At 38.0% G+C, this 1,153,433-nt stretch overlaps 2 protein-coding genes across 16 annotated transcripts; one reads left to right on the plus strand and one right to left on the minus strand.

Annotated features, from left to right (window-relative positions):
- Nucleotides 1-885: 885 nt before the first annotated feature.
- Nucleotides 886-154,991, plus strand: MAPK10 (mitogen-activated protein kinase 10). Of its 4 annotated transcripts, none has more exons than XM_023553280.2 (12): nucleotides 886-1,045; nucleotides 26,317-26,486; nucleotides 68,191-68,320; nucleotides 71,594-71,652; nucleotides 72,601-72,739; nucleotides 73,436-73,601; nucleotides 76,029-76,100; nucleotides 110,050-110,232; nucleotides 113,097-113,221; nucleotides 140,207-140,270; nucleotides 141,990-142,067; nucleotides 154,077-154,991. In XM_023553280.2, the coding sequence occupies exons 1-12, from the start codon at nucleotides 980-982 to the stop codon at nucleotides 154,217-154,219; spliced, it is 1,395 nt and encodes a 464-aa protein (XP_023409048.1). In that variant the 5' UTR covers nucleotides 886-979; the 3' UTR covers nucleotides 154,220-154,991. The 4 variants fall into 4 exon arrangements, with proteins under 4 accessions (XP_023409048.1, XP_010592378.1, XP_010592380.1 ...); XM_010594076.3 differs by lacking the exon at nucleotides 76,029-76,100 and adding an exon at nucleotides 94,972-95,043; XM_010594078.3 differs by having other exon boundaries at nucleotides 887-1,045; nucleotides 154,072-154,188.
- Nucleotides 154,992-172,386: 17,395 nt separating this feature from the next.
- ARHGAP24 (Rho GTPase activating protein 24) lies at nucleotides 172,387-747,024 on the minus strand. Of its 12 annotated transcripts, none has more exons than XM_064285611.1 (11): nucleotides 746,628-746,920; nucleotides 664,714-664,855; nucleotides 633,466-633,665; nucleotides 485,779-485,866; nucleotides 252,973-253,095; nucleotides 231,765-231,972; nucleotides 199,174-199,306; nucleotides 196,188-196,261; nucleotides 193,256-193,377; nucleotides 180,304-181,381; nucleotides 172,387-174,115 (listed from the first exon to the last, which is right to left on the minus strand). In XM_064285611.1, the coding sequence occupies exons 3-11, from the start codon at nucleotides 633,643-633,645 to the stop codon at nucleotides 173,872-173,874; spliced, it is 2,250 nt and encodes a 749-aa protein (XP_064141681.1). In that variant the 5' UTR covers nucleotides 633,646-633,665; nucleotides 664,714-664,855; nucleotides 746,628-746,920; the 3' UTR covers nucleotides 172,387-173,871. The 12 variants fall into 12 exon arrangements, with proteins under 12 accessions (XP_064141681.1, XP_064141678.1, XP_064141680.1 ...); XM_064285608.1 differs by having other exon boundaries at nucleotides 664,667-664,855; XM_064285610.1 differs by lacking the exon at nucleotides 664,714-664,855 and adding an exon at nucleotides 718,458-718,498.
- Nucleotides 747,025-1,153,433: the final 406,409 nt, after the last annotated feature.

Raw genomic sequence — 1,153,433 nt, forward strand, 5'->3', positions numbered from 1 at the left:
TGTTCTGAGAGTGGTTTTCAGTCAATATTTATTTAGTCAATCATATTGCCAGAAACAAAAGTCTTCTGTCAATAGTGGTTTTAAAATTGTGTAATCTCCCCAGATTGTGTCTTGCACATAATAACATTCAACATTGTGTGTTTAATTGAACTGAATAAGGTTTCAGTGCGGTTTCTCTGATGCTGCTTCATTTTTCCTGAATAACCCAGCATCTAATTTGTCATTACCAGTAAATGACTTGTATCCATTCTAAAAGTTTTAGAATTATAAAATAATTCAAACCTATTGAAATCTTTGTATTTACTACCAAAATGAAACAGATTTAATAAAATGCACAATTTTCCTTAGCTTATGATTTTTTTTATGATTATATGCACTTAAAAACAATGTGTATTTTTTTGTGTGTTTTAAAATTTTACATTAGTAATATTGTAATCTTTATATCCTTTGAAACTTGCTTTTTTATTCACTCAACATTATGTTTGAAAAATCTCTCTCTACTGATCCAGAAGTTCTAGTTCAATTGTTTCAGGTACTTTGTAGAATTCCACTGTACACTGTACTTTACTTATCTGGTCTCTTTGTTCTACAATAAATACCTATATATATATATATATATATATATATATATATCTTCTTTAGCATATGTTTGAGATTTTTATTTCAATTAGATGGCTAGAACTGAAAATGCTGCATAATAGGATGTGCTTACCTTTAGCTTCTTAGCCATATCTGATTTCTTTTATCTCATCTTTACGATGGTGATTTTGATCATAAGAGATATTTTTTACCCTATTTTATTTGTTTAATATTTATAATTTGTGAAAAATACCTAGTACTGGCCTGGATATATGCTGACTATAATTTTTGAATGACACCTTGTATATGATTCAAATTACATTAAAATTTACTCTGCTAAATAGTGAATAATCAGATGATTTGGACAACTTATGTCCCCTTTTTCTTCCTGTAGGTATTTATGAGCCTCCATTTCTTGTACTACTGCAGTGAACCTACCTTGGATGTGAAAATTGCCTTTTGTCAGGTGTGTGTTCCTTACAGGTAAAACAAGGTACAGTATATTCCCTTGTATTTCCATTTTGCTATTTCATCTTGCATATATTCCACACCGAAGCTAGTATTTTGTAATATTAAAAGTAGCGTAGGAAGTAGAAGTGGATACTTAATTTTTTTTTTCTTATTCAGTTCCTTTAAGTTAGAATAGGAATAAAGAAAATTCTCATTGAAGGATCACTGAGCTGTGCTGCAAGCAGAGAATGACATGCATCCATTGAAATGAGTTTCAAAAAATAACTCTTCAACTTCTGTATTTTAACATGGCCTTTTATGATTATAGAAGTAACATGATCTTATTACAGAAAAGTATGAAGGGAAACAAAAAATTTCTGTGTTTACTCACTTTGAGCATAGTTAGATTCACTATGGGAAAGAAAAATGTATTAGCTGCTGTAAATAAGATTAGTGATCTGCTTCATCCCCCTGACCTCTAACTGTTGGGTGCCTGAGGCCTCAGGTCTTTAGATCACTTCTCTTCTCTAACAAGAACCCTGGATCCAGACAGCCTTGGTTAGAAATTCCAGCTCTACCACAGATTAGCCGTTTACTTGTGACTTTGGGAACATTACTTAACCTTTCTATTTTTCATTTTCCTTATTTGCAACAAGGAGGGAAAATAGTACCTACTTCCTAGGGTTGTTATGAGGATTAAATAAGCTAATACTTGCAAAACACTGAGAACATAGTAAGCACTATGTGTTTGTTAAATAAATCCATTTACTTTCAGTTTCCTAGTGCTCCCATTGAGTCCAAATGTTTTAAAGATAATATCTTGAAGACTCCTACATTTATATCTCCAGCCCAAACCTTTCCCTGAAACTGGACTCATATACCCAACTGCCTCTTCTACATCCCTGCTTAGATGTCTATTAGGTGTATAAAACCATGTATTTCAAACCCAGTGCTTGAGTTTTCCTCATTTTCTGCCCCAATTCAGTAAATACTAACTCCATGCTTTCAATTCCTTAGAATAAAATTCTTGGAGTCATCTTTTAGACAAATATATCTAGAATCTTCTACTTCTCACTATCCTCTCCATTATTACCCTGGTGCAAGTGAACTTTTTTTTTTTTGGCTTGGATTATTGCGATTGCTTTCATCTTTGCCTACCGCTAAATGTCAGCAAGAGTGATTTTTGTAAAATGTAAGTCAGATCTTATTACTTCTTGACTAAAAATATACAAAAAAAGGAAAAACAAAAAACCCAACAACGACAAAGCAGAAAAATCTTTCAATGGCTTCCTATCTCACTAAGGTAAAAACCAAAATCTTTATAATGACCTGTCCACACAGTTACCTAGCCTCCTATAGACCTCTCCCTTGGAATACTCTTCCTTTGTTATCCACTTGGCTCACTCTTTCACTATCTCCAGGGCTTTGATGAAATGTCACTTTTAGGGGAATATTTCCTGGTATTTTAAATTGCATCATATGCATGCGAAATCTGGACAATGAATAAAGAAGACGGAAGAAGAATTGACACCTTTGAATTGTGGCGTTGGTGAAGAATAGTGAGTATACCGTGGACTTGCCAAAAGAACGAACAAACCTGTCTTGGAAGAAGCACAACCAGAATGCTCCTCAGAAGCAAGGATGATGAGACTGCGTCTTATATACTTTGGACATGTTGTCAGGAGGGATCAGTCCATGGAGAAGGACATCATGCTTGGTAAAGTACAGGGTCAGCAGAAAAGAGGAAGACCCTCAGTGAGGTGGATTGACACAGTTTCTGCAACAGTGGGCTCAAGCATAACAATGATTGTAAGGAAGGCACAGGACCTGGCAGTGTTTCGTTGTTTTGTGCATAGGGTCGCTATGAATCGGAACCGACTCTACGGCACCTAACAACATTTCCTGAATATTCTGTTTACAATTGTCCCTTTCTACTCGACATTGCCTATCCTTCTTCCTCACTTTTTTTTTCTCAATAACACGTCCAATCATCTGACTTAATACATATTTTACTAGTATGTTGCTTCTCTTTCTTAGATAGAATGCGTCTCGCACTTGGATAGGAATTTTTTCAGTAGTGTGCTGGCATCAGCTCACATAAACTCACAAGAGTCAATTTTGCATATCTCTTCTCAGCTGCAGGTTCAATGAGGTCAGGATGGTGATTTGAAATCTTTCTTGACAGAAGTATTTACATTACGGAAACAAACATCAGCTGCAGGTTAGGTCCTTTCTTCTCCCCCTCAACCCTGCCAGTTGTTGAACATTTACCAGCACACCACTAGATTTTTGTCTGTTTTGCTCACTGCTGTACCCCAGGACTGATAATAGTATCTGTCACAGTGAAGGCTCTCACCAGGTATTTCGCTACCAAATGAGTGAGTAATATATGTTTAGTTTATGTGATCAGTTGCACCTATTATCCTGCTCTGGTGGGAAGTGAAATGCAGGCCTGCATTTCTGGGTTGAATATCTGGGTCTTACAAACTGTATGACTGAGAGCAATTTCCTTAGCCTCCATGATTCTAGCCATTTACTATGGACATTAACACAAGACAAACAGATCAAAAACTAAATTCATATTTTATATGTTTCAAGACTATATCTGGACTTCAAAATTATTTAAAAAAAAATCATAGAACTTCAGCGTTTTTTTTTTTTTGAGCCAAAAAAGGCTTTATGGTGGTTGAAGTTTTTTTTTTTTTTAAATCAGCTTTCAACATTTGTGTACAGATGCAAACTATTTCTAGTGAGAGCGCTTTTAAAGCAAAGGAATAAAGAGAAGTGAGGCATGAACTTTTGTAACAAGTGTGGATTTTCTTGCTTACTCTGAGCTTTTGGTATCTAGAAAATACGCATGCATATTCTATAACTTTTTCAAAAAATCTGAAAATACCATAGTAAGCAAAATATTTCCAGTTGAGAGTTAGAGCTTTTTATTTACTTTCTATGTAGAATTTTTATTTGATAGTAACATTTATTTATTTTTCTTGGAGCTCTGTGTCTCCTTTACTACTCTAGCAATTTAAGGAAACAGTGTATTTATTTTTAGAGGCAGAATTATCTAGTAGTGGTTTACTGTCAGACTCTATTCCTTGGGACTTTATAATTTCAGGGGCATCTCATGGACCCTCAATATGCTGGTGTTTAACCTGAACACCAGCAGGGTTAGACTGCTCCCAACTTCTGGCCCCACAGACAATACTCAAAGGCTTTAAATAACTTGTCAGTGATTAATTAGTGATTAGGTTTGTCTAGAATCCAGATCTCTTAAGTCTTAGTCTGTGGCTGCTTTTCATTATGTCATATTCCGAACTTTTTCACAGTTGTCAGTAAGAAATCGCATAAAGTGTAGAAAGTAAAATTGCTTGGGTAGTATGTGCCAGCATAAAATATTTACATTATCTACAATAGTTTTTAACCTTAATTCTTAATTGAATTACTTGAAGAACATTGGATTCACTGACTTTTTTTTTTTTTTTTTAGCTTTTCTTATTGATTTTGCTACTTAAAACGAAACAAAAATGATGAAGTACCTTTTGAAATAGAATACAGGCAAGAGGTTTCTTATTATACCCTGGGGACAAATTTTTTCTTTGTGATATTAGATAATAAAAGAATAAGCTTTAGTTCACACTGGTATGAATCCTTTACAAAAAATAGACCTACAGGGAATTGAAAGTGCTTTTTAAGAACTCTTGATCCTCCTGAGAAATAGGTATTTTTAGCCTTCTTTTATCAGTTGAATAAAGTACAGAGCTGTTAAATTTCACTCTACGAATTAAAAAAAAAAAAAGAAATTCTTGAAAATTGTTCCTTTTGCAACTCTGCTGTGCTGAAGAGATGAGTCAGAGTTTTAACCAGGGGAAATACAAGCCAAGATAGTGTGTGTAGGAAACCCAGGTCCACCTACTGGTGCCTACAGCGATGATCACCTTCTGATGGGTGATTATGTCTAGTTGCACAGGTGTGTGTTTTCCCTACTCCACGGTGACTGCCTCGAGGGCAGGAATGGAACCATCCTTATCCTTGAATCTCCAGCCTAGAAATCTATTTCAGCAAATTGCCAATATTACTTTGTGAATTAAAAAAAAAAAAAAAAAAGCTTAGCAGAAAATGCCACTTCCTGAGTAGCAATTTGTTTGCTTACCTTTCTAAATCAAGTCAATTTCTCAATATCCTAACATCTAGTAAGTGTATATTGATAGATTCAGTTATGCTTCAGTTATTTCATAATCACAAATCATTGTTAGCCTAACATTCACAGAACAGTTATTAACTAACTATCCTCTCTAAAAGTTTACTGATGATTGAGTTGGTTATGAATAACTTTAAATGATTTCCTGAGTTTGAAAACGCTGGACAGAGGGTTCAAATTGATTAGTCAACAATTATAAGTTTGTGTAGCACTAGAACTAAAAGGGACTGGACTAAGACTGGGCTTCTTTTTGGCTATAGCATAGAAATTCTTTATGCCTCCTTACATTTTCTAAGCCAAGGAGATATCTAGTCATTGACTCATTGCTTATTGATTGATTTCATCATTCACTTTTTCAACACATTTTTACTGAGTACCTATAATATATACTTGCAAGTTGTAGAAATCAGTGATATAGGATGAACGATATGGTTACCACCATCAAAGAACATACTACATAAAAAAAAAAAATTTTTTTTTTTTTTGTAGGGGAGAAAGATAAGGACAAAAATAAAACAAGATGTAGAGTATTATGATAAAGATACGCCCTAGGAGCTATGGGGTCACAGAGGAAGGGGGCCCTAATTTTTCTTGGGGGGGGGCATAGGGAAGAGAAAGTGACTTTTAAGTCAAGTTCTTCAAAAGCGTGTGGCAGGGAACACATGGAACATAGTATTCCCAGGAAGAGACCTGAGCAAGGGCAAAGGTAAGGACGAACAAGAAGACAGAATGCTTTTGTGAACTGTTAATACTTCCATGAGATCAGAACACAGGGTGCACGTATACAAACCTAAGAAGATGAGGCTGGTGTTATTGTGTGCTCTGCAAATGAGTTTAGGACATATCCCAAAAGATTTGTGGAGCTTTTTAAGAATGTTAAGTAGGGAGGTGATGTAATAGGATTTATATTTCACAAGAGCCATTCCAGTGGCATTTGGGAAAGCAGTTAAAAGGAAGGGTAACATGCAGTCCAGGCAAGAATTAATAAGGATATGAACTCAGATAGGAGAATGGAAAGTAGAGATTTAAGTGGTATTTAAGAGTGTAGACTCAATAGGAACTGGAGTCGGCTTAATTGGGGAGAGTAGAGAAGGGCTAGGAAACCCTGGTGGTACAGTGGTTAAGACCTATGGCTGCTAACCAAAAGGTTGGCAGTTTGAATCTACTAGGTGCTCCTTGGAAACCTTACGGGAAGTTCTACTCTGTCCTATAGGGTCGCTAAGAGTTGGAATTGACTTGACGGCAACAGGTTTGATTTGGTTTGACTAGAGAAGGGCTAGGGTTACTGTCAGGCTTCCAGTTTTATCACTGGCTGGATGGTGCTGTCAGTTCAAGGCTGTGGCAAGCATTCATGCACTTCATTCAACAAAAAAATTTCTTGAGCACCAACTCTATGCAAGACGCTATCATAGGACTTGTGGACACAGTGGTGATCAATACAAACAAAGCCTCAGGGAACTTATATTCTAGCGAGCAATAAGGAATATGGGTCTGGAGCTCTGATGAGAGGTCAGGGCTAGGATATATACATTTGAGAAACATCAAATTTGACTCAAGTGTGTTTCTGAAAGAAAAATTATGGATAGGAATAAGTGAATTTATGGAGGGAATGTCAAAGTTTAACTAATGGACTCAGCAACAACAGACTTGCAAAGAGATGTAAAAGTTAGGCTAAGGAGTTAGATTCCTGGCAGTTAAGGGGAGATAGAGATCTAAGAAGGAAGAGCACCAACAGTGTCAATGAAGCTAAGAGTTCAATGATAATGTCTGACATTTATTGAGAGGTTGCTACATGCATTATATGTAAATATTTTGACTTAGAAATTAGGCCAACTTTGTGTTTTCATTTTATTTCCTAAAACAACCCTATGAGGTAGGTGTTATTATTATTCCTATTTTACAGATGAATAAAACCGAGGCACTGAAATAAATAACTTGCCCAAGGACACTCAGTCAGCAAGTGCTTTTGTAGATAAGGACATAAAAAAAAAAAAATAAGGACATAGGCTTGAAGATGTTAATGACTTTTTCTAGACCACAGAGGTGGGAAGTGGCAGAATGAAGGCAGGATCTAGTTGTGTTTGATTCTGGAGTCGGAAGTCTCAACCATTCTTACCGTATGGTCATTCCCTAATTCCACCAGGAACTTCTTGGTATGGTCTATTGGTATGCAGTGTTTTGTCTGAATTGAGTAGCAACTAAATTTAACTGAGATTCAACCTTCTCTGATGAAATGCAAAGAAGCCTGAGATTTTATTGGTCACCAGGAGGGGAAAAAACAAGCTTTACATAAATTCCAAAAAATGATGTGGTATCTTAGTTCCAAAATGTTACTGGGAATTTGACAAAAATAGAAGTCTTGTGGAGTTTATTGACAAAAAAAATATTCCTTTTTAATTCTTCCTATTTTTTCGGCATAGCGCTTTGTGAATAAGACATGATAGTGAAGACTGAGCATGTTGAGTTTTTTGCAGTTAAAGCAATGTTTTTCTTAATAGATATAAAGTATTACTAGATGACTTGAGTAGTTTATTCAATTCTATTTTATTACTCTAAGGGCTGGATAATAAGTCACTATGTATGTATATATAATAATTACCTAGCTCCATAAGATGGCTCTTCTAAATAAATGCAAACTTAACTCTTTAGCAAATGACTGATCACTTCTGATCTATTATTTTTCTTTTTTGGTACTTTTTTCTCCTCTTTTAATGTTGAAAAATTCCAGAGTCATTTGCATGTATTTTATGGGCTGGATTTGCTCTTAGGAGCCTTTTATAAACCTGTAAACTAACAAACAAGGGATCTCATAAAGAGAGGTGTTCTGGAATGTCTGTGCAATTGGCTTCCCCTTAAGTGATGTGCCCGGATTACCAGTACCTATGGCATTTAAAAAATATCACTAAACTAGATTCCAGAACTACATGGGCTTTAAAAAATATCTCTTCCTTGTAAGGCATTTTGAATTTAAAGTAACTTGATTTGTTCAATTGATTTCATTTGATGGATCTATGAGGTTTCTGTTTCAAACCCGAACATATCCAATTAAAATTCATACTCTCCATTGGCTATCCATCCTACATGGACTACAGCCTTTTACATCAGCACTGGGGAATAGAACATCAAAGGAAAAGGTGTTTGGGTAAGGCAGAGCAAAAGAAAAACCTGTATAATCTAACATGGAAACTAGAAAACCTTTTTGGTGGTCTGTGAATGGTATGGTTCATATATTTTGTTTTTGGAGGGGTTGTCTGGTACTTCAAAAAACTCAATTTAACCTTCTGACTTGATATAGTTATGAAATAAAGAGGTCAGTAGGTTGACCCTGGATACATTTGAAGGCATTGGTGTTTCATAAATGAATGGCTGTGGTTTTGAGATATATACCTATAAACCCTTACTTTACTATTTTAAGTTTTCATTTAATGGCAAATGAGAACCGTATACATTAACTTCTCCTTTTAGTGGGTTTCCTTTCCCATGTATTATTTAAGGAAGTTTGACTCTGACTTCCTTCTACATCTGCTTTGACACGTAGCATTTACTCTTGCATTCATTTTCTCTCTCTCTCTTTTTTTTTTTTTTATTGTACTGTAGATGAAGGTTTACAGAACAAACTAGTTTCTCATCAAACAGCACACACATTGTTCCATGACATTGGTTAACAACCCCACGACATGTCAACACTCTCCATTCTTAACTCTGGGTTGCCTATTACCAGCTTTCCTGTTCTCTCCTGCCTTCCATTCCCTGCCCCAAGGCTGGTGCGCCCCTTTAGTCTTGGTTTGTTCCATGGGCCTGTTGAATCTTTGGCTGAAGTGTGAACCTCAGGAGTGGCCTCATTACTGAGCTGAAAGGGTATCCAGGGTCCATCCTCTCAGGATTTCTCCAGTCTCTGTCAGGCCAGCAAGTCTGGTCTTTCGTTTTGAGTTAGAATTCTGTTTTACATTTTTCTCCAGCTCTCTCCAGGACCCTCTATTGTGATCCCTGTCAGAGCAGTCAGTGGTGGTAGCCAGGCACCATCTAGTTGTATTGGACTCAGTCTGGTGGAGACCATGGTAGATGTGGTCCATTAGTCCTTTGGACTAATCTTTCCTTTGTATCTTTAGTTTTCTTCATTTTTCCTTGCTCCCAAAGGGATGAGAGCAGTGGAGTATCCTAGATGGCCACTCACAGGCTTTTAAGACCCCAGATACTACTCACCAAAGTAGAATGTAGAACATATTCTTTATAAACTATGTTATACCAATTGAGCTAGATATTTCCTGAGATCATGGTCCCCACAGCCCTGAGCCCAGCAATTCGGTCCTTCAGGGAGTTTGGATGTGTCTATGGAGCCACCATGACCTTGCCTTGTACAGGTTGTGCTGGCTTCTCCAGTATTGTGTACTGTCTTACCCTTGACCAGTTTCCACTTACCTATTGTCTGTTAAGTGTTTTCCCATCCCCACCCCTCCCCCCTCGTAACCATCAGAGATTGTTTCTTTTTGTATGTAAACCTTTTCATGAGTATTTACAGTAGTGGTCTCATATAATATTTGTATTTTTGTAATTGATTCATTTCACTCAGCATAATGCTCTCCAGATTCATCCATGGTATGAGATGCTTCACAGATTCATCGTTTTTCTTTATTGTTGCTTAATACTTCATTGTGTGTATGTACCACAGTTTGTTTATCCATTCATCTGTTGAAGGGCATCTAGGTTGTTTCCATCTTTCTGCTATCCTGAACAATGCTGCAGTGAACATGGGTGTGCATATGTCTATTCGTGTGATGACTCTTATTTCTCTAGGATATGTCCCTAGGAGTGGGATTGCTGGATCATATGGTATTTCTATTTCTAGCTTTCTAAGGAAGCCCCATATCATTTTCAGAAATGGCTGTATCATTTTGCATTCCCACCAGCAGTGCGTAAGAGTTCCGACCTTCCCGCAGCCTCTCCAGCGTTTATTTTCTGTTTTATTGATCGTGCCAGTAATGCCAGGTGAGATGGTATCTCATTGTGGTTTTGATTTGCATTTCTCTGAGGGTGTATTCATTTTCTAAAATCACAATATTTATGCTTTCGTTTGCATAGACTGCCTAGGGTAAATTATTAAATAAAGGCAGGATCAAAATTATTGAAAAAAACATGACGCATTTTGAACTATGAAATAAATCACTGAAATTTCTGCGCTATCATGAGAGTAACCATACTACCTATTTTGTGGATGAGTGATTCACGTTGCTTGACGATAGTTTTTTTTTTTTTTTTTCCGGGTATTCACATGTGAAGAAGGCTATAGCAAATTCCAAAAGAGAAAGTATTGTGTTAGAATTCCGTTTTGTACCCTGGGAATTTTTTTTTTCCTCAAGATTTAATAAGTAGCTTGGTTTTTTTCTAAAAGATTTAAGAAGTGGGTAAATGCTGGGCTGCTAACCAAAATAAAACGTCAGCTGTTGGAACCTACCAGCTTCTCTGTGGGAAAAGGGTGTGGCAGTCTGCTTCCGTAAAGATTTCAGCCTTGGAAACCCTTTGGGGCAGTTCTTCTCTATCCTCTAGGGTCCCTTATCAGTCGCTATGAGTCAGAATTGACTCAATGGCAACGGTTTTTTTTCTTTTTAAATAGGGTCCTTATTGGCATCAACTCAACGGCAATGGGATTCATTTTATGGAGTCAGTTATGCTACTTAAGATTAACTGACAGAAAATATGAAGGTCCTAAGGTTCAGTTCTGTAATGATAAGCTTTTCTGTATGGTACACTGTCAGTATGTGCTTCGTTTGCTTGAAGCAGAAAATGGTCAGATTTTGACATCTTGTTGTATGGGCTTCACCTGAATGTAAGCATAGTTTAATATTATTAGTTTAACTATGGTTGAGGTCTTAAACTGATTAAATAAAGTTATTGCTTACATCTTTCAAAAATAATTGTTCTGTAAAATATCCCAGAATTAGCTGCGATATTCAGGGCTCGGTTGATTTGCAATCATGCTTTGTAGGAGAAGCGCGAACTGGTGGATTTCACTGGCATATATTATGTTCTTAAGAAATCAATTAATTCTTTGAATACACTGTTTAAATTGTACTACAGTGGTTAAGAGTTTGGCTGCTAACCAAAAGGTCGGCAGTTTGAATCTACCAGCTTACTTGTTGGAAACCCTGTGCAGCAGTTCTACTGTGTCCTATAGGGTTACTATGAGTTGGTGTTGACTTGATGGCAATGGGCAGATTCTTCTGACAGATGACTTTGGGAATATATATTAAGTGATAATTTTATTTTCTGCACAGGTATTGATTTTTTTTTCTGGGCCTGGGCACAGGTATTGTCTTCAGTTGGGGTTTTTGACAGCATAGGTTGCATTTTCAGTAGGTTAAAAAGGATAATGTTCACTTTGGTTCTGAGTTCTAAAATCAGTTCCAGCCTGGAGTGTGTCTTCAGGTCTTCTTCTTTAAACGTGAATTTTTATTTGGTTATACACCTATATTTTTACCCATTCCAAAGAAGATCAAAGGCAACTACTAAAGTGCACAGTAAAGAAAGAAAACAAAAATCCTGGAGAATGTGAAACTACTAAACTTAGGTAATCTTTTATAATTATGCAGATGAAAAAAATGATAATGATATAAATTATATAGGGTTTAGAAACAACGGTCTCTATTTTGTGAATGAAAACAGAGCTTTAGTGCTCCAGGTTCTTAAATATAGCATTTGATAAACTCTAATTTTCCCTTTTAAAAATACTAGAGATATTTTAGAGATAAATTTCTAAATAGAGTTTTTAATATTTTCATTAGTCCTATGGAATTTTTTTTATGGAATATAAACATCAGTAAAATCCAGATTGCTCATTTTAAGCATTTTAATTCCTGAATGTCTTTTTCCTCTCCTTAGGATGAAACACTGCCCTTTACTCCTACCCTAAGAAAGTATGTGTGTTTTTATTATTATTTAATAACAAATATTATTTATTATTTCCTATTTTATACTACTTTTTTCTTTAGTTAGACAAATCGGGAATCTGTAGATCAAAAGGTGTAGAATTCAGTGTAATTGGTTTAGTAGGTTAGATCACTGTACAAATAAAGCCAACATTCCAGTCTTGGTCCTTCAAGGGACAATTTAAATTTATCCTCCATGAGGGTAGAAACTTTGTACCTCAGTGGCTAGAACAGTGTGTGGCACACTGCAACACCACAATAAATACTTCTTCAATGAAAAGCATACTACAGTAGTAGATGGACCCCAAATCTCAGCGACTTATCAAAGCAAAAGTTTAATTCCTGTTCATACAAACTCTGGTGCGGGTTACCAAGGGCTATTTGCCACCTGGAAACTGAAGAATTTAGGCTCCTTCCAGTTTCTTTGATGCCAGCTAAGACCCCAGAGTGTGGGAAGACATGGATGGTGGAGGCATATCAGAATTTTGACTGCCACTACATTTAGGTGACACCTGCTCCTTTTGCTTACAGTGTATGGGCCAGAGTTAGTCACATGGCCCCATCATAACTGCAAGGGAGGCTGGGAAATGTTGAGAGGCACATGGACATTTACTGAGCACTGCCTCTCTCACCAAATGAAAACCGAAAATGTATTTTATTACATGACCATTCTGAACCCTGCTGATTACATGTTGGTGTTTATAGCTGTATCACAGTGCCTTGTAACAGCCAACTTTTTAAAAAATTCATTAAATGAGTTATTTAACTTCTCAATAATAATGATAATAATTACAGCAATAATGATATTTAACTCTGGTTGAGAGTTTCTATAAACTCGTACCATGCTAATGGCCTTACGTATATTATCTCATTTAAGCTTCCCAATAATCAAATGAAGTAGATTATTATATTCATTCCACAAATAAGGAAACCGAGGAGGCTAGGACTGTGAATAACTTGCCCAAGGCTCACAGTCAGGATTTTAGTCCAGCCAGTTAGATGAAAAGCTGTTTTTCTCCTTCACTAAAGTAAGTTCTCAGTCTAAGTTTATTTTCAATTACAAGATGAGAATACTAATTCTTATGTGAGATGATGTCCTGAAACACCTAGCACAGTGCCTGGTACTAGTACCAGCTTAGTGCCTAGCAGGAGCTCTAGAGGTTGGTACTAGTTTTCCTTTTTTGTAAATGAAGGACGTGCAGGCATAAAGTCATGACTGGTCTACCATTGATTGTTGTTATATGTTTTTCCACATAATTGGAAATAATGATTAAATGTAATATAAGTCTTAGAGTTTTTGCTTGATTTTTGATTTGATTTGTTATAAACCATTAATTCCATAGGTGACCATCTCTGGGCCTACCAGTATAAAAGTGACGTAGATTCCAGGCTTGGAATTGTCCTGAAAAAGTAACACTTTAAGAAGCCTAGTAGGGAAGTTATGTTCTTGATAGAACAAAATCTAATCCTAAATGTTATTAAATGCTGTCTCAGATCTCCCCCTTTAAAAATCGTATGTAAATAATTTGGTTCAGATTTAAAACGGATTGTACACGTCTTTCTGCTCTAACAAACAACACAGCAGGTTTTTTTTGTGCTGTCTTTGTATAGCAATCTTGTTGTAACATCATGAAGCTACTCAATTTGGTTGTCATAATGATGGTAACAAATAGTATCATTTGTGCCAAAAGCAGAATTACTACTTTTAGCAGAAACTTCTCAGTGTCCAAGCTGACAATACTAAAAGAATATCCAACAGACCTACCAGCTAATTTTCTGGGAGTGTGTTTTATAGCTAATTAATCTTCACTATCTTATTGAAATGTGATGTACAGATCAATTTCATATCCATAGCACCTTCAATAATGCCTGGTATGCATGTAGTAAGTGCTCAATAAATATTTGTTTAACAAATGAGTGGAATTAGGCCCTTTAAATTTTATACAGTTTGAAAATCCAACTTTTCTTCATCAGTAGAAGGTTGTCGACTTCAACCTTAAATTCTTTTATGTTGAATTAAGTGCACACTCTGTTGTTGTTAGGTGCCGTTGAGTCGGCTCTGACTCAGTGACCCTATGTATCACAGAATGAAACACTGTCTGGTCCTGCGCCATGCTCACAGTCATTATTGCAACCACTGTGTCAATCCATCTCATTTGAGGGTCTTCCTCTTTTTCGCTGACCCTCTCCTTTACCAAGCATGGTGTCCTTCTCCAGGGGCTGATTCAACCTAATAACATGTTCAAAGTATGTAAGACGTAGCTTTGCCATCCTTGCTTTTAAGGAACATTCTGGTTGTACTTCTTCCAAGACAGGTTTGTTCATTCTCTTGGTCATAGTATTATTCAATATTCTTCGCCAACACCACAATTCAAAGGCGTCAATTCTTCTTCTGTCTTCCTTATTCATTGTCCAGCTTTGCATACATGTGAGATGACTGAAAATACCATGGCTTGAGTCAGGCGCACTTTAGTCTTCAAGGTTACATCTTTGCTTTTTAACGCTTTAAAAGGTCTTTTTTTTTTTTTTTTTTGCGGCAGATTTGCTCAATGCAATGCGTTTTTTGATTTCTTGACAGCTGTTTCCATGGGTGTTGATTGCGGATCCAAGCAAAATGAAATCCTTAACAACTACAATCTTTTCTCTGTTTATCATGATGTTGCTTATTGGTCCAGTTGTGAGGAGTTTTGTTTTCTTTATGTTGAAGTGTAATCCATACTGAAGGCTGTGGTCTTTGATCTTCATCAGTAAGTGCTTCAGGTCCTTTTCATTTTCAGCAAGCGAGGTTGTGTGATCTGGATAAACAGGTTGTTAATGAGTCTTCTTCCGATCCTGGTGCCCCACTCTTCTTCATATAGTCCAGCTTCTCGTATTATTTGCTCAGCATACAGATTGAATAGGTATGGTGAAAGGATCCAACTCTGACGCACATCTTTCCTGATTTTAAACCACGTAGTTTCCCCTTGTTCTGTCTGAATAACTGCCTCTTAATCTATGTACAGGTGCCTCAAGAAAACAAGTGTTCTGGAATTCCCATTCTTCGCAATGTTATAAATAATTTGGTATGATCTGCACAGTCGAGTGCCTTAGCATAGTCAATAAAACACAGGTAAACATCTTTCCGGTGTTCTCTGCTTTCAGCCAGGATCCATCTGACATCAACAATGATATCCGTAATTCCACGTCTTTTTCTGAATCTGGCCTGAATTTCTGGCAGTTCTCTCTTTGTTGACATACTGCTGTGGCCACTTTTGAATGATCTTGCTTGCGTGTGATAATGATATTGTTCAATAACTTCTGCATTCGGTTGGATCACCTTTCTTTGGAATAGGCATAAATATGGATCTCTTCCAGTCAGTTGGCCAGGTAGCTGTCTTCTAAATCTCCTGGCATAGACGAGTGAGCTCTTCCAGTGCTGCATCCATTTGTTGAAACATCTCAGTTGATATTCCATCAGTTCCAGAGCCTTATTTTCGTCAGTGCCTTCAGTGCAGCTTGGACTTCTTTCTTCAGTACCATCAGTTCCTGATCATATGCTACCTCTTGAAATGGTTGGATGTCAAGCAGTGTCAATCTTTTCTTTTTGGTATAATTTGTATTCTTTCCATCTTCTTTTGATGCTTCCTGCATCATTTAGTATTTTCCTGATGGAACCCTTCACTATTGCAACTTGAGGCTTGAATTTTTTCTTCAGTTCTTTCAGCTTGAGAAATGCTGAGCATGTACATCCCTTTTGGTTTTCTATCTCCAGCTCTTTGCACATGTCATTATAATACTTTAGTTTGTCTTCTCGAGCTGCCCTTTCAAATCTTCTGTTCAGTTTTTTTTCTGTTCAGTACTTCATCATTTCTTCCTTTTGCTTTAACTGCTTCATGTTTACGAGCAAGTTTCAGAGTCTTTTCTGACATCCATTTTGGTCTTTTTTTTTCTTTCTTGTCTTTTTAATGACCTCTAGCTTTTTTCATGGATGATGTCCTTCCACAACTTGTCTGGCGTTCGGTCATCAGTGTTCAACATGTGAGCTCTATTCTTGAGATGGTCTCTAAATTCAGGTAGGATACACTCAAGGTCATACTTTGGCTCTCTTTTACTTGTTCTAATTTTCTTCAGTTTCAACTTGAACTTGAGTATGAGCAATTGATGGTCTGTTCCACAGTCAGCCCATAACATTGTTCAGATGATATGGAGATTTTTCTGTGTATTCCATCTGGCTAGGTCCATGTGTATACTCATTGTTTATGTTGGTGAAAGAAGGTATTTGTAATGAAGAAGTTGTTGGTCTTGCAAAATTCAGTCATGCGATCTCCAGCATGATTCTATCACCAAGGCCATATTTTCCAACTACCGATCCGTGTGTTTTGGGGGGGATCCTTCTTTGTTTCCAACTTTCTCATTCCAATCGCTAGTAATTATTAGTGCGTCCTGATTGTATATTTGATCAATTTCAGACTGTGGAAGCTGGTAAAAATCTTCAGTTTCTTCATCTGTAGCCTTAGTGGCTGGTGCGTAAACTTGAATAATGGTCATATTAACTCGTCTTCCTTGTAGGTGTATGAATATTATCCTATCACTGACAGCATTGAACTTCAGGATAGATTTTGAAATGTTCTTTTTGATGATGAATGCAATGCCATTCCTCTTCAAGTTGTCATTCCCAGCATAGTAGACCATATGATTGTCCAATTCAAAATGGACAATACCAGTCCATTTCAGCTCACTAATGTCTAGGATATCGATGTTTATACATTCCATTTTATTTTTGATTATTTCCAATTTTCCTAGATTCATATTTCGTACATTCCACATTCCGATTATTAATGGATGTTTGTAGCTGTTTCTTCTCATTTTGAGTCATGCCACATCAGCAAATGATGGTCCTGAAAGCTTGACTCCATCCGGGTCATTAAGGTCAACTCTACTTCGAGGAGGCAGCTCTTCCCCAGTAGTATTTTGAATGCCTTCCAACCTGGCACTATATCAGACAATGTTCTGCTACTATTCATAAGGTTTTCACTGGCTAGTTCTTTTCAGAAGTAGGCTGCTGGGTCCTTCTTCCTAGTTTGTCTTAGTCCGGAAGCTCAGCTGAAACCTGTCTGCCATGGGTGGCCCTGTTGGTATCTGAATACCGGTGGCATAGCTTCCAGCATCACAGCAACAAGCAAGCCCCCACAGTACAACAAATTGACAGATACGTGGGTGAGTGCACACTCTAGGCTGAGAATATTGACGAAAGAAAGAGATTGCACATGCTATTCATTCACTTCTCTCGTTTTTTCTAAGTTTTATTCCTGTAACTCATCACAGGAAAACTACATAAATACTCTAAATGATTTTAGCTAAACTGATAAATGGTCCAGTAAAAAAAGAAAAAAAAAAAGAGCACATGTTTTAGAGTTGAAGAAACTTGAAATCATATTAATTGGTGTCCCCGGTTAATAGTTCTAAGATTTGAGCCAATTAATTTACAACTCTGTGTGCCACTTTCCTCATTTGGAAGGGGCTGTTGTGAGTACTCAATGTAAGTGTTTAACAGAGTACACTTACAGTAGGTAAGCAACAAGTACTGGTTTATCCTTCTTTCTCCCCTTGCTTTATTGAGAGCGGATGTCATGTGTCACATAAAACATACGTCTAAGCCTTTGATTAAAAAAATATTAAACATACTGCCTATCATTTGGTTCCCTGTTATGTAGAGAACTATTTAATATACTCCTTCTGAAGTTACGACCTAGAGAAAACGTATCTTTTGTTGTTGTCATTGTTTTTTCCTTTGGCTTTCCAGAAGTGTGAGATTACATTTTGTGCTCAAGACGTAGATTTTCTTTATTTAAGTCTTCTGGTAAAACTGTCATCTCCCAACTTGCTTTATTTGACATTTGTTCTTAAAACTGGATTTAACTGTTTTATTGGTTCTATATTTTTTCCAGTAAACTGCACAAATCCCTTTTTGGAATCATAAAACCAATCATACAGGATATAAATAATAAATGGATGAAAGAATAAAATGACTTGCTCAAGATTTCCCAACTATTTAGTGTAGATCTGATCCAAGCTCAGTACTGTTTTCAGCCATGTAATTCAAAAGACACCAAGAAAGCCTAACCTCAGAAAATTCTTGAACCTAAATGTTTCTTGTTCAGGAACTGACTAGCAGTAGCACAAGACAGTTACCCACAAATGAAAATGCATAGGGAATGCCTCTGGAATATAGGTTATTATATTTGAAAAAAAGAAATCAAAGCTTTGGACACCCACGGGATAAGATCAGTAATGTGGAGGCATTTTTCATTCTGAAAATGCCATAGCAGAGCAGCTCGACTGATGATGACCATGGGACTCATTTCACTGGGGACTTTCTTATAGGTCTGCACGAGATGAAGTCTTTTCATAGACAAGATTATATTCAGATTTCTTCTGTGCTTACCAACCTGCCAGTGGCAACAAAGTCTTCTTTTAACTTGGCTTTTTAATTTGTTTGGCAGGTATGAGCGGGAAGAGAATGAGTTTGCTTTGAATTTTCTACAAAAAAAAAAAAATCCTTTTATATCCATATAGAAACAATTTTTGAGTCATTTAAATACAAGCTGAATATCCAGTGGTATAATGTATTTTTTAAAAATATAATTTGTATCAATAGAATAGACTAGTTTTAAACCTATAGTTATTGTGAACCAGAAGTTAATTACTGGGGTGATTTATAATTTCTTTTTGGTTCGAAATACAATGTTTCTCGCTTATTAATTTCTTCTCCAGAAAGAGACTTTCCATTTTGATGAGCTTTTGTGTATACCTGTGAGATATATATGTCATTTCTAAAAGTTTTAGTATAAATTTAATATAAATAGATGATGAAATGCTTGTTTTCCTGGGTTAATTGAGAAAGCGTTAGTTAGGCACTGTATCGCATCTATGAGATGGGAAACCACACCCCTGGGTAGATAGCATTGAGCGTGCTAAATAAGTGCTGATTACAAGGAGAGTCCTTTTGTGACTGGCCTGACCTGCATTGCTCCAAGTTTTCCCTCCCCAATTAGCTTTCTTTGAATGGTGATATCTCTTAAACATCTACCATTCCTTAAACAAGTTTTCCCAAAGTGTGAAACATTTTGGGCTGTAGTGGCATTGAAATGAAAACCACCGTGGGGCCCAGAAACCTGTGTTTTAGCTCCCCAGGTAGTTCTGATCCATGTTAGAACTTGAAAATCTCTGCCTTAAAGTATCTACCAGCCATGCCTTCCTAAGTTGAATTTTCATTTCTTCCCTTCTTGGGTTCAGATCAGTAGCTATCTTGTCCTGTGACCTGAACATAAACCAAAAAAACAAAAACCCATTGCTGTCGAGTCAATTCCAACTCATAGTGACCTCATAGGACAGAGGAGAACTGCCCTACAGAGTTTCCAAAGAATGGCTGGTGGATCCAAACTGTCACCCTTTTGGTTAGCAGCCGAGTACTTAACTATTGTGCCACAAGGGCTGACCTTTTGATTAGCAGCCAAGGTCTTAACCGTTATGCCACCTGAGCTCCAAACCTGAACACAGGAAATCCTAAAGTATACTCTTACTAAGGCATTTTTAGCATTGATGATTTTTTTTTTTTCCGTAATGTACTTAATGGCATGTTTTTATAAGCACATCTTATAGAGAAAAGTTTGTGTTTGAACTTTATAGTCATGACAAGGAAGAATGCATGGAAGTGTAAACATAAAATATATTCCCTATTAAATATGTTCTGAGCTTTTCAAAACTGAATTTGGATTTGTAAGCTTGAGGAACAGATGAGATCTGGGGGAAGCTCTTTAACACAGCTTGTTTGGCATCAAATTTTTGGCTATGACATCAATCCAAGAAAATTTCCAATCTCTGTGCCTACTTGTGTTACTTTCCTGGGGTGGCCATAACAAAATACCACAAAGTGGGTGGCTTAAAAGAACAGAAATATATTGTCTCACAGTTCTGGAAGCTAGAAGTCCATATCAGGTGATGATTCTTTCTGAGGGCTCTCAGAGAGAAACTGTTCTATACCCTCTTCTAACATCTGGTAATTCCCAGCCATCCTTGGTGTTTCTTAGCTTGTGGCTACATCTGCCTCCGTCATCACATGATCATTCTTCTTCTGTCTTTATCTTTGTCTGTTCTCCTCTTTTGTTAGGAAACTCTTTGATGGGATTAGGACGCTGTTGGCCAGTGGTAAAGAGCTCAGCTGCTAACCGAAAGGTTGGCAGTTCGAATCCACTATCTGCCCCTTGGAAACCCTATGTGGCCGTTCTACTCTGCCCTACAGGGTCACTAAGAGTCAGAATCGACTCCACTCTATTTGAAAAGATCCTATTTCCAGACAAGGTTATGTGCACAGATACCAGGGATTAATACTTCAACATATCATTTTGGGGGACACGACTCACTATTTAACACTGTTTAAATACTAATTAAAATAGCTTTTTACCAATTATGTCAGATATTTTAAGAATGAGTGTATTTTATTCCCTAACTTCAAAATTCTATCTAAAGGTTAATTCAAAACTGGGTATGATATTGAAAGAATATTGTGTGTATCTGTGTATGAAATCACAAACTTGATATGAGGTTTTTCAATCTTATGGTGAGAAATTATGAGCCCTGGAATGGAGATAAAAGATTATTGAGTAAATTTTCTTTTAGACAATGTGTTAAAGCTTTAGGAATTTCATTAGATTAGTTTTTGTTTGTCTCTTTTTGACTGGGAAGTCTCTTGTTTCTAAAATGTTGCTGCCGATATAATGCTCTGTGATAGTTTTAACCATTGTACAAAATTATCAAGTTCATGGTGGTTAAGAGCTTGGCTGCTAACCAGAAGGTCAGCAGTTCCAATCCACCACCTGCTCCTTGAAACCCTATGTGACAGTTCTTCTCTGTCTTATGGGGTCACTATGAGTTGGAATCGACTCGACGGCAATCGATTTGGTTTTTGGTTCATTGAAAAGTCCTGTTCTAGCTACACACTGGTAAAAATTACAGGGTACTTCTTAGGAATGTGAACAACCACTGGAATGAAATGATTTACTCCATTATAGCACTTGGCCAACTCTTGACCTGTTTGAATTCAGTCTTTGGCAATTCTTAAGTCTGGGGTAATGAAGTTCTCCAAAATACTTGGATCAGAGGTATGGGGTAATCTTTGCTCTAACTGGGACTCTGTTTTTCATGAGCAATGGAATTTGGCAGTTCATAGAGTCACAAAATGTGTTCCCTGGTGCAGGTGCAGAAATATTATTTTTGCTGCATGGTGAGTGTTTTACTTTCTGAATATCTCAGGCAGAGCTGTATGATCCGTTTCACAGTCCCCAGGAGATACCTCCACTCCAGTGCATGGTTCTCGACATGCATCGGAATCACCCAGAGGCCTTATTAAAAAGCATTGCTGGGCCCTGCCCCCAGAGTTCCTGATCAATAGGTGTGGGGGGCGGGGCTCCAGTATTTGCATTCTAACAAGTTTCTAACAGATTTCCAGGAGATGATATTGATGCTCCAAGGACCATGCTTTGAAAATGATTTCTCTAATACAGTCTTTCAAAGTCAGATACGCAGAGCCTCTCATCAGAATCACCTGCATTGCCTAGTAAAGTGTATACCCTTAGGATCTATGTTGGGGCCTGAGTCAGCATCTCTGGGGCCTTGTGCTCCCCAGGTGGTTCAGATGCACACTCTCATCTGAGTACCAATGAGAAGAGAGATCAAATATCCCCTCAAACATTATCAACTTTACGCCCATATTTGGCCCCTTGTAGCTGCTGTATACATAGATTAAAACAAAATCAAAAGCCAATGTGATGGTTAAGATCATATGTCAACTAGGCTGGGCCATGATTCTTTATGTGTTTTGGCAATCAATATAATGTGATCACTTCCCATTAAGATTTGATATGTGATCTCCCCCATGATGGGATATGCTGTGAGTAGTCAGTCAGTTGAAAGGGAGTTTCCTTGGGCGTGTGGACATTCTGGCAAGGCTCAGGGGCTTTTGCTTGCACTGGGTCCTGCAACTGGCTCCTGTTCATCTAACCTCTGCTTCTTGGGACTTGGGCTAGCAGCTTACCTTTGGTCTTGCCTACCGATCTCAGGATTCATTGATCTTCGAAGCCTGTAAGCAAGAACCTGCTCTCATCCCCTGTGGCTAAGTGAATCAGGAGAAGCCTCTATCCTTACCCATGGATTTGGGACATTCCAGCTTCTACAATCATGAGAGCCATTTCCTTGATATAAAGCTCTCTCCATATATTTATATGCTTTACTGATTTTGCTTCTCTAGAGAACCCAGCCTAAGACATCCAGTTTCCATTGAGTTGATTCCAACTCATGATGACCCCAACTCATAGCACCCTGACTCATGGCGGCCTTATGTGTGTCAGATAAAACTAACTCAATAGGTTTTTTAGTGACTGACTTTTCCAGAAGAAAATCATTTGGCCTTTCTCCCAAGGAGCCTCTGGGTGGACTTGAACCTCCAACCTTCAGTTAGCAGCCAAATGCACTAACCATTTGCATCACCTAGGAACTCCTTTATACATACTAGTTGAATGAATTAATGATGATGAATGAATGCAAGCAGTTAGTTGCTACCGTTTGTTCCCAAAATCATTTCTTTCTTCTACTATAGATGATAACATCTGTATTTTAACTACTTGCTACTTGACTGCCTCCATTCCAGATTTGTTTTTTTCTTGTTTTGTCTTCAGTGCCAAAACCAATATCTGGTGCTTAGTAGGCATAGTATCAGAGTTTGTTGGATTAAATGTTTGTAAATATTGAATGAATAGTATTTCTTAGGGTAAGCCTGAAAGAGAAGTGTTATGAATTGTTAAAACCCCTGATTTCTTTGTGTATATCTTGAAATGGTGGAAAAGGAGGACCAGCATGGTGGATTCAGATTTCATATGAAGATTGAGACCATAGCTAGTAAAGCCACAGCCAGGTCTGAAGGAGTAGAGCAGTGCCAAGGTACATGGGAACATAGAGATTTTATCATATGACTAGTACATGCATGCAGTGGAGTCCTGATAAGCTACACTTCAAAAGTGAAGAGAATAAATGGGGGAAGGAAAGTGAATTATCTAGGTTTAATGAGGTTAGTGTATGCTAAGGATTTTTTGATGGTCAGAAACCAGAATATTAAAGGACATAAGGAAGGGGCAGAGCATGAAAAAGGACAAGTCAGATACTTCCTATATCCCAAATTAACCTTTGCAGCTGAAGTAATTTGTTATTCTAGCTCCAGTAACGTTTTAACCTTTCCTGGCCAGGAAAAAAAGCAGGACTTTTTTTTACTGGGGCTGGTCTACCATATGCCAGAAAAGTACAAAGTAGAAATGGCCTGCGGTGTGTGGCCTGCATCAAATATAAGCTGCTGATGCTGTGGTTTAAATCAAGAATTGTTTACATACAAATGGTCTTGTTTGTGCTGTTGCCCATACCCATTGTCTGAATTCTAAACCCTGTTGTAGCCTCCTTGAATAGGCTTGATTCTTAGTAGTCTTGTTTAATTTCCTGTTCCATGCTTCACAGAGTGCCTCCTTGAATTTGGGCCTTTTGCTACTGTCCTCAGAACTGACCTGAATTTTAAGTCTCCTGTCTAAACAACCTAGATAACTAATCTATAAAAAGAAAACAAACCAAAACCAAAACCAGTTGCTGTTGAGTTGAATCTGACTCATGGTGACCCCATGTGTGTCAAAGTAGAACTGTGCTCTATAGGGTTTTCAATGGCTGATTTGTTGGAATTAGATTGCCAGGACTTTCTTCTGAGGTGTCTCCGGGTGGACTTGAACCTCCAACCTTTCAGTTAGAGTGCACTATTTGTACCACCAAGGGATTCCTCCTAATTATAGGTCCCTTTTTATTCTTGAGGGAAACCCTGGTGGTGTAGTGGTTAAGTGCTATGGCTCCTAACCAAAAGGTCGGCAGTTCAAATCCACCAGGCACTCCTTGGAAACACTACGGGGCAGTTCTACTCTGCCCTATATGGTCGCTATGAGTCGGAATCGACTCGTCGGCAACTGGTTTGATTTTCTGGTTTTGTTCTTGAGGTCTGTGTGCTTTTTACTGAACTGGTGTCATACCTGAACATATCTCGGGCTGATGTGTGGTATGTGCGTTCTATTCTCAGGTCTATCTAAGTTGTCTGGCATCTCAAGATTCTTTTCACTGGATCCATGGGCTTTGCCACCCATGTCCCTATGTTCCCCACTGAATTGTCCTCATTTACATTACCGATAAAGCCTGAGTCTCTTTCCAAGGACATACTAGAGCAAGTTAGATTGTACTTCTATTTCTATTTCAAATTTTTATTTAGAATAGAAATGTCAAAAATTTCCAAGGAAAATAGTGTTATGACTGTCCCAGAGGTTCAGAATCAGAGTCTAGGTATGTTTAAATCTTCTTTCAGATTATATGGCAATTAGATTTCTAGAAAAGTCACTGTATGTTAAAATTGTGCAAAAATACTTTGGTTTAGATTCAGGGCTGAGAACATTGTGGATAGGTTTTTCACTAATTAAAGGTTGGTAGGATATTCCAAAGTGGTGAGGTATGTGGAAAATTATTAATTGGGTGGGAATGTCCCACTCACTGCAAGACAATCAGCATTCTTTGACAAGCCAACTAAATATAAGCCATATCCTCTATCATTGTGGCATTCCAAAACACGCGTGCAAATCTCCCAAATGCCCCTGAGGGTTAATGACCTCTCTGATGATCACCATTAGTTTTGATTGTTCAATTTTTCAATTGCTGGGATTGGAGTGGGGCCCCCAGAGCATATGAGTGCTCAAAATCTGAACAATATCATCAAGAAAAGGGATTGATTATTGGGTAGGCAGCAGTTAAGTGCTCAGCTGCTAACTGGAAGGTCGGCAGTTTGAACCCACCTGCAGCTCTGTGGGAGAGAGACATGGCAGTCTGCTTCCATAAAGATTTGAAGCCTTGGAAACTCTATGGAAAGGACAAAATCTTCAACTGCTAAATATGATTAATAGATAAATTTCTCTTACAGATAAACAAAAGATGCAACAATTGAGATACTTAAAATTTATGATTTCAGAGAATAAAGAGGTGGCATTTTAGAATAATGTTTATTTTAACTAAGACATTTCAATATTTAAAGCATATTAATGAGAACAAATGAAATCAACTCTGTTCAATTCAAAATTAACTAATTAAACTAATTAAAACTAGGGTCCTGGACAGAGCTGGAGAAAAATGTAGAACAAAATTCAAACTCACAAAAAAGACCAGATTTATTGGTCTGATAGAGACAGGAGAAACCCCTGAAGTATGGCTCCCAGACACCCTTTTGACTGAGTATTGAAGTCACTCCTGAGGTTCACCCTTCAGCCAAAGATTAGACAGGCCTATAGGTTACTGGGTTATAAAACCAACAGTAATGCCCGTAGTTCAACCATGCATGTCAGACTAAATGAGCATATCAGCCCAGGGGCAAGGACAAGAAGGCGGGAGGGGACAGGAAAGCTGGACAAATGGAAATGGGAAATCCAAGGTCGAGAAGGGGAGAGCACTGACACCTTGCAGGGTTGGCAACCAATGTCACAAAACAATATGTGTATTAATTATTTCATGAGAAACTAATTTGCTTTGTAGACTTTCACCTAAAGCACAATTTAAAAAAATGTTGCCCCCCCCCAATTTTTTTAAACTGCACTTTATTTTGTTCCTCAGTTTTTTTCTGAGAAGGAGTTGTAGATATACTCCTTTACTCTTCCTTGTGTGGGTAATTGAATGGATAATCAGGGCTCACCTGCCTCTTACCTGAATCCTGAAGTATCTATCATAGTCTCTGAGACCAGTATATGTTCAATAAATGTTTCCTCCATAAATGAGTGGTTTTAATGAAACACTTCAGCAAAGATTATGTAACTCTAATCTAAGGTTGTTCTAATAGAAAACGTTTCAATATTTAAAAAAAAAAAAAAATCCTTTGCATTTTTGTTCTAAGCTCTTTTCATCTGAATCATCTTACATGAACAAATATATATTTTTCCTATGTGAAATATGGGTTTATGTAATGATGATAGTTGAATAAATGTTAAAAATCATTACAAGAACAGGTTTCTCTCATCTCATTAACATTCTGGTTGTTCACTTGTTTCATGTTTTTGTTGTTCTTCCTTTTGACAGGGATTTGATAAACAAGTGGATGTGTCATATATTGCCAAACATTACAACATGAGCAAAAGCAAAGTTGACAACCAGTTCTACAGTGTGGAAGTGGGAGACTCAACCTTCACAGTTCTCAAGCGCTACCAGAATCTAAAGCCTATTGGCTCTGGGGCTCAGGGAATAGTTTGGTAAGTGACATGGACTTTACCTTTTATTTTTAAATGGAACATGTGGTGTGTCTTTTGCTTGCTGCGTGTACTAGCCATACACACCCACACAAACAAATAAATAAATTGCATAAGTTGAGAGGGAAGAAATGCACTCTACTGAAGAAACAAAATTAGGGGCATTATCTGTTATGCATTATCCTCTCGCTAGCAATATGTACAACTTGGCTTGTCACAGGTTTTCTAGTCACACAAAAATTCCATTACACAACCACAAAGAAGCCCAGAGAACTAGAAGCTTTCTAGCTGTTGCTAATGCATTAGAAATTTTTATTTGTGTGTTTTCACAGCAAGAAACAAAAGACTAGGTATTAAGATAACCAACAAATAAAACCCTTTACACCCAAAAGAGGTGTAAACAGTATCTCAAATGTTCCTATACCTTTTAAAGGTTAGTGTTAAAATTCAGTTACCTATTTAGAAAAAAGTGGTATTTTAAAAGGAAGTTTGAGAATTATTTTTAAAATGAGAAGATTCTGGGCTCCTTGGTATCTGCTGTTTGATGACATTTTCCAGTGGCTAATTAAAATGATGACAAATCAAGATCTGATTTAGCTGTTATAAAACTTTTACAGAAGTAATGATGTCAGATTCACTGATAAGCATTTCTTTTAGACAGCTTTAACTTGTAATGCCGCATGCAATGAGATGTATTTAAGATGAGCTCGTTAGTAAAACTTGTATAAAATGGTATAATTAGTACAAGAATTTTTTTGAAGGCTCATACCCGTAACTAAAAATTAAGAGCATGCATCTTAATACATGCACATGCTCATTTATATTTACCTGGTATTTATTACTCAATGCTATTTATAAAAATATATTTGTTTGTTACATAAATGAGTGCTATGTTAATAATTATGTACGGTTTAATACATTTTAAAGCACATGTTTAAGGTATGAAATGAATATGCAATTAACATTATTTTAAAAAATATTGTATTCCAACACTCCGTTTTTTGTTAATTTAAAATATTAGTAATTTTTTTTTTTTTTCATGAGAGTGATGTGATAGCGTTCAGTTCTTTTTGAAGCCTCGGTTTTATACTTCATAAAACAAGACTGGAAAATCTGGTTTACTTCATGTTCCAACTGGTTTTAAGTTCACGTTAACAGCTTAGTGGATGGAAATGGCACGAGTGCAGTGCTGATGCCCTTACTACCTCATGTAATTCTAGCTCTTTCTTAAACGTCATCTACCAAACATAGCAATGCTTATGTTGAAATTCAGCTAGTAAACTCCCATCATCCTTAATGCCAATCTGTAGTTGTTTTTTTTTTTTTTTTGCACTTAAGATGGAGTATTTTAATATTTTCAACAAATGGGACCAAATTGGTCATTTCTAAGATATTTAAATAGGTAAACAGGTAAAGAAATTTTTATTTTCAAGGCTTTTTCTTTTAACAGATAATACACGAGTATTCGTTTCTGTAACAAAGTCATATATCTATAGACTATTTCTGTTATCCAACTTTAGATATTCTCTTCACGGATCTGCTGGGCAGTATAAAAATGACATCCGCTTTTAACCAGAGAAAATAACAGAAAAGAAGAGGGTAATTTATCTTTAACTTGACAACTCTCTTAAGTCCTTTGCTACGAGACAATCAGTGAACCTCTTTGTGGCACAGGTAGTTTCCTGATACTGTAGGCAGAATAATGGCCGTCCCAAAGATACCTGGGCCCTAGTACCTAGAACTCATCAATATCTTGCCTTACATGGCAAAAGGGAATTTGCAGGTATGACTAAGATTAAGGACCTTAGCATGGTGGGATTACCCTGGATTATCCAAATGGGCCCAAACTAATCCCGTCAGTTCCTAAAAGTGAAAGAAGAAGACAAATGAGTAGCTCAGAAAAATGCAACAGAAGACCAGGGAGAAACAAAGGGGATTCACCCAGGATCCACAAGGAATGAGGTAGCGTCTATAAACATAGCCAGCAAGAATACAGAGATCTCAGTCCCACAGCCGCACGGAACTCAATTCTGTGAATAACCTGAGTGAGCTAGGGAGCCAATTCTTCTTCGCTCTCCAGAAAGGGATACAACCTGCTGACATCTTGATTTTAAAACCTCTGAGACCCATGTTGGAACTGAAGGATAGTAAATTTGTGTTGCTTAAGCTGCTAAGTCCATGGTGATTTGTTATAATAGCAATAGAATACTAATACACAGGGTCAAGTTTCTATTACTAAGATGATTGCTGTAAATCTCCTAAAAGCGGGCACACTGGACTGTACTGTTTTCAAATGAAGGCATTCGGGGGTGTCTGTTAAGCCTGCCCTAACTGTGAAATTCCTGTTTTTCTTTCAGGTCACATCTCCTATTTTAGGTGATAAGTGACCAACTGCTAAGGGGATAAAGTGCATACGTAGGGGATCAGTATCAATTTGTATATTAAAATTAGGTAAAGTTTACTTTATTTCCTTCTTATATTAAAATAGATATTTATATTTTCCGTCTGCACTCTACTGGATGGCTTTTGTACCGCCTGGGGAGCTGAGACCCCCCCATTTAGGAGATCACCGAATTCATGAAGCGCTTTTAAAATGAAAAAATAATAATACACCACATGTTCTTACGCAGGAGGTATGGGGGGTGATGGATAAAGCAGAGCGATTCTTGGCCACCTTTCTTGGATGAAGAATTGTAGAATATTAACATAAGAAAGTTGCCCTAAGATTCCCTCTTCAGACGCTCAAATATTCATTGGGATGATTTCATTTTTCTTCAAATAAATCTGCCACAGAAAACGAGGACTGCCAGTGAAAGTAAGTTGATAGACCCTTAATGACTCAAAAATAGATCTAAGCAGTGTTCCGCTCAGGAAGTTAACCAATTGTCCCAAAAGACTTGAAAAACCACTGCTGAGAATCTTATAGGGAGTTTTATAGGACACTTTGGATCTCTGCTTCTCCTTATATAGGATAGGGCCCATCCTTGGTCATAGGCACAGTAACTGAAGTAGATTTCAATAGATAAAATATCTTAGAGTAAAAACTTTAGTTTTAGAACAAGTTTATCAGAAAATTCGACAGTGAAAGAATATCTGAATTCCAAAATGCTAGCCTTGGAGTGTCCTGGGATGATTATTAGTCTGTATGTCTACTCTGGTGGCATAGTGGTTAAGAGCTATGGCTGCTAACCAAAATTAAGGTCGGCAGTTCGAATCCAACAGGTGCTCCTTGGAAACCCGGTGGGGCAGTTCTATTCTGTTCTATAGGGTCACTATCAGTGGGAATCGATGATAACAGGTTTATATGTCAACAGCTGAAGAAATAAAACCACATCCAGGCTATCAAAGAACAAGGTGAAAAAGCAGAAACGGGATGGCATATTCCTATTCCTCGTCTTCCGTTTTGCCACTCTACCAGGTGCACAGACATCTTCAACTTCAGCACACCCCTTCCTGAAAACAAATACGGCTGTCCCTTCCTGTTCTATTCCTCAACCTAGGCATTGAGATATCTTTGTTTTCTTATCCTAACTTGGTCTGCAAACACTGTTTCTCTTACAGATCTATTCTTATGTTAATTTGCCCCCTCTACATTTTTTTTCTGCCCTAATTTAATTTCCTTTCTATTGCCTTTGTCAATGGTGGGCTCTTCCACCTGTCTCACACCAAACACACATCTGTTTCCAGACATACTCTGAAATCCACAGACCTTTCTCCTGTTTGTGGAGACTGTCAGATTCATATAACATCTTGAAAGTTTCACATAATCCTGAGTACAGTGACTGGGAGAAATTGGGAAACTAGAAGTGTTTGGAGTCCCTGGAGGAACAGACAATCTGAAACATAATGGATTTATTTTATTTTATAGGGAATAGGAAAAAAGTATGGAGGAATTAATTCCAAAGGAAATGTTAGTGATCAATTAATTTTTTTATGTGTCACTATAAAACTGTGTGTGTATGTGGCAAGAGGAATCCTGCTTTTCAAGTATAAATGTTGTCATATTGACACTATGCCACAGAATCTCCCAAATTGTTTGAAATATAAATTCATTGCTTTTATTGGGTTCTTAAACTTTCTTTCCCTTCTGTTGACTGCTTTCTTGCTTACTTATTACGAGGTGAAAAAACAAGCAACACTAAAATATCTTCAAAAAAAATTAACCACTACTATGGTATTTTTTTTTTTTTTTACTTCACCATGGATTATTAGACAAAAGCATCATTACTGAGAATTACTAAATAAAAGCTAATATGAAATCTTTTGGAATAAATGAAAATTTTATTTTTTCCTCTGAGAAAAAAAAAAGGTTACCTCTTGAAACAGAAACAAACAAGAATTCGTCTGCATCCATGTGTGAGCTCAGAAGTCTTCTGTGGCTTCCTAAGTGGGAAGTTGTAATCTATAAGGCGAGTTTTTCACCATAATGGTCAGGAGCCAGCTGGGCAAATCACTTCAGAATGTTTTCCAGTCATCGGAAGAGGGTCTCATGAGTGTTTGCTCTACTAATATCTCCTGATCAAGAAAGGGCAGAGGGAGAGAAGTCAAAGGAGGCAGTTCACTGTCTCCTCTCACTTCAATCCTGCTGTTTCCTTGTCAATCCAAGCCACATTTTCTATTTTCTCGTTTCTTTCTCCGTAGATCATTCAAACTGACAGCAAAAGTGGTGACAAAAGTCAACAACTAAGTTTAGCAGAGAAGACTTTCCAAGGTTGGTCTGCTCTTTAACCCAAAAGAGCTGATGGGAGAGTTTTAAATGACAGGAAACAAAACCATATTCTTTTTTTAGTATTGTTTTCTTTTTCATTTAGGCGTAATCAGTTTGTGAGAGATGCCAATCTAATTTTGCAAGATGATGTTTTTCAGGGTATTTATATCAAACCATACGCTTAATATTGATAAAAGTGTAGTGTTAGGGTAACTTATTGGAAAAAAGTCTGTACATAGAAAATTAAATATTTAGAAATAAGGCAATATAATTTACGCGAACTAAGCTTTTCTAAAGGAGCCCTAGTGATGCAATTGTGAAGCACTCAGCTTCTAACTGAGACGTTGGCAGTTTGAACCCACCAGCGGCTCAGTGAGAGAAAAGACCTGACAATTTCCTCCTGTAAAGATTTCAGCCTAGGAAACCCTGTAGGGCTGTTCTACTCTGTCCTATAGGGTCACTATGAGTTGGAATTAATTCCAGTGCACACAACATAACTTCTGAATAGGATTTAAGATGACTGTCTTAGTCATCTAAGGCTGCTATGACAGAAATACCACAAGTCGGTGGTTTTAACAAACAGAAGTTTATTCTCTCACAGTTTAGGAGGCTAGAAGACCGAATTCAGGGTGCCAGCTCTAGGGGAAGTCTTTCTCTCTCTGTCAGTTCTGGGGAAAGGTCCTTGTCATTAATCTTCCCATAGACTAGGAGCTTCTCAGCACAAGGACCCTGGGTCCAAAGGATGCACTCTGCTCCCAGCACTGCTTTTTTGGTGGTATGAAGCTCCCTGTCTCTCTGCTCTTTTATATCTCAGAAGAGATTGACTCAAGATACAACCTAATCTTATAAGTTGAGTCTTGCCTGATTAACATAACTGCCTCTAATCCTGCCTCATTAACATCATAGAAGTAGGATTTACAACATGTGGGAAAATCACATCAGATGACAAAACGGTGGACAATCACACAATACTGGGAATCATGGCCTAGCCAAGTTGACACACATTTTGGGGGGACACAATTCAATCCATAACAATGACAAAAGCAAACAACAACAATGAAAAAAACATGATTTAGCATATACCTAACATGTAAGGAATTTGGGGGAGTAATGTTTAACATATCCCTTGGAGTAGAGTCTCTAAGGATATTGATAATGTTATAAGGCAGAATGGTCAAAACTGCTCTCCAAGAAGTCTGAGTCATTGACCAAAGCACTCACCCATACCTTAGCTACTAGGGATGTAGAAGACAAAAGTTTGTGTGTGTGTGTATGGGTTGTTTTGTTTTTGTGTTTGATTTTAAATTGTAGTAGGTAGAATTACTGTGGGTAGGCCACAGCTCTCGTCAAAAGCCTAATGAAACAAACTAATAAAACCAAAACCAGACAATTTCTGCGTTTGTCCGAATGCTCAAAAATATTACTGATAATAATGTCAAATCAAGTCACATTAGTAGAGCAATCACTGTCAGTGAAATCATCTTCAAATAATAGCTTCTATGTATTTTGAAAAAAAATGGTTTATTGAAAGTCCACCCCTTTTAATGTGCCTACTTTTATTCAAAAAAATGACACTATTGACTCACTGATGCTTTTAGCAGCTTTTTTCATCTTAATGATGAATTTAAGCTACTCCGTCAACACTCTGATATACTAACCCTTGAACTAATAGCACACATTTACAAAATGGCTGGCAAAGATTAGGGCAAAACTGTAAATACATACCAGGACAAAAGAGATCAAAACTTGGCCATTTAGGGTACATTATATAAAAAAAAAAAAAAAATCAAATAAACACTTCTTGCTGGTTAAAATCAGGAGTGAAGTTGATTAAGTAAATTCTCAGAACTTTGTAAAAAATTCTTACATTTAAATATAGAATCAATGACAGGTGCCTTTAGTCACTAAAGTTATAAATACAGTTGTACCCAACAAAAAATTGAGTTTCCGTTTGTGTATTATCAATGACGGTTTTTAATATTTTGTGTCTCAGAACCTAGGTTTACTTATCTGTAAAATGGGGATAATACCAACATCTCACAGGGCTCAAGAGAGTACAAAACAAGTGCCGTCCATAAAAGTGCCTTGTAAGTTTAATGCTGAGATGACTTTTAGTAGATACAGGGATGTCATTGTTCGTTGCCGTCAAGTTGATTCTGACTCATGATGGCCCCATTGTGCAAAGTAGAACTGCTCCATAGGATTTTCAAAGCTATGAACTTTCAGAAGCAGATCGACCAGCCTGTCTTCTGAGGCGCCTCTGAGTGGCTGTGGGTGGGTTCATACCACCAACCTCTTGGCTAGTAGTCAAGCACTTAACCTTTTGTGTCACTCAGGGACTCTGTTCAAGGATGTGTTATTGTGTGCCCTCAATTTGATCCTGACTCATAGCAACCTAACCCTATAGGACAGAGTAGAACTCTTCATAGAATTTCTTAGGCTGTAACCTTTACAGGGCAAATCATTTGGTCTTTAATCCGGAGGAGGAGCTGGTGGGTTCGAATCTCCGACCTTTCAGTTAGCAGCCAGGGATCCCCAAGGAAGGTAGGCTTATGTTATTCTTTTCTACCAATGGAAATTGCCAAAGGTCAGCATATGTAGCTCAGGAAGATACCTGCTTTTAAGTAATTGGTTCATTATCAAATACCAAGTGCTGTCGAGTCGATTCCAACTCATAGCAACCCTATAGGACAGAGTAGAACTGCCCCATAGAGTTTCCAAGGAGCACCTGGCAGATTCGAACTCCCGAACCTTTGGTTAGCAGCCATAGCACTTAACCACTACGCCACCAGGGTTTCCCATTATCAAATAGTACATATTATTTCTGAAGTAAATAATTGAAGCATGGGGTTTAAAAAATTACTTATGTTTTATAAATGAATCTGGCAGAGAAGCATCTGAACCTTGTCATTACTACCTTTCACCAGCACTTCCCACCTGTTATTTTTTGGTCCGACCTCCTGCTGAGAATTTGCATTTCCACCCCAAATTTACTAAATCAGAGTCTACATTTGTGTTAAAATGTAGATTTTGATTCAGTAAATCTGGGGTGGAAATGCAAATTCTCAATAGGGGGGTCAAACAGAAAATAACAAGTTCAAAGCCCTGCTTCCAACCTGGGCTTCGGTTACCAAAGTTATTTACAATCTTTATATATGCTTTAAATGTTAGGTTGTGAATTTGCGACATGGCTACATAGACCCAGCTAACCTTCTCGGAGCACAGAATTTGGATGGAGTATTTTATGGTTATAAGGATGATGGTATGAAGAGAGGTAAAAACATCCAGAACATTTTCCAAAGCATCAGAATATCTGTATAACACACAAAAAGGCTTATCGATAAAAAAAAAAATAGGTCTGAATAATTCTCTTTTGCTTTTGGAAGCATCACTCATGCTCTGCAGGGTATTTCTCTCCTTAGAGTTTCCAATGAGCCGTACTCTATTGACACATTTCCATTTAGCCCCTGAACAGTGGAAATGATTGCCGTCTGATCCACACCTGGAACATCAGCACATTCTGCATCCCCATTATTTTTCATCATTTTTACAATTTAGACTTCTAATTGTAACCTTTTTGAGATAAGGAGCGTTGAGCTTCAAATATCTCCTTTTATATTGGTAAGAGGTTTGAGGTGGCAATGGCCCAGTGGAATAGAACAGAATAAAACACTGTATTCTCCTTCCATATTTTGTTACTTTTCTTTGCCCTTTGCATAGCATAGGCCCTGGATATTTATTTTAATTTATTTCTTGTTTGATAAATAAGTCTTGTAAATATCATTTTTTTCTTCATAGAGAAAATGTGCTTTGAAAAATCATGGGTAGAAATTTGATGGCAGTATATGCTTCTGGAGGGCGGGGGGGAGATAAATATATATATATATATGAAAATATATGAAACCCAAACCCATTGCTGTGGGGTCAGTTGTGACTAATAGCAAACCTATAGCAACCCTATAGGACAGAGTAGAACTGTCCCATAGAGTTTCCAAGGAACAGGTAGTAGATTTGAACTGCTGATCTTTTGTTTAGTAACTGAACACTTAGCCACTGTAACCACTGTACCACCAGGGCTCCATATATATGTGTGTATATATATATATACACACTGGGTTATATATATATATAATATATATATACCTGTTGCTGTCGAGTCGATTCTGACTCAGTGACAGTATAGGACGGAGTAGAAATGCCCCATACGGTTTCCAAGGAGTGGCTGGTGGATTCGAACTGCGGACCTTTTGGTTAGCAGCCGTAGCTCTTAACCACTACACCACCAGTGTTTATATATATATATATACACAAAAAACCAAAACCAGTGCCGTCGAGTTGATTCCGACTCATAGCGACCCTATAGAACAGAGTAGAACTGCCCCATAGAGTTTCCAAGGAGCGCCTGACGGATTTGAACTGCCGACCCTTTGGTTAGCAACCGTAGCACTTAACCACTATGCCACCAGGGTTTCCCTATATATATATGTATATACAAATATATCCATATTTCTTTGTTAACCATAAAGCATATATATATTTATATGTGTGAATGTATAATTGTCAGTGTGATAACTGACGCTGAAAAGGTTGGTAGTACATAACCTTAAAAATTATATTTGATTTTGAAATTATTGTGGACATTTATTCTGAATTATGCCATTCTTCAGTTAATTTGTAATTAATTTGCATCCTTTTAGTAAAAGCTAACAGCAAGAGGTTGTAACCCAGAAGCATTTTTCCTGGCAGAGGGGAAAAATATGCATTTAAATTTTCTTATAGGTAATTATTCACTTAGAGAAGATTGAGTCTCATCTGTAAACCATTTATTGATATAAATGCTAATGTCCTTCCCAGGAGAAATAATTAGCAAATTTATTATTTATTTTTCCATTTTGACTTTAGCTGCAAAGATTAAATGGTTATGTCAAAAAAAATTGTTTTTTTTTTTCAGTTTTTCAGTGTTGTTTTTCAGATGCCCTAGAAAGGGCATCAACAGATATTTAAATTGTCAAAGTCAGTTTATGGTCCATGTACTACTTTGTCAGATGCGTAAATTCTGACTAGTTATTAAGATTAAGGTGCATCTGAGTATATAAAAAAAAAAAACCTAACCCAAATATAATTACCTAACAACTTAATCCTGCACTACCAAATGGTATCTTGGAAAAGCCAAAATTGCTCAGAAACAGGAGGCAGTTTCTTCAGTTAAATGAAATCATGCAAAATAACAGATGGCAATTGTTCTTCAGATTCCAGGAAGCATTCTCATTGACTCCTCTAAAAGACCTGTCCATTCCATGTAGATTTAAATAAAAAATTTAATTAGGGGGCTTAAAAAAAGAAAGAGAGGAAATATGTTTTATAAATATTGTAACTTAAAAAACCAAGACTTAGAGGTGTATTTTGTAAAGCTCAGAGGGAAGGCAGTTGGTCTGTCTCCTACAGACTGAAGTTTCTGGCCCATTACAGCGCCACATTCTGTTTACAGAGCCTGAGCTGTTTTACTAATCACACATTTGAATGTGGCAGCTGAGGACACAGGCAGACATTCTTTGATTTGGAAGATTGAGTGACAGCTCTATCATTCTCTTGTTCTGCTCTTTACTCCCTGATTTATACTCTCTCCTGCAATGGGATTTAAATTTATTTAAAATATTTGACCTTGTCAAGTGAGCTTCACTTTACATATCCAAAGTTATAAAGTCAACATTGAATCGTTGCATTTTAAGCTTCCTTGTAGGAGGGGTGAGTCTAACTCACTATCAGAGAGGGATCCCGTCCGCTTCATTTTACCTGCGTTTCTTTTATATAAAGAAATGTATCTTAGAGGTCTCTGGCTATGTGCTTGTTCACTGTTCTTTATTTTTTATTAGTTAAAATGTTTCCCACAAAAGATTTTAATATGTCTATTAATAAAATCATAATTTTACTTCCAATCCAGGGAAATACAACCCTAAATAAGTATATTTTTAAATTTTCTTTGGGCTTACCAAAGACTGCAGAACATCGTTGTGGAGCATGTGCTGTGCATGAGGTACATGGATGACGGAGCTTGTGGGGCTGAGCCCCAGCCTGCCCTCCATCACTAGTTGAGTTGCGTTTACCCAGAGAAGCTGCCTTTCCCTAACCCACAAACCATACTGCAGGGGCTGGTGGCTGGCATTGATTGATTGAACTTTAGATTTAGGGTGATCAATGAGAGAAACTGAACTAGCAAAAATATAAGTTGGAGAATAACTCGTGTAGAGAAGAGCTAGTAAATTTAGGATGCTAAATCATTCACCAGCATGGATGTTAAAAAAACCAAACCCATTGCCATTAATTTCGATTCCAACTCATAGCGACCCTATAGACAGAGTAGAACTGCCCCATAGAGTTTTCAGGGAGTGCCTGGCGGATTCAAACTGCTGACCTTTCGGTTAGCAACCGTAGTCCTTAACCGCTATGCCACCAGGGTTTCACCTAAGAAAATGAAAAGAATCAGAGAGCAGAGGAAAATTAGAAAACAAATTGTTGGTTTGTTAGCGTTGTTCCTCCTCTTCAGCAAGCCTTCTCCCACTCCTTTCCTCTCCCTGCTGGACATCAGTCTTTCGAGACCTCGCTGTTCTCTGAGTCAGTCCCTCTCCAGCTGGCTTCACTTTTTTTTCATATTTAGCCTGGAACCATGAGGGATGATTTCAAAGAAACTCTTAGATGCTCTCTATTTTCTCACCGCCTTGTCTTCTGCAGCTCTTTGTTTTCCAAACCCACGCTTTCTCTGCTTCTACTGGAAGGCTGAGCCCAGCTGGAGAAATCATGTAATCACACTGATTTCCTCCATTACAGATTTAGGATCTTCATTCTCAGCTGGGCCCTTGTTCCTGCTTAGCAACTCTTTTAGTTGTGTCTCTTGTTAGCTCGCTATTCTATTTCTCATGGTGCTCTTACAATTCTTTTATAAGTTTTGTGCAAGCTCTCAATTCTACTGCACCCTCCCATTCCCTGCAGAAAGCCTTACCTCCCACTTTCCGGAGAAAACAGATGGCCTCCGGCATGTTCGCTCTGAATTTCCTCTCCCACCTCCTAATTCTTTGTCATCTACAGTCTTCTCTGCCCAAACGATTCCTCCATAAGGAGTCCCCCTCCAAGACTGGCCACCCACTTGTGTTCTTGATTCCATACTCTTCTCCTGGGGCCTATCCACTTTTCTCCCCTGTCTATAAAGGACACCCCCTCCACCATCTTCTCATATTAAAAAAACGTAGTTTAGAATATGCTTGCCCTTCAAACTACCTCTCTGTCTCCTCTGTTTTCAAACTTCTTGGTAGTCTGAATTTAATGCCTCTGTCATGCATTGAATTGTGTCCCCCAAAAACATGTGTCGACTTGGCTGGGCCATGATTCCCAGTATTGTGTATGTGTCCTCCATTTTGTGATCTGATATAATTTTCCAATGTGTTGTGAATACTAATCTCCGCCTGTGGTTGATGAGACGAGATTAGGTTATGTTAAAGAGGATTAGGGTGGGATGCAACACTTTTACCCAGGTTAAAGCCCTGATCTGATGTAAGGGGGGTTTCCTCAGGATGTGGCCTTCAGCACCTTTTATCTTACAAGAGATAAAAGGAGAGAGATGGGACCTCATACCACCAAGAAATAAGAGCCTGGAGCAGAGTGTGTCTTTTGAGAAGCTCCTAGCCCAAGGGAAGATTAATGACAAGGACATTCCCCTAGAGCCAACAAAAAGAGAAAGCCTTTCTCTGGAGCTGGTGCCCTGAATTCAGACTTCTAGCCTCCTAAACTGTGAGATAATAAATTTCCATTGTCAAAGCCATCCACTGGTAGTATTTCTGTTATAGCAGCACTAGATAATTAAGACAGCCTCCATGTACTATTCAAATCTCATTTCACAAACAATTCTACTTCTATTACCATTGCCCCCAGGGGTAGATTATTTAAAAGGCAAGGTAAGCACGGTGCTTACCAGGTCATCTGTAGTGATCTTAAAAAAAAAAAAGTGATCTTAGATGTGGTAAAACGCATGTGAAATTGTTCACTAGAAGTTTGTAAGTAAATGTAAGCACAAGTAAGCCTGTGCTTACCTTGCTTACTGGGTCATCGGCCTCTGTCAGGGTCTGTAAATTTGTAAAGAAGTTTTGATTTTGTAGGAGGGTGCTATGGGGCTGGGAGAGAGACAGATGCCAACTATACCTAGAAGAAGAATCTTTGATGTGGTAAAAAACATGAAATTGTTTACTACGGATGATCTGGTAAGCACCATGCCCATTGGATAATCTGCAGCTGATTGCCCCCATGATGGAACAGGATGTTATGGAGAAGGCTACACTGACCTCCGAATTGCTTAATCCACCAAATTCTTTTTCAGCCTTCATTTTTTGACTTCTCTGCCATGCCTGGAAATGTTAACTATCTGATTCTTCTTGAATGTCTGTCTTCCCTTGAACTTCAAACTGGGAATTTTCAAACTCTGCAGCTTGTTTGGAATTGGATGGAGAGGTGGTATAGCTCAGTGGTTAAGAGTGCAGACTCTAGAGCCAGAGTGCTAGTGCTGGGATCCTGGCTCACTCTTACCTGTGTATGACCCCAGTTACTTGATCCAAAAAGGTGGCTAATAGAAATACTTATCTACACAGTTGTTAAAGAAACCCAGGAGGCGCAGTGGTTAAGTGCCTGGCTGCTAACTGAAAGGTCAGTGGTTGGAACCCACCAGCTGCTCTGTGGGAGAAAGAATGTGGCAGTCTGCTTTCACAAAGATTTATAGCCTTGGAAACCCTATGGGACAGTTCCACTGTGTCCTATAGGGTTGCTATGGGTCAGGATCAACTTGATGGCAATGAATTTTTTATACAGTTGTTAATTAAAGCAGACTAAATAAGTTAGTATAAACTGGGTTGGGCTGGCTTTCATAAATAGCCAATACTTACTAGTTTTTGTTATCGTTTACCAGCCTGGATAAGAGGTTGGCTAGATAGGATACTGTCTCTAATAGCTTGAAATGCAAAATACTAGAAAAAGAATCCAATCCAAAACCCCTGAAGGCAAGATTTGAATTAGGAGCCAGAGCAAAAGGAGTCAGAAAGACAGGTGCTAATTCTAACTCCAAATTTAGAGTGGAATCTTAAATGAGAGAGGAGGTATCTTAGGCTAAGTTCTCTAGAGAAGCAAAACCAGTAAAGAATATAAAGATATATACACAGAGGTTTATATCAAGGAAATGGCTCATGTGGTTGTAGAGGCTAGAACATCCCAAGTCCGTGGGCAGGCTGGGGGCTTCTTCTGATTCACGTAGCCACAGGGGCTGGCGAACCCAAGATCAGCAGGTTAGACAGCAGGGTTCTTGCTCACAGTCTGTGAAGACCAACGTATCCGAAGATCAACAGGCAAGATGGCAGGTAAGCTGCTAGCTTAGGTCCCGAGAACTGAAGGTGAGACCAACAGGAGCCAGCTGCAGGATCCCGAGGCAGCAAAAGCCCACGAGCCTTGCCGGGTAGTCCACCTATATTAGATATAGATCACATCCCCAAGAAAACTTGCTTTCAACTGACTGGCTACTCACAGCAGATCTCATCACGGAGGTGATCACATTATATCAAATCTCTTAATGGATGTGATCACATCATTATACAACTGCCAAACTACATCATAACTGCCAAACCACTGAGGATCATGGCCCAGCCAAGCAGACACGTTACCTTAATGATCACTAAAGGCAAATATCAAGAACTGGGCCAGAACTGGATCAGAGTGAGAGAAGTTTGGGAAAAATGAAACGAATGTGGGACAAGTATCATGAATATTTTCAGTTGGTCAGTGATGAGCGGTGGTGAGGATACATGGGGTTGAAGCCAGCTGTGTCCTGGTTCTCTCCTACCTCTATGACCACATGTTCTGTCTTTTTTATTGGTGACCTTTCTTCACCCTTCTAATATTTGTGTTTTTAAAATGTTTTTCCTCTTTTGGTCTTTCATTCTCTTTCACAGTTCAATGCCAACTCACTGATGTCTCCCCCATCTATTTCACTCTGACTACACTTTACTTCTAAGCTCTTAGTTCATGTTTAATTATGTACTAATATCTCCTTCAAGTTATCCCATAGATATTTCAAATTCAACACGCTCAATATGATTTTATGCTTTTTCGTTTTTTACTCAAACTTGCTCTCCGCTAAGTATTTCTGATTTGGGGATTATATTCCCTCAGTTGTCTAAACTGGAAACTGTGTGTCATAGAGGTCTCCTCCCCTTTTCAGGATCTGAAATAATTCCTTCTTTCATTCCCACTTACCTCGTGCAGGTCTTCATCATAGCTCATCTGTGTTATTATCATGGGTGCTTAATTAATCGATAGCTTTCTTTCCCTAACCCATCCTCCATACTGTTTATAGAATAAAATTACTTACAGGATAAAATTCAAGTATCTTAGAGTGGCATATTAATCATTCTTCCCAAATGTGCTGGCCACTTTTATGTTTCTGTGTATTTATATGAATCTGTTTTCCTCCACCTGGAATCTAAACCACCAGTATTATTTCCATTTCCTTCATTTTGTTAAACTTAGTCATCGTCCTCTAAGTTCAGCGATGCACCTCACACTCACAGCACTGATAAATATATTCCACGATTGACTTTAGTTGTATCAGTGGCATCATACCTGGTTTTTTGAACCTTACGACACTAATGGTATGCATTCTGTGTGGATGCCATAAATATTAATTTTTTGTGACTATGTTATCCATCTGACATTTGATAAAAACTCCACTGCCATCAAGTCGGTTCCAACTCATAGTGACCCTGTAGGACAGAGTAGAACTGCCCCGTGGAGTTCCCAAGGAGTGGCTGGTAGATTTGAACTGCCAACTTTTTTGGTTAGCAGCCATAGCACACCGTAGCTCTTAACCACTGAGCCACCAGGGCAGATGGGAACAATTTTTTAGTAAATACATATTAAGGCCTTGAATTACACTTTTTAAATTATTCTTTTAAGCAGAGCAACAGTACCGTCAAGTTGATCCCAACTCATGGCAACCCTATGTGTGTCAGAGTAGAACTGTGCTCCTTAGGGTTTTCAATGGCAGATTTTTTTGAAATACATTGCCAGGCCTTTCTTCTGAGGCACTTCTTGGTGGACTCAAACCTCTATCCTTTAGGTTAGCACCAAACACATTAACCATTTCCACCACCCAGGGGCTCTAATTATTCTTTTAGAACTTGTCATTTACCTGTGCTATTTAATGTTATCAGATCAAGTTAAAATTGATGTAGCATTTAATAAATGACTTGAAAAATCAGTTGCGGTGTTACTAGTTCATCCTCTAAATTAGCCAAAGGCATAATTATTAGAGAAAGTTAAAATTATTCTAATTATTGCATTAACATTTGCATACAATAGTATGTCATTGAGTTCACTCAAGTCTCTAAGCACATTTTATTATTTCCTGTATTACTTTGGAAATTAGAGGATCATAGTATTTATTTAATACATAGTATATGCATTTTTTTTTTTATGTGGAGCCCTGGTGGCACAGTGGTTAAGAGCTCAGCTGCTAACTAAAAGGTTGGCAGTTTGAATCCACCTTCCACTCCTTCGAAACTCTATGAGGCAGTTCTACTCTGTCCTGTAGGGTTGCTATGAGTCCTACTTGATGGCAATAGGTTTAGTTTTTGGTTTTATATGCATATGAAAATATACATATTATAGTATTGATAGATTTAATAGCAAACAATTCAACATTTAAGATCTTTCCAATATGTGCCAGGCACTTTGGAAGTCTTGAGAATACAAGGATAAATAAGTCAGGATCCTTGCCCCAAGGAGATCACCATATAGCAGCAGACACACACTTAAATAGCATAAGAATATGGAAAGCAAGAGACGTAAGTATAACATGTCATATTAGAGGAGAGCTCTTGTGTGTTTAATGTTGCAACCTCAAGAATAAAGGAAGGCCTATATTTTTTAAAGATAGGAAAGTGGATATTGGATGTGGGGTGTGGAGAGAAGGATTAAGAGAGAGAGAGAGACTGAGAAATAGAGAGTAAGAGCGGAGGATAGAGACAGAGAGACTGAAACAGATGCAGAAAGAGGAAGCAAGAGAGAAACTGGTAGATATGTAAGGAGGAAGAAGAAGAACAGCATACTTTATAGTAGTGACACTGGCTTATACTCTTTATTTTGTTGAACTCTGTGAATCACATTATTGGGGACAGAAAGAGAAGCAGGCATTGGGCTTTTTAACTGGCTCTGTATGTTTTCACAGTAAGACTTATTTTGTTTGCATTTCTCTGATTTTCTGTTTTATAATAACCATTCAAGATATTTGAGGACATATTATACACTTGAAAATATGTAAAACTAGAAGATTTTAGAATAGAACTCAAAAATCATCTACCTATCTGCTGTATCTCACAGATAAGAAAATTGGAGCCAGATGGAGAAATGCTTTCTTCCAGTTGTCATATAAGCTATTTATACTAGAACTTTTGACTTTCAGTTCACTGCTGTTTTTAATATAGCATCAGTCCTGTCAATACTAAACTTTTATGGGCTTGGTAACTTGTAGAATTGAGGGTTATAGTTAGATCAACTACCTCTAAATCAAGTGCACATTCTTCTTAGTTGTTCTCAAAATGGTCTCTTGAACAACAGCATCACCTGGCAACTTATTTGAAATGCAAATTTTTAGACCTCACTCCAGCCCCAGAAACTGTTTCAACAAGCCTTCCAGGTGATTCCCTCAAGTTCAAGATCCACTCTAGGATAGCACACAAAATATAATAAGGCCTTATCATATGTGGTATACAACCAAAAAGCCAAACCCATTGCCGTTGAGTAGATTCTGACTCATAGCAACCCTACAGGACAGAGTAGAACTTCTCTCTAGGGCTTCCAAGGAGTGACTGGTGGATTCGAACGGCTGACTTTTTTGGTTAGCAGCTGAACTCTTAACGACTGGGCCACCAGGGCTCCTATTGATGCCAAACTTAGTGCAGACACCTCATCAGCATAGCGCACTACAGCCCAGAACTCCTGGATTCAAGCGACCCTCCAGCCTCAGCCTCCCAAGTCGCTGGGACTACAGGTGGGCCGGCATGCCCAGCATGTGGACTAGCCACCCATAACAAAAAGCTACCCATTGTTGGGTATTTACCATGTGCCACTCTCTGTGCTAAATACTATATGTATGGAGTCCCACTAATTGTCACAACTGTCTGGCAAATAGATATTATCATCAGTATTTTGTAAGTGAGGAAACTGAGGTGCAGGGAAGTTAAGTGCCTCCCCTCCACAAAGATCACACAATTAGACATTGAAAGGGATGAGCTTTGAACTCATATAGTTTTATTCCAATGCCCGAGTACTTTGCTGATGCTTCAAAGGGTGACTTAATTCAGTGTCTTAAAACAAAGAAGTAAAGCGGATAATCTAGTTGGATTATCTGGATCATAAAAAGATGAAATTTGTATTATTTTTGTGGTGGTTTGCTTGTGATACCTCCAGAATTTTGTTTCCTATGGAGCAACTAAAAACAATACAAATAGCTTCCTTTTGTCCTTCCTGTATGTCAGATATTAAAATTGATTTAGCATGAGGTGGAAACACACTGAGGAGTAAGGAGACCTGGATAAGTAGATTGACTGCAAAAACCGATGAGGTCTGTGATGAACACATCTTAGAATGACCCCTTAGGAATCAAGCCCTCGTGTAATCCAGTCCCCTTGGGCGTGGACGGGATCTGTGACTTGCTTCTTATTGCAAATAAAATATGGTGAAGGTTGTGGGATAATCACTCCCTTGGTTAGGTTATATAACATATATATATATGTAAAGTATACACATATTTAATTTTACGTAACATAAGGCTCTGTTTTAGCGGACTGAGTGAGAGAGTATACCAAAAAAAAAAAAACCAAACCCACTGCTGTTGAGTCGATTGCGACTCATAGCACAGCTGGCTTTAAAGAAGTAAGCTGCCATTTTGCTTGAGGGCTGCGAGCCTAGGACCTGAGAGTGGCCTCTGGAAGCTGATAATAGCCTTTGGCTGACAGCCAGGAAGAACACAGGGATCTCAGTGTTACAACCATAAAGAAGTGAACTCTGCCAACAACCACATGAGCTTGGGAGAGGACCTTGAGCTCCAGAAAGTTCCTTCATCCTCCTTACATCTTGACTGCATCCTTCTGAGCTCTGAGCAAATGATTCGGCGAATCCAGACCTGAATTCCTGACCCACAAACACTCTGAGATAATAAATGCGTGTTATTTTAAGCCATGAAGTTTGTGGTAATTTAGTCCACCATTGTGCTTTGGAAACAGATAATTTGTATTCTACTCTTCACAGATGAAGAGGAATTTTGCCCTGGGATAGAATATGGTCTTGGAGTTGATTTAAAATGTTCAGGATGATATGATGGATGAATGTGTTTTACATGTGGCAAGGACATGAACTTTGGGCGGCTAAGGGTGGAATGTTATGGATTAAATCATGTCCCCCAAAACTATGTGTCAACTTGGCTAGGCCATGATTCCCAGTATCATGTGATTGTGCTCCATTTTGTGATCTGATAATCTTATGTGTTGTAAATCCTAACCTCTATGATATTAATGAGGTGGGATTAGGGGCAGTTATGCTAATGAGGTAGTACACATCTACAGGATTATGTTGTACTATGAATCAATCTCTTTTGAGATATAAAAGAGAGAAGTAAGCAGTGCTGAGAGGGATCTCGTTACTACCATGTCAGAAGAGCCAGGGGCAGAGTATGTCTTTTGGACCCGGGGTCCCTGCACTGAGAAGCTCCTACACTGGGGGAAGATTGATGACTACGACCTTCCGCCAGAGTTGACAGAGAAAGAAAGCCCCCTCCTGGAGCTGGCACCTTGAATTTGAACTTCTAGCCTCCTAAACTGTGAGAAAATAAATTTGTTTGTTAAAGCCATCTACGTATGGTATTTCTGTTATAGCAGTAGTAGATAACTAAGACACGTGGATTATTTGTGTAAAAATACTATATATGCTGAAGACAGAGAATTTTTTTTTTCTTGCTAGACAAATATAAGAACTTCAAGGCACAATTTTGCCAATTTATATCAGCTCAGGGGATTTGTCTTGGGTCACTGCAACAGAAGTATGATCTGTATCTCTTCATATCTTTAATGGTCAAGTAAGTCATATTTACCATGGACTTGTCATTTTTATTAGATATCAGTATCATTTTTTTGTAAACTCCCATTTTTGTAAGATGGTTTCATGATTCCTTCAAATAAATCCTTGTGATTAACCCTGTTGAGATTGACTTGTATATTTCGGTGTGACTGAATTCTTTAGAACATGGAACAAGATCTTGTAGAACTTGGGTCACAAATAAGTTGTGTGATTTTGGACAAGGTAATTGTTCTCTTTATATTTCAATTTCCTGTTGTCTAAATAAAATAAGGGTATTGGTTCAATAATTAAAGGTATTCCTGTCTAAAATCTGAGAGTTGTGATCTGTAGGCCATTTGCTATTTACAGAAATGCACATACACTTTTTATTCCTTCTTGAAAATTGCTGCCTGAAAGCCCAGTGCTTTTAGCACTTTGAAAAGTATTTGTTGTGTATCTCGTAGGAAGCAGCGCTTGAGAGCCAGGGAAGTAGTTACCAAGTCTCTGGCAGTTAACAGTTGTGTGTGTGTATGTGTATGTGTGTGTGTGTATGTAATGGCAATGAGATGGAGGGAAGAGGATGGAGACTCCAATGCAATTTTTTACGGTTTGTTAATTAACTGATACCACTAAAATTTGTCTTAGACTTTTTGAATCTAAAGACTGAAATTTATCTGACAAAGGACCTTTACCACTCAGAGGCTTGAATATATGATTCTGTGGCTAGATAAATTAGCGGCCTATGAATTCATAATTTAGGTATCATACTTTCATTTTCCTTGGAAATCCACACAGGAAGGGAATGATTAATGGAACTAGAGCTAAGAGTATTTAGTTTGGAGAGAGATTGACTGTGGGTGGAGATGGAAGATGTCTTAAAATATTTGGAGGCACTTGGGTCAATAAATGAGTAAAGTCACTCAGTGTGTCTCCAGAGAACATACACTGGATTGATGGGAGTTAGATTTTTGCTAAATTTAAGAACTTTGTCAGAGTCAGAGCTATTCATCAAGGGGCCGGTGTTCTTCATGAAGGTATAAGCAGTTGTTTACTTATTGTTTTCATGTAAAATCTGGTTGGATGAACATTGATTACGGATGTGTTTTACACAACTTTTTCGCTTGGTAGGATGTTGTATTAAGTTAACTCTTATGTTCTCTTCTCATTCTAAGATTATTTAGTTTTGTATTACTCAGAGACATTACTTGTAAGATGTCAACACGTTTAATAGAGAATCTACTGCTACCAGGTGTCTAAGGTGGTCTTATGTTTACATATGAAATGAGATATCTCCTCCACTTATTTACCACATTGTTAGTGAGGACTGAATCTTGGATGGAGCCACAAGCAAAACGTCCAGCTCTGTACCCTAACTCTGAACCCAAAATTATGGCTAGGTATGCTGGATTCATATGTATTGAGGCCCACAAGAAGAATTCTTTAGAGTTCAAACTCGTCTCTAAACATAAATCTGTAGGTGCATTTTCTGAGAAAGGACAAATAGTTTTGTTGAATCTGTTGGCTGCACCTTATACAGTCTTTTAGCTGTGGTCCCTGAATAGTGCGAATGGTTTGTGCTCGACTACTAATCTAAAAGTTGGCAATTCGTACCTACTCGGCAGCAATGCGAAAGAAGGGCCTGGTGATCTGCTTCCTTAAAGATTATAGCCAAGAAATCCATATGAAGCAGTTCTACTTTGTAACACATTTGGGTCAACATAAGTCAGAATTGACGTGACAGCAGCAGGTTTGGTTTTTGTTTTTGTTTTAATGTGAAAATTTATGTTATGGACACGGCACCCCTAGGTTTTTCTTGGCCTTAAGTTTATATAATTTGGGGGGGACTTCTTTAAGAAAAATTAAAAACTTTAAAGAAAGAATGAAAGTGAATTATTTATTAAGAATGAGAAAACAAATTACAGCAAATCACAGATTGAAATAAAACTAACAAATAGCACAGAATCATGCAAGCAAAAAAAATAGTATTTTTATTAATTAACTGCCTGATGTTAATATCCCTTTTACAATATTTTTGGCTGAATACTCTATGAATATATCATAATTTGACAATTACTTTGTGATATCACTATTTATAGAGAGAATAGAAAGAAAATTTAGTCTCTCCCCTATCATGGTTGATTGAAATTTGTCTTTTATTGTTAGTTTAGAAAACATATTTTTCAGCTTCACATTTTATTGGTGATAATGTTATATGCATGTTTAAAATTGTTGTCAAAAGGGCTGTAATATTTGTAAGAAGAGCCTTGGTGGCGCAGTGGTTAAGCACTTGGCTGCTAATCGAAGGGTCAGCAGCTCGAACCCAGCAGCTGCTCCATGGGAGGAAGATGTGCAGTCTGCTTCCATAAGGATTACAGCCTTGGAAGCCCTATGGGGCACTTTTACCCCGGCCTATAGAGTCACTATGAGTCAAAATCGACTAGACAGCAACGGGTTTGGTTTCTTTTCTTTACAGAGTCACTATAAGTCGGCATTGACTTGATGGCAACAGGTTTAATATTTGGAAGAGTTGTCCACAGACTACCTTCTGACCTCATACCTTTCAAAACTTGTTTCCCTTCCACTATTTACACACTTCCAGTGGCAGGTAAAATTAATGTTTTGATATAACATCTGGTCCCACCTGGTATCACAAGAGCTGGTATGAAGTGGGTGGGCCCAGTGGGTAGGAATATTCATAGAAACCATTCCTACAACAGGACAGGTCATAATAATATAAATACAGACGTGACTGTGAAACATTTAATACCTTGTCAAACCAAAATAAATGTATCGCTAATTTAATTTCCCCTTTGCCAGATCCCAAAAAAGTCTGCAGCCACTCCAATACCTGATACGAGGGGATGTTGAAGAAAGAAAAACTGGAGTGTAAAGAAACAGTTGTCTTAACCCTACAAAATTTAAATGTAAACAGTGTATGACTTACTGTTTTATGTCTCATTTATAAGTTAAAGGAGTTTGATACAAGATTGAGAGATTAAATATTAGAGGCAAATTTATTTTGAACTTCAGACAAAATTATCAGTTTGAATTACATTGTCTTGAAAATTCATTTTTGATGAATATCATAGCTAATCTGCAGTTTTTATAAGTCTTACTAACTGTGACTCTTCAGTAAAATAAATATATTTGCTTATACGCATTCCAGTCCCTGGAGGACATCATGCTTGGTAAGGTAGAGGGTCAGCAAAAAAAGAGGAAGACCCTCAATGAGGTGGACTGACACAGTGGCTGGAACAATGAGCTCAAACAAAGCAATGATTGTGAGGATGGTGCAGGACCAGGCCGTGGTTTGTTCTGGTGTACTTAGGGTCACTATGAGTTGAAACTGACTCGATGGCACCTAACAACATTAAAAAATGTATTTTATTCGGTTTTTCTTTTCAACAATCAGTTAAAGGCAATATAAAATCACTAGAAGGATGGTTACTAAACTTTTCAATATTTAAACTCAGTGTGCACTGGTAATAAAATCACAGAAGAATTATAGCAAAGTTTTATCTATGTATGAAGGACTGCATGGGTTGGTTAACTCAGTACTTGAGAATTTTAAAAAACTAGGATAGAATCTCATCTAGTGACTAGAGGCCAACAGAAGTGAGGTGACTCTTGGCATTATGTTCTTTGTTTGTGTTCCTTTGAGCTCATATTTAATAATCCCTCTCTGATCTAGTATATTTCAATTTATTAATTTACTCCTATCAGCAATTGTTGGTTGTTTTTTCAAGTTAGTATTTAAAGTCCTATTTCATAATTTAAACGCAGTATTTTGATAGTGTCAGTGTTCATATAAAATACTATTTGTATTGTCTCATAAATAGCATGATTTAAAAATATTTAGTGTCATATAGAACACTTTTTAACATTAATACTTTATATTACTTACTGATGTATGAACAAGATTTATGCTGAAATAATTGACTAATTGCATTTTGGGCACAACATACTGCCAGTAATTTTATCATAAGCATGTGAGATCTCTTTGTCTCTCTTTTCCTTATTTGTTACCTTGAAACTGCCTTAAAAATATAGTTTGTGACAGAAACTATGGGAGAATTATAGTTTTTGTTATAAAAATACAGCAACTAGGACAGATACTAAGATAAATCCCTAACTAATTAGATCTTTCCTTAACTGTGCTTTTTGAGACTGATATATTAGTCCTGGCATGCAGTTCGGGTTTTATTAAATCCTCAGATTCGAGTCCACATCCCACAGTGATAATTCTTTAGGTTTATTATTTTCTATACTTCTTCTTGACTCCTTTCTGTATGCCTGTTAGCTAGATAATAAAAACAATAAACATATCCACTACATTTTTTTATGTTTTTCAGCTATCAAAACGAAGCTAAATTGACTATCTCAATAGTTTGAAATCTTCATTTCTAGAAGGAGCAGTGCATTTGATTTGATATTAGGTCCCTATTTTCAATAATTATTTAACCCCACAAGGACCTATAATCTACTGATTTTCCTTCATTTCTCTATTCCTGGCCACCTTCATGTCCTCATTTTTCTGCTTAAACAGCTTGGATTTTATGCCTCATATTAAATCTATTCCCCAGATGAACTTTTGACTGTCTTTCTCTCTCTTCCTTCCTTGGCAAAACTTCAATGCTGGTTAAATCCAACTTCTCAGCACTAGAATAGTTAAATGTAGCTGGAGAAAAACATTTCATCATGTTGACCAGTCTCTTCTAAATTCAAGACCAAGTTCGAGCAAGTCTTTATCACTTCCTAGTGCCTCTAGTTCAATCACTTTCCTACTGTCCTAGGTGACAATTGTTATAATTTCACCTCTCCCCTCAAAATGTCATCACCTCCTGTTACGGATTAAATTGTGTCCCCCAGGAAAATATGTTGACGTCTTAGCCCCTGTACCTGTCATTGTGACCTTGTTTGAGACAAACTTTTGGAAAGGTTCATTCCTTGCAGATGTTATTAGTTAAGTTAATGAGGTCTTACAAGAGCAGGATGGGTTCTCATCTCTTTTGAGTGAGGTCTTATAAAAGGGAGAACAGACACAGAAACAGAGTAACACAAAGGTAAGACATGTGAAGATGCATCTAAAAGTCAAGGAACACCAAGAAACTCTCCCCAAAACAAAAACCCGTTGCCGTTGAGTCGACTCTGATTCATAGCAACCCTATGGGACAGAGTAGAAGGGCTACCAAAAGCTGAAAAGACAAAGAAGGACCTTCCTCTATAGCAAACAGAGACAGCATGGTCCTGCCGTTGTCTTGAATTCACACTTTTAGCTTCCAGAACTCTGAGGTAATAAATTACTGCTCTTTATGGTATTTTGTTATGGAAGCCCTTGAAAACTAGGTCACCTTCTCTGCCACCTCTTTCAGCTGATGATGATGCTTCCTATTTGAACGCTGTTATGGATTGAACTGTGTCCCCCCAAAATATGTGTTGTAAATCCTAACACCTATACATGTGGATATAATCCCATACGGGAATAGGGTTTTCTTTGTTATGGTAATGAGGTCATATTAGTGTAGGGTACCTTAAACCAATCAGTTCTGAGATATAAAAAGAGCAGGTTAGGTACAGAAGCAAGCACAGGTGGGAGAAGGAAGATGCCGTGCCACGTAAAGGTCGCCAAGGACCAAGGAACAGAAGCTGAAAAGAGACAAGGACCTTTTCCCAGAGTTGTCAGAGAGAGAAAGTCTTTCCCTAGAGCCAGCACCCTGAATTTGGACTTCTAGTGTTTTAAACTGTGAGAAAATATATTTCTATTAGTTAAAGCCACTCATTTGTGGCATTTCTGCTGTAGCAGCACTAAGAAACAAAGAAAAACACAAAGCCAAAAGCCATCAGAATGAGCTTCCACAAGCTTCCTCCAACACATCTACCTGCTTATTAGAATCTGAGCCCATTTAATCTACCTTCCCTCCAGATACGATGCATAGTGTTTTATCCTATAAAAAAATTTTTTTAAGCCAAGTAGATTCCATTTCATTTCTTCGAGAACACGTCTCCAGATAATTATTCTATCATTTTGCCCTTTATTTTCCATATTTCCTCAAAACTAGCCTTTTATATCAGTCTAAAAAAAAAAAAAAAAAAATTTTTTTTTTTTTTTATAAACACCTAGTATTTTCTTCCTCTTGATCATAAAACTTCTCTTGACCTCTCAAGATTTCCACCTTCTGCCTTATTGATGCTCTCTTTTACAAAGTGTTCCAAAGGGTTATCTATACTTGTTTGTTGTTAGGTTGTCCAGTCTGTTCCAATTCATAGCAACCCTATGTACAACAGAATGAAACACTGTCTGTCCTGCACCATTCTCATGATCATTGCTGTGCTTGAGCCCATCATTGCAGCCACTATGTTGATCCATCGCATTGAGAGTCTTTCTTTCTTTTGCTGACTATCTACTTTACCAAGCATGATGCCCTTCCTTCTCCAGGGACCTTAATTTGGATATTCATACGTAGATACTCTGCTTCCATTATATTGCCCAATATGTTATAGTTTTTCGAGTAAAGCTTAACTTGCACAATAAATATTTGCAGAATTTTACTTGATTCTATAGTATATGACATCATTTAGTAACATTTAAAATTAACTTTCTTCTATAAAGTCTAAGAGTAGGAATTGACTCAAAGGCAGTGGGTTTTTTGTTTTTTATGTAAAGTCTATGATTTTATCCAAGTAAAAATATCCAATAAATTAAAAAAGAGACTTGGTAAAAAATCAGTAAACCTCTCTTGAATGAGTAAAGAGATAACTACACAACCATTTTAAATTAACTTGACCTTTGAAAGTGAATATTACTTCAAATTAAAAAAAAGAAAAGCTAAATCAGAATTCTATTTCCCTACAGTACTTTGTCAAAAAACAAAGGTATTATTTTTATGATCCCAGCAGACGTAGAATTTAAGTGTTCAAATGATTTCACTTATGTAGTAGTTATGGTATCTCTGAATGAGTCAATTAGTCCAAATAAATATACATGCAACACACACACCATGCTTTCATCTTTGCCGGTGGCACAGAGTAAACATTTGTGAAAGGAGAATTTTTATTGTTGTTGAAGTGGGTCTTATACATTCTGGCCTTTCTTTAAACTCAGGATGCATCACAAAAGAGTATACAAATAAACCCCTTTTTCTATTTTGGTGCTTATTAATGTTACTGCTTCATGTTACTAAACTGAGCACAAACAAAACCGCAAAAGTAGAATGGAGTGAGGAAGGCTGTTAAGATCAGCCAGTCGGAAAATCCATTTGGGGTCAGTAAACCGGTTTTTAATGCCACCATCTGACAGGAAGAAGGTGGAGCGTGGAAGATGCAGGCGTGCATTTAGGAGGAAAATCAATACTCATATTTGATTGGTGTGGTACTGCTTAGAGTGTTGTGCACAGAAATCCCAAGGGGTAGCCTCAAAGCACCAGTTTTCTATATGTTTAAAATACTCAGGGAAATAGGTTACATGAGAAGAATACTATATAGACCAAACCTTGGATGAGCTTAATCATCTTCATGTTTATTAAAAAATAAAAATAAAAGTGATGACTAACAACCACAGAATTTAGTAGCCTTTTATCTGGTTTTACCATGTTTCTCAAAGGCTTTGGTTTTGTCAAAAACAATTTTGTGATATTTCTACACTTTCAGTTTTTAGTATTTCTGGAAGCTCAATTTTTGTTTCTTTTTCAAACACAAGGAGTAAAGATTTAATGGAAGAGAATTTTATCCCCAGATTGCTCATACACTAATTGTTTTGTGAGCAAGTTATTTTTCCATTTTGTACCTTAGTTTCCTTACCTCCACTTGCTCACCAAATTTCTATAAAAGTGCAGCAAGTTGATACTAGTATCTGTACAGAAAATAAATGCAAATTTTAGTTATTGTCATCAAGTGTCTTTTCTATTATCAGTTCTCTCAATTATCTAAAAAACTGCATAACTCTTTGTTGACAAAATGTATCAGTGGGTGAAAGAGTGAATTAAATGCAAAATTAGAATTAGAAAGACATATAGAAATTTTCTTGTTTATAATTTGCAGCATTTAATCTGATGAAAATAATGCCGCCATTTCAGTGAAATGGCTTGCAAGTATTTATAGTTTTTGCTTTAATAATAGAAAAGATAGAAATGTGGAAAATTCTACTTAAAGCTAAAAAACCTGAAGGAAAATTATGAGATTTTATAGTGTCATAGTCATATGATATCAGTTACATTTTAGTTTTTTAAATACATGATTTACTCTCATATACTTATAATAAAAATATTTGTCTTTTTATTTTGAAATGATTTCAAACTTATGGAAAAGTTTTAAGAATAGTAAAAAGAACTATAAAAAATTATATATGGTTTTAGTGGCGATCAAATGAGTTAATATATGTTAAGTCTTAAGAACTTTAGAAGCAAATGAGTTGGGAGAAAAAGAGCTAGAACTAATAAATATTGGATATTATTATCATTAAGGCTTGGTTTTTATCATTTGCACAATATGAGTAATAAAAGTGATTATTTTATAGGGCTGGTGGATATGTAGAACTTAGAAACCCAAGATTTTTCCTGCTTAAATTAATGGTAAAGAGCTTAACTGCTAACCCAAAGGTCGGCAGTTCAAATCTACCAGCTGCTCCTTGGAAACCCTATGGGGCAGTTCTACTCTGTCCTATAGGGTCACTACCAGTCGAAATTGACTCAACGGCAATGGATTTGGTTTTGGTATGCTAAACAAAAAAACAAAGCTTCTTACTGGGAAATATCCAATTCCAGCTTGTACAATCACCTGGTTAACACTACCATAAAATAAAAATTGTGTAAATATAGCTCTTTTTTTGAGCTAGAGTAAAAAATTATATCAAGGTTTCACATCATGTATCACTGTGAGGATGAACTTAGTTGCTTTTTGCTAGAATGAATCTACTAAATTATTTGATGTTTGGAAAACATTTACTGGTAGAAAAAAGTTCAGCCACATCATTGTGTAGAAAATGCTAATAAAATTTTGGTAAAAAGAAAACAAGCTTGTTAATCTCACATTTCTCAAACTAGAGCCTTTGTGTCTCAGAGCAGGGGCTGGGCAGGGAGGTGCAGTCGCTGTACAGGCCTGCCCAACCCAGTGCCGTTGTGTCGACAGGAGTACTTAAATCATACCATAAACATGGTAGGTCTTTTTGGAACCCAAATTCCACGTGAAGACTTGGGCATTGATAGGGACTTTTATATTAAAACAAGCATGCATATATTAGTGGTTAAAATACAGTTTTAGATAGATTTTAAAGATGATGCGTAAGACTCCACAAATATTCCAGGGCTATTGGAGTCATGCGCATGGAAATCTGAGAGCTACAAACTCACTTGTCTATGCCGCTAGGGCTCTCGGGTAAAAAGGTGGGCGAGATTGACATGGCCCTTGCCCTCATGGGACTTAACATTAAGCAGAGGGCACTTTTTTTTTAAAAAAATGTTAAACTAGTTTAATCCTTACAATAACTTCATGAGGTGAGTTCTGTTAGTTATTTTATTAATGTTATGTTATTCAACATATTTTCTTGTTAAGCGTTATGAACAAAACAACCAGGATTCTCAGACACAAAGAACATAACAATGATATTCTAATTTAGATGTAATGGTCAGGAAGACTGAGAATGGTGAAGCAAGAATTAATGCTGGGAGAATAAGGAGCAGTTTCTCGGGTACCTTGACATATGGTGAGGGCAATGGCAAGGGAGTGAAGTGAATCAATGTGAAAACTACTTTGGAGGTAAAAGCAACAGGCCTTGTTCATGAATTGGATATGTGGAGGAGAGAAAAACCAAGATAACTTCTCCACTTGAACAAATGGATAATGAGGGAAAACTTGGAGGGGGGCGATTTCAGGTTAAGAAAGAAATAAAAGACTTGTACAATTTGGGATATATTAATTTTGAGATATTTCTGAGACATCCAATTAGACATGTTCAGTAGGCACTTGTTATATGCGAGTCTGGAGCTCTGAGGAAGTGATCTTAGTGAAAAAGCACCTTGAATAACAGCATGCAGTTAATGTGCTGCTTAGATTATTTAAACTTTTGTCCTTTGGCCTCTATGTTGCCCTTTTTCTAACGTATTTAAAGCCCTGGAAATAAACATTTAGTAATAGCAAATATAATTTCGTGTAATAAACATACAGGGAATACAGAGTTAAATCCTCTGTGGTTTCAGCCATTAAGGAGAACAATAACTTTGAGGACAGAAAAATGCAATTAAAGGCAGTATATAAACTACTGTAAAACTTCAGCAGAGATAGACTTCAATTTCATAAATATCAGCCCAAACAGTGGCTGACTAGGGGGAAGTAAATAAAGAAAAAAACAAAAGCAAATAGTAGACAAAGAAGGACAGAGCAGTAAAAAAAAAAAAAAAAAAAAAAAACAGGAAATAATTCAGGAGCACAAATAGTAACTAATATGCATTTTTCAGAGTCTGGAAGCAATGGGGTCATTTGTAATTAGCAGTGCAGCATCTGTTGTCAGACTAGTGGAGGGCAATCATAAAGCCAGAAACACAAGCTGGGGCAGACCTGGAAGACAAGGAAGTAGGCCCATGGCCTAGGGCAATGAAGTTTATTCCTATGATAGTTATATGTCCCTTGTGCAGGAACCATTTGTGATACCGTGGGCCACTTAATGGATCTCATCAATTTTGCAGGTCTCAAGAAATAGTACCAACCTGTGAGCAAAAGAAACACCTCACTATGGTTAATTTCAGACTTAGTACATTCTTAAACAAGGCTGATTTCAGAGCTGCTTTTTCAGTGTAGGGTAACTTGCACAAACAAGGTGATGCACTTAATAAACTCTTCTGCTCCTTAGCTAACTCTGAATCATCCAGGTGCTGATGCTTACCTGAGCTGCCGTGCATTTTTATAAGGAGACTTTATTCAAACAAAACTATTAAATATATATAAATTTTATTTTCAATTTTATTGTCAGGAAATGGCCAATGATGGAGATGTAGCTGTAACCCCAAAAGAGCAGATCCTTGGTGCTGCCCCCTCTGTCTTGTGGAACAAATGTGCAGTGAAGCCCCCACAACAAGAAACTCAGGGAACATGAGAAGCAGGGGTCCATATCATGTATCTTTAAATTAGGAAAATTTTGGCAATGAAAGGCATACTAAAGTATATCGTTGGTTATAAAAATAGTGCTACTAAAATTTGTTTTAACTAAAATTATTCTTAAAAAATAAAAACATAGAAATACAATTTAAAAACTTATTTATATTGATCACCTGAATATTAAAAATAACATTAGAATAATTATATAATAATTATACTTTTACTATAATTATTGTAATTCTTCCTAGCCCTGTATATCTGTAATACAATTTCACTGATTTTTTTTCTGAAGAAGTTATTTTGCCTATATAATTTTTAACCTTATAAAACTTATGGAAATCTTCAAAGTTGCATTGTATGGTTAATACATTTGAAAATATCGATACTTTAAATGTAAATCATAATAATTTTCACTGAAAAATACTGTAAAGGGGCTAAGGTGCCTGGTAACACAGAATAAATACTGCTAATTGAAAATATTCTCAATTCTAAGTTATTTTTGTATTGTGATGTATCAATATTTTAGTTCAAGTTTTTTCACAGAAAATATCCTTTTTTCTTCATTTAAGGTTTCTTTAATCCAGTGAACAGTCTTATAAGACAGAACTTGTCAAATAGATTGCCTCTATTTTTGGTCTTTTGAATCAAATGCCAAATTTACATGCTGAAAAAGTATAGGCTTTTATAATCAAATTCAATCCTGTACAGAATGTAACTATCCTAAAATTAAAAACGGCATTAAATCCTGTACAGAATATTAATATATCCTAAAATTAGGAACTCTATGAGAAGATTATCCCCACAAATTAATATATTCTAAAGCATATTTATGGACTTTCAAATTAAATTTTGTCCTCTTTTGTTGTTGTTACGTGCCATCGAGTTGATTCCGAGTCACAGCAACCCTATAGAGCAGAGTAGAACTGACCCATAGGGTTTCCGTGGAGTGGCTGGTGGATTTAGCAGCTGTAGCTCTTAACCACTGCACCACCGGGGCTCTATCCTCTCTTTGAGCACCCATTATTTGATCACTTCCTTCCTTCTTTTTGTAGAGGTACATATTAGTGTTTTTTTGTTTGCAAGCTTGGTTATAATAATTGCTGTTCTGTACAAGTTTCAAGAGCTGCAGGGGGTGCTCAATTTATTGAATATCATGAACATTAAATTCTTCCAACTGATTTTGAAAAAAAAGTGCATCCAAAACTTAGAAGGCTCATTTACAAAAGTAGTTCTTCAATCAGAATGATGAGAAGCAGCCAACAAAAAAAGTGTCTATTTTTTCAATTCGACATCAGCTTTGTCACGAATATTTTGTAGCTCAGTTATTTTAACAATGTATGTATAAAATATTTGTAAATCTTGATACCCTACAGCTCGTATTTTATTTGTGTAATCTCGCAATGTGTTTGGACCCGATTGTGAATTATATTTGTACCCCAATAAATTAAAAATGCATTTCTGCTTCATAGATTTCTGAATTTACTAAGAACATTGATTTTAGTATGATGATGATGTTGTTGTTGTTAGGTGCCATTGAGTCGATTTTTGACTCATAGTGACCCCATGAGACAGAGTATAACTGCCCCATAGGGTTTTCTAGGCTGTATTCTTTAAGGGAGCAGATTGCCAGATCTTTCTCCCATGAAGCCACTGAGTAGGTTCAAGCCACCATCTTATCAGGAAAAACGGTAGTCATTTCTTTTCAATGTAGACCTTCAAAATAAAATTACAGTGGGTTTCTCACTATTGTCAGATGTTTCACCTTTGATAGACTAAACCACCAAAAGCTTTACTTTCAGTCACTGTATTGGATTAAAACCAAACTATTATTAAAATGTATTGATTTCGTATTTGAAACATTTGATAACAATAATGTAAAGAAAGCACAATTTAAATGCTTCCAAAGTTCTTTTTTTGCTAATGGAGCCGACACATTAATAGCTGTTGCTTAACTTTTTGTACACATCCAAAAAAGCCTGGGAGTTGAAAATGAGCAAAATTAATTTAGGAGTCATTTGATCTAAATGAAAAGTCGTGATTCAGGGGACGACCTGTAAATGTATCTTTAGCAACTGTATGTGTTAAGTCAGTGCCTTTGGGTACGGACTTCTTAAAATCACTAACTTTGAAATAGACGCTGATGTTTCTTTAGGAGAATTATTTTCTGATTTTCATTTGATTATGACCAAGAAAACTTATGAGTCAGTATCGACTAGACAGCTGTGGGTTTTTTTAAGAAAACTTAAGAAATAATATTTTAATTAAATATATAGTTTCAATTGTATTAATTTGTTTCTATTGAAAGGATTTTATTGCAGTTTTATAAAAAGCTTTACTAAATACTAAAAAAGTAAACAGTTGTAGATTTATATCTTACAATAAATGATAAAATTAGTGTACTAAGAATGTTCTGACTATTCTGTATATACGTTAAAGCAGGACTGACCAGGCTCTGTGCCCCTCACATATTGCACATGAGCCCAAACTGTAATTTTTCAGGTTTCCCACTCACCCTATCAAATGGCAGCCTGGCAGCTTTGTGGAATTTGCAGATTAAAATGTGGGCTAGGATATACACGGATGATCCACTCAATGGGCAGTAAGGGCAGCAGGTTGGGCATGAGACAATTTGTCATAAAGATAAAAGAAAAGAAAGAGAGGCAGCTCTTGCATATATTGTGCTTCCCCATTTCACTGAGGTGAAGGAATTTCTCTGTGGGAGACTTACCTATTGCTTCTCCAATGCCTTCATCCTGATTTCCATAAGTAGGGTTGCCTTGTGCCCAGGGCAACCACCTTCTTTCCACTCATTTATTATTTGTGGTGATGGGAAGCTTAGTTTGTTTTAAAAAGAAAAGAAACAAACCTGTTGCCTTCAAGTCTGTTCCGACTCATAGTGACCCTATAGAACAGAGTAGAACTGCCCCATAGGATTTCCAAGAAGCACCTGGTAGATTTGAATTGCTGACCTTTTGGTTATCAGCCGTAGCACTTAACCACGACACCACCAGGGTTTCCTAGTTTGTTTAAGTGGTCCTATATTCTTACATCCATAGAAACAACAGTCAAGAAATCAAACAACATATTGCATTGGGCAAATCTGCTGTGAAAGACTTCTTTAAAGTGTAAAAAGCAAAGATGTCATTTTGAGGACTAAAGTCTGTCTGACCCAAGCCATGGTATTTTCAACCACCTGATAAGCATGTGAAAGCAGGACAATGAATAAGAAAGACCAAGGAAGAACTGATGCATTTGAATTATGGTGTTGGCAAAGAATATTGAATATACCATAAACTGCCAGAAGAACGAACAAGTCTGACTTGGAAGAAATATAGCCAGAGTGCTCCTTGGAAGCGAGGGTGGTGAGACTTCATTTCATGTACTGCGGACATGTTATCAGGAGGGACAAGTCTCTGGAGAAGGACATTGTGCTTGTTAAAGTAGAGGGTCAGCAACAAAGAGGAAGACCCTCAACGAGTTGGACTGACTCAGTGGCTACAACGATGGGCTCAAGCATAACAACAATTATGATGATGGTAGAGGACCAGGCAGTGTTTTGTTCTGTTGTACACAGGGTGGCTATGAGCTGAAACTGACTCAACAGCACCTAACAATGACAACATATTCTTCAGCAAGGTGTCTTCTCTCTGTGTTGTCTCCCCTGTCACTAGTTTGCTGAAGGTCTGTGAAGTGCTAGTTCATGTTACAGTGTTTGAAAGACCTGCTGCTTTTGAGGCTGTCTTTGAGGACTAGTTTTCTTACTTCTGCTTGCTTCTCTTGCCTCAATTCTCATGCTCATCAATTGAACGTGGTTTCTGTTGGAATCTGTATAACTAGGCTTTGTCATCTTGGTTAGTTGGTTGCATAGATGAGATGACTTTTCTTGATGTTGAGCTCCGAGGCCAGCCACCTCCAATTGGATCCCCACTCTCTGCTTAGGGAAAGATCTAGCTTAGTGCTGTACTTGACCATGAGTTATGGTTTACCAAAGGTTGTTTTATTCAGAAAGTAGACTTTGAGATGGTGATTAATGGAGGAAATTTATTAGGGAGTGTTCTTAGGGTCAACATTTGTGGCAGGGAAGAGAAGGAAGCAAGATTTAAGCACAAGTTCAGCTGCAGTGCAACCTCAATGGAAGCCTCAGCGAACACTATTAGGGGTTTTGAAGATGGGATGAACCTTATGTGCTGTCCTCAGTTGAGGCGAGGTGACCAGGCTTTAGTACTCCATGATGATCAGTCATTGAACAGGGTGTAACCTTCAGATTGGTAGCTCTTTTCAGATGAGGTCATCCCAAAAGTGGAATAAAATCTGGGGGCTGTCTGCTTACAGTACTCCCTGCAGCTGGAGTAATAAGCCCTTTAGTCTTGAAGGAGGATCTTAGCAGTGAATCTTAGCACCTACAGCACTATCCTCTGATGTACTAATGGAGTTCTATTGTTGGATTTTCACTCCTAACATGATGAGGACCAATTTTAATACAATCAGAAGGTAAGAGTGTTTAGGGCCCGAAAGTCTAATGCAGACATGAAATCTGAATATGTCAATTCCCAGGCTTTCTATTATGTGATAAAATTAATGTCTTTATTACTTAACACTTTTACTTTTAATCAGAATTGTGTTACTTGTAATCAAAAGCATGCCTAACAAATATCATCAATTAAATACAGCCAAGCCATTTAATGACAAAAATAATTGATAAAAATCAATTGTCAACTTGAAATGGGATGATCAGGAAAGGCCTCTTTGAGCTGAAACCTGACTCACTATATGGGGCTAGTTGTGTGAGGGTGGGGGAAGAATGTTCCGGCAGAAGGAGGAACAAATGCAAAAGTCTTGAGGGAGAAATGAATTCGACAGGCTCAAGGACATGGCTCTGAAAGGTGAAGTCAGAGTCTCAATAGCATCTGTAGGGACTACAAAGTTTGGTTGTGAGAGTGAAATATTTGAGGGCCCTGGGTGGAGACTTTTTGACAGCTTTTCAACTGAAGTCCAAATTTTTGTAAAAAGTCAAAGTAAGAATGTGGGAATAGAGCAATGAAGGGTGCAGAGTATATCCCAGAACAGAATTTGGGTTGTCAAATTATGCCTTAAGATGCTTCAATGATCAATTTTTTGTTCTTTACTGTTTTTTTTTTTTTAATGTTCTTCTTATGATTTTGCCTAATAATTATATTAGTATGTCAATGACATCTCAAATGCTCTTGGGGAAGGGGAAAAGAAAAACGATCAAATAAATGGTTATGGCTTAGGAAGCTTGAAAGCAGTCATCTAAGATACAAATATTGGTCTCTACATGTCTGAAGCAAAAGAGAAAGAAGGAAACCAAAAACCCAAAGAAAAAACTAGCCTGTAGAACTAATAACTTACACAAACCATGGCATCATCTATCGTAAGACCAGAAGAACTAGATGGTGCCTGACTACCACCTCCAACCCCTCTAACCAGGGACATAATAGGTGGTCCCGGATAGAATGGGAGAAAAATGTAGAATGAAACTCAAATTCCTAAAAAAAAAACCAGACTGACTGGGCCAGTAGAGACTAGGGGAACCCCTTAGGCTTATTGCCCTGAGATGCCCTTTGCCCTTCAAACTTTAAACTGAAACCACTCCTGGAGGTCACCTTTCAGCTAAACAGATTGGCTCATAAAATAAACAACATCACTGTTGTTTTTAAATACTATGCTTTTATATATATATATTTTTTAAATCATCTATATGAGACTGAATGATCAACATTTAACCTATAGCAAAGATGAGAAGGCAAGGGATGGGGGTAGGGAAGATAGATTAATGGAGATGGAACAACCAGAACAGAAATAACAAGCATGCTGACACAATGTGAAAAATGTAACCAATGTCACTGAACAATATGTATTGAAATTATTAAATGGAAACCTAATTTGCTTTCTAAACTTTCGCTTAAAACAATAAAATACTATTGAAAAAATGATTGTGGTTTAAAAAGAATATTTGTGCAAAAGGTTGTCTGCAATTGCCAGAAGGAAAAAAGAAAGTACACTGAGAGTAAGACTCATCTGCTAGAATGTGTGTGTGTGAGAGAGTGTGTGCATTTATATAAATACATATAAAGGAGATAAGTATAGCCTTATCATAAAACCGGATTAAATGATGACTGGAGCATAACAACAGAAGGACATATCTTTATTTTGGGGATAGACCTGCTAGAAGTATAGGTAGGTTAGTATCGTAGGTACAGAAGTCATATACTTGCAGAAAATCTTCATAAAGATTTATCTGCTTTTTTACCTGCATGAAGATAAAGAAAAGAGTTGAAAGAAAAAAAAAACAAGATTTCACGGACCAAGACTCTTAAAAAAAAAAAAGATGACTCAGGAGTAATGGGAAACTTTCAGACATTAATTTGTGACTATGCAGCAACAATGATGCCAATTTGCAGATGTATTTGCTAAACTGCTGCCAGTAATCACCGAGAAATTACAGAAAATGGGAAAGATTTTAGTGTCAGCCAGGGTTCATTGCGGGAGACAGAAACATTTTAAGCAGGCAGAGATTTAATTGGGTTCTTGCAAAATCATTGGAAGGCCTGGCAAAGTGGACCATAGTCTGGGCCTCACGGAATGGACTTCCAGATGCTATAGAGCTGAATCGTCAGGGGACTCCCACCACTCAGGCTGACCTGGAACCTTTGAGATTCTGGAACCCGTGATCCCAGCTGAGATTCCGGAAGCATAGGCCTGGCACTGCGTACTTGTTACTGCTGTCCTCATTACTTCGTCCTACTGTAGCTTCAGCAACTCCTCTTACCCAGGAGGCTGGGGAAAGACACACAAGCTCTGCTTCAGAAGACAACCTCACATCTCCAGAAGATCTTGCTTGCTTGCCAACCAAGACACGTCAGAAGATGACCACCTAACTTTTGCCTCACAAATATCTCCCAAGTGCGTCTCAATGGCAGGACCTTATTGGGATTCAGAGTGCTAGCTGCAAAAGCACCTGGGAAATACAGGTTTAACTTTCCAGTTTCTATAGTACAGGAAGGCCCAGTACAAGGTGGACAAATGGAAGTTCAGTGATCTAATCCACTGTATTCCACACAACTGCAGACAGGCAAAAGTTCTCGTATCTTTAAAGGGAAGGAAGAGGTTACATAAGGACACCTGCCGAACTTGACGTTGATTAGAAAAGATGACCTGTGATCCATTAGGAAGGAAGCAGTGGTGATTGGAAATAGGGGATTCATTAAAAACAAATTATACTAGATATCTTTTTAAAGTGGTACATCAGAGTTATGGTGATAATATATCTGGATTTTAACATGGCTTTTACCCCAGTATTTTATATATCAGGGGACAAGCTTGAGAAATGTGATCAAGATTGAGTGGATTTGTAATTAGCTGAAAGAGTAAAAACTTCTGATTAGTTGATACATGTCAGATGTAGCCCATACTGTGGGAATGTATGATTTATCCTGCCCTGCATGACAAATTACTTAGCCAAGGACATTGATTTTAGGAAATAGCAATTAAACCACCCCCCAAAACCAAACCAGTTTCCACGAAGTCGATTTTGACTTGTGGTAACTCTACGTGTTACAGAGTAGAACTGTGCTCCATAAGGTTTTCAAGGCTAAAGGTTGGTGATTCGAACCAACTCAAATGTGCTGTGGAAGATAGGCCTGATGATCTGCTTCCAGACAGATTACTGCTAAAAAACCCTCTAGAACCGTCCTTACTCTGTAACACATGGGCTCACCATGAGTCAGAATTGACTTATGGCAACGGTTTTGGCTTTTGGGACATTTCAGGAGCATTCCTCTGAGGTACCTCTAGGTGGGTTCGAACTATCAACCTTTTTGGTTAGTAGTCAAACACTTATCATTTGCACCAACCAGGGACTTCATCATTTATTGAGTGCTCCATCTAGATGAGATGCTGTAGATGCATCACCAACTCATTTACTCCTTAGAACAATCCTGTCAGGTTGTCATTTTTATCGTCACCGTTTTAAATATGAGGATACTGATACCAGGAAGTGTAAGTGATTGCCCATAAGCACACATTTAGTCAGCAGCAAAGCTGAGATTCACACCTAAAATTGCTTTAAGGAAGACGTGCCCAAGGGAGGGAAAATGTCACAAAGTTTCTGGGAGAAACTGTCCAGCAGTTCGCCTGCAAAGAAACCCCAGAGGGTGACATTTTCTTAGTCCATAAAAGATGGGAGGCTGGCCCACTATCTTACGGGAAATGGCCAGTATCTCCGTATCTCTGAGTTCCATTGACAAGTCTCACTTAAGGCTGATAAGGTTGACATACATCGCCAGATGCCGATTCATTACATTATGAGAAATGTCACAGTAAAACTGAGCAAATGTGGCCAATATTCTTGCATTCAACGTTCTGAAGCAGGGCTTGATTAGTAGAATGTTGACAGCTGAGGATAGAATCAGCCCAAGGAGACTCTCTGATCAGATGCTATCCGGCTGCAGTCTCTGGAATCACAATAGGGGTTTATCAATCTGCCTGGCCAACTGGATCCCTGGATTTAGCTGGGAGGGCACTGCTCTTATTTGGTCAGGCAGTGCCAACATTTGCCTTGCCAACTCCTTTTTATACCTCCATGCCTGACTGCCAATCTTTCTTTAGATATTATGGTGATTTCAGTCAAGTTTTATTTTGGCTCAAGATTCAGTCTTTCTCTGTAAGGTGACTATTCTGATCTGTTTTGTACAATTGCTTAACTTCAGAGAGCAGGTTTAATTCCTGTATTTACAGTTTCACTGCTGACTTTGTGCACAACCTATATAAGATGCGAGTCATTTGACTCCTTGCTTTACCTTTACTGTCACTGATTCATTAAAAAGAACAAAAATGAGCAAGAAACCAAACAAGAACTGAAGTACCAGTAGCTGAAATACAGTTTAATAGCAGCATGAGGTTAAAACAAGACAGGATTTTAGATTAACATAGTCTCAGTGTGAGTCAATAATGTATGATTTAGTAACCAAAGAAACCAGGGCAGACTCAGCTGCTTTAATTGTATCTTGAATGAATGAGTGGGTGAATGAATGAAGGAGTTGACAGCCCCACTCTAATCACTGACACTCCATGCCTAGAATAATAGTAATTATTTAGTTCAGGGTTCACATTTTCAGATGATATTGACAGACTGGAGTGCATTCTGAGGTAAGTGGCCAGATGGTGATGAGACTTGTAACAGCAATCTGATGAATGGTTGAAGGACACTGGTGATGTTTAGTTTGAGAAGGAAAATCTTAGGCAGAAAATAATAAAAGATGACTTATTGAATATTTACTCTAGGCCAGGCATTGTGCTCCATCTTTTAATGGATTTCAAACATTATGGGTCTATCATAATGAAAAGTGAATACTTTATTCTGAGTAGCCCTGGAAGGCAGGGCTGGCACCAGTGAGTGGAAACTACAGAGAGACAACTACGCTTATTATAATGTTAATATTTCTGACTCTCAGAGTTGTCCAATAATAGAAGAAGCCACCTTGATGTTAGTGAGTTGGATGTTATTGGAGGTGCTGAAGCAAATGCTGATCACATTTTTGATGGAGATATTCTGGAGGGAAATAAGTATTAAATGGAAGCATAGACTAGATGAAGTCTAAGATTGTCCAACTTATGTTGTGAGTCTATCAATATCTTACAGCACAGTAGCTCCCTTCCTTGCCTTCGGTTGCGTGAGCCCTAAATAGCCAAAAGTCAACTTTCAATTCAAAGGATCAATTGTAGAGTGCTCTGGTTGCTGCATTCCCTCCTGGCAATGAAGACAAAAACTAGAGAACTCAAAGTTGCAGTGATGGGAAACAAATATTTTTGTGAGTGTGTCATTAGGTATGATAGTGAGAAGAGCCCCTCTTGCTTCCTCATTTGGTTCCCAGACCCATGTATTATTAACATGGCAGAAAGAGTACCATATATTGGTTGCTTTTTCAAAACATGATAAATTTTCCTGCTCATATAGTTTTAAAGCTTCAAATGTTAGTAGCATTTGTCATTGTTTTTATATTTAAATTCTTTACGTTTCTGAAAGCATTTGTTACTTTGAGCTTTGGTATTGCTACTGAGTATATTTTGATCATCAACCAGTCTATACTTTCATGTCAGTTAAGGTCATAAAAAACTGGTTTCTGTGAAAGGGGAAAGAATAAATACTCACTTAAAATAATGAAAGAATGACTTAGTTCTATAGGTAGAGAAAACCTAGATATCGTACATTTATAGATGAAAAATTCAAAATCAGAGAATAAATGACTTGCTCTAAGTGTCTTGGCTAGTGGAAGAGCTGAGCCTCTTTCTTTGATGTGACTATGTGTGGTATTCTTGGCAAGATACTCTTTTTCCTCTTTCTTATCAAGTAGAATATTTTTATGGTACCAGTACCAGTTACTGTTGGGTCAGGTCTGACTCATGGCCACCCATAGGTGTCAGAATGGAATTGTGCTGCAAAAGGTTTTCAATTACTGGCTTTTTGGTAGTAGATCACCAGGCCTTTCTTCTGACCTGCCTCTGGGTGGACTCCAACCTGTAACCTTTGTGTTAGCAGCCTAGCATGTTAACCATTTGCATCACCCAAGGCACATTTTCATACTAATCACATTGATATGTTTATTTACAGCCTGATTGGCATGTAACCTGAGTAAGTGATACTGGAGTAGAATTCCAAAATAGTATTTTCTTTACTGATACCTTCGTTTAGGAAGGCAGGGGTTCTAAGGGTTTCATTATTGTTAATTCTGTATTGCTCTTGGATATTTGCAGTGCTGCGTACGATGCTGTCCTTGACAGAAATGTGGCCATTAAGAAGCTCAGCAGACCTTTTCAGAACCAAACACATGCCAAGAGAGCTTACCGGGAGCTGGTCCTCATGAAATGTGTAAACCATAAAAATGTGAGTTTTGCTGTTATTTTTAAACCACTGGCAGTGGGAGGTTGTGAGACTGGAGGAAGAAAACAAGTGAACCAACTTCAGTAGGAAAGGCTTCCTTAACTTTGCAATTTCTCCCTTTTAGGATTGTTTATCCTGCCCATATGCTATATTTGATTTCATTGTCCTCATGGTAGTTTTCTGCTTAAAAATTATCTAAAAACCATATGGTGTGGAAGGGATGAATTTGATAGCTATTTCCCTGTTATGTAATTAGCCATATTTGGTGATTTTGTTCCAAATTAATCAGAGAGCTTCCTGCTTTTCAAAACAACAAAACATATGTTATATTTCCTTATAATTTTAATTTTTAACTGTTAAAGATTTTTATTTATCATGTTTTTTGTTTTAGCTATAGTCTGGCACCATATTGCTGGGCTTCAGTACCTTGTTTTTTGTAGGGCTGGGCAAATATACGGGTATGTATTTGCAAATCACTGCTGAATAGGGTCCTCAAGAACGTATTCTCATTGGAACTCAAGGGAGTCCACTAATATAGGACTGTCTTCACTTAAGACTATAAGATTCTTCAACTACAGGCAAAGGCCTCTGAATGCTTTCTACGCTCCAGTTTTTCTTAGTAAAGATAAAAGGACGATATCTCGTTACTTTAAGTTGCTATCATTAACTCCCTACAAAATATGAAAATTACACGGAACACCTGAAGTATCAATGCACTTTTATAACCATGGGATCTTATCGTTAGGCTAACCATTCTTAGTGGAACTAAGAAGAAGCAAATATCGCAAATGTAGGTGTGTTTAGTTGGAAGATATTCAAAATACAAATATGAGAACTTGGACCTAATGACAGTGTTTCCCTTTTCCTCTATTTGAAATGGTGTAATTATTGGAATGGTAACATTTCTAACTCTCAAAGTTGTCCAATATGAGAATAAGCTGCCTTGATGTTACTGAGCTCCATGTTATTGGAGATGCTCTACCAAAAAACCCAAACCCATTGCCATTGAGTTGATTCTGCCTCATAACGACCCTACAGTGACCCTATAGGACAAAGTGGAACTGCCCTATAGAGTTTCCAAGGAGCACCTGGTGGATTCAAACTGCTGACCTTTTGGTTAGCAGCCGTAGCACCTAACCAACCACTGCACCACCAGGAGATGCTCCAGTGACTTTTTTATTTAGTCATTTGGCAAACATTTGTTGAGTGCCTACAATGTGCCAGACGTAGATATAGATGTTCATATGCTGTAGATGCTGAGGATACAGTAATGAACAAGACAGAGATAAACCCTGCCCATGTGGAGCTTATATTCTGCTGGTGAGAAAAAGGTAACCCACAAAATACCCAAGTGAATTATAGAAATGTCGGATGGGATAAGTTCTATTAAGAAAAACAAAGCAAAGAAGAAGAATAATGCTAGCCAGGGCAATGTGGGATGAGGTTACAATTTTAAATATTTTGAACAGGGAAGGCACCAGTAAGAAGGCAACATTTTATAAAATATGTCCCCAGCTCTAACATACTGAAAGAACACGCTGTTTTAATACAATGACTTCTCAGGCATCATCATTTCTATCATATCTGTCTTCTTTTACAGAAATCCTGTGTTCTTTCCATGGCCAAATTAGAGGTGGGGATATACTTTATTAACCACATGTCCAATGCAATGTATTTTTATGGTAGCAAAGAGGATGAAAAGTATCGTGGACATTGGATTATGGATAGATACAAGAAATGAGGTGACTTATGGAAAAGAGTAACCGTTTGTACTTTTATATGTTTATTATTCCACGAATTGTCCTTCCCCCAAGTCCCATAGTGTAATACATTGTGGAAAAATTTCCACTTAATAGGATGATTTGAGGGAATCATGCCTCATTCTTGTCTGAAATGCGGGAGGCGCAAATTTGTGATACTTAAAAAGAGTTAAAAAATTGAAATGATAATTTGTAAGTAGCATCCCACCTGCTACCCCCGCTTTATGGATGTATATACATACGTACGTACATATGCAAGTGTAAGGAAGTGAATTTCTCAGACTTGTAACAGAGAGAAAGTTCACTTACAATCAAATGTAACTGCTATTGACAAAACTCATATAGATTATGATTCAAAAATCATTTATCGGTGTCAGATACTGTGCTAAGTAATGGGAAAAATTACATCTGCATTTTGAAAAGAACTAATAGAAAGACATCATAAAATGAAAGTAACTTGCTTCATTGTTAAGGAAAGAGTAGGATCATGATTAATTTTGTCTGTCATGTTGAACTCCATTAATAATCTCAAAGAAAAAAGAAATTACACAGATGATGTAGAGGAAAAAATTAGTGGAGACTAGCAGAGTATGGAGCAAAGGTGAACAGACACGATTTTCCAAAATGTAATAGGTAATTTAGATTCAAATATGATATTATTTGTTTTTGTCTTCTAAGCAATGAGTTCAAAGGGGTTATTATTAATATCCTAAACAAAAACATTCAAATTGTAAAAATAATTTCTATATTAGAAATAAATGTGAGAGCAAAATAAAACAGTGAATAACCCTGATGATAGCTACCATAGGAAAGAAGAAAATCCATTTAGGAAATGAATACTCAATTCTAAGAAGTGATAACTATAGTGCGATTGAGGGACCATGACAAATATTGGTTTACGTCTGTACATCTTAAGATGCTGGGATAAAAAAACTGAGTCAGATTCCTGCCCTACAGTTCTTCACCTAAAAAAGGAAATATCTGTGATGCACACCATTGGAGCATTAGTTCCATTAACATGTGAAGGTGCAATAGAATTGAAAGAAACCAAAGTAACAACAGAAAAAAATATTGAATTAGAATGTCGTCTTGTTCATTTGAAGGAAAAACAGCCATGGTAAATCCTTGTTGAGTTTTTTGCTGCTGCCTCATTTCTCTCACTTGTTTTTTCTACTTTTTATTTAATTTCTTTACAACCCTGTAATCTACTGAGGAGAATCACACCCTAAAAAATAATGATAATTTCTCTGATTATTCCTTCTTCCTAAGAATTTGAACTTTTAGCTACATCATCCTGAGGACAGATCATATGTCCTTTTGGAATACATTTACCTGTGGTCTGTGAGACAGAGTTTTAGAAATTTGTTTTCCAATATTTGTTTTCTGTTTCCACCAGCGCATTAATATGTGAGTTTGAGTAGAAATAATACTTGTTTGAAATATTTTTTAACTAATTCCTTCTCTCTTTTTCTTTCTTTCTTTCTTTCCTTTCTCCCTTCTACTCTGTCTCTTTCAGATTATTAGTTTATTAAATGTTTTCACACCCCAGAAGACACTGGAGGAGTTCCAAGATGTGTAAGTTATGAAACTCAAGAAGGAAGGGAGAGCGTAGCACTCGGTAACTCAAGGGAAATTTTCCAAAGGCATACAGGAGTAGCCCCTGTAGAGGTAAAAGGGAGATAAGAGCTGAGTATTAGTGCCTAGGTAGTGATACAGAGATGAGTGATAAGTTGAGAAGGTTCTATTTGCGGTAGTACTTCCTGTAGGAACACTTCTGTCTCTTTCTGACATTATGGTTTTCTGGGTTTTGTTGTTCCCTGTTCTCAGTTCAATCAGGGAAGATATAACTTATTATTGTTATTTTGATTCCATGAGCTTTCTAGAGTCACTCACTTTGAGAAATATTAATAAAATGGACATGATAAAAATCATCTTCTATTTTGTAATGGCTTTGAATTTGTGCAGAAAGAATCTATCTAGAAGTATAAGGAAGGAGCTACTCTTATTAATTTTTTTTAACTTATTTGTAATCATAATACTTGGAAAGAGTTAAGGAAATACAAGGACAAATGAGAGCAAGATGTAGGTGGAAAACACACAGACGTTAACCAGACACTAATAAGTGCTGCTTCTACTTAGCAGCCTTGTGGAGTGTTAGTTACTATTAACTAATACTCAGGCACTAGCTGGAGATTTTGCAAATCCTTGATTCGGTCAAAGGTAGAGCTGGGAAGTTCAGAAGGCTTACAGATTTGGTGGTACAAAATGTTGGTGCTCGACTACTAATCTAAAAGCTTGGAGGTTTGAATGCACCCAGCAGTGCTGTGGAAGAAAGGCCTAGTGATCTGCTCCTGCAAAGACTACAGGCAAGAAAACCCTATGGAGCAGTTCTACTGTGGAACACATGGGGTCACCACGAGTCGGAATCGACTCGATGGTGTTTTTTGGTTTTTGGTTTTTTAACTTGATTGAAGCACTTTGCAGGTTTTGTGATCTGGAACTAACACTGGATTTGCTCTTTAGTTACTTAGTAATGGAACTGATGGATGCCAACTTGTGCCAGGTGATTCAGATGGAATTAGACCACGAGCGAATGTCTTACCTGCTATACCAAATGCTGTGTGGCATCAAGCACCTTCACTCTGCTGGAATTATTCACAGGGTAAGAACACCTACCCCAGAATTAGGTTTTGATGCTTTTAGAGAGAAGAAAAGGCAACTGTAGGTTATTTTCATGTAGGAGAGCTTGGTTAAGTAGATGTACTTCCTCATTTCTTTGACAATAACATTAGTGCAGAGTTCACTATTGTGTAGTGGAAAATTCTAGCTGCACTGGAGTTCATTTTGTTTAATGTTATTTTTCAGCTCATTGAGAGTCAGCTTCTGAAAAATCTCATGCTTGCCAGTCCCTTGATAGACAGAGGTTGTAAATGCAGCTGAAATAAGACAGTTCATTCTGGCAGCGTAAAGACAGATCTGCTCTTCTGTCAGGCCTAGAAATGAAATACAAGCTGAAAGGGCTTGTGTTTCCATTAGGAGAAACCTAAAGGACAACAATAAATGTTTTTCTTTTCCTAAAATTTCTTATCAAGATGAACTTAAATTGTGAAAATGATAGAGCTCTCTTCTGGGTTTAAAAAAGTTCCTGAGGATATTAAAAAAAAAAAAAACATTCGAAACACTAATTGTAAACTTCTTCGGGGCAGTAATCATTTGCTTTATACAGTGCTTTGCAGGCAAGGAGCACACCATCAGTGCGATCATAGGACTGGTCATCTTGCCAGATTGACTCCGTAGGTACAAATTGTGTGTTCAATTTGACACTGGATTTAATTTCTTCTGTTGTTCCTATCATCAGGATTTAAAACCAAGTAACATTGTAGTCAAGTCTGATTGCACGTTGAAAATCCTCGACTTTGGACTAGCCAGGACAGCAGGCACAAGCTTCATGATGACTCCTTATGTGGTGACGCGCTATTACAGAGCCCCCGAGGTCATTCTGGGAATGGGCTACAAGGAGAACGGTAGGGATGCTTCTGAGTAGCAGAATCAAAACACATGAAGGAAATGAGTACATGTTTTAGACAGGCAGGAGTGATGTTCTCTTTCATGTATATTTATGAGATTTTTTAAAATAGAGCTGCCAGCTTTCATATTCAGAATTTTTTTTTTTTTTTTTTTTTTAATACTACTAGGAAGAGTCACGCATTAAAAATATGAAGGGTGTTTTGAAAAGCACGCTTTGCTGGAAGTGCTCTAAAATGTTATAGCTAAAAAGAACTGTAAATGGAGTCTGATTAAGCAATCAAGTGGAGACAGATTAGGCCACATGCTATACAGATATTGAGAAAAATTTCTATCTGGGCTGCAGCACAACTCAGTGAGTGTGAAAACAGGAAGAAATCTGTCTATTTCATTGAACCATTTAGTTCTCATGTCACCTCTTAGATAGATGGTGCTAGTCCTAGGGAAAGACAATCAAATAAAAAGAACCAGAAATCCTTGAGGTAAAAATCTTCATAAACTCTAAATGAAGAGTGAATTTGGAATAATCCAAATTATTCAAATTGGATTAAGAGTTTGTTTAATACTTGAAACTGCCCTGTAGGTAATATTTAGGTTAGCAATTGCCTGGTAAGCCTTTATACATTCCAAAAATCAGGTGAAAGGAAACATTAAGTTTTACACTATTGCTTTTGTAAAGAAAATCTCGTATTCAGTTTAAAAGTAAATATAGGGAGAATCTTCAGAATGATTCCAATGTAATTTTTTTGATTAAAATAAAAAGCTTATAAAATACTTATTATAAAGTATTGCAATATATTATTTTGACCAGGAAATATCTTACGAGTAATGCAGTATATTAAAAAAAAAAATCCGATATATTTAGATATTATTTGAATAAAGATAGCATATATGTACTTAATGTACCTTTCATACTTATTTCTATATTCTATTTGATTTCATTCTTAGTAGTCCATTTTGTATAAATTCTATAAAAACACTTATCATTGTATAATGCACAGCTCAGGGCACTTTCATGAAAATTACCAGGCCACTGAAATTTAAAAAAATTTTGTGTATCCTTTCAGATTATAAGACAGCTACTAGTTGTGTGCATTTTACAGAGGAAGGGAGAGCATCAGCTCGTAAGTAGGTCAGGTTCACTTTGGTGGGGCTCAGACTTTTGGTATTCTTTGACTCAGAAGAGGCTTATCTAGCCCTCTTCCCAAGGCAGTGACCACATGTAACTTATTTGGAAAAGAAGATAGTTGTATACATTTTTTTTACCAGTTATTTAAAAAATAATCCAGGAGGTAGCAGTTGACAAAAAGTCAAGAATCAAGGATGTCCAGAGGACTGAATTTACCCCACAAATGGCGTGCTTCTCCACCCTTTTCCCTCCCTGTTTTAGCATGCACTAGAAAGAGTTGCAAGTCAGAGTTGTAAGTCAATGCCTTAGTTTTTGTCTCCCCTAGGGCAGAGAAAACATGCCTAGCACTTTTGTGCTGCCCTCCCACCACCAGGAGGAAGGTTATCATGCAGAAAACCCGCTTGCTTCCACATCAGGCTTGCCCCGCAGTCCCGTGCACCTAACCCTGCCTTCCTTTCCCAAGGAGCATTTCAATTTAATGTTTTTAACCCCAAAGCTCTTTTTGTCCTTAATAAAAAATAGGCTATAGAAATTGGTCATAGTGTGTGAAACATGCCTAGTTAACAACTACGATAATTGGGAAATTAATATTTGTATATAACACTTTTAAAAAAATGCTTCTAATACTTTTTTCTCACTTTACTTCCAGATAACTGCTTTATACATGTACTAATTCATCATATATCTTTCTTCTTGAAATATCTCAAATAGAAACTAAAACCGATGATCATTTACAAGTATAAATTCAGAAGGAAAAACTAAGTCTGGTATACCAGGAATGCCTATTCTTCTGTCTGCAAATCATGGTTCCAACTCTTCCCTAGTATCTTGGCCTTGGTTGAATGTTCTGTATTTTGGACAAAAATAGGTGGTCTCTTGTTGCCCTTTGTCACCTCACTGAATAGAATAGAAAATGGAAACAGTCACCTCTACATCCAGCAAATGATATAAAAAATCCATAGGTGGCTTTTAGCCATCAACTGGCATCAGAACACTTTTGGCTTAGCTGCTGTTTTTCCATGTCGCCAATGTTTCACCATTTTTTGGAAATAAAGGGGTGATCAAAGACACTAGTAAAGTAATTTATTATTACTATTAATTTGAATTCTCACAGTAGACACTGTTTATATAATATCGTAGTGCTAGTCTTAATTCACCGGTTGGCCAACTTTTGGTGGGAGGCAAAAATTATATCTTCTAATCAAACTGTTCTTTTTCCTCCTCCTTTAGAGGTAAATTATCTTAGTTAACTTTACTTTCCTCCCTTTTCTTCACTTCCCTCTCTCTCCTGTTCTAGTGGATATATGGTCTGTGGGATGCATTATGGGAGAAATGGTTCGCCACAAAATCCTCTTTCCAGGAAGGGATTGTATCCTTGTACCTTTTGCTGCAGCTTTACCTGTTTTGTTCTTTCTCCTTTTAAACATGTAATATTTTTACCAGGACAGTAAAGATAGAAGCAAAAAGTTGGGTAAGTGGTGTAACTGTGATTAAAAAAAAAAGTGTCGATTCTTAAAATCTGACCAGTACTGAACAATACTTACCACAATGACTTGCTTTAACTATATTTTCAACGGGCCTTTTTCTTCTTATATTCTTGCCTGTTACTCAAAATAGCAATTTTTTTTTTTCTGTAAAAAGAGGCCATCAGACTCCAAATGATTAAAATATATTTATGACAAGCAAAAGAACTCACTACCAAGTACTTTCTACCTTTTTTCTAAAAAGAATTTTATGCTTCTCCATTTAAGGACATTTCTCTCTTTGCTGACATCTTAAGCTCTGTCTACAGCTTCATTGATTTGAATTACTGTTGACACTATATCTGTTCCTAAATAGGGCAATGTGTAGCATATCCCCCTAAAAGAATGAACTTCCACATGTAAAAATCATAATTATTATTCAAATTGACAGAGGTCAGGTGAGTTTAAAATAAGTTTCCCTTTCTGGACTTAAAGATGTGACACACATGCTTGCTTTTCCAACCAAATTTAGAATTTTAAAAAGTGGTATTGATTTCCATTCTACCACTGAGTCCTGCGTTAGAAATTTCTTAGAGAGCTATGTATGATTTGGAGTTATTAAATGAGCTAGTATATTTCTTAAATGAACAAAAATTCACTGTCTAACAGACACATATTTGTGTTGTAACATATAAATAATACAGTTTACATATTAATAGGAGAATTTACCCTGCTAACAAATGCTAGTGCAAATGTAACAACTGGTAATTTTATCAATGATAATGCAAGATTGGGTTCAGTATATTTACTGTGTTTGAATCTTTTGGAAATTGGCAATAAACATGTGGTCTATAACTCTATTCTATTTGTTAATAAAAAGGCTCTAGTAAGGAACCCTTTCATTATGAAAGGATTATGATCGTTATTTAAGTAGAAGAAACTGTCAGTAATACCAGAAAAAAAAAAATCTGACTCAATAAGAAGTTGATACCACAATGAGTGTGCATTTATGTAGGTAGGCATTTATTCATTCTGCTAGCTATCAATAAAATATTATTTAAATTCCAATAGTAAAGTAAGAATAAAGACATTTTCTAGAACTGTACTATCCAATATGGTAGCCACCAGCTACATGTAGGTATTCAGCACTTGAAATTACGGCTGATCTGAATTGAGTTGTGCTGTATGTATAAAATGCATACCAGATTTTGAAGACATGAAAAAAGAATGTAAAATATCTCATTGATGTTTTCTATATTGATTATGCATTGAAATAATAATATTTTGAATATATTGGTTTAAATAATATTTTTAAAATTAATTTCACCTTTTTCTTTTTATTCTTTTTAATGTGAGTACTAGAAAGCTTAAAATTAGATATGGTTTGTATTTATAGCTGTCGTTTTTCTACTGGATGGTGCTGGTCTAGAACATGAGCAAGCCACATGGCTGCCTTTTATTTTTAACCAACCTTAAAGTCCTAAATCTCCGTTTGTTCCATGGTCCTTTGCTACCTATATTGTGAAGTATCATTTTTACCATCAAGTTTTATATGACTCCTTAGGAAAATTCACTATATTTTAAATTACTTATTTATAGTTTATAAATAAGGATAGTTTGGGGATTGATTGTGTTCTTAATGTAGTTGATTTGAACAATATTACAATTCGTATTTAAATATATCAGTTTCATTCAAGAACAGGAATTTCTTTCTTTGTGCTTTGACCTTTTTGACCTTTAGCGTATAATACATTTCAGTTAAAAAAAGAGCCATTTTAACCCAAATTCTCAATCAATACTCAAAGAGAGTTGCTTAGCCACATCTCTAGAACGTACTTGTTTGTAGAAGATAAGAAGTCACAGGATATCTCCTTTCCATATCACGTTGTTGTTATGGGCTACTTGATTTCCATGTGGCATTGTTATTCACTGAGATCTAATTAGCTCTTCAGACATTTATCAGGGTTGCTCATTTGCTATTTTAACAATATTAAATTTAGAAGTCAATAAAATTAGGAAAAATCAAAACATTTTTTAACCTAATATAAACTTCAGAAAAACAAACAACTATAATAGTACTGAATTGGTAATTCTATTTTCTTCCCAAAATTCTTTTAGAAGCCCTTTAAAAAGAAAATCTAGTTTATATTTTAAAAGAATATTTAGAACACAGTAAATCATGAAAAAACCAATATATAAAATCTATATTCTTGATAAGTCTGATCCTAAGAATTGAATAAACTGTAAATCACAAAATGTAGATTGTGATAAGGGTTTGCATTCAGTATTCCTTTATCTCATGTGATAATTGTATAGAATATCAATCTTTGATAGTCTAGTGCCTACGTGAGCAAGAGCCTACATACAGACCTAAACTAAACAAGGAAAAGGTGTTTACAGTCAAAAACTTACTACTTAAATTTAATTTTACTTAAATATAGATAAATAATTTTCAATTGACATGAGTTAAAACAAATGCCATTACTTTAAAAATGTTTCCGTATGAATTGAGGTTCTAAATTTATTTTACTGATAATTAACATTATAATTTGATGTCTTAAACCATGACCACATTTCAAAAATAATCTAAACCTTAGAGGTTCCTATTAGCAATGATCTATGTGTGCTTTGTTAATTCTGAGTGGACTTGTTTCATTAATCTTTAAATGAAATTATGTCCATTTTTTGAGTAAGCCTTCCTCCCAGTGATCTAGAGACCAAAGCCTTGAGCTGACTTCACTAAACCGTGATGATCAGACACATGGATGGAGGTTATACCAATATTTTAGCATCTTGATATGAATCCAGGATTCACTGGAAGCAATATCACAGTTTATTATATGATCATTGATACCTTGAGATTTAAAAAAAAAACATAAGTTCTCTTGACTTTGACTTATAATTGTTGAAAATGATCTCTACTGAGCTTCTCTGAGGCTGAAAAATGATGAGATAATACCATTATTCCTCTCTCTGTCTCTACAAACTTTATAATATTCCCTTCCCTAATATGAACCTTAAGCAAAAATAGTAAAATGCCTTGACGAATCAGGAGATCTTATGAAATTGTCACTGATGACTGAAAGTTTCAACTCCTTTCCCAGATTAAAACTGTCTTTGAATTTGGAGAAACATTGTGTGGACTTCTGGACTATTGATATGACCCAGATGATATTATAGGGTATTTTTTTATTACTGTATTAAACTATTGGCTAAGCAAGCAAAAAACTAAATAAAACACACATTTGCTTTTCCATTCATTACCTTGCTAGTTATTTTAATATCCAAAGAACATTTTTAAAACATTTATTTTTATTGAGTAAAGAGTTTGTTAATTACACAAATATGCACTATTATACTCAATTCTCACTATACCTTCATGACTAAAACATATTTCATAGCATATATGATGACATTAGCACTCCTTAGGAAACTCTATGGGGCAGTTCTACTCTGTCCTGTGGGGTCGCTATGAGTCAGAATCTACTCGACGGCACTGGGTTGGGTTTTTTATGATGACATTACAGGTTATGTAGTATTACTAAAAATGCTTAGACCAATGGAAATTTCAAGTTGGAGAGCAATAAATATGCTAGGTCCATTATTTTCTTTACATAGTCCAAAGACCATATAAAAGGTATCAATAACTTTACCTTTCACACTGATTTTGTTTATTTTAATAATAATTTACAGTAAAGCTCTTCTACAATGCTTTTTCTGAAAAGTTTTTTTTTTTTTTTTTTTAAAGAGCTATAGAGTCACTCCTTCATGTACCCCAGACCCCAACAAGGGCATACCATGGTCTTTATTCCTATAATTCCTGTAATACCAGTATAGTCTTCATGAACTCTTTGATTATACCTGCTTCTTTTAGACACATTCTTTCCACCTTGTTTTTTCATTCTAACTCACATGTCAACATCTTCTTCAAATAAGCCCTGTGATATTCTTCTTATCGAGAATTTTCTGGACATGGGTGATGTTAAAGACATGCACACCTCGCTCACTAGAAAATTCTAGACCTCAAGTATATTATGTCTAGATAAAGCTGACAGTTAGACTGCTAAAACACACCACTTGCCTTTCTCTCCATTGGCCATCAGACATTTTAGTTAGAATGAAAGGCATTTATATGTAACCATGCAAAATTAATAAGGAGCAGGTAAATAATTAGACAAAAACATGTTTGAAGACATAAAGAAAGCATCCTCAAGTCAACTGAGTTTCAAACATTTTATAGGTGTGAGTATTAAAATTAGGAATAATGAAAGTTAAATGAACAAAAATTAGAGGTTGCAGATTGTTATTAGATCTGTTTGGTACAGAGTTATTTCTGAATCCTTCTTACCTTTTTGAAATAACAGGACTCACTTCCTAGGAACTTTTGCAATTAATACATTACTATAGTCTTTTTTATAGTCTAAGACTATAGGGAGTCCTGGTGTCACAGTAGTTAAAGCACTTGGCTGCTAACCGAAAGTTGGGAAGTTCAAACTCAACAGCTGCTCAGTGGGAGGAAGATATGGCAGTCTGCTTCTGTAAAGATTTACAGCCTTGGAAACCATATGAGGCAGTTCTACTCTGTCTTACAGGGTCGCTAGGAGTCAGAACCCACTCGACAACAATAGGGTAGTCTGAGACTGTTCCTTGATATTTAAGGCAATACAGAGTTATCTCATAAAATATATAATTTAGAGGTTTAAATAAAATTGGGATGTGAAAGTTCAGTAGCCATTCTTTCAAATCCATAAGCAAATAGCAAGAAATCATGAATATACTTTTAAAAATAAGATTATTATTTCTTTAGATTTGTTTAAAAGAATATATTTTCACTACTAGCTTGCTTACTCCTCTTATTATTTTGAGAAAATTTGAGTGAAACAGAAATCACTAGAGATTCTGAAGTGATCTGAAAAGATGTAAGGTGAATAGAGTTACTAGAGTAAAAATCCCTCTCCCAAGAAGTTTAGAGTATGCCAAAGTACACCAGAGGGCAGGGTAAGGCATAAAGATCATAAAAGAAGCTCAGACAGGGATACAGCAAAGAGTCAGAAAGTTAAAGAGGCTACAGAGTGGAGGACAGCTGAGGTGAAACAAAGGCAGGGAATGGAGGAGCTGGAACTTGACACCTTGAAATCTTGGAGAGGAAGCTACTGAACATCCCATTTACAAAGCACCCACTAGGACTTCTGGAGTATCCAGTAGTTCTTTGTCTCCTGGAAAATTATATAGGAAAGTTTAAAAGCTTATCATTTTTCTTATCACTCTATAATTCTATAGACAGAGTACTGACATTCTTTATAAGTGAAATAAAATATTGAGGGGGAAGAAACAACCACAAATAATAAAACAAATTCCTTAGTCTTTTCTTTGATATTCTTTTCAAACTGCCCTTTGGTGCATTTGGCTCTTATGACTGAGTTTATGAATAGTAATATTACAAGACTTTCCCTTCAGTAATCAAATGAATCTTGAGCTCATATTAGAATAGGAATCAAACAATGCGTACTGGTGTTTTCCACTTTCTAGTGATGTGACTTCATGCTTAAACTTCAATTTACTTTATAAAATACCTCCTTTTCCTCTCTCACAGGATTCTTATGATAATAAATCATTAAATACTTACAAAACATTATATGTATAAACATACACACACCTATAAGTATCTTAATGGGTGTTATGGATTGTATTGTGCCCCCCAAAAATATGTGTTGTAAATCTTAACCTCTATGCCTGTAGTTATAATCCCATTCTGGGAATAAGTTGTCCTTGTTATGGTAATGAGGCAGGATTAGTGTAGGGTATATCTTGAGTCATTCTCTTGAGATAAAAAAGAGATTAAACAAGCAAGCCAGAGAAGCAAAGATGGGGTAAGATAGATGCCAAGACACATGGAGATCTCCAAGAAACCAGGAAGCAGAAGCTGAAGAGACAAGGACCTTCCTCCAGAACCAAAAGAGAGAAAAAAAACTTTCCCCTAGAGCCAGTGCTTCTACCTGGAATTTGGACTTCTAGCTTCCTAAACTGTGAGAAAATTAATTTCTCTGTGTTAAAGCCACCCATTTGTGGTATTTCTGTTATAGTAGCACTGGATAACTAAGACAGAATTTGGTACCAACAAATGGGGGTGCTGCTCTAACAAATACCTAAAATGTGGAAATGGTTTTGGGATTAGATAATGAGTAGCAACTGGAAGAGTTTTAAGGTGATTCATAGTAAAAGGGTTGGAATAGACTCGACAGCAGTTTTTTTTTTTTTTTTTTTTAATAGTAAAAGCCTTGTGTTGAAGAAACTATTGGTAGAATTATGGATGTCAAAAGTGATTCTGATGAGGGGCTCAGAAAGAAGTAAGAAGAGCTATAGAGAAAGTCTCTATCATTTTAGAGAGTACATATGGCACCAGCAATAGAATGTTGCTAGAAATGTGGATGTTAAGTGTTAAGCCTTCTGAAGAGGCTTTAAAAGGAAATGATAGACATGTGATTGGACGATGGAAGAAGGGCAATGCTTTTTATGCAGTGGCAAAGAACTTGTTTCAATTATGTTCAACTGTTTTGTGGAAGGTAGAACCAGTAAGTGATGAACTTGGATATTAAGCTGATGATAATTCTAAGCAAGATCTTAAAGGGGCCACATGGTTTCTTCTTTTTGCATATAGTAAAATGTGAGAGTAAAGAAATGGACTTAAAAATGAACTGTGCAAAATGAAAATAGAACTTAGAGATTTGGAAAATTCTGTTGTACAAACTAAGAGCACGTGTCCTAGAATGTTCACCAAGGATGTGGCTACACCATCTTTTGTTAGAGAGATTAAGCCTATGACTGCTGGATCTAACCAACTACCTTAGCATAAAACCCATCAGCTTAGATGCAAGGGGACAGAGAAAGAAAAAGGAAAGAACGCTGTCTGCCTCTTGGAATTCTAGAGGCAGGAAACAGTCCAAAGGAGCTACATTTGTTGTCCTCCAAGAAAAGAAAGGGGCCATCCCTGGAGATCAGCAGAACTGTTGAAAAGACTCACTTTCAAAGGGTGGGGTCGTGGTATTCTTGATCTCAAAGGGTGGGACCACAGCCTCCTAGGTTTCAAAGAGTCAGATCTTTGGTAACTCACTTCTGGAGTGTGGGGTTGTTGTTAAGATTTCACACGTTCACAGGTGAAGAAGAATTTTGCTCCAGGATGGAATACACCTAAAGTCTTACCCATATTTGATTTAGATGATTCAGAAGATATTTGATTTGGAGTTAATTTAAGACTTTTGAGATGATGTGATGGGATGAATGTGGCAAGGACACAAATTTTAGGAGACCACAGGGTGGAATGTTATGGATTGAGTTGTGTACCCCCAAAATATGTGTTGTAAATCCTAACCTCTGTGCCTGTGGTTATAATCCCATTTAGGAATGCATTGTCCTTGTTATGTTAATGAGGCAGGATTAGTGTAGGGTGTATCTTGAGTCAATCTCTTTTGAGATATAAAAGAGATTAAACAAGCAAACCAGAGAAGCAGAAGATGGGGTAAGACAGATGCCAAGACACATGGAAATCTCCAGAGAACCGGGAAGCAGATGCTTAAAAGACAAGGATCTTTTTCTAGAGTCAACAGAGAAAGAAAACCTTACCCTAGAGCCGACACTCTGAATTCAGGCTTCTAGCTTCCTAAACTGTAAGGAAATACATTTCTGTTTGTTAAAACCATTCACTTGTAGTATATTTGTTATAACAACACTAGATAGCTAAGACAATGGGTAAGGAATTCCAATTTGTGTGTTATAAACCTAATTAGTCTTGGGAAACTCCAGATCAAATGATCTTCAGATTGAATGAACTGAGTATAAAAAAATGGAAATACCTAAAAGACAATCTGGAATAAGAAATTATTCTCTCAAATGAGAAATTAGAATTATCTGAATTAGAAAACAGGAAAGGGGAAGTAAGATAAATAATTTGACACTTAATAAAATACTTCTACAAGTTGATGAACAGAATGAGGACAAGGTTAGTTACATCTGCAGTGAGCTTGTGTTTACTTTGGTGATTATATGATTATATTAATTTGGAGCCAAAATTTACTATTTGTTGATCGGAACACAAAAAGTTCTTTTAAAAGATAATTTTGCAACATCAAGACTCTTCTTTATTAGTTAGTTATATATACTGCAGAATTGTATAGATTTTGAAAAATGAAAATTTCAAATGTTTTGATGCAATAAAAATTATTTAAGCTTTTTTGTGTTAAAATATTTTGTAAATTCATTAGTTTATAATTTTATTTATAATTTAATATAAAGCTAAGAGTTTCCCTTTATTGTAATTTGAATTGACTTTTTTTCTGTTCTGTTAAGTGCTACGGCTGCCAACCAAAGGGTCAGCAGTTTGAATCCACCAGGCACTCCTTGGAAACTCTATGGGGCAGTTCTACTCTGTCCTATAGGGTCGCTATGAGTTGGAATCGACTCTACGGCACTGGGTTTTTTTTTTGGTTCTGGGTAAAAAAAGAAAAGAAAAATGTAAATAGCAAGTCTCTTTTAAAGAAATGTAAAAAATTAATATTTTCATGTAAATGTTATAAAGAAAGAAAACGAGTTGAATATGTAGACTCAAAAAGAAAATTTCTCCCTGTTTTATGGCATTAGAATATATAGGTTTGTGTGCCATGAATTGGTGTTTGTTTTTCTTCCTTAGCTTTACAGTGCAAAAATGTACATTCTCAGTTTACACATCTGTTAATCTTTTATAATTTCTGTATTTGCACTAGAGTTTAAAACAATGTGTTTTTGGTAAGTTGCCATTCAGTCAGTTCTGACTCATGATGACCCTCTGTATGCAGAGTAAAAATTCTTCATAGGTTTTTCCAGGCTGTGGCCTTTCAAAAACAGATCACCAGGCTTGTCTTCCAAGGTCACTGTGGATGGATTCAAACCGCCAACCTTTTGGCTGGTAGTCAAGCACTTAACCCCTTGAACCACTCAAGGACTGTATAAAATTATAAAGTTTTGAAAACATAATATAAAAATTTTAAAGAAATTATGTTCTGATTTAAAAAAAACTATCAAACCTTCTCACTGTTGTACATTGAGGTATTCATCAAAAGAAATTTATTGAAGCACATTGTCTGAATCTTTTGCTGAATGAAAACATTATCAGGTAAGTTAAGGAGAAAAGCAGTTTGGTCCCAGGATCAAGTTTACAAGAGCCATATAATCTGTACGTGAAATATTTGCCAGGTTAGTAGATAGAAACTCACATAGTCCAAACATTATTTAATCATAGATCATTTTCCAAGCCATTAGATAGAGTGTGGAAGTAGCAACATATTATTTATTTAGATTTGAATTGACAGTGCCTACATATATTATTTTTATCTCTTGGCTAGAAGTAGAAAAAGATAATTTAGTATAATCTAAAGACCAACAAATGATGTGACACTTGAGATTTTCAGAGGTTTTTGCTTAGAAAATTAATAACCATATTTTACTAACATCAAAACTTATGTAACATCCCGTCTAAGGCAAATGCCTTAATTTCTGAGCATTATAATTGCAAATGAATCTGCTCTCCTCCTACGTAGATACTGATAATGGGAGGGAGAATACGAAGAATCAGAATCATAAAAGCAGTCAGAATTCTACCTGGGCAGCATTAGTGTGCAGAACAATTAAGAGAACGAATATTTTATCAGAATTTCTCAGAAAGCATGAAATCTCGTTTCCAGCAGTAATTGAATTTGCCAATATCTTCTAATCTCTATGCAGAAATAGCACTCACTAGAATATCTTGAAAATTCCATAAAACAATCTTATCTCACCTTGACAACTAATACATATATTAGTTGAAGGAAGGCTTAAGCCATTCACATTCCTGCCTGCCCCAACAAAATTTAGTATGAAATTCCTTTCTTACCTATTTCCTGTTTTGCATGGGATGATTGATTCATGAGATTTAGTACAATGGCTTTATCTTGAGAAATAATCCTGGCTTAAGTATATAAAATTAAATATGAATTTGTCTGTATATTCCACTTTTGTAAGTCATAATAATAGACCTTACCATTTTGAGACACAGGCTTAGTACTTAGGCAGCAAAAGCAATGGATAGTCTCTAAAAACACCCCAATAGTCTAGGGATAGTAAATAATATATAAAATTAAATGGGAATTGAGAAGGTTTCCAGGGTATTATCACACAGAAAAATATATTAAAGAAAATGAAATTCAAGACATACATCACAGGTTTGAACCTAGAGTTTATATCTCTGCATTATTTTTATGCAAAGCCTTTGTGATCTACTATATTTTTAGTTCTCTCATGAAGACAAATTTTCAAAAAATGTTCCCCTTTTACTTTGGAATATCCATAAAAGAATTAACCAGTTAGTCAAACCAACAACTGTCTAGGACCAATGGAGACTAAAGCCAAGTGGGACTAGGGTTCCATTTAGATCATCTATTGTTGTTATTGCTATTATTGTTTAAAGGCATATATGACAGAGGTTGAAAAATCAAGAAATTTTAGTCTGAAAAATAAAAACTTCCCAGTTTTAGTGGAGGATTAGTTAGAGATTAGAGATTACATTCATACATTTTAAGATTATTATTTCAGTGAGGAAACAGGGTAATTCCTATTTAAATGATGGAGAGAAGTTCCATAGAGTCAATTATGATTCAGTGTATGAAATGCCTTTCTAAATAGTTTCAACAGTGGAATTGATTACCCAGTGAGTGACGAGTTTCCCTTATTGGAAAAGGTAATTATTATACACCCTTTCCTCACTTGTGGACATGGTTAGGTTCCAAAGATCAGGTCATTATGTGAAACTGGTGTTATGTGAAAATGGATGGTCACATCACATCAGAAAATGGAGAATGACTACATCATTACATAACTGCCAAATTACAGCCTACATAACTGATTAAAGACATCATTACAAAACTGCTAAACCACTGAGAATCATGGCCCAGCCAAGTAGACACATAATCTTAACCATCATAGCCAGCATTATTCTTGCCTCACAACTTGGTACTCATTACTGCTAGATGTATGTTGTTAATGGACAAAATAATTGGATAGTAGATATTTCACTACTGTTGTAAATGCGAAATGTCAGATAACGAGATGGTCAGTAAGTGAGGAGCAGGTGTATTGTCAAAGAGTAAACTGAAGTCTCTGTTAAAATTAAAGCAAAAAGTTTTACTGAAAGAATAAAGCTATCTGGATCGGGCAGCACTTCATGAGAATTCACAAAAGTGCTCTGGTGAAAGGAATTTTTCATAGAGTTTAAGTACAGAAAATTCAGGAACATAAGGGAAAAATTCTGATTAGTTGACATTTACAAAATCATGCTTTAACAGACACCAATGATGAACTCCCTTCAGCATTATTTTGTTAATCATAAAGTTTAATTCAATTAACATCTTGGTAATCTGTGGGTATTTCTGGGGCCATCCTAAGTATCCTTCCTGGGGGCATGCTGTGAGAGGAAGAGAAGGGAGGGAGTGTGCAGATTTCCTGAGGTATTCTGGCTAGCTGATTTTTGAGAGTCAGCTCAGAATGAGCAGTAAACAACAAAATAGAGTCTGGCCAACATCTTTGGCAGAAGCCTCTCCTCACGCCAAGCACCTAGATTTTGGGGGCTCCGTCACAATCCCCACTTCTGATCAAGAATTTCTATAGAAATTGACTGATTACTATTATATGAGTGTCTTCTTTTGCATGAACTTATTTTCCATGCATCTGTTAAATAGCTGCCTGTTTAAAATAAGCTTTTGAGATCTCAGGCACTCTCCATGAAAGGTAGCCAGGCATCATCTGTGCCATCTGTGCCATGCCATAGCTTGGACCTCTGCTTCTGTGATCTTTTAAGAAGGGTGTGTAATACCAGGGCAAAATTAATAGGAATACTTGACAGAGAAGGGCATTGGCCAAAGTAAAAAGCCAAAATATTTTCTAAGGAATCTCTGTTTCTTCAAAATATATGATCTTTTGGATAGCAAGTAGCGTTACATTGTGAGTACAAGAATTTGAAAAACATTTCCTAAAACATTTGACTAATCCTCAGAAATCTTGGCTAATTGATTTTTTATTATACCATTAGTTCTTTCTACTAGCCTGGAAGATTGCAAATGGCAAGGGCAATGAAGTCGTTGATAAATAGGAAAAAATCTTATAAATTTCTTTAATTACTTGCATACTAAAATGGGTCCCCCCTGTCATTGCAAGGAATTGTTGGTGCTCCCCACCTGGGGGTTATATTTTCAAGAAGTTTCTTAGCTACAAAGTTTGCAGTGGTATGACAGCTGGGAAAAGCTTCTACCCAATGTGAAAATCTGCAAACTATCACTAATACATATTTGTAAATTTGAAGGTGGGAGCTGAATAAAATATAATTGCCATTCAAGTATATGTCCTGAAGATAATGGGTATTTTCCAGGTGATACTTAGAAGTTTTGCCTGGGTTATAGCAGGAAACACTAGAACAATAAGAGGCAACATGCTTGGCTGCTTCAAAAAATTGTTCCCATCAATACTTCTTCAAAATTTTAATCATTTTATCTAGTCCTGGATGGGGTTCTTCATGGGGAGTTTCCAACATAGGGGTATGAAATGATTTAGGTAAGGCAAGTTTCTGATGAGCCCTTAACCAAAATTTGTTTATGGGATCCTGAGAACAATCTGCTTTTTTTTTCCATTTTTTAATTGCCTCAGTTTTAGCTGATAGTTGGTTTTTCACTGATTTTTCTAAAGTTAATTCATTAAGGTTATGATTGTTTATGAACAAGTCAAGGCAATCTTTTTCTGTTTTCATTAGGACTAAAATAATTTGAAAGGTGACTTGTTTAGCCGCTTCATCAGCAAGGTTATTTCTTCTGATCTCTGTAGTCTGAGGGACTCCTTTAGGTCAATAAGCCTGTATATTTATTTCAGCAATCTGACAGGGCAGTAATAAGGTATCTGTAAGGTCTGCTATTAAATCTCCATTTTTTTATGGCAGTTCCAGAAGAGATTAGAAATCCTCTCTGTTACCATAACATGCTAAAATCATGAGTCACTCTGAAGTCATATTTGTTGTTTTTAGGTGCCATTGAGTCAGTTTTGACTCATAGTGACCCTATGTACAACAGAACAAAACACTGCCCTGTCCTACACCATCCTCACCATTATTGTTATGTTTGAGCCCCTTGCTGCAGCCACAGTGTCAATCCATCTCATTGAGGGTCTTCCTCTCTTGCTGAGCCTATACTTTACTAAGCATGATGTCCTTCTTCACGGACTGGTCCCTCCTGATAAGATGTCCAAAGTACATGAGACAAAGTCTCGCCACACTCTCTTCTAAGGAGCATTCTGGCTGTACTTCCATGACAGATTTGTTCATTCTTTTTACAGTCCATGGTATATTTAGAATCTGTGTAAACATTCGTGGACTTTCCTTTAGAAAGTTTGTGGGCTCCAGTAAGAGGAATTAATTCAGTTTCTTGGGCTGAAGTAGCTTTGGGAAAGGCTTGACTTCCAAAAACCTCAGTAGAGGTTGTGATAGCACATCCAGCTTCATAGTGAGAGCTAGTAGGACCAGGCTTCAAATAGGAACCATCAACAAATAGAACTAAATCAGGATTAGCCAAAGGAGTTTTTCTTAAATCTTTTCAGGGTGTTAAAAGCTATTCAGTTATATGTAAACAATCATGTGTTGAGTAATCCGTATTGCCGATTTCTGGAAGGAGAGTGGCAGGATTTAAACAAGCTATAGAATGTAGTCTAATATTAGGTGCATCCAGGAGGAGCACTTCATAGGAAGTGAGCCTATTGGTGGAAAGATGTTGAGTCAAAGAAGAGTTAAGTATCACAGATATGGCATGGGGACAATAAACATTTAGAAAATTTCCAAAAAGCACTATATCTGCAGTGCTTTCAACTAATTTGGTAGATGTGGTGGCCCAAAAGGTTTCAAGATTTGATGAAACGAGGTCAGAGAAAAATGGATTAGGGGGGTTCACATTGTCTTTGTGCATGACTAATGTTTGCAAACAGCAAGCACTTTCTTCCCTTTGAATAAGTTCTGATTCAGATCCCTCATTAAGGGTTTTTGGGGAATTTCGCAAGCTCAATAATATATCTCCTTTTTCTGAAAATTGTAAATGACAAGCCAACTTAGATAAAAGGTCCTGGTCCAACAAATTAACAGGAGTGTAAGGGCTAAGCAGAAATGGAAGTAAATCTTCAATGGGGCCAAGGGAAATAGGAACAGGTTTTGAATGAATTAAAATCTGTTCCTGATTTGTAACCCCCACAACTTTTGAAGTTTTAGTATTTAGGGGCAGGAGTTTTTTAAACAAGTGGTATTTATGGCTGAAAGTATAACGCCAGTGTCAGTTAGAAATTTCCATATTTCTGCACTAAGATACATGATAGTTTCTCCTTGTAGGTTAAGTGCCACCATAGGAAAAGCCCCTGTTTTGTCCCCAGAGCCACTTCATTTCATATCTAGTTGAAGGGTCTATGGCTTAAACTGTTTCTTTTGATTTTTCTTTAACTTGCAGCAATCCTTCTTCCAGTGCCTGGGTTTCTTGCAATAATTGTAAGTTCTGGGTTTAGTACCCCCAAAGGGCTTGGATTTATCTTGCTGGTTAGAAGATTGCAATTGTTGTAAGGCTATTAACTTATTTGCCTTGGTGGTTTGTTTACTCTCCATGGTCTGAGAAATTTCATGAGCTAAATTGACCGGCTTTGCAATGGGGGCTGCTTTCCAATATAGTCTATGCCTTTTTTCTAGGACTGAATTTCAGGTTTGAAGACAGTTATGATCACTGCATTGAAAGTTTCTGTAGCCTTATGGGATGAGGGATCAAGCCTGTAATGTTTAGCAAATCTTTGAAATAATCTGGTTTGGTAATCATACACACTCTCACTTTTGTGTTGTTAGGTGGCTGTTCTATTTAGGTTTAGAACTAAAGTATGTTTGGGATTTTTCCATTAAACCTTTTCTGACCATAACTGGACATCTCCCTATACAGTTGTTATGTTGATTAGTTGATACAAATTAGGAAGCCCAGGCTGGTAAGCCTTAACAAGGATTTAAAATTCCTCAGCAAACTTGTAAAGATCCTCCCACAGTTTTGGGAAATCTTTAGCAATTTTTTGTAATTCTGAGTGTGTCCAAGGGGTAAAACTAATGTGCCAATGATGCTAAATATCTGTACTGGGAAGAATTTTAAAAGGCATTTAGGGAATAGGCTTTATGCTCTTTAGAGAAAAATAGAAGTTCAGGCAAAGTGTTTTCACAACAATTTTTAGTAGTATCAGAAGAGTAAGAAAGCAGTGGAGGATACAAAAGAAAGGCAGCCAGCAAAGGAGCAGATGGTCCTATAACAGGTTGAGTAGATGGAACAGAAGTCTAACATTGCAATTCCCTATTTTTTTTTTTTTAGTTAATTTAAAAACATCATGTAGGGAAGTGATTATACTCTCACCATGTCTTCTAGAAGCTTTAAAATACCAATTAAAATATGTGTTCCATTGCTTCTGCTTACTTCAGGAGCCTTTCTTTTCTAATTTACTGCACAGAAAGTTCAATTGAGGTAATTCAAAAGAATTCCAAAATGACCGCATACTCTCCAGACTGTCCTTAATAAAATTATGCCAAACAGCTAGGTACATGCAAGTAGAAGAGCCATAGTGCTTGTCCATATATTGGCTAGTAGGCCCAGAAGGGAATTCCACATTGCCACCAGGTATGGCATTTTCCATTTCCAAAGAAGTTCCAAAATTTAGGACTCCCAGATTCAACAAAATCTTAAGGAGGCTGAGATTCCACAAACACAAACTCAAAAACTTCTAGGACAGTAAGTTGCCTGAAACCTCACACTACTGCCACTAGCGGAGGCAAAATTTGGTGAAAATCCTTGCAAGACCAGAATGAAAGCAGACAAGACAAAACCAAACCAGAAACCTTCAGAAACTCTTGAGGAGCTCAATACAAGAAGGCAGAGCTCAAAATTTGAGAGGGCTTACCTTAGCAACCCCTGAGAGTCTGCAGAGATGGATGAGCTCATGTTGGCATTGGAACTCTGGGGCCTCATATCTCAGGGTTGTTGATAAGCCATCTTCAAATCCCACAATTCTGACACCAAAAAATGAGCAAACTGGAGTCTCTGTCAAAATTAAAGCAAACAGTTTTATTGAAGGAATAAAGCTATCTGGATTGTGTAGCACTTCAGGAGAATTTACAAAAGTACTCCAGTGAAAGGAATTTTTCATAGGGTTTCAAGTACAGAAAATTCAGGAATTAAAAAGAAAAATTCTGATTGGTTGACATTTACAAAATTGTGCTTTAACAGACACCAGACAGTTATGAGATCCCTTAAGCATTGTTAATCATAAAGTTTAAGTCAGTTAATATCTTGTTAATCTATGGATATTTTGGGGGCCAGCCTGAGTATGTATCTTTCCTGAGAGCATGTTGTGAGAGGAAGGGAGTGGAGGGTAGTCTGCAGGTTTCGTGAGGTATTCTGGCTAGCAGACTTTTGAGAGTCAGCTCAGTATTAACAGTGAACAACAAAATGGAGTCCACCCTGCATCTTTGGCAGAAGCCTCTCCTTATGCCAAACACCTAGATTTTTGGGGCTCCGTCACAATATACGGAAACCCTGGTGGCATAATGGTTAAGTGCTATGGGTGCTAATGACAAGGTCAGCAGTTTGAATCCACCAGGTGCTCTTTGGAAACCCTATGGGGCAGTTCTACTCTATGAGTCAGAATCGACTCAATGGCTACAGGTTTGGTTTGGGATTTTTCACAATATACATATAAAATATAACAATAATATTATATATTTATAATTAGTAACCATATATATATTTAACCCCAATGTAAATTCCAATATACAATATAAATATATATATTTTATACATAATAAAGAGGACTTCCTGTGTACCAGGCAGTGTGAAAGGATCTTTAACAAGCATAACCCTTTTGATTCTTTTCAAAAATTCCACATGATAAATATTAATCATCTACATTTTAGAGGATAAAATTATAGTTGAGAGAGGTTAACTTGGTCCCGGCTACACAGCTAGTAAGCAGTGGTGTTGGTTCTCCAGCAGAAAATGATATGTATCTGCCAAGGATATTGTTGAAGATGTGTTTAGACTAAATAAGAAATGGAAATAGACGTTTTGTAAGTCCCAGTTGAGTTGTGACAGAAACAGCCTTTTTCCAAATGTTTGAGGGGAAACAGTCAATAGAACACACTGCTTATTGAGTTTTTAGCTATTTATTTTGTGTATTAATTTTGCCTATCTCTTCCACAATATCTACAAAAAATAGACACAGTAAATAGCAACTTGGACTGGTCACTTCAGATGATATGATAAGAATACTTGCAACTTATAAAACAAATAAGTTTTTAGAAATTCTTTTGCTTTTTTCCTTTAATCAAAGATTTTTACACCACCCTCTTGTGAGACTAATAGTATCTCAAATTATCAATGCATTAATAATAAAAGGATGCACAACTCTTTGCTCTATCTTTCCCATTTTTGCATGTCACTTGCTTTCCGAAAATGAAAGCAAAACAAGTTTGCTTCTCTGGATATGCTTATCACTTTCATAGCTGTAACCATTTCTTTGCAGTGATCACTCTGTTTAGGTATTGAATCAAACAATGGGGACTTTGGGTTTAACCCAAATGTGAAATTTTCACATTGGAAAGAACCTCATGAGGAGTTCTTTAAGGTCACTGCCAAATTACAAGATGTAATTTGAAAAGTAAGTGGAGCAAAATTATATTGTGCTGCTATCTTAATGCCTATCCCTATTTACTCCCCCTCAACATTCCTTATTCTTCTAGGTTTTTTCCCCCTAAGAATGACTTATGTCTCTTTCTGACTTTTCAGGAAGAACAAGTGGGAACCTAAGTACAGTAAAGTGAGAGCTTCCATTTGTTTGCTTTGCCTTTCCTCATTTTGCCCTTCCCTGTCTACCCTCTGCCCTAGCTTCCTGAATTTAAGTTCTGGATGATAACTGGCAATAGCAGAGAGATCATTGTAATTTCACCTTGAGTTTCAGGTTTCCTTTGATTCACAGTTTTAGAAGAAGTGTCAACTATTTACCCATGTTGTATGTGGAAGTGGATATTTCTTACCATTAAGAAGTGATAAGCAACCATGTTTAAAAGAATAAGACAAGGCTTCCTGTTTGGAATCATGATCCTTTGATGGGAGTCAACGAAACTGAGCCAGTATGTTCCAAAACATTCATTCTTGAACTGGCATTTCTCTTCTGGAAACTTATTCATAGTTATAAATAAGAGTAAATGTGTTTTATAAAGGAAACCCTTTCTTTTGAGGTTGCTGGCAGCTCAGCTTTTCTTTTTCAAATACAGTATACAAAAGAATAAAAAAGAAACTGATTTGCATGTTTCCCATGTTAACACAATCTAGGATAATTTACAATACAAATTAGTATGATTCAAGTAGGTGAATGCAAATTAGACATTTTAAATAAAAAACTAATCATCGCATTATAATTGCAAAGTAATATTATCATACATTAGGTAGCACTGGGTAGCATTGTTAGTTCAGTTACGAAGCAGAAAGGGCCCTGACATTCTTGTGTCCTCAACATTTCACAGTTGTAAAACAGTAATGATCATGAGACTGGCATCTCTTTTAGTCAGTCAATGAAAGGTCAGGTCATTGCTCTTTGGCATAGGCAGCTGAGTGTTTTCATTTATTTATTGTTCTATTCCTGTGTTCTTGTTTATCTTCATTTCATTTTTGTTTTCAGTTGACATGTGGTCAGTAGGGTGCATCATGGGAGAAATGATAAAAGGTGCAGTGCTGTTTCCTGGCACTGATCGTATCCTTCTTAGCAGCCATTGGCCTCTATGGGTGTCATTTTCAATCAATCCCCTTTGGTCTCAAGTGCAATAATGTGGATGGTATAAATTCACTGTTCTTAGAGAGTTTCTGTGAGATTCCAATGCCAAATATTTATAGGCTGGCATCATAGTAGAGTAGCCTCATTGCTTAGAAGGACCTTAGGTGGATAATACATTACCAAATATGAAAGATTCATATTGAAAGTTCTGCCTTAATTCAGTCCAACCAAACTAATAACAGTGGTATGCTCTTCTTTATATATTTTTGTTGTAGATGATTTAAACTTAAGATATATTCATAGCTATATTATAAATGGAAACCCTACGGCTGCTAACCAAAGGGTTGGCAGTTCAAATCCACCAGGTGCTCCTCGGAAACTCTATGGGGCAGTTCTACTCTGTCCTATAGGGTCACAATGAGTCGGAATCGACTCGATGGCACTGGGTTTGGTTTTTGGTTCGGTATATTATAAATGACAAACTATCTTGGTTTTAAACTAAATATTTATGTTTTCATAATATAAGAAATATCCACTTAGCATGAAAATATTTTTATCAGTTAGATTTATATCTATCCACGAATAGAATTCATTTATTGTAACACATTCTGAGATCGTGCATAAAAATTTCATTTTAAAATTGATCAACCTCTTCTAAAATTATTTTTCTCATTCATTCAATTTATAGGAGCAATATTTCCAATTTCTGTTCTCATTTTTATCCATATTATTAGCAGGTACAATAATTAAAATCTCATTAATTATTAATGATTATATGAAATATCAGAATAAATGCATTTATATTGCTTGGCTAAGTAAAGTGGTCTTAGCCAGCAAACAGCCAGTAAAGATTCTATACTCTCTGAAATATTGAATAAATATGGGTAATGTATGCTTCGTATATGGCGGTGTAATGGATCCTACCATAGGTTTAAAAAATATTCTCTTGAATTAGTTAAATGTCCCCTACATTCAGTCACTTATGAAAATGTTATTTCCTCACCATACTTAAGACAAAACCTTGGCTGAAATGATCTTAATTCAAAAATAAAATTGAGCAAGTTATACTAGGGTTTTAATATATAATTAAATCTAATGGCTAATATAGTGTATCCTAACCATATTATAAACCCTGGTGGTTTAGTGGTTAAGTGCTACGGCTGCTAACCAAAGGGTCGGCAGTTCGAATCTGCCAGGAGCTCCTTGGAAACTCTCTGGAGCAGTTCTACTCTGTCCTATAGGATCACTATGAGTCGGAATTGACTCGACGGCACTGGGTTTGGTTTTGGTTTTTGGTAACCATATTATGATTTAGTCATTATGCTTTACCTATCTTTAGCCATTATCTAATACCTATCTTATAGTTTTTATCGAGTGTCTACAGTTTTTTATAGTGCAGTGTGCCAACTTGAGGAATAATAGATTTAAGATATATACATACACAGTTATACATATATATTGTTTTAAATATATAGTTCTCTCATATAGTTTCATATACATACATATGAATGCGTATCTATATGTGTGTAGATGTACACTCGTGTGTCAGAAAATGACTAAACTAGACATGCAATTATTGAAGTACAGAAATTGAATGCTTTATTCAGTTAAAAATAAAGCTGAACTTTTTAATTCTTTTTTTATTGTAGACTTTTTCTTGGCTTATATAAGGCACACTATTTACAATGCTTTTGTCTGCATTGTTGTATTGCCTTCTATGTGTTTTATTCCGTTTTCATGTTAATGCTGTTTGAAAGTATACTATGTTGGCTTGTAAAAAAACAAATTCCTTTAATATATTTTTTGGCCTTTGGGCATAAATGTCAAATAAGGTCCTTAAGATTTAGCTAATTTTAGACTGTGTTGAAAATAGTGTAAATCTGTTAATTTTGTACTTTTTGGTTCTCCAGAATTTCGTATAATTGATGACTAATAATTGCCACCTGTAAACTAAAATGTTTGTTTTTATTACATTTCTTGCATTCTTTCTTAAAGAAAATCAAAATAGATATCCACACTAGGTTATTAAATACAGTTTAATGCTTCTTAGAACCCATTTCTTGGAAGAAATTGTTTGGGTTTTATTTATTAACTTGTACATCAGAGTTTTTTTTTTTTTATATAAATAATACTGCTAATTTTGCAGTGTCAAGTTAGATACCCTTTCAGATAACTCAGCTTAATATTTTGATACTGAGTTCTTTCTGAAACTCCCTTATGGTAGATAACATTTGTGAATTTTTCAGACGTTAAGCAGGAATTATTTTCTAAAGTGTGTCTGGGCCAACTGTTATCTTCCTATGCATCCAGTGAGTGTAGGCTTTGGCCTTTTGCTGATTTCAAACATGTTGGTTAAAGTTTTAAATCAGTCTTTTTTACACAGACAGATGATGGACATTGAATATCATAAAGTTAATCTCTTAAAATGCAAGACAAATTACTCATTTAAGAAAAAAATCTCTGCTATTAGAAATAACTTGAGTTCATAAAATTTTATCTGTATCTGTCTTTCAAGTAGTCTTTAAAATGGAGCTGGAGATATCTAATATGTACAACATACATCTATACAATACAGGGAATCTTATATTGCCTTTAATAACCATATCTTCATTTACATGAAGGCACTCTCAAAATGAGTGATTTATAACATCCCTTGCAGTATGAGCTGTGCTTATCTTCTAACTATATAAATTAGAATTCATCAGCAAAACTTAAACTATTGATTCATCTTTTATGCCTGAGAAAATTCAACACATTATTTGTAGCATTGAGAAATTTACATAGTCAAAAAAGTTTTTAAACTTTTGCATGTTTAAATGCAACTCTACTAGTATAAATGTTTCTAAGTAGATATTAATTGAATATCATTGAAATCAAATATGTTTTTAATTTGCTATTTAAAAAGTCAGAATTTAACCATTGAGGTAGTATTCTTTTGGGTGCTTTCCCAATGGATTTTTATCATAGCTTCCATATTTACTTCAAAAATTAGAACATATTTTATACTGTACAAGTGAATTAATATTAATTATATAGCTTTGAAGAAGAATAAAATGAACACACATGTATTACTGCTCAGCTTAAAAAATAAAAACATTTCCGGTTACTTTGTACCTTTTTCTGTGCTCTCCCCAAATCACACCCTCTCTTCTCCCCACAGAGGTACTTACAGTTAAACATTTTTTTTTATTGTTTACTTTCTTTATATTTTTACCACATGCATATTTGCCCCTAAGCAATATATGGTTTAGTTTTATATGTTTTACATATCATGCTATTGTTATTCCTTTTTGACTTGCTTTTTTAAAAAAGTGAACATTCTTCTTCTGGGTTTGTCCACATTGACGCACTGGAAATAGTTCATTCTTTTTCACTGCTATCAATCGGGTCATCCAGTCTGTGCATGTTCTACAACTAGTCCTTTATCTGTAAGGAGACTTTGAGATATATTCGAGTTTTTTTTTTTTTACTGTTATAAATAAGAATGTTATGAATTTGTCTTCTGAAGCACATGTGCAAGGTTTTCTTTGTGACAAATGCCTCGGGTCATAGGTGTGCACATTTTTAATTTAACTACATAACATCAAATTGTTTTCCAAAGTGTTGCTGTCTGCTCAACATCCTATGAACTCTTGGTGTTGTCAGATTTAAATATGTATATATATATATGTTTATCAATTTCTTGGATATAAAATACAGTCCCATCAGGGCTTTAAGTTACATATCCTTGACTACAATGTAGGCTAAGAATCTTTTCCTATGTTGTTGGCCATTAGTATTTTCTCTTTGGTGAAATGCCCGCTATTGTTTTTTTAAACATTTTTTTCTTTCCTATTACATTAATTGTTTTTCATATTGATTAGTAGGGATTCATTATATAATCTGGTACCTGGTACATGATCTTTGTCAGTTCTATGGTTTGCAAATATCTTCTCTCTGTCTCTGGATTATTTTCCATTTTATTTTATTGTGATTTTGGAATTTGTCTTTTTTTTATGATTCATATATTCTTATCTCATATTTACAAAATCCTTTGATGACTCTATATTCTGCTGTATTTGTACTCTAGTGTTCTAAAGTTAAATCTTTTAGTCTACTCAGGATTGATTTTTGGGTATGGTCTGAGAAATATATCCAATTTCACAGTTTTCCTGGTCCATTTACTGATTAGCTTATTCTTTCTTTACTAATCTGTAGTACAGTCACATAAATTTCCACATATTGAGAAGTGAGTTTAGATCCTGGACCCCCTATTCTGTCCCACTGATTTAATTGTTTATCTTTGAACAGCCACTACCCTGCCATAATGAATACAGATATATACTATGTGCTTATATCAGGAAGGGTAAATACCTCTCCTTTTTGTCTTCTTCAGAAGGGTCTTAGTTATGCATGTTCCACTGTTAGTCCAAAAAATTTTAGAATCGGTTAGTTAACTTCCAAAAAAAATTTCTATTGATATTGTTATTAGAATCGCATTGCATCTACAGTTCAATTTGTGGAAATTTGACGTTTTAATTAAGACAATGATTTATGCTTTCATCCTGAACATAAGATGATCTTAGCACATGTTAATTTAGATCACTGTTGTCCAAACTTAAATATGTTATTGATGCCAGTATTTTGTCTGTTTTTTTTAACCTCATTAACTACACATAATTATAGTTTTTTTATTGCATACAGGTAGAGTATGTTTAGATTCACCCCGTGATTATGATTTATTTATTTATTTATTGCTTACCTCTACTTCTACTTCTTGCAATTTGCCTCTGTGTTTTGAGATTACTTTCTTTTCCTCAGAAGTACATCCTCCAGAGGTCCCTTTAAGGGGTGGTTTTTGGTGATAAAACTCTTTTTTTTTTTTTAAATTTGTGGACCTCTTACTTGAAAGATAGTTTAATTGGATACTGAATTTTAGGTTGAAAGTTAATTTCTTCCAACATTTTAGAGGTAATATTCCACTGGCTTTTGTTTCCATTATTGTTGTCAGGTGGTGTCAGGTCGATGCTGACTCATAATGACCCTATGTACAACAGAATGAAACACTGCTGGATTCTGCACCATTCTCACAATCATTGCTATGTTTGAGCCCATTGTTACAGCCACTGTGTCAGTCCATCTCATTGAGGGTCTTCTTTTTTGCTGACCTTCTACTTTATCAAGCATGATGTCCTTCTCCAGGAACTGATCCCTGCTGATAACATGACCAAAGTATGTAAGAAGTCTCACCACCCTTGCTTCTGAGGAGCATTCTGACTGTACTTCTTCCAAGACAGATTAGTTTGTTCTTCTGGCAGTCCATGGTATGTTCAACATTCTTAACCAATACCATAATTCAAAGGCATCAATTCTTTTTTGGTCTTTCTTATTCATTGTCCAGCTTTTGCATGCATGTGAGGCAATTGAAAATACCATGGTGTAGATCAGATGCACCTTAGCTCTCAAAGTGACATCTTTGATTTTTATACTTGAAAGAAGTCTTCTGGAGTAGATTTGCCCAGTGCAATACGTTATTTGATTTCTTGACTGCTGTGTCTGTGGGCGTTGATTGTGGATTCAAATAAAATGAAATCCTTGACAACTTTAGTATTTTCTCCATTTATCATGATGTTGCTTATTAGTCCACTTGTGAGGATTTTTGTTTTCTTTATGTAAAGATGTAATCCATACTGAAGGCTGTCGTCTTTAATCTTCACCAGTAAATGCTTCAAGTCCTCTAAACTTTCAGCAAGCAAGGATATGTCATTGGCATATCGCAGGTTGTTAATGATTCTTCCTCCAGCCCTGATGCTGTGTTCTTCTTCATATAGTCAGGCTTCTCAGAATACAGATTGAATAAGTGTGGTGAAACAGTACAACCTTAGTGCACACCTTTCCTGATTTTAAACCACACAGTATCCCCTTATTCTAGTCTAACAGCTGCCTCTTGGTCTATGCACAGGTTCCTTATGAGCACAATGAAGTGTTCTGGAATTCCCATTCTTCAAAATGTTATCCGTAATTTGTTATGAACCACATAGTCGAATGCCTTTGTGTAGTCAATAAAACACAGGTAAACATCTTTCTAATATTCTCTGCTTTTGGCCAAGAATATCTGACATCAGCAATGATATCCCTCATTCCATGTCCTCTTCTGAATCTGGCTTGAATTTCTGGCAGTTCCCTGTTGATGTACTGCTGCAGCAATTTTTGAATTATCTTCAGCATAATTTTACCTGCATGTGATGTTAATGATATTGTTTGATAATTTTCGCATTCCATTGGATCACTTTTCTTTGGAATAGACAGCTACATGAATTTCTTCCCGTCAGTTGGCCAGGTAGCTGTCTTCCAAATTTCTTGGCGTAGATAAGTGAGCGCTTCCAGTGTTGCACCCATTTGTTGAACCATCTCAGTTGGTATTCCAACAATTGCTGAAGTCTTGCTTTTCCCCAACACCCTCAGTGCAGCTTGGACTTCTTCCTTCAGTACCATTGGTTCTTGATCATATGGTACCTCCAGAAGTGGTTGAACATCGACCAATTATTTTTGGTACAGTGACTCTGTATATTCCTTCCATTTTCTTTGATGCTTCTTGCACCATTTAGTATTTTGTTCATAGGTTCCTTCAATATTGCATCTTGAAGCTGGATTTTTTTCCCAGTTCTTTCATCTTGGGAAATGCTGAGCATGTTCTTCCCTTTTAGTTTTCTAACTCCAGGTCTTTGCACATTTCATTGTAATACTTTATTTTGTCTTGAGCCACCCTTTGAAATCTTCTATTTAATTCTTTCGCTTCATCATTTTGTCTGTTCGCTTTATCTATTCTACATTCATGGGCAAGTTTCAGAGTCTCTTCTGACATCCATTTTGGTCTTTTTTTTTTTTTTTCTCTTTTCTGTCTTTTAAAGTCCTCTTTCTTCATATATGATGTCCTTGATGTCATTCCTCGACTGGTCTGGTCTTTGGTTATTAGTGTTCAATACATCAAATCTATTCTTGACATGGCTTCTAAATTCAGGTAGGATACACTCAAGGTCATACTTTGGCTTTGGTGGATTGTTTTAATTTTCTTCTGCTTCAGTTTGACCTTGCATAGGAGCAATTAATGGCCTGTTTCTCAGCTGGCCCCTGGCCTTGTTCTGACTGATGATATTGAGCTTTTATCATCTTTTTTCACAGACATAGTCAATTTGATGCCTGTGTATTTCATCTGGTGAGGTCCACCTGTATAGTCATCATCATTTATGATTTTCCTATATTGCTGGTGGATGACTAGCTATCAATGTAATAGCCAACTTTGGAGATTATTTGCCTCCCCCCCCCCCTTTTTTTTATCCTGGCTATATTTAAGATTTTTTTTTTCTTTATTCTTTGACTATCTGATTTTTTTTTTTTTTTTTGGATATGTGACTTGGCATGGATTTCTTTTTATGCGGCCACCTTGGGATTCACTGTGTTTCCTGGATTCCATCCTAGCATCAATTCTTGAAATTTCTCAGCTTTGAATTCTCTGAAACTTTTTATTCTTTACATTCTCTCCCAGTAAAACTCTGATTGCACATAAATTAGACATTCATTTATTCAAAAATATTTATTGAGCACCTACTATATGCTGGGTACTTCCCCCACCCCACCCCAAGGATGCATCAATAAACAAAACTGACAAAAACCCTTACTGTCATGAAATGTACATTTTACCAAGAGGAGATAAGCAATAAAAAGTATTAATGACACAATATATTAGAAGCTGATAAGACCTACAGGATAAGGGAGATCAATAAAATGGAGGGATCAAAAAAAGATGGAGACAGGAATTACCTACTTTTCCTTCTTAAATTTAAACATCAAAAGTTTCTTTAACTATGCTTCATAGGTATGTTTCCCTGACCTTATATAAGCTTGATTGTGCTTTCTTAGCCTCCCTTTACCATAGCGTTATACCCAGAAATGGATGCAGTTATAGTATCATAGGACAGAGTACAGTGTCTGTACCAGTAAAAAGCAAAAACAAAAACAAAAAAACAGATGCCATTGAGTCAATTCTGACTCATGGTGACTCCGTGTGTGTTAAAGTAGAACTGTGCTCTGTAGGAGTTCAATGGCTGATTTTTCAGAAGTAGATTGCCAGGCCTTTCTTCCAAGATGTCTCTGGGAAGACTCAAAACTAAAACATTTCTGTTAGCATCCGAGTGACTTAAGCAGTTACACCACCTAGGGACACTACAATTTCCCCCTTAGGTGGAATTCTATATTTCAGTTAATTAGGATTTTTGTATAAGCCCCTCTGCTTAAAATAACTTTATTTACCAATTTTAAAAGGTCCTTGATATTTTTCAGCTATGAAATACAGATGTCAAATTATTTCCAAGGCCTCTTCCCAGTTTCAAAATGCTATAGCATGCAGACAGAATCATATCCAGCACTTATGAGGCCAGAATACTATACAATTTGAAGTTCTTTTTTTTTTTTTAAAAAAAAAAAAAAGAAGAAATATTAAAAATACAAAATTAGGTATAGAATCTAGTAAGGGACCTGTGAAAATGAAAGGCCCCAAAGATTAACACTCAATAGATTAATGAAAATTCTACCACTGCAATACATATTAATATATATTATATTTGCTTATGTGTGAAATATCTTTCCATTCTTTATTTGTAAGTAAATATAGATTACAATAATAAATAGACTTATAAGAAGAAACAAGTGTACTAAGATCCATATACATCGTGCTTCAAATACCAGCCTTTGGATATTACATCTCCAGTAATAGCCCACTAGCAATCTGCTGCCAGTGAACAAATATCCTTTTACTCAAATTGTCAGCTTTGAGTTTTTGATGTGTTTTGGCTTACAATATTTCCTCCTCCTCTGCTCATTTGCAATAAAAAAATAACTGTACATTGTCACATATTTATATTTCATGTTACCAGAATTTGAGGGATATTTTTGAGAAGAACTTTTTAAAATGAAAAGAAAAACCATAGAAAAATATTTTTAAAGGAATAAGCTATAACTGTGTGAAGCTTTGAATCCAGAATACTGTCATGTGTATATGTAATCCTATCCTGATCTTTAAAATTATCTTCAGAAGTAAGATTTTTTTAAGAGTAATTTTAATCATGTAAAATATAGAGTAATTACTGAAATAAGTGGTCAAATATTTTGAACTTTATGCTGGAAAGCTTTTGTCTGTTCCATGAGCAGTAACCCACAGATGATACCATTGTATGATTTTAATTCTTCCTGGATGATGTTGGGCAGAATTCCTCTCTCAATGGGAGCCTACACATGCCACTTACTATAATTTCTCCACGGTTTTTTCAGGAAAGTTGCATGGGGAAGGGTATAAAGGTTAGAGTTTTTATTTTCCAGAAATATTCCCAGATGAATGATCCATAAATTTTTCACAACAGAAAAGAATGGAGTAATCCTTTGGTGAACTTAAATGTGTTTTAATTTGTATCACGAACTAGAATATATCAGTACTTTATTCTTAAATCCAGACTTAGTGACTCCCAAGAGACTGTTGGTATACTTTACATCAGTATTTCTTATAATATAGCCCAGGGACCATCCGGATTAATGTTACCATTAGTGTTTTCTAATATCAAGCTGGTCTTAATCCAGATTTTTGGACCAGATTTATGGAGATAAGGAGGGAGAGAAGAAACTTTTTAAGTGTTGACTAGGTTATGAATATTCAAGCTTGAGAATCATAGTTCCATATGATGTCTAACTCAGTTTGCAATTATATAACATGCATTCCTTCACTTCCTTTTGTATACCCATGGTCAAACAAAAAAACCCAGTACCCAGTGCCGTTGAGTCGATTCCGACTCATAGCGACCCGTGATAGACATGGTAGACATCAGTAAATAAGCACATCATTCTTTCCTTTAGGGCTATGATATAGAGACATTGTTATTAGGCAATATTATCTCTAGGAAGATAGCTAAGAATTTGGAAGCAAATATTGATGTTCTTTAGTTTACAAATAGTTGTCGGAAATCTTTGCCAAAAGCTTGCATATAAGACCTAGAGAAGAATAGAAGGTAAGTGAGAAACTGTGAAGGTTATATGACAGAACATAAAAAAAAGATATAGCAAAACAAAGGGCAGAGCAGAATGAGGTCATTAAATAATTCATTATGATCCCACTTAGCAGCTTCTGAAGGTTTAAGTTACATTCATAACTATGATGCAAAAATATGCCAAAAAGGATAAGGTATTTTTCATACATTATTTCAAGGCAGTGTGTGATATACTTTAGAATGTTCCCCAGCCAAAGCGGTTAAGAGGAATGCTTAAAAAAGTAAGTTCTTAGTTAATTGGTCAAATTAACTGGAATGATTTTCAATATAAGGAGTCCTAGTGGTGCAAACAGTTTAGCACTAGATAGCTAACTGGAAGGTTGGTGGTTCCAATGCACTCGGCAACTCAGTGAGAGAAAAAAAGACCTGGTAATTTGCTTTTGTGAAGATTACGGCCAAGAAAATCCTATTGGTCAGTTCTACTCTGTGAAATTGGGTTGCTGTCTTAGTTACCTAGTGCTGCTATGAAAGAAATACCACAAGTGGATGGCTTTAGCAACAGATATTTATTTTCTCACAATTTAGTAGGCCAATTTTTGAATTCAGGGCATCAGCACTCGGGGAAGGCTTGCTTTCTCCGTTCGCTCTAGGGGAAGGTCCTTGTCTCTTCAGCTTGTTTCCTGGTTTCTTGGAGATCTCCATGTGGCTTGGCATCAGTCTTCCCCCATCTCTGCTTCTCTTGCTTGCTTGTTTAATCTTTTATGTTTCAAAAAACATTGATTTGAGACACATTCTATACTAATCCTGTATCATTAACATAATAAAATCAACCCATTCCCAAATGGGGTTATAACCACAAGCACAGAGGTTAGGATTTACAACATATATTTTGGGGGGACACAATTCAATCCATAACAGTTGCTATGAGTCAAAATGGATTCCACAGCACCTAACAACAACAACCATTTTCAATCTTAGGATTCCAGTTGCTTGTATTTATTATCCATATTTACTTTGTTTTATTCTCCTATTACAATACTACTTATCGAAGACCTTTGTGCTTGTCAATCATATTGGCACATTATCTCCTAGGGTCATCACACTTATAAAATTGAACTTTTTGCTATATGATTGTTTTTTACGTAGTGAATTTAGAATTAGATGGGGATATTAAGTTTCAAGTAATTCCTATGAAATATCATTGTTTGATTTTTACTAAATACCTTTGGTAATTCATAGGAAGGGTAATAATTTATGAAAGAATATATCAAAAATATAAAAATAAATGCATTTATTGCCTTTTTGGTAACTGCAAAGGGCTAGTACTAGTACAAATTCAGATCCTTACTCCACAAAGTATAAAAATGATGACTTATGGGTGTTCTGTAGCAAGTAAATCTTTAGAAAAATAATTTTGGCCATTCTTAGAAATTGTTTACCATGTTAACATCTAAACTATAGTCATAAAAATCTGCTTAATATTTTAGTATTTTTTAAGCTTAATCATTGTGTAAATCTGATTTTTTTTTCATTTTTCTTTATAAAAATATGTCATCTTATTTTCTCTTCAGAAAATTAAAAAATTGTTTTATGTAAATATGTTGGCCTGATAAACTAGGAAAGCAGTTTGGAGGCATTTATTAAAGACATAACCTGTTACAAAATATAACCATCACTTTTATGGGCAGATCAAAGCATTTTCTACCACATCAATTCTAAATTTGCTCTTTCCTTACTGAAACACTTGGAACAAACACAGGACTTGATGCCAGGAGCTCTGACTTTCAGTCTTGGCTTATATTTGGTTACCCCTGGTGATAAAGAAAAATCATGTTGTAACTGAGGATAGTTAGGCATAGTTGTTCATGCGATGATCCTGTGAACATCTGGAAAGCAAACACTAGTTAAATACAGCTATTTATATTTATTGAAAGAACACTTGAAATGGATTGGTTTAAAGAAAGGCACAAACTTTTAAAGGCAGCTGTACTACACATCTATAGTATGAAAATTCACCTATTACATTGATAATCACAGTCTTGCCTCCCTTCTATTTGTAAACCATTACATCAAGTACCACAATAGTGTTTCACCTACAAGGGAATCTCAAGGAGGAAAGTGACTCAAATTATAACACGTATAAAGAAACGTTTTGCATGTTCTTGTTTAACAAATTTCAGAATATTTGACTCTTCTTAAATGTTACTGTAAAAATATCATGGCGTTGTTTAAGGGATGTTACTTTAAAAGCAACTAATTCATTACTGAATCACTTTTTAACCTAAATGTAACTAGAGTTAGTAATGTGTCAGATTTTTGTTGTTGTTGTTTGCCAACTTTTTTTTAAAGACTTCTTTACAGAAAACCTGATAGCTTCTTTGTCCCTACTTTCAATTTCACACCAAGTATCTTTAGAAGTCTGAGGAAATTTGACCAATGATTAAATGATGGCTTCTTAGGGAATGATAAACTAACTGTATTAGAATGCAAGCCACTTTTCTTAACTTACGATGGTGAACGTTTGCATTTTATTTACTACGCTAATGTTTTATATTTAAATGCAGGTGTGCATCATCACTTAATGCCCACCATAACCCAGTTGAAAAAAACCCATTGCCATGGAGTCAATTTCGACTCATAGCTACCCTATAGGACAGAGTAGAACCTCCTATAGGGTTTCCAAGGAGCAGTTGGTGGATTCAAACTGCTGACCTTTTGGTTAGCTGCTGAGCTTTTAACCATTGTGCCACTAGGGCTCAGATACCATACAGTTAGAATACATTCATGATAGTTCTGTGAAATAGGACGTTATGTGATTTGGAGGTTGTGTGAACACTGTATTATATATAGTATATATTCAACACACATATAGGAAAGTAACCCCAATGCGAGCTGTTCTGGCTCTCTATTAGTGCCAAGAGCTTCAGGATTTGCAAACTGGCACCTGCAGTTGGCTGCCTCTGGGAACCTGGCAGAATCCGAAGCCCCCAGGGACGGAGCAGAGGAACCACAGCCCAGCGTCTCCTGGAAGGCACCAACCAGCAGGGTAGCTGGGCAGGGCACGCACCAGCGGCAGCCTCGGCCTCGGGAAGGAGCCAGAGGCAGTCAGCCAGTGGGAGCCAAAGCAACCTCACGGCACACAGGATGCTGGCCCCGCCTCCTGGTGCCCTTCCAAACGAGCTCCTCCTCCCTGCCCCAAGGTATTTGCGGTGGGACATTTCCTCAGTAGGTGTTATGCAGCGCGTACCTATATGCCTAAATAGTTTATAGCTTCCATGTAAGCATAGCACTAACATGGGCTTTTGTCTAACTTTCAAGTCTACTCTAATTTTTAGTTTTTTCTAATGATTCTGACTTACTACAATATTCTCATGCACAAAGCGACTTACATGAAATTTTGTTGAAATATGTTCCCTTTAAATTATTGTTCTGTAAGACTAATCTTCAGTTTTACTCACCCTCACTTCACTTTCTGCCATTGCATCATCCTGCATCTTTTTCACCCCAATAACTGAGAGAATCTATACTGATTTAAGTTGCATTCAGCCAGAGTAAAGAATAGCAGAGGATTAGACAATTAACTGGATTTTATTTTGTTTCATCTCCTTTCTACTTCCTTTTGTGTTTTATTTCATTTTTTCTGTTGAATATAGTTTATTTTGGTTTTTGTCAGGACTGTCCATCTTTTTCAATCCCTCTTGAACAGCTAGAAGTAAATACAAACATCAATTAAGTAATATTATGGTAAAGTCTCTGAACTGTCAGAAATTACATTAATAAATGAATTAATTGACTTTAAAACTAAAGGTTATGGTTGTAGAAGGAAAAAAAAATTGAAAAAGGAGTATTGCTCATGGTACTAGATTTAAGAAGAATTTCCAAGCCCTCACCTTTCCTTGACATGTGGCAAGGAAATCTGCTTTAAATTAACTTCTTCCAGTTGGTTCTTCAGAGATTTCATGAGTAGTGTTTATCGTTCTCAAGGCTCAGATTTAGCAAAGGTTAATAATAAAAAGGAGAATCTCAATCAATTGACATGGCTGTTAAAAGAGCTAACTCTAATTTTTGAGGGTATTAATTTTCATAGAAACGTACTATTTTTTCTGCAGACTTTCCCATGCTTGATATACTTTCTGAAACATATGTACTTGCACGGAAATCTGTTCTTTTACATTGAATATCCTCATGTTCACCATCTCGCATTGAGAACAGTAATTAGAGATACAAGACACTACTGTCAGAAGTAAGAACAATAGATACGAAACTATGGCTGCTTTGTTTTACAAATATAAAAGTTTAAAGTCTTTGGTGAAGAGCTAATGTGTTGTTTATTGTCAAAAATTATATTGATCTCACGGCTGTCATCTTATCCAAGCACCGTTTACTGGTGGTGTGAATAAACATGTGAGCTGAAAAAAAAAATTATATTGATCTCATGTGTAAACATATGAGTTAGAAGACTTATTAACAGATGATGAATTTTCCTATTTGGTAAAGAAAGGGAAAAAAGGTATTTAAAGGTAACTTAGGAAAAATGTAAATGAATCATATTTAAATATTTGTGTACTTTTCATCTTTAAAAGATAAATGATTGAGGTAACTTAATGATAAAAACATGATTATGTGTCTATCATTATTATATTTTTTCTCTTCTAAATCACATAGGAATTTATCTCAATATATGAAATGTTTCTTGTGTTATTTGAATACCTCTTCATCTTTACAATCCAAAGACTATTCCATGATATCCTATTTGGTTAAATAATACTAGTTTCCCAAACTGCACATTTCCCAAAAGTGAATTTAAGTCCCAAGAGGATTCATTGGCTAACCATTCTGTTTATTTGTCCATTGTTGCATATTAAAATGCCAGTTGTGTTGATGATTCTGAAAAGGATTTAGCCTCCTGGCTAGCAAAAGGCAAGAGCTAGTGGCCTGCACTTCTTTTTTTCCTTAACTATTTAATTCTCAGATATTGACCAGTGGAATAAGGTAATTGAGCAACTAGGAACGCCATGCCCAGAATTCATGAAGAAATTGCAACCCACAGTGAGAAACTATGTTGAAAATCGGCCCAAGTATGCAGGACTCACCTTCCCCAAGCTCTTTCCAGATTCCCTCTTCCCAGCGGACTCTGAGCACAATAAACTCAAAGGTATGCCCGCCAGAGACAACTTGAAACCAATGTGAATGATAGGCTAAACAAGCAAATAATATAGAGCTACCTCTAGTTAAACTAAAAAAACCGAACTCGTTGTCATCGGGTCGATTTCAACTCATAGCGACCCTGTAGGACAGAGTAAAACTGTCCCACAGGGTTTCCAAGGTGCTCTAATTAAGACAAGGTATTTCTTAATAGTCTTCCTTAAAAGGGGAGTGGTCACTGACTTTAGAATTTTGTCTGGGTTAACTATTTCATGGGGTTTGATTTTGCAATGCATGGTGTCACCATGAGTTGGAATTGACTCAACAGCAACTGGTTTGCATTTTTTTGGTATTTAGAATCTTAAAATTATTTTGAAGTGTAATTCTAAAAGACCAATGTGTTACAGAAACCCTGGTGGCGTAGTGGTTAAATGCCATGGCTGCTAACCGAAAGGTCAGCAGTTCGAATCCGCCAGGCGCTCCTTGGAAACTCTATGGGACAGTTCTACTCTGCCCTACAGGGTCGCTACTATGAGTCGGAATTGACTTGATGGCAGTGGGAGTGGGTTTAATGTGTTATACATTGACTATTGTTTCAACAATTTTTATTACCTGAAAAATATTTTCCTCACAAGTTTTAAATTGTAAAATATAGGAGGCTCAGATGTCTGCATTTTATTTGTATTTTATCAAGTGCTTAACTGCCGTCTTTTCAGTTTAGAGTGCTAAATGAAATTTCATCCACACATTTTATATTCAATATAAATACTTCCATTAACAAGGAAGCAAGGAATTCTTTCTATTACTATATCTATAGTAACAATTTGTTAAAATGTAACAAGAAAATACTTCTAGAATATATGAAAAATAGATTGCTACATTTCAAGTGTAGTATGGTCCAAATTACATAAAAATGCATAAACAAGACTAGAAGAAAACAAGCCAACAATAAGAGTGGTTGCTTCTAGATAGTGGGGATGGTTGGTTTTTCCTAATTTTATAGTTTATATAATTTCCAAATTTTCTACAATTAATCTGTTTTGCCTTAATAATCTGAAAAATTGATAAAATGAAAATTAGTACACATCCATGGATTCAAATCCATTGACTTTTTTTCATGACTTAGGAAACTGATTTAGGTTTTGTTCTTTTAAATTTGAAATCTTGCCATTTATCTGATGCAAATTGAGTATTTTCATCATTTAACAATATTGTTTTAAGATATTTCTTATTTCACAGTTTGAACTATATTTTATACAAAATTGTATTTTTAGAGGTTAAATTCAATGAGTGTCTTTAATCATTGTTTTGAAATAAACTCACTCATTGATTATCATTATATGATTTTATAACCATTACTGCCAACAACAGTAAAATTATGATAGCAATGTACACATTCTAGAGTTTCTTTTAGTAGTGGCTGAGGTAGCATTGAACTTGTTTCAGGCACTAGCTAACTTATTTCATCAAATCTACAATTTCATTGATTGAAATATGTATAATGATTACAGAGGTGTTAAAATGAAATTCAGTGGTTGAGTATTATTCCTGTCAATCCACTCTTCACATTTTATTTTTCTTATGCATATAAAGAATTTGGACTGCATGATCTATATGGTCAATTTGAATACTCAAACTTTGTTAATTCCATTGTGTGAATGAAATTATAGAAACACAGAAGTTGATTAATTTCTAAACACCCATCCAGGCATTTGTCGAGCATTATGTATTTGCATTCCCTGTGCTCTTTGTCCTGTGTTTATCCTGTGTTCGTACAGGTTACCCAAGCAGATTACATTGCATTTCCAAACTTCCTAGTTTGATAAATTTTATGTACTCACAGCATTTCAACCCTTAAAAAAAAAAAAAAACCCTAAATGAAGCCTTAGGCTTAAAGATACAAACACACACATAAACACCTAAAATAAGTTTTCTTTTCCAGCACATCAGGAATTTCATCTTTCAGAGTAAAGTAGTGTGAAGAAAACCAAAGACTCAAGGGAGCAGTTAGTCTACGTGAATCACAGCCTACAGGACCTCGAGACCAGAAAACTAGATGGTGCTTAGCCACCACTACCGACTGCTTTCCCTGGAATCACAACAGAGGGTCCCAGACAGAGCAGGAGAAAAATGTAGAACAAAAAATGAAGTTCTCAAAAGACTGGACTTACTGTCTGACAGCGACTGGAGGAACCTCTGAGGCTACGGCCCTAAGCCACCCTTCTGACCCGGAACTAAAGCTATTCCCAGTGACCACCTGCCAGCCAAACAATAGACCAAAAAACCAAAAACCAAACCCAGTGCCGTTGAGTTGATTTCTACTCATAGAGACCCTGTAGGACAGAGTAGAACTGCCCCATAGAGTTTCCAAGGAGCACCTGGCAGATTTGAACAGCCGATCCTTTGGTTAACAACCGTAGCACTTAACCACTACGCCACCAGGGTTTCCCAAACAATAGACAAGCCCATAAAATAAAAACACCTGAGAGGAATGTGCTCCTTAGAACAATCAATTATATGAAATCAAAAGAGCAATATTTGCCCAAAGACAAGGATGAGAAGGCAGGAAGGGGTAGAAAATCAGGACGAAAGGAAACGGGGAACCCAGGGAGGAAATGGGGAGAGTGCTGACACATTGTGGGAATGAAACCAAGGCCATGAAACGTGAAACACTTTATGGACAAACTAGCAAATGACGTTTAATTCGCTCTGTAAAGTTTCAACTAATGCAAAAAAAAAAAAAAAGAATTTCACCTTATATTTAGAAGGAAGGTGCTCTTTAATTCTTTGTTCCCTTCATTTTTTTCTCCTTCCAACAAAATTCCTTGCCCAAATCAAAATCTTACTAATGCTTTTTCTCATTCACTGTTTCAGCCAGCCAAGCCAGGGACTTGTTGTCAAAGATGCTAGTGATTGATCCAGCAAAAAGGATATCAGTGGATGACGCCTTACAGCACCCGTACATCAATGTCTGGTACGACCCTGCTGAAGTGGAGGCGGTAAGGCATAGGCCTATTTACTTTCCTTCTGCAAATAAATCACTGGGTGCTAAGTGGTGAAAACGGAAAGAGAACTAGTACCCAAAAGACCAAAGTTACTTCCTGGCCCTCTAAAAGTCATTTTCTTCTCTCTGCATTTTAAGTGCATTTCTTTTTCTGCCTTTCTATGAGAAGGGGTGATTTAGTCCAACAGTCTTAGATGTTTATGAAACATTTTCATTTGTTTTTGTTAAATTATTAACACGAGTGTCACTTTCTGTGTGTTTAACCATCAGCCTCTCCTGATGAAGACTTAATGGCAGAGACATAATAGAGGATAACTTGCTTTACCTCTCTTTCTATGTCAAGAAAGCTGCTGTCCATATCTGTAGATCTTTTAGGAGGTCATGGGGGACTTTGTGAAGGCTTGCATGAAGCAGAGGAGAAAAAAGTGGATATTCTAATAAGGGCATTGTGTGAGGTTGATTCTAAATTGACTACCACAATAAGGTGTATCTCTGTGTTTTAAATTCAGATATAATTTAAGCATCCTTCCACAGGCATAACTGGTTTTTCTTTCCCACTATTTTTCAACCATGTACTATCTTCTCTCCAATCGCTTTCTTATATCTTTTTCTCTCTCCTTTTCTCTGTATAGAGCTAGGGATGAGCAGGGCAAACTAGTGGTGGTGTTGTCCATGTGTGTTCTGTAGGTTTTCTGATGGGAATTTTCTTTTGGTGCCTCTTTTATACATTAGTGTTAGCAATGCTACCTTCTCCCATTAACATTGAAATCTCTGCAAATTAGTAGAATGGCTGTGCTCAGTTATTTCATTTTCTTTTACATAATACCTTAGAAAATTGTTGGAATGTGTTCTTAACTAATAGTTGAGATAATCTTTTTGTTTTCTTGCTTGTTTGCTCTTCTTGTACTCATCTCTGTCCCCAGTATATTCACGCTCGAGGATGCTTTGTTGCAGCTTCCTTTCCTCTGCTAAATTATGTTTGCTGCCCACGTCAGAGATGCTAGATTGAAGTTTGTACAATTTATTATTCCTTAATACTACTCTAGAGAAGTTAGAGTAAAAAATGGTAGTGAGGACTTGGTCAAGTTGAACTTTATAGGCGTAATATTCAACAAGCTACTTTTCATAATGCAATCCAATCCTTAAGCATTTGAAAATATCAGAGAAAACACTTAAGTGATAAGTGAGTCTCCCAAGTGTTGTAACTGAGATATAATTGTCCTTGTTAAAAATGATGTGAGGGCAGTGTCTGACCTCCTCTAACTTCACAAGGGGGAAGGAGAACCAAGATCAATAGCCTAAGGCTGATTCTTAGGAGGTGCAGGTCAGATGTGCCTCCTCTTTCCACTATCTCTGAAGGCAATTGTCCCTCCTATGGCACTCTCCACTGGGTTCCATAATTCATTGCTGTGGCCACATAGAACTCACAGACCATACTCAAAAATACTGAGTTTATTAGGGAAGTAAAAGTTACAATTCAGGCTCGGTAATACTCAGGATACAGTTCTTCCATCAGAACAGCCTCTTACCAGCTGTGCTCACAGGGACACCCCTCCTTGGCCTTCAGTCTCTGTCCAAAGGCACTCAGCTTTCCCTCTCCACGGGCTGAGAAGCCCATCACGCCGTCTCCTGCTGCCAGGTCTCTGCTGCTGGGTCTCTCCTGCTTGGTGTCTCCTTCCTTGGTGGTAGTGGGCTTTTCTCTTTCCTGCACATTTCAAGCCCAGAGGATGGCAAAACTGACCAATTCTTTTAGTGGGCCATAATTACCCTATCACACAGTCCAGGCAAATCGCCTGAGTGGGAGTTATAAGACTATGGCTAGAAAGGCCATACACAAAAATATTTAATCTCACCACAGTCCCTGATGACTTTTTTCTTAAGATCTGCTCTCTTAAGCAGTTTTATAATGATGCTGAAATTTTGATTTCCTTGGGTCATATTAATTTTAGTCACTTGATTTGATTATTATAAAAATAAAATCCCTAAAATTAAACTTTAATTTTAATGTTCCTAAAACTAATATATGTCCATACAACTGAAACATAGAATCTTTTCCAGCTTCTGTCTCTTGGGAAGTATTCTCGAATATGTTTGTGGTAAATTAACTTAGAGTAAAACATAGCACTAAAATAAGTAAGAGAAAGTATGATGCATATGCATATGAAAATTAAGTATAAGCATTTTTTGGCCTGATGAAATCCAAGAAAATATTTTAGGTTATGTTGATAAAAAAAATTTAGCTAAACAAATTATTTGAAATTGTTGCTTCTCATTTCTTTTGATAGTTTAAATCATGTTGCATATTTATTTTTCCTTACATCTAATTTAATGTGTGTAATCTGTTTTTAATGGATTGCGGCCTAGAGTTTAATTGGAGTCATAAAGTCTGCGTTTGTAATTCACTTGTAATTATGTTGCCTATAAAAGAGACTGTTGCTTAGAATCTGTAACAACATATTAATGAATAGTGTAATGAGTTTTTAAAATTTATCGTAACTTTGTATGAAAAATATCTTTGAAAGATAAAATCATACAATTTAGGGTAATAAAATGGCTAGAGCATCTTTCTCAGCCATTTCAATACTGTCATGCTGGGGCATGGATAACGAGAAGACAGGACATGTGACTTTTAGGGAGAGGAAGAGTCTGATGATGGAGCCTCAAGGTCTAGGAAAAGGAATCAGTTAATACACAGAAGAATAAGAGAGTATTTGTCATCTAGACTGGGATCATTGATTGTACACGGGTGAAAATGTTTGAAGCCTAGAAATGTTGTAGTGAACAGGTTGGAACCCTGGTCCTTGGGCAAGAACAGTTTATTACTGTGTAGCTGTATTACAGAGCTTACAGCTAGGAACAGGCAGATCCTGAATATGCTGGAAGAAGCAATCAGCTATGCTTCCTGGAATATCTTTTAGAATTAATGTCTTTGCTATCATATGTGAATATGTAAAGTTTAATGACCTTCAAAGTAAAGTGGCCTGTCTTTATGGACACATGGCAAAGTTAAAATGGAGTGATATGTCTTCTGCCAGGGCTGACAAGATTTTCTTGCCAGATAAGCTCCTGCATGTCTCTAAAAACTAAATAAATGTATCATATAATCAGATGGGTAGGAGGGAGGGATGTGGGGACAGAGGAAGACAGTGAGAGAGAGAGGTACTCAACCACCAAGCCAAAGACATCAAAAGTGAAAGGAAACATCAGAAGGAAGTCATTAAAAAACTTATGGGGTCAGTGAAGATATTTCCTTATATACTCAATTCTTGACAAAAAAAGAACTATCAGGACCTGACATGAGAACCATCCTCTGAGGAGGGACTGATGCTGGGGGTCAGGTTTCATGGCCAGCAGTTATGAGTCAGACACACCACTGTGTGGAAGGGTCCATCTCAGAGAGGCCTAGATACAGTGTACGAGTAGATCCTCAGTGGTTTAAAACACTACTTTGGTATCTGGGTGGAGGGGCGGGCTGGGCCAGTCAGGCAGCTGGCATCTGAAAAGTCCGTTCTTCAGTGGCCAAACTCCAGGTACTTGAGAACACAAAGGACAGGTGACTGGCAACCCAGGGCTTACCATCTAGCAGCTAAGACAAAGTTAACGGAGAGAATGTAAGAACAGAGGCTTGGAATATGGAGCTACAGCTGTTATTTGGACTGAAAAACTTACTAACGTCGAGACCCTTCCGACTCATAGTGACTCTATAGGATGGAGAAGAACTGCCCCATAGGGTTTCTAAGGAGCGGCTGGTGGATTTGAAATGCTGACCTTTTGCTGAACATTTAACCACTGCGCCACCAGGGCTCTACAGAGAGATTGGGTATGTTTTGCCCTTATTTTTTGCGTCCTTTATTAGACTAAGTTGTGACAAATCCAACCAGTTTGGGTGGACGGTGTTCAAACAATTTAATAATCATTGTCCGCTTTTTGTAGATAAAGTACTGGATAAAATATTGATTGGTTCAAATATTTTATAATCTCTTTATTGAACTAGTAAGTCTGAGGAATGTTGTGTAATTGTAAATGAAAACAGCCCTGTACAGTCTGTGTCTTTCCTATTGGGAAGAAAGGGGACTGAAGTCTTTGTAGTTGACATTTCCCTTTGGTGTATAATATCAAAAAGTTAGGCCATGTCCTCAACACAGTTTCTGAATAACTAACTAATCTGAAATTCAAAAGCTACTGTTTTTGTTTCCTGATTTCCTTCACAGGATACAGACCCATGCTTACAACAATCAACAGGCATTATTTTTGTTTGCCTTTAGTGTACCTGCAAAGGAAGCCAGTTTGTATAAGAAGTTTATTATATAAAATTTAACTGCAACTCTTAGGCTGCAGAAAAGACCTATAAAATATTTGAAGAAGCATAATATGGAACATTTGAATTATTCAAGAGGCTTTTTTTTTGATAGAAATTTGGACTTTTTTGTTAAGGAGAGGAACTCTATTTCATCAAAACGATAATAAAACTAGTTTCTCTTAATATTTCATGGGTATAAAAAGTCTCCGTTGCTTTCACTGAAAGAAAAAAGGCCGCCTGATTTTTATTTCGGAGTATGACCTTGAATTTTACTAGTTGTTTCATTGCTGGTTTGCTTCTTAATGCTATATAGATGTACCCACTCAGCAAATAAAACAATTCCTCCTTTATTTTTCTTTAGATCCACTAAAAAAACTAGGTCATACTTATTACCTTGGATTTCAATTTGGAAAACAGGTTTTTATTTCATACTTGCAACTAGACATATCAATATATTTGGTAAAGCACATTAATTTTCTGAAGAAAGTTCTGTTTGGAGGTTTTATAATGGGAATTATTCTCAAACAGATTTCTTGGAACCTTTCCAGCATTATTGGAATATTAAACAAAAATTATATCTAGGTTCTCTTAGATGTTTTCTCAAGTAGGACAAAACTATCCCATTTCACTGTGACAAAAAGAACAATCAACAAATGTACCCAAAATATTTAACATGGTAATGATTTCATGTTATAACATTTGCTATGTGTTTTGATCAATTTCAGACTGCAGCAGCTGATAAAAATCTTCTCTTTCTTCATCTTTGGCCCTAGTAGTTGGTGCGTAAATTTGAATAATAGTTGTATTAACTGGTCTTCCTTGTAGGCATATGGATATTATCCTATCACTGACAGCATTGTACTTCAGGCTAGATCTTGAAATGTTCTTTTTGATGATGAATGCAACGGCATTCCTCTTCAAGTTGTCATTCCCAGCATAGTAGACTATATGATTGTCCGATTCAAAATGGCCAATACCAGTCCATTTCAGTTCACTAATGCCTAGCATATGATGTTTGTGCGTTCCATTTCATTTTTGACGATTTCCAATTTTCCTAGATTCATACTTTGTACATTCCGGGTTCCAATTACTAATGGATGTTTGCAGCTGTTTCGTCTCATTTTGAGTTGTGCCACATCAGCAAATGATGGTCCTGAAAGCTTTACTCCATCCACGTCATCAAGGTCGACTCTATTTTGAGGAGGCAGCTCTTCCCCAGTCATCTTTTGAGTGCCTTCCAACCTGGGGGGCTCATCTTCCAGCACTATATCAGACAATGTTCAGCTGCTTTTCATAAGGTTTTCACTGGTAATACTTTTCAGAAGTAGACTGCCGGGTCCTTCTTCCTAGTCTGTCTTACTCTGGAAGCTCAGCTGAAACCTGTCCTCCATGGGTGACCCAGCTGGCATCTGACTACCGGTGGCATAGTTTCCAGCATCCCAGCAACATGCAAGCCCCCACAGTACTACAAACTGACAGACACATCAGGGCTTGCGTGATAACATCATGATAAATGGAGAAAAGATTGAAGTTGTCAAGGATTTCATTTTACTTGGATCCACAATCAACAGCCATGGAAGCAGCAGTCAAGAAATCAAAAGATGCATTGCACTGGGTAAATCTGCTGCAAAGGACCTCTTTAAAGTGTTGAAGAGCAAAGATGTCACCTTGAAGACTAAGGTGCGCCTGACCCAACCAAGCAAGCCAAGGTATTTTCAATCACATCATATGAATGTGAAAGCTGGACAGTGAATAAGGAAGACCAAAGAAGAATTGATGCCTTTGAGTTGTGGTGTTGGTGAAGAATATTGAATATACCGTGGACTGCCAAAAGAATGAACAAATTTGTCTTAGAAGTACAGCCAGAATGCTCCTTAGAGGCAAGGATGGCGAGGCTGTGTCTTACATACTTTGGACATGTTGTCAGGAGGGACCAGTCCCTGGAGAAGGACATCATGCCTGGCAGAGTACAGGGTCAGTGGACAAGAGGAAGACCCTCAGTGAGGTGGACTGACACAGTGGCTGCAGCAATGAGCTCAAGCATAACAACAATTGTAAGGATGGCTCAGGACCAGGCAGTGTTTCGTTCTGTTGTGCATAGGGTTGCTATGAGTCAGAAACAACTCGACGGCACCTAACAACAACAACAGCAATGTGTTTTTAAATTGATTCTGACTCATAGTGACCCTGTAGGAAAGAGTAGAGCTGCTCCATATGGTTTCCAAGGAGCAGCTGGTGGATTCAAACTGCTGACCTTTTGGTTAGCAGCCGAACTCTTAACCATCACTCCATGATAAGTCTATTTCCTAAGTTCCCAGCACTAGCTTAATCTGTAATATGTGCACAGATCACAAGTGACCTTTGTTTTCAGGAGTTGGAAAGACAAAAATATTGCTGAGTGATGTTCTAATATGAAACATCATTTATTCTCTTCTTTCCACTCTAAAATTGCCATCATTTAAATTCTGTTGTTCAGACTAAGTGTTCCTATGAATTTTTTTAAATATGATTTTTTCTACTCACAGAGTTAAGAAACTGGCTGAATCCCTTTCTCAGCTGTTCTCTCCATCTGTCTTGACACAAGGACTACCTCTTTGAGTCTTATGACTTCTTATTATTGCAGCATGCATCATGCTGTGAAAGAACTGGTGTGACACTTTGGCAGGCCTAATCTGAGAAATAGCTTAGTGCCATCTATCTGTCACAGAAGACCCTTGTAGTGTGGAGCTGAACTCTAAGTAGGCTTGCTTAAGTAAGAAACATAAGCTACAATGAATATGAATTTGATGCTCTTTTTTTTTATTATGTGCTTAATTATAGGAAGAGCAATTCATATTTTGTGGTTCTCATTTGCTTGGCGAAATTTAAATCAATGTCTTCCATTTCTAATATCTGCCGTTTGTAGAATTCTAAATTTCCATCTGTTCATGCTGCTATATTCTTTCAGGAACAAAATGTGAGCAGTTTACTAACTGCCTACTAAAGAAAATAGAAGTTCATTACATTTCAAATGCCCACTGCTTCAGCTGTTAAAGTGAAGATGTCTTTTGAATCACATTTGGATTGTTTTTAATGCCTTGTGTTATGTTGGTAGGAGCTTGTCAAAATGTTTGTTGTAGATAGATTTAGCCACCTGCTTTAGGAACCCCTATCCCTACATGACTTATAACAAGAATATGTACTTTACCCAAACAATAATTAATCTGTTCCTAATTTTAGCAAATTGTTCAACTGAAAAAAAAAAAAACTTTCCTCTTGATTTCAAATCACTGGGATGTTCAGATTCTACTGAAAATTTAAGGTTCTCAAGTGTCAGAAACTGGAGTAATCGAATAGTTCAGTCTCAGGAGATACCAGACTTGGTGACCAGTAAAGTCCTTGCTCTGGTTTTTCTTTTCATCTTTTACCCAGAGCCCTCTAGGCAGTGTACATTGCTAATCACTTGATTAACAACAACAACAAAAAAGAGTTCTTAAAAAGCAGGGAGAGGGGGAGGACAGAAATTATTTCTATAGAATGTTCCATATCTAATGTTCTCTGAAAGGTGAAGCTAAGGCTTAGACATCCTACTGAGTCCTCCCAAGTGTATTATTTGAAGGCTGTTAAATCACTTGAATAGACCACTAAAGGAGAATTTAAAAAAATGTGGGGGTGGAAACAGAGATTGTTTCTCTAGAGCGCCCCACATCTGATACGCTCTGAAAGGCATGTCCGGACAGGTTCTTCCAAATATATGACTTTTTTCTTCTCTCCTAGTTGACCTCCTACATGTTATGGGACCCGCTTACTTAATTCAAGATAGTAGGCATTTGTGCATGTGTATTTTATTTTCTTAACATGTTTCATCCTGGAAAGAAAGAGGTTATTCAATTGTGGCATCTGCTTTGATGCTTAGAAATAATGTAACTCATAAACTGTGGAACAAAAACCAAGTAATGCTTTCCCCTAGGAGAGCTGCTCCTAAGAGATAAGCAAAGAAGTTAGTTTTGGGATTTGTAAGGTGCTTTATCAATGAAAATTTACCAAATGTTATACTAAGAGGAAGAATAAAAGAGTGAAAAATAATAGGAGTAAGTTAGAAGAGAGAATCTCTGTCCGACAGCTTTGCCTTGAGATAAATAGAGGTCATAAAATTGGCTAATCTCCAGAAAATATAATTATTTTGGTAATTTGCATTTTTGTCTTCTTTGCCTACCTGCAAGGTTGCTAAAATAATCAAACTAGACTTGAAATTTTTGTCATGAAAGAATCTCCTCTTCACTGTTGTTAGTTGCCATCAGGCCATTCCTGACTCATGATGACCACACATGTGCAGAGTAGAACTACTCCATAGGACTTTCAAGGCTGTGACCTTTCAGAAACAGATGGCTAGACCTGTCTTCTTAGGCACCTCTGGGTAGGTTCAAACCACCAATATTTCAGCTAGTAGTTGAGCACTTCATCTTTTGCACCACCCAGAGACTGCCCTCTTCACTAGTGTATGGAAGTAAAGGGGATCTCCAGTGCACTCTGACCCATCTGTCTATCATTGTGAGTGTTTCCAAACAGAATCTTGATTAATAAGGAAAGTGATACTGCTCTGCAGAAGTGAGGGTTTTTCTTTTTCCTGTAAGACTCACATGCTAATTATTGTATTTAAAATCTGTAATCGAAAGGCCACATCAGTTCTGTTGCCAGTAGTTATGCTTGTTTGGTGGGTAGCCCTGCTTAAGGTCCTAAATCTGCAGTAGTTTGATGCTTATAACATTTTTCTTTGTTCTTTCTGCACCAAAATCAATGAAGTTTAATTACATGATGAATTTTCAATATTATATATCCTCCTTTTTTTTTAATCTAGAAGCATACACATTTTAGAAGCATACACATAAATAATTCAATGTAAAAAATGCTTATTGCATGCCTATGCATGTTGAGGAGTTCCTCGGTGATGCAAAGGTTAATAAGCTTGGCTGCTAACCAAAAGGCTAGAAGTTCAAGTCCACCCAGAAGCACCTTGGAAGAAAGGCCTGGTGATCTATGTACAAAACATCAGCCATGGAAAATCCCATGTAGTACAGTCATACTCTGACACACAAGGTGCCCCCATGAGTCAGAATCTACTCAACAGGGCAACTGGTATATGTGTATGCATTCTGAGCACCGTACCAGAGCTAGAGACCTAAACATAAGGGAAATATTTCCCTGCCTTAAAACAAACAAATAAACAAACAAAAATAAAACCAAACCCATTGCCACTGAGTCAATTCCAACTCATAGTGACCCTATAGGACAGGCTAGAACTGTCCCATAGGATTTCTAAGGCTGTGCTCTTTACAGAAGCTGACTGCCACATCTTTCCCCCACGAAGCAGCTGGTGGGTTCAAACCTTCAACTTTCCTGTTAGCAGCCAAGCACTTAACCACGGTACCACTAGAGCTCCTTTTCTCTGCCTTAGGAGCTCACAGTCTAGCACTGAGCTTTCTTGTCCTGAGATTCAATTACCCCAGAGGTTCTTGGATGGGCTTCTGAGAACTTGTGAAAAACACACAGAAGTAATATGTGAACAATTACGTATGCACGTTTTCCTGGGAATATAGTCCCTAAATTTTATCAGGTGTTTGGAGGTCTTCTACCTCCAAAATTAATTCTTAAAATTTTAAGAAGCACTAGTTTTTTAATGTTTTGGGTAAAGGTGTTGCAAAAATACTGGTAATTTACTGTTAGTGTTGACTATTAGCTATGGACATAACCAAGAGTTATAATGGACTTCTCAGAAAATTTCAGCTTATTTGCATGGGGTAATTTTTTATTTGCAGGGAAAAGACTCCCTTATCTACTTTTTTTTAGGAAAAAGGTATAGGGGAGTGACTACATAAGTTAAAGTACTATGATCTTAATTTTTATTATTGTGATTTTTTCAATTTATTTAAAAAGATAATTTCCTACGGTTCCAGGCATTTCTTCAAGAAATGGGAGTTAATACCAGTGTCTACTCCAAGTAGCTTGCTCTTTTCTTGTGATGTGAGGTTTTCAAGGGCTTAGTTGGCAGATTGGTTTAGAGCTCTCTGGTCACCTTGTTCTCTAATAAATAACACAGGTTTCGTGAAGACAGGTCCAGCTTTCCTCATACTTTGCTTCATTTTTTTTTTTTTCTCCTGATTAAGGACTTACTCCGCTTGCAAAATCTGTGTTTCTCTGCTGTGTTTGTCTCCAAACATCTTTGTTTGTACCTCTGTTTTCTAAGAAGAGGGTCATATTGCGTGTTGTTTAGAGGAAAAGAAGTATGTGGGGGTGGAGGGGTGGGGAGCAACAGCAAAAAGACCTGATTTCTTCACCATGCAGGGAAGGCATCACAGGATTAAATTAATCAAGCATCTTGTTTCAGAAGTCATGCTTAGAGTTGATTGTGGTCTCAGGGTTAGGAGGTAACTTGAGAAGTTTCACATTCCAGGAGGGAAAAATAATTAGAAAGCAAAACCCTAATGATACTGAGAATGAATGTGTATTTTACACTGTCATGTGAAAACGTCATTAAACGCCATGGGATGCTTATGTTGATTTTTTTTTTTTTAGCCCCAAATGAAAACTGTAGATGAAGTCAACATATCATCAGAACTGTTGTTGTCGTTAATTGCCATCAAGTCCATTCCAATTTAGGTGACTGCACGTGTGCAGAGTAGAGCTGCGCCATGGGGTTTTCAAGGTTACGACCTTTTGGAAGCAGATCACCAGGCCTGTCTTCCAAGGAGCCTCTGGGTGGGTTTGAACTGCCAAACTTCTGGCTAGTAGTTGAGTGCTTAACCATTTGTACCATCAGGGGTTCCCATCAGAACTATACTAAGACCAAAAGTCTAGAGGCTGGAAGTTTGAGGAGCTGTGAACTCAACTTTTGTCTAATAGTTGAACGCTTAACTGTTTTTATCACCCAGGGTCCTGAGTGGTATATTACACATAAGTAACTTTAAAATAAAAAGAAAAAATAAGTAGGTGAAATTAATTTAAATACAATTATCATTTCAATATGCTATCAATATAAAAATTAATTAATGAACAGATCTCCAAGCCCATCTTCTGAGGCACCTCTGGGAAGGTTCAAACTGCCAACCTTCTAGCTAGTAGTTGAGTGCTTAACTGTTTGCACTATCAGGGACTTCCAACAGAATTGTACTAAGACCAAAAGTTTATAGACTATAAGTCTGAGGAGCTGTGAAATCAGAAAAAAAGTGTAAGCAGGATATATTCTTAAGTTCTAAATCATGGTAACCTTCAGATTCAAGGGAAAAGTTGAACCTGAACATTTTCTTCCAAAGTGTAGAACCATTGCTGAGGGCCTAGGGCATCTGTTATACGTGAGGAGAAAGTAGAATGGATTCATCCAACAGGGAGACAGAATATTAAAAAGGTTATACTCCCTTTTTATAAGTCTATTAAAAGTTTATGGTCTTTCACAGAGTATGCACTATAATAAAATTATTATGTCCCTTTCTAATGTCAAGACGGCTGTAAGAATGATAAAAACTGCTTCCATAACTTGCTACAGGTTTAATATGAGACTCACAGGGTCATTTTTGAAATATTAGCCCACAATATCCTGTGAAAGAGAATGAGATTTATTGTTTATAAAAAATAATTTTAATTGATAATCAAAAGAAACTCCCCTACAGCTTCTAACTCCAGAGAGAGCCTGATTTCCATCTTTATATGTTTTTTGGAAACTGAAATATTGTCACGTTCCTCTGAAGAAATGCATTTTTTCTGATAACTTCTTGTCTAAGATGTGTGTTATTGTGGACCGAGTTCAACAGAAAGCACTTCTGGTGACTTTGTCACATGACATATGTGCTGTTTTTCTAGTACAGCTGCCTGTCTCCACTTTTTTGCTGACGCAGTCTTGCTCACTTTCCCTGCTCCACTGCGTTACATTTCATGATGCCTGTGTAATCACAAATAGAAGTTTATTCTGTGCCAGGATTCTTACACACAGAGAGAAGTTCTTAAATAATGAGTAACTTCTTTTTTTTTTCCCCATGAATAGGAGGTACAAGCAAAGCAAAAACAAAAACCTTGGCTTGCATTGAGTCGATTTAACACATTGGGACGTAGAATCTAGCTTTACCAAACCAAGAGATTCTCAGGAATGGAAAGGACCAAAAGAGTCACCGAGTGTGGAGACCAAGATTGTGACATGGGGAGACAGCAGAGCACGGTGGAAACAACTCAGGGTTAACAAAGAGGAGATCTGGACCCAAAGCCTCATGCTACCTTGTACGGGTCTACTTCATTCATTCCCTAATTTTTTACTGAACTTCAATTATACAGCAGCCACTGAGGATTCATTAATTACAATAATAAAAAAGTCTAGTTCCTGCCAGTTAGTAGCTTATAGTGTGGTAGCATCGATAGATAAGTAAACAAGAAATTACAGCCACTCCGGTAAATTCTATGATAAGGGAACCATGGTGCTACAGAAGCACAAAGGAGTGATATATCCCCCAGCCCTTAGTGGACAAGGGAAGCTTTCAGGAGGAGCAGTCTCCACTGGGATCAAAAGGATGGGCAGGAATGAGACAAATGAAAAGGAGGAGAAAGAGTAGGGTCTTCTGGACAAAGGAAACAACTTGTTCAAAGGCCAGGAAAGAAGAGACAGCTGAACACACCTGAGGAACTGAGACCAAGGAAGGGAGTGGGGAGAATGCAGATGAAGAAGTAAACAAGCACCAGCCAGGTTAGGAAGCACCTTTGAGCCATTCCAAGGAGGTACCTTTGTTGAAGGCAATGGTTTTGAATTAGGGAGTGACAATGAAATTTGCCGTTTAGGCACACCATTCTTTCTGATTGGCAGGGTGATGACTAGCAGCGGAAGGACCAGTTAGAAAACTGTTAAAATAGTTGAGGCGAGAGATGGTGATAAAATGGACTTCAGTTTTGGCAGTGGGATGAAGAAAGTTTGACAGATACAGAGATGTTTCCATGATATAGTAGAACTAATTTTCTTTATCCACAAAAGTGTCCTATGAACAGTGTTTTAAGAGGTAAAATAAAATATGTAAAAATGCTCAATAAACTTTGAAAACATTAGATATTGTTATTAAAGAGGGTATTTTTTATCTGATGGATATAAATGAAATCATTTATCTCTGACAGTTTTAATCTATATGACATAAGAAATGAAAATATTCTTTATTTCTATCAGATTAACAAAAAACCTGTTAAAATTGTTTTCTTTCTTTAGTTAGCACTTACAATATTTCACTACTGAATGAAAAGCCATATTCTAAGAAAATCCTGCGTATGAAACATATGTGTTAAATGGAGAAGCAGGGACAACGGTAATGCCTTCTGTTAGTACATAGTTCTCTATGTTTGTGAACACAAAACGTGTCTGTCTCAACCGTTTTTTCCTCCTCAGCATACCTGAGGAAAACACACCAGTCCTAACCATGGCTCTTTACGGCAGTAATTCTTGATGTGGGGCGTGGACATGTCAGATTCTTGTGGGCAAATTATTAGTTGGAAACAATCTCTCGCCCTCAGGTGATTCTTTTCCTAACCCCCACCCCTGAGCACCGCCCCCCCCCCCACACCTTAGAAATCTTTGCTGTAGGAGCAACTTGAGGATAAGGGTTTTGTCTCATTCATTTTGCATTGCTATGCAACTAGGTGTTCCTAGCACACAGTTGTATACTGGTCCCAAAACAGTAGGTTTTCAGAAGTATTAGTTGAATTTTTTTTTTTTATGGATCACTTTCGTATCTATTATTTTACTTAAACTTCGCAGCACATCCAACTTCCAATTTTCCATTTCCCCAGCTGAAAGAACCCCTTCCACCACCTTTGGGTATCATTGTTCCCATTTTACAGAATTTTAAATGACTTTTATCCAATCCTGCAGCTAAAAACCCAGGCTCTAAGCCAGTGCTCATTTCATTATATCATAACACCACTTAAAAACTCCGTTTTTCTTTGTAAAGGAGTTCTTTTAATAATTGATTTACCTAGGAAATTACAATAATAATATTTGCCACTGTTTTTCTGATCAGCGTCTCCTCTGTAAAAGCAGCATACAAATGCTTTCTTACACGATGTGCCAAAGTTCTGAATCTACGGCACATGTAGGAGGGCCGGTTATTACTACATCAGCAGAACTCTTTATACTTGGTTGGAAGATTTCATTAATCCGAATCTTTATGTCATATTCTGATTTTTTCAGAGAGAATGTGCTAGAAGGAAAGAAAAATAAATTTTGTAATAAAAAAATGAATAGATACGTTTAACTAGAGTATTTTTGGAATTGAAAACAATATTAAATTTTCAGTTAAAATACAATATTACTTTTTATAAAGGCAGTAATGGGAATCCCTTTTCCTCAATGAAGTTTTTAATCCTGTAAATACATTTCTGTAGCTATATTTTCATCTGTGCCCATATTTCTGTATTCACTGTGGAGTCGCACCATTGTGTGCATGTTAAGGGGAGATGTGGTTTTTTTCTAGGATGATTAATGTCTCTAGGATGAATCATTATTGATACATGCTGCCGATGGAGGAGTGCTGAAGAGCCTTCTTCCCCTGCTCATCTTGCTTCTGTTTTGTGATGACAGCCCAAAGGTGCAAATGGCACGTTTTTGACGTGCATTACTTTTTCACCTGAAACTTTCTTCTAGTTCCTCTACAGCTCATTTTTGTCCTGTAATGTATCATGGAGGCTAATGTGCATTTTTGCCTGTGGAAGGCCTTGCAACGAGAGCTGCTACTTCTCTGAATTTTAAGTTAGCTTTTCTTTTAGAGCCTTCGGCATGCCGTTATTATGTCACACACTATGCTGAAATACTCCTTTTTTTTTTCCTATCTCCCTCAACTCCACTGCTTTAAAAGTTCCTTGGGAGCAAGAAATCAGCTTTACTTACTCCATGCAGAGAACAGTGAGGGGAGTAGCTAATACATTATTTTGCTCAATAAATGTTATTTGAATTGAGCTCGACTCAGTAATGTGGGTTAGAGAAAGCACCCTGGAGGAACTAATATCTAAAAAGAAGCATGAAGACTAAGTGGGAGTTATCCAAGTGAAGGAAGACATAGAGAAAGAAGAGTGAAGGCAGGAAATACGGGAGGTGCAGAAATCTCTGAGCTAAAAGAGGGTTGGGAAAACTGTAAGTCTTTTGGGGTGAGTCAATGGAGAAGGGTGAGAAATGATTTTGGGGTGGTAAGCAGGGATGAGGTAACAAGGAGTTTCTAAACATGGTTACAGAAGCATGAATTCCATCCATAGGATGAAGGACTAGCAAACGGGGGTAAGATATTATCAGATTTGAACTTTCAAAGTCCACTGTTTCTGCAGTGTGGGACTGGGGGACAGGTTGAAAGATGCAGGGCTGGGGAATCAATCTGTAGTAAAGTAGATTAGAAGTGATAGTGGCCTGAGCTAGGATATGAGATTAGAATGGGTGGGTAATTCAAGGAGTGTTTAGAGGCTAACAGTCACCCCCTGCCCAATTCCGACTCATAGTAACCCAATAGGACAGAGTAGAACTGCCTCATAAGGTTTCCAATGAGCAGCTGGTGGATTCAAACTGCCAACCTTTGGGTTGGTAGCCGAGTGCTTAACCAGTGCACCATCAGGGCTTCAACAATCCACATGAATTGTAAATAATTGGAGTGGAGGGTTTAAGGAAGATAGGATTCAAGGCTGACTAGCATACAGCTGTTGGTTAATAAGTATGTGTTAAATGAATGAATGAAAAAAGATTTATGACTTGGACACAGGGTGAGTAGTGGTGTAGTTACTGAGCATTTTTGTTAAAGAACCATAGAAAAATTTGATTTCCAAGGAACAGTAAAAATCATTTCCATTTTCGAGACATGATTAAGTTTTTTGATGGTAGAATGCTAATAAACTTGTGGCCTAACATCTGAGAAAACTACAGAATAGAAGGAAAAATAGGGAAAACTGAATTTAACTTCCTTATCGAACCACTGGAGCATTATTTAATTAAGCTTTCTAATTACACTCAGTTCACATTATAATTAAAATTTGCATTACTAACTTCCAAAGTCTCCTCTGGTCACTTAGTGCTATGATGTCTGCAAACACCATTAGCGCTTTCCATGTATAACACATTACAATACATTGCTTTGCACGTTGCAAGTTCTCAAGGGAGGTTTATTGAATTAACTGGCTTGATATTTGTTATGTGTTTGGAATTAATTTCCTCTTGTATAAAGCAATATATGAAACTCTTTCCAGGTAATTAAGACTCACATATGTGTACTCTCTATAAGTTTCTTACAGAATCTGTTTTTTAAATCAAAATCTTAACATTTGGGAGTTGGAAATTAAGGCACAACTAATCCAGCTTTGGAAACCCTGGTGGCGTAGTGGTTAAGTGCTACGGCTGCTAACGAAAGGGTCGGCAGTTTGACTCTGCCAGGCGCTCCTTGGAAACTCTATGGGGCAGTTCTACTCTGTCCTACAGGGTCGCTATGAGTCGGAATCGACTCGACGGCACTGGGTTTGGTTTTTTGGGTTTTTTAATCCAGCTTCCTCATTTTACAGCTGACGATTTGAAGGTAAATGAAACTAAGCGATTTACCCAAGGTTACTCAGCCTAACTGTGTCAGAGTGAAGAGTTCTCTGAGTCCAAGTGCTCTTTCCATTGTTCCTTTCAGGAAGTCTATGACTCATTCTGGGGGTCCGAGAGCCTCCTCTCTCACATTAGTCTACAGACGATACGTGATTATGAGATCCAAATGCCATGGCCACTTTGATTACAATTCACAAATCTCTCCATCCTATTTTTTGAAATTATGGTACATGATGTTTTTGTTTAGAAATCATTTTATTCTGTCAGGGAATAGATATGATTGAAGACTGAGAGATAATCAACTTCTCAAGGATACATATTTAGGCAAATGTCAAAAAAACTTGGTTTGATTATCGAAGAAGCAGAGTTCATGATCTTGGCTGCGCATTAGAATCACTTGGGGAGCTTTTTAATATCCTGACACTGAGGCCACATCTCAGGACAATTAATCAGAATCTCCAGGTGGGTTCCAGGCAACAGTATTTTTAAAACTCCCAGGTGATTCTAATGTACAGCCATAATTGAGAGCCCCCGGGTTAGGGCAATTGGATGAAAATGATGAAGTCATACACGCATGCACTTAAGTACCCTTTATTTATTGGGTCTTTTTTTCCAACCACAAGGTGGCAGCATCTCAATACATTGCACATCCTGGCTTCTATGCAAAAAATATGCAAGGACGTGGAAATTTCTATCTATGACATTAATTAATAGCATTTTTAGGATCCCTCTAGCTAGACATAACATTGGATTTTTTTTATTTCTGTTTTCTGTTGCTTTGTTTGCCTAAGAAAAAATTAAATATATTTATTTCAACAGATTAAATAAAAAAAAAAATTAGAAGGAACTAGATTATAATTGAGGGAGAAAAACACAAAGAACAGGGATTTTTTTTCAGCTAGATTTGGGTTTAACAATTGACTCTGCTTCTTACTGGTAGGGTGTTTAATCTTTTTGTGCTTCAGCTGTATACCTGTGAGAGGGGAGTTGTTACAATGGCTAAATGAGATACTGTATGGAAATCCATTTTGTATGAGTAGAACTAGGACGGTGATGAGAAGGAAGATGACAATGCTGAGGTAGAGTCAGTTACACAAAGCCCAGGAAATCTACGGTACAATAATCTCTTGTTTATGGCCTTTCTTTTCTGAATGTGGGTCTCTTCCTTCCCTTCATGCTTCCTGTTTTTCAGTTTCTACTGGTAATGACTACCTTATGCAAATAAACATGCTCTAGCCTCTTTCATTTTAAAGAATAAACATACCCAACATTTTTACTACACTTACTACTTTTATAGCCAAGTTTCTGTAAAAAAACAGCAGTCTTTGTTTTCTCCTATCTCCACCTCTAGTTCACTCTTTAAGCCCTGAAACTCCTTTCTTTAAGATCCTCGGTGGCCTCCTAGATGCCTGAACCAGAGAAACTTAGCATTTCACCCATCTTTGATATTTGAATGTGTGGACAACACCATCCACCTTGACAGCTTTTCCACCTCGATTTCTGTGATGGCACCGCTCCTATTCTCCTGCAGTCTGCAATGCTGCACCGGAGTTGTTTTCTCTTTTTTCAGAATTTTGTATCCCAAGAGCTGTCTCCTTATAACCCTCATTTCATTTCTCCTTGTGCATCTTATCTTTGACCATGGCCGTAATTTTAAATACCATAAGTAACTCTTGCATCTACACATTGTCCTATATAGCTTCCTGATTTCCAAATCTATACATCTAACATATTGAACATCACCAGACTTTAAATTGGCACCTCGAAATTATCGCGTCGAATAGTGAACTGGGCATATCCCCTATACGTGCGAAACCTGCTTCTCCTCCTCCCACCTTCCATCTTTCAATTCATGGCACTTCCTTTCACCCAGATGACTGTACCCAAATCCCTAGAAATCATTCTATATTCTTCCTCAGCCCTCTTTAAATCCAATTCGTCAAAGCTTGTCAAATCTTCCCACCCCCTCCAAACAAAACTTCTCAGAACGGTTATCCAATTTCATGGTCTTTGTCTCTTACCTCACACTTGCTTTCTAACAGAACCCCATCTGACTTCGGCACTGAAACACCTCTTGTTAAGGTCCCTGCCTCTGTCGCGCCCCTGTGCTAGAGTCCGCCTTCCTGCCCTCCCTTACAGAAAGCCCCTGAGTGTACGGTTCCCAATGCCTTCTTGCCCGAGAATCACCTTCGCAAGCTCTGCTTCTAGGAATTCAACAGAAGACAATTTAGGAAAGGAGAATTAATCAGATTAGTTTCCAGAGACGGATTTTACTATCCCCTTTTTCCCCATTATGAAGTAATTTTGACTCGTCAAACTTTTAAAAGGCATTTATTCCACCTGCAGTATTAGAGTCTTTCTTTTCTATTCAAGAGCACAGATATAGTTCCAAAGCTTGCCTGAACATTTTTTTAAAAAATCAACTGATAGTGTATTACAAGTTGCTCTTTGTGTGCTTTTAGAAAACAATGAAATTTTTGGTAGTTGGAAACGGCATTACCGCATTTGCTGCGCAGTAAGGTCACATTATAGAGAAACTCTAGACAATAACTGTATTTGGTCAGTTCTTTTGGTAATTGTTCATGTTGATATTATAATGTTATTAATTTGGCAGTTTGTTAAGGTGATTCGTTAAACAAATAATGGACAATAAAAAAAAAAAAAAAAAAAACTGTTCCTGGTCCTACAGGAATATAACATTTTAGTGTTTTAGAGTAAAAGAAAATACTAAACTGTGCCATGAGCCAAACAATAAAAGTACATATCACTTAGTGCTACTACATGAATAATTCATTTTAAAAGAATCAGCACAAAGCTGGTTCCTATGAGGCAGAGGTCAAAGATGTCCCAGATGTCTGACTTTTCCAAGCTGCTGTACCACTCCATCATCTCCAACATCAGCTACTTCCTCTTGCCTCAGTACTCTCCCTCCTGTCTCTGGGTTCCCTAATTCACTGAAATGTCTCACAGAACTCACGAACCATGTAAAGGAAGTGGCTCATGTGGTTCTGGAGCCTGGCGAGTCCCAAATTCATGGTCAGGCATAGACTTCTTCCTGGCCCTCAGCCTCTGCCCAAAGCCACTCAGCTTTCTTGCTCCGTGGGCTGGGAAGCCCACTGCGCCATCTCCTGTGGGTCTCTGCTGGTAGTCTCTGCTGCAGGTCTCTCCTTTGCTGGTGGTAGGTTCTCTGCTCTGCTCTGGAATTGACTTTCTTTTAAGGCAAAACTGACCAATCCCTTCAGTGGGCCACAATTATTTGCAAAGCCCCCCCCATCAGTGGGAGACACAAGACCATGGCTAGAAAGGTCAAACCAAAAGTAATCAGTCACACTGCAGCTCATAACCAAATAAGTAAATAAACAGGTGCCATTGAGTTGATTCCAACTCATGGCATCTCCGTATGTATCAAAGTAGAACTGAGCTTCACAGGGTTTTCAAGGGCTGATTTTTTTGGAAGTAGATCACCTGACCTTTCTTCTGAGGCCTGTCTGTGTGAACTGTGCAACCTTTCAGTTAGCAGCTAAGCACATCTGCCATTTGCAGCACCCAGTGCTACATAAGAATTATTATATCTAATGTTTTATTTTCTAACTAAGAGGTTAAAATTTTGAGAAGTTTTATTTATCCAAATTTTTAAATCCATTTGGAAAACCTATACAATATCTACAGACTCAAGGAAATGTGAAATCAAATTTTGCGTATTTTGTTAAACGAATTATCTGGTCTAATTTTGCAGTAAAATTTACCCTTCTAGGATAAGCCTCACGACAAACCATGCATCTTTGGGCAATTATCACGTTGCGAAGGTTAATAAGAAAACACAAAGCACATTTCAATTGGGTCTAATACCATTTACTTTGATTTAGCTGCTGAATTAATAGAGAATCCACGCACTGAAAGACAATGCTATTTAAACCTTTCACTGACATCTTCAAGAAGGTGCCATAAAACAGAAAAATGGAACAAAACCATATTGTGTGCTTAATGGGAACAAGAGAAGCGGAAGACAAACACCAACTTGATGATAATCAGATGGTACAGAACATGACTGATATGGAAAAAATGTTAATTCAGGGCTCAAAGATGGATAAAAGGAATAACTGTACAACTCAGATTTCTCCTAACTCTTTCTCGTCCCTTTTGAGATACACATGTACAAAACAGAGGCCCTGATATTGTCCGAGATATTTTGACAAAAAACATGCAAGAAAATAAGTGTGTATTGCCCATCTGTATGTTAGTTGCCGGAGCTAGCTACGTGTATGGACTGATAGAAAATTGGAACAGAAATCAGTGTGGCAGGCTCAAATTTGTCATGAATGAAACCCTTTGGTATGTGTTGAATTTCCAATTTAACATTTCTTCAACCCATAAGAATTCCTTCTTTTCATCTTTTCCTATAAGAGACTATACATTTTATTCCTAACTCTGCCACTGATTAAGTCTATGGATTGTGGACAAATCACTTATGTTCTCTGAGTTTCTGTATTCTCATTTATAAATTGAAGAAGGGTGGGTCTAGATAATCCCTAAACGCTCTTCCATCACTAGCATTCTATGATGATGTTGAAATAAGGGTTATCTTGCAGATTGAGAAAAGAAACAATTTATAAATGTGTTCAACAAAGAAGCATTATTTAAATATTTGATATAAAAATGAAGTCACAAGAAAGACACTACCTTGGGTTAATCAGTTAGGGATTTGAACACATACAGGTTAAAGACATCTCTTCAGTAAGAAATCATGCCCCTGTAACAAGAAATCCACAGAATGCCAGTAGAATCCACGTTCCTCAGTTCCAAATTATTTTGTACAATTGTACTCTCCGAAGTTTTTTTTTTTATTATTTTTTATTTTTTTTATGTACTGTCCTATAGGGTCGCTATGAGTCGGAATCGACTCGATGGCACTGGGTACTGGGTATGTACTGTCTGTCAAAGGCAGTATTTTATAGCTGAGTTCTACGTTCCTAAAAATAGTGAAACTGGAGGGAAAGGCTGACATGATACTGTAGGCAGAGAACAGAAGGGAACAGCTACAATTATTGAGACCCCAGTGGTACAAAATGTTTCAGTTCAGTTGTTTTCACCTTCCTCCAATTACCAAATACCTTAAATCTCTGATATGCCATGTCCCAACATTGCTATGTAGGGTGTCCACAAGTTTATCCTCCAAACCACAACACTTACAAGAGTGAAGGAGGTGAGAGCTACTAATAACTACAAGGACAACAAGCAAAAACTGGGAATGTTTTAGACAAACTGGGACATATAGGCACCCTATTGGCTTGCATTTGTATTTCTTGTTTCACAGCTACATTCATTTTAAAGATTACTTTTTACCTCTTAGTTAGGATTTAAATATAACACAGTTTACTCTGGATTACTTTTTAAATTGGATTTTTATCCAATCTCCATCATTAATTAGTTGTGTGACTTCAAGATACACGTGTGTGTGTGTGTGTGTGTGTGTGTGTGTATTGTGGACCCAAAATCAATGCCCGTGGAAGCAGCAGTCAAGAAATCAAATGACGTATTGCATTGGGCAAACCTGTTCCAAAAGACCTCTTTACAGTGTTAAAAAGCAAAGATGTCACTTTGAGGATTAAGGTGCGCCTGACCCCAGTCACGGTATTTTTAATCGACTCATATGCATGCAAAAGCTGAACAATGAATAAGGAAGACCGAAAAAGAATTGATGCCTTTGAATTATGGTGTTGGCAAAGAATATTGAGAATACCATGGACTGCCAGAAGAACAAACAAATTTGTCTTGGAAGAAGTATAGCCAAAATGCTTCTTAGGAGCGAGAATAGTGAGACTTCGTCTCATGTTCTTTGGACATGTTATCAGGAGGGACCAGTCCCTGGAGAAGAACATCATGCTTGGTAAAGTAGAGGGTCAGTGAAAAAGAGGAAGACCTTCAATGAAATGGATTGACACAGTAGTTGCAACAATGGACTCAAACAGCAATAATTGTGAGGATGGCACAGGACTGAGCAGTGTTTCAGTCTGTTGTACATAGGGTCACTGTGAGTCAGAGCCTACTGGACGGCATCTAACAACGTTAAGAATATATATATAAATTTATTTGAATGTTAGTTTTCTGACTGAAGATTATTAGGATACACATAAAGAGCCTAACATATGGTGACTTTTCAGGAAAAAAAAGTGATTCCCCTTAATTAGGTAGAGAATAGTGTTCTTCATAAATCAAGTCCTCAAATATAGATGGGAGAACAGGTCTGACAGCATTATAACTATATTTTTGATATCATACAACCTGTTCTGCAGTTCCTTTTTTCTTAATCATGTACAGTATCCACCTTGATGTTGAAGATTTTTCATCTTTTTGTAGGGTTCGAAGACATGCTTTGTATCATACCTTTCTGGTCCCTTCAAAGGCAAACTATTGATTTACTTACAAAAAACTATCAATTACTTCCTGTTTTTGAAACCCTCTGTTCACTGGACTTCCCTACACTGCAATATCCTCATTTTCCATGGATTTCTCGAAATGTTCCTTTTTTTCTTCTCTTCTTTTTAGTGGATTCATCTTTCTCTGACCAACATTTTAACCTTGGTGTCTGACAGGGGTCCACCTTGGTCTTTTACTCTTTCTGCCTACATACTCTCCCTGGGTGACTTTATCTGCTGTCAGGATTTCAACAAACACCTTTTGCTGATATTCTCAAATCTACACATCTCTAGCCAACAGTATTCCTCTGAAGCTGAGATCATATATTCCATACTCAAATAGATATTTCTGCTCACATAGCACTTAGACCCATTTCTCTGCCAATCTCATTCTCCTTTCCATTCTCTATTTCTTTTGAAGGCTTAGCAGCTTACCTTAAATCTCTAATATGCTATGTCACAATGTTGCTATGTAAGGCAACCACAGATTTACCCTCCATACCATCTGCCTAGTTACCCAGCATAGAAATCTGGGAGTCATTCCTTGCTCCTATCTCATATATCCACTCAAAAACCAAAATACAACAATTTTATTTGTTAATTATTCTTGAATCTATATCTTTTATCCACCTCTACCTCCTCTCCCTCAGGTCAAACCTTTTAATATTTTTCCTGGATTTTGCAATAGCCCTCCAATTCTTCTCTCTGCTTTCAGCCATACTTTCCTTCAACGCAGCCATAGATTTGGCTATACCATCCTCTGACATTCTCCACTGGTCTCTCCTTCCCTTCAAGAAGAACGATTTGTATCATGATACTGAAGGTCATTCTCAGTCTAGCCTTTGGCTGCTCAATTTGCTTCTTTAGGTACAGTTCCTAGCATACATGCTGTGTTTTATCATCATAGGACTGCTTCTAGTTCCCTTTGCATGTGGGCATGTACAGAGAAACATACACAGCCATACACATGCACACACGCCACCACCACAACCACCATCACTACTGTCTCCACTGCCACCACCACCAGTGCCACCACTATTGTGTTTAGTGGGGTATGGCTTTGCTCACAATGTGCCCTTGGTCTGGAGCCCCCTTTTCACCTTTCCCTTTGTCTTAACTACATCCCAGCCATCCTTTGATCACTGAACTAGTGTGACTTCTCCAGGAAGCCAAAGCCAGGCTTTGTCAGGTTTCTTCACTGTGCTGCCATATGCCATGTATGTATTTCTATTATTTATCATATTGTATACTAGTCATATGTTTTGTAACAGTATTATCCTGCCAAATTGTGAGCTTCTTGAGGTCCACGGTCACCTTATTCAGTCTCGAAATCTCAGTTTTAATAAGACTGGCACATTTTGGTTGTCCAAAACCTTTATTAAATAAATGAGTTTAATAAATAAATTTTAATATTTATTCACAGAGACAATATATTTATCCATGTATTGATCACATTTTACTTGAAACAATTTCTATGTAGGTATAAATATACACATCAATATGTCTAATTCATAATAAGTTATTGTCTATACAATCCATATGAATCCACAATTCAATTTCTCCAAGAAGCGCAATCAGGAAAGCATAGTCCAGATCTTCAAAAATAATAGAAAGAGAATTCTCAGCCTCTTGAAGAATATTCAGAGGTGTTCAAGTCACAAACCTCAATATCTCTCTATATGGTATCCTTAATTTCCTCTCATTCTTAATTTTCTCACATCCCACATTATTCTACTCTGCTAAACTCCCCTAAAATACTCTCTCAACAAACATTTCTGGGTAATTCTCTTTATCCCTGCTCCTCATTTCTTTTTTATTTAGATGGTTACCTGGCAAGAGAGAATTTTCCCTCCTTAGGAAGGTGAGAAAAGAGAGAAAGTAAGCAATAAAACATCAGATTCTCTTTAGCAGGTGGAGGCAGAGAACATTGTGGACCATCGCTGCCCAAGCGTGTGTGTGTGTGTGTGTGTGTGTGAATATGATGTTGCTATCTTTGGCCTATTGGTCATTGGAATCTTTGGAATACTGGTCAGTTATTGTTCTATAGTGTCAGGTAGAGGACACCTTTAAGTGAATGTTCCCTTCTACTATAGGTGGCAAATGCTCTTCAAAAAGTAAAATAAACATACTGTCCATTTTCAGAGCCCTTTCAACCATAACTAAAATGAAAATATGTTTAAAGCAGTCCTTTTGGTTTATTAAAAGGAAAAAGTTTGGATTCAGCATTTTGCTTTCTCCCTTTGTAGTTTGTTTGCGGTCAGAGTCTGTGTACTCCGTGTTTTATACATCAGCAGCAGCTGTATTTCAAAGCTCCAAGGGAAACCTCCCTCAAAATAGCCTTGCTGCGAAGAGAAAATGGCATTTATAAACTTGGCAGAAACTGTACTCCTGAACCATGTTCAATTTAGAAACTTGAATGGAAAAATCTACTGCCTCTAGAAGCCCGCTATGCAGGATCCTGAGCTGGGTCTATTGTTAGCAGAAGAAAGAGATGCCAACAACACACAGTGCTCTGGGGGTGTGGGGGGACGCTGAGAGCTTGATCACATTGTCTCCTGCAGGGGTCCTGGACAAGGCCCAATTAGATGGGGACCTAACCACAGCATTACACATGCTCAGACAGAGGCAAAGCAGGAAACCTGCCGCTTGGCAAAGTGTCTTTACATAACCTGAGTTTGGACTTGCATTAGCTTACTTAGACAGTTTCATAAATTTTCAGAAAATACCTTTGTTTTATTGATTCAGTCGGTGAATAATAATGCTTCTATAATTTGGGTGTCCTTCATAGTTTGGGGTGGAAAGTCATGCCTTAGTCGGGTCCTAGGTGCAGTGCCTGATCATCCCAATGCCTTCACCTTTATATGATCAGCGTTCCTGTGTTCCCATGGGTCACAGGGTAGGACAGCAGTTCAGGTTTGCTCAGTTCTCTTTCCATGTCACTTGGCCTGAGTTGGATTACCCTAGGCCATAACAATAGATTTCTTCAGAAGAAGAGGTGAAAGTGTCCGTTTGAGATCCTCCTTCCTATAAGGCGCCTAGGTTTGTGTAAATATGTCCTTTTCCATCTCTGAATTCTGCATACCAACAGGGATGTTGGCTCAATAAATCAGACCAAGGGCCTTGTTACATTATTTCTCCCAGAGAAAGGCTAACCACGGGGCCACTCAAGGGCTTCCAGGTGACCCTCCTCTACATGTACAGACAACTGGCAGCTTCTGCTTCCTGAGAGGGGGAGGATTTAAATATATAGCTCACAGCTATATATAAAGATGTTTATAATGCATCAAGAAAAATAAAAGGTTGATTTGATCTAAGTATTACTTTGGATTGAGAATTAGTACTATGGCCTATTCAGAGGTATTAAAGACTCGTGTAAAATTGGAACAAAATCTTATCAGTCTGAGAGAATTCAAGTACTGTTCTATTACAGGGGAAGTGAATGGCGTAAGTAGCAGCTCTGGGTCCTTCTAATCAAGGATCTTGTTTGCTTTTTAAAGATCAGCTGTTTAAGTTGATTAGGTGTGGATTCTGAATCAGAAGATGTCTGAAAGTGAGCCCTCAGGATTTGGGTTCTGTTGCCTTATTTCATCAGCAGCAGATATTGAAATATAAATAGCTCTTTACTAAGTTGTGGGGAAATTTTAATTTCTTTATAATTTATGTAGTATTCTTATACAATGTTCATTGTTTGGTTTTATTTTGCAGCCTCCGCCTCAGATATATGACAAACAGTTGGATGAAAGAGAACACACCATTGAAGAATGGAAAGGTAACTTTACTGCTTAAGTTATACTTTTTGCTCTATTAAAATGAAGAAAGAATCCTCAAGGTTTTTTCTTTAAGCCAATATACTAACAGATGATTTTCTAATTGCTATCATCTTTTTTTTTTTTTAAATGTCAGAGCTTCTAAAACTTCATCTATCTTTTCATATTAATAGCAATATTGCATTTGATCAGGAGTGAAAGGAAATAATCATCAAACCTTTTAAAATTGTACTGCTTGTCAAAATATTTGTCATAGGCAAGGGCAAGCTTCAAGATAATTGAAAATTTCATAGTTAAACTTTCCATGTTTGTACATAAAATTATCATATAAAATGGATAAAATTAAAATTGTATCTGAGATGGTTTTAGACATTAGAAAATAAAAGATGCTTAATACATGCACTCATTTATTGGCTTTATAGAACTTGAGCATCTAAATAGAAAACATGTACCTAAGTGGCTTATTTTCTCTTTAAAGTAAGCAAAGAATGAATAAATACATTAATTCATTTGTTTTTTCAATGAAAGTTTTCCAAACACATATCTTATGTTCAGGACTACAATGAAGGTGAAAAAAGCAGACAGACAAGTCAAACTTATGAAGAAATGTAAAATGCTGTAACAACTATAAAAATAAGAGAAACAAATATGGATCATAATAAATTATCAGGCCAAAATGAGAAGGAGCATAAATGTGGGATCCAAGGGAAAGGAACTTTAGAGCTACCTTGAAGGAATTAATAAATGTAAATTAGTAGAAGAAAAAAAATTAAATTTGCGGGGGAGGGGGCATAAGAGGAAAACAAAGGATAGCAATAACCAAAAAGTGTTATAAAGAAAATAAAGCAATTCCATGGGCCAAGGGGTCATGTTGGAGAATTTGAAAAAAAATGAGCCCTAATAAGTAGTAGTTCAACTAAAAGATACTGAATGATAGACAGAAAAATCTTGATTTTATCTAAATAGGGCCAGGAGAGCACTCTTAGGGATTTATGAGTAGGTAAGTGATATGATATACTATCGCTTGCTTGACGAAGATGTGGACTAATGTGTGAGGAAATGGAGAAAGAATTACCTGCAAAGGATAATTATGTAAATCATGAGCAATTGCAAAGTGAGAATGTAGAGCTGAATGATTATTTATCTAAAGGAGGTAAAGGAAAAAGAACTAAAAACACTCGAGTTCAAATCTAGCCATGAGAAAGCCAAAAAGACATGTCAATTTCAGAACAAATAAAATACATTTTTTAGTATGTTGGGGTTTGAGCAAATTTAGATGTACAAATCCAAGACCGGAAAGAGTCTGGAAAGAAGACGAAGTAAGAGGTGGAAAACTGTGAGGTTTGGTAACAGTTTGACGTCATGGGAATATATGCATCTCTTAAGAGTATGAAAGAAAAATGCATCTTCAAAACCTGAGCCGTTAAAAGTCCTTAAGAGACAAAGTAAGACTGCATCAGAACTCCCCAAATAATTCAGAGCACAATTACACTGTGTTGTCTTCATTCTTTCATGCATATTTACTTAACTGCTTTATTGATCACCTACTTTGGGCCAGGCTCCACGCTAATTGCAAAGAAATGAAGAAGAGAAAAGGACTAACACTTGGTTTTTAATTTACTCAACACTATCAAAATGTTATTTTTATCATTAACTAACAAATTTCCTTGTGGAGTAAGGACAAACGTGCTTTTTATAACACTGATGCCTCTATTTTACAGAACTAATCTACAAGGAAGTAATGAATTCAGAAGAAAAGACGAAAAATGGTGTAGTAAAAGGACAGCCTTCTCCTTCAGGTACTCACTCTCAGTGAATGAACAATAAACCAGTACTTGTGTATTTTTCTTGGCCTTTGAGAAGAAAGCCAATAACATTGCTTACAGAGCACAGGCACAAATATCGCGTGACTGTTTCCCAATAATGATTTTTGTTTTATTCCCTTTGATCTTTAGTGTGGCATGCATTCTGATTATGAAGATTTTGACTGTCTTAGTTATCTAGCACAGCTACAACAGAAATACTGAAAGTGGACGGCTTTAATAAACATACATTTATTTTCTCACAGTTTAGAAGGTTAGAAATCCAGATTCAGGGTGCTGGCTGTAGGGGAAGGCTTTCTTTCTCTGGCAGCTCTGTGGGAAGGTCCTTTATCCTTGGTTCCTTGGTGATCTTCATGTGGTGTGGCATCTATCTTGTCTCATCTCTGCTTGTTTCTCAATGCCTAATCTGCTGTTTTTGTATCTCAAAAGAGATTGTGTCAGGACAGAGTAGAACTGCCCCATAGAGTTTCCAAGGAGCAGATTTATAATGCATACTTTCAATCCATAATAATGACCTAGCATAAAAATTCTTTCAGAAGTTATTTTAAGATAGTAATGAATCCTAAAGAAACATTAAAATGGGCTGGTTAAAGGGTAACCTTTCCTTGTCAAAAAATGAGAGCCATATGCCCTCGTGCCCACTAAATAAGTGTTACTCATAGCGACCCTATAGGACAGATTAGAACTGTCCTATAGGGTTTCCAAGGAGGAGCTGGTGGGTTCAAACTGCCTACCTTTTGACTAGAAGCTGAGAGGTTAGGAATTCGTCCAGTTAAAACTTCTGCTTGTTTTCTTTCCCCGTATTTTGCTTATTTTCTCTCTCATTCTCATCTCTACAGTAGCTAATCGGTGATAATACAATATCCACAAATTTCTCTTTTCAATACTTTTATACTTGTACGAAAATCTTCTTGTTCCTATAATTCATTTTGTACAAACCCTACCTCTAAGGGAAGTCATAATGGGCCTGGGAATGGTACGAGGAAGATCAATTAATCATTAAGCAGATGGGGTGCATCACCTGCCATATGAAGCAAGGTTTAATTATTCTGGAAAGGAACAAAGTTCGTATCTTATCTGAATTCTTTAATCATTAAAATCATAAAAGTCAATGAGTACATAGAGAAGTTTCTTTTAACTTAGTGAGGGAAACTTCAGAATGATGGAGGCCAGTCAGTGAAGATATGACTAATGGGATTTAAAGAGTCCGCAAAAAAAAAAAGAAAAGAAAACAGAAATAAGATAATTAAATTAGATACAAAGCTTGTAAATGTCCTGCTGGTCAACCAAACCTACCTATGTGGTTGTCTTTTCTACCTAGTAGAAAACAAAAAAAAAAACCTAACTTTTAATCCATTTTCTCCAATTTTAAAAGGTTGAAAAACATCTGGGGCCTAATCAGTTAAGTCAAGCAAAGTCATGTTCCACAAAAAAGTCAAATCATCCTCAGATGGGCTTTTTAGAAAATGCTCAACCATATCATTAAAAAGGTTGCACAGCACTTTTTTTGTTTGTTTTTGCTTTTTGGCTCTAATCACAGGTTTTTATAATCTTCCTGAGTAGTATATAAGGTTATTGAAATTTCCAATCCATGCGTGCTGTGACTAGGTTGGCCAAAGTCTTGACTAAGTAAATCCTTTTAAGATGCAAGAAATAAATTTAAGGTGAATTAAGCTAAAGACTAATTCACATAGCAGTTCATTGTTTTTGGATGGGCCAGAAAAAGGAATCCACCCCACTAAATTGTTCAATGATGGATATAACCTAGTTTTAGAGAAACTTTGATTTTGGGCCAGGAGGTATGAGATTTCTGCCAATTCGGATTCAATTTGTTTAAAATAAAACACACTGGCTCAATTTAGATTCCCCATTCCAGAAGTAGGTTTCCCATTTGTGTTAAGGGCAGATCTCTTTTCTCAACCCCCTAGCCTGAAAACCCAGATTGATCTTTTAGTCCACAATTATGTTATTTGCTCTTTGGCTGTCTTCCATCAATTCTTCCTCTTCCTTTTCATTACCACCACTATGATTGGGGTTTTCCTGAACTGATCTCCCTGACTTCAGTCTCTACCTAAATTCAGCTTTCAAAATCATAGGTCTGGTCAAGAATTTGATTCATCAGAGCTGCCCAGTAGCTTTGTATCCCTTATCAATTTAAGCAAAGTAGGCTCTTTCTGACAGTGATCGCTATCCATAATATGCCCCGAGTTGTTGTTGTTTTTTATCCTCACCTCCTTTTATATCACATCCCTTCTAAGGTGCTGTATTACTTTTTTTCTTTTCTTGACCGGTCCACTCGTTTTGGAATGCTGCCTATTCTAAAGTAGTCTTCTATCAAATATCACCTCATCCCAAGAGACTTATCATGTCTTCCAAGTAGAATAGGATCTCTTCTTCCTAAGGGTCCTACTAGTTTCTGCATTTTAAATAGTGGGCCTCCTGTCTTATTAACTGTCACTGATTGTAAGTTCATTGACAGGAAGGACTATATGTATTTATTTTTTGTAAACCTTATAGTGCTTAAGCACTGTGTGCTCTACCTTGCACATAATAATAGCTAGATGAATATTTATTGATTTGATTATTGCTAATCAGGCATGTTTCTTGGTGACACTGCCAAAGACAGAATTGAAGAAGAAGAACATGGCTTTAATACAGTATGCAATTCAGTATGTTCTTATGCCACTAAATTCTTACTTACCCTATTAATCTCTGTGGAGGTAAATGAACAATTCATCGGGTATATGAATTATTGCTATTGATGTTTACTCATGCTTAAGATAAAAGTTGGATACCTTAAGATGGCTATTTGATTCATCTATCTGGGGAAATGTATACTTATGATTTTTTTTTTTTGCAGACCTATTTAATGTGTCAAAGATTAATTTTAAAATATGTCACTTAGCCTTGGCTTGTATGTGTGAAGGCTAAATTGTTTTTTAACCTTTCTAACCCTGTGCATCCTAACCTTTAGTTGTTTGGTTTAACTAAGTTTATAGTTAAAATGTCTGTGGATTCAATATTTCAGCACATGATTTTAGAAGAAAATATTCATAGTTTAATTTTAAGAAATTATAAAAAGAATTGGTCAATGTTCAACCAATCAGGAGGTAGCCTATGATCAAGAACCAATGGTACCAAAGGAAAAAGTCCAAGCTGCACTGAAGGGAATGACAAAAAACAAGACTCCAGGAAATGGCAGAATACCAATTGAGATGTTTCAACAAAGGGATGCAGTGCAGGAGGTGCTCACTCATCTATGCGAAGAATTTGGAAGATAGCTTACTGACCAACCAACTGAAAGAGATATATATTTGTGCCCTTTCTAAAGAAAAGTGATCAAACAGAATACGGAAATTATCAAACAAGACCATTAATATCACCCACAAGTAAAATTTTGCTGAAGATCGTTCAAAAGCAGTTGCAGCAGTACATTGTTAGGGAACTTCCAGAAGTTCAGGCCGGATTCAGAAGATGACATGGAACCAGGGATATCATTGCTGGTGTCAGATGGATCCTGACTGAAAGCAGAGAATACCAGAAAGATGTTTACCTGTGTTTTATTGACTATGCACAGACATTCGACTGTCTGGATTATAACAAATTATGGATAACGTGAGCAATGGGAATTCTAGAACACTTCATTGTGCTCATGAGGAACCTGTGCGTAGACTACGAGGCAGTTGTTCAAACAGAACAAAGGAATACTGGGTGGTTTAAAGTTAGGAAAGGTTGTACCTTTCACCATACTTATTCAATCTGTATGCTGAGCAAATAATTTGAGAAGTCATACTATATGAAGAAAAACGTGGTGACACAATGGGAGGAAGACTTATTAACAACTTGTGACACAAAGATGACATAATTTTGCTTGCAGAAAGTAAAGAGGACTTGAAGCACTTACTGATGAAGATCAAAGACTACAACTTTCAGTATGGATTGCACCTCAACATAAAGAAAACAAAAATCCTCACAGCTGGACTAATAAACATGACAAAAGGAGAAAAGATTGGAGTTGTCAAGGACTTCGTTTTACTTGGATCTACAATCTACACCCATGGAAGTAGCAGTCAAGAAATCAAACAATGCATTGCACTGACCAAATCTGCTGCAAAAGACCTCTTTAAAGTCTTAAAATGGATTGACATGCTGTCTGCAACAATGGGCTTAAATGATTGTGAGGATGGCGCAGGACCGGGCAGTGTTTCATTCTGTTGTGCATAGGATCACTATGAGTCAGGACAGACTCAATGGCACCTGTCATCATATATTACCTGACATATTTATGTACAATATGTTTGTATGTAACATCTGTATGTATAGTATGACCAAAGTGCAGAGACTATAAGACAGCCGTGTGCTGGAGCCAATTCTACTTGCTCACAAGATCAATCGTGTCCATCTTTTCTTGAGTGCAGATTCACTGACCTCATGTCAATGGCTTCAAATCATCTGTGGAGGGAGTATTTACAACAGAGAAAGTGACGGACCCTACAAATCAGGGCATTTTTCCCCTGGAGAGCCAATTGTTAAATTTTTGCTAGCACATCACTTTATGTGTGTGTATGTATATGCGGTCAGCTATGCTGGAAAGTGAAAGCAATTTTAAGAAAACTTCTGAAAAGCAGCTTTTGGCATTCTTCATTACAGTCATCTTTTCTCATTAGTGTTTGCTTGTATTTTGTTTTGTAAACATCAAGAAAGAAGGAACATAATATTACAACATAGACTGTCTTAATATTTAATTCTGGCAACACTGGGAACCCAGCAGCAAGGGAGTAAGTTAATGCAGTTTCTCAGTGACAATGATTCTAATAACAAAACTCATGTTTCAGTGATTGTTTAAAAATGTAAATAGGAAGCTAAATGTGCATTTGCAGGATAATATATAGGTTTAAAATTTATTGATGGAATTGTATATCAATAAGAAATAAATCTCAACTTTTGATACACTTCTAAATCGATGATTGTACTCCCCTTTGCTATCTGATTTCACTTGCATAGTGATTTATTTTCAAGGCTAGCATAGCTGCCTGCTTTCTGAATTAATTTGCAAAGACTTCTAAGGGAATAGCAGTCTATGAATAGAAATTAATTTTCTTCTAAAAGCATTTGTTACAGAATGTTTGAGCTAGAATAAATATAGGAGGTCATCTAAATCCAGAAACTCTCATTCTGTTCACCACCCTCATTCCACCTCAGAAATAAGACTCCCGTAAGTAACAATGAGTTAGTAAGATACGGATGCTTAACATCAGGATGGGCAGAGGGTTTTCAAAATTTCTAAATTGAAGATAAAGCTCTCCAAGTGTTTTAAATATATATCCACCCATCCTCATTCCCCACTATGGGGACGTGTCCTTCTCAGAGTCACTGATTTAATCCAATAATTTCATTAAACACAAAGAAACAGAACACTGAAGCCCAAACAAGATATGACTGAAGATCATGTTGATAGAGAAGGGAGTATACCTCATGATGTTTTTTCATTCTAGTGTTTCTTTCAGTGCTTTGGGTGTACACACACACACCCCTGTATACATATATCTGTAAGTAAAATAAGTTCCTTCAAAAAAACAGAACAACAACAAACTAGAACAACAGCCTCCACCCCCTATACCTGGAACAAGGAATATCCTTTTTGGTTAGATTACTTCAAGCTGAGAAATTCTCATTTGCGTATAAGTTACTTTCCATGAAACCTATTTCTTTTCAGGTAAAGGCGAAAGTAGCTAGTATTTCTCATTTGCAGCCCTATTAGCATTTTCAGTAACTCTCAGTGTCATTTTAACTGACCAAAATTTGCAATGCTATATTGATGGCAAAACATTTTTTAAAAGAAATATGTGCATCTACTGGTTTCTTTGAAGGAATATAGAAGGAAGGAATATTTACCACACTGCCATGATACCCTGGGCAAGTGCACATTACAGTTGGATTCCATTCAGTCCAATTTTGTTTAATAGATTTTTGCAAATTCTTGACAGTAAATTAACAACTAAAAGCCAAGCCTCATGCCTTGTCCCTTCTATTTGTGTTTGGTTTTATGGTTTACAAAGTTTTACTGCCTACATGAAAATAGACTAGAAAGACGAACCAGTAAAAACAGAAGAGGCTGCAGGCTGGGAAGCATTTATCATAGTGCAATAGAGGGACTCCTACAGAATCAAAGATTTTTCATGTAACAGCGATGGGCTGCTAAATGTTTAACAGCTGTCTCTTCAAACAGAAAACACACACACACACACACACACAACTGATAAGTACTGTTTGCTAATTTCTGTGGTATAAATATTCTCAATTGCCCCTTGATCTATTCTTCAGCAAAGAATTTGGATATACTGTGGACTGCCAAAAGAATGAACAAGTCTGTCTTGGTAGAAATACAGTCAGTGCTCCTTAAAAATGAGGATGGTGAGACTTTGTCTCACGTACTTTGGGCATGTTATCAGGAGGGACCAGTCCCTGGAGAAGAACATCACGCTTAGTAAAGTAGAAGGCCAGCAATAAACAGGAAGACCCTCAATGATATGGATTGACAGAGTGGCTGCAACAATGGGCTCAAGCATAGAAACAATTGTGAGAATGGCACAGGACCGGGCAGTGTTTCATTCTGTGATGCCTAAGGTTGCTATGAATTGCACCAACTCGATGGCACCCAAAAACAACCCAACAACAGATATTCTCACTGTGACCAATTTCAAGCTGTGAATGTCACATCACTGAATACAGAGTTGGAAAAAGATGCTGATAATTGGTTCTCACAAGCCGTTACAAACCAGTTTCAGCATACCATGAGATGGTGCACCTCATTCTTCCACCATAGCACTATTTAGAGAGAAACCCTTCACATCCAACGCACACATGTAATAGGAATTTTACAGAGGAATCACTGGGAGAGAGGGCTGCTCCTAAATTCCAATATTGAATGAATTTATTCTGTAAAAAAATCAGGAACAATAGTGTGTGAAACCCTAGAAAGACAGTCGATAAATACTTTCTATGGGACCTGAACTTTAAGCAATCATAAGTTGTATTTGATATTGATAAAATAGAGGCAGGGCTATTTCAACGTAGAGGACAGGGATTACAGAAGGCCAGATGCTGAACAAACAGAGAAGAAAGAAAACTACAACAATATAGTTTCCCTTTGCCAAAAATAGTTCAGCTGTTTCACCAGTTTCATGGTAGGGAGAAATGTGCTTTCTCTCACAGAACCTACCTACAAGAGTAAACATAAAGGATAATAAATATTTGTTGAATATTTGTTATTCTGTGCTCAACAGTAGATTTTATGGAAGACAGGAGAAATAAGTATAATGAAATGTAAAAAGACATAAGGGAAACATAAACATGAGGCAGACAACAAGACTGTATATAATAAGGGACTTATTTGTAAGACACATCACTTAAAATATTCAAGGAAAGTGCAGAAAGTATGCTGATTATTAAAATAAATGCAGTAGGAGTGCTGTATATTTTATAAGCAGAACCTGCAGCATAGGTCCTTCTGTTTATAAAGAGTTCATTAAAAGCAACTCTGGCTTTCGCATGCTGTAATTCACTATTATATACCGACGTAAATTTGTGTGTTGCTAAGGGAAATTTCCTCAGTGTTCTTTGTGCGCCTTCTCCAGCAGCCATTGTTGTGGGTTTGTGTTTCTTTGTAAACACCAAATTGTGTTCCCGTCATCATCTCAGCTAAGCCTTATCTCAGCTAAGGGCACCTTTGTTCGAATCCTTACCTGACACTGGACTGTGGCAATAAGAGCATCTTTATTTACGTAATCAACCCAAGCCCTGAAAGGAGAAAAGGCCTATCTCCAGAGAAGACCAGGGCCAGTATGTACGGATACTTTAAAATTGTGTCTGTGTGTGTGCATTATGCCAAAATTTTATTTCTAAAGCGTCAAACTGGTTATTTTGGCATAATTTCAAAATAGCAGGATAGCAAAAATATTTTTTTCCACTGGCATTTTGACGAATTCTAATACTCACAAGATGTATGTATCATGAGTTGATCTATGTAGTTTCCCATCCACTGACAGTGAGACTTCCTAGTCAATAAATCAGTTGAATTTCTATATACAGGCAACAAAAAACCCAAAAATAAAATTAATAAAACAATTCTATTTACAAAAGTAATCAAAAAAAATAAAATACTTAGGAATAAATTTAACAAAAATGTGTAAACCTTATACTCTGAAAACTACAAAATATTGTTGAAAGACATTAAAGAAGGCCTAAATGAAGGGAAAGACATTCCATTGTCCAGGGACTGGAGGACTTACTGTCAAGATGACAATACTGCCCAAATAAATCTACAGATTAAACACAATCCCCATAAAAATCTCAGATGCCTGTTTCTGAAGAAATCGACAAGCTGATTCTGACATTTACATGGAAAATAAAGACACAGAATAGTCAAAATAATCTTGAAAAAGAAAAAAATGGAGGACTCATACTCCCTGACTTGAAAAATTACTAGAAAACAACAGTATTTAAGACTTGTGGCACTTGCATCAAGATGCACCTCTAGATCAGTGGAATAGAATTGAGAGTCCGGGAATAAATCCTCAAATATACAGTTAATTGATTTTTGACAAGGGTATCCAGACAATTCTATGGAGAAAGGAGAGTCTTTTTAACAAGTGGTGTGGGGACAGCCAAATTCCTATTTGCAAAAGAATGAAGTTGTACCTCTACCTCATACCACGTACAAAAATTAACTTGAAATTGATCATCAACCTAAATGTAAGAGCTAAAATGATAAAAACTCTTAGAATAAAACATAGGAGTAACTCTTCATGATCTTGAGTTAGGAATTGGTTATTATTCTAGATGACACTAAAATCACAAGTGACAAAGACAAATTAGATAAATCTGACTTCATCAAAATTAAAAAGTCTGTGTTTCAAAGACCACCACCAAGAAAGTGAAAAGACAACTTATAAGAAAATATTTGCAAACCATGTGTATGATAAGAAACTTGTATCCAGAATGTAGAAAGAACTCTTACAACTCAACAATAAAGAGAAAAATAACCCAAATAAAACATGGACAAAATATCTGAATAAACATTTCTCCAGACAGCTATACCAATTTCTGCAAATCCTAAGCAACATATGTAATCACCTGGTTTTTTGTTTGTTTGTTTATAGCCATCCTAATGGATGTGTACTGGTATCTCATTGTGGTCTTGACTTACATTTCCCTGCTGACTAGTGATCGAGCATCTTTTTATGTGCTCAGATATATACAAAGATGCTCAATCATTTGTCAATGATTTGAAAGCCATCCATAGTACAGGAATATATCATCCAAGAGACAAATGGACAGTAAGAGAAAAGCAATCTCACTTTGTCAGGCCCACAATTGATTGACTTTTTATTAGAGTCCTGTGTCCAGTTTTAATCTCCTTGGTTTAATAAGAATGTAGAAAAATTGAAGAGGGTTCTGAGAAGTCCATCGTAGTGATGCTAAATCATTAGACACCAAAATTTATGAGAGAACATGGAGGTTATTAATATAATTTAATCCAAAATTAGGGATAAAAAAAGTGGGGCATGTGGCTATGTAAAAGAATCAAGGGTTGCTGTCTAGTGTATGAAATCTTATCACAAGAAGAATTTAACTAGCTCTTTTACCATAGCAATAAGGGATATAATTAAGTAAAAAAGAAAAACCCAGTACCGTCAAGTCGATTCCAACTCATAGTGACCCTATAGGACAGAGTAGAACTGCCCCACAGAGTTTCCAAGGAGCACCTGGCAGATTCAAACTGCCAACCCTTTGGTTAGCAGCCGTAGCACTTAACCACTACGCCACCAGGGTTTCCATAATTAAGTAAAGTTGGAATAAATTGATCTTACATTAGACATTGTTCTCATAATGCAAGTAATTATTTATAGGAAGATGTTAACAAGAAAGCTTTAAAACCTAGAGCCTTTTAAGGGTGAGGGGGTATTGATAATTTTAATCATTTAAAGAACATGAAAAATGCCTAAGTTTTTCTGGATATGAAAATATCAGTATAGAAAGGAATACAATGATCACAACTATGGAAACTTCGTAGCAAAAAGAGTGGAAAGAAATATACCAAAAGCTTAACAGTTCTTAACTGTGACATTTAGTACATATTGCTATCTCTCTCTCCCTGTGTTTTTTCACATTCCCCATAACTTATATAAATACTTGTATAATAAATAAAAATGTAAAATGCACATAGGGTACATGTACTCTCTCCTAGTTTAAGTGCTTGGGTTGTCGCCAGATGCTGTGACATTTTCGTCACATTGCTTCCACAGGTGAGAAATGTCTGCCCCCGAGCCAAAAAGATTTGAATTAACCTTCATTAGATTTTTTTTTTCTGATTTATTAAGTCTATGTGATAACACCATTGTAACTTACCTTGGATTTCTTATTTTTCACCAAATATATCCTGTGTGCTACATCTTCCCAAGTAAGAGATGATTTTAGTGAGAATTCCTCATTTCTTATTTCAGTAGGTGATTATGTTACAGATTACTTTAAATAGTGCAATATTTCACAAAGTATGCCTTCTACCACACAGACTGCTTACATATAAAGATAAAAAGTAAATTGACTGTCTTCAGAGTGCTATGGTTTAATTATATTTTACAATGTGTTTGGCTCTTTCTTGTCCTCAAAGATACTATAACTCATCGAGCATTGGCTGAGTGACTAGCCTGAGCAAGTTTCTTCTAAGAGTTTCAAAATCTTTATATTCCTGCATAACAGATAAATAAAAGGATTTTTTTGTATGTTTGTTTCAAATTAGTCTAAGTTAATAATTCAAAGTTTTTAGTAATGGATGCCCAAGTAAGCAAGTTGGCTGGAAACTAAACACACATCAAAACATGAGCTCTGGCTTCTCCTAGTCCTATCTTGGTCTATGATAACTTTCTTCACAAGTCCTATTTGACTTTTCAATATGGGTTTTAAGTTTCATATCATATTAATGATTATGTAATAATATTTACTTAACACACCTTCCTTTCTACAGAGAAGTAAAAAAAAAAAAAAAAACCCTTACCATCAAGTCAATTTCGACTCATAGCAACCCTGTAGGACAGAGCAGAACTGCCCTATGGGGTTTCCAAGGAGCAGCTGGTGGATTTGAACTGCCAATCTTTTGGTTAGCAGCCAAACTTAACCACTGTGCCACCAGGGAGTACTCCCCAAGTAATTGAGTTTTCTATGTTTTCCTAGCCCATATTTCTGAAATAGGACCCTTGCATGTGTTTGTTTTAAAAGTTCCTCGCATCAGTCTGATAATCCAGGGACAGAAACTGTTACATAAAGGGGCTTTGCTCATCTGCCTTTTCCATAACCAGTTGTCATCAAGTCGACTCCAAATCGTGGTGACCCCATGTGTGTCACAGTAGAACTGTGCTCCAAAGGACTTTCAATGGCTGATTTTTTTAGAAGTAGATTGCTAGGCTCTTCTTCCAAGGTACCTCTGGGTGAACTTGAACCTCCAACCTTTCAGTTAGCAGCTAAGTATGTTAACCATTTGCACCACTCAGAGACTCCAAATACCTAGTTGCCTTTTCCACGAATCAGTGGCTTTCAACTTTTGTCTATATACTCTGTGGAGAGCTTTTAAAAAACACAAGCACCTTGGCTACCCCTCAAAGGGCAATTATGTCACAATATTGGAGATGGGGGAACTATTGTTGACATTTCTGAAAAGCATTACAGGTGATTTCTTATGTAGAGCCAGATTTGATAACCGTTGCCTAAACTGTGAATCACTTGTGACCAGAGAGTCTGCCCTGTTAGGTTTTTACTTACATCTCTAATGTAGTGGCCAGTTCGTATTAGTTTTCCTTTGCACGTTTGTCTTATGAATGACGAATTAGATGTTTCTTTTTTGTGTTTGTCCATTGCTGCATCTTGAGTGACATTTAGTTTGGTGTAGTTCCAGATTTAGTCATGTTGGTCTTCATTTTCTTAGCACAGGTGCAGCAGTGAACAGCAGTGAGAGTCTCCCTCCATCCTCATCCGTCAACGACATCTCCTCCATGTCCACCGACCAGACCCTGGCGTCTGACACTGACAGCAGCCTGGAAGCCTCGGCAGGACCCCTGGGTTGTTGCAGGTGACTAGCCGCCTGCCTGCGAAACCCAGCGTTCTTCAGGAGATGATGCGATGGAACACACACACACACACATGCACGCACACACGCAGACACACATGCACACACACAAATGTAGACATGCAATGACAAGAAAATGGCAATGGAGAGAATCAAAGCCTAAAATCAAAACAAATCTTTTAGCCTGCTTCTTCTCCAGAGTTCTGTATTGCAGCTAAGCTCAAATGTATATTTAACTTCTAGTTGCTCTTGCTTTGGTCTTTCTCCAACGATGCTTACTACAGAAAGCAAATCAAACACAATTAGAGAAACCTTTTTCATAAAGTGTAAATTTAATGGCTGCAAAACCAGTAACCTGTAACCGCCCTCTCAAATGGCATGACAAGGGTGCAATGGCCCCATCCAGCATGTGTGTGTCTCTGTCTTGCATCTACCTGCTCCTTTTGGCCTCGTCAGATGGACGTAGATACAGATCCGCACGTGTCTGTATTCATACAGCACTGCTTCCTTAGAGATGCTGCTGTCAGTGTCCTCAGGGCTGTACCGAGACACCATGCACTGGGGTACCACGTGGTCCGTTTCATGTTGATCTATTACTCTGACATAGACCCATCTGTAATATTGCCAGTATATAAGCTGTTTAGTTTGTTAATTGATTAAGCTGTATGTCTTACAAGAAAACATGTAAAGGGGGAAACGATGGGGGGATGTGAGCTCTCTCGGACCCTTGAAGATGTAGCTTCCAAATTTGAACTGATTAAATGGCACCTGTATACCAATTTGTAGAAAGAACATATGTGATGATTATGGAGAGTGGGCGGAGGGAGGGGAGGATCATAGCTTTCAGGTACGAAATGGTTTGACCTGTAGAAGGAAGGTGTGACTAAAAGCTGAGGGTCTTTTCTCTGACAGCGAACAGGTAGAAGAAACTAGAGAGTAGTGTTGCAGTGTGGACTAAGAACTAAAGGAGATTATTGCCCAGATATTAGATGACACTGACATCCATATTTTAGAGTAGACATCATTTGTCACTTCCAAATTACATGTCACAATAGGAGGCTACTGGAAAAGGTGGCAGGTGGTGAAGCAGGGTTCTCATGTATATATTTGGTCATAAGAATCCCTCCCTGGGACAGAGTGAAATTGCCTCCATGTGATTTCCTTAACAGAAATGAGCCTAGCTAGACTACCTTCAGGTGGTGGGTTTTGTTTTCATGAGTGTGTTGCATCCCAGGGTCTACCCTACCAAGATTTTATTCTGAGAAGAAATATTATTTTCCTCTTCTGGAATAAAAATGAATAAACTGATTAAAATAAACTCCCCAAGAAGCACAGGGTGATCCTTAGGTTCACATTGGTGAACATCTCCACAGACATTATTATCCCTCAGTGGTTTCCCTGACTCCTTAATATGGCTGATGTTTCATATTTACTCATTTACTTTCATAACTTTGACCAATCAAGGGCTGATAATCTGAGTTGTGTAATAGCAGTAAATGTGACAGCAATAATTCTGCCAGTAAGTTACTGCTACTAAATAGCTTTAGCAATATGAGTTTGTCTTAAAAGCCATGAAGCATTACTGTCCATGTTTAGCAAAATCATCTGAATTTATGTAAAAATAAATGAAAGTGCTTTCCCGAGCACTTACAGAGGTACTGTGAAACATCTCGGTTATATACAAGGAAATACCAGGGTGCCTTCACAGCAATAATAGGCACTAGCTACAGGCTTCCCTTCTTATTCACTTTCGTGAAGTATTCATCACAGTTACTTGCACTTTGACCATTTTGGTGCTCACTAACGTGGTGATATTTCGCTTGAAGAAGAGAAATGCATGAAATGGATGGTTAATGAGTGTGATATGACTGACAAGTGGAATCCCGTCAAAAACAGAGCAAACAAGAATGCTCTGAAAACTGCCTTAAATACCATAGGGAAGCTTTCTCTCTTTTCAAGCAATAGAGTCCATTGGGAACCTCAACCACCCCTTCCATCACCATATGAGGATACTGCCACTTATGGGATTGATCCATTAAAAGGGGTGATTGGCTTAAAGTGGAGAGGCAAACGTTAGATTATGCAGCTTGACCCCTGTAATAAAAGTGGCCCAGTTTCTTTATCTTGCTACCAACTCTTTTTGGTTAATATTCTAGAAAACCTGATTTTAAAAATGCCTCATTATTCACAGGCACTGTCTCGTTTTTCTTTCTGCTGTACCTCCTTTTTTTTTTTTTTTTTTAACTTTGGTGCATCCCTTATTCTTTGCTTTAACTCCTTTTTCTGTACTCTTAATATATCAGTGACCTCTCCACTTCCCTCTCGTGGGATTAAATGCAGACAGCAGGCAGCTGTTACGAAGAGAGTCACAAGGGGAATTTCATCAGCCTCAAGATGACATCAAAAGATAAAAGAAATCTCCAGCCAGCATCTGAGACGTGCTTGGCAGTTCGACTATCTCTGATGTCTGCAGAAGTGGTGACTTTCTTTCACTTAGATTAAACCAGGCAAGAACTAGACACCCCTCCCCTGTGATTGCTTCCTTCCCGAAGCTCTACCTGTCTTATCTGTCCTGTTGTGTGGCTCTGGATAGCTGGTTACCTTTAGCTAGATTTCTCTTACGGACAAGAAAAAAATGGAACAAATCACTCAGGTTGAAATGTCATATAGAAATAGAGCGAAGGGTTTGGCCTCTTGATTGCTTGTAGGACTAATTTTATTTGGTTATCAAAGCAAGACAGATGACGGGACAACAAAAAAAGAGGACCACCACTTCCAAAGTCCTTCATGTTCACTTTGTTGTAATATCTGCAGGAGATGATTATCTTATTATAGAATTCACAGAATATATTATGTTCTGCACTGAGTCTCCTTTTCATAAGAAAACGATGATTTCCTACATAGTCACCTGTTACTTCCAAAGGACTCTTTTATCTTTGAGGCAGGAAATGTCAAGTCACCTGGACAATATTCCTGGAAAAAGTGAAGGTCATGTCTGTGGTTGGGGTTCATTTTGGAATGTAAACTTGGCACCTAAGGAACCTAAGCTTTCATCAGTTCTTATAGGGGTATTGGTTTAGCAGCAACTTCTAATGAAATGTTTTATAGTATTTTGTAGGAGAGATGACTGTGTGTCCATGTGCAGAAAGAATTCAGTTGTTGTGAGGATTTGGCAAAACCACCGCCACTTCAGCTGTGTCTTTGCTGTTTATATCTGTTTTGTGGGGCAGTGTATTCATTTTTAAGAAGGGATACATTGGCCTTTCTTAAAGGGAGATATTGGTCCATACCAGGTACCATAAAAGTTTACCAAATGTTTGAATATTTTTGACCAAGTTCGTAATGAGAAGAAAGGGGTCTTGGAAACTACCTTTTCTTGTAGTTTAAATTTTCTGCTTATGAAATAAAAACATAATAATCTTGCATCTTCAAGAATCTGATGACTGAGCTTTGTAGACATGTACCCCACAGTTGAACCAGGGCCTGGTCAATTCCCACCAGTTGGAGTAAGCTATTTTACTGAGAGCCAAGGGGCTGGACAGCTTTTCTCTGTTACCATTATCGGGAAAATGTTATCTAAGGATACTGATAGCATCTGACTGGTAAGTCAGAAAATAGGCTTTGACAAGTAGAACAAATAGAGTAGACTGAAATACATAAATCCTTTTGTGACCTTTCAGGAGGAAATTAAAAAAAAAAAAAAAAACCCCAAAACAAGAAGCAAAACAGACTTTAAAAATTTTAAATATCCATTGCAAAATCCAAATTATTCAAAATCTATTCCTATTTAATTCTCTTAACATATGACAATTTAAATCTTAAAAGCATTAAACTCTGTGAAAAATGGTAACTGGATTTGCTGAAAAATATGTATTCTATGGCTCAGAGAGAGGAGGAGAATTATCCCCAGGAAAATTTATCCCAGACACACTGGGCCTGAAAAGGAAACCCACTTCCCACTCACAGTCCCCTACCCACATTTTAACTGTGGGAGTCCAACATTTTCCACACATATCATTAAACCAAGCAGGGAAACTCCTTTCTGTAAAAACAAACAAACAAAAGTTACAATGTAAATAGTTATATTCATTATTTTTCTGGTGATCAAAATATAAAATTTCATTATTTCTTTTGGAGCTTGTGAAAATGGTTCATCTTGACTCATTTACTTGGTCAGTCAAGCTGAAGTGGAAGCCTTCTGTTTCTATATGGACTCCTACCTATCTAACTTTTGATTATGTGGGACGAATGGCCAGTATAGTCTAATGGTAACAAAACCTCCCAACCCTTTACTAGCATTTAAACTGTTCACCTTGCCATGTTCGTCTTGTAATGAGACCTAACTTGCCCCTGCCTGTATTTTCTGCATGATTGGATTCCAAAGACTCTTACCAACGATAAAAATTGTTATGTGTTGGTATTTATAAAATGGGTTCAAAGCACACAGACATGCACACATACATTCACACGTCACCTAGGTCAATCCTAGGAGGCAAGAGCATGTATGTTCAGTTTCTTTACAAGGTCTTAGTGGTGAAAACTAGTTAAAGCCAGTCAGCCAGATGGATGAAATGCAATCTCAGTAACGTTTAATAAGGATTTGGAACCTTTGAATAATTTCTGTTTTTTCTCACTCTCTTTTTCATTTTCATTTTCTTCTCCTTTATTTTCAAAATGTTGGTGGAACAAGAGGGCAAATGCGGCAAACTTTGGCTTCTTTTGACTGTGTAGGTCAATTCTGAGTCAATATATTGTGATTTCTGTTATGAGTTATTAAACACCAGAGGAAATCTGCTTCTCTTAACATAAAACAAATCCAAACCCAGACGTTGTGGGAGTTTGCCTGTTGACGATGGTTATTGTGTTGCTCGTTGTCTTGGGTTTCATGCGCTGGCAGTAGCTCTGAAGCATCTCACATGATGTCATTTTAATGCTTGGTGAAAAAAACAAAAAACCTGAAGTGTGGTCTGATTATACCGGGGAATAAACAAGAAATGAAGAGTGACCTGTTTTCTCAGCATGGGTAAATACTGCGCAATATGAACGTGACCATGTAGAATGCCGTGTTTTCATTTGAGACTGGCTTCTTAAAAATGACCTTCATTTCTGTCCGAGGGTACTAGAGATATGTCTGTAATTTTGGTAAGTTTCCCTTAAGGTATAAAATCAATAAAGAAAAATAAATAAATAAACAGACAATTCCTGGGCAGATTAGGAGAGTAGAACAGGGTTAAATTTCTTAGGTTACATATCAGAATGTTTAATCATTTTCATTATTATCAAAGAGAGAAGGTAAATGTGCCTTGTTTGTTTGTTTGTTTTTCAGTCCACATGGTAGCCAACCTCAGTATCTAAACTCTTAGTGAATAAAAAACATGATTTTGTAAATTGATGAGAAAGTCACTGAACCTATGTTAGTTTAGCTGTCAGTGACTGAACAAATGATAAGGAGTGATCCTTGGACCTCTGTAAATAAAATGTTTTCCAAATCAAAAGAACCAGCTATTAGAAATTGTAGAGGATCAACATACCTATTCTTTTGAGTTAACAATTTACTTTTAATTGTTTTCAGGGAAATTAAAAACCAAAGCCTTTCCTTATCTCTGGCACAGCTCTGATTCTAATTGAAAACACAGATCTTTACTCTCTCAAAAAAAAAATAAGTTTAAAAATGCTCAAGCATAGGTACCTGAAAATACCCACAATACTGTGAAGGGAAAGCCATTGAGAAGATGATTCCTCATGGAGGGAAGGGGGCAGAAGATATTGGTGCATACCAGGTATCATAAAATTTTACTACATGTTTGGGTACATTTGACCAATCTCACAGTAAGGTGATGAAGGGGGTCTTAGAAACTCCCTTTCATTCAGCTACTTATGGAACAACCAACCTAAAAGGATGATTCTAATTGCTCAATAACTGCAGCAGGTTTTCCCAAGGAAGAGGATTTAGACATTACCAGTTAATCAGAATTGTGTTTAGTATTTGCTGTACACCTTTCCTCTAATGCTTTTGAACGCATACTTGGAAGACACATGTGAGCAATTCCCAGAAATTTCTACCATCTCGGATCACTTCATGTCTGGGATGACTGTATGCAGCAAGCTCCAGACTGATTTCTGCCTGCTTATCATTTAGGTCAGTGTGTTCTGCTTAAGTAAATTAAAATATGCTGTAGACATTTACAATACATTTCTCACACACATGAAATGGTATGATACATACATAAACCAGAGTCAAATGCTCCTTCTAAATTAAACTCAAACATAAAACAATCCTAAAATGTAATTTAGAGGACCAAAGATTCACTCCATGGTGTTGATGACTTTACTTCCTCATCATGAACTCCTCATCTTGTTGGAATCTGTCTGTTTTATCCGTGAGCTCAAATTGTTTGCAACCCAAAACTAGGTGCAAAGTGCTGTTCATCATTAAAAAAAAAAAAAACCCACCCATCATAAAACTCCTCGATTCTCTGTCTAGAATAGTGTGTCATTCATAATTTGCCTTCCATGACGATTTTTTAAATTCACATTGATGAAAATATCTGTGCAAAATTGATTTTTATAACCCAAGTACTCCGACTAGAGGAACTATTGGTATTAAAGTGTTTCTTGATATAAGGAAGACATTTGCAAAGCAACTGCTTCCTAATGTTAATATTTTACAAACACGGATTTGGTGCAAATGAAGCTCTAAGAAGAATGCTCCGAATTTCTATTTGAATTTCTGAGCTACATTCCTAAGTAGTTCTTGCACTCAAAAGCATTTATTGAACACCGGTGTGTGCTGGAAGGAGACAAATACGGCATGGTCTTCATTCTCGAAATTTACAGTAAATAAATATTTTAGGTAAAAAAGTGGTTAAAGCAAAATATCTTTATCTCATTTATTTCCTTTCTTTTAAAATAATACTTATAAGATTACATAAATCAGTGCATTTAGTATTCCCTTAATGCAATTAAATAAGAAATCTACCTTTTTCCATGTTTTCACTTTTTCTAATCGTATGTAGGTACACTTATTGGATCAGTATAACAGGTGTTTGGATATTTTCCATTACGTTATGGGAGAGAAAACAATTTGTACAATTTACATGCTTAAAAAAGTACAGATGTTTCTTTTCTGCACGACATAGAATGATCTTTGTTACATGTTTCATCCGAGAGCTATTGGGTCTGGATTCTAGAGGCTCATATCTCTGGTATCACAATCCCAAATCGGCAAAGGATACAGATACTAGAGCCTCCTTTTAGTAACACTCATATAAAGCCAGTCTCTGAAATGTGGACAGTGTGTAAGTGATGGTTGGAGCCCTGAAATAAATTAAGATAGAATTTAGTCATTTATTTTATATTAAAAGATCCAACCCAGAACATCCTGGAACATCTGAACCAGAAACTTGCAGTTGGGTTCCGAACATGCACTCATTGGTTCATACTACAAATATTTATTGAGCACTTCAATGTGCCAAAGCACTGTTTAAGGTACACAGAGCTGTGATGAATTCAAGCCACCTTCCTGCTTCCATGTCATTTACATTCTAATGGGGTAGAAAGATGCTGGAAAGTACTAAGAAGACAAAGAAAAAGACAAAAGGATAAGGAGTAATAAGAGTTGCTATTTTAGACAAATTGGTCAGGACAAGCCTCTCATAAAAGGTGACTTTTGACCAAAAATCTGAATAAAGTGAGGAAGTGAGTCGTAGGAGTAGCTGGGGAAGAACATCTATGGGAAAAGCAGGTACAAAGGCCCTGACATAAGGGCTTTCTCAGTATGTATAAGGAACAGCAGGGTACACAGTGAAGGAAGTATAATGGGCAAGAAAATATGTGATGGGAAATGAAGTTGGAGAGGTAGGCAGGACTAGGTCACCGCAAGGTTCTGAGATGTAAAAGTTTACTATAGGTTGAAAGAGAAAGACGTCATGGGGCTTGTACTAGGGTGAAGGAAGTGGAGGTCCTAAAGGGGATTGGATTCAGAATATAATTAAGAATATATTATAAAGGCAGAGATGACAGGATTTGCTGGTGAATTGATACGTGACATGAAAGAGAGTTCAGGGATGATTCCTGGGCTTATGACTGAAATGACAGTGCAGTTGAAAAATGTGAAAAAATGGATGAAGACAAGATTTGAGAAAAGAAATAATGCTTGTTTTTGGAAATGTCCATTTGAGGTGTTAATTAAATATTCAAATGGAGAAGCAGAAGCATCTACTTGGCTGGCATTAAGAGAAGCTGGGCTGAAACATTTGAAAGTAATCAGTTTATAATTGGTATTTAAAGCCATAAGACTGAGTAAGATCATCAAGGGACTGAGTGTAGGTAAAGCAGAAAAGAGGTCAAAGACTGGGACCCTTCTTGCTCCAAAATTTAGAAGTCAAAAGCCAGGAGGGGAATCCAAGGAATGTCCACTGAGGTAAGGGGAAAATCAGGAGAGTGTGCTGTTGTAGAAGCCAAGTGAAGAATACGCTTCAAAAATGATTGAAATGGGCAACGGGGGTGGTGCTTCTGAGAACCTAAGATGTAAGCTGAAGACTGACAATTGGATTTGACTATGTGAAGGTCATTGCTGACCTCGATAAGAGAAGTTTCTTTTCACTATTGGGCAAAAAACCATGACTCGAGAGTTTAAGAGAACATTGGAATGAGGAAGTAGAAACAGGGTACAGATAATTCAGGAATTAAAAAATAATTGGAGAAGAATGGTGTGGAAGTTGTAGATATAAGTAGTATTCAGAGAAGATTTTTAAAGAGCTCTTACAAAGAATAAAAAGATGTTTACCTGTGTTTTATTGACTACGCAAAGGCATTCGACTGTATGGATCATAACAAACTATGGATAGCATTGAGGAGAATGGGAATCCCAGAACACTTAATCGTACTCATGGGAACCTGTATAGACCAAGATGCAGTCGTTCAAACAGAACAAGGGGATACTGCGTGGTTTAAACTCAGGAAGGATTTGCAGCAAAATTGTATCCTTTCACCATACGTATTCAATCTGTATGCTAAGCAAAAAGTCCAAGAAGCTGGGCTTTATGAAGAACAATTCAGCAGCGGGATTGGAGGAAGATTCATTAACAACCTGTGATATGCAGATGACACAAACCTGCTTGCTGAAAGTGAAGAAGACTTGAAGCACTTACTAATGAAGATCAGAGACCACAGCCTTCAGTATGGATTGCAACTCAACATAAAGAAAACAAAAATCCTCACAACTGGACCAATAAGCAAAATTATGAAAAATGGAGAAAAGACTGAAGTTGTCAAGGATTTCATTTTACTTGGATCCACAATCAATGCTCATGGAAGCGGCAGTCAAGAAATCAAATGACTTATTGCACTGGGCAAATCTGCTGCAAAAGACCTCTTCAAGAAATCACCTTGAGGACTAACGTGTGCCTTACCTAAGCCATGATATTTTCAACCGCCTCATATGTATGGGAAAGCAAGACAATGTATAAGGATGACTGAAGAAGCATTGATGCCTTTGAACTACGGTGTTGGCAAAGAATATTGCTTATACCGTGGACTGCCAGGAGAACAAACAAATCTGCCTAGGAAATGTGAAGCCAGAATTGTCCTTAGAAGTGAAGATAGCTAGACTTCATCTCACATACTTTAGACATTTTATCAGGAGGGAGTAGTCCCTGAAGAAGGATATCATGCTGGGTAAAGTAGAGGGTTAGTGAAAAAGAGGAAAACCCTTATGAGATGGGTTGACATGGTGGCTGCCACAGTGCGCTTAAGCACAGATTGTGAGGATGCAACAGGACTGGGCAGTGTTTCCTTTCGTCGATGTATGATTGTTATGAGTCAGAACCAACTGGATGGCACCTAACAACAACATTGCAATATGAATCTATGTTGATGAGACTAATCCTATAGAAAGAGAACGAAAATTGTTATATAAAACAGAAAGTAGTACTTGCAGAAGAAACATGCTTGAAAAGGTTAAAGGGATGAGCTCCAGTACTTGAGCAGAAGAGTTGGCCAGGCTGGAGCAGTCAGACCAGTCACTGTAGCAAGAGGTAAGGCAGTGCGTATGGGTCACATACAGGTAGTTTGGTAGATATGATTATAGGACATAAGGATATGCTCTTCTGATCTTTTTTTCTCAGTAAAAACAGAAGTAAAGTTATCAGCTGAGAATCAAGTGGGAGTTTTGAGACAACTGTGAAATTGTCATTGGAAAGTGTAAATCTAATTACTAGGCAGTGATGAAATCCATGTGAGGTCATGAATATAAAGTAAGAAAAGACAACATGATTGCCTTTGGTTCTCCAGCTATGTTCAGTTTCTTGGGTGCAGGCTAGGAGTATGCATAGATTGGATTTATTCAGAGTTGTGTCCCCTCCCCCAAATGAGTACAGTGTGCGGAGATGGGGAAAGAGAGGATCAAAGGATTTAAGAAGGGAGACAAGAATAATTTTAATGAGGAGCCACAGAATCTAAGCTGAGCAGGGAGGAAAGTGATGATGTGGAAGATATTGTGTGTTTATTTGTTTATTGGTTGATAGATTTATTTTAAGGAACTGGCTTACATAATTGTGAGTCTGAAATCTGTAGAGGAGGTTGGAAACTTGGCAAGAGTTGATGCCGCCTTCTTGACTACAAAATTGTTCTGGGAAACCTCAGTTTTTTGCTCTTAAGTCCTTCCAACTGATTGGATGAGGCCCACCCACATTACTGAGGGTAATTTCCTTTACTTAAAGTTAAATCATTGCAGACGTTAACCACATGTACAAAATACCTTCACAGCAACACCAAGATTAGTGTTTGATTAAATAACTAGCCTAGCCAAGCTGACACATAAACTTAATCATGACAGAGATGATAGGCAGTGAAAGCTTAGTAAAGTCAATGGCTTAAAGATATTTTGTGTGTGCGTGTGAGAGCATAGAGGGTATCCAGGAATTGTTGGAGTGATGGTACTAAGAGGAATGAGCTAGAAACAGAAGTAATGATCAGAAAGTGAGATGCTTTGCAATGGAAACTTTGGTGATGATGTAGTTAATGGTAATGACATTGTATATAACCATAGGAGTAGACAGCTGATTTGGGGCAGGAGGAGTGCAAGATTAGCAGAAGTGACAAAGTCAAGGAGCTGAATAACCACATTGGTAGATGGAGTACGAGTAGTGTTGGAGGAAAAATGGTTAGGTGCTAAAATAGTCAATGAATGATAAGGATGTGCCTCCTAGGAGGTTTTTAGGAAGGAAGGGGAACCAAAGTCTAGAAGTAGTAGCAATGTGCGAAGCAATACCTCTTCTTCAGGCCAACGACATGCAGTTTGTGGGAAAGAAAACAACCATGCTTGAGAGAGCTGAAGCGGAAGTGATATCTTCAGGAGATAACTATATTTCAGAAAAAGGGGTTTGGGGGAGGATGGTTGGTGGTGGCTGTAAAATCTAGATGGTATAATAGAAAAGTTTGTGGGTTGAAGAGGGGTCAGATCTTAAAGCAAATGGGGGTGCACACTGAGCAATATGTAGGAGTTTGGACCATTCTGGCGTTAGATAATTAAGAATGATTGTAACAATAGACTCAAACATATCAGCTGTGAAGAAGATGGTCCAGGACAGAGTAACATTTCATTCTGGTAATATCTAAGATCACCATGAGTCAGAGCCGACATGACAGCAACTAATAACAACAATCAGGATGAAGGTGTGATGGCCTAACCAACCCTGGAGATCTCTTTTATGTGGTACATAATCAATTCTAATGGATCAGAAAAAAAAAAAAAGGAGGCAGGAAATATGTGTGTTGCGGGGAGAGAGTTGAGAGAGTTGGGTGGAAATGGTATTCTCAGAAGAGCAGGTAGTCCACTGTGGACCTCTGGGAGGTGAGAGTTTTATTCACAGCAGGTGGTGCTGTTTTGTTATTCAAACAATTCAGTGTTTGTTACATGTACTCTCTACTTAAAAAAAAAGAAAGTAAAATTCTCCATAAGGTCTGGTCTCTCCTGGGCTTGACCCTCGAAGTCCCATGCCAGTAACAGCTATACAAAATTCATAAATAAAGAATAAGTACCTTTACATCAAAGGAACCCTGGTGGTGCCAGTTAAGCACTCAGCTGCTAACTGAAGGGTTGGCGGTTCTAGCTCAGTGGCTCTGCGGGAGAAAGACGTGGTGAACTGCTCTGTAAAGATTACCGCCAAGAAAATTCTATGGGCAGTTCTACTTGGCCATATGGGGTCACTATGTGGTAAAAATTGAGTCAATGGCCCCTAACAAGAACACTCTTTCACCTTGGACCCGAGCGACAAATGATACATTAAAAAACACGCTTTTCATCAGCTAAACTTTATACTCAAAGATCTGTAAGAGGTTCAGTAAGCGTTGGCTGCCTGGGGAACTGGTAGTGTTCCAAGTTGCTTTGCAGAAAAAGGCCTTTAAGCTGAGCATTTCTAACTTACAACTCATTCCCTGCTTGTGCAATTAGGAAGACTAAAAAGAGAATAATGAAAAGAGACCGTTGGGAGCCATAGTTCCTGCCCTCCTTTCCAGTGGTGTGTGAGTTCAAACAAGGCAAAATGTTTCCAGTTCTGACTGCTTTCTTTGAATAAAGGAGATGCCACCAGGTTCCTAAGTGCATTTTTGGGGCACACGGTGTGTCTATAAGGTCTAATGCACCTTGATGGCATGGACTTGATAGGTCATTTTATTTTGTTGAAAAAATGACCCATTTAAAGGGGGCTCCATAAAATATGTCTGTACCAAAGTCACCTTTGGATGGGCTATTTCATGGCTGGGGAGGCCACTGTTCAAAACTGCTACTCAGTCTGACTTTCTACTCATCCTTCAGGACTCACATCAAAGTCTTGGGTCTGCGATGCCTTTCCCAGCTTCACCTTTGTGATCCTGTAATCCCTTTCATAGTACGTCACGTTGCTGCTGTGGTTAGGTGCCATGGAGTCGGTTCCGGATCATAGCAACCGTCTGTACAACAGAGCAAAACACCGGCTGGTCCTGTGCCATCCTTGCAACTGTTGCTATGTTTGAGTCCATTGTTGTAGCCACTGTGTCAGTCCATCTCACTGAGGGTCTTCCTCTTTATTGCTGACCCTCTGCATCATACAGTATCCCCCCTTACCTGTGAGAGATAAGTTCCAAGACCCTCAGTAGATGCTTAGAAATCTATGCTAGTATCAAATCCTGTATATACTATATTTTTTCCTTTACATACATACTTTGGATAAAGTTTAATTTATAAATTAGGCACAGAAAGAGATTAACAACAACAATAGTAAAATATAAAAATTATAACAATATGCTGTAACAAAAGTTATGTGAATATGGTCTCCCTCTCTCTCCTTATTAAACAGAGAACTCTCACTTTTTCACTTAAAGAAAGCACTTTACACCTTGTCTTTGGCATATCTGAATTTCCAGCATCACTACTCTTGTGCTTTGGGGCCATTATTAAGTAAACTAAGGATTACTTGAACACGAACACTTCAGTACCATGACGGTTGATCCGATAACTGAGATGACTACTAGGTAACTAACTGCAGGTCGTGTATGCAGCGTGGATACACTGGACAAAGGGATGATTCACGTCCCGAGTGACACAGAGCAGGACAGCAAGAGATTTCATCATGCTACTTATTTGATATTTTTGACCAGGGTTGACTGTAGGTAACTAAAACCATGAAAAGTGAATCCAAGGATAAGGGGAGACTACTGCGTTTTAGGAAACCCTGGTGGTGTGGTGGTTAAGGGCTATGGGTGCTGACCAAAAAGGTTGGCAGCTCCAATCCACCAGGTGCTCCTTGGAAACTCTTTGGGGCAGCTCTATTCTGTCCTGTAAGGCTGCTATGAGTGGGAATGCACTCGATGGGTACGGTTACTGTATTTTATGGTAATTAAAAAAAAAAATTGAGGGAGCCCTGGTGGCACAGTGGTTAAGTGATAGGGGCTGCTAACCAAAAGGTCAGAAGTTCAAATCCATTAGCAGCTACTTGGAAACCCTATGGGGCAGTTCTACTCTGTCCTGTAGGGTCGCTATGGGTCAGAATCCACTCAGCCACAGATTTTTTTTTGCGGGGGAGGTTGTTATTGTAGACACATCTATCTTCACTAGATCTCAAAGGGAACCTGGCCTAGTGCTGGCCTGGCATGTGGAGGCTTCAGAAAATATTCACTAATGGTGATGCTGAAGGAGTGCTGGTGAAACAGTTCAGCACTCTGCTGCTAACCAAAAAGTTGACAGTTCAAACCCATCCGGTGGCTGTAAGGAAGAAAGAACTGATGATCTGCTCCCAGAAAGATTATAGCCTAGAAAACTCTATAGGGCTGTTCGACTCTGTCATTTGGGGTCACCATGGGTCGAAATTGACTTGTCAGCACCTAACAACATCATCAATAATTATGCTGATGTAAGTATAGACAGCTTCACTGGCCCATGCCCTTAGACACTTTTATTATATTTTACCCAGTACTTTTGGTACCTGACATCCTCTTTAGGGTGCACATGGACAGAGTGGATGAAGGACAGGTACAGCTAGTTGCTTAGATGTTATTCTCAGATCATGGAGGTAATTGTATCATCTCAGACTACAAAGGGTGCTTTGGGCTGCCCTTCCTTGCCATCAATCTCTGGCACATTATATGGGCACAGATAACACTGGAACATTTGGAACAGGGACATAATTGTACTTTGTGCTGGTTAACATGCTACTGTTTCACTTCTGGTCACACTCCTGAGGCCCAAACCCAGTAATGTTCTCTAGAAGCTGGAACACCTTTTCAACAGAAGAGTTTCAGGGTTGACCAAACCAAAGCCAAACCAGTTGCTGTCAATTCTGATTCATAGCAACCTGGTGCATCTCAGAGTAGAAATGTGCTCCACAGGGTTTTCAATAGATGATTTTTCTAAAGTAGATCATTAACTGCACTCAGCTGCTGAGTGCACTCAGTTTGCGCTCAACTGCACCACCTTGGGACTCCTTGAGGGCTGTCAGGTATCATTTATTGACCACAGACTATGTCCTAGGCACTGTGTTAGGTGCTTCAGGTATCTTATTTATTCCTCACAAAAACCGTATGAGGGAGACACTATTATTAACCACACTACAGAAAAACAAATTAAGACTTGCAGACATTAAGTAGCACGTGTTAAAGTCAGCCAGCTGTAAAGTAGCAGAGCTGGGATTTGAATCTAGATTTCTAATTCCAAAAGCTCATGCCTATTCTTTTCTGTGATGCCACCTTAAAATTTTTAGGGTGCAGCTCTGCAATGTAGAGAGCACTGAGGTTTTGTGGTATAATGTTAATACTCTCCTGAATTTTCGAGGTGAGATAATTATATCAGTAATATAAACTATCCTACCTTGGAATGATCTAATTTTGCTTTTAAAGGAGGTTCCAGTTTGTGAGTAAATAAGAATGGCTTTATCTAAACTCCATTTGGGGTTTGTAGTCATTTCACAGTATATTACATATTAAATCCACGTTTCAGTTGGCCCAAAGTCATACACAATTCTATTTTAAATGTTCTCTAGAAGATAGCCAGCCATGTAGTTTGACCAGCGAAGCCAGAATGGTAGGCCCAACAATTAGAAGCAAATCCTTTCTTCCGAGCTTAGAATTTAGGAAGCACGTTTAATTACCTAGATAAGTTTAAAGAAGTGTTACGGGTTGGATTGTGTCTCCCCAAAATACATGTCAACTTGGTTAGGCCATGATTCCCAGTGTTGTGTGGTTGTCCTCCATTTTGTGATTTTCCTATCTGTTATAAATCATAATCTCTGCCTGTGGTTAAAGAAGATTAGGGTGGGATGTAACACCCTTGCTCAGGTCATATCCCTGATCCAATGTAAAGAGAGTTTCTCTCCGTGTGGCCTGCACTGCCTTTTATCTTACAAGATATAAAAGGAAAGGGAACTAAGCAGAGAGTTGGGGACTTCATACTGCCAAGAAAGCAGTGCCGGGAGCAGAGTGCATCCTTTGAACCTGGGGTCCCTGTGCCTGAGAAGTTCCTTGACCAGGGAAAGATTGATTACAAGGACCTTCCTCCAGAGCCAACAGAGAAAGAAAGCTTTTTGCTGGGGCTGATGCCCTGAATTTGGACTTGCAGCCTACTAGCCTGTGAGAGAATAAACCTCTCTTTGTTAAAGCCATCCACTTGTGGCATTTCTGTTATAGCAGCACTAAATGACTAAGACAAGAAGCATATATGGGACATAGAAAATGAACCTTAGATACTACCTTCTTTGTATTCTTACTAATTTCCAATTTAGTCTTATATACATTTTCAGTTGATGTTTTCTAGGTTTTTAACCAAACTAACAGAAGAACTAATCGAAGGCCAGATGCACACACTGGTCATGGAATCTATTGATTGGAAGTCAACATGACTGAGATTGACACTTAAAATTGATAACAGCATCTCTCATGTATCAATGGCTAACAGGAAGGTATTATATATATATATATATTTCTCATTCAACAACTTTATTGATAACGCTCTGGGCCAGCCAGAGGGTTGTATAGGGGTGAAGGCAGAGGGATTTAAGATAAATGAGATATGGTTCTGGTCCCTTAAGTATCACTATTTATCAATGGAGCTAAGTGCCAGGCACTGGGATACTGTGACATTACTTATTACCTTTAAGCACTACAATGCCCCTACCTTGTAGCAGTTATTATCTCCACTTTAAAAACAAGCAGACCAAAGCTCAGAGGAGTTAAGTGACTTGTAGTTGCCATGCATCTTGTGTAAGGCGTGTTGAGACTCATAACTAAGACTGTCTGGCTCTCAGTTGCATGTGATTTCCATTGCAACACGTGACCTTCCCAAAATGCTGCTTATTTGGTGAAGAAAATAGTCAGATGTGGGGAAGGCTAAAAATGATACACAAAAATTGGAAACCCAAAAGGTAACTAACTCTCCTTGGAGATTCTAGGAAGCTTCAAAAGGGAACTGATATTTGACATGGGTCTTGAAGGATGACTGGAGTTTGCCAGATAGAAGAAGAAAGGCAGACAAAACAGACATGGCAATAGCAGATGGAAGGTTCCAGAGGCAGCAAATGGCATGGTATGTGGCATAGGGGAAGTGGTAGATAAGAATGAAACTGGAAATCAGAGCCTTTTCCATGGCTTGAAGGGTTTTATTCTGTGGGCGACAGTCATCAACTGTTATTAGTAAGGTCAGGATATGGTCAGATAGGTGATGCAGAAAGGGTAGCCTGCAAAAGATGAAGGTTGAGAAGAGATACTAGAATAAAAGTGGCTGGGGAGGATGCTTTCTTAAAAAGGTAAGGAGAAATTGATCAAAGACATGTTGAGTGGAATAAACAGAACTTGGTGACTGAATTTAATAATGAAGAAGAGAGTAGAGAAATTAGAAATGAACATCTCTGAAATCCTTCCTTTACAGTAGGTGTGTGCTCAGCCCCAACATAAGCTATCTCAGAGAAACCACTTTACAAGTCTCTGAGAGTGGTATTTTTATTATTCCTATCGTACAGATGAGAAAAAGTTATTCTTGGAAGGTTCAGTAACAGCTAATAAATTGTAGAAATGTGAACCCAGGCAGACTGCACAGCCTTTGGTTTTACTATCGCATCATACAGCCTCTTAGCTCAGTCTGAGGTTTCATTAACTAAGAGATGGATAAAGGTAAAAAGGCATAGCAACAGTGTGGGAGTGGGGGTGGGGGCCAAGTATTGAAATCAGTGTTGCACATTTTGATTTGAATTCCCTATAGGATATCCAGGAGCCCTGTGGTGCAGTGGTTAAGTGCTCCACTGCTACCCAAAATGGTGGTTCAAACTCACCAGCTGCTCCATGGAAGAAAGATGTAGCAGTTTGATTCCCTAAAGATTACAGCCTTGGAAGCCCTACGGGGCAGTTCTGCTCTGTCCTATAGGGTCGCTATGAGTCGGAATTGAATCAATGGCAATGAATTTGGTTTTGGTTTTTATAGGACATCCAGGTAGAGGTATCTGATTAAGAAATTGGAAAGAGAGAGAAAATGGAACTAAAGATAAAGAAGTCATTGCTAAATAGATAATGGTTGATACTGAGGGACCGCATGAGCTTGCTTAGTAGGAGGATATAAACAAAAAATAGTGTCAAGCATGAATGCTACGAACACCAATATCCCCCTTGAAAATAAATAACGCATACAAACATACAACCTTCAAACCACATAAATCCCATAAACTCAAGTAGTCTTTATTTCTGATGATGCCTTTTGTGACTTTCTGTTCGCATGTGGGAAAGATTTAAATGACTGACTTTCAATATCATTGTTTTACCGAAGTGTGAAGAATTGTCCTCCCAAAACTCTAGCTCCAGCAAGCCTCGGACTTTTCTACAAAATTATCATCACGGAAATGCACAAGTCCTGTCAAAATCGGACCTTTAAGCAATCAAGTTTTAAAGTACTGAGAATGAATATGTTTTCAACGAGGAAGGACATTATTGTCAAAATTAGAAGCAAAGTTATATTTTGTTTCTTCCAAACGCATGCCCTTTTCCATCCAGGTTTTCTTTCCCCCAACATTCCCCTCTTGCTGCAAACTGCCTTTGCCAGCTGTAGGTGCAAAGAGGAATCCCAGACGACAACGAAACAGCTTGAGGGAGAGAAAAATGTCACTTTACTGGCACACATTCTAGCAGTTTAACTGAGAGAGGCACAGTAATACCATCTCACTGCCAGCTTTCCAAAGTGCAATCGGTGGTGGGGAGAGGCGAGAGTGGGGGCAGGTGCTCACGTGGGCACACTGCAGCACACAGTGTTTCCCAACTTCCAAACAGCAGGAAGAATGCCTGTGATCACCATCCAGCCGTTACAGAGATTCAGTCCAGGAGGACAGAGTAGTTCAAGGCATGACTGGTTAAATGCTTTTTTTTTTTTTTTTAGCTTTTTTTTTCTTTAATTCCCTTTAAGGTGTAGCCTGCATAGGAAATATGCATCTCCTGGCAAGCAGATAAGGGGAGGGCATTTACACAGTCCCCAATTTCCTGTATCAAATCATCTCACAAGGAAAAACTGAGCAGTGCCAAGGGAAGAATTTAAAGAGCAGCTCAAAGGTCCCTGGTGATTTTACCATATTTTATAAAACTATTTACATTTCTTTTTTTGGTCACAGGCAAGGTCTATTGGCACAAACAGCACAGCCACAAAGTATTCTTTCGATTTTAATAGCTCATATTATATATATATTCATATATATTTATATTTCTGCTTATCTTCATTTCCTCAGCAAAAGGGGAAATAAAAATATCGATCTATAAAATAAGCGGATGATAACACAATGCCAAAAATAGCTTATGTTAAGTGCAAGGGGTGAAGCTTGAAAGCAAGCTAAATTGCAACAACTTATTGATTTAACAGTTTAAATACAAGACTTGCAATAAAATAATTCTGGAGATATGCTTCTCATTTTTAGTTTACTTTTTAAAAACTACTCTATATACACATATCCAGTTGTAACACTTGACAGTAGCATTATGGGGCACAATATAACTTTGGTACACATTGCAAATGTGGATGGTTAATGTTTGTAAATAATATTCTTTCACCACTTAAAGCATTGTACAGTCAGGTGACCAGCCACCTGTTCCCATATACTATTCCACCAGAATTCCCAGAGTCCTTCCCACAGCCATTGGAGAGAGCGGGAGAAACCAGGTTCACTGGATCCATATTGTGTTTCCTCTCTCACTTCTCCTGGGTTCCACTGTCAGCTCTCCAAACGTGGAAAAAAACTGCTCCATTTCTTTCTGTAGCATGTCATTTCTTTTCTCTGCATCTTCTTTTGCTCGCTCAGCATTTCGCATCTTGATCTCTATCATTGTGAACTTTTTCCTTTCTTGATCCAGTTCATCGTGTAGGCTCATCATTTCTGTTTCCAAAGTCAAGTTTCGCTGTTCTAAGCTGCAAAGGGTGGAGGGGGGTGGTAAAAAGAGATAAAGCAATTTTACTCGCTTGAAGTAGGAAAGAGATACAAATATTTTCTAAACCTCATCTCTACGATGCTAGGGAAATTTGAATGAGCCCCTTCAAATCAGTCAAGCAAGGCCCAATTATTTAAAAAGTGCTACTTTTGTATTTTTAAAATATTTCCTTAGATGATTTACTACAATTTTAGCAATAAAGACCCTATATGTCTCTTGGAATCTTGGTAGTGCTTAATTGTCATTTAATATTGAAAAAATGAAAGCACAGAGAAGCCAGAGACCCATGTCATGGGGCACACAAGCGGCAGAAGCAGGACATAGGCCAACCCTGAAGGCTTCCTGCAGAACACTGAATGTAAATTTGACTTCACTAAATGAAAAGAGAAAAGTCTGAAAAAGTTGGAAGAAAAAGGAGGGCAGTGATATTTGCTTTCTATCAAGGAAAAATACTGATAGCAAAAACGGCAATGATAGATTAAATTCACTGCTAAGACTAGACTTTTCCGGAGTTCCAGCTTATAAAAGTGGTACCAAAATAGACCCTTACACTGACAAGAGAGGTGTTAAATAAGCAATCAACCTGATATTTCGTAATAATGGAGCCCATCCAAGTAGACGGCTATCCTTAATTCTAACACCTTTCAGGTTGTTAATATATCTTAAGAAATATGTATTTTAGATCTCTATAAATCAATAGTTGTATTCTTTTGAAAAATTATATAACTTTAGGTAACTTTCCTAAAAACAGAGACTGTGCTTTCTCCAGAATTAAGATCCAAAGCACATGTAACTTTTTTATAAAAGGGTACTTGCTTATTAGAAAGATAAATCTTGGCAAAAGCCTAATTTTCATCTTTCCTAGTCTGAGCCAAAGTCCCTTTGGACATCTTTGAGTTTAACATACCCAAACACCCAGTGCCGTCGAGTCGATTCCGAAGTTTAACGTATCACTGAAACTTGAAAGACTGATACTTGTGTAGCTCTCAGAAATCTGACTATTTTAATAACAATTTTAAGATAAAAATCTCAATTATTTTTCTATTTTGAAAACAATGAGCTTATGTGTTGATATTTCATCAAGATAATAAGAACACTTAAATATGAATCTACTTTCCCTTTGTAAGCAGCTAGGGTTTTTAAAAATAATACTTCTTACACAATCTAAAAAGCTATTTAAACACGATTGCATTTTTACGTAAGAGCCTGGTTGTGCTGGTTGTCACCCAGAATAATTCTACAAGCTATTTTATAACAAAAAAAAAAAAAAAAAAATCTGGAGAAAATCGTAGCTTAAATACAAAGACAAGGTTTACAAAACAATATATTGATATATTTATATGCATCAGGTATTTGCATGAAGCTTCCAGGAATCTAATGGGCTGAGTTGAAACCCCTCTTAACGCAAACACACAGAAAGGCTGGAAAAACAGAAAAATATTTTTAAATGCATAGCCAAGGTTAAAAGAAAAAAAAAAAAAAATCCAGGTATCAGAACTGAGAAAGAAGTGCAAATTTAGAACAGTAAGTGAAAGCACGCAAAGGATATTGGTCCTAATACAGGCCCTAGAGGCTGGGGGCTAGGTTTTATTTTTCACAAGAGATGAGGCCTCCAATATGGCGAGATATGAGATGAAAGTGATTCAGGAGAGCTTAGAACATCAATTGTCTTTACGAAAGAGGAACTAGAAAAACTCTACTCATTGCCCTCTCCCAGTGGTAGAAATGAAACAACAGAAGAGAGAATTAGTAAACTGGAAAATAGGTCTGTGAAAAATGACCCAGAATGTCATGTAGAAAGACAAATATAGAAATTTTCAAAACATATACATGTATAACAGAGGTGAACAGACATGAAGGGTAGAATGAGAAGATCCTAGAAGGGAAAAAAGAATTAGGAAAACTGGAGAAAAGGAATAGGCAAAAAGATGGTGGATCCAGAATTGAAAAATATGTAAGTCCTCAGATAAAATAATGAAACAAAGTTTGAAAGTTAAAGATAGAAAAAGATATATCTTTCAAAAGAAAGACTAGATTTTCAGGCAAAAAGCACTATTACAATTAAAGATGCCTAATGCTACGGCTGCTAACCAAGAGGTCAGCAGTTCAAATCCACCAGGCGCTCCTTGGAAACTCTATGGGGCAGTTCTATTCTATCCTGTAGGGTCTCTATGAGTCAGAATCGACTTGATGGCAGTGGGCTTTAATGCTTAATGATAAAAAGATCACTTTATCAGGAAAATATAAAAATTCTAAACTTTTATTCACTTTGTAGTATAACCTCAAATTATTCAATAAGAAATCTCACAGGATTACCAAAAAAAAAAAAAAAAAATGATAAGTCCCCATGAATATTAGGAGATTTTAAGATACCCTTCTGAAAAATAGTAGTATATCTATCTGATACAACTTAGGAGAAATGTATAAATTTGAGAAGCTTGGTAAATAGACAATCTATTGGTTATATATAGAATCCTAACCCAATAATAACAGAATAGCTTTTACCAGACCAAAGAACTGACATCATGCAATCTAATCTCTATGACCACAATATAATACAAGGAAGTTATCAACCAATTTGGGGGAAGAAAGAACAACATACCTATATGCTTACAAGCTAATTTGTGTGTATGTGTGTGTTGCTATAAGTTGGAATCGATTCAATGGCAATGGGTTGGGAGTGTGTGTGTGTGTGTATATAGATGTGTGTATGTATATATACGTGTGTGTATACATATACCTATATATTTGTTGTTGCTAGTAGCCATCAAGTCGCTTCTGACTCAGGATGACCCCATGTGTGCAGAGTAGACCTGTTCCATAGGGTTTTCAAAACAGATCACCAGGCTTGTCTTCTGAAGTGCCTTTGGGTGAGAATGAAGTGCCAACCTCTAGGCTAGTAGTCAAACACTCTTTACACCACCCAGGGGCTCCATACACAGTTAAATCTGTGAGAACCTGAACTGAGTGGGAGTGCCTTGCTTTTTTGGATCTTACAAGTTTCTGCTTTTGACAGGGTGCAGTCTTATCACTTTTCTATCACTGATTTTAATGGAAAATGTTTGAGTTTTCCTTCTGTCACAGGTTATTGCCTTACACAGGTGCCAAATTTTGCAGGTTTTACTGCATATATCAATCAATGATTAAACAAAGAAAGTAAATTATATTTACTCTATTTTTTTTTTATCATCTAAACACTTCTGCATTTCAGTTAAAAAGATATTTAAAGAGAGCCACATAACTTTAAACAAGAATAACTAAAAATTAACTGGAACAGTTGACATCTTATATTTCTATGGCTTGTGCATATAGCACCCTCCTCCACACCTGTCCTAATTATTGCAGACCTCCCCCTACACCTTGATTTTATGAGTAAGAATATACATTGAGATGGACCATTGGCACTCTGTTGGAAAGCTCTGTTATTTTATCAAAGTTTTTGGAATGTACTATAGATCTCAGAATACACATGTATCACTGACATTCTCAGAAATAAATGTGCATATCGGCAGTGATTCGGAATGTTTTCCCTTCCTAATACAAATTTAAAGTGTTATCCCTTGTCTTGAAAGATAAGCTTTCCAGTGCTAAGTGCTAATTTATCATCACGCATTGGCAGAAATTCAGAATTCCAGTGGCAATTGGTTCCAAAAACTACATTCAAAGAGCAGAATAACCCTGTAAGATGATGACATTTTTCTTCCATTTAAGCCTCCTGTCATTCAGCATTATACAGAAAAATCCAAATCAAGTTTCTGTTGAGCAAACCTACAAAAATACTTCACAAGGAAGTAATTTTTTAATTTAATACAGGTAGTCCCCAACTTATGACATATTCAAGTTATGACAAACTGCAGTTTTAACTGCCTGTATTTTTTTTGTATATCTTATTGTTAGTAATATGTCTGTATGTATTAAAATAAATCTGTACATGTATATGTAATGTCTCCAGCCCCCAAAGAGAAATAAAGATTGAATTTATAAAGATACAGATAATAAAAGACAATAATAATGAAAACTACATTAAAAAAATGAGCTTTTTGACTTACATCAAAACCTACTTACTACAGAGTCATTGGAATGGAACTCTGCTGTACGTCAGGGACTACCTGTATATAAATAGTACTTGTCTTTACATTTATTTTACCATGGCTTTTACAAATGTGCATGATTTGTCCCAATAATTGATAAATGGATGGGAAACATATTAAGATAAATTAAAGGAAAAAAATGAGTCCTGGTGGCACAGTGGTTAAGAGCTAGACTGCTAACTGAAAGGCCAGCAGTCCAAATCCACCAAACACTCCTTGGAAACCCTATGGGGCAGTTCTGCTTTGTCCTATAGGGTTGCTATGAGTCAGAATTGCTCGATAGCAACAACAACAAAAAAGGCTATATAAAAAAATAAGCCATTTGGAGTTTAGGGTTATGGAAGAAGATAAAGCAGGACAAAGACTAATATGCACAAACTACTGAGGATCCTAGAACACCCATGCAGAAAGAGGTCCACCAAATCACACAGCCTGAAACAGACCAATATAGGGGCTCCTTGCCAAATCAGCCTTGGACTGTCAGTTCTCCTGACTTAGTAATTCAGTATTTTTCTCTTTACACTTCACTGAACAGAGAACACAGGAACACTCAGTTGTATAGCTTCTGTGATCGTGATGAAGATGTTGGGTGTGGTGATTCTCAGGTGTCTAGAAGAGTTTACACTTAGTGTGTCTAGGCTCCATTGTCTGCATTCTCACCTCTGAGGGTAACAAAGCATTTGACACCCAGGAGAACTGTGAATACAGGACACTCAGCCAATGCCCCTTATCTTGCCTGGGTTGTTTCCCTGAGAAAGTTGCTAAGCAAACTTCTGCCTTGGACATCCTATGGGAAATTGTAATCGCAATAAATTCGGTTTTACCACAACAGCTCCCTCAGAAATCATATTCCTTGCTCTCTGTTATGGACTGAATTGTGCCCCCCCTAAAAATATGTTGAAGTCCTAATCTCTGTACCTGTGAATGTGACCTTGGTTGAAAATATGTTGTTGCTGTTATCAGTTAAGTTAATGAGATCATACTGGAGTACTGTGGGTCCTAAACAGACATGAAAGTAGAGATACACAGGGGGAAGGTACCCTGTGAAGATAACCTCTACAAGCCAAGGAATATGAAGAGACATCTCAGGCTGCCAGAAGCTAGTCCCTGTGAATATACTTCATGTCATCCTTGTTCTCAAAAACCTTCACGGATTCTCATCTCACAGTAAAAAAAAAAAAAAAAACAGTAAAAGCCAGACTTAAAATCACCCCTGTGTCTCCTGGCCCCTGTTAGCTCTCTGAGCTCATCTCCGACTGCTCTCCTGCTTACTCACTGAGCTCATCTCTGACTGCTGTCCTGCTTACTCACACCCATCTCGGGGCATCTGCACTTGCCCTTCCCCTAGGTATCTGTATGGCTTCCGTTTTGTTTTGTTTTTTTTTTTTTTTAACCTCCTGTCATTCTGTCTAAACTTACATATCACCAAAACTTCTTAGTCTCTTCCTGCTTAATTCTTCTACTTAACATATGGTCTATTATACTAGTTAACTGTCTCACCCAGTAGAATCTAAGCATGTTCCCTGAGGGCAGGGTTTCTGTCTGCTGTATTTATGTTAAATCCTTAGAGGCAGAATTGAGCACTGCAGATAGCAAGTACTCTCTCAGCATCCAATGGTTGAAAAATGAAAAATAAAGGTACATTTACTTCTATACCACCTTTTTATTTTTACCCTAATTTCATCCTCTTATCAGTGAAAATTAACAAGCTTCTCATTCTCTGTTCATCTCCTCACAGCCCCTCCCCTTTCAGTCTGCTAATACAAATTCACCTACTGAATAATAACAAAACATAACATCATTGAGTACCTTCTCTGTGCCAGAGACAAGGCTCACTGAATTCTTAAAAGCTTTTAAGATAAATATCACTAGTATCTGAATTTTTACATGAGGAAACCAAGGCTCACAGAGATTAAACCTTCCTAAAACTCCACAGCTCACAAAGGGTGAAACTGGGACATGAACTTAGGTCTCTCTGACTTTACAGCCAGCATAATCAATCTTCTTTGGGATCCTGTCCACCAGGAGAAATTTATAGCAGCCTCTCTGGCAGTTATAAGCTCCGGATTTTCCTCACCTCTTGATCCTGGACTCATACTCTATCTTCTGTTTGGTCATTTCCTGTTTCAGGCTTGAAACTAAACTGTGCAGTGCACTGTGGTTGCTGGTGTTGTTACCAACAAATGTCTCACTGTTGTCACTGCTGCTGGTGGCACGACTACTTCGACCTCCCACACTTCTCCGGTCACTTTTGTTTTCATAGTCTCCAGTGTGGGAAAGGTCGTCCTGTGGGGCACCATCTAAAACAGGGTCCTCAAAATTCCCACTGTAAAAGTCTTGTTCTGGGCAGGTAGTGGTGGAAGAGCGACAGGAATTGGAGTTCTCAGGGAGGGAGATTTCACAAGAAGAAGTAGACCAAGTGGCACTATCAACACTCTGTTTGTCATCAAGGTTCATCATGGAGAACTGTTGATGGACGTTGTCATAGGTAGAGAGCCTGTTGTGCTGGCCTGACTCTCCTGCTTGCTCTTTCTGCTTGTTATCCCTCAGGGTCACGTAGCCGTTGGGCAGCCAGCTCATGCTGCGACCATTCGTGGGGTTTCCAAGAGTGTCGGTGTTCAAAATGCCCATGCGCACTGTTCCATTCTGCACACTGTGGGTGCCCATCTTGGTACCAGGCCCCTTCAGTGAAGAGGTCCTTCTGGCCTGTAAAGTCCCATTGGGGGTGGTTTGGCTTTTCTCTAGACCTTCTGCACTACTGCTGCTGAAGGACCCATTTGTGACTATCCCACTGCCCTTATTAAAGGCTGGGTTCTTTTTGACCATTAGAGGGGGGCTCCTAGAGACATCCAGCTTGTGGATGCTGTTCCGTGGGCTGTTTGTTTTGCTGCCTGATAGAGTTGTGGGAGATCCATTGTCAACGCCACTTTTCTGGGGAGACTCTGACTTGTCCCACGAGCATTGCCTACCAGGGCTGTCCTTGGAATTATTATTCTCCTTGTTCTGTAACTGACCCATGGTTGCTTTCTTCTGAATTTCATTGTTGTTGTTGCTCACTCCATCTTGGGGCTTGCTTTGTAATTCTGCATCTTTGGGGAAGAGGCGATCGTGTTTGCTAATCATCATTGACATCAACTGCTGTACCACCACAGTGCCTAGAGGAACATGGGAAACAAAGTATTATGAGCAAGAAAATGTTGATTTATTTTCTATTTTGAATGTGATTCTTAAAGAATCACATTTAGGTGAGCATGAAGCATAACTTTTAGCAATACTGAACTATATTCTTAATGATAAAAACAGAAATAGAAGCTAAAATTTCTTGAGTTTTTAATATGTGCCATGAACTATGACAAATACTTTTGCTAGTTTATTTGGATTTTAAAACAACTCTATGGATAGCATTTGTTATTATTATCATATTTTAAAGGTTAAGTAACTTGACCAAAGATAAAAAGCTATTAAGGAGCAGATTCAGAAATTTGGAGAGATCTCAGCCATTATTTCTTCAAATATTCTAGTTCCAAAGACCAGGCTCTTAATCTTAATCACCATTATACAACATTTCTTGCAATTTTGGTATTTAATTATGAAACAATAGTCTTACAGGTCGTCACTGTGTCTTCTGCATCTGGCAACTGCCCAAACCATCTAGATCCTTTAATGGCATCTCTAAACAGAACCCTGGCCAAAATTTAGTGGATATATGGTCTGTCTTTCTAATCTAGCAAGGCAATTAAGTTCCATACAGCTTTTGCTCATCATTCAAAAACTTCAGGGCATTTTATGTCCTATCATCTAGAATTGTTAAGAAACTTCAAAAATCCTCTTCTCCAAGAAAGCAGTGATATACTGACAAAAATTTTCAGAATCAATTTTTGAGAGCTCTGAAAATTCACCAAGGCGTATAGCAAACCAGAAAGCACTTATTCAAGAAAACCAGCTGACGCTCAGGAAGAACAGCCAGTTCTGTGGCATTTTAACTTGCCTTTTTCTCATCCTCCTCTCCCCATCTTTGCAGAAGCTTTGAAAACCCACTGCTCATATCACAGTGGAAACCAACAGTCTAGCAGCCATTGAAGTGGAAAGATCAGAATTGAAACTCCTTCAAAGCCTGACTCCCAGATAATTGTCATTATTTTACTTATTTAGTGGTTCTCTGGAAGACCCCACTCACAAGGCTTGTATTATTTGATCTGACTAGTAGCTTCACCTGTGTGAACGGCATTTTTCCCAGAGGCATTTGTCAAAAACAATCAGCGCCATTTTTGTTTAACTTCACATTTGCCTGAAGCATTGGGTAACTGCTGGAGCAAACAACAGACTATCCGGAAAGCTCAAAAGGAAAATCTGGGGAACAAGATGTGCACAAAAACCAAAAAAAAAAAAAAAAAAAAAAAACCCACTGCTGTCGAGATGAACTCACAGCGACCCTATAGGACAGAGTAGAACTGCCCCATAGCGTTTCCAAGGAGTGCCTGGCGGATTTGAACTGCCGACCTCTTGGTTAGCAGCCATAGCACTTAACCACTACACCACCAGGGATGTGCACAAGGGCCTTTAAAAAGCTCCAGTATATTTCTGGGAATCTAGAAGATCACATGCATGCTTAGGGCTGTTTGCATGTCTTGGGCTGTGTGCATGCTCAGGAATGACCAAGAAGCCCCTAAGCTCTCACCTCTGGTTAACCTTGAGGATCTGCAAAAGCAGAAACTGAAATCTAAGGCAGAGTTGTAAACTTTCTGGCTTAGTGTGACTTGCCCCAAAATGTACACAGAACTCCCTGACAAGGACTGGGAGACTTACTGATTCCAGGTATTTAAGGAAATTTCTGACCAATGATTAGCTGACCACTAAGCTAATCAAGTTTATATTGTTTGTTATGGACACCCACTACAAAAAACATAGACTTTACAGAATTAGCTTAAAAAGTCACTGAACAAACAAACAGCAAAAACAACAAGCCTTAGGGAGGAGGAGAATCTAATTTCCAGATTTCCTACATTGTTATATTATTTCAATGCCAGTTTTTCAATACAAAGTATAAGACATGCAAAGCAAAATGGAAGAATAGTCTATACACAAGGAAAAAACAATAAATACAAACTGACTCTGAAGACGTCCAGATGTTGGATTCACTAGACAAAAATTTTAAATCAACTACTACAAATGTGTTAAAATAACTGAAGGAAACCATGCCTGAAGAACCGAAGGAAGGTCTCAGAACAATTTCTCACCAATATTGATATTGATGAGACAGGATTTACAAAATAAATTGAATAGAAATTCTGAAATTGAAAAGTAACATGACTAAAATGAAAAACTCACTAGAGGGGATCAATAGCAGATTTCATCAGACAAAATAAAGAATCAGCATACTTGAATATAGATCAATTGAGATTATCCATTCTGAGAATTAGAAAAAAAGAGAATGAAGGAAAATGAACAGATCCTCAGAGATCTGTGGGACAGCATCAAGCACAACAACATACACATAATGGTAATCCCAGAAAGAGAGAAGAAAGAGAAAGGGGCAGAAAGAATATTTGAAGAAATGATGACTGAAAACTCCCCAAATTTGATGAAAAACATTAATCTACACATCCAAGAAGCTCAACAAACTCCAAGTGGGGTTAATACAAAGAGATCTATAAAGACACCTTATAGTCAAACTGTCATAAGACAAAGACAGTGTCTTTTTTTAAGAAAATATATTTTTCTTGTTGTTCTTATTAAGAATATACACAGCAGAACATACACAAATCTAACAGTTTCTACATGTACAGTTCAGTGACACTGATTACATTCTTCAAGTAGTGCACCCATTCTCACCCTCGTCTCTGAATTGTTCCTCCCCTATTAACATAAACTCACTGTCCCCTAAGTTTTGTATACAGTCTTTCAAGTTACTGTTGTCATTTTGATCCCTTATAGACAGTTCTTAAAAGAGAACAAGGCTCAAGGCACACATTTTTTATTAATTAATCTAAACTATTGTTTGGCTTAAAGTACAATAATTATCTCAGGGCAATAGTCTGGGGTGCATCCAACTTCAGTGGCTGCAGAAAATCTTGATTCCATGAGAATTTGAAATTTTGTTCTTCATTTTCCTCCTTTTGATCAGGATTCTTATACAGAATCTTTGATCATGTTCAGTAATGGTAGCCAGCACCATTCAGTTCTTCTGGTCTTATGTCAAAGGAGGCAGTTGTTTATGGTGGCAATTAGCCACACATTCAATTTCCTCCTCCTATTCCTGACTCTCCTTTGTCTACTGCTCCAGGTGATTATAGACCAATTGTACCTTCGATGAATGCTTGAAAGATTTTAAGAGCCCAGGCACTACATAATGAAGTAGGGGGTAGGACAGAAGCACTAAACATGGTAGGAGGACAATTAACTGGGATGTCCCATGAAACCATGACTGTAAACTTCCAAACCAAGAGACTACATCCCATGAGGTATTTGTTCGTACATGTGCAATGGAGTCTCAATAAGATTAACTGCTGATTTCTCATCAGAAACCATGAAAGCCAGAAGGCAATGGGATAACATATTCAAAATGCTAAAAGAAAAAGGCTGTCATGTAAGAAATCTATATTCAGCAAAACTTTCCTTCAAAAATGAAGAAATTAAGATATTCTCAGATAAGCAAATCATGAGAGAACTTGTCACTAGAAATACAAAAGCTTCAGTTCACTTTAAACTAGTTCTTCAAAAGAGAAAAGTCTCTTGTACAAATGAAAATATGAGGATTAGCGGTTCCCATCTAATCCTCATATTTTTACTCTTTATTGTAAAGTATGAATTAGAAACCAATGTCTTACTCAGTTATAGAAAATAATATAACTCAGAAAACAGTAGATAGAAAAATTGATCTATTATGAACAGTTATTCATAAAAACTAAGGGATTTACCAGGTTTTATGGCATATTACCTGAAAGCTTAAAATATATTTATACATATTCCTAATTGGTTTAGGCTTTTATCCCCTAAATTGGCCACTACCAGCAACCAAGCTTCTAGAAGTTGGGAGGTCCCCAATTGCCTAAGAAACTTCTTCAGCATTAATTTTTTTCGTGTACCCACAGTAAAACCGTATTGGCTAATGCAAAGATCAAGCTTGTTTTGGCTTAAACTATACCAATTTGGTGTGTTAATTTTGTTTATATCATTCTAATAAGAAGCTCCTAAGGGTGATCTCTGATAAATATACATAGGAAAGCAAATTGTATTTTAGTTAGTCAATGTGGTTTCTATATAAATTACTTAAAACATGAGGTTTGGTGAAGAAAATGACGACAAGGGCTTTGATAATGCAGACTTGACTGAAACCGCTGCTAATTATTTGATTAATCAGGGAGTAGAAGCCTCACCTGGGTGAAGGCCACTCTTCAGCTAAAAGCAACACTTGAGCAAGGTTGTTCAAACTCAAATTTTAAATAGAAAAAAGTATGTTATAATCATCTAAATCCTGCACACGTTTGCTGTGATGATTCAAAATTTTTAATATATTTAGATTGTGTGCTGCAGTGTGCCGGGTCTGGTTCTAGATCAAGGTTGCTCAAACTTGAATGTTCACACGAATTACCTGGGGATCCTGTTACAAGGCAGATTCTGATTTACTACATCTGGGGAAGGGCCTGAGATTTTGCATTTGTTACCAGGTGACACCAGCAACTAGAGAACACCAGCACTGGCATCACCTAGAAGCTTTTTAGAACTACAGAATTTCAGGGTCTACTGCAAACCTACCAAATCAGAATTTTCACTTTAACAAGAACCTCATGTGATTCCTGTGCATGCTAAGAATTTGATAAACACTGTGACAGATATAAACGGTTTCACTTAATCTTCTAAGTTAACTTTCTTAAAGATGCCAACATTTTGTTTTATCAACATTTTCAGATGGGAAAAATCAAGGTTTGGAGAGGTTAAGCTGCTTTCTCAAGGCCACACAGATGACAAATGACTAAAGTGAATTTGGACACTTAGTCTTCTTACTCTAAATCATACACTTGTCCTAGATTTCAGCAGCTGGAATTTAAAACAGTAGTAGTAATAACTTGCAGGGACAGATTACACAATAAGCAAGGTATGCACGGGCTTGTGTTGTGCAGTACAGATCAGTAAGTAAGCACAATTAAGCCTGTGTGTACCTTGCTTGGAAACCCTGGCGGTGTAGTAGTTAAATGCTATAGCTGCTAACTAAAGGGTCAGCTGTTCGAATCCACTAGGTGCTCCTTGGAAACTCTATGGGGCAGTTCCACTCTGTCCTACAGGGTCGCTATGAGTAGGAATTGACTCGACAGCACTGGGTTTGGTTTTTTTTTTAATTTTGTACCTTGCTTACTGTAAGCCAGTGCATAGCATGCTTACTGGTTAATCTGCCCCTGGATAAGCAAACTTAATGTTGTTGTAAATAGAAAACTAAAAAAAAAAAAAAAAAACTATTTATTGAGTCACCATGAATTACTGAAGAATTATGGGAGAAACAACACTGATTGAAATTAATGGTATTCTGTATCCATTTTTCATCTTTTAGTAACTCCTGAATCTGTCATCCTATTTTAAATGCAGGTAGCAGTGACCCTGATGAAAAGATTTTAGAGCAGTTAACGTAAGATGGCTGTCAACACTGTCACAATTATGTGCTGTATTTGAAGGCATTGTGTCATTAATTCTATTTTATAATTTGCCCATATGACAGACACACTTTCAATGGTTAGCACCCTTCATTATATATGACTCTGACTAGTACTTTGCGAAAGGAGAGTTTTTCCCCATCATATTAGTATTAATTTCTGAGCCATGACTGCTACACATCCTAGTTATAAACTGTTTGGAAGATTTAATTATTTGAAGAGGGACATCCTCAAGGTCTCTGTGATGTGTCTGTGAACAGCCCTGCCAAAATATGTCTACCACAATTATAGAGTGAGTATCAGTGCCCTAGAGGTTTAGAAATTCCTTTCTTGTATCCTGGGAGGCTTTGCTTTGTTCTAGTCTCCAGGATAATAAATGGCAATAGTCTCATAATTAAAGGAATTAAAAAAAATTATTATTGCTATTCAGGACAGACTAGTTTGGTAGAAATAATAATACGTGTGCCGCTAGAATGCACTATCTTTTTTTTTCCTTTTTACTCCCTCCTATCATTCCCTTCCTTAGAATGCTAACGAGAAATATTAAGCCCAAGTAATGAGGTCAGAGCGGTTAGAGTCTCCAGTTCATTCTGAAGGGTCTGAGTAGATTCTGGAGTTACACTGTGCTACACATTCAGCAATTCCCCACTGGCCCATATAATTTTATACAGGTTGAATTTAAATATCATATGATAAGCACTTTTCTTTATAATCATTGGCTAAGAATTCAAATTTTCTTTAAAGATACCCAGGCATTAAAAAAAAATACGTGCAGCAGTCTATGCAATGGTTTTTATTTTTTCCAGGGAATAACTTTGTACATAGGTAATTTTGCATGTCAGCAGATATCTCTAGGATATCAAATGAGTTTTGACAAATGTGTAAACACCAACAAATCATGATATAGAAAAGTTCCATTGTGCCCCTTTGTAGTCAGTTCATTACCCCCCAACTCTTGCTCCTGGAAACCACTAATCTTCTTTTCTGTCACTGTAGTTTTGCCTTTTCTAGAATTTCATATAAATGTAGTCATACAGTGTGTATTGTCTTTTGTGTCTGGGTATTTTTCACTTAGCATAATACTACTGAGCTTTACCCAGGTTGCTGCATACATCAGGAGTTCATTCTTTTTAACGCTGAGTTGTATTCTATTCTATGGAAGCACCACAATTTATCTATTCACCAATTACAGGGTTCCTATGAGTTGGAATCAACTCGATGGCAAAGGGTTTGGTTTTTGGTTTATATAGATGCACAGATATAGAAAGACAGACAGTCAGACAGATAGAGATCTACAAATTTTTCAGCACCAATTGTTGAAATTACTCTCCTTTTCTCACTGAATTAGCTTGGCATGCTTATCAAAAATCAAATGACCACATACGTGTGGGTCTATTTCTGGATTCTGTTCCATTCCATCGATCTATATGTCTATCTTTAAACCAGTACCACACTACCTTGACTATTTGTAACTTTATAGTAAGTCTTGAAATCAGGTAATATACACTGGTCAACTTTTTTTTCCTTTTAAATTGTTTTGGCGATTCTAGATCATTTTTTATTTCCATATGAAGTTTAGGATCAGATTGTAAATTTCTACAAATAAAAAATCTATTGACCTATAATTTCTTAAAATTTATGGGTCAATTTTGGCAGAATTAATATCCTATTGATATTGAGTATTCCAATCCACAAACATGATATATTTCCCCATTTATGTAGATCTTAATTTTTTCATAGAAATATTTAATAATTTTCAGGGTATAGGTCTTACACATTTTGTCAAATTTATTCCTAAATATTTTATATTTTTTGAATGTTTTCTGCAAGGATATTTTTTATTTCATTTCTAATTATTCAGTGTTAGTTTACAGAAATACAATGGATTTTCAAAAATCAACTTTGTATCATGTGGCCTTGATAAATTCACTTATTAGTTCTAGTAGTTGTGTGTAGTAGGTTCCTTGGAATTTTCTAAATAGATAATCATGTCTTAAATAAAGAGTGTTTTACATCTTCCTTTCCAATCTGCATGTCTTTTATTTCTTCTTCTTGATTAAATACCTAGGACTTCCAGTAAAGTGTTGAATAGAAGTTGTGAGAGTATCAATCTTACCTTATATCCAATATCAGTGAGAGTATCAATCTTACCTTATGTCCAATATTAGGGGGAAAGAATTCAGTTTTTCAGTATTATGTATGATGTTATAACTTAATTATTCATAGATGACCTTGTTAAGTTGAGGAAGTTACTTTTTATTTCCAGTTTTTTTTTTTTATTTCTAAGTATTTTTATCATGAATGGTGTTACATTTGTAAAATGTTCTTTCTACATTCATTTAGCTTGTATATAAGTTAATATAGTCTATTAATATAGTGAAATACATTGATTTTTAAACGGTAAACCTAACTTGCCTTCCTGGAATAAACTCTACTGGTCTTGTTTTATTATCATATATACATATATATATGTATACACATATTTATTTCAGTTTGCTAAAAGTTTATAAATGGTTTCTATGTCTATATTAATTTAATGAGGGATAGCTGAATTTCTCTTTTCTTATAATGTCTTTATCTGGTTTTGATATCAAGATAATGCTCACTTCATAAAATTAGTTCCCTCTACCTCTGTTTTCTGAGAGTCTGTGGAGAATTGATATTACTTCTCAAAGTCCCTAGGTGGTGGAAATGGTTTGTGCTTGACTGCTAACCTAAAGGTTGGTGGTTCAAACCTACCCAGTGGTATTGCAGAAGAAAAAGTCTAGAGATGCTTCCATTAAGATTATAACCAAGAAAACCCTAGGGAGCAGTTCTATTCTGTAATACGCAGGGTTGCCATGAGTCAAAATGGATCAAAGGCAACTAACAACAACTGTTTTGTACATTTTACCAGTAAATCTGGCCCTGGTGCCTTATTTCATTGAAATGGTCTTAAGTATGAATTCAGTTGCCTTACTAGATTCAGGTTATATATTTCTTCCTGAGTGAGCTGCTTGGTATTTTGTGTTTTCCAAAGAATTTGGACATTTCATCTACACTGTTCAATTTCTTGGCAAACAGCTGTTTAAAATATTCCCTTAATATTAACATTTGTAAGATCTATGGTGGGTTAATTCTGTCAAACCTGATATATATATATATATATATATATATATATTTTTTTTTCCCCTGAGTAGTATGGCTAGAGGTTTACCAAATTTATTGAACTTTTCAAAAAACTATCTCTTGGTTTCATTGGTTTTCTATATTGTTTTTGTCCTCTGTTATCTTAGTTTCTGCTCTTATCTTTATTTCCTTACTTCTGCTCTTATCTTTATTTCCTTACTTCTGCTTAGAAGGATTAAAATAGCTCTTGTTTTCCTAGTCTCCTCAAGTGAAAACTTAGATAATTGTCTTTAGATCTCTCTTTTTTTCTTACATAAGCATATAATGCTATGAATTTCCCTCTAAGCACTGCTTTAGCTACATCACACACATTTTGGTATATATTTTCCTTTTTATTTTCTAAACCTATGTCTTTATATTTTAAAAAGGTATATAGTCAGCACATAGTTGGGTGTCGCATTTTTATCTAATTTGATTACCTCTGTATTTTAACTGGAATGTATAAGCTATTCTCATTTAGTATAATTACTGATATGGCTGGGTTTAATTCTATCACCTTGCTATTTCTTTTCTATTTGACCCATCTGACTTTTTTTCTTCTTTATATGTGTTCTTTTAGATCTACTGTTATTTAATATTTTATCTTAACTTCATTGTTGGCTTATTACCTAATATCTCATTTAATTTTTTTAGTGGTTGCTGTAGGTGTTTTGTGTAGGGTTTACAATATACCTCTTTAACTTACCGCAGTCTGCCTTTAAATAACATTATACTACTTCATGTATAGCATAACAACCTTATAGCAGTGTACTTCCACTTCTCACATTTGTCATTTGTTATCATACATTTTATTTCTCCATATACTATCACCCCCATACTATATTGTTATTCATTCACTTTATACAATCAGTAATATTTTATAAAGATTTAAAAATCAGACAAAATGATTTAATATTTATATACATATTACTGTTTATTAACTTGTGTACATACAAATTTTATCTGGTATGTTTTTTCTCCTGCCTAAAGAACTCTCTATAACATTTCACGCAGTGCAGGACTGTCAGCGATGAAATATCTCAGCTTCTTCTCATCTGAAAATGTCTTTAACTCCTATTAATTTTTCAAAGATATTTAAACATATTCACTGGATATAGAAATCAAGAGGGACAGCTGTTGCTCTTGTTTTTTACCCCAGTACCTAAAAGATTTTGCAACCATGGCCTTCTTTTTTTTTTTCCTTCTCCATTGTATTTTACTTTGTATAGTTTCTGATGAGAATTCTGCTGTCATTCTTATCTTTGTTTTCCTGGCTGTTTTTAAGCTTTTCTCTTTACTATTGGTTTTCAGCATTTTCATTAGGATGTTATTTTTCTTTATATTTATCCTGCTTGGTACTTTTTGAGCTTCTAGGATTTCTCATCTATAATTTTCATCAAATTTAGAATTTTTTTCCAGTGCACGTGCTTCATGTTGGATAAGTTCTCTTGCTATTTTTTATATGACTTCTATATCTAATCTGACGTTAATCTTATCAGTGTAATATTCATTTTAGACATTATAATTTTTATCTCTGGAATTTCTATTTACACTTTTAAAAATATATCTCCTTGAACAATAGATGTAGAATTTTCATGATAACATGTTTAATATCCTTGTTTGCTTTCAGACATGACATATATATCATGTGCCTTTTTGTATTAACTAATTTTTATCCTGGTTATGGATCATATTTTTTTTCTGCTTCTTCATATGCCTGGTAGTTTTTAACTGTATGGAAGATATTGTGAACCTTACACAGTTGGGTAAATCCAATTCCTGTTACTCCATCATTGTATGCCAGGTCATTACAGGATAACAACAATAACAATGAATGTTATTTAACCAATTGGGATCATTCAACTTCGGATTGACCCTATGCTCACTTAGTAATCCTAACGATTTAGTTTCCCATGTACACCTTCCACACAAAGATTCCTTGGTCCTCATAAGTGAATGTCAACTAACCAAAAGTAATATTTTTTGTGTCAAAATTTAAAATGATCATTTTATTTGTAATAGGAGCAAAACATTAAAGTTTAAATGAGAATGAAAATCTTAAAATCTTTAAGAAGGCAACAGTATTGGGGAGTAAAATCAACATAACTAAGGTGATTTTATTCTAGACTAAATAAACTGAGTGAAACTAAAAATGGTCACTCCTTCTCCTTCCCCTTCCTCTGTTAAATTATTAAATGCTTACTTAGGCCAAACAGCAGAAAATAATGGTGCTACTAATGGCCACAAGTAAGAAAAGTACCCAAGCAGTTAGGCTTGATGAAAATAAACAAAAGTAGCAGTTTGTTGCAGAGATAGACTCTCCCACATGGTTTCCCAAAGTTTCAGTTTGATGTGGGAGATTGGATTATTAGCAGGACTGTGGAGAGCGACACACACTCAAAGTGGTGTGATCAGCCACCATCTTTGAGCAGGGGCACTCTGTTTGTTTCCTACCAAAAAAACAAAAACAAAAACAAAAAACCAAACCCAGTTGTCATGGAGTTGATTTCCACTCATAGTGACTCTGTAGAACAGAGCAGAACTTACCCACAGGGTTTCCAAGGAGCAGCTGGTGGATTCTAACCACCAAACTTTTGATTAGCAGCCTAGCTCTTAACCATGCCACCATCAAGACTCTGTTTGTTTCCTACTCAGGTCAAAATTCCATGGGCAATAGATTTAGTTGTTATGCAATGCATACACTGCCCTTGTTTATGCTGCAATTACTGAAAAGTTCTGAACTGATTTAAAGCCTTGGTTCGTTAAGGAAAACAATTTTAGGACATTTTGTGCATTGGAAAACAAGAATTCCTTCAGGTTTCAAATCATATATAAATAGGCAGTAGTATCTTATAAAAGGCCGTATTTCTGTACCTCTCCAAAAAAGTCAAGTAAAACCAAAATTAATAAAAATATATCAAATGAAAATAATAATTTTTGAATTTTCTGATAATTGCACTGTTCTCACAATATGAAGTAGATTATCCCAGTTCTTGTGCAATACATTACAAATGATTTATGGAAGTTCCATTTATTCTTGTAAGACTACTGAGAAATCATTTAGTAAATTAAAAAAAACAAAAGCCCGACTCCCAAAGAGAAGATTTTGAATACAAAGAAGTTGAGTCAGTAACTGGAGTTGGTGGCTCATAAAGATTCATCTATTTCCCTAGTTTGCTCAGAGGAGGAGCAGATGATTCTTCTTTTGCAGAGGATGTGAGATAATCATTTACTTACCCTCCATGATGGTCAAAGGGTCTTCCACTTTGGGGCGTAGGATATTAGGACCAAAGACAGTTGCTAAGTTCTGTACACTCATTTTGTTAACTCCTGAATAGGACTGTACTTCATCCAAGAACCTGTTGGGTATAAGAATATGAATGGAACACAATGGGATCAAATTTGTCATTGAAAGAAAATGCGTCATTGGGAAACGTATGAACTGGAGCTATATTCAAGAATGATTATAGACACAAAATTATTTAGAAATTCAAACATCCCTCAGACAAATGCGGCAAGAAAATACTGCAAATTATTAAGGACCAAACTTGAGAGATCATATCAAATAGCACCTCTGGCCTGGCTGGCTTGGTTTCTGGCAATCACAGGACAAATGTGCTTGAAAAAAGCTAATATGGACTTGAGAGTCAAGAATATGGATTTACTTCCAAAGCCTCAATGAAGTTTTATGTTTATAAACATATTCAATTTAAGAATTGTGAAGACCATCTGGAACAATTCCTTATTTTACAGAGGAAGAGTCAATGTTTTTTTGTGGAGTAATTTGTGAATTTCCCATTTATAATCTATTAAAAGAAGAGAGTAAAAAGTTTAAGTTAAAATCTCAGTTCTACTGACAGAAAAAAATGTAAACACACATTGTTTTAATTTATTAGGTGCTCAAGAATAAGAGGCATGGAATAGTCCTTACCAGTAGGTATTGTTTTTGCAATCTTTCAGCCTTTTTCATTGCCCAACCCCTGTTTATTTATATAAGAGCCTCTATTATCATTTCATGGCTTAGTAATTACACTGATGCAGTAAAGAGGAATGATGAAAAATAAAGTAACACATTTATATAGCACCATTATCTGCTAGTCACATGCTAATTTATTTAGTTATCAAAATATCCTATGAGGAAGATATGTCCCTTTTACAGATGAGGGATACCAGGCACCAAACCAAAACCCACTGCTGTCAAGTCAATTCCGACTCATAGCAACCTTACAGGACACAGTAGAGCTGCCCCACAGGGTTTTCAAGGCCACAAATCTTTATGGAAGCAGACTGCCATATCTTTCTCCCTTGGTGCAGGTGGTGGGTTCAAACTACCGACCTTTGAATTAGCAGCAGAATGCTTTAACCACTGTGACATCAGGCACCAGAGTGGTTAAATATCTTCCCCAAGGACACAGATAGTAAGTGGCAGAGGTGAGATCTGAACGCTTGTAGTCTAGAGTCTTTGCTCTTAACTACACCATACCATCGCTGAGTCAGAATTGACTCGATGGCACTGGGTTTTGGGTGGGTATACTATACTATGGCTTGAAGAAAATTACCTATTTCCACACGGTAGCTGTGGTGGTGTAGTGTTTAACAGCGTGGCTGCTAACTAAAAGGTCGGTAGTTCAGTTCCACCAGCTGCTCCTTGGAAACCCTACGGGAAGTTCTACTTTGTCTTATGGGGTCAGTCTGAGACAGAAAGGACTTGATGGCACCTAACAATAACAAATTTCTACGTGCTCCACCTATATATAGTCTAAAATATACAACTGAAAGTAAAAAGTCAAGTTATCATGTTTTACTTGAGAGGTTTGCGATTAAAAGTCTGCTTAAAAGTCTCAAGAGAGGTTAAGTTTTTCTAAATTATTTCTTCCTTTTTCAAACCTAACATCCTATTTGCTTCCTAAACATAATTATCACCATAAAATGTTATGTTAGGTGGCTTTGGAGTCTCAGTTACATTTGACAATGAAGTTCATATTGCCTGGCGTTAGTTTGAAGCTTCACAGTTTCTACAGCTGAACATATACCTAATCATTACCCAAAAAATAAGTATAAATGATGCAGTGTACTGAATTAAAAATTTCAATTTTATTTTAAGATGGACTGGGAAGCTGTCATTTAAAGACACCCTGCTGTAAATTGTAGCACCACATCAATCATCAAACTCTTTATAAATAATATTATACATTTCAATTTTACATATTGGGTTTCTTAAACAGGAGCAAAGACTTGGCACATTCTAGGCCTTAAGTTTATCATGGTAACAGAGAGAAGGTTTTACCAGGTACAATTATTGTTCTAACATAATTGAATTACAAATGTCATTTCAGTGAGCCCTGTGGTAGAAGAGAAATGGAAAGAAAATATGATTCATTAAATACTTTTATAGATTAATCCTTTTAAAATATTTAATTTTTAAAACAACTCTGTGAGATATGTATTTTTTAATCACCATTTTACTTATTACAACCCTTAGACTCAGAAAGGGTAAGAAAATTGCAGAAATACACATTAGTAGTCAGAAGCAGAAGCGGGATTTCCATGCAGGTCTTTCTCATGTCAAGGTACATGCTTCTCCTAAATGATGCTGCTCTCTATGTGTTACAAACAACACTGATGAAAGACCAAACCAGCATATATTTAGTATGTGGAGGCAAGTATAACTTCATAAACACCAAATCACAAAATCATGCAATTTTAGTGCTCACAGAAACTTTTGAAATTACCTTGTCATACCTCTTAATTTTACAGAGGCCAACACAGGAGTTGAGAGCAGTTGAGTAATTTCATTCAACAGCATACGGTAAATGAATGCCAGGCTAAATAATAAATGAAAAACCCACTGCTGTCGAGTCGATTCCAGCTCATATTGACCCTATAGGACAGAGTAGAACTGCCCCATAGGGTTTCCAAGGAGTGGCTGATGGATTTGAACTGTTGACCTTATGGTTAACAGATGAGCTCTTACCCATTGTGCCAACAGGGCTTCAAACAGTAAATTAGTAAGTAATAATTACTAAATAGTAAATTAGTGTCATGCATGGATATATTCCAATAAAACTTTATTTATTAAAACAGCCAGTAGGTATCAATAAGGGTATCAAGACAACTCAGCAAGAGAAAAGAATAGTTTGATTAGTTTTGTCTTTAGGATGGTTCTTACCTGCAAATATACTTGAGGAGGTTGTAATTGACCATTGGCAAGCTCTTCACCTGCTTTGCTAATTCCTTAACGCCCTGAGTACAAAGAAGAAGAGAATAAATGTTATCTTTCTAAATGGTGGCCCTGGATTAAAGCAAGTGAGTAACAGACATAAAGTTCTTGTTATTGATTTCATACATCATCAGTGCAGGACCCTGTCCTGAAAGTTAGCAACCATCAGGGAGGACATTTTAGAAGTATTTTCAAAGATGTACAAGCATGCCAAATATTTCCATAAGTACTATCTGTGGAGAAATAGATTTATGCGAAGCACTTTTAAAAGTTTTAACATTTGTTCTCAGTTGCCTAAGAAGAGAAAATAGTCTTATTTATAATAAGGTTATTTGAAAAGAAATTAGCTTTGATGTAGCGAGGGGCTTTCCCACTTTTAAAAGGCCCAGAATCAGTCAGAATCAACTCATCAGCAATGGGTTAAGGCAGACAGACAACTAGTAAGTCTCTCAGGGCTGGTGATGCCTGGGATGCATAAATCTGGGCAGGATAGGGGGTGGTGGTGGGATGCTTTATCTGCCCGCCATGTCACAAAGGTATTAATTTCTTTGATTCTTCTCATTGCAGAACTTCCTCTAGAATATAAATGGATAATCTAGTCTTATCTGTTCTTCTCCCTCTAAAGGGCCAAGTAGAAAATATTTTAAGCTTCAGGGGACATACAGTCTGTCTCATCTGCTCAACATTTCTGCTATAGTGCAAAAGTAGTCAAAGGCAACATAAAACAAATGGCATGGATATGTACTAACAAAACTTTATTTATCAAAGCAACAGCAGTTTTTGACAAGAGTGCCAAGACAATTGAAAAGGGGAAAAACAGTCTCACCAACAAATGATGTTGGGGCAAATGGACACCCATATGAAATCAATGAGGCTGGGCTCTTTTCTTATACCTTACACAAAAATTAACTCAGAGTGGATCATTGACCTAAATATAATAACTAAAGTTATAAAACTCTTAGAAGAAAATACAGGAGTAAGTTTCTGTGACTGTGGGATAGGCAATGCCATCTTAGGTATGAGACAAAAAAAGTGAGCAACATAAACAATTAAAAAATTGGATTTCATTAACATTCAAAATTTTTTTTGCTTCAAAGGATGCCATCAAGAAAATAAAAAGATGACTCACAGAATGAGAGAAAAATTTTGTAAATCATATATCCGATAAGGGTCTTATATCTAGAATATATAAAGAACTTTTACAATTTAATAATTAGATAAATAACCCAATTAAAAAATGAGTAAATGACAAGAGCAGATTTTTTTTCAAAGAAGATACACAAATACCCAATAAGACAAAAAAGATGTTCAAAATCATTAACCATCAGGAAAATTCAAATCAAACCATAATAAGATACCACATCATATACGTTAGAATGACTATGATAAAAAGAAAGATAATAATAGGTATTGGTAAGGATTTGGACAAATTGGAACCCTCATACATTGCTAATTGGAATACCGAATGGTGTAGCTGATTTGGAAAACAGGAAAACAGTCTGTCAGTTCCTCAGAACATATAGTTGCCATATGACACAGCAATTCTACCTCCACATAAAAACTTATACATAATTACATAGGACAAATACTATATGTTCTTATTTGTATGAAATAAGCAAATACTGTATATAAAACACAAAGGTTATTAGTGGTTATCAGGGGTGGAAGGGAGGTGGAAAGGGGAAGTTTTTGCTTAGGAGGCACTGAGTTTACATTAATGGTGGTGGAATAATTTGGAAAAGGGTAGTAGTTTTATACAAAGAATATAATAAATGTCACTGAAATATATCTGTAGAAATTGTTGAATTAGCAAATGTTTATATGTATATTTTCACCACAATAAGAAAGAAAGAGAGAGAAAAAATGACACAAAGAATGAAAGAAGAAACGAAGAAAAGCAGAAGTCCCTGGTGGCAGGTGTGGGGACTTGTACAGGAATGTTCACAGCAGCATCATTCTTAATAGTCTGATGAAAGGAAAAACAATGAACTATTATTTGACCCCCCAAAATAAAGTTCTAATACACCCTAAAACCTGGATAAACCTTGAAAATATTATGCCAAGTGAAAAAAGCCAGTCATAAAAGACCATACGAAACGGCCAGAACCGGCAAATCTATAGAAACAGAAAGGAGATTAGTGACTGTCAGGAGCTGGGACCTGAGAGGAATGGTGAGTGACTGCTAATGGGATGGGGTTTCTTTCTGGAGTGATGAAAATGTTCCAAAATTAAATTATGGTGATGACTGTATAACTCTGACAATATTTAAAAACACTGAATTTTGCATTTTAAATGGGTGGATCGTACAGTAGGTAAACTGTATATCAATAAACAAAACCAAACCCATTGCCATCCAGTTGATTCCAACTCACAGCGATCCTATAGGACAGAGTATAACTGCCCCATAGGGTTTCCAAGGAGTGGTTGTTGGATTCAAACTGCTGACCTTTTGGTTAGCAGCTGAGCTCTTAACCACTGTACCAGCAGGGCTCCATATATCAACCACTGTTTAAAAAATAAAAACAGACAAAAGATAGGATTTTGTCCATGGACCATGGTTTGCCAACCCCTGCTGTAGGGCTAAAGTGATTTTAGGAAGGCATACAATGAAAACGGGAATATGAAGCAAGGTACCCATTTTTTCATGGAATGTTACGTATGATGTAGCACATAATGAACCATTTAGGATAGCAGAGAGTAAAGATGGTTGATTTCATTTATTCAGCCTGCATTCTTCCTTTTTCTTTTTGATGAGAGAGGGAATTAAAAACGGGACCTTCGCTGGGTGCATAAAGTATAAATGTGTGATGTCAATACACAGAATAGTGGAAAACTATCCAAGGATAGGGAAATGGGTAATTTACAAATTTAAGACTAAGAGTACTCACAAAAGCCCAAGGCAAATATTCATTTGGAAATGAGTGCATAGACTTACTGCTTCTTCGTCTTTGCTGAGCAGTTTGGCACAAGACAAAAAATCTTCATACTTCGCATAAGGAATAACGGGTTCTGGAAGTTCCCGGAGATACAGTTTAAGAAGTGATGCCACTGTGTGTACATCTGTGTTGCTGTGGAGACAGAAGTATGAAGATATTCACTGTAGTAACATTAATACCATTTCATTTTTTTTTTTCATCAAATATATACCCAAGTGTCAAAATCCAAGTTGGCAACTGAATCAGTCAATCTGTGTTTCAGGGAGTACACACTTACATAATTCCTATTAGATGCCACCACGGGTGGGGAGGACAGGGAGTTGGGAGGGCACTTATAATCCTTAGTGTGGTTTGAAAATATCCGAAAGTTCAAGCATTTTTCTTTTGTGTGCATTTAATGTTAAGCAAAGGTATTAACTTTGGGGAAAATTGAGAAGATAACAGACTTTTAATAAAATATAAACTAATTTACAAAAAGAAGGGACCGGTCCCTGGAGAAGGACATCATGCCTTATAAAGTAGAGGGTCAGTGAAAAAGAAGAAGGTGCTCAAGGAGATGAATTGACACAGTGGCTGCAACAATGGGCTCAAACATAGCAATGATTGTGAGGATGGTGCAGTACGGGGCAGTATTTCATTTTGTTGTACATAGGGTTGTCGCGAGTCGGAAGTGATTCCACGGCACCTAACAATAACAATTCACACACACACAAAAAAAACCTATATAATATCTGTGAGTGTATACGTGTGAATTCAGTGTCAAAGTTAATTCTGCGTCCTAACTTCATGTCTCAAAATGACAAACTCTTATTCCTGAGAAGTGTTGATGATTTGGTTATAGATACATGAAGCTTAAAATGGCGTGCCATAGCTTTTTAAGCAGAACTCATTTTGAAGATGATTGATACACAGCACAATTATTTACCTGATATTCTAAAAGAGTTGGAAATCTTCAGAGTTTACTAGAAAGAGAAGGGGAATACCACAAAAATAAACAATGAAAGCTTAATATGTCCTTTGTGTAACTCGTATAATTTATATCTATCCTCTGCTGAATACCGGAGTGGCAGAATAATTTACTTAAATATTTATATCTTGTTGTCTGAATCTCCCCTCCCTTATTAATCCATGAAGATGGATGATAGTAAAGATGGAGAAGGCCTTCATCCTCCCTCCCCATGAAAGGGAGCAGGAGAATAAGAGGCAGAGATTGGTGGGGCAGGGAACTGAAAGGTCCACTGATTCATGTGAATCAGGAAGACTGGCAGTAAAAAAGGTCAGGGGATTCTGTAACTAGTGAGAAGCTATACCCACTCCCAGCCTGGGCTGCAGAAGGTGACAAGTCCCCAGTGAGGTACACCTGGAGAAGTTGGAATACAGGTACTGGAATTTCAAGCCTCTGCAAATACTCTCTGTCTCCTGAGGGGGGCATGGGGGCAGAGTCAACTTCACAAAACTACATGGGCTGGGACAATGGGGCTGCGACAAAGTTCTCCACTTGGGATTCACAGACTGATTTCATTGCATATTTTCTGCACACCTATGCTGTATTGTGAATTATATAAAACACAGTGGCTAGGGTCCCAAGAGGTTACAAAGGGGGGCATTATTCTAGCCTGCTCATAATTTATAACCTAGTGTTGTTAGTTGTTAGGTGCCCTTGAGTCGGTTCCGACTCATAGTGACCCTATGTAAAACAGAACAAAACACTGCCCAGTCCTGTGCCATCCTGACAATCATTGCTATGCTTGAGCCCATTGTTGAAGCCATTGTGTCAATCCATCGTGTTGAGGGTCTTCCTCTTTTCCACCGACCCTGTACTTTACAAAGCATGATGTCCGTCTCCAGGGACTGATTCCTCCTGCTAACATGTCCAAAGTATTTGAGACATAGTCTCGCCATCCTTGCTTGTAAGGAACATTCTGGATGCACTTCTTCCAAGACAGATTTGTTTGTTCTTTTGCCAGTCCATGGTATATTCAATATTCTTCACCAACACCATAATTTAAAGGCATCAATTCTTCTTTGGTCTTCCTTATTTATTGTCCAGCTTTCACATGCATATGAGACGACTGCAAACATCATGGCCTGGGTCAGGCACATCTTAGTCTTCAAGGTGACATCTTTGCTTTTTGACATTTTAAAAAGGTCTTTTGCAGCAGATTTGCCAAATGCAATGAGTCTTTTGATTTCTTGACTGCCACTTCCACGGGTGTTATTTGTGGATCCAAGTAAAATGAAATCCTTGACAACTTCAATCTTTTCCCGGTTTATCATGATGTTATTAATTGGTCCATGTGTGAGGATTTTTGTTTATTTACGTTTAGGTATAATCCATACTGAAGGCTGTAGTCTTTGATCTTCGTCAATAAATGCTTCAAGTCTTCTTCACTTTTAGCGAGCAAGGTTGTGTTATCTGCATATCACAGGTTGTTAACGAGTCTTCTTTCGATCCTGATGCTGTGTTCTTCTTCATATAGTCCAGCTTCTCGGATTATATGCTCAGCAATCAGATTGAATAAATATGGTGAAAGGATGCAAGCTGGACACACATCTTTCCTGCCTTTAAACCATGAAGTATCCCCTTGTTCTGTCTGAATGACTACCTCTTGATCTATATACAGGTTCCTCATGAGAACAATCAGATGTTCTGGAATTTTCATTCTTCGAAATGTTATCCATGATTTGTTATGATCTGCACAGTCGAATGCCTTCGCATAGTCAATAAAACACACGTAAACATCTTTCTGGTATTCTCTGCTTTCAAGCCAGGATCCATCTGACGTCAGCAATGACATACCTGGCTCCATGTCCTCTTCTGAATCCAGCTTGAATTTCTGGCCATTCCCTATGGGTATACTGCTCTAGCTGCTTCTGAGTGATCTTCAGCAAAATTTTACCTGCACATGATATTAATGATATTGTTCGATAGTTTCTGCATTTGGTTGGATAGCCTTTCTTTGGAATAGGTATAAATATGGATCTCTCCAGTAGGTTGGCCAGGTAGCCGTCTTCCAAATTTCTTGGCATAGATGAGTAAGCACTTCCAGCACTGCATCTGTTTGTTGAAACATCTCAGTTGGTATTCCACCAATTCCTTGTTTTTTGCCAATGTCTTCCATGCAGCTTGGACCTTCTCCTTCAGTTCCATTGATTCCTGATCATATGCTACCTCCTGAAATGGTTGAATGTTGACCAATTCTTTTTGATGCTTCCTGTGTCCTTTAATATATTCCCCATAGAATCCTTCACTATTGCAACCGGTGGCTTGAGTTTTTTCTTTAGTTATTTCAGCTTGAGAAATGCCAAGTGTGTTCTTCCCTTTTGGTTTTCTGACTCCAGGTCTTTGCACATTTTGTTATAATACTTTCCTTTGTCTCCTAGAGCCACCATTTGACATCTTCTGTTCAGCATTTTTACTTCATCATTTCTTCTGTTTTCTTTAGCTACTCGACATTCAAGAGCAAGTTTCAGAGTCTCTTCTGACATCCATTTTGGTCTTTTCTTTCTTTCCTGTTTTTTTAAGGACTTCTTGCTTTCTTCATGTATCATATCTTTGCTGTCATTCTATAATTCATGTACTGTTCAGTCATTAGTGTTCAATGCATCAAATCCATTCTTGAGATGGTCTCTAAATTCAGATGATATACTCATGGTTATACTTTGGCTATTTTGGACTTGTTCTAATTTTCTTCAGCTTCAACTTGAACTTGCATATGAACAATTGATGATCTGGTCCACAGTCAGCCACTGGCCTTGTTCTGACTGATGATATTGAGCTTTTCCATCATCTCTTTCCACAGGTGTAGTCAATTTGATTCCTATGTATTCCATCTGGTGAGGTCCACGTGTATGGTTGCTGTTTATGCTGTTGAAAAAAGGTATTTGCAGTGAAGAAATCATTGGTCTTGCAAAATTCTCTCATGCACTCTTCGGCATCATTTCCAACACCAAGGCCATGATTTCCAGCTACCAACTCTTCTTCTTAGTTTCTAACTTTTGTATTCCAAATCACCAGTGATTGTCAATGCATTCTGATTGCATGTTTGATCAATTTCAGACTGCGGGAGTTGATAAAAGTCTTCAGTTTCTTCATCTTTGGCCTTAGTGGTTGGTGTGTAAGTTTGAATAACAGTCGTATCAACTGGTCTTCCTTGTAGGTGTATAGATATTATCCTATCACTGACAGCATTGTACTTCAGAAGAGATCTTGAAATATTCTTTTTGACAATGAACTCAATACCATTCCTCTTCAAGTTGTCATTCCCAGCATAGCAGACCATATGATTGTCCAATTCACGATGGCTAGTACCAGACCATTTCAGCTCACTAATGCCTAGGATATTGATCTTTATGCATTCCATCTTATTTTTGATGATTTCCAATTTTCCTAGATTCATAAATTGTACATTCCATGTTCCGATTAGTAATGGATGTTTGCAGTGGTTTCTTCCCATTTTGAGTCGTTCCACATCAGGAAATGAAGGTCTCAAAAGCTTAACTCCATCCATGTCATTAACGACTGTACTTTGAAGAGGCAGCTTTTCCCTACTCCTGTTTTGAGTGCCTTCTGACCTGAGGGGCTCATCTTCCAGCACTATATCAGACAATGTTCTGCTGCTATTCATTATATGTTTTCACTGGCTAATTCTTTTCAGCAGTAGACCGCCAGGGCCTTCTTCCTAGTCTGTCTTAGTCTGGAAACTCAGCTGAAACCTGTCCACCATGAGCGACCCTGCTGGTATTTGAATACTTGTGGAATACCTTCCAGCATCACAGTAACAAGCAAGCCCCACAGATGCGTTAGGGATAATCTAGTGGGGCAGCAGGTGTTAAGCAGATAATAATGCAAGTATGTAATTATAAAGTTTGGTTAGCGGTAATAAGAAAAAATATTGGGTGTTATAACAAGAGAGGACTAATCTAGGAGTTACGGGAGCTTCTCTAAAGAAATGATGCTTGTGCCATAATCTGAAGGGTGTGTAAGCATTAACTAAGTGAGAGCAGAGAGACAGTAGAATATATTCCGGATTAAAACAAGGGATATTAACAGAGCCCAAGAGAGGAGGGAGCTTTGACAAAAGGCTAAGAAGGCTAGAGCCCAGAGTGGGATACGGTGATGTTTGTAGACTAGGTAGGCAGCATCCTCACAGACCATAAGACTTTGCCCACTTTAGAATTAGACAGGGGTAAGCGCTGAGTTTTCCACTTTGACATCGAGAGTCAGCTAGAACAGGCATATTGCCAAACATTTTGCCAACAATTTGATAGGGCCTATTTTAACTAATTAATTTTACTTTTTTATGCTTAAGTAAATGTACTTTCTCCCCTTAAAATTCCAAATTGACAGACAACATAGAAGAGGTAATTTTGAGGACTACTGAATAGAATAAAAATTATGTCTATAGAACACCTTAGAAACTGAGGTTAAGCTCATTACTTCCTAAAAACATGTTCCAAAAAATTGTTTTAAAGATAGACCTAAGATAGTTATAATGGTAAGAAAAGGATTATACTTTTTTTCAGTTTTCTTTGGCAAAATATCCTATTCATGCAAAACAAAACCCTTCTGTGTTTGACATTGGAGAATAATTTTCCATTTCTCTTGCTATGTAGTAAAGCACCTGATCTTTGAAGCAGTTAGTTTGTAGTAGTCAGCGGTCACAAAACAACAGCCGGGGGAGAGATACACAGTACAAGCAAATATTCCAATAGCCCATTTTCATCTTTTGATTTCACCATAATCCAATCCACCATCATGCCTAAATTGGGTTGGCTGTCTTCAGAGTCAATCAAAAGATGGTTAAAATTTTAGGCAGATACAGAGGATATAAAAATTAAGTATAAGTGTATTTTTAAATATATGGAATAAAATTATGCATAATTTGGATAAATGTATAGACTAATTTATAAAATAAAACAATAAATGAGACAATAATGATAAGAAACACATACTTTAAAAGAATGTCTTAGTATTTAAAAGATGATCTATTCGTTACATTGACACTCCTCATGCACATTGTTTTTAAGGTAACTGGCTTACTGCTTCCTGTGCTGTTTTGCATCTATTGAAAGGGAGCGCTCAGTGAGCTACAGAACTGTGAACGCTTGGACACTAGATGGTGCGATTGCAAAGTCAGACTCCAAACGGTGCTAAAATTGTGAGGATCAAGGCTGCAGAATCCTTCTTCCTCTACCAGCACTTTTTGTAGCAACAAATCTGCAGTAATGTACCAAGGATAGAAATAGTTGAGGTATGAATCAAGGCAAGAGAGGGAAGGGGGATGATCATTTTATTCCTTTTCTGAAGTGATATGTTACAAAAGTTTTTGAACACATACATATATAGAAATGATGAAGAAAAAAGACTTATTTTTTCAGTTAACAAAGCTTATTAAATTTTTGCTTAAAGATTGAAACTTAAAAAAAGGATGACTTCTGGGCTTTATTAAGCTAAGGTTACTTTGTAGAAATAAAGACTTCTGCATTTTCCTAGTATTCTCATTTTGACTATGTCCTTTCCCACCGAATGGAAGAAACTAATCATTTCTGGACAAACTCCTGCACGTTTTGCCAGTTCTAGCTCACCTCAAGGGGCTTACAGTCAATCTGCCCCGACCGCCAGTATGCTGCCGCAATGGGAAGTCTGCCGTTTCTCTGAAAAATGTATTTGGATATCCACTGTACAAAATACTAATCCTCTGCACCTGACTCTCCAGCCTGACATCTTTTACTGAAGATCCACTTCTTGTTCTAATTAGTATTTGCCTTAAATATGTACAGCTAGGTAAGTAAAAGCCAATATTATGTGTTAATTGTCCAACATACCTGGAGAAACAGGCCATCTTTGCCTCAGAAAATTATATCTGTCTTCACCAAAGCGAAGTAAGTGGCTGCATTATGGCAAAAGATGATGTATACTGGAGAACAAAAATCCCTAATCTGGCTAAGCTCTCAGCTGCTAACTGAAGGTTGGGGGTTTGAGTCCACCCAAAGGCATCTCAGAAAAAAAGTCTTGGTGATCTACTTCTGAAAAATCCGCCACTGAAAACCTGATGGAGTACAGTTCTATTCGGACACACATGGGTTTGCCCCGAGTCAGAAACAACTCAGTGCCAACTGGTTTCTCACTTATATTCTAGCTAACAACAACAACAACACACACCTACAAACACACACTCTGTTTTGGCCTCACAACAGTCCAATGAGGAAGTTCAATTATTAACCCCTCTTTGGTATTTTGGAAACCCTGGTGGCATAGTGGTTAAATGCTACAGCTGCTAACCAAAGGGTCAGCAGTTTAAATCCACCAGGCGCTCCTTGGAAACTCTATGGGACAGTTCTACTCTGTCGTATACAGTCGCTATGAATCGGAATCGACTCGATGGCAACTGGTTTGGTTAAGTTTTTTTATGGTACTTTGGAGCCCCGGTGACACAGTGGTAAAAACCTCGGCTGCTAACCAAAAGGTTGGCAGTTCAAATCCAAAAGCCGCTGCTCGGAAACCCTATGGGGCAAGTCTACTCTGTCCTATAGGGTTCCTATGAGACGAAATTGACTCGACGGCGATGGGTTTTTGTTTGTTTGTTTCTTTTAATGGTACTTTAATAGGAAACTGTAGAGATAAAAATTCCTTTTAGCTAATCGTCTTATTTAAAAAAAAAAAAAAATTTTTTTTTTTTTAATCATCTGGATAATAGTAGCTTGGAATAACGCTCTTTTGGTAGAAGTTTATAACTATTTGCAAATAATGTAAAGTCATTATACAGACCTCAAGTCCTTTTCACGCACCTGGAGGTAGAGCCCATTTTCAGAAATTAAGATAAATAATCCTGTACATTATATCCAGTGACAGAAGGAGACAGAGGCAAGCCCAGGGATGCTGAGTGAAAGAGCTATCAGGCCAGGACATGCTCTGTAACATATGTCCTTTAGCGGAGGAACATATGGGTACGATTTTCAGCTTATATTGAACTTGGATTTTACTTCTTAATCCTGTTCCCTTGTATGTAGTGTATTTTTCAAAAAAATCTAATTTAAAGAGAGGATTTCATGAGAATTTCTATAATTCACCTATTTTTGTATTCTCGTGTATCTTCCTTTGGTTATTCTGGGAACGCTCTATCATTCACTTTGCAAATAGTTCCTGAACATCTATGTTGTATACTGCCCCATGCCACATGCAAGGTGAACTAGAAATGAACAGCCTAGACTCTTTCTGTCCTTCTTGGGCTTATATCTCTAACCAATCATCAGAAACACTTTTCCAAACCATACCTCACTTTTCTACTTCATAACATTTTATACATACATCTGCATGTGTCATGGATTGAATTATGTCCCCCAGAAAATGTGTGTATCAACTTGCTTAGGCCATGATTCCCAGTATTCTCTGGTTGTCCTCCATTTTGTGATTGTAACTTTATGTTAAAAGGATTAGGGTGGGTCACATCCCTGATCCAATGTTTCCCTTGGTTGTGGCCTGTACCGCCTTTTATCTCTTAAGAGATAAAAGGAAAGAGAAGCGAGCAGAGAGTTGGGGACCTCATACCACCACCAAGAAAGCAGCACCAGGAGCAGAGCAGATCCTTTGGACGCAGGGTCCCTGCACCCGAGAAGCTCCTTGACCAGGGGAAGATTGAGGACAAGGACCTTCCTCCAGAGCCGTCAGAGAGAGAAAACCTTCCCCTGGAGCCGAGGCCCTGGACTGGGACTTGTAACCTACTAGACTGTGAGAAAATAAATTTCCCTTTGTTAGAGCCATCCACTTGTGGTATTTCTGTTATGGCAGCACTAGATGACTGACACAGAATTTGGTACCGAGAGAGTGGGTTGCTGCTCTAACAGATACCTAAAATGTGGAAGCGGCTTTGAAACTGTGAATGGATAGAGTTGCTACAGGAGCAGAGGACCAGCGCAGCAGAGACCCTGCAGCGGCAGAGAAGCAGCAACAGCAGAGAGCTAGCAGCAGCAAAACCAGGTGACCAGCGGGAAACGGCGCTGGAGCTGACCCACAGAGCAAGAGAGCTGAGTGCCTGTGCCTGTGCGCAGGAGGCTTCGTGGCGGAGTGAGGTGCCTCTGGGCACTTATTGGTGGAGCTAGGCTTACCGACCCACGGAGCCAGAGAGCTGAGTGCCTGTGTGCAGGAGGCTTCCTGGTGGAGTGGAGCTACTGAGCTTTGGAATGCTTGCCCCAGCAGGGCAGATGCTGGTGTGAGGCTGGAGGAGCCCAGAGGCCAAGAAACAAGGAAACAGAAGCTGAAGAGACAAGGAACACAAGAAGCTAAACTGCCTCAATCTCAAAAGGTGTGGCCATGACCTCAGGGGTTTCAGAGGGTGGTGGAGCCAGGGCCTCTGGTGTTTCTAAGGGTGGAGTTGCCATGGAGATAGACTACGAGAATTGTGGCCTAAAGCCGAGGGAGCAGAGCTGCTGTCCCAGTGGGCCTGGAAGGCGGAGCTGAAGCCAAAGGGCCTCCACTCAGAATCTGGAGAGTGGGGCCAATACCTGGAGGCTGGAGGGCAGGGTTATTGTGTAAATTGTCTCAGGGAACAGAGGATTATTTTCAAATCTTTGAGAGCTAATGTAATGTGTTCTGCTCACTTGCTTGGTGCCTGTTATGCCTTGTTTCCCTTCAGTTTCTCCCATTTGTAATGGAAATGTCTGTTCTGTCATTGTACCCTTGGAAGCAGATAACTTGTACTCTAGATTTCACATATGAAGAGGAATTTTTATATTTTGGACTTGGAGTTAAGACTTCTGCTATGATATGATGGGATGAATATGTTTTGCACGTTGCAAGAATGTAATTTCTGGAGGGCCAAAGGGTTGAATATCCTGGATTGAATTATGTCCTCCCCTCCCCCCGCCCAAATGTGTGTATTAACTCGGTTAAGCCATGATTCCCAGTATTCTCTGGTGGTCCTCCATTTTGTGATTGTAATTTTATGTTAAAAGGGGATTGTAACACCACTTTTAACCAGGTTGCATCCCCGATCCAATGTAAGGGGAGTTTCCCTGGGTTGTGGCCTGCACCATCTTTTACCTCTTAAGAGATAAATGGAAAGAGAAGCAAGCAGAGAGTTGGGGGCATCATACCACCAGGAAAGCAGCACCAGGAGCAGAGCACATCCTTTGGACATGGGGCCCCTGCACCTGAGAAGCTCCTTGACCAGGGAAAGATTGAGGACAAGGACCTTCCTCCAGAGCCGACAGAAAGAGAAAGCCTTCCCCTGCAGTTGACGCCCTGAATTTGGACTTGTAACCTACTAGAATGAGAAAATAAATTTCTCTTTGTTAAAGCCATCCACTTGTGGTATTTCTGTTATGGCAGCACTAGATGACTAAGACATGCATGTATGTGTAGATAGATAGACAGAGAGACACAGGCAGACTAGATAGATTAGATAGATAGGTAGGTAGGTAGGTAGATTGATAAGATTGATAGACTGATAGATAGATTGATAGATGATAGATAGACAGACAGATTACCAGATAACTGACAGATGTGTATTATAAGAATGTTCTTTTATACTTTCTGGAAATTACCTACCCTATTTATATTCTATGTACAATATAGACATTTTACTAATCAGATCAGGGATAAAGGAGTCTGACAACAGTCCCTCTTTGGTCCTTGCCTAACCCACCCTTTCCTCCCCTGATAAATAATACCTACCAAAAACCCATTGCCCAGAGTTGATTCTGACTCATAGTGACCCTGTAGGGTGAATTAGAGCTGCCCATAGTGTTTCCAAGGCTGTAATCTTTATGGAAGCAGCCTGCTACATTTTTCTCTCAAAGAATGGCTGATGGGTTCAAACCTCCTACCTTTCGATTAGCAGCAGAGGGCTTAACCACTGTACCATCAGGGGTTGTTATGAGTCAGAATCAACTCGAAGGGAAGGGTTTAAACATACCCACATACACTGGTAAATCCAAATACCACAATAATTACAAATATAATACTACCTGGACAAAATCTTGACACCTGTAAATCTCAAAATTAGAAATGGGAATTCTTTTTTCACTCTGGATACAATGCACAGAGCACAATATAATCTCTTGCTTTTGCTGAACAGAATGGCTTTCCAAAGCAGCCACATGTGAAGTTATTCATGATGTTGTTATTAAACGTGACTGACTTGGAATTTAAAAAAAATATATAACGTCATAATGTCATATCCATCAAGTTTCTGAGAGAAGATATATATGAGACTAAAACTTTCAGTAGCACCACCAAGATAATGACTGTTACCAAACTGTCTTTGCATTGCACTGTATTGGGCAAATCTGCTGCAAAGGACCTCTTTAAAGTTTTGAAAGCAAAGATGTCACCTTGAAGGCTAAGGTGCGCCTGACCCAAGCCATGGTATTTTCAATCGCATCATATGCATGTGAAAGCTGGACAATGAATAAGGAAGACCAAAGAAGAACTGATGCCCTTGAATTGTGGTGTTGGTGAAGAACACTGAATATATCATGGACTGCCAAAAGAAGGAACAAATCTGCCTTGGAAGAAGTACAACCAGAATGCTCCTTAGAAGCAAGGATGACAAGACTGTATCTTACATACTTTGGACATGTTGTCGGGAGGGATCAGTCCCTGGAGAAGGACATCATGCTTGGTAAAGTAGAGGGTCAGTGGAAAAGAGCAAGACCCTCAAGGAGGTGGACTGACACAGTGGCGGCAACAATGGGCTCAAGTATAACAATGATTGTGAGCATGGCACAGGACAGGACATTGTTTCATTCTGTGGTACATAACCCAAAACAAAAACCCAGTGCCGTCGAGTTGATTCCGACTCATGGCGACCCTATAAGGCAGAGTAGAACTGCCGCATACAGTTTCCAAGGAGCGCCTGCAGGATTTGAACTGCCAACCCTTTGGTTAGCAGCTGTAGTACTTAACCAGTACATAGCGTTGCTATTATTCAGAACCGACTCGATGGCACCTAACAACAACCAAACTGCCTTGCTTAAGCAATATACTATCTGCCCACTGAGTTCACCAAGAAATAGAAAAGCAAATCCAAAGGCTAGTAGGCAGCTTCAAACTAAATTAAAAGTCTACTAGAAAAGTCTAGCTCAGGTCAAACTTTTTTTTTTTTTTTTACGTATCTGACAAAACTGGTACACTTCTTGGCAGAGAAACTTGAATCTGATTAAACTGCCATGACTTCTTGTACAGTTATGTCATTATCATCACTGAATTTTATACAACATTAAGAGACAGCTTCACCTACAGGCAAGTCCTGGACTACACTAAATTAGTGCTGGTCTCAATACAATTTCCTGGTTTAAAAGTACTGATGACAGAGAACTGCATTATGTCCAAAAAACCTGCATTTGGTGAGCTTCCCTGCAGAATTGTTAGAGCACTGAACAATGAAACATTAGCAGAAAAACCTGAAACATGCTTTCTGATAATACAGACTTTTGAAAATATCATCAGATAGACCAATGTGATATAGAAGAGACTGATTCTCAAACTTAGCAGCACATTGTTATCACCTGAAAAGTTTTAAAAAAATATTGATGATTGAGTTTTATATATTCTGATTTAAGTCTTCCGGCCTGCAGCCTGGGCATAAAAAGTTCGTGAAGCGATTCTTTATGTGCAGCCAAGGTGGAGAAACACTGATATAGAGCATGCATTTTGCGTAGAAAAGTTCCAAGGCAATGAGACAGCTCCAATGTGTAGTGGTCACAAATTTAATCTGGCCATTTATAGCATCCGTAGGCAACTATTCGTTACGTGATTTTCTCTCCAATGTTCTCTGATGGAGTAGATGGTAGGAGGGCTGTGAGCAGAAAGATGCTGCTCATGTTTTAACTGTCGCATTGATATTTTCTTTCCAACTTCTAGAATTGCTTATGTATATAGAGGTATATGTGAATAGAATCCTCCCTTACAATGCTAGATAATCATGTAAAAAGAATATCTGACAGTGTGATATACAATCACTCCAACATATCACATGCACATACAAGCACTCACAACACACACATACAACACACACCTGTATGTGTGTAAGATACTGAACAAATAAAATGCCTTGTTGTGTAGCTGTAAGGAAGAGATGACTAAGCACCAGAATTTGGTGCTTCCAACCAACGGATGCTTCAAATAGAAAGTAGCTACATCCTCACATTAAAAAAGTTCATAGATACTTGTCTGATACTTTTAACTTATCTTCCCTTGGAGAGTCTCTCACTGCATTGTTTCTTTTCCTTCTGCCTCCTTGCCTTCTTCTGCCCTCTCTGGCCATCTTTCCTTAGCAGTATACTCTCAAGCTCCTCTTCCTCTACTGGCTTCGAAATGTTGTTGTTTTCCTGGACTCGACGTTTGCTCCCTGGATAAATCTATGAGTTCAACTATTACTTTTCTGCAATGGCTACAAAGTATAAGTTTCTACACAGATTTTTCCACTGAATCGTTCCATGTCCCAGAGACACTGTCTTAGTTATCTAGGGCTATTACAGAAATATTACAAATGAATGGCTTTAATGAACAGGAAATTATTTTCTCACTTAGAAGGCTGGTGGTACGAATTTAGGGTGCTGGCTCTAGGGGAAGGCTCTCTCTCTCTGTTGGCTCTAGGGGAAGGTTCTTGTCTCTTTCAGCTTCTATTGCTTGGTTTTTTGGTGATGCTCCTGTCGCATCTATCTTCTCTGTCCTTGATTGTTTTTGTGCCTAATCTGATACTTTTATATCTCAAGTGTTATTGATTTAAGATTTTTTTTTTTTAACACGGATACAGCCCCATTAACATAACAAAAATGTTCCCAGGTGGAATTCCCAGATGGGATTACATCAACATGTATAGGGATTAGGATTTACAGCACATATATTTTGGGGACACAATTCAATCCATAACAGACTCTTTGAACTCCATATGAAGAAAGATGAACTATAAAAATCTTCCTTTCCAATAAATTGTTCTTCCTTTAGCATTTTCTCACCATGGATAGCTTCACTATTCACATAAACAAGCAAGCAACCTAGAAGTCAATCTAAATTTCTCTTTTGCTGAGACCCTAATTCTATTAGTGATTAGTGATACTCAAATGGGCTCCACATTGGAATCACCTGGAAAGTTTAAAAAATACTAATGACTGGTTCCTCTCTATTCTAATGTAATATCTTATATACCTATTTCCTCTTCAACAGTCTCATTAACATTGTTCAAATTCACGTTCATATCACTTACTTACATTAATACAATGGCATATTAGCTAGTGTTCCAGCTACAAGCCTGTCTTCCCACACATAATCCCCTGGATACACCCATATAGTGTTATATTCAGCAACAAATGAATATAAATAACAAATAAAATACCCTGTTGTATAACTTTTTAATACTACTTTTGACTATAAAGGCAAATGTTTAAACATACATAAATACATCCCACAGAAACATACACACCTATTTTACAGGCCAGCCATTAGAGTTTCCGTCATTTAGTTAGTTTGGGTTAGCATGTTTGAGAGCATCAATTCACTTCAGAAATAGGTATATTCTAATTTGTCCCATTAAACTAAAATTTTAGACTGAAGAACAAAAATAAATTCTGGCTTTATTCATTATAGTACCAGGGTGCTTTCGTGGGAGAGGAAAGGCCAACAGGTTTAAAGCATTTGTAAGACTTGGGGCAGAACATTCAGAAAAATTTCCTTTTTAAAGTTTCCTGAATTAAAGTAGTATTAATTCAGTATAGCTCCATTTTAAATAGGCTAACTTGTACATACATATATACTTAATTCCACACACACATACACAACAAACACACACCCTGAAACAAAACAACTAATGAAAACCTTCATTACTGTCAGTTACAGAATTAATCCACATGGCTATAAAAATGAGCCAATATGTTCCTACAAGTCTAGTGATTTTGGACCCAAGGTTCAATATCATACCCAAATTTATCTCAGAAGTGACATTAAAATGCACTTGATACATTCTTGTATTATAAATTACATTAATATTTTTCAAACTCTTAGGAGCCAAGTTAAAAAAAAAAAACAAAAAACAACCTCAATTTCTCCCACAAAGATTAAATCTGAAATCAATGAAGCTACAAGTTATTTTCCTATTGAACTAAGATCCTATTCATATCAACAGAATGTATAAATATTTGGAAAAAATGATGATAAAACAAAAAACCAAACTCATTGCTGTCGAGTTGATTCTGACTCATAACAACTGATAAACAAATAATAATTATCTGTTTCCCAACCACAAAGACTATTTTGCAAGTCTCATGTACACACATATATACATACGAATATCTGTCTATCCACTATCCATCTATCAATATATCTATCTAGATATATTTATAGAGTTATCTTTAACAAATCCAGCCAGTTTTACGGAAACAGGAAAATCAATCAAGGCTCTCCTAAAACCATGTCCTAGACTGTACATGTTGGACTTTATTTTTTTTCTCAGTACCAGAAGAACCTCATGTCATTTATTTTTAAGTGTTTAAGGAGAAAGCTGAAGCCTTTGAAGTCCCACATAGCATCTACAGTTGGCAACAGGCCAAGTTGCTAGTTTGCTCACGATTTTTGATAAACATAAGCATCCTGAGTCTAAGTTGGGAATCGGGATGGAGTAATATCCACACATTAACTCCTTTTTTGGCTGTTTTGTACGGAACACAACTTCCTAAATTCACAAATTTTAAAAAAATAGGCTGAGAAATGGGTGGTTATTAAAATGATTGGTAAGAATGACCTATATGCAGATGGATATAAAGAAAGTACTTGCAATAAGAGATATAACAATAAAACTAATTTATGGGAATTTTTAAATTACCCTTAAATTGTGCCTTATGAATCAATGAATTCCATTACAGTTTAAGAGAGATGGACTGAGACACTTCTTGCTCACCTCACATTTCCCCCAGGAGGAGCACAGAAATAAAGACATAATACACAATCTCTAAGTACACTATAATTAGGCAGTTATATTATTAACTATGTAAATGGTGAGCTGTCATTTCTTGCTTCATTGGGGTATGTTGTTTTTCCCAACATTTGACTCCATATTCATAGCCACTGAGATATTATCCTTTCATAGAGAGTGTACACATTTCTACCAGCTCTCATATGTCTTCATCATTAGTAAATATACACACCTACGACTACATCACATATCCCTTTCCTGCTTTGATTGCACTTAAGACTTGAAGTGCTACGGACTGTAACTTCAGAGTCATATAGTCTTCGAAATCTTGACAAATAGTTAAAGAACTTGACTTAACGAATATAGACAAGTTGTGATTGTATTTGTATTTATTTTATATTGTCTGCCTACATGTTTTTCCCTTTACTAAGCTCTAAGGCTGGAGTTTCAGGACAAACGAAGGAAAAAAATCATCACGATACTTTCAACTATTGGTCTTTTTGGGAGAGATTTTAAGATTATGCACCAAGGATTTCCTAGAAAAACATCATTGATGCTCTGATGCTAAGGGGTTAAAATTATGCTTGAAAAATCAGTAGCAGCATTTAAAATTCATATACACCCTTTAATGATTCTGTGTTAAAGTAAAAAGGAGACTAAATAGCAAAGTTTCCTTAATGTATCTATACATACATATTTTCTTATAAAGTATCCACCACAATGGCCCTATTACACATAATGGACTTCCTCTGTAATCATCATGTTTGGGGAATTATGATAATCTCACTCTGAAATGAACAATGAAGGATACAAGCATTCTTCTCCAGAAAATTCATTTTCTTCCAGTTAAGTCAGTAAGGTAGAAAACAAAAGCATTGTGCTGTATAAAGAAAATGAGTAAATAGTGGCCTAGCTTTAAATCGTAAACTCTCTAAGTCATACTGTTAGAAGATACGTAAAGGATTTTCTGGTATATCCAGGTGAGTCAACAAGTCACCATCAAAACCATTCAATACCATGAAGAACTTTTCTCTGAATACTTCAACAGTCTTAAATTATAACATGAAAGCATTCTCAATGTATGAGATAGATGATGTTATCCTAGTTTACTGATGTGCATGTAAAATCTGAGGGAGAGAAGAAAAAGCTTTAAAAGGAGTCCAGTTATATATTATTGTGGCTTTAACATTAGAGGGGGTTTGTTAGAAGGGATACTTTGTTATCACATATACAGTTATTTATTACATTAGTGCTGTTTTCTATTTGGACTATTTTTAAGTGAGGTCAGTGTAGAGGGAAGAAAGTGATGAAAATTACACGGAGAAGAATTAAGGTTTTTTGTTTTGCTTTTGGTTTTGTTGTTGTTTTGCTATAATTAAATATCAGATTCACTCTGGGAATATTGTTGTTGTTGTTAGGTGCCGTTGAGTCGGTTCCGACTCATAGCAGCCCTATGCACAACAGAACAAAACACTGCCCGGCCCTGAGCTATCCTTACAATCGTTGTTATGCTTGAGCTCAGTGTTGCAGCCACTGTGTCAGCCTACCTCATTGAGGGTCTTCCTCTTTTCCGCTAACCCCGTACTCTGCCAAGCAAGATGTCCTTCTCCAGGGACTGATCCCTTCTGACAACATGTCCAAAGTATGTAAGACACAGTCTTTCCATCCTTGCTTCTAAGGAGCATTCTGGTTATACTTCTTCCAAGACAGATTTGTTCGTTCTTTAGGCAGTCCATGGTATATTCAATATTCTTCGTCAATACCACAATTCAAAGAAGTCATCAAAGGCATCAATTCTTCTTCGGTCTTCCTTATTCATTGTCCAGCTTTCACATGCATACGATGCGATTGAAAATACCATGGCTTGGGTCAGGCGCACCTTAGTCTTCAAGGTGACATCTTTGCTTTTCAAAACTTTAAAGAGGTCCTTTGCAGCTGATTTACCCAATACAATGCGTCTTTTGATTTCTTGACTGCTGCTTCCAAGGCTGTTGACTGTGGATCCAAGTGAAATGAAATCCTTGACAACTTCAATCTTCTCTCCGTTTATCATGATGTTGCTCATTGGTCCAGTTGTAAGGATTTTTGTTTTCTTTATGTTGAGGTGCAATCTCTGCTGAAGGCTGTGGTCTTTGATCTTCATTAGTAAGTGCTTCAAGTCCTCTTCACTTTCAGCAAGCAAGGTTGTGTCATCCGCATAACGCAGGTTGTTAATGAGTCTTCCTCCAACCCTGAAGTCCCGTTCTTCTTCATATAGTCCAGTTTCTTGTATTATTTTCTCAGCATACAGATTGGATAGGTATGATGAAAGAATACAACCCTGACACACACCTTTCCTGACTTTAAACCAATCAGTATCCCCTTGTTCTGTCTGAACAACTGCCTCTTGATCTTTGTAAAGATTCCTCATGAGCACAATTAAGTGTTCTGGAATTCCCATCCTTCGCAATGTTATCCATAATTTGTTATGATCCACACAGTCGAATGCCTTTGCATAGTCAATATAACGCATTCATATTTATGAAAGCATTTCTGAAATATAAAATGAATAAAGGCGCTGCTCCTAATTTAGAACTTTAATGGCTTTTATGAAATTATAAGCCCATTCATACGATTATGACTATAATACACTGATGTAGGCATTTTGTCTTTAGTTGACAAAAAACGATATTCTAACAAAAGTTTTCAGTGGTTGTTTTAAAACATGATAATTTCCAAATTTCCTAAATAAACATGTAAGTTTTTTATTTATTGAGATATCAGAAATATAGCGATTTATTCATTCATTTGATAATGGAATTCAAATATACTCTTTACAGTCATTCATTCAGTCAAGATTTATTGAGTGCCTACATTGTGTCAGGTACTGTTTTAGTTACTAGGGATGCCAAAGTGATCAACATCAATAAAATTCTCAACACTCATTGACCTCAGATTCTAGTTACAAGTATGGTTTTTAATTTTACTAATACAGATTTTTAACCAACACTGATACTGTGTGTTTCTATCTATTAATCATCTATCTACCTATCTATCATCTCTCATTCTCTACCTATCTATCAATCATTGTTAGCTGCCTTTGAATTGTCCCCTGGCTCATGGTAACCCCATGTGCAAGGAAATGAAACTGCCCAGTCCTGTGCCATCCACATGATTGGTTGTGGATCAGAACCATTATGATTCATAAGGTTTTCAGAAGTAGATCACTTGGCCTTTCTTTCTGGTCCATCTTAGTCTGGAGATTAGGCTGAAACCTGCTCAGCCTCACTGAAGATGAAAACCTCCACAGACCAATGGGTGGTGGCTACACATGAAGTTCATTGGCTGGGAATCAAACCTGAATCTCCTGCACTGAAAGCAAGAATTGTACCACTGAACCACGACTGCCCCATATATATCATAGATGCTTATCTTAACCCTAAAACAGATATGCCCAGTATGTAATTATTGACTCAAGGAATTTTCAACCATTTCCTTATAACAATTATCAAGATATTAAAAATATCAACATTTTAAAACAGTCTGTCTGCTAAAGAAGATGTATGAATGCCTAATAACCATAAAATGCTGTATATCATCAGTCATTTACCACTGCCTTCAAGTCGATTCCATTTCATGGCAACCCCACATACTTCAGAGTAGAACTGAGCTCTATAGCGTTTTTAAAGGCTGTAACCTTATTATCATGGATTGAATTGTGTCCCCCCAAAATATCTGTCAACTTGGCTAGGTCATGATTCCCACTATTGTATGATTGTCTACCATTTTGTTATCTGATGTGATTGTTCCCTATGTGTTATAAATCCTATCATTATGATGTTAATGAGATGGATTAGCAGCAGTTTTATTGATGAGATCTACAAGATTAGATAGTGTCTTAAGCCAAACTCTTCGGAGATACAAAAGAGAAGTGAGCAGAGAAACAGGGGCACCTCATAACGCCAAGAAAGCAGAGCCAGGAGCAGAGCGTGTTCTGATTCCTGTATGGAGAAGCTCCTAGACCAAAGGAAGACTGATGACAAGGACCCTCCTCCAGAGCCGACAGAGAAAGCCTTCCCTTGGAGCCGATGCCCTGAATCCAGGCTACTAGCCTGCTAGACTGTGAGAGAATAAACTGCTCTTTGTTAGAGCCATCCCCTTGTGGTGTTTCTGTTACAGCAGCACTAGATGACCAAGACATTTATGGACGTACACCACCAGGCCTTTCTTCCTTGGCACCACTGGGTGGATTTGATTGACCAACCTTTTGGTTAACAGCCAGGCTCAAACCATTTGTGCTACTCAGGGACCTTCATTAGTCATTAGAGACATGAAAATTAAAACAAAAAAAAGTACACCTTTTCATAATCACTAGAATAGCTAGAATAAAAATGATAATAACAAGTGTTGACAAGGATGTAGAAAAGTTGGAACCTTCATATACTGTTGGTGTAGCCACTTTGAAAAACAATTTGACAGTTCCTCAAATGTTAAACACAGAATTACCATATGAGCCAGCAATTCCACTCCTAGTATACACACAAGAGAAATGAAAACCTATGTCTAAACAATAACTTGTACACAAATGTTCACACAGCAGCATTATTGGCTACAGCCAAAAAGCAGAAACAACCTAAATGTCCATCAACTGGGGAGTGGATGAACAAAATGTGGTACACCCGTATAATGGAATTTCATTCTGTGGCGCAGCAGCTATGTTCAGCTTCCTACCCAAAGATCAGCAGTTTGAACCCACCAGCCACTCCTTGGAAACCCTATGGTGCAATTCTACTCTGTTCTGTAGGGTCACTATGAATTGGAATCGACTTGATGGCAACAGGTTTGGTTTGGGTTTAATAAAAAGAAACAAACTATGAATTCATGCTATTACATGGGTGAACCTCAAAAAGCATTATGCTAAGTGAAAGGAGCTGGTGCAAAACACCACATCTTGAATAATTCCATTGATATGAAATGTTCAGAAAAGGCAAATCTAGAGAGACAGAAAGTAGATTAGTCATTGCCTGGGGTGGAGGTGGGGGCCATAAGTGGGATGAGAGATCTCACTGGGGTGATGAAAATGTTCTAAAGCTGATTTATGGTGATGACTGCATGACTTTGTAAGTTTATTAAAAATCACTGAATTCAACCCTTAAAATGGGTGAATTAGATAATAGGTAAATTATGACTCAATAAATTTATTTTAACCAAGAAATGGCTTTAAGGAATATGACTTCACCAAGACCATTAAAATAACTATAATCTGAGTTACCAGAGTTACCAGACACACAAAAATAAACATAATCAGAACCTTGTATGTATCTTACTTCTTTGTGTAGGAATTGTCATTTGAAGATTTCAAGACAGAAATGAAGGTTTCCTAGATTAAAATCACTGAAGAATTTATGGTTAAGCATCAGCCTCTATATCACACAGGTTCAAGTATATTATTTTTTATTTTCATGTAAAATGTCCATCAGCATAAAAATAATAGTAATAATACAAAAACAATGCATAAATGCCATGTATCAAGTTCTTACCATATGCCAGGACCTGTAAAAAAAAGTGTTTAACTCACATTCTTTCATTTACTTCTGGTGTTTTTGTTCTGTTTGTTTTGTTTCTTAAGGGAATGAATACAATGACATCATGAGAAGTTACATAGCTAGTCCCAGGTGGTTAACATAAGTAATAAATGGTGGGTCTGGATTTCATCCCAGATCTGTCTGTCACCAAAGCCTGAACTCTCTTACACTGCATCCTTGAGAGTAAGCACAAAAACACTTACTTGATACATGTGTCAAATACCGGGAATCTTCTTGGTTAATTAGCTATTTTTATTCGCAACCCTATTGGATGGAAGTGGAAGTAAGTCCAAATTCTTCGAAGATAAATAAAAAGGAAAGGGAAGCTCACATGCCTGGTTCCAGCAACACAGGCTTTTAGATATTCAAAAAGACAGTAAAACACAATGAAACATGACAGGTTTCTAACCACCAACCTCTCCCACATAAAATATTTAGTAAAACCTATTCACGTGAATATTTTCCACATATATTTTCCTTTAAAGCCCATTAATTTTTCAGACCTTGTTATATTCACAAGGAGGTTTCATGGAATCTTTGCAAGTTACCTCCTTAGTTACCGTTGGGTTAACGGTATACCAGCCACTGTTTACGCCTCTGGACCTCAGAGGTAAGGCATTATTCCAGTTCTAATGCATTCAGCATCAAGGTGGGTTTCTTCTGAAATGTGTGAAGCTCACCAGACCTATGTAGGAGCCTCATTATTGTGAAGGTTGAGCATCCTATTAGGTAAGGCTTCCTCGATGTGTTGGTTTGGTAAACTTTTGCATTTTTTTCCCTTTATTCCTGTGAGATAAGGCTTGTATGCATAATTTTGGCTTTCCCGTTAGGGAGCCCTAATAGGTTTGTTTTGTTTGTTTCTGGGTTATATTTAGAAAACCAGAGGGTCCCCATGTAGCCTAATGGGAAATCAAATGACACATTGCATGGGTAAATCTGCTGCAAAAGACCTCTTTAAAGTGTCGAAAAGCAAAGATACCACCTTGAAGACTAAGGCCCACATGACCCAAGCCATGGTGTTTTCAATTCTCATACTTATGTGAAAGTTGGACAATGAATAAGGAAGACCAAAGAAGAATCGATGCCTTTGAGTTATTATGTTTGCAAAGAATGTTGAATATACCATGGACCGCCAAGAGAACGAACAAATTTGTGTTGTCAGAAGTACCACCAGAATAGAAGCAAGGATGGTGAGATCACGTCTCACATACTTTGGACCTGTTATCAGGAGGGATCAGTTCACGAAGAAGGACATCACGCTTGGTAAAGTATAAGGTCAGTGAAAAAGAGGAAGACCCTCAATGAGATGGATTGACACAGTGGCTGCAACAATGGGCTCAAACATAGCAATGATTGTGAGGATGGCGCAGGATCGAGCAGTGTTTCCTTCAGTTTTACATAATGTCACTATGAGTCGGAAACAAGTTGACGCCACCTAACAACAACAACAACAACAACAACATATTGCTACCCAGAATATTAAATTAAAATATATGTCTGGCTTTTCTGTTTTCTAAATCTCAGGCTTTTTTTTGTTTGTTTGTTTTAATCTCTGTAGACGTTCAGTTTGTTTAGTGAGCCTAATTCAGTCTCCAAAACAAATTAAAAAATACATGAAAGGGGGAAGAGGCGAAGGAAGGACGAGGGCTGAATGAGCTCAGTATGTGGGTGGGCAGCTGGAGTACCTCGGACAGCAGCTGTTTCCGAGATTCTTGGACAGAATGTGTGAAATTGCTGGCTTCATAAAGCCGTCTGTCCTTGCTCTTGAGCGCTATGTTGTAAGTGCATAGTTATCCCGTTGCCCAGCAGTTAATGTTATGATAGTGACACCCACATGGCCATTCCTGACCCTACTTTCCCAGCTCTGCCAAAATGTATCTCCTTTAACAGCTGATGCCATCTGGGGAGCTTTGGAAACAACATAACTTTCAGCTTCTAATTTGATTTTACACATTCTATATTTCAGTTTATTTCCCTCAGAAGGGGGAAAGTTTAACACACGATGTTATATTTTTAATTTTTTTCACTCCTAAATAGAAACAATGAAGAAAAGAATGGCTAAAAACCATGATATCTATTTTTCCTTTTTCTTTTTTTTACCATTCACATGAATGATAAAATACAAATTCTTTCAGGGCAATGAAAATACCCTTCGTCACAAAATTCACCACTGATCAAGGAGTCTGTAGGAACATGTCAACCAAATGTAAGAACAGTAAGTCATGCATACATAAGATTCTTAAACTTGACCTCAGAAATGAAGAAATGGCATTTTGTTGTAATTAAGGAAGACCAGAAAGCGTACGGCTTAATAAAGGCAGGTGCATGGACTTGCAACGTCTCTAAATTCAAATAGTGTTGTTCCAAATTTCTTTTCTCAAACAAGCTTTCTTCCCCCTCTACAGGATTTTTACAGGACAAAAATATTTCTCGCATTCAAACCCCAAATGGATTCATAAGCTTCAAAAGCACAGGGAGATTTATGAACACAGATGCTCTTCAGCATGGGACCAACATGTACAAAACATTGGAATCAACAACAGAGGAAGAAATGAATAAACCAATGAACTAGGATGATGAAACAGTCTAAAGTCCTTAAAACCATGTTCGTAAAAATTACTCAGTGACATGGGAAAATCTTCATGATATAATGTTCAGGAGAAAAGGCAGGATGTAAAAATACATGATTCCAATAGATAGATAGATTAGATAGATAGATGATAGATAGATAAATAATGTCAATGTGTCTAAGCCACTACATACCTACTTGTCTACATTCTATATACAGCAAGAGCTCTCTGGGTTGTTTAATTTTAAAATATTTTCTTTAAATTCTTTGAAATTCTAAATTGTATACAACATGTTATAATTTGAAATATAATTTTAATAACTTCTAAACTAAATTTCAATAACACCTTGAGATGTTATAATTTTTTTTTATCACAAGAAGTTCACTTCAGAAATCAAATTTCAGGGCTAGAGACTGGAAGTACAATGTCAGTGACTAGAGATTATCTATGTAGAATTCCTGTGAGAACTTCTTTCCAGACTTTAATAAATATAAAGATGAAAGCTAAATCCTGTTGGCTCTTTAGTGAGATATAGAATTATTAAAATAAACAAGGAAAATATTCATTCTTGCTCTAAGATGCATTGCAATGAAAATGTTCTGTACTTTACATCCTAGTATCTACTCAAAGCATTATTCACAATCTGTATTTTTTAACACACACATATATGTGTACACACACACACATATAAAAAAAACAAAAACCAAACCCGTCGCCACCAAGTCGATTCTGATTCACAGCAACCTTACAGGACAGACTAGAACTGCCCTGTAGTATTGAAATCACTTTGCTAGTGAACCTTGGTGAGACTAACTTGAACTAATAAATGCTACTGGGCAGCTTGCCTTTATGTCCCAAAGACTGAAGCCTGACCTAGGGCTTGTGTGTATGAAATATCAAACTCTGTCAATTAAATAAAAAGACGGATGATGACAGAAAACTCTATTTGGATAAGTTTCTGAATATGACCTTACTCTTTTGGGGTGTTACAGATTATTTCTTTCTCCTACCAGTGTAGCTCACAATTACATTTTACCACAAATATGTTGATATTGGGTGCTGTAAAGTCAACCCAATGTGACAGAGTAGAACTGCCCCACAGGGTTTTCTGGGCTGTAATCTTTACAGGAACAGATCACCAGCTCTTGCCTCCCCCAAAGCCACTAGATGGGTTCAAACCGCCAACCTTTCATTTAGCAGTTTAGCACTTAATCACTGAGCCACCATGGCTCCTTACAAGTATGTAACTATCTTCTTTTTACTTCACTGTCCACGGATTTTAGAATTCCTTGTTTTTTAATCAGCAGAATCCAGGAATTTGCATATCTGCCTCCCTCAGATTGAGAGACTCCATCTTGACAATTAGTTTGTCAAAAGTAGGACAGACAGGAAAATCATGCTAGCAGAGTGACTTTTTTTTTTCTGACATGTAAATAAAATGATTTACTTATCTACTAAAAACATTTCAATCAATTTCCATTTCATTTAAAGTAAAAAAATAAATTCTTTATCATAATCTACTGGGCCATACATGATCAACCAAACTCTTTATTATAATCTGCTAGGCCATGAATGGTTAACCATTTCCACCTCATCTCGGTAGACTCCATCACCCACTGCATTCCTGCCACAATGGCTGTCTTTCTGTTCTTCAAACAAGTCAAGTTTATGCCCATCTCAAGGTCTTTCTAAAACTTGCCATATCTTCCACCTGGAAGGTGGTTCTACCATATCTTGTGTATGTCATGCTGCTTCTTGCCATTCAAGTCTAAACTCAAATGTTATGTGCTCAGGAAGCAGATGGATATTTCCATCACTTCACTCACTCACTCATGCCATCCTTACCACTCTCTGAAATTATTTACATATTCACTGTTTCATTGTCTATCTGCTCACCACTCTCAATGTAAATTCCAGAAGAGAAAGGACTTTGTCTTTTTCACCTAGACAGTAGACACGGTAAACACTCCAAAATGACCCGTTGAATGAATAAGTGAGGTAGATTGTCTCCAATGGTGACTTTCAATAATGTCCCCCATCCCTGTACATGTATGCTGCTCCTTCCATCAAGAAGTGGAACTGACTATCTATACCTTTAAATGTGGGCTAGCCCTGTGATTTGCTTTTGACCAATAATATTCAGTGGAAGTGACATTATACCAGTTCTGAGCTTAGGCCTTAAGATGCCTCTTAGCTTCCACTTTTGCTGTCTTTGAGTCCTGGACCATCCGTAAAGAATTAGAATAATCTGCTAAAGGGAGAAGCCCTGGAGGATATGAAACTGCAAAGAAATAGAGAGAGGCTTAGCCAGCCGACAGCAATTTTAGCCGTCCCAGCTGAGGCACAGACTTATGAATGAAGCTATTTTAGATCCTGCAGGTGTACTATATTGCTACCACCTACGCGTATGGAACAGAGACAGAGCATCTTTGCCAAGCACTGCCAAAATGCAGAATCATAATTGGCGGTTGTTGTTTTAGATCGAAAAATTCTTGGAGCATTCTGTTATGAAGAAATGAAACAGATATGGGTACCAGAAACTGCATGTCACTGTAACAAAAATCTAACATATATGATGTTGCTTTGGAACCACGCAGAGGTTAGATAGTTAGTGAGGAGACTATTAGTAACAGTTGGAAAAGTAGTGAGCAAATTGTGATTAGAGGCTGGATAAAGATAAATGCTTACTATGCAGTCATGAAAAAATTAATGAAACCATCAACTGCAGTAACTTGGAATACAGAAAACATTCCTGATAAGCTTGCAGGCCTGGATAAAGAGGTTTCCAACCTGAGTGCTGAAAGTACTAATTGTTTTTTTTTATTAGTATATGGTAAGGTATTACAGGAGCCCTGGTGGCACAGTGGTTAAGAGCTCGGCTGCTAACCAATAGTTTCGCAATTTGAGTCCACCAGCCACTCAATGGAAGTTCTACGGGGCAAGTTTACTCTGTCCTATAGGGTTGCTATCAGTTGGAATTAATATAATGACAATTTTTTTTTTTTTTTTTTTTTGGTGCAGGGGGGTAAAGGCATTATGAGAGAGATGAGCTAAAGAGGGAACTGTTCACTTTTCAAGAATTTAGAGAAATTATAGTGGGCCTGGGTCAGTGTCTCCAGGTTGTAAAAGATTCTCAAAGTTAGAAATAGCCACAGAGTAAAGATAAAATCTAGCGTGCTGCCAGTAAAACATGTCCTAAAAGTAAAGACCAAATCATGGGTATGACTGTAAGACCCCCTGATAAGACCTCTAAAAGACTTAAGGTAGTAAGTCATATATCCTTTCAGTGATATGAAAGGACATAGAAGAATCTGAAGATGGTTACACAACACCCTGACTCACAGAAGGGGTATGGAAGGACCTGTCATAAAGAGATATATGAGTGTGACTCTGTCTCATCAGTTGGACTATAATTTGACACCCACAAGGTTTTTAAAGAAATTATACCATCTTGGAATATAAGGGGTAGTGAGTTCATACATAAAGAGGCTTTCAACCCCCGAATTTTTATGGGTAGGAAGTTGGCTGAGAAACCACTCGACCAGAAATTTGGGTCATTTCTTATAGAGAAGGAAAGAAGTCTCGTTGGTCAGCATCAAAAGTCCAGAGATCTAAACAAAGAATGGATAAGAGCTAAGAGTAGAGAATGACGCCCTAATCTAAGAACACTTCCTGTCCCCTGAGTAGGAGGCTGTGACAATACATATCCAGAAGATTTTCAGAGCTGCTATGGAGGAGAAACTGCTCTCAGTCTTTACAGATTAACTGGCAGCAGACCTGCTATAAATAACTAGAAAACTGGTCTAAATATATGATACACCAGTTTTGAGATATTGGACGGAAAAGAGCACAAAACTATGATCCTTGAACACATGAAAACAAATAAGGTGAGTCCTATTATTATTCCAGCTTTTCACCTGAAATTATTTACCAGGCTGGGATCAGAGACAGAAGCCCTAATTAGACCACAGCAGTCTCACTAGCTCAAGAAGTAGAAGTTGCAATTTGGGGAGGTTGATATACCTGGAATTTGTGGTGTAGGCTACTGGGATGGAGGGAGTTTTGCAAATAAAGATTTCTAGAAATTCACACATAGGTTCCCTCGAGTTTTTGGCTAAATACTAAACACCAAGATGAGCATGCAGAGGATGAACATCCATGGCTAAATTAAGAACAACTACCCGGGAAAGAACAACTACCAGGAAGTTCTAAGCTGAACAGCTGCAGAAGCTCACATAAGAATAAAAGACATCTGAGTTCTGACCAATCAGTATGGAGAGACCTTGTTGAATACCCAAGGCATTCAGTAAAGACGCCAGAAAAGCTTGCCTTAAAAATAAAATTTAGCCATCCCTGGGTTTTAAAGGAGAGGACATTCTACAGATAATCTAACAAAACTTGTAAGTGGAATTGGAGACAATTAAACTGACATACAACTAAATTAACTGCCTGCCTATAGAAAAATAAAGCTCTTCAAAGAAAGACAAAAAAAATCCAAACAATCAAGAATGTGACAGTTAAAATGGAAAATATTCAATCAAAAATTACTAAGTGCACAAAAAGGCAGGCAAATGCAATCCATAAAAAAAAAAAATCAGTTAGAGATTTTTAAATTAGATTTAAAAAAAAATTCAGCTACATATGGTGTACAAGAAACTCACTTTAAATATATACAGCCACTCCTCAGTTATAGACAGACACGGTTAGGTTCCAAAGACTAGGTTGTTATGCAAAAATCAGCACTATGTGAAAATGGAGGATAAGAACATTAGATCACAAGATGGAGGATGATTACATTGTTACATAACTGCCAAATTACATCATTACATAACTGACAAATTATACTGTTACACAACTGCCAAACCACTGAGAATCATGGCTTAGGCAAGCTAACATATAACCATGACCATCCCAGCCAGCAGTTTTCTTGCCTCACACCTCAACATCTGTTACTGCCAGATGTACATTGTAAATGCACAAAATAGTCAGATAGTAGATATTTTACTATTGTTGTAAATGAGAAATGCTGGATAACAAGATAGTCAATAAAGTGAGGAGTAGGAATAGGTTAAAAATAAAAGGATAAAAACAATATACCATGGAAGTACTAGTCGTAAGAAAGCTCAAGTAGCTATCGGAAAATACAGAAGTCAGGACAACAAAAATTGTCAGGTGTTAAGTAACCAAAGACATTTCAAAATGATAACAGGACAATTCATCAAGAAAATACAGCAATCCTAAATGGGAATGAACATACAAACATTGCTTCAAAATATATAGTGCAAAATTAATAGAACCTAAAGGAAAAACAGCAAATCTAGAGTTTTATTTGGGGATTTCAATACCACTCTCTCAGTGTTTGATAACAGTAGAGGGGAAAACAGTAAGGATATAGAGAACTTGAGGAACTATCAGCCCACTTGATCTAATTAACATTTATAGAACACTACATTGAACAAATTATGGATAATATTTCAAAGAATGGAAATTCCAGAACACTTAATTGTGCTTATGTGGAACCTGTACATAGACCAAAAGGCAGTCTTTAGAACAGAACAAGGGGGTACTGAGTGGTTTAAAATCAGAAAAGGTGTGCTTCAGGGTTGTATCCTTTCACCATTCTTATTCAACCTGTATGTTGAGTAAATAATCCTAGAAGCTGGACTATATGAAGAAGACTGGGGCATCAGGATTGGAGGAAGACTCGATAACAACATGCGATATGCAGATGACACAATCTTGCTTGCTGAAAGAAAAGAAGACTTGAAACACTTACCGATGAAGTTCAAAGACTACAGCCTTCAGTATGGATTACACCTCAACATAAAGAAAACAAAAATCTTCACAACTGGACAAATAAGAAATATCACGATAAATGGGGAAAAGATTGAAGTTGTCAAGGATTTCATTTTACTTGGATCTATAATCAATGTCCATGGGAGCAGCAGTCCAGAAATCCAATAACGTATTGCATTGTGCAAATCTGTAGAAAAAAACTTTTTTCAAGTGTTAAAAAACAGAGATGTCACTTTGAGGACTAAGGTGGGCCTGATCCAAGTTGTGGTATTTTCAATTGCCTCATATGCATGTGGAAGCTGGACAATGAATAAGGAAAACTGAAGAATTGATACATTTGAATTATGGTGTTGACAAAGTATATTGAATATATGATGTACTGACAGGAGAACGAACAAATTATTTTGGAAGAAGTAAAGCCAGAATGCTCCTTAGAAGTGAGGATGGTGAGACTTTGTCTCAGGTACTTTGGACATGTTATCAGGTGGCACGAGTCCCTGGAGAAGGACATCATGCGGTAAAGTAGAGGGTCAGCAAAAAAGAGGAAGGCCCTCAATGAGATGGATTAACACAGTGGCTGCAAGAATGGGCTCAAACGTAGCAATGATATTGAGGATGGTGCAGGACTGGGCAGTATTTCGTTCTATTGCACCTGGGGTGGCTATGAGTCAGAACTGACTCAACGGCACCAAACAAAAACAACAAAACGTTGAACAATGGAATAATATACATTTTTTTCAAGTGCACATGGAACACTCATCAAAATAAGGCATAAAGCAAGAATCATACAATTTATAAAGACTGAAGTAATACAGAGTCTTCTGATGCCAATGGGATTAAACCAAAAATCAGTAATAAAAATAAATCTGGAAAATTTTCAAATGTTTGTAAATTAAACAAAACACTTTTAAATAGCCTACAGTTTCAAAAACCACAAGGGAATTAGAAAATATGTTTTATTTAAAGATAATAAACACAACATATCAAAGTATGAGACATCTAGATAAAGAAGTGCAGAGGGAATTTTATTGTTTTAAATACTAATATTAGAAAAGGATAAGTAGTTTTAAAATTAATGATTTAAGCTTCTGCCTAACAAAGTTGAAAAGTGAAAAGAATATTAAAGCCAGAGTAAGTACCGTAATTTTATGCAAATAATGCACGCCTTCTACGTTTGTTTGCCAACTATGCCCTTACCATGCAAGGTATTTTTGTCAGCGCTGCTATGCCAGTTCTTTTTTATATGTTGCTCAGTGATACCGCGTTTTCAAGTGTCTTCTCATCTATTTGTTCTATAGATCTGTGTCTACCCATGTGCTAATTATATACTGCCAAAGAAAAAAGAGGAACCCTGGTGGGGCAGTGGTTAAGAGCTCAGGCTGCTAACCAAAAGGCCGGCAGTTGGAATCCACCAGCTGCTCCTTGGAAACCCTATGGTGCAGTTCCACTCTGCCCTACAGGGTTATTATGAGTCAGAATTGACTCAACGGCACACAACAACAACAACAAAGAGTAAAAATACTTAGTAGGCAATTTCCAAATATTGAGACTCTCAAAATATTCTTATCCACAAAGTTCATTACTGAGAATCTCTCTTAAGGAAATAATCTAAAAGTAAAACACATTTATGTGAATATATATCCACTATAACTTTGTTTACCATACTGAAAGAAGTCACAATATAAATGTACAATGATGTTGCAATGGTTATGAATATTACATTTTTGCAGTGAAATACTAGTTATATGCTAAAAATGATGTTTACTGAGGTTGCTAATGATAAGGACTGGTCTTAGTAAAATGTTAAATTAAAATATACTGGAATAAAATAGACCATTTTAACTAAAAATATAGAAAAATCTCTGCTATACAATATTAATAGCATTAAGATAAAAGATTATTTTTCAACTAAATTAAAACATGCCATGAAAAGGAGGTACTTCACAATATATTAACACTGATTAACTCTTCACTAAAATAATTAAGGATGCTTTTTATTTTCTTCTCTGCAATTCCATAATTTTCTGAATTTCACTCTGCTATATTTTTCTCCTTGTTTCCTTGTAAATATATTCTAGATTAAGATGGAGCTATATATTTGAAAGGAAACCCTGGTGGGGCAGTGGTTAAGAGCTACGGGTGCTAACCAAAAGGTTAGCAGTTCAAATCTACCAGGTGCTCCTTGGAAACCATATACGGCAGTTCTACTCTGTCCTATAGAGTTGCTATGAGTCAGAATTGACTCAATAGCAATGGTTTTTTTTGTTTGTTTGTTTTTATATATCTGAAAAATATAATGATTTTTGTTTTTTATTACTTCTATTGATTTTATTTTTTTACAGTTATTTTAATTACAATGCTAATGTCTCAGTATTCACTTATCAACACTTTTATATTGACATATATCTTTTAGCTGAAAGAATTCAAAAAGAATATAGCACAAGAACAGACTCCTACTTTAAAAGTCCATTTTCTGTGTTGCAAAAGTATAATATGGCTTTTATTTGGATCCAAAAAAAAAAAAAAGAAACAGATGATGATGTTTTAAGACAAAAAGAGTTTGGAAGAGAAAGGCATCTAAAGTGCCAAATTTTTTACTTTATAATGTAATAAAAACAATCTATCCTTGTCTGGCCAAATAATCCAGATTCTAAACAGATATACCATCAGTTAAGATTATGCCATCTCGGCTCAATGCATCTGTTTGAATTTCTCCAAGAAGGATGGTTGATAAAATTTTGAGATCTACCTGTCAAATGACGGCTTTTCTCCACAGTCAAAGGCATCCTGGAGCTCCTTAACGAGGTTAGCCTGGCCTGGCAGCCGAAAGAGACCTTCTTCTTTCAGCCCTCTTTGCCGGATAAAGTCCACACACTGCTCCACCAACATGGGAGCCAGGCGGTTCCCATATCTCTTCTCGTAACGGACAGTGTCTTCCAGTTTCTGTCCAAAAATACCTGGAAAATATAAAGGATGCCAGTGAGTTTAAGTAACCCACCTCTACTCACTTTGTTGCTTTCTTTTTAAAGTCAATATTAAAAAAAGAAAAATGCTAGGGAGGTATTTACCAATTTGGTATCTCACATTATTACAGATTCATTATATTTAATTCTTCAAATTAAAAGCGTATACCTTACCCTGTCCCTTTCCCTTGCAGTCTATGTTTAGCCCAAAACCTAAATAAAAATACTAACTTTGAGGTATCCATTTTGAAATAAGAATCACTGCAACAAATGCAATTTTAATTTGGGGTTTTTATTCCCCCCACCCCATTTCTGGGAAACAAAGTACATTCAGAAGTTTAAAAGCAGAAATATTCTGAAGGCAAGAGTCAAATTCTACTTCTGTTAGTTTTATTTTTATATTCCATTTTCATTTAGTTGTAGTACTGCTCATTTCTCCTTTCACCTTTTCTTGTTTTTAATCAAGTAACGATATCGGACTATAATTAAGGTGAGAAAGCCAGGAAAACAAACTCTGAATTTTCTTCAATATAAAATGCTTAGACAGTGTTTGCTCTTTAAAAGCCTATACTATTAATCTACTTGCAAGGAAAAACTTTAAATTACGAAGCAACACATACTGAAAATGGCTGGGGCGTAGTGGTCTGCCCTGGCAGGGAGGTGTATTTTATCACCTACATTGTCTAGAATTTCTGTCATATGGTGATTGTAAAAAGTAGGCTAACCTTTAGTCAGTTTTCTTAATGATCTTAAAGTATCTACAAGCAGTGTACTCCTTAGGGCATGCGCCTAGGACTGAGCACCCCCACTGTCCCGCCCTTGGTACCCCACTGATTACAAGACCAGTTTACAATTATCTTTGAGTCGACTTGGACTCATAGCAACCCCACGTGTGTCAGAGTAGAACTGTACTCCACAGGATTTTCAATGGCTGAATTTTCGGAAATAGATCTATCGCCTTACTTCCGAGGTGCCTCTGAATAAACCTGCCTCCAACCTTTCCATAGCAACTCAGAACACTAAGCATTTGCATCATGTAGGGACTCCAACTACAAAACAATGCCTCTAAATGCAGCAAGGCAAAACTAGCTAACCTATAAAAAAAAAAAAAAAACCTATAAGAAAAGGAAAAATAAAAGCCAGAGTAAATGTGCCCCAATGGCCCCAGGTGAGGTGAACGTTGCAAAAACCGTTTGAATAGTCCAGTGAGTTTCACAAAGGGGAAGAAATTCAAATGTTGCAAGTTGAAATTACAAAGAGTCCAGAATGTTTGGGGAATTATTTGCAAACCATTGGGTAAGGATTTCACAGTCACAACAGATGCTTGATCTCCCTATCTGTAAAATTATTTATTTATGGATTCAGCAATTCAAAACTATCACATTCCACATTGAGCACAAGCAACAAACACTTGCTACCAGGGAGAATATTCTTAGCCCAGGTAAATAACAACATGAAAACTATTCTAAATCTGGGATCAAGTCTATCCCTAATTCACGTTTTCCTTTTAGGAAAGAGGCTATTGACGTGCCTAATATTGACATTCAAGTACATATAAAGAGGAATTAGAGAGTGACATTTTCCAAAGGCAACAACGATTAAAGCAGATTACAGGCCTATTTGTCTTAGCTTGTAAACTTTGGCACAAGCAGTCCTTTGATAACGGTGCGTTACACTTTGTTCAGTAACTTAAACAGATATTTACAACCCCATTTTCTCTTGGCATCTCTGATTTAGAGGCTGGAAAATGAAATAGTTCTCCCACTTCCTTTACAGTCAGGGATGGCCCTGTAGCATTGTACTGGCCAAGGAGTCTTCTGGAGCCTCTAGGAAGGTTTATTTTTCTTGATGAAAGGGAAAACACAGCTGGAATTGCCAATCACTGCTTTTTCCTGTATTGAACTTGTAGTTCCGCACCAGGGACAGGCTAAAAGATTCACAGAGGTGCTAGGGCTGAAATCATTGAACCACTGACCCAATACTGGCAGCAACTTCCCTCAATTTTTTTTTTTTTTAATGTGAGAAACGTAAGTTTTTATTTGGTTAAGCCACTGTTCACTAGGTTTTCTGTTACTTGCAGCCATACATAATTCTAACCCATTCGATGGTGATAATGATACTGAAGATATCCTAGCATTTTAACAACAGGGCTTGAAAACTAGTTACGCATAGAGAATATTAACTCTTTTTCTGTGGAGTTCTTTAAAAACAAATGTGATACTCATCTGTCTGGAATGTTCCAATTCAACTTCCACGTACACTATAAATGAGAACCAAACTTCCAACATTTGGTTTTATGTAATAATAAGAAACAGCCAAGCATTCTTTTCCTAAACCTCTCAGAATTTCTTTTTCGCTGACAACTCAGGGAAGTGATATAGGAATGGGTAGGTTTTTTTTTAGGTAAGTACTCTGGTGTCCCCCTTTTTTTTTTTTCGCTCTTGTACATCCAGGCTTACATTTATGATAAGAATTTACTTAGGAGGTGTAAAAGGAAACAAAAAGTCAAAATTTTAACATCCTCCCATTTCTTGAGTAGCTATTATGTACTAAACCCTTTCCATATATTTTCTCATCAAAAAAAAAAAAAATTTTTTTTTTTTTTATATATAACTAATATTGCTAGCTATTTTTTATTGTTAACTATTGTGGTAGCTATTGTTCTCCCTATCTTATATATGAGAAAATCAAGGCGCAGAAAAGTTAAACAAACTGTCAAAGGTTACACAGCACCAAGACCACATCCAGGTTGATTAGGCTTTAAAACCTACGCTCATTCCTGCACACAAGCTTTATTCCTCTATATTTAATCACAGTTATCAGGAGTCCTCATTTTCTTATAATTTAAAATTTAGCAATTTTAAAAATAAAGTAAAATAGCATATGTTTTCTGGGCTTTAAAGAATGATAATAGCTAACTTGTACTTATGTGCGTGAGGCATGGATACAAGCAATTTTCAGGCATTTATCTCACTTAAGACTCATAGCACCATATGAGGTAGGCATCACCATCATTCGCATTTTACCAACGACGGGAATGAAACACAGAAAAGCTAAGTTACTTGCATAAGGTCACGTAGCTAATAAATAGTGGAGTGAGGACTTGTTCAAGACTGTTTGATGTCAGAGCCATTCTGTATCCATCACAGACTACTGTGTAGCACGCGTTAGAGTTGAAAATTGAGCTAGAGGTTGAAAGCTGCCACTTACTAGCTTTCTGACCTCAATTCCTGTCACCACACTAGGAGGCGCAATTTATGCTGAGAAAATGTAAATTTGTGGAAAGGAAAAGGAAGAAATTCTGGAGCTTCAGTAAGCATGTAGCCCAAGGAAATGACTTCCTTTATATAAAGAAGAATGCCTTTTTTAGCAATGGTAACAGATAAGAATGTTAAAGCACCTAGACAATATTCACATATCTTTAGAAATTTCTCTGGGCATAAATGATAGCTTTCTGCTTTAGCACTGATCTTGCAAAGAATCAGTGAAAGAGTACACTGGATGTATACTTCCCATACCCATCAAGTCAATTCTGACCATAGTGATGTTGGTGGTGCAGTGGTTACACACTCAGCTGCTATTCAGAAGGTCAGCGGTTGGATTCTACCAGCTACTCCAAGGGAAAAAGATGTGGCAGTCTACTTTCATAAAGATTACAGCTTTGGAAACCCTATGAGGCAGTTCTACTCCATCCTGTAGGTTCACTGTGAGTTGGAATCGCCTCAACAGTAATGGGTATGCTTCCCACTCTATAGCATTGGAAATAGGGTGTTGGGATAATGTTTCTGACTTACAGTAGTAGGTGTGAGTTAACCTCCTGCACCATAATGTTCTTTGTGAGGAACGTTACTGAAGGGTGAAACAAATTATAGGAATAAAAAAGCTGCTTTATTTAGAATTCTCCTTTAGAATTCTCCCCAAGGGAGCAGTGAAACTTCAATTTTGAAATGTAACAAGAAAGCATAAAGGTCACGTGCTATCCCCTGATAGCTGCATGAGGAAAGGGCAAGTTGATTAGTAGATCATTAACAAGAATACTCCTTGTGGTGTGGCTCATACGAACACTCCCAGCCATGTCCATTTATTTTCCTAGTGAGGTTTCATTCTCCCTGACAAAATCGTTCCCAGGATTTCTGGGTGATGATGGTATGTCATGCTTGCTTCCCTTGAAGTACACTGATGGTGCCGTAATGCATCATCCAGGACAAGCCTTTTCATTGGACTGAGACAGTAAATCACACAGGCGAATTTATTATACCTGTGGGAGGCTGTTTCAACTGGACAAAGAGAGAAATCTAAAATCCTTCAGGGTTTGTGGGGTACCTCCTTTAAATGTGATATACACACACAAGAGTTTACAGCAGCCTGTAAAGTTAGTATCGTGGCCAGATAAATATGGGCAAATTCCATCTATCCTAAAACAGGAATAAACAAGCAAATACAAAGCCAAAACTTCTTTGACCCTCAGGACCCTGTGACTACTTATCTAATCCTTTTGCTCCTTGATTCCCAGTTAAGTGTAACTCTGCCTACATTTTATCTCTTTTCATCCTAAGGCACTTTGGCCCCTGACCCCATCACTCCATTAAAAGGGCTTTTTCTATACTAACCAACAACTTCATAATTGCCAAATCATTGATGGCCAAATTTATTATTCTATTATAGTACTTTATGCCTCACCTCTTTAAAACTATCAATCTCACTCTTACTGACACTTCCCACATGCTATGTGATTCTGGCCTCTCAAGATCTTTTTCTCAGTCTCTTTCTTGACCATGCTACCCAAATCCTTCTCATAATTTTGGATAGTCCTCTAGGTTCTATCCTCAACTTTACTTTCACCTTCCTTGATACAATTACACTGATGGATCCCATCTAATCTCACTGTATATCAATTACTTCCAGATTTGTATCTCAATCTGGACTATTCTTATGATCCCTAGCATTGGATTTCTAAGTATCTGTTAGACATTTTGGTGACATCATGTGTATCAGAGTAGAACTGCACTCCACAGGGTTTTTAATGGCTGATTCTTCATAAGTAGATTGCCTGGCTTTTCTTCCAAGGTGCCTCCGGATGGACTTGAACCACCAACCTTTCAGTTAGCAGCTGAATGCGTTAATTGTTCATACAACCCAAAGACCAAGGACACCATGTTTATTTATTTATTTTATTAGACCTCTTAACATGGCGACTGGTTTTATTTCATTTTATTTTTATTATACCTCTTAACGGGGACGTCACAAAGCTTTTTCAAAGTCAATTTCTAAAACTAGGTCACTTTTTCTTCAAAAAACTGTTCTACTTCCTGTAATCTTGACTTTTCAGTTATCCGCCCAAATCATTTAAGCACCAACTGAGAGTCAACATAAAATCTTCTTTCCATCACTCCCCTTCTTTAATCACCATTTCAGCCATCTCCAAACTCATTGCCATTGTATTAGGTTGCTGTTGTTGTTAGGTGCCATCGAGTCTGTTCTGACTCTTAGTGACTCTACGTACAACAGAACAAAACACTGTCTGTCTGGTTCTGCACAGTCTTCACAACCATTATTATGGTTGAACCCACTGCTGCAGCCACTGTGTCAATCTATCTCCCTGAAGATCTTCCTCTTTTATGCTGACCCTCTACTGGACCAAGCTTGATGTCCTTCTCCAGGGACTGATTATTCCTGGTAACATGGCCAAAGCATGTGAGATGCAGTCTCACCATCCTTGCTTCTAAGGAGCATTCTGGCTGTACTTCTTCCATGACAGATTTGTTTGTTCTTTTGGCAGTCCATGGTATATTCAATATTCTTTGCCAACACCATAATTCAAAGGTGTCAATTCTTCTTCGGTCTTCCTTATTTATTGTCCAGCTTCCACATGCGTATGAGGTAACTGAAAACACCATGGGTTGGTGAACCTTAGTCCTCAAGGCGACATCTTTGCTTTTTAACACTTTGAAGAGGTCTTTTGCAGTAGATTTGCCCAATGCAATGCTTCGTTTGATTTCTTAACTGCTGCTTTCATGGGTGTTAATTGTGGATCTAAGTAAAATGAAATCTTTGACAACTTCAATCTTTTCTTTGTTTATTATGATGTTCTTATTGGTCCAGTCATGAGGATTTGTTTTCTTCATGTTGAGGTGTAATCCATACTGAAGTCTGTGGTCTTTGATCTTCATCAGTAAGGGCTTCAAGTCCTCTTCACTTTCAGCAAGCAAGGTTGTGTCCATGATGTAGGTTGTTAATGAGTCTTCCTCCAATCCTGATGCCCCGTTCTTCTTCAAATACTCCAGATTCTTGGATTATTTGCTTAGCATACAGTTTGGATAAGTATGGTGAAAGGATACAACCCTGATACAAATCTTTTCTGACTTTAAACCACACAGTATTCCCTTGATCTGTTTGAATGGTTGCCTCTTGGTCTATATACAGGTTCCTCATGAGTGCAATTAAGTATTCTGAAATTCACATTCTTCCAAATGTTATCCATAATTTGTTCTGATTCACACAGCAGAATGCCTTTGCATAGTCAATAAAACACACGTAAACATCTTTCTGGAATTCTCTGCGTTCAGCCAGGATCCATCTGACATTAGCAATGATATCCCTCATTCCAGGTCCTCCTTTGAATCCGGCGTGAATTTCTGGCAGTTCCCTGTCCATGTACTGCTGCAGCCACTTTTGAATGATCTTCAGCAAAATTTTACTTGCATGTGATATTAATGATATCATTCAATAATTTCTGCATTTGTTTGGATCACCTTTCTTAGGAATAGGCATAAATATGGATCTCTTTCAGTTGGTTAGGTAGGTAGCTGTCTTCCAAATTTCTTGGCATGGACAAGCGAGCTCTTCCAGCATTGCATACCTTTGTTGAAACATCTCAGTTAGTGTTCCGTCAATTCCTGGAGCCTTGTTTCTCGATAATGCCTTCAGTGCAGTTTGGACTCCTTTCTTCAGTACCATCGGCTCATGATCATAGGCTACTTCCTAAAATGGCTGAACATTGAACAATTCTTTTTACAGTGACTTGTGTATTCCTTCCATGTTCTTTTTCCTGTGTCCTTTAATATTTAATATTTTCTCTGTAGAATCCTTCACTATTACAACTGGAGGCTTGAATTTTTTCTTCAGTTCTTTCAGCTTGAGAAATGCCAAGCATGTTCTTCCCTTTTGGTTTTCTGATTTCAGGTCTTTGCACATGTCATTATATTAGTTTGTCCCCTCTGGCTGCCCTTTGAGATCTTCTGTTCAACTCTTTTACTTCGTCATTTCTTCCATTAGCTTTAACTACTTGAAGTTCAAGAGCAAGTTTCAGGGTCTCTTTTGTCATCTACTCTGGTCTTTTCTTTCTTTCTTGTCTTTTTAATGACCTCTTGCCTTCTTCATGTATGATGTCCCTGATGTCATTCCACAACTGGTCTTCGGTTAGTGTTCAATGAGTCAAATCTATTCTTCAGATGATCTCTAAATCCAGATGGAATACACTGAAGGTCATACTTTGGCTCTCGTGGACTTGTTCTAATTTTCTTCAGCTTTATCTTGAATGTGCACATAAGCAATTGGTGGTCTGTTTTGCAGTTGATCCCTGGCCTTGTTATGACTGATAACATTGAGCCTTCCTATCATCTCTTTCCACAGATGTAGTCAATTTGATTCCAGTGTATCTTGTCCGGTGAGGTCCATATATACAGTCACCGTTTATGTTGTTGAGAACACGCGTTCGTAGTGAAGAAGTTGCTGGTTTTGCAAAATTCTATCATGTGATCTCTGGGATCATTTCCATTACCATATTTTCCAACTACTTATCCTCCTTCACCCCCAACTTTTGCATTCCAGTCACCAGTATTTATCAATCCATCTTGATTGCACATTTGATCAATTTCAGACTGCAGAAGTTGGTAAAAATCTTCAATTTCTTCATTTTTGGCCTTAGTGGTTGGTGCATACATTTGAAAAATAGTATTAACTGGTCTTCTTTGTAGGTATATGGATATTATTCTATCACTGACAGTGTTGTACTTCAGGATAGATCATGAAATGTTCTTTTTGACAATGAACTCAATGCCATTCCTCTTCAAGGTGTCACTCCCGACATAGTAGACCACATGATTGTCCAATTCAAAATGACCTGCATGAGTCCATTTCAGCTCACTAATGCCTAGGATATCCATCTTTATGTAGTCCATTTTATTTTTGATGACTTTCAAATTTCCTAGATTCATACTTTGTATATTCCACATTCTGATTATTAGTGGATGTTTATAGCTGTTTCTTCTAAATTTGAGTAATGCCATATCAGCAAATGAAGGTCCTGAAAGCTTGACTGCATCCATGTCATTAAGGTCAACTCTACTTTGAAGAGGCAGCTCTTCCCCAGTCGTCTTTTGAGCGCCTTCCAACCTGAGGGGGTCATCTTCTGGCACTGTATCAGACAATGTTCCACTTCTATTCATAAAGTTTTTACTGGCTAATTCTTTTCAGAAGCAGATGGTGAGGTCCTTCTTCTTAGTCTGTGTTAGTCTGGAAGCTCAGCTGAAACCTGTCCGCCATGGGTGACCCTGTTGGTATTTGAATACCAGTGGCATAGCTTCCAGCATCATGGCAACATGCAAATCCCCACAGTATGACAAACTGGCAGATACATGGGGGTTATATTAGGTTATATTAACTTTACATTAGGTTAGATTCTCAATACTTCTTCCACGGATATTTTTAAGGGCAGAGTGCCAATCCACACAAGTGCTACTTTAGTGATCTTCATAATATTTAATGTCTATTTAGTACAAATTAAATACATTCAATATTTAAATCAGACCATGCTGCTCATCTGATTCACATCTTCTAAGAGTACCCACTTGCCAAACTCTTTTTCATGACTGCAATCCTCCACAATCTGATCTCTGCCTATTCATTCACCATTCAATCAATAAATGTTTAGGCAGTGCCCATTATGTGCGACAGCACTGGCCCCTTCCTTACAAACACAAAAGCTTTCTAAATATACTTTTTTGTATTTATAACTATTTGTTATTTCCTAAATTAGCATTCTTTATCATGTCTTCATGCCTCCTTCTGAAAGATCCTACCTTCATGAGTCAGCCTGGGAAACCTTATCCTAAAAGATACAACTCACATCTCTTACGTTACGTCTTTACTGACATCCTGGCCCCTACCCTACCCTACTCAGAGCTTGATAAGTTCTTATTTGAATCCTTAACACAATGCTTTATAAGTATTTATTTAGATCCCTATCTTTACTGGACTATTGCCCTACTAGTCAAAGAAAGAATTGCGCTTTTACAATTAATATAATAAAAAAATCTATATACAACTATATATTTAAATATATATTTATATTATGTATAAGATATGTACAATCATATACATATATATGTATCAGAATCAACTCTCTGGCAACGGGTTTGGTTTTGGTTTTATATGTAGATAGATTGTTAGATATATATAGATATATAAAGGAGCCCTGTTTGACACAATAGTTAAACTCTGGGCTGCTAACTGAAAAGTCAATAGTTGGGACCCATCACAGGATCCATAGGAGAAAACACCTGGCAATCTGCTCCTATAAAGGTTGCAGCCTAAGAAATCCTGTGGGGCAGTTCTACTCTGTCATATAGGATTGTTATGTGAGTCAAAATCGACTCGACGGCACATAACACATGTATATATGTGTGTGTGTGTATGTGTATACACACATATACTATATAGATACATAAGCTTCAGAGAGGTTTGGGTAAATTTTCTGAGGTATCACAGACATAGAGGAGAACCGGGATTGGTCCCAAGTCTGAAGGACTCCAAGGCTCATACTCTATTCTACTATATCTAAAACTTTACTTACATTCTTGGAACCTACTACCAAAATGGGTAAGCAATGAGTGCTCCACAAACATGTGTGGAAAAAATGTATTTCTAAAAACCAAATAAGGACACAGGATCAAGATGTTAGGAGACTGTTTGAGGACACACATCTAGAAAGTACAAAGCTAGGATACATCAACACAGAACCATATGATTTTAAAAGTCTTGCTTTTTCCACTGTCCTGTTAATTCAGTTGAGAAATATTTTTCATAGGTATGCTGACCACTCTCTCAGGGAGAAAATGCCTTTTCTTCCAAGGACGAAACATGGTTTTGTGTAGTTCAGGTTGATTAACACCTTTCCAGATGAGCTCACAGTCACTCTTGTTCATGTGCTCCTAGCACTTCATACATAATTTTGTTTAGTTCTTATTACTGAGTAAGTTAATATTTTTCTTCTTGCCCAAAGAGTCTGTGAGCTTGTAGATTCAAAGCAACCTGTTTTGTTTCCCTTCTCATCCCCAGCACCACTTGGTAGATGCAGCCAACATTGATATGTGAATTAATGATCTGTTCATTTATAGCACAGCTTAAAACTGTATGGATTTAAATAGCAGTATTCTGTTGGATAAATTTTCCTGAAATGTAATTTTAGCTTGCACAGTATGGAATAGAACTTAAATATATTGTTATGGAATAATACTTAAATGTTGGTCTTAGCCACCAACATTATGAAAGCATTTTACTTTGATTCATTATTGCCTTTGGACTAGCAGAAAAAGTAACACGGTACGTCATCAGTTTGCAATTAACCTAAATCTTTCATTAAATAGACCTGTGGCCATTCTTCACTTTGTGAAGAAATAAACATTTTTTTAACCACAAATGTATATTACTACTACCATGAATTGCCGTAGAGTTGATTTCAACTCATAGTGGCCCATGTGTTTCAGAGTAGAGCTGCTCCATGGCGTTTTCAATGGCTGTGACTTCTCAGAAATAGATTTCCAGGCCTTTCTTCCAAGGCACCTCTGGGTGGATTCAAACCACCAACCTCTCAGTTAGTAGCTGACTCCTTAACCATTTGCACCAATGGGGACTCCACAAATGTGTACGAAGCACTTCAAAATGGCTGTGAGGATAAGGTGGCCAAGAGGCAGCATATATGAATGTAAGAGCCATAAAGACAATAATAGATAAACAGAGAAGGCTTGATGAAGACATGACAGCCGATAATGCCTTGAAGAAAGCATAAAACTTGAATAGATAATGGAGGAGAGAGAATAGACCTTACTTATTGGCAGGGGCAATTAAATGAACAAAGCAAAGAGGTCATGTAAGAGATGTGCTTAGAAAGAAATAGTGCAACAGTCTGGGGACTCAGGGGTTTACATTCTGTGGAATAGGTTAGAAGGCCCTGATGATAACACAAAAAGTTAGAACTCCCTCCGGTGGGCAACGAGACTCACCATTTGTTGGGCTGTGGAAAGATGCTCAATGGCACTGTTTTAGAAATACAGATGGGGCAATGGTTTACAAGGTGACTTGTGTGTTGTAGGAATTTGTGAAGAATATTGGGAGTAGAAATAGTTGAGTCTGGGTGCTGTCTCAAAGAATCGCTAAGAAGGTTAACAGAAGTTGCATGCAAGAAACAATAAAGGCACAGAAGACTAAGGTGGCTGAAATAGAAATAAAAATGAAAGTATGTAAAGAAGAAAGAATCAATGGTTCACAACCATTAAGGGGTTATAGTGTAGGAAAGGCCACAGTGGAAACAGTGATGACTTATCTCCAAGAAGGAGTCCTAGTGGCACAGTGGTTAACAGCTCGGCTGCTAAGCAAAATGTTGGTGGTTCGAGCCCACCAGCCACTCTCTACCCTGTCCTGTAAGGTTGCTATGAGTCAGGATTGACTCGACAGCAATAGTTTTTTTTTTTTTTTAATTTCCCAGAAAGTCTAAACTCAGGAAAGAATGAGTTAAAGTCAAGTTTAAACTTTTACTTCAAATGTATGCCCTGTCATCACAACAATTTTAAACCATCTAGCCTGTGATGACTACAAATGAACAGTGCTGATCAGGGCCCAAAGTGTTATGCACTGCCAAGTTACCAAAGTTGCCAAGTGGTGATCCCTATATTGCTCAGTATTATAGAGGTAAAAAAGTTATAGTTTTAAATTTTGGAGAAAAAAATAATCAACAGAGTAAAAGTACATTGTAATCTTTATTTCACCAAAAAATAAATCCCAAATCTACAATCCTCAGCTTCCTGCTTAGTGGATGTTTCTTGGTTCTCAGTTTTTAAAAACCACTGGGAAAACATTTTCAGTGGCCTTGATTAGAAGCGAAACAAAGGGAGAGAGATGAAAAGGGCAGTAAAGGCCAGAAGAGGTCTGGAAGAGAAAGGAGCTCTGAGAGGTTAGTTTCAGCTTTCACAGCATGCAAGCTCTAATATCAGCAGGCCCTGGAAACTTTTACTCCACGCGGCACTTCATTCTGATGGCATTTTTAAAGCGCCGAGTCCTCTCTTCTGTTGGCCCACCATTGACAACAGTGAAAAATATGTTTGAAATATGGGTCAGCACAAGCAGACACGTCAACATTTTTTTACTTCTGGCTGCTTTTCCTTACTTTCCGCATTCTCTTTCTTGCTTTCATTGAAATGACTTAAGCTGATGCTCTCCAACAGGCTTGGGAGAAAAACTCAGAGACACAAATCCACTTCTTGAAATACTTGAGGACCCAAGAGCTTAACTAAAGCACAAGAGCACACACTCGTCTTAAGGTGGCATGGTTTCTGAGCCCAGCATTGAAAGAGACGTTCTTTCTTTTCAGCACCACACCTTAAATAAAGATGTAAACACCCTCCGCTCCATGCAGCAGCTGACATGAATGCTTAGTGCAGCACAGAAACGGCCCAGCCACAGCAGCGGCGGTGGTGGCCCCAGCAGCTGCACATGTCTCCTGGAGCTGGACTGCATAACTGTGGCCACGCAGCCTCTGAACAGGGAGAGGCTGGTGCGTGGTTCCAGAGAAGAGGAAAGGTAACTTAGAACAGCTGCTGCTTCCTGCACCTCTTCTCCTGTATGCATGCTTCTGACAGAAACCAGAACACGGGTTCGTCAATTAAAAACTCTGTTAATCCTTTACTCAAATGCAGAACATTCCCCAAATTACTAAGGCTTTGCAGAGGAAAGGACAACACTTCAAAAATAGCCTACAGGAGATGATAGATGGAAGCTCTTCCCAACCCCTGTGGTTGCCATTTGCCAGCCCATGGAAATTTTCTTAGCAGGCACTGCCTTCCCCTACTTTTAAGGAGGAAGGGAAAAGGGGATGATCAACAGCAGTGTCAGCCGGAATTCTTGCAGCTAGCTACACTCCACTACCATACTCCACAATTGGAGGAGGGAAGGTAACAACTGCCTTGTTCTGTGCTACAAAGATACATTAATTATTCCCCAAACAGCTCACGTTACAAATCAACAGCAAAACCCTCCAAATAACCCTCCAAAGCAGACCCTCTCTACATGTTTGGGGAGAGCCAACTTGGTCGCTTAGGAATGGGAACTAGAAAGTGAGGGAAATGTCCTTTAAGCAATCTGTCCTGAGCCTTCTCTAATTTTGACCATTGTCAATTTCTCTATCAATGGTGTAGTTTTACAGTAACAGTAAAATCACTATACATGCATAAAATATGTGACACGTATCTCTCATTTTTTTATCTTTATGGGTAATATACGCAAATAAATTAACACCTGAATTCCTTGCTAAAAATATATAATGATCAATATATAGCCAGATCTTAACTGCTAAAGGGAAAGACTCAGAAAGAAAAAGGTTTTGTTAAAAAGAAAAAAGTTCCCACTTATTATTTGCTTATTTGATTTTTCTTATTTTTTCTTCTCATTTCCTTGTTGGTTACTAAGTAAAAAAAGAAAATAGCATTAATTAATAAGTAGTAGATAGAAGGAAAAAACTAGATGTTACTCAAATCAGCTGCTGATTAAATTAAAATTATAATGATCTAGTTCCTATTTAGAAAGACATTCCATTGAACTATTTCATTTTAAAGCAAAGGGAAATTTTAAAATATTTTGATACATAAACATTTTCTAAAGACATTTCATTTTACCTGTTATACCCTTTAACTCCCTCACAATAAAACAATTCAGAAATGTCTTGCTTTCCTTTACAGAACCTAAAGTATGTTTCCCATCCTCTATCTCTGATGGCTAACATCTTCGGCTTTTCCCAATGCCTCCTTATGATATATTTAGAAAGTCAAGGTGACTCCTATTTCTAAAATTTCTAGCCAATGTTAATCAATACGGCTGGAAGCCTCCTAAACGGATTCACCACAGATAACCTGATTATCACAATTTTCTCAGCAGGGAAGAAGAGGCAAGCGAGCACAGGCAGCCAGAACCCAAACCGATGTAATTAATGTCAGCACAGAACAGTCATTTGCAAGGGACCCACTTCAAGGGGTTACAACATGGCTGCTTGATTTGGGTCCAAAGTCCCCTTGGCCCCTCCTCTCAGGATGGGCAGCCAGACTTGTTTAGTTCCCCACCAGTCAAGGTGATCCCTATAGGACCTCCGTTCCTTAAGCCCCTCCTACTGAGTCCATTCACCGACAGTAATAAACAGATCAATATGGGGGGCGGGAGGACGTAGAAAAAACGGTAGAGACAAGCAAGGGCACATACAAATCGCTCTCGTACAGTTCTGAGCTCATGGTTTGCAAATCCTCTTTTTATCTGAGCATAAAATGGCCTTAAAACATAAGAGATATATGTGTATTATTTAAAACAGATATTAGCATATTATCTACCTACCTTTTCGAAAACTAAAACACCTTTTGATTCTTCGGTATGTAGTTTTGGGGATGAAAGGACTTGACGCCAAGGCACCTGAGGGGCGTCCCCCAGTATTTCGATCTTCAGGCATCATACAGACCCAAAGTTCTGAACCAGTTTCAGGCTTCCTTTACAACCTGGCTCCGTGCAATACCCTACAGCCACTCCTTCTCATGTTTGTTTATTTGTTAGGTTTGAAGTGCTGATTCCTAGAACTCAAAGGTTTGATCGTCCAGGTCCTGCGTTAGGGAAAGATCATCACCTCTCATTTACTCCTTTTTGGCAATAACTTCTTTTCTCTTGCCTAATCCAGGGAATTTCTAAGGTAGTTTTTAAGTTTCTGCAGATCTCGAAAAGTCACAGCAAAAAGGCTTGCAGCAAGCAAACTACACCTCCCATTCAAACAGCAGGATTTATTATTAAGAACTGTCTTCTCAGCTGGAACTGGGGGGACTGAGATTCCTCTGGAAAGGTCAACAAACAGCTGTGTACAAGGGGAAAGAGGAACAATGACAAAAAAGGCCCCTGAGGAATACTTCAGGACTGTCCTTGCTGGCTCCTTTCATCTGAGCAAAAAGGGAGGAAAATAATGGCACCTTCTTCAGAAAGCATTTCAGGGCACGATAAAGTCTTTTCAAAGGACTCTCCTGTTCCTTTTATAGCACCCCTCAACCTTTGATGCTCTCTGCGGGCTTCTCCCTTTTCCCTTCTGTCTTCAAACTCCCGGGGATCCCGAGGGAACAACCAGGTCAGAACAGCCGAGTGCCCACTCCAGGAGACTCCTTGGATCGGCCAGAGAGGCTGCTCTGCAGGGAGCGTCTCCTCCCCCTCCTCCTGCTCCCTCCGCTCCCCTTTTCTCAATGAGAGCCCGGCGGGAGCTGGCAGGGCTGCTGCCGCCCCGTCCCCGCGGCTGTGACTGCGGGTGCCTTCAGTGCCCGCCAGTCACATGCAGCAGGTGCAGTCACCACAATACAAGGGTAGGAGGGAGAATGCCACGGCTGCTGTGTAGACTCGGTTCTTTAGACTTTGCGTTGACTTCCCAGCCGTTGTCTGCTGTGCAGCACTTTTACAGCGACTGGCTCAGCTCCGCCACGAATCAACAGTCCTAAACCATGCCCAAGGGGGTAAAATTTTTATCCCCCTTCCTGCTTTTATTCTCTTCCTATGTAGGGTCGCTAAGAGTCGGAATCGACTCGAGGGCACGGGTTTGGTTTTAGTTTTTTATACAAGATTTGAGAAGCTCTGATTGCGCAGTGGTTAAAGACCCGGACTGCTAACCAAAAGATTGAGGGTTCGAACCCACGACCTGCTCTGGGAGAGAAAGATGTATGAGGAGAGAGACGTTGCCCTGGCAGTCCCATTCCATAAATATTACAGCCTTGAAAACACTATAGCCCTCAGCAACCAATTTGGTTTTGATACAAGATTTATTTTTTTCAGATCCTTTGCTATTGAATTTATTTGTGTGTGTTAATTCAAATGTGCATACTATTAAAACACACACGTGTGTATACAGTATTTGTATATATGCATATGTACACATGGGTGTGTCTGTAAAATAGAAAAATAATTTACATCTAGTTTTTTTTTAAGAGTGCAAGTATAATTACAATCAGTGTGTGTGTGTGTGTGTGTGTGTATCCCAATCTCATTGCTGTCCAGTTAATCCCAACTCTTAGGGACCCTATAGGACAAAGCAGAACTGCTCAATAGGGTTTCCAAGGAGCAGCTGGTGGATTCAAAGTTTTTGGTTAGCAGCCGAGCTCTTAACCTTATGTACGTATATATTTCTCTGGTCATGGTTTAAAAACCAACCCTGTTTTCAATATGCTACCATTCTCTTGAATACTGATTTTCCACCCCAGCCCCCACATCCTCCCAGCTCTTTCAACCCCACTTAATGAACAATTTACTCATTTGGTTAATCATTTATCCACCTGGCTGTTCGATGAACAGATTTTGAATGCTAGTGCTTTAGCCCAAATGACCCCCAAGGCCTCTGCGTTCCTGCCTAGCCATTCAGCAGGAGCTATAAAATTGTGAGGAGTATTAAAAAGGTGCTCCCAGTAGAAGTATCATTACTCTAACTAGTAGGTCCAGATAGTTAATATTTTGTCATTGAAAGGATCATTATTAGTTATTTCTGCCTTCTGGTTCAAACATTGCTTTTTACCTTCTGTGTCAAAGCATACTGCTAGGAAAATAAAGAACCATAAAATTTATCTCAGTTCCACCAAAATAGAGGCAGTATTGGACTCAGGGGAACTATTAAACTAAAAAACCAAACCTGCTGCTGTCGAGTTGATTTCAACTCACAGCAACCCTGGAGCCCAGAGGAGAATTTGCCCATAGGGTTTCCAAAGAGCCGCTAGTAGATTCCAACTGCCGACCTTTTGGTTAGCAGCTGACCTCTTAACCACTGTGCCACCAGGGCTCCAGATGAACTGAGAAATTCACTGACCTGAGCACTGGTATGGAGAGAACACATGTAATCACAAGATTTGGGGACTAGGAAGAACCTCAGTTAAAACAGTTTTGTCCAATTTTCTTATTTCATAAATGAAGAAACCGAAGGCAAAGGACGTGAAAAACCACTTATTTGAGATCACACATCTGATCTGTGTCAGAGGCAAGAAGCAGGTACTTCTTCCACAAGACCCCAGTGTTTCTTAATCAACTCCTTTGCCCACAAGCCAATTATTCATCATAAGGATTATTCACATATGATATTTCATTCTAAGTTAATGGGTCTCTAACCCAACTCTTCATCAGAAGGAGGAAATACATAGGAAGAACCCAATTTTGATATTGGCTAAAATTGGGCTAAGCACTCAGACTTAATGAAAAATTAATGGATTCTCACACACCCCAGATCCCCAGATCCTGGGCTAGTGTTGAATATATATATATATATGAAAAACTTTTCCAAAGCTAAATAATTTGATATCGCAACTTTTGGATTTGACTTTCAAGTCAGCTCTAGTACATTGAAGGGCTAGGTAAGCTTCGCAGGTGTCTCTTATATTTTAACAAAATGGTCATTATTATAATGGCAAAGAGGAAATACTTTGCATGTATATGCAACTTAAAGGAAATATTAAATTTCTCATTAAAAATAAAAGTTTAAAAACACCAGTTGCAAAACTACCCAGCAGACAATGACGTGTTCTGCATAGCAGTTTCTACAGCAGACACGCTTAAGATGTATCCAAAGGCTGTGTACTGTAATTGATAAATCAAGGTAATATGTCACCTTCTCTTCCAGATGTCTTTCTAGATGCCATCTAATAAATGGCCATAATAATTTTTAAGCAGTGGGAAGGAGGCTGGAAACCAAGAGGTCTTTATATTGGATTACAGCATCTTGGGTTCCATAACTAAGAGAAGAAGATGAAATGTGTTCTCTTACAAAATGACAGCACTGGCAATTCAGGTACTTCTGAAGGACTTGAAAAATTATAACAATTCATCATACTTTTGAAAGCTTTTGCTTTTCATATACTGCAGAATATAAGGCATGTGCTTGCAATTGTGTTTTTTTTCACTCCCATAGTAGAAGTTACAGATTACACTACTACGCTACTGTGATAGTTAATTTTATGTGTCAACTTGGCTAGGCTCTGTTGCCCAGTTGTTTGGTAAATGCTTCCATGAAGGTATTTAGATATGATTACCATGTATTATCGTTGATGTTAAGCAGATTATCCTCCATAATGTGAGTAGGCCCCATCCAATCAGTTGAAGGCCTTAAGAGCAAAAACTGAGGTTTCTAAAGGGGAGAAGGATTCTTTCACAAGGCTGTAAAATAGATATCCTGCGCAGTTTCCAGCCTGCCTGCCCTATGGATTTCCCACTTGCCAGCCCTCACAACTGAGTGAGCCAAATCCTTAAAGTAAATCTCTCTTTCTACTTATTTATCCTGTTGATTTTGTTTCTCTGGGGACCCCTGACTAATACGGCTATAAAGCAGGAGGAAGCTCAGAAAGCCAGAAGACATGGGTTTTCTTCCTAGTTTTGTTATTTAGAATGTGCCTGCTGGAAAATTTTTCATTCTCCCTGCGTCTTAATGATCTAATCCATAAAACGTGGCGATGAACCAGAACTGTGGTTGTAAAACCTTCTTAATCAGTGGAAAAGTTATTTCAAATGAAACGTTAAGTGAAATCCTAATACATAAGATAAATAACGGGCATTTAAGTTATAAAATTTATTCTTTAAACGTCAAGTTTATAACATTGACTTACAAATTCAATTAATAAGAATAGACAGCTATATTGATACAAACATTTGAAATCTGAGATTGTGAATGCTTGTTGCGGTGTCAGGAACTATCAGTGTCAGCATTCAGTTTGGTTCTGTATTCTGTATTAACTTTGGAAAATCCTGATGCAAAGACACATCACAAAGGAGTTCATAAAAAAAATTAAGTGTTTTAAAAGCTCAGAGTCTCTGGGTGACACAAATGGTTAAGTTCTCAGCTACTAACTGCAAGGTTGGCAGTTTGAATCTACCCAGCGGCACCTCGGAAGAAAGGCCTGGTGATCTGCTTAAGAGAAATCAACGTCGAAAACTCTCTGGGATATGGTTCTGCTCTGACACACACGGGGTCACCATGAGTTGAGTCGACTCCGTGGCAACTCGTTTGTTTGTTTTTAAAAGCTTACCTAGCAATTTCATAATACTCTTCAATTAAGCAAAGACAGAAGATTTATTCTTTTGAGCATTGTTTTTACTGTGACTGTACAAAGCTAAAATATACTGTTTTAAAAGTAAATTTGAATCAAGCATTTGCACAATCCCTGACGTATATTCCACAAGCTAAAGTGTGAAAGCCAATAAACTACTAGAGTACCCCTTCCAGGTTCAGAAATGTAAAGATTCATACACAGCTTTTTCTCAGGCCCACTGTGATCATTTCTGAGATTCTTGGGCCGGTACAACCTTTCGTGGTCGCTGATTTAGAGGAATTAATTGGATCTCATTCTTTTTTCTTGAGAAAAGGACAGGTGAAATAGAAGGAAAGGAAGAAAACCATGCACAATGGAAATACCCCTCAACAAAGATGCCTCCTTCAGCAGACATTAAGGAGTCAGGAGTCCCAGGAATCTGATGACAGAGGGGGGAAAAAGGGTCTTTAGAAGCGACAGGAACTTTGAAAAATCACTTCCTTAAGGCCTCCACAAGTTTTTGTTTCCGAAGGGGCCAGCATGCACCTGGTTTTCACGAGCCTCCTCCTTCCCTGACAGAAAATATTGCTAAAAAAAAGACAATTTGCAGACATGTGTCATCAATGTGGTAAAACATCAACACGTCTTCAAGGAATCTTTACTACTTTAACTTAACCATTCACCATTTTTAATGAGCTTTCAAAGTTATTCTAAAATGTGGTGCTGAAATGGTCAACTGGCCTAAAAAGCATTCGTTATGGTAAAAGAATAAAATAAAATTCACTCTCTGAATTCAGGGTACTGACAATAAATTCATGGGAGAGTAAAATAAATATAGAGATGGTAACTGGTTTACTAAATATGAATTTGGTATTAATACAATTTATTTGTAAGTATATCAACATAAATGAGTTAGGCCTTATATACTTGGAAATAACATGTTAGTTACAGATAAACATTTCAGGGTCCTTACTTTTCTGATTCCAATTACTGAATTTTTGTTTTAAATATTTGTATGATTGTATCATACTTTATATTCCTTGATAGACCAAGATCACATCTTTTACCTTTTCTTTCTCCTTTTATTCTCATAGCACCTTTTAGCTTATCTTTTATATGGTGCATTCTCAATACTGTATACAATTAACATCCTTTTACGATTAGTATCAAATCCAGAAACACTTGTGTAATCCAAAGATTTCTTTTTCTCTCTAATAATCATCAGTTTCTGACTGAAAGCTTTATCATTCCTTTGATACCATTGAGATCTGCGAGTTGGGATCCTTTCCAAACCTAGAAGCTGACACTTTTTTGCCCCATACCTAGATGTTCTTAGCTAGTCTGCATTTATAGTATCCTCCCATAACTGTGCATTGTTAGTGGAAATGCCAAAATCTAAAACTAAAATCAATCAATCAATGACCATCCATTTTTATAATTCAATATATTCATGGAAGCAGACTGGTTAGTAATAATATTTGATCTAACTTAAACCTCTAGGAGTCACGTATCTAAAAATAATGTTGAATTGTTTACTATTTATTACAACACCTGTCCATTTGAAAATAGGAGCTGATAGTAACATTGGCTGTGGGCAAGGAAAGAACAGGTTTGGCTACCTTTCAGTTTTTCCAGGATTTTAAAATATACTCACCTCCCCCAAAAGGTCCCCATATAACTCGGCGGATGGACTTCACCCAGTCTTCCATATCATTCTGGGTGCTCGCCATGAGGAGGTAGCTTTCATGATTTGCTGTCATCCGATCTCGATCGCCTCCTGTGAAAGACAGTGACACGTGAGGGTGCATTCAGCCAGAGGCTCTGATCATCAGCCTCCCAGGGACTCCCCAGGAGTGTGCCTAATGCAGAGACACTACCAGCATGGGGTTCCACCCCATGAATTGGAAATGTTTACCATGGTTTCAGAATGGGGAAAAAAATCTGCTTTAAAACAAAAGACTCATGTTTCCAGGAGATAGCTAGAACAAATGTTATTCCCCAAACAAAGCCTGGCTTTTTGTCCTAGCAACAACCCATAGCCCTGCATTAACTCATAATCCAATCTATTTACACCAAGCTGCTGAATTGGGAAAAAAGTGCAAAAGCAAAATGAAAGATGGAGAAGTTGCAAAAGTGGTCCATGAAGCTTGGATTTTAATTTAAAATAAGTGCTAAACAATCTGTGCACACACAGTGAGGCACCAGGACATCATGGGTGACCATGAACCAAACCTGTTGCCGTCGAGTTGATTCCGACTCATAGTGACCCTATGGGACAGAACAGAACTGCCCCATAGCGTTTCCAGGGAGTGGCTGGTGGATTCAAACCGCTGACATTTTGGTTAGCAGCTACGCTCTTAACAACTGTGTCACCAGGGCTCCACGTACAAAACTGAGCCCTCCTCTATCGCCTGTCCTGGAAGTGAAACCTCTTTCCTTCCCTCAGATCACTCCTTCAGGAGGGCAAACAGAGAGCAAGGAGGGAAGAAGAAGACACATGTCTGGCCATCCAAGACAGCCAAATCCACAACCCCAGATGGCCCTCACATCTGAAGGTGATCTTTAGGAAGCTTCCGTGGGGCCTTCATGCAAATGGTTGATGGTTTCTATTACTCCTCTCCCCAAAACAAAACAATCCATTACCTTTAAAACTTTTTATAATCTCTAATATCAACTTTGAAATGCTAGACTTTTCAAGCAGGTGATTATTTTTTCTTAGGATTTCTCATAGAACATTTAAATTTCCTTAATGACTTCTTTTTCATGTATAAAACATGGATAATCATTTATGACCTTGAAACAGACATTGAGTCATCATTTTCCTTATATCTTATTGTTTTCTTAAAAGAGTATTTGTGAAGACAAGTCCCAGTGATTGCAGTTTTGAAAATAGAGTGTCGTTCACAGGAAAATTAAGAAAATGGACCAGTAAGTATATAACTGAAATCTGATAATATGTTTATATTATACTGTCTTCTAAGGAGGAAACCCTGGTTGCATAGTGGTTAAGTGCTATGGCTGCTAACCAGAAGCTCAGCAGTTTGAATCCACCAGGTGCTCCTTGGAAACTCTATGGGGCAGTTCTACTCTGTCTTATGGGGTCACTGTGAATTGGAATGGACTCGATGGAAATGTTTTTTTTTTTTGTCTTCTAAGGTGCTCAAATGACCTATCAACATTTAATTTTCACTAAGTGTTATAAACTTGCAGGCTTGGGTTGAAATAATCCTTCTACAAGTGTTTTGTTTGGTTAATATATTGTTGTTTATTTGTTTTTCCGTGAATCTGAAAACCTTTTGAGGAGCTTCCAGGCTCTAAGAACAGACCCTACCACTCCCCATTCTCTCACACCCAACCTAATTCACACACAGTATTGAAAGCTTTAGGCAACTGAGTTGGTGACTTCTGAATTAGATTCAAATATCCTAGGTTGAGAAGTGCAACTATCCTAGCATTGACGTAACTATAGAACAGACAGACTACTGAAATAGCTTTAAATCAACCAGTTCAGCTTCTTGAAACTAAGTTTTAAATTTCAATACAACTGACTGAGGAGGGGAAGAGGAGGAGCCAAGAGAGGACATCAAATAGGTTTCCTAAAACCCAGTGTCTAGGAGTCCATTCCGATGAACAGCGATCCTACAGGACAGAGTAGAGCTGCCCCCTAGGGTTCCCAACGCTGTAATTTTTACAGAAGCAGACTGCCACGTCTTTCTCCCGCTGGAGGTGCAGGTCAGTTCAAATTGCCGACCTTTCTGTTAGCAGTCGAGCGCTTTAACTACTGTGCCACCAGGGCTCCATATAGGTCTCCTAATGTGTAGAAGCCTCTTTTACAAACAGGTCTAGCCTGCTCACATCATCACAGAGAACATCTCACTACTAAGGAAACAGTGATTTTTTTTACGCCTCTAGGTCTGTCCTAAGTCAGCCTTTTAGCAATTTGTATCTGAAAAAGCATAGGTTCAGGAGTCAGAGAAAATTTAGCTGGAATTGCAATTTTATCTTGTATTTGCTATTTGACTTCTGGAAAATTACATTTGCTATTTGACTCCCGGAAAATTACATTTGCTATTTGACTCCTGGAAAATTACACAGCTCTGGAACCTCTGTGTCCTTAAGCATACTTCAGAAATCATAACACCTACATGGTAGGTGTATTGTGAGTTAAATGAAATAATGTATGTAAAAATACAGACACTGCGATAGGTTAAAATAGAAACTGTGCAAAAATTAATGACCTCTCATTAAATTGACTCCCACCCCTCCCAATGCAAAAAGGAGATATGAAATTAAATAGACTTCATAAATGTTATATATCTATTAAATGCTTGGGAATTAGTTAACTACAAAAAAAACTTTTTTTAAATACATATACAGGAGTTTTAAAATGTTATCCTGCATTGACACATGTATACATAATAACATATATTAAAATTATGTACTGCACATGTATGTCAATATATACAAACTGATATGCATATGCATGGTTATATGACATACGCAGAGGTAACTAAATGACAAAAGAAAAATATATTAATTTGTCATGGCACAGTACACAAAAATTTATTCTGAGTCACGTACTGGGCCAAAAAAAAAAAAAAGTACCTTTTTGAAATCAGAATAGTTTAATTATTGGCTTTGCCTGAAGGACGTTTAGCTATTCAGATAGCAATATTCTGCTGTGTCACTCCCAGCCCAGCCAGAGACAGCCTTAGTAATGGGAGTGAATGACAGCTGCCAGAGAGTGGGGGGAAAGAGAATGGTGAGCGCATCTAGCCACCATCTTCTGACTTTTCATTTGATTCTTCATCTCTGCCAACAGTGCCATGTGTCTGACCCCAAATCTCATTTTCCGCCAATCACAGATATGAAATTCCATCTGTGGATTACACCCATGGATATAGGCCTTGATTCCTCAGTTTATTTATTAGTACGAAAAGGGAAAACAATGTGGAAAAGCTTCTGTGAGTCCTGATAGAAAGAAGTGCATTGCTAAGAATGTGATTAAAACACCTGGAGACGTTTATAAAACATGAACTAGATGCTCTGTATTGAAAATCTGATTGTTGACTGGACAGGTCATCCATTCTCATGCGTAAGCACCTGGTACTGTGCCTTGAAATCCAAGGAGCTCAGAAATAACTTTGTTAAATGGGCAACTCAATAAATGGAAAAGCTCGGAACACTGGCTTTCGGTCTGTTTCCTTCAGATCAAGTTTCACTCTCTTTGTTAACCCTTTATGGTACTTTTTGTTCTCATTTAACCATTTGTGAGGTTAAAATTATTTCAAAAGGTAAAATTTTAAAAAGCAGCCTTAACTTCCAATTATCACAGAAATTAGAGTATAGTATGTAGTCACCTTCAAAATATTTATTCAAGCACACACATTCCTAAATTCTGCTCAAACATAAATGCTTATGAAGTTTTTTTTTTAATGCTGCTTTTTTTTTTTTTTTTTGATGATGTTGGCTTTCCACACACTTTTAAGGACACTTTGTATCAGTAAATTATGTATAGTTTTTAGATGTTAACCATGTTGTATGTTGGTAGCAATGCTTTGTGCTAGTGTTAACTTTTCAAGTATTTATGACTTTAAGTAAACTAAAATCTTTTTTTTTTTAAGTAGGTCATGTAATTCAGTTATTAAAAAACCCGTTGCAGTCGCGTCAATTCAGACTCATAGCGACCCTATAGGACAGAGTAGAACCACACCTGGTGGATTTGAACTGCCAACCTTTCGGTTAGCAGTCATAGCTCTTAACCATTACGCCACCAGGGTTTCCAATTCAGTTATATTCATTTATATATGATTGAAAGTATGTGTACAATTTTTTGGAATCTTCTTTATTTTTGCATTTGATATGCATTTTTCTTCCCCCCCAAAAGTAGATTCTCTGAAAAAATTAGTTGACATGATTAACTTTTGCAAAAATCAAAAGTCAGATTAAGAAAAGTCTAGTGAGTTTAATACAAGAAAGTTCTGAATCTAAAATTAAAAAGTGGGTTAAAGAGATATATATTAAAGAAATGCACAGTTAATTCAGTAAAGAAATATAAATATCCAGTAACCATATGAAAAGTTCAACTCCTCTAGTAACTGCAAAACAATAATTTGAAAAATGGCATTTTTGATGAACAACTTTGCAAAGGCTTTTTAAAACCTTAAGAGAGATGTTGGAAATGTTACTTTTAGGAGTAGAGGTAATATACTTTATGATGGAACATTATGCAGCTACTACAATATCACTGTGAAGACTATAATATGCATTTTTATTACACAAAAGCATATACAGATTCTATATACAATATCTCAATTTTCACCTAGATGCAAAGCCAGATAAATAAGATGCTAGACAGAAATACACAATAATTTTAACAGTAGGTATCTTTGCATGGTAGGATTGGGATTTTTTTTGTTGTTCTCCTTTTGTACTCTTTTGTATTAGATGTTCAAGCGTGTGTTATTTCTACAAGTATTATACTGAAGGCTCTGCCAGAAACATCAGAAAATAATAATAAAAAAGATTAATGAGAAAAATCAGACTGTAATTTTATAACCAGAAAAAAAAAATTATTGAAAAGTGATAAAAACTATACAGTCACGAAAGCACTAAACAATAAAAAGCCAAAGGTAATTATCGCTAAACTCAACTCCCTCAGTACTGCTTTAAATTGTTCACTTTGAATTCTCCTTAATTTATCTATAAAACTTTCTCCAGATGCAGATCCACGGCAGGTATCGGAATGGAAGCTCTGTGGCAGGAAACCAGCGCTGCTCCGAGCGCAGAGTAGCCACGTAATGAGGGCTTTCCCGGGGAGGGGGGAATATGGATTGCTACTATTATGTGCATTATCTTTCCAAAAACATATATCTAAAGAAATGTGTTACTCGATCTGTTGTGTGAAAAGTTCCAAAAATAGTCACCCCAGTAAACTTCTGTTATTTTTACCTTGGGGAAAAATAATTGCATGTAAATGGTTGATAAAATGACCAATTACAAAAGTAAAAGAACTCCTCAGAAGTGATGTATTTGTGTCTGTCATTTTGAGCAAACACAATTTAAAGCTACATAGTAAATTATTAGACTGTATTTAAATTGTAATACAAGTCACCCAAGGGGAACTGAGGTCACACATACTTGATTAGTCTCCAAGCAGAGCTGAAATCTGGTAGGTGACCTGAGGACATTGCAGTGAGCACTTCCAACGCTGTTAATGATTTCAAGGGTGAAATGTTTCCTCATTCCCAAACCCAAATCAGGCCAAACTACACCTATTGTACTATCCACTTTATTACAGCTTTACAGAATCATATTTTAATGTTCTAAATAGGTTTCTTAGTTTCCATTTATACAACTGCAAGCTCGTATTTTCCTTATGCATTACTTTCCTCAAAACTTAGTTAGACCTTTGTTGGTAATGAGACTCTAACGATAAATTGTAAGATTTAAAGCAAATTCTGAAACCTATCCATGGAAAATCACTGAGGTGGAAAAACATTTCTTCCCTTTTATGGAGAATGGCACTTGGAAAACAACCAGCACTATGTGAAATACCGGCAACAAATTATAAGCTTGTATGGATACCATCACTCCTTAATGAACAGCACTGGGAAAAAAAAAAAAAAAAGCACAAAATTCACCAAAAGGGCAAGAGAGCAATTGGTAGCACATTCGAAGTCATATTTAATTTCTTTTTCATATTCAGTTCTGTGCATGGTGGAGATTTAAGAATTTTGGTCTGCTTTGTTAATCAGTTTTTTCAAATATTTCTTCCCCAAAGATTAATTTCTGAAGTATTGAAAAAGCAAAATTTTAATACATGAGTTAGTTAACAGCAAAAGTTGCATTATTTTACACTGAAATTTTTGACTATTTTAAAATCTCTAAACCAGAAAATGAGACTTAATTAAGGGCCCAGTGGCTGTAACTACTCTGTTTATAGAAGGTACCACACAACAATAACATTACTAAATGTTGCCCAGCATTCTAATAAAATAATGCTACATTTTAACTTCATGCGTCTTTTATAATAGTGTTTTACATATTTCCTATATCCCCAATCCCCCCAGTTAGATTATAATCTCTTTTTAAGAAGGAATCTGGGTATAAACACAGCTAGTTTATGCCCAATCACAAAGTAACCATAAGTTAACACTCATAAACCAATTATGGCTTGATTGGTACCTACTTATTATGATAGGTTTCTAAGAATGAAATTTAGAAATTATTTGTTGGGAGTCTACTTCGCTACAGATACATGAATCATTGGCCTAAAATTTTTACACCATACAAGTTAAGTCTGATTTATCTTTTCTCAAACTTTGCCATAAAACTGTATAAAAATGTGAACATTAGATCAAAAGCAAGGCCCGGATCAAATGTCAAATACAAAAATGTGCTTAAAAGAGGTATTGCAATGTCGTTAAGACTGGGGACAGTGAAACTTGATTCCCTGGGTTCTAATTAGTCATTTAGAAGAAAAAAAATATTTTACTACCTGTGAATTCCCTCATCTTTAACAAGGATAATAATAACACCTTCTGAGTAGTGTTAGTGTGAGTTACCTGGTGGCGAAAATGGGTTTAGCTCACCTATTAACCTAAAGGTTAGTGATCTGAACTCACCCAGCCACATTGTGGAAGAAAACCCTGGTGATCTGCTTCCATAAAGATTATAGCCGATAAAACGTTACCGAGCAGTTTTACTCAGTAACCATGGAGTTGCTATAAATTGGAACCGAATTCAACAATAATGGTTTTTTTTTTTTTTTTTTTTTTTAACAGATAATACCATCAAGTACTTCAAATAGTGTTTGGGACTTAACATGCATTGCTGTTGTTATTGTTTCTACATATAATAATTTGGATCCTCATTTTTTTTCCTATAAATTAAATACTTAGGAATTGAATCCTTGAAAATGCGAGAAGGTATATTACTTTCGAAAATACTATTCTGAATATATTTGTAAAGAAAAGTCCTTTTATATAGAAAGCAACTTAGTTTATTTTTCAAGTAAATCTAGCTTTTCATACATTGGTCATGCTTTTAAAAAGTACAGTTGCAATATATTTACTTTTAAATAAAACTAATGAAACTTTTAAAATGTCAAATTAGCTAATTTTTAAAATCGAATGATTTTCATATTCCTTAGATTCACTATTCCAAAAAGCATACTTGTGCTTAGCATGATAATTATAAGAATACATTTTATTGTGCTTTAGATTTTGTCTTCCAGATTACACTGGGCAGACATTAGGATTTCAATTTAAGTCCAACAATATACTTTGACTTTTGCTTAAGTCAGAGGCTCAGAATCTAGTCACTTCCTTCTCAGCATCTAATTAAATGCTGCTGATTGAATTTTCTGAGAAATAAAGGTAGAACATATCCTTGGCAATGTCAACGTATTTAAAATTTATGTCCTCCTCTAATTTAGCTTAGTTTAGGTTAGGAGAACAATGAATTAAAAATATCACCTGATTAACATAGGAGGAAGGCAAATGGAATAGATCACATTTACACTCCGATCAGTGTTCCTTCAGTAGTGATGGTCAGGGTGAAAATTATGGACGCGAGCCACAAGGAAAACCCAGTCTTACGTAATAACGTACAACTTGTAGTACATGGAATACTGTTCACAGGCAAAGAAACAAGGCAAGAAGTTTGCTGTCTCACATGAATCTAAAATTCAGACAATTTTTTTTTTTTTCCTCTCAGGATGTCTTTTAAAGACATATATGATGACTTTAATATTCCGGACAGTTAGTGAAGGGTATGGGAACTCCTAATGGCCTAATGGAGCCCTGGTGGCACAGTGGTTAAGCATTCAGCTGCTAACCAAAAGGTTGGCAGTTCAAATCCACCCGACACTCTTTGAAAACACTATGGGGCAGCTCTACTCTGTCCCATAGGGTCGCTATGAGTCGGAATCGACTTGATGGCAACAAGTTTGATTTTTTGAATGACCTAATGGAACCCTGGTGGTATACTGGTTAAAAGCTCATCTGTTAACCAAAAGGTCGGCAGTTCTAATTCACCAGGCAATCCTTGGAAACCGTAGGGGACAGTTACACTCTGCCTTAAAGGATTGCTATGAGTCAGAAGCGACTCGACAGCACCTGGCTTTGTTTGGCTTTCAGGTAATGGCCTAGTGGAGCCCTGGTGGCACAATGGTTAAGAGCTCAGCTATTAATCAAAAGGTCAGCAGTTTGAATCCACCAGTGGCTCACTGGAGACCCTATGGGGCAGTTCTACTCTGTCCTATAGAGTTGCTATGAGTTGGGATTAACACGACGGCAATGGTTTTTTTTTTTTGTAATGGCCTAATGGGCTTGATAGCACCAACCACTAACAGCAACAGTTAAGAAATTTAAGATTTTTCCCAACTTCTTCAGTCTGAAATTGATTAAATACGCAACCAAGATGCATTGATAATTACTGGTGATTGGAATGCAAAGGTTGAGAAAAAAGAAGAAGGATCTGTAGTTGGAAAATATGGTCTTAGTGATAGAAACGATACTAGAGATCGCATGATAGAATTTTGCAAGTCCATTGACTTATTCACTGGAAATAATCTTTTTTCAACAACATAAATGACGACTATACACATGGACCTCACAGGATGGAATACACAGGAATGAAATTGATTACATCTGTGGTAAGAAACAATGGAGAAGCTCAATATCATCAGTCAGGACATGGCTAGAGGCTGACTGTGGAACAGACCATCAATTAGTTATACGCAAGTTCAAGTTGAAGCTGAAGAATATTAGAACTAGTCCACAGAGCCAAATTACGACCTTGAGTATGCCCACCTGAATTTAGAAACCATCCCAAAAATAGATTTAAGTCATTGAACACTAATGACGGAAGACTAGATGAGCTGTGGAATGACATCAAGGACATCATACACGAAGAAAGCAAGAGCTCATTAAAAAGACAGGCAAGAAAGAAAACACCAAAATGGATGTCAAAAGAGACTCTGAAACTTTCTCTTGAACATCCAGTAGCTAAAACGAAAGAAAGAAATGACGAAGTTAAAGGTTGGACAGAAGATTTCAAATGGAAGTTTGAGAAGACAAAGTAAAATGTTATACTGATACGTGCAAAGACCTAGAGTTAGAAAACCAAAAGGGAAGAACATACTTCACATGTCTAAAGCTGAAAAAAACGGAAGAAAAATTCAAGACTCGAGTTGCAATAGGATTCTTGGGCAAAAAATTGAACACCACAGGAAGCATCGAAAGAAGATGGAAGGAATGCACAGAGTCACTGTACCAATAAGAATTTATCAATGTTCAACCATTTCAGGAGGTAGCATATGATCCAGAACTGAGGATGCTGAAGGAAGAAGTTCAAGCTGCACTGAAGGCACTGGGGAAAAATAAGACTTCAGGAATGGGCAGAATACCAATTGAGATACTTAAACAAATGGATGCAACACTGGAAACACTCACTGTTCCATGCCAAGAAATTTGGAAGAGAGCTACCTACTCAACTGACTGGAAGAGATCCATATTTGTGCCCATTCCAAAGAAAGGTGATCCAACAGAATGTGGAAATTATTGAATAATGTCATTAATATCACACACAAGTAAAATTTTGCTGAAGGTTATTCAAAAGTGGTTGCAGAAGTACATCGACAGGGAACTGCCAGAAATTCAAGCCAGATTCAGAAGACATGGAACAAGGGATATCATTGTTGATGAAAGCGGAGAATACCAGAAAGATGTTTACCTGTGTTTATTGATTATGTAAAGGCATTCAATTGTGTGGATTATAAAAAATTATGGATAACATTGTGAAGAATGGGAATTCCACAACACCTAATTAATTGTGCTCATGGGGAACCTGTACATAGACCAAGAGGCAGTTGTTCAAACAGAACAAAGGGGCAATGCATGGTTTAAAATCAGAAAGGTTGTGTGACAGGGTTGTATCCTTTCACCGTATTTATTCAATCTGTATCCTAAGCAAATAATCTGAGAAGCTGGACTATATGAAGAAGAACATGGCATCAGGATTGGAGGAAGACTCATTAACAAACTGTGATATGCAGATGATACAACCTTGCTTGCTGAACATGAAGAGGACTTGAAGCACTGATGATGAAGATCAAAGACTATAACCTTCAGCATGGATTACACCTCAACATAAAGAAAATAAAAATCCTCTCAGTTGGACCAATAAACAACATCATAATAAACAGAGAAAAGATTGAAGTTGTCAAGGATTTCATTTTCCTTGGATCCACAATCAACACCCATGGAAGCAGCAGTCAAGAAATCAAATGACATATTGCATTGACAAATTTGCTGCAAAAGACCTCTTTAAATTGTTAAAAAGCAAAAATGTCACTTGAGGATTAAGATGAGCCTGGCTTAAGACATGCTATTTTCAAATGCCTCATGTATGTTCAAAAGCTGGACAATGAAAAAGGAAGACCAAAGAAGAATTGATGCATTTGAATTATGGCGTTGGCAAAGAGTACTGAATGTACCATGGACTGCCAGACAAACGAACAATCTTGGAAGAAGATTATACAAGAAAAAGTACAACCAGAATGCTCCTTAGAAGAGAGGATGGCAAGACTTCATGTCACATACTTTGGACATGTTATCAGTGGGGACCAGGTCCTGGAGAAGGACATTAGGCTTAGTAAAGTAAAGGGTTGGTGCAAAAGAGGAAGATGCTCAATGAGATGGATTGACACAGTGGCTGGAACAATGGTCTCAAGTATGGCAATGATAGTGAGGATGGCACAGGACTGGACAGTGTTTTATTCTGTTTTATGTAGGGTCAGTATGAGTTGGAACTGATTGGACAGCACCTAACAACAACAAATGGGCTTGAAAGCAAAAACAGGAATCCCTGAAGAACTTAACAAATGGACAAATGACCTCTTATGTAGTAGACAAATGTGTCAGAGTTATATCGATCTTTTTACTCCCCGTAAACATGCTGATAAACCTTCTAGTGTAGTGTTTCTCAAAGAGCGATGGGACTCCAGTGTACATGTCTAGGAGGACAGGATGCAGCATCAGCACCACCCTGGAGTTTGTTAGAAATACAAATTTTTAGGCCTCAACCCAGATCAGCTACGTCAGAAACTCTAGGGGTGGGGCCATTAATCGTGTTTGAAGAAGCCTGCTAGGAGATTCTTATGTATGGTGAAGTCTGTCCACTTGATGGCAACTAACAACCATCATTCTTATATAGAATACTAGAGCAGCCGGAGGCTATAAATTTTAAATTCATGTATTTTAACCACACTCATCCTATTAGCTTGTATCCACATCTTATACTTTTACTGGCAGCCATTCAGCCAGGAAGTACTAAGCTCTAAAGCTATGGATCATATAACTTATCTAATTGCTTATTTGCATTGTAAATGACTAACACTCTGCAAATGGTTTTGCAAGGACATGTCATTCAAATTGGGATTATGGACTCCAGCATATTGGTGGGCCTCATGCATTAAAGATACCATACTTTTATTAAAGCAAACACTAGGACTTGACTTTTAGCATTTGAATACAGGTCCATTGAATATGAATATTTTTCCTTAATGCCTGGAAGTTTGATGAGTTAAACAGAACACAGAATTTGGGGAGGCACACTGCTTTTGAAGATGTAGATCAGAATGTTGAAATCTATTTTTAAAATTCCCTTTTACCCCATTCTTTTTATTGCGTTTGATTACTAGAAATCTGCAATACTAATGATAATAAAATCACGCTATTGCAGGGTGATTTTCGGTTTACAAATTACTTTTACAATCCCTGATTTGGTTTTTACAATAACCCTGTGACATAAAATAGAACATTTATTTCTTTATTCAACATATATATTTAGTACCTGTTAGGTGCCAGTCACTAATCTAGTTTGTAAGGATAGGGCAGTAAATAAAACAAAATCTGTATTTCAGAGGCAAGGCTTGGACTTAAGGTGTATATTTGAGTTATCAGTTTGATGGTAAACGTTCCAGAAAATACTATAGTCAGGTTGTAGAAAAAATTCAAGAGCTGAGCTTGGGTAATACTCCAACATTTGGTGATCAGGATAAAGGAAGAGGAATCAACAAAAGTAAATTGAGAAGGTAGGTGGGAAGAGAAACAAGAGACAGTTGTGTCTCAGAGGCTGAGTAAAGAAAGTGATCGGCTGAGTATAATGCTGTTGACAGCCAAATAATGTGAGAACTAAATTCAGACCACTGGATTAGGAAAAATGGAGGTCGCTGGATCAGGCAGCATGGAAGTTATTGGATTAGGAGCATGGGCTTTACTGTTGGCCTTGAAAGAGCTTTTCCATTAACCAGCCAGCATAAAGAAAATACTGAATGGAGTGAGTTCATAAATTTATGAAGAAGAGAAAATAGATATGCAATATAAATTCTTCTAGACATCATAGTGTATGTATATGGGAGCAAAGCAATAGAGTAGTAGTGGGTGGATGGTGAAGTTGTTACAAAAGAGGGGTTTACGATGAGATCCCAGGGCAGTGGGAGTTTAGTGTTAGAATTTTTGCCTTCCATGCCAGAACCTGGGTTAGAGTCCCAGCCAATGCACCTCATGAGCAGCCACCACCGTCTGTCAGTGGTGACTTGTATGTGCTATGATGCTGAACAGGTCTCAGCAGCCTTCCAGCCTAACATGGACTAGGAAGAAATGCCTGGGGATCTACATCAAAACCTGCCAGCGAAATCCCTATGAATTACAACTGTCCGATCCACAACCCACCACAGGATGGTACAAGACCGGACAGCATCATAGGCAAGACTTCTTAATTCAGGTCTTATGTACCTTAAAAAATATTTAAAGCTGAATTTCCTTTCAAATTTTCAGTATTTCTGATAGGTCAGCTCATCAATTTTCCACACTATTATTGTGACATTTATAAATTTAGGGTTTGAACTGCCAACCTTATGGTTAGCTGCCAAGCGCTTTAACCACTGTGCCACCAGGGCTCCTGGGATTTCTGCATAAGATAGGGAAAATGATTAAGAAGCAACTGTAGAATCACTTCAAAGCAAATACAAATTAATTTCTGAATGTCTAAGAGAAAAGTATTTTAAATCTAAATGTATGTTAAAAGTTGGTGAGTATTCATTACATGTTTAGGAAGTTTTTGTTAGCTAAGTCTGCCTTGGTAGGTGATAGAAGTGCTTAGGGGAGCTAAGAATATTATTATGGTTTAAAATAACACAGGGATTTTAGTATATGAGTCATGTTTAACTATTTAAGAAAATCTAATTTGTCAAATTCATAAATTAACAGAGCTTTATCCAAAAACAAAAGTTATATTTTAATTATAACTTCCTAGACTTTAAGGACAATAAAAAATTATGATTGAAATTGAAGGCTCAGAAAACTTTAGCATTATATATCTTTAATCAATGGAATAGTAATTTAAATATAAGTAGTATTGAGGAGTGTTTGCCTAAAACAAAGCCCCACTCAGATAATTAAAAAAAAAAAAAAATCATCAATTTTTACAAATTGGTTTTTCTGTTCAAGGTCAAGAAGGGAGAGTGTTGATATGTCGTGGGGTTGGTAACCAAAGTCACAAAACAATATGTATACTAACTGTTTAATGAGAAGCTAGTTTGCTCTGTAAACCTTCATCTAATGTACAATAAAAAAATTAATTTTATAATTTTAGATAAGACTAAGTAAGCAAATGAATTTTAAGCAAATGAATGAAAATCTGAAATTTTTCCTTAAAACTCTGACTCCCAATAACTATTTGCAGGCAACAGAAACAAACGAACAGGGCTGTATCTTAAAAAGCCATTCATAACAAATGAGAAACCATTTAAAGGATTCATAATGCTGAAAAAGCTTAAAGTGTTTCAGGAACTCATTCCCACCTCTCAAATAGCTTGAAACAGCTTTGAAAACCTTAAAAAATGGTGACTGTACTTAGCGAATTGACATAGAAAAATCCATTCAGGACAACAAGGTGTTCAAAATCCTCACAATCGCTCACTTATCAACAAATATACTAAAAGAAAGTCACCAAGCTTCTACATGATCTTTAGAGAACTGAATCCAAGTGAGAACTTCTTAAAATTGTAGAGGAAAAATAGGGAAGGAAAGCTCCTAGAAAAAAGATGGCAGGCCTTTTACATTGTACTCGTTTTTTTTTTTAATATTTATTATCTTTCATGTCAAGTACGAATATCTACTTCTTTGAATTCCTAAAGCTCCCCAGTTTTCTAGGCACTCGTATTAAATGAAAATTTGATCCTGCCCACTGATAGACTGATGCTGTGCACCTCATAATTTTAAATTGGAGAGTAATCAGCTAGAATCTGCTGGGTCAATTCAGTCCCATATATGGTCATTAATTAACATTTAACAAACAGCCACAGTAGCATGCAATAGTGTTAGAAGTCAGGAAACCAGTCACCATTTGGGGGCATCTTGTCTGATTCATGTATAACTATCAGCCTAAATCCAGTTAACTCTGAATACTGATTGGCAAATCCATGAGCATATTATTAAACTAAAGACCAGTTTCCTAAATAGCATCCAAAGTAGTATTTTTTTTTTAGATATTATATTAGAACACCACCAAAGAAGTAACAGACATATGCTACCTTTCCTGATCTTATCTACAGGAAAGAGAGAGAAAGGTACAAAATAAATACACACACACACATGAAGATAGAAAGGCAACAGGCTTTTATATAAAGCCAATTATTTGTTGAAAGGGAACGGCTTGTAATTGAAAGCAAGATTAAATCAAGCTTGCTGAGTTTCTCTTCAGTACAATCCATAAACACCTCAGAGTTAGCAAACTTAATACTTTAGATAACAGAAAAACCTGACCCTATTCAGAAGGCTTGAAGGAAGCAAGACTGCCTGAAACCTTTAACTTCAACACCAGAGCTAGAAGGAGAATTATATTGCATGGCTGTAACAGTTGTTGAAAGATACTTGTTGAATAAATGAATACAGAAGTGAATAATTACATGGTTCCATTCATTAAAAGTCTTTACTTATTGCTCTTTAATATTCACATTAAAAAAAAAAAAGAAGAAAAAACCTTTGCCGTGGAGTCGATTCCAACTCATAGCGACCCTATAGGACAGAGTAGAACTGCCCCATAGGGTTTCCAAAGAGCAGCTGGTGGATTTGAACTATCGACCTTTTGGTTAGGAGCCATAGCTTGCGGTAGCTCTAAACCACTGTGCCACCAGGGCTCCAATATCCATACAAGCTAAACCCCAAATATACTGAAACCCGTATAGGAAAGACCTCTCGATGGTTTACAACATGAAAAAGCTAAAAGTGAGCAAAAACAGGGGATGATTTAATACCCTAATTAGTTGCTAGCAGAGAACAACCATAAATTAATAGTGGAGTTGTTTAACAAATATTACAAATGATCCACCACCCAAGAGCTTAGTTATCATATGTCTCCAAGTTGGAAAGTTATTTTGTTGATGTTTTTGTTTTGATCAATTTGTTTCTTTGTCTGTTTTTTAAATCTATAGTTTTTCATCCTAATAACAAGTTATTACTTGAGAATTTGGAAGCAACAGTCTCTGAGCCTACAGAGTGCTCTTAATAACCAGATGTAATATTCTCTGCTTTACATATTTACATATATTCTCTCATTTAATCTTGTAACTGATGAGACAGGAATCACTCTATCCATTTTAAAGATTGTAAGACTTTCATTTTTATAATCCCCAACATTTCATTCCCCAATATCACAAAGCTAATAAATGGCAGAGCTGAGATTTGAATAGGTTCCTGTTTGACCCCAAAGCCCAGTTTTCTCCCATTATTTTTGGTTCCTTCAGAGTCATGCTATGCTTTTTCACAACTCACTTTGTTGATACAGTTCTCGCCACACAGCTTTCTCTTATTTCTTCCTTCACATGATCTTTAAATATCTTACCTAAGTAAGTTGAGAGTTGCCGTTGAGTCTATTCCAACTCATAGAGACCCCATGTGTGCGGAGTAGGATTGCTCCATAGGGTTTTCCAGATTGTGACCTTTTGGAAGCAGATTGCTAGGCCTGTCTTTCGAAGCACCTTTGAGTGCATTTGAACCACCTACCTGCCAGCTAGTACTTGAGCACTTAACCATTTGCACCACCCAGGATCACTGTTCTGTGTCCCATTCCCAGATAGTTAAATTAATGTATACAATATAAAATATTAATCATTAATATGCTTCTGACTTAGTTGTTGTTTGTGATATTAATTAAATTAACAGTAATTGTTGTTGTGATATTAATTGCTAATATAATACTTTGACTTTTATAGCAAGCACCTTCTGAAGTCTCAATGCTGGAAACCATAAGCAGTCTTAGATAGTGGCCAAGAGCTCCAAATCAGTCTTTGAATTCTAGCTCTGCTGTTTACTAGCTGTGTGGCTTAAGGCATATTGCTTAGCCTATGTGAGCCTCAATTTGGATGACAGTGCCTAGGCTATCTCAAGAATTAAGTAAAACAAGCATTTAAAGTTCTTGGTACAGTGCATGGCCCATCAAAAACGGTTATTAATAAATCATCATCATCATTACTATTAACTATTTAAAACAGTGCCCTTATTGGTACAAATTTTCTGATATCAGGATAGATTTATATTTGCTCAGGGATCTCTATCTATTTGATAGTGAATACTTTAAGAGGGAATATGTCAGATATCTTCCATGTGCCCCTCCAAAATATACCTCTGCACTTCTCCACCCATCTCTCCTCCCATAGATGACGTCAGTTGGTTCCCATCCTTCTAGCTTCCTGTTTGGTTTGGCCAGCCGGGATCCATGGCAGGAGAGAGGAAGGCTCCCTAGCTAAGGGGCTGCATTGGGTTTGCTGTGTAACTTGACCAAAAATTACTACTCCTCTCCAAAAACTTCTTTACATGACACTTTCTTCATAGTTCTAGTAATAGCCATTGTCCTTTAGACCTAACACTGAGACCAATTCCTTCACTATTATGAGACCCAGTTTACTGCACTATTCCTCCTGATTGCCCTACACTCCACCCTCACCTTTGTAAGTAACCCTTTTGTGTAGAAACCGTCCTTAACTTATCCTAACTTGAGCAGTGTCATCTGTTTCCAGCTGGGACTCTGACTGATAGTTTAGTTTGTGTAAGTGATACATTTGGCATCCTTTAAATCACAACACTCTCCTCATTCCTAAAAGTCCACATACATCGCAACTTCAGGGCAAAGGACGAACAAAACAAACACAGTTAGTTTGGTACTACACCTACTTAAACTCATATACTATCAGGACTGCCAAGGTATTGTGATAAATACAGAAAGGACGTATAATATTGTCTATCTACAAGGACTTTTTGATCTTATTAAGGAGACAATGCATGAAATCAGGGAAATAATACAGAAAGCATGAACTAAAAATAAATTTCGGTGCAAACATTTATGATACAGACAGTGAGAAGTATCACTTACTATGCATGTAAGAAATAAATTTTGACTTATGTTATCAGGGAGGATATTTGGAAGCAAAGTGACTTGAAATGAGTTTTGATGAATATTCCAAAGCCGAGGTGGCAGTGTAGATGTGGAGAGGAATATTTGTTTATGTGTTGGCTCAGTGTGAAGACCTGCTTGAAGACCTGGCTCAGGTGTATCTTCTGTGTCTCCAGTTGAATTGGTTCCCGTCTGCTCTGGACTCCCTCCAGGCTATGTTCAAGCTCTGAGAGCTTTCCCTCAAGAGCGTGCTTTCTTGTCCTATTTCCTGGTGCTTCCCTTAGCTCTTGCTGTACATTACCATCTTTTTTCCAGGCTCACTGTTTGCAAATAGCTGATCCATTATTAGTGCATGCCTGAGATACAGTAGAAAAAAGTCATCACTTTTTGGATAAGTTCATCGTGAGCTATGTATAAAAATGGCAGGTGTTAAATTACTTCAGAGTCATGGATAATAGATAATTAAGGCACAATTCTTGTCTATTAGCAGTGTGCCTTTTAGTGGGGCAGGGAGCGGTACACAAGCATATGAATCTCCAATTGCTAATCCCAATAAGAACAGAGGGTTTTGTGTAAATGTAACTACTCTACATGCAAGCACATTTACAAACACACATATGCTAAGTCGCAGATACATACACATGTGCACATACATATTCACGTTTCCCAATAGTCACAGGTCTAACAGGAATTAATATGCAGATGAGCTCATAGAAAAGAGAAAGAAAAAATATATAATGTTGAGGTCATTCAGGAAATCAATTTCAAAAAGAGAAAAAAGTACATGATCCTTGAGAAGTATCAGAATAATGTGTCTTTTAATCAGAATCTGGGTATGTCCACTTAGCTTTCATAAAGTGATCCAGGTGAGAAAAATATATTATAAATTTGAATACATATAAAACATTTAAGTAAAATAAAATAGATTTGCTTGGCTCTCCATTTTTAAGGTGGCAGCTACAGGGATACCAAATGATAAGTTGGCTAAAGAAGGGCTTTTCTTTTTTTGAACCTAGAAACATATTAACATTACCAAAAACCAAACCAAACCCATTACGTTGATTCTGACTCATAGCAACCCTACAGGACAGGGTAGAATTGCCCCATAGGGTTTCCAAAGAGCACCTGGTAGATTTGAACTGCTGACCTTTTGCTTAGCAGCCATAGTTCTTAACCACTACACCACCAGGTTTTAGGAACGTATTAACAACTACAAAAGGGAAAGCAGCGATTTGAGAATCCAACACAGAAGCTCAGAATTCACTCATGGCTGAGTCCTTATTTCATAGCTAGATGTCTGAGTAAGCAAGATTTCACGCAAATCAGATTCAATTTTCTATTCATTGTGCTTCTGTAACGCAAATGAAAAGAATCAGTCAGTTCCTTGCATATTCGGTCTCCATTTTCACCAATATTTGCCCTCCTGCCAGAATTTTAACCTTCTCCCTTTTAAAAAACAGAAATAATAAAAATGTCTATCTGATTCATAAAGAATAAATTCATAAAGAATAAATTCATAAAGAATAAATTAGCAGGTGAGGAGAATTTGCCTCAGATATGGGCTCCTGTTTAAATACAGAAGATTAAAATTCTTATATAGCCTACCTTGGGTTTTTTATCCTTACTTTCATTTTTTTTTGGCTATGCATCAATCTAGTTACTGAGTCCCAGTGCCCAATATAATGCACTAGAAAATCTCAAAAGCTAATATGTCATGATGAAACTTAGAGATCTATTATTTTCTTACATAAAATGTGGAATCAGTATGGTCACTTTCGTTTCACTATAATTTCCCTTAGATTTTTGGGATTTCCGGCTTACGTTGATTTGTAGGTTTAAGATTAGGGTGGACAAAATTGAAGGTGCACCAAATACTCAGTAGTCAAGGGAAATGATGCTTCAATAAAATATCTTAAAGAAAAAATTAACAGAAAAAATCCATAATAAAGTATCACACTAAAAACAGACAGGTTAGCTATTACTGATTTTTCCTTTTATTGTAGGCTCCAATCTGGCTCACTGCAGGACTGTTACTGACTCTGACTCCATTCATTTGAATATTATCAACCCCAACGAGTAACTTCTTTTTTCTAAATCCTCCTTTCTGCCAAGTGAGTGTACTTCTCACCTTCCAGATGATACGGTTGCCATCATTTATTTGACTATAAGAAACAACACAGAGTGATAGAAACTGCTTCTTTATATGAATGATGGATATTATTATCATTCTAGAAAACATCCATAATGTGCACTTGCTATGCTAGTATTGCTTGCCACAGTTCTGAAATATTTGTGACAGGTTTTCCCTACTTTTATTTTTTTTTTGGGTGGGGGGCGGGGTGGAGAAGAGTGAAAAAGATAAAAAGATGCCTGCATATTCCCTCTGTACAAGGCTCCTGCATATAGTACAATTGGCCTCCAGCATCAGGTTAAATACAGCTTAGCAGTGACCTTAGTGCCAAGAAGAAATGAGCTGATGGCCTTACTTCAGCTCCTTCTTGGCAGATGTCCAGTGTACTAATTGGTACCCAGTTGACAGCCCCATCAAACCAACCAAGGTGAGTCAAATGTGAAAAGCAAGGTGTGTATACAAATTCAGATCGTCTATGTAATTGAGACCAGGTATGTGAAAATTTTTGTTCTGCTTCCCAAATACGGTGGGGAGGAGGGGGCATAGGCTGTTTCTGATACACATGAGTCATGATGAGTCAACTCAGTAGCAGCTGGTATTGGTCCTCGTACTGTTGTTGTTGGTGTTAGCTGCCGTTGAGTCTGCCCCAAATCCATGGTGACCCCATACACAACTGAACAAAACACTGCCTGGTCATTTATAATTGGCTTTTCTACCAGTCTGTTTTTTAATTCCAGTCGTGTGGAAAATGATCGCTCACCAAAAAAATTCATTGACTTGCAAACTTTGATTTAGCAGCTATTTCATAATACTATAAAAAGAATACTTTCAGTAGTATAGCTTCACAGAGTCAGGGAACTGCCACCTAAACCACCGAAACAAACAATTTATTTTTAATATTTTTACTTGCTTCCCGATTATTTCATACAATAAGAAAATAAACTCTACAGAAGTAGTGTAACTAATGTTTAGATGCCATGTTAGGCCATAGACATATTCCATTCATAGGACTAAACAAAAGAAAATCATTCTCAGTAGTTTGAAATTTAGATAGTCTCAAAGGCATCATATTAAAAAGCAGTACTGATATAAATAACAATTTGAATCTTGCCACATTTCATTTAGTAGCATTTCTTAAGGGACATTCTGGAGAAAATTGATTTCATGGTCTAGTAACAGATGTCATATGATAAAAAGTGATCCACCTATTTATTTATCTGAGAAGCTACAGATAATAAACAAGTCTGAGCAATGACAGGTTAAACCAAGTTAAACAGATGTTCTTCCTGCAATACTTCTCAGAACCTTTAATACTGAACTCTGTGCTATAAAATTCCAAGAAAGAATAATATGTAGAGGATCACTAACATACTTGATTAAGAAACTTTTTTGTAGATCATCTCAAGTGACTTGTGTTCTACGGAATATACTTTGGGAAACATTACATGTTACACACTCACTGTATCATCTTATGTCTAGGGTGCACATAAAAATCAACTGGGGAGAGCTGAACCAGTTGGGGTACCTGCATCCAATTCAGACTAAGTCCATCAGAATTTCTGAGGGAGCAGCCTACAAATGCATATTTTTAGAAAAGATCGTGGGGTAATTTTGATGTACAGCCTTGTTTTTTGTACTTTAAATTCTTTAAACCATAAGCAGTTTTAAGTCTTGAAGGTGCACATTGCAGCTTCAAGCCTCACATCACTAAGAGTGGAAAATGTCAAGTGTATCTTTATGGTTAATTCAGGATGATATTTATACCTATTAAACCAAGTCATCCAGTGTCATTTCATTCTGGAAAGAACAGTCCAATATATCACTGCTAAGGAGCCCTGGCGGTGCAGTGGGTAAGAGCTCTGCCGCTACCCAAAAGGTCAGCAGTTCGAATCCACTAGCCATTCCTTGGAAACCCTATGGAGCAGTTCTACTTTTGTCCCAAAGGGTCACTCTGAGTTGGAATTGACTCGAAGGCAATGAGTTTGGTTTGGTTTACACAACATAAGAGTCCTGGGGTAAACCATAGGTTTTTAATAAAGACAAAAAATAAAAGTTCAGTTTAAATTGCAGTGGTCTAGCTGCAGTACAATCAAACCTAATATAAAGCAGCACTCTTAGCATTGCTACAGAGTCCAAATATCAGAAGCCTTTTAAGTTTTGGTTGCTTTTCGCCGAAGATCAAAGTGTACAATTAATTAGAAAAATTCCTTGACCTTGCTTCCTTCTCTAACATGGCTTACAGAAGTATTTAAAGTTTCTTATTTAATAGAATGGTAACAATGTTTTTGATGTTTTCAATAAACCAGAAGGAGAAATATTTTCCTAGCCCCAGTTATATCTTTAGTTGATTATTCTTAGAGAATACACTAAAATAGTCTGTTAGACAAACATATTAAAAATTAAAAAAAAAAAAACAAAAACAAATTAGGATATGGGGCAGAACATTTAAACTCTTCACCCAATCCCAGATCAGTTTCAAGAAGAAAGTTTTAAGTTTTCATCATATTGCAAAAATTCTGGTCATATCTGACTGGCTTTGCTCAAACTCTGTCTTAGAGTAGACTCATAGGGTCTTTAAAAACAGATTTGTGATCCAGCCCAAGGGAACATATTACAAATAAGGACAACCTGTGATTACCAGACCATAATGATCAGGCCATGGAGGTTTTATTTTCTTCTCTCAGCAAGCCTTAAAAACAGTGGCCTGTTAAAAGCTGGGAGGTTATTTGAGACAGGGAACTACATTGTTGCAACAATTTCCATTGGAATGTAAAAGTGTGAAGGCACTTGGTCCACTGAATGTGACCACTTAGACACAAAACTTCCTGGGAAAGAAAATACCAAAATCTCTAAATGGAAAAGGCCAGGAGGTTATAGTTGCTAATCCTTCACATTCTCTGAGCTTTCAGAGATTTTAAACATCTTCAGGGGTCTCTAACACAATGGAAATTTTATATACTAAAATAAGCCCTGAGGAATAGGGTTCAGTCACTATAACCCAAACGCTATTTACAATTTAGTAAATGGATTGCAAACAGAACGACCAATCTCTTCTGGTTAGTAAAGCTACAATAAACATTTACTTTCTGTTTGGCAAATACATTACTCCTTGGCTGCAAGCTGAACATTCTTAGAGGAGGAGCAGTACAATAAAGCCATTAAAGTGGCAGAAGTTATTTGGCTTAATTACTTTCCCATATACGATCTCAAGTTCCTTGCTGAGTAAGTAAAATGCACCATCCAAGAATGCAAACTACAGGCTAACGAATGTTATTGACTACTCAAGTTTTCAATATGTTACGTTTAGGATTCTAAAACCCTGTACAAATCTGGTCACCTATTAAATGTTCTACGAGGCTACTACATGTTAGTAATTGGAATGTGAGGAAGGAGATTTCTTCAGTTTTCAAGACTCTTATCAGTTATTTTGTGTTCCTTTGCTTCCAGAACGGATCTTGATTAGAAACAAATTGCCATAACTTTCTTATTATTTCTCCTGCTTCAATACGAAGGAGCAATGCAAATTAAGATGGAAGTGAATCTCTATGATATGAATAATAACCTGTGATTGGTCTGCAATTCAGGCTGGGAAAACATTTATTTTTTCTAATATATTTCTGGTACTAAGAACAGATTAGAAAGTACGACCTTCCTAGAAGAAGTGAAGCAGGAGAGTTTAGGCCTTGAAAAGATTGATTTACCCAAGTGAAAATAAGATGACTGCATTTAGCAAGGTAAGGTACTGTGCATTTAAAAATGGAGGCCATGGTTGCAACTGAGGGGGTATTTTATGAGTATCAACAAAATAGTAACAAACAAAAAAGTAAAGTAATATCTATTGTATATCCACTATATGCCAAGCACTGTTGTCATTTTCACACATCTTATTTAATTCTTACAACGATTCTACAAAATAGGTTTTATAATCTCTATAAAAAAATTTTTTTTTTTTTTTTATTATACAGAGGGGATAATGGCTTTAGGAATATTAAGTAATTCATTGACACCCAAGAGTCACTTGTCACTGGGTCAGTCCTGATATTGTGCTCCATTTTCTCCATGATTGAGGGTAAGATTCTTTTTTATGCCTGCATTGTTTCGTAATAAGTAGTGAGCTTTATAAAGAGGAGCATATAATCATTGAGTTTATTTGTGACAGTGGTAATATCTAATAACACTTCTCAAGGAAGGTAACTTAATTTTGTTCAAATCCAATTTTATTTTGGTTTCTTCAACTCAACCCCAATGAATACCACGAAATCTACCTTCACAACTCTTGCCCATGGGTAACCCTTCCTTCCTCCCTACCAATGACAAAAGTATAACTTGCTGCCACCTAAGATACTTCCATCCATCACTATTCTCTCCTTAGCCAATTATTTGGGGGCTTGGATTTTTTCTTGTTTCTAAAAATGTCAATATGCAATCTGGGAAAAAAGAGGGTCCAGATGAATTAATTTTGAGAAATGTATCATATTATACTCAAGGACCCCTAGAGAGACACACAATGTACCTCAGCATATTAGGAACTCTGAAAAGTTATTCAGTCAAGAAACTTGCATAACTGGGTGTACAGTAGCATTGAACTTATTTGAAAATCTGGGAACATTTACTCCCCTTTAACATTGTTGGACATTAGAATTCAGTTTCACAAATGATAATATTATGTAGCATACAAAATATGAAGGGTTCCCATCTGTAGACACAAAACAGTCTTATGAACTGAGTAAGACTAAAGCATAAACTCATTTGAATGTTGCTACCAAAACAATCCCTAAATGACTTGGTGTGAAGAGCTGTGTTTACATAATTCACCCATCACGTTTCTCTATCAGCAAAACATGCTCTTGTGTGGAGAAGTTAGGGTCATATAGGAATAATCTTTGCTTCTCTTGGGGTCGTGATCTCTGCAGGAAAATTCACTGTACTTCACACAGTGGGTCAGCAACATCTTTACCCTGAGTACCTCCCAAGCAGATAAGCAACCCCTGTGGCCTACGTGCTTACACATGGAAACTGAAAATGTCACTGTGGACAAAGTTTGGCCAAGTATGGTGAGAGGAAAAAAAAAAAAAAAAAAAGAATGAGAGAGAAAGAAAAGAAACAAAAACATAAATAAAAAAAGGATGGAAGAAAAAGATAGATGCAAGATAGATGGGGCCTTGAGAATGGTTGTATGCCATCCGGGACAGAGTAATTATGAGGTATTTATTGTTTATGGATGAGGACAATGCTATTTACCTCAGCAGGTATACTTTTATGACCCAGGAGTTTTGTAGTATTGAAATAATAAAAACAAATAATTTAAAAGAGAATTTCTTTACCAGCTTTTATCTCATCAGTACATTGGGTAATGAATGTTCTCCATTTTTCTCTATAAAACAGATTTATTGCTGCGTTTTTTTACTATAGTCGTAAATGTTGGAAGCCCTGGCAGCGTAGTGGTTAAGAGCTACGGCTGCTAACCAAAAGGTCAGCAGTTTGAATCCACCAGGTGCTCCTTGGAAACCCTGTGGTGCAGTTCTACTCTCTCCTATAGGGTACTATGAGTCAGAATCGACTCGACGGCAATGGGTATTTTGTTTGCCGTAAGTGTAAAATGTTGGATAGGGTAATAGTCGATAAGTGAGGTAGATGTGTGTATATATACCTGCTAATCAATCAGTCAGTCAGTCAGTCAGTCTGTCTGTCTATCTATCTATGTATACTGTTTATACATATAATAGGTTATATATAATGTTATATATATATACTGTTAATCTAGCTATATATTATACATATACTGTGCATATATATATATACACGCACATATAACCAAAAAAACCCAAACCCATTGCCAATGAGTCAATCCCAACTCATAGCAACCCTACAGAACAGAGCAGAACTGCCCCACAGGGTTTCCAAGGAGCAGCTGGTGGATTCGAACTGCCAAGCTCTTAACCACTACACCACCAGGACAGTTAGACATTTCCAAATACCTGTTATAGACTACTACATTTAATTTTTCATTCAATAATTTGTGAGATTACTCCAATTTTGCTGCACCATGGGTTGACAGTATAAGCATTTTAGTATATGCATCCTTTTCATTCCTTCTGGCTTCCTTGGTATGTTAGCCATTTTAATGCTGTAGAATTTAGTAGATAGTTTCTACTATTATTTCTGTGATAGTAATTGTTATGTAAATATCTTTATCTGAGGTTCATAGAGACTACTACAATAGTCCATTATTTCTTTATATCACCTGGATGAATGTGGACTACTTTTAAATAGTATTATATATTACTATCATTTTTATACACTATTACGGAGATACTGAAGCTCCAGGATGTTCTAGGATTTTGAAAAGCATTAGAAAGAAGATGGAGTTTTAATTTACCATTTGATTTTACATTTAATTTTAGCTGGGAGTTGACCAGATGATATCTGAAAGTATATTTTGTCCCAGGAGCTTATTATTTTGCTATACAATATCAGCCTTACTTCTTAATCACTGGATACTATCTTAATACCCCTTTATCTTTTTTTAAAAAAAGAATTACTTCTCTCTTGGAGATCTTGTTTCTACATAATGGAAATATTGGCATAAAAATGTAAAGAAAAAAAAATTGACCTCTGGAAGTGTGTGGATGAGGCCCAGAAAGAAACTAAAAGGCACCACTGAACATTGTTTGCAGTACAGCCAAAGTCATTTAATGATTAACTGACCTTGTCCCAAATGCCAGGGAGGTAAAATTCTACTTTGATTCCCAATATGTTCTTTCTATTTGCATTCTATAAAGACATTTCAAGCTGTCTATCTAGTACAGAACATTTTATTCTTGCCAAAGATTTTTTTCTTCACAAAATAAGGATTTCCCATAACTCAGCAAATCTTTTTAACCAAAGCTTTGACCTTAAACACATTTACTGATAAGCTTGTGCTTTAATAATTCCCAGAGAAGTTATCTGATTAATAATAATAAAAAATGCAGGATTCAACATGGTTGTATCTTTAGTCATTAAAAAATTTACACACATATTAAATCCCTACAACTCCTTAATGGCTAGAAAACTCTTTATTTCTAGATATTTGCATTTTCTTAAGAGAAGTGGTGAACTTACAAGATTCCAGCTATGTCAGCAGCTCAGTTTTCCCGGTTCAGTGCTATTGAAAGTGTGTCTGTCTTTTTTACACCCTGATATTCTTCTTCTTAAATGATTTACCAAATGCATTTTTTTAATATTAAAAGAAATGTAACCTAGACTAAGTCTTGTTAGAATAGACATACTCAAGCTCCAGCTTGAGGCAGTCATCTTGTTTTTTAATCAATTAAGAATGTGTGACCATGTGAATACAAACACATGTCTTAAAGGGAGTCAGTGTGTGTACCTGTGCTAAGGCATGGAGCTGCTAGTGATCTGTGCAAAGGGCAGATAGTCCTGTTTCCAGGAGTCATATACCACTGGGAAGCTGGTGAAACTCCCTTGAGCCTACCTTATCCATGTGTGAGATGAAGATGGTTCTTTTTCCTATTGGCTGCTCTTTAAAGAAGAGTATAATCATGATAAACAACAACAGTAATAGTAATTATAATGAATAAAATAATAATAGTTAATGAGAAAGGCACAGAAAAGAGATGGTAGCAATTTAATGGTTTTAGACCCAATTTTATTTAGACTCTTTTCTGAAAATGAAATTGGACAACTAACAAAAGTGAAATCAAGTCAGAAGATTAACTGCTATACAGAAAACATGTATAACTGCTCTACCCTCAACCCCGACTTGGCCTACAATGGACACATATACACAGATACACACACAATTTCACCTTCTCCCCCTAAGCACTGTTTTCGCGCTCCATCACGTCTCTTCATGCATCTCAATTTGACTGTTTATAAAATTGAGAAAAATAAAGAAGGAAAATAGGAAATACTTCCAAAGAAGTAAAAAGTGATAGGAAATTGTGATCAAGAATGAGAAAGATAAGCAGTGAAGAACAAATATAAGAATGGGGGTGAGAGGAAGAAATAAAGAATAGGAGAGGCAGTAAGATAAGAGGCACAGGCATAGAGAAGCAGAAAACTGCTGGCTTCAGTGTTGATAGGGATTAATAGCCCTTGGTGTTTTCTGTGAAATTTTTGTCTCAGTTTCCTTGGATATTTGAATACTGGCAAGTTATGATACAACTGACTTGCATCAAAAAGTCAGTTAATTATTCTTTTTAAATTGGGAGTAATGGTAATAAACAATACCTTAACATGGGCCTATAGACAAATGACTGAACCAGCTGATCTATTAGGGTCACCTTTACCACTAAGATGAATAATCTCTTTGGTTAAAGGAAGGCTAGTGCATACATATTTTTCAAAAAAGCAGGTAAACAAATAAACAACAACGTCAACAAAACATATTTGTATGCTGTGTATGGAGATGATTTTTCCTCACATTTGTCTTTTGAGTTAATATTTACTTGAAATGGGCAGTGCTTCCATCTGAAAACCAATCAGTGCTCATACTAGGATTCAGACTGAGAGTATAGCAGGGCTTAGGTTGAACTGATATGTAAAACTATATAGCCTTAAAAAAAAAAAAAAATCCCTTGTGGGAAAGGGGTTGAGAGAGTCGTCTGTTCAGTGGGAGTGGGTAATTGCTGAAGAAGAGAGAAGGAAGGGTCATGTGGTGAACGGCAGAATGCCTTCTTATTCATGTAATCTTCCAGCATGGTGTACATACAATACGTAAGGTGAAGGGGATGTAATAAAGAGAGAATAAAGCCTAAAAGAGATGTTTTACCAAACTCAGTGGAAGATTTTGAGAGTTCAAAGAAGCCAACTTTATAGCCGGCACTCACGCAGTGTAAAGTATTCGCTCCACTATTGGAGCATGAAGGGCCATAAAAAGAACATAATGTCTTGAGCAGCACTCAGACCAATCTATATTAGAATAGAGAATGGAGAGAGGACTCTCCACCATGGAATTGACATAATTGATCACTACAAACAGTGAGATCTATAAACAACCTCCAGAAGAGGGGAGTGACCTATAAATCTTCCAGACAGGTTTTGGGAACTGGCATTAAATTTCCATATTATCAGGAAAGCAGCCTAAGACAATATCAAATTCAGGATTCCAAAGAGGAGAGAAAGACAAAAAAGCAGTGCTAAGAAATAAGACGTGAATGGTCTAGCACTAAGCTTTTCGAAGCTGGTATATTGATCATTAGTCTTCCATAGGCCAGCAAAATTCCCATTAACTTACTTTTCTTCCTGGTACCATTTCTGTCTTTTCTGTCTAGAAGCTTCTCTGATTTTTTTTTTTAAAAAAAGGGACACATAGAAGTCAGGCCAGATATACATCAAACAAACAAACAAAAAACCCCAAACAAACCAAACCCAGTGCTGTCAAGTCGATTCCGACTCATAGCAACCCTATAGGACAGAGCAGAACCGCCCCCCCCAGAGTTTCCAAGGAGCACCTGGCGGATCTGAACTGCCAGCCCTTTGGTTAGCAGTTGTAGCATTTAACCACTATGCCACCAGGGTTTCCAGATACACATCAAGATACTAGAAATTAGAAATACGATTTTTGCTGTTAAATATTGATGTAGAACATCCCACGTCAATAGTTACATAAAAACAGAGCTCTTCTTCTCCAAAAGAACTTTATTTAGGAAAACAAACCCAAAAGATGGAAAACCCAGCTGTTCAGTGCATGGGATAAATTCCATGGTCCTATACGTGTGTGTCTTTCATGAGTGCCCTGCTGGCTGGAGCCCAGGACAGAATCTGGCTAAATGCGTTTAACATGAGCGTAGATAAATTTCCACAGGCTAAAGAGCAGTTCTGGCTCTAAACTCTCCCGCTTCAAATACTCCTTTACCCAATTCCCCACAGAGAGCTATAGAAGCTCTGGCAATAAATAAGTAAATTATACCCTATCATTTTGATTCTTTTACCAAGTCTCCATTTTGTCTGAAAGGAACATTTTAATGAAAAATTAAATACTTCATTATTTAGTTAAATAAATAATAGGTTTGGGTCACCAGTTGTCATTCAGTTTTTAAGTGATTTAACTTTTGCTAGAGTTGACATAAGAAGGTAACCAGAAAGTCCAATGTCAGATTGTCTCATTTGGATCAGCCTGTTGTGTCTTCAAAGACCAACAAATGAATGTTAGTTATATAAAAAGAGAATGGACTATGTACCGTTTTCCTTGATCTCCCCTTACTTCTCTGGCTTTTTTTTTTTTCTCCCTCATTCTTTTCTTTGGTACATCTTCCTCTACCTTCCCCATGAATATTGCCTTTCTTCTAGTCTGAGCTTCTTTCTTAGGTATCTCATTTTCTCCTGTAGCTTGGCTATTGACCCTAGGGTGATGGTTCCTAATTTAATATCGCTGTCTCTCATCTCTGTCATAATAAAAACCAGTTACCACTGAAATGATTCTGATTCATGGAAATCCCATGTGTGTCACAGTAGAGCTGTGCTCCATAAGGTTGTCAATAGCTGAATTTTTCAAAAGTAGATCACCCGGGCTTTCTTCCACTTGGTGGATTCAGATCCTCAAGCTGCTGTTTAGCAGCCCAGTGGTTAACTGCTTGCACCACCCAGGGACTCCCTTCTCACCATCAAGATTTACTATATTAACTTTGAACACAGAAGATCCCCAAATAAAGATCAACACTTTTACCCCTAAACCCGCATTTCCTTTTGCCTTTCTTATCTTGCTTGAAAGTACCTCTAGTCCCATTGTAGAGATCATTCCCATTGTAGAAATCTTTAATCTTCTCCCTCAGATCCCACCCCTAGTCACTTAGCCTTGTCAATACTACCTCCAAAATCTCTCTTCCTGTTTGCACTTCTCTCCAAATCTGGGTTCTCATTATCTCTCGCCCAGATTACTACAACTGCTTCCTCATGGTGCTTCTCATCACTAATAGTCTCGATCAAATATCACCATGATATTAATCCAATGATATCCTTAGGATATATATTTGTTGTCGTTAGGTGCCATTGAGTTGGTTCCGACTCATAGCGACCCTATATACAACAGAACAAAACACTGCCTGATCCTGTGCCATCCTCATAATTATGCTTGAGCCCATTTTTGCAGCCACTGTGTCAGTACATCTCATTGAGGGTCTTCCTCTTTTTGGCTGGTCCTCTAGTTTACCAAGCAGGATGTCCTTCTCCAAGGATTGATCCCTCCTGATAACGTCCAAAGTATGTGAGATGTAGTCTCGCCATACATTTGTTAGATGAATACTAATGAGTGCCTACTCTGTTTCAGGGGTTCAGAAGTGAATAAAATAGTCCTTGCCCTAATGGATTTTATGTGCCATTTTCATAGATTTAATTTTATAATTCCTCTGCTTAAAAACCTTTGATAGCGCTCCATCACCAGAGAATAAGATCCCCAGTTATAGAGTCACACGAAGCCCTAAACAAGCTAGCTCCTAACACATTTCCAGTCCTATTGTTAGTCCCACCTGTACTCTTTTCACCAGCTTTTCTACACCTGTAATTCCAGCTGCCATTGCCTGAGCATGCTTATACTTGCACGTTCCCTCACTCCTGTAACTCTTTATTAACTTGTAAAATTTTTATGTCTTTAAGGCCTAATTTGAAAATTTCACTTTCCACGAAGTTTTCCTTACTATCGTGTTGTTGTTAGCTGCTGGCGAGTCAGCTCCTGACTCGTGGTGACCCCATGCACAACGAATGAAACATTACCTAGTCCTCCGCCATCCCCATAATCGATTCCATAGGGTTTTCACTGGCTGATTTTGAGAATTAGATTGCCAGGCCTTTTTTCCTAGTCCACCTTAGTCTAGAAGCTCTGTTGAAACACGTTCAGCATCATAGGAACATGATAGCTTCCACTGACAGAGGGCTGATGGCTGTACACGAGGTGCATTGGCTGGGAATTGAACTCTCGTTTCCCAAGTGGAAGAAGAGAATTCTACCACCGAACCACTGATGCCCCTCCCCCACCCCTAACTATCCTAGCCAGAGTAATTGATTCTTCCTCTAGGAATATGCTTGGGCATGTCTCTTTATCACCCATATTCACAGTACATTATAATTATTTGGTTGTATATATGTCTCCTCTAGCAAGCTGTCAGCTCCTTAATTGTAGGGAAAATGACATAGTCGTATCCTTAGTCTCTAGCTAATTCTGTCATAATAGGAACTCAGTAAGAGTGTGTTGAATGACCAACAAAAAGGAAGAAGAGGAAAAAGGAAGAGTCAGGAACATGGAAACTATTCAGTAATGAAAATATCAGTAATAAAATAATTACCCTTATTCTACACTCAAGAAAACCACGTGGTGCAATGGTTAAGAGTTCAGCTGCTAATCAAAAGATTTGCAGTGCAAAAAATGCAACAGGATCCATCTCTCACTCCATACACAAAAACTAAATCAAGATGAAATAAAGACCTAAATATAAAACCTAAAATTATTAAGATCATGGAAGAAAAAATAGAGGCAAACCTAAGGGCCCTAATTTATGGTATAAATAGACTATCAAACATAACTAATAAAGCACAAACAGCAGGAGATAAACTAGACAACTGGGATCTCCTAAAAATTAAACACGCTCATCAAAAGACTTCTTCAAAAGAGTGAAAAGAGAATCTACAGACAGGGAAAAAAATTTTGGCAACAACATGTCTGACAAGGGACTAATCTCTAAAATTTATAGAAAAATACAAGACCTCAACAACAAAAAGGCAACCAAATTAAAAAATGGACAAAGGACATGAACAGACAATTCACCAAACAAGACATCAAGATGTCTAACAAATACATGAAGAAATACTTGTGATCTTTAGTCATTAGTGAGAAGCAAATCAAAACTACAATGAGATACCACCTCACCCCAACAAAAAAAGGCAATGATAAAAAAGAAACGGAAAACAACAAATGCTGACAAGGCTGTGATGAGACTGGAACTCTCATACACTGCTGGTGGGAATGTCAAATGGTACAACCACTGTGGAAAATGGTATGGCACATCCTTAAAAAACTAAAAATAGAAATACCATATGACCCAGCAATCCCACTCCTAGGTATATATCCTACAGAGATAAAAGCCGTGACAAGAATAGGCATATGCACACCCATGTTCATTGCAGCATTATTCACTATAGCAAAAAGATGGAAAGAACCTAACTGCCTATCAACAGATTAATGAATTAACAAACTATAGTATATATACACAATGGAATACTATGCAAAATTAAAGAACAATGATGAATCCATGAAATATCTCACAACATGGATGAATCTGGACAGCATTATGCTGAGTGAAATAAGTCAATCACAAAAGGACAAATATTGTGTGAGACCACTATTATAAAACATCAAGAAAAGATTTACACACAGAAACATTCTTTGATGGTTACCAGGGATGGGACGGGGGGTGGAAAAATCACTAGCTTGATAGTAGACATGTGTTAACTTTAGTGAAGACAAAGACAATATACAATATGGGGGAAGTCAGCACAACATGACCAAGGCAAGGGAAGACAACCAAGAGGTACACAAAGGTAAATGACCACAACGGTAAATAATATCGGATATACATCATGCAACAACGGTAAAAACAATAATTTATGAGTGGATACGTAGGTAGGTGTGTAAGCTGAAGAGATGGGGAATGGCATATGGGAGTACACCAAAGTGCAAATACAGGTTTGGCAGTGGATATTTCTACATATATATTTGTATGTGTTGCAAATATATTCATGTATATAGTAGAGCACACAGGGAGCATAGTCAGGAAAACTTCTTAGCCACAACCAAATACCTCACGGGATTGGGCTTGAGGTCTAGGGACAACAGTCTCTGGGAATATCTAGGTCAACCGGCATCCCATAATCTATAAAGACAAGGTTCTACATCTTATTTTGGTGAGTAGAGACTGGGGTCTTAAAAGCTTGCAAGCGGCCATCTAAGATAAAACTACTGGTCTCTGCCAGTCCGGAGCAAAGAAGAGTGAAGAAAACCAAAGAGTCGAGGAAACAATTAGTCCAAAGAACTAGTGGATCACAAAAACCACAGCTTCCTCTAGTCCAAGACCAGAAGAACTAAATGGTGTCTGGCTACCACTACAGACCACTCTGATTGGGATCACAATAGAGAGTCTTGGACAGAGTGGGAAAAAAGTGTACAATAAAATTCAAATTCAGAAAAAATAAAAAAAAGACTAGACTTAGTGGTCTGATAGAGACTAGTGGAACCCTGAGACTATGGCCCTTAGACACCTGTCAAACTTGGAACCGAACCCACTTCCAGAGATCACCTTTCAGCCAAACAATTGGCAGGCCTATAGAGCAAGCAATAACACCAGTGAGGAATGTGCTCCTCAGAACATTCAAATAAATGAGACTAAAAGGGTAGCATTTCCTCAAAAACAAAGTTCAGAAGGCAGGAAGAGGCAGGAAAGCTGGGCATATGGCAACAGGGAACCCAGGGTGGATGGAAGTGGGGAGAATGCTGACACGTTGGGGGAATTGCAACAAGTTTACGGAAAAATCTGTGTATAAATTTTTGAATGGGAAACTAATTTGCTCTGTAAACTTTCAACTAAACCACAATAAAATATTTTAAAAAAAGAAAAGAAAAACAATACACACAAAAAAATGTGCAAACAATTTGAATGGGCACTCCATCAAAGTATACATGTTGATAGAAAATGAACACATGGAAACCACATGGATGAAACTAAAATATAATTATGCTATAGGAAAGAAACCAGACAAAAAAGGGTGCCTCCTTTATGATCCCATTTATATCAACTCTTAAAAAAAAAAAAAGGTTTGCAATTCAAACCCATCCAGATACTCCACTAGAGAAAGGCCTGGCAATCTGCTTCCAAAAAGATCACTGACAAGAAAACTCTATGGGGTCGCTTTACTCTGTCACCTGGAGTCATTATGAGTCAGAATCCACTTAAGGGTACCCAACAACAGATTCCACACTCACTCAATGCACAGGGTTAGGGGCCATTGTTAACTGACAGCTAAAAGGAAAGACACTGATCACCCTCAGCAGACTTTTCATCCATCCAGTGATTCATTTGCTTAGGTTGGCTTTTCATAACAAATAAAGGTTTCGCTTTCTTACAACCCTGACAGCAGGATCAGGAAGGAACTACATATACATTATTCAAAAGAAAATCAAAGTTGTAGCCCCTTTTTCAGCTCATGGATTTAGGAAATAAAAAAGAAGAATGAAGAGGCAATAAAAAAAAAAAAGGAGCAAAATGGCAATAAAAGTCTTGGCAGGTCAATTCATGAGTCTGCCAGGACTCAGATGATTTATGTAGGTATATGGCATTTTGGGAAGATGAAAAAATATTGTGCTGAGGCTGCTCTTGTCACTATATGCTGCGAATGACAGAACTACCAGGAAAAAAAAAAGCATGGCGTTATTTATAGATGAGGCCATTTCAACTGCTGTGTAAACTTCAGGAGAATTAATGTGCAGTACTTTAACCAATCAGATACTTTTAGTTTTCTCTTGGCATTCCATCCATTTTGCTTTGTAAACACCAGTAGACAAGCAGCTAAGTAACCACTGAAAGAAGATGTGTGGTTATCAAGTCTCTCTGACATTTCAACTGCAGATCCGCCTTGTACACCATTACATGCAGGTAAGCCTTGCCGACTACTGAAGGAAAAGTGTTTTTGTTTTTTAATGTCCTGAGATCTTATATTAAAAAAGAAATAATGACGCCAGCTTTTTATTGAAGTGTCTTCCTAAGCACATCACTTCATCCAGAAATACTATAGTTCTACTTTTGCTAACTAGGAAGGCACGAGTCAGTCGACTTGAGGGCAACTAACAACAACAAGTGAAGTTATAGTTTATCTTCATTCAACATCAGTGGGTGACACAGTCAATAAATACGCCGATTCTGCCTTTGTCTCCATCCTGCAAGTGACCACTAATGTAAACACTGTCTCAGTAGAAATGGGAAGATAAGCTCCTTTTACAGTATTACTCTATGTCCAGACAGAACTTAGATTTTGTTTAATTAAAAGTTCTGGCATTTTTCTGGATGAATGGTACAGGATATCCATCCTCTTGAAACAATTACCTAATAAGACATCTAAAAGACTGAATTTTCACTGTTTTTGATTGGTGTAACAATTGCTGCTCAAACCAATTAACAATCAAAATACATCTGGGTGATGGAGGAGGTTCACGAAGCTGTAAACATCGCTCTTGTAAATAGGAAAAACAGAGCTTTGTTAAATCAAGAGCCACTGAAACTGGCCCCCAAAATCCAAATGAGGGTCTCAGAAGTAAAAGGTCACAAAAAAGTAAGATTTATTTTATTACATTTAGAGAGAATAAATTAAAAAAAAAAAAACTCTCTATATATCCTATATATCAATGCTAAAGGTAAGAATGGGATGCATAATTTTTTAATAGATATATGCAAATGTAAAACACAGCTTATCTTATGAGGTAAAAAAATAAGGGGAAAGAAGGCAGAGAATAAAGAGAATGACAGTAGATTTACTTGAAGAAAGTTTGTGAGGGGGTGCTTCCTCTGCACCCCAATAAAATTACATTCTAAGAGAATGCAAAGACACCATCTCTATAAATCAAGAGATTTATCTACATACTCAGATTTATCTACATATAATATGTGATCCAAGGAAAATGATGATTCATATATGACCCCAAATATTCCCTAGTTGCAAAAAGTCAGCTTTGATATTTGCCAGTGACCTAAATGTTAAAGATACAGTTCATTCTCTACCTTTTTTTGGTAAAATGTAACCAATTTTGAAAAAAAAAAAAGGTAAACAGTTCCATAACATTTTTTTAAAGAAAGGTATCTTATATATAACCTCATTTTTGAAAGGACAGGCCATTTTCATATGCCTTCTTTAATATTTCAGATCAAAATTCATCTAAGCAGCACCCCTGGGGACTTGAAGTAGTGTATGGCACAGGGACATCTTTATGTTGTGGCAGTTTACTGTCTTTCTCCAGAAGGCTATTGAATTAACGCTGCACTTTTACAACTATAAGCATACAGGTATAGGTTATATTACTATATCCTGGTATTTGTGGAGATAGTCCCCAATGTATAATTTATTGAGATATGTATTGTACTGCTTTCTCAGTTGCTCACTCTTTTCCCAACAGTTTTAAGGCTGAATTTACATTTGATGCCATTAAAATTCAACATACCTGCCCTTTAATCATTCTTAACAGATAACTTATAAATTTAATTACTGAACCCTGTTTTAGGCAGAGTTTTTGTGATTTTGGATTAAACAGTCTGGACAGTGCTCTAATCAGGAAAGAATTCCTTAACTAAATATTAAAGGCTTCTTTTTAAAATTATGATGTGTTTTTTCATTATATTAATAAAAAATAAATTATCCAAATCTTATCACCACAGCAAATACATGGGTTTTCACTAAGTTGGCTTCTCTTCCACTCGTTTATATGTACATAGACAATACAAAAGGTATCTTGAATATTGGTGGCAGGATTTGTTCCTGTTACTTCAAAAATTGCAGTTTGCCTTACCATGTGTCATTATTTAGGCAAATCTTATTAAAAACAAGGATACCAAAGCCACTCATTTAAAAAATTATCTGATCTGTGGTGGGATCAGGGCGAGAGAAAAGGCTAGCAACGTGTGTATGTTGAACCTGTTCAGTCTCTGTAATGAAGAAAAGTACACCCTCTGCTATATACCATAAATACACGGTAGAGTTGAGTCACTCCTACTTTAAACGTTTTCTTACACCAAACCACACATGAACTATTGTCTTCATATCTGGGTGAGTGCAGGGGTAGTTTACATTGTTTTATTTGCAAATGGATTTGGTCTAGCCTCAATATTTTGGCTGCTTTATGATATGATTTTAATTAATAATGTATTCACTTATTTGGAAGTGAAGATGCAGTTAGATTAATGCTTTTGAAGCTCCAGAAATATGTATCAATTCTTAAAGTACCATAGGAAAAAAGAAAAAACAAACAAACAAACATTGAATGACTGTTTTCCGTTCCCTCCCTCTCAATCATTTTGGGAAACAAACTCAAGACTCTATTTTAACAGGGATTCCAGAGGAGACACACATTCTTGGGCTATGATGATAAGACTTAGAACTTTCGGGACTATCTTTGGTGCACTGATGACTCACTTATGAGGCTCTCACCTTTACATGCCATGAGAATGTTAACCTGGAGTCAGGATTACAACTGAAAACAGAAAGGATACTCTACCCATGGGGCAGTTCACGGATATTCATGAAATCAGGAAGCAACCCAAGCTATAACTTCTATTTTACATAATCAAAATGTTCTATGATTATCCTGTGAAGTTTACCTGATTATAAGTAGTAAATTATATCGTCAGATAATGGACATTGACAAATATTAAACTTTTGCTCAAAACATGGTTTGCTAAAGATATCCTGGACCCTTAAATAGTGAGTTACCTCTGAGTTCAGTCACTGCTAAATTAAAGACAAATCTGAACATTACATTCTAAATGTGTTTTTAAACAGTGTGAGATGACTCAGAACTCTCTACAGCACCAGGGGGGTTGCAATGATGTTGTGACTGTGATAAATATTTACCTTTAATTTATTGGGTAACTGTGACCATAAAATTGATGATGACATTACGTTTCAAATTTCTCTAAAGTATAAGATTCTTATTCTAGGCAGTACACTAGTTATTCAGAACTTTGTTCTCTTAGCAATAAAAGACAAACAATAAAATATCAAACAACAAAATTTACATCCTCTAATTCTAGCTTCAAATAATTAAAAAGGCTAGATGTTAAGAGAAATGACCACTCTACTAGCCATAGCAATGTACTCTTTTAGTTTTCTGTAAGTTTCACATATGAAAAAGAAAGGATTATCAAATATCTGGAAGCATATGGAAGATCCAAGAAGAATTAGTGTTTCCTTAATTTACTAGAGATAGCTCAAAGGTATATAAGTAGGTATAAAGATTCAAAGTATTGCTTGTTTATAAACTAAGCCATATAGTACATGCTCAAACAATACTTTTGTTGTATTTCAAATTCTTAAAAAGAATGATCTTCAAAATTCTAAATATGCATTATTGTGTTCTCTGAGAAACCTAATAAAATCCCTAAACAGGTGATAATTATTTACAGATTTCTATAGAAAATGCACTGAGTTAGAATTTGTAAAAATATCATTCCATTTTGAACAGCAGAATTAAAAAGTAGTACAAATAAAAATGTATATCTAAAAATCTGTAGACACCAAGTTTCCAGAAGAAAATATAAGCCTAAATTAGGCTGTCTATGTGCATTACAAAACTAAAAGGCCAGGAGAGTTATATACAGCCCTAACTTAAAACACTGCAATCAAGACCACATACACAAACATTAAAGTCTACAAAAAGGAAACATGATGAATCTTGTATGTGCCACAAAGACTAAATCCCAAAATTTCTTCCTAAAATGTGTTAGCTGATAATGAATAAATCTGGACACCAGAAAAAAAAAAAGCATATTTGCCTTAAATGAGAAAAGTATTCTGAAGCCAAACTTCTTCTCCAAACAAGTTGACTTCAGACCACACTTGGCGTTTCTTTGTATTTCTTGAAAAACATAAAGAAAATACACAACTAAAAGATTTCCAAACCTATTTTCACCAAATGTAACTTTATAGAACATGGAAAATTCTAGAGGTAATATTTATACTCATAATTTATTCATGGAGGCAGGTGATAGTAAATTGAAATGACGAGACTTTAAAATCACAATTTAGTTTGTGCAGCAATTTTCCTCTACACTCAAAACCCCTAACTCTGGCCCCTAGATTTATCAGTTTCCAAATATCTCTAGAATAAGAAAAGAAAGTCAATGATTTTACCTTCCATGTTTTCTAGATGAAAGTCAAACATTCCACAGCTTGGCAGTCTGGAATGAGATCTTCCTTCATTAGATGTGTGTTTGTGGAGAATGGGAAAAGGGGACATGTGGAGGTTAGTTTATAGACCTTCAGAGGAAAGCTAACTCAGGCTGGAGGTTTGCTGCCTTCACACTCATCTCTCCTTTTATCAGCTGAGGGTGAGAGACCAGTGACCACACATAATACTTCTCTAACTCCCCGTTAACAAATGTTTAGAAAGCTAGTCTTGACAGAAACTGATTACAGGGATAAAAATCACACCCCCTAGTCCCCTCACAACAAAGGGCTCAACAATGAGGAGATTAAAAGACAGGCTTTGAAGTGGTTTACTGTCCCAGTGGTCTTTAAAGTCAGAGTAGGCGAGAAGTTTTTTCCTTCATTAACTTTTCAGCATCTTCTTGTTTGCGAGGACTGGAATCTCCTAAGATCAGATAGTGCCTAAAAGGGATTTGTTTGAGAAAGTTTGACCAAAACTTCTTTGGAAAATAGGTTACATAAAATAAACTTGAATTGCCAATTCCACAAATAATGATTAGGGAAGTTGAGAATGTTAGTAACGCATTGAGTACTAAGCTTCATGTTATTAGCAATTATGATTTAACTTACATATTCTGATATAAACTGTAAAGAAATTAAGGCATAAGGTATCTTTCACTAAACATGCATGGAAGAAATATAGGTCAACATGCAATAAAACTAGATCAGACTTAGAATTTTAATAACCCTATAAACTCAGAATGCAGGAAAAGACAAAGGTTACATGGTTTCTCAATTTGTGTTATATTTTCTTGACTTCTCTTTCTGTGTTTGAAATTTTCACTATATGACCATATCATTTCTCCAGAAACTCTCATTTCCCTTGGCTTGAAGACCCTGTACTAACTTGGCTTCTTCATTTTTCCCACTTTAGTTTCTCAAGGCCTTGCTATTGGCCCTATTTGTGTGTAATCATGTACTATTTTTCCTCCCCTAATGTATAATGTGGAGCCCTGCTGGTGCAGTAGTTAAGAGGAATGGCTGCTAACCAAAAGGTGATCAGTTTGAATCCACCAGTCACTCCTTGGAAACCTTATGAGGCAGTTCTACTCTGTTCTATAGGGTCACTATGAGTCGGAATCCACTCGACGGCAATTTTTTCTTTTTTTTAATGTATAACATAGGAGCCCTGTTGGTACAATGGTTAACAGTTCAGCTGCTAACAAAAAGGTTGGCAGTTTGAATCCACCAGCTGCTCCTTGGAAACCCTGTGGGGCAGTTCTACCCTAACCTATGAGGTTTGACTTGCCGGCCATGGGTTTGGTTTGGTTCTTGGTGATGTAACATCCCAAGGAGCTCTGGTGGCGCAGTGATTAAGCATTCAGCTGCTAATCCAAAGGTCATGGTTAGAACCCACTCAGTGGCTGTGTGGGAGAAAAGACCTGGCAATCTGCTCCCATAAAGAATACATCCTGGGAAACCCTAGAAACCAATGGCTGGGGTTTGTATAATCATGGTGACTGTTCTACTCTGTCCTATGGGGTCATTATGATCAGAATCGACTCGAGGGCACACAACAGCAATGTAACATCCCAGCACATGTACCCTAGCACCTGCAAAACTGGATAACTCTCTGGCCCTTGAATAAACACTGAGCTTTGTTCCTGGCTCAGGGATGGATTAACCAGTAAGCAATGTATGCACCAGCTTATTGTAAACAAAAGTACACAGGGGCTTAATTGTGTTGATGTGGTGAAAAACAGGTGAAATTATGCACTACAGATTAGTAAATCCATTGCAGTTAAGTCGATGACAAGCGCTAAACTATTGTGCCACCAGGGCTCCACAAATCAGTAAGTAAACACAATTAAGCCCGTGCATACCTTGCTTATTGGGTAATCCATCCGTGTCTGCCAGTTCTACTAGCTGGAGCAGTCTGTCACAGTACTTTTTCAGCCTCCATTGCATATCACAATCACCAAGAATGAAGAAGAACCGTGCCGTATTTTACAAGCAACTCAGGGGATCCAGGTGTTTCTAATGTTCAGCCAGGGTTGAAAAACACAATAAATGATCAAAATTCTCAACATCTCTTTCAACATTTTTATTAAAAACCCTTTAAGTGAGATGCCGAGATCACACGATTGAATTTTGCAAGACCAAAAACTTCTTCATTGCAAATACTTCTTTTCACCAACATAACTGGTGACTATACACATGGACCTCGCCAGACAGAATACGTAGGAATCAAATTGACTATATCTGTGAAAAGAGACAATGGAAAAACTCAATATCATCAGTCAGAACAAGGTCAGGAGCCAACTACTGATCAGACCATAAATTACTTGCATGAAAGTTCAAGTTGAAAAGGAAGAAGATTAGAACAAGTCCACAAGAGCCAAAGTACAGCCTCGAGTATATCCCACCTGAATTTAGAGACCACCTCAAGAAAAGATTTGATGTGTTGAACACTAATGAGAGAAGACAAGAACAGTTATAGAACGACAACAAGGACATCATATATGAAGAAACCAAGAGGTTATTAAAAAAAGAGGAAAGAAAAGGCCTGAGTGGATGTCAGAAGGGAATCTGAAACTTGCTCTTGAACTTCCAGTAGCTAAAGCAAAAGGAAAAAATGATGAAGTAAAAGAGCTGAACAGAAGATTTCAAAGGGCAGCTCGAGAAGACAAAGTAAATTATTATGATGACGTGTGCAAAGATCTGGAGATAGAGGACCAAAAGAGAAGAACACGCTCAGCATTTCTCAAGTTGAAAGAACTGAAGAAAAAATTCAAGCCTTGAGTGGCAGCACTGAAGAATTCTACTGGGAAAATATTAAACGATGCAGTAAGCATCAAAAGGAGATGGAAGGAATATACAGAGTCACTATACCAAAAAGAATTGGTCGATGTCCAACTAGTTCAGGAGGTAACATATAATCAGGAACCAATGGTACTTAAGGAAGAAGTCCAAGCTGCTCTGAAAGCATTGGAGAAAAATAAAGCTCCGGGAATTGACAGAATGCCAACTGAGATGTTTCAACAAACAAATGCAGCACTGGAACTGCTCACTTGTCTATGCCAAGAAATTTGGAAGACAGCTGCCTGGAAACCGACTGAAAGAGATAGACATAGAATATTTATGCCTATTCCCAAGAAAGGTGATACAACTGAATGCAGAAATTATGGCACAATATCATTAATATCATGTGCAAGCAAAATTTTGCTGAAGATCATTCAAAAGCGGCTGCAGCAGTATATCGACAGGGAACTGCCAGAAATTCAAGCCAGATTTAGAAGACGACGTGAAACCAGGGATATCATTACTGATATCAGATCGATCCTGGCTGAAAGCAGAGAACACCAGAAAGATGTTTACCTGTGTTCTATTGACTATGCCAAGGCATTCGACTGTGTGGATCATAGCAAATTATGAATAACATCGTGGAGAATGGGAATTCTGGAACACTTGATTGTGCTTGTGAGAAATCTGTACATGGATCAAGAGGCAGTCATTTGAACAGAACAAGGTGATACTGCATGGTTTAAAGTTAGGAAAGTTGTGCCTGAGGTGTATATTCTTTTACCATACCTATTCAGTCTGTATGCTGAACAAATAATCTGAGAAGCTGGACTATATGAAGAAGAATGGGCCGTCAGGATTGGAAGAAGACTATTAGCAACCTGCATTATGCAGATGACACAACCTTGCTTGCTGAAAATGAAGAGGACTTGAAGCACTTACTAATGAAGATCAAAGACCACAACTTTCAGAATGGATTACACTCAACATAAAGAAAACAAAAATTCTCACAACTGGACCAATAAGCAACATCATGATAAATGCAGGAAAGACTGAGGTTGTCAAGGATTTAATTTTACTTGGATCCACAATGAACATCCATGGAAGCAGCAGTCAAGAAATCAAAAGACGCATTGCATTGGGAAAATCCGCTTCAAAAGACCTCTTCAAAGTGTTGAAAAGCAAAGATGTCACCTTGAATAGTAAGGTGTGCCTGACCCAAGCCATGATGTTTCCAATCAGCTCATAAGCATGTGAAAGCTGGACAATGAATAAGGAAGACCAAAGAAGAAATGATGCCTTTGAATTGTGTTGTTGGTAAGGAATATGGAATATACCATGAACTGCCTAAAGAATGAACAAATCTATCTTGGAAGAAGTACAAACAGAATGCTCCTTAGCAGCAAGGATGGTGTGACTAAGTTTACATACTTTGGACATGTTATTAGGAAGGATCAGTCTCTGGAGAAGGACATCATGCTTGGTATAGTAGAGAGTCAGTGAAAAAGAGGGAGACCCTCAATGACATGGATTGGCACAGTGGCTACAACAATGGGCTCAAACAGAACAACAATTGTGAGGATGGCACAAGACTGGGCGGTGCTTCGTTCTGTTGCGCATAGGGTTGCTATGAGTCTCGAGAGCACCTAACAATAATTAACAACTAGTGAGACGTGCTGCTTCCATTTTTAAAGCTCCTCTTCTTGTATATTTCTAGTGATCTTTACCAAATTCTTTGTATGCAGACTTCTAGCCCTCTTGAAAGAAGATAAGTGTCAGTCCTACTCACTCCTGTCAACCTTGCCTCTAAATCCCAGAACGATCCCTGTTGATCTGCTTGTCCCACAGCATCCAAACGTAGGATGCCAAAACCCATTGTGGTCTAATCAATTCCAACTCATAGCGACCCTATAGGACAGAGTAGAAACTGTAGAGTTACCAAGGAGAAGCTGGTGGATTTGAACTGCTGACGTTTTGGTTAGCAGCTGTAGCTCTTAACCACTGCACCACCATGGCTCTACATATTAGAAACACCCTATCATCTCTTGGAAACCTTTGTTAACTGCTGCTTGTATTTCTTGACCAAGTGGACACTGTACATTGGTGCTGTACCCACCAAGCCGGTGGTCAGCTGGGCCTGCCTCCTGGTGCTCTGATGTGTATGTGGGCCTCTAATGGCAGTAAGTATCCTAGGTCCCAAATCTGTGCTACCAGATGAAACTGCCAAGAATTAAACTTGAGTCCCAGGTGTAGCAAATAACTATTTTACTCATCTTTGCTATAACTGTTTGTACAGTACCTGTACACAGTAAGTGGTCAAACGACTTTTTTTGAATATTTTATTAAAGTACAAAATGACAAGGATTTCACATTACTTGGATCCACAATCAACGCCCATGGAAGCAGCCATCATGAAATCAAAAGACGCATTGCATTGGCCAAATCTGCTGCAAAATCCCTCCTTAAAGTATTAAAAAGCAAAGATGTCACCATGAGGATTAAGGTGCGCCTGACCTAAGCCATAGTATTTTTTTTTTTTAATTAATTTTTATTAAGCTTCAAGTGAACATTTACCATTCCAATCAGTCTGTCACACGTAGGTTTACATACATCTTACTCCCTTCTCCCACTTGCTCTCCCCCTATTGAGTCAGCCCTTACAGTCTCTCGTTTCGTGCCAATTTTGCCATCTTCCCTCTCTCTGTATCTTCCCATCCCCCCCTCCAGTCAAGAGTTGCCAACACACTCTCCCGTGTCCACCTGATTTAATTAGCTCACTCTTCATCAGCATCTCTCTCCCCCCCACTGACCAGTCCTTTTCATGCCTGATGATTTGTCTTCAGGGATGGTTCCTGTCCTGTGCCATCAGAAGTTCTGGGGAGCATTGTCTCTGGTATTCCTCTAGTTGCAGTCATACCGTTAGGTATGGTCTTTTCATGAGAATTTGGGGTCTGTATCCCATTGGTCTCCTGCTCCCTCAGGAGTTGTCTGTTGTGCTCCCTGACAGGGCAGACATCGATTGTGGCCGGGTACCAACTAGTTCTTCTGGTCTCAGGATAATGTAGGTCTCTGGTTCATGTGGCCCTTTCTGTCTCTTGGGTTCTTAGTTGTCGTGTGACCTTGGTGTTCTTCCTTTGCCTTTGCTCCAGGTGGGTTGAGACCAATTGATGTATCTTAGATGGCCGCTTGTTGGCATTTAGGACCCCAGGCGCCACAATTCAAAGTGGCATGCAGAATGTTTTCATAATAGAATTATTTTGCCCATTGACTTAGAAGTCCCCGCAAACCAAGTTCCCCAGACCCCAGCCCCTGCTCCGCTGACCTTTGAAGCTTTCATTTTATCCCGGAAACCTCTTTGCTTTTAGTCCAGTCCAATTAGGCTGACCTTCCTTGTATTGAGTGTTGTCTTTCCCTTCACCCAAAGCAGTTCTTATCTACAGATTGATCAATAAAAAGCCCTCTCCTTCCCTCCCTCCCTCCCCTCTTTGTAACCACAAAAGTATGTGTTCTTCTCCGGTTTTTCTATTTCTCAAGATCTTATAATAGTGGTCTTATACAATATTTGTCCTTTTGCAACTGACTCATTTCGCTCAGCATAATGCCTTCCAGATTCCTCCATGTTATGAAATGTTTCAGAGATTCGTCACTGTTCTTTATCGATGCGTAGTATTCCATTGTGTGAATATACCACAATTTATTTACCGATTCATCCGTTGACGGACATCTTGGTTGCTTCCAGCTTTTTGCTATTGTAAACAGAGCTGCAATAAACATGGGTGTGCATATATCTGTTTGTGTGAAGGCTCTTGTATCTCTAGGGTATATTCCGAGGAGTGGGATTTCTGGGTTGTATGGTAGTTCTATTTCTAACTGTTTAAGATAACGCCAGATGGATTTCCAAAGTGGTTGTACCATTTTACAATCCCACCAGCAGTGTATGAGAGTTCCAATCTCTCCGCAGCCTCTCCAACATTTATTATTTTGTGTTTTTTGGATTAATGCCAGTCTAGTTGGTGTGAGATGGAATCTCATCGTAGTTTTAATTTGCATTTCTCTAATGGCTAATGATTGGGAGCATTTTCTCATGTATCTGTTGGCTGCCTGAATATCTTCTTTAGTGAAATGTGTGTTCATATCCTTTCCCCACTTCTTGATTGGGTTGTTTGTCTTTTTGTGGTTGAGTTTTGACAGAATCATGTAGATTTTAGAGATCAGGCGCTGGTCTGAGATGTCATAGCTGAATATTCTTTCCCAATCTGTAGGTGGTCTTTTTAGTCTTTTGGTGAAGTCTTTAGATGAGCATAGGTGTTTGATTTTTAGGAGCTCCCAGTTATCGGGTTTCTCTTCATCATTTTTGGTAATGTTTTGTATTCTGTTTATGCCCTGTATTAGGGCTCCTAGGGTTGATCCTATTTTTTCTTCCATGATCTTTATCGTTTTAGTCTTTATGTTTAGGTCTTTGATCCACTTGGAGTTAGTTTTTGTGCATGGTGTGAGGTATGGGTCCTGTTTCATTCTTTTGCAAATGGATATCCAGTTAAGCCAGCACCATTTGTTAAAAAGACTATCATTTCCCCAATTGACTGACACTGGTCCTTTGTCAAATATCAGCTGCTCATACGTGGATGGATTTATATCTGGGTTCTCAATTCTGTTCCATTGGTCTATGTGCCCGTTGTTGTACCAGTTCCAGGCTGTTTTGACTACTGTGGCTGTATAATAGGTTCTGAAATCAGGTAGAGTGAGGCCTCCCACTTTCTTCTTCTTTTTCAGTAATGCTTTGCTTATCCGGGGGTTCTTTCCCTTCCATATGAAATTAGTGATTTGTTTCTCTATCCCCTTAAAATATGACGTTGGTATTTGGATTGGAAGTGTGTTATATGTATAGATGGCTTTTGGTAGAATAGACATTTTTACTATGTTAAGTCTTCCTATCCATGAGCGGGGTATGTTTTTCCACTTAAGTATGTCCTTTTGAATTTCTTGTAGCAGAGTTTTATAGTTTTCTTTGTATAGGTCTTTTACATCCTTGGTAAGATTTATTCCTAAGTATTTTATCTTCTTGGGGGCTACTGTGAATGGTATTGATTTGGTTATTTCCTCTTCGGTCTTCTTTTTGTTGATGTAGAGGAATCCAAGTGATTTTTGTATGTTTATTTTATAACCTGAGACTCTTCCAAACTCTTCTATTAGTTTCAGTAGTTTTCTGGAGGATTCCTTAGGGTTTTCCATGTATACGATCATGTCATCTGCAAATAGTGATAGCTTTACTTCCTCCTTACCAATCTGTATACCCTTTATTTCTTTGTCTAGCCTAATTGCCCTGGCTAGGACTTCAAGTACGATGTTGAATAAGAGTGGTGATAAAGGGCATCCTTGTGTGGTTCCCGTTCTCAAGGGAAATGCTTTCAGGTTCTCTCCATTTAGAGTGATATTGGCTGTTGGCTTTGCATAGATGCCCTTTATTATGTTGAGGAATTTTCCTTCAATTCCTATTTTGGTAAGAATTTTTATCATAAATGGGTGTTGAACTTTGTCAAATGCCTTTTCTGCATCTATTGATAAGATCATGTGGTTTTTATCTTTTGTTTTATTTATGTGACGGATTACATTAATGGTTTTTCTGATATTAAACGAGCCTTGCATACCTGGTATAAATCCCACTTGATCAGGGTGAATTATTTTTTTGATGTGTTGTTGGATTCTATTGGTTAGAATTTTGTTGAGGATTTTTGCATCTATGTTCATGAGGGATATAGGTCTAAAATTTTCTTTTTCTGTAATGTCTTTACCTGGTTTTGGTATCAGGGAGATGGTAGCTTCATAGAATGAGTTGGGTAGTATTCCGTCTTTTTCTATGCTTTGAAATAGCTTCAATAGTAATGGTGTTAAGTCTCCTCTGAAGGTTTGGTAGAACTCTGCAGCGAAGCCGTCTGGGCCAGGACTTTTTTTTGTTGGAAGTTTTTTGATTACCGTTTCAATCTCTTTTTTTGTTATGGGTCTATTTAGTTGTTCTACTTCTGAATGTGTTAGTTTAGGTAGGTAGTATTGTTCCAAGAATTTATCCATTTCTTCTAGGTTTTCAAATTTGTTAGAGTACAATTTTACGTAGTAATCTGAAATGATTCTTTTAATTTCATTTGGTTCTGTTGTGATGTGGTCCTTCTCGTTTCTTATTCGGGTTATTTGTTTCCTTTCCTGCTTTTCTTTAGTCAGTCTAGCCAATGGTTTATCAATTTTGTTAATTTTTTCAAAGAACCAGCTTTTGGCTTTGTTAATTCTTTCAATTGTTTTTCTGTTCTCTAATTCATTTAGTTCAGCTCTAATTTTTATTATTTGTTTTCTTCTGGTGCCTGATGGGTTCTTTTGTTGCTCACTTTCTATTTGTTCAAGTTGTCGGGACAGTTCTCTGATTTTGGCTCTTTCTTCTTTCTGTATGTGTGCGTTTATCAATATAAATTGGCCTCTGAGCACTGCTTTTGCTGTGTCCCAGAGGTTTTGATAGGAAGTATTTTCATTCTCGTTGCTTTCTATGAATTTCCTTATTCCCTCCTTGATGTCTTCTATAACCCAGTCTTTTTTCAGGAGGGTATTGTTCATTTTCCAAGTATTTGATTTCTTTTCCCTAGTTTTTCTGTTATTGATTTCTAGCTTCATTGCCTTGTGGTCTGAGAAGATGCTTTGTAATATTTCGATGTTTTGGATTCTGCAAAGATTTGTTTTATGACCTAATATGTGGTCTATTTTAGAGAATGTTCCATGTGCACTAGAAAAAAAAGTATATTTTGCAGCAGTTGGGTGGAGAGTTCTGTACAAGTCAATGAGGTCAAGTTGGTTGATTGTTGTAAGTAGGTCTTCCGTGTCTCTATTGAGCTTCTTACTGGATGTCCTGTCCTTCTCCGAAAGTGGTGTGTTGAAGTCTCCTACTATAAATGTGGAGGTGTCTATCTCACTTTTCAATTCTGTTAAAATTTGATTTATGTATCTTGCAGCCCTGTCATTGGGTGCATAAATATTTAATATGGTTATGTCTTCCTGATCAATTGTCCCTTTTATCATTATATAGTGTCCTTCTTTATCCTTTGTGGCGGATTTAAGTCTAAAGTCTATTTTGTCAGAAATTAATATTGCTACTCCTCTTCTTTTTTGCTTATTGTTTGCTTGATATATTTTTTTCCATCCTTTGAGTTTTAGTTTGTTTGTGTCTCTAAGTCTAAGGTGTGTCTCTTGTAGGCAGCATATAGATGGATCGTGTTTCTTTATCCAGTCTGTGACTCTCTGTCTCTTTATTGGTGCATTTAGTCCATTTACATTCAGCGTAATTATAGATAAATAAGTTTTTAGTGCTGTCATTTTGATGCCTTTTCATGTGTGTTGTTGGCCATTTCATTTTTCCACATGCTTTTTTGTGCTGAGACGTTTTTCTTAGTAGCTTGTGAGATCCTCATTTTCATAATGTTTAACTTTGTGTTTGTTGAGTCGTTACGTTTTTCTTGGCTTTTTTCTTGAGTTATGGAATTGATATTGCTTTTTGTGGTTACCTTATTATTCACCCCTATTTTTCTAAGTAAAAACCTGACTTGTATCCTTCTATATCGCCTTGTATCTCTCTCCATCTGGCAGTTCGATGCCTCCTATATTTAGTCCCTCTTTTTGATTATTGTGATCGTTTATCTATTGATTTCCATGATTTCCTGTTATGTGTATTATTTTGCTTATTTATTTATTTTTTAGAATTAGTCTTAATTTGTTTGTTTTTGTGCTTTCCCTATTTGACTTGCGTTGATATCAGGACGTTCTGTTTTGTGACCTTGTATTGTGCTGGTACCTGATATTATTGGTCATCAGGCCAAACAATCTCCTTTAGCATTTCTTGCAGTCTTGGTTTAGTTTTTGCAAATTCTCTAAACTTGTGTTTATCTGTAAATATCTTAATTTCTCCTTCATATTTCAGAGAGAGTTTTGCTGGATATATGATCCTTGGTTGGCAGTTTTTCTCGTTCAGTGCTCTGTATACGTCGTCCCATTCCCTTCTTGCCTGCATGGTTTCTGCTGAGTAGTCTGAACTTATTCTTATTGATTCTCCCTTGAAGGAAACCTTTCTTTTCTCCCTGGCTGCTTTTAAAATTTTCTGTTTGTCTTTGGTTTTGGCGAGTTTGATGATAATATGTCTTGGTGTTTTTCTTTTTCGATCAATCTTAAATGGGGTTCGATGAGCATCTTGGATAGATATCCTTTCGTCTTTCATGATGTCAGGGAAGTTTTGTGTCAGGAGTTCTTCAACTATTTTCTCTGCGTTTTCTGTCCCCCCTCCCTGTTCTGGGACTCCAATCACTCGCAAGTTATCCTTCTTGATAGAGTCCCACATGATTCTTAGGGTTTCTTCATTTTTTTTAATTCTTTTATCTGATTTTTTTTCAGCTATGTTGGTGTTGATTCCCTGGTCCTCCAGAAGTCCCAGTCTACATTCTAATTGCTCGAGTCTGCTCCTCTGACTTTCTATTGCGTTGTCAAATTCTGTAATTTTATTGTTAATCTTTTGGATTTCTACATGCTGTCTCTCTATGGATTCTTGCAACTTATTAATTTTTCCACTATGTTCTTGAATAATCTTTTTGAGTTCTTCAACAGTTTTATCAGTGTGTTCCTTGGCTTTTTCTGCATTTATCCTAATTTCATTTGTGATATCTTTAAGCATTCTGTAAATTAGTTTTTTATATTCTGTATCTGATAATTCCAGGATTGTATCTTCATTTGGGAAAGATTTTGATTCTTTTGTTTGGGGGGTTGGAGAAGCTGTCATGGTCTGTTTCTTTATGTGGTTTGATATGGACTGCTGTCTCCGAGCCATCACTGGGAAACTAGATTTTCCAGGTAATCAGCTAAAAAAAATGCAGTCAGATCCCTTTCTGAATTCTCCCTCTGGCTCAGGGTATTCGGATGTTAATGGAGCCGCCTGGGGAGGGTGGGGGAGGGATCAGAGAGCTAGGAGTGTAGCACCACAGAATATAGAGCTGATCACTGCGTTCACGCTCCGCCCCCGTCTGCCAAAATCCGGGCGGGATGGCTCCCTGGTTGGGACGCTACTCTCCCCGCTCCGAGACCAGTCACTTCCTCCCGGGGACGTCTCCCTGCGGTGCGCGGCACTGCTCGTGGAACTGGGTGGGCGTCTCCTGTACGAACGGGTGGGCCCGCCCCCAGGGTCTATTCAGGAGAATATAATTGGACCCCGGGCTCACGTCCCACCCGCTTTCGCCAAAATCCCAGCGGGACGGCTCCCCGGCTGGAACGCTGCTCTCCCTGCTCCAAGACCAGTAACTTCCTCCCGGGGACTTCTCCCTCCGGTGTGCCGCTCCACACGCGCGAACTTGGTGGGCGTCCCCCCGCACAAACTTGTGGGCCCCGCCCCGGGGTCGCTTTAGGGAAATATAGCTGACCCCCCCCGGCTCGCGCCCCGCCCGCTTCCCGCCAAACTCCCCGCGGGACGGCTCCCCGGCTGGGACGCTGCTCTCCCCACTCCAAGATCAGTCACTGCTTCCCGGGTGCTTCTCCCTCCGGCTGCGCCGCTACGCCGCCCGCGCCAACCAGCTAGACTCTCTCCCGGGATGGGTTCGGGGGGGTAGGGCTGGGCCCCTTGTCTGTGCCGTCTGCCCCCCTGGGCTCTGCCCCAGATCAGGCTCTGAAGGTCACCTGCCTGGTACGCTGGCTCCTAGTTCTGAAAACGGTCGCTGTCTGCCCGTATTTGTTCATTTTCCGTCTCTAAGTCTGTGCTTGTTGTTCAGAGTTCATAGATTGTTATGTATGTGATCGATTCACTTGTTTTTCTGAGTCTTTGTTGCAAGAGGGATCCGCGGTAGCGTCCACCTAGTCCGCCATCTTGTCCCCGCCTCCCTAAGCCATAGTATTTTTAATTGTCTCATATGCATGTGAAGGAGTCTTGATGCATTGGAATTAAATTATGGTGTTGGTGAAGAATACTGAATATACCACAGACTGCTAGAAGAACAAATCTGTCTTGGAAGAAGTACACAGCCAGAATGCTCCTTCCAAGGGATACTTGTCTCACATACTTTGGACATGTTATCAGGAGGGAGCAATCCCTGCAGAAGAACACCATGCTTGGTAAAGTAGAGAGTTGGTGAAAAAGAAGACCGCTGATGAGATAGATTGACACAGTGGCTGCAAGAATGGGCTCAAACATAGCAACAATTTTGAGGATGGCGCAGGACTGGTCAGTGTTTTTTTCTATTGTATATAGGGTCGCTACAAGTTGAACTCAACCCTACGGCACCTAACAACAACAATAAAATACACAAGCTCTAAAAATTGTTTTTAAATTAACCTCCTAATTTAAGGTTTCTTTCCTCCCCCTTCCTGGTTCTTAGACTTTTAATCATTTCACTCAAATCTTTCAATATTTTTAAGTCAAATAGAATACAGAAGAACCACAAAAACTTATTGTGTTCAAGCTCCACATTTTACAGATCAGAAATTAAGGAACAAGAGGGTTAATGAACTGTCCAAAGACCTGCAAGTAGTTGGCAGCAGAGTTGGAAGTTGAATCTCTTAACTCCTCATGGTGTCATCTTACTTTTCAAGAGGGTCTAACAATGAAGATAGAGTCATAGAGTGGGGAAAGGAGGAAAACTATCTATTAGGCATCTACTAGAGACTAAACATTTTATATACATTATGCCTTCTAATTCTCACAATAACTCTATAATACTGATATATTTTCCCATTTTAAAGATGAGGAAGGTGAGATTCAACAAACTTAAGTGTTTTCTTAAATTTGTATGCCAAAACACATGATAGAGATAGGTTTGACACTCAAATCTATGTAGTTCCAGAGCCAACCCTAATCCATTGCTAAATTTAACTGAGATTTATCAAATAAAATCCCTGAAGTGTGGTCTTCTGACGTTTAAAGCCTCCATCAAACTTCCAATTCCAAGATAAGAAAGGTTTCTTAGGGTATTTTCCTGGCTAAGGGATCAATATTTATCCATGTTTATTACTCTCTATGAATAGCATTGGGAACCCTGGAGGTGCAGTGGTTAAAATATTCGGCTGCTAACCAAAAGGTTGGCAGTTGGAACCCACCAGCCACTCTGCTGCAGAAAGATGTGGCAGTCTGGTCCCATAAAGATTATAGCCTTGGAAACTCTATGGGGACAGTTCTACTCTGTCCCAAAGGGTTGCTGTGAGTCAGAATTGACTTGATGGCAATAGCATCTCATTTATTTTGTTTCTAGCACTGTCAGGATTTATTTAAGTAGTTATTTAAGAATGTTTGTATGTGTGTATAAATGAATGTATATATGTATGTATTTTTTGTTTCCCTCAACTAGTAACTTAAAATTGACAAGTACACAGACTAAGTTTGTCTTGCCCATGACCATAATCCCAGAAATCATAGTAGATGCTTAGTATATATTTAGTGAACAAATCAATTTATTAATTGCCACAATGATATAATACAGTGCTTCTGAAAATATATGCCCTATATCTTTATCTATATCTTTATCAGGCAAGTTTGGCCTATGATTACATTTTTGGTAATGCCTTCTTCAATACTTATATAATTGTCTACATTGTCTGCATTTCATTATCTTCCTAAAATGCCTGTCCTTCACTTTAAGACATTGTTTTTTGACTTCTTCTGTAGTCCCCACTTCGACCTAATTCAAATCATACCGTTTCTTATGCACAATACCTCATGATGCCTTCAAGACCCAAAGGAATCTTCTGGGAGAATTTAGGCTTAATTTTAGAAAGTGTAGACTGGGAATCAACATTTTAAGTTTTCATCACTTTTTTTTGTATTTTTAGAAAATCAGCAAAGTAGATTACCACACACAATTTTGAGTTGTTAGAAGATTCAGTATTTTGATGAGCTTGAAGTGTTTATATTAAAAAAACAAAACAAAGCTGTGTAATTGCTTCACTTTGATCTAAATCTAAACTAAACTTCCAGAAATCAGCCTTCCTGAATTATGTATAAGGGGAAAAATTGGGTACTAACTATAACAGAATTTACTCTAGCGCTTTATTTATGTCTTAATGTTCTTTCTCAAAATAAAATTTCAACTCCCTCATTCAGCAGCCATCTTCTGTAATATTTCAATAGGCATTGAAAAGTTTGATATGGTATTTGACTGAATTGCTCAGCAGAGAAGGAATGCCATGTCAATTTTTCATTCCACGTTATTACACAGTTCCTTCAATGCTTTCAAAAAGGTGACACCTTATATCATAAAGCTTGGTCAAAGGAAAAAAAAAAAAAACAACTCAAAGTTGTGGAGAAAATTGCCATGAGAGATGTTACATGGGAGATAGAAGCAAAAATCTTGACATAACTGGAGAAGCTTCAAGAATAGTAAGATTTCTATGATAAAAAATAGTTTAGACTTTTAAAATGAAATAAATGGATTGTGGAAGACCCAGAAATGACAAGGTTTGCGTAGTTTATTCCAAGATAAGTGATAAAAACATAAATATAGAGTTTTTAAAGTGTATAAGCTTAGTACCACTTCAAGATTAGTAGAAAATATTATCTGAGTCTTGCTAGACTTTCAGCTATTAATGAACAATAATTACTAGTGTTTGTTAACAGAAGTCTCAATGCAGTATATTCCATTTAATGTTAAAAGATGATGGGACTGATAGCAATTGATATTAACTGTAACTTAAAAAAAATGGCTAACCAGCTATATCTTTTATATTGTACACAAATGTGGGCTGTACAATTGCCTGGCTACTATATTTTTAAAAATAATTGGACTCATGTTGCTGTTGTTAGGTGCTGTCGAGTCAATTTCGACTCATAGTGACCCCATGTAACTCATTCCCATTGTTATCAAGTTGATTCTGACTCATAGGGACCCTACAGGACAGGGTAGAACTGCCCCACAGGGTTTCCAAAAAGCAGCTGGTGGATTCAAACTGTTGACCTTTTGGTTAACAGGTGAGCTCTTAACCATTGTGCCATCAGGGCTTTATATAGCCCTCCTGAAATCTTAACTAAGGAGTACTCACCCTGCTCTACTGCACACTGTATACCACTATGAGCTAAAAAAGATGTAATTTGGTCCTTTAAAAAATCATACAATGTCGAAACCACATATATATGTCTACATACATGCATGAATGCAAATTAGAAGGAATACAATTTAGCAGTTTTTAAAAATATTTGCAATCATTTGAAATAACAGGAGATATTCTAGATATTATGAAGATTTTTTTTCTTTCATTATTAAAGTATTCCATGTTCCATGTAAATTAGCTGCTAAAATATTCTAATGATTTAGGTATAGGTTAGATTGGATTAGATTAAGTTAAAACTCCTAGTATGCACTAAACTGATATTTAATAAACTAATTATCAATTTCTGAAATTATATTTATTTTGTTTTCACGATCATCCACCCAAACTTTTCTTTTACTAGTAAATGCAAATGCATGGAAGTCTGTATTGACTGGATAAGTTTAATAAGTTTTCTTCAACAGTTTATAAAACACCTAATATAGGTCTTTATCAGAACACAAAACTTTTTGAATTGTTTGCCCCTATTTAATTTCATTATATTTTATATATATTGAAAAGTACCATTATGTTCTTAAATTTTTGTTTCAATTTGATGTTTCAAAAATGGATATCTAAACCCATTACCCTGAGTACTCATCTGTGTTTTGTTTTTTTTTTAAATACTACCATGTTACTTAATGGAGCCCTGGTGGCACACTGGTTAAGAGATACACTGCTAACCAAAAGGTCAGAAGTTCAAATCCACCAGCCGCTCCTTGCAAACCCTATGAGGCAGGTCTACTGTGTCCTACAGGGTCACTGTGAGTCTGAATAGACTCAAAGGCACTGGGTTTTGCACTTAATAACAAATATACAATGGCAATGAAAGCTGATACTATTTCTAAAACAAACAAAAAACAATCAATGAAAATAAGTATCGCAGGTGGACAGAGTATAAATACTAAAAACAATTTTTAAAGAGCTATCCCATTTTGAAATACAGTTATGAGAAAACAAAAGAGATAGACAGATATAGAGAGCTAGAAGAGAGAAATTGTACCACAACTAAAGATTTACCTAAAAATTAAATCGAATTATGATACAGTAATTGACAAAGTAGGTCAGCTTCAAAAATGGTCAGCCTCAGTTTGTTATCTTTCTATAGATAAAAGGAAAGATCCAATGAACAATGGTAGACTAAGACCAACTGGGAACACACAGCTATTTTCTGAAGTAACACAAGAAGAACTACTAACTGCGCTTATTATGAAGTAGTAAAACAAGGACACCAACTGGGAGTCTCTCATGATGATCAAGGACCACTGTGGTTATGTGTGCTCCATTATAGGGTGGTCTCTAGATTGGGATGTGACATGGTAGAGATTAAGCCAGATAATCCACTGGGTACTGGAAGAAGATATTAATAACTTATATTTTATATTATTTTATAGAAGGAAATAAATAGATCCAATATTAGTAATGTTTGAAATGAGATCGATATGGGTACCTTCACCCAGTACATATGTCAAATGGTCAGGTTTTGGTCACTGAGGATGGAGAATCCTGAGGGGAGAGGTGGAGTTTCACAGGCAAAGAAATTAAGAGTAGAACTCTTACTCTTGTGCTTCAGCTTTTAGCTTACTGAATATTTTGCAGTCTGTGGGCACCTGGTTCAGTGAATTAATGGATTATAGCATTCAGTTTTAACAAACTGTTGTTGTTGGTTGCCTTTGAGTCAGTTTCAACTCAGGGGGCCTTATGTATAACAGAACAAAACAGTGCAGTTCTGTGTCATCTTCGTGATCGTTACTAAAACAAAACAAAACAAAAATTGCCATTGGGTCAATTCCAACTCATTACTAGCCATTACAAAATAGACAAAATATTCCTGTTAAGTCACCAAGGGGAAACCCTGGTGGTGTAATGGTTAACTGCTACAGCTGCTAACCAAAAAGGTCAGCAGTTTGAATCCACCAGGCACTGCTCGGAAACTGTGGAGCAGTTTTACTCTGTCCTCTAGGGTCACTATGAGTCAGAATTGACTCGATGGCAACGGATGATGGGTAAGTCACCAAGGATTAAAGACAATGATGATAATTCAAGCACTAGCCAATTCCATCAGGTAAATTACAAGATAAACCATCTAATCAGGTAGGACAGTAAGTACAGCAAAACCTGTGGAAAGATGGCAAGATTATTTGAAACATATGTATACCCACTATTTTTGTGGACAGATTTTGCCTTGAGTGTATGTTGGTTGTAGACATGTATATTTTGCCTTCGTGAAATAATTTATCTCTTATGATGATTGCCAAAACAGTCATTTTCACGAAGTGTTAAAGATTTTGAAAAATAATGCTACCTATTAAACATATCTCTTTAATTAAAATTACTAAACATTTTTATATTACTCATATATAGAATTATGATATTTATAATATAGTCTCTTCTGCTACATGTTTCTTTGACATGACAACTACCTCACACAACATTGTTAAATAAGGGAAAGCTATGATGAGGCCTCATACATGACTTCTCCCCAGAATTTTAACGTTTTGAAGCAGCCAGGGACAAGCTTTCTCACAATCACAGATGAAGACTCAGCAATATTTGAAAATCTTAAGAGCAAAACTGACCATCTACAGAAATACCTTCCTCCAGTAGGGGCTTGCTTAGGAATTATAAAAACTGTTCCCTTTTTCAATAGGTTAAGTTGCAGAAACCACAAAGACATGCCCTTTACTTAAAAACAATGGATTAATGAAGATGACTACACCTGGCACAAGATTTAAAATTTTGGTGAAAACGGTCACTATTAGAAGCAAGTACACTTCAGCACCTACATCTCCAAGGAAGAAGTGGGGGCCCCAGGGTGAAGGTTGCCAAGGACTGACGGACTATAATGTTAGGTGCCAATGTCCACAGAGATTGAACTATGCTAATAATATCTGTGTTAAAATTGTTATTGTTCTTATTAATGCTCTATTTTCAAATAGCTCCAGGTTTTGAATGTCCTCTTCCTAATTCTACAGGAAAATATTAGCCTATTAAACAATTTTGCAAAATACAGTTTTTCAGGAACACAATACGTAGCATTATAGAAGAAATTTATAATTTAATCAAATAATTGTAAAAATTAATTTATCTTTATGTTTTATAATGAACAAAATATATTAATGAAAAATATGATGTAAGCAAATACATTTATATTGGATTGCTTTTTTTTTAACTGAAGGGAGCACAATCAAGAATGTTTCGAGACCACAGTTCAATTGACATTACTAAACCAATGCAACTTCAGCATAGTGGATTGAAGTGAGGCACTCTCAGCGGGTCAGGTAACATAAACACAAGATGGATATACTGAAATAGAAATGCATGAAATGATGTCTCATGAAATGGGATACTTGGAAATAATAGCAAGACAGACCCCAGTCATGCAGCAGACAAGAATGGGGCTGCTCATTCTGAACATTCTGAACACCTTGTGGCAACATTTATCACATTACACTCTCGTTAGTTTTTATCTGCTTTCCACTTCACTATGAGTTCCTGGGATGGGCACTGTCTTAGTCATCTAGTGCTGCTATAACAGAAATACCACAAGTGGATGACTTTAACAAAGAGAAATTTATTCTCTCACAGTCTAGTAGGCTACAAGTCCAAATTTAGGGTGTCAACTCAGAGGAAGGCTTTCTCTCTGTAGGCTCTGGAGGAAAGTCCTTGTCATCAATCTTTCCCCGGTCGAGGAGCTTCTTAGCACAGGAACCCTGGTCCAAAGGATGAGCTCTTCTCCTGGCTCTTGTTTTTTAGTGGTATGAGGCCCTCATGTCTCTCTGCTCGCTTCTCTCTTTTATATCTCAAAAGAGATTGGCTTAAGACACAATCTATTCTTGAAGATTGAGTCCTGCCTCATTAACATCATTGCCACTAATCCCATCCAATTAACATCATAGAGATAGGATTTACAACACATAGGAAAATCACATCAGATGAAAAAATGATGGACAATCACACAATATTGGGAATCATGGCCTAGCCAAATTGATATACATATTTTTGGGGGACACAATTCAATCCATGATAGGCACTAAATCTTATTAAGCTTGGTCAATCTTCAGCATTTGGCCAAAGCCCTGGCCCATAATAGATGATCCCAAGTGTTCACTAAGTGAATAAAGTGATTTATGAATAAAGGTGTGTGCTCACGTGGGAAGGAAATAAGGCAAGAAGCAACAAAAGAAAGAAGAGGGTCACGATTTATCAAGTGGCCATAATGTATCATAAGTAGAGCTCAGGTACTTTATTACTCTATTATTAAAACTATCTTATGATGTACATATTTCCATTTACAGAGGTGGGGAATGAAGCTCGGTAGTTAAATTTATCCAAAAGAAACACAGTAATAAGTAACTGGGGTAGAATTTCAAATCTTTTCTTAGTTAGGAGTCCACATTCTTGGCTGTCTCTGCTTGCAGGAGTAGGATCTTTGTTGAGAGTAGCATCGATGATAAACAGTGTTTTCATATATATTGCTACTAGGCACGTAATTACTGAAAGTCCAGAGCATCAGCAATGCTATAACTAACTGTGACTCCCCAAACAGGGAAGAGAAACTGGCTATTAATAATTTACTCCTCTCTTTATAGCTCAATTCCAATGGATTCATTTTAGTTTGTTTAAGACATGTTTTAAGACAGAGAGTGTTTTCTATATTAATGTGTTGATTAATTCCATCTCCCTAATGCTAACCAAAGGGTCAGCAGTTCACATCTGCCAGGTGCTCCTTGGAAACTCTGTGGGGCAGTTCTACTCTGTCCTATAGGGTCACTATGAGTCAGAATCGACTCGACGGCACTGGGTTTGGTTTTTTTTGGTAATGTAAAATGTAAGACCTTTGAAATTATATTTTATGAAATATAAAATTATATTTTATGAAACATAAAAAGTTTTTTTGGTCAAGGTCACTAGTCCATAATCAAAGCATAATCTATTAGATAAAAACAAACACTCATTCAGCCTGTTCGAAGTACGTGAGTAAATAATTCGTGACTTATTCACAGTTTTCCCATGGATACATTTGTAATTTATACCAAATATGTGGTGCATAACAGACCTTGCTTAAATGTCTAGTTTTAAGAGCATATAAACTTTTAAAGTATTGGCTATTGTCATTTTTTTTTTAATGAAAAGAATTTTCTTTTACCCTACTTTTAGTATATAATGCCATGCCATCAGTTAGGAGTCTCTGAGGGAGGAAAGGCCATGGATAACAGAATGAATATATCACTTTGCTAGTGAAAGGAAGGGCCGATATGTCATCATTATGGCTTTGTCCTCAGGCAGAGGAGGATTTATTAGGAAGCAAATGAAGCTTAAGCTTCGGGACCTTCAATTGCTTGAGCCTCTTCCAAGGTCCTCAAAAGGCTGTATCAATGTGCTTATATGGCCACATACACGTATTTTTGTAAAGTTCACAAAATTTATATATTTTAGCCACACTCTGTGAAGTCCACTCTTGCCATTCCAACTTATCAGCCACCACACTTCCTCTTGGGCCAAGCACCACTGGAGTAGCTGCTGGCATTTTTGGTATCTAGCTAAGAAGCTAGATACCAAAAATAAAAAAATAAATTTTTTTTTTTTTTTTTTTAGCTAAGAAGATGATCTATTGGGGAGACATTTAGTTTAGGTTTAGTGGACTGACCATATGCCTGTGGTGTGATGAAAGGCTGAGTTACCTTTTTATTTCTACTGTAGAAAATAATATGCCAAAATAGTTGTAAAATAGATAACCAAAACGTATGCACTCAAATAACATAGGAAAGAAGATATATAGGGCAGTTAATAGATAAAAATCCTGTCATATTCTGGATTTTGTGATGTTCATGTGTGTTTGTCAATGTTCACAACTGTAATTTGCTATGAATTCTTTTTCATACTAAAGCAGTACTCAATTTTTTATTCATAATGTTGAATTTTTTTCTCTTAAATACTAAACCAAAACCAAACCCATTGCCCCTGAGTCCATTCTAACTCATAGCGACCCTATAGGACACAGCAGAACTGCCCCTTAGGGTTTCCAAGCAGCACCTACCTGGTGGATTCAAACTGCCGACCTTTTAGTTAGCAGCCATAGCTTTGAACCACTACACCACCAGTTTCCTCTCTCAAATAAGGCCTCTAAAATATGTAAGCTTTAGGCCCCTTAAAACTGTAAACCCAACTGTCCCTAGAGAATAATCTGCAACACTTGTAGAAGCTAAAGACCATAAATAGATTTATACAAATTCTTTAGGATGGATGAGGAAATCAATACCCTTCACTTCAACCAAAAATTATTTAAGAGATTTCCACTCAAAGGAAAGACTAAGTCTAATCTCATATCTACTTGATAATTCCTCCTCTTATTTCAACATTACGCTGGTCAGCAAACAGAAATACAATTGTACCATTTAGTGGATATTATTGAGTACGAGGAAACTTGAAGTAAACCAATGAAATAGTAAATAATAAAACAGAGTACACCACCACCTTTAAAACAAAGGAGGTCTTGTTCCTTCTCACCTCCGCCCTGCCTCCCCTTACTGATATGTCTGAAAAGTATTTCCTCTGTACACACCTAATATCAAATGCTCATTAAATAATTAAATGTTATTACATAATACAAGTGAGTTTTAAATGTACTCAGCATGTGAACATCTGCCCTGAGATATAAAACACCTACAATCTCCAAGTACTTTTATGTTTACATCACCCTTAAATAGGTGAGCTAATGGGAAAAGAGCACCCATGAATTAGTGGAATTTAATTTTGAAAAGGCTAACCTCTAAATGCTGAAGCAATATAGAAAATGAGCTGCCATACACAGCCAGACACACAAATCAGAGCTTTCACAGATAAGTGATGAAAGGTCAGCAAAGCACACGGAGCTCACATTTCTTCCTGGAAAGCCAAATCAACAACTGAGGTCAATCACCTTTATATCCACAGCTAATGGATAAGTTCTACCACTTAACTTCCACATTTGAAAGAGAAAACATACATATATAAAAGCATTAACAATGTAGGGAGGCATTGGTTTCATATTTCAAGACACAATCAATAGGCAACATTTAAGGTTAGGGAAAAACAAAACATATATACAGTAGTATACGATAATATAAGTAGTTTGGGCATTTTAACTGCTCTCCTACAATACTGACACTACTTTTAATGATAATGATAATACAAAAAAAAAAAAAAAAACCCGTTGCCATCGAGTTGATTCTGACTCATAGTGACCGTATAGGACAGAGTAGAACTGTCCCATGGAGTTTCCAAGGAGTGCCTGGTAGATTCAAACTGCCGACCTTTTGGTTAGCAGCTGTAGCTCTTAACCACTGTGCCACCAGGGTTTCCAATAAGGATAATAAAAAAAAAAAAAAAAATTTTTTTTTAATAGCTAGTATTTATTCAGTGCTTTCTACATGCAAGACACTTTTATAAGAGCTTTACATGCATTATTAACTCAATTAATCTCCATTTTACAGAAGATGGAATTAAGGCATAGAAATGTTAAGACACTGGTCAAATGAACATAGCCACACATAGGCAGTAACAGAGCAGGGATTCAAATCTAGGCAGTGTGGATCCACAGCCCAAGCTACAGATTAACATTTATGCCATACATATATATATAAAAAAATTACATATATACATATACATATATACATATACATATATACATATATATACATACACACACGTTTGAGCTGGCCTCTAGGCCTGCCTTGCAGAATTCTAATTTCGAACATTGTACTCTGAAGTCTTAATAAAACTTCCCTGCTTCTCTGATATATTCCTTGACTTCAGAGTCAAGTTCCCACAAAGCCCTTATAATCTGCTCCTTAACAAGATGCTTGTTAATTTATAAAAGAAAAGCGAAATGATTGTGAAAATTCATGGGAAAATAAAAGGTTTTCCTTGTGTAAAAAAAGTGCTCCCTTATATGCTCTTTGGGTGTCAAGGTAGTGAGCTGACAGTTTTTCAGCCTGATTTTTTTTTTTTTCCCCAGAAAAAGGTTGTTGTAATTGAGAGAGAATTAGATGATCCTAGAAGACACCAGTCCAATGCAGCTAGACTCACGCATTGTTGCCTTGTGACAATCTCTGGGAGGTAGGGCAAATGCAAGTCCTGAAATACCAGAGTTCCCTGCAGAACATTATAGAAACAGCACAGCAGCAGCACATCCTTGGAGTGACAGGCACCGAGGGCAGGATGCAACAACAATCATTCTCATTCTAGGCCAGAGACTGGAAAAATAGGGCCTCTTTGCTGCCATATGGCAGGATTCTGCCAATCAGTCATGAGTGACACACGGGGGAAGACAAGGTGGCTCTGGGAAAGCTTTAGCTTTCCAAATGAAAAGGGGAAAGATGTAGCTACTGCTCCTTTTTTCCCCCTTTTCCTTGATTTGATGCTGTAGCAGCACCTTTGTGTTCATGAGGGCTACAATCATGCGGGAAAGATTAGGAGACTCTCAGAGCAGTCATAAGCCATTGAACCACCGTTAATAATCTCCTACCCCTGGGCTTCATATTCTGCTGCTAGTCATAAGGTTTTCACCAGCGAATTTTTCAGAAGTAGACTGCCAGGACTTTTTTCCTAGTCTGTTTTAGTCTGGAAGCTCTGCTGAAACCTGTCCACCAAGGGTGACACTGCTCGTATTTGAAATAACTGTGGCAGAGTTTCCAGCATCGCAGCAACACCCAAGCCACCACAATATGACAAACTGACAGACACATGGAAAAATATTGAAGTTGTTAAGGATTTCATTTTACTTGGAGCCACAATCAATGCCCATGGAAGCAGCAGTCAACAATTCAAACAACACACTGCATTGGGCAAATCTGCTGCAAAAGACCTCTTGAAAGTGTTGAAAAGCAAAGATGTCACCTAAGGACTAAGGTGCACCTCGCCCAAGCCATGGTGTTTTCAACCACCGCATATGCATGTGAAAGCTGGACAATGAATAAGGAAGGCTGAAGAAGAATTGGCGTCTTTGAATTATGGTGTTGGCGAAGAATGTTGCATATACCATGGACTTCCAAAAGAAGGAACAAATCTGTCTTCGGAGGATTACAACCAGAATGCTCCTTAGAAGTAAGGATGGAGAGACTTGGACATGTTATCAGAATGGAACAGTACCTGGAGAGGGACATCATGTTTGGTAAAGTGGAGGATCAGAGAAAAAGAAGAAGACCCTCAACAAGATGGATTGGCACAGTGGGTGTAATAATGGGCTCAACTATAACAACTGTGAAGATGGCGCAGGACTGAGCAGCGTTTCACTCTGTTGTATATGGGGTCACTATGAGTCGGAACTGACTGGAAAGCACCTAACAACAACACCACCTTTGGGCTTCATGTTACATCAGAAATGGGCAACAACCCCAACCTGTGGCCATTGAGTTGATTTTGACTCATAGGGACCCTACAGGTCAGAGCAGAACTGTACCATAGAGTTTCCAAGCCTAAGCTTTAAGAAAGCAGACTGCCACATCTTTCTCCCAGGGAGAAGCTGATGTGTTTGGACCACCTATCTTTCAGTTAGCAGCCTACCGCTTAATCACTGTGCCACCAGGGCTCCTCATCAGAAAAGGAAACCCCTATTATTTTTGGCAATGGGGTCAAATGTTTGCTTACTTGCTGATAAGAGTTTGAGGGGAAGGTAAGGTTGGTAGGCACCACGTAATAAAGGACCATCCATAGGCAGGTAGTAGTTAGTACTAAATAAGCGCAGTTAGCATCATACTTATATTTGGAAAAAGTACACTGGCAGCAATTTGAAAGATGACTAGAAGTGAGGAACCTGCAGTCTCTTTTTGAGTAATCAGATAATGGTTTATGTTTTTAAAATTTAGAATAGTTCCAGTTTTACAGAAAAATTGCAAAGATAGTACAGACTTCCTGTATACTCTACATCCGATTTTCTTTATTATTAACATCTTATATTAGTATGGTACATTTGTCAGAATTAATGAACCAATATTGATATATTTATTATTAATTAAAGTCTATAGTTTATTCATAATTCCTCAAAAAAAAAAAAAAAAACCCGTTGTCATTGAGTCAATTCTGACTTGTTGTGACCCTGTAGAACAGAGTAGAACTGCCCCATCGAATTTCCAAGGAGCACCTAGTGGATTCAAACTGCCTTTTTGGTTAGTAGCTGTAACACTTAACCACTGTACTGCCAGGGTTTCCTCATATTTCCTTAGTGTTTACCTAATCTTCTTATTCTAGGATCCCATCCAGGACCTTTCCTATCTTTGATGAGTTTGACAGTTTTGAGGCATACTGATCACGTATTTTGTAGAATGTCCCACAATTAGGATTTGTCTAATGTTTGTGTCATGATTAATTTGGGATTATGGGTATTTGGGAGGAAAACCACAGAGGTAAAATGCCAGTCTCATAATATTATATCAAAGGTATATACTATCAACCTGAACTATCACTGCTGATGTTCATCTTAATTACCTGATTAAGGTATGTTTGTCCGATTTCTCCCCTCTAAAGTCATTCTTTTTTCCCCTTTACATTAGTGTACGCTTTGGAAGGAATTCACTATTCATAGCCCACACTGAAGGAATAGGAAGCTGTGTTCCACCTCCTTGAGGGAAAATTATTTACGTAAGTTATTTGGAATTCTTCTGCACAGAACACTTAATCTATTCTCTCCCAGTTATTTATATTAGTATGAACCCATAGATATTTATCCTGTACTTTGGATAAATAATCCAATAATACTTTATCTATTCTGTTGCTGGAATTGTTCCAGCTGTGTCTATTGGACGCTCCTTCAGTTGGCTGATTCTTCCCTTTGACATATCCCCATTTTTGTGGTTTTATTTTTTGTTTCTTTTTAATAGAATTTCCTTACTTTCTGGCACTATAAAATTCCCAGGCTCATCTTGTGTATTTCCTGCCCTAGTCCTAGAATCAGTCATTTCTCCAAGGACCCCTGTTTCCATTTATTGAAAAATGGTATTAGAAACCAAAATTTGGACAGGTGCATGGTTGATTTCTTAAAATATTTTCTTTAGAATTTGTTATTATCTTTCTTAAAATATTTCATAAAAATAATGTCAGTGCTATTTTAGTTTTGCACAGCTCACATCCTTTGCTATAAATTATCTGTCTTTCCTTACCCCTTAATATCCCAGTTTTACAATCTCCCCAGATGTTCATTGCATTCTTTTTCCCCATTGTCAGAATACCCTGCAGTTTAGGTTTTTGAAATACAAGGCTTGCAAGATTAAAACAAAATTACAACATAAAAAATTAAAAAAAATTCATCCTACACATCTGAGTTTTAATAATATTTTCATTCCCATTCCAGGCTGTGCATTTTCATGACCTCCAGGGTAGAATTATCGTGCCCACTTTCATATATATGTATATATATATACTATATATGTGTGTGTGTATATATACATATATACACACACACACACACATATTCCAAAGGAATTAAATGTAGGACCTAAGATCATCCCGATTACTACTGCTTGATAAAAATACCACTGAGGATTGAACTTTCAGTGTAAAAATAGGATTCTAAAAAAGAAGGGGAACTGAATTTCCAGCCATTGTTATGTTTTTCTTTTCTGTTTTCTCTCAAAAAAGCACTGAGTAATTTTTTGAGTAAGCTAAATGATCTGTGATATTTCGAGTAAAAGGGGATGTCCCAGAAAAATAAAAAGAAAGTTGTATGTTTATTATTGCTAGCTCCCAGACCAACTAGAGTTCCATCAACATTCCCCACTCCCGGCTGACTGGAAAGTCAAATATTTTAGACATTAACTATTTGGCTGATGAGAATAGGTCTGATGTTCTGGGGTGTTAACTCAGTAGAAACCATAACGATGAGGCCAAAATTATACTGACACGTGTTAAAGATGCAGCACGCAGCATATAAATTGCAATGACTTTTAAAAGAAAATAGATGTCTTCAATCAGCATTAAAGTTAAGAAAAAATGAAAATTACTGCTATATGCCAGGTGCTTTACATAAACAAATTATTTCATTTAATCCTCTCTTTTAATCCTCCCGAATCAACTGTTTTAGGTTCCTTTTTTAAAAATAAGGAAAGGTTAAGTGATTTATCCCAACATGCAGTTGAGTCCAGATTTAAAGACATTTTTGTGACTCAAAAATTCATAAAGACTACAGATCTGCTCATATGCTGTGTGTACCAGGATTCCAACAGGAAACAGTAAATGCAAATTAAGATAATCCATGGAGAATTTAAGAAAAAGACTATGCACAAAAGTTTGATTAGGCAGTAAGGAAACCACAAGGACTCTACTCCTGGCTCATCACAGTGGGTTGTACTATCTCCCAGGATGCAGCCAGCCAGAGGGGATCCACCCATCCTCTTCCCCTACAGTAAGCGAACTAGGGGAATAGGCATTCTACCCTATTTTCTTCCTTCTAAACAATGCTCAGAGCCATGGTGGTACAGTGGTTAAGAGCTCAGCTGCTAACCAAAAGGTCCGCGGTTCAGATCCACTAGCTACTCCTTGGAAACCCTTTGGGGCAGATCGACTCTGTCTTACAAGGTTGCTGAGTCAGAATTGACTTGACGGCAACGGGTTTGATTTTGGTTTTATCCAATGCTTAATGAGATTCTCCACGAGTCAACCACAACTAAAAGTCATAGGATAAGTGAGGTATGGGTGTGGTTCTCACGTTCAGCCTACTACAGCAGACAGCAGATGGAAGCGATGGACAAAGTGCCAGGAGAGGCCAACAGACTAGCTCAGCAAATGCTGAACTGTCTCTATTAGTCTGAGTGTTGAAACGAGAGGATTCACATTTATTTAAATTGGTTAACCATTTACTGTCTTGAAATAAGCAGCAAAGACATTTGCACTAAATTTTTCTAAATGAGTAATAATCAAAGGTGTATCTGACACATAGGCAATAAATAAATAAAATAAAATAAAGACAGAGAAAAAAAAGTTAAAAGCTCAAGCAGTGCCTTTACCAGTTGGCAGGGTAAGCCAAGGTAATGCCCTATACCTTTAAGATTTTTTTTTTTTAACGTCAGGAGTCTCTGGGGCGGGGTGGGGTGGGGGGGTGTTGAGAACTGTTTCTGTTCGGTGAAGCACTTTTGTATAGTGAGAAATTATTCCAGATGTCTGAAGAATTTTCCCCCAGTTCTTGTTCTGTCACTGCGTGGTTGAATGTGTGATTTGGCAGGTCCTTTTTCTGTCTCTACTACAAGACCTTACACTTAATGATACATACATCTTTATTTATAAAATTAATACTGCAATTGATCAATGTAGAATGAATCAGTAAATGGCCAGCGCAAGGATAAAGTGTTGTTGTGAAGATCAGAAAGACTATGAATGGGAATGCAAGATAATTTATAAATACAGACCAGGCTTAATGGGCTGACTGAGTCTAAGAGGACCCCTTAGGTTATAGTCCCCGAACCTTCTGTTAGCCCAAGAGTGGAACCATTCCCAAAGCCAACTCTTCAGACAGGGATTGGACTGGACTATAAGACAGAAAATGATACTGGTGAGGAGTGAGTTTCTTGGCTCAAGTAGACACATGAGACTATGTGGGAAGCTCCTGTCTGGAGGTGAGACGAGAAGGCAGAGGGGCACAGGAGCTGGCTGAATGGACACGGGGAATACAGGGTGGAGAGGAGAAGTGTGCTGTCTCATTAGGAGAAGAGCAGCTAGGAGTACAAAGCAAAGTGTATATAAGTTTTTCTGTGAGAGACTGAGTTGATTTGTAAGCTTTCACTTAAAGCACAATTAAAAAAAGATACTTTATAAATACAACATATTATTATGCTCAGAAAACATTAAGTATACTTTGCAAAATGATGTTTCCAGCTTTTTCTACTCCCATTTATCTTCTCATTTTAACTGATTTTTGCTGTTTTCATTGTTTTCCAATGTAAACTTTCTAAAATTTTTTAGGAATACATAGAATATATATCATAGATAAAGCTAATAAGGGAAGATTTAAGCTAACTTTAAAATTCAATAATCATATTTTGAATGTATTAGACGCCTTCTACAAAGGAATCCAAGTGCGAGTTTTTTTGAATACAAATAATCCTTAATTGAAATAAATAATTCCTCCTATTTTGTATACATCTAGATTTTAATATTCCAGGCTTACTTCTAAATAAATCACACCATCTATTCTGAAAAACAAAAATAAAATATAATATGTTCCCAAATTATAGTTTGTAATTTATTAAAAGTGAACAAATGATTTCACCTCATCTGCTAACTCTTGAAATCTTAGGACTAATTTGGCCACAATAACCATTAATTCATAAAATCAAGAATTACCTAAGGAAGATTGCTATTCATAAAATGAAGCAGAAAAATATTGCAAAGAGATAAACATGCATTCTTCTGAAACACATCCCAACAAGAAAGCCAACCAGAAAAATGTTCTCCAAGGGGAACCAGCAAAAGCCATCAAGCCATTTCTACATCTAAGTCAAAGGAAATCTGGAGGTGTCTCCTAATGAGTGTTGGCTGGTAATTAGGTCAGTTTCCTCCCAGAGCCGTGACACCACGTGAAGGAGGAGACAGATGGGACATATGGAATGTATTCTCCCAGACTGACAGAGTTTATTCATTTCAAATACATGTACATCCTTAATATGTTATTATAAATGATTTAGTTTGAAGACATTTTAGTGAAAAACCTCAGCCAGAGATCATCTATTCCTCTAACAAATAAAAAAGGCAAATCTTTAAAACAAAGAAGACGACAGCATAAATTCTCATCCCTAACCTGACTGCATTTTTGTGCACTCCTGACTGCTCCCATGCATCGCAGACCAGCTTGGCTCATGGCGACAGCTCTGAGGGACTCTACTTTCCTTCTCATCCTTTCATTTATATCCCGTACCCTCGTCCCCACGAGCTTATATTTTCTGTCTGTTCATCAAAAAAATTAATTTTTCTTCACTGTCAGATAATTGCCTATTCATCAGAAGTTTGGTCTTAAGGTCTTTGCATAGATGCCTTTGCCAAGCCAAAAGAAAACAAATATTAGAATATCATGAATCCAGGCTAAATCTCTATCAAATTTTACACAGTTAATTCAATCCTCTTACATTTCAGAACTGTTTTCCTTGGCAGGGCTATACTAAAACTCTTATTCAAAGTTCCTGACTGCCATTCAAAGCTTTATACAAAGAGTACTAAGCTGCTTCCTGACCACTGTGCACTCCCCAGTCCACAGCATACACTCCATTTGACAACTCAAGGCTCTTATTTCATTAACATTTATAATAAAAAAAATTATTGGAGACCGAGTTATGTAGGGTACTTTTTTTAGGCTAGGGAAGCAAAATGTTATATGACAAATTCTACAACGCTGACAAGTGATAGCACTAAGGAGTGGATGATCTGTGCCAAAAAACTAGGGTTCATTCATTTAGTTGATATTCACTGAGAATCCATTGTTGCCAGGCACAAAGCCAGTGCTGGGAATACAAAGATAAACAAGAGACCTAACCCCTGACTTCACTGAGCTTAGGTTCCAGTGTTGGTGACAAATGACCGAAAAAAGGCTATGATGTAAAGAAAATAAATAAATGAACCAAATGACTAGGGATTATCATAAATATTATGAAGAAAATAAACAGAACTCTGTTAGAAAATAATGGGTTGTTGTTGTTAGGTGCTATCTAGTTGATTCCAACTCATAGTGACCCCATGTGACAGAGTAGAACGGCCCCATGGTGTTTTCTAGGCAGTAATCTTTATGGGAGCAGATCGCTAGGTCTTTCTCTTGAGGAGTCTCTGGGTGGGTATAAACTGCCAACCAAAACCTAGAGCTGAATCATTGTGCCACTAGGGTCCCTTTATGGGCTGATCCAAAAAACAAACAAAAACCAAACCTGTTCCCATCAAGTCAATTCCGACTCATAACCATTATTTATGGTGGTTAATAAAGGTCTTTCTGGGTATAAGCCTGAAGAAGAAGCGACTCAGCCAGGAAAACTAGGCATGTAGGGAGGAGAGGTAGCTAGAACATAATATGTCACAGGGAGAGTGGCCCACGATGTGGTTAGAGATGGACCTGATCATGCTGTGTCTACAGGGCATGGTAAGAAACACAGACAGCGCTGACAGGGCAGGGACTGGATTTGCTTTATGTTTGTTTGTTTAATGGCTGCTTGGTAGAGAAAATACTTCAGTGGGAAAGAGATATTTTAAGAGATTACTGCAGTACTCTAGGTAATGAAGGCTTGTACAGCAATGATAGCAATATACATAAAGAAAAATAAAAAGATGAGAGATATATTTTGAGAATAGTACTGATAGGACTTGTGAATGAATGGATTGCATGTGAGGACTGAGGAAAATGGGACTCCTTTAAATATTGGATGGTGATGTCACTTACGGAGCTAGGAAAGGATGCAAAATGAACTGATAAAGGCAGAGGAGTCATAAAAATAGTTGCATTATGGACAGGTTAACTTTGAGATGCATATTGAACATCCGTTCAATATACAATAGACTTAGTATACCTATGTCTGTATATCAAAGGGTAGGACTGGGGAAGGAATTCAGAAGAGGAGGTTAGCACTGATCGAAGAGCTGAAACTCCTATGTATTCAAGGACTTAGGTAATTAGAGAAGGGGGAAGGCATCCAAGGTACTTAGAATTATGGGTTGACCTAACTGTGGAACAATAAATGATACGTTTGGCTGCAGTAGAGGTTTCTTGTAGGGGTGTACTGAAAGCAAGAATGTTGGAGAAATAAGTGGGGTTATGATTGAGAGAACCTTTAAATTCAAGCTTAAGATTTTTTTAAGTTTAATCTTAGGGAGCCATCAAGGGTAACTGGACAAAGGTCATAGGCTTACAAAGAGATATGGGGTAGAAGGTGTTGTGTGAAAGAAGTGTTTTATGAAAACAACTGTGACTACACGCGTATGAAATTTGGAGGTGAGGAAAACCTTAAGTTGACGTGTGGATCTATGGCACGTCATTTCAATAACTGGGGTGCAAAGAATGCATGAAGGCTTGAACTAAGACATTGTGTACAGTAGTAGAAAGGAAGAGAATAATAAAGTAACAGAATAAAAGGAAAAATCAAAAAGGTCTGGTGCCTGAGATGACAAGGAGGGGAATAGGAGGTCATAATTAGTAAATACCTTTCATGCTTCTGTTCTTCCTTAACTGTCCAGTATATGTTGGCAATGTGCCTAAGTAGTGCACACTACACACGCCTTGTTTTATGCTTTGTTTCCCCTGGAATGGCAGGCGCTAATCTACAAAGCAGCGATGGTAGACATCAGGGCAAAACTGGTGATTGCTGAGCCAGGGGAGATCCAGAATAGAAATAAGGAATGCTGAAGGATAAGATTAGTATCTGCTTTGAACAAGGAAACCTGCACAATAAACTGTGTTAATATCTGCTTGACCAAGGAAACAAGCATAATAAAATATGTTACACAGCCCACATAGCATATCATTTAATATTTTACTGTCCTACTTCATATTAGGGCTTCTACTATTCATATTAGGGCTTCTACTATAGGGTCGCTATGAGTCGGAATTGACTCGAGGGCACTGGGTTTTATTATACGGGAAGGAAATGGTCAGTAAAATCTAGATATTGTAAACTTACACAAAATAAACAAGGAACAGGGAAAATATAGACACCAGTGAGAGCTAACTAAACAACCAGGCAGATAAATAGTGGGTTATATGCCGTAAATTTGGCATTCTTGGCTTTGTTATGTTGTTAAAACAGTACCTGGCCTTAGGTAATTCTTTCCCTTTTTGTGTCCTGGTTTTGCAATCTATAAAAGAAAGTCATCTAATCTAGTGAAGTGGGAGAGAGGTGCGTGTGTGTGTACAGAATAATAATATATATTCTTATAAGGGACTGAGAAATACAGAGGGATAGATATTAAATACTGATAAAACAGGTCTGAGCAAAACAACGCTATGCTTAATGCATTCCTTGCAGAATATTTTTATTTAAAATATCAATAAGGAAAGATTTGATAATAATAACGAGCAGCTTGCTCACAAAATGGGATGAGTAGGAAGAGTGACTCTCTGGATTCATTTTAATAACAAATGAAAAGCTAAGAGAGATGCCCACCTTCATTCTCCTGGTGACTGACCAATTATTTTGCATTGCACCTAGAGTACAATATTAAATCCTCCCCTAATCATTCATCACTGTGTGCCTGTCCTGTCCTCAGGAACTTCAGTTATTTTTCATGCCTACTTTCCTTTAGTAACTGGTGCTTTATTCAAAGCGAAGGCATCTATTCTAAGCTAGCCTTGGGTTTCACAGAGACACATGCAAGCTATAAAAGCCTCTGGTCTTTCCAGACTATTATGCTAGTGAGTCTGCTACCATCATGGATCCTACAATAAATGGCTAAAGAGTTGTCCCTGGCTAAGAGGGTTGACAGGTTTAGTGTTAAACTGTAATGAAGAGACGTCACAAAAATATCATGTGTACTTAGTATCTGGTCTGTGGAGGGACCATCTCGGTAATTCGCAGTTCCTTCCTGACATCGGCTGTGTTTTTTCTAGATCATCTATCAATGCACCCGCATAGAGCACTATATTTCAACAAGTCACCCTGCTTCCCCCACCACTTCACACACTTGCTTTTTATATTCTCCCAAAATAGCACCGTGTCCTGTAATTTGTCTTCTATGCCTCATTCATTCCAAACCCAAGCTTCTTGGCTCTGTTTCTGCCACATTAAAATATTTCCCATGGCAAGCTCATGTTTAAAAAGAAAATCAATTGTTCTGATTCAGTTGAAATGAGCTTCTGGGTATTTTTATAATTTATTTTTTTTCCACAGGTCAATACCTTTATGATACTGGCATTAAATATTAAAGGCTGCTTAGGGCACTATCCTTATCAAAAAGCTTTGTCCTGTTAATATCAGGCATTATCTCCTGAAAGAATGCTTGAATTATTAACAACTGCAAGCTCTAAAACTTGTGTTTGCCAGTTTCAAGTGATGGCGAAGAACAAACACTGCAGCAGAGACTAAAAGATAACTAGGGGAATTCAAAAGGAAGTGCTGTCCTTTGTTTCTATCTCTTCCTGTCTGCTGCAAAGACTGCCTCATTAGTAGGCTTAGGCCCTTAAATAACACTGGAAATTAGAGCTCTGGACCACAGAAAGCCATGAGAATCTGTCAGTAAAACTATCCCATGTGCTATACATATGAACCCATATTTTGGAAAGTTGTCGAGTATGTAGTGAGGACCTTGAAATTTCACTTGCTATTTTTTTTTTTTATAGAGATGCTCAGAGCTCAGCTGCTAATCAAAAAAGTCTGCAGTTCGAATCCACCAGCCATTCCTTGGAAGCCCCATGGGGCAGTTCTACTCTGTCCTACAGAGTCACTAGGCTTGGAATGATGGCAAGGGGTACAGAGATGCTCAGACCTGAAACTCACATTACAACCTGAAGAGAAAAAAAAAGTGTTTGGAACTATATTTCTTTGCTATAAGAGGGAATAGAATATTTCAGTTGTTGGGTTGCAAAGTTCATTGTGTATTTAAACAATCAATGCTTATTAATAAAACACACTGGCCTTCACCAAGGATTTTTATTTTTATCTGAAAAGATTATTTATCACTGTATCACCATTTCTCTCTTTGATCCATAAATGAACACTCTTTAAGTAACTCTCCTTAGGATTCTGATGTCAAAACTCTATAAAATAACTCTTAAGAGATGGCCAAAGGAATGGCCGTCCCTTAGCAGATTATGGTAGAACTGATTCTGCAGCGCATGAAGATTAAGCTGTTTTCAATTAGGGCATAAAAGCACAAGCACATCTAGTGTACGTGTGTGTGTGTGTGTGTGTAGAGATGAGGTGGGTATCAGACCTCCACTCCTTGCTTTTTTTTCTCCCAATAGTAGCAGGTCAAGGCCATCAAGGCCTATACCAATATGTGAAAGAGGGGAAGGATTTTGCCTAAGACTTAAAAACAGGTGATATAGCAGGAAGATGGGGATTGTAGGTACTGCTTGTCTGTACCTGAGGCGTAAGTCTTTTTTTTTTCCCCCCTTCAAGTACCATACTACTTAGACTGGTGTGAAAGATTCTTCAATATCTCGCATCTGCACACCTCCCTAGATTCTTTTATTTTTATTTCTGCCTCCTTCACTTCCACATCTATGACATCACTTCTTAGAATTACCCAGCCTACAGAGGCACAGACAAGTCTGTCCCTGGGGCCCAATCAATTTGGATTAAATTGTGTCCTCCAAGAAGGTATGCTGAAGTCCTAACCACTGGTAACTGTGAATGTGACCTTGTTTGGAAAAAGCGTCTCTGAAGATGTTATCAGTTAACATGAGGTCATATCAGAGCAGGGTGGGTCCTGATCCCATTAGAGTAGTGTTTTATAAAAGAGGACACCGAGACACAGATAGGCAAGAACATTTGTGGAACAATGGAGGCAGATACAGCTGCAAGTCTAGAAACTCTAACAAATGCTGGGAGCCACTAGAAGCTAGGAGAGAAGCATGGAGCAGTTTCTCTTCCAGAGCCCTCAGTAGGAATCAACATAGTCGCTGACCTGATTTGGACATCTAGGCTCCAGAGTTTCTGGAAAATAAACTTCTGTTCTTTAAAGCCACTCACTTTGTGGTATTTTGTTATGGCAGCCCTAGGAAATTAACACAGGGAGCTACAACATACCAGATATGTTTTATTTTAATATTTGCATGAAATACTGTTTTAATTTGTTGAACTCCCTCTGCATAAAGACACAGCTTATTTGCACAAAGTATTTATTTGTTTTCAGGAAAATACTATGTCTGTGAAGGGAAAGAAGAAGTAAATACATCACGTTACCACTGGGCACAATTTACTAGTATCCCATTATTAAAAATGTGAGAATCACAAAAATAAATGACGAAAACATTACTACGTATAATAAAATGGCTTCATTGAGTAGTCAAGAAATACCAGTCAAATAAAGTACCATATCATGAATTGTTCATCTAATGTGAGCTCAGAGGCCCTGAGAAACAACTGGAGCCCTGGTGGCACACTGGCTAAGTGCTCAGCTGCTAACCAAAAGGGCAGCAGTTTGAAACCACCAGCTGCTCCTTGGAAACCCTTTGTGGCAGTTCCACACTATTCTATAGGAATGCTATCAGACAGAATTGACTCAAGGGCAATGGGTTTGGGGTTTTTTGGTTTTAGAGAACCAATTAAGGTATTCCAATTGCCCTATTTGCTGTTGCTTCACAAATGTTAGAGTTCTCTCCTCACCCCTCTCTAAAGCTTAGTGCAGTGCTTCATATATGGTGAGCTTTAATGAATGTTGTTGTTGTTAGGTGCCATCGAGTCAGTTCCGACTCATAGTGATCCTATGCACAACAGAACGAAACACTGCCCGGTCCTGCACCATCCTTATCATCGTTGTTATGCTTGAGCTCATTGTTGCAGGCCACTGTGTCAATTCACCTCGTTGAGGGTCTTCCTCTTTTCCACTGACCCTGTACTTTACCAAGCATGATGTCCTTCTCCAGTGTCTGGTCCCTCCTAATAACATGTCCAAAGTATGTAAGACACAGTCTCGCCATCCTTGCTTCTAAGAAGCATTCTGGTTGTACTTCCTCCAAGACAGATTTGTTCGTTCTTTTGGCAGTCCATGGTATATTCAATATTCTTCACCAACACCACAATTCAAAGGCGTCAATTCTTCGGTCTTCCTTATTCACACTGTCCAGCTTTCACATGTATATGATGTGATAGAAAATGCCATGGCTTGGGTCAGGTGCACCTTAGTCTTCAGGGTGACATCTTTGCTCTTCAACACTTTAAAGAGGTCCTTTGCAGCGGATTTACCCAATGCGATGTGTCATTTGATTTCTTGACTGCTGATCCATGGCTGTTGATTGTGGATCCAAGCAAAATGAAATCCTTGACAACTTCAGTCTTTTCTCTGTTTATCATGATGTTGCTCATTGCTCCAGTTATGAGGACTTTTGTTTTCTTTATGTTGAGGTGCAATCCATACTGAAGGCTATGGTCTTTGATCTTCATTACTAAGTGCTATGAGTCCTTTGCACTTTTAGCAAGCAAGGTTGTGTCATCTGCATAGCACAGGTTGTTAATGAGTCTTCCTCCAATCTTGATGCCCCATTCTTCTTCATATAGTCCAGCTTCTCGGATTATTTGCTCAGCATACAGATTGAATAGGTATGGTAAAAGAATACAACCCTGACGCATATCTTCTCTGACTTTAAACCAATCAGTATCCCCTTGTTCTCTCCAAACAACTGCCAATTGATTTATGTAAAGGTTCCTCATGAGCACAATTAAGTGCTCTGGAATTTCCTGAATAGTCCTCGAATATTAAATCAATGAATGACTAATTGAAGAAAGACGTGTATCTGTTCTATTTATTCTGCACTTCCCACAACTCTTGTGGTAAAGAAGAATTAATTTTGTTCTTTAAAGTTCTTTAAGTAATATTTGTTCCATTTAAAGTTCTTGAGCAAATGAACTCCAAATTGGCAAATATTAGCAAAAGGAAAATTATTAGAAAATATCATGGACTCAACCAATGGGAGGCTAAGTGCACCAGGCTTCAGAGCTTTACCAAAAAAAAAAAACCAAACCCACTGCCATTGAGTCAAATTCTGACTCATAGAGACCCTACAGGACAGAGTAGAACTGCCCCACCGGGTTTCCAAGGAGCACCTGGCAGATTTGAACTGCTGACCCTTTGGTTAGCAGTTGTAGCACTTAACCACTACGCCACCAGGGTTTCCTTCAGAGCTTAGAGGGCCAGAAATATAAACAAAGTAATTTAAAAAGCAAGAATTCAGAACCACAGTGACCATTCTATGACTCGATCATCATATCTGGACTCCTGCTTCTATTAACTCCTCTGCTGCCATTGTTGCATTGTGTAGCTTCCCACCATTTCTCCCTGGGTATTTTACAATCTGGAGAAAGCAGCAAACTGGTCAAAATATATCCATGTGCATATCCTTTTGCATTTACTTTTGGATACATGACAAGGTTTTTTTTTCCTTGTAGTTTGCAAAATACAAAATGAATATTTATGAAAGCACCTTTGCTCACAGTCTTGAAACAATTAGAAAGTTTGTTCCTACTAATCGTTCTACTCATCTCTTCATTTCAGTAAATTTTCATCTCTCTAATACATGGACACATTGATGAATTAGACTTCATGAAAAGTAAACTTTTTTTTAAGAAGACATGGGTTAAGTCAACAAAAAGGCAAACCACAACTGAAAAAAAAAATTCACAATACGTCATGTATCTACCTAACCAAGTACTGCTACCCAGAATATATAAAGAGCTCTCATGACACAATGATAAGAAGATAACATTTCCTTAAAATAAAAGGGAAAAATATTTCAATAGACACTTCGTAAAAGAAGATACATAAATGGCCAATATGCACATAAACAGATACCAAATATCAAATATAAATATACAATCCCATAAATCCATCCTTTTCTTGCTCCTTTTCTTTATCCTGAGAGTCCCGTAGCCGCCTAGTTTAGTGACTGTGTTTCTCATATCAGGACAGGACAGTCAGTGAGCTCAGAATGCATTTTGCATTTACTTTTATATAACAAAAAGTATGCACGACAATTTTTTTTCTTGTAGTTTGCAAAATATAAATAAATATTTATGAAATCACCTTTACTCTCCTTTCCTCACAGTCTTGTAACATCTAGGAAGTTTTTCTTGATAGTAACTTTTGCTCATTAGCTTGGATATGCATTTATGGAATTTCCTTTTTGCTCAGAATATAAAACAAACAAATCATTTGCAAAACAATTGGTCTATTTCTCATAAAGTTAAGCATACACTTAACAAATTACCCAGTCATTCCTCTCCTAGTATTTACTCAAGAGAAATGTAAACATATCTCCACAAAAAGAGTTATATGTGAATATTCATAGGAGTTTTACTCATAACAGCCATAAACTTAATCAGTGGCATTAAAACTTGGTTTTATATGAACAGGGCAGTATATCACATTAAGAAGCCAACTCTAAAACCAGGCTGAGGCAACCAGGAACTTCTCAGTATCCTACTTTTCTAAACACAATGAAAATATCATGGGGCCTCAGGTTCTTCCTGTATAAACTATTTTACTATCTGCAAAATTAAGCCTAGACATATTGGTGCTGCATTTAATCACTCTTATTCTCCATTTTTTCCTATATACTGCAGCTCTGATTGATTCTAACATTTCAGATTTAGGCCTTAAGTAGTTAAAGGGAGACAACCCTGGATTTAGACTCTGAAGAACTCAGTTTCTCTTTTGGTTCTGGGCCCCATACTTTCTGACGTACACATATAAACTCACAAATACTGTCTGCTCATCTTGAGCTTTGTAAAATGTGGCAATACCAACCAACAAGTGTTGTTGTGAATATTGAATGAGATAAAAACCTGTTGTTGTCGAGTCAATTCTGATTCACATCAACCCAATAGGACAAAGTAGAACTGTCTCATAGGGTTTACAAGGAGCGGCTGATGGACTTGAACTGCTGACCTTTTGGTTAGCAGCTGAATGCTTAAGCACTGTGCACAGAAAATCATTTTACAAAATAGAAAGCACCCCACCAATGTTAGTTATTAACTGCAGTATTCAGGAGTGATGGAGGCAGGCTTGACCACAGGTCACACAAAGTAAATGACACATGGTTCACCCAGTACTGCTTCCATATGAAAAGAACAAAGTTCACCTAAAAGTAATCCAAAGCCAAGACCTTGAAAAGCATAAAAGTCCTGTAAATAATTCCTTGTCTTGAGGACATCTTAAGGACCAGAAAGTTGCCAAGTTGTTTTTTTGTTTTTTATTAGCTCTTGGAAATGCTGCCTGTAAGATGCAGGAACTAATGACAAGCATGGTTGAGTATTTATTTCCTATATTATGAAGTCATCCCTAAGAATATCATTTCAAGTGGCAGTACTCCAGGGATCAAGAGCATGCAAGATGTCTGAGCTCACTCACTGGCTCAGAATGAACAACAGTTCCACTTTAGACCTGTCCTAATGTAAGAAACACAGTCACTAAACTTGGAGGCTATGGGATTCTCAGACTAAAGAAAAGGAAAAAGGAGATGAATGAAAGAAGCAAGAAAAGAATGGGTTTACCGAATTTTAGAACTTTCCAGAAGGAGTCTTAGAGATTTAAGATAACATTTTAAATACCTCCAACTTATAAATAAGATGGGAAAGGAAGAGAATAGGGAAAATGGATGAAAAAATAATTTTCACAAAGCAAGGCTGACCGATTAGCTACTCTTAGAATTGTACTCCATATCATTATATTTCTGTTAAATTTTCCCGACTTTTTAGTACTATACCAGTGCCATTATCTAAAAAGGTCCTTGAGCCTAAACATTGCCTATGTTTAAGTCTTCAATCCATGGGAAATTAATTTTCTAATTTTTCAATTCTGTAGGTTCAAAATGCTATTTTTCACGTAGAGTTAAATGCTGACTATTATATATTCCCTCTGAGATTTCTATTCATATAAATATGGATTCTGTAGAAGTCATCATTTCATACAAGTGTCTTCTTTTCAATACGGATAATTTAAAATATGGATGTAAATATAATTTGGCTATTTTATATCTCACATAAGTAAATTTACAAATGCAAACACTTTTTTTTTTTTTTGGTCACTCCATATGTCAGATGATACAGAAATTGACAACAGCAGATTTGTCCCACTTTTTTAGAGAGAGAGTCGAGTCCCTGGATAGTGTAAACAGTTAACACACCCCCCGTCAATCAAAATGCTGGAGAATTGACTCCTAATTCATTTGGTGAGTTGTGCCTGGGGTCTTAAAAGCTTGTGAGCAGCCACCCAAGATACAACAATTGGTCTCTATCCACTAAAACAGAAGAAGGAGACCAAGGATTTGGAGAAGAAAATCGATCGCCGGTTTAATTTTTTTCGTAAACCATCACCACGAGACCAGAAGAACTGGATGGTACCTGGCCTCCGTCATTGAACGTTTTGATCAAGGACTCAATCAGTGGATCCTGATCAAAGAAGGAGAAGCATGGAACAGAACTTCAAACTTATATGGAAACCAGACTTACCAGATCCAAGAAGAGGGAACCCTGAAATCTAACGCCCAGAAATAATCTTTAAACCTTGTACTAAAACTATCCCATGAAGCCATTGTCAAACTAAACAACAGTTTAGCCCAATTAATAAAGAACGCTTGCCTTGAGCACAATGCTCTTATAAAGCATTATCTGTATGAGTGTAAACTGACAACAGTTAATTTAAAACACAGATGCGAACTTTAAGGGGCAGAGATCCTAAATTAATGGTGATGAAAAAATATGGATAGAGATAGAATGGTGACATATTGTGAAGCAGGTAACCAATGTTTTTGAACTGTTCATGCAGAAGTTGTGAATGGATGCATGTTTGGTTGTGTATATTGCCACCAAAAATAAATAAAATATTATTAAAAAAAAAAAAAAAAGTTTGAAAGTTTGAGTCTACTCAGAGGTGCCCCAAACAAAGGCCTGATGATATACCTCTGAAAAATCAGTTGTTGAAAACCCTGTGGAGCAGAGTTCTACTCTGACACATCTGGGGTCACCAGGATTCAGAACTGACTCCATGACAGCTAGTTTCCCAAGATTTTTTTTAGAGATATACGGGTAAGTCAAAAAGTCTGGTTATAAAATCATAGAAACCTTTATTAAACAAAATTATCAAAATGTGAAGCTACTGTTTCTTGACATATCCTCCATCTAGGTCGATAACACTTCTGAAGGTGGTGTTTCCATCTCTCTAACCCTTTCCTGAAGAATTCTGTGCTCTTCGATTTACACCACGTCAAAATGGCAGCTTTGGCCTCCTCGAGGGACTCAAATCGTGTTCCTTTTAAATGGCCTTTGAGTTTGGGAACAAAAAGAAGCCTGAAGGGGCAAGATCAGAGCTGTAGGGTGAATGGGGTAAAGTTTCCCAAGGAAATTCTCATAGGGCAACCCTTGCTACCCTTGAAGAATGAACAGGTGCATTGTCATGACGGAAAAAAATTTCTCCATGCAAGTTTCCTGGCCTTTTCTCACCAACGCTGTTTTAAATTTTCTTGAAACTTCTTCATAATAAGCCCCCATGACTGTCCTGTGTTCTTCGAGAAAATCTGTCAAGATTACCCCTTTGAAGCCCCAAAAAACAGTTGCCATAATCTTCCCTCTCTTGGCTTATCTTTGAGGTCTTCCCAGTCTTCCTTCAAATGCTCGATCCATTTAAAAACTGTTGTTTTACATGGGGCAGCATCTTTATCAACTTGTCGCAATGCTTCAGTGATTTGGGAAGATGTCCACTTGAGTTCTGCTAAAAATTGGATATTAGCCCTGACCTCAAAATAACTTTTTTCCATGGTATAAAAAGTATCTTTTTTTTTTCTAAGGTACCCTAACGAGACAAGTTTCTAGACAAGTATATTACTGAGAGACCTTATATACAGCCATCACCAATCACAAGGACATATTTAAACTCATTTTGTTTGGAATAAGCCCTTGCATGTCTGAACTGGAACCCCAGTAGCAATACTTTTGGACTTACCCTCATAGTCACAGATCAGGCTACCAGCTCTAGCAATTACTAGCTGTGTAAACTTGCATAACAACACACATCTAGCTCACTTAATTTGAGTTTTCTTCATCTGAAAAATGAACATAATTCTTCAGCAGCATTTGGACATATTGAATGGCTAAATAGGCAACTTGCAGGACAGGTGATTACCTGGGTCCCTGGCACTGTTACCCTCCAAATACCCCCAGATTCTACTTCTAATCTCTAACACTGTAGGCAAACAGATGATCTAATATTTAGCCACTGAGCATTATATGTATGCTTTAATCTTTGACCGCACCCACCCTCAACTCTTCACTCTGTCCCTGCCAAACTGGTCTCCTTGTAGTTCTTCAAAGGGGTCAGGTATACTCTCACACCTCAACCTTTACATTTGCTGTTTTCTCAAGTTCTTCACACAGCTGGCTTCCTCAGGCCTCGTTCAAAATTCTTCTCCTCAGAGAGATCTATCTAGACCACTGTAAGTAATATACAGTAAAACCTGCAAAAGCCAGAACCTTTGTAAGATGGAAACCTGTCAAAGAAAGAAAATACAAATATTTTCCGCTAATAGAGAGTGACAGAAAAGTGGTAAGCCTGTACCCTGTCAAAGACAGAAAACCTAGGAGACCCAGAAAAACAAGGCAGTCCCGTTGAGTTCCGGCTCCCACAGGTTTCACTCTTTTACATTTCCACTTTTTTACATTTCCCTTGCCCTGCTGTATCTTTATTTATAGCCCTTATTGCCTGGAATATTTTACATTTATTTTATGAAGTATTACTTATACATGTAATTATGTATCTTCCGTATCTAGAATGAAAGGTTGTTGAGACCAAGGCCTTTGTCACAGTTTAATTCACTATTATATTCCCAGCACTCAGAACAGCACTTGTCACATAATACAAATCAACAAATATTTGTTAAACGAATAAAAAATGAATCAAGCTATTTTTCTTGGGGTTAAAAAGTCAGGTGATACTTTAACCATTATTTATTGCAAGATCATCAAGTGAAGACTAAAATCTAGGTATTCAGTTATTATGATGTTATAAAAGTTGACTGCTTTGAATTTTTATATGTATTCCAGAAAATGTTACAAATTTGAAATCCAGAGCTGCTAATATAGTCCTTAAGGTCAGTACACTTAAAATTCTCCCTTTTTTCCTAGAACCAGCTGGCATCCAAGGTCTCTATATAAGAGCAGATAAACGTAGGTTGCTTCGCCTGAATTACACCGAAGACTTTGCCAGAGTTGAACGATAGGCTGGTGGTAAAACCATTCTAAGTCTTGCTCTGATATCTCATTCTGGAATATAAATGACTAGTTCTAACGGTGGTTCCATCATTAAGGGCAACATACTATTTATTTTTCAGAAATGAAACTTTACCAACTATATTTCCTTATTGCCTTTCCTAATTAAAAGGCCATAAATCAATTTCTCAGGTAACCATGACATGGTAATGAAAACAGTATTGGAATCCTGACAAATTACCTTTAACTAAGATAACAGTGTAGAGTGAAAGTTTGTTAATAACCACATCGTGGTATCTGAGAATGACCCCATTACCATTACATGGGAGTAATTGATCATTTTAGTTATTCCAGTAGGAAATGTAATGTATTGACTTCAGAAAACTGTCCCTTAAACCTAATAATCGATAGGAAGTTATTTGTGTTGCACTGTCTGACTTTCTTCGTAGCAGTAGCAATAGGTTAGATATTAAAGTAGTATCTCCAAACAAAAAGCTGCATTAACCACAAATCTTGTTGTATGATTATGAAAGGCTGGGCTTCACCATCCTTTACCCACAATGTATTTGTGGGGAGGCAGCCATTTTCTTTTTTTACCTTCTAGCAATGTCATAAGTGGCAACTCCATCAAAATGAAATGATGAATAGAAAGATAAAAAGTTCCTATGTTTTTACTTAAAAATCATAACCCCCAATAAATCATTACGTTTTAATAGCTAAGTAAGTTTTCTTTAGCTTTTCTCATGACTTTAAAATTTTTACTATTTAAAAGAAAATGAGTCTTAGCTTAACTCTCCAAAGACCCACCAATCGAAATTATTTTTATTTATTTTTCTTCACTCTATTAACATTGATGGGTGCTTCCAATAAATGAGTTCACATTTGTTATTTACCTAATTTAGAAGGTTGTGTTGATTTCTTCTCCCTGAGTGAAATAGATTTCGACTAGAAGCACAGCTATGCCTTAAGTGTGTGTAAGTAAAACTTGTACTAAAAAGGACACCCAAAAACCCGCTGCCGTCAAGTTGATTAGAACTCATAGTGACCCTATACAGCAGAGTAGAACTGCCCTGTAGGGCTTCCAAGGAGAGGCTGGTGGATTCGAACTGCCGACTTTCTGATCAGCATCTGCTCTTTTAACCACTGCACTACCAGAGCTCCGCTGAAAACAAGAGGGACTATAAAAGACCAAGAAAAATCCTCGGGAAGCAAATACACACATTGTATTTAAATCACAAACTATGTACACAGATACACACTACTGATGACTTTATGGTTTGACAGTAAAACAATTAAGCATGGGACTCAGCCACTTACTAGGTGACTCTGAGCAAGCTACTTAACCTCTATTGGCTTCAGTTTCCTAATTCTTAAAATGAGAACAACGACTACCTCTAGGATTGTTGTGTATATGATACTTTAAGTAAAGACACAACACAAAGTTGGTATTTATAATTGAATTTTTGTGTGCATAATAGGATTTTTTTATATAGGTTGGATTGAATCATAGTTATGATGTAACATTACTGTGAGTGATAAAGATCTCTGAGACAGTTAAAATAGTGTTTCCTTTATTGCCCAGAAACTGTGTAATAATGTTGCCTTGCAACAGGAAGAAAAAATAATACTGTCTATACTAACACGTACTGAAAGTTGGTAGTGATAAATCTTATGAAGTACAAGACAATGCAAGTAAAACTGATACCAGACTAGTATTTCCCAACATTTCTTAGTCAATGATACGTCTGTCAAACTGTTGTCATGCAAAGGGACCTTTCAAGGGATAAAATGGCCAAGGTTCCATTAACACCACCCTAATAGCCAAGCTCCCATCACCCATATATATACATCTGGAACTGCCCCATATCCTCGAAGTTTCATCATGCTGTTGTTGTTAGGTGCCCTCCAGTTGGCTCCCACTCACAGCAACCCTATGTAAAACAGAACAAAACACTGCCTGGTCCTGTGCCATCCTCACAATTGTTGTTATACTTCAGCCTATTGTTCCAGCCACTGTGTCAATTCATCTCATTGAGGGTCTTCCTCTTTTTCAAGGACGCTCTGCTTTACCAAGCATGATGTTCTTCTCCAGGGACTGGTCCCTCCTGATAACATGTCCAAAGTATGTGATACAAAGTCTTGGCTTCCTTGCTTGTAACGAATGTTCTGGTTGTACTTCTTCGAAGACAGGTTTGTTCTTCTGGGAGTCCATAGTATATTCATTATTCTTCGCCAACACCATAATTCAAAGGAATAAATTCTTCTTCAGTCTTCCTTATTCACTGTCCAGGTTTTGTATGCATATGAGGCAACTGAAAACTTCATGGCTTGGGTCAGGTGCACCTTAAAGTGACATCTTTGCTATTCAACACTAAACAGGTTTTATGCAGCAGATTTGCCCAATGCAATGCATCATTTGATTTCTCGACTGCTGGTTCTGTGGGCATTCCTTGTGGATCCAAGTAAAATGAAATTCTTGAAAACTTCAATCCTTTCTCTGTTTATCATGATGTTGCTTACTGGTCCGGTTGTGAGGATTTTTGTTTTGTGTTGAGGTGTAATCCATACTGAAGACTGTACTCTTTGATCATCATCAGTAAGTGCTTCAAGTCCTCTTTGCTTTCAGCAAGTAAGGTTCTGTCATCCGCATAATGCAGGTTGTTAACACTCTTCCTCCAATCCTGATGCCACGTTCTTCTTTACATAGTCCAGCTTCTCAGATTATTTGCTCAGCGTAAAGATTGAATAATATGATGAAAGGATACAACCCTGACACACACCTTTCCTGATTTTAAACCATGCAGTATCTCCTCATTCTGTTCGAATAACTGCCTGTTTGTTTGTCTACAGGTTCCTCAGGAGCAAAACTAAGTGTTCTGGAATTCCTATTCTTTGTAATGTTATCCATAATTTGTTATGATCCAAACAGTTGAATGTCTTTGCATAGTTAATAAAACACAAGTAAACATCTTTCTGGAATTTGCTGCTTTCAGCCAAGGTCAATTTGACTTTAGCAATGATATCCCTTGATCCAGGTCCTGTTCTGAATTGGACTTGAATTTCTGACAGTTCCCCGTCGATGTACTGCTGCAACCACTTTTGAATGATCTTCAGCAAAATTTTACTCATGTGTGATATCAATGATACTGTTAGGTAATTTGCATATTCTGTGGATCACCTTTCTTGGGAGTGGGTACAAATAAGATATCTTCCAGTTGTTTGGCCAGGTAGCTGTCTTCCAAATTTCTTGACATAGACGAGTGGTCACTTCAAACACTGGAACCATTTGTTGAAACATTTCAACTGGTGTTCTGTAAATTCGTGAAGCCTTGTTTTTCACCAATGCCTTCGGTGCAGCTTGGACTTCTTCCTTTAGTACCACTGGTTCTTGATCATATGCTACTTTCTGAAAATGATTGAACGTCGACCAAGTCTTTTGATACAGTGACTCTGTGTTACTTCCATTTTCCTTTGATTGTTTCTTGCGTTGTTTAATATTTTCCCTGTAGAATCCTTCAATATTGCAACTTGAGGCTTGAATTTTCTCTTTGGTTCTTTCAACTTGAAAAATGCCGAGCATCTTCTTCCCTTTTGGTTTTCTAACTCTAAGTCTTTGCGCGTTTTATTATAATACTTTCCTTTGTCTTCTCAAGCCACCCTTTGAACCATTCTGTTCAGCTGTTTTACTGTTTCATTTCTTCCTTCTGTCTGTCAGTTTGTTGTACTGCAGTGGTTTATGTGTTGCTGTGATGCTGGAAGCTATGCCACTGGTATTTCAAATACTAGCAGGGTCACTCGTGGTAGACAGGTTTCAGCTGAGCTTTCAGACTAAGACAGACTAGGAAGACAAACCTGAAAATATTAGCCAGTAAAAACCTTATGAATAGCAGCAGAACACTGTCTGATATAGTGCTGGAAGATGAGCCCCTTAGGTTGGAAGGTACTCAAAAGACAATTGGGGAAGAGTTGTCTCCTCAAAGTGAGCCAACCTTGATGATGCGGATGGAGTTGGGCTTTCAGGACTTTTATTTGCTGATGTGGCATGACTCAAAATGAGAAGAATCAGCTGCAAACATCCATTAACAATTGGAACATGGAATGTAGGAAGTATGAATCTAGGGAAATGAGAAGTCATCAGAAATGAAATGGAATGCATAAATGTTGATATCCTAGGCACTAGTGAGCTGAAATGGACCGATATTGGCCATTTTGGATCAGACGATCCTATAGTATACTATTCTGTGAATGACAAACCGGAGAGGGATGGTGTTGCATTCATTGTCAAAAAGAACATTTTAAGATCTATCTTGAAGTACAGCGCTGTCAGTGGCAGGAGAATATCCATACGCCTACAAGGAAGAACAGTTAATATGACTATTATTCAAATGTATGCACCAACCACTAATGCAAAAGACGAGAAAACTGAAGACTTTACCAACCTCTGCAAACTGAAATTGATTAAACATACAATCAAGATGCATTGATAATTACTAGTGCTTGGAAGGCAAAAGCTGGAGACAAAGAAGAAGGAAGAGTAGTTGGAAAATATAGACTTGGTGATAGAAAAGATGCCAGAGATACCATGATAGAATTTTGCAAGACCAACAACTTCTTCATTGCAAATACCTTTTTTCACCAACATAAATGGCAACTATACATGTGAACCTCGCCAGATGGAATACACAGGAATCAAATTGACTACATCTGTGGAAAGACACAAGGGAAAAGCTCAATATCATCAGTCAGAACAAGGCCAGGGGCTGACTGTGAAACAGACCATCAATTGCTCATATGCAAATTCAAGTTGAAGCTGAAGAAAATTAGAACAAGTCCACAAGGGCCAAAGTATGACTTTGAGTATATTACACCTGAATTTAGAGATCATAAAGAATAGATATAACTCATTAAACAGTAATGACCGAAGACCAGACGAGTTGTGGAATGACATCAAGGGCATCATATGTGAAGAAAGCAAGAGGTCATTAAACAGATTGGAAAGAAAGAAAAGACCAAAATGAATGTCAGAATCATCATAGTTACCATCATTTCTATACATTACAATTGGGCCAAAAATTGAGATGAAAAAACTCAGAATTCTAAGGCACAGCAACAATCTCATTGCACTGAAAAAATTTCCTAGACCTTGCCCACGAAATAAATAAATGATCTAAAACAGAGGGTACAGCTGTCATTTCGATTTCTACGGGGCATATTAAAACTACTATTTAGTATAGGTATAAAAAATCCTTTTACCTACTTATTTAGATAAATACAGGCCTTAACCACTTTTTTTAATATAATTTTTATTGTGCTTTAAGTGAAAGTTTACAAATCAAGTCAGTCTCTCACACAAAAACCCATATACACCTTGCTACACACTCCCAATTACTCTCCCCCTGATGAGACAGCCTGCTCTCTCCCTCTACTGTCTCTTTTCGTGTCCATTTCGCCAGCTTTTAATCTCTTCCACCCTCTCATCTTCCCTCCAGGCAGGAGATGCCAACATAGTCTCAAGCGTCCACCTGATCCAAGAAGCCCACTCCTCACCAGCATCCCTCTCCAACCCATCGTCCAGTCCAATCCATGTCTGAAGAGTTGACTTCGGGAATGGTTCCTGTCCTGGGCCAACAGAAGGTCTGGGGGCCGTGACCACCGGGGTCCTTCTAGTCTCAGTCAGACCATTAAGTCTGGTCTTAAGAGAATTTGGGGTCTGCATCCCACTGCTCTCCTGCTCCCTCAGGGGTTCTCTGTTGTATTAACCACTTTTTTAGTTACTAAAAAATTATGTTTATGATGTAAAGTTTAAGCTTACGTGTGTGGAGGTGGGGGAGAGAGTATGTGCACTTGCATGGAAAATTATTATTAATGAATGCCAAGGATGTGAAATGTGGGAGCTGTGGTGGGTCAGTGGTAGAATTCTCACCTCCCATGCAGAGACCCAGGTTCAATTCCTGGCCAGTGGGATGGGTGAGTAGAAGACTTAAAAACTGCAAACGGATTATCAAATTTTTCTATCATGAGCCTCCTTTATCTCTCCTGTTATTGGTACCTTGTATTTGGATATTAGTTCTGCCACTGACTAGATGCTTAACCTTTTCTTATCTGTAAATCACAGATAGTAACAGAACATAACTCTTAGGTTGTAGTGATGATTAAATGAGTTAAACACATATAAAACATTTGCAATAGTGTTTCATACACAATAAACACTCAGTAAGTGTTTTAGTTGTTATATTACTATTCTTGCTGTCCTTGATTATCATTTCCTTCCCCAAGCAAGAAAAAGGCTAATGTTAGAGTTTATATTTTGAAACAGTTTGGTATTCTAGCCAATCCCAAATACAAACCACATAGACTGCATATCAAATGATGGAAACCCTGAGACTCATGGAAGCGCTTCGTTCGATATCTTTAAATCCTGGCAACCATTTAGCAAAGAAAAAATATCCCTCTTACTTATATACCACCATATTAATAAAAAAAGTCCTGTAAATGGCTACATTTATAATATATCTTAATATACAGAAGCTAAGGATAAATAACCTGTTGATTCATTATCCTTTTCAAGATAAGCAAGTTATATTAAGTAAAATCTCTATTTAAAGTTAATGAATACACAGTAACAGTTAATTTTCTTGAGTTTGAAATGAGATTAATAAAATAGTCAAACTGCACCAATATGTATAACAGAGTTTAATCCACCTCTTTCTTAGATGAAGAAACTAAGTTATAGAAAGGCCAGGGGGCTTCTTAAACCTCAGAGAAGATTATCAAAAGATGTTGAACTAGAATGCACCTCTCCTGATTCATGTCCAGTTTTTAATTCTGTTCATCTATTTTTATGTCATTAGACATACAGAGACAAAAAAGAACTATCTGACAAATAATCTGACATTTTATTAGCAGTATTAACTTAAATAGAAGACATTTCTGTGCCATCAATAAAATCTTTTAAAAACTTAAAGGCAGCTATAAAAATTCTAACGTTAACTTGCATATTATACTCAATAATGACATATTTACCACGTTCCAATTCTTATGGATACTTACGGGGAAAAAAAAAATCTAGTATAATGCTAACCCAATGCACCTTATTTTATCATGCATTTAAAAGTCCTTACTTAGTTTCACCCTATTCTTCCCTCTCATAATTTTTCTCTTATTATTACCTAATAAGGAAGAAATGTGAAAAGTATAAAAGAAAACAAAAAATGGAAATGAAAGACACATGACACAAGACATTCTGAGTAAATTATTGTTGGAAAAAATCTAGATGCCACTTTATAAACAAGCATTTTTTAATTATAAAATTGTAATTATTTTAATGTAAATTTGATATTAATATAAAATTTTTGATTTTTACTACTAACGCCAACTGGTCAGTGGTGAGTAATACATTTAGCATTTAAAGAACAGTCAATGGTATTGGCCTGACTGAACTTGCAGTCAGAATCCCACTTACTAACTGGGTTCTTGACTGGGTTATTTGACCTCTCTAAGCCTCAGTTTCCTGCTGTGGCTCGGGCTTTTGACACTATCCTGCCATCAAGTTGGAAGGATCAAATGAGGCAACTTACACAACATACTTGGCACAGAGCTCAACAAACATGAGCTGCCTTCCCTTTGCCCAAATGCCAGCTGGCTGGCAGATCACGTTAAACAAAAAAAGGAAGCTATGTTCTCCTTTTTCCAGACAGCTGGTAATCCAGACATCATAGGCCTTCTACAAACAATGCTGACTTATTTTTGCCACAGTTGATGTGTATATAATGTGCCCTGCTAGTTCTCCCAATGGGTTGAATTCATGATGATGGAAGAATTGACTTGTTTTTTCTCTATTGCTTCTCATTTTATGAGACCAGATTGAGGTGAAGTAGAAGTTTTGTAATGGTTTGTACATTTCATGGACCTGGAAGATTTCATGTACTGTCTTTAATAACTATAACAACAATGTTTCACATCGTTTAGCTCTCACCACAGACCTACGATGCATATGATAATTATTATCTTTCCCTATGTCACCTGAGTAGAAAGCAGCAGAGTCAGGATTTAAATCCAGGTCTCCGATTCCTGAGTCTGTGCTCAAAACCCATAAAAATAAAAGACAGCTCTATTAGTACTACTATCCTATCCTATAGGGTCGCTATGAGTCGGAATAGACTTGACAGCACTGGGTGTTGGGCTATTAGTACATGCAGTGAACACAGGCCTTATACTTCATCTATTCTTCACTACACTCAACTGAGAGGTCAGGGTAGGGGATAGAACATTATCACTGAATACCTGAATTATATTATTGTTGTTGTTGTTAAGTCCCATTAAGTCAGTTCTGACTCATAATGACCCTATGTACAGCAGAATGAAACACTGCTGGCTATGCGCCATCCTCACAATCATTGTTATGCTTGAGCCCACTGTTGCAGCCACTGTGTCAATCCATCTCATTGAGGGTCTTCCTCTTTTTCACTGACCCTTTACTTTACCAAGCATGATGTCCTTCTCCAGTGACTGATCCTTCCTGATAACACGTCCAAAGTATGTGAGATGCAGTCTCACCATCCTTGCTTCTAAGGAGCATTCTGGTTGTACTTCCTCCAAGACAGATTTGTTCATTCTTTTTTGCAGTCCGTGGTATATACAATATTCTTTGCCAACATCACAATTCAAAGATGTCAATTCTTCTTCGGTCTTCCTTATTCATTTATTTCAAAATACATCAAATTTGTATTGAGAGATAGATAGACACGGATTTTGATAAGTATGTATTTTAATTTAATTTATAACAATGTTTAAAAGCATGCCTAGTACTTCAGCATTTAAAATGATAGCTTCTGAATATTTAAAATTATTTATCTTTCATATTAACTAAATGTCAGTTGTCTTAAAAGCACCATGACATTAATTAGATTTAAAAGTTTTGCAATACTTTTTATCTCAAGAATATGAAGCAATGAGAAAGAAAAAGATGTAAGCTAGAAACAATGAATTCATCAGAGAAAAGATGAGAATAGCAAAATTCCTTACTCTTTTTTATATGAGAAAATCTTTTCAGTAAAATTTTTAAAGTAGAAAAGAAAACTTCTCTTAACACATTTCATACTATTTTCAATTATTATCCCACATTTCTTGAGATTTCAATGCAAATTAATTTTTCTCTCCTAACCGTGCTCAATATAACCATAATGCAGATGTATAAGGAGAGCCAGAAAAGTATAAATGTAGGTGATGAAAACAAAGAAATGTGCCATGTTATATGGCTCAATTCTACTCAGTTTAATGAGTCCTCTAACCTTTTGAAGAAACCTGCCAAAAATTCGCTGTCTATCCTGAAACTGTATTACAGGCACTCATCCTAACTCATTCCAAGATAAGGCTTCAAGAGTTGTAAGGGACTATACAGTGTATTTTTTCCATCTTTGGCCAGTAGCTATGAACTTGGGGGAGAACACTCAATCAATTGATAGACATTCAAATCAATCGATAGACAACATCACTATTCTTACTTCTATCCTTTTTTAAAAATTTATTTTATTTTTTGGTGAAAAATGTATACACAAAACATATACCCATTCCACAATTTCTACATGTACAGATCAATGCCATCAGTTACATTCTTCACATTATGTCACCATTCTCATTATCTCAACCCATATTGATTCACCACCATTAACTCTTACTCTGTACACCCCTTAAAGTTCTCTTCTGTGCTTTAGAGTTACTGTTGTCAATTCGATTGCATATAGATAATTCATTAAAAGAGACAAATTTCCAATGTCCTTACTTCTATAATCATAGTTTCTTGAGGGTGTTTTTCATCATGAGATATTGTAAACTCTTAATAGGTGCAGTCTACTGAACTTGCAGAAATACACAGGCTGTACTGAATAAAAATACTGAACAATTATTCTGGATCTCATTTAAAAAATAATAATAGGGAAGTCTAAGATGTAACTGAAGTAAATAAAACAAATACAAGACAATGTACTTCATGGTTTCTCTACTAGGTATTGAAGTAGTCTTTATATCTCTTAAGTGACTGAATGCAAAATGAAAAAACTAAAATCAAACAGAGGCACCTAAAACAATCAGTAGTTTCATGTTTGTTAAGTTGATACATGCTGCCTAATTGAATAATTAATACATCTCTCCATCGGCTTGTACGCTTCATTTTTGGATTTTGTAACATGGATAATCTCCTTTTGATCAGTTGACAGGATGGCTTTAAGACAATTTAAGAGCCCATTACCAATAAGCTATGTCACATATGAAAGAAAATAAATATTTGATTTTTGATTGATAGAAGGTGCATTTCAACAACTTTGTTTCATTATAGGTAGGGTCTTTATCTCTAAAAAAAATTAAATTTCATGGACTTCCCTTTAATATACAAAGCCATTAGAACCAACCCTGCTAAATGTCCAAAGCCTTGGATTGACAGCAGTTTTGAGTGAGAAACAAGTAATATGAAAAAAATAATATGGAATGAGACTTGATGCCCTTGAAAGTGGGTGGGGAAGCTGGGGCATCCTGCTGCTGTTGAGTCGATTCTGACTCATGGCAACTCCAAGTATACAAAGTAGAACTGCTCCATAGGATTTTCAAGGCTGTGACCTTCTGACAGCAGATCAGCAGGTCTGTCTTCCTCGGTGCCTCTGAGTGGATTTGAACCACAAAGCATTCCACTAGTAGTTGAGCACCTAACCGGTTGTGCCACCTAAGAGTCAACTGCAATGGTGTACACTTTGGGACACATGGTTTGTCAGCCCTTGCATGGCTGCTGGGCCCAGTAGCCACTCTGATGCTTAACTTTACTTCATTGTTTTTATTTACACGAGCCAGCTACTAAAGGCAGAATAGAATATGCAGTTCAGGGACAATAATTCCTATATTCCCTGGGAAATTATGAACTTGGCTGTAGTTTTTTTTTTTTCACTTAAAGTATTATTTTATCAAAGTTCACTTGAGTATATTCTATCAAGAGTTTATTTGTTTCATTGATTGATTTAATTTTTGTTTTGTTCTATTTTCCGCAACCAAATACAGGCCACCAAATTTCTTAAAAAAAGCATCTTATAGCTTCTAAGTTAACTCTAGTTAAAAGCATTTATGTTGCATCTACTTGGTCAATGGAGTGAAAGGATGCTTTATTTTGTTCTCAAAGATGTTGGAATTATGGCTCGGCAAACCCGGGTATAATGCTATATCTGCAGTGATAAAGAAGTTCTATGTGAACACAAAACACTGTTATCAGGGATTCAAGTTTGGATAAATAGTAATTAATAAAAGATAAGAATATGGGACACTAAAAAGCCCCCCATCCCCAGATATACAAATCCTAATCAACACACACACTTTCCTCTTTGAAAAACGAACTTTGAAACAAGGAGTATTTAAAATGATATTCACAAATTACTCTTCTCAATATTTAAGCTACTTTGTTCAATTATTTATATTGAGGCTATCCTGTCTCATGATTTCCAGAAGAAGGGAAGTAGCTACCATTTTCAATCACTGCAATTATTGTTTTCCTCCTTCCCACTAGAAGAGAATAGGCACTGAACATTTATTAGATGGCATCTAGGTAATTAGTTGCTCATTTAAGTTCCAAGGGTGATGCTCCAGTGGTGACAACTCCGTTATGAATTTTATTAGAACTGGATATAGACCAGAACAACAACTACAACCAATAAAGTTGAGGAGTTCAGTTTATCTGGAAGCAGAAGCCAAAAGGGGGAGAGCAGAAAGTATCCAAGATGGGTCTTCTAAGTGAAGAAGGCAGAGAGTAGGTGCTTGTCAAAGCTAGATAGAGTGGGTATGGAGTTGGTGGAGGGACAGGAGGGAAAGCATTTCATTTGGTTTGTATTTGAAAGGAAATGTATCTAAAATCTATAACTTGCAGAAAGACATAGTTCCAGGAAAAAAAAAAAAAAAGTGGGGGCACACATCTGCAGTAAAAATTATCTGTGTAATAAAAGAAATTTTTAAAACATATTTTGAGGTAGCTATTTTGGCCTTTTGAAAGTTACATGTCTTTTTTAAGAGGCAATATACCACAGTGGTTAGGTACAGAGGCTTTGGAATCAGACTTGAATTCTACCCTGCCACTAGTTAGCATGGAGCCCTGATGGCACAGTGGTTAAGAGCTCAGCTGCTAACTAAAAAAGTCTGCAGTTCAAATCCACCAGCTGCTCCCTGGGAACCCTATGGGGCAGTTTTACTCTGCTCTATAGGGTCACTAAGTTGGAATTGACTGGAGGGCAATGGGTTTGTATTTTTTTGGTTTACTAGTTAGCGTTGTCACTTGTTTAGTCTCTTTTTGCTTCAATTTCCTCATCTGTAAAATTTCCTCATCTTTAACTTATAGCATTGTTGTGAAAATGAATGTAGAATATAAAGCACTTAGGAGAATGGCTGGCACATAGTACCATGTTACATTGTCTAAACATTCAAATCTGATAAAGAATGTTAGGAGAAAGAATAATCAAGACAATTAACTGGTGCTGCTCGTACATTTTCAAAGTATGCTTTTACTACTTGAGATATAGATAAAACTAACAGATCAGAAATCACACTGCTTATCTAGGAATCTAAACCAAGCATAAAGCTTGAGAGAAGATGGTACAAATATCATTGAGAGCTCTCTAATTTTCAGTTACAAAAGTTCATTCTCATACAGGGAAATTTATCCACAATATTATTTACAGCATGGCAGTTTTAATGGAATTGCAAAATGGTTTATGTTTATAATTGCTGGTATCCTAGATTTAAGGGGGGCAACTACCTAACACTTCAGCTTCCCACTCCCTTAAGTTACTCCTGGAAGCTGCTTTGTTCCCCTGTTACTATGAACATTTGCTCAAGCTGACTCCAGGACAAAGTTTAATTACGCCTGTTTTATTTTAAATGTTTTCTGTTTCCACTTGTCATTACGAAACACAGACTCTACAACCATGACCACTGGCTGAATTAACATTTGTAGGAAAGTACAAAGACCATGGGACAAGACAGGCAGAAGTAAGAGAAGCAAGAGTTCTCCACGTTTTCCATTACTTAGAAAATGATGCCTCTTCCCCATTAGAGGGGAGATTTTTTTTTCTTTGTGACCATTACTTCAGACGTAAAAGGTATGAGTCAGCTAGCTGGGTCAACTTAAATTGTAGGCTGGGTCAGCTGAAAAGAAGCGATTTGCACAAGCAAAATAAATGTAGGAAAAAGAATTAGAGATGTCTCCAGATACGATGATCTTCTGAGCTCACTCCAAAGGAATAATCTACAGTGAAGTGAATAAATGAATGATCATTGAAACTTGACTCATGAAACTACCTTCAGAGATCAATATTATCTTTATAAATATATAAAGATAATATTGATCTTTGAACATAGTTTAATTGCCCATATTTTTTATGTGTACATATTAATGTGTTCCCTGCACATAAATACTGTTCTTTTTTCTTCCTTTTGTTGGAATTTGAGAATGGGATTTTTCCTCTATATGCTAGAATAGATCTGCTCAAATTTTTATGTACAAATGAAACACCTGAAGATTTTGGTAAGAATTCAGATTCTGACTCCATAGGTCTAGGGTGGGGTTTGCAATTCGGCAGTCCTAACCAGCTCTGGGAAACCCTAGTGACATAGCAGTTAAGTGGTACAGCTGCTAACCAAAAGGTCAGCAGTTCAAATCTACCAGGAGCTCCACAGAAACTCTATGGGGCAGCTCTACTCTGTCCTATAGGGTCTTTATGAGTCAGAATCAACTCGACAGCAATGGGTTTTTTTGTTTGATTGTCTTTTTAACCAGCTCTGTTGCTGTCCATAAGGTTTTCAACTGAGCTGTGCCATGAAGATAGTAGAGGATGGCAATGTTTGGTTCTTTTATACATAAGATCATCATGAGTGGGAGCCAACCCGACAGCAACTAAAAACAATAACAACCACCACCTCTGGGATGAAGCTACTGCTGCTGATCCATTGACCAAACTTTGAATAGAAAGGAGGCAAAGCAGGCAGTCCTGTACTCTAAATTATCCTAGGTTCTCTTACTATTATCATTTCTCCACAGCTAATATGCCAAGGACTTCCCTGACGCCTGTTCTTTCTCCTCCTCTCTGATACACACGAAAATTTTAGGTGAACTATTAAACATAGTACAGTGTAAGGAAATGTAAAGGTAAGGTAACGTAAAAATGTAGATCACATTCCGTAGGTTTGTTGTTACTGTTAGGTGCCACTGAGTCAGTTCCAATGCACAGTGACTGTATGTACAACAGAAGGAAACACTGCCTGGTCCTGGGCCATCTTCGCTATCATTGCTATGTGTAATCCCATTGTTGAAGCTACTGTGTCAATCTATCTTGTTAAAGGTCTTCCACTTTTTCACTGGCCCTCTACTTTACCAAGCATGATGTCTTTTTCCAGGGTCTGGTCCCTCCTGATAACATGTCAAAGTACGTGAGACAAAGTCTCACCATCCTCACTTCTAAAGAACAATCTGGGTGTACTTCATCCAAGACAGATTTGTTCATTCTTCCAGCAGTCCACGGTAGACTCAATACTCTCTGCCAACACCATAATTCAAAGGCGTCAATTCTTCTTTGGTCTTCCTTATTCATTGTCTAGCTTTCACATGCATATGAGGCGATTGAAAATACCATAGCTTGGGTCAGGCACACCTTATTCCTCAGTGTGACATCTTTGTTTTTTAACACTTGAAGAGGTCTTTTGTAGCAAATTTTCACAATGCAATATGTCATCTCATTTCTTGACTGCAGCTTCCATGGGCATTGATTGTGGATCCAAGTAAAATGTAATCCTTGAAAACTTCAATCTTTTCTCTTTATCATGATGTTGCTTATTGGTCCAGTTGTGAGGATTTTTGATTTCCTTATGTTGACGTGTAATTCATACTGAAGGCTGTAGTCTTTGATCTTTATCAGTAGGCACTTCAAGTCTTCTTGGCTTTCAGAATGCAAGGTTTTGTCATCTGCATATTATAGGTTGTTAATGAGTCTTCCTCCAATCCTCATGTTTGCCTGAGACTAAATATTGGCTTGATCCTACTGGCATTGCAGGTGTTGATTAACAAATAGGTTAAATCAACTGTTCACGGTGTTTGTTCTTAGTTCCCCTTAGAAACCAGGAAACTTGACTCCTGACACTCTCAAGAAACATCCTGAGAATTTTGTGCATCTTGTAATTCTCAAATACCTGCAAAGTATGTAATTTCCTTCAGAAAATGAAGCATAAATAAAAACTTGGGAGTGTTCCCTTAATAACTCTATAAACATTGGCCTAAAGTAATTTATCAAGGCATTGAAAAAAACACATCGCTATTGTTGTTTTGGAAACCCTGGTGGCATAGTGGTTAAGTGCTACACCTGCTAACCAAGAGGTCAGCAGTTCAAATCCGCCAGGCGCTCCTTAGAAACTCTATGGGGCAGTTCTACTCTGTTCTATCGGGTTGCTATGAGTCGGAATCGGCTCGATGGCAGTGGGTTTGGTTTTTGGTTTTATTGTTGTTTTATAGCACATTTGGTGAACTCATTTTGTCATAAATTGCTGATACTGCGAAATTAGAATTCTACAACGTCTTACTTATCTAGAGCTGCTATAACAGAAATACCCCAAGTGGGTGGCTTTAACAAACAGAAATTTATTCTCTCACAGTCTAGGAGGCTAGAAGTCTGAGTTCTAGGGGAAGGCTTTCTCTCTCTTCTGGCGGAAGGTCCTTGTCTCCATTCAACATCTTTGGACTTGACATTCCTTGAGATCTCCACCTGTCTTTTCATCAATCTTCCCCTGGGTCTAGGAGTTTCTCAGCACAGGGACCCCAGGTCCAAATTATGTGCTCCAGTCCCAGCTCTTCTTTCCTGATGGTATGAAGTCCTTTAATCTCTGCTCACTTGTTTAATCTCTTTTATATCTCAAAAGAAATTGACTCAAGATAAAACCTAATCCTGTTGGTTGCGTCCTGCCTCTTTAACATAACTGCCACTAATCATGCCTCATTAACATCTTAGAGGTTAGGATTTACAACACCCAGAATAGTTATATCAGATCATAAAATGGAGAATAATTACATAATACTGAGGATCAGGACCTACCCAAGTTGACACCTATTTTGGGAGGATACAATTCCAGTCGTAACACATAATGTATCCAAAATTGTTCTTGTCTAAAAATCACCATTAAATTCAAACTCTTCACATTCTTTTCATTTCATTAGCAGTCCTAAATATTGCCTTTCTTTTCAGAACCATCTTTCTCCAATGAAACAAATACAGTTAGAGAAAAACAAATCTGCATTAGGCTTATATGTGAGGTGATAGAACAGACTCAGGTAAACTAATCTCAGTACCAAGTGATGAGTCCCTATGCATCAGTGTTACACCAAACATGATTCAAACACATTCCTAAAAAAAAAAAAAAAGACAATTGACTTTCAAGATACCATAGACATTTCCTTTCACTTGGTCAGAGTAAAAAAAACCTTAATGAGATCCATCAAAGTCAAGGATATGAAGTTTTAATTCTGATACTTGGCCATTTTATTTCCGAATGGTTCATCCTATTTTTCATACTTCCAGTGGTTCCCAACTGAGGTTGTGTTATGCCCTGGGGGAGTATTTGGAGTTTGGAAAATTATAGAGGTGTTTGGGATTTAACAATAAATAGAGGGAGTTACCAGTATTGAATGGAGAAGGCCTGGGAAAATAAACAAGAAAAGGATGATGAAGATTTGTTCCTCACTGTCATGGATTAAATTATATCCCCCAAAAATATGTGTATCAATTTGGCTAGACCATTATTCCCAGTACTGTGTGACTGTCCACCATTTTGTCACCTGATGTGATTTTCCTATGTGTTGTAAATCCTATCTCTGTGATGTTAAAGAGATGAGATTAGTGGCAATATACTAATAAAGCAAGACTCAATCTACAAGATTAGATTGTGTTTTAAGCCAATCTCTTTTGAGATATAAAGGAGAGAAGCAAGTAGAGAGACACAGGGACCTCATACCACCAAGAAAGGAGTGCCAGGAGTAAAGTGCATCCTTTGGACCTGGAGTTCCTGTGCACAGAAGCTCCTAGTCCAGAAGACTGATGAGAAGGACCTTCCTCCAGAGCCAAGAGAAAGAGAAAGCCTTTTCCTGGAGCTGATGCCCTAAATTTGGACTTCTAGCCTACTGGACTGTGAGAGAATAAACTTCTGTTTGTTGAAGCCATCCAATTGTAGTATTTCTGTTACAACATCACTAGATGACAAAGACACCAAATGCCAAAAGCTCCTCTTTGTGGAGGCATTTATTCCATCTTGACATTTCTTTAAGATTATGACCTTTCCAGTCTGGGCTCTGGAGTCATCCTTTGTCTTCTGCCAAGGAGTCATGGTGATTTCACATGTCTTTTTTCTCTATGATTCAACAGATGGGTCACTCCTTTGAATATTCAAAGAACAGTGGTTTCTCATTATGTCCAATTTGTGATCATAATAGAGAAAACAATGGGTAATCAACAGACCTGCTCTTCTAGTTTGTTCTTTTTTGACAGAGGGATGGGGAGAAAGAGGTGGTGAGTATTCTAAATAACTGTGACCAACACATAAGATATGTTGGAGGTGATTTTTAGTATTCTTTCAGGCATTCGTCCTTTTCCCCCTGCCATTACTGTTTACTGTCTCATTCTTTTCTTTATCCATTCATTAAGCAAACATAAACAAGCACCCACTAGCTATTGTTTTAAGCCCCATGGAAGGAGATCACATACAACGATAACCAGATTTCCATTGTCTGACAGTTAGATTTACTGCCTCTGATCTCTTGTTTAGACTCAACAGTGGGTTTGTTTTTGTGGTTGTTGCTGCACATTTGGTGGACTCATGTTGTCATAAATGAGTTTGTATCTCTTAATTTCTCTTGCCCCCAACGTGGCCTCTTATACCCTTCCCAAATTTATACTTCTGCCTGATCTAAAAAAAGACTCATTACTCCACAAAATCATGGTAACCCTAATTGCTAAAATATCAATATTTACAATCCATATCCAATTCAACCGCTTGGCTTATTGATTACTTCTTCTACAAGAGACAAATCCATCTATATCCATATGTACATCTACATCTATATCTACCTATTATCATTTCTCCTTACAAAAAGTGATTTATGCTATTATTAATGATGAGAAAACTGAAGCTTAAAAACTTTAAATAAGTCCCCCAAGATCACACATCCTGTACCTGGATTTCCATACAGGTCCAGCTGACCCCATTGCCTGTGTTCTTAATATAAATAATTCCCAATAGTTAAAGTCATCTTCCTATGATTTCTGGTGAACTTTAAATGCTCTACTTTAAAATTTTTAGGACAGACACATTTAGCTTTCTTTCTCAGTGCTTTGACTAAATTCATCACAACTGTTTTAGAAAACTGGTCATACCCTCTAAGTTTCTATTAAAAATAAACCAAAAAATACTTTAAAACATTTTTGAGTTCTTTAGCTTATACAAACCCAGAAAGCAGATATTCCAAATATAACTAGGTAGTTCTCTGTGATTTTTTGATGCCCACAGGCTTTTGAAGTTCTGTGGATTTGCCTTAATCTGTTGCTAGGAACATTGCACATTGCTCCAAACAGCCTGCCAGTCTGAGAAAGCTAGTGTGAATGACATAAGTGTTTCTTTTATCCAGGTCAGAGGATGGTGTCAGACAGTATGGGAGGTTATGGGAGGGGAGGAATGCTAGGGTAAAGAAATTAGCTAAAGGAATAGGAAGTGAAAAGAAGGAAGGCTCCACAGACCCTAAAGCAATAGCTTTCCAACTGTAGCACCCCTGCTCCCCACCAAGCAACACCTCTCGATGGCTTTTGGCATCAGTTCAGTCCAGTCTGACAACAACTCAGAAGAACCAGTGCACAGCTGACTGTGTCTCATCCCATTGTCACAGCAACTGAAATCACAGTCAGAGAACTGCAGATGCCAAGGACAGTGGTGAAAACTGGAGGCCTCGATCAAGTGTCAGATGTAGCAATCAGGAAAATTAAAATTAAAAAAGAATTAATCTACAATATTTTCCTAACTCTTGTCTGGCTCCAGCATGAAACATAAACATCGGCTTCACAATTTAAACAAATAGTGATTTACATTTTTACCTTCTTTGCTTTCTCTCATCTTAGGTGCTTAGGAGCCCGAGATACTTAGGAAGTGCTGGGGAAGATGGTACAGAGAAAGAATGGGGCCAGAACTGCTTGCTTTTAGTGCTTCCCTCTGTGATGGTATCTGCCATGATTGCCACCAAGCCTAGACAGTTCTCAAGCAGCAAGATGCCATTTCTACCCCCTGCTCCTTAGTGACGTGGTGGTATAGCATCCACCCCATGCAAGTTAGCACGCCAATGTCTTCTAGCATGCTTATAGTTTCATATTTTGCAACAACGTCTTTGACTCATCTGGAATTTATTTTGGTGTGAGAGATAAGCCTTTATTTTTTCCCAGATGGTTATCTACTTGTACCAATACCTCTCGTTGAATCATTCTTGTTGAATCATGCATCCTTCTCCCACTGTTGTGAAGGTCCAGATTTATCACACACCGATTTCCTATAGGACATTCTAACAACTATAATGAAGAACTAAATAGAAAGAGGGAAATAAAATCCTGTCATAGAATGTACATACTTTATCCCATCTTAAAGGTTAAAAAAATGAAAGGGAGGCATAATAAAAAAAAAACAAAAAAACATATTTCTGTGGTCTCCTTCCTTGAATATGGGCTATTTTTCAGCAGGTGTTAATACATTTTAATTTAGTACATTAATTATTCTATTCAACTATTTAAAAGTCCTTTGATCCCTATGTACATGGCCACTGACTCTAGACGTATGGACATTTTGAAAGACAGTTTTGCTAGTTCAGCAGAATGCTGAATTGCTATTCAATCCATGCATGTCCCTTGCCACATTTTATGTTTGCTAATAAGGGCAAGGCTGGTCATGGATACTTTTAAGTGACAGGAGATTCAGCTTCTGCTTGAGCAGAATAATCGACATATTTCATTTCTCTTTTCTGAATTTCGTTAATACGAAAGTCAGGGTAGAAATCTCAATGTAAAAGATTCTTAGGAAACCTGGAGAGAATTCTGCTGATAACTTTGGGCAACTTGTTTATTCATTCATTTAGCAACTATTTCTTGAATAACTGCTGTGTACTAGTACATGGTTCCATTCAAAGGTGAATGGTTAACCTGCAAAATGACAATTCTTTTAAAAATTCCAACCTGACTAAGGGTTTTACCAGAACTCTGACATGGAATGATTTATTAATGTTGTTGTTAGGTGCCATCAAGTTAGTTCTAACTTAGCCATACTATGTACAACAAAATGAAACAGTGCCTGGTCCTGAGCCATCCTCACAATTGTTACCGTTTGAGCCCATTTTTGCAGCCGCTGCACCAATCCACATTGTTGAGGGTCTTCCTCTTTTTCGCTGACTCTGGGAGGCCTGGTGGTGCAGCAGTTAAGAGCTTGGCTGCTAGCCAAAAGGTCAGCAGTTTGAATCCACCAACCGCTCCTTGGAAACCCTATGGGGCAGGTCTACTCTGTCCTACAGGATCACTGTGAGTCAGAATCGACTCAACGGCAGCGAGTTTGGTTTGGGGTTCTGCTTTACCAAGCATGATGTCCTTATCTGGTGCGTCCTGATAACTTGTCCAAATTATGTGAGAGGAAGTCTTATCATCTCCTCTTCTAAGGAGCCTTCCGGCTGTATTTCTTTCAAGGCAGACTTGTTAGTTCTGCTGGCAGTCCATGGTACATTCGATATTCTTCACCAGCACCATAATTCAAATGCAGCAATTCTTCTCTGGTCTTCGTTATTCATTGTTCAGCTTTCACATGCACATGAGGCAATTAAAAATACCATGGCTTCAGTCAGGCGCACCTTAGCCCCAAAAGCAACATCTTTGCTTTTTAACGCTTTAAAGAGGTCTTTTGCAGCAAATTTGCCCATTGCAATATGTTGTTTGATTCTTGATTGCTGCTTCCATGGGCATTGAATGTGGATAAAACAAACAAACAAAAAACCCTTTCTGAAGTTTGCTGAGAAATACCTGAATGGGTATTTGCCATCAAGAGAATGGTCCACTTTGGACTAACCAGGTAAGCACCACACTTGACAGAACGATACTAAGTAGAGTCTATTCCTGTTTGCATGGGTTAGTCCTTACAGAAACATAGAAAGAAAAGAAAACACTTCTTTAGAGCTACAAAATAATCCCTGGTAACACATTGGCATGTCCTGATAGGAGTTATCAGTCAAGTGAAACTCTATTCAAAGAGAATAAGAGTTACAAGAGGGACAGCTTCCAGTTTGTTTTGTATTTTCTTATCAAAATATTCAAGGCATGCTGATCTTAAAGTAGTCTATCAGCAGAAAGCATATAAAAGTCCCTGCTTACTGACTTAAAAATGCTGGAGTAGTATTCTTGGAAATTCCTTTAATACCCAATAAACGTGGAATGGGAAACTTTCCAATAATTTCACAGTGATAGTTCCTTGCCTATTAAAAATATTTGGAAGTTGTAACTGTATTATTTTGGAGACATTACTTGAATTACGTATTGATGAGACTTGTTTGGTTATTAAATTGCAACGGATTTAATTTAACTAGTTATTAGTATTTTTTTAAATGTAGAGTTTAGCTTATTATGGGTAGTGGGAGGTGGACATGATGGGGGACTTAGGAAGATGCTGGGATCAGGTTTGAAGTTTGCCCTAGTAGAAATAATTTTAGTGTTTAAAACACAGGAATTAGTTTATTTGTTTGACGGGTGCCTCCTGGTGGGATAAAAGGCAGTCATCATCTGGGCCCATCTTCTGGTAACCAGACTCTACCTACACTATTTCCTTAGAAGAGACACTGGATTCAAGCTAAATGAGGCAGACATCTTGAGCAGACACACAGAAAATGTTTACAGTTCCTGTCTTCAGTGGGGAATCGCCTGCTGCCAAATGCTCCTACTCCAGCTGCCAAGTTCTAGCAGTCCAGTAGTCCACTAACAAGTCCAGTGACTGCCAGGACTTTGTAGGCTCAGAGGGACATCTACTCAAGGTATAGTCAAATCACACACCCTGCCTTCCATGTTTCTTCTCCTCAAACAACCCAGGTCTATTTTATGGAATGCTGAAGTGAGAGTTCAAAGTTGTGTGCGCGCTCATTCCTTTATCTGAATTTACACTACTGTGGGAAGAGTTAGTAGGCAGGTAAGAACTTAATGGCTAAGGTAAACAAACAAACAAACAAAAAGCCCATTGTCTTCAAGTCGATTCCAACTCATAGTGACCCTATAGGACACAGCAGAGCTGCCCCATAGAGTTTCCAAGGAGCACCTGGTAGATTTGAACTGTCAATCTTTGGTTAGCAGCCATAACACTTAACCGCTATACCACCAGGGTTTAAGGTAAAGAGACCTAAAAACTACTGATATTGCTTTAAGCCAAACCCACACACTAAAAATCCTATTTAATCTCAGTTTACCAAAATTCTTTGTGAAAGTGTAACTATATCAATATGTGTAAACAATTGTTGACGTGGGTTTCCACATCTAGCTAGAAACTACAAGGATAAGACATGAATAACGGAAATGCTAAGCACACTAGATGGTGTCATTTATTCCATTTTTCCCACTAACCACCCCATTTTCCTGCTCAGGCAGGGGGCAGAGATCTCTTGATATCAGTGAAGGTAGATCTTCCCCCCGTCCCGGTAGATAAATCATATTGCTTTCTTGCCCATGGTGGAGAAGGCTGAGTGTAGGTCAAAGGAAAGAAGGTTCAGTAAATTAAGGGCTTAATAGTAAGTTTAAAGTCTAGAATAAAAGAATAGAGTTGAAGAAAGAAAGAGAACATGAATGGGTTAAGGTATTTAAGTTTTTAGAAAATTAAAGATACTTATCAAATATATAACTAAAGACTAATCTTTTCCCTTAACTAGAAGAGTTTAAGTGCATGGAGGGAAATGTGTTTGAACAGACTGGCATGTACTTTGAGGTCAGCGCCTATAATCTCTAAACCTTTTAAACCTCTTTGCATGTTGCAGTAAGCTAGTTATCTAAAGAATAAACACAGATACTATTCATGGCTTCCCTTGGCTGTTTACACTGACTAAGTTTCATTAAGTAGGTGATGAAGTTTCTATTCTTTCTATACAGAATTTGTCCACGGGTATACATAGACACCACATTTGAACATATTGGACTGCAATCATCATAGCGATACATATAGTCTTATGTTTTCAAAGACAATGATATTAGAGGCCCTCCATCACGTCTTTTTCAGTTCTGGTGATAAAGTCACATTAAATTCTTTGGAAAAAGTGGTCAAACTTTAGGTTATGGCAGCAGAAAAGCCAATGGAGGACAAGCTCCACGATGGAAAGGCCAATTTTCCATCTATTGTACATTTCAAGTTTTACATCTGTCAGATGAAACTATTGCCGTTAGTTCTTAACTCCTGTGGAAAGCATGGCAATGGTCAAGTTAGGTGTTTCTGTTGACCATTCCACAGTGTTCAGATACAGAGCCTGAAAGCCAGAAACTGTGGCGAAAAGGTACGAGGAACTTAACAGTCCGTATGTGTTAGAATACTTGACATTCTAGTTTAGAGCCTTAGCATCTTCTTCTGAAATGACAAAATGCAAAAGTAAGAAAAATGATTCTGATACTGTATGCTATTTGTTAATGTTTTGAGTCATGTTAATATTCATTGAATTTTAATATAACTAATTTTATTTTATTAGTTTTCATAGTCTATCCAAATGGAGAACAATTTTAAATAAAATTTTTAATATACACTTACATTTTTATTTCAATTTTACTAGTCTCAGTAATAGAATTCGACTAAATTAAGGCAGAGCTGTACATTCCACAGGTTGGCAAGAAGATTTTTAAGAATTTTCTCTTGGCTTCATTTCTACTGACTTTAAATTTCCTTAACTGTGCTACTGTTCTTTCAATACACATTAAAAAAAAAAAAAAATTGGAACACTTAAAGTGCTTTTCAGTATTCCACTACAATTACTTCTCATTTTAATATATGATCTTTTTCCTCATTTCAAATTTGGCAGTGTTTAAACTTATTCATATCCTATTTACGCAATACCAAATTCCAATACTTTCCCCTTTCTTAGAATATGTTTTTCATGAATACAAAGCACTTGTATATATATTTATATAAAACAATATGATGTTATGTCCTCTGTATATTTTATAGTTTCAGTTAAGCAGCTAGCATACAATACTGGCCCAGGATTAAGGTCAGTCTGTTTATCCAAGAACATGTTTTTGATTCCTATTGTACTCTTAGTGAGTACACACCTTTACAAGTGCACACAGTAGTTGTATTGTCCTCGTGTACACAGAATGTGAAGTTATAAAGTTTAAATACACGAATAAAAAAGCTTTATAAGTCGGTTGAGTCATTTTTAAGCAAATAAAATGAAAGCAAACAATTATTTGGTATTCTTTTGGTTCTCGGAGTTTCTTAAATCACACACACACGCATGAATTTTTTAAAAAAATGACTGAGTAGAAGTTTTCGTTTTGTCAAGCAAAAGCAGAGAAAGAACTCCCAGGTTACTTTTATCTCCAGATCAGAGCCCAAGGCACTCTCTCCAAAGTTTCAACCACTAAAACATGGGAGAAGCAGAGAATATACCACAGCAAGGACTCATAAAATCCTAATCCAAATTTATATCTAAAACAGTTTTCATGTGCCTTCAATTCAACACTGGAATTCTGTATACAGAATAGCTATATCATTTGGCAGCAGCAATTAATGAGAATCCAAGAAAACCACAGTATAATTATCACATTTCAGCAGGGGAGAAGAGCACCGTGTCCAATCTGTTGCCACAGTTTTGACACTGTGACGGGCTGAACAGATTCTGACAGAAAACAAGGGTATAAATAAAAGCACACACAGTCTAGGACCTGAATTTGTAGTGATATAAAAAATCCCAAATCATCAAACACAACCAACAGCCATACCTGGCAATTTGTCTCCAAATTAACGAGAAAGCACCAGCCCTCACCTTGCACAAACACACACTTCAGTGGTCAGTGACAACTGCAGGCTGCACTGCGGGCTGGTCGGCAGAGCAGCTGCTCTGTCCTGAGCCGCTTAAAGCACATTCAAGCCTGATTCGGGTCCTACTCTGTTCGCGGCAGTTTCTCCCATGACTCCATTGCCCAGGAATGGAAACCACCGGCTCTCTCCCCAGCGCTAGTGGGCTTCCAGCTACTGAGCTCAGGTAAAAACGCTGAGACCTGCAAGGTCACCACAAGGTGAGCACAGGCAAAAAAGAGTGCAGTGGGAAGAGGAGGGCTGTCAAGGAAAGACCCTAAATTCCACGGACCTTGCTTTTCAAGAGATTCTGGACTACATAAATCAGAGCTGGGACAATAGGAGGTCAGGGAAGCCGTAAATCTAAGAATCCCAAAATGGCACCGAGCCAATCTGCTTACCCAGGGGCACTCACTAAGCAACTCTGTCTCCCTCTCCCTCTCTCTGTGTGTGTGTGTGTGTGTGTGTGTGTGTGAGTCTCTCTCTCTCTCTCCCTCTCTCTCTCATACACACAGACACAGTCTTCAGTGTAACTATTCTAATTGCCCAGACAGACTTCTCAAGCCAAAAAGTTTTTACTCACCCTTTCCTGGTAACAAGCCTTAAAGAAGAGTCTTAGAAAATTAACGTATTTGCCAAAACTAAAATCATTTCTTTAAGAGCAAAGTAGTTTCTGGGCCACAAACTAATTCATATTAATTAAGTCTTGCTTTATGTGCACATACTGGAAATATGTAAACCCCTATATGAAAAAAAAAAAAAGGAAAGATGTATTTATTTCAGAGCTGGCTGGGAGAAGCAGTTAAAATTTCAGGTAAAAATTCCTGCCATTTTTATCAAGATTCATCTTGACTTATGTACATTTTAATTTTGGGAGGTTTTCAAGAAGGTATTTCTCGTATAAAATGTAGTCACCCTGAATGCATATATTATAAACACATATAAACATGTTTCCCTGTAGAGTTTCTATAGGTTTTTAATTCTCATATTTTGATTTTCTTATCAGAAGTGGAGAAGGAACAATATTTATGTTCGCAAATGCATTGTGTAGTTTTTCTTAAAGGTAAATTAATGTTTACTAAATTTAGATGGAAACCCTGGTGGTGTAGTGGTTCAGTGCTATGCCTGCTAACCAGAAGGTTGGCAGTTCAAATCCACCAGGTGCTCCTTGGAAACTCTATGGGGCAGTTCTACTCTGTCCTATCTGGTTGCTGTGAGTTGGAATCGACTCGACGGCAATGGTTTTTTTTTTTAAGTTTAGATTAATTTCATTAACAGGAAACTGTTCTCATCCTTGAGCTACTTCCCTTTTTCCCCATTCCCAACCATCAGTGTTCACCAGCTCTTTAACTTGAGCAAATTATCTAACCTTCTATGTCTCAGTTTCCTAATCTATAAAACGGGTATTTCTTACTAGCATCTACTTTGTCTACCGCTTGGGTTGGTGTGAGAGAGAAACAGGACAATGTTTTTGAGAAAGTGCTTTGTAAATTGTAGAGTGCTGGAAAAAATATTCTTACTGCATTTTTCTTCCTTCTAATTGCCCTGGTTAGTACTGGGGCTAGTGAGTTACTTTCTGTGTTCTCAAGGACTCCTTGGGCTTCACAGGATTGTATTTGCTTTAAATGGGCTATAAATAGGGTTTAAAATTTTATTGAGCTGCTATCCTCCATGCGGGGGACCTTGAAGACAGTGACCACATGGTCAGAGCCAGTTAATTGTGAGCAACATGAGTGCTGGCTGGTCTTTGAGGCAGAACCAAGCCAGCCGAAATGCTGATAGAAACGCTCACGTGCCTGGCGGGCTTCACAGTTCACATGGTGTCCTGGTGTCTCATGTGTTCAAGAGGGTATCAGTGGGGATCAATGAAGGGGAAAGGTTAGAGATGGAATGCCAAGTTCACTGCTGAGTTAATCCAGTAACAAATGAACCTGGGCATCATGCTAATGTGCCTACAATTACGTATGCATTATTTAAAGGTTAGGCTGTGGGAGGGTGATGTGGAAGAGACAGGCGGAGAACTGGAAAGAAATTAACAGTGCCAAAACCTGTCTTATGAGACACACAGGGCTAGGAATTTTATGAAAATTATCTCAGTTACGTAATCCTCATAATAATTCTATGAGGTAGCTGTTAATATTCCCATTTCACAGATGAGAATAATTAAACTGTGTGCAGTTATGAGAGGAGCCTGGTGGCACAGTGGTTATGAGTAAGGGCTGGAGTTAGAATTCCAGTCAAGGTCTGCATTGGCTGGAGTCCCATGTGCTGAGTGCACTAGTTAACTTATAACTTTGCTCAGAAAGAGAAAGGGATTGACGTCTGGTTTTCATACAGTGGGGGAAGGGAAATCAAGAATGCAAATTATCAAGAAAACCTGAGGATATTTTACTAGGCAAGTTCAGTTTTATAAAGAATGCAGAGATTTTTAGAAATACACACACACACATATAAAATTTAACCAATGAAGTTGAAGTTGTTGGAAGCTGTGGAAGAAGATTAATTTTTGTTAATACACACCAATCATTCTTCTTTTCGTTTGGTCCTGCTTGTCTTTAAATTGAAATGAATTCAAAGGTCTTTCTCTATAATAGAATATTACTCTGCTCTTCAAAATACAACCTGATACAATATTTGATTTAAAATTTCTTAAATTACCAAACCCTAGGAATGCCTACAAGAAAGCAAAGCACTCTCTTGAACTTAAATGCAGCAGAAAAGATTTTTTTCAACTTCAGTTTGGAGTGTAGTAGAAGAGTCACCATTTTCAGACCTCTGGGTCGGTAATAAAATGCCAGGCTCTTTCTATCAATTTTACTGGAATGTTAGAGGGAGAGTCTGGACCACAGCCCCACACAGCAATGTTCCTGCTCTCCCCTTTGTCATTCCCAGCTGCAGAAGAGACCTTTAAATTGTTTCCACAAACCAGCAGCTCAAATCATACCAAATCTTCAACGCAAGGTAAGCTGCTCCTGCCTCCAAACCCTGTCTTCCACTTTTTTGCAATCTTTTTTGGAGAACACCACTGGCTGATTATACCTTCCCCTTGCTTTGAAAACTTCCATCTGCCCAGGACACGATCCAAAATCCCTTCACAAAACCAGCCTTCTCATCATCCCAAAATCTAGCCTTAGAAAGAAAATTATAGATTTGAAAGTCTTGCAAACAGAATCAGTTCGTTTAAGATATTTTTATTAGAGAGAAATAAAACTGGGCCACTGACTAAATTAAATACATCAGAATAAACAGTGGAGGAAAATAGTATGCACAGGTGCTTTTTAGCTCAAAGTTTTTCAAGTTGAATTCTGAATGGAAAAAAAAAAAAACAGAATGCTATCAGTATCTTAAACAACAAATCAAAAAACCAAAAAACCCATTGCCAGCAAGTCAACTCCAACCCATAGCAACCCTACAGGGCAGAGCAGAACTGTCCCATAGGGTTTCCAAGGAGTGGGTGGTGGATTGAAACTGCTGACCTTTTCGTTAGCAGCCAAACGGTTAACAACTACACCACCGGGGCTCCCAAACAACAAACAAATTTCTTAAAAGAACATGGGAGCCTTTAGCTGTCTGATGTTCATTTCATGGCTATTTTGGCTCAGACGACTCGTTCTGAAGATCACTACAACTCACCTATTCTAATGACATCATATATAATAAGTTAAAAAAAAAAAAGTTAATCTACTATGAAGAAGCCCAGGTACTGGTAGCAGTCTGCAACTGGCTGATAACCCAAAAGTTGGCAGCTGAAACCCACACAGTGGCTCTGTGAAAGAAAAGTCTGGTGATCTGCTTCCCTGAAGATTATAGCCAAGAAACCCAGAACTGAAACCATTCCTGAAGCCCACTCTTCAGACAAAGATTAGACAGAACTATAACACAAAAAATAACACACGTGAGGAGCGTGCTTCTTAGTTCAGTCAGATATGTGATCAAAGGGGCAGCTCCTGTCCAAAAGCAGGATGAGAAGGCAGGAAGGGACAGGAGCGGGTTGAACGGACACAGGGAACCCAGGGTCGAAAGGGGGAGTGTGCTGTCACATTGTAAGGATTGCAGCCAATGTCACAAAACAATACCTATATAAATTTTTGAATGAAAAGTTAGCTTGAGCTATAAACTTTCATCTAAAGCACACACACACACACACACACACACACACACAATTATAGCCAAGAAAACCCTATGGAATAGCTCTACTCTGCATATATGGGGCTGACTATAGGGCAGCTAACAACAGCAGCAACAGTCTATCATGAAGCCTAGAGTGACCTATAACGTAACGTGGCAAAGGAAATAGCTATCGCTCACTCACAAACCAATTTTGTTTCTGAATGAGGAAAGAAGGAAGAAACAACCACAGTCAGAATTATGAAAAAAATTTTTTTTTTCGGAAACTATTGAGTGATCTTTTAGCAAGATGAAATGGACTAGCAAAGCCTTCAATTATCTCTCAACTCAGAAGTAATCAAATTGGAAACAGACTTTTTGGCATTCTCTTCAAATTATTATACTGCCCCACTGAGGTATTTTGTTTTTCAAACACAATGGCTGGAGCTTTCCTGGGTGTGATAACCACAGCAAAAAATAAGAGCACATTGCCTCCTTTCTCTGTTTTTCTCAGCGTCCTCATTTCTTTTCTCGAATTTTGATATATTGATTTCAGCATCATATATTGACAATAAACTCGCATTGAAATTTAAAAGTATGAAGAAGAATGCATAGGTCAACATTTGTAATCAGTTAAGAAAGTAAGTTCCTTTGGTTTTCCATTTGGCTTTTGCTAGCTTTCAAAACACCTTCTTGATGTTACCTAGTGGTAGTGTTTAAATTTACACTAGCCTGAAATTCTTAGTCTTTCCACTGACTTTACGGTAGCCTGAAATTCTTACAGTCTTTCCACTATAATTACACTAGCATGAAATTCTTACAATCTTCCCACTCAGGGTGGAACTGGGTTCATAGGTGAGCAGGATGAAGTTGTTTCTAGTCCATAAGCTGAGAAAGTCTTTTTGTAATACATTTCTATCTCCCCTCCCTTTTTTTGCCTCCTTTTCTCAGGCCTAGAAACAACTCCTAATGATAATACCTATTAGCCGTGGAGAACAAATACTGCTGAAACATTGAATGTAAGTTAGCCGAATTTTAATGTAATCGAAAATGTGTAAACTTTTAGCATTTCAACCATTTTACATGGATTTTTACTGACATGGATATGACATTTCTTAACCTATTATAGGAAATGGACTGTATAGCTAAAACCAGAAAATTGAACACTTCCTGAGAAGTCATAATTTTTTGTGTTTTTAGACATAATTTTGTTTTTCTACTGGACGGTAACTTTTTCTAGGTGCAAAAAGATGTATTTATCAGTACCTTTTCTATCCCCAGGATGTAAAGAGCCACTGCCCAGCTTTACTCAAATTTTGTGAGTATGAAATTTTCCTAAATGCATTCAAGTGGTTTTAGAAAAAGAAATACTTATGAGTATGAAGAAAGAAAAAAATCTCATGGTTTTCTCTTTACGAACACAGGGAAAAGAATTCCTGGCCATTTAAAGCTATTCTTTAAGTTATACATTAGGAATTGCTAAACATACTTGAAATAAACCCTTGCAAAAATACAGACCTGCTGTATAATTGTCACCATCTCAAGGCGTGACAAGACATTACAGCCAGATGGGTCACAGGAAAGGCTCTCAGTTGCTTGGCAGCCTGAACAAGGTGATTATGGCCTCAGCGACTATTCTACCAGGGCAGGGCGTTAAGGGCTCCTTCAGGAAGCCTGTGCCACACAGGGACCACGGATGCTGCTGTTTTCCAACAAGTGGATCCCTGAAGATAAAACCTTCCAAAATAGCAGCATCAATGTCCCCCCAGTTGTGGTACATCCACATGCCATGGTACTATTAGGACTGAGTTTAGAGGGATGTGCTAGGATTTTTAAGATATTTTATGATGGTGAATAAAGCATACTAAAAAATAGTGTGTGCAATGTGATCTGAATTTTGTAATGAATATTTACTAGTACAAAAAATCTGGGAAATATGCATTATAATTTTAATAGTTTTTATTGTTAGTGAAATTATAAGAAATTTTATTTTCTTAATCTTCTTTACGTTTTCTAAATGTTCTGCAATGATCATTACTACAACGTAATTAAAAAAAAAAAAAGTAACTCCAGTTCATGATGTTAGAGATCATTTTGAAAAGATTTCTTGACAAAACTCATTCACCATGCTTATAATCTTGCAAATAGAAAAACGTGTGCTCAGACATGTTATTGCTATTAGTATGATCATGTGCAATGTGCTTTAAAAGTATCTATGGGTGCACATTAAACAATTCTAGTTGCTTCTAGTTGCACATTGCACATGATCATACTAATAGCAATAACATGTCTGAGCACACGTTTTGGCTTCACTGATTTTTAGAGTACCTAAAAGAGAGACGGGAAATGCTGTGTGTGCTTGTGTGTGCATGTGTATAAACCCAAATACAGAGAGAATGGAGATGATACAAACCTAAGTAGCATGATAGACATTCATAAATACATCATCACAGGCTTGGATTAACTGTTCATTTCTAAAACGGGAATGATGAACTGACAGTATACTCATGACTGTCTTTTAAAAAAATTATCTTGTTTTAGCACATATTTCAGAGACACCGCTACTGGAAGGGCAACATGAATTTGTCTGGGGGTGACCCGGGCAGGCAGGGAAGAGATCACATTGCTGGTGCTACCTGGACTTATTCGCACTTTTGCTTATGTTCCATGTGTCCTTCTAACATAGCCAGGTGCTGGGTGGTAGAGGACTTGGGATTATAAGAAAATAAACAAACTTATCAGTCTATTAATTACACGGCAGTCTTGAGTCCTCAATCTGCATACTCCTTTGGATAGACATGGTGAGCCCAAAAGGTTTGCGTTCAGGCAGAATATTTGGACTCAGCTTAAAATTCATTCCATTTGGTTTACTTTTTTTTTTTTTTGAAAAACGAATAAGCAAACATTTGAGGGTCTAGAAATATAACAGGTCCAAATTCACATAAATTGAGTATTTTTCATTTCAATAGTGACCCTATAGGACAGAGTAGAACTGCCCCATAGAGTTTCCAAGGAGCACCTGGTGGATTCCAACTGCTGACCTTTTGGTTAGCAGCCATAGCACTTAATCACTACACTACCAGGATTTCCAGTTAAGTCATTGCTTTTCTTTTTAAATTGAAATAAATTTTTCTAACATGTTTCTATAGAGAAAAAGCTTTGTTAGCTGAACAGAGATATATTTCAAAGGGTACGGGTTTTGCTCCTTAACAGGTAGTTAACACAAATGAAATTAGGACTTTACTATGTTCTTCAGAAATTATGGAGCTGAGGGCTCGGTAATATAAAGATAAGATACTTTCAAAACAATAATGTCCAATAAACTCTTTTAAGGAAAAGAATAAATACATATGTTCTATTTTCTTTTTGACTGTAACTAAACCAATCTCTGCCCTGACATTGTTCCTGCTCTACAACTGGGCTAGTGTTAGAGCTCCAGAGTTAGTTCTAGAAGCTGATAAAGTTGGAGTATGCTGAAATTTGATTTTTATGGAATGAGCCATTCATTCTACTACATTTCATCTTGACTAAGAAAAAAAAAAATGAAAAATTCATAATTTATGCAATCACATAAAAACAATGGTAAAAATCTGCTTTATACATTAGATTCTATCATGACAAAAGACAAAACTATGTCTCAGTTTATTCTATTCAAGGGAAATAGTCATATCATGTTGTCTGGTCAAATTTTAGGAATTTACTTTTAGGATAGGTTTCTTTTTAATTTAAACATTTTAATATTAAAGGAAATTGTACTTATAGTCCCCTCATCTGAATAGTATATACATACATACTCAAGAATATAGTATATGTATATTAGTGACTTCCTCCATGGCGCAAACAGTTAGGTGCTCAACTATTAACCAAAAGGCTGGCGGCTCGAAGCCACACAGAGGCGCCTCGGAAGAAAGGCCTGAAAATCTGCTTGTGAAAGGTCACAGCCTTGGGGTTGTCATGAATTGGAATCAACTCGGTGGCAACTGGCTTGGTTTTTATTTTTTAAATATGTATATTACAATCTTTATCCATATGTAGAGTTTTATATGGTTATAGTTATAGTTCATATATGTTTTGCTTCACTATTTCACTTTGTAATGTTTTCTAAGAATTATTTTTGTAGCCACAATCTTCAAATAAGATATTGTAAAAACTTTGTAAACTATAAAATATATAAATAAAATCATCGTTATACTTGTAATTTTCAATGTTTAGTGAGATAGCTTATTTATTGTTGTTGCTAGTTGCTATCGAGTAGGGTCTGACTCATGCAGACCTTTTGTGTAACAGAATAAAATGTTACCCAGTCCTGTACCATCTTCATGAGTGTTGCTATATCTGTGTCCATTGTTTTGGCCACTGTTTCACTCCATCTCACTGAGGGCCGCCCTCGCATTTGCCTACCCTCTATTTTACCAACCGTGATGCCATTTGCTGTTGACTGTTTTTTCCTAATGTTGTGTTCAGAGTAAGAGAGCCAAAGTCTCACCATCCTCTTTCTAAGGAACATTCTAGTTGTATTTCTTCTAAATGATTTGTTTGTTCTTCTAGCAGTCCACAGTATATTCACTATTCTTTGCCAAGACCACGATCAAATGCATAAATTGTTCTTCTGTTTTCCTTTTTTGTTGTCCAGCTTTCTCATGCATATAAAGCAATTTTAAAGACCATAGCTTGGGCCAGGTGCATCTTAATCATCAAAGTGACATCTTAGCTTTTTAGGACCTTAAAGATCTTTTTCGGCAGATTTGCCCAGTGCGGTAATTCATTTAATTTTGTGACTGTTGCTACCATGGATGTTGATTGCTGATCCACACAGAATAAAATAAAATCCTTGACAAACTCCAATTTCTTCTTTATTTATCCTGATGTTGTTTATTGGCTCAGTTGTGAGGATTCTTGCTTTCTTCACATTCAGGTATAATCCATATTGAAGGCTGTAGTGTTTGACCTTCCTCCATAAGTGCTTCAAGTTGTCATCATTTTTAGCCAGCAAGGCTGTGTTATTTGCAAATCACAGGTTGTTAATGAGTCTTCTTCCAGTCCTGCTGCCAGGCTCTTCATGTAGTCCAACTAGTTTATTTATATAGTTCTCTATTTGTGGCACAAACTTGGAATGTGTCTAGTTTTTCTAGTAAAATTATGCTACTAAGAACATTTTTGTGTTTGTGTAGATTTATTTATTATTATTTTTAAATTCTTCTCTTAGAACAAATTACCAAATGAAAGGATTACTGGATCAAAGAGTCTATTCTTACTGGGAGCATTGTTTTCAGGTGGAAAAAACTGGCCTGTATTATTTTTGTACCCACCTCCCCCCAAAAGAAGGAGCTGTTCTGTTTCTGTTCCTTTTTTTTCTTTTTTTTTTGTTAGTTTGTGGTAAATACATACATAACAAAACATTTGCCATTTCAGCTATTTTGACATGTATGGTTTAAATAATAAACCCATTGCTCTTGAGTCGATTCCAACTCATAGCGACCCTATAGGACAGAGTAGAACTGTCCCATAGGGTTTCCAAGAAGCAGCTGGTAGATTTGAACTCCTGACCTTTTGGTTAGCAGTCGAGCTCTTAACCACTATTTAGTGACATAAGTTATGTTTATCATGTGGTTCAACCAGTATCCTTATCCATTCTCAAATTTTTCCATCATTCTTAACAGAAGCTCATTGTTCCCTAAGCTTTGAACGCTCCTTTCCCCTCCTTCCTTTTTTGCCCCTGGTAACCACCAATTAACTTGGTCTCTATACACTCGCCTATTTCTAGTTATGTCATATAAGTGGGATCATACAATATTTGTCCTTTTGTGACTGACTTCACTCAGCATAATGCTTTCACAGTTCATGTTGTAGCATGTATCAGGACTTCATTTCTCTTTATGGCTGATAAATATTCTATTGTATTTATGTTCTACCTTTTGTTTATCCAACCATCTGTTAATGGACATTTAGGCTGTTTCCGCCTTTTGGCTATTGTTAATAGTGCTGCAACGAACAATGGTGTATAAGTACCTAATTGCATTCATGCTTTCAATTATTTGGAGTATATACCTAGGAGTGGAATTACTGGATCATATGATAATTTTATGTTTAACTTTTTGAGGAATTGACAAACTATTGCTGTACCTTTTAAAATCCCACAAGTAATGCATAAGCGTTCCAGCTGCTCCACATCTTGACCAACACCTGTTGTTTTCTGTTTTTATTTATATTTATTTTATTATAGCCATCCTACTGGGTGTGAAGAACCTTGGTGGCACAGTGGTTAAAGAGCTGGGCTGCTAACCAAAAGGTCAGCAGTTCGAATTCACAAGCTGCTCCTTGGAAAGCCTATGGGGTAGTTCTACTCTGTTGTATAGAGTCACTATCAGTTGGAATCGAAGTGATATCTCATTGTGGTTTTGATTTACATCTCCCTAATTCAGCGGCAGTGGGTGGGTGGGTAATGACTAATGGAGTTGAGCATCTTTTCATGTACTTGCTAACCCAGTACCCAGTGTCATCGAGTCGATTCCGCTTGCTAGCCACTTGTATATCTTCTTTGTTGAAATATCTCTTCAAGCCCTTTGTCCATTTTTGATTGGGTTGTTTGTCTTTTTCTTGTGGCCTACATTAATTTTAAAGTGTCTCTCTTTGGGATAGAAGTTGAGTAAATAAGCATATTTACATATCTGAAGAAACAAATATCTTGCTATTATTTGTTATGTTTTGTTGGATACTTTAATTTGCATACTAATATTCTGCGTGCTTTTGTTGTAAGTAGTTTATCTGTGCAAATGTCATATCCATGCTTATTTTTATTTTTAAACTAAAATTTATTCCAATAAAAATTTAGATACAATTTGATGCTGATATTCTCATAAATGCGTGTTTCATTTATACATTATGATAAATTCTAAATGACAACTTGCTCATTCTAGTTATTTAGGAAACTTATGTCACTGTTCTGAAATAACTCATCATAATTTTTACTTGAAAAAAAAAATTCCATGCATGGAATCTTTGAGGATTTCAAAATATATCTTGCAATAAAAAAAAAAAAATCATTAAAAGTTAATGACAGAGAACAGACATTATTCCTATTTTCCATTTCATCAATCACTTACGCACTATAAGAGATATGTTTAAAATTATTCACATTTCACATTTTATAGCATTAACAATGACCTTAAAGTAAATATTTTGATATTTATTGCTCAATATTTTTTTTTTTTATGTTCACAAAGTTTTCACATTATTTTAACTGAGGAACACAGAATACATTATAATGGTGAAAACAAGTTCTTAGTCATATGTAAATGTGCTTTCTTAAAACTGAAGTTACTTCAATATCTCAACAGAGAAATTTCAAGGAATTATATTAAAAAAATAAGGCAGCGTTTGAGTTCTACCAATCTATAATAAAACATAATGTGAAAATAAGAATGCTAGTTAGTATACATTAATGGGAGGGACCAGTCTCCGGAGAAGGGCATCACGCTTGGTAAAGGAGACAGTCGGCAAAACCAGTTTGTTGTGAAGAGAGCTATTGTGACATCTTGAGAGAGAGGGGGAGGCAAGGAATGAACATGTGGGAAAAGGCAATAGTGGAGGCAATAAACTTCTCTACCCACAACAGGGATCAATAAATGTTGTTAACTGGCCTTAGAGGAGAAAACAAGCAGAAGAAAAAAGCTTTCACTGAGGAGGAAGGGGACACAGTTTTGGGAAGAAAGCTAAACATTGAGTCTTATTCTTTCTAACGAAAAAGAAGAATTACCTAAAACTAGTTTTCACCAAACCAAAGTTATGAAGGTTATGGCCAGCAATATCAGAAGCCAGGGGATACACCCAAAGGCACCAATTGAGGTCTCCTAATTGAGGCCCTTTTGCTGACAAAAGCAACTACCTGCTGCTGTGGTCTTGAATGTTTCTTTCCCGATTTACATAGAAATGGACAAGAGAAAGAAAAGAACCTAAGTGCCATCAGAGTTTTATGCTTTGCCTTGTCCAACACCTTTCTGAGGAAAAAGAAACTGAAGATGGAGCAACGGCTTAGTGGGTGTAGCTATTTTCATTTTACAGAGAAGAAAAACGAGGCTTGGAGAGGTCACTATCAGTCCCTCACAAATATCAGTATCATTCAGTAGGTGGCCAGTAAGGCAACGTTCTTTTAGGTCAAGTCCAAAGAAGATAGGGACTTGGATTTTAGAAGTTAAGACTGCGGAAACAGCAGGTACAGAACATGGTAACTTAAAAAATTTCATCAAAACAAAGCAAGAACCAACCACTGCAGATCCTGATCCGGACCCCAGGATTTGGGGCACAGAGCCCCAATTTGGTATTTACTCCCTCGGCAATATAAACCATTAACATGCTCTGGTGCTAATCAAAATGTTGGAAGTTCGAGTCCACCCAGAGGCACCGCAGAAGAAAATCCTGGCAACCTACTTCCAAAAAACCAGCCATAGAAAACTGTCATGAATTGAATTGTGTCCCCCAAAAATATGCATCAACTTGGTTAGGCCCTGATTCCCAGTATTGTATGGTTGTCCTCCATTTTGTGATTGTAATTTACCTATGTGTTATAAATCCTAATCTCTGCCTGTGGTTAATGAGGCAAGATTAGATTATGTCAACAAGGATTAGGATGAGGTTGTAACACCCTTACTAAGGTCACATCCCTGATTCAGTGTAAAGGGAGTTTCCTTTGGATGTGGCCTGCACCACCTTTTATCTTACAATAGATAAAAGGAAAGGAAAGTAAGCAGAGGGTTGGGGACCTCACACTACCAAGAAAGCAGCACCAGGAGCAGAGTGCATCCTTTGGACCCAGGGTTCCTGCGCAGAGAAGCTCCTCGACCAGGGGAAGATTGATGACAAGGACCTTCCTCCAGAGCTGACAGAGAAAGCCTTCCCCTGGAGCTAATGCCCTGGATTTGGACATCTAGCCTATTGGACTATGAGAGAATAAACTTCTGTTTGTTAAAGCCATCCACTTGTAGTATCTCTGTTACTGCAGCACTAGATGACTAAGACAAAACCCCTACAGAGCACAGTTCTACTCTGACACATGAAGTCACCATGAATCAGAGTAGACTCAACAGCACCAGTTTTTTTTTTTTTACCTTAATATAAGTCTTTACATTAAAAGAATGACCTTCACTGTAATGTTTATACTTGGTTTTAATAATACAATTAAATGTGAAACTCTTAATCCTAATAAAATTAATTATGCAAGCAAACGACTCCTTTTTCACCCGCTATTATTTATCAACAAACAATGCAATATGTTCTTACGCCTACATTTTATGATGTCCTCTCCTATTTCGAACCTGACACTCATTTAAGAATATGATGGATACTTTTCAAGCAAGTCTTGGTTTATTAAAGTTTTTAGTCACTTGTTCACTTTGAAGAATTAGATTGCAGCAGCTAGATACAAAAAAGGCTGTAGGAATTTTACAAATGAAGACACTGACACCCTGAGGCCACAAGTCACTTGCTCAAAGTCACAGAGATATTGAGCAGCTGAGTCAGGTCCAGAAAAGACAGGGGCACTTTCCATCTGGTTGTTATTTCTATTTTACTACAAAGTTTGTCTCCTGGTTCCTACTCAGGTAGTTAGGTTCCCTCCCAGTCCCCCACCATTGTGACATTTCCTTTGTTCTAGTCAGTCAATACAACCAGAATGCTCCTTAGAAGCAAGGATGGCAAGACTGCGTCTTACATACTTTGGATGTGTTGTCAGGAGGGATCAGTCCCTGGGGAAGGACATCATGCTTGGCAGAGTAAGGGATCAGAGGAAAAGAGGAAGACCCTCAGCAAGGCGGATTGACACAGTGGCTGCAGCAGTGAGCTCGAGCATAACAATGACTGTGAGTATGGCGCAGGAGCAGGCAGTGTTTCGTACTGTTGTACATAGCGTAACTATGAGTCAGAACCAACTCGACAGCACCTAAAAACAACAATCCTATAATCATATTGTGAAAAACTTATTGAAATGATTTCCTTAAAAGCTGACAAACTCTTCCTTGGAGCTCTGAAATATTTATTATTAGAAAATATATTTATTATAAAGTTAAAAAAAACCCAAAAAACCAACCCAGTGCCGTCGAGTCGATTCCGACTCATAGCGACCCTACAGGACAGAGCAGAACTGCCCCAAGGAGCGCCTGGCGGATTTGAACTGCCGACCCTTTGGTTAGCAGCCATAGCACTTAACCACTACGTTATAAAATACTAAATTATGTCACTAGGTTCTATTTCTTTGTACATCTACATTCTTTATAGAAAAGTGCTTTCCGCATACTTGAAAATGATGGTAAAATCAGTTTTGCATATAATACAGGGATCAAGCTTTCTCTGGATCTTTCTGATGATTGAACTAATCCACACAGTAATAAAACACATTAAGATTTTCTTCACTCTTTAAGTAGTTGCTCTTACTTGGGGTACAATTTTCATTATTAAAATTTCTAACTGCTCAATTATCGATGGGATAAAGTGATAAATATTTAAGTGATGGTTTTAATCAGAAAAATAAAATTTTGAGTAGAATCTGCCTGGAAATTTTGTCGTAAAGATCAAGTAGCATTACAGTAAGAAGCAGTGGAGAGGGTAGGTAAGGGGTGCCGCCTTGTATACAAAGGCTTCCCTGGACTGGGCACCTCCTGCCCTTGACTGAAACTGTCTCCCTTTATTTTCGCCAGCTGTCAGATCCCAAGTTCTGGCATAAGCTCACCCCCAGAGTGAACAGTAGTGGGGAAACATTTGCCAAAGGGGAAAGAAGCTTTTAAAATTAATACATTATAAAAAAATTGTATTAAAAATATCTTACAGTATTTGTAATTCAGCATCTGGGGACAAAGCCTTTGATCCACACTAGTTATGTTTCTTGCAGCTGTTTCCAAAGCTGCCATTTTTAATAGCCACTGCCCTTTTCAAGGAACACAAAAAAATCCTAGAATCTCAGCATTAAGATGCCATTGACTGTCTGCTTCAATCTCTATCTTTTTATTAAATGAAAAACATTGATTAAATGATATTTTTCCTTTTAAGTACAGTAGACCCTTAACACTGGAAGGGAAATGTTCCAAAACCTTCATGGCTCCTTAAAATCATGAATACAGAAATGTTTGTGCAGGTTCTATACGTCATGAACCTTTAGGTTCACTCGTGAAGAGTGGAAATCATCAAGTTAATGCTGAGGGTGCACTGATCAATGAATATGTCATGATATCTGCTTTGTATTAATAGTTTTAATAACATTTAATTGTTTATGGCAATACCTCAAATTTCTAGTGAACATTTGTTATAATAATTTTATAGCTCTATAAATAAAGGAAAAATGACACTGTAGAAACATTTTTTGTTTGATTGAGATGAAAGAATAGAGCACTGGTGTTTTGCCAGCTTGCAGTAAAACAATTTAATATTTTTATTAAAACTATTTATTACATTTGGAAAGTAGAGCACCATTGATAGATAAGGTAATATAATTTTGAGGACAGAAGATTTCCTCTATAAAGGGAATATTAAATTGCGTATTGGAAATAGGAGGAAGTCCAGGAAATGAAGAAACTGAGGAATAAAATAGTTAAGTGACTTGCTCAAGATCACTCAGTTAACATAAGCGGAGAAGTAGTTTAAGTCTTAAGGCTCCTGATGACTGATCTAGGCTGCGTTATGAAGCATATTGATGTGTATGCTTGCCTGTACTTTGCCTTCATTATGATTGAGAACAAAATGGATAGCATTCTATGAGTGTTATGCCCTTGCAGAGCTGTAGGGTTATTCAGGATATTATCCCTGTTATTTCACGTGTGAAGAAATTGAATCACATAAAGATTAAGGGCGTTTTTCAAAGTCATAGAGCTATTTTGACCTGGAAATTAAAGATAAAGTAGATATTGTCTAACAAAGTTTGTAATTCACTGATATGAAAGAAAGGGAAAAATGTTCAAAAATGCTTCAGTAATCATGTCTACCATTTATCGAGCAGTGGTTATGTTCTGCAGACTACATACGTTTTTATCCTTCCAACAGCCTTGACTCTTATTTAAAAATCATCATTATACAGATGAGGAAATCGAGTCTCAAAATTTTAAGTGGATTTCCCAAAATTACATGCTGAGCAGGCGATAAATAAGGATTTGTGCCTAGGTGTGTCTGACTCCAAAGACCATGTACTTTCAAATATACCTTTGAGGGGCCCCAGTTTATATTTAAGCAGTGGCAGAAGGGATATGAAGAATATAGAGAAATAGCAAGAAGAGAAATCTCTTAAATAGGCCCACACATTCCCTGCTCTATGCAGCCTATCCTTGACATCTATTACACCCCAGCCCACCCCACCACTGTGGTTCCTCTGCCACCGGCCATCCTCTAGTATTGAAAGCCAAGTCTCTGCCTTTCCACTAAGCTTTCATGTTTTCCAAGGTTGCCTCACCAGAAGGCTCTGTGAGCCAGAATCTCTACAACAATAAAGGATGTTAGAAGAAGCATGGAGGTCCTGCACCAGCCTCACAATCATTGCTACGTTTCAGCCCTTTGTTGCAGCCACTGTGTCAATCCATCTCGTTGCCAGTCTTCCTGTTTTTTACTCACCCTTTACTTTACCAAGCATGATGTCTTTCTCTAGGTCCTGGTCCCTCCTGATAACATGCCCAAAGTATATGACAGAAAATCTTGCCACCCTTGCTTCTAAGGAGCATTTTGGCTGTATTTCTAAGACAGATGTGTTCATTCTTCTGGAAGTCCATGGTATATTCAATATTCTTCACCAACACTGTAACTCAAAGGGATCAATTCTTCTTTGGTCTCCCTTATTCATTGTCCAGCTTTCCCATGCAAATGAGGTGATTGAAAATACCAAGGCTTGGGTCAGGTGCACCTTAGTCCTCAAAGTGACATCTTTGCTCTTTAACACTTAAAAGGGGTCTTATGGAACAGATTTACCCAATGCAATAAGTCTTTTGATTCCTTGACTGCTGCTTCCGTGGGTGTTGATTGTGGATCCAAGTAAAATGAAATCCTTGACAACTTCATTCTTTTCTGTTGATTATCAAGTTTCTTATTGGTCCAGTTGTGAGGATTATTGTTTATTTTATGTTGAGATGTATTCCATACTAAAAGCTGTGATCTTTGATCTTCATCAGTAAGTGGTTCAAGTCTTCTTAACTTTCACCAAGCAAGGTTGTGTCACCTTCATATCAGAGGTTTTTAATAAGTCTTCTTCCAATCCTGATGCTGCATTCTTCTTCATATAGTCCACCTTCTAGGATTATTTGCTCAGCATACAGATTGAGTAAGTATGGTGAAGGATATCCCCTGATGCACATCTTTCCATTTTATACCATGCAGTATCCTCTTGTTCTACTCCAATGACTGCGCCTGTTGGTCTATGTACAGGGTCCTCATGAACACAATTAAGTGTTCTGGAATTCCCATTCTTTGTAATGTTATCCATAAGTTGTTAAAATCCACAGAGTCCAATGCCTTTGCATAGTCAATAAAACACAGGTAAACATCTTCCTGGTCTCTGCTTTCAGCCAAGATCCGTCTGGCATCAGCAATGATACCCCTCCTTCTAAGTCTTCTTCTGAATCCATCCTGAATTTCTGGCAGTTCCCTGTTGATATACTGCTGCAACCATTTTGTAATTATCTTCAGCAAAATTTTACTTGCATGTGATACTAAGGATATTGTTTGATAATTTCTGAATTCTGTTGTATCACCTTTCTTTGGAATGGATACAAATATGGATCTCTTCCAGTCAGTTGGTCAGGTAGCTGTCTTCCAAATTTCTTGGCATAGACAAGTGAGCGCCTCCAATGTTGCATCCATTTGTTGAAACATCTCAGTTGGTATTCTGTTAGTTCCTGGAGCTTCATTTTTTGCCAATGCCTTCAGTGCAGTCATCAGTTCTTGATCATATGAACATCGACCAGTTCTTTTTGGTACTGTAACTCTGTGTAGTCCTTCCATCTTCTTTTGTTGCTTCCTGCATCATTCAGTTTTTTGCCCATAGAATCCTTCACTATTGCAACCTAAGGCTTGAATTTTTTCTTTAGTTCTTTCAGCTGGAGAAATGCCAAGTGTGTTCTTCCCTTTTGATTTCTAACTCCAGGTCTTTTTCATATTTCATTACAATTCTTTACTTTTTCTTCTCGAGCCACCCTTTGAAATCTTCTGTTCATCTCTTTTACTTCATCATTTCTTCCTTTTGCTTTTACTACTCGACGTTCAAGAGCAACTTTTAGTCTCTTCTGACACCCAATTTGGTCTTTCTTTCTTTCTTGTCTTTTTAATGACCTCTTACTTTCAGAAATCTCGGTGGTGTAGTGGTTAAGAGCTACATCTGCTAACCCAAAGGTCAGCAGTTCAAATCTACCAGTTGTTCCTTGGAAACTCTATGGGGCAGTTCTACTGTGTCCCATAGGGTAGTTATGAGTCAGAATCAATTTGACCGCAACAGGTTTGGTTTGTTTTTGTTTACTTTCTTCATATATGATGTCCTTAGTGTCATCCCACAACTCCGCTGGTCTTTGGTCATTAGTGATCAATGCCTCATATCTATTCTTGAGATGGCCTCTAAATTCAGGTGGGATATACTCAAGGTTGTACTTTGGCTCTCATGGGCTTGTTTTAATTTTGTTCAGCTTCAACTTGAACACGTATGTGAGCAATTGAGGGTCTGTTCCATAGTCAGCCCCTGGCCTTATTCTGACTGATAATATTGAGTTTCTCCACCAACTCTTTCCACAGATGTAGTCAGTTTGATTCCTGCATATTCTATTCAGTGAGGTCTACATGTATACTCACAGTTTATGTTGTTGAAAAAAGATATTTCCAATGAATAATCAATCGGTCTTGGAAAATTCTATCATGTGGTCTCTAGCATCCTTTCTATCACCAAGGCTACATTTTCCAGCTAGTGATACTTTTCTTTGTTTCCAACTTTTGCACTCTAATCAGCAGTGATTATCAATGCATCTTGATTCATGTTTGATCAATTTCAGACTGCAGAAGTTGGTAAAAATCTTCAGTTTCTTCATCTTTGGTATTAGTGATTGATATGTAAATTTATAGTAATAGTTGTATTAACTGGTCTTCCTTGTAGGAGTATGGATATTATCCTATCACAGCACTGTACTTCAGGATAGATCCTGAAATGTTCTTTTTGACAATAAATGTGATGCCATTCCTCTTCAATTTGTCATTTCCAGCATAGTACACCATATGACTGATTCAAAATGGCCAATACCAGTCTATTTCAGCTCACTAATGCTTGGGATATCTGTCTTTACGTGTCCAGTTTCACTTCTGACGACTTTCAATTTTTCTAGATTCATACTTCGGACATTCCATGTTCTGATTATTAATGGGTATTTGTAGCTGTTTCTTTTCATTTTGAGTCATGCCACATTAGCAAATGAAGGTCGAATGCTTTACTCTATCCACATCATTAAGGTCAACTCTACTTTGAGGAGGCAACTCTTTCCGAGTCATATTTTGAGTGCCTTCCAACCAGAGGGGCTCATCTTCCAGCACTATATCAGACAATGTTCCACTGCTATTCATAAGATTTTTACTGACCATTTTTTTTAGAAGTAGATAGCCAGGTCCTTTTTCCTAGTTTGTCTTAGTCTGGAAGCTCCACTAAAACCTGTCCACCATGTGTGACCCTGCTGGTATTTGAAATACTGGTGGCATAGGTTCCAGCATCACAACAACCCATAAGCCTCCACGGTAAAATAAGTGACAGACAAGTGGTGGTTACATGTATGAATATGTTCAATTGTAGTATAACATTTTGGAGGTGACTAAGATTCGAATACTAGATTCCAACTCACGGAGGCCCCATGCATATCAGCGTAGAAGTGTGCTCCATAGGGTTTTAAGTGGCTGATTATTTTGGAAGTAGATTGCCAGGCCTTTCTTGGAGGGTAGACTTGACCCTCCAACCTTTCAGTAGAATCCAATTTTGAAAACCGTTTGCACCACCCAGAGACTCCTAAGCCCTGAGTGGAATGCGGCAATTTTCTGTCTTACCCAGAATACTTATTGATTGATCACATGAATAATTCATTTACTGGCTCTGCCATTAACACCCTGATATATGAATTTCTATATAACCAGGTGGATAGGTCTGTTTCTTAAAGTGTTATCTATATGCTTATCTCTATTTAAATGGAAGTACTCTGCTGGCTTTTTAATTTTAATCCCTTTAGGTATCTACAATATTTTTAGACAAATAATGCCCACCACTTGTTTGCAGACTGAACCCTCCCCCACCATAGGCCCTGCTATGCCAGTTTTTTTTTTACATGTTGCTGCTAAGAAAAATTAGCATAGCATGCTTTAGAGGATGGCTCTGAGGTGTGGTGGGCCAGGCAGGCAAACAAATGGAGAAGGCGTGCATTATTTTAATAAAAATATCATAATATAGATACCTCAAAAATTGATGATGTTGACAATGGTGCCTAGAGATATATCAATAACTGTTTATAATGATAACTAAAGAAACCTCCTTTGATTTTGTTTGTATTTGTATTCATAGGCCAACCTTCTGTCTCCACTGAGGCAGGCTGATAATCTCCTTTTGCTTACCAAAAACTTTTACAGGATATGATAGTAATTTTCTACCTAAGACTTACAACAGCTACTCATTTTACATCTGACCAACGGCAAGGGGGGTTATGTGAATAATTTTGCAAGGACTTTCTCTACAACTTCCACAAAGGCACAGTTTCCAATTCCTATGTAACAAAGAGCTTGTTTTCTGCCCTTAGATTATTGTTCTAAAGCACCTATCTTCATTTCCTTAGTCACTGCCCCTTTTGGGTCTTTTTATTTCATAATTAAACCAGCTCATTACCACCATATGGACATTTGGATTGCAAAAGAAGAATACATTCGAAATCTCAAAACTGGACTGAGAGAAGGTGCTATTTCTGGGTAAACTTTCTCTAATTCTAGATTCATAGGTCCCATTCTCTTGATGATTTTTTCTGATCTTCTTTTTTAGGAATATTATAAACAGAGGCAGATGGCAGACAGAGTACAGGTGATACCTCAGAATGTTGAAAATCTGGCCATGGGACTACCTTTTCCAGGGTCAGGGCTAAGGAATCCTGGCAATTGACAGTATAGCTCTTTTTTACCTGATGAAATTCAAATAAAATATTTCTGTCTGAAGCAACTGAAGGAGCTTAAGGGAGAATGAGATGTAAATGACTGAAGGACTCCTGTGAAACCAAAAAAGGTATTGTAGGGCGGTTAGCACTTGAAGAAAACTTACAAAGCAGAGCTCCTCAGACTTAAAAGTTAATACCTGCTTTGGACATGTTATCAGGAGGGACCAGTTCCTGGAGAAGGATATCATGCTTGGTAAATTATACCAAAAAAACTAAACCTGTTATCGAGTTGATTCCAACTCATAGAGGCCCTGTATGACAGTAGAACTGCCCCATAGGTTTTCCAAAGAATGGCTCATGGATTCAATTTGCTGACCTTTTGGTTAGCAGCTGTAGCTCTGCGCCACCAGGGCTCCTAGCCATTTATGTGCCCTAGGATTTACCATTGAGAATCCTGCTTTATGTTGATGCCTGTTACATAGCCTTCTCATAGTATCACAGTGAAATAAAAGGAATATTTTTGCAATTGGAGACAAAATATAACAAGGATAGTGGAACATCTGGTCTCTTTCACGCTAAGAAAAAACAAACAACTATATAAAAACTGTCAGAACAAGTAAATAAAAATATGTTTTAGGATGAGTTAATAAGGAAGACCTCTCCCATTTCCAGGAAAGAGTAGTCAACATAGTGTTCCCTTGGAGGGTAAATGTGTTCAGGGGTGGGGGTGGGGTGGGGGGTAGAGATTAAAAAAAGAAGTGCTTAGAGGGATAGAGACTAAAGTTGTTGACCTCAGGGTAAAAAAATACTCTCCAAGACTGGGAAGTCAGGAAGGCTTTGGCAGATCTCTGAAATTGTGGGGTTTAAGGTTCCCAAGGGAGATAATAGGACCTGGAATAGAATGGTAGTCTGGTAAATTTCTGGGGCCACTCTTAGGCCCCTGGGCTCCAACGCTGGAGAAAGACCCCAATTTGGCACAGAAGCAGCAGAGCTATCCATCATCAGGACATCATGTGGTGTGGTCTCTGATCACTTCAGCCTGGTGTGGGTTAAAGAACTGAGAGTCCTCCCCTTGAAGTTTTAACACAACCCCCGTTTTGATGGGATAGTAGGGGTAAGAGGGACGAAATAATGAGAGGCAATGATTCCTAACATTGAATTTTTCTTTTTCGACATTCTGGTGACTTAGGTTTCAGGATTTGATTTAAGATAATTAGAAAAACAATGGGACTATTTTTCACTGGAGAATAGTGGGATAAAAATGATCCTGTTACAAATACTCATAAAATTCCACAAAATATGAAAAGCTTTCCAACTTGAAGGCATTCATATTAATTGGAAATATCTTTCTGATATGGAATGCCTTTGATTAGGTTAAAAAGGTAAAATATAGTTATTTTTAGAAGAGTATAATGTAGGTTTCTGTTAAGCTGGTTAAGTTAAATCACATATATTTTTCCCTATCATTTTAAAAATATAAGCTTTAAGATTAGGATTGGGAAAAAGTCATATGTAGCAAAAGCTACATATATTGTGACAGTCACAATCTTTGTCTTTATCTTCTAATTCCTGAATTATATTATTACTCCCATTTTACAGATGGAAAAAGAGAACGAGAGATTACTCAACTGAATTTATGAAATGAATAATAACTTAATGACAGAGCTGTTGAAAAACCTTTATTTCTTAACTTTCATTTTTGAACTTGTCTCATCAGATCTAAAAGGATTATGTAGCAACATTCACTTCCAGAATTCCCCATCCAGCCTCCCACTTTCAAAAAAAAAAAAAAAAAAAGTCACTGACATAAAGAATGAGTGTTACACATGTCTCTTGGGCATGTAAAGACTTATTCCTGAAGTTTTATTTCACAGGTCTTAGAAGAAAAACGTATAGTTTTAGAACATATGATACATGGTTGTCAAACACTATTGCCAAATGCTCAAACAATGGGCTCAAACCTAGCAATGATTGTGAGGGGCGCAGGAGTGGTGTTTTGTTCTGTTGTACGTAGGAACCAACTCAACAGCACCTAACTAAGTATTGCCAAGTGCAAAATACATTCAACAATAACCTGCTCTACAAATTAAAGTGCAGTGAGCTTTAACTCTATTGGCAGAAAGCATTGCTTCCTTGCTAAAAAGCATGAGATAGATTACCCTAAATGTGCCTTCCTCTAGAATCTACTTCAGGCCCACCTTAGATGATATATCAGTCTAGGCCAAGACTGGTGACTTGGAACTGATTGAATTTATCACTTCTTGCATTCAGAAGTGAAAAACTATTCAATTGGGCACTATTGTTGCTGTTAGCTGCCTTTGAGTCAGTCTCAACTCATTGCAGGATAGGCCTGTTGTGATCATTGGCTGACATTCGGAAGTAGATTGCCAGGCCTTTCTTCCCAGTCTGTCTTAATGTGGAAGCTTCGCTGCAACCTGTTCAGCATCACCGCATCACACAAGCCTCCACTGACAGAAAGATGGTGAAGTTTAGTTTTCTAAATCCAAAGTTTATGGTTATGGAGGGATTTTTAAAAACTCTGTTCACATAAAGGAGTTAAATGGAGTAGGCTGCAGGGATGAAACGAATGCAATGCAGCATGTTGTTGTGAGGTGCCGTGGAGTTGGCTCCAACTCATAGTGACCTTGTGTATAACAAAAGGAAACGTTTCCTGGTCCTATGACATCATCACAACTATTGGTCTATTTGAGCCCCTTGTTAAAGCTACTGTGATAGTCCACCTTATTGAGGGTCTCCCTCTTTTTTGCTGACCCTCTACTTTCTCAACCGTAATGTCTTTGTCCAGGGATTGGTCCCTCCTGATGACACATCCAAAATAAGTAAGAACGAGGTCTCACCATCTTCACTTGTAGGGAGCATTCTGGCTGAATGAACTTATTCCAAGACTAATTTGTTCACTCTTCTGGCAGCCCATGGTATATTCTCTTGCCAACATAAAAATTCATATGTCTCAAATCTTCCTCAGTCTTTCTTTTTCATTACTCGGCTTTGGCACGTATATGAGGAGATTGAAAATACCCTGGCTTGGGTCAGCCACAATTTAGTCATCAAAGAGACATCTTCGATTTTCAGCACTTTAAAGAGGTCTTTTGCAGCAGGTTTGCCCAATGCAATATGACTGCTGCACGTACAAGAAAGAAGTAAGGATGTGTCTGGGAGCCCAGAACTTAGCCTGAGTGTCCTTCAGAGAGTTTGGGACGCCCTGAATTTGTATCCAAAATTATGTGATTATGTGCACATGTAAATCTTTTTAGGGAGACTATATTGAACTTTCTTTATATTACCAAACCGTTAGAAACAATTGTCAAGGGTTTGCACTTTGCTAGGTTCTGGCTGACCTCTTCCTTTTGAGCTCAGAGTTGATGAGCATGACTCTGTGGAGTGAGCAAAGTTAATGAGCACTAATGCGGTGTTAACAAAAGGCCAAATGAAAAATCCAGCGCTCAGGAATTTACATTTTAATGCTGTGGCACACCTGAGCAAAGTATTTCCAATATAGAGCCTTTGTTACAAATAAAGAACCCTGCGACAGCAGAGGAATTGTTTGTGATCAAGACAAATTTTAATATAATTCCTTCTCAACACAGCTGAGGAGAGAAGTTTACGTCTTTCTATTCCAGATGGTGCCATTTTATCAGAGTTTTATTCTGTGGTGTGCTCAGTTAATTAGAGGCCTTTTCTTGTTTGTTAATGGCAGATTTGTGCAGCAAAAATGACTCGGGAACAGATGCCGGTAAATTTGTCAAAGGGGCTGGATCATCATCTTGACTGTGTTGCTCTCCAAAGGACTATTCCATTTTTACCCACACTGAACTCTTACAAGGCTGAAATATCACCTTTGCCTTTACTGCCTTTACATGGGAGGCAAGGGGGAGGGGCGAATGGGAGGGAGAAGGAAACACAGCAAGGTCCTCGGTTAAAGTCATCTATTTTGAAGGGAATGATCAGTAATGAAGCACTTCAGCAGCCAGTTTCAAATGCGAAAATATCAAGATGATATATTTTTATGACACTCCCCCTATAAATCTCACCACAGGCTCCCTAATCAACCTGCATTCATGTTTGCTATAAACTTGCAGCTCAAACAAACTTTTATCTCACACCTTTGTTCTTGTTTTGTCTGCATATATCTGCAACTATAGATGGCTGCCTATTGATTAAAGAGATTAAAAGAAAAAGTGGTGAGAAGCCATTGATTCAAGTGAAAACCAACCAAAGAAATGGTCAGTTCCTTGTCACACATACAAAGCTCCTTGGAACTTTGAACTAAAAATTGCAAACGGGGAGTTTTGTGTGCCTTTGAATATTATTTATTCTTTAGCAATTTCAGAATGTTGTATAGTTAATACCTACAGAAAAAAAAAAATCCAAAGAATAGGTTAAAATAGATAACTTTCATAAAAACAAACAAACAAAATGTTTTGAAAAATACAAAGCCCCGTACAAATGCAATATTTAAAAAAAAAAAATCAAAGTCTTTCAGAAATATAGCAACTTGTGGTAAGAGGTATATAATTTAAAAAAATCTTGGGGCTAGTCATTTGATGGATATATCTGAGCTACCTACCCTAAATGTGTTTCCTTTCAATAAGGCACATTCACTTACGTACTGTTTGTTACTATGACCTAGACCTCTTAAAGAGAAAGCAGATTATCTCCTTTGAGTTAAATAATAATGTGCTCTTTCAGTATGACATACAAATCTTGTTTTATGTAAAATTCATATGTAAATTTTGCATAGCATATAATAAACCAGTATATATTTGTTACAACTATTGCAACTATTGATTGAAATAGAGGAGGCTATATCAGATCCATTGTAAAAGCGAGGGAGAGATGCAGCTGAGAGACGCCAAATGGTTCGCCAAGATTCCTGGGGTCAAAAAACAACTAGACCTCAAGTTGCTCCCACACCAGTCTTTCTGGTTATAAATCTCATCATAATAAACTCTACAAAACTTTAATATGGCTTTTTTTTTAAAGTTTTTTAATAGTATGTAAATTCTCATTCCATAAAATTTTATTTGAAGCATTTGTCAGTTTATAAAAATAGTTGCTTTCTGGGACTGAAAATGGAGTGTTTTATATTTATTATAAATCAAAATGTGTCAGAACCATTAGGAGCATCTCACTCTAATAAAGTACGGGAAGAGCCATGATACACTATATTCAAAGGCCATTTTACACGAACCTCCGCAGCAGGGTGCACAGTAAATCACCCAGTAAAGAGATGTGAACTCCCTCTTAAATAACCAAGCTGGACAAATGGCAGAAAGAACACTGTCACTATAAATTATAGAAACAGAGGACTCTCTTAATATTTAAAAATGTTTTGGGACAAGTTAGCTCTCAAGCCTATGAAACATAACCATATGCAGAAACAAAGTGTTTAAAAGAAAAGGAAGAGCAAAATGAGCATCCTAAAAAAGATATGCAATTTTTTCTCAAGGTACAGGCATGAAAGTCCAATCCTGCCCTCCCTCCTCTTCGTCCTAATAGTGGGAGGAGACCCTGGCAGGGATCTATCTTGGACAGTAAACAAATTTAAGCTTTATTTTTGCTATGAAGTGCATTTCTGCTCGGCTACATGGGATCTCCGTGAATGGGAATCAACTTGATGGCAACTGATTTTTTGGTTTATTTTGTTTTTTTTAGTTAAAGGATATGTTACTGGCTGTAAGCCCACCTCTCTATACTGCTAGTATTTTGTAGTATTTAGAAAAATAATACATTTAAAGCTCAACTAGTAGAAAAGGTGACTGTGACAATCTCTATACTCACATATAGGCCTTAGTCAAGCACAGACAGCAGGTGCGCATTCATTATCTTGGTATTACGATGTTTAAATGAATATAAAGTACAAAGCACAATACTAAGAACTATAGGTTGAGCTCCTACTTTGTGTCAGACATTTTACACACCTTAATATATCATTTTTTTTTTTAATCTTTACTCAAATATTTCTTACAAAAATTACTTTTTTTCAAATGTGGGAACAGAAATTCAGGTGTGTTAAGTCACTACCTTAAGTTTTTCTAAAGAGTGATAATTCCAAAGTGGGTCAATCTAACCCAGAAGACCTCAGATCTTATTCATTTCAATGTTCCATGAATTGGAATTGACTTGATGGGCAGCTAACAACAAAATTCTGGCTAATGTATTGCCAACTTGAGGAATACCTCGTTGAGATAGTTAGCCCATTTTCCAAGGGCGGATACTTACAGTCCTTTTGTCAAGTGGGTATCTGCTGCCTACTCAAGCACATGGTATGATCTACAGGGAACAATTATATAATTTCCAAACCAATTCTACACTACAAAGAAATGTAACAGTTCCACTGATATGATTTGATTACTCTTATTTTACTTAAAAAATCTCACAACATACCACCTTTTCAATTACTTGATGGAATACACTGTAAATATATTTCAATTTCTACTTGGCAAGAAAATCTCCATAGTAGGGCAACTCATCTGTCATACGGAAGATAAGCCTCATGTCACAACTACATGGACAATCTTATATTATACAAAATTAATTAGAGCTTGACTTAATGATTTTCCTCAGGCTTTCAATTAATGTAAATTAGACCACGCTTAAAATATAGTCATTAAAATACATTTTGTTTAATATTTCCTAATCACATACACACACACAATTGTGGGGCACAGACTCTAGAAAGCAGAATGTATATGGGCTTAGCAAACTTATCATCTTCTCTGCCTGCTCTGTGGAAATGGACACACAAAACAAACAGAAAACAAAGAAAAACATTTCTGTCAAGTCAATTCCCACTCATGGTGACCCCCTATATCATAGAGCAGAACTGCTCCATAGTGTTTTCTTGGCTGTAAGCTTTACAAGAAAGGAGTCCTTGGGTGTCACAAACAGTTAAGGCTCCATTACTAGCCAAAAGGTTGGCGGTTTGAACCCACCTCAGAAGACAGATCTGACAATCTGCTTCTCAAAGGCACAGCCTTGAAAACCCTATGGAGCAGTTCTACTCTGCACACATGGGCTCACCATGAGTCAGAATCAACTCGATGGCGACTAACATCAACAAAAACAACTAACAACACAATCTTTATAGAAGTAGATCGTCAGGCCTTTCTTCTGTGTGGCACTGTTGGCTGAGTTCCAACAAGGGTTTCAAACTGGTTTGTTCTGGTTGAAACCCCTGCTGAGAAATTGCATTTCTAACCAGTTCCTAGGTGATGCTAATACTGCTGGTTAGGAAACAATTCTAAGAACCACTAGTTGAGCATGGTCTCAAAATTCATCATATGTAAGAATCACCTGGGGAACCTGTTAAACTGTAGATTCAGTATATCTGGGGTGGAAATGCAAATTCTCAGCAGGGGTTTAAGCCAGAGCCAACTGGTCTGAAGTCCGGGTTCCAACCGTCAACTTTGAAGTTAGTTGTTGAGCACAAACCATTTTTAGGGACCTACTTAAAAAAAAAAAAAAAAATCCACTGCTGTCGACTCTCTGACTCGTAGCATACATAGCTCCCTCAGTGCCTAGCTCCTGCAGCATTCGCAGGTCCTTCAGCATCAAGCATCTGTGGTACACAGAGGCCAGCGGTACTCACGGGCCAGCAGGTTCCCCATTCTGCCCCCTCAGGCTGTTTTGTAGCAGAGTGCCTCCAGTGAGACAGTTCCTCATGGAGAGTTTTCCTGGCACCCGAGAGGGTACAACTCAGGTAAATTTCAGAAGCAGGATTTCCAGCAAGGTCTGCTGGTGCAGCACCACAATGCCTTCTCTGTCATCTGCTGAGCCAAGGCTCTGGCCTTTCCAATAAGGTCTGGATCTCAGCCTGGGGTGTGAAGTCTTCCTTGGGTGCTCAATCTCACCCCAGGAGTAGTGGCTGTTCCTTAGATCTGTTTTTCCTATATTCTTTAGAGATTTTTTTTTTACTTCTTACTAGCCAATTCCTTGTTTCTCTAATCCTGTTAAAGTTAATAATTATATTAAACTTTCTCTGTTAAAATTAATGTGTGGTTTCTCTGATTGGACCCAGACTAATACCATGCCTGAAGGCTGAGCTATTCTTGGATTTCTCAGTTTTTAAGATCTAATAAATTCTATTTTTTTGTGATGTTGGCTATAGTTGGGTTTTTATAGCTGGAGCTGAAAAAGTTCTGATGCAAATAAAATCCACGAAAATAAATTGTTTTTGTTGTTAGGTGCCGTCAAATCAGTTTTCAACTCACAGAGACCCCATGCGACAGAGTAGCACTGGCCCAAAGGGTTTTCTAGGTTGTAATCTTTAGAGGAGCAAATTGTCAGGTCTTTCTCCTGTGAAGCTGCTGGGTGGGTTCGAACTGCCAACCTTTCAGCCAAGTGCTTAACTGTTGTACCACCAGGGCTCCCCTTTAAAAAGTAATAGGAGGGTAAATAGTCTTGAAGCTGTATAAATATAGATTCAATTCTAATTCTAATAAGCTTTTTTTTTTTTTCTTTAGCTATGCAGGAATAATAGTACAGTGATAACCTGGAATTTGCTCTACACTATTAAAAAAAAAATTAGGAAAAGTAAACTGTGAGTAAATTTCATCTCTTTGATTCAGTACTTTATTATGAGTCACAAGTTTTATGCAGCATACCTCACCATATCCAGTGGACAATCCTTCTCCCAGGGAATTGACACTTAATCACTCTTTGATGGTGAATCAATGCAATTAAGTAAACATTAAGCAGTTAATGCACTTATATTGATCCAGAAAGTATCCAGGAAAAACATGTGTGAAGGGGTGATGGCAAGTCTACTGTAATATGTAGATACAGTAAATTGAGTGCCCTTAAGCAGGGAAATACCACAAGTTATTTTTTAAATTTTGTTTAGTGTTTTTATTATTATTTTTATAATTAATTTTGTGTTCTTCGTTGATTTTTTCCCACCATTCTATGTAAGCTGCGTAGTCAAATTAAAAATGCAAAAATAACAAAATCTGGACAGTCCCTGAAACTGAGAAAATAAATACAAATAAATAGCCTTATTTCAGATTCTGTCTGTTCAAAACAAGAAAGGCCACAGTAATCTTGATATGACTAATCAATAACTGTTGCTCAAGGAGCCTAAGAGGTGCAAGCAGTTTGCTATCAGCTGCTAACGTCAAGGTTGGTGGTTGCAACCCACTCAGCAGCTCCGCAGGAGGAAGACCCGCTGATCTGCTTCCATAACGATTATAGTAAAAAAAAAACAACAAAAAAAAACCTATGGAGCAGTTTAACTCCGTAACACATGGGGTCACCATGGGTTAGGAATGACCTGAAAGCTACAAACAACAACTATCAATAATTGTTGCTTGCCTATACAGTTTTAATGAACTAAAATGACAAGTTGAAATATTCTAGATAGAATCTGCTACTGAGGTCAAATCAATAAATATTTCAAAACTTGAAACAGTGACTAAAACTTCAACAAGAAGAGTGTCAAACTTCTACTGATAAGTTTAGAGTTTCTGCTGTCCACAAAGTGTGAGTGTAAGGAGTCACTAGACTTTAAGGATCTCAGCCCAAACCCTGTGTTTCTATGATTGCTATAAAAAGGACAAAGACGGGGTCTTAAATGCTAGCAAGTGGCCATCTAAGATGCATCAATTGGTCTCAACCCACCTGGAGCAACGCAGAATGAAGAACACCAAGGACACAAGGTAATTACGAGCCGAAGAGACAGAAAGGGCCACATAAACCAGAAATTACATCAGCCTGAGACCAGAAGAGCTAGATGGTGCATTGACAGGGAACACAACACAGAACCCCTGAGAAAGCAGAAGAGCAGTGGGATGCAGACCCCAAATTCTCATAAGACCAGACTTAATGGTCTAAGACTAGAAGGACCCCAGTGGTCATAGCCCCCAGACCTTCTGTTGGCCCAGGACAGGAACCATTCCCAAAGCCAACTCTTCAGACATGGATTGGACTGGACAATGGGCTGGAGAGGGATGCTGGTGAAGAGTGAGCTTCTTGGATCAGGTGGACACTTGAGGCTATGTTGGCAACTCCTGCCTGGAGGGGAGATGAGAGGGTAGAGGGGGTTAGAAGCTGGTGAAATGGACACGGAAAGAGAGAGTGGAGGGAGGGAGTGGGGTGTCTCATTAGGGTGAGAGCAATTGGAAGTATGTAGCAAGTGTATGTAAGTTTTTGTGTGAGAGACTGACGTGATTTGTAAACTTTCACTTAAAGCACGATAAAAATTTAAGAAAAAAAAAAAAGGACAAAGACCATTATGTGGCTAAGAGTAAAAACACTCCTTTCCTCATTCTGTCTTCTCCTTAAACAAACAAACAAAATGAGAAGCATCAAAGAGATTTTAAATTATTTGATTGGGAAGTCTTGCCAGTTAAGTGTGGAGTGGCAGGAGAGGGTTGAATGTGACAGATTGGACAGCTGTCCTGGTTCATGTACCATTTTTAAAGAAGTGACTTGATTGGGTTCTGCCATTTACATCTCTAAATTTTATGATATTTAAAAACAATTCACATATTCACATGTTAAGAATTTTTTTTTATTTTTTCAAAGAAGGGTTTTTTTTTTAACTTAAGTTTTAGATGTTTGAATCTTGACCTTTGTTGGTCAGAAACAAAGGAACTGAATGCAATTTTCTTTTCCATTCAGCTGAGAATACATCTACAAACTTAGTCTCATATCACTATACTTAGAAGAAAATATTTTTTAAAATTTCTGTTTCTGTTATTGCTTGCTTGTCTTTTTTTCATTGAAATCCACAACAACAAATGAAGGTTAGATGAGGGAAAATAAAATACGGAGTTCCAGTAGAAGAACCAGAGCTTGATAGGAGCCCAGAACTGTTGGAAAAGGATACAGTGATTATTTACTGTTCTCATGCTTTCTGCTATAAACTTTACACTATTTCCCTAGATATTAAAACAGCCTTGTAATGATTGTATTATTGCTCTTCCATGGGTGGGGGGTGGGGGGGGCGGAATCTAAGGGCCAGAGTAGTCCAAAGTTAGGATTCTAGTTCAAATCCAATTTGCTGGAATCTAAAGCTCATGTTCTTTCTAATAAACCATATTGCATTTTAATGGGAAGAGAATTAGGAAGGGGATAGGAAATAGAGTCAAGACAGAGGGAATGAGGACGGTCATTATTATCATATTTTCTTGCTTCTGTGGTATCACTGATAGCTTTGTATGAACCAAAGAATTTCTATATCAATGTACATATCAATTCTGAGATAGATGCCAATTTCAAGTATGTTAATATGTGAAAAAGTAATGTAGAATGGAGGAAATATGGTAGTGAGAGGTGACATCCTTCTCTTTTCCTGTTGGGACTTCCTTACAACTAGCTATTATCTGCTCTTGGGTGCTGTCAAGTTGATTCTGACTTAGAGCAACCCCATGTGACAGAATAGAACTTTCTCATATTTTCTTGGCTGTAAACTTTGAGGGAGCAGATTTTTCTCTCAAGGAGCTGCAGAGTAGATTTGAACCACCAACTTTTTGGTTAGCAGCCTGGCCCGTAACCATTGTGCCATCATGGCTCCTTAGAGTCTACTGTTGTTGTTATTGTTGTTAGGTGTCATCCAGTTGGTTCTGACTCATAGCATTCCTATGTACAACAGAATGAAACACTGCCCAGTCTTGTGCCATCCTCATGATCGTTGTTATGCTAGAGCCTACTGTGTCAATCCATTTCATTGAGGGTCTTCCTCTTTTTCACTGACTCTCTACTTAACCTAGCACAATGTCCTTCTCCAGGGACTGATCCATCTTGATAACATGTCCAAGGTATATGAGACCAAGTCTTGCCATCCTTGCTCCTAAACAACATTCTGGCTGCGCTTCTTCCAAGACAGATTTGTTCATTCTTTTGGCAGTCCATGATATATTCAATATGATTCACCAACATCATAATTCAAAGGGATCAATTCTTCTTCAGTCTTCCTTATTCAATGTCCAGCTTTCACATGCTTATGAAGCAACTGAAAACACCATGGCCTGGGTCAGGCACACCTTACTCCTTCAAATTACATCTTTGCTTTTTAATACTTTAAAGAGGTCTTTTGCAGCAGATTTGCCCAATGCAATATGTTGTTTGATTTCTTGACTGCTCCTTCCATGGGTGTTGATTGTGGATCCAAGAAAAATGAAATCCTCAACAACTTCAATCTTTTCCCTGTTTATCATGATGTTGCTTATTGATGCAGTTGTGAGGATTTTTGCTTTCTTTGTGTTGAGGTGCTGAGTCTACTACTCTTGAAAATGATCTTTGGCTAATTAAGCATTGTTTATTTCCCCCAATCTTTATACCTTTCAGACTGCTCTCTGAGTGGGATAAACTGAGAAGTGCATCAGGCTGGATGTTTACTTGATCTATTGTAGAGCAATGTTGGAAACCATGGTGGCCTAATGGGTAAGTGCTACGGCTGCTAACCAGAGGGTCGGCAGTTCGAATCTGCCAGGTGTTCCTTGGAAACTCTATGGGGCAGTTCTACTCTGTCCAATAGGGTCGCTATGAGTCTTGACGGCACTGGGTCTGGGTTTTTTTTTTTTTTGTTAGAGCAACGTTTAACACTAAACAACTGATGAGAAGAAACAGAGAACCAGGCATGCTTATAGGCTCAGTGTTACTCGTGTAAAAGATCACACTTGGAATTTTCTAAGAACAAAATAATGTTTAAATAAAAGGATCTGCAATAATATTTTGAAGATGAAAGATTGTTTTAAAAGCATCATATAGTACAAATATATTTGGAGTTTATTCTTTCTCTCTTTGGACTTTATTGATTATGCCACTCCTTCATAACTAAAGTTACAAAAAAGATACTGAAAATATCAGTAAATAATCTTCAATGGATATGATATCTCTTTTTTACTCCACCACTTTATTATTTCAAGGGAATTCAAATATCAGTCTACTGATGGATGTAAATTGTTTTTACAAACGATCTAGATAGTATATTTAGAAGTATCAAACAATTCTAACAACAGTAGGAATGGTAATAGAAAATATACATTACAGGTGAAAACAAAGGAGAAAATATATTTTTTCTCAAACATACAGAATGTATGGTTTTTTCAATATAATATATTTTAGTTTTTTTTTTATTTATCTGTTGGATGTGACTTTTTGCCTGAGAATGAAAGATACTGTCTTCTAAAGAAAATGGCAAGAGTATATGCTAACTCTTCTTAAGCATTACTTCATATTATTAAATAAATTGCTATCTATTCTAAGGTGAAGCCTCAATACATTCTCTTTAAGATGTTTGTATCCCTATCATTTTGTTATTTCCTTTACTTATGTTATACATTCTTACAATGAATCGTTAAGTTCTCAAAAAGAAACCATTGTTTCTTTTATAAATGCCTTGGGCAACACCTAGTGCACCATGGATAAAAAAAAAAAAAAATTTTTTTTTTTTTTTTATAGTGGACTAATATTGAAGAAAATACACTTGGGAACTATTTATTTTTTCTTTTCAATGTATATATACACAAATCATTATATTTTTGTGATCTGAAATACCCTGATCTCATTCCATCACGTTTTATCTAAGATAAAAAAAGAGTATTACAAACTGAGAGTCGCCATTTAAAAAAGAATTAAATTTAGACAATTAAAAAAATTGTTTAAAAATGGAATGTGATGGAAAAGAGTTTGGCAGTTGCCATAAATAGATCTAAAAGAGGAAGGCCTATCCTATCCTTTAAATATTCTGTCGGAAATGTGGTTTCAATTTCAACTAACCCCACTTTCATTCTTCTGGACTATGTTTTGGGAGCTTAATAACCTCCCAACCCAAATATTGTATAATCATGGGCAAAAATCAAAGCATACATCTCTAAGAAACAGTCCCTTTCAGATCTGGGGATATAAGACATATTCAACTGTTTCTTTCAGGATTCCTTATCACAGAAGTGTATTCTAAATGAGCGATCAGAAGTGTATCTGGTAGTTTCCTGAAATATACATCTTAGGGGGTATTTCTGACTTGACTATGTGCAATAAACTTACTATGTAGCCAAATATATACTGTACTACTTCATGTACAAACAAGTAGGAACAGTGGATGGTGTATGCTGCAACGTTTATGACCTCCTGCTAACACAAAATTTCATTCTTTAAAAATTTATTGGTGTTGTGTAACTGAAAGCTAACTTTGCTTCCTTTTTTATCTGTCAACTCTGTTTATTGTGCTGTCTCTGATTTACGGGACTGGGAAAAATCTTCCTCTTTTTCAACAAGAATTTCTTCAACACTGAAAAACAGTGGGTTCCCTGCATGCAGGGACATTTCTGAGCCTAATTAAAAAATGACAGTGGGCTTAAACAAGTCCAAATATTAGTTGATGGATGCAGTTTGTTGATGTACATCACTGGTGCATGACAGTGAGATCCAACGGAGCTGCGAATTGTACCGTAATCTATCACCTTGATGATCTTGGATTCTAAAACAGAAAATACACCACATCTTTGTGATCAGACACTTCCTAAGAAAACAAAGGCAAACTGGAATAGCGTGGGAGAAGAGAGCTGTAGTGGAAGTGTTTCCTGAGTAAATAGCATTCTGGGTCATTACCCATAAATTGTGGGTAATGATCAAAATAGCACCTCTCAAACTAGCACTGAGGTGTGTGCTCCATAGAAGGCTGGGCCAGAGCATATGGTTTACCTCTCAATTATTTCTAGATACATTCAAAGGGGAAACCATAATATTTATTTATTTATTTATTTTTTAAAAAAGAGCCTTCTCTGTACAGAAGATGGAACCCATGGGTTTGTTGTTGTTAGCTGCTGTTGAGTTGGCTCTGGACTCATGATGATCCCTTGCACAAAATTTTGCCAGGCCTTTCATTTTCCACATGATTGGCTGGGCTGCAGGTTAGACAATTGTGATTCACAGGACTTCCATTGGCTGATTTTCAGAAGTAGATCGCCAGGCTTTTCTTCCTAGTCTGTCTTAGTCTAGAAGCTCCCCTGAAACCTGTTCAGTATCATAGCAACACATAAGCCTACACTGACAGTCAAATGGTAGTCACATGTACATCAGCTACAATGACCGGGGTTCAAAATTGAGAAGGTGAAAATTCTACCACTGAACCACCATCGCCCCCAACCAAAGGGGTACTAGTATCAGTAAGCAAAGGCTAAGCCCTGGTGGCACTGTGGCAAAAAGTTTGGCTGTTAACCAGGAAAGGTCTGCAGCTTGAATCCACCCGTTGCTCCTTGAAAATACTATGGGGCAGTTCTACTCTGTCCTACAGGGTTGCTATGAGTTGGCATCTACTCCATGGCAATGGGTTTTGTTTTGGTTTTTGGTAAGTCCCTGAAAGCTTTTCCTTCATAACTATGTCAAACATCGAAAAAAAAAATAAAGTAAATGTATATTATATTTTTACCTCGTATCCCCTCTTCTTGATTGCTACAAATACGTCTTCGATTCTTGGCTTTTTCAGTACAAAGATTTAGAGTCTGCCTGCTCCATTCTTGGTTTTGGTTTTATAGAATCTGGGTAATGGGTAGAGAGAGCTGAGAAAATCAAGGAGAGAAATAGGAAGAGGGATTTAAAAAGAAGAGAAAAAGAAAAAGTAAAGGCCATAGACTGAAACAGGAAGAGGGATTTAAACAGAAGAACAAGGGAAACAGGAAGCCATAGACTGAATTTCAGAAAAAAAAATTTTTTTTGAATGTTTAGATAGGTTTTTGTAACGGCTACAAAAAATGGAAGAACTTAAGAAATATTGCAATGAATCAAGAATTGGAACATACTCTAACACACTTCAAGAGGCTTCATTGGATATTTAAAAAATATTTACAGTTACAGGCCATGTTTCTTTAAAGCAGTCTATGCTATGAGTGGACCATGTGGTGTGATCTCAGCTTTTGTGGAGGAAACATGTGGTAACCATTTTCCTTCCTTGTCTCTGATTTTAGGATGTTCCCTCAGCGCCAGCATGTTCTGAATTCTCCTAATCCTGATAATCATGTTATCTGAAATACAGTTTTAAAAACTCAAAATTTTACATTTTATTGGGGCACAGAATTAAGTTTATCCATATTTAAATTTTAAGTATAAAATTGATACAAGCTCATTCTAAAAAAAATTAGTAGTGTAAAGAGAAAAATAGAATCTCCATTTTGTCCAGTCCTATTCTCATTTTCAAATGACACTATCATTGACAGTTTTATTGTATATTTCTGGTTCCTACTATACACATGGAAACCCTGTGGCATAGTGGTTAAGAGCTACGGCTGCTAATGAAAAGGTCGGAGTTCAAATCCAGCAGGTGCTCCCTGGAAACTCTATGGGGCAGTTCTTCTCTGTCCTATTAGGGTCACTATGAGCTGGAATCAACTGGATGGCAACAGGTTTGGTTTTTTTTTTTTTGGTTACTACACACATGCATGAATATATATTTTTCAATGTAATTTTTAGCTCCTTAAAACTCTAATGTAAACTCACAACTGAACTAATAAGTGCAATTCTTTCCATCCAATTTGGCTCTAAAGCTCCTTACAAGGATATACAACTATGTATTATTGACAACCTCCATCTTTGCTTGGGAAATCTCCATTTGCTATCAAAACACTTGAAACTATTTCTGCCTCCAGGTATCTATTTGCAGTAGTCAGGACAGGCTAAGTTATGCTGCAGTAACAAACAGTCCCATAACAAAGATCACTTCTAACTTACATTACTTGCCCAATATCAGTCACCAGAGCCCTCAGCTCGTCATAGCCACTCAAGGACCCCAATACGTGTTTCCACAAATCCAGAACAGTGGGAATGGAACATGATGGCCTGGAAAGTGGCACCTAAAACTTCTACCTGGAAATGAGACATCACTTCTGTTTATTTTTCATTGGCCAAAGAAAATTACGGTCATGAGTAACATCAAAGGAGGCAAGAAGTGTAATTCTGTTATATGCCTAGAGCACTGGAAATATTTGGTGAACACAACTGATGACTAAGTATTATACATAATTTATATTCTGGAGTCACTCTTCAAATCCTATTCACTTTATTGGTAGAGAACAATATTTCATGATATTGAGGGTAAGTAAGTTACCTTCTATCTTTACCCTCAAATATACCTTCCTGCTCGACCTAAATGTGTTACAGCAGCAGAATTTTTAACACTGAAGAAACTGATAACGCCATTATAGAAAAAACAAAAAAACATTAAGAGGTAAGCACAGATTCCCAAAATCTTGACAGTTCTAATCTTTTGTGCTTTTTCAGGCCATTTCTTTAGACATTATGCCACAGAGTTCCTTCCTTTCTACAATTCCTTTGTTGGGTTAAAAAGTGTAAGCACACAGCAGACTTTTGACCACCACTGGACTATCAATATATTTCATAAGCCTGCTCTTTGCTTCTTACAGATCTTCGAACAAATATTTGCCGATTAGTGGTTAAATGCCTAATTTATATTTTTAGACCAGGTTTTCATTTTTCCAGTCTAGTTCATAAAGAGCAAAATCATACATGTAGCAGTCACACTAAACCTTGGCCGACAACAAAAGGCTATGACTACAGTGCATGGAAGAGTGCTTAGTCAATATTCCCCAGACTAACATATTTCTCAGCAGAGAGAAGGCTGTAGCCATGGAAAATCTGGGGAACTGGAGCTCTTTAAAATGCCATTTATACTACATCAAACTTGAGCCTACTCAGGCAATGTAAATCTTTCCCATATGTGATGACTGCTTGCTGTCTAGCTTCCAATTCTAAAAGAGACACTAAATATCCTAAATTCTCCTTTTCAAATTCTACCAACAGTCTGCAGCTGTGTTTATGATTGCAGTTGAAAAGAACAGTTCTCTAATAAGCTAGAAGAAGAGATATTTCATTCTAGGAAAAGCAAAAACATATAATCTTATATTTCAAATATAAATTAAAACCATTTTCATATCCCATTGGTCTAAATTTCAATAAAAATAAATCGCTCTCCAAATATTTGATACAATAAAGTTAAAGACAGCCAAAACACAATCGATCTTGAATTCTGAATTGTATTCTAAAACTCTCAATGTTTTGGCTCAGGATACAGGTACAGAGACCATTTTCATTACTGAAAATCAAGATACACGATGTGTTAAGGAATGATTTTTGCTGTTACATGGGGGGCAAAAGGTAGTGTAAGAAATGCATAATGCAAATGAATTGTTAAATCTCCCAAGACATTTAGATGATTTGAAGCAGTGTTTTTCAAAGTGTGGTCCATGGATCACCTGCATCAGAACCACCTGGAGTATCTGGTAAAATGTATGTTTTGAGACCCCATACCAGACTAACTGAATCAGACTGGCTAGGCATGGAGCCCAGACTGTGCATTTTAAGATCTCCAAGTAATTTTTGCACCTGACAAATGAAATCTAAGACCGACATATTCACTAAGAGAAGACATGAAGAAAGAATGTTTAAAATCGGGATGTGGAAAAACAGGCCAGAAACCCAGATAATGAGTAATGCATTCTTACTTAGATCAATAAAAAAGGAGATGAAAGAATCAGACAGTCTTGGAAAAAACAATACCATACTGATGGTTAATAGGGCTTCTCAAGGGTATCATGGTGTATCCTTAACATCGCACCTCAGAGAAAGTACAATCATAGTTTCCAGCAACAATTTCTATAGGGAGTGCACAAAAATGTCAGGCGCTGACTTCAACACTCCCTCAAGGTTTTCTGGGAGCCTACCGTGATTTTTTTACCATGAATATCAGAAGTCCAGAATAGGCATGTTGTTGCTGTGTGCCATGGAGTCAATTTCAACTCATAGCAACCCTATATGACAGTGTGGAATGGCCCCATAGAGCTTCCTGGGCTATAATCTTTACGGGAACAGATTGCCAGGTCTTTTCTCTCACAGAGCAGCGGGTGTGTTCTTGGAAAGTTCAAATTTAGACTGTAATCTCTGCTTTTTTGAGTAAACTATAAACCCTTGGAAAGCCAGCAAGGCCTTTTCCTTTCTGTTCTTGATCTCTATGGAGCCTGCCATTTAGTTGAGCTTTAAGAACTTGGATAAGAATCATTGATTTCTAGTGTGGGCTTACTTTATAAGGTACTTTTAGGCAAGCAACACTCCTTCTGAGCAATTCACCAAAATTTCATTTATTTTATGTCATTTAATTTTTTAAGATAACACACGTAAGGAGGAAAAAGATAACAGATGATTATAGTCTACAGAGATCAGAATTTAGATGAACTAGAAACTAAAATCTGAAGTGCTATTAAGCTCTCCAGAGTGGAGAACCTCCTATAAGATCACTGTTCTCATTCTTACCTCTTACCTCTATACTCAGAACTTAAGCAGGATAAACCTGAAACCTTTTCTTTCCAGTCTTGTAATTTGTCCAATTTCAAAGAAAAACAAGTACAAGACAGTAAGTCCCTTTTTGGCATACCAGAATTTGCTATAGTAAAATTGGCAACTAAAAGTAATTGGTTTATGGGTAAAGTCTGTACAATCTGATCAAGGCAAACAAAGACACTGAGAAGTACACAAGAATAAGGAACAATTTCAGTAACATGCAATTTTGCAAAAACAGTATTAACCAAAAATATGTGTGGGTACATAGTCAGATATGTAGGCATATATGTGTATATCCATTGCCGTCGAGTCGATTCCAACTTATAGCCACCCTATAGGTCAGAGTAGAACTGCCCCATAGAGTTTCCATGGAGTGTCTGGTAGGTTTGAACCACCGACCTTTTTGCTAGCAGCTGTAGCACTTAACCACTACACCACCAGGGTTTCCATATATGTGTATAGGAAGGCACATATGAGTATATGGGTGTACATGTATAGGTGTCTCTCTAGGCATATTACATACAGGTTTGTGTGTGCTGCATATATAAATATATAATAAAGCACATGAAGGGAACAGTTACAGATACTTTCCAGACATAATCAAATACTTCGTGGGATTGGTTTACTGGGTATGAAGGCTTAGGGCCATTGTCATAAGGAACAACTCCATCAATTGACATATCATAGTTTATAAAGATAATGTTCTACATCCTAGTTTGGTGAGTAGTGTCTGGTGTCTTAAAAGCTTGCGAGTGGCCATCTAAGATACAAGTATTGGTCTTTACTTGTCTGGAATAAAAGAGAATGAAGGAAACCAAAGACACAAAGAAGAAACTAATCCACAAGACTATAGCCCACATGAACCACAGTCTCATCAAGCCTGAGACCAGAAGAACAGTGCCTAATCATTCTGAGCAGGGACATAATAGAAAGTCCCATGCAGAAAGAGAGAAAAATGTAGAACAAAACTCAAATTCTAAAAAAGGCCAGACTTACTGGACTAACAGAGAATAGAGGAACCCCTGAGACTACTGCCCTAAGATACCTTTTGAACTTGGAACTGAAGCCACTCCTGATGGTCCCCTCTCATCCAAATAATAGATTGGCTTATGAAATAAACAATACCACCCGTGAGTACTGTACTCCCTTAATTAATCGACTGTATGAGACCACTGAACATTTACCTTAAAACAAAGATGAGACAGTAAGGAGAGGCAGGGAAGCTAGACTAATGGAAAAAGAACAAAAAGAATGGAAATAATGAGAATGCTGACACATTTTGGAAAATGTAACCAGTGTCATGGAACAATCTGAGTAAAAATTGTTAAATGGGAACCTAATGTGCTCTGTAAACTTTCAACCTAAAGCACAATAAAATACACTCACTCCTTACTTACAAACATGGTTAAGTTCCAAAGACCTGGTCGTTATGCAAAAATTGGTATTATAGGAAAATGGAGAATGCCCACATCAGATCAAAAAACGGATGATAACTACGTCATTACATAACTGCCAAATTACATTATTACATAACTGCCAAACCACTGAGAATCATGACCCAGTCAAGCAGTCAAGTTGACACACAACCTTAACCATCACAACCAGTGTTACTCTTACCTCACACCTTGGTGTTCATTACTGCCAGATGTACATCATTCATTGTTAATGTGCAAAATAGAGAGTAGATTTTCCATTACTAACATAAATGCAAAATGTCAGACAACAAGACAGTTGATAAGTGAGGAGTAATTAGTTTAAAAAGTAATTAGTTTAAGTTTTAAAAATGATTTAGGTAGAAGGAATAGATGTTGGTCTAAAAAATCAGATGTACAAGATGCCTCTCCCTTATTTCTCTCATACTTCCAGGTGGCCAAAACTTAATCTTGGTTAACGAGGGACTTCATTATCTTAGGATTCATCTGATTTTAGGAGACATGCAGGACTCTACGTTCTTGGTGCATGAAAGTTGGAATCTGGTCTGGGGACATGCTTCTCTGCACACATGGGTATCTCTGTGATGCTGATTTCCTCATCCCTGTCTCTTTGTAGACTTCATTCCACAGATCCTGTGGCTGGCTAGGTTCTCTTTGTCCTGACTCCTGGATTTCTCACGGTGTCTCACCACTCCTTCCATTCCCCTCTTGGGTGCACTTAGGGCACGGGATAACCTGGAAGACTGTTTTGGACATGCCTAGCTAAATCCTATGGGGCAATTCTACTATGTCCTATAGGGTCACTGTGCGTTGGAATTGACTGAATGGCAATGGGTACTGAGATATACATTTCTAATGAACTGGCACTGTGCAGAGCACTTAAAGAATGTGAATTCTGTAGGTTCCACACACTCTGCACAGGAAGTGATGCACAGTTTCCTCTGCTTTGAATCAGGGTTTTCAGTTCTGTTCCTGTAAACCTAGCTCAGGGAGTGGGATAGTGGAGAGGAGGCTGTGGAGCCCTTAGTCAGGATCTCACCCCTCCTCCAAGCATCTAATGACTCTGTTTCTCTCTTATTCTTCCATTTGATGCCACTGTCACAGTATTCTTTGTCTACTCTTAGGAATGGAATACACAAATATTATTGCTATTATTATAATTTAAACTTTGGGTCCTGAGACCTTATAAAGTTATCCTTTTGAAACTCAAAAGCTGTTGCAAACAAAAAATATTCAAAGCAACTTTTTTTAATTATTCATTTTCTCAGGCAGTATTTGAGCAAAAGGAATAGCATTTGAGCAAAGGGGAAAGCAAGGGAATAAACCAACAGTAACATCTTAAAATGTTTCTTCAATGTCAGCATGAGTCTATGCCTCCATCATGTGAAGGGACTTCTGAAACTCCAACAAAAGATGAAGAATCTAAGATAAACAAAGCTTTAAAAAGCACCTGAATGTTCATTTATTATGACACCTAGTAAATGTAAGTAAATGCGAAATCATGTGTAGAGCAAAAATCTGGAATGTTTTACCAAAAGGGAGAGAGAAACAATTCATGTCCTCCTGCCTATATCTTTTTACTTTCTAATTTACTAATCTGATGTTCAAAATGACAGGCTGGCCAATCCTTTAACATACTTGTGTGTAATAATGGAGCTCATGAAAGCCACGGCTATTATAAGAGCATAGGGACAAGCAGAAAGATGATCATAAGCAACTTGGTCATTCAAATTGCCAGCAGTGTGTAGCCATGTACCAACCACCTCACACAGGACATATGCCCCTTTGGAACAGCAAGACCAGAATAATATTGAGCCCCCAAATCTGTGATTCATGTGCAGGCACTGCACTAGGCACAACCAATACAAAGAAGTAATTCATAATAATTATTCATAATAATAATTCATAAAAATAATTCAAACAGCTACTGTCTAGCTGAGCCAGGAAATTAGACCAACAAGTAGTAAGTGGAAACACAATGTGACAAGAGCCATAGCAGAGCACTATGGGAGCTGAAGCATAGGTGATGGAGTCAGAAAGAGTATCTCAGAAGAGGTAACAATTTCCAGAAAGAAAAGACAGAGGAATATTACTCAAGGTTGAAAGATTACCAGCCTGGGCAACTCACACAAGGGAGCTGATAGAGAAATGCTGAAGCCAAGTGGTATATGAGAAAGTGGGAAGAGATGGTGACAAATCTGAGTGAAGAGAATTAAACAGCCACTCTTTTTCTTTTTATTGTGGTAAACATATACATAAGAAGATATTTGCCATCTCAACACTCTTCACACGTACATTGCTATCAAGTTAGTCATCCCAAAATATTTTCCTTGATCTCTTTGTGGGTATGTGTGTATATAAGAAGAAATACAGCATTTCATATTATAAAACTTCCAGAAAACATTAATAATTTTTGAAATGTATGAGTACATCTGTGATACAGAGATTTAGTTCAGAGAACACTATGGAGCTTTGTGAACTACACTTTGGGGGTGATTCATAAATATTCTATGCCACTAATTCCCATTCAAGGAGCTCAGGAAGCTCAAAGTCCACTCTCCCACCAAACAGCAGTCCTTTGAATGAAAAAGAGGGTGGATCTCTAAGACATACACTGGATTCCAAAGATTCCCACTAACTCTGAAAGATGGAAAAATTAAGAGAAGACTCAAGTTTTTTGTTTGTTTTATTTTCTATCATGAGAGCAATTAATGTCCCAAGACACTGCCAGTATAACTGCAAAGTTATCAGCACCTGTTTAGGTCTAGTCGATTCTTACTTATGTCAACCCATATGTCGCAAAGTAGAACTTCTCTATAGGGTTTTCTTGGCTGTAATCTTTACAGAAGTAGATCGCCTGGCCTTTCTTCCATGGTGGCACTGAGTGTGTTTGAACCACTAACCTTTAGGTTAGTAGTCAAGTGCAAACCATTTGTGCCACCCAAGCACCTTGCTGTACAGGTAGATGTTCTAATAGAAAGGAATTCTGTTCTTGACTTGCTGTATTGTCTTTGATAAGGCTCTTAACCTAGTTCATACTATATTGGTCATTTTAAATATGCATGGGTTTAACTAAAAGATCTTTAAGATCCTATCCAACTTCCCCATTGTACAGTTTATGCAACTTCCGCTTATAAGTAATTAAAGAGTTGGTTGAGCAACTGAAATGTGCCATAGAATCTTATGACGCTAAGGAAGAGCCTATGTTCTCTGGCCGAAAGAACTGTAGCAGTCACTTGGGAAAAGCAACAGCCGAGACACTAACAATGGCCCTCAGAAAGTCCATATTGGGTACAAGGGCAAACGGACAATTTATCTTCCCCAAATGACAGGGGTGTGCCACTTTGGATTAATTAAATTAACCTATGACTTCAAGATAAAATTATAATGAAATAATATTCCTGGCATACATCTGAAGACCTTAGCCATTACTTTGGAAGAGCCCTTTCACTTACAGTCATTTGAGTAGGTATACTTAAAAAAAAAAAGACAACATTTGCTCTAAGCAGCTAGCACACACTGCCACTGAGTCAATTCTAACTCATAGCCACCTTGTAGGACAGAGTAGAACTGCCCCATAGCTGTAACTCTTTATAGAAGCAGACTGCCACGTCTTTCTCCTGTGAAAACAGCTAGCAGGGGCACTGTATCATGGTGGAAGTACAGTGGATTTAAATCCACATAGACCTGGGTTTTAAATTCCAAATCTACCAATTATCAATATGTAATATTGGATGTGCCCATGTAATCTCCTTTATGCCTGATTTTGCTCAAATTTAATTTTAGAATAATAACAGTTACTTTGCAATGTCATTTTATATTAAAGGAGAAAGTTCATAAAATATGTAAACTACTTATCAAGAAAAAACAGAAATTTCTAATATCAGGAATGGAAGATGTACGGTTATTACAAACCCTACAGACACTAATATGATAGTAAGGAAATAGTCCTGTTAACAGCTTTATGCCACTAAAAACACTACATTAGGCAAATCAGATAAAACAGAAAATTCCTCAAAAGGCAAAATTTAACAAAATTGACCTGAAAAGATAGTGAAAATATGAACAACTTTCTATCTTCTAAAGGAATTGAATTTGTAATTAAAAACCTTCCCCCAAAGAACACTTCAGGCCCAGATGACTTTACTAGTAAGTTTTATCAACCATATAAGAAAGGAATAACTATCCTACACAAACTCTGTCAGAAAATAAGGAAGAGAGAACATCTCCAACTCATTTTATGAGGCCAATCTAACCCTGAAATAAAAACCAGGGTTAAATTGACCTAAAAATATGAGTTATTGTAAGAAAGCTACAAACTGATATTCCATATGAGCACAAATATAAAAATTCTTAAAAATATATTAGCAAACCAAATCTCGCAATACTTGAAAGAGTAATTTGCTCACTGAAAAGATTTCTCAGAGTCTAGGTGAACCCTGGCGTTTATCCCAGGAATGCAAGCCTAATTTAAAATTTGAAATATCTATCAGTGTAATTTACAGCATTACAGATTAAAGCAGAAAAAAGGTCCATGTTAATAGTTGTAAAAAAATAATAATAATAATTTGACAATAGTTGACACACATTTATAAAACAACATTTCAACAAACTAAGAATAGATGAAAACCTACTAAATCTGATAAAGGGCAACTACAAAAAGCCATCAGCAAACATAAAACTTAATGCTAATATTTTTAATAAGTCACTCATAAGGTTAAGAAGAAGGCAAGAATATCCATTATTTCCACTGGTATTCAACACTATATTGTACAATAAGCCAAGAAAAATAAATAGAAGATATGTATTTGGAAAACAACTAGCAAACATGTCTGTATTTGAAGATGACATTATTATGTACATAGAAAATTCTACAATAACAAGTGCTATAATAAGTGGATTTAGCAAGGTCACACAATGCAAATTCAATGATCAAAAACCAATTTTATTTCACCGTAATAGCAATAAACAGAAAATTTAAAAGTAATACCCCTCAGTAACACCCAAAAAACAATCCTTAAGGATATAATTAATGAAGACTGTATAAGACCACTATACTGCAATTTACAAAAGATTGCTGAGATACATTAAAGAAAATCTCAAAGAAAGGAAAGATACATTCATGATTTGGAAAAATGTTGTTAAGACCATAATTGTGTACAAACTGATCTAAAGATTCAACACGTTATCAAGCACAATTTCAGAAGGGATACTGTAAAAATACATATTCTTCTTCTAAGATTTATTTTGAAAGGCAAAAGACCTAGACTAGCCAAAAAAATCTTGGAAAAGAACTAATTTGGATGACTTCCACTACTAATTTCAACACTTACTATAAAGCTGTAGTAATCAAGACAGGGTGTATTAATGAAAATATAAACAGATTAATAGAAAACAAGAGGGAATACAGAAAAACCTCACATATATGATCAAATGTTTTTTGTCAGTGGCACCTAAGTAATTCAATGGGGAAAAAAAAACCTTTTTAACAAATGGTGCTGAACCAACAAATGGTATTCATCTGTTAAAAAAGAAAACAAAAAAACTGGATGCCTACTTTATAACATGAAAAATTAATTTGAAATTGATATTAGACCAAATTTAAAAGCTAAAACTATAAAGCTTCCAGAAGAATTTCTTAGAGTGTACAAAAAGTACAAAGCATTAAAAAAATTATATATTGGGTATCATCAAAATTTTTCAATTTTACTCCTCAAAGTACAGTTAGTTAACATGAGTGAAAAAGTTATACACTGGGAGAAAACTCCTACAACACAACAAAAACAAATCTAATAGAAAAAAATGGGCAAAAGACTTACCTAGAAACTTCCAAAGGAAGACAGTATGAATGCCAATAACCATGAGAAAATGCTTATTAGTTATTAGAAATATACAAACTAAAACCACAGTATGTTGTCATTATATACCCACTAAAATGACTAAAACACAAAGATTGACAGATCACAGATAACAGACTTACAGCTTCTGGTGGGAGTGAGTTAACCATAAAGGATGACGGCGAAGTTTCAGCAGTGATAGAAGTGTTCTATGTGTTAGAAGGGATACAGGTTACATGTTTGTACTCATTTGTCAAAATTGGTCCAGCTATGCACTTAAAGTCTATATGTTTTATTAAATGCAAATTATAGCTGATTTAAAAAAAAAAAAGGTTAAAGTTCTTGACACAAAATAGCCATCCTTCTTGGTCAGGAGACTTGCTTTTTCCCAAAGCTATATATAAATTTTTATATATAACTAGCCTGGTAGGATTGAGAGGCATCAAATTTGAAGTCATAAAGACACAGTTACTTAACATTTAATCTTTAATTTCTTTGTTTGCAAAATAGAGATAAAAATATCTTCCTACATAGGGTGATGAAAAATATATTAGTAAAAAGATGAAAGTGAACAGTAAAATGCCTAGTAGACGTTCAACAAAGATGACTTCCTAACACAAAGTGATAGAGCTGGAGTTCTCTGTTTTTAATTGAGACACAATTCCTCATTCTAATTTTCTTGACTGTGTACAAATATATACATTTGGAATCTATCCATCTATCATCTACCTATCATCCTTATATCATCTATCTCTCTAATGCTGCCCTTTCACTCTCCAGCAATGTGAAGAATGGGTTGGAGTGAGAAAGGATTGGAGAGAAGACCAGTGAGGACACAGTGGGCTAATGAGAGATGATTAGAACCTGAGCAAAGTGGTGGCCATGGGAATGAAGTGAAAAGAATGCTGGAATAGAACTTTCACAGAGTATGGGCTAAAAGAGGTCTTGCTAACCAGATATCTAATTGGGCTTTAAATTGAACCCATGGGACAGGATGAAATCCTTCAAGGAAGAAAGTATAAAGGGAGCAAATAGAATGAACACAGATACTCAGAGGAGGCTGGAAGAAGACCGGAGCCTTCTTCCAGAAAACAGAAAGAAGGCTCAGGATCCAGGACAGTAAATAGTGTAAAAGGTAGAAAGGGCAGAAGGAATAAAAGTCTGTTGGATTTAACCGTCGATTCAGTCATCACTAGCGACCTCTGAGAGGTAACTTCCATATTGTCAGAGTAAAAGAAAAAACTGCAAGGGTTCTGAGGTCAGAGGGAGATGAGGACACAGACACAGAAAACAGAAATTTTTCTTGGCACCAGGAAGAGGGACGGGACTGCATCTTTGGGTAGTACAATACGGTAGAGAAAGCTGGGTTTTTGCTGCTTTTAGTGTAGCAGCACAGTGCAGGCTAGAATGTTGGTTGTACACCGAAGAAGAAGCAAAGGTGCAAGTAAAAGAACATAATTTACGGAGCAAGTCCTGGTTCCATCTTCTTAAATATTTTGTTTAAACGTTTCATAAACACCAGTGGCCCAGGAAATGCTTTAGCAAATACTCATTAACAAAATGACAGCTATTTTAAAATGTTCCCAGGGCTATTATATGTTCATCATCACTTGTGTAATAAAGACTCTGGCATGGGATCTTGGGATTTTGCTGTAGTATGAGAATTCCTCCTTTCCCTGGGGATTTTCAGAGAATAGGGTACATGGTTAACCTCTTACTCAGGCAGAAGGAAATTATGCTTCCACTTCCTCCCCCGAATAAATTTATTACCCAGTCATTACTTCTTCCTGACAAAGATAGAATTTAGACTCGAAGCTTAGAAGCCTGGTTTTTAGATGAGTAATATTTCTGAACTTAGTTCCTCTATGCTGTATAAAGATGAATTTTGATTTGCTAATTTCTAAGGTATCACAGCCCTAAAATAATCAAATGATTAAAAAAAAGTATGTGAAAGGATACTTTTTTTTTTTTTTTATGGCAGAACACATTCATATAACATAGGTCCCTAACAATAGGGGTCACAGTCTATTGTGTTCATCACAGTCTATTGTGTGTGGCGTAACCATAGAACGGTACATTAGGCCACTGTGAATTGTTTTTCCCAAGTGTTCTGAAAGAACTTGGAAAAACATTCCCAATAAAATGTTAAATGAAAAAAAAAAAGTAGAAACCAAAATTGCAGTATTAAGTCAATTTTATAAAAATAAAATGAAACTAAGTATTTGTATCACATGTATATATACACAGATGGAAAAAAGAAATGAATCCACTAGGGAGTGGAAGCTGGTAAAAGTAAATTTATTTTCCCTTCATATTGTCACTGTCTTTATATTTGATATAATTGCTAACTCCCTTGTGGGTATTTAGGTCATTTTACCCCTGAGGTTTGAAAAAGGCTGTCTATTGTCTTTGTTTCTGTTTTATTCCACTCTCCTTAAAACGTCACAAATGCAGACATGCAAAACATACTTATGCCCTCTTACCCTACTGGACAAGCACTGTGCCGCAGAGATGAACTAAAGAAATTCTTTGTATTAAATATATTCAAACGCAAGCAGGTTGGAGTGAGAAGTTAAAGCAAAATGCAACGTGCTCCTTTAAAAAAAAAAAAAACTCATTGCCGTTGAGTCAATTCCAACTCATAGCAACCCTATAGGACAGAGTGGAACAGCCCCACAAAGTTTCCAAGAAGCGCTTGGTGGAATCGGACTTACGACCTTTTGGTCAGCAGCTGTAGCACTTAACCACTCCACTATCAGGATTTCCAAGTGTTCCTTAAGATTATTATTATTTTTTTGGTAGTTTGGAAAGATGTCAGTATTTATTTAGAGCTCTATAACTGATATAACAATCTGAAAAACTACATTAAAATATTAGGATCATCAAAATTACATTTGGCTTGTACAACTGCCTCAGATCCAGCCACGTTCAGACTTTTTTTTTTCAATCTCCTGTTTTCTCAATACTATCCTAAGTGTTATAAATTCTCCAATACCTATAGCAAAATACACAAAACATAAAAAGGGCATAGGAAAAAGGATGACGCCATTATGTTCTCCAAATCTACTTTTTGGAAACCCTGGTGGCATAGTGGTTAAGAGCTACCCCTGCTAACCAAAAGGTCGGCAGTTCAGATCCACCAGAGCTCCTTGGAAACCCTATGGGGCAGTTCTGCTCTGTCCTATAGGGTTGCTGTGAGTCTGCATCGATTCAGTGGCAACGGGTAAATCTACTTTTTGAATTATTATTGACTATATATATATATATATTTTTTTTATAGTTACCTGGGAAACCCTGGTGGCTTAGTGGTTAAGAGCTACAGCTGCTAACCAAAAGGTTCGGCAGGTCCAATCCAGGAGGCGCTCCTTGGACACCTTATGGGGCAGTTCTACTCTGTCCTATAGGGTCGCTATGAGTCCGAATCGACTGGAGGGCAATGGGCTTGGGTTTTTGTGTTGTTGTTGCTGTTTGTTTGTTTTTTGGTTTTTATATATACCTGGGAAACCCTGGTGCAGTAGTGGTTAAGAGTTCGGCTGCTAACCAAAAAGGCTGGCAGCTCGAATCCACCAGCCGCTCCTTGGAAATTCTATGGAGCAGTTCTACTCTGTTCCGTAGTGTCGCTATGAGTTAGAATTGACTCCACCACAACGGATTTTACCTGAAGGAGTCCTGGTGGCTCAGTGGTTAAAAGTGCTCGGCTGCTAACCCAAAGGTCGGTGGTTGGAACTCAGCACCAGCTGGACTGGAAAAAGATGGGACAATCTGCTTCTGGGCAGTTCTTTTCTATCCTACAGGGTCGCTATGAATCAGAATCCACTCAACCACAGTGGATTTAGTTTTGGGTACAGATACGTGAAGGAGCCCTGGTGGCGCAGTGGTTAAGTGCTCAGCTGGTTACTGAAAGGTCAACAGTTTGAACCCACCAGCAGCTCCAGGAGAGAAAGATGTAGCAGTCTGTTACAGCCTTGGAAACCCTCTGAGGCAGGTTTACTCTGCTCTACGGGGTTTCTCCGAGTCAGAACCACTTGACAACAATGGGTTATAGATATGCTGTTTTTCTCCATGGTACTTAACAGTGCCAAATAACTTCTTGCTAATAATAATTTCATAAATTATTAAATAAGTTTTCATGTTTTAGCACATTGGTCTTTGATTATATCACATCTTAGATTTTCCAGAAACATCAGTATAATACCTTAGACAAAAGCCAATAAATAAAGGCACACTTGTCACTTTGACCACCTTTTCTGAGAGTCTGATTGAAGAGAAACTAAACTTGGATTTTTAGGAAAAGAAAGCATTACCTCTGCCACTGTTCAACAGCCTCAGAAATATCAATATCTACTTTACCCTGTCCATGACCATGGCATTAAGTTTGTCAGACAGTTTCTTGGAAGCCATAAATCTAGCTCACGGAACTCTGTGTCATGACAGGCTGGGTTCTGAGGCTTCTGGAGAATTCACATATGGTTGTGTTAAAAAGGAACCTTATAAGGCATCAACAGTGAACATGAGTACACATTAATTTATTTCACTGGCTTCTTCTCTTTTCAGTTTTGAAAAGCACCTTTCTAAACTGAAGTTTTACCTGAGAGGGTATTTATAATGACGTTGACTTTTCAGGCATTTTGTTTTAAGTTTAGGGCTTGTGGTGGTATAGATTTCACTATAAAATATATATCCCTTCATAAAATATCATGTTACATTTCCTAATTAGGTACCGAAACCCGTTGCTATGGAGTCAATTCTGACTCATAGTGACCCTTCAGGACAGAGTAGAACTGCTCCACAGGATTTCCAAGGAGTGCCTGGTGGGTTCAAACTGCTGACCTTTTGTTAGCAGCCAAACTAGTTAGGTAAGAACATGAAAATTAAATTTTGATAAAAAATTACTCAGTCAAGTGAAAAATAGCTATATTGAACTGACTTAAACTGGTAGAGTTTCAATTTAAAAAAATTAGGTTTCAATTGGAGCAAAATTTTATTTTAAAACAAGTAATACTATTTAATTTCAGAGGACTAGGGAGCGAAAATAAACAAGATCTCTAACTCTCAGACAAAGCTTCCAAACATATGAGGATCTCTAATTCACTGTTGCAGATAAAAGGAGGTCCCTAATTTATTGTTTCAAAGAGAAATTATTTGTCATATATAACTACAAGATGCTCTAACATTAAGGAAAAGTGTCTACAGTAACTATGAAAAACTAACTTAAAAAATAACAAACAAACCCTCTAATACAAAAGGCCTCATAACACAATTCTAAGTTAAGCTTGCTGAGTCAGGTAATTATAAATGGATTAAAATTAAAATTGGAATTTAGCCCTATTCAGTTTATAGCTTCATGCCTTATATACCCAGTTTTCATTTTGTGTGTGTGAGCGTAGAATAGGATTAATTAAAGTGGCCTCCATCATTATCAATACCCTTGAGAGAGCTGCAATTCATTTTGTTTCAAAATACCCACACACACACAAAAAAACCACAACATAAAAATATTGGAAGATAAGGAAACATATTGTGCTTTTAAGTTCAATATACATGGTATATAAAATTGCTTTGTAATATTTTCAGCTTAAAAGAACTTGCGAGTAAGTGAGAATACAGTTAAGGAAATCAAGAAATCATTGAGAAAATTAGTCTTGTCTTAATTCATTTTTTTTTCCTAAAGCATCATCTCCATACAGAAGAACTGCATAAACCGAAAGATGATTTTTTTTTTCCTTTTTTCTAATTGTTTCCTAAAAATCATTATATGGTATTTTCTAGCTATGGATGGATATGAACAGCATGTGTTTGAATGGGACGAAAAAAAAACTTAGTACTTGATTAATATTAGATCTGCCCCTTGGGATTTGGTTAGTCACTGATTCCTTAACACATACCTCCAGTAACTGTATAAAGAAAGGAGAACAAACAGCATTTTCTGTATCAAACAGAATAACACATTACTTACTCCAAAGTCACTTCCATGGTAACCTCTACCACAGAACACAACTAAAACTTGGACACAAGCCAAAAATCTCCTGAATGCCCAAAATAGATGTCACCATGCCTATTCACTTTGGCATATGCAGTTTCTCATAAGAGAATCTCTGGGCCCTCGGGTAAAACTATGGACACTTATTCCATGCATCATTTTATAATTTTTTTTTTTCTGGTTTTCTTGCTCACAGAAGAGAAGAGAGAACAATTACAAAGGACTGGTTTGTGATGGAGATGATGCTTTAAAAAAAAATGAATTAAGACTAATTTTCTCAAGGATTTTTTGATTTCCTTAACTGTGTTCTCACTTACTTGCACGTTCTTTTAAGCTGAAAATATTACAAAGCAATTTTATATACCATGTACATTGAATTTAAAAGCACAATATGTTTCCTTATCTTCCAATATTTTTATGTTGTACATTTCAAAACAAAATGAATTGCAGCTTTCTCAAGGTATTGATAATGATTGAGGCCACTTTAATTAATCCTATTCTACGCTCACACGCACAAAGGGAGTCGTTAGAGGAATTCATACTGTACCCACTAAACAAAGGACTCACACCTTGGTAGAGAAGGTAGACACAGGAGAAAAAAAAAAGCGTCCAATAAAAATAATGTAAGAATTAAAATAGCATGGTGATTAATTTATCTTTGGACATAGAGGTAATAGACTTACACACCAAAGAATCCACCCCAAAGGTATCACTGCAGTGTAGAGTAATTCTAATAATGTCTGTCTGTGATGAGGATGCTGAATACTTCAGAAAACACTAAGTTGAGTTTAGTCCCCTCCAAAGAGGCATCAAACATACAGTGGATTTCAGAAAGATAAATATCCATAAATGGCTAGATTCTTTCTAATACTTTTTTTAATGCAATGAATTTTTTTTTAATTGTACTTTAGATGAAAGTTTATAGAACAAACTAGTTTCTCATCAAACAGTACACACATTGTTGTATGACATTGGTTAACAACCCCACGACATGTCAACACTCTCCCTTCTCAACCCTGGGTTCCCTATTCTTTCTAATACTTCTGGAGTTTTTGGTGGTAAATTCGTAAGCTTCACTTTTTGGAAAATGTACATGTACAGAACCTCTTAATTGTTTTCGTTATTTGTTTATTGACAAGGTACAGAAATTCTTTTAGCCAGCCAGGCCCCTGGGGAAAGTTAGTGGTACCTTGGATTTCAGGGGTACACAGGGTCCTTTCTGTCTCCTCAACTACACCTTGGCCTACTGCCCTTGCTCTGCTTCAAAAGCTCCATCACAGCTCAGTGACCTGAACCCCTATTGCAAATGTCACTCTTCATAGGAATTCTGTTCTCTAAAAGAAAATGAGGTTAAACTAAGGTAAACTGCTTTAAAAAACAAAAAGCAGCCTTTCTAGAATTTTTATTGAATTGGCAAATGTTGTGTTAGCTACATTTTTAGAACAATAAAACAAGATTAAAAAAAAAAAACTGGGTGAAGGGAAAGAAGAGTTCAAATCACAATTAAATATAGAAGCAAACTAGAGGTAAAATGCCAATTCAAAAAAAAAAAAAAGTGTTTTCCAGGTTAGAAACACCAGACTGTGATAAGGTTTAAAGTGCCTGGACTTGCCCTGTCCTGGTCCTCTTATCTGATTGGCTCTATATTGGTTCTATACTTCAAGTTAGCGATGCATTAACCAATGCCCCTCCCCCTCAGTCCAGAACATTCTGTACATTCTTTATGTTAAAGCATACCCCGCTTTCCCCAATCCAAACAATAAAACATAAAAACCACACATCACAGATGCAACAAAGGAACAAAGCTAAACCAAGCTTTACAATAAGGTAACAATAATCATTTGTTTCCTGAACACAAGACAAAAGAAAACAAAATCCTAGCAGCTTCAAACATCAACAACCCCAAATAAATGAAGCTAAATATTTTAAAGACTATGTTTACTCTCAGAATAGAGGCGAGATGGGGGGAAAAAGGTCAAATGACCACAGAATGCTTGTCCCCGACACAAATGAAACCTGAAGATTTCAATGAGTAAAGAACAGTACCTTCTACGTAACTGGTCTTGCCTACTCACAGCTGTTTCCAGTGCCGACTCTTGTTTAACTGTCTACTGCCTTCAGTTTAAAGTTAATTCTGTTGGCAAAAAAAGTACAGAGCTTGTCTGGAAAACGCTGTTTGGACATAAACCATTCCTTTCAAAGCGGTGGTAGCTATATTTAAGTTTTCATGTAGAGGAGGATATAAACCTTTCCTGAAGCTAATTTTCTTCCTCCTCCTTCCCCTCAGACTTAGTCAGTATCCTCCTATCCCATATATTGAAGAAAGAGACAGAGAGGAGAGGGGAAAAAACTACAAGGAAATATACCTTAAATAATGTAGTATTTGAGCATTTGGAAAAAAGAAAGAAAGAAATTAAGAGAAAGAAAGAAATGAGAGCCATAGAAGGTTTGTCAGGACCTTAATTATAATTTAGCCTAACAGCCTCATTTTATAGATTAAAAAAAAAGTGATGGCTAGGGAAAATAAGTAGTTTCCCTGGTGGCGCAGTGGTTAAGAGCTCCAGAAGTAACCAAAGGTCAGCAGTTTGAATCCACCAGCTGCTCCTTGGAAACCCTATGGGGCAGCTCTACCCTGTCCTATAGGGTTGCTACGAGTCTGGACTGACTCAAAGGCAATGGGTTTGGTTTTGGTTTTTAGTATATCTCAAGGGAAGTGGTTTACTTTATTCCTCTGTATCCTTTTTTACCCTTTGCCACTGAGTTGATTCTGACTTAAAGCGACCCTATAGGACAGAGCAGATCTGCCCCATAAGGTTTCCAAGGTTGTAATCTTTACGGAAGCTGACTGCCACCTTGTTCTCCCACAGAGCAGCTGGTGGGTTAGAACTGCCTGCCTTTAGGCTGGAAGCTAAGCTCTTAACCACTGCTCCACCAGGCTCCTGTATCCTGGTATAATACCCAAATAAATTGTCAGGGCATAGATGGAGCAGTAACCAATTAGGATGTGAGAACCACATTTTCTCAGAGAAAACATTTCCCTTAACTTAAAAAATCCTTAATATTGAAAGTTTTTCGGTAATGCCCAATTACTCTGTTAAGGAAATGACCTTTTGGTTTGTTGATTTTCCAGAATAATGTTATGTTTCAGAAGTTGTCATTTTTCTGGACCTGCATTAGTCCTTACAGGGGACTACTTCAGTAAGGGATGGTGCTGTGACAGGTGCTGGGGTGAGGCTTTAATACTTCTCTGCACTCTCAGTGACACCGCTGCGTGGTTCCTGCTACCACAAATCTCCACTTCCAATTTGTCAAGATGATTTTTACCACACAGACAAATTTATTCTTGATAATTATTCATTCCTTATTTTGTTAAATAAACAAAAGAAGCAGCATGATGTTATTTGGTACCTTTCATATAACATTTTCTACTTATGTTTGAAGAAACTGTTCTTCTCCAACTGAAAGAGTGATGCCCTCATTATAACAGGGTTTTTTTTTTTTTTCAATTTCCTTTCTAAAAAGTATCCATTAACTAATTTATTCATTCATTTAACAAATATTTATCAGACACTTATAGAACCTACCTCATCATTTCCTTGTGGAATACAGTAACTGGCAAGCAAGAGTTTCTTAGGAAAATACATAGTATTTAAAATAAAAATGAAGGGTTTATGTGGCAACTAAGATCAACTTTCCATAACTACCCTTCTGTTAATCATCTCACTTCAAATAGGTAATCAAAGCTTATTTATATACTATTTACTGAGTTGCCCAACCTCAACAATATCCTTCCTAGGGTCAGATAAGCCAAAATTTGAAGTGGCCAAGACTGATATCACTCTAATAATTACTTACTCTGTTCACTATTAATCTTTCTATTTGATCTGGCTCCTTAAAAAATTAAAGTCAAATGTACCTTACACCACACAATTCAAAAATACAATGGACAAATGCGCAGATAATTTAATACTTATTTCCAAACTCTTATCCCTTCTTTAACTCAGAAACTCACTCTTTGGTTTTGATTTTTGTCATGTACTTTACAGGTCGAATTGTATCTACCCATGCCCTGGATTTTGGCAGAAAACAATATAACTACAACTACATAATTTAAAAGTTTTTATAGTTACATAAAAAAAAGACCGTTTTTAAAATAATGATCAGATTTTTTGGAATACATTTGCCAAAATATTGAGTAAGTAATGGGTACTGTATAAATTCTTCAACCCTGAGAAATAAACAACAGATTCAAAAGACAAACATGTTGAGAAAGAAATCTTAGAAAATCATACTTTTGGTTTTGTTTGTTCGTTTTTTAAACAATCTGCAGGATCCTATTCTCTTTCAATTCTCAATTAGTTACAACTTCTTGAGTACTAAGGAGCCCTGGTGGTGCAGTGGTTAAGCACTTGGCTGCTAACCAAAAGGTCAGAATTTTAAACCCACCAGCTGCTCTATGGGAGAGATGTGGCAGTCTGCTTCTGTAAGGGTTACATCCTTGGAAACCCTATGGGGCAGTTATGCTTTGCCCTAGTGTCATTATGAGTCAAAATCGACTCACCAGCAACAGGTTTGTTTTTTGTTTAATCGAATTGTATGTCATAGATTGAATTGTGTCCCCCAAAAATATAAGTCAACTTGGCTAGGCCATGATTCCCAGTGTTGTGTGGCTGTCCTCCATTTTGTGATATGATGTAATTGTCCTATGTGTTTTAAATCCTAATCTCTACCTGTGGATAAAGAAGCAAGTTAGGTTATGTAAAAGAGGACTGGGTGAAATGCAACACCCTTACTCAGGTCACAGCCTTGATCTCATGTAAGAGGAGTTTCCCTGTGGTGTGGCTTGTAACACCTTTTATCTTACAAGAGATAAAAGGAGAGAAAAGCAAGCAGAGAGTGAGGGACATCTACCACCAAGAAAGAAGAACCAAGAGTCGAGCCCATTCTTTGGACCCAGGGTCTCTGCATTGAGAACCTCCTAGACCTAGCAGAAGATTGATAACAAGGACCTTCCCCCAGAGCTGACAGAGAGAAAAACTTCCCCTAGAGCTGGCACCCTGAATTTGGACTTCCAGCTTCCTAAACTGTGATAGAACACACTTCTGTTTGTTAAAGCCATCCACTTGTGGTATTTCTGTTACAGAAGCACTAGACAACTAAGGCAGTCCCCAAAGACATTATCATTTAAATTTATAGAAAACCCTAATATGTCAAATATCACAAGAGTCTGACACATAGATACATATTATTAAATATTGTGTATTTTCATTTTACTTCTTAAACTTTACTTTTGATGTTGAACATTTTCCCTCTAGCCTGTCAAAGGATCAAGAGGAAATATGAGCAAAATCTTAAAAGAGAAGTGGGCTGTGAGATAAACAGAGATTTAGATGGAATGAGTCAGGGTGATTCAGAGTGGTTGAGAGGACTTCAGGAAGGAAGGTATAAAGAGAAGTCAGGTTCAAGCAGATTCTTTGGAGCAGGAGTGGGCTGATCCACAGATAAAAGATTATAGGTATTGAATTCAAGGACCAAAGTCTCTCAAAATAGGTTAAGCAAAGAGGAAACTAGCAATTTTTGTGACCAGTGCTATCAACAGGAAATGGGCCCTCAAACCTACTTTGTAATTCATGGCATGGTTCTTTCTAGCCATTAGAAAGGGAACATGTGTTGCCAATATGTGAGTTCAACGCAATCTAAAATAGCACAACAATTCACAATCTTTTTTTTAAAATGCTCTATCTTTATATTTAGGTCCCTTGGACATACTCCAGGTTGCCCCATTCTTGGCATTCTCTGGGTTTCAGAATCCTAGAGTAGTTTAGAGGGGAATAGTGTGTTTTAAAGGCTGGAATTGTGGAATTGAATCTCACTGATGGTAGAAGTACTTACAACAGAGGTGAACTCCAGGGCAGGCTATATTAACACAGGCAAGGCAGTCAGAATTCTCTACCTCTTGATCTCCTCCTCTCAGTTTTCAAGTTTATAGTAACACTAGAAGAAGGCTTTTACTGAGGAATCCAGGAGGGCTCTTTGGAGACATCAGTGAAGGGCAGTGACTGCATGAATAATTACTGAATTATAAAATTCTATGTTTGGGAAAAGAGTTCATGCATGGAAGTTTTTAACAGTTCCAGAGAACTGATGCATGTAAAAATCTCAAGTGTCAACTCTTATAAGTTAATTCAAGCTTTTGTTTATTTTGTTACCCATTGCCTCTCATAGTCTATTCTCCACACAGCAACCAGAGAAACCATTCGCCTCCTTCATACCCTCCAATGATTTCCTATCATTCCCATCACACCCCTCCTTCATCCCTCCAGTAGTTTCCCATCATTCCCCTGATTCATATACTCCAGTAGTTTCCCATCATTCCCCTGATTCATATACTCCAGTAGTTTCCCATCATTCCTCAGTCTCCTGCTTCGCATGGTTTCCCACAATTTCTCTGCTTCCTTCCTACAGTGGCTTCCCATCATTCCCATTTCATCCTTAGAGTGGTTTTTCACTGCCCTCAGTATAATATCCAAATGACTAACCATGACCGTCTGATTTAGCGCCTGTTTATCTTTTCTAATGCATTTCCTAACCTGCTGTTCCATCTGTCTGGAATGTTCCTCTCTCATATCTTCATGTGATAACCTCCTTCTCATTATTCAACACTTATTTCAAATGTTGTTATAGTTAGCTGCTGTCTCTTTGGCCCCCAACTTACGGCAACCCCATGTACAATGGAACCAAATGCTGCCCAGTCCTGTGCCATCCCCATGATCTGTTGAGGATCAGACCATTGTGATACACAGGGTTTTCACTGGCTGATTTTTGGAAGTAGATCGCCAGGCCTTTCTTCCTAGTCTCTTAGTCTGGATGCTGCACTGAAACCGGTTCACCATCATAGCAACACACAAGCCCCCACCGACAGACTGGTGATGGCTGCACATGAGATGCACTGGCTGGAATCAAACCCTAGTCTCCACCTGAAAGATAAGAATTTTACCACTGAACCACCACTGCCCCTGTAATTTCAAAAGTCACCTCCTCAGAAAAAAATTCCTGACCACTCTAGCTTACCATCCCTCACCACTCTATAGCCAATTTCCCTATTTTAATTTTTCTTCATAGCACTTACAACTATGAGAAATTATCTTTTGTTCTTATGTATTTATTCACTTATCTAATTAGTTGAAATATGTTTACTATCTGTTGTTGTCTACAGTAAGTTTCATAAGGTTGGAATTTTTTTAGGCCTTGTTTACCACGTTTCCCAGTGTTCAGAACAGTGTCTAGTATACAACAGGCATTTGACAAATATTTGTTTAATAAATTAATTATATTTTCTGTCTGGGTTTCTGCTCTTCACTTACCAACATCTAACATATGTCCATAAACATGAAGGTAAAACCTAATCTACTTTCGTAATAGACTTGACACTACAAATCTCCCAGTGGCTCAGCAGCCAGGAAACACAGGTAATAAGAGCCCCAGCTGGGCTGTAGACAGTAGTGTCTATACAAGGTGCCTCTAAGCTCGTGAATTTTGTTAACACACAGGCCAGATAATACTCTCGCCTTGCCAGAATATCCTCTATGGACACGTGCCCCTAACTAGAAATGTGATTACATTTGCTAGAAGGTTTTATGAGCTTCCAGACATCACCTTCGTTTCCTGAACGCTACAGTAGTTTCCTTTGTTGAAACAGCAGATGCCCACTAGCTAATTCTATCATTTACAGGTGGTTTCAAGAAACTGCCCTCAGCTGCCAATTCTTCAAGAGCAGAGGCTAAAGCCTTGCACTTGCAACATATGTTTTCTAAGTGAAAAGGGGGGAAGCCAAATAATTTTACAGAGGTGCACTCACAGATAATTTAATCTCCCATCTCAGCTCGGCTCCACATGGATTCAGAGCTCTCCAACAAGCTGTAGATTAGATTTTCTCCCATGGCGTGAGTCCTACTGCTTCCTAATTATCTGATCTAGTGAGTCAGCCTTCTCCAGGTCTTGGGGCTCAGGCACATTGTGGAACTCACTTTGGGTCCAGCCACATCAGAAAGGTGGCTGTGTTTTGAGAAGACAAAGAGAGGGTAATTCTTTGTTAGGAAGAAAATGACTTTTCCCATATGCCACAAGGCACCTTCTCCCAGTACACCAGCTTGAAGAAAGCTCTTGCCTAAGCATTGGAGCCCTGAGTAGCGAATAAAACTATTTAAAAAAAAAAAAAAAAAAAGAAAGGAGAAGTAGCGCCCTTTTCTTATGGTATTAGATGACTATGTATTAATCTAAGTAAATAAATGGCATTTGGCTAGTCAATAAATCAAGGCCTCAAATATTCATTGACTGCCTTCTATGGATAAGGTCTTGTGCTAATTTATATTATCACTCCTTGTTATCTCATGGGATGCTAATATTTATTTATCCAGCATATAAATTTCTCCAGAAAAACAAAGTAAACCTCCCTTTCTTCATTTCCCCTCTCCCTCCTTTTCTTCCTTTCTTTAACACATGTTTTCTGAGCCCACATAATGTGTCACGAAGGAAATCCTGTCCTCAGGAAGCCTGCCTTTTACAGGTAGGAGAAGTTTAAAGACTGTTGGGGCGATCAGCACTGGGCTATAGGAGAGATAATCAAAGGAACAAGGAATCTAGCCGGGAAGTAACCACAGGTTTTCTGAAGGAGATGACATCAAGATGCGGTTTGAATGTAGAATGAGAGAGAGAGGATTAACATTAAAGGCAGGAGACAGAGCACCTTTGGGTCACTTTAAGCAGTTATATAAAACTGGAATGTAGAATAGATAAAATATATAGGAGGTGATATAGGAGTTTGGTTTTATCCTTAAGGCAATGGTAGCCATTGAAGAATTTTAAACGGGAAATATTTTTAGAACGACAAGTAGAGAAAGAATTCAGGGGCAGGTGGTCTAAAAAGATCACTTAAGAGGTGGTTTCTACGTCCAAATAAAATACTGTGATGGTGTCATGGACTGAATTATGTCCCCCCAAAAATGCATGTATCAATTTAACTGGGCCATGATACCCGGTATTGTGTTATTTTCCTGTATGTTGTAAATCCTGCCTCTGTGATATTAATGAGGGAGGATGGGTGGCAGTTGTGTTACTGAGGCAGGACTGAATCTACAAGATTGGATTGTGTTTTGAGGCAATCTCTTGAGATACAAAAGAAAGAAGCGAGCAGAGAGACAGGGGGACCTCATGCTACCAAGAAAGCAGTGCTGGGAACAGAGTGCATCCTTTGGACCTGGGGTCCTTGTGCAGAGAAGCTCCTAGTCCGGGGAAAGATTGATGAGAAGGCTAACAGAGAGAGAAAACCTTTCCCTGGAGCTGACACCCTGAATTTGGACTTTTAGCCTTCTTTACTGTGAGAAAATCAACTTTTCTTTGTTAAAACCATCCACTTGTGGTATTTCTGTTACAGCAGCACTAGATAACCAAGATAGATGGTTTGAAATTAGACAGTAGGGACAGAAAGAAGATGGCCTCAAGAGATATATAAGAATTTCTGTAAGTAAAAAATAAAATGGGAAAGGCAATCTTTCCTCCAAAATCTCTATAAAAATCATTACAGAAGAACATATCCAATATTACAATTGAATGAAACTAGTATTTACTAGGCCCTTGTTATGTAACAGGCATTTTATTTAAGTTTTCTCCATTTAACAAATGAAACTAAGACACACAACTTGGAAGATCAATAGCAAAACTCTTGGCTATCTGACTGCAAAACCCATGTTCTTTCCATTAAATTGTCTTTTTGAAGGGAGCACACATTTTGGACACTTTCTAAATCTTAGATTATATACTTAGATTTTAAGAGATTGTAGTATAATTTGGCAGCAATTTAAATGATTCCTTGTGCAGAACTGTTTAGGTTTCCTAGGTATCAGCATGCTAGATTTGAGGTCCAACACACAAACAATTGTATTTGCATAGTTTTTAGGGAACTACAGGCTTAGCTACCTTGCAAAGCACAAATCCTTCAACAAGTCCTTCTTGATAATTATTTTAAGCCTAGAAGACATATTCACAATCTGTACTAGGACAAGCAGGAGACATTGGACCGAAAGCACACTTGGCAGATACCCTAATTCAGTCAAGTCAAATATTGAGTTTTGAGTCGCATAAAGTGGGAAGGATAAATCAGGTACAATGAATCTAGACAGGCAAGAAGTGAAACTCAGATAAGACACTGAAAACAGAAACACTGAAAACACAGCTCAAATGAGAGACACTGCTGAGATCTGCCTTGAAATTAAAGTAGGGAAAATCCTTCTTTAGCATATTTTATATTCACTAAATTTTTTTTTTTATGGGTAGGATACGAGTCAGAACAAACTCAATGGCACCTAACCTTACACACATTAACATGGGTAGGATAACCATACACTTTGTTTTGCAGATCCTGACTCTTTGAGAGTAAAAGGGGATGCCATTGTTAATTAAAATGAGACAGCAAATATAAACCAGGATTTTCATAGGCAGACATGAACATCTACCACACTACTTACAACGTGGACATTATATTCACCTTCAGATGATAATATCAAAAATGAGTATACAGGTCTTAAAGTAGGTACCTCCTAAAGTGAGGTAAAACAAGAAAAGCCAGGAATTCTTATATATAATTTGGCGGGGGGTGGGGGGGTGGGAACTAACGTGCTTAATATATATACAGTGGCCAGATCAACTGGACTGTTCAGGGATATTTTATTATTTTCATTCCATAATTTATTATATACCCAATAAAATGAAAATTGGATGAAGTTTCTTCATTATAAGAAAATCACATGTAATAGGATGCAATGCCTAGGTTCCCATAGTATCTTGGTATGAAATAAAAAGATATCGGTAATAGATGGGATGGGTTCCCCCATGCTATTTTGATTATTTAAAAATGAACACGGGGTTTATTTCTTCAGTGTACTATCAGTGAGTCAATATAAATAAACACCAAACTGAATCCCAGCTCACCCTCCTACCCCATTCCTGAATCCTTTCCAGAGTTGAGGGCATCCTTCTTATATGGCATGTTTCCTCATTAGGCTAGAGAAAAGGGAGGGTAGCACAGCATGGGAAACAAACATCCCCTGGTACAGACAGAAGATATCAGTCAAAATTAAGTATGTTTCTAACCTTGGTTCTGTCAGCAACTAGTTGTGTGACCTTGGTCAAAATACTTCACTTCACTGGGGCTTAGTTTTCTCCTAACATGAAGGGCTTTGGTAAGATTACACTGGAGGTTATTTCAGATGTGAAATTCTACTATTGTCTGAAATCATTATCTCTCATATGTTTTAAATTTATCCTCGAGGATTGGGAGGATATCTGTTGTATCATAAAAAAATTAAAACAACTGTAATGTTAACAATAATAATGATGTTTAAGATTGCCAAGAATATAAACATATGTAATAGGGAAACATTTCATTATTTTAGTATATAATATGGGTCCTATTAGAGTTTTGTTGTGGGATTGTGGGAAAAGTATATATAAAATCTCAAGGCACATTGTGCTTAATAAGTTTTAAATATTCTGCTTATCTGGGCCCCTGCAACACACTAAGGATCAGCCATTCTGAGTTTATATAGAAGAAAAAAGATTTCTCCCAGAAGTGCAAACATTGCTTTCCTACATTATCATTTTTTTACAATGAAAGAGTGAGTCTCCATTTACAAGATAGGATGTTAGAAATGAACAGAGGAGGCACTCCCCTGATCTGTAATTTTTGACAATTCTTAGACAAGTTCAGTTCAGAAAATAATGAAAACAAATTGCTCATTGGTCCTGTGCTACTGGACCGCAAGCTTCAGTGCAAACAAATATAAAGAAGCTGGACTTCTCTTCAAACTATTTTTATTCTTTTCAATATATAGATAACATATTTTCTTGTAAAAAAAAAAATCCAACAATAAAGAAGTATATAATATAAAATTTAAAGTTCCTGCCCCCTCAATGCTTATCAATACTATTTTCAAGGATTAACCACTATCAACAGATTGCTATGTATCCATCCAGGTAGATTATCTATCTGTCTGTCTATCATCTACTATCTATCTGTCTGTCTGTCTATCTATCATCTACTATCTATCTATCTAATCTATCTACCTACCTACCTATCATCTATCTACCTATCTTCTATATATCTATCATCTATCCATCTATCATTTATCTATATCCACATATATGTATATTTGCATAAAAACATACGTATGCATATCCACAAAACTGTTTTGAAAAAGGAAACATTACCTTCTTTTATCCCATCATAAACTCTAGTGTCTTCTCCATTCTAGACCCTTGGATTTATCTCTACAATTTATCAGATAAATTAAAAATAATAATAAATGCAATGATCTCTTACTGGCCATCAAGATTTTAGCAAAAAGGAGTATCTAATAAGCATATACTGATTTGAATGAATGGATGGATCACACCAAAGACACTAATCTTATCAAAGTGAGAGAAACTGACAGAAAACCATTTTTTATCAAGTCTTCAAGAATTGCTTATTTGAATGTGTTCTAAATAATGGGTTTTGTGTAAGGATACGCCCATTTCAAACTTGAATTTGGTATTTTCATCATCACTATGTATTATGCAATAAAAAATCTGATTTGAATAGGTCACTCTCCATCATAAATTGGGTTCTGAAGTGTCTCTACCATTTTAATTAACAATTTGTTGTGTCCATTAATCCTGGCACCTTTGCTGAATTTACTATGTCTGAGATTACGAGATGCTAATGTATATTTCCCACAGTATCTCCAGAAATAAAGCACTACCATAGGCCTGTCTTTAGCCAGCACTTACTGAACTTGTGAGATCATTGCTGGTAGTTTTAGGCTATCCTGAAAATAATTTTATTTCATTTTTCCTAGGTATATTAGTCAGTATATATATTTTTTTATGTTGTCATCCTTGAATTACATTTGATAGTTCCTTGGTCTTGCAATGAACTTAAATTCTGATTTTTTATTTATATAATTTCATGAAACATTCATCATCAATGTCAGAAATGTCTTACTGTGAGAGAATTTGTATCTCAGTGATGGAAAGGGTGTCATTGGAATTTGTTGGTAGAATGTTAGAGTACTTTTATTCTTTAAATTCATTTTGTTATTGACAAGTAAATGGTATTTAAAGTTATAAAAATGGGTGAGGTAGCCAAAAGGGCAAGTGTAATTAAAAAAGATAAAGAAAAATTGAAACTCATGGCACTACAGTGCAATATTAGTAAACGTCTACGTGTGGGGTGTGTGTATGTATGTATTTGTGGGTGTGTGGGTACATGTATAATTTGTAAACATTTAAATAAAACATAAATTAAGGTGTACTGATCAATGAAAAAGTCTGGAGACTCCTGTTTTTACAGTGATGGACATGTTAACAAAAAAAAATTGCACAGTGGTAGAAGGCTTATGTAGGGTAATGCTATTCAGCTCTATGCACCCCTTCCCTAATGGAATCAGCTTTGCTCTTCCCTGAAGCATGCTGGGGATGAATTCGGGATGGCACGACTGGGCCAGCGGCCAAGGCCGAGGAATGTCTTAGCAACAAGAAGGAAAACATCTGGGTCTGGATGTGAAGTCCCTGGGAACACTGACTGCCCAAGGACGTGGGAGAAAAACAATAAGCCTTGGTCCCAGCTGGAATGGTATATAAACTTGGGTGCCTTGCTAGGTGGTTGCGGAAAATACTCCAGCCGGCCACCACTGGAAAGCAGCTGCTTGACCGTGTCAGTAAGTCTCCCTGAATAAACTCATGAATCTGGAAAGGGCTACGTGTCAGTTCTTCAGATTATCTGCCGGGATGCACAGTGAGGGTCTTCCCTTGCCGGGGCTGTCCCCCTACAGCCTATAACAGAGGTATGAGTTATTATTATGTCTTTTGTAACTTTTTCTTTTGGCATAATTTCAAGTTCACAACGAAGTTGCAAGAACAGTACAAATAAGTCCTGTATGTCCTTTATACAGATGCACCAATTATATACATTTTGTCCCATTTGCTTTATGATTTCTCCATCTCTTGATCTATGTGTATACATATTACTGATTTTTGGTACCACGTTAGAGTAAGTCGGAGACATTTTACACTTTTACTTCTACACAGTGTGCACTTCATGAGAGGAAGGATATTTTCTTATACAACCTCAGCACAACGATCAAAATCAAGAAATTTAACATCGATATATTATTATCTAATTCATAATCCATATTCAAATTTTGTCAATTTCCCCACCAATGTCTTTTAGGGCTATTATTTCCCTAAGTCCATGATCCAATCCACTCATAAATTCAATTTATTTGTTAATTTTCTTTAGTTTCCTTTAGCCTGCAACATTTCTGCAACCTTTTTTTGTCTTTCTTGGTCTTGACATTTTTTTAAGAGTGCAGGACAGTTATTTTAATAGATTGTCTCTCAGTTTGAATTTGTCTGATTTTTCATCACGATTAGATTCAGGGTATGCATTTTTTCTTTATTTTTTTTAGAAAAACCTGAGAAGTTATACTGTGTCCTTTTCATTGTATCATGTCAAGAAGTACTTGGTATTGGATTGCCCCTGATATTGCCCCAGTATTGGTGGTGTTAACTTTGATGCATTCCCTTATCAAACCTTCATTCAGGAATTTGGTAGTAGTTGGTGATTTTGTAACTCCATCATTCATTCTATATTTATTAGCTGGCACTCTATTATAGACAAGATCTTTCCCTCCAGCCCTATTTATTAGTTTGTTTACATTATGAAGTCACAGATTTTTATTTTATCCAATTGGTCGTAAACAATTATTTTATTATGTACTTTGATACTCAAATATCTCAGATTTGCTCAGTGGGAGCCCCTTTGAGTACCTCCTTATTTCTGGTGCAATAAGATGTTTCAGGCTTGTATTATACTTTCCCTGCCCCACACTGGAATCAGTCTTCTTGTCAAAGACCCTGATTTATTTTAATGGAGAATGGTAGTTAGAAACCATGAGCTGAACACACATGTCATTACTTCTAGGTCATCTTACCAGACAGAGCTCATCAAATGGAAAATTTAGAAAGTGAAAAAAAATATATATATATATACACACACAGTATATCTTATGTTTTAATTATATGTTTTAGTTTTTAACTATATGTTTCAATTTTAAAAAATATGATTGGATTCTCAGGTACAAAAGATGGAAAGATTAGCACTTAACACCTCCTTCTATTCCTCCCTCCCATCTTCTCCGAAATATTTGTTATGTATACATATTAACAAAATAATAAGAATCACGTTATATCTGCTTTCTGTTCTACAACCCTACTTTTCCCAGTTGTGAATCTCAGTTGTATGGTTAAATGGTTTCAATGTTCATTGAGAGAATTTTATCACAAATTCACATTCTTTAATTTTGATTCATTTTTGGTTTCATGAAGTTCATACTTTCTTTTTTAAGAAGGCCTCATGGGTATTATACAATGGAGAATATACGCCTACTGCAACTTGGTTGCAGTAAGCATATATTTCTCTATTTTCATCACTGTGTTTTCCCTCTGCTTTCATCATGATTCTTCCAGGTCTTTCTTTCCTTCATGCTAGCGAGCTCCTCTTCAGTTGTGTCTTTTTATCCTTCTTGATTTTAATTTATTTGTTTGATATATAACGGTCTTTTAAGTTCTCAATTTACCTTTTTTTCCTGTCCTTGAGCTGATGTCTCCCGAATTCATGGTTAAGTTCTTACATAATGCATGGCAATGGGTACTTGTGGAGAGCTTTATATTTCTCTGTTTTTTTATCCAAACTAAATTTTTCAACCTGTATTTGTCATGCTATTTTCATTTTTTTTTTAATTGTTATTGTTTTGCCATAGCATGTTTGCAAGTCGTAACGAACGCTCACTCATTTCATTTTGCTCGTAGGTAACATGACAGCTCCATTAAACAATCTCTTTTATCACAGAATGTGAGGGTGAATCTCTTTGACATCTTTCGCACCATGTAAGAATGCTGTTTATATTTTCTTTAGAACAAAGAGGATTCTTTAGTAGTTGGTACATTTCTTTAGCTGTACACTCAGAACGTTTCAATATTTTTAAGTTCAGAGCAATTTCTTTCCTCAATAGCCAGTTCCAAGGGCGAAATTATAAACCATGTAAGCATTGTGGCATGAGATATATATACACACACACACACACACACACACACACACACACACACAAACATGTACCACATTCTCCATTTTACACATCAGAGTATCATTTGCCACACAGAAACAAGGCTAACTGAATTTAACTTTGACCAAGAATGTCAGTTTTGGAAGAACCTCTCTTTTTCTCTACAATCACATTTGAGATATTAATATCAGCTAGAGACAATTTACTACTATCAAAGTATGCTACTGACATTTTAAAGCATTTTTTTTCTCTCTTCTTTCATAGCTTGTCCCACAGTGGCAGTCTATATGCTGACGGACAGGTACCATCTTTCTTCTTTCTCCGACTCAATTACTCCTATCAGTTTCATTGCTGTTGTTGCTGTGGTTTTGGCATAAGAAAACCAGCCTTATCCCTCTTCCACAGAAATGCTGCAATAAATGCTATGGTTTTAGAACATGTCATAAAGGCGATGAAGCATCCAGGTGGGAGTGTGTGTGGCTGTGTGTGTGTACGTGCACATGCAATGGTCAAATGACAGACACACAACAAATGACACATTCCAAAACAGATACACCTTTATGGAAATGGCCAAGGTTGTGCAACCTGAAGACGCATTAAACACATTCAAACCAAAACATTAAAATATTATTAACTGAAGACACGAGCTACTAAGGATCAATACACCATTTAAACCTATTTGTTAACCATTAAAATTGTGAAGAAAGTTTTTTTGACTCTGAGAAGCAGAGAAAGGCAGATAGACCCAGTGTAGCTTGCTTTTCTCAAATCAGAGCTACTGAATGATCTGAGCGATTTCTTCCCTAGTGGGGAATTTTGTCTTTCCTCTTATTTATGCTTTCATATAGGAAGATTTTCCTTTTGTGTTTTACATACTGGTTTTCTTTATTCACAGCCCTTGGTCATTCAGGAACAAGTGCATCTTCTGCCATTAGGCACCTTTCCACACACGGCAGGGTTTTCCCTGTCTTTAACATGCGTATTACTCCCTTTGAAATTTTGTTAAAAATGCTAATGCTTATCCTGACCCGTGGTAATGCTGCTGGTCAAAGAGCTACATTTTGAGATGCAAGGATATAGACACTAATGATCTCAAAAGGATAGCTCAAAGTGAAACTCAGGAAAGACTCTGAAACTTGCTCTTCAATGCAGAGTAGCTAAAGTGAAAGAAAGAAATGAAGTGAAAGAGCTCAACAGAAGATTTTACAGGGCAGCTCGAGAAGGCAAGGTATAGTATTACGATGAAATGTGCAAAGACCTGGAGTTAGAAAGCCAAAAGAGAAGAACATGCTTGACATTTCTCAAGCTGGAAAACTAAAGAGAAAACTCAAGCCTTGAGTTGCATTACTGAAGGATTCTATGGACAAATATTGAATGATGAAGTAAGCATGAAAAGAAGATGGAAGAAATACACAGAGTCACTGTACCAAAAAGAATTGACCAACATTCAACCATTTTAGGAGGTAGCATATGATCAAGAACCACTAGAGAATACCAATTGTGGTACTTCAACAAAAGAACGTAACCTGGAAGTGTTTACTTGTCTACAGCTAGAAATTTGCAAGACAGCTACCTGGACAACTGGCTGGAAGAAATCCATACTCATGCCCACTTAGAAGAAAGGCAATCAAATGGAATGTGGAAATTATTGAACAATATCATTGTTCAAAATATTGCTGAAGATAATTCAAAAATGACTGCAGCATTACGACAGGGAACTGCAGAAGTTCGAGCCAAATTCAGAAAAGGATATGGAACAAGGGTTATCATTGCTAATGTCAGACGGATCTTCGCTGAAAGCAGAGAATACCAGTGGGATATTTTCCTGTTTTTTACTGATTATACAAAGGCATTCTACTGTGTGGATCATAATAAATTATGGATAACATTACAAAGAATGGGAATTCCAGAACACTTAATTGTGCTCATATAGAACCGAAACACATATCAAGAGGCAATAGTCTGAACAGAACAAGAGGGTACTGCATGGTTTAAAACTGTAAAAGGCATGTGACAGGGTTGTATCCCTTCATCTTACTTATTCAATCTGTATGCTGAACAAATAATCCTAGAAACTGGTCTATATGAAGGAGAAGGAGGCATCAGTATTGGAGCAAGACTCATTAACAGACTTCAATATGGAGATGACACAGCCTTGCTTACCAAAAATGAAGAATAATTGAAGCATTGAAGTACTTACTGAGGAAGGTAACAGACTACAGCCCTTAGTATGGGTTACACCCGAGTGTGAGGAAAACACAATCCTCACAACTGGAACAATATACTACATCATGAAAAATGAAGAAGTTGTCCATGGTTCTATCCTACTTGGATCAACAATCAACTTCCACAGATGCAGCAGGCAAGAAACTAAATGATATATTACATTGGGCAAATCTGCTGTAAAAGATCTTTTTAAAGTGTTAAAAAGCAAAGATGTCACTTTGGTCATTAGGTGCTCCTCCTGACCCAAGGTCTTTTCAGTCACCTCATATGCATGTGAAAGCTAGACAATAAGAAAGGAAGACAGAAGAATTGATGCATTTGAATCATGGTGTTGGGGAAAAATACTAAGTATATAAACAAATCAGTCACAAGGAATACAACCAGAATGCTCTTTAGAGGTGAGGATGGTGAGGCTTCTGCTAGCTTTCTTTGAACACATCATCAGGAAAGACCAACTGCTAGAAAAGGATACCATGGCTGTGAAGTGGAAGGTAGGCAAAGACAAGCGAATGGGAGGTTCTCCATGAGATGGATTGACACAACGGCCAAAACAACAGATTGAAATATATCAACAATCATGAAAATGGCACAGGAGCAGGCAATGTTTCATTCTGTTATATGTAATGCCTCTATGAGTCAGTGCTCACTTAATGCCAACTAACCACAACAATATGGATTACAAAGGTCCGATCCCATTGTGCATGAGTTGCTATGAGTTGGGGGCCAGCTTCACGGCAGCTAAAAACACAATAACAATAGAAGTAGTGTAGTGGATGAGGAGCAAAGAATTATTTCAATGGATTCACAAGCTTCCCAGATTTTCACGCAATTACAATAAATTCCCAAATCTGTTTATTATTCTCTCATCCTTACAGATTTTTGTTTTGTTTTGTCTCCATTTATATCTGTTTCGCAGCCCCCATCTTCCTTCTCCACTTTCTTCTTCTGTGTATAAAAGGATGGTTGAATCACAATATTCAGGATTAGGAGATGAGGTCATTATTTTGAGGACTCCCCCTCCCAGGGCTTTAAGTATTTTGATTTTGCAATACCATGGTTGATGGGATTTTAGCCTGAAAACGGATTGTGAAGTAAAAGAACTCTGACTCAATGATGAAGTGCAACTCATCAACATCCTTACTGCTTGCACACAGTAATTCATACATGTGGAAATAAATTCATGTTGGAAATTAAAAAAAAAAATTCTATGGTTTTGAGTATAAATTTATTTCTATTCTGCTATCAACTTTTCATTACCAAAGGACTATGGGGTACACGAAATTTCATGCTTTAAAAGAGAGTGGCCATCACAAATAAAAGTAATGTACCTTCCATCTGAAAATCTCATTTCTGTCTTTGTACCTGTCTTTGAATTAGGGAGTTTATTTTCAGTTTTCATAAAAACAACAATATTCATTCTTCCTACATATTCTGATGACCTGCCACAGTTACTTTGTGACTTTTGATCCATCTGAAACTGCAAATAAGCATTTTTTAACTTAATTGTATTCTTAATATCAGAAGCTTGCCAATAAAAAGTAGCATTACTTACAGCTCTTTAAACTACTTTTGTGATTGGAGACATAAGGGAAATGAAAAACTCTCTTCACCCTTAAGAATTTTTCCATACCTTCCAGAAAATTTTTTTATGTTATAGCTTAGTAAATCTTTCAAGTAATTTTTCTAATGCTTATTGGCTGAACACTAATTATTCATTCTTAATTCAAAGGCAGCTATGAATGTTCTAAACTTGGTTCATGAATCAGTCAAAACAAAAGCTTTATCACTCCACTCGTAAGTATCTTCTAATATCACACTATACAATCCCATTCACGCCATAAACTGAATTATTCTCAAGTCAGGTTCACTGCAACAAGTTAAAAAACATGATTTTAAGCAGTAACTACCTTCTTCCCAAATTCTTCTTTTTCTAGGATGCATAGTTAATTCAGCTTAGAGTTGACTTTATTTAAATATTAACTTCAGAAATTTACACTTAAGGTCTGTTTCCTAAATTAAGCCATTTATTTAAAAGACTCTGGAAACCCTGGTGGCGTAGTAGTTAACTGCTATGGCTGCTAACCAAGAGGCTGGCAGTTCAAATCCACCAGGTGCTCCTTGGAAACTCTATCGGGCAGTTCTACTCTGTCCTATAGGGTCCCTATGAGTTGGAACCAACTTGACGGCAGTGCGTTTGTTTTTTTGTGTGTGTGTGATTTCAAAGACTAAACAATAGTTCCATTTCAATTGTATGAAAGCAGATCAAGATTACCCTTTTAAAGGCAATTAAACGTTTGGAATAACAGGCAAAAATTTCTAGGTCTTCTCTACAATAGCATATGCTTTTCACAAGGTAACAATGAATGTAGTTAATTTATTTAAGTATACATACATGGAAAATCAGTATAGGTTGTCTGAGTTGGAAAACACTAATGAGGAGCTTTTTAATGATAGAGCCTTGATAATAACAGTCAGGAGAATGGGAATAACCAATATTAAATGCCTCCATCGTTGTAAGCATTCAGAAAGTGCTCTTTTACCTAAACAGCTTGTCATTCATAGAAACAGAATAAAAGTAAGAAATTGCCCTCGGTTTCTCCTCTCTGTTAACTGCTAGTAAAAGACAATTAACCTGGGGGCTGGAGACAAGGGTAGGAATGAATGCACTTCCTGCTTCAGTAAACAGCTCAACACTAATAAAATCTCTGATCCTACTTTTTAATCAATTATCAAGCTCCGTGTTTAAAAGAGCTGCATCAAACCAGCGTTTCATATGGTTAATGATACCACTAAAGGTTATCTCTACAAAGAATGAAAAGGTCACTAATCTATTGCTTGAGAAAGCGTTCCATTGATTGTTAAGTATTCCCATGTAGAATCTTCTCTGTTTTAATACATTGATTATAGTAGGGGAGAACGATAATAAAACATTGCCACATAAAAATCCTAACACTATAGTCGATAATGAAGAAGTGGATCTCCTCAGGGAGGTTCTTTATGATAATGAATTTAACATAAAATAGGAAGAGGTAAAATTAAAGAAAAACTGGGGAATCTGGCTCAGAGATTTTAGGCTGGGAAAAAGAAATCATTTATAAATTCCTCCAGAATTCCTCAGTGTTATTAGAAACTCCTTGGCATTCAGCAGGGCATCAGATGCTGATTTTACTTTGTTTGTTTGTTTAATTTGGAAAGCAATTTCCTTACAGATCTGACAATTTAATTTGGGAGACAAAAAATTCACATTTTTAATAAAGTCTGATATGCATTTTGATATGGAAAGTATAGAGCGTTGACTTTTAGATTTTCTATACAATTTTCATGTAAATATCAATCCTGTTTTTTGACTGCTTTTGCTTTTTGTAAAAGTCTTTGGTGTAGAAGATTCTAGCTTTCTTACGTCAGAGGAAAGAAGGTTAAGTTTTGTGATTGCTTCTGGTTGTACGTTGCTGTCCAGTCATCCCGACTCATAGCAGCCCCATGCACAGTGGAAAAAAAGCTACCTGGTCCTTCACTATCCCCATGATCCGTTGAAGGTTGGACCGTTGTGATCCACAGGGTTTTCACTGCCTGACTTTTAGAAGTGGATCACCAGGCCTTTCTTCATAGTCTGTCTTGAGGGCTGAAACCTGTTCAGCATCATAGCAACATGAAAGTCTCCACGGACAGATGGGTAGTAGCAGCACTTGAGGTGCACTAGCCAGGAATCGAACCCAGGTCTTCCACACGGAAGGTCAAAATTCTACCATTAAGTCACCGATGCGATCACTTAGATGGAACTTTATTAAGTATATAATAAACCAAAAAAAAAAAAAAAAACCCATTGCCGTCAAATCAATTCTGACTTACAGTGACCTTAAAAAAAAAAAAAAACTGTCACACCATTTATAGTAACATTTCAGGAGTGTAAAAAAGAAGTATTTAATACATGCTCTCCTTTCAAAATTAGGAAATAAATGGATAAGCTGACAAAGAAACTCATAAATAAATGAATAATTGATCCTGGGCTCTTCCCTCTGCCCCTTGAAGCCTCTGGGCTCCTCTGTGTTCTCCCTGGTTGGTGGTTAGATACTGAACCACTCTGCCAGGCCTCTATTACATTCTCTTGCCTCTCACAGTTGGTAGGTGTACCCTGCCAAAGGGACCTCAGTTACTCCAGGGGCAGTGGGGTGGATCTAATGGCTTTTCAGCAAGTTGCCAACCTAATAGGTTTTATCACCTGGAAAATAAAGGGAACAATTGTTTATGTAAGTGCCTCAGGCACCCTAGTTAATCATTCTTGCAAATAATATTAAATGGGACATGATTCTGGTTTCCTGCATTCAGTTTTTTGCCTAATATAAGAAAATAATGGCTTGGTCACCACAGCAGAGTGTCAGTGATTTATCACAAATGACTGCCATATTGAGTCCTTTTTCAGATATAAATAGCTACCCCAAGTCATTCTACTTGCGATTTTAATTTCCTGCAAATATAAGAATGTGACAGTAGATATGTACTCCAAATATTGATACAATGTTGCAAGACACAAAAATGTTACTTGAAAAAAATATTCCAAAACCAAAAAACCAAACCCGTTGCTGTCGAGTTGATTCTGACTCATAGCGACCATGTAGGACAGAGTAGAACTGTCCCGTAGAGTTTCCAAGCAGTGTCTGGTAGATTCGAACTGTCAGCCTTTTGGTTAGCAGCCATAGCTCTTAACCACTATGCCACCAGGGTTTCCTAAAAAATATTATACCTTAGATATTAATAGAAAACTCAGTAGTTCAAAAGGAGACTTAAGCTATTATGGCATTAAATTTTAAACATGTACTTCAAAAAACATCTTCAACACTCCAAGTCTTATACCATGCCGTCTTGTTTTCCTTTTCTTAGAAATAATAAGTAAAGGCATTTCTGAACTTATTGATCTTCACAGTTATGCTAATTAAACCAAGAGTATAGATTAAATTTATTTTAGGCACATGGGAATTCCTCATATCCATGTTAATAGGAGCTTGTTTCCCTCTCTGTTTGTGGGCTTGCTATTGGAGGAACTTTTGGCTATACTGGAAGACAAAAGCATTTAAAAATTAGTTCTGGAGTCAGACAGTCCTGGGCAGAATCTCAGTTTATTCACTCCTGGGCTACATGACCTTGGGCCAATTTTTTTTAACCCTTTGGTTCTCCTTGTTCTCCTACTTTCCAAAACGGAGATAATATCTCTCTCAGATCTCTTTTCAAGGATAACTTAGATACAGTAAATACATGTAGTATATGTAAAGTACTTAGCACATCATCTTGTAATGAAATCGCAACTTTTATTAATAATAGTATTTGTTAATTTATGGTAATTAGGTTTGACGCAGAATAGCCTGAGAAAATTGAAAGGCAAGCAGCAGCAGGCTGTGGAGGCAGTGGTGGTTCAGTGGTAGAATTCTTGCCTCCCATGCGGGAGACCTGTGTTCGGTTCCCAGCCAATACACCCCACGTGTAGCCACCACTCATTTACCAGTGGAAGCTGTGTGTTGCTATAATGCTGAATAGGTTCTCTGGAGCTTCTGGACTAAGACAGACTAGGGAGAAAGGCCTGATAAACTACTTCCCAAAAGCAGCCAATGAAAACCTTATGGATCACAACAATTCAATCCGCAACTAAACCTGCGGTCATCATGAGTGAGAGGCAACTGACAACAGCTAACAAAAACGACAGCAGGGCACCATATTTTCTTTGTCCCAGATCCTCCTGTTAATTACCTTCTTTTTTTTTTCCTGCTCATAGAGAAAGTGCCATAAGATTTTCCAGACGTGAAAAAAAAAATGTTAAAACATGAACTAAAACATTAATGCATAAATGTCATTGCATACTAGAGTTTTGGCCTTTTTTGTTTTGTTTTGGGGGTTTGTAAAAGTAGAATATTTCCTCATGATACTGATAGTTTCTCTGTACTGTAGCTTAGAATTTAAACACTATATTGAGCAAATTATCTTATTTTAAGCGGTGTTCTCTATTCACCCTTAACCATACGATACTTTGAAATGGAAAACTGAGCTTAAGCAGAATACTGGAAATGTGCACACTGATGAGAGGCATTTCTACTCACTGGCGATGCAATTGCACCATGGCCACTGGCCAGCTGGCCCAGTTCTTGAAAAGACAATATAAAGGCTGTGAGACATAAACAGGAACTTTCGGGAAGAAACAAAATAGCACTGTTGATCACAATACAGCCGTTACTAGGGACTCATTCTTTCTCCTCTCTGCAAAACTCCATATAGCCACTCGTGGGTTCACTAAAAGAATATCTCCCCAGGAAAACAAGAGCCAGCATCAAGAAGGTTAAACCCCCTCCAGCACCGATGTGACAAAGGGCCACCTTGGCTGCCCGCGCTTAGAAGCGTTCTCTGGTTCACTACTCACAGAAACAGCACATAAACTTCAGGCAATTTTTTTCTCTTTTTTAATAAATCTGAAAGTTCACAACTATATCATACTAAATTCATTCTTCATTTGACCTATGATTCAGGACCACATTATTTCCTCCTTCTTGAAAAAAAAAAAAAAAAAACTTCCATCAGTCTATTCAGGATTCCCAATTTATTTTCCATTGGTTTCCCTTTTAACCCCTTTCTCTCAGTTTTTATTTCCTTCTCTTGATTGCAACTCTTATGTTTTTGCCTGCTCGTTTGTTTTAAAACACTTTCTATCTCTGATCTCTTGAGCAAAAAAGCAATTGTAAAACCAACCTCTTGGTTGCCACAGCAAATCCCTCTTCTCCATATGCTCCCTCATCCCAAATAAGAGAACAAGGAGCGTGAGTGCAGTGAATGAGAGTCTACTTTTCTCTAACCCTAACCCTCTCTGCTTAAACCGGTCATTTTCCTCTCCTTCCCTAAGTCCTCATTAGCGCCCCGGCTTCTATCAAGTCCCATTTCTTAGCTCTTTATGGGCTGGCCCCTACCCACCCCTTAACCCCAATCTGAATTCATCAGTTTTCCCTCCTATTCCAACTATGTCCTATGCTCTAGCTCAGGGGAAGTACAACCAAACCACGGCTCTTCACTACTCCGCTCCTTTGTACATGCTCTTCCCTTTCCCTGTCTTTCAAGACTAAGGTCAGGTATTATGGCCTCTGTGAATTCCTGCTTTGCATGCTCTAGCAAGCATTGAGGAATGCCTGATATAGACTCCTATCCATATTACTCCCACTTACAGCAATCAACCCACTAGGCTGTAATTACTTGTTTACCCTTCTACCTCTTAGTAGACAATCAGTTTTGGATACTAGGAGGGAGGTATTTTCCATTTGTTGTTGTTCTCAGTACTTGATACAGTACTTGGCACACAGAGACATTCAGTAAATATTTGTTGAACAAACTATGTACTCTCTACCTATCCTTCTTCTTTTTTGGCCTTATGCTGAAAATTGAAATCCTAGAGTAAATCCTTATGGAAATTTCAAATAAATGGTAACTCTTTACCACTACTATGTACATATTTGGGAAGACTTTGCCTCTGCTTTTTTTAATTGTGATATTCTTTTTTCATCTTTTCCTAAAGCTACCCCCTTTGCTTCCCTCTCCCTCACTTAACCCAATTCAGCAGGTGATTTACATGGTTAACCATCTGTGTCATACACAAGTTGCTGATTTTCATAAGGCTATCCATGAGGTGATCATTTCTTTAGCTCCCTGATTCTGATTTGAAGTTCTCTGAGTCAGAAGCTTTGTGTTCTAATCAAACGCACCACAGACTTTTCCTATGGCTTTGGGTAGTGGGGCTGTCATGTCTAGGATGGCACCAGACAATCTGTAGGGTACCTTACAAGTCTCTAATTCTGTGATCTCTCCATCCTCTGAGGTTAAGTCCATTTACTCAGCTTAGCTGTCAATACTCAGACAATCTCCCTGCTACCCCCAAATCATCCTACTCCCATACACCCGGACATTAGGCCCTGGAAGGGAGCTGTAAATACCACAGGGAGTAGTATTTGGGAAATCTTCCGGATGATCTTGGTCTGACTAGTTTCCCAGTAAATAATTTTCATGTCTTCCAAATGATTAAATCCCTGCCTGATCTCCCTGAGGGAACAAGATTCCTATACATAAGCACCAATTTATATGTGAATGATTTTCCTAAATGTTAGTCTATACTGTCCTTCCTAGACCTTTGCTTCTCCCTACCACTTGGATTTCCCTTCTTACACTCACCAGCCTCTTTTTTTTTTTTTTAATAGAAATCCTGAATCTAATTTTTGGCTGGCTTGTCTGATCAATAGCATTTAAGTGCTACAGTATAGTCTTGACAACTGTTTTTTACCAAACATGTGACCTAAAAAAAAAAAAGGCCTTTTTGTCTTCTGGATCCTGCCTTCCAGGTCGGCCAGCTCTTCATACTGCCGGTCTTTGGGTCTTACTGACTTTCCTTGCTGGTTAACACTCATCATCGTCTTCCTTCAATCCAAACCCAAAGAAATTTCTCTTGCTTGTATTCTGTGAGGCAAAAGTCCTCCATCTCTGACCACTGTCCTCTGTTTGTCCCTCTCTCTCTCTTCCAAATAGATACCTCTTTGAAATCGCATAAAGTCCAATTTGTACAGGTTCCTGGATTTGGCTTACAGAATCTTCTTAACGAGCCACTCCTCTTCTCAGCTTCTCTGAGCTTTCCAGCTTTCTCTACATTTCTACTTCTCTAAGTACATTCTTCCTCCAATATCAGGCCCTGTTCTCCAAGATATCTCTAAGTCATTTATCTCTTTACAGACCGTGCAATTATCATGAGTCAACTTGCAGCTTACAGTTCGTTTATATGGGTCCTAGCCAGAGGTTTTCCAGAGGCCATAATATCCACAGATGATTTTTGAAAATAGGTTTACTATATAGGATATGTGTTCCAAATTAAAAATATATATATATAAAATATCATATATATAAAAAATCATACATATATGTATATAAAATATCATTCTGAAGGTTAGCATACTCTTTGGGTGTTAACACATGATGGATGGACAAGACTGGGCAGTAGAAGACATATGTTCTAGTCTTGGTTCGGACCTTAAATATATGTTTAATCATTACCGTGCCAGTTCTGCTCAGAGCCTTCCTTTCCCCAACCTTAAAATACAAATAGATAAGATTATCCATAATGCTTTTTCAGGTTTAAAACTATAATAGCCTACCACATTTGTCTTTTTTTTTTCCCTGAAAAGTCTATTTTGTTTTCTTTTCCTTGTCATAGCATAAGATGAAACCTGAGCCAGAGAAATGCTGTTTGAAACTCTAGTTTCAAATTACTTCTTGCTCCTCCTTGCAATCATAATTATCATCTTAATTCAGAAACAGAAAAGGAAGAATCTAAAAAACAAAGAGACTGAAGTTATTCATATTATTTTATTCTGAAAGCAAAAGTAAAACAAAAAACACAGGGTCCTAGAATCGAAACCTTGGACTTTTTCTGCTTCTTAAGAGATACTGAGAAGAGCAATCTGTCTTTTGAAGAGATACACAGTGCATAAAGAAAATGGGATTGTAAACCATAGCGAAAGAAAATAAAATTAATTCTCTCCTTTTACCATCAGTAGAATGAGATAAAAGATACAATTATCCACATTGGTCTTATTTGGGAGTGCTGGTGGCGCAGTGGTTAAGAGTTTGGCTGCTAACCAAAAGGTTGGCAGTTTGAATCCGCCAGCCCCTCCTTGGAAACCCTATGGGGGCAGTTCTACTCTATCCTATAGGGCCACTACAAGTCCGAATTGACTCGACCGCAATGGACTTGGTTTGGTTTTTCGGTTCGGTCTTATTTGTATTCAGACTCAAAAAACTGTACCAAATGGAAGTAAAATTATGAAAACTTGATCATTAATATAAGCAAGAGGACTTAAAATAAAAGCTGGCATTTCTTTCCAGCTTAAAGGAACAAACAAGAATTTATTCATATAAACAAACAGCCAATTAAGATTCGCCTGTACCCAGTGAGGATTCTGTTATGGTGAGATGGAAGTGATGGCTGAGGAGTTCTGGGGAGGAATGAGACCAGAAGAGAGCATTCTCAGCTACTCCCAGCACATAGTAAGAATGAAGAGAAATCGCACAGCTTGATAGAACTTGGGTACATATTTCTTTAACTTTGATAAGGCAAGGAATATCATGAGAATCAAATTAGGAACAACTCCAGCTATCTCCAAGCTGTTTGTGATGTGAAGCACTATTTGGGGAGGTAGCTTATACACCACCACCAAAGAACAAGAACCTATTGCTCTTCTAGTAATCAGACTACTGTTTTCCTCATTACCATGTCTTCATTTTTCCTTTTGACAGTGCAACGTCTACAGAGGTCTCATTACTGTTTTTTTCCATAGTTCTGTTTTAAATTATTGATAAACTATAGTAAGACTGATCCACAACTAGAAACAAGCAGAGATAGGTAGCTGGGAAATATTTTTAAGGGAGCAATGTGAGCAGTATCTGTCATGTATCTTGTAGAACTGGGAAGCAGAAAATGTGCATGGGACACAATTGGGCTGCTCAATCTATGAACTACTTGGGGCAAATCAGTGCTCTTCTGAATGCAATTTGTAAGAATCACTCATGTGATGGGCCTTGAACTCTTTCAAGCTCCATTCTTCTTAGCTCTGGGGCCTTGTGCTGTTCCTGCATCTCATTATGATTGCAATTATAGTCCAAACAACATCATATGGGAATGATTTAATTGGCTTCAAGTCTTACTCCAAAGGTAAGTGTCACTGCCATTTTGGTCCTGTTTTCTGCTTTTCCAGTTTGGATGCAGGCTACTCAAATAGCAGAAATAAAATGGCATTTTGGTTACCATATGAGAAGCTTTATGCTACAGTTAAAGAAAAATTCAAACAGAAAATTCTACGTTCCTTAGTCCTGGCATGTAAAATTCCATTGCAGTACAAATGAATGGCATTATCTATGGTTGAAACATCTACAAATAAAGATTATAAGAGTAAAATTCATATGATTTGGTCAGTCTTAAAATATTTCCAAAACTGTGACATACAATACTTCATTAAGCTCAGATGAAGCAGTTCATAATCAACACTGAATATTATTTTAGCTGTATTATAAAAAATATAGAATATTAAAATAACACAACCCTGAACCACTTAAATTTGACTTGATTTCAGTTAAACCCTCAAGGTTTAAGGGTTTTTTGGTTTTGTTTTGTTTTTATTTGGGATTGAAATCAGATGTCTCCTCATTGAAATAATCTTGTGGTATTTAATTTAAAAAATAAACTGAATTAAGCATGATAACATGTAATTAAGTAAATCCCCAAAATTTTTCCAGAGGAAATAGGGAAGAACAGTTTATTTTCATTTTACTAAATGCAGCTGATATCCTCCACCTATCTGTAACACTTTAGAGCTCTAAGTTAACAAGATACCTTTGCCTCTTGTCTTTATCTCTCCTTTGTCTTCATCTCTGAGTCAGCTACTGAACCATGAAAATGGAGTTGTCTTTCGCCACATTCTAACTCATGCATGGTTTGAAACACAGAAGGTTTTTGAAGTCAAAACTCTTTCCTCGTTCCAAGAATTGGTAAACATTTTGAATTGTGTATCCCAAGAAAATAAGTTGAAGTCCTAACTCCCAATATCTGTGAATATGACCTTATATAGAAGAGGGTCTTTGCAGATGCAATCAAGGTAAAATGAGGTCACACTGGATTAGGGTGGCCCCTATTTCAGCCTCGGAATCCTTATGGAGCAGCTCTACTCTGTCTTATAGGGTCATTATGAGTCGGAATCCATTCAACAACAACAACAATCTAATGACCGGTGTCTGTATAAGAAGAAAAAATTAGCATACAGAGACCCAGCAGGGAGACAGCCATGTGAAAAATGGGAGGCAGAGACTGGAGTGATGCATCCACAAGTCAAGGCACACCAAGGATTGTGGGCAATCACGGGAGGAGAGGAGAGAGGCAAGGACAGAAAGCATGGCCTTGCCAACACCTCGGTTTCAGACATCTAGTCCCCAAAACTGTGACAGAATAGATTTCTCTTTTTTTAAGCTACTCAGGTTTTGGTAATTTGTTATGGCAACCCTAAGGTTTAAACAGTTTGAAGTTAACAACCAATTTCTTCCCTCTTAAGTATCTGTCTCATTTATCCCCTTCCTTCTATTCCCACTGCCATTGCCTCATTACATAGATTAATGCCCTCAGGCCTGGACAATTTCATCTACCTCTTAATCTGTCTAGGCCTTTAGTCTCTGCTCCAGCCCTGCAGACCATGAAATGGTTTTCAAGCATAATTCTGATCAAGTAGCTCTGTGCAGATACTTGGCCAAGTGACCACAGAATAAATTGCACACTCCTTAACTCTGTGTACACAGCCTTCTTTAATTTGGGTTTAACCTCTATGCCAATATTATAGCCATCGATTGCCCTTCAATAGCCAAAGTGGAATTGATTAATTATCCTGTTCCTTTTGGCTGGAATGTTATTCCCATAACTTTGCTTGTATAAATCCTTCCCATATTTCAAGGATCCTCTCAGATGCCATTCTCTCCATTAAATCTCCCCTGATTGTTCTGGTAGAAAATACTTTCCCCCTTCTTTACATTCCCCTAACATTTGGTGTATATCCTTCTCCTATAACCCAAACCTACTGCCGTCGAGTCGACTCCGACTCATAGCGACCCTATAGGACAGAGTAGAACTGCCCCATAGTACTGCTCCTATTAAATTATTCCTGCTTAAGTTATTAATATAAAAATATCAATGCTCCTTGTGATTCTAATGCAAGTGGTCTCCAGATGACACACTGAGAAAAACTGAGATTGGAATTAATACTTTCCCAAGAATATTGAGGTTAAAAGCAAGATTCTACAATGGTTTGTTATCTTCATTGAACATTTGAAAGTGAAAGACATGGATTAAAGTGCATGTTTTTCTGTTCATTGTGAGCTAGATTTTTCAGTTCATGCCATCTTGTGGTATATAATCAAAGGATTTTTGGTAGCAATAAAAATAATGTTTATAATTTGACAGTCAGTAATAGTAATGGTTGCACAACAGGATTAATGTCATTGATGTTACTAAATTGTATATGTGAAAAATGATAAATTGGTAAGCGTTATGATGTATATACATATAAAGATATAGTGTTATATCTATTTTATAACAATAAAGAAAAAAAATTTATATTTCAGCCTCACTAGCAAAACTTCTGCACTCTAAGGCTCTCCTTTGCTTAGCTGGATCCCGGGGTGGTGCACACACCATTTTCCTCGACAGCCTTTAATGGTCCCCTCTTTCACAGACTGTGGTCTCTGGGCACCTGAGGCTCACTGAACAGCTCATGGTGATTCAAACCACTCTTGCCTTTTGTCTTCCCCTTGTGTTTCCTGGAAACCCTGGTGGTGTAGTGGTTAAGTGCTACAGCTGCTAATCAAAGGGTCAGCAGTTCGAATCCACCAGGCACTCCTTGGAAACTATGGGGCAGTTCTACTCTGTCCTATAGGGTCACTTTGAGTTGGAATCTACTCGACGGCACTGGGTTTGGTTTGGTTTTTGGTTGTGTTTGCCACCCTCCACAAAGATGTTCCTCCTCATGACGTCTCACTAAGTCATTCCCCTTGTCACCCTGCTCTCGTTTCTCCCTCCAATTTGCAATGCCCACTGAGGAGCTGAGCTTCTCTTTTACACCAGCACAACCCTGCAAATAAGATGCTCACAACTCCTTACACAAGTTTCCTTAGAAGACTGTGTCAGAAGATAGTGCAAGTGATACTCCTTACTGCAGACACACAACCTGGATGGAGCTGAGAGATGCAATTCTTTATCCCCTGGAGGTGAAGTGCCTCCTCACTTTGCCTCCCCTGTCCCCATGTCAACCCAGCTTCTAAAAGAGGCTTAGCCATTGGTCTTCATTTCTCTCTGTGAGCCTTAAGGCCTCCTCCCACCACAACCATTCAGATGTGGCTTGATTCCTAACAGGGGCATATAGAATAGATCCCCTCTGGGGACACTTACTCTCTGAGGTACACAGGTGTCTCCAGGAAGTATAGCTGATGAATGCTTTGGAGTTGACAGATTTTTTTTTTCTTTCATTATAGTAGTGAGGTTACATTTGTATTTTATCCAAGTTTTTATGGAACATACACACTCACATAAATATATACCGACACCACAGTATTTTTAATAGAAACAGCAATGAATAAAACTTTTTAATACCGGTAGACTTTTTTCAAAGCACATAAACACAGTGCAGCAAGTGCCTGGAAATTGGTTCCACTGACCCCTTGCTGCCCTCTAGTGAGTGTCTGGTATATCCCCTGGGGTTCCAATCAGAATGATGGTAGACCAGGAGGAAAGAGATGGTTGTGCTGCCCAAATATGCTATCATTCATTCCAGGCTCAGAAAGGTCATCTGGCCTTCAGAGGAGACCTAGGTACCAGGAACCTTCAGATAACTGTACTACTCTAGTCACAAAAAAAAAAAAAAAAAAAAAACTTTGGAACATAGTTAATCCAGTGCCGTTGAGTCGATTCCGACTCATAGTGACCCCCCTAGAAGACATAGTTAAAGTTACTCAAAGCCCCATTAGTGCCCTGAATGAATGCATTCCTTCATCATTACTGTAGAAAAAGAGCCAGTTCAGCTCTTGAGGGCTTCTTCCTATACCAATCTTAGTTCAAATACCACAGCTAACATAGAGCTTTGAAATCGTACTGCAGTTCAGTAAACAGATTGTGGGTTCTGCTGGGTGGCAAAATACACTTAATGCAAGAGCTACAACAAATAACAAACAAAAGGAGGCATAAATTTTGGCACTGTCTTAGCTGTGATTTATGAGAATTTTTCTCTCTGAACAGTATGAGGACTTTATGGATTTAAAGTTTAGCATGAAGTCATTGGAAAAAAAAAAAAAGACTTACTAAGAGAAGAGTTATTTCAGCACCTAGAAATCTTAGTCTAAATATTTGTTCAAATCATCTCTTTACTAATGTGAAACTCTGATTCTTTTCATTGTTGGAAATGAGGAATGAAACCGGAAGTTTTCTTCAAATTAACACAAGTGAATATTAATTATTAATGACCTAAATTATAACAAGAATGGTTTGCGATTGGAATTTCAATCATTTGAATTCAGGTATAAAATATTAAAACTTCAGTGTTTTAAGATATGAGTCATAACATATGGTCTCTAAAAATGTATCCTTTATGAATAAATGTATAGACTCTTACAGAGTTTATCTATTTGAGATTATTTTGTATGTGTACGGGGCCTTTAGTTTAATCAGTACATTCATTAAGTATTAAGGAACAATTCCATGGGTATGGATATATTGTGTCATCTTTTGGCTGTTGTGATCTCAAACACTAGTGTCCTACATTTTGTTAGCAGGAGTTGTGAACATTTCTCAACCAGTGTTACAAATCATAACTGGTAGACAATAATGGAAGTTTCCATAAAATTATGTTTCTTCCCCACAGGTCAGTAGTTGATTCTTAGTGGCTACACATGAAGGAATATTTTCACTTGCCAGTAAAATGAAGGAAGAAATGTGTCATTCAAACATTGAAGAATTCAGGGTTGTGAAACCAATGTGATGGTGTTATTATTTTCATGTGTTGTAATACTCAATACTACACAAGCTTGGACATGTCTGCATTTTAATGTCTGACATTGGGTATAGAAATACATTTTGCTGAAATAAGGAATAGACTTCCCCACAGTTGACCTTCACCTACTGAGTATAAAGAGTCTATCAGGTAACCAAGTTAGTTAACATAAAGCATGTTGAGATGGTCAAAAAGAAAAAAGAAAGAGCTATAGTTTATGATTCTAGGAATAATGCAAAACAAGCAAACTGCAGTGGGAGAGTCGCCTTCTGGTATTTTCTTACCTAAATTTTACATAATACGTTCCTTCATTAATTTGTTTGGGGCTTGTAAAGGGTCCATGTCTCAAAGACACAATGTCTGCCCTCAAAAAGCTTATAAAACTTAAAATAGAAGCGATTCATACGGGGGCCTTACACCTGAACAGCACTTTATTGCTAGAAAGCTCCTTCACGTGCATCCTCTAATCTCATGCTTATAACTACCCTGGGAGGTGACAGGACAGGAATAATCATCTCACTCTGGTTCCCACAGAGGAACCAAAAATATAAGCGACTTTCTCAGCATCACATGATTAACAAATGTTTGAGCCAGGACTAAATTCAGCTCTCTGATCTAAGTGCAGTGCCCTTTCCAGTATTTCTAGCTGCTTCCAGCATTTGGCTAATAAAGTTTCTTATTAATTGCTGTTCATTATCCTATAATTTTTCAAGAATCAAACATAGACATTACTAGCTCACAAGAACTCAAAATTCCACTTCTACGCCACTATGAAGTATAGAAGTCTTAATGAACTCACAGACAGAATTTTAAATGAGACTTAAAATTGTGTTGCCTAATGTCTATCTGTCTCTCTTTCAAACTGTGACTTCCTAGAGAATAGAATGAAAAATTAAATATCACTGAATTTATTCTAATAAGAATAATACACAAGAAAAGTCTATTGTGGACTGTTAATGAAGTCACAATTTGAAGGTTAAAATTAAATGAAGTTAGCACCAGAAAGATATTTCTTAATAAGTATTTTTCTGAAAAAAACTATTTCTTGTACAGAAGACTGATGACTGATCTCCAAATAAGCCAGAAAGGGGAACATTCTTCTTTTCAAAACCAATTTAACAAGTATTTGAGGAAGCCATTAGCCAGTACATAAAGGCTTATGTGTGAAGTCCATAAATTGCTTTATTGAAATGTTGAGTTTCCAAACACTATTATGAAATATGTGCCATTTCAAAGGCTAGAGAGATTCATTAAGGGAAAGACTTACTGAAGCAAAAGTAGGTATTATTATTATTATAGTTTGATGTGTATATGGGGCTTGAAATGAAGACCCCACAAATGCTAGGTTTAAGTCTGATGGAAGGCAATGACATTTCGCATGGTGCCAAAGCCATGTGTCTCTCCAATGCCTGTGGTGCCTCTAGGCCAGAGTAGAAAGAAAACAAAAACAAAACAAACAAACAAAAATCCCTACAATTATATTGAAACACTCTTTATATTATCCAGATCTGTATCTTTCCATTCTATAAGGGGCTTTCTAATCAGTATAACAATAGTTTCAAAAAGACACATTCTGTTTCTTCTCTACTTTATACCAGTGACTAGGAGAGATCAGAAGATACCTTATCTTTTATTCTGTCATCCTCTTACACCCATATTAAAACTTTTCCCAAATTAAGCATCAGCCAGATAATTGAGAAAAGTTCAGTTCCTGTTCTGAATTCTCCCTGACAATACAGATTCTCTACAATACTAAAATCCTGGTAGTGTTTAGTGGTAAATATCCCTAGCACCAGGTCAATAAGAGAATCACAAATCAAGGATAAATTTATATAGGGCTTTCTTTGTGCTACAGAAGGTCACATATATCTATACCTATGCCTGTACTTACATATATATAAAAGGTAACACACAAGAAACACAGACCAGCAGTTCAAATGAGAATTACTAACTCCATTTTCCAGTAGATAAAACTGATGCTTAGAGAAGTAAAGCAACTTGCTCACAAAAATAAAGGTAGTAAGTACCAATATTGGGCTTTACACTCAAGCCTGTATCTCTCCAATGCCTGTGGTGTCCTCTACTACAACAAACTACTTCACCTTTCTCAGCTCTAAAAATTGATGTGCTTTTAATTTAATGTCAACCAATGAACACTTAATGAGAACCAACCTGGAATTTCGGAGTTCTATTTGAGTTTATGTATTCAACAAAAGGAATAACCACAAAGGCAGTTCAACATACACAAAGGACACTGGAGCAAAATCATGTGCTTCATGGAGCTGCAGATGGCTCTACGGTACTATGTTCTGAGCAAAGATTTTGAAAAAAGGAAGTGATGTTTCCTGGCGGGTACAGAGCATTTTGCAAGTGGTGGGTGGTAATACTGGAACAAGTTGTTCATGTCCACTGAGCTCCCCAGTAGCTGCAAACCCAGAATGAGCCTAAATTAAGGCCTTCTGGTTCCAGTTGTTGATGGCACCCCCATGCCACTTACCTATAAGGTAGCAGTGAGTGCCTATCAGATTAATGAAGTAGCTCAGTGGCTATCTCTGGGCAGACACATGTTGATGAAAAGTCCGGCTATGTGGCCAAGAAAGGCACTCTCTTCCTGCAGTTTTGAGATTCAGAGAATGGAAGGAAGGAAGGATTTATTAAGCAAGAGTTTAGTGTCAAATGCTGTACTAGGCGGCATTATAGGCATTATCTCATTTAGTTTTTTAAGGTAGATATTACACAGGCAACAGTGTGAACCTAAAGCTTGGTTACAGAGCAAAAACTAAAGGAATCTCCAAATTCTACTTTTAGGAAATAGAAGGAAACATATTAGGCCTATTTTTCTGCAGCAAGTCCTGCTCCGATAGTCATGAGTGACGAGCCGTAATTGAACAGCTCATCCATTTTGGGCTAGAGTCCTACTTCTCGGTGCTTTGGGTAAAAACAAAGAAAAGAGACATTCAGTATCTCTAGATGACGACATACGTAAAACATCTTTAGAACTTTTGTGTGGTCACATTCTCCGTATTGATGGACAGACAGACAGCCTGACAAGAGAGAGTAATGATGCAGATGCACCAAGATACAAAAGGACAAGACTGCCAAAGAAAATACTGCCTAGGAGACTTTTCACGTTAAGCTCTCAAGCTTATCCTGAGAAGTAGCAGTAATTTGTCACTGGGCTCTGGAAAAAAATACGTGCTGTGAAGTCGATTTCGACTCATATTGACCCTGTAGGACAGAGTAGATTTACCCTTTAGGGTTTCCAAGTCTGTAATATTTAGCCCTGGTGGCACAGCAGTTAAAGTGCTCATGTGGAACATGTAAATAAAAGAAGAAGCAGTCATTCAAACAGAACAAGTGGATACTGTGTGGTTTAAAATCAGAAAAGGTGTGAGTCAGGGTTATATCCTTTCGCCATGCTTATTCAAGCTATATATTGAGCAAATACTCTGAGAAGCTGGACTATTTGAAGAACACAGCAGCCGGATTGGAGGAAGCCTCAATTCACAACCTTTGATATGCAAATTATACAACCTTGCTCGTTAAAACTGAAGAGGACTTGAAGCACTTACTGGTGAAAATCAAAGACCATAGCCTTCAGTACAGATTACACCTAAACATAAAAAAAAGAAAAATCTTCACAGCTAGAAAAATAAGCAACATCATGATAAATGGAGAATATTGAAGTTGTAAAGGATTTCATTTTACGCTTGGATCCACAACCAATGCCCATGGAAGCAGTAGTCAAGAAATCAAAGAATTTGTGCGGTGGACCTTCTCCTCCTTACCCATGGTTTCTATTCCCACAGTTGCAGTTACCTCAGGTCAACTATGGTTCGAAGATGTTAAATGAGTACATAGTATGATGAAATCTCATGCCATCCTGCTCCATCATTCACATAACTTTTATTACAGTATATTGTTATAATTGTTCTATTTTATTATTAGTGATTGTTGTTAAGCTCTTACTGCGCCTAATTTATAAATTAAACTTTATCATAGGTATGTATGTATAGGAAAATTACAGCATATATAAAAAACCAACCAAACCCATTGCCATTGAGTCAATTTGGACTCATAGCAACACTACAGGACAGAGTAGAACTGCCCCATAGGGTTTCCAACAAGTTGCTGGTGGATTCAAATTGCCAGTCTTTTGGTTAGCAGCCTGACCTCTTAACAACTGTGTCACTGGACTCTATAGTACACATAGCGTTTAGTATTATCCGTGGTTTCAGGCATTCATAGGATGTCTTAGAATGTATCCCCCATGAATAAAGGGGGACTATTGTATTGCATTGGGCAAATCTGCTGCAAAAGACCTCTTTCAAGTATTCAAAAGCAAAGATGTCACTTTGAGGACTAAGATGTGCCTGACCCAAGCCATGGTAATTTCAATCACCTCATATGTATGTGAAAGCTGGACAATAAACAAGGAAGACCAAAGAAGAATTGATGCCCTTAAAATATGGCATTGGCAAAGAATGCTGAATCTACCATGGACTGCCAGAAGAACGAACAAATCTGTCTTTGAAGAAGTACAGCCAGAATGCTCCTTAGAAGGGAGGATGACGAGACTTTGTCTCATGTGCTTTGGACATGTTATCAAGAGAGACCAGTCCCTGGAGAAAGACATCATGCTTGGTAAAGCAGAGAGTCAGCAAAAAAGAGGACGACCCTGAACGAGATGGACTGACACAGTGGCTGCAACAATGGATTCAAACATAGCAATGATTGTGAAGATGGTACAGAGCCAGGCAGCGTTTCCTTCTGTTATACACGGGGTCGCCAGGAGTTGGAGCCTACTTGAGGGCACTTAACAACAACAACAATCTTTAGCCTTGAGGGCACAGTGGTTAAAGTGTTTGCCTGTTATCCAAAAGGTCAGAGGTTCAAACCCACCAGCTGCTCCGAATGAAAACAACGTGGAAGTCTGCTTCCATAAAGATTTATAGCCTTAGAAGCCCTATGGGGCACTTCTACTCTGTCCTATAAAGCCACTACAAGTCAGAATTGACTCGATCATACGGAGTTTTTTTTTTTTTTTTTTATAGATTTATTTATTTTTGAATCTTTATGTTAGACTGCCACATCTTTCTCCCACAGAGCAGCTGATGGGTTCTAACTGCCAACATTTCAGTTAGCAACCAAATACTTGACCACTGTACCACCTGTACAACCAGGGCTCCTCGGCTCTAGAAAATACCCCCTGAATTCTTACATAACCCCTTTTTCATTTAAATTAATAAGAGTTGCCTTCAGCTCCTTGTAACCAACATCCTAATCAGCACATTATTGTTAAGGTAATAGTTGAAATGTCCTTCCCCCTACAACCTACACATGCACACTAAGAAATTTATACAAAGAATTAGCTCTTAATATAGTAATGTAATAAAAGCTTATAGTTATGTAGTGTTTATACAGTTACCATTTAATTTTCACAGCTGAGGCACAGAGAGCTTTAGTAACCTGCCCAAGATTACATAGTACATGGCAGCACTACGATTTGAACCCATTTTGACTCTGCTATTATCCATCGGGGAATACTGCCTCTTTGCATCATTGGGAAATAAAACATATTTCTTTCTATAAAAAAATATTTTCATGAAATCTGTTTTCAAAGTTGACATGAATATATTGTACGACTATTAGTTTTTCATAGTCTCTCACAGGCATCTACAATTTAAAAAAATCATTTAAATACTCAAATATTTGGCCGTGAATCTAGTCTGTATCATATATTCTTTCTAGTTCTCACTATCAAGGACAACTGAGTTTATTCTACTAATTACCTGTCTACTACAGATACAAATGCGACTATAAGATAGCATCATTGCTTTCAATCTTGAACAAATTCCCCATATTTTATACGTTCAAATGTCCTTCTGGAAGATAAAACTTCCTTCTTAATTCCAGCATGACAAGTGTATGACAAAAGGAGTTATGCATTGCTAACTGGATCAGAGAGTGTAGTAAAGCTTCTAAGAACTATTAATATCTAATGGTCACAGAAACAGCAAAAATCAAGCAACTTTCTTGTAGTATTTGATTTCTATAGGTGCTCATCGTGCACAGAAGTGGGGAATGGCCCAGGGTGCTTGCTGCCATGACAGACGTCAAAGCCAAACACACTTGAAGTCTTCCTTCTAAGTTAAAAACTAAATCAAACCCACTGCTGTCGAGTGGATTCTGACTCATAGCAACCCCATAGGGTTTCCAAGGCTGTAAATCTCTAAGGAAGAAGACTACCCCATCTTTCTCCCAAGGAGCCACTGATGGTTTTGAACCACCAACCTTTCGATTAGCAGTCGATTGCTTTAACACTATGCCACCAAAGCTCCTTTCCATCTAATTTAGGGTTTGTTTTTTAAAACTAACTGGTCGTTTACACACTTGAACACAAGGGGCTGCCTCACAGGGAACCTGTAGAGGGCAGTATTGCTGTGTATTTTGTACACATTGTCTAAGAAAGTATTTCTACACAGCAACACAGCAGAGGCAAGAGCAGAAACAGGCCTGCTAGGCTAAGAGTCTAATTAGCTTTATTAAAGATACCTGGTTTATTACCATTATTTTACAGTCACTACCAAGACTTTAAAACTTTACTCCCCCAAATAAAAATCGTCTTCATTTATTCCTAACACCATTGTTACAGCCTGTTCTGTTCTAATGATTATTTTTTTAACGTAAAATTATTGCACTTCAGATTCTAAATATAAATGACAGATGCTCAATTTTTTGATATTTTGATGTCATATGGTAGTTAGTTTTTTTTTTTTTTGGTTTATTTTTCTCTTCTTTTCTAGGGGGAGGGGACACTTGGTGTTTTTTTGCCCAATAACAGTTCAAAAATTATCTGCCACAGTTATGTCTCAAGGAAGATTTTTTAAAAGCTGGACTGGATCCTTTCTACCATAGAAATATTTTAATAACGTCACATTTTAAAACAACAATGGACACCCAAAGTGACGATAAGAGATAAGAAAAGCAAAAAGTAAAACAGCTTATATTAAAAAAGAGATTTGTCCATGTTGCTCTATGCATTTTCTTAGAAGTAGGAAAAACAAAGTTCTTTCCAAAGCTGTTCATGATCTTTTGAAATGAAAGAAGCAGCTATTCTCATATGCATTTGTGCTGCTGATAACGGGGTCCAGGCTATGGCTTGGTCATTAAAAAAAAGACTCTGAAACAAGCCAATCAAACAATCTGAGTGTGTCTACTATCCAAGCTTGTTTCTAAGGGTGACGTGGAAACATAAAATATAGTCCCTGCCCCCTAGGAACTCACAATCTATTTGAAAGGTTAGGGTTTGATATGAATGTTAAAAAAAAAAAAATCAATTATACAGGGGAAACATAACAATCAAATATAAGAAATATCACAAGAAAAAAAAAACAACTCACGATTTAGCGGTTCAGGCATTGGTTATTGCAAAGCTTATTGAAAGAGGAGCTGAGTCTTAAAGGATGGATACGATTTTAGCAAACAAGAAAATGAAAATTGCAACAACTCATGGAGATTCAAGCACGATCAAAAGCAGAGGGACTACATATCACTATTTTAATATGCATTAAAATCAAGTACCTACATCACTGCTTTGCACACCCTCCCCCCTTTCATCACCACTAGGAAATCTATCACTACCAAAAAAAATTAAAAAAAAAACAAAACCCTTGACTTGATTTTAAGCAAGCTACATCAAAAGTGCCTGTAACACATAATTGAGCTGATTTCCGGAGTACCTGTCTTCTTAGTCTACTGGACTCTTAAACTCCAAGGGAAAGTACCGTCTGCTGGAATCCCAACACCTAGCATCATGTTCTGGAGCCAGGCTAGGCATTTGAATAACCGACAGAACGTGACCACATCCAGATTCCAGCTACAGCTCAGGCTTAGTGATGGAAACTCGTCCCTCGATGGACTCCCCCAGTACTTCGTTTTGCACAGAGAGCATCTTTCCCTGTTTTATACTTACTTTGCCAATTCAGTTATAGATATCACGAGTGCAAGGACTACATTTTATACCTTTTTACATCTTTCATACCGAGTATTATCAAGCAGGTAAATGTAAGTACTTGTTGAATTTATAACACTGTCTTCTTTTTACCTTTCCCAGGCACCAATTTACATAGATCTGAAAATGAGAAATACTTTGAAGAGAAAAGCACCTTGCTTTAATCTCATATCCATATTTAAACACTGTTTAGAATTAATAATGGAGAGTTTTGGGAACAGACTAAGGCAGGGAGCCTTCTGAGAATGGAGGGCATATTTAGACTTGTCTAGCTGGGTAATGGGGTCTTGCATATGATATTTGTACCACCTGGCTAATTTTCCATTATGACTGGGATACCTATTAAAAATTCTCTGAAATAAGGGCTTAATGAAGAGCATTCATGGGGAAAGATGTATTTTTAAAAGACTCAAAAATCATTTAAAAAAAAACCTGAGCTGCACGATGGAAAATATCCCTGAACCAACGTATGAAAGATGATTCGACAATACATGTTCCTTTTGTTACAAGTTGTTCTGGAGTCCTATCGGTCAGGAATGTCATAGCTACAAGCAACTGCCTGGTTTGTCTCTGACTATACATGGTGGGTTTACTAGAAATCTCAGTCAACCTGCCTCTCAGCCTCAAGCAATCTCTCTCTTTTGTTATTATTATTAAATATTGGAGTAGCACTCCATAACCAATACGCTAAAGGCCAACTGTTATTTCTCATTGAACTTTCATGAGAGGACTGATTTTCTACTCTCATTTAGGAAATTCTATTTATTTATTTTTGGGGATTTGGGCTTTGTATCTCTTTCACACATTTAGAGTAAGAATGTTACTGCAACTAATAGCAGAATTCTAAAAAGTCATAGATTCAGGGGCCATGGGAGTAGGAGTCAAGCAAATAACCATTCCAGGGAACACAAGCCAGGTTCCCTGCCTCTTCAGGGTTAAAGCTTAATGCCAAATACATTTGAATTGTGGTATCACCAGTAAAGTACTCTGGGGTCTTACAAAATTAAAAGCATTTTTCAAGTGGAAAATGGCTTCTATTTTTTTCTGTGAATATTTGGACAAAGCTGAATTCACATACGATAATCAAAACAAACAACAGAATCACTGGAAAAAGACACATTTACAAATGGGGGATTCTTTAAGAGATATACTTTTTTTTTTTTTAAATATACTAAAGATGAAAATCACGTATTGAATAAATAACTCAATAGCTCTTAGAACCAACCATAAGTAAATCTTGGATTCAAGAGCTGCAAAGAATACTCAACAAACAAACAAAAAATCCATTGCTGTCAAATTGACTCTGACCCATGGCGACCCCATGTGTTATAGAGTATGTTCCATAGGTCCTTCTTGACCATTTGGTTAGCAGCCAAGTGCTTAACCACTGTTTCAGTGGTTTGAACCCAACAACCGCTCCATGGGAGAAAGATTTCACAGTCTGCTTCTGTAAAGATTTACAGCCTTGGAAATCCCATGGGGGCAATTTTACTCTGTCCTATAGGGTCGCTATGAGTTGAAATTGACTCGACAGCAATGGGTTTTTGGTTAATCTTTATGGAAGCGGATCACCTGTCATTTTCTTCTGCAGCCCTACTGGGTGGCTTTGAACAGCCAGACTTTAGGTACTAGAAAAGCACAAACCATTTGTGCCACCTGGGGACCTTACACAGGTCCCTAGAAGCTAAATAATGGAGTGGTTTTCAGCTTTGATGTCCTACTGTTGTGTTATGAGCTACGCTGCAACTTAGTAGTTACTAATGATAAAGTGCTGACATTTGTAAGAGATTTGCTTATTTATAATTAAAGCCTACTTTTTTTTTTTTTAAATGGTACTTTTTTTTTTTTCACTAGAGTTCCAGAGAGCTTCCTTGAATGGGAGAGCAAAGAGTGGAATTACAGTCATTGCACTGTTGTGCCTAACTTGCAGTTATTTTTTGCTCACCTGGGTGTCTTTGTAGAAAGAGTAAAAAGGTGGAGAACTTCAACTCCAAGTGCAAAACGAATGTTTCTCTTCTCTATGTGTTTGCGCTTCTGTGCCTCTTCCAAATACTTGAAGTCCCTTGGTCTTCCTTTCAATTTCACCTCCAAGGTCCTGAACTTCGTTTTTTTTTTTTAATAATTTTTATTGTGCTTTAAGTGAGAGTTTACAAATCAAGTCAGTCTCTCACATATAAACTTATATACACCTTACTACATACTCCCACTTAACTCTCCCCCTAATGAGTCAGCCCGCTCCCTTCTTCCAGTCTCTCCTTTGGTGACCATTTTGCCAGTTTCTAGCCCCCTCTACCCTCCCATCTCCCCTCCAGACAGGAGATGCCAACACAGTCTCAAGTGTCCACCTGATACAAGAAGCTCACTCCTCATCAGCATCTCTCTCCAACCCATTGTCCAGTCCAATCCATGTCTGCTGAGCTGGCTTCGGAAATGGTTCCTGTCCTGGGCCAACAGGAGGTTGGGGGACCATGACCGCAGGGATTCTTCTAGTCTTAGACCATTCAGTCTGTTTTTTTTTTTATGAGAATTTGGGGTCTGTATCCTACCGTTCTCCTGCTCCCTCAGGGGTTCTCTGTTGTGCTCCCTGTCAGGGCAGTCACTGGTTGTGGCCGGGCACTATCTAGTTCTTCTGGTCTCAGGATGTTGTAGTCTCTAGTTCATGTGGCCCTTTCTGTCTCTTGGGCTCATAATTACCTTGTATCTTTGGTGTTCTTCATTCTCCTTTGATCCAGATGGGTTGAGACCAATTGATGCATCTTAGATGGCCACTTGTTAGTGTTTAAGAGCCCAGACGCCACACTTCAAAGTGGGATGCAGAATGTTTTCGTAATAGAATTTATTTTGCCAGTTGACTTAGATGTCCCCTGAAGCCATAGTCCCCAAACCCCCGCCCTTGCTCCGCTGACCTTCGAAGTTTTCAGTTTATTCAGGGAACTTCTTTGCTTTTGGTCCAGTCCAGTTGTGCTGACCTCCACTGTATTGAGTGTTGTCCTTCCCTTCACCTAAAGTAGTTCTTATCTACTATCTAATCACTGAACTTTTTTATTTTCCCAAATATCTTTTTAATAAGAGTGATGTGTTCTAGCATCCATTTTAGTTCTGCGATGTTTTTATTTTTCAGCCGGATAACCGGAGATTTAGATTCTCTCATTTAAACTGAAATCCAAGTGCTTGGCAGTAATCAAAGGGTTGGTGGTTCGAACCCACCAGTAGCACTCAGTAAACATTAGTTATTATTATTGTGGCACTACAGAGGAAAGACCTGGTGATCTGCTTCTGTAAAGATTGTTGTTGTTGTTACGTGCTGTTGCATCAGTTGTGACTCATAGCAATCCTATAGGACAGAGTAGAACTGCCCCATAGGGTTTCCGAGGAGTGGCTGGTGAATTTCAACTGCTGACCTTTTGGTTAGCAGCTGCGCTTTTAACCACTACACCACCAGGGCTCCATTCATAAAGATTACAGCCAAGAAAACCCTATGGGGCAGGTCTACTGCGTTGCATGGTGTCACTATGAGTTGAAATCAACAACAACAACCATTAGTGTCCAGGGATCAGATTCTCTCAATTTAACAGAGATCTGGGGGCCCTGATTATGCACTGAAGCTTATATAAGCAGTAATTATCCAGGACTTTCGTCTTCAGCCTTCATGCAAATCATGAGGCTTACGGTATTTCAAATAATTTTAGTGCCCCATGTGAAATTTCAAATGCACTTTCCCACAAAATATCTACATTTTAGCAAGTTTAAACAGTATGGTAAAGGTCACACAGAAAGCATTATTTGTTGTTTATAAACTATGTGCAAAATGGAACTGAGATACAACAAAAATTAAGACATTGCTCTTAACCCTAAGAAACATACAAGTTAGCTAGAGGCATAAAGAATAACTTGAAAACAACAATAGAGACCAGATAAACACTAGATGACAGCACATGCTTTGGAGCCATACAAACCCAGTACTGAACCTTACCACAAACCTCAGTTTCCACATCTGTTAAAGTGAACGCAATCAAAGAATCTGTCCTAATAGCCTTATTATAAAAATTTACCTAGCACTTGTTTGCCTGGTGTAGACATGCGATAAAGTAATTAAACATAAACACACACACACATTCTCTTCTTTTCTACTATACTTATGGTAATTTAGTAATTTATTTATTCAATTTGTGTTATTTATTCAATTCAGGAATGTAAGTTGTCCATTCCATTCACCTAGTGAGCAAATTCAATCTCAAGCTTAGCTGAATAGAGGGCTGAGTTAATAAGTGTTCCTTTTCTTTATTTTCCTTCTCTTCGCATTTCCTTCTGCCCTCCCACATCTTCTCCCAGTTTCCATGTTGTATGATAGGACAGACACATCATCAGTAAAAAAAAATCTCAGCTCAATTGCTGTCTATCTTTTCCAAGAGAAAGCAGACTTTTGGGCTGGCTGCCAGCCTCTGCCTCCAAGGTCAAGGACAATTGCTCCTTCTGTGCCCTGGTGACCAAGTTCTGCCAAAACGATGGCAGATGGCTTCTTCTCAACAGACCCTCCAAGGGTCCCATGGCAACTGGCCTGGGTGAATTTGGCTGTTCCTCCATGGTCAGCCCATCCCACTCTACCCAACTTTTCCACTCTCTGTCCCACTTTGGCAAACAGAACATAGACTCTTCAATGCTACCCAGTTTTCCATAATCCTCTCATTGAAAAAAAGAGTTTATAAAGAGCAGACTTTTCCCCTCAGCTTTTGCCTTTGAGCTACATAATCATACCATGTGGAGTGGTGTCCACTGCCCTTGTAACATGCCACTATAACATGAAACATGAAGGAAAAGCACCAGCAAAAGAACTTACCTCCTGAAGACACTTTACTGTCCTACACACATGCAACAACGACACTGTGATTTGGTAAAATTGTGCACCAAAGTGTAAATTTCCCTCTCACTTTCAGCCAGTTTCAATACAATGGCTCTTCCTTCCAAAGCCCAGGAAAGAATATGGCCCAACGCTAGTTAACTGAGGCAGCGCTTCTGCCTACCATGCTTGTATCTATTTACAAGCTTCTAGCCATTTCCACTTCTTCCAAGCCATACACATGCCTATTTGAACCAAACAGAATCTAAAGAAGAATAAAAAGCATGCCTTCAGAGAGCATGCAGTTCTACACATCAAATGACATCATTCTCAAACTATTTGCATTCAGAGATTATTTCTGAAAATGTAAACAAAAACTCTGTTAAAAAAAAAACTCTCCTTTTTCTTTTCTTCTGAGTCATTTAATAAGGCATCACCACAGAAATTCTCCAAGATAGGCCCATCTTTTTCCTGACAACAAAACATATTCAAGCGCCATCCCTCAGTATGACCTTGCTATCGTCTTCCACAGTCTTGTAGCTTGTCCTCTTATGTGTAGTAGGACAATACACCCACCTCTCATGTGCTGACAATAGATAACCCTCCCTTTGGCATCTTGGCTCCTCAGCTCCTTCTGACAGAACAGCACAAAGGTTGTATAAGAGGGATCCCGGCTCAGCCATTTTACTAGCTGCTGATTTGAACAACTTACTTGACCTTGAAGCTTCAGTTTCTTTGAATGTAACATAAAGATAATAACAGCACCAACCTCACTCATAGCATTGTTTATTTAATACATATATTAAATTATTCAAGCACAGTGAGCAGAATAGATGCTCAAAAAAGTTAGCTGTAACTATTACTCTTTAGTGTACAGAAAATTTATTTCTGAGATAGTGTGGCGCCATTGAAGAGCTTCTAGAAGGTATCATCAAATTTGAAAATGTTCTCTGAACTGAGGATTATGGTGGATTGGGTGTGGGGGTTTGTCTCAAACTGGGCATTCAGGGCAGGGTAGTGCAAGTCACAGTTGAATGCCTTCTGTGGGTAGCGACAGCTCTGGGGTAAAAAACATACAAAGAGTGGCATATTCTTCCATTCACATGAAGGAAATAAGGACAGGAAGAGGGAAATAAGGATGATGACAAAAAGCAGTGTTTCACATTTGATTTGTTAATTGTTCGTTGAGTGCTAACTATGTGCTAAGAAGCCATGGTGGTACACTGGTTAAGCACTTGGCTGCTAACCAAAAGGTTGGCAGTTCAAACCCACCAGCTGTTTCATGGGAGAAAGATGTGGCAATCTGCTTCTGTAAAGATTACAGACTTGGAAGCCCTATGGGGCAGTTCTACTCTGTCCTATAGGGTCACTATGAGTCAGAATTGACTCGACGGCAAACAGGTTTTAGAACTATGTGCTGAGCCCACAGAATGTAACAGCGAATAAAAAAGGTAAAAATCAGTGAAACAAAGCATTAAATTCATAATACAAAGATCTGTTATAGATATGAACAAGTTGACTAATAAAGAATATCAGATTGCAAGTACTTACTTTTAATAGGAGTTTGGAAAAGCAGCTGAGAAGAGAACATTTAAATTGAGATTTGAACAAGTAAGAGCCAGAAAATACCTAGGCTAGGAACAGTGTAAGAAGAGAGTCCAACATGCACAAAAGGCCTTCTATCTGAAAAGTCTTGGGGCAATCATGAGCTATATAAGGGAAGCCAGTGCGTGGCTGGAGCCTGGTGAGGAAAGGATAATAGGAGGGAAAGGGATCACACAGGGCCGTGAGACTGCATTTGGATAATACGCTAGGTGTAATAAAGGCTTTGCGCAGCCAGTGTCTTGCTTAGCTTATTTTAAAATCATTTTTCTGGAAGACCAGACTTAACGGTCTGACAGAGACTGAGGAAGCCCCAAAACTATGACCCCGGCGCACTGTTAACCCAGAACTGAAACCATTCCTGAAGCCCACTCTTCAGACAAAGATTAGACAGAATTATAAAACAAAAAATAATACATGTGAGGAATGTGTTTCTTAGTTCAATCAGATACATGAGACCAAATGGGTGGCTCCTGTCCAGAGGTAGGATGAAAAGGAGGAAGGGACAGGAAGGGGTTGAATGGACAAAGGAAACCTAGGGTGTGGAAAGGGGGAGTATGCTGTCACATTGTGGGGATTGCGACTAATATTACAAAACAATATGTATAAATTTTTGTGTGAGATATTAACTTGCGCTATAAACTTTTCACTTAAAGCACCATAAAAAATAAAATTAAAAATTAAAAAAAAGAAATCTTGAGAATGTTCATACATCATGAAGAGTGTAAACAATGTCACTGAACAACTTGTGTAGAAATTGTTGAATGGGAACCTAAGCTGCTGTGTAAACCTTCACTGAAAACACAATAAAATATTATTATTAAAAAATACGGAAAAAAATTACATTTCTAGAATTTCTGAGGGAAATGGATTTCAGGAGGGGGGCATGACTGATAAATTTTAGGGAGCAATTGCAGAAATCAAGGCGAGAAATTATGTGCTCTCGAGAAGAATGGGGAAATCGGAGATGAAGAGAAGAGGACAGAATGAAGATATGTTGGGAAGTTTGAGCAGCTGAGGAATTGGAAAGCTGGGGTGAGAATGAGAGATGATTCAAGGATGATGCCCAGAGTTACAACTCCTGAATTTTGGACTCTGTTAAATGCAGATTGGCAACCTTGGAGAAGGAAATGCACAGAGGAGTTTTGGGCCAACCAAATTATCAAGGCTCAGGGTGCTGGAGAGGCAAGGAGGAGGGAAGCAAGCAAGAGGAACTCCGGGTGGGGAGCCCTAGCCATTCTCCTGGCCTGAAACAAGAAAAGGAGTAGTGGCTGCATTATGAAAGTCAGTTAGCAAAGCAGGCCAGGTGAGGCATGGCCTTTAAATGCTCCTTTTATTTTCAGGGCTTTAAGAACATCAAAAGACCATCCATGGTGTTCACAGGCTATCTCCCTGGGGCTAGAGCAGGCAGCAGGAGGCAGACAAGAGAATTAGTGAAAATTAAAGAATGAGGCTTTTTAAGAAACATGCCTGGTCTTGTGTCTCACTCAGCCTGTTCTCCTTATTTTCACTGTGATCTGCAGCTGACTCAATCAGAGGACGAAAACCTCATAATTTAAAAAATAAATCCGTGACCAAAAATATCCATTGCCACTGAGTCGATTCCGACTCATAGTGACCCTATAAGACAGAGTAGAGCCGAGTGGTATTTATAGTTGTTAGCAGACATAAGGGGCCCTGGTGGTGCAGTGGTTAAGTGTTCTGCTGCTAACCCAAAGGTCGGCAGTTCAAATCCACCAGCTGCTCCTTGGAAACCCTGTGAGGCAGTTCTACTCTGTCCCGTAGGGTTATCTATGGTCAAGAGAGCATAATCAAAAACAAAATACATAATAACCAACTATTCAAAAAACAACTGATTCGCATTAGTCATCTCCCTATCGTAACAGAATGAGATATTTGCCTTTCAATCAAGGAACCCATTATGACACATCACAACCCCTAGATTAGAACCAAACAGCCCCAAGCACAGTTCTGTCATTATCTCCCCTGTGATTCCTGTAAGCAAGTGACACATGGGAAATACTGAGTCATGAGAAAGACAATGGGATTGGTGCAGACGAGATGAACCCTCCATCATGCCCTGCCCCTACAGAATCGTTTTCCAGAAGCCTTTAATTGCCTGTCTTGGTACTCTGTGCTCCTCTACACCCTGAATGACAAGTTGGTAATTCACTGCAGAAGGCCTGGGCAACCGCATAAGATGGATCCAGGGTTCCCTTTGGCTTTCTGGCCCTGACTAGACACATCACATTGCTATTTAATGCATTAGTGTAAACCTTTTAACAGAAGTTTTTTTGCTGGTTTTTCTTTTTTCCCCAAACATAAAAATTAGCCTTGACTTAAAATGAAAAAAAAAAGGGCAAAGGCGGCAACAACACTGCTAAGGCTACATGTCCAGTTCACTGTCTTTAGACAAAGTATTAAAAAATACAAAATAAAAAGTCAAACCAACCCAGGAACAAAATCAAGGAGGATTTTAAATCCAAGGTCAATTTGCAGGAAAGAGTAGCTAGACACAAAATATTTGTTCTTTCTCAGGGCAGCCTCCAATTCTATTTTACATGTTCTTGGTTAATACTTTGGTTGCTAAGTCATTCAGCTTTTTACAATTTATGAAAAGAGTGAGTGCTACAGAGTGCGGCGTGAGGGACATACAGCCAGGCCTGAATTTCTGCGTCAGTCCGAGGAGCGGGATGGAGCTGAAGGAGTCAGTAACGAACAACCAGCGAGCGGTTTGCCCCCTAAAAAGGGAAGGCTCTGGAAGAACAACAAACAGTCTCCTCTCCTCTTTAATGCTTTCTACCCATTGCCTTTCTTGTCACAAACACACAACATGTTGTTTTAGAAATACTGCTGGACAGGTTCATGGGAAGATGTACTGTACGAGACCACATGCACCGGAAACCAATGCTACTTGTTAACGACCGTCCAGTGACTGTCTAAAGCCGATGATGCCTCGAAGCTGGTTGATGCAATGTGAATGTGATATACAAGTTTAAATTTCGGTTGATTACTCCTATGTTTGAAGCAGAAGCATGTGGTTAGAATTAAGCTGTACATTTTCACAAAATTAGTTGAATACTTGTGGGAGGGCAGCCTGGTGTCTGAATGGCTCCTAAGTTCCCTAAGGATCTGAGCTCCCCCTAGCTGACCCTGTAAAAGGACAGCCTGAATCAACAGGACACACACGCAAGAGTTACACTGAATGTCCCTGGGGCTCCTCGCTTCTTACTTTCAGTCTCCATTAGTGTCCCTTTCTGAACTTCCTATTATGTCTTTGCTGATTTTTTTCAGCCTGAAATTCTTAACCTCATAGTAATCTAGTCAAAATCCTAGTTTCTTTAAATTCCAGATAAAGGCTCACTGCTTCTGGGAAGACTTCCTTGATTGTCTAGTTAGCATTGACCTTTTGCTTCTTAACTTTCTGCTGTGTTTATAACACTATTTAAGAAAATTCAGTATCAAATCCAGCAATAATTGATATATGGCATTTTCAGTCAATTGTTCCAAAATGTAGCGACATTTGAGTAAGCCCTACTCTGGTTCAGGCAGTGTCGAGTGTTCCTGCTATTCTTATCTCCTCCCATTTTCATTACAACCTTCTGAGGAAGAAGGTTTTCTAGTTCATAGGCAACTGTGGTTTATGGAGCCTAAGCAACTAGCTCACGTGGCAGAGCTGGGATTTAATTCTAGTCCTGTGTGAGCCCAATTCCTGCAGTCTCCCTGATAGAGGAATCTCATACCTCTCTCCCTTTTTCTAACACTGACATCCAGGGTGGCGTTGATGTTTTTTCCTTTTCATGGTCAACTCCTAGTGTTCCTCCCTTAAGTCTCCCTCCTCCTAGGTCTCTGTGAAACAGGAAAGTCTCAACTCTTTCTCTACTCTCCCATCCCTAAAGCCAGTACCTAGCCAAGTACCTAAATATAATTGGGGTTTTATCAGTCCTCAGGGGCTCTACCTTAAGTTGCCAATTTTCTTGGGAGTAAGGATCTCAGCAGTGGGGCTGGGTATTTCTGTAAGATTCAGGACCTCTCAGGACTCCTGATGAACACCATCCTGAGCCTTTCAAGGCCTGACGCAGTGTGGCCGCGAAGGTGCTCAACATAGGCAGCATTTGAAAAATCAATGGTGCCACCAAACAAATATGCAAATGAAGATAGCATTCATTGGGAGATCAGGACGTTTGACAGGCTCGGGGGCACTATTGTGCTGCATGTGGTCCTGAGGATTTTAGTTCTACTTTTGAAACATGTTGGATCACATCAGCTCAGTTTTTATTAAAGGAAGGAAGGAAGGAAGAGAAAGAAAAAGAAAAGAAAAAGGCCTTCCCTGCTTCCCTGAGAGTTGGCACAGGGCTTAGTGATACAGCAGCTTTATCCTTGTTGCAAGGTTATTTCTCACCTCTAATTACCAGTTCAAATCCACCAGGCGCTCCGTGGAAACTCTATGGGGCAGTTCTACTCTGTCCTATAGGGTCGCGATGAGTCAGAATTGACTTGAGGGCAATGGTTTTGTTTTTTTTTTTTTTTTTTGGTAATTACCAGGGGAAACCCTGGTGGCGTAGTGGCTAAGTGCTATGGCTGTTAACCAAAGAGTCAGCAGTTTGAATCCACCAGGTGCTCCTTGGAAACTCTATGGGACAGTTCTACTCTCTCCTATAGGGTCGCTATGAGTTAGAATCGACTTGACAGCAACAGGTTTTGTTTTTTGTTTTTAAATTACCAGGAGCTATTTTTTTATTATACTGCACACTCATTTACTTTCTTCTGATATATTCCTTTTTCTGTGAAGTATGATTTCCCTTTCTTGTTCTCATATTGCTTCTAACCTACTGGCTGTTCTCTCCATCAGCTATTCCCTCACCCAAACACGCTCTTTGCCTAGCGAAGGCACAGCTCAAAGAAGCCCTACAGCAGAAAAAGACCTGCCCAAAGAAACTCTTTTATTCATAATAACAGCATCTGATGTTTGTTTACCACTTTACTGTCTATTTTCTTAGCTTGATTTGATTGCAAAGCCCTTTTCAATTACTGAATAGAAAAGACAGGTGAACACAAACAGCCTGAGACCACATAATTAAACCATGCCACAAAGAGCAAGGAGGGGGAAACAATCACATTTATTCCTGCCCAATGGCAAATAACTTGTTGTTAATAAACAGCTTCCATCATCAAAGTAATGAAAGACACTATTGCTTGTCATATCAATGAAGAACTGAAGGTGAGGCAATGAGAATTACTTTTTAGAGTGTGGAGTCTATAAAGGTAATGAACTTCTCTAGTCTCCAGTCTCCTAAGGCAAAAAAAAGAAAAGAAAAGAGCTATGATCCAGTTAAATAATTCAGAGCTGGAGGTGTCTTCAAATTTTTCTAATTCAACACAATCGTTCCATAGAGAATAAAGCTGAAGTTTAGTTTATTAACTCAATAAAGCATGCACCAAGCATATATGTGACAGCTGCCTCCAGTAAGCACTTGTTAAAACCAAAAAATCAAACCTATTTGCAATTCTGACTCATAGTGACCCTACAGGACTGAGTAGAACTGCTCCAAGGAATGCCTGGTGGATTCGAACTGCTGACCTTTTGGTTAGCAGCTGTAGCTCTCAACCACTACACCACCAGGGTTTCCATAGGGACTGTATAGTTACCATCAAATCAGCTCTGGCTCATGGCGACCCCGTGTAAAAAGGGAAGAAAAAAAAAATTGCTGTCTGATCATGCACCATTCCCATGACTGGTTGTAAACTGGACCATTGTTATCCATACAGTTTTCATTGACTGGTTTTTTTGAAGTAGATCACCAGACCTTACTTCCTAGTTCATCTTACTCTGGAAGCTCCACTGACGCCTGTTTAGCGTCATAGCAGTACTCAAGCCTCCAATGACAGGTGGTGGCTACGCATGAGGTGCACCGGCCAGGAATCAAACTCAGGCCTCTGCATGAAAGGGAAGAATTGTACCACTGAACCACCACTGTCCCCCTGCGAGGCACTAAGAATGCAGAAATAGAAAGTACCATCTCTATTCTCCAGAGCTTCAAATCAAATGAAGAAGAAAGAGACTACAGACAATACCAGAAACGTCAGCAATGGGGACAGAGGAAGGAAAAACAGAGGAGAGGAGAGAGGAAGGAAATGCAGATTTTTAAAACCTTAGCCTCAGTTCTTCTTTTACCGCCTTTGTTTTTCTTAACTCTTGCATATGTGGCCTCTGTAGGATCTAGACAAACCCTGTCTATATTCTTATACAAGAAGGCTGTATTATGTGGTGGTGGTGTGAGCTCAGATAGATGTGAAGCCTGCCTTACTTAACTTCTTTGTACCACAATTTATCAATGGGGAGAAAAATATCTATTAAAAAGTGTAATCCTATTAAATGAGCCATGGTACATAAAGCCTGATGTATATCAGTACAAAGCCAGACTAATATCCCAATAAATTCCAGCTATGAATATTGTGAGACTACTTTTCATATTTTTATTAAAGGAAAATTGATTGGCTCGGGGTTGTTGTTGTTGTTAGGTGCCCTGGAGTTGGTTCCAACTCATAGTGACCCTATGTACAACAGAAGGAAATACTGCCCAGTCTTGTACCATCCTCACGATCCTTGCTATGCTTGAGCCCATTGTTGCATCCACTGTGTCAGTTTATCTTGTTGAGAGTTGTCCTCTTTTTTGCTGACCCACTACTATACCAAGTATGATGTCCTTCTGCAGGGACTGGTCCCAACTGATAACATGTCCAAAGTGCATGAGAGGAATTCTTGCCATACTCCTTTCTAAGGAGCATTCTGGATGTACTTCATCAAAGACAAATTCTTCTGGCAGTCCCTGGTATATTCTACATTCTTTACCAACATCACAATTCAAAGCCATCAATTGTTCTTTGGTCTTCCTTATTCACTGTCCAGCTTTCATATGCATACGAGGCAATTGAAAATACATTGCTTGGGTCAGGCCCACCTTAGTTTTCAAATTGAAATCTTTGCTTTTCAAGATTTTGAAGAGGTCTTTTGCAAGAGATTTGTCCAATCCGTTGCAAAAGACCTCTTTAAAATCTTGAAAAGCAAAGATGCCATAGTTTAATTTCTTGTCTGCTGCTTCCATGGGCATTTATTGTGGATTCAAGTAAAATGAAATCCTTGACTACCTCAGTGTCTTCTGCATTTATCATGATGTTGCTTACTAATCCAGTTGTGAGGATTTTTGCTTTCTTTATGTTGAGATGTAATCCAAAATGAGAGCTGTAATCTTTGATCTTCATCAGTAAGCGCTTCAAGTCTTCCTCACTTTCAGCAAGAAAGGTTGTGTCACCTGTATATTGCAAGTTGTTAGTCTTCTTCTAATCCAGATGCCACATTCTTGTTCATATAGTCCAGCTTCTGGCATTATTTGTTCAGCATACAGATTGAATAGGTGTGGGAAAGATATAACCATGATGCACAACTTTCCTGATTTTAAACCACGCAGTACCCCTTGTTCTGTTTGAATGACTGCCTCTTGGTCTATGAACCGGTTCTGCATGAGTCAATTTAGTATTCAGGAAATCTCATTCTTCACAATGTTATCCATAATTTGTTATAATCCACACAGTCAAATGCCTTCACATAGTCAATAAAACACAGGTAAACATCATTCTGATATTCTCTGCTTCTAGCCAAGATTCATCTGACATCAGCAGTGATATCCCTCATTCCACATCCTCTTTCGAATCCAGCTTGAATTTCTGGTAGTGCCCTGTTAATGTACTGTTGCAACAGTTTTTGAACTGCAACAATTGTTTCGAATTATTTTCAGCAAAATTTTACTTGTGTGTGATATTAATTATATTGTTCAATAATTTCTGCATCCTGTTAATCACCTTTCTTTGGAGCACATATGAATACGGATCTCTTCCAGTCTGTAGGTCAGGTAGCTGTTTTCTAAATTTCTTGGCATAGACAAGTGAGCACTTCCAGCACTGCATCCGTTTGTTGAAACATCTCAGTTGGTATTCTGTCAAGTCCTGGAGGCTTGTTTTTTCACCAATGCCTTCAGTGCAGCTTGGACTTCTTCATTTAGTACCATCGGTTCTTGATCATATGCTACCTCCTGAAATGGTTGTATGTCAACTAATTGTTTTTGGTACAGTGACTCTGTGTATTCCTTCTGTCTTCTTTTGATGTTTCCTGCATGCTACTCTACGTTCAAGAGCAAGTTTCAGAGTCTCTTCTGATATCCATTCAGGTCTTGCTTTCTTCATGTATGATGTCCTTGATGCCATTCCACGACTTGTTTTGTCTTCAGTCATTAGTGTTCAATGCATCAAATCTATTCTTGAGATTATCTCTAAATGCAAGTGGAATATACTCAGAATTGTAGTTTGGCTCTCATGGACTTGTTCTAATTTTCTTCAACTTCAACTTTAACTTGCATAGGAGAAATTAATGGCCCATTCCACAGTGGGCCCCTGGCCTTGTTCCAACTGATGATATTGAGCTTTTCCATCATCTGTTTCCACAGATGTAGTTATTTGGATCTTATGTATTTCCAGGTCCACATGTATAGTCGCCATTTATGTTGTTGAAAAAAGGTATTTGCAATGAAGAAGTCATTGGTCTTGCAAAATTTTATCATGTGATTTCTGGTGTTGTTTCTATCACTAAGGCCTTATTTTCCAACTACTGGTTATTCTTTTTGGTTTCCAGCTTTTACAATTACCAGTATTTATCAATGCATATTGATTGCATATTTGATCAATTTCAGACTGCAGAAGTTGGTAAAAATCTTCAATTTCTTTATCTTTGACCATAGTAGTTGCTGTGTAAATTTGAATAACAGTCGTATTAACTGGCCTTTCTTGTAGGCGTACGGATATTTTCCTATAACTGACAGCATTGTACTTCAGGACAGATCTTGAAATGTTCTTTCTGACAGTGAATGCAATGTCATTCCTCCTTCCATTTGTCATTCTCAGCATATTAGACCACATGATTGTCCAATTCAAAATGGCCAATGCCAATCCATTTCAGCTCACTAATACCTAGGATATTGATGTTTATGCGTTCCATTTCATTTTTGACGATTTTTTATTTTCCTAGATTCATACTTCATACATGCCACATTCCTATTATTTATGGATGTTTGCAGCTGTTTTGTCTCATTTTGTGTTGTGCCACATTAGCAAATGAAGGTCCTGAAAGCTTGACTCCATCCACATCATTAAGGTTGACTCTACTTTGAAGAGACAGCACTTCCCCAGTTGTCTTTTAAGTATCTTCCAACTTGAGGGGCTCATCTTCCAGCACTGTATCAATGTTCTGCTGCTATTCATAAGGTTTTCACTGGCAATTTTTTTCAGAAGTAGACCGCCAGGTCCTTCTTCCTAGTCTATCTTATTCTGGAAGCTCAGCTAAAACCTGTCTGTCATGGGTTACCCTGTTGGTATTCGAAATACTGGTGACATAGCTTCAAGCTTCACAGCAACACAGCTTCAAGCATCATGACAACTGACAGACATATGGCGACTCCCCTATTAATGGTGTTTATATCTTAAAAAGTCACATAACAGTTTCAGCCCTGATCAGAATCTAGAGATCTGAATGAGCTAAAACAGAGTTTGAAAGAGAAGATTTCAGTTTGGTCATTAACAATATTTAAGTTCATCAGGATTGTAAAAACAAACAAAAAGATATTACTCAGAGATGAAGCTTCTAAATAAAAATCTTGGCAAATAGATCCTGAATCATGAATTTGAGGCAGTGGGGGATACCATGGCCTGGGGAGCCAGGCTGTCTCAGAGTTCTAATTCTGGCTCTGGTGGCACCAGCAGGGATTAGGGGTTTATATTAGTATCTCCAACCTCTTTTTCATAGGTTTGCTTTTTTTATCTAGCGCAGCAGTCACAACCTAGCTGTCTATTTTTACATTTTTAAAAGGTTAGAAAAAAATCAAAAGAAAAATAATATATCTTACTATTTAAAAATTACATAAAACTTGGATCTATGCGTGTATAAATAAAGCTTTATTGGAACAGAGCCATACCTATTTGTTTATGCTGCAATGGCAATGTTGAGTAGTTGAGGCAGAGCTTATGGCCTACAAGCTCTATCTGGTCCTTTGCAGAAAAAGCTTACTAACCCCAGCTCTAGCATGTAGTGATGGTGTATGAACCAAAATGTCAACAAATACCATAAGAGGACCTTCCTCATAAGGACACTCATCATAAGCATGATGAGAAGACTACGCTTCTAATCAGTTTATGAATGCCCCAAGTGCCTTTTGGTTGAAATGTCCTCAGCTAGAATTTCAAGGGATCAAAAACGTTTTCAAATTATGTTTGTACAATTTTAACAGCCTCTTTCAAGTGTATATGTTAAAACATTTAAGTAGGAAGAGAATTTTGAAACAAATATCCCAAATATTTTCTTAAAAACAAAAGAATACAGAGTAGCTAAAACATGTTGCTTTGCGTGAATGTATTTAATTCATGTTCAGAACTAGTTCTATGCATAGATATATGTTTTCATGCTACAAACACCTCCTACACACATTTTCTAAATGACTTGCAAAGATTAAAATTACTACAACAAAAAAGAAAAGAATGAAGGAAGAAATTATGAGTTTCAAAGCTGCCCACAGACCTAGGCACAAGGCAAGCAAAAAAAAAAAAAAGGGGGGAGAGAGAGATTGTCACAGCTGCGTTTGGGATAACAAATATAATTGCATGGATTTTAACTTACGGTACTCACATAAAAGAGAAAAAAGTTAAGATATGGGGAGTTTTGTAAAACCAAATGCCTTAGTAATGTATTTAACTAGTTATTCAGAAAATGACCAAGTTTTATGCTAAAACACTGTTACAATATCCCTACGTTTTCATATAAAATGGATGGTAATTACTACATTTTCATGTAAAATGAATGCCAAATACTAGTTTATGTTTTAAAATTATAATGAATTAATGTATTCAATGACATTATTTGTTCATTCCAGAAGGAACTGCAAGTACAGTCGTGGGATGGTAACCCCTTTCATTGCTGATGTCACAATTATTTCAAAAACTCACAACTTGGCCAAGTTTTTCTCTTCCTCAGAGATGCGCATTAACATCTCTCAGAACTAGTTACTTCTCAGTTGGCCCATGTTGTAGTACAGCTGCAACGATCATCTAAGTAGGTTCAACTTTGGGTGAATTAAAATGTTTACAGCCTGCAGACCCATGAAATGTTCTCTCTAAGAAAATGCATGAAATTGGCCTGTGCAGTTACATGGTCACAGAACTAGGAGAAAGAACAACTGAATCATGGAGATAAAAGTCTAAAATTGATGACAATGTACCACACAATTAAAAATAATAGAGAAAAATTTGTCACATTTACACATACATGTTACCTATATAGATGAAATAGAAGCATACCAAAACAAACAAACCAACCAAATCCCTTGTCATGAAGTCAATTCCAAATCATAGTGACCCTGTGGGACAGAGTAGAACTGCCCCATAGGGTTTCCAAGGAGTGGCGGGTGGGTTCAAACTGCCAGTCTTTTGGTTAGCAGCCAAACTCTTAACCACCGTGCCACCAGGGCCCAAAGAAGCATAGGAAGATAGAAATAAATAGCTAAATGTAGAGATAGATAGAAATAGGAAGCTTAGTCAAGTCTGTGCTCCTTAAAAATAGACTATGGTTCTTAACCTGGGGTTAAGGGATGAATTTCAGGGAATCTCTAAAGCCCCCCAAACTGTGGCAATTTTGATAGGTGTATGCATTTTTTTCCTCTCGGGAAAATATCCACACAGCATTAATGAGAATTTCTAAGCACCTATGTCCTCTAACTTTTCACTTAGCTCCTAAAAAATCCTTCTAGACAATAATTAGAGTGGAAACAATTATTATTGAAATTTGCAGAATGAATAATTGTCTCAGGGTATTGGAAATAACTAATATGGGTGCACTGGGTAGTCATGGCTAAAGTTGGGGTAAATAACATCTTGCCTTTTTTTGAAGGGTAGAAGTCAGAATCAACTTGACAGCAATGAGGTTTTTAATTTTTTTTGGTTTCCAGGTAGATGAAAATCACTTTAGATTACCCTTCGAAATGTCTCTGTTTCCATAGCTACCTCTTCCTCCCTCACACCCTTGTTTTCTGTGTTCATTTCTTCTTTCATCCCCTGGAGGAAGGAAGAGGATGAGAAAACCTCGAAATTCTAATTATTACTGATTTTGGGTACTGTGTTGAGGTGGGGCTTTGAAGGTCTGGAATATTGATAATCACCTTGAAACTCATAATGGGTCTTTGCTTGGGGAATACCTCTTCAAGGTGGTAGACTCATTTCCAACATATGATTAATAATCAGATATGTTTGTTGGTGGCTAGACAGCGTGAGGCAGGGTTACATCCTTTCATTATATTCAATCTGTATGCTGAGCAAATAATCTGAGAAGCTGGACTTTATGAAGAAGAACATGGCATTAGGATTGGGGGAAGACTCATTAACAACCTCCAATACGCAGATGATACAACCTTGCTTACTGAAATCGAAGACAACGTGAAACGCTTACTGATGAATGTAAAAGACTACAGCCTTCAGAATGGATTACATCTGAATATAAACAAAATGTAAATAATTTCAACTGAACCAGTAAAGAACATTATGATAAATGATGAAGAAGTTGAAGTTGTCAAGGGTTTCATTCTTCTTGAATCAATAATCAACGCCCATGGAAACAGTAGTTAAGAAATCAAACGATATATTGCATTGGACTAATCTGACGCTAAAGACCTCTTTAAAATCTCGAAAAGCAGAGATGTTACTATGTGATTAAGGTGAGCCTGATTCAAGCCATGGTATTTTCAATTGCTTCATATGTGTACGAATGGTGAACAATAAAAAAAGGAAGAATTGGCTCATTTGAATTATGGTGTTGACAGAGAATGCCAGAAGAATGAACAAATCTGTCTTGGAGGAAGTACAGCCAGAATGCTCCTTAGAAGCAAGGATGGCAAGATCTCATCTTGCTTACTTCTGACATGTTATCAGAAGGGACCAATCCCTGGAGAAGAACATCATACTTGGCAAAGTAGAGGGTCAGCAAAAAAGATGATGACCCTCGACGAGATGGATTGACAAAATTGCGGCAACAATAGGCTCAAGCATGGCAACAATTCTGAGGATGGCACAGGACCTGGCGACATTTCATTCTCTTATACACGACTCGATGCATAGGGTCACTATGAGTTGGAGCTGACTCAATGGCACTTAACAACAGACAGTGAGTGGTAGTTTTGCTGGTATGTGAGGGAGATCTGTGAAGCAGCTAAGAACAATTTCAGCAGCATAAGTTTTGCAATGATGAAACCCCCACCTATAACCAATCGTTTTTTGTAGGAAAAACATCGTAGATACAGATTACTCTTTCGCTGTATTTATTCACATATAATTAAGGCCACTTCAGTGTGTTTTTCTCCCCACTTTTTCATGATGGTGTAGCTGTGACCTTCGACTATATTTTCAAAAGGCCTATCCGTGTGCACCTTTATTCAGTGCCTGTTCTGATGATGGGCTTAAAGACATAATGGTTGCAAATAGTGAAATGCCTACTCTCACCTCAAGCACCAAAGCTCTTATCTTTAATGAATGAGCTAAGAAGACACAAGTGTATCCATTTCAGTAAAAAAAAAAAAAAAAAAAACTTTCAGAAACTGGGTTCCTGCTTCTAATCTTGAATATTTTAAAGTCAGAATATATACAACTTTATTTTGACCTCCTGAAACTTTGCCTGTAAATCAGTAATGTATAATTATACACACACACACATAGTTTCATACACATTCACTAGCTAGTGCTATTTGGCCTTGATCAAATTACTTCTCTGTGCCTCATTTTCTTCCTTTCTAAAATGGAAATAATAATAGTGCCTACCTCATAGGGTTGTAGTGACAAGTAAATGAAGTGATACAAGTAAAAGGCTTGAAGCATTTCCTGGGATACAGAAAGATAGATACAGTTATGTGGCCCATAACGTCCATTTCGGCAGCATCCAACCACATATACGTCCATGGTCCCAACCCCCATAAAGCCTATTATATTAGAAATCTGAGGTACATACAATGGTTCATAATAACAAAGGGGGGCTACTTTGTGACATGCATCAAATTTTTTTTATTATTATTACTCTATTATATCTTAACATTATGTTAAAGATATTTTAGTGTATCTGGAAGTTTTTTTAATGTTTTATATATATAGAAAGGTACACTATATGCTATATACTAAGACACATTTGACTAACTGATGTTAGACACAAACCGTACCCATCTGTTCTTACTTACATACAAACTCTGTCTTAAAGACAGATTTAGGAATGGAATTTGTTCTCAATCTGAGGACTGCTTGTATACAGTCCGGTGTTTCTGCAACATCCAAATAACATATAATGTTCTGTTTCACAGAACGTACCGTGGATGTTAAGCAACACACGACTGTACAGATATTGCTATAGTTATAATAGCGGACACTAGGGTACTCTATCAAGATCGCTGGAGGCTGGGCATATTGGCTGCTGATGTGTCATGGCATCCCTCACAGGGAATTCTTTTCCACTGCAGTAGGGAACTGCCTTCCCAAGTTTATGTTTTCTCCAGCTCCCAATCAACTAATAGGTGAGACCAGGAAACAAAGGCTCAGCACACTTTACTCAATTAGGAAGAGTTCTGAGGGGCATCCCAGATCCAGAGCTCTTCATTGGATCAGCTGAGGCCCAACTTCAATGGTGCTGTGGGTCTGTTTCTCCTTCTGCCCAATCCTGCCTCCCTCACTTCCTTACGGATCTCCGGAGACCTCTCCCTAACAAGCATTCTTACATAACTCTCCATCAGAATGTTCTTCCCAGGAATCCTATATAAAATTATAGACAGATAAAAAGTTTTCTCTTCATTATAACAGAATTGCCTCTAAGAGCCAAACTGGAAGAAAAAGTGCTAAGAACCACATTCTAAGTTGAAAAAAACCAATGAAAGTTGCATCCAGTCAGTTCCTTGCTGGACTTACTTGAAAGCATTTTAGAGAAGGATCACAAACGTTAGTCTTTTTTCCCTGACAATTATAAAGAGAAAACAAGAAAAGAGGAAGTGCCACTTGGAAAAAAAAAGTTTTCAAGATACAGACACTATTTTTTGAGAGGGAGGATAAAGATTTCTCCCAACCACCAGAACAAGTCAGGAAAGAGACTTGCTTGTATATTTTAACGTATGTTAGGACTGCCACCTACCCCTCCTCTAAGTTGGGGACTCATGATGGTCTCTGAATCTGCTGGGTGCTAAAGTTACTTCTCCATGGAGAAGAGGTCAAGACAGTAGGCTTGAGGGAGAGAATAACAGTAAAACTGCCTTTGTTGTCTTTATTTGTCTGGCCAGGGTACAGGAGATGGAGCAGTGGTGGTTCAGTGGTGGAATTCTCGCCTTCCATGTAGGAGACCCGATTTTGACTGGTTTTGATGCCCAGCCAATGTACCTCATGTGCAGCCATGACCTGCCTATCAGTGGAGGCTTGAGTGTTGCTATGATGCTGAACAGGTTTCAGCGGAGCTTCCAGACTAAGATGGATAAGGAAGAAAGGTCTGGTGATCTACTTCTGAAATACCAGCCAATGAAAACCCTAAGGATCACACAGTCAGATCCATAATCCATCACGGGATGGTACAGGATCAGGCACATTATACTCTGTTGTGCACAGGGTCATCATGAGTCAGGGGCCAACTTGATGGCAGCTAGCGGCAACAAAAATAAGGACACACAGGAGTTATCTGTAGCTGAATAAGCACAAAGAAAGCAGCTGAGCTTTGAGACCTTCTGTTGGTGTCCCATCCAACAGGAAGGACCATCCACAAGGTGGGAGAATTGGACCTTACCATTTTAAGTGGATTTCCACTTCCAGGGACATTGAAAAATCCAAAAATGCATGAGACAGCCAGTATATGAAGAAAAATGTAGTGATCAGCTGATAGTAAGGGGCTAACCTAGCAGTATCTTTTGTACAGGAAGATCTCTGCCTTCTGTCTTTTGGTCTCATCACTAGAAATGAAGGCAGAGAAGTAGGAAAAGGAAGTGTGTGAGGAATTTTACTTCACTTCAGCCATTAGAGCCACAGGAAGGAAAGATCCCACCCAGCAGGAAATAGGAGTTCAATACAGGAAAGTTGGAGTCAGTTATTAACAACAAAACTTTTTTATATGATTGAGATTCCTCCATAAACCTAGTAAATATATGTACATAAATATACGTACTTCAATAAATACCCAGCACTCTGTGTTATACTGTACTAGAAACTGTCATTCGAACAGAGCAAGGGGGTACTGCATGGTTTAAAGCCAGGAAAGGTATACATCAGGGTTGTATCCTTTCATCATACTTATTCAATCGGTATACTGAGCAAATAATCTGAGAAGTTGGACTATATGAAGAAGAACAGGGCATCAGGATTGGAGGAAGACTCATTAACAACCTGCATTATGCAGATGACACAACCTTGCTTGCTGAAAGTGAAAAGGACTTCAAGCACTTACTGATGAAGATCCAAGACCATAGCCTTCAGTGTGGATTATACCCCAACATAAAGAAAACAAAAATTTTCAAAACTGGACCAATAAGCAACATCATGATAAACAGAGAAAAGATTGAAGTTGTCAAGGATTTCATTTTACTTGAATCCACAATCAACACCCATGGAAGCAGCAGTCAAGAAATCAAATGACATATTGCATTGGGAAAATCTGCTGCAAAAGACCCATTTAATGTGTTAATAAACAAAGATGTCACTTTAATGACAAGGGTATACCTAACCCAAGCCATGGCGTTTTCACCTGCCTCATGCATGTGAAAGCTGGACAATGAATAAGGAAGACCATAGAAGAATGGATGCCTTTGAACTGGGGTACTGGTGAAGAATATTAAATACACTATGGACTGCCAAAAGAACAAACAAATCTGTCTTGAAAGAAGTACAACCAGAATGCTCCTTGGAAGTAAGGATGGTGAGACTTTGTCTCACATACTTTGGACATGTTATCAGGAGGCATCAGTCCCTGGAGAAGGACATCATGCTTGGTAAAGAAGAGGATCAGCAAAAAAGAGGAAAAGTCTCAACGAGATGGATTGACACAGTGGCTGAGACAATGGGATCAAGCAAAACAGCCATTAGGAGGATGGTGCAGGACTGGGCGGTGTTTTGTTCCGTTGTACATAGAGTCACTATGAGTCAGAACCGACTCGACGGCATTTATCAACAACGACAACAGGTGTTAGGAACATAGTATTGAACGAGAAAGGTGTAGCTCCTAACTTTATGAAGTGTATAAGTGTATTCTCCCTTGTTTCTTTTTGCCTGTCTCTGTACTTGATTCAGTTTCTTTTTCTTCCTCTGAGTGATTCTTTTTCTAAGAAAGTTAAGGCATCATAATTCCATTCATTACTCTGTTTTGTTTTTGTTTTTTTGGATTTTTTTTTTTAATTACAAGGACAACTGTATCATATTTTGAGAAGCAAAGAGATAAACTGCATTTTCTTCAAGCACCATACATAAAAGCTCTGCCAACATTCCTTTCTCAACCACATTTCCCAAAAGCTTAGAACTTGGCCATAAAAGTCCACTCTGGTTCAAAATTTGGCAGGTCTGACAGCAAAAGCTTTAAATTTGCCAATTTGGCTGACATCTTTTTGAATAACAAGTAGGAAAACAGAAAAAAAATTGGAGTGAAATGTTATAAATCATGATATTATTCAGAGAGCTAATTCATTTATAGAATAATAAACCTTTAAGAAATTATCCCTAAATTATAATAGAGTTTTTTTTCAGGCAGGCTTTTATAATAGCAAAAACTTACATAGAAATATAATATGCAAACAAATGTGATAAGAGTAATATAGAAAAGACCTGAAGACTTCAATTCTGTTAAAAACCTTATTTTTTCATGTCATATTTGCAACTGATTAGTTCTTAGTTTCAAAGGAGATTTTAGACTAAAGCAAAAAAAAAAACATTCTGATATTTTATAGATAGTATATATAGATAAATTATAAATACATATAGCACATACATGAATGAACAATATATACACATGTGTGTATGTGATACAAGAATGCATGGTAACGAGCTTGCTAGAAGCTTTTGTCAGTTTTGTTAGAAATCGTTACAGGCAGGTGGGATTAAAGGATTTAATTCTCTACTATTCATTGATGCACCTTGGGTAGTTAAGCTTGAGGTTGTTGTTGCTGGGTGCTGAAAAGTCAGTTCCCACTCATAGTGATCCCATGTGACAGGGTAAAACTGCCCCATAGGATTTTCGAGGCTGTAAATCTTTATGGGAGCAGATTGCCAGGTCTTTCTCCCACAGAGCTGCTGAGTCGGGTTTGAACTGCCAGTCTTAGCAGCTGAGTGCTACTATTGTACCACCAGGACTCCTAGGCTTGAGGTGTTTTCCATAAAGACAGAAACGGGTTGGGTCTGTATGCATCATTTAGAGTATGGGTTTTCAGAAATAGCAACTGAGAGAATTCCACAGAGAAAGCCAGTGTAGACTAAGTGTATGTTACTAAGATCAGCAGCCAGGCAGGCCTGAAAAGGGTTCTGAACCAGATCTTCAAACCAGTTCATTCCTGTTTGAACCTCTGCTGAGAATTTGCATTTCCACCCCAGATATACTGAGTTATTACCTGGGGATCTTGTTAAAAGGTAGATTCTGATTCAGCGTATCTGGGGTGAAAAAGCAAAGTCTCAACAGGAGTCCAAGCCGGAATAAACTGGTTTGAAGCCCTGTTCTGAACAAAGGCACTGACTACATTTCTGCAGTCCCTCCTACCTGCCACAGTTTCTGACAAGTGAAAAGACTTGCAACCTCCCAGATTCCCAATATCAAACCATCACACAATTGGGAAAATGGCAATATATTATTTTGTCATTCCCATTTGCAAAGATAAATCAAGTGGCATTTTATCCCAAATAACCCCAATTTTACAAAAATTGACAAAGATCATGTGATACAGATCCCCACATTCTTATATAAATACTGACTCATTTGCCTGAAAATCCCGTTCTTCTGTCAGGGGCACACCAAAAAAATTCCAATGACCAAAATTAATGATCTTGACCCTGGATTCTCACCATAACCATAGCATGTTTCCAGCTCTCTCATCAAAGAAATTTTTGGCTCAATTCTCTTCTTACTCCATAAAATGATTCAAAACCATAAAACATTAAAGCTACTGCATATTGTATTAATAATTCATGGAGCATCTTTTCTAAGTGATCTATAATTATAGCAGCAAGCCTGAATTTCCTTCAGAAATTTCTTTTCAAAAGAACAACCTTCAGATTCCACATCACACAATCTTAAACTTGTTAAGTTTTGCCCACCAAAAGCCATCACATCATATGAACTACACGTGAAATACGTGCCCTAAAAGAGTAACCTTCAAGGTAAGGTTTGACCCATGACTTGCCGGGCTTGAAGATACAGCTCTCTCTAGAACGGTATTGAGAACATCTATCTATTTATGTCAGAACATATTCACCAAAAGATTAGATTTCCACCCAGATCTCAGAATAGGGAAGTCATATTATTGGATATAAAGAGTCAAAGCCATCGGTTAAATACCACGCTCATTTAAAAGCCAACAGGCACTAATATTTGGGAATAAATAGGGAGTGAAGTTTCCTCTACTGATACTTCAAAGACTTTGCAACATCTGGAATCTAGGGTATTCCACTAAGAAGTAAGAATAAAACGATTTCAATAGGACAAACAAGATTCAGATTTCTTACAATATGTTCTCCCTAGGGGGAAACAAATAACACAATGCATCTGATGAACCTTTCTGCACTTCAGCTGCATTAATTAACATTTAGTCATGGATTCCATCTTGAGCCAGATGAACTCAGTGCTACAGCTGTTTTCATTGAGGGGAAAAAAAATCACGTCTTAGATTCCCAGCATTTCTAACCCTGGGAAAATGTTTTATTGACTGCTCTTGTGCCAGCATTATTGATATGCATTACATATTACTCACTCAAGTAAATTTACACCCACCCTGGATTGTGATTAAATCACTATCAATATCACATAAACTAGGTCAGCCAGAGTCAATGTCATAAAAACCACATTTCTAACTACCTCTTTCTAACATCAGGGGATAAGTAAAGGCTGAAAAACTGATCAATGAAGTAGACCATGGGTGTGGAGAAATTGTTCCTGGGTGTGTCAAAGATTTATGTGGAGATCAGGTACACGGAGGGGGATGAGTATTGATGTATGACTAGGAAGGAAAAAAAGAACAGATGTTGAAGAAATTTAACTGCAGGGTCTCATACCTTGGCAGAAATGGTCTCAAGTCTACAAGCCAAACATGTGGAAGTGGTTTGTTGGAAGCAAAGCTGAGATTGAGAACTATAATACTTGGTCAGTTGCTGAAGGAGTTTTGATTTGTTTTCTTTTGTTTTTATTGCAAAGGCTCCTTTGAGACACGAAGTTGTATGAGGAGATACGACAGTGAATCAGCTGGACAAAGCAATCTGCCTCTAACACCTTGTCAAATTTCATTTAACAGAACCACTGCAACATCAAATTTGTCTGCAATATTCCCATACAAGCACTGTGTCACACAACATCAAATTTGTCTCCACACTCTGGATTCTTGTGGACAAATGAAAACCAATAGTCGTGTGCCCATGAGTGTGTATGTGCATGCGTGTGTGTACGTTTGCACCAGTATACAAACCTTGGCATCATTATCTGTGTAAATACTAACAAAATTTGATACTTGCCTCATCATATTAATATTCTCAGCCACTACTGAAGAAAAAAGCCTTCTGACCAGTCTTTTTCTTTACCGACATGAAATGGCAATAATTTAGTCAAACCAGTAAAATATCCTACCTGGAACTACTTCAAAAAAGAATTTCCCTGGGCTCTCTTCATTGCAGGGATGTTCAAGGACTTTATTTCCAGGCAGAAAAATAGTTCCCTGTGAATACAAATGCCCAAAACATCAACATCATCAGATAGCAAACACCACAAGTCATCATCATCATCAACTATCCAAGGTGGGTCTATAACCTGGTATACAATAATATGCACTAGACTTCTTCATATTCGCAGTTAACCAACTATCATGTACTGGCATCATATTCATTTAACATCCAACAAATATTTACTGAACATCCAATATGTATAAGATACTGCGTTAGTTGCCGGATTCATTTTAAGCCCCAATTTATTAAATGCCCTCTCTGTGTCATAAATTCTACTAAGCATGCTACCAAATATAATTTTAATTCTTAGATCAAAGTTATGAGGTGGGTATTAATTTCTCTGTTTTAGAGCTGTGAAAACCAAGGAGACATTAAATGACTTAACCAAAGCTACCTTAAGTCTTCTCTTGATTATCCCTTCTCTCTTCTATCCACTAGATTCTCTCTCTTTAGTGGAACATTACCACCAGTACAAAGGCCTATTTATGGAGGTTTGGGTGGTACAAATAGTTGACATGCTTGGAGTCTACCCAGAGGTGCCTTGGAATAAAGGCCAGGTGATCTACTGCTCCAAAATCAGCCATCGAAAACCCTATGGAGCACAGTTCTACTCTAACCCACACGTAGTTGCCATGAGTCAGAATCAACTTGACAGAAAATTTTGTTGTTGTTGTTTGTGTTTTGTGGAGGCTTATTTAGAAGTCTATCCCATTAAAAAATTTACCTTGACCCCACCTCCTGCTCCAGCTATCATTCTATTATTCTCCTTGCCTAGCAAAGTCTTATTTACACTGAATCTTATTTCCTCACATATAAGTCTGGTTTGCACACCAATGAATCCACTTAAATGACTCTTACCAGCTGCATGCTTGACAGTTTTCAGACATCGCCTAATCTTACTCCCCAGTAGCGTTCAACACTGTTGACCACTCTTTCTTGAAGCACCTTCTTTCTTTGGCTTCTTAGTTCCCTTCATTTAACAGAACCACTGCAACATCAACCACTCCATCCACTACGGCTTTTTTGTGGGCTCATCCTTCTCTAACTGGTGTTTAAATATTAGAGTTTTTCAAAACTTTACCCAAGGATTCCTTCTCATCTGAACTTTCTTTCTCTAAGCTATCTCATCCTATGGCTTCTATAACCAACTCTAAGTCAATGAATATCAGATTTAGGTATCTAACCCAGAAATTCCCTCTGAGCTTCAGACCTTTATATCAATAGTTCACTTGACATTTCTACTTCATATCCAAAAGGAGTCTTAAACTCAATGTGCCCAAATTAAAATGCAACTGAATCTGGTCCTCTTTATGTATTCCCTAACTCACTGAATGACACCATCTTCCAATCAGTTGCAAAAGCAAGAAATATCCAAGTTGTTCTTAACAACCTTCATTCTCTCTCTATTAGCACAGCCAATGAAACAGGTCCTTAACAGTCTTCAATCTTCACTTCTCTTTTTCTCTACTACCACCACATCCCAGTTCAAATAACTGTTATATATTGTCTGGACTGTTTCAAATGCCCTTTACTGATCTCCCCCATGATATTCTACCACCTTTCAATAATTTTTTTTTTCATATCACAGCCAAAGTGATCTTCACAAACAGAAATTTATCTTGCAATGCTCCTACTTAAAGATCTTCAATGACTTTTACTTGTCCTGTGATAAAACACTGGGTGGTCTCTGAGCTCAGTTTTTCACTCTTACTCTGTGTGATCCATCCAACTCTCCTTTTATAAATGGCACCATGTACCCATTATTCCTTAGGACCACTTGCTTTCTCTGGTTAATTTCTACTCAATTTTCAGATCAACTACATCTAAAATATACTTGCATAAGTTGTATTTTTCCTGGACAAATTTGCTACCCTTTGTAATTACTTTGCGTAATGTCCATCTCCCTCATTAAATTATGGGGGAGCAAGTATAATCTGTGTTTTGATCCCTAATTTGCCATGAATGCCTAACATTTTGCCTGGCATATAGTAAATGTATTGATGAGCGCATGAGTACTGCTAATGTAGTAAAGCTCACGTACAAAACCAAGAATGCTGGATTCAAAAACCTATGCTCTTATCCACTATATTACATTTTCCATTTTTCCCAGCTTGAAGAAATACTTAGCTCAAGTAGTATTTTACTCAACTTTCATCCCACCTGGTTTGACACAAGAAATTATAGTCATCAAATCTGAGTCTACTTCTGAGCTTAGTGTGATAAAACATGGCTCTCCCCAGATAAAACCCAAGGAATTATAGGTTAGAAGCATCTCTCTCCCTCTATGCCTTACAAGGTGAGATGTTTGAAGTACTGCTTTTGCTTTCTTCCTCCAGGAAGTACTTTTTCCTCCTTCTCATCATATTTAGTGTCTTCTAGACATTAGACTTAATTTTTCTTACTGGTATGCTTTTAATAATATTTAAAAATTACTAAATACTTTGGAAATATCTATCATAATTAAGAACTTCCTTTTATATATAGCATTAATCTAGTTGGTTTCCATACAAGATGATAAAATCAGTTCATTCAATTAAAAGAGTTTCTTTTACTTATTGCAATGATTTAGTGGTTTACCTCATTTTAGAATTTTTCTTAGTTTTAGAACATCACATCTTGCCATCCAGATAGAAACAATGTTCATTTTATGTATCCATGTATGTATATATTATATATATACATATATATATACATGCATGTGTGTATGTATTTATGTCTATGCCTTCGGACTCTATTAAACTGTACATGTACATGTAAGTTAAATTTAAGCCACTCTCCTGAATAAACAAATACCTCTATGAGATCCCAAACTGTCTCATTTGGTAATTATGGTAACAAAAAGGCTCAGAGTAAAATTATCCTTTGTTGTCTTTTTCATACATGTCAAATAGATACCTTCGGCTAAAACTTTTATTTTCATTTTCAAATATGACATTACAAAGGGCTTCTATTTTGACAATTTTCCCCAAAAAACTGTGATATAAAACTAATAGTTTAAATATCAGTAGATAATATTTAGGGCAGGCTAAATTTTTTTTTTTATATACTGTAATTAGAAACCCTGGTGGCGTAGTGGGTAAGAGCTATGGCTGCTAACCAAAAGGTCAGCAGTTTGAATCCACCATGCGCTACTTGGAAACACTATGTGGCAGTTCTACTCTGTCCTATAGGGTCACTATGAGTCTGAATTGACTCACAGCAATGGGTTTGGTTTTTGATTTATACTGTAATTGGAGCCCTGGTGACGCAGTGGTTAAGAGATTGGCTGCTAACCAAAATGTCAGCAGTTCGAACCTACCAGCTGCTTCTCGGAAACCCTAAGGGGGCAGTTCTACTCTGTCCTATAGGGTATCTATGAATCGGAATCAACTCCACTGCACCACTTTTTTTTTTAATACTGCATAAAAAAGGAGCCCTGGTAGTACAGTGGTTAAGCATTCAACTGCTAACTAAAAGTCAGTGGTTCAAACCCACCAGCCTGTCCACAAGAGAAAGATATGGCGGTCTGCTTCTGTAAAGATTATAGCTTTGGAAACCCTATGGGGCAGTTCTACTCTGTCTTACAGGGTATCTATGAGTCAGAATTAACTTGAAGGCAACAGGTGTATATATTACATTTGAGAAACATTTACTGTGGATAACCCAGTAGGTGAAATAAAGTCATTTAATTGCAGCAGCTAACTTGATCACCTTGTAGAGAAACCATATAGTTAAAGCCCATAACAAAGGAAGCATCTTAATTGTGATAGTTATTTTCGAAGTGTTTAGCAATGTTTATGTTGTTAGAATATGCTGGTAAACAAAAATATCTATAATTTTCTCACCATAGATTACCAGTATTAACATTACCTGCTTCTTCCCGTATCTTAAATGCACTTCTGTATATTTGTACATCAATATATATAGTAATTTTAACAAAAATCAGAATGAACACTTACTTACAATCTGCTTTAAAACTTAAACGTATTGTTCTGTGAATGTAGTAATTTACATCATTTTTAAAAGCTGAATAATATAATACACAGACATTCTTTATCATCTTCTATTATCATAAATTATTTACAGTTTTTTGTAAGTATTATCATAAAGGACATTTCAGTGAAAATCAATGAAGCTAAATTTTTGAGCTCTTCTTTAATTTATTCCTTTAGGACAAATAGCTAAGAGAGAAATCAGTGGTCAAAACAAGGTACTGTGTTTGTGCAGGTTTGGTTAATTCTTCTAAAGTTGCTCTTAATGAGCTAAACAAACAAGCAAACAACTTATAAGTAAATATAACTCAAGTACCCAATCAAATTCAGAAGCACTATCATACATCAGATATTTCTAGAACTATCCCACGTGATGTGAGATGTGTGAAATAAATAAATAATAAACTCCAAACTGTTCACTCTCAACATGAGAATAACACAGTACACAGTTATAGAACAAGTAAGTGCCAAAGTATGTAGAACTATGTAACATATACATATAGTTATAAATCCTCACAATGGGACCAATAAACATTACAAAAAGAGAAAAAATTTGAAGTTGTCAACGATTTCATTTTACTTGAATCCACAATCAATGCCCATGGGAACAGAAGTCAAGAAATCAAATGACATATTGCATTGGGCAAATCTGCTGCAAAAGATCTCTTTAAAGTATTAAAAAGCAAAGATGTCCCTTTGGAGACTAAGGTGCACAAGCCATAGTATTTTCAGTCACCTCAGATACAGGTAAAACCTCGACAGTAAATTAGGAAGACCAAAGAAGAATTGATGCCTTTGAATTACAGAGTTGGTGAAGAATATTGAATATACCATGGGCTGCCAGAAGAACGAACAAATCTGTCTTGGAAGAAGTACAGCCAGAAAGCTCCTTGGATGCAAGGATGGCAAGACTTCATCTCAAGTACTTTGGGCATGTTATCAGGAGGGACCAGTCCCCGGAGAAGGACATCATACTTGGTAAAGTAAAGGGTCAGTGAAAAAAAAGGAAGACCCTCATACAAGAGGAACTGACACAATGATGGCAACAATGGGCTCAAACACAGCAATGATAGTGAGGATGGCGAGGGACTGGGCAGAGTTTCATTCTGTTGTACATAGGGTCACTATGAGTCAGAGCCAATTCGAGGGCACTAACAACAACAAATATATAACAAATACATATATATACACACACACACATATATATGTATGCAGTTCTAAGAAGAGAGAGTCATAAGGGTAGTCATAAGGAAATATGAGGAAAAAGTTTTTTTTAAGGAAGGTAGAATTTTAAGATTTAGAGACGATAGCTTTCCAAAGTGGAGGAATAGAATGAACAAAAGCAGGAATTAGAGTGATATGTACAGGGAACATTAGAACAGGTAGAAGATTTATGTGGAGGAATAATTAGGAATTAAAGACTTTTTGTTATGTGACGTGTATACCGTGAAAAGTCTAACCTCAGGCAAAGGATGTTGTGGTTGGCATCCATAGCAACCAAGAACCACAGTAGGTTCTTGAGCAAAGCAGTTGGAGATTTAGAAATACTAGCCTCCTGGCAGTTTGTTAAAAACCAGTTGCTGTCAAGTCAATTCTGGCTCATGGCAACCCCACATACGTCAGAATAGAACTGTGCTCCATAAGGTTTTCGATGACTGATTTTTTTTAGAAGTAGATTGCCAGGCCTTTCTTCCAAAGCACCTCTGGGTGGACGCCAATCTTCAACCTTTTGTTAGCAGCAGAAAGCATAAACCATTTGCACCACCGAGGGACTCCAGCAGTTTGTTACCAGGAAGCAACTATTTTGACGTAAGATGGAAAGGCAAGACCTACACAAAGGGTTATCAATTGAAATGGCAGTAAATCTGCACTAACCAAAAAAACCAAACCAATGCCACTGCCGTTGAGTCAATTCTGACTCATAGCAACTCTACAAGGACAGTGTAGAACTACCCCATAGAATTTCCAAGGAGTACCTGGCGGATTCGAACAGTAGGCCTTTTGGTTAGCAGCCATAGCTCTTAACCACTGCACCACCAGGGTTTCCAGATTTGCACTAGGGATGCATTATCAGAGCTAAATTTTTAAGAAATATGTAAATAAACTGGTTATAGCTTAAATAAAGGCAACAAAGGAGAAAGAAAAGTAGAAAAATGAGTTCAATTCTTCTCTTCTGCATATTTAGAAGAAAGGGAATGCCTCTTATTGGAAAGGGGAATTAGAAGATTCGAACTCAAAATCATGTAACATTCTTTAATTCTACCTTGTTGGATAGTCTCTATTTGCCCCTCCAGACCTTCTCTCTACTCTTCACTCTATTCTGTACCCCAGGCTATTAAAAAAAAAAATAGTCACTATGAATTTTGTCAACCAGCCTCTCTTGCCTTCTTCAGGTTGAGTTTGGCCAATGAGATGACATGGCAGGAGATTAGAGGGCCATAAGAGAGAAAGAAGTCAAGAGATTTATTTACCTGGCTCCCTACCTAGGGGGCCATTGGCTACACAGCGCTACTTGTATTGTTTACCTTAGGCCACATCTACAAATTGCCTTTCCTGCAGCTACAGGCTTCCCCTGGAATTCCAGTAGAGCTAAGGGTTATAATCATTTACTGTGCTTTTTACCCCAGAGTGCTTTCCCTATCTGTTGGATTCTGTTAATCCTTCTAACACTGCTGTCTTAGTCATTTGGTGCTGCTATAACAGAGATACCACAAGTGGATAGCTTTAACAAAGAAAAATTTGTTTTCTCATAGTCTAGTAGGTTATAAGTCCAAATTCAGGGCATCGACTCCAGGGAAAGGCTTTCTCTCTCTGTCGGCTCTGGAGGAAGTCCTTGTCCTCAATCTTCCCCTGGTCGAGGAGCTTCTCAAACACAGCGACCCTCTGTCCAAAGGATGGACTCTGCTCCTGGTGCCGCTTCCTTGGTAGTATGAGTTCTGCTACTCTCTGCTTGCTTCCCTTTCCTTTTATCTCTTGAGAGATAAAAGGTGGTCCAGGCCACATCCCCGGGAAACTCCCTTTACATTGGATCATGGAGATGACCTGAGTAATGGTGGTGTTACAATCCCACCCTAATCCTCTTGACATAAAATTACAATCACAAAATGGAGGACAACCACACAATACTGGGAATCGTGGCCTAACCAAGTTGATGCACGCATTTTGGGGGGGGGGGGGGATATAATTCAATCCATGACGACCGCAAATGTTTTGTTCATTACCCTCCTTCAATTAGCCTAAATTAAGTGGTTACTTTTTCTTATTTGGACCCTGAGTGATAAAACAAGTGCAAATGCTCTGAGTTAACTAAGAAAGGACATATTATCCCTTGATGTTCAATATGCTCCATTCCAAATTTTAGACAATCAGAGAGAAGAGGCCCAAGTATAAGAAGGGGATGTAACTTTTTGCTAGATCAGTATATATGGCAATAATTACAAAGCAATAATTATTCAGCATATTCAGAATGGAACTGTATATGTTTTACCATATTATAGAATATCCCCTTAGTAAAGAACCATTAATACTTCAAAACAGGGTAATATGAGAAACTCAAAATCTTTTACTCTTTGGCAGCCAAGAGTTGGCAAAAGCAACACAATTCAGGACTGCACAATATTTTTTAAGCTAAATTGCTGTTAAAAAGGAAACTCATCTCTAGTTAATATCAGATCATTGAGCCAAAGCCACCAGATGTTGGGGTATAGCTCGATGCTGCTGAAAATAGCCGCTGTAATCTTATTCTCCGGACTTTGGATTGGAAACACGTATGTATGTGCAGCAGCTTTGACAGTTTCACAAGCACAGTGATGAGATCATTTCTAAGATGAACAGCGAGTTCGAGAAGCAGATGGAACTAGGTAAAGTCTCAGCTTGACAATATATGTGAATTTTTCATGAGATTGGACACAAGTGTGAAAATAAGATCAAGGTAGCGTAAATAGTATTTAACAGTTTTTATTAGAGTAACACAAGTTAGTTAGATTTTATTTTTGTTTTTTATCAACTAATTTCACTAATTCATTCAACAAATATTTATTAAACAAACACCCGGCATTCCAGGCCCTGTCGTTGGTACAGAGAATAGAATGGGGAACATTGCCCTTCACTCTTGAATCTTAGAATCTTTCAGGGAACACAGGACATTGAAGAAAGAACTATAATAAGGCCCTGTCGTGAAAAGGAAACAGAGGATACTATACCCTCATGAAAGATAGAAAATTATATCTACCAGCGCTCTGGCTATATAACAATCTACCAATACAATGTAGTTTGTGGTTAAGAAAATCTATTCTGGAGCTGAACTGTGTCTAAGTTCAAATTCCAACTTTACCATCTCTAGCCATGTGACCTCAGGCAGCCCACTACAGTCAGCATTCCTCAGTTTCTTCATCCTGAAAGCGGGATAAAAATAGAACCTACTTCATAACGCCACTGTGAGCTAATACATGTGGACTTCCCAGAAAAATACCTGGTACCTAGCATTTATTCATTGCTTTTAACATTATAAAAACATTTCTCATATCCCAGAAACCTCAAAGATATTTTGGGTACATTTTTTTTTCTAATCCCGTAAGAATAAGATTATTCTAGTAAATATTCAGTATATATCTGCTAGTATTATTATTATCTAGCTAAGTACACAGGAAGATGAACTAACTAGAATATTTGAAGTGAGTTTTTACTAACTATCCATTTTGCAAGACTAGACTAACCAAAATAAGTAGGCTTCTAATCTGCAATCAAAATAAAAAATATCAATAGCAAAGTGATGATGTTGAAAATTGCTAACATTCTTGACTATTACTTTACTAAACACTGGACATGCTGTTAGTTCATGAATTCACCCATTGACTCTATAATGTAGGTTTTTCTCATTTTACAGATGAGGAAAACGAGGTGCAAGGAGCACTAAGCAGAGTCCTAGGCCCAGGAGATTTCAAATACACATTTGTTTGAACAAAAAAATGAGTGAGTGACCTCACCTGCAGACATAGCCTCTGCTACATAGATTTTCTCTTTAGTTATTAACCCAATTTGTGTTCCTATTTCTAATCATTAACTGCCATTTTAAACAGTGTGAAGAAATTTTACAAATAGTTACCAAGCTCTACCTAGCCTCTGAAATCAGTTACCCAGATTCCTGGGCCCCATACTCCAAATCTCTATTTTACTGGTGTTTCCAGAGAGGAAAGAGAGAAGGGGAGACTTGCAAATTGGTATCATTTAAAATTCACCCAAGTAATTTTGATGTAATGAGCCCTGGTGGCACGATGGTTGAATGCTCCATAATCGGGAGGTCAGCTGTTCAAACCCACCAGTAGCTCTGTGGGAGAAAAGACTTGGCCATCTGTCCCCATAAATAGATTACACCTAGGAAACCCTGTGGAGGCAGTTCTACTCTGTCCTGTAGGGTCACTATGAATCAGAATTGACTCAACACCACACAACAATTTGCATGTGCAAACTGAGGAACAAGGACCTAAGCATTGGTATAAAGTGCCTTATAGAAAAAATAGCATTAATAAAGCTGTGCAATATAGAACGAACTATTTTTCTTCAACTAATAAAATGCACAAAAACAAGTAATACAAGTAATATTTTCAAACTGTTATTTAAATCAACAATGACAAACGTAATTGCAGACTATTTTATAATTACCGAATAAATAAAAACAAATTTTCTATACAGATTTCTCATCTTGCTCTTTTATACTATAAACTGCCAATCTAGCACTTGAGTAGCTGTCACTTTGGGTTAATTTTAATTTTAAAATAGCATTTGCATGATATTATTACATACATTCAGATCCTAGAAGGCTAACAAAGCAGCATTAATTGTGATGGAGAAAACGATGCCTGTGCTTAGATATAATTCATTTAAAGGCTTTTAACCCTTTCTTTTCTGACATGGGCTCTCTTATTTCATCTGAACTTTCCCTCTGGACAAAACAAGACGATGAATTCCTTCCCTGATGAAGTCCTTCTCCATGAAAGTTTTCCCTGGGAACATACCCATCACCATTTTAGCTACATTTGAGTCACCCCTAGAGTAACCAAAAAGGCAAGGTAAGCACAATGCTCATCTTGCTTACCAAATCATCGGCAGTGAACAATCTCAGGTTTTTCCACTACATCAAAGATTCTGCTTCTAGGTATGGCTGGCATCTCTCTCTCTCTCCTCACAGTACCCTCCTAGAGAATCCAAGCCTCTTTTCAAATTTACAGCCCCTGACAGGGATGGATTACCCAGTAATTACTAATCTGTAGTGAACAACTTCAGATGTTTTTCACCATGTGGTGGAAGACATGTGAAGTTGTTCACTACAGATTAGTAAGTAAGCACAAGTAAGCCTGTGCTTACCTTGCTTATATGTCAAGACGTTTTTGATTAATTGAACAATGGAGAAATTCCTTGACTGAGTGGGTTAAAAACACAGATTGAATATGTGAAAGAAGATATTATTAATTCTAAAACCAAACTTTGGTGATCACAGACTCTCATTTTGGAAGGGATCTTAGAAGTTACCTTTCTCTAATATGTCTTATCTAATATATAGTATTAGACCCACTGTAATATCACTGGCATTCAGCATTTGCCTAAAATGTCTCACTACCTTCCTTAAGGTAGCCTATGCTGTTTGAAAGACTGTAATTGGGAGATGGAAAAAAAAAAGAAACCTTCCAAATTTTGACAGAAAATCTATCTACCAACAATTTCCACTCCAAGTTCTTCCCTTAGGAGTGAAATTCCATGCCATTTCTGAATCATGACTGCTAACATCTACTGAGGCTTACTATGTTCCAGCACTGTGCTGAACGTTTTAATCTTCAAAGCCATGTGTGGAGGTGCAATTATAACTGTCCGTTTTACAGAAGGAAATGTTGAAGCCAAAGTAATCGAGTAGCATTCAGCTGGTAAGCTGCAGAGACGTGATTTGACCCCTCGGAGTCCATACTCCACTTGCTTACCCATTATTCTTTATGTGATAGAAAGCTAAAGTGTGGTTTATTAGTTCATTCACTTATTCAAACATATATTTACTATCCATTAGGGGTTGAGAATGTCAAACGTTTAGAAAAGAATGGAAATGTTAACATATAATATCTTTGAATAGGCAAGTCATAGGTGAATTTTATGTTGCAAAGTTTTCCCTATTTTTAAAATACTAAAATAATGAGCACATATCATCTGTGTAAAAAATACAAATGCATATTGAAAATGACAAGGGAAGGCAGGGTTGGATGGGTCATTCTGGAATCTCAAGTTAGGCTTCTGCCTTGCATTAAGGACTGTGGACAACAGTTCTAGAAGATGTCTAAATGTAGTGTAGTATGATGAATAAAGGAGCTCTGGTGGCACAGGGATTAAGCACTCAGCTGCTAACTGGAAGGTCACCATTTCTAACCCAGCAGCCACTCCACAGAAGAAAGATGTGACACTCTGTTTCCATAAAGATTACAGAAAACCCAGACCCATTTCCATCGAGTTGATTCTGACTCCTAGCAACTCTGCAGGACAGGGTAGAACTGCCCCATAGGATTCCTAAGGCTGTAATCTTTACAGAAGCTGACTGCCATATCTTTCTCAAGCAGATCAATTGGAGGGTTCGAACTGCTGAGCTTTCAGTTAGCAGCCAAGGGTTTAACCATTGCACCACCAGGACTCCTTTCCATAAAGATTGCAACCTTGGAAACCCCATGGGGCAGTTCTGCTCTGTCCTACAGGGTTGCTATAAGTAGGAATCGACTGGATGGTAATGGGTTAGGCTGAATAATGGCTGTCCCAAGATATCAACACCTAATCCCTGAAGCCTGTAAATCTAACCTTATATGAAAGAGAATTTTTGCAGCTGTGATTAAATTAAGAATCTTGACATGGGGAGACTGTCCTGGATTATCTGAATGGGCCCTAAATTCAGTCACAAGAGTTCTTAATAAGAAAGAGGCAGGAAGATTTGATACACACAAGAAGGTGAAAGTGATGCAAAGATGGAGACAGAGATTGGAGTGACGCAGCCACACAAGTGAAGGAATGCTGACAGCCACTGGAAGCTGAAAGAGGCAAGCAACAGTTTCTCCCCCAGAGTCTGCAGAGGGAGCATGACCATGTTGACTCCTTGATTTTGGACTCTGGGTCTCCAGAATTTTGAAAGAATAAATTTCTGTTGTTTTAAGCCAGCCAGGTTTTGGTACTTGGTTATGACAGCAACAGGAAAGGAATTCACATACAGACTTTGAAACAAACTTTCCAATGATGCTTAGGGAGAGGCCTGTAAATAGCTGAGGCTTTAAAAGGGGTCCACAGCTAATTCTCAAGGGCTGGTAAGTAGCACCTAGCTTTAAAGCAGCCAGTATCTTTTGGAGAGGCACTGAAGAGGCTGTAGCAAAGAAAAACCCTTCCCACCCAAAACTCTACTCCTCAATCAAAAAAAAAAAAAAAACACCACAAACCCATTGCTATGGAGTAGATTCCAACACATGACAACCCCATGTGTTATAGAAAAAAACTTCTCTATAGGCTTTCTTCTATAATCTTAATGGTAGCAGATTACCAGGGCCTTCCTCTATGGTAGAGCTGGGTGGGTTCCAACAGAAGGAAACTAATGAAGCCAGTTATCACCTTCATGTCCTTGGAACCCCAGGGCAGAACATCTGTAGCACGGTTAAGCATCCTTATTTGGGGAGGACTGAGTTTAACTGCTAAGTCTTCTCAACTAATTACTAGGACTTTGTATTTAGTGTCCAACAATAAATGTCATTTTATAACTTTTATTCTTTCTCAACGAGGGAAAGAAATGTCAGATGTTCAGGGAGTCATAAATGCCAAAGGTTTGAAGCAAAGTCAATAGGAGTAGGCGAAGAAGCTGAAAAAAACTTTTTGGAGTATATTCATGTCTTGTTACAAGCCAGAAATGTGAATAGCAATACATAATAACAGCAGCACAATATTTATTATGGGAAAACCTGGGGCCCTGAAGAGAAGGGTCCAAAAGGCAGTATCAGTGGACTGACAATTAAATTAGCCCTGTTTAACCCTTTATTTCAATTAATAAATCTGCACATTTAAAAAAATAAAGTGTAAAGAAACTTTGGAAGAAAATATATAAAAGCAAAGCCTATAGTTCCAAAATAACCTGAGATGCTGAATATAATTATCCTGCTAATTTTTATAAGTAAAATTACTTTACTATCATTTTCATTACCTGTTTAAAAAAAAAAAAAAAAAACCTGTTGCCGTCAATTCTGACTCACAGAGACCCTGGAGGACAGAGCAGATCTGCTCCATAGGGTTTCCAACAAGCACCTGGTGGATTCAAACTGCTGACATTTTGGTTAGCAGCCAAGCTCTTAAACATTGCACCACCAGGGCTCCATCATTTTAATTATTTTCCATATACTTGATTCTTAAAATTGGAAAATTTAACTGGGAGAAAAAGTCACCAGCAGGAAGAAAGCAACTTAGGATTTAAGCATACCATGCTTTTGACACTGAACTTTTAACAAAAATCTCTCCTTTTGCTTATGGTACCTTTTTTTTTTTTTTGAGTTCCTCTACCTCTTTGATGTACAGTCTATTATGTTCGAAGCAATCCTTAAAATTTGGTGTGGAAATTGTGATATTTACTTGCGTAAAGGTAATATGCTTTTGCAAAACTATAAAAGTTTGACAACATATTCTGTTGGTAAGGGAAGCAGGCACTCTCATGCATTGTTGGTAGGAGGGGGAAATGCTACAATTTTATAGAGGGCACTCTGGCAATATTTCTCATAGCCACACACATAAGAAATGGCTTACTTACAAGGTTATTTGCGGCAGTATTATATGTAATAGCATGACTGGAAACAATCCAAATGTCAAGGAGAGATTGTTTAAATAGACTATCATACATCCACAGATGGAATTATATGATGTAGCTATAAAAATGGAACGAGAAATCTCTCTACAGGATATATTAAAAAGGGAAGCAAGCATAGATTAGAAATGATCATTCGGCATGTACGTTTTACTTAAGGAACAGGTAAAACTAAGAACATATATTTGTACTTGTTTTTATTTACATAAAAATCATGGGAAGAACACACATACTTATTGGGAGGGGGAGGCAGGGTCAGGATGGATGGAAAGTAAGACTATTCAATGTAAACATTTAATAGTTTTGATTTTGAAACTACATTAATCTTTTACCAATTTGTAAATGGAAAGGAATAGATAAATGAAAATAATGAGGATAGGAAAACATGAATTTCACAAAAAATGTTAATAATACTTTTCCCAGCAATTGAAATTTTTTTTTTTTTCAGACTTTTCTTCTCCAGAATTTCTGCCTGGCTAGTTTATTACTTTCTAGTATAAAAATTAACCCCTGGATTTTGAAGAGTTGTTTCTAGTTCACTCATAGCATTAAAGACATAGCCCGTGGGCTGTATATTAATCTAGATATGCAGAGGCACCAATTCGGGAACTGAGAACCTGCAGAAAGCATGAGGCTAAGCACAAGTTAAATAATATGTTTCATATGTATGTTTCTTTGGGGAAGGAAATAACATATAAGTGAGAATATTTTTATTTTTAAATTTAATTATGTCCTTCCTTGGCAATCTACCATTCTTCTTATAATCTCAGGGAAAAAGATCAGTGACTAAACTTTTGGATCTAGTAGTCTAATGTTTTTAATCTGAGACAGTCCATCAATTTTATGGCTGTTCTCAGACAATATGTTCATTCCTGGCTCCTGCCCCAAGCTACTCAAGTACCATTGATTTTTTTCTCCACCTTAAAAATATTGACTCAGCTGCTATGATTAAAAAGCAAAGTAATTCAATTCCAAATACTTATTTTCACTCCCCCTTTTCTGATCAACCAGAGACAGTTGACATGGTAATCAAATTAAAACATAGTTTGATTCAACAATAGTTAAAATTAATTTTACAGTCTCCTGCAATAAAAAAAAAAATTTTTTTTTCTGCAATACACTGAGTAGAAATTCTTTTTGTTGTTGGTATTTTGATAGCTATTTTAATATGCATTGATTCCTTACACTACTGAAAGCACACGTCTCCAACAAGGCCTTATATCAAGACAATGTTACAACCGTAACTCAACATGAATGTTTACTGCACTCAATCTCTAAGTCAGGTACTATTTTGAGCATGGAAGATTTGGCAACATAGAAAGCAGATAAGATCCCTGCACTCATGGCACCTACAGTTTAATAAAGGAAGAAATGCACACATACATATATGATTACATACTTACCCACATACACAAACCTAAGGGGATTATTGGGTAATGTAAAGTGCTGTGAAGTTACTTAAGTTGGGTGGTATGATTGGGAATCCTGGGTGGCTGGCTAGGTGACATTGGTGGATCCAGGAAGGCCTCTCTGAGCAGTTTTAGTTGAGATCTAGCCAATGGATAAAGGGGAGAATGGAAAGGTCTTCAAAGAAGGCAGAGGTAATCAGTTCCAGCTTTATAAACAAAGATTGAGTGTTTGAGAAGCTATTAGATGGTTTTAAGCAAGGCATCATCTAATTTGTATTTTTAAAAGAACACTCTTTTAATAGAAAATTGGATTGTAGAGGGCTGGGAGTGGATATAGAAGCCCAGACTAGTTCAAGCCAGAGAGGGTGGCAGCATCAAGATGAAGAAAAGCAGAATTACTTGGAATATGCTTTGGAGATAAACAGGAGTTGGCAATGTGTTGCGCATGGGACTTAAGGAAAGAGAGGAAACAAGGATAGTGCCTGGATTTTTGCTTGATTACTGGAGCACTGGGTAAATGGTGGACTCATTTATGATGATGGCGAAAGGGAAAAGCAGGATTTGGGAAGAGATTAGGTCATATTCAGTTTGAAATGCCTATTATACATACAAGAAAATGACAAATAGTCTGAATTTATAGAGTCAGATCCAGGCTACAGATGTAGTTTTGAGAGTCATTAGACTATAAACTGTATTTAAAGTCTCTAAATGAATTGAGATAATCTAGGGAGAATGTGTAGACTGCGTAAGGTAGGAGGACCAGGGAAGATGTGCAGGGCACACCTACACCTAGAGGGCTTACAGAGGAAAGGGAGCCAGTGAAGAAGGCTGAGGAGGGTCAGGGGAGTGGGATGGGCATATGCAATGTCATGAAAGCTACAAGAAGAAATTGTTACAGGAAGTAGTCATCTGTGTCAAATGTTACTGAGCAGTCAAGTGAGAGCAAGACTGGAGAGTTGACAAATGGATTCAGCCAAAAGAAAGCCATTAGTGAATGTGGCAACAATAGTCTCAATGGAGTGGTGTAAAAGCATGTCTAATTTAAGCAGTTGAAGAAAGAATCTGAGATATGGGAAAATGCTACTATGATTAACTCTTCAAAAAGTTTTGATATGCCTTTTGGCTGTCTGAGCAGCACCATGGTGGTCAGCAAGAACAAGCACCTTAAAAAGGTGGCAAAAAAGAAGTTTCCTGAATAAACTGAATGCTTCAAAGGCCAGCATAGCAGGGGCGGGCATTTGGGGACCATGGTTTCAGGGTACATATAGGTCAATTGGCATAATGAAATCTATTAAGAAAACATTCTGCATCCCACTTTGAAGAGTGGTATCTGGGGTCTTAAATGCTAGCATGTGGCCATCTAAGATACATCAATTAGTCTCAACCCACCTGGAGCAAAGGAGAATGAAGAACACCAAAGATATAAGGTAATTATGAGCCCAAGAGACAGAAAGGGCCACACAAACCAGAGACTACATCAGCCTGAGGCCAGAAGAACTAGATGCTGCCCGGCTACAACCAATGACTGCCCTGACAGGGAACACAACAGAGAACCCCTGAGGGAGCAGGAGAGCACTGGGATGCAGACCTCAAATTCTCACAAAAAGACCAGTCTTAATGGTCCGATTGAGACTGGAAGTACCCCGGTGGTCATGGTTCCCAGACCTTCTGTTAGCCCGGGACAGGAACCATTCCCAAAGCCAACTCTTCAGAGAGGCATTGGACTGCACTATGTGATAGAAAACGATACTGGTGAAGAGTGAGCTTCTTGGATCAAGTAGATGCATGAGACTTTGTGGGTAGCTCCAGTCTGGATGGAAGATGAGAGGTCAGAGGGGGTCAGCAGCTGGTCAAAAGGACACGAAAATAGAGAGTGGAAAGAAGGAGTGTGCTGTCTCATTTGGGGGAGAGCAACTGGGAGTATATAGCAAGGTGTGTATAAATTTTTGTATAAGAGACTGACTGACCTGATTTGTAAACTTTCACCTAAAGCTCAATTAAAAAAAAAAAAGGTGGCTGAAAGTAGAGAATACCAGAAGGATGTTTACCTGTGTTTTATTGACTATGTAAAGGCATTTGACTGTGTGGATCATAACAAACTGTGGATAACACTGTGAAGAAGGGGAATTCCAGAACACTTAATTGTCCTCATGAGGAACCTTTACATAGATCAAGAGGCAGTTGTTTGGACAGAACGAGGGGATACTGATTGGTTTAAAGTCAGGAAAGGTATGTGTCAGGGTTGTATTCTTTCACCATGCCTATTTAATCTGTATGCTGAACAAATAATATGAGAGGCTGGACTATATGAAGAAGAACGGGGCATCAGGATTGGAGGAAGACTCATTAACAACCTGCGTTGTGCAGATGACACAACCTTGCTTGCTGAAAGTGAAGAGGACTTGAAGCACTTACTAATGAAGATCAAAGACCACAGCCTTCAGTATGGATTGCACCTCAACATAAAGAAAACAAAAATCCTCACAACTGGACTAATGAGCAACATCATGATAAATGGAGAAAAGATTGAAGTTGTCAAGGATTTCATTTTACTTGGATCCACAATCAACAGCCATGAAATCAAAAGACGCATTGCATTGGGCAAATTTGCTGCAAAGGACCTCTTCAGTGTTGAAGAGCAAAGATGTCACCCTGAGGACTAAGGTGCGCCTGACCCAAGCCATGGTATTTTCAATCGCATCATATGCATGTGAAAGCTGGACAATGAATAAGGAAGACCGAAGAAGAGTTGATGCCTTTGAATTGTGGTGTTGGCGAAGAATATTGAATATACCATGGACTGCCAAAAGAACGAACAAATCTGTCTTGGAAGAAGTGCAGCCAGAATTCTCCTTAGAGGCAAGGATGGCGAGACTGCGTCTTACATACTTTGGACCTGTTGTCAGGAGGGATCAGTCCCTGGAGAAGGACATCATACTTGGCTGAGTACAGGGTCAGCGGAAAAGAGGAAGACCCTCAACAAGGTGGATTGACACAGTGGCTGCAACAATGAGCTCAAGCATAACAACGATTGTAAGGATGGTGCAGGTCTGGGCAGTGTTTCGTTCTGTTGTGCATAGGGTCGCTATGAGTTGGAACTGACTCGACGGCACCTAACAACAACAACAACAACATTTATTTGCTGATGAGAATGATTCAGTAGAAAGAGAGAATTATAATCCCAGGATCATTTGTTGAGAGGTCCATTCTTTTCCAACTGGCTTTCGTATGCCAGCTTTGACATTAAATTACTTTTCATATATGTGAGGATCTGTTCTCAAGGTCTGTTACTCTGTTCTATTTGTCTCTCTTTGCCCCAAAACCGCATTAATTATTTTATCTTCTTATTTGCGGAGGCAAGTCTCCTTGTTTTGTTCTTTAGCAGAAGTATCTTAACTGTGCTTGACCCTTGGCACTTCCATATAAAGTTAGAACCTGTTTGTCAATAAGGCAAAAAAAAAAAACCCACTACTGTCAAGTTGATTCGGATTCATAGCAACCCTGTAGGACAGCTTAGAACTGCCCCGTGGAGTTCCCAAGGAGCGGCTGGTGATTTGAACTGCTGAACTCTCTATTAGCAGCCCAACATTGAATCACTGCGCCACAATGGCTCCAGAAACACTTCCCTTCAAAATATCTATTGGGATATTTATTGGATCCATAAATCAATTTGCATTCCTAAATATTAAACCTTTTTATAATATTCATAGAATCTTTACAGTTTTACGACTTCCAATCCATAAATGTGTTATACCACACCACTTACTTAGGTTTTAAAAGATCTCTTTCAACAAATAATTATTATAATCTGTTCCATAAAATCTAGTATATTTATTTATACACTTTTGATGCTCTTAAAAAATGGCATTAAAAAAATGTTCCCAAACTGTCTACTGTTTATTGTGGTACCATGGAAGAAAGGCCTGGCGATATGCTTTCATAAAGATTATAGCCAAGAAAACTCTGTGGAGCAGTTCTACTCTGTAACACATGAGGTCATCGTGAGTTGCAATCGACTCAACGGCAATGTTTTTTTGTTTCGTTTTTTATACACTAGTGTTGCCACACATGTTGAAAAGTGATCACAAATATAAACAAATACACTATATACATACACATACATAGTTACTTAAAGTAATATCCTGAAGAATAAATGAGATCTGAGCAGACTACTGTATCAGGTTTGCTATATCTCTGTGAGTTTTCAGGCTCATCTTGCAGGAAGCTTTTCTTTGGCAAATTAGGAAGTGAAAACACAGCAAACCTCTGATTTGAGAGCTGAGTCAGAGTGCTAAACAACAATTTCCTCAGCTCACTCAGACCATTATGCCCCCTATTAACAACAGGCAGGTGGAGACGAGGAAAAAAAAAAAAAAAGAGCCTATTATTTCCTTTCCTTTCTAAAAGAGAAATATTAACAACTAATTTATGATATAAATTAGATATTTTGTGAGTACTCCTGAACTCAGGGTGCAATAGCCATGCTGCTCTCCTTTTTATTCCAGGTTGAGATAATCAAGTTTTATTCTTGTGCCAGGTATCAGTGACCTAATTTTTGGATGGGACAATAAACTGTCTAACTTTAGTAATATTCTTTAGAGTTTCTTTTCTCAAAGAAATACCCTGTGTCCCACACCTGTGTCGAAAGGGCAGATAATATTTCAATTATTTTTATGAAAAATAAAAGCCAACAGAGGACCACTGTTTTCTATTACCTATTTGTTCCTCCAGTACTTTCTGAATCTAAAATCAGAATCTAAAATCTAATTGTATTTATAATTATTATAACCATCAAGGCACTAATTAAGAAACTTCTTAGAAATATTCTGCTAGACATTGTAAAAATAAAGTAGATAAAAGTTCTTATCGCCTAGATATTAAAAATAAAATATGAATTTGGGAAGCACAAGAAGGGGCTCCAAATCCTTCCAGTGAAGGAAAAAAAAAAAGCATGAACATATTTGCATTCTCTTTACTTACAAACACTGGTAAGAAATATTTCCTTGACCGGGTGGGTGTACAGAAGCAATACTAAGAAAGAAATTTGAATTAAAAAAAAATAATGAACAAAATGAGGTGCTTAGATAATATATCTTTTTGAAGAGCGTATGTTTCAGCTATATTCACTAGCCATTAAAAGTAAATTCAGCATGGTTAATCATAGAAAACTAATCAATTAAAGGTGAAGTCTATATTAAAATTCTTCACTATGACAGGTGAATATTAGTAAGTGAAATCTGATGTTAGCATTTATTCTTAACTAGAAGTTTTCACAGGAAATTCTATCCTTTTCAATTTAGTAATCAAGAAAGATACATTTTGTTAAATTGTCTTTAAAATATATACAGTGATTCAAGGAATGCAGTGATTAAGAGATTTAGGTTCGATCAAAAATAGAAATTTTCTACTGGAATTTGCAGAGATATCTGTCCCCTAAAGCTGATTTGATATCTACGCATCACATAATCTTACAGAAGGAAAGTACTGAAAGTTACTCAGTTCATCCTCTCACAAAATGCTTCAATTTCATCTTCATCCAGCTTCTGCTGAAGATTCCAGTGAAAAGGAATTACTACCTTTTGAAAAAGTTCTGCCATAATGGTGGGTTCTGACTCTAAGCTCTACTTCATAGCCGCCTGGAATCGAACTCTTGAGAATCTTCTCTCCCCAACCAATGGTTGGTTCTGCCCTTTGGTTCTTGACATCTCTGAAGACAGCTTTCATGCCTACGCTACGTTTTCCCTTTCCCTCTTCATATATTTTTCATCTGTTCAGAAAAATTAGTTCCCAGATACTCCACACCCACATACCCTTCCCTGAATCCATGCCGTCAGTATAACCATGCTTAAAGCATGGTTCCCTGCTCCAGTATTGCAAATGAGAATCCGCACAGAGTAAAGGTTAAGACCCTGGCTTCTGGATGAAGACAGTCTTTGTGTGCATATAAGCTCTGTGTCTTACTAAGTCAATCTTGGACCAGTTCCTGAACCTCTCTGTGCCTTAGTCTCTTCATGTATACTTAATTAATAGCACAATTGACAGATTTTCACAATGCTTGCACATGGACCATGTGATTCCAATGGTCTAAAACCGTGCTAACATTGCAGGTGTTTTGATTACATTGTTGTTCACAGTGACAGAATGGTCACTTTCTCACAAACTTCTTCATTCATGTAAGCAATCATTTTACATTCTTTCAAGCACTTATTTAACCTAAATTTATTTATGTTTCTTTCTTTGTATATTATGTATATTATCTATGTATATTCTTGATAATTTGGCTCAAAAAAAATTTTGGGTTGAAGTATAGTATCTATCAAAAATATTTCCTTCTTTCTCAGCTTCATTTTTATGAGTAATAACCCAATGGTATCAAATACAATGTTAGTACTACTTTTGTTTTTTATTCATTTTTCTCTTTCATACACTCAATACGCAGGCTTCTCTATTCTGCCATAGTTTCTGACATCACCATCTTTAACAGGGACCTCTTGATGCCCTCACTCTGACCCTACACCTTCTGCCCATCCACAACTGACCTTACACAGAGCCGAGCGGGGTCTTCTCAATCACTGTTTTGAGCATATTGTGCTACTTTTCAAACCTGAAGAGTGGCCTTTGAAAGTCACATATAACAAGTAAAAACTTCTGTCTCTGCTTACTCAGAGGCCAGGTAGTGAAGCTGGGTAGTTGTAGGGTTGGATATACTAGAACTTCAATACAGGAATACAAAACCACATGAAAGTAGCATCATCTGCAGTATCACAATTATGAAAACTGAAGTCAAGTGTTCAAAGCTGAGAATAAATGATAACGTAAATAAACATGCGTTTAAACCCAACAATCTAGTCATTATATATTTGGCAAACAACCTCAATTACAGCACATCAAAACTCACAAACTCCCAGGGCAAACACATTTATCTTTTTGTTTTTTACATTACATCAAATAACTCATTGACAATTTGTGGAAGAAAACAATCCCCAAATGGAATGGGAACTAATTATTTTTACCATGTGTTGAAAATGTTTATTTTCTTATAATAACTAAAAATCTACAGCACTTTTAATGCTATGCTAACGGATCTCTAAAGATTTCAGTTAAAATACATTTAAGAACCACATTGCAAAAAAATTATTTTTTGAATAATTATCAATGAATTATTAATTATATTATCTATTAATTATATTGACATCTATAGTTCTAGGAAGTAACCTGAAATAGTCATTTTAATATATGATGTTTTTCTAATTTTAAGAAAATTATCTGTGTAAATGTAGCCTACATCTGTGTCTTTTCATAAAAAAGGAAGAGTAGATATTTAAAACTAGTATCACTTCTCTATTTCATTCTGCCTTTTCACACCAAAGCAGAACGGTTTATACTTCCCTTTTTAAATCCCTCCCGCATCTTACACAGATACTCACAAATAATAGCTTCATTAGAGAGAAGCTTTATTATGTATGTGCATGTATACCTGACATACTGATCTGTTATAACCAGAGAGAATAAGAGAGATACCCATTCACAGAAAGACTGCAGTGGAGCAGAGATGAAAACAATCCTTTCAGAGGGAGAAATATGTACCATGGGATTGAAGAAATTTTGGATCAACTTCTTTAGACTGAAGAACTGGATCCAAATAGCTGGTTATTTTGTCCTCTCAGACGAGACATGAAGGAAGTGTGATCTGACCACACTGCACGTGGTTTGGGTGATACGTTTTCAAAAAATAATTTTGTTAAATCCACTTACCATATGTTTTCATTCAGCTGGAGTCTCCATTATACAAACACATATAGTACACACGTGTCTACATATGTACATTGATGTCACTACCTCTAAAGTGTGTACGAATGGGAGAGTTTACCAGATTCCTAAACATCTGTCAGGACCACCCAAGCGATTATCAATCTTATAAAGAGGAACTTGCAATCAACCAAAATCTGACCAAGTAAAATACGAAATATAGGAACAGACTTTTATGACAGCAGTTCTGAATTCTTGATTCATTGGGGTTATCATGCAACCATACGTAAAATCCAATTGTTGTTTTTTTTTTTAAGATACAAACAACAAAAGAGTAGCTAGTAGCTATCAGACAATAAGTACAACAGATAGATAAGGACTTTATGATAAAGGGAGTTTTAAGTCTAGCATGGCCATGTACAAGAAAAAATACGAATAGCCTATATTGGCAGAGATAACCGGAAGCGGTTAATATCTTAGCTCCTCTTTCTCTAAAACTTTCCTTTAAAACTCCTGTAATGATAGTTACATAAAGACTAATAAAGTATCCACCAGTTGTTCTCTTTATTGCTTATAATAAAATATTTCTTCCTGTTCAAGATCAACCTAATTGATTTCTTGGGGGGGGAGGAACCTCAAGGAATAAACATTGCAAATTATGTATGCATCAAAAATTACAATAGATTCAAATAATCTGAGAGGAATATTTTATTTTTCCGTTGCCTGCTGGGCAGAGACTATAAAAGGGAAGTGCTCGTACAGGGTGCCTTTCAAAAAGCAATAAAACAGTGATTTCTCATTTTTTTCCTCAGTGGTATCTTAAAATTAGCACACATGCAAAGTCTACCTCACGTGAAATTTCCAAGAGTAGAAATGTGTGGTTTTTTAAAAAAAAAATATCAAGTCGGTATAAGTTTACATTTCCAACTCAGACCTCTATCCTTAATTTGACGTATATATATGTTCAACTATTTTGGCTCCACCTGGATGTTTGACTAATAGGCATCTTAAACTCAACATGACCAAAACTGAGTTCCTTATCTTACTCCCCCTTCACCACCACTAACAAACCTGCTGCCCTGAAATCCCTGCTATCAGAGCTGATGGCAATTTTGTCCTTTCTAGTTGCTCAGCCAAAAATCTTGAAGGCATCCTTGACTTCTCTCTTTAAACCCACACCCATACATGAGCAAATCCTGTTGGTTCTATCTTGAAGATATATCCAAAATCAGTGCACTTCTTATTACTCCACTGTCTGACCTCTTTAGAAAAGTAAATATTATTGCTAGATCTGAGTTTTAAAATCTTAATTCAATCTGCACAACATAGTATTTCCTTAAAGGTATCAATTATTATCAATGGATAAATATATTCTTTTTCATCTAGCTAACTTAGTAGTTGTGCATTCATTCATTCAGTAATATATACTGAGTGCTTACTATTGGCCAGGCACTGTTCTAGGCACTTAGGATATAGCAGAGAGCAAACAGGGACTCCTGCTTTAGTGGACCTTACATTCTAATGATGGAAGACAAACCATAAACAAAACACACAGTAAGTACATTATGTAGTATCTTTAAAAAAAAAAAAAAAAACCAAACCCATTGCTGTTGATTCTGACTCTTAGTATCTTTCAAGCCAAACCCATTGCCATCAAGTCAATTCCAACCCAAAAGGGCCATATAGGACAAAGGAGAACTGCCCCAGAGGGTTTCCAAGGAGCAGCTGGTCGATTTGAACTGTCTACTTTTTTGGTTAGCAGCCAGAGCACTTAATCACTACACCACCAGGCTTCCAGTAGTAGCTTAGGAAATGATAATACCTACCAAAAATGAAAAAGCACAGTAGAATAAGTGGGACCAGGAGTTACATGGCGGCAAAGAGGATGTCAGGTTACAGTATTAAATAAGGTGGTCAGGATAAGCCTCTTTGAAAAGTGAGATTTTTAATAAATATTTGTCAATTTGATTCCTTCTGCATATCTAGAAAGAGGATTAGCAAGGAAGTGCCCAGAATGAAATGACATATCCTACCCCAGTTAGATTCAAATCTTTCTCCATAAGAAGACAGAAAAAAGGAATGGACGGGGCAATGGGCAGTGATAATGGTGGGGGGAAGGCGGCGGGGGGCAGCCAAAAAATGTACACTATGGTGTTAAGTAGTAAGACATGAAAAATGTGAGCTTATGAAGCCAGAAGGATGTTACATAAAGAAGTGTCATGTTCAAGTATAATTTATAACACCTGAAAATGTTGACAATTAACATTCAATTAATTCAACTAAATCTTCTTAATTCTCACTTAGAAAAATTTCTGGAATGTATCTAACTCTCTATATTCCACAGATATGTACCTATAAGAGCCTCCTATTTGGTCTCCTAGCTCCTCTCTTGCCTCCTCAGGCAGCCACAGGCACAAAATTCTATCAGTCTTTATGGGTCCATCAGGTAAAACTCACCAAACGACTAAAAATAGAGCTTCTCTGGGAAGAACACGAGTTCAGAAGTGTAATGATGTTGAAATAGCTACATACCAGAACTAATTTAGGTTTTATCATATACAGGGAGAACTATATTAAAGCTTTACCGAGTGCTTGTTAAAGTAGATACTCCCGGCTAGCTTCTCATTCCACTTCTACCACTTTTTTTATACTTTTAGCCATTCTCCCCTCAAACACATACCTCTTGCTTAATCTTGCTTTAAGAATAATAGTATATGCTTGACTAAGAAAATATATGAACATTAAAAAATTAAAAATAAAATGATAAAGGACTCAGCACTTGTACCAACTTATTATTGCTTTTTTCAAATTGGGCTCCCCAACATTAATTTTAATTACTGTCCAACATTTACCTTTGGTCAAAGCACCCTTTTTTTTACCGCTTCCCCTTTCTCCACCCGCACACAGAGCATTTTCATGTCCGCCTCCAGCATTTGACTCGTGTTCTTCACTCAGCCTGGTATGTCCTTTGTATGTCTTCTGATTTCAACATCTGACACATTTTAAAGCTCAGGATCTACCTTCTTTACCATCCCTTTCCTCAGAAACTAAGCCCAGTTGATTTCCACTTTCTCTAACTTGCTAAATTCTTATCTAGAACATTTTAGCATGTTTATATCATCTTATTTTCTGTCTACTCTATAACTGAGCTTTTTGCCATATCAGTGTGTTACGTACGTCATGCTAAGTAACGTTCACTGGTTTTGTGCATATCTATTTTTTGTCTGCAACTAGATTTTTAAACTCCTTGAGTACAAAGACAAGATTACGTTATTACTCATAACTTCTTTAGTGTATAGCCTAAAGTAAGGACGAAGGAGTTCTCTTGATATATAGTAAAAAGTGAGTGTTTGTTGACAGCCTAAGTGCATGTCAGTTGATTGACTTGGTGAACAACATAAAACAATGGAAGAACCTATCTTCACTAGCTGATTCGGTTTATCTTCCAATGATCCCCTACAACTGAAAGGGAATTTCTCTTATATTTTCAATTTTAACACATATAATTTCTATTGATATTATTACCTCGACTACCTCACATTTTCATTCCAAACACATCCTACTAGCTCTTCTATTGCTAACCACCACTTTCACTAGCCTCCTTTTCCACTGGCAGTATAGGTTGGCCCTCAACAAATTGATAAATATTTCATTTTTCTCACCATTTCTGCATGGTGCCTTTTCGTATAAGCCAAGGATGAACTCTGGCAACTCCTTCTTCTGCCCTTTTCAAAGAGCAGCCCTTGCCTTAGCCAAGAGGATAAACTAATGATACTTTCATTCACAATGACCATAATCCAGTTGTGATTTTTAAGTTAAATGAATTTGCCTGAGAAATAAAGTAGCTCACACGTGTGATGTCATGAACTGTTTTAGACAAACTAAATTTCCAATTTATGTAAAAAAAAAAAATTAAATGTATAAAAGGATAGCAAACTTGCCTGAAAATAATTCAAAACCATTACAGGTATTAAAAGTGGAAATGGGAATGTGTTAGCAGAGGCGTGCAGGTAAACCATGAATCTAAATGATTCGAGTGAACCATTCAGCTTACTGGGTTCTAAATACGAAACCAGCTGCCGTCCAGTCGACTCTGGCTCGTGATGGTCCCACGTGCTGCAGAGTAGAACTATGCTTCCGAAGGTTTTCAGTGGCTGATTTTTCAGTATTTTGTGAACTCTTTCTTCTGAGGCATCTCTGCGTAGATTTGAACCCCAACCTTTTGGTTAGTAGCCAAGTACGTTAACCATCGCACCATCCAGGAATTTTAGGTTCTAAGTAGGGTTGCATATTTCTTCGGTATACACTTACATTTTTCATATTCTGATGGTAAAAATATGTAAATAATTTTTCTTCCTATTATTTCTGTTACTAGTCTGAATGCTAGACAGACTTTAGTAAAAGCTGATGCTGAAGCAGGAGGGAATGAATATTTCCAAAACTTTTAAGATTTTAAAAATAAGGCAGTTTCAGACTCATTTCAAATAAAAATAAAAAGCTATTGTTCTCTAAATGAGGGTGTTCCTAGCACTCCCAAACTAGTGCATATATTCTAAAGAAAGAAAAAGACAAAGTACTCCTTCTTGTATCTGGAAAAGTTAGCCTCTCTCTAAAATGCCACATCATCTTTTATCTGCAGGTGGCTAATCGTACATGAGGAGAAAACTGTACATCACTCTGGCTTCTGAAAAGTTAACTTCAGGGACTTAAACCATTTGTAATTGTCAATACGGCTTCTTCAAGAAAATAAATTGAAGTTATACTGTGTCAATATATTTCTCTACGGAATTATATTTACAGCATTATATGTATTGGAGATAGGAGGTAGGGTTTATTAAACTCTGCATAATATATTAAACCAATTAATTACTTGTCTTTCAAATCCAACTAATTAAGAAGAAATTAAATGGATTTCCTCTAATGAATATTAACTAATAGTAGTTAATTTGAAAATATTCATCTCTAATTTATTTGACTTCCTGCTGTTATAATACATCAAATAACTTAGGTGTGATTTACTTAGCTAAAGGATTTCAAACATATTAATTTCAATATTTCAGGGTCAGTGACAATCACAGAGAGAGTATAAATCCTTCACTAATAATTGCACGTGCTATGAGACTGAGTTTTTCAGCTCACAATAGAAGGCTACCAGTTTATAAAGACACTTCTTGGAGTTTGATTTTTCTTCCATCTGTGGTATGATTATCAGGAGGGACCACTGCCCGGAGAAGGACATCGTGTTTGGTAAAGTAGAGGGTCAGAGAAAAAGGGGAAGACTCTCAACGAGATGAATTGATACACTAGCTGCAACAATGGGCTCAAACACAGGAACGATTGTGAAGATGGTGGAGGACCAGGCAGTGTTTTGTTCTGTTGTACGCAGGGCCGCTATGAGTAAGAACTGACTCAACGGCACCTAGTAACAACATAGTATGAGTGGGCTTGCTGATCATGCTAAGTTTCAGTTTTTAACCTCTAGCAAATGGATAAGTGAATCAGGAAATACAACTTTCCCACACCCATGCCTGGCCAAAGGTCTTAGGCGAATCCAGGTCGTGGTCTTTTGAGGGTGGCAGAGAACCTGCACTGGCATAAAAAATCAGCATTATTGATTTTATGTAGAAAAAATTTTTTTTTATGTAGAGAGATGGATAAATACAGGAACCAAAATATTGTTGTCTTTATTTTCACAGTTAAAAATACGGAACAGATAAACTAAAAGTACATATATATAATATTAACAGTTTCCAGGAGAGGAGAAGTCTAGGGGTTTGAAATCTTCTACTAAAATGCCAAACAAAAACCTGACAGTTGTCAAAAGACACCTTGAAGTATTAAATCATTTTACTTCCATTTCTGCTCTCGCTTTATTAACCCGTTGCCATGATTCAGATGCATAGGCCCTATAGGACAGAATAGAACTGTGCCACAGGTTTTCCAAGGAGTGGCTGGTGGATTCGAACTGCCAACCTTTTGGTTAGCAACCGAGCTCTTCACCACTGTGCTACCAGGGCTCCCTTGCCTTTTTAATGGAGCTAAATGTTGTATTTGTAGCTATATGTTGCATTCGTATATAGTTATTTTCCTTTAACTCCCTGCATGAACCCTGATCACTCAGTGTTTGATGTGTGATGCCACTGCACTACTTAAGAAAAAAAAAAAATCCAAACCCACTGCTTGATTCTGACTCACAGTGACCCTATAGGACAGAGTAGAACTGCTGACCTCTTGGTTAGCAGCTGTAGCACTTAACCACTACGCCACCAGGGTTTCCACACTACCTAAGGAGGACTTTTATTCAAAAACGAGAATCACAGTGAATAATAATATTTCCACAAAGATTTCTCTACATTATTAGGAGGGAAATAAAATTCCCTAATATTTACATGGAAACCCTGGTGGCGTAGTGGTTAAGTGCTACAGCTCCTAACCAAAAGGTCGGCAGTTCAAATCCGCCAGGCACTCCTTGGAAACTCCATGGGGTAGTCCTACTCTATCCTATAGGGTCGCTATGAGTCGGAATCGACTAGACGGCACTTTTTTTTTTTGTTGTTGTTGTTGTTAATATTTACATATACTTGTTTCATATATTCCTTATTTGTAGGTGGAAAGATAAATTGAAAATTGCATAACTGTACATGTATATGTATGTATATATTTATTATGCAGTGGACACACATACACGTACAGAGACAATTATACATTCTTCAATGACAAAAAGCCTTTTTTGTCTTGTATCCAAACAGCGCAAACATTTTCTAGCCATTTAAAGATTACAAGAAATTCATATCATGAGTGCTATTAATCATCCTAGTAATATTAAAAGTTTGATTGATTCATTCAAAAGGCAGTTGTACTGCTCGAGGTGCTGGGCTCATAGTGGTGCATGAGGCGGGGAAAGTCCTTCCTCTACTAGAGCTTGGGTGCCACGAGTCAGTGGGGGTCTGACGCGTGCAGCTATCAGACCTAATTCCGTATCTCACATTCTTTGCGGCATCATCTGCCGCATTAACGTCCAATGATTCTTTCCTATGTGAACAATCTCGTAGTTTCCCAGGCACATAAGAAAAGCAAAACAAAAGCCATGCCTAAATAATCACAGAAATAAGCCAAATTCAATGATTTCTTCAAAATGTCAAATCTTTCTACTAATTTCTCTCTAAAGAAAAGTTTAAGCTAAAATGATTTACATACCTATCTGGGAATCCCTGGGTGGTGTAGATGATTGATGCATCCAGATGCTAACTGGAAGACTGGAGGTTTGCGTCCACCCAGAGGAGCCTCAGAAGAAAAGCCTGGTGGCTTACTTCCAAAAAATCAGCCATTGAAAACTCTATGGAGCATGGTTCTACGTTGACACACGTAGGGTCGCCATGAGTCAGAAGCAATTCAATGGCAGCTGTTTTTTTGTCTTTCAATACCCATATCTGTCTGTCCGGAGCCCTGGTGGCACAGTGGTTTGGAGTTAACTCCAAAAGGTCCAGAATTCGAATCCACCTGCTGCTCCTTGAAAGCCCTATGAGACAGTTCTACTCTGTCCTACAGGGTCACTATGAGTCAGAACTGACTCAACAGCAGTGGGTTATATCTGTCCGTTTAGAATCTATTTATTTTAAATTAGAAGTTCAGAATTTTTTCTACAAGTTTATAAAAGTATGTTCCTTTCCTCCAATCCCAACTCAATACTGACAAGGAGAACACCAGGTACGAATGTGAAGAGGCAAATGAAAATATTTCGACATTGGACAAAAACTCTTTTACCTACTTTCTAGTGAAAACCCTTCTAAAAATATTTGTAACAACCATACCTGTTGACGAAATAATCAGAAGCAGAGAAGACTAATTGACTGATACAATAATTGTGGTAAAATCTTTTCTTCTTCTTTTAAAGTACATTTTCCCTAGTGAAGTCTTTTGATTTATGACGCTTGGAAATAAAAATGTGTTCAAGTTTCGCAAAAATATTTAGATTTTACAAATTACTGTTTTGTTTCCAATAAGCAACAAAGCTTAAGCACTGGTTTAATGTAGGGAGGGCATTCCTAATAAAAAGAAATGTCGTGATTTTAAGCATGTCATGGTTTTGTTAATTTCATCAAACATTTGTATACATTAGCAAACATGTAGATTTTCACTGAACTAGACACACAGAGTCCCCGGGTAATGTAAACCATTAAGCTGCTGGCTGCTAACAAAAAGGTCAGCAGTTTGAGTCTTCCCAGAGATGCCTCAGAAAAAAGACCTGGGATCTACTTCCAAAAAATCACCCACTGAAAACCCTACAGAGCACAGTTTTGCTCTTACACACATGGGTCACCACGAGTAGCAATCAACTCAATGGCAACAGATTTGGTTTTTTTTTTTAGCATAGTCACACACACACACACACACACACACACACACACACACACACACACAGAGGCCCGTAATATATAGATGTGTTGCCGGGTATTTTGAATACTGCCCTCTGGGAGTTCACTTAGGAGTTTTCATTAAAAGTCACATCAATAGAAGCAGTCGACAGGGACTCAATTTTCTTGATAAACATCTCTTTGTAATAACTTGCTCTAAAAAAAAATACAAGCGAAGGCCTCAAGTTTATGCATGTTTCTTATGTCAATAAGGTTTGGTAATAGACCATATTCACTTCAAACACAGTGTTTAATAACTTTTTTTAGAACATAATCTGTTAATATCTTTTTCTCTAATGAAGAGTTGTTCCATTTCCTTTATTCCCTTAATGACTCATTGATTCCTTATTGGGTATCATATGTTGTATTAAAGGTGGATGCAAAATCTTTGATATTCTTTCCATCAAGTGGTGGAGTGTTTGGCCTTACCTTTAAATATAGGTGGCTCTGTGACTGCATTAAATTTGTGTCAATTTCTTTGTCCAGGCCTGTCATTTGGGGTCTGTCTGGGAGCCCTAAGCCTCCACGAAAGATTCTTTAGATCATGCGAAGAGCCCACAGGTAGGTGCTCCATTCAAGAGACCCAACTGAGCTCAGTCTTCCAACTATCCTCACCAAGATGCCAGAACTATGAGTGAAGCTGGCTTGGATCCTACAGAACTGTCCACCAATAAACAGCACCCGGTGACCTTAGTTGCTGCCAAGTGAAGTAGAAGAATGGCACAAACAACCTCTATCCAAATTTTTTTTTTAATTGTTCTATCTGTCCAAATTTCTAACCTACGAAATCATGAGATACAATAAAATGGCTATTATTTTAAGCCTCTAAATGTTGGGATAATTTGTTACGCAGTGATAGATAACCAGGTCATAAAGTGGTACCTGGAAATCTGATATCTTAACAAAAACCTAAAACATAAATCACATTGACTTCGGAGGTCAGCAAAAGCTGTAAGGCCTCGTGGAGACTGTTGTTGAGGACATGGAGGGCAGTGAAGAAATTGGAGGCTGGAGAAAGGCAACCCCAGTTATGTAATGGCAGTTTGGCAATACTGTGTCATTGATAAGGTTGGGGGGGCATAAATTAACCGGTAGATTCTGCTAAGATTTTCAGGCAGAATGTTGAAAGTATCAACTAATTTATTTTATCTGCATACGATGAGGTGTGGATAGAGAAAAGTAAGTTAAAAAAGAGCTGTTACGGATTAAATTATGTCCCCCCAAAAAGATATATTGAACTACTAACCTCTGTACTGGTGAATGTAACCCTATTTGGGGAAATAGGGTTTTTCTTTGCCTATGTTATTAGTTAAATTAATGAAGTCATACAGGAGTAGGGGAGTTCAGAATCCTAATCTCTTCCAAGTGGTGTTTTATAGAAAAGAAGGACATACACAGAAGCAGATTCACATGCAGGGGGAAGACAGACACCATGTGATGACGGAGGCAGGTACAGTTACAGGTAGCAAAAGAACGCCAAGAGTTGCTGGCAGCCACCAGAAACTAGCAGAGGAGCACGCAACAGTTCCTCTCTCAAAGCCCTCAGAAGGAATCAATACAGCTGATGATCTGAATTCAAACTCCTAGCCTCCAGAACTGTGAAAAAATACATGCCTGTTCTTTAAAGCCACCCACTCTGTGCTATTTTGTTACAGCAGCCCAAGGAAACTAATATAAACTGCCAAAAAGAAGAATTTAGAAGAAATAAATATAAAGAAGGCAGGATCTGCTTATTCCTAGTCTCTTATTCCTCCTAGCCCTGGTAACACAGTGGTTAAGAGCTCAGCTGCTAACCAAAAGGTCAGCAGTTGGAATTCACCAGCTGCTCCTTGGAAACCCTGTCGGGCAGTTCTCCTCTGTCCTACAGGGTCACTAGGAGTCGGAATCGACTCGACAGCAACAGAATTGTTTTTGTTTGTTTGTTTGCTTTGTCTCTTCAGAGACTCTGGGAAAAAAAAGATCAACAAAATTTGGCAAAGCAAGAAATAGCCTTAGGGCAAATGTCAAATCCTAGATGCTCAGTAAGGCATCAAAAATCTCATAACGGTGGCTAATAAGACCTTTTGTGAAGCCCTCAAAAAGTTTTAAGTGTATGCCTAGTAGGGCTTCTAAGAATCTCATAGATGTCTCTTAGACCCTCTTGTTTAGTTAAGATGGGCTCCAAGAATCTTAAAGGTTTGCCTTGTATACTCTATCAATTAAGGAAAAAAGCTTTCAAGAAGCTGAAGGATATCCATAGCACCCTAACTCCCAATCCATGGTATAGAAGGGCCTATCTCCAAATGAAATTTGGGTGTAGCTTTTGTTTAATAGAGTGGAATTATAATTTGATATAAAGGAAGCCCACAAAGTTTTAAAAGAAATTATAGCAGCTTGGATGGAAGGGGAAAAAGACAGCACAAAATGAAACAAGGCCCTTGATTCTCAGCCTTCTACTGTACAGGAAGCAGCTGACAAGGTTATTCAATTTTGAGCACAAGCCATATCACTCATCAAAGAAAGAATGGACATAGATATTATGCCATATGGCATTTGCTCTCTAGATATAATCACAATTTTTTTTTTTTTAATTAAAATGTAATATGTTTTCAGATCACAAAGTGTGGCAACTTCAAAATAGTCTAAAATAATCCAGGGCCTCTAATCCGAGAGAACCAACCAAACAAACCAACCAGTTGCCATCTAGTTGATTCCAACTCATGGCAACCCCATATGAGCAGAGCAGAACTGCTCTACCAGGTTTTTATGGTTATAACCTTTCAGAAGCAAATCACCAGGCCTTTCTTAACAGGTAATTCTGGGTGGGTTTGAACTGCCAGTCTTCTGGTTAGTAGCTGAGAGTTCAACCGTGTGCACCACCCAGGAACTCCAAAATCTAAGAGAAGTCATGTTTTTATTATAAATTGGCTCAAATACTTTTTCAGTAAGTAGGTGAACTAAGAGTTAAATGAACAACCAAACAATTGAAGGATTATGGTCCAGGTCATTGAATACCCAAAAACCCATTGCTGTGGAGTCTATTTCAACTCATAGAGCCTCTACAGGACACAGTAGAACTGCCCTAGGGTTTCCTAGGCTGTAATCTTTACAGAAGCAGAGCGCCACATCTTTTTCCCCTGAGGAGCTGTTGGTGGGTTCCAACCACAGACCTTTCTGTTAGCAGCCAAGTGCTTATTCACTGTGCCATCAGGGTGCCATCAGGGCTCCTCAGGTCTTTATATAGACACATCTATAAAGTGGAATTTTTAAGAGGAGCTGTCTTTATATCAGCAGATATGCTTACCTTCATGGAGAGGGATGGAATCTCATCATTCCATATCACTACACTGTGTGAGAGAATTTATGAAAACATGCTGACAAATGGGAAGGTTGCCAATGGAAATAATACATGTTCTCTTCCCTGCCAAACTCCTCGACATACCCAGAGTCGTATCTATGATAAATGACTTCTTTTTTTATTATCACCAAGACTTTTCAGATCTCATCGCCACCTATTTACCTATTTCTCTCCCTGCCTTCCTTCCTCCCTCCCTCTCTAACTTTCACCCCCCCTTCTCACACACATACACACACACACCCCACACACATATACACAACTGAAGGAGGTAAGAGGAAGTAATAAGTTGGGAGAGCTGAGGTGAAATAAGGGTTTGGCTCATTCCAAGTTTTAAATGTGTACCCTAACCTAAGGATCAACATAGGTAGGTACCTGATCTATAATTCTCCCTCATTTCTTGAGTGGAAATGTCTCAGACAGAGTAAAGAGAAAGCTCATTTCTGGCAGTGGGAGATTCATGAACAAATACATAATAATGTGTCTTTGAAAATGCATAGTATTTTGGAAGAGGATGACATGTACTGGCTACACTGGTGAGAGACAGGAATGATTCTACACCTTCAAAGAAAGTTCTCTGTATCCCATCTCCTTTGTCCCAGTCCAATACCATTAAGTCAATCAATGCAGTCTTCACAGTGCCTGCTTCTGAAAGTCTATCAAGAGGAGGTAAATGAGCCATGCAACCAAGGTTCAAATAAACCACATCAAGTGGTGAGAATATTTTTCTCTTGATTATTCAACTCCAACCCTGACCTTTTACATTCCATGGAGGCAACTCCTTGAATTTTGTCTCTGGAGGTTAAACTGATGATTCTGCATTCCCATAGCATCTGTCTTCTTGCTCGTTCCAAAAAATGCTGCTGCTGGGTCTGCGTTGTGGGCAAGGGGGAAAGGCAAATGGAGCTAGAAGGGTCAGGGGAGCTGCCTTGCATTTCACTCAGTAATATGGCTCATTTGATGAAGTCTCCTTAGCCCTCGTTTGTAAGAATGCACAAGTCAAAGACAACCCAAACCACTGGCTATTCTCATCCAGGCAAGATACTTTCAGGCTTTCTGGTCAAGGAGTAATTTGCATGTTGTTTTCGAATTAGAACACTCCGGAGCCTTGGTGGTGCAGTGATTAAGAACTTGGCTGCTAACGGAAAAGGTCAGCAGTTTGAATCTACTAGCTGCTCCTTGGAAATCCTATGGGGCAGTTCAGCTCTGCCCTATAAGGTCACTATGAGTCAGAATTGACTCAATGTGAACAGGTTTGGGTTTTTTTTGTTGTTGTTGTTGTTTGCTTGTTTAAATAATTGTTAAGTTCTCACAATATAAGAATGCAATCAGAAATACATGTCTATCTATGGCTAACTTGTATTTTTTTATTTTTTGCTTTTAATGTAGTGGCAATGGACCACTGGTATTGGTCTTAGTGAACACTGTCTAACCAAGCCTGGTCAGTGCTTCCTGAAACAGATTCTTTTTTTTTTTTTTTTAGGAAAGAGTGTAGCTCAGACAAGTTAAATGGACTGGCTTGGATTTAGGCTCTATACTAGGTCCTGTCCTTAGGCAAGCTTCTTAACTTTGCCTCAGTTTCTTCATCTGCAAAATGAAGATAATATCAGTGTCTATGAGTATCTACTTTCTAGGGCTATTTTAAGAATTAAATATATAGTCCATATAAATCATTTAGAACAGCACCTAACACATAATAATTGATCAATAAATCATAGTAATTTTCCTTTTATTTTTCCCCACCCATCTACAAGAAAGTATTTTACTATTGAGTTTATAGCATCATAAAATCGAAATAAAAGTCATGAATAATAGACATAGATGAAATTAATAGGGCTGATTTATAACTTCTCCCCAGGTTGGGCAATTAATTTCCTCCATCAAGACTCTGTAAATCATGTAAGGTGTGCTACCCTGTTGTTACTTTGCATATGGAATCTGAATACATAGATTTTTCTCTATCATTACATTTAATTTTTTGGCCCCTTTCCTAAAAAAATCAGACATTTTCCTGTTGAGGGCTTGTGATTTTCAGATGCATTCAGAGAGCTCAATGCAGCTGTTATCTCTTTCTGACCAGTCACCACTGGCTCCAATGTTCAAATCAGGACAGAGCCCCTGGGGGGAAGTGAGGGATTGAATGTCATATGAGTTAGCAAAGGCTTCCTTTTACTTACATCATGGTTAATTGTATCAAACCCTGTTCATTATGTGGTTAGGTCTGTGGTGCTTCTTGGAGGAAAGAACAAGGAGAAAAATTACTGGCATCTGAAACACAATCAGAAATCTCTGTTCATTTGGGATCTCAAATTAGACCTGAGTCACGGGATTGTCGAGTTGCTCATGCTGGAGTCAGCTGGGCTGGTTGGCATCTTTAGCATAATATAACCATTCTTACTTAATCTCATTGTCTCCTAAAGAAGGTTAGGGAAACGTCTTTCACAGAAAGCAAGATTTGGGAAGAATTAAGACACAATTTTAGTTGCAAGTACTAAAACTCTACTGTGAGGTTTTCTACATATTTAATGGCTGTCTGTTGAGTTTAGAGAAAATTCGACAGCAGTTCCCAACCTGTGCCAGCATGGAGCAGCATCTGTAGGGCATGGGATTCCAGGAAGTGTGGAGGAGCAGTCAAACATTCACGCTCCCCAAAGGAGGGCACTGGAATTAGCTGAGAACGGAGAAGGTTCGGCGTACGTGTGAGGAAAATATAAAATTCACAGACTGATGTCCGCATGCCAGTAGGTGCAGGGACATTATCTTAACAGATAAACGTCTGCAGAGATGATATTCATCACAGGAAATGCCAACATGGACTGGACATCTCTCCTGATGCTATAGTGTCATGTACTCCCTAGAAAGTAATGTCCATTCAGCAAAAAGGAGGGGAAGGAGAAGACCCTGTCTTAACTGATTTTTATTATTATTATTTTTTTAATTTTCTATCTCAACTGATTTTAAACCTGAAAACGACAAATTGTTTAAATCGAGTTTTGATTTATCAGTCAGAATGGGAATTTGAAATATAGATTGATATGAATTATGCAAATAATTTTCATGCAAATAATTTAGCTACATTTTATTTTGCACTGAGTTTGTAGTCTGGGAAATTTATACTAATTTACAGTTCTTTTCAACTCTGAATGTCTGGAATTGTAATCTGAATAAGCCTAAGATTTCTGGTATTAGTCGTACGTCTCCAAACTCCTTTATTACTCGGCTTTTGTTGCAATATATATTTATATTTTTTTTGGTCTGTGTCTTTTATTATAAACTCCTTTTAAATTCTTTTTGTAAGTAGTATAAACAAAATAAATGTGTGCAGTGAACCCAGAACTCTTGCTTATATTATGTTGAACTTTTATATTCCTTTTCATGTAAAAATAATTCTTTTCAAATAGTTTAATAAAGAATATCTTACAAAATTGGGATATAACACATAATACCAGCACAATTGCTGGCTCCTGTTTATTTTCCTGATATTTAAAAAGAAGCGAGCCTGTGACTCGAACACATGATGTGTTCCTGTGGCATCACTTGTAGCTGGCTGGCAAACCTGGAATTTCGTCGTTTTGAGGGCTCACTATCAGAAGAAATTAAAAAGATCAAAGGGATTTTTTACCACTGAACTGTTATCAGAGGACTCATAAACAGTTCACGGTTAAAAACTCACTTCACCATCAACAGCAGCCGCAGCAGCAGGAATGAAGAGATCCTCAGTGGCCTGCCAGCTCCAAAGGCTAACCAGAAAATACATTCTGAATCTGAAATAGGCTAATTAAACCCATTGTTCCCTTACTGTCACTCTAAGGGATGGTGAGAGGTAAGGGCTGGGTGGCACACTTGCACCACCCCCCATGCCCAGATCATGCATACAAAATGTGATCTGTTTGCCAAGGTCAGGAATACAAGCCAAATCTCTGTGTATAAACACACTGACATATAAATGAAGGATACACAGCTCATTAAGATGTAGGTTGTGAGGAGGATGAAGAGAGCCGACCGGAGCAGAAGGAAAAGCAGTGATATGTGCATGTGCCCTTTGCTAATGACCTTTATTTAATCAAAGCTTCTTGATTCAAACCATAACGTGCTGTCCTGGAGAAAAGCTGCTTGTTGTGAAAAAGCCTGCACAGAATCACGGTGTTCCCCAAATCTGAGTGCTCTGCTCAGCCACAGCAGGGGCCCTTCTGCCCTGTGTGGCTGAAGCCCCCGTCCTGTCTCAGGGAAGCGGCAGCTCTGTTTTCTTCTTTCATGTGCTGGTGCTTTTCATGGCCTGTGGCACCTGTGTTTTTTGATGACACTGACATATCCTTTCCTTAAAATGCTATTGTACTTCAAAACGACGACTTCTTTTGACAGAATTAAAGGACCTTGGTGGCACAGTGGTTAAGTGCTTGGCTGCTAACAAAAAGGTCCCATTTGTTGGGAGAAAGATGTGGCAGTATGCTTCTGTGAATATTGCGCCTTGGAAACTCTATGGGGCATTTCTACTCTATGAGTCAGAACTGACTCGATGGCAATGGATCTGGTTTGGGTTTGGATGTTTAGGGAACAAGATGACATTGCTCTCCTTGTCTCAGCAAAACTTTCATAAGATGAATAGACACTGCTTGATGCAAGCTGTTAATGTGCTCAGCTTCTAATGGAAATAGAGTTTTCAGCCCACCCAGAAGTGTCTCAGAAGAAAGGCCTGACATTTACTTCTGAAAAATCAGCCAGTGAAAATCCTGTGGAGCACATGGGGTTACCATGAACTGCAGTTGACTCGGTGGCAACTGGTTTTTTGGTTTGGTGGCTTCCTCAGGCACTGCACTGCCTGCTCTTACTCAGAATACTTCTCACTCTCTCCAACTTCAGACTTAGCATGAACGCTGCGTGATCCAACAGTGGGCATGAACCTTAGGGGCCAAAATGGTTACCAGAAAATAACAGGAGATCCGAGAGAAACGTTTAGGTTTCTTGATTCCTTGTCCAGTGCTCTTTTCCATCTTGATGGAATTCTTGCTCTCCATTCACCCCACATTCCGAACTCTACTCCCACCCTCCAACCCCCAACTGAGCCGCAGACTTAAATAGGAATTCTGGGAGAGCTTGCTTAACAATTGCTGTGGAGCTCTAACCAGAAGATCAGAGTTGCCCCATTTAGAGAGTTTTGCAAAACGATTTCTGAGTTCCTGGAATATCAACGGCAAGCGCAAAGCAAAATGTCAGCACTAATTTGATATGGCTTTTTGTTGAATGCAGAATGGTTCATTAAAACGTTAAACAGGTGGCAGGTTTGGCAGCCCACTGTGCGTACGCTATGGACAGATTTATTATGCCTTTCATTTTAAAATATTTATGCAGAAACAGACTCAGTGAGATAAATTATCTTGTTCATAGGCGCATTCCGTTCCAGGCTGCTATGATAACTGTCATATCAATCAAATTATGAAATGCAAACTTACCATCAATTTTATAATCATCATCAATTATTTATGACTTAGGAAACTCATTAGTTCTCTATTTTAATGTTGGAGTATTCCAGGCAGCTTTTACCCAGCAGTGGGAGACAATGCCACAAAATGAGAGTCGTACGCAAGAAGTCACCCCAGTGGCTGAGGTTCAGAATAGAAGTTAGCTACACATTTCAAAGCAAACCTAATTACATATGAATAGCATTGGCTCTAACCATCCCACATGATGACTGCAGGTAGATACCAGCACAGAAACATCAGAGGCACGTTCAAACACTGAGGCAGCTTCGCCTCCTCAAATGAGCTGAGCCACAAGCCAACCAAAGCTTAGCATAATGTCAAGTGAAGCAAGGTACACACTTCAGAGTCACCTCTGAGTCCTTAAATAATTACAATGATGCCGTGGGCTCAGTGTCATCACATTTTCAGGAACTAGAACTTTCTACAGGTGACTTCTGCCATCTGGGGAAGATTGGTCTCATCAACTTTAAATATTACAGGAAATATTTAATTTTATGCTAGAAGCATATCCAGAAATGGTTTTCCCACAATCCAACTGTTCAGAGAACTTTGCAAGTTTCTTTTGGCCAGGTCAGTATGTGGATCTCACATACACTGACCAGTGCAATGCTCTGTCAGCTATTTTCTAGTCATACTGACCTGCTCATGCCACTTCCCACAACTGCAGGATACATGCCAAATCTCCTTATCAAGAACATTTTCCTACAGCAAACTTTCAGAGGGGACTAGAAAGGAGAGATGAGAAATCTTGTATTTCTTATTTGGACTCCTGCCTGACTTCAATTAGGAAAACTCTGATTATATTCACTATTGTCTTAGCTGAGTATCTCAGGAACGTACACATCTCGGTTTGTCAAGTGGCTTCTCACTTACATAATTGTCCTCATCTTTCTGCAACATTCAGCCTTTTGGTCTTCACTCCTGGCAAGGAAGAATGCTTATCAACCCTTGCTTATTTCTTCCTCACCAGAAGTGTTCCCTTTTCCTCTGTTGCTAACTAACCACGTTGCTTAGCTTTCTTCGAAACACCGCTCAAGAATAACCTTCTCCAGGAAGATTTCCCAGACTAACTCTCTTGTTTACACATCGTTAAATCAGCCCCCTTAGCATCTGTGAATAGATCTGCACAATTCTAGTTGCCTAAGTAAAACCTATTGCCTTGGATTTGATTCTGACTCACAACGACCCTATGCGACACAGTAGAACTGCCCCATAGGGTTTCCAATGTGCAGCTAGTGGATTCGAACTGCCCACCTTTTGGTTAGCAGCTAAGCTCTCTATGCCACCTAGATGTACATTTATTTGTCATTATTTTTGCCTTTGTTTTTGTCCCATCGTCCATTAGGAATTCTTAAGCAGGCAGGGATAGAAAGTCTACCACAGGGTGGCTGCTTCAGGTCAATTCAAGATGGTTGTAAGAGTCATGGAAGGTGACTAATTAGTTCAAGGTTTATGGGATCAACCCCGGTATATCTTGTGCAGCCATCATCATGCAGATTGGCATATCAGATGTGACAATGAAAGGTGCCATTCATTGATTTTCATCATTAGGCTGCCAGGAGAACATAGGACTTGGAGTCAGAAAAAATGAATTTGAATCCTTACTGTCTAGCTACTTGCTAGCTATGTGATTACAAGTCACTGAGCCTAGAAAAGACAGCTTTCTCAGCCATGAAATGGGCAAAATAACATTTGTGGTGGCAACCTCAAAGAGAGGTTGATACAGATGGTAAGGTAAATGCATATATTTAGCAAATTATAAAGGACGATATAATATTATTGTCATTACCATTTAGGAAAAGATTCTGTATTATTCCTGGATAGATGAGAAGATGACACAATTCATATTGTAAAATCTCCTTTAAAAGATGGATACAACTTTGACAGGTAGGAGAAATTAAAACTACTACTTCTGTTATGACAGTAGTCCTTAAGTGTGTTTCCTGGACCAGCAGCATCAGCAGCATCGCCTAGGAACTTATTAGAAATACAAATTATTGGGTCCTACCTGGATTTACTGAATGAGTCCTCTAGATAATTCAGATGAACACTAAAGATTGAGAACAACTGCCCTGAATAATAGGCTGGGGTTTTAGTTCCAGTTGCCACTAACGGTTAAGTAAGCTTAGAGCCCAGCCTAAGATAAGGCATGATCAGATCTGTACATTATTAATGACAACCAATTATCCCAGACTTGCCATCATTTCAGATTTCTTGTGATGTTATTATTTCTGTTAAATACGAGCAATGCAACCAAATGTGATTTCTAAAAAATTTTTTATAAAAATAAATTCACAATGCTAAAAAAAATAGTGCTTGCCAGACAAGACAATCAGATCCGAGGCATCTAAAAATATGGTCCCTGCAGTTGAAAGGGAAAAGATCCTGACTTTAATGAAAAGTACAGAGCTTAACCATCAACTTTCAGAGAGTCAAAGTAAGTCAGCGTCTCAGCGCTTAGATGCCCTCACTCGTAAAGTGAGACAGTTGTGCTAGAATCATCTCTAAGCCCTTTTCCAGGTCTCACAGTCTAAATTTGTACCTTTTTTCTTTTCACTCACATCTAAAAATTGCATTCCTAGAATAAAGTAAGAGAAGGCATAAAGGAAAGGCCAGAGAGAAACACTGACTGGCTGAGGAAAGAGGAAGCAAAGAAAATACACAGAAGTTTCATTTTCCACGCCATGTTGTTGTTGCTGTTAGGTGCCGCTGAGTCAGTTCCCACTCATAGCAACTCTATGAACATAACGCTGCCTGGCCCTCCTGCGCCATCCTCACAATCGTTGCTATTCTTGAGCCCATTGTTACAGCCAGTGTGTCAATCCACCTTGTTGAGGGTCTTCCTCTTTTTTGAGGACCCTCTGCTTTATCAAGCACGATGTCCTTCTCCAAGGACTGGTGCCTCCCGATAACATATCCAAAGTAAGTGAGATGAAGTCTTGCCATCTTCGCTTCTAAAGGACCATTCTGGCTTTATTTCTTTCAAGACAGATTTGTTCATTTTTCTGACAGTTCATGGTATATTCAATATTCTTGACCAACATCATAATTCAAAGGCATCAATTTGTCTTTGGTCTTCCTTATTGATTGTCCAGCTTTTGCACGCGTGTGGGGTGACTGAAAATACCATGGCTTGGGTCAGGCATCATGAAGTAATTGAAATTCAAATCATAAAAGTGACTAAAATCCAGCTGTAAAATGAGGATGTAAATATATCAAATTTTAAGAAGTATATAATAAACTGTGTTTATCCTCTAAAAGGAACCTGAATGTAGGTAAGTACGGATGTCTTGAGAGCATTAAATATCATTATGAAAGGGGGTGAAGAACTGTCCCAAATAAAGACAGCACTAGTGCAGAGCTGCAATAGGGAATTTTCAATCCAAGCTGCTAAAAGGAGGTACAGCTTGGGTCAAAGGAAGGGTAAGAGGGTAAAACAGCTGCTACAGAAGGTACATGTTGTCTATATAAGCTCACCCAGAATCGACTTGACGGCAACAAGTTTGGTTTTATCTTCTCAAAAGGCGCCCTGGTGGCATGGTGGTTAAGAGCTCAGGTGCCAACAAAAGGTCAGCAGTTAGAACTCACCAGGTGCTCCACCGGAGAAGGATGTGGCAGTCTGCTTTTGTAAAGATTACAGCCATGAAAATCCTGTGGGGCAGCTCTACGCTGTCATAGGGTCACTGTGAGTCAGAATCAACTTGAAGACAATTTTTATCCTCTCAAAGGAGTCCCAGGATGGTGCAAATGGCTAAGCGTTTGGTTACTGACCAAAAGGTTAGTAGTTCAAATTCACCCAGAGGTGCTTGGGAGAAGGGCTTCGTGATACACTTTCAAAAGATCACAAACATTGAGCACTCCACAGATCATAGTTCTACTCTGAAACATGTGGGATTGCCATGAATCGGAATCGGCTCCATGGCAACTGGTTTGGTTTTTTTTTTAATCTTCTCTAAGAAAAGCTTCTTCTCCAGCCTGATCTATGATACCACGTCACAGCCACTAGCTCCTAGCTTCCTAAACGTGGAATGCACACGCCTCTAAATCCAGCAAGGAGAGCTGAGCTGAATGTCCACAAAAAAAAAAATAAATAAATACATCACACTCAGAGGAAAGATAACATAAATTCAATGTATTACTAAAGATGGCGTGCTATTATACCATTATGATGGCAGAACCTCACACTAACAGATATGAAGAACATGTGAGCACTCAGCAGGGGAGATATTTAATTACAAAAAGGGCAGCAGCCAGCCTTTGGAGAAGGCCAGAATTTAGTATTTTCCATTTCCTCTTTCCAAATATTTTTAAGTGCACTTTTTTTTTTTTAACCAAGCCTCATTATGACCGATACTCAGCATCCAGTGTTTCCTTGCTACATAATTATCTACACAGCCAGCTTTGCCCTGGACCATCAGAGTCCAACTGGAATCAAGGGTCTGCCTCTCTTTTTTTGTTTGGCATCAAAACTCACTGCTACAACCGATGGGTCAGCTGACTGGGCAGCCACCCATTGCCTGCTGATACAGAGCAATGATTAGGCTGGCAACTGAGAAGATTCTGCCTCAACTCAACTGCCAGGACCAGGCTGTGTAATACCAATCACAGGCGGAGACGAATGGGCTGGGGGAGGGAGGACATTCAAATACGGTCATTCCCATTTGGTACCTTCACTGTGACTGCAGTGTATAGCCTATATCTTGATCGGAACCAAGTTAGGAAGTCCCAGAGTGTTAAAGAAGCATTTGCACACTTCCAAAGGAAAGCGGGATTAAAAGGAAGCACAGGGTTAAAAGGAAATTCATAAACAAGGCAGGTTTTTAGCCAGAAACTGAAAGGCCTCATCTGGCCACAACAAGCTTTAATTAAACATCTCCTCTCCCACGTTCATTCCATCTCCCCCTAGGTTTTCTCCCAGTGCTCTGTCTCTTCACGCGCAAGGCTAAGTATTTCTAAGAGAAATTCACTCCACATGGTTTCTGCTTCATTTCTACACAGGAAAACACATCAGAGTAACAGCAGAATGGCTCCTGATGTGCAGAAAGTTTTCTAAGCCTGTTTGCTCCCCAGGTACAGAAAATTGTCCTGTGTTCATGTTAAACTCAATGATCCTTCCATAGGTGAAAGCTTTGCGTAAAAGCTCAGGTCGTAAAAGGACAAACTATGTTGCAGGTTGGTCACTCAGCTCCTCAAATGGAGGAAAAAGCACTTACTTACCTCAGACCCTGGGTCTTTTGAGGTTTCCCAGCACCTGTTCTTAGAGATTTTTCTGTGTTTGTTCAGTAGTGTATTTGCAGCACGTGCCTTTAGCAGTGGTATCAGCAGGTACTCATTTTTACAGGCAATCCTAGTCTTTGAGTATAATTTCCTAACCTCAGAAGTCAGCGTAAGAAAAGTCCTACAGACAGGTCTGCTCTCAACCACATAAATATGCTGGGAAAAGTAAAATGTGTGTTAAAAGACTCCAGAAGAAAAAGAGGTGTTTTCTTAACAGAAATGGATGTCCTCTCACAGTTCTAACCTAAAGGGCTGCAGCAAAACCTCTGTTTATATCTACTCCCAGTTCCCTGGTCCACAGGCTTTGTTTAATCACTTTTATTCATTCACATATTCATTAATTTACTCATATTTTCATTCAACAAATATTTATTTCACTGCCTACGTTGAGCCAAGTTATGAGAATATGAAAATCTAAATATTAATTTCGATTTCTTGGAAGGAGAGATGCCAACAAATAAAATGATAATTGCTGTACTGGACCTATCAACAAAACATAGAGGACATACAGAAGACACACCATGTCATTCTTGCTTGAAAATCCAGAAAGGAAAACAATACTAGAAAGATTGGTAGGCTTTTTCAAAGATAGACAAGTCAAAGAAAGGGCAGGGTAGTCAGAGGTAACATCAAATGCAAAGGTCCTGAACGATAAGAGAACAATGTACTCCCCAAACTAAAAGGAGTTTGGCGTTGACAGAAAAAAAATACAAGGTGTCATTTGTGAATGGGGCAGACAGGGACCAAATAACAAAGGGCTCTGTATGCCGTAGGTCCCTGGGTGACACAAGTTATTTGTGATCAGGCGCTAACCTGAAGGTTGGTGGTTCAACCCACACAGCAGCTCCAAGGAAGAAAGGCCTGGCAATATGCTTCCATAAAGATTACAGACAAGAAAACCCTGTAGAATAGTTCTACTCCATAACACATGGGGTCACCATGAGTCAGAATCAACTCAACGGCAATGGGTTTTTTGGTTTCTGTTTCCGTTTTGCATCTGCATGCCATACCAAGTAATGTAGAGTTTGTTTTGCACACAGTTGTTCCTAGTTGGATATGCCCATCAGAGTGACTTAGGGATCCTTTCCAGACAGACACGTGGACCCCAACCCAGGAGGTTCCAATTTTATAGGTCTTGGATAGTACCTTTCACCTATATTTTCTCACACATCCACATCTTGTGTTGCATGACCCTGTTAAAGACCCTCTGTAGGATGATAGACGCTGTTGTAAGATTCTGAGAACCAAAAGGCATGATCAGCTTGAGTGTTGGTAAGTCCCTCTGTGGGGGCTGTGAAGGAAATTTTGCAAGTGATGAAAGAGACTCTAGGCAAGGAGGGGTTTAAGGGACAATGCAAACTTTGAGGCAAGACACATGAAATCCTGAGTTGGGGGACAGCAGGAGGCACAGGAAGTGGATTTGAGAGAAATTATAGGCATTAGTTCACTAGGAATTGGTGACCTCAAATTAACCTCCCTAGCTATTTTCTGGTTTGGTGACACTATTCCTCAAGAAAGTAGACACAGGTGGAGGAGAAACAGAGGTGAGTTCAAGTTCTCGTCTACTTAGTCGATTGGGTTGAAAATGTAAATTATACAGGAAACTGAGAAGGTATTAATATTCCCATGAAATTGAGTGGTTTTGTTTGAAAAAGCTAACATAATACTTATTAAAATTTCACAATTCCAAACACCATGGGCAAATAGCAATCTTATAACAATTTGTGTCAAGTCAATGACAAATTGAATGCCTGTCTTCCTCTAGGATCCCTAGTGGTGCAGCGGTTAAGAGCCTGGCTGCTAACCAAGAAGTCGGCAGTTTGAATTCACCAGCCACTCCTAGGAAACCCTACGGAGCCTACTACTCTGTCTTACAGGGTCGCTATGAATCGGAATCCATTCAACAGCAGTAGGTTTGTTTTTTGTTTGTTTATCTTCCCCTATAGGTTGGAAAGATATTTAGTAGGCAACCTCAGAGAATTTCCCCGACCTCCCAATCTTCTTCCCTCTCTCTGCTGGAAACACTTGCCTACGTGGACCATTTTCAGCTTCTTTATGCAGCCAAACAAGCCAGGCAGTTTACTCTATATAAAACGTGACTGAGTTATATCTATTTAAGTAGGAGAAATTGTACTTAGGTCAGAATCACTGTGTGCAGTCATCCCACCCTGACCCAGAAAAAAAACAATTACTTTCCATAGTTTCACAGCCCTTTTCTACTTTCCCCATTTTTTCTGGCCCCCTTCTGAAGGTCAGTGCTCTGGGATCCTGTGCTTAAGCCCTGATGAAGGGTATTGACATGTTTTTCTGTACAAGTGGAGAATCTAGATCACCAGCATCTTAGGTTTATTTTTCACAAGTTGCTGAGAATAGTTTTGTATTTGGTTGATTTTCTTTATAACATCCCTGTATGGTAGAGAGGAGGATACATTAAATTATTTTTCCATCTTACTATCTTCTATAGACAAACCCACTGCTGTCGAGTTGATTGCAACTCATAGCGACCCCATAAGGTTTCCAAGGCTGTAAATCTTTACAGAAGCAGACTGCCACATCTTTCTCCCACAGAGCTGCTGTGGTTTTGAACTGCCAATTTTTCGGTTAGCAGTTGGCCACGTCACTTGTCTTCTACAGAGAGTTCATTCCATTAAAATACACTATTAGACTGAAACATCTCTGTTCCACATAGAAGTCACTATTATATAATTATGTTGTTGTTCTCAGGTGTCACTGAGTCAGTTCCTACTCACAGAGATCCTATGTATAACAAGAGAATGAAACATTGCCTGGTCCTGTGCCATCCTCACAAGAGTAGGCATGTTTGAGCTGATTGTTGCAGCCACTAAGTCAATCCATCTTGTTCAAGGTCTTCATTTTTTTCACCGACCCTCTAACTTTCCAAGCATGATTCCTTCTGCAGGGATTAGTTCCTCCTTATAACATGTCCAAAGCACCTGAGACAAAATCTTGACATCCTCACTTTAAGGAGCATTTCAGCTGTACTTCTTAAATAAGGCAGATTAGTTCCTTCTTCTGGCAGGCCATGGTATATTCAATATTCTTTGCCAACACCATAGTTAAAATGGGTCAATTCTTCTTTGGACTTCCTTTTTCATTATCCATCTTCCACATGTATATGAGGCACTTGAACACACCATGGTTTGGGTCAGGTGCACCTTAGTCCTCAAAGTCATGTCTTTGCTTTTAAACACTTCAAAGAGATCTTTTGCAGCAGATTTGCCCAGGGCAATTCGTCTTTTGATTTCTTGACTGCAGCTTCCACGGGTGTTGACTGTGGATCCAAAGAAAATGAAATCCTTGACAACTTCAATATATTCTCATTTATCATGATGTTGCTTATTGGTGCAGTTGAGATTTTAGTTTTCTTTATGTTGAGGTGTAATCCAGACTAAAGGCAAACAGTAACTGCTTCAAGTTCTCTTCACTTTTGGCAAGCAAGGTTGTATCATATGCATATCATAGGTTGTTCATGAGTCTTCCTCCAATTCTGATGCTGAGTTCTTCTTCATATAGTCCAGCTTCTCAGATCATTTGCTCAGCACACAGACTGAATAAGTATGGTGAAAGGATACAACCCTGGTGCATACTTTTTCAATTTTAAACGACACAGTATCCTCTTGTTTTGCTGGAACAACTGCCCCTCGTTTTAGATACAGGTTCCTCATGAGCACGATTAATTGTTCTGGAATTTCCCATTCTTCGCAGTATTATCCATAATTTGTTATGATCCACACAGACAAATGTCTTTGCACAGTCAGTAAAACACAGGTAAACTTCTTTCTGGTATTCTCTGCTTTCACCCAAGATCCATCTGACATCGGCAATGGTATCTCTCATTCCACATCACATTCCGAGCCCCACTTGAATTTTTGACAGTTCCCTGTCCATGTATGGCTTCAGCCATTTTTTAATTATTTTCAGCAAAATTTTGTTTGCATGTCATATTAATGTTATTGTTTGATAATTTCCACATTCCACTGGATATCCTTTCTTTGGAATGGCATGAATATGGATCTTTTCCTGTTGGTTGGACAGATAGCTGTCTTCCAAATTTCCTAGCATAGATAAGTGAGCGCTTCTCTAGCATTATATCTGTTTGTTAAAGCATCTCAATCGGAATTCTCTCAATTCCTTGAACTTGTTTTTCACCAATGCCTTCAGTGCAATGTGAGCTTATTCCTTCAGCACTGTCAGTTCTTCAACACATGCTACCTTCTGAAATGGTTGAATGTCAATCAATTTTTTTGGTACAGTGACTCTGTGTATTCCTTCCATCTTCTTTTGATGATTCCTGCCTCCATGATTTTGTCCATAGAATTCTTCAACATTGCAACTCGAGACTTGAATTTTTTCTTCAGTTCTTCTGCTTGAGAGATGTTGAGGTGTTCTTCCTTTTGGTTTTCTATCTCCAGGTCCTTGCACATTTCAATATAATACTTTGTCTTCTCAAGTTGCTCTTTGAACTCTTCTGCTCAGCCCTTTTAGTTCATCATTTCTTCCATTTGATTTAGGCACTCTTGTTCAAGAGCAAGTTTCAGTGTCTCTTCTGACATCCTTTTTGGTCTTTTCTTTTTTTTCCTGTCTTTTTAATGACTTTGCTTTCTTCACATATGATGTCCTTATGTCATACTACAACTTCTCTGGTCTTCAGGCATTAGTGTTCGGTGCATCAAATCTATTATTGAGATGGTTTCTAAATTCAAGCAGGATATTTTGAAGGTTGTACTTTGGCTCTCATGAACTTACTTTAATTTCCTTCAGCTTCAATTTGAACCTGGCATATAAGCAACTGGTGGTCTGTTCTGCAGTTGGCCCTTGGTCTTGTTCTGACTGATGATACCAAGCTTCTCTATAGTCTCTTTCCATAAATGTAGTCAATTTGATTCCTTTGTATTCTATCCTGTGAGGTTCACATGTATAGTCATGGTTTAAATCCTTGAAAAAAGACATTTTCAAAGAATAACTTGTTTTCTTGCAGAATTCTATCATGCAATCTTAGGCATAGTTTCTATCACCAAGGCCATATTTTCCAACTACTGATCCTTCTTCTTTGTTTGCAACTTTAGTATTCCAATCACCAGTAATTAGCAAGGCATCTGGATTTCATGTTTGACCAATTTCAGATTGCAGAAGTTGGTAAAAGTCTTCAATTTCTTCATCTTTAGCATTAATGGTTCGTGCGTAAACTTGAATAGTCCTATTAACTGATCTTCCTTGTCTAAAACTCTCATTGCCATCGATTCAATTCCAGCTCATAGTGACCCTATAGGACAGAGTAGAACTGCCCCCATAGGGTTTTAAGGAGCAGCTGGTGTATTTGAACAGCTGACCTTTTGGTTTGCAGCCAAGCTCTTAACCATTAAGCCACCAGGGCTCCCATCTTCCTTGTAGGCATATGGATATTATCCTGCTACTGACAGCATTGTACTTTAGGATAGACCTTGAAATGTTCTTTTGACAACAAATGTGATGACATTCTTCTTAGCATTTCCAGCATAGTAGGCAATATAGTTATCTGATTCAAAATGGTCAATACCAGTCTATTTCAGCTCATTAATGCCTAGGATATTGATCTTCAAGGGTTCCATTTCATTTTTGGTGTCTTCCAATTTTCCTGGATTCATACTTTGTACATTCTTCGTTCCAATTACTAATAGATGTTTGAGCTCTTTCTTCTCGTTTTGAGTCTTCCCAAATCAGCAATTTAAGGTCCCAAAAGCTTTATTCTATCCATGTCATTAAGGCTGATTCTCCTTTGAGAAGGCAGCTCTTCTCCAGTCCTATTTTGAGTGCCTTCTAATCCAAAGAGCTCTTAGACAATGTTCCACTGCTATCCATAAGGCTTTCACTGGCCTTTTTTTTTTTTTTAACAAATTGGCAGGTACTTCTTCCTAGTCTATCTTAGTCCAGATGCTCCGCTGAAACTAGTCCACCATGGTGACTCTGCTGGTATTTGAAATACTGGTGACATAGTTTCCAGCATCACAGCAACAAATAAGCCTCCGTGGTAAGACAAACTGACGGACAGGTATTGACATATATAATTACATATGTTTGAAAGTACAGGACAAATGCAGTTTATCTTTTTACCTTTTTGTTCAGATATATATATTTAGATGGAGATTGATAGATACAGTTGGTGTTAGCTGTTGTTGAATCGATCCCTGACTCATGGTGACTTTATGCACAACAGAACAAAATGCTGCCCATGCCTGCACCATCCCCATGATTAGTTGCCCATCAGAATATTGTGATCCATAGGGTTTTCATTGGCTGATTTCCAGAAATAGATTGCCAGGCCTGTATTTCTTGTCTATTTTAATATGGAAGCTCTGCTAAAACCTGTTTAGCATAATAACAATACTCATCCCTCCACTGGCAGACGAATGGTGGCTATGCATGGCATGTATTGGCCGGGAGTCAAACCCAGGTCTCCTACGTGGAAGAAGAAAATTCTATTGCAGAACCGCCACTGTGTTTATGTAAAAAACAGAACAAAAAAAGTTGCCATTGAGTGGATTCCAATTCATAGTGACCCTATAGGACAGAGTAGAACTGCCCCAAGGAGTGGCTGGTAGATTCGAGCTGTCAATTTTTGGTTAGCAGCTGTAGCTTGCCATAGCTCTTAACCACTGTGTCACCAGGGCTCTGCCTCTGTATAAAAAATTATACATATATATAAATATAGTAGGGTTTTTGTTGGCCGTTTCTTTTCTTTTTTTTTTTTTTAACAACACTTCCTCCAAAACCGTCTCATACTTTTCTGCCAAACTTCCTCTTCCCCATTTGATGTCTTGCAAAATGTAAAGTGTGACTGCCCCAGAGACATTACATTGTTCTATTTTTCTGCTTTCATCCCTATTCACCAAATAATATGTGCTATGAATTTTTAACTGGAAATGTTACCACAATGTGTTGAAAGTATGGCCCTGAAATCTAAATCAGGTTTCTAGATTAGAGAAAATTCAGACTGGTGTTAGACTTCCCCCAAAAAAAAAAAAAAAAAAAAAAAAAAATCACATTATTTCTCTAGACAACTTGTCAGTAGAACAGACTGACTTTGTCAGTTCCATGTTCCTGAATTTCCTCCAGTCAATCATGAAGAAGGAGCATGGTCAGAAACAGGAAGCCAGAAACTGACCACCAAGCATTCTGGATCAATTCCTGTCACTTGAGTGACGAATTGGTGGCTAAGAGAATCACAAGAAAGGCACAATACAAATGGGAATGTTAGAAATTCTATCGCTTAATTATATGCACTTAATGTATAAGCTATCCACTTTCAGCATTCACCCTGGTTCAGGCCCCAATCTCTTTTTTCTTGATTACTCCATCAGCCTCCTAACTGATCTCCTTGACTTCACCCCCACCCCACTTCTTTTCTCCAAAAGCAGAGGCAGAGCAATCCTTCTGAAGCGCTTATCCAACATTTAGGTTTACAGCTTAAAACCGTCAGTAACTCCCCATTGCTCTCTGGATCAAATTCCAACTCTATAACATGGATTGCATCACAAGACACATCATGAAAGACCACCATCATACAATGATAGCTTTATTTCCTGAGGCTGCCCCTCTCTTATTCAGACAAAGCGAAATACTTGAAACCCCAGGCCCTTGACAAGGACAGTCACACCTTCTCTCTCGCTCCTCCTTTCTCTCTTTCTAGCTAACTCCCACTCTTTCTCTTTGTCTCGAATTAGGCATTATTTCCTCCAGGAAGATGCTCCTGGCCCCTTCTATGTGCTACTACTGTAACCTGTCCTTGCCTGCATTTATAGTAACACTTATCAAATGCACTGCAATTGTTTATCAACTTCTTTGCTCTCTTTTGTCAACCACCGGCTCCTTGAGGGTAGCATCTGTGTATTATTCTTCCTAGTAGCCCCTGTAGCTGGCTCAGTGCCTGAATACAATAAGTTCTCAGTTGCTAGTTGTTGAATAAGTGAATGAATGAATAGAGTAAAGCTGTACATTGTTTTCTGTTTTGTTTTAATGGTCTTCAGCCTGACAATAACAGAGAAAATTACAGATTACAAGTCTGAGGAAAGTCTATGAACTAAAAGTATTAGGGTAAACCAACTAAAATTCTATGGGGAAAACAGGTCTGGCATAGTTTAATAAGAAGCTTATTACACTCTGACTCCTGTTTCTTTTTTACTATTGGGTTGACTATTAAAGAGTGCTACAAAACTGAAGCGGGGAGGGGTCTCAAGACATCATCCCAACAAGTGTTTAAATCAGCCTTGAGATGTTCTGGAGCCTTGATGGTGCAGTGGTTAACAGTTCAGGCTGCTAACCAAAAGGTCAGCAGTTTGAATCCACCAGCTGTTCCTCGGAAATCCTATGGGCAGTTCTCCTCTAACTTTTCTCTATTTAAAAGATCCTTAGAGTTTTTATTACCCAACCTCTTAATAATAAATACTGTTGTTTTTGTATTTATTTATTTACCTTTATTATACATAATTTTAAGTGTTACCAGACTCTTTAACTTCAATTTAAGTGTATTTCCTCTTCTTTGTTTCTTGGTAGAGAAGCAGAAAATAGACGTTAAATGATCATTGTAAACTGCAAGGAGAATCTGGCAACAAGCCAACAGTTAATTTAAGAAACTCTTTTTTGCCTTTCTAGAAGAGTTTTATTTGGCTTTCATGAAAACTGTTGATTGCTTAGGACACCGAATACAGAAAAACACACATATTAGCTTAGCTTACTAACAAAGGATTTGTTAAAACAATTGATGGATGTTAGAGGGAGGACAGGGGGAAAAAAGATAAAGTAAGGCAGCAACTGTATATTTAATAAATTAAATTAAACTTTCACGCACCTTGTAATTTTTAAAAACAGTTTGCAAGTCTAAAATATCAAACTAATGGAGGACCACATGATGACCTAACAATAAGCAAGTTGCAGTAGATTTGCATGTATAGGCTATTTCCTTTGACCACCCAGGGAAAAAGATTATAAACCAGAAGATTATGGGAAACTGGACTGCCCCGCTACCTCTCTGAGTCTTCAGATGTATTCATTCTTCAATTACTCACTTTCAGTTAACTGAGCTATTTTTTCTCTTTCTTGATTATTAACCAGCCACAATCTGCCTTTTTTTTTTTTTTTTTATTTCTGACAGTGTCACGGAGGACATTCCATTTCAGGAGGAAAAGCACCCACACATGCATTTTGTTGCAAAACATGTGCACAGCATGTTCCTAATGGCTTTTCTAGGTTTGTAACATGTATCAATCATCCTTATAACAGTTCTGACCACACGTCTGGATTTAGATAGTATTTTTAGTAAGAAATAAGAAAATAGAAGCCACAGAGTGTTTGTCATGCATTTGTCTATGACCGTTTCTACTTCCTAAGTTGAAATAAAAGTGATATAAGTGAAGATGAATTAAACCCTCAAAATATACAGACTAAAAATTGAAACTCTAAAAATAACACAGGAGGTTATGTCTACCAACAGCATTCCAAAGAATCCCCCTCTACAGATTTTCTTTTCAGTTAACTCAGCCATGGCCCCCCTCGTCCTTGAGTCTCACCATTTGACTCTTTGCAGCCCTGAACATTTGAGTTATTGAAGCCAGCAGCTGTGAATTAATTATTTTGGCTGTTTTGTTATACTTACATGTAAGATGCATTTTAAAGGTACTTCTAAAACAGTATATCAAGAAAAAAAATGATATCTTGGAATTAAAAAATGAGAACTACTGAGCAATGTTAACTAAAGTGTGAGAATTAATTCAGTTTCTAGCACTTACATTTTCATTGCTTCACGGCTAGTGGGCAGGACTAAGGTATTTATTTACTTATGAGCTTCTTCCTCTTGAGGAAGGAATATACAGAAAGAGGGAATGAGAGGGACGGTCACAACCTAGAAGTTAATTAAGAAATTCAATTTAAGGCGTTCAGCTGCAAAGTTAAAAGACTTTAAAATCTTAGGTTAAGCACATTCCATTTTTTCCACATAACCACGAAGCTTGGCTGAGAAGTAATGAAGCCAACTTCCCATAGCAACAAGTCACCCTGCCTTTGGAGCTGCTTGTTCAGCTAGAAATGTTCCAGACTTAAAGGAAGCTATTTTGAAGAACTAATAGGTGAAAAGAAACCAATTATTTTTAGGGATGACCTCATAAAGATATCTTCTAAGCTATCAGAAAGGCTGCTTGAGAAGTGCATGATGTTAGCCCTGGATCCAAAATAGGGAAAGAACGAAAAGGGAAAAAAGCCCTTACATAATATCATCTTTTTCAAATTACTGAGTCCTTCTTCTACTATAAAATTTTCTCTTTGTAAAAATAAGACTTAATGAGGGGATAAAAGAACTGTAATGTATTAGAAAACATATTCATTATAGTCTTTATCATACCTCAGTTATAAAACATGTTTATCAAAATAAACCAAAAAAAAAAATTGCCATGGAGTTGACTCTGACTCATGGTGACCCCGTGTGTGTCACAGCAGAGCTGTGCCCCATAGGGTTTTCCGTGACTGATTTTTGGAAGTAGATCACCAGACCTTTCTTCCAAGGTATCTCTGAGTGGACTTAAGCCTCAGACCTTTTGGTTGGCAGCTGAGCTCATTCACCATTTACACCACACAGGGACTAAAAATAAGAGCACAGAATTTTCTAAGATCAGAATATATAATTTCAAATAATGTAACAGAACCAGGAGGGAGAAAATTAAAATGGCCACTATTTTCATGTTTTTCTTATACATCTGAAATACTGGAACATATGTTAAGCATTATAAAAAACTTAATAGTTTGAGACATTATTTCTATTCTGCAGGAATTTAATGAGAATTTAATTTCTAAGGGAACTCTTTAAATATTTATTTAAGAAATGTTAGATTTTTTATCTCATTCTCACTTAATGACATTGTAATACTTGAAACTGACCTCTTGAAAATAGGTACCTCAGAGACAGAACTCCTGATTACCCTTCCCCAAACCTCCGCCACTAGCAGCTTCCTCTTCTCAGTTACTAGCAACTCCATCCTTCTAGTTGCTCAGGCCATAAACCTTAGAGTTCCTCAACCTCAGCACTGTTGATACAGAGCCTGGACAAATCTTCACCGCAGGGGCTGATCTGTGCATTATAGGATGTCTAACAGCATACCTTGCCTCTACTCATACATACAAGTTGGCATTTCCCTGACTGACAACCCAGAATGTCTCCAGACGTTGTCAAATGTTCCCTGAGGGCAAAATCATCCCCAACTGAAAACCACTGCCTTAGAGTCACAACTGACTTGGTTTTCTCGACAAATCCTATCAGCTCTACTTCAAAATATACTAAGAATATGAATACTTCTCACATCTCCACGCTTCCGCCTTGATCTAAGCTGCCATCATCCAACTCTGGCATTACTTCAAGGATCAACTAGCCTGTCTCCCTGTTTCCACCCTTGATCACTTACATTCTACTCCCACCAGGCCAGAGAAATATTACTGAAATGTTACAAATTTCTCTGCATAAAATCTTCCAGTGATTCTCTATCTCACAAAGAGTAAAAGCTAAAGTTCTTACAATGTTTTTTGAAGGCATCACTGACATCATCTCTTTCCAGCTCCCCTCCTAGCTCACTCTACTCCAATCACACTGCTCTCCTTGCTCTTCCCGGTGTACTCCAGGTAGAACCCTGCCCCAGAGCCTTTGTACCTTGCTGCTTCCTTTGCCTAGAGGGCTTACTCCCTCGCATCCTTTAAGGTTTAGCTCAAATGTCGCCCCCTTGGTGAGGACATCCCTGACAGCTGTATTTAAAATGGTACTTCCCCAATCCCACACTTCATGGCTTTTCTAGTTTATTTTTCTCTTAAGTGCTTATCATCTCATTGTGCATTGGTGGTGCAGTGGTTAAGAGCTCAAACTGCTAATCAAAAGGGTGGCAGTTCGGCTCCACCATCCTTTCCTTGGAAACCCTATGGGGCAGTTCTACTCTGTCCTGTAGGGTCACTATGAGTCGGAATACACTCAACAGCAACGGGTTTGTTTGTTTCGGTATCATTTACTTACTGCCTGGGTTCTTGTTCCCACTAGATGGTAAGCTCCATAATGGTAAAACTTATTTTCTGCTTCGTTCACTCATTTATCCTCAGGGCCTAGAACAATTCCTGGCATACTATCAAGAGGCTCTCAATAAAAATGTGTTAAATGACTAGCTCCTCAAGGATAACTATTAGACACATGCAAGGGGAGTCTGCAGGTGTCTTAAAGCCGTTATTTGCATTCTGTTGCTCACTTTGAAGAATATTGAAAATATTTTGCTTGTGATTAAAGTATTTCAAAATTTTGAAACCATTTTAAGGCCTCAGAGAAAGTTTTCTTTACAGTGTTCCTAAATTTGACAGGAGGGTGATATGAATTATTGCCTTCACACTTAAAGGAATGACAATCATTTTTATTTCTCCAGGTTTTCTTATGCTTGTAAAATTGAACACAATTTTTGACAAAAAAAAAAAAAAAATTAGTCAAAATTGAATCTTCAAATATTTTGAACATATTCTAACCAAACCAAACTCACTGCCATCGACTCGACTTGATTCCAAGGAGCGGCTCGTGGATTGGGACGGCTGAACTTTTAGTTAGCAGCCGTAGCTCTTAAGAGACCACTGCACCAGCAGGGCTCCAAACACAATCTAGAGACATGAAATTTCTTCATTATTTCTTTCAAACTATAACATTCTTTTCTGAGACTCCACTGTGTACAACGTGTAATGCTATATTTTGTCAAATAATTTTTCTGATTTGGGAAAATCCAACTTTACTTTCTTATGTGGAGTTTTTTCCCCTTTTTTGTCTTAGCCGACCTCAGCTGATAGCAGTGCTATTGATTCTTATCTACCTTGGGGACTCACCTCCCCTTGTTACTTCTTGCTCTAAAGAATTAAACAGAAAATATCTTGAATTGAAAGTACCTTTCAATTGCTCCAAAGTCAAAAGCATTTGAGAACAGTTTAATTTTTCATGTAGCCTATTTATGAATGTATATATTTATTTTTAATTAATTTAATTCTTTATTTCCATTTGTGAGCATTGTGCACAAAAGCCTGGAGGGCCTGAATTTCTCTGCTTACCTCATGGGTAGAGTGAGCCTATCTTTCCCATGTGTACCAGCCAACACTCTACCACAGAGCCTGGGAAAGGAGTTCTGACACTTTGCCAACCACAGAGAAAAATGGCTTCAAAGATTCCCATGGCCCGTATTTATGACTTACCTTGTGAGAGCATGGTAACATTACTTTGAAGATGGTCCTGGGGAAATTAGTCTAAATGTTATGGTGCTGAACCTAATTCAGTCTCACATAATGGGATACTTTTATATACAGATGATCAATGTGAGGCAAGTGTTTATTGCATGTTTACTGTGCACTTAATTCTATAGTCAGAGTGGAATTTCACTGTAAGAACTTGTAGTTCAAATGAAATTAATGAAAATGTTTCTATTTTGTCCTGCAAATTATTATTTGGTAATAACAATTTTCACTACAGCAATGTTTTAGCAAAAGGTTAAAAAACCTTCTGAGAAGCTCTTTTAATTGAATTCTATGGAAAGAACCCTATGAATGCTGAACAGTCTCAGGTAATAAATATAAAAGAAAGATAAGTTATATGTTCCTTCAAATTTAATAATTTTGCTTTGCTTACTGAGGAAAAAAAAAAGGTGGAGGGAGAAGGGGCTGTCCAGAGTCCCCATGGTGATGACGTGAGCTGTTGTAATTATTGAACATGTATTTCATAGACAATTTACCCAAGAAAAGAGTTTCTTTCTTCCTTTGACAATAGCAACAACAACAAAATCTTGACTAATTGACCAATAAGAATGCAATTGTAAACGAAGAATAATTTAGGCTGTGGCATTTTGTAGAATTCTGATTCTATAGTTATCATCTAGTATCTTACAGCATTTCTATTTTGCTAAAAAAAAAAAAAAAAATGAGACTATCATTCCCTTGTGAAAGTGTCTGGAGGATAAAGTCATTAATTTTTCTAATGTTCCGTCCCACAGGACAATAGGCTGATGGGGAATTTTCCAAAGGTTACTCTGTTCTGCACATTTTCCCTCTCAGGTTTCTTTAGCGACATATTGAAAGTTTCATTGCTGGCCAGTATTAAAGATTCTCTGTAAATTTCAGCACACATGGTCTGAGAAAAAAGGGTTAAAAGAGAAGATTTTTCACCTTTGCTTGAAGAAATCCTTCTTTAATCTTATGGAATTAAAAAAGAAGAACAAAGTAGACCATTTAGAATATATTACCTTTCATCCAAAAAAAAAAAAAAAAAAAGGTTTCAGTAAACCTGACAGATAGCACTTTACTAAAACACAGTCATTAACAGGCATGAGAAATTCTTCTCCCAATTCTACAGCCACATGAATTGAAGCTTGGAAAATGAAGAAATTTAGCCATAGCACAGAAAAAAAATGGAAAGGCTAAGAAGGAAACAAAAGCCAGCAATTCGCATGCCTTAAAATTTTGTTTCCTTGTTTTATTCAAAAAGAAATTGTTCAAAAACACCATTGCAATGTTTCAATGTGTATTATTTATATCTTTTTTGATTTATCTTATTTTGTATAATTAAACATAAGTTGATGTAAACTTTATCACCAACTGACCATCACTACATCCAATTCAACCAAGAATAAATCTCAATAAATTATGAAAAGAGCAAGATTGGTTAAACACCAGTACCAAGAGGTAGGCCTATGACAACTATAGTTAAATATAGCGATAGGCCATGATTATCATGCTTGCATTAAAAAAAAAAAAAAGCTGATTTCTTAAACTTTATGAAATCACTCATATGAGATAAGCTAATTGATTCCAAAGTACTATCATATAAAAACTTAAAATATTTTATTTACTTTATCTTTCCGGTCTTTTACGTGTTGAAGCATTTTTATGCTGAAATATTTTAGGCAAAAATAAAAATCCTCACTTTCTTAAAATGTCATTTAAATTTGAAAATTATAATTTCAAATTTAGTTGTTACACTGCTCCTTGTTCTCATTTTATAACAGAGTTGTTGTATGCATCTCAGAATTGCTTCTAAAAACATCAAGTCATTTTGGGTTTATGGTTACCGTTTTCTTTTACTAAAAGTAAATAACTGCTAAATATGCTGTGACCCCAGAATATAGGATTATAAGTGGCCATGCAGGTTGTGATAGCTGTAGGCATATTCTACAGCAGCGATTTGCGATTTGAAATTATCCAGCAGTTAAGGACACAGCATATTTATTTTGCTGTGAAACAACTGAATAAAAGGATGCTTCTCATCAGCTGCTGAGTGAAACTGCTTTGTTTTAGTCTGATAAAAATATCAAATATTTCCTTCAAATGTACAGTACACTTACTCTCCAAAGGCATGGTCTAACCAAACTTCCATTTTAAAACTTCAGTGTTTCTGATAGAAGACTTATGTATAAGAATTTCCTCCAGCAGTTATTAAACTCAGTAAGTTATTATAGTGAATAAATTAAAATTTCCTATTCAGCTCATTTCATATAAAAATTATTCTGCAGTAGCAAGTCCATAAAGGACATTACTCATAACAATACTAAAATAATACAGTTGCATAATAAAACTGGTAAAAATGTCCATTGTATTCAAGAGAATGCACAGAAAACAGTTACCTAATTATGAAAGCATCTGTTACCCGCAGCTCCTGAACGTCGATAGCTCTTACAATTGGACTAGTAGTAAAACAGTTCAAATACTATGCTGAAGCAGAGGGTGTTGATATATGCACAGAGGCCTAAAAATAGCTCCCAAATAAGTTATACTTTATTATTAGTGGAAAAACAACCAAAATATAAGAAATATTTTAAGGAAAAAACATTTTACTTAAGTTAGAAACTCCTTTGTGCCAGTAAATGAGAGAAAATAATTAAAAACAGAATCTCTAACAAAGCAATAGCTAATTTTGTGTACATTCAATTGAATCAACACCTACTCTATGTGAGGAATCCCTGGGTGGTGCAAACGGTTAACAGAGTTGGCTGCTAACCGAAAAGCTAGAGGTTTGAGTCCACCCAGAGGCACCTCAGAAGAAAGGCCTGGTGATCTATTTCTGAAAAATAAGACACTGAAAACCCTATGGATCACAGTTCTACTCTGACACACATGGGGTCGCCATGAGTTGGAGTTGGAATCATGGCAGCTTTTTTTTTTGGTTGTTTTTACTCTGTGTGAATTATAGAGTATGAATTTTTTTCTTATATTCCCAAACTGCTTCCCCCAATCCAGTTTATAATTCTAAGAAATGTAAAAAGTACACATATATACATATACACATTTATGCCATGTTATATAATATCTGTACTGTCATGAATCTCAGTATATAATAGGAGACTTTTTAGAAGTGTCAACAGGTAGGGGAAGGATATGGTAGCCATTTTTCTCTATAGAGCCAACTGCCTCCCAAGTCTCTACTCCCATTCGGTAGGATATACAGGTTTGCATCTGTTACATGACTACCCTCAGAGCTTCTATTTCCAAAATGTGGATAAAAATACTTGTTTTTATTTATGAATCTATTCAAAATAGAAGCATGTGTATAAGAATCCTTTATACTGGGAAAATGAGTGAGAGACATTGGGAAGTTCCTTAAGGACATAATAATAAGTTCTACGAGGCAAACGGACTCCATTCCAGAAAGAAAAAGAAAGCTAATTTTTGGAAATAGAGTTAAAATTATATATACTAAAATATAACAGACCAGCAGGAATTTCACAAACTAAGATCTAGTTTTTTTTTCTCCCCCCTAGTTCTCAATCGCAAGCTATTTCCTAACTAAAAAACCTTCCTATTAAAAACATGGAGGAAAAAAATAAGTTTTCACTCTCATGGTGTATTTATTTGGCTTTATGCTTTGCAATAATGGCAATGTTACATGTTTGGTCTTGAATGTATCAGAGTTATGTGATCTGTCACTGGTGTCAGGTGGGGTGAAGCTAGTATATCTATTTGAAAAACCCCAGTGTAGAATATACATTTAAAATCCCTGTCATCTGTATTCTTAAAGAATATGCACCATAATTCTTTTTATCTGTGTGAATCTTTTCACTTGTTCTCAAATGGCTTTTAAGTAACTGAGGTGCCCATGCACCTCAAATGTAGTGCAGAAAATATTAATTTTTATAACTATAATTGGATATCTAAGAATAACATTCACTATACACTAAACAAAGAAAGATACCTCATCTCAGGACTCGGCAAGACCTCTGTAAGACACAAGTGATGAAAATTACCTATTCCACCTCCAATCTAGTATGGGAACAGGAGATTCTATCTTTAGAATAACTAGGATAAGATTTTACTCCTAGATATGATTCGTAAATGTGTATGTATTTTCTAGACTAAAAACCAAACCAAATCCATTGCCATTGAGTTGATTTCAGCTCATAGGGACCCCATAGAACAGAGTAGAACTGTTCCATATGGTTTCCAAGGCTACAAATCTTTATGGAAGCAGACTGTAACATCTTTGTCCCACAGAGTAGCTGGTGGATTTGAACCACAGACCTTTTGGTTAGCAGCCAAGCATTTAGTCACTGTGCCACCAGGGCTCCTTATTTCCTAGAGTAGGTATGAATAGTCATCAAAAAAACATATTTACCTGAACACATTACCTGACCTACCTAGGGACATTTTTTCACTCATTCAATCAAAAAATAAACAATGACAGTCCCTCTTCTAAGCATTGGCGATATACCAATGAGCAAAGTGGGGAAAAAAAAAAAAATTCCTCGCCCTCATAGAGCTTACATTCCATTTTGGGAAAACAGACACTAAATAATTAAGTAAAATGTATAGTATAACAATTAGTAATCAATTCCGTGGACAAAAAGCAAAGCAGTAATGGACAGAATGTGGTGGCAGGTAGAGAGTCACAATTTTTAAAAGGTTTGTCTAATAAGGTTCATTGAGATGATATTTGAACAAAGACCACTCCCACCTGACACTCGAGCATTTGGTATCACCAACAGACCACCACCACAGCCACCACAGCCAAATTCTTCATCATCATCAACTTTTAAACAGTCTTTATACAACTAAAAATCATTTTTACATCTGTAACTGTATTTTATTCTTTGAGATGAGTAATATCTACTTGTGTGACAGCTCTGTTTCTCTAGGATATATTCCTAAGAGTGGGATTGCTGGATCACATGATATTTCCATTTCTAGCTTTTTAAGGAAGTGTGGTATCGTTTTCCAAAGCAGTTGTATCATTTTTCATTCCCACCAGCAGTGCATAAGAATTCCAGTCTCCCCGCAGCCTCTCCAACATTTGTTATTTTCTGTGTTTTTGATTCGTACCAGTAATGCCAGGTTGAGATGGTACCTCACTGTGGTTTTTTTTTTTTTTTTTTGCATTTCTCTAATGGCTAGTGGGAATCCCTGATGGTGTAGTGGCTAAGAGCTACAGCTGCTAACCAAAAGGTCGGCAGTTCGAATTCACCAGGAGCTCCTTAGAAGCTCTATAGGGCAGTTTTACACTGTTCTGTAGCATCGCTATGAGTCGGAATCACTCAATGGCTACGGGTTCGGTTTTTGGTTTTTTCATGGCTAGTGATCTTGAGCATTTCCTCATGTGTCTGTTAGCTGCTTAAATGTCTTCTTCGGTGAAGCATCTGTTCATTCCCTTTGCCCATTTTTTAATTGCATTATTTGTCTTTTTGTTGTAGAGGTGTTGGATTTTCCTGTAGATTTTAGAGATTAGACCTTTGTCGGATTTGTCACAGCCAAAAATGGTTTCCTAGTCTGTAGGTTCTCTTTTTACTCTTTTGGTGAAGTCTTCTGACGAGTATAAATGTTTAATTTTTAGAAGATTCCAGTTATCTAGGTTATCTTAGGGAGTTTGTGTGTTGTTAGTTATGGTTTGTATCCTGTTAATGCTGTGTATTAGGGCCTCTAGCATTGATCCTAGTTTTTCTTTTATGATCTTTATAGTTTTTGGTTTTATATTTAGGTCTTTGATCCATTTTTGAACTAGTTTTTGTGCATGGGTGAGGTATGGGTCCTATTTCATTTTTTTGCAGATGGACATCCAGTTTTGCCAGCACCATTTGTTAAAAAGACTGATTTTTCCCATTTGATAGACTTTGAACCCTTGTCAAAGATCAGGTGACTGTTAAGCAGATGGATTTACATCTGGGTTCTCAGTCCTGTTCCATTGGTCAATGTATTTGTTGTTGTACCAGTACCAGGTGGTTTTGACTACCGTAGCTGTATAGTAGGTTCTGAGGTCAGGTAGTGTGAGTCTTCCTACTTTATTCTTCTTCTTCAATAGCGCTTTACGTATCCAGGGCCTCTTCCCTTTCCATATAAAGCTAATGGTTAGTTTTTCCATCTCTTTAAAGAATGCTGTTGGTATTTGCATCAGGATTCCTTTGTATTTGTAGATTGCTTTGGGCAGAATTGATATGTTCACAATGTTGAGTCTACCTATCCATAAGCATGGTATCAATTTTATGTGTACAAATAAAGTAGTGACAAGCATTTAAATAATTGTTCAAAGTCATTCACTTGTGAATGGAAGAGTTAGCACTCAATTCCAGGTCCTCTTATTACTATCCCTTGCTGACCCTGGGGTAGATCACCAAAGCCAATTGTCTCAAGACAGTAGGTCATTAGGTACCAAAATAAGTTGAAGGTCACCAAGAGAACGGCAGAGGAATGTTAGGTAATTTTTCCCAAGTTGCTGTTGTACAGTCATTTGATCTTACTGGCTTCAAAAATGTATCTCAAAATTAAACAGCACTTTATGCAAAGTAAACACACTTCATAAAATATTAATTATAACAATTCAATCCAATTCCAATTTTATTTCTTACTCTGCACACTCAGACAGGCTCTTGTACCTAACTGGATTGTCTGTCTCCTTCATCTAATAAACAAAGACCCCTCTTCAAGTTTAAACTTCTATCTCTAATCCCACCCTCACATAATTTTTTCCATATTCCTCAACTCCAGTTATAATTAATTTTTCCACACTTATACTGTCCATCCAGTTGCTTAGCTTGTCAGCACAATCCTCAGAATCTGAGATTTTTAATGTGTCTTTCTTTCACTAAGTATATTAACATGTAGGTTCAGTGTCTTTTTCACTCTTCCATGCCACATAAATCTGAAACAAGACTTTGCTGCTGTTGGTGTTAAGTGCCATATACTCATTTACAACTCACAGCAACCCTATGTACAGAAGAACAAAATGTTGCCAGGTCATGTGCCATCCTCACAATCCTTGCTATGTTTGAGCCCACTGTTGCAGCTACTGTGTCAATTCATGTCATTGAGGGTCTTCCTCCTACTTGCTGACCCTCTACTTTTTTTTATTTTTATTTTTTATTTTACCAAGCATGATGTCCTTCTCCAGGGACTGGTTTCTCCCAATAACACGTCCAAAGTACATGAGACAAAATCTCTCCATCCTCACTTCTAAGGAACATTCTAGCTGTACTTCTTTTAAGACACATTTGTTCATTCTTCTGGTATTCCACAGTATACTCAATATTCTTCCCCAACAGCATAATCCAAAGGCATCAATTCTTTTTTGGTCTTCCTTATTCATTGTCCAGCTTTCACATGCATATGAGGCAACTGAAAATACCATGGCTTGGATCAGGCGCACTTTAGTTCTCACAGCTACATCTTTGCTCTTTAACACATTAAAGAGGTCTTTTGCAACAGATTTGCTCAGTGCAATATGTAGTTTGATTTCCTGACTGCTGTTTCCATGGGCATTGATTGTGGATCCAAGTAAAATGAAATACTTGAGAACTGCAAGATTGTCTCCATTTATCATGATATTGCTTATTGATCCAGTTGTAATAATTTTTGTTTACTTTATGTTGAGGTGTAATACACACTGAAGGCTGTAGTTGTTGATCTTCATCAGTATTTCAAGTCCTCTTCACTTTCAGCAAGAAAGGTTGGGTCATCTGCATATCAAAGGTTGTTACTTGTTAATGAGTCTTCCACCAATCTTGATGCCATGTTCATCCACATACAAATTGAATAAGTATGGTGAAAGGATACAACCCTAACGCACATCTTTTCTAATTTTAATACAAGTCTTTACTAATGGAATATTCTTAACAAATGTTGATTAAATTGAAATCAAGTCACGCATTAAGAAGAACTCTAAACCCTCAATGAAATGGATTGGTACAATAGCCAAAACAATGGACTGTATCATGGATTGAATTAGGTCCCCCCAAAAATGTGTGTATCTACTTGGTTAGGTCATGATTCCCAGTATTGTATGCTTGTCCTCCATTTCATGATTGTAGTTTTATGTTAAGAGGATTGGTGGGATTGTAACACCACCCTTACACAGGTGACATCCCTGATCCTATGTAAAGGGAGTTTCCCTGGGGTGTGGGTTACACCACCTTTTATCTCTCAAGAGATAAAAAAGAAAGGGAAGCAAGCAGAGAATAGGAGACTTCATACCAAGAAAGCAGCACCGGAAACAGAGCACTTCCTCTGGACCTGGGGTCCCTGCGCCTGAGAAGCTCCTCAACCATGGGAAGATTGAAGACAAGGACCTTCCTCCTGAGCGGACAGAGAGAGAAAGCCTTCCCCTGGAGCTGACACCTGAATTTGGACTTGTAGCCTACTACACCGTGATAAAATAAATTTCTCTTTGTTAAAGCCATCCACTTACGGTATTTCTGTTAAGGCAACACTAGATGACTAAGACAGGCTCAAACATAGAAATGATCATGAAGATGGTGCAGGACTCAGTGACATTTTGTTCACCTATCCATAAGGTCGCTATAAGTTGGAGCCAACTCCATGGCACCCAACAACAACAACTTATAGCAAGCACCTTCATTCCCCAACTGGACTCTAATCTGCACTATAGCCAGACGCTGTGGCCAGAGCGCTGTCTACTTAGTTCCCATATATTTTCACAGTTTTCAGTGCGTGTGAAATAAAAAAACCAAACTGGTTGCCATCAAGTTGATTCTGACTTATAGCAACCCTACGGGACAGAGTAGAACAGTTCCATAGGGTTTCCAAGGAGCAGCTGGTAGATTTGAATGCAGACCTTTTGGTTAGCAGCCAAGCTCTTAATCTCTGTGCCACCAGGGCTCCAAAAATGCACATAGAAGACAATAAATCAGAGAAAACAATAGATTCATGGTATTTTAAAATAATAAATATTTAAATAGTGGCATTTTTCTACGAGTGAATATGAATAGAAAGTCTATGAATATAGTTATTAAATCCTGAAATTGTGTACCTTTGGATTACAGCTTTTGAAGTAAAGAGAAATGCAGATTGTGTTTATAAATTGAACTAGTGTAAGAAATAATGGTATATACATCTTCCAAATTCATACAATTAAAAAGAATGTAAAATTAAACAAAATGTAGGAATTTGTAGTATATTGTTTTTCTATATTTGAATCACTGCAGAAAGGAAGCCCTTAAAAAACTGTTTGTGTAATGAGATAGAATTAACATCTGTGGTTTAGTACGTAATACATCAACAAGCAGGGTGGGAAGGAGGAGGAAAGGCAGACTCATTGCTTAGGGGACACTGAGCTTCTATTAAGGGTGATAGAAAAATTTGGAAATGGATAACAGTGACTGTTGAAAAACACGATGAATGTAATTAATGTCACTAAACTGTACATGTGAAAAATGTTAAAATGGCAAGTGTTTTGTTTTAAATATATATATTTACTACAATCTGAAAAAAAAAAAAAAAAGACCCTTCAGCAGATGGCTGAAAAAGTGGGGGAGGGAGGTGCCAATCAAGCATTAAGGTATTTTTCAGTATACAGATCATATTACATTTTGAAATTTCCATAAAATTAAACTGTTAATTTCAAAGCAATTTCAGATCCTTCAAAAAAAAGCTCTCAGCTGCATTATTAGTATCTTCTTATAAGCCTCTAAATCTACACTATAAAAAAAGGAGAAAAAAATTATGTGGCAAGCCCTTATTAGGAGTCAAAATTTCCCTCTAGCACTTGGTTCTTTTTCAGGGTTAAAACCTAATTGACCAAGCAAGGCCATTTAACACACAGGCTTCATGTCGATTTTCCGCTGCCAAGCAGCAAGTTACCTGTTTTTTAAAGCCAGTTCTTTTTTACATAAAGGCTACATTCATACTCAGGATTTTCTAGTATTTATCCTAGGAGAAATCTTTATATTCTTCTATCTATGTTACAGTTTCTTCATAACCAAAAACTGCCATCCACTGCTCCTCTTTATTGCCATACACATCCTCTCATTCTTGGCCATAAAGCAACAATATGAGTATTGAATTCTGTCAAGGTTAAAAAAAAAAAAAAAATCAGAGTCTTGAAAAAACCCCAAAACAGTGATTTAGGACCAAATTCTATTACCAAAACTATCATGGTTCTGTCCTATTTATTCTGGAAGTTTACTCTATAAAATAGTCTTTGAACTAAGTGTGCCAATGACCAGAGCACGAAAATAATTTCCTTATATCATAATTTTGATTATAGCATTTTTTTCCAAGGATAGACTTACTCTTTGTTATTAAACTGTCTGGAAATTTAATATTAGGCTACAAACTGAAAGAAAACAAACACTGAAGTATTAAAAGTATTAAAAAATAATGATGATAAAAAATTTTCCAATAGAAATTTGTTTAAATCTAATTACATCATCTAGACTACGCTTTTACTTTTTATTTATATCCAATATAGATAATTTTAATGATCACTTTTTTTTTTTAAATAATAGAGAGCTGTTAAGACTATCCTTAGGAGACTTGATCATCACAGAAAGTGTAGGCAATAAGTTGTTCATTTCTCTTGCCATTATCTTTAGTTTGGAAGCACATGAGTTTCTATTTATTAAACTGAGCTGTGGCAATTTAATGAAATTTTGCCAGGTCTTACAAAATCCATATATAATTGTCATACAGCTAAAGTGAATGCTATACACAGACCTGTGGAATTCCTTCAAAGAAAAGTTAATTACAAAAGATCAAGAGTAGGTATTTGCATATATTATTTAAAACTTAATACAGTTAATCTATGAGATTCCACACACTTGTGTCATCATCATTAATTGGTACTTCCCGAAGCCCCATCTTATCCTTAAAATCTCAATAATATTTTCAATATCAAATAAGGATTAACATAAGAATAAATTCTAACAGTTTAGCCATCTCTAATTTATCTGGAGACGAAATTGCCTACAGAAATGAGTTATGCATTTGATAAATGGCTCTTTGAAGAACTATGCCATCATTATCATTATTACAGAATTATAGGTTTTTAGAGCCAAAGAGGCTTTAGATATAATCAGGTACTACCCTTTTGTTTGCAACCAGGCAGTTATTAAGTGACTTACTTGAGACTAGTTGGTGATGAAGCCAAACTTAGACTTCAGTCATATACCTAATATGATGTTCTTTCCATTGAACGAAGCTACTTCCCCAAGGTAATGATCATAAAATCTGATCACTATCAATCATTTCCTATGTGCCAAGTCCTATTCTAAGCTCTTTACTCATTTACTCTTCATAACAACCCTATGAAGTCAGTATTCTTAGTTTCACCATTTTATATATGAAGAAATGGAGACAGAAAAGTTTAAGTATCTTGCCTAACTTCACATAATCAGTAATGCATTGAGCTGGTTTGAAACCAGGATGATAGCTACAGAGGTCTTGCTCTAAACCATGCTATACTACTGCATGCACTTTACAAAAAGACACCTTTCCCTTCATGGGCTACCCCAAAGGTGACTTCAATAGCTACCATCTTTGTCTTAGACTAACTTCCAATCTAAGATTTAATAATAACACAATTAGAGATCATTAAAACAGCCTTTAAGCTAATCTTTCCTGGACCTTCTTGGGAGATTCAAACCCACACTTCTCAGTGACACTTTGCAAATATGCCTAGGAATAAAAAAGTGAGTTCACTTTGATACATTCAGTCACTTGTCCATTCCTTCAATAAATATTTACTGAGAGTCCACAGTCAACCAGGTACTCTTCTAGAGAATAAAACGAAGATCTCTGCTTTCATGGATTCTGCATTCTTCTGGGGGGAATAGCCAATAAATAATAAGCATAATGAAAGTAAATTTTATAGTATGTTATAAGGTGATAAATACTGTGAACTACAACAACAAAGAATAAAGAAATGTAGTTATGAGGCATTAGGAGTTTAGGAAAGAGGAAGTTTGCAATTTTAAGTATGTGATCCAGATAAGCCTCCTTGAGAAAGCAACAATTGAGGACAGATTTGGTAATGGAAAGAGTTAAGCATGAAGCTATCTGGAAGAAAGGCATTTCAGATGGGGAACAGCAACTGCGAAGGCCACAAGGGATGATCATGCCTGGGGTTTTAGAGGCTGAGAGAGTGATCATTAGAGAGGGAAGCGAGAGAGAGAGAGAGAGAGAGAAACAGACAGAAGTGAGAGAGACAGCCAGAGAGATACCTGGGGGCTAGGTCATGGAGCACTTTGAAGATCATCGTTCTAAGCACCATGGGAACATTGCAGGGTTTTGAATAAAGGAGTGACATGATTTGACTTACATTTTAGCAAAATTACTCTGACTGTTATGTAGAAAAAAGAAAAGAGAGAGAGAGAAACCGTAGTAGGACAAGGACAGAAGCAGGGAGATAAGCAAGAGCGTTTTGGAGTAATCTAGCAAGATGATGGTGGCTAGACCAAGGTGGTAGCAGTGAAGATGGTAAGAAGTGGTAAAGTTTTGGATATGTTTTGAAGATGGAGGCTACAAGGCTTCCTAATGAACTGGATGTGAGATAGGATAGAAAGAACATAGTCAAGCAAGACTACAGATTTTTTTATCTGAATAGCCAAGAAGGGTGGAATTATAATTAGCGTAGGTGGGAAAGGCTGAGATGAAGCTGGTTTAGGAGTAGGATTAAGAGTTCAATATGGGGCATGTTGAGTTTGAAATGTCTGTTGGTCACTGAATAGACTGCTGGAAGCAGTTTAACAAATAAGTCTGGAAGTCCATAAGAAAGAAATGGACTGGAAATGTATATCTGAGAGTCATCAGCGTATAGATGAAATTAAAACCATGAACCTGGGTAAAATCAACAAGGGAATAGAGAATAGAAGAGCACCAAAGACTGATTGAAGGGCACTCAACCATTAAAGAGCTAAGAAGTAACAACAAACAAAAAAATTACTGTCCAGTCAATTCCAACCCATAGCAACCCTAGAGGACAGAGTAGAACTTCCTCACAGGATTTGAACTGCCGACATTTTGGTTAATAGCTGTATCACTCATCCACTGTGCCACCAAGGCTCCGAGGATAAAAAGAGTATCAGCAAAGGACTGAGAAGTGAACCAAACCAAACAAAAAGAAAAAAAAAAAAGCCAAACCCAGTGCAGTTGAGTCGATTCTGACTCATAGAGAAGTGAACAGTAGAGGAAAATCAAGAGATTGTCTGACTAAATGTCAAGGGAAGAAAATTATCGAGGAGATTTAGCAATTGTGTCAAGTGCTACTAATGAGGAATGAAAACTGACCATAGCATTTAGCTCGTGACCATCAGTGGAATGGTAAAAATTGGGAAGAAAGTCAGATTTTAGTATTAAATATCACATTCATATTCTAGATATTCTCATTCTTAATTTCATTTATATTTCTCCTCTACAGATTGTAGGCTTATTGAAGAAGAAGCCATACCTTATGTATATGGATATTCTTCAGGCCTGATAAATAGTTTCTTATCAGTATCAAGTGTTCAATAATTTTCTTTCTTATTCAATGAATGAAAAAAAGGTTTTTATGTAAGACGATATTGTCTTTGTGGAACTTAAATATATAGTTGGAGAAACAAAAGTCTTATTAAGACCAAAACTATTATAGCTATTTGAAGAAAAGAACAATCCTTGAGGACTGACTGAATGGTCAATTAAAGCAGCAGGATTTGAGTTGGACCCTAGGGAAGTGTATCGATATACACACAGCTCTATATATTCTCAAAGACTATACAACTGCCACTTTCTTTGATGACAATAACATTTCTTGCATTTAAAAAAAAAAAAAAAGTTGGTGCTTACCAGGTTATTTTGCCAAGGTTTTGATTTTTTAACTTAATTGCAATGTACTCTTGTATGTAGCAGTAGAAACCCTGGTGGTACAGTGGTTAAGAGCTCAGCTGCTAACCAAAAGGTCAGTAGCCTGAATCTACCATTTACTCCTTGGAAACCCTATGAAGCACTTCTATTCTGTCCTATAGGATCGCTATGAGTTGGAACAACCGGACGACAATGAGTTTATGTAGCAGTAATCAAAAAGATAAGACTGAGGTTCACTTCTTAGTTTTAGCCCAACAACCCAGTATGGAATAGAAAACTAAAACGGCCCCTCTTTTATCTCTGCCTGCAAAAGAATCCTGTGAGAACCACAGAAAGATACCCCATACGCATAGAAGATAAACTAGAAAGTTATTAAATTTCTTCTGAGTTTGAATTTCATCAAGTGACTTCCCTCTTTGCTGGAGTGCTGCATTCTTGATTTACCTTGGATCCACCTATGTAGGCAAAAATTGTTTCTTTAATCTAATCAATACAAACAACTTCTGAATTTTCCTTCAATTGATATAAGTACTCTGTGGCCCTTTGTTTGTGTCAGATAATCAAATCCTGACTGCATTTATGCAAATTCAAAGAGACAAATGCATTTAAAGAGGTGACAATTACATTTTAAATAATCATTAATTTTTTTACATAGCTGAAGAGAGAATTAGTTACTAGACTATAAATCTGAGAGTAAGGATTATTATTGACATTGAAAAGCAGTGGTAAACCTTGCAGAGTTTTAGACTTAACACCAAAAAAAGAAAAAAGAAAGAAAGAAAGAAAAACCAATTGCCGCTGAGTTAGTCCCTGCTCCTGGAGACCCCACGTGTGTCGGAATAGAAACGCGCTCTATGGGGTTTTCAATGGTTGTGATTTGTTGGAAGCAGACGGCCAGGTCTTCCTTCCCAAGCCTCTCTGGGGAGATTCAAACTGCCAACCTTTGGTTCAGTAGCTGAGTGCTTAACCATTTGTGCCACCGAGGGACTCCTTTAGAATGAACCAGAAGAAAACCAAACCCATTGCCATTAGTCTATTCCTACTCATAGAGATCTTAATGCACAGCATAGAACTGACCCATAGGGTCTCCAAGGAGCCACTGGTGGATTTGAACTGGCAACCTTTTGGTTAGCAGCCAAGCTCTTAATCACTGCACTACCAGGGCTCCTTAGACTTAATGGGGGTCAGTAAAAGTTTATTAATAAAAAATAAACATATATCATGAAAATTCTTACAATCAGTATTAAAACCTTAAGGCAGGAATTGCTTTATTTCGTTATTTTCTCTTTTCTTAGTAATTAACAAACTGAACAATATTTCTGACTTCTTTTGGCCTCTCATCATGATATATTAGCCCAGCCTTGCCTTTGGCATTGACACTGATACAGAGTTGCACTAAAACCTGTATGACACTTAGTAAACCTTCCATAATTTTATAACTGGTTAATAAAAACAATGACTTTTTTGGAAATAATTTACTTGAAGAGATATACAGACTTAATTAGACTCCAGTCTGTAAAGGAAGAATTATTTGTTCAAAAAAGTTTTAAAAAATCACAGAAAGTCTTTTTAAAGTTATTAATTCTTCATTAACTCTAAGGGACACAGCAGTAATTATTTTCCTGAATTATACACTATGTAAATGTCTTGAAGCCATTTTTGAGCATTCATTTTATTTAGGTTTATTGAGTACTAAACAGGTTTTGTCATTGTTTTTGTCAGGTGACATTGAGTCGTAAAGAGACCCAAATTCTATTCTTCTTTCTGTCTTTGCCTGAGATTTAGGCCAGGTTTCTTTGCTTCTACAGCTCATGAATGATTCTTTTTTTTTTTTTTTTTAAATGTAATACATAGGATAACACTTGCCATATGAACACAGGCTTATAAAACATATTGAGATTCTGGAATTTACCAAAATAGAAAATAGTACTCCATTTTCGATGGTCAATCTATTCCAAAGCAGCTGAGTGAGAAATAGGTTATATCCAAGACTGGGATTTAAAGATAAGAGAAGCCATATCTGATCTTGAATTCTGGGGTCTACATTCCCCTCTTCTCGGGACCATAGGGCAGTTTAAGAAATAATGAAGAATAAGAATTCATAAGTACTGAATGATAAAATAGATTACAACACGGCCATTTCATTAGATATGTATTAGAAGCAACTATCTAAAAATTATCCTACCTCCCTACTCCAGCTGCATGTGGGTATAGAGTAACAGAAAGCTTGGAAAAGCCACAGGATTCTGAAAGTCAGCATTGTGGGCATTGGGATTATGTCAGTGATCCAAGTCAATGCCTAAAGAAGTGAGTCAACAGCCTTAGTTAGGATCGTGTCCTTCATTCACCAGTAGTTTGTCCACTACCTTTCCTTAATGGAGTTATCTTTAAAATTTTATCTGAAGAAGAATGTTTTCAGTAGTAAATGTTAAATGTCAGAGGATGTCTAGATTTGTTCATGAGAGTTAAAAAAAGAAAAGCAAACCAGTTGCCATCAAGCCAACGTTGACTCATGGCGACCCCACGTACATCTCAGAGTAGAACTGTGCTCCATAGAGTTTTCTGTGGCTCATTTGTTGGTAGTGGATCAGGTCTTCCTTCTGAGGTGCCTCTGGGTAGACTTAAACCGCCAACCTTTCAGTTAACAGCTGAGAGCATTAACGATTTGCACCAATGATGCTCTGGTAATCAAATCTAAACTGTAACTTAAAAGCTTTCAAGCCTACTTATTCTCACTGATCCAGCTTGATAAAATTTCCTGCACATTGTGGTTTAAAAAAAAAAAAAATCCTTATGAAATCAAAGCTGTAGTTAATACTGGAATGCAAGAAAAAAGGAGCAAGAATATACAGTCCTGTGTTTGTTAAATTAACTGGCACAGGGTTTTCCTGAGGTTTAAAATAAGCTACCACTTGTAGAATTTCTCTTCCCATAACCATTAGAGAGTTTTGGAGAAGTCACATACATCAGCTGAAGAATGCACCTCTTTTGTTTTTCAAGTGGTGCCAAAAGGTGTTAAGAAAGAAGAATATTAAATTGCAACAGGCTCTTCTCTAGATTTGTTTGAACAGCTGAACTAAAACCACTAAGTCAAGCAGAATCTTCCTGAGAAGAATTTGTATCATATAACAGGCACAAGTCTAAGCAGTATTATCAAACGCATTATTTGGATCTGAAATAAAATGCCAGGAGACTGGCATAAAATTATTTCTCCATCTAAATCACTACTGTAGTTCTTCTTTAAATCAGGACTAAAGTGTAGTTATGAACATGTAAGACTGTCATGACTGGCGAGATGGGGTGATGAGACAAGTTATCACAACGCTATTCCACATTCCTGGCCTGAGGGGTTGTTGATTACTCACATTATAGTCTGGGATGAGAATGTTTTCTGAGTTGGTGTGTGGTACAGAAACTTCTGCTCAGGAGCTGACACAAAAGGGCATGTAGATGGTAGATACAGCCTCATAGGAATGCAAACCACAGTCCTAGTTCTTAGCAATAGTCTCCTGTGTTAATACTTGTTCCTATTTTAAAGACAAACTCAACTACTGCTTTGATCTAGATTAGTGCTGTACAAGAGAAACGTAATGTAAGCCAAATATTTCATTTAAAATTATCTAGTAGCTGCATCAATAAAAGTAAACAGGTGAGATAAATTTTAGTAGTGCATTTTACTTAACCCAATAGATCCAAAATACTGTCACTTCAACATATACTTAACACAAAATTAATGTGATATTTTACATTCTTTATTTTTGTACAAATCCTTGAAATCCAGCATATCTTTTATACTTACAGAACATCTCAATTGAGACTATTGGCATTTAAGTGCTTAGTACCCACATTTGTCTAGTTTCTACCATGTGTTGCTATTGCACAACACATATTTAGATGTTGGAATCTATTGTCGAGGAATACTTAGCAGCCACATGAATGTTTAAAAAATAAAAACCAGTGAAGCTGAATGAATACCTCCTAGTATATTGATTAACCCAAAACTTCTATTCTTCATGATCTCCCTCTTAGCTGTTGCCTAAATTTGGTGTTATAGAGACCAGGAGGATGATGTGAAGGATGTTTGGACTATACCCTTTGCTCCGATCAGCTTCTTTGTTAATTGGATCTGAACTGATTGTAGTTATATTTATATCACCCAGAAAGACGATCCAGGGAAACTCATCCCAGTTTTAGATACTTTATGAGTATGTATCAATGCACAATAATACCCTTACATTTTAAACAAAAAATGCACTGACTCCTAGATAATACTGGCTATCTATCAACTATCTATCAACTCAAACATTCAATTTATGTAGCTTGTACCTTTTCCAGTTGCACCTGACTTACGATTTAATATTGCTTACACATCTAACCGCATTGGGGACCTTATAAGGACATCCGATCATTCCTTCCTTGCAAAAGTTATTTATGGGGTATTTGCTGTCTTCACAGATAGCAAAGCACTAAGGGCAAGACGATAGGAGTATAAATGTATGCCACTAGCAACTTATGGTTTAGTTTGGAGGAAGAAACATATCAAGATTTGTACATATGATTAGTGTAAAAAGTGGCATTAAAAAGAAGGAAGAAATTAGTTGTTTTTGGATGACTTGATGGAGACTTCAAGGGACTTCATGGAAAAATTCAGAATCACAATTGAATTTGAATGGACAATTCCAGGTTGTAAAAATAGTTTTAATAAATGCATGAAGTTGAGCCTTTCCACTCAATTTCCACTGCACTTTAAGTAGGTGGTGCTAAGAGTAAAAAACTTAACTAGTAATTTTTGTCAAGGAGTGATAGTGAAAATAATGGTTAATATTGGTTACATATTTATATCTATGTCATATTCACAATAAGCCTATAAAATAGCTACTATTAACATATCTATTTTTATTGATGAAGAAAAGAAAACACACAGGTTGAATAACTAAGATCCACAGAGTTGTAAGGTATATGACAAGTTTGGGTTAGACATTTTGAATTTAGAGTAATGGTGGAACAGTCAAGTGTCAGGGGACTATAGAATTAGAAGGCTGGTGCTGAAGATGTTACTTTGAGAATAAAGCATATATTATCAGTTCACAGCAGAAAAGAACCTAAAGAGACAAATAGAGAATACCGAGATTTATGCCCTGAGAAATCTCAAAGTTAAAAAAGAAAGTTGAGACAGAAACGAGAAATAACCCAGCAGAAAAGAAGGAAAGTACAGTATCATGAAAGCCAAGAAGGAAAAAGTGCGGACAAGCATGTTGAATGATACAAGGAGATCAATGAGGATACAGTTAAGAGAAAAGCATGGACTCTCATTAGAAGGAAACTAGAATTCAATAGAATTTGAAGGCCGTTCTCGGTAAAATAAGGAGAAAGTGGACTGTAAATAAAGAAAGCAATGAGATTAAGCCCTTGGTCTGAGCAGCTTGGTATGGTGCAACATATGAGAAAAGTATAGCAAAAGTTAAAGAAATAGCAATGGCCTTGTAAGTTTTCATTCACAAACTCGATCAACAATGAATAGATGGTTGAAAGGTAGGGGATGACTGTGTTAGTAAGGTCTTCTGAGCTACATTCTTCTTAAGCATGGAAAGAAGGATGAAAAGGTGTGCAACAACGGCAAAGGCGTGTCTCTGAAAACAGGGAAGCCTATGGATCCTAGGGAGAAAAAAGTCCACTTTAAACTAGCAAAATCATCTGTGCAGAGTAAGGGACAAATAAGTAGACTCAGGAAATTGAAGAGGGTAAAGATAACTCAGAAAACCTGATAGCTGATGATAAATGAGTAAAACAATTGTTGAATATTGTAAAAGATTTAACTGTGGTTTGAAACCATGCTTTTTTTTAGTAGATAAAGTCTTCATGGCTTTCTATTTTCCCCAACAAAACTTAGAACTCGGAGGGGCAGAAATGGAAGAAGTAACTGGCAATTTACAAGGACATTAGTTAAGATCATGTACTCACTATGAAATAACTTTATGAAAGAAAAATCATATACTGGTCTAGGTAGCAAAAATAAATAGCTGATAGTCACTGATGATTTGAAATACTATGGGATTCTCTGCTTAATCTGAAAGAGCTAGTCATGCCTGGGTAGGCCTGGAGATGAATAAAGTGGTCCTTTGTGGGTTATATCTATTTGAAGGATAGAAGTACCCACAGATAAAAAATTAATCATAAGAGAAAAGAATATCCTCTTCATGCAGACTGATCGAGGGTCAAAGAGTAGTAACAGTTCTGAGCATCTCAGTAAAAAGTTCTTTTGGCCCACGGACTCAAAGCTGAGATATTGGGTGAAGGCACGGATGAGAAAAGACGAAAACTTAAACTGGCATTACCAGTAATTTCACCTGTGACGGAAGTGTCTTAGAAAGAGAGGTCAGGTCCAACTGCACTGGACATCAGTAGTGACACTGGTGTTTAAGCAAATACGCACAGTGGTGCCTTTTGCGGGCATCTGAAAAAATGAAATGTATGAGATGAAGCAGAAAGGAATGTAGGCCAGGAAGACACTGACAGATTATATTTGGAAGCAATGGGCAATAACTCATTGAACAAACAGTAGACATCTTCTGATAATGGTCACCAGTATTTGGACTTATTTGAAAATACTTAAGTTCCTGAAAACAGAGAGGAAGCAGAGCCAGAGAAATCCCACATTTGACCATTATCATAATCTTAATTTACCTCCAGGATGAAATTAATATGGAGTAATAAAAAAAAAAATTTTTTTTTTTTTTTAATTAAAGGAGACTAGTGATCATTTTTAGTGATCATTTTTTAGTGATCATTAGAGGCAGAACAAATTCATGAATGGAGTAACTCTATGGAATTTTTAACATGTAAAACTCATGAATTCTTGAAGCACAATTATTAATATTGAGATAAGATGCCTTTTAATTTCTTCCTAGCATATTATGCATGCATAGCAATGTAAAATATTCACCGGTTGACTTTAAGGGGACCAAACCATTTGTGATATTTTTTTCCTCCCTTAGTTTCAACAGACTGCTAATTCCTACATGCAAAGCATCAACTGCATAATTACATTCAAGTGTAATGTCAAATCATTTAAATTGAAGAAATGGTAAAAACAGTAATCGGTACCGTCAGAAGGGGAGTGTTCCTGCAGAATGTAGCTGGGGAAACAATTACGAGCCTACTTATGATAAAAGTTAAAAAAAAAATTACTTAGGCAAAAAAATTCATGTTAATTCACAGGAGTCCATTACTAGAAGCAACTGGTTGCTGAGATAATCTAAACCTAGACCTTAACTTTAGGAAAAAAAAAAAAAACTCCTAAAATATTTTAGGAAACACATCAGAGTTACAGCAATTTTAAAATTATTCCTCTAAGCTATTGATTTACAATTGTTAATTAAAAGGAAAGAAAAACTAAGGTCTTATACTAAAATTGTCTTCTAATATCCTGGATCTAGGCGGCTGAGAAAGGGCATAACATAAGAAGGTAAGATAGCCAATAGTTTTAAACATTACTGTGCTAGAAGAGCTTCTTGGAAGAAAACTGTATATTTTACACATGGCAAAATAAATTCAGAGAGGTCATCTTAAGGAGCAATCTGCATTAAAATTTTAGGATCTTGCAGATGCCTGAAGTTATAAGAAATTGCCCAATTTAAACACGGGATAACACAGTTCTATACTAATAAGAGGTACTGAAGAAATACTTGTTAAGAGAATAGTATGCTACATGCTAATTTTTCAGAAATAATTTGTACTGGGTATGTATGTTTCTAAATGTTCCAGTACAATTCAAGACAGAATAAAATGTCATACAAAGCATATGTCATCTCTATGTACATAATTTATAATTAGATTGACAAATAACCAAAAAGATACACATCAAGAGGAAAAGAGAGTCAGAGAGGCAGCCAGAGAAATGCCAGTGATAAAAATAAAGGTAAACACAGAAGTCATTCAGGTGAACAGGTAATAAGAGGGGTGTCAGGATTTCCATATGGGCAGCGTGGTTCACTACAGGTGCACATATACTCAGCATTTTAATACCCAGGTTTCACTAGGCTATGCAAACAGTAGGTGTAAGACACCAGTGTGCTCATTATTATTTTTCCCTTAAGCCAGACATACATATAAGAGGAAAATAAATAAATAAAAATGCTATCCATTGGAACAAAACCAAACAAAAAAAATTTTTTAATAAGCCTAATATATTCTAAGTAAATGGTACTCTTTCTGGGGGTAATTAGCATCTTGGAACATCTGTTATCTCACTAGGGAAAACAAAATCTAATTTTAACTCCTGATATTCTAAAGCATTTATAAGCCAGCAAATGACACCCTCATATCATGGAGAAGAAAAATACAGCACAAGGTAATTGCAATTGCAAAGCTAAATGGAGCTTGGAGAGGCAGGCATTTTATTGGACACTGGCGGTGCAGTGGTTAAGAGCTTAGCTGTTAACCAAAACATTGGCAGTTTGAATCCACCAGCCGCTCCTTGGAAACCCTATAAGGCTGTTCTACTCTGTCCTAGAGGGTCACTATGAGTTGGATTTTAATTAGACATTAATTTGCTATTAATTAACGCAGACTTGGCAACTGGACTACATACCTATTAACAGAACATCAATCCTAAATCTCCACTGTATATAAATGATATAAAAGACTTAAAATACAGGGATGTTTCCATTTATATTCCCTTTAAAAATTTGTTCTAAACTACCTTACTTTTACTGTAAAATCCATTTAGATGGGATGCTGAGACCTTGAACCAGAAGATTGCAAGAAAGTGCCAATTTCCCATGCCCCAAGTACCTCTTTTTATTCTTTTGCACATAAAAGAACAGCAGCTCTTCAGGTAGCACATATTCCCAATTCCCCAGTTATGAGACACATCATTTAGGATAAGAAAATTTTTCTCTAAACAAGATCAGGATATAGTGTGGCAGAAGCTGCTGGTTGTCTCCCAATATATATTTTCTCATTCTTTTGAATAGTAATATAAGCCAATTTTTATATGGATGCATGGCTATATAAGGTATCAGACAACAGATGGTGAGAAAACAAAAATAGATGAAACATGAGCTGATAAAGCTCAGGAAAGGGGGTAGAAGGGGGGAAAAAATGAAAACACCAAAACAATAAAGACAAAATTAAACAGAAAAAAAAAATTATGAGACACAGGTACAGTGGAAATAAAAGGAAAAGAAAAAGAAAGTTAAAATGGGTCACAAAATGATATATATGGAAATCAGACAAAGGAACACACAAAATATTAAATTATAAATTCAAGGGAATTTTCCAGAAATTAAAGAATAATTCAATCTATAGATCCAAAAGAAATACCATATATCAGGACCATTTCATGCTAAGATTCATCCTACTTATGTTATTGTATTTGTTAAAGAAGGAATTCTTGGAAAGGCTAAACAGGAAGACCAAATCATTTTTAAGAAAAGTAAAAATCAGCCTGGTCTTGGTTTTCTCTACCAATAATATACAACATTGGATGTCTGTTATAGATACAATTGTTTTCCCCCAAAATACGTGTTATAATTCCTAACCTCTATGCCTGAGGTATAATCCCATTTAGGAATGGATTGTCTTTGTGTATGTTAATGAGGCATGATTAGTGTAGTGTATGTCCTGAATCAATCTCTTTTGAGATATAAAGAGATTAAACAAGCAAAGCAGCAAGCCGAGATGGGAGAAGATAGATATCACACCACATGAAGATTGCCAAGAAGCCAAAGAACAAGGGCCTTCCCCAAGAGCCAACAGAGAAAGCCTTCCCCTAGAGCAGGTGCCCTGAATTTGGATGTCTAGCCTCCTAAACTGTGAGAAAATTAATTTCTGTTTGTTAAAGCCATGCACTTGTGGTATTTCTGTTATAGCAACACTAGATAACTAAGAAATTTGGTACCAAGAAGTGGGAGCGCTGCTCTAACAGATACCTAAAATGTGGAAGTGGTTTTAGAATTGGGTATTGGGTAGAGGCTAAAAGAGTTTTAAAATGCCTAACAGTAAAAGCCTAAAAAAAAAAAAAAAAATTTTTTTTTTTTTTTTTTAACAGTAAAAGCCTAGATTGTCTTGAAGAAGGTACTGGTAGGATTAATGTCCTAAAAGGAAATTCTGGCAAGAGCTCAGAAGGAAGTTAGGAGAGCTACAGAGAAAGACTCTATCACCTTAAAATAATACATATGGTGCCAGCAACAGGATGTTGCTAGGAATGTGGATGTTAAATGTACTTCTGGTGAGGCTTTAAAAGAAAAGGATGAACGTATGACTGGACAATGGAAGAAGGATGATGCTTTTTATGCCGTGACGAAGAACTTGTCTGAATTATGTTCAAATGTTTGGTTGAAGGTAGAACTTGTAAGTCATGCCCTTGGATATTTAATTGAGGAGCTTTCTAAGCAAGATCCTAAAGGAGCTGTGTGGTTTCTCTTTGCTGCTTACAGTAAAATGCGAGAGGAAAGAGATGGACTTAAAAATGAACTGTGCAAAATGAAAACAAAACTTAAAGATTTGGAAAATTCTGCTGTACAAATTAAGCACATGGGTGCTAGAATTTTCACCAAGGCCGAGGCTATACAATCCTTTGTTAAACAGATTAAGCCTGTGATGATGTATCTAACTAACTGCCACAGCAGACAACCCATCAGCTTAGACTGAAGGGGCAGGTATAGGATGAAAGGAAAGAAAGCTGTCTGCTTCTTGGAATTCTACAGACAGGGAACAGGCCAAAGGAGCTATGTTTGTTGTCCTCCAAGAAAAACAAAAGAGCCATCCATGGAAAACTGAAGGAGCACAGGAAGCAGGGCTGACTGGGTTTCAAAGGATGGAGCCACGGTCTCCTAGATATCAAAGGGTAGAGCCACAGCCTCCTAGGTTTCGAAGAGTCAGATCTTCAGTACCTTGGTTCCGGAGTGTGGGGCTGCCATTAAGGTATGCCAGGGTGATGGGACTGCTGCCCAAAGCTGAGGGGAATGGTCTGCCATGCCCAAAAGGCGCCTGCTGGGGTTGAGGCAGTTGGGTCCCCATTCAGATGGACTAGCAGAATGGGGCTGCCCAAAGCCAAGTAAGCAGAATTGCCATCCCAGTGGGCCTAGAAGGTGGAGCTGAAGCCCAGGGCTAAGGGGCCTCTACCCAGAATCCAGAAAGCTGGGCCAAAACCCAGAGTCTGGAGGGCAGGGCCCTTGCTTGGTGCCTGTTATCCCTTCTTTCACTCTGATTTCTCCCATTTGAACAGTAAATGTCTACCTTGTGCCTGTTCCACCTTTGTACTTTGGAAACAGATAACTTGTAGTCTAGCTTTCACAGGTTCACAGACGAAGAGGAATTCTGCCCCAGGATGGAATATGTCTAAAGTCTCACCCATAATTGATTTAGATGATTCAGAAGATAAGATTTTGGACTTGCAGTGATTTAAAACTTTTGGGATGTTGTGATGGGGTGAATGTGTTTTGCATGTAGCAAGGACACGAAGCTTTGGGGGCCAAAGGGTGGAATGTTACGGATTGAACTGTGTGCCCCCAAAATATGTGTTATAAATCCTAACCTCTACGCCTGAGGTTACAATCGCATTTAGGAACGGGTTGTCTTTGGTATGTTAATGAGGCAGGATTAGTGTAGGGTAATTTTTGAGATATAAAAGACATTAAATAATCAAGCCAGTAAGCAGAGATGGGGGAAGATAGATGCCACACCACATCAAGATCGCCAAGGAGCCAAGGCACAAGGACCTCCCCCCAAAGCCAAAAGAGAGGGAAAGCCTTCCCCTAGAGCCAAGACCCTGAGTTTGGACTTCCAGCCTTAACTGTGAGAAAATAAATTTCTTTTGTTCAAGCCATTCACTTTAGGCATTTCTGTTATAGAGCACTAATAACTAAGATAATAACAGTAGGAAAAATGGTGATAAAGATCTCAAACAGCTCCTGAAACTAGTTGATTAATGTATCATTTAATGCTGGTTAATTTTTTTTTCTTTAATTGGAGAGGTTCCAGTTTATTTAACAACATATAGGTATACACTAAGAAACCCAGCATTATCGACTAAATTTGGGTGTGGAGAAGGAAGGTAGTGAGAGAATACACTAACATAATCATTACTTATTCTAGGGAGTCAATAGATACTGCGTATAGAAAAAGAAGTAAGGATTTTATTTAAATTTCTAGTTTAAAGGTATTCCCTAGAGCAAAAGTAAAAAAAAAAAAAACCCGTATTGTCAGAAGAAACATACACAAATAAAGAAAACTTAAGTCCAAACAGCAATATACTGAAAAAAATATCCTTCATGACTGAAAGTACAATGTAAAAAACAGGAGAGAACTATCATTTCAATACAGGGTAAACAGGTCAATACGAATATTAATTAACAAAGAAACCAATTGGAAAACAAAGTGAAGTCCAATTATCTGTTGAAACCAAGAGGTAGACTTAAAAAAAAAAAAATCACAAAAATGAACTACATGAAAACCTTCAATATATTCCAGAAAAGTAGACTCATTGTACACGGTATTTTCTCATCACCAGGCAGTAAAACTAGAAATCAACAAGAAAATGAGAAGGAAGAGGCAAGAAAACGAAGATTAAAAACAAACAAGTAAATTAACTAGATTTTTATAAACACATGAGTCAAAGAAGAAATCAAAACTAAAACTTGAGAATATGTAGAAACGTACCAGGGAATTTTATCAAGAGAAGGGACGATTCTGATGCTCTGTGTACTCTTCGGGAGCAGTGGTTCTCGAACTTGAGACTCCCTCAGAAGAGCCTGTTATAATATAGGCCGGTAACCTCTAACCCAAGAGGTTCTGATTCAATATATCTGGAATGAGGCCATGAATTTGTACGTTCGTTTAATTTCTAGATCAGTGGTTCTCAGCGGCAATGTCTGGAGGCATTTTTTATTTGTAGCGACTGGGTGGGAAAGTACTACAGATATTTAGGAGGCAGAGGCCAAAGATGCTGTTAACATCCTATAATGCCCGGTACAAAATATTAATAGTGCCGGTGTTCTACGTGTTACCTATTGTACTGGTCTCTAGACTAAACTTTGAGTAGTGCTATCCTAGAGCAGGGGTCAACAATCTTCTCTGCAGAAAATCAGAGATCAAAATAATTTAGGCTTTGTGGGCCGCGTACTACCTCTGTCGCACATTCTTTTTGTTTACTTTTACAACCCTTTAAAAATATAAAAACCATTCTTAGCCTAAGGGCCTTACAAAAACAGACCTTAGGTCAAATTTAGTCCACGGGCATATTTTTTCAATCCTTGTTCTAGAGCACAGGAAAATAAGGAAACCTTCCAAATTAATTTTTTAGCAAGCATTACATTGATAAAATTCTGACAAAGACAGAGAGAGAGAGAGAAGAATCCTATAGTTTAATCACAACTATGTGGATTAAATAAAAATCTTAAATAAAATATTAGAAAACAGAATCAAGTAGCAGATTAAAAGAATCATGTGATAACCAAGGTGACATGATTCCATGGTTAAAAAAAAATTGCTCAATTATGAGAAATTATGAATTCACTGTATTAAAAGATGAAAAGTGGAAATTGCATTATTATCACCACAGATAAAATTCAACTTCCATTCTTCATAAGACACTTAGTAAGAAAGGGATAGAACGAGTTCTTCCTTAGTCTTAAAATCAGCCTCAAGATTAATGACAAATTCCAGCAGGCCATTAATACCAGAGACACTAATACAAGGATGTTCATTATCACCACTTTTGTTTCACATATTCTGGGGGTGATAGCCAATATGATTAGAAAAAAGAAATAAAGTATTCTTCTAAAGGTTGCCAAGCAGAAGTACAGTAGAAACTAGATAGATGAGCACTATATATATATATATATATTTTTTTTTTTTTTTTTGCGGCGTGGGGGGGTACAGATATAAACTAAATTTCCCAGTTAGCAGGGCCATGTAACTGAGTTCTACAAGTAAAACATGAGCAGAAGTGCTCTTTGACAAATTCCAAGCCTGTCAAATAAAACATTCCAAGTAAATCTGGCTTCTTCTTTCCACACCTGCCAGCTGGATACAGAGAATCCAGTGGAGAACTCTAAAACCCTAGAACAGTGGTCGCAAAAGTTTAGGGACCAAATCTGAACCCCTACCCCACTTGCTGTCATAAGTAAAGTTTTACTGGAACACAGCCATGTTTATTAATTTATGTATTGTCTATGGCTGCTCTCCAGCCACAATGAATAACCAAGAGGGAAACTACATGGCCCACAAAAACTTAAAATACTCACCATCTGGGGGCTGTTAACCAATGTCATAAAATAATATGTGTACTAACTGTTTAATGAGAGCTAGTTTGTTCTGTAAACCTTCATCTAAGGTACAATTTAAAAAAAATAGCACAGAATAAAATAAAAAAAAAATACTATCTGGCTCTGTACAGAAAAAAAGAAAAAAAAAATTACCAATCCTTGCCCTAAGATGATGAAAATAGAAGATAGAAGAAATAAGAATTCCTGAATTACTCTTTGAGCAGAGCTTCCCTACTGTATTATAGTGCATCTGGCTATTGAAAAATAAAACTTTATTGTGTTAAGTCACTGAGATTTGGAGTTTATTTCAGCAATTAGCTGATACTGACCAGATAGGAACATACAGATAGAACTGATTACCTGTAACATCCAAGGGAACAAACTGAAAATTTATGAAAAAGGAAAAGAGAATATACTTAAGTACCTCCGTGAAAATTAATTACAAGAATCATTAATATACATATATATATTATAAACATTACTCATATCAGTTAAAAAAAGACTCCCCCCATAAAACTGCAACAAAAAAATGACAAATATCTACAGTAAATTTAACATGAAATGTGGAAGCTCTTTTTTGAACAAAACATTAAAACATTACTTAGATATATAAAAAGAAATGGGGACATATATCTTGGTTAGAATACTTAAATTATAAAATGTCAGTTTTCACAAAGTTAATCCCAAAATTTTAACTTTCTAAAAAAAAAAAATGAGGTTTTTTTTTTTTTTTTTTTACAAGTAGACAATATAATTCTATACTTTACACAGAAATATCAACATGCAAAAATAACTGGGATACTTCTGAAAAAGAAAAAATAATGCGGGAGAGAAGAACCCAAATCTACCACATATTAACATATCATGAAGCAGTATGATCTTGGCACATGGATAGACAGCACAATAAAACAGAATATGAAGTCAATAATCAGATCTAAATGCACTCTCAGATGAAAAATATGGCATTAAAAATCAATGAGGAAATAAACAGACTATTTAGGAAGAAAAAAAAATTGATCTGTACCTCATAGCTTTCACCAAACTAAATGCCAGATGGATCAAAAAAAAAAGGTTACAATCATTCCTCGGCATTAGAAGAGGACTGATTCCAGGACCCCTCTAGAATATCAAAATCTGAGAACACTCAAGTCCCCTACATAAAATGGGGTAGTATTTGCGTATAATCCACATACATCCTGCCATATACTTTGAATCATCTCTAGATTACTGATACCTAATGCAATGTAAATGCTATGTAAGTAGTTGTTATACTGTATTTTTAGGGAATAACAACAAGAAAAAAGAAGTTTTTTTTTAGTTTTCCCGGAATATTTTTGATCCATGGCTGGTTGAACCCACGGATTCGGTACCCAGAGGGCTGACTGTACAGTGAAAAAAGTCCTAGTAAAGACGATGGGAAAATTGTTTTATTATCTCAGTGTGTGGAAGACTTTGTTGATCCAAAACTCAGAATCCATAAAAAAATAGATTATTTCAATTACATAACCTATACTTCTCTCTCTCTCTCTCTCTACATGCACGTATTAAGGTAGATTGAGTGTATGTATATACGTGTGTTCGTGTGTGCAGCATAAATATTGTCAAAAAACAACAAGAACAAGCTGGGAAAAACATTAGCAATCTATATCATAGACAAAGGCTAAATTTCTTAATACACCAAAACTCTTAAAAATCGACAGGTAAAGACTACTATCCCCTAGAATAGGAAATCCAGTGTATTAAACATATCATAAGGTAGCTAGCCTCATTTATAACCTCATTTCATATTAAACAAATGATAAGGTAACTAGCCTCATTTATAATAAGAAAAATGTAAATTAAAAAATTGTAAGATATTTTTTCCCGATCAGAATGGCAAAGATCAAAAAGTTTGATAACACACAACATTGGAGAGGGTATGGATAAAAATATATATTGCTAGTGGTGGTGTAAATCAGTAAAGTCCCCATGGGAGAAAATTTGCAAATCTGTACCATAACTAAAATTTATTTTCCACTTTTAGAAATTTATCTTATTGATATATTGTATATGTATGAAACGTTTCAAATATAAAAAAATATCATTTGTGATAATAGAAGACTGGAAACAAGCTAAATGCCCATCCATAGAAGCCTGGTTAAATAAGTTGGAGTATATCCATGTAACAGAATACTGTGTAGAAGCTGGAACCCTGGTGGTGCAGTGGTTAAGAGCTATGGCTACTAACCAGAAGGTCAGCAGTTTGAATCTACCAGCTGCTCCTCGGAATCCCTACGGTGCAGTTCTATTCTGTCCTACAGGGTCGCTATGAGTTGGAAATAGCTCAGTGGTAACGGGTATGGTTTTGGTTTTATGCAGCTATATAAATGAGGAAGAAGAGGTCTTTGTGTGTGTGTGTGCATGTGTGTGTGTGTATACATAAACTTGAAGATGTCTTTTCATATTTCTATGGGGAACAAAAGCAAGGTATAGAATAAAGTGTGCTGTTTGCTGCATCTTTATAAAAAGAGGAAATATATATGTTTATGTTTGGAAGAATATATAAGAAAGTAATAACAGGGATTTCTGTAGGAGGATAAGTGGTGGCTGAGAAACAGAAGTAGCAAAGATATATATATTTGGAAAAATATGTATATATAAATAAATGCAAAGGTTTATTTCTTAGAGTTTGAGATTTAGAGCAAAAGACTAACTTATTTCTAAAAAAAAAAACCCAAAAAAGCAAATACAAATAGGCAAAGGAGGCTGAAAGAGCCTTTGCAAAACTGGGAATAAGAGACGAAACTACAAAAAAAAAAAAAAGTAACGATACCTTCTGGAATGTCTAATTTTCTAGGCCTAACAATTTACCCAGAGTCATGACCAACAATAAATTAGAGCCAATAATATTTGGAAACTCCAAACATTGTTGGTTGTTGCTGAGTTGATTCTGACTCATAGTGTGCAAAGAAGAACTGCTCCATACGGTTTTCAAGGGGGTGACTTTTCACAAGCAGACCACCAGGCCCGTCTTCTGAGGCACCTCTGGGTAGGTTCAAATCGCCAACCTTTCAGTTAGTAGTCTAGCGCTTATCCATTTGCACCACCCAGAGACTTCTCCAAATATTAGGAATGCCTAGAATACAATTAATACAGTCATAATAAGGAGGATCATAAACTGTTAAAATTAATGTCTTTCAAAAGGTAGGCACTGCAAAAATTTAAAAGAAAAATCAGTAAAGCGAGAGTCCTCAAATTCTTTACAAAACATAGATGAGGCTTTATTAACTGCCTGTCAGCCATTCTGGAAACCCTGGTGGCATAGTAGCTAAGTGCTATGGCTGCTAACCTAAGGGTCAGCAGTTCAAATCTGCCAGGCGCTCCTTGGAAACTCTATGGGGCAGTTCTACTCTGTCCTATAGGGTCGCTATGAGTCAGAATTGACTTGACGGCAATGGGTTTTGTCAGCCGTTCTAATCACAATATTAACTACTTGGAAATTCCAGGAAAGCTATCGCTAAGAACTTTAAATTCTTTATTTTAAAGACACCTCTCAGCTGCTGGATTAATATAGTTTTGTGCCTTTGGTTTTCGGGCAGGAAAATGAGACAAAGTACCCAATGATGCAGAAAAGGCATAAAGGTTTCTCTTCCTATAAAGTTTCATGGTTATTAAAACTCTGAGTTATCCGTGAGCCTGATCTGCTTTGAGGCACATAATTAAAATACGCATCCTTCCAGCATCTGAGAAACGTAAATACACAAACAAGCTAGACTTTGTTCAAAATCAGCTAAAGATGCTATGTTGGAATATATACTAAAAATAATTTTTACAGGATAAATAATATAAGCAATATCCTCAGTGACCTTTTTTTTTTTTTTTGCCAACTTCACCTTCCAGGTTTCCATGAGTTGAAAATACGTATTGAATAATAAAATAGGTAATTAAAACATGAGACTATTTATTACTTATGAGATCAGGGCACTCATCATTGTATTGTGGAACACTAAATTCCTGCCTGGCTGAACTTTTATCAGTTCCCCAAGTAGACAAGATCCTCTCACCTGGGGTCCATTGTCCCTACTGTTTCTTTTACCTGGAACTAAACTGATGGTAGAAAGTAAGATGTGCATACCAGACTCCCTTCAAGGAGAATACCCAACTCTGAGGACTGTGGTCAGTAAACAGTTCTCAGCTGTCAGTTCCTTAGGTTTGTCCTTGGCTGCAGAGCTGCCTAGTATGAGGTCATCTGCGATATCCTTTAAACCACCCAGACCAGTAGTGGTTGACAAGAGTCAATGCCACCATTGTGATGGAGGAAGAGTAATGTTTACAAAGGAGACAACCATAGGGAATCGAATCCTCTCGTTTTCCTCACACCATCATTGGAAGGGGCAGGAAGCCCTGATAATGACTGGATTTAGATGACTTCATTGTATTATCATTAATTGCTTTTATATTTATATTCTATAGTTATTTATTTATTGGATATTACCTATCTTCCACTAGAATGTAAATTCTAGGAGGGTGAGACTTGATCTTGTTCCTCACTTTATCTCCAGTACTAAGAAAAGTTCTAGCATATATTAGGCATAAAATAAATATTTGTTAAATAACTAAATGCCCTTCCCAGCAGTGGGTCAGGCTTGCAGCTAGATTTAATTGAACTTATAGTACATGTGTTACACTCACATTTTATGAGGAAAAATCATACTATTTATAAAAATATAGCAAATATGTTTAACCCAGTGCCTAGTGAAATGACTACATATAGCAAGGGCTCAAGAAATGTTTACTGAATGAATAATGGAATGGATAGAAGGATGAATTCAATTTCAGTTATAAGAATGATATTTTCCCTTTAATTTATGCCTTTATTTGAGACATTGAAGGAATAGGCCCAACACATTATCAGCTCCTCTTCCTATGAATTTTCTTGAACTCATTCAATCATTCCACAAAATTTTTTGAACACTTCCTATAGAAGGTTTGCATAAAACCCCAATGAACATGCTCCTATTTCTCCACTGCAGTACTGCTTTAATAATAATAAAGTCTAAAATTTTAATTTAGTAACTTTGACAACCAGAGTACTGCATGGATGGAAAGAAGGAAACAAGGAAGAAAGGGGGGAGGAAGGGAGGGAAAGAAAGAAGGAAGAAAAGAGAGAGGGAGGGAGAGAAGGAAAGAAGGAAGGGAGGAAGGGAGGAGGAAAAGAGAGAGAGATTCTGGCCCAAGTATAGCGTTTTCATGGAAGCAGCACAGGTTATTAGCCTTTCTTGCCAGACTCAAGGGGCATCAGCTACCATTTTTAACAGATTAACAGCAATAATGAAAGGGAAATTTTAAGCAGTATTTAAAAAAGGAAATACGGGAAAAACAGATGATCTGAAAAAAACATCAGATTTTGCTCTGTTGACAGGTTTGGTTGATAGGTGATTACCTCTTTCTTTCCTGGAGTTACTGGATAAGAAAATAACTTTTTCTTCAATATGGAGTCCATGGAGATGCTAAAAAATATTTGCTTAATAAATTAAAATCTGAATAGAAAGAGTTTCTCATTATCTTTTCCGCCGAGAAAACATTGTTTTGTATTTCTGAATAAAATGAAAGACTTCAGCTTAATTTTAGAAATCACTGTATGTTTTAAATGATAATCCAGGCAGCACAAAAGAGCCTAAATTTAATGCCCTGGTGTTTAAAGATCTCTAGAAATCCTCATGTCATCCCTGACATGGTTCACGGTCAGCTAACAGTGCTCCATATATACCTCAGTGCTTAAGCAATGATAGCCCTTTGCATAAGCCAGCCTATCAAGGCCACCAGTAAATTTTCCCAGCAATTTCAGGGCCTTTAAGAACAAACTGAACTTGGCCACTGTTACTTACAAGATCCAGCATCTTGGACTCTTGGAATAAAATGGGAATGCTTGGGCAGAGCCAGCCTGCCAACCATCTTCTTTCTTGCATACCTAGCCTGACCATGTTTTTAGCTCACAATGTTCCTGAGAACTAAGGTTATTTTATCTTTAGAGCTTTTCTTAAATATTTAACCTAAGAGTGTTAGTAGCAACGTAAGAAAATGCTCAAGACAGAAAAAGTAAAAAAGTGAAATACAAAACTGTAATGGATGTAGACGCAGATACAGATATGGATACACACACACCTGCCACACACTCATTCACATAACACACATACAGCAAAACATAGAAACAAAAATTATCAAAATGTTAATAGTTTGATGCAGTGCTTTGAATGATTTTTAATTTAATAATTTATGATTTTCTAAATTTCACATACATACCTTCGAAGTGTTTTTATAATTGGAAATCATCTCAGAAATGAATTACGTTAACATCATTGTCCCTTCTTTTGCTTTTCATTCACTAGGAAATCATCTAAAAATATTGACATAATTTTCATAAAATTAAAAATCTAAAGTCTGTGCCAAGCCTATCCAACATTGGGCATGGAATGGGTTCACATTATAGCCCTGGTTGTTATGCTCGGGGAAGAATGGCTGACATTTTGACACACGGGGTCAATAGTTCTACCAGTTGAGAGACCTCCTTCAGTCACGATCAATCTGAAGAGTCTTCTTTTACTTTCCTGAAGGCAGGAGAGACACGACATCTCCCACCTGCACATCCCAAAGGGAAAGGGAAAGCAAACCCAACAGTTTTTCGGAGCATGAATCTTCTTAAGTTCAGGCATAGCACAAGGCTCTGTGTTAGCTCCTGGGAGGCAAGGTAGCTGCAGCAGTACAAATGAAGTTGCCACAGGCTGCGTGTCAGTGCAAACATCGATGGGGTGCTGAGAGAAACAGAATCTCAACGACCCATATACCCGTTAAAAAAAAAACGTTGCTGTTGAGTCGATTCTGACGCATGGTGACCTAGTTGGCTCTAACACAAAAAGCTGACATTCTAGCTCAGACCATCCTGGCTCACATTTAACAATGCAGATTCAAAACTCAAGCTCAAAAAGGAACCTGGGCAGATCCATTTGTTGAATGTTTTCCTTTAAACTAAGAATTTCACCAGTTTTCTGTTTGGGAAGGATTAGCAGTTAACACCACCAGGGTTTCCAATTAATGCTAGAGTTTGGGTAAATGGCGAAGTGGTTAAAGCTATTGACTGTTAACTGAAAGGTCGGCAGTTGGAAACCACCAGTGGCTCCTCGGGGGAAAGAGGTAGCAGTCAGCTTCCACAAAGATTTACAGCCTTGGAAACCCTACGGGGTTGATATGAGTCAGAATCTACTCAAGGGCAGTGGGGGCTCTCTGTGTTTATATACTCTTAATAATTTCATAATCACAGTATGGGACTATGTATTATCAACAAGTATTTCCATTGTCAAGAATGACATCTTCTAGCAATTTGAAAGGTAGTTATGAGCAAAGAAACACGTCTCAAGTCAACTGAATTAAAAAAAAAAATCAAATTTGTTGCTGTCGAGTCGATTACAACTCATAGCGACCGTATACAGCATTGAACTGCCTCACAGGGTTTCCAAGAAGTGGCTGGTGGATTCAAACTGCTGGCCTTTTGGTTAGCAGCCTGAGCTCTTAACCACTGAACCACCGAGGCTCCCAAATCAACTGAGAACTGTGGAAAAGATTCCAGTACTCAAGATGTGCAGACTGGACAGGCAGTGACACTTGTAACATAGTACCATGTGGGGGTTACATCTGCCCAGGTGAGCTACATATTAGATGACATTACTCATAGCTGAATGCCAAGGAAGTCTCTCAGTGACTATCGTTTCTTCCAGGAATCACTCATGAAATTAATTTTTATCCTTGTTTGTTCTAAGAAGGGTGTCTTGGTTATCTAGTGCTGCTATAACAAAAATACCACAAGTAGATGACTTTAACAAAGAGAAATTTATTCTTTCACAGTCTAGGAGGTTCAAAGTTCAAATTCAGGTTGCCAGCTCCAAGGGAAGGCTTTCTTTCTCTGTCAGCTCTAGGGGAAGGTCCTTGTCATCAATTTCTCCCTAGTCTAGGAGTTTCTCAGTACAGGGACCCTGCGTCCAAAAGACATACTATTCTTCTGGTTCCTGTTTCTTGGTGATATGAGGTCCCCCGTCTCTCTGCTCACTTCTGTCTTTTATATCTCAAAAGAGATTGACTTAAAACACAATCTAATCTTGTAGATTGAGTCCTGTCTCATTAACATAACTGTCACTAATCCCGCCATCATCAACATCATAGAGATAGGGTTTACAACACACACCAAAATCATATCAGATGACAAAATGGTAGATAATCACACAATACTGGAGATCATGGCCTAGCCAAGTTGACACATATTTTGAGAGACACAATTTAATCCCTGACACTTCACCCTTTGACCCCCCAAAATTCATGTCCTTGCTACATGTAAAACATATTCACCCTATCATATCACAGCAAAAGTCTTAAATCAACTCCAGGTCCAAAATATAAAAAGACCTCTTCATCTGTGAAATCTGGAATACAAGTTATCTTCCTCCAAAGTACAATGGTAGAACAGGCACAAGGTAGACATTTCCATTACAAATGGGAGAAACTGGAGGGAAAGAAAGGATAACAGGCACCAAGCAAGTCAGCAGAATACATTACATTAGCCTTCAAGTCTTGAAAATAATCCTCTGTTCTCTGAGACCATTTACACAATGGCTCTGCCCTCCTGACTCTAGGTATTGGTCACACTCTCCAGATTCTGAGTGGAGATCCCTTGGCCTTGGGCTTCAGCTCTGCTTTCTAGGCCCACTAGAAGGACAACTTTGCTCCCTGGGCTTTGGGTGGCTCCATTCTCCTAGTCCATCCGAGTGGCAACTCCACCTTTGAGACTGAGGCAGTTCTGCTCCCTGTGTTCCTTGTCTCTTCAGTTTCTGTTTCCTGGTTCTTTGGCCTCTCTGCACTTTGGGCCTCACCGCCTTTGTCTGTCCAGCTGGGGCAAGTGTTTCAAAGCTCTTTAGTTCCACCAATAAGTGCCCAGAGGCACCCTACTCCACCAGTAAACTTCGGCACTCAGCTGTCTTGCTCTGTGGGTTGGCTCCAGAGCTGTCTTACACTGGTCCCCTGGTTCTTCTAATGCAGTGTCCGCTGCTGCCATTCCCAGTGCGAAAGGTCTCCTCACTTCCATCTGAGTACTCACCAGAAATGTCTTTGATGTCCACATTTCCATCAACAGTGTTTTACAAGCAATCGTAAAACTCTTCTAACCTCTTCCCATTCACAGTTTCACATCTGCTTCCACATTTTAGGCACCTGTTAGAGCAGTACCCCACTCCTGGTACCAAATTCTATCTTGGCTATCTAGTGTTGCTATAACAGAAATACCACAAGTGAATGGCTTTAACAAAGAGAAATTTATTCTTTCACAGTCTAGGAGGCTAGATGTCCAAATTCAGGGTGCCAGCTCCAGGGAAAGGCTTTCTCTATGTGTTGGCTCTGGGGGAGGGTCCTTGTCACCAATCTTCTCCAGTAGAGGAGCTTCTCAGCCCAGGGACCCCAGGTCCAAAGGAAACGCTATTCTCTTGGTTCTTCTTCTGTCACTAATCCCACCTCATCAACATCATAGAGATAGGGTTTACAACACATAGAAAAATCACAGCAGATGACAAAATGGTGGACAACCATACGATACTAGAAGTCATGGCATAGCCAAGTTGACACATTTTGTGGGACACAATTCAATCCATGACAAAGGGTTTAAACTAAGATATGATTTTACAGATTAAAAATACAGCAAAGTAAAATAAATAACATGAGAGTGGTGATGTAAAGGAAAAATAAGGGTAGGAAAACAAAATGGAATATGGAAGAGGTTAGTATACAAATCAAAAAACCCAAACCAAACCATTGCCGTCGAATCGATTCCAACTCATAGCGACCTTATAGGACAAAATAGAACTACCCTACAGAGTTCCCAAGGAACGCCTGGTGGATTTGAACTGCCAACCATTTGGTTAGCTCTTAACCACTACGCAACCAGGGTTTCCAGTGTACAAAGAACATGCCCTAAAATCCTATGTATTCACTTCTTGGAACCAAAACCAAGAGATAAATGTTTTAGAAAATTGCCAGTGTTTATATATAAAGCAAATATACTAGTTGCTATTGAGTCAATTTCAACTCATGGTGACCCCATGTGTGTCAGAGTAGAACTGTATTCCATAGAATTTCCGGGGATGTGATCTTTCAAAGTAGATTGTCAGGCCTTTCTTCTAAGATACCCCTGGGTTTGAACTGCCAACTTTTTAGTTAGTAGCTGAGTGCTTAACCATTCATGCCACCCAGGGACGCCTAAAGCAAATACATACCTAGTGTAAAGAAAAAGCACACCTGTTCCTAATAATAAAATTGAGGAGAATTTTTTTCTGTGGGTTGTCTTGAGAAAAAAACTGTTACGTGATGAACAACACCCTTGCAATAAATACAGTGACACATTAGTTTTCACAGGTCTTTTTCTCAGGTTTCTCAACATAGGCACATGACGCCAGGTCAAATTACATTTCAATAAAAACCATGCTATGGTGGGGAAAGAGGGAAATATATTAATAAATAACCATATGACTCTTAGATGGTCTAATTTAATCACAGGAACTAGAAGCAATTTTTAATAATGACAGTATTACAATGGATGATCAATCTCCTAATATATGATGTTATCAAAAGGAATTAACGTGACATTTAAGTGATTTGAAGGCATAGAAAACCGAATCCTGGAACATTATATAATGGAGAGCAGTGGGCCAAATGTACATAATTTACTGTGTGTTTGGGGCCTCGGCTCAGAACCAGCCCACGTGCACACTGGCTCCGGACTGGTCCAGAGTAGATGGCCCTGAGAAAATGAGGACTAATCTGGAAGCAATACTCTGCAGCCTCCTAGGGTTGGTCAGAATAAAGCTGGTTTGCAGTGACTCAAGGTTTAGAAGAATGAATACAGATTGTTTCATTTTGGAATATTTTTTGGCATGAAAAATTCTCCATGATAGCATCTTATGTGGTTATCCACCATCTTCTTATAAGAGATTGCTTGCTCTGTGTTTTATAATTAGAAGGAAGTGTGTTCAACTTTGGACCAGAAAAGACCAGTTGCTAGAAAAGGGTACCATGGTTGGTAAAGTAGACGGTCAGCAAAAATGACGGAAATGCTCAGTGAGATGGATTGACACAATGGCTGCAACAATGACTTCAAACATACCAGTAACCTTGAAGATAATGCAGGGCCTGGCGATGTTTTGTTTTGTTATACTTAAAGGTGCTATAAGTCGGAGCCGGCTCAATGTTAACTAACAACCGCAACAACAACAAAGTTCAGCTTTTTCACATCTCAGGCAATAAAATATGTCTGCCTTTGCAAAGTAAATTGATGAATTAAAGACTGAAGCAGGCTTTTTCCTAAACTTTTTCTACCCTATCCCATTCCTTCTCCATCCTCCCAAAATAGATTTTAAACTTCTCCTCATTTTTTTTTCCTCTAATCCAATGCATCACAGAACATTCCAAAGCAGTATGCATTGAATATTCTCCTTCTTTTTTGTCTGAGATTTTTCTGTGTATCAACAGTATATGAAAAAATATCTCATATTTTCTAGAATTTGTGTTAATATTGTAAGGTTTTATGTGCACTTTTATGCCTTCTCATAAAAGAAAATATTTCAGTGAGGTTAAGCTATATGTATACACACACACACGCACACAGTTTTCCCAAAATATGCAGTAAAACTGTCTTTACAATTTCTCAGTAGTATTTATTCCCAGAAGCTCTACCATTCTTTCAAAAGTCATAACAATTTTAACATTGATTCTAAAATTGTAATCTTTACACAAGTAGATCATCAGGATTTTCTCCCACAGAGCTGAAGATGGGTTCAAACCACCAACCTTTAAGTTAGCAGGCAAGCACTTAATCGTTGTGCCACCAGGGCTCCTTATCTATTTGGTGGTCTAGTAGATTATGTAAGAGTCACACTATTCATGAGTTCCATAGCACATGAACTTGATCCTAGAGACCTATGTATTGAAATTTTAAATGGCCTGTTCCACCAGATCAAATACAACTCCTCACAGTTGAGAAGATATGCTTTGTTAATCTAATCATGTATCTCTTATTAATTGTCTATAAATATTCAATGCTATAGCTGCTCCATAAGCATGTCTTTTGCTTTCCTGTTTATAATGTATATTCTCTCCGACTGGAATGCCTAATTGCTGCCTTTCATATCAAAATTCTACCATGACCTCTCCATGAAATCTTGCGATGGAAATATCTGAAGTGAATGCACTCTTTGAAACTACACAATTTTGTCAGTAATTCTTTTATGAGAAATCACATATGGCTTTCTATTCTTTTTCATGGTTGCTTACTTCCACTCTTATTTCCCTTCTCAGATTGAATGCCTATAGCACCATGCCGTTAGTATACAGCAGCTCAATTCTGCATGAATGAGTGAAGATTTCTAGTGTCCATATTCATGATGTAACAATTACAACTGATCATTAAAATGGCTAAAATTATAGGTTAGGTTCACCAGAGTCGTTTAGATCCAACCTAATAGCAAATATGGTCAATTATTTAAAATACTGTTGGTTCAATAGCTTCCTTTATGACCAAATTCTTGGAACAAATATTCATAAAAACAAAGCATAAAACCAACTGCCTCTTACGTAGGAAATCACGTTGCTGTCTGTATGGAAGGTACATGGGTTCCTCTGGACCTGATCCCTCACCCTCTGCTGAACACTGAGTATTTATAATAATTTAATTCTCACAACAACTCTAGGAGATAGGTATTCTTTTCCCCATTTTCATTGTGAGGAAACTGAGCCCAGAGAAGTTACAAAGGTGTGCAAAGTCACACAGCTAGTAAGTGGTTGAGGTGAAATGCCATCTCCCTAGTTTCCATCACTTTACTTCAGTAGAATGAAGAAGACATTCAAGAGCATAAGATTAATTTCTTTTTTCTTCCTGGAGACTGTTTTGTGAACAGAGATGACAGAATTCCTTACTGAGTGTTTTGCCTCAGTTTCATCAACATAATCTGATTATATTTTTTGCCACTGAAGCTTTCTAAAGAAACATTTAACATAATAAGAAGAAAATGAAACCTAGACTTCTTATTTTGACTGTAAGCTTGGCCTATTTGTCTTTTCTGTCTTCATTTTCTTTTGCCCCAGATGGATAATGATGCTTGCCTTCTGTATTACAAGAAAAGCAGTGAGCATAAACTGGTTCTGTAGGACACATACAAAACATGCTGATTAGTACTATAAAAAAAAAAAATCACTATGCTGTATGTAAATTTTCATGACTACATTTTTTTTATTTAAGATTTTGGGAAATTAAAAGCAAAGTAATGTGGTTTTTAGAGGAAAGAGCATTTATCTGGAAACAAGAAGAGCTGGATTCAGTTCCTGCCTTGGCTATTTACTAAGCTAATTAGTTAACTGTTCTGAGTCATAGCTTATTCATTTGTGAAATGGAGATGACAATTTATATCTCACAGTGAAGATATGAGAATTACGTGAGATCATGCATGTAAAGCACCCATTTCAGTGCCTGGCACATAGGAGGCAATCAACAAAAATAAGCTATTCTTACTTCTGTGAAAGATTGTATTATTATTCTCAATTCTTTACTCTTCCCTATGTACATCCAGAACATCCATTGCTTATATTCAAGTTCAAGGTGAAGCTGAAGAAAATTAGAACAAGTTCACAAAAGCCAAAATATGACCTCCCTTTTCAAGTATATCCTCCCTGATGCATTGAATTCTAATGACCGAAGACCAGACGAGTTGTGGAATGGCATCAAGGATATCATACATGAAGAAAGAAAGCGGTCCTTAAAAGGCCAGGAAAGAAAGAAAAGACCAAAATGGATGTCAGAAGAGACTCTGAAAGTTGCTCTTGAACATGCAGTAGCTAAAGCAAAAGAAAAAAAATGAAGTAAAGGACCTCAACAGAAGATTTCAAAGGGTAGCTCGAGAACTCAAAGTAAAGTATTGTAATGAAAGGTACAAAGAGCTAGAGTTATACAAAAAAAAGGGAAGAACATCCTTGGCTTTTGTCAAGCTGAAAGAACTGAAGAAAAATTTCAAGTTTCGAGTTGCAATAGGAAGATTACCAAGGGCAAAATACTGAATGACGCAAGAAGCATCAAAAGAAGATGGAAGGAATACGGAGAGTCACTATACCAAAAAGAATGGGTCGATGTTCAACCATTTCAGGAGGTAGCATATGAACCAATCGTACTGAAGGAAGAAGTCCAAGCTGCACTCAAGGCATTGGCGAAAAACAAGGCTCCAAGAATTGACGCAATAACAATTAAGATGTTTTAACAAAACAAATGAATGCAGCCCTGGAAGTGCTCACTCATCTACGCCAAGATATTTGGAAAACAGCTACGTGTCCAACCTACTGGAAGAGATCCATATTTGTGCCCATTCCAAAGAAAGGTGGTCCCATAGAATGAGGAAATTATTGAACAATATCATTAATATCACACACAAGTAAAATTTTGCTGAAGATCATTCAAAAGCGGTTTCAACAGTACATTGACAAGGAACTGCCAGAAATTCAAGCCAGATTCAGAAGAGGATGTGGAACCAAGATATCATTACCAAGTTCAGATGCATCTTGCCTGAAGGCAGAAAATACCAGAAGGATGTTTACATGTGTTTTATTGACTATGCAAAGGCATTGGACTGTGTGGATCACAATAAATTATCGATAACATTGTGAAGAATGGGAATTCCAGAACATTTAATTGTGGTCATGATGAACCTGTACACAGACCAAGAAACAGTCATTTGAAAGAACAAGGTGATACTGCATGGTTTAAAGTCAGGAAAGGCATGCATTAGGGTTGTACCCTTTTACCATACTTATTCAATTTGTATGCTGAGCAAATAATCTGAGAAGCTGGACTATATGGAGAACGGGACATCAGGATTGGAGGAAGACTCAATTCACAACCTTTGATATGCAAATTACACAGGCTTGCTTGCTGAAAGCGAAGAGAACTTGAAACACTGATGAAGATCAAAAACTACAGCCTTCAGTATGGATTGCACCTCAACATAAAGAAAACAAAAATCCTCACAACTGGATAAATAAGCAACATCATGATAAACAGAGGAAAGACTGAAGATGCCAAGGATTTCAGTTCACTTGGATCCACAATCAGCACCCAGGGAAGCAGAGGTCAAAAACTCAAATGGTGCATTTCGCTGGGCAAATCTGCTATAAAAAAAGACCTCTTTCAAGTATTAAGAAGCAAAGATGTCACCTTAAGGACTAAGGTGTGCCTGACCTTTTCAATTGCCTCATATACATGTGAAAGCTGGATAATGAATAAAGAAGACCTAAGAAGAACTGATGCATTCAAATTATGGTGTTGGCAAAGAACATTGAATATACCACAGAATACCAGAAGAATAAACAAATACGTCTTAGAAGAAGTACAGCCAGAACACTCCTTAGGGTGAGACTTCATCTCACGTACTTTGGACATGTTATTAGCAGGGACCAGTACCTGGAGAAGGACATCATGCCTGGTAAAGTAGAGGGTCAGCAAAAAAAAAGGAAGACCCTCAGTGAGTTGGATTGACACAGTGGCTGCAACAATGGGCTCAAACATTGTGAGGGTGGCGCAGGACCTGGCAGTGTTTTGTTTTGTTGGAACTGACTAGACAGCACCCAACAACAACAAGGTACATCCCTCCCCATGAGACTTTGAGTATTTCTTGTCCCTTGACCTTAGGCTTTACCGATGGGATGTTAGTAGACATGATGCAAACAGGGGCTTGGCATGTGCCTGCATTACTAGGTTTTCTCTTTTGGGCTTCTGTAATTACCACAAAAAGGATAAGCTCCAACCAGCCCAAGATCTAAGGAGGGGAAAAAGCATGTGGAGCATACCTGAACTCAACCCGAAATTTACAGTCAAGCCCAGCCTAGAGCAGCCAACCTTCACCTGACCTGCAGATGTGAAAGCAAGAATGGTTGATGGTTATTATAAGATGTTGACTTTTGTGGTGGTTTGTTAATGTATTATCATGGTAAGAGATAAGTGATAAAGAAATTGGTATCTAAAAGTGAGGTACTTGTCGTTGTTGCTGTTATTTGCTTTCCAGTTGGCTCCAACTCAAGGCAACCTTTCATATAATAGAACAAAAAGTTGCCCAATTCTTCGTCATCTTCATGATTCTTGGTATGTTTGAGTCTACTGTTGTTGCTCTCATGTCAATCCAACTCATTGAGGAGTCTCCTCGTTTTTACTGGCCTTCTAATTTAAGCCTAGGAGCCCTTGTGGCGCAGTGGTTAAGAAATACGTTGAGCTAGGCTGCTAACCAAAAGGTTGGCAGTTCTAATCTACCAGCCGCTCCTTGGAAGTCCTATGAAGCAGTTCTACTCTGTCCTACAGGGTCATTATGAGTCAGAATCGATTTGATGGTAGCGGGGTAGGGGGGTATATAGCACTGGCTTTGGGATCAGGCGAGGAGTGAAAAGAAAACATATAGGAAGTTAAATATACGGGTTTGCCTTTTATGTAGTGGTAAAATATTCAGTAAAATGTTGTTTTTTAATACGTGAAGAGAGAAAATATATCTAACAAACTCATAAATTTAGGCAAGGAGGTTTCTAGCTAGAATATTAACAGAGTGAGCAGGTTTCCGCTAAGTGCATTTGCTAAAATGCTACAAGAAATAGACAAGTTCAGCAAAGAACTGACTGGTTTATAAACAGAATTAAGAGGACAATGAAAAAGACAACCTAAAAAGAATTGACGCATTTGAATTGTGGTGTTGGTAAATACTGAATATGCCGTGGACTGCCAGAAAGACAAACATATTAGTCTTAGAAGAAATATAACTAGAACGTTCCTTAGAAATGAGGATGGTGAGACTTCAGCTTGTTTACTAAGGGCACGTTATCAGGAAAGACCAAACACTGAAAAAGAACATCATTTTTCATAAAGTAGGGGGCCAATGAAAGCGAGGGAAGCTCTCAATGAGATGGATCAACACAATAGCAGCAACAATAGATTCAAACATACCAACAATCATGAAGATGGCACAGGGCTAGGCAACATTTTGTTGTGTTATACATAAGGTCACCATGAGTTAGAGCTAACTTGATGGCAACTAACAATAACAACAACTGCTGATAAGGTGCTGTGTGATGACATTTATACTGTAAATGTCACAGTGCTAAGCAATGAAAGATCTCTTTTTCAGTTCATAAACCAATCAAGAATTTAGGCATTCTTCACAAAGGGACTGTCTCAGGTCACCTTCCCTATTGTTGCAGTAGAAGCAGCTGAGAAAGAATAAAAATGTAAGACGCACTAAATTTAATTTATATTTTTTAAGCCTACACTAGAACAAAATACTTTCTGCTCATTCGTTATAAACAACGCCATGGAATCTATGTGAAAGAAAAAAAAAGTGCTAAATAGGAGAAATCTCTAAAGAGTTAAGAACTTATTTTAATCTTGTTCATATCATCCTCCTACCTCTGGAACATTTTTACAGCTCCGTTTTTATAACTGCAGACCCACAGACAGTAAGAAGCACCTGTATAAACAATCAAGCCCCTGAGACTTTGGTTGGTCTACAGCCAGCACCAGGCATCATGTGCTTTCATATTCCATCTCGCTTGAGCCCCATCAACACCTGAGGGAAAGCACAAGACCTGGGGACTAAACTGTGAGTAACCTGACACAGTGTGACTACGACTCGAACACCTGGGCTAAGTGAGGAAATATCAAAATTAATATATGACATTTTTTTTCAGGCACCTTTCTTTTCCCTTCCTTATAATTTAAAATTAATTTAGGGTGCCTGGCTGCATGATGTGTGAATATTAAAATGAGAACATACTTGCAGAGGAAAAACTGTGAGAGGTTCAAAAATCTGTTACCACATTAGGGAAGGGCGTTAGGGAAGGGCTACAGAGAGGATTGCTGTGTGACATTTTTTAGTGATATTTGGTGATCTGATATCAGGGAACTGTTAGATTGTGTGTTTGTTTTGCCAATTCTTTATCTTTGGAGAATCTTTACAGCTAAAATAAAAGGGACTTTGATCATAATGCAGGCCTCTCCACAGGGAATGTTGTAATTTTATATTTCATTATTTCCATTTAGGCAGAATGGGCATCTCACTCCACCTCTTCATAATATCTATTCCATCTCCAAAGGGAGAGGAAGCCCTTAGATAAAGGGAAGTGAGTTCAGGCTCTCGCCTGCCCTACAGATGCTTGGTGTTAAAGACACCCTTCTACCCTTGCAAAACTCTTTCACAAAGTTCTTCTCATAACCCAGGGAAAAAAGGAAGGAACTTGTTATCTCTTATATTTTTCTTCTAGGAGTCCCTGGGTGCCATAAATGGGTTAGCCCTTGACTTCTAGCCAAAAAGCTGGCAGTCCCAAGCCACCCAGAGGAACTTCGGAAGACAGGCCTGGCAATAATGTTTCTGACAAGTCACAGCCTTGAAAACCCTATGAAACAGCTCTACTCTGCACACATGGGGTTGCCATGAGTCAGAATCAACTCCAAGGCAATTAACAACAAATTCTTCTTCTAGCTTTTTCTCTAAAGTCACCTTATCAGTCCTTCTAAAGCAGCCGTCCCCACCCTGCCCTCCAGTCCTTCCTCGGCCTTGCTGGCTTAAGTTTTCACCACAGTTCTTAACTCTGCCTGCATATTATGCAGTTTTGTATTTAGATGTTGTCAGTCTCATTTTACTAGAATGAGAAGAGTGACTTTGTTTTGTTCACTGGTCTATCTTTGGCACTTGAAAGACTGCCTGTCAAATAGTGGGTGCTTAGTAAATATTTGTTGACTGAGTAAATGAATGGATATAGGAAAGCAGAAGATTAAGTGACTTGCTAAAATTATAAAGCTAATTGGTGGAAGATTCCAAATTCAAACCTCCATTTTAGAAATATATCTTTTTCTATAAAAAAAAAAAACAAAACCCATTGTCATCCAGTCAATTCCAACTCATAGCAACCCTATAGGACAGGGTAGAAATGCCCCATAGGGTTTCCAGTATGTGGTCAGTGGATTCAAACTGCCAGCCTTTTGGTTAGCAGCCATAGCTCTTAAGCATTGTGCCACCAGGGCTCCCATACTCTTTGTATAGAAATCCTAAATGCCTCCTTGAGGCCTGATGTTGGAGAGTATTTGACACACAGTGTTGCTTTTGTTGTTAGCTGCCAGCCAGCCAAGTTTTGACTCATGGTAACCCCATGTGACAGAGTAGAAGTACCCCATATTCTGTAATTTTTACAGTACCAGATCCTAGTTCTTCCTCCCACGGAACGCACATAGTAGTCAACAAATCTTGTTGCATTTGAATCTGAATAACTGAAAATATTACCCACCATGTAAATGTTATGATTTTCCATATGCCTAAAAGTCTTTCAAAGAACTCTAGTTAGAGGTGGGGAGCATCAGACAGCTCCTGAGTAGGTTCCAAGAAGCATCAGAAAAGGTGATCAGCTACTGAAAATAAACTGTAAATCTTGAAAGAATCCACTGCAATCCCCATAAACACTTTGGTGACAGTACACACCTCCATCCATAGCCACCCCACTATCAACCATTTTTGAGTGAAATTTGTTTTTTGTTGTTGCTGAACTTGCTGCACGCTCTTTGCAGAAATTTAGAAATGCACCGAAAAGCACATAGAAGGAAATTTAAATCTCCTGTATTTAATCTTGCTGCTCAGAGAAAATAACTATAAACATGCTTATGCATATATTTTCATTTTCACCACACACACACATATATATACATAAATGCATTCTTACAACATAAGTTTAAATGTCTGAATAATAGTTTTCTTTTTAATGAATGCAATATAATTTATTCACCTAGTCATAGATATTTTATCATTCCAAATTATTTACTATTCTAAAAAGCCACGTAAAGAAATATTTGTAAACTTCCCTGATGACTTCTTCGGAACATACTCCCTTTTGTGGAATCGCTAGGTTAAGGATTCGGGCGCTTCAGGGCTTTCGAAGCATACAGTGCAGCTTCAACCTGGAAAGGTTATGTTAAACGCTCCTTAGCACTACAATTCCCTGATTTTTTGCCAATAAATTATGATTAAAAACCTATTTCCCAATTTGATAGGCAAAAATAATATCTCATTTTTTATAACTTTATTCTTATGACAAAAAGAATATGTGCTCATTGCAAAAACATGGAAAATTTAGAAACGAAAAAGAATAAGATAAAAATCACTCATATTCTAATACACATAAAAAAGCACCGTTAACACTTCGGATTGAATAGTTCCAACTTTGGTTCTTTGTGTACATGTGTAAATGCCCACACTCATATGTTTAAATACGATTGATGTTTTTTAAAGTGGAGTGATACATATACCTTTTTACTTAAAATTATCAAGAAAAATCATGAAAAACAAATGCTGTTACATGCATATTTACTACAATAACAAAAAAAGGTTATCAAGAACATTACTAGTTACTATCTACAAGAATATTTTAATGGCTGCTTAGTGTTCCATCATGCAAATAGAATTTATTTTACTTGACCAAGGCAAGGTCATGGAAGCTTCACAGACACATCCAAACTCCCTGAGGCACCGAATTACAGGGTTGAGAGCTAGGGACCATGATCTTGGGGGACATCTAGGTCCATTGGCATAACATAGTTGATAAAGAAAATGTCCTACATCCTACTTTGGTGAATAGTGTCTGGGGTCTTAGAAGCTTGTGAGAGGCCATCAAAGATATGCTACTGATCCCACCCTGTCTGGAGCAAGGCAGAATGAAGAAAACCAAAGACACAAGGGAAAGGTTAGTCCAAAGGACTGATGGACCACAGCTACCACAGTCTCCGCCAGACTGAGTCCAGTACAACTACATGGTGCCTGGCTACTGCCACCAACTGCTCTGCCAGGAATCACAATAGAGAGTCCCGGACAGAGCTGGAGAAAAATACAGAACAAAATTCTAACTCACAAAAAAAGACCAGACTTACTTATCTGACAGACACTGGAGAAACCCCAAGAGTATGGCCCCTAGACACCCTTTTAACTCAGTAATGAAGTCACTCCTGAGGTTCATCTTTCAGCCAAAGGCTAGACAGGCCCATAAAATAAACAATAATAAATGTAGCTCCACCATGTATATGAGACTAAATGGGCACACCAGCCTAGGGACAAGGATGAGAACACAGGGGAGGACAGGAAAGCTGGACGAATGGAAATGGGGAACCCAAAGTGGAGAAGGGGAGAGTGTTGACAGGTTGCAGGGTTGGCAAGCAATGTCACGAAACAATATGTGTACTGTTTAATGAGAAAGTAATTTGTTCTGTAAACCTTCATCTAAAGAACAATAAAATAAATAAAAACTAAAAAAAACAAATAGAATTTATTTTACCAAGCCTCCTAGTGCTGGTTATGTAAGTTAATTCCAATCATGTCATTTCGAGCTTACTTAACATTAATAAAGAAACTTCCCATACATTTATTGGCCATGGGTAATTCTTTAAAGATCTGACTCCTCTAGACCTTTTTTTCAAAAGGAATAGTCATAGCTTTCATCTAGCTATTGGACAACTGAAAATTTCCGTGGCAGGCAGGATAAACAACAGACCAAGGAGACACTTCTCTCTTCAACATGCAGAGGGAAACATCATTCTAGTCACCCCAGTTCAAAGCATCTCATTCAAGCCCAGTGAGTCATCCAAGTCTGTTACTGGAAAACAGGAAATCTCAAGTTCCAGTCCAGTTTTGACATCACTGGCTTCTGTTGTCTAGGGCAACATCTTGTTCTCCAGACTGCATTCTGCCAAATGGACATGATATTTACAGACCTGCCTTACCAGGATTTGCAAGACGAGCAACACATTTTTAGCAGTATTAAAAATACAGAGAAAGGTGAATGAGTCTCCTTAGTTCTCATTGTATTACTGGGCAGCAATTTAGCTAGTAATAAAAGGAGATGCTGTTGTTACTGATGAAAGCTTAGACATTGAAGACAAAAATTATTTTGAAACAATTAGTTCAGACAGCCTAGTCCATCGTTCTCTAGTGATCTGCCTAATTACTTGCCTTTGCAAAACAGAAAAGCTGGTCCTCCTGGAATGCTCCTTTTCTGACAGTGAAGGAACACTAGTCATCGGGTGCACTAGTGACAAACTTCCTGTCTTACCTTACTGTCTAATCCATTCCCAGGCTCTGCTGGTTCTCATTCTTCGAATGATCAGAAGCCAATCCACTTCTTTTTATCTCAACTGTCACATCTTTGGTATAACCCACCTGCCACATTTCCAGGCCTCTGAGATCTTCCTGAATCTTCTCAGCCTCCTTGAAGACCCTTCTACTTCTGCAGACAGCGTAAATTTTCAAAATTGCAAACCCTTCACTTTGTCATGAGAGCTTCCTATGGCTATCATAATAAAGACCACAATTCTTTACATAATCCGTCTGTACTTGGTTCCCAACCTCATCTCACATTATTTTGCCCCTCATCCTACTGTTACCACACCAGCTGGCTTTCAGTGGCTCCCGCCGCAGGGCCTTCGCACATACTACTCTCTGCTTCGACAGTTTTTCCTGCCCCTATCCATTTTCACAAGTTTACCTCCTACTCATTAAAACTCAGCTCAAATATCATTTCCTTAGTGAATACATCTTTCACTTCCCAGAATAGGTCTCTTATTAAGAGTTGTCATAGCCTCAGGAACTTCTCTTTCCTAGCAGAGCTACAAATTCATTTACTTATCTATTTCCAACACCAAATCCTAAGTCCCATTAGTACAAGCACATTAATGACCCATTATTGTAATCTCACAATTGTATCACCAGTGCCTAGCACAGTGCCAGGAACAGAAGAGAAAATCAAAATTAAACATGCAAGAAATGACTGACTAGATAAAAGTCTTCTGCTCCCTTTCCTTACATCACATTTTCCGACATATGTCGCCCATACTGTACTACTGATGAGTATTTTGGCTTCAGTTTGACCATCAGCTATGAAGCAAGAAGACTAATAGCATTCTGATGATCTTAAAGGTCTTAAACAGTTTCCTTTCTCTCACTCAGAAACATAGGTAAGATGTACATATTAAAAATAAAGGTATTTAGTATATAAAATATCTGTCTTAGGGTTCTTTGAAAAACATAAAGAACACTGTTCATACCGAAAATATTATTAAAGGATAAAGTTGATAAGGGGTTATACGAGGGCATGTGGCAAGGCTGGTGAGTTACACATAAGCTGCAGATAGTAACCCATTGCTGTCAAGTTGATTCCGACTCAAAGCCATACTATAGGACAGAGTAGAACTGTCCACAGGGTTTCCAAGGGGCGCCTGGTGGATTTGACCAGCCCAACCTTTGGTTAGCAGCAGAGCCTTAACCACTGCACCACCAGGGCTCCGCTGCTGATCGTACCAACCAAACCAAACCCAGTGCCGTCGAGTCGATTCCGACTCATAGCGACCCTGTAGGACAAAGTAGAACTGCCCCATAGAGTTTCCAAGGAGCGTCTGGCAGATGTGAACTGCCGAGCCTTTGGTTAGCAGCTGTAGCACTTAACCACTATGCCACCAGGGTTTCCCGCTGATAGTAGCCCTAAGGAAAAGCGGTCCCTACATAGATGTGTTTCCAAAGTGATCACCCAGCTCCTTATCTTCTTAAATATTCAGTACTTCAGGTAAGCAACCTTTGTGAAAGACAATTTATTATGTGCATTTTATTATCCCACAAATTAATAGAAAGCAAAAGGCCATGATAATCAAGCAATTGTTTAACTTTAGCTTTCTCTAAAAATAGAAATTATTACAAGAGAAATGATCAAGCAGTTTATTTCCTTACAGTGCCCCGAGGTATACCAAAATAAATGGGTTGGTATATTTATGAAAGCAGCATCATAGCTCATAAATGCCACTGAATGTGGGTTTTCACAAGCTCAAAACACAAAATAATCTCTAACATCAGACATTAAAATAGGACAGCTTGATGCAGTGAGGTGATAATGATTAATCAGGAATAATTTTCTCAGCGTCATCTCATAGCACATATTGCAGATTTTTCTCTAAAATTCAATAGTGTGGGACCTAAGATGAAAGTCCCTTTCATCGAGGACTGAGGAATTTAGAACAGGACACCAAGAGAAAAGCACTCAGAATGTGCCATGACAGCAAGAGAAAGGCCACCAGTTTGTGTCCTCAACTCAACTGAACTCAAAATTGCATTAAGAATTTATTCTCATCACTTGGTTTTTGGACTTAGGTTTCACATCACTGTTTTGTTTGATTTCATTCTTAATCTTTTAATTTGGAAACAAACTAGTAAAATGTTTTGCAGACAGAGTAATATGTCAATTGCCTGGGTTAAAACGGCACTGTGATTTTACTAGGGGATAGCAAAACTATTGATTTTTTAAATGTAAAAATGGTTCTGTTGTGCACCATTGAAATATCTACTGCTTCCTCCCAATATAGGACGTACTTTCTTGCTTTATCCAATTAGCAAACTTGTCTGAATAAGATAAAATGTTAACGGAAGAAAGATTAATCATGTTGTGATCTTTGAAATCACTATCTCTCTAGTGCTACCCAGATCTTCCCTTTACTTTTGTGTTTTCTTGGGAAAAGCTAAGCCTCATTAGAAACCGCTTGTTTTGCTTTGATTATTGCATCTTGGCTGGGAAATTATGTGAGATATACTTTTCCCTTCAAATGCTGCTTCCTTTTTCATCTTCAAGGCAGAGTTTTATCAGTATTGTGGTTTACTTTTATCAATAAAAAAGACAAAATTCTGGAAATAGCAATGTAAACATCTCATTAAAAGCTCCATCACACAGAAGACTCTGGCTAGCTTCCATACTTTTACTTAGAAAACCCCCAGGCTTTCCTGGGTTGTTAACAGAATTCTCTTCTTCCTTCTTTCTATGCAAGTAATAATTCTATCTAATGGCTACAATTGAATTTTGCCTCCGAGGGACTGTCTATACTCTCATCTAAGGAAATTGGATCCAAATGCTAATATTTTGTTGCCATAAATGGAAGGCCCTACTGAAGGTGTGTGTTCTTTGTTGAGCTATATGCATTAACAGCTTTAGAGACTCCATGGGCCCCTGAAATACGTTTTCCATGTGCTGCATATACTTTTTTCTTGGCTAGAGGGTCAACAGTTTTATTACATTCTCAAAGAAATCTGTGTCTCAAATAGGTTAAGAGACATTTCGTTGAAACATTTGTACCACTTGATCTTTAACTAATTCGATCCCAATCAAGAGCACCAAGGGTCACAGCTGAATTGCTGCCCGTGAAACCGAAGGTCCTTGCTTTAACCCTGTCTTTCTAAGTGCGCCATCTTTAACTCCTTTTCCAGTTAGTCTGGTTCTTTCTTACAAACTGGGTAACACTCATAATCTTTTGTATTCCTATAGCACATGATCGCAACCTGTTGTACAGTGAAGTCTAATACTACTTACTGAATTAATTTCATAAACCAAGATTCATTCTGAAGAAACAAAATCTTACTGTACACAAATGTGCGGTGAACTTAAACACTAGCTTATATCTGTACCAGGAACAGTACAAAAATATTTTTAATGTGAGGACTATTCTTATGTCTAGAGAATAACCTGGGGAAACCCCCTACCTCTGTGACTCAAGGGTTACCCAATAAACTCTGCCTGAGTTATGACTTCTTCTGGAGCAAGATACAGGAAAGAGGGCAGAGAAGTTTTCACTAGATCCACCCCCTCCCCAGCCATGTTCTAGACTATGGGATTCCAACCGTAAATGCTTACGAGCCAAGAAATAATTAACAGAACAGCAAATGGATCACCCCTGGCTCTCAGACAAAAAATGGGTCCAAATGGGTCTTACCAGAAAATGTCGAAAAATGTAGATGTTTCTTCTCCCACCTTGTATTTTAGTATCTCAGAAAACTTAGGGTATTTAGGTTACTCTTACTGATTTGATAATATGCCTGTTTTCTAAAAAGTGAAAATCTCTAAAATACGTACAGGAAGGGAAAGTTTCAAAAGTGGTGTAGTGCAATCATGCTACTTATAGATTAAAAAATTGGAAGAAATCCCCATTCCTTGGAGCTTTAGCACCTTGAAGAGGTTTCTGAGGATTCACTGCAAAAGGGAAAAGGGGGAGTGAAGTCCTAAAACTAGGTTAGTCAAAAGCCAAATCATCCAATGGGTGGCATGGGGTGGATTGCCTGTTGGATGAATTAGCTTTAGAGAGTTGGCTTTCTGCAAATAAAAAACTACAGGGAAGAACAAAGGGGAAGGCCAGTGGCCTTCCCATAGCAGCTCCATTTTATTTTTCACTGGAAGATTTCATTTTAGAATGTGCTCCACTGCTAAAAAATAAAGAAATAAAAGTTGAAAACTGCTGGTCTACTGAATAAAGACTACTATAAAATAAAGACTAACACGGACAACTGGTTTATAACATAAAGGCTAAAGAGGAGTCCCTGGGGGCACGAATGGTTAAGCACTGCCCTATTAACTGACAACTTTTCAGTTCAAACCCACTGAGAGGCACCTCTGAAGACAAGCCTGGCAATCTACTTCTGAAATGTCATAGCCTTGAAAACCGAGTGGAACAGTTCTACTCTGCACACAAGGGGTCGAATTGATGGCAACTAACAACAATAAATTTTTTAACAACAATAAAGGCTAAAAATTTGCCACAAAAGCAACTATTTATTAGATTACTTAACTACAATAAAGGCTAAAAATTTGCCACAAAAGCAACTATTTATTAGATTACTTAACTCCAATACAAACTTCAGTAACAAATAGGACACCTGCAGTTGAATGTAGTATATTTTCTAAGTTACATTAACATGTGTACTGTATTTCTTTTACTCATTTGTTATGGGAATACAAACAGATTCAAGGAGAGATTATTTCCGTTTCTGTTTTACCTTTCTTGATAAAATGTACTATAGAAACCAATATAAATACAATATTCTACATAGGAAAATACCAAAATTCAGCTTTCAACGCACCAGAACCCAGGCATTTTCAGCACTGTTAACTGGATACCATAAAAATTATTGCTAACACAATACAGTGGTTCTCAGCTGGGGCAACTTTTTCCCCACGTGGGATATTTGACAATGTTTGAGACATTTTTAGTTGTCACAACGTGGAGGGTCGTGTGTGCTACAGGCATCTAGGGGACATAGGCCAAGGACACTGTTCAACATACTAAAATGCACAGGGAACAGCCCACAGCAAAGAATTATTCAGTCTTTTAATGTCAATAGTCCTGAGGTTGAGAAATCCTGTTTTAATATAAAATGACTTAAAGAGGAGGTTTAAATAGAAGAGGTTGCTGCATATAACCCAAAGCAAACATTTTTTCACATAAATGGATTTTGGTATGTTAGAAATACCTAAGTTTATTTCCCAGTGTCCATTCAGTCATTCATTTTTATATAACAAATATTTATTGACCACCTTTTATGTGCCAAGAACTGTATCAATTTCGGGATACAACACTGCACAGAGCAGATACATTTTCCCTTTCAAGGTATTTACATTTCAGTTGAGAAATAGAAAATAAAGCAATAAACTAAAAATATAGACCACAGTGAATGACATAAAAAAAATAAAAGGATCTTATAGAATGCTGAGAAGAATTAATCAAAAGCGTATAAAACAAAAATGTTCAAAATGTCATAATATTACCGCAGTGTTTGGACAAAATAAATGTATTTTTTTGTGCTGTAAAATGGCTCCCTAAGACCTTATTCAAATTTTATTCATTAGTTACCAATGAGCTTGCTAGGGAGGAAAGTCTGACTTGAGCATCAATTCTTCGCATTTTTTTAGTGAGAAATGACTGAATGGAAGACTAAAAAGGCTTTTCAAAGCATGCATCAATTTGAATATATTGCCCTGGGAAAGTTTTTTAAAAAAAAGTTTTTGTGGACATTGCTAACAGAGCTGAATAAGTTTAGCATACCATATATGCCTTGCATGAAAAGCATATTGATAAAAACCACAGCATGAAGGAGGAGGTGGACAAATTCTTCTCTCAGTAGCTTAGCACAGAAATGACTGAACTATGAAAATACTTTACCATGTGTGGACTAAAATATTCTGTTGGGGGTTAGCCTTATGAAGAAAGGTAAGTGATTTCTCTATTGAATTTTGATACAAAGCACAATCTATAGAGAGATGTATGGCTGGACTCTCTACATGATTTCTTTGACAACGAAGACCCCATCTCTTCTCGACTCACCTGGAGTAAACAAGAGAGCTTCCTAAATAGTATCTCTACTCTTGGCTTGCCCTCATAAGACCCATTCCCCACACAGAAGCCCAGTGACTATATTTTTTTTAACATAAATCAGATCATGTCACTCCCTTGCTTAAAACTCTTCAAAAAAATTTTCCACCACAGGCCAGGAAAAAAAATATCCTTAACATGGCATATGAGGGCCTGGATTCCTGGTGTCTACCTGTCGTCCAAACTTTTCCACCCCTCTCACATGCAGTGAATCTACTTCAGCCACATTGGCCTCCTTTCTATTTCTTTAAGACACCAAGCTTTTTTCCATCCCAGGGCCTTTGCATGTGCTGTTCCTTTCTCCCACAGTGATCTAACTAGAGGAAATCAGCTGCCCCATCTCCTAATTCGCTATTTCAGCACACTATTTTTTTTTTTTCCTTATTCACAGCACTTAAAAATTATTTGTAATTATATATTTATTTTTGGTTATATATTTATTATTTGTGTTCCCAAATAAACTGTTAGTTCTAATGAGGCTGAAACCATACTATTTATACTCAATTTTAGCCTCCATACCTCAGTGATTATTTGATATACAATAAGCATTCAATAGACCAGGCCAGTTGTGGAATGACATCAAGAACATTATACATGAAGAAAGCAAAAGGTCATTAAAAAGATAGGAAAGAAATAAAAGACCAAAATGTCAGGAGAGACTCTGAAACTTGCCCTTGAACACAGAGTAGCTAAAGTGAAAGGAAGAAATGAGGAAGTAAAAGAGCTGAACAGAAGATTTCAAAGGGCAGTTCAAAAAGACAAAGTAAAGAATTGAAATGTGCAAAGACCCGGGGTTAGAAAGCCAAAAGGGAAGAATATGCTTGACATGTCTCAAAATGAAAGAACTGAAGAAAAAATTCAAGCCTTCAGTTGTAATACTGAAGGATTCTATGAGGAAAACATTGAAAGACTCAGGAAACATCAAAAGAAGATGGAAGGAATACACAGAGTCCATCTACCAAAACAATTGATCGACGTACAACCATTTTAGAAGGTAGCATATGATCAAGAAATGACAGTACTGAAGGAAGTTCAAGTTGCACTAAAGGGAATGGCAAAAAACAAGGCTCTAGGAATTGATGGAATACCAACCGATATGTTTCAACAAACAGATACAGCAGTGGAGGTGCTCACTCATCTATGTCAATAATTTTGGAACACAGCTTCCAGGACAACTGGCTGGAAGAGTTCCATATTTGTCCTCATCCCAAAGAAAGATGATCCAGTAGCATGTGGAAATTACTAAACAATATCATTAATATCACACAAAAGTAAAATTTTGCTGAAGATCATTCAAAGTGGTTGCAGCAGTACATTGACAGGGAACTGCCAGAAATTCAAGCCGGATTCAGAAGAGGACATGGAATGAGGGATGTCATTGCTGATGTCAGATGGATCCTGGCTGAAAGGAAAGAATACCAGAAAGATGTTTACCTGTGCTTTATTGACTATGCAAAGGCATTTGACTGTGTGGATCATAACAAATTATTAATAACATTGCAAAGAATGGGAATTCCAGAACACTTAATTGTGTTCATGAGGAACTTGTACATAGACCAAGAGACAGTCATTTGAAAAAGAACAAGGGGATACTGTGTGGTTCAAAGTCAGGAAAGGTGTGCATCAGGGTTGTATCTTTTCACCATACTTACTCACTCTGTTTGCTGAGCAAATAATCTGAGAAGCTGGACTGTATGATGAAGAATGTGACATCAGGATTGGAGGGAGACTCATTAACAACCTGTGATACAACCTAGCTTGCTGAAATAAAGGATGAAAAGTGCATTTGATAATCTCCCAAAAGTCATCTGAGTCATCACAATACCATTTTTTATATAATAATTATAGATTCACAAGTTTTCAGATGTCTTCACTGATACTTTAACTGTGAAAATTGTTTACTTTCATCTGTTATATCTAATTTACTGTAGGCTCAACTGATGCAATATTTTGAACGTTAATTTAAATATCTTTTCAGATTTCCTATTCTCAATCTAATGAGGCAAACTTCCAAATGAAAATTATCATGGTTTTTGTAATAACAGCTATAACAAAACCACTGCCCTAAAGAAGCACAAAATTTATATTTTCAAAGAGTTCCATGTAAAATAACTTATAAGACCTTTCTGATAGCTTTAGGAGTGCGGCAAAAGGACCAAAACATAGATCAAATTGGGGAGCAGGTAATACTTTCCTTTTCCCTTTACTCCTTTCCCCTTTCAACAGTCTCACTCCCCTTTTACCCAAATTCTCCTCCTAGGAACCATTTCGCTCTGCTCCAAAAAGACCTTGGTTTTCTCAAGTAGATATAATAAACTTCCTTAATATTCTTTACTAATATTTTTTCTCAACCAATACTCATTAAGTGAAACCTATGTGCTATGCACTGGAATCATTAACATGAGTAAGACTTTGTGACTGCCCTCGCAAAGTTTATACTCTAGTTAATAATTCCATTTATAACAGGGAACTTTTAACATCAAAAAAGTAAGTATCTATCTGGGGCTTTCAGGTACAATGGACAGGTGCTGGATGATATTTGATGGACAGGAGAAAAATTTGTCTATCTCATTTTAAATAAGGAAAACGATCACACTACACCCTAGTGAGATGAGTGGCTGCTGGGCTCTTAAAAACTTGTGAGCAGCCATCTAAGATATAACTATTGGTCTCCAGTCAATAGGAGCAAAGAGAAAGAAGGACCTAAGTCTCAGAGAAGAAACTAGCCTATAGAGGTAACGGCCTACACAAGCTATGGTCTCATCTACCCTGAGACCAGAAGAACAAGATGGTACACAGCTACCACTACCAACCATTCTAATCAGGGCCACAATAGATAGACCCTAATAGAATGGGAGAAAAACGTGGAACAGAACTCAAATTCCAAAGAAGTCCAGACTTACTGGACTAGTAGAGACTAGAGGACTCTCTGAGACTATTGCTCTGAAACACTCTTTAAGCCTTCAACTATCTCCTGAGGTCACCTTTTGGCAAAATATTGGTACAAATTAAAAAAACATCTATATGAGACCAAAAGATCAACAATTACTCTAAAGCAAAGATGAGAAGATAAGGAGGCAGGTTAACTAGAGTACTAGAAACAGAACAGAACAACCAGAAGACAATTAAAGAGAATGTTGACACATTGTGAAAAAATGTAACTAATGCTGCTGAACAATTCGTGTAGAAATTGGCAAATGAGAACCTAATTTGCCGTGTAAACTTTCACTGAAAACACAGTACGGTATTATTTTAAAAAGCTGAACACCAGATTCTTACGTTTCTGATTACCAATTCATACTAAGAAAATCTTGTATCTTAAGAACACAGGAAAAAACATTGCCTAAGCATGATTTCTAATATGAAATTTATTCATCAAAGTAACAAATCTACAGAAAACATATGTTCAAATATTAACGGCTCCAATGAAGAGTGAAATTCTTGCTTTAAAAAGGTCACGTTTCAGTAGCAGGCTAGATACATTGCACTAGTCTTCTAGTCATTGTTCTTTTACTGTGGACATCTTTTTTTTTTTTTTACAAATGATAGTTTTATATATTTTAAAAGTAATTCTTTTCAAAAGATACTTGGACTTAAAATATTATGATACCCAATTAAAGAATAATCAAAGTATGGACATTTCACATATTGTTGAAAAACAGTAATGGCAAACTTGAAATTGGATTCCAGGCTCCTGAGCATAGTAAAAATTTCTAGCTATTAAACAAGATAACTTCTCTTTTTTATTTAGATATTATGTTGTACTGTTTTATGTATAAATTTCATTCTATTTGTATTTCAGAAGAATATTCAGGATTTTATCTCCTCTGATTTGCCACTTTCTATTTTGGAAAAGCTGATCTTAAAATTGAGAGACAAGTAAGATTATGGGAAGAAAACACATGCAAGATTTAACAGCCTTCTTCATAACCACAGTCATCTCAAGCTAAACCAGAAAAGCATTCCTTGAGCCCCTGAAAAAGGCTCAATCTCTTTTCAGTTCTCTTCCTCATCCAGCACTTACCCAAACATAACTGGGACAACATTATTTTCTATAGAAGACCAAGGGGGAAAAAAATGAGGAGATAACTATTCTTCAGCTGTCGTTAAACAACAGCTACATTATAAAGCTCAGGACCTTGACTACTGATCTCTTTGGCTGCCCACTCTTTACCTGATGTTTGACCTTCAATGTTGGCATAATTCTGGCTCCTTTCCAAAAGCACAAAAGATAGAGAGGCATTAAGTATTAGAACCCTTGAGATAAAACTGGACATGTAAAAGTGTATTACAGTTTCTTCAACAAAAATTAAAGCAAATTTCCAGACATTATTTCATTTTTACTGCTACTCTTGTTAGTTGCCATCCAGTTGACTCTCCTTATGGTGACCCCACATACAACAGAACGACATGTTTCCTGGTCCTGTGCCATCTTCACTATCATTGCTATGCTCGACACCATTGTTGCGGCCACTGTATATTTTGAGTGCCTTCCAACCTAGAAGGCTCATTTTCCAGCACTATATCAGAAAACATTCTGTTGTGATCCATAAGGTTTTCCTGGGATAATTCTCAGAAGTAGACTACCAGGCCCTTCTTTGTAACCTGTCTTAGCCTGGAAGCTCCACTGAAACCAGTTCACCATGGATGACCCTGCTGGTATTCGAAATACCAGTGGCAGAGCTTCCAGTATCACGGCAACATGCAAACCACCACAGTACAGTGAACTGACATGAGTGGTGGTGTTTGTACTAGTCATATCTCTGTCTATATTAAAAAGCTTTGCAGAGTCACCAACTGATACTAGATGGGAAAAGCTAAGTTTTCACATGCAAAACAATTGTGAATGTTAATTAAGAAGAAAGTGCTATCAGTTCCCTGATGAGAACAGTTGCATACATGCTAGGTACTGGCATGCAGGTAAGACCAGTGGTTGAGGCAGAGTCTGTCCTTAGTGGGGAATCACACCAGCCCGTCTATTCTGCTCTCTTTTGGATCATCATCATTAGGTCAACCCTGACATTTGGCTGTTTGTTTTAGTATGACCAACTGCATTGAGTCAGTCACTCTGTGGTACGGTCGGATGTCCCCATAGACCTAGCATTCAGTATCCGACCCCTCAGGAAGCGAATCCAGTTTACATAATTCATATTATCCTCCTGCTGCACTTGTCTTTGGGACATTTCTTTTTCTACTCTTCCTGTTTATCTGCAATTATCTTGTGAGGCTCCTTTTCTTTCCCCTTTCTTATTTCATTCTTCTTTTACAACCCTTATTTGTATTTCTCCATCCAGTCTGGTTTATTAACAGCAACTTTTCATTATCCTCCCTAAAGTCCATTTACACACAGCACAGAGGAAAAGAAGGGACCGATTTTCTAATTCAGCAGTTATTTGCATTTATGTGCAAGTGCTATGCACTGAAATTCGGCATTTTAAAGTGAAAAAATTGCACCATGAATCCAAGCTTAGGTGAGATGGGTTTGATTCTTTAAAAGAATTTTGCCACTTTGCCTCATGGCTACTAACTGAAAAAATAAACCTGTTGCCGTAGAGTCAATTCTGACTCACAGCCCTATAGGATACAGTAGATCTGCCCCAAAGGATTTCCAAGCAGCAGCTTGTGGATTCAAATGGCCAACTTTTTGGTTAGCAGCTGAACTGTTAACCACTGCGCCACCAGGGTTACTTGTGTCTACCAGACAACTATAAATATCACTTGATCACTTTCTGGATACAAAATGAACTGGGCACAAAACAAACACTAGGCACCTATGATCTGTGAAGAGACGAACATTTCTAGGGGGACCACGAACATTTCTAGGGGGACCTTCTTAAATTGGTCCTCTGAGTGGAAAGGAGATGTCCAATGCCCAATACATTCCGTCCACCTGAGAAAGGGGTTATTCTTGTGTTGTAGTTGGATTCTTAAATCAGTATTTTCTGGGTTGTTTGGAAGGTATTTTTCAAGTTCTGGAGGATCTATTAAATGTGCCATAATGTACATTATTTGTCCAAGTCTTGGAGAAAAGAGAGACCAGTTGCTCTGACCATGGATGTAGCTGGGGTGGAGGGAGGAGAGCTGAAGCACAAGATTATTATAAAAGGGAAACTAAATAGAATTACGGAGTCCCTTGGCTGTGTAAATGGTTAATGCATGCAGCATTAATTGAAAGATTGGCGGTTCTAGTCCACCCAGAGGCACCTTGAAAAAAGGCCTGATGATCTACTTTTGAAAAATCAGCCATTTAAAACCCTACGGAGCACAGATCTACTCTGACACATGAGGTCACCATCGGTCAGAATCAAATGGATGAAAACTGGTTACTGGTTAACTAGGATTGCAGTGTTTGTCAACTGAGTCTCTTCTACTTAAACTCATCTTCTAAGTACAGAACATTTACTTCTTTCCATGTGAATGCACTGAGTAATGACTTTTGAGTTCCACCTATTACCTTATTTTTGCATACCATATATATAACATGAATTAAAACAATGTTTTTGTTTCATTTTCTTTAGTTTTTAAATTTAGGGACATGGTAAATGAGCTGGCTAAAAAATTTAGGTGACCTTTGTGGGGATCCAAAAAGCTAGTTGTGCCACATACACACAGAGTAGAAAGGATGGGCTACTATTGTTTTCTCATGAGCTACTGATGTTTTTATCCTTGGATTAAGGACAGGTGGAAGTTGTTCTAGTAACTACCACAAGATGGAAAATGAGACTCCTTTCCTTATATACTGATCAGAAGGATAATTCAATGGCTATTCAGTCTAAAAGTGTGCTGGCAGATATAAATCCTCTCACAGAACAGCTCTGCCCAATTTCTCATGGCTGCCTGGAATGCTACGTTGAGAAGAATTTCAAAGACTCAAAGCTGGACAATGAAAAAGGAACAAGGAAGAAGACTTGATGCATTTGAATTGTGGTGTTGGTGAAGAATATTGACTATACCATGGACTGCCAGAAGAATGAGCAAATCTGTTTTGGAAGAAGTATAGCAAGAATGTTCCTTAGAAGTGAGGATGGTGAGACCCTGTCTCGCTTATTTTGGACATGTTATTAGGAGGCAACAATCCCTGCAGAAGACCATTATGCTTGGTAAAGTATAGGGTAGGTGAAAAAGAAGATCCTCAATGAGACAGATTGACACAGTGGCTGCAACAATGGGCTCAAACATAGCAAAGACTCTGTGGATGGTGGAGAACTGGGCAACATTTTGTTCTGTTGTATAAGGTTGCTATGAGTGAAAACCACTCATCAGCACCTAACAACAACAGTGGGTAAGTAGTGCTGGGATGGGGTAGGAAAGTCTGCCTTTGGTGAGGGATAGGATGGTAGGGGCCACATCTTCCAAACCCAGCCTAAGAGAATGGGTTTGTATTAGGCTAGAGATTTTCAAACTTGTTTTTGCTTTGCCATGACACACACAATTGGTTGTAAAGCAAATAATCACATAAGTCTTCTTTGTTGTGTTGTTGTAGTTACTGGTGGCAGTATTTTATTAATTATTTTCTACATGCTGGGTATGATGCTAAACATTTAGTAGCTCATTTAATGCTCGTGACTATCCATCGACTTAGTTATGTTTTAACTTATGCGTAATTCTCAGGGCTCTAAATGCAACCTCATCCCTTTCTTTCCAAATGAAGAAAATGTCAGAACTCAAGTGAGTAATAAAGGGAAAACCTTGAATCCTCTGGCATTTATAAAAAGTAATATTCTCTCGGCTTTAATATTTTAACTAATGTCGTGTGATGCTCTTCAAAGCTAATTAGGATACATAAGAGTGTTGCCAGTAAAGTTGAGCACTGTAGTGTTACATTTTGCTATTCTGGTTTCTCATATTCATTTTCTAATTCCAAGATTAATGTTTTGGAAATACGTATTTTTGATCAACATGGGAAGCAGACGAGACCTGGTGGATGTATGATTACCAAATCCACCAAATCCATACTGCTAGGAATTTAGCTAAAAATGCAGATTATACTGATTAATAAAGTTGCACAAAAGGGGTCACAAACACAGCTTGTAATTTGTGGGGAAGGGCATTATCAACTACTTATGTCAATCCTTTCATTTTGCAAATATAGAAACTAAGACCAATGGTTTTCACATACATTTGTGGACTCTAATGTTTCTCACACACATTTCTCAAAATTGTGGCAAATAAATTTGTTGAAAAAAAGAGTATTTTTCTTAGCTCCTTGGAAACTCTATGGGGCAGTTCTACTCTGTCCTATAGGGTCGCTATGAGTTGGAACCGACTTGACAGCAACGGGTTATCTTCAGATCTACTTAAAAGTACACTAATATTTTGATACAAGCTGTAGGAAGTTTCTAGCAGTAGAATGGGATCTACTATAAAGTATGTTCTTTTAGAGGTCAAGCAAGACACACAGCAGGTACTCAATGAGTATTTATTTTAGTAAAAGAAGGAAAGGGGGAGGGAGAGAGGGAAGGAGGAAAGAAGGAAGGAAGGAAGTGGAAGGGAGGGAGGGAGGAAACAGGAAACAAGGGAGGACTTTTTCCTAATCTAAACAAATTAAAATCTCATTTATATTAGAAGGAAGGAAGGAAGGAAAGAAGAAGGAAGGAAGGGGGGAGGGAGGAAACAGGAAACAAGGAAGGAAGGACATTTTCCCATTCTAAACAAATTAAAATCTCATTTACATTAAATAGTAATTCTCTAAACATTAGCATTTTTGTGCTACCAGTTTTTTGTGTCTTGCAATTTACATTAAGCATTACTTTAAGGGCTAATTCTAAAGAAAGGATAATCTAAATTAACATGCAAAATATACATTACAGTAATTAGTCAAACAAAAAATGTGGCATGATACGAAAATTTATAATAAAAAAAAAAAATAGCTTTGAAAAATACCAAACGTAAACTTTAAAAAAAAAACAACTTAGGACTACAATAAAAGGAAAACATGTTTAAAATGAAAATCCATATTCTATTTTTTAAACTTTTGAATCTACTTTGAAGACATTCTTTAACATATGGAAGTTGTTGTTGTTGTTGTTAGGTGCCGTCCAATCAGTTCCAACCCATAGCAACCCTACGCACAACAGACGAAACCCTTCCCGGTCCTGCGCTGTCCTCACAATTGTTGCTATGCTTGAACCCACTATTGCAGTCACTGTGTCAGTCCATCTCATTGACAGTATTCCTCTTTTTCGCTGACCCTCTACTTTACCAAGCATGATGTCCTTCTTCAAGGAGTGATCCCTCCTGATAACATGTCCAAAGTATGTGAGACGTAGTCTCACTATGCTTGCTTCTAAGGAGCTTTCTGGCTGTACTTCCTCCAAGACATGTGTTCATTCTTTTGGCAGTCCATGGTATATTCAATATTCTTTGCCAATGCCAAAATTCAAAAGTGTCAATTCTTCTCTGGACTTCCTTATTCACTGTACAGCTTCCCCATGCATATGAGGAGACTGAAAACACCATGGCTTGAGTCAGGTGCACCTTAATCCTCAAGGTGACATCCTCGCTTTTCAACACTTTAAAGAGATCTTTTGCAGCCAATATGCCTAATGCAATGTGTCTTCTGATGTCTTGACTGCTGCTTCCATGGGTGCTGATTGTGGATCTAAGTAAAATGAAATCCTTGACAACCTCAATCTCCTCTCCTTTTATCATGATTTTGCTTATTGGTCCAGTTGTGAGGATTTCTGTTTTCTTTATGTTGAGGTGTAATCCATACTAAAGGCTGTGGTCTTTGATCTTCATCGGTAAGTGCTTCAAGTCCTCTTTACTTTCAACAAGCAAGGTTGTGTCATCTGAATAACACACGTTGTTAATGAGTCTTCCTCCAATCCTGATGCCCCATTCTTCTTCATATAGTCCAGCTTCTCAGACTATTTGCTCAGCATACACATCGAATAGGTATAGGGAAAGGATACAACCCTGATGTACACCTTTCCTGAGTTTAAACCATGCAGTATCCCCTTGTTCTGTTCAAACAACTGTCTCTTGATCCATGTACAGATTCCCCATGAGCACAATGAAGTGTTTCAGAATTCCCATTCTTTGCAATGTTATCCATAATTTGTTATGATCCACACAAATACCTTAGCATAGTCAATAAAACACAGGTGTCTTAGTCATCTAATGCTGCTTTAACAGAAATACCCCAGGTGGCTGGCTTTAACAAAGAGAAGTTTATTTCCTCATGGTAAAGTAGGCCAAAAGTCCAAATTCAGGGCATCAGCTCCAGGGTTAAGCCTTTCTCTCTCTGCCAGCCTTCTCATCAGTCTTCTCCCAGACTAGGAGTTTCTCTGGGCAGGGACCCTGGGTCCAAAGGACCCACTCTGCTCCCGGTGCTACTTTCTTGGTGGTATGAAGTCCCACCTCTCTGCTTGCTTCCCTTTCCTTCTTATCTCTTGAGAGATAAAAGGTGGTACAGGTCACACCCCAGGGAAACTCCCTTTACTTTGGATCAGGGATGTCACCTGGGTAAAGGTGGTGTTACAATCCCACCCTAATCCTCTTTAATATAAAATTACAATCACAAAATGGAGGACAAGCACACAATACTGGGAAGCATGGCCTAACCAAGTGGACACATATTTTGGGGGGACATAGTTCCATCCATGACAACAGGTAAACATCTTTCTGGTATTCTGTGCTTTCAACAGGATCCTTCTGACATCAGCAATGATATCCCCTGTTTCATGTCCTCTTCTAAATCCAGCCTGAATTTCTGAGAGTTCCCTGTTGATATACTGCTGCAGCCGCTTTTGAATGATCTTCAGCAAAATTTTGCCTGCATGTGATATTAATGATATTGCTTGATAATTCCACAGTTGGTTGGATATATATATGGAAGCATTATATGCTACATATGTTTACCAAGGTATTTGGATGATGAATGTCTCAAGATTAAAGTCCTCAAGGAAAAAAAAAGTAAAATGCAAGATTTTATCCCAAAATTCAGTGTCCTTTACTTTTGCTATGAAGGTAAAGTTCCTTTGTAGTAAGTTTAACAAAGAAAATCTTTTGAGTTGCCTTCCCTAAAGCACACTCAGCCCCTGCTCTAACCAACTCAATGCTTCAGTCAAGGATACCTCTCTAGGTCTACATCAGGAGAAATTCTTAGTCTCAAAAGAGAGGATCAGAGAACATATCCTGAAGGGATTATATATCCCTGGCTAATGAGTAGGTAACAGGAACCAGATTTATTATCTAATAAGTTTTCAAACATGGCCCCAAAGTGGTCATTATCAGCATAACATGATAAAAAGACTTTTACCAAAAAAAAAAAAAATTCTTATCCGTAGTCCAACTTACCAGTGCTGCCATTCTCTGACTTTTTTTTTCCTTCTTACATTAGAAGGCTAAAAGAATGTATGCAACATTAATAAAAAATCTGTTTCAAGAGTTATTACAATGTCAAACTAGAAGAACCATCAGATGTTATCCAATGCTATCTTCTATTTTGTAAGATGAGAAAAGGAGACTCCAGAGCCATTCCTGGCCAAGACTTTGGTGGCAGAATTAGAACTAAAGTCCAGGTCCCTGATCCCCTCTACAGCACAATTGCATGTGTTATCAAACATAATTCATCTACATGCAAAATGCCCACAGAACAGTCACTCCGCAGAGCTAAATGGAGGTGGTGGAGTTTACAAAATCTCTACTCTTCATAGCCAGTGTCTGTGTCTGATGCAATTTCTTTTACAAAGTTGTCTTCACCTGCAAGATTCACCTATCAAGTGATTTACCCCTAAGACTATCACCTAGTGCCCTTTAAAGAAGAGACAACGTATGTTGCTCCATTTTAAATGAGTTCAACATTAAATTAGGAACTTTATGCATTAGAAGAGGAGTTTCTGAGGGGCACAGATGGCAGTTCGCACCTTGGGAGACAGGCTTCGTGATACGCTTCCAAAAAGTCACAGCCTTGAAAACGCTACGAAGCAGTTCTATTCTGCACACATGGGGTCTCCATGAGTAGAAATCGATTGGACAGGAACTAACGACAATAATACACATCAGAAGGAGGTAGTGTTCAGGGTACCAGCCCGTAACCCGTTGCCGTCGAGTCGGATCCTCAGCAATTGCCGCCGTCATACTCTGTCATCTATGTTACAAACTTTGCATCAACATTAAAATATAAGACTAAAATTTTTGAAGCTTTAGAAATGAAATAAGAATTTAGTTTATTTTAGTCCCTGTCATGGATTGAATTGTGTCCCCAAAAAATATGTGTCCACTTGGTTAGGCCATGCTTCCCAGTATTGTGTGCTTGTCCTCCATTTTGTGATTGTAATTTTATGTTAAAGAGGATTAGGGTGGGATTGTAACACCCTTACCCAGGTCACATCCCTGATTCAATCTAAAGGGAGTTTTCCTGGGGTGTGGCCTGCACCACCTTTTCTCTCAAGAGATACAAAATTAAGGGAAGCAAGCAGAGAGGTGGGACTTCATACCACCAAGAAAGCAGTGCCAGGAGCAGAGTGCATCCTTTGAACCCAAGGTGCCTGTGAGGAGAAGCTCCTAGTCCAGGGGAAGATTGATGAGAAGGCCGACAGAGAGATAAAGCCTTCCCCTGGAGCTGATGCCCCGAATTTGGACTTTTAGCCTACTTCACTGTGAGAAAATAAACTTCTCTTTGTTAAAGCCATCCACTTGTGGTATTCCTGTTACAGCAGCATTAGATAACTCAGACAGTCTGTAATTACTGATTTAAAACTATCTCTCATGTAAAGCAGAGACTAATCACCTTGGACTATGCTTATTCCTCTATAAGGAATATTAGATGGAATATTTAATAGAATACAATGTTCATGTTGAACATGAATTTAGTTTCAGTCAACAGACAGGAATTGAGTATACAGTGTGCCAAACATTGTACTACATGAGGGGCCCCTGGACTCAGGATCATAATTAAGTGGGAGAGATCACAGCAATCCTATCTAAGAGGTATTCACCAGACTCTGGGAATTCACAAGAGGAAGCTACTAATTTCCACTCCCTTCATCCAGCTAGGGCAGAGAATTAAGAAGGGACACATGGAAGGACAGAGTAACATGATACATGCTTTTCCTTTCTTTTGAAAAAACAAACACTATCATGTTAAAGGGCAGAGGCAATTAGGCCTTTATCAAGCTGGAAGCACCATCAGTATGGGAACAAAAAGCAACAGGTGGCTCTTTTGGAAAGTCCAAACAAGTACATACACAGCATTAAGTGACTGGCTGATGGAACGAAGATATCCTCTGTTGGCTGGGCTGAAATTGTTTCCAAGACAAAGGCAGGGATGACTGAGAAACCCCTTGCTAATGAAGTTACATACACATATGCCTGTTTTTCTACTTTAGAAAATGTTAGTCCTCTGCCCAGAATACCCTTCCTTCTTCTTACATGATTGAGGTTTTTTTTTTTACTTCTCAAGTTTCCTTTAAATGTGAACTTCCCTTTCTTTTTATCTAAATAGGACTGCTAGCCAGTCTTTGCCTTGACCCACCACTGTGCCTAAACCCATTGCCGTCAAAACCATTTCGACTCATAGTGACCCTATAGGACAGAGTAGAACTTCCCCCATAGGGTTTCCAAGGCTGTAAATCTTTAGGGAAGTAGACTGCCACATCTTTCTCCCACAGAGCTGCTGGTGGGTTCGAACTGCCGACCTTTGGGTTAGCAGCAGAACCTTAACCACTGAGCAACCAGGGCTCCTTCCAACTGTGCCTAAAAAAAATAATTTCCCTCGTAGCAGTTAAGTGTCCTTACTTGTTAATTGGTAGGCTCCCTCAATACAATTTTCACAAGAGCGGTTACTTGTTTTACAATAAGCAGTATGCCTGGCACATAGCAGCATGCATAAATCTATTAATGAATAAGGATAGAAGGCAGAATGGGAGGACGAGGACGAGAGGGGAAAGGAAGCCAAGGGTCCTATTCTATCAAGTCTGAGAAATCTATGCAACTGCATTTATTTCATCGGTTAATATGCTGCTTGCTTAGATCATTATTTGTCAAATCTGACTAATGTGTGTACTCCTAAAGGAAAAAAGTTCTCACTGAACTCTTAAGGTAAGCAATCCCTCAGTGGTGCATAAGGTTAACTCACTTGGCTGCTAATCAAAAAGTTGGAAGTTCAAGTCTACCCAGAAGCACCTCAGAACAAAGTCCGGGCAATCTACTTCTGAAAAATAAACCAACGAAAACCCTATGGAGCACAGTTCTACTCCGACACACACAGGGTCACATCAAATCAGTTTGATGGCAACTAGTTTTATTAAGGTAAACAAAATACTTTTTCATCTAAAATTTTTATTGTGGTGAAATATACGTAACACAGCATTTCAACCATTTTTTATGTGTATAATTCAATAATATTAAAATATTTTTATGTTACTAAAACAACGTATCAACATAAAACCCAAACATATTTTCAAATCTGTACTTAACAAACTCAAAAAAAAAAAAAGCCAGTAACGATATAAATTATCAACAGGAATGTGATATGCTAGATGATGTCATGTTGTTAAAATTAAATATCAGCTCAGCATGAATCGGATACTGATTGTTCTAGCACAGGGGACGTGTGATGCCTCAAATTGTCTATCGCTTATCTCTAGTCTAACTACTGAGAAACATTTGTTTAGACACTACTGGAAGGTGATCTCATTTAACCTTCACTCTAAAGAAATGCAACATTTTCTATATTAAATGTACCTCTGTTCTTTTATTGGGTCAATTAAGCAATACTACTGAAGGCCACTGTGATTATAAAAACAAGTAAAATATAGCTATTAAAACATGAGACTCATAGATTATACAGAAGCTACACAGATATTTAAAAAATTAGAACGAATACTTTTAAAATCCTGAGAGCGAATTCATCAGTTTCCTATTTTGAGAAATAGGAATATGGATTCTGGTCTATTCTTTGGCTTAAGTGCTTACAACCCAAGACTAGATTTGAAACCCTGCTCAAAAACATGAGCTGTGTGAATCTAAGTAATTCTGAACTTCATTGAATATGTTGTTGTTACGTGCCATCGAGTTGGTTCCGACTCATAGCAAACCCAGGTAGAGGAGAGTGAAACACTGCCAGGTCTTGCACCATCCTCACAATCCTTGCTATACTTGACTCTATTGTTGCAGCCACTGTGTCAATCCATCTTGTCCAGGGTCTTCCTCTTTCTGACTGACCCTCTACTTTACCAAGGATGATGTCCTTCTCCAGAGACTGGTCCTTCCTGATAATATGTCCAAAGTACGTGAGACAAAATCTCTCCATCCTTGGTTGTAAGGAGCATTCTGGCTGTACTTCCTCCAAGACAGATATGTTTATTCTTTTGGCAGTCCATGGTATATTTGATATTCTTCTCCAGAACCATAATTCAAAGGCATCAATTCTCCTTCAGTCTTCCTTATTCATTGTCCAGCTTTCATATGTATATGAGATGATTGAAAATACCATGGCTTGGGTCAGGGGTACCTTAGTCCTCAAAGTGACATCTTTGCTTTTTAACACTTGAAAGAGGTCTTTTGCAGCAGATTTTCCCAATGCAATACATTGCTTGATTTCTTGACTGCTGCTTCCCCGGGCATTGATTGTGGATCCAAGTAAAATGAAATCCTTAGCAACTTCAATATTGAATACGTTGTTGTTAAGTGCCGTCGAGTCAGTTCCAACTCATAGTTACCCTATGTACAACAGAAGAAGCACTGCCTGGTCCTATACCATCCTTACAATTGTTGTTATGCTATCTTTCTCCATTCTCTCTCTCAGCAACTGGATTCAGGGGCTCTTGCCCATCTCTGGGATGGTCTGTAGTAGACAGTGCTTCACTTTGGGGAATTCTGTTGTTCTCTCTGCATCTTGCTCATTTGGCACTGATGTTGGCAAAGATTGTTGTTGCAGCCACTGTGTCAGTCCATTCCATTGAGGGTCTTCCTCTTTTTCACTGACCATCTACTTTATAAGCATGATGTCATTCTCCAGGAACTGCTTCCTCCTGATAACATGTACAAAGTACGTGCAAGAAAGTCTCACCATCCTTACTTCTAAGGAGCATTCTGGCTGTGCTTCTTCCGAGGTAAATTTGTTCGTTTTTCTGGCAGCTCATGGTATATTCAATATTCTTTGCCAACACTATAATACTGAAAAAAGTACTCCTCTATGAAAAACTCTGGTCTTCCCTGACTCTCATTTTACTCTTCTATAAAATGATAGACTTGGAACAGTTGATATCTAAGCTCCATTTTTGGGGGGAATGTATGGATTAACACGCTACTGAATGGTATTAGGATGGTATTTGGCAGAGGCCATAAGAAAACCTGAGACTTTCATGTAACCTATCACCCCTCACTATGAGACTGTACACAAAGGTAGTAAGGAAAGGCCCCAAATACTTTATTACTGGCTTGAGCTTTGACCAAAATCTCCTGCATAAATCTTGGTAAAATCCTTTTTCCTATGTGAGATGAATGTAAGTGGCCTTGAACCACAGGTGAGCTGAAAGTCTTACTTCTCCCTTTTCTACCACAAAGTCCACATCCAAGTCTCAGATCTTACACTTCATTGGGCTATAATGTCATACCCCAACATCAGTGCCAAATGAGCAAGATGCAGAGAGAACAACAAAATTCCCCAAAATGAAGCACCGTCTACTACAGACCATCCCAGAGATGGGCAAGAGCCCCTGAAGCCAGTTGCTGAGAGAGAGAATGGAGAAAGATAGCGAAAGCAAACAGAGAAACACAGAGATACAGAATGAGACCCAGAAAACCAGAAAGATTGAGAAAAGTCAGAAAATATTCCTCCCATGAGGGATCGGAACCAAGTCTTTTACACCTTGGGCCAAGAACAAGCTAGATGCAGAAGGATAAAGAGATAACTGGCCTTTCTTGTTTATGGATAGTAGTTCCTGGAGAATCAATTGGGGAGGGAAAGAATAATGTCTGGGTATGTTCCGGATAGGTCTTTTAACCCATTACTATGAACGATCTACTAGCACAGTGGCCACTGAAAAAGCCTCAAATCTGATTAACCAAAGCAGAGTTTCCTTTCCTTTGGGAATAAGTAAGAGGGAGTAGAAGGGAAGATCAACATCTTTCATCTATTGAATTTCATTAAATTATGAAATTAATTTCATTCATTACTTGCTAGAAATACCCAAGTCTATTCTCTAACATTATAACATCACCACTGTTCCAGGTGTTCAAGACCCACAGCTTTTTTGTCTTCTAAAATCATAACCTTAAAATGGAAATGCAGTTAAAAACATCACCTTTGCCATGGGGTCTTTCAGGTTCATCTCTAGGATTTCAGCTACTAAGCGATACATGCCATATTTGTTTGCATAAGAATCAACAGATGCAAGTAGCAGAAGGTGGATTTGATAAGCCAGTACATGCTCTTCTTCAATTCTTTGTCATGTGTCCAAAAAGACAGTACATGATACATTCCTTATCAGCCATTTCTATTTTATATATGGGAAATTAGTAGACAATCATCAGCCACTGCTGTATATCATTTATCTTGCATCAGAAACAGAATGCATTACGTCTGCTTTAGTCCATGAATCCTCTTCATTGTATGAATTTGTAAAGAAGGCCAGAAATCAAACTCAGGCTTCTATTAGGTGGCGTTGATGAATCAGAGTGGTGTAATGTGAAACAACAACAACCAAAAAAGGGCAACACCTACAAATGCTTATGGGGTAACAGGTTAATTTAATGTATAACTACAAAAATAAGTATTAGATGTAGGCTGATGAGTCCTATCAGGCTCTGCCTCCATTTGGATACACATTCTTAGAACATACCTCCCAAATAGTCAAATACGGTCCACAGAAGGCCAGCATCCCTTCAAGAGTCTCTCAGCAAAAGTCATGAGCTAGCTACATAATTCCTTAAAACCACCAAAACCTCTGAAATATCATCATTGTTTCTAATAGTGTAAGATTCTCTAGTAGGGCTCTATGAAAGCTATATTTCTATTTCTTGATGAAAGTATTCCGTCCCTTCTTTTTTCTTATTTAATACATAAATCTACTCAAAACCTCTTGACACCCATTTGGATCCTGCCCACCAGCTCAGAACTTTTTTTTTCTTTCTTTCTTTTCTGGATTTCTTCTTACATTATTTCTTCCACTGCCTGGTTTTGTCACTGGCTAGCCTTGGCATGTAGACTTTTCAAATCCTCCTGAACATTTCCTCATCTATAAAAACACCTATGAATAGTGTTTAACTTAATCTGATAATAAAATAAATAGAGTACTGAGCACAGAACCAAACACGTAACAGTTCATAATAAATGTTTATTCCCTTTCATTTTCTTGGAGATCCACAGGAGGGTGAGGAATTACCTCTTTTAATATGTCTTCAATTTTTATTAGCTGGAACAATTTTTAATTGCTACTACAATAAAATCTCTGAAATTGAGGAATGGCTTTAGTTACATTCTGAAATAAAAAAGTTTATTTTTATATTAGTCTCTGAGAAATAAGTAAAATCGCTAATGTATTTCACAAAAGAAAACCTGAAATTTTCAGACAGACATCTAAAAAGGAAGGTTTAAAAAGTTATCAGTTGTGTGGCACGCCACATAACGGAAGTCCTCAAGGGCAGCACTGCACAACTCCTATTTCCCAATCTAGCATATACCAGGAGACAACAGATCGGGGACAAAAATACAATTTCTGTTGACATGGCTGATCAGAGACATACTACCTGGGAAAGAGTGTAAATACTGCTTCTGCAAATTATTATTTCTAAAATCAAACCAAATTATGGGATGCAAAATATCCTAATTAAAATATGTTGAACTTTTTCAATTTAGAGTGATATTACCTAAGACCCATGCATATTTTGAGGTTTCTTTTCTCCAGTAACAGTAAGATGTACTACAAAAATTAGAAAATTAATAGCTGACATTTAAATAACCTCAGTGTAAACTTTCTAGATAGTGACGCAGAGAAGGTTGCAGTCTCTGCAGGCATTCCCCTGTAGCCACAATTCTTTGAAAAATCAGTTCAATGACGAAATTTCAAGCTCTAAACAACAGTTCAATGAATGAACTTACACACGCTTTAGAAATCCAGCCAAGTTTCCTATCTCTTGAGTTTTACATCTCATAATTTTGCATGGAATGGGCTGCAGAGGGGCATATTCTATACCTTTAAAACATTCTTAAAGCATCAAAAGGAGAAACATCATTTTAAATAAATACTATCTTTTTTTTATCACAATTGCATGGGAAATAGTGATGCTTTAAAGAGGAAGTTTTGAAAACACTGAGTATTTTGAAGAAGTAATCATGTCAGTGTTTGTGATAATGGCTGAAACTGCCTTCACAGAGGATTTTTGCTTAAATATTCAAGATGTAGGCTAACATAGAGAACTTAGAACATTTATGAACTCTTTGTATATTTGAAAATGGAATTACTGCTCATTCCCCGCACCCCAGGATATTGTAAAGTTAAACTACCCATTTCTAAAATATCCGTGAATAGAGCAATGTATATTTTATAGAAGAATGTAATGATTTTGGAAATAATTAAGAGCATTTGCTCACCAGAGGAATCATGACAGTTTAAAGAGAATTTTTAGAAAATAGGAGACTTTGGGAGGCTAAGCAAAACTTTAGAAACCTAGATTGAAAGGCTACTTTGACACTATTCAACCCCATCTCTTCATTTAACAGATGAGATATGAGAAGTGACTAACATAAATGAGACATTTCATTAATGGAAGAGAAAGATCCATAAACCAGGAGAGCCCTTGGCTCCTGTACCAGCACATACCTTATGAAAAACAGAAATTGACAGGACATAGAAAGTTTCCATCTTTAAAATCTAGAGAAAATGTAAATAGTAAGCCTAAACATTTTTTAAAAAGCTAAGAAAAAAGTTCAAAATAATTGGAGGAACTTGGCACCACAAAGTTGACTTAAATCCTATCAAAGCCTTACTTACTGTTGATGTTTCCTGCCTTCTCTGGAGTAGGTCATGAGTGTCAAACAACACAGCTCAGTTAGCATTATGTAGCTTTATTAAAATAGGGTATGCTACTAGAATGGCCAGTATTACAGCAGATTTAATCCACGTCTAGGTTAGTGAGCTCATGTCTATAGATTGAGTTCTTCATTCTAGTCATGCATCTCACAGTTTCTCAAGGTTGGCCAAAGGTAGACCAGGTAGAAGATGTGCATTTGTTTACCTACACTAATTATTCTAAACGTTACTGAAGGTTGATGTATTATTTAAGCTTTTGTGATTCCATACCTAGAAAAATACAGGGAAGTAGGAATCCAGGCTCCCAAAGGTGAGCTGGGGATTCTGTTGAAAATTGCATTGTTCTGTTAATCTCTTCCAATGACTATGAAAGAGTAACAGTGAGTTGAATATCATAAGTTCTTATCATTCTTATTATGATATTGTTTAATACATTAACATTTTAAAATATCAAAAGTCATATTTGTGTGTATGGTAAGACACCTGACTCATAAATGGATCAGAATATTGTTTCAAGCTTATAAGTATAAAAATTCAGATACCTGAAGTATTTTGACAATCCTTAGAATTATTAGTTAATTATAATTATTATTATTAGTTAATTATTAGTCTCATTCTTAGAATAAAAGCTATGTACATTTGGTTAAAGAGACGTAATTGGAAAAATGTAAAATTAGACATATATTGTCATAATAATATATTAAGTGGGAAATACCCTGTTTTCTCAGGATCTAAAATCAGAGACAGCAAAGTGCTAAATACCCGACTGTTTTAAGAGATAACAGAACCCACTGTGTTCAGTGCCATTGCCTGTTCTCTTCTGCCAAGAGCACAAAGTCTAGAGAAGAAGCCATCACCCCCTCAGGTCAAGAGAGAAGGAACTCCAAGAGAATCTCTAGCAAGTCGGGGAGATGAGCAGCTCGCTGCTCAGTTGTTTGTGTGCTCGGGGCAGGCACTTGATGATCTGCTCTGCACCTATCCCTGAGCAAGTGACAAAGCAATCGAGGAAAGATCTCAGGGCAGAGAAAATTTGCTGGCAGTATAGAGGAGCCTGAAATAGAGCTGTTTTTTTCATGTTAACTACCCATGAATTTTCAGTGAGCTCAAGGCAACTATGGTTTCATCACCCAGTGAGGAGTAGCTTTGGTGCACACTGCCCATTGCAAGAGCTGCAAGGTGTAAAAAGAGGAACAACATGCCTCCGTCTCCAACATCAGGGACCTGAGCAGAGGAGAAGATCATCGACAGACACCAATTAGCCAGACAAGCGGGAGCAACTGACGTGGACATGTATTCCCCTATAAAAATGGGCTCTTTGGCAAGAGATGCATTTGCTCTTGCCCCCCTTTGCCGCTGCCAGACTTTTAAGAGAAGAAAAAGATTATTTAGCCCAATGGCACTCTCAAACACACACACATACAAACACACACACACACACACACATCCAGTGCCAGAGACAGAGAAGGGGAACAAGTGTGCACTGTGCTTCCTCCCTATTTGAAGTACCTCCATCAAGCTTGGCAAGTGTTAGAAGTGGGGTGTGGAGTGACAAAGATGACACTTAAATAAAATATAAGGTTCATGTTTTAAGTTAGATTAAATTTTAATAAATAAAAATGACTAGCACAACTCTTTAAAAGGCTAAACACAGGGTTACTATTTTAAAAAAAAATGCTATCAAGTCAATTCCAACTCATAGCAACCCTATAGTACAGAGTAGGACTGTCCCATAGGGTTTCCAAGGTCCAGCTGGTGGATTTGAATCGCTGAACTTTTGGTTAGCAGCCTGCGCTCTTAACCACTGTGCCACCAGGGCCCAGAATTACAATATGACCCGGCAATTCCAATCCTAGGTATATACCCAAGAGAAATGAAAACATATGTCCGCACAAAAACTTGCAGGTAAATGTTCATAGCAGCATTATTCACGATAGCCAAAAATTGGAAACAACTCAAATACCCACCAACTGAAGAATGGATAAACAAATGTGATATATTCATACAGTGGAATAGTATTTGGGCATAAACATTTTTGAAATATGTATACTGATAAATTCTACAACAGGAATGAAACTTGTTATGAAGAGTGAAAATATTATGTTAAATGAAAAGAGCTAAAAAGTACTCTAGAAAGTGAGAATAACAATTCTTGCATCTGAGGTTGCTTCCTTGTTTATAAAAAGTGCTCCCAACATGTTTTTGTTTTAAACTATAATTTATGTAGTTGACAATTGATAAATGGTAGCTAAATGAAAAAGCATAATGGTGATAGCTCTAGAAAAATGGAGTACAGCTGGATTTAGACAGAACTAAGCTAAGAAAGACAGGAGACTGATGCCCAAAGGAAATCAAAAAGAGAGTAATTAGCAAAAATCAGTGACATTTTTCATACATTGAGGAAAGAAAAAGGTAGTTTTTTTTAATAAAACACATTTCTCCAAACACCAAAATTATAAATGTTTAAAATTTATTTTCAACCACTCATTTTTTTTTTTCCTAAGCTCTCTTCTTCACTAGCTAAGATAATGGCAATTCACTTAAGTTGTACTATTGAGACAGTCTGTAATTTGGACTATGTGGTTTCTCATATTAACTAAACTGGTAGTTGGTATGATAAAATGTTAGAAACAGAGCTCAAGGGATTCAAGTCCACTAGTTCTCTCTCCAAATTGGTGCCAAGCAATAGGTGCTGTGAGACAAGAAATCCAGCGTTGCCTCTCTCCGGGTGGTCCAGCTTTGCAAAGAGAGCCCTTCAGCCTCCTTGACTGTCATCATAATCCTTTTCATAATCTCTGAACAAACTCCAAAAAAGGAATTTAAGCAAAGGGAAGAGACGCACCAGTGCTACCAATACAAGCCTTGTTTTAGAGACTCCTTTCCATGTGAGTTCCACGTTTTGACAGCATAGGTCACAAGTGAAAACAAACCATCTCTTGCACTAAAGTTGGCATTACCAGCATAAAGAACCCCTTTGCAAACCTTCCATGGACTTCTCATCTGTCATTTTAAAATCATGCATTGGATAAGGTATGTATTATAGATCCTGACTCCTAAACTACTGTGTCTAGAGGACTCTGATAGTCAAAATGGCAGAAATAATAATGATGATGACAATGACAGCAACAATGAGCCAAACCAAACCAGTTGCCATCAAGTCAATTGTGACTCATGGCAACCTTGTAGGTTGCAGAGTAGAACTTCGTTTCACAGAGTTTTCATGGCTATGACATTTTGGAAGCAGATTGCCAGGTCTTTCTTCCATAGTACCTCTGGGTAAGTAGTATGCCATCTTATGGTTAGTAGCCACACACTTAATCATTTGCACCACCCAGGGACTCCCAGTAACAATACCTAATATTGATTAAATGATTAATATGTGGCCAGTGCTGTATAAGCATTCCAGACACATTATTTACATAAGACTAACAACTACTCTGTGAGTTAGGTTTTATTATGACAAACGAGAACAATGAAGTTAAGTAACCTACCAAAGGCATACAGCTATTGGTGAAGTCTGGATGTTAACCCAAGCAATCTGACTCTAGAACCTGTACAAAAAGACTAGGTTTGATTGCTTCTCAGGGAGACACCCATACTGGCTAAAGGCAATTCTAAATAAAATTATGAGTATAAAAGCTTTCTCACCCACTGGGATCCCTCTGCCCACCCTGCCCCAGCAATTTCTATGTTGGTCCAAGAGGGTGTCTCTGCTGCCCTCTCCAACAGCAACAGATTTTCTCAGTTCTTCCTCCCACAGTCAAAAGTTACCTAGTGACCATTCCCATAATTCATGCTTATGCAATAATGAATGACAGAAGGTCAAGGGTTTACCTGAAGCACAGTTGCTTTTCAATCACTTTTCAGGAGATAATGTCTTAATGCAGAGTAATTACTCTCTTATAGGAACATTAGGCAGAGCTGCAGGACTGTGAGAGGAGGCCTTTTGGGATAGGTGGGCATTTTAGATTCCTTCAAAAGGAGCTACATATAGAATGATCCCTATTTTAATTGTTTTGGTCTAAATCCAGCAAATCAAGGAAAATAGGCACATAAAAGGAGAAGTATAAGGCCTCAGGATAAAAGCAAAAATCCTTAACACTACTTACTGGACCCCTCATATACTGGTCTGTGCTTATTTCTCCAAATTCATCTCTCCTCACTGCTGTCTTCTTCCTTAATTTCCTGAAATGCTTGCACGTTGTCAGTTCCCCAACAATCTACCTGGGCCTGGGCCTGGGCCTATGCCTTCTCTTCTGCCATATATACCACTCCCAACAGTCACCCATATCATCTTTTACATTCTCAGGGTAATTATCTATTCCTTAGAGAAACTGTCCTTTGATCTCTAGTGGTTGCCTCTATTTTTCTTATTAAAGGACTTATAACATGGTTCTGTAACTGCAGTTGTCTATTAACACCCACCACAATTTAACTAAAAAGCAAAGATGTCACCTTGAGGACCAAGGTGTGCCTGACCCAAGCCACGGTATTTTCAATCGCCTCATATGCAGGCAAAATCTGGACAGTGAATAAGGAAGACCTAAGAAGAACTGATGCAGTCAAATTATGGCATTGGCAAAGAGTATTAAATATACCATGCAATACTAGAAGAACAAACAAATCTGTCTTGGACGAAGTACAGCCAGAATGCTCCTTAGAAGCAAACATAGTGAGACTTCGTCTTGCTTACTTTGGACATTTTATCAGGAGGGACCATTCCCTGGAGAAGGACATCATGCCTGGTAAAGTAGAAGGTCAGTGAAAAAGAGGAAGACTATCAATGAGATGGATTGACATAGTGGCTACAGCAATGCGCTCAAACATAGCAATGATTGTAAGGATGGTGCGGGACTGGGCAGTGTCTGGTTCTGCTGTACATGAGGTTGCTATGAGTTGGTACCGACTCAATGGCACCTAACAACAACAGAAACAATTTAACAGTGTCTTCATGGATGCTGGGTATTTATTTTAGTCATCTGTGGCAGAGACTGTTAACTCTTCTCAATATCCACGTTCTCTTCTGCTTCCCAGGATAAAGCTAGGCTATGTTTCCAACCTCTTTTGAGGTTAAGCATAGTCATGTGACAAGTCTACCAAATAGACTATAAACGGAAATGTCAGGGCCACTGTCCCTAGCTGGAACAAATTATTTGTGCTCAACTGTTAACCTAGAGGTTGGTAGTTGAAACCCACCCAGCAGCACAGGAGAAAAAAAAGGCCTGGCAATCTGCTTCAGTTAAAACTATAGCCAAGAAAACCCTATAGAGCAGTTCTACTCTGTAACACATGGGGTCACAATGAGTCAGAATCAACTAGATGGCTCCTAACAACAACATGCAACGTTTTTAGGTGCTGTCAGGTCGACTCCCGCTCATAGCAACATAATAAATAACAGAACAAAACAACGCCCCAGACCTGCATCACCTTCATCATCATTTCTATGCAAGACTCCATTATATATCCCCATTCACCATGTCTGAGAAAGAAATGACCTTCATAGTGAATTTGAAAGCCAAAAGTTCAAAACTGAAAAATGGAAGCCCAGGTTTCTAAATAATTGTTTGAAGCAGACCCCTATTACATACCTGGAATTATTTTGGATTTTAACTTGAGAAAGAAACTGCTTATTTTTAAATCATTACTTGGGGAAGGGGTTATTTTTATAGCATTGGCATTGCCTGTATCACCTTTATATTCCCTGGAATCTAGCATAATAACCATAAAAACAAACCAAGCCCGTTGCCGTCGAGTTGATTCTGACTCATGGTGACCCTGTAGGACAGAGTAGAGCTGCCCCAGAGAGTTTCCAAGGAGTGGCTGATGGGTTCAAACTGCCAACCTTTTGGTTAGCAGCTGAGCTCTTAACCACTGTACCACCAGGGCTCCATAGGCACATTAGAAATCTATAAATACATATTGAATAAAAGAAAATGAGTGGATGAATGAGTGAACAAATAGCTGTATGAATATCTTAAAAAATAAACTCTTTTTGTCATGATAATGTGAAGATAGTTAGCATTTATTTTATGTTTACTATTTTTTTTATTCGCCAGTGCTTTCTAAAACCCTTTATGTAAAAAAAAAAAAACTCATATTTTATCTTCATAACAGTGCTCCAGTGTAGACACTATTATTATCTCACTGTACAGAAAATGAAGCTTAGACCAGCTAAATCATTTGCCCAACGTGTCATAATTAGTAAGCGGATAGGTCACGATTCAATCCAAGCAGCTTGACTCTAAAACTCATGCCCTTAAATACTCTGAAGTAAATAAATGTCATGGCTATATTGCTGTAAACAGGTAAACAGGTAAGTGAAAAAAAAAATTATTCAACTAATAGAAATAATAATAAAAAAATTGTATTAATGGCACTAAAAATTTCTAAAAATGTATGATGACTCACAATACCACTTATGTGTCTTTTTAAATACCAGGAGACTGAGATACTACCTAGGAAGTCGATTTTACCTGAGCGTAAAACCCCAGTTTCAAGGAATCCACAATTATTTTAAACACTTAATAAAGGTTTTAGCTTCTTCTGGCACACATTTTACAGAGAGCAGCAACTGCCTTAGAGATTTCTAGATTTCATTAACTCAAGTTTTATTAAATATTTAAAGTTAAAGCTTACTCTTAAATCAGCAGTCACATTTAGAGGTCACCCTCAGGTTATAATTCACTCAAAATCACTTTGTTCTCTAAGTTAAGAGAATCTATTGTGATCTAATGTACTGTCATCTTCATCACGTCCAGAAAAAAATCTCCCCACACAATTGGATCAATATCTGTTGTAGAGTCTAGACTAGCTTAATTGGGTTGGTGCCTGTTTGGATTTTAGTCATTTTATCAGAAGTCCCCACCTGGCCTCTAAAAGTCGATGCTGTCCAGTATAAAAACATTCTAACAGAAGAGGGTATACCAGATGCACTCTCTTGTTGTTACTCTTAGTTACCTTTGAGTCTGTGATGATTTATTGCAATTTTATGTATAACAGAATAAAAAGCTGCTTTCTTCATGATCTTTGATATGTTTCAACTCATTGTTGTGGCTATCATGTCAATCAATTTCACTGACCCTCTAGTTTACCAAAAATGATGTTCTTTTCTACAGGTTGGTCTTTCCTTAGAATGTGTCTAAAGTAAGCAAGACAAAGTTTCACCATCCTTGCTTCTAAGGAGCATTCCAGCTTTATTTCTTCTAAGACTGATTGCTATCCATAAGGTTTTCATTGGCTAATTTTGGAAGTAGATAGCCAGGCCTTTCTTTCTAGTCTCTCTTAGTCTGGAAGCGTCACTGAAACCTGCCCACCATGGGTGACCCTCCTGGTTTATTTGAAATAAAAGTGGCATAACTTCCAGCATCCCAACAACACACAAGCCACCACAGTACAACAAACTGACAGCCAGGTATATCACACGGTATAACAGATGCATTCACTAGTACGGCTAAACTTAAAACCAAGCTATTATTTAAGTAATAGTATACTTCATGGCAAGAGTAAAACAGATGGGTCTACTAAAGTACTAGAAATTTATCGCTGGATTCATTTAACAAAACCTGCATGATTGCCTTAGTTTTAGGATAATTATAATTGTTCTTAATCCCCGATTTAGTCACTTCCCCCACGTTAGGATATCTGTAATTAAATCCACAGTTACTTGTCATGATCATTAATGAAAGATGGCTGAACAGACTTTGTCACCAATTCGGTTTAAGTATGTTTTAAAACCTTCTTTTGATAGCTATCCAAAAGTCCCACGGCCAGGTAGTACTGTATTTTTCACAAATAACATGCCCATACATGTAATATGCATAGCACATAGCACCCCTAGGAAAATAATGCACAAGGGGATTACATGGTTGGCAAAAAACATGTAACTTGTACATTATTTGCATAAAACTGTAGTATAGCGGAAACACCTTTTTTATAGACTCATATGTATAGTATGGAAACCCTGGTGATGTAGTAGTTAAGTGCTATGGCTGCTAACCAAAAAATCAGCAGTTAGAGTCCACCAGGTGCTCCTTGGAACCTCTATAGGGCAGTTCTACTCTGTTCTATAGGTTCACTATAGGTCAGAATCTACTCAATGGCCGCAGGATTTTTGTTGTTTTTTTTTAATGTGCAGTATGATTTTTAACTTTTTCCCCCATATATAAGTATGACCTTAAATATAAAAATAAAAAAAAAATCTAAAAAGCTGGAAAAATATGGTACTATAAAATGTTTACCGTATTGGCCTAGGAGTTCAGAAATAAAAGATGGATTAACATATTTTCAAAAATTGGCTACATGCATCAGTCTCTCCTTTTTTTTTTAGAAACAACTAAAGTCAACTTCATTTTTTAAAATCTGTTCTGAATAAAATCTATATCTGTACAAGTGCAGTCACTTGTAGGATATGGTTCCCGGAGGAAGTTTTTGTTCTAGATGAACTAAATTTTCCTCCATTTTTAAAATCACTATATAGTAAGTAGTTTAGTTTGATATATTTTCAATATGAAATAGTCATATGTTGACATAAACCCGTCACCATTGAGTCAATTCCAACTCATAGCAACCCTACAGAACAGAGTAGAACTGCCCCACACAGTTTCCAAGGAGCAGCTGGTTGATTGGAACTGCTGACCTTTTGATGAGCACCTGAGCTCTTAACCACTGTATCACCAGGGCTCCATATGTTGATGTAGGCCTCTAATATACTGCAGGGAAAAAAAAGCAGGGAAGCCTTTGTTAAAGACTGAAAAGCCATTATTTACAAGTTAGGCATTGTCACTGGAGAGAGAAGGACCTAGAAGTACGTTTCCTCAAAAGAAAATACTAGAAAAATAACAGTAGAAGGCAAGATTCACTTATTCAAAGAACATGAAACACTAATATTAAGTTCAAATACTTAAGTACACAGTGCACTGTTAGATATTTTAGGTTCTAGTAAGGATTAAAGTTGAAAGAATACATATGGAAGAAAAATCTAATTGAGAAATTCTATTCACTAACTTAGGTTTTCTACATTATCAGGATATGGCTGCCATTTTTCCTTTCTAACAGACAAAGGCATTTGTACGGCTTGAGTAGCAAAGGTGTTCTGGAAAGAGTTTCCTATTGCCTGCTAGAGAATCCAGGCTCTTTGTACAACATACACATTTTACGTTGTGGCCCCACCTATCTCTAACCACATTTCTTGCCAGTTCGCCACCTTCACAATAGGGAGCAACCTATAGATGCTATTTTACAGTCCCATCCCTTTCCTCTTCTCTGAATTTCTTTCAATTCGTCAAGCTCCCGCTAACTTTCAAAACTCTTGCTTTGTGCAGCCTTCCCACCCCTCTAGACAAAGTTATTACTCACTCGTTGGTACTAATTATATCTGTGTTTTCAGGGCATTCAGCACTTCCATGGTACCTGTTGCAATTATATTTTATGTTTTCCCAATAGATGAACAATTTTCCATAACAAGGATAGTGATGAAACATGACTACTGAGTTGAGGGGAAACTCAGGGAAAGTTTTACTAAAATACATATGACTTTAAAGTTTTTTTAAAAAATAGAAAGAAATAGAAAAAAAAAGTTACCTAAAAACTAGAAAAATATCTAGAATGCTGGCTTATGAGTAACACAAATCATAGATGTATTAATGTGTTTTTTTTAAAAATCGGCTGTATTCATCACCTTTCTGGGATGACATTCTGGACAGGAGGGACACAAATTTCAAGGACTCTAATGCTTTCGTTTTTGAAGAGCATTAATCAGTTTATTCACTGTCTTGCTTTGACTATCTCTAAGCCAAAAAGAAAGAAGAAACAAAATCATATTAAGTTTTATTGACCATTTCTAGCTAGTTAGGAATGCTTGAATTGACATAAAATAAGATCCAAAGAAGCAAACAAAAAAATTCAAAGCTATTCCCCCCAATTTTTGACTGCCATATTAATACCAAACATTTAACAAATAATATGTAGAAAGAACAATTAAGAAAGCTTTTGGGGAAAGAAAGTACAAGGATTAATACATGTAAGAGTTAATACCTTCTTGTCAATACAACTCTATTTTGGTAATTTTAGTTATTATAAGTCTACATATATTAGTATCAAAATACTATTTATTCTAAAAATATTATGAATTAAGAAAGTAATTTTCATAGTAAGGCAGATTTTCTTTTGAATTAATCAGTAGTTTATGCCTATCCTTATCTACATTACACTATTTGAACAAACAACAACAACTGCATTGTGCTCTGTACTGTGATTCTGTGGATCTTCTCAAAAATAAATAGCATAGATTAGGAGACCAATTTAATATGACAATATCTCCTTTGAACAGTTTAGGGCACAGTTCTTCAAACTGGGATTCATTTGCATATTCGATGTTAATCTGCAGATTCTCAAACTTGAGAAACTATGAACTTCAGCTTAACCACTATACCCTACCTTCATGACCAGAAGATATGCTAAGCTCGCTAAATAGTCAAAATATTGATTTGCTTTGTTTTTAACTTTCCACTGACTTGACTTCTGCACCTTCTGTTTGCTCTTCTCATCCCTTGTACTGGTCCTGGATCATGCCTAATAAATTGTTTAATTTGTACTCACTCTAGTTAATAAGGCAGGCCACCCTCTCCAAGCTAAAATAAGAGTTCATGGGAAAAAACATTGAATCTTCTCTGTTCAGCACATTCCTCCATGTCAAAATCCCCACTCTGGATCATGTAAGCACCTGCGTCAGGTTCTACCTTTTTTCACATTAATCTGATCCCTTTCTCTGAGTTTGGTAAAAAATGATTTTATGTTCAAGGTAATACTTAACCAGAGCATTAGACAAGGTACAATGAAAAAGAACTCTAGGATGTGAGATAAAGGTCAAAGATTCCACTGCTTTGCTTCTTACCTCAATATGACCTTGAACATGTCATTTCACATCTCTAAGCCACAATAGTTTCATCTGTAATGATAATCCTCATATTCCCCACTGATTTGCTATGACAAATTAAGTAACAAATACAGAAATATACCATCAACCGTTCTAAGTAACACCAATATGAGATATTCTTATTACTTTATTTGCCAGGCCTTTGGCAGAGGCCAGGTAAACTGAGACCTACCTAGAGGTAAATGATGGCTCCACTATCTGTTAAAATTTGGGTAATCTGCATAATGTGCTGACCCTTGGATTCCTCGTGCACAAAAAGGGATGGTAATGCCTACCTCATAGGGTTATTTTAAGCATGTCATAAGATTAAAAAATAATAATAATAATAATACATGTAAATTCTTAACCTGATGTCTGGCCCTAGGAAAAGCTCAAAAAAAAAATGGCAATTTCAAAAAAAAAAAAAACAATTGGGGTTTGTATCATGTACTGTCATTGCTATTGTTAATTCACTCAATTACAGGAATGAGAACCTGGTGAAATGAAAATGCTTCAGGAATTTAAAACACTAGAGCAGCCCTGATTCAATTCCTAATTTGGTTCTTGAACTTAACACCAGAGGAAAGAGTCTCAAGAACATTCTGTCATGGATGTTTACGTGAACTAATCTAACATATGGTTTACCAGTATCCCCTGGATGTGGACGGAGGGAAAGCACAGCGGTGATGCCTCAGTTAAAATTATTCTTTGATGAGTTGATAAGCAATCACAGAGGAAAAAGTTTGTTTAGAACTAGTAGGAGAGATGACTTTAACTCCCTGTTATTGCAGTCTAGAGATTTGTGGCTGAGAAAATAATAAGCAAATAAAAGACTGTTAAGGAACCACAAAAAAGCATAGAACCTGTTCCCAGAGCCCTATATTGTGCATCCCAGTTGAATGTATCAATGTACAGTTTAGCACCACATCCATATTTTATGCCTGTTAAGAGAGAAGCCCTGGTGGCTTAGTGGTTAAGAGCTTGGCTGCCAACCAAAGGGTCAGCAGTTCAAATCCACCAGCCACTCCTGGGAAATCCTATGGGACAGTTCTACTCTGTTCTGTAGGGTCACTACAAGTCAGAATCGACTGATAGTACTTGACAACAACAGAGGTAGAGGGAAGCCCTAGAGAATTGCTGCTGAAGATGTCTCAGAAATAACTGAAAGTTGCATTGACAGTCTTCCTTCAAATTTTTGCTTTCAATGTATTCCTGAGAGAAGAAAAGATGTTTTGGCTACAATATATGTCTTCTAGCAGATGTCTATTAAAATTCTCTTCTGAAGTAAGTTTTCCCGAGTGACTCAGGCATTCTGTTTGGGCTTAGTAAAAATTAAAAACAATATTAGACCAGTATAATCTGCTACTTCGCCTCAATTAGCAAGTTCATCAACTCTGAACTAAAGCAAACAATGCGAAAAAGTGCAAAAGATGCCAATGAACTGAACAAGAGCCAGGGAAATTGGGACAGCCTTAATCTGCATCGATTTCAAGCAAACTCTTCTACTTCTTGGATTCCTTAGGCCCACAGTGCATTTTATTTGCTTCTACTTACCAAGGGCTTGGTTTCATCTTCATCTTTGAAATAATAGAGCTGATCCCCCTTGAGAACGAACCAGCGGGTATGCCAAGTCTTGACAAAGCCTCCTTGCTTCCTCAGCCACCCACACTTCATGCCACTGTGCCGCCCTTGGCCTTGTTGGGGGTTCTCCCCAAAGTCGTTGTTCTCCTCCATTATCAGGCTGACGGACTTCCCTATTTAGCAAAGAGAAAAGGCAAGAATGAGGTTCTCTGCTATATTCAATTTCCTCTTAAACCTCACCCGTCCATAAATAGAGGGGAAAGAGGATAAAAAATGTTTATCAGCTCATTTGCCAAATTTCTAGAAGCAAGCCACAGACCTGACAACAACATGCCCAAGGAAAACTTGGAGAACTTGTTTTGTCTTCCTGGTTTCTTAAGTGAACTAGGTGATGATAACTTTTTTTTTTTTTTTTCCTAAGTAGAATGAAAGAAATGGGAAAGTTCTAGAGGTAATATGTTAAGATGCAATTTTTGAAAACAAACTAAAACAAGCAACAAAAGCATAATGCTCATGATAATGGGACCCAGTATCTTTGTGCACTGACTGGCCTGTTTGTGCAGGCCTCTGATTATCTGAGCAAGCACTAGCCTGACACATGTTAAAGTTTAAAGAGACTATTTTAAAAACCTCAATGGAAGACATTTGTTTTGCATATGTGAAAATTTTCCAAGATGCATCTGCCTCCCTCAACCCAAACTATTCCCTTGAGAGTTTCTTTGGCCGATCAGGAGTTAGAACAGCTGAAAAAGTTTAGAGGAGAAAAAAAAAAAAAAAAAAACCTGCCTGGCAAATCAAATTTCCTTCTCCTTACACCCACCCTCAACCTTCAGGAGTAAATGGTAAGCTCCAGTCAATTACATGGCGAAGAATACCTTAAGGTTATGTATAAGGCTGTACACAATATACACAGTAATAACATGGGTTTATCATAGGGAAAAGGTTAATCAACAGATGAGACGCTAAAGTGCCACAATAAGAAGGGAGGAGGTGGGCTTTCGAGAGAGCCGGGCATGAGTGGTTAGGAGTAAAAAGAGATTCTCCTGTTCGAAAGGCTTTCTCCAAATTCTTGCTAATTTGATTTCTAAGCATTCATTCAGGAAGTGAGAAGCCTGCTCTCTTCTTGTTTGAGGAGTGCCGAGTATACTCATAAGGATACAAATTAATTAACAAAACATGGACTATTCCTATTCAGGCATATTCATTCAAAAATCTAATTGATTCCAGAAGACAAGTAGTCTTTCCCTCTAGTTTTTATTTTCACCACTGATTTTTCAATCAATTTATATTTATAAAATTCTATTTAGTCCCTGGTAGGCACAAACAGTTACTGGAAGGTTAACAGTTCAAACCCACCCAGGGAAACCCTGGAAGACAGGCCTGGCAATCTGCTTCTGAAGGGCCACAGCTTTGGAGACCCTGTGGAGCACAGTTCCACACTCTATACATGGAGTCTCCATGAGGCGGAATCGATGCACCAGCAACAAATAACAACAACAGTTATAAATTCCATGAACTTTTCATTGTCAGCCCTTGGTTATTTATTTGCTTCTTCTTTGAAGGTATAGGTTCAAATGTTCCATTTTTGGTCTTCCAGTTTCTTTGAGAAAGTCACTGGTTGGTGCAGTGCTCTGTTGCTAACCGAAAGATTGGCAGCTAGAATCTACCCAGAGGCACCTTGAAAGAAATGCCTGGTGATCTACTTCTGAAAAATCAGCCACTGAAAACCCTATGGAGCACAGTTCCACTCTGACACACCTGGGGCCTCCATGAGTCAGAACTGACTCCACGGCACCTGTTTTGATCTGTTCAGTTTCTTTTAATTTAGTTTTGCCATTCCAGTTGTAAGGATAAAGCAGAAATTTTGGTTATAATTACTTTTTATTTTTAATTTCAACCATCTTAGTAATTTTGCATCTTCCACTGACATTAATTTCAGTCTACCTCCATCTTTGCTTTTACCTTCACCTTTTTAAACTGTTCCTAAGCTTCAAATAGGTCACTTCACTACTATCTGTCTCATTCAACATCCACTTTTGTTTCCTTCTTTATACCGAAACACCCTTCTAATTAATAGTCCACCTACTCTACAAACGTCTGGAAACATCAGTTGCTCTATGGGTTATTCCCAGGACATTAACAGGTTACTGCAGGAAACTCATGTGTGTGCATATCGGATCATGCCCAATGCTTCAAGATTGTTATGCCCTTAAGGCAGGAATTTTCATCTGTTTTCTTACACAATATTTGACCTAGTAGAAACAGCCAAGAAAAGCCCATTCTCAGTCAACAATAAATACCATAATATAATTTAGATAATGAGTATACTTTTTAGACCACCTTAAATAATCTTTGTTGCTATTTAAATTGTACACATATACCCAACTTGCTATTTCAATTCCATTTATTTATTCTTTGACCAAGCATCTTAACCTATAAAGTTGAGTAAGACCTTAAAACAAACACACACACACACACACATCAAGAATGCATTGCACAACAACGAATTCTTTCTTTTGGTTTTTTTTTCTTTCTTTCTATTACATTTGAAAAAGTTCCTCTAAAATCCTTGAAAGCAATTATCAAACTACCATCAATAATATAAAAAATATGAAATTAGTCAGATGCAAAAGGACAAATACTGTATAAGACCACTATTATAAGATCTTGAGAAATAGTATAAACTGAGAAGAACACATTCTTTCGTGGTACCGAGAGGGGGGAGGGAGGGAGAGTGGGAGAGGGTTATTTACTGATTAGTTAGTAGATAAGAACTACTTTAGGTGAAGGGAAGGACAATACTCAATACACGGAAGTCAGCTCAACTGGACTGGACCGAAAGCAAAGAAGTTTCCAGGATAAACTGAATGCTTCGAAGGTCAGCGGAGCAAGGGTAGGAGTTTGGGGACTATGGCTTAAGGGGACTTCTAAGTCAATTGGCAAAATAAATTCTATTATGATAACATTCTGCATCCCACTCAGAAGTGTGGCGTCTAGGGTCTTAAATGCTAACAAGCGGCCATCTAAGATGCATCAATTGGTCTCAACCCATCTGGATCAAAGGAGAATGAAGAATACCAAGGTCACATGATAACTATGAGCCCAAGACAGAAAGGGCCACATGAACCAGAGTCTTACATCATCCTAAGACCAGAAGAACTAGATGGTGCCTGGCCACAACCGATGACTGCCCTGACAGGGAACACAACAGAGAACTCCTGAGGGAGCAGGAGAACAGTGGGATGCAGACCCCAAATTCTCATAAAAAGACCAGACTTAATGGTTTGACTGAGACTAGAAGAATCCCAGCGGTCATGGTCCCCAAACCTTCTGTTGGCCCAGGACAGGAACCATTCCCGAAGACTACTCATCAGACATGGAAGGGACTGGACAATGGGCTGGAGAGAGATGCTAATGAAGAGTGAGCTACTTGTATCAGGTGGACACTTGAGACTGTATTGGCATCTCCTGTCTGGAGGGGAGATGGGAGTGTAGAGAGGGTTAGAAACTGGCAAAAGGGTCACGAAAGGAGAGACTGGAAGAAGGGAGCGGGCTGACTCATTAGGGGAGAGTAAATGGGAGTATGTAGCAAGGTATATATAAGCTTACATGTGACAGACTGACTTGATTTGTAAACTTTCACTTAAAGCACAATAAAAATTATTAATAATAATAATAATATAAAAAATACAAGTGGCCAATTCCCTCCCCTATTGTTCACTACTAATGCCTTAGTAAAAAAATGTGTACATGTAAGAACACAGTTTATGGTTTTTCTTCCATATGTTGTTTATAAGTCTGGTTAAGGCCAATGACAGCATTGCCCACTGAACTCTTGGACATAAAGCTTACATTTTTATGACTTCATATTGCAACAGAAAGAGTTTTAATAATACTAATTGTAACAATTAATTAAAACAGAAATAAAAACAGATTGTATCATATCCCTAGGGGGAAAAAATGCCACAGCTATTGCTAGATGAGTAAAATTAAGTTTTACTAAAATAACCATGACTTTTACAGAAGAGAGAAGCCCTGGTGGCTCTGTGGTTAAAGCACTTGGCTACTAACCAAAGGTCGACGGTTGGAACCCACCAGCTGCTCTGTGGGAGAAAGATGTGACAAGGCACTTTCCGTAAGATTTACCGCCTTGGAAACCCTATTGGGCAGTTCTACACTGTCCCATAGTGTTGCTGTGAGTAGGGATAGACTCAAAGGCAGTGGGTTTGGTTTTTATTTTTTGAGGAATTTTGATATTTATAGATAAATTAAGGGGTTCAAATTTTATCCCTCATCTTTACAATGAAGATTGATCGTTCGAGGATCGTTCCTAAATACAATCCCTTCCAGCACTCTAAAATCTATAATCTCTATAATCCCATAAGCATAGGGACACCAGATATCCCCAACACTTAGTACAACGTGAAATACGGTGACACTCGATAAATGTTTGATAAATTAATTAAGTTTGCAATTAGTTTGATGCTAGGTGTCTAAAAGTGAACAAGATCCCCACTCCCCGCCCCCCGAAGCCTGATCCTCTGCTAAACCTGCTCACAGTAAATGGCACAATGAAACCTTATGTACAATAGAAAGAAACACTGCCTGGTTCTGTGCCTTCCCCATGATCGTTGTTATGCTTGAGCCCATTGTAGCAACCACTGTGTCAGCCCATCTCACTGAGGGTCTTCCTCTTTTCCTCTTTTTCACTGACTCTCTACTTTACCAAGCATGATGTTCTTCTCCAGTGACCGATCCCTCCTGATAACATGTCCAAAGTATGAGACAGTCTTGCCATCCTTGCTTCTAAGGAGCATTCTGGCAATACTTCTTCCAAGACAGATTTGTTCATTCATTTGGCAGTCAATGGTATATTCAATATTCTTTGCCAACACCATAATTCAAAGGCATCGATTCTTCTTCAGTCTTCTTCATTCATAGTCCAGCTTTCACATGCATATGAGGTGATTGAAAACACCATGGCTTAGGTCAGGTGCCCCTTAGTCCTTAAAGTGACATCGTTGATTTTTCACACTTTAAAGAGGTCTTTGCCACAGATTTGTCCAATGCAATGTGTTGTTTGACTTCTTGACTGCTCCTTCCTTGGGTGTTGATTGTGGATCCAAGTAAAATGAAATTCTTGACAATTTCAAACTTTTCTCTGTTTATCGTGATGTTGCTTATTGTTCCAGTTGTGAAGTTTTTTTTTTATGTTGAGGCATAAAGTTTTATTTTATTTTATTTTTTTATCTTTTGCCGAGATAATTCTAATATCCTTCTGGCTGGTCTTATTGCTTCCTTTTTTAACTACAGACACAAATCCTCAAGCACAAGCTCACACATATTTCATGCTCCATAAAGCGGCCAAAAAAAAACATTGCCCTCGAGTCAATTCCGACTCATAGGGACCCTGTTGAACGGAGTAAAGCTGCCCCATAACGTTTCCAAGGAGTGGTTGGTGGATTCCAACTTCAACCTTTTGGTTAGCAGCCAAGCCCTTAACCACTATGCTATCAGGGCTCCTAAAGCAGCCAAAGGAGGCTTTTAAAAGTTTAAATCAGATTAAGATTCTTTACACTTAAAAACTTCATTGCCCCCGCCCCCACCTCCATTATACTTATTTCAAAATCCAGTGTTTTACCTTGACTGATAAGGCTCTGAATCACCTGGCATCTGTTTACTTCTCTAACCTGTAATCTCATGCCACTTTCTCCAAATTCTTCCCACCCTCTGCCACACACACACACACACACACACACAAATGCGCTGATGCAAGCAACCACACCAGGCTTCTTTCAGTTCTGGAAACACCCAAGCTTCTTTCTGCCTTGAGTCTTGCCACTTGCTGATCTATACGCCTAGAAAACTTTGCCCCGTGCTCTTTGCATAGTTGACTCCTTCTCATCCTCTGAGTCCCAGCTTAAAATTGTTTTCCTCCAACAAGCCTTCTCTAAGCACCTACTGAACTAGTTCCACTTCTGCTATAGTCTCTACCTACAAATACTGTCCTCTGTCTGACACTTCTCTGAATTATTATTTCTTCAACTGTCTATAGTCTATCACCCCTCCAGGAGATCACAAGTTACATGAGGTCAAGAGCACGGTTTTCCTCACCACAATACACCCAGTGCCTTTAATAGTACTTAGTTCGGTCTCAGGAGCCCTGTTAGTGCAATGGTTAAATGCTCTGCTGCGAAGCCAAAAAGGCCAGCATTTCCAACTTACCAGTGGCTCTGCAGGACCAAAGACCACACCATCTGCTCCATAAGGACTGCAGACTAGGAAACCCTATGGGAAAGTTTTCCTCTGTCATATAGGGTCACTGTGAGTCAGAATTGACTCAACGGCACACAACGGTGACAACAGTTTTGGCTCCGTAAACATTTGTTGAATCAACGAATGAAGCTATTTAACAACCGTAATAGAAATCCTACAAAGAACATTATGGAAAGTACTTTTTAAGTACATTTAATGCCTTAAATAAAATTGTGTATTTAAGAAATTGATTTTTTTTTCCTTTGGCAAACAATACTTAAATTAGCATGAAAATTTTCTTAAACACAATAACAAAATCACCAAACTTAAGTGAACCTGAAATTGTTCTTTACAAAGAAACATAATATTCTAAACTTACCCGTTTGAGCATTGATAGGAAATGCATTTATCCAATTGCAGTTTAGCACAATTTACAAAACACAATTTAGTTACTCAAATTCTCAGGGAATGATTTAAGTGAATCTCCACTGGGAAAGTATTTTCACTGTGGTCAGGCCATGACAGCTGGATGGTACGTGAGATTACAAAATAGAGCTATCAATTTAAGCTTTTAACAAATCAACAACAACATAAATTGTTACTCCAAACTAAAACAAAAACAAAATTGGAAGTTGTGTTAGTCATCTAGTGCTGCTATAACAGAAATGCAACAAGTGGATGGCTTTAACAAGGAGAAATTCATTCTCTCACTGTCTAGTAGGCTATAAGTCCAAATTCAGGGTGTCAGCTCCAGGGGAAAGCCTTCTCTCTCTGTCGGCTCTGGAGGAAGGTCTTTGTCATCAGTCTTCCCTTGGTCTGGGAGCACCTCAGAGCAGGAACCTCAGGTCCAAAGGACACGTTCTGCTCCCGGTGCTGCTTTCTTGGTCGTATGAGGTCTCCCCTCTCTGCTAGCTTCCCTTTCCTTTTATCTTTTGTAGGATAAAAGGTGGTATAGGCCACGCCCCAAGGAAACTCCCTTTACATTGGATCAGGATGTGGCATGGGCAAGGGTGTTATATCCCACCCTAAAAGACTCATAGCAGTTGCTATGAGTCAGAATTGACTCAATGGCAATGGTTTCAGTGGGTTAGGAAAATCATAAAATGGAGGACAACCACACATGGCCTAACTAAGTTGACACATATTTTGGGGGGACACAATTCAATCCATTAAAGAAGTTAACTTGTATCTTTGTATCAGCCTTAGAAAAAACCCTTAATGGTGGCACTCTTCCAAGGTGGGGCTTAGAAAGGCCCCATCATTTGACGGCCTTAGAGCTTTGAATTGTTTTTTAGAGATAAAAACTGGTTTGTTCATACACTCTTGTGATTCTTTTTATAACCAGGTGAACTAAAAGCACTGTAATATATAACATGGTATAATCAGAGATGAAATTCATATTCCTAACAGAATTGTCTAAAAGTCAAACAGCCGCACACATAGGTATTTATATTTGTCACTTAATTTCAACAAAGAATACATAAACATCCATATAAACAAAGATGTATAAAAATAGAATGCCCTATGCAACAGAGTTACAGTGTATTTGGATTTAACTTAACATAGCTTCAACTACACATGTTCAGCAAACACAAGAGTGAGATGGAGGGAAAGGGCTAGATAGATAGAGAAAAGGGAGAGAGAAAGAACAACTTAAATAGCTCAAGCAACTCCACCACTGTCCTTCCATTCGGCTCAATGAACATATGCTCCCACAGCAAGTGTGAGGCGGAAGAAGTGAACCTGCATTCCTCTGGTCAGTATCAGCTCCCTTGGCCTCGGGTGGTGCACCTCCCATAGAATGTGATCCCAGAGTTTCAGAGTTCACGTGATTTCACACCACATGGCCCTTCAACACACACAAACTACTCCAGTTGTTCAATCAAAGAAACAGTGCTCTGTTCTATTACTGTGTGGAAAACAAAAACTGGCAGAGGCGGGAAAACACTCCAATCGATAAGAGATGTATGGGACTTTCAAGCGTAATTCTGATCACACCCGATTATCACCTTTTGTGTTGTCATTGGAATTATAGATAGACAATGTTTATCTAAATTCTGCTTTCTTATTTAAAACAAAAAACAAAAAAAACTCTTTTCTGTAGCCGTTGCTAACATGCTGGTTTGTCAGCCAGTAGGACATTTTACTGAGCTGTATATCTAACGCGAGCATATATACTCTCTAGAAGTAATGGCTTGTACAAGAAAAACTTACACAGGGAAGGAGAAAGCAATGTGTGCACGCATGAATGTGTGTATGTGTGCACATATATGTGTGTCCATGTATGTGTGCATGTATTTGTGTATATATACATGTGGGAGCATATACATCGTATGCATGTATTTCCCCTAGAGAAGAAAATTCTTCAAAGCAGAATATTTGCTGACATTCTCTTCTCATTTTCCAAAACTAACTGCCATGCCACTGGGAGACACGTAAGCATATTCCTGCAGATATGATATTCTTGAAGAAGCATAGAACATAGCAAAACTCTACCGTACACTGCATTAAACAACCTGATCACGGCACCATTATAGTCAGTCTATAACTATAATTGTTTACCTGATTTAGAATATAAAGCTCTTTAATCCTCTAGGTACTTAAATAATTTCTGGGTAAAATTACTTCACAATTATTTTATGATATAAGGTAGCCCCTACCTAATTGTTTTAAAATTCCCAGCCCTCTACTTTAGCCCAACTGTAAATGTTGAAGCCCATTCTACCAAATCTTTTCTTTCTCCATCCTCCATCTCTAGCTGGATTTCCCTTGGGTGCTACCAAGGTCAAGTTCATTGCTCCTAATCCTGATCACCTGTAGCATCAAGAAGTTGGTGCCCCACCTGGAACTCTCTTACCTGACACACCAGCAGGTATGAATGCCTTCCCTGAAGAATTGTTCTCACCAAAGGGGGAATCTCATGCGAGGCTCTGCAGCTCACAACCCCCCCCGCCCGCCGCCACAGACCTCAGCATTTGATGAACCAGAAGGCCCAGCAGCGGGGTACAAAAAACTAATCTCTTGGCCTCAACAGTGACTAACACTGTGTTGTAATTTGTGCTCCAGAGCTTCCCCACTGGATTAGGCCAAAGCCAGTTTATACTTAACTTCATTCCCCCGATCTACAATGCTTTCTTCACTTCCCTTCTGAGATTGCTCCCCCAATAAATCACGTGAACAAGAATTTTCATCTTCACCTCTACTTGTAAGGAATCTGACCTTAAAAAAAAAAAACTATCCCAAATTACAGTTGCTTCAACATCTGTTTCCCTCATCTCTCTTTCTAACCTCATCTAAAGTAATAATATCTCAACACTGAATGTATTACCATTGTTCCTTGTCAACTCAGCAAGGCTTACATTGCCTTCAAGTTTCTGCCCACTCCTATGTTCAAAACAGGTCATCTTAATACCCATTTTCTCTGGTAGGAAAGCCAGGAACTCAAAGAGAAAGGATTTGTCAATAGATTATCCTACTTTATAGAAGGCTGGCTGGAAGCAAAAGTGTGGCAGAAGGATGCTATGAGGGAATGTAAGAATTAATAGAAAGTAGAAGATGGAAGCATAGGTGATGGTATAGAGACTAGTTAAGAGTAGGGGAAAAAGTATTTCCATCATTAAAGTCTAAACCTCCATGTTCTACTTGGTATCAGACATTAAACGACATGTTTCAACCCTAAATAAAAACATGTATCAAATATATACACAGGCACACACACACAAATATGCATATGCAGGTGAGTGCAAAGCAAGAGAGCGATAGCTTTAGAATTTATCCAGTGACGACTCTGTTTAAGATACAAATCCAGGCCCTTGCATCCTTTCCTGGATAACGGTAATGCCTTCTACTTATTCTCATTGATTCCATTCCTATCTCGGTGATATGATACATTCCCTCCACAGCAGCCAGAGCAATCTTTTATAAAACAAATCAGGTCATGTAACTGCCATGCTAAAAATGCTCCAGTAATTACTCATTTACACTTAGAGTAATATCCAAAGTATCCGTCATGGCCTACGAGGTGCCATATAATCCCTGCCCACCTCTTACATTTTATCTTACATCACTTCTCACTTGGTTCTCTGTATTCCAGACACGCTAGCCTCTTAGGACCTTTGCCTTTGCTGTTTTGTCAGCTAAAAACAACACTAACAAAAGCTGCCCTCAAGTCTTTGATTGACTAACTCCTCATCATTCAATTCTCAATTCAAATGTTACTATATCAGAGAAGCCTTCCTTGAATGCTTTTGCTAGTACCATCCCCCCACACCATACTCAATCATATAACCTATTTTATTTTATTCTATTCTATTCTCAGCACATAAGAATCTCTTGTTTTGTTCTTTGTTTATCTCTCTTCCCCTCTGACAGGTGAGCTCCTTGAGGCTGATGGTCCTCTAAGATGTGAGAATAGCAGAGGGACTGCAGAATGGCCATTAAATATGTAGCTGTTGGTTGAATGCAAAAATATCTCCTAAGGTACAACACTATCAGAAAGCATAAAATTATAAAATGATAAAAACAGATCACATGGCTAAAAATTTATAAACGAGCCTAGGTGTATAGAAGCACGTATAGAAGGCCTTCCAAGTTTATACATTTACCAAAAATGCATAAGAAGGAAAGATTTAAAGAATTAAATTTTAATACCATGTTTTAAGGGAAAAAAAGAAACCCCTCACTAATAAAAACTGATGAGTGAAAAAAAGTTCATTTTTGCCCTTTATCATATCAGCTCTTTGCTTGAAAAATGAGCCAAACTCTAGCTTCTACAGAGAATCAGCACTCCAGGTCACAATATTGTGAAGGTGCTACTGGAGGTTCTTTTAATACTGAAACAAATTCTAGGAGCCTGAATCTGTTTTTAGAAAGCAAATAAAATTTTTAAGGTACCTTGAAAGGCCTTGTGTTTTCACCCCTGGTGTTCCTATCGCCTGAGCTTCTTGACTGACTGCAACTCTTCTAAAAAAAAACTCTCTGGTACAGCCATCTTCACCCATCTAGGCTAAGGCCTCCTCCCATGCACGCCCATATCACCTGGATATAACATTTATCACAGATGGGCCATGCTTGTTACTTTTTGGCGTTCTACACTGTAAACTCCTTGAGGACGTGGGCTCCCTGAAACCCATCAGAGTAACTGGCATAAAGTGAACACAAAATGTTTTGTTGAATTAACAGGTAAATAAATGAATCCATCAGTCTTTTGGGCCTACTAGAATCTACCCCTGAGGCTTAAGGCTCCCCAGAGTACAGTGGAAAAATCCTGAAACGTGCGAGGTTACTAGAGACCAATGAAATAACTTCACCCCAAATTCTCCCATCTAAACCAAACCCAAAACCTGTGGAGCTAAAATGATCTTCAGAAGCAATTGAGCAAACTGACATTCATCTCACTGGACGCTACCATTAATCATGATTTGAGTTAAAAATAAAGAAACATTTCCGTTTAAAACTGAACAGCCTAAGTGCTAAGAAAACAGGGGAATTCAATAAAACCCACCAGTCATGAATACAGTTTAAAACAGTCACCGAAAGAGCATACCTGTGGGAACTTTAGCAGTAATAATTTTGCAAATGTGGAGTTATTTTCCTGAGGAAATACTAAAATATCCTTTTCCTTGATTCATTTGAAAGTAAATTGTCCAAAACATCAGAGAATAGACGATAGAAGAAAATTGTGCATATGTTGGGACGGATCAGGACCGTTGATCTACATTTTACATTTTAAGCGTCAATACTTCCATGTTCATTTGGAAAGAAATCAAAATGACTTAACGGAATGAACTGTTAAAGAAAAAAAAATCTCAAGTGTTTGCTTTGGTTTTGTTGAATCCATTATGCCTCATACTTTGTAGAGAGAATCTGCTTTCTCTTAAAGAGGTTTTAATTCAACTAGGGAGAAACATACTTTAATATATCCTTAGAAGTGTTTCTCATCACCATGCTGCTATCTGAGGGATACGTTATTAAGACAATCGCTGGAATTTCCAATGCTGACCACCTGAATACAAACAAAAAATCAAAATAAAACAAAGAAAACCCTTTACCATGATGGGATTGAGAGGGTAATGACAGATATGTGGCATCATATTTTTATTCTTCAAGCTCATGGCAGACATTATTAATTATCACAATTCTCTTTCCTGCAGAACCCGTACGCACGACCAGATGTCTTTTCAACAGAACACTCTAGGCAGTCACAACCAATCAATCAGAAAGGAGAGGAAGACTCCTTGTTACTTCTACTCTGTAAACAAATCAAGAATTGAAGCTATTCCTCAAATGTAAAATAGAAACTTAGGTATGCTACTGAGGAGAACGTCACTTGAAATGGAGAAAAAAAAAAAAGAAAGTTAACTTCTTTTAAAAGAAGAAATGAATAGCTTGCTGGAAATTCCAAGATGACACTCTGCGGTGCAAAGAGTTAACACATTCAGCTGCTGACCGAAAGGTTGGAGGTTCCAGTCCACCCAGAGGAGCCTTAGACGAAAGACCTGGTGATCTACCAAAAAATCAGCCATTGAAACCCCTATGGAGCTCAGTTCTACTCTGGCACACGGGGTCGTCATGAGTCAGAGCTGACTCCATGCCAGCTGTTTTTGTTTTATCATGGCATCACAGGAACACAAGGAAAAAGGAAACAGACCTGAAGCAGGGAAAAGAAAACAGGGCCTGGGTGTTCCCGCTTCTTTAATAAATCCAGTCTTTTATAGACCCTAAAAATAGAATCAGAAACTTGATTTTATAAACATCTCAGTTTTTAACCTTTTATGTGTCTCTCCCCTCTCTCATCAATAATTCATTAGTAAAGTTTTGTTTGGAAAAGCTTTAGTCTGGCTCTAGGAACCAAGAGGTTTGTCATATCTGAAAAAAGTAGTGAGATTAGAATACCCAAAGCACGGGGAGCCATAGCAGCAGGAAAGGAGGGCCTCCGAACATACTGGGCAGAGTGGGGACAGCGAAGCTGAAGCCAGTGCCTGAGAGAGGCAGGCTCAGCTGACTGTCCCCTCACGACTGGGAAATAACCTCTGTGCTTATTCTTTACAGAGTCCCCCATCTCTGTCGCCTGATGGTCATATTTTTAAACTCAGATTAAAGCTTGTCTGAAACATTCACTACTTTTAATGCCAGGTGCTTTAGTGAGTTCAACCCAGGAATATTAGATATGTTGTCGATTACATTATCATTTCAAGCCTCTCTATGGGGCCAGCTTTTTATTCAGCCAACTTCAAAGAAAATATTTTACTAGTGGGTAACTTGGACTGAGACAGTCATTTGTCTACAATGAACTCCCAGGTTTTCTCCTTCAAACAAAAGCCCTTAGGCACTTAATGATTTCCAATGAGGACTACTTCGTCTTTGTCAATTAATCCTGGGAGTTGAACATCATCAGACTTATTTATAAGCACAGGAAAATTACTAGACCCTCTAAGTATATAAATCTTGCCCTAATCACTGAACCACAGTTGCTCTACTAATGGTTGTTATATTGAAGTACTGACAATACAATTTTCTCACTAGAGTTTAAGGAAGGTGGGGAGAAGACATCAAAATGAAAAACAATCTGATTGCTGTATCTCTTTATTTAGCATCATTCATATCATGGTGGATTTTGATATGTTAAGCTGTGATCTTTCATGAAGTATAATATATAACTCATACATATGTGTGTGGAGTCTTGGTGGCACAGTGGTTAAGAGCTATGGCAGCTAACCAAAAGGTTGGCAGTTCAAATCCACCAGCTGCCCTTTGGAAACGCTACAGGGCAGTTCTACTCTGTCTTGAAGAGTCGCTATGAGTCAGAATTGACTCAGCAGCAATGGGATGTGTGTGTGTATATGTGTGAATATATATATATATTTGTTGTGTTCTTGTTAGGTGCCATCGAGTCAATTCTGACTCGTACTGACTCTATGCACAGTAAAACAAAACACTGCCCAGTCCTGTGCTGTCCTCACAACCATTGCTGCGCTTGAGCCCCTTGCTGCAGCCACTGTGTCAATTCATTTTGTTGAGGGTACTCCTCTTTTTCGCTGGCCCTCACTTTACCAAGCATGATATCCTTCTCTAGGGACTTATCCCTCCTGATAACATATCCAAAGTATGTGAAACGTAGTCTCGCCATCCTTGTTTCCAATGAGCATTCCGGTTGTACTTCTTCCAAAACAGATTTTTTCAATCTTTTGGCAGTCCCTGGTACATTCAATACTCTTCACCAATACCACAATTCAAAGGCATCAATTCTTCTTCAGTCTTCCTCATTCATTGTCCAGCTTTCACACGCATATGATGCAACTGAAAATACCATGGCTTGGGTCAGGTGCACCTTAGTCTTCAAGGTTACATCCTTGCTTTTCAACATTTTTTTAAAGAAGTCTTTTGCAGCAGATTTGCCAAATGCAATGTGTCTTTTGATTTCTTGACTGCAGCTTCCGTAGGTGCTGACTGTGGATTCAAGCAAAATGAAATCCTGGAAAACTTCAACCTTTTCTCCATTTATCATGATGTTGTTTATTGGTCCAGTTGTGAGGATTTTTGTTTTCTTGAGCCTCTCTTTGAAATCTTCTGTTCAGTTCTTTTACTTCACCATTTCTTCCTTTTGCTTTAGCTACCCGAAGTTCAAGAGCAAGTTTCAGAGTCTCTTCTGACATCCATTTTGGTCTTTTCATTCTTTTCTGTCTTATGTACCTCATATAAATGGGACACATCTTGCTTCTTCCAATTGTCTACTTAATTAACACTTTAGTTTTTGATAAGCTGAATTGCAACCTAGATTTACTGCAAAGTTTCACCTGAATAAATTTAATTAGCAGTTTGTGAAAGACGAATAAATCCTATATGCTAAAAGTCATTTTTAAAAAATAGGAATTATTTGGAATGCTCATGAGCCTAGCTCTAGGTAACCCCCTCTTCCTCATACCATGTTGTTCTACTGAGTACCGCCACCCTGCTCCACAACCTCACTACTATAGGGATGGGGATGAACTTGATTACTTAGAGGACACGAGCTCCGTAGCAATAATGTCTGGCCCAGGGAATGGATATGACCTAAGCAGTGTCAAGTGGAGTCCATCATTAGACTGATATGGAGACACTGGAAAGACGAGCATTGGGGGCTCACAGCAGTCATCACACAGAGTGACGCTCTCTGCAAAACATACCCCTACATAAAAAAACTAAGAAATTCCACTCCTAGGCATTTAACCAAGAGAAATGGAGCCCACATGTCCACAAAAAATTTACTTATATCAGTCCTTAATTGCAGGTAACCTAAATAATGCCCATCAACATGTGTATAGATAAACAAATTGTGATATAATCATACAGTGATATAGAAATAAAAAGAAACAAACTTTGGGATATATATAACAACAATGATGAATGCCACAGTCATATAATGAGTGAAAGAAGTCAGATACAAAATAATATACACTGCATTATCCCATATATATGACATTCTAGGAGAGGCAAAATGAATATATGGTCATAGAAATTAGAAAAATGGTTACTCTTGAGAAAGTGGATATTGGCTAGAAAGAGGCACATAGAAACTTTCTAAGATGATGGAAACGTCACGTCTTGATAGGGACTTGAGTTACATGACTGTAGACATTTGTCTAAATTCATGAACTGTACACTTCAGACTTGTATATTTCACTGTATATACATTTTATTTTTTAAAAAACTCTAAAAAATATTAAGTTCTAGTTAGTAGGTTTTCTTTATAATGTGGATATGGGATACCAATTCTGGAATTACCTTCTATATACATTCTAGGCTGGGCAAATGAGTATATACATATTGAGCATAGCAGGAGCCCAGGTTTCGACTGTTGGAAAGGAATTTACAAACACGGAAGGGGGAAGACTAGAATGTATCCTGTGGTATGAAATTGGAATTGGAAGTATCAGTCTAAACTTATGGTTTTTAATGCATAAGTGGATACAGAAATAAATTTAGACATATGTTTATTAATGCTGTTCCTTGAGAGAGCCTAGAAATAATAACACACTAAGAGCAATGAGTGCACCTCGCATCCAGATTCTGACTTCTAAATGCCATTCACTTCTGAAAGGAATTAGGGCTATTTGGATTAAAATTCGATTCCAGGGATACAGCAGGAAAAGTCCAAAATGATTCTAGACTGACATGTACCAGAAAGTAAGGAAGTATTCAGAGAATAATGGGAGTGTCAAAAGGACACAGGAACAAGCTTAGCACGGCTTTCATGGGCCAAATCTGGGGTAATTTGAACATCTGAATAAACAGTAATTGTTATGAACCATACTCATAGAATAAAACAAGAATTCAATTCTTGGGTCTTGCTGATATAATAAGAGAGAGATAGTGAGAAAGGAAAGAAGAAAGACATGAGAAAGCTTTTCCTTTCAACAGAATATTAATAAATATGGAAGGAATAACTGAGTTATAAACTTACAAAGGTATGCAAAAACTAGTGGTAAAAATTTGATGAGGAATAAGATATTTCTATAATCTCAAAGTATCTCCCCACAAATTAATCATTATTTACAAAGAGGAAAATAGGAACTTTACTGTGGAGAAACCAGGCAGACACCTTGTGAACAAAGTTTATATCATAAATATTGGAATAAACTGTCATCATATGTCTCCTAACATGATGCGTTGAAAAAGACATAATATGACTTCGGTGGTATTTCTGCCAAAATCACATAGCTGAATCTAATCATGAGGAAACATCAGACAAACTCAAACTGAAGTGAGCACGGTAAGGACTAGCATGAATCCAATCCTCAAATTCCAGACTTCACATTCTCACTTCTCCATCCTCATCGCCAGCCACCCCTGCAGTTCTCTCTCACATACTCTTTCTGTGACCCTGGCCACTCAATGATAGGTCAGCTAAAGTTAAAAGGACATTGTCCTTTAGACTGCCAAATAGGCAGATGTCAGCCACATGCTGCAGAGTCCACATGATGTCCTTACTTTCTTACCTGCTAGTTCCTACTATCCCTTTAGGTTCAATAATTCACTGTTTTAATTCACAAAGAGTATACTTGGGGCCCTGGTGGTGCAGTGGTTAAGAGCTTGGCTGCTAACCAAAAGGTTGGCAGTTTGAATCCACCAGCTGCTCCTTGGCAATCCTATGGGTCAGTTCTGCTCTGTCCTGTAGGGTTGCTATGAGTCAATTGAATCAACTTGATGGCAACCGATTTTTTTACACCATACTTATGGCTACAGATTTGTTATAATCAAAAAAGATGCAAAGAGGCACGTAGGGTGAGGTCTGGGAGGATTTCTGATGCAGAGCTTTCATGCTCCGATAGACATACTACCCTCCCAAGAGCAGATGTTCTTACCAACAAGGAAACTCTCTGAGCCTTCCTGTTCAGGGCTTTTATTGGCCAGTCCTGCATGATAGGCCACGTCATGCCTCTTAACTCTAAAAGCCTCCCAGGTGAGTCTTTTCTGGTCTGTCCAGCCCCCATTTACCAGCACAAATCCTCAGGTGTGGTCTGAAAATCCTAGACCAAGGCCCCTCAATTACTCTAAAGGTTATTTCCCCTAAGCCAAAGACAAAGGCAATGTTACTTAGGATAAAACTAGGTCCTTCACCCCACAAGTACAATCTATGAAATAACTTGTCTGTACTTTTCAAAAATTTCCAGACCAAGAAAGATGAGGAGCTGTTCCAGATGAACTACAGAGAAAGGACAACTGAACACATGCTTGATTCTGGCTTGGATCCTGAACTGGAAAAAAATACAGAGAGAGGATATTTTTGAGAAAATTGATAAAATTTTAGTATAAACTATGGATTACATAATATTATTGTGTCAATGTTAAATTTTCTGATTTTGATCATTTGATAACTGTGGTTATGTAAGAGAGTGTCTTTGTTCTTAGGAAATACACACTCACGTATTTAGGGGTAAAAGGACATAATGTCTCCAACTAATTCTAAACAATTCAGGAAAAAAAATCAAATAGACAAACAGATACAGACAGAATGATAAACTGCATGGAAAAGAATGTAAACAATTAGTGAATCTGTATAAAGATTGTTTAGGAGTTCCTATGACTATTCTTGCAATTAACTCATAAGTATGAAAGTATATATATAGACAATGAGCAATACCTGTAGCTCACTGTAAGCAGATATAAAGGAGATACAAATTATGTTCTTCGCTGGACCACAGCATGGGTTTCAAGTAGTTCTGCTGTAATAGGAAGGGTGTTGCTGTTGTGCCATTGGGTCAATTCTGACTCACAGTGACCATATGTAACAGAGCAGAACTGTCCCATAGGGTTTTCTAGACTGTAATCTTTACAGCAACAGATTGCTGGGTCTTTTCTCCCAGGGAGCCACTGGGTGGGATCAAACCACCAACCTTTCAGTTAGCAGCCAAGCACTTAGCCGTTGCACCACCAGGGCTCCTTAATAGAAAGCATGCAACACTAGCAGTTTGTAAACATGGCCTCAGTAGGAATTAACCTGACCTTGAGAAAGTCATTTAATTTTCATGGTCCTGGTTCTCTGCACCCCAAAATAAAGAGGTTGAATAAACTACTAGATATCTAAGATTTCTGTTACTTCGAAAACATTGTGATTATGAGAAATTATCTTTTAACAGCATTGTACTTCTAGATGTTACGTAACTCAAAACCAAAAACCAAACCCATTGCCATCAAGTCAAATTCCAACTCATAGCGACCCTATGGGACAGAGTAGAACTTCTCCACAGGGTTTCCAAGGCTGTAAATCTTTACAGAAGCAGATCGCCACATCTTTCTCCCTAGGAGTGGCTGGTGGGTTTGAACCGCCGACCTTTCGCCACATCTTTCTCCCTAGGAGCGGCTGGTGGGTTTTGAACCGCCGACTTAACCATTGTGCCACCAGTGCTCCTTTGTTACATAATTAGTAGGATACACTTTTCCAGTTCAGTCAGGGTTAAGACTTTCAGAAGTAAAACTAAATAGAATAGAAGTCTCATTCTACTCCCAACGTTCTTTATTAAACTGCTATGCCAATTTAGGATGTTCTCTATTTTCTAAGAAAATTCTGTGCCGTAATTTAGAAGGCTATTAAAAAAAAAGACACACACGCACACAAAAAAAGACTACCACTGGAAATTTCTATAAGCTGTTCTCTTTCATTTTAGTTAAAACTATGACTTTACTTATTTAATAAATAACATATAGTGTTTACAATATGCTCACTGTTCTAGGTGATATAGATACAATATGATCACTTTTCTAAGTGATATATATACAATATGTTCACTGTTCTAAGTAATATATATACAATATGCTCACTGTTCTAAATGATATATACATGTTACACATACACACACACATACGTGAGTTGGAACTGATGACAACACCTTACAACATATACGTATATTATATATACATACATATGTATATATATATATATATGGAAACCCTGGTGGCATAGCAGTTAAGAGCTACACCTGCTAGCCAAAAGTTCTGCAGTTCGAATCCACCAGGTGTTTCTTCAAAGGCCTATGGGGCAGTTCTACTCAGTCCTATAGGGTTGCTATGAGTCGGAATCCACTCGACAGCAACGGGTTTTTGTTTATATATATATATATATTGGTGTATGCGTGTGTGTGTTCATTTAATCCTCATAACCAGTCTATGAAGTGAGTACTATTGTTATTTCCACTTTATGAAAGAAAAAACTAGAGAAAGGTGAATAAGTTACCCACTTTCCTACTGCTAGCAAGTGGCTGTTTCAAAACAACCAGGAGTTAGGGCCTAGGTGGTGTGTTCTCCACCAGAACTCTGCTTTGTCTTTAGAATGTCACATTAAAAACCCTAGCACACAATAGCTGCATACACTGAAAACTTCCATAGGAAAAAATGATCTGTCATAAAACTCTGATTTTTTTAAATAAAATATCAATTTATTCTTCATGCCAATATTTAGTACCTATATTTTGACATATATACATATATATAAAAAAATTTTTAATATATATATATAGATGTGTTATATACATAGTAGTCTATCACCAATATTTATTATCTCGATATTTTGTACATTCATTTCATTTTGAGTTTTTATTTTTAAAACTGTAAGACTTGACAGACCTTTTCATTCAAAATTTTCACCACATTGACTTGCTGATCCTTCCCCTTCAGCAGCTTGGAAGCAGCCCGGTGGAAGAGCTCAGAAGCTGCTGTTTGCCTTTGCTTCGCAGAGGCCAGCCAACAAACCCAGCCCCGCTGCAGTGTACTTGTTATACTCTGCCCAGGGAAAACAAAATTAGTGTCTCATACTTTCAGTCCTTTATGAAGAGAAAATTAGCAGCAAAAATGACAAACTATTTTTTGCCTTAAGAAAAAAGAAAGTAGAGTACTGTGTTGGAAAAGCACAAAGTTATAAATACTTAGAGTTTCATTATAGCATGACTAACACATGTTCACTTATTCTGGGTACCAATATCTGTAGTCACATGTTTAGCTCAGTCAGGCTTCCCCAGACACTGGGGAATTACTCATGCAAATCCCAAGCTCAACTTGAAGGAAAAAAAAAAAAAAAAGCTGGACAACTAAGCAAGGGTACTTTTTAATGGTAATGGAATTTTCTGAGAGAGATGAAAGGTAGAGAGTTATGACAACAGTAAGAAATGAAAAGCATTTATATTTTAACATGTCTGACACATTGCCTTGCAAAAAATAATAATAACCACAAATCTTCATATATAGGGCTGCCCATAAATTCCATATAATCCTGACAAAACCCATAAAAGTAGAGCTGAAGTTCCCGTTGTATATGTAATAAGAGGTTAAAGTGACCTGCTCATTTCACAAACCTAGCAAGTATCTGAGCAGGGATGTGAATGTACATTTTTTGTCTCTGGAGCCTGAAATTTTGTTTTTCTCTCACTGAACTACATTGCTTCACACTTATACAAGCTACCACCCTATATGTACTGGGATTTCCAAAAAATAAATGAATAAAGTAATAATGGACCAAAGAACAGGCACTAAGATATTCATTATAAAAAAAAAATTATAGGTTAAATTGTTATGAAAATGTTTCAGACAAAATTAACACACCACTGGGGAAATATTCTATCAGTATTTACTTTTCATACAGCTGCTTCAGTATTTCAAGAATTTAAACATGAAATGGAGACATTCACTGATGCATTACTTATAAAAACAAAAGTAACAGCACAACTTAAATTACAACCTTAGAGTGAAAAGGAAGAGAAAACATCTTAAGAGTTTTAGAAAAAGTACTGCTTTACAATATGGTTATGAAATGTAACAATATGAAATTTAGTCTTAAAAGTTGTTTCACATAACAATTTCAGATGGCCAATTTCCAATTAATTGGAAAAATACTCATTTTTACCATCAAAACTAAAACACAGTTCAGCTTTGCTTTGATACTCAGAGGTCTTTCAGGATCTTATAATATAAGATCAGTTATCGGTAGTTTTTTTTTTTTTTCAATACAACACTAAATAACCAGATTCAATCATCATTTTCCTTCTCACACCTATACTAACAGTGATATACTCTTCCTGCGCCCATGACTAAAACATTTCCTTTATTCTGTCCCATCCATTCCTCTACCCTAGCCAGCTGTGGCCTACTTTCTCTGCCACCCCTTTGCTTCATACATAGATGATGACTTCATTCTATTCCCCAATTCCAGAGCTTCTAACGGCCTACTTCTTGGTGCTGCTGGAGCCTCATAATCCTCAATCATATATTTTAATCAGGTCAGAACCTCCAGTAGCTGCCAACTACATAGTATATCCTGTTAAACTTTGCCTCATTTTTAAGGTGTCATAATGCAGCCCAGTCTACCTTTCCAATTTACTATTCATTACTCCCCAACGAGCACCCTGTGCAGCGGTCATCCAAGTCAGTCTACTCAATTTGACTCACACATGAAGTGCTCATTCTCACTTCTTCCTTCTTGGAACTTAAATCAAAACCAACGCAGTTGTTGTAGAGTGGACTCTGACTCATGGTGACCGCAGCTGTGCAGAGTGGAACTGAGCTAAAGCTTTTTCAAGAACCTTCAATTTTCAGTTAGTAGTCAAATGCTTAACCTCTTGCAGTACACAGGGACTCTTGTTTTTAAAACTTACTACAACTAAAATAACAACAACAACAGCAGCAGCAACAGCTTATTTATTTATTTTTTTATGTACCAGCGAATGTCATAAGTGTCTTTTTTTTTAATACATTTAACTGGCATAACCTCACAATACCCATGTGAAGTAGATGCTCTTACTGTCACTCCCACTTTAAAGAAGGCTCAAAGCAAATAACTCATCCGAGTTCACATAGCTAGTAAATAATAGGGCCAGAATTTAAACCAAGCGGTTTAGTTCCAGGTTCTAAACTCAACCACTATGTATACCGCCTCTCAATTGCCAAGTAATGCAACATGTACTTACTGTCAGCAACACAGCTTAGCATTTAATTACTTCACAGATGCTACTTTTACCTCTTTAATACATTTATAAAATTATTACATAGTGATTTATATAATAAAGTTATTTATTTCTTTGAGGGACCCCTTAATACTAGATATGTAGTAGACCCCAAACAAATGTCTCTAAAGAAGACCATTTTATTCTTTAAAGATTTTACCTAAAAAGAATAAATATTATGAAAATGCATAGAAACAGATCTCCAGACATCAACCAAGTCCTCTGGAACAGGGCTCTCCTGTGGCAGGAAAACTAAGAACATTGAGCCTGGAGTATGGGCTAGGCAGTAGCTGCTGAGAATTTCTACATCGAAGGGGCTACAGGGCTGCTGTCTGTTTGAAGGAAGACCAGAGACTCAAAAAAACTTCCTTTGAAGTTGCCAAACAAGTACACTTACTTCGGTTACAAGTTGTAGCTCAATAAGAATAGCAACATTTCCTAAAGATACTTTCATTTATGCTCCACATAAGACTGGGAAAATGTAAATTACCCATATTAATTAAATTATTATTATTCATTTATTAAGCATAGGGCAGGGTGGACCACACTGCGCCAGCCCACCAAAACTTTGACACACCACAGTGAGTGACTCATGATGATGGCCTGAAAGAAGAGTAAAATAAAGTATGAAGAAGCTTAGATTACAGAAAGGCCACCCCCTTGCTGTCACATGAAGCATAGCTGCCTTAAAACCTTTTGTAAGAGAAGAGATATTTTTACATTCTTATGCATAAAAGTACATATATAAAACTCCAAGTCTAGAAATTTGAGTAGAACTCTGGTTTCTTTCTAATAGGAGAGTAGGTCAGGCCTTTTATTTTCTCAAGGAGAATAGGGACTCATTCTCCAGGGTCTAGCCCAAATGTTAGTCCACCCGTTCTGTTTTCTTCTGCATAATTAATCACATTTTCTCCTGTATTCTCATAGCATTTTTTAAATCTCTCTACTGAATCAGTGAATATACAGTGTAATAACTATTACTTAGAAAATGTGCTTATTTTGACTTCCAGCCTGTTAACAACCCAAATGCCCATCAACAAGTAAACAGATAAACCAGCTGTGATATAACCATACAATTAATACAACTCAGAGAAAAAAAAAAAAAGTAGTTGCTGTTGAGTCTACTCCGACTTATGGTGACCCCACATGTTTTAGAGTAGAATTGTGCACCATATGGTTTTCAATGTGATCTTTTGGAAGTAGATCACCAGGCCTTTCTTCCAAGGTACCTCTGGGTGGATTTGAACCACCAATCTTGCAGTTAGTAGCTGAGTGTTTAGCTGTTTGCACCACTCGAGGAACTACTTATTAATTCATGCAACGACATGGATGATTCTCAAAAACAGTGTGCTAATCTAAGACACTAGACACAGAAGAACACATACTATTGTCAAAAACTGTGAAGGTCTGAGATTTTACTCAACGTGCAAGCTAATACATTTCATGGATGCTAGCAGAAGACATGAGACTCCTGGCCAGAGGTAGAGGACATTATTACTCACAGCAATAAGAGTGGCCAGAGTATCACATCTGTACACATAGCGGGTTGTGTAACGGGAGGGGAACCTAGAGCTTAGGGAACCTGAATCAATCATAATGGGCACTTAGCCTCCCCGATCTTTAACCCAGAGGGAGGTATTATCTTTTGTTTACTAAATGGTAACAACCCTGCCTTTTGCTCAAGGTGAAGACACTATCTCCAGCTTCCAAGGCTGTTCACTATATAAACATCTTGGAAAAATGATCCTGAACAAAGACAAGTCAGTGCTTTTGCTTCCAAGATGTAGAAGATCATGAAAGATTCACAGAGATTTCTCTCCTAATAACTCTATGTTTTCATTTACATAAAGTTCTGGAATAGGCAAAAATAACCTATGGTGAGAAAAAAAAAAATCCAAACAGTAGTTGCCTGGGTCCAGAGCTGATTGTAAAGGGTCACAAGGGAAATTTCTGGAGTAAAGGAAATATCTTATATTTTGTTTGGGGCTGATGGTTTTGAGGGTGTATATATTTGTCAAATTCATCAAACTGTACACTTAAAAGGGCGTATTCTATTGTATGTAAATTACACCCCTAAAAATGTTGATTTAAAAAGAAAAGTTAGGCTGATCACAATTTCTAGATGGTTAATCACCTGAACAGCAAGGACTGTGTCTTATTCATCTATTTTGCCGATTACTGTGAAGAAACTAGCCAATTGAGTATTCTTGGCAAGTGCTCCATTAAGATTGGTTATAACGAATTATTAATAATATTTAAAATGGGCCTCTGAGTGTTCCTCCTTGTCCCATGTTCATTTTAAATGGCATTACATTAATTTTTATTTTTTTTATTGTGTTTATAAATAATCATATATGTGTATATCAAGGAGGCATAACAAATTTGCATTAAAAAACTAAATATATTAAATACTAAATTATTTTGGTACAGATTTACTTTAATATCGTAAATTGTTTACAAGGAAAATTAGTTCTACTCATAGTAAGGTTATTTGAAAAGACATGAACTATTTTCCATATCATAAACCTAGTGACTAACTTCTTTAAAAAAAAAATACCTTTCAAATCTTCAAAATGAAGGTAGTAGAAAATGTTGGAAATTTGAGAGTTGCAAGACTTTTTCTCATCTTCCTTCCATTAAAAAAAAAAAAAGTGCCATCGAGTAGATTCCAACTCATAGAGACCCTACAGGACAGAGTAGAACAGTCCAACAGGGTTTCCAAGGAGTGGCTGGAGGATTCAAACTCTTAAGCACTGGCCCCACCAGGGCTCCTCCTTCCATCTAGCCAATTTAAATTTAATGAAAATATCTGGTGTCTAATCAAGTCTGTTGCGGTTGAGTCGATTCCGACTCATAGCAACCCTACAGGACAGAGGAGAACTGCCCCATGGAGTTTCCAAGGAGCACCTGGTGGATTCGAACTGCCAGCCTTTTGGTTAGCAGCTGTAGCACTCAACCACTATGCCACCAGGCTGTTCCTGACGTCTCTTAGGGTGTAATTTAAGCTTGCAAAGCCTAAGTAGCAAAAAATAACAGCTTTAGTTTCAATTTACAAGTGAGTTTTCAGAGACTTTCTTCTAACATATGCTTTGGTGTGATTTTATATTTTAATTATGAAGGTTATTTTTTTCAAACATTGTCATATAAGTTAAGAAATGTTATTTGAAAAAACATAATAGTGGGTCTAAATAAATGAGGAGCCCTGGTGTTGCAATGGTTAAAACAATCGACTGTGGCTCTTGAGGAGAAAAATGTAGCAGTCTGCTTCCATAGAGATTCACTGCCTTGGAAATCCTATGGGGTCCCTCTGAGTTGGAATCAACTCGACGGAATCAGCTCGATGGCAATGGGTAAATAAGGATGTAAAATGGCTTGTCAGTTTAGTACATAATAAATTGCAGGTTGAAAATATTTGTCTTACTCTTATACTTTATTTTGTTAACCTTCATTGTTCTAATGAAAATCTGGAAAAAAGAAAGGCAATTCCTACGTTTCCTAAATAGATAGCAATCTTTATTCCTAACAAAAACACTCTTATGCTCATAGCTTTGCAATACACATAAAACTAAATATTTTTGGTTCAGATCTTACAGTCTGTGCCGAAGCCTATTTTCAGGGGCAGATATTTTCTCATTTTGTAAGTAAAGTTTTATATTCCTTGGTTTATTTACCATTTACAATCCCCGTAATCATCCACAAATTCAATGATTTTATAAGTTAAATTTCCATTAGTAGTAATACGGGGAAAGTGGAAACAGAACACTTTGCAAAAAGCCATCAGAACTCAAAGGCCATGAAAAATGTAAAGTAAATCTAAGTGCCAGTATTCACAGTTCTGGCGCTATATCACTGTATAATAAAATCAACTTTCCATTATAAGCTCAGATGTTCCTTGAAGACTGATATAAAATATTATTTGTTCAATTTGAGTATTTCTAGCAACTGAATCCCCCACACGTCTGTCAGTTTGTCACACTGTGGGGGCTTGTGTATTGCTGTGATGCTGTGATATTGTGAAGCACTTACTGATGAAGATCAAAAACTACAGCCTTCAGTATAGATTACGCTTCAACATAAAGGAAAGAAAAATCCTCACAACTGGGCCAATAAGCAACATCATGATTAACAGAGAAAAGGTTGAAGTTGTCAAGAATTTCATTTTACTTGCATCCACAACCAACATCCATGGAAGCAGCAGTCAAGAAATCAAACGACACATTACATCGGGCAAATGTGCTGCAAAACAGATCTTCAAGGTGTTAAAAAGCAAAGACGACACCTCGAAGACTAAGGCGTAACTAACCCAAGCCATGTTGTCTTCAATTGCCTCATATGCATGTGAAAGCTGGCTGATGAATAAGGAACACTATACAAACATCCTTGGAAAAAGAAGAATTGATGCCTTTGAATTTCAGTGTTGGTGAAAAATACTGTATGGACTCCCAAAGGAATGACCAAATCTGTCTTGGAAGAAGTACAACCAGAATGCTCCTTATATGAGATGGTGAGACTACATCTCATATACTTTGGACATGTTATCAGGAGGGATCAGTCCCTGGAGAAGGACATCATGCTTGGTAAAGTGAAGGGTCAGTGAAAAAGAGGAAGACCCTCAATGAGATAGATTGACCTGGTGGCTGCAACAGTGGGCTCAAGCATAACAATGATTGTGGGGATGACACAGGACCGGACAGTGTTCCGTTCTGTTGTACACAGGGTCGCTATGAGTTGGACCTGACTGGATGGCACCTAACAACAATAACAACAGTAACTGGATAGATATATACATTTTTATACTTATACCATGTTCTCAAGATTTTAAGTCATAGTAGCTATGCCCTAAAACATGAAATCATAAAGCTGAAAAGAGTTTTCAGAGTTTAGCTAGTCCACTCTTCTCTCATAGGATTGATAAAGTCAGTGAATCATGATAATGGACTGCACAATATTTTTAGGTCAATAATTCAATTATGAGTCAATTCGGGGTTTTGAGACCCAACACAACCAGCAGAGGAGGCAGAGTTCAGAGAATGGGGCTTTAATGATCATCTTCTGCCTTAGAGATGGTCACTCCAAGGCAATCACATTCCATAAGTTACAATGCCTCTCTCCCAACTCCCTGGTTAGGGTGATCCATACTGAACTGTTGGTATTGGATAGTTTTTGACCTGCAAATATGGCAACTTCCTATAATTTAACCTAATACAAAGCCAAAACAGTAAAATGAAAGTAATCAACATCGAACTACACTGTACTCAAAATACACCATTCCCTTAAGAGCTTTGCATAGGCAGTTTTCTATGGACATAAGAGATAGCAAGAGTCTACATTTTTCACTTGAGACCTGATAATAAAACTATTTAATAAATATTCAGAGTGTTTATATTACTGCCATTTCCTAGCCCACTTTATACCTCAAAGGAAAAACTTGCAAGAATGTTATCAGGTTTTCTTTCCCCCTCAATTACTAACAGTCACCAAGGTAAAGAAAGCATAAATTGGTTTTCTCCCAACACAACATGAATGATCGGTCTGTGCTTAGACTGGGAAATTTATTCCCTAGGTGCATATCTTCCCAGCCTTGTGGATACCTTTAAAGAGTGCCTGTTCATCAGAAGTCAGCGGGGAAACCCCAGCGTTAAAATAAAAAAAAAATACAAGGGAAAATTTTGGGAGTTTATTAAGTGACTTGTGTGCCCCACCAGCTATGCTTTCTTTTAAACGTGTTTACGTGATTATTTTTCAGTCTTCCCAATTCCCAAAGTGTAAAGGAGTCTCTAGGGATAGAAGGTCAAGAATTAAAATAGTTTTGCTCAGTGATACGCTGGCTACTAATGACCAGATACTGCAGTTTGTAGCAAAGCATACGTAGTGATGCCAAGAGGCAGTTACAATCCTGACGGAAGTCCCCTGCAATTGCAGATGACTACAGGTAGACACAGGTAAAAGAAGAACTGAAAAACTCAAATAAACAATCATTTTTTTCTAGATGTAAGAACCCAGCTTACCCTGAGAATACTTCCAACATTTAGCGGGAAGAACATTATTTTCCCTACAGGAATCTCTCAGCTCTATAAGGATTTTTACAGTTGAATTGTTTTTTGCTCATATTCTTTCACACTAAAGTCCTACATCTCCTTTGCTCAAAACAGAGACCTTCTGCCCTGAGTTAGAGTCAATAATCAAAAGAGAAAAAGAAAGCATGTTAGAGTGTGAGTGGCTGAGCCCAAGAGGGTAGACCTTTCATCGATAGTCGGCGTGTTTTTCTTTAACCATGTCTTAGGTCTAAGCCTCACCTTAACTACCAGGTGGAAAATTTCTCAAGGTCAAGGATTGTGTCTCATAATCCCCTCATGCTTAGCCTACAATTGAATCTAAAGTGGGTTGTTCAATACATGCTTGTTGACTGATTGAAATGTAAATGATAAGAAGACTGTAAAAAATAACTGTAGAATACAGAACATCTAATTTAGTATAGTACTCAGTGAAGATTATTTTCTTTCTCTGGACTAATTTCTCCTTGTGGAAAGTGGGACAAATAATAAGGAGATTCCTAACAAAAGATGCTTGGAATACTAAGGGCTATCATATTGTGCATAGCAAGGACCTAGTAAATTCATGTGGTTTTCAGTATTGATATTTGGTAAAGAATTATCATCTGAACTATTCTTATAATTTATGTTAAACATATTTATAATTATATTACATGTATATATATGCACATATGTGTGTGATATACACATACATACATACACACACACGCACTGATGTTCAAAAGGTTACGAAAGGATACTACCCCCAAATCACATCAGCTAAGTTAACACACTAGTTGCAATTTATCATTGACAGTTTTATCAAAAGACAATTCTTTTCACTCTTCCCCGTCTTACTCAAAGATCTAGTTAATTTAAGCTCACAAATTTTATGCAAAGTCTTCTGTTATAAAGAAACATTGTTTGTCATAATTGTCATAGATGCTATTTTTTATTTCATAAAATAGGTATAATTTTTGGTATTTGAACACCAAATTTCCATTTTGATCAAAAGCCTCCATACCTTTTGTTTACCAGTTAAATCACTGAAACAGCAATATAATTAGGTAGATGTGTTGACCAGGTTTCAAGAGACTGAATGAGCAATTACAAGGTATATAACCCTTTTGGGACAGACTAGAAAACAAAACATAAAGGACCAACCAAAAATAGAGTGGAAAATACTACATTTTTAGCACTATTCCATTATATTTTCAGTGACATACAATTGTATCTAATCTAAAAAAAGTGTACTTCAGTAACATGTGTGCCATTTATAAACCTACTGCCACTGAGTTGACTCTGACTCATAGTGACACTATAGGACAGAGCAGAACTGCCCCATAGAGTTTCTGAGTCTGTAAATCTTTACAGAAGCAGACTGTCACATCTTTCTCCCACAGAGAGGCTGGGGGTTCAGATCACTAACCTGTTGGCTAACAGCCGAGCACTTGACCACTGTGCCACCACTCCATTATATTTTCAGTGATTTTTTAATCTAGAGAAAAAGTGTCCTTCAGTAACATGTGTGCCATATGTTATTGAAGGACACTTTTTATATGTCCTTCAATATATATGTATCAAGTATAGACACAAAGCTATGGCCTGATTCTCATGATGTGGGTGCTAAACAATAATAAAATGTAGCATATTATCCCAGGTAGATACATGCTCTGTAAAAGGAATGGGAAACATTGAAACTTCGCCCATCTAAAGGTAAGCCTCCTGAGCACATAAGCCATCAGGCTATGGCAAATACACCCCCAAACAAGGCACAGGTCCTCTGTAAATAGGTGAGGCAATGATCCTCAAGCATTTATCAAAATAACAGAAAAAAAAGTAGGCTGAAAAATGAACTTCTGCATACTTGATAGTTATGTCCTCAGGGAAGTACTTGCTGACTTCTCTGATTGAAAGGTTTTACGTGTTCGTAGAATACTATCATGTATCTCTACTCTATGGCACTTGCCACCAACACAATTTTATATTTATTTATGTGGTTCTTCTATTAATGTCCAGTTGTTTGAATAGGCCCTACTCTCTGAGAGTAATTATCATGTCATTTTTTGTGTGTGGATAACTAAGGGTCATGAGAGGAGACCTGGTGGCACAGTGTTTAAGCACTCAGGTTTTAACCAAAAAGTTGGCAGTTCAAACCCATCAGCCGCGCTCCACGGGAGAAAGATGTGGCCATCTGTTTCTGTAAAGATTTATAGCCTTGGAAACCCTATGTGGCAGTTCTACTCTGTCCTACAGGGTTCATATAAGTTGGAATCAGCTCAACGGCAATGACATTTTTTTGATGTAAGGGTCATGACTGTATCACTTCACCTGAAACAGCGCCTGACACGTAAGAGGCAATCAGTAGATAATGGTTGCTATCAAGTCGACGCTGACTCATGCCAGCCCCAAGTGTACCTGAGTAGAAATGTGTTCCACAGGATTTTCAAGGTTTTTTTTTTTACTTTTTGGAAGTAGATTGCCAGGCCTTTCTTCTGAGGCACCTCTGGGTTAGCTTGAACTTTCAACTTCACAGTTAGCAGCTGAGCTTCTCAACTGTTTTCACCACCCAGGGACTCCAATCGATAGATACTGTTGTCACATGTGCTGAAAGAATGGAACACGGGTGAAAGGTAAACAATGGAGATGTAAGCTAAGCTGTGGCATACACGCCACAGTTAATACGAGACACAGTGAGGTCACCAACTGGGAAGAATGAAAATAGATCCCTCATGTCCTCGACATTCAAGAGGCATGCAACAGAGAACTTATCAAAAGGATGACAAAGATGACAGAACTGTGATCGTTTAGATCGGGGGTATAAAGGAAGGCAAAGAGAAAAAGAAAATCGAAAGAATGAGCAGTGTACAGAGTGACGAACCACCAACAAGGTTATGCAGGATGGAAACTAGAGAGAGGCTGCTAGATTTGGTGAATGGGGGTGACTAGTGGGCTTAAGCAGATAAAGTTTCAGGGTATCAGAACTTGAATAGAAAGAGGAATGAAGAAACGTGGCCCGTGAATAGCCTAGCACGTTTACTCTTCAAAGAAAGTCGGCAGTGAAGAAAATAGGGAGATAGGGCCATAACTTTGGGATATAGGTTTTAAAAACCGTCTGAGACAGGTGAAGACGTATTTATAGAATATAAATATATAAACAAATAAATACATACATGTGTACAAACTCCATCTTAGAAGCTTTGTGTAAACTTCAACTTAGTCTTTTCGTTAAGGGGGGAAGGAGGTCAGCATTACCTCTGCGGCTTGTGAAGAATTCAGTGGGCATTAAATTTTTTTTTTTTTTTTATTAGTGTGGCTCTGTGACAACATTTTGCTTCGGAACCCGTTATTCACCATAACCAAATCACATGCCTGCTTCTGAGTTTTTCTGTGGTTTCCGTTGCTTAATCATCACTAAGACTGACCCATGAGGCCACCTGGGGACTCATTTCTGTCTCTAAATCTCCCCTGGGGCCTTTCTAACTCCCATTTAATTTGTGTGCTACCAATAATATGGTAATTGCCAACTGTGATATTCTTAATTATTTAAAAAAGATACCTGATTTCCTTCCCACATTTCAGTTAGTAGTGTTGTATTTATCAGATTGAATGTGAGTTCTTAATGCATTAAGTAGACTACTTTGTCTGACTTGAAATAATGAGGGACAATTTTGGATACAATGACTATTTTTATTTCATTTTTCATGTACTTTCCTCTAATAAAAATGGTGTAATTTATTTACTATCTACTGAAAACTATAATGAAATAAATGGAACTACACAAATAATGCATCTTTGTGCCTCTAGATATAAAAGAAAAAATCTACTATAATCTACATTTGAGGCATTCTATAATTACTTTTTACAATTGAGCTCAAAGAAGTGACACATTTGGAGTCTCAGTTATACAGTATTTATTCATGAATTTTCAGCCTAATTTAAAAAAATTATATAGACTGATTGTAGGCCTGAAGTACAAAATATACGAAGTTTAACCTTTGTTGTTGTTGTTATGTGCCGTCAAGTCGGTTCCGATTCATAGCGACCCTATGTTTAACCTTAATAAAAATCAGTATTATAACAACAAGATCTAATTTTTCAAGCATTTACTATGATCCAGGAACTCTGCTGAATCTTATGGATAGTATCTCTGAATTGTCGCAACTTCCCGATTTTACAGATGAAGAAATAGTTGTAGACAGGGTAAACAACTTGTCCAAGTTTATAAATCTGTTGAAAAATGGAGCCCAAATTCAATACCCAAACCAAAACCAAACCAGCTGCTGTGAAATTGTTTCTGACTCATGATGATCCCGTGAGTGTCAAGGTAGAACTATGCTTCACTGGGTTTTTAGGGGCTGGTTTTTCAGAAGTAGATCATCAGGCCTTTCTTTCGAGGCACCTGAGTGGATTCAAACTGCTAACCTTCCAATTAGTAGCCACGTGCTTAACTATTTGCACTACCCAGGGATTTCAATTCAATACAGAATCTGTTCAATTGGAAACCAATATACAGTACAATTCGTAGCTATGGGTTGGAATTGACTCGATGGCAATGGGTTTTTTATACAATACAACATCATTCTACAACAAATGTTACTATGCTATCACTCTGCTACACCATACCAAACTCTCTGCTGTTGTGTCAGTTCTGACTCATAGTAACTCTGTGGGACCCACTGGAACTGCCTCATAGGGTTTCCAAGTCTATAAATCTTTATGGAAGCAGATTGCCACAGCTTCCTCCCACCACTACGCTATGCTGCCTCCTATATGTTCTGTAGGGTTGCTATGAGTCAGAATTGACATGACGGCAATGGGTTTGGGTTTTTTTGGTTTATATGGTAAGGGAGGCAACCACCTCAGTAAAACATGTTTTTATGCTGAGAACTCGCTGTTAAATTTTCTATGCAAATGATTTAATGACAACTGTTTCTTTGCCTTGTGCGCTTCTCTCATACCCTTCCCAATTTTTGACAGCTAAATAGTAGTGTCATTCTAGAGAAAATAAATCTCCATATTACACACACTTTTTCCTCTTTTTTTAATAATTTATTTTTGTTGTTGAGAATATACACAGCAGAACACGCACCAATTCAACAATTTCTACACACACAATTCAGTGACATTGATTATATTCTTCAATTTGCGCAATCATTCTCACCCTCCTTTTCCCAATTGTTCCTCCGCCATTAACATAAACTACTGGCCCCTAAGTTTCTTATCTAATCTTCCATGTTGCTGTTGTCAATGTGACCCCTATAGATAGTTCTTAAAAAAACACAATGATCAAAGCAGACATTCTTTACTAGCTAAGCTAAACTACTGTTTGGTTTAGAGAAGACTTCAGGGGGATGTTTTTGATTTAAGGTTTAAAGTTTAAAGATTATGTCAGGGCAGTAGTTTCCAGGGTCATCCAGCCTCCATGGATTTAGAAAGTCTGGATTCCATGAGCATTTGAAATTCTGTTACATTTTCTCCCTCCTGATCAAGATACTTCTATAGACTCATTGATCAAAATATTCAGTAATGGTATCTGGGCACCACCCAGTTCTTCTGGTCTCATGGCAAAGGAGGCAGTCGTTCATGGAGGCAATTAGCCATACATTCCATATCCTCCTCCTGTTCCTGACTCTTCTTCTTCCTCTATTGCTCCAAGAAAACAGAGACCAATTATTATACCTTGGATGGCTGCTTGCAAGGTTTTATGACACGAGGCATTACACAATGAACTAGAAGACAGAACAAAAGCACTAATCATCATATTAGGCCAATTAACTGGGATGTCCCATGAATCCATTCAAATTATATACACTTTACCAGGCTTTAAGTAAAAACACAGTTTTAGGTAGGTTCTTTTCTTTTACTTAAAAATAAAGCCTTATTAAAAAAAATACAGATTTATAAAAAAATATATAGACTCATAAAAACAAAAATGCAGCTGATCTTAGGTAGGTGTGTTTTGAATTGGAGAGAAAGCAATCATGTCCCCCTTGTTCAGTCACTTTCACCCACTTACTGCTAGAGTCTCTGATTAGATTAGTCAAAAGAAATGACACATTTGGGAGACCCTGCTGATGTGGCATGTGTCTGAAATTGGTAACCAGAGGCTTTGTACAAATAATCTTATGCATAGGCAATATGGAGCTGGCTACCGCACTCTTTATTGAACTGATTCTTGGTTGGAAGCCTTTTCATTAGTTTTTCTGTGCCATCTTTCTCTTAACCCTCACACTCTCTCCATCTATCTCAATCTTCTCTCCCAGCCAACAGATCAAAGCCCTGTACTATAAGCAGGAAAGCTTGTCTGGCAGAGAGACCTCAATGAGAATCCCAGCCCAGCCACTTTCTAGCTCTGTAACCTTGAGGACATTTTTTACAGCCCTTCTGTTAGTAAATTCAAACTTTCCAATTATTGTAAGAATCACATGAAAACAGGCTATATCAACTGTCAAATGAATAGAAGGCACTCAATAATCGGTACTTTTCTTCCTTTCCCTGGCACCTTGCTCAAGTCACCCCCCCATTATACTTTTCCTTATTGATAAGTTGTTGTAGTTCTCTGCCATTGAGTTGACTCCAACTTATGGCGACCTTATGTACAACAGAAAGAAATGTTGCCCAGGCTAGTGTCATCCTCACATTTACCAGCATGTTCAAGTCCATTGTTTTGGCTACTATGCCAATTCATCTCACCAAGGGTTTCCCACTCCCTCATTGGCCCTCTACTTCACCAAACATGTCCTCCTCTTTATTGATAATAAACCTCCTCCCCCAAAAATCCAAATCCATTGCTGTTGAGTTGACTCCAACTCATAGGGACCCTAAAGGGCAAGTAGAACTACCCCATAGGGTTCCCAGGGCTGTAATTTTTAAAGAAGCAGACTTCCATATTTTTCTTCACTGGAGGAGCTGTAGGGTTTGATCTACCAACCATTCAGTTACCAGCGAAGCACTTAGCCACTGCACCACGAGGGTTCTTCATTGATAATACTTTTCCTATATTCCTATATCTAACTATGTATCTCTCTGCTGTAGCCTCCACTCTAGTGAAAGCTGCTTCACAAACTTTTCTAGACAAGTTCCCATTTGCAGCAGACAATTCCACTCACTTTCTGATTTGCAGAATTCCATCCCCCAGTTACTGAGCTCTCATGTAGGTGTTCAGCCAAGCTCAGTCCTATACTGGGAAAAGTGTCTTTAATGAAAGTTATAATGTTCCTATAAGTACTCTGTCTTCTTGGAAAAGAACAACTTAAGTTAGGCTAGTCATTTAGTTAAAATCTTTGTAAAAGTTTTCATATTAATGATTGTTAATAATGTATCCTTTTTTTTAAGTGTGTTCAATACAGTTGTATATTTGAATGTACACTGATTTTATATTCACAATGTTTATTATCGTATAATTAATCATAGCCATAATATCACAAAATTTGCCAGTTACATTTTTATTGTGTATGTTTGACAACTGAGACAGAGGTTGAGAGGTGTATTTCAGAATATACATACCCAACAGCCTAGAATCCAAAGTTAGATTCCCACACCCAGTTCTGAGGGAGAATATCTCTTATTCAATGCTGAATCATGTGGAACGCTTTAGCCTAGAAAGCTGATTAATTACTAAAAATTACATTCTCAGAAGTGTGGTGCATGAAAGAATGTATTTTAGAAAATATTTTAGTTCAAACTTTGGTAGCTGAATGCATACCAAATAAAATAGACCTAAGGCAATGCAACTTAACAGGATAACATAAATTCAAGGTTAAAAAAAATCTAAACAGAAAAATCACTGAATGAATTTCACCAAAGTATACTTACCAACCTTTAAGACCAGGAAATTTCTTTACGGGCATAATTAACAAAAACAACATGATAAAAAAAAAAACTCCTTCTTCATCATAGTGCCCCAGACTTTATATGGAAATTTTTTGCTCAGTGAGAAATATTTCCCTCAATGATTAATACTATAATCCTGCCCACCTAAACACAATTCGCAAGGACTTCTCTTTTTAAACAACTCTCCACTAAACTCTCCAACTGTATATTTTCTCTCTCAGTGTCTCCTGAAACACTGTATTTAGGCCTTAATAACCTTGCACATGTAGAAAGCAAAGCATGCAGCCATGCCCTTGACAATGACTTTTGCTCCAGGTATCTCCCCATGGTCTTAGCAGAGATGGTTTCCCTTCCGAGTCAGCACAGTTTAAGTGTTTTGGGCAGTTTGTTGACAGAATAGGCTTTTGCCTATTGAGAGCTGCCACAGATGGGTGAATAGAATGAACCTGGAACTCAGAAGCTTTCCATCACTGTCAGAAAGCAGTGGACAATGTAAAAACAGCATTATGCACTGAGGAACTGCTGAGGCTTCCCAGCAGTGACGGGACTAGAATAGTCGTAGCAGCCGCAAGATGGCGAAATGGCAGAGAGCTCACGGAAAATCATAAGCCGATAGGAATAACTGTTCTCAGATGCTAACTGACGTCCAAACGTTCATAGTATGATCATGGTATTTGTATTTTCTTCTTTCAAAAATTATAAAACATATTTGATATGAAATATTATATAGTCTCGTATGGAGCAACGAAAATTTCTGCAGGGTCAATTTGTAGATAATGGATGCTATTATTATAATGCCACATTTAGTCTCCAATTATATGATACATTCCTTCTACGAAAAGACTCAGACAGATAAAATTATGCAGCTAGAGATAATTTCAGGAATTAATTATACAATCCTCAGTATAAGTATTTGTGGAAATTACTCTCCATTTGCCAACAACGGCCCCCACTGCCTCAGGATTGTTTTCTGCTCTTTTCTGCCCTGATACAGCAGTTCATTCCTTCCAGTCTCTTCATTTGAACCATCAAGGGTGAATTCTATTTTCCGGCCAGGAACCTGAGTGAAACACCATCACTTACAAAGAGACGAAATAGGAACCAGGTAATCTCCTGACACGCACTCCTAAATTTTTGCATCACAGTTCATTTCACATTATAACTTTAAAATTGATTCTTGAAAACAACACCATCCATTAGCTCCATTTTCACTACATGTGGCTGAGTTGCTGGTATAACTTGATAAACATGTCTCTTTTGTTTTATATTTTATCACTTTTTAGAATTCCTAAGTTTTATCTGACCTATATTTCACTATACATACAGCATATTATCATGAGCCTTGCAAGACATAAGACTCTACAGTTACTAAGTGCTAAGCACGAAAGGAATCGTGGAAATTGATCACTGATATAACATGCTGTGGGAAGGTGTACAAATGAGGGTCCTGGGGATGAAGTGCCTGTACTGGTAATTGTTAGCTTGTGCAAGTGACCTTGTACAAGTCAATGTACTTAGTTTTTTACTCTCACTTATCGAAATGGAGGAAATAAAAACTTATTTCACAGGATTGTTATAAGAGCCAAAACAAACCATAATATGAGTATTTTATGAAACTGCAGAGTAATATAGGAGCCCTGGTAATGCAGTGGTTAAGCTCTTGGCTGCTAACTGAAGGGTCAACAGTATGAACTGACCGGCCACTATGCAGAAGAAAGATGCATCAGTAAAAGTCACAGCCTTGGAAACCCTGTGGGACAGTTCTACTCTGTCCTATAGGGTCACTATGAATAGGAATTGACTCGACAGCAATGGGTTTAGTTTGGTTTGGTAAAGTAATATGTTCAGTACAGATATTATATGTAAAGCAAAGATAGCTGAAATACAAATATTAAGGATTTAATACATCAAAAATAAGTCCCAAGGCCAGTAATAAAATGTTGGGTTTTGAGATGCTTCTGTTTCCCTACAATGAGCAGCCTAAACTTAAAATGGTTTGAAGAAGCTAAGAATTAAGGTTGTCCCTGGAAGGTTATTTGTGTGTAGGAAAACAAACCTCCTTCCTCCAACTTGCACACCTGAGTCAATCAAAGTCCTATGCTTAGAGAACTCATACTCTTCTATATCACTCATCTATTCAGTCACTAAACAAATATTAATTGAGTATGTACTACCATCCAGGCCTATTCTAAGTGCTGGGATCACAGCAGTGAAAAAAACATACCATCCATGTATCTTGGTAACAATAAAGTTCTCTCCCACAATTGGCTTTGTATTTGTTTCATTGAAATTTTCATTTTATTTTCCTCTTTTGGTCCTATATTCTTGAGCTTGATGCTAGACTTCTAGGCACTGCCCAAAGACCTGACAAACCAAGGCCCACAGAGATGTTTAACATACATGAGAGAGAAAAGACAGTATCTTACAGAGAGAGGGAACCTATCTGGCCCATGTAATTTGTGTGTCTGAAAAATTACTGAATAATACCAAACTGCGCAAGAGCAATTCTAAAACCTCTTGATAAGGAAAATAATCCTGTATATTATGCAAATGAGAAACCTAAGGCCTAAAATTCATTTATTCACTCCTTATTTCTTTGGACAAAAATTTCTAAGTGCCTACTTTCTCTCAGTTTCTAGAATGAGCTTCCTAATGATTCTTGCACAAGTAAATCTGTAAAATAATACCACTGGGAATGAGAATCTAGATTTGTTGAGTGATTCCCGACTCTACTCTTGCACTAGGGAATATTATCAAATACGAGACAAGACTCATAGAAAGCTTACAATCTATTTGGAGGACTGAGATATTACCAATGGGACAGTTAGTGAAATCAATATTGAATACATTGGTACAGGTACTCCCCAGCTTACAGTGGGGCTCTGTTCCAATGACTCTGTGGTAACTTGGTTCTGATATAAGTTGAATATCTCTTTTGTTTTTTAGTTTTCATTATTGACTTTTATAATCAGTATTTCTATAAATCCGATCTTTGAACATCTGAGAATAATAACATCAGCAAATTACACACTGCAACACTGTAGTACATATTGATAATAATAAGATGTACCAAAAAAAAAAAAAAAAAGACTGTTGTTAAGTGTAGTTTCTTTTAACTTGAATATGTCATAAGTCATGGATTACCTGAATTATGTTTGTTCAGTAAAGTGCTATTTGGGTGTTTATTGGAAAAATCATAATATCTAACGGCATTCCAAGTATCTTTGTCCTGCACAATGAGGATATGGAAAATGCACAATAGAGAGAACTGATACATTTTGTTTTTGGAGACCTCCAAACTGCTACACCCAGAAATCAGTTAAAATCAGTTGCCTTCGAATCCATGCCAACTCATGGAGACCCCATATGTGTCAGAGTAGAACTGTGCTGCACGGACCATAGAGGCCAGGGATGCTACTAAACATCCTATCGTGTGCAGGATAGCCCAACAACAAAAGAACTCTCTGATCAAAATATCAAGAGTGTTGAAGTTTAAAAACCCTGATTTAGAATATCTAAGTGGCGATAAAAAGCCAAAGAAGGACTAACTCAAAGAATTTCAGGCCAGTTGAACTTCCATAGATCCTCTGACAGATTTCATTAATATTTTATTTTCAATCAGCAATAATTTTCCACTTAAAATCAGAATATTAGACTAAGTCAAGTAAGTCTTTTAGTAGCCCAAAATATGTAAAATTTCGTTGTAAAGAAGCAGGTGCTTTATTTAGTATGAAAAAAAATTTTTTTTTTTTTTAGGAGTAGCATGCCACAAAATTATCCATCACAATGTGCTTGCCAAAATCTATAATTTTGTAAATAGTGCATCTAGAAAGGTGCAGCTCAGGTGTCCTTTGGGGAACAAATTTTGTCCAACATAGCCCTTTATGACAATAGCAAAAAAATCATTTTACATTTACAAGTACACAACCTTTAAAGTATATGTACCTCTGAGGTACTGCAAAGAGTACTAAACAATGGAGAATTTTACCACCTCTGAGCATAACCAGCATAACAAGCTCAGTAACAGTATTTGACATAACACCTTAACGACTTAAAGAGTAGTCAGAGCAGAACTACCCCACAGGGTTTCCAAGGCTGCAATCTTTACAGAAGCAGACTGCTGCAGCTTTCTCCACGGAGCTGCTGGTGGGTTCAAACCACCGACCTTTTGGTTAGCAGCTGAGTGCTTTAAACACTGCAACACCAGGATTCCTTAACAAACACATAAACCAAAAACTCATTGCCGTCTAGTTGATTCCGACTCATAGCAACCCTACAGGACAGAGTAAAATTGCCCCATAGAGTTTCCGAGGAGCATGTGGTGGATTTGAACTGCTGACCTTTTAGTTAGTAGCCATAGCTCTTAATCACTATGCCACCAGGGTTTCCAACATACACATTAAAAAAAAAAAAAAAGCCCATTGCCATCAAGTCAATTCCAACTCATAGTGACCCTATAGTACAAAGTAGAACTGCCCATAGAGTTTCCAAGGAACACCTGGTGGATTCAAACTGCTGATGTTTGGTTAACAGCTGTAGTCCTTGCACTTAACCACTATGCCACCAGGGTTTCCAACAAACACATAGTGCTTACTAATGCAAGAAGCTGTTACAGCACCTCACAAATATTTGCTGATGTATTGCTCACATCGATCCTATGAATTAGATGCTATAGTTATCTCAATATTTACAGCTGAGAAACTGATACAGAGAAGTTAATCTCACACCCATGCCATCAGAACCTAATTACATCTTGCCTAGATTATTGCTAAAACTTCCAACTCTCTTCTACCCCCAGCCATCCTCCCTACAATCCATATTCCAAACTGATGCCTCTAGTCATTTATTTCTCTGCTTTAAAATCTCCAATCGGTCCTCACTTCTTCCTGGGTTATTGTAATTTTAAAAATAAGCAATAGTATTTTCAGCAATAATATCTATTATTTTTTTCTTGCCGTCTATGCATAAAGTCCTTTATTAAACACTTCACATATATTTCCTCACTTAAACCCAGCCATCTTAGTATGGAATGTAAGGCCTGCCACAATCTGACCCCCCCCAAAAAATCTACTCCTTTTTCCATGTTTTTGTATCTTTGTGTGAACTGGTCCCTTCCTTTCAATGATCTCTCTTCTTTCTGGCTCAATTCTATCCTTCAGCTCCCCCAGAGCTAAATATTCTATTCTTTGCGTTCACAATGCATCTCAAAAATAACACTGCTATTATGGAACTGACCATTGTTTATATGTTTGTCTCCTTTATCAGATGGTAATTGTTTGAGGAACTTACATCAGGCTTTTTTATGGTCCTGGCACATAAAAGGTACAAACAAACTTACTGAATATATGTCTCAGGAAATAAGAGTAAGAAATTGGTGTTTGTTGTCAAAGTTCAGCAGGAGGGAAACCCATATCCTCGTCTGTGATCAAAATCTGAAATTTTGCGCATGAGGTGACATTTCGCAAGTCATTTAAAAGATGGAAGAATACTTCAAACCTTTGAAAGAGTCTATATTCAAAGTGATGCTTAGAAAGCAGGATAGAATAAGTGTACAAAAGAAAAAGAGAACTAAGGTAAAAAAGAAGAGAGATTAGTGAAACAGCTCAACATGCTCAGGGGAAACTGTTCATACACATAATAAAGGTCTCTGACTGGATGAGATCAGTAATGGGGAAAGTCCCTGGGTGGCCCAAACCGTTAAGTACTAAACTACTAGCTGTTAAGTTTGGTGTTTTGAGTCTACTCAGAGGCACCTCAGAAGACAGGCCCGGCAATCTGCTTCTGAAAGGTTGTTGTTGTCGTTGTTAGATGCTGTCTAGTCACTTCCGACTCATAGCAACCCCATGCACAACAGAATGAAACACTGCCCAGTTCTGCACCATCCTCACAATTATTGCTATGCTTGACCCTATTGTTGCAGCCACTGTGTCAATCTGTCTTGCCAAGGGTCTTCTTTTTTGCTGATCTTCTACTTTACCAAGCATAATGTCCTTTTCCAGGGACTGATCCCTCCTGATAACAAGTCCAAAGTATGTGAGATGTAGTCTCACCATGCTTGCTTCCAAGGGACATTCTGGTTGTATGCCTTCCAAGACAGATGTATTCCTTTTTTGGGCAGTCCGTAGTATATACAATATTCTTCGCCAGTGCCACAATTCAAAGGTAGCAATTTTTCTTCTGTCTTCCTTATTCATTGGCCAGCTTTCACATGCATATAAGGTGAATGAAAATACCATGGCTTGAGTCAGGCACACCTTTGTCCACAATGTGACATCCTTGCTTTTCAACACCTTGAAGTGATCTTTGCAGCCGATCGGCCCAATGCAATGTGTCTTTTGATTTCTTGACTGTTGCTTCCACGGGTGTTGATTGTGGATCCAAGAAAAATGAAATCCTTGACAACCTCAATCTCCTCTCCATTTATCATGATGTTGCTTATTGGCCTAGTTGTGAGGAATTCTGTTTTCTTTATGTTGAGGTGTAATCCATACTGAAGGCTATGGTCTTTCATCTTCATCAGTAAGTGCTTCAAGTCCTCTTCACTTTCAACAAGCAAAGTTGTGTCATGTGCATAATGCAGGATGTTAATGAGTCTTCCTCCAATCCCAATGCCCTGTTCATCTTCATATAGTCCAGCTTCTCAGATTAGTTGCTCAGCATACAGATTAAACAGGTATGGTGAAACAATACAACACTGACGTACACCTTTCCTGACTTTAAACCATGCAGTTTCCTCTTATTCTGTTCTTACCACTGCCTCTTGGTCCATGTACAGATTCCTCATGAGTACAATTAAGTGCTCTGGAATTCCCATTCTCCACAGTTTTATCCATTGTTATAATCCACACAGTCAGTCGAATGCCTTAGCATATTCAATAAAACACAGGTAAATATCCTTCTGGTATTCTCTGCTTTCAGCCAGGATCCATCTGACATCAGCAATGATATCCCTGGTTCCACATCCTCTTTTAAATCCAGCTTGAATTTCTGGCAGTTCCCTGTCTATATATTGCGGCAGCCACTTTTGAATGATCTTCAGCAAAACTTCTCATGCATATGATATCAATGATATTGTTTGATAATTTCCACATTTGGTTGGATCACGTTTCTCAGGAATAGGCATAAATATGAATCTCTTCCAGTTGGTTGGCCAGGTAGCTGTCTTCCAAATTTCTTGGCATAGACAAGTGAGCACTTCCAGTGCTACATCCATTTGTTGAAATGTCTCAATTGGTATTCCATCAATTCCTGGAGCCTTGTTTTTTGCCAAATGGCAGCTTGGACTTCTTCCTTCAGTACCATCAGTTCCTGATCATATGCTACCTCCTGAAATGGTTGAACGTCGACCAATTCTTCTCGGTATAGTGACTCCATGTATTCCTTTCATCTTCTTTTGATGCTTCCTGAATTGTTTAATATTTTCCCTCTAGAATCCTTCAGTATTGGAATTTGAGGCTTGAATTTTTTCTTTAGTTCTTTCAGCTTGAGAAATGCTGAGCGTGTTCTTCCCTTTTGGTTTTCTATCTCCAGTTCTCTCCACATGTCATCATAATACTTTACTTTGTCTTCTTGAACGGTCCTTTGAAATCTCCTGTTCGGCCCTTCATCAGTTTTTCCTTTTGTTTTAGCTACTCGACCTTCAAGAGCAAGTTTCAGAGTCTTTTCTGACATCCTTTTAGGTCTTTTCTTTCTCTCCTGTCTTTTTAATGACCTCTTGCTTTCTTCATATATGATGTCCTTGATATCATTCCACAACTCGTTGGGTCGTTGGTCATTAGTGTTCAATGCATCAAATCTATTCTTGAGATGGTCTCTAAATTCAGGTGGGATATACTCAAGGTCATACTTCGGCTCTGTGAGCTTGGTCTAATTTTCTTCAGTTTCAATTTGAACTTGCATATGAGTAATTGATGGTCTGACCCACAGTTTGCCCCTGGCCTTGTTCTGACTGATGATATTGAATTTTTCCATCATCTCTTCACAGATGTAGTTGACTTGAGGAAACCCTGGTGGTGTAGTGGTTAAGCACTATGGCTACTAACCAAAAGGTCGGCAGTTCGAATCCACCAGGCACTCCTTGGAAGCTCTATGGGCAGATCTACTCTCTCCTATATGTTCACTATGAGTCAGAATCGACTCAACTGCAATGGGTTAGTCAATTTGAATTGAAAGTTTACAGCCTTGAAAACCTTATGGAGCAGTTCTACTCTGCACAAATGGGGTCACCATGAGTCGGAACAAACTCACTGGCAATTAACAAAAACAGACATTCAGAAGAAGAATGGCTTACCCCAAGTTGAAAGTGTCCTAGTCATATCTAAACTTTCATAACCCTTTTCTGGAAATTTTAGGCTCAAAACTTTCACTTTTCTCTTTTAATTATTAATATGCATTCCTTATCCTAAATTGGAAATTGTTCTGTTATTTTAACCCCTTCTACTCTGCCTACTGCAGTATGTGACAGATAACTGATGCTCAAAACAAGTTTGTTGACTGAATACAAACCACAAGTGAAGTTTATGAAAAGGTGGTGAAAATACACTGGAGCTACAATGAATGTCAGAAATGCAAAATCACTTTTTATTCTAAATTATAATGAATTATTAATAAGAAACAGTCTCAGAAAAAGTAGTGATGTTCTCTGAAACTATTCCCACTTCAGCTTTCTCTACGATAATGTACTTTAATATTTCTATCACACTTTTCTCTGGAGCTCAAAATGCCTATACACATTCCATCGATCTAAGCCACGTTCCCTGAGAGAATCAGATGTGCAGAATATTGCTGACTGGTAAGAGACAAAGCAGGGAGAGAACTTCAATTAAGACCCAAGAAGAAAATTACTGTTTAAACTCCTAAAAAATAAGCTACATAAAAAATATACAAATCATGTGTAATGGTCTTAAATGTAAATTATTAACACAACACAATAAGATTGTAAATATGTATCTAATATAAAAAAGCTAAACACTATCTTTAGTGATGATAAGAGGTTAATTCCTCATGTGTATGTTCTCTGTAAGATCCTTATAAATTTATTACTGACACTCTGAAGAAACTGAAGTAGTCTTTGCTTTCCAAATTTCTATAGCTATCTAAAGAAATCTGCAGCAGAATCCTATCCCCAAGAAAGAGATGGGATAAAGGTGAGTTTGATAAATAGTAACAAGAAGGGAAAATGATCCTCTGAGTTGTTTTTCTCTCTTCAGACAGGCAGAAGCCTCATAGCCTTCAATTGTGACCTCTGAGTAGTCCCCATGCCATCAGTATCCAACTCTTAAAATCATTAAGATTTCCCCAGGCAACTACTTTTTATCTCATAATCTGGTTTTAAGAAAGCTATAATGAGGTGTAAAAAAAACTACCTTTAAAACGTATTTCATGCTCTGTCCAGTCAAGTTAGTGATCATCACAGCCAGGTATCTGGATAAGCTCTGAATTCATTAGGTCTATTATCTCTACTTCAAAGGAGGAAAATAGAATAAAAGGATCAAAAATGTATACTTCTAAGAATAGGCACCCTGTGGGAACTATAAGAAAGGGCTCTATAAAAAAAATCTGATTCTGTTTCTCCAAGAGGAAGTATAAAAACAAAATAAAAGGGTGACCTTCTAGAAAAATATCAATACAGAGAACACCCACTACAACTCTCCAAGTGGTAGTGGGTGTTCACTGTGTAGGCAACGTCCACAGCCAAAGCACTAACAGGGAAATACTTGCTGGGATGCTTTTTCTCTAGGAACGGTGACAGACGTACTGAGGCAGTCACGCTGTACCGCCTAGACCCAGGAATGCAGCCTCCAAAAGACTAACTACGGTGATTAAATTTAATGACCTAAAGCACGCAAAGGATCTAGAACAGTATGTGACACATAGGAAAAACAAAGAAACAAACAAAAGGAAAAAAAAAATTATTCTGGAGTCGACTCTGACTCATGGCCACCCCATGTGTGTCAGAGTAGACTTGTCCTCCCTAGGGTTTTCACTGGCTGATTTTTCAGAAGTAGATCACCAGGTAGGACTTTCTTCCAGGATGCTTCTGAGCGGACTTGAATTTCCAACCTTAAAATTAGCAGCTGAGGGCATTAACTATTTGTACCACCCAGGGACTCCAACACATAGTCCAAAACCCACTGCCATCAGGTCGATTCCAGCTCATAGCGACTCCATAGGGTTTCTGAGGCTGCAAATCTCTATGGATGCAGACTGCCACATCTTTCTCCCACAGAGCCACTGGGGGTTTCGAACCACTGACCTTTTGGTTAGCAGTCTATCACTTTAACAACTGCACCACCAGGGCTCCTTCCAATGCCTAGTAGTTGCCCAATAATTAGTATGGCTTATTTATGTAATGTCCTTGGCTCTAACAGTAGTATGTTCTGAAGATTTAGCTGTGGTTTTTGTCTAAGATATTGATGACTTTCATACTTTTTTTTTTTTCAGCTCAGTGATGAAAATTAAGTGAGCTGATTTTAAAAAATGAGACAGTTAAAGCCTCTCCTGGTTTTCTGAGGTTGAGTCCTAGAAGAGAAAGTAAAGAAAGCAAAAAGAAAGTTTTGACTCCAATAAAGATTTCTAACAGGTGATCTAGAAGAGACGTGAAAAGGGTAAAGCCATCCAGCATGAGTAGCATGAGCTACAGTAAAATAAAAAATAAATTGCTGAGAATATATGGGCATGTGAAACTATTAAGAGAAATGCTACGGTTGTAGGATAAAGTCCAATTAAATTTTCAATGTTTTATAACTATTACTGCAGTTTGTCATCAAAGGCGTAGTTTGGATATTAATAAGATAGTGGATACAACGTTAATGCAGATGAAACCAGGTCAGTCTATGCTGGACTCTAGCTAAAAGGTTAAGAGATAATATAGGTATATTCAACTGTAATATAGGACTTTAAAAGACACCCCATTTCACAGAACCCCAGATGCAACCAAAACAAATTAATAAGCTAGGCTATCTCCCAGCTTTCTCCATACTTCATACCCATTACATTTACTGGATGTTAGTCTGCTGCCTAACACATCTTTTATGCATTAGGTCTACATTACACCACCTAAGAATTTGTTCACTAAAAGTATTATCTGGGCTACCACCTATAGTAATTCAGGTTGCTAAATGCACAGGGGCACCTGACGGAAAAAGAGAGGAAAGGTGAAATCTTCCCCTATATTCTGCTCTTGTGACCCAGCATGGGCTTTTTGAAGGATGAGGACCCCTTTCCTACTTTACACAAAGATGCCATATGAACTAGAAGTGGCCCTGAGCATCACTATGAATTCCTAAATGGCAAAATGGGCAATCTGTGGTCATAACTGCAGTACAGGCTTCGGTCTAAGTGGCATTCGGGTGTAAGTTCTAACTCCATCTCTTACTGTATTTGTGTCCTTACCCAAATTGTTTATCCTCTTTAACCTGCTTCCCCAAATGTAAAACAGGAATCATACTGCCCACCCTGACGGACTGCTGGGAGAATTATAGATCTTGAACATGAAATGACCATGGCCATGGGACATCATTTTACATTCAGATGTTCAATATGTGGTTTCTATTATTATTATTAACTGTGGAGCCCCTGGCAGTGCAGTGCTTAAGAGCTACAATGAGTTATAGCTGCTAACCAGAAGGTCAGCAGCTTGAATTCACCAGCCTCTCCTTGGAAACCCTATGGGGCAGTTCTACTCTGTCGTACAGAGTTACCAGTTCTGTAATACTTTTTAATTAAATTAAATTTCTATTCATAATGACAGTGTATATTCAATGTTTACTAAGTGCAGACTAATAATATAGGCAACATTAAAGAAAAATAGCTATGTCAAGAATATGCTGTTGTTGTTGGGTGCTGTCAAGCTAGTTTGGACTCAAAGCAACTCCATGTAGAACAGAACGAAACACTGCCCAGTCCTGTACCGTTCTCACAGTCCTTGCTACGTTTGAGCTCATTGTCCCAGCCACTGTGTCAATCCATCTCATTGAAGGTCTTCCACTTTTTGGCTGACCCTCTACTTTACCAAGCATGATGCCCTTCTCCAGGTACTGGTCGCTCCTGATAACATGTCCAAAGTACATGAGACAAAGTCTTGCCATCTTCCCATCTAAGGAGCATTCTGACCATACTTCTTCCAAGACAGATTTGTTCAGTCTTCTGATAGTCCATGGCATATTCAATATTCTTTGCCAACGCCATAATTCAAAGGCATCAGTTTTTCTTTGGTTTTCCACATTCATTGTTCGTTTTTCATAAGCATATAATGCAATTGAAAATACCACAGTATGGGTAAGGCACATCTTAGTCCTCATAGCGACATCTCTGCTTTTTTAACACTTTAAAGAGGTCTCCTTCAGCAGATTTGCCCAATGCAATACATCATTTGATTTCTTGACTGCTGCTTCCACGGGCACTGATTATGGATCCAAGTAAAATGAAATCCTTGACAACTTGAGTATTTTCTCCATTTATCATGATGTTGCTTATTGATCCAGTTCTGAGGATTTTTGTTTTCTTCATGTTGAAGTGTAATATATACTGAAGGCTGTGGTTTTTGATCTTCATCAGTAAGTGCTTCAAGTCCTCTACAATTTCAGCAAGCAAGGCTGTGTCATTTGCATATCACAGATTGTTAATAAGCGTTCCTCCAATCCTGAAGTCTTGTTCTTCTTCATAGAGTCTAGCTTCTCAGATTATTTGTTCAGCATATAGATTGAATAAGTATGGTGAAAGAATAAACCCTGATGCACACCTTCCTGATTTTAAACCATGTAGTATCCCCTTGTTCTATCTGAACAACTGCCTTTTGGCCTATGTACAGGTTCTACATGAGTACAATTAAATGTTCTGGGATTCCCATTCTTTGCAATATTATCTATAATTTGTTAAGATCCGAATGTCTTTGCATAGCCAATAAAACATAGGTAAACATCCTTTCGGTGTTCTCTGCTTTCAGCCAAAATCCATCTGACATCAGCAACGATATCCCTGGGTCCACTTCCTCTTCTGAATCTGGCTTGAATTTCTGGCAGTTCCCTGTCAATGTACTGCTTGCAACTGTTTTTGAATCATCTTCAGTAAAATTTTACTTGCCTGTGATACTAATGATATCATTCAATAATTTCTGAATTCATTGTCAAGATTACAGATATCAAATGCTGAATGCTTAAGGTCACTTGGGAAATTTGGCAGGAATGTAGCTCCATTTCTGATTTCATGGTTCAGAGCGTGGGCCAGGATGCTGCAGCAGAATTCGTCTGGTAATTCTGAGACAGGTGAACCACACTTCACAAAACTCTGCTAAGTATACGAAATATTACCTTCAAACAAGCCTTTTAGTAACACTGGCTAGATATACAAATGTAAACAGCGGACACAAAATTGAGGTTGTCTGCCATGACCTCTACATGAAAATGACCAAGGCATAGAAGAATCAATCTCATCATTTTGCATTTATGGCAAGTGTACAGGTTTGAGCATCCATAAGAAATGTGTTTATTCATATGCCCCTTTTCTATTAAATTTCAATTCTGTTGTAAGGAAGTCAACAGAAGAAAATTCTTTTAATATTTCACCTCATTTTATTACCCAGAAACTTTCCTCCACAGGAAAGAAAACTAACTTTCTTCCTGCCGACTTATCTATAGGGCATTTGTTTGTAAGCTAAGTGACCATAGTTGGTATCTATATTTACATAATTTAAGTGATGATTCTGTTTAGAAATTTATCATGCTCCTTTAAATATGCTAAAGACTCTTAAAATAACATTTTGAAATCCTATGCTTTCAAATTGTTCCAAGTGAGGCAATTATCTTTGGCTAAGTGTACAAATTTGATAATTATGACATTTTTCACTATTCACTTTTAAGGTAAGAAAATATGTGTTGGAGTTGTTCTGCATTTTGTTTCTTTAAAGCCACCTTGGAATCATGAAAGATAAAGTGTAGAATCTCTTAGACTACAGGGATAAAAAGTAAAAGATAATGCAATTTTGGCTTGGTTTAAAAAAGCCCCTGATTCAGAAGGCAAATCACTCCAGTGGCGCGAACTCATCAGTCCCAAATCTGCACAGTATTGTGACAGTGGTCGAGATAATAGGCCTTTGAATATTTATCTCCTGTTGTTAGTGGCCATCAAGTCAGCTCTGACTCATGGCGACCTCATGTACAATAGAACAAAACATTGCCCAGTTCTGCACCATCTCAAGTCCATTGTTGCAGCTGTTGTGTATTTTTCGTGCCTTCCAACTAGCATTATACTGGATAATGTTTTGTTGTGATCCATAGGACTTTCACTGGCTGATTTTTGGAAACAGATTGCCAGGCCTTTCGTCCTAATAAATATTAGTCTGGAAGCTCCACTGAAACCCAAGTACCCCACATGTTATATAATCAGAGTGAAGTACGGATGCCTGATTTCCAATAACACACATAATGTGGAAAGATCCTCAACACCCTCATGCAACAGCTACAGAGCAATCGGTGACGAAGCTACACAGTCTTGGCCATACTTTCATTATGAGTTAAGGAAAGAAAAGGAATAACTTAAGTTTTAACTCATTAGGAAAATCCCATTTATGTTAATGAGACATGCAAAGGCACAAATAATAAACATTTTTATTTGTTTAAGGAGTGCCTATGTTTTCTAAAGTAGCCCTGTTGGCACAATGGTTATGTGCTCGGCTGCTAATAGAAAGGTCAGTGGTTTGAACCCACCAGCCACTTCATGGGTGCAAGACATGACAATCTGCTTCTGTAAAGATTTAAGCCTTGGAAACTCTATGGGGTAATTCTACTGTGTCTTACAGGATTGTTATGAGTAGGAATCAATGGGTTGATTTTTGTTTTTTTATGTGTATCTCCTCCACAGCTGCCACCCTAACCATAATTTGATAAGGTCCAGGATAAAATTGGTTTTGAGTCTTATCAATGGATGGCAATGAGGAGGTGCTCTAGGGCATATATGGTTGCAAGCTGTGATTGTAAGTTGTATTTTTTTTTTTAAATGGGAAATCTAGAAGTCATGTACAGTGACCAGTATTTTAGTTCTCCTACATTATTCTCATCTTAATGTAAGTGTAAAATCAGATTACACATGGGTAAGTGCTTTTTTTTTAAGTGCTAGACATGTAGTAAAAAAAAAAAACCATTGCCATTGAGTCAATTCCGATTCATAGAAACCTTATATGAGTCACTATGAGACATGTAGTAAGCATCCATAAATAGTAGGGGCCTTCCTTACTATACAAGAAAAGGACATGCTCTCCATTTCTGTGGGGGCCTTTGTTCTCAGTCCTGAATAGCTAACATGATCTGAATACACTGGATGCCATTCTACCCCTCAAAGACTGGCAGAAACACCTGGAAGTGTGTTAGCCACCAAAGGGCCCAATGACCAGCCCCTCTGGCATGTGATCATGTGACTAACAGGCTATTTACATACACACATTCGGAAAAACAATTAAAACAGGCAATTGTTTAAATAAGGAAAGGAAAGGCAAGACATGAAAAAATGAGGGACATGAAAAAAGTGAGTTCTACATACCTCTAACCTGACCCGAAAGGGAGAAAAATAATCATGTGATCGATCACACAATTCCCTTAGTGTCATGTGGATAAACTGAGACAGAATAACATTACAGCACTATGTGGTAAAAAAAAAAAAAAAAAAAAAAAAAAAACAGGCAGGAATTTTGTAGCCAGGGATCTATATTCAAATCCTGGCTCTTCCTGTTATGAGCTGTAAAGCCTTAAGTACATTATATAAACTCTTTGAGCTTCATCTCCACTCTGAAAATTTGGGATAGCACCATCTACCTAATAAAGTTGTGATATTTACACATAATGCTTATAAAATGCCCATAACTGTGCCTGAACAAATAAGAACTTTAATAAATGATGATGGTGGTGGTAGCATAAAGTGCTATAGCAGTAGTGAACACAACGTATCGTCTATATCTATCATCACTATTCCTGTCACTTCAACTGCTATTATTGCTGTTGCTACTACTGCTGTCATTACTACCACCACCAACGCTAGTACTTCTAATTATTTGATGTTACGGAGGGTGATGCTGGAAGCTATGCCCCTGGTATTTCAAATACCAGCAGGGTCACCCATGGGAGACAGCTTTGGGTGGAACTTCCAGATGAACACAAACTATGAAGAAAAACCTGACAATCTACTTCTACAAATTAGCCAACAAAAACCCTATGAATCACAACAGAATATTGTTTGATATGGTATGAAAGATAAGCCTCCTAGGTTGGGGGGGAAAAAACCCCATTACCATCAAGTCAATTCCGACTCGCAGGGAACCCTTGAGTTACGGAATAGAACCGCTCCATAGGGTTTTCTTAGCTATAATCATTACAGAAGCAGATCACCAGGCCTTTCTCCCACAGCATCACTGGGTGGGTTTGAACCTTTAGGTTAGTAGTCTAGTGCAAACCATTTGCACCACAAAGGGACCTCCCTAGATTGGAAGGCACTCAAAATACACAGTGGCCTCAACAATGGACTCGTACATTCCTACAACTGTGAAGATGGTTCAGGACCGCCAACCTTTCTTTCTGTTGTACGTGGGGTTGCCATGAGTCAGACTCAGTTCAGCAGCAACGAATATCAATAACAATATGGAAAGTATGGTGTAAAAATATTTGTAGCCAGTTAGGTATTTACAGCTATTTTAATGTTTCATTAGCTGAGTTTATCACCTGAGTCCAAAACCAAAAGCAAACAAAATGAACAACAACAATGAAAACTGTGGGAATTGCAAGTTGTTAGACTAAATTTATAGGTGTTATTTATTTCATTAATGTGTTTATTTAAAGTATGTTTATCTTCATGACAGACTTGAATAAATCAAAGTTCAACTAAGCACCTTTTTTTTTATTTTCCAGGCTTAGCATATACTCAGGTAGTAAGCACAGGCTTTCTCACTTTTTCTATTATTTTCTGAAGTTTTAATTGAATATTTTCCAGAAAAGTTCATACAAAGCTTTTTTTTTTTTCCTATAAGTCAAACAAAAATTGAATTAAGAACCAATACTGTTATACACTGGGATACACATTGTTTCCTGTTTTCTTTAAATTTCTCAGAAAATTCCACAAGACAGGCATCAAACATTTCAATGATTTAAAGAATGAGAGGCTAACGACTTGATAGCTTTGCCTTTTCCACCAACTGACATTCTGACATAAACCCTTTCTTTCTAAGATAATAGCCTTCCATTGACTTTTGGTTTGTGTCCTTGTGTGAATAGTAAATAACCATATCAACCTCTTAGAGCCCTGGTGGCACAGTGGTGAAAAGCTACAGTGCTAACCAAGATGGTGGCAGTTGGAATGCACCAGCTGCTCCTTGGAAACCCTATGTGGCAGTTCTTCTCTGTCCTATGGGGTCACTGTGGTTCAAATCAACTCAAATGCAATGAGTTTGTTTTTTTTTTTTTTTTTGGTTTATATTGACCTCTTGAGTAGAATTATCTCTAGCGGGGCTGTAAGACTCAGGAAAAAGACATTGAGGAATCGTTAAGGAACTTTCTTCCTCCTTACTGTTGTCCATATATGCAAATATTTCTTGCGGATTGAGTACCACTGTGTTCTTAGTACTACATTAGGCATTACTGAAGGCTATGCGACAGAACTAGCATCCTTAAAGGCAACACTTCCTGTGCCTATTCTCTTTGTTAAGGGACGTCCTATATCAAATGACATCAAGAGAGAAATATAATACAGTTCCGTTTAGCATCTGCTGTACTCCCTGAGAAAATGTTATTGTAACTGGTCTACCAGTGTCTCCAGTGACTTATTCCGACATCCTCCCCATCATCTAGGCTCTCAGATTTACGGACCATGTGAAAAAGTCCCTCACCTTTGTAGTATAAAATTTCACTTTCGTACTATAAAATTGCATAAGTCTTATATATTTTCCAACACTGAATGTGGAAATAAAAACTTCTTTTTTAACACACAATTTGTCCTGCATTGGTTTATGGTGAGAAAGATAGCCAAAGATATTTTTAAAGCAATAATTCAAGGAAGCAGCTTCATCTTACTAGGTAAGCATGTTTCTTTAAAGCCTCACAAAAATGATGTCACACCTTCACCAAAGCAAAAAAGGAGGGGTGGGAGAGGAAGGATAAATATAAAATAAATGAGTAGAATAAATATAAAAATTACTTGCAAAGACCATCATCTCCACACAATTTTTTTTTTTTTTTTGCCAAATGGAATGTGGAAAATAATGTAGGAGGAAACATGACAGTCAAGCCACAAACAGGGAGGGCTTTGAAGACAGACAAAGGGCTTTCTCTCTGATTTCTCTTTTTTTAATCAATAAGACTAAAAGGTAGCCAGTCCCAGTGCAGAGTTCGGTGGAAGGAGAGGGAAAGACTGTCTAATATGTGACTATACATAGTGCCTTGATCCTAGAGTTAGCTGCCATGAATTGTAGTCCCACTAGAAACAAATACATTCAGACTTAGAAGAACCTAAGTGGGGGTTGGTGAAGGCTTCTAGGTTGACTCAGTTGCCCTGAAAAAAGGCAACTAAGATAACAGGCTCTAAATTATAATTTGAAATCATGTTTCACAAGCATAAACTTTGCCTCTTCAACAAATCTGAAAATCATATCACTCACTCCCAATCCCTCACTAATTAGAGGCTATTGTATTTGCTGATTTACTTGGCAAACACTGAACTGTGTCTAGGCACAACATTGTGTCAGGTGTCCTGAGAGAAGGTTTTACCATGTGAGGAGAGCCAGACAGTCCTGGGTTCAACATCAACCTTGCTTAAGGACCTTAACCTCTCTGAGCATTGCCCTTTTCCCCGAAAAAGTTAGATAACAAATGGGATAAAAAGTTATGGCACCTAGCTGGCATTCAGTGCATAGTTCCTACTATTGTTGAAAAGAAAAATTAAGGAATAAATCATAGTCATTATTCCCAACAAGCTTGTAATCTAGGAAGCCATATAAAACAGATAACAAATAATTTCAATAAAATGCCATCTAACTGGAATCCCCTGGGAACAAGCCATTCTCCACAGCCAATTTTCCTGGTTAGCTAAGATTTTATGCCTCTAAGCACCTTTTTTTTACGTTTTCTTAGTTTTAATCATTTGAATTGGAAATGCCTCTAAAAGCATCTTACATATTTCTTTGCTTCTTCCCCATGATATTCTAAACATCATTCAATGTTTTCATGGTAACTCTACAATCGTTTTATGAACATCAGTTTAGGTCACTATGAGGCCTGATTACCCTCCTTTCAATGGCCTTAGGTTGCTATAAATTCTGAGGATTTCTGGTTGATGTTTTTAGAAAGTCTCTGTGCTTTCATCAGATGTCACTTCTTAAAGCTGTCGGTGAGCCTGCCTGCATCATTTCTTCTGCCATCTAAGTTACTCCTCCAAACCTACATTGAACCAGAGATGAAAATCACTACTAGGCAAGTTAGAACTATGCTATGTTAGGAATAAATATTATACATTCATTTAAAATGATAAATACTTACCAACCCTATACACGAAGAATGATTTCATAAATGCAAAATAAAAGAATAAAAGCAAAGAGTCAGTGTTTCAACCTAAACATTTAAAATATGCCTGCCAAGAAAGTACAAATAGTATTTAAAAATGAATAAACTGGGTAAGCACTGCAGTAAGCATGACTGAGAGGAATTAATATCTCTATATTCGAGTTCACGTAAGATAACAAGAAAACACTAAAACACAAGACAATATGAAAAGCAAGTCACAAAAGGAGAAATGATAATTAGTGAAGGAGCATATACGAAAATTTTTAACCTCTTTAACAATCTAAGAAATGTAAGTTAATTTGTTTTTGGTCATTAAAGTAATGACATCTTTTACTTTGAAGAGGAAAGATGTGTACAAACTGACCCTCATATACACAGCTATAGTATTGGTTGTTCCATGTTGGAAAGCAATTTGGCAATCTGGATAAGGAGTCATAAAAACGTCCACAATTATATTTGGAAGAGCTATATAGGCAAAGATAACATGATAATGTTATTTTTTTGTCAAAATTGGAGGGAAAATCCGAGTTGTCCAAAATTAAGGGATAACAAACAAACAAAAATACCATTGCCATCGAGTCATTCCAACTCATAGCGACCCTATAGGACAGAGTAGAACTGCCTCATAGGGTTTCCAAGGAGCGCCTGGTGGATTCAAACTGCCAACCTTTTAGTTAGCGGCTGTAGTTCTTAACCACTACACCACCAGGGCTTCCAAAATTAATGGATAGGTGAAAAAATTATGTTTTGTTAACCAAAATACAGTTATATGGTGATGGATAAGCTAAGCCTGATAAATATACAAGTTTAAATATACTATAAAACTTCTGGAAACCCTGGTAGTGTAATGGTTAAGTGCTATGGCTGCTAACCAAAAGGTGTGGGCAGTTTGAATCCACCATGCGCTCTTTGGAAACTCTATGGGGCAATTCTACTCTGTCCTGTAGGGTTGCTATGAGTCAGAATTGACTTGACGGCAACAGGTTTGTTTTTATTTTTTTGGTTTTATAAAGCTTCTGTGTTTAAAACAGTGAATTACCAGTGTAAGTATAGACAGACAGGAGTAATTTACAGGACATATTGCCAGAAGCAGAGAATTGGCGGCACAGTAATGAAGCGCTTGGCTGCTAACCAAAAAGTCGGGAGTTTGAATCCACCAGCCACTCCTTGGAAACCCTATGGGCCAGCTCTACTCTGTCCTGTAGGGTTGCTGTGAGTTGTAATTGACTCAACAGCAAAGGTTTTGTTTTGGTTTTTTCATTGTCAAGTGAAACCAACAAGATGCAAAAGAGTGTACATAGGATCCTACAGCCTACCTTTTATGTAATAAAAAAGGAGGAATGAAAATATGTGTACATGTTAACTTATTTTTCAAAAACAAACACAAGAAAAATAAACCTGGAAGTAAAAACAAATGATTACCTATTGAGTAAGAATGGGATGGAAGGATTACAGATGGAAAAGAGACTTCTGTGAGTACACCCTTTTAGATAGTTTTGACTTTTAAACCATGTAAATGATTTACCATTTGAAAATAAAATTTAATACAAAAAAATCAGGGAGAAAAAGTATTCCTTTGCTTGGGGGAAGTTCTTGGATCATAGAAAAACACTGAGTTCATGCATGCAGGGAGGGATGAAAGTTACGGGGAATAAAGCCCCAGAGCCCAGCTTTCTGTCTCGTAGAGGAGTCAGTTCTGAAGAATGCTCTACATCATCCCTCAGGGTAACCCCAGCAGGACTGGGCCCCACCTGGCCAGAGCGGTCCCCTGCTTGACATGTAATCTTCGTTGGCTTCTCTTCCTTTCCTGTCTGGTTTCTCCACTCCTTCACCATGCTTCCTTGGTTCACCTCCCCAAAATCAACTTTCATTCGGTTCCTTGTTTCAGTTTCCGCTCTTGGGAGCACCCAAACCGAGGCATATCATTTTTACTTATAAATTTAAAATAATATCCATATTTCTATTACTACAAACACAACATGTAATCTAGTTGGGCCAATAGGAGCAGTGTAAGTTTGTGAAAATAGACCACTGGGGAACTTTAGACAAGTTTAATTAAGGGCTTTCTGGGAAGCTAGGAACAAATGTGGTGCCTCATTTATCTCTGCCATCCTTGATAAAAACAGCTACTGGGGCTTGCAAGTACCTAGGTTCTGAAGGGAAATCTCGAGTGAGCTTTTCCCCTGTGGCCTGAGTGAGCTCCACCATGCTCCTGGTCTCTCAGAGCCTCAAGAGCCCAAGGAAGGAAATGACTAGAAAGTCTGTTCCCTCCATGCCCCAAGACTGAGAGATTAAAAGGCAAAGGGAGCAGGAACCTTCTATTGGCATCTTAGCAGGCGAATGCAGGTAGCATCTTCCACACCAATGATCCATGAGGGGTTGATAATACTTGGGGATTCTGACAACTGGAATTGAGCCCCAGTGAACTAATGTCTAAGTGAGCCCAGCTTCCAGAGAGGGGAACGTCAATCAGAACACTCAGTAGGCAAAATAGAATGACAGAATGACTGGAAAACACAGAAGAAAATTTGAATTTAAACAACAATAACAATAAATTTTCAAGCATATCAAAATAGAACATGTAAAAATGACTTTATGGAGCTAACACATCATTTCCTAACTGGAAAACTCAGTAAATGAATTGAAGGACAGAGAGATCACTATTGAAACTAAAACTAATGATTTGGAGGATTTTCAAATGCATAGACTATTCCAGAGCACAGGGCAAAAATATGAAAAGAGGAAATAAGTATATGGGAAGAGATAAGATGCTTGGAAGATATACCTAGAAGACCTAATATGCAAAAAAAGTTCCAGAAGGAATAGAAGAAACTTGTGGAGAAATGTCAATAATTAAACACACAGAAGAAAATTTCCACGAGGCGAAGGAAAAACTTGGGCCACTGATTCAAAGTGCTCACAGAATTGTAGGTGGGATGAAAAGGAAAGTCACAAGCCCAGACATTACCTGGCATAACCTGGGTTATGAAGATAAATTTTACAACTTCCAGACAGAAAGAACAAGTTCTCTAAAATGGGGGGATAAAAATAAGACTCATATCTGACTTCTCATCTCTAACAATGCAAGCTAGAAGTCAGTGGAATAACCACGGCATGCTTCTTTTCTCAAAAGTCACAAATTTATGCTGTTTTTGTTTTCTGTTTTAACATCTAACTAAAGCCTTTCCACACCACCAAATATGCATCTGCCTCTTTTTAAACTGCTGGATATTATCTATGGTAAAATTTTAAAATATTGAAACAAAAGAGAAAGTTGGAGATATGAAGACAACCACAGGGCCTTGGTAAAATAATTGTCTTCCAGGTTGAATCTTATTTTGTTTTGAATTCCCAAAACTTGCTAAAAAGTACATATATTTCCAGAGTACTAGTTTACATTAATATTTCATATCTTATGCAGCATCTAATGTCTAGAACTTTGATATTTATGATAAATAATTGTTTACAATTAGTTTATTTTGTTTCATTCTTATGACAAGTTGCATGAGACTGATTTTGAATGCTCAGAAATGTCACACCCTAAATGAAACTAACTGGAAAGTCCCAATAAGTACTATTTCCAAGACTTTTAAAACCCCAAACTAGACCTAGAAACTATAGGATAATAAACTTCCTTTCCCATACAATGAAAAGATGTATTTATAAGAGTCATGTATTCAATAAGTAATTGGTGAAGGCCTGACAGGGACCAGGCACCATGCTTGAGGCAGAAGAGCTTATACTTGGAGAAAGAGGCAGCCAGACAGATACTTAAAATAAACCCGGTAGGGGCTATAATAGACCTGAACAAAGTATCCTGAGGGCAAAGAGAGAGAGAAACTAACTCTTACAGTGGCAGCAACTTAAAAAAAAAATCAAACCCATTGTTATCCAGTCAATTTCAACTCTTAGGACCCTGAAGGACAGAGCAGAATGGCCCCATAGGGTTTCCAAGGCTGTACATCTTTACTACAGAAGCAGACAGCCACATCTTTCCCCTGCGGAGTGGCTGGTAGGTTTGAACTGCCAATGTTCCGGTTGGCAGCTTAGTGCTTAACCACTGAAAGAAACTATAATTACAAATGGCATTATGTGGTAGACGACGTATGATATGGATATTGAAAGAAGGTTTAGGAATTTGTTAGCAGGATATGAAGAAGATGGTAGTTAAAGAAGGAATGGTTAGTGTGATATCCTAGAAGCATAAGATGACAGTGTGTTTGGAAAATTGTTAGAGGATCAATGTTACTGAAGTATTGCATAGTGGGGAACAGCAATGGGAAATAAGGTGAGAAATAATTTGGGGTCAGTTGTAGTTGTAGAGAGCCTTGTAAATCTTAAGAATAAATATGAACTTCACCCTTAAGTCAATATGCAGCCAAAAAATATGTTTCAAGAAAATAGTGAGCTCAGAAATATATTTCAAAAAGTTAGCTCTGGAAAAATACAATGGAAAGACCAAACTAGGGGTAAGATTCAGCAATAAAGCCACATTTCTTCTCTAGTTTTTCTTGCTACTATTATGGTGCATTAATTTCCTACTGATGCTATAACAAATTACCACAAAGGTAGTGACTTAAAACAACACAGATTTATTACTTACAGCTTTGGAGGAAATTTAAAATGGGTCTCAGCAGACTAAAATTAAGGTGTTCGCACAGCTGCATTCCTTTCTGGAGACTCTAGGAAGGAATTTGCTTTCTTGTTTTTTCTAGCTTCTAGAGACTGCCTACATTCCTTGGCACATGGCTTCCTCCCATCAAAGTCAACAATGGCAGGTCAAGTCTTTGTCACATCACATGACTCTGACTCTCATATCTTCCTCTTTCCTATTTAAATGACCCTTATGTTAACATTCCAATTGCCATTGAGTTGATTCCAACTCATGGTGACCTCACATGTATTAGGGTAGAACTGCGCTGTATCGACGGCGCTGGGGTTTGGGTGCTCCACAAGGTTTTCAATGGCTGATTTTTTTGGAAGTAGATTACCAGGGCGTTCTTCCCAGGTACCTCTGGGTGGACTTAAACCTCCAATTTTTTGTTTAGTAGCCAAGCACATTAGTCATTTGCACCACCTAGAGACCCCAGAGTCTAGGGTGGACTCCAAAGTCCTGGGAAAAAAAAGCATGGTAATCTGCTTCTGAAAAATCAACCACTGAAAATTCTATAAAGAATAGTTCTACTCTGACACGCGTGGGGTTGCCATGAGTTGGAATCAACTCAATGGAAACTGATTTTTCTTTATGATGACATTGGGTGCACCAAATAATCCAGGATTATATACTTATCTTAAAGTAAGCTGATTAGTAACCCTACTTCCATCTGCAGTCTTAATTCCCTGTCACTGCAGCATAACCTATTCAAAAACCTTAGGGATTAGGAGGTGACATTTTTGAGAAGCCGTTATTCTGCCTACCACAGATAATGTATATGTTTCCTTTGTCGTTTTCTAGTTGGTTATTGCTGATTTCCAAGAATGCTGCTCTGTTATGTATATTGATATATAACTTAGTGAACATGTAAACTCATATCTGAATTGCTCTAATGATATAGTCACTATTTAGTCAATTTCATTATTTGCAAAATTTACTCCTTTACTTATCTTTTAGGTCTTGCATCTCTGGCTAGGCCATCTAGTACAATGTTGGATAATGGGGACAATCACAGAAATTCTTTACTTATTGCTTACTTTAATAAAAATATTTAAAAGGTTTCCATATAACTATAAAGTTTTTGGTAAATTTTTGATAGATATCCCTTTTCAGAAAAAGTATTAAAACTTCCTTTGTTCCTAACTTATTAAGAGTTTATATGACAACAGGTTAAATTTTATTGAATGTGTTTTCTCCATATATTAAGATAACCACGTGAGATTGTCTCCTAAATTGTACAGATTTTCAAATGTTGACCTACCTTCCCATTTTTGGATAAACATCTTAGGTAGTGTTTTATATACTGCTGAAAACATTCTGTCAATATTTTATTAATATTTCTGCATCTATAGTCATAAGTGAGAATATACTATAACTTTTCTTCTTCACCCTTATGTCCATTTTTAACATCAAAATTATGCATGCTGCATAGTGGTTTTATTCTAATTTCAGTCTCTGATTCAGCTAGTTTAAGATACCCATTGCCATTAAGTTGATTTTGACTCAGAGTCAGACCCTATAGGACACAGTAGAACTGGCCCATAGAGTTTCCAAAGAGTGACTCCGGGATTTGAACTGCCAATCTTTTAGTTAGGAGCCAAGCTCTTAACCACTTGTGCCACCAGTTTCAGATAGAGATTATCTATTCTTAAAGGTTCTAATAAAATTTGCCTATAAAAATCTGGACCTGGTGTCATTTGGTGATGGGGGAGAAGGGTAAGACATTTTACCATAATTTGACACTTGAATTCTCTCATGGTTACTGATTTATTCATTACATCTACTTTTTTCTCAGATTAGGTTAATAATTTATATTTTGCTAGAAAAATTATCCATTTCATCTAAATCTTCACATTTATTGCTAGAACCTGGTCATACTAATATGAATTTCAAAATTCCTACTGTACCTGTGGTTTCATTGCATTTTCAGTCCCAATATTGTTAGTTTGTGCCATCTCCCTTTTTTTTTTTTCTTCCCCTATCTCCAGATGACAATTTCTCCTACAGCCACCTGCACATAGTTTAATGTCCTGGACAAATACTCCCATGAAAAAAGGAGATTAGAAGCATTTGAGCTGAATGAGTCTTATTCCATAGGAGAGGCAGGAGAGAAAATGAACTTTGAAAAGAAAAGGAGAGTGTTTAGTGCTTTGAATAAATATCTACAAAACATTCTATTCGAGTGGCCTGCTCTATAAATTAGCCTCGGAGAATATGGAGGGAATACTGTAATATCATTTTACACATCTAACTCCACATTTTATACTGCATTTTTCAGGCCCTCATTAATATTTAATAAAATGTTACTGACAAGTGTTGTTTAGGCAATATGAAACTATTTATGTGGTAAATCTAAGACTCAGTTGTGATTGGCACTGCGTAAGCAAGCAATAGATAAAATTGTAGATGATATTTAGTGTGTTGCCGTTAAAAGAAACCCAATATCTCATCGTTACCCTCAGTAAGAAAGAAACAGATTATGTGTAGTGGAATTGCTGGGGATAGATTAGCTCCTGAATGTGGAAAACGTGAGCATTGTAACAGAAGAAAAGGAAAAGCATGCACGAGGTGTGCCATATCATGCTGAAGAGAGAAATTAGCCCCATCAAAGAATGAAAGTTGCAGAAATTACATTAAAATGTGCCTCTCCACAGAGACTTTCAATAAAACTGGCAAGGAGATAATTTCCAGAGATAGAAGACAGGAATTCAGATGATTTATAAGAAAACAAATCATAGGTAAAGGCAACATATACACTTAAGACCCCTATCATGACAGCCTTCAAGTAGAGCAAGTAAAGACACTGTAACTATGACTTTGAACAAATCTCTGAGACAAACACCAAAACTACTTACAAACCATACCCAAGTAACTTGAAAGTTAGAAAAGAAAATCCATCACAAGGAAAAAAAAAAACAGTTCATGGAATAAAACAAAGCAGTAGATAAGAAAACATTTTTACAATATCAACTAAATTGAGCATTTATTATCTTAGTACTCCAAATGTCATCTATTCTTCTGAGAAATTCTCTTGTAGATGCAAAGCTCTGGTAGTAACTGGCTACAATAGATGGTGAGGATGTAGGTATATTATTTGAACTCAGCTAATTTCTCCTATTGCTAATATTGGTCAAATTTGTGCTAAAAAAACCAAAATTCTTTTCTGTTCTGGTTATCAGGTTGTAGGGATTTGAATGAGGTCTTCTCACAAAAACGCTCCTGGAGGTGGGGCCAAGATGGCAGAATAGACAGATACTTCCAGTGAGCCCTCTTAAAACAAAGACCTGAAAAAACAAGTGAAACGAGTATATTTATGAAAAGCTAGGAGCCCTAAACATCAAAGGCAAGGTTAGAAAACAAACTGAGGGGCAGGGGGAGGAAGAAACGATTCAGAAGTGGAGAGGAGTTGCCAGACCCGAATCACCAGGAGCCCTCAGGCACCATTCCCAGGAGCGGCTGCACCAGGCTGGTACTAGTGTTCGGCCACAGTTTCCTCAGGAAGAAGCAGCCAGCTGCACAGACTACTCACACCTCCGGAACCAGACAAAGAGTGCCCTCGGCAAAAGCTACATACTTGAGTATATTTTACCATGCTCCCCCCACCCCCAAGCCAGCCTCAGTGGCTGTTGATTTCTCTGGGCCTCAGATAGGCCCTGCTGAGCACCTAGAGCCATCCTCCAGGCCCTGGAGAAGGAAAAAAATCTCAACAGGGGGAAAAGATAATTTGCCAGCTTCACTAACTGGGGGAGCTCAGGACAGAAGCGGCTCCTATCCAGGCATAAATGGTCCATGGACTTTGAGTTCCTTTCCCCTCTGCATGGGCCTGTGTGGGCCTATTTCAGAGAATAGGCCCTTGTTGGCAGACTTCAACCGTTTCAGCTGTGCGGTAGAGAGGTGGGTGTTTGATATTTGACACCACTTTGCCTATTAAACAGGGTCCTCACCTACCCATACCAGGGGCCTAAGGACTGAGGCTCCACTCAGGTCACCCAATCACACACGACAGGGGTCCAAGGATAACTGGTACCTCCCAGTCCTTACTACCAAAAACATTGGGTACCCATGGTCCATCTGCATAACCCACCTACCTGTATGCTCCAGGGAACAGGAACACTCTCTCCTCAGAGACATTTGGGGGACAATTCTCAGCCCCCTGCCTTGTTCAGTGCGTGACCACCTGCTGCAACCAGATACCGGTACCTACACCAATCACCCCTGCCTCTCTAAGGCTATAGGACAGAGCCTGTACAACACTTGATCATCAGCTACCTGGACACCTGAGCTGAATTCATACAAGAAAAGTGAATAGACTCCTAGACTGATATATCTGATAACAGCTCTAGCCATCTGGGGACAGGATGTCAGAGCTCCAGAGGTGAAAATAATCAAGCTACCTCACTCAAGCAACCCATTTGGGTATATGAAAACAGAACAAAGCAAGAAGCTACAATACAGTAAGGAAACATAAAATAAACTAATACAATAACTTATAGATGGCTCAGAGACAACAGTCAATATCAAGTCACATAAAGAAACAGACCATGATCGCCTCAACAAGCTCTCAAAACAAAGACTCAAGGGATCTTCTGGATGAACATGCCTTCCTGGAATTACTGGAGGTAGAATAGAAAAATCAATAGACAGAACAGGCAATACACAGAACAAGCCAAGGAACACACAGATAAAGCAGTTGAAAAAATTAAAAAGGTTATTCAGGTACATAATGAAAAATTTAATAAGCTGGAAAAATCCATAGACAGCAATCAGAAATTCAGAATATTAACAATAAAATTACAGAATTAGACAACTCAATAGAAAGTCAGAGAAGCAGAACTGAGCAAGTACAAGGCAGAATATCTAAACTTGAAGATAAAGCACTTGGCACTAATATATTTCAAGAAAAATCAGATAAAAGAATTTTAAAAAATGAAGAAACCTTAAGAATCACGTGGGACTCTATCAAGACAAACAACTATGAGTGATTGGAGTTCGAGAACAGGGAAGGAAAACAGAAAATACAGACAGAAATGTTGAAGATTTGTTGGCAGAAAACTTCCTTGATATCATGAAAGATGAGAAGATATCTATCCAAGATGCTCATCAACCTCCACATAAGGCAGATTTTAAAAAAGAAAGTCACCAAGACATATTATCATCAAACTTGCCAAAACCAAAGATAAAGACAGAATTTTAAAAGCAGCTAGGCATAAACGAAAAGACACCTACAAAGGAGAGTCAATAAGAATAAGCTTGGACTATTCGGCAGAAACCATGCAGGCAAGCAGACAATGGGATGACTTATATAAAAAAATTAAAGGAAAAAAATTGCCAGCCAAGAATCATATATCCAGCAAAACAGTCTCTCAAATATGAAGGAGAAATTAGGACATTTCCAGATAAACAGAAGTTTAGGGAATTCGTAAAAACCAACCCACAACCACAAAAAATACTAAAGCGAGTTCTTTGGTTAGAAAATCAATAATATCAGATATCAACTCAAGACTAGAACACTGGGCAGAGAAATCAGATGTCGACCCAGACAGGTAAACCACAAAAATAAATCAAGATTAAAAAATGCTTAAAACAGGGTAACAGCAATGTTATTATGTAAAAGAAAACAACATTAAAACAATAAAGAGGGACTAAGAAATGTAGTCATAGATCTTTCATATGGAGAGGAAGACAAGGCAATACAAAGAAATAAAAGTTAGGCTTAAATTTAGAAAAATAGGGGTAAATAATAAGGTAACCACAGAGGAGACAAACTATCCTACTCATCAAAATAAAATACAAGGGAAAAATAGAGACTCAGCAGAAACAAAATCAACAACAACAAATATGAGGAAAGGACAATATATAAAGAAAATCTACTCAGCACATAAAATTAAGTGGGAAAAAGAAACTGTCAACAACACACACAAAAAAAAAGACATCAAAATGATAGCACTAAATTCATACCTATCCATAATTATGCTGAATGTAACTGGACTAAATGCACCAATAAAGAGACAGAGAGTGGCAGAATGAATTAAAAAACAAGATCTGTCTATATGCTGCCTATAAAAGACACACCTTAGACTTAGAAACACAAACAAACTAAAACTCAAAGGATGGGAAAAAAATATATCAAGCAAACAACAATCAAAAAAGAGCAGGGGTGGCAATACTAATTTCTGAAAAAATAGACTTTAAAGTTACATCCATCATAAAGGATAAGGAAGGACACGATACAATGATTAAAGGGATAATATACCAAAAAGATATAACCATATTAAATATTTATGCACCCAATGACAGGGCTGCAAGATACATAAAACAAACTCTATCAGCATTGAAAAGTGAGATAGACAGCTCCACAATAACAGTAGGAGACTTCAACACACCACTTTCAGTGAAGGACAGGACATCCAGAAAGAAGCTCAATAAAGACACGGAAGATCTAAATGCCACAATCAACCAACTTGACCTCATAGACATATACAGGACACTCCACCCAACAGCAGCCAGGTATACTTTCTTTTCTAGCGCACAAGGAACATTCTCTAGAATAGACCACATATTAGGTCATAAAGCAAGCGTTAACAGAATCCAAAACATTGAAACATAACAAAGCATCTTCTCTGACCATAAGGCCATAAAAGTAGAAATCAATACCAGAAAAAGCAAGGAAAAGAAATCAAACACTGGAAACTGAACAATACCCTGCTCAAAAAAGACTGGATTAGAGAAGAAATTAAGGATGGAATAAAGAAATTCATAGAATCCAATGAGAATGAAAACACTTCCTATCAGAACCACTGGGACACAGCAAAAGCAGTGCTCAGAGGTCAATTTATATCGATAAATGCACACATACAAAAAGAAAGGGCCAAAATCAAAGAATTATCCCTACAACTTGAACAAATAGAAAGAGAGCAACAAAAGAAACCCTCAGGCACCAGAAGAAAACAAATAATAAAAATTAGAGCAGAACTAAATGAAACAGAAAACAGAAAAACAATTAAAAGAATTAACAAGGCTAAAAGCTGGTTCTTTGAAAACATCAACAAAATTGATAAACCACTGGCCAAACTGACAAAATAGGAGAGGAAGCAAATAACCCAAATAAGAAATGAGATTGGTGATATTACAACAGACTCATCTAAAATTAAAGAAGAATCATATCAGATTACTATGAAAAATTGTACTCTAACAAATTTGAAAACCTAGAAGAAATGGATGAATTCCTAGAAACACACTACCTACCTAAACTAACACAAACAGAGGTAGAACAACTAAATAGGCCCATAACAAAAGAAGAGATTGAAAAGGTAATCAAAAAACTCCCAACAACAACAACAAAAAGCCCTGGCCTGGACTGCTTCACTGCTAAGTTCTACCGTACTTTCAGGAAGGTTAACACCAGTACTACTAAAAGTATTTCAGGGCATAGAAAAGGAGGGAATACTACCAAACTCATTCTATGAACCCAGCATATCCCCGATACCAAAACCAGGTAAAGACACCACAACAAAAGAAAATTACAGAACTATATCCCTCATGAATGTAGATCCAAAAATCCTCGACAAAATTCTAGCCAGTAGAATGCAACAACATATCAAAAAAATAATTCACCATGACCAAGTAGGATTCATACCAGGTATGCAGGGATGGTTCAACATTAGAAAAACAAATAATGTAATCCATCATACAAACAAAACAAAAGACAAGAATCACATGATTTTATCAATTGATGCAGAAAAGGCATTTGATGAAATTCCACTCCCATTCATGATAAAAACTCTCTGCAAAAAAGAAACAGAAGGAAAACTCCTCAACATACTAAGAGGCATTTACACAAAGCCAACAGCCAATATCATCCTAAATGGAGAGAGCCTGCCTGAAAGCATTCCCCTTGAGATCAGGAACCAGACAAGGATGCAGTTTATTACCACTTTTATTCAACATCGTGCTGGAAGTCCTAGCCAGAGCAATTAGGCTAGATAAAGAAATAAAGGGCATCCAGATTGGCAAGGAAGAAGTCAAAGTGTCTCTATTTGCAGATGGCATGATCTTATACACAGAAAACCCTAAGGAATCCTTGAGAAAACTAATAGAAGAGTTCATGAGAGTATCAGGATAAAAGATGAACGTACAAAAATCAGTTGGATTTCTGTACACCAACAAAAAGAACATCAAAAAGGAAACCACCAAATCAATACCATTTACAGTAGCCCCTGAGAAGATAAAATACATAGGAATAAATCTTACCAGAGGTGTAAAAGGGTTATACAAAGAAAACTACAAAACACTTCTGCAAGAAACCAAAAGAGACCTACATAAGTGGAAAAACATACCTTGCTCATGAATAGGAAGACTTAACATTGTAAAAATGTCTATTCTACCAAAAGCAATTCCGATCCAAATTCCAATGACATTTTTCAATGAGATGGAGAAACAAATCACCAACTTCATATGGAAGAGAAAGAGGCCCCAGAAGTAAAGTATTACTGAAAAAGAAGAACAAAGTGGGAGGCCTTACTCTACCTGATTTTAGAATCTATTATACTGCCACAGTAGTCAAAACAGCCTGGTACTGGCACAACAACAGATACATACACCAGTGGAACAGAATTGAGAGTCCAGACATAAATCCATCCACATATGAGCAGCTGATATTTGACAAACACCCCACAACAGTTAAAGGGGGAGAAGACAGTCTTTTTAACAATGGTGCTGGCATAACTGGATATCTATCTGCAAGAAAATGAAACAAGACCCATACCTCATAACATGCACAAAAACTAAGTCAAAATGGATCAAAGACCTAAACATAAAATCTAAAACGATAAACGTCATGGAAGAAAAAATAGGGACAACATTAGGAGCCCTAATACATGGCATAAACAGTATACGAAACATTATAAAGAATGTAGAAGAAAAACTAGATAACTGGGAGCTCCTAAAAATCAAACACCTATACTCATCCAAAGACTTCACCAAAAGAGTAAAAAGATTACCTACAGACTAGGAAAAAGTTTTTAGCTCTGACATTTCTGATCAACACCTGATCTCTAAAATCTACATGATACTACAAAAACTCAACTGCAAAAAGACAAATAACCCAATTAAAAAATGGGCAAAAGATATGAACAGACACTTCACTAAAGAAGACATTCAGGTAGCTAACAGATACATGAGGAAATCCTCAAGATCATTAGCCATTACAGAAATGCAAATAAAAACTACAATGAGATTTCATCTCACTCCAACAAGGCTGGCATTAATCCAAAAAACAAAGTAATAAATGTTGGAGAGGATGTGGAGAGACTGGAACTCTTACACACTGCTGGTGGGAATGTCAAATGGTACAACCACTTTGGAAATCGATTTGGTGCTTCCTTAAAAAGCTAGAAATAGAACTACCATACAATCCAGCAATCCCACTCTTTGGAATATATCCTAGAGAAATAGAGAGCCTTTACATAAACAGATATATGCACACCCATGTTCACTGCAGCACTGTTTACAAGAGCAAAAAGATGGAATAAACCAAGGTGACCATCAACAGATGAATGGATAAATAAATTATGGTATATTCACACAATGGAATACTAAGCATCAATAAAGAACAGTGATGAATCTGTGAAATATTTCAAAACATGGAGGAATCTGGAAGGCATTATGCTGAGTGAAATTATTCAGTTGCAAAAGGACAAATATCGTATGAGACCACTATTTTAAGAACTCGAGAAATAGTTTAAACAGAGAAGAAAATATTCTTTGATGGTTAGGAGAGGGGGGAGGGAGGTAAGGAGAGGGTTATTCACTAATTAGATAGTAGATAAGAACTACTTTATGTGAAGGGAAAGATAACACACAATACAGAAGAGGTCAGCACAAATGGACTAAACCAAAAGCAAAGAAGTTTCCTGAATAAACTGAATGCTTCAAAGGCCACCACAGCAGGGGTGGAGGTTTGGGGACCATGGTTTCAAAAAAGACATCTAATTCAACTGGCATAATAAAATATATTAAGAAAACATTCTGCATCCCACTTTGGAGAGTGGAGTCTGGGGTCTTAACTGCTAGCAAGTGGCCATCTAAGATGCATCAGTTGGTCTCAACCCACCTGGAGCAAAGCAGAATGAAGGACACCAAGGTCACAAGGTAATTAAGAGTCCAAGAGACAAAAAGGGCCACATAAACCAGAGACTACATCAGCCTGAGACCAGAAGAACTAGATGGTGCCTGGCTACAACCCATGACTGCCCTGACAGGGAACACAACAGGGAGCCCCTGAGGGAGCAGGAGAGCAGTGGAATCCAGACCCCAAATTCCCATAAAAAGACCAGACTTAATGGTCTGACTGAGACTAGAAGGACCCCTGTGGTCATGGCCCCCAGACCTTCTGTTAGCCCAGGACAGGAACCATTCCCAAAGCCAACTCTTCAGACAGGGATTGGACTGGACAATGGGATGGAAAAAATTGCTGGTGAAGAATGAGCTTCTTGGATCAAGTAGACACTTGAGACTCTGTTGGCATCTCCTATCTGGAGGGGAGATGAGAGGGCAGAGGGGGTCAGCAGCTGGAGGAATAGACACGAAAAGAGAGAGTGGAGGGAAAGAGTGGGCTGTCTCATTAGGGAGAGAGCAATTAGGAGTATATTTTAAGGTGTACAAAAATTTTTGCATGAGAGGCTGACTTGATTTATAAACTTTCACTTAAAGCAGAATAAAAATTTTAAAAAAGGTTCCTGCTGGTGGATAATGAAGTCTCACAGAAAGAAGCCATCTTGTTGAGAGAAAAAGGATGAATGACAGAGAATCTTGACAGTGGTCAAGCCTCAGTTCTAGCCATCACCAACCCTTCCCATAGTTTGCTTGTATGGGCCGATAGATTCCTCCTTGTGTTAAAACTATTTCAGATTGGTTTTCTGACTTTTAGTGGTCAAAAACACCAGATATACATGTACAGTCAAGTCATTAAAAAAAAGTACAAGAGACCTTTAACAAGAATAAGAAAGTCATTTTAAACAGGGAGCACTGGGGCTGCTGGACACAGTCAACTGAAAATCAAACTTAAAGAAATTGTTTCTCATTAAATGTCGTCTTATGGGTTGAATTGTATCCCCCAAAAAGATATGTTGAAGTCCAAGCCCCGGGACCTACGAAGGTGACTTTGTTTGGAAATAAGGTCTTCGAATATGTTATCAGTTAGGATTGGGTTATACCGGGGTGGGCCCTAATCCAACATGACTGGTGTCCTTATCAAAGAGAAGAGACAGAGACAGGCAGAGGGAAGATGGTCAGGTGAAGAAGGAGTTATGCTGCAGCTGCAAGCCAAAGAAAACCTGAAGCTACCAGAAACTGGGAGAGACCAGGATTTTACCATAGACCTTCAGAGAGAACATGGCCCTGTCAGCACCCTGAATTCAGACTCCTAGCCTCCAGAACCGTGAGACCATAAACTTCTGTTCTTATAAGCCACTCAGTTTGATCTATTTTGTTATGCCCACCCTAGGAAACTAATACTTGTGGTGTGCTATGATTTGCCACTGTTTTTGTAAGCGAGATGAAAACAGGTCTTGGAGTATTATGCTTCCTCCAGTGGCTGAAATCACTCTGTGGCATTCCAGATCCTGTGTTTTCTTCCCACTCAAGGTGTCCACTGAAGCACTGGCAGCTACTCTGAACTGTCAGCACCAAACACACTTCTTTCTCAACACTCTTTTGGAGTTAGAAGCCAATTTCCTGTGGACTCTCATCTTGATTGAAATATTCTAGTAAATATGTGAAGGTCCAGTAGCAACTGTTGTTAACCTTCTGTGTGTATAGCAGGTGAAATGACAACCGTGACACTGAGGGTCAATTGAAATCCACAAAGCAGAGACAAGTTCGAATTCATATAACTCTCAGGAAACGTTTCCCCTGGCAAAATAGCATCTGTCATGATGATCCACATATAACCTAGAGAATACACTCAAATCCTTTGGTGTACTCAGTTTCTAGAGTGCAAAGAATTGATGAAGTATGTGGTTTTAAACGGCCCCTAGTTCTCTTGGAGAGGGCATTGGTGGTTCAGTGTTAGAATTCTCACCTTCCATGCGGGAAACCTAGGTTCAATTCCTGGCCAATGTACCTCAGAGGCGGTCACCACTCATCTGTCAGAGAAGGTTTGCGTGTTGCTACGATGGTGAACAGGTTTCAGCAGTTTCCAGGCTAAGACAGGCTAGGACGAAAGGCCTGGGGATCTACGTCCAAAAATATCAGCCAGTGAAAACAATACAGATCACAATGGTCCAATCCCATTGTGTATGGGGTGACCATGAGTTGGGGGCTGACTTGAGGGCAGCTAACAACAATTCTCTTGAACCTCTTTGTGACAATGGGAAATAATTTAAACTCCCTCTGCTTTGGTTTCATATATATCAAAGAATATCTCACATTGTCATACAATATTTAATATTTTTAGTTTTGTATTTGTCACAGGTAAATTAAGTCCCTGGGTGACACAAGAAAGGTCAGCAGTTCAAACTCAAAGATACCTCAGAAGTGATCTACTTCCGAAAGTTCACACCCTTGAAGACCCTATGGAGCAGTTCTACTTTGCACACGTGGGTCACCAGGAGTAGGAACTGACTCGAAGGCAACTGACAACAACAAATTAAATATATTAAATAAGTTTTTTAAAAACTTTTTGTGGTAAGTTATAGAGAAATTTGACCAAGACTCAGGCTCCCGAAACTTTAATTCATTAGCCAGGATTCACAGTGCTAAATTCCTCTAGGGACTCCACAAATTTCCAAACAATATCAAAGTCATGATAAATTAAATAATCCATTAGCATATAGCTGATAAACCTCTTGTAAAATAGATAAACCCCTCACAAAATATAGTAACCTCAACTGCTTAGTAGTTGAATTGTCTTTGATAGCATTTTCAGCTTCTACAGTAAACAAATTATATTGGCCCTGAGTAACTGAAATTTAACATTTAATGCACCACTACTGCAGGCCAGGTACTAAGTTAGGGTCTCTCTAACAACAATAACAACATGCCTAATAATAACAAAAAGAATGGCTAATATTTATTTGTACTTACTGTGTGTCAGGCCTTTTTAAAGTATAATCTCATTTAATTCTCACAACACTATGAAGTAGGAACTATAACTACCTACATTTTACAGCTGGAGCTCAATGAGATTAAGTGATTTACCAAAGGTTCACATGGCTAGTTAGTGGAGAAAATGGAACTTGAATGCAGGCTGCTTAACTTTAAAACTTTCCTTGTGCCATGTGGTCGTACCACATCAGCTTGAAGTCTTTCCTGGATGAGTAAAGATATATTTAACTACACATTAAATAGATGCAATTTTTCAATTTTATTAAGTTCTAATTACTTGACTATCCACATGACAGGATTTTTAATCAGACTTCCCATTCTCTGCCTGAGCCATGTTAAATATAGTTTTTGTAATTATTTTTAAGTGCTTTATAAAATAGCCTAATTCTATCCTTTTAAACTACTGGAATGGTCAACATTTATCCTGAAGCAATTTCCATTCTCAAAAAAGGATTCTTTGTATTTTGTGGCCAGCAGTTGGACTGTTTTATCTGAATTACCACACTACAAGAACTCATCTAGACGAAAATAGACTATTACTAGGGCGGGCAAATAAGACAAGTTTTCACAATACAGAGATCCTGCTCAGCCAGCATTTTACTAGAGTAAACACACAGATTTTCCCTTCAAAAGAAAAAGATGGTAGAGAGAATAAAGACTCAAAGAGAGAGGGGAAAGATCTATGGAAGAAAGTGTCACGTAAGCGATGGAGGAAGAAATGGACATAGAGGAAAAGGAGGAGGAGTTGAGCAGAGGTGAAAAAAAAAATGCACTCAAAGAGAGGGGAAGGGCATGGAGCTTGTAGAGAACCTGGAGAAAGTCAAAAGGAAGAGAGAGCAAGACAGAGAAAGGAGGCGGAGAAGAGAAGGAGGAGGAGGGGAGAGGAGAAAAAGCAGGGGAAAAGGAAGAAGATGGGGAAGGAGGAGGAGAAAGAGAAGAAGAGGAAAAAGAAGGAGAAGAAAGGGAAAGAGGGAAAGGAGGAAGAGGAGGAGAGGAGGAGGTAGGAGAGAAGAAGAGGAGGAAAAGGAGGAGGAAGAGAAAAGGAAAGTAGGAAAGGGAAAGAGAGAGAGGAGGAGGTATGAAGGAGGGAGAATAGGAGGGGAAGTGTGCAAATATGCATAAAGGTATGATATTTTGCCTTTCTGTTCATTGACAGCTTGGCAGACATTTTCTTCAGGGTGTTGGGGTCAGCTTAAACAGAATGAAATGAAACACATTCCATGGCAGTTTCTCATATGATAAGTATCTAATCAAAAACTCCAAAGAGGAAAATACTCCTATAAACTTTTTTTTTTCCTTTTTTAATCTTGTCAAAGACTTTTCTCTGAAACAAAAGAGCAGTGTACATTCCTATCACTTTATTTTGAAGAGTCCCTTTTAAGACCCGCCACATCACATGCGATACTTGATCACCGTCAAAGCCCAAGTCTTGGAGTGCCAAGAGCCAAGTGTGCTGTGGTTTGATCTTTTGAGAAATATTTCCGGACAGTAAAGATCAAGGGCCATAAATATGGAGGCACATCTTGCTTCCACTTTGGCTATGTGCAGTTAGAATATCGTGTTTATTAAGAATAGGGCTTTCTCAGCAAAGTGCACAATTATGGCAGCCCGTAATACTAAAGAACCACTTTTAATGTATTATATTTAATTTACATATCAGGTATTAACAATTAGGCTCTCTGCATAAGAAGCCTGAGGGTTCAAACATAGGAAAAATCACACTATAATATAATCAAACCAGAAAACAGTATCATGAGAAAATAAAAGTTGGCAGCATAAAAAGAGCAGATCCAAATCAGACTTTTGTTGTGCTTTAAGAATGAACATGCTGCCAAGTTAAAGCTGATGAGCACTTCGAAATACAGGGATAAAGAAAGAACCATGTGTTCTTTAGGTACTGCATCAACTCCTGGTGCTAGAAAATATTTATATATTTAATATTCTGGGGTATATTGATAATTTTTGTCTTTTCTCTGTAACACATTGGACACATTTTAAAATGTATGTCTTTTTATAATCCAGATACCCTTTTTCCTTGCACTTTAAATTTTTTTAATTCAATTGAAAAATGTCCACATGAAAGATAATACCAGAAAGTAAAAATTTTTTCATTCCACTACTAAGGTTGACGATTTGAGCCCACCCAGCATCGCCACAGAACAAAGCCATGGTGATCTGCTCCCGTAAGGATTACAGCCAAGAAAACCCTATGGAGCAGTTCTACTCCTTGGTAACACATGGCGTCGCCACGAATTGGAATCGACTTGAGGTCAACAAGTTTGTTTTTTCTGTTTGTGTGCTTTTGGTAAATCAATTGTATAGCTAGAAAGTTCTCTAAAACTTCAGACGACGGAGTGATGATCACTCATTGAAGAGGCAGACCGGAGTAAGGTCTGACAAAATTCAAGCAAGTAAAAAACCAAAAAACCAAACCCATTGCCATCGAGTCGATTCCGACTCATAGCAACCCTATAGGACAGAGTAGAACTACCCCATAGAGTTTCCAAGGAGCACCTGGTGGATTTGAACAGCCAACCTTTTGGGTAGCAGTCATAGCTCTTAACCACTACGCCACCAGGGTTTCCTCAAGCAAGTAAAGAGATGGGAATTCTGGAAAGACCAGCCTATGAGAAGAACATGCAGAGAAATAAGAATGACTGGGTCAAGAATGGCTGTTCAGTCAGAGGGCCTGGATTGGTGCAGTAAGTAAGAGGAGGCTGTAGAGATCCATGGAGTGTGGAGAGACATATGGAAGCACAGACTGCCCTGGGACCAGTATGTAAGATGGGTTTAATTGCAGCCAAAGCCAAAGGCAGATAGATTAAACTGTTGCACAATACAGCAATAATCCAGGCATCAAAGAGCCAGGGCCAGGAGAAGGGCGACAGAAGAGGGCATGAAAGAAAAGGGTATTACACAAGGTGAATTATCAGAGCTTGGAGACAGGGTGCTGGAGTTTCATCTTTGGCATCTGCATTGTGTTTCTGTTTTGGCAGGTGGTGCAAAACCTTTCTAGCCTTTTAGCCTTAGGACAAAGTACTAAAGAAACAGCCAGAGAAACAATCTTTGAAAGCTATAATTATAACTTAGGAATGGAAGGGCTCTCCTGGAACCTCCCACATAAGCCATTCAATTCTGCACATTTTTCTCTTAAGATCGTGTCTCTTTTTCAAAAAGTTAACTTTCTTATGTATTACCTTTTTTAATAATTATTTTTCCCTCACCCCAAGAAAAGTATTTTATTTGGGTATTTTTAAATCACGATTTTAGAAAATATTTTTGTGTGTTTTTCCCACCTGCTTTATACTATAGCAACCACATTAGCAATGTGAAGGTATATTTTAATTGAAATATACTTTGGATTCAGTGTAAAAACTCGATGATAAAAGCATTTATCTGGGAACTTTGGAAACCTGAATTAATGGTAATTACTTAAAAATGAGCAAAAACAATATTTTAAAAAGTGCCAAAAAGGCACAAGAGATTTTGAAATGCCCACAAACTAATACATCAACTTAATTCCTAAGCTAAAACTCCAAGCTTCTCAACAAAGTTTATTTATTTAGACACTTTTATAAGCAGAGTGGTTGTCTGCATTTTCAGGCAGACAAAAAAGATAAATGTAGAAAATGACAAGAGTGTGAATTGCCCATTCATTCACTGGTTCATTTATTAAACAACTATTTATCAGGTACCTATTTCTATGCGATGTGACAATTACGAAGAGTAAGAACCTCTTCCTAGCTGAGTAATAGTGAAACCTTGAATTTATATAGCACAACATAGCCTGTAAAGTCCTTTCACTGAACATCTGCAACACCCTGTGAGGAAGTTAGGAGCCATTTTCAGTATTTTTAGATCAGAAAAGGGAACCATACAAGGTCTGTTGCTGTACATATCTCATAATGCCCATGCTCAGGATTGTTTGGTTATCCTCTTTCTTCTGGTGAGAATGCTTTCAGTTATTCATTCATGTGTTTATGGCATTCATAAAGATGCACTGAATACCTACTGTGTGCCAGGCACCAAAAAACAGTGGGATAGAGCAGCTGTAATAAACAGGGTCATCATCCTCAAGTGGTTCACAACCCACTGAGAAAAAGTCTAGCCAATAGTTACAGAAAAGTGATCAGGGGTCCAACAGAAGGTCTGATGTGTCAGTGTGCTGTTCTCTGAGAGCGCCCTTCCCGAGTCCATGTGAATTCTACTATACAAGCTCAAGTCCTACCACTATGCACAGACTTCTAAACAACATCAGTTCACATTTCTTTGGCTCTCCCCTAAATTCCCAAACAACAAAAATCTACCAAATTTAGTCTGTTATCATATATGCAGTTTTCAATTTCCAGGTTTAAAAAAATGTGCATCTTATCTATTCTGGAGTCCCTAGGTGGAACACACAGTTAATGGGCTCAGCTGCTAACTGAAAGGTTGGAGGTTCAAGTCTCCCCAGAGGCACCTTGGAAATGTGAAACGAAATGGTAAGTTTTGCTTTATTAAAACAGAGTTCTCTTGCCAATGACACTAAAGGTCATCTTATTAAATGTTAGAAATCTATGTGCTGGATTATGAACAAGTTCTGTTCCTGAATCTGCCTTTATGTCGAATTTGTGTGTAAGTCAAAATGGGTAGGTTCGTATCTAATATCAGACAAATGTTTGTTTTAGTATGTAGTACATAACGTACCTTTCCATGCAGAGAAAACATTAAAGAAACACTTCCAGACACAGTAAAACATCTTTAACATAATAATACAGTGTCTGCTCAGCACCCAAATCACGTAACATTCTATTTCATAGAATGTATCATAAACATTAAGCGACCCATACCTGTATGAGTAAATTCTATCTCACAGCGGTCCTATAGGTCAGTGTAGAACTGCCCCATAGGGTTTCAAGGAGTGACTGGTAGATTCAAACTTCTGACCTTGTGGTTAGCGGCCACAGCTCTTAACCACTGCAGCACTAGGGCTCCCATACCTGTATAAGCATCCTGAAAATCTTAATAGGAAACACTGATTTATTCTGTAATGACATGCTGCCCAACTTTAAAGTTGTCTATTAAACCTGCATAGCAATTGTTAATAGTGTTCCAAGTTATATATTTTTGACTGATGAAAGACCTGGTAATCATCTTCCAGAAAAAAAAAAAAAAAATGAGCCATTGAAAACCTTATGGAGCACAGTTTTACTCTAACATATATGGGGTTGCCATGAGTTGGCAATGACTCACTAGCAACTAGTTTTTTGGTTTTGTCTATTCTACATGATTTCTAAGTTCCACATGGGCAAGAATGACTAATAAGTATGTATTGCTCAATTTATATGCATCCTGTGATTTAATTAGAACAACATACTTTATTTAGTCTTAACTAAGAGAAAATTCTTTAAAATTTGTAGGAAGGAAAACTGGAACAGGAAAAAGATTTTGATAAATATTGTACTTATTCAGTCTTCACTCAAAATATCCCTACTTGTTTGGGTCGGTTAATGTCTATTTGGTTAATATTCTGTATTCTAAGTCATGTCATTGTTGACAGGTGCCGTGGAGTTGATTCTGGCTCATAGGACCCCAGGAGACAGAGGAGAACTGGCCCGTAGGGTTTTCTTAGCTGTGATCGTTACAGAAGCAGACCACCAGGTCTTTGTCCTGAAGAGCTGCTGGGCGGGCTCAAATCAGCAAACTTTCAATCAGCTGTTGAGTGCTTCACTGTTTGTGCCATTAGGGATTCTTATTCTCAGTCATAGAATAGTCAAATTATCTTCCAGAGTCATAAAATTATTTGTTGTCATCACCCAATAACATATATTTAGTCCCTATTGGGGCCATGGTATTAAAATGAATGCTTTGGGACACTGAACTTCTTAGTGCCCAATATTATGGAAATCTGGGCCTTTCAGAAACATCTGGATCAGCGCTGCCACACAAAAATATCATGGAATCCACAATTAAAATTTTTCTATTCTCTACATTAAAAAAGGAAAAAGAAATTAATACTAATAATATATTTATACCCAATGTACAAAAAGTATATCATTTTAATATGTAAACCATATTATAATTATTAATAAGATATTTTACATTATTTTTTCATACTAAGTCCCAAAATCTAGTGTGTAATTTATACTTACAGCATTTCTCAACTTGGATGCTAAATTTTTATTGGAAAAACTTGAATGGTATTAGGTTTCATAACAATCAGTTTAAAAAGTAGATTCCCAGACATGAGTTCCAAAATAGTTAAAAGTTTTCCAATAACTAAAAAGAGTATTGTTATGGATTGAATTGTGTCCCCCAAAAATATGCATTTCAATTTGGCTAGGCCATGATTCCCAGTGTTGTGTGATTGTCCACCATTTTGTCATCTGATGTGATTTTCCTATGTGTTGTAAATTCTGTCTCTATGATATTGATGAAATGGGATTAGTGGCAGTTATGTTAATGAGGCAGGACTCAATCTGTAAGACTGGACTGTGTCTTGAGCCAATACAATCTCTTCTGAGATATAACAGAGAGAATCAAGCAGAGAGACATAGGGACCTCATACCACCAAGAAAGCAATGCCAGGAGCAGAGTGCGGAGGTCCCTGCGCTGAGAAGTTCCTCAACCAGGAGAAGACTGATGATAAGGGACTTTCCCACAGCCAACACAGAAAGAAAGCCTTCTCCTGGAGCTGGCATCCTACTAGACTGTGAGAGAATAAACTTCTCTTTGTTAAAGCTAGACACTTGCGGTATTTCTGTTATAGCAGCACTAGATAACTAAGACAAGTATAAACCTTTTAAAATTTAAATATAAAATTAAGTAAAATTTAAAACTTTGTTTCTTAGTTGTACTAGTCCCATTTCATATGCTCTGTAGCTGTGGCTTCAATACTCAACGGCACAGACCTAGATTAATCTCTATCCACATTTCTTCCTCAGGAGTGATACTTAAGCCACAGATTTCATTCTCTTTTTTTTTTTTTTTTTTTTGGTTTGTACTTTCTTATTCAATAGGATCCCCTACCTTTATGGGGTGATAATGGGAGATAGTCATAGTGGCTAATCCTTTGTAAGGGCCATTCTGGGTCCAGCTAGGCATGCAAGCTAAGTGGGGGCTCTCTTCAACTAGATCCTTTGAGAATGCTGCTTAATTTGTATAGCTTCAAATACTTAGACCTTGAGTCATCACCATAGATGGAAGGATGAGAGAAAGGATGATAAAAGTTTTCTAGTCTGCCAGGTGTTTCTCTCCCACTCAGAAGCCATGTGAGTACTTATTAGGTAGTACATGCTGTCTTCCAAATGATTCTAAAGCATGGCATTTCATTAATAATTCAAATACGAACTCTGATTATAAAACTATAGGCTGGAAATCTGGATACACTGAATTTGACTTAGGTCCCCAAACATTGATTGCCCTTTTGATCTAGTTAACTTAGAACGCTATACATTCATTTTAACAGTGCTATATTACCAAAATACATGTGAATATAGTCTTTCAAATATTGGGACATGTTTCTACTTTAAAACAATAGATTTAAGATAGAAGTTATTCCTAGCAAGGTCAAGTAAATAAGTAATAGCAACTTAGTAAGCGCAACTAAACAAATACCAACAGGCTGTTCATGTATACGATTAAGCTGGGGAAGACATCTGACAAGTTTATCTGCAAGTTTTCTGATCTCCTGAATGACACTAGTAAATCCAGTGAATTTCTAGGCTGTCTGAATTTTTTTTTTTTCTGAAACAAATGACAGAAAAAATAAATGTAACACAATATTTGACAAGATTAAGTTCTGAATGTTTTGGTCCTTTACTCTTCGAGATACCATTCATTTCCTTAGAAACATGGATAAGTGCTTATTGTTTGTAAATATTTCCATTCAGTTTTTTATAAAAAAGATTACAGTAAACAAAAAAACCAAACCCAGTGTCATCAAGTCTATTCCAACTCACAGCGACCCTATAGGAAGAGTAGAACTGCCCATAGAGTTTCCAAGATGTGCCTGGTGGCTTCCAACTCCCAACCTTTGGTTAGCAGCTATAGCACTTACCCATTATGCCACCAACATTTCCAGATTACAGTAGTAGGTTTTTTACTAACCATTCTTACACTTTAGTGTAGAGAAGACACACGTGAGTTTGTTAAAATTTAGATTCCAGGGCCCCACTCCAGAAGATTCTAATTCTTCTCTAGGCTTTAGGTGAGAAACGTTTTCTTTGTTCTTTTAACTCTCTTGTGGCCAATATAGTATAACAGGTTTGGGGGTTTCCCCCACTTAGAGGAGAGGTTTCTCACCCTCTAAAGCCTGTTCAGTATGAGCCTAGGCCCAGAAACAAGGCAAGAAGTCACCGTGTCCTACAGCTGCCCTCCTTTCCCCACTAGCATAACTGAAAAAGTTAACACCAGGGTAAGCAGGTAACAGAGCCACCAACACAAGCCATTCCAGCTGCTTCTGTCTAGTGGAGTTAAAGGAGCAAGGGGTAATCGCAAAGCTCAAATGTACCTGGCCCAGCTCACTGGAGTATAAGCCACATCAAGATTTGATGTTGAGAGCCTGCCCAGGTATTAAAGATGGCCATTATTTTATTGTGTCCTTAATTCCCCTGGAGCGGGTGTCTGGATGAGATTCAAGATGTTAGTCACCTTTGACACATTAACATTGATACTTTGCAAACACATATTTTATTTCTTCACAAAAATCTCCTTGTTCCTGTCAGCAAAGAAAAGAAAATAAACTATTAGCCTGCCTGAGAGCTTGCACATTTGCTTTCTTTGCGTAAAAGGAATGCACACTTTTCAGTTACCAACTTAAGAGAAAAACTGTAGCTGCCCTTTATTTCACTGAGATCAGAAATGAAAAAGATAAAGAAAGGCAATTGAATGCTGAAAGAGACTCAAGTATAAGGCAAAATTGTGGTTATGTCCAGAGACTGCTACAACAAATAACTAAAAAGTTAGAGACATGATGTGACACTTCTTAAATTAGCATAGAGGAACCGATTTTGCGAATGTGCATTTTTAATGTTGACAATAATTAATACTGGGCAACAAGATAAAAATGTCTTTTGCATTTATATAGCTATTTCAAAGTGACTTCTCTCCTCTAATTAATCTTTATAAAATCTCTGAGAAATAAGTATATTTTTCCAGAGGTAATACTGAAAACCCACAGTAGTTATTTTCCCAAAGTGATGCATATGACTGACAGAGTTGAGACATAAACCACATCTTTAAGGCTTCACAATAAGCACATGATTTACTGTATCTTTCACAAGTAATGAGCCTACATAAATAGCATGCCCACACATATAACACGCACAACATGCCTAGGAAAATAATAAGCGAGGGAGTTGCACAGTTGGCAAAAAAAAAAATATATATATATATATATATAACGTGTGCTATTTATGAGTCAGAATTGACTTGACGGCAGTGGGTTTGGTTTGTGTGTGTGTGTGTGTGTGTAAAAATATGATACTACCCTGGTTGGCCTACTTGGAAGCGAATGGGGCATAAAAAAAAAAAAACTCCTGGTTGGCCTACTTGGAAGTGAATGGGGCATAGTGAGACTTATTTACCACCATTTGTGACTAACGAGCTCAGTTGGTTAGGGTCTTTCCAACTCCCCTTCTTCCTTACCTCCTTCCTTTAATTAGTCACCAACTTTAGTCATTTCAATCCTTTCATATTTCTCAACTTCATCCCAAGTCCAAGTTCACATTAAACTCTCATTTCCCAAACATTTTCTGAATATTCTTATCACAATGTTATTTCTTTGCCTATGTGTTCCCTCTGCCTGAGATGACTTACTACCTTCTTTTTCTACTCATAAATTTCCTACCCACCCTTTTCTATTCTTTTGACAGCATAAAAGAAGGAAGAATAGACCTCAGATCTTTCACCAAAAAATATCGTGGGTAATATCAATTTTCAAAAAGGTTTTGACCTATGATCACGTGTGAGTGACAGTGCCTATAGCAAGGACTCTGCAGAACTCACATGAACACATGGCTCACATAATGAACCATGGAGTGCCTAAGTCTATGCTTTCGGTTATTATCACAACTGAATATTCCCTGGAGCTTGTTGTGTGTTAACCTTCACATTGTCATATGGCCACTTTTATTAATACGTTGTTAAACTTTATTCTTGTGATTAGAACTTGTACAATACCACAGGAAATACACTTGTGGTCAAAAGGTGCTACATTAAACATGTAAAAGATTATAACTTGCTCAAAAGTCAGGGTGGAAAGCCACTTCTTTAAAGAGGGACTTCTTTAATCCTGGTTATGAAAAGTAAACAAATAAACATTCCCGCCATACCAAACATTCCACTGCACTAATCAACAGTGGCCATGATGGACCTGTTTCTACTGGTGTTGGTCCTGTCACATGGTGATACTCACAAGCTGTTATTGTCTTACAGCTTCTAAGCCACAAAGGCACATGCAGGCCAAAAGCTTCCCTAGATCTCTGCAGGCAAAGGGCAACAATACCATCTCAATGACTCTCTTTTTAAACCTCGCTAAATAAACACCTGTGGTATCTTCTTCGTGGTCCCCAGAAACTCTCAACAGGAGCCCTTCATAAACTAAGAAGTTATAAAAATGTTTCCATTTGTGTAAAAGGAAACAGAACTTTTTAACCAGTAAGTGTGACTAAGAGTAGAAAAAGCATTCAGTAAAAAGAGAGATTACTATGTTATTGAAGATAAAAGGTCAAAATCTCGTAACAAGAAAAACAGTAGTCTAATTACTTTATACATTTGCCAGTGTTTGGAAGCTACTAAATCAAAATGAGACTCAAACACACACACACACACACACACACACGTGGCACCATTAAAAGAGTAAAATTTTCTTTCGCTCACTATCCAAGAGAAATAACGCCAACACGCTCATAAATTACGGCTAAGAAGGGAAACCTGAGCATTGAATCACTATCATACCTCTATCGAGGCATCAGAAAATACTTCCAAAAAAAGGGCATTAAATTCTGACACACTATTAAAAATAGACATCCCAATAGAAATCAATTTCCCCTCATATAATATTAATTCCTGATTAATAATAAGCTTTTTCTGTACTTGCCTGTTACTGACTCGGGCTACGTCTCTCCCCTTCACTTTTCACTGAAATCCAGAAACAAAGCAAGAAAAGAAGGAAACATTAAGAGACTGTTGTACTCTGTATTTTATACGTCTTTTCTTTCAGAAAGACAAAATGGCTCATCAGGTTGCAGTGTATATTTTTGGCTTAGGTCATTCCTTACCTTTGGACTTTTCATGAAGTTTTTTCTTATTGTACTCAGTTACAGAAACCTCAAAGAAGGTGGTTTACTCTTCTTTTTTATAGGTGAGAGCCTTAACTCACAATATGAAAAATATTAAGGTGGTACAACCTATAATGATGTTGTATCATGTACTTGTATAACTCCATAACAATTATCTAAAGAAATACCATGTTTGTCTTAATTTTTCAGAAGGACAAACCAAGGCACAGAGAGATTAAGTACTTTGACCAAAAACCACAACTAGCGGAGTCAGGATAAGAACTCAAGTAATCAACATAGAGCCTATGATCCGAACTATTATAAAACGCAGTTTCCCAAAGAAGGCACAGAATTTAAAGTACAGATGCTGAAAATTTTATTCTATATGGAGAAAATATACGTGTTATATTCTCCAAGAAAATTAAAAAAAGTCAGTGAGTACCAGGAAAAGAATATTATTTGTATCATCAATCCCACCTAAAGTTAAATGGATGCAAAAAAAAAAAAAAAAGGAGAAGCCTAAATATAAAGAATTAACTGGGATTCAATGGTGCAACAGCTACTTATGTTTGGGCCAATTCACAAATGACTTAATTTTCTGGACTTTTATTTTTTGTTTTTTGGGGGCTTGGTTTTGTTTTGCTGGGATGTTTGTTTGTTTATTGTTTGTGCATGCATAAGATCAGCATAAATACAATGCCCAAAATGTGGCAATTGATCCAGTCCTCATATTCCCACGTCTCCATCCCCATCACCAGCTGCCCCTATAGCACTCTCTCTCTCTAGCCCTAGCTACTCAGAGCTGGGTCAGAGCTCACAAGTCAAAAGGACAGCGTCAAATAGGCAGACGCCAGTCAAGTTTGGAGAGTCCATACAACATCCCAACTTTCTGATTTGCTGGTCACAAATTTGGGGCTGGTTTCCCACTACCACTTTGGGATGCCACTTGGAGCTCGGTAGTCCACACGATACCCTTTACTTTATGACCTGCTGTTTCCTACTGTCCCTTTGGATTTGATAATTTGCTGGAATGACTCATAGAAAATTCAGTGAGTTACCATACTTACAACTACAGATTTATTATTGCCACAAAGGATACAAATGAAGAAGTGCATAGGGCAAGGTCTGGGAGGGCTCCCAATGCGAAGCTTCCATATGCCAAGAGGCAAGCTACCCTCCCAAGAGCAGATGTTCTCACCAACCAGGAAGCCCATCTGAGCCTCCACGTTCAGGGCTTTCATTGGCTATTCCTGTCTGATAGGCTAAATCATGCCTCCTGAGGCTAGTTGAAATCAGCCATCCAGGTGAGTATTTCTGGTCTGGCCAGCCCCCACTCACCAAAACAAATTCTCAGGCATCGCCTGGAAGTCTCAGGCCAAGGTACCCCAATTACTTCAAGGGTTATTTCTCTGGATCCAAGGACAAAACCCACCTTACTTTGGGTAAAACTAGGTCCTTCACCCCAGAGTTGTTTGTTTCTGCCTTTCTACCAAATGAAAGTTTGGTATACAGTCATGTGCTGCTTAATGTCCAGGGTATGTTCTGTGAAATAGGATATTATGTGATTTGGACGTTGTGTGAACATGCCTAAATTGTAAGCAATAGCATTCACTGATTCTCCACCTTCATGTTGTTTAGTAACCTTTGGTTTCACTTCCAAATTGACACTTCTCCTTTGCCTCTTGCTGCTGCTATCACTAGCACTTGTTTTGCTGCATCTGGGAGCCATGATGCACTTCATGGTAATATTTTCAAAAGAAAGTTAAACAGAGAAATAAGGCTACAACATTCAAAAACACATTGCTGTAGAGTTGATTCCCACTTATAGCAACCCTATAATACAGAGTAGAAGTATCCCATAGGGTTTCCAAGGAGCAGCTGATGGATTCGAACTGCAGATCTTTTAGTTAGCAGTCAAGTTCTTAACCACTATGCCACCAGGGCTCCACAACACTCAAGAGATGTGCAATACACAGGACTGGATGCTCCTGCCTATGAATCTATGCATACACTGTGTCACGGATTGAATTGTGTCCCCAAAAATATGTGTCAACTTGGTTAGGCCATGATTCCCAGTATTGTGTGGTAGTCCTCCATTTATTGATTGTAATTTTATGTTAAAGAGGAGTAGGGTGGGATTATAATACCCTTACTAAGATCACATTCCTGAGCCAAAGTAAAGGGAGTTTCCATGTACCACTTTTTATCTTACAAGAGATAAAAGGAAAGGAAAGGAAGCAGAGTGGGGACCTCATACCACCAAGAAAGAAGTACCAGGAGCAGAGCGTGTCCTCTGGACCCAGAGTTCCTGCATGGAAAAGCTCCTAGCCCAGGAGAAGATTGAAAAGAAGGACCTTCCTCCAGAGCGACAGAGCAAGAAAGCCTTCCCCTGGAGTTGATGCCCTGAATTTGGACTTCTAGTCTTGCAGGCTGTGAGAAAATGAGTTTCTCTTTGTTAAAGCCATCTGCTTATGGAATTTCTATTATAGCAGCACTAGATGACTAAGACACACTGTTATAAGGTAACCTTTTTATTTTTAAGTAGGGAAAGTTCACAATAAAATACTTATAGAAAGTACAGTACAATACATACACAAGCCAGTGATGTAGGCATTTATTATGACTATCGAGAATTGAGAATAGTGTCTCATGTACTTTGGACATGTTATCAGGAAGGACCAGTCCCTGGAGAAGAACAACATTCTTGGTAAAGCAGAGGGGTGGCAAAAGAAATGAAGACTTTCTACAAAATGGACTGACACAGCGGCTGCAACAGTGGCCTCAGGTATAACAAGGATTATGAGTATGGCGCAGGATTGGGCAGTGTTTCATTCTGGTGTACATAGGGTTGTTATGAGTCGGAATCAACTCAAAGGTACCTAACAACAACAACAAATGGGTTACCAATTATGACAAGTATTTTATGTGGAGTACAGAGTTGAGAAAATAAGCAAATACATTGTGTGAGAAAGGAGACACATCATATTGCAAACGAGGACACCTAATGCCCAGATCTTGGTGTCTAAATACCACTGTTCAATAAAAGAAACCAGCGCCTCTTGGAGAAATGGCTGATTAGAGGGCTGGATCAGAGAAAATATGAGCCTAGAACATCTTTTGGTACCAGAAAATAAGAAAGTGTTCAAAAAAATGATATTGACATGAAAAGGGACAAAGAAGCCAACTTTGGACAATTTGAGCAATAAGATAAATAAGAGTAGTAGTGAATTATAACTCATAGAATAAAATTAATGACTCTGCACTGATATAAATAAATAAGTAAATAAGTGGGCGAGAAAGAATGCTCCTCCTTACCGAAAATGTTAACTAAGAAACGCATCAGGAATTATGAAAATAGAAAACCACTATTTGGCAAAACATCATAATGACAATTGTTTCAGACAACAATCAGCAAGCATGCTAAAATTAGTAGGTGAAAGCGTGATGAAAAACCAGACATTTACATAATCTCAAAGTATCCCTCCAAAGATGTTTATTAATTAGAAAAAGTAAACTGGAAAGTTTACAGTAGAGAAACCTGGAACACTTCAACTAAGGCATCACAATTGACATCCCTAGGGTGGTGCAAATGGTTAAATGCTCGATTACAAGCCAAAAAGCTGACAGTTCAAACCCATCCAAAGGCACCTCAGAAGTCAGGCTTGGAGATCTGCTTCTGAAAGGTCACAGCCTTGAAAACCCCACGGAGTACAGCTCTACTATGCATATATGGGGTTGCCGTGAGTCAGAATCAACTGGAAACTGGACGGCAACTAACAACAGCTATTAGGCACACTGACATCACGTACTTCCTAATACAATGCACTGACAAGGACACAGCATTACTTCTGTGGTATTCTTGCTAAAAAATCATAACCTGAGTTTAATCATGGGACAATATCAGAAACCCAAATTGAGAGGCATTCTCCAAAATAACTTGTCATCTCACTTACCCTTCGAAAGTGTCAAGATCACGTAAGACAAAGGAACACTGAGTAACTATTTCAGACTGGAGGAAACAAAAAGATGTGGCAACTAAGTATGTGATTCTGGAGTGTATTTTGGTTCAGAAAAAGGACGGTGGTGGGACAATTGACGAAATTTGAATAAGTTCAATACATCATTTAACAGCATTATATCTAAGTTAATTTCCTGATTGTGCTCATTTTAAGATGCTAACATTTAGAAAAGGTTATATAGGAATTCTTTTCACTACTTGGAGCCCTGGTGGTGCAGTGGGTGAGAGCTTGGCTGCTAACCAAAACGTCGGCAGTTCAAATCCACCAGCTGCTGCTTGGAAATTCTTTGGGGCAGTCCTACTCTGTCATAGCCCTGGTGGTTTAGTTGTTAAGACCTGTGGCTGCTAACCAAAAGGTTGTCAGTTTGAATCCACCAGCTGCCCCCTGGAAACCCTATGGGGCAGTTCCACTCTATTCTGTAGGGCTGGTATAAGTCAGAATGGACTTGATTCCAATGGGTTTGGTTTTGGGTTTTTTTTTTTGTTTGTTTTTTATGAGTCAAGAATCAACTCAACGGTGATGGGGTTCCCGCCCCACTACTTATTGCAAATTTATTTTATGTCTGAAATTATTCTAAAATGAAAGTTAAAAAACAAAATATAAATAAAAGATTTCCTATGATACTGAATTATGCTCTTCTTTAATAGTAATTCTCAACAACATTTGCACCATGAAATACTCTCAGCCACATTATCTCATATGACCAGTATTCCCAGTTTGCAAAATATTTTGAGTGACTTGCGAATGAATAGAACTGACTTTCAAATCCAGGGTTTTTGTTTTTCATCTTGTTATTTATTTTTTAAGTCTAGAACCAATGTAATATTGACTAAATCAGCTGCCTCTCTGGTTTTACATTCTACAAAGCCTTCACGGGAGTGAAGAGTGAAAGAAGTCAATAATAGTTACACAGTCTTTCCTTACAGTAGTTTTGGGCAATTAAAGTGGATTCTGAACTTCTGAATGCATGGATTCACCCAAAAGGAACAAAAATGTGATTAATGCAATATATCCTGGATATATGTAACCAGAAGAGAAGGCATGAGGATCAGATAAACACCATGACCAGTGATGACAGAAGAAATATGGAAAGAAAAAGATCATAAGAAAGTATGGTACTTACAGGAAACTGGTGTGGCATGGCTCTACTGTAATAAAAGAAAAAGAACAAAGAAAGAAAGAAAATCGAAAATAGAAGAGAAAAAAGTGGTTAAATGAAGGGTAGAAACAAGACATTTAAGTTGAAAGGGGAAAGGGCCTATGGCTTTGAGTCAGACAGAAGTAGACGGGCTGTTGATGAGGTCCCTAGTGCACAGCTGCCACCTGCTCCACACAGTTTCAATTTCATTAGAGTTTAAAAATGAAGCAGCTGAAACTTCTAAGGGAACTTGAGGTTAACTCTTATGAGATGGCATTGCAGACACTCAAAGGCATTGGAAGTTCTCATCACAGGACAAAAGCCTTGGTTGCCTGGTTAACAATATACTCACACCACAGCCTTCCTTGAACCAAACAAGTATAGGATCAGGGTTAGATGAAAAACACTAGTTCCAAGACTGTAGTACAGATTTAGTCCAAACTGAACTTCATTCAGGACATCTGCTCATTCCCAAGTGTTCCTATCCAAGTGTCTGGTTTCCACACAGTCACTTGGGTATGACCAGACCCCAGGAGTCCTGGTGATTTCTGGGTAACATGTAAGCTGAAAAGGAACCTAGCTGATTTATTAATATAAACAAATGAAATAAGTCACAAGTTAGTGAATGGCAATTAATAGAAGAAGCTAGTTCCCATTACTTTTTATAGTTATAATTTCTAGACCTAATATTTAATGTCAAACACAAAAGAAGGCATCGGAAATAAGAGACAAAACAGTTATTTTTTTAAATGCTCACTTTAAATGGAAGCAATGTACTACACTTGCTATTAATGAACTAAAAATAAGCAACTGTAATCTGAAAAGGTCAATTATGAAGGTAATAACTTAAAAATTAGTCTGTGAAAGCATTATTTTTATGTGATAAATTACAAGACATTTAATATCATGCCTGATTTAGTCAAATCTATGAAGAGAATAAAGAAAGATAATCAGGTAATTGACCAACCCAGAGTACCAAGTAGTGTAGTAACCCTCATAAAATCCACTCACATGTGAAAAAAAGAGTAAACGTTGGTTGAACAAGTGGAAAGTGTTAAGCAAACCTACTAATAAAAGGCAAATGGGAGTCTGCAGAAAAAAAGCACATGTGCTGGATTAAAAACATGAAAATTAAAAAAACCTGAGACTCTTAAAATCATATGTGATGGTTCTTCCTATGAGAAAAACCCCCAACCTCCAGTGCCATGGAGTCGATTCTGACTCATAGTGACCCTATGAAAAAGGAATCACTAATAAATTATATAATATCCAAGGTTTTCATGATGTCAAGCCATGCGGGGTCTGTTTTAAGGGGGAAAAAAAAAGGACACTTTTTCAAATATGCTATCAAATTCTAGTTAGTGGACACTTATTTACCACAGACAAAAAATGCTTCTCACAGATCTGCAGAGGAAAATGCAACATTCTAATAGGTCCTGGGACTGCCGTGTTAATAAATTCCCAAAAGCTGCCAAACAAACCTTCTCTGGTGGGATCGTTTAACTACAGCATTTAACAGTCAAAAAATAATGGTGCTTCCCTGCCCCTGATTGAAATCAATTAGAGCACAAAATTCAGAAAGGGGACAGGTAGACTGGTTCACGTGTGAATGCATTCTAAGGAGAATTCTCTGGAAAAATTAACAATGGAATACAAGGAAGTTACAATGTAAAGGAACTACCGACTCAAGGAAAAAGCAGCTGAAACCTTTGTTTCATATCAAGGCTCAGATTTAAGATAAAAATTTAACCTGGTCCATTGGGAAATAATGAGTTAGCAGAGGCCCTAGCTGCCTGCCCCTAAGTCTGTAAACACAGTCCTAATTCCTATTCTGGTTACGATTTACAGGTCAACATTGGTATCAGGGATCAATCTCCAATCTTTTAAGCAGACACAGGATGTGTCCCTGACAACCTTCACAAACAGCAGCATGAGCTGTAATTCAGCCTATCCCAGACTAATATGAAATATCAACAGCGATTTCATCGCATTGCACTTTAACACGACACATATATTCATTTATTCTCTTCTTGCCTCACACACTCTCTCAAACACACACATATACCCCACCCCATGCAACATGACCTTTACATATCGTTTACTTTTTCTGAATTATTTTAGTATGTCAGGTTAATAATCCAGCTCATAAATGATATCATACATTAATTCCTTGGCATTTCTACAAAATAGTACAATATAATTTTATTTTATGCTATGGCTCTTTCTGGAACATTAAGAAAGTCTTTATTATGGCAACCAACAGTAAAAAAAATATGCTATTATTATTGCTCTGTATTTGGTCAGGTGGCTGTCTCCTAAATAAATAAGGACTCATGACCCACTAAAGTCCTATGCTTGCTTGAAGATAAATAGAAGCACAGTTCCAGACGTGGCACCATTGAGCCGCATGCAAACATCTGAAGGAAGTCTAAGCATTGAGTATTCTCTCTTTTGAGAGAGAAAAGTAACCCTATCTATGTTTTGGAGATCACATCCCGCTGTTGCAGAGCTGCCTGCAAAGATATGTGGCTCCAAAGCTCAGCTGCACAAAGGTCTCCCCTTGCTCGGTATGAAGAGTCCGACCATTCTCCTTTGCCGTCGACGTGCTCTATCTTTTAGGTAGTCCTCCACTGTTTCAGAAAGGAGTCCCTCGGAGTCTTTAAGACTCAGTCGCTGGCGCCTGTCAGGGGAGCTAAGGATACTCTCTGGAATGTTCCACAAAATAAACAGTATGCATGGGACCGCAAACAGAGAGATAATAAAAGTACCGCATGGAAGGAATTCTCCCTGTTTCTCGGATTTACACAGCAGTCACCATGAGCGGATCTGCTTTTTCCTTCCTTCTCCATTCTCTGAGTCAGCCTCAGTGATTTTACCTGACAGGCCAAGGCAGAGTTTAAAACGATCAACCAGCTAGTTTTTGTTTTCTGCACGAAATCTCTTAACTGTTAAATACTACTAGGCTTACTTATTTGTTTGCTTTTCAGAAATATGAAGACCATAAAATAAGAAAACAATTTATAATTATGGTGCGGTTTGAAGACAGAGTTAAGTGAAAATCTACAGCGTATTCTGAACATTGAAATTCACATTAAATGGGATCAGCGTAATTAATATTATTAAAAGGAATATAGGATGAATTTGCTGAAAAAAAAGAATGTAACCAAAAACATAAAGGAGTGTATGGCAGGTTAGCACCTTGATTTTAATATGGTATTTTTTTCAGCTGTCTTTAGGGTTAATCTAAGAAACCCTGGTGGCAAAGTGGTTAAAAGCTAAGGCTGCTAACCAAAAGCTCCGCAGTTCAAATCCACCAGGTGCTCCTATGGGACAGTTCTACTCTGTTCTTTAGGGTTGCTATGAGTCAGAATTGACTCAAGGGCAACAGGTTTGGTTTTTTGGTTTGGTTAGGGTTAACTAAGCTTAGTAAAAATGCACTAAGAAATGTTAGTTATGGGTTCACTTGCTCTTTTCTGTGTCAGAGTTCCTCATCTGAACCACAGAACACAGAAAATGATATGAGTGACTACTTTCTCTAATCTACCAAAGATATTACCTACCTAACACTCTCCTATTTGCATTGCAGAGAAGGTAATTTATTGCATACACTGGATGCCTTAGACCAGCCCTTGAGTTTAATCCTCTCAGGGAATCCAGGTGAGAAAGGCTTTTGAGAAAAAGTGCAGTATTGTAGAAAAAAACTAGTCACCAGAGATCAAGAGCCCTCATCTATCTCTTCCTGACTGCATTTCATGGGACAACCCACCTAAATCTCTCTTTGGGCTCATTTTTCATATCTCGAAGATTGAAGTGAGTTGGCAGCAGCTATTTTCTAAGGCTTTTGTTCTAAAGTTTGATAAACATAACTTTTACTTTGTTATGGGCTATTACAGAGGCCCAGCATAGATAATTAAAATTTACGGATTACCCAAAGTCTATAGAACAAAAGACTTTCTTTTAAATTCTGTAATTTTAATCTTCTCCTCTCATCTAAATTTCCACCAAATTTAATAGGAAAAGAAAAATTATTCATTCCAATTTCTCCTCCTTCTCCCCTTCTCCTACAGAGGCAGAGTTAAAGCCCAGGTCCACCAAAGAAAGGGGAAGCATTGCTCTTTCACTCCTGGAAAATTCAAGTTGTCTTTGGTTAGCTGGGCAACAATTGCATCCATACCGCACGATTTACACCCAAAGTGTCATGGTTTAAAAATATACCCATTGGCAAACCAAAGCGAATGCAAGAAGGAAGGTAGAAGAGAGAAAAGACTTTTAAGAAAATGATCCTGTGATTTAAGTGACTTCAGAGCAAAGTTCACCTCAAATTTGAAAGCACTGCAAGGTTCTTGAGACAGCCCTGGGTGAGTGGCTCTCACTGAAAGGGCTGTGCCCTTAGCCTGACCCACAAAATAAGAGGCCAACACAAGTGCAGGAGGAGGCCCAGAGGGACAGGAAGTGCTCAGGTCACTCCTCATTATGTGTGTGAGCTAGCTGCTAAGCAAATGGTATTTCTTATCATGGAGAATCAAAGCTATGCCTATAATGCCTACTTACATTGAATGGAAACGTCTGTAAGCCATTTCATTAAAAATACGGCTGACATCAGGAAAGCAATAACTTTCATATACAAAGGAACTATTCTTAGTATATCTTCAAGTTATATTTGCTCACTTAACTAACAGAGCTAAGATTTTCACTGTTTTTCTTACTACATAGTCACTATATAGTGCACCGAGGAGGGGGCAGTTCTCTCCTGTGCACCAAAAACACCAGTTGTCTTCTAAGAATAGATATTGTTTGCATTTGTGCTACTGAAACAACAGAAAGCATCCAACTACATTTTCAATTCCCAAAATGATTTTATAAAATACGGATATATTATATATTATATTATTTCACTTTTATATTATACATAAATTATATTATAAAATCTTTTAACTTCATTAGCTCAATGGGAATGTTCCTGGCATTTTGAGAAGGAAAATTCTTTAATGAGGGACTGTCACACATTGCAAGACATACAGCATTCTTGACCTTGAGCACTGTGCGCCAATCATTGTGATGACCTTCAACCAATTATTGTGATGACCAAAAAGCACCCTCCCACATTTTTAAATGGCCCTTGTTGTTGTTGTTAGGTACCGTGTCAGTTCCGACTCATAGCGACCCCTATACACAACAGAACGAAACACTGCCCAGTCCTGCGCCATCCTTACAATCGTTGTTATGCTTGAACTCATTGTTGCAGCCACTGTGTCAATCCACCTCATTGAGGGTCTTCCTCTTTTCCGCTGATCCTGTACTCTGCCAAGCATGATGTCCTTCTCCAGCGACTGATCCCTCCTGACAACGTGTCCAAAGTATGTAAGATGCAGTCTCACCATCCTTGCCTCTAAGGAGCATTCTGGCCTCACCTCTTCTAAGACAGACTTGTTCGTTCTTTTGGCAGTCCATGGTATATTCAATATTCTTCGCCAACACCACAATTCAAAGGTGTCAACTTTTCAGTCTTCCTTATTCATTGTCCAGCTTTCACATGCAAAATGCCCCTTAAAGAGTGGTATTTATGTTGTAAGTTGCCGTGAAGTCAGTTCCCGATCATAGTGACCCCATGGACAACAGAAGGAAACACTGCTGGGTCCTGCACCATCCTCACTATCCTTGCTGTGTTTCAGCCCATTGTTGCAGCCACTGTGTCAGTCCATCTTGTTGAGAGACTTCCTCTTTTTCTCTGACCCTCTAATTTACCAAGCATGATGTCCTTCTCCAGGGACTGGTCTCTCTTGATAACTTGTCCAAAGCACATGAGACAAAGTCTTATCATCCTCCCTTCTAAGGAGCATTCTGGTTGTACTTCTTCCAAGACAGATTTGTTAGTTTTTCTGGCAGTCCGTGGTGTATTCAGTATTCTTCACCAACACTATAATTCAAAGGCATCAATTCTTCTTCGGTCTTCCTTATTCATAGTACGTCTTTCACATGGCATATGTGTGATTGAAAATACCATGGCTTAGGCCAGGTGCATGTTAGTCCTCCAAATGACATCTTTGCTTTTGAACACTTGAAAGAGGTCTTTTGCAGCAGATTTGCCTAATCCAAGGCATCTTTTGATTTCTTGATGGCTGGTTCTATGGATGTTGATTGTGGATCCAAGTAAAACGTAATCCTTGACAATTTCAGTTATTTTCTCCATTTGTCATGATGTTATATAATGGTCCAGTTGTGAAGTTTTTTGTTTTCTTTATGTTGTAATCCATACTGAAGGCTGTATGTCATCTCTGATCTTTATCAGTAAGTGTTTCAAGTCCTCCTCACTTTCAGCAAGCATGGCTGTGTCATCTGCATATCACAGGTTGTTAATGAGCCTTCCTCCAGTCCTGATACCCTCACTCATCTACAGACTTTTTCAGTGCTGTAACAACCTTAGAAAATATTTACTCTGACCCGTTTTTATAGAAAAGGAGACTGAAGTTCAGAAAAACTAAGGGCTTTGCCTGAGTTCATAGATGCTAATTAACACCAGAAGTAGGATTAAAGCCCACATCTCCTACTTTTCCTAAAGACCTTTTTATTTTTCTCCAACTATGGAACGCAAACCAAAGGAGGACCATTAGGAGTATCTTTCACATTACTTTTTCAATATTATATCTGTGTTAAACCAGAAGGTAGACTTTGTTACCTTTCAAACTTGGTAAACTGACACTTTTGTCTTTAAAAATATTTTCACCCACCACTAACGACTTAATTTAGAAAAGTTAATGTGCATCTATTGAATAGCTCTTTTAAAAAATCCAAGGTAATATTCTTTTTAAAAAGAAAGCTCTCAAGCCTTTCCTAATGAACTCCGACGCGGAATGTTTTCAAAAAGGATACTTACAAGCTTTAAAATAAACACACCCTCCAACCAAAGACCAGCCACAATGGTAAATTACACCTAATGCAGAAATGAACAAAGGCAGGTTAATACAATGTAATCTTTTCTCCTACAGGTAATGGCATACAATCAAAAAAATCTTGAACACATTCATTGGTTTCTTTGAGGAGAAAACTCCCTGTGATATTTTTACCACTTTCTGTTTTCATCAAAAAAATATTTTTGTCATCAGCATTCATATTGTATATCACCTAGATTGTCAGTCTCCTGTCCGCATGTACTTTTTCAAAATAAATGTCTCAATTTGTAAAATATTGAGTGTGTGTATATGTATGTTTTATGAGATCTTAATTCAATTCCTAATTTTACAGCTCCTCCAACATCTGGACTATTATCATTAAAATGTTTCAAATTGAATACAACTTAAGAAACTCAGGGCTACGCACAAAGACTGTTAAGTTTTTCTCTTGTAGCTCTAGAAGAAAGTACTGAATCTAACTACTCAGTGTCCTATTACAGATAAACTAATTCACTTCTGTGGGACTTCCCCACCTGCACCATGAGCAAGCAGCATAGATAAATAAAGGGAAACAAGTACAAAAAACCAAAGTCACAGAAACACTTGACAGCATTCCGGGGAGAACTGAAATCTTCAGTCAATACAATATCAACATGTACTTTTAACTGCTTTTAAGTAATTCAGACGCACCCTCTTCTAGCTTTTTTATATGATTTCCAAGTGCCACCTTTGAATACGTAGTAGTTCTCAAAGGTTCGCATGCATCAGAATCATGCTAGAGGCCTTGCTAAGGCACAAAACACAAGGCCCCAAACCTAGAGTTGCTTTTTCAGTAGGTCTAAGGTGGGACCCAAGGTCCCTGGGTGGCACAAATAGTTTGTGCTTGGCTACTAACCCAAAGATTGGTGGTTTGGATTCACTCAGCAGCACTTTGGAAGAAAGGCCTGGCAACCTACTTCCATAAGATCACAGCCATTGAAAATCCCACAGAGCTCAGTTCTATTCTGAAACGCATGGGGTTGCCATGAGTTGGGACTGGCTCAATGGCAGTGAGTTTGGTTTGGTTTTTTGGGTGGGACTCAATAAACACAGATGAAATTGACTTTGCTGGTCCTGAGACCACTTCAAGAACCACTAGCCTAAAGGATTTTTTTAAAATACATTTGTTGACTGTTATCAACAATCAGATGTACATTTTTCATTTATCTAGTATGTGAGATGCGTGTGTACACACAAAAAAATAAAATTTTTTTTGTACACACACATCCCTAAAATTAAAATTACATAAATCAGTCCTTACTTTTACCTGATTTTTTTTTTCTATTCCATCGCATCCCATTGTATCCTATTTATTTTTGTTCAGAAATAAACGTTGATTATGAACCACTAAATTGATCTTATGACCACAACCCACAGTTGGAAAAACACTGCTTAAGACTCCCCTGATCATCATTTAGCTTAACAATAATAACTGTTGACATTTTTTTTATACTTACCAGGTGCTAGAAACCCTTCCAGGCACTTTGCATGCATTGCTTATTTAATCCTCATAATAACACTATGAATAGGTATTATTAAACACTCATATTTACAGCAGAGAAAGCTGTGGTTCAAGGAGGCTAATGCAATTACCCGAGGTCACAAGGCATGTGCGTGTCAGAGCCAGGTTTGAACACAGGTCTAATTCCAGAGCAGAGTGGTAAAGGTTGCTCCTTTGAAGTGAGATATTTAAGCTTTTAGTCCCAGATCCACCACTTAGTGACTGTGTGATTTTGGCAAGTTATTAAGTCCCCTCAAGTTTCAGTTTTCTCATCTCTAACGGAGAGATAATAATAGGACTAGTACTTATTTGGTAGCTGTGAGGATTAAATGAGATAACCCATGACAAGTGCTTGGCATCCTGAGCACATAGTAAGGCCTCAATAATTGTTATCTATTATTAGACAAAGACTGAAGTCTTAACGGCCACATCATACATGTTTCCCTCTCATTGGCTTTTAGTTCCCAGCGCTGTCTCTGGATTTGCCTGTTCTCCTGATTCCTTGGCTTCTAACACGTTATCCTATAGCCTTGCTTCTGCCTCTCCCACATCCTCCCTCCTTCTGCAGCTTGACCTGTCTACAGAGCTTCTCAGAGCTCTTCACCTGGATGAATCCCCATGGCCTCCACCTGCATACCAAAGACCAAGGCTCCCGCATTACCTGCCAACTGGGGCTGAACACCATAAATACCAACAAAATTCTTTGATGAGGAAAGTGTGAGGTGTCAGCAAAAAAAAATGAAATCTCTAGTCAGCAAATCAAAAATATGAGAAAGTAGAAGGCCTGTAAACCCCATAGACAGCTTTACATAAAATCATCCACATTGCACTTGACTATTTCACAATAACAGTTAAGTCATGATAAGATGTAAAAAAACAAAATGACTCTGAAGGTGGTCCTCATGTGGCTAAATCCTAGGTCTTTGCCATTAGATACCATCAGACTCTTTTGCCTCCTCTGGAATCATCTTTTCTTGTTGAAAGTTCCTTCATATAAGAAATTTTTTTTTTTAACATTCGATTTTTTTTGGGTTTTTTTTTAATAGTTTTTATTGTGCTTTAAGTGAAAGTATACAAATCAAGTCAGTCTCTCACATAAAAACTTATATACACCTTGCTACATACCCTCAATTACTCACCCCCTAATGAGACAACCTGCTCCCTCCCTCTACTCTCTCTTTTCCTATCCATTTTGCCAACTTCAACCCCCTCTACCTTCTCATCTCCCCTCCAGGCAGGAGATGCCAACATAGTCTCCAGTGTCCACCTGATCCAAGAAGCTCACTCCTCACCAGCATCCCTGTCCAACCCATTATCCAGTCCAATCCATGTCTGACGAGTTGGCTTTGGGAATGGGTCCTGTCCTGGACCAAAAGAAGGTCTGGGGGCCGTGACCACCGGGGTCCTTCTAGTCTCAGTCAGACCATTAAGTCTGGTCTTTTTATGAGAATTTGGGGTCTGCAACCCACTGTTCTCCTGCTCCCTCAGGGGTTCTCTGTTGTGTTCCCTGTCAGGGCAGTCATTGGTTGTGGCCAGGCACCATCTAGTTCTTCTGGTCTCGGGATGATGTAGTCTCTGGTTCTTGTGGCCCTTTCTGTCTCTTGGGCTCTTAATTGCCATATAAGAAATTTTAAAACCAGATATGCCAACACAAGGAAACAATGAAGATGACCCCTCAAGGAGGCAGAAGAATTCTCTTCTCTAGGTATGTTTACAAACAAGAGTAAGGCACACCCAAACAATTCCTCTGATAAATATTCCTTACCTAAGAAAGACAGCCCTGGATATCACCTTCCCTATTGATCATCTCATTTCTGTGTGCCCAGTAAGTACTGCTATGGCTAACTCAAACTTTCTTCCCTTTCTCAGATTCAGCAGACAGGGAAAAAGTTGAGTCTCTACTCCTAAGACTAAAGACCACTTGCTCCTTTCTCCTTCCTCCACCTCCATCATCACAGTGCCCCTGGGGTATATGTCCCCAGGCCTGAGAATTAAGCAGTAGGCTCACTGAAGCTCCATGCACTACACCTTTCCTACTTACTTCTCACCAGCAAATAAATATGTCAGGCAGATCACTAAAGATTGATTCAGTTACTAGACTGTGGTTGATGGAGACTCTTTTCTTCATGAGAACCTTGATAGTGGTGTCCCATCCTAGGGAACCCAAACTCATCAGTACAAGAATGCTGTCATCTAAAAGACCTGCAAGACAGGTCCAAGACCTGGCCCTGGAAATCATGTTGAGACCAGGGCCTGTACCACATATCAAACTCATGAAGAACAAAGATTGTGATTCTAAGATTAATAACTGGAGAGAAAAACATTGTGGAAGGTTGATAGTAAAAATGGCATGGTATTTGGATTTAGGAAGACCTGGTTTTAATTCTGAATTCTGTCATTTAGTAGCTATGTTAACCTGAGTAAATTTCTTAGTATGAGTTCAAATATTCCTATATGATGGGAATAACAATATCTGAAGGGTTGTTGATAGAATTAGAAGCAATACATGTAAAAGACACTTCATGAAGTGTTTGGTACTTAACCAAACCCAAACCTGTTGCCGCTCGAGTCGATTCTGACTCATAGCGACCCTATAGGATAGAACGGAACTGCCTATAGGGTTTCAAAGGAGCAGCTGGTAGATTCGAACTGCTGACCTTTTGGTTAGCAGCCAAGCTCTTTAACCACTGCACCACCAGGGCCCTTGGTACTTAGTAGGTACTTAATTCATTAGAGTTGTTATCACTATGAGAGCCCTTGAGACTCAGAGAAAAAATTCAGGACAAAATGAATGCTACCCTTCCCTATCCTGGGGAATCTGAAAAATTACTTTGTTTTCTGAAGACTCAATTTAAGGGTCAGAAAACAACTAATTACAGCATCTTAAATCTTGGTTTATTGATAGATTTTATTTGTTTAAAAAAAAAAAAGAGTTTCTTTTCAGTTTCTTGGCCCCAAGAGAACTTTTCTATACATCTGTGTCATACATATTGAAAATATATCATATGTTTAGCCTTATGTATCTATTTATGAAGTTAGAAATTATTTTCCTATGGTTTTCAAGAAGTGAAACATTTGGAGGCAAGGCCATTCTATCCATCAGGGAGTATAAAAACAGTACATAGAATATTTCAAAGGCCCACCAAAATGGCCTGGAAAAAAACAATTATTGGCTCTAAAATACTAAATCAAAGCTGCAAAATTGAAATTTAGAAATATTTAATTAAATATCTAAGAGAAGTAAAAGAAGGAGGAGGAGGATGAATGGATTTGAGGTCATTTTCATAAAAAGGCATAGGTATAACAGGTACATTAAGAAAGGGTTAAAGGATGTAAACCATTTCATAACAAAATCTTGACTAGGGTACAGCCAAGCACTCAATTTAGTTCAGAGTTTCTCGGGTGACAAGCCAAAATAAGAAACATGGTGATTTCTTAGCCTCTATTCTTCCAACAAAAAAACAATGCTAGTGAATCACGAGAGACACACTCTTTAAAATTCGTAGGCTTTAAAGCAAAGGTGTATTTATCATGTAGATCCTTATATAAAGAATATTGAAATACATAACAAAATTACCAAGATATTTTCATGTGGTCAATCTCTTTTACATTGATTGACTCTCGGTAAAAAGCGCTATATTAAAGAATAGTTTAAAGAGACATTTTAACAATAAGGTGCTGCAATGTGATTAAAATAGTTGTCACTAAGTCAGTTTCAACTCACGGCAACCCCATGTATGTCCAGGCAGAATTGTGCTCTTAGGGCTTTCGATGGCTGATTTTTCAGTTTTTTAGACTGCCAAGCCCTTCTTCTGAGGCACCTCTGGGTAGACTCAACGCTCCAAACTTTTGGTAGCAGAGGAGCACACTAACTTTTTGCACCACCTAGGAACTTTGTGGGAGCCCTAGTGGCGCTGTGGCTAAGTGTTAGGCTGCTAACCAAAAGGTCAGCAGTTCGAATCCACCAACTGCTTCTTGGAAACTATGAGGTAGTTTTACCCTGTCCTGTAGGGTCACTATGAGTCAGAAGCAACTACATGGTAATAGGTTTGGTTTTTGGTTTTTGAGGGACTCTGTAATGTCATTAAAATAAAAAACCTGTTGCCATCAAGTCTATTCTGATTCATAGTGACACTTCAGGACAGAGTAGAACTTCCCCACAGGGTTTCCAAGGCCGTAATCTTTACAGAAGCAGATTGCCACATGTTTCTCCCCAGGAGTGCCTGCTAGATTCGAACCATCAACATTTCATTTAGCACCACTGCGCCACCAGGGTTCCTGTAATGTCATTACCAAAACCCGTTGCCATTGAGTCGATTCTAACTCATAATGACCCTATAGGACAGAGTGGAGCTGCCTCGTAGAGTTTCCAAGGAGCAATGGATTTGACCTGCTGACCTTTTGGTTAGCAGCCAAATTAGAGAAGGCAAATTTCTAGTCATATAATTTAATACAGAGAGAGATTTTGGAAGATTCAGAAGAATGAGTGATTAGACTATTACTTAAATATCAATGCTAGCTGTTCCTGGCTTCTTAAAGGCATTGAATAAGGAACAATTTGAGCTTAAGTTTCCTGTCGAGTGCCTGAAACACAAGTGTTATGGACTGAATTGTGTCCCCAAAAAATGTGTGTCAACTTGGTTAGACCATGATTCCCAGTATAATATGATCGGCCACCATTTTGTCATCTGATGTGGTTTTCCTGTGTGTTGTAATCCTACTTCTATGACGTTAATGAGGCAGGATTAGAGGTAGTTATGTTAAGGAGGCAGTACCCAATCTATAAGACTAGGTTGTATTTTAAATCAATCTCTTTTGAAATACAAAAGAGAGAAGTAAGCAGAGAACAGGGTTACCTCATACCACCGGGAAAGCAGAACCAGGAACACACGTACTTTGAACCCGAGGTCCCTGTACCGAAAAGCTCCTAGACTAGGGCAGGACTGATGGCAAGGATCTTCCCCCAGAGTCAACAGAGAAAGAAGGCCTTCCCCTGGAGCTGGCACCCTGAATTTGGACTTCTAGCCTCCTAAACTGTAAGAGAATAAGCTCCTGTTTGTTAAAACCATCTACTTGTAGTATTTCTGTTATAGCAGCACTAGATGACTGAGACAAGTATGATGCATTCTTGATTGACAAATGATCCACATGCTAAATGGCAGATATGTAAGTGGCAAAGGTAACATTCCTACGAAAATATTTAATAAATGAGCCCATTTTTATTTCGGACCAAATGGAGTGTAAGCCCCTTCCACGTGTTAGGCAGTGGAAATAACTGTGGGCAAACACAAATCTTCTCAGAAGGAAACTTCGGATTCTCTTAAGTGCTTAAATGAGATGAAAAGGAAGTCAGTATAATAAAGAATCAGTAATATGAAAGAAGGCACCACTCTGAATTTCCTCCTCTCCATCCATCTCCATGTTTTTTAATTAAATATGATTTCCCTCCGGCACTGGCTTTCAAGATAATTTTTAAATAGCCAAAATTAGTAATTCTGTTTTGTTTGATTAATTAAGACCACTGCCCATTCCACAGGCAACAGTGGCTCCAAATATAATTCTTTGTCTTCCACGGGAAATTCAGGGCCTCCCACTGGAATTAGATAGACTACAGATTTTATAAAATAGTATTATAATAATAATAATAACAAATCTGGAAAAGCATGTACCTATTTTAACAGTTTCTATTACCTTTTTTAATTCAAAACTATTTTGTAATTTTACGAAAGAAAAAAATGATTTCACAGCAGTTTTTGTTTTGTTTTGCTTCCACTTTAGAATTGCTAAAGCACAGTATTCCATCTATTGTAGGGACTAAATAGGCATGTGTGGGCTGGTCTGGAAAATGATCTACCTTTTGTAGCATTGTTACTTTCGGAAAATGAACTCGGAGTCCGAATAGACATCTTTCAAATGGGCTTTTGAGATATAAACATACTGAATAAATCGGGGCCCAGCAGTACTTTATTCTAGGGCGGTGGAGGTCCACTAGTAGAATTCTCGCCTTCCACATGGGAGGCCCATCTGGGATTCAACTCCTAGCCAATGTATCTCAGGAACAGTCACCTCCCACCTGTCAGTGGAGGCTTGTGTGTTGCTGTGATGTTGAACAGGATTTAGCAAGGCTTCGAGGTGAATGCAGACTAGGAAAAAAGGCCTGGCAATCTACTTCCAAAAGTCAGCCAGTGAAAACCCTTTGGATTACGACAGTTCCATTCTGTTGTGCATGGGGTTGCCGTAAGTTGAGGCCAACTCAATGGCAGCTAACAACAGCAACATACCCATTTGTGAATTTGCTTGCTCATTTATTCAGAAAACATTAACAGGTGTCTACTGTGTGCCAGATACTGTGCTGGCCACTTTGATACAGCTCCCCCCACCAACGACTACCACCAATACACCCACTGAGGAACTCACAGCAGTGGGGAGGAAAAACCAAAAACCCATTGCCGTCGAGTCAATTCCGACTCATAGCAACCCTATAAGACAGAGTAGAATTGCCCCACAGAGTTTCCAAGGAGCGCCTGATGGATTTGAACAGCCGACTTTTTGGTTAGCAGCTGTAGCACTTAACCACTACGCCACCAGGGTTTCTGTGGGGAGGAAAGACATGTAAAAATTATTAAAATAATTATTCAAAGTATATTCAAGGTGCTATATAACCAGATAGCATGAAATCATTGATTCTTCCTGCATGGAATCAGGTAACTCTTCCCAAATGAAGTTCCATCTTAAGTGAACCACCAAAAATCAAGAGGGACTTTGCAGACAGAGGGCATTCTAGTAAAAGGAAAATCTATGAGCAAGGGATCGGAAGTGTGAACAGTGAGAGGCCCATGTAAGGAAGAGGGAGCTGGAAAGAAAGGGCTTTGGAGAGCTTTTAGCTGCTTTTCTAAAGAGCTAACAGTATAGAGTTCATATTACAGTATAGAGTTCATATTGTAGGTCACTAAAAAAAAAAAAAAAAAAAAAATTTTTTTTTTTTTTTTTTTACACTAGGCTCCACCAAAAGTTTTGGAACAAGGGACTAACACAATCAGACCTGCATTAGATTAATTATAGCAAAGCCACCATACAGTGTAAAGCACACATGTGCACGATAACCTCTAAAAACCGAATATTCTTGGACTCTTCACCACAATATTCCTTCCACTTCCAAATGTGCTTTTACTTAACTGCCGAAACCATCATAACCTTGTAAAGTTTGCCTACATATAGCAAACCCAGATGAGTTACGGAACTGAGGCTCAGGCTCTTCACATGAAGAGAATTAACGTTGTTACTATGTTGGTTATTTACTATTTTATTTTTAATATCTTTCTCCATCTGGCAGAAATCTTAATCCTTCAGCCATGGTTTTAAGAGCAAACAGGCCGATTTTTATTTTAAATCCCTTCTGCATTTTTCCTCAGTATGATGTGGTTAGTATTGAATGGATACCTCAGGTTCTGCTTATCCTCAACCTCCTCCACACCCACATGTGACCAATTGGGTGGCTGCCCCTTTTTACTGGACTCCAGGCTGAATGAAGCTCTACCAACCCCCCCCCCATTTTTAACCAAAGCATTCATCTTTACCAATACCGAAACAAGATAGAAAGATGGAATTAGCATTGTATAGACCCAACTTATGTAATGATGTTTATCTGTTTTATTGACTATGCAATATTGACTGTGTGGATCATAACAAATTATGGATAACACTGCAAAGAGTGAGAACTTCATAATGCTTAATTGTGCTCATGCAGAACCTGTACATAGACCAAGAGGCAGTTATTTGAACAGAACAAGGGGATACTGAGTGGTTTAAAGTCAGGAAAGGTGTGGGTCAGGGTTGTATCCTTTCACCATACTTATTCAATCTGTATGCTGAGCAAATGATTACAGAAGATAACTTTATAAAGAATGCTGCATCGGGATTGAGGAAGACTCATTAACAACCTGTGACGTGCAGATGACACAACCTTGCGTGCTGAAAGTCAAGAGGACTTCAAGCACTTACTGATGAAGGTCAAAGACTACAGTCTTCAGTATGGATTATATTTTAACGTAAAGGAAAAAAAATCCTCACAACTGGACTAACAAGCAACATCATCGTAAACAGAGAAAATGCTGACAATGTCAAGGGTTTCATTTTACTTGGATCTGTAATCAACACCCAGGGAAGCAGCAGTCAAGAAATAAAACAATGTGTTGCATTGGGCTAATCTGGTGCAAAAGACCTCTTTAAAGTGTTAAAAAGCAAAGAAAACACCTTGAGGACTAAGGTGTGGTGACCCAAGCCATGGTATTTTAAATCATTCATATGCATGCGAAAGATGGACAATGAATAAGGAAGAATGAAGAAGAATTGATGCTTTTGAATTATGGTGTTGCTGAAGAATACTGAACATACCACAGACTGCCAGAAGAAAAAATAAATGTGTCTTAGAAGAAATACAGCCAGAATGCTCCTCTGGACATGTTATCAGGAGGGATCAGTCCCTGGAGAAGGACTTCATGCTTGGTAAAGTACAGGGCCAGTGAAAGAAAGACCCTCAACAAGACAGACTGACACAGTGGTTGCAACAATGGGCTCAAACATAGTAAGGATTGTGAGAATGGCAAAGGATCAGGCAGTGTTTTGTTCTGTTGTTCACAGGGTTGCTATGAGTCAGAATGGACTCGATGGCACCTAACAACAACCTCAACTCGTTGGAATAGACCCCTTCACCCCTTGCCAAAAAATACTACAAGAAAATAACTACAGCTAAATAAAATGATCCTCCATGCATCTGTCAGTTTGTTGTACTATGGGGGCTTGTGTGTTGCTGTGATGTTGGGACTATGCAACGGTATTCAAATACCAGCAGGGTCACCCATGGAGGACAGGTTTCAGCTGAGCTTCCAGACTAAGACAAACTGGGAAGAAGGACACAGCAGTCCACTTCTGAAAAGCATTAGCCAGTGAAAACCTTATGAATAGCAGCGGAACATTGCCTGATACAGTGTCAGTAGATGAGTTCCTCAGGTTGGGAGGCACTCAAAATGCAACTGGGGAAGAGCTGCCTCCTTAAAGTAGAGTTGACCTTAATGACATGGTTGGACTCAAGCTTTCATCCTTCATTTGCTGATGTGGCATGACTCAAAATGAGAAGAAACAGCTGCAAACATCCATTAATAATAGGAACCTGGAATGTACAAAGTATGAATCTAGGAACATTGGAAATCATCAAAAATGAAACGGAATGCATAAAGATCGATATCCTAGGCATTAGGGAGCTGAAATGGACCGGTATTAGTCATTTTGAACTGGACAATCATATGGTCTACTATGCTGGAAATGACAGCTTAAAGAGAAATGGCATTGCATTCATCGTCAAAAAGAACATTTCAAGATCTATCCTGAAGTACAACACTGTCAGTGATAGGATAATGTCCGTACGCCTACGAGGAAGACCAGTTAATACGACTATTACTCAAATTTACGTACCAACCACTAAGGCCAAAGAGGAGGAAACTGCAGATTTTTACCAACTTCTGCAGTCTGAAATTGATCAAACATGCAATCAGGATGCACTGATAGTTATTGGTGATTGGAATGTGAAAGTTGGAAACAAAGGAGAAAGATAGGTAGTTGGAAAATATGGCCTTGGTGACAGAAACGATATCGGAGAGCACATGATTGACTGTTGCAGGACCAACGACTTCTTCATTGCAAATACCTTTTTTCATCAACATAAATGGTGACTATACACATGGACCTCAACAAATGGAATACACAGGAATCAAATAGACTACATCTGTGGAAAGACATCATGGAAAAGCTCAATGTCATCCGTCAAAACAAGGCCAGGGGCTGACTTCGGATCAGACCATCAGTTACTCATAGGCAAGTTCAAGCTGAAACTGAAGAAAATTAGAACAAGTCCACAAGAGCCAGGGTATGACCTTGAGTATATCCCACCTGAATTTAGAAACCATCTGAAGAATAGATTTGACACGTTGAACACTAATGACCTAAGACCAGATAAGTTGTGGAATGACATCAAGGACATCATATATGAAGAAAGCGAGAGGTCATTAAAAAGTCAGGAGAGAAAGAAAAGACTTAAAAGGATGTCAGAAGAGATTATGAAACTTGCTCTGGAATGTCGAGTAGCTAAAGCAAAAGGAAAAAATGATGACGTAAAAGAGCTGAACAGAACATTTCAAAGGGCAGCTCAAAAAGACAAAGTGAAGCGTTATCATGACATATGCAAAGAACTGGAGATGGAAAACCAAATGGGAAGAACACGCTCAGCCTTTCTCAAGCTGAAAGAAGTGAAGAAAAAATTCAAGCCTCGAGTTGCAATACTGAAGGACACTACAGGGAAAATATTGAACGACTCAGGAAGCATCAAAAGAAGATGGAAGGAATACACAGAGTCACTGTACCAAAAAGAACTGGTCAATGTTCAATCATTTCAGGAGGTAACATATGATCAGGAACCGATGGTTCTGACAGAAGAAGTCCAAGCTGCACTGAAGGCATTGGCGAAAAACAAGGCTCCGGGAATTGATGAAATACCGATTGAGATGTTTCAACAAACAGATGCAGTGCTGGAAGTGGTCACTCATCTATGCCAAGAAATTTGGAAGACAGCTACCCGGCCAACCACTGGAAGAGATCAATATATATGGCTGTTCCCAAGAAAGGTGATCCAAGCGGATGTGGAAATTACCGAACAATATCATTTGCTGAAGATCATTCAAAAGCAGCTGCAGCAGCATATGGACAGGGTACTGCCAGAAATTCAGGCTGGATTTAGAAGACAACATGGAACTAGGGATATCATTGCTCATGTCACATGGATCCTGGCTGAAAGCAGAGAATATCAGAAAGATGTTTACCTGTGTGTTATTGTCTATGCTAAGGCATTCAACCATGTGGACCATAACAAATCACGGGTTACAATGTGAAAAATGGGGATTCTGGAACGCTTAATTGTACTCATGAGGAATCTATACATGGATCAAGAGGCAGTTGTTCGGAAAGAACAAGGGGATACTGCATGGTTTAAACTCAGGAAGTGCGGGCTTCGGGGTTGTATCCTTTCACCATACCTATTCAATCTGTATGCTGGTCAAATAATCTGAAAGCTATCAGGATTGGAGGAAAACTCATTAACAACCTGTGTTATGCAGGTGACACAACCTTGCTTGCGAAAGTGAAGAGGACTTGAAGCACTAACTGATGAAGATCAAAGACCACAGCCGTCAGCATGGATTACACCTCAACATAAAGAAGACAAAAATCCTCACAACTGGATCAATAAGTAACATCATGATGAATGGAAAAAAGACTGAGGTTGTCAAGGATTTCATTTTACTTGGATCCACAATCAACACCCATGGAAACAGCAGACAAGAAATCAAAAGACACATTGCATTGGGCAAACGGGCTGCAAAGGACCTCTATAAAGTGTTGAAAAGCAAAGATGTCACCTTGAAGACTAAGGTGCACCTGACCCAAGACATGGTATTGTCAATTAAATTATATGCATGTGAAAGTTGAACAATGAATAAGGAAGACCAAAAAGAATTGACCCCTCTGAATTGTGGTGTGGGAGAAGAATACTGAATATACCATGGACTGCCAGAAGAACGAACAAATCTGCCTTGGAAGAAGTACAACTAGAATTCTCCTTGGAAACAAGAATTTTGAGACTACATCTCACATACTTTGAACATGTTATCAGGAGGGATCAGTCACTGGAGAAGGATATCATGCTTGGTAGAGGGTCAGCGAAAAAGAAGACTCTTAACAGGATGGATTGACATAGTGGCTGCAGCAATGGGCACAAACATAGCAACAACTGTGAGGATGGCACAGGACTGGGCAGTGTTTCACTCTGTTGTGCACAGGTTCATTATGAGTCGGGATCGACTCTACAGCACCTAACGACAAAAACAACAAATAAGATGGTGCTACCCATCAATTTCAACTCACGGTGACCTCATATGTGTCAAAGAAAAACTGGTTCCCCATAGTGTTTTCAATGGCTGATTTTTTTGCAAGTAGATCACCAGGCCTTTCTGCAGAAATACCAGTGGTGGACTGGAACCTCCAATCTTTTGGTTACCAGCAAAGCGTGTTAAACATTTGCACTACCCAGGGAACAAGATTATGCTACAGCAATGCAAATACTAAGAACAGGAGCCAAATGCATGATCTTGACTTTGCCAGCAGCTCTGCTTCCTTTTAGCACTGAGAAGCCAACCCCAACATTAATAGAGCCAGAAAGAAAATACAATTCAATGGGCCAGCAGGTCATGGCAAATCTAGTAAGGGCACTGTTAGTAAACACCAAGTAGGCTTTGGCTAAGACGGCAAAGGAATCAGATGCAAACCATTCATTACCACCTGCTGTACATTCCTCATCCTCCCCACCTCCCTCCATTTCCCTTAACCCCGACCCTTCACCCTGGAGAGTCCAAGATCACATGCTAAATAAAACCATGACCTACGAAAGCTCACAGAGTTCTGGCCATTACTATCCTTGAGCAAAACCCTAAAGGATTTCACCAAGGATTTCAGCCAAGAACACTTTTATACTTAAAGCTATGATCTTGTCTGGAAGGGTTCATTGCCATTTGTTCTGCAACAGATTTTTTTCTTGAGAACTTAATTCTTTCCCACTTATATCAGGTTAGTATTTTCAATGGTGCTTCAGATTTATAGTGTATACAGCCCCAAAGATCATTACTCTACAGAGAATCCCCCCATCTCGAATCCAAACCCCAGAGATTAAGTAATAAAACCAAGTCATATAGATGAAAGCCAAGGACAGACTGAGTTTCAGCAACCTCTTACATGTAGGAAAATTACAGATTCTCCTTCCTATCACCATAAAAAAAAAAAAAAAGTAGTTGTATATTCCTTCCACATGCCTCGAACTGAATTCCAGATCTGAAAAACTCACAGTTTATCCCCGATCCCCATTTAAAGGTCTTCCACCAAGAACACACCTCCTCTGCTATTTATTTCAAAGTTTTGCCAATATCTCAGTCTTCCAAGATGTCTAAGGTGAAATTTCTGACAACTCAGTAATGGCTCTAGAGAGAACAGATTCCCTGACTTGGTACCTGAAGGGCAGGTACTCAGAAAAGATAAAAAAAGGGGGGAATTTTATTATTGGACTCTCTTAGAAGTTGAAATATCCCCAGAGAAGAGGAAGTATTAAGGAATTTAAAAGGGGAGAACAGGATCTTAACAAGTCTAATGTGGCTTCATACTTGTTTTCTGGGCTTTTCTAATATATAAATTCTGTGTGTTATACGTTTTATATGCCCAGTTCAATACCAAAATCCATTCTTGCCCTTAAGGGTTGGTTTTGAGCTCTAATTAGAATCAGGGGACAGGCTGTTTATATTTAATCTGTCTGTCCATCTTCTCCGTAATGGAGTGAAGCTCTGCTCTACTGGATTTCAATTAGTCTTACGTAGGAGACACAGCAACACATACTGTTTTACTCCTGGATAAGCAAACCCCTTGTAACTTTTATATTTCAAATACCCAGCATGATTTATCTACTTTTACTTTCTAGAAAGAGATGACATGATCCTGTCTTGGCAAGTTAAAAATAAAATAAAATATGACGGAAACAGAAATTGCTCGGAGATGATCTTTTAATTCAAATAAACTAAAATAGACATATACAGGGAGTCTGGGTCCCATGTTAGGAGTTGACATTGAAAACCTAACATCTCTAAGGAATCCAGAGTAACATTATTTTCTCTTGTTTTGGGGTGACATAGAAATGCAATATAGAGAATTTTTTAAAAATGACAACATATTATATGTTTATCCTCAAGACAGAAGGGGTTTTTCCTTAAAAACTTAGTTTCTTTTTTCTTTTTCTTTCTTGCTTCATCTTTTTTTTTTATCCAGACAAAAGCTTTGAGTGACTTGAAATTCACCAAAGCTTCCCTTAACGCTTGTGTTTACCTGAAAGTGCTTATTATTAAAATCTACTTCTGTGTGCCTGTTATCTAGGAAACTCTCATAAGACACTAGTGGAAACAAAAAAGGGAGAGGAAGGATGGAAAGTAAGAGAAAGAAATGAATATCAACAAAGAGCTCTTATTAATCCCATCTATTTGTTACACACTACCAGCTCTTTTTTTTTACCAGCTCGCTCTGTTTTTATTCTTTTAAAAATAAAAAAGGAACATTGTTTCCCAGTTTGAGGTCACACACACCAAACACACTCACACTCACACTGCGCCAGAACGGGATTCCTGCAAACCCTTCGCGTCCCCAGCAGCCCCGTCCGCTGTCGCACGCAGGCAGCTGCGCCCGCAGCCTCCGCGCGCCGCCGAGGCCGCGTCCGACCCTCCCGCGGCGGCCCCGGCGCACACCCCCGCGGCGGCGACACCTACCCTGCTCCGAGCGCACGACGGACGCGGGGCAGCAGTGGCTCAGAAGGAAAAAGCTCCCAGGGCAAGCCCAAAGAAAAGCACAGGAAAATTAAAAAAATACGGTGGGGGAGGGCTCATCTACTTCCCAGAACAAGGGGAAGTCTGGAGCCCCATTCACTTGGTGGCTTCGCGGGGGTAGTTTCGGAGGAAATAGCGGCTGAAGAGCTACCGCTGCGGTGGAAAGTTGCGGGTGTTTTCCCCCAGCCGTCAGCGCCTCGCGCCTCTCCTTTCCCCACCGCCGCCTTGACAGCTCCCCTCACCTCCAGATCCCTCCGGAGCCCTGCTGGCTTCCACCCGGAGCTGGGCTGAGTTACCACATGCACTTGAGAAATCCTAGCAGTTGCGCAAAGAAGAGCCCCAGAAGTTAGAAAGAGTGATTGTGTGTGAATGTGTAAATATACAGTACAAGAGGCTGGAACAACTGAGCGGGGCCAACCCTCAGATGCAGCCCCTGGTTTCAGATTTCATTTGGCAACTGGCAGCTTCAGAAGACTCAAGCCGCACTACTGGGGAGGATGGGAGGATCGCTATCCTAATCTAATGCCTCTTTTCTTAGTTATATCTGAGCCCGAGCGACACCACAGGACGCTGGCCTCCTGACGCTGTTTAACTGTGCCTAGACGCCAGACAGAATCCACCCTGCCTCTGTCCTTCCGTAGTTGACATCGCTCAATACATATCCCATATGTATCATAAATTCCTGTTATCACAGATCTGGGAATCTGGGGTGGAGGGTGCCAGAAGGATGAGGAATACATCTCCTGCCCTCAAGGACCACCACCTGTCAGTGTATCATACTGCAGTGGCTTGCCTGTTGCTATGATACTAAAAGCTACTACAATACCAGTAGCGGCACTCATGGTGGACAGGTTTCAGGGGAGCCTCCAGACTAAGACAGACTAGGAGGAAAGACCTGGCGATACACTTCAGAAAATTTACCAAGGAAAACCTTCTGGATCATAACAGAATATTGTCTGATAGAGTGCTGGAAGAGGAGCCGTCTAGGTTGGAAGCACTACACGATAGCCACAACAGTGGACTCAAATATTCCAACAGTTAGGTCTGTTATATATAAGGTTGCCATTACTCTAGGGCAACTAACAACAACAAGCCTTCATGGAGCTCCACGTTTCATCGGCCAAATCCACAAGAAGGTTTTACTTGCTTCCTCTAACACTCTGTCTCTGTGAAATCTAGTGTATCTAATCAGAATTACCTGTGTCATTAAGCCCTTATTCCTAGAAGTGCGTATTTAGATAGATGCCCTCTAGTTAAATCCTTAGAGAAATTTAAAGTATAACTACTTCCTTATCACGGTTTAAGAGCTCTCAGAATTACTATTCATATATATGTTTACTGTTCATAAATATGTATATATGTTTGTTATTCTATCCTCTCTCTATATAAACATCCACATCCACATCCACATAGCATAGACAAACATTTTGCTGAGGCAGGGCCGCCTTCCTCATCACCGCCACCAAAAAGAAGTCTATTTTCAAATTTAGATCTCACAATATTAGTTGCCTGGGATGCCAACTCAAATTATTTCAAAAAGCCTTAAAGATCTCTGCCTTATCTAGGAGTCTGAAACCCTGGTGGCGTAGTGGTTAAGAGTTTGGCTGCTAACCAAAAGGTCGGCAGTTCAAATCCACCAGTCACTCCTTGGAAGCCCTGTGGGGCAGTTCTACTCGGCCTATGGGGTCACCATGAGTCAGAACAGACTCCACAGCAATGAGTACAGGTGGCGTAAAAAAAAAAAAGATGAAGCACTTGACAACTGACTGAAAGGTTCAATGCACTGAGGGACTTCTCCGAAGACAGACCCACCCGGTGACCTCCTTCTGAAAGATCACAGCCTCGAAAACCCGATGGAATGTAGTTCTACTCTCTACACATGGGCTCTTCACGAGCTGGAATGACTCCATGGCAACTTTCATTTGCTTGTTAGATTATTTAGACATCATCACCAGATTTCTTAAGACCCCAAAGAAGTGTCCTCACTGGGGATGTACGTGATATGAAAAAGGAGCACATGCTCAGATGCAGACGCACCAAAAATAAAAGGCTTGAATGGACACTGGCATGTTGTTTTTTGTTTGCTTGTTTTGTTTTGTTTGTTTTCCTTCTCTTTTTAATCTTCTTTCTATGGTTTCTTGGAACTCAACTTCCTGGTAATCTGCCCCATCCTAGGCTAAGGCCCTACTAGGAAATTGATTTTCTGACTGGAGAATTCTCAGCCCTTTAATAAATCAAATAAAATTCTGTGGGGAAAAAAATCTTTTTTGGCATTTCCTTTTAAAAATATGTATGGAATTCCTAGCTGGAAGCAATGTAGCTTATTTTCTAGTTGGTGTACACCATGAGAATAAATGACCTTCACCAACTCATATGGCTTTGTGCCTTCTAGCTGCAACCCTGGCAGGTAAATACTGATGGGCAGTTTTAGATGAAAGCTGGAAAACCATGAAATTAATCAAAATCAAATTCACACACACCTGGACTCAAAAGCCTTAGGAAGATAAGTGTCAATAGGTATCAGTCAAAATCATGACATTTAAAAAAGACAAAGAACATATGTTGATAAACTAGTTCAGGATCTAGAATTATCACAAGCAGCTAAGATCCAAGGGAATACAAAATTGAACTGGGTGTCTCCTAGTCCAAGATATTAAGACATATCTCTAAGACACATCCTTGAGTCCATGGCCTTTTCCCTTCTCATGTCTTGCTTCTGCCTCCACCTTTTCTGCTTAAACTCACTTAATTGATGTACATGTTATTTTAAGCTAGAAAGTAAAACTACTGAATAGGAAGGTTGTCACTTGGCAATGGACGAACTGGGAGGGGTTACATCCACCAGTACAAGCCCCTTCCCATTTCACTTCTCTGCAGAAAGAGAAGGACCACTACTCTGTTCCTGGGAAGTTCCTTGGGGGTTTAGGAAAAAATCTGTGTTACAAGAGAGTATAATTTGAACCAGGAAACGTCTGTTGTTCACTGGACTCAGACTGTTATTCCTCTCTTATTTGTGGATTAATAGGGAACTAGAGACATCCCTCCTACAGGTTACAGCAACTTTACGGAAGAGGATAAGCTCTTAAACAAGAGATTCAAAGTCTAATTCTAACCAGAGAAGGATGCTGATGTGACTCATAAAGACTCCAGGGAAGGTTGTGTTTGTCATTCAGTTCCCAGTGCCTTTGGTGAGAGCTCGCCCGTAGGATCGCTTACAGCTCTACCTCAGCTCTGAGGTAAAGGCGTATTTCAGATCAACTCTACAAAACACAGAAATTATTTGAAGGTGAGGACTGGCTTTCCAGGTTCCCAGATCAAAGACACCCTTAGAAGAAGGTTCTATGAGTTGCCAGTAAAAAAGGCAGACAGGGTTCAAGGGACCTCAGTATGTACAGGGGAATGTATAACATCTCCAGGAGAGAGGGGTTCCAGAGACAAAGAAATAGGAAAAGGAGGAGGAGGAAGAGTGGAGAAGGGGAAAGAAAGAAGATAATGGCCTCACTACACTTGGCTAAGGTGTTTGCGTATCAGTTTGCCAGAGACAGGGGCATTGGTGGTCAGTGGTAGAACTCCCATCTTTCGTACGGGACACCCAGGTTTGATTCTCAGCCAACGCACCTCATGTACACCTACCAGCTGTCTGTCAGTGGAGGCTTAGGTGTTACTATGATACTGAACAGGTTTCAGCAGAACTCCCAGACTAAGGTGGGCAAGGAAGAAAGGCCTGGCAATCTACTTCTGAAAATCACCAAAGAGAACCCTATGAATTACAACAGCCCGACCTGCAAATTATGGGGATGGCACAGGACCAGGCAGGCAACGTTTCCTTCCACTGCGCATGGGGTTGCCATGAGTCAAGCGCCAACTCGAAGGCAGCTAGGTAGCAAAAACAGTCAAGGATAGAGAAAGCATTCACAGAGAAAGCCCCCGGCCGTTGTTTCTGTCATCCAGTCTTTGATTGATATTTAGTTAAGAGAACCTCAACAGAAGTTTGTGCAATCATTTTGTCTAATATTTAAAGTATATTGATCACATATTGCTCTCAAACAAGTATGAACTAAAAATGTATGTTAATGTACTTTACTAATTTAAAAATTACCAAGTTTTTCACCAGATTCCTTGCCAGATTCTTTGAAGACCTTAGCATAGAGTAATACATTGTCATCTTAGCCATTGTCCATGAATACCACATACTGGGGCATTGAATTATGTTTTCTTTTAGGAAAACATAAATTCCTAAGAGGGCAAAAAACACAGTAACAAAACAGAATAGTCAAGAAATGCCAAATCCTAACATTTCCTACAGGCTCTCACCAACAATGCAGAATCTGTGTGGGTCTTAGACCATGCCAAGATCTGATTTCAGGATTCAAACAGAAGGCTGTGCTTTAAAACATTTCTGTTTCTAAACATCTGTTTTTGTTTTTTACTATTTTTATTTCCTGGTGGAAGTTCCTTTTTGAGAAAGCCCAGCTTTGTCTTAGCTAAATAAAGTGGAAAGAGATTGAAGGAGTTCTGTGCCCACCCTCACGGGACACTGAGTCACATGATCCAGGGGAAGGGAAGTACTGCTACTGTTGAAATGGTGGGATAAAATTAATCCAGCTATAGTCCTGTGAGAAAGATAATAGCATGAAGAGAGAAAGGAATTTATGGCAGTGGATTCGTTTGTGATTCTAAAATTCTGTCACAGTCAAGGGCTTTAAAAATGAAGTTTACTGAGTGTTCCATTTAGATCCTGAGTGGAGCGTGGTGTTAACCTACCGAACTGGCATATCTTGGGGGGCATCCCAAGTCATACTCTGTTGTTCCTCTGGGCCCCCAAATTAGATGGTGCAAAAAATCATGATTAAATTTATTTTCAAAATAGTGTTTGCTTTTGTCTAATTACAAAATTAATAGTATGCTCAATTCTTGGAACTTGGAAGCTACAGAAAAGCATAACCGAAGAAATTAAAAATTGGCCACAGTAATGAGCTTCTGTTAAGGTTAACGGAAAAATGTGGAAACAGATAATGGTGATGGTTGAACGACATGATGAATATAATCAATGTCACTGAGTTGTACATATAAAAATGTTGAAATGGCAAAGGTTTTGTTACACGTATATGCTTACTTATCACAAGGAAAAAAAAGTTGTCCGTAATCTCACCATTAAAAGACAAGTACTGGTAACATTTTGTGTGTTATCTAATTGCTTTTTTTTTTTTTTTTTTTTATCTCTGAGTGTATGCCTATCTTTTATAATGGTTTGGATCATATTTGTAACCAAAGCAAAATCCTTTTGCCTGGGCCCAAATTCAAATTTCAGCTTCCAATTAAAATGGTTCTTTGTTTAAATCTAGACTCGAGTTACCCTGGATTCTGCTAAAGAAGTAAACCCTTCCAAGGTACATAGATATCCCCACCAGCTCACATAAATAGCTCTTGCTTTATACCTTCAGTGGTCATTTCTAAATCTTTCATTTACTATTCTAGAGTTTCATTGTGCCTGCTGACTCACAGTTTCTCCAAGGCAGCTTCTATTTCCCCTTTCATCAATGTCAGCTCATAACACCCTCTCTCCTTTCCCTGATCACCCATGAGTACATGCGTGCATACATACATGCTCACACATAGGCACACATCACATACGTGTACACACCACACATGCACATTCATAAAATAAAATATTTCTCCAGACATGCGACTTCCCCCTTTTGGCCTCAGCTTGTAGTAGAAACCTAGCATAAAACTTCACGTATTTCAAACCCTAGTTCCGTTTGAGTGCCTGAGCAACAGCAAGATGGGCTTGTTTTCAATACCTCTCAAATACCTTTCTGTAGATTTCAAGCTTAGCTTCATGTTAGAATCTCCTCATTAAATTTTGCCAAAAATTAAATACAGAAATAAATACTACTTTGCTCCTTAGAAGTATTTACTTATATTCTACCTAAATTAAATATATGACTTTTAAAATAGTTTCCTACTGCTTATACTCAAGTAGACAGAAAGTCAATTGTCAGTAAGTTCTTTAAATTAATAATTCATGTGTCTAATTGCAGTGTCATGTGTATTCCAAGCCTTATCGTCTGTCTATATGCAGTTCTCATTTCATCCTATTTCCATCACATTTCAAGGCCTTTAAATAATGGATGTGCTTTTTGGTCTCTTTTCTCATACTCTACCCCTGTGCATTGCCTGCTTTATCTACCTTCAGATAATCTGAAGCGTAAAGAGAAGGAAGAATCTTTTCTTCATTATGGATTCTTATGCCAATGACAGAAAGTAAACAGTCTAGATACAAATCTGAACTATTAAGACTGCTAATGGACCCAGATAGTAGGCAAAACTGATTTCATGCTTTATCAAGTGTTTTTTCTTGCTTCAGGCTGTATCTTAGTGAACTAAAGCCTTGTGGCTGAGGTCATTGCTTTAATTCACCTAAAACCAACTAGATTACCAAGGAGAATAAAATGTTCTGTTGCCACAGGAAGCAAACATATCCATTAACTTAGTAAAATATATTGCAAATGGTCACCATAAAAACTAAGTAAGAAAGTGTAAATGAATCAATAATAGTCAATTCAAATATATTAATGACGGTTAACAATAATAAAAAAATAATAGGAATATTTCTTATAGTTTTTTTGTGTAAAAATATACACAGAAGAACATACATCCATTCAACAATTTCTGCATGTGCAGTTCAATGACATTAATTACGTTCTTCATGTTGTGTCACCATTCTCTTTATCTCTAGCCATACTGTTCCACAACCACTGACTTAGATTTACTAACTTCTCATCTATGCTTTCCAGATACTGTTATTAATTTGATCTCATATAGATAATCCTTTATTAGAGTGCAGTGCTCAAGGTGGATAGTCTTTACTAATTTAGCTACACTGTTGCTTAGTTTAAAGATGACTTCAGGGGATAGTTTCAATTCAAGGTATAAAGGTTTTCTCAGGGCAATAGATCCAGGGGTTCCTCCAGTTTCAGTGAGTCCAGTAAGTCTAGATTTCATAAAAACTTAAATTCTGTTCCTCATTTTCCCCCTTTTGATTAGGTTTGATTTATTGAGTCCTTCATGGAAACATTCAATAATGGTAGCAGGGAACCATCCAGTTCTTTCAGTCTCTTGGCAAGGTCTTCTTCCTGTGCTGATCCAGGAGAATAGAGTCCAGTTGTTGTATCTCGGATGGCTGCTCACAAGCTTTTAGGACCTCAGGCACTACTCACCAAAACAGGAGGTAAAACAGAAACTTTAAGAAACAATATTAGGCCAATTGACTGGACAGTCCCACAAAGCCATGACCCTAAACCTTTGATCTAAGAGAGCTAATCTCATGAAGTGTTTGGTTGTACCTAAGCAGTATCAGCAACTGCAGCCTATTTTTGTTGTTGTTGCTATTGTTGTAAAATTATGTATAACACAACATTTGCCATTTCACCCTGTTTTTCTGGTGTACGACTTAGTGATATCGTTATATAAGCCAAGTTATGTAAACACTACCCTTAATCAATGCCAATTTTTCCCATCACCATAGACATAAACTCACTATTTGCAACAGAATGATTCCTTCTTCCTCCCTCCCCCAATGCCAGGTAGCCACTAACAATCATTGTTCTCCAATTATTTACTAATTCTTGCATTTCATGTAAGTGAGTTTCCTTAGAGTTTTAAAAGTGCCTTTCCATATGTGATACCTTTTCATTGCAGCATCCTATGAAAAATCTATTATTGTTTACATATTACAGAAGAGGGAGGGGACAGTGAGAAATACTGTATACGTTGCTCACAATCACATAAGGTAACAATGGAGGGAGATAGGATTTTGATACAGGTTATTTGACTCCAAATTCTAGATTTTTTTACTAATGCGTCATCAGCAGCATCTCCCTATGAAAAGACAGCATGATTTCCTTTTCATGTATCACTTATACTGGTCAAGTACTTGATGGTAATTGTTATTATTGCATTCTTTTGTAGGAGGGATATTATCATCCTCCTACAAACCAATTTTAGGCCCCATCTTAAGTATTAATTTTAATATCCTATCCTACCAAACCTTTTATTCACGTTTCCAACAAATAGCAAAATTAACTGCTCTCCCTCTTTCTCTCTGTGCTCACCATCTGCTGGAGGTGCTAATGAGTAGTGAATTGGCCAAAAAGCAGGCAGAAATATCAAGAACAGCAAGAGGTTTAGATAATTCAAAACCTTGAAAATTAGTCCCTGAAAAATGAGAATTAGTTTTTTTTTCACTTAAAACTGAAGAGAAATTATACTGTGAACTTATTTTTTTAAGACATAGAGAAGACAGGCAAAGGCTGATCGGATGAGGAATAGAGTTGGGGATAACTATTAACTTAATATGTGAAAATAGAAAATAAAGAAACATGATTTTTTAAAGCTTTTAAAAGTCATATATATATATATTTTTTTATTGTTGTTGTTTGTTTTCTAAGGACAAAGACCAGTAAAAGAGGCTTCTAGGAGTCCCAGGGTGACACAAACTGAAAGGTTGGCAGTTCAGATCCATCTACATGCACCTCAGAAGAAAGGCCTGGAGATTTACTTCCAAACGATCACAGTGATTGAAAACCCTTTGGAGCACAGTTCAGCTCTGGGACACACGAGGTCGCCCTGAGTGGGGCAACTAGTTTTGTTGTTGGTGGTGTTTGTTTGTTTGTTTAAATGGCTAAAATGGGGATAGTTACACAGGATGCAAACTGTCACACAGGATGGAAATGGTACCAGGACCTCAGCCTGAGACATCAGTGGATTTTCAAGGAAGAAGGATGATTTTTGATGGGACACCATTCAAATATCCTGACTCAGCCGTGGGGAAAATGATTACAAGCTTCTCAAGAAATAGGATTGCAAAAACAAAACAAACGAAAATGAACAAACAAAAAGCAGGGAACGAAGACACCCCTTGTGGTGCCCAGTAAAATAAAGGCCCATGGAGAGAGAGCCTTTCCTACTCCAGGGGAGTGGTTTCGGCATCTGGGAAGCAACCAGCAGCAAAAGCAGGATGGAACTCACCTGGGTTTTCCACATTCAGTCCTGGAGCAGACAAAGGCCAGCGGGTAAGAGGGTGGGCAGCAGCATTGAGACCTGTGTCAGGGAAATCTTAATGACTCCCAAGAAGAGCACATAAATCACTCAGTAACCTGTAAGGGGTGATGGGAGGTTAACTGGGATTGGTATTTCCATGGATCCTCTTGGTTGGAAACTCAGAACCTAAACATTCATTATTAATGTGAATTCTACCTGTATCTCTTTTTAAGTTCCTCTGACCTGCTATAGATAACTCAAATACTACCACAAGGTACTGGAGGTGAAGAGGATGGTAGTTAAGCCCAATAATGCTCATTTTATGGTCTAAGGAAGAAGAAGAATATTGGGAGAAATGAGCAAATTCAACAAATAGCTGGTTGCCATGGATGGCTCATTTATACAGGCAAAAAGTGTTTCATACCCTCTAAATGAAAGGCCCTATGGAGAATGCAAAGTTAATCCAGACTTTATTTGTGCCTTCAAGAGATTGACATTTAATCACTGAGCAGGTAAACTAAAAAGGTTTAAGGGAAATTTATCCTTTTTCCTTTAAGGTAATACAGAAATGATGCTACAATATGGGCATTTATCCTTGGCTGATCTCTATTCTCTGAAAGTTACTGGCATCATCTTCAAAGTCAAACAAAAGACTTACTTTTCATATGTTAATGTTGTGTCATTATTTCAGATGCTAACCTAGACTTTAACCAGTAAGTAAAAACATTTTGACGTATTTTATATTTTTGCTCATTTGTTCTTTAAATTCTCAAATGCTCTATAGACCAGAAGAAAATTGCCATAGTTAATGTGAAAATTTTCCATGTACTTACCAAAGGGTTTTTCTTAGCATTCATTGCACAGAATCTTTAGTTTTGAACTGTGCAATAATGTCAAAAAACACTCATACTTTGTAAGTAATGACAGAAATGTAATGATTTTGACAAATCTTCTGACAATTAGTTTACAATCATCAAAATATTTTCTGGATTAAACACTACACTAGATAAGCCTAAAACAACAGCAGCGACAACAAAAATCTTTCATTTTAATCTCTAGCTTTAATAGCTATAATGCAATTTATGAAACCATATACATTTACTACAAGTTTTCCATGCTTATTTAAGTCAAATATGACCAAATGTAGAGAAATGTAATTTGTAGGTTTCAAAGTGATTTGAAAGTTACCTTTATTCCTATTTCACTTCTCCATTGGGGGGAATTTTTATTTCAATAGGCCATTTATAAAATTAATTTTATAAAGCAAATATTTAAGATTAAGGTCCTTGCCATGCGTGAAATGACTTGTTAATTCCCTATGATGTGCCCCCATTGGATTTAAAAATAAATTTAGAATTGAATTGTTACTTAAATAATTACTAAGTTTCGTAAACAACGATTATATTAATTTATAATTTTTGAGGCTAAGGATTTATGTTAATGGTTCAATGCTAAGAAAAGAAGATTATAGCAAAGTTATTCTTCAATTTTATTAATGCAAAACACTCACTTTAGAACTAAAATGCATGTCTAAATTTAGCCCTGTTTACAGAGAGTTTCTGTTAATAGACTTCCATTTTCAGAAGTTATTTTGCAAACAAAATAATTTCTAAACATAAATCCAATAGGCTGTAAATTCCATACTCTTAATATGATTATCTTGTTAACTGACCCATGTTATATCTATTTTGCACTTGGATTTACTGGTTACATTTCTAAAATATACAAATTTTGTATTATATAAATAAATCTATTAATAATAAAAAATTTGTATTTGCATTTTATTGAGGTAAGTTTAGTGGCCTTAAGATTGCATTTTTTATTTAATAGCCTCAGGGATCCACCACTGAAAATAGCCCTTTCCAGATTGAAGCACACTGTGCTTCAATGTAAACCAACAGTCCATGAGTACTCAGCTTAGCAACAGCCTAGGACACCACGACAAATTTATGCAGTAACTCCTTATTAGACTGCTAATGAGCTTGAATAAGTAAACCTATTGACATCTGTCAGAACTTTGTGTGGTTTTTGAACAGTCAAGAGGCTTTAAGATCAAAAAGTGAATTGCTCACTTAAAAGGCTACAAAAAGAAGATTAAAAAATTGTCCATATTGAATGATGTTTACTAAAGTCACTGGTTATTTCTGAGGCCAATAAAGCCACAATTTATTTACCATATAATGAGCTTTTAGATTATCCATTATATAACATCTCAATATTCAAAATTAGAAACAAAGTATAAATACCCAGCATCATCTTTCTTGAAATTTTGTTCCAATGACAAATTTAAAAAAATCAAACCAGTTGTTATCAAGTCAATTCTGACTCATTGTGACCCCATGTGTGTCAGAGTAGAACTGTGCTCCATAGGGTTTTCAATGGCTATGATCTTTTCAAAGTAGATCTCCAGGCCTTTCTTCCAAGATACCTCTCAGTGGATTCCAATGCCAACCTTTTGGTTAGTAGCCAAGTGCTTAACCCTTTATACAACCCAGGGACTCTTCAGTTACAAAAACAGCTATATAAAATAGGCATTAGTGATAAGTTATAAGAAAAACATTCCCATGGAAAGAGCAAGTAGATGTCTAATGTGTTGATATCTACAACATGGTAACTGTCTTAATCATCTAGTGCTGCCATAACAGAAATACCACAAGTGGATGGCTTTAACAAAGAGAAATTTATTTTCTCACAGTCTAGTAGGTTACAAATCTAAATTCAGGGCGTTGGCTCCAGGGGAAGGCTTTCTCTCTCTGTCGGCTCTAGAGGAAGGTCCTTGTCTTCAATCTTCCCATGGTCAAGGAACTTCTCAGACACAGGGACCCCAGATCCAAAGTATGTGCTCTGCTTCTGGTGCTGGTTTCTTGGTGGTCCCCAACTCTCTGCTTGCTTCCCTTTCCTTTTATCTCTTGAGAGATAAAAGGTGGTACAGACCACATCCCAGGGAAACTCCCTTTACTTTGACTCAGGGAGGTGACCTGAGTAAGGGTGGTGTTACAATCCCACACTAATCCTCTCAACATAAAATTGCAACCAAAAAATGGAGGACAACCACACAATACTGAGAATCATGGCCTAACCAAGTTGATATACACATTTTTGAGGGGACATAATTCAATCCATGACAGTAACTCACTATCTTTTCCTCCTTGGATAGACATCTCAAGGAGAAGTTGTAGAAATACTGGGACCCGTCTTGTTTCTATCCAGATTTCTAATACCAATGGTCCCAATCTACAAGGCCATAGAATTATTTCAAGGTGAGAAAGGGAAACGGCAGAAGAACAAAGCAGCAGCTTTGTCTGAAAACTAAAATATCATAGGCTTAAAGAAAACTCCAGATAAAAATTCACTAGTATAATCCCTGTGTATATAGAAATTGCATATGTGCATTTCCTGCAAACTCACAGGAGTTTTGTGTGTACGTTTCGTCAATCAAACGGACACTAAAAATACAAATACCTATATGTCAGGGGACTTCTAAATATTCTGATGTTAAAAAGGTTTCCAACAGTTGGAAAGACTACAGACTTCCATCTTAAACTCACCCACCTTCTTCAGTTTTGCTATCATTCTTGGAAGGAGGGAGAGTTTTGTCAGGAGAAATAACATGCATTGATTGTAACTACTGTTCCTCAATAGAAAGCACATCAGCGATTCATTACAAAATTCACTGCAGAGCAGTCAGGGTCGCAGCAATTTCTGGAATTTACCATCTGAATGTTCTGCTACTGAAGACAACCTACGGAGTGGGAAAAAAATTTTGTCTATGACACATCCAACAAAGGTCTAATTTCTAAAATCTGTAGGAAAATCCAATACTTCTACAACAAAAAGACAAATAATCCAGTTAAAAAATGGGCAAAGAGTACCAACAGGCACTTCACCAAAGAAGACATTCAGGCAGCTAACGGGCACATGAGGAAATGCTAGGATCACCAGCCATTAGAGAAATGCAAATCAAAACTACAATGAGATACCATCTCGCCCTGACATCATTAGCACTAATAAAAAATAAAAATAAAATAAAAAAATAATAATAAGCATTGAAGAGGCTGTGGGGAGACTGGAACTCTTATGCACTGGTGGTGGAAATGCAAAATGGTACAACCATTTTAGAAAACTATATGGTGCTTCCTTAAAAAGCTAGAAATAGAAATACCATATAATCTAGCATTCCCACTCCTAGGAATATATCCTAGAGAAGTAAGAGCTGTCACACAAATAGACATACGTACACCCATGTTCACTGCAGCATTTTCACAATAGCAAAAAAGATGGAAACAACCTAAGTGCCCATCAACAGATGAATGGATAAACGAACTATGGCATATACACACATGGAATGCTACGCAATGATAAAGAGCAATGATGAATCTTCAAGACATCTTACAACATGGATGAATCTGGAGGGCATTTTGCTGGGTGAAATAAGTCAATCACAAAATCACAAATATTGTATAGGACCACTATTATAAAAACTAATGAAAAGATTTACACACAGAAAGAAACAATATTTTATGGTTACAAGGGAGGGGAGCTGTGGGAAAAACACTAACTAGATAGTAGATAAGTGATAACTTTGGTGAAGGGTAAGACAGTACCAATACTGGGGAAGTCAGCACAACTTGACCAAGGTAGTAAAGTCATAGAAGCTTCACAGACACATCCAAACTCCCTGAGGGACCAAGTAACTGGATTGAGGGCTGGGGGTCATGGTCTCAGGGGACATCTAGCTCAATTGGCATAACATAGTCTATAAAGAAAATATTCTACATTCAGCTGCGGTGAATAATGTCTGGCATCTTAAAAGCCTCCGAGCAGCCATCTAAGGTACAACTACTAGCCTCATCCCAATTAGAGCAAAAGAGAATGAAGAAAACCAAGGACACGAGGAAAAGATTAGTCCAAAGGACTAATGGAACACAACTACCACAACCTTCACCAGATTGAGCCCAGAACAACTAGATAGTGTCCAGCTACCACAACTGATTGCTCTGACAGTGATCACAATAGAGGGTCCCGGACAGAGCAGGAGAAAAATGTAGAACAAAATTCAAATTCACACACACAGAAAAAGACCAGACTTGCTTGTCTGACAGAGACTGGAAAAACCCCAAGAGTATGGCCCCAAACACCCTTTTAACTCAGTATTGAAGTTACTCCCTGAGGTTCAGCCAAAGATTAGACAGGTCTATAGGGAAAAAAATAACACACGTGAGGAACTGCTTGGTAGTTCAGTCATGTGTACGAAATTAAATGGATGCAGCTGCCCAAAAGCAAAGACGAAAACGCAGGAAGGGACAAGAAAACTGGAAGAAGGGAAACAGGGAATCGGGGGTAGAGAAGGGGAGAGTGTTGACACATTGAGGGGTTGGCAACAAATATCACAAAACAATCTGCATATTAATTGTTTAATGAGAAACTAATTTGCTCTGTAAACTGTCACTTAAAGTACAATTTAAAAAAAGAAAGAAAGAAGGGAGAACACTCTTGAAATAAACGGAAAGATAGAAATTTTCTGCAAAGAAATAGAATAAAGAAAATCTAAACGTAAATTTTAGAAGTAAAAAATACAATAAATGAAATTAGAAACTAACTGGTTCATCAAAGGACTTTATCAAAAAAGTGAAAAGACAACTACAGATTGGGAGAAAATCTTGGGGAACCACATACCTGATAAGGGTCTAATATCTGAAATACATAAAATATTTCTACAACTTAACAACAAAAAGACAGACAATCCAATCAAAAAATGGGCAAAGAACTTAAGCAGACATTTAAACAAAAAGAATATTCAAATGGCCAATAAGCACATGAAAAGATGCTCAACGTTATTAGCCATTAAAAAAAAAAAAAAAAAAAAACCATTGAGGTCAAGTTGATTCTAACTCATAGCAACCCTGTAGAATAGAGTAGAACTTCTCTATAGGGTTTCCAAGGCTATAATCTTTACAGAAGGAAACTGCCACATCTTTCTCCCATGGAGTGGCAGTTGGGTCTGAACCACCAGCCTTTTTGTTAGCAGCTGAGTGCTTTAACCCGTGTGCCACCAAGGCTTCTCATTAGCCATTAACCCATTGCCATCATGTTGATTCTGACTCATAGTGTCCCATAGGGTTTCCAAGACTATAATCTTATGAAAGCAAACTGTCACATCTTTATCCAGCAAAGCAGCTGGTGGGTTCAAACCGCTGACCTTTTGGTTAGCAGCTGAGCACTTAACCACCGGGTTGCCAGAGCTTTTTTCACTGGCCATTTTTTTTTTTTTTTTAGTTCAGCCATTAGGGAGGTACAAATCAAACCCACAACGAGATACCATCTCACCTCCATTAGAATGACAGTGATCAAAAAGGGAAATGATAGATGTTGGTGAGGCCGTGGAGAAACTGGAACCCCCATCCATCGCTGGTGGGAATGTAAAATTGTATAACCACTGTGGAAAATAGCTTGGCACTTTCTCAAACAGTTGAACATAGAATTACCATATGATTGAACTATTCCACTCTTAGGTATACACCCAAAAGACTTGAAAGCAGAGTGGCTAACAGACACGTGTACACCAATATTCATTGCAGCATTATTCACAATAACCTCAAGGTGGAAACAGCCAAGACGTCCATCAACAGATGAACTGATAAACAAAATGTGTATATACATACACTGGATTATTATTCAGCCATAAGAGAAATGAAGTCATGATACATGCCACAACATGAATAAACCTTGAAACCCTGCTGAGCGCAGTCAGCTGCAAAAGGACAAATATTGTGTGATCTCGCTTACATGAAATAAGCAAATGTATAGAGACCAAAAACAGTTATCAGTTACCAGGGGTGAGAGGGAGGGGGAAAGGGAGAGTTTTTCTTAGGAAGCAGTGAGTTTATGTTAATGATGGTGGAAAAATTTGGAAAATGATAGTGAGAATAGTTGTATAACTTGAAAAATGTAAACAATGTCTCTGAATTGTACATGTGGAAATTGCTGGATTGATGTATGTTTTGTTGTGTGCATTTTCAGCACAAAAAAAGAAAAAAATATATCCTGCTGCTACAGTTTTACCAACAGGGACATGAGAAAAATATGTATAATAGACTCCTTACAAAAACTATTGAGTTTATTTCAAAATAGCTTAATCATTATTGCTACCTTTAATGGAACTCATTAAAATGGATGCCATGAGTCTATCTAGATGGTTCTACCATAATTCGGTTTTAATTAACTTGATCATTATTTTTAACAATGCTAATAAACAAGCTATGCTATAACCTTATCTTAACCTTGGATCATTCAGCAGAATATTTAGAGATTTAAACCTTTTTTCGCTCTCTTTTTTTTTTTTTCCAACTGCTATAGTGGTACTGAGCAAATTATATTATTAAAATCTAATAATTCCATTTATCCTCAATTTGGCTTTGTTAGCAACCTTCGATATATTTATGCTCCAGGAGAATTTCAACTGCCCCCCCTGCCTGACCACTAGCTTTGTATCACAGCACACAAGGGATCTGGCATACACAATGCATACAAGTTCAAACATTTTATACTATACTCATGGACCTGTCTGGCATTTGAGATCTTCTGGAGATAATGACAGCTGTCTCAAAATGGAAGTGCTCAAATATCATAGTTCAATGTAAAATATAATCTGGATGGGTATTAACATTATGATTTTATGAGACAACTGGAAAGCTACATATACCAGAATCTGCATAGGTACTTCACCCAGTGAGTTTTAAAGGGTGGGTAAAGCGTAGGGCAAAAAGGTTGGAATAAAATGCTGCAAAATTGGTATCAATGCTAAGTGACCTCCCAGGAGCTCCCAACTGGAAGCTGACCCATCTTTCGGCAAGAACCATTGATTTTCTCAGGAGATTCTTACTGTTTTTCAGTCCTTGGCACCAGTTTCTTCAATGGTCTCTTCCTCACTTGCTGGCTGACCTCCTGCATCTATTATTGCTTATGACCTGGGGAGCGCAGTGCCTGGCACATGCTACACGCCTAATACATGGGGCTCTTACTATTCATGTGATTCAACCTCTGGACACTTCTATCAAGGCTGCGCTACTTTAACCCATAGAAATCATGAATCTCATTCATTCCCTAGATGCTGTGTGAAAGCTTGACCTTCAGGAGTCTCCAAGGTATGACATTATAGAACCAAAATGGCATTGATCATACAAAGACCAAGTAGTCAATATATTCCTTATGAACATCTGTAGCAAACACTGGAAAATAAAAAGATTTCAAGCACTAAAAAAAAAATTCAGAAAATTTTTTTGGGAAGCTGACAAATTGAGTCAGTGCCAGTTACTCTCTGTAGTCCATGAAAGCATAATGATGCCCAACCTTCCAGGAAGTTTCTAATATATATACGATTGACTTATGTACAAGTTTTTTACTTAAATGGCTGCCTAGCCAAGTGGCTGTTTGAGTTCCCTATCTGAAATCTTCCATTTTCCTTTTTCTTCACCACTCATCCCTCTTTTATACCCCCCCCCCCGTTTTATACACCAGTCTAAAAATAACTCAGAGTAGGTTTTACAGGTAGGGAAGGATTGCTGAAGATAAGCAGGAAAGAGGATATGAAGGTAAAGCCCATGGCAGTTCTGTCTCCCACAGACCCTGTCCTCACTCCTCTTCTTGTGCCTCTCTCAGAGTCTTCCCACATTGGCATTGGAACACCTGCTCTGGCTTTGATAACAGAGTGCCTGGGATGACTTTCTTCATAAAAACTGAATCGACATTCTCTCCTAAATGAAAGTGAGTCTTAATTCAGTCTGTTATGTGCCTAAACCTTGGCATGAGTGATGGAAGAGGCTTTAATTCCCAACCCAAGTGTCTAATTTCAGATGTGGATCCTAATTAAACCAGGGATTCCTTCCTGAGACCAAAGAGTGGTAAGACCACAATTAGATCTGAAAAGCGATTTTTTTCCGTGCTTGGGTCCAGTCTTTCTCAACTAAGTTATCTACTGGCTTCAGAAACAGGAGATGAAGGCCAAAGCTTCAGAGACTTTGCTTTCTCACAGCCAACAAGGGGAGATGAGAAATCCTTGTTGAAAGGAAAAGTCTCCTAGTGGTTACAGAGGAAGGGAAACAGTAAGGAGAAAGCAGAATAACAAGTTCAGATGCAAGATAAGAATACACCAGTATCCCTGAAGGTTTATATTGTCCCAGATCCCTTGCCTGCCTGGGTCAGAGGTGGAGGAGTCCTCAGTTCAACTACTCAGCAGTCAGGTGCATAGGATGATGGGAAGTGAGGTACTCTGGTGCCACACATACAACAGCAGGTAAGTATATACCTAATAACTTTGATTAAAATTACCAATACATTTTCTCATATAAATTGTTCACATGGTGGATAGATGGTAGAACACTTTGGTGTGATGGAATTATATTTATATGATGGAATACTATCTGTGATGGTTAAGATCTGTGTCAACTTGGCTGGGCCACGATTCTCAGTGTTTTTATGTGATCACCTCCATGATGGGATCTGCTGTGAGTAGTCAATCAGTTGAAAGGGAGTTTCCTTGGGTGTGTGGTCTGCATCCGAATATAAGTGGATGTTCTGGCTTTTGCTCTCTCTGGATCCTGCAGCTGCCTCTTGTTCATCTGACTTCTGGTTCTTGGGATTTGAGCTAGAAGCTTACCTGCCAATCTTGGGATTCGTTGATCTTCACAGCCTGTGAGCAAGAGCCCTGCTCTCTAACCTGGTGATCTTGGATTTGCCAGCCTCTGAGTCTACGTGAATCAGGAGAAACCTCTATCCTGATCCACAGACTTGGGACGTTCTAGCCTCTACAATTGCGTGAGCTGTTTCCTTGATGTAAATCTCTCTCTATATATATTTATATACTTTACTGGTTTTGCTTCTCTAGAGAACCCAGTGTTCACATAGTGGATAGGTTATAGAACACTTTAGTGTAATGAAATTATGTCTGTGTGATGGAATACTATCCTTGAAGTATTAATGTATTTTTGTTTCTGATATTACTCTTTCCCCTGCACCTTCAATCTGGAGTTCATTTGCCCCAGACAAGGGATGGCACAGGGAAAACAAGAGAAACAACACCTAACAACATGACAACCAAAAAAAAAAAAAAAAAAAAGGTTCAAAAGGCTTTGACTCAGATTAATGGAGAGATTAATATAAATAGGCAATAGACTTAGGAAAAATAAATTATGATCGAGAGATATCTTCTTCACTATAGTTGAGAAACAGTTCCCCAGCGTGAAGAAACAGAGCAGATAGATGAAGGGAATGTGATGAGAGAGATGGCAAGAGACAAAGGAACAAGACATTGGGTGACACACAGACTTGGTCATTCTCCTGAGATCTCTAAGCCTGCACCTAGGAGAGCATTCCGCCATTGGCTCTCAGAGTTGTATGGGAACTGAAATCATAGATACCCTAGTCTACGTCCCAGTAAGCAATGTACATTGTGTGTGCAGATGGACTATGTTAGTCACTCCCTTTGTTGCCCAGTGCAGACCTCCCTTTGATAGTCCTTCACCTTCTATCCATCCAGTAGAAAAGCTGGCCATCTGTTCAACACTTTGCTCAGTTCTTAATTTACTTTCCACATGTAGGCAACCTCCTATCAACCTACTGAACACTTATAAACCCTGAAAGGCAAAAAGTCTTGTTCTGGAAAACTAAAACGGGTGGTGGGTTGAAGGAAATGCTCTTCTAAACATACCAACCATTACATTTTAGAAACCTTAGTAGATAAAATCAGATGTTGTGGTAACACTAATAAGTTTTATTTTCATTTTAAGAGTTTTTTTAATTCTTTCTAAGATATTGAAGTGTCTAAACAAGAGATCAATGTGATTAAATTTGTGTGTAGAGTGAGGCAGTGAGTAGAACGGAGGGTTTGGGTAGAAGGATATGAGTAGCTAACATTTATTAAAGACCTACTTTGGTCTAAATATTATGCTTGTGTATATTGCCTCACTTGATTCTTTTACCAATAATATGAAGTATGCAAGAAATTGAAATTCAGAGAGATTAAGTGACGTGTCCAACGCTACTTGAAAAATGAGCAACAGTTCTGGGATAAGAACCTAAGTTTATCTGACACCCATTATGATGTTTTTCCTCTCTTCACTTTCTCTTCCAACTCCCCAAATCTAATTTAGTAACAGGCTTCAACATCACAAACTTTTCACAGACTAAGTCCTGGCTGTCATCAACACCAATCATACTACACTTTCTTTCTAGGTTTATCAGAAATCCCTTAAGCACTGTCCCTCATTACCAATATGAATTGTTGAAAGGTAATCAGTCCTTTCATACCAAAATCAAGCACATTCCATATCAAGATTTTTTTAAGCTGACATACGAAGATGAAATTACTAGGTTCCTGATGAATCACCATAGAGAAAACTGAAGCAAGACAGCTATAGCCAGGGAAAGAGATTGGATTTTATAAACATACTATTGGAGAGGAGGCAATAATTGCAGACAAACAATTCTAATATTCAATCACCTGAAAAGCAACTTGCTCTCCACTAAAGGGTGACAGCAGAACAAAGACTAAGGTTTCAGGACCAGGAAGCAGTCTCCATGTGAAAAGGAAAGGTGGACAGTAAGTGAGTCCAAATTCAAATAGGCAAACATCCAAAAAAGAGGATGTCAAGAGACTCAAAGTTTGTGCAAACAATAAGCATCGAGGAGATCCGTAATGTTGACTGAGCAGTTAGATGCCTGTGGTCAAAGAGCCAAGATAAGGGTCAACCACCAAGGGGTCTGTGGCTCTGTCGGAGTGAGGATCAAGCAGGTAGAGAATAGATATCCAGCTCCTGCCATAGAGAAAGTGCTCTGAAAAGGGGACAGTTTGCTTTCTAAGCTTTACTCTGAAATTCTCAGTTTGAACCTAACACTGGTCTGAAGATTTGAGTCCTTGAGAGTAGAATGTAACTGTGGCAGAGATATTTCCTCATAAAGATGGGTAGGAAGATCATGCAGTCTCCAAGGAAAAATGGTTTAACAGCTATAAATCTTGAAAATAGCCAGTTAAAGGTTTGCCAATGAAGGCTAGAATACCTGTCACCGTATTCTAGCATCATTACCTGCATATACAAACTCCAATAAATAGACGTTAACACTGTGTACTGCACATATTTGTGATGGATTCTGGGCCCATCTAAACAATCTGAGCTTTTTTTTTTTTTTTTTGTATTGTTATTTGGAGAGGCAAGCACATCAAGGATAAAACATAGATATCACAGTTTTTATGTCATAATATCCGTTTTGTTATTGTTGTCGTTCATAGGTGCTATGGAGTTGTTTCTGACTCATAGCAACCTTATGTACCACAGAATGAAACACTGCCAAGTCCTGCACCATCCTCACAATCTTTGTTATGCTTGAGCCCATTATTGCAGCCACTGTGTTAATTCATCTCATTGAGAGTTCCTCCCTTTCGCTGACCCTCTGCTTTACCAAGCACGATGTCCTTCTCCAGAGACTGATCCCTCCTGACAACGTGTCCAAAGTATGTAAGATGCAGTCTCGCCATCCTTGCTTTTAAGGAGCATTCCGGTTGTACTTCTTCCAAGGCAAATTTGTTCGTCCTTTCGGCAGTCCATGGTACATTCAATAATCTTCGCCAACACCACAATTCAAAGGCGTCAATTCTTCTTCAGTCTTCCTTATTCATTGTACAACTTTCACATGCATACGATGCAATTGAAAACACCATGGCTTGCGTCAAGTGCACCATAGTCTTCAAGGTGACATGTTCGCTTTTCAACACTTTAAAAAGGTCCTTTGTAGCCAGTTTGCCCAATGCAACGCGTCTTTTGATTTCTTGACTGCTGTTTCCACGGGTGTTGATTGTGGCTTCAAGTAAAATGAAAGGCTTAACAACTGCAATCTTTTCTCCGTTTATCATGATATTGCTTATTGGTCCAATTGTGAGGCTTTTTGTTCTCTTTATGTTGAGGTGTAATCCATACTGAAGGCTATGGTCTTTGATTTTCATCAGTAAGTGCTTCAAGTTATCTACACTTTCAGGAAGCAAGGTTGTGTCATCTGGGTAATACAGGTTGTTAATGAGTCTTCCTCCAATCCTGATGCCCTGTTCTTCTTCGTATAGTCCAGCTTCTCGGATTATTTGCTCAGCATACAGATTGACTAGGTATGGTGAAAGGATACAGCCCTGACGCACACCTTTCTTGACTTTAAAACATGCAGTATACTCTTGTTCTGTCCGAACAACTGCCTCTTTATCTATGTACAGGTTCCTCACGAGCACAATTAAGTGTTCTGGAATTCCCATTCTTCACAATGTTATCCATAATTTGTTATTATTCACACAGTCGAATGCCTTAGTACAATCAATAAAACACAGGTAAACATCTTTCTGGTATTCTCTGCTTTCAGCCAGGATCTATGTGACATCAGCAATAATATCCCTGGTTCCATGTCCTCTTCTGAATCTGGCCTGAATTTCTGGCAGTTGCCTGTTGATATACTGCTGCAGCCACTTTTGAATGATCTTCAGCAAAATTTTACTTGTGTGTGATATTAATGATATTGTTTGATAATTTCCACATTTGGTTGGATCACCTTTCTCAGAAATTGGCATAAATATGGATCTCTTCCAGTTGGTTGGCCAGGTAGCTGTCTTCCAAATTTCTTGGCATAGATGAGTAAGCACTTCCAGCTCTGCATTCATTTGTTGAAACACCTCAATTGATATTCTGTCAATTCCCGGAGACTTGTTTTTCAACAAAGCCTTCAGTATAACTTGGACTTCTTTCTTCAGTACCATCAGTTCCTGATCATATGCTACCTCTTGAAATGGTTGAACATTGACCAATTTTTTTTGGTATAATGACTCTGTGTGTTCCTCCCATCTTCTTTTGATGCTTCCTGCATCATTTAATATTTTCCTCACAGAATCCTTCACTATTGCAACTGAAGGTTTGAATTTTTTCTTCAGTTCTTTCAGCTTGAGAAATGCTGAGCGTGTTCTTCCGTTTTGGTTTTATATCTCCAGCTCTTCGTACATGTCATTATGATATTTTGTCTTCTCGAGATGCCCTTTGAAATCTTTTGTTCAGTTCTTTTACTTCATCATTTCTTCCTTTTGCTTTAGCTACTCGACATTCCACAGCAAATTTCAGAGTCTCTTCTGGCATCCATTTTGGTCTTTTCTTTCTTTCCTGTCTTTTTAATGACCTCTTGTTTTCTTCATGTATGGTGTCCTTGATGTCATTCCACAACTTGTCTGGTCTTTGGTCACTAGTATTCAACACATCAAATCTATTCTTCAGATGGTCTCTAAATTCAGGTGGGATATATTCAAGGTCGTACTTTGGCTTTCCTGGACTTGTTCTAATTTTCTTCAGTTCCAGCTTGAACTTGCGTATAAGCAATTGATGGTCTATTCTGCAGTCAGCTCCTGGCCTTGTTCTAACTAATTATATTGAGTTTTTTCTATCATCTCTTTCCACAGATGTAGTTGATTTGATTCCTGTGTATTCCATCTAGTGAGGTCCATGTGTATAGCCACCATTTATGCTGGTGAAAAAAGGTATTTGCAATGAAGTCGTTGGTCTTGCAAAATTCTGTCATGTGATCTCTGACGTTTCTATCACCGAGGCCATATTTTTCCAGCTACCAATCCTTCTTCTTTGTTTCCAACTTTCACATTCCAATCACCAATAATTATCAATGCATCCTAATTGCATGACTGAACAATTTCAGACGGCAGAAGGTGGTGAAAATCTTCAATTTCTTCCTCTTTGGCCTTAGTGGTTGGTGAGTAAATTTGAATAATAGTCATGTTAACTGGTCTTCCTTGTAGGTATATGGATATTATCCTATCACTGTCAATGTTGTACTTCAGCATAGACCTTGAAATGTTCTTTTTGACGATGAATGCAACGCCATTTCTCTTCAAGTTCTCGTTACTGGCATAGTAGACCATATGATTGTCCGATTCAAATTGGCTCACTAATGCCTAGGATATCAACGTTTATGTGTTCCATTTCATTTCGACAATTTCCAATTTTCCTAGATTCATACTTCGTATATTTCATGTTCTGATTATTAATCGGTGTTTGTATCTGTATTTAGCCATTGTCTCACTTTGAAATATTTCCGTTGAGATATTTGCAAGACAGATTTCCTGAGCAGGTGGTAAAGATACCACAGTTTGTCCCCATAAGTAGGCAGACCTGAAAACCTAATCCGGGAAGTAATGAAGTATCTTTTAGAGTTCACTGCCTATAAACCAGTAACGAAGCAAGCAAGACCTTTTGAGGAAAATTTGAAGTGAATTTCCCTTTGTGTCTGGAATATGTTGGTGAGGCTTAAAGTAAAAAAAGGCTTGATTTTGTTAGTTGTTGTCTGTTCTTCAATGGGAAATAGTATTCACACAGATGGGCTCCGGAAAGCTAGAAAACAAGACGGTCTACAATGACCACAAGGCCAAAATGCAAGTTGGAAGTGAAAGGAAAAAAGAGACTAATAAAGGTGGCTGCAAAAGTGTTCCAGCCTAAATAAAGTGGTTCTGTGGTAAAGGCTGCTTTAGGATATGGAGCTTTTAGTTTGGATTATGTATTTTTCCTTTTGCTAGCATCCTTAGCATCAGAAACTTTTACTTTTCTGCTGAGGCTCAGAAGAGGAAAGGATTGGCCATGAACCATGATGTGTCATTCATGATTTGCAGTCCCTCTTGACATATCTGCAAAAACCTCTGCCCTCCTCTCCCACCTTGAACACCACCACTATTGGTAAACCATGCTGTGAATTGCCAGGACTTTGTTGTTGCTGTCACTTATTAACATTTTATTTTACCTACTATTTAGTAGCACATTTTGAGAGTGAAAACCTATCTTTACTATATAAAGTAAAAATCAGAAGGAATTTTTGTTTCATGCTTGGCTTAGAGAAAATGGGAATATGACGTAGAATAGAATAGTAGAAGCAATATGCAAGGAGACAAAGTCAACTAAGAAAATGTCAGGGTCTAATTGAATTACTGTCCTTCCATCAGAGCATCTCTTCCTGGGAGCTTGTCTGTAGCCATGTGCTGGAATGGGGCAATGTGTGTTTTATACAGGAATGTTGATCTATTTATATACATTTAACTTTTGTCCCAATAAGCTTAAAATAAACTCCCTAAATCCAACAGTGTAAACATATTTGTCTTGTTATTCCCTAAATGTTTACCATGATTATGAGTACACACAATTATGAGTGTATAATTGGTTCCCTATTATTTAATTGTTGGCTAATTGAGTGCATTATGCCCTGGGAAAGGAAGGGAGGGCTATATAATTCTTGTGACACTCCATGAAATAGATGGAACCTAAAAAGTTAATGCATATCGTATTGGGCAGTGTGATCAAAAGATGGTGGCACAGAAATGCAGGTAGAAATAGGTCACTCCTCGTTTTAGTGGGTGACCCTCAGGAAGGAAGAAACCGGGAAGGAAGGAACCAGAACTGAACACTTATTTTCTCCCAGTGAGTTAATAAATTCCCTTCGCTCTTAAAGAGGGAGGCCATTTGGAACAGTACAAGGTGTAAAGTTCAAGAGTTCTGAGCCAAGGAGTTAGCTGATGTGGAAGCCAGGAGTGGGTGAACCAACAGCACAGTGTCACACAAGGGAGCCTAAGTAGGCTTCAGAGTGCATTGGAGAAAGCCAAACTGCTGGGAATTTTGCAACTCCAGATTAAAGTTGAGCAATGAAAGAAGCAAGAGTAGAGCCAAAAACCAGTAGGGAGTAAACAGTGTCATGTGGCAGAGCGAAATAATTACTTTTGTGTGATGCTTAACTATGAATACAAAATCATTGGTGAGTAATGTGTTCTAAAATGACAAACTGGGCATTTTCCTGTTTTCTAAGGTGATCGGAGTTTCTTAGAGAGTAGACCTAGTTTAAGTTTCTCTAGTTTCCTAAGAAAGTTTTCCATCTAATGATATAAAAGTTCTTTGTCCATCTCCTGATCCTCCACTTCTGTTTATTCTCAAAGTTTCTTTGTTCTTACTCCTAGTAGTAACATTACTTTCAATGAGCCCAACCTAGGACAAAATTAAATAATATATAGCGTAGAATCCTTTTGGAGTCTACATCAGAAGCTTATAATTTTTGTCTCTTGGAAGTCCTAAGAGCGTTTTTTCTTAAAATGATGACCCTGACATTCTCTGTTATCAGTTTATTCCATGACTAGGAATTCAAATACCCTGAATATTTTAAAAGATCATTAGTTAATATAAGTAGCTGTATTCTTAAAATTTTAATTATAAAGTTTTGATTATTATAAAAATATAAAACTTTGGTTCCTTTTCTTCATATAGTCCAAATCATACTTATTAGTAGTCCAAATCATACTTATTTACTTTCTTTCTACTTCTTCTTTTTGTATGTCAATTTTGCTTTCCAGTATTTTTTTTTCCTTTTATTTCAACAAGCATACACACTATCTCTCTCTTGTCTGACTTGTACTACACAGAACAAAAAACTGTTGGTGGCTGAGAGGAAAAGTATCTACAGAGCATTTATTAAAATTTTTAAAAACTTGAATAAGCAAGGTCACTCTCTTTCTAAAACAAAATCTATAGGAATGCAAAACATAGTACACAGAGTCAGATGTTGAAGGATCATGGTTTATAATATGTTTTTAAATCATCAAGCAGCAGATATCATTTATAAGCACTACGGTTTGAAAATATAACATTACCTCCCTTTCTGCCATATTAACCATATTGGTGAAGAGGTCAGGCCCAAACTATGTGTCTGGCTGTCTGTGAGGGGTGATGGCTAAGTGCAAGTTCTTAGTCCATTTTGTGATAGCTCAAGGGATCAAAGACAGAAATTGATCACATTCGAGAAAACAGAACCAAGCTTCTAAATACATTAGTGACAAAATACCCTGGGCAGAGTCATGTGATCTAATAAATACCAAAAAGATAAAAATACCACAGGAAATTTAATAAAAGAAGGAATTCTAGATAATTATTGAACCTCGTGTGAAAGCTGGATAATGAAAAAGTAAGACAGAAGAATTGATGCATTTGAGTTGTGTTAGCAAAGAATAATGAATATACATACCATGGACTGAACTATGATCAAAACGCTCCTTAGAAGTGAGAACGGTGAGACCTTTACTCACTTTGGACATGTCATCAGGAAAGACCAATCGCTAGAAAAGGACATCATGTTTGGTAAAGATCAAGGAAAACAAGGGAAATCCTTAACGAGATGAGTTGATACAATAGCCACAACAATTGAAACTACAAATGATCATGAAGATGGCACAGGACTGGACAACACTTCGTCCTGTTATACATAAAGTCACTGAGTCAGAGCTGACTTGACAGCAACTAACAACAACATTAGTTGTTGTTACCTCTTAGCATTTTATGTGTCAACAACATCAAAGTTACTATGTTAGGAGAAAAGAATATTAACGACAGTGATTCTCATTAAGGAAAACTACTAACATAAAAAAAATCAACACTCGATCATTTTGAAATTAAGATTTTACTATGATCTATAGAGATGGAAGGAAAAAGAAATGCGTTTCCTACAATCAAATCTCGGTGATGGCTCGAATTCACAAAGCCATGGTGGCTCTGGCTTTGCAAACTGATTTAATGTTACTGATTTTGTTCTCATTCATGCCATTAATAAGGACAAATAGTGGCACTGTGCTGTTATTTTGAACTTTTGGAATTTTTGCTTCTAGTAGTCACACCTGGATCCGCCGCAGTTCACATCCTCCTTTTGTTGGCTAACAACCACGGTCTGGAAATATATATATTGTTTCTTTCTAAGGTGAAAAGCCAGTATGTTAAAAAGATCATCGAAAGCATTTGCTCTGTTTGGGGAACCCTGACATTTAGAAAGAATAGTGCTTCATTACTCACAAAGGAAGATCTGCCCAGTGGTGCTTCTAGTCTATCAGCCATTCTCTAGTATTTCCATTTACATGCTCAGCAGAGAGAAGGCCTAGGAAACCGGCATCCCTGACAAAGTGCTTCTTTCATCTCATAGATCAAGGGCATAACAGTTCTCAGCATACCTCATACCAGGGCTCTGAAATGAGTATGCCCTGTTCATTCCTTTCTAAATGGAGTAGTTTACTGGTATAAGGAAGATCTTTGGACATGGGAGCTCCTCCAAAATTATGATTTAAAATATGTTTGTTGTTGTTAGTTGCCATTGAATTGATTCCAACTCATGGCAACCCTATGTGTGCCAAGTGGAACTGCTCCATAGCGTTTTCAAGGGTGTGACTTTTCAGAAGCACGTCATCAGGCCTTTCTTCTGAGATGCCTCTGGGTGGGCTCAAACGACCAAACTTCCCACGAGTAGTCAAGTGCTTAACTGTTAGCACCACCGTGGGACTCCACAAATTTATGTTTAGAGAAGTGGAATTTCAATTTTCTCTCAGGCCTGTAAACTGGCATACTAGTATTTTCTGGATTCATTCAAAATTCATGGATATGAGTCCCTCTGCAACTATGTGTCATGGGTGAATACTAATTACCTCACAGTAGGTTTAAATGAAGAAATGTCCTATTCCCCCACTTTCTTGGAGATCTCAAGAACCTATCCCAGATTTCAAAACTAAACAGAAAAGGGGCTACTCTAGCATGAAAGCCTATATTATGTTCCTGATCACTCACTGAGCGCCTTAGTAAATATTACTGGACATACAATATTTACCTGAATATTTCTCAATCTGCAGGTGATTAGAGGAGGCAAGTTAAAAGGTGTGATGGAGGGAGAAGGAAGAGGAATAAGTGGATTAGGAAAGTTTGAGAAAAGCTATTTGAGGAAGATAAAAAGCAAAAGAAACAATAGCTCGGGACCTTATCTGATGGTTGTGACTAAAAAAATAAAATAAAAATAAAACCTACACTACATAGTATTACCATACCATATAATAATTTATGTTTATAACATTACCAAGACATAAAAACAAATCCAGCATTTTCTTTAAGAAGTCATAAAAATGTTCTCATAATAGATACAGTGGGTAGTGGGGAGGGGAGAAATAAGTCTCAAGTATTTGAAAAGTTATCTGGTATTAAACATCTGGGTACTGAAAAAATGAGATGTCACTAAATCTCACAGGCAATATTTATTTTGTTATGCCCCGCCTGCTTTTTTGAAGCCTGGACAAGCAACCCCTCTGTGCCTTGGTTTCCTCGACCTAAAATTATGGAATTAGAATACTAAGTAAGGTTCCTTTTAGTTCTAAAACTTTGCAGTGGAATGATTCTATTTCTGATAGCCAATTCTACTATCAAATTACTTCTTAATACCCTGCAGAACAGCAGAAAGCCTTTCTACCTGTAACTCTAACAGATCAGACACGGTCTAGAGAAAGGAAAAAAAAAAAAAAAATTGAGTCCTGGTATAATGCTCTAGCTCTACAACCCTAATGAATTGTTTCAAATGAAATTTTTAGTCAAATCATTCTTTACTTGCCACCAAATATATGTAGACAGCTTTTGTATAAGCCTTAAAATAAAAATTGAAGGGTGAGGTAGCCACTCGAAAAGAGAGAAAGAGAGAGGGAAAGACGTGTGTCCCTGTGGATTTGTGATACAATTACAGTGTTATTTCTTGGGTTTCCATTGGCTCTCTTTTCTTTTGGGGAGGTAAAAGGTCTAGCGGTATTTGTTTGATAATGAAGCCAGGTATGGTTAGTTATATATTTCTTAGTGATAACAAAGTTCTATGGCAGAACCAGCTCCCCCTGAGTGATAATGTGACCCTGAAATATTGCAAAAACCTCTTCATAAGAATGAGAGCTTTCCCAAAGAGAGAATGCAAAGCCTTAGAACTTTAAAACAGTGAGGAAAAACATCCAAAAAATAGCTTAAGATGCCATTAGAAACTTAAAAACAAGGTGAGTAAATTAAGACCAATTCAGGGAAATGAGGACAACTTTACAAACATGGATGATGTAAGCTGGGTCTGAATGACAAGCCCATACTTTCTCTCAAAAGTCAGTGAAGAGCTGGAACTTGTATAATACAGGAAACTTGACAAGTAAATCTGAGACAAAGCCAAGAGACTTTTAAACAGGTTCAAATGATCAGGGTCTGTTGCCAGGCAAAAAGGTGGAAGGAAAGTTACACAATTGAGGTGACACAGAATCTCAATTCACCATTGAAGACTTGATATAGGAATCAGGAATTAACAAAGGTATTTTGGATCCATGAACATGAAGACAAAATAGGTGTGAGAAGGAAACTTGATCTGAGAACATAAAACTATCATAGATTGAAGAAAAGAGCCAACCTAGGAAAATTTCAGTCAAGACTATTAAATCTATAAGAAAGGTCTCTCTTGCTTGAGAAGCCAAGGATGAAGAGATGTTACAAGAAGCGAGCCTCTAAAGGGGAACGGGAAAAGGAGAAAACCCGCTGTCTGAGGAATACCGCATTTATGTTATGATTGCCTGAACGACAAAAGTTGGTCTGGAAGATATTATGGCTTTACAGCTCTCTTTCCAACTCCTTCTGAAAACAATTTTCTGTCTCTACTGCCATTAGCCCATCTCCTCTCTTTAGGAACAAAAATGAGGCAGAGTGCAGATGTGTGAGGTTTTAGGTCTTTCCAGAAACATGTGGGGGATGAAGCCTGGATAGATATTGATTAAGGTATCACAAGAGCAGCACACCTGGAGGTGTGTAATTTACTTGTAAAACTGGGATGACACACCCCTATGATGTTTATGGCAGAATGTCTTTTCCTACTGAGACCAGGAAACCCTGACAACTGATGGGGAAAGCATCGTGGACTTTAATTCCCCTTTCTATATGCTGACAGTCCACAACTTCCAGGCTGCTGAGGTTTCAAATTGTATTCAATGGATTGGTTATGTCCAAGTGCAAGAAACACTAATCCATTGATAGTAAACATTTACACCCGAGGTTATGCCAACCTATATTCTGATGGATGACAAAATGAAAACTACCATCCAGCGAAATAGCAATATGTTTGAGATGGGAGAAAATTGCAACCTGGAGTGAATTTGACTGCAGGAATAGACATTCCAGGCATGATAAAATTTTAATATGGTAATGCTGACAGATAAAAGAATGTTAGGGAATTCAAGATAATTAAGTTATAAGAATGTCATCTGATCCATATTTCAGATTTCCCAGGCCCTTTGCTCAGCTGCCTGCATTCACTGTCCAAAGGGCAGTAATTCAACTATCTGCCAGGACTCATCCTGAAAAGACACCGGGAAAAACGAAAACACTAACAAAGGCTATTGTGCAGCACTCTGTTTTTTTTTAGGTAAATTAACGAAGGAAAGGGGCTGCTGATTCAGCATTCTCTGGGATCTCAACAGTATCCCGTGAGTCCTGGAGGTCATATTAGCTGGTTTTAGAATTTACCTAACAAAAAGACAAATTTTCTTTTCTAAAATATGTCAGTCCAGCATGGCCACAGACTCATTGATTCATGAATGCTGTTGCTCCAGTCAGAGTTCTTAGATTCTTGTTAAATTTCCATATATGACTCCATATCGCTCTTTATCCTGTCCTAACGCCAGCTCTGGACCAAAATCCCTTGAAGGGTGGTTTGCTGGACAGTCCACTTGCTTGGCAAAAGTATAGTAAACACACCTTAAAATCAATCCTCTCTTCCATACCTAACCCATTAATTTTTATTCATACTGGAGCGTCAATATCATTTTCTCAATGCTCTTTGTCTCCCAGAAGAATCCTTAGTCCCTCAGGCAAACGGATGCATAAGAAGTAGTCTTCACCAATCTCTTGGACCTGCTGAGATATAACCTAAATCCCAGGGTAAACAACACAGCTTAGACTCCAGCTGGGGCTTCCGCTGCACCCCTATCTCAGAAACTTTCATGTATTAATTACATAGCGTCAAATGCATTAGTACTTGAAGCCTTGGACTCAATAAAAATAGTCTCTAGCTCAGCTTTGGTTGGGCTGTACCTCCCAGGGACTGCAATTATTTGCCAGAATGATGGCACTCTCTCAAAAATTTCAAAGTTAATTTTAACTGACTTTCAAAATAAATACTATACTATATATATGTATAATATATTAAAGCAATCATAGAGAAAAATAAAACTCATTTGAAAACTAATTTTCTTTTTGTCTTGACAAAAAGCATTAGAAAGCATCGATAGACATTTATTTAGTGCATATAACGGGCCAGGCTCTAAGTTGAGTACAAGATTTTGTCATTTAACCCTCACAATCACCCTGTGAGGTGGGTATCATTAGTCTCCCTATTTCACAGATGAGCAAACTAAAGATCAACATGCTTAAACAACTTTCCCAAGGTCACAGTTGTTCATTTAGAAAATCTAGAAAGTCTCAGGGGAAAGAAGAAAAATGAAATTTATCTCAAATCCTACCTCCCAATTCCAACCACTGTGGACACTTTGATAAATTTATATATCTAAAAATGTCCATTTATAGGATCAACTTGTTATATTGCCTGCCTTTCACTCAGTAATATATTTGAATGGTTCATGTCATTTTTAATTACTGATACTGCATTTTAGAGTTATACTATAATTTACTTAGAGTAGCGTGTTTTGGGACATTTAGGATACTCATAAAATTTTAAAAGCTCAAAAAATGGGAAGCCTGTGCCCTAGTTCTAGATCTACCAAAAACTGTAGTGTGCTTGAAAATACATATCTTTGACAGAAGGATTTGTTGTCTAATTTAAAGTGGGAACTTGGTCAAGTCACTTAGCCTTTTGAGATCTGCTTCCTCATCTGTGACATGAGATTATTACTGACCCTTCCCAATTACTGAAAGGATTAGAGAGAATCCATGCAAAGCTCCTGACTAGGTGCCCAACACTGAGCCAGTCTTCACACCAAGCTGTAGTCGTAGTAACACTGTGTGCATTACCCCTGATGTCAGTCACCTCTCCAGGCCGACATTTTTTTTTTAATGTAAGAGAGTTTTACTAGTTGATCCCTAAGGAATCTTTAGTTGATCATTGCAGATCTAAGACCCTGTAATTTTACCCAGTGCTTACAAACATCTAACGTTCAGAAATCATCTAATCCAGTCTCATAATTTTGAAGTAAAACTTGGAAAGACTTATCCAAGGCTGCCCAGATAGAATCATACCTTCTGACCCCACTCTGTTCCTGTCCTCACTGATCACATGCCCTCTCATAGCTGTGTTTAGGAATCAGTGACGAACTGTTGATTGTTTCCTGTAAGTAGCCTGTTGATTTATTGGTTTGAGCATCTGCAGTACCTTTGTATATTAGAGCAGATGTCACAGGTCATGTGTTACTTTTAATAGTTAAAGGAGCAATATTTTCAAATGAATTATGAGTAGTAATTCAAGATTATCCCTCTTGTTAAGTTGTGCAATCTTCTTCTGTTCTACTGTGTTACACAAATGAGTCAAAGATGGTCTCTGTGTATTGGTCCCAAGTTGTTTACTTCTTCATAGCAAGCTGAGGGCCTGTTAGCTCAAAAAAGTTCACTGATGCCAAACTCAAACGTGAACACATCCAATTGTTTTTAAAGTAGCCATTTATTTTTAGCCACTTAGAGCCTATCTGCTTTACATAACCCATGAAACTGTACCTAACATCTGGTAGCCATAGCTAAAATAAAATTCTATAGCTATAAGGGCCCTGTGATGATGCTGTCCTTCAGAGCTCTCTGACCCAAAGACTCCCCACCTTGCTACAGGAGAACATGGCATATTATGCAAGTCGGCTCACCCCCTTCTCCTCTTCCCTGGGGTTTTTTCATGCTCTCTTTCCTTTCTGTGGCTCCCCATACCATTTGCCTCTGGCAGACCTCCTGCTATGGGAGACCGCTCCCTGCACATGGCTGTCAATGTGTTGGCCCCAATAAATAGCTCGTTGTGCAATGCTTTCTTGTGGTCCTATCTCTTTTCTTGATCAGCTCCAAATTCCCTCAAACTCACTACATACTGGTACATGCTTCTTTTGTGAGAAAAAAAGAGATGGAGTTAAACTGTGTACTGGTATTACAGCACTTTGTATGGGACTTTGCTTTGCCCTGGATATCTCGTATATGGGCTAGTGTTTGGCATGTCAGATTCATCTCTCACATGGGTCAGGGAAGGAAAAGGTAGAGAACAAGTAGGTGAGAACAGTGTACTGAAGCAAGTCATATGTTTACTACCAAATAACTTTATTCTGCTTCATGACCAAAGACTTCACCTATGCAAGAGCTTCCGTCTTCCTCAGGACAGCACCAAAATTGGCTATGAATAGACAATATAAACCATCAATGTAAATCTATCACCCATAAAAGAGAAATTCCAAGGAGCCCATGGCATACCACACGCTGTTTCTAGATGAAGGTCAGCATATTTATGTCTGTATTTCTAAACTCAGTATATCTTTAGGTGGTTGGCACTTTGCTAATTTTTAATAAAACACTCATTCATGTTTAATATTTTGGAACGGAAAATAGTGCAAACTCCAAATGGTTGAGTAGGCACATAGGAACAGCTGCAAGATAGAAGAGGCAAGGAAGTGAAATGAGTGGGTGTGTTTATTCTTGCAAATTTGTGAACTTTCTGCTATTAAATCGGAGGTTTAAAGATGATCAAAATACCAGCATTCCCACAATGCAAACAATTTCTATTGGTTAAGGAATATACTGATGACAAGAAGAGGGTGGGTTTTCTGAAGGCCCCTTTGATCAGGCAGCTGCTGGCGGGAGTTTATATAGATGGCAGTCTGCACTGGAAGTGAGTGCAAAAATCCTGACTCATACCTGCAGTTTGTTTCGTGTGAACCTGGAAGAAAGTTCCATTCCAATTTAATAGAATCATATTCCATGCCAAAAGCATGTGTTTGCAAGGAGGACGAAAATCTGATGGGCACCCTGCCTGGGAAGATCGTAAGGCAATGAACAACTTTTCCACTGTGATTATCAAATCAGCAAAGCTCTTACTTTGGTTGACTGAGGAGGAATTTGCAGAATATTGACACATGGGTAATTTATTGATTATTGCATTAAATCAATCATCTTTTGAGATAAAAGCCCCAAAATAACATTAGACTCTGTTTCAACTGAAAATAAAAATTATTAGGAAAGAGAAATATTGTCCTTATGCAACATTAATATATTTCTTACATTGGCTTCTGTGTTTCATTAAGTCTAAATCTAAACCCTTCCTTTTTGGTTCCTTTTTTCTTTTTTTCTTAGCAACAGGGCTATCCCTCGAAAAAAAATTGTGAATTTGGCCAAATTCTTCTAACTGCTCTTTTCTGTCATCATTCTATGTCCCAGTCCTATTTGTTTATTTATGTGTCTAGCATATATGTCCTGGATACTTTTTACGTTACACTGGGGATACACAGAGATACAGAGATACTAACATTTGGTACATGTCCCAAAGAATTTATGGTCTTATCTCCTTTAAAATTATTCCTCTTCTTCAAACACCCATCTTGGGTATTATTTTGCTTCCAGACTACAAATGTTTCTCATTAAAGTATCTCTTGATTTACATGAGAAAACATTGTGATTGATGATGGCACCGTAACCAAAACCTATGAGTATGTGCTCAATAAAGATTTAGCTAATCTCTCTTGATAGGTAACGTGTGGCTGTATGAATTCAATCGTGCCTCCCAAAAATACATTTTGTAAGATATCAATTTAAGGTGTGACCGTTAAGGATTGAATTGTGTCTCCCAAAAATTCATGTTTGAATCCTAATCCCTACACCTATGATGGAAGGAGCCCTGATAGTGCAGTGGTTAAGCGCTCAGCTGCCAACCAAAAGTTTGATGGTTCAAATCCACAAGCTGTTCTGTGGGAATAAAAGATGTGGTAGTCTGCCTCCATAAAGATTATAGCCTTGGAAACCCTATGGGGCAGTCTACTCTGACCTGTAGGGTCACTGTGAGTTGGAATTGACTTGATGGCACTGGATTTTTTATACTGGTGGATGTAATCCCTTTTGGGAATAGGGTTTTCCTTTTTATGTCAATATCGGTGTAGGGTGTGTCTTATACTTAATGACTTTTGAGATATAAAGGTAACAGATGAGACACAAAAAGAAGGAAGCAAGCAAAATGGGGGAAAGATAGATGCCACATGGGGGCTAGAGAAGCCGAGGCAATAGAGCCAGCACAGAGAGCTTTCTCCTAGAGTTACGCCCTGAATTCAGATTTCTAACCTTCTAAACTGTGAGAAAATACATTTGTTTGTTAAACCCATTTGCAGTATTTCTATTACAGCAGTGCTATGAAATTGAGACAGTGACCAATTCAAAGGCTATTTTTATCTTATCAAAGGCTCTTAAATACTCAAAGGAATGAAATCATGCACCTGGAATAGTAAGGATATTTTTGACATTATTAAATGTACAAAATGCTGTATTAAATGCTGCTTGGACCCTCCATGGGCCCTTTACCAGCCAATGCACCCATTCTCCAGCTGCAGTGAATCTGCCTGCTGTGGCTCACAGCTGCCACTTCCCCAGAGAACTGGCCTTATCCACAGTCTGACCATCACAGGGGTACAAAAGGGGTAACTTGCCTCAAGGTGGGAACAAACTGTGTGGTGCTATTCATGTTCCTGAGCTCCCCATGAGGTCGGAGGGAAGTTACAGTTCCCCTGAAGACATATCTCGCTTAGCTTCACCCCCTGTCCAAGCTGGCTTCCCTCTCTCCCTTCAATAAAGCGTATGAATGTGAATCCTCATCTCAGGCTCTGCTTCTAGGGAGCCTGACCCAAGACATCTCAAATGTTACATATAGCCAGTAGCCTATAAGATATGTTCTTATTTTAAAATCTGTAAAAACAAACAAGCAAAAATAACAACTCCTAAGTCTTGAGGAACATTACCAAATTGCTAAACAAATCCAAGACATTCATTATAAAATATTTACATGGTGGTCAAAATGCCAACTTTATAACAAGGGCAAAGGAATTTCTGATAATGTAATGTCTAAAATAATAAAAAGAATATTTTTTCTATTAGCAATTTTTCATAATTATTTTTATCATTTAACCTGTGATAAGCCAGGACTTACTCAAAAATATGTTGAAAAAAAGAAAGAGTCAAAATAATAAAAATAACAATAATAAATCCTTGTTCTTTAGCTATTGAGAAATGCTTTTACTCATTTTATACACTGAAACTGGAATATAGGCAACGTGTACCAGGGAATACAGAGATCCTCCATCGTATTGTCATATCATCATGAGTTTTCTAGTGTTTTAAAGTTTAAAAAATGTTAAAATATATTATTTCCATTGATCTTCACAATAACCCTGGGACATCGAAATTCAGATACTACTTTTCTTTTTTTCAAAGATGGAATATTTATCATTTCAAAGATGGGGCTATTGAAACCCAAAGAGTCTATCGCCCCTGGCTGTCCATTAGAATCACCAAAGGAAGTTTAATAAAATAGGGAGGCCATGTCAAACTGTTTAAATGCAAGCCTGGGGGGAAGGAGAGAACTGGACAATCGTATTTTAAAGCTTCCAGAGTGTTTCTAATGTGTCATAAGGTTAAGAAACACCATATTAACAAAGAAGTTTCCTGAATAAACCGAACACTTCGAAGGCCAGCCTAGCAGGGGCATGGGTTTGGGGACCATGGTTTCAGGGGACATCTAGGTCAATTGGATTAATATAACCTATTAAGAAAATATTCTGCATCCCACTTTGAAGAGTGGCATCTGGTATCCTAAACACTAGCAAGCAGCCATCTAAGATGCATCAATTGGTCTCAACCCACTTGGAGCAAAGGAGAATGAAGAACACCAAAGGCATAAGGCAATTATGAGCCCAAGAAACAGAAAAGGCCACATAAACCACAGGCTACATCAGCTTGAGACCAGAAGAACTAGATGGTGCCCAGCTACACCTGATGACTGCCCTGACAGGGAACACAACAGAGAACCCCGAGGGAGCAGGAGAGCAGTGGAATGCAGACCTCAAATTCTCGTGACAAGGCCAGACTTAATGGTCTGACTGAGACTGGAAGGACCCCAGAGATCATCATCCCCAGACCTTCTGTTAGCCCAAGACAGGAACCAACTCTTCAGACAGGGATTGGACTGGACTATAGGAAAGAAAATGATACTGGTGAAGAGTGAGCTTCTTGGATCAAGTAGACACATGAGATTATGTGGGCAGCTCCTGTCTGGAGAGGGGATGAGAAGGCAGAGGGGGATAGAAGCTGGCTCAAAGGGCACGGAAATAAAGGGTGGAAAGAAGGGAGTATGCTGTCTCATTGGGGGAGAGCAACTAGGAGTATATAGCAAGTTGTATATAAATTTTTGTATGAGACTGACTTGATTTGTAAACTTTCACTTAAAGCACAGTAAAAGTTAAAAAAAAAAAAAAAAAAAAGACTGACAGAAACACCACATTAAATAATGTGGCCAAGTCTCTCCTGTTAGTGAATCCTGGAGTCACATCTGGACCCAGGTTTCCTCAGCTCCACTGGTTCCGTTTCATTGATTCCGCATCATGTTAAGTTCCACATTTTGATTAGCATTTAGAGGGAGGAATGTGAAGAAAGGCTCTTTGCATTCTACTGGGAGGCAAAATATATGGGAAAAAAATCAAACCATCTTTGGCTTTGAATAAGCTTTCACACAACTGTTTTTGGACTAGTAAACAATGAAATTTTCTTTTTGAACATAAATTGGATTTGAAATGACAGAAACTGCTCAGAAAAGCATAAACAAAGTTTGGCTGCTCCCCAAATGTTTCTAGACACAGAAGTTAAGTTTATTTAGCCTAATATATGTCCCCATCAACAGAACCCACGAGAACAGTGTTAAATTCTCAGAAGACAACAGGACAATAGAGAAGAATGTCTAGTAATTGCCAGAGTTTCTCTTAGTGGTAGGATAGCCAATTAGAAATTTGACCTGTTTTCTCTGTGAAATAATATTTTCCTCTATTTGTATTTACACCCATATTAGTTTTGAGAGATGTTTGACTGATTACTTAGAAATCAATGCTGAGGAAGTCAGTGTGAAAATCAATGCATTTAAAGCTGTTTGTGGAGTTAAGTGCGGCTTAAGAGCCAAGGTGAATGTGCACATTGGTTAGTAAGAGGGGGGATGGGAGGGTGTTAAATTAACCCTGGAAGCCAGAGGGAAACCCTGGTGATGTAGTGGTTAAGTGCTACGGCTGCTAACCAAGAGCTCAGCAGTTTGAATCCGCCAGGTGCTCCTGGGATACTCTGTGGGGCAGTTCTACTCTGTCTTATAGGGTCGCTATGAGTCGGAATCGACTCGAAGGCAGTGGGTTTGGTTTTTTGGTTTGGAAGCCTGAGAAGATATTAACTCCAGCTTATAATTTGACTCCTACAGTCCTGGTTTCCTGCTGGAACTGGAATGCAGCTCTGACCTCAAGCCTGCTTGAATGCAATGCTAAGTACCAGCCAATACCAACTAGTCCCCGATGTTCTAGATCAGGGTTCCTTAACTTTTTTTTTTTTTTTTTTTGCTGGGGATTCACTGACAGTTTGGTAAAACCTAGCGACTCCTCAAAAACCTCAGGATTACAAAGAAAACCAATTGCACTGAAAAACTGTTCTATCTTAACTCAAGGTTCTCATCATGAGAAGTTACCCCTAAAAATAGAACAATGATATTCAGTTGGCATTTGAAATACTGCGGTCTAGCTGGCCTTTATTAGATTGGTGATGCTTGGACTTCGTAATTGAAACTGCTAAGGTCTCAAGAAGGAGTCCTAGTGGCACAGTGGTTAAGAGCTTGGTTGCTAACTGAAAGGTCAGTGGTTTGAACCCACCTGCAGCTCTGCAGGGAAAAAGACGTGGTGGTCTGCTTCTGTCAAGATTGACACCCTTGGAAACACTATACGGCAGTTCTCTGCCCTAGAGGGTCAGTATGAGTTGGAATCGACATGACAGTAATGAGTTTGGTTTTTTGGTTTTAAGGTCTCAAAGAGAGAAATCAGGCGCCTCGTTCGTTCACATATTTCCCGACCCCAACCTCCTGTTTTTGGCAGCCTTTCTTCTCTTGCACCAGAGAACTGAAGATTCTAAGCATACCCCCAGAGCTGGTGCTATGTGGGTTACGATGCAGCTGGCCATACAGAAGTAGCGTTGGGCCATACTGCCATTTACATTCCAAGGAATTGAACAAATTAGATATTTGTTTACTTCAAAGATACTGCCTGTGTGATGGATTCTTAAGAAGCCTACGGCTCTTTGAAAAAAGCATTGCATTTATGATAGGACTTAATACTTCGTATTCCCTTTCTCTTATGGAAATGGGTATCATTGTTTTGGTGCCTTCATTACCATTAAAAACTTCATACAGCCAATTTAGGCAGGGACATAAGCATTGGTTGTTGATTAGACTCCTAGGCCCCCATGACTTAGATTCTCTTTTGTGATCATGAGTTTATATTAGACCACGTATTTGTCTTTTTCATTGTGCACTTTGTCTAAAAGTTATCCCCATCTAGTGTTAAAAACCATGAAACTGCAAAATGGTACAGCCATTGTGGAAAACACTGTGACTTTCCTTTAAAAACTAAAAATAGAACTACCATACCAAAAAAATTAAAAAAAAGCAAACTTGTTGCTGTTGAGTTGATTCTGACTCATACTGACCCTATAGGACAGAGTAGAACTGCCCCATAGGATTTCTAAGGAGTAGCTGGTGAATTTGAACTGCTGATCTTTTGGTTAGCAGCCATAGCTCTTAACCACTACACCACTCCTCTCCTAGGTATATACCCAAAAGGCTTGAAGGAGAGACTCAAAAAGAGACTTGTACACCAAGGTTCATTGCAGAACTATTCACAATAGCCAAAAGGTGGAAACAACCTAAATCCCCATCAGCAGATGGATGGATAAACAAAATGTGGTACATACATACAATGTAATACTACTCAATCAGTAAGAGAAATGAAGTCTTGATACATGCTACAGTATGGATGGAGCAAAATAAGCCAATCACAAAAGGACAAATATTGTATGACCTCACTTATATAAAAAGACAAGAAAAGGCAAATGCACAGCGACCGAAGTTTACTAGCGGTTACCAGGGTGGGAGGCAGAGGAAAAGAGGGGTTAATAGTGATGGAAAAATCATATTGATCGAGGGTGGGGTTGCACAGCCGATTATTGTAAATGCAATCAATTAGTTGCACCTTTAAAAAGCTGAACTGGCAAAAGTTGTATGATAAATAAATTTACAAAAACGGAAAAAAAAAAATAGCTGCTGAAGCTATTTATGTACAACCAAACACCTCACAGGACTTAATTCCTTGGTTTGGAGGTTTAGGGTCATGTTTTCATGGGACAGTTAATTGACCTAATAATGTGTATTGTGCTTCTACCTCCTAATTTGTTACATAGTGCTTGGGGTCTTAAAAACTTGCAAGCAGCATCTGAGGCTCAATAATTGGTCTTTGCTCATCTGTAGCAACAGAGGGAGAAAGACAGTCAGGAATAGGAGAATATGGAATGTGTGGCTAATTGCCTCCATGAACGACTGCCTCCTTTGTCATTAGACCAGAACTGGATGGTGCCTGGCTACCGTTACTGAACAGGATTCCATAGAAGAATCCTGATCAAAAGAGGGAAAATGCAGAACAGAATTTCAAATTCTCATGGACTCTAGACTTTCTGGAGCCATGGGATTTGGATGGATGAACCTCTGAAACTATTACACTGAGATTATCTTTAAACCTTAAACCAAAACCATCCCCTGAAGTCATCTTAAATCCAAACAATAAAAAAAAAAAAATTTTTTTTTTTTTTTTTTACTAGTAAAAGTGATCTTCCTTGAGCATTATTCTCTCTTAAGAACTATCTGCTCAAGATCAATTTGACAACAGCAACTTGAAAAATTAGATAGGAACTTTAGGGGGCAGTGAGTTTATGCTAATGAGGGAGGAATAACGAAGAAAAGGAGGGTGCCTTAGTCATCTAGTGCTGCTATAACAGAAATACCACCACAAGTGGATGGCTTTAACAAAAAGAAGTTTATTCTCTCACAATCTCGTAGGCTACAAGGCCAAATTCAAGCTGTCAGCTCCAGGGGAAGGCTTTCTCTGTTGGCTCTGAAGGAAGGTTCTTGTCTTCAGTCTTCCCTTGGTCTGGGAGCATCTCAGTACAGGAACCTCAGGTCCAAATGACATGCTCTGCTCCCGGCACTGCTTTCTTGGTGGTATGAGGTCCCCACTCTCTGCTTGATTCCCTTTCCTTTTATCTCTTTCAAGATAAAAGGTGGTGCAGGCCACACCCTAGGGAAACTCCCTTTACATTGGAGGAGGGCTGTGACCTTAGTAAGGGTATTACAATTCCACCCAAATCCTTTTTAACCACAGGCAGAGATTATGATCTATAACACATAGGAAAACCACAAAATGAGGACAACCATACATGGCCTAACCAAGTTGACACACACATTTTTGGGGGGACATAATTCAATCCATGACAGAGGATGAAAATAGTTGCCCAACTCGAAGAACATAATCAATGTTACCAGATTTTACATGTAGAAACTGCAGAACTGATATATATTTTGCTAAGTATAGTCTCAACAAAAACAACAAACTAAATAAAATTTAGAAAACAAACCAAAACTGTGAAATGCATTTCTTGAATAATTTTGGGAAAGAATGGCAAAAGAGAAGATGTTTATAGATTTTAGAGCAGATGTATGATTTTCTCTTCTCACTGAAGTTCACACAATATTTAACGTGTTGATAATATTTCTGCATCATTTATTCAATTTTTCCTTCTCAGAACATTTACTGGGCAAACACTTTTTTGCTGGGCTGAAATAGCCATGGTTTTATAGAAATAGATTCAAGTCTGTAAAGCATTTAAAGAAGCAACTCTGTTTTAGGCCTAACGGAATGGCAACTAGTCAATGCTTGTAACTTCTCCCCAGGCATTAAGAGCCCAAAATTACCAAACTAATGCTGCTAAAACCCACCTTGGACCAAATGATATAAGATGAAAGAAACATTTTCTGTAATGGGAAGGCCATACGCTTTGGAATCTTCATTTATTGTGTATGGCAAGTTTTGGATCTTCATGGTAAAAGGAAGAAATTTTAGGCTGTCAAATAAATAATAAAAGCCTTCATTTCACCTTTGTTAATTATAAATTAAATTTATCTTCAGTGCTTTATTTCCATTATAATTGCATCCCCTTTGAAAGTTTCTCTTTGTTGGGAGTCATCTCACTCTGGGAGAAAGGAAAGGGAGTAGCTGGCCAAGCTTGTCACCTATGTTCTGACTTTGTGTACTACTTACAATAAAATTTGAGCTGATGTAACAAAGGGACTTTTAATACCATGGCTTATATATGAGAGATCTTTAGGTCTCTTCTATCTGCTCCAGGATAATGGGGAGCTCCTCTCCAGAAAGCTATCCAGAGGCCCAGACTGGAGAGGCAACTCTGCCATCTTTAACACAAAGCTTCCAAAGGTAATCATCACGATCCAGTGGGCAATGGAAGGGAGGCAGGAGAAGTGCATGGACGGTGCTTTAGGACAAGGCCTGAACAGGGCAAACATCACTTCTGCTCATAATGCATTAGCAGGCACTTTGTCACATGGCCATGCCAAGCTACAAGGGAGGCTGGGAAGGTAAGTTCTAGCTGGACAGCTGTACTCCGCTAAAACTCTAAATAAAAAAAGAAAAGGGGGAGGGGGATGGATTTGAGAGACAACTGTCAGTCTGCCACCAGGTGGGTCTGCATTTCTGTCTACATTTTGTTTTCAATTCACAGACAGATGCACAAGTAGTCTTTATCAAATAGAGTAAGTCATCCTGGCAAGAAGTCACACCTTTCTATTTGTAGGGCTTAGCTGAAGTAGCTCTTCTTGGTAGTGGTAAGGTCCCCTTCTGCTCTGGGATTGGCTCTGTTTTAAGCTTAACGGAACGGCAAACCTGACCGATCTCCTCATTGGGGCTCCATACACCTTATTTGCATGGTCCCATTCCCATAGGGGTTCCACACACCTTATTTGCATTATTAGCAAGCTGTGCAATCCCCTTGGTGGGCAAGCACCTTATTTGCATAGTCCCATCCAATCATTTTGTGGGAGTTACAAGACCATGATGAGAAAGGCCATATAAAAGCAATCCACCCCACTGCAACAGTTTTGTTCATTGCTGTATTTCCACAGCCTATATATAGTGTCTGGCATATGATAGGCTCATGGATGGAATGAATGAATGCATATACAATACATATATAAACATATGCACAGTGTCTGCCACACAAATGTTTATTCAACATTCAGGGTAAATAAGCTACAATAACAAAGCAGGAAAATCTACATATTGTCTATAAATCCACTGAAAGTTTCTGGCATCAGCAACTGTGATCATTAAGGTTTTGTGTCAGCTTGGCTGGGCCATGATTCTCAGTGGTTTGGTAGTTATGATGTAGTTTGGCAGTCGTACGATGATGTGATTACTTCCATGATGAGACTGGATACAATGTGTTCACCTCTGTGATGGGATCTGCTTTGAGTAGCCAATCAGCTGAAAGGGACTTTCCATGAAGGTATGGCCTGCATCCAATGTAAGTGGACTCACTGGCAAGGCTTGTGGGTTTTTGCTCACTCTGGATCCTACAGCTGGCTTCTGTTCATCTGACCTCTGTTCTTGGGACTTGAGCCTGCAGTTTGCCTGCTGTCTTACCTGCTGATTTCGGATTCATCACCCGTCACAGCCTATGAGCAAGAGCCCTGCTGTTCAAACTAACTCACCTGTGGCTACAAGAAGCAGAAGAAGCCAGTACGGTAGCCTGACCCACAGACTTAGGACATTCCAGCTTGTACAACCACGTAAACCATTTTCTTGATATAAATCTCTCTGTGTAGATATTTATATTCTTTATAGGTTTTGCTTCTCTAGAGAACCCAGCCTAAGACAGCAACAGTGTAAATAGCAATGACAATGGTTATGGTGGCAGTACCTTTAGCACCTGTAATATCAAGCATCAGGGAACCAGGGGAAAACCTGACCTTGACCATGAACTTGGGCACTGGCATCCTGGAAGAGCAGTAGTGCCTCAGTCAACATTAATGGTACGTCTGCCACTTTTGGTGTCAGTAGCAAGCAGATATTACCATAATGAGCTAGAACAACTGATGAGAAAATGAAAGACACTATAATGTTGGCACTGATTCCAGATTTGCAAGGTTCCGCCCAAACCTACCTGGAAAGAATTTGAGGGAACCCAGACTTCTTTCATAGTATGTGGGGGCAGAGCCATTTGAAATCTATTTTGCTTTTTTTTTGTGGTTATTATTGTAACTCTATGCTTATAACCAAACTGCCTAAAACACATCAGTTGTAATACATGGATATGTTATTTTTAAAAAGTGGACAGATATTAAATGACTGAGTAGACAAAAATTACTCTGGGGAAGAAAACCAAGTGGGGCCCAGAAGTGATTTTTTTTCTTTTTCTTTTGCCAACCCAGCAGAGTGAAACTATCGTGCCACAGTCAGTGTTTGTTAAGTAAAGCACAGCTCCTGAGAGGCCCACGCATTTTCAACAGGAAGCTCAAATGCAAAGTTTGACTGCTATCTCAGAGGCCATTGAGAGACACTGGGAGGAGGCAGGAGGAGATTTCTGCCAAAATGAAGTGGAAAGTAGAAAATAGTAGATGAGATCATAGAGTGGTTTGGGGTAGATGATGTGGATTCCATAGAGCCAGGGGGTGTTAGGCCATGATAAGAACTTGGGATTTTATTTTGTCTGAATGGGAAAACTCTGGACAATTTCAAGGAGGGGAATGACATTTAAAAAGAATCATAACATTTTACAAGGATTGCTCTGACTGCCAAGGAAGGACAAGGGTGAATGCAGAGAGCTTGCAATAATCCAGACAAGCAATAACGGGGACTTTGAGTGGAGCAGTAGCACTGGGTAAGAAAGCGTTAGAATACGGATGTATTTTAAAGGAAGAGCAGACAAAATTTGTTGTTGTTTTCGACATGGAGTGTGCATGAAAGAGTAAAGAGGATAACACCAAACTTCCTGGCCTGAGAAACTGGAAGGATGGAGCTGCCATTTGTTATCATGGGGAAGGCACAAGAAGAGCAAATTTGGGCATAAAAATTATCAATTCCTTTTTGGCATGCTTACCAGGCATCCAAGCAGAAATGCCAAGTAGCACCTATTTGAAATTCAAGGGAGAAGCCTCAGCTAGAGTTTTCAACATAACAATGGGGTTCATATCTATGGGACTGGATGACATTACCTTGGGAGTGAGTGTAGATGAAGAAGTCTAAGAACTGAGCCATGGAGGATACCAACATAGGTCAGAAAGATGATGAAAATCCCCAAAAAGAAGACTGAAAAGAAATAGCCAATATGTAAGAACACAGGATACAAGAAAAATGGAAGAAGGGGAGGAGGAGGGAAGGATGGAAGAAGGGAGAGAGGAAGAGGGAAAAGAGAGAGAGGAAGGAAGAAAGAAAAGAACAAAGGGAGGGAGAGAGAGAGGAAGGAAATATATCAAGAAGTTAATCTGGGTAGTAGAAATTTAGATGTTTTCATTTCCTTCTTTGTAGTGTTTCTAATTTATTTTTCTTTGGTTTCATTTTTCAAACTTTCCATGGATAAATGTTTTTTGTTTTTTTTTTTTAAAGTGGAGAGAATTTTTACTATAAAATTTAAAATACAAAGAGTTGATTCTGACTCATGGCAACCCCATGCGTGTCAGAGTAGAACTGTGCTCCACAGGGTTTTCAATGGCTGCGATCTTTCAGAAGTGGTTCATGAGGCCCTTCTCTGGGTGGATTTGAACCACAAATCCTGTGCCAACAGGGACTTCTAGTATCTACTATATTTCTACTAAATGTAAGCCTGGGAATACTAGCCTGAAACCCCCAGGCAGGGGGAGGGGTGCTGAGAATAAAGCCTACACAGCAGAAAACTGAGTCAAACACCCAAGAAAAACCATATTCCGACAGCATCATTACAGCCCCATGATTAAGCCATGACTGAAGTTATCTATGGATTTTTCAGCCATCAGCTAATACATTTCGTTTTCATGATTTAGCAGGTCTGAACTGTTTTCTGTCATTTGCTGACACTAAAGTCCTTGCTGACAGAAAATGACATCAAAATCTTATTTGATATCCCTTAGAATTATTTTAAGGAACCTTTAGTTTTGAAGTAGGATATAAAGGTGCAATTATAACATGGATAAAACTAACTAACATTTATTTGATGCTAATCACATGTCAGACAATTTTCCAAGTATTTTGAAGGTTTTATCTCGCATAAGGAGCCCTGGTGGTACAGTTGTTAAGAGCTCAGCTGCTAACCAAAAAGTTAGCAGTTGGAATCCACCAGCCACTCCTTGGAAATCCTACGCGGAAGTTCTACTCTGTCCTATAGGGTCGCTATGAGTCAGAATCTACTCCACACCGACGGGTTTGGCTTTTGGTTTATCGCATTGAAATCTTTCCAACAATTCCATGAGGCAGGTGCTATTATTTTCGTTTTACAAGTAAAAAAGCCAAGACAGTTGAAGAAACTTGACCTTGGTCACATACAGCTGGTTAAGTGACTGATGATCAGTAACAAATTCTCTGCAAGTTCGAGTTAATTCTTGAGTGACAGCTTCTAGTTGCTCAGTCTTTGGTTTATCCTCAGCATAATGATGCCTCTAGGTCACATGACATTATATTCGAGACAATAAATTCTATCCCTTAGGCCCACTTAACCATCTTCTTAAAACATTAAATTTTATTTAGATTTAGTAAAACGTAGGGAAAATTCCTTATGTTCCTTCCACCCATTTCAAAGAGACATTAAAGTAAAAATTCAATACCTGACTTGAAAGAATTTCCCTTTTGGATTTCTCAAAACTATTTCCTCTCAATTTGACACCAAAAAATGGGATATTTCTTCCAGTTTATAATGGAAAATTCTTAGAAGCTATTCCACTTCCTATCACAAATGGTTTTGTAAAAACACTAAGGCAGGAATCATGGTTCCTTGTGGGGAAACCAAAAGAACTCTCTAGATACACAATGTATGCCTTCCACTCCTTCCATCTAAATCCATTTTCATGTCTCAGCTTTCCTTGAACTAAGCATCAAAATTCAACAAAACTGCAGAAAAATTTGTTTAGCTCTTAGTTCAAGATGTTTCACCAGAGACTCCACAGGGTCGATATGATGAAGGTGTTCAGTGTGAACAGTGGCTCTTGGTCCGTTAAATCAGTGTGTTTTTATTAGCCTGGCTGAAAACAGCTTTTGTGTTTATGAATTTATTTTGCAAGAGCTCAGAAATTATCTCCTTTGCTTTCAGTCGCCTCAGGGCACAGATACACATAAAACTTAATTAATTTAAATAGTAAACTACCTAGGTTATAAAGAGCTGGTAGCAGTACTAATTATAAAATATAGGCAGCTAAGAAATCAGAATCTCCATGTTGGGCTCTGCTGGACTACAGGAAAGTATAATTGTAGAAATGCTTTACTGTAACTTCCCAGACAAAAAAAATTAAGAACATAGAAAAAAAAAAAAAAAAAGAGAATTAGGAACACATTTTATAATTAAAGGTTTAAGCCATTTCCAGACAGAAATCAATCTGTAGCTAGACTTGGACTGTATACACAGTGGATGCATTTACTTCCTTTGAGCTTGAACCTGCAAATCTCTGAATATCTAAAATCAAGGATAATGTGTGATATATAAGTCTGAGGTCTGGTTGGCATGTCTGGACTATATAGAAATTTGAGAGTTATCAGCATATAGATGGTATATGGAACCAGGTAAGATCACCTACAAAGACAGTGGGAGAGGGAAGGAGCATAGAAGAATGAAAAGGGGAGGGGAAGGGAGGAAAGGAAGGAGCAAAAGAGCCTTGAAGTTAAAGAATCGATGGAATTACAGTAATGGTGCTTTAGATGGCATATGTTCATGTTAACAAATTTCAAAAACAATTATTCAGATTTTCTAAAGCAACCTATTTATTTTCAAAATGATAGTCATGATGGTCAATTTTATGTGTCAACTTGCCTAGGCCGTGGTGCCCAGTTGTTTGGTCAAACACTAGTTTAGATGTTATTATAAGTACTTACGTGTGATTAAGTCAGATGGCTTTAAGTAAAGCAGATTACCTTCCATAATGTGTGTGGGCCTCATCCAACAAGCTGAAGACCTTCAGAGCAATAAGGGAATTTTCCTAGAGTGTATTCTTCCTCCAGACTATAAATAGATATCTTGCCATAATTCCTCTCCATCTTCCCTGACGTAAAGATTTTGGGACACAAGACTGCATGTACTTCTATTCTATTGCCTGACCCACGGATTTTGTACTTTCCCACAATCACATAAGTCAGTTCCTCAAAAAACTAAAAATAAAACTCTTTCTTTCTTGCACTCTATACACATGTATACACATACACACATATACATATATAAACATAAAATGTATACACATACACACATACATATACAAACATACTTATTTATATATGTATATATCATATATATATATAATCTTTCTCTAGAGAACCTTAAGACAATGCTGCTGCCTGTATCAGCAGTTTTTCAAAATAATTTACCTTTTAACTGAATTCAACTATTCTTCAAATAGTTTGAATGTATTAATGACCTGGCTGATTTTCACAGCAGGCAAAAGTCCTAGAAAGTTTAAGAACTATTTTCTGTTTGTGTTCCAAATAAATACACTAATTGCTTAGTTTATTTGCCTCACAGGTTCTAGAAAATAACACTAAAACCAAAAAAAAAAAAAAAACCTGTTGCCATCGAGTCGATTCTGACTCAGAGCGACCCTATAGGACAGAGTAGAACTGCCCCATACGGTTTCCAAGGAGCACCTGGTGGGTTCGAACTGCCAACCTTTTGGTTAGCAGCCATAGCTCTTAACCACTACATCACCAGGGTTTCCAGATTATAGCACTATATTAATTATATATTTTTTTATTTAACAAATAGGCTTGAATCCTATCAGCCCTTTACATACCAGAGATCTAAGCTCAGACACTGTTCCCATCTGAAGTTAATGATTAACATTTAGTTCTTTGAATTAAAGCACAAAGAGAAAAATAATAAATGAATTCTTAAAAGTTAATTATTTATATTACTTTACATGTCATTAGTCAACACTGATAAAACTGAAATCTGTGTCCAAAAACCACCACAGTTGATTTTGCTTTTTAATGCTGTTTGAAATTTTATTTCTCTTTTTTCCTTTCTACCATTTCCTTATTTTTTTCCAATTTTCTTTTCTTTAATTGATACATAATTCGAAAACAATGAAATGCACAGGTCCTAAGTGTACAGTTTGGCAAGTTTTGATATACGCAAACACCTAAGTAATCTCACTCCAGTCAAGATGTAGAACATTTCCATCATCTTAGAAAGCTCCCCGATGTGCCTTTCCAGCAAATTTCACACCCCACCTCATCTCTAGAGGCAACCACTGTTCTGATTTTTCTCACCATAGATTAGTTTCACCTATTCTAGAACTTCAAATAAATAGAATTATATAGTATATTCCTTTTTGTCTGACTTTTTTGATGTTTTTGAGGTTTATCCATTTTCTGCTAGTATTGGGAGTTTGTTACTTTTTGTTGCTAAATAGTGTTCCGTTATATAAATATACCACAACTAGTTGATCCATCCTTCTGTTGATGGACACTTGGATGGTTTTTAGTTTGAGTCTATGATAACTGAAGCTGCTGTGAGCATTTTCGAACAAGTCTTTTTGTGGACATGTGTTTTAATTTCTCTTGGGTAAATACCTAAGAGTAAAATCTGTTGGCCACCACCTCATTTTAAATCCATATCATTGCTAACCTGAATTAGGGAAGCAATCTTCTAAATGGTCCCCCAAGACGCCCATGTCTTAATCTTCAGAACCTGTAAATATCTTAGGTGGCAAGAGAGACTTTGTAGATATAAGTAAGAGCCTTGAGACAGGAAGATTATCTTGGCTTCTCCAGGTAGGTACAATGTCATCACAAAGGTCCTTGTAAAAGGAAGGCAGGAGCCAGATAAAGAGAGCTTTAAGGATGCCATACTGACCTCCAAAGCAGTAAAATAATAATTGTGTGGTAATGTATTAGAGCAGCAGTAGGAAAGTAATCCACACCTCTCCAAAAAAGAAAAAAAAACTTCCAATTTAATTTCTGTGCCATCGGGAAAACCATTTTGACTTGAAAATTGAATTTTCCTATTACCTTGCTTGCATTTTTCTCCAGGAGTAAGCTAAAATGCTGGCACATTACACAGAGCCTCTTGGTCTATGTAATGTCCTGCCTATGCAGACTCTTTACCCACCACCCTCCCTAAGAGTACTCTGCTCCCTAAGTACACTGTTCTTGACTTCCCAACATCCCATACTCTTTCCAGACTCTATTACTTCTTCCCTAAGGTTCTCCCCCCTTATTATTGAATTGAACAGGCAAATGTCTTAGTCATAAATCTAGTACTACCTTTTCTGCAAAACTTTCCCTGACTTTTTTGGTTAAGGACAGGTCCTATCTTTAAAAAAAAAAAAAAAAACATCCCATATAACCTTTACTGTAACACTTATCATAGTGTATCGCAATTGTTCTCATGTAAGTCTGCCCTAATTTGTGGTGAACTCCATGAAGGAAGGACCATGTCTTTTCACTGGTGTATTACCATACATAGTATATAGTGAGTACTCAAAGTTATTGAATGAATGAATATATAATGTTCTTGCAATCATAATACAAATACAATTTTTCAATTAACATTTATATCATACATATTTTTATCATTTAAATGTATTCTGATGCACAAAGGTAACAATTATTACTTTTATCAATTAATAAAATGCTAACAAAAGAAAAGGAGTATCTCTCTAAAAAAGGTGTTTTAACCATAGTTTTAAAATAAAAACATCTGTCTTAAGTGAAAAATAAACCAATATATAGTTTTCTGGGTAAAATTACACAAACACACACACACATTTTATATGATGCTTTGCAAATTCTGAGGTTTACTCTATAATTAATGGATGTTCATTTAATATCTTTCATGTGGTTGCATTGGGTGACACTCCCAATTCTAATCATTTTGATTCTGTGAACTATTTCTTGCTTGGGACATCTGATCCCAAAGTTGACATGTTGTAACACCTCTGTGAGGATGAGGCTCCAGAGCCAAGCCTTCTTCCTGAAGTTGGGTTAAGAAGTGTCATCCAAAAGAGGTGAACTCCTGTACTTACTACCTGTTTACTAGTCATACAACACCAAAATACAGTGCCTGAAACTCAAATATCTGTTGATTAAAAAAAATTAAAGAATTCTATCAGATGCCTTGGAGCCAGTTTGGAGAGAGAGAATTCCAAGAACATTACTGGGCCAGAAGTCACAGTGAGCACAATAACTAAAATAATCATTTTGAGGTTTTTACTACTCCATAACAGAACCTTTCTAAGCAGGAATTTTCCTCCCTGGCAGTCACCAACAGCTTTCTTTATTTCTTGATTTCCTGCACTGTAGAAAAATTCCAATGAACTTCATTATTTTTAGCCATAGTGAATTGCTTCTTTTCATCTCTGCCCACAGGCACTACTGAGATGGTAACTTCCTCCTTATTTTAAAATAAGGATTGGAGAAAATATTGAAGAAAAAAAAGGGAAATAGATAAAGGGGAGAGAAAAAAAGCAGAATGCGTGCTCATCTGTTGGGAAGCCCCTGCCAAGCCAGCCCATTGTCAGCTGAGCCAAACAGATTTCAAGATCCATTTGGTCCTCCTCTCTCTGTTCCTTTGCTCTAATCCCCACAGTTCTAGACAGTGTAAAGTGTCTCAAGTTCTCTTCCCTTCAACGGCAGATCCCAGGTGGGGGCCACGTAAACACTCTCAACAACTTCTTCCAAAACAATTTCTACTCGTTCTCCTGTTTACATCACCTGCTGTTGCTCATGCCCTGTTCCCTCGCCCACGACTGTCCTGGCGTTTCTCTGTCTGCAGCTGGTTTCCTCCGAGAATGCTGAGCGGCTGCAGAGAAAGTCAAAGGTCCTGAGGGAAACAGACCCTTTAACTCCTCTGTCACTTGAAGACTGAGAGCATCAGAGAGTGCATTTAACTACAAGTTCCTATGTTGACGTGCTGTTTGAACCTCTCAATACAAACACCTGAAATGCCCACACACTGAGTTTTATTTTGTTGTTAATAATCCCATGTCAAATATCTCAATGTAAGAGACTTCCTTATACTCTGATCTCCATTTTGGCCTGTACAGAATGATACATTCCTTTTAAAACAGTAAGTCCTTTTTAAGAAGTTTTCATTTGTTAATAATACATACCCCTGGAAGATAATAAATAACTTACCAATATATGTAACAAAAAAAAATTGGCACCTGGTCTAGGAATTTTCATTACTATCCAAATGAGCATCTGTTTGTGGCTGAGACTCTGCCAAGTCACCTGTTCCAGGCCATGCTTTGCATGGGGACCAGGTTGGGATATCTTAATAGCAGAAGATACTGGAGGCATCAGTCTATCCTTGGTCTCAACAGTAATCCCTTAATATCACAGTACAGCACAAAGCACCATATGTAGTCCTTCACTACAAACTGCTTTACCTGCAGGCATTTTAATAGATAGTACAAGGTGAAGATGATGATGATTAAAATTCATTAAGGAAATATAAATGTCATCCAGAGATTCAGCATTGACTGGGCATCTCCATGGGCTTGGGGCTATACTAGGCACCAGAGAACACACTGGAAGCACTGTTTTCAGTTCTTCAAGTTTTCTCCCTATAACGAGAAAATAATGAAAAGTTCCTACCTTTTCCATGAGGCTGAGATTACATGGATATTAAAAAAATAAACAAAAAAAAATGTGTTTCCTTCTTTTTGTGTTAAAAAATAGTTTATAAGAGAAAGAGACAGAGTATTTTCTAGGTCCACTTATCTCTTCAACTCTTCCAATCCACAAAGGCTTTGAGTAACAGATTCCAAAAGTTAGGCATTTGCCAAATGTGTCCATCTCTATGATCACAACTTTATCGGCTTCCCTGACCCTGGAATATTCTTCCCTTTCATGACCTAGTTCCTCATCCTCCTTAGAATCTAGAAGCTAAAGCAGACAAGAGCCAGGTCCTGCTATCAAGACCTCCCCTTTTTGTCTAAAGGTGTGGGAAAAAGTCCCACCTTTGAGAAATGTGTTCGTGGAAGGAAACGCCTTTACTCAGCCCCCTTCCATCCCTTTAGTTCCTACCTCACTCCAAACCTTCACCTCCCCTGTCTAGATCCATGAATGACCAGGGGAAATGAGCCTCAGGGTACCCTAAACATGTTCCTCAGCCCCCCAAGTTTAAAATCTGCTTCCAACCTTCCTTCCTCATAAATACCAACTTCACACTTGTAGCCTTTTCTAGTTAAAATTTTTCCTTTAAGATCTAATCTATCTGTCTTCTTAGAAATTCTCCTGGAAGTGACCCTCAAGACATAAATCAGATTGTCCTCTTGCTTAAAACCCATAGCTTCAAGGGTACCTAGAAGACATTCCAAATTCCTCCCAATTGCCTACACTACAAGGCTGTCTCCCCTTTCTATCCCTCCAATCACCACCTACCTACAAACTTAAGTGCACATGCATAAAGACACACAGACACAGACACAGACACATACACACCTGTACCTTACGTGACTGGCTTCTTCCATCTTTCAGAACTTAGATTCTAAACATCACTTCTCAGAGAATACTGTGGTTAGGCAGAGTAATGACCTCCTAAAAATGTTTACATACTATTCCCTGGAGCCTGTAAGTTGGTTAGGTTACATGGAGTGGTATTAATTTTATATGTCAATTTGGCTGGGTTTGATTAAACATTAATCTAGATATTGTTATGAAGTAGTTATATGAGATTAAATCAGTTGTCTGTAAGTAAAGCAGATTGCCCTCTGTTGTGTGGTTGGGCCTCATCCAATCGGTTGAAGGCCTTATGAGCAAAAAGGGAGTTTTCCTAGGGTGTATTCTGCCTCCAGACTATAAATAGGCATTTTGCTAGAACCGTTCTGCTCTTCACTCTTCTTGTCTCTTGACCTATGGATTTTGGGACACAAGATTGCAGGAATCTCCAGCCTGTTGCCTGATATACAGATTTTGGACTTGCCAGTCCCCTCAAATCATGTGAGCCAATTCCTTAAAATTATCTATCATCTATCTATGTATCATTTATCTACCTGCCTACCTACCTATCATCTATCTGCCATTTATCTATCATCTAATCTATCATCTATCTGTGTATCATCTATCTATCTATCTATCTGTCTGTCTGTCTGTCTGTCTGTCTGTCTGTCCTACTGGCTTTGTTTCTCTAGAGAACCCTGACTAAGAGACATGGCAAAGGGGAAATATGGTTGCAGATAAAATTAAGTTTGCTAATCAGCTGATTTTAAAATAGAGAGCTTATGCTGGATTATCCAGGTGGGTCCAATGTAACCACAAAGGTCCTTAAAAGTATAAGAAGGAATCAGAAAAAAGAACCAGAGAGATGGCAGTATGAGAAGGATATGATATCTTTCCAAGTGGAGGAAAAGGGCATAAGCCAAGAAATGTGGCCGCTTAGAAGTTTGAAAGAACAAGGAAATGGATTCTCCTCTAGGATTTACAGAAAGGAACACCAATCTGAGGACACTTTGATTTTAGCCATGTGAGGCCCATTTAGTACTTCTGAGGTACAGAAAATTGTAAGATAATAAATTTGTTTCATTTTAAACTACTAGGTTTGTGTAATTTGTTACAGTAACCATGGAAAATTAATACAAATCTTTTTCTGATTGTCTCATTAATAGAGCCCCTCATCTTGTTATTTTCTAGATTTATTAGAAAAAAATATTTATTGAGCACCTACCTCATGTCAAGCACTGTTCTTGCTTCTGTCAGTAACATCAATGAACAAAATGGACAAGAATCCCCTCCCTCACTGATTTTATAATCAGCCCCTTATTTGGTTTCTTCATCACAAGTTGGGCTGTTCACATAATATTTTGCTCACTGTTTATTGTTTTTTTTTGGATATTTTGTGCTTTTTGCTTGCTAGAATGCAAGCTCCTTGATGACAGGTTCCATCTGTCTGTTTACCATTGTATGCAAATCCAATACAGTGCCTAGTACGTAATATGTTCACTAGATATTTATTGAATTAATAGATGAATGAACAAAATAGTGAAGGGTCTTCTGACAATGCACATTCCTCAGAAATTCCTCTTCTCACTATGTATTCTCTCTGGTTCCCCTTATTCCTATGCATTTATTCATAAAGACCCATGAGTCACTGTAGGTAAAGGAATTAGAGCCTAAAAGTATCCTAGCAGGAAGGTGATAAATAATTTGGTATGTTTAATCCCAAAATGTGTCTAATAATGTTGTTTGTGTTCCCTTGAGCATGTCTGATGTCTCCGGAGACTGATGACTCCTAGAGGATGGAAATCATCTCTTATTCCTAATTGTATATGTGGCCCCAGTATTTGTTAATGTGCCTAGAACACTCAAAGTCTGTTTGTTGAATAAAAAAAATGAAAATGAACAATGAACATATATGTGTACCTCAGCTATAACTGAGGTTTCATATCAAAAATTCCTTGGTTTTCCTCTACTCAAAAGATATAAACTAAAATCTTTACTGGCTACATTAAGCAGAATTATCAAAAAAAGTAAATAGGTACTTACCCAGTGGTGTCTGGTTTTTATTTGGAAGGCAGGATCAGGGAGTGCATGGAGAGCTTTTCCATATTTGTGTAAGGGAAGTAATTTGAATCAAGTATTTGTTGAGCAGTTAATGAATGTCCAACCCCCTTTAGTGTGGCAATATCTTGCCATCTATGAAAATGCTCTTTATAAAGCTGATATACTAGGAAAACCTCCAGCCTACCCCGTAGAATATCTCAACCCTGGAGCCAGGGACAGTTAGATATAAAGACTGAAAGACAGTCATGGTGCAAGGTGGGGTGCAGAACCATGATCAAGGACACACAGAAGGCACTGGACACAGATAAAGACTGACATGTCTCTTAGTTTAAAAATCCCCAAAGGTGATCAAAAAGGATCTTTTTCTTATGAGTATACATCATATGAGGAAATTTTCAAGAAAGCTTACTCTTAAATGAAAATCAGGGTTTTTTTTTTTTTTCACATATAGAAAATATATTTTTAGTATTTTCTAATCCTCAGGTATTTTCATTTTAAAGACTGGGATAATATAACCATAACAGTAAAGGGAATTGAGCATCTAGTGGGTTGTTGTTTTCCTTTATTAAATATCCTCAGTTTATTTCTAGTCTATTCTGAGAATAAGGAGCTCTGGTGGTACAGGGACTAAGCGTTCAGATGCGAATCAAAAGGTCAGTGGTTCAAACCCATCAGCCACTTAACAGGAGAAAGATAGGGCAGTCTGCTTCCATAAAGATTACAGCCTTGGAAACACCTATGGGGCAGTTCTACTCTGTCCTATAGGGTTGCTATGAGTCAGAATCGGCTCAAGGGAAACGGGTTATTCTGAGAATGCTGTTCTTTCAACTTCGTCTCCAACTTGGTTAAAAATAATCTTCAACTTGTAATAATTTTCTGTTTTCTATTAAATAATATTTAAACCATCTCAAACATTAACATAGTAATACTAACTATAATAAAAATCTCAAGTCTGAAAATTTTCTTACACCCACTTGAATTTTCACACGATTTTATGACTGCACTATGATTGCAATATGTCCGATGTGAGGCTAAAGATACAACACTTCAAAATCCTTAAGCAAAGCATTCAAAATTAAGATGCAAATTAAACTTAACTTTCCAAGAATGAAGATCACTCTTAATCTCTTGACATCATGAATTATACCCTGGATTCAAGAAGCATGGTTCTTATCTAGCCGACCAAAGTTGTGCTTAATGTTAACGTCGTCATTCAAGAGATATTGGCTCATACCTGAAGATTTATTTTCCAAGATAATGAACCATAAAAAGGACGCCTGTTCTTTTTTCTCTTAACCTCACACCACCTCATTTAAGCTCTTGATTTTCAACACACTTACAGCAATAGTTTGGGGATAAATTTAGCTTCAGGCTTCTCTATTAAAAAAAAAAATCTCTCACTGCTAAACAGTGTGGCAGTGAATAGTGGTGATTGCAGGGAACAACGGGAATGATTACTGAGTACAGGGAGTCCTGTTAGTACTCACATCATTGAGTGATAAAGAGATATTTTGACAAAGGGGGCTGATAAAGATCTTGCTTAATCTAGTCAGAGGCCTCAGGTTCTTGCTGCCTGTAGAATGAACTGCTGGAAAGTCCTTGTTGGGTAAGAAAGCCCTTCTTGTCAACTGCAAAGTCACATTTCTGAAGAAACTATTGCTCTGCTGACTGGACACGCTTTAGCAGGAATCCGTGTATAAAATTAAGAGAATGTTAAAAGATACGGGTCATGAAAGGAGAGACTGGAAGAAGGGAGCAGGCTGACTCATTAGGGGCAGAGTAAATGGGAGTATGTAATAAGGTGTATATAAGCTTACATGTGACAGACTGACTTGATTTGTAAACTTTCACTTAAAGCACAATAAAAATTATTTTTTAAAAAAGATATCCTTTTGGGGGGACACTGCATTTGAATTTTCAGTCTAATTCATAGAAGGAAGAGTTACTAGAATCTAGAAGTTAATGGCTATACAAATCAAAGATGTGCTGTAGGGAATAATGAATTTACAGTGTGCTGTAGCTCAGTGGAGTAAAGCGTGGTATCAACAATGGCTCAGTGGAGTAAAGCGTGGTATCAACAATGGCAAGGTCACTGGTCCTACCCCCATAGAGCCATTTAGTGTTACACAGAGAAAAAGTCTGCTAATTAAGGAACCCTTGGCCCTGACATTGAAATGTCTGCTGTTGGTTGCAAATGAGACAGCATGAACATTTTAATGAATGCCATAATCCCAAATGGGAAAAAATTCAAATACATTATTGAAAATCAATAGTATTATTTTTCGTATAGTATACAATGGAACGAGAAATGCTTTAAGTAGAAAGCATTAACAAACAAACCGAGATCACCATATGAGCCAGTAATAAATTCAAACACAAAATTCTTAAAGAGTAATAGGTTGGAATACAAATTATGACACTTCTTAGCTAGGTATCATTAGACAAATTATCTAAAAATTTGCTCAGTCTTAATCTCTCCGTACAGTACCCAACCATGATGATGCCACTCCCCCTACCACCCCCCAACACAGTTTTGTTGTGAGGTTTAAAGGTGGTATATGTTTATGTGGTTAGCATATATGATAAAACCTGTGAAAGCCAGAATCTGTGTAAGGCAGAAACCTGTCAGAGAAGGAAAATTCAAATATTTTCTATTAAAATGAGTGACAGAAAAGCAGTAAGACTGCACCCTATCAAAGATGGAAAATTTCTGAAACCCAGACAAATAAGGCGGCCCCGTTGAGTTCTGGCTCTTACAGGCTTTGCTGTAGTATGTACTCAATTAAAGGTTGCACATTGCTGTCATATGTTGTTTACTTTCCATCAATAATCGATGCCCCACTCAGCAGAGATTCCTGAATGCAGGGACCTTTTAATCACTCGTATTTGCCAGCACCTGACAATCCAATTCAGTTCAAGTTAACACATGTTGATTATGTCCATACCCTGAGGCAAGTGCAGTATTCTGTACTGAGGATGTTACTGTTGTGGTTAGTTGTCGAATTGATTCTAACTTATGGCAACCCCAAGGGTGTAGAGCAGAGCTGCTTCACAGGGTTTTCATGGCTGTGACTTTTCAGAAGAAGATCGCAAGCTGGTCTTCTAAGGTGCCTCCAGATGGTTTTGAGCTGCCAACCTTTAAGCTAGTAGCTGAGTGCTTAACATTTGGACCTCCATGTATACAAAGATGTAAAAGACAGAGATTATGCCTCAGAGTTCAAAACTAGTAATAGATTCACAGATAGCAACCATTGTCCACAGTGAACACTCTTTAAATACTGGTTGAATTAATAGATGAATTATGGCAAATGGAAAACAAATGACTTCAGTCATTTCTGAGCTGTCTAATAGTATTTCTACCCTTCCGTACTGACACAAAATCACTATTTATGCTTTTTGTCATTGATGCTTCTAGCTATAACTGCTAAATTAATCAGCCGATGAATGCAACTAATAATTTCAGATAAAATATGAGTATGTTGTCTTTGTTGTTTTCATTCATTCCAAAATGACTGCAATGGCAAATTTATTTGAGCAATCAAAACAGGAAACAAATCATGTGTGGGAAACCAAGGTAGGTATGTAATACTGAAGGGAATTAAATCTGTCCAAAGAATACTAATAGTTTTTCCTACCCTTCTGTTTTCAGCAGCAAGCTGAAGAAAGAATAAACACATACTCTAAATTACTGATCTCAGAAGCATACTGAGTAAAGTTATTTTCTGCGATACTCTTTTAATACCTGGATATGGATCTAATTTTTAATACATCACTTCATAATAAATACAAATAGCAAAAGAATTTTGTAAAATCTAAAAAAGCAAAAAAACAAAAACCATAATCACTTAAATTTTTACTATTTTTATCTTTGTCCTTTTTCATATTCAGAGATATTTTGTACAGTTGTAATCAGAATATATTTTAAAAATTGATTCTACTTTTTAAAAAACTGCAGTCATTTTAGATGCATTATTTTCTTTTGACCATGTACCATTTACCATCCTTCCGACCCAGGTCAAGCCCTTCCAAATGGTCACTTCAAAACAGATCTTCCTCATGACCCTGCTCCACTGGTCGTGGTTGACTGGTCCAGAGAAGGATACCAGGACTGTGTCAGTGAGGGTCTTCATAGGAATCTCAATTTAGTACCAAAGAGAAATTGGCTGAAGCTATAAATTGCTAAAACCTATCTGAAAAGAATCTGGTACATATGCACGTGTATGTGTGTGTACGTATAGACAGGTAGGTAGGTAGGTAGGTAGGATAGAAATATGAATAATCTGCTTTCAAAATCAAGATGAGATGTCCTGAAGTGAGTTCTACTTGTTCCCAAGGCTCATCCTCTTTCCTGTGCTTGGGCTCCATGAAACATCATTGTACCCTTAGATTAAATTAAGCTACAGTCAGTCCTTATTATTGCAGATTCTGTACTTGGAAATTTGCATAGTTGCTAACAGTTATTTGTAACCCCAAAATCAATACTCGTAGCACCTTCACAGTCATTCATGGCCATGGGAAGAATGCATATGTGCATATCCCCAGCTGAAGTCAAACAAGGCGATGCTCTGCTTTTTTGTTTCAACTCTCATACTGTAAACAAGAGTCCTTTTTACAAATAAGTGTCCTATTTTCTGCATTTTTGAGCTTTGTGTTGGTGATTTGGCTGTTTAAAATGGCCCTCAGGTACAGTGAAGTGCTAGCTAGTTTTCCTAAGAGCAAAAGGTTATGATGTGCCATAGGAAGAAAACGTGTGTTAGATAAGTTTTGTTCAGGCATAAGTTAGAGTGCTGTTGGTGGTGAGTTCAATGTTAATGAATCAAGAATATATTAAATAAGGTGACTTTAAAAGAAACACATAAAACAAGGTTATATACTGATCAGTTGATAAAAAATGTTGTGACCAGAGGCTCACAGGAAACTACTCTGTATTTCCTCTAGAAGCAGTGGTTCAGTATTCACTAATTCAGTGCTCACTGAAACTGTATAGTCCATTACTATCACAAATAACAAGAATAGATGATATTTGCTTAGACTAGTTCAATTTGGATTTCCACTACTTGCAATTAAACACATCCTAATACAACATTATATTTTAAGTACCTTTCCATTTAATACATAAGAGAACCAAATTTAAATGAGAAAAAATAAGAAGATTCACTCAAAGAACAGGAAAAGCTTAAATTAAAAATAATTTTCATCTTCAAATTTTCCTTGGCTCCTCTGGAAGCAGAATCTTAAAGACTACTAAGTATGCTTCCAGTAACAAAAATTTTCACATTATGCACTGTCAGCCCATTGAGGTTAGCATCTTGCAAATCTTCATAATTCACTCAGGTTCAAAGTCCGTATTTACATTTGGGAGGTACCCCGTAAATCCTTGATAAATAGCAGATGGACGAATGAATACTATGCTGTCAACAAGACATAAACTTCAATGACTGAAAATGGGAATAATTTTTTTTCAATTAACTCCTGGATCCTTTTCTCTCCATCTATAAAGCATTCACATGGCAAGTATAATATTTCACATGTGTCTAAAAATATAACTCAATTTAACTTGGCTTTCAAGCTACAGTTTTGTTCCGGAACAAAGAAACAAACATAACAATCATAAAGAAGCAAACATAATGTTCCCAATTTGACTCTATTTCCCTTTAATTTAGACTTCTGTCTTCTGAGGTAAATAGTCAAATTCATGGCTCTCCTTTTGTCTTCATCTCCCTTAAAGTGATTTAAGACATTAGAGGGCTTACATGCCATCCTGGCCCTGTGAAGGAGAATCTGGTCTGGGTGCTGGACCACACTGAGGCTTAGCCATTCTCCCCTCCAGCCATGGTAGCCAGTCTCTGTCCTCTCTGCATTTGTATCAGTAACCTTACAAAGCCCTCTAAGTGATAAGTGTGTACTGCTGTCTCCTGCTGGCTCCAACCACAAGCTCCTTCCTTTCAAGTTTCTAGCCATACTCAGTTTGCCTTCTGTCTTCCTGGAAAATGGGTGCTTCAGATGCTTTTCTGTGCCACTTGCAGATGCTCTGGGCTCTGTGATAATATCCGAAGTTTTATTTTCCAGCCCTTTTTTTTTTTTTTTTTAAAGCTTAGGCCTGTAACATTTATACTAGTTCTTCCCTCTGTCTGGATTGTTCTTCTCCAAGATGTTCACGTGGTTCATTCCCTCACCTCCTTCAAGTCTTTGTCAAAATACTACCTTCTCAATAAGCCAGTCCTGGCCACCTTCAAATTTCAACACACTCCTGCACTCTTGATTTCCCTTACCCTGGTCTCTTTTTTATCCATAGCAGTTATCAATTTTTAATATATTTTCATGTTTTTTTATGTTACACACCCAATGTAAACTCTATAACAACAGATTTTTTTTTTCCTTCACTACTACAACCCAAGTGCCTACAGACCTGGAATATAGTAGGTGCTTAACAAATAAAACTGGCTGTCCATGCAATACAGAACAAGGTTGTAAGTACCTGCCATCTGTAACAGTCTGTCCCTGTCACTCACCCAGAAGCTCCACCCCCACACCCATCCCATTGTCCTGCTTGTCTGTTTTCTCTCTTCTCATTTGTCCTCACCGCTCTGATCTCAAGCTCTATTTGCATATGTTCAGTATATGCCTTTGGGTTTTCCTCTTTTGCTATTTGTATTCCTGCCTCTAGCTTATCGCTGTATTGTTGTTGTTGCTGTGTGCCGTAGAGTCGATTCCATTTCATAGTGACCCTATAGAACAGAGTAGAACTGCCCCATAGGGTTTCCAAGGAGCACCTGGTAGATCTGAACTGCTGACCTTTTGGTTAGCAGACATAGCTGTTAACCACTATGCCTCCAGGGTTCCCAATAAGTGAAGAGAGATTAAAAAAGTAAAAATCAGAGAAGAACTCCTGGTAGCCAATGGAAAAAGGTGTCTCAAGAAGATAGTGGCTATCATTAGTACCAAACACTAAAGAACCAGGACCAAGTAAGGTTAAATCTGAAAATCCTCCATTAGTTTTAGCAGTTACATAGTCACTGCATTCTTAAACCAAAACAATCAAACCCATTGCCATCGAGTCAATTTCAACTCATAGTGACCCTGTAGCACAGAGTAAAACTGCCCCATAGGGTTTCCAAGGAGTGGCTGGTGGATTCAAACTGCTGACCTTATGATTAGCAGCCATAGGTCTTAACCGCTGCATTGCCAGGGCTCCATTGTGTTCTTAGTGGAATCAATTTCTGTGGAATTGAGAGAAGGAGGTGCCTAGAAGCTAGTTTGTAATGTGTTGAGAAAGAAGGTACGAGGAAGTGATTTTTTTGTCACCAGACAGTGAATGAGTTCAGTTGAGACCAGAAGAACTGCTCAGCCAAACCCAGCCTGAAGCATCTACCCACAGACTGATGAGCTAAATACATGGTTTTAAATCATTGAATTGTGGGTGGTTTTTATGCAGCATAATTTATATATGAAGCTGCAGCCCATCTATGTATCAAAGTAGATGGGCTGCTGAGTGAAATACATCAGACACAAAAGGGCAAATATTGTATGATTCCTTTTATATGAAATAGCCACAATACACAAATGCATAGAGGCCGAAGTTTATTAGTGGTTACCAGGGGCAACTGGGAGGAGGAAATTAGCGATATTGCTTAAGGGATACAAAGTTTTGGTTAAGGGTATTAGAAAAAAAATTGGAAATAATCATAGCTGAACAACATGGGGAATGTAATTAAAGTCACTGAATTGCATATGTAAAAATGGCTGAAATGTTTTGTTATATATATTTCATCACAATAAAATTTTTAAAAAATAACTAATGAGATTGTACATATATACATATATACACATATATATGGGTGGGTGTGTGTAGAAAAAATTGGATGGGAGGAGTTCTGGAAGAGAAAGAGTCTGAGAATTTAGAAAAGAGAAGATCACAAAAAGAGAATGAAAGTGTGGGATTCCAAGCAAATGTGGAGGAATAGGTGTAGAGAAGATGAGTCTGTAGGTGAGGGGATAGGAGATTGAGGGATTCCACAGCATGAAGACACACAGCCTGGAAAGGCGTCTGAGGACTGCAGAGAGTGGTGAGGCTTTGACTGAACTCCCTCTGCAATAACGCTGTTGCCGAGAGAGCCTGTGTCAAGTCACACTTCGCTATCCCCAGGCTCTCCCCTCCCCACCCATTTGTGAATTACCTTGCAGTGAATACCACACACACGCTAACTTCTTACTTACTGATTAATTTTGTCAACCTATTTGCTTTTTATTTGCTATGCAACGATAATCCAATCGTAACAATACTTCAAATTTTTCAAAATAAATTGTCTGGGAAACCATGTCCATCACTGCAAACTTAGTTTCTTAGGATCCCTCTCCTTTTCAGCACCCAAGAAGCAAAGATTGAACTACATGGCACATGACCATCATTTGAAGTTCAAATAAAATGCTTCAAAATAAATCCAATTCAATCAAATACAGAAAAATAAAAATTATTTTTATTTGAAAAAAATTAGGGGATTTGCCATTAAAAATATATCAAGAAACAACAGTCATAATTTATAAACATGTATTAGGGGGAATGTTAGCAATTTGAACTGGTGAGTGGAAGAAGGAAGCCATGAACTGGGGGAGGCAGGCTGGGCTGATGCTGGTAGTTAACAGCTCTAATGAGGGACTAGCATCCCGCAGGAGCAATCAGCAATCCAGGACAGTAAATCCAAATGTGGCTCACAGATACACCTGAGGTACGAGAAAGTCCAGTCTGAAATGCAGGGAACCTTAGCATATACACGAGCACAATCATGGAAGAATACTAAGAATTGGGTAGACGGGGTCTTAGTTTTCTAGTGCTGCTATAATAGAAATGCTACAAGTGGATGCCTTTTTAAACCAGAAATGTGTTTTCTCACAGTTTAGGGGGCTAAAAGTCCAAATCTAGGGCACTGGTTGTAGGGGAGCCTTACTCTGTTGCTCTGGGGCCAGATCCTTGTCTCTTTTAACATTCGTAGCTCCGGCATTCCTCAGTTCCTTGGGATCTTCATGCGGCACTACCATCCTCTCGTTTGTGCTTGCTTGTCTCTGCGTCTATACTGCTCCTCATGACTCAGAAATTATTAGACTTAGGACATCAGAGCTTGGCTGCTAACCAAAAGGTTGGCAGTTCAAATTTACCAGCCACTCCTTGGAAACTCTTGGGGCAGTTCTACTCTGTCCTAAAGGGTGGCTATGAGTCAGAATCAACTCCATGGCAACCGGTTTGGTTTGGTTTCGGTTTACACAACTATGGTCTTATTAACACAGGGTGATTATACCAAAAGGAACTGGTCGACGTTCAACCATTTCAAGAGGCAGCATATGATCAGGAACTGATGATACTGAAGGAAGAAGTCCAAGCTGCACTGAAGGCACTGGCAAAAAACCAGGTGACAAAATATCAATTGAGATTTTTCAACAAATGGATGCAGCGCTGGAAGTGCTCACTCGTCTATGCCAAGAAATTTGGAAGACAGCTACCTGGCCAACCAACTGGAAGAGATCCATATTTATACCTATTCCCAAGAAAGGTGATCCAACTGAATGCAGAAATTATTGAACAATATCATTAATATCACATGCAAGCAAAATTTTGTGGAAGATCATTCAAAAGCAGCTGCAGCAGCATATTGACAGAGAACTGACAGAAAATCAGGCCAGATTCAGAAGAGGACAGGCAACCAGGGATATCATTGCTGATGTCAGAAGAATCCTGGTTGAAAGCAGAGAATACCAGAAGGATGTTTACCTGTTTTATTGACTATGGAAAGGCATTCAAATGTGTGGATCATAACAAATTATGGGTAACACTGTGGAGAACGAGAATTCCAGAACACTTAATTGTGCTCATGAGGAATCTTTATATAGATCAAGAGGCAGTCTTTCGAACATAACAAGGGGATACTGCATCGTTTAAAGTCAGGAAAGGTATGCGTCAGGGTTGGATCCTTTCACCATACATATTCAATTTGTATGCTGAGCAAATAATACGAGAAGCTGGACTATATGAAGAAGAACAGGGCATCAGGATTGGAGGAAGACTCATTAACAACCTGCATTATGCAGAAGACACAATGTTGCTTGCTGAGAATAGAGAGGACTTGAAGCACTTACTGATGAAAATCAAAGACCACAGCCTTCAGTATGGATTTCAACATAAAGAAAACAAAAGTCCTCACAGCTGGACGAATAAGCAACATCATGATAAATGGAGAAGAGATTGAAGTTGTCAAGGATTTCATTTTACTTGAATCCACAATCAAAAGCCATGGAAGCCCCAGTCGAGAAATCCAAAGACACATTGCATTGGGCAAATCTGCTGCAAAGGACCTCTTTAAAGTGTTAAAAAGCAAAGATGTCACCTTGAGAACTAAGGTGCGCCTGACCCAAGTCATGGTATTCTCAATCGCATCATACACATGCAAAAGCTGGACAATAAATGAGAAAGACTGAAGAAGAATTGATGCCTTTGAATTGTGGTGTTGGTGAAGAATATTGAATATACCATGGACTTCCAAAAGAAAGAACAAATATGTCTTGGAAGAAGGACCACCAGAATGCTCCTTTGAAGCAAGGATGGAGAGACTGCGTCTTGCATACTTTGGACATCTTGTCAGGAGGGATCAGTCCCTGGAGAAGGACATCATGCTTGGTAAAGTACAGGGTCAGCAGAAAAGAGGAAGACCCTCAATGAAATGGATTGACACAGTGGCTACAGCAAGGTACTCAAGCATAACAGCAATTGTGACGATGGTGCAGGACTGGGCAGCATTTCGTTCTGTGGTGCACAGGAACCGACTGGACGGCACCTAACAACAACACAACAAAGAAAACTCTATTCCCAAATGGGATTACATCCACATATAATTAGGATCTAGAGGGATTAGGATTCCAACATATATATTTGGGAGACACAATTCAATTCATAAAAGGATCTACTTACGATGCTAAATTTATAAAGATTAGAATATATTTGTCTGTAAGAATGGAGAAAAGGGGTCAGTTCCCAGATAGGGAATTTTAAAAGCTAGGGAAGAGAACATACTCTGATCAAACTCACTTGTGTCAGGATGATCAAATCCTTACAGAAACCAGAGGCTCACACACACACACGCACGTGCACGCACGCATGCATGCACGCACGCGCACACACACACACAGAGCTTAGTCATGGGATCAACAGTTGGTCCAACTGAAGAGTGGTTATGGGAAGACAGCCATTTGGTAAAAGTGAGGATTTAGAGCCTTTTCAGGAGCTTGACTAGCTCTGTAGCTCCACCTGCTGGTAGAGATGGAAGGTAGGTAGTTTACTGCCTGCATTTGTCAGGCTGTCTCAGAAACTGAATTGAGCTGGGCATGCCCACTGAAGGAGGTGCCAATGTTCATGGTTCAGATGATTGTAACAATGCCTGTTGGTGGGAAGTAGGCACGGCACAGAAGCAGCAAGGTGTTCTGGGATGAGAAATTTCATTAGAATCCCCAAATTGTCCTTTTTACGTTCTGAAAAGAATTAAAAATATGACTCCACATTTCTGCATTCTTAGTATTTAGCTATCTAAAGCAACGGAACCCAGGCTGTATTTCCAAATCAATATGTCAGGCATTGCCTTGGGACTGAATGTGCCATTAAAAAATTACATATGTGTATGTGAGGAAAAAGCAGGAGTAGTTCAAATAAGTGCTCTTTTTCTCTAAAGCTTATCTCAGCATAGGATTGCTTCCAAAAGAAACATAAATCCTAATCCTAATGAGTAATATGTATCTTTTTTGCAGGCTTATTGAGATGTGGAAATGGTAAACTCACCACATCTCTTTAGATGTCTCCATAATTAATAGGATTTGAGAACTGATATAGTAATCATTGAAAACTGAATTCAGAAAGGAAAATTTCCTGGGTATATTAGCCAGAGTTCTGCTATGATAATGTCTAATACACAACTCCAAGAATCTCAGTGGGCAATAGCAATAGACATTCATATCTCTTTGATGAGTCTACAAGTTGTCTGGGGTTGGTCTGCTGTAGGCTAACTCAGGTCCAGGCTCGGGACTGCTCCATATGCCTCTCATCCTGGAATCACGTCATCCCAGAGATGGTCCTCTCATCTAGATGGCAGAAAGACAAGAAACTACGCCTACTCATGCAAACACATTTGGAACTTCAGTTCATGTAACATCTGTTAACATTTCTTCAGCCAAAACAAGCCACCTTGCCAAAACCAAAGTCAATGGGGTAGAACCTTATACCCCGCCTACTCCACCAGGAGGCAATGCAAAGGATGTAGATGTACAGTCCTATTACGGAGTGAGTGAAGTTTGGGGAACAATAATCCAGTCTGCCAGAATAATTTTTCAGCCATCAGAATCTTCAAGAGTGCTCAGAATTAGTAGTGTATTTTCTGCCTCGCAGCTCTAGTTTCTAGGAACTATGGCAGCACTTGACTTCTACAAGTCTGGATTTGTACCTGCTAACAAACTCTGCCTTTAAAGGAAATAGGTCTAAATTATTTGCCTTTTAGGTGATCAGGTTTTTTATTAAGAGTTAATAAAAGTGATCATACATGCCAGGTGTACGGATTCACCTGAGCAATTAGATATCACCAGCTAGCCAGTGTAAAGTGTAACAGAAACCCACAAAACTCTCTCTACTGGCCATTGCCGTATGTTAGGCCCTAGTCAAATTTGCTTCGAACAATGACTGACCAGTAAATAAGTGATCACGCATAGTAGAAATAGTGCCACCAGGAATCTAAGGCTTAAACGGTAGAGACAAGGAATTGAGTATCCATATGGTGCTGTTGCCTGCCCAGTCATAAAAAGCAGTGAGCCCATGGCTCTGAGCTCTGTCATACTGAGTCTCCCACTTAGTTCAAGCAGCACTGACCACTGAAATTTGGGCGCTTCCTTGTGGAAAAGTAGGGAGGCATCGGACCATTCTACACACTCATTTGTTAGCTAGTGATCGCTAGTGACAACCAAACCAGTTGTCATGGAGTCAGTTCTGACCCGTGGCGACCCCATGTGTGTCAGAACATAGCTGAGTTCCATAGGCTTTCAGTGGCTGATTTTCTAGAAGTAGATCACCACACCTTTCTTTCGAGGCACCTCTGGGTGGACTGAAACCTTCAACCTTTTGAATAGCTGTAGAGCACATTACCCATTTGCATCACCTAGGGACGCCACGACCCCTCGCTTTTTATCTTTTCTGGTATATATCCTTTGCCTAACTAGCTGTCTGGTTGAGTAGTTACCTAATGTGGAGGCAACTGTGAACCACATCTGGGTAGCCATTGTTAGTCTTCATGCCTTGACCAAGTCCCTAACCCACGCCATTAGAAAGAAGGTTATCTCTCGTCAATAGACTAATAAAATTTAATTCATCAAAAAATGTTAGAAAAAAATAACAGCAAAATTAAGAAGTACTAGGAGCTGCTTAAGATTATAGAAGTTAGAGGGTGTCCAATGTGTACATACGAATGATGGGCATCGCTAACAGGTACTTCAGAAACACAAGTTTCTCAGTAACCTAGTTTCTGATTTTATATAAATGTCAGCTCAGTCTTACTCTGTAGCTGTATAACACAGAGATATTCCACAGAGTTTTGGAAAAATAAAATCCTCATGCTACCAAGAAATACAAGCCATGAAAACAGCGTGTCCTTTGACCTGAGGTCTCTGTTCTGAGAAGCTCCTTGACCTGGGGAAGACTGATGACAAGGACCTTCCTCCAGAGCTGACAGAGACAGAAAGCCTTGCCCTGGAGCTGACACCCTGAATTTGGACTTCTAGCCTACCAGACTGTGAGAGAATAAATTTCTCTGTTAGAACCATCCACCTGTGGTATTTCTGTTACAGCAGCACCAGGTAACTGAGACACCTCTTTTTTCTTGTGTCTTTTTCCTCTGGATGATCTGCAACTACCTTTGCTTTCTTTCTTCTTCTTTCGTCTTGCTACTCTCTCTTACTTTTAGATTCTTTCATTCCCTTTTTCTCATTCCCACTCAACATTCCCAGGTGCCTCTTATAATGAGTTCCCTTTGAATCATCAAATATGGCTGTGAAGGAATCTTAGAGACTCTCCAGTCAGACGCATTCATTTTACAGATAAGGAAGTTGAGGTCCAGAAAAATTTTCTCTCCCAACATTACCTGCTTGTGCTTGGACTCGGGACAAGAACCCAGACCTCCTGACCCACAGCTCATTCTCTTCCCACAATGGTATACCGTAAAGGGATAACAGAATTGATAACCCCTGAGTGGCAGCTTTCTTCCATTATTCTAATGACCAAGAGGAAACAAAACAAACCTGTTACTGTCCAGGCAATTTCAACTCATGAGGGTCTCATATTTTACAGCGTAGAAGTGCTCCATAGGGTTTTCTTGGCTGCAATCTTTACAGAAGCAGATCACCAGGCCTTTTTAACATGGTGCCACTGGGTGAGTTTGAACCACCAACCTTTAGATTAGTATCTGGGACCAAACAGTTTGTTCATTCTAACGACAGCATCTCTTTATTGGCAGCTGACAATGTGGCACTGCTCAGCTTAGAACATGATGTAAGTCCAGCTCCAACTCAGAATCAAATAATACTGTAAACAAACAAAAACAACCCAGTGCCGTTGAGTCGATTCCGACTCATAGATAATACTGTAAGTCACCAAAAATCCATCCCACATATTTACCCTTATCCCACACCCATTTGTTGCTGCATCCAGTTCTCAGACGCATTGTCCACTCTCTTTTCTAGGTGCCGGGGCCACCCCTGCCCAGAGTGATCTCAAGGCAGGGAATGAAATCATGATGTCAAAGTGGGGTAGTAGAGATAGTGACGAACCCAGCACCATGTATTTTGGGAGTTCAGGGTGTCCTGCAGTGGGCAAAGCCCCCACCACCATTACTAGAGATCCCAGCTGGCAGCTGTACTGACTGCCTCTGTAGCCTTTAATCTTTGAAATCACTGTTTTAGCTGCTGTTGCTGTTGCTACCGATTTGTTGTTGTTTTAAATCTCAGAAATTGATCTGGACAGGTTTTCTGAAATAAAATTAGAGACAAAAAAGTATTTTCTGAATTTCCTTATATTGCTTGGGCTTCAGTTTCATAGTTCCTACTTCTAAGAATCAAAAATAATAATGATAGCTGATGTTACTGAAGGCTTGTTCTAAGGCACTGTGCTTAGTCTTTACTTGGATAACCATATTTCATCTTTACAGAATTTCCATAAGTTAAATATCATCACTCATTATGCTATACAGACCATACAGATAGCATTTAGAGGTAGCCTGGATTTGAACCCAGACGGCTGACTTCAGAGTTGGCACTTCTGAGGTACTATGGTAAGGGTGTGGATACAGCAACTACAACCATTTCCAAATGAGTGGACTCCTTTGCCGTTGGAAGCTCATATTTTGAAGCTCTTCCAATCTTAGTGGTACAGAGAAGCAGTGGCTTGCTTTTCTGCCATCCTAGCACCCACTAACAAGCTATACTTGAACCCTAGCAAACCATACAAAACCAATCCAGTTAATGTCAAGCTGATCCCCACTCATGGCAACCCCATGTGTGTCAGAGTAGAACCGAGCTCCAAATGTTTTCAATGGTTATGAGCTTTTGGAAGTAGATCTCCAGGTCTTTCCTCCAAGAAAACTCCTGTTAACTGTTTGCACCACCCAGGGACTCCTGAATCCTAACAATGCCTTATAAATTAATAACAAAAAAAAGATTATCCTCTCTGCTGTTGGCATTGCTAATCTGATCCTGAATTGGCCCAGCAAATTGACTTAGAATCTGCTTAGCTATTTCTTCTTTTGCTAGAGACTATAGGACTTGTTTTGCATTTCATCTCACACAGTTGATCTATTAACCAAGTCATTTGTAACTTATCCTTGTCAGATGAAATTTAGCTTGTCTCCAGCAAATGCATAAATTGCTTTCAAAATTTCCAAATTTCAACAACCAACAAAAAGCTAATTTTTTGGCAATGCAACATATCCTCATCCAATACAGAAACCTGGAGCATTTCCACCAGTGTTTTTTTTTTATCATGCACAGAATTTAAAAACCAAAACCTAAAAGCCAGCTTTTCCTTTTAAGAATACACAGACTCCCTTTTTGCAAAATTAGGGCTGTATCCTTTCTAAAAAGAAGTCTGTAATTTAGAAATAGAACCGTGGAAAATAGTGCCAGGTAGAAATCTAAAACAAATAGCAAGTGTTGATGGCTGACACTGAATAGTCCTTAAATTGCAAGTGGCACACAGGAGAGAATACATCAGCACGACACAAGCCAATCCTCACTCAAAACACGCGAATAAAGTAGAAGAATATATGCAGAACATTTCTCCTAGAATCTGCTTTTGCTTGCAAAAGATTTTGTTTTTCCCCCAAGATTTCCCCTTTTTATTCTGAAACGGAAAGGAAAAGGATACAGAAAGAACGTCTTTGCAAAGATAACCCTTCTGGCTGGAAACTTTACTTCTATCCATCCCTTCTGGGACTTGACTCCTTCATGTACTCCAGCATCGTCTATAATATCTCCCTCTGGTATTGGTTCCTATTTTCTCAACTTATAGGCACATGTACAGCTCTCCTCTTTTGTTTTAAAAAATAAAACTGCCTTCAACAATACTTTCCCTCACTTGGTGTCTCCACTTTTTCCACCCGCTCTTTGACCTATTCATCCACCCATCCATTAATTCAACAATTTTTTTCTTTTTAATTGTTGAAGTACCACTACACATAAAGCAAGGAATCCCTGGGTGGCACAAAAGGTTAAGCGCTTGACTTTTACTTATAAGGTTAGCGTTTCGAACCCACCTAGTGGTACCTTGGAACACAGGCCTGGCGATCTGCTTCTGAACGGTCACAGCCTTGAAAACCCTACGGAGCACTTCTGCTCCGCACAAATGGGGTTGCCAGGAATCGGAGTACATTCTATGGCAACTAACAACAACAACACATAAAGCATTGTATTAAGGACTATTAGAAAAATATATATATAAATGATCATATTCCATCATCTACTTGCCCCAAAAAAGGTGATTCAGTAAAATTAAACATTATAAGTTTCAATAATTGACAACATGTGGTTTCCTCCAGGAGATTTACATGTTTTTAAAGTGGATCAAGGCTATGCTTTAACTTCTAATGGTGGAATTTCAGGCATCAGGGAAGAATTTATTTTGAATGTGACCACTGCTTCCTCCTTCTATGCTCGGGTTTAAATGAGAGGTCAGATGAGAGCTTAAACAATAGAGACGGAGTGTAGTGGAAGTGGTTGGAAAAGGGGAGGCAGAGGGAGGTGAAACAGATTAGAGCAAAGCTTCAGCCAAGGGTGAATTTTGTCAGCTATGAGACATTTGCAAATATCTGGAGACATTTTTGGTAGTCACAAAGGGAGAGAGGTGCTGTAGGCTTTTAGTGAGTAGAGGACAGGGATACTGCTAAACATTTTAAAATGCACAGACAGCCCCTACAGCAAGGCAGTATCCAAACCCAAAAACGAACAAGGAAACCCTGGTGGCATAGTGGTTAAGAGCTACAGCTGCTAACTAAAAGGTCGGTAGTTTGAATCCACCAGGCGCTCCTTGGAAACCCTATGGGCCAGTTCTATTCTGTCCCATATGGTCCCTATGAGTCTGAAATGAATAAAGTCAAGATTGAAAAACCCTGAATTCGAGGAATGAGTTATGAATTGTTCCTTTTTTCTTTGCATGCCATGATAGTGGTGATCAGATAGCAATTTACAAATGGCTGTGGTGGGCCAGCATGAGCACATAAGACGACAAGCACCAGTAAAATACTTCCAGTGCTCAGAAAACAGCACAATTACTTCCATCAGAAGGAGGTAATTTTAGAACAAGAGAGACCAGCTGTGATATTTTGGAGACAACATTGCACTACTTGTCAGAATACCTGGCTTTGAAATCAGGTTCACAATTTCAATATTTTGTGACTTGGATAAGTCACTAAAACTTCTGTAGTTTAGCTTTCTCATCTGTTAAAACAATCTGAAACAGTGTAGTCACAAGAGTTAGAACAGATAACGTCCAAGAATGTATCCAACACATGCTAACAATTACATATATTGAAGGAGCTCTTACTATCCATCTGGTGTTGTTGTAAGCACTTTTTTGGTAGCAACGCATTCACTCCTCATGATCAACTTTGGGGTAGGCAGTAATGTCACCTCCATTTTATAGATAAGAAAATTTAGGCACAAAGATATTAACCAAATTGCTAAAGGTCACACAAGGTATATGGTGGTGGGAACCTGGCACCAAAGCCCACACACTGTATCATTAAGCTCTTCTGGGGTGCTATTTGGTTGGTTGCCTGAGTCATTAAGGATAATGAAATGTGAGATGGGGTATTATGGATTGAATTGTGTCCATCAAAATATGTGGTGGAATCCTAATCACCCTCCCTGTGGATGCACCATTTTCTCACAAATAATGTGCCCACATAATTAACATGCCCACACATATAACATGCATGTTGTTGTTATGTGCTGTTGAGCCAGTTCTGACTCATAGCGACCCTATGCACAACAGAACAAAACACTGTCCAGTCCTGCACCATCCTCACAATCATTGTTTTGCTCGAGCCCATCGTTGCAGCCACTGTCAATCCACCTCGTTGAGGGTCTTCCTCTTTTTTGCTGACCCTCTACTTTACCAAGCATGATGTCCTTCTCCAGGGACTGATCCCTCCTGATAACATGTCCAAAGTACATGAGACATAGTCTCGCCATCCTTGCTTCTAAGGAGCATTCTGGTTGTACTTCTTTCAAGACAGATTTTTTCATTCTTTTGGCAGTCCATTCAATATTCTTGACCAACTCCATAATTCAAAATAGCGTGCATACACCTAGGAAAATAATGCGCGAGGGAGTTGTGGGTTTGGCAAAAAAATGTATAGTATACGTTATTTGCGGAAAAATACAGTAATCCTGTTTGGAAAAAAGGTTTTCTTTTTTATGTCAATGAGGCCATAGGGTGTGTGCTAAACCTAAGCACTTCTGAGTTATATAAAGAACAGCACAGACCCAGAGACATACATGTACACACACAAGTGAAGACAGAGACCATGTGAGGATCGTCTACAAACCAAGGAACAAGGAATGCCTGGGACTACCAACAAGGAAGCAATAGATAAGGCTGAGACCCTGATCTGGAGTTTTAGCCTCCAGAACTGTGAGAAAATATATGTCTATTCTTTAAAGTCACTCACTTATAATATTTCTGATACAGCAGCACTAGAAAGCTAAGACATGCGCTATTCAGTCAACAAATAAATCTTGAGCATCTACTAAGTACCATTCACTAGAGATGGCATGACGAGCAAAATAAATATGGTGCCTGCCCCTACTGAACTCACAGTACCAGCCAGTGTACACAAAAGTAGAGGTTGTTAAAGAAGTGAATTCCAAGGTTAACCCCTGAGGGTCCACTTTGGTTGATCTGTGGCAGGGCTCAAGTTTCTTCATTTCTAATAATCACACTAAGCACCTGATACTAAAGGTCTGATGACAGCACTTTGCAGAATAATGCTCAACCACTGGTTTTGTAATGTGTGCAATTGGGTCGAAATGGAGCTATATAAGTTCATTACAACTCAATATCACCTGTTGGAAGGCAATTCAAAATACATGCTGTATGCTAGGCAGTTTTTCATTGAGGGCTGAGAGTATCAGAGCAGGTCTCAAGGAAAAGAGGTTACCTGATGGGCACTAACTCTTAACGAGAGACTAGTTAGGAGTCAAGAATGTTCAAAACCTCTTCCAGAGGGAAAGCCTTTTGCTATTCACACAATAGCAATTAATTCCTCTAAAGCCCATGTAGGACAGTGAGTCACCGTGGAGTGAGTAGCCTGGCTGAGAATCAGAGAAATCTGACTCCACTAAAAAAAAAAAAAAATTTTTTTTTTTTTTTACCACTCCACTAGGGTACAAAAAAATCTAAAATCCTCAGAAGTAAATCTAAAATACTCAGAAGTAGCTCCCAATTCCACTCCTCACTTTATTAGGCCTCTGTCTGTCCTACCTTGCCATACTAAAAGTGAAAACTGAATTTTGCATATATTGCTATCTAAACAATTGAATTTCAATGACTATTCATATTCAAAACTCAAATTTATAACTATAAACCTTATGCAGCTGAACATGTCAGTATCCAACTGGATCATTAAAAATTAATGCCCTGTACCACTGATTTTACATTGGAGTTGGGAACAGAGTATACCTGGGGAATCAGAGACCTGGGTTCTAGGCCTAACTAGCTGCTTGTTGTTGTTGTTAGGTACCACCAAGTCAGTTCTCACTCACAGAGGCCCTATGTACAAGAGAACAAAATACTGCCCAGTCCTGTACCATCCTCACAACCGTGACTATGTTTGAGCATACTGTTGCAGCCACTGTGTCAATCCGTTTCATTCAGGGTCTTCCTCTTTTTCACTGACCCTCTATTTTACCAAGCATGATGTCCCTCTCCAGGTATTGGTCCCTCCTGATAACATGTCCAAAATATGTGAGATGAAGTCTCACCATCCTTGCTTCTAAGGAGCATTCTGGCTGTAACTCTTCCAAGCCAGATTCGTTCTCTCTTCTGGCAGCTCATTGTATATTCAATATTCTTCATCGACACCATACTAACTAGCTGTACAACTTATGAAATTCACATAATTGCTAGGTCACTCCAATTTCTCTATAAAAGAAAGAGTTGGCAAAGGTGATCTAGAATAGTACTTTCCATTTGCTGTTTGCAACCATAAAGGGACTATAAAATCTATTAAGTCAGTCAGGGGCTTCCCTATGGTAAGTGTGAATATTATCATTTGAGTCTGTGTGTGTCTCTGTCTATCTGAAACTTCTGTTTCAGATATACCTATCTAGATACTGAGTCATGATGTAAAACGTATTTCTCACTGTAGGTCTTGGTCAATATAATTGGAATTCCACTGATTTGGTAGATCCCTTCCAGCTCCAAAGTTCTCTAATCTTGTGATCTTACCTCATCTGCTATTGACCTTGAAAATCACCACATAATGCTGCCTAACCCCAATTTTTTCCTGCTTTGCTACAGCTTCAAGCACCAGATGTGTCCATTATCATCAAATTCTGGAGAGTATTTATGTTTCCAGAAGGTCACTGCCCAATCTCCTGTGGCCTCTTCTTTTTTTGTGAGCCGATCATGGTATTTTCCACTGACCAATAGAGCTAAGGTAAACTGAACTACATAGCTGCAGCTATAGTCTCTAAAATGATAGAACAGGATTTTTTTTAATAAATTAAAAAATCATCACACTAGCCACTCCTATAAAAAAAAACTCCTATAGAATGGTAAAAATATAAAATCCCACCTGAGACATGATCTCAGAAAACTAATGGGTATATAATTAAACCATGATGCTTGGAGGAGGCAGAATAAAAACTCATTGCCATCAAGATGATTCCAACTCATAGAGGCCCTACAGCACAGAGTAAAAACTGCCCCCCAGGATTTCCAAGGCTGTAATCTTTATGGAAGCAGACTGCCACATTTTTTTCCCATAGAGTGTCTGGTGGGTTCAAACCACTGATCTTTCCATTAGGAGCCAAGCATTTAACCACTGTGTCACCACGGCTCCTTGAGGTAGAACACAGAGCACAGTAAAACTAGAAGAAACTCTGAAGAAATTATAACAATGGTTTCCTACTATCTTACCTTTCACTCTTCACGCCCATTCTGAGAACTCAGTTCTAACTGTTTTAATCTCTGTCTAAGAATAATTAAACTAGGTAAATTATTTTATAACTTGGTATTTATAAAATACCTCTTAGTAGCACTGAATTTTTAGCACAGGGTAGGGGAAAGTCCCCTTTACCACACTCTATATTCCTGAAGAGAATTGTTTCAAAATAACATGAGGAAACTTCAGTGATACTTGTCCACCCAGAGATTATAAGAATCAAAGAGCATTACACTCATTTTTTCACGTGAAGGTTATCCCAGCTGGCATTTTGAGTTATGTAACACTTTTGTGCCACTCCCCCTCCCCATATCTAATTTACACAGGTGCTGAGGAGCTTCTAAACTATGACCATATATAAAAAAATTAGCAAACTGAGGACACAGGCAAAGAAGGACTAACATACATCAAATTTCAAGTATGGTCACTAGGGTCTGCGAGAGAAATAATCTCAAAGAAAAAAGAGAAGGTTGAGGAGAATTTGCACTAAGTCCAAAAGGCAGAGGGAAAATATAGTTGCAGGTCAACCCTAACAGCTAATACTAGACCCTCCTCCCACCTAGGCTCTGGGGTGATTTGTATATACATTCTATGGAAAAAAGAGCCATTTTTGCAAAGTAAAGAGGCTATCTCACTAAACTTAATGCTTTGATAGCTATGCTACCTCGCTAAAAACTTGCCATAATCAATCATGGTACTAGAGGAGGGACGCCATTCCCACGTCCACATTGTAGCAGAAGGACTGGGAGGACTGAGTGTACTAGTGGCCTTAGCCATTAACCTGACTGTCCACTCTGGCAATTGATCCTGTATCGTGGAGTGAAGGGCTTTAGAACTGCCTAGCAACTGCAGCAGTAGATTTGCACCTCCAGTTCAGATAACACCAGTGGTTGCAAAACTTTGGCCTTGGAAGGCAAAGCAAGATTAGTTGTGTTATCAAATCACCAAATCATGGACTGTGTGTGTCTTTGTATGTAGAGACGAACCATAGAATGTATCCTGCAGCAGCAACAAAGAGCAGGACTAATTTGGAGGCACATGAAAACTGTTCTTGAAAAATCTCAGCTATATTTGGGAAGACATTTACAGGGCTGCAGTGCCTGGTATACAATTGGAGCTCTTAGCCAGTGAAATTTGGGTTATCAGAACATTAACACAACCAGTAAGGTCTATAGATACCCGTATTGCATACAGAATGGTATAACTTAATTTTAAACAATCACAAACAGAAATAATTACAGCCATTTCTGAAACAGGACCATGAAACATTCATGCTGCTTCTTTGTAGGCAGAGATACTGCAAAGAAGGATCACTCTTATTCATAAACACAAATCAGTATAAAAAATGACCTTCAGTCAGGTGATATTTATCAATTATTTACAGAGCACACTGCATTATGGGAAGTGCTGGGAGGGAAGCAGAAATTCATCAGTTAGACTTTAGATGCTCACTAATATCCTCTGGCCCATCTGACTTAAATTCTTCTGGGAGTAAAAAAGCACAGTTGTTTTTAGTAAATTCAGTAAGAATTTAAATTTTCTCTGTACTTCAGAGAGACGGAAATAATCAATTATCTCAAAAAGATTCTCTTAGAGCTTTCAAAAAAATTTTAAGCAAAATTTGCATTGATTAATCTTGAAACACATGTATCTTGTGAACCTCAAAATGAATTTAATTTCTGAATTTTTGTAAAATATCAGTTCCAGACCTAGCTCTTAGTTTAATGAGAATGTATTGAATTTAATGCTGCCTTAGGCATTTTTTAGGCATTTTGGGCATTCCACTAAGCATTTTTTTTTTTTTTTTTGCTTTTGTTAAAAAAGGACTGAGAAGGCAGCACTTAGTCTGTTGAGAACCTAAAGTCTGGCTGAGAAGGCAAATTATACAAAGTGAAACAAATTAAGATCATATTCAGACTCTTTCTTTGTCCTTGCCATGGAAAATCTAAGTAATCCCATAAATTCTTCATTCTCACACAGTATCATGTAAGTGAGCAGTCTTGAAAGAATTGTTTGATATACATAGTGTTTGGGGTTAAACTGTGTCCCCCAAATAGATATGTTGAAGTTCTAACCCCTGGTATCTGTGAATGTGACTGTATTTGGAAATAGGGTCTGCCTCAGTTTCCTAGGGCTGTGTAACAAAATATCACAAAGTAGGTGGCTTTAAACCACAGAAATGTATTGTTCCACAGTTTTGAAGGCCGAGAGTATAAGATTAGCGTCTCACAAGTGTTGGTTCCTTCCAGGGCTACAATCTGTTTGATGCCTCTCTTCTAGCTTCTGGTAATTTCAGGCCATGTCATGCAGCTGCAGAGTCATATACAGGTAGTCCCCAACTTATACAATGGGGTCCATTCTGGTGACTCCATAACAAGTCAGTTCTGACATAAGTCAAATACCTCAGTTTTTTTTTTGTTTTGTTTTTTTTTAGTTTTCATTATTATTGCCTTTTATTAATCCAGGAACCCTGCCGGTGCAGTGGTTATGTGCCGGGCTACTAACTGAAAGGTCACCAGTTCAAACCCACCAGCCACTCCACAGGAGAAAGATGTGGCAGTTGGCTTCCATAAAGACTTACAGCTTTGGAAACCCAATGGGGCAGTTCTACTCTGCCCTAAAGTGTCGCTATGAGTCAGAATCGACTCAATGGCAGTGGGTTTTGGGTTTATTAATCTGATCTTTATTTATCTTTGGGGGTTGAAAACATTACATATAAACTTAGAGATGTATTTTAACATAGTATGTATTATTAATGATAAGATGTATTGGAAAAAAAAAAAAGATGGTCGTAAGTACAATTTGTCCCAACTTCAATGTCGTTAGTTGGGCACTACCTGTAAGAGTCCTTCCTCTGTCTTTCTTTGTCTGTTCTCATCTTTTAGAAGAAGACACTATTTCCAGACAGAAGAAAGCTCCTCCAACTGTAAGTTCCTTGAACATAAGGACTATTGCCTTGATCGCTCTTTTATCATTAGTGCTCATCAGAGTGGTTGCTCCAATTAATGTTTGACAAAGAATGAATGATTTGCACCAACGGTTTTCTTGAGAACCTCAGCCGCAACATCAAATCTTCTTCCACTTGATGTTGTATTTTTAGTTTTACATTTTTTATTGAGATATAATTTACTTACAAATTAAGGGTTCACTCCAATGCCTTGACAAACACATACACCCTTGTAACCAGGAGTGTCTTCATGGGTGTGTAACCTGTACTGTCATACAGGGTCATGCACTTTTAGAAAAGCTCTCTACTTGGCTTAGTGCTCTACTGTCACCGTCCGGAATTCTTAATAATTTTTAACAAGAGACCCTGCATATTCATTTTGCACTGGGCCCTGCAAATTATGTAGCATGTCCTAGATATCTTTATCTAGATAAAGAACATTTTTATCAGTCAGAAGGTTCTATTGCATAATTTCACCAAAGATTATTTTAGCTCGTTGTGGAACTTCTAGAATCAACACTGTGTTCTCTCTCTTTTTTTTACTCCAGCATCAAAGTAGGTTTTGAAATACAGCTTCTGTATAACAGGTTGATGTCCCATCTATACTAATATATTTTCATATGCTCTGGTCTACCTGGAACATAGCCATTAATAATTTTGAGTGGCTAAGTAAACGAACAAATGACCTTTAATGTTTTTCCAGACTAAAAAAAATCTGTATTTTCAAGGTCAATTTTTCAACCAAGTATTTTTCTCTGGATAGCTTAGTTTTGAAATATTCCTCCTTCAAGGATATATAATCTATGGAACGTGTTAGAATACATAAAGTGTCTCTCCATATATTAAATTACTCTAAGTAAATGTGTAACACCTCTAAAAATTTTACAAAAATTACATTTTTAAAAGAACAATTACCATTACGTTTTCTTTTAATGGTAGCCTGTAATATTATTACATTTATGAAATCACCTAACCACATTCACTTAATTCCAGAGGCACATTTTTAGCAAATTATTTCTAGGGTAGAGGTTGACAAGTAATATTAACAATCATGGTAATAAAAAATAATTTCAGCAGCTAATATTTATCAAACACTTATTATCAGGCAATGTGCCAAGGGTTTGCCTGTGTTATCAGTGTGACCTTGAACAAGTGATTCAGTTTCTTTACTTGAAAATGAGAATAACAACTATACCTTCCCTAGGGTTTATTGTGAAGATTACTGGGACAATGCACATAAACCCCTTAGCGCAGTGTGTGGCATAAAATAAGAACTCAGCAACCATTAATTCTTATTATCTTTGTGTTTTAATCAAAACAACAATGCCCACTCTATTCGTGAAGGAACTATAGCTTACAGAAATGGATGGATTTTCCCAGGCTGGTAAAGGATCCTAGACTCTAACCCAAGTCTCTGTGACTGAATTCTTTGTGTTTAACTAGTCTAAAATACTCTCTTCCCAGAATGACAGAATATGGACTTTAGAGTTCAAAACATAAACTGTAATTATGCATTATTTCTCTAAATAGGCCAAGGCATTATTCTTTATGAAAATATTTCCCTATAGCTTCAAGTTTGCTCATGATATCTCAATGGCATCCCCAGGGCAATGCGAGGGGTACAGACTATACCACGTGACAATGTCAGAGGGGATGACACCAAAATGACTGTCTATAAAAATATCCCTGTAGTTGATTATAACAACAAAAACCTTTTTTGTAAGCCCAGCTTACATGTATCTCTGTACCTACAAGGCTAAAACTTAATGCAGATTTACTTTTTGAACCTTCTAATGCATTCCAGTCAGAGCTGCCATTATTACCCAATTAAAATGAGGCTTCGAATCACGTGGTTTTGTCTGCCTGCACTACAAGCACATGCTCCTGTTTTCCTTGCTGCCAGTGTTTTTATAGTTGAGGATTTTGTCAAATATTCTGGTGTTTTAGCTACAATATTGTGGTAATTAATATTTGTGAACCTACATCAATAACTTTTTTGAGAACGAAGTAGTACTTAAAGGAAAAGAAGGAGTGATATATGGGAATCACAATTTATAAGTAACATTAGTACAAAAAAAATCACTAAGGATTCTGTATGGTCTGGTACAGGAAGAGGTCTGTGGGGGATGACACCATGGGTTACTGCACTGGGTGTCACCAACCCTAGTGACACCACTGTGGTATTTTTATCTTAAAAAAAAAATTTATTTTTTTTTTTTTTAGTGGCAGGATTGACTCTGAAAGTACGGTCAAATGAGATTTCGCATACTCTTCAACAATCAGTGAACCAAGGATAGCATTTTCTGATCTTTTCCCTGAGACATTACTCTGCTGAAACACAGTCTGAGACTGAGACTCTAATTTAGCTGAAGGCATGACAAAGTTGGTCAACAACTTTATGTGATTCAGAAGCTGTGAGAAGCAGTCCTGAGTTTTATTACAAAGCAAGAATGAACAACATTACACTGATCCAACAAAGTGTTTTTGTGCTTTCTGTCCTGGAGAGCTCTCTATGCTCATCTTTTTCAATAGAACATAATCGCCACATATTATTTTGCCTTTACCTTAAAGGACATTTCAATTTGATAATATGGGATGATAGGCTGGATATATCCTCTCTGCCCCTCACACGCCAGCCCAGTCTTTTCTCCCTGGAACGCTGCCCTTTACAGACTGCACTGGGAGCTGCCATGTCCTCTGGCTTACAGTGGAGCAACAGCAGGACCAAAGACCAAGAGGAGAGTAAGGTCAAAGTATTTATTCCCTTCTCTCCTTCCTACTGGGTCACCTCAGTTTAGCTGCATCTTTCTCCTGAAGGCCATCTCTCTCCATACACTCTCTCTCTCTCTCTGCAGTCCTGGTAGCCAGGGGTGGTAATGGCTCTCTGCTATTACTATGCAGATATCTCACTATCCCTTGTTCCTTTAGCTAGGTGCTGCCCACATCTTTGAAAACAGTCCCTTTGTTAACACTCTTTAAATGACCCAACAATGATTGATAACAGTGACACCATGATACACCCACATCTCACATACTTTGGACATGTTATCAGGAGGGATCAGTCCCTGGAGGTCATCATGCTTGGTAAAGTAGAGGGCCAGCAAAAAAGAGGAAGACCCTCAATGTGGCTGCAACAATGGGCTCAAGCACACCAACAATTGTGAGGATGGTGCCAGACTGGACAGTGTTTCGTTCAGTTGTATGTAGGGTCACTATGAATAGGAACTGACTCAAGGGCACCTAGAAACAACAACAACATTATATATACCTGTGTCTGGTATGCCGCCACTGCAGCAGCATTTCCCAGAGAATGTTCCTGATGCTCCAACATTATATTATTTTGACAGACTAGGCTAAGCAAGTTTTAGGCTAAGCAAAATTAAATGGACTTCTTGTTTTAGATCTCCCACGTTTTTGATGTGTAAATGTTCACTGAGAATCTCCAAGTAGAACTAATTGTAAACAGCATATTGTGAAAATTTTTTCCCCCAAAGCACTTCTAAGACTGAAAAGGGCAGAATCAAGGTAGGATATAGAGTGATAAAGAAGGAGGTAATACAGAAGGGAGGATTCCCTGGGTGATGCAAACGGATAACACATTCACCTGCTAACTGAAAGGTTGGAGGTTCAAGTCTACCCAAAGGCATCTTGGAAGAAAGGTCTGGTGATCTACTTTCAAAAAAATCAGCTATTGAAAATTCTATGAAGCACAGTTCTACTCTGACACACATAGGGTCGCCAGGAGTTGGGGTCAACTCTACAGCAACTGGTTAATGCAGAAGGGAGCTGTCAGGGGACCCCAGGCTCCTATTCTGTGCTGGTTGTGCTGGTTGGTGTACCTTGAAAAAGACACTGTGAAGGCATCATGGGACGCCAAGCTATGCTTGCTTACAGTGAATGATATCTAGCTGCTGTATTCAGCCAATTGATATTTCTGCAGCCTCGTCCCTGGTGGGGCTTTCTGTTACTGCCTGTCACTTCTTATCACAGTCTCTCACCACTATGCATTGCTTTCTTCTCTCCTCTGGCCACACTGCATTTGCAATGAGACTAGCCAGTTGTCTTTCTGGGATGAGCCCCTATTAGGCTGGTATTTGAAAGTATTCTTTCATCCATTTTTTCACTCTTTACTCTGTTGTTTCTCCAGGGCTTCTGAGCTTTGGTGCCAATGAGAACTGAGTTTTATTGTAATTACTAGCCAATGAGATAATGTTTTTCCTTTTACCCATTAAATAGTCTCACATATGTTATGGGCTCAAATATGTTTTGGATTATTAGCCTTCCTGCTTATTTTCATGCTCATTCTTATTTTGGAAAGTTAACAGTGCCAGACATCTGAAAGTCAGATAACCACCCAGGTGCACATGCTATTTCTATTTTGTTCATTCTGTTTGACTCAATTCAGTTCATTTTACTAATATACAGCTCTTTTTCAAATATATTGACATTTTAATTGGTTTTCAAATTGCAATAAATACTCTCTGCATTCAATGGTCTATTTTCCTATTCTTAGATGGGTATGTCTGCTTACAAAGGATATACTACTTTATAGCTTGAGACCTAGATTTAGTAATGAGTCACTTGGCTCTTTATCTCTATACCCCCTAATTCCCATAACTATGGAGTTTTAACCTCAGGGAAGTGGATTCAATCTACGCCTACAATGTAGAACCAGTTCTTGACTAGAACACAAGGGATTCAGCATCAAGACAGGCTTTTTCGTGATCCCTATCTAATCTTGACCCACACGTGTGTGTCAGTTTGTTGTCCTGTGGGGGCTTATGTGTTGCTGTGATGCTTGAGGCTACGCCACCAGTATTCAGATACCAGCAGGGTCACCCATGAAGGACAGGTTTCAGCTGAGCTTCCAGACTAAGACAGACTAGGAAGAAGGACACGGCAGTCTACTTCTGAAAAGCATTAGCCAGTGAAAACCTTATGAATAGCAGCAGAATACTGTCTGATACAGTGCTGGAAGATGAGCCCCCCAGGTTGGAAGGCACTCAAAAGATGACTGGGGAAGAGCTGCCTCCTCAAAGTAGAGTCAACCTTAATGACGTGGATGGAGTAAAGTTTTCGGGACCTTCATTTGCTGATGTGGCACGACTCACAATGAGAAGAAACAGCTGCAAACATCCATTATTAATCAGAATCTGGAATGCACGAAGTAAGAATCTAGGAAAATTGGAAATCGTCAAAGATGAAATAGAACACATAAACATCGACATCTTAGGCATTAGTGAGATGAAATGAAGTGGTATTGGCCATTTTGAATTGGACAATCATATAGTCTACTATGCTGGGAATGACAGCTTGAAGAGGAATGGTGTTGCATTCATCGTCAAAAAGAACATTTCAAGATCTATCCTGAAGAGCAACACTGTCAGTGATAGGATAATGTCCATATGCCTACAAGGAAGACCACTTAATATGACTATTATTCAAATTTACCCACCAACCACTAGGGCCACAGGTGAAGAAATAGAAGACTTTTATCAGCTGCTGCAGTTTGAAATTGACCAAACATGCAATCAAGATGCATTGATAATTACTGGTGATTGGAAAGTGAAAGTTGGAAACAAAGAAGAAGGAACAGTAGTTGGAAAATGTGGCCTTGGTGATAGAAACAATGCTGGAGATCAAATGATAGAATTTTGTGAGACCAACTACTTCTTCATTGCAAATACCTTCTTTCACCAACATAAACAGCAACCATACACACGGACTTCGCCAGATGCAACACACAGAAATCAAATTGACTACATCTGTGGAAAGAGACGATGGAAAAGCTCAATATCATCAGTCAGAACAAGGCCAGGGGCTGACTGTGGAACAGACCATAAAATGCTCATATCCAAGCTGAAACTGAAGAAAATCAGAGTAAGTCCACAAGAGCCAAAATATGACCTTGAGTATATCCCACCTGAATTTAGAGACCATCTCAAGAATAGATTGGACTCACTGAACCCTAGTGACCAAAGACCAGATGAGTTGTGGAATGACATCAAGGACATCACCCATGAAGAAAGCAAGAGGTCACTGAAAAGACATAAGAGAAAGAAAAGACCAAGATGGATGTCAGAGGAGACTCTGAAACTTGCTCTTGAGTGTCGAGCAGCTAAAGCAAAGGAAGAATTGATGAAGTAAAAGAACTGAACAAAAGATTTCAAAGGGCCTCTCGAGAAGACAAAGTATTATAATGACATGTGCAAAGAGCTGGAGATGGAAAACCAAAAGGAAAGAACATGCTTGGCATTTCTCAACCTGAAAGAACTGAAGAAAAAATTCAAGCCTGGAGTTGCAATAGTGAAGGATCCTATGGGGAAAATATTAAACAACGAAGGAAGCATCAAAAGAAGATGGAGGGAATACACAGAGTCATTATACTAAAAAGAATTAGTCGATGTTCAACCATTTCAAGAGGTAGCATATGCTCAGGAACCAATGGTACTGAAGGAAGAAGTCTAAGCTGCTCTGAAGATATTGGCAAAAAACAAGGCTCCAGGAATTGATGGAATATCAATTGAGATATTTCAACAAACAGATAGATGCAGCACTGGAGGCGCTCCTTTGACTAGGCCAAGAAATATGGAAAACAGCTACCTGTCTAACTGACCGGAAGAAATCCATATTTATGCTTATTCCCAAGAAAGGTGATCCAACCGAATGTGGAAATCATAGAACAATATCATTAATATCACACACAAGCAAAATTTTGCTGAAGATCATTCAAAAACAGCTGCAGCAGTATATCGACAGGGAACTGCCAGAAATTCAAGCCAGTTTCAGAAGACGATGTGGAACAAGGGATATCATTGCTGATGTCAGATGGATCCTGGCTGAAAGCAGAGAATACCAGAAGGATGTTTACCTGTGTTTTATTTACTATGCAAAGGCATTCGACTGTGTGGATCATAACAAATTATGGATAACATTGCTAAGAATGGGAATTCCAGAACACTTAATTGTACTCATGAGGAGCCTTTACATAGATTAAGAGGCAGTTGTTCAGACAGAACAAGAGATGCTAATTGGTTTAAAGTCAGGAAAGGTGTATGTCAGGGTTGTAGTCTTTCACCATGCCTATTTAATCTGTATGCTGAACAAATAATACAAGAAGCTGGACTATATGAAGAAAAATGGGGCATCAGGATTGGAGGAAGACTCTTTAACAACCTGCATTATGCAGATGACACAACCATGCTTGCTGAAAGTGAAGAGGACTTGAACCACTTACTAATGACGATCAAAGACCACAGCCTTCAGTATGGATTGCACCTCAACATAAAGAAAACAAAAATCCTCACAACTGGACCAAAGAGCAACATCATGATAAACAAAGAGAAAAGACTGAAGTTGTCAAGGATTTCATTTTACTTGGATCCACAATCAACAGCCATGGAAGCAGAAGTCAAGAAATCAAACAATGCATTGCATTGGGTAAATCTGCTGCAAAGGATCTCTTTAATGTGTTGAAGAGCAAAGGTATCACCTTGAAGACTAAGGTGCACCTGACCCAAGCCATGGTATTTTCAACCACATCATCTGCATGTGAAAGCTGGACAATGAATAAGGAAGACCGAAGAACTGACGCCTTTGAATTGTGGTGTTGGTGAAGAATAGCGATTATACCACGGACTGCTAAAAGAACTAACAAATCTGTCTTAGAAGAAGTACAACCAGAATGCTCCTTAGAAGCAAGAATGGTGAGACTGCATCTTACATACTTTGGACATGTTGTCAGGAGGGATCAGTCCCTAGAGAGAGACATCATGCTTGGCAGAGTACAGGGTGAGCAGAAAAGAGGAAGACCCTCAATGAGGTGGATTGACACAGTGGCTGCAACAATGAGCTCAAGCATAACAACGATTGTGAAGATGGCTCAGGACCGGGCAGTATTTCATTCTGTTGTGCATAGGGTTGCTATGAGTTGGAACCGACTTGACGGCACCTAACAACAACAAATCTAATCTTAAATCTATTTGTTATAATTAAGAAAAAAAAATGCTACCGAATTGATTCTAGCTGATGGCAACTCCATGTGTGTCAGAGTAGAACTGTGCTCCACAGGATTTTCAGTGGCTGATCTTTTTCGGAAGTAGATTGCCACGCCTTTCTTCCCAGGCACTTCTAGGTGGACTCTAACCGTCAACGTTTCAGTTAGCAGCCAAGCATGTTAACCATTTGCATTACCCAGGGACTGTTACGAATTTACTGTTTTCTTATTCTTCCCAAGAGGCTGCTTGTCTCCACCTCTGATTACAATGACTAAGCCTCTGTGTTATCGGGGAGTAATATATGATCTTATATTTTGTAGTATATAGTAATAAGGATGCAGGCTTTAAGTCTGACACCTCGTTTTAAATCCCTGTGACCCCACTTGCTAGTTGTATGATGTCTTACTTTCCTAGTGCTGCTGTAACAGAAATACCTCAAGTAGGTGGCTTGAAAAAACAGAAATTTATTTTTTCACAGTTCAGAAGGCTAGAAATCCAAATTCAGGGCACTGGATCTAGGGGAAAGCTCCTTCCCTGTTGGCTCTGGGGGAAGATCTTTATCTCTTCCAGAATTCCTCAGCAGTCTTCACGTGGCATGGCATCTATCTTCCTCTGTTTGTGCTTGCTTGATTCTGTGTCTATGCTTCTCTTTATATCACTCAGAAGTGATTGAGTTTAGGACATACCCTACACTGATCTAACCTCAATAACATAACAAAGAAAACTCTATTTCCAACAGGATTATATCCACAGGAATAGGGGCCAGAATTACAACACATATTTTGAGGGAACACAATTCAATCCATAACATACAGCACTGAATAAATTTTTAAGCATTTCTGTGCCCTAGTTTCTTCATTTGTCTTATATGGCTAGTAATAGTTTCTACCTCAGAAGACTTCTGTGAGGATTAAACTGGTACTCAGTAAATGTTTATTACCCTAGGTCCTTTGTGACTAGGGGCCTAACTTTTTTCTCTAGCTATATCAGTCAGAGTCTCAGTAAGAAACAGTAGATTCAAGTTATTTGAACAAATTCAATTTATAGAGGTCTGAGCAGGGTTAAAAAAAAAATACAGTAGGGAATTTTGAGGTGCCTGGAGACTGGAAGCCATTACCACACTAGGCTGGAAGCACTGGAACCTAATGAAAACTGGAGCAGCGGCAGGGGTACTGCCTGATAGGAGCTGTAGTCTTGCAGGGATTGAGTCACTGCCACAAACATGGCCCAAGCAGAGCATAAGAAAGAATATCCCTCTTTCTCTCATCTTACTCTACCGGTGCCTCCCAATGGAAGCCAGCTGACAAGGGATTCTGGGAACCCAATTCATATGGGTCTGCCTCTGAGGGCAGACGGTCAGGCAGAAAAGGATGGAAAATAGATCTGGAGACAAGGCCAAAAAGGATAACCAAGAAGCCAGTCCTTAAGGAGTTTTGTCAGCCACCCATTTCTGTGGATTAGTTACAGCTGTCACACTTGCCAGTGCTCAACTAACTCTGTTGATGCTGTGTCTGTCTTCTTGGATCTATGGCTCTAGGGTCTCCAGACCCTCACTGTCCTAGTCAGGCCGTACTTTAGTCAGCCTTGATCCTCCAGACTTGGTTAGGAGGGAAAATGTTTTCCAGTAGGCTGTTTTTTGTATGGCTGTTATTTTTGACAGCCCTAATGGCCAATTTCTGCACACATGATCTGGTAAGCTATAAAGCCAATCCAAATTGACCATTAGACTGCTGACGTAACCGATAGAACATTTTCCTCTCTGTCATTTTTGATCATAATTGCAAGGTGATAGTGTGGCAGGAATATTGGAAAGGGAAAAAATAGACACTGAGAGATGGGAAGTAGAGAAGTAGAAAACAATTCATAAGTCTCTTGCATCTCTGCATGTCTTACAAGAAAACGCTCTTACTGCCCTTTGCTCTGGACTATGTTTTCAAGAATTTTTGTGCAGTGAACAGGCTTGGAAGATACAGTGTTCACCTCTGAAGCGGAGGGCAAGTTTGCTTACTGCCCATTATAAAAGGTTCGTGTTCCCTAAATTCGGCATTCCTCTACTGTGTGTGTGAGTGTCGTCGGCCCTCTTTGTGTTGCTCTGTAGGAATTGAAGTTTAAGGAATGGCACAAAAATGCAGATTATCTGATTACTGGTATTGCTGTGAGTAATAAACCATGTTTCATCTCAAGCACACCTTCATCTCAGGAGTCTTGTGCCTTCTACCAGCATCAATGAATCTGCCACAGGCTAACTCGTTAGCTTGCTAGTAGGGTACAACTTCAAACCCTTCACAGTTCTTGCTATGCACTTCAACTTAGTTTTACAATTTAGACTTTTAGATAAAGTCTTGTGTGGGAGCCATTCCAGCTGGGGGTGCTGTCATTCTTAAGAGATTGTTTGGGCTATTTGTTTCTTTTCTTTTCTTTTTTTCCAGTTTCACTCTAAGGCATAAATTCAAAATTTTTAAAAATCTAAAATATTTTTACTTAAATGGTATTGAAGCCTGTAAAGAAAAAAATACATTAGCTTTATATACTGTAACATTTCTGGTAGGCTAGGGATTGTCAGGAAAAGACGATCCCATCCCTACAACTGCAAGCTTGTGTTTCTTATTGCAGCTTCTCATGGGTAGAGGAAATTTTGCTGAGGTAGGCTGCATCTGCTCATACTCTTTGAGGCTACTTCACCTTTTAAAGGGGTTTTGTATCCTTAGCTAATTAAATCCAGAATATAATTCAATCTTATAAATGATGTGTGTGTTCATATGTATGTGTATATGTGTGTCCATTATTGCATGTGTGTATGAGCATGTGTGTTGCAGAGATGGAACTGGCTTTTCCTGACAAAGTAAGAACATAAAGAATGGTCACATTGGCTTCACAATACTTAATTCTTACTTTGCTAAAAGCAACAACAACAACAAAAGTTACCATTCAGTTGTTCCAACTTGTGATGACCCATACAGAGTAGAACCACTCCATAGGGTGTTCTTGGCTGTAATCTTTATGGGAACAGATCACCAAGCCTTTCTCCCTTGGCACTACTAGTTGGGTTTGAACCACCAACCTTTATGTTAGCAGCCAATAGCAAACTATTTGCACCACCCAAGAGTCTTCTTAGTTACCACCCTTTATTCTCGGGACTCAAATCACCATTTTAGAATACTTTGCTCTGTTCAGGAAAGGTTTAGAGGCACCAGGCTTTCTGGATCTTGAATCCACAAGCCAATTCTACAAAGTTTCTTCTTCATATGGGGGGTGCAGCAAGGAAGGGACTCTGAATGATTTTTAGCCTCAACTTTCCAGGAAGCCCATTCCCGCACACTCCCCTTGAATGAAGGAAGGTAGCCAAGAGACCAGATTTAGAGTCTTTCAGGCAAGTCTCCATCTTCTCTAAAACCTGAACCTCAGTGAAAATTCTGTAATTTATGATTCACTCATTTGTAAAAAGCATTGCCCACTCCCTATGTTCCTTTTATAAAATTTCCATAAATGCTTCCATTTCTTAAGAAAAACAGCCTAATAAGTTTCTACATGGTGGAGAGGGGCCTGTGGCAGCAGGAGAGAACTAGATACCTGGGGTAGAAAGGAGGAATATTAAAAAGATATGAATGTGCACATGAAGAGGAAAAAAAAAAAAGTATACTGAAGACGTTAACATCTTTAAAAGCACAATGGTACATTCTTCCCTATTGTGCCTAGTTAGGTCCTAGCCAAGAAAGCCCCATGATGTAGTGAAAACAACAAAGGCTTGGGACTTGGAGTCAGGCAAACCAGTTCCAATCCTAGCATCTCTTTTACTAGCTGTGTGACCTTAAGCAAGATATTTAATTTATCTGGGCTCTGGTTTCCCGATAGATAAAAAGTTAAAAAAAAAAACTGCTACAAAGGATTACTGAAAGCATAAAATGATTTAATCTATTAGCCCCTAGAAAATAATTAGCACTCTGTTTCAGCCAATACTATTATTATAATCCTTAACCATTACACTATACTGCACAGAAAACAATCACTAGATGTCAGTTTCCCCAAATTAAATCTGATTTAAATGATGTGTTCAACTACATAAACAGGTCCTTTACAATTAGATGCTTAATCTCAAATAAAGAGAAGCAACGGTGAAGAAACTTCCTCTGTGTGTGAATACAAATATTGGGGAGAAGGAGAGGAATACATATGTATTTTGCAAAAGTAGTTTAATATACCTATTGTTCCCCAATATTAACAATAAAAATTAAAGCATGACAAAATCATCTTGGAGGTTGAGAGTAAGGCGTTGGTTAAAAATGGGAGCTTAGAGGGCACACCTAAGTCTTAGAACTGGAAACCAGAAGTCCCTCACTTCCACTGTCTTGGTAAGGACATGTACATCACTTCCTTTTCTGTATTAATTTTCCTTCTTTAATGCAAACAACTAATTGGGCTTAGTCACTTCTCAAACCCAACTCAAGGGAGCTTACATATTCATTAGGTCCAAGGCTATCAGTGCTTGAGGGGATCATGTAAAATTCCCAGGATGGAGTGGTCACCTCCAGTCCTGGCCCCCTGGAAAATTCTGGCTCATATCCTCCCATATGGATCCATTTCCCAGTTTACTTGTAAATTGTCCAGACATGGCCAAAGGGATTGCAATCTCTCTTGTTCCTCAAATAACCTTGAGAGACTCTACAAGTTAATGGAAGACTAACCCTATAAGTGTGAGAAACTGGTTGATTCCTAAGCCAGACTCTTCCAGCCGATTCACAAGTGGTAGGTTATTTAGTGTGTCAGTAGGGGTTTTGGGGGGAGAGAAGTTTCCATCTGTCCTCCTTTATATAGTTTAAATGTTAGTATTCATAAACCAGATGTCTCCTAAACAGTGCCAGTTAGCTTAAATACAAGCTTGAAATTAGTCGTTTGTAAAACAGATTCACCTACTTCACTGATGGATTGCAAGACTCTGATTTTGAGTACTAATTCATCTTTTAATACATTTCTAGTGACTCTCAAATAAGCTTTTCAGCCAAGCATGGGGGACTATTTTTGGCTCATTGGACTATGAATTCCAAGCCCAAAACACAACCCTATGGGAGAACGGATAAAGAATTCATCCTTTAAGTTACACAAAAAAGCAAAAATATCCTCAAGGAAATTAATAGCCTAATTATAAACGTTTTGGTTGAGAAAATCTTGAAAGGCTTTGTCTTTACTATGAAGTCAAAAGTCTTTGGTTTGGCTTCATTTAATTTTCCCTGTTCAGAACATATGGGAATATTCTCAAAACATCAGAGCAGCTGGTCCTTTCAAAATAAAAAAAATAAAAAATTTGTTTCTAATTCTACTGAAATTATAGAAAAAGGTATCTAGACTGTTGGCAAACAGCTGTTCTTATTTCTGAAGGATATGGCAATGGCTAAAGCAACATGTTTTTCTCCTTAAATTTCAGTTTTGGAAAAGAGAAAGATCAATCATTGTTTATAAATTGAGTTATAATAATATCAGTTTCCTTCCTTTGACTTAGGCCATTTAGAATGTTTTCAAATACCTGGAAGATTATCGCACAGCCCAAATGTTCACATTTTGGCTGACTTTCTCAGAGTACATCTAGATAGTTGACGAAGCAGGCACGGCTTTTCTAGAAGTTACCACAGTACACGGCATTGTCTCTCAATATTTTCAGTTGTACATGGTAAGACATCAATAAATGTCAATCAAGCAATTTAACACATGGAAAAGGTCTGCACAGAGTTTAAACAATATCCTAAATCTCAAAGGCACCTCAGTGATAAAATGGAATTTCATGCCCTGGTCCATGCTCTCTTGGCCCATGGACAGGACCACAACAAATCTCAAAGTTTCTCTTGACAATGCTCAGCTTTCCTCTACCAGAGTGATCAACCTTTCTAAGAAAATGTCCTCAATTCAAAATCAAATCTATAGAAGTACCTCCCCCCTTTCTTTTTGAACAGCGATAGGTGAAGGTTAAAAAAAAAGAAAAAAAAAAAGTTTCCTGATCTCAAAATGTGAACTAGAACAAAGCTTGACAAATATTTGATTAAGAAAACATTCAAAAATTAAAAAGCCAAGAATGAAAAGTACACTCTAGTTTCTATGTGTCAAGTCCTCATCCCTGGACATGACAACTGCATGTCGCCACCTAAATGCTATGACTTGCATGTCATCAAAATGTTGGCTACTGATCAGTAAATGCCTACATCAGATTTACGTACTAGTTATTAATTTGGCAACAAAAGGGAGGCTATTTTGTCTGTCGAGCAATTTAGCTCATGCCACCTTTCAGTGCAAGCAGCTAAATAGTTTGAAGCTTCTGCATATGTCAGAAGGAGTCCCTGGGTAGTGCAAACGATTAACACACTCAGTTGATAGCCTAAAGGTTGGAAGTTTGAGTCCACCCAGAGGCTGGTTCCTCACAAGAGAGGCCTGGCAACCTACTGCTAGAAATCAGCCATTAAAAACCCCATGCAATACAGTTCTACTCTGACACACACGGGATGTTTGGTTTAATAGACAGCTGTGAAATATTTGGACTAGTTATCATTTCTCCTCTAGCTTCTACCAAAAGATAAGCAGTGTGGATTTTTTGTCTGTTTGTTTTTGTTTTGTTTTACCATTTTATCATTTTCAAGAGAGTAAATAAAGTATTAATTTCTTTATGAAACTCAACAAATGTATCATGATTGCTCTGAGGCTGGAATATGAGAATTTAATCACTGAAATATACCAAATACTTGTTCCTGTGATCAAAAGATCCCATAAAACTGCCTCTGAAGTCCTAAACTCAGGCATGCTGTAGCCTAGTAACTAATAAGGTATTTCTGCTTTCATTTTTGCTTCAATTAGTTTTTTTTTTTCTTCTGAGTAAAAAAATAAGGCTTCTTCTGTCACTGCATTGTTACCTACTTTTAAGACAATTTTTACCCAACAAGGTAGCACTGAAGACAAAGGCTTGTTTTAAGATAGTTTGTAAAATGGCCTATTTTAAGCCATGATCACATGATATTAACAGGTTGTTATTCATAGAGGCATTGATTAATACACTGTTGCTCCTGACAGACTCAAAGCACCAACCCATTTCTGTTCAACCCTTCCCTCAGCCTCCTTTCGCACATTGCGTATTATCAGGACCTGACGCAGTGTTATTTTCAGTCCCTGGAAGGCTGTGCTGATCCTGGCCCATTTTTCCTCAGTGAATGGAAGATGTGTCACTTCAAAACACTTGTACATTGTTTTAGCAATTTACCTGGTATAGGTAGAAGCTCCACAGGCTCTCAGTGATAAAATTCCAAAGAAAAGTGAATGTTGTTAGCAAAGAATTGATGAAGTTCAACATATTACAAGAAAAAATGGTTTCTAAGATCCTTTATTCTGCACTGAAAGGTGGCATGAACTGAACTGCTCAACAGAGAAAACAGCCTCCCTTTTGCTGCCAAATCAATAGCTAATACATAAACCTGATGTAGGGATTTACTGGTCAGCAGCCAACATTTTGGTGCTGTATAGGTCAGAGCATTTAGGTGGCAACATGCAACTGTCATGTCCAGGGATGAGGACTTGACACATAAAAACTAGAGTGTACTTTTCATCCGTGGCTTTTTAATTTTTAAATATTTTCTTAATCATTTCTTCTGAAAGATAGAGGATCTGGTGTGTTCCCACAATAGACATATATTTTTCATTAACCAAATACATTATCACTTAACTGTCAGCATTCAAAATTAGTGGGTTTTGTTCAAACTTTTTGCCATTACAAGTAACAAAAAGGAAGCAAAATAGACTAGCAGGTGAGCAAAAAGTTTTAGTGAATTATAATACTGAATGATTATTAAGATACAATGACAGAATGCCTTTAAAACATAGCTCTTTATAGTAGGAACAGTTTAACATATAGCATCAAGAAGCTTAAAAATACTAATAGGCTTTAACCAAGAATTACAAGTCTAAGAATCTGACCTAATGGAAAAAATAATTATTTACAATTACATTCATTGAAATGATAATTACAATATTAAAAAGTAGAGAATTATTAAATAATTCAAGGTGCATGCACATTATATAAATACGTAGTTAATATTTTTGAAGAGCAAGAATTCAATAATAATGTCTAACACTTGTTGAGTGGCTGCTACCTGCCAAGCACTGCTTTAAGTGCTTTGCATCTATGAACTCAATTACAACTCTGTTGTTTTTAGGTGCCCTCAAGTCAGTTCCAACACATAGCCACTCTATGAACAACAGAACAAAACAATGCCCAGTCCTGTGCTATCCTCACAATCGTTTTTATGCTTGAGCCCATTGCTGTAGCCACTGTGTCAATCCATCTTGTTGAAGGTCTTCCTCTTTTTCAATGACCCTCTATTTTACCAAGCATGATGTCCTTCTCCAGGGACTGGTCCTTCCTGTTACCGTGTTCCAAGTACATGAGATGTGGTCTCGCCATCCTTGCTTCTAAGGAGCATTCTGGCTGTACTTCTTCCAAGACAGATTTGTTCATTCTTTTGGCAGTCCATAGTATGTATATTCAATATTCTTTGACAATACCACAATTCAAAGGCGTCAATTCTTCTTCAGTCTTCCCTATTCATTGTACAGGTTTCACATGCAATGAGGAGACTGAAAATACCATGGCTTGTGTCAGGGGCACCTCAGTCCTCAAAGTGACATCTTTGCTTTTTAACACTTGAAAAAGGTCTTTTGCAGCAGATTTAGCCAATGCAATGCATCTTTTGATTTCTTGACTGCTGCTTCCACGGGCGTTGATTGCAGATCCAAGTAAAATGAAATCCTTAACATGATCCTTAACATCATCATGACGTTGCTTATTGGTCCAGTAGAGAAGATTTTTGTTTTCTTTATGCTGAGGTGTAATCCATACTGAAGGCTGTGGTCTTTGATCTTCACCAGTAAGTGCTTCATGTCCTCTTCACTTTCAGCAAGCAAGTTTGTGTCATCTGAATAATGCAGGTTGTTAATGAATCTTCCTCCAACCCTTCTTCATATAGTCCAGCTTCTCAGATTATTTGCTCAGCATACAGATTGATTAAGTATAGTGAAAGGATACAACCCTGATGCACACCTTTCCTGACATTAAACCACACAGAATCCCCTTGTTCTGTTCAAACAACTGCCTCTTAATCTATGTACAGGTTCCTCACGAACACAATTAAGTGTTCTGGAATTCCCATTCTTTAAAATATTACCCATAATTTGTTATGATCCACACAGTTAAATGCCTTTGCATAGTAATAAAACACAGGTAAACATCTTTCTGGTATTCTCTGCTTTCAGCCAAGGTCTATCTGACATCACCAATGATATCCCTCATTCAATATCTTCTTAATCCCACTTGAATTTCTGGCAGTTCCTTCTCAACGTACTGCTACAACTGCTTTTGAAAGATCTTAAGCAAAATTCTACTTGCTTGTGATATATTACTGATTTTGTTTGATAATTTCCACATTCATTTGGATCACCTTTCTTTGTAATAGACATAAATATGGATCTCTTCCAGTCAGTTGGCCAGGTAGTTGTATTCCAAATTTCTTAGACTGGACAAGTGAGTACCTCCAGGGCTGCATAAATCTGTTGAAACATCTCAATTGGTAGGCTGTCAGTTTCTAGAGTCTTGTTTTTCACCAACGCCTCAGCGCAGCTTGGACTTCTTCTTTCAATATATCGGTTCTTTGGACCCATAACAAGAGAAAAGATTGAAAAGGTTAAAAAAAAAAAAAACTCTCAACAAAAAAAAGCCCTGGCCCCGATGGTTTACTGGCAAATTCTACCAAACATTCAGAGAAGAGCTTATGCCAGTATTACTCAAACTATTTCAGAAAATAAAAAAGGAAGTGATATTTCTGAATTCATTCTATGAAGCCAGCATAACCCTGATACCAAAGCCAGTCAAAGACACCACAAAAAAAGAAAATTACAGACCAGTATCTCTCATGAATATAGATGCAAAAATTCTCAACAAAATTCTAGCCAACAGACTTCAGCATCATATTAAAAAAAAACACACCATGACCAAGTAGAATTCATACCAGGTATGTAAGGACAGTTCAACACTAGAAAATCAATCAATGTAGTCCACTACATAAATAAAAGGAAAGAAAAGAACCATATTTTCATCTCAGTCTATGCAGAAAAGGCATCTGACAAAGTCGAACACCCATTCCTGATAAAAACTCTCAATAAAATATGTATAGAAGAGAAATTTCATCTATGCAAAACCAACGGCCAACATCATTCTTAATGGAGAGAGGCTGGAAACACTCCCCTTGAGAAGAGGAAAAAGACAAGGATGCCCTTTATCACCACCTCTATTAAACATTGTGCTGGAAATCATAGCTAGAGCAATAAGGCTAGAAAAAGAAATAAAGGGCATCCAAGCTGGTAATAAAGAAGTTAAACTTTCCCTATTTGCAGATAATCTGATACTATACACAGAAAACCCAAAAGACTCCATGAGAAAACTACTGGAATTAATAGGAAGATTGAGCAGGGTTTCAGGATACAAGAAAAACACGCAAAAATCAGTTGGATTCCTATACACCAATAAGGAGAATGATGAAAAGGAAATCAGGAAAAGAATACCATTTATAATACCCCTAAAAAAAAAAAAAAAAAAAACACTCAGGAATAAATCTAACCAGGGATGTAAAAGACCTATACAAAGAAAACTACAAAAACACTATTTCAAGAAACCAAAAGAGATCTACGTAAGTGGAAAAACATACCACGCTCATGGATAGGTAGACTCAACACTGTGAAAATGACAATTTTATCCAAAGCAATTACAAATACAATGCAAAACCAATTGAAATACCAACAATATTCTTTAAATAGATGGAAAACCTTATCATTAACTTTATATGGAAAGGTAAGAAGCCCGGGATAAGTAAAGCACTATTGAAGAAGAAGAATAAAGTAGGAGGAATCACACTACCTGACCTCAGAACCTACTATACAGGTAAGAAAAAAGAAACCACTATACAGGTAGGGTAGTCAAAATAACCTGGTACTGGTACAATGACAGATACATTGACCAATGGAACAGAATTGAGAAACCAGATGTAAATCCATCTACCTATGGTCACCTGATCTTCAGCCAGGGCCAAAAGTCCATCAAATGGGAAAAAGAAACAGTCTTTTTAACAAATGGTGCTTGCAAAACTGGATATCCATCTGCAAAAAAATGAAACAGGACCCACACCTCACACCATATACAAAAACTAATTCAAAATGGATCAAAGACCTAAATATAAAGCCAAAAACTATGAAGTTCACAGATTAAAAAATAGGATCAATGCTACAGGCCCTACAGGGCATTAAGAGGATACAAACCACAACCCAAAACACACAAACTCCAGAAGATAAGCTAGATAACTGGGATCTTCTAAAATTAAACACTCATGCTCATCAAAATACTTCACCAAAAGAGTAAAAAGAAAACCTACAGACTGGGAAAAAAATTTTGGCTATTACAAATCAGACAAAGTTCTAATCTCTAAAATCTACAAGAAAATCCAACACCTCTACAACAAAAAGACAAACAATACAATTAAAAAATGGGCAAACGAAATGAACAGCACTTTACCAAAGAAGACATTCATGTGGCCAACAGACACATGAGGAAATGCTCTGGATCACTAGCCATTAGAGAAATGCAAATCAAAACCACAGTGAGATACCATCTTACCCCAGCATTACTGACATGAATCCAAAAAAACAGAAAATAACAAATGTTGGAGAGGCTGGGGGAAGATCGGAACTCTTATACAGTGCTGGTGGGAATGCAAAATGATACAGCCATTTTGGAAAAACGATATGGCACTTCCTTAGAAAGCTAGAAATAGAAATACCATGTGATCCAGCAATCCCACTCCTAGGAATATGTTCTTGTTGTTGTTAGGTGCTGTCGAGTCGGTTCCGACTCATAGCAACCCTATGCACAACAGAACAAAACACTGTCAGGTCCTGTGCCATCCTTACAATCACTGTTATGCTTGAGCTCAAGTAAGAGTTGTTGCACGAGTAGACATATGCACACCCATGTTCACTGCAGCATTGTTCACAATAGCAAAAAGATGTAAACAACCTAGATGCACATCACCAGATGAATGAATAAACAACCTGTGGTACATACACACAATGGTGTCCTATGCAACGATAAAGAACATGATGAATCTGTGAAGCATCTCATAACATGGATGAATCTGGAGGGCATTATGCTGACTGAAATAAGTCAATCACAAAAGGACAAATATTGTATGAGACCACACTATAAAAAATCATGAAAAGGTTTACATACAAAAAGAAACAATCTTTGATGGTTACGAGGGAGGGGAGGGGTGGGGATGGAAAAACACTAAACTGACAATATATAAGTGGTAACTTTGGTGAAGGGTAAGATAGCACACAATACCGGGGAAGCCAGCACAACTTGTACAAGGCAAGGCCATGGAAGCTCCACAGATACATCCAAACTCCCTGAGGGACTGAATTGCTGGGCTGAGGGCTGTGGGGACCATGGTCTTGGGGAACATCTAGCTCAACTGGCATAACATAGCTTATAAAGAAAATGTTCTACATTCTACTTTGGTGAGTAGCTTCTCGGGTCTTAGAAGACTGTAAGCAGCCATCTAGGATACTCCAGTGGTCTCACCCCTTCAGGAGCAAGGAAGAATAAAGAAAACTAAAAATGCAAGGGAAAGATTAGTCCAAAGGACTAATGGACCACATCTACCACGGCCTCCACCAGACTGAGTCCAGAACAACTAGATAGTACCCGGCTATCACCACTGACTGCTGTGACAGCAATCACAATAGAGGGCCCCAGATGGAGCTGGAGAAAAATGTAGAACAAAATTCTAACTCAAAAAGAAAGAGCAGACTTGCTGGCCTGACAGAGACTGGAGAAACCCTGAAAGTATGGCCCCTAGAAACCCGTTCAGCTCAGTAATGAAGTCATTCCTGAGGTTCACCCTTCAGCCAAAGAGTGGACAGGCCCAAAAAACAAAACAAGACTAAAGGTGCACACCAACCCAGGAGCAAGGACAAGAGGGCAGGAAGGAAGAGGAAAGCTGGTAATAGAGAACCCAAGGTTGAGAAGGAAGAGTATTGACATGTCATGGGGTTGTTAACCAATGTCACAAAACAAAACATACATGCATAAAAAAAAAATGCATACTAACTGTTTAATGAGAAACTACTTTGTTCTGTAAACATTCATCTAAAGTACAATAAAAATAAAAATAAATAAATAATAATTTTAAAAAATACATTGGTTCTTGATCATATGCTACGTCCTGAGATGGTTGAACGTTAACCAATTCTTTTCGGTATAATGACTCTATTTATTACTTCCATCTTCTTTCGATGCTTCTTGTGTTGTTTAATATTTTCCCTGTAAAATCCTTCAATACTGCAACTCAAAGATTAGATTTTCTCTTCAGTTCTTTCACCTTGAGAAATGTCGAGCATGTTCTTCCCTTTTGGTTTTCTAACTTCAGGTCTTTGCACATGTCATTATAATATTTTACTTCATTTTCTCGAGCCACCCTTTGAAACATTCTGTTCAGCTCTTTTACTTCATCATTTCTTTTTTTTCACTTTAGCTACTCAACATTCAACAGCAAGTTTCAGGGTCTCTGTTGACATCCATTTTGGCCTTTTCTTTCTTTCCTGTCTTTTTAATGACCTCTTGCTTTCTGCAGGAGACCCTGGTGACATAGTAGTTAAGAGCTACAGCTGCTAACCAAAAGGTCAGGAGTTCGAATCCACCAAGTGCTCCTTGGAAACCATGTGGTATAGTTAAACTCTGTCCTATAGGGTTGCTATGAGTCAGAATTAACTCAACAGTACCGGGTTTGGTGTTTCAGTTGATTTTGCTTTCTTCATGTATGATGTCCTTGATGTCATTCCACAGTTCATCTGGTCTTTAGTCATTAGCGTTCAATGGGTCAAAGCTATTCTTGAGATAGCATCTAAATTCAAGTGGTATATACTCAAGATCATACTCTATTAGGTCTGAACCATTATCATCTCACATTTTACAGGCTAGTAAACTGAGACACAGAAAGGTTAAGCAACATGCCCAAGATGACACACCTTGTAAGAAGTGAGTTGAGATTTGAACCCAGACCTCCTTTCTCTATAATTCATGCAAGTAACATTGCCCCATAGTTTCTAATCACATTAATAGTCCCTTAACACATTACATGAATAAAAGCAGGAAGTAAAAATCTACGTACAATGTGATCCCAGTTTAAAAACACACAACCAGGGAGGTGGGGGATAAATATACCAAAGAATAGGGTTATAAGTCTTACTTATTTCCTTTCCCTCTTTTGTGTTTTATAATAATCACTTAATATTATTACAATCATTTAAAATGCAGTAATGACATAGTTGTACCTGAAAGGAATTAGAAAAAAATTTCCAAATTTATAATCAAGTTTATTTAAATTGTGTGGCCATGAAGAATTATGTTAGCAAGTTTGCACACAGGCCAAATCCATATGCTAGGCCAGAATTTTAACTCACATCCGGCTTCTCTGCTCTACATCCTCCAAACCCCAAGCTTTGTTTTGGTCCCATGTTCTGTCCTGCCTCTCATCCTAGTTGCTCTATTCTTCAAAAAATAACAGCTTGCTGCTGTGTAGCCTCAGTGTATAAGCTGATACAAGTCTTGTGGAAAAGCTCCAATAAGCAAACAATTACATTTTGAAATTTAAAGTCTCTCTCGTATAGTCTCCAAAGTGGGGTGTATGCACCCAAGGTGTGGTGCAAGATTATCTACTGAGGGTGTGATGAAAATATGAGGATTTATCTTTATATTTATTTAGATATCCACCTAAAGTTTCCAGCCTGCCACCTGGCCTATAGATTTTGAACTTGCTAGCCCTCACAATGGAAACCCTGGTGGCGCATTGGTTAAGTGCTACAGATGCTACCCAAGAGGTCGGCAGTTCGAATCTGCCAGGCGCTCCTTGGAAACCCTATCGGGCAGTTCTACTCTGTCCTATAGGGTCGCTATGAGTCGGAATTGACTTGACAGTAGTGGGTTTTTTGGGTAGCCCCCACAATCACATGAATAAATTTCTTAAAATAAATCTCTCATAAATTTCTCCCTCTGTGCATGTATGTATATATAATATATATATATATATATATATAAATATATATATATATATATATATATATATATATAAGCTAAATATCTCTGGAGAACTCTAATGCAGAGTTTTACACTGTCTAAATTTTACTTTACTACTGGAAATAGAGTCATTAGGACCTCATCTCACAGTTTTTAATACTGTGATGGTTGCATGTTGCTGTGATGCTGAAATCTACGCCACCGCTATTTTAAATACCGGCAGGGTCACCCATGATTGTCAGGTTTCAGTGGAGCTTCCAAACTGACAGAGACTGGGAAGAAGGGCCTGGTGATCAATTTCCAAAAAAAATTGGCCAGTGAAAACCTTATGAATAATACCAGAACACTGCCTGATATATTGCCGGAAGATGAGCCCCTCAGGTTGGAAGGCGCTCAAAATACAATTGGGGAAGAGCTGCCTCCTGAAAATAGAATTTACCCTAATGACATGGACAGAGTAAAGTTTTGGGGACCTTCATTTGTTAATGTGGTATGATTCAAAATGAGAAAAACAGCTGCAAACATCCATTAATAACTGGAAAGTGGAATGTAAGGAGCATGAACCTAGGAACATTGGAAGCTGTCAAAAATGAAATAGAAAGCTTGAAGATCAATATCCTAGGCATTAGTGAACGGAAATGGACTGACACTGGCCATTTTGAACCAGACAATCATATGGGCTACTATGACGAGAATGACAAGAAGAAGAACAGCATCACATTCACTGTCAAAAAGAACAAGTCAGAATCTATCTAGCTATCTAGCAAAATGCTGTCACGATAGGATAATATCCACACACCTGCAAGGAAGACCAGTTAATATGACTATTATTCAAATTTATGCACCAACCACTAATGCTAAAGATGAAGAAATTGAAGATTTTTACCAGCTTTTACAGTCTGAAATTGATCATACATGCAATCAAGATGCACTGAATAATTGTTATTGGAATGCCAAAGATGAAAACAAAGAAGAAGGATAAGCAGTTGGAAAATATGGCCTTGGTGACAGAAATGACACCAGAGATCACATGATACAACCATGAGAGATCAACAACTTACTCCTTGGAAATAACTTTTTTTAACAACATAAACGTGGACCATGCCAGATGAAACACACAGGGATCAAATCGACTACATCTGTGGAAAGGAGCAGTGGATAAGCTCGACATCATCAGTCAGAACAAGGCCAGGGGCCGACCGCAGAACAGATCATCAATTGCTCATATGCAAGTTCAAACTGAAGCTGAAGAACATTAAAACAAGTTCATGGAATCCAAAGTATGACCTTGAGTATACCCCACCTGAATTTGGAGACCATCACAAGAAGAGATTTGACACATGAACACTAATGACCAAAGACCAAATGAGTTCTGAGACGGCATCAAGGACATGCTACATAAAGAAAGCAAAAGATCATAGAAAAAAAAAAAACAGGGAGGAAAGAAAAGATCAAAATGGATGTCCAAAGAGATTCTGAAATTAGCTCTTAAATGTAGAGTAGCTAAAGTGAAAAAAAGAAAGGATGAAGTAACAGAGCTGGACAGAAGATTTCAAAGGGTAGCTCGAGAAAACAAAGTATTATAATGACATGTGCAAAGACCTGGAGTTAGAAAACCAAAAGGGAAGAACACACTCAGCATTTCTCAAGCTGAAAGAACTGAAGAAAAAAATTCAAGCCTCAAGTTGCAATACTGAAGGATTCTACAGGGAAAATATTAAATGATGCATGAAGCATCAAAAGAAGATGGAAGGAATACACTCAGACACTATACCAAAAAGAATTGGTTGACGTTCAACCATTTCAGGAGGTAGCATATGATCAAGAAACAATGTACTGAAGGGAAAAGTCCAAGCTACATTGAAGGCATTGGTGAAAAACAAGGCTCCAGGAATTGATGAATACCAACTGAAATGGTTCAACAAATGGATGCAACACCGGAAGCACTCATTTGTCTATGCCAAGAAATATTTGGAAGACAGCCACCTGGCCAACTGACTAGAAGGGATCCATATTTGTGCCCATTACAAGGAAAGGTGATACAACAGAATGCAAAAATTATTAAACAATGTCATTAATATCACATGTAAGTAAAATTTTGCTGAAGATCTTTCAAAAGCGGATGCGGCAATACATCAACAGAGGACTGCCAGAAATTCAAGATTCAGAAAAGGATGTGGAAAGAGGGATATCATTGCTGATGTCAGATGTATCTTGGCTGAAAGCAGAGAATATGAAAAAGATGTCTGCCTGTGTTTCACTGACTATGCAAAGGCATTCGACTGTGTAGATCATAATAAATTATGCATAACACTGGGAAGAATGGGAATTACCGAACACTTAATTGTGCCCATGAAGAACCTATACATAGACCAAAAGGCAGTCGTTCAAACAGAACAAGGGGATACTGAGTGGTTTAAAATCAGGCAAGTTTTGTGTCAGGGTTGTATACTTTCACCACACTTATTCAATGTGTATGCTGAGCACATAATCCCAGAAGCTGGACTATGTGAAGAAGAACGTATATGAAGAAGAATGGAGCATCAGGATTGGAGGGAGACTCATTAACAACCTGCAATATGCAGATGACATAACCTTGCTTGTGAAAGTGAAGAGGACTTGAAGTACTTACTGATGAGGATCAAAGACTGCAGCCTTCAGTATGGATTACACCTCAACATAAAGAAAACAAAAATCGTCACAACTGGACCATTAAGCAGTATCAAAATACATGGAGAAAAGATTGAAGTTGTCAAGGATTTTATTTTATTTGGATCCACAATCAAGGCCCATGGAAGTAGCAGTCAAGAAATGAAATGATGTATTGTGTTGGGCAAATCTGCTGCAAAAGACTTCTTTAAAGTGTTCCAAAGCAAAGAAGTCACTTTGAGGACTAAGATGCGCCTGACCCAAGCCATGGTATTTCCAATCACCCCATAAGCATGGGAAAGCTGGACAATGAATAAGGAAGAATGAGGAAGAACTGATGCCTTTGAATTACGGTGTTGGCAAAGAATATTGAATATACCATGGACTGCCAGAAGAACAAAAAAATATGTCTTGAAAGAAGTACAGCTACAATGTTCCTTAGAATTGAAGACGGTGTCTCAAGTACTTTGGACATATTATCAGGATGGACTAGTACCTGGAGAAGTACATCATGCTTGGTAGAGTGAGGGTCATCAAATAAGAGAAAGACCCTCAATGAGACAGATGGACACAGTGGCTGCAACAGTAGTCTCAAGCATAGCAATGATCATGAGGATGGCACAGGATCAGGCAGTGCATCTTTGTGTTGTACACAGTGTCACTATGAGTTAGAATCGACTAGGCAGCACCTAACAACAACGGTACCTTAAAATCTAATCGGAGTAGATAAACTTCAAAACCCCAGAACTAATTCAGAAAAGTTATCCTTAGATTCTGTTCCCCTAGAATTACTCTCTACCCCAAAATCTGTATTAGTCAGAGTTCTCCAGAGAAACAGAGCTGGTAAGATACATAGAGATAGGCAGAGAGAGGTATTTTAAAGAATTGGCTCATGGGATTGTAGCACTAGCAAGTCCAAAATCCATAAGCCAAGTCAACAAGCTAGAAACTCTGGCAGGAATTTTTGTTATCGTCTTGAGGCAGAATCCTTCCCTCCAGAAGACCTCAATTTTTGCTCTTAAAGCTTTCTACTGATTGAATGAGACCCACCCACATTATCCAGAATAATCTCTTTTACTTAAAGTCAACTGATTGTAAATATTAATCATACCAACAAAATACCTTCACAGCAACATCTAGACTAGTGTTTGACCAAGCACCTAGTCAAGTTGACACATACAATTAACCATCACAGATAACCATATTTAACACAAAGGTTGGCAGTCTTATCTTACCCAGTTTATGTATCAAGTGTGCATGAAGCATGGACAGTCTTAAAGTCTGCTCAGGGAAGAGTGGATGCCCACGGGACAGAAAAAATCATGGAGCCCTAATGTGATCTTGCTCTCAGGGTACTGAAGATGCTTCATTCTGCATGTGCACTGTTAGGTGGGGTTTTAGGTGATATTATCTTGTTTCAGCCAAACTGACCTTCACAAATTGGGCAAGTGGCTCGAAAAATTTTCAGACAAATGGACAACAGATTGAACATAATTAAAATAACGTAAGCCCCAGAGAATAACAAGAAAATGGGAAGGCTGGCACTCCTTCTATCCATTGTATGAGCCTTTGTCAGCCACTAGAAAACTGCAACAATGACATAATCATATCTAACAAGAAGTAGATCAAAAACTTTAAAATTATTAAGAAGTTTATTTGAAATCTGGATAGACCTATACCTACTACCATTAACAACGAATGTTAATGAAATTGGATAGTGCGCCTTGAGATTTTACTTAATACTATGAAGTCATCACAATTATTGAAACCTCTCAAAGCTACATACTCAGAACATGGCACAGCACCATAGTTTTTCGGCCATGTTTAAAAGTTACCTTAACTTTATTAATTTACTAATTTATTAAACTTCATGATAGACACAAAATCCCATTTGGGGCTTTCTCACTTTAAAAAAAATTTTTTTTCTCACTATGAGAAAGTTTTTTTAAAAGCCACATTCTATGAGTTGGAATCAACTTGACAGCAATGAGTTTGGTTAGGTTCTTTATTTAGAAAACATTTGTACTTTTTTTTTCCCTTGGAAAAAATTAACTAAGAACACACAAATATGGAGACAACATAATATGCCCTCCCCTACAGTAAATAGATTTGGAAGATGCATAAAGCACACAGCTGAGGTAGAAAAAATATCAGAACTGGACAACTTACACATGGCAGGATGTTTTCTACACAGTTGACTGAAACCAAAGATGTTTCTAATATGATGTAGCATACAGTACTTGCTGAATTTTGTTTCAAAAATAAAATATACTATAACTAACTTTTTGAGGGCCAGTAAATGAAAAATGTATCATAAAGGATATATTGTCCACAGAAAGTGAGATCTTTAATTTTTTAAAGGTTTTTTCTTTTTTCAACAAAATATTCACTAACAGAGTGGCATCTGGGGTCTTTAAAGCTTACAAGCGGCCATCTAAGATGCATTAATTGGTCCCAACCCAGCTGGAGCAAAGGAGAATGAAGAACACCAAAGACAAGGAAAATATTAGCCAAAGAGACTAATGGTCAACATAAACCAGAGACTCCACCAGCCTGAGACCAAAAGAACTAGATGGTGCCTAGCTACCACCAATGACCGTCCCGACAGGGAACACGACGGAGAGTTCCAGACAGAGCAAAAGAAAAGTAAAGAGCAGAACGCAAATTCATGTAAAAAAAAAAAAAAGACTTAATGGTCTGACCAAGATTGGAGGAACCCCTGAAACTATGGCCCCTGACGCTCTGTTAACTCAGAACTAAAACTGTTCCTGAAACCTACCCTTCAGACAAAGATTAGATGGAACTAAAAAACAAAAATAATACACACGAGGAGTGTGCATCTTAGTTCAATCGGATACACAAGATCAAATGGGCAGCTCTTATCTGGAGGCAGGATGAGAAGGCAGGAAGGGACAGGAACTGGTTGAGTGGATACAGGGAACCCGGAGTGGAAATGGGAGTGTGCTGTCACATTGTGGGGATTGCAGCCAATGTCAGAAATACGTGTTTAAATTTTTGTATGAGAAATTAACTTGAGCTGTAAACTTTCACCTAAACAATATATATACATACATACATACATATACATATATATATAAACAAATACAGCAAAGCCTGCGAAAATCAGAACCTGTGTAAGGTGGAAATCTGTCAGAGAAGGAAAACTCAAATATTTTCCACTAAAACGAGCAATAGAAAAGTGGTAAGACTGCACCCTGTCAAAGATGGAAAACTTTTGAGGCTCAGAAAAACAAGGCAGTCTCATTGAGTTCCAGCTCTGACAGGTTTCACTGGAATATAAACTGACAAATAAAGGATTATGAGGATAAATTACAGAGATAGGCCCACACTTACAATCCATTCACTTCACTGCTCATAGGCAAGCTACTGCAGCAAAGTCAAAGCTGGATTTTATACACAGTAGATACAGTGCTGGAGGATGTCATTCACTTTTTAGAAGACCTTTAAGATAAAATAGACCTCTTACAATACCTCAGTAATAAGACAGGCAGTGAGCAAGAGAATCTGTTGTACAGCCCAGAGAGGTATTTATTATCTTGCATCAAAGTCCTGGAAGAGGTGTTGAAATAAAGATGAGAGGTATGTTTTTCTTTTATAGGAAGATACGTATTCTAAATTTTCTGTGCTGTTCCATGGGACATGTGGCAATTGGTAGTATGCCACCCAGCAGATAATTTCAAAATGTAATAATAACTACATGTAATTTGTCCACTCAATATAAATGCAATGTTTTAATAAGGAGCAATGAGAAGCTACTTTTTGAACGTGCTAAGAAAGAAGCTATTGAAAATGACTCTTCCTAGTGTTTCTATGCACATTTGTTACAGAAAGCAATATAATATTGTTTTTATTGCCTATAAAAATTCTCATACCTGAACACTTGGAAACATTCTATAAAATATCTGACCAGTATTCCTCAAAATTGTCAAGGTCATCAAAAATAAGAAAAGTCTGTGCAACTGTCAGTCTCAAAGAGCCTAAGGAGAGGAAACAACTAAATGTAATATCCTGTCCTGGAACAGAAAAAGGACATTGGGTAAAAGCTAAGGAAATCTGAGGGAAGTATGGACTATAGTTAATAACAGTGTATCAACACTGGTTCATTAGTGGTGACAAATGCAGCATATGAACAATAGGGGAAACTGGATGTGGGTTTTAAGTGGGTTGCATGGGAATTCTCTGTACTATCTTTGCAACAGTCCTGTAAATCCAAAACTACTCAAAATAAAAAGTTTACTTTAAAAAAACAAACTTGTAAACAGAATTTTCTAAACTGTTTGTAAATCTTCCAAAGGGTTGCATGAGTTTTCAACTCACATGTTAAAGAGGGAAAATTGCTGCATCTTACAAGTAATTTAAAAAGAAGACTTAATAACTATCAGTCAATGGAAATTTACTAGGCAAACTTTAATAAAAACATCTGCATAATTAGTACACGGGATGAAAATAAGACCCATCATTTAATAAGTCCAACCAACACTGCACTCCTTCCATTTGGATCTGATTAGCTTTGTGAAATACCACTTTTTTACTATGACTAAAATTAAAAATCAGTATCTAAATAAAGTGAATTGGATTGTTAAATCTATGTATGAAAAAGTGTAATGCCAAGAGTTTAAAAATATACAATATGCAATCATATTGTTCATACCATAATACTATTAGTTAGAGCAAAAAGATTCTCTGCAACCTTTTCATTAGTAAATTAATAAAAAGTAGTTTGTAATCCTTATATTTGATATTCATCACATCCATTTTCAGTTCCATTTCTGCATTGTTTTGGAATACATACACACATATATATTACTTGAATGTATTCGTGGCTCATGCTCAATTTTTTTTTTTATTGATAGGAGTATGAGACCATAGGCAATAGGTTTTGTTTTTCTTTTTTTCTGTCGAGTTATCTTATGTACAGCTGGCTGATGGCATTTCATCCTGCTACAATGACATCTGCATCATTGCAATGTTTGTGTCTAGTCTTTACCTTGGCTCCTTACTTGCTTTGAGCTCCTCCAAAAACATAAAAAAAAAAAAGCAGATATTTGCATGTAGATTATATACTCAGTCTTAATTGCTGATCTTTTAGTAAAAACTAAGCTTACTTAATTCCAAACAAGGCAAGGCGTAACTAGAAAGACAAATGAACTCTAAAAGGACTCACTCCAGAACATAACATAAATGGTTTTTGGACTCCGCCTGTGTTGCAGTCTCCCCCATTGTTCTCTTCCACACATCCGTAACCTTTTACTACTGCCTGGCCTCTGAGAACCACATTCGATTTCATCTGAACTGAAACACTTGAGAGTGAACGGAGCCTCTCCCAGATAAACCTACCTAAGGAGCCCTGATTTTTTTTTTGGGGGGGGCGGTTTTAAGGAGGCCTGATGATACAATGGTTAAGCACCTGGTTGCTAACAAAAAGGTTGGTGGTTCGAACCCATGCATTGGCTTCACAGGAGAAAGATGTGGCAATCTGCTTCTGTAAAGATTACAGCCTAGGAAACCCCATGAGGCAATTCTACTTTGTCATATAGGGTCGCTGTGAGTCAGAATTAACTCAACAGCACCTAACAAGTCACCTAACTGGGTTGTGTGAAACAGAAATCCTCAGCAGACAGAACACATCAAAAGCTGGCCTGAGAGGGCGGAGCCAAGATGGCGGACTAGGCAGACGCTACCTCGGATCCCTCTTACAACAAAGACACGGAAAAACAAGTGAATCGATCACATACATAACAATCTAGGAACCCTGAACAACAAACACAGATTTAGAGACAGAGAACGAACTAATACGGGGAAGCAGCGATTGTTTCCAGAGCCTGGAGCCAGTGTACCAGTCAGGTATGGCACAAGCACAGAGAGCTGCTCCACCCCCCTGTACTAACCCCGGGAGGGGGACCAGCCGGTTCCACGGGCGGTGTGGGATGCAGCCGGTAGGAGAAGTCACCGGGAGGCAGTGACTGGTCTTGGAGCAGAAAGAGCAGCGTCCGAGCCGGGGAACCGTCCCGCAGGGATTTGGACTGGACGCAAGTACGGCATAAACACGGAGAGTTGCTCCACCCCCCTGAACTAACCCCGGGAAGGGGACCAGCCGGGTTGCGCGGGCGGTGTGGGACGCAGCCGGTAGGAGAAGTCCCCGGGAGGCACCGACTGGTATTGGAGCGGGGAGAACAGGGTCCCAGCCGGGACACTCGGTCACGGCACAAGCACGAGGAGCTGCTCCACCCATCTGAACTAACCCTGGGAGGAGACCCAACTGGTTCTCGGGGGCGGCACGGCCACGTGGCTGGAGGGACGAGAAGTCCCTGGGAGGCAGCGACTGATTTTGGAGTCGAGAGTGCATCATCCCAGTAGGGGAGCCTTGACGCTGGGCCTGGGGCTGGAAGCGGAGGATCTGACCGTGACTCCAGTGGGCCAGACCCCTCAGGGGCAATCTCCACACAGCCAGCACACATAGGTGACGCGCCCGCGGGAATCTCAGATATAATAGTCATTCCAAGCGAGACAAACAACTCTGGCTATATTCTCAGGTGCTACTCTCCTATCTCTCTGTTCCCTCCCCCACCCTCCCCAGGCGGCTTCATTAACACCTGAATAGCCTGAGCCAGAGGGAGAACTCTGATAGGGATCTGACTGCATTTTTTTTTAGCGGATTTTCTGGAAAAACTAGTTTCCCAGTGATGGCTCGGAGACAACAATCCATATCAAACCACTTAAAGAAGCAGACCATGACAGCTTCTCCAACCCCCCAAACAAAAGAATCAAAATCTTTCCCAAATGAAGATACAATCTTGGAATTATCAGATACAGAATATAAAAAACTAATTTACAGAATGCTTAATGATATCACAAATGAAATTAGGATAACTGCAGAAAAAGCCAGGGAACACACCGATAAAACTGTTGAAGAACTCAAAAAGATTATTCAAGAACATACTGGAAAAATTAATAAGTTGCAAGAATCCATAGAGAGACAACATGTAGAAATCCAAAAGATTAACAATAAGATAACAGAATTAGACAATGCACTAGGAAGTCAGAGGAGCAGACTCGAGCAATTAGAATGCAGACTGGGACATCTGGAGGACCAGCGAATCAACACCAACATAGCTGAAAAAAAATCAGATAAAAGAATTTAAAAAAATGAAGAAACCCTAAGAATTATGTGGGACTCTATAAAGAAGGATAACCTGCGGGTGATTGGAGTCCCAGGACAGGGAGGGGGGACAGAAAACACAGAGAAAATAGTTGAAGAACTCATGACAGAAAACTTCCCTGACATCATGAAAGACGAAAGGATATCTATCCAAGATGCTCATCGAACCCCATTTAAGATTGATACAAAAAGAAAAACACCAAGACATATTATCATCAAACTCACCAAAACCAAAGATAAACAGAAAATTTTAAAAGCAGCCAGGGAGAAAAGAAAGGTTTCCTTCAAGGGAGAATCAATAAGAATATGTTCTGACTACTCAGCAGAAACCATGAAGGCAAGAAGGGAATGGGACGACATATACAGAACACTGAAGGAGAAAAACTGCCAGCCAAGGATCATATATCCAGCAAAACTCTCTCTGAAATATGAAGGCGAAATTAAGATATTTACAGACAAACACAAGTTTAGAGAATTTGCAAAAACCAAACCAAAGCTACAAGAAATACTAAAGGATATTGTTTGGTCAGAGAACCAATAATATCAGATATCAGCACAACACATGGTCACAAAACAGAATGTCCTGATATCAACTCAAATAGGGAAATCACAAAAACAAACAAATTAAGATTAATTAAAAAAAAAAAATACACATAACGGGGAATCATGGAAGTCAATAGGTAAAAGATCACAATAATCAAAAAGAGGGACTAAATACAGGAGGCATTGAACTGCCATATGGAGAGTGATACAAGGCGATATAGAACAATACAAGTTAGGTTTTTACTTAGAAAAATAGCGGTAAATAATAAGGTAACCACAAAAAGGTATAACAACTCTATAACTCAAGATAAAAACCAAGAAAAACGTAACGACTCAACTAACATAAAGTCAAGCACTATGAAAATGAGGATCTCACAATTTACTAAGAAAAACGCCTCAGCACAAAAAAGTATGTGGAAAAATGAAATTGTCAACAACACACATAAAAAGGCATCAAAATGACAGCACTAAAAACTTATTTATCTATAATTACCCTGAATGTAAATGGACTAAATGCACCAATAAAGAGACAGAGAGTCACGGACTGGATAAAGAAACACGATCCATCTATATGCTGCCTACAAGAGACACACCTTAGACTTAGAGACACAAACAAACTAAAACTCAAAAGGATGGAAAAAAGTATATCAAGCAAACAATAAGCAAAAAAGAAGAGGAGTAGCAATATTAATTTCTGACAAAATAGACTTTAGACTTAAATCCACCACAAAGGATAAAGAAGGACACTATATAATGATAAAAGGGACAATTGATCAGGAAGACATAACCATATTAAATATTTATGCACCCAATGACAGGGCTGCAAGATACATAAATCAAATTTTAACAGAACTGAAAAGCGAGATAGATACCTCCACAATTATAGTAGGAGACTTCAACACACCACTTTCGGAGAAGGACAGGACATCCAGTAAGAAGCTCAACAGAGACATGGAAGATCTAATTACAACAATCAACCAACTTGACCTCATTGACTTATACAGAACTCTCCACCCAACTGCTGCAAAATATACTTTTTTTTCTAGCGCACATGGAACATTCTCTAGAATAGACCACATATTAGGTCATAAAACAAACCTTTGCAGAGTCCAAAACATCGAAATATTACAAAGCATCTTCTCAGACCACAAGGCAATAAAACTAGAGATCAATAACAGAAAAACTAGGGAAAAGAAATCAAATACTTGGAAAATGAACAATACCCTCCTGAAAAAAGACTGGGTTATAGAAGACATCAAGGAGGGAATAAGGAAATTCATAGAAAGCAACGAGAATGAAAATACTTCCTATCAAAACCTCTGGGACACAGCAAAAGCAGTGCTCAGAGGCCAATTTATATCAATAAATGCACACATACAAAAAGAAGAAAGAGCCAAAATCAGAGAACTGTCCCAACAACTTGAACAAATAGAAAGTGAGCAACAAAAGAATCCATCAGGCACCAGAAGAAAACAAATAATAAAAATTAGAGCTGAACTAAATGAATTAGAGAACAGAAAAACAATTGAAAGAATTAACAAAGCCAAAAGCTGGTTCTTTGAAAAAATTAACAAAATTGATAAACCATTGGCTAGACTGACTAAAGAAATACAGGAAAGGAAACAAATAACCCGAATAAGAAATGAGAAGGACCACATCACAACAGAACCAAATGAAATTAAAAGAATCATTTCAGATTACTACGAAAAATTGTACTCTAACAAATTTGAAAACCTAGAAGAAATGGATGAATTCCTGGAAAAACACTACCTACCTAAACTAACACATTCAGAAGTAGAACAACTAAATAGACCCATAACAAAACAAGAGATTGAAACGGTAATCAAAAAACTCCCAACAAAAAAAAGCCCTGGCCCGGACGGCTTCACTGCAGAGTTCTACCAAACTTTCAGAGAAGAGTTAACACCACTACTACTAAAGGTATTCCAAAGCATAGAAAATGACGGAATACTACCCAACTCATTCTATGAAGCCACCATCTCCCTGATACCAAAACCAGGTAAAGACATTACAAAAAAAGAAAATTACAGACCTATATCCCTCATGAACATTGATGCAAAAATCCTCAACAAAATTCTAGCCAATAGAATCCAACAACACATCAAAAAAATAATTCACCCTGATCAAGTGGGATTTATACCAGGTATGCAAGTCTGGTTTAATATCAGAAAAACCATTAATGTAATCCACCACATAAATAAAACAAAAGACAAAAACCACATGATCTTATCAATTGATGCAGAAAAGGCATTTGACAAAGTCCAACACCCATTCATGATAAAAACTCTTACCAAAATAGGAATTGAAGGAAAATTCCTCAACATAATAAAGGGCATCTATGCAAAGCCAACAGCCAATATCACTCTAAATGGAGAGAACCTGAAAGCATTTCCCTTGAGAACGGGAACCAGACAAGGATGCCCTTTATCCCCGCTCTTATTCAACATCGTGTTGGAAGTCTTAGCCAGGGCAATTAGGCTAGACAAAGAAATAAAAGGTATCCAGATTGGCAAGGAAGAAGTAAAGTTATCACTATTTGCAGATGACATGATTATATACACAGAAAACCCTAAGGAATCCTGCAGAAAACTACTGAAACTAATAGAAGAGTTTGGCAGAGTCTCAGGTTATAAAATAAACATACAAAAATCACTTGGATTCCTCTACATCAACAAAAAGAACACCGAAGAGGAAATAACCAAATCAATACCATTCACAGTAGCCCCCAAGAAGATAAGATACTTAGGAATAAATCTTACCAAGGATGTAAAAGACCTACACAAAGAAAACTACAAAGCTCTACTACAACAAATTCAAAAGGACATACTTAAGTGGAAAAACATACCCTGCTCATGGATAGGAAGACTTAACATAGTAAAAATGTCTATTCTACCAAAAGCCATCTATACATTTAACGCACTTCCAATCCAAATTCCAATGTCATATTTTAAGGGGATAGAGAAACAAATCACCAATTTCATATGGAAGGGAAAGAAGCCCCGGATAAGCAAAGCACTACTGAAAAAGAAGAAGAAAGTGGGAGGCCTCACCTTACCTGACTTCAGAACCTATTATACAGCCACAGTAGTCAAAACAGCCTGGTATTGGTACAACAACAGACACATAGACCAATGGAACAGAATTGAGAACCCAGACATAGATCCATCCACGTATGAGCAACTGATATTTGACAAAGGACCAGTGTCAATTAACTGGGGAAAAGATAGCCTTTTTAACAAATGGTGCTGGCATAACTGGATATCCATTTGCAAAAAAATGAAACAGGACCCATACCTTACACCATGCACAAAAACTAACTCCAAGTGGATCAAAGACCTAAACATAAAGACTAAAACGATAAAGATCATGGAAGAAAAAATTGGGACAACCCTAGGAGCCCTAATACAAGGCATAAACAGAATACAAAACATTACCAAAAATGATGAAGAGAAACCCGATAACTGGGAGCTCCTAAAAATCAAACACCTATGCTCATCTAAAGACTTCTCCAAAAGTGTAAAAAGACCACCTACAGATTGGGAAAGAATTTTCAGCTATGACATCTCCGACCAGCACCTGATCTCTAAAATCTACATGATTCTGTCAAAACTCAACCACAAAAAGACAAACAACCCAATCAAGAAGTGGGCAAAGGATATGAACACACATTTCACTAAAGAAGATATTCAGGCAGCCAACAGATACATGAGAAAATGCTCTCGATCATTAGCCATTAGAGAAATGCAAATTAAAACTACCATGAGATTCCACCTCACACCAGCAAGGCTGGCATTAATCCAAAAAACACAAAATAATAAATGTTGGAGAGGCTGTGGAGAGACTGGAACTCTTATACACTGCTGGTGGGAATGTAAAATGGTACAACCACTTTGGAAATCTATCTGGCGTTATCTTAAACAGTTAGAAATAGAACTACCATACAACCCAGAAATCCCACTCCTGGGAATATACCCTAGAGATACAAGAGCCTTCATACAAACAGATATATGCACACCCATGTTTATTGCAGCTCTGTTTACAATAGCAAAAAGTTGGAAGCAACCAAGGTGTCCATCAACGGATGAATGGGTAAATAAATTGTGGTATATTCACACAATGGAATACTACGCATCGATAAAGAACAGTGACGAATCTCTGAAACATTTCATAACATGGAGGAACCTGGAAGGCATTATGCTGAGCGAAATTAGTCAGAGGCAAAAGGACAAATATTGTATAAGACCACTATTATAAGATCTTGAGAAATAGTAAACCTGAGAAGAACACATACTTTTGTGGTTACGAGGGGGGGAGGGAAGGAGGGTGGGAGAGGGTTTTTTATTGATTACTCAGTAGATAAGAACTGCTTTAGGTGAAGGGAAAGACAACACTCAATACATGGAAGGTCAGCTCAATTGGACTGGACCAAAAGCAGTTTCCGGGATAAAATGAATGCTTCAAAGGTCAGCGGAGCAAGCGCGGGGGTCTGGGGAACATGGTTTGCAGGGACTTCTAAGTCAATTGGCAAAATAATTCTATTATGAAATCATTCTGCATCCCACTTTGAAATGTGGCGTCTGGGGTCTTAAATGCTAACAAGCGGCCATCTAAGATGCAGCAATTGGTCTCAACCCACCTGGAGCAAAGGAAAATGAAGAACACCAAGGCCACACGACAACTAAGAGCCCAAGAGACAGAAAGGGCCACATGAACCAGAGACCTACATCATCCTGAGACCAGAAGAACTAGTTGGTGCCCGGCCACAATCGATGACTGCCCTGACAGGGAGCACAGCAGAGGACCCCTGAGGGAGCAGGAGATCAGTGGGATGCAGACCCCAAATTCTCATAAAAAGACCAAACTTAATGGTCTGACTGAGACTGGAGGAATCCCGGCGGCCATGCTCCCCAGACCTTCTGTTGACACAGGACAGGAACCATCCCCGAAGGCAAGTCATCAGAAATGAAAGGGACTGGTCAGCGGGTGGGAGAGAGACGCTGATGAAGAGTGAGCTAATTATATCAGGTGGACACTTGAGATTGTGTTGGCAACTCTTGTCTGGAGGGGGGATGGGAGGATAGAGAGAGAGGGAAGCCTGCAAAATTGTCAAGAAAGGAGAGACTGAAAGGGCTGACTCAAGACGGGGAGAGCAAGTGGGAGTAGGGAGTGAGATGTATGTAAACTTATATGTGACAGACTGATTGGATTTGTAAACGTTCACTTGAAGCTTAATAAAAGTTATTAAAAAAAAAAAAAAGCTGGCCTGAGGACCCCAGGGGTCATGGCCCCCAGACCTTCTGTTGGCCCAGGACAGGAACCATTCCCAAAGCCAACTCTTCAGGCAGAAATTGGACTGGACAATGCATTGGAGAGGGATGCTGGTGAGGAGTGAGCTTCTTGGATCAGGTGAACACTTGAGACTATGTTGGCATCTCCCCCCTGGAGGGGAGATGAGAGGGTAAAGGGGGTTAGAAGCTGGCGAAATGGACACAAAAAGAGAGAGCGGAGGGAGGGAGCGGGTTGTCTCATTAAGGGGAGAGCAATTGGGAGTATGTAGCAAGGTGTATATAAGTTTTTGTGTGAGAGACTGACTTGATTTGTAAACTTTCACTTAAAGCACAATAAATATTTAAAAAAAAAAAAAAAAAGCTGGCCTGAGCAAGGCCCATGGAAACCTACTTCTGTTCCACCTCTCTGATAATCATGTTTCCTTCATGGTTAAGTGTTATGGCTGCTAACCAAAAGGTTGACAGTTCAAATCCACCTGGTATTCCTTGGAAACTCTATGGGGCAGTTCTGCCCTGTCCTATAGGGTCACTATGAGTTGGAATTGACTAGATGGCAACGGGTTTGGTTTTTTAAGAAAACCTGGTGGTGTAGTGGTTAAGAGCTACAGCTACTAACCAAAGTTCAGCAGTTTGAATCCACCAGGCACTCCTTGGAAACCTTGTCGGACAGTTCTACTCTGACCTATACGGTTGCTATGAGTTGGAATCAACTTGACAGCAGTGGCTTTTTTTTTTTTTTTTTTTTTTTGTTATGAGGCAATATAGCTTAGTGGTCTAATATAAAGTCTTTGGAGCTGACCCTGCATGGTTCAAAGATAAGGTCTATGTTGGTACACATAGTTAACTCTTTTGTGTTTAAAAGAGTTCTATAAAATGGGGATAATAATGGTGCCTACCTATAGACATTTTAAGTATTTCCTGACTTAATACAGGCAAAACACATAGACCAATGGCTGGTTCAGAAGGTACTCAGTAAACATTCTCTAGCTACCTGTGCGGAGACACCCCTGTGCCCCCCGCCATGCTAGGCACATAGAATACCCCCCTTCAGAACATTTCCCAGCCTCAGAACACTTCAGAGTCTCACAACATTTTAAGCTTTTCAGAGGCATTGCACCCTGCAAGGGTATTGATATGTTTACATGTCTACCTTTTCCATGAGTGTCTGAAACCCTACTTGTGTGCTGTGTTGTCACTTGTATACTATAAACATCCCAATGTTTAACAATCATTTTTTTGAACGAGTAGACCTATAATTTTAATTTTCAGAAGTCTTGGTAAATGCCTTACATTGAAAAACAGCAAAATAACCCCTATTTATAAATAGAGTCCCTGGGTGGTGCAAAGAGTTAACACGGTCAGCTGTAACCAAAAGTTTGGTGACACCTTCGTAGAAAGCCCCGGCAATCTACTTCCAAAAAATTTGCCATTGAAAACCCAAAGGAGAACAGTTCTACTCTGACACACATGGGGTCACCGTGAGTTGGAATCAACTCGACAGCAACTAGTAGTCTATAAATTCCTTGAGGAACTTATAGACACGCTAGTTTTGGTGTTATAGGACATGTGTCTTGAAAAATGCTCAACAAATATTTGTTGAACTGAATTAATGGAAATATCCCTTAAAGAGTCACTTATTCAAATATTTATTGAACATGTTCTAGGCAATACAGATACGACAAAACAGAAAATAAAAATCCCTGTCTTCATGGAGTTTATATTCTAGCAAAAGAAACAGACAATAAAAAAGATAAATAATGAAGAAGTGAGGGGAGGGGAAACATAATTAAGTAAGACAGAGAAAACAATGGTAGGTAGTTTATGTAGGGCATTATTAGTAGGGTGCCTATATATCCTAGTTTTCCTGGGAGAGTCCCAGTTTAGGCCTATTTTTCCAGTACAATTATTAATAGTCCTGTTTTCACTCAAAAGTGTCCAAGCTTGGGAAATAAATGTTATTTCAATGTCATTTCTATGACTTTAACTTTTACTCTGAAATAGGAAGACATTTTTGTTACTCGACTGAAAATAGATAAAAGAAATGTTCAGCTACAGGAAGACAAGGCTATCGCAAGAATCTGTAAGAGAGACAATGGTGACTTGGATTTTGGTGGTAACAGTTAAATTGGTGAGATGTCAACTTCTTTATATATATTGAAGGTAGAGCTATGAGAATTTGCTGATGGATCATATAGATGTTCAGTAGGAAATAAAGAGAAGAATCAAGGATGACTGTAAGGTTTTTGGTGGGAACATATGGAAGAATAGAACTGCCACTTACCAAGATGAGGAAGACTATGAGAGGAACAGGCGTGAGGAAGATTTGGGGTAATTTTTGGACATATTATATTAGAAATGCCAATCATATATCTAACTAAGGATGCAAAAGAGCTGTAAGTTTGAGAAACAGTGGCAAATAGAACATACTTAAAATCGTAAGGCTGGATGAGCTTACTAAGGGAGAGAGTATAGATGGAGAAAAGTAGACCGTTACTGCTTTCTAAAGTACTCTAACATGGAGGAATCAGGAAGATGGGAAGGAAACCATGAAGAACATGAGAAGAGAGGCTCAGAGAAGGGGAATGAAAACCAGGCAGGTACAGCATCCTGAATGGCAAGTGGAGAAATTAAGGCAATGCTCCTGATAGGTCAAAGAAGATGAGGGCTAAGAACTGACTATAGGCTTTAACGACACATGTATCATTGAGGCATTAATGAGGGCGATGAGTTCAGGAGATAATGAGAGGTGACAACTTAGTGACAGCATGCATAAACAACTCTTTCAAAGGTGAGGAATAGAAATAGAGAGGTATCATGAGGGGGAAAGCTTTTGTTTGTTCTGTTTGATTTTTTTTTTTTAAGATTGGAAAAATGACAACAATTTGCATACTGATGTAAGTGATCCAGAACAGAGTAGACATGATGATACAGAAATGAGAGAACTGCTGGGGCAATTACTTTGTGTAGGTGAGAGGCGATATATATTCATAGACAAGTGAAGGGGTTAACCTTAGCTAGGACGATAGGAGGGTATCCAGGTAAATGAAGAGAAAGTAGAATATATGGCCATAAATACAGGTAGGTGAGTAGGTGAAAGCACGTGGAATTTCTCTTCTGACTGTTTTGACTTTTTTTCAGTAAAATAAGAAGCAAAGTCATCAACAACAAGTAAGAATGGGAAAGGTGTTTGAAGTTTGAGGGAGGGAAGAAAGCATGAAATACTCACTTACAATAGAAAAGTGACTGGACTAAAAGCCACAGTATTGGACAATGTGTTAAGTTGTATTAATGTCAAAAAAAAACCTCATTGCCCTATCCTACTAGCTCCTCCTTACCAAGACTGTCCCTGTAGGAAGATTATACTTCCTGCCTCATTGATGGTAGGATTGGCCATGTGACTTTGAAATAAAACATAAATGGAATTGACGTGCACTGCTTTAGAATAGAACTTTAAAAAACCGAAGTGGTTCTACCATCTGTTCTTTCCTCTTGCCATGAGAACAGCAAACCTCCCAGGAAGGAACTTTCATTAGCCTGTGTCCCAGAGCCAAAGTTGATCCATGGTGTGCACTTGATGTGAATAATAAAGATCCCATAGCTACTGAGACTTTGGGGTTTTCTGAGGTCATAACTAGATTAAGTTGACTTCTTTAGGTACTTTAATGACTAAGGTGCAGCTGACCTAAGCCATGATATTTTCAATCATTTCATATTCATGCAAAAACTAGACAATGAAAAAGTAAAACCAAAGAAAAATTGATGCATTTAAATTTACAGTGTTGGTAAAGAATACTGAAGATACCATGGGCTGCTAGAAGAATGAACAAATCTGTTTTGGAAGAAGTACAGCCAAAATACTCCCGAGAGGCAAAGATGGTTAGACTTCATCTCATGTACTTTGGACATGGTATCAGGAAGGACTAATCCTTGGAGAAAGACGTCATGCTTCGTAGACGGCCAGCAAAAAAGAGGAAGACCCTCAAAGAGATAAAATGATACAGTGGCTGCATCAACAGGCTCAAATATACCTACATTTCATTCTGTTAAACATAAGTTCACTACAAGTTGAAGCTGACTCAAGGGTGCCTAACAACATAGCAGGCAGAATTAAGGGCTTACCTGAAGTTACCAACATGAACATAAAGTAAGACCTTTCATTGTGGCTATGGGTTTTCTCCCAGCCACATTCATCTGCATGAAAACAGAAATGGTATGGGCGCAGAGTTGGATTCAAACAAGGTTGTGAATCATTCAAGAGGGTGTAAGGAAGGAAGAAACAGGCAAGTGATTTAAAAGTGTTTATAAAGAACTGTAGGAAACGCTGGTGGCGTAGTGGTTAAGCGCTATGGCTGCTAACCAAGAGGTCAGCAGTTCAAATCTGCCAGGCGCTCCTTGGAAACTCTATAGGGCAGTTCTACTCTGTCCTATAGGGTCGCTATGAGTGGGAATCGACTTGACGGCAGTGGGTTTGATTTTTGGATAAAGAACTAATTACAACAATTGACCATGACATTTAAGCCAGGTAAGGAAGAAATAAGAACGTGCGGGCACTGAGGAAAAGTGAAAAGGTGGTAGGGGAAATATACTGAGGATCTTTGTGCGAATCAAAGAACTTTTGATGTTTAGGTACAGGAGGGAGTAACAGAAATGACAAGAGTTTGTGGTCAGATCATGGGTTGCTGGTTCTATGGAAGAATAGCTGTTATTGCTAGAGACAAGGTCTAGGGTAGTGCCGGTCAAAGTAGTTACAGGCCAGAGCTAATCTATGAACCTCACTACCCGTCCACGATAAGTGCAGAAAACAATTAGAAATTTTTCCATTAATTTGGCAATGCCATGACACCCAAATATTTCATCAGTAAGCTTGCAGTTTTTTTCTGTCTGCATTTTTCAGCAATTTATTTTTATTTCATTTTCCAAAAGCATCAGCCCATATGGATTAGGCATTACAAAGAAAATAAACAATAACCACAATAAAAAAAGAGGGTTTTTACCTTTTTAGAAAGCTTTAGAAGAGAAGCAACTGTCAAAGTTTTGGTCCCTGGACTCCTTCACGTTATTGAAAACTATAGAGAACAGAAGAAAAAAAATTATTGTATATTATATCAATGTTTACTGTATTCAAAATTGAAACAGACCCTCCAGCCAACATGGCACCATAGACAGAAGCACCACACCATCCCTCCACAGCAAAGATCCAAAAAACTAAGTAAAACAGAGACGAACATCATTCCTTGAACCTGAAGTGCCAAATGAAGAGACAGAGAGCTCAGCCAAGCACTAAAAGGAATAAGAAACTGACAGAGAAGGGAGAGAGAGGAAAGATACATGCAGAGGGCCTCATTAGCTAATGCAGCACGAATCCGCCATCTTGGACTCCAGTCGGGGATCGGCAGCCAGGCAACATGGGAAAGTAGCTTCAGGGAACTCCCAGCAGGAGACAGAGCACCTGGTAGCCAGCAATACACGCTTTCCCACCCCACATTCTCTCCCTGCTGCTCTATCTCTGAGATTCCTGGCTGGTTGTGGCGGCTCCGCCGGTGGGAAGTGCAGCATCCCCGCCTCTTATATTCACCCCACCCACTTCAGAGATCCCTGAACAGGGAGTACCGGAAAGCAGCTTTAGAAAGTTCCCAGCAGGAGACAGAGCATCCAGTAAGGAACCATGTATGCCCTCCTATCCCCCTCTCTCCTTCCCCCCACCTCCTCTGCTTCCTGCCAGCCACAGGGTTTTGGCCAGGAGGCAACTGCTTTGGCCTCAGGGTGTTTGGATTCGCCCTCCCCATACTGGCTGGGCCCCTGAGTTGGTGTTGGTCTTTTCCATCTCTTTTGGTTTCTTCTGTTTCTCCTACCACCTCCCCTTCGTTCCTCTGGAGCACCTGGCTCTGTGTGCCATCTTTCCTTCTTCTTGAAAGGCTGTGCAGCCACACTTGACTGGGGAACCACTTCCCAGGCCTATGACACCACACTGGTGGGATCCCCGGGGCTTCTTTTTCCTTTATTTTGTTTTGTTCTTTTTTGCTGGTTGTTTTTTTTTTTTTTCTTTTCCCAGCTTGGGAGCCCCTTCTAGCCAGGCTGCACTGCACAGCTGAGGAGCCACTCCCCGAATCCGCACAGCTGCATAGGTGGGATCGCTGGGGGCATTTCTTTTCTTCTCCTTTGTTTCTTCCTCTCTCTCTCTCTTTCTTTTTCTTTTCTCCTTTTCTCTCTCTTTTTCCCTTTCTTTCTGGCTTCATTTCTCAGTTCTCATCTCTCTATACTTCTTTTCCTGTCTCCTGAATACCTGGTGCTGTGTGACATCTATACCCCCTCTTTCCAGGCTAGACTCTACCGTCTGGGAGCCACTCCCCCAGTCTTAACAGCCCCACCAGTTGGACTTGGGGACTCCTGGTGGCTTTTCTTTTCCAAATTTTTATCTAGTTATTTTTTTCTTTCTTTTTTCCCTTTTGCTTTTCTCCATTTCTCAGTTTCTCATCTCTCCACTTCAAGCTCCCTTAGCACTCTTTTTTTTTTTTCTCTCTCTCTCTCTTTGCTTGTTTGTTTTTGGCTCCTGTTTTTCTCCCCTCTTTCCCACACCCCTATTAGCTCCACATATGAAAACCTCCCCTCTCTTTCCTGCCTACCTGCACCATGCACTGAACATCACACTCCCAAACAGCAGAAGCACAGCCTACTGGAACCTGCCCAGCATTGATTCCTGGCTCGCCCTAGTGTGTGCCACAAACAACCCATCCCAGCCCCTCCCCTTCAGCTGGATCTGCCCTGCTGCACCATAGCTGAATGACTGGCCCTCCCCATTGGACAAGGAGGTGAAAAGTATCGTGACTAACAAGTATCGCAAACAACAAAGAACACACAGCCCACCTGCTCAGACATAATCAAATAAAACAAATAAGCTGGAAGAAACAAAAAAAAATCTACAATCAAGAAATGAAGACAATAACTATTGAACGTCCCAAAGACAGCAGACAAAATCAAAACATATTAAAAAAACAAGACAGGATGTGTCCAGTAGGCATCCAAAATAAAACACTAGATGGCTTTCCAGTAGAAGAAAAAGAACTAGAACTACCTGACAGGGAATTTGAATCTCTAAATATTCAGAGCAATCCAAGAATTAAAGCAAAAAGCAGTCAAGAATGAGGGAAAAATAGACAAATTTTTGGAAAAGGCAGACAAATTCATGGAAAATACAGACCAAAAATGGAACGGTTCAGGAAAATAATACAGGAACAAAATGCCAAAATAAATTCGCAACTAGAAATCATATGAAACAACAATCAGAAATCCAAAAGATAAACAACAAGCTTTCAGAAATGGACAGTGTCATAGAAGGGCTGAGGAGCAGGATTGAAACGATTGATGGCAGAATCAGAGAAATTGGACACAAACACTTGGATACAACTCTGAGGAAAAATCAGAAAAAAGAATGCAAAAAAGTGAAGAAATCCTGAGACTTATGTGGGATACAATCAAAAGCAAAAATTTGCTAGTGATTGGAGTTCCAGAACGGGGAGAGAAAATTGAAAACACAGAGAGGAGCATTGAAGAAGTGCTGACAGAAAACTTCCCTAATATCATGAATGATGAAAAGCTGACCATCCAAGAACCTCAACAAACCCCATATATGATAGACCCCAAAAGAAAAACACGAAGGCATATCGTAATCACACTTGCTAAAGCCAAAGAAAAAAAATCCTGCAAGCAGCTCAAGAAAAACAAAAAGTCACATACAGAGGAGAAACACTAAGATTAAGCTCTTATTATTCAGCAGAAACCATGCAGGAAGAAGGCAATGGGATGACATATATAAAACTTTGAGAGAAAAAAATTGTCAACCAGGAATAATTTATCCTGCAAAACTTTTGTTCAAATATGATGGGGAAATTAGGACATTTCCAGATAAATAGAAATTAAGGGAATATGTAAAAGCCAAACCAAACTTACAAGAATTATTAAAGGGAGTCCTTCGGTCTGAGAACAAACAACATCACACCACATCATTGTACCAGCCAGATACCAACCTAGGAAATGAACTCTCAAGGACTACCCAAAACCAAAACACTTGCAAAAGGGAACCAGAGAGGCTAATCTATAAATGACAACAATGTCAGAACAATAAAAGAAGGGATAAATGGTACAGGTATAGAACTCTCTAATGGAGAGGAAGACAAGGCAATACCAAGTAATAACAGAGTGGTTCAAACCTAGGAAGATAGGGGTAAATTTCAAGGTAACCACAAAGAAAGTTAGCAAACCTACTCATCACAATAAAGAAGAAAAACAAAGTCTCAATAAAGACAAAATCCACAAAAACAAAAATTCACGAACAAAAGGAACTCAGCACAGGACATTATGCTGAGTGAAACAGGTCCATCACAAAAGGACAAATATTCTATGAGACCACTACTATAAAAACTCATGAAAAGGTTTACATACAAAAAGAAACAATATTTGATGGTTATGAGGGAGGGGAGGGGTGCGGATGGAAAAATACTTAGACAAATGGTAAGCGGTAACTTTGGTGAATGGTAAGACAGTACACAATACTGGGGAAGCCAGCACAACCTGTACAAGACAAGACCATGGTAGCTTCATAGACACATCCAAACTCCCTGAGAGACCAAATTGCTGGGCTGAGAGCTGTGGGGACCATGGTCTTGGGGAACACCTAGCTCAACTGGCATAACATTGCTTATAAAGAAAATGTCCTACGTTCTACTTTGGTGAGTAGCGTCTGGGGTCTTAAAACCCTGTGAATGGCCATCTCAGATACTTCACTGGTGTCATCCCTTCTGGAGCAAGGAAGGATGAAGAAAACTGAAGACTCAAGGGAAAGATTAGTCCAAAGGACTAATGGACCACATCTACCACACCCTCCACCAGATTGAGTCCAGTACGACGAGATGGTGCCCGGCTACCACCACTGACTGCTCTGACAGGGATCACAACAGAGGGTCCAGAGAGAGCTGGAGAAAAATCTAGAACAAAATTCTACCTCAGAAAGAAAGAGCAGACTTGCTGGCCTAACAGAGACTGGAGAAACCCCGAGAGTATGGCCCCTGCACACCCTTTCAGCTCAGTAATGAGGCAACTCCTGAGGTTCACCCTTCAGCCAAAGTTTGAACAGGTCCATGGAACAAAACAAGATTAAAGGGGTGCACCAGCCCTGGGGCAGGGACTGGAAGGCAGGAGGGAACAGGAAAACTGGTAGTAGAGAACCCAGGGTTGAGAAGGGAGAGTGCTGACATGTCGTGGGGTTGTTAACCAGTGTCATACAACAATGTGTGTACTAGCTGTTTGATTGAGAAACTAGTTTGTTCAATAAAAAATTTTTTTAAAAAATTGAAACCATTTTTAAAATTATTTAATACAATTAAAATAGTAAACCCATTATAGGCACAGTTTAAAAAAAAAAAAGTTTCCCAAAACAAAAAAAAATTAGTGAGAAACATGGCATTGTTTTACATTTTTTGCAAATCTTTTTATCTCTGTCTGAATAGAAGACAGCTGGATTCTCATATTAGTTTCTATATTTAATCTGTTATGACATTACAGCTCATGTAGTTTCTGGAAAACAGTGTACACTTGTGAGAAAATGAAACTAAAATGGGTAAATAACATCTCAGTACCATATTTCTACTCAAACACATCAACCATTTGTTTGCAGTTGTGCCCTCCTCCCCTGAGATATTTTTAAGTGCTGCTATGCCAAATTTTTTGCACAGTTGGCAAATGAATACAGAAGGTGCACATTATTCCTGTAAAAATACAATACTTTATGAAAATGATTTTCACCCCACAGACCACCTGAATGTGTCTGGGGGAACCCTAGGGTACACTAGTCCATATTTGAGAACTGCTAGCCTAGGGTATGGGCAATGGGATGAGCAGGGTGGAGAACAAACTCACTGGAGGAGAAAAGTTCAAGAAACTGAGAGACAAAAGTATTGGAAATCACCAATAATTATGGCAGGAATCTTGCTAGAGAGACTGGTAGTGTGACCAGAGCTAGAAAATGTCAAGGCATGAGGGGGAATAAAGGGGAAGAGGACCAGTGAGTCTTCCTTTGGCAGTCACAAAATTTCCATAAAACCATTAAAAGGAAGTATTCAGCTTAATAAAAATCAGGAAAACTACTTGATTTAACTCTTTACAGAGCATTAAATATTATAATGCTAAAATATCTCAAGGTATTAAATGAGTTTGAGTCTCTCCTTGGTGTGATTTCTGATCACCTACATTTAATTAAAAGTAATTAATGGCCATGACTTCAATACCAGCAGATCTGGATGACACTAGCTAGCTAGCCACGGGTCTTCTTTCCTTTTTTTTTGACACTATAAATCCCCTCCTGTGGTACACAGATGAATAAAACAGGCATTATAATCCTTCAAGAAACAGTCCATTGTTTTTAAAATCTAGACAGTGATTGACGTGCCTGGTTTCATTCTCTGCCAGCTATTAGTAGCAAAGGTCAAAAAAGAACTATAAGAGTCAACTGAAACTTCAAATAGGCTTACATCTCCCTTTTTCAGACAAATGAGACCTCATGCTCCCAGGAATGTGCAGATCAGAAATCAAAGTGACATCTTTGGTTGAGTCAAAGGGATGAAAAATTAGGAAATTTCAAGTAGACTTAAATGCCACACTTAGGAAGGTTTTAAAATAAATCACATCTAAATCCCAGACACAAATCCAAAGACAATTATTTTGGTTGAGTTTTAGCATTTGTAGGAAGATCTTAGGGCAGAAGAAGGACAAGAAGGGGACCAGAACAACAGAACAAAGTCCAGGGTCCTCCTGTTTTCACCAGTGAAAACATTATTTAACAGAATAGGAATGATCTGTTGAGGCGACATTCACATTCCCAGAGTAATTAATTTTCATTCCCATCACTGAACATGAGGAATTAGAAAGTACATGAAGCAGAGAATTATAAGTGTCCCCAGGTGAGAAATAAGAAGCACTTGGCAGTATTGCTATTATTTAAGACTCACTGAGCACCAGAATGGGCGGGGCATTGTCCAGAACAAGGCGGTAATATGCCATAAAGGTCCATCATCTGCTGTAGTGAGTCAATGCTCTTATGTTTCATCTGTGATACTGTCTGTCAATCTGGATTAAATAGCAACTTAAATTCTGGTGATTATTTGGAAATGCTTTGTTACACCATTTCAACAACTACTGTACTGCCATAAAGCAAGCTCAGAGATTGCTTGATTGATGATGACATGCTTATTAAGGATATCTTCACTTTGATTCATGATGCCCACATTCTGTGTACTGGAAGAAAGAGGAGAGCTCAAGTCATAATTTACAAATTTATAAACCAGCTTACTACCACCACCACTGGCCCCCAAAATTGCAGTACTTGGAAGAAAGGTTTTTCTTTTACTGAAAGAGGTAGCAGAAAAAAGCAGATGCATAAATGTTGTAAATGAAAAAAAACAAAGGATGTTTACCCTTATTCAACTCCTATTCCTTACACTCTCATCTCTTCTATAGACATGACATGCAATGCTGACTCCTTCTTTCCTTGGCGAAATAAAGAATAGCACTATAAGGTATCTTGTGCTCCTTATTTCTGTGTAACAGGACTAGAAAAAATCTATAAATGATAAGCACAACTTAGAAAGCTTAGCACAGGGAAGATCATAAAAACATAAAAATAAAGGTAAAAATCTTAAAGTAAATACTATATTTAAACACATACATAGCTAGTATATCTTAACCAAGAAAAAGGAGAGTGAGGATGTATGCTTAAGATTCCTTTCTAGAATTCTAGTAAAACCCAGAGAATACCAGATACGTCCTTTCCATGTGACCACGGAATCATCAAATAGGAGGAGGGGAGTTTTTTTGTCTTATACTACCTTTTTCCCTGGAAATGGAACATCTCAGCTACAACATAGCTATGTAACACTCTGAAAGGAGTCAGGCCGGCATGCCCCTTATAAACAGTCCTTTAAAAGGAACAAAATAAAAGCATTTCAACCACTATGCTCTTCTAAGTCTGTAATACATAATTTTTTTTAAGGCATAGTCTTAAGAGCATTTTCTCATTGAAGTTTTGCACTTGAATTGCTGAATGAAGATTCTCCCTAAGAAGGTCACATCCGGTTTTGGTAAATGGCCAGTCACAAAAAGCAAGTTTACTTTGAGCCTGGTAGAGGTCTAACTATGGAACCATTTGCATATGTACACAGATTTTCTGTAATATTTAACTCCATTTAATGTGCGTTTGGGTAATAATGACATGAACTAGGCTGTGGATGGTCATGCCCAAGGTCAATTTGTGTATTCCATTTATATCAAGTTCAAAATTATGTAGATTCAGTTCAGGCTCTGATTGTATTTAAATGGTAGTAGTTAAGATGATGTATTAATTTATCAACTAGCCCAAGCACAAATTATTTTTTTCAAGGATGTAGACAATATAATATGTCAATATGGACAAAAAAAGAAAGTGAAGACAAAGGAAGTAATAGAATATAAGAAGAGATGAATACCAAAGACAATCACTTCAAGCAAATTTTGTCATCTAGATAACTCATCCTATGTCTAAACAAGTGACATATCTTTAAAATGGATTGTTTGATGTTACAGTTAAGGAAAATGGTAAAATATAGAGTAATTCAGCTATAGTCAGAATGGTTTTGTGTCTAGAAAGCTCTCAACATGGTAGAAATAATGAGTTTTATAGCTTTTTGACATTTTTTCAAAGCATATTCATATCAATTAACTCATTTCATCCTCACTACCACCCTATAATTTGGTACAACAAATATTTTCATCTCATTTGATAGAAAAAAAAAAATGAGGCAAGGTTTGTCCAGAGCTAGTGAAAAAATCAAAGGTGAGGAATTAGCTCTCCTGGTCCCTTGACGGAAACCCTGGTGGCGTAGTGGTTAAAAGCTATGGCTGCTAACCAAAAGGTCAGCAGTTCAAATCCACCAGTTGGTCCTTGGGAACCCTATGGGGCAGTTCTACTCTGCCCTATAGGGTCTATAGGGTCACTATGAGTCAGAATCAACTTGATGGCAATGAGTTTGGGTTTTTTTTTTTGTTGTTTTTTTTTTTTGGTCCCCTGATGTGAGAGATTGGGGCAAGGCCATTTCTCGACCCCTAGCTACGTGAGGACAAATATACTTAATACTCTACGGCAGGATTTTGAAACTTCAGCACTATTGACATTTTGGGCCACATAATTCTTTGTTCTTTGTTGTAGGGAGCTTTCCCGTACATTGTAAAATGTTTAGCGGCATCCCTGTCCTCTACTCAATAGATGCCAGTAGTAACCACCATTACTCCCAACTGTGGCAACAAAAAATGTCTTCAGACATTGCCAAACATCTCTTGATGGGAAATATTACCCCCTGTCAAAAACTACTGCTCTAAGGACAATATCGAAAACTTTCATAACTCTTCTGCTCTCAGTAGCCAGAGAGGCCAACTGGTTTGGAGACTTTTACCACCTAGAGCTATAAGAGAAGATCTGCAAGAAATTGCCTTTAACCATAATGCAGAGTTTCTGGAGCAGTAGTTTTTCCTTCATCCTTTCCTCCTTGTGTGAGAAATAAGGAATTCAACATTCCTTACTATGATATCGTTGGTGCCCAAACAATCCTCACCCAATGTGACCTTGCTGGTGAGAAAAATTAGCTTGTATCTGAGAGTGCTGAACCACTGTTTTTTCAACAGGTTGAAAGCTGATACTCGGGACTTCCATATATGATTGTAGAGGTGGTGCCCTGTACAAAAGCATCCAGTTGAGGTTGTAGATGAGGACTAAAAACAAGCTGTACTCCAAAGAAAAGCTATGAGACCTAACACAGTGCTTCAAGGGAGGGGAACTTTTTTCCAGTTCACTTAAAGACACCATTTGGGCTAGCAGTAGTGCTTCTGCAACATGGTCAATGGATCAGGAAAGAAATAGAGGGAGTGAGAAATGAATATTCCAGCGGATTGTCAACACTACCTCCATCTGCCATGAATAACACAATGGATCCAACAGTCTCCCTGGCAAAGTCAACTTCAGGTACCACATTCCACGTATGGGCCACTTGCTGGACATCAGGACTCCTGCAGCAAGAGGCTGTGTGCTGAACTGACTGGGGGAAAGGGGCAATGAATGAAAGGGGTCTAGTGTAAAGTGGAGAGAATTACAAGGGATGGTGCCGCTTCCACTGAACTATGTGAAGAACTAATGAATGTTAGTCAGAGATGCATTCATAACAGACAAAACTGGGACAGTAAACTCATCATCACTGGCAGCCAACTCATCATACACAGTCTTATAATGAAAAATACCTTCTTCTTCTTTCTCTTTCCTGTGCCCACGCTATCATTATTACTTACAAGGAAAAAGGAGAGGGATGTGAGAAGGCCCCTCCATTTCATGATAGTAGAACCACAAGTCCAACTATGCTTGGGCCAGAGAACATTTTGAATTAAATGTAAGATAAAAATTTTTACGTAAAAAAGACTACATTTCAAAACTAGGATAAGTGAAATGTAACTAAAAATGATAGATAAGAAGACTTCGGGGTGCAAGCCAGAGAAAAAGGGGGTTTTGAGAGAACACTGTTCTTAATTATTTGGAGAAAACAAAACAATTTCATGTTTATATTTTATAAGATGAGTTGCTGAAATAAATTGTTTACACAGATGAATTATTCTTAAGCGCATATGCTTTTGTTTCTCCCTAAGGCATTGGTCTTTCTGGTCTCACTTTTATACTCAAGGACAATTTGTTAGACTCACCTAATTCTTTTAATTGTGAGTGAAATGCTGTATGTTCCCTAGAGATTTTGAAATAGTCAGTATTTCAAAATTTGAGGGGTTGTATAAAATATTTTATTATTAGGATAAGGAAACCAACTCTTTAAAAAATAATGATTGTAAGAATTAAAATTATATTCAGGTTTAACTTGGGGATAATAACAATTACAAGTTCCTTAACATTCATCTTTACATTTCAGGTTTATGGGTTTTAGTCAGGGCATTAAGTAGAAACCTAGATGTTTGTTTATAGATGACCAATCAACCCAGATTTAAAAATTCTTTCACAGGGCTCAATAAACAAGAAAATATGAGTCCCCATAAAACACATACATCCTATTGTTTAACAAGGCAAGGCCTTAGCAACCACCTAACAGATAAATTCGTTCCTTAAGCTCCTCCAGCTGCTTTCTGGTTCCTGTAATACGCCCCTAACAACCAGCATTGCAACTCTCAGGCTTGTACTCAACGGGCCTCTCCTTGCTATCCCCACCATCAATGGCAAATGTTTGCCATACTGGGGAAAGGTTCTTTAAATTCCAAGAAAACTCTTGACATCTTCCTAAAAATTTAAAGAAAAATAGAAATCAAGAATCTTTATATTTGTTTGGCATCTCTTAGCCTATTTCAAAAAAAAAAAAAAAAAGCCCACTGCTATCGAGTTGATTCTGATTCATAGTGACCCTGCAGGACAGAGTGGAACTGCCCCATAGGGTTTCCAAGGCTGTAAATCTTTACTGAAGCAGACTACCACATCTTTCTCCCGCAGAGCAGCTGGTGGGTTTGAACCACCGACCTTTAGGTTAGCAGCCAAGTGCTTTAACCACTGCCCCACCAGTTACACACTTAACACATGTGTAAATGGCCAAAGGCAAGGGTATTTATTAATCCAATTAGAAGAAATCACTGAGGGTTTAGAGGTTCAATCAAAGACTTTTAACAAAACGTAGTTTCGGTCTCAGGCCCTAGAAACATAATAAATCTAAAAATTTCTCCCTTCCTATCCAGGTCTCCCAAATGGCTGTCATATTTCTGTTTTTTAACTTAGAAATTCACCAAATCATCTACTTATCTCCTCATTTATTCTTATCTGAGTGAAGCCCAGGAGAAAAAAAAAAAAAAGTTGCGGTCAAGTTGATCGCAACTCGTTTGACCCCATCTGTGTCAGAGTAGGGAAACCCTGGTAGCATAGTGGTTAAGAGCTACAGCTACTAACCAAAAGGTCGGTAGTTCGAACCCACCAGGCGCTCCTTGGAAACCCTATGGGGCAGTTCTACCCTGTCCTATAGGGTCGCTATGAGTCGGAATCGACTGGACGGCAACAGGTTTGGTTTTTTTTTTTTTCGGGTGTCAGAGTAGAACTGTGCTTCACAGGGTTTTCAATGGCTGATTTTTAGGAAGTGGATCACCAGGGCTTTCTTCCAAGGTACCTCTGGGTGGACTTGATCCTCCAAACTTTTGGTTTGCGGCCGAGCACATTAACCATTTGCACCACTCAAGGACTCCATCTGGGTGAAGTAGATTCTGCTAATTACCTATCCAATGCTAATTCTCCACTTTTTCCTTAGAGAATTCCAGTTTTGTCTGGGGTGGTTGTATGCTCAACTAAAATATTCTCCCTTGCAGACAGTATGACCACGTGACTTGGTTCCAGCCAATGAGATATAACCAAAGGTTGCTGGGTAAGATTTCCCAAAACACACTTTAACACAGGACAGGCAGCTGCTTGGAGCTCCAGTAACAATCTTGGGTAATCAGTGACCTTGAGGATAGAAGCAAGTGTTCAGGATGAAAAAGGCAGACAAAGTAAAAGCCTGGGTTTGTGAAGACCATGGAACCATGTCAGTTCCCAGCTGTTAACCTTTATTCTTTTGTGCATTTTTATACACTGTTATGGATTTTCTGTTATGTGCAACTGAATCTAGTCACAACTAATACCAAGGTAACAGCAGGGAAAGAGACGTGGCTAACCAAAGTCATGGTGAAAACACAACTAAACTCTTCAGATGTGTCAAGGGCATGAAAAGCAAGACAAGACTAAGAAACTGTCCCACTTTGGAGGAGACCAAGGAGACATGACAATTAATGCAATGTGATACGCTTGTTTGGACCTGGAATAGAAGAGGACATTAGTGGAAAAACTGGTGAAATCTGAATAAAATCTATAGTTTCATTAATAGTACTGCACTGAAGCTAATGTTTTGACATATGTGCCATGGTATGTAAGATGTTAACATTGAGGAAGCTGGGCAAAGGGTATAATGTGAGTACCCTCTACTATTTTTGCAACTTTCTGTAAATATAAAATATTTTAAAAATTGTAAGATTTTAAAAAATACACAGTTATAGTCAACTGTCAATTACTAGAAAGAAGTTAATAGATTAAGCAAAGAATTAAGAGTAGCAATGAAAATTTTTGAGAAAAGGAGCACATAGGAAGCAGGTGTAAACCTAGTTAAAAGGGCAAAAATCATGGTTGGAGCTCTACTTCTCACCCCCTCCTCTCTGATCCTCTCTCTCCCTAACCCAGTCACAGGACTTGGCTTCTCTTCCCTAGAAAACCAAGAGAAGTGAGCATATCCCAACTCCCCCCATTCACTCTGCTTAAATATTTGCCTTGTCTCTCAGTAAACTGTAAACTTCTTGAGGAAAGGAAAAAGTCTTATTCGTTTTAGCATTCTCATGTCCCAGTTCCTATCCTGACAAATAATTAGCACTTAATTTATTTTTAGTGAAATTATAAATAAAAGAATGGCTTATTTTCCACTAGACGAAAAAAAAAAAAAAAAGACGAGAAGAAGTAGCAAAAAGGATTCATGAATTCACAGAATTCTGAGTTTGTTTCCTTTTCTTCTACCCTCAACCTCTGATTCCACCATTACCCCTGGTCTCTCTATATCCATACTCCTTCCATTGTGCTTTCCTTTCAAAACCCTGGGCAAATCTACACATTCAACTGCTCCACAACATAGCCATGTTCTTAAGCACTAGTGCAGCCATAGTTTTGAGATAAGTAAGTGGTGACTTATCTTCTGGGCTGTTGTTGTTGACTTAGGTGTCTTTTGCCAGGGTCAGCAAAACAGATGTTTTTATTAACTCATGGCATTCCATCTAAGAGCCAATTCAAACATTCTTAAATTTATTTAATATCTCTTCCTGCATTGCCCTCACACACCCAGCCTTCATCTAGTCCGCTTGCCCTTAGGACTCAGTTTAATATCCCACCTCCAAGAAGTTTTGCTTGAGTGCCCCATCTAGGTAGGTGCCTTGCCTCTGAGTTCCAATGCAGACAATGAATACATTTATCATAAGACTTTCCCTACTTCTCTGTAATGAATGATTTACATTTCTGACTTCAATAATAGAAGGTAAGTCCCTCAAAGGCCATGGTTTTGTATTGCTAATACTTAGGACAGTGTCAGGCATATAAGTACTCAGTAAATGTTATAAATTTATAGAAGGAAGGAGGGAGGGAGGGAAGGAGAAGGAAGGAAAGGAGGGAGAGAGAGAGGGAGGGAAGGAAGAAAAGGAAGGAGAGAGAGAGGGAGGGAGTGTGGAAGGAAGGAATGAAGGGAGGAAGGGAGGAAGGGAGGAAGGAAGAAAGCCAAGCATTATGAAGGCAGCTATAAATATACTCAGAAGACAGATTTGAGCTTCCTTTTTTTTTTTTTTTTTTTTTTTTAGCCTCTCCCAAACATTGTCCCCATCTCTCAATTTGCTGCCAACCCTCCCATCCATAAACACCCTTCCTGTTCCGTCACCATTGCTGTAGTCCCACTCTCTCCTCTGTTATGCTCCACAGAACAACGTGCTGTAGGATGTGGATGTGGATGAAATACACAAAACCATAAAACCTAAACACCTTGTGTGTTCAGTTTCTAATGCGCCTGTAGTAATACAGCATTCTCATTTGACTCTATTAGTTTTTGTATCACTCGCCTTTCTCTAGGAATCTGGTACTGGTCCCCTGAGACTGATCCAGAAGTTAGTTGGAGTGATACTTCATTGCTATACCTTGAATTACCTCTCCTCCTTGATCCCCAACCAGAATACCTCAGAAAGCTCGAGTGGTTTGGCTCTCTTTTCTGTCAATGTAGTTCTAACTCAACTAGAGATATTAAAGGGAGGTTTTTGTTATCTGATCACTCAGGAGTCTTAATATAGGGTCAGTAGAGAAAACAGTTGTCAGCCTCCAGTGTGTTCAGCCTATCCCTTTCACACAACCTTCTGGAGCCCGCGTGCATATAGAACTCCTGATAGTTAGGTCACCAGTTCATCCAATAAGCTAGGACATGCTTGTTCTCAAGCCCAGACCCTTGTTCAAGTCCTCTTATGCTCTCAACTCATAAGGAACTTGTAAAGAGTCTGAGATCCACAACACTCTCATAAAAGTCTCCTTGGTGAGAAAATGCTTGAGATTTTTGTCACCAGTTCATCCAATAAGCTAGGACATGCTTGTTCTCAAGCCCAGACCCTTGTTCAAGTCCTCTTATGCTCTCAACTCATAAGGAACTTGTAAAGAGTCTGAGATCCACAACACTCTCATAAAAGTCTCCTTGGTGAGAAAATGCTTGAGATTTTTGTCACAATACAAGGTGAGGGTTAAAAACCTTCACGTTGCAGTAGCTACACCTTTTCTGAGCATGTTCAACAGTTCATTGGTAGCTTATTTAGGTGAAGCAGACACACAAATTCATTTTGACACAAACTCAGTTGGTATGCATTTTGCATTTTCTTTTAGGGAAAAAAGCGTTATTAATAGACATAATATAGGCTAGTGACAAGACAATTAGTTTGGTGGTTGTTCAATTAATAGTTGTCGTTCTGTAGAAAATTTAACTTTAATCATAATTTACACTTCCTTTTATTATGCTATTAATCATAGCTCTATAGTGCCTCCAAGTTGAGCTTGATGGAGGCTATTCAAGTGAAACTGTCCTGTAAATAATTAAAATGAAAAATTAGAACATAGTTAAGAGGTCTTGACCCAAGAAATGGATTTAGAAGTCACTCACTGAGGTGATAATTAAGCAAAAGGATTGATTACAGAGCACAAGAAGGACATGGCCTTGGAGAACATTTGCCATCAGCAGGCAAAGAAGAAAGAAAATCCAGGAAAACAGAAATTCATCATGAGGGAGATTGCTGCAGAACAAGGCATTGAGGCCAAAAAGTATCCATCTTATTTTCCATGTATCCTCAGTGCTTGGTACAGTTTCTGGCATATATAATGTTCTCTGTTGTCTTAGTTTCTTAGTGCTGCTGTAATTGAAATACCACAGGTGGGTGGCTTTAAGGAACAGAAATTTATTTTCTTTAAGTTTAGGAGGCTGGAAGCCCAAATTCAGGGCACTGGCTCTAGGAGAAGACTTTCTGTCTCTGTCAACTTTAGGGGAACATCCTTGTTTCTTTTCAGCTTCTGTGCCCCAGTTCCTTGACAATCTTCATGTACTGGGGCATCTATCTTCCCACATCTGTGCCTCCTTGATTCTGTGCCTAATGTGCTCTCTTATATCTTAAAAGTGATTTGCTTAAGACACATCCTCCAGTGATATGGCCTTACTAACATAACAAAGAAAATCCTATTCCTAAATAGGATTATATCCATTTTCTTATGTTGTTGTTGTTAAGTGTCATCAGGTCATTCCAACTCATAGTGACCCTATAGGACAGAATAGAACAGTCTAAGGTTTCCTAGGCTGAAATCTTTATAGGAGGAGATCACCAGGTGTTTTCTCCTGAGGAGTGGCTGGTGAGTTTGAAACACTGACCTTTCGATTAGCAACCAAGTGCTTAAGCATTCTGCAAGCAGGGCTTCATATCCACAGTATAGGGGTTTGGATTTACAACACAGATTTTGGGTGGACATAATTCAATCCATAATTTCTGTAAATATTTGATGACTAAATAAGTAGAAGTATATTAAATCAGGCATTTAAGCTGAAGCACATTCCAAACTTAGGCACTAACTAAAGACAATAGCTAAGTTAAAAAGATGAGAACTGTTTGGTTGACTCTCATGACCCTGATCTATATCAAGGATATAGAAAAAAAAAGTTAGGAATGAGAGATTAGAAAAGGATATTTGAAGATTTTTTTTTAGAGAGAGCTCTTCTATGGGTCCTATCCCTCCAAGGGGTTGGAGATGAGGTTGGAGATGCTTCATCCAAAACCCAAGTCCAGAGATGTCCATTACGTATAAAAGACACTCAAGAATTTAGCCTTTACTTCCCAGACTGCTTTACAAAACCTATGCAATAGAGGTATGTTTAAATGAAGTTATCTTCATTTAGCACTCATTCAAAAAATATTTGTTGAGCATCTACTATATGCCAGGCACTACTAGGCTCTGAAGAAAGAATGATAAACAAGGTAAATACAGTTCATATTTTAATGGAGCTCACAGTCTAACTGAGGAGAGAGGCAAGTAATAGGCAAATAAATAAGATGAAGAACAGAAAAATTAAATAAGGCACTGGTAAGTTATAAAAAAGTTATGAATAAAACAAACAGGCATCTGAGGTTGAAAATAGCAGGGGATAGCCTATTTTCAATAGAGTGGCCAAGAAAGGTCTCTTTGAGAACATGACATTGAAGCTGAAACCAAGGGTTGAGAAGGTACTACCCATGTGATGAGTGGGCCAATGAGAGAGAAACAAGTGCAAGGGTATGAGACAGAAAAGGCCTTGGAGAATTGCTGGAATTAAATAAAGGCCACTGCACTGAATTATAGTAAGAGAGAGGAAAATGGTGTTGAGAAAGTAAGCAGGTGTCATTCCATGTAGAAAATATCTTTGATTTCATTATAACTTTAATGTGGAAATACTGGAGAGTGTTAGCCTAAGAACTGGAATTATTCCATTTATGTCTCAAAGAGAGAACTACTGCTGCATAGAAAAAGGATCAAAGAGAAACAAGAATGACAGATATGAGCTCAGATGGACAATTAGCAATCATTTAGGAGAGGCATGATGTTGGTTTGGACTAGGGCAGTAACGTGAGATGGAGATTCAATAATGCATTCCAAAAACATTTTTGCATGTAATTTGACAACGGATTAGATGTTAGGCTAAGAAGCAGAGGCGTAAATAATAAGGCCTATATTTCTGGCTTGATTTCACTAGGTGAATAAGGGCACCACTTATCAATATGGGGAAATGGTTTGGATAACATGATAATATGATCCCATTTCTTGAATATCAAGCACAAACGAGATGAGTTGTGGAATGGCATCAAGGATATCATACATGAAGAAAGCAAGAGGTCATTAAAAAGACAGGAAAGAAAGAAAAGACCAAAATGGATGACAGCAGAGACTCAAACCTGCTCTTGAACATCAAGCAGCTAAAGCAAAAGGAAGGCATGATGAAGTAAAAGAATGGAACAGAAGATTTCCAAGGGCAGCTCGAGAAGACAAAGTAAAGAACTATAATGACATGTGCAAAGAGCTGGAGATGGAAAACCAAAAGAGAAGAACACGCATTTCTCAGGCTGAAAGAACTGAAGAAAAAATTCAAGCCTCGAATTGCAATACTGAAGAATTCTATGGGAAAAATATTAAATGACACAGGAAGCACCAAAAGAAGATGGAAGGAATACAGTCATTAAGCCAAAAAGAATTGTTTGACGTTCAACCATTTTAAGAGGTAGCATATGATCAGGAACCGATGGTACTGAAGGAAGAAGTCCAAGCTGCACTGAAGGCACTGGTGAAAAACAAGGCTTCAGGAATTGACAGAATATCAATTGAGATGTTTCAACAAATGAATGCAGAGCTGGAAGTGGTCACTCATCTATGCCAAGAAATTTGGAAGACAGCTACCTGGCCAACCAACTGGAAGAGATCCATAATTTATGCCTATTCCCAAAAAAGGTGATCCAACAGAATGTGGTAATTATTGAACAATATCATATTTTTTTTATCATATGTATCATATGCAAGCAAAATTTTGCTGAAGACCATTCAAAAGCAGCTGCAGCAGTGTATCAGCAGGGAGCTGCCAGAAAGTCAGGCTGGTTTCAGAAGAGGATGTAGAAGCAGGGATATCACTGCTGATGTCAGATGGATCCTGGCTGAAAGCAGAGAATACCAGAAGGATGTTTACCTGTGTTTTATTGACTATGCAAAGGTGTTCGACTGTGTGGATCATAACAAATTATGGATAACATTACGAAGAATGGGATTCCAGAACATTAAATTGTGCTCATGAGGAACCTGTACATAGATTAAGAGGCAGTCGTTCAGACAAAACAAGAGCATACTACATAGTTTCAAGTCAGGAAAGGTGTGTGTCAGGGTTGTATCCTTTCACCATACCTATTCAATCTGTATGCTCAGCAAATAATCCGAGAAGCTGGACTGTATAAAGAACAACGGGGCATCAGAATGGGAGGAAGACTCACTAACAACCTGTGATATGCAGATGACACAATCTTCCTTGCTGAAAATGAAGAGGACTTGAAGCACTTACTAATGAAGATCAAAGACCACACTCTTCAGTGTGGATTACACCTCAACATGAAGAAAACAAAAATCCTCGCCACTGGACCAATAAGCAACATCATGATAAACAGAGAGGAGATTGAGGTTGTCAAGGATTTCATTTTACTTGGATCCACAATTAACACCCATAAAGGTAGCATTCAAGAAATCAAAAGACACATCGCATTGGGCAAATCGGCTGCAAAGGACCTCTTTAAAGTTTTGAAAAGCAAAGATGTCACCTTGAAGACTAAGGTGCACCTGACCCAGGCCACGGTATTTTCAATCACATCATACGGATGTGAAAGCTGGACAGTAAATAAGGAAGACAGAAGACGAATTGATGCCTTTGAATTGTGGTGTTGAAGAATATTGAATATACCATGAACTGCCAAAAGAACAGACAAATCTGTCTTGGAAGAAGTACAACCAAAATGCTCCTTAAAAGCAAGGATGATGAGACTATATCGTACACACTTTGTACATGTTTTCAGGAGGCATCAGTCCCTGGACAAGGATATCACGCTCGGTAAAGTACATAATCACTAGAAAAGAGGAAGACCCTCAAGGAGATGGATTTAGATAGTGGCTGTGACAATGGGCTCCAGCATAACAGTGATTGTAAGCATGGCGCAGGACCAGCCAGTGTATCCTTCTGTGATACATAGGGTCACAATGAGTCGGAATTGACTCGACAGCACCTAACAACAACAACAAACACAAACAAAATGGTCCCTGATTTTAAAATGGTCAAGAAATTACCACCATTTTTTTCTTAATGTTTTTGATTGCTCATATGTTCTCTATTGTTGACTTTTGATCTAGATAGAGCATGATAAATATATTTTTCTCATTAGTTTACAAAAACTTGAAACTGGAGAAGATCCTGATGACAGAAATTAAGCAATATGAAATAAAAGATAAGTTTCGCTTAAACTGGACATATATCTCAGTTTCAAAATTCATTTAAAAGATAAAAATAAAGTATGCCATATATTATTATGAACCATTTCTGATGATAATACTAGTTTAGAACACAGGACTGATTAGAAAGTATTTCATGGACCACAAGTTGTAATGAAAGAATATGAAGAACATTGCTTTGCCCCTCCTTTTCTGAATTTGACATTTTTCTACAATTAGCTGACATTGTGGAAGAAATCCATTTCATAAAATAGGTTATTAGTCTTTGTTTATAATGCTAATGGTTGTGTTTACATTCCAGTTCTTATTTTTGTCTTATTCTCAGTTACTTAAAATTAAGAGATACTAGATTCATTCAAATCCAGTTGTTTTTAACACAATTAAGGAAGAAAAAGAGTAACAAAATTCTAAACATTTCAAAATTAATTAGTATATTTTAAATTATTACCTAATATAGGTGTAAATTTTATTTAATATAGCAGGTACAATCTTTTAAGCAAAACAACCTATAATAATGTATTTATGATACTAAAATAATTTGCTTATGGTACATGGCTCGATTAAGTACTATGTACATGTTCTTTTTATCTAAAAATGTTATTTCCCTCCAAGACCTCACATATTGTACATATTTAATGGTTTCATGATCTTTATGCCAAAATTGCCTGTGTTACTCTCAGAGAATCTTCTTTCCTTGTAATACCCTTTAATACAGGTGCTGACACAGGGCTAAATATTATTAGCATTAAGGGACGACACACCTTTGAAACAAACATTTGCAAGCAAGCTTAGACTTGAGCTTGATTTTGTATGTCTTTAAAAAAAATAAACATTCTATTGCTACATAAACTCCACCAATTCCCCCAAATATACTGAAGCAGTACAATCCTGGACCTGCTCAGATAAAGGTAGTTTGCCATTTTGAAATGATATGAAAATAATATTAGTCAATGAATTCCATAAAGGAGTAAAAAACAGACTAACATGATTTCTCAGGAGCTTTTTAAATTTACCTATTTACCCTATAAAGGAAACAAACAATGTGGTTTTAAGAGACAAACAAACAAAAAAAGGCTAACAAGTCCAGAGTACGGAGAGGGAGATGGCGCATGAAGCAAGGTGAGATCAGTGAGGTTATTCAGGGCTGGACATATATGTGCTTTTAATCCACATTAAGGAATTTATGTTAAGCGTAGAGTAAAAACCAAAACAAAGCCTTTACCATTGAGTCAATTCTCACTCATAGCAACCCCACAGGACAGAGTAGAACTGCCCCATAGGATTTCCAAGTTGGATGCGAACTGCCAACCTTTTGGTTAGCAGCCGAGCTCTTAACCACTATGCCACCAGGGTTCCTGAACAAAGTATTTAAGAAACCTTTGAAGTGTTCTAGTATGTTTCCAGGAGGAAAATGGGAATGAGGGCACTGATAAAATTAATCATTCTGCATTTTAAAAAATGGCTTGGATAGAACAAGAATAACAATGTCTTAAATTGGGCTATACTAGCTGCCATAATAAACAAACTCAAAAATATATAATGTTCAAACAATAGACGTTTACTTTTTTCTCTTGTGTAAAGTCCAAAATCTGCATTCCTGATCAATTTTTCCCTCCAAGGTTTGGCTCAAGAAATCAAGTTATATCCTATAGTTCTACCATCTTCAACACCTGGCTTCCAAGTTGTTGGAACACCTGGCTGTGCTCATCTACATCAAGCTACTGAAATGGGTAAGTGATAAATGCCATTCTCCTTCACACTCCTCTGCTGAGAACCAGTCTCCCGGACCTACCCAGCAATACGGAGCTGGGAAAGCAGCCCCTGGCTGGGCTTTTCTCTGAGACAACTAGAGTCTAAGGGAGAGAACAACTCTTTTACTGGATAATTTATCATCTCTGAAATGAGTTATGAGGGTTTTTGTTTTTTCACAACTGTCCAGGGTAAGGAAGCCCTGGTGGCGTAGTGTTAAGTGCTACGGCTGCTAACCAAACGGTCAGCAGTTCAAATCCACCAGGCGCTCCTTGGAAACTGTGGGGCAGCTCTACTCTGTCCTATAGGGTCGCTATGAGTCGGAATCAACTCGACAGCACTGGGTTTGGTTTTTGATTTTTTGGGTCCAGGGTAGAAGAATTAGCTTTATTTAAAGGGTTGTCAGAAGAGAATAAAGAAGAGATGATATAGACACAAATGACTTAAATGAGAACTACATTCGGGGATCCATAGACAAGCTTGATCAGAAACTCGCTTCTGTAATATAGAAGTTTTGCTTCTTCAAGTCTACTTTTTTTGACTTATGAACTACAATTAAACCCTTCCCAAAACCTCTGATACAAGGTAATGTCCTCGGTAAATCATACAGGGACTTAGGTAAAGAAAAAAAAAAAAAAAAACCCACAATTGCAACAGCAAGCAAATCAACAAAAAGATGTTTTATAACCTCTATTTTATTGTAGCTTAAAAAGATAAAAATGGCCATCAATCTGCCTTTTCTACGTGCAGGTTACACCACTACAGTCAACAACCAAGTAAACAGGTTAAGTATTTGCACTCTGTAGTCAAATTACCTGGCCCCACCACTTACTAGGTCACCATGGGCAAATAGTTAATCTCCTTTGTGCCTCAGTTTACACTTCCATAAAACGGGAATAATAATAATAGTAGCTACCTCATCGGGTCATTATAAGGTTTACATGACTTAAAGTATAAAAAAAAAATATAATGTATTTATGCCTAGTAAATACAATAGTACATAGTAAATACAGCATAATTATTTGCTGTAGTTCCTCTCATTACCACATTCGTAGAAGTCTAGGAATTACGTTTCATAAGTGCCCAGCTACCTAAAAGTACCACCTTTATAAGAAAAGAAGATATATAGCCAAATAGTGACTGAAGAAGCTCTGGGGGTTATTTTCTCCCTGGGATGCCATTTGGTCTAAGATGATAACATTATTAAGGTCATCCAATTCAGGACACTTTATCGAGCAACCTGCTGATGAATAATTTATGAAAAGTGAATTGCATTACTTGCTAAGGTATTGAAGCTAGACACTAACGATTCATTGCCTGGACACATGTGATAGCAAAAACGAAAAGTAAAGTAAAAGAACTTTCACATGGGAATTTGAACTTCAGGATCATAGGCTGTACCAAACAGAAAACCATAGATTCTTTGGCTATTAGTCATATATGGTGGGTATGTCCACGCCTGTCACTCTAGGGAAATAACAAGTAATAGCCACACACAGGTTGATGTGTAATGGAGTAAGTGAATCGCGCGTGATATAAAAGCTGACACATTTCTGAGTAGATGTTAGGCCCCTGGTTAATGGATTATCCAATGACATCTGAAACACTCTCTGGATTGACCAATTCATTACCGTTGTAAAACCTTTCCCAGCTTTCACCTCCAACAGGTAAACATCCCAAGCAATTTCTCAAAATAGAGTTAGCCCGAGCCTATTTTTATTTTTATGTAAATAAAGTCTAAAATATCTAACTTATGTTTCATCATATTTTTTAGCTGACAGAGAGCAATGTTACTTAAAGAATACCTTGTTTGCTCTGTGCTAACATAGTAGCTATTGATTGTACAACCTGCTTCAACTGTCTTTCTCAGCTACTCTAAGTTAAAATGTTGTTGGATTCTTCTTATATTTTTACACGTTTGCACCAGTATGCTACAGGGAAATAACCCCCAGACTTTGAGATTTCGTAAACTTTCAAAATTTCCAAAAATAAAATTGGAGAGACCACTTTTCCTCAGACAAGTGAGATGTTCATTACTGACAACCACTGTCTTCAGGCCAGGATTTTCCAGCTAGGGATCAATGCTCAAACTACAAACATCATGAACATGTGTCAAATTTGAAGTCATTCAGGAATAAGGCCTTAGTCCTATTGACACCCAAGGGCAAAAGTCTAAAACTTCACATAGGCTCGGAAACCAAAAAGTCTGAATGTTCCTTCCTGAGCCTTTGGTCTCAAAAGAAAGCTACAATTACCAGTTGACAAAATACAGATCCTTAGTGGTTCTTGTAAAATTGTACTATCCTTTCAGACGCTCTTGGACATATTGATAAAAGAGAACAGCAGGATTTTAGTGTGTCTAATAATAGTTGGAGGAGGCAGATGTTCTGGGACATTTGGAAGCCACATGCAGAATTACTTGTCGGAGAACTTCGGGCACATTTTCTGCCCCCAGAAGAGTTAGTTGGCATTGCTAGTTCTGAGTTTAGTTCACGGACCAGGAAAACCTGATATATTTAAATATTTCTTTAAGCAGAAGCACATAAATTATTAGTGTTAATAATGAGATGTAAGCCTAAATAGAAAAAGGGTAGAAAAGTAGTAAGAATTCAGCATCTTTCCCAACCCTAGGAGGAAACTAACTCTCCAGGAACGTCACTAGCATAAAGAATCCAGGGCCAAGAAAAAAAAGCCCTTACCAAAAATATTCCATATGTTCCTGCTCTGTGTAGCTACCTCACTTCCTTTAGGTTCTATATCCTTGGTGGAGATCAGAGAGAGAAAACAAGCGCGTGCGCTCGTGTGTGTGATTGTGTGTGTGTTTGTGTGAGCTCTTCCTGTCAATTCATAACCCAACTTGCTACACCTCACATGACATCTATTTCAGTATAACCTGACTATTTGTTGACAAGTCACCAATTGCTGTGTCCATACCACAAAACACAAAGGTAACATGAGTTAACCATTTATGATGAACATACAGGTGTTTGGAATGCAAGTCACCTCTTATTTCAAGGAGAAAACCTGCTAATGGGGAGTTATATTTCCCAATTAATTATAATCTGAATTCAACAGATATATTAATTCCACATGTACTTATCTCCTTACCTCCGCCTTAGCCTGAGGGCTAGAAAGAGGTAAAGCAAACACTGGGATAGGTGAGTTCATATTTTTTTGGCCTAATGATGATATGACAAGAGCTATGTGACAAAATTAGTGTGTCCAAATCCCCTATACATTAATCAGTTTAAGCAAAAAAATAGCCAACAAATTAAAATAATCATATTTTCAGATGATAAGCAAATACAATGTCCATAATACAAAGTCTCTAGCACATACAATCATTTTAACTGTCATACTATGGGAAATTGTTGTTGTAGGTGCCTTCAAATAGGTTCCAATTCGTAGTGACCCTACGTACAACAGAACGAACGAAACACCGCCCAGTCCTGTACCATGCTCACAATGGTTGCTATGCTTGACACCATCTTTGCAGCCACTGTGTCAATCCATTTTGTTGAGGGTCTCTCTTTTGCTGTACTTCACCAAGCATGCCATATTTCTCCAGGGACTGGTCTTTCCTGCTAAAAAAATCCCGTTGCCAGCGAATCAACTCCAACTCATAGTGACCCTATCGGACAGAATAGAACAGTCCCAAGGGTTTTCAAGGAGTGGCTGGTGGATTTCAACTGCTGACTTTTTGGTTAGCAGCTGAATGCTTATTCACTGTATCCAAAATATATGAGCCAAGTTCCGCCATCCTTGCTTCTAAAGCGCATTCTGGCTGTGCTTCTTCCAAGACAGATTTGTTTCTTCTTCCGGCATTCATGATATATTCGATTTTTTTCACTAACACCATAATTCAAAGGCATCAATTCTTCTTCCATCTTCCTTATTCATTGTCCAGCTTCTGCATGCTTCTGAAAATACCATGAGTCAGGCTCACCTTAGTCCTTAAAGTGACATCTTTGCTTTTTAAGACTTTAAAGAGGTCTTTGCAGCAGATTTGCCCAGTGCAATATGCTGTCAGATTTCTTGACTGCCACTTCAATGGGCATTGATTGTGGATCCAAGTAAAATGAAATCCTTAACAGCTTCAATATTTTCTAGTAGCATATTGTATTTTGGGTTTCAGGTAGAGCTTATAAAATGTGTAAATGTTGCATTTATTTAAATATGTGGCAGTTGAGCCAAGTACACTTGGTTTTGTGATTCCTTTCAGAACCATTTACTTTAAACTGATTCTGACTTCTTAACATAGTAAGAATTGGAAGGGCATCATGCTAAGTACACCTACTCCTCACTTATCCACATAGTTGGGTTCCAAAGAGGAGTCAGGTTAGTCTTTGGTGCTGGTGCCTTCCCCGCCTCCCACTGTCCATCAGCTGTCCCCATCATGTCTCAGGATGCACATGGCACGGCAGGATCCCCTCCCAACCATGTCTTCCCCACCGCCGCAGAAGCGGGCGGTGGTTATTGGTGGTGGTGGTTGGGGGTTGCCTGGTGCCTCTGGAGCAGCGGAGGCCCACCATCACCTGGCCACACTTCAGGCCTCCTTGTTGACCCCTGTGCCTCGCCTCTCCAAATTCTTGCTCTGCCAACTCTGGAGAGGAGCCTCAGCGAGCAGGTGAGACCCTGCCGACTCTGGAGAAGAGCCTCAGCGGGCAGGTGAGGCCCGGCCACCTGAACCCAGTGGAGGATATCGAGGTGGCAGAGAGGCCTCTTTGGAAGAAGAGACATCCAAGCCCCCTGCTGGACTCCTGCAGCCCTGGCTTCTGCTACCTCCTCAAGCCCCAGCCGCCCCTGCCCCTTGCACCCAGCCATGCCTGCGACGGGTCACTGCAGCCTGGCCGGCTTCTCCACTGAACTGGCTGATACGAACCACAGGCAGACGCAGACTTGCTCCTTCTCACAAACCCAGACCTCCTCCTCCTCCCTCTTTTGCTTCAGCTTCTTGTTAATACACAAAATAGTGGGATAGTAGGTTTTTCACTACTGTAAATGCAGAATGTCGGATAACGAGATAGCTGGTAAGTAAGGAGTAGGTGAAATAAAAAGGAAAGACTCTATATGGGACAAAATCTGTAAGAGAAAAATGCTGAGTCAAAGGAGGTGAAAGGCAATGATGAACAGAAAGGAAGTAGAGTTCAGTCAATATTGTTGAGCTTTGTGCCAGGCACTGAACTCAGCGTCTTCATAAGTTTCTCATTTAATCCTCCAAAATATTGTGATTTGGGTATTACCGTCCACATTGCCACATATGAGGAAGTGGGATCAAAGAGCTAAGGTCACTTGTCACACCACCATTAGGAAGTGGTAGACTGGGTTTCAAACCCAGATTTTCACGTGCTTTTGACAATGCACTCTTAACTTATCCCACTGCATTTGTGAATTTGAAGGCCAGTCACAGTATCAAAGAATCTCCTTCTTTATCCTCTCCATCTCTCCAAACCTAACCCTGCTTTTATGGTGCACCTCAAGAACTACATCTTTGATGAACATTTCACTGATGCTCTCAGGTCTTGGTTTTCTCTTCCTTTTGTGAAATTTTGTACCATTCATTTACTCCACCACCACACATCTTAGATAGCATGCTGCCTCATTTGCTAGTCAACTTCTACACGTGACTGACGTTCTTGATTAACTCATGCATGTGAGCGCAGAGGCCATATGTTAAAGATCTTTCAGTTCTTCATTTTACAGGGAAGGCAAAATAAATTTCTTCTCCCACATCAACTTTGCTTAATTAGTAGTTGCTGCCTAAAGTGCCATATTAAAAACTTGAAAAACCCGTTTCCTGTCTAAGTAAAAAACAATACTTTGACAGATAAGTGATGGTTATCATGGGTGTAACTGGAGGATGGGAAAACAGAGGGAAGAGGAATTGCAGAAAATTGCAGCACTCATATATGTATATGCTAAACCTGCCATAGACTTCAATTCATATTTTGTACATTTTAGATTTGTTTTCAATGAAACTAATTCACACAAAAGAAGATAAAGAATTTGTCTAAAATTACATCAAAATTATCAATAAAGTTAACTGTTTTGATTTAGGTTAACATATTCAGAGGAAATAACGCTTTCTTATTTTGTGCTAACAAACTCCTGCTCACAAATAATCCCTGCACTTTGACCTTCTAGTGAGTGAGTGGAAATTTTTAATTAAATGTCCAGCCCAGTTAAAAGTTTAGCCCAATCTGCATAAGGTTCATTTTCTCTAGATAAAAATTCTCAGTGTCTTTAATAGTCTCCTTCTCCCTCTAACTTCCCTCAATATGCCTGAATGTATAGTACATGTGTCTTTGGCCATCTCTGTCCTCGCGGCATTGGAGGAAATGACCTCATGCTAACCATCAGATATGTGCTTCCTGTTCCACTGTTCAAAGGGCAAAGGCCTTTGTTGACTTCACCGCTGTGAACCCTGCTGGCCTCTTTTGCTACAGTTTGGAGTCAGGCTCTATAAGGACTCTCAGGGAGCACCAGCCATCTCACTGTGACCAAGTCAGCCTGCTCTCAGCTCTTGCTGACTTCCTACCCCTGATCCCCTAACTGTTCCCCCTCCCCCCGCCGCCCCACCCCTAATTGAGCTGTCTACCTCACCTGTGCTATTGGGATCACCTTCTTCTTGCAATGCCTCCTGACTGTCACCCCAGGAAATATAAACTTCAAGGCATCCATCTGACCAATGGCGCACCTCTCCCCCTACTTTAATGTGAGTAGCCTCCTTCCAGAGACCCAAATAAGTACCAGGTTAAGAGCCACTAAAATTTAGTAAACCCTTTAAATTCAGTGAGTCCCGGTTGAACACTGACCAAGCCCAAAAGAAGACTGGGAGACACATATCTGAATGCTTTGATACCTTCTCTTCTCTCCAACCTTCTTCATACAAATCTTAGACCAGTCTTGCGGGGAGAGGACATTTACTTCTCTTATGTCATCTCTTCTCCTGTCAGAGAATGCCTGTCTTCTCTACACTGTTCACTAAAACTATGAATAGGGTCATAGTTTTCCTTTAAATAAACCTAGCCTTAATAGGGAGCCCTGGTGGCAGAGTGGTTAAGAGCTCAGCTGCTAACCAAAAGGTAGGCAGTTCGAATCTACGAGCCACTCCTTGGAAACCCTATGGGGCACTTCTATTCTGTCCTACAGTGTCACTATAAGTTGGAAGTGACTCGATGGCACCTAACAACAACAACAACAGCCTTCATTGGATGAAACACAAAACAAAAAAACCCATTGCCACAGAGTTGATTACAACTCATAGGGAGCATATGTGTTACAGAGTAGAAATTCTCCGTAGGGTTTTCTTAGCTGTAATCTTTATGGAGGCAGATTCCCAGGCCTTTCTTCCAAGGCACCACTGGGTGGGTTAGAACCACCAACTCTAGGTTAGTGGCAAAAGGCAAACTGTTTGCACCACCTAGGGACCTCCTTTCAAGTCTGTAGTAAGATTGCAAGGGAACACGTGGCACAATCATATTTTGTATGTCAGAAGAAATAGTATTACCTAGGTCTTTCCATTTGTATTCTACAGTATTAGTTCCTAATGTGGTCCTAGGCAGAATCTACCTCTGAGGAATTAGGGCAAAGGTTTTTTACTCAAAAAAGCAACAGACAGAAGAACATTAATAATTTTCAAATTATATCCCATTATACTTCAATGTCAGGAATACACAAAATAACTCTGATAACTTCTGTTAACCAGAGGCCAAAGACAACAGTCTGACTCCCTAGAAGCCCAATTTGCTTCAGCAATTTATGGTCACAGGCTAAATTCAAGCTTCAAGCATTCATTCTACAACTGCTTATCATTAATCATGAAAGAGAATAAACAGAATAGTATGAGTAGCACAAAGCCTCATCAGGATTCAAAACCTTGCTCCAAAATATATGCCTCGTGATGCTGATCACTGGTATCATCTTATAATACTTGATTAAATCAATTTCAAGTTTGATATTCTTCTGAGACTGTAAAATAAAATGGCAGAATTCCTATTTTAGGTCATACTAAGCTCAGTTCCCCTCCCCTCTCCCAGTTTAAGTTCACTGCTAAAATTATATAAAATTGTGCTGCCTAAATCCAAATAAATTAGAAGTTTTTCTGGTTTTCATGTACTATTTCCAAAAGTTGAAAAAAAAACAGAGATTAAATAAACCTAGGGAAGAAAATATGAGAAAAAATATTGTCATTATTTTGTAAATAATATCTAGATCTTTAAGTAAACAGCCAGCTCTTACAGGAGCCCAATCATTTTTTAAACCTTGCCATTTAAACAAACCAGTTTTATATTCAGTAACTGCCCAGTTGACAAACGGATGCCTATTTATGGACGCTTTCAAATAAAAAGACACATAACCCTTGCGGTTCAGTCGATTCCAAGTCATGGCGACCCTATAGGACAGGGTAGAACTGCCCCATAGAGTTTCCAAGAAGTGCCTGGTGGATTCAAATTGTCAACCTTTTGGTTAGCAGCTGTAGCTTTTAACCACTACGCCACCATGGTTTCCAAAAAAAAAAAGGAGATACATATTGCCCCCCAATTAGGAAAAAAAAAAAACCTTTACTCGCTCATACTTGTTTCATTCACTTCATTCAAATAGTGCAGGGTCAGAAATTGTACTTAACTCAATTGTTTTTAAAGCAATAAACAAAAAATAGGGCACTGAAATTCCATCCCTGGCCATAAGAGGAATGGATTTACCCTCCCACCACGAACAACTAGAAGACTAGACAAAATTCATTTTAAAAAAATGTTTTCACACATTAGACAATAGCTAGCACAGGATGCTGATTGCGGGAACAAAAGGAAACAAATGAAGTGGTCCCTATGATTCTCCTGACTTTCTATCTTTAGGCACTTTATCTGCAGGCAGGGGAATTCCAAGCAGAACACAAGAGGTCTTGCAGAGTTAAGAAGACTGAGATCTGAGTGAAGTGAGACAGAGTGAAGAGCAGAGTTCTGGAGAAAAGAAAGTACCACACAGAGAGGGATCCAGAACTATACACAGGAGCCTCCTTGAGTCTTTTGTTGACTATAAAGCATACACGCCTAGGACAGAACTCCACAAGTCTGGGCAAATAATAACCTGAAAGCTGAAATTCAGACAATTCCCAGAGCTCACACAGGGCTGGGAGATGTTTGAATGTTGACTATCCAAAGGGTAGAATCATCATTAAACACTTGGGGCATCCAGGAAAAACTCCAGAAGAATTTTACATCTTTGTAATAGACCTGAACTAGGCATAGATTAAAGGCTATTCTAGACTTAAAAGCCGTAATTACTCCAATAACAAAACAAGAAAACAACATTATAAGAAAAGAAAACTGCATGCTATTATGTCTCACAAACATAGATGCAAACGTCTTCAAAAGTATATGCAAATCATATATAAAAAAAAGGATAAAATCATGACTAAATGGAGTTAATCCACTCTACTAGAGTTCCTAGCCTGCACAGTAATGCAAGAAAAATAATTACAAGTATACAGATTGGAGAGGAATAAGTAAAACTCTCTTTATCTTCAAATGGCATGATAATGTATATTGAGAATCTTCTTACACCTACAAAAAATAATCTACCGAAATTAATAAGTGAGGTTACCAAGATTGCAAGATACAAAGTCAATATACAAAATTCAATTGTATTACTATGCATTAGCCATAAACAATTGGAAAATGAAATATAAAAAAATATAATACCACTTCCCATAGCATCAGAAATGTGAAATGCATAGAAATATATTTTTAGAAACACGACCTATATACTGAATATATAAAATCCCACTAAGATAAATCAAAGAAAACCTAAATAAATGGAAAAATGTGTCATTTTCATGGATTGGCAGACTGAATAAGGTTAAGATGCCAATTATTCCTCTATTGATCTATAGATTCAAAGCAATCCGTAATAAAATCCCATCAAGATTGTTGTTTTGGAAATTGATAAGTTGAATCTAAAATTCATATGGAAAGGCCAATAACCCCAAATACCCAAAATCATTCTGATAAAGAAGATCAAAGTTGGAGTACTTACACTACCTGATTTCAAGACTCACCACATAGCTACAGTAATGAAGTGAGTTGATACTGACCCTGCTGGCACAGTGGTTTAGTGCTATGGCTGCTAACCAAAAGGTTGGCAGTTCAAATCCACCAGGTGCTCCTTGGAAACCCCATGGGGCAGTTCTACTCTGTCCTATAGAGTCGCTATGAGTTGGAATCGACTCGACAGCAATGGTAATGGGTTATAACAATGACATACAAGTCTATAGAATGAAAGTCTAGAAATAGACCTACATATATATATACGGTCCATTGGTTTTTGACAGAGGTGTCAAAGCAATTTAGTGAGGAAAGTATTTATTTTTCAATAATTGGTGATGAAACAATTTGATATCTATAAAGAAAGAAAAGAAAATCTCAACCCTTTATGCCATAAACAAATATTAACTTGGAATTGATCGTTGACTTAAACATAAAGAGCTAAACTGTAAAGTTTATATAGCAATCACAGGGAAATATATAGTTCTCTCCTCTTTCCTGTTTTACTTGACATACGTCATCTTGTAAGACTCAGCTCAGATGCCATCTCCCTTGTAATGCCTAGACTTGATCTTCCCCTTATCTATATTATCATTAGTACCTAGTACATAGCTGCTTTACAACATGTTTCACAAAATATAGTTACTTTTGTATGCCAATCTCCCTGACTACACTAGACGATCCTCCCCCTGCCCCCTACTCCCCCACATGCCAGGGCGAGAACTACGTCCTATTATTTCCTGTTACTTTGCTTTTTAATTATTACATATATTTCCTATACTTTATATGGTTACTGTGAATTGTAGGAACTCAATGAAAGTCTAATGAATTGAATTCTTTTGCTCTTAAGCTTGTTTGTATTTGCTTTGGTTTTGGTACTGGTGAAGCTACTTGGTTTTCTTGTTCATTTTTTGTTTCTCTCTAACCTAATTTCTCATCGAATGTGGTGTTTTACAAGGCTGAGAAAATATGCTCGAACCCTAGTAGGGCTATTGAGAACTTTTGAGAGGAAAAAGAAAAAATCTTTACTTGAAAAGTAGTAATAGAGAAAGTAGTAGTCACTACCACTGGGAAACACTTCAGGGTATATGTACTTTTTAGAGAGCACCAATATAATTTAAAGATAACGTATCATGTAGGGAATACTAAGTGTACAAAGTCTCCAATTGCTTTTCCTTACACCTAAGACTTGTAGCACATGTTTTACCCCAGATTCTACCTGTATTTCCCTGAAAGGATATAGTTATATATTCTTTTTAAATTTTAAGATGATAGAATATGTACAGCAAAATCTGTCATTGTAACCATTTCACACTGGATTTTACATTACTTTTCATTTTACTTGGATCTACAAGCAACACCCATGGAAGCAGTAGTCAAGAAATCAAAAGATGCATTGCCCTGGGCAAGTCTGCTGCAAAGGACCTCTTTAAAGTGTTGAAAAGCAAAAATGTCACCTTGAAGACTATGGTGCACCTGACCCAAGCCATGGTATTTTCAATCGCATCAAAAACTGGACAATGAATAAGGAAGACCAAAGAAGAACTGACGCCTTTGAATTGTGGTGTTGGTGAAGAATACTGAATATACCATGACTGCCAAAAGAACTAACAAATCTGTCTTGGAACAAGTATAACCAGAATGCTTCTCAGAAGCAAGGATGGCGAGACTGCATCTTATATACTTTGGACATGTTGTCAGGAGGGATCAGTCCCTAGAGAAGGACATCATGCTTGGTAAAGTACAGAGTCAGTGGAAAACAGGAGGACCCTCGATAAGATGGATTGACACAGTGGCTGCAACAATGGGCTCAAGCATAACAACGATTGTGAGCATGGTACAGGACCGTGCAGTGTTTCATTCTGTGGTACACAGGGTCACTATGAGTCAGGACCAGCTCAACGGCACCTAACAACAACAACAACGAACCATTTTTAAGTGTACAATTCTGAGACATTAATGACTTTCGCCATGTTGTGCTACCCTCACCACTATCCATTTCTAAAAGCTTCTCATGGCCCTAAACAGAAACACGGTACCCCTTCAGCAATAACTCCATTCTCCCTCCCTCCATAAAGAGTTATAAACTTTGGTCTCTGTTCATATGCCTATTCTAGATATTTGATGTAAGTGGGATCATGCAATGTTTGTCCTTTTGTGCCTAACTTATTTCAGTCAGCATAATATTTTTAAGGTTCATCCATGTCATATCATATATCAGAATTCATTTCTCTTTCTGGCTGAAAAATATTCCATTGTATGTATATACAACAAGTGGTATATACATACAATGAAAATGGTATATACATACAATGAAATATTTCATCACCATCTGTTGATGAACAATGGATTTGTTTCCACCTTTTGGCTATTGTGAATAATACTGTAGTGAACACTGGTGTGCATGTATCTCTTTTAGTCTCTGCTTTCAAGACACTTGGGTCTATACCTAGGCCTGAGATTACTGGGTCATATTTAACTTTTTGAGTCGATATTTAACTTTTTGAGGTGCTGCGAAACTGTTTTCATAACAACTGCACCATTTTACATTCCCAGTAGCAATGCACGTGCAAGTGTTCCAATTTCTCCACATCCTCACCAACATTTGTTAGTTTCTGTTTTTCTGTAAATAGCCACCCCAGTGGCTGTGCATTTGATTTCCATTCACCTAATGACTGATGATGTTGAGCATCTTTTCATGTGCTGACTGGCCATTTGTGTATCTTTTGGAGAAATGGCTATTCAAGTTCTTTGCCCATTTTAAATTGGTTTTTTTTTTTTTTTTTGTGGTTGAGTTGTAGGAGTTTTTTATATTTTTATACTTTTCTTGGATATCTAAATAATTATAAATTCCAAAACCATTAATGCAAGGTTTTTGTAAACAACCAAGGACACTGCCTTCAAAGTTTTTGTAAACAAACCAGTCCCCACATACCTAAGGAAAGAAACAAGAATATCATAGCTGCCAACAGCCACCTTTTCTAACCATTCAGCAATAGTAGAGAAACAGATATGCTTCCATCAAAATATATAGAACTGCACCCTTCTGGAGAACCAAAGAGAAGTAAAAATATTACCAAATGTGAAAACACTTCTCTTAATAACAAACTATACCTTGATCTTCTCTCCTGTCTACTTAGAACACCAACCGCCTCTACTATGTGGAAAAATATAATTGAGAAGGCAGTGATTAATATTTCTGTGTTTTTCTTTAGGTGGATGTTTCTCTCCAAGTTAATGTGTGAAAATGACTATAATGAAGAATCACAGATAGTGTATGGGCCCCCACACCCTTGAGGCTGGACCGCAGACACATTTTCTCTGTGACCTGAGGGAGCTCTACAGTAGCCTCCAAATGTACTTATATTTATCCCATACCAACCCAAGCAAGATGTATCAGACAGGATCAGAGTTTTTGTCTGCCATCTGACTTCCCATAGTCTCTGAAAAGGATTCCCTGTTGGTAAGATCAATATTTCAGGTTTCCAGCCCCATGGCAGGGTTGCTTTCATGTACTGACTCAGAGAACCTGACTATCTGACTATAAGACTAACTCCATACAATTCATTGGAGTTAGTCTTAGCCAAGGGTGAGTAGTTAGGCAGGGCGAATACAAAGAGCATTTAGGCCAGTGTTTCCTAAATTTATTTGAACTTAAACCATTTTTTTCCCCTCAGCACATGCTTTAACATCTCACAGAACTAATCTTTTATGAAAAATAGTTGGACAAACACTGGTTTAGGTCATCAGATATACACACACACATACACACACACACACACGTGCCCCACATCTTTAAATAGTACCAGTGAACTGCCTAAAATGTGGGAGTCTAATGATATTTCAGGGACACATAAATCCTTCTAATAACAAAGGCTAAATCATAAGGACAAGTTAGGAAGTTCAAATAAATTTTGTGTCAAACCTGAATAATAAATACTTGCCAGAATGGCTTAAAATATTCATACTCCCTGAGCCAGTCAGAAACTGCCTTGAGGAAAAAATACAAAATTCAGACAAATATTTATGGCCCAACATTTTTATGGCAGCTTTATATATAATGCGGGGGGGGGGGGGACTAGAAGCAACATAAATATCCAACAATAGGGGAATCATTGAATAAGTTATGATATATCCATTTATTCAGGCTATTAGTGATTAAAAATTATGTTTTCTTAGTGTAGTATATATAATATGGAGAGATGTTTATGATATAATGTTTGGTGAAAAAGTCAGCAGAATCCAAAACTGTGCAGACACTATAATCTTAACTACGTAAAACATACAGAGAAAAAAGCAGAACAGAAATACACCAAAACATTAAAGTAGTTGTTTCTATAGAGTGAGAAAATGGTTGATTATTATTCCATTCTTTATACATTCTGGTATTGCCCAGTTTTTCCACAATTGCCATATATTGCTTTTATTAAAAAGCAGGGGGAAAAAAAACAGACTTCTCTTCCTGAGAGAGCTGTCAGTCAGTAACTGTTTCCTGGAGAAGTCACTCTGGGCTTTTTATCTCACAGCATGGTGCTGTCTAAAGACAATTTCCCAAAGTTTAAATTGTTAACTGTGGGGTGAAAAGGAAAAGAACATTGCACAAAAGGAATTTGACCTCTCAAACACCTTTCTTTTAGAGGGATTTTTGATAGTCACAACAACTTGGGGTAACTTAATCCTTTAGGAGGAGAAACTTTCTCCCCACAACAGTGAAAGGCAAGCCTAGTCTCTCTTGGGGTCTCTGGCTTCCTCTCACCTCCTTCAAGATGTCAATCAAGTTCCTGATGAGCTTGGTAAAGCTGAACCTAAAGCATACCATTGTTAGTTTGTCTTTCCACCTATGAGAATGGTAGGCTCTCTGGAATTAAGAACAGTGTGGTTGCTAGGTGCTGCTGGTCTCAGATGCGTAACTTAACCGCAAGTTATCAAAAACTCATTGCCGCGGACCTAATTCCGACTCATAGCAACCATATAGGACAGAGAGGAACTGCCCCATAGGGTTTCTAAGACTGTAATCTTTATAGAGGAGCCCTAGTAACACGGTCTTTAAGAGCTTGGCTGCTAACCAAAAGATTTGTAGTTCAAATCCACCAGCTGCTCCTTGGAAACTCTACGGGACAATTCTACTCTGTCTTATAGGGTCGCAACGCGTTGGATCTGACTGATGGCAATGGTTTTGTTTATTGTTTGTTTTTAATCTTTACAGAAGCAGCCTACCACATCTTTCTCCTGCTGAGCAGCTGGTGGGTTCAAATGATCAACCTTTCTGTTAGCAGTCCAGCACTTAACCACTGTGCCATGTAAAGCTTAAAATCAAGACCTGGAAAGGAAGAATAGGCATCCAAATCACAATTACATTTCAGTATGCTTGAAAGGTTGTTTCCTAAACTCACCAAAACCAAGCCCATTGCCGTCAAGTCAATTCCAACTCACAGCAACCCTATAGGACCGAGTAGGACTGTCCCATGGGCTTTCCAAGGAGTGGCTGGGGGATTTGAACAACCGACTTTTTGGTTAGCAGCTGAACGCTTAACCACTGCACCACTAGGGCTCCAGTGTTAAGGGCATGTTAAACAACATCGGATCACCCTTGGTTTCACCGATTTCAAAAAGTGCTCACTTCAAAAACTATTTGAGGGTCTACAATGTGGAAAACACTGCGTACTATGTGGAGCCAAGGAGACAAAAAATCGATATCTGAAACATGGTTCACACTCACATAGTTGAGGACACAACTGAAGTCCTCTTTTAGTCAAAGGAATGTCACAAAAGCCTTGACTTCTAAATGCAGGTGCCTCCAGCAGCTCCTTCCTCCAACCCTTCCCTCATTATTTTTCAGCAGGTAACTGGTCTCATCAAAATGAGTAATAAATAGAAAGGAATCATTCCAGGACTTTTGCATAAAAGCTTCGAAATGAATGTGTGTTTGTGTATGTGCATGTGTGTATGTGTATGTACGTGTGTAAAAGAGATGAAAAATCCATAAAGAGATTAAGAGTTTAGAGGTTCATTGACCATCATTTTAAAAAATTCAAACAGCATAATATCTCTTTTAAGACGAAAAATGGATCTCACAGAACTAAAAAAAGCAACAGAAAAACAAAGTCAGAGACAAATAACTAAGCATAAATATATAAAATAAAATACTAATTCTAAAAATTATAGATATGAAAGAGAGAGAAAGTGACTGATACATAACTGGTATTCATAAGGCAGAGAACAAAACAAATGGAACAGAAAAAAATATTTACAAATATCATAAATTTTTCCCAAAATAAAAATTGAGCCTGAAGATTGAAATGGCTCCTCATGAACCAGACAATTATCAAAATTAGAATGGATCCCTGGAAAGCTGATACAAAATTCTTATACGAAATGAGCAACACCAAGATTTAAGGAAAGTTACAAAACTGTAAGAATTTAATTATATACATATATCATAAGGAATTCTGGCAGGAAAAGCAAGTTGCATACAAGGGCCAGCTAAGGAAGCAGGAGAAAGTGTGGACCCACTAATTAATTTCTTCATTTTTTAGGGTACTGTCTGAAGTGGACACGTGTAATTAAAAATAAATAACTGTTCTAGCCTCAGTAATCCTCTTCAACTTTAGGGGGTGACAATCTCGCTTGTGGTAGAGCTCACTTCAGAAAATTCAGGAATTCCTTTTGATTTCAGAGAGTTTTACTTTTGTTCGGTGTAATGAAAATTAAAATTAATGCTTAAAAATTTAATGTAGAGTATAATTCATTTATTTTTTCAAAATCACTTTTAAAGTATCTGTTAGTACATGGGGGAAGAAAGATGTTTGAAATGATATCAAATTATGGTTATGTCTGCATTGTGAAATTTGAGCATTTTTTGTTTGTTTTTTACTTTCCAATTTCTACTTTTCTGCATTGCTTGAATTTTTAAAGAGAATATTTTTATGAAAATAGTAATTATGTATTAACAAATAAATTCATACATATCTTAATCTTATTGTTTTATATTAATCTCCAGCTCTCTGTTTTAATAACTCAAACACTGTTTGAAAATCCTTGCTCTGGGAAAAATCATGTATTTAATGTCTCTGGAGCCCTGGTGGCACAGTGGTTAAGAGCTTGGCTGCTAACCAAAAGGTCAGCAGATCAAATCCACCAGCCGCTCCTTGGAAACCCTGTGGGGCAGTTCTGCTCTGTCCTACAGGGTTGTTGAGTCTGAATAGACTGGACAGCAATAGGTTATTGTGTCTCCAGGATGAGGTTCCCATCAATATCTGCTGATATGTATCATGATCACAGGGAGTAATTAAACTGGGGGCTCTTTATAAAGAACATCACTCTAAGAATCACATCAGACAACCCAGACCATTCAAGTGTCAACTCTCTACCGCTGTCAAAGCAAGGAGTAAAAATATTTGCCACATCAATGCTTTTTATTGTGATTCTTTCTAATCACTCACTTATATAATACTCAGAGGCACAGTGAATTATTTTTCTTTAGCTGTTTCTGGTCAGGGAATTGAAGCTATCCTAGTAATTAAAATTTTTTTTCTTTTTAGTAATAGTCACAGTCTAAAAAAATAATAATTAATCTATACTTACAGAAAAAGACTTCCAGCATAGGTCTAAAAATCAAAATGAATTGTTTGAATTGATTTTTAATGATTGCTATTATCCCTATGGCTATATTGTAGATGCCTAAATAGGTATACCTTTTTTAATCTTTTAGCAACCACATTTGTTGAGACCCTTACTATTATAGAAAAGGTTGATAGAAAAACCTCCTAAATGATCCTCTTATTTTTAGTCCGTCTGTTCTCTTTCCTGGGTGGTGCACACTGTTAATGTCCTCAGCTACTAACTGAAAGGTTAGAGGTTCAAGGTTACCCAGAGGTACCTCAGTAGAAAGCCCTGGCATTCAACTTCCCAAAAAATCAGCTGTTGAAAACTCTATGGAGCACAGTGCTACTCTCACATGAGTCATAGTCAACTCGATGGCAACTGGTTCTCTTTCTCAAAACCCAGCCCTGTTGATCCTCTAGAGTGCATACAATTGGGTCAAATCTGTTTCTGTTACCTCTGTTCTTAAAATGCATTCATAAAATAAAATATAAAATCCAAACAGTGCTATGCCATTGAAGGTCCATTATCATCGGACCCATGCCTCCTTTTATAAATAAGTTTTAGAAGGGAATAATGTTTCCTGACCACAGGTTTCCATGAGGAGTCCTGGCTGCTCTCCACCCTTTACTCAATCCACTCCAGGAGAGGTGGAGAACTGATTGGTCAACTGGAGAACAATAAACTGGAATATTCATGGGTGAGCATCACCCTTCTTCCTCTTGGGAGTGAGCTGCCCATGGGGAGCATAATTTCTGCCATTCCTCCAAGTCTCTCTCTGCCCTGGTCCTTTGCTTCTTTGCTTCAGCCATTAAATCTAATCATTTCTGAGCTTCAGAACTACCCAGCTCATTTGGCTACCAAGCCTTAAGTCACAAGTCCAATATGGCCACCATCAGTGAAAATGAGATATTAGACTCCATTTGCTACTTTTCATTTTATCTCTCAACTTTTTTAGACTCTAGGCAGATGCCTTAGTTATCTAGTGCTTCTATAACAAAAATTCTATAAGCAGATGGCTTTAACAGAAATTTATTCTCTTCTTGTTTAGGAGGCTAGAAGCCCAAATTCAGGGCGCTAGCTCCAAGGGAAGGCTTCTTCTCTCTATTGGCTCTGGGGGAAGGTCCTGGTCATTAATCTTCCCCTGGTCTAGGATCTTCTCAGCACAGGAACCTGGATCCAAAGGATGCACTCCACTTCTGGCTCTTGGTGGTAATGAGGTCCTTCTCCTCTCTGCTAGATTCTCTCTTTTGTAACTCAAAAGAAATTGACTCATGACACAACCTAATCCTATACATTACATCCTGCCTCATTAACTGCCTCTAATCTTTTCTCATTAACACCATAGAAGTTAGGATTCACAACACATAGAATAATTATATAAGATCACAAAATGGAGGACAACCACACAATACTGGGAATCATGGCCTAGACAAGTTGACACATTTTTTTTTTATTTTTATTACACTTTAAGTGAAAGTTTACAAATCAAGTCAGCCTCTCATACAAAAATTTATATACACCTTGCTATATACTCCTAATTGTTCTCCCCCAATGAGACATCCCGCTCCTTCCCCCTACTCTCTCTTTTCGTGTCCATTCTGCCAGCTTCTGACCCCCTCTGTCCTCTCATCTCCCCTCCAGATAGGAGATGTCAATATAGTCTCAAGTGTCTACTTGATCCAAAAAACTCATTCTTTACCTGCGTCTTTTTCTATCGTATTGTCCAGTCCAATCCCTGTCTGAAGAGTTGGCTTTGGGAATGGTTCCTGTCTTGGGCTAACAGAAGGTCTGGGGGCCATGACCACCGGGGTCCTTCTAGTCTCAGTCAGGACATGAAGTCTGGTCTTTTTATGAGAATTTGGGGTCTGCATCCCACTGCTCTCCTGCTCCCTCAGGTGTTCTCTGTTGTGTTCTCTGTCAGGGCAGTCATCAGTTATAGCCGGGCACCATCTAGTTCTTCTGGTCTCAGGCTGATGTAGCCTCTGGTTTATGTGGCCCTTTCTGTCTCTTGGGCTCATAATTACCTTGTTGACACATATTTTTGAGTGACACAATTCAATCCATAACAGTGAGGGAGAAGGGTACTATTTACTGGACAATAAAATGTTAGTTCTTTTGGGGGGTCTTTGAGGGGAAACCCTGGTGGCGTAGTGGTTAAGGGCTACAGCTGCTAACTGAAAAGGTGGCAGTTCAAATCTATCAGGTGCTTCCTGGGAACCCTATGAGGCAGTTCTACTCTGTCCTTTAGGGTTGCTACGAGTCAGAATCAACTCAACGGTATTTTTTTTTTTTTTTTTTTTTTGGTTTTGAGGTGATGACCAGTTCTGTCCCTTGGTTACCTAGGTTATAAAAAAAAAAAAAAATAGCACTCAGCAAATACTATATTGCTGAGTGCTATAACCTGGGTTATATCATTTAGTCATTACAACCCTCCACCTCTGCACAGTCTCAGCCATTCAGCCCTTGCCTTCTTGTGGATCTTCAAACCCCACACAACCCCACGTCCTCAACCATGTTCTCAACCTTCTCCAAGCTGTGAAGTGAAGGGAAGATACATACTTTGATTTTTAAACTAATAACGAGATAGAAACTTCTGGATAACCAAGAGACACAACTGGTAAAATATTTTACATATGCTGAATTTCCTATGCAACGTAAAGTTGAAACAACATTTAGCTATCATACATGCTTTTTTGAACTTTCTGCCCCAAATGGAAAATATCAATGTTTGAAATCATTCTGGGCCTGACCTGGTGTTTCTAGCTTGGTGATTGAAGATTAAAGGACAGAAAGGGGGGCTTCTGCCTACAGCTGAGCTACTCTGGGGGATTTTTATTCAGAGTTTATGCTTGGGAACAATAGAGCATGTTGAATCTTTTGTTAGTTTCTCTGATGTATGATTTCGGCCCTTGGTGAAATGAATTATATACCAACCATGGTATATACTACATGGCATAACATTACATTTTTAATTTAAATTGTTTTGCAAACAAAAGACCTAATCCCTCTCTAAATAAGTTAGAGTGACGTACGTATCAAAAGAGTATGCCAGTGAGATATTTTAAAAAGGAGCTTCATAAAGGATTTACTATTATTTGTTATCCCTCTACAAATGTATGAAGACATATAGGAAAGGGATGCCTACCCTGCTTAAGAATAATTGTCCTATTTTATTATTTTCTTTGGTCCCATAAAAGGAGATACCATTGTATCATTAAATGATCAGTGCCTGAAGGTGCAGTCATGGTAGGAGTTCTTCAAAACCTCATAGAGCATCATATTACTTTTCCTCCTGACTCTTTTTTTTCTTTTCTTTCCCTGTTCTGTTTCTGGTTAGGGACAAAAAAAAAAAAAAAGAAAAGAATTCTCTTATTATCTCTAGTAAGTAAATGCCATTAATGTATTTACAAGGCAATAAACATAGATTTAAATAAGAATAATGCTACAGAATTTAATTTTTGTTTGCACTGCTTATGTTTTTGAAGCAATATTGAGCATTAGGACAAGTAATAAGGAATAAGATAAAAATTACATATGCATCTTTTTTTAATTAAATATTTAAAAAATTTATATTAATATTTTTTAATTTTACATAATTGCAGGAAATTTTTATTATATTTTATTTTGTTTAGTGACTCTGTTAAGGTGTATCACAAACTTGAAACCCTTTAGTATTCTCATTTCATTTATTCTGCTTAAAACATTTAGAGAGGAAATTGATAGGCGTGGAAGCCTACCAGATAACTTCAATTTGTAATAAATGAAACAAACCTCTTCCAAAGAAATATAGCTTTAGAATCAAATCAGTATTGCATTTTAGCTAAAATTTTTCTATTAAAAAGGAAATTAGTAGAAATTGTCAGCAAGCATGCCAATATTTCAAGTTAATCTGAAAGTGTAATGTTCTGGCAGTAGCAGAATATACTGGGAACTTTCTATTAGGTTAGCCATCAAATCAGGTATTGAACAGGTAATTTATTTCTTCCAGAAGATGATAGCTCTCTAGTGAGAATACAATTTATTAATTAACATCTAACAAAAGTAATCAGATAGATAATTTGTGGCCTTCATCAAATCACTGAGAAGTAAAGTATAAAACCTAACTTCTTGTTGTTGTTAAACGACCCTATTTACAACAAAGCAAAACACTACCTGGTCCTGTGCCATCCTCACAATCATTGTAATGCTTGAGCCCATTTTTGCAGCCACTGTGTCAATCCATCTCATTGAGGGTCTTCCTCTTTTTTGCTGACCCTCAGTGAAGCATGATGTCCTTCTCCAGGGACAGATCCCTCTGATAACATGTCCAAAGTATGTGAGACTAGTTTCGCCATCCTTGCTTCTAGGAGTATTCTAGCTGTACTTTTTCCAAGACCTAAATTTAGTGTTTAAATATACACACACAACTGTTGCCTTGGTAGAAATGTGTTTCTATGTCAGGCAGAAATGATAGGACTGAATCATGACCCAACTGATTAAGTCATTTCAATGGCTGGTCAGGGCTGCAGCAGCAAAACCAGTCAATTGCAGTCAACTATCAGTCTCTCAATGTGGCTGAATAAATGTCAAATCAAGCACATCCCACTAAGCAAATCCATGGCATTTAGATCAATGCTATTTACAATGGCTGGGCAAAAACTGCTGGAGGATGAGATTACGCCAACTTTTAACTTATTTTGTACGAAGGGTTTCTATGAGTTGGGATAGACTGGACAGGAACGGGTTGGTTTTGGTATGATTTGCATAAAACAAGGACAATATTGTGCTGAGAACACGCATGATAGATACATGGTGATTCTAAATTTCTGAGCCTGAGGTTTCCTTCCTTTTTGTTATTGATCTAATGTCAACATCCCTGAGTTCCAGTTTTATTATTAGGCGGGTTAGGAAGATGATATTTTTCAAACATTAAGCTTTGCAGAGCAAAGAGTCTATTAAAATCTCAAGTAGTGGTATTACTGTTTATGGTGTACCATTACACAAGAGAAATAATATTCACTGAAATTAAAAGGAGCCTGTCTAAATGTGATAACAGAAAATGGTTTTAAATGGAGTATCCAATAAACCCTTAAATATTTCTAACTAGGAATATTATAGCAAATGTTTCATAAACAATAACAAAAAAGTTTAAAAAATAATAATTTACCCTTACAAGTAACATTATATTTTCTTTTACTTGGCTTCATAGACAGTGATCATATGTCAATTTTGTCAGGAAGAAAAAAAAATCTGATTACCCTTTTCTTATCCTTCACTATTTCTGACTCCATTTTCTAGTTTCAATAACAATCTCTTCTGGTAAAGTGTTAGAAAGATAGAGAGACAGACAGATGATAGATAGATAGATAGATAGATAGATAGATAGATAGATAGATAGATAGATAGATAGATAGATAGATAGATAGACAGACAGATAGATGATAGGTGGATAGATGATTAGATAGATAGACAGACAGACAGACAGATACATAGATAGATAGCTAGCTGCCATTGAGTCAGCTCCAACTCATGGTGACCTTATGCATGAAATGATGGGTGGTCCTGAATCATCCTAACAATCATGAGCATGTTCAAGTCCATCATTGCAGCTATTATGACCATCTCACCAAGGGTCCCCCTTTGCCTCATTGGCCCTTTTCTTCACCAAACATGATGCCCTTTTCCAGCAATTGAATCCCTCCTGATGACATGTCCAAAGCAAGTCAATCAGACAATGCTCTGTCATGGTCCAGGTTTTCATTGGCAACTTTTCCAAAGTAGATTGCCAGGCTTTTCTTCCTAGTCTGTCTTAGCCTGGAAGCACCACTGAAATCTGTCTACCATGGGTGATCCTGCTGGTATTTGAAATACCAGAGGTGTAGCTTCTAGTATCTACGTAAATTTATATTTTTATGGTATGTTATTGAACCATTGTAATTGATCAACTTATTCACTGGAAACACAATTTTTGTTATTGAGCACCTGTTTGTGTCAGGCAATGCCCTGCTTATTTGTGAGGCCTGTTTTAGAAGACATCACATGATTTGTGCCAGCTATATAACTTTCAGGCACAGTGTGAAATAAAAAATTATTAAGAATTCCATGGGTTGATTTGTGTCCCCCTAAAATATGTCAACTTGGCTAAGCCATGATTCTCAGTATTGTGTGATTGTCTACCATTTTCTCTTCTGCATTGATTTTCCTATGTGTTATGAATCTTACCTCTATGATGTTAATGAGGCAGGATTAGAGCCAGTTATGTTCATGAGGCAGGACTCAATCTACAAGATTAGGTTGTGTCTTAAATCAATCTCTTTTGAGATATAAAAGAGACAAGCAAGCAGAGAGGAAGGTGGACCTCACACCAAGAAACAAAAGCTAGGAGAATAGTACGTCCTTTGGGGCTGGGGTCCCTGCACTGAGAAGACCCTTGACTGGGGAAGGTGAATGACAAAGACCTTCTCCCAGAGAAAACAGAGAGAGAAAGACTTTCCCTGGAGCTGATACCCTAAATTCAAACTTGCAGCCTCCTAGTCTGTGAGAGAATAAATTTCCCTTTGTTATAGCCATCCACTTGTGGTATTTCTGTTATAACAGCTCTAGATAACTAAGACAGAGAGCATTAAACCAAGTGCAGGAACTCCCAAGTGGGAACCCGAGGCAACTGCCCAGATTGCATGGCCATGAAGCCAGCCCTGCATATGATTTTAGCACTCAGCACTCCTAACTTCCTTCAGTGTGAAAAAAAATCATCAGTATTGTGCATTCAGAATGTTTTAAGAACTACAGAATAATAGGATGGGTAACCAGGGCGTTCAGAGTCAGTCTGTATGCTTGTATTTATTCATTGAATTTAGAAGCATAAGTTTCCAGAAAGGGTCTGTGGTGCATTTGCATAACATTGTTATACAAATACTTCATTCTTTTGCTTCCAAAAAACCTTTGCTGTTGAGTCAGTTCCAACTCAGGGCAACCCTACAGGACAGAGTAGGGCTGTCCCATAGGGTTTCCGAGGTTGTAATCTGTACAGTGAGGAGCCCTGGTGGCAGAGGATTGAAGCCCTCAGCTGCTAACCAAAAGGTCAGAAGTGCCAACCCACCAGCCACTCAGTGGGAGAAAGATGGCAGCAGTAAATGTTTACAGCTCTGGAAACCCTGTGGGGCAGTTCTCTCCATGAATCAGAAATCAACTCGACAGAAGTGGGTTAATCTTTGTGGAAGCAGACTGCCACATCTTTCTCCGCTGATCCGCTACTGGGTTCCAACCACTGACCCTTCGGTTAGCAGCAGAGCACTTAACTACTGTGCCGCCAGGGCTCCTTTTTCTGAATATCTCAGAGATTAAAAAAACAAAAGTGATAGCCTCTGTAATTTGATTGTAGGGCCATTCCACATTTAAAATAACACCTTTGTCTGATATGGATAAATAATTAAGCAGCCTGCCTACAGAGGCCTGGGGGGTCAAATACAGAAGTAGTGTCAACTAAGAGTACAGCAGAGGAATGGCTTCATCTCTGAAAACAAATCAGTTGGAACTGAATTAATATGAATTGCACTTGATCAATTCAACAAATATTTAGATAAGTGCCTACAATGCGTCAGGCACTCTTCTAGGTGCAGGGCTTAGGGCTGTGATCAAACAAAGGTTTCTGTAGTCATGGACAATAATCATAATAATTGATAGCCCAAAAGATAATGAGAATGTTGACACCACCCATGAATGTATAATCTTTCTTTACAACTTATTTTCAAATAATTTACTCTTCAATGGCAAATGTTGGTAATCACTATTTATTCATTTATTCATGCAACAAAAATTTACTGAGTACCTTTTAAGATTCAGGCACGGTGCTGGGATTTGTGACTTAATCTATAATTAAACAGTTGCAGCAATAAATTAGATGGTTATTATAAGAGAAGTAACTCTGATTGCAACCTGAGCTTATCTCATAAGTCTCTGTTATTTAAATCTTCAGAAGGCTTAATTGTTCTACTCAGGGATTTCAAATACATGGCACCTTTACCATCATTCTTCTCTCCTTTGCCCATGACAAAGAACACTAATGAACTTGGACTCTTTTTCCCGCTAAACTTAAACAGAGCTTCAAAAATCTGCTGAATTTCTCCCTTTAACTATTCACTCTCGATCTAATAATTGGCTAATCAGGTAAAATCTACCTGCCATTTCTGGCTGAACCTGAATGGTAGACATAATATCTAGGAAGAACGGTGAATCTACTAACCAGCCTATTGTTCAAGGTAAGCTAACTGGAAGGAATCTTAGAGATGATACAGTGTGGTAACGAGCATTCTCGAATCCACAGACCACATTTGGCTCTTTTGACTTTTTGGTGTGGCTCACAATCTAGTTTCAGCAGCTCCTGGAGGGGTCAAATTGACTTATTCTTTTCCAGCCCTTACAAACCATTTGTTGATCATGGCTTTCTTGCTCTACTGGTTAGGTCTGGTTAGGGAAGAATAAATTGATTGAGAACGCTGCCAGGCAAGTGTTATGAGAACTGATTGGCTCTGTGTGGGATGCAGGGAGGAAAAAACAGCAGGTGGTATGTGTGGGGGACAGGCTGTTTTCTAAATAAAATGTAGAACACTTCTGAGTTCACTGCCAAAAGGAGAAAAGTGGCTGATGAAAATCATATGCTCCAACATAAGAGACCTGGGGAATAACATTTTGTAGATGAAAAACATTGCTGATTTTTTTCCTATTTGCAATGAGAAAATCTTGGTTTGAAGAATATAATATTGAGGCCCTGTGTGTGACAAACCACCACATTTTCAATTAAATAGTTTAGAAGGCTAGTAGGGAGACAAAATATACCAGTTTCAAAACGAATTTGTTCAGTCTCAACATGGCAGTGGTTTTTTTATAGTTCCTGAAATTTAATTCAAAAAAAGAAACTCTAAATTCACAGAGAAATAATAAAAGATGTTGTATACACTTTCAAATATTGCATTTCCTGTTAAAGCACATAATTTAATAAAATGTGTTTTCCTTGTTTTGAAATGTTTTTCCTGAATTGATTTTCATAAAAAATAACCAGTTGACAACTGATCCAGTCTAATCCCTTCATCATAAAAATGATAAAATGGATATCTGGAAAAGTTAAATATTTTCTCAAAGCCACAAAATGAAATGATACAATCGAAACTAGAATCTAGGTCTCTTGAATATGAATCCATGTCTCTTACTACTGAAAAGGGTAAGCTGTGAAGAGTTTTTGTCTTTAGTGTTGTAATTAGTAGCCAGCAGGTGATGGCTACTAATTATGTTTTTTACATATTCTAATTTGCACATTTACATTAACTTAAAACTTTAGATATGAACTGTAAATCAAGCATACAAAATAAATGAACGTATTCATTAAATCTTTTCCACTACTATTTTAAATATATTTGCCTAGACATCTCTGAAAATAAGGAGTAGATAATCACAAGCAAAATGTGACAATCCTGGTAGCTAATAGTAAGGTCACAGGGTAGGTGAGCTACTTCTCAGAATTCAAACAGGAATATGATTCTAAGAGATTTGTGCAAAAGAACTCAATTCAAGGATAAAGAGCTTTAAGCCATAATCAAAGTTAAAGGTGAAAATCAACATAACAGTTCCAAACATTAGGGAGAATCAATATTCGTCTTATAAAATAAATCACCTGTGTAGCACAAAAGTGAATTATCAATCAGGTACACAACAAATTTTTAGGAATTAAAATGGCAGAGTGCATTAACACAACAATTTCCTTGGAAGTACTACCAGCTAATGAGAAATGGTGAGAACTGAAAATTAGCTTGAACAATTCTGCGTGGTGCTTGAACCTATTCCTTTCATTTATAAAAACATGGCCCTTACCCTTGAGCAGTTCATATCCTTGTTTGGGAGGCAAATGTATTGGAAATAATAACCAATACTTTCCTCTGTGTTCCAGGGTTCCTGACTCTCTCCTCCATTTGTTCAATAATTCAGCCTTGTAGTACACACTGCCTCAAGAAAGGTGTAATACTATAGAAAATATAAATGTTTTCAGATTTCAAAAGAATAGCTTCTGAGAGGACTCAGGGCAAAGAAGAAACAAAATGAGTTAGAGCTAAATTCCCCACCCCCAAGGCAGAATAAAAATTCCCCAGGGTAGAAGTAGGAAAGATTTAGTAAACAGGAAGGGAGGAAACATTTGGAAGAGATAAGAGGATGGAAAAGCTTAGAATTGGGTAACTGGATCTCAAAGGATCCTGCTGCAAGATGAATAAACACTTGGAGGCTATCCTATCCCCATTTGAATTCCAATTTTAATAATCTTGGTCCATAATCCACTCAGTAGCCTCATAGGGCAGCTGCATGCTATTGTGATGGTTGAGGATTCCAAAATTCTATGGGGTTACTACTCACATAGGTTATTATGTGAACGGCGCCCCCTGGGGTTGTGCCACATATGCAACAACCCTAGAAGCCTAATGAAGGCGAAGTTATCTCTAGAAGACCTCCTAGTCTCTACCCATGGTACATTGTCTTTCTGAGAATCATCTTTCCTTTCAAATTGCATGTGGTGAACTTTTCCTTTGATAGCAACTATAAACATCTTACCCATTGACCACTCAGCAGGCTGTTTGTGCCCTAAAATTTTACTTATCCCATCATCAACCTGCTCTTCTTTCAGCCTGCAAGGGCACATGCAGTTACAAAATTCTATAATGCTGTTATAGAAGTAAGAACGGGAAGGATGGAAATGCATAATAGGGAGCACTATCCTGTATTGATGAGGAGAGATCAGGGAAATTTTTACAGAAGCATTGTCATTTGAGTTGAGTTTTCAACCTTGAGAAACTTTTGCAGCTTGCCAACATTTTATTACAACAGCAATAAAGAACAATTACTGTGTCCTCTTCATGTCTCAAGCATCATTCTAAATGTTTTGAAAAGAAAAGTATGGAATAGTAATTGACCATTAAAGGTAAGAGTACATGTAGTAATTAAAAGGGAAGAGTCTGGGGTCAGGCTGCCTGGATTTGTATTCTGGCATCCAATTCTTAATAGCTCTAAAATCTTGGGCCCCTTCGTATATTTCATGTGACTCAATTTTCTGTCTTTTGTTTTTTTGTTTGTTTTTTTCTTAATCTGTAATATGTAGTGACATGGGAGATGTAAAGAATGATACAACTCAAGCTTCCAGTGTTGAGAACTACTGTGTACTAGATGAAAAATACACTGGATGAGAAAAAACAGTGAATTGGACATTGCAGAATAAAAGAATAGTGAACTTGAAGATGTAGCAACAAAAACTATAAAAAATGAAGCAGAAAGAAAAAAAGGACTAAAAACAAATTAACAGAGCATTAGTGAGCTGTTAGACAACTTCACACAGGCTAATATATACATAATTAGAATCCTTGAAGGAGAAGAATGGAAGAGAGGAAAACATTTTATGTAGTAATGGCTGAAAATTTCCCAAATTTGATGAAAAGTATATGCCCACAGACTCAAGGAGCTCTATTAACCCCAAGCACAAGAAACATGAAGAATTCTACACTGTGGCACATCAAATTACATTGCTTAAAATAGTGACAAACACAAAATCTTACAAGCAGTCAGAAAAAAAAGACAGAAGGTATACAGGGGAGCAAAGATAAGAATTACTATGGATTTCCCATCAGAAACAATGCAAGAAGAAGACAGTGGAATGCATCTTTAAAGTACTGAAAGAAAAAACAAAACTATGAAACTAGAATAAAAATACCTTAAGAAGTAAAGGCAAAAATACAAAGAATTTATTTTCCCTAGGGTCAGGAAGAAAGCAAGAACTTCCATTCTCACCGCTTCTCTTTAAATTTGTATTGGATGTTCTAGGTAGTGCAGTAAGGCAAGGAAAATAAATAAAACCATCTAGTTGAAAAAGGAAGAAGTGAAAGCATTCTTATTTGTGAATGATTTAATTTTTTAAGTAGAAAATCCTATGGAATCTAAAAGAAAGCTGCTAAAACTAATCTGTAAGTTTAGCAAGGGTGAAATAGATAAGAAAAATACACAGAATCAATTACATTTCTATATACTAGTGCCTTCGGCTGGGTTCTATAGAGAAGCAAAACCAGTAAAGCATATGAACATATATAGAGAGAGATTTATATCAATATAAATATCAATATATTTATATCACTCGGTTGTAGAGGCTGGAATGTCCCAAGTCTGTGGATCAGGATACAGGTTTCTCTTGATTCACGGAACTGCAGGGGCTAGCAAACCCAAAATCAGCAGGTCAGACAGTAGGGCTCTTGCTCACAGGCTGTGAAGATCAACAAATCCCAAGATTGGTAGGCAAGAACAAAGGTAAGCTGCTAGCTCAAGACCCAAGGGTCAGAGGTCAGATGAACAGGAGCCAGCTGCAGGATCCATAGCAGGCAAAAAGCCAGAACGTTCCCAAATACTCAGATGCAGGCTACATGCCCAAGGAAGCTCTCTTTCAGCTGATTGACAGCTCACAGCAGATCCCTTCATGGAGATGATCACATATCAATTCTCAACAGGGAAGATATCATAACGTTACACAACAGCCAAAATACTGAGAATCATGGCCCAGCCAAGTTGACACAAAATCTTAACCATCACAACTAGCAAAGAACAATCAGATATTGAAATTTTAAAAATACCATTTACAATAGCATGAAAAAGTAACAAATGCTTAGGGATAAATCTGACAAAAGGTGGTAAGACCTATACACTGAAAACTAGAAAATATTACTGAGAGAAAGTAAAGAGAATCTAAACATATGGGGATATCTCCCATGTTCATGGATAGAAAGACTCAATGTTGATAAATGTCAATTCTCAAACTAATCCATAGTTTCAATACAACCCCAATCAAAACTCTAGTATGGCTTTTTCTAGAAATTGATTCTAAAGCTCATATGGACCTTTTTGTCATGTGCACAAGTTACATTTTCAACTGAAAACAGAAAAATAAAGTTGGAGGACTTATCTTTTGAAATTATAACAATTATTATAAAGCATAATAATTAAGACTGTGGTAATGGGGACAAAGCAATGAACTCCAATCAATACTTTACCCCACATACAAAAATTAACTCAAAGTGTATCATAGACATAAATGTAAAAGATAGAACTATTAAATTTCTAAAAGAAAACATAGGAGATAATATTTGTAACCTTGAATTAGGCAAAGAGTTCTTACATACAACACTAGCAGCATGATGTAGAAAAGAAAAAAACTGATAAACTAGGCTCTATCAAAATTAAGGCCATGTGCTCCTTCAAAGGCACTCCAAGAGAATAAAATGATAATCACAGACTGAGAACAAATATTTGCAAATTACATATCTGAGTAAGGGCTTGTATCTAGAATGTATAAAGAACTCTCAAAACTCAATAATAAGAAAATAAACACTCTATAAAAAAAAAAAAAAAGCAGTAATTTGAACAGACACTTCACCAAAGAAGAGATATAAATGGCAAATAAACACATAAAGGATACTCAACATTGTGATTATTGGAGAAATGCAAATTAAAAACAGAACCTAATGAGATATCACTAAATGCCCATTGCTGTCAAGCAAAGTCCATCTCATAGAGGCCCTATAGTATAGAGTAGAACTGTCTCATAAGGTTTCCAAGGAGCAGCTAGTGGATTCAAACTGCTGACCTTTTGATTAGCAGCCCAGCTCTTAATCACTGTGCTGCCAAAGCTTCAATGTCACCACACGCTATTAAAATGGTTAAAACTAAAAAGACTGATCATACGAAAGGTTAGTGAGATAGGAAACAACTGGAACTCTGAGAATGTAAAATGATACAACCACTTTTGAAAAGAGTTTGTTTGCCTCTTATAAAAATAAGTGTACACCTGCCATGACTCAGACATCCAATTCCTTGATACATTTCCAAGAGAAATTAAGGCATATGTCATACCAAGATTTGTACATAAATGTTCATAGAAGCTTAATTTGTAGGAGCCAAAAACTAGAACCAACTCAAATGTTCCTAAACAAGTGAACAGATAAATTGTAGTACATCTGTGCAATACAGTACTAACCAAAAAAAAAAAAACCCACCAAACCCATTGCCATCGAGTCAATTCTGACTCATAGTGACCCTATAGTACAGAGCAGAACTGCCCCATAGGGTTTCCAAGGAGCAGCTGATGGCTTCAAACTGCTGACCTTTTGGTTAGCAACCAAGCTTTTAACCACTCTTAACCACTGCGCCGCCAGCGTACTAGCGAGTGATAGAAAGAAATGAGCTGTTGATACACATAACAACAAGGATGAATCTCAAAATAATTATGCCAAGTTAAAGATACCAGATGAAAAAGAATATATACTGTAAGATTCTGTTCATATAAAATTCTAGAAAATGTCAGCTAATTGATAGTGACAGAAAACAGGCTACTGACTTACTGGGTACAGCCTGGGAGCAGTGGGGAAAGCAGGACAGAGGAATTACAAAAGGGGATGAGAAAACACGGGGGATAGATATGCTCATTATCTAGACTGTGACGATAGCTTCATGGTTGTATACATATGTCAAAACTTAACAGATTTTGCACTGCAAATATTTGCCATTTATTGCATGTCAACTACAGCTCGATAAAGTTATTTAAAAACAAAAACAAAAGTTCATAGCAGGTCTAACATCATTCTTGTCAAATGACATTGCACCATCATGATGGCAAAAGATTGGCAGAATTGAAACAGAGCCCTGCTTCATAAAAAAAAAAAACAAAACCCATTGCCGTCCAGTCGATTCCGACTCATAGCGACCTTATAGGACAGAGTAGAACTGCCTCTATAGAGTTTCCAAGGAGCGCCTGTTGGATTTGAACTGTCAACCCTTTGGTTAGCAGCCTGCTTCATACGGAATCTAAATATAAGAATTCTTTTCCATTCACAAGAGGAAGGCCCTATATCATTCTACATATAGTTCAAAGACTGTCAAACACACAGGAAATAGATATTTACAACTAGGTAAGTAGACACACAAATATACAAAATTTTCTTTTTGCATTAACTAGCTGGTAGAAAGGTCTGATAATACTGGGATAAGTATATTGAGCCTTCTTTACAGACAAAGCACCCTTCTTTTCTCTCATGTTGCTCACTGAAAATTAAACACGTGTTACTGGATCTGGCCCATCATTCGTTCTGCTGTTATTATGGGAACTCTCAGGCAGCTGGGGCCACTGGGGACCAAGGTGCCAACTATTTACATATCATATAGGGTATTTGATGACATAATTGTGAGGCAACTTAAATTTTTCACTCCACATGTACTCCAAAAGGCGCAGATCGAAATGGAAAGTGCATTTACTATGTTCCACGGGGAAATATACATTACAGAGCATTCAGGAAACCCTTTTGCTTAAAAATAAACACATCATCTGGGACGAGACTCAAAAAACTTTAACCATGCTGCTCCTGCACAATAGGACTAGTGGGCGCGGAATAAGGAGAGAGAGAGAGACCCTATGGTTTTTTAGACACTTGGACCTTTTTGTCAACTGCACAAGTTACATCTGCAACTGCAAACTAAATAATTAAAAATTTTAAAATATAGTGTAGCCCTGCCACTGTCCTTGGGTCAACCTTGAGGAATGGATCTAGTACTAGGGCTCAGCTTTTCAAATCAAAATAGTTCTTATTTTATTTACTACTGCTTCTACAAATTCTATACCAAAAACTAAAACCAAACCCAGTGCCATTGAGTCGATTCCGACTCATAGCGACCCTATAGGACAGAGTAGAACTGCCCCATAGAGTTTCCAAGGAGCGCCTGGCGGATTCAAACTGCCGATCCTTTCGTTAGCAGCCGTAGCACTTAACCACTACGCCACCAGGGTCTCCAAAGTCTACAGGCATGGTAAATTGGTACATCACATGCAGAGATAATTGCAGAATGGTAGCTGGTGATCCTTAATAACAAACAGGAAAGGATATAAATTATTAATACTAATATGACCCCCTCAGTCTATAATAGATTATGGAAACTTGGGTTAATTCAATATATGATCCTTTCACATATAACTCAAGGACTATACTTACCCTTTTATACAGTTCTGGCTAATTTACATTCATTTGGCATCTTTTGACAAATATTCATTATATACAGCATTAATGTTAACTGTTTTCTATAAACAAAATGTGCATTGTTATCCATCCTCAGGGGTGTTATTGAAAGATGTTTTTCTTTGTCATTTAGTAACTATGTGTTCTATTAGGAAAGCTTCCAAACATGATTTGTGACCATTATCAGATCAAATACCTCTTACATTCAATGATTCACATACATACCCGCTGAAAAATGGTGTAAATGTCCTTTGTATATCTCCTGATGAATTTTACCAAAGAAAAACTGTTTCTATTCAAGTAAGCCTAATTAGATTTTTTAGTTTATCATTGCATAAGCACCCAAAGGAAATACAGCAACTATGCTTAAATTAGTAATTTCCTGGGAAAAAAATCAGAATATAAAAGAAACATGCGTAAATTATTCTTAGCAACCCTGCATAAGCCAAAGTTTGTACACAATAATAATACAACGTCCCTTACAGTACCTTTATAGTACCTGTGAACCATTTTTAATGATAATTTTTTTTACAAGACCACAAGAGGGTTCCTGTTATGTAAATTAAAAGGGTCAATATCTAAAGTCCCATGAACAATTATCCCAAGCCTACCACACACTTTAAAAACTTTATAAGTCTATTACCAATTGTCCTGGCATCAAATCCAGATACACTATACTCTGCAAATTTCAACAATTAACATCATCTCTGTGATTTGCAATTTCCTCATCTAGAAAATGGAGATAGTAATTCCTACATCGCAGGCTAACTGCAAAGTTTAAATTAAATGATACATGTAAGGTGCTTGCAGTGGTGTTACTAGACTGGTGCAGGGGTGCGGACCGCACTGGGTGACACCGTCAGAAGGGGGTGACACCAAAATGAGTGTCTACACAATTTTTGTGCAGTGTATCAGTAGAAATTATTTTTTATAAAAATATTCCTATAATGAATTAAAGCAGCAACCTACATGTATCAATATTCCTACAAAGCTAAAACTCTAATTTACTTTTTGAACCTTCTAACGTGCTCCAATCAGAGATGTCATTCATTATTACCCAAATACCATCACATTTCAGATCACATGGTTTCCTTTGCAGGCAGTACAAGCATGCACTGTTGTTTTCTTGCTGCCGTTGTTTTTACAGTTGCTGATTTTGTCAAATTTTCTGGTGCTCTAGCTACAATATTGTGGTAATTAGTATTTGTGAACTTACATCAATAACTTTTTTGAGAATGAAGTGGTAATTAAAGGAAAAGAAGGAGAAAAATAAAAAGACCTCCTTTCAGTTACTAATAATGTAACCAATGTTTTAATTCAATACAGAAAGATTTTACAAAACAATTTCATTGTAGGCGTTAGGTGCTGACCAGTTGGTTCCCACTCATAGCAGAGACTCTGTGTAACACAGAACAAAACACTGCCCAGTCCTGCGCCACCCTTACTGTCCTTGTTATGCTTAAGCCCATTGCTGTAGCCACTGTGTAAATCCATCTCAAGGAGGGTCTCCCTCTTTTTCATTAGCTGTCTACTTTACTGAGCATGATGTCCTTCTCCAGGGACTGGTCCCTCTTAATAACATGTCCAAAGCGTGTGAGATGAAGTCTCACCACCCATCCTTCTAAGGAGCATTCTGATTGTACTACTTCCAAGACAGATTTGTTCGTTCTTCTGACAGTACATGGTATATTCAATATTCTTCGCCAGCACCATAATCCAAAGGCATCAATTCTGCTTCCACATTCCTTATTCATTGTGCTGCTTTTGCACGCGTATGAGGTGACTGAAAATACCATGGCTTGGGTCAGGTGCACCTTAGTCCTCAAAGTGACATCTTTGCTTTTTAGCACTTTAAAGAGATCTTTTGCAGCTGATTTGCCCGATGCAATGTATCCTTTGATTTCTTGACTGTTGCTCCCATGGGCATTGATTGTGGATCCAAGTAAAATGAAATCCTTGTCAACGCCAATATTTTCTCTCTTTGTCATGATGTTTGCTTACTGGGCCCCGTTAAACCCGTTGCCATGGATTCGATTCCGTAAGGATTTTGTTTTCACTAAATTAAGGTGTAATTCATACTGAAGGTTGTAGTCTTTGGTCTTCATCAGTGTTTCAAGTCCTCTTCACTTTCAGCAAGCAAGGTTGTGCCATCTGCATATTGCAGGTTGTTACTGAGTCTTCCACCCATTCTGATGCTGCATTCTTCTTCATATAGTCCATCTTGTTGGACTATTTCCTCAACACACAGATTGAATATGGATGGTGAGAGGTTACAACCCTGACACACATTGTCCCTGACTAGAACAACTGCCTCTTGGTCTACGTACAGTTTCTTCATGAGCACAATTAAGGGTTCTGGAATTCTCACTTTTCACAATGTTATCTATAATTTGGTACGATCCACACAGTTGAATGACTTTGCAAGGTCAAGAAAACACAGATAAATATCTTTCTGGTAAATTAAAATTACACCTTTAAATTACAATATCACATGCACAGCCTAAATGTATCTACATTTACATAGTTTTGTGTGGTTCAAGTGAAAATTTGGTAAGAAAACAATAGAACTTGAAGTAAAAACATTTAAGAACTATATAAAATTATGCTCATTTTAACATTAAACTTTATCATTATGTGAGCTACATTAATGGATTAGGTTTGCATAATTAATAACAGCCCAAATAATGTAGATGTTGTAGACAAATGTGTATGAAAATATATTCATAAATGAAATAATAACACAAAAATGAACAGGAATACACAAGCATTTCAGCGATTAGTGAACATCTTGACTAAATCAGAACTTTCCTCACCTGGTCTTCAAAGCTGCGAACTTGTGAATGACTTCATCCAAATCGATGCCTTTCCCAATTCACTTTTTAGTGTGTCACTATTTTTTAAACCATAATTCAAACTTAAGCCCTGAAAATTTCATTGAAGTAGGGTATATGTTTGCAAGACAATGACGTTTTTAAAGAAAATTAAAAAAAAAACTAAAATTAGAAAAAATGAATTTAAGTTATATTTCTAAACATGTATCAAGAAGCATAGCATTGCCCCTACTTCATGTAATTGACTATCAATTTCACTACTTAGTTATTAAAGAGTTACATAATCGATATTGTTATACATGTAAGTTTACTATCAATTTTTATCATAGAATAATATGTGGTAAATATAGTTATAAACTGCTTAAATGTAGCATTTCTTAGATTATGTGAATACTAACAACAAAATCCACCATTTGCCTGTCAGTTTGTCATACAGTGGTAGCTGGCGTGTTGCTACAATGCTGCAAGCTATCCCATCAGTATTTCAAATAACAGCAGGATCACCCATGGTGGACAGGTTTCAGTGGCGCTTCCAGATTAAGACAGAAACCAGGAAGAAGGAACTGGCAATTTACTTCTGAAAAAATTGACTAGTGAAAACCTTATGTATAGCAGCAGAACATTGTCTGATATAGTACTTGAAGATGATTCAACAGAACGTGGAAATTATCAAACAATATCATTAATATCACACGCAAGTAAAATTTTGCTGAAGATCATTCAAAAGCCATTGCAGCAGTACTTTGACAGAGAATTGTCAGAGATTCAAGCTGGATTCAAAACAGGATGTGGAACAAGGGATATCATTCCTTATGTCAGATGGACCTTGGCTGAAAGATGTTTACCTGTGTTTTATTGGCTACGCAAAGGAATTCAACTGTGTGGATCATAATGAATTATGGATTGCATTACAAAGAATTGGAATTCTAGAACACTTGATTGTGCCGCTGAGGAACCTGTACATAGACCAAGAGGCAGTCATTCAAACAGGACAAGGGAATATTACATGGTTTAAAGTCGGGAAAGGTGTGTGTCAGCGCTGTAGCCTTTCACCGTACTTAAGCTGAGCAAATAATCCAAGAATCTGAACTACGTGAAAAGAAAGTAGCATCAGAATTGGCGGAAGACTCTAACAACCTGTGATATGCAGATAACACAACCTTGCTTACTGAAAGTGAAGAGGATTTGAAGCACTTACTGATGAAGATCAAAGACCACAGCTTTTAGTATGAATTACACCACAGCATAAAGAAAACAAAAGTCCTCACACAGGACCAATAAACAAATTCTCAATCACCTTATATGCTTGTGAAAGCTGGACAATGAATAAGGAAGACTGAAGAAGAATTGACGCCTTTGAAATTGTGGTGCTGGCGAAGAATATTGAATATACCATGAACTGCCAAAAGAATGAAGAAATCTGTCTTGGAGGAAGTACAACCAGAATGCTCCTTAGCAGCCAGGATGGCGAGACTACGTCTCACATACTTGGGACGTATTATCAGGGGGGATCAGTCCCTGGAGAAGGACATTATGCTTGGTAGAGTAGAGGGTCAGAGAAAGAGAGAAAGACTCTCAACAAGATGGATTGATTGACACATTGGCTGCAGCAATGGGCTCAAGCATAGCACCCATTGTGAGGATGGCACAGGACCAGGCAGTGTTTCATTCTGCTGTGCACAGGGTCGCTACGAGTCAGAACCAACTCGACGGCACCTAACAACAACATTGCCATTACATTTAGTGACACAGGAATTATGATTTACGAGTACCATTAGTACAAAAAAAAAAAAAACCTTCCTAAGGATTCTGTATGATCTAGTACTGGAGTAGGTCCATGTTGGGAAGGTAACACCCTGAGTTACTGCACTGGGTTACACCAACCCTAGTGACACCATTGGGTGCCTGGTAGATGGCAGGTACTCAACTATCGTTCTTCCCTCACCCTTAGAGTTATAAACAGCAGACTCACATAGCATATTGTAAAAATAAAAGTTGATACTTCCCTGTCTACTAATATTCCAATCTCACCAAATCAGCTTGGTTTAATGAGTCATTAAGGAGCCCCCACGGTGCAATAGTTAAACACTTGGCTGTTAACCAAAGGATTGATTGTTCAAATCCACCCAGTGGCTCCACAGGAGAAAGGCTGGGTGATCTGCTTCTGTAAAGATAACAGCCTAGAAAACCCTATGGGGCAGTTCTACCCTGTTATATGGGGTCACTATCAGTCAAAATCAGCTCAATGGCATTCAACAACAACAATGAATCATTACTAGTTATGGTTAAGCACTCAACTGCTAGCAGAAAGGTTGGCAGTTCAAATCCACCCAAAGGCACCTCACAAAATGGGTCTGGTGAGTCAGTTCCAAAAGGTCACAGCCTTGAAAACAGTATGGGGCAGTTCTACTCTGCACACATGAGATTGCCATGAGTCAGAATCGACTCAATGGCAAGTAATAACATCAACTAGGTCTGAAATAAATGTGCATATATAGGTTTTGCATCCCATAACTTGGGTCTTATACATTCTATTATTAGAAACATAGTTTCAGAAAGTCAGCCTCATGAATATTTACACAATTTTCTATGGAGTAGCTACTCCACTCCATACTAGCTACATAATGTGATTTTACATGTTTCAAAACATAGCTTTTAAGCTCCAAGCAATTGCTTCAATACTATATAAATCCTCTAAGACAGAGAAAACCATTCAAGATAACTTGAACTTACTAAGACATCAGAGGAATAATTTTACAGAGTTAGTTCTGAGAATTGGCACCCTGATCATTTACAGATTTTAGTATCTTGGTGAAAAAAGACTCAAAGTGATTAAACGGCAGGCAGAAAAATTCCATTATAAAAGTTTCCTGCATGTAGTTCAACCACGTATATGAGACTAAATGGGCACATCAGTCCAGGGGCAAGGACAAGAAGGCAGGAGGGAAAAGGAAAGCTGAACAAATGGAAATGGGGAACCCAAGATCAAGAAGGGAAGAGTGTTGACACACCATGAGATTGGCAACCAATCTACAAAACAATATGTGTATTAATTGTTTTTAATGAGAAACTAATTTGCTCTGTAAATCTTCATTTAAAGCACAATTAAAAAAAAAATTTTTTTCAGCCAATCTATCCTGCTAAAACATACCCAACAATCAAAAACATACTTTTTAGATATTGTAAAGAATAACAATTTTAAAAAGTCATGGATATTCACCAGTCTTAAATAATTGTAATCAAACCATTCTTCATTTGACAATCTTTTATTAAGTATTTACCATGTACCATGATTTGGGGAACCCAGATTAGAAAGACACGACACTGTCCCCAGTGAAGCCCATTGTTAGTGCTGAAGCTGCCAGACATGTAAACAGGTAAAGGTGGTAGAGGGTAACACAATGATGAGGTAGACAGTAGAGAGTGCTGTCTGAGGGACACTCGGACTTAAAGGTCTGAGGAAGCCTGTAAGGACGGGATAGTGGCTGAGCTGAATCCTGAAGGATGAGTAGCAGTTGGCTACAACAGATGTAAGAAAAAAGCCATTCAGACACCCAGGGGACCCTGTCTAAATAAAAAGAGTTGGCTTCCGGATGAAATGCTAATGAGCCATTGGAAAATCGGCCTTGTTGATGCTAGCAAGAAGATCTTAACATGAAACACAATTTCTTTGACATCTGACAGGCTATTTTCTTACCATCTTAAAATTGTAAATATTAGCTGCTGTAACACTGATTGAAAATGTCACCACAAGCAATTCAGTTTTTATTAATCCAAAATTGCCAGGAACGGTATTTGAAGGAGCTGTATAAGCAACCACCAATAACCAATACAAGAAAGCAAAATTCGAAGATTTAGTTCTGGAAAAGGAAGCTTGGAGTGCATTAACTAAAGAAAGAGCATGCATCCAAATGAACTCATTAACGAGAACCCAGCAGCTGCTGGGTTACTACAAAGAAATGAGGAGCATATTGAAATGTAAACCACTAGAGAAAAGAATTGGACAAGTGGTAAAAAAAACACAAGAATATACCGTAAAAGATTCGAAAAATACATCAGTTGGCATGGCTTAGTTTAAAAAATATTACCTCCTTCAATATGGGAAGTCCCCATGTTAAAACAGAGGTCCAGTTTGATATTCATTCTTTTTAACATTCAGCAGCCTGGGCTTATAGATATATTTTATAATAGATACCTTACAGACTCAGGGCATCATAAGTGACCAAATCAATACCAGTGTTTTAAGATCCCATAGGTATAAACATTGTGTTTATTAGGTAAACATGAAACCAAAATTTGTTGCTGTCAAGTCGATTCTGACTCATAGCAACCCTATAGGACAGGGTAGAACTGCCCCATATGGTTTCCAAGGAGTAGCTGGTAGACTCGAACTGTTGACCTTTTGGTTAGCAGCTGAGCACTTAACTACTGTGCCTCCAGGGCTCCTTATTAGGTAAAGAATCATGTAACTTCGGTAAAATCTGAGATTTCCCCATATCTCAAAGAAATTACTATTAACACTCACTAACAAATTTCAAACTCAAAAAAACATTCTCCCAGCTCCCAATGTATATTGAGAGATTCCCTTTTTGCCCACGAAACCTACTCTTTAAAATGGCAATCGGCTTTTAAAAAAATCAGATCGACAATAGATCCTGCCGTCGTCTTGTTCTATTTTATAATGCACATTCTGAGCATATTTTGCAATGTCGAATTTGCTATTTATTTTCAGTGTATGGGTATTCATTATTTGCCACTTGGAGAAAAAAAAAAACACACAGAATCCAATATTGCTCTGAATTTGTCCCCCAAATATGCTTTATTATTCATATTGATGATTTATGCTGTCATAGGCCTGAGTAGAAAAATATAAATTAACAAAAAAAACTTTTTATGGAAATGTTAGGCAGATTGTGAAAAAACTGTCCTGTCAGCCAAGTACTGCCTACAAGCTTAAGGGATAAGTGTACGTGTATTATAGCTTATTTCTATTTATGGGGCTCAGAATTTCACCATCCAAAGATTCTACAAGTCATGTTTTTGGTCCCTATTGTGTCCAGGTGGCACAGTGATTAAGAGCTACTGCTGCCATCATCCACTCCTTGGAAACACTATGGGGCAGTTTCACTGTGTCCTCTAGGGTCACTTTGAGTCAAAATCAATTCGAAGGCAATGGGCTTTTTTGGTTATTGTGTCCAGGAACAAAACTGCTAATAAAATATCCCTCTGTGAGAATGAGGAGTTGCTGAGTTGTACAAATAGGTAAGTTCTCAGCTACTAACCAAAAAGTTAGTGGTTTGAATTTACCCAGTGGCACCTTAGGAGAAAAACCTGGCCATCTACTTCAGAAAGATCATAACCATTGAAACCTCCGTGGAGCACAGTTTTACACTCCGAAACATGAAGCTGCCATGAGTCAGGATCAACTTGATGGCAACTGGTGGTGGTGGGGGTGGTGGTGGCGTGTGAGAAGAAAAGGTGTTTCTAATTACCATAGAACCTGATAAGGTATTTTCATCCACGTTATCAAGGAGTACTACTCTGCTTCATTATATCTTCATGTGTATATGTCATGTCCCTAAACCGTATGTTGAAACAAGATCACGATTTCTCTTTTCTTTGAGATGTCCAATATCACCTGGTCCGATGTTCTGCAATTAGCAAATGATCTATAATCATTAATAGTCTATTAACTAATTTTTTCTAACTTAAAAGTAAACCCATAATCAGTTTCTTGAAGTGTCAGATGCTTGCAAGGGATCCAACCTGCACAAGGAAATGTTCAGAAAGTATCTTAGTCTCCCTTCTAGAATATGGTCTTGACCTTCCTACCTCTGTTAAATAAGCAATAGAATGGGGCCTTTTGTGATTTAGCTGTCTCACTGTAGGCTATTGGAGAGTTACCCTGAAAGTCCATGATACACTGATTTGCAATTTATCTAAAGCAGAAATTAGACGCAGATCTTCTGACTGCTAAACTCCAGATTGTAGTCATGTTATTTTCATTTAGCATTCCTTGAATATTCATTTAATGCAGAAATTGCTTACTCTGGAGGTATCTGTGATTAGAAGATTTCAGACCAGACTTAGGATGCATCTTTCACACATGTCTCCCGCCTCATTTCTTGTCACCCTCTTCTAAGCCTCTTTCATTACTTCAACGCATGCACACAGCCTTTCTCCATCCTCTAACATTTCCATTCCTTTAAGATGGGGAGGCATTTGAGAGGTTTAAACAGAAAAATAGTATAAACAGATTTACGTTTCATAAAGTTCACTTTAAAAGGTGGTTTGCATTTAGACTGAATGAAATGTCTTTCTCCTATGCTCTCATTGTCCCAAACTTGCTAAAGATTTCAGAGACAACAAAATCCACGTCCTCAAAACCCAGGTCGTCACTGCCCTGACAGGGAACACAACAGAGAATCCCTGAAGGAGCAGGAGAATAGTGGGATGCGGATCTTAAATTCTCATTAAAAAGACCAGGCTTAATGGTCTGACTGAGACCGGAGGGACCCTGATGGTCATGGCCTCCGGACCCTTTGATGGCCCAAGATTGGAACCATTACTGAAACCAACTCTCAGACAGGGATTGGCCTGGACTATAAGATAGACAATGATGATGGTGAGGGGTGAACTTCGTGGCTTAAGTAAACACATTAGACTATGTGGGCGACTCCTGTCTGGTGGTGAGATGAGAAGGAAGAGGGGGACAGCGGCTGGCTGAATGGACACGGGGAATGCAGGGTAGGGAGGAAGAATGTGCTGTCTCATTAAGGGGAGAGCAGCTGAAAGTGCACAGCAGGGTATGTATGTCTTTTTGTATGACAGACTGACTTGATTTGTAAACTTTCACCTAAAGCACAATAAATAAATTAAAAAAAAAAAGATCATCTGCCTTAAAGTCTTGAGCTCTTTTTGCTATCGAGGCTTTTCAAGATACCTTATCCAAAGTTACATCATTCTAGTATTTTGAGTAACACCAGAAGAGACTTACTCTTCTAGAAAAGATGGAGTAAAGGGGGTGGATATAACATCCTTCCTGAAAAAACTTAAAAAGTAGACAAAATAGATGAAATGACAGTTTTCAAAATATTGTACATTGTACAGTGAAAAATAGTGCTTTCTTAGCGATAAGAAATAGTTGACAATTTTCCAAGGAGCAGCCAGTGGATTTGAACTCCCGACCTTTTGGTTAGCAGCTGAGCTCTTAACCACTGGGCCACCAGGGCTCCTCAAGAAGCCTACTATATGTGTAACTGAAGTCCTTGAGAAGAAGAGATTTGTGATGGTAAAGGTTGTGTGTCAATTTGTCTGGGCCATGATTCTCAGTGGTTTGGCAGTTATGATGTAGTTTGGCAGCTGTATGATGATGTGATGACTTCCATGATGAGACGTGATATAATGTGATCACCTCCATGATGGGATCTGCTGTGAGTAGCCAATCAGTTGAAAGAGAGTTTCCTTGGGGGTGTGGCCTGTATCCAGTGTAGATGGACTCTCTGTCACGGCTTTTGCTCTTTCTGGATCCTGCACCTGGCTCCTGTTCATCTGACCTCCAGTTCTTGGGACTTGAGCTAGCAGGTTACCTGCTGTCTTGCTTGCCAATCTTGGGATTCTTCAGTCTTTATATCCCGTGATCAAGAGCCCTGCTGTGTGACCTGCCAATCCTGGGTTTGCCAGCCCCTGTGGCTACATGAATCAGGAGCAGACACCAGCCTGATCCTAAGATTTGGGACGTTCCAGCCTCTAAAACTGCATGAGCCATTTCCTTTATATAAATCTCTCTATATAGATATTTATATACTTTACTGGTTTTGCTTCTCTAGACAACCCTGCCTATGATGGTGGGGGGGACAACCAATATTTGAAGAAATAATGGCTGAAAATTTTCCAGATTTAATGAAAACTGTATACCCACAGATCTAAGAATCTCAACAAAAATCAAAACCAAGAAACATAAAACTACAGCTAGGCACATTGTAGTCAAATTGCTTAAAACAACTGATAAAGGGAAAATCTTAAAAGCAGCCAGAGAAAGATGCATTATAGAAGAACAAAGGTAAAGATGATAGCAGACTTCTCAACAGAAACAATGCAACCGGGAAGACAAAAGAGCAGCATCTATACAGTCCTGAAAGAAAAAAAAAAATGAATCTTTGAATTAGAATTCCTAGTGAAAATATCTTTCAAAAATGAAGCTAAAATAATTTTTTCAGACATTCAAAAGTTGTAAGCATTTATTACCAGCAGAGCTTCACTACGGGAAATGTTCAAAGGAGTCCTTCAGGCAGAAGAAAGATAATACCAGATGATAATTTCAATCTTCACAAAGGGTTGCAGAGTTCCAAAAATGTTAATGACGTGGGTAAACATAAAAGGCACTCTTTTCTGAGAGATTCTTTTAAATCTTTTAAAAGATAATTGACCATTTAAAGCAATAACAAAGGTAACAATGTATTGTGGGGATTATAAAATATGTAGAAGTAAAATGTATGACTGTAGCATAAATGCTTGGAGAGAAAATGAAATTATACTGTCCTTACATCCATACATTTTAAGCACAGTGGTATGTATGGTATCACTTGGCGGTAGAAGTTCTTATACGATAAGTAAAGTGATATAACATCACTTGGAGGTCTAGACTGTGATCAATTAAATATGTGTACTATAAACCCTAAAAAAAGACTAAAACCTTAAAGTAACCACTAAAAAACACAACAATGTGTGTGCTAGAGACAATAAGTCAAAAAAAAGAGAGAAGATGGAGTAATGAAAAGGCAGAAAAAGAGGAAGAAGGAAACAATGAAGAGATAAGACAAGTAGAAAACAAACACTGAGATGGTAAACTTAAATCTAACCACATCCACACTCACACTATATACAAAAGATCTAAACATTCCAATTCACAGAGATCGTCAGATTGGATTTAAAGAAATAAACAAGACCCAAGTACATGCTGCCTGCAAGAAACCACTGTAAACAAAAAAAAAAAGCAAGTGCACTATAAATAAAAGGACCAATAACCTCAGAAGAAATTAAGACATTTACCATTCTCATAACTCTCTTGCCTCGATCAAGAAATAGTCTAGAAAGTGTGAACTCTTCAAAATTTCACAAAGTAGTAAGTTGTTGCTTCTCCTATACCTCATTTATTTTCAGCGTGTCAAAAGCAATGAAACAATACAGGGAAATTCATCACCTCATAATCCTAGCTTTCTTTTCCTTGGGGTAGATCAGCATATTAGGCAGCTGCTAGCAACCCATGAAAACTTTCAACAAGAGAATTCTGTGACACTAGGAAACCAAGTAGCTATTCTAAAGTACACCTAGTGTGACACTGTGACAGATGCTTTGCAAACTAAACGTGCACAAGTGAGTCAAGTTGCCTTTATTATCCATAAACATCGTGTAAAACAAGATGTTTCACTCTCTACCAATCTTGATTTACAATTTTTACGCAAAGTGTATTGATTTACATAATCCTAAACTACACAATTACAAATTTTTAAGTAGGCAAAGATATTAAATGTCATTATAAAAATATATATAATTAACATTAACCTCTCCAAGAATGGAAAGCCTGGTGGGGTAGTGGTTAAGCGCTACAGCTGCTAAACAAAAGGTCGGCAGTTCGAATTCACCAGGTGCTCCCTGGAAACCCTGTGGGGCAGTTCTACTCTGTCCTACAGAGTTGCTATGAGTCAGAATTGACTTCGCAGCAATGGGTTTTTTGGTTTCTCCAGGAATACTCAAGCTTATTACTACAATGGTATAAGAAAACAGACCCCAGTTTTATTAAGTATTGATTTGCACAGATCTATGATGACAGATAGACACAGATGTATGAACATAGTTGAACAGAATTTCTAGACTTTGTAAAATTATCTTTAGATTTTTAGCTCTAACCAAAATGCTTTGCAAAAGGGTTTAAATAATACTTTCTCAGTGTAATTACTACAATTTTGAGGTGATTTGATACTTTTTAAAACAGAGGAACTAAAGGTACCAATAGGCTAAGAACTTCATCCAAGGTTTCACGAACAGTTAATTAGTTTATTTGTTCATTCAAACATTTATTAAAGCCTACTATGTGCAAGGCACTCTGCTAAGTACAAGAGAAACACAGCTGAATAATACATACTCCTCTCAAGGAGTTGACATTCTAGTGGTTAAATTAGAGAAAAGTAAAAATTAAATCTCATGGGCTTTTATATTTTGATTTATCGTTTTCAACTTACTTTATATCCCTTTCAATAAATCCATCATTTTGTTGTCTTTACTGATAATCATTGTCAATTCTTATAATTCTAAATGATTGTAAGAATATCACAGAATATAATGAAATAATTGATAGAATTTATAACAAATATATAAGTTACATTATTGGCATTATGATAATAAACATATTACTTAGACTATCCCAACTGCAATTCACAAAAGACCAAAAATTTATAATGACGCAAACACAATAGAAGTGTATTTCTTGGTTATGAAACAGTATTGGTAGGACAAGTAGGTAGAACAACCTTCTTCCACACAGTCATTCAAGGACTCCTGGTGACAGAGGTTCTGCCACCTTTAACGCATGACTTCCAAGGTCATGCTGAACGTCTCTTTTTGCCAGCTGGAGAGAGAGAGAGGTGGAGGACCCATCTGATGGGAGGATCATAAGGCCAAACCGGTGCACATTACTGCTGCTCACAACCCTAGAACTCAATCACTCGCAGTCACAAAGGAGGCTAGGAAGTACAGTTTAGCTGTGCACTCAGGAAAAGGAGAGTATGGATTTTGGTGAACAGCTAGGATCCTCTTCCATAATAACAAAGAAATTAATTCTCTAAAAGCAAGGACAAAACAGGAATTGGAGTCACCTTAAATAAAGTCAATTTCATTAATGAATTATTTTTACCTTACTTCTAGAAATAAGAATATTTCATATACATACCTCTAAAATTTCTAATGGAATGCTATTTATTATTTCTGTATGAATTCTAATAACATATATTAATTTCATAGTTCATCAGAAATTTCTTAAGCACATCCCCTCTAATCTCATTCTCTTTTCTATGAAATTACAAAGGGAATGGGTTAAGAACATGGGATTTTAGCCAGACCAAGGTAAATTTAAATTCTTTTTTTTTTTTTTATTTACTCCCTTGTACTGTCTTTGAGAAAAATATTTAGCTTCTTGAGGTTTGATTTACTCATCTGTTTACTTGGGAACCCTGGTGGTATAGTGGTTAAGTGCTACAGCTGCTAACAAAAAAGGTCAGCAGTTCAAATCCACCAGGGGCTCCTTGGAAACTCTACCGGGCAGTTTTACTCTGTCCTATAGGGTCACTATGAGTCAGAATCGACTTGACAGCAGTGGGTTTTTTTAGTGGGCTTACTCACGAGTAAACACTTGAATTTACTTAAGGAATCCATGTATGTAGCCAGCACTCATAATAAATGTTTCAGAAATAATGGCTCTTATTTTTAAATCCCTCATTATATCATATCTATTTAAATAAACATATTTTTTGTCATTACTATTACTTTATATGAGAAGCCCTGGTGGCACAGCGGTTAAGCAATTGGCTGCTAATGAAAAGGTTGATGGTTGAACCCACCAGTCGTTCAGTGGGACAAAGATGTGGCAGCCTGCTTTGGTAAAGATTTAAAGCCTTGGAAATTCTATGGGGCAGTTCTACTCTGTAGGATCACCATAAGTCAAAATTCCACTCTCTGGCAATGGATTTCGTTTTGGGTATTACTTTATGTAGAATAACCAGAAGATGTTTTCTAAGCAAAACATTTACATCCATCGCCGTCAAGTCAATTCCAACTCATAGTGACCCTATAGTACAGAGTAGAACTGCCCCAAAGTGTTTACAAGGTTGTAATCTTCACAGGAGCAGACTGCCACATATCTTTCACCCGAGGAGTGGCTGGTTGGTTCAAACTGCCAACCTTTCAGTCAACAGCCCAATGCTTAACTACTGCGCCACCGGGGTTATTTTGATTCTTGAATCTCTTATAGGGAAAACTATTAAAAACACCACATCACTCTTCAGGAAGAGGTAGTTTACTATTACTAGATTAAACTCTTACTAATTAATTTGTAATTTTATAATTATTGTTATCGTTCTTTGCCGTCGAGTTGGCTCCAACTCACGGTGGTGACCTTATAACAGAGGGAAATGTTGCCCAGTCCTGCACCAGCATCATGATCTTTGATCTGTTTGAGCCCATTGTTATGGCTATTATGTCCATCCACTCACTGAGGGCTTCCCTTGTTTTCACTGATCCTCTACTTCAGCAAACAATTTTATATTTAGTTCTGAATAAATTTGATCATAAAATCACCTCAAAGCAGTATGGCTAAAAAATAAACAATCTACAACTAATGCTCTTATTTCTTTCTTTTTATTCTACTGCCTAGAAAAGCTTTCTGATTTTCTCTCAAAGGTCTATAATTAGCTTCTTCCAGCAGGGTCTCTCTTGCTTATTTTACTGCCTTTTATGTCACTCACTGGCATTGCAGTATGAGCTTTATGTTTACATGTTTTCTAAATTAGGATTAATTCAATGAGAAAGATGGAAACTGTTACTTAGAAATATAAAATATTTGTACAGACCAAGGCTTTACCAAAGCTTGTACAGTCAGTCCTTTCATTATCCCGATGCGAACACTATAGACCAGTTCTTCAACGCTACTCAGCTAGTTAGTCATAAAACAGTAACATAACAAGGTCCTTCACTCATGGTCTCATATTCTTTTTATTTTTTTAAACTTTCATTTGTTCTCCCAGTTAATCTGTTAAAAACTAAAATGAATTGTATAACATAGCCATTTCCAGGGGTGATACTGAAAACATTTAACAGGTAGGGTGGCTGGAGTGAGGTTCTGGAGAAAAAATCCATTGTTCTAAGTCTCAATCTTTTGATTCATGGGGATGAGGGATGAGGTCAGGAGATGGATGAGCTAGCTGGGGAGGGGGAACAGTCATCTGGCTCAGGACAATGACTACTTACCAATCAATATGGAAGGATTTCAATATAAGAATTAGAGCAGACTGGCTTAATGTAAAACCATGTAATTTTCTTACTATTTGTTTCCCTGATGCTTCCAGGGTAATTTTTCAAGCCCTAGAATATGTTTGGATAAATCGAAGCCTTTCTGAAAAACTGAAAGGTGATTTACCTAGCAACCTTTCCTGCTTTTGCCAGCTGATCATCAAACTGGTTGCTAGGCAGCCACTAATTTCTTCTAGCAACAACAAAAATGAACAGGTCACATTTTTCCCAGTGTAAACAAAGCCTTAGGTCTGTAGAGAACTGACCAAAACTAGGTCTGGAGGTTCTCACTGGGACCCCTTATGAACACTGCCCACAATCAGATAACTAAGATTTTCATTCTTACTCAAGGATATAGGCAAGAAACTGCAGGGAAGTTCATCACATCATAAGCGATGAAACAACAATCAGGCAAAACTACAAGGGACAGACAGCTAAAATTGTTTTCTTTTCCAGTACTTTGCATTTCAAAACTGTATGTTAGAAACACTGTACTATTCAAACTGGAGTGCAGAATAGCATGTCGGGTTATGTTTCCACAGGATAAATAAAACCTCTGACTATCAGTTGTATATAGTGGCAGAAAAATTCTTAAATTTACTTATATTTCAAAATAAACACAAATATACCATGTATCATAACCCAAAAATTACACAAAATTTTAAGGAAACGTGAGACAAAGAAATTTTAGGATTATGAGTGGCAATTTGGAGTATGTCTCAGTTTTAGACTTCCTGGAGGCAAGAATCATACTTCTTGGCTGTTCTCTACCTTCGAATTGTTTCAGTGATTTATTGTTGTATAAAAAAATCCCAAAACTTAGCAGTTAATGACAGTGATCTATTCTCATAATTCTATGGGCTGTCAATATGTACGGTTCTTCTAGTCTCACTTGGGATCCTGTCTGTAGCTGAAGTCATCTGATGGCTCAACTGGGGCTGGAGGTCCAAATGGCCTCCCTTGCATGTCTGGCACTTGGTGCTGGCTGACTGCTGGGGAGTCTTGGCTCTCCTCCATTTGCTCCTTCATCCTCTAATAGGCTAGACTGGATTCTTCACAGGATGATGGCTTAAAGGTTCCAGTAAGGTAAGAATGGAAACTATAGGACCTAAGACCTACCCTCCAGAAGTTGCTTAATGAACGTCTGCCATATTCTTGTCAAGACCAGCCCAGATTCCCATGGTGTAAAAAGATTCCACTTCTTGATGAGAGGAGCAGCAATGTCATAACATAAAGTTGCATGGATACAAAGGGTTGTGATCCATTACAGGCATTATTATAACAATCCACCACAGAGGTATTTTAGTGAATTGAGCACTCTAGTGAACTGAGCATTACCCACTTTACAAGTCCTCAGGAATGCCAATCATCACTTCAGTAAAAACAATACCAGTTATTTGGACTGGAGTATATCCTAAAGCCTAGTTGTATTTTCAGTCTGGAAGGTGAGATCAACAGAGAAAAGTCTTGTTTTAGGAAAAAGATTGTCTTTAAATAAGGCAAGGGCAGAAAGAGTGTGTGTGGCTGCTAAGGTCCCTTCTGAAGAGAATATACATAAAGGGCAAAAATGCCAAGGCTAATGGATGTCAAATCAGAAAGAACTATTCAATAGAACTTTCTAAGACTTCAGAACTTGTGAAACTTCCAGTGTATGCTAATATGCTATTTTTTCTACCCTTTTTTTGTGTCTCCAAGTTGATTAGAAGTAAAATTAAAAAAAAAAAAAATCTCTGATGTACTCTTAGGGGAAGAGAAAAAAGGGTGTGGTTATCAGGAGAGATAACTACCATTGTACATTCAGACTTAGGAGGAGAAGAAAGATGAGAGACAAAGTGGGCCAGAGCAGCTATGAAGGGACAGTGCAGACAGAAGCATGGATAGTTGGCCTGCTCCCTAGAAGATAACATGGGGAACAGCCTTCAAGTAGGAGCCCGTGCCAATGCCTTTTCTCACCAATCCATCTTTCCTGCCTCCATCTTTCTTTCAGCTGCATCTACATTCCCAGTACAAACCTTGATCTTAAGCATTCTGAAGACTAGGTATGTAACTTTCAGAACTTGATTACTTGATTGAATCCAAATTGTATTAGCTTACCCAAAGAGAAAAAAAAACATAATAAGCTATGCAAATTGAAAAGGAGCAAAGAAAAAACTTTAAACAGGAAAATTCATTAAGTAAGAAAATAAATGTAGCACTGTGAGTGTCAGTGGGGACCATTAATATAAGAATGACGAATTTTCCTACTCCAAGGCCTCACAAGGCTTCATCCCATATACAGTTCATGGCTTTTCACATTACAGCATTAGATCCATTTAAATCAAAAGCCGACAGAAGCCCATCTGTTCTCACTATTACTCAAGGCAATTTTGGGTATTATTGTACCAATCTGACTACTTCATTTTTGGAAAACTGAATTTTCCTACTGTTCTTTCCATGTAATATGATAAAAGGAGATAGACCAATAAAAGCTGATAACCTTTAAAATAAATCATATTGGAGCATTCTCTGTTGACACTATGGTTTTCTTTTGTAATATTTAAATAACTTGCATAAATATTTTGATTAACCACCAAAATGATAAATGAAAATTAATTGACACGACTATGTTATATATTCATTATGAAACCTTTTTGATAAGAGTCAGCTATAGAGAATAGAAGGAGCCCTGGTGGTGTAGCAGTTAAAGGACTCGACTGCTAACTGAAAGGTCGGTGGTTCGAACCCACCAGCTGCTTCATAGCAGAAAGATGTGGTAATCTGCTTCTGTAAAGAATACAGCCTTGGAAACCCTATGGGACAGTTCTATTCTGTCCTATAGGGTCCCTATGAATTGGAATCAACTCGATGGCAACAGGTTTTTTAAAAAAGAATAGTGTTCTCCACTCACTGTATGTTATAAACAGTCTGAGCCTGATTTTATAGAAAAATGGAAGACTAAAAAATATGTCTTAGGAGGGAGATACATGAAAACAAGTGAGAATTATAAAAATACAGAATGCCTTGGCATTGAGAAACAGAAAAAAAAAAGAAACAGGAAAAGAAGTTTCAGTAATCCTTTAATAATATTGAATGATGAGTTGAAAAATGGAAAGCTTATATATAAAACTAAAGCTAAGAAACTCTTGACAACACTAAGTACCAGTTAAGTTCAAATTCATTCCTAGCCTCCACATCCATTCTCCTCTTCCCAGTTTGGATCACTTGATTTCCCCTTATAGAAAGGATTATATTCCTGATGTCTCACGCCAATTCAAATCAGTCATAGTTCTATAGTTAGGAACTGAGTATAAATCACTCCATGAAATACAATGGCATGGCCATAAGAATGCACCTTTTAGACCTCCAACTACAGAGAGAGTAATTAAGTTAGAGTCCCAGCTGCTGTGTTCTGAAATCTATTGCCCCATTGCCACCAAGGCCATGCTTCTCACAAGCTGTTTCCAACCAATAGCATTACAAGCATACTAGGCCCCTTCTTGTGAGAAACGTGATGCCTCTGATGATTGTCACTGGCTTGGGAATTCTCCAATGGCCTTGCAGAACCTTCATGAGGTTGCATGGGAGACTACGATGCTTCTACATAACCTTCTCTTCCTTTCCCCTTCATTCAGGGTCAGACTTTCATCTGATCTGATGGCTATCCCAGCCTTCTGCAACTGGCTTCCTCCCATTTTCTCTCACACAATCATCTCTTCTAACTAAATTCTTGCACTTTAATCCTCTCTGAGCATCTGCTTCTCTGAGGTCCTGAACTAGCATTTGCTCCATATATGTGAAAAATGGATTCCTACCTTATTCTCAGTCCTTAAACCTGAGCTTCTTCTGCACTAGTCCCTTGGTGTAAGTTTCCAGCTAACAACATACTACTCAGTGTCTGATAATAACTGTGGACAAATTTTCCAAACACAAAAAACTGTCTACCAGACTCATCTTCAATCTAAGGTTAGCTCCCTTCCCAAAAGATTCCCTAAATTAAACTAGATCTTTTTGTCACAAAAATACACTAACAATGTTATATACCCATTGCCAACTGGATTGCAGCCAGAGATTGCTGAAACCCTTAGACACTCTGCCTGCTCACCAGATTGATCCTCTAAACCAATGACTGCTATAGGTCAGTCAACTACCTCAGGGCTTGCCCAAATTCACTATGCAGGCCCAGTTGCTGTCGAGTTGATTCCAACTCAAAGTGACAGTATAGGACAGAGCAGAACTGCCCCCATAGGATTTTTAAGGAGCAGCTGATAGATTTGAACTGCTGAGCAGGCCCAGTAGTTCTAAATCCTGCTCTACCCAAGTATCTCACCAAATCCCAGAATATGACAATGGATATTCAGTTAAAGAGTACCTGGGTGGTAAAAAATAGTTAACACTTTCAACTGCTAACTGAAAGGTTCGAGGTTCGAGTTTACCAGAGGCACCTTTGAAGATAGGCCTAGTGATATATTAATATATTTTTTAAAAAACATCCATTGAAAACCCTAATGAGCATAGTTCTACTCTGGCACTCATGGGGTCTCTGCGAGTCGAAATCGACTTGACGACAACTAGTTTTTCAATTAAAAGTTCTTAAATAGAATATTCAGCAGCAAGATATAAAATTCTTATTTAACACTGAACAGGGAATAGCATAGAGGAGGGTGAATATGCCTCCTTAGCAGGAGCATGTGAAATAAGGAAATCAAGGTTACCATGGTTGTATTCGATGTGTGCTTATTAAATTTAAAACAAAGTAATTTGAATCTAAGAAAACTGGAAATCGTCAAAAATGAAATGGAATGCATAAACATCAATATTCTAGGCCTTAGTGAGCTGAAACGGACTGGTATTGGCCATTTTGAATCAGACAGTCATATAGTCTACTATGCCAGGAATGACAACTTGAAGAGGAATGGTGTTGCATTCACCATCAAAAAGAACGTTTCAAGGTCTATCCTGAAGTACAGCGCTGTCAGTGATGGGATAATATCCGTACACCTACAAGGAAGACCAGTTAATACAACTATTATTCAAATTTACCCACTGACCACTAGGGCCAAAGATGAAGAAATAGAAGATTTTTTATCAGCTGCTGCAGTCTAAAATTGATCAAACATGTAATCAAGATGCATTGATAATTACTGGCGATTGGAATGTGAAAGTTGGAAACAAAGAAGAAGGATCAGTAGTTGGAAAATATGGGCTTAGTCATAGAAACAATGCTGGAGATCGAATGATAGAATTTTGCAAGACCAACGAATTCTTCATTGCAAATACCTTCTTTCACCAACATAAACAGCGACTATACACATGGACCTCTTCAGATGGAACACGCAAATCAAATTGACTATATCTGTGGAAACAGGCAATGGAAAAACTCGATATCGTCAGTCAGAACAAGGCTGGGGCCGACTGTGGAACAGACCATTAATTGCTCATATGAAAGTTCAAGCTGAAACTGAAGAAAATCAAAGCAAGTCCACGAGAGCCAAAATATGACCTTGAGTATATCCCACCTGAGTTTAGAGACGATCTCAAGAATAGATTTGACACATTGAACACTAGTGACTGAAGACCAGGCGAGTTGTGGGATGACATCAAAGACATTATACATGAAGAAAGCAAGAGGTCGTTGAAAAGACAGGAAAGAAAGAAAGGACCAAGATGGATGTCAGAGGAGACTCTGAAACTTGCTTTCGAACGTCAAGCAGCTAAAGCAAAAGGAAGAATTAATGAAGTAAAAGAACTGAACAGAAGATTTCAAAGGGCATCTCGAGAAGACAAAGTAAACTATTATAATGACATGTGCAAAGAGCTGGAGATGGAGAACCAAAAAGGAAGAACACACTCGGCATTTCTCAAGCTGAAAGAAATGAAGAAAAAATTCAAGCCCCGAGTTGCAATAGTGAAGGTTCTATGGGGAAAATATTAAACGACACAGGAAGCATCAAAAGAAGATGGAAGGAATACACAGAGTCAGTATACGAAAAAGAATTAGTCGATATTCAACCATTTCAAGACGTGGCATATGATCAGGAACCAATGGTACTGAAGGAAGAAGTCCAAGCTGCTCTGAAGGCATTGGCGAAAAACAAGGCTCCAGGAATTGATGGAATATCAATTGAGATGTTTCAACAAACAGATGCAGTGCTGGAGGTGCTCAAAATCGTCTATGCCAAGAAATATGGAAGACAGCTTCCCGGCCAACTGACTGGAAAAGATCCACATTTATGCATATTCCCAAGAAAGGTGATCCAACCGAATGTGGAAATTATAGAACAATATCATTAATATCACACGCAAGCAAAATTCTGCTGAAGATCATTCAAAAATGGCTGCAGCAGTATATCGATAAGCAACTGGCAGAAATTCAGGCTGGTTTCAGAAGAGGATGTGGAACCAGGGATATCATTGCTAATGTCAGATGGATCCTGGCTGAAAGCAGAGAATACCAGAAAGATGCTTACCTGTGTTTTATTGACTATGCAAAGGCATTCAAATGTGTGGATCATAACAAATTATGGATAACAGTGCGAAGAATGGGAATTCCAGAACACTTAATTGTGCTCATGAGGAACCTTTACATAGATCAAGAGGCAGTTGTTTGGACAGAGCAAGGGGATACTGATTGGTCTAAAGTCAGGAAAGGTGTGTGTCAGGGTTGTATTCTTTCACCATACCTATTCAACCTGTATGCTGAGCAAATAATACGAGAAGCTGGACTATATGAAGAAAAATGGGGCATCAAGATTGGAGGAAGACTCATTAACAACCTGTGTTATGCAGATGACACAACCTTGCTTGCTGAAAGTGAAGAGGACTTGAAGCACTTACTAATGAAGATCAAAGACCACAGCCTTAAGTATGGATTGCACCTCAACATAAAGAAAACAAAAATCCTCACAACTGGACCAATGAGCAACATCATGATAAACGGAGAAAAGATTGACGTTGTCAAGGATTTCGTTTTACTTGGATCCACAATCAACAGCCATGGAAGCAGCAGTCAAGAAATCAAACAATGCATTGCATTGGGTAAATCTGCTGCAAAGGACCTCTTTAAAGTGTCGAAAAGCAAAGATGTCACCTTGAAGACTAAGGTGCGCCTGACCCCAGCCATGGTATTTGCAATCACGTCATATGCATGTGAAAGCTGGACAATGAATAAGGAAGACAGAAGAAGAATTGACGCCTTTGAATTGTGGTGTTGGCGAAGAATATTGAATATACCATGGACTGCCAAAAGAACAAACAAATCTGTCTTAGAAGAAGTACAACCAGAATGCTCATTAGAGGCAAGGATGGCGAATCTGAGTCTTACATACTTTGGACATGTTGTCAGGAGGGATCAGTCCCTGGAGAAGGACATCATGCTTGGCTGAGTATAGGGTGAGCAGAAAAGAGGAAGACCCTCAACGAGGAGGATTGACACAGTGGCCGCAACAATGAGCTCAAGCCAATGATTGTAAGGAGGGCTCAGGACGAGGCAGTGTTTCGTTCTGTTGTGCACAGGGTCGCTATGAGTCGGAACTGACTTGATGGCGCCTAACAACAACAAGTTTGAGTCCTGAAATAAAATGTATCTGAAGGAACCTGGTTTCCTAGGTTTCTTTTATGAAATTATTGGTGCAGATTTAAAGTTTCTGCTTACCCATCACAGTACAATTATTAAGGTAAAATGAATTAATAATTTGTTTCATATTAAACATGAGACAGTGTTACACTCTTGTTTCTCAACTAATATTGTCTTCCTCTGCATCACAAGTAAACAAATGATGACCTATTGACTGATTCTGACCCAGAACTTTATTTTATCCAGTCTTTGGAAATCAATGATGCCTTTGCCTGGCGAAAATACCACATTATAATCAACGTGGTGTTTCTTAAGACTGGGATTCGTGTTAATAATAATGTTGCCAATCTGCCACTGGGTGGGGTAGGAGAAAGGATCTAGTTACTGCTCAATTTCATAAAAAAAAAGTCATACATCTTCAGAAAAGTAGTTTAAGAAATAATCGTGTTGATAGTCTTAAAAGCTAAGCTACTTCAAAGGTTCACTAAAGACACCCTCATGAAAGAAAGAAAACTACTGGCTCAGACTTCCCATCTAATCTATGACGATGACTGGCCAACCTGACAAATGAATGTTAGCAACTTCTGATAAACAAATGATATTCTAACTGAAAAAACTAACAAAAGTTGTGGAGGAAATATGTCGAATATGAGTCAAGATGCAAAGATGTCTATGGAAGCCATTCATAAAAAGACAATAGTTCTATGTATAAATATCAATACATGTTCCCTTAATGATATACTAACTGGAGTCAGGTAATATCTGGACAGATCTCTGGATGATTTCAAACTGACTGACACCAACTTGTGGTGGGAATTTGCATCTACACTCAAATTCTATCTGACAGTTCTCTACAGTACTTTTTTGTTCATTATATTGCCAAAACCAAAAACCAAACCCAGTGCCGTCAAGTCGATTCCAACTCATAGCAACACTATAGGACAGAGTGGAACTGCCCCATAGAGTTTCCAAGGAGCGCCTGGTGGATTTGAACTGCCAACCCTTTGGTTCACAGCCATAGCATTTAACCACTACACCACCAGGGTTTCCTTATATTCCCAAGTAAGGTTTAATAATTGTCTTTTTTTTTTTCAGGGAGACACATTTTTCTCTATGAATGGAATTCCTTTTGGTCTATACTAAACAGAAGGTATCCTTGCACTAGTTGCATACTTGAGAAGACTAAATGCAGTGTGGTATCCTTGAACAGTAGGAGCCCTGGTGTCACAATCACACCAGTTAAGCACTAGGTTGCCAACTGAAAGTTTGCTCCACTAGAAAACCCTATGGAGAATTTCTACTTTGTCACATGGGGTCATTGTGGGTTGAAATAAACTGCACGGCACCTAACAAATCCAAATAAACTCTGGAGCTCAGTGAATAGCAATGCACCAAGGTTAATCTCTTAGTCTTGGCAAGTGTATCATACTTACATAAAATTTAACAGTAGGCTAAACTGGGTGAAGAGTATGTGGAAACTCTGTATTGTCTTTGCAACTTCTCTGTAAATATAAAGTTATTCCAAAATTAAAAGTTTATTAACAAAAAAAATAAGACTACCAGCATTTTTATTTTCACAGAGGAGACAGGGGACACTTTGCAAACTTTAAGTCTGTGTAGATGATAATCATTTCCCTGGCAATTACAATTTAGTTATTTTCAGACTGGTATTTTGTTTCTATTATTACTTTCTTTTTTTTTTTTTTAATTGTGGTAAATGTATATGTAACAAAACATTTGCCATTTCAACATTCTTCATGTATGCAGTTCAGTGACATTAAATTATACTCATCATGTTGTTTACCCATCACCCCTATTGGTTCCCAAATTTTTCATCCTTTTAACAGAAGTTCAGTGTTCCCTAAACATTGATTTTTCCTTTTCCCTTCCCTCCTGCCTACTTCTGGTATCCACTAAATAACTTTCACCTCTATACACTTGACTGTTCTGGATATTTCATGTAAGTGGGATCATACAATATTTTCCTTTTGTGACAGACTTAATATCATCCAGCATAATGTTTTCAAGGTTCATCCATGTTGTAATATGTATCAGAACTTCATTTCTCTTTATGGATGAAAAATATCCCATTGTATGTATGTACCACATTTTGTTAATCCATTCATCTGTTGATGGATATTTAGGCTGTTTTCTTTGGCTACAGTGAAGAGTGCTGCAATGAACATTGGTGTGCAAGTATCTGTTTGCGTTTCTGCTTCAATTCTTTTGAGTATATACATAGAAGTGAAATTGCTGTTTACAATCTTCTGCTATTACACTGGGTACTAGATCTGTTGTTTTGTTTTGTTTTAATTGTGGTAAATATATATATAACAAAGCATTTGCTATTTCAACATTCTTCACATATACAGTTTGGTGGCATTAACTTATGTTCATCATGTTGTTCAACCATCACCCTTTTTTTAAAGCAGTATAGACTAATTTTTAAAATAAACAGAGTTAATTTAATTAGGACAACCACTGTTAAAAAGATCCCTGATGAAAAAAGGAACTAGATATATAAGAAGATTCATCTTTGGCGTTTTCACCACAATGATTTATTTACCTTATATAAGAAAATGCGATTTTTACAAACATTTGTTTTATATTAATTGGCCATCCCTCTTTATTGATGGAAAAGTAGGCACAGTAGGAGTATAAAATTATGTGAAGATGCAAGAAGTTCACTGAACAGAAGAAATGCTTTTATGTTCTCATGTCTCAGCTCACATTTCAAAATGAAGTGGGAGCAGAGCATTCCCTCCATAACTGTGTGGCTCTCAACTGGTAACAATGGCTTTCCTCAATCAACCTTTCAATGAACTGTGATTAAGTTTTCTCTGCAGCAGACTTCTAGGAAAGATGGCTTTTCTTCAAAATAATAATCATCATTATCATCTTCAAAATAATTACCATCAATATACCTGTTCCTAAGATGCACCTACATTTTTGAAATTGAATTGCCCATTACGATTTTGAGGAATACTTTTTGCAAAACCACCTGCCTATGAACGTCTGAGTAAAGGAGACTGGGAGGAATCCAGAGCCCTCAGAAGTACTACTCTTGCTTCTGGGGACCAAGAAAATATAAACTCTCTATAACAGTGGTTTTCAAGGCTCGATGGCCTCATAATACTCTGTTTAGTCAACATTTAGGCAGAAATCTGATACTACAAGGTCTTCATAAAGCCTGAAAACATAAATACAATAATATCACTGAAGACATCTCAAACTTGTAAAAAATAAAACATTTCCTATGTTTCCAAACTTTACGGACACGCTGTATACGTAAAACCAAAAAATTTGGAGTTGCTTTGGCTGAAGAGGAGCCCTGGTGGAGCAGTGATTAAGAGCTCAGCTGCTAACCAAAAGGCCAGCAGTTTCAAATCCACTAGCCACTCCTTGGAAACCCGACGAGGCAGTTCTATTCTATCCTGTAGGGTCACTATGAGTTGGAATTGACTCCACGGTAATGGGTTTTGGTTTTGGGTTGGCTGAAGTAGGAATGAGAGATCCTATAGATCTGCACTCAGTATCCTTTTCATTATCCATAGAATAAAGTTTGAAAACTAATATCTTACTAATATTTTAACCACATTTTTCCTTATTTTTCACATCTTAAAATATAGTGTTATGGATTGAATTGTGTCTCCAAAAAATACGTGTATCAATTTGGCTAGGCCATAATTCCCAGTACTGTGTGATTGTCCACCATTTTGTTACCTGGTGTGATTTTCCTATGTGTTGTGAATTCTACCTCTATGACGTTAATGCCGTGGGATAGGTGGCAGTTATGTTAACGAGGCAGGACTCAATCTATGAGATTGGATTGTATCTTGAGCCAATCTCTTCTGAGCTATAAAAGAGAGAAGCAAGCAGAGAGACAGGGGACCTCATATTACCAAGAAAGCAGAACCGGGAACAGAGCAGGTTCTTTGGACCCAGGGTTCCTGTGCGGAGAAGTTCCTAGTCCAGGGAAGATTAACGACAAGGGTCTTCCTCCAGAGCCAACAGAGAAAGCCTCCCCCTGGACCTGACGCCCTGAATTTGGACTTCTAGCTACTAGACTGGAGAGAATAACCTTTGTTTGTTAAAGCCATCCATTTGTGGTATTTCTGTAATAGCAGCACTAGATAACTAAGACACATAGTGTGTACTAAAGCAAATTGTGCTAAATAACAACTGGTGCATTTTCCCAATTTTTATTATGCAAAGGCCTAATCAACTAAATATGTAATAAGATTATATTACCAAAATGCCTGTCAGAGCTTCTGATACATATGATTTCATTTTTGTCACCACAAAGAATTAATGTATCCATCCAAAAACTAATTACGTTTTAGTTCGTCTTTGCAGTCTTATATAGGAAAATGTGCTCTTATTAAATTATAAATAGTTGTTAGGTACACAGTGCACATTATTACTTTTATAGGTACCTATAGACCCAGGTGGGGAGGTGAGGCAGTAGTGGTTCATGGGTAGACCTCTCACCTTCCATGCCAAAAACCTGGGTTTGATTTCCAGCCACTGCCCCTCATGCACAACCACCACCCATCTGTCAGTGGAGGTTTGTGTATTGCTATGATGTTGAACAGGTTTCAGTGGAACTTTCAGACTAAAACAGATGAGGAAGAAAAGCCTGGAAATTTACTTCCAAAAATCAGCCAATAAAAACCCTAAGAATCACAAAGTTCTGATCCACAGCCTATCATGGGGATAGTGCAAGACTGGACTGCATTTCACTCCATTCTTCATTGGATTGCCATGAGTCGGACTTGCTTAAGAGCAGCTAACAACAACATAAACCCAGGATTTAAGTTTGGAAATTGGTATTTTCAGGACAGGCACTATTGGATAGCTAATAGTCACTCAATTAATATGAATTGGATAATTAATTGATCTCAAGCAGATGACATAACCTTGCTTACTGTAAGCAAAGAGGATTTGAAGCATTATTAATGAAGGTCAAAGACCATAGCCTTCAGTAAGAATTGCACCTCAATATAAAGAAAACAAAAATCCTCACAACTGGACCAAAAAACAACATTATAAGAAATGGAGAAGATTAACATTTTCAAGGATTTCATTTGGATCCACAATCAACACCCATGGGAAAAGTAGTCAAGAAATCAAACAGCGTATTGCATCAGGGAAATCTGCCGCAAAAGACCTCTTTAAAGTGTCAAAAAGCAAAGATGTCACTTTGAGGAACAAAGTACACCACACTCAATCCATGGTATTTGCAATCACCTCGTATGCATGTGCAAGCTTAACAATGAAGGAGGAACACCGAAGGAGAATCGATGCATTTGAATTATAGTGTTGGTGAAGAATATTGAATACACCACAGACTGCCAGAAGAACAAACAAATCTGCCTTGAAAGAAGTACAGCCAGAATGCTCCTCAGAAGCAAGAATGGCAATACTTCGTCTCATGTACATTGGACATGCTATCTGGAGGAACCAGTCCTTGGAGAAGGACATCATGCTTGGTAAAGTAGAGGGTGAGTGAAAAAGAGGAAGACTTTCAAGAAGATGGATGGACACAGTGGCTGTAACAATGGGCTCACACACAGCAATGATTGTGAGGATGGTGCTGGACTGGGCAGTGTTTTGTTCTGTTGTACACAGGATCACTATGAGTCAGAACTGACTGATGGCACCTAACAACAACAACAAAATATTTTTGGTTTCAGGTCTACATACTTCCACCATGAATGTAGCAAGCAAGACAGGCTTATGGCATGGCCAAAAAGAATAAGGGCAAACAGATGAGGAAAGAAAAGATGAATGGTGGGGTAAGAGAAATGAAGACTGTGTCAAAAAAAAAAAAAAGTGGAGCCCCTACAGTGGGGTTGGTAAAATAGACTTCCTATGTATATTCTAGAAAGCAAGGTTAATGTGTGGGTGGGGGTACCAGGGATACTACAGAGTTACACAAGTACCAAAGAAAAGACCTTGGTTGCTCAAATAGAATTCACTTAGCAAAATTTCACATTCGATTATTTCTTAACTATTCATTTTTTTCAATGTGTGAAAGTGATAGGAAACTGAAATAGTGATATTTGCAAAGCAATATTTTCCTTTACAATATTTTTGAATTCTCAGGGATCCTGCATACAAAATGAATTTTGATTAGGTCATATGACCATTCCACCTAGAACAGATTTTACTTCACCCTGAAATAAAATCAACGTTACCATACCCGTCTATTCAAACAGCGTTCTTTTTCAGATCTTGTTTTCCCTGTTCTTTAAAATAAGAAAAAAACAAAAACCAAACCCACTGCCATTGAGCTGATTCTAACTCATAGTGTTCCTAGAGGACAGGGTAGAACTGCTCCATGGAGTTTTCAAGGCTGTAAAAATTTAGGGAAGCAGACTGACACATCTTTCTCCCACAGAGCAGCTGGTGGATTTGAACCACTGACCTTTGAATTAGCAGCCCCAGCTCTTTAATCACTGCACCACCAAAACCAAACAAACCAAACCCACTGCCGTCGAGTCGATTCCGACTCATAGCAACCCTATAGGACAGAGTAGAACTGCCCCATAGAGTTTCCAAGGAGCGCCTGGTGGATTCGAACTGCCGACCTCTTGGTTAGTAGCTGTAGCACTTAACCACTATGCCACCAGGGCTTCCACTGCACCACCAGGGCTCCCTAAAATAAGAAAGGGTACAATAATCTAGTTAAGAGAGTGGAAGGCATTGTCAGAAAAAAACTGAGAGTAGAAGGATTGCCATCCTGAGGAATTAACACCATGGACAGCAATTTATAACACATATTGTTGACTGTGTCCTGGAGGGCTACTCAATGCCGTATTTTTTTTAGTTAAAATTCAGATTTTATTATTTATATTTGTAATGATCTTTTCACTCAAAATCTCACCGCCTTTTGTTATAAGGGATTTAATAGCATATTGGAGAATGGTTTAAACATAACTAGGGTTTTCTGACGATTGAATCTCTGGGATCAAGGCCAATGGAATGGTGGCTGTTTGCAAGAAAACTCTTGTGCCTGCTGTGACCCAAAAGGACCATTTGTATGAGGGCTGGAAGAGGAGGTGATATAGGCAATGGGTAGGCAGAATCAGGGGTACAAGATAAAAAAAAAAAAATTTTTTTTTTTTTTTAGGTCACCATAAATCCCTTTCAGGTGCAATATGGTAGGTTCTTGATCAGCAGGTCCTGGGGTCTAAGATGGAACGTTCTTCCAGATATCCCCTCTTCCTGACAGCGATCTTCACGTCTTCTTCCAACCCATGTACGTAACTATTGCTTTATAGCACTTGAATACAATGTGGTTGAACAAGATATGCAACTTACTCCGAATCAGTGTCTAGTTGTAGAATCGTTTGGTCACTTAAGAGGAATGAACAATTAAGTCCTTCAGAGGAATTTTCTTGCTCAGGCTTATTGGCAGACCTGATTATGTACCTATCTCATAAGTGCACATTTCTCCTGTTAGTGTCCATTGGGATTTCCCTGAGTTTGTTTGTTTTCACATTATGTGCTTTGTGGGTACCTAAAGTGGGTGAGAGGTCCCCAGATGACCTCCGTGCCCATGTTTGTCTACTAGACATTATGACTTGACTCAGGTAATACCAGGAACCCATCACTTCAAGACTTCTAGATTCACAAGGGAGTTAGTTGCCCCAGCTTTTCCATGACCTCTGTGAGCCCAAACACAAGGCAAATATATATATCAACAGCCCACTGCTCATTTTTACAGCTTTTCAACTTCCAATAATGCATCCTAGTCTACTGCCTGCCGATATATTGCTGGCTGATATATGTTTCCCCTGGTGATTTTATTCTGATCTTTTTGTTCAAATCTAGCATATTACTATGCTAAATATAATGCATAACATTTAATGACACACCATAAACACCCTGAAATCTGTGTTCCCTTGGGCTCAACTCTCTTTCCATTCTCCATTCCAATATAACCCTTGCTTTATAGCCCTTGGATACAATGTGGTTTAACGAATGAAGTAGCTTATGCAAAGGCAGTCTCTATTTGCAGAATAGTCAATTTATTTAGGAGAAATGAACAATTAACACCTTCAGAGACGTTTACTTCCCCGGTTTGTTAGAGAATTGTAGGGAGTTAGGGGCCGATGAGGGAAAAAGACAGGATCATGAGAGAGGAGCTTGCACAATAAGCTATTTATTGAGGCAGGCACACTGACAGCCCCAAGTGGGGGTGAGGGGTGTCCCCCACAGCAGGAGGTCTTCCAGAGGCAAGCAGGGCAAGGAGCCACCAGAAGGGAAAGAAGGCATGAAAATCCTATGCGAAGACGAGAAGAGGAAGGGCTTACATGTGCCTAGGCAGTATCCTTCTGCAGCAAGGTGGGGACTCTGGGTCAGCCCAGAGCTTTAATCACTGCACCAGTACTATAGTAACTTCAGGGTCCTTAAAACTATGGTGTTTTTTATTTTATCTATGGATAGCAGATGTTGGGTGCTGTTCTGTACTGTGTGTAAAGTAGGCGAGTGCTAAACGGCTAAAAATCTGCTTATTTGGGGTATTCTTGCATTTGGTCATGGTGTGGGCTTTTTTTGGGCTAACAGGCCTCCGTTTGCTATGATGAAGTGAAAAAGTAAACAACCTGGGCCCAGTATAGAGGGGCGTCTTTGGCTCGTTTATATAACAAGAATTACTTATGTATGTGCCTTAGAAATTCAAGTCCATGATTTTGACTTGTAACTTTTTCTTAGTCTCAGAATATATGTGCTTTTATGAAATTATAAAATTCAAACAACTTGAATTTCATGTGATATCTTCATTAAAAGTACAAGAGAAAATATTTCAAAAATGTTAGAAATCAAATTCATAGTTTCAAGAGATATGCTTAGTCTCAATATTTTATTATTTTTATAAAAAGTAATACATGTACTTGATAAAGGAAAACTATAGTGGCCCAAAAGTCTAGTCTCCCCACTCAAATTTCCTTTTCTGAGCTCTCTTCAGAAACTTTTTAGTTTTTCAATCTTCTGGTGACTATCACCATAATTCTAAAGGATACGTTTATTTCATGGTTATCAACTTTATCAGTTTAGTCTCCAGGTTCATTGGTTTCAACTCTACTATTCATTGACTGTGCTATGAAAGAAGGATGAGCTATTTTGTATTATATTAACTCCCATTTTTCTAAACCCCCCTACCTAAGTGTATGGGTAACTTTTTTCATTTTTTTTTTTCCATTGATTAGCCCTATAAATTTTTATACTTAAATTTACTTTTTGCACTCTCAACTTTAGCTGGTATTTCTTAACATCTTACTATGTACCCCACTACAGAACCTCTCTCTACCTCCTGACGCCTGCCAGCTTTACCATCACTTGCATATTGTCAAGGGTTTACTCCCTCTGTAGTTACAATTAAAATTTCAGTACTTCATTTACATAAAATTAGAAACCCAGAAACAGCAATTATGACATTATGATTATGTAATTACTATTAATTATAAAGCTAATTAATTGAATGGACCCATAGGAAAGGAAGTATGCACTAAGCCCCTAGTGCTATTAGAATGTTACACACATCAAGATCACATGCATTTTCTTCCCTTTCACTCTTCCAAGAGATCAAAGTCGTCCACAGTTTTTATTTGCTACATATTTGGACCAGGACTTTCTTATACATTGTTTCTTTTACTTTGAATTTTATTTGTTCTTCTTCCCTTGTTATAAGAAGTGTTTCTCTTCAGTACATTACTAAAAACTTCCAGTTTTTCAATCATACTAGCCATTGAGCAGATTCTATCAGTTTCTTCTTGAAGACATTCTTAAAGGAGTCTTCTGCATTCCTGTTCTAATTTGGACTCATTGCTTTCTAGAACTGCTTGTACATCTATCATTACATTCTTGGGTAGTTCTTTTTGTTTTTCCTGGTACATACTTTTCCTTTTTCTTAGAATTCTTTTTTTTTCCTGCTAATGGAATAGTACTCCCTGCTCCCGAGAAAAGTTTCGTGGTAGAGAGAGTTTCTGATTTCTTGCGCACAGGAAAACGTCTGTATTGTTCCCTTATCTTTGATTCCTACTTTGGTTTGGTATAGGATTCTATGTGCAAATCTTATCCCATCAGAACTCTCAGCATATTATGCTGATAAGAAACCTGGGGTTACCCTGATTGTTAATTCATATATATATTATTCCTATACACGAATGTATATGTACATATATATTCACATATATGAATAACAGCCACAGTAAAGCCAAATTTATTTCTTATTATATATAATATCATAATATTCATACAACACAAAAAGCTATATATTATATTATGTAAATATACATCAACTACCTGTTACCTACTATCTACTATCTTATCAGACTATTTACAACAATCATAAAAAAGTCTACTATCCGACTATTTTGCACATTAATGACGTTATGTCTGGCAGTAATGAACACTGAGGTGCAAGGTGAGAGTAACACTGGCTGTGATGGGACATATAAGGCCCATACAAAAAAAAAAAAATTTTTTTTTTTTTTAAGTATTTGACTTCTTGGGTTTCTTAGGCCGCTAGTGCCCCACTCGTAGCACATGCTGCCATCTGATCTCTGGGAAACGCAAGTCCTACTTACATTTCACATAATGTTGATTTTTGTGTAAAAACCTGATCTTTGGAACCTAACCATGTCATTAAGTGAGGAGTGGGTGTTTACATATAAATCCTTTTTTATTTCCAGAAATTTTAAGGATTTTTAAGCTTGTTCTTATTACTAAGAAACGTCACAGAAATGTGTCTAAGTGTGATATATTCGATCTGATGGACCCATAGTAGACACTTTAAATCTGAAGCCGTGTCTTTCCTCATATCTAAGAAATGTTCTCGTATTTCTTACCTCCTCTCCTGCTTACTTCTTTTAGACTCATGTTAGACTTCCTAGATTGATACTCCTTGTCTCTTAAACCTTCCATCGTATTTTCTATCTTTTCTTTACCTTTTAAAAAATTCACTGATTTTATATGCCAAACTTTTCCACTGATTATTTTTTTTTCCATGAACCTGTTGTTAATCTGGCTGATCCTTTTCATGAAAACTGGTCTTGCTCTGTGGATGCATTGCCTTCACAAATTCCTTCGAAGATATAATTCATGAAGTGGTTCATTTGTTTGTTTTCAAGTTCCCCTGTTATCTCTGTTTCTTCCTGGTTTTTTCTGTTTTTTTCCTCCTGATCTTTCCCTTTTGAGATGTCTGCATCTCTTAAATACCTAATGATACTTAGGTATTGGTTCATACTTTCAGAGAAAGGCAAAGTTGTTTGATATAGGTCATTAGCATGGTTTTTTTCTGCTTGTGTACTAATTTATTTATCTAAAATACCTTCTCCCTCAATGAAAGTTGGCCACATTCTCTAACTTTGTGAGCTAGGATGTCAACTGGAAAATTCACTTTTGGGTCTAAAATTTAGACGCAAGCTAGGGCTTCCCCAAAATGCTACTCTGGTGACACCAATGCTTGGGGCCCTGGCTCTCCTGGGCGGATCACTTGATCTCTTTTAAGAGAAGCCTTTTTTTTTAAATTAACCATTTTAAGTTTGTTCCTCCCAATCTCACTATGCTACACTCTCCCTAAGCATATGATATGATATACTTTACTGCTTTGGCATTTAAAGATCATCTGTTCATGCTGAGTATTCATGTTGTTATGATTCTAAGTATGTCTTTTATTTCTCTTTTAAAGGGCTTCCCATTCCTTGAATATTTACACGAAAACCCAAATTCTAACTGCTGCATGTACATACAAGTATACAAAGGGTTTTAATGGTAAATTCAAAGGAACATGATCTAGTTTCCCACTAATACATCTGCGAAGAGTGCAATTCCTAACTTGTACACTCTGCAACTCTGCAGCGGAATCCCAAGCCCCAAATTCTCAAAATCCTTAGCAAGGTAAGCAATAAACACACACACACACACACGCACACGCACACACACGGGAAGTAAAGGGGCTTGAGAAAGAATACAAAATCATATTATGATAAAAAATATGCAATTTAGTCCACTATTTTCTCATAAAGCAGAATACTATGTAAAAATTTGCTTTCTTGCTGACATGAAAACCATCAATATTTTAATCACTTTATCATTTTTCACTATTGTTACTATCACCTTTTGGCTACCATCACCTCTCTATTCTACTTCTTTTACCTGTCGTTATAGATATCACTGATTAGCTAGAAAGCTGGTTAAAATCAGCATGAACTCCAAGCATTTTTATTATGAAGCTGATACACTGACAATATCTGTCCCCCCAAATAAGTAGTTAGTGTTGGTGAAATGAGCATTTACAGCGCAGCTGGGGGAACAGCAAGGACAATACATGTCTGCACTGTGCATGGGGCTGCAGTGAGATTCCTCTGAGGAGGACTTTCTACGAGTCACCTGACACTCTCCTGTGTCATTGTTTTGGAGACTCCAGATGGCTTTCTGAGGCCCCTGCCACCACCCACCTCAGTCTGAACATGCAGGGTGTAGAAAGGAAATGCCTATTCCAGGCAAGACTTTTTCCCTTCCGATGCTTGAAGGATGATAAAGACTGTTGATTTGTATTGAAAAGCTCTGTATCAAAACCAAGCATTTGTTTCATTTGTTTAGCTGAAAAAAAAGTAAAGAAAAGGAGAAAATAAAACAATCCCGTGTTATGCATAGTGAACATCTCGGAATCGAAACCATAATCAATTCTCTTCATTCATTAAATGATTATTTAATACTTAGCAAAGCACTAAGGCAGACACTGTGAGAAATAGAAAGGTGATTAATATACTGTCCCTTTCCTCAAAGAGTTAATAATAAATAAAAGAAAAAAAACCATTGCCATCGAGTCGATTCCAACTCATAGCGACCCTATAGGACAGAGTAGAACTACCCTATAGGGTTTCCAAGGAGTGCCTGGTGGATTTGAACTGCTAACTTTTATGGTTAGCAGCCATAGCTCTTAACCACTATGCCAGGGTTTCCTAATAATAAATAGGAGTTTTAAGATAAAATATTACTAACCATCAATAAACCAAACGCAAACTCATCACTATCAAGTCGATTCCACTCATAGTGACCCTATAGGACAAAGTAGAACTGCCCCATAAGGCTTCCAAGTCTGTAAATCTTTATGGAAGAAGACTGCCACATCTTCCTCCAGCTGAGTGGCTAGAGGGTTTGAACTGCCAACCTTTCAGTTAGCAGCCAAGTGCTTAACCATTGTACCACAAGGGCTCCTTTAACCATAAATAAGGACTGAATATAATCAATGTCAGGGTACAAGTTGCTGTTTTTATTAGGTGCCCTCAAGTCAATTTCAACCCATGTGACAGAGCAGAACTGCCCCATAGGGTTTTCCAGGCTGTAATTTTTTTTTTTTTAATTTTATTGTGCTTTAAGTGAAACTTTACAAATGAAGTCAGTCTCTCATACAAAAACTTATATACACCTTGCTACATACTCCTAGTTGCTCTCCCTCTAAAGAGACAGCACACTCCTTCCCTCCACTCTCTATTTTCATGTCCATTGGACCAGCTTCTGCCACCCTCTGCCCTCTCATCTCTTCTCCAGACAGAAGCTGCTCACATAGTCTCATGTGTCTACTTGATCCAAGGAGCTCACTCTTCACCAGTGTCATTTTCTATCTCATAGTCCAGTCCGATCCCTGTCTGAAAAGTTGGCTTTGGGAATAGTTCCCATCTTGGGCTAACAGAAGGTCTGGGGTCCTTCTAGTTTCAGTTGAACCATTAATTCTGGTCTTTTTACCAAAATTTGAGGACTGCATCCCACTGCTTTCCTGCTCCCTCAGGGGTTTTCTGTTGTGTTCCCTGTCAGGGCAGTAATTGGTTGTAGCCAGGCACCATCTAGTTCTCCTGGTCTCAGGCTGATGTAGTCTCTGGTTTATGTGGCCCTTTCTGTCTCTTGGAAACCCTGGTGGCATAGTGGTTAAGTGCTACGGGTGCTAACCAAAGGGTTGGCAGTTCGAATCCACCAGGCACTCCTTGGAAACTCTATGGGGCAGTTCTACTCTATCCTATAGGGTCGTTATGAGTCGGAATCGACTCGACAGCACTGGTTTTGGTTTGGTTTTGGTTTCTGCCTCTTGACTCATAATTACCTTGTGTCTTTGGTGTTCTTCATTTTCCTTCACTCCAGGTGGGTTGAGACCAATTGATGCATCTTAGATGGCCGCTTGCTAGCGTTTAAGACCCCAGACACCACTCTCCAAAGTGGGATACAAAATGTTTTCTTAATAGATTTTACTATGCCAATTGACTTAGATGTCTCCTGAAACCATGGTCCCCAAACCCCTGCCCCTGCTTCGCTGACCTTCAAAGCATTCAGTTTACTCAGGAAACTTCATTGCTTTTGGTTTAGTCCAGTTGTGCTGGCCTCTCCTGTAATTGTGTGTTGTCTTTCCCTTCACCTAAAATAGTTCTTATCTACTAATTAGTGAAAACCCTTCTCCCTCCCTCCCCACTCTCGTAACCATCAAATAATATTTTCTTCTCTGTATAAACTATTTTTCAAGTTCTTATAATAGTGGTTTCATACAATATTTGTCCTTTTGCAACTGACTAATTTCACTCAGCATAATACCTTCCAGATTCCTCCATGTTATGAAATGTTTCACAGATTCATCATTGTTCTTTATTGATGCATAGTATTCCATTGTGTGAATATACCATAATTTATTTATCCATTCATCCATTGATGGGCACCTTGGTTGCTTCCATCTTTTTGCTATTGTACACAGTGCTGCAATGAACACAGGTATGCATATACCTGTTCATGTAAAGGTTCTTATTTCTCTAGGATATATTCCAAGGAGTGGGATTGCTGGATCACATGGTAGTTCTATTACTAGCTTTTTAAGGAAGCACCAAGCCGATTTCCAAAGTAGTCATACCATTTTACATTCCCACCAGCAGTGTATAAATGTTCCAGTCTTTCCACAACCTCCAACATTTATTATTTTGTGTTTTTTTGGATTAATGCCAGCCTTGTTGGGGTGAGATGGAATCTTGTTCTAGTTTTGGTTTGTACTTCTCTAATGGCAAGTGATCGTGAGCATTTCCTCATGTATCTGTTAGCTTCCTAAATGTCTTCTGTAGTGACGTTAGGCTGTCATCTTTACAGAAGCAGATCAGCAGGCCTTTCTCCTGCAGAACTACTGGGTGGGTTTGAGCTGCCAGTCTTTTCGTTAGCAGCTGAGCACTTAACCATTTTCGCTACCAGGGCTCCTTCAAGGCACATGAAAAACGTTATATACAAAGTTTGATTATTCCTAAGAGTTTGGTATAGATTTCCCAGCTGTCTGGGGATAATGGGAAAAGAAGGAAGATGGGGCCTAGAGGGAGGGGAAAAAAGAAAAAAAAAACAAACAGTTGATTCCAACTCATGGCGGCCCCACATGTGTCAGAACAGAACTACGCTCCATAGGATGGTCAATGGCTGATTTTTCAGAAATAAATCACCAGGCCTATCTTCTGAGGGTACTTCTCTGGGTGGACTCAAACCTCTAACCTTTCAGTTACCAGCAGAGCAACATTAAGTTTCTGCACCAGGGACTCCAGAGGAAGGAAGAAGCTAGAGCTATTTAAGGGAAATTCATGAAAGCTGAGAAAGGTTAAAGCCCCTGAGACAGATAGCCTAAGGACAAGGAAACAAACAAACCCAAAACTAACAGCATAAAAGATTCAGGTCAATCCTGGGGGTTAAGTAGTGTTATTCCCGTAGAAATTCTGACAGAATCAAGTAGAAACAGAGTAATAGGAGGCATTTGCTATAATTAATTACCAAAGTAGTAGTTTTGTCAAAATGGAAATAGGAAGAACAGGGGAGGAAGACAGTCTCACTTAAGGATTGAGAACTGGAAGAAACCTAGGAAGCTGCTGAAAGAATAGTTGGTACAAGAGGGAATTAAGGGGGAAGATGCTCAACAAGGTGGGTTGACACAGCGGCTGCAACAACGGGCTCAAACATAGCAACAATTATGAGGACAGCACAGAACCAGGCAATGTTTCCTTCTGTTGTACGTACGGTCACTATGAGACTCAACAGCACCTCACAATAACAAGAGATGAAGCAATAGACATGGACAAAGAAAGCTTTAGGCAATAGGCTGGCTGCGACATCTGGTACTGGGGGGAGGCAGGAGAGTCATGACAGAATTATTTCTTGGCAGCGCCTGGCCTCTCCACCCTTAGGTGGAGACATGACTATTTCCACACTCTGTTGGCTCTCAGGATGAAGGCTTTAAATGGATTCCTTCCTCTGTTACCATCTAATTTGCCAAGAAAGGGGAAAGGAGCCTGCAGACAACCAAGAGGCATTCCGAACAGCTGGGATGAGGCTAGCCAAGGACAAGGACGAAGACTCCATGAGAGTACAGAGAAGGCAAAATTACTTCTAATTATTAGATTCTGAGAAGGCTGTGGGTTTAGGAGGCATCTCAGCTCGACTCTGAACCCTCAGTTGTATTTTAGCAGATGGAGAGGGAAATGACAGCAGGAATAACCAGTTGTCATCAGGTCCACACTGACTCATGGTGACCCCGTGTGTTTCAGAGTAGCATTGTTCTCCACAGGGTTTGCAATGGATGGTTTTTTCTGAAGTTGATCACCAGGTCTTTCTTCCAAGGTGCCTTTAGGCGGACCCAAATCTCCAATTTTACAGTTAGCAGCCAAGTGCTTAACTGTTTGCACCACTCAGGGACATCTATGTAGCACATATTCACGTACTAATAAGGAGTCTTGCTTGACTCGAACCAAGTTGCAGCAAAGCATGTATTTGAGAAAGTAGGAGATGAAGCAGGAAAGGTCGATCCTGTTATGGAGAAGCTTTCCTCCGTCTCTTACATTCACTGAGTGCTTATTGTGCTAGGCATTTACACGTGGTACCTCATTTAATCTGCACTATCTGCGCTGCAAACATAAGAGGCTGGTGTAATTGCGCCCATTTTGTCTACATCACCAAATTTGGAAGACAGCTGCCTGCCCAACAAACTGGAATTCATATTCTTGCCCATTCCAAAGAATGGTAATCAATCAGAATGCAGAAATTATCAAACAATATCATTAATATCACATGTTGGCAAAATTTTGCTGAAGATAATTCAAAAACGACTGCCATCGTGCACTGACAAAGAAGTGCCAGAAGTTCAAGCCAGATTCAGAAGAGGATCCAGAAGGGGTATCATCGCTGATATCCGATAGATTTTGGCCAAAAGCAGAAAATACCAGAAGGATGTTACTTGTGCTTTATTGACCATGTGAAGGTATTTGACTGTGTGGATCATAACAAATCACTGATAACATTACAAAGAATTAGAATTCCAGAATACTTAATTGTGCTCATATGGGACTTGTACATGGATCAAAGGCACTCATTTGGACAGAACAAGGAGATACTTACTGGGTGATTGAAAACTGGAAAAGCTGTGGGGCAGGGTTCTATCATTTTACCTTACTTATTCAATCTGTACACTGAACAAATAATCCGAGAAACCAGACTATCTGAAAAAGAATGTGGCTTCAGGATTGGAGGAAGATGCATTAACAGCCTGCAATACGCACAGGAGTCTAACTTGCTTGCCAAAAATGAAAATGACTTGAAGCACATAGTGATGAAGGTCAAAGACTACGACCTTCAGCATGGATTACAGCTGAATGTGAAGAAAAACAAAAATCCTCATAACCGGACCAATAAACAACACCATGACAAATGAAGAAGAAATTGAAATTGTTACTGATTTCATTCTGCTGTGATCAACAATCAATATCCATGGAAGCAACAGTCAAGAAATCAAACAACATATTGCACTGGGAAAATCTGCAAAAGATCTCTTTAAAATTTTAAAAAGCAAAGATGTCATTTTGATAACTAAATTGCACCTGTCATCGACTGAAATATGTCTCCCCAAAAATGTGTGTATCAGCTTGGTTAGGCCACGATTCCCAGTATTCTGTGGTTGTCCTCCATTTTGTGATTGTAATTTTATGTTAAAGAGGATTCGGGGGGGATTGTAACACCCTTACCAGGTTACATCCCTGATTCAATGTAAGGGGAGTCTTCCTGGGGTGCGGCTTGCACCACGGACCTCATATCACCAAGAAAGGAGCACCGGGATCAGAGTGCATCCTTTAGACCCAGGGTTTCTGTGCAGAGAGGCTCCAAGTTCAGGGGAAGATTGACATGAAAGACCTTCCTCCAGAGCGACAGAGACAGAAAGCCTTCCCCCGTGGCCGACACCCTGAATTTGGACTTCCAGCCTACTATACTGGGAGAAAATATATTTGTCCGTGTTAAAGCCATCCACTTGTGGTATTTCTGTTATAGCTGCACTAGATGGCTAAGCCAGTGCCTGACCCAACCCATGTTCTTTTCAATCGCCTTATATTCATGCAAAAGCTGGACAATGAAAAAGGAAAACAGAAGAATTGATACATTCGAATTGTGGTGTTGGTGAAGAATAGTGACTATACAATGGACTGCCCGAAGAATGAACAAATCAGTCCTAGAAGAAATGCAACCAGAATGTTTCTAAGAAGTAAGAATGGTGAGACTTTGGTTTGCTTACTTTGAACATGTCATTAAGAAAGACAAATTGCTAGAACAGGACATGAGGGTTGGTAAACCCTCAGTGAGACGGACTGACACAATAGCCACCGCAATGGCCAGACCTACCAACAATCATGAAGATGGCACAAGATCAGGCGACTTTTCCTTCTGTTACACATAAGACCACCGAGCATTGGAGCTGACTGGATGGCAACTAACAACAACAACGAATTTGTAGAAGTGCAAACTGAAGCTCTGAAAGACCAGATGACTCTTCCTACATTACCCATCTGGTAAAAAATGAGCTCAGTCACAAGTTTCAAGAAAAGAAACAGAAATCAGGTAGAACATTAGAAAGCTGTCACAATAATCCAAAGAAAGATAATACGGATGGCTTGAATTACTACTGCAGAGGTGGAAATATGAGATGCTTGTATGGGAGACTTGTCGGGGGAATGGACAGGGCATGGGGACTGATTAGATGTGGGAATTTGAGAATGGAAGCAGATGAAGAAAAAGGAGAAATAACAGCCAAAGAAAACTGAAATTATCAAATCATACTGCATCACTCATGTGTATGTAAACACACACGCACACATGATTCTGTAAACAAACAGAATCTATTAAGAAAAAATGAGTCCTAGACTCTATAGACCCTGTACTTTGTTGAAAAGAGGAAGACCTTCAACGAGGTGGATTGACACAGCATCTGCAACAATGGGCTCAAGCATAACAATGATTGTAAGGATGGCGCAAGACCAGGCAGTTTTCGTTCTCTTGTGGGTAGGGTCGCTATGGGTTGGAACACACTCGACGGCACCTGACAACAACAACAGATTCTATAGGGTCCTTATGAGTCTAAATCAACCCAACAGCAAAGGGGTTTGGTTTTTTGGTTTAGTCCCTATAGAAGAAGAATCTATATTCTGCGGATTCAGCTGTACCCTGTATTGAATCATGTCTTTCAAAATATCCGCAAATAACGAAAGTCCTCCATTGTCCTCTCTAGTCTATAATACATTGTTATCAGAATAGTCTGTAAGATTCAAATCAAATTATTTTCCCCAGTCTACCAGCCATTAACACACATGGTAGAATTGTACACAAAGTCCTCACTGAACGATGCCTGCTTATCTTTATAGCCTAATCTTTGACTCACCTACACACACATAAACACACACTCCACTCCACTCACACCATATACGATAGGCTGTTTCATACCTTCCTTGACCACCTTATACCCTTGACACATTCCTACTCATCATCAGAACTCTGCTCCTGAACATCTTCATCTAAACAAAGCTGATCATCTGCTCTTAGAGATCTGAAGAAGAAGAAGCCATGAGGAGAATGGGGGGAAAAGGCTTCCCAGAAAAGGAAGGTCATGTACAAAGGCATAATGGATTCCCCCAAATTTTAGTACTGAAAATTAGTATGGGAGACACAATTACCTTACGGCCATGTTATTTTAGCCTTTTGCTATTTGTAGTTCTTATATTTTTGATAATAGGTTTTCACTAATACCATGTACAATTCTTAATGGCAGTTGCTGTCAAGTCAGCTCTGACTCACGACAATCCCATGTGTATCAGAATAGAACTGTACTCCATAGGGTTGTCAATGACTAACACCCTGGAAGTAGATCACCGAGTCTTTCTTCCAAGGCACCTCTGGGTGAACTTGAACTTCCAGCCTTTTGGTCAGCACCCAAGCACATTAACTACTTGCACCACCCAGGGACTCCCTCTTTATAAGACTTGCTATAAAAAAGGGCTATTCAAGAGAACTGCCTTAATTTTTTTTTAATGGTAAATATTAGAATAAACAAACAGAAAAAAAAAATCCACTGCCCCCACTGCAGTAGAGTTGATTCCGACTCATAGCCACCCTAAAGGGTTTCCAAGTCTGTAAGTCTCTGCAGAAGCAGACTGCCACATCACTCTCCCACAGAGCGGTTGGTGGTTTAGCAGTCGAGCAGGTTACAGTTGATCACTTGAATACTGAGTATTAATATACTGCAGTGATCCTCCATAAATAAAATTTTACAGGCTCCAAATGAGATTTTAATAAATGCCCCTAGGTGACCAATATTAAAATACATTTTCTACCAAAGTAAGATTTAAGCAAAACAAAAACTTCAGTACAAATCACCAGGAAAAGACATCTCCCTGCTCAGAAAAGGAACATCTGTTTAATAACTGCCAAAATATGCTCCGTGTTCTGCTGTGTCTTCTCTCGTAGAGACAGCAAGATCCGTTCCCATTATTTTAGAAACTCTGCTGTTCTTTGTCTATGGTTAACGAATGCATCAGAGACTCTGTCAGCTAGCTTTTTTTTTTTTTAATACCAGCTTGGCAGCGATAGCCAGGCCTTTAATTTTGTCCTGAATAGGGTGAATTCCTCCAGAGAAGCCCCATTTATTGGGACATTGAAATCTTTTTCCTCCATACTACTAACCAGAAAGATATATGAATCCACACTTCCGAATAAATTCGAAACAGTGATAATAATGGTTAACAATTTGCCCAAAAGTGCTATAATATCTTGAAATGCATGAATAATCTGAATCAAAGAAGGGTTATATTTTATTCCTTCCTCAAAAATAAATCCGATCATGGCACTGCCCTACTTCAAAACTTTTTATTCCAATCCATTGCCTACAGCAATGGCTGCAGTGCTTCCCAAACTGTCCCATGAAGCACAGGTGTCCCTCAACATGTTAGTAAGAACGTCAGAAACAAAGGGACTGTGGCTGAGTAAGTTTGGGAAACACCACATAAAACAGGGTAAAATAGGTTTCCTCACTGCAGGGTACTTCTAAGCTTGTAATACGCCACCATCTATTGTGAATGCCTGAGAAGAGGATATATCAGATTTCCCGAGCTTGTTTATCCATAATATTTGGGGAGAAATTTTTAAGATCTCCCAAATACCAGTATTTGGTGAAAATTGGCTTTCAGAATAAATTTCCAACTATTTAGCATTGGTTTCAAAGCCTCTTTACCTTGTAACTGGACCTCAGTTTACCTTTCCTGCCTTACTTCCCATCACCAGCCACATGTGATGGTTAAGATTATGTGTCAACTTGGCTGGGCCATGATTCTCAGTGTTTATATGTGATCACTCCCATGATGGGATCTGCTGTGAGTAGCCAATCAGTTGAAAGGGATTCTCCTTGGCGGTGTGGCCTACATCTGAATATAAGCTGACATTCTAGCTTTTTGCTCGCTCTGGATCCTGCAGCTGGCTCCTGTACATCTGACTTCCAGTTCTTGGGACTTGAGCTATCAGCTTGCCTGCCAGTCTTGGGATTCATTGCCCTTCACAGCCTGTGAACAAGATCCTTGCTCCCCAACCTGCCCATCTTGGGTTCGTCAGCCCCTGCGGCTATGTGAATTGGGAAAAGCCTCTATTCTGATCCACAGACTTGGGACGTTCCAGCCTTTACAATTGCATGAGCCATTTCCTTGATATAAATCTCTCTATATGCATATTTATATGCTATACTGGTTTTGCTTCTCTAGAGAACCCAGCCTAAGACACCACACTAGCCATTTTCTAAACATATTCCTCACTTTCTCACCTCTATACTACACCATTCCACCTACTATGCCTGTTTTTTTCTCTTTGCCAACCAAACCCTACCCACCCTCCCAGCTCAAATTGATCATCACTCAAAACTCTTCAAGCAGAAAGACCCTTAGGTCCTCTGTGCTCCTACAGTATCCTTGTGCGCCAGCGTGCATACAGATGAGATCCACATGTGTGCGTCCCTGAGTCCGTAAGCCGACCAAGGGAAAAGAATGTGCTTAATACATTTTACATTCACTTAAAAACCTATAGTGCATAGCACAGTATGCTCTCGATTTGTTGTTTTAGTAGTAAAATTAGTTGTAATTTAGTTTTAAAAGCATTTACTATTGTTTCTTGGATAATTAGCAATCTTTGTTTTATATACGGTAAAACCCAGTTGCCATTGAGTTGATTCCGACTCAGGGTGACCCCATGTGTGTCAGAGTAGAACCATGCTCCAGAGGGTTTCCAATGACTGATTTTTTGGAAGTAGATCTCCAGTCCTTTTTCTGAGGCACCTCTAGGTGGACTTGAACCTCCAACCTTTCAGTTAGCTGCTAAGCATGTTAATTTTTGGTACTACCCAGGGGCTACATTTATATATGCCTAAAAATTACTGAAACATTTTGATGAACTCCAATTCCCCGTTACCTAATTATGCTAAAAAACAGAGTTCACTGGATCAGGTCATTCAGAAAGATTTTTTCAGTATATCTACTAATAATTCAGGAACTCTGGTGGCACAGTGGTTAAGAACTCAGCTGCTAACCAAAAGGTCACAGTTCAAATCCATCAGCCCTCCTTAGAAAGCCTATGGGGCAGTTTTACTCTGTCCTATATGGTCTCTATGAGTCAGAATCAACTCAATGACAACATGTTTTTGTTTTTGTTTTTACTAGTAATTCACCCTAAAGGAAACAGACCAATCAAATAAAACTTAATCTAGTCATAAACTGACAAATCGAATATGAAAGACTAACATGGATAATTTTACAATTACTGCCCAATTTATCTGTGCACAATAACAGCTTTGGATCACGGCCCACAATATGTAAGGAATAAGAAGAAGGACCCTGTAACTTAATACTCCTTTCTTATCTTCATCTCCAAAGCCTATTTTTATTTCATTCCCCACCCCCAGGACTTTATCTGAGTAAAAAAGCACGTGAAGCTAAGGGGTTTAAAGGCAGTAAATGATGACAGGCATTACTAAGAAGAAACTTTCATCTCAGCAGTTCACATGCAAAGTCAGCTCAAAAAAAAGATGTGAACTTAAAAAACAGGCCTCGCAGCATCAATTCCTTTTCCCTGGTCTTTTCCCTTCCTTTCCCTTCCCTTTTTACCCTCATCTCTGTGTTTTTGCAAATTTCAGTCTGAAAAGCCCTTAGGTAGAGCAGAGGATTGTAGAAGTCCATGCAGAGGAGAGGCTTGGTGTAGGGTGTCAGAGCTCCAGAGGATGAGCGAGGCATCCACGCAGAAGGGCAGCCTAACATGGGGTGACTGAGGCCAAAGAAGTGGGGAGGACGTTCACACCTGGCACAGGGTGTTAGAGCCCACATGGCGTAAGGAGAGCATCGTCATGGGGAGCAAGAGCCCAAGCAGCTTAAGGATGGCATCCACATGTGCGAGAGCAGCTTGACGTTTGGTTTGGGGGCCTCAGGGGTCTGAAAATATTAACTAATGCTCAGTACATGGAGTCAGAGCCTGAGAGTGGGTAGGTTTTCAACAAGAAGTAGAGGGGAAGGATTTGCTACATGGGCGATGGGAAATTGGTTACATACAAGAAAGCTGATTTAAATGAATAAACTTATTAAGGATAATGACGGTCAGGTTTCTCGCTGTCCAAAAAGGGAGTTATAAATACACAAAGGGAGAAAATTAAAATGAACTTTATGGTGTTAGACTGGAATTAGAAGTAACAGTGTGAAGCTCATGGATTTCAACAAATATAGATAGATACAGAAATAAATATAGATATTGTATGGACAGAATAACCCCTCTCCCCAAAATATATTCACATCCTAATTCCCAGAACGCATGGATACATTATGTTGCCTTACAGGACAAAAGGGACTTTGCAGATGTGATTAAGTTAAGGATATTGAGATGAGAAGATTATCCTGGACTATCCAAGTGGGCCCAATGTAATCCCAAGGATCCCTATAAGAGGAAGGCAGAAGGTTCAGTCAGAGAGATGTAAGGGCAGAAACAGAGGTCAGAGAGGAGACAAGATGCTACACTGCTGGCTTTGAAGATGAGGTAGAGGGCACAAGCCAAGGAATGTAGACAACTCCTAGAAGCTGGAAAGGCAAGAAATGAATTCTTCTCTAGAGTATCCAGAAAGAACACAACCCTACAAACCCACTTTAGACTTCTGATCTCCAGAACTATAAGAGAATAAATTTGTGTTGCTTTAAGCCGCTAAGTCTGTGGGAATTTTTTAATGCAACAATAGGAAATTTTTACAAATGTAAATGTCTGTGTGTATGTGTGTATATATATACACATACACCAATATAGACATAAATAGACACAGCCATATCCCTCACTCTGTTCACTGGAAGGACCTTGAAGCATTGAGTCCCAATAGTAGCGAGCACACCAAATCCTCAGATATCAGCATCTAAATACCATTTTCCACTAAAATGTACCAGCGCTACTTATAGAAATTGCTGAGTTCAGGGCAGGGAAGAGTAAGAATCAGATAGATCCGGAACTTTCTGTTGTATTACAAAGAAAAGAAATGTTCAAAGAATGATGAGGACATGTGAGAAAAATGCAAAACCCAGCTTGAAGAACTTCCTTCTGACCAAAACTTGGACAATTTAAGCATCAAAGTAAAAAAACAATAGTAAGAGATTATAGCCAATTGGAAAACAAGAATCCATACTGATATAAAGAAACAAATGAAAACATTAAAATTTTGGTTTGGAAGAAGATGCTTATAAAATTTCAAAGCACTTCCCTACAAAATACTAATTACAAAGGGAGAAGGAGAAATTCCATTGGTCAGAATCGGCAAACCACCTGCATAAAATAAGCAAAGTTCACTTCATTATTAGTAAAGGAACAAATATCATGTGCCGACTGATATGCTGCAATGAGAACACAGCATCCCTTATGTGATATCCCTGTCAAAGATACTGTCATTGCAACTTGTCTGTCTCAGATTGTTTCAAAATGAAAAATAAATTTATAAAATATGTTTAAGAATAATAAAGATGAACCTCAAAATCTAAAACATCTTTAGCACCTATTGTTAATATGGTTTGTTGACTCCTTTTATAAGTACAAATCTCCCACATCTCCTTTAATGGGGGGTCACCTGTCATACCCCTCACTACGTCCACCACTATCATTTTTCACTGTCAACTATACAGTGGCTCACAACACAGAGCACACTTATAAATATTTTTGCTATGTATCGCCAGTCTAAGTCCCTGGTGGCGCCTATGTATCACCAGTCTAAGTCCCTAGTGGCACAAATTGTTCAAGCTTATCTACTCATCTAAAAGTTGATGGTTCAAACCAACCCAGCCGTGCCACAGAAGAAAGGCCCGGTGATCCACTTCCATAAAGATTACATCCAAGAAAACCCTATGGAGCAGTTATACTTTGTAACACGTTGGGTCACCATGAATCAGAATCGACTTGATGACAAGGGATTTGGTTTGGGTTTGGGTTACCACTAGTCTTGGGCCCATCCCTCACCTGGCATGATAGGAGAAGTAGGGATGAGAGAAAAGGAAATTACAGATTGAGGCACCTGACAAGATAAAGGTGACAGCCCAAAGGATGGTAGGCAGCAGAGCCAGTTCTGGGCAAAACTGGAAAGAAAAAAAGTTTAATCTTGTTTAACGAAATGGAGAGACTTCTGTTTTATTAACGGTTGGCTCATCTTACGGAGCGAATGTTTTGTTTTGTTGAGGGGAAGTGATATATTGCTAAGTGCTTGGCTTAGAAGGTAAGACACCTGCAGAGCTTGGTTTGGGCTGACCCTAAGGCTTCAGAGGAAGAGAAGAGTTGGTCTGTTTTTAACAAAAAGAAAGACACTTGCTTTTTGTTAAAAACAGACCAACTCTTCTCTTCTGTTTTTAACAAAAAGCAAGTGTCTTTCTTTTTTTGTTTACTTGCACCTCAAAGGAAGTTGCAAAAAGGAGAGAAGGGAAGACAGGAAAGGAGGGGACAATTAAGTGAGAAAGGCTGAGATGAGCAGAAGAGCCTCACAGTGGCAAGGCAGAGTGGATATTTAAAAAATGTGAACACCTATCCATATTGACAATTAAAGTCATTTGTGTCACAGTAACATAAGCCCTTCCTCTACCCTTCCATGTAATCTTCAGTAAACTCTAGTTACTACTCAATGCTTTGTGTGGGTGATTTTGGGTAAAAGCCAAAGATTGGAATTTCATATCTAGGTTAACATGAGCTGGCATCTTATAGGAATTCAGAAGAAGGCAAAAGCCATTGGAAAGCAAGGCCCCCGTAAACTACTGTAAATCTAGAAGTGGGGCTTTGTGTTTGCACGACCCATCATTCTAGCAAGCTTTGGATCCAGGTCTACCTGCTTGGGCTTTGAACCCCATTTTGACCACTTATTAACTATGTTATCTTGGGTTAATCACTCAGCGTCTCCATTTCCTCATCTGTAAGACAGATACAAAGGCCTTACCAGGAGCCCCAGTAGCACGGTGGTTAAGAGCTTGGCTGCTAACCAAAAGGTCAGCAGTTTGAATCAATCAGCTGCTCCTTGGAAGCCCTAAGAGGCAGTTCTACTCTGCCCTACAGGGCCACTATGAGTCAGAATCAACTTGACAGCAATGAGTTTTTTTGTTTGTGTTTTTTACTGATAGCCATCTAGTTGATTCTGACTCATGGCAAAGCAACGTGTGTCAGAGTAGAACTATGTTCCACAGGGTTTTCAGTAGCTGATTTTTCAGAAGTAGCTGGCCAGGCCTTTCTTCCAAGGTGTCTCTAGGTAGACTCAAACCTCGAACCTTTTGATTAGCAGCCATGTTTACACCACCCAGGGACTCCTAACAATGACCAAACCAAAAACCAAACTCGTTGCTGTTGAGTCAATTCCAACTCATAGCGACCCTATAGGACAGAGTACAACTGCCTGATAGGGTTTCCAAGGAGTGGCTGGTAGATTTGAACTGTTGGCTTTCTGGTTAGCAGCCTGAGCTCTTAAGCACTGTGCCACCGGGACTCCTCAAACAAAGACAATGCCCCCATTATGGGCCTGGCACATAGTATACTCTCATTAACTGTCATATAAACTTTAAATGTATATAAATAACAGAATAAATCTGCTAAGAGCTAGAGCTCTTCAAGACCTAGTGCTACAAAGTTAAAAATACAAACACTCTATCAAAGAGGGACTCATTTAGCCACAAGAATTTCTTTGAAAATCAAGTCTCTCTTGTTTGCAAGATGGTCCCATTGTGATCCCCAGTACCACAGGGAAAGAATTGTGAGGTTCCAAGGACTTCTTCCTCTCAGGCCATGCTGTACACTTGCTTGGGTGCCTATACTCTACTATGGAACATGAGAAGGAAGGTTGATTTGTCCAGTATGATTGCTACGGGCTGGCCCCCCAGAAAGGAAGTGACAGATCACCAAGGAAAACAGCAGAGACCAAGTCCTCAGAGAATGCTGAGGTGGTGGATCAGCGTAATGGGCCACCACAGTCCAACGCTGCAGCCACCAGACAGGTCCCCCAGCTCCTGATCAGTCCTAAGGATAGGTTGGAGTTCTCCTAACCTGGTGCTGAGGTGGAAAACAGGGCTTGGGGCCAAAGGCCTGCCACATCTTATTCACCTGCCCCTGGTTATGGAAGGGTAGCAGCTGGTTTTCTCTAACCATGAAGCTTATAAACTTCAGAGCCAGGGTCCCTCTCCTAGAGTCTGATGTCTGGTGCTGCTAGACCCCTATTTGTTATCCCAAAGTGCAAGGGCAACAGGGGCACCTACTCCTACTACCACTTATATCTCTATGAGCTTCTATAAACACTATTCCAAAGGGCCTGGGAAGTACAAGCTGTCTAGCCACTCATTATGGATTTCTGGCTAGAGCTCAAGGGAGTCCTCTAGTCTTTGGAGGATTTTTTAAATATAACATTAGAACTATAGTTAATTGAATATGTCATCTGCTGATCATAAATAGGAGGACAAGCTTAATCCTTTGAGGGAGGAAGTAAGAAGTTGGTGGCTGACAGCTTACTGGACAGTTCTGCACAGGAGACTGTCTGATAGGATTAAATTCAGAAGCAAAAGTAAATGCCAGCTTCCAATTACTAGCCTTTAGCTTCTGTTTTCACTGAACTATTTTCACCTCCTGGATGTCTTCTTTCAATTGCCTTGTCTAAAGATGTGACCATTATTTTAATTAGCTCTTTTTTTTTTTTTTTTGCTATTTCTTCTCATTAAGCCAACCCATTTTAGCAGTGCATGGCTAATCATTACTTCTCTTAAGTTTGCTAAGAGAAAGATCTGGGGAGTTTTATAAGTTTATTTATTTATAAGTATTTTAAAAAAAACTGAAGTAGTAAAAGCAACAGCTACATCTACACAGTACTTAGAAGGGATCTACATTCTGCCTAGCATGGCTCAACTTATAAACATCATAAGGATTCCTCACCCAAAGAAAAGCAATAATTATTTGCAGATTGTACATCTTTAAGGATATAGAGAAGAGTCATTAGAGGAATGTACAGAGTGTTAGAGATTTGGCCAAGAGCTGAGAATAACTCTATTAATTAAATGGAGCTGGGCAGAGACAGAAAGAATGGGCTATTTGAGCTAAACTCTAGTTCATTCCTGGATTGTACCCAGAAGGTGGCTTGTCTTGTCCCCGGGAGGTCAAGTGCTATATACCAAGGCTGGCAGTATAAGGTTCTTGAACAGACATTCTCACATGTCTTGAGTTTGAGTCCTTCTATGTATTCTCCTTAATACTCAAAGCCCTGGTAGAATCCCAGTGGAGGACTGGTAGTGTCACTGCAAATATTACGGTGGTAATGTCACCTTACCCTCTTCCTTCCTTAGGGTCAGGATGAGTTCCTGGTTAAAGCTTGCATATTTATGTCAGATTGAACCAAGATAGACAGATAATACTGAAAATTCGGTGTGATTCTCAAAGGCCTCTGGACACCTGGACATTTTCAGGTATACCCCAAGGAAGTAGATCCTGAGCTAGCATAGGCCTGAAACCTACACTGCAATGGATCTTTATAGAAACTCTAGAAAAAAATTATCCTCAAAATACATAATGGAGATTATACATACCTTGCACTTTTCTAAAGTAAATCAGATTTGATCCCACAGATTGCAGAAATGGATTTCAGTGCTTTATCCTATGTTCTCTTTGGTGCCGTAGTTTCACAAAATATTTGATTCTAAGGCTACTCGTCTTCAGACAACCTTTCTTCATTCTAACCTCCTTCACCATCTCCTCTCCCCACCCTTTCCTCAAAACTCTATTGAGAGCTTACCATTTGAGATAAGTATATGAGATAATGCAGATGTACAAGATAATGTGCTAAAAGCCATTTTTTTCCAATGTCTTGTATGAGTTCCTCTTCCATGAACCTCATAAATGTCAAGTTTTCCCCAAAGGTCTTGTTTCCTTACTTATACCAACAGCTTCAGTTTCCACTTCTAGGCTAATGACTCACAAATCCATATTTTCAACCCAGAATCCTCTGTTGGCTTCAGACACATATATTTACCCTCCAACTGTATGTCTCCAGTGTAGTGTGGATATGCCATTGTCATATTTACCTGAAAAATATTTTCCCAGAAATGATATTATTCTAATCTGCATTTCCTACTTTGTGGAATAGCACCATCAATACAACTTGTTTATCCAGGAATGTAGGAGCTATATGAGCCTCTTCCCTCTCCTCATTATCCCCATCGAACCCTGTAAATTCTATACAGACATCATCTTAATATTTTCTTAATCTCTCTCTTCCCCTCTACTCCCACCATGATTGCCTTAAATTAATATTCTTGTCTCTTTTCCCCTGGATATTGCAGTAGCATCATAATTAGACCACCATCCCTCAGTCTGGCCTGCTTCCAATTTATCCTCCTAATAGCTGCCAGACTGATGTTTCTAAAATGTAAATATTATTTTTCTTCTCTGCTTAAAAATCCTTTGGTATATCACTGTAATTTTCTCAAAATCCTTCACTTACACACAAAGCCCTTCAAAACCAGTCCCCTACCCAGTCTAATTTCTCCCATCAGCCCTCCACGTACTTCTTCCCCTTAGTTCTCACCAATGGATGTTTAATTGACCCTCCACTCCACACAAATGCCTTTTCCCTTATTGTTTTTAAGCTAATTCCTACCTACTCTTCAAAACTCAACTTACCCCCACAAACTAGTGCCTCCTTTGCCATGAAACCAGATAAATTAGATGGTTCCCAGCTATCATTACTGAATTTGATCAAGGACTCAATAGATAAATACTGACCAAAAGGGGACAAAATGTGAAACATAATTTTAAATCTCTTATATAATCCATATCTACTGGACCCATTGAGGCTGGGGGTACCCCAGAATCTGTTGCCCTGAGAAAATTTTTGAATCTTGAACTGAAATTATCCCCTGAAGTTATCTTCAAAATAAACAACAGTTTAGCTGAATTAGTAAAGAACATTCCCCTTGAGCATTGTGCTCTTTTAAAGATTATCTGTATCGGATCAGATTGACAACAGCAACTCTAAAGCACAAATGAGTAGTTCATGGGGCCGTGAGCCTATATCAATGGCAGTAAATAATATGTGGAGAGACAGCAAGATGTAACAAATGTCACTGAACTGTACTTGTAGAAATTGTTGAATGTGTGTATGATCTGTTGTGTATATTTTCACCTAAAATAAAATAAATATTAAAGAAAAAAAACTCAAAGACACTCTCCTGGAAGCGTTCCAGGATACCTTCCTGCCCTAGTCTCACTGAGCACACCTCAGTCATGGCCCTCCCCACAGGACTACAATAGCTGATTCACAAATCTCCCTCCCCCATTAAACTGTAAGCTACTTGAAGTCTCTACTGTGTCTGTCTCACTGCATTTTACCAGTGCCTAGAACAGTGTGTGGCAAACTTATTTTTAAATACAGAACTGGTCTTGAATTGCTGAAAGAAGGGATACAAAATCATAGTCACTGTCCTTACATCATGTGCCACATTTGGCAAAATTCTTAGACTTGGCAAAGCATTCTGCACTCCAAACAACTATTAGTAAAAAAATTTAAAGGACAGTTTCTTTTTCCCAAGATGCCAACATCCAAGGGACATGAGGAGAGTCTTTATCAACACATTAGAGAAAGATAGAAAAGGATTCTGATTTACATATATCAAATCCACTAAATATAATAGCCCAAAAGGGAAAAAGTGAACACGAAAAATCAATCAGGCAGAATGTTTTTAAAAAATCATCTTTAAGCATATGCTTCCCCTCAGTCAAACAAATACACATAGACACGCTCAAGAGAATTAGAAACTCTGAGGGGAAAAAACATGAAAAATGCAAGTCCCTACACTACTGGATTAAAAAATGTTCCCTAAAGAGAACTCGTCAACTCGCCCATGATAAAATGGTGAAATGGAAGATTCTAAGCCTTCCATAAGCTTTGAAACTCACTAAGGAGTACTGGCACTAACATTTACTTTCCAGTATTAAATGGAACCTCTGGGACATCTCCTGAAAAACCATCAACATAATACATTTTATAGTGGCAAAGCTAGCTTCTCTATTTTTATTTATATAGATTAAAAAGTATTGAGATTATAGTCACTACTCCAGGAAGGACCTAGACAAAGGGTGCCTTTCATAATAGTGGTCATAATATTTCTATTCATTGCATACCAAATTATTTAAGTTGAGACCTAACATTTACAGGTAATTAATTACTTTTCCTTTAAAGTATTCACATGCCAAAAAGTAAAGTGATTGCATTTGAATGAGGCCATTTCCATAGGACAGAGTAGAGCTGCCCCCTAGGGTTTCCAAGGTGGATTTGAAATGCTGACCTTTTGGTTAGCAGCCAAACTCTTAGCCACTGCATCACCATGATAGCCAGACGTTACGGGCACTTCATTTCAATCCAAAGCCTGTATAATGTGTTAACAAATAATATAAAATGTCGGGAATACTGTTATGTGGAAGTTATTCTCTGTCCCAGAACTAATGATTGTCCCCAATGGTAAGCAGTAAATTAACTTAAATAATACTAAGATACAATCAAGCAAATAATCTGAGAAGCTGGACTATATGAAGAAGAACAGGGCATTAGGATTGGAGGAAGACTTATTAACAACCTGCGATATGCAGATGACACAACCTTGCTTGCTGAAAGTGAAGAGGACTTGAAACACTTCCTAATGAAGATCAAAGACCACAGCCTTCAGTATAGATTACACCTCAACATAAAGAAAACAAAAATCCTCACAATTGGACCAATGAGCAACATCATGTTAAATGGAGAAAAGATTGAAGTTGTGAAGGATTTCATTTTACTTGGATCCACAATCAACAGCCGTGGAAGCAGCAGTCACGAAATCAAAAGACTTATTGCATTGGGCAAATCTGCTGCAAAAGACCTCTACAAAGTTCTGAAAAGCAAAGATGTCACCTTGAAGACTAAGGCGCACCTGACCCAAGCCATGGTATTTTCAATCGCGTCACATGCATGTGAAAGCTGAACAGTGAATAAGGAAGAGCAAAGAATTGACACCTTTGAATCATGGTGTCGGAGAAGAATATTGAATATACCATGGACTGCCAAAAGAACAAACAAATTTATCTTGGAAGAAGTACAACCAGAATGCTCCTTAGAAGCAAGGATGGGGAGACTGCGTCTTACATACTTTGGACATGTTGTCAGGAGGGATCGGTCCCTGGAGAAGGACATCATGCTTCACAAAGTACAGGGTCAGCAGAAAAGAGGAAGACCCTCAACGAGGTGGATTGACACAGTGGCTGCAACAATGAGCTCAAGCATAACAGTGACTGTAAGGATGGTGCAGGACCAGGAAGTGTTTTGTTCTGTTGTGCACAGGATCTCTGTGAGTTGCAGCTGACTCCACAGCATCTAACAACAACACAATTGTGGAGTGAATTTCTTTATAATTTGGAGGCAGGAGCACGAAGTAATATTTCACCTTAGAAGGTAACCATATACTAAGTTTTACTTTATCAAGATGCTATTTTGTGGGGTGAATAAAATTTTTCTCCAGCAATGCAAAGGAATCCACAGAATGGCAAAACTGTTATAATTCAATCCTGTGTCTCCCATGTGGGGTCTTTAGATGCTAACGTTCTATTATCTGAACTCAAAAGAAAAATAAAGCCTTCCAAAACCACCTGTTTCAAGAATAGTCAAGTTTTCCTATTTCTCGATTAGTACACTCACTTCCATGTAAGTTCTGCACAAAATCAGCAAAAGAAAGAAATCACTGGGTCTCTGAGGCTGCACATACATGGATTTCTGCCAATATGGCTTACTACTGAAGCATATGGACAGCTCTGCAACAGAATGAAAAATGGGCACAAAGCTCACAGTGAGAAAGTTCCCGAAAGTCTTCAGTGAAGATCATCAGGGCGTGAAAGTCTCAGGAAATTTGTTTACAGCCCTGTGGGTAGACTTAAATTGTTTGTCTTTGGTAGAGGGATGTGTGTGTGTGTCTGTGTGTGTGTGTGCGTGCATATGTGTGTCTGGAAGAGAGATTAGGAGAACAGTTATCTACCAGACAATCAACAGAATAAATTCACACTGGGGAAACTTGGAATGTCTATTCTGGATTGTTCTTGGAACTTAGAATGTCACAGGCATCCACGAATTGTCTTGGATATTAATCCTCCTCCAGGTAAACTCAGACAATGGAAAATAAGCTACAGGGTGAATCAGGAAGGGGATGGGTTCTGGTGTGAAGTCAATTACTATAGTTAGGGAAGCAGGTTTCTCATAGGTGTCCAGAGAAAGGGTACTTTCTTATAGAAAAAATTAAAAAACAGAATAAAACAGAAGAACATGTTCTGAAAGACTGAATGTCTTGAATGGTTTTCTCTTGACCATGAAAAAGTCCCATTTACTACATAGCTTGAAGACAGAAGAATTGACGCATTTGAACTGTGGTGTCGAGAAAGAATATTGAGTATACCATGAACTGCCAGAAGAACAAATAAATCAGTCTTAGAATAAATATAACTGGAATACTCCTTAGAAGGGAGGATGGCAAGACTTCATTGTGCTTACTTTGGAAATGTCATCAAGAAAGACCAATAGCCAGAAAACAACATTATGTTTGGTAAAGTAGAGGGTTAGTGAAAATGAAGGAAACCCTCAATGAGAGGGATTAGCACAAAAACCAAAACAATGGACTCAAATATACCAATAATCATGAAGATGGTGTATGACTGTTGACAGGAAGCAGTCCTTTGGGTGGCCCAAACAGCTATAATTATTCCCCACTAGCATTTCTGGGCTTCAGAATAAAACATTGGCACCTCACCCTCTGGAGCCTAATCGTTTGTCTAAATAAGCAGCATGGCTAAAGACATACAATTCCGGGCTGGCACCCCCATGTTTGACTACCCCTTTCTTTGGGTGATCAGTCAGTAAAACTTGCGTTGGAATATAAAAGCGGGTGGGGGAAATTCCTTAGTGTCATTCATCCACAATGCAAAGAGAGGTGGCACCCATGGAAGGTTTTCATTCCACCTAGATAGCTTTTGAGCCAGGGAGGACTGCTCATGATGGAACTTTTCCTATTGTATATTATCTGTTGTCTGTGAGTAATTAAAACGGCTTTCACTTTTTTTTTTTCACTATCACTAGCACCGTGTACGTGTCTCATGTGTATGACTTGATCAGAATAAATGGATATAACACCCATGGAGCAGTCCGTAGTATGAGGTGGAATTCTCATCCCACTACTCTGGTAGGTACTTAGATTTGGAGACAGCCTTTAAGGCAACCTACGTGTACAACACAATCTGGAAGCATTTTGTTCTATTATACGTAAGGTTGCCATGAGTCGGAGCCGGTTGGACAGCACTTAACAACAAGAACAATCACAGTTTACATTTTTCCTCCATCTACATCATAGTTTCATATAGTTACTTATACCTCTGAGTAAATCTTTTAAACTCAGAGCACTGCACATGATGTTGGTGTGGAGGATCAAGGACTTGGCCTTTCTGTTGGCACCATCATGGAGGCAACAGCAAGTACTGAAGAGACTGTGTCTAGCAATGATGGAAGGGGATCACCCGGAAAAGAAATGGTAGCTCACCCGGGAACTGGGAGTGGCATGGAAGAGCACCTGATAGCAATGAGCAACTGTTGCCTGCACACCTCAAAACACAAGTGAGACACTACCCCTCCCATCCTTTGTTAAATTGTCCAGAAGTACCATTTAATGGGGAAGTCAAAACTGACTTTCAGGACACAGCGATTACGGGCTCAGCCTAAACAGCACTGGGTATGAAGTGGTTGCCCAGTAAGGACAGAGCAACTGCTGCCCATAGGATTTTAATGATGTTACTGAGGACGTTTCAAAATGCTGTAAAGTCAAGACTCACTTCTCAGCTCATATTTTAACATGAAAGTCACTTTTAACTAGAAGTGGGAAAAATAAAATCCTGCCCTTCGGCCTTCCCTCTAAGGAGTATGCAGTGGCTACGAGAGCACGGAAGCCGGACGGAGCACTCGGGTTAGAAAGTGCTGCAAAGGCAGCAAACAAACAAAAGCTGTTCCTCTGTGAACAAACAAAGCAGTCAGCCAGCATTTCCAGAGTAGATTGGAGGGAAGGGTGGCATTTTGTGGAAATCAATAGATAAACATATTTTATTTAAGGGGATCATAGACCAAAATAAGGGGGAAAGTGGTAAATAACCTTGATACAAAAATACAGCATAGTAGAGACCATATTCTTTACTTGTCACCAATTTCTCTTTTTTAGAACACAGTCAATCTCGTTATTTGCAGATTCTATATTTGAGACTTTGTCTACTTGCTAAAATTTATTTGTAATCCCAGAATCAACACTCGCAGCACTTTGCAGTCATATGCTAACATGCATAAACCAAAAAATCAAACCCACTGCCGTTGAGGCGATTCCAACTCCTAGTGAATTTATAAGAATTGAACTGCCCCATAGGGTTTCCAAGGAGCAGCTAGTGGATTCGAACTGCCAAACTTTTTGTCAGCAGCCAAGCTCTTAACCACTGTGCCACATGCAGAGTGGTAAAAAATCTGAATCTCCCTATGCACATGTTCTCAGTTGAAGTCAAACAAGGTGATACCTTCTTATTTCAGTTCTCATACCATAAGCAAGTGTCCTTTCTATGGTCTATTTAGTGCCATTTTTTCACATTTTTTCTGTGCTTTTTGTTGGTGATTTCACTGTTTGAAATGCAAACCCTGCCCCCCGCCCCAAGCATAGTGCTTCAAGTGCTGTTTAGTGTTAATACGAGCAAGAAAATGTGCTGCGCCTTATGGAGAAACACATGTGTCATATAAATTCTGTTGCGCTGATGGCCATGAGCTCAATATTAATGAATCCACTATATATATTAAATAAGGTGTCTTTAAACAAAAACACACATAAAACAAGGTACCTATTGATTGGTTGACAAAAATACTTGTGACGAAAGGCTCTCAGGAACCTAACCCTGTATTTCCCCTCTAAAAGCAATAATGATTCAATATTTGCTAATTCAATGTTTGCAGTGACTTTGTAGACCATAACTTTTGCAAACAATGAGAATCAGTGGTAATAGCACTCCAATTTTAGCTAAAGAACGCATTTCCTAGCCTCCATTACAGTAAGCAGTTGCCATGTGACTAAATTCAGACCAATGAGACAAAAGCACTCTGGGAAGCTGTCTCAGTTGGAAGCAAAGGCCCCGTTGCCATTCCTTTCCTCCCTCTTCCTGTGGTCTGTAACTTGGACATGATGGCCAGGGCATCAAAAACATCAGACTATGAGGTAGCCTTGAAGATAATAGCACATGCCACGATGGAGGAGCCAAAATTTAGAAGAAGCTTGAGTTCCTTGTGAGTATGGAGCCTCCAAATTCACCCTGTACTGCAAATTCCTGGGCTTCTTTTACAAAAGATAAAAATAAACATCTATGCTATTTAAGTTACTGTTATTTTAGGTTTTCTGTAATATAAAGCTAAATCTAATCCCAAATGATACAACACCCATCCCAGGATAGAACCTATGAGACAGTAATGCTGGAAGACACACAGATCAACATCTACAGAATTGGAAAAAGTCAAAGAAAAGAAGAGTACAGACCAGGAAGGAGGCTGTTAACTCAAGTATGTATTGTTAGTGAGGAATATCTAAGTATATATATAAATGCCATTGTGCATTTACACAAAAAACAAATGTACAGAAAATTATGGACACTTTTTACCTCAGAATATAAAGTCAGTCATTCTCAACAAATCCTTCTGTCATCTTCATACAGTTTAGAAGTAAACAAACTCATCAGTATTTATAGATACTGGGACTCTCTCTTCCTGATACTATCAAGTGTGCGGTATCCATAGCAAACAAAAAACCAGACCATCTGCACTCCTTATAGAACATTGGCACTTACACCTTTATTCTTAAGCATGATACATGCTACTCAAGCACTGTGGAAAACAACAATAAGTGTGAAACACGGTCTCTGCCCTGAACTGGTTTGTTTATGTTTAAATGTTATTTATGGGGCATCCACTATGTGTGTGTCCTATACTAGACATTAGAGTCTGAGAAATTAATAAAAGAGAGGTTCCTTGCCCTCAAGTTTAGAAATGGGCAAAAAGCAAGAAAACAGTGTCATGAAGGAAGAGCTCACAGGAAGGGAACAGGCTTTATCACAGAGTAAGGAAATGCTTCCCACGAAAAAAGCATTTTTGTGTGTGTGTGTGGAGCAAAGGTTAAGTGCTCAGCTGCTAACTGAAAGGTTGGAGTTCTGAGCCAACGGCTCTGCAGGAGAAAGACTTGGCAATCTGTTCCTATAAACATTACAGCCTAGGAAACCCTATGGGCCAGTTCTACTCTGTCACATGGGGTCACTATAAGTCGAAATCAACTCAATGGCAACCAACAACAATAAGGCAAAGGGAGATAGAGGTAGTTTGGGGAGATTAGAGAGAGCATAGGGGTGTAATTGATTTGATGAATAAGCTGCACTTGATGGGACACAAACAGGAAACTTATTTTCCTCCTATCACTGAGTTTAACTTGCTTCCTTAAGTACCCTCACCCTTAGTCCCTGTGCCTTAATGTCATCTCAGGTGAGTTCCATAGTATTTCAGTCATTTTCACCTCTAAATGTAGTTTTATTTTCAAGTGCTAAAAAGCTTAGGGCTAAAAGGAGCCCTGGAGGAACAGTGGTTAAATGTTCAGCTGCTTACCAAACGGTCGGCAGTTCAAATCCACCAATGGCTCCCTAGAAACCCTATGGGATAGTTCTACTCTGTCCTGTAGGGTCGCTATGAGTTGGAATAGACTCAACAGCTTGGTTTTGGGTTTATATAAATCAAAACTTCAGTCTTGTCCAGTCCCATAGCTTTAAATGACACCTTATCTACTGACCACCTCAAATTTCTACCTCGAGCCCCAACCTCTCCCTTGAACTCCAACTGCTTGCATGATGTACGCACTTGGATATCTAGTGAACATCTCAAACTCAACATGCCCCCAACCTGCTCCTCATGCAAGAGAGTCCTTCTCAGTTACTAGGAGTTCCATTATTCCAGTTGCTCAGGCCAAAAATCTGCTAGTGTCCCCTGTCTCATACTCTACGTCCAATCCATCAGCAAATCAGTTTCCTTTAGTGTTTCTCATCTCTTCCACTGAGAACACCTCAGCCCTTCCAACACGTATTCTCCCCATTTTCGACTTTACTCTTTTCCCCATATGTCTTATGAAACCTCCTAGGTCGGAATCAACACGGTGGTAACTTTTTTTCTTAATTTTATTCCCCTCATTGAGCTGCAGTGATGAGCTCAAGCATTGCAACAATTGTGAGGATGGTACAAGATCAGGTGGTGTTTAATTCTGTTATACATAGGGTCATTATGAGTCAGAATTGACTCAATGGCACCTAACACACCTGCAGGAGTTAGGAGCTCCTTCCACTAGCACCCACTCAGCCCACGGGAAACTCCTACATCCTTGCCCTGACAAATGCTATTTCTACCGACTGTTTGCTTATCTCCCTTATGTTGGAACTCCAGTCAACCTCCTGCTCTTCAAATTCACCAGGGAGATGGAATTACCAGGCTCCCTGTTCATATATGTTCTCAATACATGGGAGAATTCTCCAAAGAATTCTTTCAACACTCTACTCCAGCCATAGCAGTGCCCGGGCTATCAATGCCACAGTACAATTAACATCCAGCAAGGTTCTATCATGTGAGATCCCCCTCTTCAAGACACCTCCAACCTCTATGAGTCTCATGTGGCTTGGAGAAGAGGTTGAAATCCATTCTGGTTTCCACTGGAGAGAGGAGGGGTAATGCCACAGCATTCTCTACCATTATTAATTCTTCTGCTTTCCAATAAACTGTCTTTAGAATTTCTAACTTTCTTTTATGTAGGCTAGAGGTGGATTATAGAAAAACATAGTCACAAAATTCATTTTGCTATCTTCTAGAAAGTCCTACAGAAATGTCCAGCAGCTCTCCTCAGAAGTTGTAGGCTTTAGCAGAAATTCTCAAACAGCAGGGAGAGTCCCATTTCACATTCACCAACACTGAGAGTACCTCCATCAGCTCAGTACAGCTGGAACTCAGAGCCTGAATGGAAGGAGTTGCTAGATAATAAGCTGGAGAATTGAGCACGGGGAAGATCATAAAGTGGTTTGTATACCACGGTAGGAAATTTGGATTTATTTTAAAAGCATTTCAGAACCACTGAAAAGTTTTAAGCAGGAATGTGAAAAAGGTCACATTGGCATTTTAGCAAATATCAATCTGGCTGCAATAGGGAGAATGGATTAAATATGAACAATACTGGAATCCTAACAGTTGTAGAAAGCTGTAGCAGTCATCCAGGCAAGAGATGATTGCACCCTGAACTAAGGAATTGGAGACAGAGGCATTTAGAAGCTACACAGCTTAGGGTTTACCTGTTGAGGAAGCAGCTGGGAAGGAAAATGGGAGAGTCATGGATGACTTCCCTGTTTGTGACTTGAACACTTGGATGGATGGTGGAGACATTCACTGTGATAGGAACTCTGGAAGAGGAACAGGCTTAGTGTGGAAGAGATTGTTTTAATCATATGAGACAAAATCTAGCAATACAAGAAATGGCATGTGGCAAAGGGCAGAGTCCTGGTGCCACAGGAGTTTTGAGGAAAGGTAGACTCACTGGGTCTTGTGTGGACAGAAGTGTCTTCAGGAGGAACAGGGGTTTGTCTTGGACCTCTAAATTCAGAAAGGAGGTCGATATACAGGGAGAAGGAATGAGAACATTAAAGGTAGGGAAACAACATATGTTGCAGCACAGAAGCCAAAGAAGTCACACCATGGGTGGACCTGCTATTAGGCAAATTGGCGATGAGACCCTGGTATTTAGTAAGCTAGCAGAAATTACCTAAGATCAGAACTCCTCTGGGTTATTATATTCAACATGAATAGCTTAGGAACAAGTACACTGATTTTGCCTAACCCTCTCCTTAAAGTAAGGTAACTCCTATCTGCTAAGTTGGTGCTGTCTACTATAAGGAACGATATCAGTCAACACTTAAGCAGGCACAGCCTAACTGGAAAAGGATATAAGGCTTTTAGAAAGAATACTCATGCCTGACTACATTCTATAAATAGGTATATGATAGATAGGTAGGTAGGTAGGTAGTAGGTAGGTACGCAGGTAGGCTGCATGTGGAAAAGAAGGGTATCTGTGGATTTATGTAGAACTCTTTGAGAGTGTTCCTTAATGAAAACTACTTTAAGAACTTAACGTTAGTGTGGATTTGTGGTGAGGAAAATGAATGGAGAACTAGTTCAATATCAGGGGAAAAAAAGGACAGTGATAAATGCGCATATCTTTTTAAGTACTGAACACTTACTTTGTTCAGGTACTTCACACACAGTCATTTCATTTAGTCCATGCAAGAAGCCCATGGAAGAAATGTTATCATTGCCATTAGTGCAATGAGAAAGCTGAATGTTGAAGACCAAGAGCAAACCTCTGGTTGGATTTGGGGAGGACCACTAACCTGATAAATCAAATAGAATTTTTATGAGAAAGTAATTTTAAAAATCATTTGTAAATCTGAGATAACGACCTGTAAAATCTCTAGAGTGTATGTACCTGGGAATGGCACACAGTAAGCAATGCTACTTGTTCTCCTAATTCATTCTGGTTATTTTTTACTTCTATGTAAAGACCATTAACCTATAAAGCACTAACTTTTTTTATGAGGGTAAAAATAGTGACTCATTTTATTTTATTTTTTATTATTGTAAAAATATATAACGCATTTGCCAATTCAACATTTTTCACTTGCACAATTCCATAACACCATTGACACCAATCATCAAACAATAAATATAAGGACCAGAATATGGCATTAACTATGAGCAGAAGTATTTTATTCCTCTTTTTCTTGCTAGCTTTTCATTAATTCAGTTAACAACGATTTTTTTCTAAATCTCATTGGCTAGAGTCTAATAATTCTTTTTCAATGGCCAAACAATGCTTTCAGTGGGAATCCAGATTATTCCATCAAAATGCTTTGGAAAATTAGGCTGTGACAATCTGTTACATGTACCTAAAAAGAAAGAAGCTGAGTTCTGATATAATACTGATAAAATAACCCCAGGAAATCCAATTACTTGAGACAAATCAATTTCTAAATTGGCTACCAAGCCCAGATAGGACCAAGAGTTTGTTGACTATCAAGTTTTTTAAGTTTTTGATCTAAAGTTCCCCACAGGGCATTCCTGCTAATGGACCTAATCAAACTTGCTAGGCCACAAAGACAACTACTTTAGACTACAGCACTGTGTTTTTTTTTTGCTTGCAGACTCTATTGTATCTGAGCTCTGTGAAAATAGGAATGCGCAGCTAAGGGAAAACACTTGCACTAATACCACGATATACAATTTAGGATTCAGTACATCTGAGGTTTTATTTTTTATGTATTGATTTTTTTTGCTAAATAAACTTGGTCAACCTACTCAGACACACTGAACTGCATCTTTCCAATTTGAAATACAAGGATATCTAACACTAACGTGATGTTTCACAAGAATTGAAAATTCAGTTAATGAAAATTCTATTAACAAAAATTCTGAAACATTTTGAAGAAACCTTTAATCAGAATAGCAAATACCACAAGAAAGAAAGAGTCGCATGTCTTGCTATTGCTATTAAAGAGCAGGTCTTATATGATGGCTCCAAATGTGTTCAAATCCATATATAACAATAACAACAACGTTATATTAACAACAATAACGTAATGAAAACAATGTGAGTTGATTATTATAACTATTTTGGACTGTAAATAAGTATATTAGATACAGCCCTTTCACACTCTTTAGTATGTTTGAACCCATTGTTGCAGTTGCCGTGCCAATACATCTCATGCAGGGTTTACCGCATTTTTGCTGACCCTCTACCTTACCAAGCATGATGTCATTCTCCAGGGATTGGTCCCTCCAGATAACATGTTCAAAGTATGTGAGACGGAGTCTCAGCATCCTTGCTTCTAAGGAGCATTCTAACTGTACTTCCCCCAAGACAGGTTTGTTCAGTTCTTCTTGCAGTCCATGGTATATCAATATTCTTCACCAACACCACAATTCAAAGGTGTCAATTCTCCTTAGCTCTTCCTTTTTCATTGTCAAGCTTTCTCATGTACATGACCGAAAAAAAATTTTTTTTTTTTTTTTTTTGGTTTTAGGCCGATTGAAAATACCAAGGCTTGGGTCGGGTGCACCTTAGTCATCGAAGTGACATCTTTGCTTTTTAACACTTTGAAGAGGTCTTTTGCAGCAGATTTTCTCAATACGGTATGCCATTCTCAATACAACATTTCATAGATATTGATTGCTGATCCAAGTAGAATGAAATTCTTGACAACTTCAATTTCTTCATCTACTTTTAGCTCTTATTAAAATTTAAAAGTAAGTCTCTTCTAAGTCTCTTCTTTCAAGCAATAAGGCCATCACCTGGGGTCCAGACTCAGTATTAGGGAAACGCTGTAACCCGAAAAGAGAACTTTATACTACTTGCGCATACGAAAGAAGGAAGTGCTTTACATCCAGCCTCTCCGCTCCTTGTGTCTTCTCTCTGTCTCAGTGTCTGACGCTCACCACTGTGCATCCATGTGAGACAGATACCTTCCTTATTTTAACTTTTCTGGTGCTATTAACATAAAGCCATTTCAATCTGTTTAAACGAGGTTATGCATTATTCCCTTTATTCATTTTCTTTAATCTTTTTTCTCCCTTTCCTGTCAGTTCCCCACTGCAGGGGTAAACTTAATTCCTGCCGGAAGGCACGAAGCAAACTGTGGTTACTCATGAACACCCAGCCCTGCTCACCACTATACTCCCTTGATGGCAGTCGGTATTGCCACAGGCAAGTGGAAATGAAAACATACCTACAGAGGCAGAGCTTGTGTTTCTAACGTGCTTTATTACTTATAAAGCACTTACACATTCATTATCTTGTTTCACCCTCAAAGCAACTTTGCAAAATCTGTATTATGTGTACACTGTCCCCATTTACACTTGAAAAAGTGAGGTTTAGAAAAGTCAAGTAGCTTGCTCTAGGACTGACCACCACTAGTAATCAGTGAGCCCAGGGGCTCTCACACCGACTTCAATGTTTTTTTTTCACTCAGCTAAAATATTTGCCTACACACTGTTACAAAAGGAAGCACTTCAGCCTGGGATAGCAAGAAGTGGACTCCGGGACTGACTGGCTGTGAAGGGTGAAGGAAGGAGAAGAAACAAGAATAATATCAAGTTTTTCACCTGAGCCAGTTTCCATTAATAGAAATGGGAAAAGCCAAGGGAGGATCAGTTTTGTTGGTAACATGGTAAATATATTTTGTATCTTATTGGTGGAGATATATATTATTTTGAATTTCCACTGTTAATGATAACATGTAATTAATAATGACAACATGTGCATATGTACATATATATATACGTATACATTTGTGAGTTTTTCTGGTTATGTAGAATAAATTTCTAGAAATAAACTGACATCTAGAAATAATATAATCACAGTTCTGCCAGCAATGTTCAGGAATGTCCATTTTCTAAAACCATGCCAACACTAGATATTATCATTTTAAACCTTTATCAACTTCTGGGTGCAAAACAATACTCCATTATTTACTTGGTGTCTCTTTGGCTACTACTGAGATTGATCATCTTTTACCCATGTTTTTAATAATATTGTATTTTTGTAAGTCTGTGTGTATGTGTGAATAGCTCGTTCATGTTCTTAGCATTTTACACTAAAAAAAAAATTTTTTTATACTATTAGTGTATAAATTATTTATATTAGGTAGGGCATTATTCTTTGTTAAACTGTAGGCTCTCTTCATATATTTGGAGTAATAATACATTATTCATACTCAACTGCAAAAAAAAAAAAAGAAAGAAAAACAACATAACGTGACTATCTGTTGACATTTATTTCCCTGAAAAAATATTAGTCATAGTTCTTCCTTCCATATATTCATCTCTTATTTAAGTATCTTCTAGCACTGGTGTTGGGTTTTATTTTTAATCAGTAGAAATATTTTTCAGGAAACATTACCCATGTAAATAATTCCTTGTAGCATCAAAAAAAGAACTTCATAGGTAGAAATATTTCCAAATCAGAAAACTAATGTTTAAAGCTATTATATACCTTATCTAAGGTCACATGGCTAGTGATTGACGGAGCCTATCATTTTTCACTACTGGAAACAAGGAAGAAATCCTTGGAAAGTATAATTTATCTAAAGAGAATGACTATTCACAATCTCTCTACAGAACTGAAATAACTTTTCACTGACTTCAATGCCTCATTTGAAGAAGGTGACTGTTTAAATTTGACATCCATGATCATTTAAAAGCAGCCTCAAAAGATGTCTTAATTTGTGGGTGTCTGGAATAAGAGTCTACATGTGTAAATGATTTAAATATGGGAACTACTTTTAGCCTGGCATCCATTTTGAAATTACAGTATAAATAGGTGTATGTGCCAACTGTCCTTGTTAAAATGAGAGAACATAAAGTGGGAGAATATCATTAAATGCTGAGATCTGGCAAAGATTCCTAGTGAGTCACAGACAATTGGGTGTGGATATTGCCCACGATTCATAAATGGTAAAGGCTTAGGAGTATAATGCCAGATGGACAAATAAGTGGAAATAAGCAGAGCTGGCAAGAGCATAAATGGTAATAGCTTTTATAAATATGTCTCGGAGATGGAATCTTGCCCCAGAACTTGGATTGGCATATAGTACTCATAACGTATTGGAAGAATCATCTCCCAAGATATGTACCCTAGGAGAGATCACATCCTCTTCTAAAACTTGGGAGTAGGCATTAAAACGTGTAAGAACTAAAAGTTAAAAAGAAAAATTTCATGAAAAGAAAAATGTGTAAGATTATCACCCTAGAAAACATTTTCCACCATACACGTCAATGGACTCCAAATACTTTCTTATTTTTAAAAAAGGGTTCATAGCAACTATTTTAGAAGCTGTGACGGTTAAGTTTATGTGTCAACTTAAGTGGGCCATGGTTTGGCAGTTGCGTGATGTTGTGATTACTTCCATGATGAGATTTAATATAATGTGATCACCTCCATGATGAGACCTGCTGTGAGTAGGCAATCAGTAGAAAAGGCGTTTCCTTGGGTGCGTGGCCTGCATTGAATATAAGTGAACATTCTGGCGAGGTTTGTGGGCTTTTGCTTGCTTTGGATCCTGCAACTGGCTTCTGTTCATCTGACCTCTGGTTCTTGGCACTTGAGCTAGCAGCTACCTGTGGTCTTGCATGCTCCTTTTGGGACTTGTTGATCTTCATAGCCTGTGTGCAAGAGCCCTACTCTTTGAACCGACTGATCTCGGGTTTGCCAGCCCCTGTGGCTACATGCATCAGAGAAGCCTCTACCCTAATCCAAAAACTTGGGACATTCCAGCCTCTGCAACCCTGTGAGCCATTTCCTTGACATAAATCTCTCTATATATATACTTATATGCTTTACTGATTTTGCTTCTCTAGAGCCAGTCTAAGACAGAATCACAACATAAAACCAAGAGCACTGGGTTTATTTTAATGAGCTGCTTTCATGTACCGGACAGTTGATTTGAAAGGGTACCCGTGGAAAAACTAGAGACAGAGAGACCAAATTTTAGTGTAATAACTTGTAGTGGTCCTAAGTGAGATCAAATATAACCTGGTAAAATAAGCCAAGCAATATGAGAGGCTTTTCAAAGGTAATATCTACCACTATGGATGAGTTTCAGATAATCTTAAATAAAAAAGTCAATCACCAGCAAACCAGCAAAGTTCTGTTTGTTTTATGTGTCAAAGAATAGGCAAGGAAAGAGGTAGTTTAAAAAAAAAAAAAAAAGCTCTCTGGAAGAAACCAATATTCTCACTATCACTCTGCCAACACTGAAGATCAAAATAAGTTTATGGAGTAATAGATTTTCTAATTTATGCATATACTATCACAAACTGCTAGACTTAAGGGAGTTTTCCTTTCAAATGCCCAGTTAGAACAAATTGCATTATTTTTGCCCACTGAAAGATTAGTTCCTTGAAGGCATGAACTGGTTTTCACCTCTACATTCCCAAATACCAGGGACAGTACCTGACACAGAGTTGGTACTCTATTAATGCTTGTTAAATAAATAAATGAATTTTTTCTAATAAAAAGAATGTTTTATATCACCTAAAAAGATATGCGGAAACCCTGGTGGCGTAGTGGCTAAGTGCTATGGCTGCTAACGAAAGGGTCGGCAGTTCGAATCCACCAGGCGCTCCTTGGAAACTCTATGGGGTAGTTTTACTCTGTCCTATAGGATCACTATGAGTTGGAATCGACTCGACGGCACTGGGTTTGGTTTTTTGGTTTTAAAAAGATAAGCTGATGAACACGTGAGCTTAATTTCACACTAGCACAGTGTTCACATTATCCAAAAGGATAAGTGGTATGTGACATGTCATCCAAAATTCATACCTAATACAGTACTTTGTTATTGATAGCATCTAGCAAGGACTTGTATCGAGCATTCTTCGAAGTTCTGGGAAAACAGAGATGAAAGACTTATACAATTCTTGACTCCATAGTTTCCATCCTAGTGTAGAATAAAACAATAATAGCAGCGATAAGAAGAAACGCTTGTAACTGCACACTGTGTCAAGCTCTGTTCTCAATGCGTTAGCTCACTGAATCCTTGCAATAGTAAGCCTATAAGGTAGATTACTATGCTAATCTCATTTTACAGATGACCAAACTGAGGGATAGAAAGTTTAAGTAATTTGTCCAAGGTCTCAAACCTGTTAATAGTGATTAAATACAACGGTATCTATCTTCAGAGGCCAAGTGCTTAATTATTCTGCTATACTGTTTCTCCAACACTGGAAAAAAAATTACAGAAGAGTATAAGTGCAATAAAAGAGGCATTGGATGCTTTAAAGCATAAAAAAGGGCACTCTAACTTAAAACAGAAATCAAGGAAGTCCTCATGGAAGAGGTGATAATTACACTTAGCCTTGAAAAGGGCATCAGATAAGCCAGACAAATAGAAAATCAGGGAAGAAGAATGAAGTTTGTAGTATAAAAAAATATAAAAGGTAAGGCTTCAAATAGTTTATAAAGATAAAATGAAAACAAACTCTCACTTTTTCTTTACTATCCAAAAACATATATTCATATCATATAACCTCTAATGTAAGAGACTATTAATTACAAAATGTATCTGGATTCTTCACTATAAAATATGGGGGGCCCGGGAGGAATGCTTCTTTGAGTATATCAATGATATGCCACCTACAGGTCACTGTTAACAATAAAGCCTCACAGAAGTACAGAAGCATCCTGCTCTTGCGATTTAGCTTCATCAACATAAAGAGAAAAAATTTTAGTAGAAAGCTTATCATGTTCATTTACATATTTTACCTACTTATTTGTACTCATTATTTGTTTGAATAATAATTTGAGACAGCTTACAAAAATATCTGCTATACAAGATTTTTTTTTTTTTTTCAAATAGTAAGACATAGAATGAAGACTTGTTAAAAGCAAGACACAATTTTGGTTCTGAGATTGTTAATTATCAACCCAATAACGGAGACAAAATTAGTTACTCAATACACAGTTTTCATTAGATGAAAACAAACCAGTAACTCGTAAGAAGGAAAACTATTCCACCTAATAAGCCCTAGGATGAATTTCTCCTCTGAATTCTTATGAAGAAACCATCCTTTTAGCAAGGGAATTTTGAAGGCTATTTCCTAAAATGTGCTATAATACTAACTGTAATTTAGTAAAAGCAACGTGAAAAGGGGCTAAAACAATTCACGCTGGAACACACACCATCACTCCAACAGTCTGGCTTAATCCGGGAATGAACTTTGGTATCTACAATGAGGAGTGGATGGATTGCATATCACTCAGGTAATCCTGAGACTAGGAAGGTGGCTAGTCTCAACTTTCAAAAAGCATTAAGTGGCAGTAAAATCAAGGTAATATTCCCTGATGAATACAGATCAGCCATTGTATTTTTCATATCAGTTCAGTCAGCTCAAAAGGAATGAGTTTAATACCATCGTCTGAACAGTGAGAAGCTTAATCAAGACATGTGTATAAGGAGAGGTGCTATTCAAAATATTTAACCGCTGATACCATGGCATGGGCTTCAACACCAACTGCAGTACTGTGGTGTCGAATAGGTCCCTGTCAGAATTGACTCAATGGCAACGGGTTTTTGTTTTTGTTTTCTTCTCCCTTCTAAGTCAGATCTTCACTTTTAAATTGCTGGATTATGGGTAGGTACAAAAAGTCCTGGGATGAGGCAACGGAGCAGCAGGGGTACCAGGTAGATACTCAGAGGGCTTGGAAAAAGCAGCTTTGGACTAGAATGTATGGCAGTTTTCTATGTTTTAACTGTACCAGCTGTATCATCATACACTGGTGGAATTTCAATGCTCCGTATCAGTAAACTCCTCTTTGTAAGACTTAAGCCTAGATAACAAAAAATTTATAACAAACCACACATAATTAAAATTGATCTTTTACACAGCAATGTCTTCTGCAGCAGTTTGAATTATTTTGTGAGTCCTCTGTTTCTCCTTGTATATGTAAAATTCTTCTGACAGTCATTATTATATCTCCTGCTTAGGCACACAATAATGTTAAAATAGATATTAAAAAGAAATCACTTTAGAGTAAGGTGCAACCCAGACAAACAGCCTGAGGGATAGGCATAGCCCTCTTGGGTCTTAAGCTGTATTTTATGCTGTGTATAAGCAGGGGAAAACTCTGTGAAGCCTGGCAAAATACAGCAACTTGGGTGTTTTGAGCTCAATTAATATTCTGAAGGACACACAGAAGTGGAAGATATTAGAAAGCAGAGGGGGAAAAAAGATTGAAAGAAAATAAACATAGACTCGGTGATCTTGGGAAAATATCAAGCAGATAAATAACATGTAATTTTAGCCTTAGAAGAAGAGAATATGACAAAATAAATGCTTCACGATACAATGACCAGTTTCCGAATACATTGAAATATATGGAAAGATAAAAAAGATACGAAAAGCTCAAATAACCCAAGCAAGAAAACCATACCGAGGCACATCATAGTCAAATTTCTGAGAACCAAAGAAAAGAGAAAATCTCATAAGCAACCAAAGCAAAAGGACACATTGAAGATAGGAAAACAACAATAATAATAATAATGCTGACTCCTTACAAAAACAATGTAAGTCAGAAGGCCATGGAATATCTTTAATATGCTGAAAGAAAGGGGAAACACTGCCAACCTGGAATTCTATTTCCAGCAAAAATACCCTTCAGGAATACAGATGAAATAAAGACATTTTCAGAAAAACAAAAGCTGAAATAATTTATCACCACCAGAACGGCACTAAAAGAAATATTAAAGAAAATTCTTCAAGCTGGAAAAAAAAAAAAGATAGTAGATGAACAAAGACACCAAAACAATTCAGTGACTACAGGAAAGTTTTTTCAACAAATGGTAGTGTAACAACTAGGTATTTGTTTTGTGGAGAAAAAAAAAGAAAGAAGGACCAAAAAAAGAGAGCCTCAACTCAATCTCACACCATACACAAAATTAATTTGAGATGGACTATAGGTTAAAACACAAAAGCTGAAAATACAAAGTGTCAAGAAGAAAACATCAAAATTGTCTTTACTCCTTGGGGGTGAGCAAAGATTTCTTAGATTGAACACAAAAACTACAAACCAAAAAAAAGATAAATTCTACTTTGATAAAATTAAAAACTTCCAGTAGTAAAAAGATATTATTAAAAAATGAAAAGTCAAGACACAGACTGGCAGAAATTATTCACAATATACACATATGATAAAGGACATACATCCAGAATACATAAAGAATCCTTACAAATCAATAATAAGAAAATAAACAGCCCAAATAAAATGGGCAAAATATTTGAACAGTCACTTCACAAAATAAGTAACATTAATAAACAACTAAAAAAAAAAAAATCCATTGCCATCAAGTTGATTCTGTCTCACAGCAATCCTACAGGACAGAGCAGAATTTCCCCATAGGGTTTCCAAGGAGCAGCTGGTGGATTTGAACTGCTGAGCTTTTGATTAGCAGCTGAGCTCTTAGCCACTGCACCACCAGGGCTCCACTAATAGGCAACAAGCACATGAAAATATGTTCAACATTATTAGTGATCGGGGAACTAAAAATTAAAAGCACAATGAGCGATCAGTATTCTTCCACTAGAATGGAAAAAAATTACAATGCCAAATGCTGGCAAGGATGTGGAACACCCAGAATCCTCATCCGTTGCTGCTATGAGAATTTAAAATGGAACTATTTTGGAAAACTGCTTGGAAGTATCTTATAAACATACAACTATAACATGACCCAGTCAGTAATTCCACTGCTAAGTATTTACCAATAGAATAAAAACATATGTCCACAAAAAGACTTCTGTGAGAATGTTCTCAGCAGTTTAATTCATCATATTACAAGCCTGGATATATTCTATATCTTCATAAGATTGCAGTTACAAAGGACTATGCATTTCTCAAAATTCATTCAACTTACTATGCACATTCCATTGAAAGTAAACATATCTCATTTTTTGAATTAAAAAAAATACATATTAACTTGTAAAACAAGGTAATAACTAAAAAGTCAGTGCACTTATTACCCCCACACACGCACTTAGATGTGAGTGAACTATGCTTAAATCAGGATCAAATATTTATCAAATGCCTCTAACTGTTATCATTCTTTGATTCAGAGGACCTATGAAATGAGTTCAACTACATTCACATTTTCCAGTTCAAATTATTAAGTGCTATCTTTGTTCTGAATTATATGAATGAGTTCAAACATAGTCAAAACTCTCAAGGCAATTTTAACCACATCAACAAACTAAAGTATGAGATCTGAATGTCAACTGAAGATAAACTAGAAAGGCGGGCTTCACCACCTGCTGCAAATCAAAGTAGTGCTCTGTCATGAATTCATACACCATGAGGGAGGCTATACCCTTAGCCATAGGTTATTTAATTTGAATTGAAAAAAATAAGATCATGATAGTCATCTTAAATATGCTTTTACAGTTTAGCAATGATACAATAACCTTCGATGTCTCCCAGTAAATCACCTTACATATTTTCTAGTTACAAAAACCTCTAAGAGCATCAATATTCTCTTCTGCTATTTCCAATTTTCTCAGCACCACCAGGGCTAGTTCTGTTAAGTGAATCTTGGGTATGTAATTAGCAAGAGCAGTAACATAATATTTCCATTCTAGTGGTGCAGTCATGGTCAGAAAGAGTGGTTTTCTTTCCAAAAGTGACACTTTTCTACACTGGACATCTTGCTACCCTCATTATTTCTCTTGGCTTGTTACAGTCACATACTTTATCCTACTTAACTAGTTCCTGTCAGGTTGACTCCAACTCCTCATGACCTCGTACACATCAGGATAGAATTGTGCTACATAGGGTTTTCGATGGCTGGTTTTTTCTGAAATATATTGCCAGGCCTTTCTTCTGAGGTGCCTCTCAGTGAACAAGAACCTCCAAACTTTCAGTTAGCAGCCAAGTGTGTTAACCATTTATACCCCCCAGGAACTCCTTTATTCTACTTAAGAAATGCTTTATGTCTAATGAACACAATTAGCATATTTCCTGTTGCTTTAATCCCTTTATCTTTAAAAAGATCTCCTAAAAGTTAACACTAATAAGAAATATTGTATATTCTAAGAATGTGCCTAATGAAGTCGAATATTACCTAAGAAGACCAACAATTGCCTAGAATGGATTCACAAACTATTTCCATGATGAATTCCTTGCGCAGAGATAACCTCAATTTCTCACCACAAATGAGAATAATTAGGTTCTCAGGAGCAGACCCACATTAACTAAGCTCTTAAATACTAGAATAAAAATTTGTCCAAATCAGAATCTCTTGCCCTACAGAAAAGCTACACAGGAATTCAAATTATCTTACATTTGCTTAGGAAGCATGGAATCAGAACAAGGAGAGTTAGTTGATAAGATGCAAGTCTCAGGTAAAGGATAGACTTGCCATTATGATTTCTTCATGAATTCATTTGACATGTTCTTAGTGGCTGCCTGTGAAGATGGCACAGAATTGGCAATGTTTTGTTTTGTTATATATAAGTTTGCCATGATTAGGAGCCAACTTGATGGTGACCAATGACAACACTATATGCCAATAGAAAAGACATGTAGCGTTCCTGATCTCATGGAGCATATCTATGTGGCCAAGACATGCTCTCCCCTGGATAGGGCTTAGATGAGCTCTATCAACACCGGCTCTTCTGACTGTACTGTATATGTGCATCCTCTCCCTCACGTTTATGTAACATTTCTCCATACTGAGCAGGAAATCACTGATGAGGTTTCCACTTCCCAATTGCAATCCCATTCCCATTCTTTCTCCTATAAATGACTTTTTCCAGTTCACCTTTATTGGTGGTTTAGTTGTTCCCTTACTCTTTGGCCATATATTTTCCCTTATAAACTTATATATAAGGGGATACTGCACGATTTAAAATCAGGAAGAGTGTACGTCAGGGTTGTATCCTTTCACCATACTTATTCTATCTGTATGCTGAGCAAATAATCTGAGAAACTGGACTATATGAAGGAGAATGTGGCATTAGGACTGGAGGAAGACTCGTTAACAACCTGTGACATGCAGATGACACAACCTTGCTTCCTGAAAGTGAAAAGAACTTGAAACACTTATTGATAAAGATCAGAGACCACAGCCTTCAGTATGGATTACACTTCAACACAAAGAAAACAAAAATCTTCACAACTGGATCAATACGCAACATTATAATAAATGGAGAAAAGATTGAAGTTGTCAAGGATTTCCTTTTACATGGATCAACAGTCAAGAAATCAGAAGACATATTGCATTGGGCAAATCTGCTGCAAAAGACTCTTTAGAGTATTAAAAAGCAAGGATGTCACTTTGAGGACTAAAGTATACCTAACCCAAGCCATGGTATTTTCAGTTGCCTCATATGCACGGGAAAGCTGGACAATGAATAAGGAAGACTGAAGAGCTGATGCCTTTGAATTATGGTGCTGGCAAAGAACATTGAATATACTACAGACTGCCAGAAGAATGAACAAATCTGTTCTGGAAGAAGTACAGCCAGAAAGCTCCTTAGGAGAAAAGATGGCAAGACTTCATCTCATGTACTTTTGACACGCTATCAGGAGGACCAGTCCCTGGAGAAGGACATCATGCTTGGTAGAGGATCAGAGAAAAAGAGGAAGACCTTTAACAAGATGGATGGACACAGTGGCCGCAACAATGGGCTCAAGCATAGCAACAATTGTGAGGATGACACAGGAGTGGGCAGTGTTTGGTTCCATTTTACATCGGGTCTCTAGGAGTTGGAACCATCCGGACAGCACCTAACAACAACAGCATAGATAACCAGGTCTATTGTGTTTGGATTTTACTAGCTTAACTCAGAAGTTACTTGAAGACACTTTGTTGGGTCCTCTACATCTTGGCACCAAGAACAAAGTTCACTTTTCTGAACTCCATAAATTATCTATGAATTTGTGCTTTATTTTGTCATTATGTCTATGTACAAATATTAGACTACAGATTCCAGGAAAAAAAAAAAAAGCAGGAACTTTCTTTTGGGGATTAAACATGTAGCACCTGCCACAGCCTGGTCACAGAAGCACTTTCATTCTTGGATGATGGCTGCATTCTGAATCCCTCTGAATCCCTTCTCTGTATGTGCCTGCAAGATCACAGTAGGGGTCAGGATATTAATGAATCTGAAAACAGTTTCAACGTTAAAGGGCCTATAGCATGCATGGAGAGTCTTGAAATCCATGTCTTCTTGAATAATATTACTTAGTTATGGCTGGAAACTTTCATGGGCTACTTACCAAATTGTGTTCATATGGGCAGGTATTTATATTGTGCAAACTAATCACGACTTGCTGGCTCGATGGCTCGGCAGCCTGAGGTAACACACCTATAATCACAGCCTGATTGCACTCCCCACGCTGTCTTCACAGCAGCACTCCACACCAGTTCATCATTTCCCTTTCAAAAGAGGGTCTTCGCTGCTTTCCTTTGATACGATTTGAAACTCTGGCTATTTGCCACCAGTTCAGGAGTAGAGATTTAAATTACCCTTTTGATAATAAATGACAGGACCAGTCTTCAAAATGTAAAAGCACTTTTCTACTGAAAGGAATTGTGCTTCCTGTCCATATTTGAAAAATGAATATTCCTTATGACAAATCTAGTTCTTAAAGTGTATATTAAAGAAAAGGCCACTGGAAAGTAAGATGTATAGGGTAGTTGTTTTCAGCTGTGTTCAGAGATAGCTTAGGGTTTGCTTAGGAACAGGCAGTGAGGGATTAGTGGATTTCTCTGTTCCTGGCCCCAGTCCCCTATCCCAGCCACATCCCCTCTTCGACCAGGGCAGCATTGCCTTCAGTCACAGATTTACCCTGAAATGATGGAAGCTAAGCTTCAGGGACCCACACTTGCACAGATACTTCCAAGGTCCTGGGAGGTTCTCTAACAACAATGTTCACATGCTTATATGTTTTGTAAACTTTGCAAAAATAAAAGATCTTAAGGACCGTTAGTTAAGGCCACTATCTCTTTCCATTCTAACTTAACCTCCATCACGCTTCACTGGATATTGGGTGCCACTGGCATGACAACACGCATTTGGGGGGATCAGGTTAAGGAGGAATTTGGGGATATCTTTGTTTAGGTAAAATGAAATATGTATATGAGCTCCACAATCACTTCTGTGTATGATTGACTTATTGCCAGGCATCCAGTGTAGGAATGGCTTTCAGGGATGCTACCATCACTCACGGTGTCAGCTCCCCTAGCATCATGACACGAAGGTGTAGGGCAGCAATTGTGTAGTGATATGACCACGTCCTACAGAAGGCACTAAGGTTTGAAATATATGAAGCCAGAAGTCAGTTTGTGAAAAATGACTACAACAATTAGACATATAAAAGTAGAAGTAGACCATTCAGTTTTCATCCATGCCTAACCAAAATCAAAGTTCATCAGGAGTACACTTCACTATTTAGTGTGCATAATTATAAAACACCATACAACTAAATTATTTTCATATATTTCTATATGCAATCAATAGAAATTATTCTGACATTGAGAAGCAGATAACAAAAAAAAAAATTCTAATCAGACTTAAATCAACAATTTATCAAGGAGAAGAAATAAATTTGAAATACAAGTAACAAATAGGCTAATGGACTGTTTGAGAATCCAATAAATGAAGAGGAGTGAATCACATGAACAAGATTTAATCAAAAACATCTAACGCCTTCCTGATTTGATACCAAATACTGACACTAATAAAGATAAACTATAATTCATAATGTACCACTACAACATGGACATCATCAACAAACTGGTTAATTAGCATCAACAATTTTAAGACTATTTAAGATTACTCACTGCATAATTTGAAATGACCTGAAATCTTGCAGATTTTCCAAAACTCGACAACAATGCTAAATATTTACATGCCATTGCCAATAAGCAAGGAAACTCTGGTGGCGTAGTGGTTCAGAGTTCAGCTGCTAACCAAAAGGTTGGCAGTTTGAATCCACCAGGCACTCCTTGGAAAACTTATGGGGCAGTTCTACTCTGTACTATAGGGTTACTACGAGTCAGAATCAACTCGATGACAATGGGTTTGGTTTTGGTTTTTGGAGGCTCTAGATGAACCCCTGGAACTATTGTCCTGAGATAATCTATAACCTTAAATCAAAAATATTCCCTGAAGTCTTCTTAAAGCCAAACAATAACAATAGTTTAGCTAAATTAGTAAAAAATGTCTGCCTTTAGCATTATGCTCTTTCAAGAACTATCTGTATGGGATCAAACTGACAACAGCAACTCCCAAGATTAGACAGGAACCTTAGGGGGCAGTGACTTTACATTAATGGGGGAGGAACAACTGGGAAAAGGACAGGGAAAATGGTTGCACAACTCAAAGAATGTAATCAACGTCATTGAATTGTACATGTGGGAACTATTGAATTGGTGTATGTTTTGCTGAGTATATTCCAAACGACAACAAAATAAATTAAAAAAATAAACAAACAAAGCAAAGAAGAGAAGTAGTAGCACTTTGTTTTAAATAGAGTGTCAATCATGGTCTCAGGGAACATCTAGCTCACCTGGCATAATATAGTTTATAGAGAAAATATTCTACATTCTACTTTGGTGAGTAGCACCTGGAGTCTTAAAAGCTTGTGAGCAGCCATCTGAGATATCCCACTGTTCTTACCCTGTAGGGAGCAAGGGAGAATAAAGAAAACCAAAGACACAAGAGAAAGATTAGTCCAAAGGACTAATGGACCACAACTACCACGGCCTCCACAATTGAGTCCAGCACAGTTAGATGGTGCCCAGCTACCATAACTGACTGCTCTGACATGAATCACAATAGAAAGTCCCGGACAGAGCTGGAGAAAAATGTAGAACAAAATTCTAACTCACAAAAAAAGACCAGACTTACTGGACTCACGGAGACTGGAGAAACACTGAGAACATGGCCCTCGGACACCCTTTTAGCTCAGTAATAAAGTAAATCCTGAGGTTCACCCTTCAGCCAAAGATTAGACAGGCCCATAAAACAAAAACAGAAAAAGACTAAAGAGGCACATCAGCCTGGGGGCAAGGACTAGAAGGCAGGAGGGAACAGGAAAGCTGACAATAGGGAACCCAAGGTTCAGAACGGAAAGTGTTGACAGGTCATGGGGTTGGTAACCAATGTCACAAAACAATATGTGTACTAATTGTTTAATGAGAAGTTAGGTTGTTCTATAAGCCTTCATCTAAATAATAATTTTTTTTTTAATTTAAAAAAAAATGTTATTAGGTGCCATCGAGTCGGTTCTGGTTCATAGCACAGCAGAATGAAACACTGCCCGTTTCTGCATCATCCTTACAGTTCTTGCTATGCTTGAACCCACTGTTGCAGCCACTGTATCAATCCATCTCATTGAGGGTCTTCTTTTTCACTGGCCCTCTACCAAGCATGATGTCCTCCTCCAGGAACTGATCCCTCCTGATAACATATCCAAATTATGTGAGACATAGTGTCGCCATCCTTGTTTCTAAGGGGCATTCTAACTGTACTTCTTCCAAGACACATTTTTTCATTCTTTTGGCAGTCCATGGTATATTCAATATTTTTTTGCACACCACAATTCAAAGGCATCAATTCTCCTTTGGTCTTCCTTATTCATTGTCCAGCTTTCACATGCATATGAGGCAATTGAAGACATCATGGCTTGTGTCAGGCGCACCTTAGTCCTCAAGGTGACATCTTCGCTTTTCAACACTTTGAAGAGGTCTTTTGCTCCAGATTTGCCCAGTGCAATATGTCTTTTGATTTCTTGACTGCTGCTTCCAAGGGTGTTAATTATAGATCCAAGTAAAATGAAATCCATGACGAACTTCATCTTCTCTCTGTTTATCATGTTACTTATTGGTCCACTTGTGAGGATTTTTGTTTTCTTTATGTTAAGGTGTAACCCACACTGAAGGCTGTGGTCTTTGATTTTCATCAGTAAGTGCTTCAAGTTCTCTTCACTTTCAGTAAGCAAGGTTGTGTCATCTGCATAACGCAGATTATTAATGAGCCTTCCTCCAATCCTGATGCCCCATTCTTCTCCATACAGTCCAGGTTCTCAGATTATTTGCTCAGCATACAGATTGAATAGGTACGGTGAAAGGATACAATCCCAACGCACACCTTTTCTGACTTTAAACCATGCAATATGCCCTTGTTCTGTTCAAATGACTGCCTCTAAGTCTATGTACAGATTCCGCATGAGCACAATTAATTAAGTGTTCTGGAATTCCCATTCTCCTCAATGTTATCCATAATTCATCATAATTTACACAGTTTAATGTCTCAGCATAGTCAATAAAACACAGGTAAACATCTTTCTGGTATTCTCTGCTTTCAGCCACGATCCATGAGACATCAGTAATGATATCCCTGGTTCCACATCCTTTTCTAAATCCTGCTTGAATCCTGTCGATACACTGCTGCAGCTGCTTTTGAATGATCTTCAGCAAAATTTTGCTTGCACATGATATTAATGATATTGTTCGATAATTTCCCCATTCGGTTGGATCACCTTTCTTGGAACTAGGCATAAATATGGATCTCTTTCAGTCAGTTGCCCAGGTAGCTACCTTCCAAATTTCTTGGCATAGACAAGCGCGCACTTCCAGCTTTACATCAGTTTGTTGAAACATCTCAATTGGTATTCTGTCAATTCCTGGAGCCTTGTTTTTTGACAATGCCTTCATTGCAGCTTGAACTTCTTCTTTCAGTACCATCAGTTCTTTCCACAGATGTAGTTGATTTGATTCCTGTGTATCCCATCTGGCGAGGTCCATGTGTATAGCTGCTATTTATGTTGGTGAAAAAAAGGTATTTGCAATGAAGAAGTTGTTGATCTTAAAAAATTCAATCATGTAATCTCCAGCATCATTTCTATCACTGAGGCCATATTTTCCAACTACCAATCCCTCTTTGTTTCCAACTTTCAAATTCTAATCACCAATAATTATCAGTGTATCCTGATTACATGTTTGATCAATTTCAGACTACAGAAGTTGGTAAATATCTTCAGTGTCTTCATCTTTGGCCTTAGTGTTTGGTGCATAAATTTGAATAATAGTTGTATTAACTGGTCTTCCTTGTAGGTGTACGGATATTATCCTATCACTGACAGCATTGTACAGATAGATCTTGAAATGTTCTTTTTGACGATGGATCCAATGCCATTCCTCTTCAAGTTGTCATTCCCAACATTGTCCAATTCAAAATGACTGATACCAGTCCATTTCAGTTCACTAATGCCTCAGATATTGATCTTTATGTGTTCCATTTTATTTTTGATGATTTCCAATTCTCCTAGATTCATACTCCATAACTCCATGTTCCAATTATTCATGGACATTTGTAGCTGTTTCTTCTCATTTTGAGTCATGCCACATCAGCAAATGAAGGTCCTGAAAGCTTGACTCCATCCACATCATTAAGGTCAAACTTAATATCAGACAATGTTCCACTGTAATTCATGAGGTTTTCACTGGCTAATTCTTTTCATAAGTAGGTTGCCAGGTCCTTCTTCCTAGTCTGTCAGTTTGTCGTACTGTGGGGGCTTCTGTTTGGCTAGGATGCTGGAAGCTACACCACCAGTATTCAAATACCAGCAGAGTCACCCATGGTGGACAGGTTTCAGCTGAGCTTCCAGGCTAAGACAGACTAGGAAGAAGGACTAGGAAGAAGAAAAAAAAAATTGATTAGTAAAAAAAAATAAGGTAACATTTGACCCACTATTTCATAACAATGATATGGAGTATGCCAAGTGTCAGTATTTATAGATTGCTTGCTATGGATAAGTACTACTAACACAACTATGAACTACATACAAATAGAGCTTAGAGAAATTGAAAATTATATGCCAGTAAACAGGCAATCTACCACTCATCTGTCAGTGTGTTGTACTGTGGTGCCTTGCTTGTTGCTGTTAGGCTTGAAGCTATGCCACCAGTATTTCAAATACCAGCAGGGTCACTCATGGTGAAAAGGTTTCAGCGGAGCTTCCAGACATGGCGATCAACTTCTGAAAAAATTGGCCAGCAAAAACCTTATGAATAGCCGCAGAACATTGTCTGATATAGTGCTAGAAGGTGAGCCCCTCACGCTGGAAGGCACTCAAAATACAACTGGGAAAGAGCTGCCTCCTCAAAATAGAGTCAACCTTAATGATGTTGACAGAGCAAAGCTTTTGGAATCTTAATTTGCTGATGTGGTATGACTCAAAATGAGAAGAAACAGCTGCAAACATTAATAATCAGAACATAGAATATATGAAGTACGAATCTAGGAAAATTAGAAGTTCTCAAAAATGAAATGGAACGCATAAAGTTCAATATCCTAGGTATAAGTGAGCTGAAGTCGACTGGTACTGGCCACTTTGAATCAGACGATCATATGGTCTACTACGCAGGGAATGACAAATTGAAGAGGAATGGCGTCACATTCGTCATCAAGAAAAAACATTTCAAGAGCTATCTAGAAGTACGAAGTACGATGCTGTTAGTGATAGGATAATATCCATAAGCCTACAAGGAATAACAATTAATATGACTGTTATTCAAATTTATGCATCAACGACTAATGAAAAATTGAAGATTTTTAACAACTTCTGCAGTCTGAAATCAATCAAACACACGATCAAGATGCATTGGTAATTATTGGTGATTTTAGCCCTGGTGGCACAGTAGTTAAATCAGCTGCTAACCAAAAGGCCAGCAGTTTGAATGCACCAGCCACTCTTTGGAAACCTCATGAGGCAGCTCCCTCTTCACTATAGGGTCGCTATGAGTCAGAATTGACTCAATGGCAACATGTTTGATTTTTGTTTTAGGAATGTGAAAGTTGTAAACAAAGATCAGTAGTTGAAAAATATGGGCTTGGTGATAGAAACAATACTGGAGATTGCCTAACAGAACTTTGCAAGATCAGTGATTTATTCATTGCAAATACCTTTTTTCAACAACATAAATGGTGACTATACACATGGACCTCGCCAGATGGAATACACAGGAATCAGACCAACTACATCTGTGGGAAGTGACAACGGAAAAGCTGAATATCACCAGTCAGAGCAAAGCCAGGGGCTGACTTCAGAACAGACCATCAATTGCACATATGCAAGTTCAAGTTGAAGCTGAAGAAAATCAAAACAAGCCCACAAGACCCAAAGTACAACCTTGAGTATATCCCATCTGAATTAGAAACCATCTCAAGAATAGATCTGATGCATTGAGCATTAATGTCTGAAGACCAGACGGGCTGTGGAATGACATAAAGACATAATACATGAAGAAAGCAAAACATCATTTAAAAAGGCAGGAAAGAAAGAAAAGCCCAAAATGGACGTCAGTAGAGACTCAAACATAGAGCAGCTCCTGAACACAGAGGAGCTAAAGTAAATGAAAGAAATGATGAAGTAAAAGAGCTAAACAGAAGATTTCAACGGACAGCTGGAGAAGAAAAAGTAAAGTATGAAATGTGCAAAGACCTGGAGTTAAAGAACCAAAAGAGAAGAACGCGCTCCACATTTCTCAAACTGAAAGAATTGAAGCAAAAATTCAGGCCTCAAGCTAGTAGATTGAAGGGTTCTAGGAGCATAGTATAGAGCCCTGGTGGTGCAATGGTTAAGAGCTGGGCTGCTAACCAAGGTCATCAGTTTGAAACCACCAGCCACTCCTTGGAAACTCTGTCCCATAGGATGATTATGAGTCAGAATCATCATTAACATAGCTTAAAAACCTCATACTTTTGCCCCTTGTGTATTTAGCTATCAGGGGAGGACTGCTGTAATACACACACAGATGCACACACAGCCATAAACATTTTTTTTAACTCAGTGGAAGCACTCAATAACTGTTTGTAGCTATTTTATTAAAGCCTCTGTATGTAAGATACAAAACGAATCATTATACTGACTTACTTATGTATTCTTAAAAGCCCACATACCCTTCAGTCGAGTCCAAGTAGAAGAGAAAAATAGCCATGTTAATACAACAAATTTAAAAGTAAATTAACGTCACCTTTAAGAATTCAGAGTTTTTCACTTGCTTTTACTAGAAACTTTCTGATGTTCACAAAGGCTAATTTAACACTGTACATACACACTGCCCACGGGCACATTTCTCTGTCCTTACTATGCAACTTCGAAAAAAACTAAAAATTGATTTGGGGAACACAGAAGATAATCATTTGTTTAATGAGATAAATGGCACCACTGCCCCATACGACTATTAAATATGTACCAGCAGTTGTTTTTCCAGCAGTGGTGATAGGTTTGTACAAAGTTATCTGTGCACTCTCAGCTGGACTCTCCTTTAGCCAATAGTCCGTATTTACAACACTGGCCAAGTAATTCAGGGTAAGAGGAGCAGTCTGTGATTATGCACCCTGGGGACATAAAATCAATACTTTCTGATTTATTTACCAGTGTCTGTGAGCACTCAGAGAAGCTGTGGCTATTCGAATCACCCTCTCAAAGTAAAATAGCTGAAAACAAATCAAAGTGATATCTATCAGAGACGAGTAAGATTGTAAGAAGTTAAGGCTTCCAATTACAAAGAAAGGCTAAGATAACGCCTTAAAAATGAATTAACGAGAAAATCTAAAAGGTAGCATTATGCAATTTTTAAATGCCCACCTTTCAATGAGAATGGATTGCTTTTTATTAAAACATATAAAGCAGATTGTATTGTTAGATTTGTTTCTCTTTAAATAAGGTGGCTGTCATGTTTATCTCCTTGTCAAGCTGACAAGCAAAGGCACTTGGGCACAAATGATAATGCCATTTATATCTATCTAAATATCAAGGGGTGGTGGGGGAGAAGAGATAATATACACGATTCCTGTTTCTTGTGCCCAACATTTACCACAAGAGAAAATAACAAAGGAAAGTCTGGTGATGGTCTATGATGCACTAGCAAACATTAAAAGTCGGGGTATGAAATCCCTTTGCTAAAAAGTTCAGGTACTTTAACAGGTAGACATCAAAGATAAAACCCAATTCCTTGGAAACATTTATAATGTCATCTATCAATCCAGTCCAAACAAGTTTTCTGTCTTGCATGCTGACAAAATGCCTTAGCTTCTCCAAAGAAAAACATTTGAAAACAATTTTTCAACAAAACTGGTTTAAAAAATATGATTTTTTCTTTTTTTTTTTTTAATTCTGGGAAGAATCCCTCTTTGGGAACAAGAGGAAAAAACTCTGGGATGAAGGCTTGGCTCTGAATTCCTCCACACATGGATTATTCTTGCATGTCCATTAAATGCACTGCAAATAGCTCTCCTGCTGAAGAAAACGTGTGTTGAGAATTTCAGGGAAATGGCTGGCCTCCTAGCTTTAGATAGTGGGTGAAATATCTATAGTGTTTCTACTTTTCCTAAGAGGTCACCTGATTTATGGCTCATGAGGATTAACTATTCTGACCCATCAGTGGCCTCCCTAGAAAGAGTGATGTGTTATTTGATGTATAACAGCCATACGACCAACTTATTAAGGAGTTGGTATTTGCTTTTAAACTAAGAATATAGAATCTCCCTGTCTCTACGAGGCATTTTACACAGGGCTTAGCAAGGGGAATGATAAACGGTATGTAGAAAATTAATTATCTCTCTTTTCTAAGGGTGGATATTTTTCATTTACAATCCTTTACATTTATCTTTATAACCATTACTCTCTGTGAGAGGTTAATTTAATTTCAGAGTAGTGGGTATCAAGACACAAGCAGAGGGGAGCTGAGAGTCAAAGAACAGGGATCCAGAATTATATACACACAAATATGCCCAACTGATTTTTAACAAAGTTGCAAAAGCAATTCAGTGAAGGAAATATAGCCATTTTAACAAATGGTGCTGCAACAATTGGACCTTTATATATTAAGAAGGAAACCCTGGTGGTGTAGTGGTTAAGTGCTACAGCTGCTAACCAAAGGGTCAGCAGTTCAAATCCTCCAGGCGCTCCTTGGAAACTAAGGGGCAGTTCTACTCTGTCCTATAGGGTCGCTATGAGGCAGAATCAACTCAACCGCACTGGGTTTGGTTTGGTTTTTTGGTTTCTGTTAAGAAAGAGAGAGGGAGAGAGAAAAAGAAAGACAAGGAGGTAGGGAGGGAGAGAGGAAGGAAGAAAGAAAGAAAGGAAAAAAAACAAAAAACCTTTTTTTTTACTTATGTTTCACACCTTATATGAAAATGTACTCAAAATGGATCATGGACTTAAATGTAAACTGTGAAACTTCTGGAAAAAACATAGAAAAAAATCTTCATGCTTTAGGGCCAGGCAAAGAGTTCTTAGACTTGACACAAAAAGCACAATCTATAAAGTGAAAAATTTTTTTAAAAAATGGACATCATAAAAATTTTCCTCTGTGAAGGTCCACGTGAGGAGAATGAAAATGTAAACTATAAACTGGAAGACATTTGCAAACCACATATTGGACAAAGACCTAGTATCTAGCATATTTAAAGAGGTCACAAAACTCAAAAGTATAAAAACAAATGATCTAATTAGATAATGAATAGGAGATATGAAGAGATATTTCAATGAAGAGAATATACAGAAGGCAAACACACACATGAAAAGATTTTCAAATCATTAGCCATTAGGCAAATGCAAATTAAAACCACAATGAGATATGACTACATGCCTATCAGAATGGTTAAAATTAAAAAAAAAAAAAAAAAGCTAAAAGAATGACATTGCCAAATACTGCTGAGAAATTGAGAATGCAAGATTCGCTGTTGGTTGGAATGTGAAATGATTTAGCCACTCTGGAAAACAGTTTGGCCGTATCTTACATAAACTAAACAAGCAACTACAATATGCCTCATCATTTGCACACTTGGGCATATTATCCCAGGAAAGCAAAAATTTATGTTCACAGAAAAAGTTTATTGCATATTTATTTGTAATAGTCAAAAGCTGGAAACAACTCCGATGTCATTCAATAGGTGAATGGTTAAAGAAACCGTGGCACATCCATACCATAGAATACTACTCAGCGATAAAAAGGAACAAAATATTGATACACAACCTGGAAGAATCCCCAGAGAATTAGGCTGAGTGAAAAATGCCAGTCCCAAAAGGTTATGTGTCATTGCCAGTGGTTAAGAAGGGAATGGGGGCTACAAGACAGTGGGTATGGACACAGAAAGGCAACATGAGAGATCTTTGAGGTGATGAAAACGTTCTGTACCTTGACTGTCACTATCTTCTCTGAAATACTGTACTAAAGTTTTTGCAAGATGTTGCCATTGGAGGAACCTGGATAAAGGGTAGATGAATCTTACAACTTATTCCTTACAACTGCATGTGAATCTGCATTATCTCAAAATTAAAAGCTTAGTTAAGAATTATAAAAAAAATTTTTTTTTTTTTTTCCGCTGGGGTAGATGGCAGGAAAAGAAGTCTTAGACAAAGGGAAAATTAGTTTCTGAAATTTATGAACTTTGGGCCTGAATCCAGGGTTGTTTGGTTGTTGTTGCTGTCTGCTTTTTGCTATTTCTCATTGAAAATCATTAAAAAATGAAAAAACACCATTGCTATAGACCTGATTCTGACTCATAGAGACCCTGTAGGACAGAGTAGAACTGCCTCATAGGGTTTCCAAAGCTGTAATCTTTACAGAAGCAGACTGCCACATCTTTCTCCCACAGGGCAGCTGGTGGGTTCAAACTGCAGACTTTTAGGTTAGCAGCCAAGTGCTTAACCACTGCACCACCAGGGCTCTGAGAATCACTACTCTCATAAATATAACAACATCATTGACAATACACAAAGCACTCAATTAGGAATACTCACATTTCTGAAACTAAAAGCCGTGAATTTCAGCAAGCTCCCCGGGCTTCAATTTCCTCAGCTATAAAATAAGGTCCATGTAGCATGTGTGGTTCAAATGAGATAAGGCGCCGGAAAATGCTTCGTAAACTGTGAAACTTCACAATGTAAGTGATTTTTTATTATGATTACCATTAAATATCATCTGAGTTTTAAAAGCTTTCTAGCTTGGCTCTGAGAAGGTCAGCTGGTCCACACTTGCTGAACATTCTGTCCATCCTTGATTAAACAAAATTCCCCATACGTAGAATTAAATAGAATATAGATCATAACAGTAAGTCCCAGAGACACACAGTACACCCATATCCCACTATGCAATATCCTGTTAGGATGCCCAGAGCTTCCACAGTGCAGGTCTGAGATAACACTCAATAGAAAATAGATGCTGCGATTATATCAATGCTGAAGTATTTTGATAACCAAGAAAAAGTAAATGACTATTAAAACAAATCAAACAAGTCTTCCCTGTGTATATCAGAAATCACATCAGCAAAATAGGCTCTGTTCTTACAAGTATGAAACCACTCAGTAACATTCCTACTCATCTCAGCTCTCTGGTGTTTGCCCTGGAATTTAAACTGTCCTTGTCATGGCCCTTAGACTTTGGTCATTGTGTTGTGTCTTCAGATCCCCATACACTCCCACATTATGGACTTCGGTTTCTTCAGTTTCTCTTGTGTAACTTCTCCATCATTTGGTGCCATTAAAACAGGGCCTTCCCACTCCTGTTCATTCCTGACACTGGCGATTGGCTTTTCTTCTTTTGCCTGTCTTGCTAGAGATTTGTTAATTTTATTGATCTATTGATATTCTCTATTAAAATATCAAGATCATTGATTTCTGCTCTTAACTTTATTATGATTTTCGTTCTGCTTGCTTTGGGTTTATTTTGCTCTTCTTTTTCCCAGGTTCTTTAGATGAGAGCTTAAATTATTGATTTCAGGCTTCTCCTCTTTCCTAACACATGCATTTAGTGCTACGAATTTCCCTTTCAGCACTTGTCTTAGTTATCTAGCACTGCTGTAACTGAAATACCACAAGTGAATGACTTTGTTGTTGTTAGGTGCCTTCAAGTTGGTTCCAACTCATAGCAACCCTATGTACAACAGAACAGAACACTGCTATGTTTGAGACCATTGTTTCAGTCACTGTCAATCCATCTCATTGTGGTTCTTCCTCTTTTTCACTGACCCTCTACTTACCAAGCATGATGTCCTTCTCCATGGGCAGGTTCTTCCTGATAAAATATCCAAAGTACTTGAGGCAAAGTGTTGTTATCCTCTCTTCTAAAGGATATTCTAGGTGTACTTCTTCCAATGCAGATTTGTTTGTTCTTCTGGCAGTACATGGTATATTCAATATTCTTTGCCAACACCATAATTCAAAGGCATCAATTCTTCTTAGGTCTTTCTTATTCAAACAACTGCTTCTTGGTCTATGTACAGGTTCCTCATGAGCACAATTAAGTGTTCTGGAATCCCCATTCTTTGCAATGTTATCCATAATTGGTTAAGATCTACACAGTGGAATGCCTTTGCATAGTCAATAACACACAGGTAAACATCTTTCTGGTATTCTCTGCTTTCACCCAAGATCCATTTGACATCAGCAATGATATTTCATGTTCCATGTCCTCTTCTGAATCCAGCTTGAACTTCTGGCAGTTCCCTGTTGATGTACTGCTACAACCGTTTTTGAATTATCTTCAGCAAAATTTTACTTGCATGTAATATTAACAATATTGTTTGATAGTTTCTGCATTCTGTTGAATCATTTTCTTTGGAATAGGCACAAATATGGATCTCTTCCAGTTGGTTGGCCTGGTAACTGTCTTCCAAATTTCTTGGGACAGACAAGTAAGCACTTCCAGCACTGACTGCATCTGTTTGTTGAAACATCTCAGCTGGTATTCTATCAGTTCCTGGAGCCTTCCTTTTCACCAATGCCTTTAGTGCATCTTGGACCTCATTCTTCAATACCATCAATTCTTGATCAAACAGAAATTTATTTTCTCACAATTTAGGTGGCTAGCAGTCCGAAATCAGGGTGCTATCTCTATGAGAAGGCTTTCACTCTGTGTCAACTCTGAAAATAAGTCTTTGTCTCTTCAACTTCTGTTTTCTGGTTCCTTGGAGAACTCCGCGTGTCTTGGCACCTATGACTCCCATCTCAGGTTGCTTAATCTGCTCCTTTTTTATATTGTAAAAGATTGACTCAAGACACACACTGCACTAATCCTGCCTCATTAACATAACACAGGCAACCCCTTCCCAATTTGTATTATAAGCGCAGACACAGAGGTTAGGATTTATAACACATATCTCTGGGGGTTGGAATCGACTCCACGGCAGTGGGTTTTTTGAGTATCTCCAGGGGGGGATACAATTTAATCCATAACAGTGCTACTTTGGCATTTTCTCAAAAATTTTGATATGCTTTTTTTTTTTCATTCAGTTCAATGTATTTTTTTTTCAATTTCCCTAGAGACTTAAAAGATATGAATGATAGATCATTTTTATAGTTCCAAAGATTTATAAGGTTCTTTTCTTTTTTTTTCCAGTCAATTTCCTCTCACCTGTTCAGGTTAGGTAATTCAGGGTTAATTCTATCTTTCAGTTCACTGAGTGTTTCCTCTGTCCCCTCCACTCTGCTGTTGAACTCATCTGCTGAACTTTTTATTTCAGTTCTTATATTTTTCAGTTCCAAAATTTCCATTTTTTCTTTGTCATTTGTTTCTTTGCTGAGGTTCTTTGCTTTTTTTTCCAGTCAATTTTCTCTCTCCTGTTCAGATTAGGTAATTCAGTGTTATTCTAACTTTCAGTTCACTGAGTGTTTCCTCTGTCCCCTCCAATCTGCTGTTGAACTCATCTGCTGAACTTTTTATTTCAGTTCTTATATTTTTCAGTTCCAAAATTTCCATTTTTTTCTTTGTCATTTGTTTCTTTGCTGAGGTTCTTTGCTTTTTTTTTCCAGTCAATTTTCTCTCTCCTGTTCAGATTAGGTAATTCAGTGTTATTCTAACTTTCAGTTCACTGAGTGTTTCCTCTGTCCCCTCCAATCTGCTGTTGAACTCATCTGCTGAACTTTTTATTTCAGTTCTTATATTTTTCAGTTCCAAAATTTCCATTTTTTTCTTTGTCATTTGTTTCTTTGCTGAGGTTCTTTGCTTTTTTTTTCCAGTCAATTTTCTCTCTCCTGTTCAGATTAGGTAATTCAGTGTTATTCTAACTTTCAGTTCACTGAGTGTTTCCTCTGTCCCCTCCAATCTGCTGTTGAACTCATCTGCTGAACTTTTTATTTCAGTTCTTATATTTTTCAGTTCCAAAATTTCCATTTTTTTCTTTGTCATTTGTTTCTTTGCTGAGGTTTTCTATTTTTTCATTTATTTTGAGTGTGTTTGTAATTGCTCATTGAAATACTTTTAGCATGACTGATTTGTCAGGTAATTCTTACATCTCTGTCATCACTGTGTTGATATCTATTAATCTGTCTTTTTCATTCAGTTTGAGATCTTCCTCATTCTTGGTATTGGGCAGGTTTGGGAGTTCTGGCTCCCCACATGGTTTGCATTAGTACTGCAGTTAAGGTGCCCTCACTACTGCTGGGCAATGGTAAAAGTCTTGCCTCTTCACTAGACCTCCTCTGGCACCACCCCAACAGAGAGGGAGAGGGGCACCTAGTTCCTCGTGGAGGGGGTGAAAGTCCAGGTTTCCCACATAGGATCTGTATTATTTTAAAAACCAGTGTTGCATTCATTGTCACTCAAGTTTACTGCTTGTTTGCCTTTTTTTAAGAATAATATTTATAATTTCAAATTGTAGCAAGAATGAATAGGATCATTTTGAAATCATAATTAAATTTTTAAAAAATCATATAAACCTATGATGTTACTTTCCTTTATAAAACCCTTTAATAACTTCCTATTTCTTATGAGATATGTACCTTCAGTGCATTAAGCCTCCTTAGTGATCTGGCCCCGGGCTACCATTCTGGGTTCATATCCTACCATTTCTCTACATATTTTTTACAGAGTCTCAAGTGCATTACCAGAATTACTCCTGAAGTATTATTTTTTAAATTGTTTTCATTAGTCTATTTCATCAGATCTAAGATCCCTCCAATTATAATGCACCGTACTATTTTCTATAAACAACTCAGAAAACATTGATCATTATACTTGTATAATACTATCACTTTTAAGGTGCATCTCAATTTTAGAATATTAAAACCCTTTTGTGACCCATGATACATATGGTATCCCAACCACTTTTTTTTTTGAAAGTTTGCAGCTCAAGCTAATTTTTCACCTAAATATTTGTACACATACTGCTTTGTGACCAGTTTTTATGCCTCTGGAGTTCTGTGGGAAGGAGGTAGCCCAATTTTAACACATTTAATCTCAAGGTGGGTACCTTTTGAAATGCATGGAACTCAAGAGTTGGAGCCTCATTTTTGTGTAGCTTGAGCATTGTCTTAGGCGATGCCTCCTGGATGTGTGAATTTTCTGACTTTTGATAGGTTTGCCTTTATTTCTGTAAGATAAGCCTCCTCACTATGTTTCCAACTTACTATGTTCCTGTGAGAATGTACTTATCATGAAAATAAACTATTCTTAGCCTTCATTAAGTTGTAATGGCCATTTTCTCCTTTATAACATTCATTTTTCCAGATGTTACTGGCTCCCTACTTTTCTAGCTTCTGAACAGTAAATAACTCCTTTTTAATAAGGAATAATGCGTTGCAGTGGTACTTTTCAAGAGACTCGAACTCCTGTAAGTTATTTTTACCCTACATTAAATCTTAGGGCCCAATCATTGCTTCTACGTGTAGCAAGGGGAATGCACAGCTGTGAGCAGTTCCCCAGTATTCCAGGGCAGCTGTTTCTGCTTCTTAGCTGTTAGTACTGCTTTGGTTGTAATAAAGAATACATAGTAGCAATATGTAGTTTCCTAAGATTCAAATTCCTTTAGTTTTATTTATTTGGCCTGCAAGTACTGCCTCTGCAGTAATGAAGAATGCATTGTAGTGGTAAATTTCCTAAGCTATAAAAAATCCTTGGCTTTGGGCTGTAAGTACTGCTTTTGCAGTAAAGAAGAATTCATTGTACCATGATTTTTTTCTTTTAATTGTGCTTTAGGAGGAAGTTTACAGAGCATATTAGTTTCTCATTAAACACTTTATACACATATAGCTTTGTGACATTGGTTGCCAACCCTGCAACTTGTCAACACTCTCCACTTCTCAACCTTGGGTTCCCCATATCTATTCATCCAGCTTTCCTGTCCCCTCCTGCCTTCTCATCATTATCCCTAGGCTGGTGTGTTCATTTAGTCTTATACACATGGTTGAACTATGCGCATGTGTTACTGTTTGTTTTACAGGCCTGTCTAATCTTTGGCTGAAGGGTAAACTTCAGGAATGACTTCAGTGCTGAGTTAAAAGGATGTCCAGGGGCCATAGTCTCGGGGTTTCTCCAGTCTCTGTCAGATCCATAAGTCTGGTCTTTTGTGGGGGGGGGGGGGGGGGGCGGGGGCATATGTGTGTGTGTGTTTGAATTTTTTCTGCAGTTTTCTCCAACTCTGTTCATGGTCCTCTATTGTGATCCCTGTCAGAGTAGTTGGTGGTAGTAGCCGGGCACATCTAGTTGTGCTGGATTCAGTCTGGTGAAGTCCTTGTACCATGTTTTAAAAAGTTTCATGAAAATTAATAAAGGGCTAGAAGAAGAGACTAGGATAAATGTATGTTCATGTTTTACCCCATGTTTTGGAAGTTTTCAAGAAATAAAAAACAATTTTATCCTTGAGTCATATTGCCAGTATTTACTATGTCCAGGGTCCACGGGGACACATGTGATTTCACACAATGGGTATCAAATTCCATAACTCATAACAATAGTTCTCAATCAGTCCTCTAATCAGCATGCCTTCCATTAGTGAAAACAAATAGTACCAATAAAAAATTCGAAGAACTTAATTGGGTCTTGAAAGCTTTAAAATAGGAAAAAATACTGGCTTGAAATTGATAAAATGTGATAATAGCTGAATAGATACAAAAGAATATTTATAAAATATGGGTAAGATATAAAGAATGACAATGCAATCGATTTAAGAGTACTGTGATATCTATCCACAAATTCTTACCCCTCTTTATTCCCCTGTCCTCTCTTTAGAGGAAACTCCATTTGGAAATTTAAAAAAATCATTCCCCTGCTTTTCTTTATTATTTTACCACATACGTTGTAATCTCTAAACAATATGTTGTTTAATTTTAGCATATTTTGAACTTTATACCAATGCATCCTTTAAGCATTCTGCAATTTACTTTCTGCTCAGTATAATACCTCTGAGATTCATCCACATTTTTGCTGTAACTCACTCATTTTTACTGCTCTAGTATTCCATTATGCACATGTAACATAACGTTTTCATCCCTACTGCTAGTGGGCTGATGATGAATATTTGGGTGTTTCCTCTTTTTTTTTTTGGTGCTGTTACAAACAATGCTGCTGTGAACACCCATCTACTGCCTCCTGGAGCAAGAGTTTCTGTAGGGAATATATCAAGGAGTTTAATTGTTATCTACACTAGGGTTGAAACTCTTCAATTTTAAAAGATAATAGCAAACTGTTTTCCAATGTGTTAGTAACAATTTCCCTTCCAGCAGCAGCATATAAAAATTCTAGCTATGCCCCTGGGTTCCTGCTTTCACTTTGTTTTAAGGTATCTAATCTTCCATACTGCTGAAAACAACAGCCAATCAATTCTAAGACATTTCTTCAAGAATTTATGAAACATGGGAGTTAAAGGTAAAGATTATGTAGTCAGATTGCCTAAATTCAAACCCTCGCTGTGCTTGGTCCAAGTCATGTGATCTGGACAAATTGGATTATCTCTCCATGCCTCAGTATCCTCATCTTTTAATTGGGAGAAAATATTGGTTTGTGCTATATAGGATTGCTTCAAAGTTTAGATAAATACATATAATTTATACACATTTAGACTGGTGGCTTGGACATAGCAAGCATGAAATAATTGCTGGCTATTGTTGGTGTTGTTCTTGTGATTATATTGAATTATGGAACACTAAAAAAAATTAGATTTTAGTGTATTGTATTTTGGTGCATTTGCACATGCTGCTCCCTTATACTGAAATGTCCTTCCCTCTGAACTTCCTCCATTTGAACTTCAGTCTTCGAGAGCAATTCTGTGAAGCATACTCAGACCCATGTCAGTTGATCATCTTTACTTAGGGCTATCACCGCTTCCTATATGTGCTTCTGATATATCACTTATCACACTGTGCTCCAATCATTTGTTTACTTCCTGTCTTCTTTACCACAATTTCAGTTATTTGCAGATGTAGCTTTTTTTTTTTATGGTCTTTAGTAGTCCCTTCCACCACCCGTCGGTCAGTTTGTCATACTATGGTGGCTTATGGGTTGCAATAATGCTGGAAACTATGCCACTGGTATTTCAAATAACAGCAAAGTCACCTATGGTGGACAGGTTTCAGTAGAGCTTCCAGACTAAGACAGGCTAGGAAAAGAGACCCTGCAATCTACTTCCAAAAATTAGCCAGTTAACACCCTATGGATCACAACAGAATATTGTCTGATAGAGTGCTAGAAGATAAGCCCCCTAAACTATAATTTACTCAAAATACACAGTGCTAGAAATTCAAGACAGATTCAGAAGAGGGATATCATTGCTAACATCAGATGGATCTTGGCTAAAAGCAGGAAATACCAGAGAGATGTTTACCTGTGTTTTATTGACTATGCAAAGGTATTCGACTGTGGATAACATTGTAAAGAATGGGAACTCCGGAACATTTCATTGCGGTCATTCGAAACCTGTACATAGACCAAGAGGCAGTCATTTAAACAGAACAAGGGGATATTAAAACAAAACAAAACCAAAAATTCCAACTCATAGCAACCCTATAGGAGAGAGTAGAACTGCCCCATAGGGTTCGCAAGGAGTGGCTGGTAGATTTGAACTGTTGACCTTTTTGGCTAGCAGCCAAGCTCTTAATCACTACGCCACCAGGGCACCAAGGGGATATTTTGTGGTTTAAAATCAGTAAAGGTATACATCAGTGTTGTATCTTTTCACCATACTTATTCAATCTGCATGCTGAGAAAATAATCTGAGAAGCTGGGCTATATGAAGAAGAACACGGCATCTGGATTGGAAGACTCCTTAACAACTTGCGATATGCAGATGACACAACTTTGCTTGCTGAAAGTCAAAAGAACTTCAGACACTTATTGATGAAGATGAAAGACTACAGCCTTCGTTCAGTATGAATTACACCTCAACATAAAACAAAAATCCTCACAAAAACGAACCAATAAGCAACATCATGATAAATGGGGAAAATATTGAAGCGATCAGGGATTTTGTTTTACTTAGATCCAGACAAGAAATCAAACAACATGTTGCATTAGACAAATCTGCTGCAAAAGACCTCTTTAAAGTGTCAAAAAGGAAAGATGTCACTTGGAAGACTAAGGTGCACCTGACCCACACCATGTTATTTTCAATCACCTCAAATGCATGAGATAGCTGGACTATGAATAAGAAAGATCAAAGAAGAATTGATGCATTTGAGTTAAGGTGTTGGTGAAGAACACTGCATATACCACGGACTGCCAGAACATGAACAAACCTGTCTTGGAAGAAGTACAGCCAGAGTGTCCCTTGTAAGCAAGGATGCTGAGACTTCTCACATACTTTGGACATATTATCAGGAAGGTCCAGTCCCTGAAGAAAGACATCCTGCTTGATAAAGTAGAGGATCAACGAGAAAGAGGAAGAACCTCGACAAGATGTACTGACACAGTGGCTGCAACAATGGGCTCAAATAAAATGACTGTGAATGTGAGAATGGTGCAGAACCGAGCAGTTTTAGTTCTGTTGTACACAGGGTAGCTATGAGTCAGAACCGACTTAATGGCATCTCAGAACAATAACAGTGGTACTTAGCCACAACTATTTATTTAGCTTTCCAAATTCAACTGGGATACAAAGAGTTAAAATGTATATACCACCATATTCTCCTAACAGTCTCTTATTAAAGGAATTCTATTTTTTTTTAACATCATTTAGCTTTCCAAATTCAACTGGGATACAAAGAGTTAAAATGTATATACCACCATATTCTCCTAACAGTCTCTTATTAAAGGAATTCTATTTTTTTTTAACATCATTTAGCTTTCCAAATTCAACTGGGATACAAAGAGTTAAAATGTATATACCACCATATTCTCCTAACAGTCTCTTATTAAAGGAATTCTTTTTTTTTTTTTTTTAACATCTTAGGCTAGAAAAACCTTTAAATATGACCTTTTGTCTGAATGCAACCATAATAACCTTTTCTCCAGCCAACCTTATAAATTAATATTCTCTTTATTTTCCTCTCTTGCTAGAACGTCATTCCATAGCACAACTGACAAAAAAAAAAAAAAAAAAAAAGCCTGAGCATTGGAGCACAAAGTGATTTTATGGATCCCCTTCCTCCTATTTAGTCTTTAAGGTGGTACAAATATTTCACTCTTTGTTTTATTCTTTTTTCTTCAGATTTAGAATGAAGAGATGATGGGCTGTTAAAATGTTAATATATATCTGCATACCTATGCAAGCAATAAAGTTATTCACATGAATTCTTTCTTCTACTTCCCTTTCATCCTGCCTCTGTGTGAACAGCTCTCTTTCACACAGAATAGCTCCAATTATTAGACTGTTGCATGGTATATTGGGTCAAACCTTTTTTCTACTCAAATGCCCTCCTCAGTTTTGACCTCTGGCATTGGGTAGTGAGGCGAAACACTTCACAGCATTTTTCCCCCTAAACTTGACTAGTTTCTTTAACGCGTCTTCACACAGCATGGACTTAAGCTTATCTGGCTGACTAATCTGTGTTTAAAATGCAGCACCTAGAATGGAACGCAGTACTCTAGATGTGTTCTAGAAAGTTTACAGTGGGTTATCATTTATACATTTATTTATCCCACAAACGTGTCCTACATTCCTTGGTTTTCTTCTACATTTGTATTACTATAGTTTAAAAATATATTTGATTTGGGGAGGCAGCCACGACATACTATTAACAGACAACGCTTTTTCTCTCAAATTTATTTTTATGAAATTTCATCTCTTTAGTTTTGTACTATCATTGTCTATTCTGTAATATGAATTTTTAATTCACAGTATTTCATCTAACAGAATCATTACTCCATTTGCGTTTGAGTCACCTGAAAATTTGATAAGTATGACACAAAGTTCTTTAAGGGAATTCCTGACAGAGTGCCATTTGTGGCTCAGAGCTTACCAGACTCTCTGCTACATAGTAGGATTCAATAGAAATAGAATAAATTAATTCTTGAATGAATGGGTATTCTTTAATATTAAAGTCAGTCAAAAACCATGCTCGTCTACTTTCCTTAAATATCTTTTCTTTTTCCCTATTTCCCTGTCTCACAAAATGACATAATCATCTTTTCATACTACCCAAATTCTGAACCTTGGGGTCGATTTGGATTGCAGCTTGTTTCTCACTCCCAACATCCAATCATTCACCACCCCTGCCCCCACAGCGTTGCTTGCATCACTCTAGCCTTTTCACTTCTAATGAGAGGTTCTACTTCAATCTCTCATTAAGAACAATGACGTTAATAGCTTTTATTGCTAATGAGACTCTTGTCTCTAATATCAGAGTCCCCATTACGAGTTGTCTTTACTTACTGGAAGTATGCTATTTGCAGAGTTCCTCCCTTTTCCAAACTGTCACATCAGTGAGTACATTTGCTCGAACAGCTGCACTTAACAGCAGGAATCACACATGGCATCACTACAGTGAACTGCCAACAATCTACCAACACAGTTCTAAATTCGGGGTGGAAATTAAGGAAATTGGATATAAATACCCAAAATGTTTACGCCTGTTTATCCACACACACACACCAAATGTTAAATCTATTCCATATTTAATAACGGAACCCATGGTGTGAGGCACTGTGTATAAAATGAATCAGGCACAATTTCTGTTCTCAAGTTCACAGTCATGGTATAAAAGCAGATATTGGGGGGAAAAACCCAACATGCGGTATCTACGATGATGTAACTACATATGAAGTATAGGAAAGGTTGTCTAAGTACTAGGACCTTCGAAAATAATATTTTAGGAAAAGGTACAGGAATGGAACTAATATTCCTCATGTTCCTTTTCTATGTTAGGCATTCTGCTGAAGGTTTGTTCATATTGTTTTATTTGTAATAGGAAATATTTGAATAAGTAATGCTAAAATTTCTTAATGAATAGAAAAATAATGCTGATGATTTGGACCAAGAAAACTACTATAAAGTTTGTATCAATGACTTCTAGACAAGGTGACTTCTAGTAAGATATACCACCTCTGTTCCAAACACATAGCAATGATAGATAACATATGGAAAGATAAAGCCAAAGAGACAGAGTTGGAGCAAGCTAAACATCTCAGTTTTAACCTGGGCTTCCAAGAATGCAAAGCCTTGGGCAAAGGCTTACTACTTTATTAGGTATTACAATTCCATGAAGCAGAAATGAAGAAAAAGAAGAATGAGACGGGGAAGGAGGAAAAATCTGTTCAAGGTATTAAGCTTGACTGATTGATCCATCTCGGGAGACTATCTTCTCAGAGGCTGTATAAACGACTTTGCAATCCGTGGAAGTAAGACAGAAGAATTTATTTTCAGGTTCCCATTTCCCATTTGGAGCCCTGGCGGCATAGTGGTTAAGAGCTCAGCTGCTTACCAAAAGGTCAGCAGTTTGAATCTACCAGCTGCTCCTAGGAAATCCTATAGGGGCAGTTCTACTCTGTCCTATAGGGTGGATATGAGTTGGAACCAACTCAACAGCAATGGCTTAGTAGTTAATTATCTCCCACTGGTCAAAGCTACACTGCACAGGTCTCTGAGTATCCCCTACTCACCCCTCACACACCCTGCTGGGTCGTGCATGATTGGGACAATAGTATCACCTGTCTCTCTTCACCAAGGAGCAGCAGGGCAGGCAGAGAGAGCACACCGTGAGCGCTATTTGGTTGCACCTGTGTGAAGGTCGTTTGGCGTCTACAAAGAGAACTGGTCATCACAGAAGTGGCTCTGGCGAGAATGCGCAAAGGTCAGCAAGAATGAGTAGTCAAAGGATCTGAAGTTTCTCAAATGTCTAAGAGGTACCTGCTAGCAACTCTCTAGACTTGAAATACAAAATAATGAGGAGAGCTAAAGTCATTGGTGCTGGGCTTTGGGTCTGGATGCAGACAGTGGTGGCCTCCATCACGCATGACAGTGACCATCACAAAATGCAGGAGAGTGCTTACCCCTAGGAAGCGAGGGAAACAGAAGCAGGAAGCAGGATGCAGTGGTTCAACAGTGACCATTGTGTTTTATTTCTTCAAAAGCAAATACGGCAAAATATCACAAGTGTATAAAATTGAATGTTGGGTACATGGATGTTTTCCATACTAGTCTCTAATTTTTTGTATGTTTGAAGGATAGTTAATAAATAGGTAATCATAAACCTTTATTGATTATTTTAATTTATTAATTATTTCCATTAAGAATGTTTTGTAGGTATTTGATTCCTAAAGTCATATATTTTAGTGAATGATATTCCCCTCTAGTACACAGTTGTGAAAAATAAGTATGATTTTAGGAATTTTTTGTTGACAAAAGCACCAAAGTAAACAGAATATTTTTGGTAATATATTTCTATCTTTGAGCTAAATTTTAAGTCATTATTAGAAGTTTGAAAGGTGACTTGCATAGATTCTCTTACTCAGTCCTTACATTTTTACCTGGACAGTAGGTGGTTTGTTTTAGTCACACAATTGTGTAGTATAAAAATTAAATGATAACCCAGAATACTAACTGTAAGTCTTTCCATTAATCTGGTCTGCCTTATTGCTCTCCAAGAGTGCTTTGATGTCATTCCATTAGGAAGCAGGTATACAGGTATGAAATGACTTCTCCAATCTTATCATTCTTCCACTTCTATGTTTTTATACCCTTTATCTATGGAGACCCATTTTTTCCCTTTCACCTTCAACTACGTACCTTCAAAAAGAAGTTGTGGGCTTTGCTTCCCAACTACAGAGCAATTAAATGTCTGAATACTTCTTCTGAACAGAACTCAGAGTATATAGTGACCATGTAATCTGACAAATCTCCTTTTGACAGCCCAAATCAGATTACTTTTCTCAGTAGACTACTCATCACACTTCCTTCAGCAACAGAAAAATCAATCTCACCAATTTCTTCTGGCTTTCACAGCTAATCCTTGCCCAGGTCTGGGGCAGGATTATTTCAGCCTCTTTGCGAACACAAGAAAACTAGACTGTAAATACCATTAATGATTTCTTTCTACATTTTCTAGGAGATATTTATTTTCCTGGGAGATTGGGTGCTGAGAGCAAGCAAAGGAGAGGAATAGAGAGAAGAGGAAAACTAATAGGATGCGGGAAGAAATGTGAGGCCCATGACAATGATCTTTGCTCTCTTTGCAAAAGCAATTGAGCAGTGGAATGCCTGGAGTACTTGACACCCAGAAAGGATCATTAATTACCAGCTCCCACCCTATGCAACAAACAAAATTAATTTCAGCAATAATCACGAAATGGAATGATGAATATCCAAAAAAAGACAGGAAGACAGTAAACTTTTTTATTAAATTTTATTAAAGCTCATGCCACTAAAAAAATAATAATAAATTTTAATAAAACTAGAATGACTACAACTACTAAATCATACAAACGAATGTTTTCTTGATTAGTTCTTTTGTCTTAAAGCAACTAACATATATTGAAAAGAGGGATAGTGTTCTATTTTAAAGATATTATTTTAATTCAAAAGACTATTTCATGTAAGGATCTAAAATTTTCACTTACCAAAAAAATAGTACACCTGACTTTTCCCACTCTCTCTCAGTGTCTTAAACCTTGAACACAAACAAAAACTCCAAGTGCTCACAAAGAATTAAAATAACTCAAGTTCTAGTTCTTCATCTTTACACCAACTGTGCCCCATTGCTTATTCTTAACCTATTTTTTTTATTAACTTTTATTGAGCTTCAAGTGAACTTTTACAAATCAAGTCAGTCTGTCACATATAAGTTTATATACATCTTACTCCGTACTCCCACTTGCTCTCCCCCTAATGAGTCAGCCCTTCCAGTCTCTCCTTTCGTGACAATTTTGCCAGCTTCCCACTCTCTCTATCCTCCCATCCTCCCTCCAGACAGGAGATGCCAACACAATCTCAAGTGTCCACCTGATATAATTAGCTCACTCTTCATCAGCATCTCTCTCCCACCCACTGTCCAGTCCCTTTCATGTCTGATGAGTTGTCTTCGGGGATGGTTCCTGTCCTGTGCCAACAGAAGGTCTGGGGACCATGGCCGCCGGGATTCCTCTAGTCTCAGTCAGACCATTAAGTATGGTCTTTTTATGAGAATTTGGGGTCTGCATCCCACTGATCTCCTGCTCCCTCAGGAGTTCTCTGTTGTGCTCCCTGTCAGGGCAGTCATCGATTGTGGCCGGGCACCATCTAGTTCTTCTGGTCTCAGGATGATGTAGGTCTCTGGTTCATGGGGCCCTTTCTGTCTCTTGGGCTCTTAGTTGTCATGTGTCCTTGGTGTTCTTCATTTTAAAGGCAGGAATGTGTATTACCACAGGGGCTGAAGACACAAACTGCCCTGAGCAAGCCTGAAGGACGCTGAACCTTTGCAAACAAACTCCAACTGCAAGGTACGCAGCTGAGTTCACTGTCAGAGGCTGCCTCTATAAGCAGGGCTATTCCAGGTAGAATACAATTTAGAATACAATGTTTACTAAAGGATAAGTAATAAAATTGTGCTAATTTGAAGTTTAGAACTTACATCAACAAAAGATACTTTTTAGGGAGGAGTATTTTATCATCGACACTGTTTAAATTTTATCGACACTCTTTAAAGTTGCCAAATTGCATGGTGATACTAAAAGCGAATCATTTTTTTGGTTACTTACATTATTGTTTTTAGCTTTTTCTATAGACCATGTACCCCTTGACTGCCTGTATCCAGCATAAACTTCTCTGCCTCCACTTTTGATCCATTGCTGCAGGTGAATTGACATCTTCGGTTTTTTTGTTTGCTCATTTGTTTTTTCCTGATAACAGAGAGAAATTGATCCTGCAATATTGTATATCAATGGCTATGCCTTGATCACACCCTCCTAATCTAACAAATATAGGGTATACTGGAGGCAAATATATTGACCAGCATGGATTTACGTACAAGTAACTAGTAGTAATATTAAACATATTATTTTCATCTGTCTAGATGGTCTTTTTCCAAAGCTTCTACAATGAATATGTATTACTTCATTGATATTACTTTAAGAAAAAAGTAAGATTATAAATAAAGCACTTCCACTCTGAATTTTCTTTTCACTTCAATCCACATGCTCTCTTCCTGTTTCCCTTTCAAATATTAGAGAAATGTGGCAATGTTTCTTCCCACATGAAGATAAAAGTGTTTCTTGCTGTCTATTCCCTCGGGCTCTGGACATTTTTGAAGCCCCTTTTGCTGACTATACCAGAGGACCAGGACTCCTTCCTTGTTTTAATTTATATCATTATTTTTACGTTATTAAAAATGTAACAGGTGTGCTCAAATTCATTAATGGTGAAAACAGAAATGTGAACACAAATATAAACTGGGTATACAAAAAACTTGTAGAGGATTCTTGTCACAAAGACTATAAATCTGTTTTTAAACTTGATGGCCCCTGGGAACATTCCTGAACTAATTAAGAAGCTCCTGGGGGTGGGTATGAGTGGGACTGCTAGAGAGATTGAGCACTTAGAAGAATGTTCAAAGGACTGATATCCTTTACAACAATAGCTGTCAACCTTAGATGCCCACTGGAATCACCTGGGGACCTTTTTAATATACCGATGCCTAGGTCCTACCCCCAGAGATTCTGATGTAATTGGTCTTATGTGCAGCCTGGGTATAGGAAGTTTTAACCTTCTCCTCACTCTGACTCCAATATGCTGCCAAAATTAAGAGCCATTGTTTTAGAAAATTGCTTCTCTGTCCTTGCTCTTAAGTGACAGCTAGAAAATTTCGATTTAGGAGGGACTTAGATGCAGAAAGGTGAAAGCTAGGAGACTAAAGAACATGTCCTAAAGCTGTGTTGGCATATCAGACCCGTAAATTTTACTTAGATTGAATTATCTAAGGATGATTAGAGGTTGTTATCTTGATTGGTGGAAAACGGCTCCTGCCATCTACCCTCAGTAGTATCCATGTAGAAGGAACTTTGAACACGGGCAGCTCTTGGCTTGAATTATGACCATGGTGGCCATGGAAGTGCACCATTCAGCTTTCTCTTCAAGAGAACCTGCTCCAGGGGTCACAGCTGATTGACAGCCTCGCGCTGTCCGTAGCTTTGGATTCACCACGAACTCACAGCAAATCTTCACTTTCTCCGGGCTGCTCCCAACCAACTACTGCACATGGCAGGGGTACTAGAACCAGTTCTTTCCTACACAATACTGAACTCCTCTAATGGGCCACTTTTGCTCAAGGCCTCCTCAAAAACCTGATGTTTGCTCATAAATGCATGCAGTCTGAGGATCTTCCTCCCCAGTCCTCCCTCCTTGCTCTCCTTCCCCAAGTGTCAGACCTGCATCATGGTCTGAAGACTTTCCTGCTCCCTCCCTCTTTCTCCTTCACAGGCACTTCCCTCAATAAAGCTTTTGCACGTCTAATTCCATCTTTGTTTCTGCTTCTCAGATGACCCCAACTGACACGTGACTATATACTATTTGATGTCAGGCAGTTAGCTTGACTTTCCATGAGCCTCAGTTTCCTCATAAGTAAAAACTAAGAGAGTAAAAATTATAAAGGATAATGTAAAGATAAAATGAGATATGTTATCTGTGAACAGGGTAGCTGATTTCTTGGCACACAGTGGAAATTAATAAATATTAATATCCCTTCTCAGCTTTCATGAACAAGTAAACTTCCCGCCCATAACTGAGCACTTTCTGTATTGATGTTTTATGTACTGTAGCTGTGCATAAGACATGGTGCATGATGAATGGGATAAGAAATATAGAAAAATAAAGGGGTTTCTAAAGACAAATGCAAAGTAAAGATCAGAGTAAAGGCATATTACAACATATGTGATATCATTCACCTGATCTGAGATAGATGCACAGAATAAAAACAAAATTGTAGGGAGGGATTTTTCTTTATGTATATTGCCTCTACATATTTACTAAATATCACATATGAAGTTTTTTGTCTGTTAAACTTGTTCTCAAATTCAGATTAAAAAAACAAGGGATGCATGATTGCTGTCAACATCTCTGAGTCTAAAGATAGACCCTGCAGGTTTCTTTCTGCTCAGCTTCGAAGGTTTATATGTGCAAGAAATCATTCAGAGTCCACGCATATCTAGACAGCCTGGCTGCCCACAGAAACTTGCCGGCAGACACCGCTCAGGGATCTTGCAAATAAGCTGACAGCACTATCAAAAGAAGTTGGGGGAAAGAAGTGGGGGTAAAGAAAATTGCATTACTTGTTGTTCCAAAATGTAAATAAAAGTCAAAACTGATTTAAAAATACGGTCAGTTCTGCTATAATGTAACATCTGCCTTCCTAGAAATTACCACACAATGCCAAATGCGCAACGAAAACTACAGAGCTTCTAAGAAACTAGGATTAAGGGTACAACGGTGACGCATTAAAAAATAAAGATAGGAGCCTAGTAAGTATTGTAACACAGTTTTATACATATGAAATGGTTGTAAAATACACAAATACTACAATAAATATGGCACTTTACCTTGAAAAAGCCCATACATTTGCAGAAGGGTTATAAGTTACATTTGCAGAAGGGTTATAGGTTGCGAGTTACTGTGAAGTAATGGAAGAAGGGTTATCTGAATCGAGCAGGAAAGTTCTAATACCAGATGTGGGTAGGTGTGACTCATAACATACGGTGAACTGAGGTAACTGGTAAATATTTGAGAGGTGTGTGTGTGTGTGCATCTTTGCCACACAGCTGGGCTCAGCTGCCTGCAATTTTCGGCATGCTCCTCGGTAAAACAAAATTGTGCAGAAGCAAAGGCAAAATTTGTGTCCCTTAATATATCAATTATGTTGAAGTAACTTCACATTTCCAAAATAGCACTACAGCAAAACTTACTGTACACTGTAAGTCCCATAAAGCAGGAAAAAAAAAAAAGCAGCTATTTTTTCATTGAGAGGTGGTGCTTCATTAAGACTTAAAAGAATGCATCATTGAACTAGCCGTTTTTTTTTTAAATCATCAAAAGAAAAGTTGTTAATTAATCTTCTGGATAAAATCTTTACATAAACTAAATGTCGGCGCCCTGGTGGAGCAGTGGTTAAGAGCTTGGCTGCTGGACAAAAAGTCTGCAGTTCAAATCCACCAGCCTCTCCTTGGAAGCCCTATGGGACAGTTCTACTCCGTCCTATAGAGTCGCTGTGAGTTGGAACTGACACGAAGGCACCTAACAATGACAAAACTAAATTTATATACAATAGTACAGAGACAGGAAATTTTTACAATATTTTTCTATTTTTTTAAGAAGGTATTACTGATAAAAAACATTTCCTACTGTTACAGACTGATTTGTGGCCCCCAAAAATATGTGTTGTAAATCCTAACCTCCCTATACTTGTTGACATAATCCTATTTGGGAATAGGGGGTGGGTAAGTGGGACACATTCATTCCTCTTAAGTTCCAAATACACATATCTATTTCCTTCATATCTAGAGTTGATGTTACCAACATTTTCCTATGGACAACTTTCCATCTTTAGCAGGTTCCATGCTTTCCACACGAATCTAGACAATTGCCAGCTTCTGGCACCAATCATTAAGAGAACAAAACTGGCTCTAGTCCCACTTGGCCATTCATTAATTCGGTGACTATCTTAGTTACCTAGCGCTGCTGTAACAGGACGCCCCAAGTGAGTAGATGTAAAGAACAAAAATTTCTTTTCTCACAGTTCAGGAAGTTAGGAGTCTAAATTCAAGGCATGGATTTAGGGGAAAGACCATCCTTGGGGGTAGCACCATGAGTTCTTCAGCATTCTTTGGTGTTCCTTGGCATTCATCTTTCCCCTGTGTGTGTCTCTGTGTCTATTCTGCTCTTCTTATAACTGAGAAGTGATTGAGTTTAGGACCCACTTCTCTCTGGTATAGCCCTGGTGGCGCAGTGGTTAAGAGCTCAGTTGCTAACCAAAAGGGCAGCAGTTCAAATCCACCAGCTGCTCCTTGAAACGCTATCAGGCAGTTCTACTCTGTCCTATAGGGTCGTTATGAGTTGGAACTGACTCAACAGCAATCTGTTTGGTTTTGGGTTTTTTTTCCTCTGGCATGGCCTCATTAACATAACGAAAGAAAAATCCTATTTCCAAAAGGATCCCATCCACTGAAAAAAGAGGTAGGACTTTAATACCTATTTTAGGGGGGACACAATTCAATCCATACCAGTGACCACAGACTCTAAGGCTTAGAGAAATCACTTATCACTTCAAGGCCTTTGTTTCTTTAAGAGGGAGTGAAATTAGATTTTAAAGTTTTTACCATAATCCCTGGGTGGTTCAAATGGTTAACGCATCCGGCTGCTAACCAAAAGGCTGGAGGTTCCAGTCCACTCAGAGGTATCATGGAAGAAAGGCCTGGCGAACTACTTCTGGAAAACCGTATGGAACAGCTCTACTTTGACACACATGGGGTAGTCATCAGTTGGAATCGACTCCGTGGCACTCGTAACTGCTTGCCAAAATCTCTATGCTAAGAATTCTGGGCCTCAAATTGTTAGCCCTTTGCACGGAATGTAACAGCTAAGCTTTCCCTTCATGTGGTATTTTACAAGGCTGGCAAGTCCATTCATAAGTATTACCTCATTTAACTAGAATTATATCCCCCTGTATCAATGTGCACTATAAATCGTTTTCTTATTCATTCAGCTTTTTTTTTCCATTCATGTTATTTGAAATCTTTCCATCCTACTTTTGGAAAGCAGGACTTAACCAAGCATTTCCAGAAATCTGTTACGTTAAAGGTCTAAAGAGATCAGTTACAGCTAACATATGTAAAGCACCTGGGGAAACCTTCTTCAGCAGCATTGACATTGATGAGGCATCAGCTGAGCCAGTCAACTGCTGAGCTTCTCAATTACTTAGAACACGTAAGTCTTTTGTATTTATTTGTTTAGTTTGGTTTTTTTCATTCTGTTTTTGTAGACTGGAACTGCTTCCAAGAACAGGCTATCAAAGGAGACCACAGGGGGAAGATCCAATCAAGTTCTGCGAAGGAGGAATAGAACTTCAGTCCCCTGCTTCCTACAAGGAGGGATCTGCCCTAAACACCCTCTGCTGTTTTTCTTTGTTTTGTTTTGCATGACAATGGAGCGAGTTACCTGATTGGTGAGTTTCAGAAAATGGGCAAGAGTAGCCCAGCTTGTTCTACCCGCCACCTCTCTTAGGTTCCAGCTACCTATAAAGTACAGCCATTCAGCTCTTTTCTTCCACACCCCAGACTCTGCCTCTGTTTAAAATCTCGAAGTTCAGTTCAAGGAAGTGTCACGATACGGTGTCTTGAATCAGGAGCATTGAGAAATAGGTATGGAGTATAGTTTCTGTAGCACAAATAACACTGAAGCTTGAAAAGTTTGGACCATGTGGATTGTTGACCTAGTGGCTTCCAGGGGTTTATATCCTAGACTAAAAGACTAGGAAGATAGATCTGGTGATCTACTTCTGAACATAAGCCAGTGAAAATCCTATGGATCTCAGCAGTCCTATCCACAACCGACCACGGGGATGGTGTAGGTCTGGGCAGTGTCTCATTCTGTTGTGCATGAGGTCACCTTGAACCGGGGACAACTCAACAGCAGCTAACAACTGTAAGAATATTGTGCGATTCAGCTGATTTTCAAGATTGATGGGCTTGTAAATGATGCAGACTAAGCAGCAGCTTTAGATTTCAGGCTTTAAAGAGATAAGTCACAATGGGATTTTGCAAGAACTTCAGCTTATGGTAGCTTGTCCAGAATAGGTGCATAGCTATTTTTATACAGTGAGAGGTTGCTTTTACACAGGCAAGATTTCCCAGCCTTAAAAAAAATCCACAGGGGCCAAAGGGACTTTTGAAGCTGGCTGCTACAGCATGACCTTGAACAGCTTATTGTGTGCAGACAATAGGTGAAATGATTTTTGCTGAATTTACTGTTTCTCCACCAGGTATGTAGGCACTGGCTTTAAAATGCAAAGGCATCTAAGTTTTATGAGTGCTTCAGAGCATGAGCATATGAAGTCCTAACTTTATATTTTTAGTGTCAGATATATTTTCTTGAAAATGTAGGAGATGCCTGTTCTCACTAAGTTCCCCCTAAGGGTACAAGCTTCAAGAATGGTGTCGGTTCAGATATCTGAGGGTGATTTTCCTACTGGAGAATGAGTATGAGGCCTGTGAGGAGGAGAAAGAAGCCTTCCCTAGGAGGGAGAGTTCTCAGGGCTAAGCAATTTCATAGCAAGAGGAACAGAGTCAGCACACGGCACAGAAGTGAAAAGGTCTGCTCACAAGAGATTAGGGAGAGTGTGTCACTAGATAGGACTCACGCTAAATCGCCATCAGGATGCCCAAAACACGTGCCCAAAGGAGAGAAAGGCACATCAAACAAGAATGTAGAAACTCTTACAAATTCCTAAGCCTCCCAGCATGTCTCAAATGCCCCTTTCTAGAAGAGACCACGTGCATAGATGGATTTTTTCCTCAAAATCCAGTAATTCTCTAGTGCCGAAAAGTAATATCTTAATGGGTGATTTCTCCCAATTGAATTCAAGTTCCCAAGTCATAAAAACAAAAACCAGGTATCAGCTAGTCAACTCTGACTCATGGCAACTCGGTGTGTGTCAGAGTAGAACTGCTTCACTGGGTTTTCAGTGGCTGTTTTTCAGAAGTAGATCGACAGGCCTTTCTTCCCAGGTGCCTCTGGATGGACTCCAGCCTTTCAGTTGGCAGCCTAGTGCGTTAAGTGTTTGCACTGCCCAGGGACTCCTCCCAAGTCATAGATTCTGGAAAACTGGCATAGATGGACTAGCATCCTAGTAAGTCTAAACTCAGGCTCTCCACCCTCCTCTCAGATCCCACTGAGTCTCTTCTAGAATCTTTGGTATCACTAAATAATGAGTTTGAGGAACACATTTTTCCCTGGGATAACTCCTCTATGGACAAGGAAATAATTTTGTTTTTTTCCTAAAATTGGGTGTCTTAGTTTCCTAGAACTGCTGTAACCAAAATGCCACAAAGGAGTTGCTTTAAAGAACAGAAATTTATTTTCTCACAGTTCAGGAGACTTGAAGTCCTAATTCAAGTCACTGGCTACAGAGAGGCTCTCTCTGTGTCAGCCTAGGGGAAGATCCTCGCCTCTTTCCCCTGCTACAGTCCCAGCATCCCTCAGTTCCTTGGCGATCTTCACATGGCCTCTATCTTTCCCTGTTTGTGCACATTTGTCTCGGTGTCTATGCTTCTCTTTACACCATTCAGAAGTGATTAGCTTTAGGACACACCCTTCACTGATTATGACCTCATTAACATAACAAAGGACACCGTATTTCCAAATAAGGATCAGGACTCCAACACATATTTTGGGCAACACGATTCAATCCATGAGAGTGGGTATGGTGCCAGCGCTATGACAATATTGTGAATTTAAAAAAAAAAATGGGAGGGAGACATGTCACAAACTTGGCAATGAACTAATGCAACTGCTGAGGTTCTGAAGCAGCTTCACCAGTCCGTGAGAAAACAGCCCAGGCTGCGGTTGCTGAAAGACACTTGCCCTCTCTACTCATCAAACGCTCTCTGACTGATGCTGATCAGACAAGAAATTGCAGAGGGTAGGTTTGTTTTTTTCTTTAATTTCCTTGAAATCACAGAGGTGAAATCATTTGATTCTGGGCTTTAATTCCTTTTGATGGCAATACGCAAAGGGATTTAAATTTTGCACTTTAACGTTTGTTGAGGAATTTAATAATGGACAGAGATTTATATTTAAATTAAGGATGTTTCAAAGGGTAACTTGAGAAGACAAAGTAAAGTACTATAGTGAAATGTGCAAAGACCTGGAGTTAGAAAACCAAAAGGGAAGAACATGCTCAGCATTTCTCAAGCTGAAATGACTGGAAAAGTCAAGCAGCAATGCTGAAGGATCACATGGGCAAAATGTTGAATGATGCAGGAAACTTCAAAAGTGACCGGAAGGAATACACGGAGTCACTCTACCAAAAGAATCAGTCCACATTCAACCATTTCAGGAGAACCGATGGTACAAAACGAAAAAGTCCAAGCTGCACTCATGACACTGGTGAAAAACAAGCCTCCAGAAACTGAGAGAATACACACTGAGATGTTTCAAGAAACAGATGTGACACATGAAACACTCACTTGTCTATACCAAGAAATTTGGAAGACAGCTCCCTGGCCAACTGACTGGAAGAGATCCATATTTATGCCCGTCCCAAAGAAAGGTGATCCAACCAAATGTGCAAATTATCGAACAATATTATTAATAACACATGCAAACAAAATTTTGCTGAAGATCATTCAAAAGTGGCTGCAGCTGTATACTGACAGGGACCTGCCAGAAATTCAGGCCAGATTCAGAAGAGGATGTGGAACCAGGGATATCATTGCTGAAGTTGGATGGATCCTACCTGAAAGCAGAGAATAACAGAAGGATGTTTATTGACTATGCAAAGGCATTTCACTGTGTGGATCATAACAAATTATGTATAACATTGTGGTGAATGGGAATTCCAGAACACTTGATTGTGCTCATGAGGAATCTGTACATGGATAAAGAGGAAGTTTTTCGGACAGAACAAGGGAATACTGAGTGGTTTAAAGTCAGAAAAGGTGTGCACCAGGGTTGTGTCCTTTCACTATACCTACTCAATCTGTATGCTGAGCAAATAATCTGAGAAGCTAGACTATATGAAGAAGAACAGGGCATCAGGATTGGAAGAAGACTGATTAACAACCTGCGATATGCAGACAACACCACCTTGCTTGCTGAAAGTGAAGAGGAGTTGAAGCACTTACTGATGAAAATCAAAGACCACAGCCTTCAGTATGAATTGCACATCAACATAAAGAAAACAAAAATCCTCACAACGGGACCAGTATGCAACATCGTGCTAAATGGAGAAAAGATTGAAGTTGTCAAGGATTTCATTTTACTTGGATCCACAATCAATGCCCATGGAAGCAGCAGTCAAGAAATCAAAAGATGTACTGCATTGGGCAAATCTGCTGCAAAGACCTCTTTAAATTATTGAAAAGCAAAGATGTAAGCTTGAAGACTACGGTGCGCCTGACCCAAAGCCATGTTATTTTCAATCACATCATACACGTGTGAAAGCTGGAAAATGAATGAGGAAGACCGAAGAAGAGTTGATGCCTTTGAACTGCGGTGTTGGCGAAGAATATTGAATATACCATGGACTGCCAAAAAGAAGGAACAAATCTGTCTTGGAAGATGTACAATCAGAATGCTTCTTAGAAGCAAGGATGACGAGACTGCATCTTACATACTTTGGACATGTTGTCAGGAGGGATCAGTCCCTGGAGAAGGACATCATGCTTGGTGAAGTAGTCAGCAGAAAAGAGGAAGACTCTCAACAAGATGGATTGACACAGTGACTGCAACAAGGGGCTCAAGCATAACAACAATTGTGAGCATGGCGCAGGACCAGGCAGTGTTTCCTTCTGTGGTACATAGGGTTGCTATGAGTCAGAACTGACTCGACAGCACCTAACAACAACAACAACATCATTAATATCACATGCAAGTAAAATTTTGCTGAAGATAACTGCAGCAGTGCAGCGACAGGGAGCTGACAGAAATTCAAGCCAGATTCAGAAGAGAATGTGGAATCAGTGATATCATTGCTCATGTCAGATGGATCTTCGTTCGAAGCAGAGAATACTAGAAAGATGTTTATCTATGTTTTATTGACTACACAAAAGCATTCGACTGTGTGGATCATAACAAATTGTGCATAACATTGTGAAGAATGGGAATTCCAGAACACTTAATTGTGCAAATGAGGAACCTGTACATAGAGCGAAGAGAACAAGGTTTAAAATCAGGAAAGGTGTGCTTCAGGGTTGTATCTTTTCACCATACTTATTCAATCTGTAGGCTGAGTAAATAATCCAAGAAGCTGAACCTAATGAAGAAGAACGAGGCATCAGGATTGGAGGAAGACTCATTAGCAACCTGCGTTATGCAGATGATGTTACATTGCATACTGAATAAAACACAGGTGAACATCTTTCTGGTATTCTCCGCGTTCAACCAAGATCCACCTGACATCAGCAATGATATCCCTGGTGCTACTCAGCAATGATATCCATTGCTGAAAACGAAACAGACTTGAAGCATTTACTGAAGAAGATCAAAGACTACAGCCTTCAGTATAAATTAGACCTCAATATAAAGAAAACAAAAATCCTTACAACCGGACCAATAAGCAACATCCTGATAAACAGAAAATATTGAAGTTGTCAAGGATTTCGTTTTACTTGGATTCACAATCAACACCCGTGGAGGCAGCACTCAAGAAATCAAATGACATATCGCATTGGGTGACTCTGCAAGAGACGTCTTTATAGTGTTAAAAAGCAAAAATGTCACTTAGAAGACTAAGGTGCACCTGACTCAAGCCGTGGTGTTTTCAATCATTTCATATGCGTGTGAAAGCTGGACAATGAAGACTGAAGAAGTATTCATGTCTTTGATGTATGGTTTCGTCAAAGAGTATTGAATACACCATGTACTACCAGAAGAACAAACAAATCCTTTCTGGGAAGAAGTACAGCCAGAATGCTCCCTAGAAGCTTGATGGTGAGATTTTGTCTCAGGTGCTTTGACATGTTATCAGGAGGGACCAGACCCTAGAGAAAGACATCATTCTTGGTAAAGTAGAGGGTCAGCAAAAAAGAGGGAGACTCTCAAGGAGATAGACTGACACGGTGGCTTCCACAATGGGCTCAAACATAGCAATGATTGTGAGGATGGCACAAGACTGGGCAGTGTTTCATTCTGCTGTACATAAGGTCACTCTGAGTCAGAACTGACTTGAAGGCACCTAACAACAGAGATGTACATTTAAATTTAGGACATCTAGTTTTTTATCATGTTCTCATTAGAATAGCTTCATGTGGTCATTTGATATCATTGCAAAATCTCTAATAAGCTCGGACAATGCAGCTGGATATAATTTGGGCTTGGAATAAAGAAGGGGAGAATTTTCAGCCTTAGTGCAGACTGGCCCTTTTGGACTTCTCTAGGGGAGCTCTGCTGGAGTGGTTAACAGCTTGGCAACTAACCAAAAGGTCTGCAGTTTGAATCCACCAGCCACTCCCTGGAAACCTTATAGGGCAGTTCTACCCTGTCCTACAGGGTCCCCGTGAGTCAGAATCAACTTGACGGCAACCGGTTTGGTGTTTGTTTGGTTTTTTTAGGGGACAAATATGCTCCTCTCACCAGCGGTGCCAGAATTAAGCTCCATGAAGTAAGAAAAGAAATACCTAAGGGATATTTGGGGGAGGAGGAGCGGTAACAGTTCTCTCTCTCGTCTCAGGTTCCTGTAAGGGAATTTTTCCAAGGTGTCTCACCCCAAAAAGGTGAGTCAGTTACCTGACTGATGAGTTTGGAAGAGGAACTAGGGTAGGCACATTTCAGCCCTTTTTCCTTCACATCCCCCAAGGGAGCCAGCTGCCCTGACACAGTATCTATGCTCCATCATGCTTTAGGCTTAACAGGAAGATCCCCACCCAGGAGATTCTGAGCTGCCTGTAACTCTGGCTGAGTCTGCGGTTTGGTATTAGAAAGCCCATTATTGCTACATCCCTAAGCCACATCCTCCAATATTAGTTTTATAAACCATACACGTGATATCTTAATCTCTTTGATCATCATCTATCTTATCCCATACGGAGTAAGATTATACACACACACACACATATAAACCCACTGTCTTCAAATCGATTCTGACTCATAGTGACCCTACAAGACAGAGTAGAACTGCCCACAGGGTTTTCAAGGCTATAAATCTCTGTGGAAGCGACTGTCACATCTTTCTTCCACAAGCTGCTGTTGGTTTCAAATCGCTAATCTTTCGGTTAGCAGTTGATCACTTCAACTACCGTGCCACCAGGGCTCTTTACACACATATCTGTGTGTGCATATATGTATGTGCATATATATATGTTGTTATATGGCGCCGTGAAGTCAATTTCCGACTCATATGGATCCCCTGTGACGAGTAGAACTGCTCCATAGGGGTTTTTTGGCTGCAGTCTTTATGGAAGCAAATCACTGGGTAGGTTTGAACTGCCAACTTTTCAGTTAGCAGCCAAGCACTTAACCATTGTGCCATAAGGGCTCCTTATTGTATACGTGTGTGTCTATATATACATGTATATAAACCCAAACCAAAAACCAAGCCCACTGTTCTCAAGTCGATTCCAACTCATAGTGACCCCATAGAATACATTGGAACCACTGTATAGGGTTTCCAAGGCTATCAATCTTTACAGAAGCAGACTACCATGTCCTTCTCCCTCAGAGTGGCTGGTGGATCCAAACCACCAACCTTTGGGTTAGCAGACTAGCTTTTTAACCACTGCGCCACCAGGGCTCCATATGTGTACACACACATACACACACACATGTCACTTTTTCATATGTCAGTTCTCTAATACAGACCACATAGACACTATTCATTTTCACAGACAACAGCATATATATTCAAACTAAAGTTTAGGTGTGTCCATGGTTTACCCAATGTGAAGTCATCAGCCACAACCAAGGGTGGAAGATCCAGAACCAGAAGCCAGAGTACATATATAGTTTCCTTATTTTATATATATATATACCAAACCTGTTGTTGTCAAGTCGATTCTGACTCCTAGCAAACCTATAGGACAGAGTAGAACTGCCCCATAGGTTTCCCAAGGAGCAGCTGGTGGATTCAAACTGCCAACCTTTTGGTTAACAGCTAAGCTCTTAACTACTGTGCCACGAGGGCTCCAATATATATATATATATGTAAAGGTTTTGGGTAAACACCCAAACCAAACCCATTGCCTTCGAGTCAATTCTGACTCATAACGATCCTACAGCAACCATACACACACACACATACACACACACATACATACATATATATAATTCAAGCAGGGAAACTAAGGTTCTCATTTATTGGGCTTCCTTAAGAACATACAAAGCAAAAGAAAAGGATTCCCTAGCAATGTCCAGTCCCATGGGGTAATAAAAGAAACCCAGACTCAGGGTTTGAGAGCCATGGAGCTATACCAAGGGTAGCAACTGAAAACCATTGCTCTCTCAAGTTTCCAAATAAAAAAATCTGACCAAAAAATAAGAGTTCTAAGTACAATATTTCCAGTTTCATATCCACTCAGGTTTTAAGTCTGTAAAGGGGACCCCATGGAATTGTTGGAGCATCTAAACTTAAGAGGCCAAGAATACAATGTGCCTTGAAGCAATAATTGGGTCACATAAAAGTTACGAAGATACCAAAACAAAAGGACAGCTACAGGGTGTTGGCAGAGACGCTCTGTAGACTACATGGGAAGATACACTACATTTTTCTACCTCCCTCGTCATCAGACCTTTATCATCTACTGTCAGGCTGAAACATTCAGTGTGGTCATTTTCAAGATATCGGTGGCGCAATGGTTGAATGCTCAGCTGCTAACGGAAAGGTCAGAGGTTCGAACCCACTAGCCACTCCTTGGCAGAATGATGTGGCAGTCTGCTTCTGTAAAGACTGACAGCCTCAGAAACCCTATGGGGCAGTTCCACTCCGTTCTCTGGGGTCACAGTGAGTCGGAATTAACTCATTGGCAATGGGTTTGGTTTGGTTTTGATATGTATACAATGAGAAGTCAGCAATGGGGAAATAAGGATATTTTCCCAATAATGTTTGATTAAATCCAGTAAAGCTCATTTTAATGGTCACATTGGCACAAACTATGGTAACAGTTCTATTGGGCTTTGGAGTTTTTAGGTCACTTCTTCATATGTCACTCCCAAGAATTCTCTGATACAGACCATGTAGACACTATTCTTTTTTACAGACAAATATATATATATATATGCAAACTAAAGTTTAAGTATGTCCATAGTTTATCCAAAATCATTAGCCATGACTAAGACTGGAAGATCCAGAACCAGAAGCCAGGGTTCTAAAACCCATACCTCCTTTTATTTAGCATTATTTTCTGTTATCAGTGCTTTTATTCAGCTGTTATATTAAAACAGAGGTATTTTCTCAGTAAAAACTCAGCCCTTTCTGATCAGCTGTATAAACTGATTAACCAACTATTCTCTGCCAGAAACAAGTAAATTGGAGTTTCTTTACTCATATGGACAAGGAGTAACTCTATCCCCTTTTATTCCTATAGTCGAGTGAACTTAAGTAAAAGGCATGATCTACATTAATTACAAAGATAAATAGAAAAATGTTTTTTCACATTTTAGTGCCACCCAAACGTTTCCAGTCTCAAATTCTCAGTACAGGATTTGAAGTATGTAGGTGATAAACAGTAAATAATAATCAGAACCTTCTACCCCACTTCCCCCCGCCCCCATCACCAACAACTACCTAAGTCACAAAAGCTGTTCCAAAAGATGAACATAAAAACAAGCTAACCAGACTGGCTTAACACTAAAAATCATGGTAGAGTAAGGCTAAGGATGAAAATGTGTTCTCTGACTGACACGACTTCCTAAGGTTGTAACCAAATGTATGTAAGTGTGGAGCCTGTGGTGCACACACACATACATCATGGACCAGTCCCATGACCATGTTCTTGTTTAATCACGGAGTCCATCACTGGCTGTGGGTTAGTCACCTTGGCTATCGGGGAACTCGGAAGACTTGAGGAGCTAAGCAACCCCAAATAATTTTGTCTGAAACTTTTTGGTTGTTGCTGTCACTAATCATATTTCAAAAGCTTTTTGCCCCATTCTCATATTTCAAAAGCAATATGTAGTAGGAAACAAACCCTCAGGAAACTCACTCACTCTCTCAGCCATCAAAAATGTTTACACTGCAAACTCCCGGTATTGATACAGCTCACTTCTATTAGAGACCTAGAGTTCTTTCAGATCTCCCCATTTATTTCACCCTCTTCCCCTCAACTGCTGACAATCTGCTTCCATCTCTATTATTACCTCATGGTCAGTTGAAAAGACAATAGTTAATCTGCAGAAATCTTTTGAATAAAACCGTGCTGACTGTATCTGGTCCTTGGATAACTGGCTCCACAAAGAGGCACTTGCCACTGAATACGGACTATAGACTAAATGCTGTTATTCATAATTGATGCTGACACTTAATACAATCTCTCACCGACATAATATTCACTTTAAATCCAGAGTAACAAAAAGGAAGGCTGCATACTTAGTTTATCTGCCCCTCACCCACCTGAGTATATATTTGTGACCTTTGGATCACTGAAAGGTTATTTTTCAGAGGGCAAAAATCATACAATATTCGTTTTCACGGACCCTTGTAATGAGAACTACCAAAGATAGAAGAAAACCATAACACCAAACTTAAAACAACAGGTATCCTGAGCGAAACACAGCACACATATAAAAGCCAGCTTTGCTCACATAAGAAAGTCATGTAGCCTCACAATTTTGTTTGGTAAGAAAATATTCACAGCTTTTATAGAACAGAATTGTCATAAACCATTCCCAAAGGACAACACTAGATTTCCTTTAAATCAACTTTTGTGGCTTACCTAAACTATTGCTGTTTACTTCCGACGTAACCGATAAATGAATAAATTATATCCGGATACTCACAGCAGAGATCTCAGTTCTGGCCCCTAACATCGGACGTTGTGGCTGCAGACTGAATGCTACTGTTGAGGTCCTTTTATTTTCCTAGCGAAGTAGCGCCCTCTAGTGGCTTTTCAGGAATTATCTAGAACTACACACACGCCAAGCGCGTGACATAATTTGTTTACTATCAAATTACAGAATGTGAAAACACAGGTAAGAACAATACCTTGCTCTGGGCGTTTCAGGAAGCATCTCCCAGCATCCTTATATATTTTCTCTCAGGCTGATGGCTTTCAAAGGAAAAGACTTTTAAACATCATTAGTATTTCACAACTATAGTGTGCCTCAGAAAAATACAACCTTCCCTCATAATAGTTTGGAAATCCCAGTGGTGTAATGGTTAAGAGCTACAGCTGCTAACCAAAATGCTGGCAGTTTGAATCCACCAGGCGCTCCTTGGAAACCCTATGGGCAGTTCTATTGTGTCCTACAGGGTCCCTATGAGTTGGAATCGACATGACAGCAATGGGTTTATGTTTTTTGTTTGTTTGTTTTTATAATAGTTTATCTTTATTTTATTATGATCATTATTACTGCTATTGCAAGCATTGTAAGTCCTTGTTGCTGTTGTTGTTAGGTCCCGTCGAGTCGGTTTCTACTCATAGTGACCCTATGCACAACAGAACAAAACAGTGCCCAGTCCTGTGCCATCCTTAAAATCTTTGTTATGCTTGAGCTGATTGTTGCAGCCACTGTGTCAATCCACCTCGTTGAAGTCCTTCCTTTTTTCCACTGACCCTGTACTTTGCCAGGCATGATGTCCTTCTCCGGGGACTGATCCCTCCTGACAACATCTCTGAAGTATGTAAGATGCAGTCTGGCCATCCTTGCTTCTAAGGAACATTCTGGTTGTGCTCTTTCCAAGACAGATTTGTTCGTTCTTTCAGCAGTCCATGGTATATTTAATATTCTTCGCCAACACCATAATTCAAAGGCATCAATTCTTCTTCAGTCTTCCTTATTCATTGTCCAGCTTTCAAATGCGTATGATGCGATTGAAAATACCATGGCTTGGGTCATCCGCACCTTACTCTTCAAAGTGACATCCCTGCTTTTCAACACTTTAAAGAGGTCCTTTGCAGCAGATTTACCCAATGCAATGCGTCTTTCGATTTCTCGACTGCTGTTTCCATGGCTGTTGATTGTGGATCCAAGTAAAATGAAATCCTTGACAACTTCAATCTCTTCTCCGTTTATCATGATGTTGCTTATTGGCCCTGTTGTGAGGATTTTTGTTTTCTTTATGTTGAGGTGTAATCTGTACTGAAGGCTGGGGTCTCTGATCTTTATTAGTAAGTGCTTCAAGTCCTCTTCACTTTCAGCAAGGAAGGTTGTATCATCTGCATAACGCAGGTTGTTAATGAGTCTTCCTCCAATCCCGGTGCCGTTTTTCTTCATATAGTCCAGCTTCTCGTATTATTTGCTCAGCATACAGATTGAACAGGTATGGTGAAAGGAGAGAACCCTGATGTACACCTTTCCTGACTTTAAACCAATCAGTATCCTCTTGTTCTGTCCTAACAACTGCCTCTTTATCTATGTAAAGGTTCCTCATGAGCACAATTAAGTTTTCTGGAATTCCCATTCTTCACAATGTTATCCATAATTTGTTATGACCCACACAGTCGAATGCCTTTGCATAGTCAATAAAACACAGGTAAACATCCTTCTGGTATTCTCTGCTATTAGCCAGGATCCATTTGACATTAGCAATGATATCCCTGGTTCCACATCCTCTTCTGAAACCAGCCTGAATTTCTGGCTGTTTCCTGTCTATATACTGCTGCAGCCATTTTTGAATGATCTTCTGCAAAATTTTGCTTGTGTGTGATATTAATGCTTGTAGAGTGTCAATTAATAGAAGCTACCATTTAATAAGCATTTACTATAAACCAAAAAATCTATTGTTTTACATACACCAAAATTGTTTTACATGCTTTACCTCAATTAAATCTAGAAGCCCTGGTGGTGCAGTGGTTAAAACTTGGTTGCTTTATCAAAAGGTGGACAGTTTGAATCCACCAGCCACTCCTTGGAAACTCCATGGGGCAGTTCTACTCAGTCCTATAGGATCGCTATGAGTCTGAATCAACTAGACAGCAACAGGTACTGCCATATAATCTAGGCCTTATCCTTGTCCCATCTTCTGGGTGAAATAATTGAGGCTGGTCTATGTAATGTAAGTGGCCCATGGTCAACTACTTAAGAAGAAGTAAAGAAAAAGGTGGAATTCAAACCCATCTTGATCTACTTGCGAAGACTTAGGATCCGGATTTTTGACAAGTAGAAATTATCAGTAGCTTTCACACGTATCTAGCTTCATCAAAGTGTAAATCTAAGAACAAAATAAAATTAGAGCTGTGTGTAAATTCTTTGAAGTTTAGGTAAGAAATGCAGCCATTTTACATAGTTGTTGTTAGTTGCCATCGAGTCAATTCCAATTCATGGTGACCCCACACGTGCAGAGTAGAACTAACTGCTCCACAGGGTTTTCAAGGCTGTGACCTTTCAGAAACAGATCTGTGGGCTCCAACCACCAACCTTTTGGTTTAGTAGTCCAGTGCTGAACCATATGCACCCCCACCCCCCACCCTTGGACTCCTTTTACATCATAAGTAAAGCCAAATACCAATTCCTAGATGGCAAAGGACTTGAGTATTTAAGGAGCTACTTTATTTCCTCATATTTTATCATATGCCTTACACAAGGGGTGCAACACCTGCTTAATCATGATAATTTATTAAAATCCAAAGAACATATTCAGCTAGACATTCAGCAAACATTTATTGAATACCTCTAGTATTACCTCTAGTTTGTATTGTCAATGAACCAAGACCTTTGCGCTAAGCTGGAACTGTGGTGGATATCAAGAATTATCAGGCAAAGAAGACACCTGAGCTAAGAATTTTTTCATAGCAGGAAAAGGTACATATTCCATCTTAAAAGTCATGTTTCTGGTCCCCAGAAGATAAAACTTTTTTTTAAATATTTACATAAGGTTTGAAAGTACCCAGATAAGCAAAGAGGAAAGAGTGTATATTGAGCATCTGCCAGACTGGTTAGTAGGCTAACTAGCATCTGCTAGTTAGCAGGCTCTGCCCTTTACTTATATCACTATGGCAGAGACCGCTGGCTAGTCACTAAACTGGTTTTCTTTTCTTCTTTTGGTTTATATTGCACTTGTGTGACTGATTTCTAACCATTGGAATTTAAGTAAAAGCAATATGTACCACTTCCAAAAAAATCACCGTCATGAGATCCTCCATGTTCCCGTGAGCTTCTGGATGACTGGAATGGAGATAGCCACCATACAACATTGGAAGCCATGTACAAATAGTACCCAATTTACGGAGGCCTTCCATTCATACCACTCTCAAGTCAGTTCTGATGTAAGTCCAATATTTCTTTTTTGTTGTTGTTGTTACTTTTGTTATCAGTGTCTTTATAAATCGATCTTTATCTTTGGGAGTTGTAAACGCTGCATGTAAACTTACAGATATATTTTAATACAGACAGACATAAAAAATTACACAAATCATAAAAAAAAAGGATGGTTGTAAGCACACCTCATCATAACTCAAATACATCATAAATTGGAGAATTACAAATGGAAAGGAGCCTGGGTCCCTGAATCACTTGAAGAAGACACCTGACAATCAGAAGCAAATAACTCTTTTGAAGTCTAGGTGAGCAAGATACAAACTTCTATCAACTTTGAACCATTATAAATTTGGGGGTTTGATTGTTGGTTACAGCAGCAAGCATTACCTTAATTAATAAATTATTTTATTTAACTTTCACAACAAATTCAGTAAGCATATTTTGACTATATACCACTTCACAGATTAAAAAAAAAAAAAGGTACAGATAGTTTAAACAACTAGCCCAAGTTATCACAACTAGTAAAATTCAATCTTGAGTCCAACCCAGCTCTTTCAGTGTTGGAGTCTTAAATGCTAGCAATCAGCCATCTAAGATGCATCAATTGGTCTCAACCTATCTGGAGCAAAGGAGAATGAAGAACACCAAAGAATATGGTAAAGATGAGCCCAAGAGACAAAGCCACATAAACCAGAGACTTCATCAGCCTGAGACCAGAAGAACTAGATGGTGCCCAGCTACCACCGATCACTGCCCTGACAGGGAACACAACAGAGAATCCCTGATGGAGCAGAACAGTGGGATGCAGATCACAAAGTCTTGTAAAAAGACCAGGCTTAATGGTCTGATTGAAACTGGAGGGACCCTGGAGGTCACGGTCCCCAGACCCTTTGTTAGCCCAAGATTGGAACCATTCCCAAAGCCAACTCTACAGACAGGGATTGGACTGTACTATAAGATAGATAATAATACTGGTAAGGAGTGAGCTTATTGGCTCAAGTAGACACATGAGACTAAGTGGGCGACTCCTGTCTGGTGGTGAGATGAGAAGGAAGAAGGGGACCAGAGCTGGTTGAATGGACACAGGGAATACAGGGTGGATAGGAGGAGTAGGCTGTCTCAGTAGGAGGAGAGCAGCTAGGAGTACATAGCAAGGTGTGTATAACTTTTTGTATGAGAGACTGACTTGATTTGTAAACTTTCACCTAAAGCTCAATAAATAAATAAATAAATAAAACCCAGCTCTTTCTAACCTAAAACTCATGCCCTTTGCTCTATGTTACACTAACGGTACATCCCCCTGCCTGTTCACTGTAATGAAATTAGCATGATGCTTTGTAATAGTCAGCTTAATTATGCCGCAGTAAAAATTACTCCCCAAATCTAAGCTTCTTACAATAAAAAATATTTATTATTGACTTAGCTTGTTTTGCTTAACATCTTCTTCATTCTGGGATCCAGGCTGAAGGAGCAACACTTATTCTGATCTTACAACAGAAGAAAAAGAATGATGGTGGAACCACATGGTAGCTCTTAAAACTTCTGCAGGGAAGTAGCCCATGTTAATTCCACTCACATTCCACTGGCCAAGCAAGTCATCTGACCAAGCCTAATCTCAATGGGGAAACCCTGGTGGCATAGTGGTTTAGTGCTACGGGTGCTAACCAAAAGGTCAGCAGTTCGAATCCACCAGGTGCTCCTTGGAAACTATATGGGACAGTTCTACTCTGTCCTATAGGGTCTCTGTGAGTCGGAATCGACTCAACGGCAACAGATTTGGTTTTTTTTTGGTTAATCTCAATGAGGAAACCCTGGTGGCATAGTAATTAAGAGCTACATTTGCTAATCAAGAGGTTGGGAGTTCAAATTCCCCAGGCGCTCCTTGGAAGCCCTATGGGGCAGTTCTACTCTGTCCTATAGGGTTACTATGAGTTGGAATTGACGTCAGCAGGTTTGGTTTTTTTGGTTTTTGAATCTCAGCGGGGTCAGGAAGTGTAATCCTGTTACAGGGAAGGGCATAAATAATTGAGAAAAAGAATACATTCAACCACACCCTCACTCTTGGAAACTAAAAGTACGACAAAGTCAGGAGAAAATAACTGGTAACTAAATTATGAAAAATATTAAAATATCAAAATGTCAGTGAGATTATACGCTGTTCTTGATCATCACCAAAAAATGTATAAAGCTAAAAACCACAGTAAAATGTATGACCTAAATCCAACTTGCCCACTTGATGAGAATTTAGGTTTCTGAATTACCTCAACGGATAACTTTTAAAAATACACATACACTTAGATATTTAAAACTATAGCTTGTAGAATAAGCTCAATGCAAGCACTGATAATATGTTATTGAATGCACAGAACAAGGAATCAATGTTTGCTAATTAAGAAATCATGGTAGAGATGGGGGTGATGATTGAGGGGGGGAAAAAATGGTACAGCATTGCTTGTAAGGCCATAGACAAGGAAGTCATGGTTCAGTTATGGCAGATGACATTCCCTATTCATTTCCTTACCTCATAATCTTACCTATATTTTTTTAAAGAAATTACTTTCTAAAACTTTGATCAATCTGTCTGAAGTTATTAGTGTCTTTATTAAATCAGACCTATTGATCCAAATTTTTCTTCTCAAATATTTGATCCAATTTGCAGACAATAATGGCTATTCAAACAAAGAATAGACATTTTCTTACACTGATTAAGTCACCTCAGCTGCCTCATAAGACAAATTAGTCTGAACATCTCTATCTTCTCTGAAATCATCTTGCATATGCTAGTCATACTGAATATTTGATAAACGGGTGCGTGAACTAAGGAAATGGAGATTCTCTGCTTCCCAGAAGCACGATGCTACCTACACACTTAACACTTAGGGAGTATTCAAGTTTCACTACAGTAAAAGTCAGTGTCATGTCATTCTGTAGCACCCAATAAAGAGAACCAACATGACACACATATAGTGAAGACAGCAGTGAGCCAAAAAAAAAAAATCACCTTCAAATAAGTGGGCAGAAATAAGAAATAAATCAACAATCAAATCAAAAAAAAAAAAAACCAAACCAAACCCAATGCCAATGAGTCTATGCCAACTCACAGCGACCCTATAAGACAGAGTAGAATTGCCCCATAGGGTTTTCTAGGCTGTAATCTTTACAGAAGCCAACTGCCACATCTTTCTCCTCCAGAGCGGAGGGTGGGTTCAAACAGCTGACCTTTCAGTTAGCTGCTGAGTGCTTAAACACTGTGCCATCAAAAAACCCAAAACCAAACCAAACCCACTGCTGTCGAGTCAACTCCGACTCCTAGTGGCCCTGTAGGACAGAGTAGACCTGCCCCGTAGAGTTTCCAAGGAGTGCCTGGTGAATTTGAACTGCTGACTTTTTGGTTAGCAGCTGTAGCACTTAACCACTACACCACCAGTGTTTTCACTGTGCCATCAGGGCTCCTTAAATCAACAACAGAAACAGAAAAAAAAAAAAAAAAATAGATTCAGCAATAATCTGCGGAACACCTATGTATTAAGTGCAATTATTTTTTTAATGTACCTATTCCCCATTAGACTGGAGCTCCATGAAAGCAAGGCCTTTTGTCTGAGTTGGCATATCCTTCAGACTTAGCCTAGAAGCTACCACCAAAAAAAGAGCTTAATAAGTACTCAACAAGATGAATGAATGTGAAAATAAGACTGATGATTTTCCTTAAATTATCTTTGCTAGTCTTTAAAACACCTCTGTTGTTGGGTTTATTTATCCCAGATTTACTAATGAGGGAACTGAGGTTAGATAAGCTGAATGACCTAAGTTCTCGTAACTAGTAAGAAATAGAATTAAAGTAAAAAATAATAATAATAATAATGTAAATAAATAAGCATATTCTCTCGAGAATAAGTGTCTAATGACTTAATGAAAGTAGTCATACTGGGTTAGTTAAGGTGGAAGGCAAGGTAAAAGATGCAAAATAGGGAATTCACTTATATAAAATGGAGCCAGATATTCAATGAGTTTTTCTGTGATGAAGAAATAAAAGCAGTAAATGGGATTAAAAATATATTTATCAGAACTAAGAATATGTATGACTAACAGCAGCAAATACAGACTTGATAATGCCAGAAAGGACAGGAATAAGAGAATTAAATTTCTTTGTAGAAATAAGACATTTCTAATGACAGGTGCTTCTTTAACCTACAGAAGAATTGCATGTACTGGAAATGTCACGTGTACAAATGTCAAGCACAATGCACCATGTAATGGTACAAGATGAGGCCTCTTAGTTCTCATGTTTCTGGATCTCTGGTTTTCTCATTGTATTATATCTCTTCCCTGATACAAGTATATTTTCTTGTGATATGCATTAGGAAGGATGAAAACTTAATAACTGCCTCAAAATGATAACAAGGTAAGTAAGGAATAGCTGTCTTGGCCTTTGCTAAATGAACTGTTTTCCACAGTATCCAAACAGACCATAAGAGAAAGTTCTTATGGAAAAATTCTAGCTAATAAAAACAGAAGGATGATAGAATTAGAGTAGAACCCTTTTGCAATCTATAATTAAATAATGGATTTAGGCAGTAATCATTAATGGCTGCTAAACCCATTAGATGAAGGGCTGATGGGGAAAGTTATAATGTATGGATCACCTGACAACTCCTAAACCCACTGATGAATCTTAACCTCACAAAAAGAGATAACCAGACATTATGAGCCTTTTGATGTGATTTCATAGGAAATACATAGGGCCACTTATGGAGTATTCTTGCCAAAAGAGCAAACCTGAACCTGATCAAGCCTGTAAATTTAACTACATTTTTTTTTTTTTTTTTTTACAGAAAATACAGAGGAGAAGAGGAATCTGTCAAATGACACCTCGGGAATGCAATCAGCTAAAGAGAAGATGTAAAAAATTCTACAGGACATATGGCCTATTTTCTTCAACAAGTAAAAAAATAAATAGGGAGAGAAAACTTATTCAAAAAATACCAGCTGTAAACAGACATCTATGAAATAATCATAGAAACTGAAACACTGAATAGCTATCTAGTGATACTAAGAAATGATTGCTAATTTGGGGGAGTTAATGATGTTAATAAGCAACATCACCATAAACAGAGAAAAGATTGAAGTTGTCAAGGATTTCATTTTACTTGGATCCACAATCAACACCCATGGAAAGAGCAGTCAAGGAATCAAAAGACACTTTGCATTGGGCAAATCTGCTGCAAAAAACCTCTTTAAAGTGTTGAAAAGCAAAGATGTCACCTTAAAGACTAAGGTGTGCCTGACCCAAGCCAGGGTGCTTTCAATTGCCTCATATGCATGTGAAAGGTAGACAATGAATAAGGAAGACTAAAGAAGAATTGATAACTTTGAATTATGGTGTTGGTGAAGAATATTGAACATACCATGGACTGCCAAAAGAATGAACAAATCTGTCTTGGAAGAAGTACAGCCAAAATGCTTCTTAGAAGCAAGGATGACGAGACTACTTCTTACATACTTTGGACATGTTATCAGGAGGGATCAATCTCTGGAGAAAGACATCATGCTTGACAAAGTACAGGGTCAGCAGAAAAGAGCAATACCCTCAACGAGGTGGATTGACACAGTGGCTGCAACAGTGGGTTCAGGCATAATGATTGTGAGGATGGTGCAGGACCGGGAGGTGTTTTGTTCTGTTATACATAGGGTCGCAATGAGTTGGAGCCAACTCGACAGCACCTAACAACTACCTAACAATGACGTTAATACGGTCCTTATTTTTTTTTTTACAACATATACTGAATTTTTACAAATGAAATAAGATGCTATCTGAAGCGCGTTTCAAAACAATCCAGTGGAAGGCAGGGAGATGTAAGAGGTACAGTTGAAACGAGATTATTGAAACTGGCCGATCAGTTCTTTAGTCTCTCTTCTTCTGTTCTTATTTAAAATTTTCTATAATAAATGGTAAAGGAGCCATCTGGTCCTGTTTTTTTAATGTTTTCATATTGCCTGCTGTCTCCCAGACATTCAGGTATTATTTTCCTCATTTACTAATTGTAGGTTTGTTTGTTTTGTTCTGCTTTTTTGTTTTGTTTGGTTACGTCTGGGCGTGCTTTGTTGCTTGCTCTCCTGTGGGCATGATAGTTCTCACCACCTTGTACTGGTGTGCAGGGCAGGTCACTCAGCTATGGTGCAGCAGGGCAGGTCCAGCAGGAAGGGAAGGGGTTGAGATGGGTCATTTGTCTGCAGTATGGGCTGGGCTGGAGCCTGAAGTAGGGCTATTGCTGTCTTCAGGGGAATCCTGAGCCAGAGAAGAAGGGCCTGGGGTTGAGGTCATATCTCCTCAGGGCTGCAGATAGCGGGGTGGAGGAGAGAAGTGGGAGGGAGGGCCAAAGCAGGGGCAGAGGGGCCTAGATAGAGGAGGGCAGTAGGGTGGGTTGGTACTCTGGTTCCTGGTAGTCAGTGTTGCCTCCACTGACTACCGGTTATAGCCGCTGTTCACCAGGGAGGTGGGAGTTGTAGAAGTATGCTCCTGTGGCTATCGGGTGAGAGGCTGGGCTCCTCCTTGAGTTGCAGACAGCAAAGTTTTAAAAGTACCTGGTATCTCTGCATTATAAGCTGGAACTTCTTTTGATGTGTTATGAGCAGCAAGGTGTAGCACTGAAGTAACTGGTTGGGTCCTTGTCCCTAGAAATCTAGACTTGGATTTGTGCATGATATGGCTGGAAGAGTAATAGAGATTTCTTTCCGGGGTAAAGTTTTATACCTCTTGTCAATGATACACTGGCTGCTTCTGGTTTTCTGAAAACCTTCTTCACATTCATTCTTAAGTCCCAGTTTAATGTCCACCCTTCAGATACATCTTTCTCTTGGTTATTATACTTGTTCCCCTTTTGACAAGAATTTTAGGAGTCCTAAAAAAAACAACAAAAAAAATTTTTTTTTTTTAAATATCATGTTTAGTGCTTCTGTTCTACCTCCTAGCTCGCTGTGTAGTGCCTGGGGTCTTAAAATCTTACAAGCAGCCATCCAAGATACAACAGCTTGTCTCTGTTCATCTGGAGTAGCAGGGGAAGAAGGAGAGTCAGGAATAAGAGGAGGAAATGGAATGCATATCTAATTGCCTCCATAAACAACTGCCTTCATTGCCATGAGACCAGAAGAACTGGATGGTGCCCAGCTACCATTACTGAACATTTTGATCAAAGGTTCTATAAAAAAATTCTGATCAAAAGGGGGAAAATGCAGAACATAATTTCAAATGCTCATGGAATCCAGGCTTTCTGGAGCTATGGAGGCTGGTGGAAACCCTGAAACTATTGCTCTAAGATAATCATACAACTTTAAACCAAAAATGTCCCCTGAAGTATTCTTCAAACCAAAAAATAGTTTAGCTACTAAAGAATGTAATCCTTGAGCATTGTGTTCTTTTAAGATCTATTTATATGGGATCAAATTGAGAACAGTAACTCAAATGATTAGATCGGAAACTTAAGGGGCAGTGATTTTATGTTAATGGGGGAGGAATAATTCAGAGAAGGCAGGTGAGAATGGTTGCACAACACAAAGAATGTAATCAATATCACTGAATTGTGCATGTAGAAATTGTTGAATTGGTACATGTTCGGCTACATATATTCCCAACAACAAAAATAAATAATTTTTTAAATAAAATAGTATTAGTACTATCTATGTCACAGAATCTGTGTCTCCTGGTGAGGGTCACATTACCATGTTTTAATAGTCTCTGCCTTGATCTACCTGTCTAAATAGTGTTGACCTCTGAGACCCTTCAAAGTTAACCTGCCTACCTAGAGTCAGGATTGCTTACATTTTTCTTGTACTATTGCTACTTGCCTGATTCTTCAATCTTGCCCGCCACTCTTTATCCCTAATTGTTCTTAGTGTTTAAAATCTATTAATTACAAATCCTCTCTCCTAAATGACCTAAAATTTGAAGCATTTGGCACTGACAGGTTCTATTTTTTGGAACGGTGAGTAAATAAAAAGGCAAGACTTTGTGATCAGCTTGGCTTCTTGCCTCGCAGCCGAAAAAGCTGCTACTTGTGTTAGAGAATGCTCGTGGCATAGTGGTTAACTGCTACAGCTGCTAACCAAAAGGTTGGCAGTTCAAATCCAGCAGGCACTCCTTGGAAACTCCATGGGGCAGTTCTACACTGTCCTATAGGGTCACTACGAGTTGGAGTTCACTCGACGGCAATGGGTTTGGGTTTTTGTGTGTGCGTGTCCTAGGGTTGGGGGTGGGGAGAGAACTGCTCTACCTGCCACAAACCCATGACTGCTGCCACCCATGACCCCTACACAACAATATGGAGCCAAACAGTCTAAATCCATAGCAACTACCTTGACACCATGCAGACTTGTGGAAGGCTCTAGGAAGCAGTTGGTTGTGATGGTTATGAGACAGGGTTAACTGTGCTGGCAGCTGAACAAAAGAGGTGTTAAAAGATTACCATCTAGAAGTTGGGTAAACAGGAATCCAGCCTGTCAACATGAGATAAAATTGAAACAACCCATGAATTACTATCTCCTTCTTAGTGTTTTTCTAGTCTCCTCCCCCTTTACAGGCTCCTCATGAGCAGAAGAACAATGCGTGACCATGACCGCTGTTTAACCTTCCTTAGCCCTCTGAAGATGGCAATGTAATGCCAAAGATCAAGTGCACTTTATGCTATATCCCATAATAAATGATGCCAAGGGCTGATGCGAGGACTCCGTCTTGGATATCAGCGGGCTCCATCTTAGATTCCAGATGTGTGTGCAACCTAATTAGCATACACCGCCATTCTGAGAAGTACTTACCCCTTGAAAGAAGCCCACTAAGTTTTCATTATTCTGTTGTCTCCATCGAACCCATATAAGCCCTAGCCTTGCTTCCCTTATCGAGTCAGTCTTTTGGAGAAGCTTAGATCCCCACTGTTTCCTTTTGCTTGACTCAAGCAAAATAAAGCTTGCTGAAGATAGTTTGTCTTTCGCATGTATTCTTCCTCAGGAAAAGACAGGGACCCTTTGTGTCAGATTGACAATTGGTAACAGGATGATTCACTACAAACTTTGAAGTGTTCCCACTGCCAATCCTCACTCAATTATTCTGCACATAGTTTTCCACTAACTTCAAGGTACTTGACATGAAGAAAAAGAGACCCCAAATAATTTGCTCCCTGATTTTCCGAGAGTGTTTATTTCAGCGGGACTGGCATTGTGCTTTAGTGAGAAAGCGCTTTTAATTTGGGAAAAGCAATAGTGCACCAGTTCACGTTCTTCATTGGCAGTAGACAACGTCAAGGAGAAACTGCTCAGCCAGTTTGGCATCTACAGATGGACAGGCTTCCTTTTGTGCAGCCCTCAGGACAGAAAGTTTTGGTTTTGGTTTGTTTGTTTGTTTTCAGTTTGTTTGTTTTTGGCAGGTATTTTAATGCTGAATATAGCCTCAAACAATTTTTGGGAAACTATCAGTCCAGAGATATCAGGGTCTAGATAATATGCTATACTGTATCATTAAAAAGGAAATCATAGAAAAGTGTTTTGAATTCAGTGTTATGAAAACGTGGAGAACACCTGCCAGATTAAAGAATTCTTAAAATGAGAGTCAAATACAAAGTTGAAGAGACCATGTAAAGAAAATGCATAATTTTATTCCTGTATTTATATACCAAGTAGTGTTTTCGTCTGGTAGTAACATTTTAAAAAATAGGGTTGATGTACTATCTTGAAGAAATGCTGTGTGACATCCTACATATTACAATTTTTCAAAGTCAAAACTTCAGAAATGCATACCTGTTTAGCATAAGAGGGTTTGTCATTGTTATCAAAATAAACAAAATCAAAAAGCTACAACATCACTGAATGGCCACTCCTTGTATTAAATACAAAGTAAGTTCACACTAACATGGGGCCAGATAATAATACTAAACGTTGTTAGTTGCCATTTAGTTGGCCCCCAACTCATGGAGACCCAAAACACTGCCCAGTCCTGTGCCATCCTCATGATCATTTGTGGATCACACCGTTGAGATCCCTGGGACTTTCACTGGCTGATCTTTGGAAGTAGGTTTCCAGGCCTTTCTTCCTAGCCTGTCTTAGACTGGAAGCTCTGCTGAAACGTATTCAGCATCATAGCAACACGTTAGCCTCCGCTGACAGACGGGTGGTGGCTGCCCATGAGCTGCATTGGCCAGGAATTGAACCTGGGTCTCCCACATGGAAGGTAAGAATTCTGCCACCAAACCACCACTACTTGCTCCTAATACACACCTTTCAGAAGGTGTTAAACAAACAACTACTAGAAACTGCCTTTTAAAACTAATTTCAAAGACTTGCTTGAAGATTACGGTTTGATATCAAATCTTAGAGCCTGCTATATGCCTTACTCTGCAGGAGTAAGACCACATAAAATTTGGCCAGCTAGCTAGAAATTAACATGACAGGAGTTTGATACTGAGAGTGAAGAGAGTGGATCTGTAGTGCTGGTTTAACTCTAAATTAGCTTAAGGCGAGAACAGACAATTACCATTTGTGAGCCCAAGTTTCTTTGCATATAAGAGATTTGTACTTTCTGCTTCCAATATAACTTGCATAACTTTATAAATTCAAAACATTGTAAAATTAGAGAACTCTGGTTTAAAAAAATTTGAGGCAGAAGGCTGACCATCTAAAGAGATAAAAGGGATTAGCTTTTACAAGATTTCTGAAAGAAACTAATTACTCGGTTGAGACACTGTGTTTAATTTTAACTTTCCTGGGAGGAAGAATTCTTTTAAAAGGAAGAACAAATTTAACAGAAAAAGAAACTTTATTCCTGGAAATAAATTTAAATAGGAATTAATTCGTCTCCTGACGATAATAGAAAACCTAACATAAAAAATTGTCTTTCAATCAATTACAGCTTTGTAAATGGCACAGAAATGTCACTCAAATGTAGGTTTCTATTATAACCCAGTTCAATAAAAACAGAGCAAAACGTAAAAGAATAAATACTAGGGTAAAATCCTGTTCTCTGATTTAGCCCCTTTGCTGTCGAGTCAATTCCGACTCACAGTAACCCTACAGGATAGAGTATAACTGCCCCATACGGTTTCCAAAGAGCAACTGGTAGATTCGAACTGCCAACATTTTGGTTAGCACCCATAGATCTTAACCACGGCTACCAGGGCTCCTGTACTCTGACTAGTTCACCTAGAACATGGAAAGAACACTTCCTCAACTACCAGATGTCTTAGGAGGACTTTATGCAAGAGTAGCACTGTAGTCAGCGTACAACTGTTTTGTCAAACTATATCGCATATTGTCTGTGAGGTAGTTGAGGTTCAAAATATATGTTTAGATATCAGAGATAAGGAACCAAACTGTTTTGTTGTGGAAAATGTAGAAGCCTAACTGATTTTTTGCCCAGACGGAAGGCTGACCTGCTTCCTACATGCAGAGGTTAATCAGTTACCAGCTGCTGCTGAGCCAATCCCAGCTCCTGCCGACCCCATGTGTGTCAGCGTAGGCCTTCCAATTGTTGATTTTTCAGAAATAGACAGATAGGCCTATCTTCCATGGCACCTCTGGGTAGACTCAAACCTCCAACCTTTCGGTGAGCATATTAACCGTTTACACCACCCAGGGACATACGCAGAGGTTATTGTTGTTGTTAGTTGCCTTCGAGTTAATTCTGATTTATGGTGACCCCTTTGTGCACAGTTGAACTGTTCCATAGGGTTTTCAAGCCTGTGACCTTTCAGAAGCAGATTACCAGGCCTGTCTTCTGAGGCATCTCTGGGTGGGTTCACACCAGGGCTTCGAACCAGTTTGGAATGGTTCAGTAATTGCTGAAGTAAACAAGGGCAGTGTACACATTGCATAGCAATCAAATCTGTTACCCATAGGATTTTGACAGAGTAGGAAATAAACAACAGTGCCCACTCAAAAATGGTAGCCAACTGCGCTCCTTTGAACATATGTCGCTCTCCACAGCACTCCCACATGGATCTCGAAAGTGATATAGGAGATTGAATTATTGGCAGGACTGTAGAGAGAACACATATTCAAGGCATCGCGGTCTGCTACTGTCTCTGAGCGGTGCACTACTGTTAATTTTCCATTCAGGTCAAAATCATATAGGCAACAAATTTGGTTGCTATGCAATGCATATGCTGTCCTCCTTTACACTGGCCATTACTGAGCCATTCTGAACCTGATCGAAGTCGTGGTTCAAACTGCCAAGCTTTCAGCTAGTAGTTGAACACTTGAGCCAATTAAATGAGGATGAAGAAAACTTTCCAAACACCTGCACATGCTACGCTATACACAAAAGAAGCAGTATTTACACTAAATCTTCAAGAAAGATTTATAGGAATCTTTTTATATTAGGTATATGACTTTTGGGGCTCTGGTGGCATAGTGGTTAACAGCTTGGCTGCTGACCAAAAGGTCAGCAGTTCAAATCCACCTACCATTCCTTGGAAATCCCATGGGGCAGTTCTACTCTGTCTTATAGGGTCACTATGAGTCGTAATCGACTCGATGGAGCCAAACAACAACAACATATGGCTTTCGATCTGTGGTTTTTATTATTGCTCTCTCAGCCTACCATTTGTCTTTTGACTTTGTTTATAGTGACTTTGGTCATGTTAATTCACTTTTTATTTTTATGTAATGGATTTATGTCTGCCTTTTCCTTTATGCTCCCAGATATTCTGTCTTATTTCATGCCTTGTAACCTGGTTTCTTTAATATTATCTTTTTTTTTTTTTTTTAATTTAGATCTTTGATCCATCTGGAATTCATTTTAATGCATGATATGAGTAGAGATCTAATTTTGTTTTCTTCCAAATGAATTGCCAGTTAGGATAGTACCTTTATTAAATTAACCAGGATTAGGATTTTCATTTTAATGTAAAAAAGGACATACACTACCAGCAAACTGTTTAATTTTTAATGTAGTTGCTGTTCAGTTACTCATTAGAAGAATTATTGACCAAGAAGTCTAGGTGTTTCTGGAGAGTTATTGTGCTCAGACAATGTCAGAGGCTTAAATGAAGATGTTTATCTTCATACTTATTATATTCTAAGACACTCAAAGACAGAAATCATATCTTATTCATTGTTATATCACCCCACAATTCGTAGATTACGTTTATTTTGTATTCAGTAAAACTTATTTAAATTGACATATGGTTTTAGAATATGTATCCAATGTATTCAAAAGAATGGGAGTATTTTGAAAATAAATGAAGCTCACCAACAATGATCAAAAGAGTGTACCGTCACATATGCACGTGTATAGGCATATAGATATACGGATAGGTACAAGTGTATACATGTGTGCACAGATAGAAGTATCTATATGTACATGTAAGTACAGACATGTGTGTGCAGGTATATATATTCATAGAAGACACAATTATAGATACTCCTCAGACATAACCAAACACCTTTCAAGACTGGTTTTGTAGATTTGAAGGCTTAGGCCCTTAGTCTCATGAGACAACTCAGTCAATTGACATAATATAGTTCACAAAGTTCATGCTTGCATTCTAGTGAAGTTAGTAGCCTCTGGGGTCTTAAAAAGCTTGCAAGCAGACATCTAAGATACAAGTATTGGTCTCTACTTATCAGGAGCAAAAAAATAAGAAGGAAACCAAAGACTCAGAGAAGAAACTAGTGTACAGGGCTAATAGCCTACATGAGCCATGGCCTCATCTACCCTGAGACCAGAAGAACCAGATGGTGCCCGGCTGCAAATATCAACCATTCTGATCAGGGCCACAATAGACAGACCCTGAGAGAAGGGGAGAAAAACGTGGAATAGAACTCAAATTTTTAAGAAGTCCAGACTTACCGAACCAGTTGAAACTAGAGGACTCCCAGAGTCCATTGCCCTGAGATAGTCTTTAAACTTTGAACTGAAAATATCCCCTGAGATCACCTCTTAGCAAAATAATAAAGGGACACACAAAATAAAGGATATAACCCATAACTATGATGCTGTAATAAAAAAAAACATCTACATGCGACCAAAAGGTCAACAGTTACTCTAAAGTAAAGATGAGACGATAAGGAGACAGGAAAACTAGAGTACTGGAAACAGACCAACCAGAACACAATTAAAGAGAATGTTGAAAATTGTGAAAAATGTAACTAATGCCACTGGATAATTTGTATAAAAATTGTTAAGTGGTAACCTAATTTACTGGGTAAACTTTCCCCAAAAATACAATAAAATATTATTTTAAAAAAGTATCAAGAATCAAACACAACTGCATCATCACATTGAAGGCTCATTTTTTGTGTTGTAATAACATGTCTACCAATTGCAATTAATAGGAGAATTCCCATAGGTTTAATGTGACTATAATATTTAAGGAAAAAAAGCCACAATATAATTGAACATGGTTGTAGCAGGCAGTTGTTGTCGTTAGGTGCCGTTAAATCAATTTCGACTCATTGTGACCCCAAGTGACAGAATAGAACTCACTCATAGGGTTTTCTAGGATGTAATCTTTACAAGTGCAGATCACCAGGTCTTTCTCCTGCACAGTCTCTGGGTGGGTTTGGACTGCCAACCTTTCAGTTAGCAGCCGAGCACTTAACTGTTGCACCACAAACTATTGCAAACACTGTTAATTATATACCCAACAGGCAGGCCCCTTCTTCCTCAATGGAAAACCAGACTTCTGCTTGGATCTTCAATCTCTCATGTGCTCAAAGACGGTTAATTCTCAAGGGGTGAATTTTGGTGATGTCAGCCAGTCATGATGTCTAATTCCCCTTGTCATATGACCTAATTCTGGCTGGCAAGCATTTCTTAGAAAAATTTTCTCTGCTAATGATGGGAAATGCAAAAGAAGTTACTTCTAAGGCATAATTCAGCATCACTTACATAAAAATCAAAAAGTTAGTCAACAGTGTATCTCCTTTTCTTTTACATTAAAATAAAAACACTAATTCTGGTTTATTTAATAAAGATGATGTCCTAATTGACAATCCATCTGGAAGAAAACGAAGCTAGATCTTTACTTCACGTCACTGAGGGCAGTGGTGGTTCAATGATAGAATCCTTGCCTCCTATGTAAGAGACCTGGAGCCCTGGTGGTGCAATGGTTAAGTGCTTGGCTGCTAACCAAAAGGTTGGCAGTTCAAATCCACCAGCCACTCCTTGGCAACCCTATGAGGCAGTTCCACTCTGTCCTATAAGGTTACTAGGAGTCAGAATCAACTCAGTGGCAATGGGTTTATGTGGGAGACCCAGGTTTGATTCCTGGCCAATGCTCTTTGAGCACAGCCACCACCCATCTGTCAGTGGAGGCTTCTGTGTTGCTAGGATGCTGAACAGGTTTCAACAGAGTTTCCAGACTAGGAAGAAAGGCCTGGAAATCTACTTCCAAAAATCAGCCAATGAAAACCCTGTGGATCACAATGGTCTGAACCCATTGTGTATGGGATTGTCATGAGTCACCTCTTCAGCAGCTAACAACAACAAAGAAAAGAAGATAGAACCCTCTTCTTTTTCTCTGGTTGTTATCAAGCTATCTTGCAAACACAAGATTCTAAAAGATGAAAAAGAAGCTGGGTCCTCGAAGACATTATTGAGACACTAAATTCACCAACCCAGGAACTTCTCTAACTCCAGACTTGTCATGTGAGAAATTAGGTCTCTTGTTCAAGTGGGATACAGGTAGTTGAATTTTTCTGACTTGCAGTTGAAAACATCATAACTGCTACACATACGTGTACAGTGTGTGAGAGCCCAGACTTTGGATCAAATCCTTGTCCACCATTTACTACTTGTTATACTGAGAATGAAATAAATTTCTACCTAGTTTATTCTAGATGGGTTTGTTCTATGTGGCTGAAACAAATCCCAGTTGAGCCTGTTAATCAATAAACCAGATAATTGCATGCGAAAAAAGATACAAAGACACACTATACATTACATTTTTGTTTAGAAATATGAATGTACAATTTCTCACTGTAAAACTGGGGCTAAGGACTTTCTCTGATTGTGGATCCACTGATGGGTATTCTACATTCATGTTGAGGGTGATCATATAATTTGTCATTCAAGCCGGAACATTTCAGAGTAAAATTTTAAAATGAATACATTTTAAATGATAAATTTTAAAATGTTGTCACCTCCCATGGACTTTTCTCTGTAAACCATAATACTTTTTCATTAAGAAAATACATTCTGTCTACAGTTCAGAGGAAATTTTGTTAGATTGAGTTTAAATTGGAATTTGTTTCACTTAGAAATTTGTTAATATTCTAACCCAATATTTTCAAAGTAATGTCTTTTTGCCTACATTCAGGATATCTTTCTGCAGTAAATATTTTTATAAGACAAAACTCAGCCAATAAATCATCTTTGTTCACTGCCGTCATCTCAAACATCAACAAGGAGACCATGGCAGAAGTTCTCAGTACAAAATAGAGGCTCATCAAACCGTCCTGGATTATTTTAATGTAAATATTAATAAAAATATTTTGTTACAGGAAAAATGCTAAATTAGATTGTGTTTTAGTTTCTTAGGGAGCTGTAACAAAGGACCACAAACTGGGTGGTTTATAAGGACCAACACTTGTCATCTCAGTTGTAGAGGCCAGAAGTCTGAATTAAGGTTGTTGTTAGAGCCATGTTCTCTCCAAACGCTCTGTGGGAAGATCCTTTCTTGTTTCTTCCTGCTTCTCATAGCCTCAGGCCTTTCTTGGCCTGCAGCTGTAGCAAACATGGCTGTCTTCCCTCTGTCTGTCTGTGCCTCTTCTCCTCTTCCATAGCACACCACTCAGATTGGATTAGGACCCACCCTACTCTAGTCTGACCTCTTGTCATCTGAGAACATCTTCAAAAACCCTATTTCCAAATGAGGTCATGTTCACAGGTACCAGGAGTTGGGACTTCAACATAAATTTTGGGGAACACAATTCAATTTGTAACGGACACTGGGTCACCAACCATAAAACAGAAAGTTCCAGGCAGTCCAGGATGTACAGTTATCCTATCTATAATGCAATGTTGACTCCCCTGCCCCACACTTTCTTTTAAATAGAGTAAAAATTTGACATTTGCTAAGTAATGTGAATGCATAATCTTTCTACATTTTTACAATTTCCCCTTAATCTTTAACCTATTCCCATCTTTCATGTAATTCAACAGGCGTTATTTTTAGCAAATTAAATTTAGCACCTTTTTTCACAGCTATTCAATTTAGTTTTCATAGGAACAACCACTTTCTTGTCACACTCATATAGATTTACATAATATTTAATTAAAGTATGTAATTTTAAAAAGCAAGTCTAACTGGCATAAACAGGTTTGGGAGCAAACACATTACTCTTGGTCACCATTATGGAATCAGAATAGCATAAGTCCCCTCTCTGAGATAAAAAAAAAAAAAAAAAATGTGAAGTTAGAACTGTAAATCTTCCTTTTCAGAAGAGAATTAATATTTAATAAAAGGAAATTATGAAGCAATCAGTACAGTTTTTGTTTATTCAGGAGCAGTGAATCAAATTGTTCATAGCTTTGGAATATTTGCAATGCCTTATGAAATACAGAAGTTGTTACTGGCCTTGTTAGGCTAAGATCCAAGGTTCTGGTTCAGATTGCATTTTGCTATGTTCTGTTGCATTTCATGCTCCCCATAATTTCTGACACTGAATACTCAAGAAAAGAAGAGGCCTCAGATACATATATTTTACTTTAAAATATAAATTCTTACTCCTATTATCATAATATAGAGTTTAGGTTTTGTAAAATTCCAGAAATTGCATAAACACATTAACATGGCTAGTGGGGGTAAAGGCATATTCCTGATCTTTCGCCAGCCGCTACTTACAATGAGAATAAACTTGCAAAGTAAAACAAGTAGATATTATTTTATTTCTTCTTCCCTGCTTTACTTTGGGTCTTTTATTCTCCAACCATAGAAAAACTCAATGTAATATCCGTGAGTTCACACTAATATAAATAAATACTTAAATAAATAAGTCAATGGGAGACAGTAGACAAAGATCCCACTCAGAAGAATTGCAAATCTTTTCTGTTGATGATCCACCCTCAAGAAGGTGGAGCACCCTACTCCTTAAGTGTGGTCTCTGGATAGCGATTTCTTTCCAAAGAGTACAGTACGTAAAGGGGGAATAAAGAGTAACTTTGCAGTGGACAGACATGACACACGCTACCTCAGCCAGATGATCAAGGCCCACATCAACAGTAATAAGTCATGTTGATAGTATCTACCCTTGATCTGATGTGATGACAATAGCACTTTACCTCTGTGATCTCTTCCAAAAAACCCATAACCCCCATCTAATCTTATGAAAAAGTTTCAAATTTGGATGAGAAGAAAGTTAGCTTAATAATAATATTCTCCTCAGAGATTTTGCAGATCAGTTTATAATTTGGGAGATATAGAAGTATGAGTTAGGCCATCCTTTCTCAACCATAATTCTTTTCTCCGGGATTGGAACCAATAATTTCTATCTTACATGACTGGTCAAGAAAGTGTGTGTTTGTATGTGTTTTGAATGAACACCTTCCACTAGCTTCTATTTGGGACTGTCCCTAAAATAAATAAAATATAGAGAGACTTCGGGTGCCCATGGTCCCTCTGCAGAGCCCACCCACCAGCATGCTCTAGGGAACAGAGACACATTTTCCTCAGAGACACTTGGGGGTTGGTTCTCAGCCCCCTGCCTTGTTCAGAGCATGACCCCCTGCTGCAATCAGATACTGGTATATACGCCAATCTCCCCTGCCCCTCTAAGACTGTAGGACAGAGCCTATACCACACACTTGATGATGAGCTACCTGGAAACCTGAGCTGAATTCATGCAAGAAAACTGAATGGACTTCTAGACTGATATACCTGATAACAGATCTAGCCAGCTGGGGACAGGACACCAGAGCTCCGAAGGCGAAAATAATCAAGCTAGCTCTCTCAAGCAACCCATAGGGGTATACCAAAACAAAACAAAGCAAGCAGCTACGACACAGTAAGCAAGCATAAACTAATACAGTAACTTATAGATGGCTCACAGACAACAGTCAATATCAAGTCACATAAAGAAACAGACCATGATCACCTCAACAGGCTCTCAAAACAAAGAATCCAGGGATCTTCTAGATGGAATTACCAGATGCAGAATACAAAAGTTTAATATACAGAACCCTTCAAGACATAAAGAAGGAAATGAGGCAATACACAAAACAAGCCAAGGAACACAAAGATAAAGCAACTGAAGAAATTAGAAAGGTTATTCAGGAACATAACGAAAAGTTTAATAAGCTGGGAAAATCCATAAAAAGACAGCAATCAGAAATTCAGAAGATTAACAATAAAATTACAGAATAAGACAACTCGATAGAAAGTCAGAGGAGCAGAACTGAGCAAGTAGAAGCTAGAATTTCTGAACTCAAAGATAAATCACTAGGTACTAATATATTTGAAGAAAAATCAGTTAAAAGAATTTTAAAAAATGAAGAAACCTTAAGAATCATGTGGGACTCTATCAAAGGAAATAACCTACGAGTGATCGGAGTACCAGAACAGGGAGAGATAACAGAAAAAACAGAGAAAATTGTTGAAGATTTGTTGGCAGAAAACTTCCCTGATATTGTGAAAGATGAGAAGATATCTATCCAAGATGCTCATCGAACTCCACATAAGGTAGATCTTAAAAGAAAGTCACCAAGACATATTATAATCGAACTTGCCAAAACCAAAGATAAAGAGACAATTATAAGAGCAGTGAGGGATAAACGAAAAGTCACCTACAAAGGAGAGCCAATAAGAATAAGCTCGGACTGCTTGGCAGAAACCATGCAGGTAAGAAGGCAATGGGATGGTATATTTTAAAAATTGAAGGGAAAAAAATGCCTGCCAAAAGTCATATATGCATCAAAACTGTCTCTTAAATATGAAGGTGAAATTGAGACATTTCCAGATAAACACAAGTTGAGGGAATTCGTAAAAACCAAACCAAAACTACAAGAAATACTAAAGGGAGTTCTTTGGTTAGAAAATCAATAATATCAGGTATCAACCCAAGACTAGAACACTGGGCAGAGCAACCAGAAGTCAACCCAGACAGGGAAATCCAAAAAAAAAAAAAAAAGCAAGATTATTTCTAAAAAACCCAAAACAGGGTAACAGCAATGTTATTATATAAAAGAAGACAACATTAAAATAATGAAAAGGGACTAAGAAATGTAATCATACACCTTCCATATGGAGAGGAAGATACGGCGATACAAAGAAATAAGAGTTAGGTTTAAATTTAGAAAAATAGGGGTAAACAATAAGGTAACCACAAAGGAGACAAACTATCCTAATCATCAAAATAAAATACAAGGAAAAAATATAGACTCAGCAGAAACAAAATCAACAACAACAAATATGAGGAAAGGACAATATATAAAGAAAGCCTACTCAGCACATAAAATCAAGTGGGAAACAGAAACTGTCAACATGCAAAAAAAGACATCAAAATGATAGCACTACATTCATTAAAAAAAAAAAAAAAAAAATTCATACCTATCCATAATTACCTTGAATGTAAATGGACTAAATGCACCAATAAAGAAACAGAGAGTAGCAGATTGGATTAAAAAACAAGATCCGTCTATATGCTGCCTACAAGAGACACACCTTAGACTTAGAGACACAAACTAAAACTCAAAGAATGGAAAAAAAATTTATCAAGCAAACAATAATCAAAAAAGAGCAGGAGTGGCAATATTAATTTCTGACAAAATAGACTTTAAAGTTAAATCCATCAGAAAGGATAAGGAAGGACACTATATAATGATTAAAGGGACAATACACCAAGAAGATGTAACCATATTAAATATTTATGGACCCAATGACAGGGCTGCAAGATACATAAAACAAACTCTATCAGCATTGAAAAGTGAGATAGACAACTCCACAATAATAGTAGGAGACTTCAACACACCACTTTCGGTGAAGGACGGGACGTCCAGAAAGAAGCTCAATAAAGACAAGGAAGATCTAAATGCCAAAATCAACCAACTTGACCTCGTAAACATATACAGAACACTCCACCCAACAGCAACCAAGTATACTTTCTTTTCTAGTGCACATGGATCATTCTCTAGAATAGACCACATATTAGGTCATAAAGCAAGCCTTAGCAGAATCCAAAACATTGAAATATTACAAAGCATCTTCTCTGACCATAAAGCCGTAAAAGTGGAAATCAATAACAGGAAAAGCAGGGAAAAGAAATCAAACACTTGGAAACTGAACAATACCCTGCTCAAAAAAGACTGGGTTATAGAAGACATTAAGAAAGGAATAAAGAAATTCACAGAATCCAATGAGAATGAAATCACTTCATGTCAGAACCTTTGGGACATAGCAAAAGCAGTGCTCAGAGGCCAATTTATATCAATAAATGCACACATCCAAAAAGAAGAAAGGTCCAAAATCAAAGAATTATCCCGACAACTTGAACAAATAGAAAGAGAGCAACAAAAGAAACCCACAGGCACCAGAAGAAAACAAATAATAAAAATTAGAGCTGAACTAAATGAAATAGAAAACAGAAAAACAATTGAAAGAGTTAACAAGAACAAAAGCTGGTTTTTTGAAAAAATCAACAAAATTGATAAACCACTGGCCAAAATGACAAAAGAAAAACAGGAGAGGAAACAAATAACCCAAATAAGAAATGAGAGGGGCCATATCACAACAGAACCAAATGAAATTAAAAGAATCATACCAGATTACTACAAAAAATTGTACTCTAACAAATTTGAAAACCTAGAAGAAATGGATGAATTCCTAGAAACACTACCTACCTAAACTAACGGAGAGGTAGAACAACTAAATAGACCCATAACAAAAGAAGAGATTGAAAAGATAATCAAAACATTCCCAACGAAAAAAGGCCCTGGTCCAGACGGCTGCACTGCAGAGTTCTACCAAACTTTCAGAGAAGAGTTAACACCACTACTACTAAAGGTATTTCAGAGCATAGAAAACGACGGAATACTACCAAACTCATTCTATGAAGCCACCATATCCCTGATACCAAAACCAGGTAAAGACACCACAAAAAAGAAAATTATAGACCTATATCCCTCATGACTGTAGATGCAAAAATCCTCAACAAAATTCTAGCCAATAGAATTCAACAACATATCAAAAAAAAAAAAAATTCACCATGACCAAGTGGGATTCATACCAGGTATGCAGGGATGGTTCAACATTAGAAAAACAATTAATGTAATCCACCATATAAATAAAACAAAAGACAAGAATCACATGATTTTATCAATTGATGCAGAAAAGGCATTTGACAAAGTTCAACATTCATTCATGATAAAAACTCTCAGCAAAATAGGAATAGAAGGAAAATTCCTCAACATAATAAAGGCCATTTATACAAAGCCAACAGCCCACATCACCCTAAATGGAGAGAGCCAGAAAACATTCCCACTGAGATCGGGAACCAGACAAGGATGCCCTTTATCACCACTCTTATTGAACCTTGTGCCTGAAGTCCTAGCCAGAGCAATTAGGCTAGATAAAGAAATAAAGGGCATCCAAATTGGCATCGAAGAAGTCAAAGCATCTCTATTTGCAGATGACATGGTCTTATACACAGAAAACCCTAAGGAGTCCTCCAGAAAACTACTGAAACTAATAGAAGAGTTCAACAGGATACAAGATAAGCATACAAAAATCAGTTGGATTCCTCTACACCAACAAAAAGAACACTGAAGAGGAAACCACCAAATCAATACCATTTACAGTAGCCCCCAAGAAGATAAAATACTTAGGAATAAATCTTACCAGAAATGTAAAAGACTTATACAAAGAAAACTACACTACACTTCTGCAAGAAACCAAAAGAGACTTACATAAGTGGAAGAACATACCTCCCTCATGGATAGGAAGACTTAACATTATAAACATGTCTATTCTACCAAAAGCGATCTATACATTCAATGCAATTCCGATCCAAATCCCAATGACATTCTTTAATGAGATGGAGAAACAAATCAACTTCATATGGAAGGGAAAGAGGCCCAGGATAAATAAGGCATTACTGAAAAAGAAGAACAAAGTGGGAGGCCTTACTTTACCTGATTTTAGAACCTATTATACTGCCACAGTAGTCAAAACAGCCTGGTACTGGTATAACAACTGATACATGGACCAGTGGAACAGAATTGAGAATCCAGATATAAATCCATCCACATATGAGCAGTTGATATTTGACAAAGGCCCCAAAACAGTTAAATGAGGAAAAGACAGTCTTTTTAACAAATGGTGCTGGCATAACTGGATATCCATATGCAAAAAAATAAAACAAGACCCATACCTCACTCCACGCACAAAAACTAAACCAAAATGGATCAAAGACCTAAATATAAAATCTAAAACGATAAAGATCATAGAAGAAAAAATAGGGACAATGTTAGGAGCCCTAATACATGGCAGAAACAGTATACAAAACATTATAAAGAATGTAGAAGAAAAACTAGATAGCTGGGAGCTCCTAAAAATCAAACACTTATGCTCATCCAAAGACTTCACCAAAAGAGCAGAAAGAGTACCTACAGACTGGGAAAAAGTTTTTAGCTATGACATTTCTGATCAGCGCCTGATCTCTAAAATATACATGGTACTGCAAAAACTCAACTGCAAAAAGACAAATAACCCAATTAAAAAATGGGCAAAAGATATGAATAGACACTTCACTAAAGAAGACATTCAGGTAGCTAACAGATGCATGAGGAAATGTTCACGATCATTAGCCATTAGAGAAATGCAGATCAAAACTACAATGAGATTTCATCTCACTCCAACAAGGCTGGCATTAATCCAAAAAACACAAAATAATAAATGTTGGAGAGGCTGTGGAGAGATTGGAACACTTATACACTGCTGGTGGGAATGTAAAATGGTACAACCACTTTGGAATTCAATTTGGCGCTTCCTTAAAAAGCTAGAAATAGAACTACTATACAATCCAACAATCCCGCTCCTTGGAATATATCCTAGAGAAATAAGAGCCTTTACACGAACAGATATATGCACACCCATGTTTATTGCAGCACTGTTTACAATAGCAAAAAGCTGGAAGCAACCAAGGTGCCCATTAACAGATGAATGTGTAAATAAATTATGGTATATTCACACAAGGGAATACTACGCATCGATAAAGAACAGTGAGGAATCTATGAAACGTTTCATAACATGGAGGAACCTGGAAGGCATTATGCTGAGTGAAATCAGTCAGTTGCAAAAGGACAAATATTGTATAAGACCACTATTATAAGACCTTGAGAAATAGTTTAAACTGAGAAGAAAACATTCTTTTGTGGTTACAAAAGGGAGGAGGGAGGGAGGGTGGGAGAGGGGCATTCACTAATTAGATAGTAGATAAGAACTACTTTAGGTGAAGGGAAAGAGAACACGCAATACAGGCGAGGTCAGCACAATTGGACTAAACCAAAAGCAAAGAAGTTTCCTGAATAAACTGAACGCTTCCAAGGCCAGCGTAGCAGGGGCAGGGGTCTGGGGACCATGGTTTTAGGAGACATCTAAGTCAATTGGCACAATAAAATCTATTAAGAAAACATTCTACATCCTACTTTGAAGAGTGGTGTCTGGGGTCTTAAACGCTAGCAAGCAGCCATCTAAGATGCATCAATTGGTCTCAACCCACCTGGATCAAAAGAGAATGAAGAACACCAAGGACACAAGGTGATTATGAGCCCAAGAGACAGAAAGGGCCACACAAACCAGAGACTATATCATCCTGAGACCAGAAGAACTAGATGGTGCCTGGCTACAACCGATGACTGCCCTGACAGGGAACACAACAGAGAACCCCTGAGGGAGCAGGAGAGCAGTGGGATGCAGACCCCAAATTCTCATAAGACCAGACTTAATGGTCTGACTGAGACTAGAAGGACCCCAGAGGTCATGGCCCCCAGACCTTCTGTTAGCCCAGGACAGGAACCATTCCCGAAGCCAACTCTTCAGACATGGATTGGACTGGACAATGGGTTGCAGAGGGACGCTGGTGAGGAGTGAGCTTCTTGGATCAGGTGGACACTTGAGACTACGTTGGCGTCTCCTGCCTGGAGGGGAGATGAGAGGGTGGAGGGGGTTAGAAGCTGGCGAAAAGGACACGAAAAGAGAGAGTGGAGGGAGAGAGCAGGCTGTCTCATTAGGGGGAGAGTAATTGGGAGTGTGTAGCAAGGTGTATATGGGTTTTTGTGTGAGAGACTGACTTGATTTGTAAACTTTCAGTTAAAGCACAATAAAAATTATATAAAAAAAAATAGAGAATTCTAGTGAAGATTTTTGATTCTATTATTTTTCTTGTCAAGGCCATGTTATAGGCAGTCCTGATGCCTGAACCAAAAGCACTTTTTGAGATCCATTATAAAATAAACCACTTAGGTTTTTCTGTTTTCTTGGGAGAGAATGATAAGCATGAAGAGGTTGGGGTGGTGATGCTGGTGATTGTAGTGGTGATGATGAAGATGATGATAATGACAAGGATGATGGTAACAGACAGCAACATCAAACCAGTATTAATATAATTTAGTGAAGAACTTCTCTGCCAAGCACTACACTAGATACTTTACATTTAGAACTTCATTTAATACAACAAACCTTGAGGAAAATATTATTATTATTGCCACTTAACCTATGAGAAAACTCAACTGCAAGGTAATTGCTAAAAGCCATACAAACAACAAATGACATGAAAATATTGGCCCTCTCCACCGGATTGCACTGCTTCTGAAGAATATCAGCTCATTTCTGACATATGGATATTCTGGGTACAAAGAGTGAGTAGCATATATGCATTAAAATGTACTACTGATCTTACTAGTAGTTGAAGCAAGACTGGGAGAAATATATTCTTTTTACATGGGCCAAGCAACCCAGACTCTTACCAACATTGACTAAATACAGGTGCTAACCCACTGTCACTTCCTGAACAATTCATTGCCAAAAGTCATGAAGGAAAAAGGAACTAAAACCTCAGACATGGGGTAACCTCTAGTATCATCTATATTGCAAAAGTCAGACAAGAACATTGTATTTTGCAATACAATGTTTAATGTGTCTTTCTATCCTTGTCTTTGTTCTCTCTCCATCCTGGTGATGTAATTATGGATTCTCTCAGATTTAGGGAATATAGAGTCTATTGTCATATTCATATTTTTAAATTTGCCTAACCAAACCCCGCTGCCCTCGAGTCAGTTCTGACTCATAGTGATACCACTGGGTTTCCAAGGCCTAAATCTCTAGGAAGCAGACTGCCACATCTTTCTCTCACGGAGCCCCTGGTGGTTTCGAACTGCCAACCCTTCAGTTAGCAGTTGATTGCTTTAGCCACTGGGTCACTAAAATTTATTTGTAATCCCAAAATCAATACTCACGGCACCTGTGCAGTCATTTGTGGACAGATACAAAAACCCAGTGCCGTTGAGTCGATTCCGACTCATAGCAACCCTATAGGACAGAGTAGAACTGCCCCATAGGGTTTCCAAGGAGCACCTGATGGATTTGAACTGCTGTCCCTTTGGTTACCAGCCATAGCACTTAACCACTATGCCGCCAGGGTTTCCGTGGACAGGTACAGAGCAGTAAAAAAACTGAGTCATTCAACGTGAACATTCCCTGCTGAAGTTGAAGAAGGTGACCCTGCCTGCTTGTATCATTTCTCATACTGTAAACAAATGCCTTTTTCACAGTCTATCTAGTGCCCTATTTTTCCTGTGCTTTGTGCTTTTTACTGGTGATTTCACCGTTTACAATGGCCACGAAGCATAGTGCAGAAGTGCTGTCTAGTGTTCCTAAGCACAAGAAAATGTGATGTGTCTTACAGAAAAAATATCTGTGTTAGATGAGCTTCATTCAGGCAGGAGTTGTTGGGCACGAGTTAAACATTAATGATCAATAGTTAATGATCAATAATATATATCAAATATGGTGTCCCTGGCTGAACCAAATAGTTCAATGCATGACTACTAGCTGAAAAGTTTGATGGTTCTAACCAGCCAGAGGCATCTCAAAACATAGGCCTAGCAATCTGCTTCCAAAAGGCCACAGCCCTGAAAACTCTATGGAGTAGTTCTATTCTATACACATGGGGCTGCGATGGGTCAAAATCGACTCGATGGCAACTACCAATAACAAACAAAAATACTCATAAAACAAGGTTGTGTATTGAGTGGTTGACAAAAATGTTGTGACCAGAGGTTAACAGGAACTGAACACCGTACTTCCCCTAGGAACGATGATTCGGTGTTTGCTAACTCAGTGTTCACAGGGACTTTATAAAACATACCAAGCATTAATAACAGTAACTGACTGTACTTCCACCTAAGATTTCACAATTATCAAAGAAAAAACACGGTCAGAATCAGACCTGGGACAACAGTCACTGCAGCAAGAATGATGAGCTCTTTGACTTTTTAGAAGATAGGAGAGCTAAAGAAGAGGTATAGAATCAGCAATTGAGTCCCTGGTTGGGCAGCATAGGATGAGATTATGATCTCCCTGGGAAAAAGGGCCACTACAGGAGGATGGGTATTATGGATTGTGTCCTTTTTAACAGATAAGGAAGATTCCAAATTACATGTATGTTCCTACAGCACCGGCTAATACATGCAATGATTGGGAACACTGGGTGTCAAATATTATCAAGTAAAATTGTCTCTGAAAAGTATTTTATATTTTTACATTTTTTTTAATAACTTATTTTATCTTTTACATTTTTACATATGCCATCAAGTAAATTCCAACTCATAGTGACCCTATAGGACAGAGTAGAACTGTCCCAGAGGTTTTCCAAGGAGCACCTGGTGGATTCGAACTACCAACCTTTTGGTTAGTAGATGTAGATCTTAACCACTATACCACCAGGGTTTCCCTAAATATGTCACACACATTGAAATTAGTATTGTTTGTATTCTTAGCAAAATATGTAAAAGATTTAAGAAGCCCTTCAAATGCATGACAGACATCAAGAAATTTTCCTTCATAGGATGTTGCACCCTTGGACAGAATATGTTGCAGGCTTTCTAATTTTATGGAACTCATAAAGGGATCCTAAAATTTAAACTATGCCTTGGTTGTCACGGTAGATTTGTGCCCTGTTATAGTGTATGAGACACAATAGAAGCATGACAGTTGCCATCCTAAGACGTTGTTGTGACTTTCGTGGAGGCAGTACATTCCAGAGCATGGGGCCTTCTCTGGGCATGTTTTCACACTTGCTTCCTATTCATGCTAAGATTGTACTTCCTGTGAGACTTGAGAATGTAAAGAAGTATATTTAGTAGCACCACTGATTTTAATAATTATAGTAATAATAGAAAACAGTGCTTAGCACATCTGAGTTAAATAACTTGCCCAAAATTCCACAGCTGTTAATTAGCAGAACTGGGACCCAAACCCAGACAACGGGGCTCCAGAGTCTATGGTGTTAAACCCTAGGCTTTTGTTAGAAGAATTGGACAACTGAATTTTGGAAAATAAATACGTTCTAGGCACTCCCTTGAAGTATCCGTATTTTCCTACAAGGAAACCCCACTGATTTTCAGTGTGATGCTGTCAAATGAACTGGCAAGTCTGGGAAGACCCTGGGCTGGAAGATTACTAAATCGTGTACTTTCTCCAGCCCATGTCTGTTATGACCCATTTGCTGTTAATTTCCTGGGGAGAGATTACTGAACGTATCTGAAATATTTAAACTCTCAGATGCAAGAATAAGTATTAAAAGCTTGTTGTTGGAAATGAGGAACCTGGGGTAGAGAAGGGGGGAGTGTTGACACATCGTGGGAGTGGCAACCAAAGTCACAAAACAATTTGTATATTAATTATTTAATGAGAAACTAATGTGCTTTGTAAATTTTCACCTAAGCTCAATTTTATAGAGACAGAGAGAGAGAGAGGAATAAATAAATAAACTGTATTGCATGTTAAAAATAAACAAAAGCTTGTTGTTAAATTTAGGGGGGAAAGGGAAAAAAAAGAGAGAGAACTGAACAAAAAGAAAGATTAAAAAAAAACAAAAACCAGACCCACTGCCATTGAGTACACTCCAATTCAGAGCGATCCCATAGGACAAAGAACTGCTCCATAGAGTTTCCAAGGCTGTAACCTTTATGGAAGCAGACAGCCACATCTTTCTCCCACTGAGCAACTGGTGGGTTCGAACTGCCAACCTTTCAGTTAGCAGCTGAGCACTTTAACCATTGCACCACCAGGGCTCCTAAAAAAAAGATATGATATGCATATTTTGATTAAGAAAATAATTCCCTTTAATAAAGTACCAAACAGTCCATTAATTCTATGTGTTTTAAGTGACATGATGAGAGCTCCTGTATTTATGACAAATTAGTTTTCTAAATGTAAAGGTCACTCATCTCAGTAGTTGAATTCCTTGCTTTTTTCCAATTATCAGAGCAATGCATGTGAAAAATAAGAAATAACAAAGTTCTATCATGGTAACGTTATAACGTATTAAACGAAAATAGGGAAAGAAGTCTCTTGGGAAAGTCAATAAATAGGCAGCTTAATGAAATGAATATTACATTCCTGTTACTGTCTAAGCAATTTTTTTTTTTTTAATTTGGAAATTAGGTCTAAAGACAGTTTATTTTCTAAAGACAATTTTACACAACAATTGTCAAATAATTTAATGCACAGTGATACATGCTCATCAAAATGTCCTTAAAACTGGAGAAGGCACCATCTGCCCTGTGCACCATTTGCAATCAGAATGGCTACTGTGGAATCTAAAGGGCCAGAGGCTTCCTGCCACACTCACTGCCAGGCTCACCTCCTCGCTCCAGGAGCTCAGAAGCAGGCTGGACTCTAGAGCTAATTACTCTGTGAATCACAAAGAACCTGATATCTTTAATATAGGTGATAGTTTGGGTCAAAGAATACTCAGATTGCAATACCCATATCTAATTTTTCATGTTCGCCAACCACTCATTCCCCCCCATGAGGTATTTTTGTAAATGCACTATGCTAATTTTTGTACAGCAACAAGTAAAACAATTAGCATAGCAGCACTTAGGAAAATACCTCATGGGGAAGGGAGCAGTTGGCAAACAAACTTAGAAGGCGCTAATTTTTTGCATAAAAAAAGGTAAACAACTTTAAAGGAGATTTATTAAAAATATATTTCATTAGTGCTGGAAATATTGTTCTCTTGCAACATTAAGCCAAACATATTGTTCCTCATGGTCCAGGCTTACTACTGCCCAGGCAGTACACAATCATAGTAAGCAATTGTCCACCTACTATGTGAAGCAAACTGTGATAGATTCCTTGTTTAAAAACACAGGGAGTTCACAATCTTATAAAGGAAACAGACAAAATCCAAGTAATTATAAAACTGTGCAGCTACGACAGACAGAAGCCATTCCATAAGTGTATTAAATGGTATGGATTTGGGTCAATTTTATTGCTGGATCAGAAAAAATGGAATAATGAATGTGAATTGGCTGTTTTAACGGCAGAATCCCACTCAAGTTATGGGAGAAGGGAGAGTATTTTAAGTTTACTCCCTCAAATTATCCAGTAAAATCAGGCCTCTCATGAGTAAGAACTGGACCTGAAAAACCAGTCACTGTCACACTCACCACAGCACAGCAGTCACACATTAGTTTTTTTTCTCTTCTCTGTTGGCTCTGCCTCCTTGACTGCATGTAACACAAGCCCCAAGCCTGCGTGATCTTATGAGTTCAGTGCCTTACTACTGTTTGGTTGCCACTGAGAGTTGTTGGTCTCTCCATACTCTCCCTTCAAATTCCAGACTTGGTTTGGGTCACATGTCCATCCAAGGCCCCATCAGTCACAGCCTAGAGGATGAAGTCATGTAATACATAAAGCTATCCCTTGAAGGGATTAAAGGGATTAGAGAAGGCCAATTCCCTCAGGATAGGGTATGGGTACAGAAGGGATGACTGGCATCTTTAACAAAGGCATTCTTTCTTCGTGGTCCTATGGGGTCTTTCCACTTGGATACATCCCAGCATACCACAACATTTGTCAATGACTAGCTTAGGGGTGAACAAAGAGAAGTGGCAATCAACTTTGGCATTACCTCTGAAGCATAAATAACGAAAGCCTCTCGTGAAATGATTGCCTGTTAACTAAAATGCTGAGGTCACAGAAGGCTCCCTTTTGGACCATGGCTAGTGGTATGCAATCCTTGCCACATCCCCTGTAGCTATGCCAATTGGAAATCATAAATAACCCACAATCCCAAGCCAATCTTCTCAAAAGCAAAAAAGAAAAATGAATAGCTTTGCTAGAGGCAGAAAAATGGCACAAAATTACTGTTACATGTATGCAAAGTAAAAACAAATAGGCATGACTTGAATGGCTTCCTTTATTCTTTGATCCTGCCCAGCCACCTGAAGTCACCTTTTCTATCATTCTGAAGTCAGCATCCTCTTTTGAGGACCAAAATGTTTCTACATCTGATCCCAGATGACTTTCTCTTTCTTGTCACTCCTGATTTCTACCAGTCTTGACAATGCTGCTAAAAGCCTTTCCCGGTTCCACACCTGACTTCTTGAGCCATTATTCCTAGTATCCAGAGTGTAAACAAATCACTTTCTTCTATTATTCATTACAGCTCCTATGTACTGTGGCAGTAAACACTTAATCTCCAACAATAAGACCATGAATAACTAAACACTTGAATACCAGTCTGGATCGTAATTACAATGGAGAAAATCCAAATTTTGTCTTTAATTTATTGGTACTCCATATTATCAGGTCAACATCATCATAAATGGTTTTGAAAGTACTTTTTTATGACAAATGTGAACAATATATTCTACTCTTCTTTGTAAACATATAAGCAACAAGCTCCTTTAATATATGGGACCAAATGAGAGACTAGCAAGATAAAAGTTTAAAAAAAAAGTTACAGATCACAAAAACAACAATGAGAATAAACAATGGATATGGTATTGAGAAATGGCAACTAAAGAAATGAATTACTTTCATATATCAAAGTAATACTATTATATTCAGCATCTCAGATAATCATGATTTAAGTGGAGTCCATTCATTCATGAACACCACCCATAAATGCCTATCTTATAAGACTACCGTGCAAAGCAATTAAAAATCAAAATTGTGTTCCTTGAGAACTTTAGAGTATAACTGAGGATGGAATGAGTAAGAAAGTGAAATAGTCATAACTTTTTGGGGTCTTGAACAATTCCAATGACATTTTACCTTGCTAAAAACTTTATGCCTTCATTCTACCACTAGATTGATAGCTTAGCTGAGTGTAAAATTCCAGGTTGGAAATTATTTCAGTAAGAATTTTGAATATGTCACTCCATTGTCTTCTAGAATCCAATGTTGCTCATGAGAAGACATACCCACTAACCCACTGCTGCCGAGTCGATTCCGACTCATAGCGACCCTACAGGACAGAGTAGAACTGCCCCATAGAGTTTCCAAGGAGTGCCTGGTGAATTTGAACTGCTGATCTTTTGGTTAGCAGCCGTAGCACTTAAACCACTATGCCACCAGGGTTTCCAGAGAAGAAATAAGCTATTTTAATTCTGGTCATTTGTTTTCCTCCTTGGAAGTTTTTGAGAGCTTCTTTTTGTACCCAGAACCCTTTTCTCATGCTTCCCTCTGGGTACTCAGTGGTCACTCTCAATGTGGAAATTCATACCTTCAGTTCTGGAATATTTTCCTAATTCGTCTCTCTGGTTATTTGACCTCCTTTATTTTCTCTTCCTGTGACTCCTATTATCTGGATGGTGTATCTCCTGGACTAATTTTCTTAAAATTTCTCTAATTTTCATCTCTTTAGTTGTTTTATTCAGAAAATTCCCTCAAATTTATCTCTCAAACATTCTATTGAATATTTTTGTTCTCATAGTTTCAGTTTCTAAAAATTCTATTTTTTTCTCTGAATGTTCCTTTATTGGAGCATGTTTTTGTGTCATTTATGGAATATATTTTCTATCATCTCTTTCAGAAAATTAATTACGGTTTCCTTATTTTTATTTTGTTCTTTACATTGTTTTTATTTATCCTATGTTCTTTATTTCTATTTAATTGCCTTGGGCTCTGTTAAGAAAATTCCTTAAATGCCTAATGATCCTTGATTGACTGCTCATTTTAAGACTGAGGCCTAAAAGGCTGAGTTGAAGCTCTGTGTGTTAGTGGTACTTGTTGACTACTTCATTGTTCACTGATCTGTTGGTGCCATTTCACTCTTCCCTATCCCCTCTGCCACCCACGCCTGTCAACATCTGTAGACATTTTCTCATCTACTGGTAAATTTCTCCAGAAAAGAAACTTCCAGTTCTCACCTAACAATGCCAATATTATCAGAGCTGACTTGAGAAATGAAGGGAAGGGGAAATTTACAGCTCAATACATAGATTTTTATTTAATACCTTTGTTTTCTGTATGACTCCCCTGCTCTCAGTTGTGTCCAAGTCCTGAATCTGTCTGATTCAACCCCTCTGGAAATTAAACTCTAGTCCTCTATCAGCAAACTATGAGAGGGAATCAGGGGATCTAACTGCATTCTAGACAGACTTTTGACCGATCCTCTGTTTCAGCCCTACCTGTACCCTTCTCCCTCTTTTCAGAAGTAACTAAAATTCCTAAGTCTTTCAAGGGCTCTTTGGTAGGATTCTTTGTTTCCCTCAATGTTGTCTTGGGTTTCAAATTTCTCTGGTCTGCTAATTTGCTACCATTCATTTATCTTGGTGATAGATTAAAGATACATTAAACGACTACAACCAGTTGCCATCAAGTAGATTCTGACCCACGGCTGCCTCATGTATCTCAGAGTAGAACTGCTCCATAGAGTTTTCACGGTTGTGATCACTCAGAAAGAGATAGCCAGGCATTCTTCCAAGTCACATCTGGGTGGGTTCGAACTGCCAACTATTTAGTTAGTAGTTGAGTGCTTAACCATTTATACCACCCAGGGGAAACCAAAAAACCAAACTCATTGCCATAGAGTTGATTCCAGCTCATAGAGACCTGCCCCATAGAGTTTCCAGGGAGCAACTAGTGGATTCAAACTGCCAACCTTTTTGGTTAGCAGTTGCAGCAATTAACCACTGTGCTACCAGGGCTCCGCCCAGAGAAAGATACATTAAAAGCCATACATTGTTTGTACTTCCTCCCAATAAGACCAATGCTTTTGAGTAATAGAATATGGCAGAAATGGAGCTGTTCCAGCTTTTAGGCCAGGCCTTAAAGAAAGCGATAACCTCCATATCCTCTCTCTTAGACATACACTCACAGTGCCCTGAGCTACCAGATAAGAAGTCCAATCACCCTTGAGGAAAGGCCATATGGACTGAGACTCCCTAGAGAGGGAGAAGGGCCCAGATGAGCCCAGACTTCCAGCTGCCACCACTAGAATGTGTGAGTGAAGTCATCTTGGATAATCCAAATCAGCCCAGCTGCTAGCTGAATACCACCCAGTGATTAGGGTCAGTACTATGTGGAACAGGAGAATCACCCAGCCTGGCCCTGCTCAAATTTCTAACCACAAAATTATGAGATAAAATAAAATATTAGCTGTTTTAATTCATCAACTTTGGGGATAGTTAATTATGCAACAAAAAAAAATTTTTTTTTTTCTTTTTTAAGTAACTAGAACAATCTGCTTTCCTCCTTCCAAATTACATTTTTGCCCTTCTGGTCTTTTTATCCTGAGGGCTCATGGTTTTTGTTGTTGTTGTTGTTAATCTCTATACTGTCATTTTAGGGAGTGATCAGTGGAGGTAGCAGTGAACACATGTATGCTATCCACCATGCTTAAAGAAAGGTACCTCATTGATTCGTTAATCTTTTTTATATTCTGAACTATGACTTATTTTTGGTATATTTCATTGTTAGTTTTCAGAACTTAAATTGAATATTTTGATGGCATAAGCTATCTCTTCCATTAATTATACTTCCACAAACTAAAGTCATTCTGATAAAACTATTACATTCCTTCCAGTCTACAAACACTTCTGTGCTGTAAGACTGAGCCATATTTCTAATAAAGTTTAGCTTTCATTATTCTTCCCAGACAAGCCTACGATAAAAAAAAAAAAAAAAGCAATGAATTTAATGCTGCATGTCAACTCACCTTACAGAACTAAAAAGACTGTTCTTTTTTAAAATCTAGTTAAGAAAATGTCTAATCTCATCTTCTAGTCCTATTCCTGACAGGGTCCATAAGTACACAGTAAAAACCAGATCAAATTAATGCTTTCTGGCATGCTTTAGCAGCCAGTAAGTTCATTCATTAATGCATAAAACATGCCCAGCATTACAAATAGGCAGAGGTTCCATTTGAGAAGGAATCATACTAGTATTTCATCCAATCACTCCTGCATCCCGACCCAAGTTCTAATACATGGTCCTATTCAGGAGCATGGTATCAGGCGGGAGTATAACCAATAACAGATGTTCCAATTGGTATTTTCCTGGAAGTCAGTGCTGCCACTGACAGATGGCTGAACAGTGATTACAGTGATCTAGGAATTTATATGAGTTGGTCCCTCCTGCTACCATAAGCCAGTTATAGCAGAGAATCCCAGGATGAGGGAAGAGAGGAGGTATAATCTTAGGTCTGTCTGTGTCTCAAGGTAGATGCTCAATAGGCATTATCACCCTGCCCCTTTCTTTTGTCCCTTGTGGGACGATCTGATAAGCACTGTACACCGAGCCAACTCAGGAGTAGGAAAAGAAAAATGACTCTGGAGAGTATGCTGTTCTTCTCAGACTTTGATGTGCATACAAACCACCTGACCAAAAAACAAACAAACCAAACCCATTGCCATAGAGTCGATTCCAACTCATAGTGACCCTATAGGACAGAGTAGAACAGCCCCAGTAGGGTTTCCAAGGACTAAAAAAAAAAAAAAAAAAGCCTTGTTAAAAGGCAGATTCTGATTCAGTAAGTCTCAGTGGTGCCTAAGATTCTGCATTTCTAACAAGTTCCCAAGTGATGCCAAGGTTGATTGATATCTATAGATCTATAGAACACGCTCTAAAAAGAAAGACTACAGTCAGATGTTTATGTATGTCTCTGCCCTCATTGAATTCGGAGCTTATCCCCCCTCCCTATCACCATGCATAACAGAGCCTTCAAAACTAGGTTTTCAATAATGTTCATGAAATGAATTGGTATGGGTAGTTACCATGAAGAGGAAAATCATCTGACTGCGTACACCTGATCCCTTGAGTAACTGCTAAACATTTTGAAGCTCCATTTTCTTTTATTGGTTAAAAAAAAATGTTCTTATGTAATTGAAAAAACTCAATAAAATATTCATTGAGAACTACATTAGGAGCTTTGAGCAATATAAAAAAACAAAAACAAAAAGGAAATCATAGTCTCTGTTTTCTGAAGGTTTATAATCCAGTTAAGAAGAAAAGGTATTAGCTGTGTAATAAAAAAAAAAAAAAAACCCACTGCTGTTGAGTCGATTCCGACTCATAGCGACCCTATAGGACAGAGTAATAATACACAATCTAAATATCAATTTTAAAGCTAGATGAATTTCCAGATGTTGTGAAATATAAGCTTAGATAAGAAAAGTGTGAAGTTATGGTTAGGGAAATTGGGAAGAATTTGAGAAGATAGAAAAAAAGATAAAAACCTTTCCCTTAAGAGGCACAAGGCATTCTCATGACGCATAGAGGAGAGCAAGTAGGCAAAATTCAACATATTTTTATTTTATTAGCTTTACCTGTGCTGCGATAGGCCCCTTTGCCTATAGCTCAGTCTCCTAGAATAGTCTACGTGCCTTTAAAAATAAGAAACTGCAATGTTCTATTCTAAATACTGTGCTTCCGTTTTATATTAATGATCCCCTTGGTAATAAGAGAACAGGCAGGTTCATCTATCTCACAAAGTTCCTGAATTCAGTAGACAACATCCTGTGTTGCCTTTAAAATTAATCACATCCAGCAGTGCCTCACAATGAACTTTAGCAAATAACACAACTATGATAAAATTTGCATATCAGATTTACAATACATTCAGGGCTTCTCTTTTCCCCTTCTCCCCTAAAGGGCATTATACATATGGTAGATTTTCCTGGGAAGAACAAAAGGGAAGGGCCCTTCAAAGAGTGTCAGTTTTAGTAAAATGTAACAGATTTTTGTCTCCTCCTCTGGGACCATGGTGACAATGTTTAAGCAGATGGTGAAGTTACAGTTAGATTTACAGTTGTGGTTCAGAGCAGGACATGCGATTATCTAGCACATTTCTTACTAGCAGTTCCATAACAGGAAGATGGAGCCATTCAAAATTATCAAAGAAGAAGTTGCGGTTTATATTAATCAAAACTAATGGTGCCCCAAATTTTAAGACACCAGGACTAACCAAAGACAAAACTAATTTTATGAATGTGCATCCTAAATTTCCAATGACCTTTCCCATCCCCATGACAAACTCTTCCATCTGCCATTATAAGCACCTGATGGCCTCCAGCTCTCTTCTTCTATCAAAATAGCCTCGTAGAAAAGACCTCTGCTGCCAGTGCATGGTCTACGTGCACCTTAGTGCCGTGCTTGTCAAGGTGGAAGCATGAAGAATGTGAAGCGGCTGCTGGGGAAGCAGCACCCAGGGGATAATCAGTCACAGGGTGAAAAACCGTGACATGCATGACGAAAGTCAACTTGATTAAAAGTAGGGAAAGTTTTCATATTAAAACAAATGAACATGCAGAGTAGCATTCACATTTATACTAATTTTAAAGATAAACTCTCAGCTCGTGGCTGGTTGGTTTGCTTATTGGCACTGCTGCTACCCCCAGCTCAAGTCCGGAGGTACACATTTACCCTCCTCTGGTGCCCTGACAGCTACTTAGGGGAAGAAGTTTGAAAAGCACTGCCTCCACAATTGTATTGCTTTTGGATCTGCTTTAATTTTCAGTCCAGTCCTGTAATTTACCAATGGGTCAAAAAGTAGACCTATATGGGAAGCCCTCTTCTCTACAGGGAGTCCCTGGATGATACAAACAGTTAATGTGCTCAACTGCTAATCGAGGTTCAAGTTAGAGGTTTGAGTCCACACACAGGCACCTCGAAAGAAAGGCCTGGGGATCTCCTTCTGAAAAACCAGCCACTGAGAACCCTACGAAGCACAATTCTACTCTGACACACACGGGATCACATGAGTTGGAATAGAAGCAATGGGAACGATTTTCTTTCTTTTCCATACAGCAGATTTTCCACATTTTTTTCCGGCACCAGCACACTCAAGTATAAGACACTCTTCTATGAGTAATAATAACAGAGAGTAACTCTCAGCAAGATATCAGAATCTTGGCTAAGAGGTGATGCTGTATCATCTCTCAGGTGGGTATCTCTCTATTACCTCATCCCATACTTCTAGCCATTCTGTGTAAGTCAGGGATTGTGCAATCATTAAGAAATTTATATGTTTGAGGTGTGGATAAGGAAGACAGATAAGAGTTTACTGTAATATAATGCAAAAATCAAAACTTAAAGATATTTGAAAAGGTGGTAAATGGTGTCTGAAATCAAGACAAAAAAAAGAAAACAAAGGGACCTAGAGATAATTCAGATATTGGAGTTAGTAGAACGATCCCCTTACAGTCCTCAGCCAACCCCTTCCATTGCCTGAACACAGCGGGAAGTGAGCTGTCATGGGAGAGTGGAAAACAGTCTACAGGGCTCAGGGCCCTGCAGTACAACACAGAGCAGGGAGGGATCTGAGGGCAGACAGCCCAGGACCAGCACAGAAATCATATAAAGATAATAGAATGGCCACTAGGTTTGGCAATATGAGGTCAATGGTGACCAATTTTTGAAATAAGTAATAAGTACTTAAGGAGAATTGTCCACTGCCCACCTTTCAGTTGTTGTGGAATGCATGTTGTTATGATGCTGGAAGCCATGCCACTGGTGTTTCAAATACACGGTCACTCATGGTGGACGGGTTTCAGCAGAGTTTCCAGACTAAGACACACTAGGAAGAAAGGCCTGGTGATCTACCTCCAAAAATCAACCAAAGAAAACCTTACAAATCACTACAGAATAGTGTCCAGTATACTGCTGGAAGGTGAACCCCTAGACCGGGAGGCACTAAAAATACACAGTGGCCACAACAATGGACTTGAGGATACCCGTGATCATGAAGGTGCTGCAGGACCAGGCAACCTTTCGTTCTATTATTCATAAGGTCACCCTGAGTCAGAGCTGCTCGAGGGAAACTAGCAACAACATGGAGGGTTGTGGGTAAGAAGACAGGGAGTAAAGTGTACAGTCCTGGAGCAGGCAGAGAGATGAATTTAAGAACACAGTTTAAAGGGCTAAACTTGGATGGTGAAGGTCAAAATTTATACCCTCCCACTCAAATGTGCAAAATAATTTTTTTAATGTAATATAAATTTTTATAACTAATCTGCTCCTATTTTGAGCCCCCATTCCTATGGCAAGAAAAAAAGCTTTAACTTGTCCATTCGGGTTATCTCAATCTTTTCTTTAAGATTAACCCAGGCTCTTTCAATTTAGTTCTTGGGGAATATAACCTCAGAGAAGATTTATTTGGATACTCTCTTTTTTGCTGGGTCTAAATTTTGGGGAGCTTACTTATCATCCCAGCGCCAGCGTAAGGGATATCTGATGTATTGTAGGAACCTCTTTGGGTCTTCATCACCTCCTTGAAAATGCCCCACATTTCATATGATCTCTAGGGCTCCTACATGTATCTGCTAAAATATGACTCATTTCTTATAGTGTTGTAATATAGTAGTCATTGGTTCCTTGCATCTCTGGACTCCACATTCTGCACGCTCCTTGTCCCAACCCCAGGCCTCTTCTAGGCTACTAGTGGACTTTCATATTCCCATAAGAAACCTGTTAATGTTAGACTTCTTTGTCAGTATTACACTTGAGTGGGCTCAATCCTCAGGCTTAGACACAATACTCTTTGTGTTCTAATCTCCCACCATGGCAACACCACGTTGTTTTGGTACCATACAGAATGTAAGACCTAGCTGTTGCTAGCTGCCCTCAAATTGGCTCCCAACTCATGGCAACCCCATGTACAATGGAACGAAACACTGCCTGGTCCTGTGCCATCCCCAAGATCAGTTGTATATCCAATCGTTGTGATTTATAGGATTTTCATTGGCTAATTTTTGGAAGTAGATCACCAGCCTTTGCTTGTTAGGCCATTTTAATCTGAAAGCTCTGCTAAAACCTGCTCAGTACCATAGCAACATGCAAGCATCTACTGCGGGACAGAGGTGACTGCACTTGAGGTGCATTGACAGGGAATCAAACCGGACCTCCTGGGTGGAAGGCAAAAATTCTACCATGAACCACTAAATTTCCTGCATTACACCCTGGGAAATAAGAAAAAAGTATCTTTGTTTTACGCTGTCATGGATTGATTTATGTCCCCCCCAAAAATGTGTATACCATTGGGCCAGGCCCTGATTCCCAGTATTGTGCGATTTTCCTATATGTTGTAAATCCTGCCTCTATGATGTTAATGAGGGAGGATGGGTGGCAATTGTGTTAGTGGGCAGGACTCAACCTACAGGATTGGATTGTCTTGAGGCAGTCTCTTGAGATATAAAAGACAGAAGCAAGCAGAGAGACAGGGGGACCTCATACCACCAAGAAAGCAGCACCAGGAGCAGAGTGTCTTTAGACCTGAATCCCTGCGCCTGAGAAGCTCCTCAGCTGTGGGAAGATTGAGAACAAGGATCTTCCTCCAGAGCCGACAGACAGAGAACGCTGTGCCCTGGAGCTGACACCCTGAATTTGGACTTTTAGCCTACTTTACTGTGAGGAAATAAATCTCTCTTTGTTAAAGCCATCCTTATGGTATTTCTACTATAGCAGCACTAGATGACGAAGATATACGCCTTGCTCTTTCTTCCCCTCAGTTTCAACCAAGTAAGAGAGGGTTTTCTACTTTCCCTTCTTATCTGACAAGAAGTGCCCCTACATCATTTCTTCGGATTGGTTCCAGGACCCTCCCCAAGGATGCCAAAATCCAAGGATGCTCAAGTCCTTTATATAAAACGGCGTAGTATTTGCATATGACCTACACACATCCTCCCATATACTTTAAATCATCTCTAGATTACTTATAACACATCCAAACACCCACCCAGTCCACAATGTTAATGTTGTGTAAATGGTTATACCATATTGCTTAGGGAAGAATGACAAGGAAAAAAATCTGTACGTGTCCAATACAGACGCAACGATCATAGGCTTAAATACACAGTACAAGTCAGCAATGATGTAACATTTTTTTTTTCCTCCAATATTTTCAAACGGTGGTGGTTGAATTTGTGAATGCAGGACCCGTGGATAGGGAAGGCTGAACTGTATACGAAAGAAGTTAACAAGTGAGTGGATCCTTTTCCCCTCTTGGGAAAATACAGGAGGAAATGCTACTAAAACATAAATTCCATTATTAAGAAAAGAATAAATAGCTATTTTTATTAAATATTATCCTTTAACACTTGGAAAACTTATGTGGTAGACCACATCCAGGTCTCATATAGGCCAAAAACACAACCCAGAATAGAACATAGACATACGTGGCTGTGGCACAGCTACAGACATCTTTACTGGTAATAATCGGATCATCGAGAGTACTGTGTCCCCACGCTCCAGACTAAAGTTTTAAGATGCAAAGAGGCCTGAGGTTTCTCCCCTCCTCTGAATTGATCATTTTTAAATTCCACATGAGCAGCACTGATCACAGAGCCCAGGAGGAAGCTTTGGGAGGAACTAGGGGGTTGGGGGGGTGCATCAGGTAATGGCATACACTCATTTGTGTGCTTTTCTGATGCACCTCACTTACATGGAAACCCTGGTGGCATAGTGATTAAGAGTTACAGCTGCTAACCAAAAGGTTGGCAGTTTGAATCCACCAGGTACTACTTGGAAACCGCATGGAACAGTTCTACTCTGTCCTATAGCGTCACTATTTTCCATGTAGCCAAAGCACAAGTAACCTCGAACAATTTCCAGTCCATCATTTTAACCAGTCTTTAACTGACACAACCTTTAAAACCTTGCCTAGTTCAGCTTCTCCCTCCATTGACACTTTCCTAATCTTTTTTTGTTTTTCTTCAACATCCTCACTTTGCCCTTTAGCCTTCTTTCCCTGTTACCATGTTGGCTTGTCAAGGATTTTGCCTCCTGAAGTTTAAGTTTCCTTGAATAATGCCCTTCCTGACTTGCCCTACCCCTGACATATCAGCCTTTCTCTTGGGCATCATCTCACAGGTTCTCTTCTCTCACTCAGTGCCGCTGGACTCAAAGGTGACAGAGTCCACCTTTTCAAAGATATCTGTATCAAAAGGGAAACAATTGTGTAACCAATCATCTTAAACTAAATTTCCAGAATTTCTCACCTCAACATGTTTCAAATCAGACTATATTTGCAATATTCCATTACCTGTGTGTAATACTACTTACTGTATTGGTCGCCTGTAGCAGCTGTAACAACTTAACAAGCTTGGTGTCATGGATTGAATTATCTGCCCCAAAAGATGTGTGTATCAACTTAGTTAGGCCATGATTCCCAGTATTTTGTGGTGGTCCTCCATTTTTGTGATTGTAATTTTATGTTAAAGACAATTAGGGTGGGGTTGTAATACCACCCTTAGCCGGGTCACATCACTGATCCAATACAAAGGGAGTTTCCCTGGGGTGTGGCCTGCACCACCTTTCATCTCTCAAGAGATAAAAAGGGAAGGGATGCAGCAGAGAAGGGGACTTCATACCACCAAGAAAGTGGTGTCTGCAGCAGAACGTGTACTTTGGACCCAGGGTCCCTGGACGGAGAAGCTCCTAGTCTGGGGGAAGACTGATGAAAAGGCTGACAAAGAAAGAATGCCTTCCCCTGGAGGTGATGCCCTGAATTTGGACTTGTAACCGACTTTACTGTGAAGAAATAAATTTCTCTTTGTTAAAGCCATCCACCTGTGGTATTTCTGTTATAGCAGCACTTGATGACTAAGATACTTGGTGACTTAAAAAAACACTAATGTAATCACTTGCAATTCTGGAGGCCAGAAGTCTGAAATCAGTCTCACCAGGCTAAAGTGCTAAAGTCAATGTGCCAGAAGAGCTGGTTCCTCCTGAAGGCTACCTGTATTTCTTAGCTAGTAAACCCTTTACATCTCCTACTCACTGTGTTGTCAGATCTTCCTTTGCCTCCATTTTATAAAAACACTTATGATTACATTTAGTGCCCACCTGGATAAAGCACAATAATCTCTCCATCTCAAGATCCTTAATTTAAGTATGTCTGTGAAGTTTCTTTTGCCATATAAGGTGAGATTCAAAGGTTCCACAGATTAGGACCTGTATATGGGGTGGCTGAGGGGAGAGGGTGAGAGAAAAGGCCTGGCAATCTGCTTCTGTAAAGATTACAGCCTAGGAAACCCTACGGGCAGTTCCACCATCATATAGGGTCACTATGAGTTGAAATCAGTGTGGCAGCACAAAGCAACAGCAACAAATCTTGCAGGGAGAGGGCATTATTTAGCCTACCACAACTACTAATCTACAGTAGATAAAAATATCCAACTGAACAGCAAACATCACCATGGAAGTGAAGGAAACTACTATAGAAACGGTAATAAAAACAAATTCAGTATTAAAAACAATCATTTAAAAATGGTATTTTATAATCTCAGTAAAGACCTTAAACCAAAAACCGAACCAGTTGCCATCAGGTCAATGTCAACTCATGGAGACCCAAGGGGCTTACATTGAATATATTTAAAGAACTTCATAGACATTGCATTAAACATGTTAAAATTCCAATGCCCCTTTTCACTATTTAAAAAAAAAAAAAATCTGAGCTAACTTATAAAAGAATTAATGCAAAAATTTCCATGTAGACAGAGTTATTACAGATTGAATTGTGTCCCCCAAGATAAGCTAAAGCCTTTACCCTTGGTACCCGTGAACATGAACTTCTTGGGATATAGAGTCTTTGAAGATGTTATCAGTTAACTTGAGGTCATACCCAAGTAAGATGAGTCCTAATTCCATCTGTGTTTAAAAAAAAAAAAAAAAAAAAAAATTCCATCTGTGTAGTGTCCTTAAAATAGAGACAGAAGAGAAGACACAGCCTTGTGGCAAAGGAGTTAGACTGCAGCTGCAAGTCAAAGGATGCCTGGGGCTACCAAAGGCAAGAGAGACAAGAAAGAATTTTTCCTGGAGCCTTCTGAGAGAACAGGATAATGGCCCTGCCAATATCATGAATTTGGACGACTAGCCTCCAGAACTGGAAGACAATAAAATTATGTTCTTTAAAGCCACCAGGACATAGTACAGCAACCCTGGGAAATAAATACAAGGTATAATTTAAATAAAGCCACACTGTCTTGGGTCCAAAAGATAATAACTTTTATTCATACTTTTTTTTTATAATTAATACAAAATAAGATGCATATTATGAAAGTACAGGTCATCAAGTGGCAAGGGAAACTAAAGAAAGTTTTTTAAATGTTATTCAAAGATGTCTTTCAGAAAATTCTGCGTACAACTAAGTAGTCACATTTTATCTTTAAATTACAGCTGCATTCTTATAGTGGGTCAACCTGTCGACAAAATACATGCGCAAACATTCGTCGTGGCATTAAAAAATATATTGCTTGAGCAATATTTCAAAGGACTATAAAATGTATAAAAATATACTTTTCTGGAGGAGCTTGCTCAGCCTTGTGAATAACAGCCCTGTCTCCAGAGTTACAGTCCTATCTCCAGGGTCATAGTGCAGATCCTGACTTGTGAGTTGTATAATGATAGGGAAGTTTTTAGCCTCACTTAGCCTCAGTTTTTCATCTGCAAAATAAAATTTTAATACTACTTACTCCAGGATTGATGTGGAAATTAAATAATACAAAAGAAATACTTGAACAGTGCCTGGTAAATAATAAACTTCCAATACGTGTTAGTTATTTTTATTATCTCAGCTTTTGGATTCATTCGTTTAATTTAAAAACAAAAATGAGAAAACTCTGGAATGACCATAAATAATCAAACAATTTATTTAATGTGCATACGCTCATCAAATTAGATTACAGAAACAGACACCTTACTGATAGACACATAGACAAATGGAACAAAATAAAGAACACAAACATAGATCAACGCAAACATGCTCAAGTGATTTTTGACAAACGTGCAAAAGCAATTCAATGGAGGAAGAATAACTTTTTCAACAAAACGGTCTGCAGCAACTGAACACCCAAAGGCAAAAAAGAGAAATCCTTGACCTAATCCCACATCATATAAAAAAATTAACTCAAAATGAATCATAAACTTTGTTACGGATTGAATTGTGTCTCCCAAAAATATGTATTGTAATACCTAACCTCTATGCCTGTGGTTATAATCCCATTTGGGAACGGGTTATCTTTGTTATGTTAATGAGGCAGGATTAGTGTAGGGTGTTTTGAGTCACTCGCTTACAAAATATGAAAAAAGAAGATTAGGACAAGCAAAAAGCAGAGATGGGGGAAGAGAGATGTCAAGCCACATGAAGATTACCCAGGAGCAGAAGATCAAGAGAGACATGGACCATCCTCCAGAGCCAACAGAGAGAGACTTCTCCTAAATCCAGCACCTTGAATTTGAACTTCTAGCCTCCTAAACAGTGAGAAAATAAATTTCTGTTTGTTAAAGCCACCCACTTGTGGTATTTCTGTTATAGCAGCACTAGGTAACTAAGAACTAAGTATGAAACTACAATACTTTAGAATAAAAAAAAAATAGAAGAAATTCTTTGGTGTCTAGGGCTAAGCCAAGGTCTTCAACTTGACACTAAAAGCATGACCCATAAAAGGAATAGCTGATTGTGAGATAAAGAATTCATCTTGGCCTTTGTCCTTATTCCTGGGAGATAACCTTTGGAATTTCCTGAGTAACTGAAGTGACTTTATTAATCTAAAGCCTCCAGAAAACACTTGATGTTTTGGGCAAATGAGTTGGGAGCTGGTCAGGCCACAAAGACCACATAGTCAGCTAACCTCAAGAAGGGAGGAGGAATGGTTTAATCAATCAGTCATATTCGATGAAGCCCCAATCATGACTATGCAATGATGTCAATAAAAGCTCTGGACCAGGAAGTTCCGAGAGGTTTCTGGTTGGTGAAAGACATCAATACACACGGGAGGGTAGTGTGCCCTTTTTGGGACATGGAAGCTCCATACTGGGAACCCTTTTGGACCTCATCCCATGTGTCTCTACCTTTTCTTTTCTTTTTTTTGCCGATCCTAATTTGTAAGCTTTTGCTTTAATAAATCTGTAATTATAAATACAGTACTTTCTGTGAGCTCTGTACATCGTTCTGGAGAATTATCAAACCCAAAGCGATAGTGGAACTAGCAGGTGATAGTGACGGGCCCAGAGGAGGCTCCCAAGTTTGCGACTAGCTCCCTAAAGTGATAGTGATAAAACTCCAAGGTCGTGGCCAGCAAATCAAAAGTGTGTTGTGTGGACTCCCAAGCTTGTGGCTGGCGTCGACCTACTTGACAGTCTGAAGGACAGTCAGTGTCCTTTTAACTTGGGAGATCTGGCCTGGCTCCAGGTGGCCAGATTCAGGGAGAGAGGTGCCACGTGGGTATCAGGAGTGAACAGGAACGTGGGACAGAATAATGGGATTCTGAGATTTCCACATGTCAAAGTTGGCACATAAAAATTAATTCATTATCCTACTAATACTAATAAATTTGACCTCATTAAAGTTAATAAATTTTCTGTGGAGAAGATGAAAAAACAAGCTACAGATGGGCAGAAAATATTTGCAAGCCACATAGCCAACAAATGACTCATATCTACAATATATACAGAGCTTGCAAAACTCAAAAGTGAAAAAAAAAATCCAATTAGAAAATGGGCAAAAGACATGAAGAGACATTTTACCAAAGACGATACACAGATGGTAAGTAAGCATATGAAAAGATGTTCGATATCATTAGCCATGAGGGAAATGTAAATTAAAACCACATTGCAATGTTACTACACATTTATCAGAATGACTAACATAAAAAAGGGTTTCAACACCAAATGGCTGGCAAAAATGTGAGGAAATGGATCATTTACACATCACTGATAGAAATGTAAAACAGCACAGCCATTCTAGAAAACAATTTGGCAGTTTTTTATAAAACTAAACATTCAACTGCCACATGACCCGAAATTATTCTCCTGGGCATTTATCCCAAAGAAATAAAAAATTATGGCCATACAAAAACCTGTACATGAATGTTCTTAGAAGCTTTCTTTGTAATAGCCAGTACTGAAATCAGCCCAGATGTCCTTCGACAGGTGAATGGTTAAACAACTGTGGTGTATATTACACAGAACACTACTCAGCAACAAAAAATTAAGAAAATTATTAGTGCACACACCAACTGGAAGAATCTCCAGAGAATTATGCTGTGTGAAGAATCCAATCCCCAAAGAGTGCATATTATATGATTATATTTACACGGTATTATTGAAATGGAAAAGTTATAGAAATGGAAAAAAGATTAGTGGTTCTTTAAGGAAGGTGTGGTGGCAGGAGGATGATAGGAATGGTGATAAAAGGGCAACAGGAGAGATCCTTGTGGTGCCGGAACTATTCGCTATCGCGACTGTGGTGGCGAATACATGAACTTACAAGGATGATAAAACTATATGGAACCTAATAAGCACACACACACAAATAAGTAGAAGTAAAACTGGGAAAATCTGAAGATGGGTGGGTTGTACCAATGTTTAATATCCTGCTAGTGATATTAAAGTCCGGTTGTTACCATTTGAGGTAGCATACAAGGGATCTCTCCGTATTATTTATTACAACTACATGTAAATCTACAATGATCTCAGTAAAAACAGAATAGACTACATTCTCCCACAAGCTTTAGTGATGACAAGAGAAACTCACCATAGACTTCTTAATTTTGCTATTTACAGCAAAATTATTGACCCCAGAATTAGAGTCATCAGCATCTGAAAATGAGATGTTTCTACCCTTTTGGAACAGAAAGCACTTCTAGCCTTGAAAATTGCCTTTTGTCCTGGTGTTAAAGTATTGAATTGTGTCCCCCAAAAATACGTGTTGAATTCCTAGCCCTTGTACCTGTGGATACAATTCTGTTTGGAAATGGGTTTTTCTTTTGTTATGTTAACAAGGTCATACCTGAGTAGGGTAGATCCTAAACCCAACCACTTCTGAGTTATGAAAAGCAGAATATGTACAGAGACACACATGGGGGAAGACAGACACCATGTGAGGATTGTCTACAAGTCAAAGAACACCAAGTAATCAAGGAACACCCAGGACTACCAACAAAGAAGGGATTGACATGGCCGAAACCCTGATTTGGACTGTTCGCTTCCAGAATTGAGAACAGAACTTTCTGTTCTTTGAAGCCACCCACCTGTGGTATTCATGTTACAGCAGTTCTAGGAAACTAAGATACCTGGTGTCTGGGGATTGTCTTACCTTGCCTTGGGAGGTTGTGCAGCCATGCTTTCCAAGGATCCAAAAACTAAAACGCACACCACTAGGCTCTCCTAGTGACAAGTAGCTCACAAGACTTGCTCATGTCTCTGAAACATCTGGACCCTGCAAGAATGATCTGCTCAACTGGGTTGAAACAGCAACTTACATTAAAAAAAAAAAAATTATGCCATGGAAATTTATAAAAAGGCAGCCACCACCAACACAAATATTATGGCATAAAACAAAGGTGCAAAGAGAATTGGAAGGAGCAATTAAGAGAATTTCTTTCTCTTCAGCAATTCAGGGGGTGCACTTCTGGCACTCTCTCAGAAATTAAAAAAGAAAATCAAGATGGACGCCTGACAGGTAGTCCCTGTGCTTAAAACTGAATTTCATTTCATTTGAACCAGGAAACTGTACCTAATGTCTAAAGTATAAAACATAAAGGTTTTGGTGAGATCTAATTGATCCCATCTGACAAGAAATATCCTTGATGCTGATAGAAGGGAAATGTTGTTGAATATTAAACTATGAAACATCAAAGAGTTACAGTATTAATGAAAGACCAGGTGTGGAGCAATGGATAAAAATAGAATGGGAGACTGGCTTACTGTTGGCTTTTAATCTTTGTGTTCCTTTCTTTTTCTTTCTCTTTGTTTCTTTCTCTTTCTCCTTCCTTCCTCTTCCACCTCCTCTTCTCCTTATTCTTTTTTTTTTTGTTTAAGATTCCTCATTCAGTCAGTCAGACATTCCAGTTTATGCCTGAGGGGTTCATTTCTGGGCTTCAGACATGCCTAAATATTCCTGACAGACTTTTGTGGGGGAAGGGGATGGAGGAGGAAAATTACACGATTTATTTGCATTCCAGGCTGAGAAGGCTCTTGGGAAGAGATATGTCCAAAGAATTTTAGTTTAGTAACAAAACTTTATTTACTGGCAAAGAGAAAGCATAGTGTTTATCATAAGCCATCTGTCCTGACCCATTGACTCATAACTCAGCCCTATTGTTGTAGGTGCCGTCAAGTCAGCCCCAACTCATGGTAACTCCATGCTCAGTGGAACAAAATGCTGCCCAGTCCTGCCTCATCCCCATGATTAATTCAGGATCGATCAATATCCTGTTGTGATCCAATATTGTGATGCAATTCTGAGTTTCTGAAGTAGATTGCCAGGCCTTTCTTCCTAGTCTTCCTTAGTCTGGTAACTACACTGAAACCTGTTCAGCTTCGCAACAACATGCAAGCCACAACGGACAGACAGTTGGTGGCTGAGCATGAGACGCATTGGCCAGGAATTGAGCCCAGGGCTCCAGCATGGAAGGAGAGAATTCTACCACTGAACCACCAAAGCCTCATTTCTGTCCTAGTTATGTTTTAAAATATATGTAGATATGATGTTTTTACTAAAATCCCTAAGGCACTGAAGACATGGCAGCACCAATCTGGTGACAAAATAAAACCCAAAGGTAGAGAACACACTCTCCCTAACTTTGCAGGGGAAAGTAAAATGTGGCTGAGGCCCACAGGGTGCTGAAGGCCCCATGTAGCATAGTAATATTTTATAACACCCAAGGGTAGATTGGTGCTTTGTAGCAGTGCCTAGCAGAGGACTATGGACACCAGAAGCAGTTAGCAAAGTGCCTTTACAGAGTTAGAAATAGTTAAGAAGGACATTTTTGTGAGATTACAGGAGATACCCCCTTGAGATGCCCAGAAACGTGTAGAAGAGATAGGAGGAGAAATGAAAATCCTGAAATAATCGGTAACGAAAAATCCAGAAAAAAATAATATACTATAATTTATATGTTTTTACCCCCACATGTCTGTCAGTTTGTCCTACTGTGGAGGCTTGTGTGTTGCTGTGATGCTGGAAGTTATGCCACTGGTATTCAGATACCATCAGGGTCACCCATGGAGGACAGGTTTCAGCCGAGCTTCCAGACTAAGACAGATTAGGAAGAAGGACCTGGCAGTCTACTTCTGAAAAGCATTAGCCAGTGAAAACCTTATGAATAGCAGCAGAACATTGTCTGATATAGTGCTGGAAGATGAGCCCCCCAGGTTGGAAGTCACTCAAAAGATGACTGGGGAAGAGCTGCCTCCTCAAAGTAGAGTCGACCTTAATGACATGGATGGAGTAAAGCTTCCGGGACCTTCATTTGCTGATGTGGCACCACTCAAAATGAGAAGAAACAGCTGCAAACATCCATTAATAATCAGAACCTGGAATGTACAAAGTATGAATCTAGGAAAATTGGAAATTGTCAAAAATGAAATGGAATGCATAAACATCAATATCCTAGGCATTAGTGAGCTGAAATGGACTGGTATTAGCCATTTTGAATCAGACAATCATATAGTCTAATATGCTGGGAATGACAACTTGAAGAGGAATGGCGTTGCATTCATTGTCAAAAAGAACGTTTCAAAATCTATCCTGAAGTACAATGTTGTCAGTCATAGGATAATATCCATATGCCTAAAAGGAAGACCGTTAATACGACTATTATTCAAATTTACACACTAGGGCCAAAGATGAAGAAAAAAAGATTTTTATCAGCTGCTACAGTCTGAAATTCATCGAACATGCAATCAAGATGCATTGATAATTACTGGCGATTGGAATGCAAAAGTTGGAAACAAAGAAGAAGGATCAGCAGTTGGAAAATATAGCCTTGGTGGTAGAAACAACGCTGGAGATCGAATGATAGAATTTTGTAAGACCAACTACTTCTTCATTGCAAATACCTTCTTTCACCAACATAAATGGCAACTATACACATGGACCTCACCAAATGGAACACACAGAAATCAAATTGACTACATCTGTGGAAAGAGATGATGGAAAAGCTCAATATCATCAGTCAGAACAAGGCCAGGGGCCGACTATGGAACAGACCATCAATTGCTCATATGCAAGTTCAAGCTGAAACTGAAGAAAATCAGAGCAAGTCCACAAGAGCCAAAATAGGACCTTCAGTATATCCCACCTGAATTTAGAGACCATCTCAAGAATAGATTTGACGCAGTGAACACTAGTGACTGCAGACCAGGTGAGTTGTGGAATGACATCAAGAACATTATCCATGAAGAAAGCAAGAGGTCTCTGAAAAGACAGGAAAGAAAGAAAAGACCAAGATGGATGTCAGAGGAGACTCTGAAACTTGCTCTTGAGCGTCGAGCAGCTAAAGCAAAAGGAAGAATTGATGAAGTAAAAGAACTGAACAGAAGATTTCAAAGGGTCTCTCAAGAAGACAAAGTAAAGTATTATAAAGACATGTGCAAAGAGCTGGAGATGGAAAACCAAAAGGGAAGAACATGCTCAGCATTTCTCAAGCTGAAAGAACTAAAGAAAAAATTCAAGCCTCGAGTTGCGATAGTGAAGGATTCCATGGGGAAAATATTAAATGATGCAGGAAGCATCAAAAGAAGATGGAAGGAATACACAGAGTCATTATACCAAAAAGAATTAGTCGATATTCAACCATTTCAAGAGGTGACATATGATCAGGAACCAATGGTACTGAAGGAAGAAGTTCAAGCTGCTCTGAAGGCATTGGCGAAAAACAAAGCTCCAGGAATTGATGGAATATCAATTGAGATGTTTCAACAAACAGATGCAGCACTGGAGGTGCTCACTCGTCTATGCCAAGAAATATGGAAGACAGCTTCCTGGCCAAATGACTGGAAGAGATTGATATTTATGCCTATTCCCAAGAAAGGTGATCCAACCGAATGTGGAAATTATAGAACAATATTGTTAATATCACATGCAAGCAAAATTTTGCTGAAGATCATTCAAAAACAGCTGCAGCAGTATATCGACAGGGAACTGCCAGAAATTCAGGCTAGTTTCAGAAGAGGACATGGAACCAGGGATATCATTGCTGATGTCAGATGGATCCTGGCTGAAAGCAGAGAATACCAGACGGATGTTTACCTGTGTTTTATTGACTATGCAAGGGCATTCGACTGTGTGGATCATAACAAACTATGGATAACACTGTGAAGAATGGGAATTCCAGAACACTTAATTGTGCTCATGAGGAACCTTTACATGGATCAAGAGGCAGTTGTTCGGAAAGAACAAGGGGATACTGATTGATTTAAAGTCAGGAAAGGTGTGTGTCAGGGTTGTATTCTTTCACCATACCTATTTAATCTGTATGCTAAACAAATAATACGAGAAGCTGGACTATATGAAGAAGAACAGGGCATCAGGATTGCAGTAAGACTCATTAACAACCTGCATTATGCAGATGACACAACCTTGCTTGCTGAAAGTGAAGAGGACTTGAAGCACTTACTAATGAAGATCAAAGACCACAGCCTTCAGTATGGATTACACCTCAACACAAAGAAAACAAAAATCCTCACAACTGGACCAATGAGCAACATCATGATAAATGGAGAAAATATTGAAGTTGTCAAGGATTTCATTTTGCTTGGATCCACAATCAACAGCCATGGAAGCAGCAGTCAAGAAGTCAAAAGACGCATTGTATTGGGCAAATCTGCTGCAAAGGACCTCTTCAAAGTGTTGAAGAGCAAAGATGTCACCCTGAAGTCTAAGATGTGCCTGACTCAAGCCATGGTATTTTCAATAGCATCATATGTATGTGAAAGTTGGACAATGAATAAGGAAGGCCGAAGAAGAATTGACACCTTTGAATTGTGGTATTGGTGAAGAATATTGAATATACCATGGACTGCCAAAAGAATGAACAAATCTGTCCTGGAGGAGGTGCAGCCAGAATGCTCCTTGGAGGCAAGGATGGCGAGACTGCGTCTATGTACTTTGGACATGTTGTCTGGAGGGATGAGTCCCTGGAGAAGGACATGATGCTTGGCAGAGTGCAGGGTCAGCGGAAAAGAGGAAGACCCTCAACAAGGTGGATTGACACAGTGGCTGCAACAATGACCTCAAGCATAACAACGATTGTAAGGATGAATCGGGACCGGGCAGTGTTTTGTTCTGCTGTGCATAGGGTCGCTATGAGCCGGAACGCAGTCGACAGCACCTAACAACAACAACATAGGTTTTTAACTTCAAGCTGGTATAGCTCAGGGAAATACAAGTTTCACGTACAGGTAGTCTACTCTCATTTAGTGAAGGAAATACCGAATTGGCAAAAAGCTGACCTGTGGTCTCTTCTCAGATCTGAGCGGCCATTATAATTTTGTATGTCTTTTTATTCACTATATAGTGAGTAAAATACAGCTTTCTCCACTGACAGGTTTTAGTGTCAGTATATAAATGCGTTTGTAAACAAAACCTCCAAAATATAATTTCATATATACAACAATTGATTGTCTCAAAAATGAATTAAATGCAGCATATAACATACAATCAACTGCCTAATAGATGTAATCTTTTGCCTCTGAGCAATATATCTATAAGATATATTGAAAGATATAAAATAGAAGTTCTTCATAAAAGAACATCCAGGTCATATTTACAATGCCCACCAATCTGCTCTGTGATTTTACCTAAGTCCCTAATAAATTCTTTCTTTCTAAATGGAAAATTCCATGACCACCTTTGGCCTTTATTTCCACACCCGAATTACGCTCTTTTAATAACATTCTTTTGAATCTCAGTCCCTTCTTTGTCCTATTTCATGCCCTCTTGCTTTTGAATTATTATATCCTTGAAGAGTTTTCTTTCATATACCTTTTCTGTTCTCCAAACTTTATCTGCATTAGTCATGTTCACCTTTCATTTCCTCCTCAAGAATGAATACTGACCTCATTTTTTTTTTTTTTTTTGTCTCCACAAGGAGCTACGACCTAAAGATCTTTTATCATCATAGTTGTCTTTATTGATGCTTCGTTACCATTCCTGTCACAGAAGGTTCAAAATCACGCAGGAAGCTTCAAGTGTGATGGCTTCCCCAGCCCTTTGAGATGCGTTTATAATGACATGTGCCAGAGTGCTGTTAGCTTTCCTGGTTATTAATACACTGCTGCTCTCTTTTCATTTCATCTCACCTATAAATCTTGTTACTAATGTCCCCTTAAGAATTGTTATTTTAATATATATTTCTTTCCAAGCTTTAGCCTAATCTTTCTCTCCATTTTTCTATATGATTTCTAATATATCACAAATGCAATGACAACACACTTTCTTTAGTACAGAAATCAATAAAATAATGGATTTTTAGGTGCTGTTCACCTAAATAAGGCCAATGTACATAATATTTTCTTTCAGTATAAGACCATTTAATGGTCCTCCATGTGGTGTTGGTCATGAAGGAAAGGGGACCAGGAGAAAGGGAATGGAAGGAAAGTGTGTTACATAATTATTCCTGCTCCTAGAGAGGAAACACAAGAAATTATATTACTGCTGTGGACAAGTAGAGTCAGCTCTATATGAAGAACATATTGTGTGGATTTTTCTGGCAGTATTTACATGACTAGAAAGTGTTCGCAAAGAATAAAAGATACAAAATTTGCATCTAAACAATAACCTAAAAACTCAGAGAATCTATATTTTATTATCAGCTTTGGTTTCATATTGGTTTTGAATTTTTATACACTTTTGAGAATTAAAAAAAAAATTTTTTTTTTTTTTTTTTTTTTAGGTAGTGAAAATTCACAAATACGAATTGCTCAAGCCCACCAGCAAGGTGGTTACATGACTAGAATGAGAGATCACACCAGCCATGGTCCACACTGACCAGATAGTCCTTTGGTCTATTACCTTAGAATGCTGTCAATTTTGCTTTCTTTGTTTCACAGGAAAAATGACAATCAGTGAACTGTGAGATGTCTCATGGTCTTTTTCCTTCCTCACCAATTTCCCTTAAATAATATGATCAAAAGCATCATTCACATTCACATCTTCTCTGCAGTATCCAAAGCAGAGGCACAAGACATCCCTGGGCACTGTCCCAGACACATCAAAATATGTCCCTACTACAGGTAAAATGGAGCCCTGGTGGCACAGTGGTTAAGAGTTCAGCTGCTAACCCAAAGATCGGCAGTTTGAATCCACCAGCCGCTCTTTGGAAACTCTATGGGGCAGTTCTACTCTGTCCTATAGGTTTGCTATGAGTCCGAATCAACTCAACGGCAAGTTTATAGATAAAATAGAAATAAGTCAGCAAAAAGGTTGAAACGAATAATCCAACTTCCTGATTTCTTTCTTTTATACATTTATCTTTTCCTATTATCTTTCCACCCCAACTATGCTTATCTGAGAAAGTTCCTACAGAGATGCACCTCTTTTTAATAGAAGCCACTTCTGCCATTCCAAGGAACTTTCTACTAGACTCTAAGTTTCTTGAGAATTGGGGAAGTGGGCCATGTCTTATAATTTCAACCTCAGCCCATAGCAAAATGCTTGCCACAAAATAAGCACTGAAATACACTGAATAAATAAAATATACTGTAAATATGCTATAACCAAAAAAAAAAACGAAGCCCACTGCCATTGAGTCGGTTCCAACTCATAATGACTCTATAAGACAGAGTAGAACTACCCCCATTGGGTTTCCAAGGCTGTAAATCTTTACAGAATCCAACTGCCACATCTTTCTCCCAAGGAGCAGCTGGTGGGTTCGAACCACCTACCTTTCAACTAGAAGCTGAGCACTTAACCACTGCTTGACCAAAAAAAAAAAAAAAAAAAAGGGCTCCCTAAATATGCTATCATCCAGTTCTAAATCAAATTTACTTTTGAAATCTCACTGCCAAATCATTGTAAATCCAGTATAAAAAAAAAAAATTGGTAGTGAAATCATTTTATATGACATCTTATTTCACTCCTTAGGGTTTGCTATCATGTGTAATCATTAAGTCTTATCTCACCTCTAGGAGACAGCAAACTCCAGAGAAACATGAGCTGAATGAAGTCAATATGCATATTATAGTGGTTAAGACTGCTGACTCCGGAGCCGGACTGTCTGGATTCAAATCCCTGCCTCACCACTTACCAGCTGTTGTCTTTAGGCAGTCTAATTAATTATTCCATGTCTCAGTTAATCCATCTGCTATAGCACTACCTCCTTCTTCAAGTGGTATGTGCATTTAAATGAGTGAATATTTATAAAACATTTAAAGTAATGTCTGGCACATGGCAGGGATTATATAAATGTTTGTTTAAAAGAAAGAAGTTCTGAGATATCAACAGTTAGTCAACAAAACAGAATTTGAGTGTTTGTTATGGAGAACAAAATGCCATAGGAGCTATTAAATATCTTGGTGAAAATATTCCATGTTGGAGATATTATATTAATTGGTAAAGCCTATCAAAATCAGAGAATAATTGATTGCATGATGGTGGAAATAAGTCATAAAACTAAACTTCTCTTCCCCATCCTCCTCTCACTCCTCAAAACTAGAAATGCTCTTTAAGTCGTTTTTTCTCCTTGCCAAATTAAAGATGAGGGGGCTTCTGGTGATATGGAAAACTAGATATCCTGAAAAATCCTTCCAGAACAAAATATAAACAACTGTTGGATAGTTTGAAATAAAGAATTTTAAATTTCTCACTAAGAATCCAGAAAGTAAGGGCAATTGTCAGAGGTCACAAAACGAAGAAAGAGAAATAGAGTAAGATAAACTAAAACAAATGGCTGCTAAAACAAGGGCATGTGCTGACTCCTGGAACCTAGAGCTTTGAGTTTTTAGGCCACATTGAGTGGATTAGAAAGAAATTTTCACAACATAGCAACAGTTATATAAATAGGATTATTTAGCAGTGATGCAAAAAGGGTTAAATAGACCGGTGGGAAAGAAAAGAGTGTACAGAAGCTAACATACACATATAAAAAATGAATGTAATATTTGACAGAGATGTTATTATACATGGGGGAAGGGGATTGGAAATAAATGATTCTAGGGCAATAGAGTCCCCCCAAAAAACCCATTGCATCTTCATTAAAAAAAAATGTATATATATACACACACATACATATGGTCTGCCTCCTGCCACAGACAGAAGTCATTTCCAAAGAAAGTAAAGATTAATGAAAAAGGCAAACTACAAAGCTTTAGAAGATAAATATCTTCAAGATTTCAAGGGAGGGAAAGGTATCTAAAACAGGATATAAAAATTACTAACATAAGAAAATAATAAATTTAACTACATTAAAATTAAGAACTCTGTTCACAAGTCACGATAGAAAAAGGAGCAAATAAGCCACAAAGTGGAAAAAGATGTGTTCAACACATATAATTGGCAAAAGACTAGTATAGAAAAGACATAAAGAACTCCTACTAATTTATGTGAAAGAAACAAATTACCCAAGAGGAAAATGGAGTGTTATGGATTGAGTTGCATCCTCCAGAAATATGTGTTGTATGCCTGTGCTTATTATACCATTTGAGAATGGATTGTCTTTGTTATGCTAATGAGACAGGATTAGCGTATGGTGTGTTTTGAGTCAATCTCTTTTAAGGTATAAAAGAGATTAAACAAGCAAACGAGAGAAGCAGAGATGGGGTAAGAGAGATGCCAAGACACATGAAGATTGCCCAGGAGAAGAAGCTCAGAAAAGACAAGGATCTTCCTTCAGAGCCGACAGAAAGCAAACACCTTCTACTAGAGCAGGCACCCTGAATTTCAGCCTCCTAAACTGTAAGAAAATTAATTTCTGTTTGTTAAAGCCACCTGTTTGTGGTATTTCTGTTATAGCAGCACTAGACAACTAAGACATGGGCTAAAGATACGAATACATCTTAGAAAAGAGACAACCTAATGGCCAATAAATATATTAAGAAGTGATCAATCTCATCAGTACTCGGATAAATGAAAACTAAGCTATGCTGAGATGTTATCGCACACCTACCAGACTGTCAAAAATAATAGAAGCCAAACAACATCAAGTGTTGACGAGAATTTGAAGCAAAGAAAATTCTCATACACAGCTAATGGAAGTATAAATTGGTAAAGCCATTTGGAAAACAGTTTCACATTAACTATGAAATTCATGACGTGATATCTCAATTGAAGGGCAAAAATTTTCTTAAAATATTGGTCTGTTCAAAAGAAGGCAGGAAAAAAGAAAAATAGTATAAAAATACAAGTAGCAATAATAACGTAAGATGAAGGAATCAAATCCAAATATGTCATAAATTACTTGAAATATAAAGGATCTAAACTTACCAGAAGGAGGTTTTGTGGCTGAAGGGTTAAGTGTTCAGCTACTAACTGAAAGGTTGGCAGTTGGGACCCACCAGCAGCTCCATGGGAGAAAAGATCAGGTGATCTACTCCATTAAAGATTTCAGCCTAGGAAACCCTATGAGGCAGTTTGTCATGGATTGAATTGCGTCCCCCAAAAACATGAGTCAAGTTGGTTAGGCCATGATTCCCACTATTTGGTGGTTGTCCTCTATTTTGTGATTGTAATTTTATGTTAAAGAAGATTAGGGTGGGATTATAACACCGTTACTCAGGTCACACCCCTGGTGCAATGTAAAGGGAGTTCCCCTGGGGTGTGGCCTGCACCACCTTTTATCTCACAAGAGGTAAAAGGAAAAGAAAGCAGCACCAGGAGCAGAGCCCGTCCTTTGGATCCAGGGTCCCTGCACCTGAAAAGCTCCTATTCCAGGAGAAGACTGACAAGAAGGACCTTCCTCCAGAGCCGACAGAGAGAGAAAGCCTCTTCCTGGACCCGACATCCTGAATTTGGACTTCTGTGAGAAAATAAATTTCTCTAAGCCATCCACTTCCAGTACTTCTGTTACAGCAGCACTAGATGACAGTCACAGAGGGTCGCTATGAGTCAAAGTTGACTTGACAGCACACAACAAACTTACCAGTAAAGAAAGATCACTATACATTGAATTTTTCTTAAAAAGTGTTCAGCTATATGCTGTCTATAAGACACATTTAGGTAATTAACATAAAGATAAAATATTTAGTAATAATTTTAAAAATACATGCCAGATAAAAGTCACTCAAGAGAAATCTGGCTTAGCTGTATTAATAAGAGGCAAAAATAGATTTAAAGACAAAATGAATTATCAGGAGTCACTACAGAAGGATAGTTTTTTATTCATAAGGAACACACAATAATTTGAAATGTGTGTTCTCCTGATAACATAATTCCTATGGCAGACAAGCCAGCTATTCACCAAAGGCTACAGTTACATCCCTTCCTTTACTTAGTTAGTTGAGACCACTTGACTAGATTTCACCAATGGAACTAAGTGGAAGTTACATGTGTCACTTCCATGCCAAGAAAATGGTCCTATATGCATTTAATTATCTACTCGGTAATTCAACACTGAAGTCTCTGGGTGACGTAAACCGTTACCACCCTCAGCTGCTAACTGAAAGATTGGAAATGCAGGTCCACCCAGAGCCATCTCAGAAGAAAGGCCTGATGACCCACTTCCAAAAAATCAACTATCAAAAACCTTATGGAACACAGTTCTACTCTAACACTCATGGGATTCCCATGAGTTGGAATGGACTCAATGGCAATTGTTTTTTGTTGTTGTTTGTCTGTTTGTTTACTGGTAGTTCAACATTTATTGAATGCTTATTATATATCTTAGAGATAATGAGATATTAAAACAAAATCCCAGAGAGTTTCAGAATTCTGGAGACAGAATTCTGGTACAGAAATAAAGTATAATACAATATTATTATTATAATACATTGGACATATATACAAGGTTCAGTAGAAACCAAGAGAAAATAAGTTTACCTGAGAGAGTCAGACATGGCTTCACATCACTGAGGAGTTGGAACTTGAGCCAATTAAAGCAGATGAAGTGGCCAGCACATTCAAAGGCATGAGAGAATATGGCTGGTTTAGAAAAAAGCAGAATGAGTAATTCAGTATGACCAGAGCACATGGTCCATGTGGAGAGATGATGACCTGAGTAAATGGAATTTAGTGACTCACTGAGAGAAGGTGGTATATAGGATAACTCACAGGTAGATTATAGTGGGATTAGATTATGACACAGTTGGGTTTGAATCTGAGGGGAGCGTTTAACTGAAGGTCATTTGCATCTACTTGGTAGCTAGAGCAATGGCTTACATGAGTTTGCCTGGAGAATGTAGAAGGTAAAATATAATCATATGTAGTATGGCCTAGTTTTAAACCGGAAGCTTAGCAACCTAGTTCTAAGTACCAGGAGGATCTGAAGGCCTAAGCCTGAGGGTGACCAAAATCTAAATTATTTGTAAAATTTCTCCTCAGTAAACTAGTAACCATTCTGGGGTGGTGAAGCATTTCTAAATCTTTGTTACCAGATTCTCTAGGGGCATGTTAATCTTTTCTCATAGAAGAACAATCTGGCCCAAGGAAAATGAAACAAGAAATCTACTTTGTGTTTTAATTATTTTTATTAAAGACCCAGTAGAGCAGAACTATCTGTTGTATGCACAATTTTGAACTGTGCTTGGGTTCAATTGTCTTCGGAAACATCCAAATCAAACTTGAGAGAGGTTCAGGACACCCTCCCCTTTGCTTCTCAGCCTCCACCATGACTCAAGTTATTTTCCTGAATGCCAGAACTATTTTGCCTGTAGAGCCTATCGGGTTGTACAAGTGGTAACATCTCTGCATTCAACCAAAAGGTTGAAGGTTCAAGTCTACCTCAGAGGCATCTCAAAAAAAAAAAAAAAAAAGGCCCAGAGATCTACTACTGGAAAGTCAGCCATTGAAAACCCTATGGAGCACAGTTCTATTCTGAAATACATGAAGTCACCATGAGTTGGAACTGACTCTAGGGAAGCTGGTTTTGAGCCTCTCAGAGGTTCCAAACTACAGCCCTGCCACCTGAACAAGCGTGAGTTAGCACAGCAGAAATTATCTGTATCAAAACTTCTGTACATGTAATGAATTCCAGATTGAAGATTTCTTCCTTTAGCAAAAAAAATTGGGCATATTTTATTAAAACTTGAATTGGTGAAACTGCGTAGTCAATAATAAGTGCTTGTGTTTACATTTGTATTCCCAAGGGTTTTTTTTTTTTTTTTTAAAGAAGGAGGGAGGATGAGTAATGAGTCCTTAATATATTACGAACTAGCAATGAAAATGAGGGAGAGCGCTTACAAAAACATCTCTCTGGGGAATCAAATACCCTCATAAACTATTCACTTATTTGTTGACATACAAAGACAATCAAGAATAAATAAATATTGTTTTTATCATTAGCTGCTGTTGAGTCAGCCCTAGACTCATGGCAACTGCAGGCACAAAGGAACAAATTGCTGCCCAGTCCTGCACTATCCTCAGGGCCAGTTGTAGATCAGACCATTGTGACCAACAGGGTTTTCATTGGCTGATTTTCAGAAGTAGATCACCAGGCTTTTCTTTCCAGTCCATCTTAGTCTGGAAGCTCTACTGAAGCCTGTTCGACATCATAGCAACATGCAAGCCTCCATCGACAGACTGGTGGTGGCTGCACAAGAGGTACATTGGCCGGGAATCAAACTGAGGTCTCCAGCCTGCAAGGCAAGAATTCTAACACTGAACCACCACTGCCCCCATCAAATAAGTAGACACTAGCTAGCAACAGTTAAGCACTCAGCGGCTAACCGAAAGGTTGGGTTTGAACCTACCCAGAGGCTCTGTGGAAGAAGGACCTGCTATCTTCTTCGGTAAAGATTATAGCTAAGAAAAAACTATAGGGCAGTTCCACTCTGTCACATGGGATCTCTATCAGTCAGAATCGATTCGACAGCACTCGGTAACAACAACCGCTATGTGATAGTTATTAAGTATAGCTCAAGACAAAAAAAAAGTGTATTTGTGGAATATTAATCTGCCTAATGTGATTAGAAAGAGCCAATAAGGCCCCACTTGTCAACAAACCTGTTTAGTTTGAAAGCCAAGGGTGAAAGAAAAGAAAGGTCAGAGTATTCAGTCTTTGCGGCCTCCTCTCCCCCACCCACCCCCACTCGCAGCCTAGAACCTCAGGTTTGTAGCAGCTGTATTCTGCTTACGTCCACAGCCTGATTCCCTGGCAAGAGGTGGTAATAGCTTCCTGCTGTGGATGATCCCACTGGAGTCTGTGGGTGGCACAAACTGTTAAGTTCTTGGCTACTAACTGAAAAGTCAAAGGATTGAATCCACTCAGTGGTGCCTCAGTAAAAAGGCCTCATAATCTACTTTTGAAAAATCAGCCATTGAAAACCCTATGGAGCACAGTTTTACTCTGACACACACGAGCTCACCATGAGTTGGAATCACCACAAAGGCTACATATTTGGTTTGGTTTGGTTTGATTTGGTTTAGTTCAGTTCGGTTCAGTTCGGTTCGGTGGATAATCCCAGAATGGCACCCTATCACTCATAGATTTCCTTTGAGCCTTCTTTTGTAAATAGTCCCTTCACCAAATTCTTACCAGTTACTTCACTGACTACGCCTTCCGTTTCCTGCTCAGATCTTGACAAATAAACAGAACTTCTATGAAAATACACTTTATCGAGCTAAGAGGGAAAGACCAGAATGAAAAAATCAAGTCCTCCCCTATGAATACATGACAGTGGGCTTGTGTCTTGATTAGCCAGTATATACCAAGAACTCCAAGTTGGGACTCCCAGGGGGTGAGGCATATAATAGGCATGTTTTGATGATTGTTCAACTGAAGTGAATTTGGTGAATGTCCGCAGTGATGAGTACGGGACAGCAGGAACAGCAACAGCTGGGAGAGGAGACTTCCCAAAAGAGATGGGAAACACAGAGAACCGTCTATTTTGATTCCTACAGTATACCTGAGAAAGGAATTAACCCACCATGACTTTGCAGTCTTGCCCCAGGATAGCATTAAGGGGCTACCTAACCCTAATACTTTCTAACATTTTAACTGGATATTCAATGACTCTAATTAAAGAAAACTATCATTCTTTTTCTTGAATTCTTCTGAAACTAAGAAGACTTTAATGCCTGTTTTCTGTTTTATTATATGTATTTGATAATTCAATGTCCAAACAAAATTCATATTCTCTCTAGTAAGAGTTTTCAAGATTAATATACCTCCACACAGAAATAATAAGCCATGTGCAGGTATATATCCACTAGTATACTTTTTTTTTTTTATACTTCATACCTGATAACACTATCGCCTTTCAACTTGCAACTCATGCCACCTAGTGATATAATTTGGTTTTACAACTTGGCAATACCAACAAGTGTGATCTCAGATTTGAAAAAGACAACTTGAAATTCTTGGTTTCCTGTTTGAATTAGTTATTCTGAGGGTCTTTCTCAGATTATCTACCATGTGGTAAAAAGTCTTCCACAAATGGCAAGAGACAAAGGCCTGATTTTTCAGAATTAAAGAAAATTAAAATGAGTATAAAACAAAACACTTTATCTAGAACTCTATCCATTCTGCCTACCTCTTTTTTTCCCTTAAAATAGAGCCAAGAACTATTCCAGTACATTGAAATCAAACCTGCTTGCAAATTAGTATCAGGATTATCTTTTACCTACATATATCACAGTTTTCTTATAATTGTTAAAAAAAAAAAAAAAAAGTCTCCAAACCAGTCAAACTGTTATCATTCCCCTCTCCTATCATAACCTGCAAAAAGATTTAAAAATTTTATTCTCTGATTTGGAAAGAGACTGTGAAAGCAATGGTCTGCTTTTTATTTTTCTACGTGCAACATTCTTTCAAATTCAACAATGTTTATTTTCTGCAATGTGCTGTTCTAGGTGTTGAGTTAATGGGGAAAATAAGACAAAATCTCTACCTTCACTTGTTATTAATTATATTCTTGATTAATCATAAATTATAGACTTGCACAGCTGGGAAGTTACCTTAGAGATTAGCTCATTCAGCCTACCTGTTTCATTTTTACTGTATTACTTACAAAGAAGAAAATACAAATTAAACTAATAGGAAAACAAGACCACAAAAGCCTGCCATTAAGCATTCACAGTAGTTTGGAATTATAGAAAAGTTACTTTTCCAACCAGACCTGGTACCTGTTACACCAAGAATAAGCCTTTGGTGTAGACTCCATGCAACTGTTTATCTAATTCTCATCCCCTCCGTGCGTTGGTCCCATCTGTATTGGATTCTTACCTGCCACCACTCTACTCCTCCTAGTGAATCTATATATTTCGTAGTCTGTCCCCAGCACAAGGGTATTGTTTTGAATACAAACCTGCTTGACCAGGGCCCTGATGTCCCTTCTGGTTCCTGCCAGTCCCTGACAGCTGTAGGGTCATATTCTGCTATAAGCCTTCTTAGTGGGCTTCTGGTGAGACTCAACAGGAGTCCTGGAAGTCTACCTGAATTTGAGTAAGTCCTTCTTATTCAGCTATTACATTCACTTGCTAGATACTGGTAGTGATATTGTAAAACCATGCCCTTGCATGACATTCCCTTTGGACACTATGTTTTGGGTTTTTCTCATGAGGATCAGCCATTGCATTTAGAGCAGTAAATCCAACTCCATTTAATTTTCCAGTGGCTGTCTAGTGTACCTAGGCTCATTTGTATTGTGACATACAGATTTGCAATTTATTGGCATATAGATGTTAGTAGAAGTTACAATAGTGAACCTGATAGCTCAGAAAGCTGATGTAAAGAATAGGAAGAGAAGATGCTCAATATCTGTTTGGGAGCCCATCCTGAGGTCATGGAGTTTAGAGAAAGCTGCCCCAAACCCCAATTCCAGGAGTGGGTAGGTAATCCAGGCCTGCTAATTAAAAGTCCTTCATTCCCTTGACCACTGTGGCTGATTCAGGGATGAACCGAGAGCTCAAGCTAGACCAATAAGTATTATCTCATATATTAAGCTATCAGAAAAGGGGCAATCTCTTTTACCAGAATTGTCAGCCATAAGTATAACAAAAGCTGGGAGATGCCAGTGGTAATCTTTGCCATCACATAAAGACATTCTCCCACAGAAAGGAGGAATACAGAATAGAGACAGTTTGATGACAATATTTGAGCCCATGAATCAGGCCCACCCCTAAATTTCATGTTATCACTTAAGCTGATCTGAGTTGAGTTATGATCATCAACTTCTTGGGTAGCACTCATATTTTTGTTGTATATTAAAAACAAGAACAAGTGAAAGAGTCTACATAAACCAAACCATAAACTGCCCAAATATGTATGAAAGAGAAACAAGAAAGCTAAAGAAAGAGTTACAAAAGTGAGATGGTGTCTTAGGCTGGGTTCTCTAGAGAAGCAAAAGCAGTGAAGCATATAAATATACATAGAGAGAGACATTTATGTCAAGGAAATGGCTCATGTGGTTATAGAGGCTGGAAAGTCCCAAGTCTGTGGGTCAGGCTGGAGGTTTCTCCAACTCATGTAGCTGCAGGGGCTGGCGAGCCCAAGATCAGCAGGTCAGGCAGCAGGCCTCTGGCTCACAGGCTGAGGAGGCTGATGAAGACCAGCCGGTAAGATGGTAGGTAAACTGCTAGCTCAAATCCCAAGAACCAGAGGTCAGATGAACAGGAGCCAGCTTTAGGATCCAGAGTGTGCAAAACCAGCAGGCTTTGCCAGAAAGTCCACCTATATTGGATCCAGGGCACACCCCCAAGGAAACTCCCTTTCGACTGATTGGCTGCTCGGAACAGATCTCATCATATAGGTGATTACATTATATCAGGTCTCATTATGGATGTGATTACATCATCACATAGCTGCCAGTCTAAATCATAACTGCGAAACCACTAAGAATCATGGCCCAGCCAAGAAGACATACAACTTTAACCTTCACAGATGGAGTTGTAAGATGTAGAAGAGGTTGACAAGATCAAATGGCAAAGAAAGGTCATGTGGTGTGAAGATGAAAAAGAAACCATTGAATTTTATAATTAAAAGATAACAGAAAGAAACCAAAGACTCGGAGATAAAAGTAGCCTATGGGACTAATAGTCAACAGGAATCACAGCCTCAGCTACACTGAGGCCAGAAGAACTAGATGATGCCCGGCTACCACTACTGACCGTTCTGATCAGGGCCACAATATATGGATCCTGCCAGAATGGGAGAGAAATGTAGAACAGAATTCAAATTTTTAAGAAGTCCAGACTTACTAGACTGGTTAAGACTAGAGGACTTCTCGAGGTTATGGCTCTGAGATATTCTTTAAACCTTAAATCAAAATTATCCCTTGAGGACACCTTTTAGCTAAATAACAGATTGGCTTATAAAATAAAGAATATCACTCTTGAGTAATGAACTTCTTTAAGAAAAATCATCTATAGGAGACCAAATGGTCGAAATTTATACTAAAGCAAAGATGAGCAGGTAGGAGACAGGGAAATCAGAGTACTGGAAATGGTACAATCAGAATAGAATGAATGAGAATAATGACAAATTGTGGAAAAAGTAACTAATATCACTGAGTAATTTCATGATACAAATTGTTACATGGGAACCTAATTTGCTGTGTAAACTTTCACCTTAAACACAATAAAATATTAATTAAAAAAAAACATAGGAATTACCATATGACCCAGCAATTCCACTCCTAGATATATACCCAAAAGACTTAAAAGCAGAGATTCAAATAGATACTTGTACACCAATGTTCATTGCACTGTTATTCACAATAGCTAAAAGTTGAAAACAACCAGGTAACCATCATCAGATAAGCAGATAAACAAATTGTAGCATATATACAAAATGGAGTATTATTCAGCCATAAAAAATAATAATAACAAAGTTCTGATATATGCCACCACACAAAAAAGAAGATAACAAGTGACTTCCGAAAGAAAAGAGTCGTGGATATAAAAAATAAATGGAAAATGAAGATGCAGAAATAGCAACTGTTGACTTTTTCAAGAGATTTGGCAGGGATAGGTAATAAGGGCAGTGGGCTAGGCCAGTAGGTTAAGAGAAAGCAGGGACAGAAGTTGGTACAAGGAAGGTTGGGAAATACATTTACGCTCAAGAGAAAGAGCTGTGGCAATGAAATAGTAAGAAAAAGAGTTAAAGAAACTATTCCTAAAAGAGGAAAGATTGATACAGGGTTTAGACTTGGAGAAGACTTGGGTCCCCTTTTTCTCTGCTATGAGGAGAAATATGTAAAGCAAGTTTAAATAAGAATTAAAAACACATGGAAGTAATGAAAAACAAAACAGAGAGCATGATGAAATTCATGCCTAAGGGCTCCTAAATTGTCAGTAAATATGTGAGAAAATACTCTATTAAGAAAGAGAGGATAGCATATTGGATGGATTAAGGAGTTCATGAATATGTAAAGCATTGATGACAGGCAGTGAAAAAGGGAGTCACTAGCAATACCTAAAAGAATACCATAATTGTATATATCATTAAATTCCAAAGAAATATTCTAATGAATCAAACTTCACTGGTGGAATTCCTGGGTGGTGCAAACAGTTAAGCTCTTAGCTACTAACCGAAAGGTTCAAATCCATGCAGAGGCATCTCAGAAGAAAAGCCTCATAATCTACTGAGAAATCAGCCATTGAAAACTCTAAGAAGTACAGTTCTACTCTGAAACGCATGGGGTAGCCACAAGTTGGAACTGACTCAATGGCAACTGGTTTGGTTTATGTAAACCTCATTGATGCGAAATCTAATTTCTGACTATGAGAATAAAAAAGGAGAGCAGATTGTGAAGAAGTAGAAGAGTTGAGCATTAAAACATGGGCTATAAATCAATAGTCAAACAGCAATTAGCACAAAATTCATCCATATTCATTTATTCATTCATTCATCAAGTTGTTACAAATAGCTTACCGGGTATCAGGCACTGTTTCAGGCAACTGCGGATTCAATAGAAAATCAAGCTGTAAATGTCCCTGCTTTCATGAAGTTTACATTCTAGTAGAAAAGACAGAGAGTAAACACATATACAAAGCGATACAAAATATAACATCATAGTGAAAGATCTAGAGTTCTGTGAAAAATAAGTGAGGGTAAAAAGATAGAGAGTAACAGGGCTTGATCTTTAGAAAGAACTGTGTGGAAAATTTTCTCCAAAATGATAAATGAGCAGATACCTAAATAAGTAAGATAGACAGCCACGGGAAGATCTGGCAGCCGAGGAGCAGAGGCAGAACACGCAGTAAATGCCAAGTTCAGAAGCAGGATGGGCTGGGCATGTTTGAGAAATGGCTAGAAAGTAATGTGACTGGAGCAGCCTGAGAGTGAGAAACAATGACAAGAAAGGAAGCCAAAAAGGTAGCCAGAGTGCAAATCCTGACAGTCTCATTGGTGAGGAATATGACTTTTACTCAATATATGTCATGGGGGGTTCTGAACAGGAAAACTGCGTGAGACAATTTAAGAGTCAAAAGGATTGACCCGGCTGCTGTGTGGAGCAAGGACATCAGTTAGGAAGTCGCTACAGAAATCAAGGCAGAGATAGCAGTTTGGTAAATAGGTGTGAGTTCAGGAGAGAGGCAGAATAGGATACATAAAGTTATTATCATATAAACCTGCTGTCGTCAAGCCAATTCTGGTTCATGGTGACGTGTTACAGAGTAGAACAGCTCAGTGGAGTTTTTCTTGACTAATCTTTACAAAATGAGAACGCCAGGCCTAATTCCATGGTGCCTCTGGGTGGGTTCAAACCACTAACCTTTAGGTTAGCCAAGAGGAAACAATTTGTGCCACCCAGGGACCTTATAATATAGATAATATTTAAAACCATGGGCTGAATGAGAAAATGTAGATAGAGAAGAGGACCGAGGACTGGGTTTGGGGGCATTTCAAAATCTCAAAAGGAATCCTACAAGAAAAAAGTACTTGAGAGTAACGAAGTATCAAAGAATTATGCAAGGAGAGGGGCACAGAGAGAAAGACAGAGAAAGAAATTCAAACGACGCTGACTTTTTCATTTCCGATCCCCAAAGAAAATTAGCATTTGACTTTTATGCTATATTAACCCTATTACCACTAAGAGAAAACCATTGAGAGCTTGTCTGTGACAGCAGCTATCTATAAAAGTTCAAATGAATTATGTGGCAAGAACTGACGTAAAATTGATTTATGTCAATTACGCCGTTAAATAGTTCTTTTCAATTTCTTCTTTATATTTGCTTAGAAAGTCCTCTCTGTCATGGAAGCTCCACAGACACATCCAAATTGCTGGGCTGAGGGCTGTGGGGACCATGGCCTCAGGGAACATCTAGCTGAATTGGCATAACGTAGTTTATAAAGAAAACGTTCTACATTCTACTTTGGTGAGTAGTGTCTGGGGTCTTAACAGCCCGTGAGTGGCCATCTGAGATACCCCACTGGTCTCACCCCATAGGGAGGAAGGGAGAACAAAAAAAACTGAAGATACAAGGGAAAGATTAGTTCAAAGGACAAATGGACCACAACTACCACAGCCTCCACCAGACTGAGTCCAGTACAACTAGATGGTGCCCAGCTGCCACTACTGACTGCTGTGATAGGGATCACAATAGCGGGTTCCAGTCTGAGCTGGAAAATAATGTAAAACAAAATTCTAACTCACAAAAAAAGATCAGACTTACTGGCCAGACATAGACTAGAGAAACCCCAAGAGTATGCCCCCAGACACCCTTTTAGCTCAGTAATGAAGTCACTCCCGAGGTTCACCCTTCAGGCAAAGATTAAATAGGCCCATGAAACAAAACAAGACTAAAGGGGCACACCAGCACTGGAGCAAGGCTAATAAGTCAAGAGGGGACAGGAAAGCTGGCAATAGGGAACCCGAGGTCAAGAAGGGAGAGTGTTGGCATGTCGTGGGGTTGTTAACCAATGCCATAAAACGATATGTGTACTGACCGTTTAATGAGAAACTGACTTGTCCTGTAAATCTTCATCTAAAGTACCAAAAAAAAAAAAAAATAGTCCTCTTTCATAGCCACGACTACTTAATCATCACGGTATTGACAGGTATTTATTATAAATAATTAGTACCAACATGAAAACTTAAATGAATTTATTGCCCATCTTGTGGTATAAATAGATAAACTAGCACTAGCTCTCAAAATAAAGCAAGATTACAGATTTCCTTAACAGGTAGTTTTTTTTTTAATCCATTGGCTCCCTTGACTGATATACAAAATTTTCTCACAGATGTGTGCACGTGTAGTGTTTGTGTTTATGGCAGAGTTTCCCAATGATTCAAAGAGTTAAAATGTTTTGTGTTCCCAGGAAACTGACACCATCTCAAGCATTACGGCACTGATCCTGTGACACTCAACCTTTACTGACCGTATGCCGTCAATGCTAATGGATCATTTAAAATAATAATGACCCATAATGCTTTATTGAGCCCAGGATATTCAAAGGAAAAAATAGACTCCCACCCAGATGCTCCATGGAAAATATGTGATCTGGAGTAAAGGGCTCTGTGTCATATAAATTTGGAAAGCATAAACTAGCTCCCTTCAGAGTTTTTTAAAATGCCTATTAGCCCATTAAAGAGTCTGAGAAATCCTGAACTAATTTTTTGTTATCATTGCTGTTAGGTGCCGTCGAGGCGATTCTGACTTATAGTGACCCTATAAATATGTTTAGTTTTGTTAACTCTGTGCTCCAGATTACCTGTTGACAACTCAGCACAATTCCTTCCTCTCTTGTATAATAGGGGCTGAAAGGAAGTGAACAATATTTCCCACAATTCCTTTGCCATTTTCAAAAGACATGAGTTTTTACCCCTAAGAGTTTCACTGCAAATCACCTACTTCTCCTTGGGTGCTCATAGAGTAATAAATAATAATAATTTAAAATATTTACTGGATCTTTACTATGTGCCGTAAATTTTCTAAAGGCTTTACATATGCTAACTCATTTAACCTTCACAGCAACACAATGGGGTAAAATTTCTATTGATATCTACTATATTAAAAAATAAAAATGAACATTAAAAAAATGTATTATTTATTAATAATAAGCCTACCACATGTTGACGCAAATAAATTTTTATGAAAAATAATTATATTTTCCAAAACAAAACAAAAAATGTGGTGAAAAGAGTATTTTTTTTGTTTTTTTTTAACATTTTTCACATCAGTTGCTATGAGTCAGAATCGGCTCGATGGCAACAGGTTTTGGAGCCCTGGTGGTGCAGAGATTAAGAGCTCAGCTGCTAACCAAAAGGCCGACAGCTCAAATCCACCAGCTATTCCTTAGAAGCCCTAGGGGGCAGTTCTACTCTGTTCTGGAGAGTTGCTATGAGTCAGAATCGACTCAACAGCAATGGGCTTGGGTTTTTTTGTTTGTTTTATAGTAAATAGAAAGGAACCCTGGTAGCACTGGGCTGCTAACTTTAAGGTTGGTGGTTCGAACCCCCCAGCTGCTCCATGGGAAAAAAGACCTGGAGATCTACCTCCCTAAATATTACAGCCTAGGAAACACTATAGGGCAGTTCTATTCTGTCCTGTGGGGTCTCTGTGAGTTGGAATCTACTCGATGGCACACAACAACAACATAGTGAACATCTTAGTAAAAGACAACCATGTTCTCTTACCTGCTTTTGCATTCAATCTCTTGCAATATGCTGCTTTGGTTGAAGTATTTGAAGAAAACTCAGCCTCTCACAGATGTGTAGCTGAAATTTCGGGCAATCATGGATATTCTTCCTTAATTCTATAACCAAAACTCAGCAAAGGGTAGTTTCTTAAGGATTAGTTGCCATGGGGAATCTGAAAACATTCAGTGAATTCTTTGAATTTAGATAGGTTAAATGAGTCGGAATCGACTCGATGGCACTGGGTTTGGTTTTTTGGTTTGGTCTTAAACTTTGAATGATTTTTTATACATTGCATGATTTTGTAACATCATGCATTGGTTGTTTGAAAAATACTATGTCACCGAGCTACACAGATCTCCCAAATGTTGAGAAATTTTATTCTACAAAAAAAAAAAAAAATCGTATTTGTTAAAAGCAGTACTGATCTCATCAGAAACTTCTTTATGCATTGGGAGGATCTTACCCCAGAAACTTGTTTACGTATTGGGAAGATTTTACCCTCACACTGGCAAATAAAATTTCTCAAAATTCTAATTTTTGCCTGAAAGCTCTAGTTTTATCACTGGCTACAATGATAAAATGAGTCTATCACTCACTAAAGTGAGTCTATCACTTTCCTTGAAGTGATAGACTCACTTTGTTTCTGAGAAAATACCCAAGCCTCAATGATGATAGTATAACTGTTTTTCAAGTAAAGCTAGTTTTTCATCTGAAAATCACCTAGGTCAGCTCACCTCAAAACAAGTGCACGGCCTGTAGAAAACCATCGTAGTTCAGTGTGCAGCAGAGCGCTCTGTGCGTATGTCCTGTTTCTTCAAAAAGAACATTAAAAATATGCATATTCAAGGATTGGCATTTAATAATCATCTTCACCATTTCATCGGAAACCCTGGTGGCATAGTGGTTAAGTGCTACAGCTGCTAACCAAGAGGTTGGCAGTTCAAAGGCGCCAGGCGCTCCTTGGAAACGCTGTGGGGGCAGTTCTGCTCTGTCCTATGGGGTCGCTATGAGTCGGAATCGACTCTATGGCCGTGGGTTCTGGTTACCATTTCATCCGGGATATTCTTAAGAGAAACTGGCTGTTTATTTGTTTTACTGCTAGTGCACGTGGTGAAGAATAAGATGACAATTAGAATAGTTGGGTGCCATTGCTTCGATTCACGTAAAGTGCCGGAAGTCTTACCCACAATCGCCTTGTGTTATCAGTGTAAATGTCAACGTAGTGGAAAAGGTAAATAATATATTGTTATGAAAATAGTTTTGACCTCGTGGAGCCCAGAAAAGGTCTCGGGGACTCATACACATTTTAAAATTCACTTCCTGTATGTTGCAATTAGATTTTCCTAAAATGTTGCTTTCCTCCTGGTTGATATTTAGCACAGATCTCAAACTCCTTAGCCAGCTTTTAACGGATATATCATGCCCTGACAACAACCTCTCTCTTGAGCCTTGTCTTCCAGAGTCCCTCTCCACTCACCAAAAAGAAAAATAATGATAATAACAGTTGATTTCGACTCATGGTGACCCCATGTGTGTCAGAGCAGAGTGGTGCTCCGTGGGGTTTTCAATGGCTGATTTTTCAGAGGTAGATCACCGAGACCTTCTTCCAAGGGGCCTCTGGGTAGATTCAAGCCAGCTGCATTAACTAAGCCCATCTGACCTGTTCCCTAGATTTCCACTTTCCCACTGCTCCAATACCACACGCACACTATTTGCATGGGTAAATTGTCCCCCCCCCCCACCCAACTGAAGTACACCTTTCTCAGTAACACCCTCCGTGATTGCTCCTATCCACAGTGATTCTTGCATCCTGTACATTCTGCATGTACTGTCTAAATCATTTCTTCAGCACTTCCTATACTGCCTTTATTGCAGATACTCTTTGTATTTTTTTTTTTCAGTTAGTCACACTTTTATGGGCTGATGTGTTAGCTTCCCAGTTTCCTAAAGGCTGAGACCATGTGTTACAAATCTTTGTACACAGTACAAGTGGGTATATGTAGACCCAAAAATATTTTTTAAACAAGAAATCATGGTTTCTCCAGCTAGTCTGCTAAAAGCCAATCACTGACAATCTTTAAGACTTTAATAATTTGTTATCCAGTCACTGACGAATATTTTTTAAAGCATGTCAAAATGGAAAGAAAAAAATAGACCATAAATTTTAGCTACAATTATTTATACTCTTACAATAGGTCCTAAAGAATGTCACTAATTGAGGCAAACACTTCTTAAGAACCATAAGCTTGACAAAGAATATGCACAGATTAATAAAATATTTTGATGGCCATTCTCCTTAATGACAATTCTTGTTGTGCAGTGGAATTGAAAAAAAAAAAAAAGACTTTAATTAGTGCTGGTTATGGTTTGTGTGCTCTTGATTGCAGATCAAGTTTCCAACCAGATGTCTAAAGGCTGCAAAGCTTCTGGGCATATTCTGACAGCTCCAACTCTCTCTAAGGGTTTATCGTATAAGAAGAAAACAGAACACTTCTCCAGCCTTTTTAAGTGCTGAAATGCTTTGTCGCTTGCTCTCTAGGCAACAGGATTGCATCTCATATTCAGCAAACATTACCGAGAGGCCTTGAATTTCACAATACTTTGAGGGTCTCATCAACTGCACAATGAAAGTGTAATTTTTAGTTATCAAAAAAAATGTGTTTAAGGTGAGTAATTATGGGAGATAAACATTCTCCAGATTGATTTTCGTTTCTAGTATTAGAAAATCACCACGACAATGGCTTAAATCTCCATCTTAGGTCTAATATGAAGAAGCAAGTGAGTGAGCGGAATTAGTGTGTTTAAGGGCAGAAAGGGTATGGGGAAAATAAGGGAACAGGTATTGACACAAATTTGCAGATGAAAACTTTACAATTATCTTAATTTAATTTAATTTTCTTTATAAAGTGAACACATGCCTATAACCTCTTTTGTGCATTGCTGTTGTCGTTAGTTGCTGTCAAGCTGGTGCTGACCCGCGTGACTTCATGTATGACAAAACCAAACGCTGCCCAGTCCTGCACCATCTTCATGGTAGTTTGAACCCATTGTTGTGTCTGTTGTGTCAATCCATCTCATGGAGGGTTCCCCTTATTTTCACTGACCCTTTGTTTTACCAAACATGATGTCGTTTTCTAGCACTTGGTTTTTCCTGATGACATACCCAAAGTAAGAAAGTTTAAATATAAACCAAAACCAAACCAAACCCAATGCCATCGAGTCGATTCTGACTCATAGCGACCCTATATTAAATAGGTAGGAGTTGGAGGCATTAGCAACACTTTATACGTACTTTTGGTGTCACGTGTAAGGATCATATTAAGGAATTGATTCTGCCTATTTCTTAGTGTCAGAGTCAATTCTTTTTTTTTTCTTTTTAAGCAAAAAGAAAGGTTTTATTTGGCATCTGTTCAAAGAGGCAAAAGTGGAGAACAGACAAGCATGCTGTAGAAGCCATGTCTGTCCGAGTCCTTTAAGAATCATCAGTATATATTAACATTACAAATGCATAAAATCATTGAAAGTTTCACCTTTTCACAGATTGCCTAAAAGCTGCCAAATCACCGAGATTCTACATTTTGAATTGTCTTTCTTAATAATCACTGGTAGAGGTTTCAGTAACTACAGGAAAATCTTCATAGGTCCAACAAATCTTACTATTCACTAAATGCTAAAAGAAAAAGATAAGAGAGGAAAGTACGTGGGTCTTTTGTGCTATTTAGTGAAAGGTGTTTTCCAGGATTATCCTAGCTATGGTGTTTAGACCTCAGGGCCCAGTTAATGTGTCTGCGTGAGTACTTGTGAGTCCAACTCCAGCTGGTCACATTCTTTATACTTAAGGACAGGGAATAATGGCTACAATGTTATCTCCTAAATCATTCCCTCCTTTTGATCAGAGATTATATCTGGACTTAGTCAGGCCCCTAGATGGCCTCCACGGCAGGCTCTTTAAACTCCTGGTGCTGCTTTTCCACAGGATACCATCTGGTTCTTCACCAGGATTTTAAGTAAGAGCCACGTTCTCTTCAATTGTATTGCCAAAATGAGCAGACTCTACTCAACATAAATTAACATTTTAGCTTGAGGCTTTCTTTTGCTTCTTAAGTGTGTAAGGCAATAGAAGATAAGTTTTATTATGCCTAATACTATCAGGATGCAGATTTAGAATATTACTATTCCTTGCAATAGTTATCTAGCCCATGTAACTTATCCCTGATAGTAACCAACCAAATAAATCTGGTGTTAGTAAGGGTGTTACAGAGTGTAAGTGTTTTAAGTAGCTTGCTGTCTAATTCTATTTATAACCTGTTCTACTTCTGTGTGATTTATCCAAATGCAACAATAGATATTTGCTACAGCACAGACTTCATCTTCTTGGACTAATAAAAAATCCAAGGCTATTCGGTTACCTAATGCCACCTTGGCTAATGAGGTCACAGATGACTGTTGTGCTTCCATTCCATTAAGAACTTCATCTGCTATTTGTCCCAAACCAAACCCATTGCCATCGAGTCGATTCCGACTCAAAGTGACCCTATAGGACAGAGTAGAACTGTCCCATAGAGTTTCCAAGGAGCACCTGGTAGATTTGAACTGCAGAGCTTTTGGTTGGCAGCTGTAGCACTTAACCACTATGCCACCAGGGTTTCCATTTGTCCCACAGTGATTGACAAATTTCTTAAAGATGTCTCCAATTCAACTATATTGTAAGTAGGAATTAAAGTTTTTACAAATGACTAATCCCACCCTGAGTGTTGGACCAAGAGTCAGAGTCAATTCTTGAGGGTGTATTTTTCAATTAAATAAAAATACACCATTTAGATATATTAATATGCCTGTTTTTTTAAAGATATACTAAGAAAGAATTAATACCAGATAAATCTTGAAGAAATTGTTATTCTGAAAATATGCATGTGCCCTAATTATTTGTATCAACACAAATTTGTCATTCTAGTATAAATTTGAAACCTGAAAGGACCCTAGAAATTATTTACCTCAATCCATTTGATTTCATGGAGGAGGGGGAGTGGGGACAGGAGGTTCAAAGAGTTTATGTTTTTTCCAAAGCCACGTAGGTGTTTATAAACAGAGCAAGGACTAAAACACAGGGCTGTTGATTCTCAGTTTAGGACTCCTTGTTTTTACAAAATGCCTCTTGCATATTACATTGTGATGTTTGCACAACCAAGCAAGCCCAGAGTTGATTATTAAAATACCAATATTTGGCATAACAAATATCACTGCACAAATGATTTGGGGCTCTTTGTAGAAGCATTCTGTAATGCAATTGCTAAATATTTATCATCAGAAACCAGAGAAAAATGTACTTGAGATAAGGTCATGTAGAATATGATGATGGTGGTAGTGGGAGGAAGGTAGAGGGAGTAAAGGAGTAAGATACCTATACTAGTCAAATTCATGACTGTTACACGGTGTCTTAATCATCTAGCGCTGCCATAACAGAAATACCACAAGTGGATGGCTTTAACAAAGAGATATTTGTTTTCTCACAGTCTAGTAGGTTACAAGTCTAAATCCAAGGCATCAGCTCCAGGGAAAGGCTTTCTCTCTCTGTCGGCTCTGGAGGAAGGTCCTTGTCCTCAGTCTTCCCATGGTCAAGGAGCTTCTCAGGCACAGGGACCCCATGTCCAAAGGATGTGCACTGCTCCTGGTGCTGCTTTCTTTGTGGTATGAGGTCCCTGACTCTCTGCTTGCTTCCCTTTTATCTCTTGAGAGATAAAAGGTGGTGCAGGGCACACCCCAGGGAAATTCCCTTTACCTCGGATCAGGGAGGTGACCTGAGTAAGGGTGGTGTTACAATCCCACCCTAATCCTCTCAACATAAAATTACAATCACAAAATGGAGGACAGCCATACAATACTGGGAATCATGGCCTAACCAATGTGAAACACACATTTTTGGGGGGGACATAATTCAACCCATGACACACAGTTATAAATTTGATGCCACCTGGAAACCAAAGTAGAAAACTAAGTTAGGTGATTAAGAGTGTGTCAACGTGGCTGGGCCATGATTCTCAGTGTTTATATGTGATCACATCCATGATGGGATCTGCTGTGAGTAGCCAATCAGTTGAAAGGGAGTTTCCTTGGGTGCGTGGCCTGCATCTTAATACAAGCTAACATTCTGGCTTTTTGCTCACTCTGGATCCTGCAGCTGGCTCCTGTACATCAGACCTTTGCTTCTTGGGACTTGAGCTAGCAGTTTACCTGCCAAATTTGGGATTTGTCTATCTTCACAGCCTGTGAGCAAGAGCCCTGCTCTCTGACCTGCCAATCTTGGGTTTGCAAGCCCCTGCAACTGTGTAAATCAGGGAAAGTTTCTATCCCCATCCATAGACTTAAGAGTTCCAGACTCTACAACCAAGTGAGCTGTTTCCTTGATAAATATATATATGTATATATATTTATATGATTTACTGGTTTTGCTTCTCTAGAGAACCCAGCCTAAGACAGGAAGCATGGCCAGTTATATATTTGACATTATCCAGTAGCATAAAAATAGTTCAGTTCTCTAGGGAAGGCAAAATGCTTCCAGCATTTGACACAAAAAAAAATTTCTCACCTGGGTCTCTTCTACATCAATGAATAGCTATGGTTGTCTGTAGATTTGTAATAGCAGTGGTAATTAAGAGTAATTAAATTAAGTTTATAATATTAGTAAATACCACATATGTAAAACCTAAAAATAAGTGTTTCTCAAAATGTGGTTGAGGGACCCCCATTATCAGAACCATTTAGGATGTTTGTTAAAAATGCAAATTCCTAAACACTTCTACAAATCTGTAGAATATGAATTTCTCCAAGTGAGGCCAGAAATCTGCATTTGACAAGTTTCCAAGGTATTTCATACACATTCTAAAGTTTGAGAACTACTACCTAGACCTTCTGGGGCTTTGAGGAGCAATCTGTGTGGATACATGGAACCTCCCCAGGTTGACCATGTGGTCCTGATCTAATTGCAAATGCAACTTTCATCTCATTCAAAATATAGGAGTCTGAACCAAAAACCAAACCAAACCCACTGCTGTCGAGTCAATTATGACTCATAGCAACCCTATAGGACAGAGTAGAACTGCCCCATAGAGTTTCCAAGGAGCCCCTGGTGGATTTGAACTGCCGACCTTTTGGTTAGCAGCCGTAGCACTTAACCACTATGCCATCAGGGTTTCCAAGAATCTGAAGGCAGCCATAAAAATTGGTCAGAGTTGATATTTGGGAAAACAGATGATTATTATTGGAGGTCAAACAATCCTTAGTTAACTTGACTTTTCGCGAGAATTGGAGAGTAGATCATTCTAGGCTATATAGAACATAACCTCCATAAAGATAGCAACTTTGTTTGGTACATTGTTACAGCCCTGTATTTGTTTATTCATTCTTTAGCCAGTTTCTGGAAAATATGTATTCTGTATTGTTGAATGTATATTTTGGCAATCAATTTCCTTTCAGAAAATTTTCAATTTCCTTTTGAAAGTTCCACCACCATCATATGGGGATGGAATAAAATCCTTTAAAGTATATACAATTTTGCAACTACAGTAATAACAATCAAAAAACATGCGTAGTCACATAGGTAGATACGTACGTATGTACATGTAAAGGAAGGCATATATGAGTGCATACAAGTGCATGTATAGCCGTATCTGTAGGTTTATGTATACACGCTTGTGTGTGCTGCATATATCTTCATATATATAATAAAGTACATAGGTCCACAGTTGCAGAGACTTCCTAGACATATCCAAACACCTGCGGGATTGGTTTACCGAGTTAAAGGCTTAGGACCACAGTCTTGTGGGACAGCTCCGACGATTGGCCTAATACAATTCATAAAGATAATGCTCCGCATCCTAGTTTGGTGAGTAGCATCTGGGGTCTTAACAGCTCGCAAGCGGCCATTTAAAATACAACTATTAGTCTCTACTCGTGTTGAACAGAAGAGAATGAAGGGAACCAAAGACTCGAAGAAGAATCTAGTCCACAGGACTGATAACCCAGAGTAACCACAGCCTCACCTAGCCTAAGACCAGAAGAACTAGATGGTGCCTGGCTACTCCTACCAGCCATTCTGACGAGGGACCCAATAGAAGGTACCGGATAAAATGGGAGAAAAATGTAGAACAAAACTCAAATTCCTAAAAAATAGCCAGATTTACTGAACTGATAGAGACTAGAAGAACCCTCGAGACTATCACCCTAAGACATCCTTTGAACTTGAAATAGAAGCCACTCTAAGAGAAGTCACCAAATAAAAGATTGGCTTATAAAATAAACAATAACACCTGTGAGTACTGCGCTCATTTAAATAATCAGCTGTATGAGACCAGTAAACATTTACCCTAAAGCAAAGCTGAGAAGGTAAGGAGGAGCAGAGAAGCTAGATTAATGGAAAAAAAGAAAAAACAGAAAGGAAATAATGAGAATGCTGACACATTGTGGAAATTGTAACCAATGTCATGGAACAATTTGTATAAACATTTGTCATGGATTGAATTTTGTCCCCCCAAAAATGTGTGTATCAATTGGGCTGTGCCATAATTCCCTGTGTTGTGTGTTTTTCCTATGTGTTATAAATCCTGCTTCTATGATGTTAATAAGGGAGAACGGGTGGCAGTTGTGTTAGTGAGGCAGGACTCAACCTAAAGGATTAGATTGTGCCTTGAGGCAATCTCTTGAGATATAAAAGTTAAAAGCAAGCAGAGAGACAGGGGGACCTCATACCACCAATAAAGTAGCACCAGGAGCAGAACGTGTCCTTTGGACCCGGGGTCCCTGCGCCTGAGAAACTCCTTGACCATGGGAAGATTGAAGACAAGGACATTCTTCCAGAGCTGACAGTGAGAAAGCCGTCCCCTGTAGCTGACACTCTGAATTTGGGCTTTTAGCCTACTTTACCGCGAGAAAATAAATTTCTCTTTGTTAAAGCCATCCACTTGTGGTATTTCTGTTATAGCAGCACTAGATGACTCAGACAACATTGTTAAATAGGAACCAAATCTGCTGTGTAAATTTTTACCCAAAACACAATAAAATATTATTTAAAAAAAAAGAAAGAATAAATGCTGAAAAAAGCCAAGAAATTTTTGGTGGGGAAAAAAAAAGATGGAATAATCTTACCATATATTAAAATGAACTATAAAAGTTACAGTAATCAAAACTTTGTTGGCCAGAATAAGCAAATTAAATAAATTACCAAATTATTTAAAAAAAAAAAAAAGATTCACATAGTTCTCTAAGTAAGAATTTGGGAGTAAATAGCTATTATAAAGATGTATTAACTACTATAGAAGCATGGTAAACACAGAGTTCTGTGATTTAACAAAAAAATAAATATGAAAAGCAGTGTTCTGATTCTCTCCATAGCATAACTATATCTAACAAATGAAAAAGCATAATCTCAAAGCTAGCTTTGTTTTATGTTCAGTAAAAGATATCTTATGGAATTGAGTATTTATTATGCTCCAGGAAATATTCTAATCTAAACTTTTAGACTCTTGAATTTTTATCCAAGGATTTTTATTCCATCTGAAGATTACTGCAATCTGTTAAAGCATTAGGACCCATCTTGTTAGAATAATTTAGGCCACATTTACCTGACTGAAGTTTTTTAAGATATTGTTATTATAACTTTTGCATAAAAAAAAATTTTTTTAGCTCTATTTAAATCATTTTTACATACATTATTTAATTTATTCTTCAAGGCTTCCATAGAAGTTGGATTTGAAAGGTGTTATTATTTCTACTTCATGAAAAAAAGGGTAAGAGGAAATGATTTTGCCAAAAATTGGGTGACTTAGAAACCAGTCTCCATTAGGATAATAGATCCAAACAAGTGTAAAGATTCAAATCTTCTAATTTCAAGCTTTTCTACCCATTTTTCTACAATCAAAGGAATGTGGAGGGTTAATGCAATAATGGATAATTCAGGCCATAATTCATAGTTACCAAAAAAATTAATAAATAAATTAGGGGGTTTGTCCACTTATATAAAGACAATTCCTAGAGAATTTTTGTAAATAGTATTTTAAGAGGGAAAGGAAAGTATCTAAGTCAACTACGGACCAGGTAGCTTGCTAGGTCCTTTTTCTGTTTTTCTAAGTTTCCTATTGGTCCTGTGAGATAAGTATTAGTATACATTTTAGATATTTAGAAATGATGAAGTCCAGTATTTCCTCCACTTGTTTGGAGCTACTCAAACTTAGTCCCCATGTTGGCCCCTGATGGCAGAGGTAAGGGAACATGCACCATGAAGTCTAGGGTCCCAACCAACCTTTCCAACCTCATCTCTTGCCACCCCATTTCTAACGCCCCCATCACATCCAAACATAGACTATGTCATGTCCCACAGGGACACACCAGGTTGACATCAGACCCTCCATGCCATTCAGGCACCCCAGGTCCAAACACACACAGGCCATTTCACAGCTCTGGGATTCTGACCTCCTTATTCCTTCTGCCCAGAGTACTCCTTGCTTACTTCATTATCTCAAAACCTCTTACTCCTCCTCTCAAAACCCAACTCAAATATAGCCCCCTGAGTAAATCATTAACCCTTTGTTGACTCCTTTAGACAATGACATACACATTTTTTTAACTATATAAAAACATCAACTATTTTATCGTGATATATTTATTTCCTGTCTATCGTGTCATTAGACTCAGAATTCTCTAAGGCAGAAAGCTCTCTGACTCATCCTGCTATCCCCAGGTGCTTAGCACAGTTCCTGAAACAAGATAAAAACAAAAACAAAACCCACGGCTGTCTAGTCTATTCCAACGCAAAGCAACCCTACGGGACAGACTAGAACCGTCCCGTAGGATTTCCAAGGCTATAAGCTTTGTGAAAAAAGACTGCCACATCTTCCTCCCAAGCAGTGGCTGGTGGATTTGAACCACCTACCTTTAGGTTCACAGCCGAGCGCTTTAATGACTGCACCACCAGGGCTCGTTAAGACCAGATAGATTTTCAATATATGTTTGTTGAATGAAGTGTAACTCATTAGAAGTTCTTTTATGTTATCTGCTTTAATAGCTAAATGAGAGAGCCTTATAATCACAGGGCTGTTTGAATGTCTATGTACTTCCAAAATATATCTGGGTGGAGAGCAAGTGAATAGTTAAAAACAGTGCACTCTCATTAGTCTTTGACACATTCTTTCTATGATCTTGTGTTCTCAACCTATTAACCCTAGTATTGATTAAAGAGACCACAAAGAAAATTTTGCCCAGCCTAAATGATGACAAGTTGCTAAGATTTATGAGGCATAGATGTTTCTAAAGGGAAGAGATACCAAGAACTGGCATGCCCAAAAATACATAGGTAGCTGTCTTCTCTTAATAATCAGAACAATCAGATTTGACTAACCTATTTAATTTTTTTTAATCCCGTTACCATGGAAATACATTTGAATATTCCTGCTCAAACAAGGCCCTTGTGTTTTGAAAATAAATTTTTATAGTTTAAAAAGATTTTTTTTTTTTAATTCCAAACTTTAGTGTCTATCTTTTGCAAAGTTTTAAAGAAGCATACTAAGTAAAACTACTATGACAAGGAAGAAATAAATAGGTATCACTGTCCTTTTTACCGGTTCCTATCTAGCGTAATCTAGTTGCCTTGGGGAAATCATACATTTTTATGGAAATTAACACACATTTCAAAAAACTACAGAGCAATGACAAGATAACAAAATAAAAGAGTTTCTCTCCTCTCCTGAAATCAAAAGGCAGTTGATATCCTATAGTTCCATGGTTGTGTCTAGCTAAGAATGTTGCCCTAATATTTTCAACAGTAACAAAAACGCTAATAATATGTTACAAGAAGTGATATTTTTATGGAGCTTTATTTACTTCTGGGCTTCTATCCTAGCAGACAACCCCTCAAATGATTACAGTTTATGATCCAGCCAACACATAACAGAGAACTTGAGTGGGTTCGACAGCCTTCACTGGACCCTCAGAGTCACTTAGAACAGTAGATGCCCAAGTAGGAAGAAAAGGGCAACGACCAAAACAAGAAAGCCTGCAGGAAAAGATGCAAATTGATTGGGGAAATACTTACTGATTCCTGTGTGTGTGTGGCTGAAAGCTGTACCCACAGCCCTGGCAGAAGTGTCTCTTTGAAGGCAAAGTGAAGGGTCAACATTTTGGGAATTAATTAATAAAATGCAAAGTGGAGGAGAAAGAGAAAAAGCAGCCCCCTGGGGTTAATTATAGAAGAAATATCATCCAGTCTCCAGTTTATAAAACTGTTGCTGTGAACCCACCTGCTGATTCCCCTTCTTTCTCCTTTTATGGGATATGAAAGCAGCCAATCAGGAGCCGTCCTTTGTGCCACCTACCTCACGTCTAATCCTTTGTAGGTTGGCAAGAGAAAGCTAAAAGGAAAAAAGTACCACCTGCTCTCCTTCTCAGACAGAGTTAATACTGATAATTCTTTGGTCACTGGCCAGTCCAGCCAAAGTAATTGCTCTCTCCCTCTTCCCTCTCAACACCTGTATTTGAAATACCTCCATCCTGACTCTGAAATGGCTCAAAGCTTTGTTTTGCCTGATCTTGTGTAGATATTATGCACTTCCTCTTAACCAGTCAGTAGCTACCATCTGTATCTTCCTTGAAGGGTGCCTGGGTAGAGTCCAGGTGTTACAAAAATGATCAGTTGGGTTTTCTTTTATATATATAATCACGATTGTTTATAATATGTGCATATACATATACGTGTGTGTTATATACGTAAATGCTTGCAATCTGGTTATACATGCCTTTTTTGGATAATTGCAAGCTGTTCGGTTGGTGATCACTTAGCCGTAAGTGTTTTTATAAAGAGCACATTCTCATTTTGACTACAGATAACAGTTTTAGTTCCATCTGTAAAGGAAGTTCTTAAATTGAAGCATATTTATAGGGTGATGCTTGAGAGCTGGGAAAGTCAAACTGTAGGCTTCACCAACAAATGTGATTTGCCAAGTATTCTCACAATATTTGAGACACTAAATTAGAAACTTCCTGCAGCCAGAAAAATGGCAGTCTTTTCACTTATTGGGTTTATGTTCTAACAGATATCACCATCTGCTATTTATTCTCCCTATTTTGAACGTGGTACCGCAGACACAACAAGTTTAAATGAATTTATAAAATTCCAGAGTTAACATATTCCATCCAAGAAACTCAGCAATTTTTAGAAGAAGTGGTTTTTTTTTTTTTTAAACTTGCTTTTTATTCTCTCCCTTTCATCAGTGATTAAGAACACAGACTCTGAAGCCAGATTCCCTGAAGTCAAGTCTTACCTAGCTCTAGCACTTGTTAGCTGTGGAATTTAAGCATGTTGCTTAGTCTCTCAGTGTCCTCATCCACAAAATAAAAACAATAGTAGCATTTACTTCTCACTTGCAGTTAAAGGTTAAATACATTAACATATATAAAGATGCAGGCCCATGGTAAATACTACGTGTCTTAGGCTGGATTGTCCAGAGAAGCAAAACCAGTAAAACATGTATATATATACATACATACATATATAGAGAAACAGAGAGAGAGATTTATATCAAAGAAATGCTCACACAGTTGTAGAGGCTGGAAAGTCTCAAGTCCTTGGGAGGTGTCTCCTAACTCACATAGCTGCAGGGGCTGGCTAACCCAAGATCAGCAGGTTAAACGGCAGGCTGCTGGCTCACAGGCTGAAGAGGCTGACAAATCCAAGATCGTCAGGTAAGACAACAGGCTGCTGGCTCCTGTCCTAAGAACCAGAGGTCAGATACAAGGAACCACACACAGGATCCAGAGCAGAGCAAAAGCCAATGAGCTTAACCAGACGGTCCATATATATTGGGTAAAAGTTGCACCTCCATGAAAATTCCCTTTCAATTGATTGACTGCTCACAGAAGACCCCATAATTTGTTATGATCCATACAGTTTAAAATAAAACAAAAAACCATTGCTGTCGAGCCAATTTTGACTTATAGCAACCCTATAGGACAGAGTAGAACTACCCCATAGGGTTTCCAAGGAGCGCCTGGTGGATTTGAACTGGCGACCTTTTGGTTAACAGGCATAGCACTTAACCACTACACCACCAAGGTTTCCAATCCACACAATAAAAAATAGTTTAGCTTAATTAGAAAAGAACGTCTTCCTTAAGCATTGTGCTCTTTTGAAGAATTATCTATATGGGATCAAAATGACAACAGCAACTCAAAGATTAGATACGAATCTTAGAAGGCAATAAGTTTATGTTAATGGCGATGGAATAATTTGAAAAATGATAGGAAAAATGGTTGCACAACTTGAAGAATGTAGTCAATGTCACTGAATTGTACATGTACAAATTGTTGGATTGGTGTATGTTTTGCTGTGTATATTTTCACACACACACACATATGTGTGTGTGTATATACATGTATGTGTGTATATACATATATAGCTATATATATATAATCCAACAAAAATACATTGTCATCCAGTCGATTCTGACTTGTAGCAACCCTATAGGACAGAGTAGAACTGCCCCATAGGGTTTCCAAGGAACACCTGGTATATTTGAACTGCCAATCTTTTGGTTAGCAGCCAAATTCTTAACTACTGTGCCACCAGGGCTCTCTCTCTCTCTTTCTCTCTCTCTATATATACACACACACATATATACATACGTATATATGTGTATATATATATATATATATATATATATATACACATACACTTTTTTTTTAAAGGATGCAAATTCTACAGGCATGTGGAGCTTGTTTTGCTCATCTCCTTCTTCCTGCCTAAAGAACAAATCTGATGGCTGAAGCCCTGGCAACTCACAGGTGACTATAGTCAAAGACACACACTAAGGATGTTTAGTGAAAGGGTAGAAAGAACCTGGGTCATGATTGCATAGTGGAGTTGCCATAGAGCCCTGGGCTACCTGTCTTTCAACTGGCTTCACATTATGTAACAGAAAAATAAAAACTTATCCTATTGAGCTACTCTTATTTGAGTTTTCTATACATACAGTCAAACTCAATCCATAATTGATAAGTGGGTACCACTATCCCCATTCACAAATAAGGCTAAGGGATATCCTATGATGACAAGACTAGGAAATGACAGAATTGGATTTGGAATCTAGCTAGTCTGGCTCCAGAGCACACATTCTTAACTACTATACCATAAGCCTCTTAAAAGAGTACCAGTGGGATTAGATTTGGGAGTTGTAAATTGACTTTTTTCTCCTACCCATACACTCCCTTTCCTTGATCCCTTATTCATTCCTTTGGACAACCAACATCTATTTAGTGTATTATGGGCTAAGTATATAGTGCCACACACTAGAGATACCACACTAAGTGAGACAAGACCCCTGCCCTCATAAAACCTATGTCTGTTGGGCATATAGATAAGAAATGACACAACAGCAATATTATAAGCACTGTTACATGGGTGACACAAACTACCATGGGAAACCAAAGGAGGGAGTCTAACCATATAGTTTTCTCACTCTTTCCAGGAATACTCACTTACTAATTTTCCTGATGATGTGCAGGAAAATTGAACTACAGTGCACTCCTCTACTTGAATAATCTCATGTTATTGTTGTTGTTGTTAGGTGCCATCCAATCAGTTCCAACCCTATGTACAACAGAATGAAACACTAGCCGGTCCTGCACCATCCTCACAATCATGCTTGAGCCCATTGTTGCCAACACCATGTCAATCCATCTCCTTAAGTGTCTCCCTCTTTTTCGATGACTGTCTACTTTACCAAGCATGATGTCCTTCTCCAGGGACTGGTCCCTCCTGATAAGATGTCCAAAATATACGACATAGATATCTAGTGTAGCTATAACAGAAATAGAAGTGGATGGCTTTAACAAAGAGAAATTTATTCTCTCAGTCTAGCTGGCTAGAAGTCTGAATTCAGGGTCCCAGCTCTAGGTGAAGGCTGTCTCTCGCAACTCTGGAGGAAGGTCCTTGTCATCAATCTTTCCTTGGTCTAGGAGTTTCTTCCCACAGGGACCCCAGGTCCAAAGGACAAGCTCTGCTCCCAGAACTGCTTTCTTGGTGGTATGAAGTCCCCCGGCTCTCTGCTCACTTCTGTCTTTTATATCTCAAGAGAGGTTGACTTAAAACACAACCTAATCTTATAGATTGTGTCCTGCTTCATCAAAATAACTGCTTCTAATTCTGCCTCTATGGGGCAGTTCTACTCTGTCCTGTAGAGTCGCTATGAGTCAGAATTGACTGGATGGCAGTGGGGTTTTTTTTTGTGGGTTAATTCTGGCTCATTAACATCATGGAGATAGGATTTATAACACATAGGAAAATCACATAGATGACAAAATTGTGGTCAATTGCACAATATTGGGAATCGTGGTCTAGCCAAGTTAACACACATTTTTTTTGGGGGGGGGACACAATTCAATCCATAACCTATGTGAGACAAAGTCTCGCAATCCTTACTTCTAAGGAACATTCTGGCTGTACTTTTTTCAAGACAGATTTGCTTATTTTTCTGGCAGGCCGTGGTATATTCAATGTTCTTCACCAACACCATAATCCAAAGGCATCAATTCGTCTTCGGTGTTCCTTATTCACTGTCCAGCTTTCACATGCATATGAAGTGATTGAGAACACCATGGTTTGGGTCAGGCCCACCTTAGTCTTCGAGGTGACATATTTGCTTTTTAACACTTTACATAGGTCTTTTGCAGCAGATTTACTCAATGTAGTGTGTCATTTGATTTCTTGACTGCTGCTTTCATGGGCGTTGATTATGGATCCAAGTAAAATTTCTCGTGGATTATTCTATTTTCTCCTCAAAGAGAGGAGGACAGGCTGAACAACTTTCCCTTTCACTGTCTCGACTTGACAGGGAATTCCCAAAGCTTTTTCCAACACTTGCTATGCATTCACCTTTCCTCTTATAATTGCTCTTTCTCTTGAAATGAAAAAGTTAGAAATGCTTCCCTGTTCTCTTGCACATGATGTTAAAATGACTGTTACTCTGTTATAGGTTAGTCCTGCTGTCTGTCCACAAGCAGTGCTAAGGTGAGCACTCAGAGGCCATCCCTTTAGTCTATTTTTTTAACAGGGTTGACACCACTCCTATCACTCCTGAATGGAATGGGGATGGGGTTGGGGACAATAAAATCTCCAGCATTAGATTCAAGAAAAATAATTCCCTCCTCTGGATCACAAAGCCTGAGCTTTTTTTTTTTCTAATCCTACTTCAGGCTGCTTGTATGATTCACATATCTAATATATAGAGACCTTCTTTTGTTAATCATAACATGAAGCAGTTGAGTAAAACAATAGACTACTCTCTCTTGTTCTCATATTCAATGTCCTTATCTCTCTGTAGAGCAATATATTTTCTAATCTAAAAAAGACAGGTTAGAATAAGATTGCTAAAACCTCTACTGTGTTTTTCCACCATGTGTCTGTCAGTTTGTCATACTGTAGTGGCTTTCATGTTCCTGTGATGCTGGAAGATATGCCACCAGTGTTTCGAATACCAGCAGGGTCATCTATAGTGGACAGGTTTCAGTGGAGCTTCCAGGCTGAGACAGACTAGGAAGAAGGAACTGGCTGTCTACTTCTGAAAAATTGCCCATGACAACCTTATGAATAGCGTACAACAGTGTCTGATATGGTGATGGAAAATGAGCCCCTCAGGTTGGAAGTTACTCAAAATACAACATGCTGCCTTGTCAAAGTAGAGCCAAACTTAATGATGTGGATGGAGTCAAGCTTTAGGGACCTTCATTTGCTGATGTGGCACGACTGAAAATGAGAAGAAACAGCTGCAAACAGCCATTAAAAATCAGAATGGAATATATGAATCTAGGAAAATTGGAAGTAGTCAAAAATGAAACAGAAGGCATAAAGATGGATATCTTAAGCACTAGTGAGCCAAAATGGACTGGTACTGGCTATTTTGAATCAGACAATCATATGGTCTACTATGCTGTGAATGACAAATTGAGGAATGAAGTTGCATTCATCGTCAAAATGAGCATTTCAAGATCTATTCTGAAGTACAACACTGGCAGGGATAGTATAACATTCATACACCTAAAAGGAAGGCCAGTTAATACAAATATCATTCAAATTTACACACCAGCCACTAATGCCCAAGAAGAGGAAATTGAAGATTTTTATGAACTCTAAAGTCTGAAATTGATCAAACATGCAAAAAAAGATGCATTGATAATTACTAGTGATTGAAATGCAAAAACTGGAAACAAAGATGAAGGACCTGTAGTTGGAAAATATGGCCTTGGAGATGGAAATGACACCAGATATTCCATGATAGAATCTGGCAACACTTATTCATCGTAAATACCTTTTTCCAACAATATAAATGCCAACTATACATGTCGACCTCACTCGATGGAAAACACAGGAATCAAATTGACTACATCTGTGGATAGAGACAATGGAAATCCTCAATATTATCAATCAGAACAATGCCAGGTACCCACTGTGGAACAGATCGTCAATTGCTCATATGCAAGTTCAAGTTGAAGCTGAAGAAAATTAAAACAAGTCCACGAGAGACAAAGTATGACCTTGAGTACATCCCACCTAAATTTAGAGACCATCTCAAGAATAGATTTGATGCATTAAACACTAATGACAGAACATCAGACAAGCTGTGAGATGACATCAAGGACATCATACAAGAAGAAAGCAAAAGGTCATTAAAAAGGTGGGAAAGCAAAAACCAAAATGGATGTCAGAAAAGACTATGAAAGTTGCTCTTGAATGTCAAGTAGCTAAAGCCAATGGAAGAAACAATGAAGCAAAAGAGCTGAATAGAAGATTTCAAAGGGAGGCTTGAAAAGACAAAGTATCATAACGAAATGTCCAAAGACTGGAGCCAGAAAATTAAAAGGAAAGAAAGCACTCTGCATTTCTCAAAAATTCAAGACTCGAGTTGCAATTCTGAAGGATTCTGTGGTCAAAATACTGAATTACACAAGAAGCATCAAAATAAGATGGCAGGAATACAGAGTCACTGTACCAAAAAGAATTGGTCGACATTCAACCATTTCAGGAGGTAGCATAAGATCAAGAACCTATGGTATTGAAGGAAGAACCCCAAGCTGCACTGAAGGCATTGGCAAAAAACAAGGCTCCAGAATTTGACAGAATATCAGTTAAGATGTTTCAACAAACAGATGCAAAACTGGAAGTGCTCACCCATCTATGCCAAGAAATTTGGAAGAGAGCTACCTGGCCAACTGACTGGAACGGGTCGGTATTTGTGCCCACTCCAAAGAAAGGTGATCCAGCTGAATGCAGAAATTATCAAAAATATCATTAATACCACATGTAAGTAAAAGTATGGTGAAAATAATTCAAAAATGGTTACAGCAGTACATTGACAAGGAACCGCAGAAATTCAAAAAGATTCAGAAGAGGATGTGGAATGACGGATATCATTCCTCATATCAGATGGCTATTGGCTGAAAGCAGAGAATACCAGCAAGATGTTTACCTGTGTTTTATTGACTGCACAAAGGCATTCCACTGTGTGTATCCTAACAAATTATGGATAACATTGCAGAGAATAGGAATTACAGAACACTTAATTGTGCTAAAGAGGAACCTATACATAGACCAAGAGGCAGTAGTTCAAACAGAACAAGGGGATATTGAATGGTTTAAAATCAAAAAAGGTGTGTGCCAGGGTTGTATCCTTTCTGCATACTTCCTCAATCTGCATGCTGAGCAAATAATCTGAGAAGCTGGGCTATATGAAGAAGAACATGAAATCAGGGTTGGAGGCAGACTCATTAACAACCTGCGATATGCAAATGCCATAAGTAAAAGGACTTGAAGCACTTTGTGATGAAGCTGTAGTCACAGCCTTCAGTATGGGTAACACCTCAACATAAGGAAAACAAAAATGCTCACAACTGGACCAATAAACAACATCATGATAAATGGAGAAAAGATTGAAGTTGTCAAGGATTTCATTTTACTTGGGTCCACAATGAATGCCCATGGAAACAGCAGTCAAGAAATCAAATGATGCGTTGCATTAGGCAAATATGCTGCAAAAGACCTCTTTAAAGCATTAGCAAAAATGTCACTTTGAAGACTAAGGTGCGCCTGACCTGAACCATGGTATTTTCAATCTCCTGATATGCATGTAAAAGCTAGACAATGAATAAGGGAGACTAAAGAAGAATTGATGCATTTGAATTACGGTGTTGGGGAAGAATACTGAATATACACAGACTGCCAGAAGAACAAACAAGTCTGTCTTGGAAGAAATACAGCCAGAGTGCTCCTTGCAAGCAAGGATGGCAAGACCTTGTCTCACATTCTTTGAAACATGTTATCAGGCAGGACCAGTCCCTGGAGAAGGACATCATGCTTTGGTAAAGTAGGAGGTCAGTGAAAAAGAGGAAGACCCTGGACAAAATGCATCGACACAGTGGGTGCAACAATGGGCTCAAGCATAAAAATGATTATGAGGATGGCACAGGACTGGGCAGTGTTTCCTTCTGTTGTACATAGGGTCACTAAAAGTCAGAACCTACACAATAACACCTGACAACTCTGTGTTTTTTATTTTGTTTTACCTGGTTAATTAAACACTCATCATTTGCTCTCCTTCAGCACAAAACATGGAAGCATAATGTTGTTCATGGAAACATCACACCCTGCTTTGCTGGTTTTTGTTCAAAGGTAGACTTCTTGCCTCCCATGAAGAAGACCCAAGTTCGATTCCCAACCAATCCACCTCATGCACAGCCAACACGCTTCCGTTAGTAGCCAACTTAATGACAGCCAACGACAATATCAGTGTAAGAGCCACTGTGCAGTCACTTGACAAATCTAAAAGCAAAGACAACATTCAAGTAATAGACACAAATAACAACAATGACAAGAAAAAAAAATACATACAACTTTATTTCAGTTGTGTGAAGAGCTCAGCTGCTATCCAAAAGGTCAGCAGTTTGAATCTACCAGCTGCTCCTTGGAAACCCTACAGGGGCAGTTCTGCTCTGTCCTATTGAGTCGCTATGTTTTTTTTAATCAATTCAACAGCAATGGATTTGGCTTTGGGTTAGCAACTTAAGAGCATGGCACACATTATGTTTATTGTATGAATGATAACCCCTTTCATCTTCTAGTTCTTTGCACCAATGAAATTTTATGCCTGTCTCAGTTCTTAACACATTACCTTTGGTCATTCCATTTGTCACTAGAATTATTGGCCTGGAAGGCTGGTAATCTGGTACAAGAAGGACTGTGAGTTCTCATCCTGACTAAGCCAATGACTTCTGAAATGACCATGTAGGAGTTAGCCAAGCTCCACATTCTCATCTTTAGAATGGCAGTGACAATAACCTACCTCTTGGATTCATGTGAAAACAAGTGGATTTTTCAAATTATGATAAACCACTTTTCATAAACAAAGGGCTTTGAAACTGCATTATCATTCTCAGACCTGAGCTGTATTTCTAATTACAGACTGAGTCAGGAACAAATTAATCATTTCTGGAGCAGTGTTCCCTTCTTATGAAGTGCGGCCACAGGGCAGAAGTGTGTCAAGATAAAAGATGCATTGAAATATCACTCTCACAACTTTGGATATCAAAAACATGTCGTTGGATCTTTTCTTTGTCACAAAAAACATCTGAGCTCTTTGCATCCTCATAGAAAACCGAACAAGTGGAAGCTTGATAGAGGAGGGTCAAGGATGGGAGCATTGATTTCCATCATTTATCCTTGCTATGTTGGAGGAGAATCAGTAATAAGCATGAAATGGAAGGCTGCTATCTTTTACAACCCACCCACCTGTGCTCAGTATCTGACAATAGCAAGGTTTTGCATGTTGGGCAAAAAATGCAGATTCAGTTGGCAAAATCGTGTTCATCACAAAACTGTAGTTTGCTAGTCTTTTTCGCTCTCCTTTTTCCTTCCTTTCAGCATTCCTGGTTCATTCTTGAGTCTCTGACAAGATTTTTGTTCACTCTAGTTCTTGTTTGGAGTTCCTGGGTGGTACAAATGGTTAACATGCTCAGTGGCTAATAGAAAGGTTAGAGGTTCAAGTCCACCCAGAGGCAACTTAGAAGAAATGCCTGGGAATCTACTTCCAAAAAAATCGGCCACTAAAAACCTATAGAGCACAGTTCTACTCTGACACATATGAGGTCACCATGAGTTGGAATCAATGCTATGACAACTGTAAAAAAAAAAAAAAAAAGTTCTTGTTTGGCTCTGTGATGCTGGTCCTACTCCCTATTCCCATACTTTCAAGAGAAATTTCCATTTAGTAAGCTTTATTTATGATGAACATTTACATTTGTTTCAGGCTAAAATCTTAAACCTGCTAGAACCTCTCCTGAGCTTTTCTGTGGTTTCTGCCTCAGTGTTTCCTGCTTCCCTTGCCCTTGACTACCTCTGTTACCTCCACTGCCTTCTGTCTTGATCCATAATTCCCTCAGACACTCAAGTGAGAGCTTCGGGTAGACTGCAAAATTAGGAGTCTGAAAGAAAACTGCCCAGCCTGATGTCTCCCTGCTCCCATGCTTGTCTCCCTCCTCCTTTCAAGCTTTTTGCCACATAGTAGCCAGGGAGATCTTCTGGAAATGCAAATTGGATCATTTCACTCCTTTGGTTTTAAGCAATGGCTCCCGGTAACAGTTGGAATAAATTCAAAGTTCATTCCATGACTCATGAAGACTTGCATGATCTGGCCACTGGCTACCTCCCCAAATACATTTCCATAGCCCTAACTCTGTCCTAGCTACTCTGTCAGCAATGCTGCTCCTCATGTATGCCAAGCACATTCATGCCTCAGGATCTTCGCACTTGCTCTCACCTCAACTGGAATCCTCCCCCTACAGTCACATCGCTCATCCCCTGCTTCATTAGGCCTGTCTTCAAATTACATCTTAGTGTGGAGTTTCCCTGATCACCTATCATTCACAGTTCCTCACTCTGCTATTTCCTTACTCTATTTTAATCTGTCTTCATCTATCACCTCCTAATGTTATGTTATTGTTCAGTTTGCATACCTGTTTATTGCCCATAATACTTATTAGAATGTAAATTCCGTGAGGGTAGAGATTTGGTCTGTTTTACCACTGTGTGTATCTCAAGCACCTGAAAGGTGCACAGTAGGCACTCAATAAATGTGTTGAGTAAAAGGAGAATGGAAGAAGAAAGGGAAGAAGTCAGAGAGGGAAGGACAGAGAGGAGGAAGAGAAAGGGAATGAGGGAAGGAAGGGAAGGAAGACTGTTCACAAATTACTTCTCTGAGCATCAAGTTCCTTATCAGTAAAATAAAGATAATAAAGGCATCCACCCATGAGATTATGCATTAAGAAAAGGAAATGATAAATGTGACAGGAGGTGGTAGCAGTTAAGTATAAGGACACTGGAGATGAGTTAGAATACCTGAGTTCAAATTCCAGCTTTACTACTTAATGGCTGTGTGACCTTGGGAAATTTACTTAATCTTTACCTCATTTTCATTTCTATAAAGGGGTATAACTAATCTATAGTATTTTTGTGAGGCTTAAATAGGATATTGTATGAAAGCACTTAAAACAGTGCCTAAAGTTTAGTAAGCACTTAATAAATACTAGCCATTCATTGAAAGTACCCTATAAATGTTAAGTAGTTATCATTATTGAGACAACAGTCATGTCTGTGCACAAACTGTGCCTACTGTAATGCCCAAGACTCTAAGTAGTTGTGTCATTAATTTTTTTTATACATTTTGAGAAAGCTTCTTCAGAATTGGATACTGTATATCTCATTTCAGCTAATTGATCTCATAAACATATAAAATACTTATGTACAAGTTATTTCATAATAAATATATTTCCTTGATGTATGTTATAAATCTTCACTTTTGAAAATAGGTATCAAAAAGGAAGAGGCCTGTGAGTGGAAATATTCTCATAGCTGAGCTATATTACATATAGCAGGCTAAGAGGGAAATAAGGAATGTGGGGGTGGGTATGGTTTGAACCAAAGCTCATTAAGAGGGTGATATTTTAGCAAAAATTTTAAAAGACCATTGGATATTCAGGGAAGATCACTTCAGAGAAAGGAATAGTTGAGCCAAGACTGAAAAGATACCTAGTATGTTGGAAGAAAAGGGAAAAGCCAGTGTGGCTTTAATTGCTTTCAGTTTGAGCTAAACTCAATTTGCTCACATTTTGCTGATCCGCTTCTTAAAAGCAAATTATTAATATAGTCACCGACAAGAAAGGTAAAAATGCAACTTATGCTACAAACCATAATCTAGGATAAACTTATTCAAGCTTCAACTATCTATCTCTTTTATTCTGATATTTCTCAAATACCAGTCAAAATGGGAGAAGAGGTGTGATTGATTTCCAATCCCAATGTGTATATGTATCTACCAAGAAGAAAGTGGTATGGAGACTCTATTAGTCAAGTTTCTCACAGAAAATAAACAGCATCCCAAAAATGGGTATTGAAAAGAGCTTAATACCTAGGTAATTTGTAAAACTGTGGGCAGGGCTAAGGGGAATCCAGCAGAGTGTAATGAAGCATCCTGACACTAGCAACAGTGGGAGGCAAATACTAACCCTGGGTCTGAAGGGGTAGAAAGATGGAGTTTAAAGAACCAGCAAGAACTGTTAAGCCCAGCAGGAGCCATGATTCTGTGTGGATTGGCTACTGCCAACCCATGGTTCAACAAGGAGGTCGCCATAGGGATAAACACTTTAATCTTAACTTCCTTGTGCCTTTCAGTATCCTGCTGATGACTTCCATTGGCCAAATCCAACTTGAAGCCAAAGGACAATCCAAAGAAATCTGTTGCTGCAGTCCATAAAGACCACCCTCCTGTGGCATACAGCAGAATAAAGAAGGGTAGGAGGGGGAGGCGGGGCCAAGATGGGGGAGTAGTCAGATACTTCCAGTGATCCCTCTTACAATAAAGACCCCCCAAAAAGTGAAATGATTATATTTATGACAAGCTAGGAGCCCTGAGCATCAAAGGCAAAGTTAGAATATAGACTGAGTGGCAGGGGGAAGGAGAGACGATTCAGAAGCAGAGAGGAGTTGCCAGACCTAAACTGCTGGAAACATTCAGGCACCATTCCCTGGAGCGACCACAGTGGGGCTGGCAATACTGTCCCGGATGCAGTTTTCTCAGGGAGAGACAGCCAGCTGCACAGCCTACTCATACCTTCAGAACCAGAGAAGAACGGAGCACTCAGCAAAAGCTAAGTGCTTGCATACATCTTACTGTGTCTCTAGCCCCCAAGCTGGCTTCAGGGGCTGTTGTTTCCCAGGGCCTGAGATAGGTCCTGCTGAGCTCTCTGAGTGAGTCTCCTGGCCTTGGAGAAGGAATAAATTCACAATTGGGGGAAAAGATAATCTGCCACTTCCTATAACCTGGGAAGCTCAGGATAGAAGCAGCTTCTGTCCAGGCACAAATGGTCCATGGACTTTGAATACCTTTCCCCCCTGAATAGACCTGTGTGGGCCTATTTGGGAAGAATAGGCCCTTGTTGGCAGACTACAACTGTTTCAGCTGTGCGGTGGAGAGGTGGGTGTTTGATGTTTGACACTGTTTTGCCTACTAAACAGGGTCCTCACCTACCCACATCAGGGGCCTAAGGACTGGTGGCTCCACCCACATCACCAAGCCACCTGCCACAGGGGTCCAAAGATAACTGTTACCTCCCAGTCCTTACAACCAAAAACATTGGGTGCCCATGGTCCATCCGCAGAGCCCACCCACCGGTGTAGGGAACAGGGGTGTGCTTTCCTCACAGACACTTGGGGGACAGTTGTCAGCCCCCTCCCTTGTTCAGAGCATGACCCCCTCCTGCAACCAGATACCTGTAGCTACACCAATCACCCCTGCCCCTCTAATACTGTAGGACAGAGACTGTACCACACACTTCATGACCGATTACATGGATGCCTGAGCTGAATCCGTACAAGAAAAGTGAATGGATTCCTAGACTCATATACCTGATAACAGCTCTAGCCACCTGTTGACAGGTCATTAGAGCTTCAAAGGCACAAATAATCAAGCTAGCTCACTCAAGCAGGCTATTTGGGCATATCAAAACAAAACAAAGCAAGAAGCTAGGATACAGTAAGTAAACAAAATAAACTAATACAATAACTTATAGATGGCTCAGAGACAACAGTCAATATCAAATAACATAAAGAAGCAGACAGTGATTGCTTCAACAAGCTCTCAAAACAAAGAATCAAGGGATCTTCTGGATGAAGGTGCCTTCCTGGAATTACCAGAGGCAGAATACAAAAGATTAATATACAGAACTCTTCGAGACATCGGGAATGAGATCAGGAAGGGGATCAGGTAAAACGCAGAACAAGCCAAGGAACACACAGATAAAACAGTTGAAGAAATTAAAAAGGTTATTCAAGAAAATAATGAAAAATTTAATAAGCTGCAAGAATCCATACAGAGACAGCAATCAGATTCAGAAGATTAACAATAAAATTACAGAATTAGACAACTCAATATAAAGTCAGAGGACCAGAATTGAGGAACTAGGAGGCAGAATTAGTGACACTGAAGATAAAACACTTGGCACCAATATATTTGAAGAAAAATCAGATAAAAGAACTAAAAAAAATAAAGAAACCCTAAAGGACTCCAGCAAAAGAAACAACCTACAAGTAATTGGAGTACAAGAACAGAGAAGGTTAACAGAAAATACGGAGAGACTTGTTGAAGATTTGTTGGCAGAAAACATCCCTGATATCATGAAAGATGAGAAGATATCTACCCAAAATGCTCATCAAACTCCACATAATGTACATATCAAAAGAAACTCACCAAGACATATTATATTCAAACCTACCAAAACCAAAGATAAGGAGAGAATTTTAAGAGGGGCTAGGGATAAACGAAAAGTCACCTACAAATGAAAGTCAATAAGAATAAACTCAGACTAGTTGGCAGAAACCATGCAAGCAAGAAGGCAATGGTATGACTTATACAAAGCATTAAAGAAAAAAATTGCCAACGAAGAATCATATACCAGCAAAACTGTCTCTCAAATGTGAAGGCAAAATTAGGACATTTCCAGATAAACAAAAGCTTAGGGAATTCACAAAAACCAAATCAAAGCTACAAGAAATATCAAAGGGAGTTCTTTGGTTAGAAAATCAGTAGTACCACATATCAACCCAAGACTAGAACACAGGACAGATCAACCAGATGTCAACTCAGATAGGGAAATCACAAAAATAAATCAAGATAAAAAATGCTCAAAACAGGGAAACAGCAATGTCAATATGTAAAAGAAGACCACATTAAAATAATAAAGAGGGACTAAGAAATGTAGTCATAGATCTTTCATATGGAGAGGAAGACAAGGCAATATAAAGAAATAACAGTTTAATCTCAGAAATATAGGGGTAAATATTAAGGTAACCACAAAAGAGACTAGCAATCCTATGCATCAAAATAAAATACAAGAATGAGAGACTCAGCAGAAACAAAACCAACGACAAAGAATAAGAGAAAAAGACAATACATAAAGACAACTACTCAGGACAAAAAATTAAGTGGGAAAAAGAAACTGTCAACAACGCACAAAAAAAGACATCAAAATGACAGCACTAAACGCATACCTATCCATAATTACACTGAATGTAAATGGACTAAGTAAATCAGTAAAGAGACAAAGAGTGAAAGAATGGATAAGAAAACATGATCTGTCTATACGCTGCCTACAAGAGACACATCTTAGACTTAGAGACACAAGCAAACTAAAACGCAAAGGTTGGAAAAAAATATATCAAGCAAACAACAATCAAAAAAGAGCAGGAATGGCAATATTAATTTCTGACAAAATAGACTTTTAAGTTAAATCCACCACAAAGGATAAGGAAGGACAGTATTGAATGATTAAAAGGACAATATACCAGGAGGATATAACCCTATTAAATATTTATGCACCCAATGAAAGGGCTGCAAGACACATAAAACAACTCTAACACCATTTAAAGTGAGATAGACAGCTGCACAATTATAGTAGGAGACTTCAACACACCACTTTCGGTGATGGACAGGACATCCAGAAACAAGCTCAATGAAGACATGGAAAATGTAAATGCCACAATCAAACAACTTGACCTCATAAACATATACAGAACACTCCACTCAAAAGCAGCCAAGTATACTTTCTTTTCTAGCGCACATGGAACATTGTCTAGAATAGACCACATATTAGGTCATAAAGCAAGACTTAAAAAACATCGAAATATTACAAAGCATCTTCTCTGACCATAGGCCATAAAAGTAGAAATCAATAACAGAAAAAGCAGCGAAAAGAAATCAAACACTTGGAAACTGAACTACACCCTGCTCAAAAACGACTGGGTTATAGAAGACGTTAAGGATGGAATAAAGAAATTCGTAGAATCCAATGAGAATGAAAACACTTCCTACCAGAACCTTTGGGACACAGTGAAAACAGTGCTGAGAGGTCAATTTATATCAATAAATGCACACATACAAAAAGAAGAAAGGACCAAAATCAAAGAATTATCCCTACAACTTGAACAAATAGAGAGCAACAAAAGAAACCCTCAGTCACCAGAATAAAACAAATAATAAAAATTAGAGCAGAATTAAATGAAATAGAGAGCAGAAAAACAATTGAAAGAATTAACAAGACCAAAAGCCGGTTCTTTGAAAAAATCAACAAAATTGATAAACCATTGGCCAAACTGACAAAAGAAAAACAGGAGAGGAAGCAAATAACCCAAATAAGAAATGAGATGGGCTGTATCAGGGCAGATCCAACTGAAATTAAAAGAATCATATCAGACTACTATGAAAAATTATACACTAACAAATCTGAAAACCTGGAAGAAATGGATGAAGTCCTAGAAACACACTACCTACCTAAACTAACACAAACAGGGACAGAACAACTAAATAAAGCCATAACAAAACAAGAGATTGAAAAGGTAATTTCAAAAACTCAAAAAAAAAAAAAATGCCCTAGTCCGGACAGCTTCACTGCAGAATTCTACCAAACTTTCAGAGAAGAGTTAACACCACTACTGCTAAAGGTATTTCAGAGCATAGAAAAGGACTGAATACTCCCAAACTCATTCTATGAAGCCAGCATATCCCCAATACCAAAATCAGGTCAAGATACCACAAAAAAAGAAAATTACAGACCTACATTCCTCAAGAACTTCGATACAAAAATCCTCAACAAAGTTCTAGCCAATAGAATTCAAGAGCATATCAAAAAAATACTTCACCATGACCAAGTAGGATGCATACCAGGTATGCAGGGATGGTTCAACATTGGAAAAACAATTAATGTAATCCATTATATAAATAAAGCAAAAGAAGAGAACAACATGATCTTAACAATTGATGCGGAAAAGGCATTTGACAAAGTTCAGCACACATTCATGACAAAAACTCTCAGCAAAATAGGAATAGAAGGAAAATTCCTCAACATAATAAAAGGCATTTATGTAAAGTCAACAGCCAAAGTCATCCTAAATGGAGAAAGTCTGAAAGCATCCCCCTTGAGATCAGAATCCAGACAAGGATGCCCTTTACCACCATTCTATTCAACATTGTGCTGGAGGTCCTAGCCAGAGCAATTAGGCTAGATAAAGAAGTAAAGGGCATCCAGATAGGCAAGGAAGAAGTAAAAGTATCTCTATTTTGCAGATGGCATGATCTTATACACAGAAAACCCTGAAGAATTCTCAAGAAAACTACTGAAACTAATAGAAGAGCTCAGCAGAGTATCAGCATACAAGATAAACATACAAAAATCAGTTGGATTCCTCTACACCAACAAAAAGAACACTGAAGAGGAAATCACCAAATCAATACCGTTTACAGCAGCCCCCACGAAAATAAAATACTTATGAATAAATCTTACCAGAGATGAAAAAGACCTATACACAGAAAACTACAAGACACTACTGCAAGAAACGAAAGGAGACTCACATCAGTGGAAAAACATACCTTGCTCATGGATAGGAAGACTTAACATTGCAAAAATGTCTATTCTACCAAAAGCAATCTAGAGATACAATGTAATTCTGATCCAAATTCCAATGACATTTTTAAATGAGATGAAGAAACAAATCACCAACTTCATATGGAAGGGAAAGAGGCCTCGGATAAGTAAAGCATTACTGAAAAAGAAGAACAAAGTAGGAGGCCTTACTTTACCTGATTTTAGAACCTATTATACCGCCACAGTTGTCAAAGCAGCCTTGTACTGGTACAACAACAGATACATGGACCAATGGAATAGAATTGAGAATCCAGACATAAATCCATCCACATACGAGCAGCTGATATTTGACAAAGGCCCAAAGTCAGTTAAACGGGGGAAAAGACAGCCTCTTTAACAAGCGATGCTGGCATAACTGGATATCCATCTGCAAAAAAATGAAACAAGACCCATGCCTCACACCATGTTCAAAAACTAACTCAAATGGCTCAAAGACCTAAATATAAAATCTAAAATGATAAAGATCATGGAAGAAAAATTAGGGACAACGCTAGGAGCCCTAATACATGGCATAAACAGTATACAGAAAATTACTAACAATGCACAAACACCAGAAGAGAAACTAGGCAACTGGAAGCTCGTAAAAGTTAAACACCTATGCTCACCCAAAGACTTCACCAAAAGACTAAAAAGATTACCCACAAACTGGGAAAAAGTTTTTAGCTATGACATTTTCAATCA

The sequence above is a fragment of the Loxodonta africana genome, chromosome 5 (assembly GCF_030014295.1).
Source record: "Loxodonta africana isolate mLoxAfr1 chromosome 5, mLoxAfr1.hap2, whole genome shotgun sequence".
Lineage (NCBI taxonomy): Eukaryota > Metazoa > Chordata > Mammalia > Proboscidea > Elephantidae > Loxodonta > Loxodonta africana.

What these genes read in the sequence shown, in the direction of transcription:
- MAPK10 (XM_023553280.2), top strand. Translation starts at nt 980, where the DNA reads ATGAGCCTCCATTTCTTGTACTACTGCAGTGAACCTACCTTGGATGTG. An exon ending in AATGGGCTACAAGGAGAACG is followed by an intron (nt 73,602 to 76,028) that starts GTAGGGATGCTT and finishes CTCCTGTTCTAG; the next exon opens with TGGATATATGGTCTGTGGGA. An exon ending in AGGACAGCCTTCTCCTTCAG is followed by an intron (nt 142,068 to 154,076) that starts GTACTCACTCTC and finishes TTCTTAGCACAG; the next exon opens with GTGCAGCAGTGAACAGCAGT.
- ARHGAP24 (XM_064285607.1), bottom strand. An exon ending in AAGATGAAACCAAGCCCTTG is followed by an intron (nt 485,867 to 633,465) that starts GTAAGTAGAAGC and finishes TTGTATTCACAG; the next exon opens with GGAACTATTTTTCTGCCTGG. An exon ending in CTCCTCAAGTATATTTGCAG is followed by an intron (nt 193,378 to 196,187) that starts GTAAGAACCATC and finishes TATACCCAACAG; the next exon opens with GTTCTTGGATGAAGTACAGT.